This window comes from Pelophylax lessonae (assembly GCF_965119305.1).
Source record: "Pelophylax lessonae genome assembly, chromosome: 10".
Taxonomy (NCBI): Eukaryota; Metazoa; Chordata; class Amphibia; order Anura; family Ranidae; genus Pelophylax; species Pelophylax lessonae.
In genome coordinates, this window is record NC_138777.1 from 50,882,532 (window position 1) to 52,035,964 (window position 1,153,433).

General features: G+C 42.8%; 1 protein-coding gene across 1 annotated transcript; it reads right to left on the reverse strand.

The window, feature by feature from the left end:
- Positions 1-259,648: 259,648 nt before the first annotated feature.
- On the reverse strand, positions 259,649-807,410 carry SPON1 (spondin 1). The gene is made up of 16 exons (XM_082269927.1): positions 806,953-807,410; positions 728,494-728,600; positions 636,950-637,083; positions 549,635-549,708; positions 546,988-547,110; positions 518,281-518,429; positions 377,785-377,849; positions 320,350-320,551; positions 303,222-303,362; positions 298,372-298,447; positions 291,495-291,677; positions 286,830-287,000; positions 271,155-271,322; positions 269,636-269,800; positions 264,080-264,343; positions 259,649-260,280 (listed from the first exon to the last, which is right to left on the reverse strand). The coding sequence occupies exons 1-16, from the start codon at positions 807,176-807,178 to the stop codon at positions 260,117-260,119; spliced, it is 2,412 nt and encodes an 803-aa protein (XP_082126053.1). The 5' UTR covers positions 807,179-807,410; the 3' UTR covers positions 259,649-260,116.
- Between the last annotated feature and the right edge of the window lie 346,023 nt (positions 807,411-1,153,433).

The window sequence follows — 1,153,433 nt, forward strand, 5'->3', positions numbered from 1 at the left end:
ATAGCTTCTTCTCTCATTACTTGCTCTGCAGAAAGTAATAAAACTTAATGGATAGAACAACTGTACACTGGTCCTGCATTTCCTATTCTCCCTCACTGTATAGAAGCAAATATGAAAGGGAACACAAAAAGACAAGAAATTAATGAGTTTGTAGAAAAAGAAAAAGAATTATATATATATATATATATATATATATATATATATATATATATATATACACACAGTAGCTCACAAAAATGAGCACATCCCTCACATTTTTGTAAATATTTTTATTATATCTTTTCATGTGACAACACTTAAGAAATTACAAAAAAAAGAACATAACAGATTCCTCCATTCACATCGATCAAAGTGGATAAAGAAATTTCTGCCAAGAAAAGTGTTAAAAAATATATGGTGAAGCATAGGGGAGATCCGCCCTCTGTGTACACCCCATCCCCTATTCGCCATATATGCCATATTTCGCGCTATGCGCTTTATCAAGTCATGATGTCAGTTGATGACTTGATAATAGCGCAAAACATGTAGTCATGGCAACCATATAGCTTGTGGTCCACCCTGGTTCCTGGTACTTCCCCACAAGTGGCGCCTGTCCGGCTGATGTCACCGCTACGGAACTACAGCAGAGTCCTTTCATCCTTGCGCCGGGTGGTTTACGGCTTTGTCCACACACTGCTAAGCAGTCCTGGGAGACTGACCTCCTTGCACTCGTGTTTCTTGCTGCCAGGTGCCCTTGTCCACTCCAGCCCAGGGGGATGTAAGCATTTTATGTACTTTGTTTTTCGGTTATCAATACCAATATACTGTTAATCTTTTCTATACTGGATGTTCACCTGACCTCCTTATCCATTGTATCCCGGTGTGGTTCATGCGCTGCCTTCCTCATGTACTTTTATCCATATCAGCACCCTTCCTATGCTCGTTGGCTAGCAGCAGAAAAAACGCTGGGGAGCCTCACAGGCTTATTTCTATCCCTCCACCCTAAAGGCACCCCAGGAGCGCCAGATTTGTGATTATTGCTTTGACTTCTGGACTGGAATTTTTCCTATGGCTGCCCTGGGTGCGAATCTCTTTACTGAGCCATTAGTTGGCTAACAGCAGAACAACCGCTGGGGAGCCTCACAGGCTTACTTCTATCCCTCCACCCTACAAGCATCCCAGGAGCGCCTGGTTTGTAAATATTCCTATATATATATATATATATATATATATATATATAATATAAATGTTATGTGTTTGTGTTTTGTGCAACATTTGAATTTCCCTCCCAGTTCCGCTCCCATGCACCATTGCTGCTGCAGGGAACGGAACCAGGAAGTCATCATACCGACGGACGAGCGGCAGGGATCTCGGCTAGCGATCACAGCAATGGAAGATCATCGCTGGATCGCCAGGAGAAGGTAAGGGACACCGCTGCACGCTCTGCACATCTACCCCGAGTGTGACTCGGGGATACCGATAGTAGCAGGAAAAATCCACCCCGAGTCACGCTCGGGGATACCGCTAAGGGGGTTAACTGTGGTGGTGAAATCACCTCCTACAGTGCTGCAATCCTTGATTTATGTATATGCTGAGAGCAAACACTGTTGCTGTCAGGATAAATAAATCAGTGCTGCATTTGATGGGCGTACCTGCAAAGCAAACTATGCTTAACAATAAAACACAGTAACAATAAAACATTGCAATATATTAATATACAGTACAGTAAAACCTTAGAATGGCAGTGTCTGCAAAGCAAACTATGGTTAATAATGAAAAACAGTAACAATAAAACAGTACAGTATAGCAGTATAGTATAAGATACAGTAAAACAGTAAAGTAAAAGAAAATGAACTCAATAAAAGGACAACTGTTTTTTTTTTTTATACTAATACAGTGATCAGAAAAAAAATCTGTATATTATAATAGTGACACTGTGATAAGTCAGCGATGGGATTAACTGGGGGTGATCAGAGGGCTAAATCTTTATTAGGGAATATATGGCGGGTACCCTAAACCTATCTGGGACTGGCGCTAACTACCACTAACTGCTGCTCACACTAACTGGCATCACCAGTGACACTAATACCGTGATCAGTAAATTATCTGTATATAGTGACACTGTGACAGGGAGTGAAAGGGTTAACTGGGGGGGGGGGGTGTGAAAAATGTGCATTAGTGTCAGTGTAGTGCTTGTGTTAATGCTCTCTTCTCCCTCGCTGGAACCAAAAAGGGATCCAGGAGGGGAGATTGCATAATTTCCTGTGCCTGTGTTTACATTACACAGGCACAGAACGTTCTGCGACTCGCCAGAACCGATCAGCAGGTCCAGGTCATAATTTATTGGCCTGTACCTGATTAGTGATCAGTTCTGGAAAGAATCCGATAACCCGTGGGCGCGAGCAACATATTGGTACATAGATTCTCACAGCCAAACCACCTTGCCACAGTAAATCTGTGGCGGGTGATTGGCAGGTAGTTAAACAATGTGAGAATGACTCCTTGAGGCGCCTACATTTAATTTGTGTGTTTACATATTTTACTTGCTTTCCCGTCAAAAATTCTCTTGCAGAAATGCTAAACTTATATTGTAGATTTAAAGAAAAAGCCCACCAAAAATGGGTATTTCAGTTTCTGGAAAAAGCTTGATAGGTAAAGAGCAGGCTAGACCTGCTAAGAGATGGTGAGCTGGTGGCCCAGAGTGAAGATGCTTCATCATTCTGACCTTCATCAAAGTAGAGGCTTCATTTAGTAACACATGCTGGGCATAATATAGCTAACTGCTGTCTACCTGAACTTGCAATTACAACATTAGGCCAAAGGAAGGCTTTGGACACCAACTTTCTCTGTGGCTTATGTTATGTTACCAAATACCAAGAGCTGCTGGAAAGAAAGCTGATGCTCCTACGCTTTGATTGAAGGTTGTGCTTTTTCGCTGTTCTTCTTGATATCATATGGCGTTGTATGAATAATACTTGTACGTCTTTGACTGTTTTTGTCTTTATATATAGAAAATTCAATAAACATTTTACAAAAAAAAAGCTGATGCTGGAAGATGTGAATCTGTGCCTATCATAAAAGAAACACTTGTTTTTGCATTTCATGGAAAGGATGTAACATAATAACAGGAAATGATGTGGGCGACCGGAGGTCCTGCTTGTGCATGTTTCGTCTCCGGATGAATGTCATTAGGAGGCTTCCTGATGACATCCATTTGTATGGACTATAAGGACTACATGGTAGTAAAAGGGGTAAATGCAATCATCACACGGGCAGGATGTGTCTCTAAATTCACAACATATATTTCCATTATTGCCAAAATATACACAGTGCAGAGAGCACAAGAAGGAGGCACAAGAAAGTGCATTCAATATCCAACGTCTTGGCAGGGAACCTGGCATTTTCCTCCATAGACCCTCTGTACTGTGTACATTTTGAACATATTGAAAATCAGGTTTAATGTTTGAGCTAATATTATATGATCACCATTGAGCAAGTGGAGGCTATTCAGTAATCCATCTATGCAGTATCCATATTTTGATATATGCCTATGCTTTCATCTGAGACTTGAGAATGGGAATATTTCTTTTGAAGGTAACTTTAACAGTGAAAATTGTTTGACTTTGGTTGTGGAGGTACAATGTTCCCAGCATACTATATTCTGTTCAGTCCCCTGCTGGATCTCTATTGCCTGCATGCTGTACCATATATACCTGTGTCCGGTGGTTCTCTGCACCAGCGTGGAGAGGGTGAGAGCCGATTGGGATTACAAAATCATGTACTACTACTGACATTACTGACAAGCGATTTGTATATTGGGAACATGTGAGTGTAATGTTTGAAGTTCTTATTTCAATAAATGTAAGAGTTTCAACAGTATTGCATTAGTGGAGGTTGTTCTTTTTTCATGTGCCTCTGTACAATACATCCGAGGAAGAGGAGTTAGTGAGGAAGTTGATCGTACATACTCATCTGATTGTGTCTGCCATTGATTGAAGTGCTTTGGAGCCTTTTCCATGAGAGTGGATAGCAGTGGCGGCTGGTGAATAAAAATTTGGGGGTGGGGGGGGGGGGCGGCGGCAAAACAAACAACCCCCGCGGGACGGTTGGCTGACCTGCAATCTTCTCTACCACCCCCTCCCTCCTTCCTCCCCTCTCCCAGGACGGATGGCTGGATGGATGGCTGGCTGTCCGGCATCTTACTTGCTCCTTCACCGAGCGCCGTTGTGTCTTCTCCTCAGCCGTATGTCCCCTCCCTCTTCCTGGCCAATGGCCAGTAAAATCATGTCTCTTTTTAGCCAATCAGGAAAGGGGTATCATGACCCACTTCCTGATTGGCTGGGAGATGAGTCAGTGTGACAATAGCGAATATTCATTTGCTATTGTCACACAACTGGGTGGGTTTGGGCGCAGTGCTCTGCGCCCCGGGCCCACCCTTTTCTGAAGCCTATTAGAGCCTCTGGCTCTAATCAGATGGTTAAAAAAAAAAAAAATTCCCCATTGAACTACATGCGTCTGTCGCCCCTGCATGTAGATTAGGGGGACGGACGCATGGATGGGGGGGGGGGGGGCGGTGCCCCTGCGCCCCTAATGGATGGGCCGCCCCTGGTGGATAGGCATGGAGGTCTGGTGAGTGTTTTATCTAATCTGGAGTGTGAGGTGTCCCTATAAATACACATCTGATCTTCCCTGGAGCTATTTGGATTTCCAAGCATTTATGTTGTACATGTAGTGCCAATGCATTTATATGGACTTTTATGAGGACTGTTTTTTCAATACAATACAATTTTAACCTTATTATTTTATTAATGCATATATATCTATTGAATATATTTCACATGGTAGGTGACAATATCTTATTGCACGATTTTTGCACAACTGATTTCTTTAATGTGACACCTATGGTTAGAGGTACACATGAGATGTCTTTATTATACCATATATACCTTACTTAAAGACATATGTATACTATTCCCATACAGTCTCATGATATGAGAAATGCATTATGTTGTCATCATTCCACTATCAATCATCGGTGCAATCTGCAATAAAAGTGTGATTGCCTATAATGACAGAGTATATTTACTTATAAGTAGATGGTAAAGAGCATATGTATGGGAATTTTATTTGTTTGTTAGTGCTATTCTATTATGTAATAATAAGTCATTTGAATACATTTTAAGCCTATTAGGAGCAAATTTTTTTAGATGAAATTGTAAAAAAATATATATTTAAGTACTCCTTGTTTATGTCTTCATATATAAAATACTAACACCTTGAAAATTCCGTATTACTTGTTTGGTGATTCATCTTGAAAAACCTGGGATGTGGTGTCATTACTCTCTAATCTATGAACCAGCTATTATATATGTGAATTATGCCTTTATAATAAATGTTAAGCTTTCCATATATAGAGGGCTGTACTGATCTTGTAAACGTGTGAAGTTTGCCTCGAGCTAATTGGTAACAACTGGTTTATGTTAGGATAAAGAGTTTTGTGGCTGTGCAAACTGTAATTGGTTCAATTATCTCATGTTCACGGTTCATGCCAAACAGTGTGAAAATATCCATTATATTGGGCTTAAATTAGCTACTTTATAAAAAGCAATGTTTCTCCTTTTATAGGGGTCTTCTGTCCTTACTTTTAAAAGAAAAGTATAATGTGTTTTTGTAGGTTTTCTATAAACATTCCTGTTTTGAAAGCTTCCACATTTATAAAATACTGTTAAATATTTTTAATTCTTTGAAAAATGTCTTTTGAATTCAGAAAATGGCTGTTGGGTACATAAATGACACCACGTTTGCAAACCATGCTGGGCTTGTTAATAAAGCCCAGCATTGCCTGCATGCTTATTGGCAGCCATTGCAGATGGCTTTTAAAGTGTTGCCTATCAAAAATATAGGGTACTGGAGTTTGTCGCCCTTTCACAGCTTTACCCAATTTTATCCACTTAACCTCCGGAAGATTTACCCCTCTTCCTGACTAGACCATTTTTTGCAATATGCACTGCTTTATTTAACTGACGATTATGCGGTCGTGTGACTCTGTACCCAAATAAAATGTATGTACTTTTTCCCCCTACAAATAGAGCTTTCTTTTGGTGGTATTTGATCACCTTTTTATTTTTTTGTGCTATAAACAAAAAAGACTTTATCAATTTAGGCCAATATGTATTCTGCTACACATTTTTGGGGAAAAAAAATCCCAATAAGTGTATTTTGATTGGTTTTCTCAAAAGTTATAGTGTCTACAAACTATTTATTTATTTATTTATGTTTAGTTTTTTTAATAGTAATGGCGGCGATCAGGGACTTATAGCTGGATTGCAATATTGCGATGGACAAATCAGACACTAACTGACACTTTTTTGGGGACCAATGACACTAATACAGTGATCAGTGCTTAAAAATATGCACTGTCACTGTACTAATGATACTGGCTGGGAAGGGGTTAAACATATAGGGCGATCAAAGGGTTAACTGTGTGCCTAACATGTGTTTTTGTGTGTACTATGTTGTGGTTTACCTACTTTTACTATTTGCTATTATTTTTACTATTTTCTTTTTATACAAGTAATGGCGGTGATCAGCCACTTGCAGTATAGCAGGACTGCGGACAGTCTGACACTAACAGACACTTTTGACACTTTGTGGGAACCATTGGCACTAATACAGTGATCAATGCTAAAAAATATGCACTGTCACTGTACTAATGACACTGGCTGGGAAGGGGTTAACATCAGGGGCGATCAAAGGGTTAAATGTGTGCCTAGCTAGTGTTTTACTAAACTTTGGGAGGTGCTTGTACTAGGGGAAGGCAAAGATCTGTGTCCCTGCTTTGCAGGAAAACAGGATCAATGCCTTCCCTACTGACAGAACGGCAATCTGCCTTGTTTACATAGGCAGAATGCCATTCTGCCTGTGTATTAAATGATCACCAGGGGCCTGTGAATATCAGGTCCGCAGTACCTGGCGATCAACTCCCTCTGTGTATAATCACAGCAGAAGTGGGCCGCTGGCAGCACCCTGCGCGTCCTCAGCCCGAAAGTGCTGGATCACGTACTAAGGCAGAAAAGTTGAGTCAGTTGATCTGTAGTATTTCGGAAGGTTAGGAACCCCCCTTAGCCCACCTAAAGCTTCAGGAATGAATAGTGTCATACAGTATGTGTAAACCTACAACCACTCCCTTGGACCACAATTAAATGTCACTGAATGAGATTTTGAAGCATTGTAGATTGTTGGGAAGTATATGCAATGTACCAAAGTAATATATTTGATATCTGACTCATCTTTATTGCAGCAATTCATAGCACCTGCTGCCATTTTTCTTCACTCCAGCTCCTATATTTTCATGCATAGTTGAGTCGCTTACCCTGGTTTTCATGTCAGAGGCATGGCCTTTTGGCTGCAATTCTTACATGAAGAGTGTACCTGGATCCCACTGGTTTCTGTCAGTTTTGTCTTGATTGCACTGCTGGATAACTTATGATTAGTGTTGAGCGAACACGGACTGTATTATTCGTGTTCGTACCGAATAATTGGATTTTTTGTACCCGAACACGGACACGGACACTTTACTGTATGTTCGGGTAAAAATCCGTGTTCGGTCGTTTTATTTCCGGGTTTTGCATGCTTTGGCGCTCTTTTCATGGCGGGCTTTCAACAGCCAATCAACAATCGTTTAACTGGTGTGCCTTAAGCCATCCCAGCCATGCCTGCAAATGTCTCAGTAGCTGTGATTGGCCGTCTGAAGCATGTGACCAAGTCTTTATAAGTTCGAGGCAGCCGCAGCGGCGTCATTATGCTGCTTAGATTCAGGGACAGAGCACACATCAACGTGCTGGCTGCTGATTAGGGAAAGATAGGCAGGAAAAAACCATTTGTGTCCGGATAGAATTGAGGGACAGGTCGGAGTGTTTAGGCAGGGCGAGTTGTAGGCATTTTAGGGATAGAGTCTGCTGAATTATATAGGGTCAGTGTCTTCTACAAACTACAATCGATATTGCTGTGTGGGGGGTGGGGTCTGCACTCAATCCTGATCTACGATCTCTTCTCAATCCTGTTAGGGACAGAGTCTGCTGAATTTTAGGGAAACTGTGTTCTACAAACTACAATCGATATTGCTGTGTGGTGTGGGATTGGAGATAGGCAGGTGTCAGTGATCCACATCCATTTTTCTGTGTGTGAGCTGCAGTGAACACAATCTTTTTGGGCTGCAGTGAACACAATCTTTTTGGGCTGCAGTGAACACAATCTTTTTGGGCTGCAGTGAACACAATCTTTTTGGGCTGCAGTGAACACAATCTTTTTGGGCTGCAGTGAACACAATCTTTTTGGGGTGCAGTGAACAAAATCTTTTTGGGGTGCAGTGAACACAATCCTTTTTGGTGTGCAGTGAACACAATCTTTGTGGGGTGCAGTGAACAAAATCCTTTGTGGGGTGCAGTGAACACAATCTTTTTGGGGTGCAGTGAACAAAATCCTTTTTGGGGTGCAGTGAACAACATCCTTTTTGGGGTGCAGTGAACACAATCTTTTTGGGGTGCAGTGAACAAAATCCTTTGTGGGGTGCAGTGAACACAATCTTTTTGGGGTGCAGTGAACACAATCTTTTTGGGGTGGAGTGAACAACATCCTTTTTGGGGTGCAGTGAACAAAATCCTTTTTGGGGTGCAGTGAACAAAATCATTTTTGGGGTGCAGTGAACACAATCTTTTTGGGGTGCAGTGAACACAATCTTTGTGGGGTGCAGTGAACACAATCTTTTTGGGGTGGAGTGAACAACATCCTTTTTGGGGTGCAGTGAACAACATCCTTTTTGGGGTGCAGTGAACACAATCTTTTTGGGGTGCAGTGAACACAATCTTTGTGGGGTACAGTGAACAGAATCTTTGTGGGGTGCAGTGAACACAATCTTTGGGGGGTACAGTGAACACAATCTTTGTGAGGTGCAGTGAACACAATCTTTGTGGGGTGCAGTGAACACAATCATTGTGGGGTGCAGTGAACTCAATCTTTGTGGGGTACAGTGAACACAATCTCATACTGAAGGTTTGAGGGTGCTGCCTGTTCCATACTCCCCCTACTCCTCATCTAGCCTTTTAGGGGTACAAACAATAGTAATTGGGGCCTAGTGTGGTTGTGTACGTGTGATATACATACACTTTTTTGGGATCATATTTTCTATTCCGCTATTTAATCAAAAACCTTTGGGGATCAGTTAAATTGGGGGATAGTCTGTGTTGGTACGTGTGAGAGAGATCCACCTTTCCAAGTTGTTGGGGTTCATCTCATACTTCTGAAGGTTTGAGGGTGCTGCCTGTTCCATACTCCCCCTACTCCTAGCCTTTTAGGGGTACAAACAATAGTAATTGGGGCCTAGTGTGGTTGTGTACGTGTGATATACATACACTTTTTTGGGATCATATTTTCTATTCCGCTATTTAATCAAAAACCTTTGGGGATCAGTTAAATTGGGGGATAGTCTGTGTTGGTACGTGTGAGAGAGATCCACCTTTCCAAGTTGTTGGGGTTCATCTCATACTTCTGAAGGTTTGAGGGTGCTGCCTGTTCCATACTCCCCCTACTCCTAGCCTTTTAGGGGTACAAACAATAGTAATTGGGGCCTAGTGTGGTTGTGTACGTGTGATATACATACACTTTTTTGGGATCATATTTTCTATTCCGCTATTTAATCAAAAACCTTTGGGGATCAGTTAAATTGGGGGATAGTCTGTGTTGGTACGTGTGAGAGAGATCCACCTTTCCAAGTTGTTGGGGTTCATCTCATACTTCTGAAGGTTTGAGGGTGCTGCCTGTTCCATACTCCCCCTACTCCTAGCCTTTTAGGGGTACAAACAATAGTAATTGGGGCCTAGTGTGGTTGTGTACGTGTGATATACATACACTTTTTTGGGATCATATTTTCTATTCCGCTATTTAATCAAAAACCTTTGGGGATCAGTTAAATTGGGGGATAGTCTGTGTTGGTACGTGTGAGAGAGATCCACCTTTCCAAGTTGTTGGGGTTCATCTCATACTTCTGAAGGTTTGAGGGTGCTGCCTGTTCCATACTCCCCCTACTCCTAGCCTTTTAGGGGTACAAACAATAGTAATTGGGGCCTAGTGTGGTTGTGTACGTGTGATATACATACACTTTTTTGGGATCATATTTTCTATTCCGCTATTTAATCAAAAACCTTTGGGGATCAGTTAAATTGGGGGATAGTCTGTGTTGGTACGTGTGAGAGAGATCCACCTTTCCAAGTTGTTGGGGTTCATCTCATACTTCTGAAGGTTTGAGGGTGCTGCCTGTTCCATACCCCCCCTACTCCTCATCTAGCCTTTTAGGGGTACAAACAATAGTAATTGGGGCCTAGTGTGGTTGTGTACGTGTGATATACATACACTTTTTTTGGATCATATTTTCTATTCCGCTATTTAATCAAAAACCTTTGGGGATCAGTTAAATTGGGGGATAGTCTGTGTTGGTACGTGTGAGAGAGATCCACCTTTCCAAGTTGTTGGGGTTCATCTCATACTTCTGAAGGTTTGAGGGTGCTGCCTGTTCCATACCCCCCCTACTCCTCATCTAGCCTTTTAGGGGTACAAACAATAGTAATTGGGGCCTAGTGTGGTTGTGTACGTGTGATATACATACACTTTTTTTGGATCATATTTTCTATTCCGCTATTTAATCAAAAACCTTTGGGGATCAGTTAAATTGGGGGATAGTCTGTGTTGGTACGTGTGAGAGAGATCCACCTTTCCAAGTTTTTGGGGTTCATCTCATACTTCTGAAGATTTGAGGGTGCTGCCTGTTCCATACCCCCCCTACTCCTCATCTAGCCTTTTAGGGGTACAAACAATAGTAATTGGGGCCTAGTGTGGTTGTGTACGTGTGATATACATACACTTTTTTTGGATCATATTTTCTATTCCGCTATTTAATCAAAAACCTTTGGGGATCAGTTAAATTGGGGGATAGTCTGTGTTGGTACGTGTGAGAGAGATCCACCTTTCCAAGTTGTTGGGGTTCATCTCATACTTCTGAAGGTTTGAGGGTGCTGCCTGTTCCATACTCCCCCTACTCCTAGCCTTTTAGGGGTACAAACAATAGTAATTGGGGCCTAGTGTGGTTGTGTACGTGTGATATACATACACTTTTTTTGGATCATATTTTCTATTCCGCTATTTAATCAAAAACCTTTGGGGATCAGTTAAATTGGGGGATAGTCTGTGTTGGTACGTGTGAGAGAGATCCACCTTTCCAAGTTGTTGGGGTTCATCTCATACTTCTGAAGGTTTGAGGGTGCTGCCTTTTCCATACTCCCCCTACTCCTAGCCTTTTAGGGGTACAAACAATAGTAATTGGGGCCCAGTGTGGTTGTGTACGTGTGATATACATACACTTTTTTTGGATCATATTTTCTATTCCGCTATTTAATCAAAAACCTTTGGGGATCAGTTAAATTGGGGGATAGTCTGTGTTGGTACGTGTGAGAGAGATCCACCTTTCCAAGTTTTTGGGGTTCATCTCATACTTCTGAAGATTTGAGGGTGCTGCCTGTTCCATACCCCCCCTACTCCTCATCTAGCCTTTTAGGGGTACAAACAATAGTAATTGGGGCCTAGTGTGCCAGCACCAGCAGCTCAGATGGAACGTCTTAGCAGGAGGCAGCATTTTACCAACATGGTGGAGCAGTATGTGTGCACACGCCTACATGTAGTGAATGACGGGTCTGCCCCCTTCAACTTCTGGGTCTCCAAATTGGGCACATGGCCTGAGCTTGCCCTTTACGCCTTGGAGGTGCTGGCGTGCCCTGCAGCCAGTGTATTATCTGAACGGGTATTTAGCACGGCTGGGGGCGTTATAACAGACAAGCGCAGCCGCCTGTCCAGAGACAATGTGGACAAGCTCACGTTCATTAAAATGAACCAGGCATGGATCCCACGGGACTTTTCCGTACCTTATGCAGAATAGCAATGGATACCGACCTTACCCACCCATTGTTCCATTTTTGCTCTTTCTCACTCTTTTGGGGTGTACCCTCATTTAAAATTTGTGAAAAGAAGCAGTGTTGGCTACCTCGTCCTCCTCCTCAGGGCCAGATTAATGTAGGGGCTATTGGAGCTGCAGCTCCAGGCCCCTACCTTTTATATAGGCCCCGGGTTGGCCATATTCACTGTTACCGCTCTTCTGTCACTTGTAAACACAGAAGTCTGGCTTCTATGCTCGCTTCCCCAGGCAGCACCCTCAGAACCTCCCCACACAGCGTGAAGGCCGGACAAGGAGGGACAGTTGGCGATGCATGGATGTGTTTATGGGCTTCAGAGACAGCATCCCATGTTGAATTAGGCATGCATGGCTGCACCCTTCCTCCTCTGGGTGCATGGCAAGGCACGGCCCTAAGGCCCTTCAAAATCCTCAGCACCAAGCCCATGATGCTGTTAATCCGGCCCTGGTCCTCCTCCACCGCCGCTTCCACCTACACCGCCCATAGGTGTGCGCAGCCTATTGCATTAAGGTGTGCACCCCAAAGTTGAAATACACATGCATGTGTTTGCCAGCAGGGAGAGTAATGTATCGGGGCCATGTACCTGTAGGCAAGGAGAAATAGAGCAGAGCAGGTCCCAGGGAGATCTTTCCCATCTCCTCACTGGCAATGCTATGTGCCCTAGGTGATTAGGGTGTGCCCAGGCACACCCAGCACACCCTGTGCGCACGCCTATGTCACCGCCACATCCACCACCACCTCAACCTCCCTCCTACTCCATATGGGCCTCGTCCTTCAGAGATGAAGAAGAACATTGTTTTATTTTTCTGTTTTTTTTTGTTGTTTTAAGTTATTTCCCTATCCACATTTGTTTGCAGAGCACTTGCCATGCTCTTAATTACGTTTTGCTGCCATTTGCAGCACTCTAGCCCTTTCCTTTGGTGTTTTAGAGCCATTTTAGTGCCTTAAAGTTCGGGTCCCCATTGACTTCAATGGGGTTCGGTGTCCGGGAAAAGTTCGGTAAAAGTCCGGGACACGGACCCGGACTTTTTTTTAAAGTTCGGCCGAACCCGTCGAACACGGACATCTAGGTGTCCGCTCAACCCTACTTATGATGTCAAAGAGAACTTAGCATGATGTGTCTTTAATCAGCTGCATCATGTTTCCTTGACCAACCACTGCATCTATGGTCTTCAGCATTGCCTGTTTCTTCGTGCTTCTTCAAAAGAGCTTGCACAGCACATGTTAAAACCTCAGTCTGCTTTGAAATCTTTGCCTGGAAGAGACCTTGCTGATGCAGTATAACTACCTTGTGCCTTGTTCCTGTGCTCAGTCTTGCCATCAGTGGCGGCCGGTGCGTTGGGGGCGCAGAGGTGCCGCTCCCCCCATCCATGCTTCCGGCCCCCTAATCTGCATGCGGGGCGCCGGACGCATGGAGTTAAATTTTATTTTTTTTTCTGAAACACGTGATTAGAGCCAAAGGCTCTAATAGGCTTCAGAAAAGGGTGGACCCGGGGCGCAGAGCAGTGCGCCCCAGGCCCACCCATTGTGTGACAATAGCGAATGAATATTCGCTATTGTCACACAGATCCTCCTCCTGGCCAATTCCTGATTGGCCGAAAGGGGAACTTTTGCGATTGGCCAAGGAGGAGGAGGAGGACTCGGGAGATGTGGAGGACTGAGAAGAAGCCGCTGCTGCATCAGGTAAGTGCACTGGTCTCTCTGTACGCTGTGCTAACTCTGCATTGAATGAAGGCACGCTGTGCTAACTCTGCATTGAAAGGAGGCACGCTGTGCTAACACTGCATTGAAAGGGGGTATGCTGTGCTAACACTGCATTGAAAGGGGGCACGCTGTGCTAACTCTGCATTGAATGGGGGCACGCTGTGCTAACTCTGCATTGAAAGGGGGCACGCTTTGCTAACTCTGCATTGAATGGGGGCACGCTTTGCTAACTCTGCATTGAATGGGGGCACGCTGTGGTAACTCTGCATTGAATGGGGGCATGCTGTGGTAACTCTGCATTGAATGGGGGCACGCTGTGGTAACTCTGCATTGAATGGGGGCATGCTGTGGTAACTCTGCATTGAATGGGGGCATGCTGTGGTAACTCTGCATTGACTGGGATGAGGGGACTGCACACTCACAGAAGGCCCATATATTCACGGAAACCTTACAGGACAACTACATGTCACAGTTGGTGGATTCCCCTACCAGAGAAAATGCAGTCCTGGATCTATTGATCACTAATGACCCAGACATAATCTCGGAGGTAGGAGTCCAGGACTACCTGGGCTCTAGCGATCACAGGATGATCACATTTAGAGTAAATAACAATATAACAAGGCAAGTGGGGAACATAAGAACCCTAAACTTCAGAAGGGCAAACTTTCCAAAATTATACTAATTGATGGAAAGGGTAAACTGGGACCAAACCCTGGGATCACTGACCACAGAGGAAAAATGGGAATGCTTTAGGAACATATTAAGCAAATGCATCTTGCAGTGCATTCCTATGGGAAATACATTTAGAAGAGACAAAGCCAAACCTGGCTGGCTAAACCGTAGCATTAAAAAACTTATTAGGGGAAAAAAATTGGCCTTCAAGAAATATAAATCAGAGGGCACAGTTTCGGCTTTCGAGCAATACAAGGAGGCAAATAAGAAAAGTAAACAAGAAATCAAGATGGCTAAAATCAACTTTGAGAGACAAATAGCCGAGGATAGTAAAAAAAACCCAAAGAAATTCTTTAAATATATCAACAGCAAAAAAACTAGGGCAGAGCATATTGCACACATAATTAACGATGATGGGAGGATGGTTACAGAGGACACTGAAAAAGCAACCGTGCTGAATGCTTTTTTCTCGTCAGTCTTTACACAGGAAAAGGAGGGGTACACTGACCATGACTGTATGGTTAATAGTAATACACAGGACTTGGCACTATGGCTAACAGAGGGTGAAATCAGGGAAAGGCTGGATAAACTTAACACAAACAAATCACCTGGTCCGGATGGCGTACATCCGAGAGTACTCAAGGAACTCAGTAAGGTTATATCTAGACCACTGTTCCTGATCTTTGCTGACAGTATTAGGACAGGAGATGTACCAGGGGATTGGAGGAAGGCTAACATGATTCCGATATTCAAAAAGGGCCAGAGGCATATCCCGGGAAATTATAGGCCTGTCAGTTTGACATCAATAATATGTAAACTTCTGGAGGGGATGATAAGGGACTATATCGTAGAGTATGCTAAAGACAACAACATCATCAGCAGTAATCAGCACGGGTTTACAAATGGGCGTTCTTGTCAAACCAATCTCTTAACATTCTACGAGGAGGTGAGCTGTGAGCTAGATAGGGGCAGACCAGTGGATGTGGTGTACTGTACTTGGATTTCGCTAAGGCGTTTGATACAGTTCCCCATAAGCGCTTAATTTATAAAATAAGTTCTGCAGGTATCGACAGCAGGGTTTGCTCTTGGATATGAAACTGGCTAAAAGGCCGTGTCCAAAGGGTGGTAATAAACAGTGCTTACTCAGACTGGTCTAAGGTAGTAAGCGGGGTGCCCCAGGGCTCAGTCCTGGGACCAACCTTGTTCAATTTATTCATAAACAGCATTGAGGACGGGATCAGTAGTTCGTTATCAGTTTTTGCAGATGACACAAAATTGGCCAGGGCAATACCTGCACAGCATGAAACAGATATCCTACAGAATGACCTGGACAAAATAACGGAGTGGGCAACGACATGGCAAATGAGGTTTAACGTGGAGAAGTGTAAGGTTTTGCACTTGGGGACTAAAAACATAAAAACACAATACACGTTAGGAGGGGAACCCTTGGGGGAATCAAAAATGGAGAAAGATCTGGGAGTCTTGGTTGATGATAGATTAGGCAACAGCATGCAATGTCAAGCAGCAGCTGCCAAAGCCAGCAGAATATTAGCATGCATAAAGAAAGGGATGTATTCCAGAGATAAGACTATAATCCTTCCACTTTATAAAACTCTGGTCCGACTGCATCTGGAGTATTCTGTGCAGTTCTGGTCGCCAGTCCTCAGGAGAGATGTGTTGGAGCTGGAGAGAGTCCAGAGAAGGGCAACTAAACTGATTAGGGGGTTGGAGGACCTTAACTATGAAGAGCGGCTGCAATCGCTCGATTTATTCTCCCTGGAGAAGAGACGCCTGAGGGGGGACATGATAGCAATTTATAAATATCTTAATGGGGATCTCAGCTTAGAAAAAAAACTGTTCATTTGAAGGGATTGCATGAGGACTCGAGGACATACAATGCGATTAGAGGAGAAGCGTTTTAACCTCAGGCAACGAGGAGGGCTCTTTATTGTTAGGGCTACAAGATTGTGGAATTCTCTACCACAAGAGGTGGTTTCTGCGGGTAGTATGGTGGCTTTCAAAAGACTCTTAGACTTACATCTCAAGGATCAGGACATTAAGGGCTATGTGAGATGATTACAGCCACGCACACTTACACAGGTTGAACTGGATGGACTGTTGTCTTTATTCAACCTCACCTACTATGTAACTATGTAACTATGAATGGGGGCATGCTGTGGTAACTCTTCATTGAATGGGGGCACGCTGTGGTAACTCTGCATTGAATAGGGACACGCTGTTCTAACTCTGCATTGAATGGGGGCACGCTGTGCTAACTCTGCATTGAATGGGGGCACGCTGTGGTAACTCTGCATTGAATGGGGGCACGCTGTGGTAACTCTGCATTGAAAGGGGGCACGCTGTGGTAACTCTGCATTGATGGGGGCATGCTGTGGTAACTCTGCATTGAATGGGGGCACACTATACTTTGATTACTGAAGACCCCTTTCACACTTTTGTGACCTCAAAGTCATGCCACTTTGTGCCGCGTTTTTTGCCGCAAAGCAATGCCTATTCGATTTTTCTGTTTGCCTACATATGAAATCGATGGTCATTAGCACCTGCTTGACTTGATTACAATTTTTCTTCTGTTTGCTCACATTGATTTTGTAAATTGGTAAATTGATAAAAATAAACAATTAAAATATGTTTTTTTTTACAGCATTCTTACTTTACGCCATTTCCTCACACCTGCCTAAAGCTTTTGCATAGTACTGTATATTCCTACTATACTATACAACACCCACTACTCAAGAATAATAACATATTGAAAATGTAAAAAAAAAAAAAATCCTGCTTATCAGGCATATGTCCTTCACATCAATTAGCTGTCTTTGGGTTTGAAAGACAACAGGCTCAAGGAAATATCCTAATGTGTTTTTGCAGCACAAAAGAGAAAAATAGGTTTATGTCATCCTTTTAAGCGGTGACTTCGTTGGCAGGTATGCCATGGTCATTTAATGTTTTTGTGTTTTCATGTTGTTATTCAGCTGTTGAATGAATGAGGTGCTGCATGTACTATATTGGTGGAGTAGATGAAGTGTATTTACAATGTTCTACCCAACAAGTTAAAGTAAACAAATCTGTTGATTGGAATTGCTGTAAATCAATGTACACATGAATGTAAACTCGCCATTAAAGTGATTGCAAAGTCTTGTTTTTTTCCTATTAAAATAACAAACATGTCATCCTTACCTGCTCTGTTGCATTGGATTTGCACATAGCAGCCCAGATCCTCCTCTTCTCGGGTCCCTCTTCTGTGATCCTGGCCCCTCCCTCCTGTTCAGTGCCCCCACTGCAAGCAGCTTGCTATGGGGGCACCCGAGCCAAGTCACAGCTACCTATGTCCGTTCAGACATGGAGTCCTGTCCCGCCCTGCCCCCACCCCCTCTCTCTCCTGATTGGCTAGTTGACTTTGATTGACTTAGTTACAGCAACGGAGGACATTTGCTTTCCACTCTGGTTCCTGCAAGGTGAGTGACTTACTTCTGGCCATCACATCAGAGCAGTGCAGTGACGGTTTATCCTTCCGTCGGCTAGTTCCGGCAAGGATACCCCTCTCTCAGCACACAGCAGCATTTGGCAATCGGCCATTCAGTCTTCAATCCTGGCGATGCCCCTGCTTGACTCTAGACCCAGGGTGGTATGTATGTAGTTATCCCCCCCTCCCCCTTTTTAATCAATAAACTGAGCTTTTTATACCGGACACTCTCTATTCTATTCCCTTGGATCCTGATGCTCCCCGATTACATGTTATATCTTGCTCCAGCATCCATCCTATGCCTCACTAGCTGACAGCATAGTGACTTCCTTTGTGGCCCACTGGCCAGTTTTTATCCTTCATATATCAGGCACCCCAGGAGTGCCTGATTATTTGTTTTTGCTTTTACAATTCCAATTACATCTGGCCACCCATGGAGTCATCATCATGGGTCTGCCCCACCTGCTGTGTAAATGTAGACACTACCTAAACGGGAATGAATGAGTAAAAGCTGAAATCTGTCCCATTCAACTCCAGTTCTGTAGGGAATTTGCTCATGGATCTGCTGCTGAACAAAGCAGAACAGTACCATGTAAAAGGCCTCTAGATTACCATTTCTAGGACGTATTACAATTTGCATACCAGAATATTCAGAGACCTAAAACAGACTGGTAAAGATATATGCAGGCACTGCAAGGTCATTTCATATGAAGGTAGCTCTTGAAATTGTTAATACTTACAGGTGAACTTTATTAAAGCTCAACTGGAGACAAAATATTTATTTTGCTTGGGATAAAGCAGAAAAGGGTTAGAGCCACTGTCAGATTTTGATTACTCACTGTGACCTTATTAGGGAAATTTCCCCAATTCCTGTCCTCAAAGAAGAGGATTGCATAGACACCCTAAAATCCATCAGTAGCAGCTGCTCCACCACCAGAGGGTTGTTGGTCTGGGATCAGTTTCGCCCAACTAGTCATTCCCCATTGATATTGTGCTGTACGTTGCTCAGGCCAGAAGTACACAATGGAGTACTCTTTCCAGTCTTGGATATCCTCCACATCATGATGGAGAGCATATTTGTCTGCTTTATGCCATTTGAATGTATATGCATTATTTTTTATTTTATGTTATTAAATGATTTGCAAAATCCAGTGTACTTGGTTTTGTTTTTTCCACTGTTTACACTTTTATTGTGCCACCCACTAAAAGCTTTATGCAGTTGCACAGTACCATTCACTTCATATACTACAAACATGTCAAACTAAACCTATTTTAAGAGATACTTTACCGACTAACTACTCCTCAAAGCAACCCCTTCCTTTCCATTTTTTTTCTGTTCACCTCAGCCAATAGCAAAAAATTGGTTCCAGACCTTTCCAGGCAGCTTGCCATAAGCCATCAGGCAGATACATAGAAACATAAAAGAGAGGCAGTAAAAAAATGCCAAGAAGTCCATTGATTCTCCCCTACTTTTGTTAACATTTCTGTCTCACTAAAGACGTATATTTACCCCAAGCATGTTAAACCTTTTTGCTGCCAGAGCCATTTATGTTTTGTTTTTGCACACGTTTAAAAAATAATTTTAGCCCTAAAGATGTAAAAACAAAAAACATTATAAATTTTCTGAAAGCAGACATCCTAGAGAATAAAATAATGGTAGTTCCAATTTTTTTTATGTCACACAATATTACTGCAAAGATCTAGGAAAAGCAAAACTGAATTTTAGGGCAAAAAAACACATTAAATTACCCACATTTTTGGAAAAATATAAAAGTTGAGGTTGCCTGAGTAAATAGATACCCAACATGCCAAACCCTAAATTTGTGTGCCCCATGAAATGGTGACAAACTTCAGTACCCATATTTTTTATGGGCGAAGCTTCAAAAGCCCCTTATGGGTCATCAGTTTATTGTTACGGAAGAGGTCTGGTGCTAGAATTATTGCTCTCACTCTGGTGTGCACGGCAATATGTAACATGTGTATCGCAATCAACGTTTTCATGCGTAGGCGCCCCTGAAGCATGCGTTTACATCCGTAAGTGTGTATATGTGGAGGTGGGGGGGCCTCAAAATTTTTTTTGGGGGGTGGAATTTTTTGTGCTTGGGTGTAACCTAATTTCTTTACAAAAAAAATTATATATATATGATTGTTGTTAGGTGACAGGTTCTTTTTATTGAGATATTCAGGGTCTAAAAGACCCTGCATGTCTCCTCTGGGCTCCACTGAATGTTTTACAATGCAGATCACATTGCGAAACATTCCTTCCCGGCTGAGGTAGCCGGGGACACCTAGATGCTGACCCAGAAGTTACGTCACTGTAGTCGCTTTCCAGGTTACAGCAAGAAGGGAAGGAGAGCGGACGTGTGTCTCCTTCCCCCACAGCCACCAGTACCCACCATGTCAGTCCTGGGCCCACAGATGGGCAAGTGGAGCCTGGTAAGCATGGCGGGGGCGCCAGTACCAGGGGTCTGTGAGAGCAATTGGGCAGCAGCACTGCCACCAGAATGCTTTCATCGGACTGGCAGGAGGCTGCCTGTCAGTTTCACACACAATCCCTGTGGCTCCAGCCACCGGGTTGTGTGTGATACCCTCCGCTGTCAGGCCATACGACATGCAGACCTGGCAGCGAAAGGGTTGAATTAATGTATTGTTGATTGAGACATCTATTTTAAACATCCTCTACTCTTAAAATACAGTAATGCTCTCTAATGTTACACTTGAACTGTCCGCCCACTGGGACAGTGTTCCCAAAACTGTCCTTCAAAAAATATAAGGCTGAGGAGACGTTGCATTCCAAACACTACAAGGAATGCAATACGAAGTGTAAGAACGTGATCAAGGTAATGAAAAAAGAGACCATGAGAGACGCATAGCAGAGAAGAGTAAAAATAATCTCAATGTTTTAAAATATATTAATAGTAAAAAGGCAAAGTCAGAGCATATTGGCCCAATAAATGCTAATCAGGGGAAGATAGTTACTAGTGACAAGGAGAAAGCAACAGTGTTACATACACTTCTCAGTTTTTACCAAGGAAGATTGGTATAATAGGTAAGACAGTATTGTTAGTTACACAAGACAGAATATACCCTTGTGGCTAACAGAAGCCAGTAGTCTAAAAATACTCCAAAGAATGAGAACAAATCACTAAGACCAGATGACTTACACCCGAGAGTCCTCAAAGAACTTAGTCAACAATAGTAATAAAGTGTTGGGCGCTGATGCGAGAACACCTATATGTAAAACACTGCACTGTAAGTGCAGATAGGGAGTCCAAATAAAAGTACTTTATATAAAGTCCTTTAAAAAGTCCTGGACGAAGGTGAGGAAGTTCCACTATGTAGGGCCCTTCAAGTGGGGGAAGTGGAAGCAGCTTCTCCAAACATGTGAAAAGAGAACAAACAAAATGAAAGCAAGGGCAGGGACGCACGGTGGATGTTGGCAGGGATGCAACGCGTTTCGGAGCATCCACCGTGCGTCCCTGCCCTCGCTTTCATCTCATCACTCTTCCGGGCCAGAGGTAGCAGGACGTGAGCAGGATACAGCACACAGCGTCTGGACAGCTTCTCCAACCCTACTCCTCCAGTTGTCCATCACTGCACCCCTACTCTACAGGCTTGTCACAGAGAATTGAAAATGTGAGTCTATGCATTGTAATAAGTCTTGTCATTAAGTCTACACTTAGAGTTTGTTCTCTTCTCAAAGAACTTAGCAAGGCCAATGCTAGACTGTTATTCCTAATCTTCAAGGACAGCTTATGAACTGGAATGGTACCAGCTCATTGGCAAATAATTCCAATACACAAAAAAGGGCCAAGATATAACTGGAAACTACAGGCCAGACAGTCTAACATCAATAGTTTGTAAACTATTAAAGGGGATGATAAGAGATTATATCCAATAATTTGCTGATGAAAATATTAGTAGTAATCAGCATGGGTTTATGAAAGATCATTTTTTCCAGACCAATCTGTTAACATTCTATGAGGAAGTGAGCTATTATCTGGATATAGGAGGCCCTGTGGATGTAGTATATCTAGATTTCACCAAACCATTTGATACGGTACCACACAGAGACCTAATTTACAAACTAGGGTCTGTCTGTATTGAACATAATGTATTTACCTTGATAGAAAGCTGGTTAATGGAGCACATCCAAAGGGTGGGGATAAATAGTATATCCTCTATATGCCTGTCAAACTTAATGCAATGTATTATGTTTTCTTGCCCTAGAGCTAGACATGGCCAATTTGGTGGTCCTGCTTTGTATGTTCTGGCAGTATGTTACTGATATGATCTCTTCAATACAAGGCAAGTTTGACCCTTGGGTATCTTTATTCCATGGTACAGCAGCACCAATATGCCAATATAAGAGGTCAATAACCCCACATTTACTAAATGCAATGAAATCCTTGTTTATTGGGGTCAACTTCTGCTTCCATAATTATCAAAATACCTAAGCAAAGTGGACGATTTGTGTCTTCTGGAAGAGCTTACACATTTGGCCAGGGGCTCCATAGATAAACATCTAGAATATCTAGAATATGGGCCTGTTGGTTTGAATTCAAAACCACGTCTTTATATTTAGATATTATTGAAGGTCTCTAACGGATAAGACGATACTCTGTCATCATATACTGATATCTTTTCTTAGTGCTATTTCAATGTCGGTAGAGCATCCTCCCTTCCCTCCTCCCCCCCCCTTTTTATTTTCTTCCTTTCTCTTTTTTTCTTCTTTCTTCCTTTTTTAACAAAATAAAAATCTGGCTCCCACTCTTTCCAGTGAGATTGTCTGACACTGTCAAGAATTTCTGAAGTGTATTATTTGTATTTTACATCATAACTGTTATGGCTTGGAATTGTTTTCTTTGTACCATTGTACTGTAATCTACTTTGACAATGTGTCAGTTCTCCTGTTGGGAGCTTTGTCTGTTTGTCCAGTTGGTGTATGTATGCTTCTTTGCATCTTCAATAAAAACGTATTGAACATGCCAGGGTGATGCTCTTTATAAGACCATCCTGAGGTGAGTTCCCCTTCATCATTATCATCTTTTGAGGTTTAGTTGGCCCGGCTTTTGGTGTCATTTTTTGATCCTTGGACCAATATTGTTGCCAGTTGGATTATGACAATTGTTGCTTTTATACTTAATGTTGGCTGTATGCCTTTTTCTCTAGGATCCTTTCTCTTTTGGAGGTCCCTCATAAAAAAAGTCATCTCTAGGTCATCTATTCGACCCCTTTAACATTTACTATCAGTGCTTGATCTACCCCACTCCTTCTTTTGGAGGGGGGGGTTCTGGCCTTGGATCCCACTGTCAGAATTTTTGACTGCCATTTTGAGCTTAAAGGAGTTGTAAATTTAGAAGATTTTTTTTATCTTAATGCATTCTATGCATTATCATAAAAAATCTTCTGTGTTTAGCTGCCTCTTCAGCACCCTCTAATTCTTACCTGAGCCCCCATCTCTATCCAGTGAGGTCCACAAGTTCCACGGCCATCCGGGACTCTCCCTCCTGATTGGCTGAGACACAGCAGTGGCACTATATTTCCCCCCCCTTTCTTTCCTTCCCCCTTTCCTCTTTTTTCCCCCTCCCCTTTTTTCCCTTCTTTTCCTTCTTTGTTCTCCTCTTTTTTCCCCTTTCCTTTTCCCCTTCCCTCCTTCCTTTTTTTTTTGTACTGACTGAATACATTTCATTTTTACTGTGCTTGGTGCTACACAAGACCTGGTGGTGCTCCTGTCTTTGCACCTGTTTTGCCCCCCATGCCCGCCATGGGGGAGATGTACTGGTGCTCTTTATCTTGGCCTCTCGCAGACACTGGCTCCTGTTGGTAAGCATTTATGTGGCTTCCCCCATTAACATCATGACTGTATTATGCTTGCATTATGATTGTACTATGTTGGCATTAAGATTTGTGTCACATTTTATCGATGAGTATTGTTTTGGCTTATTGCTATGTCTGGTCACATACGATCTTTTGAAAAATTCCTCCTAAAGAAGCGGTATAGTCTGGGAAACATGTAGAGGATACCAGACACACCACGATAATTAATGTGCTGTACACCCTGGAATTCATGCACCAGCTTAGGTACCAGTGTGATATACAAGTTTTTGTCGATTTATGTCTTTCTACTGCTATATCTGGATATATGAATTTTTAAGATTTGTATCAATAAAATATTATTATATCTTTTAACTGCTTTTTATATAGTCTATGTGTACTGATATAGTACATTATTTCCCCTTTTTTATGGTGATCATTGGAGGTGGTCTCCGCTCAGGTTCTTCTTTAAAAACGTATTGAACAAAACAAAAAAATAGTATATCTTCTAAATGGTTTGGAGTTGTAAGTGGGGGGGGGGGAGGGGGGGGGCAAGTCCTGGAACCAATTCTGTTTAACTTGCTCATTAGCAAGATAGAGGTTGGAATAAATAGTTCAATCACAGTATGTTCTGATGATACAAAGCTTAGGAGGCTAATAACCTCACAACAGAAAATAGCAACGCTACAGGAAGACCTCAATCAATTAGAGAGGTGAGCAACTACATGGCAAATGAGGTTCAATGCAAGAAAGTGTAAAGTAATCCACTGAGGAACTAAAAACATAAATGCAAGTTACACACTAAGGGTGGGAGAACCTCTGGGGGAATCAAGGATGGAAAAGGATCTGGGGAGCCTAGTTCATGTTAGACTCAGCGATAGCATGCAATAGCAAGCTGCAGCAAGCAAAGCCAGTGGACTGTTGGTATGCATTAACCACTTTAAGACCGGAACGATTTGCCCCCTTAACCACTTTAAGACCACTTTTTTGCCCACTTAATGACCAGGCCCTATTTTGCCATTCGGGCCTGCATTATTTTAACGGACAATTGCGCGTTATTGCGATGCTGTATCCAAAGAAAATTTATGTCCTTTTTTCCCCACAAATAGAGCTTTCTTTTGGTGGTATTTGATCACCTGTGCGATTCTATTTTTTGCATTATAACCAAAAAAATGGCTACAATTTTGAAAAAAAAAAACAATATTTTTCACATTCTGCTATATGACATTCCCAAAAAAAAAATTTAAAAATCAAAGTTTTTTAACATTTTAGGCCAATTTGTTTTCTGCTACATATTTGTGGTAAAAAAAATAGCAATAAGCGTATTTTGATTGGTTTGCACAAAAGTTATCGCATCTACTAACTACGGTAAAGATTTATGTCATTTCTATTTTTTTTTTTTTTACTAGTAATGGCGGTGATCTGGAATTTTTTGCGGGACTGCGACATTGTGGCGAACAGATCGGACCCCTAACTGAAATTTTTGAAACTTTTGGCTTCCCCACTGATGAGCGGGGGCGGGAGCACGCCGCCGATGGTGCGTACTCGCCCCCTAGCCTCCTCAGAGTGAGCAATGTAGACCTACATCGCTTTCCCCAGGAGCGGCTGCCTGGCGCAGTGAATCTGCAGTAGGTGGTTGGTAACTGGTTAAAAAGGGTATTTACTCCAGAGATAAGACTATAATTCTACTGCTCTACAAAACTTTAGTTCAGCCATAGTTCTGGTCACCAGTACTCAGGAAGGATGTGCTGGAACTGGAGTGAGTCCAGAGAAGGACATTAAAGCTAATAAGGGGGCTGGAGGACCTAAGTTATGAGGAAAAACTGCAAACAATAAGTTTATTTTCACTGGAAAAGAGACACTTAAGAGGTTAAAGTTTTACCATCTACTAATATTTAATGGTGATGCTAGCATAGGGAAAAACTATTCAGTATCAGGTAATTTAGGAAAAACCCTGCGTAGGGTTTTTTTTACTGTTAAGGTGGTAGGATGCGGATCTCCCTTCCACAGTGGGTGGTGACAGCAGGAAGTGCGGATAATGTAAAAAAACCTTTGGATGGGTATGGTATTGGTACACAATATACCGGATTGGATGAAATTGTGTCTTTATTCAACCTAAGAAACTATATAACTGTGTATGTTCTTTATCTCAGATTTAGATTGAAAATACTGAGTTCCCAAGCCTTATTCACACCCTTAAAGTAGAACCAAAACAGGAAGTGAGAGGAAATTCCTCCAAAGTGAGGGAATCTTGCGGTGTCACCAGTGTCACCAGAACTAGTTTTCCCATTAGAAGATTTCCCCTCTATTACTGTTCTGGTGATTTTCTTTCATGTTAGCTCTGTAATAAACATAACAAATAGAGGGGATGAATCCCCTTTATTGATGGCGCAGACAGCAATAAAAACTAACAAGTGTTCTAATCCCGTTCCACTATATCCAAAGTTCTAACAATTTATTAGCTCTAAATCGGAACTTACTTCAGAATTCAAGGTGTGCTTATTTAGGAGCCCCCATCTCTTTAAAAAAAAGGTCTATTTATAAATGTTTTCACACAATATTATTACAACTTTCTCACATTTTCTTAATTGAATTCAATTGGAAAAATGTGTGACTACTGAGGGCAAGATGTGCAAAACATTTATAAATAGATAATTGGCATAAAGGTATAAAAAACTGAAATGTAAATTTAGCTTTTTAGTGGGTTTTCCTAGGTTTAGGTGATATCAATGGGCTTTTTGTGGGAACATTCAAAATGTCAAAACCTACAAATCTTTGAAAAAATTATATTCAGGGGGTGGGGTCTCTGAAATAAGCAGATTTTGCAATTTCACACAAAGTCTTTTTTAACCACTTTACCACTAGAGCATTTTGCTGTCTTACGTCTGGGCCACTTTTTGCGATTCGGCGCTGTGCAACTTTAACTGACAATTGCGCGGTCGTGTGATGCCGTACCCAAACGAAATTGACGTCCTTTTTTTCCCACAAACAGAGCTTTCTTTTGGTGGTATTTGATCACCTGTGCGATTTTTACTTTTTGCGCTATAAACAAAAAAAGAGCGTTTATTTTGAGAAAATAACAATATTTTTCACATTTTTTTATATGAAATTCCCCCCAAAAACGATGTAAAAACCAATTTTTTTTAAAATTTTTGGCCAATTTGTTTTCTGCTACCTATGTTTGGTAAAAAAAATTGCAATAAGCGTATTTTGATTGGTTTGCGCAAAAGTTATTGCGTTTACTAACAAAGGGAAAGATTTTTGTCATTTTTGGTGTTTTTTTTTTTTAACGCGTAATGGCGGCGATCTGCGATTTTTTTTGCGGGACTGCGACATTGCGGCGGATATATCGGACCCTTGACTGACATTTTTGACACTTTTGGGGGTACCAGTGACATTACTACAGTAATCAGTGCTATAAATATGCACTGTTACTGTAAAAATGACACTGGCAGGGAAGGGGTTAATTTTATTGGAGAGGGAGGGGTTAATGTATGCCTGGTGCTTACTGACGTGTGGGGGGGGGAGGTGACTTTGTGAGACAGGGACAGATCGGATGTCCAGCTATGCTGAACAGTCCGATCTGTCACTCCCTGTCACTGAGGAGATCCGCCCGCTTGTGTTTACACAGGCGGGCGGATCTCCACACTAGATCCCCGACGATCGGGGCAGAGCAGCGGCGATCGCCGCTGCTCCTCCCCTGGCCCACCTCCCGCTGTGAATGAAAACAGCGGGAGCGCGCCTCCGGCGGCGCGCGAGTGCCGCCTACAGGGGAGGAGTCTGACGACGTAGGTCTACGTCGTCAGACGGGAACGAACCACTTTGCCGCAGTACTATTACAGTACTTAGCGGTAAAGTGGTTAAAGGTCCATTTACATTTGTGTGTTTTAATGCATGCACACAGGTTAGTCAATGTTTTAAATGACACTATCTGGAATTTTTGGGATGCGTTGTCTGTTGATGACAATACCATCGCATGACTAGGGGATTAAAGATGATTTATCTCTATTCTGCTCTGACCATCACTCTCCTCCTCCATTATAAATAACCACATGACCACAGTTTGGAGTTAAATGGCCATAGCAGCCTTTTATTAACAAACTGTATACATAACAGGTAAATAACATGTTAAACCCAGTTTTTTACTGGAGCCTCAAGGTCCCGGTAGGCATCAAAGAAGGAGGTACCTGCGTCCAAGTTAATTAGGCCTCCAGCCGCCACAGCACAGGCTCGGAGACAACCAGTCTTAGGTACCAACATACCAACTACTGGGAGCCGTACCTCAGACGTGTTCCCACCAAGTATAAGTTTACCCCATCTGGGAGCCGTATCTCAGACGGGTCCCTACCAAGTATAAGTATGCCCCATCTGGGAGCCGTATCTAAGACGGGTCCCTACCAAGTATAAGTTTGCACCATCTGGGAGCCGTATCTCAGACGGGTCCCTACCAAGTATAAGTTTGCACCATCTGGGAGCCGTACCTCAGATGGGTCCCTAGTATAAGTTTGCACCATCTGGGAGCCGTACCTCAGACGGGTCCCTACCAAATATAAGTTTGCACCATCTGGGAGCCGTATCTCAGACGGGTCCCTACCAAGTATAAGTTTGCACCATCTGGGAGCCGTACCTCAGATGGGTCCCTAGTATAGGTTTGCACCATCTGGGAGCCGTACCTCAGACGGGTCCCTACCAAATATAAGTTTGCACCATCTGGGAGCCGTACCTCAGACGGGTCCCTACCAAATATAAGTTTGCACCATCTGGGAGCCGTACCTCAGCCGGGTCCCTACCAAATATAAGTTTTCACCATCTGGAAACCGTACCTCAGACGGGTCCCTACCAAGTATAAGTTTGCACCATCTGGGAGCCATACCTCAGACGGGCCCCTACCAAGTATAAGTTTGCACCATGTGGGAGCCGTACCTCAGACGGGTCCCTACCAAGTATAAGTTTGCACCATACTAACCTACCAGGACCTTGTACCCCGCTTGCTGCCATGACAAAGAACCACCCAAAAAAAAAAAGCCTTTGTTAAAATGAAAAACAAAAACAAGGGCGGTGGACCACAAAACCAAAAGTAAAAAAAAAAACAAGAAAATGGGAGGGAGGGAGGGTGGGAAATATTCTCCAATGCAGCTTTCCTCCAACTGAAAACTTCCTGAGGCCCCTAGCTTGACCTTGTAGCTCCACCCCTTCCTGGCCAAATCACCAATTAAACATCCCACCGCTTATATTTTCTATCATACTGGGCTGAAAACCCCTCCTTGTCCCAAACCCCTTTAACCCCTGTCATGCAGGCCCTCTGTCCATGTCTCTTCTCTCCTCTTTAAAATGTATGAAAATGTATAAATACAGCCTAAAGGTTTCGGTAATATCACCCATCATACATTATACCGTTTTTTCTAAGCATATGTTATCTCTGTGTTTGTGGCTGCACTGTTTCCTAAGACACATGGGAGAGTTTGCTGGTGTCATCATATACTGGAAGGAAATTTAATGCAGTTGCAATTTATTGCAATTCTAAAAATATTGTAATACTAATATATTTTCACCAGACACTACCTAATTACCCAAAATAAAACCTGTCAATGTCAGTGCTTCAGATTTTATTAAACACATTATTCCCAGCAAGAAATCTTTAGCAATGCGAGCTTGTACAGTTTTGTACTGTGAGAGACAAAGCTTGTGAGATAGGCTGCAGTAAATTTAGTGTTCTGTAACAGATGATTATAAACTGATCATAGATATCTAAAACAGCAAAAAGAGAATGGCAATTTGTTACAGAATACCAAATAGAGACATCGACACTCCATAGTACAATTGCTCAAGTCGATAGTAATTGATAAAAAAAAAAAAAAGAAATAGAACCAAAAGAGAACCCATACTTTGCCAATTTAGGGCAAAGAAACAGGTTTACTTTAAACCTTTACTCTTAAAAATTATTATTTTTCACACACACACACACACACACACATATATATATATATATATATATGTGAAAAATAATAATTTTTAATTACATTTTCTCTCCTTTTTTTTTATCTTTTTTATTCCGGCTGATTAGAAACTTAAGTTAGTACAGTATCAACGATACATGTAATTTATTGAAGTATTAGTGAAATGCTGTCTGTACTGAACTTAACAGAATTGTATTTTTCCTTTTTTTTTTTTCTTTTTTAGTGTGTGTAAGTTTTTTTTTTTCATGAAAATAAAATAAAAATGTCTTAAAATTTTAAACCTTTACACCCCATCCACTATTGTATACTAGTGATGGCCACACATGCTTTGATTTCATTATCTGATCAAACAATTGAATCCACAAACAATTGAATAGTCATATCTTTCCTTACAATTATTTATACTCTATTGAGATCAGATTCAATCAAATTTAGTCAATTGGCTAGGGTGAAAAATGTTGGATGTTTTGCATCGATCAGTTGCACCAAGATATTTTGTTCTTAAATACAATTGTATTTCGGTTGATTAGGTTATAAGATTACATGGTAGAAACAGAGATACATTAGGATTGTAGCGCTACCCTCCCAGGAGCCGCTGGTGATGATGGTTTCTCTGTATTGCCATTTAACCCACTGACACACCTGGTTGTATGTTGGAGGCTGCTTACACTTAGGCGTTAGTGTGCTACCCCTCTTTAACAGTACACATAATATAGGCAACAAGAAACCGGATGGTAGATAAATGGAAGTATTATGGCAAGACACTTAAACAAAGCATGAACCAGTAAACAGGCTATTGAACACATTTAAAGCTGCTGTACTAGATAATGTGCATCCTCGTCGATAGGATGGCAATCAACTGAACTGTATAAATGCTAAACCAAATTTTAACTGATGCAAACAGGGATAAGAGAACTGGCTTTAGCTAATCCAAACATAAATGTCATTGTTTGCACATCATGCATACATCCACAATAGAGGGTTGGTGTATGCATTCCTGACAAAGGGTTACCCTTGAAAGTGGCTGTAAAGTGCTGGGCACCTAACTATCAATGAATAAAAAAGGAAATTAACCGCGCTAAAGGGAAAAAACTCAACAGCAGCAACTTGTAGTGTGACCACACCCCAACGAATATTTGCAAATTAAGTCGCGCTAATCATATGATCATGGAAAATGAAGTCCATAAAGTCCAAACAATATATGGAGATGTATTCAAAGAGCAGGTCCCCTTAAGGGTGTATGCTTACCACATAGAGGTAAGATATAGGCAAAACTCTCTGTGCAAGTCTTGTCACCTTGATAGTAGATCCAGGCTCACGTGAATGATGGACTCAGTGGTGATTGGATCATGGAAATAAATAAAGAACGCAATAGCGTAAAACCCAACAAACTAAATGGATTAAACACCACAGTGTTCCATAATGTATGGATAATGAGTGAAAGTATAAGCCACCACCAATGAACTATTCACTAGTCAGAGGTTTACCTCTCGTCACTCACTGACTAGTGAATAGTTCATTGGTGGTGGCTTATACTTTCACTCATTATCCATACATTATGGAACACTGTGGTGTTTAATCCATTTAGTTTGTTGGGTTTTACGCTATTGCGTTCTTTATTTATTTCCATGATCCAATCACCACTGAGTCCATCATTCATGTGAGCCTGGATCTACTATCAAGGTGACAAGACTTGCACAGAGAGTTTTGCCTATATCTTACCTCTATGTGGTAAGCATACACCCTTAAGGGGACCTGCTCTTTGAATACATCTCCATATATTGTTTGGACTTTATGGACTTCATTTTCCATGATCATATGATTAGCGCAACTTAATTTGCAAACCTAACTATCAATATTAGCTGGTTATCATTGGGACGCTTCTGTAAGGTGGTGCACATGAAGCGTTTAACAGTGGATGGCGGGTGGGCTGCTAAGAAAAGAGCAATTGCTATTGGCATTAACTGTGTGCAAAGGGCTTTAGGAATATTAACAGTGGAAGGCTAATGGGCTGCTAAGTAAAGAGCAGTCTCTGTCTGCATTAACTGTGAGCAATGAAGGGTTAAGCACAGTTGTTCTGCTCACTACTCCTGGTAGGCAACAGATACGGTTTAGTGTGATTGACGGTCTGTTGTCCCAGAAGGCTCAGTCCCAACAATCAGGTCCTCACAATTGTATCTGCAAAAGACTCTCAATCTCTCAGCTCTGGTGTAGGTACCCATGGCAATGGGTCTCTGCAGCCCTGGTTCCAGCACTGTGAAAGCACTTTTAATCACTCCCTAGGCTCCTAATTGTGAACATGGACACCCCAGTGACAGTCTCTGACTCTTCTGAGGTAGTACACAGTCCCCAGCAGTAGGAATGCACTCTCTGGCTCTCCACAACAGACTGCCCAGGCCTCTTGTAAATTGCTTGGAAAAGTCCTGTCATCTCCTCCTCTGAGTACATGTAATCTAGATATTGATTTCCACAGCTCTATATCCTTCATTGCACAGTATTCCTTTAAGGACTACATGTCCCATGACCCTCCTCCAGCCTCACGCTGATTAGTCCACTACTGCTGCCATGAGGAGGGAGGGGGAAGCAGGGAATGTTACACAGAGCTGCTCTGAACCTCAACACAGTAGTGGTGAGAGGTGATGAGCCGGAACAGCAGGGCAATGAGGGATGAGAGGAAGTAAGGGCTAAGTGGAATACAGCCTGATCTTCCAGCTGCTCTGTCACACACAGCTGGCACGCACCTGGCTACATGACCGTAAGTTAAGTCGGTATCGTAACTATCAACTAAAGTCCACTTCCCTGTGTGTGACATATTGATTGAATAGGTTGTTGACTATAAATAAATTATTCCTTTTGGAAGAGATCAATCAGAATAGAAAGAGATAATTTATCGAAGCTTGTATGGCCACGTTTACTGTTACTATGATCCTCCACCACTCCTTTCAATCCCAGAAGCTGAAGCAAAAAGATAAGTTCATCCCAGGTATGGAGTAACATGCGACTCACTCAATGTGACAGCACTAGGCCAATCAGTGTAAGGAATCCATAGCTCTGTGTAAGCAACAACTCCAAAGACTTGTAGCTTACGTGTCACTGAACTAGTGGTGTGAGCCCATAGGCGAGCAGGTGACAGGGGATCCCCAGGGCAGGGAATCGAAGGGTCAGCTGTCATTCTGCCAGGGACCCCCTCAGCAGAGTTTGGACTTAGCTGATCCCAGGTCACGACCCCCAGGTTCACCCTGCTCATGAGGAGAGTACCCAAAGACACAGTGCAGGCACAGATAGATGGATGGAGCAAAACGAGAGCCGGATAATGAACCAAGGTCAGGGCGGGCAGCAGACAAACGTAATCAGGAGAACTAGCCGAGTCGATACACAAGAGATCAGTCCATGAGAAGTCAGGTTAGGAATGATTGCATGGAAGGGGCTCAGGAACAAGTGTTGCTCAAGCAACCAAAAACTGATCTGAGTGGGATTTAAATAGGGAGACACATGGGAGGCTGGACAGGAAGTAGCAGGAAGGAAGGTTTATTAATCATTTGCCGACCAGCTGCTGTAGTTTTACTGCAAGGTCACCTCTGTCCCGTGAAACGGCGTACATGTACGTCGCTTCGTGGGACCACTAGTGGGGGTGTGCGCACCGTCGAAGGCACGCGCACGCACTGATTGACCACAGAGGGAGCCAATCAGTGGGTTCGGAAGCCGCAATTGCCGCCAGGCACCCACGATCGCTCCCTGTGAAGACAGAATGGCGGTTTTGCCATTGTAAACACGGCAGACTGCTGTTCTGCCAGTAATAAACACAGGAATCCTGTGTTCCTTCTATTTAGGAACACAGGTCTCTGTGTTCATTCAGCAAGCCCATACGCCACACAGTTAGAAAGCACCCCTATAGAGGCACATTTAACCCTTTGATCACACCTGGTGTTAACCCTTCCCTGCCAGTGTCATTAGTACTGTAATATACAGTGCATATTTTTTAGCACTGATTACTGTAGTAATGTCACTGTTCCCCCAAAAGTGTCATAAATGTCAGTTAGGTGTCCAATGTCGCAGTCCTGCTAAAAATCGCTGATCACCGCTATTACTAGTAAAAAAAAATAAACAAATAAAAATGACATAAATCTTTCCCCTAGTTTGTAGATACGATAACTTTTGCGCAAACCAATCAATATACACTAAATGGGATTTTTTTTTTTACCAAAAATATGTGGCAGAATAAAAATGGCCTAAAATTATGACATAATTTAGATTGTTCATTTTTTTTTCTTGAGAATGTTATATAGCAGATATTAAAAAATATTGTTTTTTTTTTTTTTCAGAACTGTTGCTCTTTTTTTGTTTATAGCGAAAAAAAAAAGAAAAAAAAAGAAATATCGCACAGGTGATCAAATAAATACCACCAAAAGAAAAGCTCTATTTGTGGCAAAGAAAAAGACATAAATTTTATTTGGGCACAGCGTCGCACGACCGCGCAATTTTCCGTTAAAGTAACACATTGCCATATAGCAAATAATACCCTGGAAGTAAAACCTTCTGGTCCAAAAGTGGTTAACCATCAGGTGAAGCGGGCAACACCCCTAGCTGCTAAGTCAGTGCAGCAAGAGCAGAGCACAAGCTTGTGGAACCACAGGTGCCAGCAGACCTACAGCAGCAAAAGGTAAAAAACGTATGCAAACAGTGAGACACAGAGCAGCTCCGCAGCTGATCTGTGACAGTACGCAGTGATTTCCTTTTAATGCCAACTGTTGAACAGGGTGGGAGAGGGCTGTAGATTGAAAGGAAAGGAAATATAAGCTTCTGGCAAGGTCTGCATTAAAGTGAGTTTTTCTTTCCTGCATGCGCAAAGCATATGTTCACTTTTTTGCAACCTTCCCTAGCTGCACATACCTTCCCTTCGATCTGCTGCTAGAACCAATGAGTAATACCTGACACTTCACAGAATAGGGCAGCATGTGATTTATCCCCCTACCGTGTTGGGTTATCAAAAGCTCTAGCACCCAGCTTTGACATATGACACAGGGGAGTCCTCAGAAGACCTGTGTAGGTCTCAAGTTGTGACTTGGAATGTATGTAGGATTTTTACTTTATTTATTGTCAGAGGCATAACTAGAACCTTCAGGGCCCCGGTGCAAGAAACCATGAAGGGCCCCCGGACCCCTGGCCGAGGCCCATCTCTTCAAGCCTGGGGTTCTTCCCACTAATCCTGGGGCCCTTTACTCTAGTTGCCCTTTCACAAGTTCGGCAGTGGGCCCCCTTCCTGCCATCTTGAGGCCTCCCCATGGTGGTGGAATGCCAGGGCTCAGTTGCATGTGTGACCTTTGTGATCCTGGAAGTTCACCCACTGGTGTCAGTGGTTTTTATTTTTTGGTATTTTAATTGTATTATTTTTTATAATTTTATTTTATGTTTTTACAATGTCACTGACTATGACTCTGTCCATTCAGAAAAGGAAGGAGCTGGTAAATTACATATTTACCGACCCCTTCCTGGTTCTCCATTGTGACACATCAACTGCAGCAGCCAGCAGAAGAGGGGAGGGAGCCCAGTGGGGGGGGGGGGCAAGGGGAGCACACAGGGGCCCAGAGACAGCAGAACACAAGTTAACTGGATAGGAGGGGGCGGTGGGGGCAGCATACAGAGGAACCAATCTCCTCCATATTCCTCCTGCAGCTACAGGAGGAAAAAGGAGGACAGTGATTTTTCTACATTCTGCCCCCACCGCCCCTCCTATCCAGGTGTACAGGGGAGCCGCACAGACCCCCTAGAGCGTGGGGCCCCGTTGCAATTGCAACCCCTGTAGTTACACCCCTGCTTATTGTGGTCAAACAGAGAAATGATGCAAAGGAATATGGGCATGTTTTAGCACTGGAGAGTGAAAGTAACATTTAATTGTTCTTTTTCCCGCATGGTCTTCCTGCCGCTGATTGTTTTTCCCCCTTACTGACTTACCATGCTTAGCTGTGCACTGTGTTGGGACACCCATTGGCGCCTCCAGCTAATGACTTGGCAGTTGGCACCACTTTGTGAGTCCAGGATCGTGGGGGTTTAGTTATGATGCCCTGGATTCACAGGCAGTGGGTAGAATGACACTGGATGTCTGTGGTATTTGTGGTGCCTCAAGTCAAGGTGGGATTTTAAGGGCAGGAGTAAAAGGGGATATCGAAGGTAATATAGTAGGTAAAAATTTTTATTTACAAAGTATGAATATAAATACAAACATTCATGGTGAGAATGGGTAAAGGCCCATTGTGCCAGTGAGAGAAGAAAAGGTTAGATGTGATAACAAGTGACAAAAATGTGACTTGAGTTGATTTTGGTGATCCTGCTCTGCTGATTCTCATGTCAAGAGACCGGAATAGACGCAGAGGAGGTAACCAATCGGTTAATCCGACATGTTTCGGCCAACTATGGCCTTTATCAAGGATCTGTCACCGATTCTAAAATAATCAAAGAGATATATGGTATCAAGTAATGGCAATTTGAAGAGAACCATAATTGTAAGGCAAAAGCGCACAATATATGAGTACATACATTTTAGATATATGTCCACTTCCTAAAGTTGAGCCTTCCCAGAGTTCCTCCAGGAGCTACAGGAACAGTATGCTGTGAGGGTGAAATAAGTGGTTGACTGAGTATACAAACAAAGGGAGCCAAAGATTGACTAGTGAATAAAGTAATAGTAATTACTTGCTGGGCAGAAGATTCTAGTCCAGGGATCCAAATAGGATTGAATATATATCAAAAAGCTTCCACAAGATTGCTTCTGAAATCTAGGTAAAATATAGTAAGGTTGCCAAGAGTAGGTAATTTTATTAAGGTATGTGTGCATTTAACATGAAAGTAATTTGGACTACTTTCCAGAAAAGTTTCCAGAGTGGTCCTTTGAAACTTGGTAGGAGAGATCTATGAAGGCTCTCCTCCAAGTAAAACTTACGTTTAGATGTGAAAGTTAGCAGGGTCACAGCATGAGGGCTCCGGGTCCGCCTTCTCCCTCGATCAGAGAGAGACTGGCAGGCTCAGAGTGTTCCCCGGCCTATAAAGGCAGTCGCGCATGCGCAGTGAGCGCTGCGTGATGCTGTCTGGTTTGTCCGTGCACGGCGTGGAGGGCGCTTGCGTGCAGCAAGAGCGCATCCCCAGAGACCGTGCGGACGTGCCAGTGAAGGCCGCCGACACAGTGCGAGAAGCCGGATCATCCCCGAGGGGATGACATGGAGGTACGAGACCGACCATACGGGTTCAAGTGCCCCGATCCATAAGGATTCGGGGCTACCTGTGCCGGGAGTTCATGGAGTCTCGGGTGGAGGCTTGAGAAGTGGATATAATAATGAAAATAAAATATAGTAACAAGGAAATAATAAATGTACAATAATGAATGAATTAGCAGCATAGAATTTGCAGAGGAATTTTCTGTGGGAGAAGGAGGAAGGGGGGGCAAGGGGGGGGGTTTTAAGGTGGAAAAGAAACAGTCGGGCTCCAGGGATTGATCACATAGGAGGCAGTTGGAAGATCAGTAAAAAGAGGTCCATATCCTAGGAATAAATCATAGTCAATTCAGATTGGATTTACAATCTGATATGTAATAATCAAAGTCAAAGGTGGACAAAAAATGATAATAAAAATAAAATTAAATTAAATATAAAAAAAAAAAAAAAATTATATGAGATTATTTTAAATATAATTATAAAAGGAGTCTTTAGTCCGTTTTCCCGGAGGAAAAGCCTGGAAGGAATGGGCGGAAGCTTTGTGCTTCATTTAGTCCAGGTGGTATGGTAGCTTTGAGTCTAGTGATCCAGCGCATTTCCAACTGTAAGAGGGTCTTGTTCCAGTCACCGCCACGAAGGGGCACATGGATTCTATCCAAGGCCATGAAGTTTATTTTAGGCATTTTGTAGTTGTGATGGTACGCTCTATGTCTACCCAAAGGGACATAGTAGTTGCCAACATGCATGGCTTGCAGATGCTGGTTTACACGTTTCCCGAATTCTTGTCGGGTCTTCCCAATATAGAAAGACCCACATTCACATGTCATCATATAAATCACGCCCTTGGTTTTGCAATTGCAAAAATGTTTGGATTGGAAGGGTTCCCCATTAGGTAAGATAGTATTGATCGTTTGACGGATCACATAACATTGGGCACAGTTCCCACAAGGGAAAGTCCCTTTGGTTCTGCAGGGATCTTTCTTGGATCCTTCTTTAAATTCACTAGATACTAATTTTTGTTGTAGGGAGCCAGCCTTCCTAAAAGTAATGGGTGGTTTTTGAGGTAAAAGTTTCGATGTGCTGGGCTCTTCCAAGAGGATTGACCAATTTTTTGTAAGGATGTTCCTGATTTGTTGATGTTCGTTTGTGAATCTGGTGATGATTCGGGTGTCTGGTTCCGTTCTGGTTGTTTCTTTGTTTTTAAAGAGAAGTGTTTCTCTGTCCATCTGGTTGGCGCGATTGAAGGCCTTACGCAGTGAGGTTTTGGTGTAGCCTCTTTGTGATAGTCTGGTAGTTAAACTGTTGGCCTCAAGTTGGAATTTGGCAGGATCTGTGCAATTTCTTTTTAACCTTAAATATTGGCTGTACGGTATGGAATTAATGAGCGGTTGGGGGTGGAAGCTGGAAGCATGAAGAATAGAATTGCCGGCCGTGTCCTTTCTGTATAGTGTGGTAGCGATTTTTCCGCTGGAGTCTTTGTAGATGAGAGTATCAAGAAAGGATACTTGTTGTTTATTGTAGATCATAGTGAAGAACATGTTGTATTTGTTTTGGTTCATCTTGGTTAGTAATTCTGTAATCATGGTCTCAGGGCCATTCCACACGATAAGTATATCGTCAATATACCTTTGCCAAATGAGTATTTTATCGGCGTAGATTGTGTTCTCTTCATCAGAGAGGAATTCCTGTTCCCAAGCGCCCAGATAGATGTTAGCATACGATGGGGCACAGCTTGTCCCCATCGCAACCCCACAAGTTTGAAGGTAGTAGTTACCCCCAAATGTAAAGACATTGTGATTAAGTATAAATTGGAGCATTTCAGTAATGAAGTTGTTAAATTTAAGATCATGTTCATTTTGGTGTCGTAATATCCTCTGTACGGTCTCTACTCCTTTCTTGTGGGGGATATTATTATACAAGGATTCCACGTCAATGGTGACTAGATAGGCTTCTTGTGGTATACTGATGTCGTTAAGTATCCTGAGGAGGTGGAGAGTGTCTTGGGTGTAAGAAGATAATTCTTTTACATGAGGACGTAGATATCTATCTATCACTTTACTCATAGATTCAGAAATGCAGCCGTTACCCGAGATGATTGGTCGCCCAGGTGGGTCATCCATATTTTTATGTAGTTTGGGTAATGCATACATTGTAGGTATTCTTGGATGTGGTGTCCTGATATATTCCCATAAGGTCTGGGATATGATGCCTACTCTAAAAGCATTATCTACTTTCGAGTAGAATAGTTGGTCGTAGGTTTGAGTCATTATAGGTAGGATCTTTTTGTAACATTGTTGGTTAGATAGTATATTGAGGCACATGTTTTTATATTTTTCCTTACTCATGATTACTACATTCCCTCCCTTGTCGGAGGGTTTAATGATGATGTCATCGTTGTCCCTGAGTTCCTTGAGGGCTCGACTTTGTTTCTTAGTTAGGTTTGATGAATGTCTTGTTTCTTTAATTGATTCGATATCTTTGGTGGTTTGACGCACGAACAGTGCGATGGCAGGGTTAAGATTTAGGGATGGAAATTTGTTGGATCTTTTTTTGAAGGTTGGTTGATCAGGGGGTATTTCTTGATCATCACCATCAGGTTCTTTGCCAGATTCTATTGGGTCGTCCCAATCTTCTAGATCGCTTTCTTGGAGTAGTAGGTTTAGATCGCGAATGGCTCTGAATTCGGCTGCCGTTAGTGTGGGTGTTGCTTGAGTTGCTTGAGGTTGTTTTTGATAGAAGGTTTTAAGCAGAAGATTTCTAGCAAAAAGGTTAATGTCCTTGATGGTTTCAAACCTATCAATGCTGGTATTGGGACAGAAAGAGAGTCCCAGGGATAGGACTTCCTTTTGGTCGTCGGTAAGTGTGTGTGATGATAAATTTATCACCGTTTTTCTTCCTCCGGTTTCTTCTCCGGTGGGTTCTGTTTTTTTGGAGGTTTGGTATTTGTTTTCCCTAAAAAAACCCCCGGTTGTTTGGGGTCAATATGTGATCTTGTAAACATCTGATGTGGTCTAAGGGGCACACTTGATTCCCCTGATTGTGTATCTTGGGTATGAGATATCTGGTTTGTATCTTGGGATTGTGTTCCTTGGGTGTTCCCCTCCTTTGTTATAGGTTGAGGGACCTGTTGTTTTGAGGCATCTCTTCTTCTACTCTTATGCTGTTCCATGCCTGAGGTATGTGAGGAGGAGTCTGAGGAATAGTGGGGTTGTCCTGTTCTGTCATTGGGTCTTCCATATTGATTTCGGCGATTCGGGCGTTGGTTGGACCATTTACAGGCCCTGCCTTGTGCAAAGGCGTTTTTATCACGCCAATATTTTCTTTCTTTTTTCCTGAGAATATCTTTGCCATATTCCTCCAAATGGGATTTGAGTTTGTTCTCTTGCTCACTATACAATTGTGCTTTTTTTAGGGGGGCCAATTGTTCATAGGTTTTTTTGACGTCTAAATCGAGAGTTTTGATTTGTCTCAGGTATTCCTCTTGCAAAAGAATCATAAGATTCCGTGAACATTCATTTAATTGATCTTCCCATTCTTTTTTGAGTTGTGCTGTTATGTTTTCCATAGTGGGAAAGATTTGAATTCTTAATCCCACGGGATTGATTTTCTCACTGATGTATCGTTCAAAAGTCTTAATATGCCAGTGTAGTGCTGACTTCCTCTCCAGGTGTTTTTGGAGTGTTCTGAATAGTGCCAAGATGTCGGAATCCGTTTGTTCCTTCACTTTAAAACTCGTCTGGATGCCTGACATAAGAGTCTCCCACTCGTCGCCAACCAGGTCTCCCACATTCTTTTCCTCTGTGTTTGTCATCCTTTCCACTGATGCGGGAAAAAGGATAAGGGGGACAGGAAAAAAGGAAAGCTTATCTTGAACTGTGGTAATCCCACAGTGAAAGCTGAATTTTCCTGGAATAATATAGGTCTGGTGCTTGCTGCTAAGCTACCAGTGATATATGAATTGTGTAAAGTTTGTAGTATTTCCAGAGATCCGAGAGGACTTGGATGTATTATCCATCCGGGGTGTAAGTTAGAGAATAGGGTTTTGGATCTACTGGAGGTTCAATAGTTGTGTCTGCCACCATCCCAAAAAAATGTTTGTGGTATTTGTGGTGCCTCAAGTCAAGGTGGGATTTTAAGGGCAGGAGTAAAAGGGGATATCGAAGGTAATATAGTAGGTAAAAATTTTTATTTACAAAGTATGAATATAAATACAAACATTCATGGTGAGAATGGGTAAAGGCCCATTGTGCCAGTGAGAGAAGAAAAGTTTAGATGTGATAACAAGTGACAAAAATGTGACTTGAGTTGATTTTGGTGATCCTGCTCTGCTGATTCTCATGTCAAGAGACCGGAATAGACGCAGAGGAGGTAACCAATCGGTTAATCCGACATGTTTCGGCCAACTATGGCCTTTATCAAGGATCTGTCACCGATTCTAAAATAATCAAAGAGATATATGGTATCAAGTAATGGCAATTTGAAGAGAACCATAATTGTAAGGCAAAAGCGCACAATATATGAGTACATACATTTTAGATATATGTCCACTTCCTAAAGTTGAGCCTTCCCAGAGTTCCTCCAGGAGCTACAGGAACAGTATGCTGTGAGGGTGAAATAAGTGGTTGACTGAGTATACAAACAAAGGGAGCCAAAGATTCACTAGTGAATAAAGTAATAGTAATTACTTGCTGGGCAGAAGATTCTAGTCCAGGGATCCAAATAGGATTGAATATATATCAAAAAGCTTCCACAAGATTGCTTCTGAAATCTAGGTAAAATATAGTAAGGTTGCCAAGAGTAGGTAATTTTATTAAGGTATGTGTGCATTTAACATGAAAGTAATTTGGACTACTTTCCAGAAAAGTTTCCAGAGTGGTCCTTTGAAACTTGGTAGGAGAGATCTATGAAGGCTCTCCTCCAAGTAAAACTTACGTTTAGATGTGAAAGTTAGCAGGGTCACAGCATGAGGGCTCCGGGTCCGCCTTCTCCCTCGATCAGAGAGAGACTGGCAGGCTCAGAGTGTTCCCCGGCCTATAAAGGCAGTCGCGCATGCGCAGTGAGCGCTGCGTGATGCTGTCTGGTTTGTCCGTGCACGGCGTGGAGGGCGCTTGCGTGCAGCAAGAGCGCATCCCCAGAGACCGTGCGGACGTGCCAGTGAAGGCCGCCGACACAGTGCGAGAAGCCGGATCATCCCCGAGGGGATGACATGGAGGTACGAGACCGACCATACGGGTTCAAGTGCCCCGATCCATAAGGATTCGGGGCTACCTGTGCCGGGAGTTCATGGAGTCTCGGGTGGAGGCTTGAGAAGTGGATATAATAATGAAAATAAAATATAGTAACAAGGAAATAATAAATGTACAATAATGAATGAATTAGCAGCATAGAATTTGCAGAGGAATTTTCTGTGGGAGAAGGAGGAAGGGGGGGCAAGGGGGGGGTTTTTAAGGTGGAAAAGAAACAGTCGGGCTCCAGGGATTGATCACATAGGAGGCAGTTGGAAGATCAGTAAAAAGAGGTCCATATCCTAGGAATAAATCATAGTCAATTCAGATTGGATTTACAATCTGATATGTAATAATCAAAGTCAAAGGTGGACAAAAAATGATAATAAAAATAAAATTAAATTAAATATAAAAAAAAAAAAAAATTATATGAGATTATTTTAAATATAATTATAAAAGGAGTCTTTAGTCCGTTTTCCCGGAGGAAAAGCCTGGAAGGAATGGGCGGAAGCTTTGTGCTTCGTTTAGTCCAGGTGGTATGGTAGCTTTGAGTCTAGTGATCCAGCGCATTTCCAACTGTAAGAGGGTCTTGTTCCAGTCACCGCCACGAAGGGGCACATGGATTCTATCCAAGGCCATGAAGTTTATTTTAGGCATTTTGTAGTTGTGATGGTACGCTCTATGTCTACCCAAAGGGACATAGTAGTTGCCAACATGCATGGCTTGCAGATGCTGGTTTACACGTTTCCCGAATTCTTGTCGGGTCTTCCCAATATAGAAAGACCCACATTCACATGTCATCATATAAATCACGCCCTTGGTTTTGCAATTGCAAAAATGTTTGGATTGGAAGGGTTCCCCATTAGGTAAGATAGTATTGATCGTTTGACGGATCACATAACATTGGGCACAGTTCCCACAAGGGAAAGTCCCTTTGGTTCTGCAGGGATCTTTCTTGGATCCTTCTTTAAATTCACTAGATACTAATTTTTGTTGTAGGGAGCCAGCCTTCCTAAAAGTAATGGGTGGTTTTTGAGGTAAAAGTTTCGATGTGCTGGGCTCTTCCAAGAGGATTGACCAATTTTTTGTAAGGATGTTCCTGATTTGTTGATGTTCGTTTGTGAATCTGGTGATGATTCGGGTGTCTGGTTCCGTTCTGGTTGTTTCTTTGTTTTTAAAGAGAAGTGTTTCTCTGTCCATCTGGTTGGCGCGATTGAAGGCCTTACGCAGTGAGGTTTTGGTGTAGCCTCTTTGTGATAGTCTGGTAGTTAAACTGTTGGCCTCAAGTTGGAATTTGGCAGGATCTGTGCAATTTCTTTTTAACCTTAAATATTGGCTGTACGGTATGGAATTAATGAGCGGTTGGGGGTGGAAGCTGGAAGCATGAAGAATAGAATTGCCGGCCGTGTCCTTTCTGTATAGTGTGGTAGCGATTTTTCTGCTGGAGTCTTTGTAGATGAGAGTATCAAGAAAGGATACTTGTTGTTTATTGTAGATCATAGTGAAGAACATGTTGTATTTGTTTTGGTTCATCTTGGTTAGTAATTCTGTAATCATGGTCTCAGGGCCATTCCACACGATAAGTATATCGTCAATATACCTTTGCCAAATGAGTATTTTATCGGCGTAGATTGTGTTCTCTTCATCAGAGAGGAATTCCTGTTCCCAAGCGCCCAGATAGATGTTAGCATACGATGGGGCACAGCTTGTCCCCATCGCAACCCCACAAGTTTGAAGGTAGTAGTTACCCCCAAATGTAAAGACATTGTGATTAAGTATAAATTGGAGCATTTCAGTAATGAAGTTGTTAAATTTAAGATCATGTTCATTTTGGTGTCGTAATATCCTCTGTACGGTCTCTACTCCTTTCTTGTGGGGGATATTATTATACAAGGATTCCACGTCAATGGTGACTAGATAGGCTTCTTGTGGTATACTGATGTCGTTAAGTATCCTGAGGAGGTGGAGAGTGTCTTGGGTGTAAGAAGATAATTCTTTTACATGAGGACGTAGATATCTATCTATCACTTTACTCATAGATTCAGAAATGCAGCCGTTACCCGAGATGATTGGTCGCCCAGGTGGGTCATCCATATTTTTATGTAGTTTGGGTAATGCATACATTGTAGGTATTCTTGGATGTGGTGTCCTGATATATTCCCATAAGGTCTGGGATATGATGCCTACTCTAAAAGCATTATCTACTTTCGAGTAGAATAGTTGGTCGTAGGTTTGAGTCATTATAGGTAGGATCTTTTTGTAACATTGTTGGTTAGATAGTATATTGAGGCACATGTTTTTATATTTTTCCTTACTCATGATTACTACATTCCCTCCCTTGTCGGAGGGTTTAATGATGATGTCATCGTTGTCCCTGAGTTCCTTGAGGGCTCGACTTTGTTTCTTAGTTAGGTTTGATGAATGTCTTGTTTCTTTAATTGATTCGATATCTTTGGTGGTTTGACGCACGAACAGTGCGATGGCAGGGTTAAGATTTAGGGATGGAAATTTGTTGGATCTTTTTTTGAAGGTTGGTTGATCAGGGGGTATTTCTTGATCATCCCCATCAGGTTCTTTGCCAGATTCTATTGGGTCGTCCCAATCTTCTAGATCGCTTTCTTGGAGTAGTAGGTTTAGATCGCGAATGGCTCTGAATTCGGCTGCCGTTAGTGTGGGTGTTGCTTGAGTTGCTTGAGGTTGTTTTTGATAGAAGGTTTTAAGCAGAAGATTTCTAGCAAAAAGGTTAATGTCCTTGATGGTTTCAAACCTATCAATGCTGGTATTGGGACAGAAAGAGAGTCCCAGGGATAGGACTTCCTTTTGGTCGTCGGTAAGTGTGTGTGATGATAAATTTATCACCGTTTTTCTTCCTCCGGTTTCTTCTCCGGTGGGTTCTGTTTTTTTGGAGGTTTGGTATTTGTTTTCCCTAAAAAAACCCCCGGTGGTTTGGGGTCAATATGTGATCTTGTAAACATCTGATGTGGTCTAAGGGGCACACTTGATTCCCCTGATTGTGTATCTTGGGTATGAGATATCTGGTTTGTATCTTGGGATTGTGTTCCTTGGGTGTTCCCCTCCTTTGTTATAGGTTGAGGGACCTGTTGTTTTGAGGCATCTCTTCTTCTACTCTTATGCTGTTCCGTGCCTGAGGTATGTGAGGAGGAGTCTGAGGAATAGTGGGGTTGTCCTGTTCTGTCATTGGGTCTTCCATATTGATTTCGGCGATTCGGGCGTTGGTTGGACCATTTATAGGCCCTGCCTTGTGCAAAGGCGTTTTTATCACGCCAATATTTTCTTTCTTTTTTCCTGAGAATATCTTTGCCATATTCCTCCAAATGGGATTTGAGTTTGTTCTCTTGCTCACTATACAATTGTGCTTTTTTTAGGGGGGCCAATTGTTCATAGGTTTTTTTGACGTCTAAATCGAGAGTTTTGATTTGTCTCAGGTATTCCTCTTGCAAAAGAATCATAAGATTCCGTGAACATTCATTTAATTGATCTTCCCATTCTTTTTTGAGTTGTGCTGTTATGTTTTCCATAGTGGGAAAGATTTGAATTCTTAATCCCACGGGATTGATTTTCTCACTGATGTATCGTTCAAAAGTCTTAATATGCCAGTGTAGTGCTGACTTCCTCTCCAGGTGTTTTTGGAGTGTTCTGAATAGTGCCAAGATGTCGGAATCCGTTTGTTCCTTCACTTTAAAACTCGTCTGGATGCCTGACACTGGATGTCATTCAACCTTGATGGGACTAGGAATGAGCCAGTGGTTTGAATACTACCGCCCAGATATGGTGTCTGCATAGTAACATTACTGCTCTCTCTTAGCGAAATGGAATTTTGAAAAAAAAAAAAAAGTTTTCTTTTGTTTTCTGTATGTGTTCTCCAGGGCACTATATAGCACCTCACCCCCCCCCCCAAATGCAATCTTTTTGACACCTCCCTGTCTATTAGCCCAGAAGTTGGGCATTTTTAATTTGACAGATTCAGCTCTCATAGATTTGAGTGGGGTTTAGGGTTGGACATCTGAACTGCTTTGAAGTTTGCCAAACTTTGCTAAAACAGAACCCAGGGCAGCTTGGCTCATCCCTAGAAGGAACCAATGCTGGATCAGTGACTGGAGATAAATAAGGTGAATACAGCAGCCGGAGTTGCTTTTTCATTTTAATTGCAGCTTGGGGATCTATTTTTTATTTTTATTTCTTTGTTGTCCAAGAAATAATTGGGCTTTTAATGGAGTGCAAATTAATGAAAAAGCTATCAGAGGTGTAACTGAAACATTTAAAGCGTTGAATTTTGGTGATCTGAAAGCTCTCCTGTGGGTATATAGACAAGGTGTCTAAATATTCCACACTGTTCCCTGGAATTATGTAAAATTCCAGTTAGGTAGCAAATAAGCCCTTTATATTTTTCATTGTAACAAATAATGTTCTTTAGCCCCGGTGACTGAAATTACAGTGACTTCTCTGCCTTCTTTATAATATTTTATACCTATTTTATTCCCATTAATCTATTTTAGGAGTCACGTGAATCAGCAGAATTTATTGCTTTATCCATGGATAATTAAATTCAGGATCCTATCTAATCTCTGCTACCTCATCATTAGCTAAGTATGGTTATAATAAGGACATTAGATGTACCTTCAAACGGTAAGTCCTGTTAATGATAAGGCAGTAATCCCTCCACAGCCCAAGGGCCAGGAATTCTTTGTAAACCAATTTGTTTTATATCTTGTAATGCTTTTCTTGAGATTCATTTATGATTTGTTTTCTGCCTTCAATGCATAAAATTACGTGGTAGTAGTAATGAGAAAGGAGCCAACTAGATTCTGCATGTTTAGAATTGACAGGGTTCATCAGTTTCGGGGGCACTTGGATTTTTGTGCATGAAACTTGGTCCACTGATCTAATCTGACATTTTTTTTAAGGTATTTTTTTTAAAAGGTTACTTCACTTTCGTGGGAAAAAATATCAGCAAACAAAGAAAAAACATGTAGCGTATACAATGCCTTGCGAAAGTATTCGGCCCCTTTGAACTTTTCGACCTTTTGCCACATTTCAGGCTTCAAACATAAAGATATAAAACTGTAATTTTTTGTGAAGAATCAACAACAAGTGGGACACAATCATGAAGTGAAACGAAATTTATTGGATATTTCAAACTTTTTTAACAAATAAAAAACTGAAAAATTGGGCGTGCAAAATTATTCAGCCCCCTTAAGTTAATACTTTATAGCGCCACCTTTTGCTGTGATTACAGCTGTAAGTCGCTTGGGGTATGTCTCTATCAGTTTTGCACATCGAGAGACTGAAATTTTTGCCCATTCCTCCTTGCAAAACAGCTCGAGCTCAGTGAGGTTGGATGGAGAGCGTTTGTGAACAGCAGTTTTCAGTTCTTTCCAAAGATTCTCGATTGGATTCAGGTCCGGACTTTGACTTGGTCATTCTAACACCTGGATATGTTTATTTGTGAACCATTCCATTGTAGATTTTGCTTTATGTTTTGGATCATTGTCTTGTTGGAAGACCAATCTCCGTCCCAGTCTCAGATCTTTTGCAGATTCCATCAGGTTTTCTTCCAGAATGGTCCTGTATTTGGCTCCATCCATCTTCCCATCAATTTTAACCATCTTCCCTGTCCCTGCTGAAGAAAAGCAGGCCCAAACCATGATGCTGCCACCACCATGTTTGGTATGTTCAGGGTGATGAGCTGTGTTGCTTTTATGCCAAACATAACGTTTTGCATTGTTGCCAAAACGTTTGATTTTGGTTTCATCTGACCAGAGCAGAGCACCTTCTTCCACATGTTTGGTGTGTCTCCCAGGTGGCTTAAACAACACTTTTTATGGATATCTTTAAGAAATGGCTTTCTTCTTGCTACTCTTCCATAAAGGCCAGATTTGTGCAGTATACGACTGATTGTTGTCCTATGGACAGAGTCTCCAACATCAGCTGTAGATCTCTGCAGTTCATCCAGAGTGATCATGGGCCTCTTGGCTGCATCTCTGATCAGTCTTCTCCTTGTATGAGCTGAAAGTTTAGAGGGATGGCCAGGTCTTCGTAGATTTGCAGTGGTCTGATACTCCTTCCATTTCAATATTATCGCTTGCACAGTGCTCCTTGGGATGTTTAAAGCTTGGGAAATATTTTTGTATCCAAATCCGACTTTAAACTTCTCCACAACAGTATCTCGGACCTGCCTGGTGTGTTCCTTGTTCTTCATGATGCTCTCTGCGCTTTAGACTGAGACTATCACAGTGCAGGTGCATTTATACGGAGACTTGATTACACACAGGTGGATTCTATTTATCATCATTAGTCATTTAGGTCAACATTGGATCATTCAGAGATCCTCACTGAACTTCTGGAGAGTTTGCTGCACTGAAAGTAAAGGGGCTGAATAATTTTGCACGCCCAATTTTTCAGTTTTTTATTTGTTTACAAAGTTTGAAATATCCAATAGATTTCGTTCCACTTCATGATTGTGTCCCACTTGTTGTTTATTCCTCACAAAAAATTACAGTTTTATATCTTTATGTTTGAAGCCTGAAATGTGGCAAAAGGTCGCAAATTCAAGGGAGCCGAATACTTTCGCAAAGGCACTGTACATATGGGACAAAAATCATATTGTAATTGAATGTTATTAAAAATTACCTTTCCTTTTCAATCTGCAGCTTTTGTAATTTTCTGAAAATGCAATAGGGCTACCTGGAGGTGTTCTGTACACAGAATGTACACTGACCACACCCCAGAAACATAATTTCCTGCTTGTGTGATTGGCTCACCAATTTCCCCAGAAGTCTGCCTAAGATACAAGTCAGATTTCTGGCATCCCCTGCAACAAAAATGTACTTTTTAGTGAGATACTCCCAATAGAAACATGTCTAAAGGAATGCAGACCCAGCAGCTTTCCTCATTAGTGCCCTGCAGCTGTCACAGCTGAAAGATAATTATAAAACCACTCCCAATTGACCCACTCAGCACAGAGGCACAGAGGAACTAACAGGGATTTCTTCAGAATAACAAAAGATAGGAATCTGCAACAAAGTTTGTTAAAATCCCTGCAATGTACATGGATCACCCAGTGGGGAATGTTTTTTTCTCAACAAAAGTGGAGTTACGCTTTAAATAAAAAAAGTAGAGACTCAGCATGTGAGCTATCACTAATACCTATGGATCAATAAACCAAGGGGTTTAATTCATGTAAATCTCAACTTGACACTTTCCTGAGTGGGGATTTTCAGATATCCGTACGTGCACCATCCTTCCAATATCCACCATCTGGAGAATTCGTGGAAACCTTTGCCATTCTGTTCCAGGGAGATCATCACTTTCAGCCTGCATGACCCAATTGCTGTAAGGTACTTTGGGTCCATGCCATCTGGTAAGCAAATTATATTCTCTCTTTGGTTTGGGATTATCACAAGTATTCAACTTTTTTGTGTGGGACTGGTCACTTTTATTTTTGTCTAATTTTGGATATTGGACTTTATTTTTGCATTTTGTGTGTGTATTTAATTGTACTCACCTTAATATTTGAGCGCTGCACAATTTATGATATATTTGGATGCCATCACAGTCTGTTGGAGTGTCAGCAGCTATTTGTTCACTATTTTCTGTTAGCGCAGTATTTTCCACTATAATTTATGAAAAAGAGAGAAAAGCTCCTGCACGTGCACAACAAAACGTGGAAAGACAGGCCCTCCTTTACCACCAACAGCAAACTTTTTTAAGGTACAACATTAATATTACTTTTATTCAAGATTTATAAAGCGCTAACAGTTTGTGCAGCGCATTACAATGTGAACATGGGTAACACATCTGTAAAATCAATACAATACAATTGTATTATTTAATAATACAAAATGTTATACTTATATTAAAAACTGTATGGAAACACATATAGCAACACCACCTAAAAAACAAAAGTGGAGGCTTGTCACAATTCATTACTCAGTGTCCAACAATTACAAAAATAGTATCCATGAGATGGCCTCCTTGAATATTTCCTCCCATATTTTCAAAAATGCAATGTAAAGCTCTATCATACAAAGAAGAAGCCATATCTGAATGTGATCCAGATGCGCCACCTTCTTCTCTTGGCCAAAGCTCACTTAAAGAGGTTGTACACCGAGAAAAAAAAAATTTCTCTTCTTTACATCCTGAAAGAGAAACCCATAATGAGCTAGTATGCATCGCATAGTAGCTCATTATGAAATACTTACCTTACAACGAGCCCCCGCCGTGCCGTCCGCTTACCTGTATGACGGGCGACATGTATAGTCGCCCGTCTTCCGGGATCGCGGCATCCGGCCATCTGATTGGCTGGAGCCACGGTGACGTCACTCCCGTGCACGCGCGCGGGAGCCGACGGTCACGGCACGGGGCTCTGAAGGAACGGCACGATCTGCCGTTCCTTCAGAGCGCATGCGCCAGTGACGTCACTGGCTGCATTAAAGGTAAATATCTCCTAAACGGTACATGTTTAGGAGATATTTACAGTACCTATAGGTAAGCCTTAATATAGGCTTACCTATAGGTACAACTTCCTGAGGAGGGTTTACTTCCTCTTTAAATGATCTGTTGCAAAGTGGGGAACTGTTCTGTAGTCAGAGGAATTTAAATTTGACAGTTCTTTTTGGCAACCATGGGCATCCTAGAGACTAAAGAGGAGAGGTTTGCCGTGAATATGAATCTATTATCCATCTAAGCTTTTAAATGGCCTTCCATCAGTAGGATTTGGGGGAAAGAACAGAGAAGTTTTACCCCATGTTGTCAATGTAGACGGTAATATACAGTTAATAATCTCTCTGGTGCTAGCTAGGGGGAGAGAAAAAAAATCTCTAATTTCATCTATAGATAACAGATTCCAAAAAGCTTGCAAAAAGCAATAGGAGCAAAATATGTAGTTGCTTCCCATGAATACAATACATCACAGCCCTGTAGTCTTCCCACGAGCAGTTAGCTTCATCAGTTCAAAGCCTAAGCCCTGGTGCGTGGGGGAAAATGCATCAGGGTGTATGGTTTGGTGGAGACATGTAAGCTGAAGCTGCTCTTTATCGTTAGTTCACCTGGGCTGGTTGGGAGTAGCGTCAGTCCTATTCTCTTTACATTTACTAACCCCCTGGGTAAGCAGATCCTGGTTGGCAGGGGGCTTGTAGGGTGCGGTACATTGCTCCTTGAAAGCAGTACAGCATCCTGCTCCAGTACTCCTCTTGAGAGCTATGATGCAATCAGTGGACTGGCTTTTGGGAGGAGTTATGCAAATATTCAAATGCCTTGATGGGTAGATGTCAAATTAGAGGAGGGATAGTTTCTAGGCAGGCTTCATTTGCATACAAGTAATGTCTACATACGATGCCTATCTTCCATGATTGAAAAAACCAAAGACCAACTAATGAAAGTTGTGGGCCAAGTAAAGTAAAACTGATGTGGAAAGAGCTGGATGATGTTGGATGTTCTCCAGCCAGGAAATTAGGCAGGCTCCCTGTGATTTGCAGCTTCTAATGCCCACTGTAAAAAAGCTCACAGTGTGCAATGAAGTCTGAGTAAACATTTTCATTCAGGGGCCTGTACAACTTGCAAAACTGAAGACAATTCAGGAGTTTAGCTTTAAATTACAGATAAAGTAATCTTTCTTCACTATTTCTTCCGACATTACTTGTGTGTAACCATAGTAACAATTTACATTGGAGATAGCTAAATTTTGTAAATTCTGAATTTCCAATGTGTCCCCTTAAGCATCTTTGCTTTAGCATGTGGCAGCCGGAGCGGGTTTTCTCACATCGGTGGCAGAGAGCTATTAGCGCTGGCCCAGATCTTTGGAGAAGAAGAGAATCTTTTCCCAATACACTATTATTTATTCATTTAGCCATTTTTAATAATTGATGTTTTCTGAAAACGCGTTAGATGAAATGAAATTGTGAGGTTAATGCTGGAAAAAAAAGCATTTCAAAAGAAATAATGTTTTGAAGGACATCATTCACTTCTGTAAATATTACAATAGTAAATCAAGGCACAGCGAAATTTTGGCTTTTTTTTTCTCTTCATGCCGAGACACAGTGAATGAATATTTCTATTTGTAGTGCTACCCCCGTAAGAGCTGCTGATGAATATTGGTATCTCCCACCCTGCACAGCCAGGCACACAAATTTTTCACTCACTCTGAAGACAGGAATCAGTCCTTGAGCTTTGTTTTGTTTTTCTAATTTAGGGAATTTCTCTCAGTTCCCCCAGACTGACTCTGCATCTACCCCAGACTGCTTGCATCCAGTCCCCTCAGGCATGCCTCTCAGTCCTCTGACTGTAACACCCTGTCAAGGACTTACCTTGCCTTCCTGTTGGCCAGCCATCTTGGACATGTGCAGACTCCTGTCTTTTATAAACTCTGTTTGCGTCATCACTTGCCTGCTACCTGGGCATCACTCAGTGATGATGTTGCACACATGAATATATATATCACCTGTTGACTTGCAGTCCTTTGCCCTTGTTTTTGTGCTCCAAGGTGCTTTACTGCTAGCAGTCTTCTGTTCTCCGTGTTCCTCCATGCATGACCTGGCTTGGCTCACGACTTTCCTGGCTCTCGATTCCGCATCGGCAGACGACCCGGCATCGGCAGACGACCTGGCATCAGCAGACTACCCACCTCTGGACACGACCTCGGATTGGATGACTACCCACTTCTAGACTTGATCCAGGCTTGGATGACTACCCGCTCTGGTCTTGACCCCCGCTGTTCCTGAATTTGCCCCTCACACTTGCTGTGTGCTTATTGTTGTTGCTCTAATCAACTGCTTTATTTTACTTGCATCTTCGTGTGGTCTGGTTTCCTGGCATTCTAATAGTACACAAGGGCCATGAATCCTGATGATGCAAGTGCTCCTACGCTCTCCATGCTGGTTTCCAGGCTCAATCAACAAGATCACCTTTTTGGGTCGCTTCGCTCAGGCGTTGCAGACGTTGCTTGAATGCACAGCACACCTTGCTCCTGGTGCTGCTAGGCTGGTGGTTCCTCCTGCTGCTGCTCCTGTTGCCACTCCTGCTGCTGGAATTGCTGTTACCAGAGGGATGACTGGTTCGGCCCCCGGCCCGCAGCGCTATGGGGTTAACCCAGTCAGTGTTGTGACTATGAAAACATGTGGGCATTTATTTTGAGATGGTTCCTCAGGTGTTTCCCTCTGACAGGTCCAAGGTGGGCTTCCTAATCTCATTGCTCTCGGACAAGGCCTTGGCCTCGGTGAATCCCTTATGGGAGAATGATAATCCAGTGTTACTCGATTACCCGAGTTTTGTTGCCTCCTTCCATAGGGTATTTGATGTGCCTGCTCGCTCTGCCTCTGCTGCTAATTTGCTCCTGTCCATTCAACAGGGTATATGAACCGATGCCTAATAAGGCATCGAATTTCGTACCCTGGCAGCAAAGGTGGGCTGGAATAACGAGGCTCTGGTGTCTTCTCTCATGGTCTCTCCTATGCATTGAAGGACGATATTGTGGCCAAGGATCTCCCTGACAAGCTTGAGGCTCTCATTTTATTCCTGATTTTGATCGATACCAGGCTCAGGGAGAGACCATCATTTAAGGAGTGCCTGCGTAGGCCTCCTACCAGATGGGCTTCTATGTGTTCTTCCCCACCCATTCCTTCCTCACCTCCCACGCCTAATGGGATGGTGCATCTGGCTGTGAACCCATGCAGCTGGGGTTCACTCACCTTTCTGAGGCTGAGCTTGCATTTAGGAGGAAGGAGGGTCGGTGCCTGTATTGCGGCCTTGGTGGGCATTTCCTGAAATTTTGTCCTACCCGTCTGGGAAACGCTCGCACCTAAAGTGCTGTCGGGGAGATCTTAGGTGTAATTGCCTCATACCCAGTTTTCCCGTAAAGATAAAATGCTAATCACAGTTGTCCTCTCCCAGGCAACAGGTTTGGTGCTAGAGGTTACAGTACATTTGCTGCTTCTAATTCCATACCCTTGCAGCCCTGTGTTTCTCCACTAGCCATTGAGGCGATTGATGGCAGACCCCTGCAACCGTCACAAGTTACCCACGAGACTGTTCCAGTTGACATGGAGATAGAGGCTGTTCACAGGGAGTCAACCTGTTTCCAGGTTATATCGTCCCCACACTACTCTGTTGTTTTGGGGTTCCCATGGCTTCAGAAACACAATCCGACCTTTGATTGGCAGTCGGTTGAGATCCTCTCTTGGCCTCCACAGTGTAATGCTGTTTGTATCCATGGGCCTGTTAAGGTACTTTGTACCGCCTTGGGATTCAGTGTTGTCTGCTGAATATCTTGAGTATCTAGAGGTATTTGACAAGGTGCGTGCTGGTACCCTTCCCCCTCATCGTCCATACGATTGTGCCATAGACTTGCAACCTGGTGCCATTCCTCCTCGTGGCAGGGTTTTTCCTCTCTCGGTTGTGGAGAAAAAGGCCATGGAGGGCACATTTGCAAGTCCACTTCTCCAGTGGGTGCCGTTTTTTTCTTCACAAAGAAGAAGGGGAGTGAGTTGAGACCTTGCATTGATTATAGAGGCCTCAATCGCATCACAGTTGAGAATGCATACTCGATTCCGTTGATTACTGAATTGTTCAACCACCTCAATGGAGCAATGGTCTTTACCAAGCTTGACCTAAGGCCTGTGTATAACCTCATAAGGATCAAGGAAGGTGATGAGTGGAAGACCACATTTAATACCAGAACTGGTCATTACGAATATCTAGTGATGCCCTTTGGCTTGTGCAATGTGTCTGCTGTCTTCCAGGAGTTCATCAATGATTTCTTTCATGATATGTTGCAGCAATGCGTGGTAGTCTATTTGGATGACATCTTGATTTACCCAGAATCCATTGAATCACACTACCTGGATGTCAGACGGGTGCTGCAATGGTTACGTGAGAATGGGCTTTTCTGTAAGCTCGAGAAATGTGAATTCCACCTGTCTCAGGTTGCCTTCTTGGGCTACATCATTTCAGCTGAAGGGTTCTTCATGGACCCTCAGACGGTTTCGGCTGTTCTACAATGTCCTCGCCCTAGTGGTCTACGTTCCATTCAGCAATTCCTTGGGTTTGCCAACTACTATCGGAAATTTATCAGGAACTTTTCCTCTTTGGCCAAACCTATCTCAGATCTGACCAAGAAGGGCAGCGATCCCCACAATTGGACACCTGCTGCCATCCAAGCTTTCGAGGCCCTAAAGTCTGCTTTCACTTCGGCTCCCATACTTTCTCACCCAATCCTGGTTTGCCCTTTGTCCTAGAGGTGAATGTGTGTGAGACGGGAGTAGGCTTCCTCCTGTCTCAGCATTGGACATCTGATGGACCCTTACTTCCTTGCAGGTTCTACTCCAAGAAGCTGTCTCCAGCTGAATGCAATTATGAGATTTGAGACAGAGAGCTCTTAGCCATTATCCTGGCTCTCAAGGAGTGGAGAGACTCACTTGAAGGTTCCGTGGTTCCAGTTCTCATTCTCACCAATTATAAGAATCTGAAGTATCTCTTAGAGGCCAAGAGGCTTACACCCTCTCAGGTCAGATGGGCCTTATTCTTGTCTCGTTTTTACCTATGTGGTCTCCTATTTTTCCAGCTCCAAGAATGTTAAAGCTGATGCTCCAGGGAGGACTCCGTGTCGACAGCGATCATACCTTCGGATCATATCCTGGCTGCCATCCGCACAAACTTAACCTCTCCTCTTGGGGAACAGATCTTGGCTTCCCAACCGGATGCTCTCACAGAGAGACCTGCTGGCAAATGTTTTGTACCTGAGGGGTTGTGAATCAGACTGTTCCGCACGTGGCACAATTCCAAGACTGCCGGTCTTCCTGGTAAGAACCAGATGTCCTGGGCTATTTCCTGTTAGTTCTGGTGACCATTTCTCCGCACTGATGCTGCTGCATATGTAGCTGGTTGTTCGATCTGTGCCCAGAACAAATCTCTGTGGCACCTTTCCCTGGGCCTACTGCATTCCATTCCCAATGGGGAGTGTCCCTGGTCTCATCTGGGTTTTATTGTGGAACTTCCCGCATCTCGAGGTTACACGGTTATCCTCATGGTTGTCGACCGGGTCTCCAAAATGTGCAACCGTGTTCTGTTTAAGTGGCTGCCTACATTCAGTAGCTTGCCTCGGTGTTTGCCAGGGAGGTTTTCCACTTTCACTGCCTAAGGAGATTTTCCTAAGGAGATTTTCTCGGACCGTGGGAGCCAGTATGTCTCCAGGTTCTGGCGTGCCTTTTGCTCCCAGTTGGGTATTCAACTCTCCTTCTACTCGGCCTACCATCCGCAGACCAATGGTGCTGCTGAGCGTTCCAACCAAGCTCTGGAGCAATTTCTCCACTACTATATCTCTTACACGGGTTGCCTAAGGAGATTGTCTCGGACCGTGGGAGCCAGTTTGTCTCCAGGTTCTGGCGTGCCTTTTGCTCCCAGTTGGGTATTCAACTCTCCTTCTCCTCGGCCTACCATCCGCAGTCCAAAGGTGCCGCTGAGCGTTCCAACCAAGCTCTGGAGCAATTTCTCCGCTGCTATATCTCTGGCAATCAGGACAATTGGGTTGATCTGCTACCCTGGGCAGAGTTTGCCAGGAACTCTGCCATCAACTCGTCTTCCAGAATGTCTCCATTCATGGCCAAATATGGGTTCCAACCATTGTGCTGCCTGAGTCGTTCTTGCCACAGGACATTCCGGTTGTGGAGGATCATCTTTGTGTCCTCCGTTCCTCTTGGTTGCAGATTCAAGAGTCCTTACAGGTCTATGCACAACTTTAGAAACCACACTCAGACCGGAGACGTTGATCTGCTCCTTTGTACCAGGTCAGGGAGAGGGAGTGGTTGTCGACCCGTAATCTCAACCTCAGGGTTCCTACTCTTAAACTGGCACCCGGTTTTGTTGGGCCTTTTCACATGCTCCGTGAGGTGAACTCGGTGGCCTATGCCCTTCATCTTCCTCCTGGCATGCGTATCTCAAATTTCTTTCACGTGTCACTTTTGAAGCCACTGGTTTGCAACCACTATACTTCTTCACTTCCTCGCCCTTGTCCCATTCCTTTGGGCAATTATGAGGAGTATGAGATTAGCAGCATCTTGGATTCTCGTCTGTTCAGAGGTCAGGTTAAATACCTGGTGCACTGAAAGGGTTATGGTCCTGAGGTGTGCTTCTGGATTCCCTCCACTGATGTTCATGCTCCCGCCCTTCTCCATGCTTTCCATGCTCGCTGTCCTCAGAAACCGTTTTTTGCTCAGTAGAGGAGAGGCCATTGAGAGGAGAATACTGTCAAGGTCTTTTACCTTGCCTTTCTGTGGCCAGCCATCTTGGACATGTGCAGACTACTGTCTGTTATAAACTCTGTTTGCATCATCACTTGCCTGCTGCCTGGGCATCGCTCAGTGATGATGTTGCACATCTGACTATATAAATATATCTCCTTTTGGCTTGCAGTCCTTTAACCTTGTGTTTGTGCTCCAAGGTGCTTCACCGCTAGCAGTCTTCTGTTCTCTGTGTTCCTCCATGCATGACCTTGCTTGGCTGACGACTTTCCTGGTTCCCAATTCCGCATCAGCAGGCAACCCAGCATTGGCAAACGACCCGGCATTGGCAGACTACCCACCTCTCAACTCAAACCTGGCTTGGATGACTACCCACTTCTATACTCGATCCTGGCTTGGATGACAACTGCTCTGGACTTGACCCCGGCTGTTCCTGATTTCGCTCCTCACTCTTGCTGTGCATTTATTGTTGTTGCTGCTTTATTTTACTTGCATCTTCGTGGTATGGTTTCCTAGCACCCTGACACTCCCACCTGGAGAATGAGATTTGCCTGGCACTGTTCTCCTGCTGTCCTCTCCTTGCTCCTGTGCCTCCTGGTGAGGATCCCTCTGTGTGTCATAAAAAGAGGTCCCTTCCACATCTGAACCCAGGCCTGAGTTCATCCCCCAGATTAGGGGGCTACTCTTAAAGGCCTCTGACAGCCTAACACTCCATCTTCCGCCTGAACTCGCACTACCCCAGCTGGGCTGACCCTTAGTGTTTGAGGAGCCTGCCCCCTGCAAACCCATCTGTTGGGGATTAGTCAAGGCCCTGAGAACACTCCAGACAGCTCCCCCTAGACTCCTCTCAACTGCTTCTGGAATCTTCTCTAAGTTTCCAGCAAGCAGGGGGAGTCACCAGAGATGCTACTGCTGAGTCATACCAGGCCTCCCTGAGTCACTCACCCGACCTAGATTAAAGCGGATATTCACTGCATCTGAGCACCACAAACCAAAAACATTATTTAATTCATTTTTAATATTCAAAGCAAACTCCCCTATCCATCCATGTCTCCTTGCTTTATTTTGGTGAGAAACTACTTTGAAAAACACCCCCTAGCATTTCTGGCCATGGCCATCTTGAGTAAGGTCAAATATCTAATGTAGCATTTACTTCCTGCTCCATATCCAGCAACCCTGCTCCTTTAGTCAGGACTTTAACAAGGGAGGTGTTAAGGATGCATGGCAGGGTAAGTATACATGACTTCCTATAGTTCAAAGTGGTATTTTATTGAATCAGATTTTATTGCATACAAGACACATCACATAATTATTGAGAGAAGAAAAAAAAAAAACACTTACAAAATATCTTATGTAACCAAAAAAGGATATTTATAATTTATAATTCGGATTAGCCTACTCCACTAGCTGGGACATAGCCTCAGTCCATTGTGACCAGATGGCATCAAACTTCCTCATTGAGTTTCTTAAAAAAAATGTGTGTTTTTCAAAAAAAATAAGCCTATTCGGATCAAAAATCAAATCAGACAAGGTGGGAGGATATGGGGAGGTCCACCTAAGGGCAATTTATTTGGGGGCCACAAAAAGAGCACATAAAATAGTATTTGGAATAGGAAACGTATAAAGACTGGGATCAAGATAGAGCAACAGGCATATACGTGGGTCAACAAGAATATTTACAATGAAAAGTATTTTATTGATTCCAAAATAGGCAACAGGAAAAAGCACCAAGCAGCCAAAGTGTTTCAGGGTTCAACAAAAGATGCCTGGGTCAATGGCAGAGAGCAAGCTGCCCCATGCTGACACATGAATTGGGAGAAAGGAGGGCCTTGATGGCAGAATACAATAGTTTATTGAAAGTATAAAAAGTACAGATTGAGCCACCGCTTATGGTGGGAAACGGTTTCCCCTTTATTCAGGGCTTGTACTGGCAGAATGATGGCTTGTGTAAAATAGAGCCAGCATTGCTGCTCTTACAAGCCATGAAGAAGTGGGAGGCAGTTCCCTCAATACGCATTGGCTCAATCTGTACTTTTTTCTTACTTTCAATTAACTATTGTTTTCTCCCATCAAGAGTTGCATCATTCAGAACACTGGTGCTCCTCCCTCTCCATTCAAGTATTGTTTCTGATGAAGAGCGATGGCGCTGTCACACCAGTAAGGTAGCAGCCCAAACCTCCATAAAAAAGAGGGACCAGCACCACCATCTACCTGCGTAATCATAAAATAACTACCAGTGACCGTTTTAAATCCATCCTGTGTGGTCTCCAGCTCAAAACAGCTATGCTGACATAGGCACCTTTTCTAAAAGGGTATTAACCTAAAAGCAAACATTTAGTAAATTGCAGCTCACCAATCCTTAAATGTGATGGCTGCATTCATTTTCTTTTTTAGGCTTTCTTTCTATTTTTTTTTTTGAGATCCAGCCAGTAAGTCTGTTTTTTTTTTTGTTTTTTTAAAGAACGAGCTCTCCTGCAGATTGTATAAGTTACAGGGATGAGACAAACCATTTAACCCTGACAGGGGTGCTTACCACGATCAGCTTTTTTTATCTTTGTAAAAACCTTTATCCCAAAAGGAAAAAAAATAGCTGTAACTGCTTATAAAGTATTAGCCAGAGTTTGGCTTCATTGTGTTAGTGTATTTAAATCTGCTTGTCCATCTAACACTCTCCTCCCCCCAGACTGACAATGCTGCTGACCAAAGATGCCCCCTGTGCTCCTTCATCTAGAGTGTGCATGCTCTAATACAGGAGGCTTGTTACAGGCCAGATCACCAGAGGGGAAAAAAGAAAAGAAAACGAATGCAGCCACCACATCTAAGGATTGATAAGATGCAATTTATTACATTTTTGGTTTTGGATTTAAAGGAATTGCAAAGGCAGAATGGCCTAGGTCCAGGTTGCCGCTTTGTGTCTGAATGGACACAGGGAGCTTTGACTTAGCTCGGGTAACCCCATACCAAGCTGCTTGTTGTGGGGTCACTCCACAGGAGGGAGGCCAGGTGAGCCGAAGAGGGACCCGAGAAGAGGAGGATCTGGGCCACTCTGTGCAAAACCAACTGCGCAGAGCAGGTAAGCATGACATGTTGTCATTTGAAAAAAAAAAACGAGACTTTGCAATCAATTTATTACCACTTTAAAGTTTATCCTGTTGATTTGGGTGGATTTTTTTCATCTTTGCTCTGGGTCCAACTGATTTCTTGTTTTATTTTAGAGCCCTGATGAAGGGGCAGTGTTGAGCCCCTTAAATTGTGTTGGCTGCCTGGTATTTTTTCCTGTTGTCATTTGCAGAAACAACAAAATGCATATGGACATCTTCAATCAGGTCACCTCTGTCTTTTGAGATGGGCCCCTGTTTTGTGGCAAGTTTCTGAACATAAGCCGTTTGGCCTCATAAGGACCTCTCTCATTATGAATTTGGGATTCATATCCATTGCTTCATTTTCATCTATCCTTGGGGTGCCTCTTTAAAGGATCAGTCCATGAAAAACAGATTTTTCTCTTCGGGTGAGTTATAGTGCACATTTCTCATTCTTCCTGCAGTATTTTCATAGAATAAAATAAACCAAGAAATGCGTTCAACTGCAGAGATCTCACCACTGAAATCCCCTACACATAAAAGAAATGTGTAGGTATCAGGGGAACTGTCATCTCAATATTTACGTGGCTGGAAAGTCTCCATTGGGAGTTGACCTTCGGCCTTTGGCTGCATACTAGATCAGGGGTGTTAAAATAGCTCTACAGCTTCTACATGCTTGGCTTGCCCTTGAAAATAGCACTGGTGGAGATGAACACTTTACAGCCAGATCAATAGTGAAATATGCTGTTAAGGGAATGTATAGTGGTTTTGTATACAGTATATTGTTTGTTTTTAAAGTGTAAGTCAACCCTAACACTAAAATCCCTGCACCTACAGACATCCACGATCTAACACTAATCTATCTAGCCCTGTAAAGAAGAAATCAGTATACATACCTTTATTGAAGCCGATCAGGTCTACAGCAGCGGAAGCGCTGCAGAGGACACGAAATTGAAATTAAAGAGACATTGTCCGAAGAGTTACAATGGGGCTTCCATTGTCGGTTGTGTCCTCTGCACCCGTCTCCACAGTGAAGCCACAGCGTGGGATTGCGTCAGATCGGCTTCAAAAAAGGTATGTATACTGATTTCTTCTTTACAGAGCTAGATAGGTTAGTGTTAGATCATTGTTTTCTGTAGATGCAGGGATTTTAGTGTTAGGATGGACTTCTACTTTAAGCCGACCGCCCACAGTATATATAAATCATTACTTTGACTTTAAATACAGTTGTTACGAGAGCAACTAGCTGCCATAACCACAGTTACATTTTTTTCAGTAGGTGATTTGGCATCTGATAAAAGTAATTCCAGAGGCGGATTCACTGCGGGATCACTTTTAGAGGTGGCGGGAGAGGTGCCCCTCCTCCTCCTCCTGCAGCTTCCCGGTCATTTCTGGGTTTACCGGAGCCATCTGTAAACCCGGAAGTGACCCAATGCAGCCGATGGCTAGGAAGGAAGTCGAGTAAGGGCAAGATGGCTCCCATTTGGATCTATGCCTTTGGAGGACCGGAGAAACCTCTGACAACACCTTCAGTGTTCTGTCAAAATAATCAACTCCCCAAAAACTCCAACCACATCACTTCTGGTGACTCTCCAGCACCAGTAATTGGAGATTTCCATGAGTTGGCTGTTTTGACAGGACACCAGCAGTATATACACTATGGCCCTGGTCCCCAACCCTGGTCCTCAGGGCCCACTAACAGGCCAGGTTTGCAAGATAACTGAAATACATCCCAGGTGATATAATTTGCTGCTCAGTGATTGCATTACTCTAGTCTGCATCTCCCCAAAGGTAATACTTAAAATCTGGCCTGTTAGTGGGCCCTGAGGACCGGAGTTGAGGACCACTGCACTATGGTACAGGATATAATGAGTGGACATTGTTAGCCCGCCAGCTAGTAACCAACAACATGGCTGCCTCCGAGGTGGCGACAACTTTTTTCCTTTAGCCAGGGTTCTGTTAAAACAGTCAACTCGTTGTGTACCATCGTGTATCTGCTGCCGATGTTCTGTCAAAACAGCAAACTCTCCAATTACTGCTGCTGGAGAGTCACCGGAAGTGACGTTGTTGAAGATTTCGATGAGTTGGCTGTTTTGACAGAACACCGGCTCTCGGGCATAAAGAATTTTTTTTTTTAAGTCAAACTGTCGAAAAAATGTTTCCTTTGCTTTTAAAGGTAAACGAGAGCTTTGCGTAAACTAGCATCAACAGTAGGCTTTATTACTGCGTAAACTGGCACCAATACTAGGGGTTATTACTGTGTAAACTGACACCAATACTAGGGGCTATTACTGTGTAAACTGGCACCAATACTAGGGGCTATTACTGCATAAACTGGCACCAATACTAGGGGCTATTACTGCATAAATTGGCACCAATACCATTGCTGCGTGAACTGCCATCAATACTAGACTTTATTACTGCATAAACTAGCATCAATACTAGGCTTTATTACTGCATAAACTGGCACCTATACTAGGGGTTATTACTGCGTAAACTGGCACCAATGCTAGGGGTTATTACTGCGTAAACTGGCACCAATACTGGGGGTTATTACTGCGTAAACTGCCACCAATACTAGGGGCTATTACTGCATAAACTGGCACCAATACTAGGGCTATTACTGCATAAACTGCCACCATTACTAGGTGTTATTACTGCATAAATTGGCACCATTACTAGGGGTTATTATTGCATAAACTGGCACCAATACTAGGGGCTATTACTGCATAAAGTGGCACCAATACTAGGGGCTATTACTACATAAATTGGGACCAATACTAGGAGCTATTACTGCGTAAATTGGCACCAATACTTGGGGTTATACTGTGTAAACTGGCACCAATACTAGGGGTTTTTACTTTGCAAACTGGCACCAATAAGAGGAGCTATTACTACGTAAACTGGCACCAATACTAGGTGCTATTACTGTGTAAACTGGCACCAAAACTAGGGGCTATTATTGCAAAAAATGCTTGCTTAAATTGCTTTAAACTATAAAGAAAAGCTTTTAAGAGTTTTCCTCTTTCTAAGGTCTAATGCAATACCTGAGAAAGCTTGTCTTTTAAGTGTTAGGTTAGTACAATAAAAAGGTATCATTGCATACTGCATTACTCCCATATTTTTTAACCTTATTTATATATACTTATTTTGTTTTTCTCAGTGGTATGATATAGTGGTTACAATTCTTATGTGTCCCCCCTATATTGTTTCTAGGGTTGCCACTGGAGCTTGGGTTCAGCCCTAACTGTTCATATGAAAGAGAGGGAAGCTGTCAAATCTAGGCCAATCACCTGCGTCTGGGGGATCCACAAGCTCATCCCTAACCGTGACTATAAAAATGTTTTGGAAAAATATTTTCGTGAGGTAAAATAAAATATTGCATATGAATATTTAGCATTCTTACATGCAGCCAGCAGGTGGAGCACTAGTCTGTCCTTCCCATGTTTAGCTGTGTTTCTTTATCAACGTTGCTGAAGTAGGTCTGTTATCTTACAGTATATTTGTTGATTGCTTGAGGAAATATTTACACATGCACAAGTTAATGGCACCTCGCAATATCAGATAAAGTACACCAGATTACAACAGCTACTGATGTGATGTCTCATAGTGCTCTGCAAATTATTTTTCAGGTATTACATGTTTATTTGTAAAATACATATTGTCCAAGTGTAGATCAAAAACGAAGGGATTTCCAGTCACTACTTACCGACCAGCCAGCAACCAGCCAAATTAACCTGTCTAACAGTATGCGTTAAAAACAGGGGTTTAGTTGCACACATTTGCAAATACATGCGTAAGCTGCAGGCCGCGCCAAGGCACCCTGATATCTGCAGTCCCTAACTCTACCTTTAAAGAGTCTCCACAATGGGAGCACATGCATTCTGATGAGATAGATGGAGGACAGGTGACTGGAGGAAGCCCACCCCTCCTTAAAGGCGCAGGGTCACACTGAACACCCAGCACATAGCACAATGGCAGCGAAGGTGTCAGTGCGTTGCCTGACCAATATAAACGTTATACGATATTGCAAAAAGTGGTCACCTCCTCCATCTATAACTGGTCTAGATAGTAAGGAGCACTGGAAGGGCAAACGCAGATCAAAAACGAAGGGATTTCCAGTCACTACTTACCGACCAGCCAGCAACCAGCCAAATTAACCTGTCTAACAGTATGCGTTAAAAACAGGGGTTTAGTTGCACACATTTGCAAATACATGCGTAAGCTGCAGGCCGCGCGAAGGCACCCTGATATCTGCAGTCCCTAACTCTACCTTTAAAGAGTCTCCACAATGCAAACTGCAAATACAACTGCAAATTATTTTTCAGGTATTACATGTTTATTTGTAAAATACATATTGTCCAAGTGTAGTGTATTTACCTCACATGAAAATATTTCATCAGTATGCTGCCAGCAGGAGGAAGCATATCCTCAGTGTTCTCCTCCGCTGTGATCAGACTGCAATACTGTAACAAGTCACAAGGCGAGATGCTGCAGCAGGGTTTGATCTGTGTTTGACATTTGTGAAAATAATCCAAAAACTGCACTGACTTTGTGAAGTCCAAATCCAACTAACATTGTTTAAGCAGTTACAGCAACAAATTTTCTTTGTTTAAAAAAAGAGTATTTTTTTCCTAAAAAAAACACTGCACAAATAACGCGTGACATAAATAATTTGCAAAACCCACCAATTTTTTCTCTAGGGCCTCTGCTTTAAAAAAAATATATATAATTTTTGGGGGTTCTAAGTAATTTTCTAGCAAAAAATATTGATTGTTGCATGTGAACAAAAAGTGCCGGGCTGGAAGTAGTTAAAGAGAGGTTACATTATCTGATATATATGGAACTAAACTTTTCAGTCAAGGAAGCTGACATCTTTGCCTCAGTTTGATCTGCAACTGCCATGATGCTGCACATGTGATCAGTTATGACACCACCCATTTGATGGTTTGACAATTTGGTTGAGAACACAAGCAAATGTGACAGTTAGCATTTAGGCATGGTGGGAATGTAACTGTTTTTGAAACATTTAAATCAATGGTGTTAGTTCCGCTTTAAGGTTAAAAAAAAATCAAATGGCCTTTCCAAATAGCAGTTACTGCATGATAACATGATCAATTCTTTTTCCTATCCTCTGATTGATACATACTGGCAGTTACTGTAGTAATGGGTTGTACAGATGGACATCATAAAAATGGAGACCGATCCCAGACATTCATATTACATAAAACATTCCTAAAAAAAAACCCTGCAAATTTTCTATTCAGGCATATTCTCTGGGTATAGTCCCATAAATAAATAAACAGATACATACATGCAAGGAATGTTTTAGATGTCAAGTAATACGCTGGGTGCAAACACTTTAAAGAAGGATTTATCCCTGAAGCAATCTACAATGATTCTGCTAAATCCTCTCTCTGCACAGATCTCAAAGCTGGCAGTCACTGGTCTTTTACTGGGAGATTCATGAAAGATTAATTCTCTGCTGCTTTCACAAGATGAAAAATCAAGAGCAACAAAATACCTTGTGTAATGATAGAAGAGAAGAAAAGATGGAGGACAGGAAAAGGTGCCCTAGATCAAGTGCAACATCCCTACTGAAGGGTTTTTTGGGGTTAAAGTATTATCAACATGCTGCTAATGAGCTTTAACACACTGTCTGGTGTTGAGGCCAAATAATTCAATTTTAGTTTCAACTGACCACCTTAAACGCACCTTGAATATTCTGAGGCCACATGGAGAAAGGTGTTATGGTCAGATGAGGCTAAATTTTAATTATTTGGCCTTAATGCCAAAGAATATGTCTGGCAGAAATCCAATGCAGCTCACCATCAAAATAACACCATTCCTACTGTAAAGCATGGAGGAGCAGCTATTTCTATGCAGCAGGGACTGGAGCACTTGTCAGGATAGAAGAAAAATGGATGGGGCAAAATACCTTCAAATTCTTGAGGAAAATCTTCTGCCCTCTGCCAGAAAGTTATCAATGGGAGGAAGGTTTACCTTCCAATATGACAATGACCCAAAGCACACAGCAAAAAATGACCACACAATATTTGAAGAAGAAAAAAGGTGAATGTCTTTGCATGGCCTAGTCAGAGCCCAGACCTAAACCCCATTGAAAATCTGTGGAATAACTTGAAGACTGCAGTCCACAAACAGTCACCATCACATTTACCTGAACTTGAGCAGTTCTGCAAAGAAGAGTGGGCAAATATTGCAAAGTCTAAATGTGCAAAGTTAGTAGAGACAAATCTCAACAGAATAAAGGCTATAATTAAAGCAAAAGGTGGTCCAACAAAATACTGACATAAAGGGGGTGATCCTTTTTCCAACTTAGTGATTCTGTTTTTTTATTTTTTTATTTTTTTTCTGACATGTTGGTGTTATATCTTTCACTTGCTGACATCCGTCCACTGACTGCACTACCCGGAGTGGTCCCCTTCCTGGGCAGACCCCTGGGCAAAATCCTCTGTACTCACGATACTGTTTTTCCAGAGTCTCGCAGTGCCCCAACTCCTCAGTCAGCTTGCCTGGACCTCTGGGTTCAGCCTCACACCACCGGTACACCAGGCCAACTGCCTGTGACCATCATCAACTGCTGCGGAAGATGAGGCAGCCACCACCCTCCTTCTGGGACTCTGCTTCCCACCAAAGACCTCTACCTCATGTGCCCCTGGCTTTTATACCCTGTCCCATAATGTACCACTCTCTGTGCCAACCCCTGGGACAATACCAAAAGCCTGCGTGTCATTGGTCAGGTTTCCTCCAGCATCCAATGTGCCTCCCCATTGGATCAGCTGGGGACACTCCCAGAGACCAGATGAATCACACACTGGGCACACTGAGCAGACCTGACTACAAATCCTGCTCTCTGATAAGCAGAGTGCATAAATATTTTGCCTACTGCTCTTCTGGTAAGCAGAGAGAGCCAAAACGACACTCTCTTACCTAGCACCTGACTAGGAGGGTGCTACACACACAAGCAAGAAATTATGTTTCTGGGGGGGGGGGGGGTCGTTCTGTACACCATCTGTCTACAAAACACCTCCAGGTAGCCATATTGCATTGCACTTTTAGAAAATTACAGAGCTGCAGATTGAAAAGGAAAGGTATTTTTTAATAACATTCAATTATTATATGACTTGAGTCGCAATTGTATATGTTGTTATATTTTCTTTATTTGTTACCCCCCCCCCCACAAAAGTGGAGTTACCCTTTAAAGCGGAGTTCCGGCCACAAAATCGACATAATCGATTTTGGGCCATCCGCTTGCTTTTGGTCACCTGAAAAAGAAATGGATAGTTACGATTTTTTTTTTTTTTGTTTACTTACCTTGTTATTGAAGAAAAATATACTCACCTTTCTTACACTTCCTCCCTCTGTGGCCGCCCGCACCGTCACTTCCTCTTTGCATTGATTCCTGGGAGCTGAACGTCATCGCTCCCAGAAATCAATGCGCCTGCACCGGCCCCGCTCGTCACGCCCGCTTCATTCCCTGCTAAACAGCTTCTGGGCATGCCCAGAAGCTGTGGAGGGATGACGTGCCCGCACCGGAAGTGACGAGCGGGGTCGGTGCAGGCGCATTCTGGGAGAAGAGGACATGGAAAAGGACGCAGAAGAGGACGCGCTGGCTTCAGCTGCCCACATCCGAGATGGCAGCGCTGGAGAAGAAATTTTCAAGGTAAGTATTTCTTCTAAAAATTAAGTGCGACCCGGGACAGTACAGAGGCTATCCATTGTGGAATGTACTAGCCCTGACTGTCCCGGGGGTATTTATATTGAAAAAACTTTTTTGTGGCCGGAACTCCGCTTTAAGCTTTTTTGAATTGAGCCTAATGCCAACTTGGCTCCCACACATCATTCTCTGTCCTTCAATAAATCTCACCTCAGGACTGCAGTAAAACAATAAGAGCTCTCTGTTATATTTTGTTATTATTTACTGGATTCAATTAGATTTAATACTCTGGTACAAAAGGAGTCAGCTAAAGCATGAAATTGAATAAGGATGTAACAAAGGTTATACTGATATGTACATTTGCTTTGTTAGTCTAAACAGATAAAGCTGTCATACTGACTTTGCAAGAAATTTACCGTAGACCTCAAAGAGACCGTGTCACCAGACCATTAATTTCCACAAAAGTTTCCCTTATTATTATATCTGCGTTTACCATATTTTATGTTTGTTATTTTACAGGAAAAACCTCTATTCTATAGTCATCCAAAAGCCCAGGGACTGCTGATGGATGCCACCATCTTGTAATGTCAGCAGCTCCAGCATACTTAGAGCTTTCAGGCCATTGGGTGTCTCCTCTGACCAGAAGAGTATTTAAGCACCAGCCTTTTAAGAGGCTGTGTTTAATCAACAGCTACCTGAGAGCTAAAAGCACTATAATATTTACCTGCCAGTTGTCTGTTTTTTACTGACCCAGACTGACCTGCCTACTCTCTCGCCTGCCGACTCCCTCCACCCCTATCTGGACCTGACCACCCTCTTGTTTGCTGCGAACCTTGCCTGGACCTTTTTCTTGCTGCCTCCCTCAAACCCAACCTGGACCTGACTACTCTCTTGTTTGCTCCGAACCTTGCTTGGACCTTTTTCTTGCTGCCTCCCTCAACCCCAACCTGGACCTGACTACTCTCTTGTTTTCTCCGAACCTTGCCTGGACCTTTTGCTTGCTGCTTGCCTTAATCCCTTGCTAGACATGACTACTATCTAACCTGCCAAGACCTTTGTCTAACCTAACTCTTTGGTCTACAGTCCTGTGAACAGTCTCTGCACTAAAGCCTTTTCATTCAATCAACTCCTCTGGTGGGGCAATCCTGAGGGCCACTATGTGGTGTCTGTTGCAGCAAAGAAAACCAGGGCCAGTAGGGTCCCAGCCATCTCCACTATCAGAAGCTCTAGCGAAGAACAACTACCTCTTAGATTTCACACGTTTGGGGGAGGCTGTGTCACCCGCAAGTGGCATCCTAAAGTATTTCCTTTTGCAACTCATCCAGCAGCTACATAAAAGGTTATGTAGGCAGGTGAAGGGAGGGACAGAGGAGCTGGGCCAGCACAGGGAGTAATTAGACACTCCCTGTCGAGGAGAAGGCTGAGACATGCAAAGAGATAGGGAACAGTGCTTTTTCGCAGCCAGCAGGTGGTGAGTATATGACTAATATTTCAAAGTTTCAGACTTAATGGGTAACTCCACTTTCATAGGGGAACAAAAATAGCAAAAAAAGAAAAACAATATAGCATATACAGAAATCATTTTGTAATTTAATGTTATTATTGTTGTATTTTCTATAATTGCAATACAATATTGCTACCTGGAGCTGTTCTGTACACAGAATGTATACTGACCACACCCCCAGAAACATCATTTCCTGCTTCTGTGATTGGCTCACCAATTCTCCCAGAAGTCTGCTTTAGATACAATTTAGATTTCTGGCATCCCCTGCAATAAAAATTTCATTTTTGGTGAGATAATCCCAATAGGAACATGTCTAAAGGGATGCAGGCCCAGCAGCTTTCCTCATTAGAGCCCTGCAGCTGCCACAGCTGATAGATAGTTATGAAGCCACTCCCATTAGACCCGCTCAGCACAGAGGAACAAAGGAACAAACAATGATTTCTTCAGAATAACAAAAGGTAGGAATCTGCAACAAAGTTTGTTAAAATCCTTGCAGTGTACAGAGATCACCCAGAGGGGAATGTTTTTTTCTTTACAAAAGTGGAGTTACGTTTTAATGACTCAGAGGAGGGACACTTCCCCCCTGACTTCACTAATATAGGCACTGTCTAGATCTTCAGTCTGTGGACGTAGTCAGCAAATGGAGAGATAGTGCTGGGCTTACTTTTTAGAAAGTCCTGCATGCACTGCACACATTGAAACATGAACATACCATATTAAATGTCTATTTTTATTTTCGGTAAACAATAATCAAAAATATCAATTTATAAACATAAAATGATAAATTACAGTTAACCAAATACCACTATTTTTTCTTTTAAAGTAAAAAGTCATGGTGATTAACTACAACGGTGAGTTCCACTCTTTCACTCACAATGGATTATGTCAGTGCCATTAAGGAATAATCTATTGTATACAGAGCACAAAAGATAAATAGAACAAGGAGATAACATCCGGGTGTTTTTAAATAGTTAATTGCGTCCTTTGTGCGAAATGAATGAAACAATTAGAGGCTGAGCTCATTAATAGAAACCTCCAGCAGAGCTACTTATGGATAAGCGTAAACAGCGCTTGGCTAAATAATGTCTTTCATTATTGATGTTCAAGACCACGTAACCTCATTAGAGACCAAGAACAAAACAATGCCTTTGTTACAAGAGGGGCTCCAGGCGATGGGATCTTTACAGCAATAATATTTTGTTACTTCGCAGAAGGAACTTCCAGCAATAGATTAAAAATGATGTTGTGCTAAAAGTTATCACAGCTGGAGGTATCCATTTATGAATCTTGCTATTCACCTTTTCTGATGCCTTTTGATCAGCAGCCAATTAAAAACATATTTCTTTATTAATAGCTTCTATTATACACAAAGTGCCTTCATAGTAGCTGTTAAAGCTTAACTCCAGCCCAACTTTTTTTTTTTTTTTTTTATTAAAGCGGAGTTCCGGGCACAGAATCGTTTTTTCAATGAACATACCCCCGGGACAGTCAGGGCTAGTACATTCCACAATGGCTAACCTCTGATCTGTCCCGGTTCGCACTTACCTGCAAGAAGAAATACTCACTTTTAAAATTTCTTCTCCAGCGTTGCCATCTCTGTTGTGGGCAGCTGAAGCCGGCGCGGTCCTCTTCGGCGTCTTCTTCCGTGTCCTTTTCTCCCAGAATGCGCCTTCACCGGCCCCTCTCGTCACTTCTGGTGCGGCGTCGCACCGGAAGTGACGAGCGGGGCCGGTGCCGTCGCATTGATTCCTGGAAGCGATGACGTTCAGCTCCCAGGAATCATTGCAAACCGGAAGTGACGGCGCGGGCCGCGGCCACAGAGGGAGGAAGTGGAAAATAGGTGAGTATTTCTATCTACAATTACAAGGTAAGTAAAAAAAAAAAAAAAATAACCCTAACTATCCAATTCCTTTTCAGGTGAAGAAGAGCAAGCGGATGGACACAAAATCAATTAGGTCGATTTTGTGCCCGGAACTCCGCTTTAAGTGGCAAGGGTTGGATCTCTGGCCCCTAACCTGCCTTTAATCTATTCACTGCTATATACTGTATGCTCCAACTGGAGTGACTGAAAACTATAGAGTTAGGATTTCAGTATACAGAGGAGCCTTGACATGGGCTCTGAAGCTTATGCACAGGGTCAATTTGTTTTTTGTTTTTTTTTTGCAGGCTAGCTGGTAAGTGTCCTGGAAATTGTTTGTTTGTGATATGCATTGTCCTTCCATGTTCACATTACTGCAAAGGCTGGTTATAGGTTGGGGTGGTTTCCACTTTTTTGCACAGTTGGTTGAATTTCATGTGGGGACGCAATGGATGCCTTCAGCTGCCATTGGGCTCTAGGCTGGGCATCCTGTGCATCACTGTGCCTTTTTAGGAGGAATGGGCTTCCTCCATGCAAACCTGTCCTTACTCTATCCACTGCTTGATTAAGGGTATTACAGAGGCATATACTCAATACTAATATTACCCAGAAAAATGCCCATGTATATCTGACTCTGAAAAAATTTGACCTGGTAGGCCATTTTATTAGCAAGTAACCAAAATAACATTATCTTAAAACAGAAACCATACATAATCCAGTACCACATAAAGGTTGCTGGTGTTGGGAGGCACCAAAAAACCAAATCAAATGAGTATCAGCATCCATACTCAAACCATCCCCAGCCGCGCAACACTGGCTCAGGGACAAACACCCTCCACCACTGATACCTCCTTGTTACCACTTCCCTGTTAACCGGGATACACTAGGGTGCGCCATATCTGATTTAGCACCCTACAGGTAGGTGCTAGGTAAAAGTATAGGGGGCCTTGGCTGCCTAACAGCAGGGCCATGATTTCAGCTGGCTGTCATGTCTCCCAGGTGTGTCTGCTGAGAGTGGAGTCTCCCCACTGGCTCCAAGAGAGGATTCTCATTGGACAGTGGACAGGGACGGTGCTAGACTATTTTGCACCCTAGGCAAGACCAGCTACTTGCACACCCCCCCCCCCGCCCCAAAAAAATAAAAATAACTGTACACATTGCCCCCTTTCCTTTAAATAATGCCCCCCTTTTAACACTACACTCTGCTACACCCCCTTCCTGTACACACTGCCCGCCTTTAACCCTACGCACCCCTTCATATACAAAGTGCCCCCCTCTCTAGAGGTGACATCCACCGGGAATGAGGAGGTGACAGGAGAGGAATGTCTCACTGGCAATGACTGCGCCCTAGGTGGTAGTGCGCCCTAGGCGGCCGCCTAGTTTGCCTAGTGGTAGCACCGGCCCTGACAGTGGAGGAAACCCAATCAGAGACACACTCAATCCTGTATCTACCCCAGAAGGCAGATTCTGCCGCAAAGGATTCTGGGAGTGGGTATAAGTTCTGAAGGAACGCATGACGCAGCGTCTTTGGCGGGAAGCAGAGTCCCAGGGGGAAGAGTACGGCTGTCTCTCCTCCTGTCAGAGGAAGCGGGTGTCCCAGGTGGCGGCCTGGGAATCCAAAGAGTGTTGAGCTGAGCTGCAGAGGGGATCCGGTGTGCCGAGAACCAGCAGAGAGAGAGAGGGGTCCAGTTCCAGGAAAGTCTACAAAGGTTGTGAGTACTGTGGACTGCCTAGTGTCAGAGGGGACCACTCCGGAGAAGGTTCTAGGGATCCAGGAGTCAGCAAACTGTTAAAGGGGGTGCCTAGTCAGAGGACCCTGAAGTATTAGAGGGGATACCTAGTCAGAGGACCCTGAAGTATTAGAGGGGGTACCTGCAGTTTGGGCCCTGAAGAGTCAGTGTACAGTGTGAAGTGTACAAAGATGATAGTTGCAGCAGCACAAGTAGTGACAAGGAGCTGCCTCAGCCAGTGAAGGGTTGGAGGGAGCTGTTCAGTGACTTTTGAGCTACACCAAGTGTCAGAAGTCAATAGTTCTACAGTCCTGGAGCTTCTGAGCTAACAAACAAGTTAAAGTCGGGGTTCCAGCACTAATTCAGTCAAGCAGCATTTGAAGCGTCAGGAAGCGCTGGTCGGCATTCAGCTGGCATCAAGACAGCGTTAGTGAGCATTTTTGTACAAAGTCCCAGTTAAGCCAAGAAGAGCCAGAGGAGTATCCCACTCATTCCCTTCTCCCATCCCCTAAATACAATAAAACAAAACAAACCAAAGATGTCGGATTGGTCATTGTCTCAGTTCTCACACCTGGGTTCACAACTTAAATGTGTTGGAAGTCTTACCGGTACTTATGGCAGACCCACCTCAGGCCCCAGGCCTGGAAATATTGCTACACTTAGATGGGGTCACCCTATGAACTTTACCAAAAACTGTTTAACGCCTCCAAAGACCCCAACCGCCAAACCAGCTATCATTCTTTTTTTTTTTTTAAACAACCATTGAACACACACACCAGGGCGGGAGGGCGGGGGATTTTTCTTCTCTTCATGCTCCACCAGGGTCTGCTGGAATACAATATCCTGCCCCCTGTATTAACCAGCCTGTAGCCCCACCTTCACCTATGCTGCCCAATCCCAGGAACTGACCTCCCCATGATCTCAATTAGTTAACCTCTTGAGTTGCCGTGTATCATGATGCCCTGCGCTTATTTATTTATTTATTTTTTGCTTCGGGCCTGTCTATACTGTATGTGCTCCAGTTTAGGAGACTCTGAAAATTTTAGAGATAGAACTGCACTGAGGAGCCTTGGCATGGACATTGCAACGTATGCATATATTTATATGTGTGCAAACAAAACTCTCTGTTTTTAATGTGAATTGTTAGACAGGGTCAATTTTTTGCAGGTTAGCTGGTAAGTGTACTGTGAAATCTTGTTTGTTTGTGATGACAATTTTTTATCGGTGACTGTGCTTCTTCTGAGACAGCAATAAAAACTTTTCACAAGATATAAACCCCTGGTGCACAACCTGTGTCCTGAGGGTCTTACTGGATGGCCCCAGGGGTTTCCCAACCGGGGTTCTGCAGAACTCTAGGGTTCTGGGAAAGGTCCCCAGTGGTTCAAATGCAGGGTTTACCATATTCACTTAACAGTAACTTTTATGTATCCCCAGCAGGTCTAAATGAATGATTACCACCAGGCTGATTGATATTGGCCTGACGGTAGGCTTAAAGGATTAATTTGCATTTACCAAAAAACTGTCTATGCAGGGAAGGGTCACTTGTAGATGAAAACAAGCAGCTTTGACCTAAGTTAAAGTGGTTCCAAAGGCAGAAGTTTTTTATCTTGTCCCTATGATCCCCTGATGTCCTCCGGCTGTGTCCTCTGGCATCCATCTGGGGGGGTGGAACCGGGCGGGAAATTGAAAAAAAGGTATGCAAGTCATGACATGATACATTGTAATCTGTAAGGATTACATTCTGTATCAAACCATTTCACCTCCATTTTGTCCATATTGCTTTGTCCAGTGCCCTGCCTGCACTTTTACTGTTGTATTAATTTTATTTTTTTTTATAATTTTTTATTAATAATGTACTAATTAATTTATTAATTTAATTTATTTGTTTAATAATTCATTTATTAATAATTTCATAATAATTTTCATTTACTTTTACTGTTTTATTCCTAAGAATTACAATCCTACAATATAAAACAACAGATTTCCATGCAAAACAATGTACCGCTTTGACATTCAAAAACACTGACATAATCAGACCGCCAGGGAGGTTAAGATAAAAAAACTTTTTTGTGCAGCAGCCCCCCTCAGCCCCCCTAATACTTGTATGAGCCCCATCTTGATCCAGGGATGTTGCACGAGAGCCTCTGCTGTCCAGAACTCTCCCTCCTCATTGGCTGAGACACAGCAATGGACGCCATTGGCCTCCACTGCTGCCAATCAAAGTCAGTGAGCCAATGAAGATAGAAAGGGGTAGGGGCCGAACTGCAGCTCCGTTTCTGAATGGACACATAGAGAAGCAGCTCAGGTCAGGTGACCCCATAGCAAGCTGCTTTCTGTGGGGGCACTAAGCAGGAGGAAGGGGCAAGGAGAGCCGAATAGGAACCCGAGAAGAGGAGGATCGGGGCTGCTCTGTGCAAAACCACTGCACAGAGCAGGTAAGTATAACATGTTTGTTATTTTTAAACCAAAAAAAAACCACAAGATTTTAATATCTCTTTAAATAATGTCCTTGCTATTGGTGTAGACCATTTATATACCTCTCAAAGCTTGGCTGAGAAACTCCCAGAGATGGCATCATCTTCTCGTCCTGCCTTGTTGGCCTTTACCTATTGCAAGGGCATTATTTAACTTTGGTCAAAGCTGCACAGTTTTTTTTTTTTAAATATAAGAGCCTCTTATCTGCATAGGCAGTTTAAGTAAAAGTGAACTAACCCTTTACATTTCTGTTGGGGGTCAGCACACTAAGGCATCAGCGTGGGACAAGAAGAGTTGCTTGTCTGTCCTGGGAAGAAAAGCTTTCAGAGCAGTTCTTTCAGAGGTTTCAGCCTGCAGAGGATCCTTTAGAATTATAACATAAGACAAAGTTAGTAAATTGTACTGTTTTCTCAAATGGAATAAAGTGTGGGAGTTACTTTTACTGGTAATTACTTTATTAAAGCCTAGAACATATTATTGGAAATTCGAACAAAAATATCTGCATTTGGAATGTTTATTTGATTTTCTGTTTGCTGGTATACAGCTTTGGAGAGTCGATGTCAACTGCTCAGAAGAAAGTTTTGAAGGGACATTTTGGTGGACATGTTGGAAAAATGTTTTAGTTGCCAGAACAAACAATTTCCTTTTAAATAGTACAGCATTTATCATGATAGAATCAAATGAGCAAGTGAGCAAGATTGCGCATGATCGAAAACAAAGTACGATCCAGAAGAGGACTCCAACTAAATGAATTTTCATAAACACAAAAGAATTATCATATACGGGATACTAATATATATATATATATATATATATATATATATATATATATATATATATATATTTTTTTTTTTTTGTTTTACATTTTTTATTGAAATTGTGCACAATCAGAGCATTAAAGGCAGAAATAGAAGAATACAGCGTATAAAGATTTTTTTTAAGAAGATGGAAATTTACTTTTCTGTTATAGTGATAATTTAATAGCTGTATACAGTTTACCAGTATACAGATTGGTCTACAAATAAAGGATTATGATTAATAATGGTTATTATTATTATTATTCTTGCTATTTTTGGTTTTACTCAACATTATTACTATTATTACTATGGTTAGAAGGGTCAAACACACACATTACATCACTTCCAATTCTAGGCTGAAATGTAGTTACATACATGGGAATTTTTATCTTGTCATTCAAGAATTGTACTATTAATGACATTCTCGTTCTCAACATGGTACGAACATTTAAAAAACAAAAAAAAACAAACGATTGTTGGTCCAATTTTCTAATAATGTGTACTAGGCTTAGGGCCGGTTCACATTAGGAATCGCACTAGAATGCGGAGCGCTTTCCTGTTCAATTCACATGTAGTTCTGCATAGTGAGATTTCAGCCCATTCATTTTGAAATTCCACTGCACCACACCACACCAAAAGCAGTGCATGCACTACTTATAGAAATGCATTGGGTTTGTGACCTGCATTTTGGTGTTAGCAAAATTGCACTGACACCTGCTGTAGATTGCAAGGGCAGTGTGCTTTAAATGCGGTGCGGGAAACCCACACATAGCGCAGGTTTCCCGCAACACATTCTAGTGTGAACAGGCTCTTAGAGAACAACAGACCAGGCCACTTTGATACAAGCTTTGCAGAAGTAGAAGTACTATTTTTAACCACTTCCGGCCCGCGCTATAGCCGAAGTACGGCTACAGCGCGGACTCGAATTTCCAGGAGGCCGTCTTTAAACGGCCTCCCAGTAACAGGCTCCCCGCGCGCTCCCGCGAGCGCGCATCAGGGAAAATCTGTGTCGGCCGTGTCCCTTGGACACAGCCAATCACAGATCGTGGTGAATGGCCAATCACAGCGGCCATTTACCACGTGATCGGACCGTGCAATGAGAGATGATCTCATATGTAAACATATGAGATCATCTCTCATTGCCAGCTCTCTTCCTCACAGGGAGACTGCAGTGACAGTGGCGGAGCTAGACTTTTAAAACAGGGGTGGCAAAGGGGTGGCAAGGTATTATTTTGGGTGGTCAATATATTAAGTGTCATTTAGTGTCAGATTTGTCCACCGCAATGTCGCAGTCCCTCTAATAATCGCTGATCACTGCCATTACTAGTAAAAACAATTAAAAAATAAAACGTTCCATAGTTTGTAGATGTAATAACTTTTTTGCAAACCAATCAAAATACACTTTTACAAAAAATATGTGGCAGAATACATATTAGCCTAAATTTATGAAAATAGGGGGGAGCTGTAAAGCACTGTGGGAAGCTGAAGAGCCCTGGGGGAGGGGGGACTAAAGAGCACTGGTGGGGGGGGGGGCCTGAAGAGCTCTGGGGGGTACTGGAAAGGGGGGGGGGGTGTAAAGTATGCATTTATTAGATACAGAGAAGAAAAACACATCAACATCAGCAGTTCTATGGCACATCATTCTTTGTCAGTTAAACACTCTGACCTATACATATCTGTGAACACTTGCAGATTAATATGTGCACATTATTCTAGGTATATTGGGGACAGTGGCGGCTGGTGCCCACAATTTTTTGGGGGGGCGCAAACAGAAAAATGTAATAGGCATTGCTTTGCGGCAAAAAATGCTGTAAAAAATTGCGTGACTTTGAGGTCGCAAAAGTGTAAAAGGGGCCTTCAGTAATTAAGGTATAGTGTGCCCCCTTTCAATGCAGAGAGATCAGCGTGCCCCCTTTCAATGCTGAGAGACCAGCGTGCCCCCTTTCAATGCAGAGAGACCACCGTGCCCCCTTTCAATGCAGAGAGACCAGCGTGCCCCCTTTCAATGCAGAGAGACCAGCGTGCCCCCTTTCAATGCAGAGAGACCAGCGTGCCCCCTTTCAATGCAATGACCAGCGTACATGCCCCCTTCAATGCAGTGACCAGTGTACATGCCCCCTTCAATGCAGAGATCAGCGTATATGCCCCCTTCAATGCAGAGATCAGCGTACATGCCCCCTTCAATGCAGTGACCAGCGTACATGCCCCCTTCAATGCAGTGACCAGCGTGCATGCCCCCTTCAATGCAGTGACCAGCATACATGCCCCCTTCAATGCAATGACCAGTGTACATGCCCCCTTCAATGCAGAGATCAGCGTACATGCCCCCTTCAATGCAGTGACCAGCATACATGCCCCCAATGCAGAGACCAGCATACATGCCCCCAATGCAGTGACCAGCGTACATGCCCCCAATGCAGAGATCAGCATGCGTGCCCCCTTACCTACCTGGAGTGGCAGCGGGCGGCTTCTTCTCAGTCCCGGTGACCAGCGGCGCGTCTCCACGAGTCCTTCCGCCTCCTCCTCGGCTAATGGCAAGGGGTTTGTCTTGTGGCAAATGGCAAGGGGTTTGTCCTCCCTCCCCCCCCCTCGGGCACTCACATTCTTCTTTCCCCCCTCCTCGGGCACTCACATTCTTCTCCCCCCCCTCGGGCACTCACATTCTTCTTCTACCCCCCCCTCAGGCAGTGGCACTCGCATTCTTCTCCCCCCCCCTTGGGCACTCACATTCTTCTTCCCCCCCTCGGGCACTCACATTCTTCTTACACCCCCCCTCGGGCAGTGGCACTCACATTCTTCTTCCCCCCCCCCTCAGGCTCTCACATTCTTCTCCCCCCCCCCTCGGGCACTCACATTCTTCCACCCCCCCCTCTGGCAGTGGCACTCACATTCTTCTTCCCCCCCCGGGCACTCACATTCTTCTCCCCCCCCCCTCGGGCACTCACATTCTTCTTCCACCCCCCCCCCCTCGGGCACTCACATTCTTCTTCCACCCCCCCACCCCTCGGGCTCTCACATTCTTCTCCCCCCCCTCGGGCACTCACATTCTTCTCCCCCCCCGCACTCACATTCTTCTCCCCCCCCCCGCACTCACATTCTTCTTCCACCCCCCCCTCTCGGGCACTCACTTTCTTCTTCCACCCCCCCCCGCACTCACATTCTTCTCCCCCCCCTCGGGCACTCACATTCTTCTTTCACCCCCCCACCCCTCGGGCTCTCACATTCTTCTCCCCCCCCTCGGGCACTCACATTCTTCTCCCCCCCCCCGCACTCACATTCTTCTCCCCCCCCCTCGGGCACTCACATTCTTCTCCCCCCCCCCTCGGGCTCTCACATTCTTCTCCCCCCCCCTCGGGCACTCACATTCTTCTTCCACCCCCCCCTCGGGCACTCACTTTCTTCTTCCACCCCCCCGCACTCACATTCTTCTCCCCCCCCCTTCGGGCACTCACATTCTTCTTCCACCCCCCCCCCCACCCCTCGGGCTCTCACATTCTTCTCCCCCCCCTCGGGCACTCACATTCTTCTCCCCCCCCCCGCACTCACATTCTTCTCCCCCCCGCCTCGGGCACTCACATTCTTCTCCCCCCCTCGGGCTCTCACATTCTTTCCCCCCCCCCTCGGGCTCTCACATTCTTCTCCCCCCCCCTCAGGCACTCACATTCTTCTCCCCCCCCCCCCCGGGCTCTCACATTCTTCTCCCCCCCCCCCTCGGGCACTCACCTTCTTCTCCCCCCCCCCCCCTCGGGCACTCACATTCTTCTTCCTTCGGCTCTCAGAGCAGCGCTGCAGCCAGAAGAAGACGGAGGGGAGTGGAGGCGGAGCCAATGCTAGGCGGCAAGGAGAGGAATTTGAAATCCTCCTCCGCTCCGAGAACCTCTTCTGCTGTCATGACGAGAGGAGGAGGATTTCAAATTCCTCTCCTTGCCGCCTAGCATTGGCTCCGCCTCCACTCCCCTCCGTCTTCTTCTGGCTGCAGCGCTGCAGCTGAGAGCCGAAGGAAGGAAGGAGGTTAATGATCCACATGAGACCTGGGGCTTTTTGGGGGCACACTCGGGGCTGAAGCTCCGTTCAGCCACCCCCCCCCCGCCGACACGCAAGAGTCCAGTCTTCCCTGCTCTCCATCCGCCTCCCTCCGCAGCTCCCGCCCGTACCGGTCCGTACGGCGATCCCCTGTGATTCTCCCACTGCCCTGCCATGCACCCGGCCACCCGCCCAGGATTGGGGTGGCAACAGGGGTGGCAAGGGCTTCTTCTGGGGTGTCAATTGCCACCCCAGCTAACCCTCTGGCTCCGCCACTGTGCAGTGTGAGGAAGAGGAGAGCAGATCACCGGTAAGGGGACACAAAGGAATGTAATCAGGGCACTGATCACCAGCGGCGCGTCTCCACGAGTCCTTCCGCCTCCTCCTCGGCTAATGGCAAGGGGTTTGTCTTGTGGCAAATGGCAAGGGGTTTGTCCTCCCTCCCCCCCCCTCGGGCACTCACATTCTTCTTTCCCCCCTCCTCGGGCACTCACATTCTTCTCCCCCCCCCCTCGGGCACTCACATTCTTCTTCTACCCCCCCTCAGGCAGTGGCACTCGCATTCTTCTCCCCCCCCCTTGGGCACTCACATTCTTCTTCCCCCCCTCGGGCACTCACATTCTTCTTACACCCCCCCTCGGGCAGTGGCACTCACATTCTTCTTCCCCCCCCCCCTCGGGCTCTCACATTCTTCTCCCCCCTCCCTCGGGCACTCACATTCTTCCACCCCCCCCTCTGGCAGTGGCACTCACATTCTTCTTCCCCCCCCGGGCACTCACATTCTTCTCCCCCCCCCCTCGGGCACTCACATTCTTCTTCCACCCCCCCCCCCTCGGGCACTCACATTCTTCTTCCACCCCCCCCACCCCTCGGGCTCTCACATTCTTCTCCCCCCTCTCGGGCACTCACATTCTTCTCCCCCCCCGCACTCACATTCTTCTCCCCCCCCGCACTCACATTCTTCTTCCACCCCCCCCCCTCGGGCACTCACTTTCTTCTTCCACCCCCCCCCGCACTCACATTCTTCTCCCCCCCCCCCCTCGGGCACTCACATTCTTCTTCCACCCCCCCCCACCCCTCGGGCTCTCACATTCTTCTCCCCCCCCTCGGGCACTCACATTCTTCTCCCCCCCCCCGCACTCACATTCTTCTCCCCCCCCCCTCGGGCACTCACATTCTTCTCCCCCCCCCCTCGGGCTCTCACATTCTTCTTCCCCCCCCTCGGGCACTCACATTCTTCTTCCACCCCCCCCTCGGGCACTCACTTTCTTCTTCCACCCCCCCCGCACTCACATTCTTCTCCCCCCCCCTTCGGGCACTCACATTCTTCTTCCACCCCCCCCCACCCCTCGGGCTCTCACATTCTTCTCCCCCCCCTCGGGCACTCACATTCTTCTCCCCCCCCCCCGCACTCACATTCTTCTCCCCCCCCCCTCAGGCAATCACATTCTTCTCCCCCCCCCTCGGGCTCTCACATTCTTTCCCCCCCCCTCGGGCTCTCACATTCTTCTCCCCCCCCTCGGGCACTCACATTCTTCTCCCCCCCCCCGGGCTCTCACATTCTTCTCCCCCCCCCCTCGGGCACTCACCTTCTTCTCCCCCCCCCCTCGGGCACTCACATTCTTCTTCCTTCGGCTCTCAGAGCAGCGCTGCAGCCAGAAGAAGACGGAGGGGAGTGGAGGCGGAGCCAATGCTAGGCGGCAAGGAGAGGAATTTGAAATCCTCCTCCGCTCCGAGAACCTCTTCTGCTGTCATGACGAGAGGAGGAGGATTTCAAATTCCTCTCCTTGCCGCCTAGCATTGGCTCCGCCTCCACTCCCCTCCGTCTTCTTCTGGCTGCAGCGCTGCAGCTGAGAGCCGAAGGAAGGAAGGAGGTTAACGATCCACATGAGACCTGGGGCTTTTTGGGGGCACACTCGGGGCTGAAGCTCCGTTCAGCCACCCCCCCCCCCGCCGACACGCAAGAGTCCAGTCTTCCCTGCTCTCCATCCGCCTCCCTCCGCAGCTCCCGCCCGTACCGGTCCGTACGGCGATCCCCTGTGATTCTCCCACTGCCCTGCCATGCACCCGGCCACCCGCCCAGGATTGGGGTGGCAACAGGGGTGGCAAGGGCTTCTTCTGGGGTGTCAATTGCCACCCCAGCTAACCCTCTGGCTCCGCCACTGTGCAGTGTGAGGAAGAGGAGAGCAGATCACCGGTAAGGGGACACAAAGGAATGTAATCAGGGCACTGATCACCAGTGCCCTGATTACAGAAGAGGGAAAAAAAATGCCACAACTGCCCACAGTGCCCGCCATCAGTGCCCCCCATCAGTGCCCACAGTCAGTGCCCATGGTGCTGCCAGTCAGTGCCCATCAGTGCCACCCGTCAGTATCCATCAGAGCCCCCCATCAGTGCCCATCAGTGCCGCCTCTCAGTGCCCATCAGTGCTGCCCGTCAGTACCACCTCTCAGTGCCCAGCAGTGCCACCTCTCAGTGCCCAGCAGTGCCCCTATCAGTGCTCATCAGTGCCGCCTATGAGTGCTAATCAGTGCCACCTATCAGTGCTCATCAGTGCGGCATATTAGTACCTCCTCATCAGTGCCCATAAGTGCCACCTCATCAGTGCCCATAAGTGCCACCTCATCAGTGCCCATTAGTGCAGCTTATCAGTGCCCATCAGTGGCGCCTCATCAGCGCACATCAGTGAAGGAGAAAAATTTATTTATTTTCAAAATTTACTCACAGAAAATAAGAAAAACTTTTTTTTTTTCAAAATTTTTTGTCTTTTTTCTTGTAAGAAATAAAAAACCCAGAGGTGATTAAATACCACCAAAAGAAAGCTCTATTTGTGTGAAAAAAATGATAAAAATGTCATATGGGTACAGTGTAGCATGACCGCGCAATTGTCATTCAAAGTGTGAGAGCGCTGAAAGCTGAAAATTGGCCTGGGCAGGAAGGAGGTATAAGTGCCCAGTAGGCAAGTGGTTAAGCAACCCTTCCAGTCCTAGCCATCATTTTTTTTCCCTAAACACCATTGCAAAATTAGGCTACATTCACACTGGTGATTAAGGCTGATGCCAATTGTAGAAGCAGAAATCTTTTGTTTACAGCTGCAGATGAGAGCGACTAGGTGCAGCTGCCGGCCCCGTTCACTATAATGTGGCTCTTCGCACAGCCAGCGATTGCATGGAGTGATCCCCGCTGGAAACACACAGCTCATGTGATTCTTCTATATAGGATCACATGTCTCTATGGTCATCTCAGAAGCCACATCCCCCAACAGTTAAATCACTCCCCTAGGGTCACATTTAACCCCTTGATCACCTATACTGTTAACCCCTTCCCTGCCAGTGTCATTATTACAGTAACAGTGCATATTTTTAGCACTGATTACTGTAGTAATGTCACTGGTATCCCCAAAAGTGTCAAAAATGACAGAAGTCCAATCTGTCCGTCGCAATGTCGCAGTCCCGCAAAAAATCGCAGATCGCTGCCATTACTAGTAAAAATAAATAAAAATGACATAAATCTTTCCCGTAGTTAGTAGACGCGATAACTTTTGCGCAAACCAATCAAAATACGTTTATTGTGGGGTTTTTTTTACCAAAAATATATACCAGAAAGCAAATTGGCCTAAAATGTTAAAAATTTTTGATCTTTTACATTTTTTTTTGTTTGGGATATATAATGTAATATAGCAGAATGTGAAAAATATTGTTTTTTTTTTCTCAAAATTGACGCTCTTTTTTTGTTTATAGTGCAAAAAATAAAAATCGCACAGGTGATTAAATACCACCAAAAGAAAGCTCTATTTGTGTGAAAAAAAGGACAACAATTTTATATAGGTACAGCGTTGTATGGCTGCGCAATTGTCCGTTAAAATAAGGCAGTGCTGAATCGCAAAATAGGGCCTTGTCAGGAAGGGGGTAAAACCTTCCAGGGCTGAAGTGGTTAATTTTGCCGCTGAACACTAACGCTAGTTTATTTATTTTTTTGTGATTCTGGCATTCTGATACTGCATTTACATTATCGTGAGCTCTAGATCAGAAAATCAACTCAGGGGTTCCCCGAGACCTTACTTTTTTCTTCAAGGGTACCTCAAGGGTAAAAAGTTTGAGAAAAGCTGCTGTAGGGGTTTGTTTAATTGCTAGAAGGATCAATGCTTCTGAAGAGAATGAAGTGATATTGGTGATGATGGTAGACTTTAGATCTTTCTTTAGGAGAATGAAAATACAAGGATTGGTGTTTTATTAAATGGCTTTTAAATAACCATTACAGCGTTAATTGCCTCCCATGGGAACAAACTTAAAGAGCAACAAGAAAAGAAAACAGTCAATGGTAATCAAACAGTGTAACTGAGCTTAAAGTCTATGTAAAGCCAAAACTTTCTTTTTTCATTTTGGATATCAAAGTGAAGGGTTAGGGCCTCTACCTGGTGTTAATTGCTCAAAAGCTAGCAATCCCTTCCAGCGCTATGAGGTCATCTATGGTGGGAAGCAGGAAGGACAACAATTGCAGATGCTAGGCGGATGCAGCCCTCCTCAGACGAGACGGGGTAATCCAATTGGTACTACAAAAACAAAACGGCAAGAAGGCGTACGCACCTAGTGTATTACTGAAAAACATTTATTCAATATAAAAACGGAAAAAAAAATGGATACTCACACGGTAGCAACTAAAAATAGCCATAGGACCACACAATGCCATGCAGTGCGGATACAAAAACATCATTAACATCAAAGGGGTGTAGAGCTGACGCATTTCGGGGGACCACCCCTTTCCTCAGACCAAAACCTGACAGCTCTACACCCCTTTGATGTTTGTGACATTTTAATGTTCGCATTGCATGGCATTGTGTTGTTCTATGGCTATTTTTAGTTTCTAACTTGTGAGTATCCATTTTTATTAATTTTTATATTGAATCTATTTTTTTTTTCGGTAATGCACTAGGTATGTGCGCCTTCTTGTTTGTTTGTTTTTGGTGTTAATTGAGTCCCTGCTTAGAGGATTCGCCCTCTTTACTGGTCGAGACAGGTCAGGGACAAGGGTTGGGCAGGAGCGATGGCTGCCCTGGGCACTTTGGTATCATGTGAGGTGGGGGGTACCACAAGGAGATTGAGGGGAGGGAATTTGTGTTGGAAGGGAATTTGGGGGTGTGTGCTAGGAGTGGTGATTTGGGGAGATTTGTGTTGGGAGGGGGGACGGGTGAAGGGGATTTGTGTTAGGAGGCAGAGATTTGGGGGTTTGTGCTAGAAAAGGTAATATGGTGGGGGGGGGGAGCTAAGATCGGAATTTATTTTGAGGGGGGATTTGTGCAAGTAGGGATGATGGGGGGATGAGGTTGTGATATAAGGAGAAATTTGGGGGGGGGTTTGTGCTAGGAAGGGGGACTTGGATTGGGGGGGAGAGGATTTGTGCTCAGAGGGGAAATTTTAGGAGTAGAGAATTTGCGTGAGGATGGGGAATTTTTTTTTTGGGGGGGGGGGGGGGGGATTTGTGCTTGGGGCATATAGGGAGAGAGGATTTGAACTGGGGGGGCAAGTATTTGTACCAGGAGGGGGGGTGCACTGGGAGGAAGCGGGGGATGAGTATTTGTACCAGGAGGGGACTTGTACTGGGAGGAAGGGGGATTTGTGCTCAATTTTGTGGGGTTTTTTTGGGAGGGGGGGGGTTTGCTGACACATAATCATACAACTTGGGGGGGGGGCGCAATTTGGCATGTTCTCATGGGTTATAAATGACCTTGTCCTGGCACTGGGTCCAGATAGCCATTGTCTCAGGTACAGAAAGTGATGGGAAATCCAAACCTTTTGAGTTATCACAAGAAAAAGTGTTAAGGGAGGAAATCTGATGGAGATAACAGCAGAGGGGATATCCTTTCACTTTAGATAGATCTCCCCTTACTCCCTGCTTTGCCCGTGGAACTGGAAGTAAAGGAAAGGCTGTGTGTTGCCCATGTCCCTTGCAAAGTCTTTCATCAGTTGGTCATGGCCTTGATGAGTATTCTGTACCGATATCTGCTACTAGAAGCACTGTCACAGTGAGGCAGATTCTTTACATTGAGGGCTATAGTGGCTGAAAGCATTAAAGTATAACTAAGAGCTAAAGCTTAATAAAAGCAAAGTCGAGTTCGGCGACTCCAGGCACAAACGTCCACACGCCCCTTCTACGAGCCGGCTACTTCTGTTTTATGCTGACTGGATACATGCGGGACGCCGCTTTTGAATCCCCAGCCACCATTTTCTATATGCCTGTTTATACATCTTATATATGAGTAGATAATTTACTATTATCACCTTACGGGATTACGCTATGGTCTTTTGTACCAATTTCTTTCCATACTCCCATCTGACTTCTATGGAGCTACCTTGAGGAATCTACCATCTCTCGGCGCTACCTATGATCTCTTGGAGTCTTTGAGATTTATGCTGTATCTGGCGAGGCTGTCTCATTCATTTGAGTAGCCATGGCTGTTTGGTAAGCTGCTTCTCACACTAGTGCACTGAGGTGTCCCCTTTTCACACAATCCCTGGAGGATTGCTATTTATCTACACTCCTGGATTTTTTTCAACACTGGACTTTTCTTTTGGGCTCTTTAGTCACCCCCATTTTTTTTGTTTTCCTTTGAATGAACTTTAAGTCATCACCTTATGTCATTGATATTTTAGCGCTGCACTTTTTTGATTTATTGTTTGGGGATCATTGTCTGTGGATCTTGTGCCAGCTGCCTTTTACACTGTATCACTTGGATTGTCTCATTTTTTACTCACTTTGTTTTTAGCGCAGATATTTTCTTAGTTTTTCTAAGCAAATAAATGAACATAGAGGATGCAGACTAAGGCCCCTTTCACACAGTGGAGTTTGTCGGCGGATTCCGTTTTTCTCCGCCGATCCACTGCTGAGCAGGCGGATGACAGCTGTGTCTCCGCGCTGTGTGCGGAGACAGAGCTTTCAGGTCCCGCTGTTCTCTATGGGGGAATCGGATGGGAACGGACCGTCTGGAAAATAGGGTTTCCATCCGTCCAGATTTGACGGATTGGATCGGATGTCAGCGGACATGTCTCCGCTGACATCCGATGCTCCATAGAAATGCATGGTGCATCCGTTCAGATCCGCCTGAACAACGGACAGGCGGATCTGAACGGTCCACCTGTGTGAAAGGGGCCTTAGGCCCCTTTCACACATACTGACCGTTTGTCCGTTTTTTATCCATCCGTTGATGAATGAAAAATGGACATCAATGCATTCCTATGGAAAAACTGATGACAACGTATGATCATCCGTTTACATCCATTTTCATCTGCTTTCGTCAATGTCCGTTTTTTTGAACAGATGAATGCCCTATTTATCTCCTGTTAAAAAAATGGATCAGACAAAAAAATTATGTAAACTGACAAACGGTCCGTTTTTCATTTGTTTTTGCATTGGTAGTGGATGAAAAAAAAAACGGATGAAAAACGTATGGAAAACTGATGAAAATGGATGAAAAACTGATGAATACTTCATCCATTTTGACGTGACTGAACTGATGAAATGAACGGTTTGTATGCGTGAAAGGGGCCTAAGGCTCCTTTCACACGGGGCAGACCATATTTTGGTCCTCTCCGGCACTTTTTTTTTTTTTTTTACGGACACGGATGACACTTGTGTCATCCGGTCCGTAAGTCCGCATATCGTCCCATCCGTTTGCGGATGATATACGGACATAATGTATGTCTATGGGATTGCGGATGTCAGCGGATGACACCGCTGACATCCGATTTTGCGTCCTTTCAGTTTTTTAAACGGAAAGAAAAATAGAGTTCTCTTCCGTTCCAAAAAATGGAACAGAACTGAAAGGACGCAAATTGGATGTCAGCGGATGGTCATTCGCTGACATCCGCAATCCCATTGACATGCGTTATGTCCGTATATCATCCTCAAACGGATGGGATGATATACGGACATACGGAGCACCCATGTGAAATAAATAAGAAACTTTTAGTTTCAATATTTCTTTAATTGTGATACATAAGTCAAAAGAAACAACATGGCATTAGAATAAAGAGTAACATGTAAGAGATATACAGCAAATAGATTAGTTGAGAAATTGAGCTTCGACATCAGGGATATAACTTTATTTGCAGTACAGTAGGGATATATTACAATATAAAAAAAAAAAAAAACGAGTAAAAAGAAATGGGAGAATGGTAATAAAAAGGGGGGATAGGGAGGTATGACACCTTAAAAAAACAAAGGAAAAATAAAGTAACTGAGGTTAATAGGAAACTTTTAATAAAAATATTAAAGCCAAATGGCCACTTTCATGACTCAAAAGTCAAGGAAGCTTGGCAAAGGGGGTATTGCTCTTGAAACATGTAGCCATTCCCATTTCCCCACCTGGAGTGTGTGATGTCAGGAGACTTCCCTGCTGTGCTTAGGTAGAGTATGTGAACTGGCAAAATCTTATTTCTGGTAGTAGTGATCCCTGCAGCAGAGAGTGGTGTTAGTCTTGGCTGTCAGTAGGCAATGGAGTGGCGTCCTCACCATGAATGGATTTTTACATGCTTCCTTCACTATTAGGTCAAGAAAGTGGTCATTTGGATTTATTATTTTTATTAAAAATTACTTATTTACTGCACTTAATCTGTGCCCTCTATGTAGATTTATTTCCTTATTTTCAGAGGTACAGGTACTGTAGAGGTACGTCAGTATCTTCTGGCCGGAGAATGAAGTGTCATTCAAGTGTTTAATAGGTTTATTACTACAGACAAGAAAGCTCAGCCAGTACTATAATTTTGACTAGAATCTTAATTTGAACAAAGCATATATTTAAATCTGTATTAATCATGTGTCGTATTCAGCTGAGTGTCTAATCGGATTGTATTATTTTATCCACACTAGAAAATGGCAACTGTAAAAAAGAGGTTGAAGGCTGGAGCACCACAAATGGTTTTTAGACACTTTGATAAATGAGGCTTGCTGTTCTAATGTTCTTTCCTTATACACTGAATTTCAGCCTCACTTTTTCTCATCCCTGAAACATTTAAGAAGACAGCAAGGTAGGCAGGAAAGATGTTATTATCAGCGCTGAGCTACAGTGACAAGCCCTGCCAGTCTTGTTTAATGTCTCAGCTGTCACAGGAAGCCACATAGCCAGGCACAATCACGGTCAATTAAGTGATTCTTCAATTTGTCTCGATTATTATTGAGGTGACATGTTTTCAGACTCCGCCACAGCAATTTTCAGGGCTAGAATTTCCCATTAACAAAAAAGTCATATTAAAACGAACTGCTGGTATAATAAAGGCCAGGATGTGCTCCTTAAAGGGGATTTCCAAAGAAATGAGCCCTTTCTTACCTGACAAGAGCCCCTAAGTGTAGAAATCTCCACCACCACAGTTTGAGCCAAGCAAAGGTTTGGCCCGTACCTTGCCTGTTCGCCAGTTTGGCAAACATCCGAATTTACGGGGCACGCAGCGCATGAGTCAGTGCTCATAGTCTCACCCTACACTATAAAACTTTCCTTCCCACAGGAACCTTTTGCAGTGTGTTGTTGGAGTGAAGATATAATAGGGCTCAATAGGGCTCTGTTTGCTACTAACGAGTTAGTGTGTTATTGTGATTCTGAGTGTACAGTGTCAGTGTAGTGTTAGTGCAGCCTGAGTATAGTGTGAGTATAGTGTATTGTCAGTGTAGTGTGTTTGCTGGCGAGTCCTGCTGGTGGGTACTGCTAGTGGGTACTGCTGGTGGGTACTGCTAGTGGGTACTGCTGGCTGATACTGCTGGCTGCTACTGCTGGTAATGCTGGTGGGTACTGCTGGCTGGTACTGCTGGCGGGTACTGGTGGCAGGTATTCCTGGTGGGTACTGTTGGTGGTTACTGCTGGTGGGTACTGCTGGTGGGTACTGCTGGCGGGTACTGCTGGCTGGTACTGCTGGTGGGTACCATTGGCAGGTACTTCTGGTGGGTACTGCTGGCTGGTAATTCTGGTGGGTACTGCTGACTGGTACTGCTGGCGGGTACTTAGGGTTACCACCTCATCCCTTTAAACCAGGACATATATTAGTTACACAGGTTTTGTGGCTGATTAAGGTGGTAATCAAACTCACTTAGTGTCTTAAGTGCATTTTATCAGCCTCAGAACCTGTGTAATTAACCAGTTGCCGACCGCCTCCTGTATATTTACTGCGGCAGGCTGGCTTGTACAGGCAAAGCGACGTACACCTACGTCGCTAGTCTAGGAGGAGCTAGGGGCGAGCGCGTGCCGCCGACGGCACGCTCCACCCCCCGATCGTCAGCGGGGAATCCTTCTACAGTATCTCACAAAAATGAGTACACCCCTCACATTTTTGTAAAATATTTTATTATATCTTTTCATGTGACAACAATGAAGAAATGACACTTTGCTACAGTGTAAAGTAGTGAGTGTAGAGCTTGTATAACAGTGTAAATTTGCTGTCCTCTCAAAAAAACTCAACACAGAGCAGTTAATGTCTAAACCACTGGCAACAAAAGTGAGTACACCCCTAAGTGAAAATGTCCAAATTGGGCCCAATTAGCCATTTTCCCTCCCCGGTGTCATGTGACTCGTTAGTGTTACAAGGTCTCAGGTGTGAATGGGGAGCAGGTGTGTTAAATTTGGTGTTATCGCTCTCATTCTCTCATACTGGTCACTGAAATTTCAACATGGCACCTCATGGCAAAGAACTGTCTGAGGATCTAAAAAAAAGAATTGTTGCTCTACATAAAGATGGGCCAGACTATAAGAAGATTGCCAATACCCCGAAACTGAGCTGCAGCATGGTGGCCCAACCACAGAGCGGTTTAACAGGACAGGTTCCACTCAGAACAGGCCTCGCCATGGTCGACCAAAAGAAGTTGAGTGCACGTGCTTAGCGCCATATCCAGAGGTTGTCTTTGGGAAATAGATGTATGAGTGCTGCCAGCATTGCTGCAGAGGTTGAAAGGGTGGGATGTCAGCCTGTCAGTGCTCAGACCATTCGCTGCATACTGCATCAAATTGGTCTGCATGGCTGTCGTCCCAGAAGGAAGCCTCTTCTAAAGATGATGCACTAGAATGCCCGTAAACAGTTTGCTGAAGACAAGCAGACTAAGGACATGGACTACTGGAATCATATCCTGTGGTCTGATGAGACCAAGATAAACTTATTTGGTTCAGATGGTGTCAAGCGTGTGTGGCGGCAACCAGGTGAGGAGTACAAAGACAAGTGTGTCTTGCCTACAGTTAAGCCTGGTGGTGGGAGTGTCATGGTCTGGGGCTGCATGAGTGCTGCCGGTACTGGGGAGCTACAGTTCATTGAGGGAACCATGAATGCCAACATGTACTGTGACATACTGAAGCAGAGCATGATCCCCTCCCTTCGGAGACTGGGCCACAGAGCAATATTCCAACATGATACCAACCCCAAACACTCCTCCAAGATGACCACTGCCTTGCTAAAGAAGCTGAGGGTAAAGGGGGTGGACTGGCCAAGCATGTCTTCAGACCTAAACCCTATAGCGCATTTGTGGGGCATCCTCAAATGGAAGGTGGAGGAGCGCAAGGTCTCTAACATTCACCAGCTCTGTGATGTCATCATGGAGGAGTGGATAGGACTCCAGCGGCAATCTATGAAGCTCTGGTGAACTCCAAGCCCAAGAGGGTTAAGGCAGTGCTGAAAAATAATGGTAGTTACACAAAATATTGATCCTTTGGGCCCAATTTTGACATTTTCACTTAGGGGTGTACTCACTTTTGTTGCCAGCAATTTAGACATTAATGGCTGTCTGTTGAGTTATTTTGAGGTGACAGCAAATCTACACTGTTATACAAGCTGTACACTCACTACTTTACAGCAAAGTGTCATTTCTTCATTGTTGTCACATGAAAAGGTATAATAAAATATTTACAAAAATGTGAGGAGTGTACTCACTTTTTTGAGATACTGTATATAGGATCACATGTCTCTGTGGTCATCTCAGAAGCCACGCCCCCCCCCCCCCCACAGTTAGACTCACCCCCGGGATAACTTTTGCGGAAACCAATCAAAATACGCTTATTGTGATTTTTTTTTACCAAAAATATGTAGCAGAAAACAAATTGGCCTAAATTGTTTATGAGAATGTCATAAAGCAGAATGTGAAAAATATTGTTTTTTTTTTTTTCAAAATTGTCAAAAATGTTTGTTTATAGCGCAAAAAAATTAAATCGCACAGGTGATCAAACACCACCAAAAGAAAGCTCTATTTTTTGGAAAAAAGGGACTTCAATTTTATTTGGGTACAGTGTCGCACGACCGCGCAATTGTCCGTTAAAATAACGCAGTGCCAAATCGCAAAATAGGGCCTGGTCATTAAGGGGGCAAATCCTTCCAGTCTTAAAGTGGTTAATATGTGTCCTGGATTAAAAGGATGAGGTGGCAACCCTATGGGTAATGCTGGCAGGGACAGCTGGCTCCTCTGAGACACCAACGTACTGTATCAGGAGTGGCGCTGGAGGAAGCATGCGGCTGCAGTAGAGAGCAGAGCCGACGCAATCTGGGCGTTTAACCCGCCATCCCAGAGCAGTAGGTGGGGTCCTGTTGAGGGGGCACAGCATTTTGTTGGGGGGGCCAAGGCCCCCTCTGGCCCCCACCCTAGTGACGCCACTGGCCAACATACAAAAATCAGTTCACATTATATCAGTGAAATCATTTTCATTAACAATTCAATCAAATATTTGAAACTTTTACAAGTTGAAAAAAAATCGCTTCTCCTATTGTGCGAAATTAAAAATGGAAACTAAACATAAACGTAAATTGGGACCCAAGTGTTTCTAGATGGCAAGAGCTCTCCAAGACTTTGCTAAGTCTGATTTAGTGTGTTTACCAAGAACAAATCATTGCATGGACACAAGAGACAATACAGAAATAAGGAGCTCAACCTAAATTATGCTAGGGGGAACTGAGTAATTGGCTCTTGCCACTGATTAAACGTTATATTTCCTTGTCTAGACTATAGTGAAGTCAGAAAGAAAATTATGAAGGAGTTTTGAGTGCGCTAACTTTCAATAATATACAGGATGCTTGATTATAATTGTCTCTTCAGAATGATGCACATCAAATTGACAAACAGTCTAAGTTTGATTTTATTGGAAATATTAAACTTATCCATATGATATGTCAAAAAATATTGATCTGCGTTGCTACTTTGTGGGTTTAATTACAACAATTTTGTTCGCACAAGACAAATCTAAAAAGTACATTTCAACCATTTACATTCTTGTATTGAATTGGTAAACACATGGTTTGTTAATAAATCAGAAACTCCTCAAACTCAACTTTAGACAATGTTTTTTACATTTTTGAGCGTAGACTGAATAAAAAGAATTTGTTAAGTTTTAAAAGCTGTTTGTGCCAATTCAAGACATTCAAGGTCTGTGTAACCCCTGTCACTTAGTCAAAAAGTAGGGGTAAATGCAGACTTTTCAACTGTACCATTTATCTGGTATAGGACCATTTTTTAAATTTGGTGACTTATCTGTGTAAATTACATGGGTAGAGCCGCACCCCAGGTGTAACCTGGAGGGATTGGCTGCCACTTTCTACATAGTGAAGATACTTCCCCTCTTAGACAGTTGTCACTGGAACAGGTACGCCTAGTAATAGCTTTATACTCCCTGCTTATTCCTGTGACAATTTTTGACAATCCAAGAAAACAAAGTCCAGGGGGGGGCGTGTCCTGGAAGTACACTGCGCCGGTCGCACAGAACGCCGGCTCCGCTTATTATCTAGAGCAATCTGCAGACATCCGCGCAACAACAGCCGGGATCCCTCATCAGGCCACACCATCCGCCCCTACTTCTCTCCATCTTGTGGCTGCCTTTGCGGGGATTGCTCTGATCCAGGCACTGTGGCCTACCCATGTGACAGACTCCTCCGGCGCACTGCAGCTTGAGTACCCGCCGCCGCCCACCAGGCCTACGGACACCACCACCGAATCCATGTCCACCCACCCCAGAGACCAGGGCGATCCACTGTTGAGGGGACCTCTTCTGTGCTGTATATACTCCTGCCTGCCAATATACCATCACCCCCATCCATCCACCTGAGGATGCCACACTGCCGCAGAGAAGCCCCACAACCACAGAAACTGCATCTATTCTTCCCAAAAGTACAGGCTGGCCCCCGCTCTCATGGCAATGACTCCCCCTTGCTCCATTCGCTCCATAAGGCTGCCCAAGGCCTGGGAGCAAAAAGTACCAACCCTGGCGCCTCCTCCCTGAGTGGGGAGACCCCCCCAGACCTGGAGTCAGTATCCTCCCCCTGGGTAGCTCCACAAAATCCAAACCCAGAAAGGACATAGGGGGAGTCACTCCACATTCTTCCTGGGCTGATGAGGAGAAAACAAAGTCCAGGGCACTTGTGGCATATTTTCTTTATTTAGCCATACATTTCGAAAGGCTAAAAACTCTGAAATTTTGCACGCTAAAATTTATGGAGGTTAGGGCAGCTAGACTAGTGGTCTGAGCAGGCTGAAAAAGCCCACATCAGGATCTTACTCTAAGATACCAGTCTTTCGTGCCAACACAATCTACTACAATGCTCTAAAGCCCTGATAAAGGGGGTCTCCAAAACACATTGCCTGTTTTTATACCTGAATAACAACTAATAAACTTTTATCTGATCTGTCAACAGTTGTTTGGCACTTCTACTTTCTCTACGTAGGGTGCAGGAGCTGCACAGTCTAGACATCATCAGGGCTTTGCCACAGACTGTTCCAGTTGACTGGGAGCCAGCTGATCATGGACAACTCAGCAATGGGAAAAAGGGTAAGGATGTCACTGGCAGTATGTGTGGCAGGGCCCACCTTCCAGAGGTGGAAATACAGACATGGTAGGCATGAAAAGTAGCAGGTGGCAGAAGGCTTACAGTGCCCACTAGGCATCAGGAAAAGTCAGAGGAAAGAGTCACTTAGCCTCACTTTGCCTTTCCAGTGTCGCTCTCCTCTCCCCTCACCTAATGGGTATAAGGCAAGACCCCTCACGGGTTGCAAACAAGATGAACTTTTGCCACATTCACTTTATTGTGTGGGTATATTTCACTTGCTTCACTTCTTGAATTGTGGCTTTTACTATTGCTAAAATTGTTTGGTCATTTTTATTGTGTAGGGTAAATATCTTTTTTAATAAACACCGAACATTTGCTTTTGGTGTGTTAGTGTACTATTGGGTACAGATACTCAGGCCATCACTGGAAACCGTAGGAGAACTCAACATTTCCAACAGCTACTGCAGGGATATTGCTACATCTGCTTTCCACCAGCAAATTATTAATTCTTAGCTTACTGTAGACAGAGGAGTTGAGGTTATAAAATGGTTCTAAAGTCATCAGGTTTTTCTACCTTAATGCATTCTATGTAAAAAAAAATCTTTTAGTTGCTGTCCCTTTCTCCGCCCTCCCTAAATACTTACCTGAGTCCTGTATCAATCCAGTGCTGTGCCTATCTGCAAGTCCTCTCTTCCTGGTCTCACAACCTTGGCCGAGAAAAGTAAAAAAATGTCTCATTGGTTATATCTCACCCTCACTTCCCTAAATACTTACCTATCTTGATGCTGCGCTGCTCTCTCTTCCTCTCCTCACAGGAATCAATGAGAGCAGCAGGAGCCTCTGAGCCATTGGCTCCTGCTGCTGTCAGTCAAATCCAGTAAGGAGGGAGCAAGAACAGGGACAATCTGCACTGTGTGTGTCTATAGATGCACACAGCCTGACTAAGAGCAAGCCTGCACACGTGCCACCATAGGAAGTAGCTACCTATGGTGGCACATTTAGAAGAGGAGGAGCCTAGAGCACCAGTGGGGGACTTCAGAAGAGGAGGTTTGGCCCCCTCTGTGCAATACCATTGCACAGACCAGCTATGTATAACACGTTTATTATTTTTAAAAAATTTCCCTAACAACTTCTATAATAGTTTGCTTTAGGTTATGGCAATTTGGTCATTACATTTTGGATTACCTTGCTAATTAATATCATACAGAAAAATATTCAGCGCAGATATAAACAATTTTAATACAAATACAAGTGTGTGTACACACAAGCATGTACTGAATGCCAGCTGAACACTACAAGGACAATGCAAAAACTTCTTAGTAAAATATGAGGGGGGGGGGGGGCTACATCTGCAGTCGCCCGTGGCCGTCTTTGATTCTACCGTTTTCACATTGTACATTTTGCATATACACGATTGACGGAGCCAGTGACATCTCTATTGAGGATCGATCGTAGTAGAATACATCCCCAGGGTGTGGGAAAATTGCTTTTTGACCGTTCCGGTCTCGTCAGGAAAGTGAGAGGCCACTGTTGTCTGTGGTGGACGGACTGGACTCACTCTTTTACACGTTTATATCATATTGGACACTTCTCCCACGGGTATTTACATCTTGACTTCTTACCATTGCAATGTTACATTTATTATCTCATGGATATCTTTCTTATTGCATATTTTATATCAGGTTTTTGTAAGTTTATTTTGTTTGCGCTGCACTGATTCTTGTTTCATACCTTACTAAATAAGCCTACATATGTGTAGGGTACTGTTTTTTAAAGGTTGGCAATGCAACTAATGTCTTGTAATCCTCTTTGTAATGTCTTTCCCGCCTTGACTATTGCAACTTCCTTCTTACTGGCCTACCTTTACGCAGTCTATCCCCCTTCAGTCTATCATAAATGCTGCTGCCAGACTAATAAACCTTACTAACTGATGCTTGAATGCTGCCACTGTCTGCCAATCTCTCCACTGGCTTCCCCTACCCAATCGTATGAAATTCAAAAATTTAACCACAACGTACAAGGCCACACACAACATTGCCCCCAGTTACATCACCAACCTCATCTTCCGATATCGCCCAAATTGTCCTTTCGCCTCCTCCCAGGACCTCCTGCTCTCTAGCTCCCTTGTTACCTCCTCCCATGTTTGCCTACAGGACTTCTCTGGAACTCCCTGCTCCTGTAGGTACGGTCAGCCCCTACCCTGTCTGCCTTAAGGCGATCATTGAAAACTCAATTATTTATGAAAGCCTACCCCACCTCCACCTAAGATCTGTACTTGAGTCCCCTCCATCAGGTCCTCCCCTGCAGCCATTACCCTTTGTACCCCCCCCCCTTTTTAATTGTAAGCTCTATAAGCAGGGCCCTCCTATTCCTTCTGTATTGAACTGTATTGTAATTGTACCGTCTCCCTATTTATTGTAAAGCGCTGCATAATCTGTTGGCGCTATAATTATCCTGTATACTAATAATAATAACCCATAGCGTCATATTGTTTCCAAAGATTTGACTGAACAAGCATATAGAATGTTACATTAATGAGAGGTCTAAAATGATTACTGGTATATTGCATCTGACATCCACAGGCAGCATCTGCAAGTGCCGTACATCTAGACACAAATACATTTACTAGATTCTCTTCATTGCATTTTAATGGAAGCAAAATCCAGTTAAAACAAGTGAATCCTCTTCAGTAGTAAACAGTGATGGGGCATCTGAGGCTAAGTTAATGGAGGCACCATTCGAAATTAAGCCTCTAAGCTGTCGCATCTGTTCCACAATCTAATTTTACATGTACAAGCAATGCATAATTCGTAATTACACTATAGCATCACATAGTTATTGTTACATATTTCTATATATATGTTCTGTCTCTTGGCCAGAGAGCATCTGTCATTAAAGCAGATCTTAACAAATCAGGGAGCAATTCCTCTCAGGCTTTAGTGGAAAATAGAAATTTAAAAATTATCTATTAGTATTCTGAGTTTGAGCAGTCGCATTCCATCAGTTTGATTTTATTCTGAGCAGGATATAATGTGGGCATACAAAAAAAGAAGCAGTTGTGTTTGGCCCCTGGAACTACTGGGCCCTGTCAAAGCTATATCCATTGCACCCTCTGCACCATATACTGTAAGTCCTGCAGCTAAAATGATGTTTTACATTTATTAAAAAAAAAACGAATCATTTAAAGCCCAACTCAGCCAAAACAAATTTCATTTTAGAGTGGGGAAGGGTTAGAACCTCTTTCAGGTTTTTGATGTTTTTACTGTTGTCATTTGAGAATATCCGTCCAATGGGGACTCAGACAAAAATGCATTTATATATAGTGAGGGAAAATTAGACTTTCAATGGGGAGCAAGAAAAAAGACATACCCCAAAAAACTGGCTGGAGTTAGGCTTTAGAGCTGAACTCTAGGGAACATCGGGAGGGTTATATGTTCATTTTGTCTAGGGGAGAAAATCAAAAGCACTTAAACCCAGGACTCTGCATTCACTATATCTGTTACACAGAACATGGAAATGCAATTATTTTAGTAAATATAAACTGCTACATACCTTTTCTCATCAGCAGTATATAGCAGGCTTGTGACTTCTATCAGTGTCTGGTCAAGCACCGGTTAAAGCTTTTAGAAAGAGTTTTCATTCTCCTCTGACTATCCTATGAGATTGCATGACCTCTGACTTTCTGTCTGGACAGTACTGATTGGCCCTGTGCTGATCACATGCACCTTCCCTCCAAAAAAACTCTCTAGCAATACACACCAAACTGAGCATGTGCAGAGTGCCTCCTAGGCCTCTGTTCTATCAGGAGATAGCTTGGGGACAGTAAAAGAAGGGGATGCTCAGAGAAGACAGGATTGAACAGCCTTTCTACACAATGTGGAGGATTACCGCCTTAGGTTCAACAGCAAGTATAATAAGCATGATTTACTGCATATACTGTACAGACAGATTTTACTGTTCTGGGTTTAGTAGCACTTTAAGTAGCCCAGTGCACAGGCAGCCATTAGAGCAATCCTAGGACTTCATAGTTGACATTGTAGGGGAAACCCCAAAACTCATGGCTTTTAGTAACATTTTGACAATTGAAGCCAGATTGAAAATTATATTTATTAGACAAACATGTAGGTAGACAGACATGTTTGGAGAGCGATTCAGTCACATTACATTCTGTTGGTTTGAAAATCATTTCTCTAGCTGGCTAATAGAGATGAGCTTCGAGTTTGAGTCAAAAGTAAGTTTGACTCAAACATCGGCAATTCGATTGTTCATCCAATGACGAACAAATGTGCTTCTTCGTGGGAAATTTGAGTTTTCTATAATGCACTGCACGCGCGCCACGCGTGCAGCGCGTTATGTGATTGACCAAAACATGCACCCTGACCTCTTGCTTTGGCCAATCAAATGATCTCTGCCATGATTGGACTAAAGGCAGGCTGTCTTTAGCCAATCATGGCTCAGGGGCCAAGTACACACCCTACACTACATAAAGGCTGCTCACGCAGCCGCAGTGTGTAGTGTCATTGTGCGGGTGATTAGACAGGGACAGGCACACGATTCAGGCAGGCAGAGAGTCGTTTTTTTTTTAGTCAGACAGTGCAGAGAGACATTCCTAGCAGTGTAAGGAGGGCCAGGTTCCTGTGGGAGGTAGGGATAGATTCATTTCTTTGCATCATATCAGATAGTATAGCGCCAGTGAGTGAGTAGCAGTGTAGGGAGGGCCAAGGTTCCTGTGTGAGGTAGGGAGATCTGTCTTTCTTTACATCAGATACCAGTCACAGTATTGTTCATTGGTTAGTTTTTGCAACATTCTAAAATATTCACAGACCTGTAGGAATAGAGATCACTGCTGATATCAGCCACAGTAATCTTTGCTTAGTTTTGGATCTTTCTATAGGGGTCACAGACCTGTAGGAATAGAGATCACTGCAGATATCAGCCACAGTAACCTTTGCTCAGTTTGGGATCTTTCTATAGGGGTTTCAGACCTGCAGGAATAGAGATCACTGCAGAAATCAGCCACAGTAACCTTTGCCCAGTTGTGGATCTTTCTATAGGGGTCTCAGAGCTGTAGGAATAGAGATCCCTGCAGAAATCAGCCACAGCAACCTTTGCTCAGTTTTGGATCTTTCTATAGGGGTCTCAGACCTGTAGGAATAGAGATCACTGCAGAAATCAGTCTTAGTAACCTTTGCCCAGTTGTGGATCTTTCTACAGGGGTCACAGAGCTGTAGGAATATAGATCACTTCAGAAATCAGCCACAGTAACCTTTGCTCAGTTTTGGATCTTTCTATAGGGGTCTCAGACCTGTAGGAATAGAGATCACTGCAGAAATCAGCCACAGTAACCTTTGCTCAGTTGTGGATCTTTCTATAGGGATCGAAGATCATCCATCTAGAGGATTATAGATTACATCAGATATCAGTGAGAGTATTGATAATTGGTCACTTGCATACATCTATAACCACCACACCTCATCTATAGGGCTGTCAATTACATCATACCAGCAGGTCCCATTCCTGCACCCACCAAGAGTAACTACGAGGCCTTGGTTACGGTGCTCAGGCACCACCTTCTGCAAAGGCCCAATTTTTGGCACTTGTATAGCACATGCGATTTCAAATTTGCATGGAATTCTTACCAGCAGGTCTCTTTCCTGCACCCACCAAGAGTAACTGCGCGGCCTTGGTTACAGTGTTCAGGCAACACCTTCTGCAAAGGCCCAATTTTTGGCACTTGTATAGCACATGCAATTTCAAATTTGCATGGAATTCTTACCAGCAGGTCCCATTCCTGCACCCAGCAAGAGTAACTGTGAGGGGTTGGTTACGGTGTTCAGGCACCAGCAACCCCAAAGGCCCAATTTTTGGCACCTGTATGACAAGTACATGCAATTTCATATTTGTATGGATTTTTTAGCAACAGGGCCTGTTCCTGCGCCCTGCGAGGGGTTACGGTGTTCAGGCACCATCAACAAGCAAGGCCCAATTTTTCTTCACCCGTATGACAAGTACATGTGGATTGAAACGTGTATGTATATTTGTATATGACATTTTTTTGCTTTAGAAATATCAGTATAGCTGCAGCAGGCTACATACATCGTAGAGATGCACTACTTTACAGGCACATTCAGGGGATCCCCCAGGCACGATATTTAAAGGAATATTTCATTTTTATAGTTTCACTTTAAGCCTCATTAATATCAGTAAATCAGTGCTCCTTTAAAAACGATTGTTTTTTAAAACTTTTGTTTCATTGCTACATGTTCCCCAGGTCAGTACCCGGACCCCCATGCACTTTTTTGGGGCAATAACTTGCATTTAAGCCTTCAAAATGAAGTCGTTTGATTTTCAAGTTTCGAGTCCCATAGACTTCAATGGGGTTTGTTTGTTCGAACAAACTTTTCCTCTGTTCGCAGTGTTCAGCTCATCACTACTGGCTAATATAATTTATACATTCTAAAGTGGGTGCCACCTAGCTATCTAAAGTTTCTTTGGAAGTCCCATCTGAGTCTTTGGTGACATTCTTTGATAAGCGGATGGTCATTAACATAGACTTGTCACTTCCAAGTAGTTTGACTCCATGGAGGAACAGGTCTTCAAAATCCTAAATAGCAATCTAACAGCTGGAGGTGTAAATGGCTTTTGAACACAACAGCTGTTAAACAATATGACTTCTCACAACATATACATCCAATATATCTGCTTAATCATAAATACATGTTTGATAATCATAAATTAATGTATGATAAATAAAATGGCTGCTTCCCTTTTCCTCATCAACATATAGTCTTAGAAGTTTAAATTTACCTGACCCATGCTCTCATAAATTAAACAAATAATGTGGGCGCTACCAATGTAATTATGAATTGTGCACCACAACATTCACCTTTAAAATGTGGCCATGAGTTCCCTGGGTCTTATGCGCATCCAGTGAAGACCACAAGATCAGAATTGCACAGGATTGTTAAGCCCATGCACCATCAGGATCCAGCCATAAGCAATAATGTGCATCCAATGCGAGTGTATGGAGAAAGGGATTGGCTGCAAAGAGCCTAGAGGAGATCAGCAGCACTGAGATGCACAAAATGATTGAAATATATATAAAATGTTTTCTAAAAAAAAAAAAAGGCAATTGTTCATGATATACAGAGCTTTGGTATACTAAATGTCATCCAATTGGTGTTTTACATCTACTTTAATGGTCAAAAACACTGCCAGGTTCTATACTTGTTTTTCCTTTCAACTTCTCACTTATTTACATTTAAATTGCCTCTTGAAACTGAAGCAATATCTCTATTGAATCCTTCCTCCTATCTGCTGTATTCTATACTTTAAGATGAGGCAACCTGTCTTCAAAGGTACCCAATTACAACAGTAGCTAATAAGCTGGTTCTGGCAAGGGCAGTGTAAGGCCCATTGTTATGGGGAAAAAAAATAAAAATAACTGTTGATTGGTTAAGTGAAACTAAATGTAAGATTTATTTTATTACATGTGTAAGTATTATATGGCATTGATTGAAGCGCCTCTCAAGGCATGCTCTACTCAAAGCTCCTGTGGAGAAAGGAATATAGTAAAAAATTAGCAATCAACCAACCATGGGTGGAGATTTGGTGATAACTATATAAATGGATGCCTTTACCAGTGCATACAATTCCTCAAGAATGTGCCTATATGCAAAACTACCTGCATTCTCAAAGCTGCATGCTTTTTGTTTTAAGGTGAATGGCTAGCTACAAGGAACATGATGTGGTTTCCATGCATTCCACCCAAGGTTGTTTACAGCATCTTCATAAAACATAGTCTAATGTCTACGTACAAAATGGCACACATTAAAAAATGGATGCTTACTTTTGAGATGGACAAGCTGAAAAAAGTCTTCTATTCATATATTGACTTTATGAAAATCATTATTTGCGTAGTTTAAAGCCCAACCACGGGGTGTTAATAAATGTATCCACTGGGAATGCCCCCCCCCCCCCTTCCTAGGCTAAATACTCTCTTCCACTCTCCTCCAGTCCAAGCTGTGGGTGGGCTCTCAGCTCTCACCATCCTCCCAATGTCAGGAGCATGTCCTGTTCAATGACAGCTGCTGGTCTCATTCCAGCATCCTGGTTTTGGCTGAGCTGCAATCTCCCTGTTTACCTATCCACCTGTAAGCTGATTGATGTAGCCAGTCTCTGGGTAAGAACCAAATCTGTTCTAAGCTAGCCAAACCCTCAGCTTCTTGCTTGTAATAGTGTTTGTAACACGGTCTTCAAGCTCTCTGTTTCCCTGCCTTGCTTCTCTGTGCCTAGACCTACATCTTAGCCCTGCCCTGCCAGGTTGCTTAGATTTCCTTGTTGATGACTTCAAATCAGATTTTGACTATACTCAAAACTCTGCCTGCCCTGAACCCAGACTGTCACTGACCACTCTCCCATTCTGCCAACCACAAGTACCTGTTTGCTGTGAAGTCTGAGAGGAGCAGTGCACAAAACAAGGAACACCCAATCTGATTGCAAGGTGCCTGGGCTCAGTGTGTCTGTACACACCAGAACAGGACAAATATATGGATTGAGCCAGCAACACTGTAGTCCGTATAAAAATTTATTGGTGACTGGTTACAAAGGATTGACAACAAAACAAAAAAGCTGACATGTTTCAGTGAGAGCCTTTGTTGCACCTGTTCACTGTGCTCAGCTCTTACCTTACCTGATATGGTAGCAAGGCACTATAGCATTCTATATAAGACCTGGGGGCAACCAAGTACCGGTAGGCCTGCTTGCCTTATGGGAAAGGGGGCTGATATCAGTGAAGAACACAGCAGCCAGTTATAGTGCCTGGCCACCTACGGGTAGGCATGACACCCACACAGTGAAGGACTACGGGCTCTGCAATAGATAATGTCAGAGAGCTGTGACTGGACAGGCAATGAATAGAAGAGGCTTAAGAGGACTGGTCACATAAAGAGCAGGAAGGTTAGTATTTTTACATATTCTTTCTCTCCTAGCCAGATAATAATTTCACAATGCAAGGCAAAGCAACAGGTTCACTTTAACCACTGCTCCCTGGGTGGACTTCATAGGACGTCCGTAACTTTGCGGTAGTGTACCGGGATGATGCCTCTAGCTAGAGGCATCATCCCGGTACCATGGTTTAGAGCCCACGGTTGGCTTTCCGTCGTTACCGACCGATGCGGCTCGGGAGCCGCTCGATCGTTACCCGGGGGGGGCGGGAGGGGACGTTCCCCCCCCCCTCCCGCCGCCTTCCGTGGCTTTTACCGGGGCTCCCGGTGGGACATGGCACGTCCGCCGGCTGGATGGAGTCTCGATCAATGCTGGAAACGGCTTTGATCGGGTCTCCGATGACGTAGCCCGGAGGCGGCGTCCATGACGTCACTTCCGGGTTACTGTGCTGCAAAAGGCGGCAAATTTGAAAAACGGCTGTATGCAAAAACGCAGTTTTCGGCGTTTTGCATACAGGGAAGTGTAGTGGAGGGGTCTAGGGTCTTTTAGACCCTCGATCCCTTCATAAAGTGTACCTGTCACTGCATATTGCTGTCACAAGGGATGTTTACATTGCTTGTGACAGCAATAAAAGTGATCAGATTTTTTTTTTTTAAAAAAACTGTAATAAAGTTAAAAAAATAAATAAAATAAATGGGGAAAAAAAAATGTAGCCACCCCCGTCACCGTTAGCTCGCGCACAAAAAAAAACGTATACGGAAGTCGAGCCGCAAATGAAATCGCTGTTCAAACCACACATGTGAGGTATCGCCGCGATCGCCAGAGCGTGAGCAATAATTAAAAAAAAAAGAGCTACACTCTAACTCTAAACTGGTAACCGTTAAATAAATTTAAATCGTCGCCTATTGAGATCTCTATTGACCGTAGTTTGTCGCCATCCCACGGGGGGGCGCAATTTTAAACCGTAACATGTTGGGTATCTATTTACTCTGTGTGACATCATCTTTCACAATATACAAAAAAATGGGCTAACTTTACTGTTTTGTATTTTTTAAATGCAGTGAAATGTGATTTTTCAAAGTTTTTCCAAAAAAATGGTGTTTTAAAGACCGCTGCGCAAATACCGCGTGACAAAAAATATTGCAATGACCGACATTTTATTCTCCAGAGTCTTTGCTAAAAAAAATATATATATATATATATATATATATATATATAATGTTTGGGGGTTCTAAGTAGTTTTCTAGGAAAAAATACTGATTTTAACTTGTGAATAGTGTTGAGCGAACACGGACTGTATTATTCGTGTTCGTACCGAATAATTGGATTTTTTTTACCCGAACACGGACACGGACACTTTACTGTATGTTCGGGTAAAAATCCGTGTTCGGTCGTTTTATTTCCGGGTTTTGCATGCTTTGGCGCTCTTTTCATGGCGGGCTTTCAACAGCCAATCAACAATCGTTTAACTGGTGTGCCTTAAGCCATCCCAGCCATGCCTGCAAATGTCTTAGTAGCTGTGATTGGCCGTCTGAAGCATGTGACCAAGTCTTTATAAGTTCGAGGCAGCCGCCGCAGCAGCGTCATTCTGCTGCTTAGCTAAGGGACAGAGCACACATCAATGTGCTGGCTGCTGATTAGGGAAAGATAGGCAGGAAAAAACCATTTGTGTCCGGATAGAATTGAGGGACAGGTCGGAGTGTTTAGGCAGGGCGAGTTGTAGGCATTTTAGGGATAGAGTCTGCTGAATTATAGGGTCAGTGTCTTCTACAAACTACAATCGATATTGCTGTGTGGGGGGTGGGGTGAATCTGCACTCAATCCTGATCTACGATCTCTTCTCAATCCTGTTAGGGACAGAGTCTGCTGAATTTTAGGGAAACTGTGTTCTACAAACTACAATCGATATTGCTGTGTGGTGTGGGATTGGAGATAGGCAGGTGTCAGTGATCCACATCCATTTTTCTGTGTGTGAGCTGCAGTGAACACAATCTTTTTGGGCTGCAGTGAACACAATCTTTTTGGGCTGCAGTGAACACAATCTTTTTGGGCTGCAGTGAACACAATCTTTTTGGGCTGCAGTGAACACAATCTTTTTGGGCTGCAGTGAACACAATCTTTTTGGGGTGCAGTGAACAAAATCTTTTTGGGGTGCAGTGAACACAATCCTTTTTGGTGTGCAGTGAACACAATCTTTGTGGGGTGCAGTGAACAAAATCCTTTGTGGGGTGCAGTGAACACAATCTTTTTGGGGTGCAGTGAACAAAATCCTTTTTGGGGTGCAGTGAACAACATCCTTTTTGGGGTGCAGTGAACACAATCTTTTTGGGGTGCAGTGAACAAAATCCTTTGTGGGGTGCAGTGAACACAATCTTTTTGGGGTGCAGTGAACACAATCTTTTTGGGGTGGAGTGAACAACATCCTTTTTGGGGTGCAGTGAACAAAATCCTTTTTGGGGTGCAGTGAACAAAATCATTTTTGGGGTGCAGTGAACACAATCTTTTTGGGGTGCAGTGAACACAATCTTTGTGGGGTGCAGTGAACACAATCTTTTTGGGGTGGAGTGAACAACATCCTTTTTGGGGTGCAGTGAACAACATCCTTTTTGGGGTGCAGTGAACACAATCTTTTTGGGGTGCAGTGAACACAATCTTTGTGGGGTACAGTGAACAGAATCTTTGTGGGGTGCAGTGAACACAATCTTTGGGGGGTACAGTGAACACAATCTTTTTGGGGTGCAGTGAACACAATCTTTGTGGGGTGCAGTGAACACAATCTTTTTGGGGTGGAGTGAACAAAATCATTTTTGGGGTGCAGTGAACAACATCCTTTTTGGGGTGCAGTGATCAAAATCCTTTTTGGGGTGCAGTGAACACAATCTTTTTGGGGTGCAGTGAACAAAATCCTTTGTGGGGTGCAGTGAACAGAATCTTTGTGGGGTGCAGTGAACACAATCTTTGGGGGGGTACAGTGAACACAATCTTTTTGGGGTGCAGTGAACACAATCTTTGTGGGGTACAGTGAACAGAATCTTTGTGGGGTGCAGTGAACACAATCTTTGGGGGGTACAGTGAACACAATCTTTTTGGGGTGCAGTGAACACAATCTTTGGGGGGTACAGTGAACACAATCTTTTTGGGGTGCAGTGAACACAATCTTTGTGGGGTGCAGTGAACACAATCTTTGGGGGGGTACAGTGAACACAATCTTTTTGGGGTGCAGTGAACAACATCCTTTTAGGGTGCAGTGAACACAATCTTTGTGGGGTGCAGTGAACAACATCCTTTTAGGGTGCAGTGAACACAATCTTTGTGGGGTACAGTGAACAGAATCTTTGTGGGGTGCAGTGAACACAATCTTTGGGGGGTACAGTGAACACAATCTTTGTGAGGTGCAGTGAACACAATCTTTGTGGGGTGCAGTGAACACAATCATTGTGGGGTGCAGTGAACTCAATCTTTGTGGGGTACAGTGAACACAATCTCATACTTCTGAAGATTTGAGGGTGCTGCCTGTTCCATACTCCCCCTACTCCTCATCTAGCCTTTTAGGGGTACAAACAATAGTAATTGGGGCCTAGTGTGGTTGTGTACGTGTGATATACATACACTTTTTTTGGATCATATTTTCTATTCCGCTATTTAATCAAAAACCTTTGGGGATCAGTTAAATTGGGGGATAGTCTGTGTTGGTACGTGTGAGAGAGATCCACCTTTCCAAGTTGTTGGGGTTCATCTCATACTTCTGAAGGTTTGAGGGTGCTGCCTGTTCCATACTCCCCCTACTCCTAGCCTTTTAGGGGTACAAACAATAGTAATTGGGGCCTAGTGTGGTTGTGTACGTGTGATATACATACACTTTTTTTGGATCATATTTTCTATTCCGCTATTTAATCAAAAACCTTTGGGGATCAGTTAAATTGGGGGATAGTCTGTGTTGGTACGTGTGAGAGAGATCCACCTTTCCAAGTTGTTGGGGTTCATCTCATACTTCTGAAGGTTTGAGGGTGCTGCCTGTTCCATACTCCCCCTACTCCTCATCTAGCCTTTTAGGGGTACAAACAATAGTAATTGGGGCCTAGTGTGGTTGTGTACGTGTGATATACATACACTTTTTTTGGATCATATTTTCTATTCCGCTATTTAATCAAAAACCTTTGGGGATCAGTTAAATTGGGGGATAGTCTGTGTTGGTACGTGTGAGAGAGATCCACCTTTCCAAGTTTTTGGGGTTCATCTCATACTTCTGAATATTTGAGGGTGCTGCCTGTTCCATACCCCCCCTACTCCTCATCTAGCCTTTTAGGGGTACAAACAATAGTAATTGGGGCCTAGTGTGGTTGTGTACGTGTGATATACATACACTTTTTTTGGATCATATTTTCTATTCCGCTATTTAATCAAAAACCTTTGGGGATCAGTTAAATTGGGGGATAGTCTGTGTTGGTACGTGTGAGAGAGATCCACCTTTCCAAGTTGTTGGGGTTCATCTCATACTTCTGAAGGTTTGAGGGTGCTGCCTGTTCCATACTCCCCCTACTCCTCATCTAGCCTTTTAGGGGTACAAACAATAGTAATTGGGGCCTAGTGTGGTTGTGTACGTGTGATATACATACACTTTTTTTGGATCATATTTTCTATTCCGCTATTTAATCAAAAACCTTTGGGGATCAGTTAAATTGGGGGATAGTCTGTGTTGGTACGTGTGAGAGAGATCCACCTTTCCAAGTTGTTGGGGTTCATCTCATACTTCTGAAGGTTTGAGGGTGCTGCCTGTTCCATACTCCCCCTACTCCTAGCCTTTTAGGGGTACAAACAATAGTAATTGGGGCCTAGTGTGGTTGTGTACGTGTGATATACATACACTTTTTTTGGATCATATTTTCTATTCCGCTATTTAATCAAAAACCTTTGGGGATCAGTTAAATTGGGGGATAGTCTGTGTTGGTACGTGTGAGAGAGATCCACCTTTCCAAGTTGTTGGGGTTCATCTCATACTTCTGAAGGTTTGAGGGTGCTGCCTGTTCCATACTCCCCCTACTCCTAGCCTTTTAGGGGTACAAACAATAGTAATTGGGGCCTAGTGTGGTTGTGTACGTGTGATATACATACACTTTTTTTGGATCATATTTTCTATTCCGCTATTTAATCAAAAACCTTTGGGGATCAGTTAAATTGGGGGATAGTCTGTGTTGGTACGTGTGAGAGAGATCCACCTTTCCAAGTTGTTGGGGTTCATCTCATACTTCTGAAGGTTTGAGGGTGCTGCCTGTTCCATACTCCCCCTACTCCTCATCTAGCCTTTTAGGGGTACAAACAATAGTAATTGGGGCCTAGTGTGGTTGTGTACGTGTGATATACATACACTTTTTTTGGATCATATTTTCTATTCCGCTATTTAATCAAAAACCTTTGGGGATCAGTTAAATTGGGGGATAGTCTGTGTTGGTACGTGTGAGAGAGATCCACCTTTCCAAGTTTTTGGGGTTCATCTCATACTTCTGAAGATTTGAGGGTGCTGCCTGTTCCATACCCCCCCTACTCCTCATCTAGCCTTTTAGGGGTACAAACAATAGTAATTGGGGCCTAGTGTGGTTGTGTACGTGTGATATACATACACTTTTTTTGGATCATATTTTCTATTCCGCTATTTAATCAAAAACCTTTGGGGATCAGTTAAATTGGGGGATAGTCTGTGTTGGTACGTGTGAGAGAGATCCACCTTTCCAAGTTGTTGGGGTTCATCTCATACTTCTGAAGGTTTGAGGGTGCTGCCTGTTCCATACTCCCCCTACTCCTCATCTAGCCTTTTAGGGGTACAAACAATAGTAATTGGGGCCTAGTGTGGTTGTGTACGTGTGATATACATACACTTTTTTTGGATCATATTTTCTATTCCGCTATTTAATCAAAAACCTTTGGGGATCAGTTAAATTGGGGGATAGTCTGTGTTGGTACGTGTGAGAGAGATCCACCTTTCCAAGTTGTTGGGGTTCATCTCATACTTCTGAAGGTTTGAGGGTGCTGCCTGTTCCATACTCCCCCTACTCCTAGCCTTTTAGGGGTACAAACAATAGTAATTGGGGCCTAGTGTGGTTGTGTACGTGTGATATACATACACTTTTTTTGGATCATATTTTCTATTCCGCTATTTAATCAAAAACCTTTGGGGATCAGTTAAATTGGGGGATAGTCTGTGTTGGTACGTGTGAGAGAGATCCACCTTTCCAAGTTTTTGGGGTTCATCTCATACTTCTGAAGATTTGAGGGTGCTGCCTGTTCCATACCCCCCCTACTCCTCATCTAGCCTTTTAGGGGTACAAACAATAGTAATTGGGGCCTAGTGTGGTTGTGTACGTGTGATATACATACACTTTTTTTGGATCATATTTTCTATTCCGCTATTTAATCAAAAACCTTTGGGGATCAGTTAAATTGGGGGATAGTCTGTGTTGGTACGTGTGAGAGAGATCCACCTTTCCAAGTTGTTGGGGTTCATCTCATACTTCTGAAGGTTTGAGGGTGCTGCCTGTTCCATACTCCCCCTACTCCTCATCTAGCCTTTTAGGGGTACAAACAATAGTAATTGGGGCCTAGTGTGGTTGTGTACGTGTGATATACATACACTTTTTTTGGATCATATTTTCTATTCCGCTATTTAATCAAAAACCTTTGGGGATCAGTTAAATTGGGGGATAGTCTGTGTTGGTACGTGTGAGAGAGATCCACCTTTCCAAGTTGTTGGGGTTCATCTCATACTTCTGAAGGTTTGAGGGTGCTGCCTGTTCCATACTCCCCCTACTCCTAGCCTTTTAGGGGTACAAACAATAGTAATTGGGGCCTAGTGTGGTTGTGTACGTGTGATATACATACACTTTTTTTGGATCATATTTTCTATTCCGCTATTTAATCAAAAACCTTTGGGGATCAGTTAAATTGGGGGATAGTCTGTGTTGGTACGTGTGAGAGAGATCCACCTTTCCAAGTTGTTGGGGTTCATCTCATACTTCTGAAGGTTTGAGGGTGCTGCCTGTTCCATACTCCCCCTACTCCTAGCCTTTTAGGGGTACAAACAATAGTAATTGGGGCCTAGTGTGGTTGTGTACGTGTGATATACATACACTTTTTTTGGATCATATTTTCTATTCCGCTATTTAATCAAAAACCTTTGGGGATCAGTTAAATTGGGGGATAGTCTGTGTTGGTACGTGTGAGAGAGATCCACCTTTCCAAGTTGTTGGGGTTCATCTCATACTTCTGAAGGTTTGAGGGTGCTGCCTGTTCCATACTCCCCCTACTCCTCATCTAGCCTTTTAGGGGTACAAACAATAGTAATTGGGGCCTAGTGTGGTTGTGTACGTGTGATATACATACACTTTTTTTGGATCATATTTTCTATTCCGCTATTTAATCAAAAACCTTTGGGGATCAGTTAAATTGGGGGATAGTCTGTGTTGGTACGTGTGAGAGAGATCCACCTTTCCAAGTTTTTGGGGTTCATCTCATACTTCTGAAGATTTGAGGGTGCTGCCTGTTCCATACCCCCCCTACTCCTCATCTAGCCTTTTAGGGGTACAAACAATAGTAATTGGGGCCTAGTGTGGTTGTGTACGTGTGATATACATACACTTTTTTTGGATCATATTTTCTATTCCGCTATTTAATCAAAAACCTTTGGGGATCAGTTAAATTGGGGGATAGTCTGTGTTGGTACGTGTGAGAGAGATCCACCTTTCCAAGTTGTTGGGGTTCATCTCATACTTCTGAAGGTTTGAGGGTGCTGCCTGTTCCATACTCCCCCTACTCCTCATCTAGCCTTTTAGGGGTACAAACAATAGTAATTGGGGCCTAGTGTGGTTGTGTACGTGTGATATACATACACTTTTTTTGGATCATATTTTCTATTCCGCTATTTAATCAAAAACCTTTGGGGATCAGTTAAATTGGGGGATAGTCTGTGTTGGTACGTGTGAGAGAGATCCACCTTTCCAAGTTGTTGGGGTTCATCTCATACTTCTGAAGGTTTGAGGGTGCTGCCTGTTCCATACTCCCCCTACTCCTAGCCTTTTAGGGGTACAAACAATAGTAATTGGGGCCTAGTGTGGTTGTGTACGTGTGATATACATACACTTTTTTTGGATCATATTTTCTATTCCGCTATTTAATCAAAAACCTTTGGGGATCAGTTAAATTGGGGGATAGTCTGTGTTGGTACGTGTGAGAGAGATCCACCTTTCCAAGTTGTTGGGGTTCATCTCATACTTCTGAAGGTTTGAGGGTGCTGCCTGTTCCATACTCCCCCTACTCCTAGCCTTTTAGGGGTACAAACAATAGTAATTGGGGCCTAGTGTGGTTGTGTACGTGTGATATACATACACTTTTTTTGGATCATATTTTCTATTCCGCTATTTAATCAAAAACCTTTGGGGATCAGTTAAATTGGGGGATAGTCTGTGTTGGTACGTGTGAGAGAGATCCACCTTTCCAAGTTGTTGGGGTTCATCTCATACTTCTGAAGGTTTGAGGGTGCTGCCTGTTCCATACTCCCCCTACTCCTCATCTAGCCTTTTAGGGGTACAAACAATAGTAATTGGGGCCTAGTGTGGTTGTGTACGTGTGATATACATACACTTTTTTTGGATCATATTTTCTATTCCGCTATTTAATCAAAAACCTTTGGGGATCAGTTAAATTGGGGGATAGTCTGTGTTGGTACGTGTGAGAGAGATCCACCTTTCCAAGTTGTTGGGGTTCATCTCATACTTCTGAAGGTTTGAGGGTGCTGCCTGTTCCATACTCCCCCTACTCCTAGCCTTTTAGGGGTACAAACAATAGTAATTGGGGCCTAGTGTGGTTGTGTACGTGTGATATACATACACTTTTTTTGGATCATATTTTCTATTCCGCTATTTAATCAAAAACCTTTGGGGATCAGTTAAATTGGGGGATAGTCTGTGTTGGTACGTGTGAGAGAGATCCACCTTTCCAAGTTGTTGGGGTTCATCTCATACTTCTGAAGGTTTGAGGGTGCTGCCTGTTCCATACTCCCCCTACTCCTCATCTAGCCTTTTAGGGGTACAAACAATAGTAATTGGGGCCTAGTGTGGTTGTGTACGTGTGATATACATACACTTTTTTTGGATCATATTTTCTATTCCGCTATTTAATCAAAAACCTTTGGGGATCAGTTAAATTGGGGGATAGTCTGTGTTGGTACGTGTGAGAGAGATCCACCTTTCCAAGTTGTTGGGGTTCATCTCATATTTCTGAAGGTTTGAGGGTGCTGCCTGTTCCATACTCCCCCTACTCCTCATCTAGCCTTTTAGGGGTACAAACAATAGTAATTGGGGCCTAGTGTGGTTGTGTACGTGTGATATACATACACTTTTTTTGGATCATATTTTCTATTCCGCTATTTAATCAAAAACCTTTGGGGATCAGTTAAATTGGGGGATAGTCTGTGTTGGTACGTGTGAGAGAGATCCACCTTTCCAAGTTGTTGGGGTTCATCTCATACTTCTGAAGGTTTGAGGGTGCTGCCTGTTCCATACTCCCCCTACTCCTAGCCTTTTAGGGGTACAAACAATAGTAATTGGGGCCTAGTGTGGTTGTGTACGTGTGATATACATACACTTTTTTTGGATCATATTTTCTATTCCGCTATTTAATCAAAAACCTTTGGGGATCAGTTAAATTGGGGGATAGTCTGTGTTGGTACGTGTGAGAGAGATCCACCTTTCCAAGTTGTTGGGGTTCATCTCATACTTCTGAAGGTTTGAGGGTGCTGCCTGTTCCATACTCCCCCTACTCCTAGCCTTTTAGGGGTACAAACAATAGTAATTGGGGCCTAGTGTGGTTGTGTACGTGTGATATACATACACTTTTTTTGGATCATATTTTCTATTCCGCTATTTAATCAAAAACCTTTGGGGATCAGTTAAATTGGGGGATAGTCTGTGTTGGTACGTGTGAGAGAGATCCACCTTTCCAAGTTGTTGGGGTTCATCTCATACTTCTGAAGGTTTGAGGGTGCTGCCTGTTCCATACTCCCCCTACTCCTCATCTAGCCTTTTAGGGGTACAAACAATAGTAATTGGGGCCTAGTGTGGTTGTGTACGTGTGATATACATACACTTTTTTTGGATCATATTTTCTATTCCGCTATTTAATCAAAAACCTTTGGGGATCAGTTAAATTGGGGGATAGTCTGTGTTGGTACGTGTGAGAGAGATCCACCTTTCCAAGTTTTTGGGGTTCATCTCATACTTCTGAAGATTTGAGGGTGCTGCCTGTTCCATACCCCCCCTACTCCTCATCTAGCCTTTTAGGGGTACAAACAATAGTAATTGGGGCCTAGTGTGGTTGTGTACGTGTGATATACATACACTTTTTTTGGATCATATTTTCTATTCCGCTATTTAATCAAAAACCTTTGGGGATCAGTTAAATTGGGGGATAGTCTGTGTTGGTACGTGTGAGAGAGATCCACCTTTCCAAGTTGTTGGGGTTCATCTCATACTTCTGAAGGTTTGAGGGTGCTGCCTGTTCCATACTCCCCCTACTCCTCATCTAGCCTTTTAGGGGTACAAACAATAGTAATTGGGGCCTAGTGTGGTTGTGTACGTGTGATATACATACACTTTTTTTGGATCATATTTTCCATTCCGCTATTTAATCAAAAACCTTTGGGGATCAGTTAAATTGGGGGATAGTCTGTGTTGGTACGTGTGAGAGAGATCCACCTTTCCAAGTTGTTGGGGTTCATCTCATACTTCTGAAGGTTTGAGGGTGCTGCCTGTTCCATACTCCCCCTACTCCTAGCCTTTTAGGGGTACAAACAATAGTAATTGGGGCCTAGTGTGGTTGTGTACGTGTGATATACATACACTTTTTTTGGATCATATTTTCTATTCCGCTATTTAATCAAAAACCTTTGGGGATCAGTTAAATTGGGGGATAGTCTGTGTTGGTACGTGTGAGAGAGATCCACCTTTCCAAGTTGTTGGGGTTCATCTCATACTTCTGAAGGTTTGAGGGTGCTGCCTGTTCCATACTCCCCCTACTCCTAGCCTTTTAGGGGTACAAACAATAGTAATTGGGGCCTAGTGTGGTTGTGTACGTGTGATATACATACACTTTTTTTGGATCATATTTTCTATTCCGCTATTTAATCAAAAACCTTTGGGGATCAGTTAAATTGGGGGATAGTCTGTGTTGGTACGTGTGAGAGAGATCCACCTTTCCAAGTTGTTGGGGTTCATCTCATACTTCTGAAGGTTTGAGGGTGCTGCCTGTTCCATACTCCCCCTACTCCTAGCCTTTTAGGGGTACAAACAATAGTAATTGGGGCCTAGTGTGGTTGTGTACGTGTGATATACATACACTTTTTTTGGATCATATTTTCTATTCCGCTATTTAATCAAAAACCTTTGGGGATCAGTTAAATTGGGGGATAGTCTGTGTTGGTACGTGTGAGAGAGATCCACCTTTCCAAGTTGTTGGGGTTCATCTCATACTTCTGAAGGTTTGAGGGTGCTGCCTGTTCCATACTCCCCCTACTCCTAGCCTTTTAGGGGTACAAACAATAGTAATTGGGGCCTAGTGTGGTTGTGTACGTGTGATATACATACACTTTTTTTGGATCATATTTTCTATTCCGCTATTTAATCAAAAACCTTTGGGGATCAGTTAAATTGGGGGATAGTCTGTGTTGGTACGTGTGAGAGAGATCCACCTTTCCAAGTTGTTGGGGTTCATCTCATACTTCTGAAGGTTTGAGGGTGCTGCCTGTTCCATACTCCCCCTACTCCTCATCTAGCCTTTTAGGGGTACAAACAATAGTAATTGGGGCCTAGTGTGGTTGTGTTCGTGTGATATACATACACTTTTTTTGGATCATATTTTCTATTCCGCTATTTAATCAAAAACCTTTGGGGATCAGTTAAATTGGGGGATAGTCTGTGTTGGTACGTGTGAGAGAGATCCACCTTTCCAAGTTGTTGGGGTTCATCTCATACTTCTGAAGGTTTGAGGGTGCTGCCTGTTCCATACTCCCCCTACTCCTAGCCTTTTAGGGGTACAAACAATAGTAATTGGGGCCTAGTGTGGTTGTGTACGTGTGATATACATACACTTTTTTTGGATCATATTTTCTATTCCGCTATTTAATCAAAAACCTTTGGGGATCAGTTAAATTGGGGGATAGTCTGTGTTGGTACGTGTGAGAGAGATCCACCTTTCCAAGTTTTTGGGGTTCATCTCATACTTCTGAAGATTTGAGGGTGCTGCCTGTTCCATACTCCTCCTCCTACTGCTCAACCATCCTTTTAGGGGTACAAACAATAGTAGTTGGGGCCTAGTGTGGTGGTGTACGTGCGAGATACATACACTTTCTTTTTGATCATATTTTCTATTCCGCTATTCAATTAAAACCTTTGGGGATCAATTCAATTGCGAGATAGTCTGTGTCGGTACGTGTGAGATCCACCTTTCCAAGTTGTTGGGGTTCATCTCATACTTCTGAAGATTTGAGGGTGCTGCCTGTTCCATACTCCTGCTCCTACTGGTCAACCATCCTTTTAGGGGTACAAACAATAGTAATTGGGGCCTAGTGTGGTTGTGTACGTGCGAGATACATACACTTTTTTTGATCATATTTCCTATTCCGCTATTCAATAAAAACCTTTGAGGATCAATTGAATTGCGGGATAGTCTGTGTCGGTACGTGTGAGATCCACCTTTCCAAGTTTTTGGGGTTCATCTCATACTTCTGAAGATTTGAGGGTGCTGCCTGTTCCATACTCCTCCTCCTACTCCTCATCCATCCTTTTAGGGGTACAAACAATAGTAATTGGGGCCTAGTGTGGTTGTGTACGTGCGAGATACATACACTTTTTTTGATCATATTTCCTATTCCGCTATTCAATAAAAACCTTTGAGGATCAATTGAATTGCGGGATAGTCTGTGTCGGTACGTGTGAGATCCACCTTTCCAAGTTTTTGGGGTTCATCTCATACTTCTGAAGATTTGAGGGTGCTGTCTGTTCCATACTCCTCCTACTCCTCATCCATCCTTTTAGGGGTAGAAACAATAGTAATTGGGGCCTAGTGTGGTTTTGTACGTGCGAGATACATACACTTTTTTGGATCATATTTCCTATTCCGCTATTCAATAAAAACCTTTCTAGGGCAAGATCTTAAATTACAGAAATATGAGGAGACCGTCAAATAAGGGCCGTGGCCTGGGTCGTGGTGCTGCTGGTAGAGCTCCTGTTGCAAGGAGAGGACGTGGTCGATCTGTGCCAGCTACACGCACAAGTGAAACACCTTCCTCAAGTGTGAGTAGGCGACAGAACCTGCATCAGTATTTGGTAGGGCATCAAACGCCCCTAGAAGTGATGAGGCCAGAACAAGTTGAGGCGATAGTAGATTGGTTTGCTGCTGACAGTGCCTCCAGTTCCTTCACATTGTCTCCCACCCAGTCTACTGCAGAAAGGTCAGAGTTGGCACCTGCAGCCAATGTCCAACCGTCTTTCACCTCACCCCCTTGCAAATCAGGCCAGCAGTCTGAGCCCCAAGCCATACAGCAGTCTCTTATTCTTTTTGAGGACTCTGTCAGCAGGGTTTCCCAGGGCCATCCACCTAGCCCTGCCCCAGAAGTGGAAGAGATTGAGTGCAGCGATGCCCAACCACTTATTTCTCAAGATGAGTACATGCAAGGATCATCGCAGCACGTCTCCGATGATGACGAAACGCAGGTGCCAACTGCTGCGGCGTTCAGCATTGTGGAGACCGACAAGGAGGGCAGGGGTGAAGACTGGGTGGAAGATGATGTGGAGGACGATGAGGTCCTCGACCCCACATGGAATGAACGTCATGCAGGTGACCTGAGTAGTTTGGAGGAAGAGGCGGTGGTCGCACAGAGCCACCAGCACAGCAGAAGAGGGAGCAGGGTGCAGAAGCGGAGCGGCCGTGCCCTAGACACTACGCCCGCTACTGCCCAACGCAGCAAGGGAACGAGCGCACCAAAGTCAGCTCAAAGGAGTTCTCTAGCGTGGAAGTTCTTTAGAAAATGTGCTGATGACAGGACACGAGTGGTTTGCACCCTGTGCAATCAGAGCTTGAAGCGAGGCATAAACCTTCTCAACCTGAGCACAACCTGCATGATCAGGCATCTAAGTGCAAAGCACGAGCTGCAGTGGAGTACACACCTTCAAAACCAAGAAACGTCTCTGGCTCATCCTGCTTCCTCTTCTGCTGCAGTCTCGGCCGCTCCAGCCACATCTGTAGTGATACCGGCACCTGCCACCCCGCAAACAGACGATCTGTCAGCAACACCACCACCTGGGTCACCAACAACCATCTCCACAATGTCCCGTGGAAGCGTTCAGCTTTCCATCTCCCAAACACTTGAGAGGAAGAGGAAGTACCCCCCTACCCACCCGCGATCCCTGGCCCTGAATGCCAGCATTTCAAAATTATTGGCCTTTGAAATGCTGTCATTCCGTCTGGTGGAGACGCACAGTTTTAAAAACCTTATGTCGGTGGCTGTCCCACAGTACGTCGTGCCCAGCCGCCACTACTTTTCCAGGCAAGCCATCCCTTCCCTGCACAACCAAGTGGGGGAAAATATCAGGTGTGGACTGCGCAACGCCATCTGTGCCAAGGTCCACCTAACTACGGATACGTGGACCAGTAAGCACGGTCAGGGGCGTTATATCTCCCTAACGGCACACTGGGTAAATGCAGTGGCGGATGGGCCTGAGGCGGATAGCAATTTGGCGCATGTCCTTCCACCACCGAGGATTGCAGGGCGCTTCAGTTTGCCTCCTGTTCCTAACTCCTCCTACTCCGCTTCCTCATCCTCTACCGCCTCCTCATCCGGACAGCGTAACACCTTCACCACCAACTTCAGCACGGCCAGGGGTAAACGACAGCAGGCAGTTTTACAACTTGCCTGTTTGGGGGACAAACCACACACCGCGCAGGAGTTGTGGAGGAGCATGGAACAGCAGACAAATGAGTGGTTGCTGCCAGCGAGCCTCAAGCCCGGCCTGGTGGTGTGCGATAACGGGCGAAATCTCATAGCAGCTCTGGGCCTAGCCGGTTTGACGCACATCCCTTGCCTGGCGCATGTGCTGAATTTGGTGGTGCAGAGGTTCCTTAAAAACTACCCCGATATGTCAGAGCTGCTGCAGAAAGTGCGGGCCGTTTGTGCGCACTTTCGGCGTTCTCACCCTGCTGCTGCTCGCCTGGCAGCGCTGCAGCGTAACTTCGGCCTTCCCGCTCACCGCCTCATATGTGACGTGCCCACAAGGTGGAACTCCACCTTGCACATGCTGGAAAGACTGTGCGAGCAGCAGCAGGCCATAGTGGAGTTTCAGCTGCAGCACGCACGCGTGAGTCGCTCTGCGGAACAGCACCACTTCACCACCAATAACTGGGCCTCCATGCGAGACCTGTGTGCCTTGTTGCGCTGTTTTGAGTACTCCACCAACATGGCCAGTGGCAATGACGCCGTTCTCAGCTTAACTATCCCACTTCTATGCCTCCTTGAAAAAACAATTCGGGCGATGATGGAAGAGGATGTGGCACAGGATGAGGAGGAGGAGGAGGATGAAGAGGTAACATTTCCAAGGCTTTCAGGGCAGTCATTCGCAAGGGGCTCCGAGGGTGGGTTCCTGCACACGCAAACGCCAGGGACGCAATTGTCCAGCAGGGGCACAGTTCTGGAGGATGAGGAGGATGAGGAGGAGGAGGAGCTGGAGGAGGAGATGGAACCATGTTCACAGCAGGGTGGCACCCAGGCCAGCTCATGGCCATCACTGGTGCGTGGCTGGGGGGATACAGAGGACACGGACGATACACCTCCCACAGAGGACAGCCTTTCGTCGCCTCTGGGCAGCCTGGCACACATGAGCGATTACATGCTGCAGTGTCTCCACAACGACCGCCGAGTTGCCCACATTCTAACTTGTGCTGATTACTGGGTGGCCACGCTGCTGGATCCCCGTTACAAGGACAACGTACCGTCCTTAATTCACTCACTGGAGCGCGATCGCAAGATGCGCGAGTACAAGCGCACGCTGGTAGACGCCATGCTGCTGGCATTCCCATCTGACAGCGGGGCCACAGTGGAAGCACAAGGCAGAGGAGGAGGAGGAGGAGGTCGCCAACGCAACCAGGGCACCGCCAGCACCTCAGAAGGCAGGGTTAGCATGGCCGAAATGTGGAAAAGCTTTGTCAGCACGCCACAACAAACAGCAGCACCAGCAGCTCAGATGGAACGTCTTAGCAGGAGGCAGCATTTTACCAACATGGTGGAGCAGTATGTGTGCACACGCCTACATGTAGTGAATGACGGGTCTGCCCCCTTCAACTTCTGGGTCTCCAAATTGGGCACATGGCCTGAGCTTGCCCTTTACGCCTTGGAGGTGCTGGCGTGCCCTGCAGCCAGTGTATTATCTGAACGGGTATTTAGCACGGCTGGGGGCGTTATAACAGACAAGCGCAGCCGCCTGTCCAGAGACAATGTGGACAAGCTCACGTTCATTAAAATGAACCAGGCATGGATCCCACGGGACTTTTCCGTACCTTATGCAGAATAGCAATGGATACCGACCTTACCCACCCATTGTTCCATTTTTGCTCTTTCTCACTCTTTTGGGGTGTACCCTCATTTAAAATTTTTGAAAAGAAGCAGTGTTGGCTACCTCGTCCTCCTCCTCAGGGCCAGATTAATGTAGGGGCTATTGGAGCTGCAGCTCCAGGCCCCTACCTTTTATATAGGCCCCGGGTTGGCCATATTCACTGTTACCACTCTTCTGTCACTTGTAAACACAGAAGTCTGGCTTCTATGCTCGCTTCCCCAGGCAGCACCCTCAGAACCTCCCCACACAGCGTGAAGGCCGGACAAGGAGGGACAGTTGGCGATGCATGGATGTGTTTATGGGCTTCAGAGACAGCATCCCATGTTGAATTAGGCATGCATGGCTGCACCCTTCCTCCTCTGGGTGCATGGCAAGGCACGGCCCTTAAGGCCCTTCAAAATCCTCAGCACCAAGCCCATGATGCTGTTAATCCGGCCCTGGTCCTCCTCCACCGCCGCTTCCACCTACACCGCCCATAGGTGTGCGCAGCCTATTGCATTAAGGTGTGCACCCCAAAGTTGAAATACACATGCATGTGTTTGCCAGCAGGGAGAGTAATGTATCGGGGCCATGTACCTGTAGGCAAGGAGAAATAGAGCAGAGCAGGTCCCAGGGAGATCTTTCCCATCTCCTCACTGGCAATGCTATGTGCCCTAGGTGATTAGGGTGTGCCCAGGCACACCCAGCACACCCTGTGCGCACGCCTATGTCACCGCCACATCCACCACCACCTCAACCTCCCTCCTACTCCATATGGGCCTCGTCCTTCAGAGATGAAGAAGAACATTGTTTTATTTTTCTGTTTTTTTTTGTTGTTTTAAGTTATTTCCCTATCCACATTTGTTTGCAGAGCACTTGCCATGCTCTTAATTACGTTTTGCTGCCATTTGCAGCACTCTAGCCCTTTCCTTTGGTGTTTTAGAGCCATTTTAGTGCCTTAAAGTTCGGGTCCCCATTGACTTCAATGGGGTTCGGTGTCCGGGAAAAGTTCGGTAAAAGTCCGGGACACGGACCCGGACTTTTTTTTAAAGTTCGGCCGAACCCGTCGAACACGGACATCTAGGTGTCCGCTCAACCCTACTTGTGAACAAAAAGTGTCCGAAATAGGGCTAGGGCTGAAGTGGTTAATACCTTGGTCACAACAGCATACTTAATTGTACACCTGTATAAGGGCCGTTTTTGCCCAAATGGGGAAGCAGGTGTTTGTGTTGTAACTCATCATAGATTTTACCTTTGGCCCCTGACACTGAATGAAGAGGTGGGGGAGGCAAAAGAAACTACTCCAACCAGCCACAACATTATGACCACCCAGCATAACCCTTCAAGGAATGAACTCCACTAGACCTCTGAATGTATGCTGTGGTATCTGGCACAAAGCCCTCAGTAGCAGATCCTTTAAGTCCTGTAAGTAGCGAGGTAGGGCCTCCATGGATTGGACTTGATTTTCCAGCACATTCAAGAGATACTCAATGGATTGAGATCTGGGGAATCTGGGGAAGCCAAGTCAATACCATAAGCAATAATATAGTGAGCGCCCTGAACAGTTTAGCTGCGAAAACACAAGGTGACTGTACAAGCCTTGTAAACGAATCCAACCAATGAAAGTGCAGCGCCTAATTTAAAATACAAATGTGATAACCAAAATAAATGTTGAATACAAAAGTACTAAAAATAAGAGATGAAAAAAGTCCAAATAATGATATAGTGAAAGCAATCTGGAACGAAAAGTGTCCCCCACGTGTAGAAAACTTCTTTGACTCTGTTCCGTTATGCACTCACCAGTAATATAAAAAGCCAGGATCAAAACAACTTTCAACGAACTCCACCAGGTGTTATGGAAAGATCCAGTACAAGTGAGCCTCCACCCAAGTATGCTCCTCCGTGCTTCCTATTGTTTACAGCATGGAATCCCCATCACAGGAACCAATGAACTGCATGTAAAAAGCTCACCACTAGGAGCCCAGAGAGGGCTTATATAGTGTAATATTTTATTATGAAAATATTAAGAGTCATTTTTACATAACATAATAAATTATATGAACAAACTGGCAAGACTTCCAATTATGGCCGCTACACAGAGTATGCGAACGTGGTGGCTCGACGTCAGCATGTAGGCCCCCTACTGACGCGTTTCATGCACACACACATTCTCAAGGGATACCCCTCCAACGGCTCCTGGTAGTGAGCTTTTTACATGCAGTTAGTTGGTTCCTGTGATGGGGATTCCATGCTGTAAACTAGAGGAAGCCCGGAGGAGTATCTGCTAAAGAGATTACATTAAAGCTCTCATATGATTTATTTCTAGTGAGTGCATACTTGGGTGGAGGTTCACTTATACTCAGTCTTTCCATAACACCTGGTGGGGTTTGTTGGATGATGTTTTGCTCTTGGCTTTTCATATTTCTGGTGAGTGCATAGCAGAACAGAATCTAAGTACTAAAAAAAGCACTCTACACACGGTGGACACTTTTTATTTCAGGTAGCTTTCACTATATCATGTTTTGGACTTTTATTCATCACTTATTTTTTGCACATTGTATTGAAGGTTTATTTGGGATATCACATTTGTATTTTAAATTAGGTGCTGCACTTTCGTTGAGTGCAAGTCAATACCTTGAACTTATTGTTGTGTTCTTGAAACCATTCTTGAATTCATCAGATCAGGCCACCTTCCAAAGCACCTGAAGCGATATCTCTGTGAGGGCCACTCAAAGATTCTTTACCCCACTGGTTGCCTTGATCTTGCAAGTCCTCTGACACTCTAGGTTCTGACATTTTGGTTATAAACAAAGAACTTTAAAGGCACACACACATGCAAAGAAAACCAGCTAGATTTTTTTATTGGCAGATTAAAGACAATGAATTCAGCAATAAAGAGTTTGTAACATGCAATATGGTGTGGGGGCTCCGCACCAGGCTTCTGCAGAGTCTGGCTCAGAGGACAGCGATCTACCCCGTTTTGCACTGCACTACTGTCCAGCTTGATCTGGCATGGATGTGATGAAGGTGGCCTCCAGGTGGCCACCAGGCAATAAGATGTGACTGGAAGTGGATGCACCTGCTCACGACGACTCTCTCTCTGTAGCACAAGCCGCAACCCAGCCACAGCACAAACTACTGTCCGAGTCACTGCTTGCAGTATACCCCTTGGAGGCATGAACTCCACTAGACTTCTGAAGGTATGCTGTGGTATCTGGTACCAAGCCCTCACAGAGAACGGAGAACAGAAAGAGCAAAAAAAATTGGGGAAAAGCATGGAAAATCTCAAGGTTACAAGTCAATCTCCAGAGATCTTAATGTTCCTGTGTCCACTGTGCGCAATGTGAAGAAGTTTACAGCCCATGGCACTGTAGCTTATCTCCCCGGACATGGACCAAAGAGAAAAACGAATCAAAGAGTTTGCTAAAACTTATCTGGGGAAGCCAAAATCCTTTTGGGAGAATGTGTTGTAGACAGACAGCTTTTTGATAAAGACCATCATTCTACTGTTTTTTTTAAAAAGAAGGCCTTTAAAGAATAGTAGTCCCTACAGTCAAACATGTTGGAGGTTCACTGATGTTTTGGGGTTGCTTTGCTGTTTCAGGCACTGGATGTCTTGACTGTGTGCATGGCATTATAAAATCAGAAGACTACCAAAGAATTCTGGGGTGCAATGGACCCGGTGTCAGAAAGTTGGGTCCTAGTCAGAGGTCATGTGTCTTACAGCAGAACAATGACCCAAAGCACATGTCAAACAGCACCCAGAAATGGTTTAGGACAAAAGACTGGAGAGTACTGAACTGGCCAGCAAAGAGTCCAGATCTAAATAGATAAAATAATCCCATAGAGCAGGGATCTCAAAACAGCAGTTGGGAAAACAAAGGTCTTCCATTCTGAGAGACCTGGAGCAGTTAGCGAAAGAAGAGTGGTCCAAAATTCCAGTAGAGAGGTGTATGACACGAATTGATGATTATAGGAAGCGATTGATTTCAGTTTTATTTTTCCAAGGGGTGTGCTACCAAATATTAAATTGAGGGTGCCAATAACTTCGTCCAGTCCATTTTTGGAGTTTTGTGTGGACAGATTTGGCTTTTTGTTTTTCCACTTTTTTGTGTCATACCAATACAAACAAAAGAAATAAACATAAGAATAGCTAAACATTTGTAATTGCAACACTTTTCTGGGCAAAGTGGTGCATTGTCTGACAGAAATTCAGGGGTGACAATATTTTTGGCAATGACTTTACATGTGTGATAAGATCCTCATTCACCGGCACCAGACAAGGGTGCCCTTTATCTCCTCTTATCTTTAACCTTGCTGTAAAACCGCTGGCTGCTCGCATCCACATGCACCCTCCTGTCAAGGGGATACGGGTGGGTCCAATAGAACACGTCATCAGCCTTTTTGCTGATGACGTTATTCTGATGCTTACCAATGTTGCTTCCTCCCTTCCAGCGGCATCTAAGATATTGTCCCAATTTCAAGATGTGTCCTTTTATAAAGTCATTGCTGCTAAATCGTACATATTAGACCTGGGGATTGACACTAACACAAGGTATTTTCTAGCCAACACTTACCCTTATGGATGGAGAGATGCTGGAATTGCCTACCTTGGTATTACACTTACCAAACATACAAACCTTCTCTTCCGCTCCAACTGCATTCCATTTCTCACAATCCTCCCTTCTAACCTCTTCAATATTGCAAAGATTGAGCTTTCTTGGCTAGGTAGACTAGCAGCCTTCAAGATGGTCCTACTGCCAAAATTGCTCTATCTCTTTAGGACAGTACCCATTCCCATTCCTGGTTACTATTTTTCGCAAAATATAGTCTATTGTCAATAGATTCCTTTGGCAAAATAAAAGGTCTCGTTGTGCATTCACCAAGCTTACCGAGCTGGAGGTTTGATGGAGGTTTGATGCATGTGGTCCTCAGAGACTACTATACCGCCTCAGTTCTATCTCAGCTGCGACACTGGTTCTAGCCCGCTCAGCCTAATCGCTGGTGCTCCATTGAAGCCTCAGCTGTGCCTGGTAACGATCTACTGGCTCTACTATTCTCTAGTAATATGCAGTCTGCCAAACTGTCTACACTCCTTATTACGGTTACGGCTTCATTAGCGGCATGGCATTCTCTCCTCAACCACAAACACATTGGCCTGGTTACAGAGATCTCTATCCCCATTACGGTTTGTGCTGCCCTTGTGCCTCACCTCTCCTTGCATCCATGGCAGGAGAGGGAGATCCACTGGATACAGCAGCTTTACTCCTCTCACAAGCTCAAGCCCTTCCAATCTCTCCAGAATGAATTTAGTCTCCCAGACGCTGAGAGGTTCCCTTATATCCGACTCTCTTCTCTCCTAAATCTACAACACCTACTGCGTGCACCATCCTTACCAGCATACTAGCATACTTTGGCAAACCAGGCATAAATAGAGGGGGAATATCCCTAATCTATTCCGTATTAGAGGGTAAGCATCACTTCGACAAAACTGACACCCTGGAAGCATGGGAGGTGGAGCTGGATTCGGTTTACTCCCTAGATCAATGGCACCATGCATTATCCTTAATCCACAAATTTACTCGGAATGCCAACAACTGGGAAATTATGTCTAAAATCACCCATTGCTGGTATCTAACCCCCTTTAAACTATCTCGATTCTACTCCGACTTCCCAAATACATGCTGGAGGGGATGCGACCAGGTGGGCACCCTTTTTCACCTCCTTTGGTCTTGCAAACACCTAGCTAAGTTCTGGCCGAGCATCTTCTGTCTTCTAACAAAAGTCATAGCCATTCCCCTGCAGCTAAATCCGAGCCTAGCCATACTTAACCTTTGAAATTGATAGCATCCCTTACCCCTTAAGGAATGTTGTTACAAACATTCTCCTTGCTGCCAGGCTGCTTCTGTTGCAGCGGTGGCGGACTCCTTTAATCCCTTCCCTGGATGAGGTTATCCACCTAACTCAGGAACATTGCTCCTATGAAAGAATGTTTGCATCCAATATCTTGGATAGCGCTAATGAGAGATGGGCCCCTTGGATGGAGTGGCACAACTCCTATGATGGTACAGGAATTTAATTCCCCCTAAGATACTGACATGTTTTACTGACTCCTGAATGCTTAGACTCCCTTTTTTCCCAGTTTGTATTCCCCATTTTTCTGTTGTTGTACCCCTTATGGGGTTAAACTCCTGTTTCCTGCACTGTATAATTGTTACGCACGGTGTAACTGTTGTTACTTAGGTGGATTATCCAGGTGCGGGCTGGCGCCTCTTAGTGTGGACACTTGGAATCCATGCCAATATTTATAATTGCACTGTTATTATTGCCGTGTTTAAAAATCTATTGAAATTAAGATCTCCATTCACTTTAAGATAAAGCAAAAATGGTTCATCAAACAACATTTACTACATTTACAGTCATGTAGAAACTTATGAAAAAAGCAGGTTAGTAGCATAACTCCCACCATGTTCTAACTGTTATTACAAAAACAGTAAGGAAATTGAACAAACCAGACAAAAAAAAAATAGATAACAAGAAAGAAAGAGAGGAGCAGAGAAGAAGAAAAGGAGGAGAAGCTAGAGAGTAAAAGACAAAGGAAAAAAGGGGAAGGGCGCAAAAAAGATGGGAAGATGAAGGGGAGGTAGGGTGTGTCCCTGTGAATAAGCCTATGCTACCAAAAGGAAGGGGAAGGAGACGAGGGCTACAATTCTAGTCCTCTCTCTCTCTCTCTCTCAAAATTGTTTCATATTCCTGAGAACAGGTAAATGTTGTACAATGGAATCAGATGCCCCTGAAATTCTCTTTCCTTTCAGTGTAGCTGTGATGTTTTCCATTCTATTTAATGCAAAATGTATTTTTTTTTGCTCTGAATGAGAAAAGCTCATGTTTGCTTTAAGAGGTAATTTCACATTAATTAATGTATTATAAAATAAGTGCCTATAAAACATTACCTATTGACTGTGTTGAATGTGATGCTTTCTAAATACAATGCAGATATTTCTTTGGCATGACACTTTCAATAAATTCTTACACTGAATTGTGTTAGCGGTTTCTGCATTCTCTATAATGAATAACATATGAAAATTTATAAGACTGAGTTATTGTCACTGGCAAATTAAACTGTCCTATATATTTTAATCATTTGAAAAAGCTGTTTCTCCCCTTGGGGTATTAATATTTACATAATTGTAATTTATTGCTTAAAATACTTGCCCAAGCAAAAGAAAATCATCAAAGTATTTCAGTTCATTAAATCACTGATTTATCTATGGCTCTCGCTGGCTGTAGGAATGTAGAATATACGATATAGTAAGATGATGCTGACAGACAGTGCCGGAAACTGTCAGCAGTATTCAGAAAAGCAGCAGGTTTGGACTTACAGATAAGCCAACATAGGACAAAATGTGGGGCATCAAAATGCTCTATTTTTAATTTATTACAATGTGACTTTTGTAAGTGTTCAGAAATCAGAATCAAAAGAAAAACTTGGGAATCATGAAATATGGAATATATTGTCCATTTATATAGAGGAAGCATCAAGTAGTGTCACAGGGTCACCACAAAGGCTTATGCCAATGGCTTTTGTTTGCATCAGGATTGCTTCTCTCCCTTTACAAGTCAATTGAAATGTAAAAGCAGTTTGAAACAGGTTGGTGCAGCTTAGAAGCAGGTCACAAGGAGGTAAACTGCAGAATAAATACACCTGTCAACGAACTCAGAAGTGTCTCATACTGATGTCAAGTACGAGCAGAACGCACCATGTTGCATTTGTCCAGGAACAGGAACCCTAACAGGGCCATGTGAGAGACCTGTCCTGCTGTGGATAAATTATTTCTGGGTGACTGAGCAGCGCCAGCTTTGTTCTGTGTATACCACAAGCCTTCATGCCCCAAAGAAGTGGTAAATGTCATATGGATTAACACTCAACTCCAGCCAAAATGTTTTTTTATGGTTTTGGTTACAGTGAAGAAGGGTCATAAGTAGGGTTGAGTGAACACGGACTGTATTGTTTGGGATCGTACCGGATTTTTGGGTTTTTGGTACCCGGACCCGAACATTTTACTGTACATTCTGGATACAGTCCGTTGTTCGGTAATTTTATTTCATCTTTTGGCGTGGCTTTAATGGCGCGGTTTCAACAGCTGCAGGGCAGCCAATCAACAAGCGTTTAACTGGTGAGCCCTTAGAAGCCATCGCAGCCATGCCTACTAATGGCATGGCTGTGATTGGCCAGTGCTGCATGTGACCCAGCCTCTATATAAGCTGGAGTCACGTAGCGCCACACGTCACTCTGCTCTAACTATTGTAGAGTCAGGTTCCTGCTGCTGCTGATATGAGGGAGAGATAGGAGATTATTGCAGGGGCAGGCTGGAGATTGCTTTCAGGGAAAGAATAGGAGAATCTTCTTTAATCAGACAGCGATGTACATCGATTTTGTTGTGTGGGGGTGCAGTGCACAATATTCTTGCCCTGACCTGAGCCCAGTGAGGAGGAGGGAGAAAAAAAACTTTTATCAGTCTGTTAGGTTGGTGGCGTGCGGCGTGCGGCGTGCAGCGGCCATGTAATGCAAGCTCAGTGCATATGTGTCTGCCTAATCTGGATTTAAAAAAAAAATGTTTTTCCTTCATATTTTATTGTGACTTACAGTGTTTAGACACTGCTGTTCTATTCTGCTATTCAAAAAGCACCAAATTAAGGGGAAAATAATTATTTTTCAGTTTTTAGGGAAAAATCATTATTTTTCAGTTTTTCATTCAAATGTGTTTTTATTTCATAGAAGAATAGAAAAACAACAGTATCCAACCTGTTAGGTGGGCGGCGTGCGGCGTGTAGCGGCCATGTAATTCAAGCTCAGTGCATATGTGCATATGTGTCTGCTTAATCTGGATTTAAAAAATAAAAATAAAAAATTTTCCTTCATATTTTACAGTGACATACAGCGTTTAGACACTGCTGTGTTCTAATTAACACCAATTAAAGGGAAAAATATTTTTTTTTTCATTCATACGTTACTGTGAAATACACACTTTGGATACTGTTGTTCTATTCTGCTATTCAATAAACACCCATTTAGGGGGGAAAAAAATTGCGGCCTAGTCTGCATATTTTACTGTGAGATACACCCATTGGATACTGTTGTTCTATTCCGCTTTTCAAAAGAAAAAACATTTAGGGAAAAAAAAATTAAATTGCGGCCTAGTCTGCATATGTTACTGTGAGATACACCCGTTGGATACAGTTGCTCTATTCTGCTATTTAATAAACACCCATTTAGGGGAAAATATTGAGTTGCGGCCTAGTCTGCATCTGTATGTGTGAGATTACCCTTTTGGATACTGTTGTTCTATTCTGCTATTCAATAAACACCCATGTAGGGGAAAGAAAGATATTAAATTGTGGCCTAGTCTGTATCTGTACGTGTGAGATACACCCTTTTAGATACTGTTGTTCTATTCTGCTATTCAATAAACACCAATGTAGGGTGAAGGACGATATTAAATTGCGGCCTAGTCTGTATCTGTACGTGTGAGATACACCCGTTGGATACTGTTGTTCTATTCTGCTATTCAATAAACACCCATTTAGGGGACAGAACGATATTAAATTGCAGCTTAGTCTGTATCTGTACATGTGAGATACACCCTTTGTATACTGTTGTTCTATTCCGCTATTCAATAAACATCCATTTTAGGGGGAAAAATTAAATTGCGGCCTAGTCTGCATCTGTACGTGTGAGATACACACTTTTAGATACTGTTGTTCTATTCTGCTATTCAATAAACACCCACTTAGGGGACAGAAAGATATTAAATTGCGGCTTAGTCTGTATCTGTATGTGTGAGATACACCCTTTAAATTTGTTTGGCGCATCTCCTTCCACCACCAAGGATTGCAGGGCGCTTCAGTTTGCCACCGCCAGGGCACCGTCAGCACCTCAGAAGGCAGGGTTAGCATGTATGCTAACAAAAAAATGATGATACAAGTAAGAAACAACAACAATCATAAAAATCTTTACAAATAAAATTAGTCTGCAAAAACTTCAAAATGAATATAATGAGTGAATCCGTGTCAAGGTGACACTATATGCAGACAGTGGTATTTCGCATAAATCAATAGGGTTGAGCGGACACCTAGATGTCCGTGTTCGACGGGTTCGGCCGAACTTTAAAAAAAAGTCCGGGTCCGTGTCCCGGACTTTTACCGAACTTTTCCCGGACACCGAACCCCATTGAAGTCAATGGGGACCCGAACTTTAAGGCACTAAAATGGCTCTAAAACACCAAAGGAAAGGGCTAGAGTGCTGCAAATGGCAGCAAAACGTAATTAAGAGCATGGCAAGTGCTCTGCAAACAAATGTGGATAGGGAAATAACTTAAAACAACAAAAAAAAACAGAAAAATAAAACAATGTTCTTCTTCATCTCTGAAGGACGAGGCCCATATGGAGTAGGAGGGAGGTTGAGGTGGTGGTGGATGTGGCGGTGACATAGGCGTGCGCACAGGGTGTGCTGGGTGTGCCTGGGCACACCCTAATCACCTAGGGCACATAGCATTGCCAGTGAGGAGATGGGAAAGATCTCCCTGGGACCTGCTCTGCTCTATTTCTCCTTGCCTACAGGTACATGGCCCCGATACATTACTCTCCCTGCTGGCAAACACATGCATGTGTATTTCAACTTTGGGGTGCACACCTTAATGCAATAGGCTGCGCACACCTATGGGCGGTGTAGGTGGAAGCGGCGGTGGAGGAGGACCAGGGCCGGATTAACAGCATCATGGGCTTGGTGCTGAGGATTTTGAAGGGCCTTAAGGGCCGTGCCTTGCCATGCACCCAGAGGAGGAAGGGTGCACCCATGCATGCCTAATTCAACATGGGATGCTGTCTCTGAAGCCCATAAACACATCCATGCATCGCCAACTGTCCCTCCTTGTCCGGCCTTCACGCTGTGTGGGGAGGTTCTGAGGGTGCTGCCTGGGGAAGCGAGCATAGAAGCCAGACTTCAGTGTTTACAAGTGACAGAAGAGCGGTAACAGTGAATATGGCCAACCCGGGGCCTATATAAAAGGTAGGGGCCTGGAGCTGCAGCTCCAATAGCCCCTACATTAATCTGGCCCTGAGGAGGAGGACGAGGTAGCCAACACTGCTTCTTTTCAAAAATTTTAAATGAGGGTACACCCCAAAAGAGTGAGAAAGAGCAAAAATGGAACAATGGGTGGGTAAGGTCGGTATCCATTGCTATTCTGCATAAGGTACGGAAAAGTCCCGTGGGATCCATGCCTGGTTCATTTTAATGAACGTGAGCTTGTCCACATTGTCTCTGGACAGGCGGCTGCGCTTGTCTGTTATAACGCCCCCAGCCGTGCTAAATACCCGTTCAGATAATACACTGGCTGCAGGGCACGCCAGCACCTCCAAGGCGTAAAGGGCAAGCTCAGGCCATGTGCCCAATTTGGAGACCCAGAAGTTGAAGGGGGCAGACCCGTCATTCACTACATGTAGGCGTGTGCACACATACTGCTCCACCATGTTGGTAAAATGCTGCCTCCTGCTAAGACGTTCCATCTGAGCTGCTGGTGCTGCTGTTTGTTGTGGCGTGCTGACAAAGCTTTTCCACATTTCGGCCATGCTAACCCTGCCTTCTGAGGTGCTGGCGGTGCCCTGGTTGCGTTGGCGACCTCCTCCTCCTCCTCCTCTGCCTTGTGCTTCCACTGTGGCCCCGCTGTCAGATGGGAATGCCAGCAGCATGGCGTCTACCAGCGTGCGCTTGTACTCGCGCATCTTGCGATCGCGCTCCAGTGAGTGAATTAAGGACGGTACGTTGTCCTTGTAACGGGGATCCAGCAGCGTGGCCACCCAGTAATCAGCACAAGTTAGAATGTGGGCAACTCGGCGGTCGTTGTGGAGACACTGCAGCATGTAATCGCTCATGTGTGCCAGGCTGCCCAGAGGCGACGAAAGGCTGTCCTCTGTGGGAGGTGTATCGTCCGTGTCCTCTGTATCCCCCCAGCCACGCACCAGTGATGGCCATGAGCTGGCCTGGGTGCCACCCTGCTGTGAACATGGTTCCATCTCCTCCTCCAGCTCCTCCTCCTCCTCATCCTCCTCATCCTCCAGAACTGTGCCCCTGCTGGACAATTGTGTCCCTGGCGTTTGTGTGTGCAGGAACCCACCCTCGGAGCCCCTTGCGAATGACTGCCCTGAAAGCCTTTGAAATGTTACCTCTTCATCCTCCTCCTCCTCCTCCTCATCCTGTGCCACATCCTCTTCCATCATCGCCCAAATTGTTTTTTCAAGGAGGCATAGAAGTGGGATAGTTAAGCTGAGAATGGCGTCATTGCCACTGGCCATGTTGGTGGAGTACCCAAAACAGCGCAACAAGGCACAATATATGCAAATGTCAAATATGCAAACTATGCCGCAATTTAATGTTTTTTACACCAAAAGGGTGTGTATTGAATAGCGGAATAGGATAAAAAACTGTGTATCTCACACGTACAAACACAGACTAGGCCCGATTAAATTTTTTCCTACCCTAAAGGGAGGATGAGGAAGAGGAGTATGGAACATGCAGCACCCTCAAATCTTCAGAAGTATGAGATGAACCCCAAAAACTTGGAAAGGTGGATCTCTCTCACACGTACCAACACAGACTATCCCCCAATTTAACTGATCCCCAAAGGTTTTTGATTAAATAGCGGAATAGAAAATATGATCCAAAAAAAGTGTATGTATATCACACGTACACAACCACACTAGGCCCCAATTACTATTGTTTGTACCCCTAAAAGGCTAGATGAGGAGTAGGGGGGGTATGGAACAGGCAGCACCCTCAAACCTTCAGAAGTATGAGATGAACCCCAACAACTTGGAAAGGTGGATCTCTCTCACACGTACCAACACAGACTATCCCCCAATTTAACTGATCCCCAAAGGTTTTTGATTAAATAGCGGAATAGAAAATATGATCCAAAAAAAGTGTATGTATATCACACGTACACAACCACACTAGGCCCCAATTACTATTGTTTGTACCCCTAAAAGGCTAGATGAGGAGTAGGGGGGGTATGGAACAGGCAGCACCCTCAAACCTTCAGAAGTATGAGATGAACCCCAACAACTTGGAAAGGTGGATCTCTCTCACACGTACCAACACAGACTATCCCCCAATTTAACTGATCCCCAAAGGTTTTTGATTAAATAGCGGAATAGAAAATATGATCCAAAAAAAGTGTATGTATATCACACGTACACAACCACACTAGGCCCCAATTACTATTGTTTGTACCCCTAAAAGGCTAGATGAGGAGTAGGGGGGGTATGGAACAGGCAGCACCCTCAAACCTTCAGAAGTATGAGATGAACCCCAACAACTTGGAAAGGTGGATCTCTCTCACACGTACCAACACAGACTATCCCCCAATTTAACTGATCCCCAAAGGTTTTTGATTAAATAGCGGAATAGAAAATATGATCCAAAAAAAGTGTATGTATATCACACGTACACAACCACACTAGGCCCCAATTACTATTGTTTGTACCCCTAAAAGGCTAGGAGTAGGGGGAGTATGGAACAGGCAGCACCCTCAAACCTTCAGAAGTATGAGATGAACCCCAACAACTTGGAAAGGTGGATCTCTCTCACACGTACCAACACAGACTATCCCCCAATTTAACTGATCCCCAAAGGTTTTTGATTAAATAGCGGAATAGAAAATATGATCCAAAAAAAGTGTATGTATATCACACGTACACAACCACACTAGGCCCCAATTACTATTGTTTGTACCCCTAAAAGGCTAGATGAGGAGTAGGGGGGGTATGGAACAGGCAGCACCCTCAAACCTTCAGAAGTATGAGATGAACCCCAACAACTTGGAAAGGTGGATCTCTCTCACACGTACCAACACAGACTATCCCCCAATTTAACTGATCCCCAAAGGTTTTTGATTAAATAGCGGAATAGAAAATATGATCCAAAAAGGGTATGTATATCACACGTACACAACCACACTAGGCCCCAATTACTATTGTTTGTACCCCTAAAAGGCTAGGAGTAGGGGGAGTATGGAACAGGCAGCACCCTCAAACCTTCAGAAGTATGAGATGAACCCCAACAACTTGGAAAGGTGGATCTCTCTCACACGTACCAACACAGACTATCCCCCAATTTAACTGATCCCCAAAGGTTTTTGATTAAATAGCGGAATAGAAAATATGATCCAAAAAAAGTGTATGTATATCACACGTACACAACCACACTAGGCCCCAATTACTATTGTTTGTACCCCTAAAAGGCTAGATGAGGAGTAGGGGGGGTATGGAACAGGCAGCACCCTCAAACCTTCAGAAGTATGAGATGAACCCCAACAACTTGGAAAGGTGGATCTCTCTCACACGTACCAACACAGACTATCCCCCAATTTAACTGATCCCCAAAGGTTTTTGATTAAATAGCGGAATAGAAAATATGATCCAAAAAAAGTGTATGTATATCACACGTACACAACCACACTAGGCCCCAATTACTATTGTTTGTACCCCTAAAAGGCTAGATGAGGAGTAGGGGGGGTATGGAACAGGCAGCACCCTCAAACCTTCAGAAGTATGAGATGAACCCCAACAACTTGGAAAGGTGGATCTCTCTCACACGTACCAACACAGACTATCCCCCAATTTAACTGATCCCCAAAGGTTTTTGATTAAATAGCGGAATAGAAAATATGATCCAAAAAAAGTGTATGTATATCACACGTACACAACCACACTAGGCCCCAATTACTATTGTTTGTACCCCTAAAAGGCTAGATGAGGAGTAGGGGGGGGTATGGAACAGGCAGCACCCTCAAACCTTCAGAAGTATGAGATGAACCCCAACAACTTGGAAAGGTGGATCTCTCTCACACGTACCAACACAGACTATCCCCCAATTTAACTGATCCCCAAAGGTTTTTGATTAAATAGCGGAATAGAAAATATGATCCAAAAAAAGTGTATGTATATCACACGTACACAACCACACTAGGCCCCAATTACTATTGTTTGTACCCCTAAAAGGCTAGATGAGGAGTAGGGGGGGTATGGAACAGGCAGCACCCTCAAACCTTCAGAAGTATGAGATGAACCCCAACAACTTGGAAAGGTGGATCTCTCTCACACGTACCAACACAGACTATCCCCCAATTTAACTGATCCCCAAAGGTTTTTGATTAAATAGCGGAATAGAAAATATGATCCAAAAAAAGTGTATGTATATCACACGTACACAACCACACTAGGCCCCAATTACTATTGTTTGTACCCCTAAAAGGCTAGGAGTAGGGGGAGTATGGAACAGGCAGCACCCTCAAACCTTCAGAAGTATGAGATGAACCCCAACAACTTGGAAAGGTGGATCTCTCTCACACGTACCAACACAGACTATCCCCCAATTTAACTGATCCCCAAAGGTTTTTGATTAAATAGCGGAATAGAAAATATGATCCAAAAAAAGTGTATGTATATCACACGTACACAACCACACTAGGCCCCAATTACTATTGTTTGTACCCCTAAAAGGCTAGATGAGGAGTAGGGGGAGTATGGAACAGGCAGCACCCTCAAATCTTCAGAAGTATGAGATTGTGTTCACTGTACCCCACAAAGATTGAGTTCACTGCACCCCACAATGATTGTGTTCACTGCACCCCACAAAGATTGTGTTCACTGCACCTCACAAAGATTGTGTTCACTGTACCCCCCAAAGATTGTGTTCACTGCACCCCACAAAGATTCTGTTCACTGTACCCCACAAAGATTGTGTTCACTGCACCCTAAAAGGATGTTGTTCACTGCACCCCACAAAGATTGTGTTCACTGCACCCTAAAAGGATGTTGTTCACTGCACCCCAAAAAGATTGTGTTCACTGTACCCCCCCAAAGATTGTGTTCACTGCACCCCACAAAGATTGTGTTCACTGCACCCCAAAAAGATTGTGTTCACTGTACCCCCCAAAGATTGTGTTCACTGCACCCCAAAAAGATTGTGTTCACTGTACCCCCCAAAGATTGTGTTCACTGCACCCCACAAAGATTCTGTTCACTGTACCCCACAAAGATTGTGTTCACTGCACCCCAAAAAGATTGTGTTCACTGTACCCCCCCAAAGATTGTGTTCACTGCACCCCACAAAGATTCTGTTCACTGCACCCCACAAAGGATTTTGTTCACTGCACCCCAAAAAGATTGTGTTCACTGCACCCCAAAAAGGATTTTGATCACTGCACCCCAAAAAGGATGTTGTTCACTGCACCCCAAAAATGATTTTGTTCACTCCACCCCAAAAAGATTGTGTTCACTGCACCCCACAAAGATTGTGTTCACTGCACCCCAAAAAGATTGTGTTCACTGTACCCCCCAAAGATTGTGTTCACTGCACCCCACAAAGATTCTGTTCACTGTACCCCACAAAGATTGTGTTCACTGCACCCCAAAAAGATTGTGTTCACTGCACCCCAAAAAGGATGTTGTTCACTGCACCCCAAAAAGGATGTTGTTCACTCCACCCCAAAAAGATTGTGTTCACTGCACCCCACAAAGATTGTGTTCACTGCACCCCAAAAAGATTGTGTTCACTGCACCCCAAAAATGATTTTGTTCACTGCACCCCAAAAAGGATTTTGTTCACTGCACCCCAAAAAGGATGTTGTTCACTCCACCCCAAAAAGATTGTGTTCACTGCACCCCAAAAAGATTGTGTTCACTGCACCCCACAAAGGATTTTGTTCACTGCACCCCAAAAAGATTGTGTTCACTGCACCCCAAAAAGGATGTTGTTCACTGCACCCCAAAAAGGATTTTGTTCACTGCACCCCAAAAAGATTGTGTTCACTGCACCCCACAAAGGATTTTGTTCACTGCACCCCACAAAGATTGTGTTCACTGCACACCAAAAAGGATTGTGTTCACTGCACCCCAAAAAGATTTTGTTCACTGCACCCCAAAAAGATTGTGTTCACTGCAGCCCAAAAAGATTGTGTTCACTGCAGCCCAAAAAGATTGTGTTCACTGCAGCCCAAAAAGATTGTGTTCACTGCAGCCCAAAAAGATTGTGTTCACTGCAGCTCACACACAGAAAAATGGATGTGGATCACTGACACCTGCCTATCTCCAATCCCACACCACACAGCAATATCGATTGTAGTTTGTAGAACACAGTTTCCCTAAAATTCAGCAGACTCTGTCCCTAACAGGATTGAGAAGAGATCGTAGATCAGGATTGAGTGCAGATTCACCCCACCCCCCACACAGCAATATCGATTGTAGTTTGTAGAAGACACTGACCCTATAATTCAGCAGACTCTATCCCTAAAATGCCTACAACTCGCCCTGCCTAAACACTCCGACCTGTCCCTCAATTCTATCCGGACACAAATGGTTTTTTCCTGCCTATCTTTCCCTAATCAGCAGCCAGCACATTGATGTGTGCTCTGTCCCTTAGCTAAGCAGCAGAATGACGCTGCTGCGGCGGCTGCCTCGAACTTATAAAGACTTGGTCACATGCTTCAGACGGCCAATCACAGCTACTAAGACATTTGCAGGCATGGCTGGGATGGCTTAAGGCACACCAGTTAAACAATTGTTGATTGGCTGTTGAAAGCCCGCCATGAAAAGAGCGCCAAAGCATGCAAAACCCGGAAATAAAACGACCGAACACGGATTTTTACCCGAACATACAGTAAAGTGTTCGGGTAAAAAAAATCCAATTATTCGGTACGAACACGAATAATACAGTCCGTGTTTGCTCAACACTATAAATCAATATAAAAAATGTAAAACCATCAAACATAAAAGTCTCTCAAATATTGTAGGTCAGCTTAAACTTGAAAAGTGAATCCGTGCCAAGGTGACGTGACAAGAGGTGCAGTCAATGATGTTTCACAATATCAGATGTTCTCTATACCAAGATGGCCTCTTACCGCAAAGCACTTCAATGGTAACATTCAAACTTATAGGTAACTATATGGTGAGATGGTGACACCCGGTGGTAAAGATGGATTATTACCAGAGATCAGGGAGATATGAGCTTGGGCTGTTGGAATAGGGAATCCAGTATGTGGATAACAGAGAGTTGTGTGCTCTCACTGGGATATCCAGATAACTTGTCCTGTTCACAGCTTTAAACAGAAGCAGTGAGGCAAATCCAGGATGGTTAATTCATAACCCCAGAGCAATAAACTGACATTCCTCCTGAAAAGGACTCTCTGGGACAGCTTCCTATTTGTGTGCCTCTTTCAAGTCCCCAGCGGTTAAAGGGGGCTTCCAGATTCCAATAAGCCCCCCCACCCACAGATCCCCACAACTACAGCCCAGGGTTATCGGGAAGAGGATCTTGCCCCATCAACATAGGGACAAGGTGCTTTGGGGCGCACCCAAAACACCCTCCATATGTTGAGGGCAAGTGGCCTGGTATGGTTCAGGAGGGGGGGCACACCCTCGCCCCCCCTGTTTCCTGGCCTGCCATGCTGCATGCTCGAAAAAGGGTCTGGTATGGATTTTTTGAGGGACCTGGAGTTTCCCTTAAAATCTGTACCAGACCCACAGGGCCTAGTATGGATTTTTTTCGGGGGGGGGGGGGGCACGCCATTTTTTTAAAAAAATTGGTGCGGAGTTCCCATTAAAACCTATACCAGACCCAAAGGGCCTGGTATAGATTTTGGGGACATCACACCATTTTTTTTTTAATTTTGTCATAGGCCAATCATGGCCCTGGCCTTTGGCCAATCATGGCCCTGACAGTACATTGTGCTGTGATTGGCCAAAGCATACAGGCCAATCACAAGCACTCAATGCACTGCGATTGTGCAGTGCATTATGTGGCACTCATCCACGGGTGAATTTCCCGCTGACCGCCCCGGGTGTTTGTGTGTACAGTGGACCCATTAAAGCTAAAACTGACCAGAGACATTAGAGGGAACAACTCCAGCCCTGCCCCTGACACACACCTGAAAGCTGTCAGGCATGCGCACGGCAGAAGATAGTTGGACTGCAGCCCTGCTCCCAAAACATACCTGGAAGCTGTTGGGTCAACGCACGGTGGAAGAAAAGGACATCTGATATCTGCTAGCTCTGCTTCAGTCACACCTGGAAGCTGACTGGTCGGCGTACAGCCGAAGCTGGGAATATTCGTTAATATGATATTTGTTAGAAATGCTTTAATAAGTTTACTGGTAGCCATAGTAATAATACTGGTCATACCCGTAAGGGGGAAGAGCAAATCATGTGACCCGTGTATCAGAACTACTAAAGTAGGCACCAAAGGAACTAAGCTGTGTACCGGTATTTACCAGAATAGGTTTGCTTTAGACTACCTGCTAGCTACAGAAGGAGGAGTGTGTGGCAAGTCCAATCTGGGTAATTGCTGTCTGGAGATTGATGACCATGGGAAAGCTATCAAAGAGATTACTGACAGGATAAGAAAGCTAACTCACGTCCTCGTACAGACCTGGGATGGGTTTAATGCTGGCAGTTGGTTTGGGGATTGGTTCCCAAATGCAAGTGGGCTAAAAGCCATGTTAGGGGTAGCAATGGCAATATTGGCCACCTGCATTTTCCTTCTTTGCCTAATTCCCCTTGTAACTAGGATGATCCGAGGTTTCATTGAGGCCACTGTAGAGAGGAAGGCAGAAGCCCATGTAATGGCCATGTGGAAGTATCAACCATTAGCTCCCTTGGATGAACCAGAACTACCATAACTCCTTCTCACATCCCAGAGGTTTCCCCTCTGAATTCAGTGTTTTGCAGTGATGCTATGTGATTCTTAGTCTCCGCTCAAACTCTCGCTAACGATAGCATCAAAGGGATGAATGTGGCATCACCTGGAAAGCCTTCTAAAATGGTGAATAATTAGCAAAACAAAATGGTAGATTCTGACAATCCCTGTAGTACTACAAGGACACAGAAACAGTCAAGCTGTGCAGTTTAGACCCCCCCCCCCCCTTCTCTCCCACTATCTCTTTCTCTCTGTTCAACTAACGAGAATACAGATAAGTGTGAAGTCGAAAATGTTAATTGCCATAGATAAAAAGTTACAGGGAACATCTATATTACTTGCCAAACTAGTTAGGAAAATATGTATCTGTGACGTAACTGCTGTTTTATATATGTAATGTACATGCTTATTTGGGGACTTGGCAAATTGACTTGAGTCATTGTTAAGTCTTCTTCACTAGCGAATAAAAAGGTTTGTTTTCCTAAAGTTTGCATCCTGACTCCAATTCTGGTTTCCAAAAACTGTTTGCTGCTACAGCACAAAAACATAATGATAGGATAGAATGACTGGGAATCCATTTCTTCATGCTGTTTTTAAATAACATTTTGCCTAGAGGTGTGTTAAAAGTCTTCTTCTACAATGTGATGTCTTACTGGGGTACTTATGAAATGACTTCCTATTTCGCTTAGCCTCTCTGTTAATATGAAACATTAATTAGACTAAAGGGAAATCACCTGTTGGTAGCCAAAAAATAAATATCTGTTTCCTTCCATCCACTTGCTTTAATACAGGCAAGATTATTTTTTCTCTGCCATCCCATTGCAAAGATTTTGTTGCCATGGTTACAAGGGGCCGAAGCTGTGAAGCAAATTGAATGATCCTGGATTTAAGTAACAGAATAATAGATGAACACTGTATTTAGGTGGAATGCAAGGTTTAATGTTAATGATTATGTATGCCATGCAGACAGCAGATATCCATTTTCAAGGAGCTCTCTCCCTTTCTCAGACACATGGTCTGCTTGTTCGGCTTTCTAGGAAGATAGATTAGGAATGCAAATGACTCTGTAATTATTTTAATATATATGAATAGGGATTGTTTTTTTTTTTTTAAGCAGGTTATCACAGATACCGAAACATGCCTTTATTAGATACCTTACGTGCTGAACATTAGCTTTGTGTTATTGTAACGCTTATGGGTTTAGCAAACTCTCTTGGAGTGTGGGTGCAGATGCTAATTGCATTTTTTGTACCTTTCATTTACAAAACTTATTAAAACAGCAATATGATAAGCCAGGATTTGTAAGCATGATCTCTTGCAACTATAGGATTTAATCAATATCTTTAGTTCTCTTTCATTTATCCTGTTTCATTGAAGAACTGCTAAATCCCTCAGAAACAAAATATGTTTGCAACCAATAGTTTTTTTGCTTTTTTTTTTCACAATATGTTTTAGTGAACACATGTTTTATACTTGTACAAAGTACAAAAGTTAAGATACAAAAAAATATATAAGTTCAGTGGAATATTGAATAATGGAAACAAATTAACTTTGCTTCTCTGCCTTTTGGCTAAGATCAAGTATAGCATCTGTTCCTATCAGTGATCCAGTGGGGGCACTGTGCTATCATCCGGCCTGACCTAGGTTGGGTGGTGGCTATGCAATCCTGCTGGAGTGATGGGGACTTTAAGGCTAGCACTGGCAGGGATTGAAACCGGAGCGCCCATAGGTCATTGGAGGCCGGGAGTAAACTCTCACAGAGAAAGCTGGAAGAGTCCATTACCCCCTGGTTTGAACAGTCTACCTTGTCTGACCATGGGCTGGGAAGGCAGAGAGTCCATGATGTTTGTGCCCCCTGGGGGTGGTTGCCCCAGAGGTGATGTCTCAATGTGTGAACTGGCGCATGGTCACAGCTCCAAACACTTTGCACTGGACGTTTTAGGGCTGGGCCTTTTGGCTAAAGTCTGGGGCAATTTTTGTTACCAGGCCTCAGGGCCTGAACAGTGCACAGACATGCACATCCACTAATTTATTGTATTTATTTTTCTCCAGCATTTTGTCACTTTCACTTTTTTTTTCTCACAAAGATGGAGGGTGTGAGTCCTCGGGCTTGCCCTGAAGTCTAGGGGGAGGATGTGTGGCCCTCAGGATCCTTACATCTCTGGGGGAGTGGTTCTCTTTGGGAGAGCCCCTCGACAAAGTATTCAGGGACTGCTTCGGCTGGCCCAGAAGAATGGCCTTTTGGCTAGGCGTACCATTGGAAACCCTTTGTCCCTGTCAGGAGCCTTGCACCCTGGGGGATTGTGGTAGTGGTCCTACTCCTTTGGGGGGTGGCAAAGCACACCCCTAAGTGCACTTTTTTTTGTTCACTTCTGGGTTTTTTGTTTTAAGATTTACACCACCGTGGCTTAAAAAAATAAAAATAAAATTCGAAACAAATTAAAGACTTTTTATTAGAACATATAAAGACAATTTGTTGGACATCGAAACGCATATATATATATATATATATATATATATATATATATATTTTTTTTTTTTTTTTATTTTTTTTTTTATATATTATATAAGCAGTGTGCACTCCTAAAAAAGAAACAGAAACCATGAGTACATGAAAAGTGATCTGACTAAAAAAAAAGGAAAAAAAACTATATCAGAGGGTCAGATATGTATAAAAAAGACAATAAAATTAAATATTGATAAGTAGTAAAAATAAGAATAGACATACATATTTTTTTGTTAATTTGTTTTTTTTTATTTATTTTAATTATTGTATTATTTTACTATTTAATTATTATTATTATTATTATTTTTGTTAATTTAATTTATTTTATTTTAACACCTTTGGTGTGCCCTAAAAACTTTCAACAAAGTACTTGGCCATTCCCCCTGGCTGCCACTCCCCACTGCTGCTACTGTATATCTAGTAAATCCTGACTTTCTAAATGAATGAAGCACTGTTCAAAAGCTTCATTGAGAAATACAATGTAAAAACATTATTGTTATATTGTATTTACTCTATTTAATTAATCTGCAGATCAAAGGGCATCAGCTTTATTTATAGGAAGTCATGTATCAAAGAGCAGAGAAAAGTAAATTGCCCATCATCAACCTGAAATTTCTCCCACTGGATTACCAAAACAGTGGTATAGCCAGTCGTTCAACAATCTGCACATTATTATGACAGGGGAGCTTAAACTGTTCTTTTTCACTTTTGTTTTTTTGCTTCTTTCTCCTGAAAACCTGGCATAAAGCGGGTACCAAATTAGCAGGGGGCACATTTTCACCTCAATATTGCTATGGAAATTGTAGCCTGTATGCCAGCTGTGCCTGGTTTGTATTCCTCTACAGGATGAAGGAGCAGCTTTCCTATTTTGTTGCACTATTGTACTAAACTCAGGACTCTGCATTTATTTTATCTGGCCTCCCACAGTACACAGAACATGGAAATTCATTATTTTAGTAAATATAAACTGCTAAATACATTTTCTTATCAGCAGTATATAGCAGTCTTGTGACTTCTATTATTGTCCGGCCGTGCACTAGTTAACCACTTCCCTGACCTAGGCTCTTTACCATGTGATCAGCTTTGTCTAATCACAGCTGATCACATGGTAACCAGGAAGTGCCATGTATTGGTTTTCCTCCATTTGCGCTGACAATGCGTGGGTAGAGGAGAGCCAATCTGCGCATTAATTATCAGTGCGATGCCCACCAGTGCCTGCCATTGATGCCCATCAGTGCCCCACCAGTGATGCCCACCTGTACCCATAGAGGATGCCAATCAGTGCCTACCTGCACCCATAAAGGATTCCAATCAGTGCCCACAAAGGATTGCAATCAGTGCCCACATATACCTATAAAGGATGCCAATCAGTGCCCACCTGTACTCATAAAGGATGCCAATCAGTGCCCATAAAAAATGCCAGTCAATGTCTATCAGTAATGCCAGTCAGTGCCTCTTAGTCAGTGCTGCCTATCAGTGCCATCTATCAGTGCCACCCATCAATGCCCATCATTGCCCATCAGTGTCCATCATTGCCGCTCCTACGGTGCCTATAAGTGCTGCATATTAGTGCCGCCTATCAGTGCTGCTGGGGGATATGCAGCAATTTGAATGCTCCTATGTTGGTTCCCAGGTTGAGGAAGAGAGTAACATGAGCCTAGAGAGAGGGGGTGACAATGATAGACAAGAAACTAGCAGTCATGTTCCCCCAGCTGCAGCATACTACCACGTTTGCTCCAGTGATGAGGAGGGAGGGGATGATGAGGTCACTGACTTTACTTGGGTGCCTGAGAGAACAGAGAAGGAAAGTGAGGAGGAGGAAGCACAACTCAAACGAGGCAGGATGTCCTCCAGGGGCCAGCTTAAGGGCAGCTACCCTATTGCATCACACTACAGAGCTCCACAGATGCAGGGCACTGCTGACTCCCCGCTGACTTCCAAAAGTTCATTGGTGTGGGCGCTTTTTTCAACACATGTGCAGCAGACCCCAGCATTGCTGTTTGCAATCTCTGTCTGAAGCAGATCAAGCGTGGCCAGAACACCAGCTGCTTGGGCACCACATGCTTGACAAGACATATGATGACCTGCCATGCAATCCATTGGCAACAGCACCGGAAAGACCCACATCATAAAAAATAATAGATTTCTCCTTGCTGCTCATTTGGAATCTACCCCTACTATACCTCAAGTCTTCTCAAAAACCTGCCCTGAGAGGGATGATGGTATAGCAATGGGTACCACAGGTACTTGCACCCAATCTGCTAGCAGTACACCATCTGTTGATTTTACCAGGCAATTTTCGCTACCCCAGTTGCTAACCTGTAAACAAATACTGTTCCAGCCATCCACATGCTCAGCGTCTAAATGCTAGCTTGGCCAAATTGCTAGCACTACAACTGCTGCCTTTTCATCTGGTAGACGCTGCCCCCCTTTCGTAAATTTGTGGAATGTGCTGTATTACAGTGGCAGGTTCCAAAAATAAATTTATTTACATTTAAGACCATTCCAGATCTGTACCATTATGTGGAAGGCAATGTTTTGGCCTCATTAGACAGAGTGGTCAGCAGCAAGGCTCACATTACTGCTGACTCGTGGTCCAGCAGGCATGGTCAGAGACATTACATTTCATACACGGCGCACTGGGTAACTCTGCTGGCAGCTGGGAAGGATGCAGGCCAGGATTTAGTGGTGGAGCTCGTTCTGCCACCCCACCTCCAAAAAGCTGGTGGTGATTCTGCCACATCTGTCTGCTCCACCCCCTTCTCTTCTTCTTACTCCATGGCCTCTTTTGCCGAATTGTCCTCTGAACCAGAATTGCTTCCTAAGCGTTCAAGGGGCTACGCAAGCAGTCAGGCTAAAAAATGCCATGCGGTGCTTCAGTTGGTCTGTCTAGGGAACAGGAGCCACACTGGGCCAGAGAATCTGTCAGTTCTGCAGGGGCAGGCTCAGAGGTGGTTGACGCTATGGCAGCTTGAGCCAAGAATGGTTGTATGTGACAATGGCACCAACCTTCTCTCTGCCCTCTATCAGGGACACTTGACACATGTTCCATGCTTGGCACATGTCCTCAATCTGTTGTAGCAGCGTTTCTTGACCAGATCTCCTGAGGCAGGCCAGAAAAGTCTGTAGCCATTTCCGGCGTTCATACAATGCCAGTGCTCGCTTATCTGACATTCAACGGGAATTCAACCTGCCCACCAACCGCCTCATTTGGGACATGCCCACCAGGTGGAACTCAACATTCGCAATGCTGCAACGGCTGCAAATGCAGCAGAAGGCCATCAATGAATACCTGTGTGAGTATGATAAAGGATGCATGCACTGTCCTGTCACTATATTAGGAGGCCACAAGGATGGTGAACCACGATAATGCATGCATCAGTGAGACTATCCCTCTAGTCTTCCTGCTGGAGCACACACTTCTTGGAATCATGAATAGGGCACTTGAGGCAAAACAGCGGGAGGAAGACTTCTGTTCTTCTCAAGGCCCCCTTTATGCAGATACCATTCCTGTTGGGCCGCTAAATACATAGGAGGAGGAGGATTGTGGCAGCATGAATATAGAGAATAACATACAGCAGCCTTCAAGGGATGGTTTTCATTCCTCAGAAACCCCAGGAGTTGTACGTGGCTAGGAAGAGGTAGTCCCTGGTGTTGGCATCAACTAGAACCTGTGCATTTCCTATGAGGATAAAGCAGCTGGTAAATTTTAATGTCCTCCTTCTCACAGGCTGAGCCTCCTTGCTTCCTTTTGCTTGCTAGCCAACTCTGTTTGGCTGCCAAGAGTAAAGGAATTGAGCCCTGTGTTGGATCCAAGTCCAAAGGCCTTATCCCTGCCTCCATGTGACATGACCCCAAGATCTTTCTCCATCCTGGATTCCCCCAGAGGTTCTCCCCCTAGGGAGTAGGGATGATCGAACGGTTCGGGTCCACCATCGGTTCGGCCCGAACATTGGGTGTTCGAGGTTCGGCCGAATTTAGAACTTTTTGCCCAAAAAGTTCGGAATTCGGCAACCAGAACCGCCCAAAATGCAATGCTTCAGGAAATGGGCTTTAAAAGCCCGTGATTGGACCAGAACCATTAGCAAAAGCCAATTGAGGGGGCAGGAGAATGCTAGGAATGTGATTGGAGTGACTAGGGGGTCCCTAGACCAATCATTAGTGAATACGCCCCCCAGTATATAAGATCGCCCCCGCCATATTCCCAGCATTGTTATACTGGACATGGAAGAGAGTGGAAGCAGTTCTGTTAATTTTACTTTAAAAGTGTCATTTAGCTATTTTTAGTGTGAGGAAAGGGATATCTAGTGTAGTTAGAGTGCTCCTTTACACTTAAGTTAGCTTCAAAAATTTAGTTTCTGTAGGGAAAGTGTTAAGTGTCAGGGGACCGTAGTGTAGTGTAGGGTTAACTGACAGTGACTGCTATGGCAGGGTGACAAAACCCTTCCATAGCAGGGTGACCGCTATAGAGAAATGATCATTATTTCTCTGAGTTGCTTCGGGACAGGTATGTGGCTTCTCACCAGCAAGCATTTTTTATGCTGCAGGGGCTGCCACTGCCAGTGTTTTTTTGAGGACATGTTTGATGTCAAACATGACATCTGAACATGTGTATAGGGGGTATATATAGACATATATGTCTGAATATATACCCCTAGACATATATAGGTGTGATAGTAGCAGAAATAAATGCTTGCGCTAATGAAATCATTTACAGTAATATATTTCTGCTACTATCACACCTATATATGTCTAGGGGTATATATTCAGACATATATGCCTATATATACCCCCTATACACATGTTCAGATGTTTTGCCTGCCTCAAAAGAACCCCAAAAAATGCCAAAAAAACGCTAGCGTCAAAAAAAAAAAATGCCCAGGTGTGTTTTTGCTGGCATTTTTTGGGGGGTTTTGGAGGCAGGCAAAACATCAGAACTTGTGCACAGTACCACTATACACAAGTTCAGATGTTTTTCCTGACTGCAAAGAACCCAAAAAAATTCCTTCTATTAAACCGGCAAGGTGTTACAGCAGAGAAGCCATATTCCTGTGCTTAAAGTTTTCTAATACAAACGATCTTTTTTTTTATGGTTCTGGACATGCTACAGACCTGAAACTTCACATGTACACTTTTTAGACCCCCCAGATCTGAAATCCAAAGTAAAAATAAAAAAATCTCTTTTTTTTTTTTTTTTTAAATTTTTCAATAATTGGCTTTTTTATCAAAAATGACAATGTTTAAGAACTTTTTTTTGTGTGATTAATAGTTAATGGGGCATGACCCAGAACCCTAGGCACTTTTTAGGGGCATTTATTGGGTTTTGGGGCTTCAAAATGGTGTTTTTTGATTACCGAAGTTCGGGTCCCATTGATTTCAATGGGGTTCTGAAATCCGAACCGAACTTTCGTGAAGTTCGGGTGTTCTGGTCGAACCGAACTTTTCAAAAGTTCGATCATCCCTACTAGGGAGTAACTTACATTTATATTGTTAGCCCCTGAGTGCATTACTTTACATTTTTCAATATTAAACCTAATTTGCCATGTGGTTGCCCACCCCATTATTTATTGAGCTCTTCTTGTAAAGTTTCTATGTCCTGCTGTGATGTTATTGCCTTGCTTATTTTTGTGTCGTTAGCAAACACTGAGTTTGAGTTATTTATTCCAACCTCCATGTCATTTATGAAATAAATTAACCAGAATTGGTCTCAGGACAGAGCCCTGGGGTAACTCACCTACCGCTACAGACAAGTCTGAGCATATGTTATTTATCACCACCCTTTGGACACGCCCCTGTAACCAATTTTCGATCCAAGAACAAACTCTATGGTCTATGCCTACAGACCTCAGTTTAGAGTGTTTTATCAGTTTTAATCAGTGTAGATTAAGTATCTATGGGGGGCTGTATCAAATGTTTTTGCAAAATCCAGATATACCACATCCACAGGCCTACTTTTATCCAAATGGCAGCTCACTTCCTCGTAGAATGTTAACTGATTGGTTGGGCAAGAACGACCTTACTTAAGCACATGCTGATTACTACTAATTATACTGTTTTCATCAGCAAATGCTTGGATATAGTCCCTTATCCACTTTGGCTCTCACACCTGTTTACCCTCTATGGACCAGACCATATTTTCACATTTCTGCTATGTGTCTATAACTCTGTAATTACTTATAAGTAGGGTTGAGCGGACACCTAGATGTCCGTGTTCGACGGGTTCGGCCGAACTTTAAAAAAAAGTCCGGGTCCGTGTCCCGGACTTTTACCGAACTTTTCCCGGACACCGAACCCCATTGAAGTCAATGGGGACCCGAACTTTAAGGCACTAAAATGGCTCTAAAACACCAAAGGAAAGGGCTAGAGTGCTGCAAATGGCAGCAAAACGTAATTAAGAGCATGGCAAGTGCTCTGCAAACAAATGTGGATAGGGAAATAACTTAAAACAACAAAAAAAAACAGAAAAATAAAACAATGTTCTTCTTCATCTCTGAAGGACGAGGCCCATATGGAGTAGGAGGGAGGTTGAGGTGGTGGTGGATGTGGCGGTGACATAGGCGTGCGCACAGGGTGTGCTGGGTGTGCCTGGGCACACCCTAATCACCTAGGGCACATAGCATTGCCAGTGAGGAGATGGGAAAGATCTCCCTGGGACCTGCTCTGCTCTATTTCTCCTTGCCTACAGGTACATGGCCCCGATACATTACTCTCCCTGCTGGCAAACACATGCATGTGTATTTCAACTTTGGGGTGCACACCTTAATGCAATAGGCTGCGCACACCTATGGGCGGTGTAGGTGGAAGCGGCGGTGGAGGAGGACCAGGGCCGGATTAACAGCATCATGGGCTTGGTGCTGAGGATTTTGAAGGGCCTTAAGGGCCGTGCCTTGCCATGCACCCAGAGGAGGAAGGGTGCAGCCATGCATGCCTAATTCAACATGGGATGCTGTCTCTGAAGCCCATAAACACATCCATGCATCGCCAACTGTCCCTCCTTGTCCGGCCTTCACGCTGTGTGGGGAGGTTCTGAGGGTGCTGCCTGGGGAAGCGAGCATAGAAGCCAGACTTCTGTGTTTACAAGTGACAGAAGAGCGGTAACAGTGAATATGGCCAACCCGGGGCCTATATAAAAGGTAGGGGCCTGGAGCTGCAGCTCCAATAGCCCCTACATTAATCTGGCCCTGAGGAGGAGGACGAGGTAGCCAACACTGCTTCTTTTCAAAAATTTTAAATGAGGGTACACCCCAAAAGAGTGAGAAAGAGCAAAAATGGAACAATGGGTGGGTAAGGTCGGTATCCATTGCTATTCTGCATAAGGTACGGAAAAGTCCCGTGGGATCCATGCCTGGTTCATTTTAATGAACGTGAGCTTGTCCACATTGTCTCTGGACAGGCGGCTGCGCTTGTCTGTTATAACGCCCCCAGCCGTGCTAAATACCCGTTCAGATAATACACTGGCTGCAGGGCACGCCAGCACCTCCAAGGCGTAAAGGGCAAGCTCAGGCCATGTGCCCAATTTGGAGACCCAGAAGTTGAAGGGGGCAGACCCGTCATTCACTACATGTAGGCGTGTGCACACATACTGCTCCACCATGTTGGTAAAATGCTGCCTCCTGCTAAGACGTTCCATCTGAGCTGCTGGTGCTGCTGTTTGTTGTGGCGTGCTGACAAAGCTTTTCCACATTTCGGCCATGCTAACCCTGCCTTCTGAGGTGCTGGCGGTGCCCTGGTTGCGTTGGCGACCTCCTCCTCCTCCTCCTCTGCCTTGTGCTTCCACTGTGGCCCCGCTGTCAGATGGGAATGCTGATGTTAACTGATCCCCAAAGGTTTTTGATTAAATAGCGGAATAGAAAATATGATCCAAAAAAAGTGTATGTATATCACACGTACACAACCACACTGGGCCCCAATTACTATTGTTTGTACCCCTAAAAGGCTAGGAGTAGGGGGAGTATGGAACAGGCAGCACCCTCAAACCTTCAGAAGTATGAGATGAACCCCAACAACTTGGAAAGGTGGATCTCTCTCACACGTACCAACACAGACTATCCCCCAATTTAACTGATCCCCAAAGGTTTTTGATTAAATAGCGGAATAGAAAATATGATCCAAAAAAAGTGTATGTATATCACACGTACACAACCACACTAGGCCCCAATTACTATTGTTTGTACCCCTAAAAGGCTAGATGAGGAGTAGGGGGGGTATGGAACAGGCAGCACCCTCAAACCTTCAGAAGTATGAGATGAACCCCAACAACTTGGAAAGGTGGATCTCTCTCACACGTACCAACACAGACTATCCCCCAATTTAACTGATCCCCAAAGGTTTTTGATTAAATAGCGGAATAGAAAATATGATCCAAAAAAAGTGTATGTATATCACACGTACACAACCACACTAGGCCCCAATTACTATTGTTTGTACCCCTAAAAGGCTAGATGAGGAGTAGGGGGGGTATGGAACAGGCAGCACCCTCAAACCTTCAGAAGTATGAGATGAACCCCAACAACTTGGAAAGGTGGATCTCTCTCACACGTACCAACACAGACTATCCCCCAATTTAACTGATCCCCAAAGGTTTTTGATTAAATAGCGGAATAGAAAATATGATCCAAAAAAAGTGTATGTATATCACACGTACACAACCACACTGGGCCCCAATTACTATTGTTTGTACCCCTAAAAGGCTAGATGAGGAGTAGGGGGAGTATGGAACAGGCAGCACCCTCAAACCTTCAGAAGTATGAGATGAACCCCAACAACTTGGAAAGGTGGATCTCTCTCACACGTACCAACACAGACTATCCCCCAATTTAACTGATCCCCAAAGGTTTTTGATTAAATAGCGGAATAGAAAATATGATCCAAAAAAAGTGTATGTATATCACACGTACACAACCACACTAGGCCCCAATTACTATTGTTTGTACCCCTAAAAGGCTAGATGAGGAGTAGGGGGGGTATGGAACAGGCAGCACCCTCAAACCTTCAGAAGTATGAGATGAACCCCAACAACTTGGAAAGGTGGATCTCTCTCACACGTACCAACACAGACTATCCCCCAATTTAACTGATCCCCAAAGGTTTTTGATTAAATAGCGGAATAGAAAATATGATCCAAAAAAAGTGTATGTATATCACACGTACACAACCACACTAGGCCCCAATTACTATTGTTTGTACCCCTAAAAGGCTAGGAGTAGGGGGAGTATGGAACAGGCAGCACCCTCAAACCTTCAGAAGTATGAGATGAACCCCAACAACTTGGAAAGGTGGATCTCTCTCACACGTACCAACACAGACTATCCCCCAATTTAACTGATCCCCAAAGGTTTTTGATTAAATAGCGGAATAGAAAATATGATCCAAAAAAAGTGTATGTATATCACACGTACACAACCACACTAGGCCCCAATTACTATTGTTTGTACCCCTAAAAGGCTAGATGAGGAGTAGGGGGAGTATGGAACAGGCAGCACCCTCAAATCTTCAGAAGTATGAGATTGTGTTCACTGTACCCCACAAAGATTGAGTTCACTGCACCCCACAATGATTGTGTTCACTGCACCCCACAAAGATTGTGTTCACTGCACCTCACAAAGATTGTGTTCACTGTACCCCCCAAAGATTGTGTTCACTGCACCCCACAAAGATTCTGTTCACTGTACCCCACAAAGATTGTGTTCACTGCACCCTAAAAGGATGTTGTTCACTGCACCCCACAAAGATTGTGTTCACTGCACCCTAAAAGGATGTTGTTCACTGCACCCCAAAAAGATTGTGTTCACTGTACCCCCCCAAAGATTGTGTTCACTGCACCCCACAAAGATTGTGTTCACTGCACCCCAAAAAGATTGTGTTCACTGTACCCCCCAAAGATTGTGTTCACTGCACCCCAAAAAGATTGTGTTCACTGTACCCCCCAAAGATTGTGTTCACTGCACCCCACAAAGATTCTGTTCACTGTACCCCACAAAGATTGTGTTCACTGCACCCCAAAAAGATTGTGTTCACTGTACCCCCCCAAAGATTGTGTTCACTGCACCCCACAAAGATTCTGTTCACTGCACCCCACAAAGGATTTTGTTCACTGCACCCCAAAAAGATTGTGTTCACTGCACCCCAAAAAGGATTTTGATCACTGCACCCCAAAAAGGATGTTGTTCACTGCACCCCAAAAATGATTTTGTTCACTCCACCCCAAAAAGATTGTGTTCACTGCACCCCACAAAGATTGTGTTCACTGCACCCCAAAAAGATTGTGTTCACTGTACCCCCCAAAGATTGTGTTCACTGCACCCCACAAAGATTCTGTTCACTGTACCCCACAAAGATTGTGTTCACTGCACCCCAAAAAGATTGTGTTCACTGCACCCCAAAAAGGATGTTGTTCACTGCACCCCAAAAAGGACGTTGTTCACTCCACCCCAAAAAGATTGTGTTCACTGCACCCCACAAAGATTGTGTTCACTGCACCCCAAAAAGATTGTGTTCACTGCACCCCAAAAATGATTTTGTTCACTGCACCCCAAAAAGGATTTTGTTCACTGCACCCCAAAAAGGATGTTGTTCACTCCACCCCAAAAAGATTGTGTTCACTGCACCCCAAAAAGATTGTGTTCACTGCACCCCACAAAGGATTTTGTTCACTGCACCCCAAAAAGATTGTGTTCACTGCACCCCAAAAAGGATGTTGTTCACTGCACCCCAAAAAGGATTTTGTTCACTGCACCCCAAAAAGATTGTGTTCACTGCACCCCACAAAGGATTTTGTTCACTGCACCCCACAAAGATTGTGTTCACTGCACACCAAAAAGGATTGTGTTCACTGCACCCCAAAAAGATTTTGTTCACTGCACCCCAAAAAGATTGTGTTCACTGCAGCCCAAAAAGATTGTGTTCACTGCAGCCCAAAAAGATTGTGTTCACTGCAGCCCAAAAAGATTGTGTTCACTGCAGCTCACACACAGAAAAATGGATGTGGATCACTGACACCTGCCTATCTCCAATCCCACACCACACAGCAATATCGATTGTAGTTTGTAGAACACAGTTTCCCTAAAATTCAGCAGACTCTGTCCCTAACAGGATTGAGAAGAGATCGTAGATCAGGATTGAGTGCAGATTCACCCCACCCCCCACACAGCAATATCGATTGTAGTTTGTAGAAGACACTGACCCTATAATTCAGCAGACTCTATCCCTAAAATGCCTACAACTCGCCCTGCCTAAACACTCCGACCTGTCCCTCAATTCTATCCGGACACAAATGGTTTTTTCCTGCCTATCTTTCCCTAATCAGCAGCCAGCACATTGATGTGTGCTCTGTCCCTTAGCTAAGCAGCAGAATGACGCTGCTGCGGCGGCTGCCTCGAACTTATAAAGACTTGGTCACATGCTTCAGACGGCCAATCACAGCTACTAAGACATTTGCAGGCATGGCTGGGATGGCTTAAGGCACACCAGTTAAACGATTGTTGATTGGCTGTTGAAAGCCCGCCATGAAAAGAGCGCCAAAGCATGCAAAACCCGGAAATAAAACGACCGAACACGGATTTTTACCCGAACATACAGTAAAGTGTCCGTGTCCGTGTTCGGGTAAAAAAAATCCAATTATTCGGTACGAACACGAATAATACAGTCCGTGTTCGCTCAACACTACTTATAAGAACTGATACATATACTGTTTTTTAGGAGACAAACGGGGCTTTCTTCTAACCATAAAGTCCTCTGATATTTTTTATATTTGCATTTTAAGAGGAAAAATAGGAAAAATCTGAAATTTTTTTTTTTTTTTAAGTTTGAGCAGTATAATTTTGAACACCATTACTGTAGGGAAAACATACAGTTTATTCTGCTGCTTGTTCTAGTTACAGCAACATTAAAATTACATTTTTGGTACAAAGCATTTTAAAAATATTTACAAAATAAATAAAGTTTTTTTTTTTTGCATATATTAAATTTTTTCCTATAATGCATCTGTAGTTTAAAGTTCTTACTGTTTTAAAATAAACAGATATACCCTAAACAAGGTATTTTTAACAGTAAATCCTTAAAGATAACAATGTTTAACCGGTTTACGACCGCCCGCCACAGGCAGCCGCTGCCAGGCAAATCGCCGTACATGTATGGCGCTCGTTCTCGGGAGTTTAGGGGGCGAGCGTGCGCCGCCAGCGGCACGCTCCCACCCCCACTCGTCAGCGGGGAAGCCGATACAGCGGGCAGGCAGCTCCGATTGCCGCCCAACACCCGCGATAATTCCCCACTGAGAGAGAAGGACAGTCGGCTGTTGTAAACACAGCCGACCGTCCTTTTCCCTGGAATGATCATAGAGACAATGTGATCCTGCTATATAGGATCACATGTCTCTATGGTAATTTCAGAAGCCAGCCCCCCCACAGTTAGAATCACTCCCCTAGGCTCACATTTAACCCCTTCATCACCCACAGGGTAAACCCCTTCCCTGCCAATGGCATTATTACAGTAACAGTGCAAATTTTTAGCACTGATTACTGTAGTAATGTCACTGGTACCCCCATAAGTGTCAAAAATGCAATGTCACAGTCCCACAAAAAAATCGCAGATCGCCGCCATTACTAGTTAAAAAAAAAAAAAAGCAATAAAAATGACATACATTTTTCCCGTAGACAGTAGACATGATAACGTTTGTGCAATCCAATCAAAAACCGCTTATTGTGATTTTTTTTTTTTACCAAAAATATGTAGCAGAAAACAAATTTTAAAACATTTTGATTTTTAAAATTTTTTTGGGGGAATGCCATATAGCAGAATGTGAAAAATATTGTTTTTTTTTTTTCAAAATTGTCGCTCTTTTTTTGTTTATAGCGCAAAAAATAAAAATCGCACAGGTGATCAAATACCACCAAAAGAAAGCTCTACTTGTGGGGAAAAAAGAACATAAACTTTGTTTGGGTACAATGTCACCCGACTGCGCAATTGTCCGTTAAAATAATGCAGTGCTGAATCGCAAAATAGGGCCTGGTCATAAAGGGGCAAATCCTTCCGGTCTCAAAGTAGATATACAGCAAAACCTTGGATTGAGAATAACTTGGTTTGAGAGCGTTTTGCAAGACAAGCAAAATGTTTTAATACATTTTGACTTGATAAACAAGAGATTTCTCTATATACATGGACCGTCCTCCGCACCGCCATTGACGTCATCCCTTCTACGTTGCACTCCACAAGCTTTTCAAGCCTCGCTTTCAGATCGCTTTACTACAGGGTAGTCTTCCCGGTCACGACTGCAGACTGACAGCGGTAAGAGCCAACGGTAGGGACAGTCTGTGGACAGCTTTACCCCGGATGCCTGAATTCTTAGATGTGCCTCTTTTAATCATCAACCATGTGAGCTGCTAAATGTTAAACCTCCTTTATTAAATGTAACCATATTGCTACACTTAGAGGTGCCTCTCTTCTCTTTTATACTCTGTAGCTCCTGCTGGATTTTGCTTCTTATCCCCTTGTGAAGGTGCCATTTGTGGATGGACATTTTATGGTTACACAACCATAACTCTGGTTATCGTCCTCTCCAATAGTTTACATATTATCGATGTTAGACTGACAGGACTGTAGTTTCCAGGAATATACCGCTGCCCTTTTTAGAATATTGGTTCGCCAATTAGCAGCTATCATTCCTCTGAGTATGCTTATCCATGCAACTAGTCCAGCGCTGCCACCTCTGTAAGGCATTACAAATCAAACACCCAAATAAATGGAATTTAAAGGTTCCCCATACATCTGAGAAATCAACTTAGTATAGCATAAACATAATCTCTGTTATTTTATTTACATTGCTCTAAAAAGAATTATCATTAGATCTTTAAAATACAGTATATAAAAGACAACAAAAGGTCAACAGATATTCTAAGAAGTTCACAGCCTGCCCTCATTGCCCATACTCTCCTTTACACAAATGGTTGTCAACCTCCCGCAGCATTTTTTTACTGACAAAACATGGAAAATTTACTGACGGAGCACATTTTAAACTTACATCATGTAATGATCGAATTTTGAATAATAAATTGTTCAATGAACATAAATGAATGAGTTGCTCATTTGTGTTTTTCTTTCTTGATCACATATACGCAGTACCAACAGTTACATTTTTAAGGGGCGAGAAACACATTACCTTTCAATTTATCGTCCATTCGGCAGAAGTTTTCCAAACTTTTACTTCTATTTTTTGGCCAAAATTATCACAACTAATTTTTGGATTTGTACCCATTACCTGGACGAAAAACAAACAAACTGTCCAAATGACAGATTTTCGAACAATTTTTTGTCTAGTTTATGGGCCTCATTAGACAACCAATTTGTAAATAGTATTAGCAGTTTGCTATGGGGGCACCCAAGCCGAGCCACTGCTCTGTGTGTTCATTCAGACATGGAGCCCTGTCTAGGCCCCACTCCCTCTCTCTCCTCATTGGCTCACTGACTTTGATTGAGAGCAGTATGAGTCAATGGTGCTCCGCTGCTGTCTCCACAATGAGCAGGAGAGTCCCAGGCAGTCGAGACAATCCTACAACATCACTGGATCTAGTTGGTAGTAAGTATTAAGGGGAGGCTGAGGGGGGCTGCTGCATACAGAAGTTTGTTTTTATCTTAATGCATTAACATAAAAAAAACCTTCTGCCTTTACAATCACTTTAATTCCAAGGAGGTCATGATATCTCTTATGTGTATTTCTATTATTTACATCTGACAGTCTTATTGTAGCCCAAGAAGATGGCTATGACTGTTTTTTCCTGGAACCCAACGCTGATGCTGTAGGGGAGAGATGGCATAGATGCTCTGTGTGCCCCTCTCTCCTCTCTCACAGCCCTGAGTGTAAGTGTATGCTTCAGCAGAGCCATAAACCTGTCAGGTACTGTATAAAAAATAGAGATAAGTTAAGGAGATATGCACATCTTTGGACTTAACTCATAGTGTGCCTGCACTTTGTACAAAGTGGCTGATTTCCTAGAACTCAGCGTTAAGCCTGGCAGCGCTGGGGATGAGGGGCAACTGCAATTTCTATCTTTGCTTATTTCAGCTTTATCCTCCCTAGCGGTATTCCTGAGTGTGACTCGGGGGTTAATTTTCAGTACCAAATGCGGTAACCCTGAGCCACACGGGAATACCCCAGAATCACATTCACCTTCTCTGCGATCCCCCGCCATCCTCCCCCGCCATCCTCCAGCCTTCCTCACACTCTCTCCCTGCTCTGTGCTTGGCAGGTGCCGGCAGTTGCCTTCCGGTTCCCTTCCCTGCGAGCGTTGCGACGCAGGGGGGTGGAACCGGCGCCAAATTCAAAAATGGAAATACACTAAATGACATGATACAAAGCTGTGATCCTAACGGATTACACTGTATCATGCTACCACAAGATTTCACCTGGTGACTTGCCTTGCGTGCACTGCCTGTGCTTTTCCAGTTATTTGTGCCTGGAAAACTGAGAATGACCATGGTATCCAAAAAGTGTTCTTTTTGTACAAAACTGCTTTCAGACGAACTGGAAAACATCAACAGTGAAACGGAGTTACTTGAAGAACTGAGCGATAACGATCCGTGGGAAAATTCGTCATCAGGTACGGAAAGTGACGACAGCGATGATTCTGATGTCTCTTTCTTGCACATAGCTTGTGGAATTTGGGAATTATATCAAATGATTCTTCAGAATTTCCAACGGAGCGATGTGCCAGAAAGAGACATCAGAATCGTCGCTGTCTTCACTTTCAGTACCTGTTGGCGAATTTTACCATGTCGCAACGCTCGCAGGGAAGGGAACCGGAAGACAGGTGCCGGCATCGGCCGGGCACACAGCGGGAGGACAGCAGGAGGACAGCGGGAGGATGGCGGGGGGCGGGGGCGAGGGGGATCGCAGGGGAAGGTGAGTTTTAAAGTATAAAACAACAGATTTCCATGCAAAACAATGTACCGCTTTTAGCACAGAAATCCTGACATAATCAGACCACCAGGGAGGTTAAGAGAAAGTGAATAAGAGCGGTGCTGAGTCCACAAAGCATCATCTCTACAGGCTGAGATCATACTGGCTCCAGGTTACGAGACCTAGAAGAAGAAGAGCATTGTAGGATATTTTACAGCTCTGACGTAAGTGATTCCTCTATTTAGTTGTAATAATTCTACAGTATAAATCTCCTGAAAGCCCTCAACTGCTTAAAATTCCTTGTTGTCATAATTTGGTGTTCAGGTCACACATCACTTTTATATGGAATGTACAGAGGGGTATTCATCTTTCATCCTTGCTGTGAGATGGTGATGCACATACACCACTATCAGCTACCCACTTTCACAGCTCCTTCCTATAATTACCTTTCACATTCCGATGTCAGTCACACCAAATGCGGATCTTGCTAGATGATAGAAGACCTGTGGAATAATCTGCTCCTCAACACTGCTCACAGGAAGACAGAAAAAGCAATAATGGCCAAATACCTCAAAAATTTGTTTTAATAAGATTAAAGACACATAAAATGGCTGTCTGGCTCTGACCAAAGAAAATCGATATGGGATTTTGATTCATTTTAAAAACCACATTTTTCATCTTGATAAAATAATCGCCCTTATATTTTATCATCATTAACTCTTTACTGTCTTGGATGCTTAAGGCCATAACATAAACTGTGGGCATAATTCCATAGTCAGAATACACAAATATCTGCGGTTGTATGCGGGTTTACACCGCCATTTGTGTAAACCTGTAAACCGGATATAACTTCTCTATTGGAAGGCTGTTTGTGGTATGTTAGTGGGAATTTGTGCCTATTAAAGTGGGAGTAAACTCCCATGCATTACATTTACCTATTAGCCTATTGTAAGGCTTACCTATAGGTACAGTAAATATCTCCTAAACGTGCACCGTTTAGGAGATATTTACTTTAGACATCTGCACTATCGAAGGGCTGAACACCCCCCTGTTCGGTTCGGACCAGAACATCTCGAACAGGGAAAAAGTTTTAGTGAACATGAGAACTCTAAAAAAGTCTATGGGACATGAAAAATAAAAAGTCCTCATTTTAAAGGCTTATATGCAAGTTATTGCCATTAAAAGTGTATGGGGACCTTTGTACTACACTGGGAGACATGTATTAATGCAAAAAATGTTTTGTAAATGATAATTTTTATAGGAGCAGTGATTTTAAAGCTGCTTCAAGTGAAACAATAAAAATGAAAAATTCCTTTAAATATCGTGCCTGGGAGGTACCTTTAGTCTGCCTGTAAAGTGGTGCATTGGTACAATGTTTAGAGCCTGCTGCAGCAATACTGACATTTCCAAAGGAAAAAATGTAATTTAAACTTGCTCGTGGCTTTATTGTAAAAAACATAAAAGTTTAAAAAAAAAAGAAAAAAAAAAATACCCCCCCCCCCCCGCCAGTCCATACCAGGTCCTTATCTGAGCATGCAGCCCGGCAGGTCAGGAAAAGGGAGGGGATGAACAAGCGCCACATGCCCATGTTAATGGCAACAAGAACCTCTTCCCAACAACCAGTGGCAGTACTACCAGAGTCGCAGCAGTTGCACTTCCGATTAGGCACTGGAGTTCCGCCACTGTGGCAGGCGGTACCGCCCTGCCCGTTCTCCTGCCCTGCTGTGAGGGGCCCGCCTGCCTGTTCCTCTCCTCAGCTGTGAGGGGCCCGCCTGTTCTTGCTCTGTCAGTGTGAGCGCCCCCCCCATCAGCTCGTTCATACCACCACTGGGGGAGACCTGCCCGCTGGCCGCTGAGTGGAGGCTGAGCAGTGACATGGAGGCAGACAGTGATAGACTGAAAGGGAGCTGTCAGCTGAGCAGCTGACGACCAATAGAGTTAAGGGGGAGGAGCTCTCCCTTCTGGGTGGCAACCCCAAGACACAGAGGCATCTCTGATCCCCACCCCCCTTACCACCACCACTGCCACTGATCCCACCCCCCCTCACCAACACCACTGATCCCCATCCCCCCTCACCACCACCACTGCCATGGGGGGCTGGGATCTGGGGGCCCACCTATTAAAGAGGGCTTCAAGATTCTGATAAGCCCCCTGCCCGCAGACCCCAACAACCACAGCCCCGGGTTGTTGGGAAGATGCCCTTTTCCTCATCAACATGGGAACAAGGTGCTTTGTGGGGCACCCCAAAACACCCTCACCATGTTGAGGGCAAGCAGCCTGGTATGGTTCAGGGGGGGGGGGGGGTTATGGGGGATATGTTCAGATTAAGGTCTGGTATGGATTTTTGGGGGGGACCCCAAGCCATTTTCTTTATAATTTTGGCATGGAGTTCCCCTTAAAATCTATACCAGACCCAAAGGGCCTGGTATGGATTTTGGGGGGGGACTACATGCGTTTTTTTTAAATTTTGTTATGGAGTGCCGCTTAAAATTTATACCAGACCCAAGGGCCTGGTATGAATTTAAGGGGGGGAACAATTATTTTTTAAATTCAGCTCTCAGCAAGAAAGCCTTAACAACCTATTGACTGCGTGCTCGGCAGGCAAACATCCCGCTAGGTGCTGAGAAAATTCAGATGTTAGGCAAGTACCTGAATAAGCGATGTTCAGGCCAAACTAATGCTTGGCCCAAACCATTTGCCCATCCCTAGTGGTGCCTGAACACTGTAACCCCTCACAGTTACTCTTGCTGGGCGCAGGAACGGGCCCTGCTGTTAAAAATTAGAAACAAAAATCGAAATTACATGCACCTGTCAAACAAGTGCAGAAAAGTTGGGCCTTGGGTGTTGGTGGTGCTTAAATACTGTAACCCCTCACAGTTGCTATTGATGAGCACAGGAACGGGCCCTGCTTTTAAAAATTAAAAAAAAAATAGTTGAAATTAGATGCACCTGTCAAACAGGTGCAGTAAAATTGGGCCTTGGGTGATGGTGGTGCCTTAAACCAAAAACATTGTTGGAAGCTAGCAACATCAAGATTCAGGAATAGGATAGGCAGCATAGGCAGTCATCAATGGATCCCAGATCCCTAGCAAATTCAATTAGTTATATCAGCATCAGGGGCTTGATAGCTGTTGTTGATCCAGGACTGATTCATTTTGATAAATGTCAGCCGGTCAACAGAGTCCGTGGACAGACACACTCTTTTATCTGTCACAAAAAATCGAGCAGCACTGAATGTCCGTTCGGACAGCACACTGGAAGCAGGATAGGCCAGTAGCTCAATTGCATATTGAGCAAATTCTGGCCAGTGGTCCATCCTCAAGACCTAGTAACCCAGTGGAAGTTCAGTTGGAAAGGTCTCCAAGTCTGCTCTTGCCCCTAGATAATCCTGCACCATATGATGCAGACGCTGCTGATGGTTGCTTAAACTTAACAGCCCTGGGTGCTGAGGACTAAAAAATTTTTAAAGGCATCGGTCAGCTGGCTGCCTTTTCCACCGCTCTTCCTTTGACCGCATGGAGCCTCAGAAACACATTGGAAAGGTGTTACACAAATTTTTTTTCAAGGAATTCTCAAGATGTTTTATCCTTTGCTCCCTCTGGGAAGGCAGGATGAGCTTGCAACTTTACCCTTGTAACGTGGATCAAGAAGGGTTGCCAACCAGTAATGATCCCTCTCCATAATACCACAAATCCTCTGGTCCTTTCACAGGCTTTGCAGAATCAGGGAGCCAATGCAGAATAAGTTTGAGGAGGCATGAAATTCTGAGTCCTCTGGGTCACTAAGATGACCTTGTGTGTTGTGTTGATATAAAATATATTAAATTAATAGTTTTTCTATAAGACTGGAATCAAACTAGTTTTCAAAGAAACAAAAATCAAGTTGTGATTGAGTGGACGCTTCTCAAACTAATGCCTTGGTAACAACTACATAGGCTGTCCCCAAACAATGGGAACTTAGATTTCATTGTTGTATGTTAGTTGACTGTTGTTCAGTGTATTGTTGTGTAACTGTCATAAACAATACCTGACAATTATAAAGGCTCGTACACACTTGATGAAAATCGGACAAAATATCCTTCGATTTTTCTCTCTCTTGCTCAGCGGTCATAACCATTTTTAGTTGACAGTGCATAATGTTCACGAAATTGTGATGTAAGTACGTATACGTGTGACCCCTTATCCGATTTTTCGTGGACGTACTGCGTACACACTAAACTAAAATTGGTCGTGCTGGGGATGGACGATGAAAATTTTGGTGTTTGTCCCTCCTTTTTTTTTCGTTGAAAATGTCGGCATTGGCTGCTGAAAGTTGTGTACCCACTAGCCGAAAATCGTACGATTTTACCTCAGACAGGAATTTTCGGCAGATTTTCTACTAGTGTGCACCCCACTTTACATGGTAAAATAGGCCATAGTGTCATCTTAAGGTAGAATTTGAGAATGCCTCTCTAATTGAAAATGGTACAGTGCAGCAGTCTGTTATTTTGTTGTTAAGGTAAACAAGTTTGTAACCGTTGTCATTAACTAGTAAACAACCTGAAATATAAAAGGGTTGTCCGGCATAAGCCGGAAAGGACATCATGCCTTAAACATCAAGAAACAAAAGTCTGTACCAGCCAAGAAGAAGATACCTGATTTCCAGCAACTGCTTATAGAAGCTTTGGGTCCTCATTGCCAATGGAGATTACAAACTTTACAGTAACCAGAGTTAATTAACTTTTATGCATACTTTTACTGTGCATAGACCATAGTTTCTGTTTATTTACTAGGCATTGGTATATCTTTCAGTCTTGTATTGTATTCCTAATAATGTAATAGTTTGGTATGTATAGCGTTTTGGTATAGTAAAAGCACATTTATATACTGCAGAGGTCTGAACTTCTTTGATTATACCGCAAAGTAATCTTGCTAGATAGACGCAAAGCAAAAGACATTAGTAGAAGGCAGACTGAGCAATAGCATGCAATGTCAAGCCACAGCAAGCAAAGCAAGCAGACTATTAGCATGCATTAAAAAGGGAATTTACTCCAGAGATAAAAAGATAATCCTGCCACCTTATAAAACTCTGGTTCAGCCACACCTGGGGTATTCTGTTCAGTTCTGGTCACCAATCCTCAGGAGGGATGTGCTGGAACTGTAAATAGTCCAGAGAAAGGCAACAAAATTATTAAGGGGACTGGAGGACCTAAATTACAAGGAACTTGTTATCCTTGGAGAAGATACGCTTGAGAAAAGATACAGTATGATAGCAATACACAAATATCTCAATGGTGATCCCAGTGTTGGTAGGAAACCTTTTCAGTCTCAGGGAGTGCAAAAAGACATGGGGTCACACAATTAAATTAGAGGAGAAGTGGTTTAACCTTAAGCTGCATATGGGCTTATTCACTTTTAGGCCAATAAGGATGTGGAACTCTCTTCCATAATCGGTGATGTCAGCAGGAAGTATTGATATTTTTTAAATACTCTTTGACATGCATCTTAGTGAACACAATTTGCAGGGATATTGGAAATGATTAGCGACATGAACACACACACACCCGTACAGGTTGGACTGGATGGACTAGTGTCTTTATTCAACCTCACCAACTATGAAACTATCTCCCCCCCCTCCAGTGCCACATATGGCAACTTTCAGGGGGGAGGGGGGGAATGGGTACCTATTTTTGATGGGTACCCTTCTCCGCCTCCCGGGAAACAGCGCCGTGGCGCCGTCCTTTGAAAGCTCCACACCTTCTCCTTACCGTCATTTCTGAGCCAATTAGAATGCGCAGCTCGCTTTGCGCATCCGCATTAGGGAACCGGCTGTGAAGCTGAAAGGCTTCATTGCTGGTTTCCCCTAGAACGAATGACGGCGGCAGCACCCGGCAGCCAATCTGAAAATCAGCTGGGGTGCTGACATCGTGGGCTTCCTGGACAGGTAAGTGTCTATATATTAAAAGTCAGCAGCTACAGTATTTGTAGCTGCTTATTTTTAATTTTTTTTTTTTCCCCAGCTGGGACACCTCTTTAAAACACTTGTAGACAGACCCTTTTCTGCTGACGTGTGTCAAAGATGACAGGAAGCAAGGGACATTTTCCCAACAGGGCACAGACAACATTTAAAAGCCCAAGATATAAGCATTCCCAGCTCTCTTTCTAAAGATTAAAAAGTTGTAACTAAAGCTGAGCTTTAGTTTTTCACCTTGATTGGTGCATACATTTTAATTGTTAACATTATCCATTTTAACATTTTTAAATAACATTCAATCAAATGAATTACTTTTTATTTATAAAACACTGACAAAAGAATTTTGGCATGACATTTAAAGAACTTGTGAAGCTGCAAGGGTGAGATACATTTTTCCAATTTGTAATGAACTGTTAGTGACCCTTTCATTTTGTTAAATGTTATTATCATTACTTACCATGGTGTTACCATGGTAAACTGCACCTCCTGTAAGGACATAATTAATATCATTGGCTTAAATTAACAAATGCCAGGACATTGACCTACTTGTCCATCAATTCAATAACTAAAGAACAAGGCTTGGCTCCATGTATAATACCATATACAGAAAACACCTTCAATCTGGTAGAGACCCTATTGCCAACTTTAAAAAAAACAAAAAGCAAAATTTGGGACTTTATATGAGGTGTGACCAGCGACAGATAGAATTAAGAATACGTCATAAGAAAGACCAGAGGGGTAATAATACATCTGTTTATTAAAAGTCTATAGACCAATTAACAATAAAACCAAAGTGTTCACAAAAAATATGTAAACCCATGGTAATGGGATAGACATAAATGATACACATGTAGGTGTAAATGGTCCAAGACAATAATACAAAAAATACAGTGTAAGCCTGGTACATTCTGATACATAGTAAACAAGTAATGAGGTCATAAAATACAATACATAATAGAAACTGGTAATGGTTGGATTTGCCTATGTAAGACTCAACGCGTTTCGTGAAGATTCACTTCATCAGGAGTATGCATAGTTCAAATATCTAGGAAAAATATATATTCATAAATAACAGTATATCGAGTAAATACATATGCCTCGAAAACCTATCAAAGGTGTAGCTTACAATTAGGTATCAACTGTATCAGGGGTCATGTGTAATCCAGGGGCAAGTCCACCACGGGAGCGAGGCCTGCATGTGCCAGGCAGGTATAAGAGATAAGAAGAAAGTGATATGGTAACAATCTCCATGAGAGGATCTCAGAACAGTCTCCGCTGACCATACAACTGTAATTATAAAGAAATGGTAAAATGAATATGTATAGTAATATGGTAATATTGGTAAATCAGAGAGTATAACTATAATGGAGATCCAGAGAACCAAGGCACAAAGAACAGGAAAAATAAAGAGAAAAGAAAGAGGTAAAACACATGATTGTGTGGTAATAAGTGGAACGACCACGTGGAGAAATAGCAGTGATAGTAAAATTACCGAAATGTAAAATTAAGTGAGTCTCATACATTACCATCAGAAAAGGGAAAATTAAGGTGAAAAAAATTGAAGGTGCAATAGAATAGATATGGTGAAAATAATGTAAACCAGAGAAAAGATAGTATCCAAAGGGTGGTAATGGCTAACACAGGCAAAGACAGTATGAATCACTGATGGGTGAAAAGTAATGAAAGTGGTGAAGAAGAGGCTGAGGTAGTGTGTATACCTGCGAAAACACTATAGCCAGAGAACGCTCCCAGCGTCGCACTAGTGCTAGAGCATAAGGGAAGTTGCCGGACTGACCGCGGCCACCGCGAAACCTCCCCATTAGTAGCACAGATGGAGATCACGTGACGGGACGCCAGCGCCAAGGCTTTTACAGGTATAGACCATACATAAGACTTCAAATGCACATATAATATGGGAAGAATTTATGGAAACTAATGGTCTGGCAACACATTCCTTAACCACTTACCGCCCGCCCGCCGTCATATGACGGCGGGACGGTGCGGCTATTATCCTGGGCGGCCGTCATATGACGTCCACCCATTCAAGCAGGGCAGGCGCGCGATCGCGGGCGCGCCGCCGTGCACTGCCGGTGTCGGCGTGTCCCCGGGACACAGCCGATCACCGGCAGGGGGGAAACAGCCAATAGGCATGGCTGTTTCCCACGTGATCGGCTGTGTTCCAATGACACAGCCGATCACAATGGAGGCGCCCGGGAGATGACCGCGCATGCGCGATCGGGAGCGCGCAGCGCGGTCATGTCGGTGGCACTGTGTTCCGTAGGAACACAGCTGTCACCGGCGGTAGTAAACAGTCACTGACAGTGACTGTTTACTATGTGATCGGCTGTGAATCCATTCACAGCCGATCAGAAAATGTAAACAAAGAGCAGTAACTCAGTGTTACTAGCTCTTCTCTCCTCATACAGTTTCCAGTGTGAGGGGAGAAGAGCTAGAAACATTGAGTTACTGCTCTGTACCCCTGTAAAAAGTAAAAAGCACACAAATAAAGGTCCCCACACAGTCCTCAGCCCCCCCCCAATGTCCCCTGTCACCCAACAGTCACCTCATCAGTGCCCAGATATTGACACCCATAATGTTCACATGTGAGCGTAGCGATCGCAGGCAGAATAACCGCGATTCTGCCCGCGATCCGGAAATCATTGCAAATCGCGGGGCGCCTGTGCGTTGCCCGTGATTTGCAATAGCACCCCAAACGCTGTGCGATGTTGCCGCCATTTCCGCCTGCCGAATCGCGGTAACATCGCGCAAACATCGCATGACGCCCAAAAAAGGTACAAGAGTTTCTTTGGGGCGTCATGCGTTGTTTGCGTGATGTTACCTCGATTCGGCAGGCGGAAATCGCTGCAACATCGCACAGCGTTTGGGGTGCTATTGCAAATCACGGGCAACGCACAGGCGTCCCGCGATTTGCAATGATTTCTGGATCACGGGCAGAATCGCAGTGATTCTGCTCGCGATCGCTACGCTCACATGTGAACATAGCCTAAAGTTCACCGGTCACCAGAGACTGCCATCAGTACCGCCGTGCACCATCGCCAGTCACCTGTCACCCATCAGTGACCATCGCCCGTCACCTGTCACCCCATCAATCACCGTCACCTGTCACCCCATCAGTCATCGTCACCTGTCACCCCATCAGTCATCGTCACCTGTCACCCTATCAATCATCGTCACTTGACACCCCATCAGTGATCGTCACTTGTCACCCCATCAATCATCGTCACATGTCACCCCGTCAGTGATTGTCATCTGTCACCCCATCAATCATCGTCACTTGTCACCTCATCAATCATCGTCACCTGTCACCTCATCAATCATCATCACCTGTCACCCCATCAGTCATCGTCACCTGTCACCCCATCAGTCATCGTCACCTGTCACCCCATCAGTCATTGTCACCTGTCACCCCATCAGTCATCGTCACCTGTCACCCCATCAGTCATCGTCACCTGTTTGCCATATACATGCAATCACTTACTGACCGCCTAAAGACTATATGCGTCGGCCATTAAAAGCTAAATACTGGGGTTATGGCAGCAGATAGCCCCCATAACCCCGGTGTTTTTTGAAACGGCGGGCGGTCGGCTTTCAGATAAGGGTGGTCCCAGTGGCGGATTCGCCGCGGAATTACCCTTACGGTGCAGGGGAAGAGGTGCCCCCCCCCCTCCTGCCGCGTCCCAGACGTTTTCCCAGCTTACCGGACCCGCCGGCAGCGGGGAAAACTATCCGGTCCCGGATCCTCAGAGACAGGAAGTCGAGTGAGGGCAAGATGGCCCTCACTCAACTCTATGGTCTTGGAGGACCGGAGCTACGTCAAAAGACGTTGCCTAGCAACCGGTTTAAAGGGCCGCTTTTTTTTTTTGCTTTTTTTTTTTCCTCTTTCAACAATTTTTTTTTTTTTTTGCTTTTTTAGTGTAGTTGTGAGGTGTGAGGTCTTTTTGACCCCAGATCTCACAATAAAGAGGACCTGTCATGCCTATTTCTATTACAAGGGATATTTACATTCCTTGTAATAGGAATAAAAATGATCAAAACATTTTTTTTTTAAACTGTGTAAAAATAAAAAAATAATAAATAAAATAAATAGGAAAAAAAAAAAAAAAAATTAAAGCGCCCTGTCCCCGTTAGCTCGCGCACAGAAGCAAACGCATACGCAAGTCCCGCCCACATATGTAAACGGTGTTCAAACCATACATGTGAGGTATCGCCGCGATCGTTAGAGCGAGAGCAATAATTTGAGCCCTAAACCTCCTCTGTAACTCTAAGCTAGTAACCTGCAGAAATTTTTAAAATGTTGCCTATGGGGATTTTTAAGTACCAATGTTTGGCGCCATTCTGTGAGCATGCGCAATTTTGAAGCATGACATGTTGGGTATCTAATTACTCGGCGTAACATTATCTTTCACATTATGGAAAAAAATTGTGCTAAATTTACTGTTTTCTTATGTTTTAGTTCAAAAAAGTGAATTTTTTTTCAAAAAAACCTCATTTGGAAGACTGCTGCGCAAATATGGTGTGATAAAAAATATTGCAATGATCTCCATTTTATTCTCTAGGGTCTCTGCTAAAAAAAAATATATAATGTTTGGGGGTTCCAAGTAGTTTTCTAGCAAAAAAAAATGATTTTAACTTGTAAACACCAAGTGTCAAAAATAGGCCCAGTCTTAAAGTGGATAAATGGACAACTTTGTGTAAAGCGCTACTTGGATGTTAGGCCTATGTATGTGGCCAGGCTGTGAAAAAGTGTTACACATGTGGTATCGCCATACTCAGGAGGAATAGCAGAATGTATTTTGGGGTGCAATTTTTGCTATGTACATGCTATGTGTTAGAAATATTGCATAAATGGACAGCTTTGTGTAAAAAAAATGTGTTTTCATTTTCTTTCCACATTTTCCAAAAACTTGTGGAAAAAAATGACATATTCAAAAGACTCATTATGCCTCAAAAATTATACGTTGGGCTGTTTGCTTTCTAAAATGGGGTCATTTTATGGGGGTTTCCATTGTCCTGGTGCTCCAGGGCCTTCAAAAGTGCGATAGGTTGTCAGGAAATTATATGTGTAATTTGTGCTCCTAGAATGCCGGACGGGGCTACTTGGATGTTAGGCCTCTGTATGTGGCCAGGCTGTGAAAAAGTCTCACACATGTGGTATCGCCATACTCAGGAGGAGTAGTAGAATGTGTTTTGGGGTGTAGTTGCAAGTATACATGTGCTGTGTGAGAGAAATAACCTGTTAATACGGCAATTTGTAAAAAAAAATAAAAAAAAAAATAAAAATCTTCATTTTGCAAAGCATTGTGGGAAAAAATTACAACTTCAAAAAACTCACCATGCCCCTTATTAAATACCTTGGAATGTCTACTTTCCAAAAAGGGGTCATTTGGGGGGTATTTGTACTTTCCTGACTTTTTAGTGTCTCAAGAAATGAGATAGGCCTTCAGTACATCAGGTGTGATCAAGTGTGATCAATTTTCAATGATTCGCACCATAGCTTGTGGACTCTATAACTTTCACAAAGACCAAATAATATACACTTACTTGGGTTATTTTTACCAAAGATAAGTAGCAGTATAAATTGTGGTCAAAATTTGTGAAGAAAAATTACTAATTTGCAAAATTTTATGACAGAAACAAAGAAAAATGCGTTTTTTCACAATATTTTCAGTCTTTTTTTATTTATAGCACAAAAAATAAAAAACCCAGTATTGATCAAATACCATCAAAAGAAAGCTCTATTTGTGTGAAAAAAAGGACACAATTTTTGTATGGGTACAGTGTTGCATGACTGAGTAATTCTCAGTCAAAATGTGAGAGCGCTGAAAGCTGAAAATCGGTCTGGGCAGGAAGGGGGTGAAAGTGCACTGTAGGCAAGTGGTTAAAGTTAAGGTGGCCAGATTATTATTTTTTTTTTAATCAGTTCATCTTTATTTTAATATCTTATTTTAACCCATATACAAAATTTCCATACAAAGCAAGAAAACAACATATTCAACAATAATGCCAACCTCTTCCCACCCCTGCCCCCCAACCCCCACCAATCAGAGATAATATATCCACAACACAGATTTACTATGCAATTTCAACCTCAGGTAATGGTCCTAGGATATCAATCCAAAAAAAAGATACTTCTTAGATTTTTTTTTGGGAAATGACTACCAAATGTTAAGAAGATAAGATATATTAAAAACTTTATGAAGTATTAGAGGGGTGCGGGGGGTATGGCGGTGGGTAGTTTGTGTAGAAGAGTGGTGCGGCATGTATGGAGGTGGGTAGTATGTGCAGGGAGATGGGTATGGAGTGTATGGCGGTAGATGGTACGTGTAGGAGAGGGGTGCAGAGTTTAGGGCAATGGGTGGTATGTGCAGGAGAGGGGTGCAGAGTGTATGGTAGTGGGTGGTATGTGTGGGTGAGGAGTGCAGAGTGTACGGAGGTGGGTGGTACGTGTAGGAGAGGGGAGTGGAGTGTATGGCAGTGGATGGTAGGTGTAGAAGAGGAGTGCGGAGTGCTTGGCGGTGGGTGGTACGTGTGGGAGAGGGGTGTGGAGTGTATGGCGGTGGGTGATACGTGTAGCAGAGGGGACTTCAGATTGGCGCTGTAGTCACATAGCAGCGGTGTATTCAGCATTGGCACGGCTGCAGAGGGAAATGGTCAGGGCCGGACTTTCATACCAGCCCCATAGCATACCGTCATTATTTTCTTGTTCATAAAAGGAAAAACCATACATTTTAAAGCACATTAGAAGAGTGTACTATACTTACCAGTGCCCATCAGCTCAGCCTCATCAGCGCCCATCAGCACAAACTCATTAGTGCCCATCAGCACAGCCTCATCAGTGCCCATCGATGCAGCCTCATCAGTGCCAAACAGCTCAGTCTCATAAGTGCCCATCAATGCAGCCTCACCAGTGTCCATCAGTGCAGCCTAATCAGTGCCCATCAGTGCAGCTTCATCAGTCCCCAGCAGCTCAGCCTCATCAGTGCCCATCAATGCAGCCTCACCAGTGCCCATCAGTGCATCCTCACCAGTGCCTATCACTTGCGGGAAGTTGTTAAATACAGTAATACTGTGGTTTGCGAGTAGACATATGCCGGTTTTCGGTTATTCGATATATCGCGGTATTGCATATTCACGGTATTGATATTGCCATTATTTTTAAAATATCATATATTTCTGCTGTCAGGCTACCCCCACGTCTCCCCACATCTCCCCGCTGTGTTCTCCCTCCCGGCTCAGCTTTCCTCCTACTAGAATGGAGCCGCTACTATACCTGTATAGGTCCGGCTCATAGGCGGAGTGATATTAGATGCACTCCGCCTGTGACAGGAGGAGCCATACACAGGAAGCATCGGCTTTGCTCTATACTGCAGCCTCATGCTTCCCGGGCTCAGCCACAGACACAGTGCCACTGCCTACAGTACTACAAGCAAATCTCTGCAAGTATCTACCTCCCCACTATATAGTGTCGCTGTGTGTGTGTGTGTATATATATATATATATATATACAGTGCCTTGCGAATGTATTCGGCCCCCTTGAACTTTGCAACCTTTTGCCACATTTCAGGCTTCAAACATACAGATATAAAACTGTAATTTTTTGTGAAGAATCAACAACAAGTGGGACACAATCATGAAGTGGAACAAAGTTTATTGGATATTTCAAACTTTGTTAACAAATAAAAAACTGGAAAATTGGGCGTGCAAAATTATTCAGCCCCTTTACTTTCAGTGCAGCAAACTCTCTCCAGAAGTTCAGTGAGGATCTCTGAATGATCCAATGTTGACCTAAATGACTAATGATGATAAATAGAATCCACCTGTGTGTAATCAAGTCTCCGTATAAATGCCCTGCACTGTGATAGTCTCAGAGGTCCATTTAAAGTGCAGAGAGCATCATGAAGAACAAGGAACACACCAGGCAGGTCCGAGATACTGTTGTGGAGAAGTTTAAAGCCAGATTTGGATACAAAAAGATTTCCCAAGCTTTAAACATCCCAAGGAGCACTTTACAAGCGATAATATTGAAATGGAAGGAGTATCAGACCACTGCAAATCTACGAAGACCTGGCCGTCCCTCTAAACTTTCAGCTCATACAAGGAGAAGACTGATCAGAGATGCAGCCAAGAGGCCCATGATCACTCTGGATGAACTGCAGAGATCTACAGCTGAGGTGGGAGACTCTGTCCATAGGACAACAATCAGTCGTATACTGCACAAATCTGGCCTTTATGGAAGAGTGGCAAGAAGAAAGCCATTTCTTAAAGATATCCATAAAAAGTGTCGTTTAAAGTTTGCCACAAGCCACTTGGGAGACACGCCAAACATGTGGAAGAAGGTGCTCTGGTCAGATGAAACCAAAATCGAACTTTTTGGCAACAATGCAAAACGTTATGTTTAGCATAAAAGCAACACAGCTCATCACCCTGAACACACCATCCCCACTGTCAAACATGGTGGCTGCATCATGATTTGGAACTGCTTTTCTTCAGCAGGGACAAGGAAGATGGTTAAAATTGATGGGAAGATGGATGGAGCCAAATACAGGACCATTCTGGAAGAAAACCTGATGGAGTCTGCAAAAGACCTGAGACTGGGACAGAGATTTGTCTTCCAACAAGACAATGATCCAAAACATAAAGCAAAATCTACAATGGAATGGTTCACAAATAAACATATCCAGGTGTTAGAATGGCCAAGTCAGAGTCCAGACCTGAATCCAATCGAGAATCTGTGGAAAGAATTGAAAACTGCTATTCACAAACGTTCTCCATCCAACCTCACTGAACTCGAACTGTTTTGCAAGGAGGAATGGGCAAAAATTTCAGTCTCTCGATGTGCAAAACTGATAGAGACATACCCCAAGCGACTTACAGCTGTAATCGCAGCAAAAGGTGGCGCTACAAAGTATTAACTTAAGGGAGCTGAATAATTTTGCACGCCCAATTTTTCAGTTTTTTATTTGTTAAAAAAGTTAGAAATATCCAATAAATTTCGTTCCACTTCATGGTTGTGTCCCACTTGTTGTTGATTCTTCACAAAAAAGGTCGAAAAGTTCAAGGGGGCCGAATAATTTCGCAAAGGCACTGTATATATATATGCACAGGCATAGCAGCCCACATTACATTATTATACAGTTATCAAGCAGTGTCTGGCCTACCTGATGACTGATGATAGGAGGACCAGTTTTTTTATTTATAAATTACTTTACTATTGCTTTAGGCCTGATTCACATGTAGGCAGGTTGGCGGCCCACATTTGCACAGGCATAGCAACCCATTGATTCGAATGGGCTTGGGCTGCTATGCCTGCGTTGCAGAATTTTAAAAAATGCAGTGCCCGTGAAATCCATCCTGCTTTTTTACCATGCGACTTACCTGCAGCTCCTGCACACGCAAACTGTGTTTTTAAATGCTGGGCACACATATATAAAAACGCAGAAAGCTTGCCAGTGCAGAAACTGCAGGTAAGTCACGTGGTGCAAAAGCAGGATGGATTTCAAGGCCACTGCATTTTTTTAAATGCTGCATGCACCTTTTTTCTGCAGAAAATAAGGGCATAGCAGCCCATTCAAATCAATGGGCTGCTATGCCTGTGCAAATGTGGGCCGCCAACCTGCATACATGTGAACCAGGCCTAAAGCAATAGTAAAGTAATTTACAAATAAAAAAACTGGTCCTCCTGCAGGTTTAACCACTTCTGGACCGCAAGGATTTGCCCCCTTAATGACCAGCCCATCGGATTGGAGCCGAGCGCCAGGACCAGTCATCACCAGGAAGGCCAGACACTGCTTGATGGCTTATTTAAGGCCTGGTTCACAGAGTCTGTACTGACTGACTATATAATAATGTGCAAAAGTGAACCAAAGTCCTTAAATTCAGCAATGAAATTGAAGTGAGGTAGAAATTTAATAATTTAAATTTAATAATTGAATACCGTGATAATACCGTATACCGTGGCAAAACCCTAATCAACTAATCGCAGCATGAACATCTCATATCGTCACAAGCATATTTGTGAGTAATGTGGTATACGAGCATTTTGCAAGACGAGCAACATTTTTTTTTAAATTGTAATTTGATATGTGAGCGCTGTCTTGCAAGACGTGCAGTAGAAGGATCACAGTTTTAATGGAAAAAAAAAGTGGAATTACAATAACAATTTAAATCCCACGTTAAGGAGTCTGGTGCTCATCTATGTAAAGCTGCTGCTGTATACAGTACTGTATGAGACTTGGGGGCGCTGGTGGCTCCCAGCACTTCCTGGAGAACTCGGAGACAATCCCAGCTGGGTGGGGCAGGCGTTACGTGCGTTCAGAGCACCCGGAAGTGTCAACAGTTCCCAGCGCCCCCCGGACCTCTGGCCACATACAGTTGTGTATACACCAGTGGCTTGACATGGATGAGCTCTGTAACAGAACCGAGACCCACACTGTGTTTGTGGGTTTCTGTCAGTATATGGCTTCCTCCAGTCTTGAACATAGGTATAGATATTCAAGGCGCCCCCCATGCAAAACTAGAGAGAACGTAGCTTGTAGAGATCTGGAATCTTTATTGAAAAACTCACACCGAAAATATACAGGATGGACATCCCCCTCCTGATCAGATTACCCCACCAGGTTAGGTGCCTGATTACATTATCTAAAGAACAACCAACACAAACAGTATTCTACTTTTCCACCATTAACTAATAGCTGACAATGATTCAATCAAGCTGAGCCAATTAACTAACAGACTGCCGTCCTGAATTACAATACACATTATCATAAGTGTAAACACAGAACCCGCAGTAGATAACAGGGGAGTAAATCAGCATATGCAACAATGTCTGGAAAACAGGTGGTTGAGCTGATGATATTAGCATCTGCTATGAGTCTTACTGTCTTGGGGAGACATGGACTGGAATCCAAAGTAACATTACTCCAAGGGCCCCACATATAGTGTCTGTCTTTCATTCCCAGTGACGGTGAGTACCGTCACAAGCACCAAACTCCTTAATGCGGGATATTGTTTTTAACATTGTGAATGTCATAGATATGATGCGCTGGAAGCGTCTTGAATACAAGAAACAACTTTACTTGCATGGAGGATAGCAAAACATATCTTAACACCATGGAAACAGGAACACAACTGAACACTGAGAAAAGCACTTCCTCTCATTGCATCATACAATAGATTTACATGCACATTACACTATAACACTACAGTGCCACCTGCTGCATAGACAGGTATAATGCAGATATAGTCATAGTACGTAAGGGGTGTGTAATGCACGGTGTGTAACACCGTGCATTACACACCCCTGACTCCTGAGTTTTGTTACGTACTCCATATTCCAACTATGAGTTTACATTCTCCTGTCTCCTGAATTCTGTGCATAACACACATATCCTCCAGAAATCTGTGCATTACATACTCCTGAGCCCTGCATTCTGTATGTCATGTACACCTAAACCCACCAATGACTACAGCCCTCTGTACATATTCCTGATTCTTCAACACATTACATTACACACTGTGGATTGCTGCACTCTGTTTATTATCCTAAACCTAACACTGACTGTCGCACTCTGTCTGTTACGTAATCCTGACCCTTACACTCTGTGCATTGCACACCCCCTGACCTCACACTCTGCCCTACAGACTCCTGAACTCTATACATTTTATTGCACATTACACATTTCTCACCAAAATGTTAATTGTTTCAATAGTTGCCGGTTGCTAAGCTGTCACAAAGTTCTAATTTAGGGTAGTCTCAGACAAAGTGTTAGCTCTCCTTCTTTTTTCACTGTGTGCAAAACCATATGTAATAGGAGTGTTTTCTTTTTTTTTCTTCTATTGTATTGAGGTATATATGCATTTGTTAGACTCTTGCTTGTGGCACAGCAATCACAGCATATTTTACAGGTACAAGGAAGCCTGAGTTTTGGTAAACCAAGCTCCTTAAGCCCCTCTCACCATTAACAGTTTGCCCACACCCACTTTTTGCCAACGCAGTTCACTACTAGGGGTGATTGAACGGTTCGGGTCGACCATCGGTTCGACCTGAACATTGGCTGTTCGAGGTTCGGCCGAATTTAGAACTTTTTGCTGAAAAAGTTCGGAATTCGGCAACCAGAACCGACCAAAATGCAATGGTTCAGGAAATGGGCTTTAAAAGGCCGTGATTGGACCAGAACCATCAGTAAAAGCCAATTGAGGGGGCAGGAGAACGCTAGGTATGTGATTGGAGTGACTAGGGGGTCCATAGTCCAATCATTAGTGAATACGCCCCCCAGTATATAAGATAGCCCCCGCCAAATTCCTAGCATTGTTATACAGGGACATGGAAGAGAGTGGAAGCAGTTCTGTTACTTCTGCTTCAAAGAGTCATTTAGCAATTTTTAGTGTGAGGAAAGGGATATCTAGTGTAGTTCGGGTGCTATTTTCCACTTTAGTTAGCTTTAATTATTCAGTTTCTGTAGGGAAAGTGTTAAGTGTAAGGGGACCGTAGTGTAGTGTAGGGTTAACTGACTCTGACTGCTATGGCAGGGTGACAAAACCCTTCCATATCAGGGTGACCGCTATAGAGAAAAGATCGTTTCTCTTATGTCACTTTCAAAGCACTGATATGGCTTCTCACCGGTCAGCTTGCTTTTTGGCTGCAGGCGTTCATAGGGATTTTTTGAGGACATGTTTGGAATTAGGCATGACATCTGAACATGTGTATAGGGGTATATATACACACACACATGTCCGTATATATACACCTGCACATATATAGGTGTGAAAGGAGCAGAACACTATACTTGCGCTAATTAAATAATTAACACCAATATGGATCCGCTCCTATCACACCTATATGTGTGTAAGTGTAAAATACATATAAGTGTGTGTGTGTGTATATATATATATATATATATATATATATATATATATACCCCCATACAGAAGTTCAGATGTTTTGCCTGCCTCCAGAGAACCCAAAAAAATGCCCAAAAAAACTCCTGCTGCAAAAACACACCTGGGCGTTTTTTTTTGACGCAGGCATTTTTTTGGGCATTTTTTTGGGTTCTTTGGAGGCAGGCAAAACATCTGAACTTCTGTATAGGGGTATATATATATATATACACACACGCTTATATGTATTTTACACTTACACATATATAGGTGTGACAGGAGCGGAGCCATATTGGTGTTAATTATTTCATTAGCGCAAGTATAGTGTTCTGCTACTTTCACACCTATATATGTGTATGGGTATATATACATATAAGATATACATATAACATATAAGTGTGTGTGTGTATATATACCCCTACACAGAAGTTCTGATCTTATGCCTGCCTCCAATAACCCCCAAAAAATGCCCAAAAAAATGCTTGATACTAAACTGGCAAGGTGTGAAAATAGCGGAGCCATATCCCTGTTCTATAAGTGACATAATACAAACGATCTTTTTTTTTATGGTTCTGGACATGCTACAGAGCTGAAACTTCACAGGTACACTTTTTAGACCCCCCAGACACTAAATCCAAAAATCTCTCTTTTTTTTTTTTTTTTTTTAATTTTTTCAATAATTGGCTCTCTATCAAAAATGACAATTTTTAAGAACTTTTTTTTTTATGTGATCAATAGTCCATGGGGCATGACCCAGAACCCTAGGCACTTTTTAGGGGCATGTATTGGGTTTTAGGGCTTCAAAATGGTGTTTTTTGATTACCGAAGTTCGGGTCCCATTGATTTCAATGGGGTTCTGAAATCCGGGCCGAACTTTCGGGAAGTTCGGATGTTCTGGCCGAACCGAACTTTTGAAAAATGTGATCATCCCTATTCACTACCTCCCTATGATGTCCCTCATTATTAACCACTTAAGCCCCGGAGGATTTGGCTGCTAAACGACCAGGGGGTATTTTGCGATTCGGCACTGCGTGACTTTAACGGACTATTGCGCGGTCGTGCGACGGACTATTGCGCGGTCGTGCGACGCTGTACCTAAACGAATTTGGCGTCCTTTTTTCCCCACAGACAGAGCTTTCTTTTGGTGGTATTTGATCACCTGTGCGATTTTTTGATCATGCGCTATAAACAAAAAAAGAGCGTCAATTTTGCAAAATAGCAATATTTTTCACATTTTTTTATATGAAATTCCCCCCAAAAAAAATGTAAAAATCAAAATTTTTTAAAATTTTCGGCCAATTTGTTTTATGCTACCTATGTTTGGTAAAAAAAAAAATCGCAAAAAGCGTATTTTGATTGGTTTGCGCAAAAGTTATCGCGTTTACTAACAAAGGGAAAGATTTTTGTCATTTTTGTTGTTTTTTTTTTTAACGCGTAATGGCGGCGATCTGCAATTTTTTTGCAGTACTGCGACATTGCGGTGGACAGATCGGACCCTTGACTGACATTTTTGACACTTTTGGGGTTACCAGTGACATTTCTACAGTAATCAGTGCTATATATATATATGCACTGTTACTGTAAAAATACACTGGTAGGGAAGGGGTTAACTTTATTTGAGAGGGAGGGGCTGTGTGTGTCCCTAGGGGCGTGCTTTCTACTGTGATTGGCTGTGGCTTCAGCTGTATGAACGGTGATCAACGGTTCTACGTAGTAGAACCGTATGATCATCTCTCATACACAGGGGAGAATGACAGGCAGCTTGTTTACACAAGCCGCCTGACTTTCTCCCTCTCCCCCGCCGATCGCAGAGTGAGCGGCGGACATCGGGTCCGCCGGTCACACGCGCGGGGGGGGTCCGTGACCACGCGGGACCGGGAGCGCGCCTCCGGGGGCGCGCACTCGCTCCCTAGACCCTCACAAGCAAGCGACGTAGACCTACGTCAGTTTGCCTGTGAGGGGCTGACCGCCGACGTAGATAGTCGTGCGGCGGTCGGCAAGTGGTTAAGTTTTGAAGTTGGGAGGTATGCAGATCCCATTGGTGTACACATGGGGGTTTTCCAGGTGTGCATGGGCATACTGTAATCTGGGGGTCGGCAACCCATTGGAACCTGGAGAGGAGGGGTGACATTTAGTGGAACCAATGGACTGTATTCTCCTCCTGCAGCAGCTGAAAGTCTGCTTCTCCTCTTCTCCCTCCCACTGGCATTCAGCTGCCACAGGAGGAAAATACAGTCAAATGGTTCCATGAAATGCCACCCCTCTGCCCCTTTCCTCCATGTTCAAATTCGTTCTGCTGTCTGGCCCCCCGTGTGCTCCATTGGCCCCCCCTCACCCGCAAAAAACTGGCGGCTCCCACTTGTTGCTGCAGGGGATGTTTCAGGATTGAGAGCAGGGAAATTTTACATATTTACTGGCCCCTTCCTTTTGTGAATCAACACAGTGAGTGATCGATACTGATCACTATGTTTACTATTCTTCAGTTTGTGAATGAACAGGAAGCTGCTCAGCACAGAGCACTTATCATTCATTCACTGCTGAGGCTGCAGAGAAAGAGACCGGGGAATCTCTGTCTCAAAAGTGAGACATCAGGGGTCTGTTTAGACCCCCGATATTGCACCAAAGCCCCCCAACAAGGCTCCTAAAAATTGTAAAAACTTTTATTGTAAAAAATATTAAAATTGTAAAAAATAATGAAGAAATAAAATAATAATAAAAAAAATACTGACACCATCCACTGCCCTATTGACACTGTCCTCTTTGGGGGTGGGGTGCTGAACTGAGTCTTTGCCCCGAGTGAAAGAACGTTTAGCTTTGCAACTAATTGTGGACACCCTGTAACTATTCTTGTTAAGTGCTGCCTTTTATTTTTCGTAGAAATATTTGTGAATTTAAACTGCTCAGGAAATAGTAAGCTGGCAATGTATAAAACATAAGTGTTTGAACCTTTTTGTGTCCATGTACAAGGCATGGTCAAGGAAACCTAGCATTGGAACACTTGATCCCAAGCCTCACAATATAATTCTCATTCTCTGAGTCTGAAGAATATAATGTTATTTTTATTGCATTCTCTTTCAAGGTTAACATTGCAGAATATAAAACCTTTTGTCTGTTTCTGTTTTGTTAGGGATAATAATGTGCTCTGGAACTTTCTGAAATCCCTAGGAATTATCTTTTCTCTAGAGACTGAGCATACAGAGGAGCAGAAGAATCTAGTAGATGTTCTCCTGTTCCTTACTTCCTTTGTTGGTTTTAAAAAGCATATACAACGTATTTCCTCAGATCTTCCAAAATATAAGACCTGCATTAGTGCCACAAAATATTTTAGTATATTTTAATATTTAGCTTTAACTGATAATGATGAAGCCAAAGAAGACAAAAGGATTGTCACCAATTTTTTCTGTGCTCCCTGCAGCTGATCTTTCTCCTTGACTAGGGTAGAACAGATGTGCCCAATCAACTTCCCATTATACTGCAAGGCCATCTCCAACACTACCATAAGCATTTCCTGTAAATAACCAGACTACAGCCTTAAAGAATTCAATGGCAACTGCCGCCTTTTATTATACAAATACAAAACACATTTCTTTTACAAAACAATAGAACAGGTTAAAGTTCCATGCTGGTGAAGAAACTAAGAACAATCACAATCTCTACAGAACCACATACATATATTAGTCTCCCAGCTGCAACACAATTTCCAGTTTGGTCACCTTGGAAGAGCCCTAACTGTTTACCGGCTGCTGAAACATCCATAAAATTACTTAAGCATATAGGGTGGATGGGAAGTTCTGTCATCATGTGCAGATTATAAAGTGGACCTGCAACTATCCTTCCATTAGACCCAGGGCTGGCCCAAGACATTGTACTGCCTGGGTCCAAGAATGAAATGCCGCCCCCACCACACCCCCAAAAAGAAAATCACGCCCATCAAAAGGCCCCCGCCATCCATTATTTTATATCATGATAATTAAAACTAAAATTACATTTATCAAGAAGTCAGATTTGCATACAACAACACCTTATCTATATGCAAAATGATATGACATACTATTATGTTCAAATCCAAGGGGCGGGCTAGGGCAGTATAGGGGCAGAATAGGATAGTATCTAGGAAGGCTAAGGTAGTATGTGGACAGGCTAGGGCACTATCGAGACAGACAGGCTAGGGTAGTACTGTATATAGACAGACTAGGGTAGCATATAGACAGGCTAGGGCAGTAAAGGAGCAGGATTGGGTAGTATAGGGAGTGCTAGGGTAGTATAGCGGCAGGTGGAGGCAGTTGTCATCATGATACAAAAGACTGCTGGAAAAAAACCTTGGGCGTCAATTTGCTGTTTAAATAGAAGAGAAGGAGAGGTGAATGCGGTTTAATTTGCCACCCCTCTCAAAGTGCCGCCTGGGTCTAATGGACCCAGCGGGACCCATGGTAGGGCCAGCCCTGATCAGACCATCTCCTTAGCAGCATATCCCAAACTAATCGGATAAGAAACGTTTAACTAACCTACTACCTAAACATTTAACCTTACAGTTCTCTGGTTTTCATTTTCATCCTGAACTTGTTTCATTTCTTTTGCTTCAGGACTATCTTCATTGACTTACTATTTCTTGTTTTGTTGTGTCTGTGTGGAGGCAATCATATTAGTATTAGATCAGGGCTTTGCTTTCTTATACCAGAGCTGCCACCATAATAACTAGTAAAGGGAATATCCATGAAGCAGCATAAGAGATGGAGATGGAACAGATTCACAGAATGAGTGATACAGAAGCAGGGAGATACTTGCACTACAGGACCTCAGATAGAGCTTCCTCTCCAGCAGGGAGAACGGTGAGTTGCAGAATGAGATGCCAAATTTCACTCTTAATTTCTTGAGACTAAATACATAGGCTGCAGTTACTTCTGCCACCCACATCTTAGATTTAATGGTTGTACATGGTCCTGGCATCTAGTGCAGGGCTGCAAAGTTGAAGAATTCGGTGATCTATTTAAGATTTACAGTAAGTTCAGCAACTGTGATGAAGTCATGAAGTTTATTTTTTTTTCCCTCATCCATGTTCTGTTTAATCCAGAATAAGTTTACACAACTTTATAAAGGGGCAGTAGGAGGGAAAATGTGTCTATATTTTGAAGACTGTGTAATTACTTTACCCTCTCTCTCTGATTCCTAACTCCCTAGTCATATTCAAACTTCTAAGACAGGCTTGGATCTGAATGGTTGTTTTGATATATTTCTCTACTGGCATTTTTTTTTTCTTTAGGCTTTCTGTGTGTAAAAGGCAGCATGGTGAGCATCACAAGTCAATGCGTTCCAGGATCACCAGATTACTGATAGAGGGGATTGGGGTGGATTGATACAGTACATCAATGTCTGCATAAAACACTAAACTACCCAGCAGGTAGGCTGTAAACCTTGAATGTGGTGACAGGTGCTCTGATTGAAACTAAAGCTGCTACCAAAGATCCAATTAGCCAATTGGAAAAAATGTATGTGTAAAGATGGTCTGGTGCGCTAAAATATAAAATTAAAATACATGTGTCTCAAAATTATGAACACAAATGTGATATTGGTGTGATTCAAAACAATATATCCTAAATTATACAACATAATAAAATGATTAGAATCCCAAAGTCCATAAATTGACCAATCTCCAAATCAACGGTGAATAATGTGGTTCCAATTCAAACAGGGAAAATCCATAAATCCATAAAATGGTGCATGAATCCCACCACCTTTCAAGCTGTTCCCTTACTGGACGGATATAATGAGGGTGCAAAATAACTCTTCCCAAGTCCTTCCTGTGCTGAGCAAGTGATTAAAGTGGAGTTCCACCCTAAAATTTAACTTCGGTCCATCTTCTTGCTCCGGGTCACCTGAAAAACAAATGGATAATCGCAATTTTTTTTTTTTTACTTACCTTGTTTTAGAAGAAAATATACTCACCTTACTTCCTCTTCCTCCCTCTGCGGCCACGGCCCACGCCGTCACTTCCTGGCTTGCAATGATTCCTGGGAGCTGAACGTCATCGCTCCCAGGAATCAATGCGCCTGCACCGGCCCCGACGTCAGTTCCGGTGTAGGCACGTCATACCTTGCTAAACAGCTTCTGGGCATGCCCAGAAGCTGTGCAGGGATGACGTTGCAGCCCTGGAAGTGACGGCGGTGCCAGTGCAGTGCATCGTGGGACCGAAGAGGATCAGGCTGGCTTCAGCTGCCCACACCTGAGATGGCAGCGCTGGACAAGACATTTTCAAGGCAAGTATTTCTTCTAAAATGTAAGTGCAACCTGGGACAGTTCCAAGGCTATCCATTGTGGAATGCACTAGCCCTGACTGTCCCGGGGGTATTTTTATGTATTTTTTTTTGTTTTAGGTGGAACTCCGCTTTAAGTGCTTCAGTACAGACTGTGTGAACACTCAGCAAACAAAGCCTCTTACCAGATATCACACAGTATTTGGCATAGATGCATCCCCTTGACGATATCTCTTCCACAATGTTAATGGATGGACTCAGAGTAGCTCAATGGAAAATCCTGCTGCCTCATACACTTCCCTTATGACGGCATCCCCAAGATGTTTCCCATAGAAAATAAAATGGCGAGCAATAGTGCATTACCTCAAAAACTTTAATGAAATAAAAGAAGTGCACTTACACAATCCAACCTAATGCGAGCAGTCTGCAATAACTTGATGGAGACCGCGGCCGCCTGCAGTGCGTACCGCGGACGTAGTGCGTGATGGCGCGGCGCCTCCGCTATGACGCGTTTCCTTCAAAAGAGCTTCGACTGAAACAGGAGGGCTATAAACCTTGCATGTATCTCAAAGTTTATTTTCTATTGAAGTGTACCTAAAAGCTCCTTTCACTTATAGTAGAGTCTGCTCCGGTCAGCAGGGGATCGGTGAGCAGGAGCACAGGATGGATGTCCATTCTGTGATATCTGTGCCTAGTCAGTTTGTGCATAGCGGACATGGGTGGACAGCTTTATGGGTGGCCATATATAAATTAACCCTGCTGTCCATTTACATCAGGCTACCTCCAATCTGTCATGTTTAGGTCCATAAAAATGAAAAAGGATGCAGTCCTTTTATGTTTTTTTTTTTTTTTCCAAGCCTGGATGGACCTGGAGGTAGGCAAGTGTAAGCAGAACAGTTGCTTGATCCCAATTCTGGGCTTCTTGAAACCTTCCAGCTGTAAGTATTTGGATACAAAATCCCTATTCTACTAATTTCACATATCTTTATGCTCAATTACTACCACATTTTATCAGCCCCCCCTTCTTTTTCTTGTCTTTATCCTACAGAGGTTCATTTTTATTTGTCTAATGGGAGTATGCAAGTCTATGGAGAGATTTTTTTTTCTCGCTCCTATTGCATCTCTGGGACAGAAAGTGAGGGGAAATCTCCCTTTGGAACAAAGACAGCAAATTAAAACAAAAAATAAAGGGGGGAAAAAAAGGAACAATAGGGGTTTTCACCCTACTGAACCTTGTTTTACCCTAAATGAATAAAAACTTTTTTGTTTTAATTTGCTTTGTAATTAATGGATGATAATTGATTGATTGTAAATGAATTTGATAGTATTTAACACTGTATGGTTTTATGATGTAGTAGGTCTATATGTGCACAATTTATTGGGGAGGTGGGAGCAATTAAATTGTCTGAATTGTAGAACAGACGTTTCTTCCGATTCAAGGAATTCCACCTGTTTATGGGAGGAGGGGGGCTACCTGCCTCTAGCCATTCTGGTGTTTCAGGTTGGTGTTCATTGAGGTTGTTTATCAGCTGAGCAGAGCTGGGGGCCTACACTCGAAGGTAACTCTGATGTCCTAAGAACTGTTCCTGAAGTTTGCAAAATAGAGAAGTGTGAGAAGTGTGTCCTCTTGTTTCTGTTAGTGGTTCTGGAGTTTCCCATATTACCCTACACCCCATCCTACCCTACGCATCCCATACTACCTTACACTTCATCCTACCCTACACATCCCATACTACCCTACACCCCATCCTACCCTACACATTCCATGCTACCTTACACCCCATCCTACCCTACAATTGCCATCCTACCCTACACCCCATCCTACCCTACACATCTCATACTTACCTTAAAATCCCATACTACCCTACATGCCGTACAAGTTAACAATAATAAATCACAAAAAGACATCCTCTAGAGTGCCACCTGGACTGTGCTCTGTGTGTGCTGGCAGCCTCTTCCCCAGTAAGGGAGAACTGTGGTCATCATCATCTGTGCTGGAAGTAAACAGTGACTGTGCCATTGACCATCATCAGCCATCTGCCCTTTCTCAGGGGTACTGCTACACTAATACCAGCTTTTCTGGAAAATGCCAGTCTTGCCATATTGCAAGACCAGGTCTGGTATAGTGGGGTATGCTACACAGCCCCCTAGCACACACTGACAACAAACATCCAGCTGTCTAGTGTAGCACCGTCAGTGTACAGAGTAGGTCAATTTAGTTTGGCTCCTCTGTAGGCAGAGCAACCAGGGTTAATTTGTGTGTGTTTAGTGTGCAGAGCTCCAAGGGCTGGGTCTCTGGGATTCCCCCCCCCCCTGGCTTCTGGAACTTGCTGGATCATTCTGGAACTTAGAGGGTGGAGGAACAAAGGTTGAATATTTATGGAGTCTCCACCGATCCGTGTGTGGGTAAGGCCCAGTAGGTGGAAAGATAGGTAAGGCCTAGTAGGTGGAAACATAAATGTTATGGAGCGCGGCCATGTGGGAGCAGAGTCCAGTGTCTGGAGGGGACCCCTGTGCAGGGGCAGAAGACAGGGCAGGAGAAAGCCAGGGAGAGAGACAAGCAGCATCTGATGCCTCACACCATTTCCAACCTCAGGTAGGCCTTAGCTGAGGCTACCCTGACAGTCAAGATCTGGGCCTGTAGCAGGAAGCATGTGTAACAGCCACTTGGACATCGGGATTCTTGACAGAGGGATTAAGGGAGTAACTTTTATTCTTCACACCCCAAGCCTGGATTGAGGAGGTGCAGCAAGGTGCAATACTTTGCTTGTCCACCCTGCACCTCTAGCTGGGGATTAAAGAGCAGACAGGTGCCTTAGCATTTCTCTATGGAGTAGCACCTGTATTCAGCAGTTGGAACTTTTTGCTGTTTTGCTGTACCATAAATCCTACGGGAGGACAGCATTGTTACGATAATTTTTAGCAGCTAGGAAGGCTAGCAAGTCCTCAAGTTTGCATTCACGTTTTACAGTTCTGGGCATCCCATGCTTTTCCCCATCCAAGTTTAACCCCTAAATAAACAAAAACACAACAAACATCCCCTGGATTGATTCTTGAGTCTGCATGAAAGCTGCAAAAATTCCTGTTGCCTGACTGAGTGCACAAAGGAAGACCTGAAAGCCCACCGGCCCTTACAGGGGTGACGCTATACTTGTATGATGGAACCTTACACATTCTCTTCTGCTGTCAGAACTTCCTTTCTCCCTGCCTGTACGCTCACATTAACATTGTTTCCTCTGCTTAAATACTCTGTTTTTTTAAGCTGAACCAAAGACTGTAATTTACTCTGTTCAATGAATATAAAAACCAATAGTAGGCAAAGATAATAATGCCAGTGATACCTGTTGTGATGCATCCTCTAGCATATAAATATTTTAAACAGTCCCATTTTAATAGCGATGGCATGTCAGGGGGCCAGCTTGATTTCATTATAGATCATAATCCAACTGTTATTGTAGCATGAGAGGAATGTATCTTTATAGCAGTCAACTGCGAGAATGATGAACGTCGAAAAAATAAACTCAACAAAGAAATTTTGAAGAAAAATTCCTATTGTTAGACGAAGGTAAAAGTTGGTTTTGGAAAAGAAAAGAATTGGTCTCTTTGTGCTTTGCTTAAATGAAGTTTGATCTACTAGAAGCTGCTGATGTGATACACATAAAATATTAACAGAACAAAGAGTAGAAAAGAAGCTGTGATTCACAAAGGGACGCATGCGGCAGATCCTTTTATGGAAGGACAATGTACGGGGTACAGAATGCAAACTGGGCAAGAGATCTGGCTCAGCAGAAATTTGCTGACGCTGGAATGATTATAAATTGTACAAGCAGAAGAGTGAAGGAAATGTAACCCTGGGAGTAAAAGAAAATATGTGAAATCTGTTCTCTATCTAGTAAAGTACAGTTTATTGGACTATCTCTGTGTATTGTGATTGGACCACCCAGACTAAACCATTCTGATTGGACAATCTCTCCACAAGTATAATTGTAATCAGGGCTGAGTGATGTTAGAAATCATGGGTCCCCAAACACAGGGCCATCTTACCGAATGGGCATGCTGGGCAGTTGCCTGGGGGCCCCACCTGCCCAGCGACCCAGCCCCAGCCCCAGCCAAGAATTAGTCCCGATTCCCGTGTGCTTCCTGCCGCCGAACTTAGCAGGTGGCAAGCGTCTGTCGGCCCTGCTCTGCTGTCAGGCCACTTGGGCTGTGGAGGGGGAACCCACAACTGCAGGAATGCCTGTCCGCCTCCACGGGAACAGGCGCACACAGGACAGTCGAGTCTGACTCCCATCCGTGTGTGTGTTCACCGAACCCAGCCGCTGAACTTGGAAGTTGTCATTAGTCTGGCACTGCCTTTACCAATACATATAGCCTTATCGATGATTTGCATTTTTATTCTCATGAGGGATTGTGTAGGCAGGGCCCCAGTGCACTGCATTGCCAGGGGCCTTTAATGCTCTTAAGATGACACTGCCCAAACAGCCTACCTGACAGCCCCCTGAAAGCGACTGAAGACCTAGATGTATCCATCCATTTCTCTAGAGCCCCAGCTGCACAGATGAATGAATAGGAAGCGCTCTGAGGCTTCCTGGTCATTCACAAACTGAAGCGTAGTAAACACCGTTTAGTATGCTTCAATGATGAATGGACACAGGAGTGATTGGTACCAATCACTCACTGTGTTCATTCAGGAATGAAGGGGCCAGTAAATGACGTCCCCCTGTGTGCCCGCAGCATCTGTCGGTGGGAGAGGAGGGAAGCTGGTAGTGCTGCGGGGGAAAAGGGGCACACAGGGGGGCCTGGACAGCCAATAGAAGGGGCGCATGTGCTAGAACCAATCCCCTTGCACTGCAGCCGGAGGGAAGGAGAGGAGGAGAAGCTGGCAGTGCCACAGTGAGAGACAGAAGAGAATCGGTGTCTGCAATAAGACAGTACACAGTAAGCTATAATATTAACTGCTTCTGGACCGCCCGCTGCAGTTTTACTGCGGCAGGCAGCCCCTCCTGCGCGAACCGACATAGGTATATGTTGGTTGGGCACCTGCAGCTAGGGGGCGAGTGGGCGCTGTCGGCGGCGCGTTCCCGCCCCCACTCATCAGCGGGGACTCCGATGCATGGGGCAGGTGGCTCTGATGGCCGCCTGCCACCCACGATTGCTCCCCGATGAGAGAGAAGAACGGTCAGTTGTTGTTAACACAGCCGACCGTTCTTCTCTCTGGAATGATCATAGTAAAAAAAAAGCAATAAAAATGACATAAAATTTCCCACAGTTAGTAGAAGAGATAACTTTTGCGCAAACCAATCAAAATATGCTTATTGCAATTTTTTGACCAAAAATATGTAGCAGAAAACAAATTGGCCTAAAATGTTTTTTATTTTGGGAATGTCATATAGCAGAAAGTGAAAATTATTATTTTTTTTTTTTTTTTTCAGAATTGTCGCTATTTTTGTTTATAGGGCATAAACATAAAAATCACACAGGTGATCAAATACCACCAAAAGAAAACGCTATTTGTGGAAAAAAAAAGGACATTACTTTTATTTGGGTACAGCATTGCACGACCGCGCAATTGTCCGGTAAAATAACGCAGTGCCGAATCGCAAAAAAATGGCCTGGTCATTAAGGGGGCAAATCCTTCCGGTCCAGAAGTGGTTAAAAACCCATTGAAGCTGCCAATCCAGTGTAAGTGAAAAAACCTACCAAATAACTGCCGCCCCTTAAAATGTGAAACACACTTATAACATGAAATCTCTAATAAAGTAAGGCACTGTTAGGACATAACATTTTCCAGTGTACATATATAACAAACAGGTGAGTATACATCAACTCCCCATAAATAACATGAAGTGCAAGTGAAGAACTGAATAATAAATACAAAATGTTAGCACTTGATAACCAAAAATATATTCATAATGGTAAAAGTCTACAATAAAAATAAAGTGCCAATATTCTGTAAGGATCTCCAATCACTGTGACCACAACCAATAAATAAATGTTCCTTGAATAAAGCACTCCACCTTGTGAAAGGCAAAATATATGCGAGTCCCCCCGGTCCCAGGGACCACCAATCTTTATAGGGGTAGGAACACCAAGACATCCAGAAATCCTTCCACAATGAACACTCTTAGCCTTGGGGCACAACCTCCTCTCAGACAGCAGATTTCATACAACATAAAGGCAAGAAAACAAGATGATCGTGCAACACTGTTTATTAAAAGTATTTCCTCAATAACATCTCTAGGCTTACATGAAAAGTGCTTAGACTGGAACCAGCTCGAATCGCCTCTACTGCACCCCAGGGGTGAGACATTACCGATGCCAAAGTGTGTGGGGTGCAGTAGAGGCGATTCAAGCTGGTGCTGGTCTAGGCACTTTTCATGTAAGCTGAATACCTAGAGATGGTATTGAGGAAATACTTTTAATAAACGGTGTTGCATGGTCGAGTCATAGCCGAATGATGGCTACAGCACAGTTGGCTTATTCTGGGAGGGCGTACAGGGACATCCTTCCAAAATCGCACTTCCTGTGTGCCCCTGGGGCATGCACACAAAATGTACGTGCTCGCTGGGATCACATCCATGCCACATTAGTGCTCATCTGTGCCACATCCATGCTGCATCAGTGCTTATTTGTGCCACATCAGTGCTCATCTGTGCCACATCCACGCCGCATCAGTGCTCATCTGTGCCTTATATGTGCCACATCTATGCCACATCAGTGCTGATCCATGCCACATTCATGCCACATTAGTGCTCATTCATGCCACATCCATGCCACATCAGTGCTCATCTGTGCCACATTAGTGCTCATTCGTGCCACATCAATGCTCATCCGTGCCACATCCATGCCACCTAAGTGCTCATAGGTGCCACATCAATGCCAAATCAGTGCTCATCTGTGCTGCATCCATGCCACATCAGTGCTGATCTGTGCCACACTCATGCCACATTAGTGCTCATCAGTGCCACATCAGTGCTCATCTGTGCCACATCATTGCTCATCCGTGCCACATCAGTGCTCATCCGTGCCACATCCATGCCACCGAAAGGCTTATCCATGCCACATCAGTGCCAAATCAGTTCTCATCCGTGCCACATCCATGCTGCATCAGTGCTGATCCATGCCATGTTCATGCCACATGAGTGCTCATCCGTGCCACATCCATGCCACATCAGTGCTCATCTGTGCCACATCAGTGCTCATCCGTGCCACATCAGTGCTCATCCGTGCCACATCCATGCCACCTAATGTGCCACATAAATGCCAAATCAGTGCTCATCTCATTTGTACTTTTATGTCCCTAGGGCACCTGATGGTGCTTCCTGAATGTTGGGCCTCTGTATGTGGTTAGGTTGTGTAAAAGTCTCACACATGTGGTATGGCCATACTCAGGAGGAGTAGCAAAATGTATTTGGGGGTGTAATTTTTGCTATGTACATGCTATGTCTTGGAAATATCCTATAAATGGACAACTTTATGTAAAAAAAATGCATTTTAATTTTCTTTCCACATTTTCCAAAAACTTGCGGAAAAAAATAATATGTTCAAAAGACTCATTTTGTGTGCATTTCCATTGTCCTGGTGCTCCAGGGCCTTCAAAAATGAAGGTGCCAGGTATTGGGTTAAGTACCTGAATTGACGTTGGTATCTTTTGATGATGTCTCAGACATTGGTGCTGCTTCTGAAATAATTTTATTATACAGCTCAGCTTAGTTGACGCCAAATGTACTTAGTCTCTTACTGTACCATTTGTTGACCTGATGATGGCGATGTAGTACCATCACAGAGCTGTTGGATGTTAGAGACCTTGCGCTCCTCCACCTTCTGTTTGCGAATGCCCCACAGATACTCGATAGGATTTAGGTCTGGAGACATGGTTGGCCAGTCCATCACCTTTACCCACAGCTTCTTTAGCAAGGCAGTGGTAGTCTTGGAGGTGTGTCTGGGGTCATTATCATGGTGGAATACTGCCATGCAGCCCAGTCTCCAAAGGGAGGAGATCATGCTCTGCTTCAGTATGTCACAGTACAAGTTGGCATTCATGGTTCCCTCAATGAACTGTAGCTCCCCAGTGCAGCACTCATGCAGCCCCAGACTATGACACTTCCATCACCATGCTTGATTGTAGGCAAGACACACTTGTCTTTGTACTCCTCACCTTGTTGCCGCCCCACACGCTTGACACCATCTTAACCAAAAAAAGTTTATCTTGGTCTCATCAGACCACAGGACATGGTTCCATTAATCCATGTCCTTAGTCTGCTTGTCTTCTGCAAACTGTTTGCGGGCTTTCTTGTGCATCATCTTTAGAAGAGGCTTCCTTCTGGGACGACAGCCATGCAGACCAATTTGATGCAATGTGGGGCGTATGGTCTGAGCACTGACAGGCTGAACCCCCCCCCCCCCCCACCCCTTCAACCTCTGCAGCAATGCTGGCAGCACTCATATGTCTTTTTCCCAAAGGCAAACTCTGGAAATTATGCTGAGCATAGGCACTCATCTTCTTTGGTCGACCATGGCGATGCCTGTTCTGAGTTAAACCTGTCCTGTTAAAACCTCTGTTTGGTCTTGGCCACCATGCTGCAGTTCAGTTTTAGACTCTTGGCAATCTTCCTATAGCCTAAGCCATCTTTATGTAGAACAACAATTCTTTTTTTCAGATCCTCTGGGAGTTCTTTGCCATGAGGTGCCATGTTGAACTTCTAGTGACCAGTTTGAGAGAGTGAGAGCGATAACACCAAATTTAACACACCTGTTCCCCATTCACACCTGAGACCTTGTAACACTAAAGAGTCACATGACACCGGGGAGTGAAAATGGCTAATTGGGCCCTTATGTGGACATTTTAACTTAGGGGTGTACTCACTTTGTTGCCAGCGGTTTAGACATTAATGGCTGTGTGTTGAGTTATTTACAAATTTTAAAAAAGTTATTTAGCAAATTTACACTGTTATACAAGCTGTACACTCACTACTTTACATTGTAGCAAATTGTCATTTCTTCAGTGTTGTCACATGAAAAGATATAATAAAATATTTACAAAAATGTGAGGGGTGTACTCACTTTTGTGAGATACTGTACATATTTCACTATAAAGGCCACCATGAAATTAGATAATAGTGATGACTGATGAGGTAATAACAATGCTATGTTATCTGGAAGCTTTTCAAGTTGTTTTAGATGAGTGTTACTTGCATCACACCACGTGACTTCCTCTTCCCATCAGAAAACACACTCACCAAATGGTGATAAATATGAGCCTTACGTAGAAATCTTGGATGACACTTTTCCGCCTCCAACACTTGATTATTGCTTTTGTTATTCAGAAGAAATCATTGTTTGTTCCTCTGTGCCTCTGTGCTGAGTGGGTCAAATGGGAGTGGTTTCATAATTATCTGTCAGCTGTGGCAGCTGCAGGGCTCTAATGAGGAAAGCTGCTGGGCCTGCATCCCTTTAGATGTGTTCCTATTGGGAGTATCTCACCAAAAATTAAATTTTTTTAAGCATTTGTTTATGTCTTAGCAGTGTAGATACACTATATTGTCAAAAGTATTGAGACGACTGCCTTTACACGCACATGAACTTTAATGGCATCCCAGTCTTTGTCTGTATGGTTCAATATTGATTTGGCCCACCCTTTGCAGCTATAACAGCTTCAACTCTTCTGGGAAGGCTGTCCACAAGGTTTAGGAATGTGTCTATGGGAACGTTTGACCATTCTTCCAGAAGCAAATTTGTAAGGTCAGGCACTAGGGTTGGATGAAAAGGCCTGGCTCACAGTCTCTGCTCTAATTCTATTGGGTTGAGGTCAGGATTCTGTGCAGGCCAGTCAAGTTCCTCCTCCCCAAACTCGCTCATCCATGTCTTTATGGACCTTGCTTTGTGCACTGGTCCAAATCATTTAGTGGAGGGGGGTTGTTTTTCAGGGGTTGGGCTTGGCCTCTTAGTTCCAGTGAAAGGAACTCTTAAGGCAACAGCATTGGACAATTTCATGTTCCCAACTTTGTGGGAACAGTTTGGGGATGACCCCTTCCTGTTTCAAGATGACTTCGCACCAGTGCACAAAGCAAGGTGCAGAAACTTGACGGGCCTGCACAGAGTTCTGACCTCAACTTGATAGAACACCTTTGGGATGGATTAAAGCGGGGACTGCGAGCCAGGCCTGAATTTCTTCTACAAACTAAAATTAACCCTGTATGCTTAATACAGGCAAAAAAAAACAGAGATTCTCTCAGTTTAAACCGTATAAGACAGCAGAGGTTTGTAGTTCTACAAAAATTACTTTAACCACTTTCCGCAAACACACGTAGCTCTATGTCAGCTGCAAGAAGTGGTTGTACCGGGGTGATGCCTGTACCATTTTTTTAGAGCCGGCGGTCGGCTTTCAGGTGGTAATGGCTGATGATGTAACCCAGAAGCGGCATTCATGACGTCACATCCGGGTCACTCGGCGGCTTAAGGCACCGAATTAAAAAAAGGGACAGTATTCAAAAATGCAGTTTTTGGCATTTTGAATACATTGAAGTGCAGTGGAGGAGTCTAGGGTCTTTTAGACCCCCGATCCCTCCATAAAGAGTACCTGTCTCTGCCTATTGCTGTCACAAGGAATGTTTACGTTGCTTGTGACAGCAATAAAAGTGATCAGATTTTTATTTTTTTTTAAACCTGAGCTAAAATTAAAAAAATAAATAAAATAAATAGGAAAAAACAATTTAAAGCGCCCCCGTTGCCGTGAACTCGCACACGAAAGAAAACGTATACGAAGTCGCGCCCGCAAATAAAAAGCGCTGTTCAAACCACACATGTGAGGCATCTCCGTGATCGCCAGAGCGAGAGCATTAATTTAAAAAAAAGAGCTACTCTGTAACTCTAAACTGGAAACCATTAAAAAAAAATTTACAGTGTCGCCTATGGAGATTTTTTACTAACCATAGTTTGTTGCCATTCCGTGGGTGTGCACAATTTTAAACCGTAACATGTTAGGTATCTATTTACTTGGCGTGACATCATCTTTCACAATATACGAAAAAATGGGCTAACTTTACTGTTTAGTGTCTTTTATATGCAGTGAAATGTATTTTTCCAAATAAAATGGCGTTTAAAAGACTGCTGCGCAAATACCGCGTGACAAAACAATTTTGCCACGACCGCCATTTTATTCTGGGGGTTCTAAGTAATTTTCTAGCAAAGAAATACAGATTTTAACTTGTAAACAACATGTGTCAGAAATGGGCTTGGTCCAGAAGTCGTTAAAGAAGTTTGCATTAGGGTTATAGGGTCATTTTGTATGAGATCATAATAATTTTGGCATATTATAAAACACCAATACGGTTATTATTATTAATAATATTGCTACTACAACTATTATATATTTTATCCGAAGCACTGATCCCTTGTAGCAATCTTCTTCTGAAACTGCTTTAGGGCTCTTTCACACGGGCGATCAGTTTTTATTCTCCGCTCCGGTCCTTTTTTTTTTTTTTTTTTTTCACGGAGCGGATGACACTTGTGTAATCCGCTCTGTATGTCCGCATATCATCCCATCCGTTTGCGGATGATATACGGACATAATGTAAGTCTATGGGCATTGCGGATGTCAGCGAATGACACCGCTGACATCCGATTTTGCTTCCTTCCCATTTTTTGAACGGAGGAAAAATAGGGTTCTGTTCCGTTCCAAAAAACGTAACAGAACTGAAAGGAAGAAAATCGGATGTCAGCGGATGGTATTCCGCTGACATCCGCAATGCCATAGACTTACATTATGTCCATATATCATCCGCAAAAAAATAGGATGATTTTGTGAGAAAGGGCCCTTACCCTTATGACAGGTAGCACAGCAGATCCAATCACAGGTACAAAGTTCACTCCAAGACCTGCTCACTTTCCTAAACCAGTGGAAGAAACAATATTGTGCCAGACTCGTCAGTCCATGCTGCTTCAGCAACTTTATTATAAGCAAGTAGACAGAAACACTGGTTCACTCGTGCAATTTTCATCCATGGGGTTGACACCCTCGTAGGGTGTTTACTGTATCGTATATGTTACTCTTTCATTTGGATTTCTAGAGATATTGAGCAGTGCAGCATCATTTGTTTTGCATTCATGCAATACATCTGCTACCATTTGAAGCACCAAGGAGGTACAATTTCAGCACTGGAGGTTGAAAGATATTTGCTTCCTGCAGCATTAGGGACAAATGCAGAAACTGAAAGGGCAACCTGGTTCTTAAGACCCTAGCTTTCCCTAGCCAATGTGTAGAATGGTATTGGCTATATGACTTTCCTGTCAGCAGTCTCTTCCATCAAACCAAAGAAATAATTACTGAAGAATTAGTTATACAGTACTCCTTCTCACTATGCCTCTCTTCTTTTTTTTTTTTTTTTTTTTTTTTTTTTTTTTTGTGATTTAGCAAACATTGCAATAATTTTACATGGCCAGCAGAGACAATGAATGCCACCATAACACTTCACCATGAATGTCATTTCAGGGCAGTCTAGCCTCTGAAAAGTACCCAATTAGATGCCCCTGGTGATTTTGTTCTAACCATTTTTTTTCTTTCATACATACAGCTGGAAGGAGCCTGCTCATTTTAGTAGTTATAAATGCATGTTGATGCCAAATGGGATTTGGATTGTCATCTCCAAATACAATTTATTTCCTGGTTTCCACTGCACAATGCAGGCTTCATTTGGACAGGAGAAAATAAGCAGAGACTTGCACTTAGGTTAATTTAATTTTACAATGCCTTGTGTAGCAACCTCCAAGACAAACAGTAGGCTTACTTTTCCTTCTGATTTTAAGCCTTTTACGGCAGTGGAAACAATTATTCTTTTTTCAATAACAAGATTTTATGTAGTTTTTTTTTTGTAAAACGGAAACCTTACTGGACCATTCCCACAATTCACTTCTACCATTGTTGTGTTCCCGGAGAAAGCTAGAGCCCCATCTTGTCTTCCAAGAGAATTTCAGAGTAGAGTAGCCCCTGCTCACCTGTGTCTACAGGAATTATTCTGCTTAGTTACGCATAGAAAACATGTTCAATAGGGAGCTGTTTTCATTACTGTGGCCTCCATAAAAATAATTTTGAATAGCTGTCATTGACAGAAGTGCTAATTGTTTTCAGACTGTTTATCAGTCATTGTTCTCAGTAATACATGTATTCTGCTTTACAAATGGAACTCATTTACTGGAGTGTGCAGTAAGGTGAAGTACCCTGTGTTCACCTAAATCATTCAACTGTGGGCAAGAGAATCTCCAGTTTTTAAATTCTATTTTATAGTTTATATCACGCCATTTTATTTCTCATTATGGAAGTTCTGGCCCAATGTGTATTGCATTGCTGACCTCCAGAAATTAGATATTTATAAGACAGATGTGAGAAGATGAAGGTTAGGTGCTGCATCTGGCAACTCAGCACAGTCCATATTCATCTTCGCCTATGTTCTGAGTGCTCCACAAAATTAAATTTTTCACTTTCTCCGGTTGTTGTCCTCTCAGAATCTGTTTTAAGGAACAAGAAAGGTCACCTGACATCTTGAGAACACTTGCTATAATTCAATTATTGAAGTTTTATCTGTTATGCTGCCACCCCTATATAGGAACCGTATTGCACACATTTTTTTTGGTTAAAGTCAAGCTTAATTTGCTTTAACCTGGTTTTGTAAGGTAGGGTGAAACCATGCCCTTGAAATGTTTGTGGTATCTAGTTAATGAGGTGAAGTTAGCTAGTCTGCCACTAGGTGGCTCTGTTCCAGCATAGTGTGTGGTAACAGAGAAGAGTGTAATCAGGTGCAGGGCCGGTGATTCCACTAGGCAAAATAGGCAGCCGCCTAGGGTGCATTGCAACCTAGGAGCACAGCCATGAGTCAGCATTTTCTCTCCATCGTGAATGATCCTTGTGAGCTGAAGGGAGGGGCGGCAGTGGAGGAGGAAGAAGGGACAGAGGAAGATGCCAGGTGTCTGGGGCAGTGGCTGAACTACCAGGCCCTGGCTTTCCACCACTGTTGGGGGAGGCCCCAAGAGGCAGCAAGGGAGCCCACAGGAGTGCTGCCTGCATGATGATCCTCTTCCGCTGGAGCTGAGTGGCGTAAACCCTGGGCAGGAAGTGACTCTCTGCACTGAGCTGGTGGGCAGCCGTTCATTTCACTGGGTTGATATTAAGCAGGGAGCGGAGGAGAGCTGAACCTGAGCCAGAGCTTGGCACTGGAGGGCGGCGTCTTTACTGGAGCAGAAACGACGAGGCACCGGAATGGTCTGAGGAGGTTAATGATGAAGGATGTGCAGAGCTCTCTGACTGCTGCTTCTCCCTCCATCAGGAGCCGGTTGGAGCTGTGGTGAGCACTGTGGTCCAGGAGAGGAACGTCCTAGGAGAAGGAATCAGCAGGATCACAGTGAAGGAGGGCAGAGTGCACACCACTCTGTTCATACTGCCCGGTGAGTGTCCCCAGAACAGGGCATCAGGGTCCCTGGGTGTGACACAGAGGATCCCTGGGTGTAACAGGGTTTTGGGGTCACCAGGTGTGCCATGAGGAATTGGGGTCCCTGGGTGTGCCATTGGGGATTGAGGTTCCCAGGTGTGATATGGAGGAAAATCAGGGTACCCAGGTGTGACATGGAGGAACATCAAGGTCCCCAGGTGTGACATGGAAAAACATCAGGGTCTCCGGGTATGACATGGAGGGACATCAGGGGCCCCTGGTGTGACATAAAGGAACATCGGGGTCAGTGGGTATGACAGCATTACATGGAGGAATATTGGGGTCCCAGGATTTGACATGGAAAAACATCAGGGTCCCTGGGTGTGACATAGAGGGACATTAGGTTCCCCAGGTGTGACATGGAGGAATATGGGGGTCACTGGGCATGACAGCATAACATGGAGGAACCATCAGATCAGGGTCACTGGGTATGACATAGAAGAGTTTTTAACACCTTCCTTTTTTATTTTTTTTGGGGGGAGGCACAAGTAGCTGGTCTTGCCTAGGGCGTAAAATAGTCTAGCACCGGCCCTGATCAGCTGCTAGGTCCCTTTCAGCTAGAGTCCTCCTGTAGTGATGTCATGAGTGAGTCATTTGACATATATTTGGGGCCATGGGAGCCAGATATCCCACCAGCATGCGGATACATTCAGCTTATGCAGAGACCCTGGACAGTGCCAGAGTCAGATAGTTCCCCACCCAGAAGAGCCAGCTGTAGTCTTCCTGTCTGGTATTGTTGGTGGAGACTAGGGATGATCGAACGGTTCGGGTCGACCATCGGTTCGACCCGAACATTGGCTGTTCGAAATTCGGCCGAATTCCGAACTTTTTGCGGTAATTTGTTCGGAATTCTGCCACCAGAACCGCCCAAAATGCAATGGGACAGGAACTGGGCTTTAAAAGCCCATGATTGGCCCAGAAACATCAGTAAAAGCAGATTGGAGTGACTAGGGGGTCCAGAGGCCAATCAGGAGTGAATACGCCCCCCATACGCCCCCCAGTATATAACATAGCTCCACCAAATCTCTAGCACTGTAATAGAGAGGCTGTGCAATAGTGTGGAAGCATTTCTGTTACTCCTGCTGCTCCAGTGTCATTTTGCAATTATTAGTGTGAGGAAAGGGATATGCAGTGTAGTTAGGGTACTATATACCACTATAGTTAGATTCAATAATCAAGTTTTTGTAGGGAAAGTCTTAGTGTCCGGGTGACCGTAGTGTAGTTTAGGGTGAACTGACTCTGCTATGCCAGGGTGACCGAACTCTTTCATGTCAGGGTGACCGTAATGTAGATATATATATACTGTATATATATATATATATATGGAATCAAAAAACACCATTTTGAAGCCTTAAAACCCAATAAATGCCCCTAAAAAGTGCCTAGGGTTCTGGGTCATGCCCCAGGGACTATTATTCACACAAAAAAAGTTCTTAAAAATTGTCGTTTTTTTAAAAGAGAGCCAATTATTGAAAAAATTATTGAAAAAAAAAATGAGATGTCTTTTGATTTAGTGTCTTGGGGATCTAAAAAGTGTACCTGTGAAGTTTCAGCTCTGTAGCATGTCCAGAACCAGAAAAAAAAAGGATAATTTTTCTTAGAATTTCAGTAGCGCAGGGATGGTGTTACCCTCCTTTCACACCTGGGCGTTTTTGTTTCAGGCGTTTATTGGGCATTTTTTGGGTGTCTTTGGAGGCAGGCATGACACCTGAACTACTGTATAGGGGTATATATACACACACACACATATATATATATATATACACATACACACATATAGGTGTGAAAGGAGGGTAACCCCATCCCTGCGCTACTGAAATTCTAAGAAAAATTATCTTTTTTTTCTGGTTCTGGACATGCTACAGAGCTGAAACTTCACAGGTACACTTTTTAGACCCCCCCCCCCCCCAGACACTAAATCCAAAGAAATCTCCTTTTTTTTTTCAATAATTTTTTCAATAATTGGCTCTCTATCAAAAACGACAATTTTTAAGAACTTTTTTTTTTGTGTGATTAATAGTCCCTGGGGCACGACCCAGAACCCTAAGCACTTTTTAGGGGCATTTATTGGGTTTTATGGCTTTTAACATTGTGTTTTTTGATTCCAGAAGTTCGGGTCCCATTGATTTCAATGGGGTTCTGGAATCTGAACCGAACTTTCGGGAAATTTGGGTGTTCTCGTCGAACCGAACTTTTCAAAAGTTCGATCATCCCTAGTGGAGAGTAGACTAGAGTGGGTTTAAAAAGGCATAGCTGCCAACTGTCCCGTTTTTGGCTGGACAGTCCCGCCAAATAGGACCTTGTCCTGGCTAATTTACACTTGTCCCGGCCAGTGGGGGAGCGTGCGGCAGGCAGTTAATTGTTAACTTTCTATTGTTTTCTTGCCCTGTCCAAAACTCCTTGTGGTAGGCGGACCTGACTGCGGACTACACCAGCTCCAGCCTGCACCGTACACCATTTCCCCCCCCCCCCGGTTGCCAGCTCACTCACCCTGTGCTGCCCCTGGACTGACATGTGGAGGCGGCAGCGACTTCCCCCTCAGTCTCCTCCATGTGCCCCTTCGTTGGTCGGGCTTCCCCAGTGTCTCCTCCCTCCTCCTCCTTCACTAATAAGATGGCTTCTCCTTTCAACCAATCAGGAAACAGGTCTCACGACCCGCTTCCTGATTGGCCAGGAGGAGAATCCGTGTGACAATAGCGAATATTCATTCGCTATTGTCACACAACTGAGTGGGTTCAGGGCGCAGTGCTCTGTGCCCCGAGCCCACCCTTTTTTGAAGCCTATTAGAGCCTCTGGCTCTAATCACATGCTTAAAAAAAAATACCCTATTGGAATCCATGCGTCCGGCGCCCTGCATGTAGATTAGGGGTCTGAAAACATGGATAGGGGGGCGGCGCCCCTAATGGATGGGCCGGCACTGGTTCCCACTCTATTACTTCCCCTTAAAACTGTTTTCTCACTGTCTCATTGAAATTTATTTAAAACAGGTATTTATAGTGCTGTCAATTTATGTAGGGCTTTGCATATATTGATTATTATCATATATTCTATATTTACATCAATCCCAGCAATTAATGAGCTTACTATCTAAGGTCCCTATCTTACATGAATACATACACAACCTAGGCTGTAAAAACACACACAAGAGGATGCAAAAGCCTAGTGCATTACCACCATAACCATTTATTAGAAACGCAACAAAACCATGCTCACAAATGAAGATAAAATCAGGCTTTACAAAAACACAGCTCCAATGGGTGGGATGGGTATCCTAATCCAATGCCACACAGTGGAGAATATTATGTGCCTCAGGGGACAGGCCCCCTTCTTGAGGAAGATGGCCTGTCCCAAAAACGCGTAAGCGTCTTCACCATATAGCATTGAAAGGGGACATGCTGTGGTCACTCTGGCATTGAAAGGGGGCATGCTGTGGTCACTCTGGCATTGAAAGGGGACACGCTGTGTAGTGTAATGGTCAGTGTAGTGTAATGGTCAGTGAAGTGTAGTGTAGTGTAATGGTCAGTGAAGTGTAGTGTAGTGTAATGATCAGTGAGGGGTAATGATCAGTGTAGTGTAGTGGTGAGTGTAGTGTAGTGGTGAGTGTAGTGTAATGGTCAGTGTAGTGTAGTGGTCAGTGTAGTGTAATGTAATGGTCAGTGTAGTGTAGTGGTCAGTGTAGTGTAATGTAATGGTCAAAGTAGTGTAGTGTAATGGTCAGTGTAGTGTAATGTAATGTAATGTGTAGTGTAGTGTAATGGTCAGTTTAGTGGTCAGTGTAGTGAAATGGTCAGTGTAGTGCAGAGGGCAGTGTAGTGAAATGGTCAGTGTAGTGTAATGATCAGCGTAGTGTAATGGTCAGTGTAGTGTAATGGTCAGTGTAGTGTAATGGTCAGTGTAGTGTAGTGGTCAGTGTAGTGTAGTGGTCAGTGTAGTGTAGTGGTCAGTGTAGTGTAATGGTCAGTGTAGTGTAGTGGTCAGTGTAGTGTAATCATCAGTGTAGTGTAATCATCAGTGTAGTGTAATGATCAGTGTAGTGTAATGGTCAGTGTAGTGGTCAGTGTAGTGCAGTGGTCAGTGTAGTGTAATGGTCAGTGTAGTGTAATGGTCAGTGTAGTGTAGTGGTCAGTGTAGTGTAGTGGTCAGTGTAGTATAATCATCAGTGTAGTGTAATGATCAGTGTAGTGTAATGGTCAGTGTAGTGGTCAGTGTAGTGTAGTGGTCAGTGTAGTGTAATGGTCAGTGTAGTGGTCAGTGTACTGTAATGGTCAGTGTAGTGTAGCGATAAAATGTACCTGCCTGATATAGATGCTGTGCTGCGAATGTATCTATCGCATATCAAGGATGATGGTACTGTTGGTGGTAGCTTGGTGTTATAAAGGCCTACTCAAAAAAGAGAGATTTGCAGGGAATTGTGGTTTCAGCTGAATGGGAGAATTATTCCAACTCTGCTACTTTGGCCTTAAGTTTGAAATTTCCCTTTCAATTTCCTGTAATTCTTTCTATATTGAATAGACCCTATAATCTGATAAGTAGGCAGAGATTATGTGGAATGGGTGGAGCTTCGGGGAAGTGGGTGTGGTAAGTAATTGACAGCTGGGCTGCAAAGTGTCCCTGGAAATGTTTTTCTAATGTTGGCAACTATGAAAAGGCCTTTCAGGCAAGGCCAAGTAATGCAATGAGCACTATCCCCCTGGAGGATCTGGGAGAAGTGTACTAAAGTAAGAGGTGCAGATGCGGTGACCCTGGCTCTAGAATGACATGCAGGGAGTCCTGAGCTGGATACATTGAGCCTAATGGGCAAGTCAGAGCCCTCTGAAAGAGTACTAATGAGCCTGAGAAAGAGAGAGACTTTGCAAAAGGGAAGATGGCTTAAGGGTGATGTGCTATATGCTGCTTTCACAAAATGATTGCAATGGTCCATCCACTATAAGTGATTGACAAAGTAATGTCAAGTGACCCCAGATAGTATGTCTACGTGACGTGATCCATCACTGCCAACTTCTAGAGAAAAATCAGTAAAGTACAAAAACTATACTATTTGTGTGGACATTACTTGAATTTTAATATAAAGGCTAATGGCCTAGGATATTGTGCAAGGCCTATGGCACATATGTCAAACACAAGGCCCACAGGCCGAATCTGGCCCTTAAGGCCATTTTATGTGGCCCTCGCATCCAGAGCTTTTTTTCAGCCGGAATATGGCAGGGCTCACCAGTGTCACTTATAAACAGGACAGCTTTCATCCCAGTGGCTCTCCCAGACCCTTGCCTGCCCTTCATACACTCATGGCGGGAAATGGCAGGGACAGATGCCAACCAATGATCTACCAGCAAGTTAGAGAGAGAGGCAAAGCCACCTACACTGCCAGAAGATATTCAAGCTGGGCCTGGTAGGTGGAATGTGAGGAAGCTTTTTTTTTTTTTTTTGGGGGGGGGGGGGTGAGATGAAGGATGTGGAGGGAGATGTGTGCAGAGGTGGGGGATGGGGTCAAATGGTGCAGAGGTTAGAGCCAAGACAGGGTGGAAGTGAGGTGTAGACACCCTGTAAAAGAGAGCTGAACCCTGAACTCTGTGCATAGCACACCCCTAAATACTGTACTCTGTGCACCATATGCTTCTGAACACTGCACTCTGTAGTCCGCACCCTCCTGAATGCTGCACGCTGTACGCGGCGCACACCTGAACTCCGCACTCTGTACGCTGCACACTCTTGAACTCTGCACTCTGTATGCCAAGACTCCTGAATTCTGTAAGCTGAGTAATCCTGAACTCTGCACTCTATACGCCGAGTACTCTTGAACTCTGCACTCTGTACCCATAGTACTCCTGGACTCTGCACTCTGTACGCCGAGTACGCCTGAACTCTGCACTCTGTAGGCCGAGTACTTCTGAACTCTGCACTCTGTATGCAGAGTACTCCTGAACGCTGCAATCTGTATGCAGAGTACTCCTGAACTCTGCACTCCATACATAACGTACTCCTAAACTCTGCACTCTTACATAGCATACTCCTGAACTCTGCACTCTGTACACTGGGTACTCCTCAACTCTGCACTCCATACATAGCGTACTCCTAAACTCTGCACTCTTACATAGCATACTCCTGAACTCTGTACACCTCATACTCCTGAACTCTGAACTCTGTATGCTGCGTTTTCCTATGTATCGGAGTTGATGCATAGTCTTACAGATACAATCGGCCCTTTGATGGCAACCATAATGCTGATGCAATGATGACATTGACTTTTATACCCCTGGCATATGACATAGAGTTTGGCACAACATGGTGGGGATTGAGGGCTACAAACAGGTGGGTTGTTGTTCTATCAAGAAGAAGCAGTGTGGGGACTTGTACCTCTTAGCGCCAACACTCAACTAGTCAGAAGCCCTCTTACTTGTTCCATGAATCTCCATAGAACCATCTTTGTCTTTCTTCCCTGTCTTCCTTATTTGTAGAATTCCCAATTTGGGTTCCTGGATTGGTTGGGACAGTCTCTAGGAAATAAATAGGTTACAGTTGATATTGCTACACACGTGTGACTTACACCAAACAGTGTCACATCACCAGTGTTCCCCTACAGCTGAAAGGCAAACTAAGATTGGACTTACTTTACTGGTCGCTGGGTTAACCATCGCAGAACCATAAATCCTGGAGGAAGTTGTTCCATACAAGCAGTTGGAGGTTAGTTAGTGCTAGGAAAAATTTGTGAGCTTGGTTGGAGTTGTTTCTGGCAACATCCATGCAATGTTGGAACCATAATTTCTATATTACGAATGCAGATGCATTTCTTTTATCAATGGGATGCATATATTACTATGAATAAAATTCTTGTTATTCTCAGTTTCAAAAAGCTTGGATTTTAACATATTGGACCATCTTCTAATGGTGAAAAACTGAATCTTTTCCTTTTCTGCGCCTTTGTGATCTTATCTTGATAAAATTGGAACTATACATCCTATAAAAAAATCATGAAATTAGGTTTGTGGCTAATAGGATGTATATATTAACAATAATCCATTGCTCCGTGCATCCGGAAAGGAAGAGAGAAATGACACTGAATATTATATAACTACCAGCTTACATTCTTTTAAATTACCCTTTGATAATGTTTGGCAACAAGAGAGGGTAAGGATGAAATTTAAATGCCAGGGGAGGTTCTAACCATTTATCTGTCTACTTGAAAAAAGTTCTTATTGTCTGTGTCCCCAGTTTTGAGATCCACTTCCTGTTATAGTGATCACACAAGAAATGTAGATATTTCCTGTGAATACTAACAGCAGAAAAAAACCTGAAAAAAAGTTTTAAGTCTTTTTCTATCCAAAAGGGAGACCTTACCTGCCATTTAATAATAATAAAACATCACTCACAGCTTCTGGTCCCCACTGGTGACTGAGAGGTAAACAAACTGGTTCTCAATCATGTCATCACTATATTAGATGTAACATAATGGTTACATACACACTGGAGGCTTCAATGAGAAAATAATCCTTCAGCCTGTAAAGGAAAGTTTGTATATGTAGCACTGCCCCCTTGACGACTGCTGGATATTACACTTTCCGGTCCCCCTGGGTTACCGTTAGCAATGGCAGCATGTACGATTTAACTCTTTACTCTCTGGCTCATTCAATGAATAGTCTAGGGGGTGTAGTTGTTTTATTTAAATTAGGGATGGGAGAAGGGAATAATGGGATACTCCAACTTGAACTATTCATTATAGATGGAGACTCCTGTCTGAAGATGCAGCCTTGCCACTTAGATGAATTTAGGATTACTTGTTAGGATGAATTACCTTCAGATACACTCCTAGTACACCTTTCACTCCACCTGCTGACACCCATCCTCTGACTATCCTACACCGGGGTGCCCCCCCCTCCCCTCAGGTCAGGCCCCTAGACACGATCACCTTTATTAACAATACTGGTCTCCAGTGTCTCAACCCCTCCAGTCAGCTTCCATGGACCTCTGGGTTCAGCTCCTTCCTTCCCGGTCCCCAGGCTGACTGCCTGTGACCGTGTGCCACTGCTACAGAGGAGGAGACAGTCGCCACCCTCCCTCTGGGACTCTGCTCACAAGCCAAAGACCCCGCAGCACATGTGCTCTTGGCTTTTATACCACACCCCAGAATGCACCGAGACAAAATGTCTGTGCCAATCACTGGGGCTGTATCAAAGCCTGTGTACCCATTGGTCAGATTTCCTCCACTGTCCAATATGCCCCTCTATTGGACCAGTGTGAAACACTCCCCAAGACCAGATAAATCACACTCTGAGCCCCATGAGCAGACCTAACACACAGATCCTGCTCTCTGGTAGGCAGAAAGCAATATAGATTTGCCTGCTGCTCCTCTGATAGGCAGACAGAGCCAAAAACAATACTGTCTCACTAGCACCTACCTAGGAGGGTGCTACATATAGTGGTTGTGAATCCAAATTTTATTTTTATTTTTTAAATAAAAATAAGTTATACTTACATGATCTGTGCCCCGCCGGCACTGTCCACTCCTCCTTTCCTGCACAAACCCCCATAGGCTGCTGAGCCTGGCTGTGTGCATCCATAGACACACACAGTAAGGCTTAGCCTCACCCCCGCTCCCTCCTTTGACTGACAGCAGCAGGAGCCAATGGCTTGATTGATAGATGGCAGCACTGGTAGATGACTCAGGTAAGAGCTTGTGGGGGTGGGGGGGTGGACACGTGGTGAAACATTCTTTTTACCTTAATGCAGGGAATGCATTGAGGTAAAAAAACTGTTTAATTTTAGAACCACTTTAGGGCTGCAGTGCCATGTTTTAAATAGTGTAATTGGCAGATACAGTTACATTATTTAAAAAATATAATAATGCACTAAAAAAAAAAAATAGAAAGAAACATCTCACCTAGGCTTTTTCTAATCATTTGATTAATATTAATCTAATACTAAAATACTAAAAAGTAGATTATAGTGTATCTAGTCCCAGAATATTTTATATTGACTCCCTTAAAAAAATGGTGCAATCCTTTTTTTCCATGGGTCTTTCTTTTCCTCCTCTTCTTCCTCTAGCAATGGGCTAGTGTTTGAATGCTGTCAACCAAGGCTAGGTTGATGATACACCCCCACGGGTTTGGTTCTTGACTTTTTGGGCCCACGGGTAATAGGTTATATGATGCTCAATGTGCCATTGAACCCAGCAGACAAGCAGCGCTGAATTTTTAGAAGGATTTTCTGGGTGGAACAGCACCAGAGAAGAGGTGAGCCTTGCAGCGAGAGCTGCTTTACTTTTTACCCTATTTAGCTGTGGAATTTTTCATTTTAAAAGGAAACTGGAATTCATTAAAATTGTATGTCATCAATAGTGATAAGTCCCAACCCACCTGAGCAATCCCGCCAGGAATCCGTCACTGCACACCGCTAATCATAGGCAGGGAGGCATTGCCCAGGCCCGCAGCTGCACAAACCGGGAAATGCCTCACTGCCTATGATTGGCTGTGTGCAGTGTCGGCTTCCTGGTCGGATTACTCAGCTGGGTTGAGCATAGGGTCCGAACACGCCTCGCCTGAGCCCATCACTAGTGATCTGCAAGACAAAAGACTGCCCAATTATATGTCATAAATGGGTTTGATTTTGGTATTGCAGATTTTCTGAACTCTTTACGGTATAGTGCTCTGGATTATCATCACTTCCTAGTGTCTGAATAATTCATGACTTTTCTGAAATGTTTACTTTTGGCATGAACTCTCATGTTAATTCAGAGCTGTATGTTTACTTTGTGCGCTGAAATGAACACGTCTAAAGAAGGTTTTTCAGCCAAACACGTGTTTAACATATTTAAAAGAAAAGGTACACTGTTTGTATCCAAAATGGAAATACAACATCTTCCATTTCCTGACAAGTGCCTAATTGTGAAGCAGTGATCTGCTTTTATTTAACAAGAATGTACTCTTGAATGGCAGAAGTTAAAGTACAAAATATGGAATATTGCACAGACTAGATATTAAAGCCCATGACTGAAGGACTTGCCGAGGCTCAATTAACCTGACCTAACCTAACTAAAATCTCCCCAATCATAAAATAACCAGACGAGAACTCTCCAGTTTTCAGTCAAATGGACATAGCAGCCCTTTATTTTAACATAACGAACACAATGAAACACAACATTAAGATGATGAATGCATAAAATACAACCACTTGCCGACCAGGCTTTTTCGGGCACTTTTTTGTTTACAAGTTTATATCAGTATTTTTTGCTAGTAAATTACTTATAACCCGCAAACATTATACTTTTTTTTTTTTTTTTTAGCAGAGACCCTAGGGAATAAAATGGCGATTGTTGCAATTTTTTATGTCAACGGTATTTGCGCAGCGGTTTTGTAAATGCACTTTTTTTTAAAAGAATACATTTTAAAAAAACATAACACAATATTTACACCAATTTTCTGTATAATGTGACAGATAATGTTACGGCGAGTAAATGGATACTTAACATGTCATGCATTAAAATTGTGCACGCTACTGGAATGGCAGCAACCTACGGTACTTAAGAATCTTCATAAGCGACACTTTAAATTTAAACGTTTTCATAAAAAGTGCAGCGCTAACCTATATATAAATACTATTATATATTTTATATATATATATATATATATATATATATATATATATATATATATATATATATATATATATATATATATATATATACTATATGTGCATCTCATCAAATTAGAAGAACACCAAAAAGTTCATTTATTTCAGTAATTCAATTCAAAAAGTGAAACTCATATATTTTATATACTGTAGATGGGTTACACACAGTGATATATTTTAAGCATTTCCTTCTTTTAATTTTGATGATTAGGATTTACAGCTAGTGAAAACCCAAAATTCAGTATCTCAGAAAATTAGAATCTTACATAAGACCAATACAAAAAAGGATTTTTAATACAGAAATGTTGGCTTACTGAAAACTATGTTCATGTACAGTATAGTATATACTCAATACTTGGCCAGGGCTCCTTCTTCATAAACTACTGCAATCAATGGACCAACACCAGCAGATGATATGGCTCCCTAAATCATCACAGACTGGAAAATTTTGCATTTCATTTCATTTGGAAATCAAGGTCCCAGAGTCTGGAGGAAGAGTGGAGAGGCACAGATTCCAAGTTGCATGAGGTCCAGTGTAAAGTCCACACTCCATGATGATTTGGGGAGCCATGTCATCTGCTGGGGTTGGTCCATTGTGTTTTAGTCCAAAGCCTGGTTGGTCCACTGGGTTTTTAAGTCCAAAGTCAGCGCAACCCTCTACCAGGAAATTCTAGAGCACTTCATGCTTCCCTCTGCTAACCAGCTTAATGGAGATGCTGTTTTCATTTTCCAGTAGAACATGGCATCTGCCCACACTGCCAGAAGTACCAATACCTGGCTTAATGGTCATGGTATCACTGTGCTTGATTGGCCAGTAAACTCGCCTGACCTAAACCTCATAGAAAATCTGTGGGGTATTGTCAAGAGGAAGATGAGAGACACCAGACCCAACAATGCAGACAAGCTAAAGGCCGCTTTCAAAGAAACCTGGGCTTCCATAACACCTCAGCAGTGTCACAGGCTGATCGACTCCATGACACCCCGCATTGATGCAGTAGTTTATGCAATATATACAGTATATAAATTATATGAGTTTTTGAATTACTGAAATAAATTAGTAATGAACTACGGGGGGATGTTATCTATACCTAGCTTTAGAATCACTAGAGCTGGATTAGGTTTGAGTATTAACCCCGTGCATGAGGTTATCAGTTTAAAAACACGGTTCCATAAACTAGTAAGGTTGGGACATGACCATAGGGAGTGGTAGAGATTTCCAATCTGGCCACATCCCCGCCAGCACAGTGGAAATTGTAAGGAAGACATTTTCGCCGGCCTGTATGGGGTGTAGTACCCACGATTTAACATTTTTATGGTCAGTTCTCTATGTCCAGAGCAGTGGGATACTTGAGTCATGGATTTTATGGCTATCTGCCATTCCCTTTGAGAATAGGATTGGTTAAGGCATTTGATCATGGCGCCCGATTTGCTGAAGTGTGTTTTGATTTGTAGTAGGTTGTATAGCATAGAAATATTTTTTTTTCTAGGTGTGGGTGATGTGATAGTTTCCCATATATTGGGGTGAAGCTGGGGTGTAGGCAAGCCTTGAGTTCTCATAAAGTGAAGTATTCTCATGCCCGTGAATCGGGCCTGGGGGGTGTAAGGAAAATTTGGCAGTCATTTCCTCCAGCGATAGATGAGCGTTGTTGGTAAGGATATCTTTCAGTTATCTAATTTGAACAATATAAATTCCCCTGGGGGTGGGGGTTTATAGGCACAATTGATAGTAACAAGAAAAAAATTGATATTAAAAATGTTTATTTTATTACAGAAATATGAAAACAAAAATAGACATAATGGTATTCTGTAGCATTATGTCTATTTTTGTTTTCATATTTCTGTCAAAAAATAAACATTTTTAATATCAATTTTTTCTTGTTACTATCAATTGTGCCTATAAAGTCCCACCCCCAGGGGAATTTATATTGTTCAAATTACAATTTCTGGGATGTGGCACATTTCTTGATGACTACAGCGGGAACACACATATTCCAGTTATCTAATACCTTGTTTTTTGAGTGGGTGAATGGAGATGTTAGAGGTTAGAGATTGGAAGATCTTGATTTTCAGCGGTTTTGGATAAGGAGGAGGGGAGAGAGCTTCTAGTGTTCTAAAGTGTCTCCAGGCCAGTAGGGAGGTGCCTGTGGTGGGTGGTAGGTTTTTTAAATCGAGTTTTCCCCATATGTCAGCAAATAGGTGTAGTTTTAGGTCATTATTAGAATTCATGGCTGTCTCGAGTTCGACCTACCTGGGGATTTCTCAGTTGGAGAACCAATGTTTAGTGTGGTCCATCAGGGTGGCCCAATATTAATCTTCTATGTCTGGGAGGCCTGCACCACGTATGTGGGTATGTTGTATAAGGGTGGAATGAGGGCATCTGGCTTTTTTGCCTTTCCACAAGAAGGATTTGATGGCACTCGACAAGGTATTAACATAGTGTTTTTCTGTTGGTAGTGGTAGGGATCTGAAGAGGTATAGTATTTGGGGAATTACAAACATTTTGACCGCGGCAATTCTTCCAAACCAGGACATTTCATGTTTTGATATTTGATTAAGATCTTTTGATATCTCGGAGTGAAGGGGTTTATAATTTTTTGGGATTATGGTTTGTATGGAGGAGGTAAGGGTGATACCCAAATACAGGACGCCCTAATCTTTTCACGTGAATGGGAAAAGTTTTTCAAAAGACCGTTTGGTGTCTCTATTAATTTCAAAGTCTAAGATCAGGGATTTTCAGGCATTAACCTTGCAGAAAGAGATACTCTCTCTGGAATGGAGATTGGGGCGTTGAGTCCCTCAAGTTTCGTGTTAGACAGTGTAGGGAGATGTAAAGATGATTGGAAATGTTGTATGTCTAGCTGAGAGGGTTGCGAGTTGTCAGGATCGTCTTCTAGGTTATATAAGGGCTCATAATATCTTGCAAATTCGTCTGCTATCTCCTTTGGCTTTATGATACGATGTTTAAGTGTGGGGTGTAGTAGGTGGGAGATTCTGGATTTTGTTTGAGTGGCTTTGAATTGTGTTGGTAAGTATTTCCCTGTTCTGTTGACTCCTGCGTATTGTTTTTTTTTTTTTTAAGGCGTCGAAAGTGCGGGTCATATTTGTTTATGAGGTGCAGTCTGAGTTCTTCCCCCAGTTTTATGAGGGTCATAGAAATGGCATTTTAAACTTGTTGGAAAAAAAAGAAATGGCATTTGAGGGGTTTATTTTGTTTTGGGATTCTAGTGTGTGGATGTCAGAAAGTTATTTGTTGAGTTTGTGGTTATATGTCCTATTAAGGCTTGCCCCTTGTTGAATGCATATTCCCCTAATAAATGCCTTATGGGCGTTCCATAGTGTGAAAGCGTTCTGCACCGAGTTTTGGTTAGTTGCAAAAAATTCACCCAGATGCTGAGATATGACCCCGGATGGTCCCTTGTCTTGCAGTACCCGTACATTACATCTCCATATTGCAGATCTTGTTACTTTTTTTCCATCCTCTATCGTTATGGTTATTGTTATGGCAGCATGGTCCTACCATGTTATATCCTGGATAGAGGATGAGGAAATGCTTTGAAATAACCATGTGTCTCCTACGAATAGGTCTAAGCGGTAATATGTATGATACCTGGGGGAGAAGAAGGTGTAATCTCTTTCTGTGGCGTAAAAGGTGCAAGTGATGTTGGGACCGGCGCTACCACATAAATATTGTGTTTGTGCAATTTCATACACTGTGTAATTCATATAAAACATATAAAAGTGCATATAGTGCTTAAACCAAAGTGCTGCGTGCTGTAAACCTTTTATATATTCGCATGGGCTGTGCTCAGTGTACCATATAAACACATGTATACATATAAAGTGCTGAGTGCTATTGATAACCACGTGTGTGATTGCGTGCTAAACAAAGTTTGGCGCCAGTGGGTGTACCACAAATTGCACCGTTGCTTACCGCACTCTTAGGATGGTGGCTCAGCACTCCCTGGTCACTAGAACAGAAAACAAGCCTCCATTGCGTAGTATATCCTTGTTAGGGTAAAACAACGTAGCATCCACTCACATTTAGGGAGTTCACTATCAGCTTGAGGTGTTCGCCGGGTCGTTTCCGCGTTCCACCAGCTCAAACCACCGTTCCCGGAAGTGACGTACTGACGTACGCAAACCACGCCCTACGCGTTTCGTCATACGACGTCATCTGGAGCGTGCCATCTATCACTACTCCCGGTCTTTTTATAGGCTGGGTCGGCGCCATCTTAGTGTACTGATTTTGAGGCCGGACACGGCGGCCATCTTGGTGCACCCATACCGCAGCCTAAACAGCTTAATTCATCATGTGAACTCCCTATTTGTTACGTGTGCCGCATATATAAACATACATTTTATTTAAAACTTAAAATGCGACTCCACATATTAAAACCTTGTAATATAATACATATATATTTTGTGCTATAATTGTGCGAACCAGTGATGTGTCTGATTTGATCGGGGTGAGCCGATAATCAGTGCTGCCGATAAAAATCATAAGTTATGTGAATCAATAGTAAAAAGTGATTCAGTGATGATGTTGACTTTTTCATATTTAATATTTAATAGTGGGCCCAAGTGACTGTGCGATTAATAGACTATAAAAAAATTATAAAAAGTGCCCATACATGTAGCAATAATATCGGTGAGATAAAAATCGTACAAAAAAATTTTTTTTTTTTTTTTTTTTTTTTATTACTAAAATTATATATATATAAAAACTTTATAAGAAGAAATTCTCCATACAAGTCCAATCTTAGATATAAGTCCATGTTGCTTGTGACTTTGTATTTTCTGGGTTAAAACCCATAATTTATGGAAAAAATAATAATAATGCAGTTCCAGGCGAAAAAATATTAAAAGACTGAAAGATGATACCCAATAGGATAAAAACAGGATAACGTAATAGATTGGTGAAACTGAAGGTAATAGGATACTTGCAGTTGGTTATTCCCATGAGGAAGAAACTTTCTTGAAATGAGGAATTTTCAGCGAGAAGTTAAAGGTATAAATATTCTATATGATAAAAAAGGTTCACTTCATAAAAAAGGGGGTTTTCTTCATAAAAAAATCTTGGAAGATGATGAAATTAGATGCGTTAAAACCTGCATAAAATGCATTAAAACCGCATCTAAAATTGCAAAATTAAAAAATCAAAAAATCAATCAAAAAATCCGACAATGAAACAGGAGTATGTTGATGCTAAAAATATTTCTCAAACATTCAAAAATTATATATATTAAGGAGATCTAAAAAGGTCAAAGGAGGCTCCTAAAAATTATTAAAAACTCTCAAAAAAGGCCATTAAAACTGTATCTTAAGGAAGGTGGGTCGGGGAGGTTTCCTTAAAAATCGGTGATGAAACAGTTTAAGTCAATATCGATGTTTAGGCCTTTAGGCTGAAGGGTCTGCATCAGATATATCCACTTCGTTTCGTTTTTAGATACATCTATTCTCTTGTTACTTCCTCTCCAGTTATTCTTTATTTTGTCTATGGCATAAAAAACCATTCCCGTGGGGTTCTTTGAATGGTGAGTTTTGAAATGTCGTGACAAGCTGTGTTTATCAAACCCCTTACGGATATTTTTAACATGTTCCCTTATGCGGACGAAAAGGGGTCTGGTGGTGCGGCCTACATATTGTAACCTACATGGACATTCCACCACGTAGGTTACATGCGTGCTTGTGCACGTTATGGTATCTTTAATCTCATAGACTTTTCCTGTACTTTGTGCCGTAAAAGATGTTGTTTTTCTTTTCTTTTCCCTTGATGTTCTACACGGTAAGCATTTTCCGCATCTAAAGAAACCTTTCAGACTGGTTGGAAGATGTATTTTCTTTGGAGGGTCAATGACATTGTGCACTAACCGATTTCTCAGGTTCGGTGCTTTTCTATAGATGAAGGTGGGTTTTGTGGGGAGGATGTCTCTTAAAGTAGTGTCTGCTTTCAATATAGGCCAATGTTTCCTTATAATTTTCTCTAGGGCCTTATGTTGGGTGTTGTATCCTGTTAAGAAAGCAAACTCGGTGTTCTTATTTTCATTTGCTCTATTTGGCGTATCCTTTATCAGATCTTCCCTATCCATCTTTTCCACTATCTTCTTGATATTGATGAGTTCACTGCGTTTGTATCCTTTCTCAACAAACCTATCAATTAATATCTCAGCTTGCGTCTCAAAATCCGTTGGGTCACTGCAATTTCTCCTAATCCTCATCAGTTGCCCTTTGGGGATGTTGCCTAACCACTTGGGATGGTGGCAGCTATTTTTAGGAATGTACCCGTTCCTGTCGGTTTTCTTAAAATATGTTTTGCTGGTGAGTCTGCCATCTTTTTTGGTTAGTTCTAAGTCCAGAAACGCAATATGTTCATGATGAAAATTTCCTGAAAAAGTGATCCCATATATATTAGTGTTGATTTCGTCGAAGAATTCTTGTAAGGAATCCTCGTTTCCCTTCCAAACGATAATGATATCGTCAATGTATCGACGGTAGTATTTCAACTCATTCCTGGGTATACTGAACACCTGCTCCTCCTCCCACTTTTGCATGAAAACGTTTGCCACACTGGGGGCATACTTAGCCCCCATGGCTACGCCTTTCTTCTGTACAAAATAGCTTCCCTTATACCTATCTTTCTGTATCTTTCTGTGGCGTGTTGGCACCTTCAGACATCGCACACATCCTGTAGAACACTCCTCAGAGAGTTATGTCCACGTAGAGACCTTGACTTATTGTCCAAGGTGGGATCTACAGTTAAGGTAAAATCCCCACAAATCAAAAGCCTGCCATACTTGACCTGGTTGATGAATTTGAAAAGTCTCTTCAGAAAGAGCACTTGGTGGGAGTTTGGAGCGTATAGCGAGACCAATGTGTAAGTGGAATCGTTCAGTTCTCCTGTGACAATAATGTATCTTCCCTCTGCTTCCATGTAGGAGTCTTTCTTTTGGAAATTGATGGAGTTTCGGATGGCCATCAGGACTCCTCTTTTCTTCTCTTGGGCGCTGGTCATAAATATGTGGGGATAGTCCTTGTGCGTGCATCTTCGTGTTGCGTTCTTGCTGAAATTAGTTTCTTGGGCACAAACCATATCTGCATGCATTCTGGTTGCTTCTCTCCACAATGAAAAACATTTTGCAGGGTGGTATAGACAATTTACGTTAAGTATTAGACATTTTATTGTCATGCTCGCGGGTGGGTAGAGTGCTGAGGGTAAGTTTGCAGTTAATTCCTGGATGGAGACTTGTGGGTGGAGAAGACTTGTAGTTGTTCTGAAGGGTCTTGGTAGCTGCAGAGTTGTTAGAGTCTTTGTTTGTACTTTTGTCTGTATAGCAAAGAAGGGCAAACCCAACTGTTTGGGAACTGCATAGGTAAAATGGATGTAACCAAAAGAGAGAGTAAAAAGGAGTTCTCTGGGTAGAGATTAGCACAGCTAAGCTGTGGAATCCACATCATCGGGGGACCACTAGGGTGGGAGTCACGTCTGGGCCCTGAGATTAGATGTGTAGTTGTGGGATCTGAGCCTGAGCCTTCTGGTGGTTGCATGTATTTCTTGGAGGACCTTTTCCTTGAAGCTATTTGCCACTCTTGCTCCATCTGACTGGGGGTTCAGTTCGCTGAGGGTGGCGGGGATGTCTCCAGTAGTATTCCCCATTGTCGCAGTAGCGATATGCCTTCCTCCAACTTTTAGACATTAACTGTGTTTCCAATATAGATGATGGACAGGTTGTCTCCATTTATGTTGTGGTTATGCAGCGCTTTGTAGAGTGTGGCGTGACAGGTTAGGGAGTAGCTGTAGATTGGCGTACTGCTCTGGGGTTTGCGTCGCTTGCCGGAAGAGTGACATCCCTGGGGGCATCAGAAGAAATAAAGGATGGTTTTGGTAGTCTGTGGATTCTACCAATGGGCAGGTCCAGAGAAGACAGATCTGGTGCTATCACCAGGAAGTGGTCTTGTACATAGTGGGTTAATTGTGATGGTAAAACTGCTTCTGGGATGCCCCTAATTTTAATGTTGTTCCTTCTAGATCTGTCCCCCAGGTCAGCTACTTTATCTTTCAACCAAGTTATTTCATTTTTGTGGGCTGTGTGATCATCTACCATGGAGTTAAAGGATGATGTGTAATTGCTCATGGAGTTTTTTATCCTATCCACCCTGTCTCCTATGTGTGATATTTCCGTTTTGCATTGATGTACAAATTGCAGGATATTGTTTTGCAGGGATGTTCTTAAAGAAAGCAGCATCTCTTTAAGAGTTGTGTTGGATACTGGTTGGTCTTGTGTGGGGATGTTTAGGAAGGGATCTGTAATGTGTGTGCCGGCTGCAGCCTATGCTTGTTCTGTAGCACTCACCTCCATACTGAAGGGCTGGGTAGGCCTTGCTGGGGACGCTGTGTGGGGTTTGGACTTCATCAGGCTTCTGGAGGAAGGTGAAGAGTCCCCGGATGATCCTCGGCTGCTTGCTTGGGAGCTGCTTTGTTTTGGATGGGATCCCCAGGCCCCTTGGAGCTGGTCCAGTACAGCCAAATTCACAGGCCGCGATTGCTTGAAAAAGCTATTCATTTTTTTGGTGCTGGCTGTTCAGTTTTGTCCCTAGACATCTCTAGGGGTTGCTCGGGTGTGTTGGGGACAGAAATATCTGGTCCTCGGTGCTCAGTCGGCTTGGATGGTGGTGGATTCTCTCAGGGCTTGCCGGAGCTCCTCAGAATGCGGCCATACACGATCGCGGTCGCCACGCCCCCCCATAAATTAACTTTTTGATGATATTCTAACTTTATGAGATGCACCTGTATATTAAATCAATAATTTATAAATAAACATCAAAAGTGCTAGAAAGCATATGTACTAAAAAAAAAAAGAAAAATGTGACCATCCTTTCAAGTCTTTTCAGAGTATGTGTATAATAATATTCAAATTCAGAATATGTGTATAATATTATTCAAAATCAGTCCATAACTTAAAAGTCCATTAAAGCAGAAATATCCAATCTCCGTGATTATGCAGACCAATACATTATATGAATCTTGGCTTTTTTCACCACATTGCCCTTCCCCCCAACCTTTGGGTGTCCTCTCACCAACTAGGACAGACCTCACCAGTTAAAGGACATTAACAGCTCTTTTGCAGTAGTATAATGGTACTGCTCCACTCGCTAGAAACACTACATTCCACAGCTCCCAGTGGGATGTCACTCATTTGAAAAATAGGAAAAAGGCTCCACAGTGTAGATTGCTTAAGCAGTATTTTTATTCCAAGTAAGGTAAACTCACATTTCAGAAGATAAAAACCAGCATATCACAGTGTATTCCCGGCGTTCACAAACCCGGCCTTGGCTCCGCCCAACATGATCACGTCACCGCCTTCCTCACGCATTTCGCCCAAAGGGCTTTCTCAAAGGTATGAGTCAGTGGTCAAGTGTGGAGATACAGGTAGCGCAGAAGGTGTATAGACTTTTATTGACACTTTAAACGCCTTTACAGGTAACCTGTTTAAGGTGACAGAGGAGATCTACTGCTAAAGGTATTGCTCTCGGTCTAACATTCACTGTAATACCTCACATGTGTGGTCTGAATACTGTTTACATTTGCGTGCATGACTTACGTATGTGTTCGCTTCTGCGCTCGAGCACGTAGGGATGGGGGTGCTTCAAATATTTTTTTTCTTATTTATTTTACTTTTTATTTTTACACTGTCCCTTTAATTTTTTTATTTTTTAACACTTTATTCCTATTACAAGGAATGTAAACATTCCTCGTAATTAAAAAAAGGATGACATGTCCTCTTTATGGTAAGACCTGGGGTCAAAAAGACAAAAAAAGCTCTTCTTTTCCTTTAAAAGCAAAAGATCTAAAATAATTTTTGATCTTTTGCTTATTACCGGTAAATCACTTGCAAACCACAATGTATATATACCTATTGCGGTCGGCAAGTGGTTAATGTATTACCAGAACAGTAATGAACCTAAGCAGGCCCAAGGTCTTTGAAGGCACTGATAGTCCCAACAAAAACTGGCTGTATCTGCCACCCAGTGAGAAGGCCCCCAGCTGCTACTACATTGCCTTGAGGGAAATGATCCACCTATGTACTCCCAGATACAACCCATAAAGACAATGTTACCAACGTAACCTTATTGTTGGGAAGGGACATCCATACCATAATCTTCCAAAATTTTAATACAACACCACCTTAAAAAACCCAGAAACCCTTGCCATTTGCCATGACATTGAAAACAGAAAGCTCAAAAGACGATAGCGGGAGTTAGAAATAAAACAAAAGCACACATATAATATAGAAAAATACACAATTGAAAGAAGGCACAAAGAAACCAACTAATGCCCAAACCAATAAGTCTAGGGAGGGAGGTTGGGAGAAACCTCTGCAATGCTGGCAAAGTTTGGAGTGAAGCCCAACAAGGTGCAGCCTCCGCTCCTGATACTGGGGACCACCCCCTAATCCCTCAAGCTTCCAATCAGCTACCAAAAAATTCCTTATACATAAGTAAACACCCCAACTCCACTGTACTACTCCACCTCTTCCGTATGCCCCAGTCATGCTGGCCCTCTTCTTAGCTTTGCTCAGTTCCAGGCTATATACTTCTCCAATCTCCAGCAGTTCTGGTAGCAATACTCACCTTCAATTCAAAGCTGTTCCTATAGTACCTTATATCCACAACAAGATACCACCAGTCTTCTTGGTTGAAGAACACTGGGTATCTTTCAGTCTGGTGGACTGGCAGCATCTTGCCGGCCTGGGTTCACAGCACTCCTTAACATTGCAGAGATTACACAGCATTATCTATGCCCTACATTGCCCAAGGCTAAGGAATGCGGCCGCAGAAGAGAAGGACCTGTGCCATCAGCAGACCAGCCAAAGGACTACAGGAGGGATGACAGTGAGCCTAGGGAGGGATGTGAAGGAAAAAGTGGAGTTTGACTATAAAGCATATGTCAATGCAATAAAAAAAAAAAACAGCAGTACATATCAGCAATACATTCCCATTTTGACATGTTTTATCCTTTTGAAGTCCTTGCAAGTACAGATAAATACTTGTAAAAATGACCTGAGTGGTGCGAGCCCTGCCTATTGACTTTTGCTAAACTACTCAACCACTGCCACTCTAAGGTCTCCACAACATAATGGCTAATTATTCTGTAGCCTATTATAAGAACTAGTGGGGTATAATTTTTGGGTTAATACTTGAAGCGTGCAGAGGTCATTTCTGACAAAATCAATGGGCAGGTAATTTTTCACGTATCAAACACATGTAACAAAATATATCCAATTGTATATATAATATACTAAATGGTTTCCATACACTATAACTAAATCCAAGTCACTTTATTATTTTTTAACTATTTTTTGCTTGGGCCTCCTACACTTTACAGGTGGGACCGATTGCTTTTGTGTGACACTTAAATTGATCACATTTTAGGATAGTGATTTGATCTGCAGGCCCCTAAGTCACTTCTGTATCTTGTAGGAGTCAGTGGGGGTGGGGGAGTGCAGAGAAGGGCACCCTGCGATCGTTCCCCGTTGAGAGAGAACGACGGTCTGCTGTTGTAAACACAGCAGACTGTTGTTCTCTCTGAAATTATCACAGAGTGCCTGTGATCCTCCTATTTAGAATCACAGGTCTCTCTGTTCATTTCACAGACCCCCTCCCCCATACAGTGAGAAAACACCCCCTAGGCTCACACTTAACCCCTTGAACACCCCCGGGTTAACCCCTTCCACGCCAGTGTCATTATTACAGTAACAGTGCATATTTTTAGCACTGATTACTGCAGTATCCACTACTAATGTCACTGGTCCCCCCAAAAGTGTCAAAAAGGTCAATTAGGGGTCCGATCTGTCCGCGCAATGTCGCAGTCCTTCTAGAAATCACAGATCATTACTATTAAAAAAAAAACAAAATAAATAAAAATGACAAATCTTTCCCCTAGTTTGTAGACGCAATAAATTTTGCGCAAACCAATCAAAATACGCTTATTGGGATTTTCTTTTACCAAAAATATGTAGCAAAATACAAATTGGTCTAAAAGGGATGAACATTTTTGATTTTTCCATTTTTTTTTTTTGGGAATATTATATATCAGAATGTGAAAAACAATATTTTTTTTTTCTGAATTGTTGCTCTTTTTTTGTTTATAGCGCAATAAATAAAAATCGCAGAGGTGATCAAATACCACCAAAAGAAAGTTCTATTTGTGGGAAAAAAAGGACATTATTTTTTTTAGGGTACAGTGTTGCACGACCGCGCAATTGTCTATTAAAGTAATGCAGTCCTGAATCACAAAAAATGGCCTGGTCATTAAGGGGGAAAATCTTCCAGGGCTGAGATGCAGGGGCTGTGGGCATGGTGCAGGGGCTGCGGGCATGGTGCAGAAGATGCAGGGGTTGCGGGCATGGTGCAGAAGATGCAGGGGCTGTGGTCATGGTGCAGGAGATGCAGGGGCTGTGAGCATGGCGCAGGAGATGCAGGGGTTGCGGGCATGGTGCAGGGGCTGCGGGCATGGTGCAGAAGATGCAGGGGTTGCGGGCATGGTGCAGAAGATGCAGGGGCTGTGGTCATGGTGCAGGAGATGCAGGGGCTGTGGGCATGGTGCAGGAGATGCAGGGGTTGCGGGCATGGTGCAGGGGCTGCGGGCATGGTGCAGAAGATGCAGGGGTTGCGGGCATGGTGCAGAAGATGCAGGGGCTGTGGTCATGGTGCAGGAGATGCAGGGGTTGCGGGCATGGTGCAGGAAATGCAGGAGCTGTGGGCATGGTGCAGGAGATACAGGGGTTGCGGGCATGGTGCAGGAGATGCAGGGCTGTGGGCATGGTACAGGCATGGTACAGGAGATGCAGTGCTGGGGGCATGGTACAGGCATGGTACAGGAGATGCAGTGCTGCGGGCATGGTACAGGAGATGCAGTGCTGCGGGCATGGTACAGGCATGGTACAGGAGATGCAGTGCTGCGGGCATGGTACAGGCATGGTACAGAAGATGCAGTGCTGCGGGCATTGTACAGGCATGGTACAGGAGATGCAATGCTGCGGGCATGGTACAGGCATGGTACAGGAGATGCAATGATGCGGGCATGGTACAGGCATGGTACAGGAGATGCAGGGCTGTGGGAGGCATGGTACAGCAGATGCAGGGCTGCGGGCATGGTACAGGAGATGCAGGGCTGTGGGCAGCATGGTACAGGAGATGCAGTGCTGCAGGCATGGTAAAGGAGAATCTCACTTACCTTGAGACGCCTTACATTTAAAAATGGTGCCGCCCGGCACCATTACGTGACCGTGCATGGGTCGCCTGCCCGGGAATAGCCGAACGTGTACAGGATTTCCCGAACGACAGCGGCACATGCGCAGTGCGCATGTCGGGCTGGCCGTGGCCATTTTTTTTTTCAAGTATTGGCCAGTGCAACGGATCTAGGGGGTTTTTTCATGCAGGGGGTGGCTTTTTTGCCCCCCCCCCCACAAAGTGCCGCCCTAGGCCTAAATACAGCAGTGGACAAGGGGGCACTGAAAAGGTGTGAAATTGGGGAATAGACTCCCTCAAGAATTGGTTCTGGCCAGCTCAGTCAATTGCTTTAAAAAAGGCCTGGATTCTTTCCTAAATGTACATAAGACTGGATACTAGTATTTATAGGTAAAATTGATCCAGGGAATATCCAATTGTCTCTTGGGGGATCAGGAAAGAATTTATTCTCTTGCTGGAGTAAATTGGGTTATGCTTTGCTTGGTTTTTTTTTTTTTTTTTTTTTGCCTTCCTCTGGATCAACTGTGTGTGTGTGTAGAATTGTGTATATAGGAATGTCTATCCCCACCTTTTATTGGTTGAACTAGATGGACTTGTGTCTTTCTTCAACCATACTAATGCATGACCAGGAAATTGACCTTTCCAGAAGTGTTAATTTCTGAGTCATCTTCCTCTTCACTTTTGCAAAAATCAGTGGACAGCAGGAGAGGTGCTTTCTTTGCAGGAAGCAATTTATCTTCTATATTTATTTTAATATTAGAATTGCTTTTAAAGGATTTTTTTTAGGTCAGTATTTTATCAATGTGTATGTGTGTGTGCATGTGTGGTTTAAACTGTGTGTCTCTTTTTTTTTTCACTGTAGATGTACATGGGAGCATCCATATGAAAAATGAATATACAGAAGCATGGACATCTGGATGGTCCAATCTACATGTCAAATAGTAATCTTCAACTGGAATGCTCCACCATTGCTGATGCCGGTTGATGCCGCCTTTGTTCCAGCTTCCAGGTCTTCGACAACTGCTGCTGCTCTGTAGACTCTGGTAACTCCGACATTGGGATCCCTCCATGATCCAGTGGCACCTTATTTGCTTTTATGTAAGTTGCTACTATTATTTTTAAGTAAATGCCTTGATGGATCTTCACTTTGAAACAAAGCTCAAAGACTGTTTCTTGCCTCTGGAGAAATTTTGGAAGTTTTTGGTGGCCTGGCTGTGCAGATGTAGGGAACCCTGTCATCTGCAGCCCCTACGAGGGTAGTGCTAAAGATACAATAAATATAATAGAAATGGATATAAAATATGTTATTCACATGATCTCCAGGTGAAAAGAAAGGGGAGAAAGCCTAAGACAAACATATGCTGCCCCTACGAGGGTAGTGCTACTGATACAATAAATATAACATAAATGAATATAAAATGTGTTATTCACACAATCTCCAGGTGAAAAGCAAGGGGAGAAAGCCTAGATGTAGCACCTTCCTAGGTAGGTGCTAGAGAGAAAGTATAGTTTTGAGTCCTGCCTGCTTACTAGAAGGACTGCAGGTAAATCTTTATTGTTCTCTGCCTACCAGAGAGCAGGATCTGTTAGGGCTCTTTCACACACTATGTCCGTCAAACGGACTCCGCTTTTCTCAGCGGGGGATCGAGCCGCCAATCCCCCGCTGAGCAGAAGGATGACAGCTGTGTCTCTGCGCTGTGTGCGGAGACACAGCTGTCAGTTCCCCATTCATCTCTATGGGGAAAATCGGATGGGAAAGGACCGTCGGTCCGTTCTCATCCGATCCCATCCGATCCCATCCGCTGGATGGATGGAAAATAGGGTTTCCATCCGTCCAGATTTGACGGATCGGGTCGGATGTCAGTGGACTTGTCTCCGCTGACATCCGATGCCCCATAGGAATCCATGGGGGGACCGTTCAGATCCGCCAAAAAAACGAACAGGCGGATCTGAACGGTCCGCCTGTGTGAAAGGGGCCGAAGTGAGCTCTGCTCATTGTGCTCAGGTGCAACTCAGTCTGCCTGAAGAGTGTTTCACACTGGTCCAATAGGGAGGCATATTGGACAGTGGTAGAAAACCTGACAAATTAGTTCACAGGCGTTTGATACAACCCTGGTGATTTGGCAGAGGAAAGTGCCTCGGTGCATGCTGGGATAATGTATAAAAGCTAGGAGCACATGTGCTCTGGTTTTTTTTCGGCAGGATAGCTGAGTCCCGGAGGGGGGTGGCTACCTCCTCCTCTGTAGAGGTGTCATGCCGTCTCAGATAGTCAACCTGAGGGCCTAGCGAGTACTAGTGAGGAACTGAACCCAGAGGTCCGGTGAAGCTGACTGAAAGGGGGGACACTGGAGGATCTGATTCTGCTGTACACTGAGTACAGATCTGTGTCAAGCGGCCTGACCTGAGGGGGGCCACTCATGCAGCTAGAAGAATCAGTGGACAAATGACAGTAAAGGGGATGCTAGCGAGTGTCCCGAAGATAATGTAGATTCACCAAGTCTATTGCTGGAGAGAAAAGAGCAAGGAGACTTAACCCTTTCCATACATGTGGCAGTATGGATTAAGCAGTGCAGCTGCTTCCACAAGCAACCTGGTGAAGCCAAGTGAGAGTTGTCCTTATTCATTGTGAATAGGTACAGTTGGAGTATCCCACCATTCCCTTCTCCCATCCAAGTTCCAAAATAAACATTAAAAACTAATACCCCTGGACTGTTAATCGTGTGATGAGCCATCGGGAGTAAGGAGGGATGTGTGAACTGTTCCCTAAGTGACTGTGTGCTGGTAATCAGAGGAGGCCTAACAAGTCATTATACAGCAAGCCCTATGGGGACAGTGCTACATAAAAAAAACCGAATGCAGCCACTAAATCAAAGAACTCGTGAACTGCAATGTATTATATTTTTAGTTTTGGGCTTAGATACGCTTTACCTGCCTCTGCCTAGTACAGACCTTCAGATGCAGCCATCTTTTGTATGAAAGACCTTTTGTTCTTTCAGTTATACTGAGCTGAATTTTCTTTGTTTATCCTCCCAGATAAGTCTATTTTATGTGGTGCTTCAAGTTGACTCACCGATGTTCTGTCTAAATCTGTTCCAATAAGCCCTTATTTTTTCACACATCCAACAGACGTGTTGCATTGACTTGGTTTACATATGCCTGCTCCTCAGTACATATGGTATATGAGTCACTTGATTCTTGGCAGATGGCCTAAGTTGCATATATTACATGCAGTGATAGGAGACTGGAGCCTATATGGGATATTAAAGCATTTTAAGGGAAGTACTATTGTTGAAGATACAAGACCATTCTGACCACCTTTGTACAGATCTACTTCTGTACAACAGGAATTTTCCCTGCGTGATCAGTGCCACTGGCTAAAGCCTGCAATGCTAATCACTCAGTGTATTCTGATGACAGGAAAGTCTTCCCACTGTCAGAACACAATAGCTCAATGGGGAAGATTCCCCCCTCCACATCGAATGTGTGGATGGAGGAATTGGGTCATTTTTTTTTTTTTTTTTCGTTCAACCTTCTGGTTGAACGAAAAAAAAACTGACTTATCTTTGGGCTGCTTTATCCTGCACATTAACCTCTTCATCTCCTTCCTCCCCTTGTATATGACCTGTACATTAACCCCTTCACTTCTTTCTCCCTCTGTGTATGAACTGTACATTAATGAAGTGCTGTAGCTAATGCACCATTACCAAATTCTGTGTTTTATCCACCTTAGTACCAATGTGTTTCTTCATATTGGCAAACATGAGTTCACCTTCAGGTGTCTGCTTTCTAAAAAGGGGTCCTGGCCTTTTTTTATGTGTTTTATAGCAGGAAGTAAGGGAATCTCTTTTTCAACATTTTGGTCCTTTTTCCTTCATAAAAAAAAAAAAACAGTGGTTATTAAATATCACAAAAGTTTGTCTTCACCCCCCCCCCCCCCCAAAAAAAAAATAATCACTTTTGGCACAGTGACGTAATTGTCAGTCAAAGTATCACAAAACTGAAAACTAAAAAACTGCCTGGTAATGAACGGATATATACAACCTTGTACCCAAGTGGTAATTTTTTGTTTATATAATGTTTAAACTGGAAGTTCAGCCTAAAACTTAAATCTCCTGGCAGCCACATTGTAAGACTAACTTATCTAGCAAAAAATCTAACCTATCGCTATACATACCTTTTCTGAAGCTGATTCGCTCCGGTCTCCATCGGCGGATGCTGTGTGCAGGAGATAGCCAACAATGGCTGGGAGATGCCTGGGATGTTATGTCACCTATAGACTTTCTATGGGGCTTCCGTTGTCGGCTGCCTCTCCTGCACACGCCTACACAGAGAAGCCGCCGCCAGAAAAGGTATGTACAAAAATGTTTTTCTTTACAGGGCTAGATAGATTAATCTTAGAATGTGGCTGCCAGTAAAATAAGAGTTTGTTTTAAGCTGAACTTCTACTTTATTTTCTTTACAGACATTGTTGTTTTGCTATAGCTGCCCTGGCTTTGGCTTTAAACCACATAATTCTTTTGTGGGGCATTCATAAGACATTTACAAAAAGGTATCACGCCTTGATAGGTTTTGCTTGATTTTATATGATCATAATTGCAATATGCTGCATTTTTCTTATCCATAAATTATTGTTTATTAAGTTGCAATGTGCCTCTGAACTTAGTAGCAAATTTGACTTCTTCAGGAGAGTCAATTTCCAAGCACTGGTCCCTCTCTTCTTGCACATCATTGCCCTCTCTTCTTTTGGGAGTATCAAATTACTGTCTGTGCTGGCCCAGCTACTCTGCCTTTCCCTTCACCTCCCTACATGACCTGTTAAGTAGCTGCCGAAGGAGGAGCTAAGTGGAATTCTATAGAGCAGTGGTCTCTACACTGTGGCCTGGGGGCAAGATGTGGCTCTTTGCCTGCTTTTATCTGGCCCTTGGGGCACTATTCCTCCCATTGACATTACCAATGGGGCATAATTCCTGCCACTGACACCAATGATGGGGCACGATTTTTCTCACTGACACCAATGATGGGACACTGTTTCTTCCATTGAGATCAATGATGGGGCACTATTCCTTTCACTGACACCAATGATGGGGCACTATTCCTTTCACTGACACCAATGATGGGGCATTATTCCTTTCACTGACACCAATGATGGGGCACTATTCCTTTCACTAACACCAATGATGGGGCACTATTCCTTTCACTAACACCAATGATGGGGCACTATTCCTTTCACTGACACCAATGATGGGGCGCAATTACTCCCACTGGCATCAATAATGGGGCACTAGTCCTCTCAAGGACGCCAATGATGAGGCACTACCGTATTCTTCTCACTGACACCAATGATGGGGCATTGTTACCTACACCAGGATATTTGCTGCTCCTACTGGCCATAGTTCGGCCCCTCTAAAGTCTGAAGGATAATAAACTGGCCCTTTATTTAGAAAGTTTGGAGACCCCTGCTATAGAGTGATAGCTTTGGGTCTGTCAGGCTGTTGACAGCACATACAAGATGGAGACTCGGGGCTTTTGGACGTCTAGACAAGGGGTAATAACGCAATTAAAACATACTAAATTTACATATAATTTATTGGAAGATTGTTGTTAAAATAAATGGTCTGGTGGCTGGATTCTTTAAGGCTGAACTCTGGGAAAAGTTAAAATTCTCCCATGTAGTGAGGCTGACTCCACACTGCAAGGTTAACTGCTTGTTTATGTCTAGGGCACTGGAAAAAGCATGTTTATTAACCTGACCCCCTGCTTCCACAGGCTCCTCCCACACTGTAAAAATGCTCCCCTATCATCCTGTGGTCAGATTTCCTCTGATCTCATTGAGACAGAGTAGTTAAGGAAAGTGGAAAAATAACATTGAACCCATATGCTTATCTCACTAATATTGGTATCTAAAAGTATTGATGCTAATGTAAATGATCTGGTTCCCAGGCAAGCAGCCTTTACACCCCAGAGGATCTCCATAGTCTCCTTGGCTTGTACTTTAATATAACAAAAATGGAAATTAAAGTTCAACACCATTGCTAAGAGGTCCAGATACAACTTTATTCCAATAAAAGTCAGTGGGACAGTCCAAAAAAGTAGCCAACGCGTTTCAGGGGTCCAAAAGTGCCCCTTAATCAGGGCTTGATGGACAGTACAGGTCTTGTCAGGCTGCCAAACCAGCTACTGGCAAGGCCTATGCTTGCAATCACACTGGAAAAATTACATAAACCACTTGCCGACCGCTCGCCCGCCCGCCCGCCGCATATATACTATGGCAGGGTGGCCCGGCTGGCCCGGCGGCGCGAACCGACGTAGGTGTACGTCAGTTCGTAGGAGTGGTGCTGGGGGGTGAGCGCGCGCCACCAGCGGCGTGCTCCAGCCCCTCTAGACAGCGGGGATGCCGATCCATGGGATCGGCGGCCGCGATTGCCGTCATCATCGCTCCCCGCTGAGAGAGAAGGAGGGTCAACTGTTGTAAACACAGCTGAACATTAATCTCTCTGAAATGATCACAGAGCGCCTGTGATCCTTCTATATAGGATCACAGGTCTCTATGATCATTTCACAAGTCCCTCACCCCACAGTTAGAAAACACTCTCCTAGGCCCACAGTTAACCCTTTGATCACCCCTGGGCTAACCCCTTCCCTGCCAGTGTCATTAGTACAGTATTTTTAGCACTGATTACTGTAGTAATGTCACTGGTCCACCCAAAAGTGTCAAAAATATCAGCTAGGGGTCTGATCTGTCCGCCGCAATGTCGCAGTCCTCCTAAAAATCGCAGATCGCTGCCATTACTTGTAAAACAAAATAAATAAATAAAAATGACATAAATCTTTCCTCTAGTTTGTAGATGCGATAACTTTTGCGTAAACCAATCAAAATATGTTTATTGCGATTTTCTTTTTACCAAAAATACGTAGCAGAATACAAATTGGCCAGAACTGGTGAAAAGGCCAAGCTCATTTCTAGTCTATTCGCATTGTTGTCAATCAAGCCCTAATGAAGTGGGATCTCTTGGACCCCTGAAACGTGTTGGGAACTTTTTAGGTTGTTCTTCTAACTTTTATTAGAATAGAATTGTATCTGGACCGCTTAACAGTGGTGTGGTGCTTCAGTCCATTTTCACCCATAACCCTGAAGTAGACATGATGACAACAAGGGACAGCCCTTTGTCGGTGCCAGGGAAGCAGCATCTGCGGGGAGAGTGGAGGATTGGGTATGTCATTTTGCTGTTTCACCCCCTGGGCAAAAACAAGCAGATAACCCTTGCAGTTCAGGGTTAGCCCCATTGCAAGGAAGGAATGTTTTTTTTCCCCGGAGCTGGTCTTTAAGGTCGCTTTACCAGAACAGAGGTAGGAGCTATAAGGGGGAGATCTCTTCATTTATTTTCATTATAGCAAGCCTGAAGGTAACTCAGCCCAGGGGACTCCACCTTTAATTAAAAATACAATTCGATCTGTACTGACCCTTTATTACCTTTGTTTCATCCATCACTCATGCGGTTAAAGCTTTCTCTCTATCCAGCAGCAGAGAAATCAGATTTTTTTCTCCTAAAACACAGCTGAGACATGACGTCAGAACCGCGCTGTAAGCTGGACGCAAGCTCTTTTCTGTAAATAAAACTCATTCTTACTAAAAGAATACAAGCCAGAGGAGGAGGGAGAGGCATAGAATAAAGGGGCTTCAGATATAGCAGAGAAAATAGAGGTAGATCTGCCATGGCATCCTGTAAATAATCATTATTTGATGGATGGATGGGGGGGGGGGGGGGCAGACTTCATCATTTCACATTCAGAGCAATACATGTGCAGGTGTGGCCTTGGTAAGCGTTCTGCCACTACCATATGCACAACCTGCCATGTAGCTATTAATAGTCTTCTATTTTAACCCGTTCCCTGGGGAGAACCTCATCCTACAGTGAGTGAAGCGTGCACACCATCCACATTTCCATGCTGGTTATAACCAGCAGCAACGAGAGCCAAGCCATTCATCTCTGACTCAGCGTTGGAGCGTTGGAGCTGCTTATTCCATCACTAACGCCAATTATGGTGTCAGACGCAAATTCCTGACTCAGCTGCCTTTAGCAGTGACAGCTTTTTTAAGCTAAACTTCAGGCAGACACATATGAATGCAGCTCTGTATTCATTAATACTTCCTCAAATGTATTTGATTAAATGCAAGCAATGTAATCAATGTATTGTCTTCTTGGAGTCCACTGTACAACAGAGCTAAGGAGAGGGAGAAGCAGCACAAGGATCCACTTATTTGCGCTGCAGTGCCCATGTGCCCACAAGGGAAATGCTGGTAGGGGAGAGAGCAGAGTAACAGAGAGATGAGCTCATCCATGTGCTGCTTCTCCTTTCACTGTCCAGTCACAGACCTGGGGTTATGAAGACATACAAGTGTCACTAGACTGCAGAAGAGAAAAGTCAGATCTCCTGCTCTGCCAGACAGGTCAGTGCGGTGTTGCAAAGCTGTGTAAATCTCAAGGTTGGGTGGACAGAAATAAAAATTCTTTGGCAGGTAAAACATTACCCCTATACTGTATATTTAGCTGTTTTCCTGGAGTTTACCATTAGCATTAAACCTACTAGATTGTGTAACAGCACGCTATGCTTATGTTGTCAGGTGCATGGCATGGAGAGTGAGAGAGACACTGGCTGCAGCTGATCTCCTTAGCTGCTGCCCTGAGGTGCTGAACTGGTTAACAGCTATATCAGAAAGAGGAGGGAGCTTCAGGGTAGGAACAATTTAATAGACTGAGTCAGGCAGCACTGCACTGTTGGAACTGTAGTCCAGAAGAGAGAGATTCTACAGCAATCAAGAGCTTTTGAGCTGCACTTCTATCAGGTAAATGTGCACTCCCTAAAAAGGATTCTCGAGTGACAACTAGAGATACCGTGACTCGCTCGCATGCACATAAGAATGCTCGAGTGACAACTAGACATTCCTGACTTGGTAACGTATCTGCGCACATGCACATTAATGTGAGCATGTGTGAATACTTGGTGCCATCTTGCCTATTTAAACTGTCTCCATAGACCAGATGATTGAGTGGTCATCAGCTTCTACTGTCTGTGACCTGATCCTGTGCTTGTTCCTGTGTATACCCGGCCTGTTTGACTCTGCTAGTTCCTGATACATTTTTGCTGACCCCGCTCTGCCTTTTGCTTACCATTCCGGTGCCTTCTCTGCTCGCCTGATACTAACCCTGACTTAGCCCTGACTCGTCTCCGGCTTTGATTCTGTACCTCTGCTACTTGGCCGTTACCGACTTCTGCCTGCCTGATCACCCAAGATCCTGCATCTGCTTGCTCAACAGCTTGGTTGCTGTCCTGCACCTGCTGCTGTGTACCTGCACCTGCCAGTCCACCAGTCTGCCTGCTGTTCTGCACCTATTGGCCTGTATTTGCATCTGCCAGTCCACAAACCTGCTTGGCACTTGCTGCAAATACCTTCTGTCCAGGACCTCCAACCAGGCATCAGTGCCACTCCATGCCCTGTTATATCCTGTCACCTTTAGGAGAAACAGAACAGGAGGTGTAAGGGAAAGCCCTCCCGTCGGCTCGGCCTGAAGTACATATGTGACAATTTCCCAGAGAGGAGGAGGGGAAAGAGCTGCATTTTCTCAGGCTGTACCGGACACAGCTTCTTCTTGCTGTGAGGGAACCTAGAGAGTGCCCATTGCTGTCCAATGTGCATGTCAGGAACCATAAACTAGATAGAGATAGAAGGTGCAGTCAAAATCTCACCTTTAATAAAATGGCAAAAATAGCACAGTTCAAGAATGTAGTCAACAAACAGGAGCCAGGGTTTGGATGTCAGAGCGGGTAATCAGATGAGTCAGGGTCAGGAAAGCAGAAGTCAGCGTAATCAGGAGTAAAAATCAGGAACAGGAATTGGTAGGGAAGTCAGTCAGGCCAAGTCATATAGAGGAGCACAGGAAGGAGATCATAGACCACATAAGGGCAAGGAGGAAATGAGCTAAGCTGACTAAATAGCAAGAAGGGGCTGGCTGTAGGCTGGACTAATGAGGCAGGTTAATGGTAACTAGGTAAATCGCTGTGGTAACAATGAGTGGCTGGTAATTAACCGACAGCTGAGCAGCTTCTGAGCACTGAAAGAAAAGAGCTGCTCGTTAAGTAGCAGTAGCCCAACGTTGACAGTGCACCACCACTGCTGCATATCGGCAACCTGAGCGGGATTTGGAGTGCTGAGTACAAATGTGCCAACAACCAAAGTCTCCTGGGTGCAGAGCAGAGAGTGGACAGATCGCTGTGTGTGACCGGATGGTGGGCAGCAAAATCTGGCATGGAATTTGGGGGGGACCGAATGGCCGGTATGGATTGTGGGGGGAACGCCACACCGTTTTTTTTCTGAATTTGCTTTTGCCAGAATTCTTTTTTTTACATTCATCTGTCAGCAGGGAAGCCCGCTAACAGCTGATGAGTCATCGGTTGATAAGAATGCAGTAGCCGGCTTCCCAGCCTGCTCCTTAACAACCAGCTATTCTTTACATGGAATTACACAGAATTTTTCGACAGATCCAAATTCCTTGGATTGAAAGCGAGGCTTGGTCAGCAGGAGCATATGGATGACGTCACCCAGCTGCCAGCTCTCCCCTGCTCCCTGGTGCTCCCTGTCTCCCCCTGCAGTGCTGCCAGCTCTCCTCTGCTCCCTGTCTCCCCCCTGCAGTGCTGCCAGGTGACTGCTGTCACTCTGGACTGGAGAGAGGGAAGAAGATCACATGAGTAGTTCCTGTGTGCCAGAGAAGGAGGTGCCAGTAAGTGGAGACAGCAGTGCATCACTAGGCACGGGCTTTGCTCCTGACCTTGCTCTGATAGTCTGTGACATCACTGGTTGCTAGAGGCCAGGCAGGGGCAGCCCTAGCAACCAGTTCTCACAATGTAGTTAGCAGGGTGGCTCTATTTCATTCTGGGACACTGTATTGTCCTGGAATTAAGGTACCCCGGACCCAGTACTGAAATGGCAATTTCGGGACAGTCCCGGGCAATCCGGGACACGTGGGCACCCTATATGTGGCCTGATGGTGGGTCTTCATTCTTAGGGCTGCATATATGTGCTGCTGTGTTTGTGCTGAGAACACACTGACACTTTTGACACTTTTTAGGGGGCCAATGACATTACTGCAGTAATCAATATGCACTGTTACTGTACTAATGACACTGGCAGGGAAGGGGTTAACACCAGGGATGATCAAATGGTAAAGTATGTCCCTACTGGATGTTTCTAACTGTGTGGGGGATGGACTCACTAGATGAACACAGAGATCCGTGTTCCTAAATAGCAGGAACACAGGATCTCTGTGTTCATCACTGACAGGAAGGTGGTCTTCCTTGTTTAAATAGGCAGGCCGCCATTCTGTTGCTATCGGGAGTGATCGCGGGTGGCCGGCGGACATCGCGTCCACCGGACCCGCTGATTGGCTCCCCCTCTGGCCAATCAGCACACGCACGCCGCCGGAGGCCCCCACTGGCTATTACACGAAACAATGTACAGGTACATCATTTGATGTAGCTCTACATGTTACGCGCAGCAGCGCTTCCTCAGGAGCTTTTGACATATATTTTTAGGTTTGCATTGGAAGTGGTCAAGCAGTAAAACAAGGGGGGAGATATCCAGCAGACCACAGGATATACTCAGTATGTCACCAGTCACTAAGACCATCCCTAAAAACAGGGATAATGGCTAACTTAGGACCATCATTTCAAAATTAGTAAGAATCTTGGTATATAAACAGGGGGTAAATAAGATATTTTAACAGTGTAGGTCCTCTATGATATCCAGTCCCTTAGTGAGTCTAAGTCTCTAGTTCTTGAGTGACTGCAAAGGGGCTACCATGTAACAGGTGTCCGCCTGGTTATTCTGCAGCTCATTAGACCACCCAGCATGGTGGAGACCTGTTTTTAGGGATGTTCTCAGTTACTGGTGACATACTGAGTATATTCTGTGGTCTCCTGGATATCCCCCCCCCTTTTGTTTTACCGCTTTACCACTTCCAATGCAAACCTAAAAATATATGCCAAACGCTCCTGAGGAAGCCCTGCTGCGAGCAACATGCAGAGCTACATCATGCCACACCAACCCATGCCAAGTCTTACGGAACATTGTTAGCCGTTCCCTTGACCATTTATATAGTCTTGATGTAATTGGTGGTGCGATTATTGTTCACTAGGCAATATATACATTGTGATTCTTTTAAGTAATGTGTGTATATTTTAATGTTAATATTTTAATGACCATCACATTTATATCTATCTCTTGAATTATATTTTAGTAACAATAAAAAAAAATCTTTACATTGCTCAGAATCGTCCCATGTGATGCTCTCATGGCATGCGGAGCGTCACAATGTACAAATTTTTACAATTATATTTTTTAATACTTATAGCTGTTTTTTTTTTTATCAGCCCTGTTGGTGGGGTTTGGTGAGATATAGGGGGTCTAAACAGACCCATGACATTTCCAATTTGAGACAGAGAAAGAGACTGAGGACAGAGATTCCCCAGTTCTTTTCTCAGCATTAAAGATGAATGGGCAGGAGACAGAGGCTCCTATTCATTCATAAACTGATGCAGAGTAAACACCAGGACACAGGACTAACAGTTAACACAGGACACAGGAGGGATTGGTAGCGATCACTCACTGTGTACAATTGAGAAGAGGAAGGGGCCGGCAAATTACATGTTTACCGACCCCTTCCTCCACTCTTCATACCCCCAGCAGCTGGGGAGGGAAGCCAGATGCAGGGGGGCAAGGGGGCAGAGGGGGGTGGAGAAGGAGGAGGACACGGAGGGGGGCAGAGGAGGGGGACAGGGAGTCGGAGGAGGAAGAGGAGGGCACAGAGGAGGAGGAAAAGGAGGAGTACACGGAGGGGGGGGCAGAGGAGGGGGACAGGGAGCCATAGGAGGAAGAGGAGGGCATGGAGGGGGGTGGAGGAGGAGAACAAGGGGCCAGAGGAGTATGGGAGGCGAAGGAGGACACAGAGGGGGGCGGGAGAAGAAGGGACTAGCAGGTGATCGGTGCGGCGGGAGGGACAGCTGTGAGCACTGATCTCCTGGCATGGTTTTCCAGCTGACAGCCGTGGGAGGGAGAAGAGAAGAAGCAGCTGTCAGCTAAAAAGCCATGCTGGGAGATCGGTGCTCACAGCTGTCCCTCCCTCCGCACCGGTTGTGAACCAGGAGATCATCCATGTGTGCAGTGTGGGTCAAAGTGCCCCCCCCCCCCCCTCTCCCTCAGTGAACACCCTGCACACATGGTAGATACGCCACTGCGCTATGTGCAGAATTACGTATATATGCGATTCTGCATTTCAGGGTTGGGGTGCACCAATGAATGTCTGCCGCAACCCACTGATCGGCAAGGGGAAAAACAGGACATTGCTCTGCCTATGTAAACAAAGCAGAGCTTTGTCCTGTCAGTGGGCATGTGGCGGTTTTTGTTTCCCTGCAAATCAAAACTGTCACTTCCCTTAGTATAAAAAAGCACAGAGCAAACACATAAACACTAGTTAGGCACACATTTAACCCTTTCATCGCCCTAGATGTTTAACCCCTATAGCTATAACGTTCCTGTACCAATCAATATACACTTATTGGGATTTTTTTCCAAAGACCTGTGGCAGAATACATATTGACCTAAATTTATGAAGAAATTCGATTTTTTTTTTATGTTTTATAGCAGAAATTAAATAAAATGTTTTTTTTTTCTTTCAAAATGTACAGTTTTTTTTTTCACTCATAGATCCAAAGTCCAACATATATTTAAAAACTGGGATCACCACAATCCCGTATAGATTAATGATGTGTGCCCTCCAGGCACAAGGACCCCAGAAGAGTATCAGGAGAGGAAATTTCCCATTTTAGTTCAATCTCATAAGTGTCTCCAGGGGGAAGTCCTGGAGAATGATCCTGACCAGCAGGGGGAGCACTATTTAATGATGTTGGAAGTCTCAAAGTTTTTTAGCTCAGTCAATTCCATTTGTCCACATACTCCTAGGAAGACCCACCACACATTTATAAAGCTGCCCATCCCCGCACTGTGATACTAGCTCAACCATTGTGCTAATGGTCACCCCTGATTAAAGTTTAGTTCCACTCAAAAATTGAACTTCCGCTTTAAGTACTCCTTACCCCTGACATGCCACATTTGGCATGTCATTTTTTTTGGGGGGGGGGGGGGTACCTAGTCTTGACAGGTACCCACTCCCACTTCGGCTCGGGCCCCTAGATGGCTCGAGTGGAAGATCTCCTCTCCCCCTCCCTCCCTGCAATCTTCTGGGACACGTAACAGGTCTCACAAGATGCGCAATTCGCACCCGACTGTAAAGCCGCAAGCTGTCTACACTAGTGATGCCGGCGCTACAGAAAGGAGAGGGAGAGAAGCGAGGTTTTTGGTGGCCGCATAGCTGGATCGTGGGACGGGTGAGTGTGTGTTTATTAAAAGTCGGCAGCTATACTTTTTGTAGCTGCCGACTTTTAATAAACACAAAAAGGTCTGGAACTCCGCTTTAAAGCCCGGGTATACATCCTAAATGACATCTTTCTCCTTTAAATGCCCAGCGATCCTCATCCAGGGTGATCCCAGTATTCATTAAACCACATTATATTTCTTTTAATTAGTGCCAAAGGAAATTGTACCCAAATACATGTGTTTCTATATATGCCAATACATTCCATTATTGTATATTTGGAAACATGACAAACGGCTGACAAAATTAGAAAATGCATACATCATTTTAAAACACTTTTTTTTTTATATTAAAATTAAATCAAAGACGTTTTTTTTTGCATTTATCTATTTTTTATTTACTAATGTGATAGAAATATACAAATGCATTATTCGCCTTTTGTGATCTGCTGTTATAGATGTGGCATTGATCATATATTGGCTTTTGCTGCCATCTTGTGGCTAATTTTCAGAATGCAGTGGAATGCACTTCGTGATCAGTTTATGAGGAACATTAGAAGAAAGGAACACCTTTTGTGTATATGTTGCCCTAACACCTAGCCTATCACTTCTGGCAGGACAGTATTTAAGTAATAAAAAGCCAAGTATTCGCTTAGTGGTAAGGCTGTACTAAAAAAATGTAAAGTGTAACAGAAGGCAACATTTTTTATTATTATTATTTTTGATAGAGTAAGGGAGGATTATAACCTCTGTCAAGTTTTTTTTTTTTTGCTCTCCATAGGGTAGATTTTCCCTCACTACTTGTCCAATAGACAATACAGGAAGTGAGAGGAAATCCCTTCAACGTGAGAGAATCCCAGGGTTTTACCAGGATCACCAGAACTAGTGTCCTCATTGGAAGGTTTCCCCTCTATTACTGTTCTAAAGTCAATCCAAAGTTTGGGATTTTATTTTACTTCCAATTTTAATAATAATGATAAATAGGATAGAGAGGGGGGAATCACCCAAAGGTTCTAATTAAGGTGGAGTTTCTGTCTTCAGCACAGCTGCAATATATAATTATATAATGCTGATTCATTGTACTTATTGCCCAGGGAGCTTTTATAACAGTGGATTGTGATTTGCTATTTTATTCTTTAAAATATAAAAATAAAGATTAGAATATTTTATAACACCATAGCATCATCTTTCAGCAAAGGTTACAGACCTACCTTCAAGTTTAAGGCCCCTTTCACACAGGCTTTCCGATCAGGTCCACCTGTCAGTTTTTCAGGGGGACCGGATCGGATGTTCCATTTACCTCTATGGAGCAGCGGATGTCAGCAGAGACATCTCCGCTGACACCCGCTGCTATCCGATCTGATCCTGTCCGTGAAATCCAGACAGATGGAAACCCTATTTTCCATCCGTCTGGAGGATCGGATCAGATAAGATCAGATGAAAGCGGACAGGCGGGGATCTGACAGGTCCCTCTCAGCACAGAGAGCGGAGACTGACCTTTCATCTGCCTGCTCAGCAGGGATCAGCGGATCGATCCCCGCTGAGCAAAACTGAATCAGCTGGGGGAAAAGCCTGTGTGAAAGGACCTTTACTGATTTTTCATGATTGCTATGCAGAGTTACTTTACCTCCCAATTTTTGGAGGTGGGAAAAATGGACACAATGTAGTGCAAAATAGGCAAAAGCCATAACCTTGCCATGCCCCCAATTACGTGGACTATGAAAAATGAATATCCATACAATGATTGGATTTCACCACTCTTTTTCCTTTCTACTGGATTTTCATGATAATGAATGTAATATTTTAGAGGATGGGTAAAAGGTTTATTTACTTACTTTTGATAAATAGTAGATTTTTAATGGGGGTCTAAGCATCAGGCCAATAAAGAGGAATGACTAAGGGCTCTTTCACACGGAGCGGACCGCATTTCGATTCGCTCCGGCACTTTTTTTTTTTTTTTTCACGGAGCGGATGACATTTGTGTCATCCGCTCCGTATGTCCGCATATCATCCCATCCGTTTGCGGATGATATACGGACATAATGTAAGTCTATGGCATTGCGGATGTCAGCGGATGACACCGCTGACATCCGATTTTCCTTCCTTTCCGTTTTTTGAACGGAGGAAAAATAGGGTTCTGTTCCGTTCCAAAAAACGGAACAGAACTGAAAGGAAGAAAATCGGATGTCAGCGGATGGTATTCCGCTGATATCCGCAATGCCATTGACTTACATTATGTCCGTAAATCATCCGCAAAAAAATAGGATGATTTGCAGACATACGGAGCGCCCGTGTGAAAGAGCCCTAAGGAGGAAAATAGGACAGTGGGACTAGATCCCCTCTTGGGGGACAGTTGGAAGCTATGAATTTACATATTTCAAGCATTGTATCTTAAAGGGTAAGTTCATCATTTCATTATAAAGAAACCAATGATATGCTGTGCTCATCCAAATAAAAAAGATTTAACTCTCCCATTGTAACTTGATACACAGCAAACACAAGGGCATTGTAATTAGCAGCTCTGAGTGAAGTATATCCGCTGTTATGAATGAGCAGGTTTTACCTGTCATGAGTGACTGTTATACCTGTAATTTTGTGGGTGTCTGAAGGAAGCCATGCATGCACATGCGTGACACACTAATAGGATATTTCAACTATTACTCTGGATGTGTTTGAAGGAGAAGGATGCTCCCCTTCCTCAGCAGTAGGAATACTGGAGAGCCTGACTTCCTTCTATAAAGGATATCTCCCTCAGTGCTGCAGCTCTTAATCTTATCTGTTACTCAAATACTGAAAATCAGGTACTAACAATATAAGGATTTTATGGTAGAAACTGTATACAAACAATGTTTTTTATTTATTAAGAACTTTCAAAATGTTATCGCAAAATAATATATGGGAATTAGAAAGCTAAAAAAAAGAAACTTTATTATGGGGAATGACCCCCCCAAAAATAACATAAGACAACCTAAAAAGATATCTCTTTCTCTCTCTCTCTCTCTACATATATATATATATATATATATATATATATATATGTGAATAAATAAATAAATAAATAAATAAATAAATAAATATATATATATATATATATATATATATATATATATATATATATATATATATATATATATATACAGTATCTCACAAGAGTGAATACACCCTTCATATGTTTGTAAATATTTTAGTATATCTTTTCATGAGACAACACTGAAGAAATGACACTTTGCTACAATGTAAAGTAGTAAGTGTACAGCTTGTATAACAGTGTAAATTTGCTGTCCCCTCAAAATAACTCAACACACAGCCATTAATGTCTAAACTGCTGGCAACAAAAGTGAGTACACCTCTAAATGAAAATGTCCAAGTTGGGCCCAATTCGCCATATTTCCTCCCCGTTGTCATGTGACTCATTAGTGTTACAAGGTTTCAGGTGTGAATGGGGAGCAGATGTGTTAAATTTGGTGTTATCACTCGCTCTCTATCATACTGGTCACTGGAAGTTCAACATGGCACCTCATGGCAAAGAACTCTCTGAGGATCTGAAAAAAAGAATCGTTGCTCTACATAAAGATGGCCTAGGCTATAAGAAGATTGCCGAGACCCTGAAACTGAGCTACAGCATGGTGGCCAAGACCATACAGCGGTTAACCAGGACAGGTTCCATTTAGAACAGGCCTTGCTATGGTCTAACAAAGAAGTTGAGGGCAGGTGTTCAGCGTCATATCTAGAGGTTGTCTTTGGGAAATAGACGTATAAGTGCTGGAAGCAGTGCTGCAGAGGTTGAAGGGGTGGGGGGTCAGCCTGTCAGTGCTCAGACCATACACCGCACACTGCATCAAGTTGGTCTGTATGACTGTCATCCCAGAAGGAAGCCTCTTCTAAAGATGATGCACAAGAAAGCCTGCAAACAGTTTGCTAAAGACAAGCAGACTACTGGAACTATGTCCTGTGGTCTGATGAGACCAATATAAACTTATTTGGTTCAGATAGTGTCAAGCGCATGTGGCGGCAACCAGGTGAGGAGTAAAAAGACAAGTGTGTCTTGCCTACAGTCAAGCATGGTGGTGGGAGTGTCATGGTCTGGGGCTTCATGAGTGCTGTAAGCACTGGGGAGCTACAGTTCATTGAGGGAACCATGAATGTCAACATGTACTGTGACATACTGAAGCAGAGCATGATCCCCTGTCTTCGAAGACTGGGCCGCAGGGCAGTATTCCAACATAATAACGACCCCAAACACACCTCCATGATGACAGCTGCCTTGCTAAAGAAGCCGAGGGTAAAGGTGATGCACTGGCCAAGCATGTCTCCAGACCTAAACCCTATTGAGCATCTGTGGGGCATCCTCAAATGGAAGGTGGAGGAGCGCAAGGTCTCTAACATCCACCAGCTCTGTGATGTTGTCATGGAGAAGTGGAAGAGGACTCCAGTGGCAACCTGTAAAGCTCTGGTGAACTCCATGCCCAAGAGGGTTAAGGCAATAATGATGGCCACACAAAATATTAACACTTTGGGCCCAATTTGGACATTGTCGCTTAGGGGTGTACTCACTTTTGTTGCCAGTGGTTTAGACAATAATGGTTGTGTGTGAGTTATTTTGAGGGGACAGCAAATTTACACTGTTATACAAGCTGTACACTCACTACTTTACATTGTAGCAAAGTGTCATTTCTTCAGTGTTGTCACATGAAAAGATATAATAAAATATTTTCAAAAATGTCAAGGGTGTACTCACTTTTGTGAGATACTGTATATATATATATATATATATATATATATATCAATAAATCTTTTTAGCTTTTTAGGTTGTCTTAAGTTATTTTTGGGGGGTCATTCCCTATATATATATATATATTTAGAGCGAAATAATATATTACCTATGAGATGTAAGATATCCCCTCACCTTTTGTTCTGGTTACAACTCCTAAATGTTGGGTTTTCCCTCATTTTCTCTACCAGAAAAAATGGTCACCAAGACCAACAAAAAGAGGACTCTCCCCTGTCCAGTGGGGACACAGAAAGCTTCAAAACAGACATTCAACATTTTCCACAATCTGTTAAAAAAACAAAAAAATCTTTGGCTTATTATACACTTTAAACATGTAAAAAAAAAGAAAAAAAAAAGAAAAATACTAAATTAGGACATAAACATTTCAATCTAATAAAACACCTTTAGCACAAGCTGATTTGGATTTGCCAGTAACTGTATTTCTAGCTCAGGGGCTTTCCTATACATCCCATATAGTCCATATCTACTCATATAGAGTTTAGGTCAGTTTTAAGCAATCCTGTTGCTAATCTAAAAATGAATTCCAAATTAAACCCAAAACAAAAAATGTAATATATTGCAGCTTACCAATCATTAGATGTGAGGGTTGCATTATTTTTTTTAGACATTTTTTTTCTCAGTTTTCACCTGGTAATCTGGCCAGTAACACACCTCCTGTAGCGCACCCCACACTCTGGATGAATGAGCACAGGGGACACCTTTGGACAGCAACATTGTTAGTTTGGGGGGAGAGGAGTGTTAGAAGTACTAGCAGATTTAAATACAGTTACAAATTGAAGCTGAGCTCCAGCTAATACTTTGTAATCAGTTACAGCAACACTTTTTTTCTATTGGGTTAAAGGTTTTAAATAAATAAATAAAAGCCGATCATTGTAAGCACCCCTGTCAGTGTTAAATAGTTTGTCTCATCTCTCTAACTACAGGAGAGCTGGCTCTTTTGAAAAACAGATTTACAGGCCAGATCACCAGAAGAAAACAGAAGAAAAAAAAGTCTAAAAAATAAGAAAACCAATGCAGCCATCACATCTAAGAACTGGTAAGCTGCAATATAATACATTTTTGCTTTTGGGTTTTTATCGACGTTGAAAGTCTAATTTTATAGATTGCTCAATTCCATTTGCCAAACATACTCTCAGGAAGACTGACCACACACTCATATAGCTGTCCATCCCTGCACTGGGATACTGGCCTAACCTTTGTGCTAATGGTCACCCCTGATTAAAGCCTGGGCATACATCCTAAATTACATCTCTCCGCTCTAAAGTCCCAGAAATCCACACCCAGGGTGATCCCAGTATTTATTATACCCCACTTTATTTATTTTATTAGTGTAATAGTCGAATGTTACAGTGACACAATCACATCTGAGTACCAAAAGAAATTCTACATATATGCATGTGTTACTATTTATGCCAATAGAGCCCATTATTGTATACTGGGAAACAAATAATTGCGCCAACTGACAAAATTAGGAAATGTATATATCATTTTAAAACACTTTTTTCTTTTTTATATTAAAAATTAATTTTTTTTGTTTTTTTGCTTTTTATTACCTTTCTCTATTTTTTATTTGCTAGTGTAATAGAAACATGCAAGTGCATTACGAGCCATTTGTGAGGCGCTGTTAGATGTGGCATAGATCATACATTGGATTTTGCTGCCATCTTGTGGTTTATTTCCAGAATGCAGCGGAATGATCTTAGTCATCAGCCTACCTTGAACATCATGAGAATTAGAAGAGAATATGAACCCATTGGGGGTGATTTACTAAAACTGGTGCACACAGAATCTGGGGCAGCTGTGCATAGTAACCAATCAGCTTCTAAATTCAGCTTGTTCAAATAAGCTTAAACATTAAAACCTAGAAGCCCTTATGTATATATATATGTATATATATATATATATATATATATATATATATATATATATATACTGTATATATGGTGCCCTGACACTCAGCCTAATACTTCTGTCAGGAGAGTATTCAAGTAAGTCAAGTAACCAAAATGATGTAAAGTGTAAATAAAGGCAAAACCTTGTTTTATTTTAAGTAGAGTAAGGGAGAGATATAACCCTTGTCAGTTTTTTTTGCCATCTGTGTCCCATAGGGGGAATTCCCCTTCACATCCTGTCCTGTAGCTGAAACAGGAAGTGAGAATAAATCTCTCCAAAATGAGGGAATCCCAGGGTGTCACCAGAACTAGTGTCTCCATTAGAAGGAGTCCCCCTCTATTACTGTTCTTGAGACAACCCAAAATTTGAAATGTTATTTTCTTTCACTTTCTATGATAATGGTCTTCCCGAATGGGCACGCTGGGAAGTTGCCTGGGGGCCCCACTTGCCCGGGGGGCCCCACCTGCCTAGCAAACCAGCTCCAGGCAAGCATTAGTCCGGATTCCCGCATGCATCCCCCCACCGAACTTAGCAGGTGGCAAATGCCTTTCGGCCCTGCGGTACCTATATATGGACCCATATAGTCCATATCTACTCATATAGAGCTTAGGTCCATTTTAAAGGATACATTCACCTAAAAACATAATAAATGTACATTTTTCTGCAGGTAAAAAAATGTGCATTTATTATTTTTTTTTACTTTGAACCTGTAAAGCATTGCCCCTGTGACCAGCACACCACGGGTGCCATGCAGGACTCCTGCAGACTTATCAGTGTATCTGTCTGCTCGTACCTCATACTGTCAGGCAGATACACACCGACAGCGAGAGACAATAAATTATCATAGCGTTCAACAGTGCTATGGTAGTTCATTGAAACTACAAGCCAACAGCCGAAAAGGCCATTGGGACTTGTAGTTTCCCATTAACAGAGGACTGTGAATGAATGACGTGGCCGGGCGGATGGAGCTCCACACGACCATGTTATTTTAAAAGAGTGACAGTGGGTGCCTAAAGGAGATGCCCACTCCCTGTCATTAGAGGGGGGGGGGGGCGGAGAGGCTGCAGCTGCTGGAATATGCAGTTGCTGCTGCTTGGTCTTTTGAAAAACAACAGACTTACTGACCAGATCACCAGAAGAAAGAAAGACTTATAAAGAAAATCAATGCAGCCATCACATCTGGGAATTGGTAAGCTGCAATATAAAAAAAATGATTGCTTTTGGGTTTAATACTGCTTTTAAAAAAATCAGTTTCCTGTAAAAAATAATTATATATACTGTGTATATATATATATATATATATATGGACAAAAATATGGTACACAATGATTTGCAGGTGTGAAAAGTTTGGCATTGAAAGCAGAAGTGATGTAACATGGGATGGTAGGCGGCATAAACTCCAAACATACAAAGAAAAGTAGACACCAAGCGTAATTTTTACCGGCCGCAGCCTTCTATATTGGTTTTCACAAATATAAACAATTAACAATTCACCATAACTCTTTTAATCAAAAAAAACTTTAAAACTGTAAACAAAATTAGCCAAAATCTGTGGGGCACTCTTCAAATATCTCTCTGGCAACTGGCAAAGACCCCCTCAGGCTCCTGCTTGAATATGGGTCCTGGGAATTTCTGGAATGTTCTGGGGGGTCAGGTGACCTTAAATGACCTATCCTAAAGGACCCCCTAGAACTTCCAGAGCATTCCCAATCAGCTGACCTTTTTTGACCTATAACAAAACCCTCATTGAAATCAATCTAAAGGGGCTTGAAACACCTACCACAACCATCCCTTGAGGGAAAGGGGGGGGGGCTTAAAATAGGCTACCCCCCCCCCTTCTTCACATTCTTTTGCTTCCGCTGTGTGATAAGACACCTAACTAACAGGAGGGAAGCTTCATTTTCATCATTCAGTTTTTTTTCAGAATTGTCGCTCTTTTTTTGTTTATATCGCAAAAAATAAAAACCGCAGAGGTGATCAAATACCACCAAACGAAAGCTCTATTTGTGGGGACATCAATTGTATTTGGGTACAGCGTCACACAACCATGCAATTGTCAATTTAAGTAACGAAGTGCCGTATGGCCAGGTCATGAAGGGGGAAAACCTTCCTGGTCTGAAGTGGTTAAGCCGGGTACACACAGGCCGAATGCTGGAAGACAACGGCTGGTTAAAAAAAAAAATGGCCGACATTTGGCCCGTGTATATGTTTGGCCAATGGCAGAGAGTGCTGATTGGAGTTTTCTGGCGCAACAGCTCAGCGGGCGGGAGATCGCTGTACTAACCTCGCATTGTTAGTACAGGGGCTCCGAACCGGAGCTTACAGGTTTTTTTCATTCAACCCACGGCGGTGAACGAAAAAATACGAATAGTGTGTACTAGACTTTAGCTGGTGCCTCTGTGACTGAAGTTGCCAATTTTTTTGTGGTGTCGCGAGGTGCAGTGGTTATGACTCCATATACAGTTTCTGGAAAACATTGTTTGATAAGCATAAGCGTGGTCAACATGGTCAGCTGGTATTAGATTCCATTATCCACCATGCAAGACTTATATAGTCAATTCCCAGAATTCAGGCCGTCTTGGATGCCAAAGGCGGTCTAACACCATATTAGGTAATGATTTCATTCTTTTATCTGGTGTTATATATATATATATATATATATATATATATATATATATACACCTTTCATGCTGCTTGCACTGTTGTACCCTATTCCTTAAAGATACATAATTCCAAGTGATCTAATAATGTACAATTTCTCTTCAACAGAGCAGCATTCAGCAGTGTTGGCAGCAGGAGAAGGTAAGTATTTCCTATTTTACAAGGACCTGCTTGATTTTAATTTTCAAATTGGCAACAGGGTTGATACAAAATATAACTAAAGGCATAACTTTTTTTAGTTTTGGGTATAGTGTAGAGGGGTAAGAACACCTGTCAGGTTTTTATTGCTTTCCGTGCTACTGTTAGGGAAATTCACTGTCTCTATTTGTAGTGTTTACTTTTATCACCCAAAATGAAACTGAAAGTTCAAAATTGTGGGTTGACACCAGAACAGAGAGAAAAAATAAATTATAATGGGGACACTAGTTCTGGCAATAACCGGGAATTCCTTGACTTTGGGTGGATTTCCTCTCACTTCCTGTTGAGTCTATGGGACAGGAAGTAAGGGGAAATCTCCCCAATGGGGCAAAGATGGGGAAAAAAAATTACAGGGGTTACAACCCTTCCTTACTCTGTCCAAAAGGAAAAAAAACATTTTGCAAACAGTTCTACTTTAACCTCCCTGGCGGTATGATTCTTTTGGATTTTAGGTGCTGAAAGCAGTACCATTATTGTGCATATATACGTGTATATATATATATATATATCTATCTATATGTATATATATATATATATATATATATATATATATATATATATATATATATATATATATACGTACATATATATATATATATACTGTATATTTATATATGTATATACTGTATATATATATAATGGTATCAGTGTGTTTGCTGTGTTTCACATTTGAATTTGCCGCCGGTTCCACCCCCCTGCGAACGTCACGTCGCCGGAGACGGAAGCCGGGGCTCGCAGACGATCGGGAGAAAGCTCCACCGCCGCATACCGCCCGCATTCTTCACTGGATCCCAGAGAAAAGGTAAGTAAAACCTCTACCAGGATCCAGCAATCTTCCTAGCGGTACCCCAAGTGTGGCTCGGGGTTAACACTTTTGGCTCTAAAATCTAACCCCGAGTCACGCTCGGGAATACCGCTAGGAGGGTTAAGGAAAATGTTGACTCTTTTTATTATTGATCTTTGTTTGGACTGCTCATCTTTTTGCTACCAGTGTATGCAATACTCTACCTAGGACTGTATTTATGAAAAAAAATAAAAAATTGAAGCAATTTTTTTCCTGTAAAACTGCATGTACATTCGTTCTGTGCAAATAGGGACAAAATCAAATATTATTAGGCAATTGTCTCTCCAGATTGAATGCTTCTCATTCATACACAATAGAGTGAATCAGGAAAATACTGCATTACGGCCACTAAATTAAGCTGAAAATTATAGAAAATTTGTATTTATTTTCTGTAATCATCAGCTTCATCTAGTGACCATAATGCAGTATTTTCCTGATTTGATGTATTCTATATAAATGAGAAACATTCAACATGGAAGAAAAAAAAAAATAGCCGAATAACAGTCTATCAACATTTGATTTTGCTGCCGTTTACCCAGAATAAATGTACACGCAGTTTCACAGGATGAATAGCTCTTTTTTTTTGCTAATTTTTGCTGATTTTTTTTGCTAAACTCACCCCTTAGAGTTTATGCTGTAACTGATGTTGGATGTTCTTATAGGTGTAGCGCTAACCCCGTAGGAGCCGCTCAACAACTTTGGCCCCTCATACACACCAGGTTGAGTGTACAAACATAGAATATCACAGGAAATCACTGAAAGTAATACTTAGTACCCAATAGTAGTGCTATACCAAAGAAAACACACACCAAACCAGTTTGAAAAGGCAAACTTAATATATTGTCCCCCAATACAGTTGGTAACTAGGCAAACATAAAATGGATTAACAATGGAAATAAAACAAATTATCATACAAAATGATTAACAGTAAGGACTAGGCATAAGATGACATTTGGCGTCCAGATCAGCATAAACAGTAGCAAGGCCACCTCAAATGCAGTAGAGAGCAGTAGTAAAATTCAACCTACTGAGTGCTGGAATTATACTGCCAGAGCACATTTTTAATGGCAATATTAGTCCTAGACTGACTGGGTATGCACTGTCCAAAAGAGGAGGAGGATGGCAGGAGGGATTTCAGAATAATTATTACAGGAGGGGCAGTCCTTTGAGATGTTCTTCTGCCGGCTATTGTTGGAGCCCTTTAAGAGCATTGGTGCACCCCGTTGGTGTCCTCACTGCCAGTCTCATGTTCAGATCTCCGCTTTTGTAGGACAGTGCAGCATAACTTCAGTATCTCAGAAGAGAAAAAGAAGAATAAAGGGCAATGTCTCCACCTCCATATTGCTGTAGCCCGGAAGTTGGCTACATAGGTTCTATGCCTTCCTGTCCACACACCCTGGTATTTCTCGTTTTTTACAACAACAACAACAAAAAAACAAATCCAGGTTTTCATCCCAAAGTCAGCATGGGCAGCCTCTCTGTGTGGAGCGTCCGTTGATCCGTGCTAGTTAACTATGGTGGCATGCAGATAAAAAAATTATAGTTGTGTTGTCAACAAAATTCTATGACTCATCTGCACACGACTCTCTTGGACTCAGATTCCCAGTCCCAGCTCAGTTACTGAGTCTACAGGTTCAGGGCAAGAAGAAAATGAGAATTGACAATAAATCAATAACAAATACAAAAATTGTGAGTTTGGATGTTCTCCTTTATCCTACTGCTACAGGTTCTGACCTGCTATTGCTTTATTCAAGAAAGCCTGGCTGGAGAGAAATATGATATGGATAGCTGACTGGCCGTCATGCTGATAGTTTGGAATCAAGCTGGTCAAACATGATACCGGGGGTAATTTACTAAAAGCAAATACTGTAGACTGTGCACTTTGGAAGTGCAGTTGAGTTGCACTCATTTTCCCCATAGCTTAGTGAATGTGGTGAAGCTCTGTTGATTTCCATTGTCCAATCAACAAAAATGCTGTGTTTTTTTTTTTCTTGCACCTGATTAGGTATTCTTTATAAAGTGAAGCTTCACCACATTTACTAAGCTCTGGGGAAAATTAGTGCAACTGCACTTGCAAAGTGCGCAATCTATTTTCCTTTAGTAAATCAACCCCACAATCTTTGTACAACCTTCTTTAGGGCTCATTCACACTAGCTTTTCTAGCTTTAGCATTTGACAGTCAGTGAGGAGGCATTAGGGTTGATTTACTAAGGACAATGGGCCGCGCTTGCAAAGTGCAGTTGCACTCTGCAAGAGCAAATGCTCCAGAGCTTACTGACTTCCATCATCCAATCATGTGCAAGCAAAAATGCTGGTTTTCTTTTGGCTTTTTTTTCCTTGCATGTGATTGGGTACCCTTTTTCAAAGTGAAGCTTTACCTCATTTACTAGCTCTGTGAGCAATAACCTCTGATGATGTCTGTGCGGACGATACGCGTCAGGAGCTCGCAGTAGAACTTCATTTTAATACATTGCCTGTTACCATGCGATTCTTGTAAGTGCGATTCCTTTTATTTCATTAAAAGTTTTTAGCAATATTACGCTATGTGCGCTCCTTTTTCTGGCTTTCATGTCATCTGGTCTTGAGAGACTTCCATCCTTCTGCCTACCACCTTATGAGCTGAAAACTACTTCCATGGTAATGATCGTAGGAGGAATCAGGATCACCTTGTAAAGCCTGAACAGGTCTGTTTGCTATATGGAAATTCAGACCCATTTGATCTGGTGAGAGCCCACTTTTACTGTTCACTTGGTGTTGGGATTCTTTTCATCACGTTTGGATTTATATATGTATACCAACAAGATTGATCGCTTCTTTGGGACTTTTATTTAAGCCCTATTTCAGTATTGGACTTTATTTCACAATATCCTATATATTTTATATATATATATATATATATATATATATATATATATATATATATATATATATATATATGTTCATTTGTACTCTTGTATATTATGTACACTCATTAGCGCTGCACTTTTTTCTTCCACTTGTTACTTTATAATTTGTTTATCAATTATGTTGTGCTGGCAGCTTGACTTGTTTTGGTACTAGCGCTTTATAGACACTTTTTTCCACTGCACTTTCATGAAGGAGCAAGGTCTTTTTACAAACGACCCTTGCATTTTAATGTGTATGATCCGCTTCTGGAACATGAGATAATTGTGCCTAGTTGCACTTGCTGCACTCTTGTTCTGGGTACGTGTCGTGATTCAGAATGTTTGATGCCAAACACAACCAGTCAACTATACATCTTGACAGCAATTACAACTTAGGTACTTGTTTATCTAGGCAGTGGCACTATAGGCTTTGCAATGTGTTGAGTGGATAAGTGTACACTTCAGCCTACGTGGATCCAAACTGTTGTTTGACACTTTAAACTGAGTTTCTCATTTTCAGTCCAGACTGCTTATCTTACATTGGTACCTTTTTTTACACTTATGTCACTTTTTTCACACTATAGAAGGGCTTGATTGCTTGGAAATGGAGAGGAGGCCAAGTGTTTGGATCCTGTCGACTAAGCAGGGGAGGACTGGGCAGGGGGATATTTGATCCTTGGGCCAGTACTAATAAGATATGTTGAGATGGTAAGGATACTTCACCAATAAGACATTGATCAGAGCAGAACCTACAGTAGGGGACCCATGCTGGGCATTATATAGTTACCTGATAAGAATTGGCAGAGAAAGTTTTTCCAGAAGCCAAGTTCTTTTGAAGCTCTGAGATGTCATATAAACAAATGCTACAAAGGAAGCTGATGCTGGGAGAAGTGCCACAACAAACTATGCACTTTAGAAACAATCACCTTTCACAGTGCCCACCACACTGTGTGAGGCACACTATGCATGATATACTTTCTTTTCTTATTTACCCCACAGATGTTTGTCCCTTCCATGAAGTGGATAGTTAGTTGTGTTTGTCCCCAGGCCAATGGTTCCCAGTCCTCCCCTGCCACTATAAACCTCCTAGGTTCCCCTCTACACATCAGATGGCAGCTCCAGTGGACCCTTGAATCCTTGCAAGCATGACCGTCAAACTATCAAGTGCAGGGTTACTTGGTGTAGGGTATGTCCTTCACAACTGGAGCGGGCATTTACAGTTCACCTAAATCTACATTTCAAGAGCGCTGATCCTTTTTCAAATCCCTCTCTTGGCACTGAAGAAGGGGAGAAGCATTGGATTGTAAACAAAAACTACCAAAACTATACATTATTTCTAGACTTTATTATTAGTCTAGTGCTCCTCTTTCTACGCTCTTCTGTACTGCCAGTATCACAACCTTTCTATGAAAATATACATATTACTGACCATCATCATAAGCCCAATTTGCATACTAGAGTGAGTGGTTTTAAAAAAAAAGGTTGGGGGACAAAGTCTTGTAAAGATGTACTTTATTTAAAAATTATAATGTGTTAGACATACAACTAGAAAACAAGTACACAAGACTTTGGTAGGAAATATATTTATGACAGGTTTATCAAAAATTCCACAGCAAAATAACAAAAAAAAATGCTAAAAAAAAACCTAAATTAAACATTCTTATGAGGCACATACATGTTAATTTATTAAACCCTACATAATTTAATTTATTCTTGAGGCTTCAAAAGACCAGATGTTGAATTCATACCAACTCACACTACAGCAGTGTTAAGAACAACAAAAGTTTAGTGAACACTTAGAAATATGTGTATAATTTGAATAATGGAAAGGAAAAAAAAAATCAATGGTGAAATATGAGGACATATAATATATTTATATTTTTTGCAAGTAGTATTTAGATTTCTCTTCCTTTGCAATACTATCAACTTTAATTTTTTCATTCCCCATACATGAGATAACAGATAATTGACCTGTTACACATACTATTCAAAAAATTGTATTTCTCTTCAACATAGAAATTTACATGGAAAAATAAAAAAAAAATCATATATTTTTTAAGTAGATGTAAAGTCAATTTTTTGTTGTTGTTTTGGACAGAATGTGGAAGGTTTTTATTCCCCGCTAGAGAAGTTCACCCTCATTATTGGTCCTGGTGATCATTTTCAACAGGACAGAAAGTGATGAGAAATCCAAAACTTTGATATCTCACAAGAACAGCAGGTAAGAAGACATTTTCCAATCAGTAAACCTTTTCCTGTGACAACAGTCGGTGACCTCTGATACAAGAAGTGAAGGGAGATTTTCCTAATGGGACACAAACAGAAAAAAATATCCTGACAAGGGTCCTAACGCTTCCCTACTCTATCAAAAGCTAAAAATGTTTTGGCTTTACATTTTTTGTAATTAAGAAATAGTTCTTAATACAGTTTTTTAGTTCAAAATGTAAAGAGTAAATTCACTTAAAATATGTCAGTTTTGTTGGCTTGAACCCTGGTCATCTAGTTTGGTGATGCATCTTTACATCTAGGCTACATTCACTGAACTTTAATTATTGACAACCAAAAATGACATTGACAAATTGCTTATGGAAGATTACACATTAGCTTAGTAAATTTTGCCTAATATCTTCTGGAATTTTAGAAACAGCAGTGAAGTAACTCTTTCTACTGAATTTTCCAGTTATGGGAATCTATGGAGAATAAAGTAGGAAGAGCAAAATAGCCTTTCTAGGTATCAAACCAAGGGATTAGAACTTTGCAAAGATGAATGTACGGAGTGAAAAGATGAGAGCGCCCAGCCAAACCGTTTGGCATAGATATTTTTTAAAGGGTCTATCAAGAGATGACAGCAACATGTTTTGAGAGTTAAGCAAAAATCCCCATTCATCAGGGTTTTTATTAAATGTGCAAAAGAAATCTGGATAAGTAAGGTAAATGTAAACCTTTTTTTTTCTTCCAGACAACTGAGCAAGCATCTAGCTACATCTCATCAGTCCCAAAATCCAGTAAAAATCTTGCATCTTTTTACTCCATACAAGCTGCTTACTCTCCAAGGGACCCTGTTGAGGCTCCGCCAGGCAATAGAGAGCTAATTGAATTGAATTAAGTTCAGCGCCCCATGACTCTAAAATGCTCTTGCATCCCTACTATGGTGCTTGAGAGTTACAAGATCCTAGCATATGGTCCAAACCTTTAACATCTACCCAAAAGCAATACCAGCTTTGAGTGTATCTACTCTTCTTTAACTGCTTTATAAGAACTTAAGAGCTGCATATCAAATGTAATAATAAAAATACATCAAGAGTAGCAGCATTTTATGGAAAATGTATTAAGTTCATCCTATTTATTTTAAATATCATGTGCATTTCAAGAATAGGTCTTGAAACATACTTATGAAAATTATATAATGTCTACAAGAAGAATCGCTTATTTATGTACATTTATCATCATAATAAATATAATCTCTATCCAATTATAAATGTATAATATAATCTTAAAAGATGTTTGTGTGTTCCTTTGCTGTAGAAAAAAGTAAACCACAGATATTCCTTAAAAGGATAAAAAACTAGACATAAATAAAATATGGATTTGATTTGGCTGTTATAAGAGTGGTAGTAGTGATGGGTGATAATTTTCGTAACCTATGAGTTATTAAAACTTACTTAAAACAAGTATATTTTTCCTACCTAAACAATAAAAAAGAATCACAAATTCATTGACTGCAATCTTCCTTTACCCTGTCACGACTAATGTTTCTATTGCTTTGTTAAGGTCCTTTAAAATGGATTTGAATTTTTTTGTAATATTTAAAATACATTAACATCAACTGACGAAAGAAGAATTCATTGGGTATTATTTTTGTGGTATCTGCTCATTTCTGTTTTAATTCCCTAAATGTTTTAGACATCGGTCAGTTTAAGTTTTTAAGTTACCACATGCACATTATACTGTCAGTTTCTGTAGAGAAAAGCCAATTATTTAAAATCTCTACACAGGTTTTTATCCACTGGCTGGTGTAAGTGAGCTTCTAATGAGGTGTCTACTGTGGAGAGCGGAGAAAGCTGTTCCAGATACCAACCTACACATGAAATGCAATCCAGATTCATAAAAATAAAGTGTTTCCATAGTCAAAGTGTATCTAAAGACAATTTATTTTAAGTTTAGGACAAAGTGGTAAACTGTTAAAACATTTAGTAGTAGTTAGCCACATTCCACTTGACTCGTTTCATATCTTTATGTTGCTTATCCAAGCCAAGTCACTTCTTAATAGATGTGAGGATGAATTAAATAAGTGGCTTGGATAAGCTATAAAACATCATACAGCATTACAGAAGGGATCCAGTTCAATGTGTCTGACTACTACTAAATATATCAGGAACAGGATAAATGGGAACCAAGTATTAAAGTCCCATCAGTAATCCCGCTGGGAAGATTTATACTCTGTTTAATCTGGTAGAGGGCAATCCAACATTTTTCAGCTTTCACCAGAACAGGAATAGGGGAGTTATCTTCCAGTGGGGAGACTTGTTCCTATGACAGTTATCTACGAAGGCATTTCCTCTCAATTCGGACAGATTTTCTCTCACGTCCTGCTGTGTTTCTGGAACAGGAAATGAAAAGAAATCTCCTCAATGGGATGGAGGAAAAAAAAATTACATGGGTTTTCTCCATTCCCTACTATATCCAAAAATAAGGAAACACTTTTGGATTTGGATTTCACATTGATGTAACATTTTGCAAACGTATAAAGAAGGGAAGGGGGGGGGGGGGGGTTGGGCATGGACTATAGGAACAACCTTTTTATTTCTTCTTTTAGTGTTTTGTTAAGTCCATTCTCTTCAAGTTTACATGTTATCATGGACTGCTTGGTGGTCAAGTTGTGGGCTTAGATGTCTATAATATTGATGTTCTGATTAACTGAATGATTGTAAATGCTACAAAAGCTTTCACCAGGCAGATGGCTGCTGCATTATCATTGAAAACTGGGTGTGTTAATCGAATTGATCAATTTGAGAAACTCTGGCTTCCTTGGGTTAAGCATTGTTTACCTCCAGACTTTGATGACACACTATTATATGTTGGTAATTTTGCTCTATTTGCTTGACTATACTTTCTGTTCATTTGGGATCACATCACCACTTGTAATCCCCCCTCCCTCATTCCCTCCCCCCCTTTTTTCTACCCTCTTCTCTCTATCTACTCCTATTTTTTGTTTTCTACCTTTCTTAATATTGTATGGTACTTATAAACACATTATCTCTTCTTCTTTAATATATACCTAATAGATTGATTTCCTAATTACTGCTCTTGCAAAATGAACCAGTAGTCACTAGCTGACTTTTTTCCTTCGGATTGGATTTTCTAATGCTTTCGATGTAATACTTTATTGGTTTATTCGTTGCTCCACTCGTTACATTTTTACAATGTTATGTACTCATCTTGTTCATAAATCGATATGCTTAGCTTTATTGCAGTTTGAATATTGCACCGCCATCCTTGTATGTACTCAATTTGTCAATCTTTGTTATATTTAAAAAATAAAAAACAAATTTGACGAGAAAACAGGATGTGTGTGGAATTCAAGCACTGACACATTAAAGCACTCCTTGAACATTATGACTAAAAGTAGAAGAGGGAGCTTTTAAGGGGCCTGTCTATGCTTTGACCATAGACCTCTCCAGTTCAACCATACAAAATGGAAAGCCCTCAAAGCTTTGGAAGCCTCTAGCCACTTTAGTAGTCAATATCTAAAGAGCCAGGAAGTTGACCACATCCCACAATGCAATGCAGGTATTTTCACTACCCTTTCAATGGTGGCGCACAGGGAAGAGGTCCTCCAGAAAGCTCAGAGTGCTGTTCAGGCCTTCCAACTCAGCATTGGTAGGTTTGAGTTGCAACATAAGGTAATCTGGCTACTTGTAAAGCTACGGACCTTCTGGTGCATCTTAGGCAGTAGCGTATGTATAATTGAATTTATTTATGTATTATTTTTTGACAGATTCACTTTAAAGGAAATGTGTCACAAAGCACCTTAGAGAAACTTTGGATCAAAGATGTCATTTTCTCACTCCTTAGCAATGTACTTATTCCATTTCGATTTCCCCTGAATTCATTCAGGATAAGTTCAGTTTCCCTACCTGAAACTGGAATGCAGGTCACGGGACGACTACCACCTAAAGTTTTAGTCTCCGGTTTTAGTAAATCTCCCCCCTAGTTTCCAAGCTGGATGTCCCAACTGGGAAATGACGGTGAAAGAGGCCCATCTGCCAGCTTGGGCAATTAATGTACAACCTCTTTCACAGTACTTTCCCAGTTGGGACATCCAGCTTGGAAACTAGGGGGGAGGATTTACCAAAACTGGAGAGTGCGAAATCTGGTGCAGCTCTGCAAATAATCAATAATAAGCAAATAAGCAAATAATTAATCAATCAGCTTCCAGGTTTTATTGTCAAAGCTTAATGGAACAAGCTGAGGTTGGAAGCTGATTGGCTACCATGCACAGCTGCACCCGAGTCTGAGTTTCCAGTTTTAGTAAATCCCCCCCTAAATATCCAAATCTTGCATATGAGATGGAACATCTGTGTGTAGAGATGGACAGTTTTTTACTACAAGGTAAATGTTTAAATCTGTATATAATTTATTATGTTGAAAAAACATATGCCAATTTGGCCAATCCCCAGAGAATCATACAATTAGTGGACCAAGATAATTTACTAAATTGTGTGATTCTTTACAGATCCGTCAAATCTACATGAAAATACTATGAATTAGAAAAAAGTGATGAATTCTGATTTAATCCTTACTCATATGGCTGACGTTGGTAATACCGACACTGCCTTCAGTTTTGGTTGAGCTTGCAAACCTTAGTTTTTATTGGTTTTAACTTTTTTGTATTTTATCATTATATTTTGTAGCATTTAACATAGAACAGGCAAATGTTCTCATTACAACCCATACAACGTAATGTTCCTACACTGATTTTGGAAGAAGCCGAAATAATCACACTTTATGCTCTAGATTGCTGAAGCAAGATTGAGCATCAAGAGGAAACCCTTATAACAAAATAAAGAAGATAAGACCCATGTGTATCATTGTGACCATTTGGTACCACAATACTGCAAGGCTGCACTGCTTACTACAATCAATGCCACCATGCTACCCACCCTACAGTATTTGAGATAGTAAGGACTTTATATAGAATATTTTGCACTTTAAAACCGATGATCTGAAAGAAAAGCTGTAGTTACCCATCACAATCAATCTAACTGACCCTGATCATTCTATGCACTGACCTAGATACAAAATCAATTTGGTTGCTTATTTATATAGAAACGTAAAGTGGTTGTAAACCCTTCCATATACCCAGTGAAGTGACTGGCCTCAGGCGATAAACAGAGATGAAACAAATCCTCTTACGTAAGTTGTACATATTTATCTGCAGAGATCTTTTCTCTAAATCTGAAGTCCAGAATTCATACGGCTTGTCTCAGCTTTCAGAAAGCAGGGGGCATTGAGCCGAAGTTACACTCTGCAGAACTTAGTGAGAGCTGACACACACCCCTGAAATGAACACAGTAACAAAGCTGAGGCTGTCAGTCACAGGTTGTGTGCTGAAGCCCCCTCTCTATGACCTTTTTATTCCTTGGTGTCAGGAAAACCTGTCAGAAGTGATTCATGTTGATAGCAGAGGAACGAGGCAGCAGACAAAAACTACACATAGTGCTCTGAATAGAGACAAGTATGCACTATAGAGGGAAATGCTTTGTTCATTTTTCATGTCAGAGATTTGCAACCACTTTATTCAAGGTCAGCTGGAGCAAAGGTGTAACTTTGAAATAGAATTTTCTTGGTTGCTATAGACAGCAGCTCATTTTAGCTTAAAATTGCTTAGGATGACATACTATGGTCATACACAGTCATGAGGCCTTTTTTTGTAGCATGCCTATCCTCAGGACGTCCATATGAAGATAGATACTAGGGAAGCACAGAGTGAAAGCAGTCCATGTCCTATAGCCCACACCTTATCTTGATCCATTCTTTTCCTGATATTCCCTTGACAGCAAAAGCCAAAAGGAACAACTGCTGCTCAAAGCATTTTCACTTAAATTTTAATTGTCACAACATTTTAAAACAAAAGTGACCCCCCACAAAAATCTTTAGTTCTCCGGTCACCTACATTTTCAAACATTATTGTACTGAAAAGACACTACTGTCTGAAAAATCCTCAGAATCTAACACTTTCGATTGATTCCTGGTCCCCTGCTGCCACCTATAGCTTCTTCTGTTGACCCTTACATTACTACCGGACACAATAGTGACAGAGGGAATGCTGGATCAAATGGGGGGGACACTGTCACTCTTGGACGTGTCCGGCATTTGATACCAGCCTGTGACATCAAACATATGGTGCTTCACCATGTGAGTCTCTTGTTATTTATTTTGTTTGCATGCCCTTTAGGCTCCATGTACACGGGACGTTGTTAAAAGTCCCTTTGAATGCTGGAATTTTTAGGACGCTTGAAACGTCCGTTCAGTCGCGTTTGTACCCGCGTTTAGCGGGCGTTTAGCAGCGTTTGCGTTTAGAAGCGTTCCTAGAGGTCAAAAAAATTATTCCCCTTTAAAATGGAAAAACACGAACGCTAAACGCGGGTCATCGCGTTCAGACGCGTTCGGACGCGTTTAGACGCGTTCGGACGCGTTTGTGCGTTTGAAACGCCAGGAAACACACGTTCGAACGCAAATAATTGCGTTCTAAAAACAGTCCCTGAACGCAACTGCCTGCAAATGACTGTAAACGACCTGGCGTACATGGACAGATAAGATAAAATGTAGATGGGTTCAGGGGCTTCTGAAAAAAACGCCCAACTGCTCCTAAACGGCCATTTCCAGCGTCCCGTGTACATGGAGCCTTAGTAGTAGATGGGTGCTTCAAAGGGGAGTCCAAAAAAAAAGGCCCTTCCAAAAGTACTAACCAAGTGCTGATGGGCACTTCTACATCACCAGTGCCCTCACAAAGATGGGTTGGATGAATTGAGGTTCTTCCTCTTGGATTTTTGAGTTAGTGAATGGTGTACTTTACTACCTCCTGTGGGCAGCCTGGCTAAAGAGAACTGTTGGGGATCATGACAGACTAAAACATGGTGGACCAGAATTCTGACACTCTTCCATTGGTGTCACTTTAATGCAGTGAAGATCAGAAGCCTGGAAGATTGGAGAGGTAAATCTTCTTTGCAGAGGGCACTTTTACTTTATATTTAATTCTGGCGACAGAGTCGTTTTAGGTCCTGATCTGTTTAGGTCAATTTTTTGCTGTTTTGGAAAAGGAACCGAAAAACCCAACCAGTGTCTACAAGGCATTGAAAGGCTCAAAAAAACAAAGATGGAATCAACTTTAGTATAGCTTCTTAGTATAGCTTCTCCAGAATCCATCTAGAGCTGTGTAAGTATTATTAGGTCCTGTTGATGAATACCAGCACAAATGAATAGAATATACACTGTATCAGCAGCAGGCTCAACATGTGGTACTGAAACATTTCCAATGTCAATGGACTTTAAACAAAATATGCTTTCACTAATGAAGAGTATTAGACGAGTCTAAAAAAAAACAGATGAAAAAGCAGGGAATTCTCCTTCGATGTCTGTTGTCCTTTAGCTTAGTCTATCAATAAGTGTTTGAAAAACAATAAAGGCGGTAACAGGCTGTCCTACTGGTGACATTTGACTTTGCATGCATGTCACACTGTTGAAGATTACAGTCCATTAAGCGGGTAAGAAGATAAATTGCTTGTCCAGAGTCAACATTTCTTTTGGGACAACCAAGGTGTAAGATGTCGTATTCATTTTGCTAACCGGATGATTTCATTAATACATGTGGATATTTAGAAAACAGAGTTCTTGCACCTGCAAGAATAGTAAGCAAAGTACATTGCAAAATGAAAAGCACTGTATATATTCTATGATAAAAAAATCTAATAAAGGTCGACTTTTGCATGGAACTCAGAGCCCATTCCATGTGAGACGTTTGCTAACATGGATGAACGTTGCAAGCTCGTATCTCCTTCTTGTCTTTGCAGCTTGTGAACTGAGAACTTTTGAACCTTTTCTTGACAGTCATGAACCTTTCCTGAATGCCACCACCGCAATATTTGCTGCATTCTGACCACACGGTCCATGGCTTCATTTTGCAAACTATAAAAAAGAAATATTTTTAAAAATAAAATCACAAGCATAAAAAAGATGCAGAAATGTGTAATGGTTGTTCAGTTTCACATGGATGTTTACAAGTTAATTCAATCTTCTTCTGATATTTCTTAGGTGTTCTGTTAGAAAAAGGACCCCTCTAAATACCCATAGGCGGCACCGTGGTGTAGTGGTTAGCACTTTCACCTAGCAGCAAAAGGGTTGCTGGTTCGAATCCCAACCACGACACTACCTGCCTGTAGTTAGCATGTTCTCCCTGTGCCTGCATGGGTTTCCTCTGGGTACTCCGGTTTCCTCCCACACTCCAAAGACATGCTGGTAGGTTAATTGGATCCTGTATAAAATTGGCCCTACTATGTATGTATGAATGTGAGTTAGGGACCTTAGATTGTACACTCCTTGAGGGCAGGGACTGATGTGAATGAGCAATGTATATGTAAAGCGCTGTGTAAATTGACAGCACTATATAAGAACCTGAAATAATTAAATAAATTATGGTTCTTTAACATTAAGTTCTGCAAACCAGCAAACAAAACCTATAGTCTTATATGTTTACCTGTAGATTACAAACGGAGGTCTGCTTGCCACTGCTTTCAGAAGAAGGGTCTTTATAAGCTCTAAAGCATTTTATCAGAGACAGAAGACTAGAGCTCCATGCAGTTATATTAAAGATAAGAATGTTGGTGGTCTGCCAAGTCACTGCTGGGAGGGGGGAAGTGGGGACTAAGCTGCTAAGGGAAAGATCGGAATGACTCCAGTGCTTCTGCTGTGAACTTTAAGGATGTATGATTTCACAGTTCCTGCAGCTTCAGAGGTCAGTGAGGGCTTGTTTAAAGATTCATGTATTTTTTGTTTAAGAATGTGTACTGTAAATCCTTGAATGTTCATATCCTCACCACAGATTCACTTTTAGAGAAACCAGTATTGAGAAAGTAGGTAGGTTGTATTTGCTGGCCCTTTCTGTAGGTGCTGTCTAGCTGCTTCACAGGGCTGAACCTCCAGTTAGTGGTCTATAGAAATATGAGTCACCCAGATGTTTGGTTAAGTCAGTTCCCAGCCCAGAAGCGTAATGCAGACCTCCAAGTATGTACCACATGCACAAATAGCCCCTTCACTCCTTCCCTCTGATCCACTTTCACTCCAACCCCTCTTCTCATCTTGAGCACACTCTCCTGCAAGGGTGGTTCAAACTAATGGGCCATGCAAACTATAAGATTTTCTGAAGACTTTTGACTTTAGACTTACCAAAACCATATAATATGAGGTCAAACCTAAACCCTTTCAATTTGTATGTAATCTGGCAGGCCCTTGCACTACATAGAAAAGGTAAATCTGAAGGAAATCTAACCACAAAAGTTGGATAGTGTGTATCCAGCTTTAGGCTCCGAGAATAATCTGTACACCTGAGGCCCATGTGATATAGAGGCCCAGGCCACCTGCCATGTGACATAATATGGGTGCTCTTAAACCACTTCTTAGAGGGTAAATCTCATTCCAGCTAGTCACCGCCAGCTCCTAGATTGATCAAGTTTGCACTCAACACTTAACCGGTTGCCGACCGCCGCACGACTATATACTGCGGCGGTCAGCCCTGGCCAGGCAGAGTGACGTATCGGTACGTCACTTGCCTGTCACTTCCTTGTGAGCCAATAGCGTAGTGTAGGAACAGTGATCAACGGTCCTACATAGTAGAACCGTCTGAACACTGTTTCTACACAGGGGAGAATGACAGGCGGCTTGTTTACATCAGCCGCCTGACTTTCTCCCTCTGTACTGACGATCGGCGAGTGACCGGCGGACATTGGGTCCGCCGGTCACACGCACTAACTTCCCTGTGAACAAGCCGCCTGTCATTCTCCCCTGTGTAGAAATTGTGTTCAGACGGTTCTACTATGTAGGACCGTTGATCACTGTTCCTACACTAGTAGCCACAGCCAATCACAGTAGAAAGCACACCCCTAGGGACACACTTAACCCCTCAACCCCACCCTCCCCAATAAAGTTAACCCCTTCCCTGCCAGTGTCATTTTGCAGTAACAGTGCATATGTATAGCACTGATTACTGCAGTAATGTCACTGGTAACCCCAAAAGTGTCAAAAATGTCAGTCAAGGTTCCGATCTGTCCGCCGCAATGTCGCAGTACCGCAAAAAAAATCGCAGATCGCCGCCATTACGCGTTAAAAAAAAAAACACCAAAAATGACAGAAATCTTTCCCTTAGTTAGTAAACGCAATAACTTTTGCGCAAACCAATCAAAATACGCTTTTTGCTATTTTTTTTTACCAAACATAGGTAGCAGAAAACAAATTGGCCAAAAATGTTAAAAAATTTTGATTTTTACATTTTTTTGGGGGGGAATTTCATATAAAAAAATGTGAAAAATATTGTTATTTTTGCAAAATTTACGCTCTTTTTTTGTTTATAGTGCAAAAAGTAAAAATCGCACAGGTGATCAAATACCACCAAAAGAAAGCTCTGTTTGTGGGAAAAAAAGGACATCAAATTAATTTAGGTACAGCGTCGCACGACCGTGCAATTGTCCGTTAAAGTCACGCAGTAAAAAATCGCAAAAAAAACCCTGGTCTTTAAGCAGCCAAATCCTCCGGGGCTTAAGTGGTTAAAGAGTAACTCCACTTTTGTCGATAAAAAAAAAAGAAAATCCCCTCTGGTTAATCTCTGTACATTGCAAGGATTTTTAACTAACTGCGATTTGACATATCAAAACGCATGTCAAATCGGAGCCACCTGCAGGCAATGGCACTGTCCAAATCAGTGCGGCACCGTCTTTGCAGCCCTGACTGTATGCCAGTGTTAAATGGTTTGTCTCATCTCTGTATCTCTATAACTGATACATTCTGCTGGAGAGATTGTTCTTTTGAAAAACAACAGGTTTACTGGCCAGATCATCAGATAAAAATAAAGGAAAGAAAGCCTTAAGGGTCATACACACTATAAGATTTTCTGAAGACTTTTTCCTTCACATTTACCTTTTCTATGTAGTGCAAGGGCCTGCCAGATTGCATACAAATTGAAAGTGTTTAGGTTTGACCTCATATTATATGGTTTTGGTAAGTCTGAAGGAAAAAGTCTTCAGAAAATCTTATAGTGTGTATGGGCCATACACACTATAAGATTTTCTGAAGACTTTTTCCTTAAGAAAATGCCACCACATCTAGGAATTGGTAAGCTGAAATATAAAGGTTTGCTTTTGGGTTTAATACCGCTTTAACTTAGTTTCGACCTCTTGCAATTTCCGCAGAGCTCAGACTGGAGGCACAAAAAGTTAATCAGTTGTATTGCAGTGCTACAGTACAATCTACTGGCTGTCAGAACACCCAAACAGTGCCTGCAACTGAATGGCTGTAGGTGCTATTTGGTTGACAATTCTTGACCCTGCTTCTTTCATAAATTTTAAATGAGTCAAATCTAATTTTGTCGATGCGGCTGAGCAAACTGCTGCTAGATATTTTGATGATTCCTAGGATTTAGATGAAATACTAACAGTGTATGGCCAAATGAAATATTACTTTACTGCAGCAGACAGGACTTTGCTGTGTAACAGAGCTGTGTAGAACTGGATTGACAGAACTACAAAACCTTTGGCAGAAAAAAACAGCCTCCAAATATATATTTGACCTTTGTTTTAGCTATCTGTCTAAAGTTAAGCTCTAACCTTTTTCTTCAAATGAAGTCGGGATAAAGTCACAGTAAGATCCAATGCTTTATACTTGAGGCTCCAGAACGAATTCTGATCACAATTTTATTAATTCTCCCTTTCTTGCTCACCTGGGTACTGTTCACCGTCCGCCTCCTCATTGGTCCTTTCACTTCTCCTCTTCTCACGAGCATCCTTCAGCCGTCTCTTTTCTCCCCCGGAGTTTTTCTGGCATTTTCTGATCCTGCACTTTTTGCGTTGCACGGTTTCTGGACAGACGCCGCCACCAAATTGAGGCTCTAAGGTGATCATTCGTGTTCTAATCATGTGCCCCTTTCCACATGACTTATTACATTCCGACCAATGGGACCACTCTGTCAGTTCACAGTTAATGGCTGAAAGGAAATATATTTCATTTTAGTATACATTGACTGTTTGATGTATTTTGATGCAGTAGCTATATTAAGTTTTTATGTAGACAAGTGTCTTTTTTGTAATTAGGCTGCTGTGTACCCAACTGTACTCTGTACACAGATAGTAAGTAAGCCAAGTAGCTAAATGCACCTGCCTTCAGGGGGGTGGGTAGAGAGTGGGAGTGGGGTCAAGAGAACTTTGAGACTAAGAGGGGGTATATGGAGGATCGGTGGGATGGGAGACCCGGGCAAGCCGCGGAAGGCGACGGGAGGGGGGGGACGTCCCCCCCCGCACCTTGTAATGACAGCCGAGCGGGTTCTCAGCCGTATCAGTTGTCATTACAAGACAGCCGACCATCGACTTCTAGCTGCAGGCATCACTACCGTACAGCACTTTCCAGGAATATCGGAAATATTGGTAACCTCAGGGGCCGATACCGATATATCGGGGAAAGTGCATATCGCCACTTTCAATATATTAAATGTAACCATATTGCTACACTTAGAGGTGCCTCTTTTATACCCTGTAGCTCCTGCTGGATTTTGCTTCTAATCCCCTTGGGGAGGCTGCCATTTGTGAATGGACATTTTATGGTTACACAACCTTACATTGCTATAATCTTTTTATATGGACTATAAACTGAAGAACTTATGAATAAATGGTTGTGGAACGAATCATCTGAGTTTCCATTCTTTCTTATGGAAAAATTGGCATTGATATATGAGTGCTTTGAATTACAAGCATGTTTCTGGAACGAATTATGCTCGCAATCCAAGGTTTTACTGTACAGTGGTGTATTTTGGTTTTGTGCTGCCCTAGGCAAGACCAAAGTCTGGTGCCCCCCCCCCCCCCCCCCTTAATCTAAATTTGTCCCACCCCAGCTGCAGTATATCGTATGTAGCACCCTATTATTAATATTATACAGGATTTATATAGCACCAACAGTTTGCGCAGCGCTTTACAATGTAGGGGAAGACAATACAGTTACAGTACAATTCAATACAGGAGGAATCCGAGGGCCCTGGAATTTAAGGAAGATCTCCACAAGGCACTGATTTTAGCCAAACTGGTAACATAACCACAGTGCAGCTTTACACATGTTAGGATTCCTCTGTGCTTTTTATTTAGAGGACATGGAATTTTCTTTGAAGAAATGTTCTTCTTCGGCAGGTTACAGTGTGACCCTTACATTTCTGCCCTTCCATCTATGGGCTTGCTGTGTTACAGGTGTATGCGAATGGCTATTCTGAGACACGTTAAAAAGTGCCACCTAGCGTGGAGTACACGTGGCCGTCAGGGTAAACCTGCTGTGGGTGTTCTGCCGAAAAATCCAACTTGCCGAGAACTTCAACGTTACTTCTGGCGATTGTACACCAGGAATAATTGGAGATTTCGACCACTTGGTGTTTTCACAGAATACCAGCAGCCTATATGCTCCGGTAGATGGTATAATTTGTTACAAGGTAGGTGCTAGGTAAAAGCATAATGGGATTTGGCTGCCTAACAGCAGGGCCATGATTTTCAGCTGGACTGTCATGTCTCCCAGGTGTGGCTGCTGAGAGGGGAGTCTCCCCACTGGCTCCATGAGAGAATTCTCATTGGGCAGTGGAGGAAACCCAATCAATGGCCCATTCAGGCCTGTATCTACCCCAGAAGGCAGATTCTGCCACAGAGGATTCTGGGAGGGGGTATAAGTTTGAGGGGAAAGCATGACGCAGCATCTTTGGCGGTAAGCTGAGTCCCAGGAGGGAGGGTACATCTGTTTCCCCTCCTGTCAGAAGGATCTAGTGTCTCGGGTGGCTGCCTGAGAATCCAGGAGAGAGAGCTGAGCTGCAGAGAGGATCGGGTGTGCTGAGGACTAGCGGAGGAAGAGGGGTTCAGTTCCAGGAAAGCCTTCCAAGGTCGTGAGTACTGTGAACTGCCCCTGGGGGTCTGCCTAGTGTAGAGGAGACCACTCCGGTGAAGGTCCCAGGGATCCTGGAGCCTGCAGGTGTCAAGGGGGTTGCCTAGTGAAAGGATCCTCAAATGTCAAGGGGGTTGCCTAGTGAAAGGATCCTGAAGTGTTAAGGGGGTTGCCTAGTGAGAGGACCCTGGAAGTGTAGAGGGGGCACCAGCAGTTGGGCCCTGAAGAATCAAGAGTGCAGTGTTAGGAGTTGCAGTAGCACAAGCAGTTACAAGAAGGTACCTCAGTCAGTGGAGGGCTGGAGGGAGCCATACACAGGACTTTTGAGCTAGATAGAGTGTCAAGAGTCAAGGATTATTACAGTCCTAGATCTTCTGAGTTAACCAAGGAGTTAAAGTCGAAGTTTCAGCACTTTCAGCAGAACAGTATTTCGAGCACCGGGAAGCGTTGGTTTGCATTCAGCTGGCATCAGGACAGCGCTAACAGGCATCTTTTCTACAAGGTAACCCAGTTAAAACTTGTTGAGCCGGAGGAGTATCCCACTCATTCCCTTCTCCCATCCCCATTATAAAATAAACAAAACAAACCAAAGATGCCAGAATGGTCATTGTCTCAGCTCTCACACTTGGGTTTTAAACTTCAATGTGTTGGAAGTGTTCCCGGTAACAATGGCAGACCCCCATCAGGCCCAATGCCTGGAAATATTGCTACACATACTTGTCTCAGGGTCTGATGAGGAAGCTGCAGCCGTTCACAGTGAACATCTGCAGCTTCCACATCAGACCCTGAGACATGATTCGTCCAAATGCCACATTTGTGGCCAATGGGGCAGAGGATGGGATCAGCGGGACATAGGATGGGGTTTAGCAGGGCAGGGAATGAGGCGGCACTGGTGGGCACTGATGAGGAGGCACTGATGAAGCTGCACTGATAGGAGGCACTGATGGGCAATGATGGACACTGATAGGAGGCCCTGATAGGCGGCACTGAAGGGCACTAAATGGCATCACTGAGGGGTACTGATAGGCAGCACTGATGGGCACTAATAGGCAGCACTGAGGAGAAACAATGATGTGGAGATATTGATTGCCAGCACTGATGGGCACTGATAGGCAGCACTGAGGAGGAGGCACTAATGTGGAGACATTGATTGGCAGCACTGATGGGCACTGATAGGCAGCACTGAGGAGAAGGCACTGATGTGGAGGCATTGATTGTCAGCACTGATAGGCACTGATTGTCAGCACTGATTAATACTGTTAATACTGTTGGGGCTCACCGCAGTGCCGTGATTATCAGTGTAGATGTTCCCTTCTCACACTGGCTGGTTACCAGCTGTCTCCTCTCCTCATGCATTTGCCGGTTATCGACATTCCTTTCCTCATGCTGTGACAGCATGAGGAAAGGAATGTCGATAACCGGCAAATGCAGTTCTGACGGCTACAGCGTGGTCGCCGGGGGAGGGGCTGTGCATCTGACACACCCAGAGGGTTAAATGCAGATCTAAAGCAAGGTTCTCTCTTCAAAACCTTTGAGCCTCCATATTTAAAAGAACTGAAATTTAAAGTGGCAGGCCAGGGACAGTGGGGAGGAAAGCGCTAGATGTTGCTGGATGTCCTCCATCCAGGAAATGCAGCAGGCTCTATTTGACTTACTGTAGCTTCTAATGCATACTCTGAGAAGCTCAGTGTGCAGTGAAATTAGAGTAAGGGTCCTTTCACACGATGCGGTCCGTTCTCTGCTCAGCGGGGGATTGATCAAAGGCAAATGTTCACCTTAAAGCCCCGTACACACGCACCGATTGTTGGCCGACCGATCGGCTGTCTTTTGTCCAGTGTTGTTGTGTTGGTTGAAATGTGCTCTAGACTGCACACAAATTTTGTCGGCCAACAACAACCAACTGCAGAAGTGATGTCATGTACTGGTCTACTTTTCGTGTGTTTTTTCTTCTCTGAGCATGCCCAGTCTTGCTCATCTGACTTTTGTCTGCTGAAATCTGTACTGACTGACGGACAATCGGCCGTTCTGGTGACGGCCAACAAAAATTTTATAGCCTGCACACCAGATTTTGTTCGGCCGAAAAGTCGCAGTCGGTTGTCGGAAGCATCATACTAACAAGCCGAAAATCGGCCGATCGGACGTTGGCCGAAAATTTACGGCCAACAATCGGTGCGTGTGTACGGGGCTTTAATTTCTATGCTTTGAAAGTAGAGCGTCTTCTTAACTTGTAGGGACACAGTAGGGACATTGTTTCTTTTATCTAGAAACTATGACATACAAAGCAGATCTGTTGAGCTCCTTCAAATCATGGAGACGAAGTCTGTAGGCTGGCAGCCGTCTCATTATTTGCTCATCTCCAGTCCACTGTAATTTGTCACTTTTTCCACTCTTAAGCAACCTTCGGCTTCCCCTCAATTTGCATCGCCGTTAGAACATTCTAATTCTATAGTCTGTTTAGTAAAATGAAATCGTTTTTTTCCCCCCTCCCAGAAGAGACAGCTCTGCAATTCCGAATCCTTAAAGTGAAGGCCTGGTGTTAAATAATGCACCTAAATGACATGATAGAGACGAGCTGTAGTAACTATGCAGCAATTGGACATTAGAGAACAATTTACAGCAGAGTCCATTACATCAGCTACAATGGCATCATTTAATATGGGAACACATTTGGTAGGGGCTGTATATTGCTTTGTTAAATAACGAAACATTTACTGTCACAGCCTTCACAAGTACACTTATTATATTTTATTATTCGAAACACTTAGAGAGAAGATGGCAAGCAATAACCCGTACAAGTCTATCACAAGTCAGCTTCTATCAGCCTGATTACACTGATAAACTCCTTTTATCAGTTATTGTTAGGGGCTATATACAGTATCATCAATGTTATATCAGTGTTGACTTTAGGTTTATTCCAGAGATCGACCGATTATCGGCAAAGCCGATATATATCGAGGGCCGATATGCACTTTCCCCGATATATCGGAATCGGCCACCAAGGTGACCGATATTTCGGAAAGTGCTTGTACCGGAGTGATGCCTGCAGCTAGAGGCATCACCCCGGTACCGGCGTCCATAGCTGACGGTCGGCTGTCTTTTAATGACAACCGATGCAGCTGAGAAGGCCGAAGACCCGAACAAAGCTGCATTTGGCTCTGATTGGATCTCCATGCAAAAACCCGGAAGTGAAGTCATGACATCACTTCCGGGTACTGGCGCCAGATTCAAAAAATGACAGCATTCAAAACAGCCAAACTTGGCGTTTTGAATGTTTTGAAGTGCAGAGGAAGGGATGCATTGACCAAAATATCGGTATCAGCAACGAAAAACCAGATCTAGCCATCCAGCACATGAGATTATCTATACATACGGCACTCAGGAAGCATGCACTTCTCCACTTGTTTCAGCTCCTCATTACAGTCCCCAAGTTCAGCCGGTGACTTCAACATCCGCTGTCGTGTACGGGTTCCCTTGCCGCAGGTTACGCTACAGTCGCTCCAATCCGACCATGGTGAGAGGACACATGGGATTGTATCTGAATATTAGAGACAAAACAATTATCAGGACAGTAATGTGGGAAGGGATCAATCCTCTATATGCATTATACATGTAAGTGAAACTGTTAAGTGAAAATTCACTTTGAAAAATAAACTACTGTATTTTCTGGCATATAAGACTACTTTTGAACCTCAAAAAAATCCCCCAAAAATGGGGGGTTGTCTTATACGCCGAGTATAATATCTCCAAGGTAACCTAAGTATAAGTATTACCGGTAGATGTAATCTCTCAAGACGCTGGCTGTATGGGAATCCTGTACCGGTATACGGTATGTACCGTAGCTCAGGCTACATTAGGTTTACCGCGCTGAGCCAATCAGAGAGAGCGATGTATTCTATTATTGAATGCAAAGCCTGCTCAGATTGGCGGAGTAACATCAGCCAACCTCTCTGACTCCGAGCAGGCTTTGCATTCAATAATAGAATACATCGCTCACTGTGATTGGCTCAGCGTGGTATACTGCATGTAGCCGAAGCTACGGTACATACGGTATACCGGTACAGGATTCCCACACAGCCAGCGTCTTGAGATTACATCTACTGGTAATACTTAGGGTACCTTGGAGATATTATGAGAGATTACATGTATTACAGTACTTGGGGTACCTTGGAGATCTATGAGAAATCTGACGTTTTTCAATGGTGTTGCCTTGCTTCGGAAGGGGGGTAGTCTTATACGGCGAGTATAGCCCAAAACCTATGTTTTAACTTGAAAATTAGGGGGGTCGTCTTATACGCCCAGTTGTCTTATACGCCGGAAAATACAGTACTTCCTAATTGCTTCAAACCCTTTGTATAAGACATTTGACAGTATTCCAAGTTTGCCGGCTGCAATTCCAGAGTGGCTCCAGGTCTAAGCTTGCTCAGGACTCTCAGCTCCAATGAACCAAACTCCCGCACTAGAGGTGCTCCAGATTATTAGATCTTTTGTGCTTCATCATCCAACAGGTTCTATGTAGTAGCTCTCCTCCTAGAGGAAGGAGAACATGTTTCCTATCCTCCCTCACCTCTCTAGCCATTGGGAGTGAAGAAAACACTCAATACTTTTGGATCTGGAGGAACATGTGACTCCATGAGATAATGCTGATGCTCAGTGACTGGCAATGTCAACTCCATTTAGAGCTTACATAGGGTTGTCTTTAGTGAGCAAAACAGCTAGAGAGTAAAGGATATGTAAGTATGTAGGCAAGATTTGAGGGTGTTAAAGTAAATGCGTTGCTTTGCCCTCACTTACAGGCTAAAAACCATTCAACACTAATTTCTTAGCATATAAAATACAATGAAAGGTCCACTGTTGCTTTAAAGTCTGTATATAATAAAACATATACATACGGCACTCAGGCATCATGCACTTCTCCACCTCTGAGGTCTCAGCCTTGCACATGGACCCATCCGCTGGAGTCATCTTAATCATCCTGTGTCGCTTTTTCATCCCCATCCCACAGGTGGCGCTGCATTCCTCCCACTCTCCCCATTCTGTTACTATACAGCTGCTTGGCTCTATAAAAACAATAGTAATAAAGCATTGTTAGATTTTTTTAACCATAATTCATTTAGTTCTTGTTTCATATTTCTCTTTCCCTATCCCTTGCTGAAAAGTGGTTTTAGCATCAAAAATATAAAAGCAGCCAGATTAACCAGGTTTTACATAATGCTTCCAGGGCTGCTGTACCTTGTCATATAATTCAGAGTTTCAACCTGCGTCTCATGGTTCAGTATGTATGGGCAAGCTATGATGGGCTTAAAGTGGCCCAGGGTAGACATTCCAGTATTTATGTATTATTAACCTGAAATAAATGAGCGTTAAGACAAACATTCATTGACCTCTATATTGGCAGGCACTGTGCAGCAATTTATCCACAAATTTCACAGCAGACGCACTGACGTTCTGCAGGTTGCTATCTCTTATCCCAACCTTCTTCAAGAGTTACCATCTTAACATTGGAGACTGGAGGGGAACATAGGTCATTGCTTTAAAAGGATGCAGGGGGAGCTGAGCTGTTGAGATAATGACATAAGTGACTGCAATGCTCCTCTGTAAATTTTGAGGATCCATTTATCTACAGTGTCAGCTGCTAAATTGGTCAGTGAGGGCACATGTCCATACCCTGGTCACAGGTTCACTTTACAGAGAGCTTTCACCAGTGAACACATTAGACTTTATTTTCACAGGTGCAGGCACTGGGCCATTAACATCTATGGTCATGTGTGAGTATAAATGTCAAATTTTCATGTATGGCTTCACCATACACGAGTATGTTTCTATCATGAAATGATGTGTATGACAGCATGTAAGTGGAGTCACATCAATGGTGTAACATACTACAAACACTGATTCTGCATGAAGGTATAACTAAAGTATGTTAAAAGTGATAAAACCAAAAGAAATCTACAATATCACGCCAGTAATTTCTGACATTCTGTGCTGACAAGGGATTCAGGGGGATGGGAGGAGGGAGCCCCAGTGATTGTCAGAATTAGCTGTGGATGCTTCCATATAAGATTGTCTAGGGAGGGGAGTGTCCATTCCCCTCACTAAAGTTTTAGTGTTAATTCTGGACTTTAAATGGACATAGCTGTAGGCATGGCTGTAGATAAACATATACAACTTATGTAGGATGATTTGTTTAATCTCTGTGTATCACCTGAGGCCAGTCACTTCACTGAGGCGGTGGAGTGTTCTCGGTTCTAATCAATTAATGACTGCTGAACAAACATTCAGCAATTGATATAATTGTCTGCTTGATCTACTTCCTCTAGCGCCCTCTAGTGTGCTACTAGTGGTAGTGCAGGTAAAACTTAGTTTGGCTCAGCGCTAAGCCTGAGCCATGGAATATGGGTCAGGGTTCAATAAAGTTCAGGGCTGGATGACGCATTCAGGCAGATCTCTGGTGCCTCCCCCTGGTTTTAGAATATTAGAGAATGTTCTAGAAATTAGTGGGCGTAAGCTAGGAGGGGCCATTAGCCAATCCCCAGGAGTTGGGCCTGGCAGGGAGCTAAGAGAGTTTTAAAGCGGTAGTATACTCCGTTTTCTAATTTCTACCTACAGGTAAGCCTATAATAAGGCTTACCTGTAGGTAAAATGAATATCTCCTAAACCTGAAAGGTTTAGGAGATATTCCCCCTGCATGCAGCCGCTGACATCAGCGACGCATGTGCTCTGAAGGTCCGGCGTAACTTGCCGGACCTTCAGAGCTCCTTGCCGGAAAGTGAACTTTGCCGATCCCAGAAGAGATGCTGAGGGAACATGTGAGCTCCCTCAGCGGTGTCTGGGTGACCATATGGGGGCTGCGTTCTAAGGTAAGTATTTCATAATGTGCTAGTATGCAATGCATACTAGCACATTATGCCATTGTCCTGCAGGGTTTTTTTTTTATTTTATTTGGGGGATACAACCACTTTATATAGAGATGAGCCATGCCAGCAGGGAAATTGGGTGGAAAATGGAGGTCCAGTGCTAAGGGAGACTGCTGGTGGCCCTCGAGGGACCCCTGCCATGGCTTAGGTAGCTGGCCTGGAAGGATCCTACCACAGAATAAGTTAGAGGAGGCTTTCCAGAGAGCCAGCAGGAACAAGGAAGGACAGAGAAAGTAGATCAGCATGGTGCAGGGACAGACAAAGGGAGAGACTGCCACTTGCAGCAGGTCTCTCTTGAAGACAGAGGTGTGCAAAATCTTCATCAAACCTTGCCCTGGGAAATTTCCAGTGTATTAGTCGGGTGGAATGGTGCAGTGTGTCAGTCGGGTAGACTGGGAAGAAGAAGCAGCCAGGTGTGCTAGTGAAGAGGCAGCCCGGTGGGCTAGCATTTCCTGCAAGAATTAGAACTGGGACCAGTGTCTACAGGGGAGCTGAAGTTGTTTCAGGATTCAGTTCATTCTACATGTGCTACTTATCTAAGGGACTGAGAGTTCCTAGCCTTTAAGGGGCTTTCGCTGAGCTAACAAGAGACTGTTAGTTCCTAAAGAATAAATCAACTGGAGTTCTGCAGAGTAAGCCAAGCGGAGCTGTACAGAGGAATAAGGTCAAGCTGTGCGGAAGGATTAAGTGGTGCTGTAAATCGGGAGGGAAGTTGTCCCTGGTTCTTTTGTTTCTGTCAAGTTGGGCATCCAATAATTCAAAACCCCATCCAAGTTATTATCCCCTCAATAAAACAACAAAAACAAAGCTCAAGGACTATTTTTCATGTCTGAATTCAAGTTGAAAATGTTATGTAGCTGTGCAGCAGCGGGGGAACCCTGACATTTGCAACTCCTAGGGGGGTAGTGCTACATTTCTATCACTGGATAATGCCTTTCACTTTGCTTCTACCTCCTCTTCATAATGTCCCTCCTTATTCTCATCTAGCTAACTAGATCTTGATCTTATTCTACCATTTCCTTTTACCACTGTTTATGTTTTCTTATTTCTTTCTTACTGTTTTTTTCTTGATTATACTCTTCCTTTTAAATATTTACACCAATCAAGCCCCCACCCATAGAGTTTAAAAGTGTACAAAGTACTTCTGTAACATAAATGTAAGGGTAGGGTAGTTGTGCCTTAGCGAGATATGAAGTGATCTGTAGAAATAGTATAATTGTAGATGTAGTGTCATTTTGGGTTATTAAGAATTGTAGTATTTAGTATCAGTCTTACACACATGTCCTGTTATTACCATCTGAAAGAGACAGGACCATTCTCTAGGATAGAGTTGACACCTACAGTGCCTTGCGAAAGTATTCGGCCCCCTTGAACTTTTCGACCTTTTGCCACATTTCAGGCTTCAAACATAAAGATATAAAACTGTATTTTTTTTGAAGAATAAACAACAAGTGGGACACAATCATGAAGTGGAACTAAATTTATTGGATATTTCAAACTTTGTTAACAAATAAAAAACTGAAAAATTGGGCGTGCAAAATTATTTAGTGTAACGCTCTGGGTTCTTAGTTCAATGGGGCTGGATCTACAGCTGCAGAATTCCACTCAGTAGTCTTGTAGAGATATGTTAAATCACCTGATCCAACTCTCTTGACTCATCACAGTGGTTCAGCCTGATTCAGTATGCACATATACACACACTCAGTTAGTGATGTTATAAGAGTGATAAGTAGTTATGCAAGTAGCAGTGGTATGATACACTGAAGGTATAGGCTTTGAAGAGTGACAGTAGATGATGATAAGCACTCAGATAGTGATGCTGCAGGAGTGATAGTAGATGATGATAGGTAGAAGTAATAGTTACAATGGATAACACAGGTATGTTAGTCTCTTTGTAGGTGTGTGGAGGTAGTTTGGTAACTGATGCGAGAATCAGATATAGCTGGTAACCGATGTGAGAATCGGATAGGGCTGGTAACTGATGTGAGAATCAGCTAGGCTGGTAACCGATGTGAGAATCGGATAGGCTGGTAACCGATGTGAAAATCGGATAGGCTGGTAACCAATGTGAGAATCGGATAGGCTGGTAACCGATGAGAGAATCGGATAGGCTTTTGAGGAGTGATAGTAGTTGACACAAGAGCTAGCAATCTAGTTCAGGAATGCAGGGTTTAGTAAGCAGTAGGCACAAGAGCTAGCAATCTAGTTTAGTAATGCAGGTGATAGATACTAGAGAGCATGTATCCTAGAGCTAGCAACAGTTCTGTAATGCAGGTATTAGTTAGCAAGTGTTGTTGATAAGAGGGGGTCCCCTGTGGGGTACTTATCAATAGCCAGTAGTGAGGGAGTGCAGGACAAGGTATCGAGGCTCCGGTCAATCCAGGTATAGGGTATGTAGCTGGAAGATTCGGCAGCGTCAGGTTAGGCAGGTATCAGGAGCGGTTGCACGAACAATGTGTGAGTGCAGACCGTCAGTTGAAATAGCCACTCAGTGCGGCGCCTGATGATGATGTCAGCCCTGTTAAAGGAATACACACCTATATGCGTTCCACCTACCTGAGTGGTGGAACGCAACCCGGAAGTGAGGTGATAGAAAGGCACTGAGAGTACCAGGATCTTACATTTAGCCCCTTTACTTTCAGTGCAGCAAACTCTCTCCAGAAGTTCAGTGAGGATTTCTGAATGATCCAATGTTGACCTAAATGACTAATGATGATAAATAGAATCCACCTGTGTGTAATCAAGTCTCCGTGTAAATGCACCTGCACTGTGATAGTCTCAGAGGTCCGTTTAAAGCGCAGAGAGCATCATGAAGAACAAGGAACACACCAGGCAGGTCCGAGATACTGTTGTGGAGAAGTTTAAAGCCGAATTTGGATACAAAAAGATTTCCCAAGCTTCAAACATCCCAAGGAGCACTGTGCAAGCGATAATATTGAAATGGAAGGAGTATCAGACCACTGCAAATCTACGAAGACCTGGCCGTCCCTCTAAACTTTCAGCTCATACAAGGAGAAGACTGATCAGAGATGCAGCCAAGAGGCCCATGATCACTCTGGATGAACTGCAGAGATCTACAGCTGAGGTGGGAGACTCTATCCATAGGACAACAATCAGTCGTATACTGCACAAATCTGGCCTTTATGGAAGAGTGGCAAGAAGAAAGCAATTTCTTAAAGATATCCATAAAAAGTGTTGTTTAAAGTTTGCCACAAGCCACCTAGGAGACACACCAAACATGTGGAAGAAGGTGTAAAAATAAAAAACCATAAAGTGTAGCGCTAAAGACAGTAAAAGATCACCACAAAAATGATAAATAGTGTCCAAATGAATGGAAAAAATTATTATTGATCACAATAGTGTAGATTTAAAAAGGGGGAAAAAAGTGTCCAATTATTAAAGTCCCAAAGAAAGATTGATCTGAAATCAAATCCTAGATCATGCGAGATAATCCAAAAAGGAGGGTATCTTCCCGTGACACCAAGTGTAAGTGGAGGAAAGGGCACACCTCAGTGATGAAATAAATGCAGCAGCTTACCAGATTTCCATGGCTGATCAACTTAATGACTCAGCCTCTCCCAGCTATTTGATCAGGGCCACTGAAGATCTGATGTTACGTGAATGCTTTATTCAAAGGTGGACCACTTCTCAGGAATCATGGAGGGATCAGAGCAGGGAAGGAGCACTTCTCAAAATTTCTCATCGATCATAAAAATGAAATGTGAAAAGAAAAAGAAAGCGAGGCCCATAGCGTGATCCCGTTTAAAAATAGCAATCTTGTTTAATAAAAAAGGTACTCACAATATGACGTATGTTTCCAAGCATGTATACAATAATAGTACAAGGGATGGACATGCGGCGTCCCACAGGCTGTCCCAGGTACCAAGGTAGTAAAGGCCGGCAAAAGGTTCAAGGGGCGTGTGGACGTTGCGTCTGGAGTCGCCAACGTTTCGTCTCAATAGACTTCGTCTGGGCGTGACCCCAGACGCAACTCACACGCCTAAATACCCCCATGTTTTAATTTACTGGCCGTGAGGTCTGCCGCAGAACGTCCGCCATTGGTCATGGCGACGAGCATCTCCCAATCCTCAATAGGTGGAATCGATGCTCGTCAGCCAATCCGACATCGGTAAATCTCTCAATGGTTGTGGCGACGAGCGTCAACCAATCCGCGACGAGCGGATGAGACGCCCGTCTACCAATCCGGTGTCAGCGGAAGTGACGCTCGTCACCCCCGGCGGAAGTGATGCGTCACCCATCAGCCAATCAAAGATCGGCGGAAGTGACGCCTGTCTCCTCCGGCGGGGTGCCATGGTAACGGACATACAACGGAGGCCGAACGACCAGGAAGTAGAGAAAAAATACACCTTATCGCTCCTACATATAAAGAAACAGATTCCATTTAAAAGCCAAAGCATTCCCGCAGCTGTATAACTCTCTTAGCCTGGGGCCACATTAATGCGATAATGGGATTAATGCGATAATGTACAGAACGGAGGGGTCCGCACAATGGTGGTTCATGAGAGGTCACAGCGGCGGGATAGCTAAGGAATACAAAAAAAAATATAAGTAACAACAATAAATTAAATTATTCTCATATTAGATCTCATATCCGATAATAATTGATTATAATGAGATAGAGGGATAATGCGTCTATTTACATCTAGCTGTAAAAGATGCCATCTAGTGGCCAAAAAAAGAGTGTGACATTTAAACACCCAGACATAGACTAAATACTTGTGATCAAAATAATATAAAATTCACAAAAATATATATAAAGGAATGAACCTTGTAAAAAATAATTTGAATTAAAAAATAGGTGATAATGAATTAACTAAAGTGAGATATAAAAAAGATCAGTGACAATCACACACAAAAAAGGCCTTATAAAGTGCTACGTGGAGAGTGGCCAGTGATGGCCTACTTATATCAAGTGCAAATGTGCCGAAAAAATAAATACAGCTAGATGTATGTCACTATATTAGTGACATATAGACGTAAGATCACAAAAATCAAATAACAAGAAACCTATTTATACATTTAAATATGAAGAAATTTACACATAAAAAATAAAAAATTAAAAAGATAAAATTCCCTGAGCTCCAGGATTGGCAAATACGCAGACGAGTTTTTACAGCCCTTGGTTAAACAGATTCCATCGTATCTCAAGGACACCACTCACGTTCTAAATATTTTGCAGGAAGTCTCCTGGAAAGAAGGGTATATTATGGCTACAGCCGACGTAACGTCGCTATACACCATAATTGACCACGAACAGGGACTAGAAGCTGTAAAATACTACTTGGATCTTTGGAGCCCTTTGCTTCAGGAACAAAAGAGCTTTGTGATTGACATGATTAAATTCGCTATGTCACATAACCTCTTTTGGTTCAATAACACCTTTTATTTACAGAATAGGGGAGTCGCGATGGGGGCTAAATTTGCCCCCAGCTTGGCCAATCTTTTTATGGCCAAGTGGGAGGAGGATGTCGTCTTTGCTAACCGACCGCCGCAGCTCATTCTGTGGCGGAGGTATATTGACGACATCCTCCTCCTATGGGATGGCAGTGCCCCATCGCTTGACTGCTTTATCTCTTGTCTAAATGTTAATAATAGAGGCATCAAACTGGATCATACCAGTAGCTCTACTAACATCACTTTTCTTGACTTGAATTTAGTGGCACAGGGTGACAAAATTACAACTACCACTCATTTCAAGAAAACAGATCGGAACAGCTTCATTCCACGTGATAGCTGCCATCATCAAGCATGGCTTAACGCCGTCCCGAAAGGCCAGTTTCTGCGGTTACGCAGAAACTGCACCCGACGGGAGGACTTCCTATTACAAGCCAATTCCCTTAAGGCTAAATTTATAGAAAAGGGATATGATGCTAATCAATTGGACACTACCATCAAAGATGTAGTGGCCGTTGATAGGTCATCCTTACTGCGCCCAAAATTGAAGGGAAATGAGAGCGAGAGTTTCAAGAACTCGTTTGTTACTTCCTACTCCACCCAACATTTTCTTATCAAGAAAATTATCAAAAAACATTGGCCGGTTTTAAAAAATGACCGGATCCTGGGCCCTTTACTATCCGAACATCCCAAGATTATTTTCAGGGGTGTACCTTCCTTGAGACATAAAATAGCCCAAAATGTTATCGAAAGACCTATCCAACCTACTTTCTTTGGCGACTTCAAAGGGTTCTATCCGTGCCATAGATGCAAAATTTGTGCTCTCAACTCCTTCAAGGGAAGGAAAATTGAGAAATTCACATCCTCTGCAACAGGACGAGAATATAAGATTGAGTCACTTATTACCTGCTCGTCCACTAATGTTGTATATATGCTTCAATGCAAGTGCGGACAACAGTACGTGGGCCGCACAACGAGGAAATTGCAAGTGAGGCTGGGAGAACATGCAGGCAATATTAGGAAGGGCTTCCCTGGTCATAGTGTATCTAAACACTATGACCAGTGTCACCACAACAACCCTAAAAATACACTATTTATAGGGATAGACAAGTTTCTACCTCATTGGAGAGGATCCAATACTAGGCGAGAGATATCAAAAATGGAGACTCGCTGGATCTATATCCTCAAAACTTATACGCCCTATGGGTTGAATGTGGAATGGGATGTAAATGCTTTTATCAACAATAGCTGACTTTTAACACATTTTATCTTTTTAATTTTTTATTTTTTATGTGTAAATTTCTTCATATTTAAATGTATAAATAGGTTTCTTGTTATTTGATTTTTGTGATCTTACGTCTATATGTCACTAATATAGTGACATACATCTAGCTGTATTTATTTTTTCGGCACATTTGCACTTGATATAAGTAGGCCATCACTGGCCACTCTCCACGTAGCACTTTATAAGGCCTTTTTTGTGTGTGATTGTCACTGATCTTTTTTATATCTCACTTTAGTTAATTCATTATCACCTATTTTTTAATTCAAATTATTTTTTACAAGGTTCATTCCTTTATATATATTTTTGTGAATTTTATATTATTTTGATCACAAGTATTTAGTCTATGTCTGGGTGTTTAAATGTCACACTCTTTTTTTGGCCACTAGATGGCATCTTTTACAGCTAGATGTAAATAGACGCATTATCCCTCTATCTCATTATAATCAATTATTATCGGATATGAGATCTAATATGAGAATAATTTAATTTATTGTTGTTACTTATATTTTTTTTTGTATTCCTTAGCTATCCCGCCGCTGTGACCTCTCATGAACCACCATTGTGCGGACCCCTCCGTTCTGTACATTATCGCATTAATCCCATTATCGCATTAATGTGGCCCCAGGCTAAGAGAGTTATACAGCTGCGGGAATGCTTTGGCTTTTAAATGGAATCTGTTTCTTTATATGTAGGAGCGATAAGGTGTATTTTTTCTCTACTTCCTGGTCGTTCGGCCTCCGTTGTATGTCCGTTACCATGGCACCCCGCCGGAGGAGACAGGCGTCACTTCCGCCGATCTTTGATTGGCTGATGGGTGACGCATCACTTCCGCCGGGGGTGACGAGCGTCACTTCCGCTGACACCGGATTGGTAGACGGGCGTCTCATCCGCTCGTCGCGGATTGGTTGACGCTCGTCGCCACAACCATTGAGAGATTTACCGATGTCGGATTGGCTGACGAGCATCGATTCCACCTATTGAGGATTGGGAGATGCTCGTCGCCATGACCAATGGCGGACGTTCTGCGGCAGACCTCACGGCCAGTAAATTAAAACATGGGGGTATTTAGGCGTGTGAGTTGCGTCTGGGGTCACGCCCAGACGAAGTCTATTGAGACGAAACGTTGGCGACTCCAGACGCAACGTCCACACGCCCCTTGAACCTTTTGCCGGCCTTTACTACCTTGGTACCTGGGACAGCCTGTGGGACGCCGCATGTCCATCCCTTGTACTATTATTGTATACATGCTTGGAAACATACGTCATATTGTGAGTACCTTTTTTATTAAACAAGATTGCTATTTTTAAACGGGATCACGCTATGGGCCTCGCTTTCTTTTTCTTTTCACATTTCATTTTTATGATCGATGAGAAATTTTGAGAAGTGCTCCTTCCCTGCTCTGATCCCTCCATGATTCCTGAGAAGTGGTCCACCTTTGAATAAAGCATTCACGTAACATCAGATCTTCAGTGGCCCTGATCAAATAGCTGGGAGAGGCTGAGTCATTAAGTTGATCAGCCATGGAAATCTGGTAAGCTGCTGCATTTATTTCATCACTGAGGTGTGCCCTTTCCTCCACTTACACTTGGTGTCACGGGAAGATACCCTCCTTTTTGGATTATCTCGCATGATCTAGGATTTGATTTCAGATCAATCTTTCTTTGGGACTTTAATAATTGGACACTTTTTTCCCCCTTTTTAAATCTACACTATTGTGATCAATAATAATTTTTTCCATTCATTTGGACACTATTTATCATTTTTGTGGTGATCTTTTACTGTCTTTAGCGCTACACTTTATGGTTTTATATTTATTTGAGTCATTGTTGGTTGATTTTGTGTTGGCTGCTGATATTTATTATCAATTTTTTTTCACTCCATTAGCGCAGAAATTTTTCCTGCATTTGATTTATAATGTGGAAGAAGGTGCTCTGGTCAGATGAAACCAAAATCAAACTTTTTGGCAACAATGCAAAACGTTATGTTTGGCGTAGAAGCAACACAGCTCATCACCCTGAACACACCATCCCCACTGTCAAACATGGTGGTGGCAGCATCATGGTTTGGGCCTGCTTTTCTTCAGCAGGAAAAGGGAAGATGGTTAAAATTGATGGGAAGATGGATGGAGCCAAATACAGGACCATTCTGGAAGAAAACCTGATGGAGTCTGCAAAAGACCCGAGACTGGGACGGAGATTTGTCTTCCAACAAGACAATGATCCAAAACATAAAGCAAAATCTACAATGGAATGGTTCACAAATAAACATATCCAGGTGTTAGAATGGCCAAGTCAAAGTCCAGACCTGAATCCAATCGAGAATCTGTGGAAAGAACTGAAAACTGCTGTTCACAAACGCTCTCCATCCAACCTCACCGAGCTCGAGCTGTTTTGCAAGGAGGAATGGGCAAAAATTTCAGTCTCTCGATGTGCAAAACTGATAGAGACATGCCCCAAGCGACTTACAGCTGTAATCGCAGCAAAAGGTGGCGCTACAAAGTATTAACTTAAGGGGGCTGAATAATTTTGCACGCCCAATTTTTCAGTTTTTTATTTGTTAAAAAAGTTTGAAATATCCAATAAATTTCGATCCACTTCATGATTGTGTCCCACTTGTTGATTCTTCAAAAAAAATTACAGTTTTATATCTTTATGTTTGAAGCCTGAAATGTGGCAAAAGGTCGCAAAGTTCAAGGGGGCCGAATACTTTCACAAGGCACTGTACATGCCAATAAAGTCTCCCGTACAAATGGACAGGAATTGTCACCTTCCTGGAGCTTCAAAGAGGACTGCTGGTCACCTCGGCTGCGGAGATCCGCAGGGGGCGACAATAGGCTCCAAATAGTCTGCAAGCTCTGATTGGTATCATCAGATCAAAGGAATGTAGTTCATTTCTCATAAAAGTTAAAATATTATTGGCAGAGAGATGAAAATAATTCCTTCTTATGGTTCACGTGTAAATCTGTAATTGTAGCGAGTGTGGAATCCTAGAGAATTGCACAAAACCGTTATATGGCGCCTGATTGCGGCAGGCAAGCAGTGTTTGGTACTGTCGGAATCAGACCGATGCGCTGGTGTCAGAATTCCTATACCTGACTCAGCGGTCCGCGCCTTTCTGGGTCAATTTAACTCAAATTTGGTCAGTTCAGAACACAAAACATTGTGTGGGCTGAGATGGGGACACCCCCCTGGGGTTGATTGGTCAAGGGCTAAAGTCCAGCCCACATGCATATTCCAATAAATTGGGAAACCTGAGATATGTTCATTGTTCTTCCATGAAGCCAGTTCTAAACTGGGGAGTCCCCACATGGTTTCCGGTATGCTTCTACCAAGGGATATGCTTCGGTAAAGTTTATTTCTGTTTTTATTCCTTTTTATTTTCATAGCAAATTGCCAATTGTGTGTGTTTTTATCTTTTTTTGCATTTTTTGTAACTCCTTTTGCTTTGTATATATTTCTTATGCACTGCCCACTTTCGGGATAATAAATTATAAAATTAATAAGTGACTTCTGTGTACTAAGCTAGGACTCATATCTCTGGAGAGATTGTTGCATTTTAGTGCCTAATTGCTTGGTCTAAGCTACATGCCAATCTGTATGCAATTGCACTGTGTGTTGGCAGATTGCATGCAGATTGTAAATCAGACGGAGATCTGCGTGTGTGTGTGGTGGCCCAGCAGACCAGTCTGCGGACAAACTGTTGGGTGGTGGCAGGCTATCGTTTGTGGTGTGTGGGGACAGTGGGAAGATGCTCGGCCCACCTAGGCAGCTTGAGCCCTCCCTGCAATCTTCCCAGACTTATCTACAATAGGTTCTGTATTTACATATATTGTTTGTGTATTGTATTGCAGGAGCTCGAGGACGGCCGCCTGCTACTTAATTGGCTCAGGTTGATTGAATTACTGTCATCTATTAGTTGCTGAGTGGAAATATACTGTTTGTGTTGGTTGTTCTTTAGATATGTTAATTCTATTTCTGTATACAATTTCATCTGCATATGATAATGTGATCAGGCAACCCCTGACTCGTGTGTGGTAATTTGATCAGGAGGGGATGTGCTCATGTGTATATAAATTGGTGTGTGAAACTGTTCAATAAAGGAGAAGGTTCCTTAACTTGTACAAGATAAGTTGTTGGCTAGCTTTGTATGGGGGCGGCTAGGATTTGATATCTCTGTTCATGACTGCAAGGAAGCCGTATACTGACGGAAGACCACAAGTACACTGTGGGTCGGCGGTTCCGTTACATGTATATTTTGATGTTCAGTTTTGCGCAGTACGCGAAGTAGGCAGGTGCCTAAAATGTTACTGTGATCCTCATTTATAGGGTTAATGTTCAGTGACTCAGGGGTTAATGTGCTGTGTCTGCCATTTGGCCCGTGGAGCTTCCTTTAGCAGGGATATATAGATAGCAGGAAGGGGTTGGGCAGTGGAGAAAAATGGTCAAGGGAGTGTGAAGAACCATACATGAGGAAATGTGGAGTTGCACCTAAGACGGGGTTGCCCCTTGGCTGGACGCTGAAACTGTATAGCGAGCCATATTTCCATTGGGTGGGAACTATTACCAGCTAAAGGAAGGTATGAGCACAACAGCACAACCAAAGTACCACAAAGCCCAAGTTCAGCCTAGTATTTAAAAGGGCAATATTGTCTTATTGTACCCTGCTGTATTGCCCAGAATGAGAGAAAAACTGGAATCTGGGGATAAAGAGAAACTGTATGTTAAAACATTTTATTCAGTAAAATAAGTTGCTGGTCAAGTGAATCATGTGGTCTGATTTTCTGCAAACCTTATTATGGGTAATGGAGAGTTACAAGTAAAAGGAAGGAGGAGCAGCAGCCGAGGAGGAGGTGGTGGTGGCCAGTGATGGAGGTTCTGTCGGAGGGGTGGATTGGAGGCTGTATGGTCTACCCTTCTAATGGCAAGGTCCCTGTATTAGGGCCCGCTGTGTAGCAGAATCCTCCTAGGTACGTGGCCTGGACCATGGGTGTGCAGAGCCTTGTAAGGTATATAGCAGCTTTCCTACACGTCTTGGAGCTGAAGCAAATAAAGTGTAAAGTTAATGTGTGTAAAAGAACTGGTTTTGGGAAAATTAGTATTCAATGTTATTTTCCTTAAAATGACTCTGTAGTCAGTGCTGGGACAAGTGTAACTAGCAGAAAATGTTATGCTTCTGGTGTGGAGCCTGGTACAGTGGTTTTGCCTCTGGCCATGAGGGGTGTTAACTCACACATCAAAGCAATACCATCATGCTAATACTTAAAAAACAAAAATTAAATTGACCGCATGCGCTTCCCCCGTGCTGCCAACATGCTATGCACTTTATCCTCTAAAGGAGCCATGAAATGTGGAGAAACATGTTGGGTGCACAGAGCAGCACTTTACACTAATTATGCTGCAATATAAGAATGGTATGTTTTATATCCGGTGGGTAAGATGCTTTTGAATTTGATGCACATCATATTTAAGACTTCTTTTGGTATTAAATTTGCACAATGAGATGGCTCAATATTATAGTATTAAAGTCCATATTTTTAAGATAAAAGTGATAAAAGCCCGTCCTTGATACAGATACAAAAAGTTTTACATACCGCGTTTCCCTGGAAATAAGCCCAGGTCTTATTTTAATTTTAGGTACAAAAAATGCATTAGGGCTTATTTTTGGGGGATGTCTTATTTGTCCCCTGTCTTCTTTCCCACTCTCCCTCCTTGTCAGCAAAGGAGTCAACATCCCTGTAATCTCCAAAATAAACTCTAGGTAAAGTCCTTGTAAAATCATTTAATCTGCTCTGTAAGTGGATTACGCCTGACGCTCGACACCTGCCCTGGGACATGTAATGCATTGTCCCTGACTTCATGGGGTTAGTAACAATTTTTTTGTACAATATATGATACTGTTTTCTACACATGATATACTATACGAGACACAATGTGTATACAGCTGTTACAATGCATTTTTGTATGTATTTTTTGTAGAATTACGGTCTTTATGGGTTCTTTGGCCGAGAGGAAGCCTTAGTGCGAAACGCGTCGGCTTACTGGGAACCTCTGGACTGTGCTCAACAGAGACAACTGTTACCCACTTAGTACCACTGTATCAGCGTTCCCACAGGGAGCATGTTTCTACAAATATTTTTATCATATGTTTATATGTAAAGTTTTTTCTTTTACCTTTGTGATATAATAAATACGTCTTTTATATAAAAATATTGTGGCTCTATCTGTGACCATCCCTTTCACATTGGCCCTTTTGAAAGTCCCACCTTTTCCTAAATTTTGCTTGTTGATATACCTTATTTATAGCATTGCTGGGCGCTCGCATGACCCGCCAGAGCTCTTCTTTCCCGCTCCGAGCACTGCCGAGGAAGATACTGGGTTCCCTGCTGACGTCAACCCTTCTCTGAGCACTGCATGGGGAGGGGCCATTGACATCAGCCGGAAGGAGGAGGAGAGCTCTGGCGGGTCACACAAGCGCCCAGCGGGGCTGTAAATAATGTATTATCATGTTACATACAGCCGGGAGGAGTAGGACTGGACACTATATAATACTTTTACAGCACAGATTACATGATTTTACAAGGATTTCAACTAGGGCTTATTTTCGGGGTAGGGCTTATATTGCAGTCCTCCTCGATAATCAGACTAGGTCTTATTTTCGGGGTAGGGCTTACTTTCTGGGAAACACAGTAGTTAGTCAGGTTGAAAAAAGACACAAGTCCATCTGGTTCAACCAATGAACCAATGCCAGAATCAAGCATGAAGAAAATGTGTATAAAGCCAAGAACCAGAAAATTGATTTTCCTTTTAGCTTTGGACAGAGTGTTGAAGAGTTAAAATCACTGTCAAATTTGTATTTCTGTCTGTGACCCCGCTGGGGGGGGGGGGGGGGTGTTTCTTACTTCCTGTCCTCCATTGAAAGCAGCATACAGTATGGAGGTAGAGTCTACTCACCACACTCCTCATTGACAATACATTTCTCAGTTTCTTCAGTTGGTACTTTGCACATGGAACCATCTTCCGGGAATTGCTTTACGTATCTTTCTCTAGATCGCATTCCCATTCCGCAAGAGGCACTGCAGGGCGACCACATGATCCATTCTGACATCATGCATGTTGATGCATCTGAAAGCAAACAAATATGGACATATATTGATGGACTCCCAATCTGGAACTACCTTTCAGTAAAAAGGAAAAAAGTAATCATCTAGCAAAAAACAAGGACCGAGAAACAAACAAAAATTTAAATCCCAATCACCCAGCGCTCTGTACTCCAAAATTGTAGTGCACACTGTCATGCAATGTAGCAATATAAATGTAACAAGCTGCCGCCTAAATAAATACAATATAAACACAGATGTACATCAATAGAACAAGCCTAGTTAATATACATAAGCAGCGCTAATCTTATAGTAAAATCAAAATCAAATTGATTATCCCTAAAACTTCATATATAAAAGCAGATATATAAAGTCCAATAATGAAAAAGTCCTTCAATGGAAGAAAGCTCTTGTGGGACCCCAGTGAGGAATGTGGCATAGGAATGGAACAGGAAATCACCACTGTATCCCTTCACCTCACCGCAGTGCTGTATTTTGGCCTAGGCCAACAAGGCCCAGGCCTAGGGCGGCACTTTGCAGGGGGCAGCAAAAAAAGCCACCCCCCCCTCCACCTTAGACTCTATTGGCTCCTGGTTGCTAGAGCCCCCTCGCTCATCCCCCCCCCTCTCTCTCTCACCCCCCTCTCTCTCTCAACCATCCCTGTCTCTCTCAACCATCCCTCTCTCTCACTTAACCCCCTCTCACTCTTTCTCTCTCTCATCCTCCCCTCGCTCTCTCATCCCCCTCTCTCTCTCATCTCTCTCACCCCCCCTCTCTTATCTCCCCTCTCTCTCTCATCCCCTCCTCCCCCCCTTTCTCTCATCCCTCCTCTCATCTCCTCTCACCCGCCCCCCTCTCTCTCTACCTCACCCATCCCCCCTCTCGTGAGATCCCAGGAGTTCATGCTGGGACTTTTAGTCCTTCAATTGTTAAGGGAGTCACCTCCGTTAAAAAGGGAGTGGGGCAAATTTACATAGGATGGGGGGGGGGGGGGGGGCGCCCAGTTTTAGTCTTGCCTAGGGCAGCACAAAACCAAAATACACCACTGCCTCACCGCGTGTGAATCTCCCCAAAGGAAACTCGCTTACCAGATCCCACTAGTAATGAACATGTAAGATGGCTCTCAATCCAATCTGGACCATCCAAAATATACAGAGTCCCGAAGCCCTGTTTCTTGGCAATCAGGCGTCAGTTTTTTTTTCATTCTGATTGTTTGCTATATATATCATTCACGTAAATCTGTGCAGCACACATCCCTGACTGGCTCTAAGTGATGGGAGAGGCTTTATTCCTGAACAGGTGGCCACCAATACACCCCCAGGCAGTGGCCCGGGGCTCCCAGTTGCTACTACCGTGAGCCAGAAGTTATCCCAAGGCCATCTTGGTACTCCCTGTCGACCGCAAGTCTGCCGGGCACCACCCCCATCGACACATCCATCTGGAAAGGGAGGCCCACAATACCTGCCTGGCAGACTTGCGGTCGACAGGGAATACCAAGATGGCGTTGGGATAAATTCTGGTTCACGGCAGTAGCAACTGGGAGCCCCGGGCCACTGCCTGGGGGTGTATTGGTGGCCACCTGTTCAGGAATAATCATCTAGCGCTAGGGTCTTCCGAGAGCCTTTACAGACATAAAACCTCAATCTGAAGAAATGAGCATATTTGTTCTTTTTTCCATTTCCCCCCAAATAATCTTTTAGCGTGTCTACTTTTCCATTTTAAAGTGAACTAGTTACATCCACAAATGCCTGCTGATATCTCTATTAGCCAGAAAAGCCTCTTCTGTGTCCCACACTGATATAGTTTTACTGTATTGCACATTGGAGTTTGTATAATCTCTGTACAATCTCCTTTAATGTGTGGGCCTAGCTATACAAATCATTTAATTTGCATCAAGCAGGCCATTGTACTAAATTAGATTGTACAAACTGATTATAAAATCTGTGTTCAGCTTGATGTCTATAGATAGCTTTAGCCAGGGCTTTTTTTTTCTCAGAGAACAAGTGCAGGTATTTCCCCTTCCCAGTCACCTCTTGTCTCCACCCCTAAGCCACCTCTGAGCATGATTCTGTGCAGCCAGCAACAATAGATCCCCACAGCAACAATAGACCCACAGCAACAAATTATATCCCAACAACAGTAGATCCTCCAGCAACGGTAAACCCTAATATAATGTAGCACTACTCCCTTGGGAGCTGCTGGTTACGGGTTCCCCTGGGTTACCATTAGGAAATGCACAACAGTTCAACATTTTCCAAGTGATTTTGGCTCAGTCAGGAAACAGTCTAGGAGCTTTGGTTTTGGTGTTTTTATCTAGAATTTGGATGGGAGAAGGGAATGAGTGAGATATTCAAACTTATATAACTAAGCACAATTAGCTGGGACGACTGAATAATGCTGAGTGTGGCTAGACCACTGCTTCGCCTTGTCAGTAGCAGTGATGTAGCAAGAAATGAACTGTCTGAGGTAAACTGTACTGTACTGCAGAACAATCTTCAGGGCCCTTCCTGGCACCCCCTTTGTTCCTATTCTTCAGGGTCAACTACACAGCACCCCCTTTACTGTTTCACTTCCTGTGTGAGCTGGCGCCTTGATCCCCCTGACTTCTCTGGAGTGGCCCCCCTTCCTGGGCCAGACCCTTTGGCAGGTCCCTCTGTACTCATGGACACTGTTTTTCTCAAGAGACTCTGCCAGCAGCTCCACCGTCAGCACTCGGGATCCTCTGCAGCTCAGCTCCACACCTGGTTCACTAGGTCGACCACCTAAGACCACCTTCCTCACACACTGCAGGAGGAGAGGCAGCTGTCCACCTCCTCCTGGGACTCTGCTTCCCGCCAAAGACTCCTGCCACATGTCCCCTCCTTTTTTATGGTCAATCCCAGGATGCATTGCAGGAATGCCCTCCCACTGGGACTGCCATAAAACATCATGTCTCACTGGCTAGGTTTCCTCCACTGTCCAACAAGCTCCCTTATTGGATACAGTGGGGACACTCCCTCAGACCCAGTGAATCACACATGGAAACATGTGAGTGGCAAACTAACAGATCAGGCTCCCCTGATAGGCAGGAGAAGCAAATAGATGCTTTTCCCTAGCACCTTCCTAGGAGGGTGCTACAATAACACTACAGTATATCACCCAGCAGCCAGCATCAACCAACACTTCCCTCAACAGTAAATCCCTCCAAGCAACAAATGACCCCCTAGCAACATAAGATCCCCACTAGCAACAATAGGATACCTCACCAACAACACCAGATCTTCCCAGCAACAATAAACCTCTGCCAGTAACAATGCAGTGGATCTTCTGGCAGCCAGCAACAATAGACCCCTCCCAGCAATAGTAAACCCTCTGGCAACATAAGATCCCCCCAGCAAAAACACACCCCCCACCAGCAAAATAGACCTTCCCAGCAACAAATGCCCCCCCCCCCCCCCAGCAACAATAGATCCGCAGCAGTTGGCATTAGTAAACCCACCAGCATGCCCTAGTACCCTATTCAGTGCTAGAGGTGTCAAAACTGAGTTCCCCCTGCGTTTCCGCTGAGAAAAGGCCCTGGCTTTATCCATAATGCCCATGATCTCTTTTCAAAAGGAGAAGGACATGGTGGTCACCAGGGTGCCTTGATCTGGCATGTCTTGATGGAGGTGCACTTTCCTTTTCATAGTTGATCATTGCCTTCTGTGTAGGGACCAGCCTCTAATAAGGGTTCCTAAAGCCAAGGCATAGATATGAAACCAATGGGAAGTGCTAATATTATAGTAATCAATGCCAAAACTGCTGGTGATGCCAGGAAGAATGAAACTAAACTGTATGGGCTAGTACATGTGGCACATAATTGAAGCAGAGACACAAACCATTGTGCTGAAATTCTCCTGTTCGATTCTCTAAGACGGCCTTTTTCAACCCTTTGAACCCTTAAAATAATTTTCAGGGAACCCAATAATAATTGCAATATCTAAAGCTTATGGTACATTGGCATGAAGGTTATTAGGAAGATTGCTTCTTACATTTAAGGGAAGAATCCCCCGTACAGATAGCTAAAAAGATCACTGGTGTCAGTGGTTGTCACGTACTTATCTGAGGGAGAAATTGCTCATTGCTCAAGCAACCCTTAGCAACCTCTAGAGCAGAGATATGCAAACGGTGGCCCTCCAGATGTTGAAGATCTTCAAAGTCCCATAAGACATAGCAAGACTCTGACAGCCACAAGCATGACACCCAGAGGCATGATGGGACTTGTAGTTTTGCAACAGCTGGAGGGCCACAGTTTGCATATCCCTGCTTTATAGGAACCCTAGGGTTCCCCAGAACCCTGGTTGAGGATGGCTGCTCTAATCCATAAGTAGATAAGTGATTTAACCCATAACTCAAATACCACGATTGAATCATTTTATAGAACAAATAGAAGTGTAGCGTTAAAACAAAAACAATATGGGATTTATTACCCTCATCTTTATGTACAATATCACATTCCTGTCTGCCAACTCTATGCAGAAAGCAAACCTCTGTATCTTACCATCATCGCTGCATCCTGGTCCCATGCATGGTTCAAAGTCCTGCGTGTCTGGGCAGGGAACGCTGAGATCTAGCTGTGCTTTCAGCATGCGCTGTCTCATTCGTTTTCCTTTCTCACATGTGGCAGAACTACAGGCGGACCAAGGAGACCAGTTTGAATAGATGCACGTCTCTGGTGTATCATCTGAAGAATTTACAGAAATATTAAAGTCTAGCAACAAACAGATATCCACAATGTTGACATTTCTAAATTACATTGTCAAAACTTGTGCATCTTGAAACCCACATTTCTTTGGGACTTTTCCCTCCTGGGAATTTCCCAGGAGAACAAGAGGAGTTAAAACCCAACTGATCTTCATTTTTAAATAGCTAAAAACATTGTCCAGGACTCAGGAGCAAATGAAGGGTGTGCAAGGTTTAAAGTTTGTTTTCTTTAGAAAATAGCCACAACCTGGGTAGAAAGGCCTGACCCCTGACAGAGTGCTGCAGAGTAGGGCCCTCATACTCTGTGTGGAAGCAATGGTCTGTCAGTCAGGGCTAAAGCTCTGCAATGAGTGGGTGCCATGAGCTTTACTAATTGCAGAGCTCTAGGTCTGACACGGTAGGGTGTTTTAGAGTTCTGTAATGAGATCACTATTTCACCATTCTGCTGCTGGAAGGGGACAGGCTTTTCTATTCAAGCTGTGGTTGCTATAGACAGTGATGTATTTTGGCCTAGGCCAACAAGGCCCAGGCCTAGGGCGGCACTTTGCAGGGGGGCAGCAAAAAAAGCCGCCCCCCCTCCACCTGAGACTCTATTAGCCACTGGTTGCTAGAGCCACCTCCCTCATTCCCCCCTCTCTCTCACCCCCCTCTCTCTCTCTCACCCCCCTCTCTCTCTCTTACCCCTCCTCCCTCTCTCTCTCATCCCCCCTCTCTCTCTCCCCACCCCCTCTCTCACCCTCCCTCTCTCTCACCCCCCTCACCCACCCCCCTCTCTCTCTCCTTCACCCACCCCCCCTCTCATGAGATCTCAGGGGTTAATGCTGGGACTTGTAGTCGTTCAATTTTGGAGGGAGCCAAATCAGTTAAAAAAGAAGGAGTGGGACAAATTTACATAGGAGGGAGCAAATTGGATCATGCTTTGCTGGGGTTTTTTCCTTCCTCTGGATCAACTGTGAGTATAGGATTGTGTATATAGGATTGTACTTTTTTTTTTTCCTTTTATTGGTTGAACTGGATAGACTTGTGTCTTTTTTCAACCAGACTAACTATGTAACTATATATGCCATTAGCAGGCATGGCAGGGGTCTGGAAACCTTGACAATGGACGAAAATGTTCTACTACCTGTCAATATCAGAATATAGTATGTGGAGGACCCTAAGCCACAGTTTATGCAGCTTTTGCAGGAATATAATCCTGGTGACACCTTTTAATAGAAAGTGTTAAAGAAAAGGGAGGACTCTGTTGTTTCTTGGTATAGGTAGGGACCCTCTGCAATCTGTGTCTGCTGCTGCTATAAATACATTTTGGCGCAGAATGAACATCTTATGACGCAAGATAATCCAAAGAGCAGAAGATAAAATATAGCAAATGCTTTGTGGTAATTTAAGTCAGTGTCATCTTCCGAAGGGAACGTAAAATACCTTTTAAAAGCTGCACAATGCGTTTTGATAAATCACAAAAAAAAATCTCAAAAAGCAAAAATCCATCAAGTGCCATTTTCCCGCCTTTTGTGTGCACTACCGAGCTTGATGAATGAACCCTAATCATAAATCTCGCAGTTCTTTCGAGGACCAGTTGAGGGCAGCGGCTGACAAATAAAGAACTCATTTTTTTTATTCCCTCTTTGGCGGTGGCAGCGGTGATGAGTGATTGCAAGCGAAAAAAAAAAGAAAAAGAAAAAAAGTCTGTATGGTTTTAAGACAAACAAAACGTTCCTTTTGCATAATCGTAATCAATTCTTGTCATCTGCTCGCTCTGGAGTCTGCTCTCCCAACAGAATTGTTTTATTTTAACTATTAAACACAGGCCACCGCTGGTAAGGTGCTGCTTCTAGATTGGAGCATTTATCTTGTGTACGGCTTTGGGAGACAGATTCAATGCCCCTGACTACAAGAATAATGCATTGTGAACAGGTATACGGAAAATAAAATATGAGAGCTTATAGTAGAACTTGCAAAACACAGGGACATTTGTTGAAATATATTATTACTGAAACAGAACGAATGGGATCATATACAAGTATCGCCAGGTATGTATCCTCGCTCCATCTGGCCTTGGATGGTTGATGGTGACAGTTTGGAGAATATGGTGATGATGTCATTACATTAAACCTGTACTGACAGCTGGGAGCTGATGTGTTTCGCCTGCACATAGGGAGAACTCGAACTAGAAGGTTTTTCAAGCAGAAGAACTTTCTGTTAGCTTAACAGAGACTGCGATTTGGGCTCCATCCAGGATCAGGACTTGGTGAATTCTTAGGACTCATTGACATGAGTGGCAGGCTGAAAAGTGATCCATGGTGGACCATGTTGTTTTTTGGTGGTTTAAAGCCAGAGATGTATAGTAACTAAGTAGAACTACTTCACTACTGTACTTAAGTACCGAAAGGCGGTATCTGTACTTTCCTAGAGTAGAATTTTTTTCTCCTACTTCCACTTTTACTTCACTACATTTTTTCGATGATTTCAATACTTCTACTCCGATATTTTTTTTTTGTGCTGCATAGTTACTCGTTACAATTATAAAAATTACCACTGCCAGAACAGTAGATGGCAGGTTTCATGAAGCTCAAAACATGTGTATTATCAGCAGTGTTGGGGGTAACTAGTTACAAAGTAACTGATTACAGTAACTACATTACTTTTTTTGGTAACTAAGTAATGTAACTAGTTACAATACTAATATTGGTAACTACACTACATTACTAGGCTATAGGAGGTAACTACACTACTTTACTAGGCTATAGGAACGCGCTTTCCTGCGTTACCCAAGCCGTGCGATACGATCGTTATTTCGAAGAATAGAGAGGGATGAAGTTTATGACTTTTTGTTGCACTTTATGTTTTATTCTGTTTTTTTCAGGTTTTGTTCTCATGTTTCCCGAAGCCTGTGTTTATACAATAAACTCTATGCAGAAAGAGTGTCATGTATCTTCTTCTACACGGTCAATTAAGAAAGAGGAAAGTAAAGTAATAAGTAGTGAAGTTACTTTTCAAATGCAGTAACTAGTAAAGTAATCTCGTTACAATTTACAGAAGTAACTAGTTACATTTTTTGAGTAACTACCCCAACACTGATTATCAGCGCATACGAAAATAAATGCTACTGTATGTATAAATAAAAGCTGCATTTGAAATAATAAAAAACAATATGATGTTCAAACTTTTTACTTCTTTCTTTAATAACTATATAACACAGTACTTGTACTTTTACTTTCAGTACTTGAGTAGCATTTTTTTTTTTCAAAACTACTGGTACTTTTTACTTTCAGTACTTGAGTAGCAAAAATTTTTAAAAAACTACTTGCAATACTTAAGTACAAAAAATGTTGAATTCTTTAGTACTTCTACTCAAGTCCCTTTTTGATAGAGCACTTCCACTTCTACTCAAGTCACTTTTTGATCGAGCACTTGTACTTTTACTCAAGTATGGGTTTTGAGTACTTTATACAACTCTGTTTAAAGCTGGTTTACAGACATACAGGAGGTGATACTGCTGCCTCGTGAATGCAATTTTCTTTCAATCCCAATGGGGATTTTAACAATGAACTTGTAAGCAGGTAGGGCAGAGTAGGTCCTCCTTAATGGTGCCTTCTCCCACTTGGAGAAGGCTGGGAGCCCCTATTAAAGTCAAAGAGGGAAGAGGGTCAACGGTCCCTGGGAATTAGAAAGCAAGAAGAAAGATCAGGCTGCTGTGTTTCTGCTATCCCCCTCTGCTAAGGGACAGCAGGGAGTCTTGGGGGATCCCTCTCAGGATCCTTGAGGATTTGAGACAATGATATTCTACCACTAACGATATTCTACTGGAGGTAAAACTGCTGGGACCTTACCCCTTGGTCTCTCCGCCCCTTCTACGGGAAGGAAGCCATGGTAGATTACAGCTTAAGAGAGCGTATGCCAATCAATTTAACTGAACTGTGGAATTAGCAGTTTACGAACAGGCAGCAATCAACTACCTCCCATATATACTGAGTACTGTTTTGGGGTATTGGACCCGTCACTGTTTAATGTCCACTTAAATCGATGCAGTAAAGAAGTTAACTTGTAATTTTGTCTGCTGGACAAAGCGGATGTCCGTGGATACCTGTGGGAGGAGGGGGTCAAGCAAGCACATTCAGGAGGATAAAAGGGTCTGGTCTCCAGCCATCACCCTCACATAGGAGAGCATGGTAAGGCAAAGGAGAAATCTTGCCCTAAAGATCAGTCTACGTGTAGGGTGACCCAGCCAGCCCACTATGGTCACGCGCAAGGCAGCCAGGGCACTTGCTTATTATCTATTGCACTTCAACTGCCATACCTGCGTTTGATATATGGTTGCAGTGTGCTGCTATTGACTTCAGTTGGCATATTTGACCACCTGTGCCACATGTCAGATTTAATCCGTCGAGGTAAAATTGTCACATGGCAAAGCATTTTGGCTACAGGGATGTAAACTGGCTTTAATACTTTGAGTCACAGACCCAGGCCAAGTGTATTAAGGAATACAGACTCCTCTCACATTTTTTGCTTCATCATTGTTCTATGTGTGTGTCTGAGAAATACAGAACCAGACACAGCCAGGAAATGTGCATTTTAGACAGAAACTAGGAATGACAGCTCCCACATTTCCATCAAGATAGGTGTACTTTATAGCAACTCTGTCATTACATATAAAACTGTAAAAGATTAGGTTTATAGCCTCCGAAGGAAAAAAAACCTTGCAGTAGGCCTTCTACCACACTACAAGGGTTGAATGCTCATTACGTCTTACGTTAACCCTACTACAGCAGGCTCTCCTTCTCCCCCTCCCGATGCTCTTGGCTGAGGGCAATCCTTCCATCATGACATACAATGCAGGGCTATTCATCCTACATTGTACATGGAGGAAGCAGGCATACCACTGGTGCCAGGAGCGCCTTAGAGAGGAGGCTTAGCAGGATCGGTCCCACCACTAGAGCAACCCTGCTGGACTGAGGAATAGGGACAGTATTATAATCTTATTATTCTACCCCTAGGCAAAGACAAGCATTTAAAATCAGGCATGTCCAACCTGCGGCCCGGGGGCCGCATGCGGCCCGGAACCTACTGCCCCCTGACAATTTTTTTTTTTTTACTGGGGAGGAAGGAAGTCGAGTTGGGGGCACGGCCACAGCGGCTTCCAACTAACTGTAGGCAGAGGCTGCCTGGAGGGGATCATCCACTAGTTGTGTTAAATCAGTGCCGGGGGGAGGCGCAGCAGCGCTGGAAGGGCGCGGCAGCGTTTTATTACTTATATACCTTAACTATAGTATATATTTTATATGCGGCCCGAGAAAATTTCTCTAAACTCAATGTGGCCCAGAGAAGCCAAAAGGTTGGACACCCATGATTTAAATCCTTGCAGCATTGGGTGCCTCCCTGCAAGGGTTGATTTTTTTGTGCCCATAGTTGGCATCTGATAGATACGGCGAGCAGGTGGAACCATTAAGCACAATGGAGGACAAGAGATCCAACACTCCCGAAAGTGTGTCAGAGGAAGATTCTTCAGCCAACTCTTTGAGAGAGTGGAGATCTAAGGCACGGGAATAAAGAATTATTACAGTATTATAATCATCCTATTCTTCTACCCCTAGGTAAAAACAAGCATTTAACCCCTTGCAGAGGGGGGTGCCCCACTGCAAGAGTAGATTTTTTTTTTTATGTGCCCAAAGAGGGCGTCTGATATGACCAGCAAGTGGAACCTCTGAGCGCAATGGAAGACCAGAGATCTGACACTGCAAGAAGAGTGTCAGGAAGATTCTTCAGCCAGATTTCAGAGAGAAATTGAGATCTAAAGGCCCGTACACACTTGACGGAAATCGTATGAAATATCCTCCGATTTTTCTCTCTCTTGCTCAGCGTTCATTACCATTTTTAGTTGACAGTGCATAAATGTTCACGAAATTTCTCGTCCAATTTTTTATTTTTTTTTTGGGACATTTGTTCCCAGACTTCTGGGTTGTCAGCAACTTCAGATCATGCGCGGTCTTTCGTATCCGATTTTTCACGGATGTACTGCATACACATTAAACGAAAATTGGTCGTCTGGGGACAGACGATAGAATTTTTTGGTGTTTGTCCCTTCTTTTTTTTTCGTTGAAATTGTCGACATCGGCTGCTGAAAGTTGTGTACACACTAGCCGAAAATCGTACGATTTTATCCCGGGAGATTTTCTACTAGTGTGTACCCCACTTAAGGCACAGGCAGTGGAACAGGTAAAATATAAACCTTTTCTTTTAGGGCTCGTTTATACCAGTGTTAGCCCCCAGAAGAGAAATCCACAGTGGAACACTTTTCCGAGGTCTATTGACAGGCAACAAGGAGGCATGATCTCACCACCTGTTTTAACCCCTAAAAGTCTGCAACACATGCACTGCACGCAGAAGCAGGGAAGTTGTAGCACGGTTAAGGTGTGATCCCATCCAACTGACCGGGTCGTGTTCAGTGGGCGGTACTGCACGTCAAACATGAACTACCCTCATCCGCTGCCTTTGCAGCTTAGGGCGGAGCGGTTGGTGGGGTGGAATAAAAATCGCAACTCAACCACATGTTTTCACTGTCCCCCTACCACAAGCCCTTACAAGTTTTTTATTTCCACCACAGAATATTTTCAAGGTGTCTAAGATAAAGTAATCTCTGGTCCAACTGGACTTTCACCATCACAATTATTTTTTACCTTCTTCCTTTTCTTCTGTGATCAGATCAGCCACAATGTCATCTATGACGTCTGGGACAATATTGCACTGCTCTCCCTGTAAGAAAAAACTTCTTTGAACCTTTTTGATCTGAAAAAGGTGAGCCGCCGGCCCAATTAACAATCACACGGTTACTAATGAAAGCTGGATGCTTGGCTGTGATAAGGCTGAGCATTGTTCTGCATGCATTAATCAAACAGTGCTATTGTATATCGTGCACGACGGTAACATTGCGGGTTCATGCTGTTTGATTTAGAGCCAATGAGCACAGAGACATTTGACATATCTTTACCAATTATCTTTACCAATTACCCGCACAACACAGGAAGGAATATTAATTGGCACTCAGAGTGTTTTAAAGCATATGCCTAAAGGAATTATAATTGTTTTTTCATATTTTGATATATAGTATATACAGTGAATCCAGAAAGTATTCACAGCGCTTCACTTTTTCCACATTTTGTTATGTTACAGCCTCATTCCAAAATGGATAACATTTATTATTTTTCTCAACATTCTACAAACAATACCCCATAATGACAACATAAAAGAAGTTTGTTTGAAATCTTTGCAAACTTATTAAAATCAAAAAGTGAAAAAATCACATGTACATAAGTATTTACAGCGTTCGCCATGACACTCGAAAATTGAGCTCAGGTGCATCCTGTTTCCACTGATCATCTCTGAGCTGTTTCTACAACTTGATTGGAGTCGCCCTTTGGTAAACTCAGTTGATTGGACATGATTTGGAAAGGCACACACCTGTCTATATAAGGTCCCACAGTTAACAGGGCTTTTTTTGGACTAAATCCAAGCCATGAAGTCCAAGGAAATGTTTGTAGACTTACGAGACAAAATTGTATTGAGGCACAGATCTGGGGAAGGGTACAGAAATATTTCTGAAGCATTGAAGGTCCCAATGAGCACAGTGGCCTCCATCAACTGTAAATGGGAGAAGTTTAGAACCATCAGGACTTTTGCTAGAGTAAGCAACCCAGCCAAACTAAGGGTTCAGGGGAGAAGGGCCTAAGTCAGGGAGATGACCAAGGACCTAATGGTCACTCTGACAGAGTTACAGCATTTCTCTGTGGAGAGAGGAGAACCCTCCCAGAAGAACAACCATCTCATCAGCACTCCACTTAGCAGGCCTGTGTGGTAGAGTGGCCAGACAGAAGTCACTCTTTAGTAAAAGGCACATGGCAACCCACCTGGAGTTTGCCAAAATGCACCTGAAGGACTCTAAGACCATGAGAAACCAAATTCTCTGGTCTGATGAAACAAAGATTGAACTTTTTGGCCTGAATGGCAAGCGTCATGTTTTGAGGAAACCAGGCATGCGCTCATCACCTGGCCAATACCATCCCTACAGTGAAGCATGGCGGTGGCAGCATCATGCTGTGGGGATATTTTTCAGTAGCAGGAACTGGGAGACTAGTCAGGATGGAGGGAAAGATGAATGCAGCAATGTACAGAGACATCCTTGACGAAAACCTGCTCCAGAGCGCTATGGACCTCAGACTGGGGTGAAGGTTCATCTTCCAATAGGACAACCACCCTAAGCACACAGCCAAGATAACAAAGGAGTAGCTACAGGAAAACTCTGTGAATGTCCTTGAGTGGCCCAACCAGTGCCCAGACTTGAACCCAATTGAAAGTCTCTGGGGATATTTGAAAATAGCTGTACACCGACGCTCCCTATCCAACCTGATAGAGCTTGAGAGGTCCTGCAAAGAAGAATCAGAGCAACTGCCCAAAAATAGGTGTGCCAAGCTTGTAGCATCAAAAAGACTTGAGGCTGTAATTGGTTCCAAAGGTGCTTTAACAAAGTATTGAGACAAGGCTGTGAATACTTATGTACATGGGATTTTTTTTTTTCGTTTTTTATTTTTAATACATTTGCAAAGATTTCAAACAAACCTCTTTCACATTTTCATTATGGGGATTGTTTGTAGAATTTTGCAGAAAATAATGAATTTTCGACTAAGGCTGTAATGTAACAAAATGTGGAAAAAGTGAAGCGCTGTGAATACTTTCGGGATTCACTGTATGATGGCGATCAGCTGGATGTAAATACTTTTATCATTGTGTGAATTTTTTAAAAGCCTTTTTTTTATGGCTTATTTGGGGATCATTCACAAGGGCTATACACTGTTCATAAAAAAGCGTATTTCTGCACTCAGAAGTTCGAGTCGTTTGTGTATGCTCAGATGTGCGGTTCTCAGAGTACAGCCACAGCCTGCCACTGATTTGTACAAGCTGCTGCCTGGGGCTGTATGCAAACATCTTTGATTCCCAGGAGCAGTAATATACTCATTTTGTTTGGATCTCTGCGCTCTGAAAGAGTCCTTAAAGCAGAACTGCATTTTAAAAAAGAAAAGAAAAAAAGCCCAATAAAAGAAAAAATAGAGATGTTTTTACTTCAATACCAACCTTCATTCTGGAGCTGTTCCTCTGCAGTAATTAACTTCCTCCACTAGATGTCAATCCACTTCCTCTGAACTCAGGCTGTCATCAACACACCCCCTGAGGTTGCATTATTATGGCAGCCTTGGCTGTCCTGAACAGTGCTCCTTGTGGGATTTTTTTTTTTTTAAACAGAGTTTCACTTTAGCCATATCCATACATGCTAGTCATATCTATTATATTCCATGTTTGGTATTGCTGCACTGTGATTGTGATTTATTGTTCCTCTTCTCACAGTGCAAGTTAACCAGAGAGCGCAACTTTATAAAAAACTATAGACTGTGCCAGAGATTTTTTAAGAAGTTCTTAATGAGGGAGGCTATCTGACCCTACAGCAAAAAAATAGTCCCAAACTGCCTAATAATCAGAAGGCAGAGGCCAGAAAATATAAAATGACAGAAGGTGTATTCAGATATTTATATACCTTAGCTAACAATTTAACAGAAAGATGGGATACTAAGATGTTACCTACGTGGCATTGAAGTGGGGTGCTTCAAATTGTGCTTGTACAAAGCAGCAAAATACAAAAATGGCTTTAGCGTTTTAGGTTAACTTTATTTTGAATATTTATATATTTTGGCTATTGTTTAATACCGTTTGTACCATATGTAATATTAGTAATTTAGTTTTACAAATAAACATGAGAAAGGATTCCCAAAGCACTACGGTTAGCTCTGCATTAAGGGTTAGCTTTTGATGCAGAAGTCCAATAAGGTAGAAGGTACTGCTCTGACTCATTATATATATTGCGGCAGGCTGGCTCTCCTGCGCAAACCGCCGTATGGGTATGTTGGCTTGCAGAGCAGGTCTCGGGTGTATGGGCGCCCGCTCTCTAGCCCTGCAGCTAAACAACGGGTCCGGCGGCTGTGATGGCCGCCGGGAACCCAGCGATCGCTGCCGGGACTGACAGAAGGCGGTGTGCCATTGTAAACACGGCACACCGCTCATCTGTCCCTGATTAAAACAGGGCTCCTGTTTTCCTGTTATTTCAGAACACAGGAGCCCTGTTCCCATCCACCAAGTCTGGCCCCCAACACAGTTAGAATCACCCCCTAGGTACACATTTAACCCTTTGATCGCCCCTAGTTTTATCCCCTTCCCTGCCAGTGACATTATTACAGTAACAGTGCATATTTTTAGCAAAAATATCAGTTAGGGGTCCAATCTGTCCGCCGGAATGTCGCAGTCCCGATAAAAATCGCAGATCGCCGCAATTACTAGTAAAAATAAATAAATAAATAAAAATGACAAAAATCTTTCCCCTAGTTTGTAGACGCGATCATTTTTTGTGCAAACCAATCAAAATACACTTATTGCGATTTTTTTTTTTTACCAAAAATATGTGGTAAAATACAAATTGGCCAAAAATGATGAAAAAAACGTATTTTAACTTTTTTACATTTTTTTTATTGGGAATGTTATATAGCAAAAAGTGAAAAATACTGCCTTTTTTTTTTTTTCAAAATTGCTCTTTTTATGCTCTTTTTTGTTTTTTTAGCGCATAATCAAAAAACCGCAGAGGTGATCAAACACCACCAAAAGAAAGATCTATTTGTGGGGAAAAAAAAGACATCAATTTTATTTGGATACAGTGTCGCACGACCGCGCAGTTGTCAGTTACAATAACGCAGTGCCAAATCGCAAAAAATGGCCTTGTCATTAGGGGGCAATTCCTTCCATTCCAGAAGTGGGTAAAGAGGTTCTTCAGTCTCCCCCATAAATATTAAAAGTCAGTAGCTACAAATTCTGTGACTTTTAATAAAGGAACTCTTACCTGTCCAGGCATCCAGCGTTGTCCTCACCAGCCAGTTCTTTACTAGTCTTCAGTCCCCGGCACCGCCAGGCTAACCACGGGAAGTTGGCTATGACATTTTTCAGCTTTGTGCCAGTTGCCATCTGCACATGTGTGAGATGCGCTGTGCCCTGTGAATGGCCCCGCAGCCTCCTGAAACCTGTGATGTGTCCAAGAGGCTGCGGACAAAAGGAGGGAGGGGTTGCACTTTTGTTTAGATCATCTAGGCTACCAGGCAAAAGAGGCAGCAGGTGTCTGTCAAAACCTTGTACCTGCTTCCCCAACAACAACAAAAAAAGTGTCTAAAAGTTTAAGAGGAGGGGAAGGCAGAAAATGTGAAATTCCCTTTGGATAAGTTCCGTTTTAAGTTATTAAGTTCTATAAGAGGAGCAAAGAGATACAAAAGAAGCCTTAATAGAAGTATAAAATCCAACCTGCTGGCTCAAAAGGGAGAATAAGATATATTAATAAAAATTTAAATTTTTCCTTACCAAAATAAAGAAAACACGCACAACACTTGTAATTTTAAATTTGTACAAAAAAAAAAAATACATAATTTAATAATAAACAAGTTACCTTTCTAGCAATTCTTTCAATAACGACTCTGGCAACTGGGACAATGGGACCTCCTTCTGGATCATAGAACGGGCTCTGTGGGTGGTCCAAGCTGGTCAGGGGTCGGATTTTGTCTTGGGGTATTGTAGGCTTGTTGGGTGACTAAGAGAGGAGAAAAATAAGGTATTATAGGGCTAAATGACTATAAAGAGATAAAAAATATGTGAGGCTTAATGCAAGCTTTATATTCTGAACATGCAGTCACACCTCTGTGTTTTAGCACAGTACATAGATCTATGTAGCCAAGCCGCCCTGCCGCAGTAAATCTGCGTGAGGCGTTCGGCAAGTGGTTAAAGAAACATAGAAAAGAGATAGCAGAAAAAGACCAAGTAGTCCATCGACTCTGCCTATTTTTTTTTTATTTCTTTTTTTTTTTGTTAACTTTATTGTCTTACTATAGATCTATGTTTGTCCCAAGCATGTTTGAAGCCATTTACTGTTGTCTGTCTCACCACCCCTGATGGCAGTTTATTTCAAGCATCAACTACCCTTATAGCGACTGTTCATAGTTGTAGCAATCACAATGGAATAATGTTATGGCATCCTGGTGAGCAAAAAAAGGTTCAACACAGTTCTCTGTAATATTACCGGAGGATGGCCTCTGATGGAGGGGTCACAGTACCCTGTATAACCCCAACTATACTGGCCCACTGGGAGGAATTCTCACAATGCTCTTCCAGCATCGGGCAGTGTCCCCTGTACTTTCTCTCTAAGCACTGTCCGTAACCAGCGGGTTTTTTTTCCCCTTAGCTGCCATTTGCTCAAAACATGGCCAAATAATGTGGATATTTTAAGGCTCCCTCATTAAGATGGCGACCTGAACTCTCATGGGAATTTGGCATCAAATCAGGCACCTACCTTCCCAGAAAGACTGGCAGAGTCCATAAAGGGACAATTTCCCTATTATACTCCTCTTCCTCAATTGCTTTGGCACAGTGCCACCTACAGGCTAGAAGAAATCTTGCACCTGCCACTGACTCTGGACACCTAAGGGCCCATTCCCACTTGGATACATTGCATTACATGTGTTTTGTGTGCTGAGGTGCGTAAAGCAAAAAAGATGGCTTGTAACACACCTCAATACATAGAAACCTCAGTATTGCTCAATCTTTTTGCAGTACACTGGAACACACATCGCACATAATGATGTACTACCGTGTGATGAAATGGATACTCGTTCTGTAGATTCATTAGGGCACTGCACTAACAATGTGGGTAGTGTGAACAAGCCTTAATATACACATGCTTAGCAGTTCACTAGGTAGTAAAGTAAGCATAATGATCCTGGAACATACACCCTCCAAAACTTGGCAGTGGTAGCTTGATTATTTCTGTCCCAGCAGATCCCCTTAGATTTGTGTTCCTATCTCAGTAATATCTGCAGATGTTCTCAAAGGATTGATCATAAAAGCATGGCCAGTTGGGGGTACTTGAGGATGCTTGTTAAGAAACGCTGGTATATCACCAGTACAGCAAAAAAAATAAAAATCTAAAGATATTATTAGAACAGAAAGTTTAATGATATATTTATTACCTAATAACAATTAATTCCCAATCTATTTCCGTATACCGTATATACTCGAGTATAAGCCGAGTTTTTGCTGAAAATGCCCCTCTTGGCTTATACTCGAGTCACTTGCTTCACTGTGTTTTTAAAAATGGTGTCGCTCGGTGCCGACGTGTCACTGCGCATGTGCGGCATGCCCGGGAATAGCCGAACGTGTTTGCTGTGACGTAGTATTGGCGCCGGGCGGCGCGATTTTTGAAAACGAAAGCGGTTCACCGACAGGTAAGTGAGACTCCTCCGCAGCCCCTGCATTTCCTCATGCAGTGCTGCGGGCATGGTACGGGACATTCTCCAGTACCATGCCCGCAGCACTGCATCTCCTGTGCCATGCCTGTACATACTGTGCCATGCCTGTACTTACTGTGCCATGCCTATACCTACTGTGCCATGCCTATACCTACTGTGCCATGCCTGTACATACTGTGCCATGCCTGTACTTACTGTGCCATGCCTATACCATCACCTGTGCTATGCCTATACCATCACCTGTGATATGCCTATACCATCTCCTGTACCATGACCTGTGCCATGCCTGTACCATGACCTGTGCCATGCCTATACCATCACCTGTGCCCATACCTGTGCCATCCCCTTACCATGACCTGTGCAATGCCTATACTATGACCTGCGCCATCTCCTGTACCATGCCCGCAGCCCCTGTTTTGTGTCTTGTAGTGGTCCAGTTGGGTCCAGTAGCTGCTGCATTTAACAAACCACTGGGCTTATACACGAGTCAATACGTTTTCCCACTTTTTTGTGGTAAAATTAGGGGTCTCGGCTTATATTCGGGTCGGCTTATACTCGAGTATATACGGTATACAGTATCTCACAAAAGTGAGTACACCCCACACATTTTTGTAAATATTTTATTATATCTTTTCATTTGACAACATTGAAGAAATTACACTTTGCTACAATGTAAAGTAGTGAGTGTACAGCTTGTATAACAGTGTAAATTTGCTGTCCCCTCAAAATAACTCAACACACAGCCATTAATGTCTAAACTGCTGACAAAAAAGTGAGTACACTCCTAAGTGAAAATGTCCAAATTGGGCTAAATTAGCCATTTTCCCTCCCCGGTGTCATGTGACTCGTTAGAGTTACAAGGTCTCAGTAGTGAATGGGGAGCAGGTGTGTTAAATTTGGTGTTAGCGCTCTCACTCTCTCATACTGGTCACTGGAAGTTCAACATGGCACCTCATGGCAAAGAACTCTCTGAGGATCTGAAAAAAAGAATTGTTGCTCTACATAAAGATGGCCTAGGCTATAAGAAGATTGCCAATACCCTGAAACTGAGCTGCAGCACGGTGGCCAAGATCATACAGCGGTTTAACAGGACAGGTTCCACTCAGAACAGGCCTCGCCATGGTCAACCAAAGAAGTTGAGTGCACATGCTCAGCATCATATCCAGAGGTTGTCTTTAGGAAATAGATGTATGAGTGCTGCCAGCATTGCTACAGAGGTTGAAGGGGTGGAGGGGACAGCCTCTCAGTGCTCAGACCATATATACAGTTTTCCAGCTCCTTATTATGACCTAAAGCAATTCGTTTTCTGTATCTGTCTGTTCTCCTATACATAGATTTGATGTGACTCTACCATGTACGAGCTGATGGTTACCTTTCTATGTAATTTGTAAAATGACCTACTGGTTACAAACCTAACATGGCCAAATCATTTATCAGAAGTGGAGAGATTTTTCTATATTGGTTACATTCAGTAATTCCATCAATATTAAAGTGTAACTCCACTTTTGTTGAGAAAAAAACATTCCCCTCTGGGTGATCTCTGTACATTGCAGGAATTTTAACAAACTTTGTTGCAGATTCCTACCTTTTGTTATTCTGAAGAAATCATTGTTTGTGCCTCTATGCTGAGTGGGTCAAATGGGAGTGGTTTCATAACCAATCAGCTGTGGCAGCTGCAGGGCTCTAATGAGGAAAACTGCTGGGCCTGCATCCCTTTAGACGTGTTCCTATTAGGAGTATCTCACCAAAAATGACATTTTTGTTGCAGGGGATGCCAGAATTCTGACTTGCATCTTAGTGCAGAATTCTGGGGAAATTGGTGAGCCAATCACACAAGCAGGAAAGGAAGTTTCTGGGGTGTGGTCAGTGTACATTCTGTGTACAGAACAGCTCCAGGTAGCCATATTGCATTTTCTAAAAAATTACAAAAGCTTCAAATTGAAAATGAAAGGTAATTTTAATAACATTCAATTAAAATATGATTTGTGTCACAATTGTATATGCTATATTGTTTTTTCTTTGTTTGTTGATTTTTTTGCCCACGAAAGTGGAGTTATACTTTAAACGCAGTAAGTAAGCTGTAATTCAGAAAATATCCAGGTGAGGGCAGCATAATAACAGAATACGCATTCAATAAAAGAAAAAAAAAAGTATCTTAAGAAGCTCAGCAATTTATAAATACAGCATTAACACATGACACTATAGATCAGTAGAGGCTAAAAGCCAAGTCAAAAAAATAAAATAAAAAAATAGGGCTTAGGCACTGCTTGAGGCCAACTGTACCTGAAAAACTACTTTTTTTATATTTTTAGACAAATACATTGGTAGAGATCATTGGATTGGACCATCCATTGGATTCTTACAAATGCCATAAGGTGTCACTCTCTTACAGCTAAATTCCCCAGTGCAGAGAAACAATGCAACTGCAATAAAAGGGCTCATGTGATCTCACCGCCTAAAACTATAAAACTCTTATTATTTGTACAAAAATGATATCTGTTATATAACTCCCACCTGCCATCGCCTAACAGCGCTCATACCTTCTCAAATGACAGCCGTATACTACAAGAAAAGAGACTGGATCAAACTGCTCACTGTGACAGCTTGAAGGGTGTATTGTTATTGAAAAAAAGAGAAGAAACAGTAGTTTTTCTTTTTGGAATATGAGTATGTTTGTGCATGGGAGCTCACAATATAAATCAGAGTTATTCAATGCTGGTAATTCCACCTGTAGGGCTATTAGATCCAGGAGTTTGTTTATTTTTACTTTTTTTTTTTTAAAGCGGTAGTATACTCCGCTTTTTAATTTTTACCTACAGGTAAGCCTATAATAGGGATTACCTGTAGGTAAAATTAATATCTCCTAAACCTGCACTGTTTAGGAGATATTCACCCTGCATGCAGCCGCTGACACCAGCGGCGCAAATGCTCTGAAGGTCCGGCGTATCATGGTGTAGAAAGATAGATGATAAAAACAAATACATGACCCCAATCCAAGTTAATGGAGACCAGCATAGCAATCGGCGTGTTGGCGTCAGAACGCCCTGCGCCAACGTGTGGCGTCATTCTGACACCAACACGCCGACGGCTGTTTTCCATCCTCTATGTATAATAGGCAGCCCGTCGGTTCGGCCATCCGCCTGCTGTTCCCGCGGGTCCCCATACATACACCGGCGTGACGCAGGGTGCACTATTTCCGGCGATTTTGGCGAATACAGGACACACTTGCACTGGAGTCTGGGATTTACTTCTTTGGTATTTTTTTTCTTACATATTTTCACTCTGGTTACCTTTTGTGCACATCTTTCTTTATTACAGCTTACTCTATCTGGCATTACTTCTGCCATTGTGGTCATTTGGGTGCATTCATCTATCTTCTTTTCTCTCTGAGGTATTATTCACATGGTTTACCTTTCCACCATTACGGTTTCTCTACACTTGGCTTTGGCGCTTACCTGTTTTACTCCCCTTATTTTTTACTCAACTCGTCTCTCAGTCACTTGGATCAATTAGATTACTTTATCCTTTCACTTTCCACTTATACCATTCCAGCAGTACGATGTTTTTCCATATACTACATACTCATTTACTATTTAATAATACTTATCTTTTATAGATTCCTTTTATGGTGCTATCAGTACTACTCCAAACACTTTAACCCACACTCTCCTTTGTGTGTGGCATTTTTCACCATACCCGCGGGCCTTCTGCGCCCTCAGCTCCCATGGGAGACACCTGGGTCCATGCCTCCACCTCCGGTACCAGCCATTGTCAGTGTTCCATGTTAGTTTTGTGATATGATAGCTTGTCTTCCCTTCCCTCCCCTGCTCATTTTTTATTTACCAACATTATTGCAATTCTTTATACGCATGTTTTTTTTATCAGACACAGATCATACATCTACTCTTGAAGAAGTGGTGAGATTTAGTCCACCAAGCGCGTCAGTTTATGGATGTCATGACCTTACTTAATCATTTTATTATTCATGCTGATTGCTATGCTGGTTTCCATTAACTTGGATTGGGGTCATGTATTTCTTTTTTATCATCTAACATCTACACCATTGTATATCATGTTTGTAATCATTTCATCAGGATTTGATTTTTTGTATGTACCAATAAATATGGTATTTTTGTCCTGTCAGCCTTGGTTTGCCGTGTCTCTCATGCAAAATTCCCAACCCTTCTTTATTTTCATTGAATTAGGGATGGAGACGCACAGTTATCCCCACTCTGCACCTCATTCACAGTCCCGCCCTTCCCCCTCTTATCTACAGGAAAGAAAGCCGCTCAATTCCCCCATCAACACTGTCAGTTTTCTTGGCTTTTTGTTCTGCCAAAAACTCCAACTCTGCAAAATCTTCAACCACGTAACTTCTACAGCAGGAATCATTGGAGACTTTGATGAGTTGCTGTTTTCACAGACCACCGGCAGCCTGTACACTATGGCACACGACCAGTTGCCTCTTTTCACAGAACACCAGGTAAGGAGGAACAAAGTTGTCGCCTCTTTGGAGGTGGCCATGCTGTTGGTTATAGCGGGTGTTACTAAGAATGTCCAGTCATTAAATCGTGTGCCATAGAGTATACGCTGCTGGTGGTCTGTGAAAACAGCAAATCATCAAAATCTCCAATTATTCCTGCTGTAGGGTCACCGGAAGTTACGTAGTTGGAGATTTTGGCGAGTTGGAGTTTTCAGCAGCACACCGTCTCTGCTGGGAGAAGACAATGATTATTTCTAGCGACTAGCCGATGGTAATAATACTGTGCTAGAAATCCAACATGCTGGTTGTACCCAAGTCAATTGATGGATCAACTTGGGTACAGTCAGTTTGCTCATAGATGTGTCGAATCTTGGCCAGTCCCTGCCGTAAAGAAAATTGGTTGGGCGCTTCTGCTGGGAAACAGTCCTCAAACTTGATCTTGATGGGGGAAAGAAGGTAAAGGGAATGGATGGACCTGCTGAACCGGCCATATGGTCGGCTCAAGGTATGGTGCCCCCCCCCCCCCCCACACACATACCACATTTGGCTTTGAAATGACAGGGAGAATTCTGCAAAATTCCAATGGGGATATTTCCCAGAGAGCTATTATGGAATTGTGATTTAGCTGGCAAGCAACCATCTGAAGTGAATGAAAGTGAAAAGAATGGAGTTAGCTTATTCTAATTCTACACATTGGGAAGGTATCTACCCCTGTGTTTACAATTTCAAATCAAACAGCAATTGTTACATTTATTTTTAATAATAGTTTTCGTAGACATTTTTGTAGTACTGGCTTTGTAGGCCACTAGGCTTTACGAAAGCTAACACACCAGTTTTTTCAAAAAGTAACAGTTATTTTCAGCCAGGTCCAATGAAATTTGAAAATTACAGTTGCACAAATAAAATAAAGATGCTCATCTATGCGTCAAAGCTTTGTCATTTAAATATATGAAACACTTTGATATAAGTATTATAAGAAGTATTCTATTAAGCAGTAAAAAAAAGTTGGACAGATGGCCATGGCAACCAAATTTGGTTTCTTTTTTTTTTTTTAGTGCAGTTTTTAAATTTATAGATGATCTATATTTGGACATCTTCTGTTTTGATAAATTATCCCCTGTAAAAACTGACAATGAAGGGTAAAGAACTGAAATTACAGCTTCATTTATAGAAAAAGATGTGTATGGAAAACTTGCATGAGTTTATTAGGATGTAGATAATTCAAATCCCGCTGTGAAATATTTCTTATATTCTTCCCAGTAATCCCACTGAAAGACACAGTAGGCAGCCTCAGGTAAGCCTGTTTTATCCCAAAATGGGTGATAACATGCAACACTGTCTCTAGAAGCATTCCATTTCCAAACCCGGCCTTCTTGTAAAATCCAGGTTAGAACATTATTAATACATATTAACAAATACAGTGGCAAGAAAAGTATGTGAACCACTTGGAATGAACTGGTTTTCTGCAGTCATTTGCCAAACAATGTGATCTAATCCTCATCTAAGTCACAATAGACAGCTTACTGATGACATTCAAACAATTCTAATTTCTCATGTCTTTATCGTACACACCCATTAAATATTCAGTGTTGGAGGAAAAAGTAAGTAAATCATCGGTGTTAATAGCTTTGGCAGCAATAATTTCAAGAAAATTATTTCGGTAGCTCTGGATCAGACCTACACAGTGTTCAGGAGGAGTTTTTGACCATCCCTCTTTACAAAATTGCTTCAGCTAAATACGTAGAGTGTCTGGTGTGAATGGCTCTCTTGAGGTCATTCCACAGCATCACTATGGGGTTAAGGTCTGGCCTCTGACTGGGCCACTCCAAAAGACATCATTCCTTTTTCTAAAATCAGGTTGTGGTGGATTAACTTTGATTCTTTGGGTCACTGTCCTGCTGCATCACCCAACTTCTTCTAATCTTCAGCTAGCAGGCAACCACTCGGAGATTATCCTGTGATTATCTTTGTAAACTTGGGATTTAATCTTTCTCTTGATGATGGCAAGTGGTCACTAGTCTTTACCCAGGGGCATCGAAGCAAGTCCAAATGCCCAAATCATGATGCTCCCTCCACCATACTTCACTGTTGGGATGATGTTGGTAAGCGGTGCCCTTTTTTCTCAATACATAGTGCTCAGTATTCTTCCTGATCAATTCAACTTTTGTTTCCTTAGTCCACAAAACATTTTCCCAATAGCGCTGTGCTTTGCCAAGATGTTCTTTTTCAAGCGTTAGGCACTGTTGTTTTGGGGAGCAGAATCTTTAGCCAGCGTTTTTGTCTTCACTACTACAGAGATCAGCATAGGCAGCAGGAGCGGTGATTACCCAATGTCTTCTTTGCAGGGTCTCCTATGGTGTTCAGAGGTTTATTCAGAGGCCCCTATGTCACTACTATGTCCTGTAGGGATGTAGGGGTCAGCAGACCCACAGTATGCATTGGGACATCAGGAAATTGACACTCCCAGAAGTGTCAGATTCTGTCAGCAGTTTCTCGTCACTATTACAGAGATCGGCAGTGCAGGTAGCAGGAGCGGTGAGTATCCAATGTCTTTCTTCCAGGGGGCATTTTATTTTGAACACGTATATAATGTTAGAGTAACTTTTTTTTTTTTTTTTTAAATCTTTTTTTATTGAGTTTTCAACAGAAAGAACAAAACAACAGAAACAAACTACGGTGCTAGGGTCCACACTGACCCAAACTACTAGGTATTACAGACATTAAGGCACGGTACCCACGCAGGGGTCCAAATGGGAAACACAGAGTAACTTTACCACTTCAATAGAAGGCCAATTCTTGCACTCCTCCTCTACATGTAAAAATCATAATGTTTTGGCTAGAAAATTACTCAGAACCCCCAAACATTATATATGTTTTTTTTAGCAGAAACCCTAGGGAATAAAATGCGGTCATTGCAACTTTTTATGTTGCACTGTATTTGTACAGCAATTTTTCAAATGCATTTGTTTTTTTTAGAAAAAAAAACTTTTTTATTAATTAAAAAAAAAAATGAAACACTAAAGTTAGCCCAGTTTTTTTGTATAATGTGAAAGATGATGTTACGCTGAGTAAATGTATATCTAACATTTCACACTTTTAAATTGCGCACACTCGTGGAATGGCACCAAACTTCGGCACTTAAAAATCTGCATAGGCGAAGCTTTAAATATTTTTACAGCTTACCTGTTTAGAGTTACAAAAGAGGTCTTAGGCTAAAATTATTGCTCTCGCTCTAACCTTCGTCAATGCTGTTTTATATATGTGGGCGCGACGTACGTATGCGTTCGCTTCTGCGTGCGGTAACGGGGGTGCTTTACTTTTTTTTTTTTATTGTTTATTTTTTATTTTTTTATACTTTCCCTTGAAAAAAATGTTTTGATCACATTTATTCCTATTACAAGGAATGTTCACATTCCTTGTAATAGGAATAGGGCATGTCAGGTCCTCTTAATGGAGAGATCCAAGGCCACAAGACTGAGATGAAAAAAAAAAGCGATCTCAGCCTTTCCTGTTTACATCTGTTGAGTTCAGATGTGATGTAATAACATTGTGCCCGACCTCCGAAGGTCATAGAGACCGCCAGGGACCATCTGGTTCACAGTATTCCCTATGGTAAACTTTCCCCGCCAGCTAATTCATTCTATGGCTTGCCAATTCCACAGGCGACTTGGTAGAGGCACCGGAGGGCACGGGGGGTGGGACATGCGCTCCTGCCACCTGTAAAAACAATCAAGCCTCAATGATTGTTTTTACGGTGCAGGGAATATCCGGGCAGAAAAATATGATATCGGAATGATGCCTGCACCTATAGGCATCATTCAGATCTCCCCACTTAAAGTCCAGGAAGCCATATGACGTCCAGTTGGCTGGAAGTGGTTAGGAGTCAAGGAGTGTTCAGTTAGAGACATTTTACATGATAGGGCCGTTTTTACATAACACTTAGGAATTTGACTTGTTCTCGATATAGAAAACCCTGCACTGAGAACTACTGCATCATAGTAGGCAAGTATGATGGATTGGGGGGGGGGGGGGCAGTGGTTTTGAAATACCGAACAAAACATATCAGAGCCACCTTGGTTTGCTGCCTCCAAATGCTTGCATAAGCCTGAAACGTAGCACAAACTATCGAGAAAAGAGTTCACCTTAGGCAAAGCCATTTCTTGAAGGAAAAATACAGAGTATGGCTGATATTGTGCATTGATTTTAATTTGTAATCCTTGGCTTTCCACAAAGCAGAAAATCAATGGTATAGTCTCAATTTATGTAGTATTTTACGCAGTGTATCTCACTCAGCACAAGGCAAATAAAACTGTAGCCATATGAGAAGAATTTTTGCCCTTCACTTGAAAGTTTTAACACATCAGAAAACTCATTGGAGAGTTTTTATTACGACTGACATTAAAATGTGCTATTTTCATCATGCTCAGGATCCAGCTTCTTTGACAAACTCTTTTCAGAAAGTTATTGAAAAAAAAAGGTGGGGAAGAAAGAAAAAAAAATTTAGACAATCAGATTTTAATTGGACTGGGAACATAATCGCAGAGAGCTGTCAAAAGCTAATCTCCGATCTATTCTCAAGCCTAGCTTGTTAAATCTTTTCTTTAAAGTGCCTGGAACTATTGAATGGCAGAGGAACTTGTCTGTTCTTCTACAAGATGGATGGGGCTAGGAGCTGAGAAAGAAAGAAAGAAAGAATATTTAGGCTAAAATACATACATACAATAGCCTGAACATATAAAGGAGAAATAATCCTCATAAGGAGCAGTGTGTCTTATTGCCCATTGATCGCACAGGGGAAAGCCGCCTCACAGGGATCTACCAAAGCCAACGGGCCAGTTATTGAAACTTAGTGCCTCTGTTAAACGTATTAAAATTAAAAATTTCCCATAGGTGTCCCTAACCAATAAAAACCTCAGGTTTTAAACTTTTCCTACTCCCCCCAAAAAAATAAATTCTGACTCACAGTGGAGACATTTCTCATCACTTCCGCTAATCCTTGTTAGAGGAAGTCAATACAATTCTTCAAAACAGCAATAGACAGAAAAAAAGATGCAGCTTTTTTATTTTTTTTATTTCAACTTTTTAATGCAGGTCCCCTTTAAAGCTGGTAAATTGACTGACAAGAAGAAACTATGCAGTAGCAGACCTAGAATTCCCATTGCTGAATTCCCTGATTTAATGAACATAACCACTTTATGTATATTACACAGTCTCAAACTGATTATGTCATTACATGAATACAAAATAGAATATGGAATGAAAGCAATGTAATTTATTCAAATCCAACAGGTCTATTTTTTCTTCATGAACTATTTCTGTTCAACAGAACTGAATTCCAAATTAAAAAAACAATATGACTCAGGTAGGAGGAATATGTTATATACAGTGCATCAAAACAAATGAATTATAATATTGTGTTGCAATGACAACATAAATGCAATGTAATCACTTGTGTGACATCCGAGTGTAGCAAAATCCAAGTGCAAATATGCTGATGGGCTGATGTAGTGATAAAGTTCTGAGATATAAAGTTAATGAGAGTTTGAAACAATCCTCTTCATAAGTGGTCAGATGAGAAAAATGTGCATCCAATCACCAATAAGGTCTCCAAATCATGACACCACTACCTTAGTAAAGATGTGGGGTTAACAATTTTGGTGGACCCTCTAATCAAAGAGAAGTCAGATGAACACATGGTCAAACACCATGACCAGGTTATTCACAGGACGCTCCCACTAGATCCACTCGGAGGTGAGGATATAGGCTATGCTTCTTATCACAATGGTACCCAAGTGAGGCCACAATCAACATAAAAGGAGAAGCTCCACGTAGTATAAAACCTTACTAGTTATTTTTATTTTTTTTAAAGATAGATTGCACTTACATTTCAGAAGTAACATTATTTTCTGTGTACACTGTATGAGGCAGATGCTAGGAATGAGCTTCTTTATTGCAATGTGTGTTAGCACACCACAATCAATTGCTAAAATGTGAATATGCCCTCAATGTATATAGTTAGAATGTAGTATAAGACTTATGGCATTTTTTAAAGCCCAACTCCAGGTTGGCTGCAGCACAACTGGCTGGGCCCTTGTGCTCACTCCTCCATAATACACCTTGCTGTACAGAGGCTACAATAGGCTGATACCTAGTCAAATTCAGGTATACATACTTCTTGCATTTAAAAAACTACATTAAGGCTTCATTTAGACATGCAGTTGGGGGGGGGTAAGGTGTACTCTTTGCATCTTGAGGAAAGGAGGATTACTCTTCACATATGAAAAGGCTTCTTCATAGTAAGGGTTGTGTAAATGTGGAAAAGACTCATTCAGGAAATAGTTTTGGCCAGCTCAGTTAATTGTTTTTAAAGAAAAGGTTGGATGCATTCCTGAATGAACAGAATAGGACTGAATATTAACAATTTATAAGCAATAACACCAGAGATTTTTGATCCAAGAGATATCCAATTGCCAAAGAAGATTAGGTAGGAAATCTTTCCCATTGTTGTAGCAAATTGGCCCTTTATACGGGTTTATTTGCCTTCCTCTGGATCAATTGTGGGCATACGGTTCTGTTTATAGAGGTTTTCTATTATTGGTTGAGCTCTAGGGACTTGTGTCTTTTACAACCTGTGTAACTATTAATCTATAGATAGCAGCCAAGCTGCACATGCTGTGTTCTCTGCTCTGTAGTGTGTGGAAGGGAGCGGAAAGTTGCCTAGTCGGTCTGTGACCAAGCAGAGAGCTTTTCAGGAGAAGTAGCAAAGCACTAGAATTTCCCTACCCATCTGGTACCTGTCCCTACAGTATCCACATGCTAAATGCGTGCCAAAATCAGGTGCCAGAGTAGACTCTGCCTGACCCAAGATGGCCACCAGAGTCACAAGGGCTTCAGTATCCAACCGAAATGCTGCCCGGTGACCCAGGAATCCATAGAGGAACCATGTCCTTCTGTACTGCTGCTGCGGTTGAGCACCACCTGTAAAATAAACTGCACCTGCCTATAAGTGATTGTGCTTTACTGCTTCTCTCTCTCAACCCTCTCTACTAGTATGCACAACCTGCCTAAATGGAAGGGACTTTCCATGTGGCTAATTGATTTCATCTTGACAGATTTTCTGCAGCATTTTTGATCATACTCCTTTGTCATGTTACACAACCACTACACTCGGAATCCATAAATATGTACATGAAATAATTTTATGCAGGACTTATATATTAAGGTTTTTACAGTTCTTTACAAAATAAATGGAGACAGTAAAGTTACAATACATGATGATTAGAATGGCCCTGCTCATGGGAGCTTACAATCTAAAGGGAAATCATGAATATATGGAACATCAAGTAAAAATGTAAATCTCACATAAAAAATGATTTTGTAGCAAACGTTACCGTAATGACTCCCAATCGGTGATTACTGAAAATACGCAATGGCTTCCCCTTAGAAGAGATGCATAGTGACCTCTGCTAATGTATTCTTTACAAACAAAGCACTTGATATAATTTAGCAGAAAATACACTGCTGGACACTCCAAATAATTCTCCTTTCATGTAACATTCTAAATGCTAATGCCACTCTAATCATGAGCTAAGTATTTACAGGAATAGGCCTGGATGCTGTGTGACAACCGGAGGACTAATGAATCGGCATTCTATGTCGCCCTCCCATCTAGGAGCCACTTGAGTTTAACCAAACGCATTTGCAGCTAATTCAGCTGTATTGGTTGGAGATGACCTAGATCTGTTACTTGGTTACACATGGAGGGCTGTGATAATCAGCAAAGTATACCGTAAACTCAAAAGAAAAACAGACTGTATTTTTTCACAGTAACATCCTCAAGGATAACCAGAAGAATGTGTACTGCTTAGACTTAATACATTCTTCTTTTAAAGCACCAATATTAGAGCCTAGCTGAATTCTAATTTTAAAAGTTGGTTGGAAGGTGTAGTGTGTAGTGCCTGCTTAGTAATGCGCTTTCTTTGGTGATCTCACTGGGTAAGGATTGTGCCCCTTTTTATTATCTGTTGTGGGTGAGGCCTGGGAGTTCAGGTATAGGAACAGGTCATCCCTGACCACCCCCATGTAGGCCCGTGGCTTGTGTATGAGTGAGAGAGACCCCTCTGCAGGGAAGGACTGCCAGGAGGATTATTTATGGACACCCAAGAGAGGAAGTGAAAGAACCTTGCAACCCCTGACCTTCGCTTAGCCGGTCTGTGTCATGGTTTAGAATGGCCTCAGGGCCTAGGACTAAGAGACACCTTGTACATGGAGTCATCTATGGGGGACTCACAAAAGAGTGAGGGGAGAGATGGCTGAACTAAATGTGTTCATGATAGCTACAGTAAAGTGTCCTGTACTGTTGAGAATACTGTTTAGGATGTCATGTAATGGAGGTACTGTGTTCTGCACTGTAAAGACACCAATCAGTGGGTTATATGCAGCAATGCTATGCCAATTGCGTCAATAAACAGTGAAAAGCATCCTGCGTAGACATCCTTTATTCCAGGTGTCGGGAATATGTGAGGAGTCAGACCTCAGACAAGGAGAATGAGTGTCATAAAATGTCTCCAAAAAGGTCATCAGAAGAAGCAGGGCAGGACTTGGGTCAGTTTGGCATGAACTTCTGTCCAATCCAGGTACTTTACATGTTGTCTATACCTGCCTTTTTTAACTGGTTGCCGACCGCCGCAAGTACATATACTGCGGCGGTCAGCCCCGGCCAGGCAAAGTGACATACCGGTATGTCACTAGCCTGTCACTGGCTTGTGAGCCAATAGCGGGTGAGCGCGTGCCCGCTAAGGCGCACGCCCGCCCCGGCTCGTTCCCTAACAAGTCAGTGCGTGTGACCGGTGGACCCGATGTCCGCCGGTCACTCTCGATCGTTCGCCGGGAAGGGAGAAAGGCAGGCGGCTAATGTAAACAAGCCGCCTGTCATTCTCCCCTGTATAAAAATGGAGATCAGACGGTTCTACTATGTAGGACCATTGATCTCTGTTTTTACACTAGTAGCCATGTCCAATCACAGTTAGAAACACGCCCCTAGGACACACTTAACCCCTCCCTCTCCAATACAGTTAACCCCTTCCCTGCCAGTGTCATTTTTGCAGTAACAGTGCATATGTATAGCACTGATTACTGCAGTAATGTCACTGGTAACCCCAAAAGTGTCAAAAATGTCAGTCAAGGGTCCGATCTGTCCGCCGCAATGTCGCAGTCCCGCAAAAAAAATCGCAGATCGCCGCCATTACTCGTTAAAAAAAAAATACCAAAAATGACAAAAATCTTTCCCTTTGTTAGTAAACGCGATAACCTTTGCGCAAACCAATCAAAACATGCTTTTTGCGATTTTTTTTACCAAACATATGTAGCATAAAACAAATTGGCCGAAAATGTTAAAAAATTTTGATTTTTACATTTTTTTGGGGGAATTTCATATAAAAAATGGGAAAATATTGTTATTTTTGCAAAATTTACGCTCTTTTTTTGTTCATAGCGCATGATCCAAAAATCACACAGGTGATCAAATACCACCAAAAGAAAGCTCTGTTTGTGGGAAAAAAAGGACATCAAATTCATTTAGGTACAGTATCGCACGACGGCGCAATTCTCCATTAAAAAATCGCAAAAAAAACCCTGGTCAGGAAGGGGGTAAAATCTTCCGGGGCTTAAGTGGTTAAACAGAATGCCTAGGCAGTCTGGGGTGCCTTCAGGTTTCTTCAGGGGTGCCTTGAAAAATGCCTAACATTGCCCCACAATTGTATACAAGCCAGCAGGTGGATCAAGCCAGTCTTTTAGTTACACAAAGGTAGTTACACAGGTTTTCATTGTGAACCTTCTAGCTGCCAGCGTCCAACCAATCACATAATCAGTTAATAAGGAGGACATCAGGCGCTTTCACAGCATCCTTGCATGCCCCTCCCCTGCCCCTCTCTGTCAGCACTAGAGTCACATTAGCTGAGTGAGGAAGAGAAACTGAAGGAGAAGAGAAACACAGGAATTAGCCAATACCAGTAAAAGATGTATTTGCTTTGGAAGAATAAATCACCTCTAACGCTGGGTGTTCTATATGTGTGGCAGATGCTGCATTATGTAAAACTGTTAGTTTAGTTATTTGCATTTTAGAATGGGGTGCCTTGAGATTGTGCAACATTGTAAAGGGTGCCTTAACTGAAAAAGTTTGAGAAACACTGGCCTATACAATTAAAGTGCAGTAAAACATTTAGGGCTTGTTTGCACTAGTCAAAATGGGAAGATTTGGGCAGAGTTGCCCAAGACAGTCCCAACACATGGACAAGGCAATTTTCATTACTTCAGTTCAACCCAACACACTGTATTAGTGTGTGCTAAATAAAAAATCAGGAAATGTTGAAATTTTGCATAGCTGTTGCTATGCACTTAAACACAATTCAACAAGCTACAAAAAAAAAGAAAAAAAAGCAAGCATTGTGATGCCTCTGGTGTGAATGAGTTCTTAGTGTTTATTGTCTTACCATTGGTTTAATTCAAATAGAGACCTCAACTATAGTAAAATAGTGCTCCATCAGTATGCAGTAGAGGATGATTGTTGGGCTCTGTGTGAGAGCAGTGGTCCAACATGCCCTGTGCTGGATCAGAGTTATAGCTTCCCAATCAGCAAAGTTCACACTGCTAAACAGAGAGCTCACTTAGGGTGCCATGGTCTTTTTTTATCATACTGTCTGGGAACAGGCTTTTTTTTTTACTATGGCAATGGCTGCAAGAACAGTAGATGAAAGAGAAAAAAAAAATTTGTTTATCCATTAATGTGACTATACCTCATAAGTGACTCCACTGTCAGTGCCGGCATCCCAGGGGATGAGATCCTGGACTACTCTCAGGACCCAGCCGCACTCTTTTGTACAAAGATCCTCTGCAGAGAGTCCAACATTCCAGTCTGGGCTTGGACCCAGCATGGCCAGGAAAGACATGAGATGACGAGTTCTGTCCACTGAGAACTCTGCTGATGGCGCAGCTCTCCTGAAATAAACAGAAGAAACCCGGAATAAATACATTCACCATACCTTTGTAATATAAAAAAAGCAGTTGCCTCAGGCACACATTTTTCCAGTCTAAAGAGTTCAGAATAAATAAGCAAATGGAAAGCAATGAATAAAAACTATTATTATAGTAAATATCTAGTGAGGATACAAAGGTTGCTGATGGGGTACTGCCACACTCATGACGCTGGTGCTGAATGTCGGCCCATCTCCACCTCTCCCGCCATCACAGCTCTTCACCTCTAAAGTTGGGTCCCTGCACCTAACATTATTTTATAACCCTTGGGAATGTAAATCAGCTTTGCTTATGAAAATTACATTTGAATCCTGAAGCTTGTCAGTGGACACAATTCCACATCTGTCATTAATGGTATAACATCCCTCACGATATAGCCGATCAATTTGAACTCTATTATCAATCTCTCTATAATATTCCCTCTAACCCTAAATGCCCCTCAGGATCTGAAACAAGATCAAAGCTCAATCAAGATTTCCTTAAAAACTATGGTCCCTCCCTAATATCCTGAGACACAGCTTGCAAGCTAGATGCCCCGCTCTCTGAAGAAGAATTTGAGCAAGCTATTAAAGAAATGAAAGTGGGCAAAGCTCTGGGCCCAGAAGGTTTTCCTCTGCAATGCTATAAAACCTTTATTGAAGTTCTAAAACCCTGAATTTTGTCAGCCTTTCAGTCACTTAATACCGAGATCTTACCTTCACCCCAACTTTTAGAAGCCCATATCACCATAATTCTAAAAGAAGAGAAAGACCCCACACTCGTTACAAACTATCGTCCAATTTCCCTAATTAACATCAATGTCAAAATTTACGCTAAAATACTGGCCAACTGTCTTCTTTCATTACTTCCTTCCCTAATATTGTTAGATCAAGTTGGTTTTATTCCTAGTAGGCAAGGCAGAGACAACACCATAATAGCCCTCAACCTTCCCAATTGGCTCATTTCAAATGCTAAACAAGGTTTCTTCTTGTCTTTTGATGCAAAGAAGGCATTCTATAGGGTGGCCTGGGACTACATAGAAGCTGTTCTCTTCTCCCTTGGTCTTCCACTGATTTTGAGAAACTATATAAAAGTATTATATTCAAATCCAACTGCCAGAGTTCGTATTAACAGCTACCTATCAAACGCCTTCCATCTGCATAATGGAACCAGATAGGATTGCCCCTTATCTACACTTTTATTCGTTCTCACATTGGAACCACTGTTAAACAAAATACACCTAAACCCTGACTTCAGAGGCATCAACATTAAAGATCAGACCTATAAACTTGCAACCTTTGCCGACGACCTCCTCCTTTTTCTAACAGAACCTCACATATCCTTACCCAATGTATTAAAAGATCTAGATTACTTCCAATTTCTATCGAATCTAAAAATCAACCACTCCAAGTCGAATGCTCTAAACATCTCGTTATCACCAAATACAGTAGATCTTTGTAAAAAAAAACTCCACTTTCTCCTGGGCCAAAGAGTCAATAACACATATGGGAATCAAAATTCCAAACTCTTTATCAAACTTATACCACTACAACTTTATCCCTATTCTAAAGGAGGCATGAGATGACCTTAAACACTGGAATTCTCTTAATGTCCCTTGGTTTGGCAGAGCTTCTCTACTTAAGATGACAATTCTTCCCCGTTTTCTATATGCAATGCAGACAATACCTATAAGATTACCGTCTTCTTTCTTCACCTCCTTTCGGCAGGCTTGTACAACCTACATATGGGCAGGCAAACCATCCAGAATTAAACTTAATCGCCTCACTCATCCAAAAAATAAAGGGGAAATAGCTCTACCAGACCTACGTCGTTACTACTGGTCTTCTCATCTTGCCCGTTTAGTCGACTGGAATATTCATCATACATCAAGGACTGGGTTACACTAAAACAATTTATCCCCACTATGTCTGAGAACATTACCCTGGATAAACCCATAACATATTCCTTCCCAGGTGAAACATTCATCCCTTAATCAGTCCCTCCTTGGAAATCTTCAGACACATGGTCAAGTTTTCTAATCCTACTCCTTGGTATAGTCCCCTTACCCCCCTGCATTCAAACCCAGACTTTTTCGCTTGGTATAAATGAAAATTTTCTCTCGAAGATATGGCCTCATAGGAATGTCCTAGCAACTAATTTCTTCCAGAGAGGTTCTCCCCTATCATAGGATACACTCAATGCCCAATCTGGCACCGCACTCTATTCCATTCTGAACATATCTACAAATAAAACACTACCTTTCCCGCCAGGAAAATGCTCTTCTCTGGAAAAAAACATTACCATTACTAGAAACTTGCTATGCTCTATGCTATGCTCAAAAAAAGCTCCACAAAGGCATCTCATCTCTGACATATACTGCTCTCTTTTTAGTGATCACACAGATTTCTCCAATGCATCTTTCTCCGCTTGGAAACAAGATCTTGACACTAAATTCTCAGAACCTAAATGGGAATCAATATGTACTTATATACATAAGAGCTCCTTGAATGTCGCTACACAAGAATGCAGATTCAAAATACTCACTAGATGGTGCCCTTCTCAACAAATTCTCTGACTCCGTACCAAATAGATGGTGGCGTTGTGATACCCATGATGGATCTATATTTCACATATGGTGGTCTTGTCCCAAAATTTAAACATTTTGGAAATCTGTACATGAAATTAATTTAGAGGCCATCTCAGAAAATATCGATTTTTCTCAAGCCCTATACCTGCTTCATCATACTCACACTCCAAAGAAACAATATCTCAAGTCACATACAATGTTTATGAATAATGCTGCCAGACATTGAATACCAGTCCACTGGCATTCATCGGTAGTTCCTTCAAGAAGGGAATGAATTCGCAAACTCAAAAACATGGAAAAAATTGAAGAACTCATTAGTATATCACAAGAAAAGATCTCCAAATTCTCACAAACTTGGTACCACTGGATTCAATGTAAAACTACTCCTGCCTACTCAGAATTCATGTAACAACCTCTAATGCTCTACTGCCTCTACTGTACTTATTCACTGGAGTTTACAAATACATTCCTTCCATTCACTCCTTGTGAGGAGAGAGAGGGGGTGCCCCCTCTTTCCCCTTCTTGCCCTCCTTCACCTTTGATCCAACCATGGTTCCCCTTTTCCTTCTTGCCTAATTTCTCTCATCTTATGCCAATAACACTTAGCTACGGATATAGTATAATCACTGTTTAATATCTGTCTATTGATTTTGCCCCAGGTTCTGCTTCTTTTGCTTTTGCCTACCAAAAGGAAACCACAGACTTTATGTTATATTTGTTACGCCTTGTGAGTTGTGACGTCTTCTTACTTTTTTTTTTGTCAATTTCGTATAATCTGTAATTTGACACACAAATTTCATACATTTGAAGTATGTGATCTGTATGTTAACTTCCTTAATTTTTCTCAATAAAATGTATGGAATAAAAAAAAAAAAAAAACATCCCTTACATGAACAAAATGTTTATTGAGTAACGTTCTGAAAGCCTCAAGTGCTTGATGACTTGTTTCCGGCCAGGGCACTTTTCTTATAAGCAGATAGTTAAGCTAAGAGTTAAATAAATTGCAACATTTGGGGTTCCACTTCAGGACTTTAAGCTCAATTGAACCCTCATTATATATTGCTGCTCTGTGAGCTAGAATGCTGTTAATTAGAGCATTGTTTGGGGGCATGTCAGACCACTGGAGTGGTTGTGCGTTAGATAGTCATGATCTGACTCTCCTATGTGCTGGCAGCACAGGTTATTTTAACTCTTGCTGTACCTCTTAAAAGTGTAAAAAAGTATATGAGCCCCACATATTTATTACTATTTGAGCAGCTTTGCTATATTACAGTATTAAGCAACACACATTTACTTGTAGACTTAACATTGACAATAGATATCTTTAGTTCTTGCTCTGGTATACATTCTCTGAAGGAGTATTGGGTGAATACAGAAATGGCATACAATTTTCTGGCTTTTGGACTTCTTGGACACTGCCCAATACCCCATAGCTGCACCTATATTCCCAGTGTTAACCTCCTGCGACTGCAAATAAGTCTATTTCTTAGAATTACATTCTCCACTTATGTATCATTATGGAGAATGGAGCATGAGGGGTGAGATTTCGTTCTTGGTTTTGTAATAGTTATAGAAGGTGGCAGAGATGATTTGCCAGTGAAGTCAGCAGTGGGTAACAAGAAGCCATGACTGATCTATCACTTTTGGAGAGACTGACTCTCAGACTTTCCTAGTCTCTTCACAAAATGATAATTAGGATGGTGACACCATGCCACTGAAGTATGCCTAGTGAGAAGACTGTGTTAAACAGAAAAAAAATGTAAAAAAAAAATAAAAATGTGAAGGCACGCGGCAAAGCTTTAATTACACGGCAGGGAACAAATATTTATGAAGGCCAAGAAATAAATTAAAAACAAGCTCACTGGAGTGCAATGAATCTAAAACACACTTATCTTTGTAGACAAGTGTAATGTAGGTTATTGTGGAACATTGCGTACTTGGAGAGGGTAGGCAAAGGTAACAGACGCATCTTTCATCACTTGTCGGAATATATATGTTATTAAACTCTAATTATTGCTACAGAGTTGAAAGACTTCATGCATGGCAGTGATCCAAAAAACTTTCACTTGCATATTATTCATCCTATACTAATGACTGAGTATTCTGACTCATGATGCTTTAAATTAAAGCTTGGCCTATAGAGCTTAAAAAAAAAAGCCTGGCCTAAAAAGTGTAGGGCCTACAAGTACCTGTGTTTGTCTTAAAAGCAATCCCTATGGAGCCCCCTTGAAATCTAGGCAGAGGTTTTATATAGGGTCTTCCGGGTTGTAATTAATTCTAAAGAACCTATTCATTGCAACACACCTGCGCAAGGTTTTTTTCTCAGAGAATAAGTGCAGGTACTCCCCCTTTCCGACTCACCCCTTGTCTCCACCCCTATCCACTTCTGAACTCCAATCCTTGGTTCCACCCCCTACCCACCTCCGAGCCTTGCTCCTTACTTCCACCCCCTAGCCACCGCCAAGTACTGCTCCTTTTGGCAAATACAGAAGCAGGGAATATTTGTGGTACTAGTTTCCCCCAGCACAGATACCCCTCAGCAACAATGGACCACTCATAACAAAATACCCCCCCTCCCCCACACCAATAGAGCTCCCCCCGCAGCCAGCATCAATAGATCCTTCAGCAGCCAGCAAGAATAGGCCCCTTCCTCATCAGCAGATCCCTCCCAGCAAAATAAGACCCAGACCCAGCAACAATAGATCACCAATCAGCAACAGACCCCCCCAGCAATAATAGATGTCCCAGAAACAATGGGTTCCTCAGCAGCCAGTATCAATAGACCCTGCAGCACACCCCAGCACCCCTTGTCACTACATACATGCAGTGCTGGAGGTGCCGAAACTGCATTCATGCTGAAAAAAAGTCTTGCAGCTGCATATCTTTCAACATCAGCTTCCTTTGCAGCTCCCGGTATTCATTCACATAACCTATCACTCATATAGAAAGTTGATCATGTAAGACTTGATGAGGAAAAGGGAAGCAGTCATTTTATTTATCAAATATTTACTTATGATTATCAAACATGGATTTATGATTAAGCAGATATATTGGATGTATATTTTGTGATAAGTCATATTGTATACAGCTGTTGTCTTCAAAAGCCATTTATGCCTCCTGTTGTTAGATTGCTATCTCGACCTTTGAAGACCTGTCCAGTTGTTTACTGCCCTACTGGAAGTAACAAGCCTTTGTGAACAACAATTCCGCATTTCAATCAAGATGGAACTTTAAAGAAACTTTAGATAGATAGGTGCCACCCACTTCAGAATGTATAAATTGTAATACAAGTCCTTAGGAAGTTAGAGCAATGATTATTAAGCCAACAGAATGTAATGTGATTAACTTGCTCTCCAAACATGTCTCTACCTACATGTTTGTCTAAATAAATATAATTTACAATCTGGCTTCAACAGTCAAAATGTTACTGAAACCCGTGAGTTTCTGTTCTAGACGCAGTGATTGCCACTCAGAGCCATCAGCCCCACACAAATTACTACTAACCCAGGTTGCACATTTCTTCTTTCCCCCATCCCAGTTATTCCCTGGGATGCTTTCTGTATCTCTGGGGAGGTTTCCATCAAGATGCACTTTTCATTGGGATAAATGATAACGAAAGTTAAATATATCTAAAATTCACTGCACCTAAGGAAATATAAAGTAGCCTTATGTTGTCGAAACAGAGTCAGATTTTGATCTGTCATTATAATATCATTTATTTACAACTGTGTGTTGGCTATGTGATTGGATGCAGTTTGAAAGGGTCTCTAAACTAGGGCCCCACACTGTACAGCTGTCAGTAAATCATTTTTCAAAAAAAAAATCAAAATCCTACAGTGACCAGCTTTCAGCAGCCAAGTAATGAATGCCGTGGTACCACTGTAACTAGCAAAACACACACAACAGTGTTTGTCACATACGCATGAATTTTTCAAATTTGAATTTCTAAATTTCAATTATATTTGGAAATATTTTCTTTCATTGGTGCCGCACACCTATTTGCTTCTTTTCCCAATGCGATTCAAATTACAATCTAAAGTACGATAATTACTTAATATGATTTATTTAAAATTTTTTTTCTTTTACCATGCTGTAAAAAATGTACAATTCTACCACCCACACTAAAAGTCTTAAGAAATCAAAATTTTTTCAACTTGTCTAAACACTTCCCTTTCAATTCAACTTAAAAAAAAATAATTTGAAAGCCCACACATAGTTTGATTATTCCTAGAGCCAATATACAGAACACTGAAACACGAATAACAATTTCCCTGCTATGTAATATTTAGACAGGTGATCTAAAGGTTTTGTATTGAGAATGTACTGTATCATTACATAAAACAAATGTGGGTACTTTGAAACCGCTAAGTGTCACTTCACACTACTGCATTGCGGTAACTCCATTAAAGTATACCTAAAGGCAAAACTTTTTTTAGTTTTGGACAGACTGCAGATGGATTAGAACCCCCGTCAGTTTTTATTGCTATCTGTGTCCCCTTCAGAGAGATTCACACTCTCTATTTGTCCTGTTTACTATGATCATTGAAAGTGAATGTAAAAGAAAATCCCAAATTTTGGGTTGTCCCCAGAAATGTAATCGAGGGGAAATCTTCCAATGGGGACACTAGTTCTGGTGACCTGGGGGTCTCCAAGAAATTCCTTTAATTTCCAGGGATTTCCTCTCACTTCCTGTTTAGCTATGGGACAGTAAGTGAAGGGAAATTGCCACAATGAGACACCGCTGGCAACAAAAAAAAAATGTAACAGAGGTTATAACCCTCCCTTATCTATCCATAATGATCAAAATACGTTTTGCCTATAGTTCTACTTTAATACACTGCTCAAAAAATTAAAGGAACACTTTGAAAACACATTAGATTTCAATTGGGAAAAATATCATGCTGGATATCTATACAGATATGGACTGGGTAATGTGTTAGGAACGAAAGGATGCCACATCATTTGATGGAAATGAAAATTATCAACCTACAGAGGGCTGAATTCAAGGACACCCCGAAAATCAAAGTGAAAAAATGATGCAGCAGGTTAGTTAATTTTTCTGAACATTCATTGCAGCGACTCAAAATGGTATTAGTAGTTTGTATGGCCCCCACGTGCTTTTATTCATGCCTGACAATGTCAGGGCATGCTCCTAATGAGACGACGGATAGTGTCCTGGGGTATTTCCTTCCAAACCTGGACCAGGGCATCACTGAGTGCCTGAACAGACTGAGGTGCAACCTGGCGGTGTCAGATGGACCGAAACATAATGTCCCAGAGGCATTCTATTGGATTTATGTAAGGTGAGGGTGGGGGCCATTCAATGGAATCAATTCCTTCATCCTCAAGGAACTGGCTGCATGCTCTTGCCACATGAGACTGGGCATTTTCATGCACCAGGAGGAACCCAGGACCCACTGCACCAGCGTAGAGTCTGACAAAATGGCCAAGGATATCATCACGATACCAAATGGCAGTCAGGGTGCCATTGCCTAGCCTGTAGAGGTCTGTGCGTCCCTCCATGAATATGCCTCCCCAGACTATCACTGACCCACCTCCAAACTGGTCATGCTGAATGATGTTACAGGCAGCATAACTATCTTTATGGCTTCTCCAGACCCTTTAACATCTGTCATATGTGCTCAGGGTGAACTTGCTCTCATCTGTGAAAAGCACAGGGCACCAGTGGCGGACCTGCCAATTCTGGTGTTCAATGGTAAATGCCACTTGAGCTTTACAGTGCCAGGCAGTGACCACAGAGCCCACTAGAGCATGTTTGGCCCTCAGCCCACCCTCATGAAGTCTGTTTCTGATTGTCTGGTCAGAGACATTCACACCACTGGTCTGCTGGAGGTCATTTTGTAAGGCTCTGGCAATGCTCATCCTGTTCCTCCTTGCACAAAGGAGCAGATGCTGAACCTTCTGATGGGTTATTAACCTTCTATAGCCCTGTCCAGCTCTCTTACAGTAACTGCCTTTCTCCTGGAATCTCCTCCATGCTCATGAGACTGTGTCGGAAGACACAGCCAACCTTCTGGAAATGGCACGTATTGATCTGCCATCCTAGAGGAGTTGGACTGCCTGCGCAATCTCTATAGGGTCCAGGTATCACCTAATGCTACCAGTAGTGACACTGACCCTAGCCAAATGGAAAACTAGTGAAATACAGTCAGAAAAGATGAGTAGGGAAAAAAATGTCAATGCCTCCACCTGTAAAACCATTTCTGTTTTGGAGGTTGTCTAATTGTTGCCCATTTAGTGCACCGGTTGTTAATTTCATTAGCACCAAAGCAGCTGAAACTGATTAACAACCTCCTCTGCTACTTAACTGACCAGATCAATATTCCAGGAGTTTAATTGACTTGATGCTATACTCTGATTAAAAAGTGTTCCTTTAATTTTTTTGAGCAGTGTACATTGGTGTGCTGAGGTGCCATTTGTTTTGCATGGCACCATGACACACCTTCCTTCTAGTGCACTGCAATGCATGGTAACTCATTACTGTCCATTGTGATACAATGCATTGGAAAACAATACAAAGATATGATTTTTCATCTGCCTTGGTGTATAGGCAGCCTGTTCAAATAAAAGGTCTTACACAGCACACAATAAACTAGAGCAGACAGGTGCTAAGCCAGATCTAACCAACTGAAGCCAGTTTATTAAGAACAATACTTTTGTTGAAGGCTAAAAAAAGTATTAGTTCATACTTTGGGCCTGAAAGCTGCCTTTAAATGTAAACTTCAATAAAATCTATCATGACGTTTTTATGAACCCTCATCAGCGTAAAGGGCAGGTAAGGCTTCCCGCTATCCAATAGGTGGTATTGTCCCATTATACAGATGGAGTAGCGCCTGTTAGAGGATATGTCCCCTCATGGACTTCATTGGTGTCTCAGAGGAACCAGCTGTCTGATTGGACTCATCAACTTCTGGGGACCTTCAGCAACCATCCTAGTCTGGGACCTACGTCATTTGGGATCACATGGAGTAAGTGGTAGGTCAGGGGCATAGAACCTGCTTGTTAAGGAGAGTGAATAGCGCAGGGAGAGATTCCTAGTAAGTAGGGTCATTTTAGGGACAAAGTCTGTTCAGAGGAAGCATTCTGGTACCTGGACTAGTGAAGTGGGACTCGCCTCAGCAGCATCAGAATACCATCCCAATATACTGAAAACCATCACTCCTCCAGCGGAATCCGACCTCTGTTAATACAGGCTCAAGCATTGTGACACTGTACAAATGCTATATTGCCTAATACTAGTGCATATGGAAATTTTCCTAATGCATTCTTGATAACCTGTATACAATATGCAGGATAAATACAACATCAAGGACTGTGTGTGTGGTCTCCCCCTGATTGGGTACCCTTGGTCCTGGGCCCCACCTACAAGTACAGGATGTGAAAAACTCTTTGGAGCAGGCACAGCAACCAGTTAGGATATGGAGAGGGCTAAAAGTAAACGGAAAAGCCCTCCCATATATTAATATATTTCAGAAGAACGACATTGTCCATGGATACCATGTCATCTTTTCTTGCACAATCCAGGAAAAACAAGGGGTTTATCCCTCTAGCAAGAAAAGTATTGCAAATGCTGATTATTAGTAATATTAATCTGGACTTGTTCTGAAATGCTGATGACATTTTGTTACTTATCCAAATAGCATTTCAGCCAGCTCTATGTAACTAACTACTACTAAGTATACCTCGACCATGAATAAATAGGAACCTTAATGGGAAGTCATGAAAAATTATACATTTATGTCCCAGTAGCTGTACATTAAAGCCTAACTCCATATAGCTTTGTGTAAAATAAATTGCCTAGTTCCAAAAATTACAAATACAGCTTTCTCTGCAATGCTCCCCTTCTCTCCTTCACTGCATTCTGAAGACACTCTGCTTTTGTATTCAGCGTCAGTCTTCTTCTGAGTTGAATAATGCCCTGTGACATTGAACACACTTCCTCTGTTAAGCCCAGGGTGTGAAGGACCACCAGCCCCCTGGGGAAGACTAAAATTATAACGCTATCTGGGCATGTTGGACACACGTTCTGGGGTCTCCTTGATATTAAGTACTTTTGAAGGGTGATGACTGATTTATGGCTGATTTAACCTCCTGGTTAGCCTGTTGCCCTTATGGGCTTTACTGTTTTGCCCCCTGATTATGTCCCCAAACTGCCAGTTGAGTACTTTCTATATACTCTTCTTGAAACCACTATGGGTGCGGCTTTCCAGGGCTTGTGAATGTAGAGGGAGGTGGGGTGCCTAGGAATGGCATCTTCACCTGTCCCCCTTTCCTGAACCCTTCCCTTTTCCCTTTTCTTGTGTACCCCCCTCACCCCAGCTTTTTTTCTCATTTCTCCTTCTGTCCTCCTTCTCTTTTCCTCCTTCCTCCTTTTTCTTGTCTCTTATTCCTTCTTTTTACTGGTTCCATTTGGACCCTTATGGTCTCTTCTATTTCCTACTGTCTCCTTTAATGCTATGGTATGGAAATGCTGCCCTCTTACAGGGGAATATCTGTGTGGGGATGGGCCCCCTGGCTCCTTTTCCCCATGACGTGGGGGTGGGCACCATTGGGAGGGTTATGGGTGGCTCATTTTGGGTTTTTGGGGATACTACCACTTTAAATTTGCTACTATTCATATGCTTGTTTCTTTTTTGCTTTCTATGCTCACCAGTTGTTTCTCATGTTCTTCAATATCCGAGTACATGTTTTTAAGCTTTTGCTTCTTTAAATAATGTAGGTTATGCATTTATGTCCTATACATTCTCTCCTGCTTTGTGCATTGATGTTATGCTGTCTTATGCTGTATCTACTTCTGACTGCATATGCTGTACTTTTTCTTCTTTCTTTCGTTCAATAAATCGTTTTTGAAACTAAAAGTATAAAGCTTTTTATTCAGCCTTGCATATATCTGTTTCCTGCTTGTTAACCCTCAGCAGTGGAGGGTATGAAAGATTAATTTACTGTTGGTTTGGGTCTGGCATATTAATGGTAGAATACTCAGTTAGGATCCTCATCTGGGAGGGTCAAATGCAGTCTGGCTGAGCTGGTTCACAGTAGATAATACATTTTACTAATGTAATCGAGTTTAAAGAAGATTTGTCCTTTACTGAGTAGGTACATGATTAAGGAAAACACAAAATATAGCCTTCAAGTGCCCTGAGGGCTGCACAACAAGTGCCAAAGGCCATATGCAGCAGAGGGCTGCAGGTTGAGCATCAAGGTTCCAACTTTCCCATTATACCGAAAATAAAGGAAAATGTCTTGGCTGAAGAATCACTTTCAACCATTTCAGGTTTTCTAAACATGCATTTGTCCAAAAGTATGCGGGATAGGTGCACTTATACTGATCAGCCATGATCTTGGGTATATTCTGACTATGATCCAAACCCACATATGCAAACCCCCTGGGAAGCTGCCACCTCTAAAGCATGATTCATCCACCCCCATGCTGAACAGTTGGACAGAGGTTCTTTTCATTAAATTCTGTGCCCCTTCTTCTCCAAACATACCTTTGCTCATTCCGGCCGAAAAGTTCAATTTTAACCTCAACGGTCCACAGAACTTGTTTCCAAAATTCATCAGGCTTGTCTATATGTTCATTTGCAAAGTTCAAACGCTGATTTTTGTGGTGAGGACATCGAAGAGGTTTTCTTCTGATGACTCTTCCATGAAGACCATATTTGTACAAGTATCCCTTTATAGTGGAATAGTGTACCACAACTCCAGTGTCTGCCAGATCTTTCTGGAGGGATCGTGCAGTCAAACGTGGGTTTTGAATTGTTTTTCTCAAAATCCTGCGAGCTGTTCTGTCTGATATTTTTCTTGGTCTTCCAGATCTTGCTTTAACTTCCACTGTTCCTGACGACTGCCATTTCCTAATTACATTCAGAACAGAGGATATTGACATCTGAAAACGCTTTGCTATCTTGTTATAGCCTTCTCCAGCTTTGTGAGCGTCAACTATTTTCAGTTTCAGTTTTCTAGACAACTGCTTAGAAGATCCCATGGTGCTGATTGTTGGGGCAAGGTCAGATGAGTCTGGGCATTTAAAACCTTTGAGATTGACATCACCTGGTCTTCCCAGAGGATGATTGAGAAAAATCCATGACACTGGCAGGTCTCAGCCTTGCAAAGGGGGCAGTGCATGCTATAAATTCTGCAGGGTGCTCAAACTTTTGCAGATGCCATTTTTTTGTTTTCTGTAATTTTGAAAGTGTCAATGATGGAAATAAAATCTAACTTTTGTTGACATATTATAAGAATGTCTAATCTATAATTTGATGCCTTTTGGAGATTTTTCCTTGGCTTCTTTATGCACATTAATACAAATTTTTACCTGGGGTGCCAAAAATTTGGATCCCCACTGTATATGTGTGGTTGCGGGGAATGTCCCAGCTGCAGATGAATGGCCCATAGAGGTGGCAGCATCCTGGTGGCAAGTTCTGATCCTAGTCCAAACACATCCAAGCTCACGCTAATCCTGACCATAGACACAAACAATTCTCATAGCAGCTTCCAGGATAGAAAATCCCTTTTTAAGTCAAACTCTTACGATCACACTAAACTTTTGTGCTCTTAGCTTTGCATCAGAGAAAAAAAAAGTCTCCTTATGATGAAAATAATATATCAGAAAACATGAGGAGGATTCATGTACCAATTAGACTAAACACAAACGCTTCCTCCTCATCCTTTGCAACTGATCAATAATGCTGTATTCTTCCCGTCTGAGATGAGAACATTGATAGCCAATAAAGACTATCCACTCCTAACAAACAATTACTTTTGCAAAACATACAAAACTCTCCTGTGCCCAGGCAATTAATTCAAAGTCTAATCTTCTTGCTGACTTGTTGGCCACTGAGACCATAAACCTGCCTCGAGGTGACAGATTAAAAATGCATGTGGTGGTCTGGGCAGCCCATTTGTCCCTGTTGGTTGTAAAGTGTTTATTCCTAAATGGTCCTTCATTGTAATAGGTTTTTTTCAACTGCTTTGCTTCCCTAAGGCACAGCTGTATAATGCATGGAAACATTCTGTGGCCGTAAGAGGGATAAGTCACACTGCAGCTTACCAGTCCTTAGATGTAGAATCTGCATTATTTTTTTTTCTAATTTTTTTAACTCTATTTTTTCTTATCCTTCCAATAACACATTTTCTGTCCTAGAATGACAATGCTCACTCACTGTACTGTTTCTATGGAAGAGCAGCATTGTCATCTTAAGACAAAAAAGGGGAGATTTACTAAAACTGGAGCACTCGGAATATAGTGCAGGTGTGCATGGTAGTCAATTAGCTTCTAACTTGTTTAGTTTTACTGCTACAGGGCAGAACTTCTGTATCCGGTGTATATATATGTGATCCCGCTCTTCCGGGTAGCGGGTGCTCACACACTGCGGGAGCCCAGGGACAGGTACAGCGGGCTCGATGTCCACCGGCACTCACCGATCCTCCAGCACAAGAGGCAGAACTGTGGTTTGCCTATGTAAACAAAGCGGATCACCGTTTAGACAGGAGGGAAGGCATGAATCCTGTGTCTCTGCAAAGCAGGGACATGGATCCATGTCTTCCCCTAGTAAAAACACCCCCCACAGTACATATAAACACTGCTCAGGCACACAGTTAACCCTTTGATCGCCCCTGATGTTAGCCTCTTCCCAGCCAGTGTCATTAATACAGTGACAGTGCATTATTTTTAGCACTAATCACTGTATTAGTGTCACTGGTCTCCAACAAGTGTCAAAAGTGACAGTTAGTGTCAGAATGGTCGCCGCAATATTGCAGTCCTGCTATAAGTCGCTAATTGCCGCCATTACTAGTAAAAAAAAAATAATAATTAAATAAATAGAAATATCCCATAGTTTTAGATACAATAACTTTTGCACAAACCAATCAATATACGCTTAGTGGGATTTTTTTTTTTTTTTATGTAGCAGAATACATATTGGCCTAAATTTATGAAGAAAATACATTTTTTTTATTTTTTTATTGGATGTGTTTTTTTTTTGTTTATAGCCTAAACAATAAAAAAACGCAGAGGTGATCAAATACCACCAAAAAAAAGCTCTATTTGTGAGAAAAAAAGGACATACATTTTATTTGGGTACAGTGTCGCATGACCGCACAATTGTCAGTTAAAATAGTGTAGTGCCGTATCGCCAAAAATGGCCTGGTCATGAAGGAGGGTAAATCTTCCGGAGGTCAAGTGGTTAAGCTTTAAGAATAAAACCTGGAAGCTGATTGGTTTCTATGCTGAGCTGCACCAGATTTTTCACTCTTCGATTTTAGTAATCTACCCCCCCCCCCCCCCCCAAATAGTGTTAAGACTACAGAACATCTCTACCTCCCCTCATCTCCATAACATAGAGAGGGTGATGCTTGCTTAGTGGACTTCTGGTAGGATCAACAGGGTTATGAAGGGGGTTATTGAACAGATAAAATAGCAAAACACTTTAATGGTATATTTGACAGACTGAAAGGGAGCAAATAAAGTAAGTTCATTGTTAGGTACTGCATATACTATACCATAAAGGACCAATAACTAGCCTAAGGGGATTGTGCTTGCTTTAATAATATAATACATTCAGTTAAAGGTATGCTTTAATCAAAATTGAAGGTTTAAAGGAGTTATAAAGGCAGAAGGTTTTTAACTTAATGCATTCTACATTAAAAACAAGACTTTACAATCACTTTAAACCTTGGGATGCATACAGGAAGCAACACTTAACTGCTCATTCAGATTTTTATCCGGAAAATACCATACTGCCCCATTCCATCCCATTCCCTTCAGTATAGTCTATAATGCAGGGATCCTAGACCATCACATCAGCACTAAAAACATTCACAAAGCTCCCAAGCCGATTCAAATTACATTCAGATTACAGCATATCAGTAGCTCGCTAAATGCCTTTACTTGCTGCCTGAGAATGTTCTGCAAGGGAATTTGTAGAGAGAGAGAGAGAGAAATTAAAGAGTAAGTACAACGCATGGAATGGTGTGGATTTACTAAAACTGGTGCACTCAGAATCTGGTGCAGCTGTGCTGGTAGCCAATCACCTTCTAACTTCATATTGTTTAATTAAGCTTTGACAATAAGGCTCCGTCCACACGGGCGGTGCGTTGACGGACTCCGTTTTGGATGATAGCTCCGCCTCCGCTTACTTTGCGGAGGTGGAGCTGTCAGAGTCCCGCTCTCCTCTATGGGAGATCAGATGAGAATGGTCTGCCTGTCCGTTTTCATCAGATCTTATCCAATCCGATCCTCCAGACGGATGGAAAATAGGGTTTTCATCCGTCCGGATTTCAAAGACAGGATCAGATCGGATAGCAGTAGGTGTCAGTGGACATTGAACCGCTGACCTTCGCTGCTCCATAGGGCTGCATGGACCATCCGATCCGGTCTGCCTGAAAAACTGACAGGCAGAACGGATCAGAAAGCCCGTGTGAAAGCGGTCTAAAACCTGGAAGCTGATTGGTTTCTATGCACAGCTGCACCAGATTTTGAACTCTCCAGGTTTAGTAAATAACCCCCAGTATGTTGACTTTTTCAACGGTTGAACAGGAAAACAAATCTTGATTCAAATGGTGCCTACAGATGAAGATGGCATACACATAAAGAACAGATATAAAAAATTGACATGGTATATTCATTTTCATTATCAAAAATAACACAAACGAAGCTTTTAAGTACACTGCTACACTTTTTTAGAACATTCTTAGGAAGCATGAGTATCCCATCTAAACTTCGGATATCTAGGATTTGGTGTTCCCTCTGCTATTGACATATGTGGTGTCACCATGCTAGGATCAATAGAGCTTTTAAAGGCTCTCAGAAAGAAGGTTGTGAATATGAACCTGGCAAGGGATTATAACAGATCACTAAAAATTGTGATATCAATGATTCCATGTAAGGAAAAAGTGGCATGGATTTTAAATTCAACCCATGGGGCTGTTTGATGCTAAAAGAAGTCTCCCAAAATCCATAGTAGGGTTTTCAAGTAAGTCTTTTAGCGGATGGGGGTCAAAAGTCATGCATCTACATTCAGAAAAAGATTGCACCACTTTAACCTGCATGAGAGGTGTTACGGAAAAGCATTTGCTTTAAAAAAAAAGAAAAGAAAATTAGAGCAAGACAACAGACTGGAAGTCTTGTAGTCAAAAATTAGGCTTTGTGGAAGAATGCATAAAAGACTAATCAAGCAAAGACAGAATTGATTGATTGCAGTAACCGTAGACATGTTTGCCATAAACTGAACATATATGAGCGGATTTACTAAAACTGGAGAATGCAAAATGTGGGGCAGCTCTGCAAAGAAACCAATCAGCTTCCAAGTTTTTATTGTCAAAGCCTTATAGAACAAGTAGAAGTTAGAAGCTGATTGGCTATGATGCACAGATATCTGCTCAGGGAGGTGTCAGAACTGAGCGATCGGCGGTGTTCAATCGCTCAGTTCTCAGGGCATAGGTGCCGGGGAACAGATGCAGCATTGGACCGATGCTGCATCCACCTAGGGTAAGTATGACTGGGCAATAACCCCAAACCCCATACTTCTCTTTTATTGTCACTTTTGATGGACAGTTTGATGGACAGTTTAGCCTGCATGTGAATGCAGAAGAAAGCATAAAGCCGTGTAAAATATAAAAGAAAAAAAAATAGAATATGTTTCATAATAATAGTCCTTTATTGATGATGTCTTTGTTATTTTACTAGGTTATTCAATGTTTAAAAGAATATCTCACACATAGAGTTTTCTAAAGCTATTCTACCCTTACCTGTAGCTCAGATAGTTTATGTGGAATGCTTGCTATGTAGGATCAAGGATACTGACACTTTCACGTTGTTTAATGTACTGTCCGTGATACTTTTTTTATTTGCACTAACATACAGTTTTTCAGGGCAAGCTTTCGGGGGATGTCCCCTTCATCAAGGTCCAAGCAGTACTAATTTACAAAATTTTTAGCAGAATGGTAAAATTACACAATCTCTAAGCCAAAGGTTAAAAAGAAAAGACCACCGCCTAATGAAGGAGCACGGATGCTCCGAAAGCTAGCAACGCCCATCTTTCCCTCCACCTCACAGGAAGTGATGTCGGGCTGACAGGAAGTAGGAAGTGGAGCCCCACTGAGAGTCCTCCACCACCACAGCACCATCAGACAGGCTGCCAGACAACAGCCTCCACGCATCACCGGCACCCTGCACCCCTCCTTTCTGCAACGGTATCCAGGACAAGAAGATGGATGATCCCATTCACCTACCCTACCGGCCTTTACTTACCTAAGAGTAAGTCACTATGTGTTTTTTTGTATTAATAAACCTTATGCTTCACTAAGCTGGCGCTGCTTTCTTTTTGTTTAAAGGATAAAAAGAGAAGACCAAACAAACATAAAAAAGTGTACCTGACAATGGTAATAAAACTAGCATAGTTAAGGCACTTTTCCACTGCAAGTACCGGCTCGGCTCCACTCGGCACTGCTTGGCCCAGCTCAGCTCCGTTTGCTTTTCCATGCGTGGTACGAGTCGGCACGTTTCAGCACTGAATAGGCTCTACTCGGCTTGGTTTGCTTTTCCACTAAAGTAGTAAGTGGGTGGGATTACAACGATTCTTTGACCAATCAGTGGCTAGTAGTGACAAACAATCAAGGCTGCATGCAAAGGATTGTGGGATATGGTATAGGTACGGCCTGCTTGGAACCCCAACCGAGGTGGTACTGTTTAAGCGAGCCGTACCATGTAGTGGAAAAGCTCCGCTGTACCAAACCGCACCGATTCGTTCTAACACGTACCATGCAGTGGAAAAGCACCAAACCGAGCCAAACCAATCCGTTCCATGCAGTGGAAAAGCGCCATTAGTGAGATAAGACAGAGGGAGAGTGATAGACTGGGGGGTGACAGTCACAGAGGGGGTCGTAAAACTATAGAATAGTGAGTAAGAAAACCCATATTTCATTATTTTTTGTGTCAAATAAAATTATTATTCTTAATTCAAAAGTTTTCCTTTCCTGGATAAACTGTGCAACTAGATCAATCTGTCTAAAAGTGTCACACACACAAATGGGACCTTCAATATCACAGGATCGTACAGCTGTACCCAGGGCCGCTAATAAGGGGGCCCCACCAGTCCTCCTGTAGGGTGCCCGGCACACCAGGGGGGCCCCAACAACAATGGGAATCAGTGCAGTTGGGCAGAGGGACAATTACAGAAGGAAGCCCTTTGCGACTCTCTGCAGCAGCTGAAAGCCAGTTTTTCCCCCTCCTGCCAGCTTTCAGCTGCTGCAGGGCGAGACACAGACACAGAACATCATTCCTGTAATTGCTTCTCTGATACTGATCTCCCTTCCTGTGTGCCCCCCTATCACTGTGATGCCCCCTCCCGCAGCGCAGAATATTTTTGTAAAAAAAATAATAATAATAATTAAACATAGTAATAAATAATTTAAAAAAATTGTAAAATAATTGTAAACATTTTTAACATAAAAAAAAGCTATACATTAAAAAAAAAAAAAGTAAAAAACAATTAAAAAAGTTCTAATTCACACAGGTTCTCTGGTATGTTTGTGTCCGCTAATAATGATTTTAGTGTATTTTTGGTGAAAATACTGGGGGGGGGGGACTGACTGACAGGTAGGCTGTACAGGGGCCCTGTTATTTATAACAGCAGCCCTGGCTATACCTCCAGTACTGTTGTGTACCTCATGCAATGCAAAAAATGTAGCAAAGGATCTTATGTAGGTGAAACAGGACAGAAGTTGCAAGCAAGGATGAATTTGCAGACATACCATCAAGGAACATATAGAAGATAGTTTCTGTACACCTGTGGGACATCAATTCTCCCAACTGGTCCACCCTATAGAAATATTGAAGGGAATTTCAGAACTATCCAGGAAAGGAAAACTTTTGAATTAGGAATGATACTTCCTAAACACTTTGAAAACACATCAGATCTCAATGGGGAAAATCTATATTGATATGGACTGGGTAACATGTTAGGATCGAAAGGATGCCACATCATTTGATGGAAATGAAAATTATCAACCTACAGAGGGCTGAATTAAAAAACACCACCGAAAATCAAAATTAAAAAATGATGCAGCAGGCTAGTCATTTTGCTGAAATTTCATTGCAGCAACACAAAATGGTACTCACTAGTTTTTATGGTTCCCACGTGCTTGTATGCATGCCTGACAACATTGGGGCGTGCTCCTAAAAAGACAATGTATGGTGTTCTGGAATATTTCCACATAAATCTGGACCAGGGGATCACTGAGCTCCTGAATACAGTAAGGTGCAACCTGGAAACGTTGGATGGACCGAAACATAATGTCCTAGGGAAAAAGAGGGGAGAGCTTTCCTGAGCATGCCACCATCCTAATCTAATCAAGAAAAGATAAACAGGTGTTAAAGAAGACACACCTGTATGTATTGTGGACTTTAAAATACACGGATGTTTAATAAATTATATTTATGGAAAAAATGTATGGAAAAACTACTGTTGATATGTGTCTTATGTTGTGCCTTTTAAGTCCACAATACATACACATGTGTGTTCTTGAACACCTGTTTATCTTTCCCATAATGTCCTTGGGTTGTTCTATTGGATTTAGGTTAGGAGAGCGTGTGGGCCATTCAGTGATATCAATTCCTTCATCCTCCAGGAACTGGCTGCATAGTCTAGCCACGTGAGGCCGGGCATTTTCGTGCACCAGGAGGAACTCAGGACCAACTGCACCAGCATAGGGTCTGATAATGGGTCCAATGATTTCATACTGATACCTAAAAGCAGTCAAGCCTGTAGAGGTCTGTGCATCCCTCCATGGATATGCCCCCCAGACCATTACTGACTCACCACCAAACCGGTCATGCTGAACGATGTTATAGGCAGAATAACATTCTCCAAATCTTCTCCAAACCCTTTCACATCTGTTACATGTGAACCTGCTCTCATCTGTGAAAAGCACAGGGCACCAGTGGCAGACCTGACAATTCTGGTGTTCAATGAGAAATGGCAATCAAGCTCCATGGTGCTGGGCAGTGAGCACAGGGCCTACTAGAGAACGTTGGGCCCTCAGGCCACCCTCATGAAGTCTGATTCTGATTGCTTGCTAAGAGACATTCACACCAGTGGCCTGCAGGAGGTAATTTTGTAGGGCCGATGGGTTAAGGACCTTCCACGGCTCTGTCCAGCTCTCCTAGAGTTACTGCCTGTCTCCTTGAACCTTCTCCATGCTCTTGAGACTGTGCTGGGAAACACAGCAAACCTTCTGGCAATGACATGTATTGGAACTGTCAACCACCAAAACAGAGATCCTTGTAAGTATACTACAAGCCAGTCACAGGGAAACTGGTGGTGCTACACTAAAGACTGGTACTAAGAGCCAAAGAATTCAGGCAAACACTGGGACGTATCTCAGGTGTAGGGCTCATGCCAAACCAGCACTGCAAGATCAGACAGTTTTGTTTACACCTGATGAGGCCCATCATTGGCCTGATGGACTGCATGTAGGTGAGACATTAGTATCACTCCAAAAGGGACGATTTTCCAAACTATCCATCCCAGTTTGGAACACAACTAAGCAGGACATTATGTTATCAGGTCATACTAGGATGGGGTGCCTCGAACCCATAAAGACAACTTACCCAGCTCAGGTGAAACTGAAACAATCAGTGAGTGTGGCCACTCACTCAGTAACTCATCGGCCACTGACATCCAGACCAGGGCCGGAAAGTCGAGTGGATAACCTAAACATCAGTCAATCACCGGTAAGCGATGCTAATCGAGAACACTGGGATCCACCAGTGGCTATCGAACACCTACCAGAGGAGGATAAACAGGTAGTGAAGACGATGTTAAGGGAAGAATGCAATGCTTTCGCCAAAGATGACTCTGATGTAGGATGTATCCCTTCCCTACAATTGCAACTTCGTCTCAAAGACAACACACCTGTTAGGAGAACTTACATGTCTGTACCGAAACCACTGCACCGAGAAGTGAAAGAGTACCTGCAGGATCTGCTGAACCGTGGATGGATTGCGGAGTCAAAATCTCCATACTCATCACCCATTGTGTGCGTAAGGAAGAAGGACGGTAGTTTAAGACTGTGTTGTGACTACAGAGAATTGAACCAGAAGTCCATCCCTGACCGCCATCCAATCCCTATGATCCAAGACATGCTGGACAGCCTAGGAGGAAGTTCATGGTTTTCGGTGCTAGACCAAGGGAAAGCTTACCATCAAGGATTAGTCGAAGAATCCAGTCGACCACTGACTGCATTTATCACACCTTGGGGTCTGTATGAGTGGATCCGAATACCCTTTGGCCTTAGCTCTGCACCAGCTGAATTTCAACGCAGCATGGAAACCTGTTTAATGGGACTGAGGGATGAGATCTGTCTGCCGTACCTAGATGACAACCTTGTTCACAGCAGATCATTCCAAGAACATGTGGAGCATGTCAGGTTGGTACTGCAACGATATCAGCAACATGGAGTCAAGTTAACAGCTAAGAAGTGTGAACTCTTCCGAAACAAAGTCAGATTCTTGGGCAAGATCGTGTCCAAAGATGGTCATTCCGTGGATCCAGCAGACACTGCGCCTGTGCTGGCATTGAAGAACAACCAGCCAAAGACTGTTGGAGAACTCAGGAAACTACTAGGATTCCTTTCCTACTATCACCCTTACGTCCAAAACGTTTCCAGAATTGCAAAACCTCTCTATGAATTACTGTCAGTGGATACAACACCTGCCACATCATCAGCACTAACTAGCCAGTCCAGGAAGAAGAAGAAGCCATCACCAAAGATAAGAGGTCAACTACCCTCTCATCAGTCTATAGTCTGGACTGACCACCACCAGGTAGTGCTTAACCGGCTTATTGAGTTGTTAACTCATCCTCCAGTGATGGGTTACCCTGACTACAGCAAATCCTTTGTTCTACACTGTGATGCCTCGCAAGAAGGACTAGGAGCTGTGCTGTACCAAGAGCAAGCGGAAAAGTTAAAGGTAATTGCTTACGGGTCTAGAACTCTCACACCTGCCGAGAAGAACTATCACATTCATTCGGAAAAACTAGAGTTCTTAGCGATGAAGTGGGCCATATGTGATAGGTTCCGAGACTACCTATACTACTGTCCATCCTTTGTAGTATATACTGACAATAATCCCCTAACCTATGTCCTCACTATGGCTAAACTAAATGCAACAGGTCATCGATGGGTTGCAGAATTAGCTGACTTCAATTTCACCATCAAGTATCGTCCAGGAAAAAGGAATAAGGACGCAGATGTACTTTCCCGTATGCCATTAAGTCCTGAACAATACATGCAACAGTGTTAGCAAGAAGTGGACCCCAAAATCGTCGGATGCATAACCCAAGCACTTCAAGTACATCAGAAGGAAGAAATGCCTTGGCTGTGTCCAGTAAACATCGCCCATATGACGTCAGCAATAGGTGGTACCCAAACGCAGGTAGCTCAAATACCCAAAGGGACCATTAGGACAGCCCAAAAAGAAGACTCTGTCATTGGCCAAGTGTGGAAGTACAAGAGCCAAAACCGGTTCCCATCAAAACAGGAAGGACAAGGTGGACCACTTGATCTCTTCATACTAATGAAACAGTGGACCAAGCTATACCTTGATTAAGATGGAATCTTGAGATGGAAAACATCATCAGGTTCGCAACTAGTGTTGCCCAAGTTGTATCATCAATTAGTGTTGAAAGAATTACATGAAAATATGGGACACTTAGGAGTCGAAAGGACTGTAAACCTGATCAGAGAAAGATTCTTTTGGCCACATATGCAGAGAGACGTTGAGCAATACATCAACCACCAGTGCACTTGTTTGAAAGACAAACGCCCACATAAGCCTACTAGAGCTCCATTGAACAGTATTGCCACCACTTATCCTTTTGAGCTGGTCTCCATTGACTTTCTCCATCTCGAGACTTGTAAAGGAGGCTATGAGTACATATTAGTGGTAATCGACCATTTCACCAGGTTTGCTCAAGCCTACGCAACCAAAAACAAGTCTGCAAAGACTGTTGCCGACAAGATATTCAGTGACTTTGTCTTGAAGTTTGGATTTCCTACCAGAATTCACCATGACATGGGTAAGGAATTTGAAAACCAATTGTTCTTGGCATTAGGGAAACACTGCCATATCCAGAACTCTCACAAAACTCCATATCATCCAGAAGGCAATGGACAATGTGAAAGATTTAATCGTACCCTGTTGTCTATGCTTCGGACCCTGTCACCAGATTCCAAGAAAGACTGGAAAAGTTCACTTGCACAGGTCGTACATGCATACAATTGCACTAAAAGTGAAGCTACAGGGTATTCTCCATTCTTTCTACTGTTCGGAAGGTCTCCAAGATTACCCATAGATAGCATGTTTGACACTCCAGTAACAGAAAAATACAAAACTCACTCTGAGTATGTGAAAACATGGACAGATAGGATGACTGAGGCCTACCAAGTTGCTTCAAAGGTAGCTACTCAAGCTGCACAAAGAGGAAAAGAACACTATGACAAGAAGACTCATGGAGTTGAACTTGCACCTGGCAGCAGAGTTCTTGTAAGAAATCTTACTGAAAGAGGAGGACCAGGAAAATTGAGATCGTTCTGGGAAGATGCCGTACATGTTGTCCTTAGGAAAAAGTGTGAGGATAGTCCAGTATACGAGGTCAAGCCAGAAATTGGAAAAGGCCGAACAAGGATTCTACACCGCAATTTGTTATTGCCATGCGATTACCTACCCGTCGACAGAGGTCAGAAGATACTTGACAGACCCAGTGCCAGAAAACAAGGTAAAGTTCCAAAGACTACTAAACTGCCTACACAGATATCTGAGGAAGTATCAGAAGATGAATCCGACCATGAACAAGAGCATTGGAGATCTTTCATCCCTTTAACTTAGAGAGATCACGCAAGGAAAGACACAGAGTTGAATCCAGAAGCAGCAGAGTTCTACCCTTTTCAGCTTGAAATGAGTGAGGAAGTTACAGAGGAAAGTACAGCGGAAATTACAGAAGAAAGTACAGCGGAAGCTACAGAAGAAAGTACAGAGGAAGCTACAGCGGAAGTTACAGAGGAAGCTACAGTGGAAACTACAGAGGACAAGCCTGTGGGTCAACCTGATCAAACTGCATGTTCACCAGGAGATATAGAAGAAGAATATCCTTCACCAGGAAAGCCAACAGAGACAGTTGACTGTGACGAAGGAGAATATGAGGATACTTCGGATGCCCTTCCTCTACGCAGGATACAACCCAGCAGGAACAGGAGACAACCAAAAGTTCTGACTTATGACACTTTGGGTCAACCCAGTAGTACTGCCAGAAATGCAGCTGTACAGGCCATAGACTGTATTCATACACTACCCGTTTGCCCTAGCTGGTATTTAAGTCCTGAATGTTTTGCTGAGGACTCTAAAAACTGGTAAAAACAGTCATGAATATATTGATACGGTCTATTAATTATCACTATGTTATAGTTGTTTACTTATGTCGAAGATGTTAGGTGTTATTTTCTGTAGTTAACAGAAGGACATTTCTTGCACTCACTGCAGATTTTCCAGGTCAAGCAAAAATAGCTTCACGTGATGGAACTAGGTAGTTAAGGTAAAGTCGGCTGACAACAAAATGTGTAGAGAGTATTAGGTGGTTATGCTGTATTGTATTGATAACATACCATGGGTATTCCACCTTAAAAACAAAACAATGGACAGAAGTAATAAGATGTTCCCTAGTTCTCCATCAAACCACCTTCTCAATAGCCTACACAAACCTGTGTTGTAGAGGTTTCCTAATTGGTTGGCTATATGCAACAATATCTCACCAGGTACATGAGCGCTCTGGACCTGGTGGGAAACTGTGACATAACTGGGAGTAGATGTCGCAGGGAGGATGGTTCCTTCAGTAATTGGATTACTACTTAACCTTGGCTCCCAATGGCTATTGTGAGATGGGGAATGGAATGGTTCTAAATCTAAATCTGCATATGTCGGGGACGACATAAAATTTTGTGGGGGAGAGTGTAAGGGATGTCAGGTACCCCATAAAAATAACACATTTCCGTTGTATGGCATTTCTATTAATTTACCAGTAGATGGCAACACAAAGCACAACTGCAGCAAGGCATGGGAGGAACTAAAAGTTCGACGTTTTGTTTCTGGGGGAACAGAATAGCTGTGCTGTGTCCCTCAGAATCACACCTCACTGATGTCCTTGTATTTGCAGGTAAGAGGGAGTATATTTAGGGTTATAAACAGGGCAAAGTCGATTTAATTTACATCCCTGTTATCAGCAAAGGCTCCTGCCACTACTGTGTGATAGAATAACATACTGCACAAATGTTAGTGGGTCACACTGTCGCAACATGACTACAGTGTACCAAAAATGGGATTATTATAGTGTTATGTTGTTATATCTTATATTAGATTGTTTTATGAGACCACTGTGGTACAGGATGAGTAACAACATATCAGCACATGTTTAATTGGTTGTTATTTTCTATGAGGACATTATTCCTGTATATCAGAATGTTGATATTATTATATATATAGATGTGTAATAGTATGTATGAACAGAATAGCTGTGCTGTGTCCCTCAGAATCACACCTCACTGATGTCCTTGTATTTGCAGAAACTTCTCAATAAAAATAATTCTGGTTTCACCCGGTCCGATCCCTTCGCACATTGGAATTATTGACCATACTTTCAGCATATGTGCAACACCAGCATGCCATCAGAGCCTGCCTCTCTGGGATAGGCCTGGGCTGTATCAGTACTTATGCTGCCATCTGCATAGCTCCGCACCCACTGTATCTTCCAGAAACTCCTCAAGCTTTCTAGATACAAAGGGAACTAGCAGACTGATAGCAGCTGAATACACTGAGCAGACTTGACTAGGAGAATGCAGCTTTACTGAGTACAGTTAGAAAATATGCTTTTACCTAACAAACAATTACAGCAATACTGACTGCAGTATGCCAACTAAACTTACCTTTCAAAACACATACTAAATATAACTGTCTAAACCTAGCACCTATCTAGGTGGGAGCTACATATCCTTAAACTATAGAAACACAATAATTTTGCTTCGACAAATGACTGAGAGTCATATACAGTATATACACATACAGAAGAAGGGGTGATCAGCACCAAAAGTTCAAAATCAAGGTACATACATACAACATTGCTCCCAGCAAACACATGAAACAAAAAGAGTAGGAGGTTGCAGTACTGAGATTTTATAAAAGTAAGAAAACAATAAAAATAAGCTCTCTGTGCTGCAGCTCCGTCTGTTTCAAGGATTGTCATTCTTTTGAAATCAAATCGCTCTGACCCTCATTCCTTCTCTTTGTTAGCTCTGGTGTAGAGATCTATTTAAACAAAAATACTATTTTGCTGCCAATGTTGTTTATTTTGCAATAAACTTTTCAACCACTTTTCAGATGACAGTGTTGGTTAGTTCATTTAAAGGAAAAGTAGCAGCAAAAAGAAAAAAAAGAGTTTAAGTGTTAATTCCTAAAATGTTATTAGTTGCAGTCCATGTGATCGAATGTGTGCTAAAAATGTTCCCTCTGTTCGATTTCAAAAAGTTGGGAAAAATGCAGTACTGTACCCTAGTTAATGGTAATAGAGGTTAATGGCAATATACACAGATAAACCATACCATTATGTCCATCCACCATAATGTTATAAACACCCCCACCTAATACTGAGTAGGTCCCCCTTTTGCCGCCAAAACAGCCCTGACTTTTTGAAGAATGGACTTCTTTAGACCTCTGAAGGTATGTTGTGGTATCTGGCACCAAGCCCTCAGTACCAAATCCTTTAAATCTTGTATGTTGCGAGGTGAGGTCAGACTCCCCATAGCACATCCTGATGCCATCTCTTCCCCAAGTAAGTGATTCAAACGCACCCGGCCATCCACATGATGTAAAAGAAAAAGTGATTCATCAGAACAGGCCACCTTCTTTCTTTGTTCCGTGGTCTAGTTTTGATCCCCCTGTGCCCATTGTAGGTGCTTTTGGCTGTGGACACGGTTCAGTATGGTAACCCTGAGCAATCTGCGGCTACTCAGCCACAGAGACAACAAGCTATGATGCACTGTGCATTCTGAAAACTTTGTATTGGAACCAGCATTAATGATTTGAGCTACAGTAGCTCTTCTATTAGATTGGATTACATCTCCCCCCCCCCCCCCCCCCATGTGCACCAATGAGCCTTGGCCGCCCATGCCCCTGTTGTCGCTTCCTTGGACCATTCGGAAACTGGGAACACCCCACAAGAGCTGTGGTTTGGAGATGCTCTGACCCCGTTGTCTAGACATTACAACTTGGCCCTTTTCAAAGTTTCTCAAATCCTTATACTTGCCCATTTTTTCTGCTTTCCACGCATCAATTTCAGGGACAACATGTTCATTGCTACCTAATAAATCCCACCCACTTTAAGTTTCCATTGTAACTAAATAACTGATTTATCTGTCAATGGTCATAATGTTATGACTGATTGGTGTATATAAAGCAAGAAATGTAATAATAAAAATATAACATCACACTGCCCTATTTTCTTTCACAATGAGGCTACATTAGATCACTGTCTTGAGTGGAAAAGGGTCTTGGCTCCTTTAGTACTATGGACACCAGCAATGCCCACACTGTCCCCATTATAATTCAACCAATGATTAGAAATAGTGTCAAGACCCTTCCTGTTTGTAAAAGTAATATAAATAACATTACCCATATGTATATACAGCACTGATTTACCCTGACTTCTTAAATTAAAAGACTGCAACGGGGATACTTTCTACTTGAGTAGAAAGGTGTGAGCCCTCTTAGAACTATAGGCAGCAGGTAAGTGCCCAATTGGTCCCCATTATGCTCTGTTGGTTACAACAGCCAGTGACAAGACCCCAGTCTAGCTTCTGTTAGTAACAGAAATGTCTTCTCTGGGGCTACCATTTTACATGGCACAGAAACTAGTGAGAAGACTATTGGAAAAATTTAAACTTTCTTAAGAGTCTGCATATGTTCTTCATTCAATGATCAAAACATTTCATCCATTTTAACAGCATTAATTAAAAGGGATTCATCTTGGTTTTAAGTGCTGCTCCATCTGTCAGACACTTGATCTCCTAAAAGACAGGGAATATGCTACAGGAGTTTGTATTCAGAATGAAGGCAATAGAGGCTTTCAATGAAGTGCCCAATTAAAGACATGATGAATCCTGGGCAAAATATTAACAGCAGTAAACTGTTAAGACCCCATTAAGAATTTAATAATATTCTAATCGCCATTCATTATCATTATTTTCTGGAAGTTGACAGACTGTGAATCAGTGCATACATGTAAAAGCAACATTCTTATTGAGATGAAAAATCCATATAGTTAGGCATAGCATTATGATTGTAATAGTTAACTAATTAGTAATTTCTTTTCATGCCAATTTACTGATATTACGCCTAAAAAGAAAGCACTGTACGTAAATATTATCTAATTAGCAAAAAGAGTCTTGTTCTATAGAGATGACCAAAACCAAATGGCAGCAACTACACTCTCAATGGGCAAGAGTAAGCACATTTGAGATCATTTTTATTACCCCAACCTCTTTTAAGACTCTGGTTTTAGGTGGTGGTGTTGCAGTGCTGCATCTACAGTTGCCAATGCTTGCCAATAAAGGTCCAGCTGAGCCCTACATATTAATGTAATGCAGTCGGGCTGCATAGACGGAAATAAATCAGCCTCTTTTTGCTTATTTCTTCAACTTTGTGCTTTAGCTTTTACAAACCCCGGATCTCTTGAGGTTCGACACTCCCCACTGGACACTGCTGTCTGAGTAGCGATGTTGATTGAAGCAGAGTTTGGGGGGGGGGGGGCGTGTCAGAGAGCTAGGGCTGCTGTTTGTGTTTGAGAGCAGCAGTCTGGAACTCCTATTGCTGCCACCATAGGTTTTTTTAACAGATAACGAAAATGAAACAAGTCATATTCATTATTGTATATGCCACCTAACTGAATTGCAATAAATAAAAAGAAAGAGGGTTAAACTGAGCTTTAACCACTTAAGCCCCGGAAGATTTTACCCCCTTCCTGACCAGGGCCTATTTTGCGATTCGGCACTGCGTGACTTTAACGGACAATTGCGCGGTCATGCAACGCTGTACCCAAATGAAATTGACGTCCTTTTTTTCCCCACAAACTGAGCTTTCTTTTGGTGGTATTTGATCACCTGTGCGATTTTTTTTTTTTTTTTTTTTCAATAAATTTTTATTGAGTTTTGCATAGAAAAACAACAATTCAACATCAGGGAACAAGAGGAAAAGAAGGGGGGGGGGGGAAGGGGGGTGGGTACGCAACATGAGCACATGTGCACATTCAGTAATATACAAGTGCAAAAAAAAAAGAAAAAGAGAAAAACAGTGATGGCTTAAAAATCAGTGACTATTCCTATGAGACCATGACTTCCAAGAATACTGAAAGGTAGCTAACTTGCCTGCCCTTAAGGCTATAAGGCGTTCGTGTTCATATGTGGAGTCAACATAATGTACTACTTCTGAGAGAGACGGTACGTCTGACGTTTTCCATCTCCTGGTTATGAGGACCCTTGCGGCCAAGAAAACATGGGCCACAACGGTCCTGTACTGTGGTGGGAATTTGTCTATGGTAAGATTAAGGAGCGCTAGAGCTGGGTCCGGTGGGGTGAGGATGCCTGTCGTGGAGGAAACTAGGCTAAACACTTGGCGCCAAAAACTAGTAAGACTCTTACAGGCCCACAGTACGTGGATAAGATTGCCCACCTGACCACAATCTCTCCAGCATAGCTGAGAATGTGTTGGGTAAAAAGAATTAAGTTTGTAGGGGGTTAAGTACCACCGAGATATAACCTTGTAGGAGAGTTCCCAGTGATTAGCACAGTGAGATAGTGAATGTGAGTAAAGGATTGCTTGTTGCCATTGGGGTGTGTCATAGGTTTTGTGGAGCTCCGATTCCCATTTTAACATGGAGGAAGATTTCGAGAATGTCTGTTTATGCTGGATTGATTGGTAGAAAAGTGATGTACCTTTAGAAGCTAGAGGCCCTTTCATGAGATGTTGCCATAGGTCGGATTTGATACGGATAATTGGCACAGGATGTCTTTTGATGAAGTTTGCAATGCGCATGTACGTGTAGGCTTCAGAGGAGGGAAGGTTTAAGGTAGTGAGGGGTTTCAGGGATGTGTTTTCCAATATTTCATCTAGCCACATTAGGCCATTACCCAACCATTTGTGAAGAGACAGGTACGGGATGAGGACCGTTAGTGTTTCCAACGGAATGCGTATCGTAGAGAGTGCAGTGTGGGAATCTGTATGTTGCAGAGTGTATCTCCAAGCCAGAAGGGATGCTTGTGTGGTTAATGGCAATTGATTTAGCGGGAGAGGTTTCCAGCAGTCCGCCGTTAGCAGTAGGGGTAGGGAAGGGACATTGGCCATGGCTGTTTCAGCCAGTACCCATTGCACGTCGGTATGTGGAGCGAACCAGCAATTAACATGAGTCATATGAGTCGCCACACAGTAGTCATATAAGTCTACCATGCCTAGTCCACCCGCCCGTTTGTGTTTGATTATTAGCGACCAGGGGCACCTAGGTTTTTTGTCTTGCCACACATAGCGATTAAAGAGAGATTGGAGCGAGGAGATAAAAGATTTGGCAATGGGGAGTGACAGCGTCCTGAAAATATACAAAACTTTTGGAAGAACCATCATCTTTAAAGCAGCTATTCTGCCCACCCAAGAAAGTTCTCTATATGATTTCTGTGAAAGGATGCCCATTACTTCTTGGGTTAGAGGTTTTAAATTTGCAGAGACCACATCTTTTAAGGAGGGGGTCAGTCGTAATCCTAAATACGGAATGGCTGTAGAGGTCCAACTATAAGGAAGAGTTTTTTCTAAGTGTGATCTAGTGGATATGTGGGAGCCTAGGTCTAGGACGAGGGATTTGTGGAAATTGACCTTATAGTAGGAAATTCTGCTAAAGGATTCCAATGTTTTATGAGCGAAGGGGAGCGAAACAATAGGGTTGGTGAGGGATAAGATGACGTCATCAGCGAATAGGCTAATGACATGCGAGGAACCACGGAGCTTAAATCCCACAATATGTGGGTTAGAGCGGACAGCTTCTGCTAGGGGTTCAATCATAAGGTTGAATATTGTGGGGGATAACGGGCACCCCTGTCTAGTCCCGTTGCTGATGGAGAAAGGACGGGACAGCATCCCCGAGGTGTAAACCTGAGCTGAGGGTGTGGAGTATAGAGCTAGGATTGCGTTAAGGATCATGCCACTGAAGCCAAATTTACGTAGCGCCAGAGTCATGTAGGACCAGTGGACCCTATCAAACGCCTTCTCTGCGTCAATAGAGAGAAGCAGAGAAGGCGTTTTCGAGGAATTAGCATGATGGATCAAGTTCAATATCCTCCTGGTGGCATCAGAGGCTTGCCGGCCTTTCATGAAGCCTAGCTGGTCAGATTTGACCAGGGATGGCATCAATGATGACATTCTATTCGCTAGGAGTTTTGCATAGATTTTAACGTCTACGTTTAATAAAGATATGGGGCGAAAGTTGGCAGGGGTGTCCGGGGGTTTTCCCGGTTTGGGAAGAGTAACTATGTGGGCTGATAGGAATTCCTTAGGAGGAGAAGAGGATGACGCAAAAGCATGAAAAAGTTTCAGAAGGTACGGAGAAAGGACGGGGGCCATCGATTTGTAATAAGCGTTCGAAAAACCGTCAGGGCCGGGAGCTTTATCTCTTGGGAGGGATTTGATGGTTGAGTGGATTTCTTCGATTGTGAATGGGGTATTTAGAGTGGCTAGTTGTGAAGTTGTGAGGGAGGGGAGGCGGATGGTTGCTAGGAAGTTAGTAATGTCTGCTTCTGTGGGCTGGAAAGTGGTACTATCATCTTTCAAGTTATAAAGCGCACTATAATAATCGGCAAATGCGTTGGCTATATCTTGCGGGTTGGTCAATTTAGTCTTGGAAAATGGGTGTACAATAAATGGGATTTTAGCCTTCAAGGTTCGGGTCTTTAGCTTGGATGCTAAAAATTTGCCTGCCTTGTTGTGTAGGTGGTAGTGATTGAGTTTAAGGGAGCGCATCATGTTATCGTGGTCACGAATGAGCAGCAACCGTAGGTTCGCCCTCAAACGCGTTAGTTGGTCTGTCCTGTGAGCAGTGGTGTTTGTTTTGTTTAGGGTCTCTAGAGTATGAATCTCAGAAAGGAGAGAGGACAAAGCCTGGTGATGTTTCTTCTTTTCCCTGGCGCCTAGTTGGATTAAGATACCTCTCATAAACGCTTTGTGGGTACTCCAGAGGGTTGTATCCGAGACATCCTGGGTATCATTTTCCAAGAAGAACCGCTCTAGGTGAGTTTGTACCTGTTTGGACAGCACCGGATCTTGGACCAATTTGTTATTACACCTCCAGATGCGGGTAAGAGGAATAGAGCGGCCAAGATCTAGAACAGTTACCACAGCGGCGTGGTCCGACCAGGTTATATCCTGGATGTCTACAGAGGTGACCCTCTGGAGAAGCCACCTGTCTAATACAAATAGGTCGATTCTGGAATACGTTTTATGTCTATGAGAGAAGAAGGTGAAATCACGTTCATTAGCATGAAGACATCGCCAACTGTCGTAGAGATCCGAGGAGTGCAGGAGACCACGCAAAGAAAGAGCGCGTCCCATACCCCCCGCGGATGAGTCCAGGACAGGGTCAGGGACAACATTAAAGTCCCCACACAGCAATACGCTCCCCCTGCGTACCTTAGAAATCTTCTTGAAAAGAGATCGCAAAAATCTCAGCGGACGAGCAGTGGGAGCGTAAAGGGAAACTACAGTCATCAACATTTTATCAATCGAGCAGATCACAATGATATATCTACCATCATCGTCGATATGTGATTCGTGCAATTCAAAATCCACGGAGTCTCTAATCGCTAAAAGAATGCCCCGTTTTTTAACGGAAGCAGAGGAGAGAAAAACATGAGGATAAGCCGGGTGACAACAGTACGGCGTAGCGTCTTTCTTGAAGTGTGTTTCCTGAATGGTCAAAATGTCGACATGTTGTTTCATGGCTTCCTTCCACATAGTCCTCCTTTTCGCCGGGTGGTTAAGCCCGTTGGCATTCAGGGATAGAAGTTTAAGTCCCATCAGTGGACCATGCATAGGAAGATATGAGAAAGGTTTCACGTGTCCTATAAAGAACTAGAGTGGTGCTGATAGCACCGGGCAGGATGGTGAATGCAGTTGCTTGGAGAAAAAGGAAGGTCATGTGAAGAGACGTTGCCAAGAGGCCTGGATAGAAAAAACTACTGGATGCGGACTTCAGTATGTTCCATGGCGTAGAGTTTAGGATGGTTGCAGTACCCAAAACAAACAGGGAGGGGGAAGGGTGGCAGGATCCAACAGGGGTCATAAAAAGGAGAAGGTCCCAAAGGAGAAGGGCTTCGAGCAGCCAGAGCTGTGACATGTTTGGGGGGTGATAGAGCAATTTGCTCAAAAGGGTGGGGGTAGTAAGCAGGTTGAAAACAGTGCAACAAAGAACCAGGGTTAATATGTCAAAGAAAAAAAAATCCGTGTTGCGGTAAACATTCAGGGGGTGTTAAAGGATGTCGGTTGAGATCTGGGGCGCTCTTCAGGTCTCAGAGGTGAAAATCGATCATGGTGGAAACGATCGGGTGGTGGGTGAGATGCCGGTAGAATGCTCCATGAAGTAAGGAGGGAGACACCTTCGTCCACGGAACGGATCACGGAGTTGACCCCATCTCGGGTAACAATCAAAGTAGCTGGATATTTCCACTTGTATGGAATGCTATGGTTACGAAGGGCCTTAGTCACCGTAGCCAAATTTTGTCGACGTTGCATGGTATGCTGAGAATAGTCAGGGAAAATTTGGACACCTTTGGCCTTGTCCGGTAGGGAGTCAGGTTTTCTGAATACTTCCAAAATTTTTTCCTTCACTTGGAAGAAATGGATTCTTAATAGAACATCTCTAGGTGCCTCCTTGGGAATGTGAGAAGGTTTCGGGATACGGTGGATGCGGTCGATGGTCAAATCTGCCTGCGAAAAATTTGGAACTGCTGCCAGGAAAATGTCCTTAACAAAGTGGGGTAATTGGGCTTGACTTACACTCTCTGGTACGCCCCGCACTTTGAGATTATTGCGACGGGAACGGTCTTCCAGGTCAGCAATTTTCGATTTGAGCCATTGCAGTTCGTCAGCATGGTCAGCATGAGCATCCACCATAGTGTTGAATGATTGGGCACAGGCTGTGAGTTGATCTTCCACATGTGAAACCCTGTTATTTAAAGCATGCACTTCAGCCCTGCAGTGTTTAATACCTTGCCAAAGGTCTGCGTGTAATGAGGATTTCAGAGACATGAGCATCTCTTTAAGTGTAACATCCGAGATGGGTTGCCCTGTGGTAGGGAAAGAAGCTATCGGGTCCGTGGCACTTGTGTCCATGTTGTTAAAGGGGTCCCCCGCATCCCCCCCTGACCCTGAAGCATATGAGGTTTCCTCACCATTGTCCTTCCTAGGCCTTGATTTAGCAGGGCTGTTTAAAGGAGTAAGAGGGTCGGGAGCTGGCATGTCTGCAGCAGGGGCATTGAGACCATCATGTGAGGCCAGGTGCTGTTGTAGCAGGGAGGAGGAGGATGAGCCCTTAGCAGTGTTGGAAGCCCCTGGGGTCGCTGAGTGAAAGAAGAATTGTAGCTTCCTGGGTTGGGGGGTCTCGCGGCGGCGGCGGCGAGACATAGTAGATTTTCGGGGTGGCGGCGCCTTGCAAAGACCCCCTGAATTTGTGGAACCCTGGTTCTGGTGGGTATAGTTGATTACATGCGGCCTATGGCCGTAGTGGACTCACCCGACTCTTCTTCCGGGTACGGCCGTCGGGCGGAAATCGAGGCCGCGGCTTCGGTCCGGGAGGTAGGCCGCGAATGGACGTGCGGCTAACAGTTGGAGATCCCGGCAAGAGTGGCCTCAAATTGTTCGTGGGAGTGCGGGCAGTCTGTTTAGGGTGGTCCCGTGGCGATAGGCAGCAGGATGGCTGGGATATCGGTGCCGATGTCGAGTGGATAGCGGAGCTCAGTGAGGAAGCGTCCGCTCTGTCTCACGTCCAGGACACACCCCACCACCTGTGCGATTTTTTGATCATGCGCTATAAACAAAAAAAGAGCGACAATTTTGCAAAAATAACAATATTTTTCAAATTTTTTTATATGAAATTCCCCAAAAAAAAAAAAAAAAGTAAAAATCTATTTTTTTTTACATTTTAGGCCAATTTGTTTTCTGCTACATATGTTTGGTAAAAAAAATTGCAAAAAGCATATTTTGATTGGTTTGCGCAAAAGTTATTGCGTTTACTAACTAAGGGAAAGATTTTTGTCATTTTTATTGTTTTTTTTTTTAACGAGTAATGGCAGCGATCTGCGATTTTTTTTTGCGGGACTGCGACATTGCGGCGGACAGATCGGACCCTTGACTGACACTTTTGGGGGTACCAGTGACATTACTACAGTAATCAGTGCTATACATATGCACTGTTACTGTAATTACACTGGGAGGGAAGGGGTTAACTTTATTGGAGAGGGAGGGGTTAAGTGTGTCCCTAGGGGCGTGCTTCTAACTGTGATTGGATGTGGCTGTGTGTGTAACAGCAGAGATCAACGGTCCTACATAGCAGGGGAGAATGACAGGTGGCTGTGTTTACATTAGCCGCCTGCTTTTCTCCCGGTGTAACCGACGATCGCGAGTGACCGGCGGACATCGGGTTCGCCGGTCACTCGTGCGGGGGGGTTCATGAGCGAGCGGAAGCGCGCCTCCAGCGGCGTGCGCTCGCTCCCTAGAGCCTCACAGACTAGTGATGTAACCCTACGTCACTTTGCCTGTGAGGGGCTGACTGCCCCTTAGATATGGTAGCTGCATTTGTTTTCTTGTTTTAGGCTTCTTTCATACGGCCGCTCAGTTTTTTTCCTCCGCTGCAGCACTTTTTTTTTCACGGACACGGATGACATTTGTGTCATCCGGTCCGTATGTCCGCATGTCATCCCATCCGTTTGCGGATGATATACGGACACAATGTATGTCTATGGGATTGCGGATGTCAGTGGATGACACGGATTTTGCGTCCGTTCCGTTTTTTAAACGGAAGAAAAAATAGGGTTCTGTTCCGTTCAAAAAATCGGAACACAACTGAAAGGACGCAAATCGGATGTCAGCGGATGGTCATCCGCCGACATCCGCAATCCCATTGAAATGCATTATGTCCGTATATCACCCGCAAACGGATGGGCTGATATACGGACATACGGAGCGCCCATGTGAAAGGGGCCTTATGCTTTTCCCCTATGTTTTCACCTGGTAATCTTGCCAGTAACTGGCTCCACCCCCACTGACGACGTCCCATAGGACATAACGCGTACGGGAGGAGAAGCCTCATGCTATTGACGTCAACCGCTGCTACTTCATGGAGTCGACAGAGGATCAAATTTACCTGTATTTATCCACCGCTTGTTTTTAAGAGATTTCCTGTGAGTGCGATTTGATTTGTTAAATATCCAGCTTTTATACAGTACGCACTTAGATGTCTTTTATTCCTATACCTATATTTGCTAGCTGGTTGTTATTGTTACACCATTCCACCAGATAAACTGGAGGCACGATTGATCTTGACATACCGGGGATTGCCATTCACACAGCTGTGAGCAGGTGGAATGCTGAGGATCATCTTCCATTCTTTCCCTGAACTTTTCTTTCTGATGGAATAAAGTGTGTTTGACCTGCTGGTAATACAGGGGTCCTACAGTGGGATGAGCGCATTCAATTGCTTACTGGTGAAGGGATTGTCACCTGAAGTGGATCTGGTTTTTGGCACCCCTTCTCTCTCACCTATCACTGGATTAAATACCTGGCGCGCACCCCAGACCCAGGAAACAAAATCACGCACAGGTATGTGATTTTGTGCTGAAAGACCGCCTTGCCACAGTATATATGCGTGTGGCAGTCCGGAAGCGGTTAAAGGGAATGTATACTGGGAAAAAAAATTGTAAATGCACAGTTACACTCTTTTTTTTTCATTGTCGCTTTCTTTGGAGCTTTTTCTGCAACCGATGATATAACGTGCCTGCGTGCTGGAGTTACATCGTCCCAATACCTGCTGCATTGTCTGCATCTTACAGATGCAGGGAGAGGGCCAGCAGTGTACACTGTACTGGGCATATGCATAAAAAAGGTGCTAGGAGAAAGAATTTTTTGTCAGAAGAAACGTAGTAAGACTCTAAGGGGATTAAGCTCAGCTTTAAAGTAGAACTGAAGGCAAAACTTTTTTTTTTTTTTTTTTTTTTCATTTTGGATAGAGGGAGGGTTATAGCCCCTGTAAGGGAAGGTTCATTTTGAGTGGGGGGAGTCATTTAAAGGTTAAAGCAATAGTAAAGTCTGCTTTGTGATTTTTACCTACAAGTAAGCCTAAAGTAAAGCTTACCTGTAGGTAGAATTATTATCTTGTAAACATGCACCATTTAGAAGATATTCATCCTGGATGCAGCCGGTGACATCACTGCTGCATGTGCTCTGAAGGCCCGGCATAGACCCTCAGAGCACTGTGCCATAACTAAGGGCTCCCGAAGGCTCCGAGCACCTCAAAGGAAGACCGGGGGAAGATGGAAGCCCTCTCAGCAGTGACAGCGCACCATTGGAGGGCTTTGTTTTAAGGTTTAAATGCAGAGTTTTGCCCATTGGGACTTTAGATGAAGAGCCACACAGCCAGTAATAAAAACATACTACGGGTTTAATGAGTATATGCCAGCAATAGAACTGGGAAAAGGTATCATAATGCCAAACAGTTGGCCCAAATATACAAATCCATTACATGGATGTATATTTGGGCCAACTGGTTGGCATTATGACACCTTTTCCCAGTTATATTACTGGCGTATACGCAATAAACCAGTACTATATTTTTATTACTGGCTGTTTGGCGCTTCATCTAAAATCCCAATGGGAAAAAACTTTGCATTTGTATGTACATTAGGGATGGAGGCGCCTCGCAGGGTACTACCAGCCATATTTTGTTTTTTGTTTTTTGTTTTAAGGTAAGTATTTCATAATGTACTAATATGCGATGCAAACTAGCACATAATGCTATTATTTTTCAGGGGAAAGTTTTTTTTTTTTATTGCAGCAGTTTATTACCACTTTAACTGCACAAAAGTAGATTCATACTTACTAAACAATCAGTATTAAAGTGAGGGATTTCAACCCTTTAGTCTACTTTAACACTTCCTATCCAAGGTGCAAGCACATCACTTCTACGTAGTAAGCAACTTCCAACTTGAGACCAGCGGAGTGTTAGGTCCTGTTTGTTTTATTTAAAATTATGCAGGTTATGGATTTCCTGCTCCATTGCAATGAGTAAAGTCAATGTTGGACATATTAAATTGCTGACTTCAAGAAGCCTTAAAAATGTTTTCTAGCACTTCTTGTCTCAGAAGTGCATTTTGCTTTTATTGCTGATCCAGGGGGTAGAAATGTTCAATTTCAACAACATCAAAAGACAGCTTCTGCTTTGGATAAACCTGGACTGTCTGTTACCTGATAAGGGCAGTAACAGAAAACCTGGAACACAGATCGGTTGTCATGGAAATAAAGGAAAAAAATGTCTACCTATCATTTTTGAAGCATAAAAAAAGACGCATGTGAATAAACATGCTGCCAGCGCTTCTTAATTGTTTTTTTTTTTCTTATGTTATATTGTAAGCTAAGGGTTAACATTTACACATTAAAAAAACTGAAATCATGGATTTTGACAAACTTTAAAAAAGGTTACACAACTCTCATATAAGTAAAGGCCACCATACATGACTTGATTTTCTCTCATTGAGTCTGCAAACTGAACTAGAGAAAAATAATCAATTCCATATCTACACTAACAACATGTATGGAGTAATTTTTGCATTCAGGCAGCCACAGCACCCGCACCTCTCTGAATCCCTGAATAGTAAATGCATCTGATAGAGTGCAGTCACTGTTCATCCAATTATTCTCCACCCCGCTCAGTCAATTTTTAAATCAACTTTTGTTGAACTTGAGCTACATGAATCAAATAGTTCAGTAGGATTCGGCTGCAATTCGAGCTGTCTTAAAATGGAACTAAAAGCACAAATACTTACCTTATTTCCAACAGTCTAACACCATCAAGATCCTTGGCTGGCATCTTCTCCCCAGATTCTTCTTAGTGCCGGTCTTCAGGTTATTTGATTGGCCGGTGAAGGATGCCAACACTCCCGAGCATGTGCAGGAGATCAGTCATCCTTGCGCACTCGTTGTGTGCCAGAATGTACACTGTGTACGTTCTGCAGACAGGCACGTCTCTTCTACAATAAAAAGCCTGCCAGTTAGCATTTTTTTCTCCTTTTTACATTTAGTTCCACTTTAAGTCTATCTAATAAGCTAAGACAATGGTTTCAAAATAGACCTATAACTCCACATTTATTCTTTTTGGAATAGGAAGTACAGTAAAACCTTGAATCGCAAGTAACTTGGTCTGAGAGCGTTTTGAAAGCCGATAATAATAAAAAAAAGTGTAGCGCTAAAAAAAAAACATAAATAAATATTGCACTGATAAAAAATCATCATCTACGTGGATGAAAGAAATGTCCAAGAGAATTATGATGAATAAAGTCCCAAAAAAAGAATATAGTAGTGATGAAAGTCCAAAAAAAATTCAAGTGAAAATACTGTGAAAGCAATCCTTCCCGTGACACCCAAGGAATGTGTGGGATGGGGACACCTCAGTGCACAAGTAATAAGAGCAGCTTACCAAAGAGCAATGGCTACTCAAATGAATGAGAGAGCCTCGCCAAGCTAAGGGGTGTTTTCACTTACATTCAATGGATCCAAGGGAAAGTGGATAATACCATGGAACGATCAATCCTTCTTAGTCACTCTCCACATCACTGGCAGGATTTATAGGATGCACTGCAATCATGTATTAACTGGAGATCACAAACTGCTTGAAGCAGACATCCCCTGTACAAGATTGGCTACAGTCTTGCCCTCCTGTTGGCAGCCATTGTTTTGAAAGATGAGCAACATTTATTTTTCATAAAGTTTGACTTGATAAACAAGCAATGTCTCGATATACAAGAAGCGTCACATCAAAACTGAGTATAAAAGAGAAGAGAGGTGCCTCTAAGTGTAGCAATATGGTTACATTTATTGAAGGTACAACATTTAGCAATTCACATGGTTGATGGTTAAAACAGTCACATCTAAGTATGCAGGCATCTGGGGTAAAGCTGTCCACATAGACTGTCCTCTGCACTGCCATCGACGTCATCCCTTCCATGTTACACTCCATGAGTGCTTCAAGCCTCGCTTACAGATTGCTCTACTGCAGGCTATTCTTCCTGGTAAGATTGCAGACCAACAGTGGTGAGAGCCGGTGGTGCGGAGGACGGTCTATGGGGACAGCTTTACACCGGATGCCTGTATACTTAGATGTGCCTTTTTTAATCATCAACCATGTAAGTTGCAAAATGTTATACCTTCAATAAATGTAACCATATTGCTACACTTAGATGTGCCTCTTTCAATCATCAACCATGTAAATTGCTAAATGTTGAACCTTCATTTAATGTAACCATATTGCTACAATTAGAGGCGCCTCTCTTCTCTTTTATACCCTGCAGTTGTTGCTGGATTTTGCTTCTAATTCCCTTGTGGAGGCTGCCGTTTGTGGATGGACATTTTATGGTTACACAACCTATCACATTTCTATAATCTTTTTATATATGGACTATAAACTGAAGGACTTATGAATAAATGGTTGTGGAACTAATCATCTGAGTTTCCATTCTTTCTTATGGGGAAATTCGCTTTGATAAACGAGTGCTTTGGATTACAAGCATGTTTCTGGAACGAATTATACTTGCAATCCAAGGTTTTACTGTATCTCTTTTTTTGCTATGAATTAAAAAAAAAAATAGCACACTGCTTTTAACCTCCTTAATGTGACCCAATGCATTGTCAGCCTGTGACATGGCATTTGTCTACAAGGAGCATTGTGTGGGTTTCAGATCAATAAAAACTCCAAAAAGTCTCTTGTTTTCGATCAGGCAGATTTTGGAAGGCTTTCAGAGAGATAAGGATATTAGCAAGCAACAGTGGGGTGCACAGTCTATTTGTCTTTAGTAAATCAACCCCAGAGTTTGAAATATGAACTTGCACTAAGAATTTTATATAAAGTATGGGAATCGTATTCACCAATTAAAAAAAATTATAGAAACCTTGAATAAGTATGCAGTTTGAGGTGTTTTTTTGTTTTTCATTCAGTGTAAGAAAAATCATTATCATTTTGCATATGTGATGGTTGTGGCAGATCAGTACTGCCAGAAAAACTGATATTAAAGCGGAGTTCCACCCAAAAGTGTTACTTCCGCTCTTTGTTTCCTCCCCCCCTCCGGTGCCACTTTTGGCACCTTTCACGGGGGAGGGGGGAACGGGTACCTGCTTTTGACAGGTACCCTTCCCTACTTCCAGAGTACGGCCCCGCGGCGCTGTCCCTCGGAAGTTCGGCCCCCTCCTCAACCGCCGAGGCAATAGGAATGCGCAGCATGCTTCACGCATGCGAGTAAGGACCCACCTGTGAAGCCGCAAGGCCTCACTGCCGGGTTCCCTTACTGGCAATGGCTGCATCAGCACCCGGCAGCCAATGGAAACATCGGCTGCAGTGCAGACATCGCTGGACTCCAGGACAGGTAAGTGTCCAAATATTAAAAGTCAGCAGCTACAGTATGTGTAGCTGCTGACTTTTAATTTTTGGAGGGGGTGGAGGGGGAGACGGAACTCCGCTTTAATAAGACAAAAGAAGTTCAGGTACGGGCAATAAAAATGCTGTAAGGTCTGGGGGATAAAGCATATCAGGAGAGACAACCGGAACCTAATATGTAAAGCTTCGAGAAAAAAAGGATTTAAGGCATGACTGAAAACTTTAAATACATTAAAGGACAGAAAAAGGTTTAGGAGGCCAGTATTTTTTAATATGAAGCCGAGATTAAAAATAGGAGACTATGACCTCAGACTAGAAGATGAAACCTTTGAAATGAACCTTAGAAGTATTTTTACTGAAAAAATATTGGATACTTGAAACACACTTCCCACACAGGTAGACATTCAATAAACAAAAAGTGAATTTAAACAATTTTGGGATAAACATAAGTAAATTCTCTGACAAAAAGTTGAAAAAAAGGGGAGCAGGGAAGACGTGATGAGCCACTTGGCTTTATTCTGACGTCACTTTTCTATACTTCTATAATTAGATTGCAATTTTTAATTAATTTCCTGTCTTCTAAATAGCCTTTTCAAGATCACACACAATAGGCATTGATAATTCTTCTACCTGCCAGTAACATTTTAATGTTCATCACTATGTCATGTGTGATTTCTGAACTTGTGATTTTATCAGTTTTTTTTTTTTAACAGAAGTCTGTACAGCTGAAGAATCAGCTACAAGTCTAGCAAACACTGCCTTGTGTCTATATATATATATATATATAGCCACCAACTGAAAACCTAATAAAAAAACACACTAACAGTGTGATAGCAGAAACAATATGTTCCGGCACTTAGGTTTCTAGCATTCCTCTAAAACCCGATATACCACAGCAGTGCCACAAACAAATTGTGTTTCCAGGTATAGGGGAAGATGTACCATTCCCTCAACCATCCACAACTAAGTCCTTGGCCAGAGAGGACATGTCAAAACTGTGGGGTAATTTACTAAAACAGGAGAGTGCAAAATCTGGTCTATGCTCTGCATAGAAACCAATCAGCTTCTGTTTTTTTTTTGGCAAAGCTTAATTGAACAAGTTGAAGCTGAAGTTAAAAGCTGATTGGCTACCTCTCCAGTTTTAGTAAATCAACCCCACTGTCGCATGGGAGCAAGGATCTTGGTTAGCTTTGAGTAACCATTGACACGGAAAACTGTATAGAGATTTTTGGGAGTGTCCAGCAGTAGACAAATTAGTACTGGAAAGGACAGAGAAGATACCTAAAGCCCCGTACACATGGGCCGAATGTCGGAAGAGTAAGGTCGGTTCAATAAATCTGGTTGACTTTCGGCCCGTGTGTATGTAGATCGGTCTGTCTGCTTGAAAACCAGCAGCCGTCTGACTCCCGATCAACGAGCTCAGCTCAGCGGAGGGAGATCGCTGTACTAACTTGAGCTGTCAGTTTAAAAAACTTGTAATGTGTACCAGGCTTAACAGTACTGACATTATGCAAATGCCTTCTTTTGTACGTTGTGGTTGAGCATGAGCACATACAATTTTAAAGAGCTGGTCCATGGTCCAGGGAATTAACTACTAATTTTGAAAGTCCTTCTTTCTTTTACTAACCCCAACCATTCTTCAACTCACTTAACAATCCAACTTTCTCAATACCAACAGTCCACCCTAACACCAACAGCAGCACAGAACAACATGAATGACTCCAACACCACCATAAAAGATTTTCTTATTATAGGAATGCCTTTGATTTTGTAAATGAGGTTTCACACATACAACAACATAAGATAACCTTGCTTTTTTCCTTTTAACTAATGGTATGTTACCTTATAATGATCCCTCTGCATTATTGTTAATTACCCTATGTTCTATTTTATGCTTTACCACTACAATGTATGCTAAGTGACCTACTGTACTAACTTTATGTTTAACACTTCAATAAAGCCCACGTAAAAGAAAAAAAAGCTGTCTTTGTAAAAGTATTCACCATCTCACAGAAATTTGGACTTGACAATTACATAACATCGCAGTGTGGCCTATCACTCCATGTTGACTGTTCTATGAGGCGAAATGAAGCAATAAAGGGAAAGATGGAAGTTTTCTCCTTTAAGATTACTAGACTGGGAGTTTGCTGTGTGTTGAAAAATATTGTATTGCAGTGAACCATCTATATTTTAAATCACTTCTCTTCTGATAACTTTCTGAAAATGTTAGCTGTAGAGACAAGCAAATTGGTTTGATAAAAATGAGATCTGCAGATACAAAATATCTATAAATACTGCCCAGTTACCCACATAGTAAACTAGTTGATGGCTCCTTTTGACTTTTACACATAAAATACAGGTGCATCTAAAAAAACTAGAATATCATCAAAAGGTAATTTGTTTCTCTAATTCAATTAAAAAATGTAAACTTATATATTATATAGATTCATTACACACAGAGTGATAGATTTCAATAATTTCTTTCTTTTATTTTTGAAAACCCAAAATTCAGTATCTCAGAAAATTAGAATTTTACACAAGACCAATAAAAAAAGGATTTTAAAACAGAAATGTTGGCTTACTGAAAAGTCTGCCATGTACAGTATATTATGCACTCATTTGGGGCTCTTTTAGCGTGAATTACTGCATTAGTGCAGAGTGGCATGGAGGCAATCAGCCTGTGGCACTGCTGAGGTGTTATGGAAGCCCGGGTTTCTTTGATAGCAGCCTTCAGCTTGTCTGCATCGTTGGGTCTGGTGTCCCTCATCTTCCACCTGACAATACCCCACAAATTCTCTATGGGGTTTAGGTCAGACGAGTTAGCTGGCCAATCAAGCACAGTGATACCATGATCATTAAAGCAGGTATTTTTACTTTTGGCAGTGTGGGCAGGTGCCATGTCCTGCTGGAAAATGTAATCGGCATCTCCATAAAGCTGGTCAGCAGAAGGAAGCATGAAATGCTCTAGAATTTCCTGGTAGAGGGCTGCGCTGACTTTGGACTTGATAAAACACAGTGGACCAACACCAGCAGATGACATGGCTCCCCAAATCATCACTGACTGTGGAAACTTCACACTGGACCTCATGCAACTTGGATTCTGTGCCTCTTCACCCTTCCTCCAGACTCTGGGACCTTGATTTCTAAATGAAATGAAAATTTACTTTCATCTGAAAAGTAAGTAACAGTCTGAGCAACAGTCCAGTCCTTTTTATCCTCTGTAAGACGCCTCTGATTTTGTCTCTGGTTCAGGAGTGGCTTGACACAAGGAATGCGACAGTTGTAGCCCATGTCCTGGATACCTCAGTGTGTGGTGGCTCCTAAAGCACTGACACCAGCCATAGTCAACTCCTTGTGAATCTCCCCCAAATTCATAATTGGCCTCTCAACTCTCTCAAGGCTGCGATTTTCCCTGTTGCTTGTGCATCCTTTTCTACCACACTTTTTCCTTCCACTCAATTTTCCATTATTATGCTTGGATACACCACTCTTTAGCAATGACTTTTTGTGACTTACCCGCCCTGTGAAGGGTGTCAAAGACTGTCTCCTGGACAAATGTCAAGTCAGCAGTCTTTCCCATTATTGTGTAACCTACTGAACCAGACTAAGAGTGCCACTCTAAGTGCAGTATAAGAAGGACTGTGGCTTTATTAAAAACAAATTACAAGACATAAGATGATATGTGCATGTCAGACCCTCCAGGGGTCAGAGAGGCTATAACACAAGCAGCGCATCTGGGGCACGGCAAGGTCCGTACAAGTGTCGGTTCAGATGGTGGGGAGAGCAGGAGGTTTCCAACCCCCCGCTACAGGAGACCGCGTATATAAGCCGCCAAGTTCCTGTTTGGGCATGACATCAGCACAGGGGGCATTGACTGGGCATGGCTAACGCGTTTCAGAGCCACCCACGGCTTCTTTCTAATTCATTATAATGAATCCATATAATATGTTTAACTTTTGGAATTTAATTACTTTCATTTTAGAATTTAATTTGCGCTGAGCTTTGTTGGGGCCCTTAACAAAGCGCAGCACAATTCGCGTATGTGCAATAGGAAACCAGCTGTGAAGTCTGAAGGCAGGCATGGGCATCTTCACTGCCGGTTTCTGCACCCAAAAACTAATTGAAGAATTAGCTTGGGGTGCAGACATCGTTGGATCCCTGGACAGGTAAGTTTCCTTATATTAAAAGTTAATCACCTACAGTATTTGTAGCTGTTGACTTTTACTTTTTTAGGGGAAGACGTGAGCTCCTCTTCAGGAGTACAGCCAATACCTCAGCAGGACAATTTCTGTGATATTTGCTGTCTTATGTATTGGTGCAAACCTGGTTGACTGAAGAGCAGGTGGTGTTTGTGGAAATGAGTCACCCTACTGGCGGTGAGAGTGGCCCCCTCAAAGAACACGTGTCAGGTGACCCAGGCTCCCAGTGTTTCACAGGCCCTAGGTGCTTGGTAGGATTCCCGTGCCATAATCTGGGCCACAAATAATCGCAGGACCCTGCATATTAGTGCTCTGTGCAATAAGAGGTTAATGAAGAAGGATGTGGAAAGTGGTTTAGGACCTGCATCTGATATCAAATATCATGGCCACACTACATACAAGACTAGGCGACAAACAGCTTGTATGAGATCTGGAACTGTTTATTGAACAAACTTATACAGAATATATGCTCACAGGAGGACAGTCCCCTCCTGATCATATTACCCTACCAATACAAACTGCACACAGGAAAATAATTATCATAGCTAAACAACAACCACATGAACCATTACTCGGATATTTACACAAATAATCACACAATGGTTTACATAACGAGGTACAGCTGAAACAAGGCTTATCCTATCATAGAGGATCCTCCAAGAGTTAATCAAATTAGCCAGCCGACAGAAACAATATGAATGGGAATCCACACCTAGACAATGCTTAGATTAATCAGGATCTCACTCCAGGTCCGACTTCCAGCAACAAGGCTAAAACAAAATACATTACACATTATCCTAAGTATAAACACAGAACACCTTATTAAACAGACAATAGAAGGAGACCCCAGTTGCAGACTGTCCGGCTCCTACCTACAATAGATTATGAAGCAAAGCTCATACAATTTTCCATCATTCTGATACAGTGGAATTATTGTATCATATATTTATTGAGTGATATTGTTGATAAATATTACTGTCCCATTTTAAGTAATCCAAACCCTATTCTCAGTGTCCATTTGGTAGTTGTCCATCATTTTCTCAGTCACCCTCTGCCCCTAATAGACACAGGGTGACTTACACATAACATGGGTCTGGGGAGCTGAAACAAGAGTTTCCCAACCTCTTCAAGGTAAGCTGGCTTCCACGAGTCCCTCACCCAAAGTGACTCCCATAACACCTACATTTTTGTAAGTAAAAAAACAAATACTAGAATGCAGTCTACATTAAAGAATGTGTAAACCCAACATTTCATAGCCCTGATATATGCCTAGTGTACCACGTACTTGTATGAAAAAGTATCCTGTTCTCTTTGTATTGCTTTAATGGTGTGAAATCCCTGGGGTTCCTGCCAGTCCCTCTACTTTCCTATAAAAAAAACTGACCACACTAGCCATGAGATCACAGCATGGTCAGTTTTCTGGCTGTGCTGAGAACTCATCCTGCTCTCCTCCAATAATTAGACTTTTGCTGGAATGTGCTGTGCCCCCTCCCCCGCCATTCAATAGGAAGACCAATGTATTGCAGTTTTCCTCCACTAGCTCTCTGAGCTCCTTATGCAGCTGAGAACGAAGGGTATGTGATCACTTGTAAAAAAAAAAAAAAAAGGTGTTTTTTTATATGTATATATACACGTTTTATCTTTTCATACTTTTTTTAACTGAGGTTAACAATGGGTTGTTTTACAAGATGAGAATTTATATATACTTTTTATTTCAATGTTTTTATTAAAGTTTTTCATTTCACAACATAACATACATGTGAGCAGTATGAAACAAACAAAGAAGCATATGAACCATAACATAATTAAACTGACTACCCTTAGTAACACCGAAGGGGCATAAAGGGGTGGAGTGGGCTTCAATCACAGATAAAGTCAGTGAACATCACGAAGTGGGCCCTCTATGAACCCCAACTCACTTGTTTCAGGGCTCTGCCTTACGTGGGGCCCATGCGGTATGTGGAACCCCAAAGGATTCATAAAGAATCGGGTTGGGATAGCCACCCCAGAGGGAAGGAAGAGAAGAAAGGAAAGGAAAGAAAACACAGTAAACAGACGAGAGCAGCAAAGATGGAGAATAGAAGAGAAAAGAAGAGTACTTCAGGACTGCGAAAAGTGGGCTCTTGGTACTTATTATGCAGCAGTTCTCCTACGGCTTAAACAGGATAATCTACTCAGTCTACAACTGTCTACAACTGTCCATCTTGGGGGTCCCCCTCAAAATACTTAAGCCACGGGCTCCAGACCTTTTCAAAAAGTTGCATCTTATCATTAAGTATGGCTGAAATGCGCTCATTGATCATTAACCAAGACAATTTTGCTTTTAGCAATTCGAAGGGTATAGTGGCCAACTTCCACGACCTTGCAATCGCTATCCTGGCCGCCACAAATATGAATCTAATTAGTAATTTGGCCCCCTTAGAGGCATTTACCTCCACATCCCCCAACAACGCATGTCTCGGGGATCTCCGCAAGTTCACCTGGGTCAGGGAGTAAATAAAGTTGTACACCCGTATCTAATATTGAGAATTTATATATACTTTAAATGCAGATACACTTTGAACTGTACAGACCAGAAAAAAATGGATATTGAATCTTGTAGAAAAAGCCGGTCAAACGAGTAAAACAAAAAGTTATCCAAGTTTCTAAACGTTGAGGTTTGGCCCTGACCGTCTAACAACACTACTCTAGGTACTGGCACCCTACGGTAAATACAGCCTGATAGTCAACATAATAAAGTTTGCTACAGAAAGTGCACAGCGGATTACACAAAAAGTAGCTAAAATACATGCTGAACTGTTATGTAGATCACCATTCTCCGGTCTCATTGTTATGTAAATCCCCCACTAGCCTACGTTTTCAAATGTTTCCCTTTCCTTTTGAAAGTTCACAATCAAGCAACGTATAGCCGACTTTCAAAAAATCAAAATAGCTTCACTCCTGCTGCGCTTACATCTTCTCATCTCTTTAAGGCAATTTAGATTTATTTAATGAAACCACAATATTCTGTGAGTCACAGCCGAAATGAAAAAATAAAAGGGTTCCGGCAGAAAGAAAGGTTTTTTTTTGGCTTTCTACTGACTCTCTCTATCCAACAACCGAGACATCAGAAAAGCATATACATCAGACTATAATCTCTAAGCACCACACTCCATATTAACAGTATATACATCCTTTTTTGTTTTTGTTTTTTCATTTTTTTTGTTTTTCTTTTGAAATAGCAAGTTCTTTTTTTTCTTTTCATCCCAGAGTTTGTTTGATCTATAGAAATAAAGGTCCAAAAATACCTTATACACTTCTTTTCATTCTCATCCAGCTTCTCAGATGAATAGTCAAAGGCTTAATTAATTGAGCAAAACAACAATTTGCAATCTAATTTGTTCTTTCTTGATTAACAATTTTATCAATTGGTTCTGCAGATAGAACTATTCATTGAAAACCAAGGCTGTGCATTTTAAAACTAGGTCGCTTTGGCACTTTAATGAATCGCAAGAGTGAAATGTTATTACCCTAAATTAATAACCTTTGCACTTATTAATAATGTGCTTTTTTTTTTTTGGCAGAATAAAAACAGCATAGAAATTAGCCATGCAAAATGAATAGGCTTTTAATAGCTTTTTCTATTTAAACTTTATATGTTGCAAGCAAATAAAAAAGTAACTGCTGTGTTTTTGTTGGTTGCTGTTCAACTTTTTTTTTTCCTCCAGTTTACCTTCAATAGGATAGACATCAAAAGAAAAAGGTTCTTATGTAGACCTTTGAGACTTCTGGTGCAGTTTTTGGCAACTTTAAGCACAAGAACAAAAGTGTTCTTAAAAGATGCAAAAAGATGCCAAACGGATTTTGTACAAGGGCAGGGATTGAAGTGGTTGGCAGTGAAATGTGATTTTTTTTAAGATGATTTAAAAAAAAAAAAAAGGCATTAATTTTGGCCTAAAAGCTGATGCTTTAAGGCCAAAAAGCTATAATGTAGCAATAAATGAGGGTTTAATGGCAGTGAAATGTCAGGGTAAACTGGGTTGGGAGTCATTATTGCAAATGGCGTAAAGGTGAGAAGTCCAGTTCTACCAAAAATAAATTGTGAATGTCTGAAAAAAGTAATGAGTGTCTGAGTAAGAACGAAAGGAATGAGATTGATGTCTATATTGGTTAATAACTATTACATTTTTTTGCCTTTTTACCTTCCCACGGTCAGTCACAGATTTCTCTTGATGCAGTTGAAGGAGGAGATCTATCAGCTGTATTACAAAGATAGTTGTCGCTAGGAGATTTCCACCTGTATCTAGAGACAGCTTAGCTGGAAGCTAACCTTAATAATATATCCAACTGCCAAATAAGCTAGGCAAAGGAAACCTGCGTAATGGCATTTATAGTTCACATTTACTTGCAGCAGAACTGCAGTCCAAAATAAAACCATAAAAAAAAATGCTTAGCCTATAAAAGCAAAAAAATGCTCTTGATGATTTATATACATTCAATCCAGTGGTGGCCCCCACAATACTTCTTTTCAACTACTAGATGTCCTCAGTCTTGACTGACAATCATCATTCATCCCATTTCCTTTGAGCCCACGCTGTTAAAGTTAGCCAGGGGTTGAGCACATCTCTTTGACTGACATTAATGGGCCATACACACTATAAGATTTTCTGAAGACTTTTTCCTTTAGACTTACCAAAACCATATAATATGAGGTCAAACCTAAACACTTTCAATTTGTATGCAATCTGGCAGGTCCTTGCACTACATAGAAAAGGTAAATCTGAAGGAAATCTAACCACAAAAGTTGGATAGTGTGTATCCAGCTTTAGTGCTGATTTTTTCTTTCTCCCAAACAAAGCTCTGCTGTACAGGGACTGAAATAGGCTGATACCAAGTCAAATTCAGGTACTGGGACTTGCGTGGCAGGGATCAGGAACACTGTTTCTTGCTTACACTGGTCTGGTGACACTCTACTGATAGAGCTGCAATCAGGTACACAACCCTGGAACATTGTCACTGGTTTACACTTGTCTAGTGATACCAGCCCTAGTGTGGCAGCAATCAGGAACACTGTTTCTGGCTGCTTTGGACTGGTGTGGCAAGCGATCAGGAACATTGTTGCTGGCTGCACAGGTCTGGTGACTCTGACTAGTTTGGTGGTGATCCAGGACACTGTCGCCAGATCCACTGGTCTTGTGACACTGTACTGGGGTGGCAGCGATCAGGCACACTGTGGCCGGCTGCACTGGTATGGCAACTGTGTACTGGTGTGGTGGTGATCAGGGACATTTTTTCAGGCTACACAGGTCTGGCGACACTGTACTGGTATGGCAGTGATCAGGGACACTGGCTGGCTGCACTGGTCAGGCAACACTGTTCTGGTGTGGTAGTGATCAAGGACACTGTGGTTTGCTATTTGCTACACTGGTATGTTGCTTCTACTCGAAAGCCAACAACTGTTTTTTGAGCAGAGTCCCCCCCTCCAAAAATTAAAAGTCAGCAGCTACACATACTATAGCTCCTGACTTTTAATATCAGGACACTTACCTGTTTTGTTATCCAGCGATGTTGGCAGCCCAGCCAATGTTCCCTTTGGCTGTCGGATACTGCTGCCTCAATTGCCGATAAGGGAACCCAGAAATGAAGCCTGCTCTCTCTTACTGGCCCGGCAACAGGGGAAGGAGGAGGGAGGAGGAGGGGGCTGAACTTCTAACAAACCTCGCTGAGGTCCGACCGAAGTGGAGACAGGGTACCTGTCAAAAACAGACCCCCCCCTCCCCAAAAGTGCCAAATGTGGCACTGGAGGGGGGAAAAACAGATAAGCATAAGTTCCACTTTTGAGTGGAACTCTGCTTTAACTTCCTGTGCTCTGAATTGAATTCTCGAACAATGTTATCAGCTTTTCCAGATATTTTCTGTGAACTACAAAAACCCCCCTCCCTATTTAATAGGGATAATGGGGACTGGTTTGTAGAGCAGCCTAGGGTGACAAAACGGCCTCTTCATAAACCTAGTACACATGATGAGATTATCAGACGGATGACTGTTTTATTTTTTGCATGCTAGTCTCCATATTGAAAACAAATAGGTTACTAAAGTACAAAAAATTCTCGCATGACAGAATAAAAATTTGTAAGTGATGTAATGTATTTTTATTAACGAAAATTGACGACGTCAAACACATGACGAAACGCGTTGGGTGGGATCAGACATGATGTCACCACACTCCCTGGCCGTTGTTATTATTGGAATGCTGAAGCCTGGATTCCTTGTTTCATTTAGGTACACCAGAAACCACACACTGCTTGGAAGTTCTCTTGAATGAATACAACTGATTTCCATATACCTTGGGACTTTTTCCTTACAGGCTTTTCCATTAATTTGGAAGACATTTGACTCTGGTAAGCGGCCATTCTCCCTCTTTTTCAGTGTCGGTGTCTCTACTCACTAAGGAGTTGGGAAGATTGGCTTTTTCAAGCACGCTGGGACTTATGGTGCTTTTTCTATGGAGAATGCTCGTTTACTCACCAGCATTTATTTATTTTGCACCTTCCTTTATGGACACTTCAAACCTTTATATATATGAATTTTTGCATTTTATGAGTATGGTTTATTAAATTGTATCATTTATTAGCGCTGCACTTTTTGTATACAAATGTATTTTTTTGGATTCGGTATCATGCAAGAAATTTTTTTGTGTTTGTCCCTTTGGAAATTTTCAGACAAAAGCTAACGATCTAACGTACTAACGATCAGATTATTATTGATATTATTGTGCTGTATTTTTTGTACAATATCCCTATCGTGTGTATAGGGCTATATATACAGTATAGTGAGTGATTGTCACCCTAGGTCAGGAAGTGTTCATGGCAGCCACTACATCCAAGGACTAGTAAGCAGCAACATATTCCATTTTTGTGTTTGGTTGAGATACAGTATAAAAATATCATCTGATTTGCATATTCTCAGACATCCATGTTTCAGAGACAACGCAGACAATGTTTTGAGGTCTTAACAGCTCTGCCAATTAGAAACCACATAAATCCTTATAGCTGTTCCTAAATTGAAAAAAAAAAAAAAAAAGACTTTTTAAAAAGTTTTATGATTTTGATGCGTGATACGAATCGGGAAAGGGTTCTACAATAATTATCCAATCAACAGCACCTTGAAGACTGTCAATTTCCAAGCTCTAGAGCAATCTACCTAATTTGGGGAGTTAAAAGACAACTCACTCATCTGTAATTACTGCTAAGTGTTTTTCAGAATGTAAAACCACTCTAGCTCATGGATCTAAGTATTTCTTATTATAAAATTACAGAATACTGACCATTAATCAGGGTAATGAAAACTAGTATTACTAATCAACCAGAATTCAGGAAGGAGGTCTTTGTTTTAAGATTGGAGCAACACAAAACAATGGTTTTGCCTTGTGCTAGATACTGGAAGGTAGAATCAGTTACCGAAATTCACATTTTTGCACTTTATTGGTCCTTTAAATTCTTCCTAAAGAGTTTAAGAGGCATGTGTATTCTCACGTAGTGTGCTTTGTGCATTTCTTCTAGATCTGTGCAGTGATCCAGTGTGAAACTTTGCCGCTGTACAGGAGCTTTCTCTAATGAAGACCGGTCACTGCTGCTCTCCCTCATGCAGGGTGACTGGTCTTGTCTCCGCCCCCTCCAGCAGTATTCCACAGGCAGCCTGTAGTAGGTGGGGACTGCTGGGTCCAACCCACAACTCTGCTCTCTGTACAGTACATGTAAAGCACAGGGATGATATGCCCCTGCTACTTTTCCAAGGTAATAACTAGGAAAGCAAATGTATTTCTGCACACAAAGTAGATTGTTTTTGTGCCCATAGTTCAGCTTTAAAGAAAAACTTCACCCACCTCACCACCCCCAAACAATTTTTTTATGTAGAGTTTTTTTATTTTAGAAAACATGCTCATCTGCCCAGTAAATCAAGTGTTGTACTGTTGCAATCTGCTGCTCCGTTGCCATAGGTGGGGTCCAGCACCCCCAGTTTTCTTCCTTATAACATCCGGAGCTGGCTGGCTGTCTTTTTCAGGCTCTGGCATCCAGCCCCCTTCCAACTGGTGCGTGTCCCTGCAGCCTCCTGGGATATATCATGGGGATATCCAAGGAGGCTACAGGAGCCACAATATTCTTGCCTGGGCAACAATGGGGGCAGGGGGTAGGAGGGATAACCAAGGGGGGAGGCAGACAGGCAGAGATTACCCTTTTGGGTGGACCTCCGCTTTAACTTATATTAGACCAGTCAAGATCTCTGTGCTTCTCTACGAAATGCAGGTAGATCATAGCTGGTGGGAGGGCAGGGCGCTGTACATAGTTTCCTGATATATTATCGCAGCATGAGGACTACCCTTGGCAATGCCTGCATGTGATGATGATGACTAAATTAATTTAAATACAATGAAAGAAAGAGGCAGACCAGGGACAGCAAGGCTGGAGAGAAAAGGGCTAGAAGATTCTGCATGTCCCCAGCCAAGACATGATGGTGGCTCTACTTGTGCGATTTTTATTTTTTGTGCTATAAACAAAGAAAGAGCGACAATTCTGGAAAAAAAAAAAAATGGTATAGCCAATTAACTACTTTAAATGCTTAAAGAGAACTTGTCAGGTTCAATACATAGTGGGGATGATTTACTAAAACTAGTGCACACAGAATCTGGTCCAGCTGTGCATAGTAACCAATCAGCTTCCAGGTTTTATTGTTAAAGCTTTAGACCTGGTTCACACCTACAGTATGCATTTTTAGTGCATTTTCAGTTTTGCAGAAAACACACTAAAGTCCATTTAACATGGTTTCCAATGGGTCACGTTCACATCTGTGCATTTTATGGAAAGGGCCAGGGACTTTTTTTCTGGTTTTTGGCTCCATAGACTTAAATGGATCAAAAACGGTTTGAAAAATGCAAAATGCACCTGGAATATGCAAACTGCAACCTGCATAGGTGGGAACCATGCCTAGTTGAACAAGCTGAAGTTAGAAGCTGATTGATTACTATGCACAGCTGCACTAGAATATGTGTGCTCGAATTTTATTAAATCTCCCCCAGTAAATTTCCACTTAAATAGGAAGTAAACCCCCCCCCCCAAAAAAAAAAAATGAAAAAAAAAAACCCTGTAAGACAAAGGCATAATGAGCTAGTATTCATCGCATACTAGCTCATTATGAAATACTTACCCTAGAACGAAGCCTCCGCAGTGCCGCTCCGGTCAGCTACAGGACAGCCGACATGTTCGGCCATCCTGCTTCCTGGTTCACGTCCTCCCGCTATCTGAAAAAAGGCCAGACTATTTTTACACTGGCATCCTTAGCAGGCCTGGGAGGCAAAGATCCTTCTAGAATGTCATCCCAAATATTTATCTCCTTCCCCGGCCTATATCACTGGCAATAAACCTAGTAATTGGGTAAAGAAAAATGTAACTAACACATAAACAAGAACTCAGGCTGACTACAGCCTCTGTGTCTACTATTTGATGTTAAGCTTTATTTGGCCTACAGCCCCGTACACACGAGTAAAAATTCGGCCGGGAAATTTCGTCCGACGACTGATCTGCCGATTTTCAGCTTGTTAGTATGGTGCTTCTGACAACCGACTGTGACTTTTCGGCTGAAGAAATTCTGGTGTATAGGCTCTATAATTTTTGTCCTCCGTCAAAACACGTCCGATTTTCGCCTCATTAGTACAGATTTTGACGGGGAAAAATCTTATGAGCAAGACTAGGCATGCTCAGAGATGAAAGAACACAAAGAAAGCAATCCAACACATGACATCACTTCTGAAGTAGAATTCTGTCGTGCGGGAAAATTTGTGTGCAGTCTAGAGCACATTCCAACCAACAGACACCACTCTGGACAAAAGACGGACGACCGGTCGGCGGAAATTCGTTGCGTGTGTACGAGGCTTAACTCTATCTGGTGTCAATAGATTTGCTAAAAGTCTAGCAAGTTAATGAAGACACATCTATGATGCTTGTGTAACATTGTTGGGGAATTATTCTAAGCACGGGGACATTGGGCTTATTGGACGTACACCAAGGGTGTTGTTATAGCTGCATTCAATATATTGTAACTGTGCAGAATATATAACTACAGCTCTGTTTCCTACAAAATTTGGACTACATAAGACAGGGTCCGTACATGTGTAATAGAGCTCGCCGGGTTTTGGGCATCCTGAAGAACACTGAAGATGCAAGCAGCTACCAAGGGCCATCTGCATTGTGGACCTGGTCATAATCCGGAAGGTATGGTAAGCCCATATGTTCACTTTACCTCATTATTTTGTATATTAATCACATTTAGGTCCCGCTGTGAATACATTTTGATACCTATAAAAAAAAAAATGATGACTCTTCTGTACATTTCTGTACCGATATTATAAATGACAAATGATTCGGACTGATTCTGTTACACGCCGGGTATTTTTCACTGGCCGGTCTACAACAGATAGAGTAATTTTCAACATTTCCAGAGCAATGAAACCAACACGGAGGTTAGCAGTAGATTTGTCAGTGAAGAGCGGTTCTTGAGTTTATCACTTTACCTCTGGGACACCGGCGATACAACACTTGTCAAGACAGAAATTGGGAAGACTTTTGAATGCAGAAGAAACATATGTCTTTTCACACTTACACATTCAGGGGCTGCCAGGCCGGCCACTGAGCTTTGGCTTTGATGACAGTTAACACATCATCTCCCTGCAAAATAGGAAAAGAAATGTTGTCAGCTGTTATATTATGAAAAAAGGAATGATAAAAGAACCCAATTATTTAAACAATGAAAATACATGAAATTGAACACATGCATAGCACAAACGTCATCATATCTGAATGTCTGTTTAAATAAAAATTTTCTGATAGTACAGATCTGAAAATTTAATTGCATGGGTAGTCTTTGATCTGCTGCTGCTGTGGTTCATAGCACTGCTCCTTCTAGCAGCAGGGAATGAGTTGTTATCACTGATGCTGTCCTGCACCTCCTCTGAGGCTGCATTCAAGGAGGAGCTTCAGTTTACAGTGTTGCTGAGAGGACCACCTGTAACAGCCGTTCAGGGTCTTATCTGTGACTACTCTGTGACTCATGGACCTGCTGCATTGGCGAGAGGCCTCATGCCATTTGGTGTTGCTGTTTTAACTGACTTTATGGGATTACAAGTATCCTTACCCAATGGGGTGAGTGCTCCAACCCAGGTCTTGAGCTCCAACTCTGGCCAACATAACTTAACCACTTAAGCCCCGGAAGATTTTACCCCCTTCCTGACCAGAGCCTATTTTGCGATTCGGCACTGCGTGAATTTACCGGACAATTGCGCGGTCGTGCGACACTGTACCAAATGAAATTGACGTCCTTTTTTTCCCACAAACAGAGCTTTCTTTTGGTGGTATTTGATCACCTGTGCGATTTTTTGATCATGCGTTATAAACAAAAAAAGAGCGTCAATTTTGCAAAAATAACAATATTTTTCACATTTTTTATATGAAATTCCCCCAAAAAAATGTAAAGATCAAAATTTTTTAACATTTTAGACCAATTTGTTTTCTGCTACATATGTTTGGTAAAAAAAAAATTGCAAAAAGCGTATTTTGATTGGTTTGCACAAAAGTTATTGCGTTTACTAACTAAGGAAAAGATTGTTGTTATTTTTATTGTTTTTTTTTTAAAGAGTAATGGCTGCGATCTGCATTTTTTTTTTTGCGGGACTGCGACATTGCGGCGGACAGATCGGACCCTTGACTGACATTTTTGACACTTTTGGGGGTACCAGTGACATTACTACAGTAATCAGTGCTATACATATGCACTGTTACTGTAAAAATGACACTGAGAGGGAAGGGGTTAACTTTATTGGAGAGGGAGGGGTTAAGTGTGTCCCTAGGTGCGTGATTCTTACTGTGATTGGATGTGGCTGTGTGTGTAACAGCAGAGATCAACGGTCCTACATAGCAGGACCGTATGATCTGTGCTGTTACACAGGGGAGAATGACAGGCGGCTTTGTTTACATTAGCCGTCTGCCTTTCTCCCGGTGTAACTGACGATCACGAGTGACTGGCGGACATCGGGTCCGCCGGTCACTCGCGCAGGGGGGTCCATGAGCGAGCGGGAGCGCGCTCGCTCCCTAGAGCCTCACAGGCTAGTGACGTACCCCTACGTCACTTTGCCTGTGAGGGGCTGACTGCTGCCGTGCGGCAGTCGGCAAGTGGTTAAGAAACCAATGGCTAGTAAATTTAGATTTTTACATTTTTTTGGGGGGGAATTTCATATAAAAAAAAATGTGAAAAATATTATTTTTTCAAAATTGTCGCTCTTTTTTTGTTTATAGCGCAAAAAGTAAATCGCACAGGTGATCAAATACCACCAAAAGAAAGCTCTATTTGTGGGGAAAAAAAGGAGGTAAATTTAATTTGGGTACAGCATTGCATGACCGCGCAATTGTCAGTTAAAGTCGCACAGTGCCGAATCGCAAAAAGTGGCCTGGACGTAAGACAGCAAAATCCTCCGGTGGTAAAGTGGTTAACCACTTTAAGACCAGAAGGATTTGCCCCCTTAATGACCAGGCCATATTTTGCGATTCGGCACTGCATTATTTTAACGGACAATTGCGCAGTCGTGCGACGCTGTACCCAAATAAAATTGATGTCCTTTTCTTCCCACAAATAGAGCTTTCTTTTGGTGGTATTTGATCACCTGTACGATTTTTATTTTTTGCGCTATGAACACAAAAAGAGCGACAATTGTGAAAAAAAAAAAAACAATATTTTTCACATTCTGCCATATGACATTCTCAAAAATAATTTTTAGGCCAATTTGTTTTCTGCTACATATTTTTGTTTAAAAAAAAAAAGTCGCAATAAGCGTATTTTGATTAATTTGCGCAAAAGTTATCGCATCTACTAACTAAGGGAAAGATTTATGTCATTTTTATTGTTTTTCTTTTTTTAACTAGTAATGGTGGCGATCTGCGATTTTTTTTTGCGGGGATGCGACATTGCGGCAGACAGATCGGACCCCTGACTGACATTTTTGACACTTTTGGGGAGACCAGTGACATTACTACAGTAATCAGTGCTAAAAATATGCACTGTTACTGTAATAATGACACTGACAGGGAAGAGTTATCATTATGGGTGATCAAGGGGTTAACCACTCTACTACCGCTCACAGTAATACTACTGCGGCAGAGTGGCTCGTTCCCGTCCAGTCACGTAGTATTAACGTGACTGGACTCCTCCCCTTCTGGGCGGCGCTTGCGCGCCGCCGGAGGCTCGCTCCCGCTGTTTTCATTCACAGCGGGAGTCGGGCCAGGGGAGGAGCAGCGGCGATCGCCGCTGCTCTTACCCGATCGTCGGGGATCGAGTCTGGAGATCCGCCCGCTGTGTGTAAACACAGCGGGCGGATCTCCATAGTGACAGGGAGTGACAGATCGGACTGTTCAGCATAGCTGGACATCCGATCTGTCCATGACTCACTCAGTCACCTCCCCCCCTACACGTCAGTAAGCACCAGGCATACATTAACCCCTCCCTCTCCAATAAAATTAACCCCTTCCCTGCCAGTGTCATTTTTACAGTAACAGTGCATATATATAGCACTGATTACTGCAGTAATGTCACTGGTACCCCCAAAAGTGTCAAAAATGTCAGTCAGGGGTCCGGTCTGTCCGCCGCAATGTCGCAGTCCCGCAAAAAAAATCGCAGATCGCCGCCATTACGCGTTAAAAAAAAAACACCAAAAATGACAGAAATCTTTCCCTTTGTTAGTAAACGCAATAACTTTTGCGCAAACCAATCAAAATACGCTTATTGCGATTTTTTTTACCAAACATATGTAGCATAAAACAAATTGGCCAAAAACTTTTAAAAAAAATGGTTTTTACATCTTTTTTGGGGGGAATTTCATATAAAAAAATGTGAAAAATATTGTTATTTTTTCAAAATAAACGCTCTTTTTTTGTTTATAGCGCAAAAAGTAAAAATCGCACAGGTGATCAAATACCACCAAAAGAAAGCTCTGTTTGTGGGAAAAAAAGGACGTAAATTTCGTTTGGGTACGGCGTCGCACGACCGCGCAATTGTCAGTTGAAGTCGCACAGCGCCGAATCGCAAAAAGTGGCCTGGACGGAAGACAGCAAAATCCTCCGGTTGTAAAGTGGTTAAATGTGAGCCTAGGGGCGTGATTCTACCTGTGTGGGGCATGGCTTCTGAAATTACCATAGAGACATGTGATCCTATATAGAAGGATCACATGGGCTCTGTGATCATTCCAGGGAGAAGAACGGTCGGCTGTGTTTACAGCTGACCGTCCTTCTCTCTCAGCGGGGAGCGATCGCGGGTGTCAGGCCCCCCAGCCTACTGAGAGCGAGCGCCATACATGTACGGCGATTCGCCTGAGAGTGGCTGCCTGGCGCAGCACATCTGCGGCGGGCGGTCCTAAAGAGATTAAACAACAACACAGGAGTTTTCTGCAATAAAGACCAGTCACTGCTGCTCTCTCTCCCTGTTCAGGGTGTCTGGTTCAATATCTACCCCCTGTAGTCTTCTACATGCAGCTGTGGGTAACTCCCAGACACACACTGTAACTGTGGCTGCAATTTCATCTCCAACTCAGAGCTTTGTTTGCATTACCATCCAACTGTAACAACATAATTGGCAACTGAGATGCCCTCATTGGATAGGTGGTGGGTAAAAGAAAAACAAGTCACCTCATAGAAAAAAAAAAAGTCAGCTCCATCTAGTGGCCATAATGTAATAATTCCTGAAACACCTAAATCTGGAAACTACTGCATTATAGCCACTAGATGGAGCTGACGATCATAGGAAATAAACCTATTAGGCAAAATATTTTGCAATGGCTGTGTGATTGCTTGTGATATTTGTGATGCGATTTGTTTATTTTTTTTTTAGAAATTGACCCCCTAGTGTGTTTTCAGTTCTCCTAAAAACAAATGATACATTATGAATAATTATCTTTCTTTCCAAGGATGGCCTTGGAACTAAATAGATATTGTACAGCATTCTAAACCCAATTACAAGTGCTAGTCTCGTCCTTGTCCGGTTTCACATGACCTTGTTTTAAACAGATAGTCCTTCGGAGAAGCTAATTGCTGCTTTACTTCATACAAAACTACAGCAATTAAGGTCTAATGCTGCCCTTTCTAAGCCAGGAAATGTTACGAGTGCAGTGTTTGCATATAGTTTTGGATTTAGTTGATCTGACATTCTGTGCAAACCTGCAACACAATTGTTTTACACGTGGTAAGAAGACAGATTTAGAAGTTATGTTAGATTTTTTTTTTTAATAACATCCCCCCCCCCCAAAAAAAAAAACAAAAAAAATAAAGAATACAAAACATGGTTTTAAAAATATAAACAAAATAAGCACGGGTGTATAGATGGATAGATGTAGATATTCAGTGGCCCAAAAATTAGAATAGCCAGATATACTGTATATTGCACCATCTTCAGACCTGGCATTGCCATGTTTTTGCAAAATATTGAATTATAAAATTAAATAGGCTTTTCACTTTGCATGGGAAGATGCACTTTGCATGGGAAGATGCACTTTGCAAGGGAATCTTCCCATGCAAGAAAAGGTGGTGTATTCTTCATATGAAGCTAAGATCAAGAACACAGGGACATGACCTCAAACCAGCAGGAGGAAAGTCCAAAACTAATTCTAGAAAGTAACAAAAGAAAACGAACTACCCAAATAGTGCCATCATCCATAAATGAGAAGAGAAAAGGTAGGGAAGAACTACAGACCGAAGGATAAAACTAACAGCCTGTTCTGCACAAGAAAAAGACTGGACTTTCTGAGGCACACCATGAGATGAATCATTGCGACTCACAATTTTAGTAAAATTATAAAGTTTATTCAAAACAGATTAAAAAATGAGGACAAAACAGACAATCCTCATTCATCACATATATAACACAGAATGAACACAGGGACATAACCTCAAACCAGCAGGAGGGAAGTCCAAAACTAGTTCTAGAAAGTGTTTCTTAACCAAAAGGGTAGTTGATGCTTGGAATACACTTTCAGCAGAGGTAGTGAGTCACTCAGCAGTAAGTGGATTCAAACATGCTTGGGATCAACATAGATCTATACTGTCAAAAAAATGAAAAAAAAAAAAAAGACCAACCCCCAACCAAAAATATATTAACCAGTTCCGGACCGCCAACTGCATATATACTGCGGCAAGCTGGCCCTCCTGCGCAAACCGACGTAGGGCTACTGCGTCACAGGGGTTGATAAAGTCACGTGAGTTTGTGACGCAACGCGTCGGGAGAAGCCATGATGACATCACTTCCGGTCTACGGCCGAGACCGGAAGTATCGGAACGGACCGCATCGGCGGGATCCTACAGCATCTTTTGAACGCATTCATTTGTCATTTTAAATGTAAGTGTAATTCTTTTGGATATATTAACCTCCCTGGCGGTATGATTATGTCAGGAATTATGTACCAAAAGCGGTACAATTTTTTTCATGGAAATTTGGCGTTATGTATTATAGGCCTACAATTCTTAGTAATTACTGACTTAAACCTGACCAAAACAAGAGTCTAGTAGACATCCCAGATGTGATCAATTTGAAACACAAACGCATGAATTATAATCGAATCAATAATATAATTTTATTATATAATATATATAATAAAATTATATTATTGATTTGATTATAATTCATGCGTTATATATTATATATATGTGTGTATAATATATATATATATATATATATATATACACACACACACACACACACATATATATATATATATATATATATATATATATATATAAATATATAATATATAACGCATGAATTAAAATCTAATCAATAATATAATTTTATATATATATATATATATGTGTGTATATAGGTATATATATATATATATATATATATATATATATATATATATATATGTATATCTATATATATATATATATATATATATATATATATATATATATGTGTGTGTGTGTGTGCATATATATATATATATATATATATAAAATGTGTTATGTGTTTGTGTTTTGTGCAACGTTTGAATTTCCCTCCCAGTTTCGCTCCCATGCAGCATTGCTGCTGCAGGGAATGGAACTAGGAAGTCATCAGACCGACTTACGAGCGGCGGGGATCTCGGCTGGCGGTCACAGCAATGAGAGATCATCGCTGGATCGCCAGGAGAAGGTAAGAGACACCGCTGCTCTCTCTGCACATCTACCCCGAGCGTGACTCGGGGATACCGATCCTGGACTAAAAAATCCACCCCGAGTCCCGCTCGGGGATACCGCCAGGGAGGTTTAAAGTATTGAATATACTACACTATGAGAGTCCCCCCTATTTATCTCTGGTGAACGAGTATCCTAGGAACACTGCAGTTGTTGCCGCCTACCCGATGTCATTATAGAAGAATATTGATTTATCCATTTGGCACGTCCATATACATGAGGATTGCAGAGCCTTTACCTAAGCCTCGCAGCAGATTGGAGATTGATCCAGAGGTTCCATAGGGTGATTCATTACACCCAAAACACTCTATTGAGTGTTAATGGAGGTGAGCGGCCATTACACTTGATTGTGGATTCCAAGCTCACGAAAGATCGCACCGTGTTGTCACCGGAAGTGTCCTGTGTCACTCTATCACTAATGAACTTTTCATCATCATCTATCTTTGCATTTTTGCAGTTTTTGCACCTTTTTGGGACTTTGCGATTTTAATGTGATTAATTTTCATTAGTGTTTTACACTGTCCAGTTCTCATTGGATATTATTAGGCACTCTAAGTGCATGTCACTTTCACCTAATTCTTTTTGATATTTTCACTTGCACTTGATTCAGTTATCCAGATAACCACTGTGCGACCTGGGGTTGCAGTTGTTCACCCCTTCACAACACAGCAATTTGGAAGCTGTACTTCATCATTCTTCCCCTCATTAATTTTCTCCTATTGTATGGATCACTTTATTTCACCACCACTTTAATATTTTATATTGTGATAAAAGGATCATCACTTGTAGTATCATTCATATTTATTCTTATTCAGCAAATGAGCACTTGATTGATCACCTTGGCATTTTATACATTATATCTTATTGTACAACTTTTCATAGAAGATTATTATTGTTCTTATCCATTTTCTATATGTTTTTATTTATTCATCAATGTTTTATGGTCCACCAATTCCAGGCATCGTGCGCTGATTTTTTCCTTTCTTATCTACAGTAATAAATAGGTGTGCTTGGAAATAACCCCCCCCCCCCCCCCCCCCCGCATTCCAAACAGGTAAGCAAAGTGCGGTTCAATGGGACGGACTGAAGAACCATAGCAATCCTTGCAAAGTGCCCTGATGCCATGTCCATGAAGGCAATGTTCACAGTAGCCAGCACAAGGATTATTTACATTTTAATGGAAACACACCTTCATTTATTGTTTAACAGCCCATTCAGACTGGCGCGACACGACTTTGTGGGGCGACCTGTGAAGTCGCGCTGCACAGCGTGCACCGCGACTTCGGCGCAACTTGCACGGACTTCATATAATTGAAGTCAATGCAAGTCGCCTTCAGGTCGCCCCAAAGTAGTACAGGACCCTTTTTCTAAGTCGGATTAGAGTAAGTCTATTGACCACTTGCCGACTGCCTAACGCCGATCTACATCGGCAGTCAGCCCCTCACAGGCAAAGTGACGTAGGGCTACGTCACTAGCTTGTGAGGGTCTAGGGAGCGAGCGCGTGCCCCCGGAGGCGCGCTCCCGCGTGGTCACGGACCCCCCCGCGCGTGTGAACGGCGGACCCGATCGGCGGGGGAGAGGGAGAAAGTCAGGCGGCTTGTGTAAACAAGCTGCCTGTCATTCTCCCTTGTGTATGAAGGATGATCATACGGTTCTACTATGTAGAACCGTTGATCACTCTTCATACATCTGAAGCCACAGCCAATCACAGTAGAAAGCACGCCCCTAGGGACACACATAGCCCCTCCCTTTCAAAAAAAGTTAACCCCTTCACTGCCAGTGTATTTTTACTGTTACAGTACATATGTATAGCACTGATTACTGTAGAAATGTCACTGGTAACCCCAAAAGTGTCAAAAATGTCAGTCAAGGGTCCGATCTGTCCGCCGCAATGTCGCAGTACTGCAAAAAAAAATCGCAGATCGCCGCCATTACACGTTAAAAAAAAAAACAACAAAAATGACAAAAATCTTTCCCTTTGTTAGTAAACGCGATAACTTTTGCGCAAACCAATCAAAATATGCTTTTTGCTATTTTTTTTACCAAACATAGGTAGCATAAAACAAATTGGCCGAAAATGTTAAAAAATTTTGATTTTTACATTTTTTTGGGGGGGAATTTCATATAAAAAAATGTGAAAATATTGCTATTTTTGCAAAATTTACGCTCTTTTTTTGTTTATAGCGCGTGATCAAAAAATTGCACAGGTGATCAAATACCACCAAAAGAAATCTCTGTTTGTGGGAAAAAAAGGACGCCAAATTCGTTTAGATACAGCGTCGCACGACCGCGCAATTGTCCGTTAAAGTCACACAGTGCCGAATCGCAAAATACCCCCTGGTCAGGAAGGGGGTAAAATCTTCCGGGGCTTAAGTGGTTAAGTCTATTAGAACGGGTCCTGTACTACTCAATGGCGAGCGACCGACCGCGACTTGCCAGGCGACCAAGTCGCCTGACAAGTCGCGCTAGTCTGAATGGACTCTTAGGGTTTTGAGACCCTTCTTCATAACATATTTTTATTTATATGACAAGGTTGTTTCCCTACAGGGATCATCACACCATTAGCACTACATGGGATTTCATTGAGATAAAAATTATTCAGTATAATGTCTTCCTGGGCACGACCAAAGCAATAAACAGAAAATGTAGCCAGTTTCTCCCCATTCCAAACAATTATGTCACATTTGATGCATCTAAATGACCCATCCCATGCTGCTTTCACTTAACAATGTAGTCATTTTTAATGAATATTTCACATTCATGTAGTTGCTTAGGATACAGTAACTGTGGCATAATTCTATTTTTCTGTCTGTTAATTTATTATCACAGTTTCAAATTTCTATACTTTAATAAAGAGAAAACAATGTTTCATCCATCGCGTTTTATTAGCGTAGTTGGGAATGCGTGACCTCTTTTTTCACCACTCAAGCAAATAAATAGTTCTTATTTATTAATTGGAATCTGAAAAATGTTTCAATGAATTGTGTTTTTCTTTATTAGAGGGCTAGTGGCTTATTTTGCCAGGAAAGCAAATTACAAACATTCTGCCTCTCGTAAAATGTTATTGCCCATCATTCACCAGCAGATGTTTTCTTTAAATTAGGTCATTAATGCCGTGGTAAAATGCTCTCCGAAGATTCATGCAGCAGTTCTATATGTCTTTTCCAGTGAGGTTTGATATCCAACATTTCAGATCCATCGTAATTTCTTTTTTAAGTGAAGAACCCTCTATCTATTTCTGTGACATCATTTTTGAGGTAGTATGGTTACTCTAATAAATGGCAACCACTGAAAGCTCCATCATGTTTTCCAAATGTAGTTTTAATGCAGTCTACATTGGGGCCTGCAGGAGAATATCAGAATCATGTATATTCAAGGGAAAGCACGAATGCAGTCATCTTACCACTGAACATTAATGAGCAAGAGGATTTAGGAGGAAAAAAACAGGGGTTGTTCCCGGGCCTGGGTAGTATTTCACTGCCACTTTATTATGTTATTGGTAAGGAATTCTGGGGACACTGTTTATAATGTTCCTGGACTTGGTAGGCTCAGACTTTTGAAGACCTCAGTGTGAACATACTGTAGTTCTTTGGAAGTCTTAGACCTCTTTCACGCGGCTTCGTTCCATCGACGGAGCCGTTCTGCTCAGCGGGGGATCGATCAGCCGATCCCCTCTGAGCAGGAGGATGACTGCTGTCCCCTAATGGGGAATCGGATGAGAACAGACCGCCTGTCCGTTCTTATCCGATCCCATCCGATCCGCTGAGCGGATGGAAAATAGGGTTTCTATCCGTCCTGATTTGATGGACAGGATCAGATCGGATGGCAGCGGGTGTCAGCGGACATGTTATGCTGACATCCGCTGCCCTATAGGGATGCATGGGGCATCCGATCAGGTCAAACTGAAACTGAAAAACTGACAGGCGGATCTGATCGGACTGCATGAGTGAAAGGGGCCTTATAGAGTAGAGGAATGTATTGGTAAATCCCAGATGTGCATAAAGGTGTGATGATACCTTTGTGTCTGTTGAGGATGCAAAATACAAGAAATTAGGGTAATTTAGGAAACTTTACTTCTCATTTATAGCTCTTTGGGCAATCAGCCCCTCTGCCTTCTTTCTTTTTTTTTGTTCTTACTGGGGACGTTTTAAACCCTCAGTTTTAAAGAACTTTCAGCAGTTGATTTAATCAAGTAATTAGTATGCAGCTCCTGAAAGTTCACCTTTTAAAGTTCACCTTTAAAGCATTTTACACTGGTATTTAAGGATTTAGTGTGTAACATATAACATGTTCCAGAAACCTTCCTCATCTCCTGAGCCTTCCTTCCTCATGACATCTCCCCCACAGCCGCTGTCACATTTAAGATCGATGCAGCTGTGTGGGGCTCCACCCCAAAGTAAACACAGTTTACTATGCATCAGTTATGAATGGACACAGTGAGTGATCAGTATTGATTACTCACTGTGTTCGTTCAGAAAAAGAAGGGGCCGATATATGACATATTTACTGGCCCCTTCAACGCTCTCCATCCTGAAACATACCCTGCAGCAGCCGATGGGAGAGGAGAGAAGTGAGAGGGGACACACGGAGCACATGAGGCAGTGGAAAGAGGAGGAACAGGGACAGGAGGGGTGGCAGGATGGTATTTACTGGTACCAATCCCCTTTCTTTCTGCAGCCACTGAATGTCAGCAGGAGAGAGAGTAGAGGTGGTTTTCAGCAGCTGCAAGAGGAAAGAGGATCAGTACCACGCCCACCACCCCTCCTGTCCAAGTCCATGGATCGGCAATCAAGAATCATGGTCTACCCATCACCTACCCATGATCGATGAGTAGATCGCGATTGACGGGCTGCCGACCCCCAGGCTAGAGGGAATATAAATCAGTTGATCTGGAATCACACAGGAAGAGCTTGGGTGCATGACCAGGCAAAAAGAGGTTTGGCCTTCCCAGCTCACAGCTCTTGCAACTCAATGAAATTATTAACCACTTGCCGACCAGTCACATTGACTATACTGTGGCAAAGTGGCTCGTTCCCGTCCAGCGATGTAGACCTACGTCGCTGGACTCCTGCCGCCGGAGGCTCGCTCCCGCTGTGACTGAATATGAACTATTCAGTCACAGCGGGAGTCGGGCCAGGGGAGGAGCGGCGGCGATGACCGCCGCTCTTCCATGATCGTCGGGGAATCGAGTGTGGAGATCCGCCCACTTGTGTAAACAAAGCGGGCGGATGTCCTAAGTGACAGGCAGGGTCAGATTGCAGGGTTCAGCATAGCTGAACATGCGATCTGTCCTTGTGTCACTCAGTCACCTCCCCCCACACACATTAGTAAGCACCAGGCATACATTAACCCCTTCCTCTCCAATAAAATGAACCCCTTCCCTGCCAGTGTCATTTTTACAGTAACAGTGCATATGTATAGCACTGATTACTGTAGTAATGTCACTGGTACCCCCAAAAGTGTCAAAAATGTCAGTCAAGGGTCCGATCTGTCCGCCGCAATGTTGCAGTCCCGAAAAAAAAATCGCAGATCGCCGCCATTACTCGTGAAAAAAAACCCACCAAAAATGACAGAAATCTTTCCCTTAGTTAGTAAACGCATCAACTTTTGCGCAAACTAATCAAAATACGCTTAAAAAAAAATTATTTTTACATTTTTTTGGGGGGGAATTTCTTATAAAAAATGTGAAAAATATTGTTATTTTTTCAAATACCACCAAAAGAAAGCTCTGTTTGTGGGGAAAAAAGGACGTAAATTTTGTTTGGGTACGGCGTTGCATGACCGTGCAATTGTCAGGTAAAGTCGCACAGTGCGGAATCGCAAAAAGTGGCCTGGACGTAAGACAGCAAAATCCTCCGGTGGTAAAGTGGTTAATCGATGATGACCTGGAACAGTACATGATAAACATTAGGGTAGAACCACAGCCAACATTTTACTCCAGGCAAATAGAGAAACAGCACCAGTTAATGTATTCGTGCATGTATTAAATGTCAATAATTTAACTATTTAAAAAAAAAAAAAAAACTTTCGTTTTCCAAATCTGACATGGTATCAGCCTTGGAAGTTGACTTAAAATATAACTAAAGGCAAAACATTTTTTTTTTAATTTGGGAGTTAAGATGCATTAGAAGACCTTTTTAGGTTTTTATTGCTGTCTGTGTCCCCATTCAGATTCACTCTCTCTATTTGTCCTGTTCACCGTTATCATTGAAAGTGAATGTTTAAGTTTTCAAATTTTCGGTTGTCCCCAAAACAGTAGAAGAGGGGAAATCTTCTGTCACATTTTGCAGTCCATCTTTGCCTACTTCAAGGAGATTTACCCTTCCCAGTAACAAATCCCAGTAACAAATCTACATTTTATTTTCCCCTTCTCTAAAGCCCATCCAGTAATTCATAAATACTGTTGAATTTTCTACAGAAATGTGAAACAGGAAGTTTGGCCTCTCGGAAATAGGAAGTCTGGGAAATACCAGTTGGGACACACACAACATAACCATCTGTCAGAGAATGTAGATGCAGGTGGGGTGTGGATTCACTTCCCTCTATTTCAGTGGTTCCCAACCTCAGTCCTCAAGTACCTCTAACAGGCAAGGGTTTCTTTCACCTTGCAAAGGTGCTTTTAATTAATGCCAATGGCTTAGTATTTATAACAGCCTTTTTTATCTAAGGGAAATTCCCATAGCATGGCCTGTTGGGGGTACTCGAGGACTGAGGTTGGGAACTATTGCTTTATATGCTCTATCTTCTGTGGATTTTTCCTAATGCGATGAAACCAAAGTTACCCTTGATCATGCTCATTTTCATATTCAGTAACTTCTAAAAGGCAGCAAAAGGACTGCCTTTTTAAGCAATATTGTTATTCACCTAAGAGATAAATCAGAATTTCTCAGTAGCTCCTGATCAGCTAATTACTTCTGCTATCAAAATTACAAATGCAGCTTCCCAATCAACACCTTAGATATTTCAAAGAAAGTTCTCCTTTATCTTTTACCACATTCATGATTCACCAGCAAAGAAACTATTAAAAACAAAGTACGAATTTCACTTATTAAAGCCTGTCAGCCACAAAGGCATCATGTAATAATGAACATTTAGAAAGGATATGCACAAAAATAATTTTCTAATTAGATTTTTCTAAAGTTTTAGCGAGTATCCCTTTAATCTTACCATCTTTATGTGAAGGTTATTGGGGCTCAAAAGAGAAGAAACATGTCTAATACATTTTGGATAGAGTAGGGAAGAGGTAAAACACTATGATTGTGTTATTCTGAGATATCACTCAGAGGTCTTTTTGAAAAGTTTATTGATTAAGAGCATCAAGAAAACCCAACGCGTTTTCGGGGAAAGACATCCCCCTTCCTCAAGGCCTAATGGCAGTGGATGTTATTAGAATCATAATGAGATGCAATAGGAGACCTATGTTAATTCTTGATAAAGACTGTCAGATCCTATAGGGACTATGAACTGCTGGCCTTCCTCAGAGACTCTCTACAAAAATATTGTAAAATGTACCATAACCAAAAAACAAAAAGACTTCTTTGGAGCACGCGTGTAAAAAAAAGCATTATTAATATTGTGGAGGCACACCATTTAAAGGGGAAGATTGTGGACTATGATTTGTGGTCACTTTTATTGTGTTTATGTAAGTTTTTCTATCACATTTATCTATCTATCTATCTATCTATCTATCTATCTATCTATCTATCTATCTATCTATCTATCTATCTATCTATCTATCTATCTATCTATCTATCTATCATCTATCTATCTATCTATCTATCTATCTATCTATCTATCTATCTATCTATCTATCTATCTATCTATCTATCTATCTATCTATCTATCTATCTATCTATCTAGAGATATATGTATATATTTAAATATAGAGTACCTCACAAAAGTGAGTACTCCCCTCACATTTTTGGAAATATTTTATTATATCTTTTCATGTGACAACACTGAAGAAATGATACGTTGCTACAATGTAAAGTAGTGAGTGTACAGCTTGTGTAACCATGTAAATTTGCTGTCCCCTCAAAATAACTTAACACACAGCCAATAATGTCCAAACCACTGGCAACAAAAGTGAGTACACCCCTAATTGAAAATGTCCAAATTGGGCCCATTTAGCAATTTTTCCACCCCGGTGTCATGTGACTCGTTAGTGTTACAAGGTCTCAGGTGTGAATGTGGAGCAGGTGTGGTAAATTTGGTGTTATCGCTCTCACTCATACTGGTCACTGGAAGTTCAACATGGCACCTCATGGCAAAGAACTCTCTGAGGAACTGAAAAAAAATGGATTTTTGTAAAATCTTACCGTAAAATCCTTTTCTCTTAAGCTCATTGACAGACGCAGTCCTCTTTGATTAATATCAAATTGGGTTATGCTGCCCTCTACAGGAGTAGGACACTAGGCAGAAGAAAACGTTCTGGCCACACCTTAGGGGCAGTCCCAGAGGGTATATCCTCTCTCTCTCTGCTACAGGATGTCAGTTATGTCACAAAGCAGTGTCAGAGAATTTAACCCAACCCAACTCAAAAATAGAGGGACGGGTACTGCGTCTGTCAATGAGCTTAAGAGAAAAGGATTTTACGGTAAGATTTTACAAAAATCCATTTTTCTGTCACTCATTGACAGATGCAGTCCTCTTTGATTAATATCAAATTGGGACGTCCCAAAGCAGTGCCACAAATGAGGGGTGGTATAACAGAAATCAAAATCCAATCTAGAAGGCCCAACCGGTGCCGACTAGAAATCTTAAAGGCTCATCAGACAAAAGGATGAGACTCAACTGAAAACCCAACAGAAAAAAACCCTCGAGGTAGATCAACGGTCTCCTCAAATTGCGGCCTGCAGAACCTTGCGGCCAAAAGAGGCATCCGACGATGCCATCACATCAACTTTATAAAATTTTGTAAAGGTATGTACCGACGACCAGGTAGCCGCCTTGCAAACCTGGACCACTGACGCCTGATGGCGGAAGGCCCAGGAAGCACTAAGCGCCCGAGTGGAGTGCGCCTTAACAGGGAACGGAGGATTCCGACCCTTAATAGAATAAGCCTGTACCACCGTCTGTCTGATCCATCTGGAGATAGTCGCGGCAGATGCAGGCAACCCCTTTTTAGGGCCATCCGTGATCACAAAAAGTGAATCCGTCTTACGAAACGAGTCCGTAGTTTTCAAGTATACCCTGATTGCCCGAACCACATCCAAGGAATGTAACGCAAACTCCTGAGGATGACTGGGCTTAGGACACAGGGAAGGTAACACAATATCTTCATTCAGATGAAACTCTGAAACCACCTTAGGAAGGAAGGATGGATTCGGACGAAGAACCACCTTCTCCCTATGAACCACCAGATATGGGGAACGACAAGATAATGCGGCCAGTTCTGACACCCTGCGTGCAGAAGTGATGGCCACCAAGAAGGCCACCTTCTGGGATAACGTAAGCAAGGGAATCTCCCTAATATCTTCAAAGGGAGGTTTCTGAAGAACCAACAACACCAAATTAAGATCCCAGGGCGGTAAAGGCACGCGCACTGGCGGAGCCAGGTGCCGCACCCCCTGGATGAAATTCCGCACCAAGGAATGAGTAGCCAAAGGTTTCTGAAAGAAGATTGCTAACGCCGAAACCTGACCCTTGATAGTACTTAAGGACAGGTTCTGCTCAACCCCCTGTTGCAGAAAAGCCAAGATTCGGGTCACCGAATAGGCACATGGAGGAAATCCAAGGGATTCACACCACGCAATATAAGACTTCCATGTACGATGATAGGTTTTTCTGGAAGTCACTTTCCTTGCTTTAATTAGAGTAGGAATAACTGAAGTTGACAATCCCTTGTCCTTCAGCACCTGGGTCTCAATAGCCAGGCCGTTAAAGCCAGCGATTGTAAAGCAGGATGGAAGATTGATCCCTGAGACAGCAGATCCTCCCTGAGAGGAAGTCTCCAAGGAGCGTCCGCGACCAGCCTGACCAAGTCGGCGTACCAGGGTCGACGAGGCCAGTCCGGAGCTACCAGGATAACTGGAATTCCCTCCACCTCTATCCTGCGAAGAAGTTTCGGCAGCAACTTGAGAGGAGGGAAGGCATACAGTAGCTGATACTGTCCCCACGGGGCGACCAGCGCGTCTGCTGCGTCCGCTAGAGGATCTCGGGAGCGGGCCACAAACCTCCGCACCTTCCTGTTGAGCCGAGATGCCAACAGATCCACATCCGGGGTGCCCCAATGAAGGCACAGCTGGTGAAATACCTCTGGATGAAGAGACCATTCCCCTTGATCCAGAATCTGACGGCTGAGATAATCTGCCTGCCAATTTTCCACCCACTGAATGAATACCGCGGAGAAAGCCGGAACAACCCGTTCCGCCCAACGAGGATTGCTGGCCACTTCGATGGCCACCAGGACACTTTTGGTGCCCCCTTGGTGATTGACATAAGCCACGGCCGTGGCTTTGTTCGACTGGATCCAAACCGGGCTGCCCTGGAGCTGCACGGTCCAGTAAATCAGTCAAAGTCTGATCGCTCTCAGTTCCAATACATTTATCGGTAACCTGGATTCTATCAGAAGAAATGACTTCCCCTGGCTGAGCATCGGAGATCGAAGCCACCAGACCAGAGACTCCCTGGTCCGTTCGCTCCACCGGGTCCGATTGTCCAGGGAATCGGAATTCCGATTCCATTTGAGAAGAATCTCCTTTTGGAGAATTCGGGTATGAGACTGGGCAAACGGTACTACCTCGTGGGAGGCCTTCATCAGTCCCAGGACCCTCATGCAAGTCCAAAGGGAAGGTCAGTTGACAGACAGCAACATCCGAATCGTTGACTGAATCTTCCGGAGTTTCTCCGCAAGAAGAAACACTCTTGCCACGGATGTATCCAAAGTTAGACCCAGATAGTTCAGTCTCCTGGTGGGAACCAGGGATGATCTTTGGGAAAAGCGAAGAAAACGCTGATGTCCTGTGAAGATGGGGATATGAAGATAGGCATCCTTGATGCCTATGGACGCCAGGAAATCCCCCTGGTGCAGAGAGGCCACCACTGTTCGGATGGACTCTATCTTGAATTTTTGTATCCGGACAAAACACTTGAGTGCTCTCAAGTCCAGAATTGGACGCACCTTGCCATAAAAAAAAAAAAAAAAAATCTTGCCAGGACCAAAGATCCCAGCAAGGAACTTAGGTCCTTACTCCTGACTAGACAGAAAAAAACTGACATCCTGTAGCAGAGAGAGAGAGGATATACCCTCTGGGACTGCCCCTAAGGTGTGGCCAGAACGTTTTCTTCTGCCTAGTGTCCTACTCCTGTAGAGGGCAGCATAACCTAATTTGATATTAATCAAAGAGGACTGCGTCTGTCAATGAGCGACAGAGAAATAATTGTTGCTCTACATAAAGATGGCCTAGGCAATAATAGGATTGCCAAGACCCTGAAACTGAGCTGTTCCACGGTGGCCAAGACTATACAGTGACGTATATACATATACACTGCTCAAAATTTAAGGAAAACATTGAAAACACATCAGATCTCAATGGGGAAAAATATCATGCTGAATATCTATACTGATATTGACGGGGTATTGTGTTAGGAATGAAAGGATGCCACATCGTTTGATGGAAATTAAAGTTATAAACCTACAGAGGGCTGAATTTAAAGACACCCCGCAAATCAAAGTGAAAAAATTATGCAGCAGGCTAATCCATTTTGCTGAAATTTCATTGCAGCAAATAAAAATGATATTCAATAGTTTGTAGATCTGGACTGGGGCATCACTGAGCTCCTGAACAGACTGAGGTGCAACCTGATGGCATCAGATGGACTGAAACATAATGTCCCAGAGGTGTTCTATTGGATTTAGGTCAGGTGAGTGTGGGGGCCGTATCAATTCCTTCATCCTCCAGGAACTGGCTGCTTAGTCTCGCCAAAAAAGTAACTCTCCTGCGCTCAGGTGTTATTCTTAAGGGAAGAAATTGTGCCTTAGTCTTTGTTGACAATGCCTAGGGTCTTGCTGCCCTCTCAAGACAATTGGTATCCAAAAGTGATAAAAGACAACGAAAACAAGAAAAGGGCGCACCGACCTAGTGCATACTCTCGCCACATGAGGCCGGACATTGTCATGCACCAGAAGGAATCCAGGACCCACTGCTCCAGTGTAGAGTCTGACAATGGGTCCAAGTATTTCATCCCGATACCTAATGGCAGTCAGGGTGCCATTGTCTAACCTGTAGAGGTCTGTGAGTTCCTCCATGGATATGGCTCCCAAGACCATCACTGACCCACCACCAAACCGGTCATGCTGAACAATGTTACAGGCAGCATAACCTTCTCCACTACTTCTCCAGACCCTTTCACACATGTCACATGTGCTCAGGGTGAACTTGCTCTTATCTGTATAAACACAGGGCGCCGTTGGTGGACCTGCCAATTCTGGTGTTCAATGACAAATGCCAATCGAGATCCATAGTGCCGGGCAGTGAGCACAGGGTACACTAGAGGAGATCGGGCCCTCAGGCCACCCTCATGAAGTCTGTTTATGATTGTTTGGCCAGAGACATTCACACCAGTGGCCTGCTGGAGGTCATTTTGTAGGGCTCTGGCAGTGATCATCCTGTTCGTTCTTGCACAAAGAAGCAGATACTGGTCCTGCTTATGTGTTAAGAACCTTCAACGGCCCCATCCAGCTCCCCTAAAGTAACTGCCTGTCTCCTGGAATCTCTTCTATGCTCTTGAGACTGTGCTGGGAGACACAGCAAACCTTTTGACAATAGTAGGCATTGATGTGCCATCCTGGTGGAGTTGGACTGCATGTGCAACCTCTATAGAGTCCAGGTATCGCCTCATTCTACCAGTAGTGGCACTGATCCTAGCCAAATGCAAAACTAGTGAAAAACAGTCAGAAAAGATGAGTAGTGAAAAAATCTCAGTGGTCTCCACCTGTAAAACCATTCCTGTTTAGGAGGTCATCTCATTGCTGCCTATCTTGTGCAGCTGTTGTTAGTTTTATTAACACCAAAGCAGCTGAAACTGATTAACAACCCCCTCTGCTAGAGAGAGAGAGAAAGAGAGAGAGAGATGCATGTTAGTGAGTAGCGGCAACACATTGTTTTATTTTATTTTTCTAATAATTAACTTTTTGGGTTAGTAAGGTGGTTGTTTTTTTTTCAAAAAGACCTCTAAATAATATGAACTTTTGTGCTAGACAATCCTCATACCCACCCCAGGGTATATCATCCGCTGAGTGCTATTTTTATTGTGATTAGAGGGGTAGCAGCCTAGGACCAGAACAAGGTACTCCTACACTACAGCTTCATTATGTATCAGTTCCTTTGAAGGAAGACGCACTCCGTTGTACATCCATTAGAACCAAGTCTCACTTCTATCACACACACACATCAGACACCTTGAACATGCAACAGGATCTTCCAGAAGGAGGAAACTACCCATCTGAACAGTTTTTACCAGAACATTGTCCCAATTGCAAGATCTCCTTTCACCTCTTGCTCTCATGACAACTCCAAATTTGAGGATTCCCATTTTGATCTCAGAACAGATAGAGGAATGAATCATTCCAGAGGGGATACAGATTGCAATAAAAACTTGACAGAGAATCTAACATTTCCCCACTCTAATCAAAGCTTCCCTACTCTATTCAAAGCTAAAAGAAAAGTAACCAATGACCTGCATGAGAAAAGTAAAGCTGAAGTCCAAACACTGTTTGACAAAACAGAATTGACACTACAGTATCTTTGGCTTGAATGCCAAGATGACATCAATGCCAATGTAGTGAGATGACTTCATTAGACTGTTCAATCAGTCGTGTTTTTATGTAAAGGATGCACACCTTTCTTTACATAAACTGGTTTCCCATAATCATAAGCTGTCAAATTCCTTTCCAAGGACAGGAACTATATGTTTTAAGGTAACACTTTCTATCCTAAAAACATTATAAAGTAACAAATTGACTGCAATTGAGGAACTCACCGGTGTTTTCAGGATTTACCTTTTAGACAACATCTTCAGTGCACCAGGACCCCTAAAAACCAAGGTTCTCTGATATGTGTAACTGTCACGAACCGGCAGGACTGGTAGTGGATCCTCTGGACCAGAGAGGCGATGGCGCGGGTTGTACTAGAGGACCGGTTCTAAGCAGTTACTGGTCTTCACCAGAGCTCGCCGCAAAGCGGGATGGATTTGCTGCGGTGGTAACTACCAGGTCGTGTCCCCTAGTAACAACTCGACTTCTCTGGCGGCTGATATGGCGTGGTACACAGGGAGTAGGCAAAAGCGTAGTCGGACGTAGCAGAGGTCAGGGCAGGCGGCAAAGGTTCAAAGGCGAGTAGTCGGTAGCAACGGGTTCGGCAACAGGCAAGGCAAACTAACACAGTAGGGAACGGGCAGTGCACAGGTGAAGCCTAATTAAGTCAGCACTGCCTCTCACAAACCTAACCCTAATAACCACTTTGGGCCAGGCACCAATCACTGGTGCTCTGGCCCTTTGAATCTAAGAGGCCAGCAGGAGGCCCGGAGCGCTCAGCGTAACAGTAACTCAACTTCCTTGGTACAAGTCGAGGAACCCCCCCACACCCTTTCACCTTCTGAAACTCCATCCTGGCTGTTTAAGATGATGGTGGACCCGATGTCCCACAGGGAGTTATAGAAGGCAGCAGAGGGTTTAGGTTTGGTGTTGAGGTTTTGGACAGGGGCAGAGGAATTTTAGTCTTTTGTCCTAATATCGCTGACAAAAGCACTGTGCCAAGAATTACCAGTGCCGACTTCTAGTGCTGAAAACTAATGTATCATTATGGATGGGATGAGGTTTTGGGGGTGGTGATGTTGGATTTGGCATGGGGTACATAAGAAACAGTGGTGAGACTTTTATTTACTTTATTAAACTAGACACTTTGCCAAGTGATCAATCTAAATATCTAGCATAAAGTAGGCCATTTTGGCAAGCCGTAGCAACCTGTCATGCATTTCTAAACAGATTAAGGCTGTTTCTAATATCACAGATTTTCCCAGATGGCAAAATAAACAGAGCAGCGTCTCTCCGCCAAGCCAAAAAAACCTTAAGCAACTATAAAATAAACATTACAAGAAGCACAAGGGATAAAACAAACCTTGGACCATGTGAAAATGCTTTAACGTGTCAAAGCACTAATTTGTCTGCAAGTCCTGTGCGAAAGCAAGGGCTGCCTTTCAAGTTAATTCTTTAATCCAATCATTGTGCGACACCAGCAGGCCTTTCAGATGTGTTAAAGGGAAACTATTGTGCATTTTTAATAAGCTCTCATTTTGTGTTGTTAACGTGGCAGTCATATGAAAAAAAAAAAACAAAAAAAAAACATAATTTTCACATTTACATGTTTGCTTCCACATATTTTAATTATCATATTGCACAAAGAGATTGGCAGCCACTACGTAGGACGCCTGTCTTTTTGTGTAATCACTATTCTTTCTGTAAGAAAAGAAGACCGCGTTTAAGACTGCCATAGGTTGCATTTGATTGGTAAATTTCAACAGCTTTTAGAGATTCTTTCAAATGAGATCCCACAGTAACCTTTTTAAAATTACTTTGTCACTAAAAAAATAAATAAATAAAGCTACTAGCAGGTATAAAGTGTAGGCATCCACAGCAGCTTTACATGCATTCAGCGCTCTTGAATGCTGGGTCGTTCTGAACCGGCAAAGTTCCAGAACTTTCTTGTAGTGACCAAGCTTTCCCTATTTCCACTTGGCCACTAGGAGGCACCCTCCCCATAGCTAAATAGGGGGTTATGTTAGAAAGAAGTGGGAGTTTGGGTAGGGGGTCGACAGAACAGGAGTGAGACTCCAGAGCTGGTTCCCATGGGACGTGGAGGGGCCTATTCTAATAATATGTAGTGCTTCCAGTTATTGGTATTCCCTGGCTGGGGAATACCTGGAGAGGCCCTGATGCCCAGGGCAGGATTATTTCATTGGTGTTGCTAGTTTATCTCAAGGTATTGATATTGATGTTCAGTGCCTTAAAAAAGTATTCATACCCCTTGAAATTTTCAACATTTTGTCGTGTCACAACTAGGGTTGAGCGAACACCTAGATGTCCGTGTTCGACGGGTTCGGCCGAACTTTAAAAAAAAGTCCGGGTCCGTGTCCCGGACTTTTACCGAACTTTTCCCGGACACCGAACCCCATTGAAGTCAATGGGGACCCGAACTTTAAGGCACTAAAATGGCTCTAAAACACCAAAGGAAAGGGCTAGAGTGCTGCAAATGGCAGCAAAACGTAATTAAGAGCATGGCAAGTGCTCTGCAAACAAATGTGGATAGGGAAATAACTTAAAACAACAAAAAAAAAACAGAAAAATAAAACAATGTTCTTCTTCATCTCTGAAGGACGAGGCCCATATGGAGTAGGAGGGAGGTTGAGGTGGTGGTGGATGTGGCGGTGACATAGGCGTGCGCACAGGGTGTGCTGGGTGTGCCTGGGCACACCCTAATCACCTAGGGCACATAGCATTGCCAGTGAGGAGATGGGAAAGATCTCCCTGGGACCTGCTCTGCTCTATTTCTCCTTGCCTACAGGTACATGGCCCCGATACATTACTCTCCCTGCTGGCAAACACATGCATGTGTATTTCAACTTTGGGGTGCACACCTTAATGCAATAGGCTGCGCACACCTATGGGCGGTGTAGGTGGAAGCGGCGGTGGAGGAGGACCAGGGCCGGATTAACAGCATCATGGGCTTGGTGCTGAGGATTTTGAAGGGCCTTAAGGGCCGTGCCTTGCCATGCACCCAGAGGAGGAAGGGTGCAGCCATGCATGCCTAATTCAACATGGGATGCTGTCTCTGAAGCCCATAAACACATCCATGCATCGCCAACTGTCCCTCCTTGTCCGGCCTTCACGCTGTGTGGGGAGGTTCTGAGGGTGCTGCCTGGGGAAGCGAGCATAGAAGCCAGACTTCTGTGTTTACAAGTGACAGAAGAGCGGTAACAGTGAATATGGCCAACCCGGGGCCTATATAAAAGGTAGGGGCCTGGAGCTGCAGCTCCAATAGCCCCTACATTAATCTGGCCCTGAGGAGGAGGACGAGGTAGCCAACACTGCTTCTTTTCAAAAATTTTAAATGAGGGTACACCCCAAAAGAGTGAGAAAGAGCAAAAATGGAACAATGGGTGGGTAAGGTTGGTATCCATTGCTATTCTGCATAAGGTACGGAAAAGTCCCGTGGGATCCATGCCTGGTTCATTTTAATGAACGTGAGCTTGTCCACATTGTCTCTGGACAGGCGGCTGCGCTTGTCTGTTATAACGCCCCCAGCCGTGCTAAATACCCGTTCAGATAATACACTGGCTGCAGGGCACGCCAGCACCTCCAAGGCGTAAAGGGCAAGCTCAAGCCATGTGCCCAATTTGGAGACCCAGAAGTTGAAGGGGGCAGACCCGTCATTCACTACATGTAGGCGTGTGCACACATACTGCTCCACCATGTTGGTAAAATGCTGCCTCCTGCTAAGACGTTCCATCTGAGCTGCTGGTGCTGCTGTTTGTTGTGGCGTGCTGACAAAGCTTTTCCACATTTCGGCCATGCTAACCCTGCCTTCTGAGGTGCTGGCGGTGCCCTGGTTGCGTTGGCGACCTCCTCCTCCTCCTCCTCTGCCTTGTGCTTCCACTGTGGCCCCGCTGTCAGATGGGAATGCCAGCAGCATGGCGTCTACCAGCGTGCGCTTGTACTCGCGCATCTTGCGATCGCGCTCCAGTGAGTGAATTAAGGACGGTACGTTGTCCTTGTAACGGGGATCCAGCAGCGTGGCCACCCAGTAATCAGCACAAGTTAGAATGTGGGCAACTCGGCGGTCGTTGTGGAGACACTGCAGCATGTAATCGCTCATGTGTGCCAGGCTGCCCAGAGGCAACGAAAGGCTGTCCTCTGTGGGAGGTGTATGGTCCGTGTCCTCTGTATCCCCCCAGCCACGCACCAGTGATGGCCATGAGCTGGCCTGGGTGCCACCCTGCTGTGAACATGGTTCCATCTCCTCCTCCAGCTCCTCCTCCTCCTCATCCTCCTCATCCTCCAGAACTGTGCCCCTGCTGGACAATTGCGTCCCTGGCGTTTGCGTGTGCAGGAACCCACCCTCGGAGCCCCTTGCGAATGACTGCCCTGAAAGCCTTGGAAATGTTACCTCTTCATCCTCCTCCTCCTCCTCATCCTGTGCCACATCCTCTTCCATCATCGCCCGAATTGTTTTTTCAAGGAGGCATAGAAGTGGGATAGTTAAGCTGAGAACGGCGTCATTGCCACTGGCCATGTTGGTGGAGTACTCAAAACAGCGCAACAAGGCACACAGGTCTCGCATGGAGGCCCAGTTAAATTAAATAGCGGAATAGAAAATATGATCCAAAAAAAGTGTATGTATATCACACGTACACAACCACACTGGGCCCCAATTACTATTGTTTGTACCCCTAAAAGGCTAGATGAGGAGTAGGGGGAGTATGGAACAGGCAGCACCCTCAAACCTTCAGAAGTATGAGATGAACCCCAACAACTTGGAAAGGTGGATCTCTCTCACACGTACCGACACAGACTATCCCGCAATTCAATTGATCCTCAAAGGTTTTTATTGAATAGCGGAATAGGAAATATGATCAAAAAAAGTGTATGTATCTCGCACGTACACAACCACACTAGGCCCCAATTACTATTGTTTGTACCCCTAAAAGGCTAGATGAGGAGTAGGGGGGGTATGGAACAGGCAGCACCCTCAAACCTTCAGAAGTATGAGATGAACCCCAACAACTTGGAAAGGTGGATCTCTCTCACACGTACCGACACAGACTATCCCCCAATTTAACTGATCCCCAAAGGTTTTTGATTAAATAGCGGAATAGAAAATATGATCCAAAAAAAGTGTATGTATATCACACGTACACAACCACACTAGGCCCCAATTACTATTGTTTGTACCCCTAAAAGGCTAGATGAGGAGTAGGGGGGGTATGGAACAGGCAGCACCCTCAAACCTTCAGAAGTATGAGATGAACCCCAACAACTTGGAAAGGTGGATCTCTCTCACACGTACCAACACAGACTATCCCCCAATTTAACTGATCCCCAAAGGTTTTTGATTAAATAGCGGAATAGAAAATATGATCCCAAAAAAGTGTATGTATATCACACGTACACAACCACACTAGGCCCCAATTACTATTGTTTGTACCCCTAAAAGGCTAGGAGTAGGGGGAGTATGGAACAGGCAGCACCCTCAAACCTTCAGAAGTATGAGATGAACCCCAACAACTTGGAAAGGTGGATCTCTCTCACACGTACCAACACAGACTATCCCCCAATTTAACTGATCCCCAAAGGTTTTTGATTAAATAGCGGAATAGAAAATATGATCCCAAAAAAGTGTATGTATATCACACGTACACAACCACACTAGGCCCCAATTACTATTGTTTGTACCCCTAAAAGGCTAGATGAGGAGTAGGGGGAGTATGGAACAGGCAGCACCCTCAAACCTTCAGAAGTATGAGATTGTGTTCACTGTACCCCACAAAGATTGAGTTCACTGCACCCCACAATGATTGTGTTCACTGCACCCCACAAAGATTGTGTTCACTGCACCTCACAAAGATTGTGTTCACTGTACCCCCCAAAGATTGTGTTCACTGCACCCCACAAAGATTCTGTTCACTGTACCCCACAAAGATTGTGTTCACTGCACCCCAAAAAGATTGTGTTCACTGCACCCCAAAAAGGATGTTGTTCACTGCACCCCAAAAAGGATGTTGTTCACTCCACCCCAAAAAGATTGTGTTCACTGCGTCCCACAAAGATTGTGTTCACTGCACCCCAAAAAGATTGTGTTCACTGCACCCCAAAAATGATTTTGTTCACTGCACCCCAAAAAGGATTTTGTTCACTGCACCCCAAAAAGGATGTTGTTCTTTCCACCCCAAAAAGATTGTGTTCACTGCACCCCACAAAGGATTTTGTTCACTGCACCCCAAAAAGATTGTGTTCACTGCACCCCAAAAAGGATGTTGTTCACTGCACCCCAAAAAGGATTTTGTTCACTGCACCCCAAAAAGATTGTGTTCACTGCACCCCACAAAGGATTTTGTTCACTGCACCCCACAAAGATTGTGTTCACTGCACACCAAAAAGGATTGTGTTCACTGCACCCCAAAAAGATTTTGTTCACTGCACCCCAAAAAGATTGTGTTCACTGCAGCCCAAAAAGATTGTGTTCACTGCAGCCCAAAAAGATTGTGTTCACTGCAGCCCAAAAAGATTGTGTTCACTGCAGCCCAAAAAGATTGTGTTCACTGCAGCCCAAAAAGATTGTGTTCACTGCAGCTCACACACAGAAAAATGGATGTGGATCACTGACACCTGCCTATCTCCAATCCCACACCACACAGCAATATCGATTGTAGTTTGTAGAACACAGTTTCCCTAAAATTCAGCAGACTCTGTCCCTAACAGGATTGAGAAGAGATCGTAGATCAGGATTGAGTGCAGATTCATCCCACCCCCCACACAGCAATATCGATTGTAGTTTGTAGAAGACACTGACCCTATAATTCAGCAGACTCTATCCCTAAAATGCCTACAACTCGCCCTGCCTAAACACTCCGACCTGTCCCTCAATTCTATCCGGACACAAATGGTTTTTTCCTGCCTATCTTTCCCTAATCAGCAGCCAGCACATTGATGTGTGCTCTGTCCCTTAGCTAAGCAGCAGAATGACGCTGCTGCGGCGGCTGCCTCGAACTTATAAAGACTTGGTCACATGCTTCAGACGGCCAATCACAGCTACTAAGACATTTGCAGGCATGGCTGGGATGGCTTAAGGCACACCAGTTAAACGATTGTTGATTGGCTGTTGAAAGCCCGCCATGAAAAGAGCGCCAAAGCATGCAAAACCCGGAAATAAAACGACCGAACACGGATTTTTACCCGAACATACAGTAAAGTGTCCGTGTCCGTGTTCGGGTACAAAAAATCCAATTATTCGGTACGAACACGAATAATACAGTCCGTGTTCGCTCAACACTAGTCACAACCAAAAACGTAAATGTATTTTATTGGGATTTTATGTGATAGACCAACACAAAGTGATACATAATTGTGAAGAGGAAAGAAAATGATAAATGTTTTTCAAATTTTTTACAAATAAATATCTGAAAAGTGTGGCGTGCATTTGTATTAAGCTCCCTTTACTCTGATACCCCTGAATAAAATCTAGTGGAACCAATTGCCTTCGGAAGTCACCCAATTAGTAAAAAGAGTTCACCAGTGTGTAATTTAGGCCTCATGCACACTGGACGTTTTTGGAGCTGCTGTTAGCATCGTCAGACGTGTTTTTTTGCAGCTGCAGAACGCCCATCCATGTTATTCTATGGCCTCATGCACACATAGAGCTTTTAGGAGCTCCAAGTGGCATAGGCGTTTTAGAGCTCCAAAAAAAACCCATGAACTGTGCGTTCTGGAGCTGCAGCGTCAAGCTGTAAAAACGTCTGACGCTGCTAAAGGCTGAATAACGTTGCTTAATGTGCGTTAAGCCACGTTATACGTTTTTTTTTCTTCCATTCAAAATCAATGGTTCCCTATGGGAGCCTATTGATTTGAATGGAAGTCGCACCGAAAGTCAGATCAGGATGATCCGACTTGCGGCGCGACTTGCGGCGCGACTTGCGCTGTGAGAATCTTGAGGGGGAACTCCACGCCAAAATAGGAAAAAAAACGGGCCAGATGACGTCATCTGTGACATGAGGGGGTGGGGTCTCCCGGTGACGTCATCTAGCGGCCACGCCCCTAATGGCTATATAATAAGCTGCAGAGACCGGAGACCGGCATAATCACCGGAGACGTAGTCGGAGGAGGACCGGAGGAAGAAGAAGAGCCGACAGCAAAAGAGCAGAAGACCAGAAGACCGGAGAGGAGAAGACAAGAAGAGTGGACAGCAAAAGAGCAGAAGACCGGAGAGGGAGAAGACGGGATGAAGATTTTTAATAAACTTTCCAAATGGTCTCTTGTCATTATTTACACACACTGCCTTTTATGGGGTGAATGGGTAGGGGTACAGTGTACCCCATACCCATTCACATAGGGAGGGGGTCCGGGATCTGGGGGGCCCCCTTGTTAAAGTGGGCTTCCAGATTCCGATGAGCCCCCTGCCCTCAGACCCCCACAACCACTGGCCAGGGTTGTGGTGATGAGGCCCTTGTCCTCATCAACATGGGGGAAGGTGCTTTGAGGTGGGGGATGCAGAGCCCCCCTGCCCCAAAGCACCCACACCCCCCCATGTTGAGGGCGTGTGGCCTGGTATGGTCCAGGGGGGGTGGGGCCGCTCGCTCGTCCCCTCCCCTTTCCTGGCCTGCCGGGCTGCATGCTCGGATAAGGGTCTGGTATGGATTTTAGGGGGGAACCCACGCCGTTTTTTCGGCGTGGGGCTACCCTCAAATTCCATACCAGACCCGAAGGGCCTAGTTTGGAACCTGGGGGGGAACCCCACGCTGTTTTTTCCCCCATTTTGGCGTGGAGTTCCCCCTCAAGATTCTCACAGTGCAAGTCGCGCCGCAAGTTGGATCACCCTGATCCGACTTGCGGTGCGACTTCCATTCAAATAAATAGGCTCCCATAGGGAACCATTGATTTTGAATGGAGGCAGAAAAAACGCTGCTAAAAGCTACTGTGGCCAAACGTGCAATAACGATAATGGAAAAAGCTACTGAAAGCACGTTTTTACAGCTTCTTTTTCCCAGCGTCAAGAAACAGCTTTGGAGCTCGTTTTTATGAGGCCCTGTGTGCATGGAGCCTTATTCTCAGTATAAATACAGCTGTTCCGTGAAGCCCTCAGAGGTTTGATGGAGAAATTTAGTGAACAAACAGCAACACGAAGGCCAAAGAACACACCTGACAGGTCAGGGCTAAAGTTGTGGAGAGGTTTAAAGTAGGGTTAGGTTATAAAAAAAATATCCTAAGCTTTGAACATCTCACAGAGCACTGTTCCATCCATCATCCAAAAATAGAAAGAGTATGGCACAAATGCAAACCTACCAAGACATGGCCGTCCACCTAAACTGACCGGAAGAGCATTAATCAGAGAAGCAGCCAAGAGGCTTATGATAACTCTGAAGGAGCTGCAGAGATCCACAGCTCACGTGGGAGAATCTGTCCACAGGACAACTATTAGCTGTGCACTCCAAAAATCTGGCCTTTATGGAAGAGTGACAAGAAGGACATTGTTGAAAGAAAGCCAAAAGAAGTTCCCATTTGCAGTTTGCGAGAAGACATGTGGGGGACACAGCAAACATGTGGAAGAAGGTGCTCTGGTCAGGTGAGACCAAAATTGAACTTTGTGGCCTAAAAGCAAAACGCTATGTGTGGAGGAAAACTAACACTGCACATCACCCTGAACATACCATCCCCATCGTGAAACATGGTGGTGGCAGCATCATGTTGTGGGGATGCTTTTCTTCAGCAGGGACAAGGAAGCTGGTCAGAGTTGATGGGAAGATGGATAGAGCCAAACACAGGGCAATCTTAGAAAAGAACCTGTTAGGGTCTGCAATGGACTTGAGACTGGGGTGGAGGTTTGCATTCCAGCAGGACAACAACCCTAAAAATACAGCCAGAGCTACAATGGAATGGTTTAGTTTAAAGCATATTCATGTGTTAGAATGGCCCAATCAAAAACCAGACCTAAATCCAATTGAGAATCTGTGGCAAGACTTGAAATTTTCTGTTCACAGATGCTCTCCATCCAATCTGACAGAACTTGAGCTATTTTGCAAAAAAGAATGGGCAAAAATGTCACTTTTTAGATGTGCAAAGCTGGTAGAGACATACCCAAAAAGACTTGCAGCTGTAATTGAAGTGAAAGGTGGTTCTACAAAGTATTGACTCAGGTGGGTGAATACAAATGCACGCCACACTGTTTACATATTTATTTTAAAAACATTTTGAAAACCATTTTCATTTTTCTTCCAGTTCACAATCATGTGCCACTTTGTGTTGGTCTATCACATAAAATCCCAATAAAATACATTTATGTTTTTGGTTGTAACATGACAAAATGTGGAAAATTTCAAGGGGTATGAATACTTTTTCAAGGCAGGTGATCTGGTTTCCAGGCAGGTAACTTGGAAAAGAAATTGTCTGAACACCTCGGCCGGTCCAATAAATTTATTGAAACATGTATAAAACTGCCACCAGGGCAAGGACACAGACCATGGAAAGGTTGACGCGTTTCACACTGACAATGTGCTTCTTCCAAACCGCACCAGGCAGGCAGCTTCTATTCCCCATGATTTCCTTGGCTTATAGTATAATGTAAAAAAAATGTAAACTAAAGCACCACACCACTGCTAAAAAAGTCTAGATACAACTTTATTCCAACAATAAAGACAGAAATGATCAAAAGAGTGTGTTTTGGGGGTCCAAAACCAACCCTTTTATCAGGGCTTAAAATTGAAAAGAAATATAAATGGAATAGATGTGAGCTGGAACTTTAATGGTATTTCGTTCAGTGTGATTTGAAGCACAGGTCAGCAGCTGGATTGACAGCAACCTTTAGCTTCTAGGCCATTTATATTATATTCAATCTCAAGCTCTGATCAATATTTTGGATCCCAGAAATGCATTGGATACTCTTTTGATTGTCCCATTGTCCTTTATTGGAATAAAAACATATCTGGGCCTTTAACAGCGGTGTGGTGCTTCAACCTACATTTTGGTCTCTACCAAGATGACCGCATCCTCATAGAAATCACAGTGTGGATCAAAGCCTTGTAATTAGTAATGGGGAAAAGATCAGCTGCATGGTAACTGAGGCAATACTGGTGACTAACCTGTTATCTGCCTGCCTTTTTCGGGTACAGTATCCACATTAGAGGTCCTCTTAAATGTGTTAGAGAGTGTGTAGCCTACCACATACATTATAATGTCTGCCTTATATGCTGGGAAATCATCTGCAACAGCAGAACATCTTAAACTCGACTGCCAATTTTGGTGTTTGTTTTCAGTTCCCTTCTTGCAGTTGACACCCAGCTGCGCATGTGGGAGAAAATATTTCACAACTGCAGAAACATACTTGAGTAATCTGCCACATTTCTTATAATAGCAGTACCTGCAGTAAAAACTATTATTTAGAATGTAAAATAAGAAAAAAATACAGAAAAAAGGAGTAAGCTGCAGAAAAACATTGTTTAAAGCGGAATTCCAGTTTACGCCTAATTAGCTGTAAAACTGTCCCCGTCCCCTTCTAAGACCTGTGTAAGAAGGTCATGTGATATCCCTTGTGTCAGCAAACAGCAGCTGCAGGGAAGAGGAGAGTGCTCCAACAACGGCTGGCAAATGGCTAGTGATGTCACCCATAGGTATCAATGGCCCACCTGTTGTTGACACTCCCTTCGCTCCTCTGAAGCCACCGCTTGACATGTGACGGGACCGGAAGGTAAGTATATACATCTTTCTTACACAGGTTAGTTATCATAGGTGTTAGGAGTGGGGAGGGGAACGTTTTAAGGTTAGTTAAGCATGAGCTGGAATTTTACTTTAACGGGCATACACACTATACAATCATCTTTGGATTTTTTTCCTTTAGATTTACCAAAACCATATAATATGAGGTCAAATCTAAACACCTTCAATTTGTATGCAATCAGGTAGGCCCTTGTACTACATAGTTGAAGTTAAATCTTAAGGAAATCTAACAACAAAAGTTGTATAGTGTGTACCCAGCTTATGGCGTTGTACCGAGCTCATCTGAGTTATCTTGGCTGTGTGCTTAGGGTGGTTGTCCTGCTGGAAGATGAACCTTCACCTCAGTCTGAGGTCCAGAGCGCTCTGGTGAAGATTTTCATCAAGGATGTCTCTGTACATTGCCGCATTCATCTTTCCCTCAACTCCGACTAGTCTGCAAGTTCCTCCTGCTAAAGAACATCCCCACAGCATGATGCTGCCACCACCATGCTTCACTGTAGGGATGGTATTGGCCAGGTGATGAGCGGTGCCTGGTTTCCTCCAGACACGATGCTTGCCATTCAGGCCAAAGAGTTCAATCCATGTTTTGATCAGACCAGAGAATTTCATTTCTCATGGTCTGAAAGTCCTTTAGGTGCCTTTTAGAAAACTCCGGGCAGGCTGTCATGTGCCTTTTACTGAGGAGTTGCTTCCATCTGGCCACTCTACCATACAGGCCTGATTGGTGGAATGCTGCAGAGATGGTTCTTCTGGAAGGCTCTCCTCTCTCCACACAAATGCTGGAGCTCTGTCAGAGTGACAATCAGGTTCTTGGTCACCTTCCTGTCTAAGGCCCTTGACCCCTGATCGCTCAGTTTGGCTGGGTGGCGTGCTCTAGGAAGAGTCCTGGTGGTTCCAAACTTCTTCCATTTATGGATGATGGAGGCCACTGTGCTTCAATGCTGCAGAAATGTTTCTGTACCCTTCCCCAGATCTGTGCCTCAAAACAATTCTGTATCAGAGGTCTACAGGCAATTCCTTTGACTTCATATCTTGGTTTGTGCTCTGACATGCACTCTTAACTGTGGGACCATATATAGACAGGTGTGTCTTTTCAAATCATGTCAAATCAACTAAATGTACCCCAGGTGGACTCCGATCAAGTTGTAGAAACATCTCAAGGTTGATCGGTGAAAACAGGATGCACCTGAGCTTAATTTTCAATGTCATGGCAAAGGCCGTGAATACCTATGTACATGGGACTTTTTGTTTTTTATTTTTAATACATTTGCAAAGATTTCAAACAAACTTCTTTCACGTTGTCATTATGGGGTATTGTTTGTAGAGTTTTGAGGAAAATAATGAATTTAATCCATTTTGAAACAAGGCTGTAACATAACAAAATGTGGAAAAAAGTGAAGTGCTGTGAATACTTTCCATATGCACTGTATTTGTATGGTTGTCATTGGGACAGAAAGTGGGTGGGAAATCATTCCAATGGTAGACAGGGACAGGAAGTAAACAGAAATCTCCCGATTGCTACAGAGATGGCAAAAAAACAAAACCTGAAAGCGATTATACTCCTTCCTAAAGTTTTGGCTTTAGTTCTACTTTAATACCTGCCTCCCCTTGTGTGTTCTTGCAACCAAACTATGCTGCAAATGATCTTTCCTTCTCTAACCCGCACTAAAATAACAAATGTTCAATGGATGCTATGTGGACTGCGCCTCAACATACCTTATGGTTAATTTAACAGACCATCTTTTTATAATGATCTACATCCAAAGCCTTCCACAGAGCATTTTTCAGAAGATCACGCACACTTGCATGACCTCTCATTGGCAGAATTTTCTCTGCTTTTCCTCACAGTCTCACATGACCATGAACCAAGTTCTCTTTCCCTGCTGAATAGGCTAAGAACGTTTCTGAGCATACTTTTAAGTTGTAAAGATTTTGTTCCCTTGGTGTTCCACAGGCAAAGGCTAAAGCTGCTTAGAAGCATTGCAGAAACATGAGGATGCTATTTTAAGGCTGCCTGTACGCTTCTTTCTTTAGAGCATAAAACCACCTGCGATTTCAGCTTTCTGATTAGGCTAGAAGTAAAAAACAGCTTGGTCTAGTAAAAAATTGACTTTTTAAACTAGAAGTGTACAAAATATGCACTTTAACAAACACATCTTACCTCCATAAAGTTAGTAAACTGTAAACTGAGAGTGGGAACAAAGTGTACGCAACAAGAGGTGCACCCTGCTCATATCTCCAAAGGTCTTCAACATTAGCACTAAGATAGCTTCTAAACTTGGTGCCTAAATGTGGTAGTTCAAGCACTCCTGAATATGTCATAAGCTGGTATGACCCATACTGCTTCCCTAATGACCAGTAAGCCTCGTACACACGCATCGAAAATCGGCAGATAACTTTCATCCAACGTCCGATCTGCCGATTTTCGGCTTGTTAGTATGATGCTTCCGACAACCAACTCCGACTTTTTGGCCGAAAAAATCTGGTGTGCAGGCTATAAAATTTTTGTCCGCCGTCAAAACACGGCCGATTTTCGTGCAGTCAGTACAGATTTCGACAGGGAAAAATCTAATGAGCAAGTCTGGGCATGCTCAGTGAAGAAAGAACACAAAGAAAGCAAACCAACACATGACATCACTTCTGAAGTAGAATTTTGTTGGGCAAGAAAATTTGTGTGCAGTCTAGGCACATTCCAACCAACAAAACACCACTCTGGACAAAAGACGGACGATCGGTCGGCCGATAATCGTTGCGTGTGTACTAGGCTTAAGGCTGCCCAATTTGCCAAAATGCACATTCCAGCTTTTCCTAAAGATGCCAAGAGTTGGCCTGCCATCCTTCCACTTCTCTGTTGGTCTTTCACAGTGATGGATGATCTTGCTGGCTAACAGGAAGCTCTTGATTTTGTAATTAATTATTTCTTGCTTATTAATAAAATGATGTTTTCTGCTTAAATTAGCCTACTAGGAGGTCAATTACTCCTGCATAATGCTGTCTGGTTGCTCCATGCCTCCAAAAATGCCAACACCATCTTAACCAGAATCTGCATCCTGGACTAGATGTTGACTCTCTGTTGGTCCTTCACTGTGATGTCCTACATGGGGGATCTTGCTGGTTAACACTAATGGCGCTTTTCCACTGCATGGAACCGAACGGTTCGGCTTGCTTTTGTGCTTTTCCACTGCTGGTACCGCATGGTACGGTGTAGGAACGGTTCGGTATGGTACGGTACGGCGGCGCTTTTCCACTGCATGGAACCGAACGGTACAGCTCTCAAAAACAGTACCTACTAGATTGTGGTTCCAAGAGGTACCATACCCGGTATCAAATCCCACAATCCTTTGCATGCAGTCACTACTAGCCACTGATTGGTCAGAGAATCCCACCCACCCCATTGTTATCCCACCCACTTAACTTTCGTGGAAAAGCAAACCATACCATACCGTACCGAACCGTTCCAACACCGTACCATGCGGTACCAGCAGTGGAAAAGCAAACTGGGCCAAGCAGGGCCGAGTAGAGCCGAGCCGGTACTTGCAGTGGAAAAGTGCCATTAGCTCTTGATTTTATAATTAACTCTTTGTAGCTTATTGATAGAATAATCATATTTTTTTGTTTAACCGCTTCTCTCCCAGCCACAGTATATATATATATATATATATATATATATATATATATATATATGTCTTGATAGGAAAATGGGTGTACTGGGACCATGGTTTAAGCTACAACCATGATCCCAATATAAATTTTTAGGGCTGGCGATTTTTTTTCATATAAAAGTACTCCGAGCTGCAGGGCAGCTGCTGGAATACTTTTACAGGTAGCGGAACGATGTCACACCCCTTCCCACCACTGCAGCCTTTACCTGGTTCTCCCAAGCGATCGGGAAGGCCAGTAACAATGCAGCCGGTGGCATCCAGCTCCAGCCTCACAGTGAGAGGAACTGAAGCTTTTCCTCCCACTGTGTGATGTCAGAACCCGGGAGCGACGACTATTCTGTTGCATAGCGGCCAGTGAAGCAGCCGATCAGACCGATCTGTGTCTGATCGGTTGCATTGGAGCCCAAAGGAGATATGGAGGTCCCCCGATCTCTCCATAAACCTGTCATTGTTATTGCTGTCAAAAGGGATGTTTACAGTCCTTTGACAGCAATAAAAGTGATTACATTTATTTATTTATTTATTTTTTTTAAGAAACACTGTAAAAAAATTTAATTAAATAAAAATAGATTTAAAAAATGCACACATTGGTCCCTCACGCATATGTAAACAGTGATCGCACCACACATGTGAGGTATCACCGCGAAAGTCAGAGCAAGAGCAATAATTCTAGCACCAGACCTCCTGTGGGAATCTAAACTGATAACCTGCAAAGACTTTAAAGCGTCATCTATGGATAATGTAAAGTTCTGTAGTTTGTCGCCATTCCATGAGCGTGCACAATTTTAAAACATGACAAGTTTGGTATCTTTTTACTCAGTGTAACATCATCTTTTATATTTTACCAAAAAAAGGTATTCTATGTGTATTTTTTCCAAAAAAATTGCGTTTGAAAAACTGCTGAGCAAATACCGTGTGACATAAAAAATTGCAACACCTACCATTTTATTCTCTAGAGCCTTTGCTTAAAAAAACATATAATGTTTGGGGGTTAGAATTTTACATGTATGTGAGAAGTGTCAGAATTGGCCTAGTATTGAGATGCTTACACTAGCTTCCTGGGAATATAATTTGTCCCGCACAATGATGTCTGCTTGCTCTATGCCCCAGAAGAGCCAACACCATCTTACCCAGTATCTGTGTCTTGGACTAGATGTTGACGATCTTGCTGGTTAATAAGAAGCTCCTGATTTTGAAATTAATACTTTCTTGCTCAATTATACAATACATATTTTTTGTTTAAATTGGCCTCTTGGGAGGTTGATCTGTCTTGAGCAAAGCTGCCTGCTTTCTCAATGGCTCTAGAAATACCAACACCATTTTACCTGGTATCTGCGTCCTGGACTAGATGTGAACCCACACATGACATACAAATCCTAATTACACACATACAGTAGCTGTAGTTGCTTTTTGTGACCTGGGGTTGATTTACTAAAACTGGGGAGTGCGAAACCTGGTGAAGCTGTGAATGGTAGCCAATCAGCTTATAACGTCAACTTCTTCAATTAGGGTATTCTCACGCGGGCTTTCCACCCGACGGACCCCGCTTTGCTCAGCCCTGCTCTTCTCTATGGGGAGATTGGATGAAAACAGACCACCTGTCCATTTTCATCTGGCCCGATCCTCCAGACAAATGGAAAATAGGGTTACCATCCATCTGGATTTCACGGACGGGATTGGATCGGATAGCAGCGGGTGTCAGCGGAAATGTCAACATTGACATCCGCTTTCCCATAGGGGTGCATGGAGCATCCGATCAGGTCCGCCTGAAAAACTGACAGGCAGACCTGATCGGAAAGCCCACGTGAAAGGGGCCTTAAGCTTTGACAACAAAACCTAAAAGCTGATTAATTTCTATGTAGAACTGCATCAGATTTTGCACTCTCCAGTTTTAGTAAATGAACCCCATTGTTTCTTCCACCATAGTTGCTGTTTGTGACAGCAGACTACCACTCAGGTGACCACATACATCACCCAGAATGAAAACTCTATTCCTGACATTCCAATAGAAGGTACTAGAATCAAATATTTTTTTTTTATTTAAGCCCCCGTTCACACCGGTGTGACTTGTCATGCGATTTGACAGGTCCAAACTGTATGACAAGTCACGCCCTATGAAACTGTTCAAATAGGTGCGACACTGACTTTGCGGTGGCACACCAGTTTGATAAAATTTCCTGCACTGTTTTTGCCAATGTCAGGTGCGACTTACATAGACATATGTGCATGAAGTGTCACAGATGTCAGCCAAGTCACACCTGAAGTCAATATCCTCCAACCCAAACTCGATCATCCATGTCTTTATGGACCTTGCTTTGTGAATTTGTGTCCAGTCATTTTGGAACAGGAAGGGGCCATCCCCAAACTGTTCCCTAAAAATTGGAAGCATGAAATTGTGCAAAATGTCTTGGCATACTGACGCCTTAAGAGTTCCCTTCACTGGAACTTGGGGGCCAAGCCCAACCCCTGATAAACAACCCTACACCATAATCCCCCCTCCACCAAATGATTTGGACCATTGCACAAAGCAAGGTTCATAAAGACATGGATGAGTGAGTTTAGGGTGGAGGAACTTGACTGGCCTGCACAGAGTCCTGACCTCAACCCGACAGAACATCTTTGGGATGAATTAGAGTGGAAACTGCGAGCCAGGCCTTCTCGCCTGACCTCACAAATGTACTTCTAGAAGAATGTTCAAACATTCCCATAGACAGCCTTCCCAGAAGAGTTGAAGCTTTTATAGCTGCAAAGGGTGGTCAAACTCAATATTGAACCCTACAGACTAAGACTAGGATGCCATAAAGTTCATGTGCGTGTAAAGGCAGGCGTCCCAATACTTTTGACAATATAGTGTATGTGTTACGCCATCGCCAGGTGTGCCGTAGTTTGAGGACACCCCTGACAAATCTAGATGGCACTCCAGGATGCCTTGGCAACCTGGTTGAAAAAGGTTGACTTAGGATGTAATTTCAGATCTTCTAACCCAATACACATGTTAGGTTTACATAACCTTCCTTATTTTTTTTACCAGTTACCTTCAAAGTGAATATACATTTTCTAAACGTTATTGAAGCCGAGCATCTGAGACAGAAAATTAGAAAGTGTTATGTGGGGATAAGAGTTCCGTCAGTTGATATCAGCTTATTTGCTGTTGCTTGGGAAACGGCACAAAGGCCGATGGAAAGAAATGCTTATGAATATGTTTATGTGTTCTGGAGACACAAAGCAGAAAACTGCAATGTCAGCTTTTACTTTATTTTATTTATTTTTTTAATTTTCTACCTGCTTTTCAAAGACGCTGCAAAGTCAGAAGGTATATGTATCAAACACTCCACTGAACAATTCATCCAATTTATGAATTGTCCAATATAATTATCCCCGGGAGCCGATATTTTCGGACATTACATTTTTTTTTTTTTTTATGTCTACAGGTACTGTGGTGGAGGGATCTGGGAGTCTAAAAGACCCCCAACCCCTTCTCTGCACAGAAGCATTCAAAACGCCAAGTTTGGCTGTTTTGAATGCTGTAAGTTTATTGAATTCTGCGCGGCCAGTACCCGGAAATGATGTCATATCATGGTACGTGGCGGCACAGAATTCAAAGAAATGGAGACCTGGGTCAGACGGCGACGGTGAAGGTAGGATTCCCGGGTCTCCCGGTGGGATGGAAGACCCGGCCGAGCCGCGGAAGGCAGCGGGAGGGGGGGATGTCCCCTCCCGCTCCTTGGAATGACAGCCGAGCGGCTTCTCAGCCGCATCGGTTGTCATTACAAGACGGCCGATCGTCGGCTATGGACACCGGTACCGGGGTGATGCCTCCAGCTGCAGGCATCACCCCAGTACAAGCACTTTCCCTGAAATATCAGCAATATCGGTAAATAAAAAGCTGATTCCGATGTATCAGGGAAAGTCCATATCGGCCCTCAATATATCGGCTTTGCCAATAATCGTCGATCTCTAATAATCACTATTGGTGATACAATCTGATCGCACAATCAGTTGCCAATTGTACAATTAAATCAATTTTACAATCACAATTGCCAACACCTATGTAGTACAAGGACTAGCCTAATTGGATACAAATTGATTAAATAGATTTTGTTGGTCTTCATATTACATTGTTTTGTAAATGTAACTCTTTTGTTGACACAGGCTGATGTCAAACTTCAGCAGCAAAAGGGTTTAAAAAGGAGTTTCGCTCCCCCTCCAAAAATGTTAAGTTAGCAGCTACAAATACTGGGGCACTTGCCTGTCTAGGCATCCAGTGGTGTCTTCACCCGAGCCAATTCTTGAATCAGCTTTCGGGTGCTGGTGCCGCCATCTTGCCGCCATCTTGGCTAATGGAAACCAGCGCTGAAGTCTAGCTGCTTCACAGTCAGTTTCCTACTGCGCATACACAAACTGTGCTCTGTGAATGGGTTAGATGTGGGGGGGGGGGGGGATGAGGGGGCTAAACTTTCCAGCTCACTTGGCCGCAGTGAAGTGAGCCCAAAGTGGGAGGGAGAGGGCACCAGGTGCCAGCCCCCCCCCCCAAAAGGTGCCAAATGTGGCAGCAGGGGTGGGAGGAATTTAGACAAGCGGAGATTTCCCTTTTGGGTAGCACTCCACTTTAAGGTCTCTTTCAGACGGATGGTCGGGGAGCTGTATAAATGGTCACCCCCAGAAATGTAAAATAACAGCTGGACAGTGCTGTCATGACCGTAATCACTTTCAGTGAAGTGCAGGGGAGACAACAGGACCCCTGATGTCTCCCCTGCACTCTACTGAAGGTAATAGCATATATACCCCCATATATATATATACACCCAGAATATGTACAGAACGCCCCTAGTTATGTAATTTCCTGCTTGTGTGATTGGCTTACTGATTTTCCCAGTCTGCCCTAAGATTCAAGTCAGATTTAAGGTATCCTCTGCAACAAAAATGTACTACTCCCAGTAGGAAATGACATACCTCCAATAGGAAATAACGTCTAAAAGGATGGAGACCCTGCAGTTTTCCTCATTAGAGCCCTGCAGGTGCAACAGCTGATTGATAATTATGAAACCACTCCCATTAGATTCACTTACCACATGGACATAGACAAACACACAGTGATTACTAGAATAAAAAAAGGTAGGAATCTGCAACAAAGTTTGTTAAAATCCTTGCAATTTACATAGATCACCCAGAGGGGAATGATTTTTTTCTCAACAAAAGTGGAGTTACGCTTTAGCTGCTCATTTAGTCGATGAGGCGTGAAAAGCAGTTTTACTTACTTGATTCTCTGCCCCCCTGACAAATGCTCCCCTCTACACCAGCAGTGGACTGTCTCTCAGTGTCCAAAAGTCCACTGCAGAGCTATGCATCGGTCCTGACAACGTCAGAGGACCCGAGATCACCGGAGCATGGGGGAGACAAGGCTGCGATGACCGGTCTATCACCATACAGGAGCCTGTAGAAGTGAAGGATCGAGTAGGAATAATTGCTTTTCTTGGTCCCCAAGGCATAAACAAGCTGTTAACTCTTGCAGTAAAGATGCAGGGATTTTTTTAGTTTGACGGAGTTCAGCTTTAAAAGACTGGAAACAGTGAGTCATGGTGCCAAATACACTGAAAAAATAGATGTAGGGTTTACATGCACTTTAAATGTTAGCTGCAAAGGTTACTCTGTCACCTTAACAATACTGACTACTGTTGACAGGTATAAAGTGCAGCCATAGATATGAGCCAATAGAAGTAGACAACTTAAAAAAACAACAACAAAAAAAACAAAATTGCCTTTACATTTACTGTAATGATTTTTCCTCTGCAGTGACCAAGAAGTACAGTTTTCGGGAAGATGGCATTTTCTCTTAAGCGGCCTTTTCTTTTTTCCCATTGTTTCGTTCACTGGCTTGTGCCTCCTTCTGGATTTAAGAATATCTACACCAGGCCATTTTGAAGATAATAAAAGTGGAGGCGTTTCACTAATTAAAAATCTAGTAAAAGGTCTCATGTTCTAGTAGGGATACTTAAAGTGACACTAAACTCTTCAATATAAGTAAGTATTCTTAAACACTTGCAGACTGCCCTGTAGCAGATTGACTGTTACAGGGCAGGCACACCGCGCAGAATCATATATATATATGGGATTCTGAATTTTCCAATAGGGAAATGCAGATTTGAATGTGCGTGAAAAACTTTACAGACTCAAGGTAGTTAACCAGTTCTCAACCGCCCACCGCCTATTTCCTGCGGCAGTGCGGCTCTCCTGCGTGAACCAACGTAGACCTACGTCGGTCGCGTGCCTGCAGCTAAGGGGCGAGTGTGCGCTGCCAGCGGCGCGCTCCCGCCTCCACTCGGCAGCTGGGACTCTGATGTATGGGGCAGACGGCTCCAATTGCCACCTGACACCTGCGATCGTTCCCCGCTGAGAAAGAAGAGCGGTCAGCTGTTGTAAACACAGCTGACCGTTCTTCTCCCTGGAATGATCACAGAGCTCCTGTGATCCTTTTTATATAGGAACACAGGTCTCTGTGATCATTTCACAAGCCACGCCCCCCCCCACAGTTAGAATCACTCCCCTAGGCTCACATTTAACCCCTTAATCACCCACAGTGTTAACCCCTTCCCTGCCATTATTACAGTAACAGTGCATATTTTTAGCACTGATTACAGTAATAATGTCACTGGTCCCCCCAAAAGTGTTAGTTAGTGGTCCGATCTGTCCGCCGCAATGTCGCAGTCCCGCAAAAAAAACGCAGATCGCCGCCATTACTAGTAAAAAAAAAAAACCCCCATAAAAATGTCATAAATCTTTCCCGTAGTTAGTAGACGTAATAACTTTTGCGCAAACCAATCAAAATACACTTATTGTGATTTTTTTTTTTACCAAAAATATGTAGCAGAAAACAAATAGCCTAAAATGTTAAAAAAAATTGATTTTTTGGGGGGGATTGTTATATAGCAAAATGAGAAAATATATATATTTTTTATTTTTTTTTCAAAATTTTGTCTCAAAAAAAGAAAAAAAAATAGCACAGGTGATCAAATACCACCAAAAGAAAGCTCTATTTGTGGGAAAAAAAGGACATCAATTTTATTTGGGTACAGCGTCGCACGACCACACAATTGTCCATTAAAATAACGCAGTGCCGAATCGCAAAATAGGGCCTGGTCATTAAGGGGGAAAATTTTCCGGTCTAGAAGTGGTTAAAGAACATAAGCACCTGATTGGTCATCATGAGCGGCTGTTTTTTTCTTTTTACACCAGCCCCATAGTATGTTTCCTGAGAGGTCCACTTAGATATTTTGACTGGTCACACATACTTAGATTTTTTTATCCATTCATTTATTTAAATGAATGATCGAAAGTTACAATTGTATCCCAACTTTTGATTGAAATCCACTTCCCCATGTGTGGAATTTCAAACAAGTAGGTTGTCAATTATGGATGGAGTTTTCTGATTGGAAAAGATCCATTGGAAAATAAATTGGTAATTTATCAAAGTGTATATGGCTGCCATTAGGTTTATAAATTTGGCATTAATATTTTCGTTCAAAGTATTTTATTAATGTTATGCACGTACAATAGATACATCAGAGATGTAAAAAGGATTCAACAAAAATGCAAAGAAGACTGAGCCCAAATATAGAATGGCCATATGGTGTAAAGGATATGAAGAGAGTCATCGGACTATAATGAAAAATTAATAGGTATATTAAATAATATAGAAGTGGAAGTCAATGAAGTAAATACAATAGAAATAGTATGTCCGTGTCCTACCTCTGGGTCACCCCTAATGGGTGCAAGCTGTGACCCAGAAGGAGAACAGGCAAGGAGAACAATCCACTAATAAAAGGATCTCCGAAAGAATTATATATCTCAACTAATAAAAATATCTCATATAACATATGGAAAACAACATAAAATTAAATAAAAAGTCACTTTCAAAGTAAACAGGAACTCGAATCTAGAAGAGAAAGTATATTGTTGTATCAAAAAATCACTAGAAACCAAATAATATCAATGGCACAAATATTTTCAAATTCAAGGTCCCTGGCATGCCATCTGCCTACAGCTACCTTGCTAATCCAACAAACATTTTAAAATTAAGACGTTCATAATGAACCAGTCCGAGTACGACCTTGAAGGTTTATGTCATAGAATCATTAAACTACAGGCAGCTGTGATTGTATACCCTAGCTAGCCAGCTTGTTTGTCTGTAAAAAACTCTCAAGGTTACCTAATAGACTCAGAAAGTTTAGTCACTTTCCTGGTATCCCCTGACAATAATAAAATGTAATTGGAAATACTTAAGATAAAATATTAGTGAATTATGAAGGAACTTGGCATGGCTGCCGCATCTATGCTTCTTTGCTGTCAGATCATTTGCATCAATTATTGTTTGCTGCAGTTTTTTAAGAAAAAAAAAAGAAGCTATTATTAAGTAAGATAATTACACGATAGGCAACAAATATATCTGTTATGCACTACTACGGTAACAAACCAACATCTAATACTTTAATTAGTGTATTAGTTGTGGGAGATTGCAGAATGCTGACACATTACAATAAGCGATAATCTGTTACAATTCATCAAATCCAGTTTGGCTCTGGGGTACTTTGCGTGTTATTAAAGTTTTGTAACTTTTTAATTGCTTTCATTAATAAATGTATAACCAGGATGTTTGTGCAAACCATGACAATTCTAAGGCAACAGAGAAACGAAAGCCTTCTAATTGTTATTGCCTTTACTGCCATCTTTGTAATTTACCGTATATATGCATCTGCATTGTTTGATTTTAAAGTGGAGTTCCACCCATTTTAGTGACTTTAGATGTATGTAATCCCCTTTAAAACGACTTTTACCAATGGAAAGTTTTTTTTTTGTTGTTGCTAGTAAATACCTTATTTTCTGCTTTATTTATCCTCCTCTCACTTCCGAGTCCGGTCAGCGATTACGTCATTCGGTGATTCGCAGGGGGTGCTGGGATGTATCTCAGGGCATGAAATCTCGCATTATTACACAGGAGATGAGCTGTACTGCGTGCTCTGCCCCTCCTCCGCCATGCCTCCTCTCAGTGAGCTGTATGAATGTATTGTATTGAGGCCGTTCTCCGTCCCGCCTCCGCCCCGCCTCCTCTCAGTGAGCGAGGACTGAAAGCATTATATCCTCACTGAGCTCACTGAGAGGAGGCGGGGCGGAGCACGGCCTCAATACAATACATACAGTATAGCTCACTGAGAGGAGGCGGGGCAGAGCACGCAGTGCAGCTCATCTCCTGTGTAATAATGCAAGATTTCATGCCCTGAAATACATCCCAGCACACACTGCGAATCGCCGAATGACGTAATCGCCGACCGGAACCCGGAAGTGAGAAGAGGATAAATAAAGCAGAAAATTAGGTATTTACTAGCAACGAAAAAAAAAAAAACTTTCCATTGGTAAAAGTCGTTTTAAAGAGGATTACATACATCTATGTAATCCAATTTATTAAAAATGGGTGGAACTCCACTTTAAAGCTGAACTCCATCCTTACCCTTCCCCATGCCAGCCTTAACAGGCAAAGACCTCCCTGGTTATCTCTTGCCACGACCACTCCCTTCTCATAGGATTACCTTTACATAGGCCAGTGTTTCTTGACCAGGGTTCTGTGGAACTCTAGGGTTCCTTCAGAGGTTGCTAGGGGTTCCTTGAGCAATGAGTAATTTCTGCCTCTCATGTAGGTTCACCTCTGACACCATTGATCTTTTTAGCTATCTAGAAGAAGGCAATTCTTCCCAGTGTCCACAAGTGTAAGAAGCATTCATCCCACTGACCATCACACTAATGTATCATGAGTTGTAAATATGGACATTTTTAGCCGGATTTCCCTGAGATCTGAAAATTATTTCAAGGGTTCCTCTGTGTTGAAAAGGTTGAGAAAGGCTGACATAGGCTAGCCCTCACTTTCAGTCCATCATGAATGCTGGTGCCACACTCATCCACCTTACCAACCGCTCAATGTCTGCTACTCCTTTCTGCCAATTCCTCTATTGGTTTCCGATCACCCAACAAATTAAATTCAAATTACTAACAACCTATAAAGCCTTCTACAACTCAGCCCCCAACTACAACAATAATCTGGTCTCTAAATATCAACTTAATCATTCTCGTCGTTCCTCCCAAGACCTCCTGCTCTCTAGCCCCCTCGTCACCTCCTCCCATGTTCACCTCCAGGACTTTCCTGAGCCTCTCCCATCCTATGGATCTCCCTACACCAATCTGTCCGATTATCTACTACCAACTATCCTACTGTGTTTGCTTTTAGACAATCCCTGAAAACCCTCCTCTTCAGAGAAGCCTATCCTGCCCACACCTAACAACCGTACTTTTATTTTTTTCTATCAGATCATCCCCACAGTTATTACCTTTTGTATCACTTGACCCTCCCTCCTAGATTGTAATGAGCAGGAGCCTCTGATTCCTCCTGTATTGAATTGTACTGTAAGTGTACTGTCTGCCCTCATGTTGCAAACTGTTGGCGGTATATAAATCCTGTATAATAATACTAATAATCCAAAGCCTATACTTTTTTGGCTGTAATCCCCCCAAGGCTAGGTTCACATTTATGCATGCTGAGCTTAATGCATTTTGTGATGCGTTTGGCATTTTTAATGCATTTTGTATTTTGGGATTTGGCCAATGGCAAGCTATGTGTTGATGTTCATGAGAGCTGTCTGTTGTCATGCAGAAAAAGCAGCATAAAAAAAAAGCCTCAAAAACACACGTGTATGCACTTTTAATGTGATTCCAGTGTCTAATGAACCAAAAATGCACCATGCTGTGTGAAAAATGCATTGCAGGAAACTGCATAGATGTGAATCGTGATCAGCTCCCAGTGGCTGGCTTCAAGAGAGAGGAGGGACAGCTGACAATGGATCCCCCATGTCTATGGGTGACGTCACTGGCCTGGCATTTCAGCCAATGACAATGGATCCCCCATGTTTATGGGTGACGTCACTGCCCTGATATTTCAGCCATTGGCAATGGATCCCCCATGTCTATGGGTGACGTCACTGCCCTGGCATTTCAGCCATTGACAACGGAGCCCCCCTGTCTATGGGTGACATCACTGCCCTGGCATTTCAGCCAGTGACAATGGAGCCCCCATGTCTATAGGTGACATCACTGCCCTGGCATATCAGCCATTGACAATGAATCTTCCATGTCTATGGGTGACATCACTGCCCTGGTATTTCAGCCATTGACAATGGATCCCCCATGTCTATGGGTAACGTCACTGCCCTGGCATTTCAGCCATTGACAATGGACCCCCCCTGTCTATGGGTGACATCACTGCCCTGGCATTTCAGCACACTCTCCTCTCCCCTGAAGCTGGCCGCTGGGGAGATCAAATGACTTCACCGGAGCGCTTTGAGAATAGAGAAATATAAACACCTTTCTTCTACAGTTAAGTTAGAATAGGAATTAGAAGGAATTAGAAGGGGGGGGGAAGGAGCTGCTGTAAGCTTAGATCTAGCCTGGAATTCCACTTTAGGAAGTTAACAAAATTATTTTTGCATTGTTTGAAAAACAATAAAGACCCATCTACCAAAAATGGGTCATAGTGCCCTAAACAATAGCAATTCAGGTGTGCAAACTAAACAACAAAAAATGGGATTTCAAAGGGTCCGCCATGTTAGTGGGGTAAACATACTGGCAAAGAAGTTGGGAAAAAGTCAAAAATTGGTAAAAAAGTTATTTTCTACTCTAACTAGGCCAACTTTTTCTTCCATGGAGTGTATGAAAAATGCTGCAATTAAAATCAATGCCTTTTGCCTTTAGTACAAAAATGTGCAAAGACCTGGCAGCCCAAACAGATGGTGAGCAGGTTTCAAGCCTTCCGCCAGTGTGATGATAATAGCATTGTAAGCACAGCACATCATTTGTATTCATTATTTTTAACATGCTATGGGAGAATGCTAAACTTTTCCCGCGTCGAGTTATATAGACAGAACTTTAAAGAAGCACATGGCAGATTAGAACCGATCTGTCACTATTAGCGAGATTCTGGGATGTAGATCTGCATTTGTTTATCATCTTCTCCAGGCATTCTTGTAATTTGGGGATTTGATTCAGTGCAAACAGAAGTTTTGGCTTGTCAGTTTGAAGGGTTAGTTCATCTTTACCTACATATCCCGAAAACTTCCCCATGCATTACAGTGTCCTTAAAGTGGAAGTCTGGTCAAAACCTAACTAAGCTGCTCCAAACCCTCATCCTTAGCCCTATGCCAACTACCCTGTAGAGAAAAGATGTCTATGCTTTCTATTCTAAGGGCATTCTGGTCAAGTCATGTGATTGGCTCCCAGAGAGGGGAGGGGGGGGGGGGTGAGGACAGCTGTAGATGCCCCATAGTAAGTCAATGAGTGAAGTCACTGCCCCGGCTCTGCAGTTCTTTTCGCTTTTCTCTCTTTTCCCCTGAAGCTGGCTGATGGGGAGATCACATGACTGGACTGGAGTGCTCTGAGAATAGGCAAGTAGATGCTTACTTTTTCTGATGTAATTGTGCTCCCCAATCTGTCCTGCAGATAGCAGGGTGCACCCAATGTTGAATGCAAAGCCTTGATAACTCATAAACAAACACGAGTCTTCATTTCTTACCCATACCCATGCAGTCCTCTTTCTTCTACAGATCAGCATTCTGCGAGAATAAAAGAGAGTGCTATGCGCATGCATGTGTAGAGAACAAAGCTGTGTGCTCATTCGTGAGTTTCTGAGGCCGCACGTCTGGCGTTGGGTACCCTCTGCCATCTGCAGGACAGAGAGGACAATAATATGAGCATGTGAAAAAGTAAGCATGTATGTACCATATGAAGCACAGCATGTTGATATATTGAGGACATTATAATGAATAGGGAGGTTTTGGGAAAATGTATATAAAGGTGAAATAACCCTTTAAAATCTGCAGTTAATATTCGGTTGCGTCCCTACTTAACCGCATGTCGACTAGCCGCCGTAGTTTTACTGTGGCAGGTTGGCTCTGTCTCGCGAAACTACATACTGATATGTACATCACTTCGCAGGACCTCTAGTGGGGGCGTGCGCGTGCCAATTGGGCACAGGGGAAGCCAATCAGTGGGTCTAGCGGCCACAATGTTCGCCGGGCACCCACGATCGCTCCCCGTGGAGACAGAACGGTGGCCTGCCGTTGTAAACACGGCTGACCACTGTTTTGTCAGTAATGAACACAGGGATCCTTTGTTCCTCCTATTCAGGAACACAGGTCTCTGTGTTCATTCAGCAAGCCTATCCCCCACACAGTTAGAAAGCATCCGCTAGTGACACATTTAACCATTTGATCAGCCCTGGTGTTAACCCCTTCCCTGCCAGTGTCATTAGTACAGTAACAGTGTATATTTTTAGCACTGATTACTGTAGTAATGTCACTGGCCCCCCAAAAGTGTAAAAAATTTCCGTTAGGGGTCGGATCTGTCTGCCGCAAAATAAAATAGCTGATAGTAAAATAAATAAATAAAAATTACATTAATCTTTCCTCTAGTTTTTAGACGCAATAACTTGATTTTATATATATATATATATATATATATATATATATATATATATATATATATATATATATATATATATATATATATATATATATATATATATATATATATATATATATATATATATATATATATATATATATATATATATATATATACTTTAACTTAGTTATTTATTTGCAATAACATTGCATAGTTATTTATTATACTATAATTTATGATTTTGTGTTTCAAACTTTATCATACCCGAGATGTTATAAAGAACGCACAGTAAAAAAAATCATATGTAAATAGTTGGTTTGGGCTGCTCGTCCTTAAGAATTACACGCAAAATAATGGTACCGCTTTCAGCATCTAAAATCGGAAACAATCATACCGCCAGGGAGGTTAAAGGATAAGTTCAGGCAAAACCTAACTAATGCTAAACCTGTTCTGTGCCACATTCTAAACCTAATCTAAAGACACACACTGACCTATGTCAGTGAATCAGCGCTCACTGGACCATTTTGGAGGGGACCACATGACCAGTGGTACCACAGATGAATCACCAATATAAATAAAAAAAAAAAAAACCCAGATGTGACTGTCCTTCATTTGCATCTTCTATCAGATCTACTGTGGGGACTGTCCTTTTACACCATGCATGCTGTTTCATTGGAATACCTGTTTTTAACATGTAAGTTACTATATTAAATTACACAGCTGTTCATCTACCTTTATGACTTGGCGCCCTTGTTTCTTTTCTCTAAACCTAATCTAGCTGACCCTGTAAAGAAAAAATCACTGTACTTACCTATTCTGCAGCCGATCTGGTCCGGTCCCACACTAAGCTATCAGCTTTAGCGTGGAGGCGGGTGCAGGAGAGGCATCTGACAACGGAAGCCCCATAGTAAGTCTATGGGTGACGTCACTTCCCAGGCATTTCACAGCCGTTGCTGGTCCTCTCCTGCACACAGCTTCTGTCGCTGGAGACAGAATAGCTGCAGAATAGGTAAGTATAGCAATTTTTGCTTTACAGGGTTAGATAAATTAGCGTTAGAATGTGGCACAGAACAGGTTCAGCATTAGTTAGGTTTTGCCTGGACTTATACTTTAATTTAACCTTTGAATACGAAAAGGCTCTGGCTATCAGTACGAATACTTACCACTAGGGTTGAGCAAACACCTAGATGTCCGTGTTCGACGGGTTCGGCCGAACTTTAAAAAAAAGTCCGGGTCCGTGTCCCGGACTTTTACCGAACTTTTCCCGGACACCGAACCCCATTGAAGTCAATGGGGACCCGAACTTTAAGGCACTAAAATGGCTCTAAAACACCAAAGGAAAGGGCTAGAGTGCTGCAAATGGCAGCAAAACGTAATTAAGAGCATGGCAAGTGCTCTGCAAACAAATGTGGATAGGGAAATAACTTAAAACAACAAAAAAAAACAGAAAAATAAAACAATGTTCTTCTTCATCTCTGAAGGACGAGGCCCATATGGAGTAGGAGGGAGGTTAAGGTGGTGGTGGATGTGGCGGTGACATAGGCGTGCGCACAGGGTGTGCTGGGTGTGCCTGGGCACACCCTAATCACCTAGGGCACATAGCATTGCCAGTGAGGAGATGGGAAAGATCTCCCTGGGACCTGCTCTGCTCTATTTCTCCTTGCCTACAGGTACATGGCCCCGATACATTACTCTCCCTGCTGGCAAACACATGCATGTGTATTTCAACTTTGGGGTGCACACCTTAATGCAATAGGCTGCGCACACCTATGGGCGGTGTAGGTGGAAGCGGCGGTGGAGGAGGACCAGGGCCGGATTAACAGCATCATGGGCTTGGTGCTGAGGATTTTGAAGGGCCTTAGGGCCGTGCCTTGCCATGCACCCAGAGGAGGAAGGGTGCAGCCATGCATGCCTAATTCAACATGGGATGCTGTCTCTGAAGCCCATAAACACATCCATGCATCGCCAACTGTCCCTCCTTGTCCGGCCTTCACGCTGTGTGGGGAGGTTCTGAGGGTGCTGCCTGGGGAAGCGAGCATAGAAGCCAGACTTCTGTGTTTACAAGTGACAGAAGAGCGGTAACAGTGAATATGGCCAACCCGGGGCCTATATAAAAGGTAGGGGCCTGGAGCTGCAGCTCCAATAGCCCCTACATTAATCTGGCCCTGAGGAGGAGGACGAGGTAGCCAACACTGCTTCTTTTCACAAATTTTAAATGAGGGTACACCCCAAAAGAGTGAGAAAGAGCAAAAATGGAACAATGGGTGGGTAAGGTCGGTATCCATTGCTATTCTGCATAAGGTACGGAAAAGTCCCGTGGGATCCATGCCTGGTTCATTTTAATGAACGTGAGCTTGTCCACATTGTCTCTGGACAGGCGGCTGCGCTTGTCTGTTATAACGCCCCCAGCCGTGCTAAATACCCGTTCAGATAATACACTGGCTGCAGGGCACGCCAGCACCTCCAAGGCGTAAAGGGCAAGCTCAGGCCATGTGCCCAATTTGGAGACCCAGAAGTTGAAGGGGGCAGACCCGTCATTCACTACATGTAGGCGTGTGCACACATACTGCTCCACCATGTTGGTAAAATGCTGCCTCCTGCTAAGACGTTCCATCTGAGCTGCTGGTGCTGCTGTTTGTTGTGGCGTGCTGACAAAGCTTTTCCACATTTCGGCCATGCTAACCCTGCCTTCTGAGGTGCTGGCGGTGCCCTGGTTGCGTTGGCGACCTCCTCCTCCTCCTCCTCTGCCTTGTGCTTCCACTGTGGCCCCGCTGTCAGATGGGAATGCCAGCAGCATGGCGTCTACCAGCGTGCGCTTGTACTCGCGCATCTTGCGATCGCGCTCCAGTGAGTGAATTAAGGACGGTACGTTGTCCTTGTAACGGGGATCCAGCAGCGTGGCCACCCAGTAATCAGCACAAGTTAGAATGTGGGCAACTCGGCGGTCGTTGTGGAGACACTGCAGCATGTAATCGCTCATGTGTGCCAGGCTGCCCAGAGGCAACGAAAGGCTGTCCTCTGTGGGAGGTGTATGGTCCGTGTCCTCTGTATCCCCCCAGCCACGCACCAGTGATGGCCATGAGCTGGCCTGGGTGCCACCCTGCTGTGAACATGGTTCCATCTCCTCCTCCAGCTCCTCCTCCTCCTCATCCTCCTCATCCTCCAGAACTGTGCCCCTGCTGGACAATTGCGTCCCTGGCGTTTGCGTGTGCAGGAACCCACCCTCGGAGCCCCTTGCGAATGACTGCCCTGAAAGCCTTGGAAATGTTACCTCTTCATCCTCCTCCTCCTCCTCATCCTGTGCCACATCCTCTTCCATCATCGCCCGAATTGTTTTTTCAAGGAGGCATAGAAGTGGGATAGTTAAGCTGAGAACGGCGTCATTGCCACTGGCCATGTTGGTGGAGTACTCAAAACAGCGCAACAAGGCACACAGGTCTCGCATGGAGGCCCAGTTAAATTAAATAGCGGAATAGAAAATATGATCCAAAAAAAGTGTATGTATATCACACGTACACAACCACACTAGGCCCCAATTACTATTGTTTGTACCCCTAAAAGGCTAGATGAGGAGTAGGGGGAGTATGGAACAGGCAGCACCCTCAAACCTTCAGAAGTATGAGATGAACCCCAACAACTTGGAAAGGTGGATCTCTCTCACACGTACCGACACAGACTATCCCGCAATTCAATTGATCCTCAAAGGTTTTTATTGAATAGCGGAATAGGAAATATGATCAAAAAAAGTGTATGTATCTCGCACGTACACAACCACACTAGGCCCCAATTACTATTGTTTGTACCCCTAAAAGGCTAGATGAGGAGTAGGGGGGGTATGGAACAGGCAGCACCCTCAAACCTTCAGAAGTATGAGATGAACCCCAACAACTTGGAAAGGTGGATCTCTCTCACACGTACCGACACAGACTATCCCGCAATTCAATTGATCCTCAAAGGTTTTTATTGAATAGCGGAATAGGAAATATGATCAAAAAAAGTGTATGTATCTCGCACGTACACAACCACACTAGGCCCCAATTACTATTGTTTGTACCCCTAAAAGGCTAGATGAGGAGTAGGGGGGGTATGGAACAGGCAGCACCCTCAAACCTTCAGAAGTATGAGATGAACTCCAACAACTTGGAAAGGTGGATCTCTCTCACACGTACCGACACAGACTATCCCGCAATTCAATTGATCCTCAAAGGTTTTTATTGAATAGCGGAATAGGAAATATGATCAAAAAAAGTGTATGTATCTCGCACGTACACAACCACACTAGGCCCCAATTACTATTGTTTGTACCCCTAAAAGGCTAGATGAGGAGTAGGGGGGGTATGGAACAGGCAGCACCCTCAAACCTTCAGAAGTATGAGATGAACCCCAACAACTTGGAAAGGTGGATCTCTCTCACACGTACCGACACAGACTATCCCGCAATTCAATTGATCCTCAAAGGTTTTTATTGAATAGCGGAATAGGAAATATGATCAAAAAAAGTGTATGTATCTCGCACGTACACAACCACACTAGGCCCCAATTACTATTGTTTGTACCCCTAAAAGGCTAGATGAGGAGTAGGGGGGGTATGGAACAGGCAGCACCCTCAAACCTTCAGAAGTATGAGATGAACCCCAACAACTTGGAAAGGTGGATCTCTCTCACACGTACCGACACAGACTATCCCGCAATTCAATTGATCCTCAAAGGTTTTTATTGAATAGCGGAATAGGAAATATGATCAAAAAAAGTGTATGTATCTCGCACGTACACAACCACACTAGGCCCCAATTACTATTGTTTGTACCCCTAAAAGGCTAGATGAGGAGTAGGGGGGGTATGGAACAGGCAGCACCCTCAAACCTTCAGAAGTATGAGATGAACCCCAACAACTTGGAAAGGTGGATCTCTCTCACACGTACCGACACAGACTATCCCGCAATTCAATTGATCCTCAAAGGTTTTTATTGAATAGCGGAATAGGAAATATGATCAAAAAAAGTGTATGTATCTCGCACGTACACAACCACACTAGGCCCCAATTACTATTGTTTGTACCCCTAAAAGGCTAGATGAGGAGTAGGGGGGGTATGGAACAGGCAGCACCCTCAAACCTTCAGAAGTATGAGATGAACCCCAACAACTTGGAAAGGTGGATCTCTCTCACACGTACCAACACAGACTATCCCCCAATTTAACTGATCCCCAAAGGTTTTTGATTAAATAGCGGAATAGAAAATATGATCCCAAAAAAGTGTATGTATATCACACGTACACAACCACACTAGGCCCCAATTACTATTGTTTGTACCCCTAAAAGGCTAGGAGTAGGGGGAGTATGGAACAGGCAGCACCCTCAAACCTTCAGAAGTATGAGATGAACCCCAACAACTTGGAAAGGTGGATCTCTCTCACACGTACCAACACAGACTATCCCCCAATTTAACTGATCCCCAAAGGTTTTTGATTAAATAGCGGAATAGAAAATATGATCCCAAAAAAGTGTATGTATATCACACGTACACAACCACACTAGGCCCCAATTACTATTGTTTGTACCCCTAAAAGGCTAGGAGTAGGGGGAGTATGGAACAGGCAGCACCCTCAAACCTTCAGAAGTATGAGATGAACCCCAACAACTTGGAAAGGTGGATCTCTCTCACACGTACCAACACAGACTATCCCCCAATTTAACTGATCCCCAAAGGTTTTTGATTAAATAGCGGAATAGAAAATATGATCCCAAAAAAGTGTATGTATATCACACGTACACAACCACACTAGGCCCCAATTACTATTGTTTGTACCCCTAAAAGGCTAGGAGTAGGGGGAGTATGGAACAGGCAGCACCCTCAAACCTTCAGAAGTATGAGATGAACCCCAACAACTTGGAAAGGTGGATCTCTCTCACACGTACCAACACAGACTATCCCCCAATTTAACTGATCCCCAAAGGTTTTTGATTAAATAGCGGAATAGAAAATATGATCCCAAAAAAGTGTATGTATATCACACGTACACAACCACACTAGGCCCCAATTACTATTGTTTGTACCCCTAAAAGGCTAGGAGTAGGGGGAGTATGGAACAGGCAGCACCCTCAAACCTTCAGAAGTATGAGATGAACCTCAACAACTTGGAAAGGTGGATCTCTCTCACACGTACCAACACAGACTATCCCCCAATTTAACTGATCCCCAAAGGTTTTTGATTAAATAGCGGAATAGAAAATATGATCCCAAAAAAGTGTATGTATATCACACGTACACAACCACACTAGGCCCCAATTACTATTGTTTGTACCCCTAAAAGGCTAGGAGTAGGGGGAGTATGGAACAGGCAGCACCCTCAAACCTTCAGAAGTATGAGATGAACCCCAACAACTTGGAAAGGTGGATCTCTCTCACACGTACCAACACAGACTATCCCCCAATTTAACTGATCCCCAAAGGTTTTTGATTAAATAGCGGAATAGAAAATATGATCCCAAAAAAGTGTATGTATATCACACGTACACAACCACACTAGGCCCCAATTACTATTGTTTGTACCCCTAAAAGGCTAGGAGTAGGGGGAGTATGGAACAGGCAGCACCCTCAAACCTTCAGAAGTATGAGATGAACCCCAACAACTTGGAAAGGTGGATCTCTCTCACACGTACCAACACAGACTATCCCCCAATTTAACTGATCCCCAAAGGTTTTTGATTAAATAGCGGAATAGAAAATATGATCCCAAAAAAGTGTATGTATATCACACGTACACAACCACACTAGGCCCCAATTACTATTGTTTGTACCCCTAAAAGGCTAGGAGTAGGGGGAGTATGGAACAGGCAGCACCCTCAAACCTTCAGAAGTATGAGATGAACCTCAACAACTTGGAAAGGTGGATCTCTCTCACACGTACCAACACAGACTATCCCCCAATTTAACTGATCCCCAAAGGTTTTTGATTAAATAGCGGAATAGAAAATATGATCCCAAAAAAGTGTATGTATATCACACGTACACAACCACACTAGGCCCCAATTACTATTGTTTGTACCCCTAAAAGGCTAGGAGTAGGGGGAGTATGTAACAGGCAGCACCCTCAAACCTTCAGAAGTATGAGATGAACCCCAACAACTTGGAAAGGTGGATCTCTCTCACACGTACCAACACAGACTATCCCCCAATTTAACTGATCCCCAAAGGTTTTTGATTAAATAGCGGAATAGAAAATATGATCCCAAAAAAGTGTATGTATATCACACGTACACAACCACACTAGGCCCCAATTACTATTGTTTGTACCCCTAAAAGGCTAGATGAGGAGTAGGGGGAGTATGGAACAGGCAGCACCCTCAAACCTTCAGTATGAGATTGTGTTCACTGTACCCCACAAAGATTGAGTTCACTGCACCCCACAATGATTGTGTTCACTGCACCCCACAAAGATTGTGTTCACTGCACCTCACAAAGATTGTGTTCACTGTACCCCCCAAAGATTGTGTTCACTGCACCCCACAAAGATTCTGTTCACTGTACCCCACAAAGATTGTGTTCACTGCACCCCAAAAAGATTGTGTTCACTGCACCCCAAAAAGGATGTTGTTCACTGCACCCCAAAAAGGATGTTGTTCACTCCACCCCAAAAAGATTGTGTTCACTGCACCCCACAAAGATTGTGTTCACTGCACCCCAAAAAGATTGTGTTCACTGCACCCCAAAAATGATTTTGTTCACTGCACCCCAAAAAGGATTTTGTTCACTGCACCCCAAAAAGGATGTTGTTCACTCCACCCCAAAAAGATTGTGTTCACTGCACCCCAAAAAGATTGTGTTCACTGCACCCCACAAAGGATTTTGTTCACTGCACCCCAAAAAGATTGTGTTCACTGCACCCCAAAAAGGATGTTGTTCACTGCACCCCAAAAAGGATTTTGTTCACTGCACCCCAAAAAGATTGTGTTCACTGCACCCCACAAAGGATTTTGTTCACTGCACCCCACAAAGATTGTGTTCACTGCACACCAAAAAGGATTGTGTTCACTGCACCCCAAAAAGATTTTGTTCACTGCACCCCAAAAAGATTGTGTTCACTGCAGCCCAAAAAGATTGTGTTCACTGCAGCCCAAAAAGATTGTGTTCACTGCAGCCCAAAAAGATTGTGTTCACTGCAGCCCAAAAAGATTGTGTTCACTGCAGCTCACACACAGAAAAATGGATGTGGATCACTGACACCTGCCTATCTCCAATCCCACACCACACAGCAATATCGATTGTAGTTTGTAGAACACAGTTTCCCTAAAATTCAGCAGACTCTGTCCCTAACAGGATTGAGAAGAGATCGTAGATCAGGATTGAGTGCAGACCCCACCCCCCACACAGCAATATCGATTGTAGTTTGTAGAAGACACTGACCCTATATAATTCAGCAGACTCTATCCCTAAAATGCCTACAACTCGCCCTGCCTAAACACTCCGACCTGTCCCTCAATTCTATCCGGACACAAATGGTTTTTTCCTGCCTATCTTTCCCTAATCAGCAGCCAGCACGTTGATGTGTGCTCTGTCCCTGAATCTAAGCAGCATAATGACGCCGCTGCGGCTGCCTCGAACTTATAAAGACTTGGTCACATGCTTCAGACGGCCAATCACAGCTACTGAGACATTTGCAGGCATGGCTGGGATGGCTTAAGGCACACCAGTTAAACGATTGTTGATTGGCTGTTGAAAGCCCGCCATGAAAAGAGCGCCAAAGCATGCAAAACCCGGAAATAAAACGACCGAACACGGATTTTTACCCGAACATACAGTAAAGTGTCCGTGTCCGTGTTCGGGTACAAAAAATCCAATTATTCGGTACGAACACGAATAATACAGTCCGTGTTCGCTCAACACTACTTACCACAAATTCCAAAAAGCTGGGGAGTATTGGTTACCAATGCTTCCCACATAACTCCCTAGGTTATATTCTGGGATTGCTTTCACTACACAACTGTATTGTTGATAGTCATCTTTTGTTTTTAACGGTTCTCTTTTTACGTTGATGTACTAAATGTAGAATAAAATCCAAACCCAAACTATTCAAAACTCAGGATGCTGATAGCCATCATCCCAATGAATACATACTAAATTGCAGAACCCACTGTGGATGGGACTATTTGGGCAACCAGCCATCCAAAAATAGTATAAAAGATATATACTTATTAATTGATCATAATTGTTAAAAAGGACATACTTGTCTCCTTGTCTCAACAAGCAAAATGAAAAACAAACATAACAACACATATAAAAAATGAACACAGCTGATACAAAATACTTTGCAGGTAATGGAACTTCATAGCAAAAAGAGCCACTTGGAACCCGACGAGTTTCAGGTGCGGATGCACTTTTCATCAGGGGCGTTGATTGTGGAGATATGTGATTCCATACACTAACATGATGAAACAATCTGGGGACACCCTTGGCCCTTTATTTTGGGACCTCTATGTGATGTAAGGTTGGGTTCTGGTCATCTCGCCCCTTCTTGAACTAGTGGTTACAACAGTGCAGTCCATCAACAGGGTTGATTCGCCTTGCCCCTCCAATTCCTTCTGTATTGGTCTTATACTTTACACGGCTTATATGAACTTCTAAGCAAGGGTATGTAATACTCTATATATATAAAATATTCTATGTTTATATGTTATATGTATATATCAACACATTGATTGATATAGATGTTGAAAATGCAAAAAAAATGTATAATCAGTTTTTTTTACCATGTTAGTGTATGAAATCACATAGCTTCACAATCAACATCCCTAATGAAAGGTGCATCCGCACCTGAAACGCGTCGGGTTCCATATGGCTATTTTTTGCTATGAAGTTCCATTACCTCCAAAATATTTTGTATCAGCCGTGTTTTTTTTAAAATATGTGTTGTTATATTTGTTTTTCATTTTGCTTGTTGAGACAAGTATGTCCTTTTGAACAATTTTGATCAATTAATAAATATATATATTTTATATTATTTTTGGATGGCTGCTTGACTTTATAGTCCCACCCACAGGGTGTTCTGCAATTTTGTATGAATGTAGAATAATTACGGACTTGAATATGTGTCCTTTATGCTATTTGTACTCTTGTTATGTCTTCTATAAAATCAATAAAAACATATTGTTGAAAGAAAAGAAAATAAGAAATGTTTTTCTTTTTTTTTTGCCTTAATATCTACCTTAAATCACATCGCTAATTGCATATTGTACTTGTTTGTAGCCTAAATACTGAAATTTGGACATAAAGCTGAAATTTTACAACTTTTGGAAATGGCATTAAAAATTGGCTTTGCCAGTAAATTTTGGGTGTTGTGCCAGTAAATTCCAATCTGGTAGGTTGGCAACACAGGAAGGAGGTGTTCTGTAGTCCAGTAGGGGAGAACTAGGGAGGGCTGATATCACTGCAGAGGAGTCAGTACAACAGTTTAAGACTGAAGAAACATTCATTGTATTTTCCTACAACCTATAACCCAGGCATAGTCCGTTAATCATCTGCAACCTCCAACTGTCTTCCCCTCCATCAATCCATCCGCACAGCCATTTTCCACACGTGTACTCGCTTCATTATCCACGAAGAGCACATTTCAAAACAATTTAGAGAATTAATAAGGCAATCATAAAAACACTTAAGCAAATTAACCTTTGCATTCAGAACACATGCTCAGGCAAGTCGAGCAGACGATAAGAAAACCCTCGCCTCTTCTGGGAGCCTATGTATTTGCGGTTGAGGTTGCTGGATGCCATTGTCAGTAATACAATGTTGGCCTGGTAAGCAGGACTTTATAATAGAAGAGCACAGGCAGTGCAGCACAACACGGCAAGTTCTATTCCTGTTCACAGAGCCTGGCCAAGAACCTCTGAGGTCCTGGCTTTCAACTCTGGACTTGGAAGGCTCAGACAGCTTAATCACTGAATTGTCACAATAGCACGGTGCTGTGCAGAAATATATAAAGATTTATGGCTTTCCGATTGCGTTTTAACAGAAAGCCTGACTGTAATGTGCAGGATATTTGGGTAAAGTTTTAACAACTTAGGGAGACATTAATTTGGCCATTCTAAATCTAGATTGCTGAGAAGTGAAAAGTGGACCTCTGCTTATGACCCCCTCCTATAGAACAACATGCTCAGGCCCTATTCCATTTCATATACCATTTTATGCATTGATATACCTTCATAGACGACATCTAGCCATACAGTATGGACACCTGCTGACTTAGCACCATCCACAGGCAGCTTAACTTATCTCTTCAATAAGATACAGAAGTTGAATCCAACAGAAAAGTACAGAGGATGTTTTTCCAGTCTTTTAAAGTGTAAGACAACTTAAAGTGGAGTACCACCCAAAAGTGGAACTTCCACTCATTTGCTTTCTCTCCCCTCCCCCCCCCCCCGGCACCTTTCAGGGGGAACGGGTACTTGTTTTTGACAGACGGCGCCGCGGCGCTGTCTCTCGGAAATTTGGTCCCCTCCTCCTTCCCCCGCCGTCAAGCCAATCCGAATGCGCAGCACGCTTTGTGCATGCGCATTAGGGACCCGCCCATGAAGCCGTAAGGCTTCACTGCCAGGTTCCCTCACCGGCAATGGCAGCAGCTGCACCCGACAGCCGATGGAAACATCGCTGGACTCCAGGACAGGTAAGTGTCCTAGTATTAAAAGTCATCAGCTACAGCATGTGTAGCTGCTGACTTTTATTTTTTTGGAGGGGGTGGCTAAAGGCTGGAACACTGCTTTAATGTAACTTAATGTAACAACTTAATGTAAGACAAATTATTCCTTTGTGAATGATTAAGGCAGGAAATTCTGCAATTCTGCAATTATTTTGCAATTTTCTTTCCTTCAACCATGGCTTGAAGTAAAGAAAATTGTGTGATCCCCCATTAACACAGTCTGTCTTGATGTAGGAATCCCTCTTGCTGAGCTATTGTATCATGACAACAGGAGGTTTCCTTGCCGTCAGAATGCAATGATCACCACTGGCAGCTATAGCCACTGGTGGTAATCAAACAGAAAAAAACCTGACAGGCTGGTGGTATTGAAGTCGTTTCTGCTGAACCAGCCCAATTTTAATACATCTATGGTCGGCTTAACACTGACTGAGAGAATATGAAAGACATATATTAGTAAACTAACTAGCACTAAATAGGAGGAGGAGGAGAGGACAGAGGGAGAAACCATATAAGTAAAGGAGTTGTAGTGGCCCTGAAGCACCACTAGATTGTCAGCCTGCTACAGAACAAAAGTTTAAGTGAGACAGAACAGGCCTAAAATGGAACACCAGCAAAAGCTACCAGAGGATCCCCAACTTGTCCTCAAATGTATATAGCCCTGCTATACAGTACAGTCAGAATGCTGGCCTGAATTTTGTCTACAATATTGTATCGCCTTGACAGAAGGAACAGCTAACTGAGTTAAGGCCAACTATAAGAAATTTTAATAATAATCCCTTGCAGTGGGGCTGTGTCTTCACTGCATGGGTTAACTGCTCATTTACCTGATCCTCTACTTCTGCCGCAGATGGCACTCCTCCTTGCTCCTGAGCTGGACTCCCTCGACGCTATCACATCCAGTGCATGGCTATGTACCCTGCATTGGTCTTGATGACGTAAGACAGTGCACGGATCGGTCTAGCAGTGTGGAGGAGTAGAGGACCAGGTAGATAAATCTTAACCACTTGCCGACCGGTCACGTTGACTGTACTGCGGCAAAGTGGCTCGATTCCGTCCAGCGACGTAGACCTACGTCGCTGGACTCCTCCCCTTGTGGGCGGCGCTCGCGCGCCGCTGGAGGCTCGTTCCCGCTGTTTTCAGTCACAGCGGGAGTCGGGCCAGGGGAGGAGCCGCTGCTCTTCCCCGATCGTCGGGGAATCAAGTTTGGAAATCGCCCGCTTGTGTAAACAAAGCGGGCGGATCTCCTAAGTGACAAACAGTGACAGATTGCAGGGTTCAGCATAGTTGAACCTGCGATCTGTCCCTGTGTCACTCAGTCACCTCCCCCCACACATGTCAGTAAGCACCAGGCATACATTAACCCCTCCCTCTCCAATAAAATTAACCCCTTCCCTGCCAGTGTCATTTTTATAGTAACAGTGCATATGTATAGCACTGATTACTGTAGTAATGTCACTGGTAACCCCAAAAGTGTCAAAAATGTCAGTCAAGGCTCCGATCTGTCCTCCGCAATGTCGCAGTACCGCAAAAAAAATCGCAGATCGCCGCCATTACTCGTTAAAAAAAAAAACACCAAAAATGACAGAAATCTTTCCCTTAGTTAGTAAAAGCAATAACTTTTGGGCAAACCAATCAAAATACGCTTATTGTGATTTTTTTTACCAAACATAGGTAGCAGAAAACAAATTGGCCAAAAGTTTAAAAAAATTTAGATTTTTACATTTTTGGGGGGGGGGAATTTCATATAAAAAAATGTGAAAAATATTGTTATTTTTTTCAAAATTTACGCTATTTTTTGTTTATAGCACAAAAAGTAAAAATCGCACATGTGATCAAATACCACCAAAAGAAAGCTCTGTTTGTGGGAAAAAAAGGACGTAAATTTTGTTTGGATATGGTGTCGCACGACCGCGCAATTGTCAGTTAAAGTCGCAAAGTGCCGAATCGCAAAAAGTGGCCTGGACGTAAGACAGCAAAATCCTCCGGTGGTAAAGTGGTTAAACAAGTTCCCTAAACCTAAACAAGCAATTAACCCTTGCAGTGTGGGAGAATCCCCACTCTTTTAGTGGATTAGATTATATGTAAACAGACAGAAGTATGCACCCTGCCATTCAAACTCTATTGTGTATCCTAACAGTCTATTGTCATGCTTATCCAAAGCTTTACATCTTTCTCTTTACAATCACATGAACTTTCATGGCAAATCCAGTCTTAGTCTGTAGGGTTCAATATTGAGTTGGCCCACCCTTTGCAGCTTTAATAGCTTCAACTCTTCTGGGAAGGTTTAGGAGTGTGTCTATGGGAATGTTTGACCAGTCTTCCAGAAGCGCATTTGTGAGGTCAGGCACTGATGTGGACGAGAAGTAGTCTCCGCTCTAATTCATCCCAAAGAAAAAATATATCCACTAATTTGAAGTCCTGAATAGAGGTGGCCATCATCCCTTATGGAAATCGTAAAAAAAAAAAATACCCCCTTGGTAAATAGGGCTATGACGGCAACCACTAACCAAATTTTGTAAAAATATACATTTTATATATTCCATATAAAAAGTGTATCACATAATTGTTATATACAAACATAAAACACAATAACAATCATAAAAAATCAAGACTATGAAAATTGTCTTAGCAAAAATGTTACGGCCTCATTTTTGAAGGTAAGTGCTCCTCCAGTACCAAGGGTTAGCAGTTGCCTTCATAATTCAACCCAAAGGTGTTCTATCGGGTTGAGGTCAGGACTCAGGCCAGTCAGGTTCCTCCACCCCAAACTCACTCATCCATGTATTTATGGACCGTGCTTTGTGCACTGGTCCAAATCATTTGGTGGAGGGGGATTATGGTAAGGGGTTGTTTTTCAGAGGTTGGGCTTGGTTCCAAGAGAAGGGAACTTAAGGGAGTTCCAGTCTTAAGGCGTCAGCATACCAAGACATTTTGGACAATTTCATGCTCCCAACTTTGTGGGAACAGTTTGGGGATGGCCCCTTCCTATTCCAACATGACTGCACACCAGTGCACAAAGCAAGGTCCAGAAAGACACGGATGAGCGAGTTTGGGGTGGAGGAACTTGAATGTGTTTCTTGAAGAATGGTCAAACATTACCATAGACACACTCTTAAACCTTGTGGACAGACTTCACAGAAGAGTTGAAGTAGTTATAGCTGCAAAGGGTGGGCCAACTCAATATTGAGCCCTACGGACTAAGACTGGGGTGCCATTAAAGTTCATGTGCGGGTAAAGGCAGGCGTCCCAATACTTTTGGTAATATAGCGTATTACGTATGGGACGTACGCAGACCAAATGTTCCTGGCGCTACTTGCCACATAACAAAAGCACTGAAGCCGGAGGATGAGTAGCACAGTCAGGCAACTAATATTTTCAGAAGGAAGTCAGCTTTGACGCTCCAATAGGAATAGGGGGTGTGAGAAATCCTCCATGAATCATTTGCTTGTCATCATTTCTGTTAACATGGATTATTAATCTATTACCATGACCGCTCCTCTGTATAACTTTACTATTTCTATATATTAGTGTCTATAAAGGCAACACTTACCTTAACAAGGTTTGATGTCACTTCCCTCTCATATTAATTTCATTAAAATAGAGGTATCTGTGCAGAGAGCAGAGCCAGGAAAATGACTTTCTGTCTGATGGTCAGACCTGTGATGGCTTACTTCTTCTAGAAATCAATGTTAGAAGCAGCTGACGTATTCTAATTAAAATCTGAAGATGGCCGTATGTGCTTTGTCCGGAGTAACATAAAATATCAGTTTTGAGTGGAATTTACTTTTAAAGGGTAACTCCACTTTCGTGAAGGAAAAAAATCAGCAAATAAAGAAAAATAATATAGCGTATACAATTGCGACACAAATCATATTGTAATTGAATGTTATTAAAAATTACCTTGCTTTTCAATCTGCAGCTGTTGTCATTTTCTGAAAATACAATGCAATATGGCTACCTGGAGCAGTTCTGTAAACAGAATGTATACTGACCGCCCCCCAAAAAACATAATTTCCTGCTTGTGTGATTGGCTCACCAATTTTCCCAGAAGTCTGCACTAAGATACAAGTCAGATTTCTGGCACCCCCTGCGATAAAAATGTCATTTTTGGTGTGATACTCCCAATAGGAACACATCTGGGGATGGGATGCAGGCCCAGCAGCTTTCCCCATTAGATCCCTGCAGCTGCCACAGCTGATAGATAATTATGAAACCACTCCCATTAGACCCACTCAGCACAGAGGCACAGAGGAACAAACTATGATTTCTTCAGAAGTACAAAAGGAAGGAATCTGCAACAATGTTTGTTATAATCCTTGCAATGTACAGAGATCACCCAGAGGGGAATGCTTATTTTCTCAACAAAAGTGGAGTTACGCTTTAAAGTAGTTTTGCCCTAATAAATAAAAACAGAACTCCAGATTCAGCCAAAAAAACTTAAAGATTTCCACAATCTTGCTGTAAATGCTGTATGAAGCAATGCATCGGGGTTGATTTACTAAAACTGGAGAGTGCAAAATCTGGTGCAGCTGTGCATGGTAGCCAATCAGCTTCTAACTTCAGCTTGTTCAATTAAGCTTTGACAAAAATACCTAGAAGCTGCTTCTATGCAGAGCTATACTAGATTTTGCACTCTGCAGTTTTAGTAAATCAACCCCATTGTAGTTAAAATCTTTTTGTACCTTCTGGAGTCTTTCAAAGTACTCAACCCACAAACCAACAGGTCTACTGAAGCAGTAGTTCCCCAAACTGCGGCCCCATACTTGGCTTTATCCAGCTCTTGGGGCGCTTTTCTTCCTATTGACACCAATGATGAGGCATAATTCCTCCCGCTGACACCAACCATGGGATGAAATTCCTCCCAGTGACATTAATGATGGGTACAAATCCTGCTACTAATACCAGCGACGTGGCACATGTCTTCACATTTACACCAACAATGGGCCAATATTCCTTCCAATAAAATCAATAAAGTAGCACTATTCCCACCACTGACACCAATGATAGGTACAACTCCTGCCATTGATACCAGTGATGCACAATTCTTCCTAATTACACCAACAAACGATATTGACCTTGACCTGGCTCTGATTCTGCTCATGGTCCCTGATTCTTTATTTCTGCCACCCCGTTGTTGCAACTGCTGCCTGCCTGATCACACATCTGAGATCCTGCATCTGTCAGTTTGCCTGGTGCACTTCCTTCAGCTCCATATCTACTACAAGACATATCCTGTAGTAGTGCCAGCTGGATTACCAGCCTACAGGAACCCTTGCCACTCTGTGCCCTGCTATACCTTGTCATCAATCCCAGGGAGAATGAGACAAAAGGTGTAAGAGAAGCACTCTCGTCAGCTCAGTCTTGTGACACAGGCATCTTCTCAATAAATGTAAAATATTCTCTGATTGGACAAGGTGGGGAGGCGGGGCAGTAATGTCATGATGTCCAATAAAAGAGCACTTTGCATTCCTTGAGAAAGTGCACAGTATTACCTGAATGGTGGCTGTGCCAGGCGGGTGACCCTCTGTGTTCAGTAAGCAGAAGGGCAGTTGCTTGGCATAGGACCAAGAAGCTAGTGGAGATCACTGTTGCAGTGGTGTCTAATACAGTGATTCCAGCTTCAATGGCGATCCCATTGATATGGCACCCGTATACTTACATTGGTTTAAGCTGGACCACTAACTATTGGCACTTTTCCACTGCATGGATCTGAACAGTTCGGCTCGCTTTTGTGCTTTTCCACTGCTGGTACCGCATGGTATGGTGTAGGAACGGTTCGGTACGGTACGGCGGTGCTTTTCCACTGCATGGAACCGAACGGTACGGCTCTCAGAAACAGTACCACCTCGATTGTGGTTCCAAGAGGTACCATACCCGGTACCATATCCCACAATCCTTTGCATGCAGTCACTACTAGCCACTGATTTGTCAGAGAATCCCACCCACCCCGTTGGTATCCCACTCACTTAACTTTAGTACTACTTTAGTGGAAAAGCAAACCATACCGTACCGTACCGAACCGTTCCAACACCGTACCATGCGGTACCAGCAGTGGAAAAGCAAATCGGGCCAAGCAGGGCCGAGTAGAGCCGAGCCGGTACTTGCAGTGGAAAAGTGCCATATGTAAAACCTTCCATCCCTGGAATTCAGCTTTAAGACCAGAGTCAGGCTCCATAGCACTGGGTGTGGGAATACAGAGGGAAACACTATCTGGTCTTGTGGTCCCTACAAGGATTCAGTCTATCATTACATTTCTAAGAGGAATGCACTGGTGGTCTAATCACATAACTCTTGTTAAGTCAGTTCAGAATGAAAGAACATAAAAGCCCATATAGCTGATTGTTCAATACCCTTCAAAGCTCAGTAGAAAAAAAAAAAAAATTGGAGCAGTATGGGCCATTAACATGAAAAGCCTGTAGGAAGGATAGGAACAAAGCATTTGTGTTTACATCTGTTGTACATGTTGATCAATAACTCTCACATCACCGCGCTGTGTGTTCATGGATGCACAGAAGAGCTTTTATGAATCCTTCGTAGAAGACATTTCCAGACAGATGTTTTCTTTTATGTAGATCTACAACAACCTCTGTGCAATACGAGGCAGTCATTGGAGTCTGCTCACCATCAAGTAAAGTCTAATTGAATTGTTTGCCTGGTATTTAAGATCCTCAAGCTGCTTCTAATCCCAGAAATAGACACGAGCGGGCTTCAGATGCCCAGCACTGCGATGGCCCCTATCTGCGTCTGAGATCAGGTCATTTTTTTCACAGATTAAAAAACACACATAGTTACATTTGTAACAGTATCCAGATAGTAATGTACAATCTGCGCCAATCATGGGGGTGCTTTTAGAAAAAAAAATGATTATGGTGACTGGAGCATCGCTTTTATTGCATACTTACATCTGAGTAAAAAAGGGGGGTGAAGTGATGGCGCTGCCAAAAATGGTGTCTAATAAACTGGTATATATAAAATTGTGTGGTGTCAGTAATTCAATAAATGGCAATCAATGTCCTCTGACCGTGTGTGGTGTACCAGTAGCCTCAGACCAATGCTTTCCTATATATCACTATATATCACATAAATAAAGATAAAAATCTCAGGTGCAAATAGAGTGACCATAAAATCAAGGAAATATCTTCACGTATATCACATAAATATCTCAAGTGCAAATAGAGTGATCATACATTCAAGGAACTCTCTTTACATATATCACATATACGTAGAATATATCATGTGCAATATGTGCAATATACGACGAGTGGTGAAAAAAGGTAAATCAGCGCAATTAAATATAAAGTGATTAAGGCCCCTTTCACACGGGCGCTCCGTATGTCTGCAAATCATCCTATTTTTTTGCGGATGATTTACGGACATAATGTAAGTCTATGGCATTGCGGATGTCAGCAGAATACCATCCGCTGACATCCGATTTTCTTCCTTTCAATTCTGTTCCGTTTTTTGGAACGGAACAGAACCCTATTTTTTCTTCTGCAAAAAGGACGGAAAGGACGCAAAATCGGATGTCAGAGGTGTCATCCGCTGACATCCGCAATGCCCATAGACTTACATTATGTCCGCATATCATCCGCAAACGGATGGGATGATATGCGGACATACGGATCGGATCACACAAGTGTCATCCGCTCCGTGAAAAAAAAAAGTCCCGCAGCGGAGCAAAAAAACCGAGCGGCCGTGTGAAAGAGGCCATAGTGTTTAAGACCCAATATTTTGGGACAAATAATGAAAATACAGCAGCTATATAAAACCTCCCTCACTAACGGGAGAAAATTTGTCTACAATATATGACAAGTGGTAAAAAATAAATATATATAGAAAATATTCTTTTTTAATATACATGTCTTTTGGTTCATAGCTGCAGCAGCTTTAGAAATACATGGGTATGCTCCCCCAAAAATGTTTTGCCTGTTTATTATGTATTCGGTCTGACCAGACTATCGAGGTTGAGCAACCCTCCCCACCCCCCCACACACACCTGTACTCAATCAGTGTCCACCATCAAGTGGATATAGGAGGAGTCCCCTGTAGTGCATTTGCACAGCTTTCCCAGCAAGGAGTATTATCTCCAAGGGTTAGAAAGGCTGGATTCATCTCTTTTTTATGGATAGTGTAGGACCCACTGATACTGGGGTACTTTGACGCAGTAGTGGGCTTGAGCACGATATGGCCATATGGTGGGACCAAACCCCCATTTTTATTTATGGATTGTCTTCAGATTTGGTAGTTATTTCTTTTGCATTTGCGCGCTATTCTTTTTTAATATACATGTCTTTTGGTTCATAGCTGCAGCAGCTTTAGAAATACATGGGTATGCTCCCCCAAAAAATTTTTGCCTGTTTATTATAGAAAATATTAAGTATTAAAAATCTAAGTGATTTAAAGTGCTGAGTGGTAGTGAAAATATATATATATATTTTGATCAATCCTTAATCAATTGACAAATAATTAATAATAAAGTGGAGGATCGGTGTAAACAGATCCCGACATACAAAGTGCAAAAACTGGCACATAAAAAGTTAGAGTGATAGTGGCAGTGTGCAGCCAAGAATGGTGGTCAGGATTCCTAGAAGAGTGATAAAACCACATATCTACATCTGAACTTGCACGAATTCAAAGCTGCATTTCAGTCCGACTTTGGGGGTGATTTGAAAGACATCTATGTGGGATCATGCACAGATGTCTATTGAAGTCGCTTAGATATGTAAGCCTCTAAGCTTTAATATGTATTTTCAAAAGTTGATTTTTTTTTTTTTTTAATTTACAGCTTTCAAGAATTGTTGGTGACCTTGCAATAAAAGTCCTTGTTCAGGCACTTCTTGCTATGTGGTGGTAATTTTTTCCCAGTTGCGCTCCAGTCTACTAACCATGCACCCGGGACTAAAGCCCTGTACACACGCACAGATTTTTGGCCGACCGATCGGCCGTCTTTTGTCCAGTGTTGTTTGTTGGTTGAAATGTGCTCTAGACTTGCACTGGACTTTTGTTAGCCAACAAAAACCAACTTCAGAAGTGATGTCATGTGATGGTTGACTTTCCGTGTGTTTTTTCTTCTCTTAGCATGCCCAGTCTTGCTCATCTGATTTTTGTCTGTCGAAATCTGTACTGACTGAGGAACAATCGGCCGTTCTGTTGTTGGCCAACAAAAATTTTATAGCATGCACACCAGATTTTTTTCGGCCGAAAAGTCGCAGTTGGTTGTTGGAAGCACCATACTAACAAGCCTACAATCGGCCGATCGGACGTTGGCCGACAATTTATGGCCAACAATCTGTGCGTGTGTACAGGGCTTAAGACCATACAGTAAATGGCCTTCTCATATGCATTGCTCTGAAAGCTGATCCAGAGCAATGAAGTGCAGCCAACACTGGAGACAGTGCATTTACAATGGACAGGATTTGGCTGAAAAAGTTGAAGGAGATCAGCAGCACTGAGATGCGAAAAAAAAAAAAAATGGAAAAGCGATGAAAACAGTATTTTTTTTTTTAACCAGATGCTGACCACCCCACATACATTTACTGTGGCAGGGCAACCGCTCTGGGCAGAATCATGTACCTATACCTGATTCTGCACTTCTGGGTCTGGGGCGCGATTGGACACAGCAGGAGCCAATCAGCGGGTCCGGCGGATGCGATGTCCGCTGTGACCCGCTGATCATTCGGGAGACAAGCAGAACAGCAATCTGCCTATGTAAGCAAGGCAGATCGCCGTTCTAAGACAAGGGAAGGCTGTGATCCTGTCTTCCTGTTAAGCAGGAATACGGATCTATGCCTTCCTACAGTGAAAGCACCTCCCCCACAGTTAGCAAGCACACCCTAGAGACACATTTAACGCTTTGATCGCCCCTGATGTTAACCCCTTCCCCTGCCAGTGTTATTAGTACAGTGACAGTGCATATTTTTTAGCACTGATTACTGTATTAGTGTCACTGGTCCCCAAAAAATGTCAAAAGTGTCAGTCAGGTGTCTGATTTGTCAACTGCAAAATATCAGTTCCGCTATAAGTCGCTGATTGCTGCCATTACTAGTAAAAATAAATAAATAAATAGAAATTCCAAATATATATCCCAAAAATTGTAGCCGCTATAACTTTTGCGCAAACCAACTAATATATGTTTATTTAGATTATTTTTACCAAAAATATGTAGCAAAATACATTTCTTGGTGAAGAAATTAGATTTTTTACATTTGTATTGTGTATGTTTTATAGAAGAAAGTTAAAAATATTGTTTTTATTTTTGCAAAATTGTTGGTCTTTTTTTGTTTATGGCCCAAGTAAAAAAAAAAAACCGCAGAGGTGATCAAATACCACCAAAAGAAAGCTCTATTTGTGGTGAAAAAAGGACATATATTTTATTTGGGTACAGCGTCGCACGACTGCATAATTGTCAGTTAAAGTAACACAGTGTCATATTGCAAAAAAATGACCTGGTCATTGACCAATGGCATATTGCCACAGTGCCATATTGCAAAAAATGACCAATGTTGATTTATGTTATCCAGTGGTTTTGCAAACTTAATGTAATCTTGTATTGCAATGCGGGGGCGTAACTACAGGGGTTGCAGGGGTTGCAATTGCAACCGGGCCCCATGCTCCAGGGGGCCTGTGGGGTTCCCCTGTACACCTGGATAGGAGGGGCGGTGGGGGCAGAATGTAGAGTAATCACTGTCCTCCTTTTTCCTCCTGTAGCTGCAGGAGGAAAATGGAGGAGATTGGATCCTCTGTATGCTGCCCCCGCCGCCTCTCCTATCCAGTTCACTTGTGTTCTGCTGTCTCTGGGCCTCTGCGTTCTCCCCTGGTCCCCCCACCCCACTGTGCTCCCTTCCCTCTCCTGCCGGCTGCTGCAGGGAATGTTTCACAATAGAGAACCAGGAAGGGGTTCGGTAAATATGTAATTTACCAGCTCCTTCCTTTTCTGAATGGACTGGAGTCATAGTCAGTGACATTGTAAAAAAATAAAATTAAATAATAAAAAATAATACAATTAAAATACCAAAAAATAAAAACTACTGACACCAGTGGGTGAACTCCCAGGATCGCAAAGATCACACTTGCAAATGGGCCCTGGCATTCCACCATCGTGGAGAGGCCCCAAGATGGCAGGAAGGGGGCCCACTGCAGAACTTGTGAAAGGGTCCCGCTGCGGGACAGTAATAAAGGGCTTAGCAATGAGAGTAAAGGGCCCCAGGATCAGTGGGAAGAGCCCCAGGCTTGAAGGGAAGGGCCCCAGCCAGGGGTCCGGGGGGCCCTTCATGGTTTCTTGCACCGGGGCCCTGAAGTTTCTAGTTACGCCTCTGTGGCAATGGATTATATGTGATATACAGTCAGTGTTGCCAACCTCCCCCAGCATTTTTTACTGACAAAACATGTGAAATTTACTGGAAAGATTACATTTTTTACTAACAGTCTGAAAAAATGACAGCACTCCTATTAAAAACGAAGACAACTGATATTTAAACAGTATGAACACAATATGGAAACACCGACAATACCCCTAACAAGTGATTTCCAGGGGTTTACTCCTAAAAAGTCAACACAACATGACAAACTATCAGCCCCTGATATTTACAGACAGTTGTAAAAAATTACTAATTTTTACAAACTGCCAGTAAATTTACCGACGGTTGGCAACCCTGTATACAGTCTTAGAATCCAGCTTCACATTCAAATAGCACAGCCAGGTCCCTGACTTCCACTGAATCAGCTTGGTCAAGAATACATCTCCAGGCTTCTAATTGGTTAATGAAGGAGTTGCAGCACATAGAGGAGTCACCATTCTGTTCATTCTGTTCTTTCCTCTGTTCATAATATTCATTGGCAGAACATGTGCAATGCAGCACTGCCTGTTTGGCTCCCTGTGTTGGCTCTCATATTCCGACTTTTTGAATATTGCAATACAGAAAAATGTAGGAAGCTATTAAGACAAATTCAAGTACTAACTCTGTTTGTATTTAAAAATACATGTATTTATTTTATATCAATTACTTACAGTAAATGCATTATGTTATTTATATCTGCCTGGAATTTGGTTTTAATAAAGAAACAAAGGCGATACATCTACCATCCAATTACTCAAATTTATTATAACACTTAAACTGTATGAAAACAGCCATCTTTAGGACCGAATGTTTCACTTTTCATTTAGTGATGAATACCAATTAGCAAGTAATTTAATGGGCCATTAGCAGCCTTAAATAGTGTTATATTAAATACATTATTTATAACTGTATTTTTAATCTTTACAGCATTAAGTAGAATAGATTCCTATTGCAGAGCTTGTCAATTATGCAAACACAGCTATTTTCATCTAAAAACTGATTTATTTTATTTCATTTTGAATGCACTTTTGAAAAAAAATGTAATAACTCAGTTCAAAATGTGACCTATTCTCTCCTGCAGAGATGTTGGAGTTTAAATGGCCCCAAGCAAGAATAACACGCAATGCAGTAAGGTAAAAGTATTTTCCTGATGCTGCAGGAAACTACCCATAGGGAGCTTAGCCCAATCAGGGGGAAGGATGGAAGGAAGGAATGAGCTTGGGTTAAATTAATTTCCTAAACCCACTAAAAAATATCAGTGTTGGGGCTCCTTCCCCTGTGCTATCATTGCAAAAGACATTACACTTATTCACTGATTGCCACAGACACAATGCATTGCTAAGCTAATACCTTTGATGATACCTTCAAAATAAACACGAATGTCCCACACAAACCTCAACATTTCAGAGTCAGTTTTCTTTGCTTTAGAACAGTTACATACAGCATATTCTCTCCCACGCTTCAATGCTCTTCTCCAGTGACATCAAGTGATCTATGGTTATTTTTTACACCTTTTTTGTTACAACAGAGGTACATGTGCCCTATGCAGCACAGTCCTTGCCATTCAAAATATAATATACTAAGTGGTCACAAGGAAAAATGAAGAAAGTGAATCTTCCTAATGGGGATACAAACAGCAATAAAACCTTGAGAAGGTCCTAACTTTTCACCACTCTATCCAAAACTAAAATAAAACTGTTGACCTTTGATACACTTTAAAAACAGATAATAGCAATGAGAACAATTGAGAATGTGAGGCCTTTGCCTTTCTTGTGACTTCAATTCCAAACGAACTACTTCATTATCACAATTGTAAAAAAAAAAAAAAAAAAAGGAACATTTTTCAGAAAAGTCGTTCAAAATGAAGTTAACTTTTAAAGCACTAGAACACAATTGTATGATTTCTAGTAAAGGCAATATCATTGTTAGATCAGGTAAAAATTCATTCCACCTATGGGCATCTTTAGGTGATTGAACATTTGACTTGAAATTGCTTGTTTCCTCGAATTGCTGTCTAAGGTCTGTGATTATCAGCTATAGTTACAAGTTTTTACTCCATTAGATGAAGAGAGAGAAAACTGATCCTTTGATGATTCAAGCCTTATCAAACACAACCGTATCAGCAAACTCGAAAGGATCCCAATACACAAATTATATGGAGTACAAGCACTGTACACGGAGGGCTACTTGAATTCCAGGAAATTTTGAGAACAGATGTGAGGATTTTCTCTTTGTTGCAAAGGAACATCTTATCTTATTTTATATTTTGTTAAAAATAAAAATAAAAAGTCTAAATTTTGAGAACAGATGTGAGGATTTTCTCTTTGTTGCAAAGGAATATCTTATCTTATTTTAGATTTTGTTAAAAAATAAAATAAAAAGTCTAAATTTTGAGAACAGATGTGAGGATTTTCTCTTTGTTGCGAAGGAACATCTTATCTTATTTTAAATTTTGTTAAAAAATAAAAATAAAAAATGTCTAAAGTATTTAAAAGAAAAAGGAAATTGAAGTAAAAAAGTATCAAAAAATATATTGTTAAAAATAAAAATAAAAAGTCTAAATTTTGAGAACAGATGTGAGGATTTTCTCTTTGTTGCAAAGGAACATCTTATCTTATTTTATATTTTGTTAAAAATAAAAATAAAAAGTCTAAATTTTGAGAACAGATGTGAGGATTTTCTCTTTGTTGCAAAGGAATATCTTATCTTATTTTAGATTTTGTTAAAAAATAAAATAAAAAGTCTAAATTTTGAGAACAGATGTGAGGATTTTCCCTTTTTTTTGCGAAGGAACATCTTATCTTATTTTAAATTTTGTTAAAAAATAAAAATAAAAAATGTCTAAAGTATTTAAAAGAAAAAGGAAATTGAAGTAAAAAAGTATCAAAAAATATATTGTTAAAAATAAAAATAAAAAGTCTAAATTTTGAGAACAGATGTGAGGATTTTCTCTTTGTTGCAAAGGAACATCTTATCTTATTTTAGATTTTGTTAAAAATAAAAATAAAAAGTCTAAATTTTGAGAACAGATGTGAGGATTTTCTCTTTGTTGCAAAGGAACATCTTATCTTATTTTAAATTTTGTTAAAAAATAAAAATAAAAAATGTCTAAATTATTTAAAAGAAAAAGGAAATTGAAGTAAAAAAGTATCAAAAAATATATTGTTAAAAATAAAAATAAAAAGTCTAAATTTTGAGAACAGATGTGAGGATTTTCTCTTTGTTGCAAAGGAACATCTTATCTTATTTTAGATTTTGTTAAAAATAAAAATAAAAAGTCTAAATTTTGAGAACAGATGTGAGGATTTTCTCTTTGTTGCGAAGGAACATCTTATCTTATTTTAAATTTTGTTAAAAAACAAAAATAAAAAATGTCTAAAGTATTTAAAAGAAAAAGGAAATTGAAGTAAAAAAGTATCAAAAAATATATTGTTAAAAATAAAAATAAAAAGTCAAAATTTTGAGAACAGATGTGAGGATTTTCTCTTTGTTGCAAAGGAACATCTTATCTTATTTTAGATTTTGTTAAAAAATAAAAAATGTCTAAAGTAATAAAAAGAAAAAGGAAATTGAAGTAAAAAAGTATCAAAAAATATATTGTTGACTCTGAATTAGATTCTCCCTTTCTTCCCAAAGAAAGGAGGGGAGAATCAGAGAAAGAATTTGGTTGACTCTTATGGCAAACACATACTTCAAACTTCTTACTTCATACTCATACTTCATGCCATAAACTCCAAGCTTGACATTTTAAATATCTTTTGATTTGATATATTTCATTTACCCATGCAGTGTGTTCTTATTTTCCTTTCTCTAACAAGCAGATAAAATCACTTGTAAATCCAAGGAAAAGGTGCCTTTTCAAACTTGTAACTCCAAGGACAAGGCGCCACTCTTCAAACCGTCATAAAGTCGTACTCTAATGCGGTGACTCAAAAAATGTACGGTATTTAATTATTACAAACGCACACAGTCCCCACCTGCAGGTCACCCCACACTAACACGTTTCACCTAAAGCGGGTTTCAGTGTAAAAAACATATAAATTCACTTTTAGTTACCTATGGAAGTTCAGCTGCCACTGTACTTCCGACCTTGCAACCAACCTCAGAACTACAGTCTGTGCTCTCTTCAATTCAAAAACCAAGACTGTGTTGATGCGTTTTTAACACAAATATGTAGACGTATCAAGAAGTGGTAATTTTTCAAACTCATCATTTTGATTTTAGAAGTTGAAGATGTCATAATGTAATTCTAAAATCCCCACAATGTATTGCTTTCCATCTGGATGCAGGTTTTCCCATGTGGCCTCATGCATCTTCTTCAAAGCCTCTTTCAGAACAGTTTGTTCACAAATGATTAGCATGGTACCAAGACTTCCGAGAGTAGCAATTCCTGATACCGTACCCATTTATCTGAAATATGCCAGGTGTTACACAGCTTGCCTACTTTCAGCTATCCAACTTCTAAGCAATTCTTTTGAAAGTATTTGTAAACCCCCCCTCCCAAAAAAACAAAAAAAAAAACAAAATAGAATGGATGGCAGCAGATTGCAACTGTAATTTCTTATGCTGAAAACCATTTAAGACCTTACCCTCCTGAGAATTTCATTTAATGTCCCTCCAGGAGATCCATTAGAGTTGTATCGGTAGCCTGTCACACAGCACCACAAACTCTATCACAAAAGAGCACCTGTAGTGCTGGGAAAAGTAATACGCTGTAAGGCCGGAGGGGAGAGTACATACATTTTTTTTTTTATATGAATCTTTGTGTTAAGACGGTCCCCAGTAACATTTATTACTAGTGCATGAGTAGCTCACTGACTGCTTTTAAAGATCCATCTTTGATTGTTACCTCCCCCCCCCCCCCCCATAGCTAAGCTTTAGTTTTCATTCAGTCTATGGGGATTAAAAGAAAGGTATCCTTACCCAATTCTTTCTTCTTGCTCTTAGAATGTGAGCAGGCCTTTAATGTCCTCACATACAAAGCAGGCCTTTGATGTCCTCACATACAAATTAGGACCACTGGCCATTAAACACTTCTGGACTGGAAGATTTTCCCCCTTAATGACCAGGCCATATTTTGCGATTCAGCACTGTGTTACTTTAATGGACAATTGCACGGTCATGCGATGCTGTACCTAAATAAAAATGATGTCCTTTTTTCCCCACATATAGAGCTTTCTTTTGGTGGTATTTGATTACCTGTGCAATTTTTATTTTTGGCACTATAAACAAAAAAATACAGACAATTCTGAAAAAAAAAAAAAAAAAAACATATTTTTCACATTCTGCTATATAACATTCCCCCAAAAAAATGTAAAAATCATAATTTTTAACATTTTAGGCCAACTTGTTTTCTGCTACATATTTTTGGTAAAAAAAAATCACGATAAGCATATTTTGATTGGTTTGCGCAAAAGTTATTGCTTCTACTAACTACGGGAAAGATTTATGTCATTTTTTTTTTTTTTTTTTTAACTAGTGTTTTTTTGTGGGACTGTGATATTTCAGCGGACAGATCGGACCCCTAACTGACATTTTTGATACTTTTGGGGGAACCAGTGACATTACTACAGTAATCAGTGCTAAAAAATATGCACTCTTACTGTAATAATGACACGGGCAGGGAAGGGGTTAATAGTGTGGGTGATCAAGGGGTTAAATGTGTACCTAGGGGCATGTTTCTAACTGTGGGGGGCATGGCTTATGGAATGACCATAGAGACCTGTGATCCTATATAGAAGGATCACATGGGCTCTGTGATCGTTCCAGGGAGAAGAACGGTCAGCTGTGTTTACAACAGCTGACCGTTCTTCTCTCTCAGTGGGCAACAATCACGGGTGTAAGGTGGCAATCGGAGCCATCTGACCCGTGCATCGGCTTCCCCGCTGATGAGCAGGGGTGGGAGCACGCCGCTGCCGGCGCACGCTTGTCCCCTAGCTGCAGGCGTGCGACCGACGTAGCCCTATGTCGGTTTGCCTGGGAGAGCCACACTGTCACAGTATATAGTTCAGCTTTAAATCAAGCAAAAGTATACTGATTATTGTAACTTGATTAAATTGAAATCCTCCAAACTGGCACCATTTGTAAGTCTTACCTAGCAAACACAGCAAGCTTTTGTGATGTATTCCCTAGGAGTTCATAAAGGTGTGTGTATGCATCTATAATTATGTAATTTCTGCCTAGCCCAAAAATCTGAAACTCACTTTTGTTAAAAATACTGTGTTGTGAGCCCAGGCCATCAAAATATTTAGCATTCAAAAGCATGCCATAAACATATATAGGGGAAACAGTGAAGTTTTTTTGCTTATATATTGAATATTGCTTGAAATGGGCATTTAAAAAGGAACATATACTGTGTTTCCCCCAAAAAAGCCAGAGTTTTATATTAATTTTGGCATCAAAAGAGACAGTAGGCCTTATTTTCAGGGTAGGTCTTATCTCCCTCCCTGCCTGTCAGGATACCCCTGTGTGAACCTAGTTTAGTGTTTGTAAAATGCTAGAATCCACTTAATGACTGTTTTATATCTATCTATCTATCTATCTATCTATCTATCTATCTATCTATCTATCTATCTATCTATCTATCTATCTATCTATCTATCTATCTATCTATCTATCTATCTATCTATCTATCTATCTATCTATCTATCTATCTATCTATCTATCTATCTATCTATCTATCTATCTATCTATCTATCTATCTATCTATCTATCTATTCTATTTCACACTATCTAATCTAATAGTGTGAAATACCTTCGGTACAGCACTGCTCAGCTAATCTCCCGCTCCGCTCTCCTCTCTTTCTCTTCTCATATGGTGGCTGTTAATAGGGGATCTAAGCCCCTCCCCTTAGAGCGGGTCACAGAAGCGCCGAGCATTATATTATAATACTGTTAAATACCTTCAGTACAGCACCGCTCGGCACTCAGCTGAGCTGCTCTTCCTTCTCTCCTCCCCTGCTGACAGCTGAGGGTCACGGAAGTGCAGAGCGGCGCTGTAACGAAGGTATTTCACACTATTGTAATATAATGCTAAGCGCTTCTGTGACCCGCTCTGAACACTGCAGAGGGGAGGGGCCGAGATTCCCCGCTGACAGCTATGAGAAGAGAAGGAGAGCAGAGCGGGGATTCATGAATCCAGCCAGGAACATGACACATTAATAATAAGTATATATTTGGATGAGAAATGTCAAACTGATCAAAATAAGACCATGCATGACTACCCTATCACATATAGAATAGAAGATAGTGGTCAGATATTCCCTGGGTGACAAGTTTATCTGGAATAATCTGTGTCTGGTATCCCTGGATGCAAAATTACGTGCTGAATGATAAACTATCAGTTTAAAGAATGTAACCATTACATATTTCGAGACATGAATAGTGGTATAAACTGTCCAAAGAGGGAGGTCCTGATATTGTCATAACCCCAGGACAGCCCATTGCCACTCCGTTTTAATAGGTCAGGGGCATCTGTCAACACCCCTTTGATTCCAGAGAAAAGCTGACTCAAACTCAGTTATCAGAGTTCTCATGGTAACATCAAGAAGGAACATCTATCAAGTTTGGGAACAGATCACAACTGGCTCATCGATTGAACTCTGATAACACCCAGGACATTGAATGCAAGTATTCCTTCTTCTCAATTATATCTTATTTTTCTAATTGCTGAATTGTGTCTCAATGTCTTTGAAACACCTTTTTTCTGTAAATATTTTATTTGAACCAACTTTGACCTTTTTATTATTAAACTTTATATTTTTAACTTTGAAAAGTGTTAACCTTGTCCCTAAGCTCTTAATGCAAGCTAACAAAGAACCTGACTCTTGAAGAGTGCTACTGTATAGAATAAATCCTCTGAGCATACCTGTCTGAGGTGGCAGTGTGTGTTACAGACAATTATTCTAAAATCATAATTGGTACTTCTAAAATGAAGAGCTTCCTCCTGCTCTAGAAACAAAGAAGGTGGTGGCATTGAAAGGGTTAATTGCTTAATTAGCCCGGTGACAATCGCTCTCAGCCTGCTGGCACCTAGATTGTGGTCCTGCAAGCTGGAAATTCTTTGTGCAGGGTGCAGCTAAAAGTGGCATTGTTATGTAAGTGACGGCAGGGTGTGAGATTGGCTGGTCCTTTGTCACGAGTTAGTGAGAGGGACAGGGATCTGATACCTGCGTTTGTCATACCCTCTTCTGCTGTCTTCTTAAGAGCTGTACTACGGGGCAGAGCTACAAACACAGGACAGAAAGGGAAAATCCAAAGAGTACAGTTGTATCTGGAATAGGAAGTTAAGTACAATCTCCACAAAGGGACACAGAAAAAGGTGGAACTTTTAAGCTTTACCACTCCAAAAACAAAAAAAACAAGTTTTGTGTTTAGATACAATGAGAAAATAAAGAATGCAATAAGCTACAATAATTAAACAGATTTTTAGGGAATAATTAAAGCTGAGCTCAATGCAGATATAAAAGACACAAATTAATGTAGCTAGGTACTCATTAGTACATCATTGCCTGTGTTTTATTAAATGCAAGCAGTGTAAGCACATGTATTCGATTAGGAATAAGACTCTTGCAATCACTTGTACAGCTGTACAATACTAGCAAGGAACATGCTGATAGGAGGGGACAGCAGAGTGAGCAGAGGAATGAGCTCCTTAGTCTGCTGCTGTTCCTTTACTGTCAAGTCAGCAGGCTACCAATTTATCTTTTCTGCAGTCTATAGCTGGTTCTTCCGATCAGGTCCACCTGTCAGAGTATCAGACAGACCTGATTGGAAGGTCCTCTTCGGTTTAGAGGGAGAAGATCTGAGGTACCTGGGTGTAAATGGACAGAGTTTGTTTACTCTTGACTGCCCATAGAGCAATCAGCAGGGGATCTGCCAGGGGATCTATGAGCTGATCCCCTGCTGATCGGAACTGGGTCTGCCTTGTGTGAAAGGGGCCTAATGGAGAAATTTGTATCATCTGCCTGGCTGTGCTGTGTGGCAGGGCTCTGTAAGGGCTTGTTCACATGTACAGCCAGGGCCGCTGATAGGGATGGCCACCAGTCCTCTTGTTAGGGCCCGGGCACACAGGGGGGCCCAAACAGCATTGGGGAATTGGTGCAGATGACTGGAGGGGCAATTACAGAGGTCAGCTCTGTGCAGTTCTCTGCAGCAGCTGAAAGCCAGTTTCTCCACCCCCTGCCAGCTTTCAGCTGCTGCAGGGACAGACACAGACACAGGGCAACATTCCTGTAATTGCTTCTCCGACACCGATCCCCATCCCTGTTCTGCCTGCTTCTGATCCACCCCTCCCCATGTGCCCCCCTTTCATTGTGCCATTTACCCCCCCCCTCCCCCTGCAGCGCTAAAGGCTTCCTTGTCCTGTAGAAAAAAATAACAAATAACAAATTGTGAAAAAAATAAAATAATTAAACATTGTAATAAATAATTTAAAAAATTGTAAAGTAAAATAATTGTAAAAATGTTTTTTTAAATGTAAATAACAAATAAAAAGGGCTAATTCACACAAGTTCTCTATTATATTTGTGTCCGCTAATAATGATTTTAGTGTATTTTTTGGGAAAATAATGTCTTGACATATTTGGGGGGCCCTGCCAGGTAGGCTATACTGGGCCCCATGATTTATAACAGCAGCCCTGTGTACAGCTATACTGCTGCCCCACATGTACAGCTACACTGGGCATTTGACTGGCGTTCAGTTTTAGGATAATGTTGGTAATTTATTGTTTATAGATCTAACAAAAATGGACACATCACTCTTTAAACTAAGCTTTAATGAGCCGCTATAATTTCTTTCAAGTTCTGGAACTCCATTGCTCAAAAAGTTTTATTGAGCCCAGAGAAAAACGATTCTTTTGCTCGTCATTAAACATCCCTTGAACGGAATGAAAAAAAAATAAAAAGCGAGAAAATGTATTAATAACAGGAACCAAAAAAATTATGGAAATAGAAAAAAAATAAAAAAATAATAACACTGAGGTTATCAAAAATGTTATTGCCAGGAGGTAGGTCCTTCATCACTGTTCCATCCTGAATACTGGCCTGGACAAATGATCTTCTGTGGCTACCTGGAGGAGATTCTGTAATGGTGAGCGGCACAACTTGCTACTTTCCTCTATTACTGTGTATATTGGGTTACTGAATAAAAGCCTCAAACCATGCAAGCACTACAGCAGTTTCCTCAGATTTTATTAATAATGGAATTTCTTCTTTCTCTGTCTCATTCCCATCTTCAAGTTTTCTCTTGTATTGCTCCTGTCCTCTGGAACGACCTTTCTGTTGCACTACTCCATCCAGCAGAGTCCAACCCCAGGTAAACAGCTAAACACGCAGATGAAATAGAGATATGGGATCTGTTTTACCTGCCAAAGTATTTTTTATTTGTGTCCATCCAACCCTGTGATTGGATGGACACTGTGATTTACATAGCCCAGCCAAACAGCACAGCCTAGCAGATGAAACCAGTTTCCTTGTTGTTGCAGAACCATTGGGGGTCTCTCCAACACCAGCCTGATGATAGGACAGCGAAAGAGCAGCAGAAGACTGATGAGCTCATCCCTCTACTGTTTCCTCTTATCAGCATGTTTCTTGACAATTTATTTGCACGTATTGCGATTGGCTTCCAGTCCTGCCATTCCCGCTTCCAGTCTGTGTGCTGCTGTACAGGTTATTTCAAGAGGCTAATTACAGGTTAAACTCAGGTGCTTACACTGCTTTCATTTAATAAAATATATTATAATAATAAAATGCATATACTGTATATGTTATGCTCTTCTAATGAATACATAGCTAAACTAATTTGTGATTTCTACATCTTTATAGAAAGGATTTTTAGTTATCTCATGAAAACCCCAGCAAACCAGTTTAATTATTGCAGTTTATTAGATTTTTAAGCTTTATTTTTCTCATCCACTCTTGCAGGTTGATCTGTGCGTGGCCCCTTATTATTGATTTTGAATTATGTACAATTAATGGGTATATAAAGAAAAAAAAAAAAAATATATATATATATATATATAAAATCTATATATATATATATATATATATATATATATATATATATATATATATATATATATATATATATATATATATATATATATATATATATATATCTAATATTTATAATATATATAATATAAAAAAATTAGGTTTTTGAATTTTGGATGAAAAGGTTAAAACCTTTTTTTTTTTTCTTTTTTGCTGTACCATTGTGGAGATTGTACTTCATTTTCGGTCCCACCTGTAAACTTTGGATTGCCCATTACTTTCTATTCCAGGTACACGTCTCACCAGCAGGTATAGAAAGGGTGAAAACGGAGAATGTTTATCTTTTCATCGGGGACAAAAACATCATTAAAACTTTGCAGAGTTTGTACTTTTTCCCATGCTATCCAAAAAACTGTTTTGACTGAAGATATTGTATACTTTGAAGCTCATCTCCAGCCAAACCATATTCTTTGGTTTTGGTTACAGTGTAAAGAGTTAAAACTTCCGTCAGGTTTTTAATAATAGAATTACAAAAAGGAGCGTCAGACCAAAAGTGGATTAAAGAGTCCAAGATTAGGGTTGAGCGGACACCTAGATGTCCGTGTTCGACGGGTTCGGCCGAACTTTAAAAAAAAGTCCGGGTCCGTGTCCCGGACTTTTACCGAACTTTTCCCGGACACCGAACCCCATTGAAGTCAATGGGGACCCGAACTTTAAGGCACTAAAATGGCTCTAAAACACCAAAGGAAAGGGCTAGAGTGCTGCAAATGGCAGCAAAACGTAATTAAGAGCATGGCAAGTGCTCTGCAAACAAATGTGGATAGGGAAATAACTTAAAACAACAAAAAAAAACAGAAAAATAAAACAATGTTCTTCTTCATCTCTGAAGGACGAGGCCCATATGGAGTAGGAGGGAGGTTGAGGTGGTGGTGGATGTGGCGGTGACATAGGCGTGCGCACAGGGTGTGCTGGGTGTGCCTGGGCACACCCTAATCACCTAGGGCACATAGCATTGCCAGTGAGGAGATGGGAAAGATCTCCCTGGGACCTGCTCTGCTCTATTTCTCCTTGCCTACAGGTACATGGCCCCGATACATTACTCTCCCTGCTGGCAAACACATGCATGTGTATTTCAACTTTGGGGTGCACACCTTAATGCAATAGGCTGCGCACACCTATGGGCGGTGTAGGTGGAAGCGGCGGTGGAGGAGGACCAGGGCCGGATTAACAGCATCATGGGCTTGGTGCTGAGGATTTTGAAGGGCCTTAAGGGCCGTGCCTTGCCATGCACCCAGAGGAGGAAGGGTGCAGCCATGCATGCCTAATTCAACATGGGATGCTGTCTCTGAAGCCCATAAACACATCCATGCATCGCCAACTGTCCCTCCTTGTCCGGCCTTCACGCTGTGTGGGGAGGTTCTGAGGGTGCTGCCTGGGGAAGCGAGCATAGAAGCCAGACTTCTGTGTTTACAAGTGACAGAAGAGCGGTAACAGTGAATATGGCCAACCCGGGGCCTATATAAAAGGTAGGGGCCTGGAGCTGCAGCTCCAATAGCCCCTACATTAATCTGGCCCTGAGGAGGAGGACGAGGTAGCCAACACTGCTTCTTTTCAAAAATTTTAAATGAGGGTACACCCCAAAAGAGTGAGAAAGAGCAAAAATGGAACAATGGGTGGGTAAGGTCGGTATCCATTGCTATTCTGCATAAGGTACGGAAAAGTCCCGTGGGATCCATGCCTGGTTCATTTTAATGAACGTGAGCTTGTCCACATTGTCTCTGGACAGGCGGCTGCGCTTGTCTGTTATAACGCCCCCAGCCGTGCTAAATACCCGTTCAGATAATACACTGGCTGCAGGGCACGCCAGCACCTCCAAGGCGTAAAGGGCAAGCTCAGGCCATGTGCCCAATTTGGAGACCCAGAAGTTGAAGGGGGCAGACCCGTCATTCACTACATGTAGGCGTGTGCACACATACTGCTCCACCATGTTGGTAAAATGCTGCCTCCTGCTAAGACGTTCCATCTGAGCTGCTGGTGCTGCTGTTTGTTGTGGCGTGCTGACAAAGCTTTTCCACATTTCGGCCATGCTAACCCTGCCTTCTGAGGTGCTGGCGGTGCCCTGGTTGCGTTGGCGACCTCCTCCTCCTCCTCCTCTGCCTTGTGCTTCCACTGTGGCCCCGCTGTCAGATGGGAATGCCAGCAGCATGGCGTCTACCAGCGTGCGCTTGTACTCGCGCATCTTGCGATCGCGCTCCAGTGAGTGAATTAAGGACGGTACGTTGTCCTTGTAACGGGGATCCAGCAGCGTGGCCACCCAGTAATCAGCACAAGTTAGAATGTGGGCAACTCGGCGGTCGTTGTGGAGACACTGCAGCATGTAATCGCTCATGTGTGCCAGGCTGCCCAGAGGCGACGAAAGGCTGTCCTCTGTGGGAGGTGTATCGTCCGTGTCCTCTGTATCCCCCCAGCCACGCACCAGTGATGGCCATGAGCTGGCCTGGGTGCCACCCTGCTGTGAACATGGTTCCATCTCCTCCTCCAGCTCCTCCTCCTCCTCATCCTCCTCATCCTCCAGAACTGTGCCCCTGCTGGACAATTGTGTCCCTGGCGTTTGTGTGTGCAGGAACCCACCCTCGGAGCCCCTTGCGAATGACTGCCCTGAAAGCCTTTGAAATGTTACCTCTTCATCCTCCTCCTCCTCCTCCTCATCCTGTGCCACATCCTCTTCCATCATCGCCCAAATTGTTTTTTCAAGGAGGCATAGAAGTGGGATAGTTAAGCTGAGAATGGCGTCATTGCCACTGGCCATGTTGGTGGAGTACCCAAAACAGCGCAACAAGGCACAATATATGCAAATGTCAAATATGCAAACTATGCCGCAATTTAATGTTTTTTACACCAAAAGGGTGTGTATTGAATAGCGGAATAGGATAAAAAACTGTGTATCTCACACGTACAAACACAGACTAGGCCCGATTAAATTTTTTCCTACCCTAAAGGGAGGATGAGGAAGAGGAGTATGGAACATGCAGCACCCTCAAATCTTCAGAAGTATGAGATGAACCCCAAAAACTTGGAAAGGTGGATCTCTCTCACACGTACCAACACAGACTATCCCCCAATTTAACTGATCCCCAAAGGTTTTTGATTAAATAGCGGAATAGAAAATATGATCCAAAAAAAGTGTATGTATATCACACGTACACAACCACACTAGGCCCCAATTACTATTGTTTGTACCCCTAAAAGGCTAGATGAGGAGTAGGGGGAGTATGGAACAGGCAGCACCCTCAAATCTTCAGAAGTATGAGATTGTGTTCACTGTACCCCACAAAGATTGAGTTCACTGCACCCCACAATGATTGTGTTCACTGCACCCCACAAAGATTGTGTTCACTGCACCTCACAAAGATTGTGTTCACTGTACCCCCCAAAGATTGTGTTCACTGCACCCCACAAAGATTCTGTTCACTGTACCCCACAAAGATTGTGTTCACTGCACCCTAAAAGGATGTTGTTCACTGCACCCCACAAAGATTGTGTTCACTGCACCCTAAAAGGATGTTGTTCACTGCACCCCAAAAAGATTGTGTTCACTGTACCCCCCCAAAGATTGTGTTCACTGCACCCCACAAAGATTGTGTTCACTGCACCCCAAAAAGATTGTGTTCACTGTACCCCCCAAAGATTGTGTTCACTGCACCCCAAAAAGATTGTGTTCACTGTACCCCCCAAAGATTGTGTTCACTGCACCCCACAAAGATTCTGTTCACTGTACCCCACAAAGATTGTGTTCACTGCACCCCAAAAAGATTGTGTTCACTGTACCCCCCCAAAGATTGTGTTCACTGCACCCCACAAAGATTCTGTTCACTGCACCCCACAAAGGATTTTGTTCACTGCACCCCAAAAAGATTGTGTTCACTGCACCCCAAAAAGGATTTTGATCACTGCACCCCAAAAAGGATGTTGTTCACTGCACCCCAAAAATGATTTTGTTCACTCCACCCCAAAAAGATTGTGTTCACTGCACCCCACAAAGATTGTGTTCACTGCACCCCAAAAAGATTGTGTTCACTGTACCCCCCAAAGATTGTGTTCACTGCACCCCACAAAGATTCTGTTCACTGTACCCCACAAAGATTGTGTTCACTGCACCCCAAAAAGATTGTGTTCACTGCACCCCAAAAAGGATGTTGTTCACTGCACCCCAAAAAGGATGTTGTTCACTCCACCCCAAAAAGATTGTGTTCACTGCACCCCACAAAGATTGTGTTCACTGCACCCCAAAAAGATTGTGTTCACTGCACCCCAAAAATGATTTTGTTCACTGCACCCCAAAAAGGATTTTGTTCACTGCACCCCAAAAAGGATGTTGTTCACTCCACCCCAAAAAGATTGTGTTCACTGCACCCCAAAAAGATTGTGTTCACTGCACCCCACAAAGGATTTTGTTCACTGCACCCCAAAAAGATTGTGTTCACTGCACCCCAAAAAGGATGTTGTTCACTGCACCCCAAAAAGGATTTTGTTCACTGCACCCCAAAAAGATTGTGTTCACTGCACCCCACAAAGGATTTTGTTCACTGCACCCCACAAAGATTGTGTTCACTGCACACCAAAAAGGATTGTGTTCACTGCACCCCAAAAAGATTTTGTTCACTGCACCCCAAAAAGATTGTGTTCACTGCAGCCCAAAAAGATTGTGTTCACTGCAGCCCAAAAAGATTGTGTTCACTGCAGCCCAAAAAGATTGTGTTCACTGCAGCCCAAAAAGATTGTGTTCACTGCAGCTCACACACAGAAAAATGGATGTGGATCACTGACACCTGCCTATCTCCAATCCCACACCACACAGCAATATCGATTGTAGTTTGTAGAACACAGTTTCCCTAAAATTCAGCAGACTCTGTCCCTAACAGGATTGAGAAGAGATCGTAGATCAGGATTGAGTGCAGATTCACCCCACCCCCCACACAGCAATATCGATTGTAGTTTGTAGAAGACACTGACCCTATAATTCAGCAGACTCTATCCCTAAAATGCCTACAACTCGCCCTGCCTAAACACTCAGACCTGTCCCTCAATTCTATCCGGACACAAATGGTTTTTTCCTGCCTATCTTTCCCTAATCAGCAGCCAGCACATTGATGTGTGCTCTGTCCCTTAGCTAAGCAGCAGAATGACGCTGCTGCGGCGGCTGCCTCGAACTTATAAAGACTTGGTCACATGCTTCAGACGACCAATCACAGCTACTAAGACATTTGCAGGCATGGCTGGGATGGCTTAAGGCACACCAGTTAAACGATTGTTGATTGGCTGTTGAAAGCCCGCCATGAAAAGAGCGCCAAAGCATGCAAAACCCGGAAATAAAACGACCGAACACGGATTTTTACCCGAACATACAGTAAAGTGTCCGTGTCCGTGTTCGGGTAAAAAAAATCCAATTATTCGGTACGAACACGAATAATACAGTCCGTGTTCGCTCAACACTATCCAAGATCCTTTTAATTGTTGGTATAAAAAGTCATATAAGAACATCCAACGCATTTCTGGGCAACACCATTCCCCCTACATCAGAGTTCAACACAGGATCAAACCAACATAGAACTCTCCAAATGGAGTACCAGCATGACGACAGTTGCTGAGCAGAAATGGACCATGTGGAAAGTTTTGGTAACGGTTCTTGTATAGATCTGTGAAGTTTGTGTTTTCCTGAGTCCATCCATGTTTTATCCTGTGTTGGGCCCTGATAAAGGGGGAGCGGTGTTATCCCTAAAATGCATTGGCTGGTATTTTTTTTAACTTTTTTCTAATAATTAAAATTATCTTGGACTCTTTTATCTGGTTTTAATCTGGTGCTCTTTTCTGTAGTTCTATGGCTTGAGCTACTGTTGGGTGCCCATCGAGGGAATCTTTGTCTTTAGGAGCCACCTTGGCAGAGGTATTGGGCTTAAGAACACAAAGGATAGAGAAAGGTGGGGCTTTGTGGGCCAGTGGGAGTAGAAGGATCACGCACAAACCAATTTCTAAAAGTATTTTACATTATATTAAATTGCATCATAAAAACCTTGGCGTATAAGCACGTTACCACAAACAAAATAATATAGGATAATGTTGATAAAATCAATTGTAAAGGAGTCATAGATAGAAATACATCCCAGAAGGGAAAAATAACCAAGAGCCTGTATAGGATGGAATGAGTAGGTCTCTGATGCAATGCGGTCAATGTAGGTCCCCAGCAAGCCGACGCGTTTCGCTCAAGGCTTCCTCGGGGCCTGTGAGACAATAACAGACCGGTATTTCCTTTTCAATGACTCGGAAGATGACAGATTGGCGACACGGGAAAACACCAGATATTGTCCCCTTAGTATTTGTGTATAGCCTTCAATGTATACATATATTCACTCATTTATTTTAGGCTAAGTGTCCAGCCCCTCGATCACCGCAATAAGCACCGCTTATTATGCTGCATAAGATGGTACTATATGATAACTTGATAGTCAGGACTCTAAAGCTGTTCTGTTGTGGAAGTACGATGGTTGCCACACTGGTGGCTGCACTTGATATCTCCACCTATCGTTTCCTTTTCCCTTGATTAGGGCCGATGGGATGGTGTATTTGTTATATATATGCGATTTAAAACTACAGTCCTACTAGCCTAGAGAGGAGGGTGAAACCCTGTTTAAATAGGCATGCTTGTAATGAAAATGCTACATATATTTCCATAAGGGGGGGTGTGGGTGTGGGGAGAATAGAGAGAGGGGGATAAGAGGGGGATAAATCACCAGAGAGTATGCCCACCTTTTTGCGGTGTGTAAGTTGCTTCAGGCAGGAACCTATAATATCATCTCATCATATTCAGGAACGGTGGGAGGGATAGTATATCCCAGGTCTAACCGGTCCTTATGGTTGTTCACGCCAGCCAGCCTGCCTGATTGGGCTTGTTTGAAGTTTTCCTTCATTTGACTACACATGAAAGTCTAAAAGTTCCCAGTGCCTCTTTAAAGCGGTGTTCCGGCTTCCCCTCCACCCCTTCCAAAAATGAAAAGTCAGCAGCTACACATACTGTAGCTGCTGACTTTTAATATTAGGACACTTACCTATCCTGGAGTCCAGCGATGTCGGCACTGCAGCCGATGTTTCCATCGGCTGTCGGGTGCTGCCGCTGCCATTGCCGGTGAGGGAACCCGGCAGTGAAGCCTTCCGGTTTCATGGGCGGGTCCCTATTGCGCATGTGTGAAGCGTGCTGCACATTCGGATTGGCTCGGCGGCGGGGGAAGGAGGAGGGGGCCAAACTTCCGAGGGACAGCGCCGCCTCCCGGAAGTGCGGAAGGGTACCTGTCAAAAAAAGGTACCCGTTCCCCCCTCCCCCCTGAAAGGTGCCAAATGTGGCAACAGAGGGGGAGAAGCAAATGAGCGGAAGTTCCACTTTTGGGTGGAACTCCACTTTAAGTATGTTCTTCTGGAGGTTTTTACTAATAGCTGTTTTCCTGTTGAAAAGATTTTATCTAATTTCCTGCCTTAGACAAAAAGTAAGAGGATCTCCCCAAGACTGCCATCAAAAACTTACAGAAGTCTTAGGCCCCTTTCACACAGGCTGAATCTGTTTCTCAGCAGTGGATTTGTCCACTGATTCCCTGCTGAGCTGAGTGGAGCAGCCAGATGACTAGACCATGTCCGTTCTGCTTATGCACAGACACGGCAAGTTCTGTTCCATGGGCATGTAATGTCGGCTGTCCGTTTACACCCAACTGCCCCCTGATCTGACCACATGGAGGGAAATGGATCTCCTTCCCTTGGTTTTTGCAAGATGGGCAGGAGCATGGCGTAAACGGACAACTGGTCAGTTTAAATCCGACTGCTCATAGAGGAGAATAGAGGATCTGATGGGGTCCACTTGAAAATGACCCAATTTGACCTCTCGTGTAAAAGGGGTCCTATGCTGGCCATTATTTTCCATCAGTCAGCGAGCTATTCAAAAAAAAAAAAATTGACAGATTCTCCCATCCACCCACGGTGGAAGGAGGAATCCTCCCTGCTGTGCCCTTGTATTCTGGCAATGCAAGCCACTGACCGATAAAAGGTTTCCAACTGTGCCGTGGCTGAACCGGCCAGATTTTCATCCATCTATAGGGAGCCTTAACTTTTCACAATGAAAGAGCAAGTACTTTAATACTGTCTGTGGTCATGTTGGAGAGATTCAGATATTCTGTTTCTGTGATAATGCAGCAAAATGGAGAAAATGTCTCCAATGGCAACAAAAACAGCAATAAAATACCAGCTTCCAGTTTTAAACTTCTTCCTGGCCGAATCATTTTGTCTGGCGCTTTAAAAAGAATATATTTAACTTTGAAAGTAAGATATGTAGGTACTTGCTCATACACAAGTATGTTTTACTTATATTTTTTTAAAGGCAGAACTCAACCCAATAATTTAAAGCGTAACTCCACTTTTGTTGAGGAAAAAACATTCCCCTCTGGGTGATCTCTGTACATTACAAGGATTTTAACCACTTGCCGACCGCCGCACGACTATCTACGTGGGCGGTCAGCCCCTCACAGGCAAAGTGACGTAGGTCTACGTCGCTCGCCTGTGAGGGTTTAGGGAGCGAGCGCGCGCCGCCGGAGGCGCGCTCCCGCTCCCGCGTGGTCACGGACCCCCCCGCGCGCGTGACCGGCGGACCCGATCGCCGCCGGCCACTCTGCGATCGGCGGGGGAGAGGGAGATAGTCAGGCAGCTTGTGTAAACAAGCTGCCTGTCATTCTCCTCTCTGTATGAGAGCTGATCACATGGATCTACTATGTAGATCCATTGATCACTCCTCATACAGTTGAAGCCACAGCCAATCACAGTTAGAATCACGCCCCTAGGGACACACACAGCCCCTCCCTCTCAAATAAAGTTAACCCCTTCACTACCAGTGCATTTTTACAGTAACAGTGCATATGTATAGCACTGATTACTGTAGAAATGTCACTGGTAACCCCAAAAGTGTCAAAAATGTCAGTCAAGGGTCCGATCTGTCCGCCGCAATGTCGCAGTACCGCAAAAAAAATCGCAGATCGCCGCCATTACGCGTTAAAAAAAAAAACAACAAAAATGACAAAAATCTTTCCCTTTGTTAGTAAACGCAATAACTTTTGCGCAAACCAATCAAAATACGCTTTTTGCGATTTTTTTTACCAAACATAGGTAGCATAAAACAAATTGGCCGAAAATATTAAAAAATTTTGATTTTTACATTTTTTTTTGGGGGAATTTCATATAAAAAAAAGGGAAAAATATTGCTATTTTTGCAAAATTTACGCTCTTTTTTTGTTTATAGCGCGTGATCAAAAAATCGCACAGGTGATCAAATACCACCAAAAGAAAGCTCTGTTTGTGGGAAAAAAAGGACGCCAAATTCGTTTCGGTACAGCGTCGCACGACCACGCAATTGTCCGTTAAAGTCACGCAGTGCCGAATCGCAAAATGCCCTCTGGTCGTTTAGCAGCCAAATCCTCCGGGGCTTAAGTGGTTAATAAACGTTGTTGCAGATTCCTAACTTTTGTTATTCTGAAGAAATCATTGTTTGGTCCTCTGTGTCTCTGTGCTGAATGGGTCAAATGGGAGTGGTTTCATAATTATCTATCAGCTGTGGCAGCTGCAGGGCTCTAATGAGGAAATCTGCTGAGCCTGCCTCCCTTTAGACGCATTCCTTTTGGGAATATCTCACCAAAAATGACATTTTTATTGCAGGGGATGTGACTTGTATCTTAAGCAGATTTCTGGGAAAATTGGTGAGCCAATCACACAAGCAGGAAATTATGTTTCTGGGGTGTGGCCAGTGTACATTCTGTGTACAGAACAGCTCCAGTTAGCCATATTGCATTGCAATTTCAGAAAATACAACAGTTGCAGATTGAAAAGGAAAGGTAATTTTTAATAACATTCAATCACATATGACTTGTGTTGCAATTGTACACGCTATATTATTTTTTCTTTGTTTGCTATTTTTTTCCCCGACAAAAGTGGAGTTACCCTTTAACAGTTTCAAAAAAGAGTTACATTTCCGGAATGTAACTGTCACATTGGTTGTGCTATCAATCAAATTGTCAAAACACTAAATGGCTGGTGTCATAACGGATCACATGTGCAGCATCATGGCAGCTGAAGATCAAACAGAGGCCAAGATGGCAGCTTCCTTGGCTGAAAACAGAGGATTTAGTTCCGCTTTAACAAATTAATTATCGTTTTATTGATTATTCTTTATGCTGGCCATTAGTGATCGACCAATATCTGTTTTTCGTTGCCGATACCGATATTTTGGCCAATGCATATCGGTATGCGCCGATATTTTCGTACATTTAAAAAAAAAACATTTTTTTTTTTCTTGACAGGCACTCTTGTGACGGGATCTGGGGGTCTAAAAGACCCCAAACCCCTCCTCTGCACTTAAAAGCACTCAAAACGCCAAGTTTGGCTGTTTTGAATGCTGTCTTTTTTTAAATCTGGCGCCAGTACCCGGAAGTAATGTCATGACATCACTTCCGGGTTTTTGCATGGAGACCCGATCAGAGCAGAATGCGGCTTTGATCGGGGCTTCGGCGGCCGTGCAGGCTGGTTGCCCGGGTCTCCCGGTGGGACAGGAGACCCGAGCGAGCCGCTGAAGGCGGCGGGGGGGACGACGACATCTCCTCCCACTCCTTTTAATGACAGCCAAGTGGCTTATCAGCCACATCGGTTGTCACTACTACTCAGCCCACCCTCGGCTATGGACGCCGGTCCTGGGGTGATGTCTCTAGCTGCAGGCATCATTCCGGTACAGCACTTTCCCAAAATATCGGCTAAATCGGTAACCTCCGGGGCCGATTCCGATATATTGGGGAAAGTGCATATCGGCCCTCGATATATCGGCTTTGCCGATAATCGGTCAATCCTTACTGGCCATACACTATGTGAAAAATCAGGTGAAATTTGGTAATTTGGACAGTTCAGTTTTTCGGCCAGGTAATGGGCACAAATTGGTAATCGTTTGTGATGTTTTTCAACCAAAAAAACTAAGGAAATTTTCTGCGGCCGAGCGGACGATAAATTGAAAGGTTAATGTGCACTAGGTATATATGAAAAAACAAACAAAAACAGATTCATTTATGTCCATTGAACCATTTATCGGTCATTTATCGATCATTACATGATGGCACTATCGTCTGCTCTCACGGCTGAGTATTCGTTTTTTGAAAATGAGTTTGAATGTTTTTTCGTATAGTGTATGGTCAGCATTAGATAACAGAGCAACCAAAATTTAGCTTTCATCAATATAAAAGATAATTACAAAAGATTATTTGTTTGGGAATAAAGTGAGGATTATTGTCCTTTTTTATATAGGAAGAGAAATGGTTAGCCGGTTCACACTGAGGCGATCCGACTTGCCGGGGCGACCTGTGAAGTTGAAGTCAATGCAGGTCGCTCCAGGTCGCCCCAAAGTAGTACAGGACCCTTTTTCTAAGTCGGAGCGACTTGTGTCGCTCCTATTAGAACGGGTCCTGTGCTAATCTATGGCAGGCGACCGACGGCGACTTGTCAGGCGACCAAGTCGCCTGACAAGTCGCCCCAGTGTGAACCGGCTCTTATTAGCACCATGCATGAACCCCAGAAACCATACGCCTCATGTAGTACAAAAAATAACACATTTTATCTAACTTCATTTGTCCACAAAAGTAAAAATAGGTCAAAGCAGAGGGGTCTACTCTATAAACAAATTTTTTTTTTTGTTCTGTTCTTTGTAACACATAAATCATACATTTCACAGCTTATTTTAGCTTACCACAGATTCATCAGCCTGGCATAAATACAGTCCCTGCAGTGTCTCTACGATAACAATGTCTCTTGGGTACAGCTACATTTATGCACTTTGGTAGTTTATGTTGCAATTATCCTTCCTCTGAGCTTTTGGGAATATAAAGAAAAAATTTCATATATAATAAAGGTGGCAGTGATTTGGTGGTGGGAATGGTGACACTACTTTGCAGACTGCTGTCAAGGATAAAATGTTACCTCTTCCTGTCTTGAAATAACTTAAATGCTCTAAGTGTACTTTTTCGCAGGTATAGCTTAATGTCTTTTGCAGTTTTTTTTTTAAATTATTGTCAATCTAAGTCTTTGATGCATGTTTTTTTTTTTTTGTGTTCGAAGTGATAGTGCAATTACGGCTTGAGATATGCAATCATTTGAACACCCAATGAGACGTTATACTGTGGATGGAAAGAGCAAAATACAATGAAGAAAAAATATTAAATTGCCTAGGGAAAAAAAAGGAAACAAGAACATGTTTAGAGTTTCCATTTTGCATATACAGGTAGGTATTGTCTTTGCATATAGAAGTAGGTATTAATTGTTCGGCATCATTTTTCCTGATTTGACTTTAATTGTGTTCATGGCCCCTCTTGTGTGTGCAGTCACAAGTAGAAAGGTATAAATACTTCCTTACGAAAGGTGCTTCATCCTTTATGACTGTGGTGCCTCTCCACATTGTCTGTTTTTACATAACAATGGAGTAGTACTGCTGGCCAATAGCCAGGAAAGAAAATAATGATTTAGATCTGAGATAAAGGCACCATAGAAAAATGATAAGCCACCATTAGCCACGGTATAGGAGTGCAATCAAAAGTTCCTATTGATAGGCCCTAGGCATAAAACTTCTGCTTATAGTAAAAGCAGGCAGCTCACCAACCACTATTAATATTGGGTCAAGGTTGGGTTGCACTGTTAAATTCTTTTCCATGAGTTGATTTTACACACTTCAATAGTCTTAAACCGCTACATAGGTCTGCTCAATGATTTAGAGTTTTGTGCAGATCAGCAGGAACCTGGCACTTCAGGGAAGGTTCTCTTACCTTGCCTTTTGGTGCCAGCTGAATGTGTTAAAAGCATGCCAATTACATGGCTTCTGCGGAGAACCCAGATTTTACTCATAACATTGATTTCAATGATTTAAAAATTATGATAAAATACTCATATCTAGCAATTCCTAGTAGCTAGTCATATTTAAATAAACTTGTCCTATAAATTATTGGGATATATATATATGAAGGAGGATGTATGTGTACAGAGCCCTGTTCCAGGCAAGAAGGTTGATAATGGTACAATGGAAATCAGAAGACCCTCCAACATTAAAATAATGGATTACCACAATGGGCAGCAGAGGTGTAACTAGAACCTTCAGGTCCCCGGTGCAAGAAACCATGAAGGCCCCCCCTCCCAGATCCCTGGCCAGGGCCCTTCCCTTTAAGCCTGGGGCTCTTCCCACTGATCCTGGGGACCTTTACTCTCGTTGCGGGGCCCTTTATAACGATCCCGTAGGATTCTTTCACAGGTTCTGTAGTTGGTCCCCTTCCTGCCATCTTGGGGCCTCCCCACGGTGGTGGAATGCCAGGGCCCAGTCACAAATGTGACCTTTGCGATCCCGGAAGTTCACCCACTGGTGTCAGTAGTTTTTTTGGTATTTTAATTGTATTATTTTTCATAATTTTATTTTATTTTTCATAATTTTATTTTATTTTTTTACAATGTCACTGACTATGACTCTGTCCATTCAGAAAAGGAAGGAGCTGGTAAATTACATATTTACTTCCTGGTTCTCTATTGTGACACATGCCCTGCAGCAGCCGGCAGGAGAGGGAAGGGAGCACAGTGGAGGGGGGAGGCAGCACAGTGGGGGGGGGGGAGACCAGGGGAGCACACAGGGGCCCAGAGACAGCGGAACACAAGTAAGCTGGATAGGAGGAGTGGCAGGGGCACCATACAGAGGAACCAATCTCCATTTTCCTCCTGCAGCTACAGGAGGAAAAAGGAGGACAGTGATTTCTCTACATGCTTCCCCCCCCCCCCTCCTATCCAGGTGTACAGGGGAGCTGCACAGGCCCCCTGGAGCATGGGGCCCGGTTGCAATTGCAACCCCTGCAACCCCTGTAGTTACGCCCCTGATGGGCAGTATGATGAGAATGGAGAAAGTTATATACCAGCATAGGGGTAATGTATTTAAATTTGAAAAACTATGGACATCATGGCTGGATACCCTGGGGCTTGCCCTGGTGGATCTAACAATGAATAGGCTACTTGGCCTCAATGTCTAGGTATAATTGAGTGTCCCAATTTGTAATGTGTATTACAGTTTTTAAAAACTCATGCAAGAGGAATATGATGATGTATACTGAAAGATGACTTCTATTTTATCTGTATATGTGGCGGGATATTGAGATGTAACCTGTTTTGAGTACAATTGTGTATTGAAATGTACTGCTGCCAATGTATTTATGATACTACTTTATTAAACGCTTTCTGTTTGGATAAAAAAAAAAACTTGTCCTATATGAGGACATTCTGCCGTTCATCCACATAGCGTCTTTGAGTTCTAAAGAGTGCCAGGAACACACCTCAGCATTTATTGCCATAGAGGTAACTTAATTCACTCACTATCGAATATGCCAAGACAGATGTTAATTGTCCAAAAATATGACGGGAGGTGTAAAGCAAATCTTTTCCATTTCCATATTCAAATCCAATTTATGGCAATAGAACAGGATGGATAAAAAAAATGTTTACACCTCCCGTCACATTCTCAGACAGCCAACATATGCCTTAACGCATTTCATGACACCATGGTGGTTGGATTAAGGTGACTAACCCATGTGGCTATACATAGGGGGGTATATTCTTGACAGTCATTAGACATGAAAAAGCTACTTGAATGAAAGGTGAAACATCTTCAAAACAAGTCCAACTGAAAATAATTTAGAACTACTTGCGGATCTTTGTCCATTTTTTATCCATCCGTTGACAGATGAAATACAGACATCAAGGCATCTCTACGGAAAAAAGGATGTAAATGGATGAACATCTATTAACATCCATTTACATCTTCTTCCGTCAATATCTATTTTTTTAGAATGGATCAAAGCCCTATTTTTCTTTCGTTAAAAAAGCAGATCCGGTGAAAACCGGATGTAAACGGCCCATTTTTGCATGGGAATATGGTTCTGGGACTCAAGTGGTTAAGGACTGTAGCTGGCAGATGTAAAAAAACTGATGAAAAGAAGGTGACAAACTGATGACAAACTGATGTAAACTTCATCTGTTTCTTCTTTGAAAAAACATGACTGGAGTGATGAAACGAATAGTCCACATGTGTGAAAGGGGCCCTAGGCCTAGAAATTCAGGCAGAAATTCGGACCTGATTAGCACTTGAATCGGTGAACAGGGACGCACTGGACCCCCTGCTGTGAGCCACGGCCGCAGCATGTGTGAAACCAACCTAAAGGTCCCATTCGTTTGTTTCTAGTAATTTATACTAGGAATACGGTGCCTCCTGCTAGGAAGTTAATGAGTGGGATCATCAAGACTTTTCTTTTTCTTCATTTTTAATTTCAAAGGTTTTGGGCAGATCTGAAAATAAGACTTACTATGTTTTTATTTTTCAAAAGGTTGGGCAGTATAATCTACTACGATGGCTCACAATATTTGATAGTCTTGTGCCTGTGAACCACCAAATCCTTTGGTCCATTAATAAAACCCAACATTTGCTGAATAATAAAGTCTGTAAGTAAATGTTCTATTTTATTTTTTGTTATTTTCACAAAACAGTTTTAAGTTCCCTACTGAGTAGACTATGGATGATGTTATTTGAGCTTTGTTATAAACCAGGAAAATAATGATGTCGATTCTGACCAGCAACCATTACGCTGAATGATGACGAGTCAAGGTTTCAAACTTACATTTAATATTTGTCATATAGGAATCTGCTTTGGAAAATGCAGGTAGCCCAGGAGACAGTTAAGTGTCATAGAGGCGTCGGGAAGTTATGAATAGAGTGTACAGAGCAGAAGCAGCCAATGCTCCAAGCAGCCATTACTGCATGTAGTGCTACACAGTAAGCACAGATTGTACATTACTTTCCTGCTACAGTTATTTTAAGCATCCTCGATCTGCTGTGTCCTACGGGGCCTTGTGTATCTATCCTGTAACTTCAACAACATTTGTCAGAGTTCCGATAGAATAGGTACACTGTGCTATACTAGGAACGGGTATATGGTCTGTGCAGTAGAGGCCTAGGAGGACAAGATAGACCTATTAACCAGTTACCGACCGCCTACCGCAGATTTACTGCTGCAGACAGCCGCTCCTGGGCAAAGTGACGTAGGTCTACGTCGCTCGATCTCAGGAGGCTAGGGGGCAAGCCCACCCCCGCTCATTAGCGGGGAAGCCAATGCGTGTTTGCCGCCTGATCCAATTGCCACCTGACACCCGAGATCATTCCCCACTGAGAGAGAAGGACGGTCGACTGTTGTAAACACAACTGACCGTTCTTCTCCCTGCAATGATCATAGAGCCCATGTGATCCTGCTATATAGGATCACATGTCTCTATGGTCATCTCAGAAGCCACGCCTCCCCCAGTTAGAATCATTCCCCTAGGCTCACATTTAACCCCTTGATCACCCACAGGGTTAACCCATCCGTGCCAATGTTATTATTACAGTAACAGTGCATCTTTTTTAGCACCGATTAGTGTAGTAATGTCACTGGTACCATCAAAAGTGTCAAAAATGTCAGTTAGTGGTCCGTCCTGTCCGCCGCAATGTCACAGTACCGCAAAAAATCGCAGATCGCCACAATTACTAGTAAAATAAAAAAAAAAAAAAAACTATAAAAATGACATAAATCTTTCCTGTAGTTAGTAGACGTGATAGCTTTTGCGCAAACCATTTAAAGTACGCTCATTGCGATTTTTTTTACCAAAAATATGTAGCAGAAAACAAATTGGCCATAAAATGTTAAAAAATATTTTTTTTTTATTTTTTTGGGGGGGAATGTTATATAGCAGATTGTGAAAAATATTTTTTTTTTTTTTCAAAATTGTTGCTCTTTTTTTGTTTATAGCGCAAAAAATAAAAATCGCACAGGTGATCAAATACCACCAAAAGAAAGCTCTATTTGTGGGGTAAAAAATATGGGTATAGCATTGCACGACTGCGCAATTGTCCGTTAAAATAACGCAGTGCCGAATTGCAAAATATGGCCTGGTCATTAAGGGGGCAAATCCTTCCGGTCCTAAAGTGGTTAAGGGCACCAAAAAAGAGATCAATGAGCTTCCCGGGAATCGTGGTTCACCTGGTTCCTTCAGTATGAGAGGCCACAGTACTTTTGCTGCTATTCAGCACAGCAGCAGTGTTGCCACTCTGTGGACTGTCTTAACGTAGTCATAAAATGACTTTAAATAAGAGACAAATTGAAGACCAACTCCAGCTAACAATTTTTAAGCAGGTACAGCAAAATATTTGTTTGTTAAAATGGAATATAAATATGAATTATATATCCACTACCTGTAATGGTCAATGGTTGAACTAAAAATAAATATCAGTGCATAGAATATTTATATGTATATATATATATATATATATATATATATATATATATATATATATATATATACACACACGTATACATGTGTATACACGTATATATATATATATATATATATATACATACATATATATGTAGATAATATATGTGTGTGTATATATATATATATATATATATATATATATATATATATATATATATATATATAAATATATATATATATATATATATATATATATACAGGTATATTCATACTTTAACTTATTTATAGTTATTTATTATATTATAATTTATGATTTTGTGTTTCAAACTTTATCATACCCGAGATGTTATAAAAAAGAACGCACAGTAAAATAAAATCATGTGTAAATAGTTGGTTTGGGCTGCTCATCCTTAAGAATTACATGCAAAATAATTGTACTGCTTTCAGCACCTAAAATCTGAAACAATCATACCGCCAGGGAGGTTAAAGTTCATGTGCGTGTAAAGGCAGGCGTCCTAATATTTTGACAATATACTGTATACTATATAAAAAAATCCAGTCACTCTCCACTGCTCCTAGCTCGCGATTAGGCTCTTTGGCAGTTTTCAGTTAAATTGCACAGCCAAGGCAGGTGAGAAAATGGCACTCATCAAACTCTGAGAGTTTTGACATTTTCTAGAATAAACCTTTTTAAAAAAATACAGTGAAGTCATTGCTAAAAGGGCAATATCAATCAGGTTTCAGAATTTAAATCAGCTGCTGCATACATAACACTGCCTGGAATAGCTTGACAGACTTTTTTATTTTTTTCTTACTTGAATAAAGCCATGAAATTGTATATTTTGTGAGCTAACTAGTCTCTGTAAGTTTCATTGTGCTGTAAGAGATCACTGATCTTTCAATTATTCCCCAAGACAAAAATGGATGAACTGGTTACAAGATTAAAAATGTATTGATGCATAATACAAATGTATTTTTTTCAGTCTGTCTTTTAGGGATGGATGAATGTTTTAAAAGAGTTTTACATAGTTGCTCTATAAACCCATGGTGTGCCAATCCATGTTCATGTACCAATTAGTGTTTTGACAAAGAACGGGGGTTACCCCACACTGACAGTGCATCCCCTACTGATTGTACAGTTCCTACTTTTAGAAATAATTTTTTTTCTATACACTTCTATGTTAACATTTTTTGGACCACTAACCATTCTGTATGTACTATACATTATGGAAGATCCCCAATCTTTGCCTTAACTTTTGAATTCTCTTTTGTGAAAATACTTTAATAAAAATATAGGAAATTAAAAGAGTTTCACTTTTTTAACAAATAGGTTTTCTTTCGTTTATAAACTGACACGATCTGGGCAATTCTTTTTTTTTCCAAAAACATCTTTATTGCTTTTTCGAAAAACAGAACATATTAAGCAAGCATGAAAAAAAGGAAAAAAAAAACATGCATGTACAATATCAAATACATTGTGAACAGAACAGCATACGGTGTGTAAGTAATAGCAATAAAAGAGTAAATTCGTTCAAACATGTCATTACCGGACATTAAGCATGTTTTTAAACAGTGTTTACCCCCCCCCCCCCCCAGACACCCCATACTGGGGACTACTGTGTCTAGGGTAGGGGGGCAAAGCATTACGCCGTATGGGCCCTTCTACCCTTCATGTATTGAATTGTACTGTAAATATACTATCTCACTTTTTGCGCAAAGCACTGCTCGGATGGTTGGCGCAATTTAACCTGTATAATATTAATAACATTTTTTGATACACAGTGCTTAAGCAACCTAGATGTCATTCAGTTAATGTTTAGAATGTTGGTCAGTCTACACAAGTGTTCACTGAAATATCTAGCATTCATTTTTTGGGCTAAGTATACATATGCATAAGGTATGCATAGGGTGTTACAGTAAATGCAATATTTTTAGAGCTGGAGTCATCCGGTGGACCAACATGGGTGCCTCCTTGCGGAAGCATTCCAGAGAACAAGGGCTGTGCCATCAACTCAGACAGACAGTCATTATGCTTTACTTACACTATGAGTTAAAGCGGAGTTCCACCCAAAAGTGGAACTTCAGCTCATTTGCTTCCTCCCCTCCTCCGGTACCACATTAGGCACCTTTCAGGAGGGAGAGGGGAACAGGTACCTGTTTTTGACAGGTACCCTTCCCCACTTCCGGGAGACAGCGCCGTTGCGCCATCCCTTGGATCCTTCACCCACCACTAAACCAATCCGAATGCACAGCGCGCTTCGCGCATGCGCAGTAGGGACCCGCCCGTGAAGCCGCAAGGCTTCACTGCCGGGTTCCCTTACTGACAATGGTGGCGGCAGCACCCGACAGCCGATAGAAACATTGGCTGCGGTACCGACATCGCTGGACTCCAAGTAAGTGTCCTAATATTAAAAGTCAGCAGCTACAGTATGTGTAGCTGCTAACTTTTAATTTTTGGAGAGGGGGCGGGACTCCACTTTAAGTCCAATTAGGTGCATGCCGCCTCTGGAACATATCTCTATAAGTTATATGTGACAGGATAATTGCACTCCCGGAGGACAACACTCAGGCTGTGAGAGAGAAAAGAAGCATGCAGAGCAGCTATGCCCACCCCTACCTTTTGCTGCCCATTCACAGAAGCCTTTGTATTTTGTGAGTGAGTCCAATAATACAAATGCTTCTGTGAATGGGCAGAATTCCCGACTATTTAATTTTTGTGACATAAAAAATGTCAGCTACCGCCATTTTCTTTCCCATGGTTTCTGCTTTTTAGAAAATATATAATTTTACCATGTATGCAGAACCTAGAAAATGACTCTGGTAGAAAAGAGGTTAAACACAGCCTAATATGTTTATGATTGTCATAGTTATCACTCATATATATATATATTACTTTACTTGAAACTGCAAGAATGTATAGGCATTCTACATTCACCTGTTGGCTAGATTGGAAAGGATAAAAGTGAGTCCTCAATGATTTGATACTGGGCATAGGATTAAATACATACTATTCCCAGTAAAACATCTCACCTATGGGTAGACTTAAAAGCCCTTGGAGCTTAGGGTAGTAGTAGAGTAGTAGGAATTACAGGTAAAGTTTGGTAAGGCTTCGGGAACAACAGTTATCCAGAGTTTCCACAAACACAAAGGCTTTAAGGAGAGGTCGGGAAGATGGACAGGGCAAGGAAAGATTTGGAACCTTTGCGCTAGTGGGCAGCTAGGCACAAGCAACTATCAACTCAATGACCGGTGAGCATTGTGAAACATGGGTGTTCCTAAAGGATGTGGTTTATTGTGATACATCTTCACTCTTCCAGGATCAGCTTCCATTGTGATTCCTGGCATTCAGTCATAAGATATCTCAGAGCTTCAAAGAAAGTCGGTGTTGGAAAACTTGCCTCCTCCAAACATTTGTTTTGCAGGTATAAACAAGGTAACATCTGGCAGCCATCACTGACTGTTAGTCCCACTCTAATTTACACTGGGGTTAATTTATTAAAACTGAAGAGTGCAAAATCTGGTGCAGTTGTTCATAGTAACCAATACGCTTCTAAAGTCAGCTTGTTTAATTAGGCTTTGACAAAAAAAAAAAAAAAAACAGATTTTGCACTCTCTAGTTTTAGTAAATCTACCCTAGTATGTCTAAATAGAGAAATATCTGAACCTCAAGCTCAAGTTAATCTTAGTACTACTGACTTGAGGGACAAATGTCCCCCAGACCCTCAGATTCTCACTTCGGAATAGGGGAACACACTTAGGGGTAGAGGCACACTAACATCTTCTGTGATCGTTTATCTTAATTGGAATTTAAGAATTTAGATTTAGTTTGTCCAATCATAATCTTACCCAAGAAATGTCAGCCAGCCATTTTCAGGGGTACCACCAGACGTGGAATTGTCTTCTGATTTAGCCTATAATGGTTAGATCAGGTGACTACTTTTTTCTTGAGCATGGTCATCTTTAAAGTAGCCACAGCTGGATTTTATCCTCACTGCCAGCGATTTCATTTAGGCAGCCCGGGAACCTAAACAGTGACTGCATCTGATAGAACACAATCATAATTAGGATAATTAATCACCTGGCTCAGTCCATTATTTCATTGACTTTTGTTGCGCCTAGTGGTGCTTGCAGGACCACCCACGGCTCCATTTTAGTCTGATTCAGCAGGAGTCAGACGACATTTGAGCTGTCTATAGGTACCTTTAGACAGTAGGACATTGATAAATAACCTTCTCAGTAGGTGTTTGTGTATTATCTTGCAGGTTTGCAGTAGCATACAAGATAGATGCTCATTTAATGTACATGGCTTATCTTGGCTTACTCATATTGTGGAAGCACTCCTTTCATCGTTTGATGAAGATAAATTCAATAACAGGCAGAGAAGGATCCCTAGAGAACAAAGGCTCTATAAATAGAGAGGCAACGATAAAAATAATTAGATGTGTGTATGTTCCTGAAAAAAGTGGTGCTGTGACAGAGCTTCCTGGTGGAAATATACTGTCTAATTACTCAGCGACAAACTCAGCGCACCCTTTAGCTTTAGCTTCATTGGCGGTGACATTCAAATACATTGCACTGTTGTTTAACCCTGTAGTTATTTGGGCATACACTATATTACCAAAAGTATTGGGGCACCTGCCTTTACACACACATGAAATTGAATGGCATCCCAGTCTTAGTCCGTAGGGTTCAATATTGAGTTGGCCCATCCTTTGCAGCTATAATAACTTCAACTCATCTGAGAAGGCTGTCCACAAGGTTTCGGAGTGTGTCTATGCAGGGCCAGATTAACGTAGGGGCTATTGGAGCTGCAGCTCCAGGCCCCTACCTTTATATAGGCCCCGGGTTGGCCATATTCACTGTTACCACTCTTCTGTCACTTGTAAACACAGAAGTCTGGCTTCTATGCTCGCTTCCCCAGGCAGCTCCCTAAGAAACTCCCCACACAGCACGAAGGCCGGACAAGGAGGGACAGTTGCCGATGCATGGATGTGTTTATGGGCTTCAGAGACAGCATCCCATGTTGAATTAGGCATGCATGGCTGCACCCTTCCTCCTCTGGGTGCATGCCAAGGCACGGCCCTTAAGGCCCTTCAAAATCCTCAGCACCAAGCCCATGATGCTCTTAATCCGGCCCTGTGTCTATGGGATTGTTTGACAGGCCATTTGTGAGGTCAGGCAATGATGTTGGAGAGAAGACCTGGCTCGCAGTCTGTGCTCTAAATCATCATAAAGGTGTTCTATTGGGTTGAGGTCAAAACTCTGTACAGGCCAGTCAAGTTCCTCCACCCCAAACTCGCTCATCCATGTCTTTTTTGGACCTTGCTTTATGCACTGGTCCGTATCGTTTGGTGGAGGGGGGTTTATGATGATGGGTTGGGCTTGGCCCCTTAGTTCCAGTAAAAGGTGTCAGCATACCAAGACCTTTTGGACAATTTCATGCTCCCAACTTTGTGGGAACAGTTTGGGGTTGGCCCTTCCTGTTCCAACATGATTGTGCATCAGTGCATAAAGCAAGGTCCATAAAGATGAGTTAAGTGAGTTTGGGGTGGAGGAACTTAATTGGCCTGCACAGAGTCCTGACCTCAACCTGATAGAATACCTTTGGGATGAATTAGAGCGCAGACTGCAAGCCAGGGCTTCTCTCCAACATCAGTGCCTGACCTCACAAATGCAGTTCTGGAAGAATGGTCAAACATTCCCATAGACACACTCCTAAACCTTGTGGACACCCTTCTAAGAAGAGTTGAAGCTATTATAGCTGCAAAGCATGGGCCAACCTAATATTGAGCTCTACAGACTATGATTGGAATGTCATTAAAGATCATGTGTGTGTAAAGGCAGGCATCCAAATATGTTTGGTAATATAGTGTATATTATCTCCTGTGCATGGGTAGGAATAGAGTGCTGGCTGTGCTGCTGTATAGGAGGAGGGCATTAGGGGGTACAAAGAGGGCCACATGGACCAAGTGGTGAAATGGGAAAAAAAAAAACATAATTTTGCCTCTGTGGGCACATGGATGCATGGAACACCTGTACATTTCATACTGGCGAAGGGCTCTTCTCATGGGTACATGGATAGGTACGCCCATGTGAATGAGGTCTTAAAAATGAAGTGAAAAGCAGAGACATTACTTCTCACTGGAAGGAGATTCTGCTACCTTAAAATATATATTTAAAAGTATATTTAAACCCACGAACAAAAAAAAGGCTAAAATAGTGCAGCCTACCCTAACTTAAATGTTGCAGCTGCATTTGTTTCCTTTTTCTGGCCATTTTTTATATTTTTAGCTGGTAATCCTGCCAGTAACATACTTCCTGTCCTAGGCTGACAACGTTCACTCAGTGTACTGTATCAAGGAGCAGTGTTGTCACCCTTGGCTGATTACTCCTGCTTTGGATTACATAACTTTTCCCTCTCTCCTCATCCCCATTACATAGGGAGGAAGTGTCTTGTAGTATTACAATCAATTAAGAGTGCCAAACAAACTTAAAAAAGTTCAAGGTCATTTAATAAAAAAAATGATTTATAGCAGAGAAAAGCCAATGTGTTTCAGGGGCCAAACACACTCCCCCTTCATCAGGGCTTAAAAATTGTGTCTGAGCTTAAAATGAATTACTGCTGTGGGCAGTTTTAGGAGGGAAGGTTAACCCCTTGGAGCCTAAGCCACTAGTAAAGTTAGCCCAATTTTTTTGTATAATGTGAAAGAAGAGGTTATGCTGAGTAAATAGATACCTAACATGTCATGCTTTAAAGTAGAGCACACTCGTGGAATGGCGACAAACTTCGGTACTTAAAAATCTCCATAGGCAACTCTTTAAAACTTGTTTAAAGTTACAGAGAAGGTCTTGTACTAGAATTATTGCTCTTGCTCTAACGACGATACCTCACATGTGTGGTTTGAACACCATTTTCATATGCAGGCGTGACTTGTCAATGCTTTCGCTTCTGCGCGCGAGCATGGAGGGACGGGGCACTTTACATTTTTCTTTTCTTAATTATTTTTATTTTTTTTATTTTTACACTATTCAATTAAAAAAAAAAAAAAATATCACTATTATTGCTGTCACAAGGAATGTAGACATCCCTTGTGACAGTAATAGGCAATGGCAGCTGCTCTTTATGGAGGGATCTGTGGGCTTAAAGACCCCAAATCCCTCCTCTGCTTTTAAAAGCATTCAAAATGCCAACTTTGGCTGTTCTGAATGCTGTCTTTTTTTTTTTTTTTTAATCTGGCACCTTTAAGGCTCTAGTACCAGGAAGTGATGTCATGACATCGCTCTCGGATTTTTACATCAGAGACCCGATCAGAGCCGAATTCGGCTTTGTTCGGGTCTTTGGCCAGCCAGCGGACGTGTCGGCTGGTCTCTCGGGTCTCCCAGTGGGACAGGAGCTGCATCGGTTGTCATTTCAAGAAAGCCGGCCATCAGCTCTAAACGGTACTGGTGTGATGCCTCTAGCTGCAGGTATCACCCTGGTACAACCCCCTAAAGTTGAGGCCACATATTTGTCGGCACTAAGGGGTTAAGCCAGTGTTCGTAAATGCAGCAAAAAAAAGGCTTGTCTGTTTCCCAATTAAGGAGAGTTACCCTTTCTATTTGTCCTGGTGACCATTACCACCAAGAAAAGTGAAAGAAAATCCCAAATTTTAAGTGGTCACCAGAACAGGAACAGAGGGGAAATCTAATGGAGACAGTGACGGTGTGCATTTGGGGACATGCACCCGGGTGGCCGTCAGATTTGGATCTGCAGCTGTATCAGTGCTGCTGCTGCATTCCAATAGAAATCAATGGGACTGCCTGAATGCAGATACATGATACACCTGTGCATCCCATGCAGGTGAAGGCAGCCCTTTAGATAAGTCAGTGGTGCTACAGATGAGCATAGACAGGGAGAAAAAGTCACGAGAGAGATGCTTATAAAGGTAATATTCAGTTGTACATATGAGAAAAGTATGAAAACAGTAGTAATTGTATACTCATATTCATAACGTTGCTGGATACCCATCCTAGGGTCAACTCATGTGGAGAATATGACGGCCTCTATGCAGAGTGTGGGTGGTAGCACTCAATGGTGATCAGGTTTTCTGGAAATTCTTGCACCATCCTAGGTTGCAATCAGATCAGATGAACAATGGTAAAAAGGATAGGGGCCCAATATGGAACCAGTGTGTGGTCAGCAGAAGTGTCTGTTTAATAAAAAAGTGCTTCCAAGTGGATTCTTCAAGAAATTCTGTATATATAAAAATTACTTTCTTAAAGAATTCACTTGGAAGCACCCTTTTAAAGAATGGCGCCGCTGCTGTCCACACACTGGTTCAAAGACAGCCCTTTGCACGGGGGTACGGATAGGCACACCAGTGTGAATAAGGTCTTAGAGATTTGATGGTTTTAAAACTGCTGCAGGCACCGACACAAGGAGCTGTTTCAACTTTCTGGAAAACTCTGAGTTGGAAGGAGGAAATGGCCCAGTTTGACTATTAAATAAAAGTTAAGAGTTCTATGTAAACTTATCCTCCTACTTCTCTAGACTATTTTGCAATGCATTTTTTAGTGAGAGTATTACCGTTTTGAATTGTTCAAGATCCTGCCAAGAACCCACTAGGCCTGGCATATACTGAAGAACACAGCAATATCACTGTTTAAATCCATTTCACTTCATCTATTGTGTACAAACCTCGTCATTTTTTGTTTATCCGTCTTTCACTTCCAACGTTAATGACAAACCATTATCGAGCAATCAGAGTTCAGCTAAATTGGTTCTGGAAGTTACATGCTTAAAATACACTTCATTTGACATTTACATTATTTTTCCTTGAGCCCAGCTCGATGGAAGAAGAATTATTTTTGGGGGATTTAATATACTGCTGTATAGATTGGAAATGCTACCCTATCCACTAATGAGATATATTATAGTCACAACAATGCTGTTGCAGTGGAGTGAATTATCTTGATGGACTGCTCCAAACAATGAGTAGCTGCATAGGCATGAATTCTGTTTTCCAGGTGACTAGACAGCGGGATTATGGGAAAGCTTTGATCTATACAAATCATATAAAGGTTATGTCATGGCATCCCAGAATTAAATAGAACAAAAGCTCCCAATCAACAGACAGTTGGAATTTAAAAATAATGTCCCATGTATTAATTATAATCCATATACCAATTTAGATAGGTAATCTACCCCTACTCAGATCTCAGCACAACTGCGAAACCCAGCAGAATTTCAGATAAGGCCTCCTTGGCATCCTCACATCTCTTCTATGTGAAGTGTCACTTGCCCAGATAATGAAGAAATGTGTCTGCCTCCTAGCCCAGCATAGCCATTGACTTAGCTATAGTATCATGATCATTTAGGTATTTATTTAAAATGGAGATAGTCCCCTTGTCTCTAGAACTCTCACCACCACATAAACGCTCAAAAGGTGACTTGGGCTCTCCATCATCCTGTTCTAGAATAGTGGAAAAAAAGTGTCTGACTTCCAGATATTTATAAAAATCATAACGAGGGAGGGCATAGTTCTGTTTAAGATACTCAAAGGAGCAAAAAGAGGAGCCTTGTAATAGCAAGTCCAAGGTCCCCAGGTCTTGTGCAATCCAGTTAGCAAATTTCAGCCCTGTATTGAAGGCCGGGGAGAACTTGTGCTCAGAATTGTGTTAAATTATTATTGCCTATCATGGCATCAAAACGAATACTACTGAAAATTGCCTATCATGGCATCAAAACGAATACTACTTTGATAATGAAAATGCTACAAAATAAAGCTGTGACAAATTTAGGCAAGGAGTTGCATGATGGTAGCTGGGGCTATGTGGTGACCAGGAATAGTGGTAATCTTTACCTGCTTGCCGACCGCCCACCGCAGATATACTGCAGCAGGCAGCCGCTCCCAGGCAAATCGCTGTACATGTACGGCGCTCGCTTTTGGGAGTCTAGGGGGTGAGCACGTGCCACCGGCGGTGCGCTCCCGCCCACGCTCATCAGTGGGGAAGTCAATACAGCGTGCATGCTGCTCTGATTGCCGTCTGACACCAGCGATCGTTCCCCGCTGAGAGAGAAGGACGGTCGGCTGTTGTAAACACAGCCGACCGTCCTTCTCCCTGCAATGATCATAGAGCCCATGTGATCCTGCTATATAGGAGCACATGTCTCTATGGTCATTTCAGAAGCCACGCCAACACCACAGTTAGAATCACTCCCCTAGGCTCACATTTAACCCCTTGATCACCCACAGGGTTAACCCATTCTGTGCCAATGGTATTATTGCAGTAACAGTCAGATGGGAAGCTGGAGAGTGTGTCCAATTGCCGTCTGACACTCTTGATCTCTCCCCGCTGAGAGAAAAGGACGGACGGCTAATGTAAACACAGCCATCCGTCCTTCTGCCTGCAATGATCACAGAGACCATGTGATCCTGCAATATAGGATCGCATGTCTCTGTGATCATTTCAAAAGCCCAACACCCCCACAGTTAGAATCACTCCCCTAGGGTCACATTTAACCCCTTGATCACCAATATTGTGAACCCCTTCCCTGCTAGTGTCATTATTACAGGAACAGTGCATATTTTTAGCACTGATTACTGTAGTGATGTCACTGGTACCCCCAAAAGTGTTAAAAATGTCAGTCAGGGTTCCGATTTGTCCGCCACAATGTCGCAGCCCCGCAAAAAATCTCAGATCGCCGCCATTACTAGTAAAAAAAACAAAAAAAAACACTAAAAATGACATAAATCTTTCCTGTAGCAATAACTTTTGCGCAAACCAATCAAAATATGCTTATTGCAATTTTTTTTACCAAAAATATGTAGCAGAAAACAAATTGGCCTAAAATGTTAAAATATTTGGATTTTTCAAGGGGGGGGGGGGGAATGTCATATAGCAGAATGTGAAAAATATAGATTTTGTTTTTTCAAAATTGTTGCTCTTTTTTTGTTTATAGCGCAAAAAATGAAAATCACACACGTGATCAAATACCACCAAACGTAAGCTCTATTTGTGGGAAAAAAAGGACGTAAATTTTGTTTAAGTACATTGTCGCACGACCGCGCAATTTTCCTTTAAGGTAACGCAGTACCGAATCGCAAAATAGGGCCTGGTCAGGAAGGGGGTAAAATCTTCCGGGACTGAAGTGGTTAAATACTATACCACCAATGATGTACGACATGCCAGGGTCTAGTGATGTCTAATATGCATACCGTAACTAGTTTTCAAAAACTGGCTCTTGCGGTGGCTCTAGGGGTGGAGGACCACAACACTCCAAAGGAAATCTTCAAAAATATTTTAATAACCTGTTCTGTACCAAAGTCCTATGAATACCCTTGAACAGATGTACATACAGTATTCTGTGCACCTTTGTTCCTGGGCAACGTTCCTTTCTTCCATATCCCTATTCATTGAAAGCTTCTAGCAATACTGCCTGGGTCAGTCTGTTGGACTTGTATTAATATTAAACTAACATAACATCATATAGAATACGACTGATACCTGATGAGAAAGGTATGTAGCGGGGTTAAACATGCCTAAAGACACTGTTTGATATGTGGGAAGGAACTAGGCTCCCTCTAGTGGTAGCTGCATGGAATTTCCCGGGCTGTGACTTCCTTTTCACAAGATGAAGAAACTACATCTCCCAGGCTGCTTTGCAAGATCCAGGAACTAGGCTCCCTCTAGTGGTAGCTGCATGGAATTTCCCGGGCTGTGACTTCCTTTTCACAAGATGAAGAAACTACATCTCCCAGGCTGCTTTGCAAGATCCAGGGTGCACGGCTGCACCGCACGGCACTATGGGGGAGGTTATTTAAAGGAAGAGAGAAGCGCGCGAAGGGGGGGCCTTTCTGCGCTGGACTCTGAGGAACCAGCGAGCGAGAGTGAAGGACTGACACTGGATATTGGGCCAGAGCCTTTTAGCCTGGAGGGACGACGTGGAACCGTCCCATCTCAAGCACGAGGCACATTCCTGGAGGTCATACTGCTGTTTGCCGAGACCGGAAGTCATCCGCCAGAAGGACCCCGCGCGGCTGGCATATAGCCAAAGGACTGAGACCGCAGTGGAAGCGCGCGAAGGAGAAACTTCTGTTGGTGAGAGGGCACATGCCCAATAACTGACTTTATCTGCTGAAGAGACAGTTTTATCTACAGATAGCGGTAGCGCAGCAGGAGGTGATAAAACCCCGGGGTTTATCACCATACTCTCTCAGGAGACTCATAGACAAACAATAAGGTCTGTAAAGGAGTCGCCAGAGGCTTATCTCTCTCGCAGAAGTTATTGCTCAGTTACGCAGACACCCTGCGGTGACAACTAACAGCTCGTTGTTTTCTCTCTCTTGATCTTTATTCCTAATCTGGATTACAAATGAGCTCTATTCAATAACCTTGCTAGCGAAGATCAACAAGAAAGAAGAGAACTCTGGGGGAGGGACTCAGATAGGCCCACCTACCTGGTACTGTGTCTAGCCTTAATGCAGGAGGAGTGTGGGGGTATTCTTTTACCTTTTTAAAGCTGTTTTAAATAACCTTTTATGGACTTGTATTGTATTGTATTGTATCTCCCCTATTCAATTTGATATATAGTAAACTAAGTTTGGTTAATTACAATCTTGTGCGTTGTTCCATTGTGTCACCCAGAAGGACTACTATTCAAGAAGGTAACAAGGTATTGTTGCATAGTGAAGTATTGTATTCCAACCTGTGTATCTATTTGATAGTCCAGTCCTATTCTGGGTCAGTTGTGCCTGAGGAGGGATCGAGCCAATTTGATTGGGTTGTTAGGCAGGGTGTAGACCCAATAATATAATCAGCAGCTCCTGCGGGGGTGGTGCTACACGTGGGGGCTCGTCCGGGATTTCTACAGTCCTGCAATACAACCCTCTCAGCCATAGAATCCCCTCCCACGCAGAAATGGATCCTGTCGCTGCTGCTGAGTGGTGCAAGGAAGAGAATGTCATAGTGGAAAATGGCCTGGTGGTTGAAATCAAGGGAGAAGCCTGGACTGAAGAAAAGCTCCTCCCTGTTTTGAGGGCACTATCCACAGACAGGAAATTCTGGGTGATTGACATGAAAACTGACACCACTGTCCCACACACGTATGCACTGTGTGAGTGGAGGAAGGGGGTCCCTGATTATTTCAACGGAAACAGTGTAAAAACTACTGACCAAACAGAACTTTTCCTGATACATCCAGGAGTTCCTATTGCGGGTCCCTCATCCACCACCCCTGGGGTATCCAGCCAAGAAAAAGGTGTCCAAGAAGGGCATCCTGAGTCATCACCTTTGTCGACTTTTAGCTCAGAACTGTGTGCTGTTCTTGGGGAGATTGTGGCAAAATGTAGTAGGGACTCCTCAAGCTATTTGATGACTGGATATAGGAAGCTCCGGACATTCTCTGGGAAACAGCCTGTGCCTTCAGCAGAAGATGGGTTCGAAGAGTGGTTAGATACCGCCACTCAGGCTTTGGAGGAATGGGAGGTACCAGAACAGCACAAGAAGCAGAGAATCACAGAGAGTTTAAGGGGACCTGCATTAGAGGCTGTACGTAATCTAAAGCTTAGCAAGAAGAACTGCACTGCACAGGATTATTTGGACATTCTGCAAGATGTGTTTGGTCGGACGGAGAACGCGGCTGAACTTCTCTACCAGTTGGACCACTGTTATCAAGAAGAGGGGGAGAAGTTGTCCGAATTCATTAAACGTCTGGATAGGATTATCCACCAGATTCTGTTAAAGAAAGGAATAGACCCCCGGAAAATAGATGAGACTCGTGCACGACAGGTTCTGAAAGGGGCTCAACCTTTAGATCCCATTGCCATACTGTTACGAACTCGTCGAGATGGCGGCATTCTAGAATACCCCGACCTGATTCGAATGGTCAGAGAGGAAGAGGTCATGTTGGACAACAAGAAGAAAAGTCGGCAGTTTGACTCAACTGCCCGGGTTGGAGTGATAAGTGTGGAAGAGGGTGACTCTCAAGTTGAACTCCTAAAGACCCAAGTGTCTCAGTTGATAGAAATGGTGTCCATCCTGACTGGTCAGGTATCCACTCTACCCAAGGGGAGTATATCGGAGAGGCCAGATGAACCTGTTAGTCTCAGCACAGATCCAGAGCCACGGCCTGCAAGATTGTTAACTTGTTTCAACTGCGGGGGAGTTGGGCATGTTAGAAGGGTATGTCCCAGCTCAGGAAAGGTTGCCACGAAAGCTCGCGAGCCAGCGGGAAACTTCAGAGGACACCGGTGAAGGAGTCAACCGGGTGTCTGCCAGTTTTAAGGGACTCCAGGAGTGGTGCAGGATCAGGGAAACCGAGTCAGGGGGTTAGACCCCAATATAACACCCCCAGTTCTAGACTCCGGGTTACTGAGGGAAGGAGAGTCAATGCACACCGGGTTCAGCGGGGGCCCAGATCAAGGAAGAAAAAGGAGAAGAGGGCCAGGGTACAGAGAACTGAATCAGACAACCAGGCTACATCAAGAGAATTCCCAACTAACTTGGTCGGGCCCTCCCCAGTGGTCTCGGTTCAGGTGGAAGGAATTTACACAAGAGCCCTCCTTGACACAGGGGCCCAGGTGACTCTTTTGTATAGAGACTTCTATGATAAATATCTTACCCATCTACCTTTGCAGAAGTTGGAAGATCTGGAGATATGGGGTATTGGGACCCAAAGTTTTCCCTATGACGGGTATCTGCCAATCAAGTTGACCTTTGATCCATCAGTGGCTGGTGAAGCGGAAACCTTCGACACCTTAGCGGTGGTCTGTCCTCGTCCACCAGGGGCCAACAAAAGCTCTCTCATCGTAGGAACAAACACTGACCTGGTAAGGCGCCTTCTGATACAACTGGTCCAGGGACAAGATGCTCAGGCGCCAAGGATCCATCCCATGCTACGGCAGGCCTACCAACGATTAGTGTTGGAGCAAGAGACCCCCGCAGAAGGAGTTGGACGACTCTGGAAGCTGGATAGAGCAGAAAAGGTCTTACAGCCAGGAGAGGTGGCCTGTTTTAAGGCTTCTGTTAAACTCACATGGCAACAGCCGGGTCCCTTCATTATCTTTGAATCAGGTCAAAAGGAGAGACAGAGAGGGATAGAAGTGATCCCTGAGGTGATCCCTTTGAAGGTGTTACAGGAAAACCGTGGAAGGGTTTTAGTGAGTGTCAGAAACACCTCTATTACACCAGTGAAGGTACCGGCCAGAGTGCTCCTGGGCCAAGTCAACCCGGCTACCCCAGTTGCCCCCATTGATTTCAAAGAAAAGGAACAGGGTGAAGCGGTTATAGAGGAGCTTTGCTCTGGAAACGCTGCCCTCCCGCCGGAATGGGTGAAGAGGGCCAAGGCACAACTTGCTCGATGGAGGGAAATATTCTCTAAGGACGAGTTTGACGTGGGATGTCCCAGGAGCGCCACTCATAAGATCCGCCTGAGTGAGGACAAGCCTTTCAGGGAGAGAGTCCGGCGAGTCCCCTTAGGTGACTTAGAAGATCTACGTCAACAGCTGGCAGAGCTCAAAAAGATCGGGATTATCCGAGAATCCAGGAGCCCGTATGCTTCCCCGATAGTGGTAGTCCGGAAGAAAAATGGATCTTTGAGGCTTTGTATCGACTACCGAACGCTGAACAGAAGAACCATCCCAGACCAGTATACCACTCCTCGAATCGAAGATGCCCTACAGAGTCTGTCAGGGGCGAAGTGGTTCAGTGTGATGGACTTAAAGAGTGGGTATTATCAGATCCCCATGCACCCTGAAGATCGGGAGAAAACAGCCTTCATCACCCCTGTGGGGTTCTTTGAGTTCAATCGCATGCCTCAGGGGTTGTCCGGGGCCCCTGCTACCTTCCAAAGGCTGATGGAGAGGACCGTTGGAGATATGAATTTGATAGAGGTACTGGTATACTTGGATGATGTTATCGTGTTTGGCAGAACTTTGGAAGAACATGAGGAGAGGTTGGAAAAGGTCTTGAAGAGGCTACATGAAGAAGGTCTGAAACTTTCTCCTGAGAAGTGCCAATTCTATCAGTCCTCGGTCCATTACCTGGGCCATATCGTGTCTGAAGAAGGGGTGGCCACTGACCCGGACAAGCTGGATGCTGTTGCTTCCTGGCCGAGACCCACAAATGTGACCGAACTCCGGTCATTCTTGGGCTTTTGCTCCTATTACAGGAGGTTTGTGGAGGGGTTCGCCCAGATTGCCCGACCCCTAAATGAGCTCCTGAAGAATGAAGAAGATGATGTCCCTGAGTTGGTAAAGCCGGCGAAGTCCACCATGGGCCCCCGGAAGGCTAAGGAATCCATCCAGGATCAGTGGACCCCGGAATGCGAAGGGGCCTTTGTCCAGCTGAAGGAAACCCTAACCACTGCCCCTGTGTTGGCCTATGCGGACCCCACAAAACCATATGAACTGCATGTTGATGCCAGCCGAGATGGGCTGGGGGGGGTACTTTATCAGGAGCATGAGGGTCATCTGCGACCTGTTGCCTATGTGAGCAGAAGCCTACTGCCTGCTGAAAGGAATTATCCTACTCACAAACTTGAATTCTTGGCCTTGAAGTGGGCAGTGGTTGACAAATTGAAAGACTACCTGTACGGAGCTGAATTCATTGTCAAGACAGATAATAATCCCCTCACCTATCTGTTGACTACGGCCAAGCTGGATGCAACAGGACATCGATGGTTGGCTGCCCTCTCTAGCTTCAATTTTGGCCTGAAGTATCGGCCAGGAATCGGAAATAGGGATGCAGATGCCCTATCCAGAAGGTTGCATGTTCCACAGGAACCTGCGGAAGAATGGACTCATTTGGCTCCAGAAGGGGTGCGTGCCCTATATCAGGGAACTGAATTTCGATCCCGAGGAGGGTCAAGAGCAGAAGAGATTGGGGTTTCGGCTATCGGAGTACCCAAATGCTACTGCCAGGTGACCCAGGTTGAAGGGGAGGGTTTGCCCCGGCTGTCCAAAAGGGACTTGCGGAAGGAGCAGTTGGAAGACCCTTTGGGAAAACTTCTTTTGGAAGCCTTGGAGATCCAGAGCCCTGAGTTGCTTCTAACTGACTCCCCTCAGGGGGCCCGTCTGTTACATAGAGAGTGGACCCGGTTACAGATCAGAGAAGGAGTGGCCTACCGGAGAGGTCCATCTGAAGATCTGGAGGAGAAGTGGCAACTGTTCTTACCAGCTAAATACAGAGAGGGAGTTCTGGCCGCTCTTCATGATAATCATGGCCATCTGGGGCCCGAAAGAACCTTTCAGCTTGTCAGGGACAGGTTCTACTGGCCTTGTATGAGGGCCGAAGTTGAAGGATACTGTCATTCTTGTGTCCGGTGTATACAGAGGAAGACTGTGCCACGTCAAGCAGCCCCAATGGGCCATCTACAAAGTCAGGGACCCATGGAGCTGGTGTGCATTGATTTCCTTTGCTTAGAGCCTGATCTGAGTGGCCAGGGGAATGTCCTTGTGGTAACAGACCATTTTACCAGATATGCTCAAGCATTCCCAACAAGGGATCAGAAGGCCTCAACGGTAGCCAAAGTTCTTGTAGAGAAGTTCTTTGTACATTATGGGTTACCACAACGCCTCCATTCTGATCAGGGAAGGGACTTTGAAAGCAGACTGATCAAGAGACTGTTAGATATGTTAGGCATTCAAAAGACTAGAACCACTCCCTACCATCCACAGGGGGATGCCCAGCCTGAACGATTTAACAGGACTCTTTTGGATATGTTGGGGACTTTGAGCTCAGAGAAGAAACAGCATTGGGGCAAGCACGTAGCTGCCATTGTGCATGCCTACAACAGCACTGTCAGTGATGCTACTGGATATTCCCCTTATCGGCTGATGTTTGGAAGGGAGGCTCGGTTGCCAGTGGATTTGGCCTTTGGCATTTCGCCTGATCATACCTCTTCAGCATCGCATAGAGGATATGTGGACCGACTGCGGAAGAGTCTGAAAGCGGCCTATGACAAGGCTCAGGCCACATCTGATCAACGTGGACTGCGGAATAAAAAAAATTTCGACCTAAAAGTTCGGATCCATGACCTGCAACCAGGGGACAGGGTTTTGTTGAGAAACTTGGGTGTCCCGGGAAAACACAAGTTGGCAGACCGCTGGAAGTCCCAACCTTATGTTATCTGCAAGCAACTGCCAAACCTTCCTGTGTACCAAATTCGGCCTGAAGGAAGTGTGGGTCCATTGAAGGCTTGGCATCGGAACCATTTGCTGCCTCTCTCTGAAGCGGTTCGTATGCCCCCTGTGGAAGACTTGTCAGAGGCCCCTTCGACTTCTCGCCGGTCCAGACCAGTTACCAGATCTCAGACGACGCTCCCAGATGAGGGAGAGGGAAGTTCTCCATCTGAAGATTTGGAAGATGAAGAGGAGGTACCCGACTGGTTGTGGTCATCTCAGTTGCCAGAACCCACACCTGCCTCCCTGTCTTCATCTGACTTGGCTGATAGAGGAGCCCTTCGGGCAGAAGCCCCTGAATTCATACCCTTTCATATGCTTCCAGAAGAAGCAGCTGAGGATGAAGATCCTGAGGAGGAGGTTGCACCCTTCTCTGAAGAAGAACTGACCTCTCTTGAACCATCAGGTTCCTCTGTGTTGGAACATGAGGAGGGGGACATTGAAGAATCCTCAGAAGTGCCTGATCCTAGCACCTCTGAGAGCTTGCCTCCACGGGAACAGAGGGAAAGGAGAGTCATTCACCCACCTAAGAGACTGACCTATGATCAATTGGGTGAATGTTCGGAAGAAGCTGTTTTTACCTCCAAAAGATCTCCTGACCAGCCTAGTTCCTCCACTGTAGATTTGGTGGGGGACAACCCTAGCTCACCCCCAGGCACAACTGTACAAGCCACCCAAGTTTTGGGGGGTCTGTGAGAGATCATGAGAACAAAGTATTGAAGTAGAAAACGTTTGCATTTAAGTTTGTACATAAGGATATTGGGTTTGGCCATTATAATAAGCACAGTTTTTGATGTTCACAATTTGGTTTACTTTGTGAGTTAATGTTTGCGCACATTTTGTTGCTCTGACCTCACTATATGTTTTTTTCTCTTTTTCACCTTTTGATGTTTTTTTTTCAACACAAACTTTAAGATGTAAGTGTTTAAGAAATTGCAAAGGCACATGTGCTTTTTAAAGGAGCACTATATAAAAGCACTAGAAATCAGCACTATATTAACACTGTAGAAATCACTTATTTGTTTATTAATTGCACTTTATCGTTTTACTGTTGCACTGCTATTAGAATACAAAATTGGATGTATTCAGATTGACTTATTTCAGCAAAATGTTAATGTTTTTGTTGTATAATGCCAACCTATGCACTAGGGTACATACTGTTGACCTCTTTGGGGACCAAAGTTTCTCAAGTGGGGGGAGTGTGTAGCGGGGTTAAACATGCCTAAAGACACTGTTTGATATGTGGGAAGGAACTAGGCTCCCTCTAGTGGTAGCTGCATGGAATTTCCCGGGCTGTGACTTCCTTTTCACAAGATGAAGAAACTACATCTCCCAGGCTGCTTTGCAAGATCCAGGAACTAGGCTCCCTCTAGTGGTAGCTGCATGGAATTTCCCGGGCTGTGACTTCCTTTTCACAAGATGAAGAAACTACATCTCCCAGGCTGCTTTGCAAGATCCAGGGTGCACGGCTGCACCGCACGGCACTATGGGGGAGGTTATTTAAAGGAAGAGAGAAGCGCGCGAAGGGGGGGCCTTTCTGCGCTGGACTCTGAGGAACCAGCGAGCGAGAGTGAAGGACTGACACTGGATATTGGGCCAGAGCCTTTTAGCCTGGAGGGACGACGTGGAACCGTCCCATCTCAAGCACGAGGCACATTCCTGGAGGTCATACTGCTGTTTGCCGAGACCGGAAGTCATCCGCCAGAAGGACCCCGCGCGGCTGGCATATAGCCAAAGGACTGAGACCGCAGTGGAAGCGCGCGAAGGAGAAACTTCTGTTGGTGAGAGGGCACATGCCCAATAACTGACTTTATCTGCTGAAGAGACAGTTTTATCTACAGATAGCGGTAGCGCAGCAGGAGGTGATAAAACCCCGGGGTTTATCACCATACTCTCTCAGGAGACTCATAGACAAACAATAAGGTCTGTAAAGGAGTCGCCAGAGGCTTATCTCTCTCGCAGAAGTTATTGCTCAGTTACGCAGACACCCTGCGGTGACAACTAACAGCTCGTTGTTTTCTCTCTCTTGATCTTTATTCCTAATCTGGATTACAAATGAGCTCTATTCAATAACCTTGCTAGCGAAGATCAACAAGAAAGAAGAGAACTCTGGGGGAGGGACTCAGATAGGCCCACCTACCTGGTACTGTGTCTAGCCTTAATGCAGGAGGAGTGTGGGGGTATTCTTTTACCTTTTTAAAGCTGTTTTAAATAACCTTTTATGGACTTGTATTGTATTGTATTGTATCTCCCCTATTCAATTTGATATATAGTAAACTAAGTTTGGTTAATTACAATCTTGTGCGTTGTTCCATTGTGTCACCCAGAAGGACTACTATTCAAGAAGGTAACAAGGTATTGTTGCATAGTGAAGTATTGTATTCCAACCTGTGTATCTATTTGATAGTCCAGTCCTATTCTGGGTCAGTTGTGCCTGAGGAGGGATCGAGCCAATTTGATTGGGTTGTTAGGCAGGGTGTAGACCCAATAATATAATCAGCAGCTCCTGCGGGGGTGGTGCTACAGGTATTTGGCCAGTTCATACTGAAAGGCACTTTTTACACTATTTTTATATTTACTGATCTATAAACTTTTTTAATCAGGAAAGGACATTTTGAATTCAATAAAACCGAGCTCCAGGCAGATATAAAAGGCACAAATTAATGCAGCTCTATATTCATTAATTGAACTTCATGTACCGTCCTAGTGGATAGGGCATCTTTGATGAAAAGTTCCAGTTTATAGAAGATGTAATTATTAGGGAACTCTTGTTAACACATTAGATGTAACAACTATAGGCCTTAATGGATCCAAAAAAGAGATCAACATCAGAGTAAAATAATACAAGAATGAACAGTGAAGAGGGTAGAAACAGAAGTGACTTAAATGAGTGTGGGAACAAAAATGGCAATAAAAGGTGAAGGGAAAACCTTAATAGAGTGTTATAAACAATGAAAATTAGAGAAACAAAAAATATTTTTTCAGGAACCATATTCTGAAAATAATGTACTATTAAATAAAGAAGTGTCTTACATTGATCATAAAAAGAAGTTGTCTTCATTTCTTTATCCCAGTGCAATATACCTTTTCAACTGGGTCAGTAGGTTAACCCAATGGTTTTCAAATGCTACATGGGTGTTAATGTTGCAGAAGTAGAGGAGAGCTGACATAGAGATTTCTCAGGCTGGATTTATTATGATGATTACCAATATAAGTATTTATTTCATTTGGTGCACCTTAAAGGTTATACAAATATTCCCAGGTGTGCTGCATATTTACTCTTTCGATGAGTAACTGTAAGTTACAACTAAAGGCAGCAATAACATTTAAAATGTTACTGCAGAAGGTTTCATTTTTCAGCTGACCGGGAAGGAGATTGGTTAACATTATGTCTTTTTCTAGCTTGGTGACAAGTTGAAGATAGTGGTAGTGTATTTATTTTGGGGTAAGGGTGGTATATGTGCAAAGCATGGCTATTTTTTGGAAAGTCTCTGGATATAATTCTCAACTTGAAAAATAGTTCCTCACCTTCCTGGAAAGTCAAAAAAATTGCCTTTTTATTATATGAGAAAATTAAATGAAATGAGAGAGTCATTTAGAACTAATGTTTAATTGTTTGAGATGATAAAGTAGGAGAATGAAAAATCTCTGCTGTTTATTAGTTGTGGTGGAGATAGCCACACAAATTTGCACAGGATGACAGTTCTTTGCTGTAAAAATGGGGTGAAACCTTTTAATGGGTTATGGCACATAAGTATGTTATGGTCTGGTAAACGTGGCCCAATTCAAGTCGATATTTTGAAATATTCTTTCAATTGAATAAATCGAAATTTCAATTGAAATAAATATTTCAATGTTCTTTAAAATAATTGAAATTTCAATTTCAATTGAAATAAATATTTCAATGTTCTTTAGAAAGGATTTGTCCTCTTTTTCTATATTTGTGATCAATTCAGGTCATCCATGTATGCAAAAGTCTGACCTGCACAATCTATTTTCCAAATCATCAATTTGTACCATCAGTTCTAGCGCTGATCAAGTCAAGTTTAGATTTAATAATTTCTGTACAGGCACCTATTTTCTGAATATAAACTTTGATATTAGTAGTGATTAGTTTAGTAGCTTTAGTGGGACCCTCTTTTAACAACTTGAATATTTCTAAAAAAGGAATGTTGCCCTCTTGTAAAAAAAAAGTAGGTTCTGAAGATAATTGAAGGCTGTCCATAGAGGAGGAGTATTAAGCCTGCAATATATTCTATATATTATCTCAGAGTGAGACAATGGATGTGGGCGAGCCCTTAGGGAAATATAAAAAATCAAACAATAAAGAAACCAATTATGGGCTCAAGACCAAACCATCACTTATCCCAAAAATCTAGACCAATGCATCATAAAAACATGTAACACAAACAATTATAAAATCAATCATAGAATGAAGTATGACTTTTTCTATGCTTCATGAGTGGTTCTGGTAAAATATATCTCTATATAACATGCAGATCATCGGTATAACCATTTACAGTTAAAGTCCTAAGCTCTCCACTAGACCGCGTTGTATGTGAAAATAGTCTTATGGACTGTACTGTAGATGCTGCCAGTTCATAATCTCTGTGTGAGGGAGGTTGGAGCATATAGTTTCAGTCTCAAGTTTGGAGTCCTCCTCTAGATCACGCTGTGTAAAAGGTTTTATTGACTTTTCAACAATTGCTTCTTTTTATGCCTGTACAGGACTTTGTACCGAGCCACATATGTTCTGGTCGCGTATCTTGTTGCACAGAAGTTGGAATACACATTTGGATATGCAACAGATATAACACACTATTGAAGGGAACTCTTGGATCCATATATACTATATTTTCAAAAGTATTGGGACACCTGCCTTTACACGCTCATGAACTTTAATGGCATTCTAGTCTTAGTCCGTAGGGTTCAATATTGAGTTGGCCCACCCTTTCCAGCTATAACAGCTATAACTCTTCTGGGAAGACTGTCCACAAGGTTTAAAAGTGTGTCTATGGGAATGTTTGACCATTCTTCCAGAAGCGCATTTGTGAGATCAGGCTTGGCCCATCGTCTACGCTCTAATTCATCCCAAAGGTGTTTAATCGGGTTGAGGTCAGGACTCTGTGCAGGCCAGTTGGATTCCTCTACCCAAAACTCGCTTAAATACAGAGTGAAAATCTGGGGTGAGCCTCCATTGTTTTTCAAAATCCATCTGAGTGTGCCCCTTACTTTATTTATCTTCATCAGAATGTCCCCTCACATTACCTGTCCTCGTTAGAGGGCCTTTACGTCATCTGTACCCACCTCTGCCATTACATCATCAAGAGTTTTGTAATGGACAGGGCAATTACTATTGATTCACAAGAGGACAGGTATTGATTAAACAAAGTAAAGATCTTTAATGAGACACCGGCAGCAAGAAAAACAATCTGACAGTTGTTCTAATCCTTCCCTACCCCGTAGAATGTAAAAGAGATTTAAAAACATTTTGAGCTAAATAAAGAGTTTAAAATGCATGTAAAACCTAACTGAATGATATTTAGTTTACTAAAGTCCTATATCAAACAATTGTGTGGTTTTTAAAGGATAAGTCCAGGGAAAACCTGAATAACGCTGAACCTGCTCTGTGCCACATTTGTAACCTAATCTATCCAACCCTGTAAAGCAAAAATCACTGTACTTACCTATTCTGCAGCCGATCTGGTCTGGTCCCCAGCGGCAGAAGCTCTGTGCAGGAGAGGACCAATACTGGTTGTGAAATGGCTGGGAAGAGACATCACCCATAGACTTACTAGGGGGCTTCTGTTGTCAGATGCCTCTACTGCACCCACCTCCATGCTAAAGCCGCCGCTGACAGCTGATGCTGGGATTGGGCTGGATCGGCTGCAGAATAGGTAAGTACAGTAATTTTTGCTTTACAGGGCTAGATTGATTAGGTTCAGAATGTGGCACAGGCAGGTTTAGCATTAGTTAGGTTTTGCCAGGACTGCTACTTTAAATACGCTTATCATTTTTCATCGCTGTTGCATCTTAGCACTAAGAGTTTCCTGCACTTCATGTTTTAATACACTTGCTCTTGTGTCAGCTGCCCATCATTCCTCTGGACTGCCTTCCTGATAGTGACAACTATCTCTAGACACTAGTCTATAGATTCCAGCGCTGACTTGCAATAGTATTTTTTTTTTTATAATTCCTGGAGTAGGACTTTTACTTAAGTAGAAAAATGTAGCTGCACTCTGTAAAGCTGAAGATTTGTCACCAGCGTACCAAGGATTCTCCAAACAAATCCAAAGCTTTATTCAGTGGTCACAACATATTGACAAAGGCAATGTTTCGGAGCCATGCAGGGGTCATTCATCATTCAAGTAACGCCACTTGCCTGATGCAGGGGTCCTGCGTGGCTCCAAAATGTTGCTTTTGTTAATATGTTGTGCCCATTGAATAATGCTTTGGATCTGCTTGGAGAATTCTTAGTGTGCTGGTGACATATCTTCAGTTTAAAATGTCTATGGTTTTCAGCGAATGGTTGCTGCAGCACCGCATCCACTGACACCTAACTGCTAATTTTAAGAACTTGTGCGTTGGGAATATTTTGATTATACCTGTTACACTCTGAAAGTGCATTTGCTCCAGAGCTTAGTAAATGAAGTGAAGCTTCACTTTACAATGAATCCCCAATCACATTCCCCTCATTTACTAAGCTCTGAAGCAACTGCACTTGCAAAGTGCACAGTCTATTTGTCTTTACTAAATCAACTCCTATGTGTCAGGAGAGATTGTGACTGTTGCCACAGTTCTCAACCAATTAACTCTTCGGAAAAGCTCCAATTCTCAGGCTTTCCAAAGTTCTGGTTTTCCAAAGATTTGGTTCATTACAATTGGGTATGGTGACATGGATTGAGGCAAGGATCGATGGATCAGAGATGGGCCTTGTCCCAATATCTTTTTGGAATAAATCAATGTTGTGTTATGTGAGAAGACATTTATCTGTTGGATACCTTAACTCTGAATTTTACGTTATAAAATGAAATCAATAGCCATCGTTTCTTTTATGAGTATTGAACCTAAAAGTGTGAATTCCTGGTCCTTCTCTGGAGATAGGAAAGAAAAATCAATGTCTGAAATATGCTTTCTCATTTAAAATAAAGTTGGCTACATCTTAAAATTGCAATATACTCAAGATTAAAAAAAAAATACTGTTCAATTTTATCCCATATGGCTGAATTTGCAAGGCAAGTAGAATAGTTTTGCATGTAAAAATGAAAAATTTAGTATTCATAAATGTCTGACCAGCATTCCTATGACCTGTCTAAGTTCCCTCTAGACATCATTTTTAAGAGTTTTACAGATTTTATTCTCATTATCCACAAAGGAACGCTGGCTCAGCAGAGCCAACATAAGGTATTATATTGCTATCGCCTCCATGTGACATAATTAGAATTAACGGTACCTGTTCTCCATGTTTTATTGTGCTGTGAGCTGCATCAGTGAGGCTCATTTATTAAAGAAAAAAAAATAATTGGAGTTGATGTCTATACCAGCCAATCAGATGATTTCTTGTGTGCTCCTGGCTGCTACATAGACATTGCAGCTGTAATTTTTCATTGCACAGAACCAACACTGTCCCCAGCATGTTTATTTTTCCATAAAGATCTTTAATATCTGTCAAATACAATACAAATTAATTGAGCTTTAAGCTGAACTCCGGACTGAAAAAATTGCTAAAATACACAGACAAATTGTTTTACCTGCCAAGGGAATTGTAATTGTGTTCATCCAGGTATTGTAATCAAAGCATCCCTGCTGTTTGAATAGCCAGATTGGTGACCTCACTTTTCAGAACTGGAGTTATGCAATACAGCTTGGTCACAAACCTACCCCCAAGCCCATGATTGGAATGAGAATCAGCTGATTGATGAGGTCTTTGCTTTCTACTCTTGTAAGTATGTTGACTAACAACTAACAGCATACCTCAAAACTTTTTGAGATGGAAATGAAGGACACCTATTAGAAAAAAAGTATGTAGGCATAGGACACACCCCCATGCTTTTTTTTTTTTTAAAGTTCTTTATTTATGATCACCCAAGAATATGCACAACGCAATTCACAACTTCAAAAATAGGGCACGGTATGTAATTTGAAAGGTATAGAAAGACTAGTTTGTAAAGGAAATGTAAGGTGTACAACATGTTGTAGATGTGAGGGAAGGCCTCTACCTACTTCATCGGAAAAAGCAAGAACATTAATAGATCTGAAACTGCAGAAGCCCTGAGTGTTTGTTTTTTATTGTCATGAGAAGCAAGGTATAGCAGTAGTGGGGAATAAGGGAGGGGGGAGAAAGGAAAAAAAAAGTGTGTGGGTAAGGAGAGGGCAGGGGCAGGAGAGGAGTAGGTGAACCACCTTACCCTGGGGGGGGGGGGTGTCCAACTGGCTGAGTGTGGGGTCCCTGGCCAGGGCAATGGGATCCCCCACCAGACATGGCTTCCCTTCTGAGAAAATGTAAAAGTTCTAATGAAACCAGGTTTTGCTATAGGTCTTATGTCTATTTTGGGCCAAGAGGACCAAGTCCTTCATGTGGTTTATTTCCTCTAGGTTAGGGTTTTTCTATCTCAGGAGGATACAGGCCTTTGCAGAGCTTATTTTCTCTAGGTTACGGTCTTTTTATTTCAGGATAATACAGGCCTTTGCGGCGCTTATTTCGACTATGTTATGGTCTTTCCATTTCAGGAGGATACAGGCCTTTGCAGCAAAAGTAGCGGGATGCCTGCCCATACACGCACATGAACTTCAATGGCATTCCAGTTTTAGTCTGTAGGGCTCAGTATTGAGTTGGCCCACCCTTTGCAGTTATAGCAGCTTCAACTCTTCTGGGAAGACTGTCCACAAGGTTTAGGAGTGTGTCTATGAGAATGTTTGACCATTCTTCCAGAAGAGCATTTGTGAGGTCAGGCACTGATGTTGACGAGAAAGCCTGGCTCACAGTCGCCGCTCTAATTAATCCTAAAGGTGGTCTATTGGATTGAAGTCAGGACTTTCCAAGAAGAGTTGAAGCTGTTATAGCTGCAAAGGGTGGGCCAACTCAATACTGAACTCTACAGTTGGGATGCCGTTAAAGCCGTTAAAGTTCATGTGCTTGTAAAGGCAGGTGTCCTAATACTTTTGGTAATATAGTGTATGTCTTAAGAGGTATTGAGGAGATGTGCAAGAAGAAGAACTCTGGGCAATCGGGAACACTATAGTCTGTAAATATCTGAGTGATCAATCTGACCTCTCTTCAGAATGGGTGCAATAGTGAGCAAGACCAAAAGATGAGCAAGATCCCACAAGTGCTTTTTTTTACCTCTACTATTGCTTTGTTTTTTGTTCCAAATCAGGGACAGTCCCTCAAAATCAGGGACAGTTGGGAACTGTGACTAACAGTACTGAGCAGTAGAGTTCAAATTTGCTCAGAGTGTTGAGTCTTCCTTTTCATGTGTGAGTGCTGCTGTGCACAGGATTGCAGAAGGCTGATATCAGCCTTTCTCAACCAGGATTTTGTGGGGTTTCCTCAGAGGTTTTTATGAGTTCTTAGAGCAATGAGAAGTTTCTGCCATTTCAATAAATAGCCATTGATACCAATGATTTTTTATCTGCCTTTGGCCAGAAATGTAAGAAGGTCCTTCTCCACTGACCACCTACACACATGTATAGGAGGGCCCATCTCTACTGGCCACCTATACACCTACAGCATATAAAAAGGCCTTCTCTACAGACCACCAAACTAAGGAAACATTTCACTAACCTCCAATAAAAGAAGTCCCTTCTCCACTGACCACCAGTGTAAGAGGGCATGTCATCAAGCATCAATGTAAGTGGACACTTTTCCACTAACCGTCAAACTAAGTGGACATTTCTTTACTGACCAGCAAGAGAGAGAATAAAACATTTTCACTGTCTGCATTTATCTTCTGGCCATTATTATTATTATTATCAGTAGTAGTAGTAGTAGTAGTAGTAGTAGTAGTATTTGTTATTATTATTATTTATGAACATCAGTTGGTGGTACAGAGCAGCCCTTGGTAGTGCATTACATTTCTAAATATATTTTTACATCTACAATGCACTGTCTATGCTAATGGTCTGTGAGCTGCAGATAAACTAATTATTACCAGGGGGTCCATGCAACCTGAAATTGAATTTAATGGTTCCTCCTTGTTAAAAAGGTTGAGAAAGGCTGGAATAAATTAGTTGTCTAAGCTAGCTCTGTGTGGAAATACACTAAATTATATTTTCATTTGTACAACATTAAATCAAATCTATCTATCTATCTATCTATCTATCTATCTATCTATCTATCTATCTATCTATCTATCTATCTATCTATCTATCTATCTATCTATCTATCTATCTATCTATCTATCTATCTATCTATCTATCTATCTATCTATCTATCTATCTATCTATCTATCTATCTATCTATCTATCTATCTATCTATCTATCTATCTATCTATCTATCTATCTATCTATCTATCTATCGACCCCCTTGAACTTTTCGACCTTTTGCCACATTTCAGGCTTCAAACATAAAGATATAAAACTGTCATTTTTTTGTGAAGAATCAACAAGAGGGACACAATCATGAAGTGGAACGAAATTTATTGGATATTTCAAACTTTTTTAACAAATAAAAAACTGAAAAATTGGGCGTGCAAAATTATTCAGCCCCCTTAAGTTAATACTTTGTAGCGCCACCTTTTGCTGCGATTACAGCTGTAAGTCGCTTGGGGTATGTCTCTTTCAGTTTTGCACATCGAGAGACTGAAATTTTTGCCCATTCCTCCTTGAAAAACAGCTCGAGCTCAGTGAGGTTGGTTGGAGAGGGTTTGTGAACAGCAGTTTTCAGTTCTTTCCACAGATTCTCAATTGGATTCAAGTCTAGACCTTGACTTGGCCATTCTAACACCTGGATATGTTTATTTGTGAACCATTCCATTGTAGATTTTGCTTTATGTTTTGGATCATTGTCTTGCTGGAAGACAAATCTCCATCCCAGTCTCAGGTCTTTTGCAGACTCCATCAGGTTTTCTTCCAGAATGGTCCTGTATTTGGCTCCATCCATCTTCCTATCAATTTTAACCATCTTCCCTGTCCCTGCTGAAGAAAAGCAGGCCCAAACCATGATGCTGCCACCACCATGTTTGACAGTGGGGATGGTGTGTTCAGGGTGATGAGCTGTGTTGCTTTTACGCCAAACATAACGTTTTGCATTGTTGCCAAAAAGTTTGATTTTGGTTTCATCTGACCAGAGCACCTTCTTCCACATGTTTGGTGTGTCACCCAGGTGGCTTGTGGCAAACTTTAAACGACACTTTTTATGGATATCTTTAAGAAATGGCTTTCTTCTTGCCACTCTTCCATAAAGGCCAGATTTGTGCAGTATACGACTGATTGTTGTCCTATGGACAGAGTCTCCCACCTCAGCTGTAGATCTCTGCAGTTCATCCAGAGTGATCATGGGCCTCTTGGCTGCATCTCTGATCAGTCTTCTCCTTGTATGAGCTGAAAGTTTAAAGGGACGGCCAGGTCTTCATAGATTTGCAGTGGTCTGATACTCCTTCCATTTCAATATTATCGCTTGCACAGTGCTCCTTGGGATGTTTATAGCTTGGGAAATATTTTTGTATCCAAATCCGGCTTTAAACATCTCCACAACAGTATCTCGGACCTGCCTGGTGTGTTCCTTGTTCTTTATGATGCTCTCTGCGCTTTAAACGGACCTCTGAGACTATCACAGTGCAGGTGCATTTATACGGAGACTTGATTACACACAGGTGGATTCTATTTATCATCATTACTCATTTAGGTCAACATTGGATCATTCACAGATCCTCACTGAACTTCTGGAGAGAGTTTGCTGCACTGAAAGTAAAGGGGCTGAATAATTTTGCACGCCCAATTTTTCAGTTTTTTATTTGTTAAAAAAGTTTGAAATATCCAATAAATTTCATTCCACTTCATGATTGTGTCCCACTTGTTGTTGATTCTTCACAAAAAATTACAGTTTTATATCTTTATGTTTGAAGCCTGAAATGTGACAAAAAGTGGAAAAGTTCAAGGGGGCCGAATACTTTCGCAAGGCACTGTATATATATATATATATATATATATATATATATATATATATATATATATAGCGCATCTTAAATTGGATATTTATTTCCCAATGTTTTAACATGGTATTTTGGAATAGCTATAAAGCTTTTTCCTCAATTCAGCCCAATCATGCTCTTAAATCAGCAGAACCACACTCATTCTTTCTAAACCCAGCCTCCACAAAGGACATGAAAAAAAAAGCCATTAAAGGATGTATGTTTAGACCAAGCAAATTCAATGTTTTAGAAAATACCCTAAAGTGCTGAAATATCAATTTCTTCATCTCAGAATTAAAATTATATGTTAGCCATTCTTTTCCTTTAGTTTCAATAAAGTAGGAAAGGGTGAAACCCTCTGTTGTGGAATAAGAGCTGTCTATATCCATGTTTGTGAGATTTCTATCTGCTTCTATTTCCCTATCACCAGGATGGGAAGTGAGGGTAAATCACTTCAAAAAGGATGCAATCAGAAATAAAACCAGCAATTTTAGTAGAGCTGAAATGGATTAAACCCCTTGTGCCTCCAGTGGTAAGATTTCTCCTAATTTCCTGTCCTAATGACTCGACAAATGACACAGGGGGTAGTTTACTAAAACTGGAGAGTGCAAAATCTGGTGTTGCTTTGCATAGCTTCAAGGTTTTTTTGTTTTTTTTTGTCAGAGTATAATTGAACAAACCCTGTTCTAGAAAAATGTAAAAAAAATGTTGACGGGGAAGAGCAGACCTGTTTACTACATGCAGACCTGAAAAGTTTCCCTAGTCAGGTAAAAATGTTTTACTGGATTAGTTGGTTTAGTGGTTGCAGTTAGGATAGCCTTATGTCTCATTAGTCAGGGACAGAAACCTTTTTTATGTATTGTATTCAGTCCAGATTATCGCAGAAAAAAATGGTGGTAGGTGAAATTTCCATTTTTGTGCTAGTGGCCATTTAGTTGAAAGAAGCTATGATTTTTGCCCCAGTTGTACCCTACAGTGCATGTATGCCAGACTGCTTGTCCTCTTTCATGGAGAAATTAAAAGATGTCCCAAAAGAAACCCATCTATGTCAACTGAAACAACCATCCTGAACAGGAGTGGTGCCTTCTGTCTTCCACATATAATGCGGTTTTAGCATCGTTGACAACAATTCACACCTTTAACCATGCAAATCGAGGACTTAATATCTATGTATACTTCCTGACATCATCAAGGTGGTTCCACACCTTCCCACCTCCCATCCTGTTCTTGAATAACCTACACCTGCATATTCCATAATGATAGGAATAAAAGAGAAGTATGTTTTTTTTTTTTTTTTAAACATTCATACTTACCTAGGTGGATGCAGCATCGGTCCGACACTGCATCTGTCTCTCGGTGCCTCTAACACTGAGAACCGAGCAATTGAACACCATCGATCGCTCGGTTCTCACAGCTCTCTGCACTGCCCCTGCACTCACTGGAGCACTGGGCTGTGGAGGGAGCAGGAGCGGTTAGCTCAGGCTCTCAGTGGCTTGCTGAGAGGCTGAGCCGGTCCAGGCATGGGGGGGGGGATCCCGACTCCACTGTCACGATCTTGCCTGAGCCCAGGCCAGCTCTGTCACGTCTGCCCACAGAGGGCTTCGGGATCCACAGAAGAAGTACAGCCAAATGAGCTTTGGCTGTACTTCTTCTTTAAGGTGTCTGTGCTACCTGTGAGGGTATAAATGCCTGGGATTTATCTTGACACCTATTGGAATTGACGTATAGGCTTGGAGAAGCTATGAACGCTCTTTAACATTACACAACAAGTTCAGTTGGATGTGACTAACTACTACTAGCTATGCAATTGCCTAGAGAAATGGGAACCTTCACAGACATTCCAAAGGAAAGACAATCACACAATGCCTGTCACCCTTAGATTCAGTCAATGAGAAATTAAAAAGCATACCCAACTGAACTGGCATAGAGCTTTTCAATGATATGTGACTTTCAGTGTCTAATCACAGCTTAAGATCTGTGCCTGGTATATAAGGTTGCCACTGTTTTTTATATAAGTAATCAAAGTGTGCCAGGTTCATTACAGCTATAATGCACTGTAGGTTTGATGCATTGTCACCACTGAATAAATCAGTAAATCACTGCTGATTTATATTAGGTTACCTAGCTATCTTATTAACACTTGGCAAAAGATGAATGAGAGGACCCGGGAGCTCCCACCAGCTCCCAGTTACACTTGGGCACACCAGCCCTTGTCGAAAATGCCAGAATTGCCAGAGTACCAGCTGTGAGCTGATCTTAAGTTGACTTATCAGTATATTTTACAAGTCTGCATGAATGCATTCCATTCGATGAAAAAGTTGTCCTTGAGCCCCAATCTAGTGAAATTACTTAGGCTGAGATGGTATCTATCAGTCAGTCTGCTGCAAAAAGAAGGATATAATTTCTACGGTCTCCCGACCTTCCACATTGTGGTCAAACTGCAAAACCATAACTTTGTAGCAGGTCATTGGGCAATAGGCTGTAGCAGGATCTAAACTCGGTCAGACATTAATGAGCTCAACAAAAACATGATGGTGTTTTTCGCTCAGCCAAAATATATTTCCAAGAAGAAGATACCGATGTCTAGGGAACAAAAGCACCATTCTTTAAAATATACTGTGATGCCAGGGGAAGTATTGTGATCTCTGTGATAAGTACTGAGTATTTGATAGTGTTAAACTTACACACTAATTAAAGACGAACTCCATGTTTTCTGACACTTTCAATGGTTTCTTTGGGCCAAAGTGGCCAAAACAAACCTTTTCCTCTACTAAGGTATGTGGCTGCTGTTAACTGTGTGTGGCATCAGTTACATACAGTATACAGAGCTGTGTACCCCAGTACCGAGACTTCCTGTCTGCTGCCAGAGCTAAATCAAGTTGGGCTGAAAACTTCTCAGCCATTGACAGGAAGCCTTGTATTTTTATCAATGAATACCAGGTTTCCCCTGATTGGCTAAGGTGGACAGATAACACCACAATCTCCACCTCAGCCAATCACAGAAAGCCCTGTATTAAGTGATAAATGCACAAGGCCTTCTGTAAATGGCTGAGAATCAGCTCTTTACTTGATTATGTTCAGGCAGCAAACGGGAAGTCCCCATACCTCTGCCAGAACACAGGGCTGTATACTACATGCAGCTCATGCTTCATACAGTTTATATAAAGCGGATAGCAGCAGCATTCCTTGAAAAAGGAAAAAGTTTGTTGGGGTCAAATGGGCCCAAATTAACAATTTGAATTGGAAGTAAACTTCCACTGACTGTTTGTATCTATAGGTCAGTCTATAATAAGGCTTGACCCCCCTGACCACCCCCTGACGACTTTATTGGTCTAAAGAAACGCGTAGGAGGAGCCTGTGGCACGCTACATAGCTACCAGGGAGGGGACGCGGCAGCCATCTTTTTGCCTGTTTAGACGTTATTACACCATGGAAGTCGTTTTCTCTCCACATATTCATTTATTATGAGAGGAGCGGGTGCGGTGGCTGAAGGAGCTGGTACGTGGTATCTGGCTGTCACCAGGATTTGCTTTGCCCGCTATTCATGATCCCTGTGATGGGGATCGTGGTGCTCTGGTATGAGGCTCATCTTATCTTCATGGTGGTGGCTATCCTCATATTTTGCTTGGATTATTTACATGATCACTTTTGGGACTGCATGCTCTGAGGAATCAGCATTATGATTATATGCCAATTTTTTGGACTGGATTGATTTAGGGACTGATGGACAATCGGTCTATATTATGTTTTTATAGCGCTACATCATTTGTTACTATAATAAGGCTTACCTGTAGGTACTGTAAATATCTCCTAAACATGTACCGTTTAAGAGATATTTACTGCATGTGCTGCCGTTGACGTCATCGGCTCATGCGCTCTGAAGAAATGGCCACCCGTTCCATTTCTTCAGAGCCCCGTGCCGTGACCCGTGGCTCCTGTGGACCTGGAAGGAAGATGGCCAAAGATGGATGCGGCCTCCAGTGGTGACAATGAGGGCTTCGTTTGCAGGTAAATTTCACATAATGTGCTAGAAAGGCATACATACTAGCATATTATGCCTTTACTTTGCAGGTAACAGAAAAAAAAAATCCAGCACTTCACTTCCTCTTTAAAATAGCAACAAACATGAAGTTAAGCTTAAGCATGAATGCTATAACCTGAAAAGATACCTGGGCCTTGGTTCATTTTATTTTTGCCCAAAGACTACTAGATTAGTGTCAGCAGAACTCAAAAGATGGCATCTTGTTTCAAATGCAAGGGCTTATATTTAGCAAATTAAATTGTTATTGATAATAATAATAATAATTATAGAGCTTATATAGTACTTCTAACTATAACCAACCATAAAGCAAGTCAGTATGCAGGTTTTCTCCAGTACAAAAACACCAGCAAATTGTTTACATTGTGTCCAAAACCCATTTTATTCCAGCCTTTTAAAACCAGCCCTTAGAATTGGCCAAACACATGGCTCGGCAAACATAACCTTCTTCAACTGTATTATTACTGCTCTTAATGCACTTTAAATACTACATTTTATCCAGGCCCAGAGCACATGACAATACTGTGCATCTCCATTTGCAGCATTGACTGAACGAAAAAGAAAAGTGGAAATAAATGAAATGCTTTTAGTCACACATATGGATTGTTTTCCAGCATGGTTCTAAATGGAACACTACTACAGGATCTGTTTTATTTAGAAGAAAAAAAAAATAGGTCCAACAAAAGCAACAGGTATCTCTTAAATTTAGAAACGCCTTCTTTCCTTGCTGAAAGCGTCAATTACCCGGGAAGAAAATACAGTTGGCTTTCTCAAGCTTGTTCTTTGGAGGATTTGGTAACACTTGGAGTTCAGTGTATTACTGAGAACTGCTTTTTAGATAATCACTAGCTTCAGGTAAAAACAAACATGTTTATAGAGGTGGGCGAGACGGGAAAAGGCCTAAGGCAGAGTTACAGGACTGTAACCGATGGCATTTAGGAAGCTCTATAAAAGTGGAATATAGGTTATGGCTTGAAGAACTAAAGGCCAGCAAGATGTGTTTTGGATAAGATAAAAATGACTTTTTAGTGCCTTTCACTCCTTTATATGCAGTAGAGCATGTGTATATGCTGCTTTTATTGGCACATTAGTTTTAGTCGCTATAAAATTGGCACAGTTGATTTGGCCGCATTAGGCTGGACACAAGAAATTTCACACCTGAGAAATGAAGCGATAAGTTTGGAAAAATAAAGTTATCACACCAAAAACTAGGAGCAGTAATACTAAAAAAGTAATACTGGGTAACTTACCAGTAGCCCAAACTTAACTGCCAACCATAAAGCTTAAATGAATTCCGAAATATAACAGTAAACCTCAGCCTACACTGCAACACGACCTCTAAACTGGACTTAAATTCCCAATATAAATGTTTAAATGTGCGGATTATAGAACCTTATAAAGCCAAAGGAAGGAGCCTAATTGTGTTCCAACAGCTTGCTTCTTAAGAACAAACACAGGGTGACCAGGGCCGGATTAAGAGCATCATGGGCTTGGTGCTGAGGATTTTGAAGGGCCTTAAGGGCCGTGCCTTGGCATGCACCCAGAGGAGGAAGGGTGCAGCCATGCATGCCTAATTCAACATGGGATGCTGTCTCTGAAGCCCATAAACACATCCATGCATTGGCAACTGTCCCTCCTTGTCCGGCCTTCTTGCTGTGTGGGGAGGTTCTGAGGGAGCTGCCTGGGGAAGCGAGCATAGAAGCCAGACTTCTGTGTTTACAAGTGACAGAAGAGCGGTAACAGTGAATATGGCCAACCCGGGGCCTATATTAAGGTAGGGGCCTGGAGCTGCAGCTCCAATAGCCCCTATGTTAATCTGGCCCTGAGGGTGACTAGGAGATAAGGATATCCCGCCCATAAAAATGGACTTTAGAGGCTGTAGAGTTATCACGTAAAGAAAAACACCATAGAATAATAATCTACATAAAACAATACATTTTTTTAATACAAATTGTTAAAAAGGTACATCATAAAAACCATCAAGCAATATACCTCACAGCATCTCCAAGGGCTTGCTATACCATCTAGTACAATCGATGGTCCAGAGGTTTTTTTTTATGATGTACCTTTTTATCAATTTGTATTAAATAAAATGTACATAAATAGCCAAATCAGCAAAACAGTCCACATCCAAATGAAGCCATGGTTATAATAGATAATGATAATTGGTGATCAGATGATGCAAGTCCCGTGCTGAATAAAGGGTCACCAAAAAGTCCACCACCTCCGGGATTTCACACCCCTCAGCTAGGCAACTCACCCCACTATATTGCCCACCATCTTCATGGTCAGGGCCAAATGCGCAGTAATACAGACATTGCAGTTAGGATAATCCACCTCAGGTTACTCCTTCAGGCCACTTTCTCCTCTCCCATAGGTATATGAAAAGAAAAGAACAGCCCCACTAGTGCAATAACGTCTATAACTTTTTATTGCAGTAAAATCCAATATAAATGCATGTACAAGATAAGTAGAACTTTATGTTACAAATAAAATGGGTCTGGGGTGCTCTCCCGGTCCCCACCACCTCCATGATGGTGTATCGGACCTTCGAGAAACACCACCCCTCACCCGATCACTCCTTCCGGTGTGCCGTGTATCCACACTTTGACGCGTTTCGTCACAACCAACTTTGTCAAAACCCACCCTAATTAGCCACTCAGATCACTTCTGCTTTGTACGGAATCGCTGGGTGAAACTAACTAACTCATTATATTAAGAGAATAATTGGTATACATTATATAATATTGTTTAATTGGTATTGGTATATTGGTATACAAAGTGGTTAAAAAGTGATTAAAAATTACATGAAATTAGTATACTATAAAACCATAGCAGCTCAAAGGGCTTAATATACCATCAACTTCATTGTATAATCATTGGAATACATGATAAGGAGGTCTATTATAGTTTATTTCATTATACTAATTTCATGTACTTTTGAACCTCCCTGGCGGTATGATTCTTTTGGATTTTAGGTGCTGAAAGCGGTACCATTATTTTGCATGTAATTCTTGTGAATGAGCAGCCCAAACCAACTGTATACATTTATTATATATATATATATAGATACATAAAAAGTACAGTAAAACTGCAGGAAAGGGCACTGGGGGGCAATCTAATGTGATTTTTTATTTTGAATAGTATCAGTGTGTTTGGTGTGTTTTACATTTGAATTTGCCGCCGGTTCCACCCCCTGCGAACGTCACGTCGCAGGAGACGAAAGCCGGGGCACGGAGACGATCGGGAGGAAGAACCGCCGCTAGACACCGCCGGGCACATCGCTGGATCCCGGTGACAAGGTAAGTAACCCTGCTTACAGGATCCAGCGATGCTTCTGGCGGTACCCCGGGTGTGGCTCGGGGTTACCGCTTTTGGCTCTGAAATTTAACCCCGAGCCATGCTCGAGAATACCGCTAAGAAGGTTAATCACTTTGTACACCAATAAAATGTATTCTCTTAATATAATGGTTCCAATTCTATGTGCTTATCCAATTTGTGACAACTCTACATCCTTAAAAGTCCATGTCTTTGGGTAGGAGACTGATCTCTCCATACAAACCCTCTGTTTTCTTTTTTCTGTGTAGCAGAATACATATTGGCCTAAATTTATTAAGAAAATCGATTTTTTTAATTTTTTTATTGGATTTGTTTTAGAGCAGAAAGTAAAAAATATTGTTTTTTGTTTCAAAATTATCAGTCTTTTTTTTTTTTCTTTATAGTGCAAAAAAATTAAAAATGCAGTGGTGATCAAATACCACCAAAAGAAAGCTCTATATGTGGTAAAAAATAAAAAATAAAAAATGACATACATTTTATATGAGTACAGCGTTGCAGTGCCGTATCTCAAAAAATGGCCTGGTCATGAAGGGGGGTCAGTGGTTAACTGGTTCCTTTTATGGCTGATTGTAGCAAGGCAGATCTCTGTCCTGACAATGGAAAGGGATGCTACTTTCTTGCTACTTATGAGTTACCAATATAACATTACTGGGGAAGGTTTTTTGTAAGTTGTAAAAGTTAATATTTCATAACAATATTGTACCCAACCTCTACGACTAAGCCCAATCAGAGTGAAATGCATTAGAGGCATTTGGTCAAGATACGGGAACTGTGGCTGAAGCCTCTGTTAGCTTACCAGCAGATGTGGTTGATCTATGTGGTGTGCAACCCCCCCCAAATTTGCTATTGTGTTTTTTGTACCAAACCCTATAACAACATAATCTTATAACAGCTATCAAAATTCCAAGTGCTACAAAATGGCAGGGACTAATATAGGTAGATAAGATCATCATTGGTAGAAGATGATAGAAGCAGTGTTAATTTTGGCAGCAAATTTCAATTTAGTTTTAGTCTTAGTCTTAGGACTAAAATGGCATTTTAGTTTTAGTCCTATTTTAGTCTTCTGCAAGTGTTTTAGTTTTAGTCGTATTTAGTCGACTAAAACTCCAGTATATTTTAGTCGACTAAAACGCCCTACATTTTAGTCGACTAAAACTCATTTTAGTCATCTATAATCGAATGGGTGTAGTTCAATTGTAATTTGTAATGCATTATTTAAGCATTTCTCTACAATTTCCAAACTCATTATATACTACTGCTGGTCCTGGAGTGAAAAATCTAATATGTTATTATTTATGCTTTGAGCATGCACCAGTGTTAATTTTTGGCAGCAAATTTCGATTTAGTTTTAGTTATAGTCTTTTGACTAAAATGCCATTTTAGTTTTAGTCGTATTTTAGTCTTAAGACTAAAATGCCATTTTAGTTTTAGTCGTATTTTAGTCATCTGAATTGTGTTAGTCGACGAAAACATTTTAGTCGGTTTTAGTCGACGAAATTAACACTGGATAGAAGGAGCACCTTTGAAATCTCACCAAATAAAGCTTCCATAACTGATAACGACAGACACACTGGGGTTGACTTACCAAAGGCAAATAGACTGTGCACTTTGCAAGTGCCGTTGCACTCATTTTCTCCAGAGCTTGGTGAATATGGGGAAGCTCTGCTGATTTCCATCATCCAATCATGTGCAAGTAAAAATGCAGTTATTTATATTTTCCTTGCACCTGATTAGATATTCCTCTACATAGTGAAGCATTACCACATTCTTTAAGCCAATGGTTCTCAACTCCAGTCCTCAGGACCCACTAACAGGCCAGATTTTAGGTATTACCTTGGGGAGATGCAGACTAGAATACTGCAATCACTGAGCAGCAAATTATATCACCTGTGATGGATTTCAGTTCTCTTTTAAACCTTGCCTGTTAGTGGGTCCCGAGGACAGGAGTTGAAAACCACTGCAAGCTCTGGCAAAAATGAATAGAAGTGCACTAGCAAAGTGCACAGTCTATTTGTCTTTAGTAAATCAACCCCACTGCCTCCCTTACCCAAGCACTGCAGCATGCTTGTATTCCAAATCTAAAAGTGCATTTGAAAGGAAACTTCTAATTAAAAAACAAAGAAAACAATATAAGTATATAAATAGGCAGCTATGACTTCAATGTATTTCCATCTTACCTTTTGACGTATCTCTTCTTCCATTTTCACTGGTGATCCCAATTCGGCCACTTGCTTCACCCCTTCACTAGCATAACCACCATATTCCCAAAGTACATAATTCTTGGAGTGTGAGCCGCCAATAATTGCAGACCAGTGATTAGCTCTCCCTGTTAATAAAAGAGAAGAATATTGAGACCCATACCAATCACCTGAACATATGTATATCTGTAGGGTAGATGCCTAGAAAGAGTATTACTGCTTACAATTGCACTGCTGTAATTACCATTGGCTCCTGCTGCTGTCAATCAAATCCAATTATAAGGGAGCAGGGAAGAGCTGCACTGTGGGTGTCAATGGACACACAAAGCATGACTTGGGATTGGGCATGCACCTCTGGCAGCATAGGAAAATGCTTCCTATGGTGGCACATGGGGCAAAGGAGAAGTCTAGAGTTTTGGCAGGGGACCTCAGAAGAGGAGGATTGAGGCAGCTCTGTGCAATACCATTGCACAGAACAGGTAAGTATGACATGTTTGTTATTTAAAAAAAAAATAAAAGATACTTTATAATTACTTGAAATAAATACATAGGTGGAGTCATATTTTTTTTATTATATATGTACAGTATATATATTTGTCTACAGTTCAGCTATTAACCGCTTTTGGACCGCCGGCCACAGAAATACTGCGGCAGGCTGGCCTTCCTGCACGAATCACCGTAGGTATACGTCGGTCACGCACCTGCAGCTAGGGGGTGAGCGCGCGCGGCCGGCAGCGTGCCTCCGCCCCCACTCGGCAGCGGGGACTCCAATTCTCGGGCCAGGTGGCTCCGATTGCCACCTGACACCCGCGATCGGTTCCCGCTGAGAGAGAAGAACAGTCAGCTGTTGTAAACACAGCTGACCGTTCTCTCTGGAATGATCACAGAGCTCCTGTGATCCTTCTATGAAGGATAACAGGTCTCTGTGATCATTTCACAAGCACCACCCCCATACAGTTAGAAACACGCCCCTAGGTACACATTTAACCCTTTGATCGCCCCTGTGTTAACCCCTTCCCTGCCAATGGCATTTTTACAGTAACAGTGCATATTTTTAGCACTGATTACTGTAGTAATGTCACTGGTACCCCCAAAAGTGTCAAAAATGTCAGTTAGGGGTCCAATCTGTCCACCGCAATATCGCAGTACTGCAAAAAAAACGCAAATCACCGCCATTACTAGTAAAAAAAAAAAACAATAAAAATTACATAAATCTTTCCCGTAGTTAGTAAACGCGATAACTTTTGCGCAAACCAATCAAAATACGCTTATTGCAATTTTTTTTTACCAAAAATATGTAGCAGACAACAAATTGGCCTAAAATGTTAAAAAAAAAATTGGATTTTTGGGAATGTTATATAGCAAAATGTAAAAAGTATTTTTACATTTTGCTATATAACATTGTCGCTCTATTTTTGTTTATAGTGCAAAAAATAAAAATCGCAGAGGTGATCAAATACGACCAACAGAAAGCTCTATTTGTGGGGAAAAAAAGAACATCAATTTATTTAGATACAGCATCGCACAGCCATGCAATTGTCAGCTAAAGTAACGCAGTGCCGTTTCGCGAAATACTGTATGGCCTGGTCATTAAGGGGGCAAATCCTTCCAAGCCAGAAGTGGTTAAATAAATGCTTTAAATAAATATATAGGTATAGTAATTTTTTTTTTTTATATATTTTTGTCTACAGTTCAGCTATTAAGGAAGAACTCTTTTTCAGCCAACTATCCAATCAGTGTACTGTAAGTGAATGCTAAGGTACTCCCATGGGATAATAGGCCTGAAGAAGCTACGCAAGCACATAGCGAAACGTGTTGACCTCGCTCACGCGTCATGGACAGTGTCAGCGGGAAATCAAAATGATACTTGTGTTAAGCAAGGGGGAAACATAGATGCCACTTGCTACTTGGCACTGGGACACAGCGGACTGGGAGGAGCAGCAAGTATACACAAGGAAGCCCAATGATCCATGCTACAGGGATACATCCCAGGTGTATCCAGACTCCCCTGTTAGATGTTTAGACTGGATTGAGATAATATCTACAGTGAGGAGCGATTCGCATTGGCTGTAGTACAGCTCAGGACCTTGGACTTATCCGTGATCATCCTCCGTTCTGGACTGAGGTGTGGGAAGACTATTTACCTTTATATAACGGAGCCACCATTATTCTAAATGCTGCCATTGATCTACCTCTCCCGCTGATCCGTCAGTGTGCCTCCCCCTCTCTACACATGTCAAGTATCTGAATACAGGTTAAAGCATCCGTTGCCACTTTAGTGAATTCATTCACATTAGACTGCATTGTTCACTAGGCAACCACAGATTGACTTATATATTCATCATAAAGAAATCTGCCATTGCACTTATTGGCCTTTGATGGAATACACCTTGGGTTCAGCTGGCGTTTATGTGCAAGACTTAGCCAATACTGTTACATTTTTTACTGTGCTACCAGGGGGTCTTTTTGGAAGTCCCCTGCTGTGTCCGGACGCTGTACTGTGACTTTTTCTTTTTTGTTTTTTTTTGTTTAATGTGTTATTTTATTGTCCTATTGGTGCACATTTTAATTCATGTTTTTAATGTTGTCTGTTTTGTCTGGTGATTCATGTTGGGTGATGGGCCAACTATCCTACACGGATGCTGTGAACTTTACCATAGCCAATTTTAACACATCATTTTGTTATTTATTGGCTTTTTTTATTATTTACATTTTGCAATAAAATTAGGCACCTTGACATCAGTACCTGTCTGACTTGTCATTTTGTTAACCACTTTTGTACCTCTGGGTAACCTCTTTTCCAGGTGTACTTTTTCTTGTTTTTTTCAGTAAGGTGCAGGGCATAGTTCTAAAGTCCGAGCTGAAGTGGAGGGCATCCAAGACTGGGCATAACATTAAAAGGTTTACAATTCCAAAAGGGCTCAGTACCAAATCCATTGATTTATCTGTTTACCAAAACAGTTATATTCAAGACATGCTGTGAATGAGAACTGTCACGGTTGCTTGAGCTCTAAACCGAACCATCAAGCCATCAAATGTAGTACAGCTGATCACATGTGCAGTACCATGGCAACTGCAGATCAAACATAGGATAGGATGGAAGGCTAATTTGTTTAAAGGACGGTGGGAGTTTAGTTTCACTTTAACACTTCGTTCTCTTCCCCCTATTTATTGAGTGTCCACATGGGCACACTTTGGTAAAATATATTAAACTTTATTTAGTTTTTATAAAATTCTGTTCACATAACTACCTTAGATTTTTATATTATCTTCCCACATTCCCCTGCACAGCAGAAATCATAAAGAGTAAGGCTCTGCAATATGCACCAATCACATGCTATTCCTTTGTTCATTGCTTCCCCTCTTACCTACACTATAATTCCACAAGTATTGGCTTTACACACATGAACTTTAACGGCATCCCAGTCTTAGTCCGCAAGGTTCAATATTGAGTTGGCCCACTCTTATACATAAGAGCTTCAACTCTTCTGGGAAGGCTGTCCACAAGTTTTAGGAGTGTGTGTATGGGAATGTTTGACCATTCTTCCAGAAGCATATTTGTGGGATCAGGCACTGATGCTGGAGAGAAGGCCTGGCTTGCAGTCTCCACTCTAATTCATTCCAAAGGTGTTCTGTCAGGTTGAGGTTAGGACTCTGTGCAGGTCAGTCAAGTTCCTCCACCCCAAACTCGCTCACCCATGTCTTTATGGACCTTGCTTTGTGCACTGGTCCAAATCCTTTGGTGGAGGGGGGATTGTGGTGTGGGGTTGTTTTTCAGGGGTTGGGCTTCGCCCCTTAGTTCCAGTTAAGGTGTCAGCATACCAAGACATTTTGGAAAATGTAATGCTTCCAACTTTGTGGGAACAGTTTGGGGTGGCCCTTCCTGTTCCAACATGACTGCGCACCAGTGCACAAACAAGGTCCATATAGACATGGATGAGCTAATTTGCGGTGGAGGAACTTTGACCAGGTTCTCTTCCTGTATAGCAAGACCAGAGGGCATGAGACAGTAGGAAACACAAGGAGCCAATAGATTTATGTGCTGACAAGAAGCATGTTGATCTTAGTAAAGATCAGGGTGTACTGCTTTGCTTTTAACTGTCCAGCAACAGCTTAGGGGGTCCAAGGCGACCTTGGCTCAGATTAAGTGGGTTGAATGGTTCTGGCCATCAGACTGAGGACATCTAGCAGCAGGAAAAGGTACTGCAGGGGAAATGGCTGAACTGAAGCTGAATATTGTAGAAAAAATAGTTTTGTTAGCACTGTTATTTTTGGCTGGGTTCCTGCTTTTTCATTTAGCTTTAGGGCCCCTCATTTTGTTACTTCTCAAGAATACATTTTTGCAGGGGTTTTTCTTATTCAAATGCACCTTTAAGCCTGCTTGTTCACTTAATAACAATTTTAATTTACTTTTACCTCCTGCAGCAAGTCAAGAAAACAAACGAAAAAAAAAAAATCCTCTAGGTTCTCATTACTTCAACCCATCTGCAGCGACATTAATTCCTTTAACCTGGCACAACATAAGAGGCATGCTTACAGCTGCTACCTCTGCAGGCCTGCACCAATCTCTCCCAATAATAAACGGTTTCGGCACCGCTGGTGATTTAGCATACAAATGTCACTCTATGATCTACTTCATTACTCACACAAAAAAGAAGTTTCCACTTCTAGTCACATACTAATATACTCTAGGCTAAATATTAACAGATTAATCTCCTCTGCTTGTCATTATGAATTGTGGCTTTACCCTGGTAAGATTTCAGAGATTCTGCATAGAAAAGGAGGCATGTAGACAGCTAGTAGAGTCTACTGTAAAAACCCTACATATTCAGAAACTAAGATAAAGGGCTCAGTAAGCTGTGATTCATTCAAGCCTTGTCTTAATTACAATATTTTTGATAAGGACACAACAACTTTTCATAAGGCCCACTCACTTTGACCCCAAAATTGGGATAGTCCAAGACACAGACAATTGGATGGTTGAATGAAAAGAAATGCCCTCATTCAGTATCTATTACTTATATTAGGATGGAAATATTTTAAACAAACACTACAAATGTGCAAATGTGGCTGGTTTGGTTCAAGCTAGATTAACGAACCCTGCAAATTTAGCACCAGACATTGTTAAAGACAATCGGAGGGGAAATTAGCTATTTTATTCCGGTCTTTTTCAAGACTAATAGGCAATATATTGTTTAAGAAGGGCATAGGTAGCTAGGTACTGCCATGGGGGACATACCAATGCAAAACAAAATGTCTAAAAATGCCAACACTATTTAGAGACCCGTTTAGGGACCCGTTTACAATATTTATGAACAGGACACTACTACTTTTTATAAGCTCCACTAACCTTGACCCTAAAATTGTGATAGTCCAAAACACATAGAAAATATGAGGGTTGGTTGAAAAGTAATGCCCTCATATCTATTACTTGTGATAGGTTGGAAATATTTTAAACAAACATTATGAATGAGCAAACGTGGGGGGTTTGATTCAAGCTAGCTCCATGAACCAGACATTGCTAAAGCTAATGGGAGGGGAACCTAGCTATTTTATTCTAGAAAGAAAAAGGACAAAATGTGCCCCCAGGGGTTTTCAGGCAGCAATGAGTAGAATTATATGTATAAAAATAATATTTTTATTGAAAATCTTTTATAAAATCCATTAAAAAATAGAGTGTAAGCTATGAGTTTGGTTACAGTCAAAAATACATTAGTCATAGATTACTCAGATCTAGTCACAATTGCAAACCATCACATATGAATAGGGAACCCGTATGCTGCCTAAAAACCCCTGGGGGCCCATTTTGTCCTTTTTCTTTCCAGATACATTTGGGTGAGCAGCCTCTCCACATAATGTGTTGTCCCCTTCTAGCCCTAGCTATTTTATTCTGGCCTATAAGGCTTTTATGAAAAATATTGTCTAACCTTCCTAGCGGTATTCCCAAGTGTGGCTTGGGGTTAAATTTCAGTGCCAAAAGCGGTAACCCCAATCCACACTTGGGGTACCGCTAGGAAGATCGCTGGATCCTGGTAGAGGGGTTAATTACCTTGTCACCGGGATCCAGCGAAGTATCCTGGCGGTGTGAGCCGGCGGATCTTCCTCCCGATGCTCTGTGTGCCCCGGCTTCCGTCTCCTGCGACGTAATATTATTCCATTTGTCCCCTACACTGGATCGTTTGGTGTGTTTGCTAGGAATTTGAGTCAAACTTAAACTAAATTTACACAAATATTTAAAACTTTTATTTGCATTGGAATCAATAAGGGATGGTTTTGATGGGTTGGAGGGCTGATAGACAAGCTATTGTCACCAAAATAACATGGGAAGACCTCCTCGGGAAACCCACTCTTGTACCCAAAACAAACACAGTGAAGGGTTAAATTAACTAAACATGGAGAGTGCAAAATCTGGTGAAGCTCTTGCATGGTAACCAATCAGCTTCTAACTTCAGCTTGTTCAGTTAAGCTTTGAAAATAAAACCTGGAAGCTGATTGGTTTTAATGCACAGTTGCACCAGATTTTGCAATCTCCAGTTTAGTAAATGAACCCCTAAGTTTTCTTTTTTTTTTCCCAAAATAAATTTTTATTGAAGGAATAGGCAATACATAAGGAAATGAAACAAAAGAAAATAAAACAGTAACATGTACAATATGTAGTATGAAAATGCAACAACAGCTGGTACATGTGAATTTTATGACAGTAACAAGTGATGTACAACATCATAACAAGGGGAATGAACAAGTAGGGGTGAGCGATCATGTTAAGGATATGCTTTCAGGTTGGGACTACAGACACACCGAGAAATAGTCACTTGGTATGTAAGAGTTACAAGGGAAAGGATAGCGAGGGAGGACAGAGTACTACTTGGAGAAATTTTGCATGACAGGGTGTGGGGATCACTCCTCAGGACTCAGAGCAATTTGGCCCCAGGTACCCCAATGGGAGCATCCTGTACCAGGGACCTTACCACCCCTTTGGGGGCCCCCCGTTCCAATGTCCTCTCCTCTAGTGTCGTGTTGGTGTCATATTTGCCATAATTGCCATCATTATTATAATTACCATATTTGCCATAATTGCCATAGGCAACCCTGGTTGGTAGCTTCTTCGTTACGTGTATTCAGTTATTTTAGATTACATTCCTGCGCCAAATGGACCATGTGATGGTATGAACCCCTGAGTTTTCTAATTTTGCCTTAGAGAATGGGTATGAAAAAAGGCATAAAAACTGCACCTAAAAAATACAAGGCACTAAGCTTTGACACTTGGCTTTTTTTGGTGTGGTCTACTGTTATTTGATGTTTTATAACATATAACATACATTTTTAACCAGTTGCCGACTGCCGCAAGTACATATACTGCGGCGGTCAGCCCCGGCCAGGCAAAGTGACATATGGGTACGTCATTAGCTTGTCACTTGCTTGTGAGCCAATAGCGGGCGAGCGCGCGCCCACGGAGGCGTGCGCCCGCCCCGGGTCGTTCCCTAAAAAGTCAGTGCGTGTGACCGGTGGACCCGATGTCCGACGGTCACTCGCGATTGTTCGCCGTGAAGGGAGAAAGGCAGGCGGCTAATGTAAACAAAGCCGCCTGTCATTCTCCCCTGTGTAAAAATGGAGATCTACTATGTAGGACCATTGATCTCTGTTCTTACACCAGTAGACATGTCCAATCACAGTTAGAAACACGCCCCTACTTACTAACCCCTCCTTCCCCAATAAAGTTAACCCCTTCCCTGCCAGTGTCATTTTTACAGTAACAGTGAATATTTATAGCACTGATTACTGTAGTAATGTCACTGGTACCCCCAAAAGTGTCAAAAATGTCAGTCAAGGGTCCGATCTGTCCGCTGCAATGTTGCAGTCCCGCAAAAAAAATCGCAGATCGCCGCCATTACTCGTTAAAAAAAAAAAAATGACAAAAATATTTCCCTTAGTTAGTAAACGCAATAACTTTTGCGCAAACCAATCTAAATACGCTTATTGCGATTTTTTTACCAAGCATATGTAGCAGAAAACAAATTGGCCAAAAATGTTAAAAAATTTTGATTTTTACATTTTTGGGGGGGGGGGGGATTTCATATAAAAAAATGTGAAAAATATTGTTATTTTTGCAAAATTGTCGCTCTTTTTTTGATTATAGCGCATGATCAAAAAATCACACAGGTGATCAAATACCACCAAAAGAAAGCTCTGTTTGTGGGAAAAAAAGGACGTCAAATTTGTTTAGGTACAGTGTCGCACGACCGCGCAATTGTCCGTTAAATTCACGCAGTACCGAATCACAAAAAGCACCGCCATTACTCACCCCGACCGGGCTGCCGAGATGACCTGTTTTGTGGACCCTTACTTGGAGATCCTCGTGGGAATTCTGATCGGGGGTGCCTATCTAATGTCACTTGTGAAGTTAATATATTGATCTCCATTACAACCTTGTTGAAAAACTAAGGAATTTCCCTCTCTAAGCCCTGGCATGTATAACGTATTATTCTAGGTCTATCAATACAGACCCAGCCAAGTTGGCACTTACTACTTGTGCTTAAAGATACATGAAGGTTTTATAACCCGCTAAGATCTCATATCTGCCTACATGGTCTTCCGTCCTTGAATTTACAGAGTTCCTGCATATCTGTCTGAGCTCTGGCGCTTCCTGGGCTATCGAGAAAGGCAATCTGACCGAAACGCGTCTAGTCCTGTCCAGACATCTCAGACTCTCTCTGTACCAAAGACGTATTTATGACCATGCTTTTATGATATATGTTTCTCATGTCTTTGTCTTACTTTTTTGTATTTCATGAAAATTTTGTAATAAATTTATATACCACATACTCAAGTCCTGGTTCTTGCCGTTTAAAGTCCCACCTCTTAGGGGTTTTTTTGTTTTGAAACTATTCAATAGGGATGTTGGCAAGATCCCAGGTTAAAACACAGACTCCGAATAAATCTTTTGCAAAAAAACCCCTGGTCAGGAAGGGGGTAAAATCTTCCGGGGCTTAAGTGGTCAAGTTGCTATTTTGACCCCTCTTGTCTAAAAGTCTTCAAACAACAACAATATACATTAAAAAAAAAAACATTAATTTGGAGACCCCCCCCCCCCCCTTCATAGCAGCCTGAAAAGTAGTCTCTCATTGAGTACAATGCATTTTGAGTTTGGGTCAAATTGTATTTTGGCAAATTTGCTCATCCCTAGTCATGTGTGATGGTCTGTAATCTAAGTAACACTGGAACAGTGCTAGCATTCTTCATGTAAGCTTTCCTATGCAGATTGGCAACACTTGTGAATCAACATTATTCAGCACACTCATCTTCCCTGGTGAAGGTACACATATGCAATCATCTACTACTTCCAGGACACTGGATAGTAACTCTTTATTAAATGTCTAATGAGGGGATATGGCCAGTAATCTGCCTTGCTGCATTGGGATGGCCATACATAGAATCTGAAAATGACTATGAATGATTGATGTGGACATTTTTATGAGTTTTGGCTTACAATATCTGTAAAAGCCGCATTCAGCGGAATCCATGCAAAAATTAGCTCTGCTGCTGCAGAAATTTTCTATGGTGCTTTTATACTGGATATATATATATATATATATATATATATATATATATATATATATAGAGGTACACTGGGGAATTGGAAATATTATTTGTAATGTGAAATGTGTGATATATGATATCACAGTGCTATATGGAAAATCTTGTATGGAAGGAGATAATTATGATCAGCGATGGAATTGAAAGTGGCCACCTGCAAGTCTGGTGGTCCTATGAGACAGTGAAAAATATCTGAATCAGCGATTTATGGAATACTGCTCGTTTAGAGGCCCATTGAGAATGTGAAATATCTGAATCAGTGATTTATGAAATATGGAATTGATGTTGATGAATGGCGCAGACTCTCAATGGGAATGTGCAATGTTATTAATGAGTTTCTGATAAGCATTGGCATGCTGGCCAATATTTACAATGCATACAATCATACAATATTGATTTTAGCGACTATGACAAAAAAATAAATAAATAATAATTAAAAGAAAAATAAGCAGCCTGTAAAAGAAGAGGAATAATACTTATAAAACCAAACTTTGCTCTTTTGAAGAGCATTCTGACCAATGATTCTTCTGCATTTTACACACTTCTTGGTATTTCAGATACATTATATTGTCAAAAGTATTGTTATGCCTGTCTTTGCACACACATGAACTTTGATGGCTTTCCAGTCTCAGTCTGTAGGGTTCAATATTGAGTTGGCCCACCATTTGCAGCTATAACAGCTTCAACTCTTCTTGGAAGGCTGTTCACAAGGTTTAGGACTGTCTATGGGAATGTTTGACCATTCTTCCAGAAGCACATTTGTGAGGTCAGGCACTGATGTTGGATGAGAAGGCCTTGCTTGCAGTCTCTGCTCTAATTCATCTCAAAGGTGTTTTATTGGGTTGAGGTCAGGACTCTGTGCAGGCCAGTCAAGTTCCTCCACCCCAAACTTGCTCATCTGTGTCTTTATGTACCTTCCTTTGTGCACTGGTCCAAATCATTTGGTGGAGGAGGGATTATGGTGTGGGGTTGGTTTTCAGGGGTTGGGCTTGGCCCCTTAGTTCCAGTGAAGGAAACTTAAAGGAACTTAGGGCGTCAGCATACCAAGATATTTTGGACAACTTCATGATCCCAACTTTGTGGGAACAGTTTGGGGATGGCCCCTTCCTGTTTCAACATGACTGCGCACCACTGCACAAAGCAAGGTCCATAAAGACATGGATGAGGGAGTTTGGGGGGACGCCAAAGCACCTTGTCCCTATGTTGATGGGGACAAGGGTCTGTTCACCACAAACTTGGGCTGTGGTTGTGGGGGTTCTGCGTGCAGGGGGCTTATTAGAATCTGGAAGCCCGCTTTACGAAAGGGGCCCCCCCAGATTTACCCCCCACGTGAATGAGTATGGGGTACATAGTACTCTTACCCATTCACCCAAAAAAAAAAACAGTGTAGCGTAACAAAAAACATGAGGCACTTTTGAGGAGTCCTTTATTAAAAATTAAAAATGTCCCCTGATGTAGATCCTACATCAATCACGATGGCCGCCGTCATCTTCGACCCGATAAAAAAAATAAAAACGCTCCTCCCTCAACGAATGCTCCTGCCACTCTGGCAGCTCCTGTGTCTGGTAGTTCCTTTGTAGCTATGGGGCGTGGCCATGCGGTGACATTACCCCATACTCATTCACATGGGGGGGGCTGGGATCTAGGGGGTCCTCTTTCCTAAAGGGGCTTCTAGATTCCGATAAGCCCACTGCCCGCAGACCCCCACAACAGCAGCCAGGGGTTGTGGGGAAGAGACCCTTGCCCCCATCAACATTGGGACAAGGTGCTTTATAGTCCCCCACCCCTGCCACAAAGCATGCCCCATTTGGTGGCATGTAGCCTGTTATGGTTCAGAAGGGGGGGGCGCATGCTTGTCCACCCCCCCTCCTCTCCTGACCTGCTAGGCTGCACGCTTAGATAAGGGTCTGGTATGGATTTTGGGGGGGGGGGGCACATTTTTTCTTTTTTTTGGCATGGGGGTTCCCCTCAAAATCCATACCAGACCCCGAAGGTTTGGGGGGGTGGACCCCACGCCAGGTTTTTATTTTTTATTTTCTCAAAGTCGGATCAAAAATTGGTTTGCATGGAAGTTGGATCGATGTCAGACCAAAGTTGCATGGCCTAACTGAACAAGCTGTCCATTAGAAGCTGATTGGCTACCATGCACAGCTGCCCTAGATTCTTTGTGCACCAGTTTTAGTAAATCTCCTTCTGAGTGTTTACTGCTGCTGCACCACACTACACCGCCCCACAAGTTAATATTGGCCATTCCTGTTACCTACATGAGTAGCATAGTCAAAAAGAAAACTTTGGCCATACTTCTCTTTTAATGCTCTGGTGACATGGTCTCTTTAATAGCTCAGCGATTTTATTTCACTGGTGTATAGCCACTCTTTAAACTAAATTGCTAAGAAGGTTAAAAAAACATGTAACACTCTGAATAGAAGTATGAGCATGATAAATCCAGACACGAGGTACTTAAGGAACTATTCCAACCCATGTACCTCCTGTTGCACTGTGTTGCCTAATATGCAAGTCCGTTACATATCTTTACAACTCTTAATGAACAGCAATAATCACAGCTGCCAGTTGGATGCAAAACTGGATTGTTCTTCGGTCTCCAAGTAGAATCACATTTAGCAGAACATATGTTCTGAGTGCACAATGGAACAGACACACAGAACAAAGAGCACTCCAGGCGTTAGCGATTATCAGTCCCGCGCATGGCGAGGTAGGTACGTGCGAAGCAGCAGAGAGAAGAATAATAAAAGCTTCAGTGGTAAAGAACATTTCGCTCAGCGCATCTTCAGTGTTATTATTCAAAAGCCTTCAGCGACTGCAGGTTGTTTTGTTGTTCTCTACTGTACAGAACAAAAGCCCGTGGAACAAGAAGCCTGCTTGTATTCCGCTACCCAGTGCTCACAGCAATAAAGAATGTATAACTGTACTGATTTATTCCTTCATTATTGAAGATTAACTACAGGAAACGGTAATAACTCTTTTTCTTTGCCAATATGTTTAGAAGTTAACCGCAGACAGAACAGGATGCTTCAGATTCATAACACACGTACAGTATAGTGTCATTCATAGCCTGATTGTTCTGCTCAACAATCTGCTGGTTTTTTTTTCTTTCCTTTCGTTTAGGGATCTTAGCAGTAATGTCATCTGGATAAGAATGCCAGCAATCACTCCTACAACATTCTCAATATGATAAAATATATTAAATTACAACAGGGAGCAAGAACCACCATTGAAAACGCTAGAACAAGTGGGTGGAAAAAGCGGGTTAGGAGATCTTAGAACAGTGATGACGAAACTTTTTGAACCCGAGCGCCCAAACTGCAACACATAACCTGCCCGAGTGCCCAAAGTCTGCTATTCTCAAGACCCCCCTTTTTTTATTTTGGAGACACAACCACTGTATATCTAGAGACACGGCTGATGTATATGTCAGTATAGACCACCCTTCCGCAGTACAGACCCCCCCTTCACTAAGTATAGACCCCTGTCTCTCAGTCCAGATCCCCCCCTCCACTAAGTATAGACCCCCATCCCTCAGTACAGACCCCCCTCCATTAAGTACAGACCCCCATCCCTCAGTACAGACCCCCATTTACTAAGTACAGACCCCCATCCCACAGTACAGACCCCCCCTCCATTAAGTACAGACCCCCATCCCTCAGTACAGACCTCCCCTTCACTAAGTATAGACCCCCATCCCTCAGTACAGACCCCCGTCCCTCAGTACAGACCCCCCTCCATTAAGTACAGACCCCTATCCCTCAGTAAAGACCCCCCATCCACTAAGTACAGACCCCCATCCCTCAGTACAGACCCCCCTCCATTAAGTACAGACCCCCATCCCTCAGTGCAGACCCCCCTTCACTAAGTATAGACCCCCATCCCTCAGTACAGACCCCCGTCCCTCAGTACAGACCCCCCTCCACTAAGTAGAGACCCCTGTCCCTCAATACAGACCCCACTCCATTAAGTACAGACCCCCATCCCTCAGTAAAGACCCCCCATCCACTAAGTACAGACCCCCCTGTCACTAAGTACAGACCCCCCTTCCACTAAGTACAGACCCCCGTCCCTCAGTACAAACACCCCTCTCCACTTGTGCTAGTAGGGAGGTTAGGGGAGTCCGCTATGTGCTATGGGGGCATTTTGAGAGAGGAGAAGACTTGTGCTAGTAGGGAGGTGTGCGTGGGGGGGGGGTCAGATATGTGCAGCACATATCCTCTTAACCCCCCCCCCCCCTCACAATAACTTCTCCATCATTTTAAACTTGCCCCAAACTTCCTGGTCAAATAAACTTAGTACAGACTTCAGATCAGCGCGGGTGCCCGTCCTCCGAGCTGTGTAGATTTACACAGCCAAGGAGGGGGAAGCGGCTTTGGTCCACAACCAATCTGCTGTGCAAGACAGCAGTGACAGCTCGCAAGAGAAGTGGATTGGTGGCGCTGGCGCAGCATCCAACCTGGCAGCACCGCTTCATCTTGTCCACTCCCACCCCGGACACGTCACCCCTGGCCCCAGAGCCCTGTGGGAGATGTAATTCTATGGGGGGTGGGTGTGGTGTGGACGAGATACAGGATGGTCAGCCCTTCTTCCTCACATGCCCACAGAGAGGGCTCTGTGTACCAGCTGTGGCATGCGTGCCATGGGTTTACCATCGCTGTCTTAGAACATTCTACTGAGCATTTGGGTTGACAAACCCAAATGTTCACCACTCACAGGCTAGCCTCTATTCTCCTTGATTCCCTGAAATCAGCCTGGTGCAAAGACCTGGAGTCCTCTCTTGCTCAGGCCTGGAGTCCTCTCTTGCTCCACTGTAGGCCATCATCCAAAAGATGGGCTGCATTCCAAAGATGTTCAACTCCAGCCAAGATTTATTGCAATGACAGCACACCACTCACTCCCAACCAAAGCCCTGCCCAGAACATGTTTCACCCACATTTTAGAAAAATACAAATAAATTACCACAGGTTAAAAAGTCATAAAACGCCAACTTCTATTAGAACAAAAAAGACCTTTGGACAGCAGCAAAGCTACACAGAGGAACAAGGTTAACATGTTTCAATTCCACTGATGCTTGAATGGCTGAGCTGCCATTCTGTCACTCCCACAAATGCTTGTGGGAGTCTCAGGTATGGCACGCGGCTCTGAAGGAATGGCATGGGCATGCCGTTCCTTTAGAGTGCATGCTCTGGTGATGTCACTGGCTGCTGCTCCCTAGAATATCTCCTAAACGATGCACATTTAGGAGATATTCATTTAACCTACAGGTAAGCTTTATTATAAGCTTACCTGTAAGTAAAAATACAAAAAGAGTTTACTACCACTTTAATCAAATAGCATCATTGTAAGTTCCAAAATCAAAGACATATGGGCTACTACACAGGCACCTTTATCAAACCCTTGAAATAATTCCCAGGTCTCAGGGGACCTCTGCTAAGATGAATCTATCCAAGGTCAATAGGAAAATGCCCATTACAATGGTGGTCAACAGGAAGAATACTCTGCTTGCAGTGATGGTCAGAATGCCACAAATACAGACAGCTAAAAAGATCATGGTGTCATACTACTGGCTCTGCTAAGTGGGACTGGACCTACAATTCTGAAGACCCCAACAGATGGAAGGTCACATTTCAAAGAACCCATAGCAATCCCTGGATAAATCCTAGGAATCCACGGACCCTGATTGAGAATGGTTGATTTACATGATTATGTCACTTATAGGTTAGAATGTATTTATGTAAAGGACACTGACAGAAAGATGGTGATAGGTTCATAGGCAAAAAGGAAGATAAATGTTTGGTTATGAGGAAACGTCATCTGTGACGAAACTATGCTAGGTCACGGCGTGCTGACGTAATTTCCTACAGCGTCCAACGAGTGCGGATGTGCGGAGCCGTCCGGCCGGCGGCTAGTACGAGTTTTTATCATCTGTCTGCATGTGAGTTAATTACTTTTATTTATATTAAACATATTACGGTTTTACACTATGGCAGTTTTTATGTTTAATTCACTTGAGGCCAACCACCATTGAGCTTCTAATGGGATTCAAAACTCACCTTTGAGTTAACTGAGCCGGAGTTTGATCTGCTTCCTGTGTTCCTGTGAGGATTCTGAGGTCCATCCATCCATGATATCCAATACCTACTAATTATCTGCATTTGATATCCAAAATCCAGAGGTTTATCTAAGGATATCTACCACGTCACCTATTTTGTCGATCTGGATTCTGGGCTTTTGAAATTTCATGTTCGAATAAGCGCACTACCTAGAGGGAATTTGGATTGACAACAATTTTCTTTGAATTCACAACATTCATAACGTTGAATATTGGACATTAGTGAACATTCTTTGGACTTAGGAATTAGTTCTATCTCATTTAGCGCGATTTTTGTTATATTTGGTTATTATGAGGAGTACTTTGAGCAGTAAAAAATAACTGCAGATGTTATATTTACAAAGAATGTGGCCTGCATGCACATAACATATAACAATCTAGCTTTAGATCACTTTTGAAATGCAAGCTAGCAATGAACTTCTCTTATTTGCTCTATTTTGGTCTTTTAAAATACAATTGAAAGCAGATATCTTCCTGCACTTTTTGCCTGTGTTGTATCCTCATCAGTTAGCATTGTTCTCTTGGCTCCTTCTGTGGACAACAGAACATCACCACCTATGTTATGGGGAAGAAAAGGAAGGGGTGTTCTGTAGTCTTATCATGACAATGCTGCTCCTCCATAGGTAATTTGAATGAGCATTGTCAGCCTAGGACAGGAAGTATATTACTGGCAGGATCAGCAAGTGAGTATAAAGTGAAAAAAGGCAGAAAGAAAAACAAATGCAGCCACCACATCTAAGGACTGGTAAGTTATCACAAGTCTAATTATTAGATTAACTGCGTTACTTTAACTAACAATTGCGCGGTTGTGCGACGTTGTACCCAAATACAATTGATGTCCTTTTTTTCCCACAAATAGAGCTTTCTTTTGGTGGTATTTGATCACCTCTGCGGTTTTTAGATTTTGCGCTATAAACAAAAAAAACCCGACAATTTAAAAAAAAAAACGCAATATTTTTTTACTTTCTACTATAAAACATTCCCAATAAAAATTTTTTAAAAAATCTAATTTTTTTTATCAGTTTAGGCCAATTTGTGTTCTACTACATATTTTTGGTAAAAAAAATCCCAAAAAGCGTATTTTAATTGGTTTGCGCAAAAGTTATAGTGTTTACAAACTATGGGATAGATTTTTGGACTTTTGTTTTGTTTGTTTTTATTAGTAATGGCGGCGATCAGCGATTTTTAGCAGGACTGTGACATTGTGGCGGACAGATTGGACTCCTAACTGACATTTTTTACACTTTTTGGGGACCAGTGACATTATTACAGTAATCAGTGCTAAATAATATGTACTGTTACTGTATAAATGACACTGGCAGGGAAGGGGTTAATACTGGGGGTGATCAAGGGGTTAAGTGTGAGCCTAAATGTGCTTGCTAACTGTGGGGGGGAGGGCTCTATGAAAGGCACACAGAGATCAGTGTTTCAGCTTATATCACTGTGCCTGCCTGATAGAAGAGCCGCCTGCATTGTTTACATAGGCAGGCGGCTCTCCTTTCAGTTTCCCCGAAGATCGCTGGAGGCCAGTGGCGATCAAGCCTGCTCCTCCCGCGGTCTGGCTCCCGCTGTGTCTAATCACAGCTGAAGTGCGGCTCCGGCGGCGCGCTGCTGAGACCGCATGCACACAATCACGTAGATTGACGTGATTATGCGCAGCCGAGCAGTAAATCTGCATGGGGCGGTCGGCAAATGGTTAAGGGGAATTTTAAAGGTTAAATGTTCAGCTCAAAAGTTTTAGGGCAATTTTTCAGTAAAAATAACAAACATTTTATACTTCCCTCCTCTGTGCAGTCGGTTTTTTTTTACAGAGCAACCTAGATCTTCCTCTTCTCAGGTCTCTCTTCTGCTCTCCTGGCCCCTCCCTACCTTTGAGGACCCCCACAGCAAGCAGCTTTCTATGGGGGCACCCAAGCCGAGGCACAGCTCTGTGTATCCATTCAGACATGGAGCTGTGGTTCTGCCACGCCCCCTCACTCTCCTCACTGGCTAACTGACTTTGATTGACAGCAGCAAGAGCCAATGACGTCAATTCTTTGTCTTATCCAATGAGGAGGGCACGGCTGAGACAGTTGTGGATATTGCTGAATTGAGAGGGGACTCAGGTAAGTATTGGGGGGGGGCTGGGGGGGACTACTGCACACACAAGTTTTTTATCTTAATGCATAGACAACCACTTTAAGGGTTCAGGAATGGGGAGGGTTAAATGTGAAAGGGGTGCAACGTAAGAATGGCATTGTGCTTTATATTTTAGAATGTGGGTTCTGTGTTGTGTTAAATCAATACGGCCCATTCATTGTGTTGTGTACTTTGGAAAAAGGATTGTGGAGGCCAAACAAGAGTTCAATGTTCAAGGCCATTTACTTGATATCACAATAAATACACGAGAGAGCAGGCAAATACTAAATTTGAAGGCGAGCCATACAAAGATCATTAAGAGATTCAGCAGTCACATGGGTTTTAGAAATTATTTATGGATGCCTTGTTCTTCTACCTTGAAGTATACTCTGCTCCTTGACAGCAACAAGTTTATAATTTTTTATAGTGTTGCCTTTAAATGATAAGCACTGATGCGCCCCATCCAACCTGATGGAGCTTGAGAGGTCCTGCGAAGTAGAATGGGAGAAACTGCCCAAAAATAGATGTGCCAAGCTTGTAGCATCATACTCAAAAAGACTTGAGGCTGTAATTGGTGCCAAAGGTGCTTCAACAAAGTATTGAGCAAAGGCTGTGAATACTTATGTACATGGGATTTTTTTTTTCCTTTTTTTTATTTTTCAAAATCTGCAAAGATTTCAAACAAACTTCTTTCACATTGTCATTATGGGGTATTGTTTGTAGAATTTTGAGGAAAATAATGAATTTAATTAATTTTGGAATATGGCTGCAACATAAAAAAATGTGGAAAAAGTGAAGCACTGTGAATACTTTCCGGATTTACTGTATGTATATATATATATATATATATATATATATATATATATATATATATATATATATATATGTGTGTGTATATATATATATATATATATATATATATATATATATATATATATATATATATACACAGTATACATATTTATTATGATTTGTGTATTAGGATGCATACATTATGTATATATTGTATCTGATTCAACTTTACAAAAGGCTGCATATAAAAAAAAAATAATAATAATAATTTTCATTTGGAATTTGAAGTTGCCTATTGACATACTTTTATTGTATTCTGAATTAGAGCCCTAAAACTGTATTTTTTAGCTCTATAGAAAGTAATGGTTGCAGCCTTGAAATGCATTGGCTTTATGCATACACAATAAAGCAGTCTTTGAAATCAGTTTTCCGTCACTTTGAAGTCTTTCATTAGCACTCCTGATTTGTGCTTTCTTGGATATTATCTTTCAAAGGTTCTCCAACATCTGGTGTTAAGTATGGCCCAGGATTCCCTTACAGTCTGGTCTATAGTATCTGTGCCAGTTCTCCTTTTAAATATACCAATTATTATATCAGATTCTCTTTTAATTCATTTTATCTCTCGTCCTTGGACGTGAACTATGAAGAATTTGAAATAATTAGCTTGCACACATCTGTGCCTCTGGACTCACTCATCATATGGCAAACTACCCAATGAAGATTCATCATTTGAGATTAAGACACCTACATCTTAGTTCCTTATCAGATTCATGTGAAGCCGTGTTCCTAAAGTTCCAAGAAATAATTGGACTGGACCATCACCCCATCTAAAGCTAACATAGATGTCAAAATTAATGAGATGTATATTACATTTTGGAGCACCAGCAAAGCAGTTCAAGGTAACTTCACTTAATGGTGTTGAACTTTAATGTCAACTTTTTATAATAGAGATTTTACTCCCTATACATCTGTGCTTTTTAATTACAGAAATTATACACAATGGCAGAAGTATTTTGATTTATGTGATTTAAGATATTTGTTAATTAGATACGGTCTTCTCGCAAATATGCAAAAAGGTGGCATCTCCTACGAACCTCAGTCTTGCTTTCTGACTGCTATGAGAACATCTGTCTCCCTGTACCGCAGGCTTCGAGTTAAATAAAAGCTGCTAAAGCCGCTTATCTTATCTCACATTTAAATATCCTCAACAATATATAAAGAACCTCAGCTATGAGGAGAAGTTAGCTGAACTGAATGTATTCAGCCCTGTGAAAAGTGATACCGGGAAGATATGATCACCTTGGATAAATTGTTCTCTTTAAGGAGTATTGCAAAAGTCCAGGGGGCACGATTTACACCTGAAGGAAAATAAGTTTAACCAACAAATACAAAAAGGTATTTTTTTAGTAAGAGTTAAAGAGAAAGTAAACCCTCCTCTGCGACTTTTACCTATAGGTAAGCCTATGATAAGGCTTACCTATAGGTACTGTATATATCTCCTAAACATGCACCGTTTAGGAGATATTTACCTTACATGCAGCCAGTGACGTCACTGGCGCATGCGCTCTGAAGGAATGGGCGCTGGTGCCATTCCTTCAGAGCCCCGTGCCGTGATCATCGGCTCCCGCGCGCGTGCGCGGGAGTGACGTCACCGCGGCTCCGGCCAATCAGATGGCCGGATGCCGCGATCCCGGAAGACGGGTGACTGGACATGTCGCCCATCATACATGTAAGCGGGCGGCACGGCGGGGGCTCGTTCTAAGGTAAGTATTTCATAATGAGCTAGTATGCGATGCACACTAGCTCATTATGTGTTTCTCTTTCAGGTCGGAAAAAAAAAAATTGTATGGGTTTAAAACCTCTATAATGGGATGGAACAGTCTTGTACTGGTGCTGGTATTAGCCAACAGTACATTGAGAAAAGGGTTGCAATGGAAAGTAGCTCGAGTGAAGAGTCAAACACAGGAAGATTAAGTTCTAGAATTTATTAGACCTAAATTATAAGAGCTGTTTGATAGTTCAGGTGCATGACATGAAAAGAGATGGACGACCATGTCCAATTATTTTGGAAGTTCTAGATGACTGATATTTCTGCATGGGAGTCTTATCATTCATTTGGTTCTACGGAGATACTCACACACCAGTTCCACATACACCTGAACTATCACTGCAAGCAATAAAGGAGAAATTTGATTTCCCCTAAATCACACATTGGTTGTACTATTATGATATAGCCAGTGCTTTAAGTGGCCCAAAAGAGGTGCCGGTACTCTATTATACCCTATAAATTTTGTCGCCCCCCCCCCCACCCCACATCAGGGTCCCTACAGAGCACCACCCCCCTGGCCTGCGACTCCAGAGCAGGGGGACTCACTGGTGGTGACTGATCTGGCTCTGGAGTAGGAAATATTCTGGGGGGGGGGGCATTGAGGGCGCAGATGTCCAAAATGAGCGTACTGGTATGCTAAGGCGCACGGAGAGGTGGCGGTATGCTCAAGAGCCATATTTAGAAGTAGCGGTACTGAGTACCAGTGCATACCGGCCCACTTAAAGCACTGGATATAGCAGCAATAAAGTATGGAACTGGATTTTGTATAACTTTTCACTTTTGAGGTACTCTTCATCACACATACACAGAAGCCATCCATTTATGAACCAAAAATAGGTCCAGTGCCATAGGGGCTCTTTTACAATAAGTCCCAATATCGGAATTCTGAGCAGTAGTCTGACTTTAGGTCCATTTTTTTTATTATTGCCCAACTTTTTTTTGATAACAGCCCAACTTTCCAACACATTGATCAAAAAAAGGTGGAACTTGCCTTTCGACACACAGGCACAGGGGCACTTTTGCAGACGATGCAGTTTATGTAGGGGCAGTAGATGCACCTTAACAGTACCTCTTTCATTTAGCTTATATGCAACCTGCTATAGCCAGTCAAAGAGCTAAGGCAAATTTAACTGCAAGTGACCAGCAGTAAAGTAAACTAAAAAACAAACCTAGTGCTTGCAATAAAAAGCAACTAAATGACTATCTTCTGCCATCTCAGAAGGCTCGTAAATGCAGGATTATTAAAGCATGCTTTTATCACAATATTGTCTTTGATAGCTTAATGTAGCTTTATTGTCAAAGCCTTTCTAAAACTTTTAAAATAAATTTCCTTTCTATAAAAAATCACTGCCAGACAGTTCCTGATTGTAGATTTCTTTATATATAGGGTCTGTGTTTAATTGGTGATTTGATAGAAAAGGCCAATAAAAATATGTGGAAGAAAATGATTCTGTCATCCAGTATTGAAGTCTATAGATAAGACGTTTCATTAAAGAGTTCCCTTTGCCTTCCTACGAATGGAAGGTCAAATCTTTTATAGGCAACAATGAATCATATTTTAGAGAGGGGGAAAACAGTTGAAGTAATTACATGGACAGATATTTCAATGAACGGCGCCCTTGGCTGACAGATGACCCGCTAGGACAATTTCTGCGGCACTGAAGTATACATCATACGGGAGTTTTGTTTGTTCTGCAACATGCCTTGTGGAGATTCAGTATTTATTTAGAAGCAAAAATTATATGGTAACTGTTTTTTAATTTCCAACTCAGAAAATGGCAAATCTTTTGTCTCATATTAAAATAATTGGAACCCGCCTTTCCTCCAAATGTCGGAAGAACACCATATAGACCACAAGAGCTCACCAAGTTTTTACTTTGATGACTGAAAGTGTTATGTAAACCATTACAATTAACATCTCTCATTTGTTCCATTTGGGTATGTTATATATATTATATATATATATATATATATATATATATATATATATATATATATATATATATATATATATATATTATATATATATAATTGAAAGTGTTTTGCAAATGCAAAAAAATACTTGTTGATTTTGCAAGAAATCCACTGAACTCCAGGCTTTTTACAGTAAGATGACAATGCTGCATTGAAATCGCAGACAATGTTACTAGACCTATGTTAGAGGAGAGGGGAGGTGATGCCTTGTAGTTATATCACACATCCTATCCTAAGGTGACAACACTACTCCATAGATACAGTACGGTGAGTAAGAGTTACCCTAGAACAGCTTTCTCAACATTTTCAACACAGAGGAACCATTGAAATAACTTTCTGGTCTCAGTGAACCCATGCAAAAAGTTTTATAGATACAACTCATGATACACAGTGGGGTTGATTTAATAAAGACAAATAGATTGTTTGCAGTTGCACTCTGCAAGAGCAGTTGCTCCAAAGCTTAGTAAATGAGCATAAGCTTCCTTTTCCTTGCATGTGATTGGGTATTCTTTGCAAAGTGAAGGTTTATCTCATTTACTAAGTTCTGGAGCAACTGCATTTACAGAGTGCAACTGTGCTTTGCAAAGTGAACAGTCTCTTTCCCTTTAGTAAATCAGCAAGAAGAATGCTCCTTACACTTGTGGTTGCTTTTAAGTATTACCCCCTTACAGATAGCTAAAAAGATCAATGGTGTCAGTGGGAACTTATCAAAGTGACAGAAATTGCCCATTGCTCATGAGAACTCTAGCCACCTCTGGAGGACCATGGAACCCTGGTTGATAAACCATGGCCTAGACCTAGACCATGAAATATGAAACTTGTAGGATCACCAAGTAAAAAAAAAAAAAGAGAAAAATCCTGACAAATTAACTCTTATGCAGCCCTCACATCTAAGGTCTGGTAAGCTGCAATAGATTACCTTTTGTTTTTAAGGTTTAGATACATTTAAAGCCCATCTCCAGGCACGATATAAGCCTCCTCACACCCATCTCTAACCCATTCAGCATTTTCTTTTTTCTTGACCTCCTAAAGCAAGTTTTACTCACCTAAATCCGCATGGGTCCCTCTGTGCTATTTCTGGGTACAGGGGACCCGTAATCCAGTGATGTATATGTGCCTACACAGGCCATTAATTGGCAGTCCCCAATTGCTAATGTCACTGCTGAGACTCTTCTTCTGGATCCTAAGGGGATACCATCACTGGACACCCAATAAGAAGCGTCTACGTTATGCGGGGATGTGGACATCCAAAGAAGGACACCGCCAACTGTACACAGAGTATAGAGAAAAACTGTGACTAAAGTGTCACGTGACCATGGATTTAGGGGTGTCGAATGGGAGATTAGATTTTATTTTTTTTAATGCCAGCAATCAGAGGGTTGTGGGGCTGGATATGTTTGTGTGTTGATGGGGGTTAGTTTAGCTTTGCAGTAAACCTGGTGACGATAGGTATACTTCAACTTAAGTGTTAGTTGGCTGTTGCTGTAGGACAGTGTTTCTCAACCTTTTTTCAGTCATGGCACCCTTTTAAAAATATGGACAGTCTCGAGGCACGCTTTAAAAATTATGGACAGTCTTGAGGCACCGCATTCTAAAATGTCAAAACAATTCTAATAGTTGTGCATAATGAAGAAACATCCACACAGGTAGGACACCTAATGTAAGAGATGATTTATTCTTCCAAAGCAAATACACTTTTGCAAACTGGTAGTGACTAGTATTCCAATGTTTCTCTTCTCCGTCGATTTTTCTCCATCACTCAGTTAAGGTGCCCTCAATGCTGATGGAGAGGGGCAGGGGAGGGTCGAACGAGGATGCTATGCAGGTGATGACATCCTCCTTATCAACTGGTGATGTCATTAGTCATTAGGATGCCATTACAAGGTTGTAATGGTGCATAAGAAAGCTGTGGCTTTGTGTAACTAAAAGGAAGGCGCTTTATCCATGCTGGCTTTTATACAATTTTGGGGCAATTTTTAGGCATTTTGCCAAGGCACCCCAGAAGAAACCTCAAGGCACCCCAGGGTGCCTGGGCACCCTGGTTGAAAAAGGCTGCTGTAGGACCACCAAAATACTACTGCATAACCAAACATGCTGAGCATTCCCAAATGTTCTCCATACTCTGAAGTCTGAAATCATATCAGATCAGAGCTCTACTCGCCTGCTCCTTTCATTTTTATGTCTTGTTTTGTTTAATGTTTTTCTGAACAGAAAGAGAATTCAGTCTGATTAATACTTATAGATATTTACATAAATATTCAAAAAGTTCCTATTCCCTGCTGCCAAAAATAGGTAAAACTATGAATGGGAAAGCATCCAATGCAAAGGTTGTCTAAGACCACCCAAGCTAAAGTTTACCAAAATTCCAACTATTTTCTATTTGGCTAAGTATTATTAGGTGTATCCATCCATGAACATCTGTCTATGTATCTATTTATGTGACTGGAATTATTTAATTGAAGGCACTGTTAGAAGAATTCAGATAAACAACTGGCGGTATTTTATATTTTCCCATTTTCTTTGTAAAAAAAAAAATATATTTTTTTTAGAAAACATTAGAAGAAATAAAACAAAACTATTACAAAAATAGCCACAATTATTTAAAATGTATGTAAACCGGAAATCTAGTTTTGAGTATGTTGGGAATCATCCTCCTCTGTATTCATTTCTATTTTTTTTATCTTTGCTGGAGATCCTGCTAATAAAAGCACTTCCTGTTGCAGGTTGACAATGATAAACTACTGTCTTGCGATTAGCAGCAGCTTTGTCAGCCTGACTTATGCGCTCCATCATTTGAGATTTAGGCTATTTATCATTTTTGCAGCAAGCACTTGCAGACTTGATAGGTAGCCCAACTGGCAACTAAAAGAACTCAGACAGCAAGCTGACAACGCTGTAGCTAATTGCAAGGCAGTGGCTTAGCATTGTCAGCGTGAAACAAAAAGCGCTGTTACTGGCAGAAACTCCAGGAAAAAACTTTGCAACTGAATCCCTAAAATGATTAGCTTAACCATTTGACGACCAGGAGATTTACCCCCCTTCATGACCAGGCCATTTTGCAATACGGCACTGCGTGGCTTTAGGTGAAAATTGCATCATGCGACACTGTACCCCAAAAAAATTGATGTCCTTTTTTTCCCCACAAATAGAGCTTTCTTTTGGTGGTATTTGATCACCTCTGCATTTTTTATTTTTTGTGCTAGAAAAATAAAACGACAATTGACGACCAAAAGGACAAACGACAAAAACATTTTTTTTTACTTGAAAACAAATCAAATTTCTTCATAAATTTAAGTATTCTGCTACATATTTTTGGTAAAAAAAAAAAAACAAAAAAAAAACAATAAGCGTACGGTATATTGATTGGTGTGTACAAAAGATATAGCATCTACAAACTATGGGATATTTTTATTAATTTATTTTTTTGCTAGTAATAGCGGCGATCAGTAACTTATAGTGGGACTGCAAAAATGAGGCGGACATTCTGACACTAACAGACACTTTTGACACTTTCTTGGGACCAGTGACACTAATACAGTGATCAGCATCGAACATCAGGGGCAATCAAAGTGTTAACTGTGTGCCTAGCCTGTGTTTTTTTTCACTGTGGGAGGTGATTTTACTAGGGGAAAGCATTGATCCATGCCCCTGCTTTGCAGAGACACAGGATCCATGCCTTCCCTCCCTGCCTTGTTTACAGAGGTAGACTGCCATTCTGGGCTGAGTCCATGGTACCCACTGATCAGCTCCTGCTGTGTATAATCACAGTGGGAGCAAGCCACCGGCAGCGTGCATTCGTCCAGAAGAGCCTGATCATGTACAGTCTATATACATAGTTCGGCACAGAGGTCCTGCCCTGTAACAGTAACAATTGGAACAATGAAAGCATACGTATACTATACCTGGCTGATCCCTGTGAAAGCGGAGGATCACTGTAGCAGCCACTGCCACAGTGATCCTCGCTGTCTTCTGGACAGTACCATCTTAAGAGCAATATAGGCCCCCGGGCAATGCAGTGCTCTGGGGCCCTGCCTACACAATCACCCACAAGAATAAAATAAGGTGATATTTATTGGTACAGCAGTGCCAGGCTAATGACAGCTTCCAAGTTCGGCGGCTGGGTCCAGTAAAAACACAAGGACGGGAATCAGCCTCGACTGTCCTGTGTGTGCCTGTTCCCTTAGGGGCAGACAGGCATTCCAGCAGTTGTGGGCTCCCCCTCCACGGCCCAAGTGGCCTGACAGCAGCGCAGGGCCAACAGGCACTTGCCACCTGCTAAATTTGGTGTCGGGATGCACACGGGAATAAGGACTAATGCTTGGCTGGGGCTGGGTCGCTCAGCAGGTGGGGCCCCCTGGGCAAGTGGGGCCCCCGGGCAACTTCCCAGCGTGCCCATTCGGTAAGATGGCCCTGCTTCTGGATCATGTGTGAGCTGCTGCCCTGCTGCATAGTAAGTACAGGGGGAAGCTTACTTGGCACAGGCTTCATTCACTGAATACAAGGTTTTCTGTGATTGGATGAGGTAGAGATTGTGACATCACTGCCCCACCTCTCCACATCATCCAATCAGAGAATGCTTGGCATGCATCGAGAATAGGCACAGGGTCCTCTGAACGGCCCCCATGCCAAGCAAGCGACCCTCTGGAACACATTAAATGTTTGTATGGGATCCGGAAAACTGCAAGGACCATTGTGGCAGTGGCTACCACTATGATTCTTCACTTCCACAGGGATTGACCATGTATGGAATATGCATACTTACTGGATCAAGCTGGATCAATGTAAATATGCAAACAATTCATACCTGGAATGCAGCTTTAAGATACCGGTATACAGCATGATAGTAAATAAATGGAAAACAGATTTTGGTTTTGCATGCTTCCAATAATTTCATTCTTTTATATTGTACAGGAAAGTGGAAGGGGGTATCTGACTGGTTCTTAGGGATTCTTAAAAATTTTAGGAAATGGTTGGTCAATAAGGTGCAAAGCTGATTGGTAATAAAAAGGTTTTAGTGAATTTAAGCAACTTAACATTTTTTTTTTATTATTATATATAATATAATACAGTTAAACCTTGGATTGCGAGCATAATTCGTTCCGGAAGCATGCTTGTAATCCAAAGCACTCTTATATCAAAGCGAATTTCCCCATAAGAAATAATGGAAACTCAGATGATTCGTTCCACAACCATTTATTCATAAATCCTTCAATTTATAGTCCATATAAAAAGATTATAGCATTGCGATAGGTTATATAACCATAAAATGTCCATCCACAAATAGCCGCTTTCACAAGGGGATTAGAAGCAAAATCCAGCAGGAGCTACAGAGTATCAAAGAGAAGAGTGGCACCTCTAAGTGTAGCAATATGGTTCTATTTAATGAAGGTGCAATATTTAGCAACTCACAAGGTTGATGAATAAAACAGGCACATCTAAGTACGCAGGCATCCGGGGTAAAGCTGTCCACATAGACTATCTTCTGCACCGCCGGCTGCCAGTCTGTAATCCTGACCAGCAAGACCACCCTGCAGTAAAGCGATCTGAAAGCGAGGGGCAACATGGAAGGGATGAAGTAGATGACAGTGTGGAGGATGGTCCTATGTGGACAGCTTTACCACTGATGCCTGCATCCTTAGATGTGCCTGTTTCAATCATCAACCATGGGAGTTGCTAAATGTTGTACCTTCATTAAATGTAACCATATTGCTACACTTAGAGGCGCCTCTCTTCTCTTTTATACTCAGCTGTGACTTGAGGCTACTTGTATATCAAGACATCGCTTGTATATCGAGTCAAAATTTATTTGAAAATTTTGCTTGTCTTGCAAAGCGCTCTTAAACCAAGTTACTCTCAAACCAAGGTTTTACTGTACTTATTTTAGACACAGATAAAGAACCTGCTGATCCTAATGGAAATCCAGTGTCCTTGTAACGTCCTGTACACTGAACTGAAATCTCAAATGTTACCTACCTTCCCAGCTATCTTCTATGAATAGGAGTGGGGGAAGGGTTTACAGACCAAGTCAGACCAGCAGACTGGGGTGCCAACACTGCTTCTTCATAGATACAGTGCAAGTTAGCATTGCTATCCCAGGATAGGAAATGTATAACTAACTGGCCATATCACCACATGCAGAAAAAAGACTGATAACAGATAACTAATGCAGCCACCATATCTAAGGACTGGTAATCTCCAATATATTACACTTTTGTTCTTGGGCTTAGATATGTAAAAAGCTAAAGGATAAAAGCATACTCACTTGGGTAGTCTTTAGCGTGTGCCTTCTCTGACCAGTTTCCATAGAAAGTTAACCTGTATTTAGCTGTTCCACAAGCACAGCAGTCAGGTATTGTCTTCTCATTGCCTCCTTCAGATGTGACATCTGCAAAAAAATCCACAATGTAAAATGCAATATATGTTAAACATCTTTTTTATTTCTACAGTCCTGTAAACTGGTACATATGTCTGGCGAAAAGGCAGTAGAAACTCTCTGTAGTGTTTTTTACAATTTTATAATATTAGGGCAAATTGTTATGATGAGGGTTTTTTATTTTATTTTAGATTTTACTTTTTTTATTTTTTTTTTATTTTTTTACAAAGCAAAGCAAGAAGCTCCTTCAGGCATTCTAGGGGCACAAATTATGCACCTAACTTCCTGACTACCTAATACATTTTTTGGAGGCCCTGGAGCTTCAGGGCAGTGGAAGAACCCACATAATTACCACATTTTGGAAAGCAAACACTCTATGATATTTTCTGAAAGACATAGTTAATTTTTTGAAAATGTAATTTTTTGCCACTAATGTCAAAATGTATTTTTTTACACAAAGTTGTCTATTAATAAGATATTTTAAACACACAACATAGGCATACTTAGAAATAAACCCCAAAACACATTCTGCTACTCCTCCTGAGTGTGTTGATACCACATACATGAGACTTTTTCAAAGACTATTCACACAGAGAAGCTCAAAATCCAAGGAGCACCTTCAGGCTTTCTAGGGGCAAAGACTACACATCTAATTTTCTTACTACCTATTACATTTTTTGAGGCCCCGGAGTTCCAGGACAATAGAAACACCCACAAAATAACCACAATTTGGAGAGTTTAGGAGGCTAGGTGAGTCTTTTGAAGTTTTTCGAAAATGCAGAAAGAAATCAAAATAATTTTTTTTCACATAAAGTTGTCAATTTATTTAGATATTTCCTTTTGTAAGTGATTGTTGGATTATGTTTTGGCTCCTTGCCCTAAAAAAGGTTACAAGCACTGACTAGCAGTGCCTTTGGTGTAAAGCCATTGTAAAATACTACTACTTAGACCTTTTACTGTCTTTGTTTATGGCTTTGAAAGTTGATCACACAATGGCAATTGCATTATATAGCCTGTTCATCCTGGCACTAAGCCCCTTCCACATGCACCTTGAGTATTTGGGGTATGCTCATGATATAAGTTTTTATGGGGGTTTCCCCTTGGTACTATAGAAAGTCAACGGTCAAGGCCATTTTCAAGAGAAAACATTCAAAAAGCACTAAATTGGAAGGCAAGTCAAAACTTATAAAGTATATTTTTTTATTTTTTTTAAAATAACAAACATTTTATACTTACCTCCTCCGTGAAGAGGATTTGCACAGGACAGCCCTGATCCTCCTCTTCTCGGGTCCCTCTTCACTGCTCCTAGCTCTCCCCTCCTGTCGAGCAAGCAGCCTGCTATGTGGGCACCCGAACCAAGCTGCAGCTCCGTGTGTCCATTCAGACATGGCGCTGCAGTTCAGCCCCACCCCCTCTCTCTCCTGATTGGCTGACTGACTTTGACTGACAGCCGTGGGAGCCAATGGCGCTGCTGTTGTGTCTCAGCCAATCAGGAGGGATTCATGGACATCGGTGCATAGAGATGGGCTCAGGTAAGTATTGGGGGGGCTGCTTCACACAGAAGGCTTTTTATCTTATTGCATGGAATGCATTAAGATAAAAAACCTTTTGCCTTTGCAACTCCCTTAAGTAGGGAGGCTGCATGACTGCAGAGAAATAAAGAGCTACAGTAGTCTCTATCGGCTATGTGACGTATCTCTATATTTATTATAATAACACTATAAAAGAGTGAACATGTATACATCTGAAAAAACTATTAGATTTAGTTTAAGGGCTCTTTCACACGGCCGCTCCGTGTGTCCGCAAATCATCCTATTTTTTGCGGATGATTTGCGGACATAATGTAAGTCTATGGCATTGCGGATGTCAGCGGAATACCATCCGCTGACATCCGATTTTCTTCCTTTCAGTTCTGTTCCATTTTTTGGAACGGAACAGAACCCTATTTTTTCATCCGTTCAAAAAACGGAAAGGAAGGAAAATCGGATGTCAACGGTGTCATCCGCTGACATCCGCAATGCCATAACATTAATGCCTTACATTATGTCCGCATATCATCCGCAAACGGATGGGATGATACGCGGGCATACGGAGCGGATGACAGAAATGTCATCCGCTCAGTGAAAAAAAAAAAGGACCGCAGCGGAGCTTTCACACGGAGCGGCCGTGTGAAAGAGCCCAAAAGCAACTATGTCATTACCCAAAAAAATCCAAACAATGATCCCTACTGCAGAAGACTGTAAATACTTATCTCTCCAGTGGATGGAGAGTTTGAAGCTAGCTATATATTCACAGGGGGGTTATTTACTAAAACTGGAGAGTGAAAAATCTGGTGCAGTTGTACATAGAAACCATTCAGCTTCCAGGTTTTATTGCCAAAGCAGAGTGCACCAGTTTTAGTAAATCTACCCCACAGTCTTCTATTGCAGAGACCATTCTTTGGATCTTTTTGGAAAATGGCAGAGTCGCTGTAAATTAAGCAATGTATGCTCATGGAAGCTAAACTTTCCTTTCAAGGCTATGAAGATAATCTCACCTGGCTCACACATTCTTTTGGTAAGTGATCCCTCATCCTGGAAGTAGATGATTTTCTTCTGCACAATACTTGCTCTATAAAAGAAATAAACCAATATTTTACAATGCATTATTAAAGGACAACCAACAACACTTGTATGACATTTCTAAGAAATACTTAAAGTGATAGTCTTGGCTTTTTTTTTTTAATAAACATGTTATACTTACCTGTTCTGTGCAGTTGGTTTTGCACAGAGCAGCCCGGATCCTCCTCTTCTCGGGTCCCTTGCCAGTTCTCCTGGCCCTTCCCTCCTGTCGAGTGCCCCCACAACAAGCAGTTTGCTATGGGGGCACCTGAGTCAAGCTGCTGCTCTGTGTGCTCATTTAGACACTGAGCTGGATCTTGGCCCGCCCCTCTCTCTCTCCTCATTGGCTCACTGACTTTGATTGACAGCAGGGGGAGCCAATGGTGCCTGCTGTATGTCTCAGCCAATCAGGAGGGAGAGTCCTGGACAGCTGAGTCTCTCGTGCAACATTGCTGGATCGGATGGGCTCAGGTAAATATTAGGGGGACAGAAGGTTTGTTATCTTAATATATAGATTGCATTAAGATAAAAAAAAAAAGAAAAAACCTTCTGCCTTTAGAACAATTTTAATCCAAGTTACCAAGCCTCAAGCCTCATAAAAAAAACTTTCCCTACTATACCTGACTGAGCCAGTGGTGTCAATCCAAAAAGCAGTGCGCAGGGCTAGGTGTGACCAGGTGAGGAATGACAAGCTACAGGCCAGTGAATCAGCAGTGACAATGCTGAAAGACTTGTCCCCTGCAACATCTTCTTATCCCATAGTAGGGCAAGCAGACACAACCTACATGAGAGTGGCAACTCAGCTCTGAATTCAAGAGCAGTGCAGCAATGTTGCCACATCATCACAGGAAGCTGCATTAGCGGACTTTACTGGCAGACTCAAGAGGTATTTATGAGATTGTACAGGGTGACTAAAAGAAAACTGTAAGTGTGGAGTCAATTTTAATAAAGTGCTAAAACACTCTGTGCTTACTTAGGGCTGAAAACTTTCTCCATGCCCCATTGTAAAAGTACTGGTGCCTTGTGATTGGCTGCTCAGGCCACTGCCAAAAACCATGTTCTGTGATAATTTGACCAGATTTTCAAAACTAAATCCAGGGACGTTTTTTTTTTTTTTATTGGCAAACGGCACAGGACTTCATAATACACAGAGCATTGGGCACAGGACTACATAATACACAGAGCACTGGGCACAGGACTATATATTACACAGAGCGCTGGGCACAGGACTACATAATACACAGAGCGCTGGGCACAGGACTGCATAATACACTGAGCGCTGGGCACAGGACTACATAATACACAGAGCGCTGGGCACAGGACTGCATAATACACAGAGCGCTGGGCACAGGACTACATAATACACAGAGCACTGGGCACAGGACTACATATTACACAAAGCGCCGGGCACAGGACTACATAATATAAACGGCACTGGGCACAGGACTATATATCAAGAAAATCAAAAAGATTTCTAGTCACAACTTACCAACCAGCCAGCGACCAACCGAATTGCACTGTCCAACAGTATGCGTTAAAAACAGGGGTTTGGTTGCACACATTTGCAAATACATGCGTAAGCTGCAGGCCGCGGCAAGGCACCCTGTAATCTGCAGTCCCTAACTCTACAATTTAAAGAGTCTCTACAATGAGAGCACATGCATTAAATGGGATAGATGGAGGACAGGTGACTGGAGGGAGCAATTCGGTTGGTCGCTGGCTGGTTGGTAATTTGTGACTGGAAATCTCTTCGTTTTTCTTGATCTGCGTCCGCCCTTCCAGTGCTCCTTACCATTAAGACCAGTTATAGGTGGAGGTGGTGACCACTTTTTGCATTACAGGACTATATATTACATAGAGCGCTGGGCACAGGACTACACAATACACAGAGCGCTGGGCACTGGACTGCATAATACACAGAGTGCTGGGCACAGGACTACATAGTACACAGACCGCTGGGCAGGGTGCAGACTTTTCTATGCACAAAGGACACTTCTACCTCCACATCCATAGCTCACCTCTGCACCCTTCTCTTACAGATTATCTCTGCAGCCACCTCTTAGCCATTCGGTTCCCCCACAACAGCTAAACTTTCCATCTCTCCATGCAGCTGCATCAGCTCTGACTTCTGCTCCCCCCACTGCCCTCACCTGTGTACAAACAGACCCCCCCCATCTGCTCATCTCCCGGTCTCAGCCCTCCCCACAGTCAATTATTGACTCTGCCTCTCCTCCACTGAACAGCAGCAGGAGCGGAATTGAGATCATCTAGCAGGGTGAGATGGCATCCAAGCCACCAGGCTGTTTTTCAGCCAGCAAGGGATGCCCTGTGTACATTAATCTGGCCCTGAATCCTGGGACAAAACTAGGGACGGACTTGGTCCAGGAACAGTGTCCTCATTCCGGGGACTGTCCCCAGAAACCGGGGACATCTGGTCACCCTATTCTGTGGGGGAGCAAAGGTAAAATTATTATATTAAGAGGTGCACAGCATCTAAAACAATCCTGTCGCCAGAACATTAAAAAAAAAAAAAAAAAAATTCCCTTATGGGCATTTAGCATATTTTAGACATATTTATCTGTTAAAGCCCCTGTTTGTAGACTTCAAAAACCATGAGACCACTACTGGGCGCCACCATCGTGGATATCAGTAGCCCCAGCAGACTCAGAACTGTCACTCAGATGACCCTCTATCACTCTTCCCCTAGCTGCTACATTAAAGGTTATGTAGGGACATAAGGGGAGGGGTGGAAGAGCTGGGCCAGCACACAAAGTAGACACTACTAGAAGAGGATAGGGTGGTCTCCTGCAGCTCTGTCAGTGTAGCTGTGTGCCTCAACATCATATGGGCAAGCAGATACAATCTAACAGGAATACTCAATGAACTACCACAGTGCCATGGTTTGCCGGATGTGCCGGATTGCTCGTAACTAGAGTTGAGCGGACACCTGGAGGTCCGTGTTCGGCGGGTTCGGCCGAACTTGAAAAAAAAGTCCGGGTCCGTGTCCCGGACTTTTTCCGAACTTTACCCGGACACCGATCCCCGTTGAAGTCAATGGGGACCCGAACTTTCAGGAACTAAAATGGCTCTAAAACACCAATGGAAAGGGCTAGAGTGCTGCAAATGGCAGCAAAATGTAGTTAAGAGCATGGCAAGTGCTCTTAAAAAAATTCCCCTTTAAATTAATTTTTTAATAGCAGATTAGAACAGCAATCTGTAGTGAAATATAGCTGAACGCTGCACACAACAGACTGATAAAAATAGATTTTTTTCTCCCTCCTCCTCCTCCTCCTCAGTGGGCTCAAGTGAGGGCAAAAAGATCGTTCACTGCACCACCCCCCACACAGCAAAATCGATGTAGACTGTCCCTGCCTAATCTCCAGCCTGTCCCTAATATGCTCAATAAGATCGTTCACTGCACCACCCCCCACACAGCAAAATCGATGTAGAAGACTGACCCTGCCTAATCTCCAGCCTCGCCCTAAAATGCTCTAATAACTTTCCCTGCCTGCACTCCGACCTGTCCCTGCATTCTTTTCGGACACAATTTTTCACAGAATCACTGTCTGTCCCTAATAAGCAGCCAGCACGTATGATGTGTGCTCTGTCCCTAAACTACAGCAGAATGACGCGGCGCGCTGGGTCTCTCGAACTTATAAAGACATGGTCACATGCTTCAGATGGCCAATCACAGCTAACTAATACATTAGTAGGCATGGCTGTGATGGCGCACACCAGTTAAACGCTTATTGATTGGCTGTTGAAAGCCCGCCATTAAAAGCGCGCCATTACATACAAAACAGGAAATAAAATGACCGAACACGGATTTTAAACCCGAACATACAGTAAAGTTTTCGGGTAACAAAAATCCAATTATTCGGTACGAACACGAATAATACAGTCCGTGTTCGCTCAACACTACTCGTAACCATATTAAGGGTGTAACATGTAACATGTTATAAAAGGGTGGACGTATCCTTTAAAGGCACATTGCAAGTGAATAAAAATAGTTTATAGAAAAGGGTACCCTTTTAAAATACTTTATTTTTCTGTGCTTTTACCAACATTTTTGGGGTTGGTGACCTTGTCTCTTCAATTTAACTTGTTCCTTTGCAAGGTTCACTTTAGGGATTTCTGTGGGAGTTCTGAGTTCTGACCATCTGCATAACAACGCATGATGGTTTGTTGTAATTCACTTTAAATGACACTCCATTTACAGTATAAACAAACACACCTACTCAAGTTTCCAGATTGGACCCCCTTTTGTCTTCAGAACTGCCTTAATTCTTTGTGACATAGACTCAGCAAGGTGTTCAAAACATTCTTTAGAGATTTTGGTCCATATTGACATGATAGCATCACGCAGTTGTTGAAAATTTGGCGGCTGCACATCCATGTCGTGAATCTCCTGTTCCACCACATCCCAAAGGCACTCTATTGGATGGAGATCTGGTGAGTGTGGAGGCCATTGGAGTACAGTGAACTCATCGTCATGTTGAAGAAACCAGTGGTGAGATGATTGAGCTTTGTTACATGGTGCATTATCCTGCTGGAAGGAGCCATCAGAAGATGGGTACACTGTAGTCATAAAGGGATGGAAATGGTCAGCAACAATACTCAGGTAGGCCATGGGGTTTAAACATTGCTTAACTGGTACTAAGGGGCCCAAAGTGTGACAAGAAAATATCCCCCCCATTACATCACCACCACCAGTCTGAGCCATTGATGCAAGACAGGATGGATCTATGCTTTCATGTAGATTAAGCCAAATTCTGACCTTACAACCTGAAGCATTCGCCGCTTGGTTGATGATGTCTTCCTATGTGCAGAGCGCCTCACGTGACGCTGGGAGTCACCTAGGGCTTATCATTTGGGGGTGTGCATATATATATACCCCCTCTTTCAGGACCACACTTCACCTCCACCATTTCCCTTGATTCATGGAAGTCATGTATTATGGACATTTTTAGCAATAGGTAATCCTGGTGGTTATGTAGTCACTTTACTTATCCAACTCTCTGTTTGTTCACTCTTATTCCTTTGGTATCTTATCTGCCCCTCCTGTACTCTTTCATCTATACGGGGCACATTCTTTTTGTACTTTCGTCCATACCCCTTCTTATGTTGTTTCACTGGCACTTTATTTTTACTTATTATTTCACCAGTACATCGAGTCATGCTTGGTGGCACATCCGCACATCAGGAGTATGGATTCCTTCCTTATTTTCTTTTTTTCTATTCTGGTACAGTCATCAGTCACTCTTCACACATTTTCTGGCACAATGTATGTATGGACACACTAATATGTATATAAATTCTTACTTTGTTTCTACCCTCATTGCCATGTCCATCCTACTTTTTTACTCATCCTTATGGAGATCCCTACCTATCTTCTATTGTCCAATTTTGGTGAGCCTGTGCAAATTGTAGCCTCAGTTTCCCGTTCTTAGCTGACAGGAGTGGCATCCAGTGTGGTCTTCTGCTGCTGTAGCTCATTTGTTTCAAGGTTCGATGTGTTGTACATTCAGAGATGGATGGTATTCTGCATGCCTTATTTGTAATGAGTGGTGGTTATTTGAGCTACTGTTGCCTTTCTATCATCTTGAGCCTGCCCATTCTCATCTGACCTCTGACATCAACAAGGCATTTTCCTCCACACAACTGCCGCTCACTGGATAGTTTCTCTTTTCCGGACCATCCTCTGTAAACCCTAGAGATGGTTGTACGTGTAAATCCCAGTAGATCAACAGTTTTTGAAACACTCCAACCAGCCTATCTGGCACCAACAACCATGCCATGTTCAAAGTCACTTAAATCCTCTTTTTTCCCCATTCTGATGCTTGGTTTGAACTTCAGCAAGTCATCTTCACCACATCTAGGTGCCTAAACGCACTGAGCCACTGCCATGTGATTGGCTGATTAGCCATTTGTATTACCAAGCAATTGAACAGGTGTACCTAATAAAGTGGCCGGTGAGTGTATTTTTACAAGTTAGTTAAAACGAAATGACTTTATATTTCAGACGATGAAGTAGATCCAGCCCATAAAAATACTCTTTAATGTTTATGGGCCTTTACTTAACCTTCCAAATGTCTCCTAAATAATGTACCACTTGCTTTTTTATGACAGAGAATTATTAATACAGCAATCAGAATCTAAATGGCACATTCACTTCATTCCGAAAACGGCCCTGGAAGTCGAGATTATTTATTAATAGACATTTCACAAAATGGAAGAAAATAACACACTTTCATGTTTTACTGCAAACTCTTACATGTCATCCTGAAACAACAATTAGCTGCCTCAGAATTGATGTCTTAATTTCCATATGTATGGCGTTAATGGAAAAAAAAAACCCTTCTTATCAAAAATTTGTGAGCAGGTCATAAAATTTTGAAATGTTGCAATTACATGGCATGAGTTGTTTGACGGGGGAAATAAAAGAATTTCAAGTAAATTTAATCTAATTTTCAAATATAAATTTTTGCTATTTATTTTACAACTTGCGTGTAGCTACGTTCAAGAAACCAGTTTTATTGAAATTACTTCTGTTTATGCAAATGACCACAGCCTCTATGGCATGGATGCCCAACCATTGGCCCGTGGGCCACATTTGGTGTGCGGAGCACTCTGATGTGGCCTGCAACCTCCTGCTCTTGGATGGTGCATCAATAAGCCTAGATCATGAGTTCATGACCTGCCATCCCAAAGCATCAGTGTTCTGAATGGAGCCGGGCGCTAGAGGAAGCATGGCTGCGGAGGCAGCAGAGCCGCATAAGCTGATGCTTCCTCTATAGCGCCCCCTACTGTCCCAGGTGGAGTGATACCAATTGCACTGGGACAGCCGGAAATACCTGTAGCAAGGGAGATACAGCATATGGACACATCTCTTCTGGGCTGCTTTCAAACTACGGGTTACCTGCACTGAGCCATTGACTTCTGTTATTACCTGCAGGTTTAGATAGAACTCCTGAATTCAGGAGTTTTGGTACACTTTCAGAAAGTGCACCACACCTGCAGGTAATAACAGAAGTCTATGGCAAAGTGCAGCTAACCTGCAGGAAAGCCACAGGTGCACTGCACTGTGCCCGCGTTGCAGGTAAATCTCAGCACATCAGTGTGAAAGCAGCCATGGGCCCCTTTCACACGATTGGTCAGATCTGGTCATCCTGTCCTTTTTTCTGGTGGACCCAATCGAAACCTCCATTTACCTCTTTGGACATGAAGATGTAAACAGACTTAGGTCTATTTACACCCGCCTACCTATCTAAGCTAAAAAAAAAAAACAGAAGGGGGTCCATCACCTTCTGTCTGGCTGGATCGGACGGCCCATACTGTAGAGTAGAGCGGGCTGTCTCTGGGTTAAAAAAAAAAAAAAAAAAAAAACAGGGAATTCCTGCACTACAAATGTGACAATTTGATAATGTGATATAAAAAAAAAAAATTGTGTGTAAGCAGCGTTCACAGACCTATAGAAAAAATTCCAAAACAAATGTATAAAAAAACGTGTAGCGTTTACAATAATCTGTCAAAGTGAAACTTAAATCAGTGAAACCATAATTATACATAAGTACCAAGTCCAAAAAAAGTTCATATATGAAAAAATGTAGAAAAAAGGTGTGAATACAGGAGAACCACAAGTCCCAGCATGCAGATGAGAGTCTCAGTCCCTCCACGACAGACGATAGGAAGCCACCAGTGGGATAACACAAAAAGGGGAATAGCCGCTTACCAGAGGCTGTTGGCTATCCAGATGAATGGAAAAGCCAAAAAGTGCTTGTAAACAGTTGTAGACCACTGGATAAAGATAATCTGACTCAACTGCTCAGGTCAACTCACAGGAGGGCATATAGGGCACATGGGATCCATATACACGAGGAAGTAACAATAGCACATAGCGTAATATTGTTTAAAAACAGTCTCTCCAGATAGCAATAGGGAAGCAAACGCCACAGCGTTCGTTTGCTTGAGCCAGCTTGGGGGCATGGTCGTAGCGTCTGCTCCAGCTCGACGTACGTTTCGTCACAAGATTGACGTCGTCAGTAGCTGTGCCTGTGTTCGTTCTGCATATGCAGAGTCATTGGCCAACTACGCTAATTGTGGCCTGCAATCAGTTACCAAGTCACTTAAGCTGCCCTAGTTCTTCAAAAGGTTGGGCAACCCTGCTCTATGGGGGGAGAGGGAGTTAATGAAACCCTCTTGCTGGCTCCATTCAACCACATTACTGCCAGTAAAGAAATACAAGTATTATGAGGTTTTTTTTTTGTTGATGACTTATTTAGAACTTTGGATGACTTTACTAGCAATCACAGTGTACAATAATAATAGGTAGTACAAGGACAAAAAGGGGTAACCCAGGTCTAACCACGGGGAGAAGGGGGAAGACACTGGGAAATGTGGAATTTAGTGTGCCTAAAAGTCAAACACTATATACCAAAACTAAAAGCAATTATTATTTTATTATTTCATCGAAAAATGTTAAAATTACAAAAAATATAGTTGGCATAAAAATATGTCATGTTGTACATATCATCATATAATACAATAATCTGCATTTGGGAAGATCCCACAAGATATGGACCTTTTTTATTCGCCCAAGATACGGGCTTCTTCAGGATCACCTTTTTAACATTTCTAAACCTTACAGTCGATAAACAATACAAATAATATATCAATTTCAGAACATATATAGACATACATAATAGCATATATTGACATATTTATTTGATTTGATAAATTGAGAATGAAGAAAGAAGGAAAAACAGGATATCATTTGATAAAAAAAAAAAATATATATATATATATATACTGTATATATAATAATAACTTACCAGATGGGGAGAGAAAAAAAAAGAGGGGGGAGGGGGAAGGAAAAGGGAGGGGAAAAGATAGGAAAGAAACGGAAGGAAGAGAAAGGGGATGGCAAGTGTGAGGACCATGCTCAGCATATTGGGAGGACAGATGGCTAGAGGAAAAAAAGAGGAATCGCATATCTAATAGGTGGCCTTACCTCAAAAGCAAAATAAAGAAAAAAACATCCATATCTTGTGGGATCTTCCCAAATGCAGATTATGCTATTATATGGCGATATGTACAACATGACATTTTTATGCCAACTATATTTTTTGTAATTTTAACATTTTTGAATGAAATAATAAAATAATAATTTCTTTTAGTTTTGGTATATAGGTATTTTACTTTTGGGCACACTAAAATTCCTATTTCCCAGTGTCTTCCCCCCCCCCTTCCCCCCATGGGGAGACCTCAGAAACCCCTTTTGTCTTTCTAATTAATTAGGGGGATTGTGCCAAGATCTACCATACGGGTGTTCCCCAACCCAATATTCTCTTAACAATAGGTGGTAACTTGGTAGTAAACAGGAATAAGATTATTTGGGACATATTATTCCAAATTTCATTAAGAGTTGGGATATTATTGCAAAATGAAAGTCAACAGGAAAGGCAAAACCAAGTTTGTTTGACCAAAAGTTTTTTTTTTTTGGACAAAACTATTAAAGTGATACTTACCTCCATCTTCTCGCTCCGGGTCACCTGAAAAACAAATGGATAATCACATTTTTTTTTTTTACTTACCTCGTAGAGAAGAAAATATACTTACCTTACTTCCTTCTTCCTCCCCTCAGCGGCCACGGCCCGTCGTCACTTCCTGGCTTTGCAATGATCCCTGGGAGCTGAACGTCATCGCTCCCAGGAATCATTGCGCCTGCACCGGCCCCGACGTCAGTTCCGGGGCGCGCGCATCATTCCCTTCTAAACAGCTTCTGGGCATGCCCAGAAGCTGTGGAGGGATGACGCGCGCACATTGGAAGTGACGGCGGGGCCGGTGCAGTGCATCGCGGGACCGAAGAAGACGGAAGAGGACACAGAAGAGGATCGCGCTGGCTTCAAGCTGCCCACACCTGAGATGGCAGCGCTGGACAATACTTTTTCAAGGTAAGTATTTGTCCTAAAAGGTAAGTGCAACCCGGGACAGAACAAAGGCTAGCCATTGTGGAATGCACTAGCCCTGACTGTCCCGGGGGTATTTTTATAAAAAAAAAAGTATTCCAGGGTGGAACTCCGCTTTAACCTCACATTAAATGTAATGCTAGCCCTAAGCCCTGGTCCACACTGCACACCACATGTGATATGCACAGGAATTGCACTGCACTTCTGTGCAAATCGCATGCGATTCTGTGCTGTGCGATATGAGCTTGTTTATTTTAAATGACACAAATTGCGCTGCATCCACATAAAAAAAAATGCAGCGATTTTTTTTTTTTCGCACTGGAACCAAATTGCATGGGTGATTACACCTACGTGATCGAGTTCAGGCAAACAATCTGCATTTTGCGACCTGCTTTTGGGGTGTTGTTAACTTTTAATTGAAACCCATGGCAGATCGCATTAACACAATGCGATTGCTATGCGGTGTGGGAAACGCACAGGAATCACTGAGGTTCCCACACCACATCAGTGTGAACCAGGGCTTATACATTTTAATGCGTGTACACAGGATTGTCATTATTTTAATAGTGCTAGCTTATATATGTGTGGTGTGTTGGCCATAAAAGGTTACGGTCCAGTTTTTGATCTCTTGATGCCCATTAAAGGGGCTTTTAATGGGAATGGCAGTGTATGTCATCTCATGGCATGGCACATACATATTAAAATAGGAAAACACACACTCATAGATGTGAATCCGATATAGAGGTAACCCTAACTCTATCACTAACCCTAATGGAAACCGTAGCATTAACCCTAAAGATAAGCATAATTCTAGCACTAACCCAAAGGCTAACCCTAACTTGAGTAAAAACTCTAACCCTTTGTAAACAAATGCAAGTGATCACCCAGCGTAATAAAGTTAGCATGGTGATCCCACAGCTGTGTTGATAAATTTAGTGGCAGGGTCTTATATCCACAAAGCCATGTAAAACAATGACAGACCAAGGGCCAGGTTTAAACCTTGAAGGGCCCAGGGTACTTCAGGTTCAGGGGTCCACTCATACACAGAGTTGGGTTACATGCTTAATGACAGTCACACATTTTTAAAATGCATGACACAATGTCATTGGGAGTTCACGTGTGCACACACCTACGCAGTCATCGGCCACCTTCCTTAAGAGTATAAGTGCTCAACTCTATGACTGAGCTGCCAAAATACATTCTTAAAACCAATAAAATATACCAGTCCAGAGGAAAAATGTTTACAGATGATTACGGGCAAAATATTACTTCCCAAGATACATTTAATAAAATAAAGCAATTGTATTCATTATCTATTTAGTTATTTGGTATTTTTTATAATCATATTTTTTTTTGTTTTTTATAATATTTTTGCATAAAGGGGGTCCTCCTGTCAGGGGTTCTGGGACAGTTGCCCCAGCACTGGATGGGGCTTTGAGTTTATAGACGAGTTAAACATTTTTTCAAGGTTTTTCTCACCCCTGGTGAAATAAAAGACAAATTTCTAAAAAATGTTGTGAACTCAAAAAGCACTAAATTTTTTGTAGAATGACTTTCACCAAAATCTCTACACTTATGTAGTGAGATACAAGATTGCTTTATTCTTCCTAAGTTATATTGAGGAAAGGAGAAAATCAAAGGCAAATTGCTGATTTTTTTAAGAGTTAAAGCATTATTTTTTGGTTTGGCCGCGTACTAAGGGTTTGCACACGGGACACTTTAGAAATTAGGAGAAGTCAAGGAAGCATCACAATTTACTTTTGGTTTCAGATCTAAAAGCTTCACACTGTAATATGCTTAAATGGAAACTTCAGAGACCTGGCATATCAGTCAGTGCACATTTCTCACATTTACCTTTGGTTGAGTTAGTGGACACAACATGGTGGATTCTAGTGGTATTGGAGGCTTTGCCAGGCATGTCTAGCCTACAGCTCCATGTTGGAAATACATTGTTCTGTGCAATGCAACCTCCCTTTAATTTTGCTTCTGAATTTTGAATTATGACAGTTAACAAAATCTTTATTACATAAAAAAAGTATCTTAAAATTATTTAACTTAGGGACAGTGCCCTACGGAAAGTACATATGCCAGAGATATGGGAAACATGACCTATTGGCAACCAAAGACAAGTTCAGAAACCCCTTATAGGAGACATATCTTGACTAGGGTAGTTCAGATGTAACCACCCCAATATACTAACCTCTCCTCCCAAATTCCACCCCCCCCCCACTTAATCAAATAATAAACACTTAGCCCAAAGTGGGGTTAAATGGCCGAAAGGCCTTTTTTTTTTAACAATACATATTAATAAAATAAGAATAAATAACAAATTCAACATTACATATTAAAAACCAAGAACATTTTGACTGTGGCACCCTTTTTTAACACATAAATATGCCCCCAGCCACAAGATCCCGCCTTTGGGACATTACCAATTGTCCACAGACACCATAAAATGCAACCACTACCTGGTCTCTGGTATTGTACCAGCACCACCAGAGGAACCATACCAACCGATGGGTCCCTGAAAGATTGTATTAACATGCCTTATTATATTTCATATATATTTCAGCTTATGCCCACTTATCAATGGAATGTGGTCCCTTGCAATTACATAGTAACGAGCCAGAGTAACACTCATTCATACACCCTGGACAGCAGACAGCTGTATTTTGCATTTAGACGACAAGACATTGATAGGAGTTTACATGTCAAACACCTTTCCATTCATTCATTTGGACACTTGACAAAGTTAAGTCTGCGCATAGAGATTACTGACACCACCTAAACACATTTGACAATTGCTTACATTAACACATGACAGCTGAACACAGACAGAGCGGCTCTCCCCTAAACGCAATCTCCAACACACGACACCCCACACTTACACAGGTGGATAGGGAAAACAAAAGCCTTTTCATGTAACTGTTTCTGTGAGATATGTCCTATTGTTAAATTGACTCATGAACTGTAACCAGTTTCAAGCAGTTTTTGCCTCCCAAATATCCTTTAAATGTGTGAGAGAGACTTGAAATAAACAGTTGTGTCTGCACTAAGCTTGAGTGCTATGTGTCATCACTACTCCAGGCCAGATGAGAGAAAATTCACTATCTAGGAAGGGAGATTGGGACTGAAGGGCCGTATATCATCCTGTAAATTGCCTCCTGACGAGATTTGAGCTAACAGTCCCTCTATTACCACAAATTTGTAACCCCTTCAAGGGATCCCAACCGTCTCACCAAACCTCACCTACTCCTAAGGACATTGCAGAAATACCAGAGAGGGAGGGAGGGATGTTTATATATGGCTTACTGACTCAGACTGTTACCGTCCGGCCTATCTCCCCAGTCAAAACTACTACGCTCCTTCCAATCACCCCGTCTGCTCAGACAATCATTTTACTTACACCTCCCTATAACTTTAAAAGTTAACCCTATGTTTCCTGGTTCCCCTTCCACCCTGTCATGCAGACCCTGTGCCTATTTGTTCCTTATGTCTCCAGGCCTTTATTTCTCACTTAAGTAGGCGGAGAGACCATAGATAGATAGATAGATAGATAGATAGATAGATAGATAGATAGATAGATAGATAGATAGATAGATAGATAGATAGATAGATAGATAGATAGATAGATAGATAGATAATTATTATTATTATACAGGATTTATATAGCGCCAACAGTTTGCGCAGCGCTTTACAATTTGGGGGAAGACAATACAGTTACAATACAGTTCAATACAGGAGGAACTAGAGGACCCTGCTCGTTAGAGCTTACAATCTAGAAGGGAGGGTAAAGTGAAACAAAAGGCAATAACCGTGGGGGATGGGTTGATGGAGAAAATGGAGGTACATTTATTAGGGGCTGGTAGGATAGGCTTCTTTGAAAGATAGATAGATAGATTTTACATTATACACAAGTAGATTCAATTTATACAGTAGGTATAAATGGCATGAAATAATAGCCTACTCTCATTAAGCCTAACAGAGGAAAGTCATGCCCCTAGGATGAGTATTTATTAAAAATTTTGTAAAATATTAAAGCAAAGCCGTGCAGAAAAATAAGAACCAGAGAACCGTGATGCCAAAATGACCAGCTTGATACCTCCCAGTAAAAGTTGTTCATGCTTTATAGAACATTTCAGTTGCTCTCCGACCAGGGAAGACCGCTGTTTCCAATTTGTGCTTCCCTTTCTTTAGCTTTCCGCTCATATTTATTCTCTCTTTAAATTTTTCAGCTGTGATCCCTATACAGGTGGCATTAGGCAACTCCTTTCAGAAGATGAAAGAGGACATTCTGTTTGATTTAAAGCCTTTCATCGGCAGAGAGCAAACGGAGGAGAGAGAGGTTATGTGTCATTTGTGTAACTGTTACAATGAAACCGTCTATTCTTTGACTTTGGGAAAATAAAGTGGCAAAACACCAATCCTCTATTCTTCCAACAAAAGAAAAAAAGAACAAATTACACATATGCCATTGTTAACAGGAGAGGTGATGACAAAATTGAATTTTTCCATTAGTACTCATCCTGCCAAACCACCAGAGCCCACCAGGGTGTGCCTGCCAACTCACCTTAAGAGAAATGTGGCACATGTGCAGTAACCACATAGATCCATGTAAGTATCTTTCATTTTGGAAAATTTAGCTCCGGTAAATCCTGTAGCTCCCCTACTATCCCTAAAGCAGAACTTCTAACATTGACAATTTTTAATCCTTATTCTGCTAGCATTAGTGAGTAGATAAGAACGCATATCATATTTTCTTGATTTAAATTATATTTTTTACATTTCTTAAGTACTTTCTGGTTTCCAGGCCTAGGCAAATGATGTCATAAATCCCAGGAGGCTGTATAAGGGTAGGAGGGGCTTTCTGAGCTAAGCACACCCTCTCCTTCTTGCGTGCCTGAGCTAAGGGCAGTAGATCCTGGGAAGTAAATGCTAAGGGAATCATCTGCCCTTACACAAGATGGCCAGAAATGATAAGGGTGTTTTTCAAAGTCGTTTCTCAACAAAATAAAGCATGGAGACATGGATGGATGGCCGTGTTTGCTTTGAATATTAAAAATGAATTAGTTAGCTTGGTTTGTGATGCTTGGATGAAGTGTAGTTCTTAATTTCCAAAGTGTCCTGTATGCTGTATGCTAAGTTACCTACCTGAACCCTTAAAGTAGAACTATGGACTCTCCCTCCTGATTGGCTGGGACACAGCCGCTGCGCCATTGGCTCCCGCAGCTGTAAATCAAACTCAGTTAGCCAATCAGGAGAGAGAGGGGCCGGTGCCGAACGGCAGGTCCATGTTTGAATGGATACACAGAGCTGCAGCTCCGATCGGGTGCCCCCATAGCAAGCTGCTTGCTGTGGGGGCACTTGATAGGAGGGAGGGGTTAGGAGCAGCAACGATGGACCAGAGAAGAAGAGGATCTGGGCTGCTCTGTGCAAAACCAACTGCACAAAGGAGGTTAGTATGACATGTTTGTTATTTAAAAAAAAAAAGATTTTACAATCACTTTAAGGCCTCTTTCACACCTGTCCTCTCTGTTGGCGGACTCCGTTTTCCTCAGCGGGGATTGATCCGCCGATCTCCGCTGAGCAGGCAGATGACAGCTCCGTCTCCGCTCTGTGTGACACGTAGGTGTCATTGAGAGAAACTGCGCCCCAACATTGGTATCAGTGGGAGGAATAGTGCCTCATCATTGGTGTCAGTAGGAGGAATTGTGCCCTATCATTGTTGTTATTGAGAGAAATAGCTTCTCATCATTAATGTCAGTGGGAGGAATTGTGCACCATCCTTGGAGTTATTAGAAGGAATAGTGCTTGGTGTCATTGGGAGGAATAATGTCGCTTCAGTGTCAGTGGGAGGAATAGTGCCCCAAGGTCCAAATAAAGGCAAGCAAAGGGCCACATCTGGCCCCTGGGCCACAGTTTGGAGACCACTGGGTTACAGGGTCATAAAATGGTGGATGTGTATGGATTATTTTGGAGAAAAAGGATATCAATTTGTGTCATTTTAACCTGGACCGGCAGAAATGCAACTTCTTTTGCAGGTACAAATGCTCATGTAAATGTTTGCCTGGAGTTCAGCGTTAAATGCTCCATTTGTTCATCATACATTTCTTATTTTTTGTCTGTTGTGTGCTAAAACAAGGAAAGACAATAAGTACAGTTCTGTTCCAAGTTAATTGCCGGGTAGTTTGATATCTCGGCATCATTGCAGTCAGCTTCCTTCATCTAAGAAGCTTTACAGAAAGAAAAGTCACATAAGCCCCTGAGCTTTCACAAGTGTTTTGCAGTCTCTGTTGAGGACTAATACGCAGGGATTTGCCTGAAATTGTGGAAGTGGAGAACTTATTAAATCTTCCTAGTTGGAGGAAGAGAGAAATCTCAATTTCATAATTAGACTGGAGCTCTAAATCAGGCTGTTTGACAAGAGCTTTCCATTTTCAAGGGAGGTTTATTCATGGAATGCTAGCTAGTTTGATAAAACCTCTTCACATTCCCTGATTAAAATAGGCACTTCGTTCTCTAGTACCTATAATATGCCAGCGAATGTTGCCAATGTGTCACCCGGTAATGTGAATGACAAGTCCTGTAATTACATACAGTGTGGGATAATGCACCCTCTACTGTATATCATAATCATATTTGGGGTCACCAATAAGTTTAATGACTATACAAATATATGAGGCCAAAAGGTCAAGATCATTTATGGATGCTATGGAACGTTGAGGTGAATCCTAATACCGTTGAAGGGAACCTGTCCCCTACCTTGGCAAATCAAATGGAAATGATGAAAATTTGTAATCTAGGAATGTGCAATTTGTTTCGTAATGAATCAAAATTCGGCCAAATTTTGCATCTTTCAGACATTCAGATGCATCCGAATGTCCGAAGAAAAATATAACGGATTTCAAAAAATACGAAAGAAATAATACTGAAAATAACAAATGAATTCAGCACGATTTGTTAATTTGCGAAAGGTCTAATGAAACAATAGGTCAACTCAAAATAAATCCTTCAGTCCAATCAGCTGATTCATTTTGTGCTGGAGGTTGAATTACTGGCAAAGTGCATTCCTGAGAAGTGAGTGAGAAGGATGTTGTAATGTATTAAACAAATGAGATGAGTTTTAAAAAGCAGCAGAAGAGATATTGTCATTGTTTGTATGTGTTAATGGATTCAATAAACAATGACCTTCCGAATTACAAGTTATCAAGAAAAAATAACGAAGTATCCAAAAATGAAACAATTAAACAATAAAGTGAATCGATTTGTTATAAGGAATATCTATACTCTACAGAGTAGCGAGTTATCCGAAAACAAATTAACATAACATAAGGAATATAACAGAACGAAATTATGTATTTACAAATGAAAACTAAACTAAATTTTCCGTTGTGCACATAGTTTAACCTCCCTGGCGGTATGATTCTTTTGGATTTTAGGTGCTGAAAGCGGTACCATTATTTTGCATGTAATTCTTGTGAATGAGCAATCCAAACCAACTGTATACATTTATTATATATATTATATATATATGTATGTATGTATACATATATTATATATATATATATATATATATATATACGTGTATATATATATATATATATATATATATATAATGTATACAGTTGGTTTGGGCTGCTCATTCACAAGAATTACGTGTATATATATATATATATATATATATATATATATATATATATATATATATATATATATATACGTGTGTATATATATATATATATATATATATATATATATATATATATATATATATATATATATGTGTGTGTGTGTGTATATATATATATATATATATTTAATGTATATGTGTATATATATATATATACGTATATATATATATATATATATATATATATACATATATTTACATAAAAAGTACAGTAAAACTGCAGGAAAGGGCACTGGGGGGCAATGTAATGTGATTTTATTTTATTTTGAACGGTGTCAGTGTGTTTGGTGCATTTTACATTTGAATTTGCCGCCGGTTCCACCCCCCGGCGGACGTCACGCCGCCGGAGACGGAAGCCGGGGCTCGCAGACGATCGGGAGAGAGCTCCGCCGCCGCACACCGCCCGCAGTCTTCGCTGGATCCCGGAGAAAAGGTAAGTAAAACCTCCTCCAGCATCCATCGATCTTCTTAGCGCTACCCCGAGTGTGACTCGGGGTTACCGCTTTTGGCACTAAAATCTTACCCCGAGTCACACTTGGGAATACCGCTAGGAAGGTTAAAGTGGAGTTCCACCCTAAAATTATACTTAGCTCCATCTTCTTGCTCCGGGTCACCTGAAAAACAAATGGATAATCGCAATTTTTTTTTTTTTTTACTTACCTCGTTTAGAAGAAAATATACTTACCTTACTTCCTTCTTCCTCCCCTCGGGGGCCACGGCGATTCGTCACTTCCTGGCTTTGCAATGATTCCTGGGAGCTGAACGTCATCACTCCCAGGAATCAATGCGCCTGCACCGGCCCCGACGTCAGTTCCGGTGCGGGCGCCGTCATACCTTGCTAAACAGCTTCTGGGCATGCCCAGAAGCTGTGCAGGGATGACGCTGAGGCACCGGAAGTGACAGCGGGGCCGGTGCAGTGCATCGTGGGACCGAAGAAGACGGAAGAGGACACAGAAGAGGATCGGGCTGGCTTCAAGCTGCCCACACCTGAGATGGCAGCGCTGGAGAATACTTTTTCAAGGTAAGTATTTCTTCTTTCAGGTAAGTGCAACCCGGGACAGTTCAGAGGCTAGCCATTGTGGAATGCACTAGCACTGACTGTCCCGGGGGTATTTTTATTAAAAAAAAACGTTCACTGGGTGGAACTCCGCTTTAAGCTTATCTAAAGCTTAATTTTTTTTCACATTTTTTTTTTTTTTCTTTTTTTACAGTTGGATAGACTGGTAAGGGATTAGAAAGGATTATATACATTGGAATGAATTTACTTTTTTCAAACTTTTTTTTACATTTCTTCAGTTCATTTCCAGTTTCCAGGCCTAGGCAAATGATCATATTATACATCCCAGGAGTCTTCAGAAGGGGAGAAGGGATTTTCTCAGCTAAGCACACCCTCCTTTCTGCATGTCTGAGCTAAGGGCAGATGGATTTCCCCGCCGCTGTAAACCTGCCCTGGGTGGTGACGTCACAAGGGGGTGGGAATTCTGCATGGCATCACCAGTTAGCCACGTCCCATAGCTACAGTATATAAGAACTGGCAGACACTGTCGCTGACATACCTGCGGGAGCCAGTTTTGGAGCACTGGTTTTTTTTGAGCAGATTAGCAGCAGCGGCGGCAGAGGAAGAAAAAAAAAATGAAGAAGAAAATAGTGAAGGGAGAAGACATCCCTGGAGGGAGAAAACAGTGGGGGGAGAAGACCCGAGGGAGAAGACAGAGGGTGGAGAGGAGAGGAGGATGAAGACAGCAGGTGGAAAGAGAACTGGAGGAAGAAGACAGCGGGGGGATAAGACCGGAGGAAGAAGACACCTTGGAGCTACCACAGGGGACATTCTGCAATTAATAAAGGATTCAATGTACCCCATCCTCACATAGGGGGGCTGGGATCTGGGGACCCCCCCAGATTGCTAAAAGCCTCCTGCCTGCAGAGCCCCCACAACCACCGCCCAGGGCTGTCGGGAAGAGGACCTTGCCCCCATCAACATGGGGGCAAGCTACTTTGGGGTGGGGGCGCAGAGCCCCCCTGCCCCAAAGCTCCCACCCCCTCCAATGTTGAGAGCATGTGGCCTGGTATGGTCCAGGTGAGCGAGCCTTCCTTTCTTGACCTACGGGGCTGTGTGCTTGGATAAGGGTCTAGTATGGATTTTGGGAGGGCGGGGGGTACGCTAATTCGGTATAAGGTTCCCTAATACCAGAAGTAATGGAATTGTTTTGATTGGTCAAAGGACAAGTCACAATCATCTCAAAGTCAGATCCCATTCATTGAAGTTGCTTTGAAGTCGGACATGAAGTCGCAGGGCAAAGTCGGATTGAAAGTCATACTACTTTCATGTTGAATCCGTGTGAACATAGCCTCACAGATATATAAAAAGAAAAAAAAAACTTGGGGTTAGGACGATTGAGGGGGATATTAGGAGTATAAAAAGATTTAGTCTTTAATAAAATAACAAAAATAAAATTATTAAAAAAAAAGTAAGCACAAACAATTACATAATTGCTACATAAAAAAATGACTATAAGGTAATTGCAATAATGACTCAAAATATTCTCTCAATGGAAATAAATACACTCTCTCTTTAATTAGGCTGCCTGGTAGCTTTTGTTTGGTGATAATACACAAGTAGACACCACGTCTCTTTATCAGAACACGTATTATGTACATTGCATGTCATAGGCAATTCTTGGCAATTCTAAGAACTGACAGCACATGCTGCTATTCATCATTGTGTCCACTATTAATTCTATTCACAATACATTGTCATTTCTGAAAGGTGACTGATCCGAAGGGGATTGTGAGAAAAACATCATTATCATCATTAATGAGCTCTCTGTTTGTCACTAATTACCTTGTGAGTTACAGCAGCTTTTCATCCAAATGTCAGCATGAAGACCTGGGCATTTATAGCGGTGACAGCAGCACACCGAAAATACAGGTTAGGAGTATTCCACGTTGATTAAAAGGGAACATTTCCTTCCACCTCTTATTTTGATAAACATCTTTGCAATCTCATTAGATAGTTGGATAATTGGTCTGTGTTGGTTTTTCAAATTTATATACATTAAAGTGAACCTGTCAGCATGGAAGTATGAAAGGTGCCCCTTCTGAAGTTTTAGATTCAGGCACTGAAGCCTTCTTCTGATCCTGGCTGCCCTATCATCTGAGTCAATGACCTGAAACAGGTATGTCAGCAAGGATTTCAGGATATAATGATTGCTTGATAGTTCCAGATCATTATTGTATTATTATTTTAGGCCAGAACAAGGGAGGACGCATCTTTAAAGGCAATTCAGTAATGGAAGCTCCCATGTACCTATCCTTCACTTTAAAGGAACACTTGAGCCAAAAAAGTTTAAATTTAGGGAGACCTTAGGTCAGTATTTTTAATAATTACATGACATAGTGATACATGGAAGCTAAAAGCTTCATTCAGTGTTAAATAGTTTCATTCTGCAGAGGCCACTGCAACCTGCAGATGGCAGAGTGCCTCTTTTTAATACTGTAATTGTCTAAAACAATTATAGCATTAAAAAAAAAGAAAACAAATATATATATATATATATATATATATATATATATATATATATATAATGTTAGATAATTATTCCAAATTCATAATTTGGCATTTATTGGAATTTAATTATATTCACAGCAAGCTTGCAAAATATATGTGGTTTTATGATTAATCATAATATTAATATGTGTGAATGACCTTGATCAGGTGATTAGTAATGAAGTTCTTCAGCTGAGGCAGTAATATGTCAGTTATTTCAGGTGTATGTAGCTAGTTGGAGGATGACCTATAAGGTACTGTATCTGGTATAGAATGTCATGAGAAGTCAAGAATAGACATGATCTATGTAATACGAGTAATAGTTTAAATAATGTTAGTTAGGAATAGTGTAATCTCAGTCATAATTAATAGTATTTGTATGTATTTACTTATTGTTATACGAGTTGTATAAGTTGATAATGTGTTACTTTTGTATAGATTTTTGGTTATATGATGTAACATGACATCAGCCACATTAGACACGTTACAAGAATAGAGTGTTACATGTGGGCTTGTCAATCAAAGTCCATATAGGACTTTAAGAGTTTAGTACCTTCTCTTGTATAGAAATAAATTAAGTTAGCAGAAATGATGTATGCCATACAAGGTTTTGAGCGTTGTGAGGTTATGACGTCTACATGTAAGATAAATTGCCAAGAGATTGAGATTCAGGAGGGCACACAGACACACAGAATAGAAGAGATCACACACATCACAGACTTCTACAAACACAAAGACTATACATGCTCTTTGACGAACTTAAGCAGGTGCTTGGTCTTTAGAAACCTAGAGACGTCATTTCCTGTTTCTTCTTGGACTTAAAGATTAGAGTGAAGGACATACATGCCTATACAGCCATGATTTCAAGCTGGACTTATTTTTCAGAAGTATTGCTTTTATTCCTTATATTTTTACCTACACTGAACTGAACTGTTATACCTTTTACATTGTATTGTTACCATTTGTATGACAATAAATTCACACTTTGTTTTTAAGTCAGTCTGGCTATCAAAGCTAATCATTGGGAAATGCCTAAAGATACTAAAATATTAGATATTTCTTCAATATTTTACAATATACAGTATATTAATATATGTATATATGTATATATGTATATATATATATATATATATATATATATATATATATATATATTTTTTTTTTTTTTTTTTCTTTTTTTTTTTTTTTTTTCTTATGGTGGGTAAAAGCAAAGGGCTCTCTCAAGACCTTTGCAAACTTATTGTTGCAAAGCCAAAGAAGTGCACGCCCTAATCACCCTGTGTGGTGCATATTCCCCCTGTTTAGACCCCTGATATTTCACCAAATAAAAAAATAAAAAATCCTTTTTTCTCCTAAAATAAAAAATAAATAAAAGGGTAAAAAATAATATAAAACAAATTCAAAAAAATAAAAACTACTGACACCATCCACTGCCCTACTGACACCAATCTCTGCCCTTATGACACCGTCTTCTGCTCTACTGACACTGTCAGTATATATACACATGTACACACGCGCATATGTGTCTGAGCTTTGGGATGCACACCCTAATTCAATAGTCTGTGCAGACCTACGTTAAAAAAATACTGATGACATTGATTACAGAAGGATTTCTAAACTTCTGAATGTTCCAGTGAGCACTGTTGGGGCCATAATCCGGAAGTGGAAAAAACAAAATTTCACCATAAACCGGCCACGGCCAGGTCCTCCTTGCAAGATTTCTGACAGAGAAGTGAAACAAATTATTACGAGAGTTGTCCAAGAGCCAATGACTACTTGTGGAGAGATTCAGAAAGACCTGCAATTAGCAGGTACAATTGTTTCAAAGAAAACAATAAGTGATGCACTCAACTGCCATGGCCTTTATGCAGACTCACCACGCAAGACTCCATTGCTGAAGAAAAAGCATGTTGAAGCTCGTTCAAAGTTTGCTGCACAACATTTAGACAAGCCTGTGAAATACTGGGAGAACATAGTCTGGTCAGATGAGACCAAAATGTAACTCTTTGGATGCCAAAATACACATCATGTTTGGAGGTCAAATAGCACTGCACATCAGCCCAAAAACACAATTCCAACAGTGAAGTTTGGAGGTGCGAACATCATGGTGTGGGGCTGTTTTTCATTTTACCAACTTTTTTTTACCCGCTTATTGTACTCAGCCTTTATTTAAAAAAAAAAAACAGTGTACTAAATGAAATTATTATGTATCCCTGAAAAAAAAAGAGAATGTAAACATTTTTAAAGTGTGCAAATTGGTTTCACAGTTGTGATTGTGGTAACAAACACAGTTAAATAGTTACATAGTAGTTGAGGTTAAATAGAGACAATAGTCCATCCAGTTCAACCTGTGTAGGTGTGTGTGGCCGTAATCATTTTACATACCCCTGAATGTTTTGATCCTTGAGATGTACGTCCAAGAGTCTTTTAAAAGTAGCCATACTCCCTGCAGTTATTACCCTTTGTGGTAGAGAATTCCAGAGTATTGTAGCCCTTACTGTAAAGAACCCACTGCGTACCCTGAGGTTAAAACGCTTCTCCTCTAATCACATTGTATGGCCTCGTGTCCTCATGCATTCCTTGTGACAGAATAATTTTTTTTCTATGTTAAGATCCCCATTGAGGTATTTATGAAACGCTATCATGTCCCCTCTCAGGCGTCTCCTCTCCAGGGAGAATAGATCAAGCGCTTGTAAACGCTCTTCATAATTAAGTTCCTCCAATCTCCTAATCAGTTTAGTTGCCCTTCTCTGGACTCTCCCCAGCTCCAACACATCCCTTGTGAGGACTGGCGACCAGAACTGGACAGAATACTCCAAATGCGGTCGGACCAATGTTTTATAAAGTGGTAGGATTATAGTTTTATCTCTGGAATACATCCCCTTCCTTATGCATGCTAATATTCTGCCGGCTTTGGAAGCTGCAGCTTGACATTGCATTCTATTGCTTAGTCTATCTTCTACTAAGACCCCCAGGTCTTTCTCCATTTTTGATTCCCCCAGAGTTTCCTCCCCTAAAGTGTATTGTGCTTTTATGTTTTTAGTCCCCAAGTGCAATACCTTACACTTCTCCACATTAAACCTCATTTGCCATGTAGTTGCCCACTGCAATTTTGTTCAGGTCATTCTGTAAGATTCCGCCATGATGTGAAGTTATTGCCCTGCTTAATTTTGTGTCATCTGCAAAAACTGATATCGAGCTAATGATCCCGTCCTCAATGCTATTCATGAATAAACTGAACAAAAGTCGTCCCAGGACCGAGATTTGGGGGACCCCACTTACCACCCCAGACCAGTCTGAGTATTTATTACCACCCTTTTGACACGCCCCTTTAACCAGTTCTGTATCCAAGAGCAAACCTTGTGGTCGATGCCTGCAGGCCTTATTTTATAAATTAAGCATTTGTGGGGAACTGTATCAAACGCCTTAGCAAAATCCAGGTACACCACATCCACTGGACTCCCCCTATCTAGCTCACAGCTCACCTTCTCGTAGAATGTTAACAGATTGGTTTGACAAGAATGCCCTTTAGTAAACCCGTGCTGATTACTGCCGATGAAGTTGTTCTCTTTAGCAAACTCTTGGATATAGTCCCTTATCATCCCTTCCAGAAGTTTACATACTATTGACGTCAGGCTGACCGGCCTATAATTTCCCGGGATATGCCTCTGCCCTTTTTTGAATATCGGAATCACGTTAGCTTTCCTTCAGTCACCTGGTACAGTTCCTGTCAAAATACTAACAGCAAAGATCAGAAACAGTGGTCTAGATATAACCCTACTGAATAAAAGTTATATCAGAGGATACAGGTTCAGACACCAAAGGTAGCAGAACACTGGTTCTCCTAAAATAAAAAGGAAATGGATTGTTGAGGAGGGCTCCTGATCGGTGAGCACAGATTCAAATAATAAACAACATGTTGAAAAAGGTATATAAGTTTATTGAAGTGATAAAAAGGATGGTTAAAAGAGAATACATCTCATAATACGGTATACAAAACATCCATGTATAGTAACCATAGTAGTCTCAACCAAGAGGGAAATGGGTCTTGTTCCAATATAACGCTACTGAGTTCTTTGAGTACTCTGGGATGTACGCCATCTGGGCCTGGTGATTTACTTGTGTTAATTTTATCCAGCCTTTTATACAGCCTTTCCCTGATTTCACCCTCTGTTAGCCATAGCGACATGTTGACCAGGGATCCTCAAACTACGGCCCTCCAGCTGTTGCAGAACTACACATCCCATGAGGCATTGTAAAACTCTGACATTCACAGACATGGACTAGGCATGATGGGAATTGTAGTTCCTGAACAACTGGAGGGCCAAAGTTCGAAGACCCCTGTAGTTGACGCTGCTAAATTTGGCCTCAACATCTGGGATTCCATAACTTTTGGGCAGGAAATGGTTAAAGCAGCTAAGGATAGTTTCATCTGCTGGCTGGCAAGGACAATACAAAATATTCATATGCAATATTTCATGTTTACCTAACTAAAAAATTGAATTTAGTCTTGGCTATATGAATAAGGAAAATATCTACAAAACCTTTATACTTTGCCTTCAATAGCATGATAATGGGATTTAAAAGTCACGTAGGTGATGACTTCTGAGACTAAATCACATCAGATAGATAAATAGATGTATGCATTTACTTCATAGGCACAAAACATTCTCTGTAATTCCCTTAAATCACTATGACATAAAAAAAAAAAAATGTACAGCCAGAGATAAGTGTTCATCTTTAAATCAAATAAGAGCAGCATCAGACTAACGTGCCATGCATGAGTTGTTAGGCAAATGTACTCTGATGGAAATCACATTGACATGATATGAATTGAACCATATGCTAAGTTTTAAATATAAATGTGTGTGGTTAAAAAAAAAAAAAAAAAAAACTTGTTACATCTCTAAGGAAGCAACAGATTTGTATGTGGCATGTGTTTTCCGCAGCACACAGCCCTTCCCAGCATGTATTATTCCATCTCAGCATGTTGTCTTTTTATGTATTAACATCTGATCTGGAAAAGGTTATGTGGATTCATGAAACTTTTTAACTTTCTGTTTTTGCCAAAAGAATTTTAAGAAATTAATTCTCTGTTATTGATGAAGTCTGCTTTGCAATGATGGCATCTAAATAGACCATATAATATAATAGTGATCATTTTAGGAACAACACAACTTCCTTATTTAACCACTTAAAGAGGTTGTACACCGAGAAAAAATTTTTTTCTCCTCTTTACATCCTGAAAGAGAAACCCATAATGAGCTAGTATGCATCGCATACTAGCTCATTATGAAATACTTACCTTAGAACGAGCCCCCGCCGTGCCGTCCGCTTACCTGTATGACGGGCGACATGTATAGTCGCCCGTCTTCCGGGATCGCGGCATTCGGCCATCTGATTGGCCGGAGCCGCGGTGACGTCACTCCCGCGCATGCGCGGGAGCCGACGGTCACGGCACGGGGCTCTGAAGGAACGGCACGATCTGCCGTTCCTTCAGAGCGCATGCGCCAGTGACGTCACTGGCTGCATTAAAGGTAAATATCTCCTAAACGGTGCATGTTTAGGAGATATTTACAGTACCTATAGGTAAGCCTTAATATATGCTTACCTATAGGTACAACTTCCTGAGGAGGGTTTACTTCCTCTTTAAGCCCCAGCCCTATTTCGGACACTTTTTGTTTACAAGTTAAAACCAGTATTTTTTCCTAGAAAACTACTTAGAACCCCCAAACATTATATATATATATTTTTTTTAGCAAAGACTCTGGAGAATAAAATGTCGGTCATTGCAATATTTTTTGTCACCCGGTATTTGCGCAGCGGTCTTTAAAACGCCATTTTTTTGGAAAATTTTTGAAAAATCACATTTCACTGCATTTTAAAAATACTAAACAGTAAAGTTAGCCCATTTTTTTTTTTTGTATATTGTGAAAGATGATGTCACGCCGAGTAAATAGATACGCAACATGTTACGGTTTGAAATTGCGCCCCCCCCCCCCCCATGGGATGGCGACAAACTACGGTCAATAGAGATCTCAATAGGCGACGCTTTAAATTTTTTTATCGGTTACCAGTTTAGAGTTAGAGTGTAGCTCTTTTTTTTAAATTATTGCTCACGCTCTGACAATCACGGCGATACCTCACAGCGATTTAATTCGCGGCTCGACTTCCGTATACGTTTTTTTTGTGCGCGAGCTAATGGTGACGGGGGCGGCTAGACCCCTCCACTACACTTCCATGTATGCAAAACGCCAAAAACGGCATTTTTGCATACAGCCTTTTTTTAAATTTGCCGCCTTTTGCAGCAGAGTAACCCGGAAGTGACGTCATGGACGCCGCCTCCGGGTTACGTCATCGGAGACCCGATCTAAGCCGTTTCCGGCATTGATCGGGACTCCATCCAGCCGACGGACGTGCCGGCTGGGTGCTCGGGGCTCCCGGTGGGACGGGAGCCCCGAGCAAAGTCACGGAAGGCGGCGGGAGGGCGTCCCCTCCCGCTCACCCGGGTAAAGATCGAGCGGCTCCCGGGCCACATCGGTCGTTACCGACGGAAAGCCGACCGTTGGCTCTAAACCACGGTACCGGGATGGTGTCTCTAGCTAGAGGCATCATCCCGGTATACTACCGCAAAGTTTGCCGACGTAGTCCTACGTCGCTTTGCGGTAAGTGGTTAAAACCGTCATACAGGCAGAAGAATCTTTTTAAAAAAAAATTGGCACAAAAATCTAGCAATATATCTAAAGCAAAACTTTTTTTCTTTTACTTTTGTATAGAGCAGCAAAGGGTTGGAATGCTTGTTATGTTGTTCTTGCATTTTTGTGTCTTATCTTTATTTGCCATGATGACCACTGGCACTGGGACCGAAAGTAAGGAAAAATGTTGTGCGCCCCTGGAAAAGGAATATAGGAGAAATCTTCCCTTAAAGTGATACTATACACACTATATACATGGTTTAATTTACATTATACCTTTTTTTCTGTATGTGGATGATGGCACTGTAATTATTTTAATTTTAAAAAATTTAAGTTTTTTTTTCCTGTGACATACAGCTGTCACATGACCCAGCTCTCTCCCAGCCTGTCTGCAGGGAAACATAAGCAGGAGGAGCTTATGGTCCTCTGCTGCTGGTCACATGTTCAAAAAAAATAAAAAGCCAGCCTTTGGGATACAGAGTAAAGATAAATGTAGCACCCTACAGGTAGGTGCTAGGCAAATGTATAGTGGGCCTTGTCTGATTAACAGCAGGGCCATGATTTCTTCTTGTCAGGGTGTCATGGCTTCAAGGTGTGCCTGCTGAGAGGGGAGTCTCCCCACTGGTTCCTGTGAGAGGTTTCTCATAGGGCAGTGGAGGAAACCCAATCAGGGGACACATTCAGGTGTGTAACTACCCCAGAAGGCAGATTATGTCACAAGGGATTCTGGGAGTGGGTAAAAGTTTGAGGGAAGTGCGTGATTGGGTGTCTTTGGCGGGAGAAGAGTCCCAGGAGGGAGAGAACGGCTGTCTCTCCTCCTGTTTGAGGAAGAGGATGTCTCGGGTGCTGCCTGAGCATCCAGCGAGTGCTGAGTTGAGCTGAGGGGGATCCAGTGTGCCGAGAACCAGCGGAGAGCGAGAGGGGTCCAGCCCCAGGAAAGCCTACACAGGTCGTGAATACTGAGGATTGCCCCTGGGGGTCTGCCTGAAGTGTTACAGGGGACCACTCCGGAGAAGGTTCTAGGATCCAGATATCAGCAAGCGGACAAAGGGGGTACCTAGGTTGAGGACCCTGAAGCGACAGAGGGGGTACCTAGTCAGGGGGCCCTAAAGAGTTAAAGGGGGCACCTTCAGTTTGGGCCCTGAAGAGACAATGTGCAGTGTCTTAGTGAGAGTTGCAGCCATACAGGATTCCACAACAGTCTACCTCAAGCCAGTGCAAGGCTGGAGGAAGAAGTCAGTGACTTTGCAGTACAGCAGTGTTTGTAGCTCATTGTTCTACAGTCCTGGATCTTCTGGACTCAAGGTCGAGGATCTAGCACTTCTTTCAAGTTACAGTGAGTTCTGAGTGTCAGTGAGCGTTGGCTAGCGCCAGCTGGCATCAAGACAGCATTAACAGACATTTCCTGAGAGAGTCCCAAGTTGTACTTAGTTGAGCCTAAAGGAGTATCCCACTCTTTCCCTTCTCCCATCCCCTTAATTAATTGCCGCCGCCACCCGCGATCGCTCCCCGCTGCGAGAGAACAACGGTCAGCCGTTGTAAACACAGCAGACAGTTGTTCTCTCTGGAGTGAACACAGAGTGCCTGTGATCCTCCTATTTAGGATCACAGGTCTCTGTGTTGATTCCAGAAGTCCCTCCCCCATACAGTTAGAAAACACTGCCCTAGGCTCACACTTAACCCTTTAAACACCCCTGGGTTAACCCCTTCCCTGCCAGTGTCATTATTACAGTAACAGTGCATATTTTTAGCACTGATTACTGCAGTAATGTCACTGGTCCCCCCACAAGTGTCGAAAATGTCAGTTAAGGGTCCGATCTGTCCGCCACAATGTCGCAATCCCGCTAAAAATCGCAGATCGCCGCCATTACTATTAAAATATAAATAAATAAATAAAAATGACATCATTTTTTTCCCCTAGTTTGTAGATCCGATAACTTTTGTGCAAACCAATCAGAATATGCTTATTGAGATTTTTTTTTTACCAAAAATATGTAGCAGAATACAAATTGACCTAGAAGGATGAAAACATTTGATTTTTCTTTTTTAATTCTTTTTGGGAATGTTATAAAGCAGAAAGTGAAAAATATTGTTGTTTTTTTTTTTTTTTTTCAGAATTGTCGCTTTTTTTTTTGTTTATAGCTCAAAAAATAAAAATCGCACAGGTAATCAAATACTATCAAAGAAAAGCTCTATTCGTGGGGGAAAAAAAGGACATTACTTTTATTTGGGTACAGCGTCACACGACCACGCAATTGTCAGTTAAAATAATGCAGTACCAAATCACTAATCGCAAATCATTAGGGGATAAATCCTTCCGGGGCTGAAGTGGTTAAATGTTTTTTGCCAAAGGACCTGGGTGGAAAATTGTTGGCTGAATAATTGCTGCATCCAATCACACGCAGTCAATGTTGGGGTATTTAGCAGCTGCTGGGGGGGGGGGGATTCCTCCATTCATGCTGTTATGTATACAGGACAGAAAGTTAAGGAAAATTTTCCTAAGGGACACAGGCAGCAAAAAAAAAAAAAGAAAAGTTTGGGGCTTTTAACCCTTCCTTTTTCTATCCAAAATGGAAAATGTTGACTTAATATGCAGTATATTGCAGCTTACCAATCCTTGGTAATGATGTGCTGGCTGCATTAAACTCTTTTTTTAAAGTTTTTTTTATTCCTTTCACTTAATGATCCTGCCTGTAATATACTTCCTGTCCTAGATTGACAACGCTCACTTACTGTATTGTATCTATGGGGAGCAGCGTTGTCATCCTAGACTGCTTTCCTGATTTGGAATACAGCAAACCTCCTCCTCTCTTCATCTATATCATATGGAGGGGGGTCCTGTATTTCACAAACAATAGCTGGGAAGGAAGAAATGTTGTCTGAGATTTCCGTTCACTGCACAGGCAGTTACAAGGACACTGGATTTGTGGCCGGGTCAACAGGTATCTTCTGTACTTGAATGTAAAATGTATTTAACCTGAAAAAAATAAAACTGATGCAGCACCCACAATATCTTTTATTGCTCCCCTGCTAGATACACTATATTGTCAAAAGTATTGGGACGCCTACCTTAACACGCACATGAACTTTATTGGAATCCCAGTCTTAGTCCGTGTGTTGAATATTGAGTTAGCCCACCCTTTGCAGCTATAACAGCTTCAACTCTTCTGGGAAGGCTGTCCACAAGGTTTAGGAGTGTATCTATGGAAATGTTTGACCATTCTTCAAGAAGCGCATTTGTGAGGTCAGGCTTTGATGTTGAACGAGAAGGCCTGGCTCGCTGTCTCCACTCTAATTCATCCCAAAGGTGTTCTATCAGGTTGAGGTCAGTACTCTGTGCAGGCCAGTCAACTTCCTCCACCCCAAACTCCCTCATCCATGTCTTTATGGACCTTGCTTTGTGCACTGGTGAGCAGTCATGTTGGAACAGGAAGGGGCCATCCCCAAATTTGGGATGGACAAAGTTGGGAGCATGAAATTGTCCAAAATGTCTTGGTATGCTGACACCTTAAGAGTTCCCCTCACTGGAACTAAGGGGCCAAGCCCAACCCCTGAAAAACAACTCCACACCATATTCCCCCCCTCCACCAAATGATTTGGACCAGTGCACAAAGCAAGGTCCATAAAGACATGGATGAGCGAGTTTTGGGGGAAGGAACTTAAAAAGAAAACAAATGCAGTCACCACAATTGGTAAGTGAAGTGACTGGCCTGTGGTGATACATAGAGAGGAAACAAATCCTCCTACATAGGTTTCGTCTGTATTTCTGCAGTCTTCTCTTCTCTACATCAAAAAACAGTGCTGAATTTTTAAAGCATGTCTGAGAGATCAGAAAAAAAGGGGACAGATAGCTGAAATTACACTCTGCTGAGCTCAACGAGGAGAGTTCTAAGAGCTGATTGGAGAGAAGGGACACACCCCCTTCTCAAAGCACACAGGAACAGAGCTGAGGCAGTCATTTAGGTGGAGATCCCTCCCCTGTCACCATTTTTCTCTTGGTGTCAGGAAAACTTGTCAGAAGTGATTTATGCTGAAAGCAGAGGAACGAAGCAGCAGACAAACGGGACACTTTGTGCTCCTAATTGAGGCAAGTACACACTATGAAGCATATGTGTCAAACAGAAGGCCTGCGGGCAAAAACTGCCCCCCCCCCCCAGGCCATTTCATGTAGCCATCACATCCAGGGGAAGGGGTGGAAGTGAGATGTAACTACAGCCTATGTAAGAGAGCTGATTCCTGCACACTATGCAAAAACCTCTAAACTCTGCACTCTGTACATAGTGCACCCCTGAATGCTGCACATAGCGCACCGCTGAACTCTGCACTCTGTACCTAATGCAACCCTGAACTCTGCATATAGCGCACCCCTGAACTCTGCACTCTGTACATAACGCTCCCTGAACTCTGTACATAGCACACCCCTGAATGCTGAACATAGCGCACCCCTGAACGCTGCACTCTCTACATAATGCACCCCTGAACTCTGCATATAACGCACCCCTGAACTCTACACTCTGTACATAGCACACCCCTGAACTGTGCATTCTGTACGTAGCACACCCCTGAACTCTGTACTCTGTACATAACGCTCTCTGAACTCTGTACATAGCGCACCCCTGAATGCTGCAAATAGCGCACCCCTAAACTCTGCACGTAGCGCACCCCTGAACTCAGCACTCTGTACATAGCACACCCCTGAACTCTGCACTCTGTAAATAGAGCACCCCTGAACTCTGTACCTAACGCTCCCTGAACACTGCACTCTGTACATAACGCTCCCTGAAATCTGCACATAGTGCACCCCTGAACTCTGCACATTGTGCACCCCTGAATTCAGCACTGTGTTCACAGCGCACCCCTGAACTCTGCACTCTGTACATAACGCTCCCTGAACTCTGCACTCTGTACATAATGCTCCCTGAACTCTGCACATAGCGCACCCCTGTACTCTGCACATAGTGCACCCCTGAACTCAGCACTCTGTACATAACGCACGCCTGAACTCTGCACTCTGTACATAACGCTCCCTGAACTCTGCAAATAGCGCACCCCTGAATTCTGCACATAGCGCACCCCTGAACTCTGCACATTGCGCACCCCTGAACTCTGCACTCAGTACGAAGCACACCCCTGAACTCTGCACTCTGTACGTAGCACACCCTTGAACTCTGCACTCTGTACGTAGCACACCCCTGAACTCTGCACTCTGTATTTAGCACACCCCTGAACTCTGCACTCTGTATTTAGCACACCCCTGAACTCTGCACTCTGTACGTAGCACACCCTTGAACTCTGCACTCTGTACGTAGCACACCCCTGAAATCTGCACTCTGCGCACAATGCACTCCTGGTATTCATTGCCCCTATAAGATCCTCCCACAGACATGGTTAAGTTCCTGCACCTATTTTTGGGGAAAAAAAGTCCTTAATAAATGTATATAGTCTTATTGTAAAACCGATCCTTTGAGCACAACCATAATGCTGATGCAGCCCACAATAAAATTGAGTTTGACACCCCTGCTATAGAGGGATATGCTTTCATATTTCATGTCTGAGGTTTACAAGTAGTGTTGAGCGAACACGGACTGTATTATTCGTGTTCGTACCGAATAATTGGATTTTTTGTACCCGAACACGGACACGGACACTTTACTGTATGTTCGGGTAAAAATCCGTGTTCGGTCGTTTTATTTCCGGGTTTTGCATGCTTTGGCGCTCTTTTCATGGCGGGCTTTCAACAGCCAATCAACAATCGTTTAACTGGTGTGCCTTAAGCCATCCCAGCCATGCCTGCAAATGTCTCAGTAGCTGTGATTGGCCGTCTGAAGCATGTGACCAAGTCTTTATAAGTTCGAGGCAGCCGCAGCGGCGTCATTATGCTGCTTAGATTCAGGGACAGAGCACACATCAACGTGCTGGCTGCTGATTAGGGAAAGATAGGCAGGAAAAAACCATTTGTGTCCGGATAGAATTGAGGGACAGGTCGGAGTGTTTAGGCAGGGCGAGTTGTAGGCATTTTAGGGATAGAGTCTGCTGAATTATAGGGTCAGTGTCTTCTACAAACTACAATCGATATTGCTGTGTGGGGGGTGGGGTCTGCACTCAATCCTGATCTACGATCTCTTCTCAATCCTGTTAGGGACAGAGTCTGCTGAATTTTAGGGAAACTGTGTTCTACAAACTACAATCGATATTGCTGTGTGGTGTGGGATTGGAGATAGGCAGGTGTCAGTGATCCACATCCATTTTTCTGTGTGTGAGCTGCAGTGAACACAATCTTTTTGGGCTGCAGTGAACACAATCTTTTTGGGCTGCAGTGAACACAATCTTTTTGGGCTGCAGTGAACACAATCTTTTTGGGCTGCAGTGAACACAATCTTTTTGGGGTGCAGTGAACAAAATCTTTTTGGGGTGCAGTGAACACAATCCTTTTTGGTGTGCAGTGAACACAATCTTTGTGGGGTGCAGTGAACAAAATCCTTTGTGGGGTGCAGTGAACACAATCTTTTTGGGGTGCAGTGAACAAAATCCTTTTTGGGGTGCAGTGAACAACATCCTTTTTGGGGTGCAGTGAACACAATCTTTTTGGGGTGCAGTGAACAAAATCCTTTGTGGGGTGCAGTGAACACAATCTTTTTGGGGTGCAGTGAACACAATCTTTTTGGGGTGGAGTGAACAACATCCTTTTTGGGGTGCAGTGAACAAAATCCTTTTTGGGGTGCAGTGAACAAAATCATTTTTGGGGTGCAGTGAACACAATCTTTTTGGGGTGCAGTGAACACAATCTTTGTGGGGTGCAGTGAACACAATCTTTTTGGGGTGGAGTGAACAACATCCTTTTTGGGGTGCAGTGAACAACATCCTTTTTGGGGTGCAGTGAACACAATCTTTTTGGGGTGCAGTGAACACAATCTTTGTGGGGTACAGTGAACAGAATCTTTGTGGGGTGCAGTGAACACAATCTTTGGGGGGTACAGTGAACACAATCTTTGTGAGGTGCAGTGAACACAATCTTTGTGGGGTGCAGTGAACACAATCTTTGTGGGGTACAGTGAACACAATCTCATACTTCTGAAGGTTTGAGGGTGCTGCCTGTTCCATACTCCCCCTACTCCTCATCTAGCCTTTTAGGGGTACAAACAATAGTAATTGGGGCCTAGTGTGGTTGTGTACGTGTGATATACATACACTTTTTTGGGATCATATTTTCTATTCCGCTATTTAATCAAAAACCTTTGGGGATCAGTTAAATTGGGGGATAGTCTGTGTTGGTACGTGTGAGAGAGATCCACCTTTCCAAGTTGTTGGGGTTCATCTCATACTTCTGAAGGTTTGAGGGTGCTGCCTGTTCCATACTCCCCCTACTCCTAGCCTTTTAGGGGTACAAACAATAGTAATTGGGGCCTAGTGTGGTTGTGTACGTGTGATATACATACACTTTTTTGGGATCATATTTTCTATTCCGCTATTTAATCAAAAACCTTTGGGGATCAGTTAAATTGGGGGATAGTCTGTGTTGGTACGTGTGAGAGAGATCCACCTTTCCAAGTTGTTGGGGTTCATCTCATACTTCTGAAGGTTTGAGGGTGCTGCCTGTTCCATACTCCCCCTACTCCTAGCCTTTTAGGGGTACAAACAATAGTAATTGGGGCCTAGTGTGGTTGTGTACGTGTGATATACATACACTTTTTTGGGATCATATTTTCTATTCCGCTATTTAATCAAAAACCTTTGGGGATCAGTTAAATTGGGGGATAGTCTGTGTTGGTACGTGTGAGAGAGATCCACCTTTCCAAGTTGTTGGGGTTCATCTCATACTTCTGAAGGTTTGAGGGTGCTGCCTGTTCCATACTCCCCCTACTCCTAGCCTTTTAGGGGTACAAACAATAGTAATTGGGGCCTAGTGTGGTTGTGTACGTGTGATATACATACACTTTTTTGGGATCATATTTTCTATTCCGCTATTTAATCAAAAACCTTTGGGGATCAGTTAAATTGGGGGATAGTCTGTGTTGGTACGTGTGAGAGAGATCCACCTTTCCAAGTTGTTGGGGTTCATCTCATACTTCTGAAGGTTTGAGGGTGCTGCCTGTTCCATACTCCCCCTACTCCTAGCCTTTTAGGGGTACAAACAATAGTAATTGGGGCCTAGTGTGGTTGTGTACGTGTGATATACATACACTTTTTTGGGATCATATTTTCTATTCCGCTATTTAATCAAAAACCTTTGGGGATCAGTTAAATTGGGGGATAGTCTGTGTTGGTACGTGTGAGAGAGATCCACCTTTCCAAGTTGTTGGGGTTCATCTCATACTTCTGAAGGTTTGAGGGTGCTGCCTGTTCCATACTCCCCCTACTCCTAGCCTTTTAGGGGTACAAACAATAGTAATTGGGGGCCTAGTGTGGTTGTGTACGTGTGATATACATACACTTTTTTGGGATCATATTTTCTATTCCGCTATTTAATCAAAAACCTTTGGGGATCAGTTAAATTGGGGGATAGTCTGTGTTGGTACGTGTGAGAGAGATCCACCTTTCCAAGTTGTTGGGGTTCATCTCATACTTCTGAAGGTTTGAGGGTGCTGCCTGTTCCATACTCCCCCCTACTCCTAGCCTTTTAGGGGTACAAACAATAGTAATTGGGGCCTAGTGTGGTTGTGTACGTGTGATATACATACACTTTTTTGGGATCATATTTTCTATTCCGCTATTTAATCAAAAACCTTTGGGGATCAGTTAAATTGGGGGATAGTCTGTGTTGGTACGTGTGAGAGAGATCCACCTTTCCAAGTTGTTGGGGTTCATCTCATACTTCTGAAGGTTTGAGGGTGCTGCCTGTTCCATACTCCCCCTACTCCTAGCCTTTTAGGGGTACAAACAATAGTAATTGGGGCCTAGTGTGGTTGTGTACGTGTGATATACATACACTTTTTTGGGATCATATTTTCTATTCCGCTATTTAATCAAAAACCTTTGGGGATCAGTTAAATTGGGGGATAGTCTGTGTTGGTACGTGTGAGAGAGATCCACCTTTCCAAGTTGTTGGGGTTCATCTCATACTTCTGAAGGTTTGAGGGTGCTGCCTGTTCCATACTCCCCCTACTCCTAGCCTTTTAGGGGTACAAACAATAGTAATTGGGGCCTAGTGTGGTTGTGTACGTGTGATATACATACACTTTTTTGGGATCATATTTTCTATTCCGCTATTTAATCAAAAACCTTTGGGGATCAGTTAAATTGGGGGATAGTCTGTGTTGGTACGTGTGAGAGAGATCCACCTTTCCAAGTTGTTGGGGTTCATCTCATACTTCTGAAGGTTTGAGGGTGCTGCCTGTTCCATACTCCCCCTACTCCTAGCCTTTTAGGGGTACAAACAATAGTAATTGGGGCCTAGTGTGGTTGTGTACGTGTGATATACATACACTTTTTTGGGATCATATTTTCTATTCCGCTATTTAATCAAAAACCTTTGGGGATCAGTTAAATTGGGGGATAGTCTGTGTTGGTACGTGTGAGAGAGATCCACCTTTCCAAGTTGTTGGGGTTCATCTCATACTTCTGAAGGTTTGAGGGTGCTGCCTGTTCCATACTCCCCCTACTCCTAGCCTTTTAGGGGTACAAACAATAGTAATTGGGGCCTAGTGTGGTTGTGTACGTGTGATATACATACACTTTTTTGGGATCATATTTTCTATTCCGCTATTTAATCAAAAACCTTTGGGGATCAGTTAAATTGGGGGATAGTCTGTGTTGGTACGTGTGAGAGAGATCCACCTTTCCAAGTTGTTGGGGTTCATCTCATACTTCTGAAGGTTTGAGGGTGCTGCCTGTTCCATACTCCCCCTACTCCTAGCCTTTTAGGGGTACAAACAATAGTAATTGGGGCCTAGTGTGGTTGTGTACGTGTGATATACATACACTTTTTTGGGATCATATTTTCTATTCCGCTATTTAATCAAAAACCTTTGGGGATCAGTTAAATTGGGGGATAGTCTGTGTTGGTACGTGTGAGAGAGATCCACCTTTCCAAGTTGTTGGGGTTCATCTCATACTTCTGAAGGTTTGAGGGTGCTGCCTGTTCCATACCCCCCCTACTCCTCATCTAGCCTTTTAGGGGTACAAACAATAGTAATTGGGGCCTAGTGTGGTTGTGTACGTGCGAGATACATACACTTTTTTTGATCATATTTCCTATTCCGCTATTCAATAAAAACCTTTGAGGATCAATTGAATTGCGGGATAGTCTGTGTCGGTACGTGTGAGAGAGATCCACCTTTCCAAGTTGTTGGGGTTCATCTCATACTTCTGAAGGTTTGAGGGTGCTGCCTGTTCCATACTCCCCCTTCTCCTCATCTAGCCTTTTAGGGGTACAAACAATAGTAATTGGGGCCTAGTGTGGTTGTGTACGTGTGATATACATACACTTTTTTTGGATCATATTTTCTATTCCGCTATTTAATCAAAAACCTTTGGGGATCAGTTAAATTGGGGGATAGTCTGTGTTGGTACGTGTGAGAGAGATCCACCTTTCCAAGTTGTTGGGGTTCATCTCATACTTCTGAAGGTTTGAGGGTGCTGCCTGTTCCATACTCCCCCTACTCCTTATCTAGCCTTTTAGGGGTACAAACAATAGTAATTGGGGCCCAGTGTGGTTGTGTACGTGTGATATACATACACTTTTTTGGGATCATATTTTCTATTCCGCTATTTAATCAAAAACCTTTGGGGATCAGTTAAATTGGGGGATAGTCTGTGTCGGTACGTGTGAGAGAGATCCACCTTTCCAAGTTGTTGGGGTTCATCTCATACTTCTGAAGGTTTGAGGGTGCTGCCTGTTCCATACTCCCCCTACTCCTCATCTAGCCTTTTAGGGGTACAAACAATAGTAATTGGGGCCCAGTGTGGTTGTGTACGTGTGATATACATACACTTTTTTGGGATCATATTTTCTATTCCGCTATTTAATCAAAAACCTTTGGGGATCAGTTAAATTGGGGGATAGTCTGTGTCGGTACGTGTGAGAGAGATCCACCTTTCCAAGTTGTTGGGGTTCATCTCATACTTCTGAAGGTTTGAGGGTGCTGCCTGTTCCATACCCCCCCTACTCCTCATCTAGCCTTTTAGGGGTACAAACAATAGTAATTGGGGCCTAGTGTGGTTGTGTACGTGCGAGATACATACACTTTTTTTGATCATATTTCCTATTCCGCTATTCAATAAAAACCTTTGAGGATCAATTGAATTGCGGGATAGTCTGTGTCGGTACGTGTGAGAGAGATCCACCTTTCCAAGTTGTTGGGGTTCATCTCATACTTCTGAAGGTTTGAGGGTGCTGCCTGTTCCATACTCCCCCTACTCCTCATCTAGCCTTTTAGGGGTACAAACAATAGTAATTGGGGCCTAGTGTGGTTGTGTACGTGTGATATACATACTAGGGTTGAGCGGACACCTAGATGTCCGTGTTCGACGGGTTCGGCCGAACTTTAAAAAAAAGTCCGGGTCCGTGTCCCGGACTTTTACCGAACTTTTCCCGGACACCGAACCCCATTGAAGTCAATGGGGACCCGAACTTTAAGGCACTAAAATGGCTCTAAAACACCAAAGGAAAGGGCTAGAGTGCTGCAAATGGCAGCAAAACGTAATTAAGAGCATGGCAAGTGCTCTGCAAACAAATGTGGATAGGGAAATAACTTAAAACAACAAAAAAAAACAGAAAAATAAAACAATGTTCTTCTTCATCTCTGAAGGACGAGGCCCATATGGAGTAGGAGGGAGGTTGAGGTGGTGGTGGATGTGGCGGTGACATAGGCGTGCGCACAGGGTGTGCTGGGTGTGCCTGGGCACACCCTAATCACCTAGGGCACATAGCATTGCCAGTGAGGAGATGGGAAAGATCTCCCTGGGACCTGCTCTGCTCTATTTCTCCTTGCCTACAGGTACATGGCCCCGATACATTACTCTCCCTGCTGGCAAACACATGCATGTGTATTTCAACTTTGGGGTGCACACCTTAATGCAATAGGCTGCGCACACCTATGGGCGGTGTAGGTGGAAGCGGCGGTGGAGGAGGACCAGGGCCGGATTAACAGCATCATGGGCTTGGTGCTGAGGATTTTGAAGGGCCTTAGGGCCGTGCCTTGCCATGCACCCAGAGGAGGAAGGGTGCAGCCATGCATGCCTAATTCAACATGGGATGCTGTCTCTGAAGCCCATAAACACATCCATGCATCGCCAACTGTCCCTCCTTGTCCGGCCTTCACGCTGTGTGGGGAGGTTCTGAGGGTGCTGCCTGGGGAAGCGAGCATAGAAGCCAGACTTCTGTGTTTACAAGTGACAGAAGAGCGGTAACAGTGAATATGGCCAACCCGGGGCCTATATAAAAGGTAGGGGCCTGGAGCTGCAGCTCCAATAGCCCCTACATTAATCTGGCCCTGAGGAGGAGGACGAGGTAGCCAACACTGCTTCTTTTCACAAATTTTAAATGAGGGTACACCCCAAAAGAGTGAGAAAGAGCAAAAATGGAACAATGGGTGGGTAAGGTCGGTATCCATTGCTATTCTGCATAAGGTACGGAAAAGTCCCGTGGGATCCATGCCTGGTTCATTTTAATGAACGTGAGCTTGTCCACATTGTCTCTGGACAGGCGGCTGCGCTTGTCTGTTATAACGCCCCCAGCCGTGCTAAATACCCGTTCAGATAATACACTGGCTGCAGGGCACGCCAGCACCTCCAAGGGCAAGCTCAGGCCATGTGCCCAATTTGGAGACCCAGAAGTTGAAGGGGGCAGACCCGTCATTCACTACATGTAGGCGTGTGCACACATACTGCTCCACCATGTTGGTAAAATGCTGCCTCCTGCTAAGACGTTCCATCTGAGCTGCTGGTGCTGCTGTTTGTTGTGGCGTGCTGACAAAGCTTTTCCACATTTCGGCCATGCTAACCCTGCCTTCTGAGGTGCTGGCGGTGCCCTGGTTGCGTTGGCGACCTCCTCCTCCTCCTCCTCTGCCTTGTGCTTCCACTGTGGCCCCGCTGTCAGATGGGAATGCCAGCAGCATGGCGTCTACCAGCGTGCGCTTGTACTCGCGCATCTTGCGATCGCGCTCCAGTGAGTGAATTAAGGACGGTACGTTGTCCTTGTAACGGGGATCCAGCAGCGTGGCCACCCAGTAATCAGCACAAGTTAGAATGTGGGCAACTCGGCGGTTGTTGTGGAGACACTGCAGCATGTAATCGCTCATGTGTGCCAGGCTGCCCAGAGGCAACGAAAGGCTGTCCTCTGTGGGAGGTGTATGGTCCGTGTCCTCTGTATCCCCCCAGCCACGCACCAGTGATGGCCATGAGCTGGCCTGGGTGCCACCCTGCTGTGAACATGGTTCCATCTCCTCCTCCAGCTCCTCCTCCTCCTCATCCTCCTCATCCTCCAGAACTGTGCCCCTGCTGGACAATTGCGTCCCTGGCGTTTGCGTGTGCAGGAACCCACCCTCGGAGCCCCTTGCGAATGACTGCCCTGAAAGCCTTGGAAATGTTACCTCTTCATCCTCCTCCTCCTCCTCATCCTGTGCCACATCCTCTTCCATCATCGCCCGAATTGTTTTTTCAAGGAGGCATAGAAGTGGGATAGTTAAGCTGAGAACGGCGTCATTGCCACTGGCCATGTTGGTGGAGTACTCAAAACAGCGCAACAAGGCACACAGGTCTCGCATGGAGGCCCAGTTAAATTAAATAGCGGAATAGAAAATATGATCCAAAAAAAGTGTATGTATATCACACGTACACAACCACACTGGGCCCCAATTACTATTGTTTGTACCCCTAAAAGGCTAGATGAGGAGTAGGGGGAGTATGGAACAGGCAGCACCCTCAAACCTTCAGAAGTATGAGATGAACCCCAACAACTTGGAAAGGTGGATCTCTCTCACACGTACCGACACAGACTATCCCGCAATTCAATTGATCCTCAAAGGTTTTTATTGAATAGCGGAATAGGAAATATGATCAAAAAAAGTGTATGTATCTCGCACGTACACAACCACACTAGGCCCCAATTACTATTGTTTGTACCCCTAAAAGGCTAGATGAGGAGTAGGGGGGGTATGGAACAGGCAGCACCCTCAAACCTTCAGAAGTATGAGATGAACCCCAACAACTTGGAAAGGTGGATCTCTCTCACACGTACCGACACAGACTATCCCGCAATTCAATTGATCCTCAAAGGTTTTTATTGAATAGCGGAATAGGAAATATGATCAAAAAAAGTGTATGTATCTCGCACGTACACAACCACACTAGGCCCCAATTACTATTGTTTGTACCCCTAAAAGGCTAGATGAGGAGTAGGGGGGGTATGGAACAGGCAGCACCCTCAAACCTTCAGAAGTATGAGATGAACCCCAACAACTTGGAAAGGTGGATCTCTCTCACACGTACCGACACAGACTATCCCGCAATTCAATTGATCCTCAAAGGTTTTTATTGAATAGCGGAATAGGAAATATGATCAAAAAAAGTGTATGTATCTCGCACGTACACAACCACACTAGGCCCCAATTACTATTGTTTGTACCCCTAAAAGGCTAGATGAGGAGTAGGGGGGGTATGGAACAGGCAGCACCCTCAAACCTTCAGAAGTATGAGATGAACCCCAACAACTTGGAAAGGTGGATCTCTCTCACACGTACCGACACAGACTATCCCGCAATTCAATTGATCCTCAAAGGTTTTTATTGAATAGCGGAATAGGAAATATGATCAAAAAAAGTGTATGTATCTCGCACGTACACAACCACACTAGGCCCCAATTACTATTGTTTGTACCCCTAAAAGGCTAGATGAGGAGTAGGGGGGGTATGGAACAGGCAGCACCCTCAAACCTTCAGAAGTATGAGATGAACCCCAACAACTTGGAAAGGTGGATCTCTCTCACACGTACCGACACAGACTATCCCGCAATTCAATTGATCCTCAAAGGTTTTTATTGAATAGCGGAATAGGAAATATGATCAAAAAAAGTGTATGTATCTCGCACGTACACAACCACACTAGGCCCCAATTACTATTGTTTGTACCCCTAAAAGGCTAGATGAGGAGTAGGGGGGGTATGGAACAGGCAGCACCCTCAAACCTTCAGAAGTATGAGATGAACCCCAACAACTTGGAAAGGTGGATCTCTCTCACACGTACCGACACAGACTATCCCGCAATTCAATTGATCCTCAAAGGTTTTTATTGAATAGCGGAATAGGAAATATGATCAAAAAAAGTGTATGTATCTCGCACGTACACAACCACACTAGGCCCCAATTACTATTGTTTGTACCCCTAAAAGGCTAGATGAGGAGTAGGGGGGGTATGGAACAGGCAGCACCCTCAAACCTTCAGAAGTATGAGATGAACCCCAACAACTTGGAAAGGTGGATCTCTCTCACACGTACCGACACAGACTATCCCGCAATTCAATTGATCCTCAAAGGTTTTTATTGAATAGCGGAATAGGAAATATGATCAAAAAAAGTGTATGTATCTCGCACGTACACAACCACACTAGGCCCCAATTACTATTGTTTGTACCCCTAAAAGGCTAGATGAGGAGTAGGGGGGGTATGGAACAGGCAGCACCCTCAAACCTTCAGAAGTATGAGATGAACCCCAACAACTTGGAAAGGTGGATCTCTCTCACACGTACCGACACAGACTATCCCGCAATTCAATTGATCCTCAAAGGTTTTTATTGAATAGCGGAATAGGAAATATGATCAAAAAAAGTGTATGTATCTCGCACGTACACAACCACACTAGGCCCCAATTACTATTGTTTGTACCCCTAAAAGGCTAGATGAGGAGTAGGGGGGGTATGGAACAGGCAGCACCCTCAAACCTTCAGAAGTATGAGATGAACCCCAACAACTTGGAAAGGTGGATCTCTCTCACACGTACCGACACAGACTATCCCGCAATTCAATTGATCCTCAAAGGTTTTTATTGAATAGCGGAATAGGAAATATGATCAAAAAAAGTGTATGTATCTCGCACGTACACAACCACACTAGGCCCCAATTACTATTGTTTGTACCCCTAAAAGGCTAGATGAGGAGTAGGGGGGGTATGGAACAGGCAGCACCCTCAAACCTTCAGAAGTATGAGATGAACCCCAACAACTTGGAAAGGTGGATCTCTCTCACACGTACCGACACAGACTATCCCGCAATTCAATTGATCCTCAAAGGTTTTTATTGAATAGCGGAATAGGAAATATGATCAAAAAAAGTGTATGTATCTCGCACGTACACAACCACACTAGGCCCCAATTACTATTGTTTGTACCCCTAAAAGGCTAGATGAGGAGTAGGGGGGGTATGGAACAGGCAGCACCCTCAAACCTTCAGAAGTATGAGATGAACCCCAACAACTTGGAAAGGTGGATCTCTCTCACACGTACCGACACAGACTATCCCGCAATTCAATTGATCCTCAAAGGTTTTTATTGAATAGCGGAATAGGAAATATGATCAAAAAAAGTGTATGTATCTCGCACGTACACAACCACACTAGGCCCCAATTACTATTGTTTGTACCCCTAAAAGGCTAGATGAGGAGTAGGGGGGGTATGGAACAGGCAGCACCCTCAAACCTTCAGAAGTATGAGATGAACCCCAACAACTTGGAAAGGTGGATCTCTCTCACACGTACCGACACAGACTATCCCGCAATTCAATTGATCCTCAAAGGTTTTTATTGAATAGCGGAATAGGAAATATGATCAAAAAAAGTGTATGTATCTCGCACGTACACAACCACACTAGGCCCCAATTACTATTGTTTGTACCCCTAAAAGGCTAGATGAGGAGTAGGGGGGGTATGGAACAGGCAGCACCCTCAAACCTTCAGAAGTATGAGATGAACCCCAACAACTTGGAAAGGTGGATCTCTCTCACACGTACCAACACAGACTATCCCCCAATTTAACTGATCCCCAAAGGTTTTTGATTAAATAGCGGAATAGAAAATATGATCCCAAAAAAGTGTATGTATATCACACGTACACAACCACACTAGGCCCCAATTACTATTGTTTGTACCCCTAAAAGGCTAGGAGTAGGGGGAGTATGGAACAGGCAGCACCCTCAAACCTTCAGAAGTATGAGATGAACCCCAACAACTTGGAAAGGTGGATCTCTCTCACACGTACCAACACAGACTATCCCCCAATTTAACTGATCCCCAAAGGTTTTTGATTAAATAGCGGAATAGAAAATATGATCCCAAAAAAGTGTATGTATATCACACGTACACAACCACACTAGGCCCCAATTACTATTGTTTGTACCCCTAAAAGGCTAGATGAGGAGTAGGGGGGGTATGGAACAGGCAGCACCCTCAAACCTTCAGAAGTATGAGATGAACCCCAACAACTTGGAAAGGTGGATCTCTCTCACACGTACCGACACAGACTATCCCGCAATTCAATTGATCCTCAAAGGTTTTTATTGAATAGCGGAATAGGAAATATGATCAAAAAAAGTGTATGTATCTCGCACGTACACAACCACACTAGGCCCCAATTACTATTGTTTGTACCCCTAAAAGGCTAGATGAGGAGTAGGGGGGGTATGGAACAGGCAGCACCCTCAAACCTTCAGAAGTATGAGATGAACCCCAACAACTTGGAAAGGTGGATCTCTCTCACACGTACCGACACAGACTATCCCGCAATTCAATTGATCCTCAAAGGTTTTTATTGAATAGCGGAATAGGAAATATGATCAAAAAAAGTGTATGTATCTCGCACGTACACAACCACACTAGGCCCCAATTACTATTGTTTGTACCCCTAAAAGGCTAGATGAGGAGTAGGGGGGGTATGGAACAGGCAGCACCCTCAAACCTTCAGAAGTATGAGATGAACCCCAACAACTTGGAAAGGTGGATCTCTCTCACACGTACCGACACAGACTATCCCGCAATTCAATTGATCCTCAAAGGTTTTTATTGAATAGCGGAATAGGAAATATGATCAAAAAAAGTGTATGTATCTCGCACGTACACAACCACACTAGGCCCCAATTACTATTGTTTGTACCCCTAAAAGGCTAGATGAGGAGTAGGGGGGGTATGGAACAGGCAGCACCCTCAAACCTTCAGAAGTATGAGATGAACCCCAACAACTTGGAAAGGTGGATCTCTCTCACACGTACCGACACAGACTATCCCGCAATTCAATTGATCCTCAAAGGTTTTTATTGAATAGCGGAATAGGAAATATGATCAAAAAAAGTGTATGTATCTCGCACGTACACAACCACACTAGGCCCCAATTACTATTGTTTGTACCCCTAAAAGGCTAGATGAGGAGTAGGGGGGGTATGGAACAGGCAGCACCCTCAAACCTTCAGAAGTATGAGATGAACCCCAACAACTTGGAAAGGTGGATCTCTCTCACACGTACCGACACAGACTATCCCGCAATTCAATTGATCCTCAAAGGTTTTTATTGAATAGCGGAATAGGAAATATGATCAAAAAAAGTGTATGTATCTCGCACGTACACAACCACACTAGGCCCCAATTACTATTGTTTGTACCCCTAAAAGGCTAGATGAGGAGTAGGGGGGGTATGGAACAGGCAGCACCCTCAAACCTTCAGAAGTATGAGATGAACCCCAACAACTTGGAAAGGTGGATCTCTCTCACACGTACCGACACAGACTATCCCGCAATTCAATTGATCCTCAAAGGTTTTTATTGAATAGCGGAATAGGAAATATGATCAAAAAAAGTGTATGTATCTCGCACGTACACAACCACACTAGGCCCCAATTACTATTGTTTGTACCCCTAAAAGGCTAGATGAGGAGTAGGGGGGGTATGGAACAGGCAGCACCCTCAAACCTTCAGAAGTATGAGATGAACCCCAACAACTTGGAAAGGTGGATCTCTCTCACACGTACCGACACAGACTATCCCGCAATTCAATTGATCCTCAAAGGTTTTTATTGAATAGCGGAATAGGAAATATGATCAAAAAAAGTGTATGTATCTCGCACGTACACAACCACACTAGGCCCCAATTACTATTGTTTGTACCCCTAAAAGGCTAGATGAGGAGTAGGGGGGGTATGGAACAGGCAGCACCCTCAAACCTTCAGAAGTATGAGATGAACCCCAACAACTTGGAAAGGTGGATCTCTCTCACACGTACCGACACAGACTATCCCGCAATTCAATTGATCCTCAAAGGTTTTTATTGAATAGCGGAATAGGAAATATGATCAAAAAAAGTGTATGTATCTCGCACGTACACAACCACACTAGGCCCCAATTACTATTGTTTGTACCCCTAAAAGGCTAGATGAGGAGTAGGGGGGGTATGGAACAGGCAGCACCCTCAAACCTTCAGAAGTATGAGATGAACCCCAACAACTTGGAAAGGTGGATCTCTCTCACACGTACCGACACAGACTATCCCGCAATTCAATTGATCCTCAAAGGTTTTTATTGAATAGCGGAATAGGAAATATGATCAAAAAAAGTGTATGTATCTCGCACGTACACAACCACACTAGGCCCCAATTACTATTGTTTGTACCCCTAAAAGGCTAGATGAGGAGTAGGGGGGGTATGGAACAGGCAGCACCCTCAAACCTTCAGAAGTATGAGATGAACCCCAACAACTTGGAAAGGTGGATCTCTCTCACACGTACCGACACAGACTATCCCGCAATTCAATTGATCCTCAAAGGTTTTTATTGAATAGCGGAATAGGAAATATGATCAAAAAAAGTGTATGTATCTCGCACGTACACAACCACACTAGGCCCCAATTACTATTGTTTGTACCCCTAAAAGGCTAGATGAGGAGTAGGGAGGGTATGGAACAGGCAGCACCCTCAAACCTTCAGAAGTATGAGATGAACCCCAACAACTTGGAAAGGTGGATCTCTCTCACACGTACCAACACAGACTATCCCCCAATTTAACTGATCCCCAAAGGTTTTTGATTAAATAGCGGAATAGAAAATATGATCCCAAAAAAGTGTATGTATATCACACGTACACAACCACACTAGGCCCCAATTACTATTGTTTGTACCCCTAAAAGGCTAGGAGTAGGGGGAGTATGGAACAGGCAGCACCCTCAAACCTTCAGAAGTATGAGATGAACCCCAACAACTTGGAAAGGTGGATCTCTCTCACACGTACCAACACAGACTATCCCCCAATTTAACTGATCCCCAAAGGTTTTTGATTAAATAGCGGAATAGAAAATATGATCCCAAAAAAGTGTATGTATATCACACGTACACAACCACACTAGGCCCCAATTACTATTGTTTGTACCCCTAAAAGGCTAGATGAGGAGTAGGGGGGGTATGGAACAGGCAGCACCCTCAAACCTTCAGAAGTATGAGATGAACCCCAACAACTTGGAAAGGTGGATCTCTCTCACACGTACCGACACAGACTATCCCGCAATTCAATTGATCCTCAAAGGTTTTTATTGAATAGCGGAATAGGAAATATGATCAAAAAAAGTGTATGTATCTCGCACGTACACAACCACACTAGGCCCCAATTACTATTGTTTGTACCCCTAAAAGGCTAGATGAGGAGTAGGGGGGGTATGGAACAGGCAGCACCCTCAAACCTTCAGAAGTATGAGATGAACCCCAACAACTTGGAAAGGTGGATCTCTCTCACACGTACCGACACAGACTATCCCGCAATTCAATTGATCCTCAAAGGTTTTTATTGAATAGCGGAATAGGAAATATGATCAAAAAAAGTGTATGTATCTCGCACGTACACAACCACACTAGGCCCCAATTACTATTGTTTGTACCCCTAAAAGGCTAGATGAGGAGTAGGGGGGGTATGGAACAGGCAGCACCCTCAAACCTTCAGAAGTATGAGATGAACCCCAACAACTTGGAAAGGTGGATCTCTCTCACACGTACCAACACAGACTATCCCCCAATTTAACTGATCCCCAAAGGTTTTTGATTAAATAGCGGAATAGAAAATATGATCCCAAAAAAGTGTATGTATATCACACGTACACAACCACACTAGGCCCCAATTACTATTGTTTGTACCCCTAAAAGGCTAGGAGTAGGGGGAGTATGGAACAGGCAGCACCCTCAAACCTTCAGAAGTATGAGATGAACCCCAACAACTTGGAAAGGTGGATCTCTCTCACACGTACCAACACAGACTATCCCCCAATTTAACTGATCCCCAAAGGTTTTTGATTAAATAGCGGAATAGAAAATATGATCCCAAAAAAGTGTATGTATATCACACGTACACAACCACACTAGGCCCCAATTACTATTGTTTGTACCCCTAAAAGGCTAGATGAGGAGTAGGGGGGGTATGGAACAGGCAGCACCCTCAAACCTTCAGAAGTATGAGATGAACCCCAACAACTTGGAAAGGTGGATCTCTCTCACACGTACCGACACAGACTATCCCGCAATTCAATTGATCCTCAAAGGTTTTTATTGAATAGCGGAATAGGAAATATGATCAAAAAAAGTGTATGTATCTCGCACGTACACAACCACACTAGGCCCCAATTACTATTGTTTGTACCCCTAAAAGGCTAGATGAGGAGTAGGGGGGGTATGGAACAGGCAGCACCCTCAAACCTTCAGAAGTATGAGATGAACCCCAACAACTTGGAAAGGTGGATCTCTCTCACACGTACCGACACAGACTATCCCGCAATTCAATTGATCCTCAAAGGTTTTTATTGAATAGCGGAATAGGAAATATGATCAAAAAAAGTGTATGTATCTCGCACGTACACAACCACACTAGGCCCCAATTACTATTGTTTGTACCCCTAAAAGGCTAGATGAGGAGTAGGGGGGGTATGGAACAGGCAGCACCCTCAAACCTTCAGAAGTATGAGATGAACCCCAACAACTTGGAAAGGTGGATCTCTCTCACACGTACCGACACAGACTATCCCGCAATTCAATTGATCCTCAAAGGTTTTTATTGAATAGCGGAATAGGAAATATGATCAAAAAAAGTGTATGTATCTCGCACGTACACAACCACACTAGGCCCCAATTACTATTGTTTGTACCCCTAAAAGGCTAGATGAGGAGTAGGGGGGGTATGGAACAGGCAGCACCCTCAAACCTTCAGAAGTATGAGATGAACCCCAACAACTTGGAAAGGTGGATCTCTCTCACACGTACCGACACAGACTATCCCGCAATTCAATTGATCCTCAAAGGTTTTTATTGAATAGCGGAATAGGAAATATGATCAAAAAAAGTGTATGTATCTCGCACGTACACAACCACACTAGGCCCCAATTACTATTGTTTGTACCCCTAAAAGGCTAGATGAGGAGTAGGGGGGGTATGGAACAGGCAGCACCCTCAAACCTTCAGAAGTATGAGATGAACCCCAACAACTTGGAAAGGTGGATCTCTCTCACACGTACCGACACAGACTATCCCGCAATTCAATTGATCCTCAAAGGTTTTTATTGAATAGCGGAATAGGAAATATGATCAAAAAAAGTGTATGTATCTCGCACGTACACAACCACACTAGGCCCCAATTACTATTGTTTGTACCCCTAAAAGGCTAGATGAGGAGTAGGGGGGGTATGGAACAGGCAGCACCCTCAAACCTTCAGAAGTATGAGATGAACCCCAACAACTTGGAAAGGTGGATCTCTCTCACACGTACCGACACAGACTATCCCGCAATTCAATTGATCCTCAAAGGTTTTTATTGAATAGCGGAATAGGAAATATGATCAAAAAAAGTGTATGTATCTCGCACGTACACAACCACACTAGGCCCCAATTACTATTGTTTGTACCCCTAAAAGGCTAGATGAGGAGTAGGGGGGGTATGGAACAGGCAGCACCCTCAAACCTTCAGAAGTATGAGATGAACCCCAACAACTTGGAAAGGTGGATCTCTCTCACACGTACCGACACAGACTATCCCGCAATTCAATTGATCCTCAAAGGTTTTTATTGAATAGCGGAATAGGAAATATGATCAAAAAAAGTGTATGTATCTCGCACGTACACAACCACACTAGGCCCCAATTACTATTGTTTGTACCCCTAAAAGGCTAGATGAGGAGTAGGGGGGGTATGGAACAGGCAGCACCCTCAAACCTTCAGAAGTATGAGATGAACCCCAACAACTTGGAAAGGTGGATCTCTCTCACACGTACCGACACAGACTATCCCGCAATTCAATTGATCCTCAAAGGTTTTTATTGAATAGCGGAATAGGAAATATGATCAAAAAAAGTGTATGTATCTCGCACGTACACAACCACACTAGGCCCCAATTACTATTGTTTGTACCCCTAAAAGGCTAGATGAGGAGTAGGGGGGGTATGGAACAGGCAGCACCCTCAAACCTTCAGAAGTATGAGATGAACCCCAACAACTTGGAAAGGTGGATCTCTCTCACACGTACCGACACAGACTATCCCGCAATTCAATTGATCCTCAAAGGTTTTTATTGAATAGCGGAATAGGAAATATGATCAAAAAAAGTGTATGTATCTCGCACGTACACAACCACACTAGGCCCCAATTACTATTGTTTGTACCCCTAAAAGGCTAGATGAGGAGTAGGGGGGGTATGGAACAGGCAGCACCCTCAAACCTTCAGAAGTATGAGATGAACCCCAACAACTTGGAAAGGTGGATCTCTCTCACACGTACCGACACAGACTATCCCGCAATTCAATTGATCCTCAAAGGTTTTTATTGAATAGCGGAATAGGAAATATGATCAAAAAAAGTGTATGTATCTCGCACGTACACAACCACACTAGGCCCCAATTACTATTGTTTGTACCCCTAAAAGGCTAGATGAGGAGTAGGGGGGGTATGGAACAGGCAGCACCCTCAAACCTTCAGAAGTATGAGATGAACCCCAACAACTTGGAAAGGTGGATCTCTCTCACACGTACCAACACAGACTATCCCCCAATTTAACTGATCCCCAAAGGTTTTTGATTAAATAGCGGAATAGAAAATATGATCCCAAAAAAGTGTATGTATATCACACGTACACAACCACACTAGGCCCCAATTACTATTGTTTGTACCCCTAAAAGGCTAGGAGTAGGGGGAGTATGGAACAGGCAGCACCCTCAAACCTTCAGAAGTATGAGATGAACCCCAACAACTTGGAAAGGTGGATCTCTCTCACACGTACCAACACAGACTATCCCCCAATTTAACTGATCCCCAAAGGTTTTTGATTAAATAGCGGAATAGAAAATATGATCCCAAAAAAGTGTATGTATATCACACGTACACAACCACACTAGGCCCCAATTACTATTGTTTGTACCCCTAAAAGGCTAGATGAGGAGTAGGGGGGGTATGGAACAGGCAGCACCCTCAAACCTTCAGAAGTATGAGATGAACCCCAACAACTTGGAAAGGTGGATCTCTCTCACACGTACCGACACAGACTATCCCGCAATTCAATTGATCCTCAAAGGTTTTTATTGAATAGCGGAATAGGAAATATGATCAAAAAAAGTGTATGTATCTCGCACGTACACAACCACACTAGGCCCCAATTACTATTGTTTGTACCCCTAAAAGGCTAGATGAGGAGTAGGGGGGGTATGGAACAGGCAGCACCCTCAAACCTTCAGAAGTATGAGATGAACCCCAACAACTTGGAAAGGTGGATCTCTCTCACACGTACCGACACAGACTATCCCGCAATTCAATTGATCCTCAAAGGTTTTTATTGAATAGCGGAATAGGAAATATGATCAAAAAAAGTGTATGTATCTCGCACGTACACAACCACACTAGGCCCCAATTACTATTGTTTGTACCCCTAAAAGGCTAGATGAGGAGTAGGGGGGGTATGGAACAGGCAGCACCCTCAAACCTTCAGAAGTATGAGATGAACCCCAACAACTTGGAAAGGTGGATCTCTCTCACACGTACCAACACAGACTATCCCCCAATTTAACTGATCCCCAAAGGTTTTTGATTAAATAGCGGAATAGAAAATATGATCCCAAAAAAGTGTATGTATATCACACGTACACAACCACACTAGGCCCCAATTACTATTGTTTGTACCCCTAAAAGGCTAGGAGTAGGGGGAGTATGGAACAGGCAGCACCCTCAAACCTTCAGAAGTATGAGATGAACCCCAACAACTTGGAAAGGTGGATCACTCTCACACGTACCAACACAGACTATCCCCCAATTTAACTGATCCCCAAAGGTTTTTGATTAAATAGCGGAATAGAAAATATGATCCCAAAAAAGTGTATGTATATCACACGTACACAACCACACTAGGCCCCAATTACTATTGTTTGTACCCCTAAAAGGCTAGATGAGGAGTAGGGGGGGTATGGAACAGGCAGCACCCTCAAACCTTCAGAAGTATGAGATGAACCCCAACAACTTGGAAAGGTGGATCTCTCTCACACGTACCGACACAGACTATCCCGCAATTCAATTGATCCTCAAAGGTTTTTATTGAATAGCGGAATAGGAAATATGATCAAAAAAAGTGTATGTATCTCGCACGTACACAACCACACTAGGCCCCAATTACTATTGTTTGTACCCCTAAAAGGCTAGATGAGGAGTAGGGGGGGTATGGAACAGGCAGCACCCTCAAACCTTCAGAAGTATGAGATGAACCCCAACAACTTGGAAAGATGGATCTCTCTCACACGTACCGACACAGACTATCCCGCAATTCAATTGATCCTCAAAGGTTTTTATTGAATAGCGGAATAGGAAATATGATCAAAAAAAGTGTATGTATCTCGCACGTACACAACCACACTAGGCCCCAATTACTATTGTTTGTACCCCTAAAAGGCTAGATGAGGAGTAGGGGGGGTATGGAACAGGCAGCACCCTCAAACCTTCAGAAGTATGAGATGAACCCCAACAACTTGGAAAGGTGGATCTCTCTCACACGTACCGACACAGACTATCCCGCAATTCAATTGATCCTCAAAGGTTTTTATTGAATAGCGGAATAGGAAATATGATCAAAAAAAGTGTATGTATCTCGCACGTACACAACCACACTAGGCCCCAATTACTATTGTTTGTACCCCTAAAAGGCTAGATGAGGAGTAGGGGGGGTATGGAACAGGCAGCACCCTCAAACCTTCAGAAGTATGAGATGAACCCCAACAACTTGGAAAGGTGGATCTCTCTCACACGTACCGACACAGACTATCCCGCAATTCAATTGATCCTCAAAGGTTTTTATTGAATAGCGGAATAGGAAATATGATCAAAAAAAGTGTATGTATCTCGCACGTACACAACCACACTAGGCCCCAATTACTATTGTTTGTACCCCTAAAAGGCTAGATGAGGAGTAGGGGGGGTATGGAACAGGCAGCACCCTCAAACCTTCAGAAGTATGAGATGAACCCCAACAACTTGGAAAGGTGGATCTCTCTCACACGTACCGACACAGACTATCCCGCAATTCAATTGATCCTCAAAGGTTTTTATTGAATAGCGGAATAGGAAATATGATCAAAAAAAGTGTATGTATCTCGCACGTACACAACCACACTAGGCCCCAATTACTATTGTTTGTACCCCTAAAAGGCTAGATGAGGAGTAGGGGGGGTATGGAACAGGCAGCACCCTCAAACCTTCAGAAGTATGAGATGAACCCCAACAACTTGGAAAGGTGGATCTCTCTCACACGTACCGACACAGACTATCCCGCAATTCAATTGATCCTCAAAGGTTTTTATTGAATAGCGGAATAGGAAATATGATCAAAAAAAGTGTATGTATCTCGCACGTACACAACCACACTAGGCCCCAATTACTATTGTTTGTACCCCTAAAAGGCTAGATGAGGAGTAGGGGGGGTATGGAACAGGCAGCACCCTCAAACCTTCAGAAGTATGAGATGAACCCCAACAACTTGGAAAGGTGGATCTCTCTCACACGTACCGACACAGACTATCCCGCAATTCAATTGATCCTCAAAGGTTTTTATTGAATAGCGGAATAGGAAATATGATCAAAAAAAGTGTATGTATCTCGCACGTACACAACCACACTAGGCCCCAATTACTATTGTTTGTACCCCTAAAAGGCTAGATGAGGAGTAGGGGGGGTATGGAACAGGCAGCACCCTCAAACCTTCAGAAGTATGAGATGAACCCCAACGACTTGGAAAGGTGGATCTCTCTCACACGTACCGACACAGACTATCCCGCAATTCAATTGATCCTCAAAGGTTTTTATTGAATAGCGGAATAGGAAATATGATCAAAAAAAGTGTATGTATCTCGCACGTACACAACCACACTAGGCCCCAATTACTATTGTTTGTACCCCTAAAAGGCTAGATGAGGAGTAGGGGGGGTATGGAACAGGCAGCACCCTCAAACCTTCAGAAGTATGAGATGAACCCCAACAACTTGGAAAGGTGGATCTCTCTCACACGTACCGACACAGACTATCCCGCAATTCAATTGATCCTCAAAGGTTTTTATTGAATAGCGGAATAGGAAATATGATCAAAAAAAGTGTATGTATCTCGCACGTACACAACCACACTAGGCCCCAATTACTATTGTTTGTACCCCTAAAAGGCTAGATGAGGAGTAGGGGGGGTATGGAACAGGCAGCACCCTCAAACCTTCAGAAGTATGAGATGAACCCCAACAACTTGGAAAGGTGGATCTCTCTCACACGTACCGACACAGACTATCCCGCAATTCAATTGATCCTCAAAGGTTTTTATTGAATAGCGGAATAGGAAATATGATCAAAAAAAGTGTATGTATCTCGCACGTACACAACCACACTAGGCCCCAATTACTATTGTTTGTACCCCTAAAAGGCTAGATGAGGAGTAGGGGGGGTATGGAACAGGCAGCACCCTCAAACCTTCAGAAGTATGAGATGAACCCCAACAACTTGGAAAGGTGGATCTCTCTCACACGTACCAACACAGACTATCCCCCAATTTAACTGATCCCCAAAGGTTTTTGATTAAATAGCGGAATAGAAAATATGATCCCAAAAAAGTGTATGTATATCACACGTACACAACCACACTAGGCCCCAATTACTATTGTTTGTACCCCTAAAAGGCTAGGAGTAGGGGGAGTATGGAACAGGCAGCACCCTCAAACCTTCAGAAGTATGAGATGAACCCCAACAACTTGGAAAGGTGGATCTCTCTCACACGTACCAACACAGACTATCCCCCAATTTAACTGATCCCCAAAGGTTTTTGATTAAATAGCGGAATAGAAAATATGATCCCAAAAAAGTGTATGTATATCACACGTACACAACCACACTAGGCCCCAATTACTATTGTTTGTACCCCTAAAAGGCTAGATGAGGAGTAGGGGGGGTATGGAACAGGCAGCACCCTCAAACCTTCAGAAGTATGAGATGAACCCCAACAACTTGGAAAGGTGGATCTCTCTCACACGTACCGACACAGACTATCCCGCAATTCAATTGATCCTCAAAGGTTTTTATTGAATAGCGGAATAGGAAATATGATCAAAAAAAGTGTATGTATCTCGCACGTACACAACCACACTAGGCCCCAATTACTATTGTTTGTACCCCTAAAAGGCTAGATGAGGAGTAGGGGGGGTATGGAACAGGCAGCACCCTCAAACCTTCAGAAGTATGAGATGAACCCCAACAACTTGGAAAGGTGGATCTCTCTCACACGTACCGACACAGACTATCCCGCAATTCAATTGATCCTCAAAGGTTTTTATTGAATAGCGGAATAGGAAATATGATCAAAAAAAGTGTATGTATCTCGCACGTACACAACCACACTAGGCCCCAATTACTATTGTTTGTACCCCTAAAAGGCTAGATGAGGAGTAGGGGGGGTATGGAACAGGCAGCACCCTCAAACCTTCAGAAGTATGAGATGAACCCCAACAACTTGGAAAGGTGGATCTCTCTCACACGTACCGACACAGACTATCCCGCAATTCAATTGATCCTCAAAGGTTTTTATTGAATAGCGGAATAGGAAATATGATCAAAAAAAGTGTATGTATCTCGCACGTACACAACCACACTAGGCCCCAATTACTATTGTTTGTACCCCTAAAAGGCTAGATGAGGAGTAGGGGGGGTATGGAACAGGCAGCACCCTCAAACCTTCAGAAGTATGAGATGAACCCCAACAACTTGGAAAGGTGGATCTCTCTCACACGTACCGACACAGACTATCCCGCAATTCAATTGATCCTCAAAGGTTTTTATTGAATAGCGGAATAGGAAATATGATCAAAAAAAGTGTATGTATCTCGCACGTACACAACCACACTAGGCCCCAATTACTATTGTTTGTACCCCTAAAAGGCTAGATGAGGAGTAGGGGGGGTATGGAACAGGCAGCACCCTCAAACCTTCAGAAGTATGAGATGAACCCCAACAACTTGGAAAGGTGGATCTCTCTCACACGTACCGACACAGACTATCCCGCAATTCAATTGATCCTCAAAGGTTTTTATTGAATAGCGGAATAGGAAATATGATCAAAAAAAGTGTATGTATCTCGCACGTACACAACCACACTAGGCCCCAATTACTATTGTTTGTACCCCTAAAAGGCTAGATGAGGAGTAGGGGGGGTATGGAACAGGCAGCACCCTCAAACCTTCAGAAGTATGAGATGAACCCCAACAACTTGGAAAGGTGGATCTCTCTCACACGTACCAACACAGACTATCCCCCAATTTAACTGATCCCCAAAGGTTTTTGATTAAATAGCGGAATAGAAAATATGATCCCAAAAAAGTGTATGTATATCACACGTACACAACCACACTAGGCCCCAATTACTATTGTTTGTACCCCTAAAAGGCTAGGAGTAGGGGGAGTATGGAACAGGCAGCACCCTCAAACCTTCAGAAGTATGAGATGAACCTCAACAACTTGGAAAGGTGGATCTCTCTCACACGTACCAACACAGACTATCCCCCAATTTAACTGATCCCCAAAGGTTTTTGATTAAATAGCGGAATAGAAAATATGATCCCAAAAAAGTGTATGTATATCACACGTACACAACCACACTAGGCCCCAATTACTATTGTTTGTACCCCTAAAAGGCTAGGAGTAGGGGGAGTATGGAACAGGCAGCACCCTCAAACCTTCAGAAGTATGAGATGAACCCCAACAACTTGGAAAGGTGGATCTCTCTCACACGTACCAACACAGACTATCCCCCAATTTAACTGATCCCCAAAGGTTTTTGATTAAATAGCGGAATAGAAAATATGATCCCAAAAAAGTGTATGTATATCACACGTACACAACCACACTAGGCCCCAATTACTATTGTTTGTACCCCTAAAAGGCTAGGAGTAGGGGGAGTATGGAACAGGCAGCACCCTCAAACCTTCAGAAGTATGAGATGAACCCCAACAACTTGGAAAGGTGGATCTCTCTCACACGTACCAACACAGACTATCCCCCAATTTAACTGATCCCCAAAGGTTTTTGATTAAATAGCGGAATAGAAAATATGATCCCAAAAAAGTGTATGTATATCACACGTACACAACCACACTAGGCCCCAATTACTATTGTTTGTACCCCTAAAAGGCTAGGAGTAGGGGGAGTATGGAACAGGCAGCACCCTCAAACCTTCAGAAGTATGAGATGAACCCCAACAACTTGGAAAGGTGGATCTCTCTCACACGTACCAACACAGACTATCCCCCAATTTAACTGATCCCCAAAGGTTTTTGATTAAATAGCGGAATAGAAAATATGATCCCAAAAAAGTGTATGTATATCACACGTACACAACCACACTAGGCCCCAATTACTATTGTTTGTACCCCTAAAAGGCTAGATGAGGAGTAGGGGGGGTATGGAACAGGCAGCACCCTCAAACCTTCAGAAGTATGAGATGAACCCCAACAACTTGGAAAGGTGGATCTCTCTCACACGTACCGACACAGACTATCCCGCAATTCAATTGATCCTCAAAGGTTTTTATTGAATAGCGGAATAGGAAATATGATCAAAAAAAGTGTATGTATCTCGCACGTACACAACCACACTAGGCCCCAATTACTATTGTTTGTACCCCTAAAAGGCTAGATGAGGAGTAGGGGGGGTATGGAACAGGCAGCACCCTCAAACCTTCAGAAGTATGAGATGAACCCCAACAACTTGGAAAGGTGGATCTCTCTCACACGTACCGACACAGACTATCCCGCAATTCAATTGATCCTCAAAGGTTTTTATTGAATAGCGGAATAGGAAATATGATCAAAAAAAGTGTATGTATCTCGCACGTACACAACCACACTAGGCCCCAATTACTATTGTTTGTACCCCTAAAAGGCTAGATGAGGAGTAGGGGGGGTATGGAACAGGCAGCACCCTCAAACCTTCAGAAGTATGAGATGAACCCCAACAACTTGGAAAGGTGGATCTCTCTCACACGTACCAACACAGACTATCCCCCAATTTAACTGATCCCCAAAGGTTTTTGATTAAATAGCGGAATAGAAAATATGATCCCAAAAAAGTGTATGTATATCACACGTACACAACCACACTAGGCCCCAATTACTATTGTTTGTACCCCTAAAAGGCTAGGAGTAGGGGGAGTATGGAACAGGCAGCACCCTCAAACCTTCAGAAGTATGAGATGAACCCCAACAACTTGGAAAGGTGGATCTCTCTCACACGTACCAACACAGACTATCCCCCAATTTAACTGATCCCCAAAGGTTTTTGATTAAATAGCGGAATAGAAAATATGATCCCAAAAAAGTGTATGTATATCACACGTACACAACCACACTAGGCCCCAATTACTATTGTTTGTACCCCTAAAAGGCTAGGAGTAGGGGGAGTATGGAACAGGCAGCACCCTCAAACCTTCAGAAGTATGAGATGAACCCCAACAACTTGGAAAGGTGGATCTCTCTCACACGTACCAACACAGACTATCCCCCAATTTAACTGATCCCCAAAGGTTTTTGATTAAATAGCGGAATAGAAAATATGATCCCAAAAAAGTGTATGTATATCACACGTACACAACCACACTAGGCCCCAATTACTATTGTTTGTACCCCTAAAAGGCTAGGAGTAGGGGGAGTATGGAACAGGCAGCACCCTCAAACCTTCAGAAGTATGAGATGAACCCCAACAACTTGGAAAGGTGGATCTCTCTCACACGTACCAACACAGACTATCCCCCAATTTAACTGATCCCCAAAGGTTTTTGATTAAATAGCGGAATAGAAAATATGATCCCAAAAAAGTGTATGTATATCACACGTACACAACCACACTAGGCCCCAATTACTATTGTTTGTACCCCTAAAAGGCTAGGAGTAGGGGGAGTATGGAACAGGCAGCACCCTCAAACCTTCAGAAGTATGAGATGAACCCCAACAACTTGGAAAGGTGGATCTCTCTCACACGTACCAACACAGACTATCCCCCAATTTAACTGATCCCCAAAGGTTTTTGATTAAATAGCGGAATAGAAAATATGATCCCAAAAAAGTGTATGTATATCACACGTACACAACCACACTAGGCCCCAATTACTATTGTTTGTACCCCTAAAAGGCTAGGAGTAGGGGGAGTATGGAACAGGCAGCACCCTCAAACCTTCAGAAGTATGAGATGAACCCCAACAACTTGGAAAGGTGGATCTCTCTCACACGTACCAACACAGACTATCCCCCAATTTAACTGATCCCCAAAGGTTTTTGATTAAATAGCGGAATAGAAAATATGATCCCAAAAAAGTGTATGTATATCACACGTACACAACCACACTAGGCCCCAATTACTATTGTTTGTACCCCTAAAAGGCTAGATGAGGAGTAGGGGGAGTATGGAACAGGCAGCACCCTCAAACCTTCAGTATGAGATTGTGTTCACTGTACCCCACAAAGATTGAGTTCACTGCACCCCACAATGATTGTGTTCACTGCACCCCACAAAGATTGTGTTCACTGCACCTCACAAAGATTGTGTTCACTGTACCCCCCAAAGATTGTGTTCACTGCACCCCACAAAGATTCTGTTCACTGTACCCCACAAAGATTGTGTTCACTGCACCCCAAAAAGATTGTGTTCACTGCACCCCAAAAAGGATGTTGTTCACTGCACCCCAAAAAGGATGTTGTTCACTCCACCCCAAAAAGATTGTGTTCACTGCACCCCACAAAGATTGTGTTCACTGCACCCCAAAAAGATTGTGTTCACTGCACCCCAAAAATGATTTTGTTCACTGCACCCCAAAAAGGATTTTGTTCACTGCACCCCAAAAAGGATGTTGTTCACTCCACCCCAAAAAGATTGTGTTCACTGCACCCCAAAAAGATTGTGTTCACTGCACCCCACAAAGGATTTTGTTCACTGCACCCCAAAAAGATTGTGTTCACTGCACCCCAAAAAGGATGTTGTTCACTGCACCCCAAAAAGGATTTTGTTCACTGCACCCCAAAAAGATTGTGTTCACTGCACCCCACAAAGGATTTTGTTCACTGCACCCCACAAAGATTGTGTTCACTGCACACCAAAAAGGATTGTGTTCACTGCACCCCAAAAAGATTTTGTTCACTGCACCCCAAAAAGATTGTGTTCACTGCAGCCCAAAAAGATTGTGTTCACTGCAGCCCAAAAAGATTGTGTTCACTGCAGCCCAAAAAGATTGTGTTCACTGCAGCCCAAAAAGATTGTGTTCACTGCAGCTCACACACAGAAAAATGGATGTGGATCACTGACACCTGCCTATCTCCAATCCCACACCACACAGCAATATCGATTGTAGTTTGTAGAACACAGTTTCCCTAAAATTCAGCAGACTCTGTCCCTAACAGGATTGAGAAGAGATCGTAGATCAGGATTGAGTGCAGACCCCACCCCCCACACAGCAATATCGATTGTAGTTTGTAGAAGACACTGACCCTATATAATTCAGCAGACTCTATCCCTAAAATGCCTACAACTCGCCCTGCCTAAACACTCCGACCTGTCCCTCAATTCTATCCGGACACAAATGGTTTTTTCCTGCCTATCTTTCCCTAATCAGCAGCCAGCACGTTGATGTGTGCTCTGTCCCTGAATCTAAGCAGCATAATGACGCCGCTGCGGCTGCCTCGAACTTATAAAGACTTGGTCACATGCTTCAGACGGCCAATCACAGCTACTGAGACATTTGCAGGCATGGCTGGGATGGCTTAAGGCACACCAGTTAAACGATTGTTGATTGGCTGTTGAAAGCCCGCCATGAAAAGAGCGCCAAAGCATGCAAAACCCGGAAATAAAACGACCGAACACGGATTTTTACCCGAACATACAGTAAAGTGTCCGTGTCCGTGTTCGGGTACAAAAAATCCAATTATTCGGTACGAACACGAATAATACAGTCCGTGTTCGCTCAACACTAATACATACACTTTTTTTGGATCATATTTTCTATTCCGCTATTTAATCAAAAACCTTTGGGGATCAGTTAAATTGGGGGATAGTCTGTGTTGGTACGTGTGAGAGAGATCCACCTTTCCAAGTTGTTGGGGTTCATCTCATACTTCTGAAGGTTTGAGGGTGCTGCCTGTTCCATACTCCCCCTACTCCTCATCTAGCCTTTTAGGGGTACAAACAATAGTAATTGGGGCCCAGTGTGGTTGTGTACGTGTGATATACATACACTTTTTTGGGATCATATTTTCTATTCCGCTATTTAATCAAAAACCTTTGGGGATCAGTTAAATTGGGGGATAGTCTGTGTCGGTACGTGTGAGAGAGATCCACCTTTCCAAGTTGTTGGGGTTCATCTCATACTTCTGAAGGTTTGAGGGTGCTGCCTGTTCCATACCCCCCCTACTCCTCATCTAGCCTTTTAGGGGTACAAACAATAGTAATTGGGGCCTAGTGTGGTTGTGTACGTGCGAGATACATACACTTTTTTTGATCATATTTCCTATTCCGCTATTCAATAAAAACCTTTGAGGATCAATTGAATTGCGGGATAGTCTGTGTCGGTACGTGTGAGAGAGATCCACCTTTCCAAGTTGTTGGGGTTCATCTCATACTTCTGAAGGTTTGAGGGTGCTGCCTGTTCCATACTCCCCCTACTCCTCATCTAGCCTTTTAGGGGTACAAACAATAGTAATTGGGGCCCAGTGTGGTTGTGTACGTGTGATATACATACACTTTTTTTGGATCATATTTTCTATTCCGCTATTTAATTTAACTGGGCCTCCATGCGAGACCTGTGTGCCTTGTTGCGCTGTTTTGAGTACTCCACCAACATGGCCAGTGGCAATGACGCCGTTCTCAGCTTAACTATCCCACTTCCATGCCTCCTTGAAAAAACAATTCGGGCGATGATGGAAGAGGATGTGGCACAGGATGAGGAGGAGGAGGAGGATGAAGAGGTAACATTTCCAAGGCTTTCAGGGCAGTCATTCGCAAGGGGCTCCGAGGGTGGGTTCCTGCACACGCAAACGCCAGGGACGCAATTGTCCAGCAGGGGCACAGTTCTGGAGGATGAGGAGGATGAGGAGGAGGAGGAGCTGGAGGAGGAGATGGAACCATGTTCACAGCAGGGTGGCACCCAGGCCAGCTCATGGCCATCACTGGTGCGTGGCTGGGGGGATACAGAGGACACGGACGATACACCTCCCACAGAGGACAGCCTTTCGTTGCCTCTGGGCAGCCTGGCACACATGAGCGATTACATGCTGCAGTGTCTCCACAACGACCGCCGAGTTGCCCACATTCTAACTTGTGCTGATTACTGGGTGGCCACGCTGCTGGATCCCCGTTACAAGGACAACGTACCGTCCTTAATTCACTCACTGGAGCGCGATCGCAAGATGCGCGAGTACAAGCGCACGCTGGTAGACGCCATGCTGCTGGCATTCCCATCTGACAGCGGGGCCACAGTGGAAGCACAAGGCAGAGGAGGAGGAGGAGGAGGTCGCCAACGCAACCAGGGCACCGCCAGCACCTCAGAAGGCAGGGTTAGCATGGCCGAAATGTGGAAAAGCTTTGTCAGCACGCCACAACAAACAGCAGCACCAGCAGCTCAGATGGAACGTCTTAGCAGGAGGCAGCATTTTACCAACATGGTGGAGCAGTATGTGTGCACACGCCTACATGTAGTGAATGACGGGTCTGCCCCCTTCAACTTCTGGGTCTCCAAATTGGGCACATGGCTTGAGCTTGCCCTTTACGCCTTGGAGGTGCTGGCGTGCCCTGCAGCCAGTGTATTATCTGAACGGGTATTTAGCACGGCTGGGGGCGTTATAACAGACAAGCGCAGCCGCCTGTCCAGAGACAATGTGGACAAGCTCACGTTCATTAAAATGAACCAGGCATGGATCCCACGGGACTTTTCCGTACCTTATGCAGAATAGCAATGGATACCGACCTTACCCACCCATTGTTCCATTTTTGCTCTTTCTCACTCTTTTGGGGTGTACCCTCATTTAAAATTTTTGAAAAGAAGCAGTGTTGGCTACCTCGTCCTCCTCCTCAGGGCCAGATTAATGTAGGGGCTATTGGAGCTGCAGCTCCAGGCCCCTACCTTTTATATAGGCCCCGGGTTGGCCATATTCACTGTTACCGCTCTTCTGTCACTTGTAAACACAGAAGTCTGGCTTCTATGCTCGCTTCCCCAGGCAGCACCCTCAGAACCTCCCCACACAGCGTGAAGGCCGGACAAGGAGGGACAGTTGGCGATGCATGGATGTGTTTATGGGCTTCAGAGACAGCATCCCATGTTGAATTAGGCATGCATGGCTGCACCCTTCCTCCTCTGGGTGCATGGCAAGGCACGGCCCTTAAGGCCCTTCAAAATCCTCAGCACCAAGCCCATGATGCTGTTAATCCGGCCCTGGTCCTCCTCCACCGCCGCTTCCACCTACACCGCCCATAGGTGTGCGCAGCCTATTGCATTAAGGTGTGCACCCCAAAGTTGAAATACACATGCATGTGTTTGCCAGCAGGGAGAGTAATGTATCGGGGCCATGTACCTGTAGGCAAGGAGAAATAGAGCAGAGCAGGTCCCAGGGAGATCTTTCCCATCTCCTCACTGGCAATGCTATGTGCCCTAGGTGATTAGGGTGTGCCCAGGCACACCCAGCACACCCTGTGCGCACGCCTATGTCACCGCTAGGCTTGTGACGGTATCAGATTTTCATGCTGCGATTAATTGATTAAGGTTTTGCCACGGTATACGGTATTATCACGGTATTCTATTATTAAATTTAAATTATTAAATTTCCACCTCACTTCAATTTCATTGCTGAATTTAGGGGCTTTGGTTCACTTATGCACATTATTATATAGTCAGTCAGTACAGACTCTGTGAACCAGGCCTAAAATAGGTCATCAAGCAGTGTCTGGCCTAACTGGTGATAACTGGTTCTGGCGCTCGGCTCCGATCCGATGGCCTGGTCATTAAGAGGGCAAATCCTTGTGGTCAAGAAGTGGTTAAACCTGAAGGAGGTGTTGTTTATAAATTACTTTACTATTGCTTTAGGCCTGGTTCACATGTATGCGGGTTGGTGGTTCACATTTGCACAGGCATAGCAGCCCATTGATTTGAATGGGCTGCTATGCCCTCATTTTCCGCAGAAAAAAGGTGCATGCAGCATTTTTTTAAAATTCAGTGGCCTTGAAATCCATCCTGCTTTTGCACCATGCGACTAACCTGCAGTTCCTGCTCTGGCAAGCTTTCTGCATTTTTTGTATACGTGGGCACGGCATTTAAAAATAAACAGTTTGCGTGTGCAGCAACGGCAGGTAAGTCGCATGGTGCAAAAGAAGGATGGATTTCATGGCCACTGCATTTTTTTAAATTCTGCATGCACCTTTTTTCAGCTGAAAACGCAGGCATAGCAGCTCAAGCCCATTCACATCAATGGGCTGCTATGCCTGTGCAAATGTGGGCCCCCAACCCGCATACATGTGAACCAGGCCTAAAGCAATAGTAAAGTCATTAATTGGTTAAACCTGCAGGAGGACCGGTGTTTTTATCTATTAATGACTTTACTATTGCTTTAGGCCTGGTTCACATGTATGCGGGTTGGGGGCCCACATTTGCACAGGCATAGCAGCCCATTGATGTGAATGGGCTTGAGCTGCTATGCCTGCGTTTTCAGCTGAAAAAAGGTGCATGCAGAATTTAAAAAAATGCAGTGGCCATGAAATCCATCCTTCTTTTGCACCATGCGACTTACCTGCCGTTGCTGCACACGCAAACTGTTTATTTTTAAATGCCGTGCCCACGTATACAAAAAATGCAGAAAGCTTGCCAGAGCAGGAACTGCAGGTTAGTCGCATGGTGCAAAAGCAGGATGGATTTCAAGGCCACTGAATTTAAAAAAAATGCTGCATGCACCTTTTTTCTGCGGAAAATGAGGGCATAGCAGCCCGTTCAAATCAATGGGCTGCTATGCCTGTGCAAATGTGGGCCGCCAACCCGCATACATGTGAACCGCCAACCCGCATACATGTGAACCACCAACCCGCATACATGTGAACCAGGCCTAAAGCAATAGTAAAGTCATTAATAGATAAAAACACCGGTCCTCCTGCAGGTTTAACCACTTCTGGATCGCAAGGATTTGCCCCTTTAAAGACCAGGCCATCGGATCAGAGCGCCAGGACCAGTCATCACCAGGTAGGCCAGACACTGCTTGATGGCTATATAATAATGTAATGTGGGCTGCTAGGCGTGTGTGTGTGTATATATATATTTATTAGAGCTGCACGATTCTGGCCAAAATGAGAATCACGATTTTTTAGCTTGGAATAAAGATCACGATTCTCTCACGATTCTCTGTGTAACAAAAAAAAAAAAAAATTGGGATAACTTTACTGTTACGTTTTTTTTTTTTTTTTTATTCATTAAAGTCTAATCATTGCGTTTGAAAGACTGCTGCGCAAATACAGTGTGACATAAAATATTACAACAATCGCCATTTTATTCTGTAGGGTCTCTGCTAAAAAAATATATAAAATGTTTGGGGGTTCTAAGTACTTTTCTAGCAAAAAAAAAACTGATTTTAACTTGCAAGCAGCAAGTGTCAGAAAAAGATCCAGTCTTTAAGAGGTTAAACTTCCTTTCTCCCTGGCAGAGGGAAGGAAAAGATACAAATGTAATCATTTTTGTTTATAGTTAGGAGACTTAATGCTGAAAGGTGTTAGCTGAGTGAGTGAATGAGTCATCCAGCTCACTGAAATGTATCAATTCACAAGTCAGGCAGACTTGACAGAGAAACTCGGTATTTTAAAAATGCCACAATAACAATACCGTGGCTATGCAATACCGCGATATATCGAATTACCGAAAACCGGCATATGTCTAGTCACCGCCACATCCACCACCACCTCAACCTCCCTCCTACTCCATATGGGCCTCGTCCTTCAGAGATGAAGAAGAACATTGTTTTATTTTTCTGTTTTTTTTTGTTGTTTTAAGTTATTTCCCTATCCACATTTGTTTGCAGAGCACTTGCCATGCTCTTAATTACGTTTTGCTGCCATTTGCAGCACTCTAGCCCTTTCCTTTGGTGTTTTAGAGCCATTTTAGTGCCTTAAAGTTCGGGTCCCCATTGACTTCAATGGGGTTCGGTGTCCGGGAAAAGTTCGGTAAAAGTCCGGGACACGGACCCGGACTTTTTTTTAAAGTTCGGCCGAACCCGTCGAACACGGACATCTAGGTGTTCGCTCAACCCTATTTACAAGCACTTTAAATAAGACAAACTAAGCAAAACGATATATCAGGGCAGATAAAACGCCTACATCAGTAAGCCTGCACAATTATAACACTTTAAGTCTTATTATTCAGATGTTTGCATTAGTAAGGTCATGGCTGGTTTTCTTTAAGTCCTCTAAAAGACAATCATAAATGTATCGGAAATTGCATGATACATGACAAATTGGTGCTATTAACTCTCATATACTTTACATTAATGTAAGTGAGTAAAGGACAAACAATCACATGGATGTGGGAAAACAAGAAACACTCCAAGTATTTGTGGAATGCTTGCCTCCTCCAACTGTAATTGCAGCCAGAGTCTTCCCAGATGATTCCTGTTCCAAGATATCTACTTCACACATAATATATCTTACAGTGCCTTGCGAAATTATTCGGCCCCCTTGAACTTTTCGACCTTTTGCCACATTTCAGGCTTCAAACATAAAGATATAAAACTGTAATTTTTTGTGAAGAATCAACAAGTGGGACACAATCATGAAGTGAAACGAAATTTATTGGATATTTCAAACTTTTTTAACAAATAAAAAACTGAAAAATTGGGCGTGCAAAATTATTCAGCCCCCTTAAGTTAATACTTTGTAGCGCCACCTTTTGCTGCGATTACAGCTGTAAGTCGCTTGGGGTATGTCTCTATCAGTTTTGCACATCGAGAGACAGAAATTTTTGCCCATTCCTCCTGGCAAAACAGCTCGAGCTCAGTGAGGTTGGATGGAGAGCGTTTCCCCCCAAAAAAAATTTAAAATCAAAATTTTTTAACATTTTAGGCCAATTTGTTTTCTGCTACATATTTTTGGTAAAAAAAATCGCAAAAGAAGTGTATTTTGATTGGTTTGCGCAAAAGTTATCGCGTCTACTAACTGCGGCAAAGATTTATGTCATTTTTATTGTGTTTTTTTTTTTTTTACTAGTAATGGCGGCAATCAACGATTTTTAGCAGGACTGCGACATTGTGGCAGACAGATCGGACCCCTGACTGACATTTTTGACACTTTTGGGGGGACCAGTGACATTACTGCTAAAAATATGCACTGTTACTGTAATAATGACACTGGCAGGGAAGGGGTTAACATTGTGGGTGATCAAGGGGTTAAATGTGTACCTAGGGGCATGTTTCTAACTGTGGGGGGGGGGGGTGGCTTGTGAAATGATCATAGAGACCTGTAATCCTATATAGAAGGATCACATGGGCTCTGTGATCATTCCAGGGAAAATAACTTCTTCTCTCTCAGCTGGGAACAATCGGGGGTGTCAGGCGTCAATCAAAGCTGCCTGCCCCGTGCATCGGCTTCCCCGCTGACGAGCAGGGGCGGGAGTGCGCCGCCGGTGGCACGCGCTTGCCCCCTAGCTGCCTGCGTGCAACCAACGTAAAGTGGATAAAGTATATCTATTAGACATGTGTGGTTTTTTTTCGTTCCGATTATTAATTCAGACAAATTTTTTGGTATTCAGAGATTCTGATATAACCGAATTGCAGTATAAACGAAGTTTCCTGAATGCTCCAAATAACAAAAGGAAACAAATTGGAATTTCGTAAATTTGAATTGCAAAGATATTTCTGAAATTAAAGTCTGTGCATGTTATTAGAGTACCATTTCGAAATAATGCTGTTTTTGTTAAGCAGAAGATGATTGAAAGAGTCGGTGTAATCGCATACGCGCTCACGGACCCCCCCCGCGCGTGTGCCCGGCGGACAATCGTCCGTTAGAGCGGGAGAAAGGCAGGCGGCTAATGTAAGCACAGCCGCCTGTCATTCTCCCCTGTGTAAGAATGAAGATCATACGGTTCTACTATTTAGGACCGTTGATCTCTGTTCTTACACTAGTAGCCACATCCAATCACAGTTAGAATCACGCCCCTAGGGACACACTTAACCCCTCCCTCTCAAATAAAGTTAACCCCTTCCCTCCCAGTGTCATTTTTACAGTAACAGTGCATATGTATAGCACTGATTACTGTAGTAATGTCACTGGTAACCCCAAAAGTGTCAAAAATGTCAGTCAAGGGTCCGATCTGTCCGCCGCAATGTCGCAGTCCCGCAAAAAAAAATCGCAGATCGCCGCCATTACTCGTTTAAAAAAAAAACAACAAAAATGACAAAAATCTTTCCCTTAGTAAACGCAATAACTTTTGCGCAAACCAATCAAAATATGCTTTTTGCGATTTGTTTTACCAAACATATGTAGCATAAAACAAATTGGCCAAAAATGATAAAAAATTTTGATTTTTACATTTTTTTGGGGGGAATTTCATGTAATAAAATGTGAAAAATATTGTTATTTTTGCAAAATTGACACTCTTTTTTTGTTTATAGCGCATGATCAAAAAATCGCACAGGTGATCAAATACCACCAAAAGAAAGCTCTGTTTGTGGGAAAAAAAGGACGTGAAATTTGTTTAAGTACAGTGTCGTACGACTGCGCAATTGTCCGTTAAAGCAACGCAGTGCCAAATCGCAAAATAGGCCCTGGTCAGGAAGGGGGTAAAATCTTCCGGGGCTTAAGTGGTTAAAATAGTAATGTATAACAGCTATTACACCAAAAAAAAAAAAAGGATCTGGATTTTTAGGATTGTGAAAATTTCCTTTTTCTGTAACATGGTCATACAGTGTCGAGATGCATGCATTTTATGTAACATTATCCATAAAGCCAAGTCCCCCTTTGAGTGGATTGCAGGCTCTTTCTAGTTTCAGCACTAAAGAGAAAAAAAATAAAAAAATTGGGGTTGCTAGGCAACGTTTGGATGCTGCATAATATATTCCAAGCCTCTATTTATTTTTATTTATTTCAGGTACTTATATAGCGCTGTCAATTTACGCAGCGCTTTACATATACATTGCACATTCACATCCATCCCTGCCCTCAAGGAGCTTACAATCTAAGGTCCCTAACTCACATTCATACATACACAGTAGGGCCAATTTTTTATACAGGATCCAATTAACCTACCAGCATGTCTTTGGAGTGTGGGAGGAAACCGGAGTGCCCAGAGGAAACCCACGCAGGCACAGGGAGAACATGCAAACTCCAGGCAGGTAGTGTCGTGGTTGGGATTTGAACCAGCGACCCTCTTTCTGCTAGGTGAAAGTGCTAACCACTACACCACTGTGCCGCCCGTATCTATCTTTGCAACTGGAAGTAAAGTTGGAATAATACCAAGTGTGTCTATATTTGTGAAGGATAGAGGGTGAACACAGGATTCAACCAAAATGGGTTGGACAGCATATTATCACACTGAAAAAAATAAACACATTAGTAAATTAAAGGAAAAAAAAAAGGAATAAAATGTGTATTAAAGGGTACCTATGAGTGGCGGCTGGTGCATTGGGGGCGCAAGAGCACCGCCGCCCCCCCTATCCATGCGTCCGGCCCCCTAATCTACATGCAGGACGCCGGATGCCTGGATTCCAATGATTTTTTTTTTTAAGCACGTGATTAGAGCCAGAGGCTTTAATAGGCTTCAAAAAAGGGTGGGCTCGGGGCGCAGAGCACTGCGACCTGAGCCCACCCAGTTGTGTGACAATAACGAATTAATATTTGCTATTGCCACACTGATTCTCCTCCTGGCCAATCAGGAAGCGGGTCCTTAGACCCGTTTCCCGATTGGCCGAAAGCAGAAGCATATTGGCCAGGGAGCGGAGGAGGGAGGAGAATTAGGGTTGAAGCCGCCGCTGTTGCTGCCTGCCCAGGGTGAGTGAGCCGAAAACCAGGGAGTGGGGGAACAGTGCGGGCTGGAGCTGGTGGGGGACGGGGGACAGTGGGGGCTGGAGCTGGTGTGGTCAGGGGTGGGGTATGGTGTGGTCCGTCTGCCACCCCCCAGGCCCATGGAGCACCAGCCGCCACTGGTACCTATACCAAAAAGTGAGGATTTATACATAGCTAAGTGTTCTACCAGCTTTGCATGTACCCCCCCCCCCCCCACACACACACACACACCACTCCTGCAGCCACAAGAAGTGACAGAGCAGCTGGAGGAACAGGTTGTGCTCTCCTGAACCTCTTTTCCTTTTGTCTTCCCCAGGGCCCCCGATAAGGTGGTACAGCCATTCCTCCTGTACTGGGCCCAGGCCTCATTAGTTCAAATGGTGGGCCCGGACACGGGGGGCCGGCAGTACTGCCTTATTGGTGACTTTTGTGCAATGGTGCCGGCTTCTACTTTTCTTTTCTCCCTCCATCTACACTGTAGAGGAATCGGAGCAGGGGGGGGGGGGGGGCTCACCATTCTGAAATCTGAAAGAACACACCATCCCGAATGAACACCGATAGCTCACTGTAGGGGTGCAGATATTACCTCTGTGCCACTTGAATGGGTCTTGTTCCATGGGGGTATAATTTCTTCCATGCCCACAAAGCATAGCTTCCTGGCCATTGCATTTTAGCAAAAATATCGTTTGATATTTTCAGAGAAAGGGGAGCTTGTCAGGTAGGCTGTATGGGGCCCTGTGATTTCTATCAGCAGCCTTGGTCCTCCCCCACCAGTATTTAACCTGGACTCCTGTGTGATCGTACACATGCAGGTTTTCTTCCCCTTTCCCCACTTCTGCACGTGAAATTGAGCGGACTGTGTGAGTGGAGATTCCCCACTTGGCCTCCTCACTCTCCCAGCAGCTGCAATAAGCCAGTCATGGAGGGAGGTGCCCTGTAGAGAGGTGTAGCCGTGCAGAGGACACTGGGAGATGTAGTCCTGGTGGAGCACTGTACAATAAAGATGGAATAGGGTTTGAACTACAGCCCCTACCAACCCTGCAAAAGGAGGAGAATGATGAACTTTCCTGGGCAAATTCTAATAGGAAGAGGAGTACATTACAGAGAGAGAGAGAGAGTGAGAGGATGATTGGCTCTGTGCTGTGGGACCATCCCAGAGGAAAGAGAGAAAGGGAGAGAGACTGAGCTACTAGAAAGCTCTCTGCTGTACTGAGGACTGGATAGTGTTGAGTTGTGACCTATAGGCTGAGGGATATTGGGGGTCTATTATACCCCCAATGTCTCCCTTGCCCTCCAATGAAACTATATAGCTGCATTATTGACTAAATAGCTGCATTTTTGGCTACACTAGCTAAGGAATGAGAGCAGTGACCCCGGAAGTGACATAATACACATCGCTTCCAGGGTCATTAGTTACAGAGAGGATCAGGGAATTCATGTTCCCAGAAATCCTCCTGCTTGTTCTAAGGAGGTTGTTTCCTGCTCCCCAGTGAAACAGGTGAGCCCAGGAACCACTGCGGTTGCAGATGATAAGAGGGGCGTGTTCCTTTAAGAGCCTGATTAAAGTGATTGGTCAGCTCTAAAGCCACCCAATCACTTATCAGAAAGCCCTTCACTGGCTTTTAAAAGCCAGTATCAAGCTCACAGCTGCAAGCTTGAGATGTATGAGACTTTACTATGTTCCCAGTAAAGATGAGCTTCTAACATGTCATAGAGGTCCTTTGTTGCTGATGTTCTGCAACTCCAATACTTCCCTTGTTGTTTTGTTTTTTAACTGAGCAAAAGTGAAGCTGCACTTTAAGGCCCAGTTCCAGCTTTTTGTTTTTGCCCAGGCCCATGGCTGCAATTGATTCCACAGACCCACCACTCCAAGCTCCAGCAGCTATGGTCTTATTCCGTGTTAAATTACACTCAAAGCCCTTAAAACCATTTCCTGTGAGCCCAGTGTGTCAATGACATGCCCCCTGGTGGCATGTCATCAACCCATTTGGATCTACCCACTGCCGCAGACAGAAGAGGAATAAGAAGACCCCATGCATCAAGTGACCAGATGAAAGAAAGCTGCCAAAATGTATACTAAGATTTAAAAAAGATATTGGCGGGAGCTTGGTTGGTGTTGGGGAAAAAGACAATGAAGACGGAATTGTGCTTTAGGGTGTCTACAGACACTAGGTGGTGCTTGGATCTGCATGTGTTACAAGCTCACTAATCAATCTTTTCTGCAACAGATCATTGCGATAGGCATGAAAGTTTTTGTGTCAGGTGAACAAACATTCTTTGGACCATGTAGGAAGGAGGGGGAAGCACCCAGGTCGAACCTTCAAAATTTGTGTGGCAATTCCCAGCACAGCCTACGCCTCAAGTGTATCCTATTTTGTTTTCAACTAGTTTGGTACACCTGTTTATTGCTATAAAATTGCTGTAATGAGCATTACCCCAAAATCATGTAGTCACGGACTTTCCAAGTCTTTTCAGTAACTAGCGATGAAAAGCAATTTTATGATAATTATATTTTCTTGAATGATTCTGAAAAGGTGCTAATCATTCCCATTCCCTGTGGCAATAATCTCTTTATCCACCCAATGATTACATTCTGTATAATTATAGTGTGGGATGGATTCGTTCTTCGGTTTGAAATCGTTACACAACAACCAGATCACTCAGAAGCGTATCATGATCATTTCATTTACACTTAATCAAGGCAATTTCTACGCAGCATCCATATTTATTGTGCAATGCTGAATGGCAATCATCAACTTAAATATCTTGTGGTTCTGTTCAACAAATAGAAAAGATAAATAAAGACATGGGGCACCAATCATTTATATAGAAGAAAACGGGGGCATGTTTTATATCTGCCATTAAGATCCATTTCTGTGAACCGTGTCCGGCAAAAAACAAAACATAACTTGTGGAGTTGAGGATGTGTGCAGCATTACAGATGCTTGCACTGTGCATCAATTATGCTGTGCAAGTATCCAAGTGAAACAAAACTACATGTAACTTTCTTCACATTGTTCCTTATGAAAATAACGACACCTCTCCTCTCAGCCTAATCTGTAGCTCCCCTCTGCATTGAAGGACCAGTCCATGAAAAAATTATAGTTTAGCATTAGATGGAACCTAGTGAGTTGAATCAGCTCTTGGCTTCTTATATGTCTTGGACACTCCAACAGTGAGATTTTCATGCCATAATTCTCAATTCTTTTCCTGTCCACCTGGCAGTTGCATGCGGTGTAAAGGCTGCTGCATACTCATTAAACACTTTACCACCGGAGGATTTTTCTGTCCTACGTCCAGGCCACTTTTTGCGATTTGGCACTGTGCGACTTTAACTGACAATTGCGCGGTCATGTAACACTGTACCCAAACGAAATTTACGTCCTTTTTTTCCCACAAACAGAGCTTTCTTTTGGTGGTATTTGATCACCTCTGCGATTTTCATTTTTTTCGATATTAATAAAAAAAAGCGACAATTTTGAAAAAATAACCATTGAGTACTGTCCGTGATACTTTTTTTATTTGCACTAACATACAATTTTTCAGGACAAGCTTTCGGGGTATGTCCCCTTCATCAAGATCCAAGCAGTACTGATCCACAAAATGTTAGCAGCATCAAAAATGTTAGCAGCATCAAAATAACAATATTTTTCTACTTTGACAGTTACAAAATATCCAGTATATTCAATTTTTGTCATATATTTAGGCCAAAATGTATTTCTTTTGGTGGTATTTGATCCCCCTGTGCGATTTTTACTTTTTGCGCCATAAACAAAAAAAAGAGCGACAATTTTGAAAAAATAACAATATTTTTCACATTTTTTATATGAAATTCCCCCCCAAAAAAATGTAAAAATCAACATTTTTTAACATTTTAGGCCAATTTGTTTTCTGCTACATATTTTTGGTAAAAAAAATTGCAATAAGCATGTTTTGATTGGTTTGCGCTATCACAGCTACTAACTACGGGAAATTTATGTCATTTTTATTGTTTTTTTAAAACTAGTAATAGCGGTGATCTGGCTGCGATCTGCGATTTTTTTTTGTGGGACTGTGACATTGCGGCAGACAGATCGGACCCTTGGCTGACATTTTTGACACTTTTGGGGGTACCAGTGACATTACTACAGTAATTAGTGCTAAAGTGTTAGTGTAAAAATGACACTGGCAGGGAAGGGGTTAACTTTATTGGAGAGGGAGGGGTTAATGTATGCCTGGTGCTTACTAACGTGTGTGGGGGGAGGGAACTGTGTGACACAGGGACAGATCGCATGTTCAGCTATGCTGAACCCTGCAATCTGTCAATGTTTGTCACTTAGGAGATCCGCCCGCTTTGTTTACACAAGCGGCGGATCTCTACACTCGATCCCCGACGATCGGGGAAGAGCGGCGGTGATCAACGCCGCTCCTCCCCTGGCCCGACTCCCGCTGTGACTGAATACAGCGGGAGCGCGCCTCAGGTCTACGTCGCTGGACGATATCGAGCCACTTTGCCACAGTAGGGTCGACGTGACCAGTCGGCAAGTGGTTAACTTCACAGATAAGCTAATGGGTACATTTGTCATTCACTTATTGACATACAATATTTCAGGACAAGCTTTTGGGGTATGTGCTCTTCATCAAGGTCAAAGCACTAACCTTTATGAAGGGGATATATCCCAAAAGCTTGTCTTGAAAAATGTTATGTTAGTGCAAATAAAAAAAATAAAAAACTATCACGGACAATACTTTCTGTTACAATCACCTAATTCACCTATGAATAGTAAGTAAGCATGTTTGTGCTCTGGGTTCGCAATGTATAGAAACACTCCCTTCCCCAAAACATTTCCTGCCCTTCCAACTAATTTAAAACCATCTTCCTCATGCTATGCCCATCAATATCCAATATTACTCTTTTTTAACCTTATTATAACTTTACCTGCACTTCAAATGCAACTCCAGTAAAAATTGTTTCAGAGAGAGCGTAGGGAAGGGTTCGGCCAGGTTAGGTTCACATCTGTCCATGCTTCTTTTGTCAATTTTTTTCCAATCTATTTTTTTTTTTTTTGAGGTTTTACAGTTGACAAATTAGGTACATTAGGTCCACCATAGGATTATCGGTTTAAAAAAATAAAAACATTATAACAGTTGCAATACAGAAATATTACAACCATGTCCTGTCTTTTTAAACTCACTTATAAAACATCTAAAAGTCTTATAATATCTGATTTGTGAATCATATGCTAAACCTAAGGTATCCTGTCCATACCATCCAAAACAACAGACCAGTTGTTCCCACCTTGCAATGGGGTTATCAAGAAAGACCCTAACACATGTACTGTATATTTGCCTAGCCTCCTAACTCTGAATAGGGGTCTGCCTAAGACAAAAGAATAAAAATAAGGGAGATGAGAAAAACATAATTGTGGGCATTGGTAGCAACTAAGAAGAAAGAAGTAGTAAGAGAAAAGAAAGGGGTCATTCCTCCAGAGCCCCATAAGTCTTACAGCAGGTAAGGGATCCATGGGGCCGAAGTTTTGCCAGATTTCTTTTGTGAGTTATGCAGACAACATGTCAGTTTTTCAATAATCATGATCAAATTTAGTTTGTGATTTTAAAATCAATTTACACTGAGCTTTTCGAGATTTTCGCTTTTGGACAGCCAGTAGCATATATGCCACCAAGTACATTGAATATTTAGACATTTAAAAGAACAAATTAGAGAAATAAAACAGTTTTGTTTGATTTTAAAAGATTCACTTTAGTTACAGAATAGATCACGTTGTAAATCCTAATCCAAGATCTGCAAATATGGGGGAATTCTTACCAAACATAAAACATGGTGCCCATCAGTCCACATCCTCTAAAGCAGGGATGTCAAACTCAATTTAATCACGGGCCACATCAGCATTATAGTTGCCCTTAAAAGGGCCGGTTGTATCTGTAAGACTAGATGTTCACAGCATCCCTTACCCTTACATAAGATAACAAGAGCCTCTTCACCATCAGAAGTTGAGTCCCCCACCCTCCATTACATCACAGTGAACCCCCCTTAACTTGTGCTGCTGCTGCTGGGAAGAAGCTGGAGGCGTTGCTGGAAAGCAGAAAGTACGGGGTCTGGAAGAGAATCAGAGGAGTGCTGGAGCTCTCCTGCAGCTCCAGGAGAGGTGCAAGGGCCACATAAAATGGACTGGAGGGCCGCATTCGGCTCGCAGGCCTTGTGTTTGACACATGTGCTCTAAAGTATGAAGGATGTACCTTTGCTATTTTTAAAAGAACCATGTACGACCTCAACAGAATCTTTTATTTACATTCTATTAATGCTGTATTGATGGAAACCCATGATAAATTATCTGCAATTTCATACCATTCCTGAAGATCCCTGGTCTTCCCAAGATCAAACTCCCATGCAACATGTAGGGTCACTTTCAAATAGGTTTAGTAAGCAGAGGTTATTTAGTGGGGAATTTCCTTTTGAAAACATCGCAAGACGTGCAAACCGACTCAAAGTCAGAAGCAGGAAATCTAAGTTTAGACTTTAGCAAGGAGACTTTCTGAAAATTATGAAAAATCTCTGGGGGGGGGGGGGGAATTTAAGGTCTTTTTCATTGTAATCCTCTCTAGAAATTCCAGCATCTATCAGGAAGTCCCCTATTTGAATCATACCTTTGTCCACCACTGAAATGTTGGGGGTGAAAATCCTGGTTAGAACTTAGGATTGCTTATTAAAGGTGCTGGGGAAGGGGGTATGTGTGTTGAGCTGAAAGGTGTTCTGGCTCTCTGTTAGTCCCAGATCACAAGGGAATGAGATTGAGATAATGTAAGACACATTATTGGAGGGTCACAGCTTATTCGGGATCCACATTAGGGAATATATGGACAGTAGGACACAGGACAAGGACTAAGGGACTCCAAATAGACCCTTTTGTCCACTCTAGTGTTTTTTTAACATATGTTGTAGCATGTTTTCATTATATGTTGCAGGGATCTTAGAAACACAGTCAGCTGTTTTCTATTATTAATTGCTGACTACGTATGTGGTTACTGGGACAGGAGCCGGGCAGACTAGGTAGGGCCTTTCTTTGGGTTTTTTACTGCTGTGATTTTTGCCTTTTTTTTTATACCTGGTATAGCTAGTGAGAATATTGTATCAATTGTTGTTAACCATGCTTTCAATATAACTATTATAGGGAATAAGACACAACAAGCTTAATGTACTACAGCATTGTAGAAAACTATTCAGTTTATAAATTAAACAAAATGTAGAAAGATACTAAAATGTACATTTTAGCTATTTTAGAGAACAGAGTTGCAGGTTCCTAAACATTTAACCCCCTTGGTGTTCCTCTGCTGAGTGGTAAAGATCTAACCATTTGAACTAGTATTTCCAGGAACATACAATGTCGTGACTATGCATGGTCAATCACAAACCTACAAACTCTTTCAAGAGCATAGGCTTAAAAAAACGTTTGGGCAGCAAAATATGAGACCTCCAAAGTATTACCTGGAATTGTTATCATATTGTGCAATATATTGTCAATATGCTTGTTGCAGAGATTGCATATTGATCATCACAGCGTGGAAATGCTGGTAAATGTATATGAAGTGATACTGGTGGGATATCTGAGTCTTTAACTGTAAAGAGCAAACAAAATAAAGCGTAATTACAAAATGTACTGCTGAGATCCTTATTCAGGAGATAAAGGCATGCTGCATATGGTCATGCTGTATAAAGTCACAAAACACATAAAAAAATAGGTTCAGAAACTCTAGTGTAGTGCCCCCCTGACCCCCAGCATCAGGGAGGGCTGACATTTCACCTCATGGTGATGGTACTTGGGTATAGTGGGTATGAAAAGATGGGTGCCAGTCATTTTCAAATTAAAAAGGTGAGTTTATTGCTCACAACAACAAAAAATGCAGGAGAGAGGGTTAGGGCACAGTACACCCTTGGGGCAGAAGGCAGACAGATTAGTAGACCCCAAAAACAAATTCAGTCAGGGAGACAGCAATACAGAACATGTCCGGCTGAAGTCCGCTCTCTGCTGATGGTACAGAGTCGGTCCAGGCTCCACGTGATCACAACCACAGAGTCGGATCTGCCTAGATCCCTGGACCGTCACCTGGCTCAGCCTCTCAGCAAGCCGGTGAGAGCCTGAGCCAGCCGCTCCTGCCCCCTTCACAGCTCAGCGCTCCAGTGAGTGAGGAGGAGGGCAGAGCAGAGAGCTGCTGACTGACAGTCAGCAGCTCTCTGCTCTCAGAGCTGTGAGAACCAAGCAATCAGCAGTGATCGATGGCTCAGTTCTCAGTGCAGAGGCACGGGGGGACAGATGCAGCATCAGAATGATGCTGCATCCACCAAGGTAAGTATGAAAACAAAAAAAACATACATCTCTTAACTCCCAGTGCAGGGCTTTGGACCCTGTTCTGGTCTTGATGTTGTCAGGACCTTACACTGGTGAATCGTGGTGATGTAAACACTGTGGGGACCAATCTAGGAGGAGAAGCAAGGGATTGGGTAAGTAAATCTTTTTTTATTGTTCCCCTAGGCAGGGCCGTCTTTAACGCAGGGCAAAAGGGGCAGCTGCCCAGGGCCCATTCATTGTTGTGGGGCCCAAAGCAGCTGCCCTCTAAGCCCTCATTGCCTGCAAACAGTTGATACTTGGATTTGGGAGGACCCAAGAAAATGTTTGCCCAGGGTCCAATCAATATTAAAGATGGCCCTGCCCCTAGGCATAAACAAGAATTCTGGGCACAGCCCCACTGCAAGGGATCATTTTTTTACTTGCCCAGAGTTGGGCTTTAAAAACATTCAATTGTGCCCCATTTTCATAATTCGCACAGTATTAATGTACATGCTGGACAAATAACTATATAATTTTTTTATAACTAGCCCCCAAAGTGTTGAAGCAAGAGGATCATTGTGATAGCCACAAAAACTAGCATTTGTAGAAGACACCAGCAATGGAAACTTCCTTGAAATCTGCAGGACAGGTCTCCTTTAACATTTTCATTAACTGCCCAATTCCATTTCTCGACTTGGCTACAGGGCATGAGCGAACATGTAAACTGCTGACCACGTGGAAGAAATTACTCAGCTTGCTGAGCCAAGCAGGAACAACAAAGGCCTTTTGATGTTGTCATTTGTCACTTTGATTTATAGTCTTAAAAAGAAGCATAATCATGAATATTCTGATTATTTCTCAGCCTTCTTTCTGTTCTCTGAATATATGACAATATCAATGAAGACCCATTAAACATCTGTTTATGAAATAAAGCAGTCCCGTGCTGACAGCTGTTCCAGACAAAGAAATGGCATACAGCTGTCACATTTGTACATTAGTGGTGGCTTTCTGCTTCCTCCAGGCAAGAAAAGGAGGACAGTGCCTCTATCTCCATTTTATTGCATGCGAGTATAAACACACATTATCAATTCTGGGTACCTGCGGAGGACAAATTGCTGTCTTTAACAGGCAGTACAATTTTCTGGGAGGGGATCATGTCGGCTGTACATCTGGAAAGCAGACTGTCGATCTGCAACCACTTCCAAGTCATGGTATAAGATACAAGGAATTACGTAGATGTAAACCCCTAATCAATAACATTTACTTAACTTGCTTGCAGACCATGTAACGGCACCGGGGAGGGTAGGCTTCAATGTCTGAACGAACCTTATATGTGTCCATGGCCACTGAGGTTTCTGTGTTGAGAGTGTGCTTCCTGCGCCCAGTGAATGACAGCTATATCTGTGTTTACAAACGGAAGCTGGCGAGATGGGCTTCTCGATCATGTGACCGCTGCGACAGCCAATAACAGTGATCACCTGATCAGGAAGTCTGCTCCGCCTTCTGGCGTTAAAGTAGAACTCAACCCATCAATTAGGAATATGTTACCCCAACACTTCATATTCCTGATATGTGCCTGCTGTACCATGTTCTTGAATGAAAAAGTATCCTGTTCTCTTTGTATTGCTTCCTTTATGTGAAATCCCTGGTGTTCCCGCTAGCCCTCTACTCTCCTATTAAAAAGCAAGCTACACTAGGCATGGGAGTACAGCGTGGTCAGTTTTTTTGGCTGTGCTGGAAACTCATCCTGCTCTCCTCCAATGATCAGACTTGTGCTGATACGCCCTCACCCCTTGCACAACCATTCACTGGAAAGACGAGGGTACTGCTGTTTCACCTTCCCTAGCTCTCCGAACTCCTTATGTAGCTAAAAACAGAGGGTATGTGATCATTTATAAAAAAGGGAAAATGTATATATATATACAGTGGGGATCGAAAGTTTGGGCACCCCAGGTAAAAATTGGTATTAATGTGCATAAAGAAGCCATGGAAAGATGGAACAATCTCCAAAAGGCATCAAATTACAGATTAGACATTCTTATAATATGTCAACAAAAGTTAGATTTTATTTCCATCACTGACACTTTCAAAATTACATAAAACAAAAAAATGGCCTCTGCAAAAGTTTGGGCACCCTGCAGAATTTATAGCATGCACTGCCCCCTTTGCAAGGCTGAGACCTGCCAGTGTCATGTATTGTTCTCAATCATCGTCTGGGAAGACCAGGTGATGTCAATCTCAAAGGTTTTAAATGCCCAGACTCATCTGACCTTGCCCCAACAATCAGCACCATGGGATCTTCTAAGCAGTTGTTTAGAAAACTGAAACTGAAAATAGTTGACGCTCACAAAGCTGGAGAAGGCTATAAGAAGATAGCAAAGCGTTTTCAGATGTCAATATCCTCTGTTCGGAATGTAATTAAGAAATGGCAGTCATCAGGAACAGTGGAAGTTAAAGCAAGATCTGGAAGACCAAGAAAAATATCAGACAGAACAGCTGTGTTCCGCTTTTGGACCCAGTTAAAGGGTTGCCTGAAGGGAGCAGGGAGGGATTAAAGCAGCATATACCACAAAATATTGTCTTTTTGTTTTCTATAAAATCTTTATTTTCACTTTTTTTAATACGGTAATTGCTGCATTTGAGTGTGACTGATCTCCTGCAACTTCTTTGTAGCCACTTCCTGTCTATATGCACTACAGCACAGCACAAGACCCGCGGGCCGAATCCAGCCCCCCAGGCCTTCTCATGTGGCCCTCACAACCAATTTTTCAGCCAGAACATGGCAGGGAAGTTGGGGTGGCACACTGTGCATACCACACTCCTATACCCTGCTCTCTATACACAGCGCACCGCAAGCTCTGCACTCTGTATGTAGCATACTCCTGAACTTCTGTATGCAATGCACTCCTGAAACCTGCACTCTGTACATAACGCACCCCTAAACCCTGCACTCTGTACATAGTGCAACCCTGGACTCTGCACATAGGGCACCCCTGGAACTGCACTCTGTACATAGCGCACCCCTGAACCCTCAACTCTGTACATAGCGCACCCCTGAACCCTTAACTCTGTACACAGTGCACCGCTGAACCCTGCAGTCTGTACATAGCGCACCCAAGCTACTACTGGCCCTTTGAGGACAACCATATTGCAGACATGGCCCACAATGACACCCCTGCACTACAGTGATTGATGGCTACCATTTCTCAAACTGGGTTTCCTGACTGTGACAAAAGTGGACAATGCCTGCCTAATGTGTGTTGAAGCAGCCACAAGTAGTCTCTATAAAAAGCCCATGAGACAGGGTGATGATGCAGGAGTTTATCTAGGAGACAGGGGTAGAGCGTTGTCACCTTTTAACAAGAAAATACCTGAACAAGCAAATTCATGGTAGCATTACCAGGGAAAAGTTTAAAGAAAGTTGCAGATATACAAATATTTGAAATTGCATTAAGAGGTTAAATCTTATATGATATTTAAGGGAAGGTTTACAATGTGGTAATGCTAGCTATCTGCCTGTACCATTAATTTAGAATGAAACCCCAATGCAATAAGGCAATGCACCTGTTTTGCAGGACACCATAATGCATCTCAAAATAGGGCCAGAGGCTTTTTTTGTTTTAATTGTTATTACAGGCGTCAGCAGCCTTTTTAATATGCACGTTAACACATGGTGTAGTGTGAGCTTACATACCACACAACTGTAAGCTTAGCCATAGTGATTGCTTCAAATTGTACATTAAAGTGATACTAAAGGTTTTTTTATTTCTTAGTTAAAATAAAAAGGATGTTATACTTACCTGCACTGTGCAAATAATATTACACAGAACAGTCCCCTACCCCCTCTTTGGCAGTCCCCCACCAGCACTATCTGCTCATCCTTCCTCCTGGTGTCTATGGAGACACCAGTGCAGGCGTGCTACTGAGCCAGGCTGTGTGCGATCATAGACACACACAGCGCTGATAAGCCACGCCCCCTCCCGCTCCCTCGGACTATGGCTTCCACTGCTCTCAGTTTCTCCTGTGAATCCAGGAAGAAAGGAGCAGAGCAGTGCTGTAGGTAGGACAGTGCTGGAGAGGAGCTAGGATTCAGGTAAGTGTTTAGGGAGGGGGTGGGTAGAAAAGTTATTGGGGAGTTTTTTACCTTAATACAGAGAATGCATTAAGGTAAATTATTTATTTAATTAATTAATACCCGTCCACTGACTCTAAACTCCGGAGTGGTGCCCTTCCTGGGCAGACCCCTTGGCAAGATCCTCTGTACTCGGGATACTGTTTTTCCACATTATCACAATGCCTCAACTCCTCCAGTCAGCTCTCCTGGACCTCTGGGTTCAGCCTCACACCAATGGCTGCCTGTAACCATCACCAACTGCTGCAGAAGAGGAGGCAGCTGCCACCCTCCTTCTGGGACTTTGCGTCCCGCCAAAAGACCTCTACCTAATTTGCCCATGGCTTTTTATACCCTGCCCCATAATGCACAGAGACCAACTGTCTGTGCCAATCCCTGGGGCAGTGCCAAAAGCCTGTGTGTCATTGGCAAGGTTTCCTCCAGCATCCAACGTGCCTCCCCATTGGATCAGCTGGGGACACTCCCTCAGACCAGATGAATCATACACTGGGCACACTGAGTAGACCTAACTCACAGATCCTGATCCCTGTTAAGCAGAGTGCAATATAGAATTTACCTGATGCTCCTCTGATAGGCAGACAGAGCCAAAACTACACTCACTACCTAGCACCTGACTAGGAGGGTGCTACATAAGTATAACATGTTTGTATTTGGTTTTTTCCTTTACAAAAACTTTAAGCTGCCTGTGAATGGTGTCAAGACAACAGATGACCATACTATCCAGACGGACCAGGTCTAAGCAGGTATGTCAATGCATTAATAGGCATTTGAAACAGAAAAGGATGTGTTTTGCTTCATTGAAAACAGATTTTTACAAACCTTGGTTAATGGCTGTTCACCATTATCCACTACAAATTCTAAATTCAAAACACATTGAAAACATGCATCAATGCACATGAAAACATATGTCAATGTACAAAGGAAACACATGTTTACACATGATAGAGAACCTGCCTAATGCTACAAAAAATGCACCTCTATGCACAGAACTAAAAAGGTCCCTAATGAAAATACCCTATCGACAGACTAATGCATGAAAACTCAATCTATAAATGGTAATTACTATATAAATATATATATAAAAGTATTCATACCCCTTGCAATTTTCCACATTTTGTCATGTTACAACCAATAACATACTTTTTTTTTATTGGGAATTTATGTGATAGACCCACACAAAGTGGCACATAATTGTGAAGTGAAAGTAAAATGATAAATGGTTTTCAAATTTTTTTACTTTTTATTTAATTTGATTGCCTTGTTATATTTGACAGTCATTTATTTTGCATGTGTGCCCTATTCTCTGTAGATATGTATGTTATTTGGTTTTTATAGCTGCACCAGCTTTAGAGATGCATGTTCAGGGAGTGCCCCCCCCCCCAGCTCTTTGTTTGTTATATATTCGGTCTGACCAGACTTCTGGGGTTGAGCACCCCACCCTCCCACACCTGTACTTCGTTATCAGTGTCCACCAGTAAGCAGATATAGGAGGAGTCCCTTATAGTGCAGTTGCACATCTCTCCCATGTAATGAGTAAGTATCTCCAATGGTCTAGCGATGTTGGATTCATCCTTCATTTTATGGATAGTGTAGGACTCACTGACAATGGGGTACTTTGCCGTAGTGGTGGGCTTGAACACGATATGGCCATATGGTGGGTCTAAATCCCCATTTTTATTTATTTGATTGCCTTGTTATATTTGAAAGTCATTTCTTTTGCATGTGTGTGCTATTCTCTGTAGATATGTATGTTATTTGGTTTTTATAGCTGCACCAGCTTTAGAGATGCAAGGAACACACCAGACAGGTAAAGGATAAAGTTGTGGAGAAGTTTAAAGCAGGGTTAGGTTATAAAAAAAATATCCTAAGCTTTGAACATCTCACGGAGCACTGTTCAATCCATCATCCGAAAATGGAAAGAGTATGGCACAACAGCAAACCTATCAAGACATGGCCGTCCACCTAAACTGACAGGCTAGGCAAGGAAAGCATTAATCAGAGAAGCAACCAAGAGGCCCATGGTAACTCTGGAGGAGCTGCAGAGATCCACAGCTCAGGTGGGAGAATCTGTCCACAGGACAACTATTAGTCGTGCACTCCACAAATCTGGTCTTAATGGAAGAGTGACAAGAAGAAAGCCTTTGTCGAAAGAAAACTATAAGAATTACCGTTTCCAGTTTGTGAGAAGCCATGTGGGGAACACAGCAAACATGGAAGAAGGTGCTCTTGTCAGATAAGACCAAAATTAAACTTTTTGGCCTCAAAGCAAAACACTATGTGTGGCGGAAAACGAACACTGCACATCATCCTGAACACACCATAGAAACAGCATGATGTTGTGGGGATGCTTTACTTCAGCTGGCACATGGAAGTTGGTCAGAGTTGTAAGGAAGATGGATGGAGCCAAATACAGGACAATCTTAGAGGCACATCTGTTAGTGTCTGCAAAAGACTTGAGACTGGGGTGGAGGTTCACCCTCCACCAGGACAACGACCCTAAACATACAGCCAGAGCTACAATGGAATGGTTTAGATCAAAGCATATTCATGTGTTAGAATGGCCCAGTGAAAGGGAAGACCTAAATCCACTTGAGAATCTGTGGCAAGACTTGAAAATTGCTGTTCACAGACACTCTCCATCCAATCTCACAGAGCTTGGGCTATTTTGCAAAGAAGAATGGGCAAAAATGTCACTCTCTAGATGTGCAAAGCTGGTAGAGACATCCCCAAAAAGACTTGCAGCTGTAATTACAGCAAAAGGTGGTTCTACAAAGTATTTACTCAGGGGGGCAGAATACAAATGCACGCCAAACTTTTCAGATATTTATTTGTAAATAATTTTGAAAACCATTTATCATTTTCCTTCCACTTCACAACGATGTGCCACTTTGTGTTGACCTATCACATAAAATCCCAATAAAATACATTTACATTTTTGGTTGTAACATGACAAAATGTGGAAAATTTCAAGAGGTGTGAATACTTTTTCAAGACAGTGTATATGTTTCATTCCGCTTAGTAGTCTGGCACAGTGATTTTACCATTCTTATATTCTTATTTGCAATCCTATAGGTTAGTTGTGATTTTTCACAAACAGTAGTTGCCCAGTAACAGGGCATTGTGACTAAATTTTAATTTTCAAGTCATTCCCTTCAAGCTTGCCAGGCTTTATTGCTATATGGATAACCAAATATAGCCTAAAAGGCAGTATATAGAGTAAAACTAAAGTCCAATAGCCCATGACAACCAATAACCTTTCAATATCACTGAAAATTAATTTTTATAGGTTGCCATGGCATACTGTACTTTTTTCTCGGTATTCAAAGACCTGCATTAAAAAAAAAAAAAAAAAAACAAACAAAAAAACAATATATAATGTATGGACATGACAGTACTTACTTAAGTATTACACAGCCAGTTCCAATAGATGGCGCTGTCCAGAGGACCTGTATCCGCGTCCTTCGCCTTGGTGTGCTCTCCGTAACAGCTACAGGGCAGTTGCTCATAAACTGTGTCTCTTCATCATCTATAATCTGCAAATTAAAATTCATGGTTAATTACATACCGACACTAAACTTGCCATAAGAGATTATTAGTGAATAATGGCCCATTGAGCAATAGTAATGAAATTTCTGCAGTGAAGGAATGGAAACCATGTGTCGGGAATTTTAGCATCATAGTGAATATTACCAATCCTTTTTACAAAGTGCTTCTGTTCTTCTCACTCTATTAAAAGGAACAGGTACAGAAAGTATGCAACGCTTTAATCTGATTACTTAAGTTGAAAATTGTAGCAAAAGTTGGGTCCTCCACTCATTTTAATTGATTGTAATAGTTTTGTTTTTACCCCACCCTTCCTGCTGGTGGCACTGTGTTTTGCTGTGTGTCAGCATGTGTTTCCAGTGACCACCAGCAAGTGTCCCTTCTCTGTTCGGGGATTACACTATCATTGTGCTGGGATGCTGATTGACATCATTGTCCTTTGGCACAATTGGCATTGGCTATTGGCTTATTTGTATTGCCATAATCCATCATCCCTGCCCCTTGGTTTACTTTTAGCTATCGGTCAAGGGACCTCCCAGCTGGCAGTTGAATGGGGCTGGGGATATGTCATCCGTTGCTTTAATGCCAGCACCTGCTGACTTCATAGCAACTAATGATAATCGGTTAATGGAGCACCCAAAATCAGCAATAAGAATCCCTCTTAGATCAAAAGATTGTCGTTTTATTGGTAGCAGAACATGTTATAGCCAACGCGTTTCAGGGGAACAGAGACTCCCCTTCTTCAGGGCGTAAATGTTGCCGTTCGGATCTGCAACTGACAGCATAGCAACTAGGGAACCCTGTGCAGGAAGCTGTAATAGCCATGAGAGTGTTGTACCCATTTATTGAGCTCCCCTCCAGTTATGATTTGCCCCCCTAGTTGCTTTTAATGAAGGATGGGCACTCATACCCCACCTTCCTTCTCCCTCGGATGCATCTTGATTTATACACAGCTCAACCACAGAGTCAGGAAGGATAGGAAGGAAGAGGGTTTTATACACAAGGATATATTCTAACCACTTATTATAAAAAATACAAACAATGAAAATAGAATGCAAAATGAAAAGCTTCTATGTACGAAATCTTACTTAGAGAGGTTTGAACGTAAACGCCCACTCCTCTATACTGACATCCACCCATTAAGGCATTCTGGTGGTTGCATAACTCCTCCCAAGAACCAGCCCACTGCCTACATCAGGGCTGAGGCTCTTGAGAGAAGTACTGAGGTGGAGTACTGTGATGTTTTCAGAAAGCTATGTATGGCACCCTGACTGCTCCGCCACCCCCCCTCCCCCCACAACTTGCCACAATCTGCCAGCCTTGTCTAGAGAAGTACACAATGGTGACATTATCAGCTATGACATGGCTATGTTCGAAACTGTGCAACCGCTTATCTCAGATTACCTGTGTCGTAATGTATATGAAGATTTGAAGTAAAGAGAATATTGCAAAGATCGGGAATGCATCTTCAACTAACTTTGTGATATATATATATATATATATATATATATATATATATATATATATATGTATATATATCAAGTAGCCATCCACAATTTAGCCCCTAGCTACATCACTAGCTTAGTCTCAAAATACCAACCTAATCGCTCTCTTCATTCCTCTCAAAACCTCCTGCTTTCTAGCTCCCTCGTCATCTCCTCCCATACTCGCCTCCAGGACTTTTCCAGAGCCTCTCCAATCCTATGGATCTCCTTACCCCAATCTGTCCGATTATCTCCTACTTTATTAGCTTGAAAACCCTCCTCTTCAGAGAAGCCTATCCTACCCACACCTAACAACTGTACTTCCATTTTCTCCATCAGCTCACCCCCCACAGGTATTGCCTTTTGTATCACTTGAGCCTCCCTTCTAGATTGTAAGCTCTAACGAGCAGGACCCTCTGATTCCTCCTGTATTGAATTGTATTGTAACTGTATTGTCTTTCCTCATATTGTAAAGTGGTGTGCAGACTGTTGGCGCTATATAAATCCTGTATAATAATAATATTACATGATATATGATAAGGTCAATATAAAAAACTCTTATTAAAAAAGTATTAGCATGTTGGTGAAAGGGAAAAAGAGGAATCAGGAAAGTAAACTTTTAATAGATAAACAATTAACTCAATAAGATCATTCTAAATGACTTATCCCATTTCACTAATGGCAATATCTATAATGATAGGATAAAGCTAACTCCAGTTACTGATATATTAAGAGCTAATCAATAATAGGCGGTAAAACAATATCCATTTCAACACAAGTGACAGACAGCATAACTGAAAGGGGTGGTGTTAATGTGAAAAATGTATACAGTATGTTTACTCAGTCATAACAGTTGGAACAACCCAATACAAAATCTAGTATTAAAAGTGAATACATGCAAAAACCTTTTGCTTTCACAAAAAAAAACAAAAAAAAAAAAAAAAAACTCATCGCTTCTCTCTGAATCACCAGATTTTCTTTTGGCCTGGGTGCCAATGGGCTGACTGTCAGAATCAGCCGAGTCCCAAGTTGTAGGTGCAGGCTGTGCTCTTGCCTTCTTCAGCCCCTTACTCTGGCTCAGGGAGAATGATTGGTGTAGCCAAAGGTAGACAAGGACCACGGCATGCAGTTTTGAGTACTTCAATAAAGGTTCTCATGTTTTGTCATGATTATTCATTTGTTGACTTAAGCCCCGTACACACGAGTAGAAATTCGGCCCGGGAAATTTCGTCCGACGACCGATCTGCCGATTTTCGGCTTGTTAGTATGGTGCTCCCGACAACCGACTCCGACTTTTCGGCCAAAAAATCCTGATGTGCAGGCTATATAATTTTTGTCGACCGTCAAAACACATCCGATTTTCGTCTCATTAGTACAGATTTCGATGGAGAAAAATCTTATGAACAAGACTAGGCATGCTCAGAGATGAAAGAACACAAAGAAAGCAATCCAACACATGACATCACTTCTGAAGTAGAATTCTGTCATGCGGGAAAATTCGTGTGCAGTCTAGAGCACATTCCAACCAACAGACACCACTCTGGACAAAAGAGGGACGACCGGTCGGCGGAAATTCGTTGCGTGTGTACGAGGCTTAAATATAGTATTCATTGCCCATTGTTGTCCATGAATTGTCAAATTTGCCCTTTGTTGAGGTGAATTGTAACGGTTGCCTGTTTGCTGCCCATGTAGTGCAATGGCGACTCATGTCTAATTTTTTGCATTGCATATGTTGCCCAAGCATTGTTAGGATTACCTGTTTGTTTCCTACATTTGTTATGCACATCCGATTTCAGTTACCAATGCATTACCCACATATTGTATATTAGCCACAATGGCCAATGTGTTGCCCATATGTTGCCATTATGGCCAGTGATTCAACCCAACAGATCACACCTATAACAATACTATTATAATTAAGCAAGGACTTTTAGGGCCTGTGTCTAATGGCTTTTTTTCCCAATAAGAGGATTTTCCATACCTGTACAAGTCTATGGGAATACAATATCTACTTGAGGTAGGTCAAATGTAGGTCATAAAAGGACTAAAGTAGCTCAAACTGTTGTCAAACTGATATCATTGACAGAAGCAAAAAGCCCATTGACATAGGCCCTTATAGCATCTCTTGCTGGAGGTCAGATGAAGAAGAGTGGCCAGGTTGGGTCCTAAAGCAGAAGATCTGTAAAGTATAGTTTGTTTTATATTGCATAACATCTTCCTTTAGTAAAAGATTTAGCCTGCATATTGCAATGAGGAAGCCTTGACAATTTTTATATTTTGTAGCAGGAGGGGCCTACCATGTAGGCTTAGATTCAGAGTTGTAAATTCTGCTTTTCTCTTTATGGCAGATTTGAAACTGGAAGATGCCAACCATAACTTTATTATTTTAAGCTGAAACATATGACATTCAATTTGTAAATTGTTTTGGACTATCAGGCATGTCACTTCTCTGTATGACAGTTTGATGGATACAACATTTGCATGGTACTCGAGAAATTCCATTTTGGAAATATATCTCAATTCTTGAACATATGGATCACCAATGAGCGAAAAAAATAACTGTTTCCTTTTCTTTTCCAGACAATAATTTATGTACATTGAAAACAATAATACTATAATTAGATACTTTACTTGTATGCGGCAGATGTCTCCTATAAGAAATATATTACATCTGATCCCTGCAATGCAATCAAAGGCAGTAATAATCACAGTTATGCAATCGTTCAGTTAACTTATTATCTTCCAGTTCTGCCTTATGGAATGAGTTTAATCGAAACTATTAATTACCTTCTATACTTGCATGTCACTGACCCAAGTATGGAATATGAAATTGTTCCAAGGAGTCTATTAAATTCCAATGCCTAACAGCAGAAAATAAGAAAATTACGATGGTAATTTAGCTTTTTTTTCAAAATGGTTTTAATGTTTCTTTGCAGCTGTTATTAGGTCCAGAGATGGTTTTTCCGAGAAGTTATACATTAGAATTTTTCTCTTTTTTTGGCATTTGTATTACCAATGGGACATTCTCTTTAAAATTGTCCATATATTGTAAGATTGTTGGAATATGGGCACATCTGGGAGATTTGGACATTTGTAATGCAAACTAAGATTGAGTAGGTGACAAAAAAAAATACCATGTAGCCATCTTAAAGTATATCTAAAGCCAAACATTATTTGTTTTATTTTGGATGCGGCAGAAAAGGGTTAAACCCCCCTACTATTCAGTTTTTTGTTGTTGTTGTTCGTGTCTCATTAGGGAACTAAATTTACTTTCTCTTCCTGTCCCACAAAAGGAAAGAAGAACTCTCTCCAAATTAAACGAATATCTCTTAGACCAACCTTTCTCACTCTTTCTTTTCAAAATGGAGCATCCCTTAAAAAAACTTTCTGGTCTCAGGGAACCCCTGCTAAAAATTACTATAACTGCAACTCATGATACATTAGTGTGATGGTCAGTAGGAAGAATGCTCCTTAAACTTATGGTCACTGGAAAGAATCAACCTCTTACAGATAGCTGAAAAAATCCATGGTGTCAGTGGAAACTTATCTGAGAGGCAGAAATTGATCATTGCTTAAAGCGGAGTTACGGGCACTAAAACGTTTTTCCAATAAACATACCCCCGGGACAGTCAGGGCTAGAACATTCTACAATGGCTAGCCTCTGATCTGTCCCGGTTCGCACTTACCTGCAAGAAGAAATACTCACTTATAAGATTTCTTCTTCAGCGTTGCCATCTCTGTTGTGGGCAGCTGAAGCCGGCGCGATCCTCTTCTGCGTCCTCTTCCGTGTCTTCTTCTCCCAGAATGCACCGACCCCTCTCGTCACTTTCGGTGCGGCGCCGCATTCCTCCACAGCTTCTGGGCATGCCCAGAAGCTGTTTAGCAGGGAATGCGGCATCGCCCCGGAAGTGACGAGCGGGGCCGGTGCCGTCGCATTGATTCCTGGGAGCGATGACGTTCAGCTCCCAGGAATCATCGCAAGACAGGAAGTGACGGCAGAGCCACGGCACAGAGGGAGGAACTGGAGAATAGATGAATATTTTCTATCTACAATTACAAGGTGAGTAAAAAAAAAAATATATACCTAACTATCCAATTCCTTTTCAGGTGAAGAAGATCCAGCGGATGGGCACAAAATCGATTAGGTCGATTTTGTGTCCGGAACTCCGCTTTAAGAAACCCCTAGCAACCTTTGGACAAATCAAAAGGTTCAATGGAAGCCTGGTTGAGAAGACAGTTGCCACCAGAATAAGTGGCAAGCAAAAATGTTGGATTTTACCTTACTTTCTCTCACCAGAACATATAGAGAATGTTAATCACCCCAGTAGGAACACAGACACAGATAAAAAACATTTGACAAAGGTTCTAACCCTTCCCCAATCTAGGGAAAAAAATATATTTAGACTTTAGATGCACTTTAAAAACTCGGGGAAATTCTGCTTGAGCATATGGCGAAAAGGCAGAGATTATTACCTTTAGTAAAAACACGATGTCAAAGTATACAGGAGATGAACAGATAGCGGCAGATGAAGTTATAGACACATTTTGATGTTCCTTTAACCACTTTACCACCGCCCACAGTAATATTACTGCGGCAGAGTGGCTCGTTATCGTCTGACGACGTAGTACTACGTCGTCAGACACTCCCCCTTCTGGGCGGCGCTTGCGCGCCGCCGGAGGCTCGCTCCCACTGTTTTCATTCACAGCGGGAGTCGGGCCAGGGGAGGAGCAGCGGCGATCGCCGCTGCTCTGCCCCGATCGCCGGGGATCTAGTGTGGAGATCCGCCCGCCTGTGTAAACACAAGCGGGCGGATCTCCATAGTGACAGGGAGTGACAGATCGGACTGTTCAGCATAGCTGGACATCCGATCTGTCCATGACTCACTCAGTCACCTCCCCCCCCACACGTCAGTAAGCACCAGGCATACATTAACCCCTCCCTCTCCAATAAAATTAACCCCTTCCCTGCCAGTGTCATTTTTACAGTAACAGTGCATATATATAGCACTGATTACTGCAGTAATGTCACTGGTACCCCCAAAAGTGTCAAAAATGTCAGTCAAGGGTCCGATCTGTCCGCCGCAATGTCGCAGTCCCGCAAAAAAAAAATCGCAGATCGCCGCCATTACGCGTTAAAAAAAACCACCAAAAATGACAGAAATCTTTCCCTTTGTTAGTAAACGCAATAACTTTTGCGCAAACCAATCAAAATACGCTTATTGCGATTTTTTTTACCAAACATAGGTAGCAGAAAACAAATTGGCCAAAAATTTTTAAAAAAATTGGTTTTTACATCTTTTTTGGGGGGAATTTCATATAAAAAAATTTTAAAAATATTGTTATTTTTTCAAAATAAACGCTCTTTTTTTGTTTATAGCACAAAAAGTAAAAATCGCACAGGTGATCAAATACCACCAAAAGAAAGCTCTGTTTGTGGGAAAAAAAGGACGTAAATTTCGTTTGGGTACGGCGTCGCACGACCGCGCAATTGTCAGTTGAAGTCGCACAGCGCCGAATCGCAAAAAGTGGCCTGGACGGAAGACAGCAAAATCCTCCGGTATAATATAAAATAAGTTGCGCTGTGGATGATGTATACAAGTTGATTGTATGGTGAAATAATAAAAGATCCGAATAATGTCCAGAATATGGAAACAAAAACGGGTAACTTGTGCAGGTACCGCTTACCGGAAATAAGATAAACAAAGGCCCATCAGTATGTTCAAATACGTCCTAGGGATGAGGTCCAAGTGGACTACCAGGTTCCAACGCGGATCCCTCAATGAAGTGGTAACATGTGTGATACAAAAAAATATACCGCCATAGCGTAAAACCAAAAAATATGTGTAAAGAAAGGACACCCAAAGTGCAATGAGAACACCACTGCTCCCGTAGTGGAAGAAAACGTGATAAAGGATGCCACAGAACCCCAATAGGTACTCCTTACCGAAATATAGAAGAAAAATAGCAGATGCACCAAAAAGGGGGGAGGGGGGATTACCCCAATAGGACAGCAGCTTACCACAAGGATGAGTATGGAGAGCTTATATATGACTGGATAGGTGTGACTTGAACATGTAAGCAAGTGGGGGGACACCTCTGATGGATAAAACACCCTTACCAACTCTCGATGATTTGGAGGCAGGAAGGATATGTATGGAACCGATCCGTTGTGTCTCCTCACTCAGATAGGGAACTCAGATAGACGGTATTGGGTCAACCATGGATGATACAAAATATGGAAAACGCCATAGTGTAAAACCCACGGATGTATTTATTGTTAAAAATGGTAATGCACTTACAGACAATCAGAAGATCAAATGCAGAGAGGAAAAAAAAAGCCGCCGGCCGGACGGCTCCGCTCGCCCGTCCCTCGTGGACAGCAACGTGTAGGTGACGTCAGCACGCCATGACCTGACGCGTTTCATCAAAGATGATATTCTCAAAGGTACGGGCGGCGTGCTGACGCCACCTATTAATAGCCATAATGGTGATTAGATCGATGACCGGAAGTTCCCTAACCGCCATCTTGGTTGAGGTAACCCGGAACCGGAAATTGCCTCCACGGTCCGGTAAACATCAATGGGAATAAAACAAACAAGGTGATCCTGCATAACCCAGAACCGGAAATCATGACGAACCCGGCACTGAGAGGGGTCAGGACCAACAGGATGTAAACAACATAAGGAGTAACCAAATAATGAGACCCGCGCCCGTAGGGGTTAGGCCAACCACTGTATGATGTAAAGTAAAATTAATCAAAAATAATTAAATATTAGATATTGGATGTTGAATAGATCCAACATAGTCGTTGTACTAATTGAATAGTAAAACAAACTATGAATCAAATTTGTGCATAAATTAAATATATCAACAAGAATAATAAAAATATAAAAAAATTAAAAAAAAAAATTAAATTATATATATGTATTAAAATAAGTGGGAAATTCCGGTGATGGATTCTGACCCCAAAAGAAATTGTACAATATTTATAGACCCTGTTATGAATTGAAAAACAAAATAAAATATCCGTAACAGGCATCCAAAGATGAATTGGAAAATAAAAACAGTAACACATAACAAATAAGAATACAGTAACATTCTATAAATTTTAAAGGGCAAAACGAGGTAACAATACGATAATCTCTGGACATAGTAATAAATTGTGAATTGGACAAGATATAATCTACCACCTTATGTGGACTATGAATTATCAATAAATGCATTGATTTCAGTGTCTACATTTAAACCAAAAGGCGTGTAGGTCTTGGCCCTATAGATCCATGCCATTTCAAGACGGGAGATACCTCTAGTTTGGGGCTCCCCCCTCCAGTGTGGAGTGAACCTATCTATTCCAAGAAACAGCGTATTCCTAGGGTCACTGTTGTGGGCCTTGTCCTCCGGTGGTAAAGTGGTTAAAAGTCAAGCTTGGCCCCATTCCTCCTTCTCTGCCCAGCTGACCTATTGTAAGTAGCCTAACTGACCAATGTAGATACAGGAAAATCCAGATTTATAACCCTAAACTGTATAACCCCTTAGTGCCGGTCCATGTTTTACTGGCACAGGGATGCACAGACACAGCTTCTAATATGACATCCATGTGGGTGTGAGTGCGTGTCCCCGATCTCTGACATCCATGTGGGTGTGAGTGAGTGTCCCTGAACTCTGACATCCATGTGGGTGTGAGTGCGTGTCCCCGAACTCTGACATCCATGCAGGTGTGAGTGCGTGTCCCCGAACTTTGACATCCATGCAGGTGTGAGTGCGTGTCCCCGAACTCTGACATCCATGCAGGTGTGAGTGCGAGTCCCCGAACTCTGACATCCATGTGGGTGCAAGTGTGTGTCTCGAACTCTGACATCTATGTGGGTGTGAGTACCTGTCCCCGAACTCTAGCATCCATGTGGGTGTGAGAGCATGTCCCTGAACTCTGACATCCATGTGGGTGCAAGTACGTGTCCCTGAACTCTGACATCCATGTGGGTGCAAGTACGTGTACCCGAACTCTGACACCCATGTGGGTGCGAGTGCCTGCCCCCGAACTCTGACATCCACATGGGTGTGAGTGCGTGTCCCCGAACTCTGACATCCATGTGTGTGGAAGTGTGTGTCCCTGAACTCTGACATCCATGTGGGTGCGAGTGCGTGTCCCTGAACTTTGACATCCATGTGGGTGCAAGTGCGTGTCCCTTAACTCACCCTGGTTAAATTTGAGGCCATGCACCCACACAGATGTCCCATTGGGAGCAGCAACTGTGTCCGTGCAGCCGCTTTGTCACAATAAGATAGCTATGAGACTGCCAGCACAGGGATGCATGCAACACCTGTGCATCTCCGTGCTAGTAAAACATGGCCCTGCACACGGAACAGATCAAATCACCCATGTGAAGAAGGCTTACTTTCTATATCTCAGGATTTACTCATGGTTTTTAAATGCAGATTACACAAGAGGTAACCTTTATTATATGCTCAATCTAAATGTCCTGGATTTTGACATTTATTTTATCACAGTTCAGATTTTACAGATTTAACTTGTAATTTCATTTTAATGGGATGTTATACTGATCTGACATCTTGTGACCCCAGTGGGGTTAAGGAGTAAACAATTTTAAAGAGAAGTGATAGTATATTTGCAGTTATTAATATAACATGTCATTAAAATGTGTTTTAGATGAGAATTTCACATGCTGCTCTATTATTTTATTATTGTTTCTCAGTAACTGTTGAGGTAATAGTTGAGTGAAGACACTCAATTTTGCCCATTCAGAACAAAAAGATATCAACTTCCCTGTGCCCCCCCCCCCCCCCACTATTAATTTACTCCATCCAAGAAGATAATCTAAAGCTTGTGTAAGGTCCAAGAAGGGTGTCCCTTGAGAAAGTTATTGTGTCCTATTTTACACCTGTACGCTTTTTTATGCTGTGTATTAAGAAGTACTATTCTTTGTGACATTTTTAATATAATTATATACTAAAACTTACACTTGCTACCATTTTTAGCATTGAAATCGCTTTTTGTATTATTATATGTACAGTATATACAACATATGGCTGTATCATTGCTATTGCGTATGTATATATGTATTCCCTTTAACACAAAATTGTATGCACATATCATGTGGGCATGCTGATTATACTACTATGTATAAAGAAGATATATCCCCATGGGCTTCAACGGAGTGACAGGTGAGAGTAAGGAAGGCGAGTATTAGTGGGTATGGGAGTGTTCTTTCAAGAAACCCTGCTACTTTGCCATGAATAGGCAAAATTAAATATTGTTTTTAAAGCTAACCTGTAGGAAAACAGCTAAATATACTAATAAATGTATCACCTTCCTAGTCAGGTGCTAGGTAAAAGCATCAGATTGCTTTCCTGCTGATCAGGGAGCAGAATTTCTAGTTAGGCCTGTTTCATGTGTCCAGGTGTGATTCACTTGGTCTGAGGGAGTGTCCCCACTGTATCCAATAGGGGAGCCTGTTGGACAGTGGAGGAAACCCAGGCAGTGACACACAGGCTTTTGTGGCAGTCCCAGTGGTAGGGCACAACAGTAGTGTATCCTGGGATTGATCATAAAAGCCAGGGACACATGTGAAATGGCGTCTTTGGCGGGAAGCAGAGTCCCAGGAGGAGTCTCTCCAACTGTCAGCAAGGAAAGTGGTCACAGGCAGTCAGCCTGGGGAGCCAGAGTGCGGTGCCGAGCTGAAAGGTCCAGGATGCGGACGGCAGAGCTCAATGAGGAAAAACAGCGTCCGTGAGTACCAGGGGTTCTGCCAGGGGTCTGCCCAGGAAGGGGACCACTCCAGTGAGGTCAGAAAACAAGAGCTTGCACACACGGTCAGTAAGAAAGGGGGTGCCAAGTTAGACCTTGAAGAGCGATTCACAAGATAGTTCATTATTCAGATCTTCACTTCAGTGGCAGGGTGAAGAAGCGGCCTTGCCACATTCTACAGTTAAGGTTCTCAACATTGTGCACAGTTCAAGTTGGAGTATCCCACTCATCCCTTCTCCCATCCAAGTTCAAATAAAATACAAAAATAAAAACAAATCCCCTGGACTGTTTACTGACTGAGCCAAGGACTAAAAGTGATAAGAATTTACAAGTTGTTGCTAAGGGTAACCCAGGGGAATCCATTCTCAGCGGCCCCCAAGAGGGCAGTGCTACATAAATATATACAATTAAGCTAGTTAACCTGCAAAAGGATTGCTATTTATGTCCCTCGATTTGTATGATATTCACATCCCTGTCTAACAGGGAAGGAGACCTGATTTTTCTCTTCTGGTGCTCAATAACCCCCAACCTGTGCTTCAACAGTGAAAGGAGAAGCAGCAAAATGAAGAGCTCATCTTTCTGTCATTCTGATCTCCCCTCCTATATGAATGCTCTTTGCATTGCAGAGCAACACAACTGATTGGCTTCTTGTGCTGCTTCTCCCTCCTTCAGTTCATAGTCTGCTGTACAGGGGATGCAAGAGGTTTATAACAAGTTAAATTCAGGTACTTACATTGCTTGTATTAATAAAATCCTTTTAGAGATGCATTAATAAATACAGAACTGCATTAATTTGTATCTTTTATGTCTGCCTATAGTTTAATTTTAACCTCAGTTAGCCTTATAGAGAGTGTATTGATTTTAGTCAGTTGACCTGTAGACTTGGGATGGAAAGCCGAAGAACAAAATCACAACAATTCAGTACTAGTTGTACATATAGCTTGCAAAGAAACCAACAAATGATTTATGATATATATATATATATATATATATATATATATATATATATACACAGGTGCATCTCAATAATTAGAATATCATCAAAAAGTTAATTTATTTCAGTAATTCAATTCAAAAAGTGAAACTCATATATTTTAGATGCTTTGCATACAGAGTGATATATTTCAAGCATTTCGTTCTTTTTATTTTGATGATTATGGCTTACAGCTAGTGAAAACCCAAAATTCAGTATCTAAGAAAATTAGAATATTACATCAGACCAATAAAAAAAAAAAGGATTTTTAGTACAGAAATGTTGGCTTACTGAAAATTATGTCCATGTACAGTATAGTATGCACTCAATACTTGGTCAGGCTCCTTTTGCATGAATTACTGCATCAATATGGTGTGGCATGTAGGCAGTCAGCCTGTGACACTGCTGAGGTGTTATGGAAGCCCAGGTTGCTTTGACAGTGGCCTTTAGCTTGTCTGCATTGTTGGGTCTGGTGTCTCTCATCTTCCTCTTGACAATACCCCACAGATTCTCTATGGGGTTTAGGTCAGGTGAGTTTGCTGGCCAATCAAGCACAGTAATACCGTGATCATTAAACCAGGTATTGGTACTTTTGGCAGTGTGCGCAGGTGCCAAGTCCTGCTGGAAAATAAAATCAGCATCTCCATAAAGCTGGTCAGCAGAGGGACAGTGCTTAGAGGTAGGGAAAGGTTCCAGAGGAGTAGGGACAGTGCAGGGACTATATCTACCTCTCTTCAGGAAGCCTACTCTTTGGGTGTGGACTGGCCAGGCGGCATTCTGCTCCTCGTTGGAGACGCTGTCAGCACCTTCATGCCTTTAGGCTGCTTGTAAGTGGATCTTGACAGTTGTGCCAACTCACCAGGCCTGAATAACTTGTGTTTGAACCTTTTCTACAATAAAACTTGTTGCTTGACTTGGGCTCTGTGTGTTTACTATCCGCCGCGACATGCTGTACCTTGCTCACAAGCTCATTCAAAGAACTGTCACACTTTCTTAGCAAATATGAAAAGAAAAGGTAGAAGAGAAGAAAAAAAAAAGGAAATAAAAAGGTGATAAAAGGAAAAGTAAAGGAAAAAACAAAGAAAGACAAGACAAAAAGATGAAGAAAAAGAAGAATGCAACCCGAGTAAGCTCTTTTAATATTAATGACCAAATCTGATGGCCCAGGAAGGTGATCCTGAAAATATGTTCAGCGTTCAGTTTTAAAATATATCAGCATAACTTTTTTTAGTGGCTATTCATGCAAAAAATACTTTGAACCCAGGTTTATCATACCACATCATTGAGCTCAGTTCTGCCCATACATCTCAATTGTTTGCTGATATCATGATAGAAGGGACCCAGCAATTGTTACAGATGCCGAAAGACCAGTAATCCTAGCCAATTTTTTGTGTCATTTGCCGCTCCATTACATCCACAGAAGGTGGAATTATACTGTAAAGAGCCAGGCATTTCTCTCTAAAATCATATGGTAATGTATGAGCGGCGATATGGGCACTGTGCGAAGCTGCATCTCCATCATGATGTTCTGTACACTGATTGTATGAAAAATATCAAATGACATCGCAAATTAGTTTCTCATAAATATGTAGAGTAGCATTAGACTGAAATAGGCTATTACAAGCAGTCTTTTCCTCATGCAAGCTTACTGTGTACCGTACTGCCTTTTAAACAGGATCTCTCTATTTTTTTAAATGTTCATTATAGTGTGCATTACTTTCTGGCTTGTGCTCATATCCCAAGGAGGAGTCATTATGGCAAGCATTAAAACCACAGCGAGTGGAGGGAGGGCAGCAAGGAAAAGGATTCGATTTCCTCGGGGTTTTATAAATCTTTAGTTATGGCTTGGAGAGGTGAAACTGTAGCGTGCTGGATTGTGCTCAGCATCTCTTCTAAAATGTGACAGTCGACGTCCCTTTGTGATTTATGGGACCACTAACATTTTATTAAGTTAGTATGGCCAAGAAGATCAATCACTTTGAGATGGTACTGTACTGAGGATGGACTTGGTGCATTCCAAAATCTCTTTACATGCATTTATGTCATTAAATGTTTTAGAAACGTATAGAGGGGGAAAAAAGGAAAAAAGCATGCAATTAAAGAGTCTTTAAAGCCAATATTTCTTTTGGTTTGGATGGAGTTGAAATTGGCCAGAATCTTTGTCAGGCAAGGCGAAGGAAAAAAACAGAAGTGCCAGGCCAAATGTTGAGAGGCTGTAAAAAGTTTATTTCTTCATAAAACATCAAAGGGACTTTAAACTGTTCATTATTTTTAACTTTGTCAAGCCCAAGATGGGTTTGAATGTTACCAGCAATTTTAAACCCCTGGTGCAGGAAGCCCACTGGAACTTCTGAAATGTGTTGGCTTGTCTTTTGTTCATCTTATAATAAAATAAACTCTTCATGGTTTCTCAACACTTGTTCTGGTGCTCTTGACTTTTTTCCGAGGGAGAAATATGTCACCAGCACACCAAGGATCTCCAGAACAGGTCCAAAGCTTTATTCAGTGATCATGTCATGGTTACAAAAGTGACGATTTGAAGCTTTGCCAGACACCAGCGAGGCTCCGAATCGTCTCGTTTGTAACTATCCTTGGTAGATCCTTGGTGTACTGTTGACATATTTTTCACTTTGAGGGGTTGATTGGCTAAAGAGTGTAAGTCTGCTGCAACTCTGCATAGAAACGAATCAACTTCCAGGTTTTTTGTTAAAGAGGTTGTAAACCCGTACAACTTTTTTTTTTTTTGGCAACCTGTAAGAGAAACACATAATGAGCTAGTATGCATTGCATACTAGCTCATTATGCAATACTTACCTTAGAACGAGCCATGCAGCCCGCTTACCTGTATGACGGGTGACATGTCCAGTCGCCCGTCTTCCGGGATCGCGGCATTCGGCCATCTGATTGGCCGGAGCCGCAGTGACGTCACTCCCGCGCACGTGCGCGGGAGCCGACAGTCACGGCACGGGGCTCTGAAGAAACGGCACCAGCGGCCGTTCCTTCAGAGCACATGCGCCACTGATGTCACTGGCTGCATGTAAGGTAAATATCTCCTAAACGGTACATGTTTAGGAGATACTTACAGTACCTATAGGTAACCCTTATCATAGGCTTACCTATAGGTAAAAGTGTCAGAGGAGGGTTTACTTCCTCTTTAAAGCTTAACTGAACAAGCTGACGTTAGAAGCTGATTGGCTACCCTGCAGAGTTTCACCAGATTTTGCACTTTCAGTTTTAGTAAATAAACTCTTGGATGTCTTTGGTTTTCAAAATGGTGGTCGCTGCAGCACCCACTTACATTTACAGCCGTTTTCAGGAACTTGGGCATTGGGAATATTGCGCTTGAATTTGTTGATTTTTTTTCTGTATCTTAGATTTCACTCAAAGATCCTTCTAAAAACCAACCAGAGCCCATGTAAACTTCAATACAGTTCATATCTTGAGTGTAAGCTCCATCTACATTTGGATCCCGTACCCCCTATCTCCATCTCTTAGGTTGTAATTGTGGTCAGTGTTTCCCCTGGGTAGATTCTCCCTTTTAACTTTTCCTAGTGATATCTTCACTCCTACAGTTAGTGATGAGAGAGACCAAATTTACAGTTGTCATCTAAGCATGAGCAGATGAAAAATCTCACAATAGGGACATTTGTTCCATTTGTCGAAGAGATGCCATACAAGATTCTTTTTTTGTGTGTGTTCAAGCAGTGGGTTGAACGAAAAAGAGGTGATTCCCCCATGCACACATTCGATGTGGATGGGGGGAATGCTTCCACTGTTATTTTGTAGAGATATATTCTTACATGTTTCTCACAGAAAGCAATGGTTTGTCTTCTCAAAAAAACCCTACCCTGGTCATGGTAACAGAGAGTGCATAGCTTTAACATCTCCATGCCCATCCCCTCTTCAATTAACTGCTAGATCTATAATACAATTCCAGTACTCCTTGCTACAGGAGAAACATCTGAAATGCCCCATGCCTCCTACAATACAGTATTTACCCAAAACGGCCAATCACATAGGCTCCATTCACATTCGTAGGACTCCAACATTGCATAACTTTGGTGCAAATTTGACGCCACTTTGGATGAGACTTGTCCCTCTGCAAAGTCGGACCCACTATTGCTTGTAAAGCATTCAGGTACAACTTTTATGCAACTTTTGAGGATTAACATTTAAGTCTATGGCTCTCAAGTTGCTTTCAAAGTCAGACTAAAGTAATGCATGAGCTACTTTGAAGTCGCTACGACTTTATTTGCACGTACAGTATATGAATGATTATCATTGGAAAATAACTTGAATTAGCAAATTTAGATACACTAACTAATTGAAGCCAAACTCCAGCTCATACTTTATAATATAAAATAATAATACAGCAAACTTTTTTTTTTTCTTTTGGGTAAAGGTTTTGCACGAATAAATAATTGCTGATAATTTTAATCACCACTGTCATTGTTAAGTGATTTGTCTTGTCCATGTAAACTAATGCATTTATGCTGGAGAGCTTGAGTTTGTGAAAAATAGCAGACTTACTGGCCAGATCACCAGATGAAAATATAAGAATAAATAGCCAAAAAAAGGAAAATACAGCCATCACATTTAAGAATTGGTAGACTGCAATAATAATAAATGTTTGCTTTTGGGTTTAATACTGCTTTAAACCTGTTAGAACTATGGACAAAGTACAGATTCACTTTATTCATCCATTCCACCCTTTATGTCAGGAGGAAAAGAGATTTAACCTCCACACATGGAAAGGCTTCTTCATAGTAAGAGCTGTGAAAATGTGGAATCGGCTCCCTCAAAAACTAGCTTTCACCAGCTCAGTAGATTGTTTTAAAAAGAGCTGGATGCATAAAATGTAACTGGATATTAACACTTATGAGTAATAACACCAGCAGAGGTGTAACTAGAACCTTCAGGGCCCCGGTGCAAGAAATCAAGAAGGGCCCCCCGGCCGGGGCCCTTCACTTTAAACCTGGGGCTCTTCCTACTGATCCTGGGGCCCTTTACTCTTGTTGTGGGGCCCTTTATTACGGTCCTGCAGCGGAACCCTTTCACAAGTTCTGCAGTGGGTCCCCTTCCTGCCATCTTGGGGCCTCCCCATGGTGGTGTGATGCCAGGGCCCTGTTGCAAGTGTGACCTTTGCAATCCTGGAAGTTCAACCACTGGTGTCAGTAGTTTTTATTTTTTGGTATTTTAATTGTATTATTTTTTATCAATTTATTTTATTTTTTTACAATGTCACTGACTATGACTCTGTCCATTCAGAAAAGGAAGGAGCTGGTAAATTACATATTTACCAACCCCCTTCCTGGATGACAAATCCCCTGCAGCTGCTGGCAGGAGAGGGAAGGGAGCTCAGTGGGGGGGGGGGGGACCAGTGGAGCACACAGGGGCCCAGAGACAGCAGAACACAAGTGAACTGGATAGGAGGAGTGGCGGGGGCAGCATACAGAGGAAAAAATCTCCTCCATTTTCCTCCTGCAGCTACAGGAGGAAAAAGGAGGTCAGTGATTTCTCTACATTCTGCCCCTGCCGCCCCTCCAATCCTGGTGTACAGGCAAGATGCACAGGCTCCCTGGAGCATGGGGCCTGGTTGCAATTGAAACCCCTGCAATCCCTGTAGTTACGCCCCTGAACAGCAGAGATTGTTGAATCAGCATTCTGTGTGTTAAGGAAGGAATACATTTATTCATTGGAGCAAATTGTTGGACCATGTTTAATGTTTTTTTTTTTTTTTGGCTCCCTTCCTATGAATCACCCGTGGGAAACTGTAGGTATAGGATTCTGTATATAAAGGCTTTCAATTTTTTTTTTCTATTGGTTGAATTAAGTATGCTAAATGCCAAAAAGGCAGACGCATTACATGGCAAATGCATTCTTTAATCCTGGACTTCAGAAAAGTGTGTATATATATATATCGATATATATATATCTATATATATCTATATATATCTATATATATATAGATATATATATAGATATAGATATAGATATATATAAATCTATATCTATATATATATAGATAGATAGATATAGATATATATATATATATATATATATATATATATATATATATATATATATATAGATATATATATACACACACACATATACTTGTACATATTTTGATGAAATACAAATGCTTTCTCTAATGATGATGGACTTCCAGCCAGGACAATCCAATAACAAAATCCACATCTACCTTCCAACTTTTCGTGTTGTTTATTTAGGATTTCTTTTATTGTCATCAGTGCTTGCCAAATTGGCAACAGCGTAGAAAGAACAAGAGGAAAAGCACAATCCTGCTCTACAAGAGCAATAGGAAAAACTTTCCCACAGTGCAATCACAGTGACATTTCCACAGTCATGCTCCTGAGAGCCGTGTGTGACATCTCCGTTCCCATATGTTGGGACAGTGAAATATGTGACATGTCATTTCCAGCAGATATCACATTTATATGCTGCAAATTAAATGCAGACCATATTCCAGACAGCACCAGAATGGATTCCAGTCCTTTAAATAATTACATGTCTCCAGCCAAGACTTTTGTAGAGATGTGCAAATCTGGTTTTCACAGAGCAAATGCTGGTGTAGAGTTCAAAATTATTTTCCAAGGCGGATGATTTAATGTGTTTGTAATTAAGGGTACTTTGTGCCTTTCTGCCCATAGTGATTCTGGTCGGAAAGGCTTTGGCCATTATTATTTCTTTCTAAAATGCTAAAAGTATTCAGTACAGTCTAGTAGAAGTCTAGTGTTCTCGATACATTTTAAAACTGACCCTGCAGAAAATTGCAAGGTCCACCTAAAGCTACTCACTCCTATGTAACCACTACTAGACATGTGAATGCCGGGAAAATTTCATTTGTTTTGATTTCAGATGCATTCGTTATTTAAGAACTCATTTTGGATGCATTCGTTAATGGAATCGAATCGTTTTCAGAATTAATTTTGTATCTTTAGCATTCATTTTGCTTATTCAGTTTCATTAAAGAGAGCCGGTTGTTAAGGTGCGGCCATCCACGGTGTCCTTCACAACCATGACTCATCTGCTGTTAGTTGGATTACCCGCTGTCAGCAAAATGTAAACAAAACAAGTGGCAATAAAAAAAACAAAAAAAAAACAGCATGGATTTTGAAAGGAAACCTCATGCCAACATTAACCACTTAAGCCCCGGAAGATTTTACCCCCATTCCGACCAGGGGGTATTTTGCGATTCGGCACTGCGTGACTTTAACGGACAATTGCGCGGTCGTGCGACGCTGTACCTAAACAAATTTGGCGTCCTTTTTTTCCCACAAACAGAGCTTTCTTTTGGTGGTACTTGATCACCTGTGCGATTTTTTGATCACGCGCTATAAACAAAAAAAAGCGTCAACTTTGCAAAAATAGCAATATTTTTCACATTTTTTTATATGAAATTCCCCCCCAAAAAATTTAAAAATCAAATTTTTTTTACTTTTTCGGCCAATTTGTTTTATGCTACCTATGTTTGGTAAAAAAAATCGCAAAAAGCGTATTTTGATTGGTTTGCGCAAAAGTTATCGCGTTTACTAACAAAGGGAAAGATTTCTGTCATTTTTGTTGTTTTTTTTTTTTAAAGTGTAATGGCGGCGATCTGCGATTTTTTTTGCGGTACTGCGACATTGGGGCGGACAGATCGGACCCTTGACTGACATTTTTGACACTTTTGGGGTTACCAGTGACATTTCTACAGTAATCTGTGCTATATATATGCACTGTTACTGTAAAAATACACTGGTAGTGAAGGGGTTAACTTTATTTGGGAGGGAGGGGCTGTGTGTATCCCTAGGGGCGTGCTTTCTACTGTGATTGGCTGGGGCTTGAGCTGTATGGACACTGATCAACGGATCTACATACTAGATCCGAGTGATCAGTATCCTAACAGCAAGGAGAATGACAGGTGGCTTGTTTACACAAGCTGCCTGACATTCTCTCTCTCCCCCGCCGATCGCCGAGTGACGCGCGGGGGGGTCCGTGACCACGCGGGAGCGGGAGCGCGCCTCCGGGGGCGCGCGCTCGCTCCCTAGACCCTCACAAGCTAGTGACGTAGCCCTACGTCACTTTGCCTGTGAGGGGCTGACTGCCGACGTAGATCGGCGTTAGGCAGTCGGCAAGTGGTTAAAAAAAAAAAAAATGGCACCCCCCCATTTTGGCATGTGTTCCCCTAACAATCCATACCTGACCTAAGGGTCTAGTATGAATTTTGGGGGCCCATGCTATTTAAAAAAAATTGGCATGGGGCTCCCCTCATAATCCATACTAGGCCCAAGGGAATTGGTATAGATTGGGGAGGATCCCTACGCTGTTTTTTTTTTACATTTTTTATTGGCACTTGTTTTGTTTACGTTCTGCTTAAAGCAGGGAATCCTGCTGACAGTAGATGAGTCATGGTTGTCAAGGACATGGTGTCTGCCCGCTCCATAACAACCGGCTCTTCTCAATGAATCCAAATAAAGCAAATTAATTTGAATTAATCTAAAACATTAATTATAATTTTTTCGGATTCGTTCAGATTTGTTACTACTGTATATCTATTCAGAAATTAGGACACATCCGAATCCCAGAATAATACATTTTTCCCTGAAAAAAAATGTAAACGAACTGACTCGCACATGTCTAATCACTACATAGATGCCCTTTTTACTCACCTAAATCATTGGTCATGTGACATTTCCATCCCCATGTTTCTATTTTCTTCTATATAGGGGACAGAGTCTTTCTTCAGGTGTCCGCACCCCCATTTGCTTGACATATAAAGACATTATATAGACACTTCCTATTGGCTGTCCTACATAGAGTACTTTAAGGATACAAAAGAGAAACTGCAGTGATGATGTCTACACAAGGGGACCAGCTGGTACAGGTCCATCTGCAGTGCTTGATTACCAGTCAACCATATCCGGGAGCAGTGATGGCATGGAACACAGATGTCAGACTTGAGATTGCTTTAGAAGATATTCTATTTTAAAAAATGCTAAATGTCTGAGGAAAGTATAGAGAAGATTTAGGTTTTGCCCAGCGATGTACTTCCTAGGAATGACTTCTCACAAGATTTGAGATACTCAGCATTTCCTGGGATCTCGCCAGAAGGGTGACATCATCCCTAGGCACTACAGGAGGAAGCTGAGAATATTAAAAAACTTTAACTGTAAAGTGGCTAGATATGGTGCCAGGTGGGGCCCTGATATACTGTATTAAGCAGATCTTACATTTTTAATTCAAGATCTGCTTTAATAACTTTAATGGATTTTGATGCCAAATTCCATTAAAGTAGAAACTTTCAATAGGTGTGTATTTTGACAACCAGGGATCTCAAGAAAGAGGTTGATGATGCTAGACATCATCCAGCCAAAAAGTTAAAGGTGAAGAAGAGCAACTGCTTGGGAATGAAGCAATTATGGACCAAACAGCAATGTAGATAAGGCAAGAAAAAGGGAGCAGGGAATTCGAGCAATACGAAAAGAGATCTTGACAACAAGCTTATAAAATGGAATTAAAGTGATATTCAATTGCACATCTAACTAGCCTTAAAAGTGACCACTCCCCCTACTAACACCTATGCCAACTAAAAGCTGCATAAGAAAGATGTATATACTATTTTCAGGCTGCTCTGGTCCAGTTATGTGATCCCCTGTGCCAGCTGGTGGCTGCAGGGGAGAGGAGAGAGTGCCCTGACAACAGCAAGTATAGCATTGAGCGGTGCCGCTGGCTGACACAGGGTGCCTGGATCACGTGCCTGGACAGAAGTACCTGAAAATAGGTAAGTGTAATCATCTTTGTTATACAGGTTAGGTAGCACAGGTGTTAGGAGGTGGGAGGGGACAGTTTTAAGGCTATTAAGGTGTACAACTGGATTTCCACTTAAGCTTTAAACAAATATAATATAATAAAGTATTATGACAATTACTCATTCAAGCTAGGATCCCGTTTCTACTCTATCTTGCATATGTTTTGCAGTGCAGCCATATGTACTCGTCATGTTTATTAATTCATATTTTATGCATTACACTCCCTTGTTTGCAGAACCTGTTTATGCAGTGCCATGGGTGACAATGGTGGCATATAAATCACTGACGATATTTGTAATAAATGATAATTACAAAGAGGCTAGTGTGCTGTATAATTAAGAAGAGTTAGGAGCTTTTCTAAGTCCTGGCAGCTCAGGCAGGGAGCTTAGCATATCTAGCACTATATGCAAACTAAAGTTGAACTCCATGCAGATATAAAACATTTAATCCAATTATGTATTCATTAAAAATTCATCAAATTTGTTTTTAAATACAACTCTGTCTGTCTTTACAATAACTTCCTGCAAACCCCGGTAGAGCAGCAGCCAAAGAAGTCGTCTGTTGCTTTGAGCAATGCCGCAGAGCATATAGATGAACTCGTCCATCTATTGTTGCTCTTTCTTTTTCCAATTAGCAGGCCAGCATTGGACACCTGACCAAGCTGTACCACTAAACTGCACTGCAGATCATGGACTTGGGTATGTCATCTGGTGGTAATGTGGAGATCACAAGACATCAATTTGTCTCGATACTTGCAGTTTTTTTTACATAACTGGGTAGGTAGGTTGTTCCAAACATCTTTGAGAACTAACTAGAGATCTCTCTGTGTGGATCTCTGGCTCCTCCTGTCCCCTTGATCCCCTGCATCAAAGTTTGCGCAGCCCCTGTTGGATCAGAGTGCACAAAGCCCCCTTACACCAAAGTCCACAGAGCCCCAGTTATATCAGAGTGTACACAGCCCCCTTGCAATGCCTGGGACAAGGCAGAGACTGTGGTCATGTTCCTGAGAAAATGCTGTCCCGTTTGACTACACATTGTAACTTGGTAGATGTTGCATTAGGAGGGACGTGCTGAGCTTGCACCCACTCCACCAGTCCAGCGTACCTCTCTTACTTCACTCCCAGTAGCAGAATGGGATCCTGCCAAGCACAGAGTGTGGGCCTCATGTGTGTTCTCTGTTAAATCCTTAGCTTCCTGTGCAGACTCCATGTGAGCAGAGCCCTCCCCCCTTATATAACAGCACTGGAAGAGAGGCAGAGCCCAGAAAGAGTGGGAACTGCAGAACTAGCACTAGCACTAGAACTAAAGCTTCCCTAACCTGGGTGGACTAGTTAGTTTACTAACCTGGTACATTGCTTTTGAAGGCAGCTGCCTTCATATTCCTCCATATTAAAAGATTGAGAAAGTCTACTTTAATATAATATACTAAAATCTTAGTAAGTAAGTAAAAACAACAAACCCTAGCAAATTCAGAGCACAAACAGAATTTCAAGGCAAGTGGAGGCAAAAGGTGGAAATATATGACTGGCAGAAAAACAACTTCAACCAAATACCAATATGGGGCTATATCCAGTCAGGGTATGAAGACCAGGATATCAATAGGTTTCATCAGTAAGTTTCATACCAATAGGTTCATCACTGCCAAGCAGACCTATTTTATCACTCTCATTAACAGCTTATCATCCCGTCCCCGTCAACTCTTCTCTACCTTCAACTCTCTACTTTGTCCTCCACTGCCTCCACCCACTAACTCACTCCCTGCACATGAGATCGCTAATCACCTCAAACAGAAGATTGATACAGTTTGTGAGGAGATCTCTGCTGTTCAGATACCTTACACACTTTACACTTCATGTCCACAGGTACAATCACTACTTCCCTCATTCAACCCCACCACTATAGACACGGTTCCTAAACTACTTTCTAACGCCCAGCTAACCACCTGCCCTCTGAATCCTGTTCCCTCACAAATGCTACGTTCACCCTCTGGCTCTATTCTACACTCTCTAACCCACATTTTCAATCTCTCCCTCTTTTCTGGCATCTTCCCCAACGCTCTAAAACATGCCCCATACTTAAAAAACCCTCACTGGACCAAACCAATCTTAAAAACCTACTCTTCATTTCCTTGTTCCCCTTTTTATCCGGACTCCTTGAACATCTGGTTCTGTTCTTGGACCTCTCTCATTTTCAATCTACACCTCCTCTCTGGGTCAGCTGATAGCCTCCCAATGCTTCCAATATCATCTCTACGCTGATGATACCCAAATCTATTTCTCTACCCCTCGGCTCACTCCCTCAGTCTCCTCATGTATCACTAATGTGCTAGCAGATATGTCAGTCTGGTTGTCACACCACTTCCTCAAAGTCAATCTATCCAAAACCGAACTTATAATTTTTGCTCCTCTACTTGCCCCTTTCCCTGATCTGTCAAAATCAATGGCACAACTATCAGCCTATCCCAGCATGCCAAGGTCCTAGGTGTTGTCCTGGTCCTGGACTATGAACTCTCCTTCAAGCCCCACTTCCAATCAGTGTCCAAATCTTTTCACCTCAACCTCTGCAACATCTCCAAAATACGCCCCTTTCTAACCAATGACACAACAAAGCTCCAAGTTCACTCCCTGGTCATCTCTCGCCTTGACTACTGCAACTACCTCTGCATAGGCTACTCCCCCTTCAATCCATCATGAATGCTGCTGCCAGACTCATCCACCTTACCAATCCCTCAGTATGCTACTCCTCTCTGTCAATCCCTCCACTGGCTTCCGCTCACCAAACAAATTAATTTCAAAACACTAACAACAACTTAAAAAGCCATCCACAATTTAGCCCCCAGCTAAATCACTAGCCTAGTCTCAAAATACCAACTTAATCATTCTCTTCGTTCCTCTCAAAACCTCCTGCTCTCTAGCTCCCTCTTCACCTCCTCCCATGCTCGCCTCTAGGACTTTTCCAGAGTCTCTCCAATCCTATGGAACTCCTTACCCCAATCTGTCCGATAATCACTTGCTCTATTACCCTCTGATTCCTCCCGTATTGAATTGTATTGTAACTGTAATTGTCTGCCCTCATATTGTAAAGTGATGTGCAAACTTTTGGCACTATATAAATTCTGTATAATAATAATAATAATAATAATAATAATAATAATAATAATAATAATACCAACTGGAACCAAATAGCAACGTGGGGTTATATCCAGTCAGGATATGAAGAAAAGGATACCAATAAGTTTTATCAGGAACCTTTGGACAGGTATTGCCCCAGTAGTTCAAGCAGTGTTTGAAATGAACACAGCAGTATAGCTCCAATACAGCAGTCCTTGGCTGCTCCAGGAGAGCGTTTAGCCGTGAACGAATTGTCATCTGACATTCGTTCATTAATGCCTTAGACTTGGCAGGCTTCCTCTTTAGGGAACTCAAGGTCACAAAACCTGACAATGTACAAAAGGGTCAAAATGTGGAGTCTCCGGATGCCCATGCATGAAGACATTATTATCCCAGTCTTCATGCATGAAGTGTCTATAAATAACAGTTAGATCCCTTTCCTAGCAACCAGTAGGCTTATTTTTTCATGCTGCTAGAGAACTTATAAAACGAATGGAAGATGTTGACTAATAGCTAGAGGGGAACCTAGACAATATATAAATGAGGACCAAGTGCCCAAGATGGTGTCACACTATGGCTAAGAGGAGCAAAAGTTTATACCTTTATGTATTATTATTATTATTTTTTTTAAACTATGAGTTTATTTCAAATTTTCCATGTTACACACGAACAGTAACGAAAAAAGGAATGTCATGGGTTACAATCCACAATGACAGTAAAGAGTTCAGAAGTTCCCGTACAGTAGACAAAGGAGTGAGTAATACAAACAGAGCAACAGTCATATAGGACCAATGGCTAGCGGGCAAAGACAGCAAAAAACGCCCAGAAAACAAGAGCTGAGGAAAGGGTTGAGGAGAAGAAGGTGGTTGTGTCATATAGAAAATGTAATATCTAGGATTAAGCAATAGGTGCACAAGAAAGGTAGAAGTGATTAGACCTTCACCTATGGAATATGGATAAGCTGGGTCTGTATTAACTATCAGCATTCAGGACGATGTAAGATGGGAGTAGGATATTGTTATTATATCAAGGTCAGCCTTCTTGGGTCTGCAAGCCATGGGTTCAATTTCTTAAAGCGGAGTTCCGGCCACAGAATCGTTATTTTTTTTTTAATACCTCCCAAACAGTGACCCACCGACCTTTATATATCAGCTAATCCTGGTTTATACCATTAAATAACAGTTAGGAAATCCTAAAATCTTACTTTATATAATTTTTGCAGAGCGCCACAATCTTTGTCCGGGTTACACGAGTCCTTAGTGGGGAAATGTCTGCCCTGCTTCCTGCTTCCGGTGGGAGGAGGCCGGTGAATCCAGCGCGAAATCTCGCGCATGCCCAGTACTATACGATCAACATAGTACTGGGTTTCCATAGGGACGGCAGCTCCACCTAACATCGCGTCATTTCCTGTTTGGAAATAACGCAATGAGAGGAGAGGCCGGCCGCCTACGTCATTGCCCATTGCATCCTGGGAGCGACGAGTAAGAGCTCCCAGGATGCATTGCGGGACAGGAAGTGACGGCGCGGGCCGCGCGGCCGAGGAAGGAGGACGTGGATGTCAAGGTGAGTATATTATCCTATGTAAAGGTAAGTAAAAAAAAAAAAAAAATGCCAGGAATATCCAATTCTTGCTCATGGAAGGATAAGGAAGCAGATGCCATAAAATGTAAAGGCATGATTTTCTGCCCAGAACTCCGCTTTAAGCAAGTTGCGTCCTGAATGTATTATTTTTGTATCCTGTTTGAAACTGTAGAAATATGTAAAGTTTTTCTTTCAACACCTGTTGAATATCTCATTTAAATATATCAATATTAAAGTATTCTACCCTGTTAGCCATTTATTATTGCAGAGTTGGGAGTTTAGGTGATACCCTTTATTGGCTAACTTGAGTTATTGAAGGTGCAAGCTTTTGGGATAACTTAGATCCCTTCTTAAACTTTTATAAAGTCAGAAGAAGGGATCTATTTATCCCAAACGCTTGCATCTTTAATAACTTAAATGTTTTGTTTTAATGTATGCGTAATGTATTTTCCTGATGAAAACTGAAGGCTTGAATAGGCTTTAACCCAATCTGATTTTCTATTAAGTTTAGTGAGTAATAAGAACTACAGTAAGCATAAATTAGTATGAAGTAGACATACAGGCTAGGCTACGTATCCATGGCAAATAACGGAATTCCGAGGAACGCAATAATTCAGAAACACCTTGGGACCTCCATATAGCTATGGTTAATTGTTTAATGACATGAAGAGTGCTTTATTGCCATGCACGGCAGCTAGGAATGTAGGTGAGTCTGGAGTGGCAGATTGTGAGAATATTTAATGTCCCATAAGGGTTGTGCTAGGCGCGCATTATCTTGTACTTATGAGACCCCAGCTCAATCATGAGGTTAAAGGTTATGACTACTGGGGCACGAAGTAACATCTGGTTGTGGACCCTCACTGGAAATTCTGTCCGACAACAGCTGGGCAGCCATTTACCACAGACTGGAACGTGACACACTAATTACCGACTTAATGTTCTGTTGACATCGGTGACTTGTAGTCTGGGCCTAAAGAGACAAACTGAGCATTACTTATTTTAGAAACCATATGCAGGTCTCTTCCAGTGGATGGTATTCATGCTTCTATGAAAGTTCTACTTATATTTCTTTAAAGAGAGTTCCCCCTAAAATTGACAAATGTATTGACAAATCTTCAGCTCAAACAACTCTTGTATTTTATTTATGAGGACATCTATGGGGTGGATTTACTAGTCAATTAGACTGCAATTGCACTCATTTTCCCCAGAGCTTAGTGAACGTGAAGTGTCACTTTTTAAAGAATATACAATCAGGTGCAAGGAAAATAAAAAACAGCATTTTTTTCTTGCACATGATTGGATGATGGAAATCAGCAGAGCTTTAGGCCTCATGCATACTAGATGTTATACAGAGGCGTAACTAGAACCTTCAGGGCCCCGGTGCAAGAAACCATGAAGGGCCCCCTGGACCCCTGTTCGGGGCGCATCCCTTCAAGCCTGAGGCTCCTCCCACTGATCCTGGGGTCTTTTACTCTTGTTGCGGGCCCTTTATTACGGTCCCGCAGTGGGATCCTTTCACAAGTTCTATAGTGGGCCCCCATCCTGCCATCTTGAAGCCTCCCCACGTTGGTGGAATGCCAGAGTGATTGCAAGATTGACCGTTGCAATCCTGGAAGAGAAACCCACTGGTGTCAGTAGTTTTTATTTTTTGGTATTTTAATTGTATTATTTTTTATCATTTTATTTTATTACAATGTCACTGAATATGACTGTGTCCATTCAGAAAAGGGAGGAGATGGTAAATTACATATTTACTGACCCCCTTCTTGGTTCTCTCTTGTGACACATCCCCTGCAGTAGCCAGCAGGAGAGGGGAGGGAGCACAGTGGGGGGGGGGGGGCAGGGGAGCACACAGGGGCCCAGAGACAGCAGAACACAAGTGAACTGGATAGGAGTGGCGGTGGCAGCATACAGAAGACCCAATCTCCTTCATTTTCCTCCTGCAGCTACAGGAGGAAAAAGGAGGACAGTGATTTATCAACATGCTGCACCAGCCGCCCCTCCTATCCAGGTGTACAGGGGAGCCGCACAGGCCCCTTGGAGCTTTGGGCCCAGTTGCAATTGCAACCTCTGCAACCCCTGTAGTTACGCCCCTGACGTTATAAAAATGCCAGTATTGATAGGTGTAGAAAGCTGTAGCTGTAGAATGAGTTTTGCCACTTTTTTGCAGTAGCGTTTTTTTTTTGGGCATTTTTAGCTTTTTTTTGGGCAAAACTATACTCCCATGAAAGCCTATGGCTCAAAAACGCTCATAAACATAGAATAGCCACATTGTTCAGAGTTAGAACGTTTTTACAGTTGAAAAACTCCTCTTTAAATTTACTAGTTCTGGGGTTTTTTTCCAGCCAGAAAATGCCCATGCAAAAAAAACGCTGATAAAGGCCTGTGTGTGCATGGATTCATAGGATAACATGATGGCAGAAAAAACACTTGAAGCCAAAAACAGCAGCTGTAGAACATCCAGTGTGCATGAGGTCTTACTGTGTCCACAAGCTCTGGGGAAAATGAATGCAACTGCACATGCAAAGTGCACAATCTATATCCCTATGTGTTATTGCCCAACAAATCACATCTCCAGAAATCATAGAGAGGAGACTGGTAAAAATGAAGCAAGAGGGAAAAATTCTTTGAGTGGTGTCAGGCAGGGGTTGGAGGCTGAAATTGGGGCAGTCAAAGGTGACACATACTCATATGCCATTTAATATTGTTTTGCTCTTTCAAACAACGCAAAACTATCATTCCTAGATTACCAGTAAGAACAAAATTATTTTCAGCAGAGCTGACTAAAACACTATGGCCATGGCGCCCTCCTTGTGTCTTGGGGCCCATATGCGGCCCTCTGGTGGCACTTACTGATCAACCTTAAGAGCCCCTGCAGACCTTCTTTTTTTGGGTGACCACTAAAACCAGTGATGGAAAATTATTTTTTAGACTTCTAGTAGTTTCCATGTTACTTTTTTGTGTTCTGTCTATCCCTTTCCCTTTTCATGTTTTTTTTTTCATGTGATCTTTTATGATAGAAAATGTTCAGAGAAAATTCAAATATGAAATAAATCATTTGTAAGGGGCTGTAGGAAGAACAAATATGGAAGCACTGACTTGCTTTCATAGGGGTTGTAATAGTAGTCATCTCTTGCAGTTCATGTAACAATCTCTGTCTGTCTCCTGAAGCATGTCCCCATTCTTCAACCACTCCTATAGCATAGCATGCACGCAGTCCCCAACCATCTCTTGTGGCATATCCACCGTCTCTGACCTCCACCTGTAGCATTCCTATAGTCTTTAACCATTTCTTGTATCATGTTTGCAGTCTTTGAGCATTTTCTGCTGCATGTCTGCAGTCTCTAACAGCATTACATTCACTGATTACTATGCGCAGCCCTTTAATGATGTCAGGGTCATCACTCGAGGCCCCTTATCTTAAAGTGATTGTAAAGTCTCTTTTTTTTTATTTAATAGGAACAACCATGTTATACTTACCTCCTCTGTGCAGTTGGTTTTGTACAGGGCAGCCCAGATCCTCCTCTTCTCGGGTCCCTCTTTGCTGCTGCTAGCCCCTCCCTTCAGTCGAGTGCCCCCACAGCAATCCACTTGCTATGGGGGCACCTGAGCCGAGCTGAAGCTCTGTGTGTCCATTCAGACACGGAGCTGCTTTTTGTCCCCATCCCATCTCTTTCCTGATTGGCTCACTGACTTCGATTGACAGCTGCGGGAGCCAATGGCGTAGCTGCTGTGTCTCAGCCAATCAGAAGGGAGAGTCCCAGACGGCCAAGGGACTTGTGGACATCTCTGGATAGAGCTGGAACTCAGGTAAGTATTAGGGGGTGCTGGGGAGGCTGCTACACACAGAAAGCTTTTTATCTTAATGCATAAAATGCATTAAGATTAAAAACCTTCTGCCTTTACAACTCCTTTAAAGTGTTACTAAACCCAGGACCCTGCATTCATTATATCTGGCCTCCCACAGTACACAGAACATATAAATTCAATAGTTTTAGTAAATATAAACTGCTAAATGCCTTTTCTTGTCAGCAGTATATAGAAGTATTGTGACTTCTACCAGTGTCTGGTTAAAGCTTGTAGGCAAAGTTTTTATTCTGTACTCACTGTCCTATCAAGTTGCAGGACCCCTTACCCTCTATGTGGACAGTGCTGATTGGCCCTGTGCTGATCACATGCACCTTCCCAAGAAAAAACAACTCCGCAGCAATTCACACCAAACTGAGCATGTGCAGCCTGTCCCCCAGCTCTGTGTTATCAGGAAATATTTTGGGGAGGATCAGAGGATACAGGATCAAACAGCCTTTTTACACAATGCAGAGTATTAACCCCTTAGGTTCCACAGTGAGTATAACAAGCATGCTTTACTGCATATACAGACTGATTTTACTGTTGTGGGTTTAGTAACACTTTAAAGCGGAGTTCCGGCCACAGAAAAAAAATTTCGATGAATATTCCCCCGGGACAGTCAGAGCTAGTGCATTCCACAATGGCTAGCCTCTGATCTGTCCCGGTTCGCACTTACCTTTTAGAAGAAATACTTACTTTTAAAATTTCTTCTCCAGCGCTGCCATCTCAGGTGTGGGCAGCTTGAAGCCAGCGCGATCCTCTTCCGCGTCCTCTTCCGTCCTCTTCAGTCCCACGATGCACTGCGCCGGCCCCGCCGTCCTTCCAGTTCTGCAGCGCCATCCCTGCTGTTTAGCAAGATATTACGCGCCTGCACCGGAACTGACGTCGGGGCCGGTGCAGGCGCATTGATTCCTGGGAGCGATGACGTTCAGCTCCCAGGAATCATTGCAAAGCGGAAGTGACGGCGGGGCCGTGCGGCCGAGGGAGGAAGTGGAAGGAAGGTGAGTATTTTTTTTCTGCAATTACAAGGTGAGTAAAAAAAAAAAAAATCCTAACTACCCATTTCTTTTTCAGGTGAGCTATAGCAAGCAGATGGCCCAAAATCGACTATGTCGATTTTGTGGCCGGAACTCCGCTTTAAGTAAGTTGACTACCACTGCACTAAAGCAATGCCCACCTAAGAAACAAGTCCTGGATAGGTAAGTTGTACCTCCCGTATGGTTGAATTTACAGTTAAGACTGAAGTGTACTTTTAAAGCAAACATGTCATCAGTAAATCAAAAATACCCCCTTCCCTACCCACTGTGTAAGTTTCAACTGGCACTCCTATTTTGTACTTTAGGTTATAGGTAAAGTTGCCCCCCTATTTGGGAAAAATGCCAACCTTATGATCCATTTCCTATTTATAACACTGGCAATGAGTCACATTCCTTTCAATTAGGCCAATAAAACCAACCAGTTAACGACCCTAGATTTGAATCACACCTGCACTTTAATTACTAGCCAGTTTCCAACCTGTGCTGTCACCTGAGGATGGGTCTTTCAGAAATGTTGATATTATCATGCTCTTTGCAGACGCTGCAACCTGAATTGACCCATTAAACAAGAGCATTATGGGTAAGTATTTTTTATAGGCAATTTTTAAATAACATCCTAGTTCATTTTTTTTCCAAAGAATCATCATTTTAAATCAGTGTAACATTAAATATAAAAATATCTTAACAAATACATGGGAACTTACAAAACATAAGTGTATAAAAATTCCACTAAATAGACCCCACTAAATAAACATGATTCAGGATTACTTATTCAAAAGTTATTTATTTGAATTAAAGGACTAAATATACATGATGATACAAACATGAGGGAAAATCATACACAATTAACTCTATAAATAAATGGATGAATAAATAAAAAAATTGAAAAGTCCAAATAACAGGAACAAAATCCTAGTTCAATAATACTTTAATAAAAATAAATTTTCACGATTGCATAGCTAAATTCATTGGCAGGAGTATTTATAAAGTATATTAGGAGATAGATAAATACGTCTAACAGCAAAAATGAAGCCTCCATTTGTAGAACTCCATTTTCACAAGCGGCCTTATTTATTATTTTTTAAAACAGAACTTCACCTAGAAAGGGTATTTCCACTTTTCTTCCTCACCTACTCCCCCCCCCCCCCCTACTATTTTTGGATTTTTTCTTTCTGGAAGTGTGTGGGGTGTATGCAACGTATCTGGGCTGACCATGCCAAGCTGTGGGCGAGACCTACTCACCCTGCAAGTGGGGGTACCTTTCTCGTGTACACACTCATTAAAGCGGAGTTCCACCCTAAAAATTAAGTTTGCACCGTCCGCCAGATTAAAAACACCTGAAATTTTTTTTTGTTTTTGTTTCACTTACCTTGTTTTTAATGAAAATATACTTACCTTCCTTCCTCTTTCTCGGCCCACGATATCACTTCCTCCTTGCATTGACTCCTGGGAGATGAGTGTCATCGATCCCAGGAGTCAATGCGCCTGCACCAGAGTCACTCGTCACTTCCGGGACAGGTGCATCATTCCCTGCTGAAAAGCTTCTGGGCATGTGCAGAAGCTGTTCAGGGATGACACGCTTTCCCCGGAAGTGATGAGCAGGGCCGGAGCAGGGCATTCTGGGACTCCAGAGTCACAGAAGAGGGCACGAAGAGGGACGCTCCGGCTTCAGCTGCCCACACCTGAGATGGCAGTGCTGGGCAAGACATTTTCAAGGTAAGTATTTCTTCTTACAGGTGAAACAGGGGACAGTTCAGAGGCTATTGTTGCTTAAATGCACTAACCCTGACTGTCCCAGGGGTATTTTTAGCTTAAAAATGTTTTTTTGCCCGGAACTCCGCTTTAATGCCCAGGACCAGCCAACTGTGTAGGCACAGTTAGCCCCTTTCTTCCCTGGGCAGCCTCAAACTGTCCGTATAACTACACAGTTCAATGAATACAACAGCATAAATACATTCAATGACACCCTACAAGCATCTGCTTACAAGTGGGTACCTGCTTCTGTCAGGTACCTTCTCCGTCTAGGCGATCCGAGTAGTTTGGCACCCCCACCTCCCTGCTCACAACCTCCTGGGACACATCATAGGTCCCGGGAGTCTGCAGTTCGGTTGAGAAAGTGGAAAGTTACTTGCACACACGCAGTGGGAAGCCAGTTGTGAAGTACCAAGAAGTCACTGCCGGCTTCCCACATTTAAGATGGCAGTGTCAGGGACTCAAAAACCAGCGCAAAGTCTGCCCAGGCGAGTGCTGGACCGCTGGGCTGGTAAGTTCATGTTTATTAAAATTAAGCAGCTACAGTATTTGTAACTGCTAACTTTTATTTATCTATTTATTTTTTTGTAAAATGAAGTTCCTCTTTAAGTACAGTAACTTTAAAAACCCAATTAAAATCCATCTTTTAATGGTGTGATTTCAGCAAAGTGTATTCTGATTGTTTACCATGAGTTATTGAACTAAAATTACAAATCTAGACAAAATGTTTTAACTTCTGACTGCATCCAAGTTGGAAAGGTTTTTCCTTACTTCCTGTTCTGGTGCTACTTAAAAAAGAAAGTGAGAACCCAGGAAGATCAAAAGCAATAAAAACACGTTTTAGGAAGCGTGGGACATGATTAAAATGTACAGTTGGACTTTAAAGTGTTACTAAACCCAGGACCCGGTATTCATCATTATATCTGGTTTCTCACAGAACATGGAAATGCAATTATTTTAGTAAATATAAACTGCTAAATACCTTTTCTCATCAGCAGTTTATCAGGGTCTTCTCGGGTCCTTCTTTGCTGCTGCTAGCCCCTACCTTCAATTGAGTGCCCCCACAGAAATAAGCTTGCTATGGGGGCACCCGAGTTGAGCTGCAGCTCTGTGTGTCCATTCAGACACGGAGCTATATTTTGGCCCCACCCCATCTCTCTCCTGATTAGCTGACTGACTTTGATTAACAACTGCAGGAGCCAATGGCACCGCTGCTATGTCTCAGCCAATCAGAAGGGAGAGTCCCGAATAGCGGAGGGACTTGTGGACATCGCTGGAAAGAGATGGAACTCAGGTAAGTATTAGGGGTGCTGGGGAGGCTGCTACACACAGAAGGCTTTTTATCTTAATGCATAGAATGCAACCTTCTGCCTTTACAACTCCTTTAAAGTGTTACTAAACACAGAACCCTGCATTCACTAAATCTGGTCTCCTACAGTACACAGAACATGGAAATGCCATTATTTTTGTAAATATAAACTGCTAAATACCTTTTCTCATCAGCAGTTTATAGCAGTCTTGTGACTTGTATCAGTGTCTGACCGCGCACTTGTTAAAGCCTGTAGGAGGTGTTTTCATTCTTCTCTGACTGTCCTATGGGGCTGCATGACCCCTGACCCTCTGTCTGGATAGTGCTAATTGACACTGTGATTACATGCACCCTCCCTCATAATGAAAGCAAAAAAAAAAACCTCTAGCAAAACACACCAAACTGAGCATGTGCAGAGTGCCTCTAAGGCTCTGTTCTATCAGAAGATGGATTGGGGGCAGTGGAAGAAGGGGAGGATCAGAGAAGACAGGATCAAACAGCCTTTTTACACAATGCTGAGGATTAACCCCTTGGGTCCCAAAGTATAACAAGCATGCTTTGCTGCATATACAGACTGATTTTACTGTTGTGGGTTTAGCAACACTTTAAAATTGAAGATCATTTAAAGTTTAAATGATCTTCATCACTTTTATGCAATAGTTGGGATAGTCTGACTCTTTCTCATAAGGTTTGGAGATGACCTTATTCTTCCCACTTTTCATATCTCTCTACTGACCACTATGTCCCTGAAGGTAAGTTCACATTATAGCATTATAAAAGCACTTATCTTCATTTTTTATTTTTTTGCACTTTTCTTCATTCTAACTTGTGTTTTGTTGTATTTTCTGTGTTTTGCTATTTGTTTAAATTTGCTTTAACAATGCAACAAAATCCAGTGTATTTTTTTTCCCCTGATAGGGTTCAGCCTTGGACACCCAGAGGTGAAAAGTTATGTGATACTTGCAATGTGGGTGTTTGTATGAAATAAAACACGTGTTATACATGCATGCGAAAAAGCAGCATTTTATAGCACTACACGCATTGGTGCTCCACCTATGACGCTCCAGCTGTTGCAGAACTACAAGTCCCATTATGCCTCTGCCTTTGGCAGTCATGCTTGTAACTGTCAGCTTTGCAATGCCTCATGGGACTTGTTCTCATGGGTCGTTCGCAATAGTTGAAGGGCCACAGCTTGACAGAATTTGCATATTAGAGCACCCAGGGTTTCAAGATCCACAAGAAGCACCTGATCATCAGTAAGGCCTTATGCACAAAGGACGTTCTGCAAACTCTCCTAGAAGCTTTTCCTCCTGGCAGCAGCATTTCCGTAGAAAAAAAGCCTGACACTTGTGAAAGGTTCTAAAGCTTTTGCAAGCTTTTAGGCATGTTTACAGGCTTCAAGAGCTTGGACGTTAATTAATTCCATTCACCCCGAATAAAAATGATTTCTAGCCATTAAAATGAATTAACGCTCAAACGGTAAACGTGCCCAGAGTTTAGGTTTAGCAGCTTCAAGGTTTTTTTTCTGCCAAAACTCTGCTACTCCTGGTCCTGGATCCACTGGCAGTGACTTTTTTTTCCCTGGTCATTAACCACTTGCCGACCACGCTTTAGCCAAATGATGGCTACAGCAAGGCTGGCCAGTTCTGGGAGGCCGTTATATGATGTCCTCCCATGATGGTGCCCTCCAGACACAGCTGATCACAGATCAGTGTAAAGAGCCAATCACAGCTGATCACAGATTAGGGTAAAGAGCCAATCAGCGGCTCTTTACCACGTGATCAGCTGTGTCCAATCACAGCTGATCGCGAATGTAAACACCAGCTGGTTATCTGCATTCCTTTTCCTCATGCTGAGAGGAGAAGAGAGCCGACAACCGGCTTGTGTGAAAGGGACATCAGCACTGATTATCAGTGTTCTGATTATCGGTGAAGTCCCACTAGTGCGGCAAATCAGTGCCAACCAGTGCAGCCAATCAGTGCCCATCAGTGATGCCAATCAGTGCCTACTCATTAGTGCCACTTACCAAAGCCATATATCAGTGCCTCCTAATCAGTGCCTCCTCATCAGTGCCGCCTACCACTGCCATATATATCAGTGCCTCCTCATCAGTGCCGCCTACCACTGCCATATATCAGTGCCTCCTCATCAGTGCCTCCTCATCAGTGCTGCCTACCACTGCCATATATCAGTGCCTCCTCATCAGTACCTCCTCATCAGTGCCTCCTCATCAGTGCCGCCTACCACTGCCATATATCAGTGCCTCCTCATCAGTACCTCCTCATCAGTGCCTTCTCATCAGTGCCTTCTCATCAGTGCCACCTATCAGTGCCCATCAGTGCCACCTGATCAGTGACGTCATCGGCGCTTGCGTTCTGAAGGAACGGCCACCCATTCGATGCATACTAGCTCATTATGCCTTTGTCTTTCCGGTTTTTATTTATTTATTTATTTTTTCTGAGGTTTACAACCTCTCTAAGAGCCGGTTCACACTGAGGCGGCACGACTTCGGGGGGCGACCTGTGAAGTCGCGTGCACCACTGTGCACCGTGACTTTGGCGCGACTTGCAAGGACTTCACATAATGGAAGTCTATGCAAGTCACTCCGAGGTCGCCCCAATGTAGTACAGGACCCTTTTTCTAAGCCGGAGCGACTTGTGTCGCTCCTATTAGAACGGGTCCTGTGCTAATCAATGGACCGCGACCGACCACGGCTTGTCAGGCTGACAAGTTGCCTGACAAGTCGCGCTAATGTGAATGGGCTCTTAATGGTTAACCTGTTCTTGTGCCCTTCAGTAACCTCTTTGTTTAATTTTTTTTTTTTTTTACAGAAACCAAAAAAAAAACAGACAGGGAAAAAAATGCACATATAATGATAAAATACGTCAAATAAAAAAAATACAAAGAACATTAAATGAAATAAATGAAACTACCCTAAATACACTGCCCTTAAAAAGAAAACACCCACACCCTCTAAACAAAGAAATACAAATATGTTTTTTCATACAAAAATTTGCCTGTAATTAACCACTTGCCGACTGCCTAACGCCGATCTACGTCGGCAGTCAGCCCCTCACAGGCAAAGTGACGTAGGGCTACGTCACTAGCCTGTGAGGGTCTAGGGAGCGAGCGCGCGCCCCCGGAGGCGCGCTCCCGCTCCCGCGTGGTCACGGACCCCCCCGCGCGTGTGACCGGCGGACCCGATGTCCGCCGGTCACTCGGCGATCGGCGGGGGAGAGGGAGAATGTCAGACAGCTTGTGTAAACAAGCCACCTGTCATTCTTGCTGTTAGGATACTGATCACTCGGATCTAGTATGTAGATCCGTTGATCAGTGTCCATACAGCTCAAGCCCCAGCCAATCACAGTAGAAAGCACGCCCCTAGGGATACACACAGCCCCTCCCTCCCAAATAAAGTTAACCCCTTCACTACCAGTGTATTTTTACAGTAACAGTGCATATATATAGCACTGATTACTGTAGAAATGTCACTGGTAACCCCAAAAGTGTCAAAAATGTCAGTCAAGGGTCCGATCTGTCCGCCCCAATGTCGCAGTACCGCAAAAAAAATCGCAGATCGCCGCCATTACACGTTAAAAAAAAAATAACAAAAATGACAGAAATCTTTCCCTTTGTTAGTAAACGCGATAACTTTTGCGCAAACCAATCAAAATACGCTTTTTGCGATTTTTTTTACCAAACATAGGTAGCATAAAACAAATTGGCCGAAAAAGTAAAAAAATTTTGATTTTTAAATTTTTTTTTTGGGGAATTTCATATAAAAAAATGTGAAAAATATTGCTATTTTTGCAAAATTGACGCTCTTTTTTTGTTTATAGCGCGTGATCAAAAAATCGCACAGGTGATCAAATACCACCAAAAGAAAGCTCTGTTTGTGGGAAAAAAAGGACGCCAAATTCGTTTAGGTACAGCGTCGCACGACCGCGCAATTGTCCGTTAAAGTCACGCAGTGCCGAATCGCAAAATACCCCCTGGTCGGAATGGGGGTAAAATCTTCCAGGGCTTAAGTGGTTAAGAAATATCAATTTCTGTCAAAATCACTCCGCTAACATAGGATTGGCACAGAAAGAGCAGAGGTATCTTTGACCAGGTTCAATAACTGGAAGCATGGTTAAAACGTTTCTATGCATTTTAAAAAAATCTTTCTTTTTTTGTTGGTTTTTGTTATACGAATGTAAAAAATTAATAAATGAAGAATTTCCAAAGCTTCACTATTAGTGTTGAGCGAACACGGACTGTATTATTCGTGTTCGTACCGAATAATTGGATTTTTTTTACCCGAACACGGACACGGACACTTTACTGTATGTTCGGGTAAAAATCCGTGTTCGGTCGTTTTATTTCCGGGTTTTGCATGCTTTGGCGCTCTTTTCATGGCGGGCTTTCAACAGCCAATCAACAATCGTTTAACTGGTGTGCCTTAAGCCATCCCAGCCATGCCTGCAAATGTCTTAGTAGCTGTGATTGGCCGTCTGAAGCATGTGACCAAGTCTTTATAAGTTCGAGGCAGCCGCCGCAGCAGCGTCATTCTGCTGCTTAGCTAAGGGACAGAGCACACATCAATGTGCTGGCTGCTGATTAGGGAAAGATAGGCAGGAAAAAACCATTTGTGTCCGGATAGAATTGAGGGACAGGTCGGAGTGTTTAGGCAGGGCGAGTTGTAGGCATTTTAGGGATAGAGTCTGCTGAATTATAGGGTCAGTGTCTTCTACAAACTACAATCGATATTGCTGTGTGGGGGGTGGGGTGAATCTGCACTCAATCCTGATCTACGATCTCTTCTCAATCCTGTTAGGGACAGAGTCTGCTGAATTTTAGGGAAACTGTGTTCTACAAACTACAATCGATATTGCTGTGTGGTGTGGGATTGGAGATAGGCAGGTGTCAGTGATCCACATCCATTTTTCTGTGTGTGAGCTGCAGTGAACACAATCTTTTTGGGCTGCAGTGAACACAATCTTTTTGGGCTGCAGTGAACACAATCTTTTTGGGCTCCAGTGAACACAATCTTTTTGGGCTGCAGTGAACACAATCTTTTTGGGGTGCAGTGAACAAAATCTTTTTGGGGTGCAGTGAACACAATCCTTTTTGGTGTGCAGTGAACACAATCTTTGTGGGGTGCAGTGAACAAAATCCTTTGTGGGGTGCAGTGAACACAATCTTTTTGGGGTGCAGTGAACAAAATCCTTTTTGGGGTGCAGTGAACAACATCCTTTTTGGGGTGCAGTGAACACAATCTTTTTGGGGTGCAGTGAACAAAATCCTTTGTGGGGTGCAGTGAACACAATCTTTTTGGGGTGCAGTGAACACAATCTTTTTGGGGTGGAGTGAACAACATCCTTTTTGGGGTGCAGTGAACAAAATCCTTTTTGGGGTGCAGTGAACAAAATCATTTTTGGGGTGCAGTGAACACAATCTTTTTGGGGTGCAGTGAACACAATCTTTGTGGGGTGCAGTGAACACAATCTTTTTGGGGTGGAGTGAACAACATCCTTTTTGGGGTGCAGTGAATTTTAGGGAAACTGTGTTCTACAAACTACAATCGATATTGCTGTGTGGTGTGGGATTGGAGATAGGCAGGTGTCAGTGATCCACATCCATTTTTCTGTGTGTGAGCTGCAGTGAACACAATCTTTTTGGGCTGCAGTGAACACAATCTTTTTGGGCTGCAGTGAACACAATCTTTTTGGGCTCCAGTGAACACAATCTTTTTGGGCTGCAGTGAACACAATCTTTTTGGGGTGCAGTGAACAAAATCTTTTTGGGGTGCAGTGAACACAATCCTTTTTGGTGTGCAGTGAACACAATCTTTGTGGGGTGCAGTGAACAAAATCCTTTGTGGGGTGCAGTGAACACAATCTTTTTGGGGTGCAGTGAACAAAATCCTTTTTGGGGTGCAGTGAACAACATCCTTTTTGGGGTGCAGTGAACACAATCTTTTTGGGGTGCAGTGAACAAAATCCTTTGTGGGGTGCAGTGAACACAATCTTTTTGGGGTGCAGTGAACACAATCTTTTTGGGGTGGAGTGAACAACATCCTTTTTGGGGTGCAGTGAACAAAATCCTTTTTGGGGTGCAGTGAACAAAATCATTTTTGGGGTGCAGTGAACACAATCTTTTTGGGGTGCAGTGAACACAATCTTTGTGGGGTGCAGTGAACACAATCTTTTTGGGGTGGAGTGAACAACATCCTTTTTGGGGTGCAGTGAACAACATCCTTTTTGGGGTGCAGTGAACACAATCTTTTTGGGGTGCAGTGAACACAATCTTTGTGGGGTACAGTGAACAGAATCTTTGTGGGGTGCAGTGAACACAATCTTTGGGGGGTACAGTGAACACAATCTTTTTGGGGTGCAGTGAACACAATCTTTGTGGGGTGCAGTGAACACAATCTTTTTGGGGTGGAGTGAACAAAATCATTTTTGTGGTACAGTGAACAACATCCTTTTTGGGGTGCAGTGATCAAAATCCTTTTTGGGGTGCAGTGAACACAATCTTTTTGGGGTGCAGTGAACAAAATCCTTTGTGGGGTGCAGTGAACAGAATCTTTGTGGGGTGCAGTGAACACAATCTTTGGGGGGGTACAGTGAACACAATCTTTTTGGGGTGCAGTGAACACAATCTTTGTGGGGTACAGTGAACAGAATCTTTGTGGGGTGCAGTGAACACAATCTTTGGGGGGTACAGTGAACACAATCTTTTTGGGGTGCAGTGAACACAATCTTTGGGGGGTACAGTGAACACAATCTTTTTGGGGTGCAGTGAACACAATCTTTGTGGGGTGCAGTGAACACAATCTTTGGGGGGGTACAGTGAACACAATCTTTTTGGGGTGCAGTGAACAACATCCTTTTAGGGTGCAGTGAACACAATCTTTGTGGGGTGCAGTGAACAACATCCTTTTAGGGTGCAGTGAACACAATCTTTGTGGGGTACAGTGAACAGAATCTTTGTGGGGTGCAGTGAACACAATCTTTGGGGGGTACAGTGAACACAATCTTTGTGAGGTGCAGTGAACACAATCTTTGTGGGGTGCAGTGAACACAATCATTGTGGGGTGCAGTGAACTCAATCTTTGTGGGGTACAGTGAACACAATCTCATACTTCTGAAGATTTGAGGGTCTGCCTGTTCCATACTCCCCCTACTCCTCATCTAGCCTTTTAGGGGTACAAACAATAGTAATTGGGGCCTAGTGTGGTTGTGTACGTGTGATATACATACACTTTTTTTGGATCATATTTTCTATTCCGCTATTTAATCAAAAACCTTTGGGGATCAGTTAAATTGGGGGATAGTCTGTGTTGGTACGTGTGAGAGAGATCCACCTTTCCAAGTTGTTGGGGTTCATCTCATACTTCTGAAGGTTTGAGGGTGCTGCCTGTTCCATACTCCCCCTACTCCTCATCTAGCCTTTTAGGGGTACAAACAATAGTAATTGGGGCCTAGTGTGGTTGTGTACGTGTGATATACATACACTTTTTTTGGATCATATTTTCTATTCCGCTATTTAATCAAAAACCTTTGGGGATCAGTTAAATTGGGGGATAGTCTGTGTTGGTACGTGTGAGAGAGATCCACCTTTCCAAGTTGTTGGGGTTCATCTCATACTTCTGAAGGTTTGAGGGTGCTGCCTGTTCCATACTCCCCCTACTCCTAGCCTTTTAGGGGTACAAACAATAGTAATTGGGGCCTAGTGTGGTTGTGTACGTGTGATATACATACACTTTTTTTGGATCATATTTTCTATTCCGCTATTTAATCAAAAACCTTTGGGGATCAGTTAAATTGGGGGATAGTCTGTGTTGGTACGTGTGAGAGAGATCCACCTTTCCAAGTTGTTGGGGTTCATCTCATACTTCTGAAGGTTTGAGGGTGCTGCCTGTTCCATACTCCCCCTACTCCTCATCTAGCCTTTTAGGGGTACAAACAATAGTAATTGGGGCCTAGTGTGGTTGTGTACGTGTGATATACATACACTTTTTTTGGATCATATTTTCTATTCCGCTATTTAATCAAAAACCTTTGGGGATCAGTTAAATTGGGGGATAGTCTGTGTTGGTACGTGTGAGAGAGATCCACCTTTCCAAGTTTTTGGGGTTCATCTCATACTTCTGAAGATTTGAGGGTGCTGCCTGTTCCATACCCCCCCTACTCCTCATCTAGCCTTTTAGGGGTACAAACAATAGTAATTGGGGCCTAGTGTGGTTGTGTACGTGTGATATACATACACTTTTTTTGGATCATATTTTCTATTCCGCTATTTAATCAAAAACCTTTGGGGATCAGTTAAATTGGGGGATAGTCTGTGTTGGTACGTGTGAGAGAGATCCACCTTTCCAAGTTGTTGGGGTTCATCTCATACTTCTGAAGGTTTGAGGGTGCTGCCTGTTCCATACTCCCCCTACTCCTCATCTAGCCTTTTAGGGGTACAAACAATAGTAATTGGGGCCTAGTGTGGTTGTGTACGTGTGATATACATACACTTTTTTTGGATCATATTTTCTATTGCGCTATTTAATCAAAAACCTTTGGGGATCAGTTAAATTGGGGGATAGTCTGTGTTGGTACGTGTGAGAGAGATCCACCTTTCCAAGTTGTTGGGGTTCATCTCATACTTCTGAAGGTTTGAGGGTGCTGCCTGTTCCATACTCCCCCTACTCCTAGCCTTTTAGGGGTACAAACAATAGTAATTGGGGCCTAGTGTGGTTGTGTACGTGTGATATACATACACTTTTTTTGGATCATATTTTCTATTCCGCTATTTAATCAAAAACCTTTGGGGATCAGTTAAATTGGGGGATAGTCTGTGTTGGTACGTGTGAGAGAGATCCACCTTTCCAAGTTGTTGGGGTTCATCTCATACTTCTGAAGGTTTGAGGGTGCTGCCTGTTCCATACTCCCCCTACTCCTAGCCTTTTAGGGGTACAAACAATAGTAATTGGGGCCTAGTGTGGTTGTGTACGTGTGATATACATACACTTTTTTTGGATCATATTTTCTATTCCGCTATTTAATCAAAAACCTTTGGGGATCAGTTAAATTGGGGGATAGTCTGTGTTGGTACGTGTGAGAGAGATCCACCTTTCCAAGTTGTTGGGGTTCATCTCATACTTCTGAAGGTTTGAGGGTGCTGCCTGTTCCATACTCCCCCTACTCCTAGCCTTTTAGGGGTACAAACAATAGTAATTGGGGCCTAGTGTGGTTGTGTACGTGTGATATACATACACTTTTTTTGGATCATATTTTCTATTCCGCTATTTAATCAAAAACCTTTGGGGATCAGTTAAATTGGGGGATAGTCTGTGTTGGTACGTGTGAGAGAGATCCACCTTTCCAAGTTGTTGGGGTTCATCTCATACTTCTGAAGGTTTGAGGGTGCTGCCTGTTCCATACCCCCCCTACTCCTCATCTAGCCTTTTAGGGGTACAAACAATAGTAATTGGGGCCTAGTGTGGTTGTGTACGTGTGATATACATACACTTTTTTTGGATCATATTTTCTATTCCGCTATTTAATCAAAAACCTTTGGGGATCAGTTAAATTGGGGGATAGTCTGTGTTGGTACGTGTGAGAGAGATCCACCTTTCCAAGTTGTTGGGGTTCATCTCATACTTCTGAAGGTTTGAGGGTGCTGCCTGTTCCATACTCCCCCTACTCCTCATCTAGCCTTTTAGGGGTACAAACAATAGTAATTGGGGCCCAGTGTGGTTGTGTACGTGTGATATACATACACTTTTTTTGGATCATATTTTCTATTCCGCTATTTAATCAAAAACCTTTGGGGATCAGTTAAATTGGGGGATAGTCTGTGTTGGTACGTGTGAGAGAGATCCACCTTTCCAAGTTGTTGGGGTTCATCTCATACTTCTGAAGGTTTGAGGGTGCTGCCTGTTCCATACTCCCCCTACTCCTCATCTAGCCTTTTAGGGGTACAAACAATAGTAATTGGGGCCTAGTGTGGTTGTGTACGTGTGATATACATACACTTTTTTTGGATCATATTTTCTATTCCGCTATTTAATCAAAAACCTTTGGGGATCAGTTAAATTGGGGGATAGTCTGTGTTGGTACGTGTGAGAGAGATCCACCTTTCCAAGTTTTTGGGGTTCATCTCATACTTCTGAAGATTTGAGGGTGCTGCCTGTTCCATACCCCCCCTACTCCTCATCTAGCCTTTTAGGGGTACAAACAATAGTAATTGGGGCCTAGTGTGGTTGTGTACGTGTGATATACATACACTTTTTTTGGATCATATTTTCTATTCCGCTATTTAATCAAAAACCTTTGGGGATCAGTTAAATTGGGGGATAGTCTGTGTTGGTACGTGTGAGAGAGATCCACCTTTCCAAGTTGTTGGGGTTCATCTCATACTTCTGAAGGTTTGAGGGTGCTGCCTGTTCCATACTCCCCCTACTCCTCATCTAGCCTTTTAGGGGTACAAACAATAGTAATTGGGGCCTAGTGTGGTTGTGTACGTGTGATATACATACACTTTTTTTGGATCATATTTTCTATTCCGCTATTTAATCAAAAACCTTTGGGGATCAGTTAAATTGGGGGATAGTCTGTGTTGGTACGTGTGAGAGAGATCCACCTTTCCAAGTTGTTGGGGTTCATCTCATACTTCTGAAGGTTTGAGGGTGCTGCCTGTTCCATACTCCCCCTACTCCTCATCTAGCCTTTTAGGGGTACAAACAATAGTAATTGGGGCCTAGTGTGGTTGTGTACGTGTGATATACATACACTTTTTTTGGATCATATTTTCTATTCCGCTATTTAATCAAAAACCTTTGGGGATCAGTTAAATTGGGGGATAGTCTGTGTTGGTACGTGTGAGAGAGATCCACCTTTCCAAGTTTTTGGGGTTCATCTCATACTTCTGAAGATTTGAGGGTGCTGCCTGTTCCATACCCCCCCTACTCCTCATCTAGCCTTTTAGGGGTACAAACAATAGTAATTGGGGCCTAGTGTGGTTGTGTACGTGTGATATACATACACTTTTTTTGGATCATATTTTCTATTCCGCTATTTAATCAAAAACCTTTGGGGATCAGTTAAATTGGGGGATAGTCTGTGTTGGTACGTGTGAGAGAGATCCACCTTTCCAAGTTGTTGGGGTTCATCTCATACTTCTGAAGGTTTGAGGGTGCTGCCTGTTCCATACTCCCCCTACTCCTCATCTAGCCTTTTAGGGGTACAAACAATAGTAATTGGGGCCTAGTGTGGTTGTGTACGTGTGATATACATACACTTTTTTTGGATCATATTTTCTATTCCGCTATTTAATCAAAAACCTTTGGGGATCAGTTAAATTGGGGGATAGTCTGTGTTGGTACGTGTGAGAGAGATCCACCTTTCCAAGTTGTTGGGGTTCATCTCATACTTCTGAAGGTTTGAGGGTGCTGCCTGTTCCATACTCCCCCTACTCCTAGCCTTTTAGGGGTACAAACAATAGTAATTGGGGCCTAGTGTGGTTGTGTACGTGTGATATACATACACTTTTTTTGGATCATATTTTCTATTCCGCTATTTAATCAAAAACCTTTGGGGATCAGTTAAATTGGGGGATAGTCTGTGTTGGTACGTGTGAGAGAGATCCACCTTTCCAAGTTGTTGGGGTTCATCTCATACTTCTGAAGGTTTGAGGGTGCTGCCTGTTCCATACTCCCCCTACTCCTAGCCTTTTAGGGGTACAAACAATAGTAATTGGGGCCTAGTGTGGTTGTGTACGTGTGATATACATACACTTTTTTTGGATCATATTTTCTATTCCGCTATTTAATCAAAAACCTTTGGGGATCAGTTAAATTGGGGGATAGTCTGTGTTGGTACGTGTGAGAGAGATCCACCTTTCCAAGTTGTTGGGGTTCATCTCATACTTCTGAAGGTTTGAGGGTGCTGCCTGTTCCATACTCCCCCTACTCCTAGCCTTTTAGGGGTACAAACAATAGTAATTGGGGCCTAGTGTGGTTGTGTACGTGTGATATACATACACTTTTTTTGGATCATATTTTCTATTCCGCTATTTAATCAAAAACCTTTGGGGATCAGTTAAATTGGGGGATAGTCTGTGTTGGTACGTGTGAGAGAGATCCACCTTTCCAAGTTGTTGGGGTTCATCTCATACTTCTGAAGGTTTGAGGGTGCTGCCTGTTCCATACCCCCCCTACTCCTCATCTAGCCTTTTAGGGGTACAAACAATAGTAATTGGGGCCTAGTGTGGTTGTGTACGTGTGATATACATACACTTTTTTTGGATCATATTTTCTATTCCGCTATTTAATCAAAAACCTTTGGGGATCAGTTAAATTGGGGGATAGTCTGTGTTGGTACGTGTGAGAGAGATCCACCTTTCCAAGTTGTTGGGGTTCATCTCATACTTCTGAAGGTTTGAGGGTGCTGCCTGTTCCATACTCCCCCTACTCCTCATCTAGCCTTTTAGGGGTACAAACAATAGTAATTGGGGCCTAGTGTGGTTGTGTACGTGTGATATACATACACTTTTTTTGGATCATATTTTCTATTCCGCTATTTAATCAAAAACCTTTGGGGATCAGTTAAATTGGGGGATAGTCTGTGTTGGTACGTGTGAGAGAGATCCACCTTTCCAAGTTGTTGGGGTTCATCTCATACTTCTGAAGGTTTGAGGGTGCTGCCTGTTCCATACTCCCCCTACTCCTAGCCTTTTAGGGGTACAAACAATAGTAATTGGGGCCTAGTGTGGTTATGTACGTGTGATATACATACACTTTTTTTGGATCATATTTTCTATTCCGCTATTTAATCAAAAACCTTTGGGGATCAGTTAAATTGGGGGATAGTCTGTGTTGGTACGTGTGAGAGAGATCCACCTTTCCAAGTTTTTGGGGTTCATCTCATACTTCTGAAGATTTGAGGGTGCTGCCTGTTCCATACCCCCCCTACTCCTCATCTAGCCTTTTAGGGGTACAAACAATAGTAATTGGGGCCTAGTGTGGTTGTGTACGTGTGATATACATACACTTTTTTTGGATCATATTTTCTATTCCGCTATTTAATCAAAAACCTTTGGGGATCAGTTAAATTGGGGGATAGTCTGTGTTGGTACGTGTGAGAGAGATCCACCTTTCCAAGTTGTTGGGGTTCATCTCATACTTCTGAAGGTTTGAGGGTGCTGCCTGTTCCATACTCCCCCTACTCCTCATCTAGCCTTTTAGGGGTACAAACAATAGTAATTGGGGCCTAGTGTGGTTGTGTACGTGTGATATACATACACTTTTTTTGGATCATATTTTCTATTCCGCTATTTAATCAAAAACCTTTGGGGATCAGTTAAATTGGGGGATAGTCTGTGTTGGTACGTGTGAGAGAGATCCACCTTTCCAAGTTGTTGGGGTTCATCTCATACTTCTGAAGGTTTGAGGGTGCTGCCTGTTCCATACTCCCCCTACTCCTCATCTAGCCTTTTAGGGGTACAAACAATAGTAATTGGGGCCCAGTGTGGTTGTGTACGTGTGATATACATACACTTTTTTTGGATCATATTTTCTATTCCGCTATTTAATCAAAAACCTTTGGGGATCAGTTAAATTGGGGGATAGTCTGTGTTGGTACGTGTGAGAGAGATCCACCTTTCCAAGTTGTTGGGGTTCATCTCATACTTCTGAAGGTTTGAGGGTGCTGCCTGTTCCATACTTCCCCTACTCCTAGCCTTTTAGGGGTACAAACAATAGTAATTGGGGCCTAGTGTGGTTGTGTACGTGTGATATACATACACTTTTTTTGGATCATATTTTCTATTCCGCTATTTAATCAAAAACCTTTGGGGATCAGTTAAATTGGGGGATAGTCTGTGTTGGTACGTGTGAGAGAGATCCACCTTTCCAAGTTGTTGGGGTTCATCTCATACTTCTGAAGGTTTGAGGGTGCTGCCTGTTCCATACCCCCCCTACTCCTCATCTAGCCTTTTAGGGGTACAAACAATAGTAATTGGGGCCTAGTGTGGTTGTGTACGTGTGATATACATACACTTTTTTTGGATCATATTTTCTATTCCGCTATTTAATCAAAAACCTTTGGGGATCAGTTAAATTGGGGGATAGTCTGTGTTGGTACGTGTGAGAGAGATCCACCTTTCCAAGTTTTTGGGGTTCATCTCATACTTCTGAAGATTTGAGGGTGCTGCCTGTTCCATACTCCTCCTCCTACTGCTCAACCATCCTTTTAGGGGTACAAACAATAGTAGTTGGGGCCTAGTGTGGTGGTGTACGTGCGAGATACATACACTTTCTTTTTGATCATATTTTCTATTCCGCTATTCAATTAAAACCTTTGGGGATCAATTCAATTGCGAGATAGTCTGTGTCGGTACGTGTGAGATCCACCTTTCCAAGTTGTTGGGGTTCATCTTATACTTCTGAAGATTTGAGGGTGCTGCCTGTTCCATACTCCTGCTCCTACTGCTCAACCATCCTTTTAGGGGTACAAACAATAGTAATTGGGGCCTAGTGTGGTTGTGTACGTGCGAGATACATAGACTTTTTTTGATCATATTTCCTATTCCGCTATTCAATAAAAACCTTTGAGGATCAATTGAATTGCGGGATAGTCTGTGTCGGTACGTGTGAGATCCACCTTTCCAAGTTTTTGGGGTTCATCTCATACTTCTGAAGATTTGAGGGTGCTGCCTGTTCCATACTCCTCCTCCTACTCCTCATCCATCCTTTTAGGGGTACAAACAATAGTAATTGGGGCCTAGTGTGGTTGTGTACGTGCGAGATACATACACTTTTTTTGATCATATTTCCTATTCCGCTATTCAATAAAAACCTTTGAGGATCAATTGAATTGCGGGATAGTCTGTGTCGGTACGTGTGAGATCCACCTTTCCAAGTTTTTGGGGTTCATCTCATACTTCTGAAGATTTGAGGGTGCTGTCTGTTCCATACTCCTCCTACTCCTCATCCATCCTTTTAGGGGTAGAAACAATAGTAATTGGGGCCTAGTGTGGTTTTGTACGTGCGAGATACATACACTTTTTTGGATCATATTTCCTATTCCGCTATTCAATAAAAACCTTTCTAGGGCAAGATCTTAAATTACAGAAATATGAGGAGACCGTCAAATAAGGGCCGTGGCCTGGGTCGTGGTGCTGCTGGTAGAGCTCCTGTTGCAAGGAGAGGACGTGGTCGATCTGTGCCAGCTACACGCACAAGTGAAACACCTTCCTCAAGTGTGAGTAGGCGACAGAATCTGCATCAGTATTTGGTAGGGCATCAAACGCCCCTAGAAGTGATGAGGCCAGAACAAGTTGAGGCGATAGTAGATTGGTTTGCTGCTGACAGTGCCTCCAGTTCCTTCACATTGTCTCCCACCCAGTCTACTGCAGAAAGGTCAGAGTTGGCACCTGCAGCCAATGTCCAACCGTCTTTCACCTCACCCCCTTGCAAATCAGGCCAGCAGTCTGAGCCCCAAGCCATACAGCAGTCTCTTATTCTTTTTGAGGACTCTGTCAGCAGGGTTTCCCAGGGCCATCCACCTAGCCCTGCCCCAGAAGTGGAAGAGATTGAGTGCAGCGATGCCCAACCACTTATTTCTCAAGATGAGTACATGCAAGGATCATCGCAGCACGTCTCCGATGATGACGAAACGCAGGTGCCAACTGCTGCGGCGTTCAGCATTGTGGAGACCGACAAGGAGGGCAGGGGTGAAGACTGGGTGGAAGATGATGTGGAGGACGATGAGGTCCTCGACCCCACATGGAATGAACGTCATGCAGGTGACCTGAGTAGTTTGGAGGAAGAGGCGGTGGTCGCACAGAGCCACCAGCACAGCAGAAGAGGGAGCAGGGTGCAGAAGCGGAGCGGCCGTGCCCTAGACACTACGCCCGCTACTGCCCAACGCAGCAAGGGAACGAGCGCACCAAAGTCAGCTCAAAGGAGTTCTCTAGCGTGGAAGTTCTTTAGAAAATGTGCTGATGACAGGACACGAGTGGTTTGCACCCTGTGCAATCAGAGCTTGAAGCGAGGCATAAACCTTCTCAACCTGAGCACAACCTGCATGATCAGGCATCTAAGTGCAAAGCACGAGCTGCAGTGGAGTACACACCTTCAAAACCAAGAAACGTCTCTGGCTCATCCTGCTTCCTCTTCTGCTGCAGTCTCGGCCGCTCCAGCCACATCTGTAGTGATACCGGCACCTGCCACCCCGCAAACAGACGATCTGTCAGCAACACCACCACCTGGGTCACCAACAACCATCTCCACAATGTCCCGTGGAAGCGTTCAGCTTTCCATCTCCCAAACACTTGAGAGGAAGAGGAAGTACCCCCCTACCCACCCGCGATCCCTGGCCCTGAATGCCAGCATTTCAAAATTATTGGCCTTTGAAATGCTGTCATTCCGTCTGGTGGAGACGCACAGTTTTAAAAACCTTATGTCGGTGGCTGTCCCACAGTACGTCGTGCCCAGCCGCCACTACTTTTCCAGGCAAGCCATCCCTTCCCTGCACAACCAAGTGGGGGAAAATATCAGGTGTGCACTGCGCAACGCCATCTGTGCCAAGGTCCACCTAACTACGGATACGTGGACCAGTAAGCACGGTCAGGGGCGTTATATCTCCCTAACGGCACACTGGGTAAATGCAGTGGCGGATGGGCCTGAGGCGGATAGCAATTTGGCGCATGTCCTTCCACCACCGAGGATTGCAGGGCGCTTCAGTTTGCCTCCTGTTCCTAACTCCTCCTACTCCGCTTCCTCATCCTCTACCGCCTCCTCATCCGGACAGCGTAACACCTTCACCACCAACTTCAGCACGGCCAGGGGTAAACGACAGCAGGCAGTTTTACAACTTGCCTGTTTGGGGGACAAACCACACACCGCGCAGGAGTTGTGGAGGAGCATGGAACAGCAGACAAATGAGTGGTTGCTGCCAGCGAGCCTCAAGCCCGGCCTGGTGGTGTGCGATAACGGGCGAAATCTCATAGCAGCTCTGGGCCTAGCCGGTTTGACGCACATCCCTTGCCTGGCGCATGTGCTGAATTTGGTGGTGCAGAGGTTCCTTAAAAACTACCCCGATATGTCAGAGCTGCTGCAGAAAGTGCGGGCCGTTTGTGCGCACTTTCGGCGTTCTCACCCTGCTGCTGCTCGCCTGGCAGCGCTGCAGCGTAACTTCGGCCTTCCCGCTCACCGCCTCATATGTGACGTGCCCACAAGGTGGAACTCCACCTTGCACATGCTGGAAAGACTGTGCGAGCAGCAGCAGGCCATAGTGGAGTTTCAGCTGCAGCACGCACGCGTGAGTCGCTCTGCGGAACAGCACCACTTCACCACCAATAACTGGGCCTCCATGCGAGACCTGTGTGCCTTGTTGCGCTGTTTTGAGTACTCCACCAACATGGCCAGTGGCAATGACGCCGTTCTCAGCTTAACTATCCCACTTCTATGCCTCCTTGAAAAAACAATTCGGGCGATGATGGAAGAGGATGTGGCACAGGATGAGGAGGAGGAGGAGGATGAAGAGGTAACATTTCCAAGGCTTTCAGGGCAGTCATTCGCAAGGGGCTCCGAGGGTGGGTTCCTGCACACGCAAACGCCAGGGACGCAATTGTCCAGCAGGGGCACAGTTCTGGAGGATGAGGAGGATGAGGAGGAGGAGGAGCTGGAGGAGGAGATGGAACCATGTTCACAGCAGGGTGGCACCCAGGCCAGCTCATGGCCATCACTGGTGCGTGGCTGGGGGGATACAGAGGACACGGACGATACACCTCCCACAGAGGACAGCCTTTCGTCGCCTCTGGGCAGCCTGGCACACATGAGCGATTACATGCTGCAGTGTCTCCACAACGACCGCCGAGTTGCCCACATTCTAACTTGTGCTGATTACTGGGTGGCCACGCTGCTGGATCCCCGTTACAAGGACAACGTACCGTCCTTAATTCACTCACTGGAGCGCGATCGCAAGATGCGCGAGTACAAGCGCACGCTGGTAGACGCCATGCTGCTGGCATTCCCATCTGACAGCGGGGCCACAGTGGAAGCACAAGGCAGAGGAGGAGGAGGTCGCCAACGCAACCAGGGCACCGCCAGCACCTCAGAAGGCAGGGTTAGCATGGCCGAAATGTGGAAAAGCTTTGTCAGCACGCCACAACAAACAGCAGCACCAGCAGCTCAGATGGAACGTCTTAGCAGGAGGCAGCATTTTACCAACATGGTGGAGCAGTATGTGTGCACACGCCTACATGTAGTGAATGACGGGTCTGCCCCCTTCAACTTCTGGGTCTCCAAATTGGGCACATGGCCTGAGCTTGCCCTTTACGCCTTGGAGGTGCTGGCGTGCCCTGCAGCCAGTGTATTATCTGAACGGGTATTTAGCACGGCTGGGGGCGTTATAACAGACAAGCGCAGCCGCCTGTCCAGAGACAATGTGGACAAGCTCACGTTCATTAAAATGAACCAGGCATGGATCCCACGGGACTTTTCCGTACCTTATGCAGAATAGCAATGGATACCGACCTTACCCACCCATTGTTCCATTTTTGCTCTTTCTCACTCTTTTGGGGTGTACCCTCATTTAAAATTTTTGAAAAGAAGCAGTGTTGGCTACCTCGTCCTCCTCCTCAGGGCCAGATTAATGTAGGGGCTATTGGAGCTGCAGCTCCAGGCCCCTACCTTTTATATAGGCCCCGGGTTGGCCATATTCACTGTTACCGCTCTTCTGTCACTTGTAAACACAGAAGTCTGGCTTCTATGCTCGCTTCCCCAGGCAGCACCCTCAGAACCTCCCCACACAGCGTGAAGGCCGGACAAGGAGGGACAGTTGGCGATGCATGGATGTGTTTATGGGCTTCAGAGACAGCATCCCATGTTGAATTAGGCATGCATGGCTGCACCCTTCCTCCTCTGGGTGCATGGCAAGGCACGGCCCTTAAGGCCCTTCAAAATCCTCAGCACCAAGCCCATGATGCTGTTAATCCGGCCCTGGTCCTCCTCCACCGCCGCTTCCACCTACACCGCCCATAGGTGTGCGCAGCCTATTGCATTAAGGTGTGCACCCCAAAGTTGAAATACACATGCATGTGTTTGCCAGCAGGGAGAGTAATGTATCGGGGCCATGTACCTGTAGGCAAGGAGAAATAGAGCAGAGCAGGTCCCAGGGAGATCTTTCCCATCTCCTCACTGGCAATGCTATGTGCCCTAGGTGATTAGGGTGTGCCCAGGCACACCCAGCACACCCTGTGCGCACGCCTATGTCACCGCCACATCCACCACCACCTCAACCTCCCTCCTACTCCATATGGGCCTCGTCCTTCAGAGATGAAGAAGAACATTGTTTTATTTTTCTGTTTTTTTTTGTTGTTTTAAGTTATTTCCCTATCCACATTTGTTTGCAGAGCACTTGCCATGCTCTTAATTACGTTTTGCTGCCATTTGCAGCACTCTAGCCCTTTCCTTTGGTGTTTTAGAGCCATTTTAGTGCCTTAAAGTTCGGGTCCCCATTGACTTCAATGGGGTTCGGTGTCCGGGAAAAGTTCGGTAAAAGTCCGGGACACGGACCCGGACTTTTTTTTAAAGTTCGGCCGAACCCGTCGAACACGGACATCTAGGTGTCCGCTCAACCCTATTCACTATGCAATACAAGTGGCAAGCTAGCAGCTCCTAGTAAGGGAATAGCTGAGTCTCTGGAGATGGACGGGTACTGGTAAGTTGTTTGTAAGTTGAATAGTTCATATTGGTAGCAGGAAAGGTTTGCTTTAAATGCTATATAATCAATTTTTGTGAACTAGTATATTTATTTATTGAACTAGTATACTTATTTATATAACTCTATATATTACATTTTATAGGGGGGGCACAGAGGGATTTGTCTTCAAAATAGGACATATGTGAGTACTTTATTGAACACAACAGAAGAAATAACCTTTCCTAAAAAAAAAAAAGGAAAAGACGCAGGACTCACACATCATTTCCATTCTTGTGCTTAAAACCAGAAGCAAATAAATTGTGAGCACATCTGAGGCCGGTAAAACACATAATATATTTGTATTGAAACTTCAAAGAATGGATTTATTTAATATGGAACTGTAGTCATGTATTATCCTAACTGTCTGAAAGCTTAGCTTCCTGGAGAGGACCATAAATACTGTTTATATACATGAGCTGGCCAGTTAAATCTTACTTATTCATGGCTCAGTACTTGCTGGTGGGTGAATGTTGAGGAGAGAACTCTCCCATGGGACAGAAGTTTTAATGCTGAAATTCAAGTGGGCATAAAAAGGCCATTTAATCCATTGATGTATTTCTTAAAGATAACTTAAAGAGTTTTTAATGCTGGATTTATTACCAGATCTGTCTCTACTTTAGCTTCTGATAATCTGTCTGATGGAACCTGGAAGAGGGATGTAAGTCTAAAAGGCATCAAAGTATAATCAAACTAACCCTGGAAGCTTGCTGGCAGGATGAGAAAGCAGAGTGGGGACATCATCTGCACACTGCAGTCAATATGCTGGAGCAGGTCAGTGACCAAGCTGCATTGCCTATCTTTGTTGGGAAAAAGTGAAGCTACTGACCTGCCTATATTGATCTGGCAGAGGGGCCTGGATCAGGAAAAACTATTCCCCTAAACTGCCTGGTTAGATATTATATTAGCTGGACACATAGGGGTTGATTTACTAAAGGCAAAACAGCTGTTCACATTAGATAGGAATTTTCTGCCAAGCTTAAAGCCCAAGATTGTTTTCCCATGCAGTGGGGCTTTGCCCACATTGTTTTCCCATGCAGTGGGGCTGTGCCCACATTGTTTTCCCATGCAGTGGGGCTGTGCCCACATTGTTTTCACATGCAGTGGGGCTGTGCCCACATTGTGTTCCCATGCAGTGGGGCTGTGCCCATATTGTTTTTCCATGCAGTGGGGCTGTGCCCACATTGTTTTCCCATGCAGTGGGGCTGTGCCCATATTGTTTTCCCATGCAGTGGGGCTGTGCCCATATTGTTTTCCCATGCAGTGGGGCTGTGCCCACATTGTTTTCCCATGCAGTGGGGCTGTGCCCACATTGTTTTCCCATGCAGTGGGGCTGTGCCCACACTGCACGGCTTACTGTTTTCCCATGCAGTGGGGATGTGCCCACATTGTTTTCCCATGCAGTGGGGATGTGCCCACATTGTTTTCCCATGCAGCGGGGCTGTGCCCATATTGTTTTCCCATGCAGTGGGGCTGTGCCCACATTGTTTTCCCATGCAGTGGGGATGTGCCCACATTGTTTTCCCATGCAGTGGGGCTGTACCCACATTGTTTTCCCATGCAGTGGGGCTTTGCCCACATTGTTTTCCCATGCAGTGGGGCTTTGCCCACATTGTTTTCCCATGCAGTGAGGCTGTGCCCACACTGCACGGCTTAACTACTCGTTTTTTCCAAGGGAGATAAGCGGAGATATACCTACCTGATCCTCCAATCCCACCTGCATAAGACAGGTAAAGCACCCCCGTGCTCCAGCATTCATGAAATGTGGACTGTTCCTGACATCATGGCCAGAGCAGGTTCCATAGACCAGGAACAGTCCACTACTGGACCGTGGGGAGCACTGTTTTCCGGAGGATCGAAGGATCGCTTGAGTATACGCTTTCTGCTTTCCCCTAAATGAGCAGTTGACCCGTGCAGTGCGGGCAAAGAACCACTACATGGGAATTTTTTTTTGCCCAGAGCTGGGCTTTAACGAATGGATGTCAAGCTCTGTTGGCTGCCATCATCCAATCATGTACAGGCAAAAATGTGTTTCTTTTTTCCTGTACACAGTTGTGTATACTAAAGGCCCGTACACACGAGTCGAAATTCGGCCGGGAATTTTCGTCCGACGTCCGATCTGCCGATTTTCGGCTTGTTAGTATGATGCTTCTGACAACTGACTCCGACTTTTCGGCCGAAAAAAATCTGGTGTGCAGGCTATAAAATTTTTGTCCTCCGTCAAAACACGTCCGATTTTCGTGCAGTCAGTACAGATTTCGACAGGGAAAAATCTTTGCTCAGAGAAGAAAGAACACAAAGAAAGCAATCCAACACATGACATCACTTCTGAAGTAGAATTTTGTTGTGTGGGAAAATTCGTGTGCAGTCTAGGCACATTCCAACCAACAAAACACCACTCTGGACAAAAGATGGATGACCGGTGGGTGGAAATTCGTTACGTGTGTACTAGGCTTTAGCAAAGTGAAACTTTACCACATTTACTAAGCTCTGGGGAACATTTCCTTGCAAAGTAAACTTCCTGTTTGCCTTAGATGCAACTAAAGTTGCTTTAGTAAATCAACCCCATATTACCAAAATATTTGGTCAGGTGTGCCATCTCACTTTAACGGAACCTAAGTGAACTCAAATCAAGGGAAAGTAGGTGCTGATTATGGTGGGAGTGGGGAGGTGGGTGAGTGGTGGTAGGTGGTAGGTGGAGGAGGAGGCTTGGAAAGCTGATCATGATCCACTTGGTGAAAAGGCTGAACAGAAGCAGTGGTTAATGGGGGCAAATGACCATGGAGGAAAGTAGATAGCAGATGCAGAATGGTAATCATGAAGAGGTAGCTTTTGGATCTTGGACCGGACATGGAGAAGCAGGCAGTGCCGGATTTCTAAGGGGCAAAAGGGGCATGGGATACCCCAGATTTCCTCTATAATAAAAGAACGATTAATTATTAAATTTGTTTTTATTATTAAAAAAAATTAACAAAATGTGTGTGGGTGTCAGGATACAGAGCAGTTAAGCCTGACTTCAGAGGCAAAGAGGGATGAAGGCTCCTTGCAGATGTTTAATATTTCAACTTCTCATATTATTTTACTAATCGAGATGTTTGTTTAAATATGACTGTGTCATGGAGTTTATTGCCTTGTTTACCAGAGACAAGTAAGTGGAAAAAGGGAAAAGTTTGAAAAATGTTAGAAAGTGCCAAGCAACAGTCCTGACCCCATCATGTGGGAATGAAGTTAATTAACCGCATCAATTTATCGCAGTGAGAAATATGAGAGAGAAGAGCACTACCCCACTTGACCCTTTTTCGGTAAAGGGTTGAATCCGACACTCTGCAATCTCGAATAGGGTAAAACTATCAGCAAGTTATTACTGGTTGAATTCGGGACAGTCATGGCAGAGTTCCAATATGTAACCTTAACCACTTGCCGACTGCCGCACGACTATTTACGTCGGCAGTCAGCCCCTCACAGGCAGAGTGATGTAGATCTACGTCGCTAGCCTGTGAGGGTCTAGGGAGCGAGCGCGCGCCCCCGGAGGCGCGCTCCCGCGTGGTCACAGGCCCCCCCGCTCGTGTGACCGGCGGACCCGATGTCCGCCGGTCACTCTGCGATCGTCGCTGCAGAGGGAGAAAGGCAGGCGGCTGATGTAAACAAGCCGCCTGTCATTCTCCCCTGTGTATGAACAGTGGTCATACGGTTCTACTATGTAGGACCGTTGATCACTGTTTCTACACCTCATGCCACAGCCAATCACAGTTAGAATCACGCCCCTAGGGACACACACAACCCCTCCCTCTCAAAAAAAAGTTAACCCCTTCACTGCCAGTGTAATTTTACAGTAACAGTGCATATGTATAGCACTGATTACTGTAGAAATGTCACTGGTAACCCCAAAAGTGTCAAAAATGTCAGTCAAGGGTCCGATATGTCTGCCGCAATGTCCCAGTACCGCAAAAAAAAATCGCAGATCGCCGCCATTATGCGTTAAAAAAAAAAACAACAAAAATGACAAAAATCTTTCCCTTTGTTAGTAAACGCGATAACTTTTGCGCAAACTAATCAAAATATGCTTTTTGCGATTTTTTTACCAAACATATGTAGCATAAAACTAATTGGCCGAAAATGTTAAAAAATTTAGATTTTCACATTTTTTGGGGGGGGGGGGGATATTTCATATAAAAAAATGTGAAAAATATTGCTATTTTTGAAAAATTGTCGCTCTTTTTTTGTTTATAGCGCATGATCAAAAAATCGCACAGGTGATCAAATACCACCAAAAGAAAGCTCTGTTTGTGGGGGAAAAAAGGACATCAAATTTGTTTAGGTACAGCGTTGCACAACCGCGCAATTGTCCCTTAAATTCACACAGTGCCGAATCGCAAAATAGGCCCTGGTCAGGAAGGGGGTAAAATCTTCCGGGGCTTAAGTGGTTAAAGTCAATAAAATTGAGAAAAAAAATCAGACAAGTGTCTTCTCCTGAACCTTTTTATTAGAACAAATGCATTCATTTCAGCTCACTTTTTTGTTTGTCATATATTTAATTTCTATGTTGAGGGGCCTCCAAACTTGAAGTGCCCAGGTCCTCCAAGGTCTAAATCCAGTACTGGAAGCAGAAGGGAAGCTGATGATTGGAGGATGTGAAGGCGAAAGAAGAGGCCCAGGTAACCGTAGAACCTGGCAAAGGTTCTAGTCTCTCACCACTGTATCTGCCTGGAATAAAACATGTTCTGTTGTCTGCCAGCAAGGAGCGGAGCTGAGAAATACTGCTTAGACAGCAGGAACTTAACCGTAGCTGCCCTAGTAAACACTAAATAAAAACAAGAAGTGCTGCCTCGTCTTCACTGAAACAAGTCGTGCTAGTGTGAATGGGCTCTTAATTTCTGTCAGTAAATTTTGTAAATAAGTAATTTTTCTCCTTCACTGATTAAGTGCTAACATTTTGTATTTATTATGCAGTTTTTCACATGCACTTTAAGTTATCTATGAGGAGTTTATGTATACCCACCTGTTTGCATTGGAAAATGGAAGTTTTGTCCTAAGATCTGCTTACTTTAGTAGAGATTTCATTCATTTATGAGAACTAATGTGCTACGTAACACGATGATGAACTGTTTCAGCCTGCTGAATTCTGGGTTTTGGACTTGCAGTTTCCCATTCATGTCAATCAAATGGAGATCTACAAAAACATATTGCAACATACCTGGAAACTCTTCGTAACGTTTCCTCAAGATCTTCACATCTGGCAAGCACAAATCCTGAGTGGAACCATATTGCAGCTCATGTTTAACCTGTGAAGGCTCAGTTGTGTTTTTCCTTTGTCATTGCTTGTGAATGCATAGAGGTCTAACTGAAACATTTACTTTATTGATTTTTTATTGGAGATGGAGCCCCTCCATGAACCAGGTCCATCACTACCACTTTGGCTTACTTTAAATTGTTACCATAGTAGTTTTATGTTCATTCTTGCTGTCAACGTACCAAGACGACGTGCTTGTTAAGGTGTTTTACAAGCTGATCATTTTCATTTGACTACCAACAGTCTACAGTTGGAGATACTAACAGATTGAGGGGAGGGATGAGCGAAATTGAGACTTTAAGATTAAATGTCTAACATGAGCTATCATTGCCCTGGTACCATCATCTCTAAATTCAATAGACTCCAAATGTATAATATTATTGGGACTTTAGCTGGTACAGACCATCACCATAAGTGGTGATCAAGTGAAAGAAGCAAAGACATTTTTTATGCCTAATCAAAAGACTTACTTATGTACTGTACTTTATTTACAACATACAAAACCAATAATCCCTAATAATAATTAATCCAGTCTAAATTCAATTTTTATTTTTAGGCATAATTTTGGCATAATTGATGTTGTAAGTAAATCAGGTATACATATTTTATTAGCCATGAAAAATGTTTTTGTTTCCCACATTAGATGGTTATGGTAATGGTCTGTACTGGCTAAAGTCCCCATAATATTATACATTTGAAGTTCATGCAATTGAGAGTTTTCATTTTCAAAAACCTCTCAGTGAACATTGAGAGATTTTGGTAAAACTTAAACATTTTGGTGAAATGCGTAGAAGGGGAGAGTTGGTTTCATAATAGTGCAATGGGCTTTAAAGGGCCCTGATGGTTATAGAAGATCCTTTTAAACTACACTGGACATGTTCTTGTGCCCAAAAATTATTTCGTGTTTATCTTCAATATTTTATGTTTTTCTCACAGGAAAAAAAAACTGTAAAAAAAAAAAAAAGAGACACTGAAGTTGAATAAAGACTGTTTTGGCATTATTTGGCATATTACTACATTAGGTTGTGATTTGTGGTACGGCATCATTATTTACTTAAATAAACAAGTGCTGGCATACAAAAAAACATAAAAAAAATTCCACCCCCCCCCCATTCCATACCAGGGGCCCCACTTCAAAATTTAAAAAAAAAGGCTTTGGGTCTCCCTCAACATCCATACTAGACCAGAAAGGTCTTTTTTTTGTTTTGTTTACCTTCTGCTGTCAGTGGGGAATTCCACTAACAGCAGAAGAGTTATGGTTGTTAAGGACATGGCGGCCGCCCACTCCTTAAAGTGGAGTTCCACCCATTTTTGGAACTTTAGATCTTTGTAATCCCCTTTAAAATGGCTTTTACCAATGGAAACTTTTTTTTTTGCTAGTAAATACCTTAATTTCGGATTTATTCCTCCTCTCCTCACTTCCTGGTCCGATCGGCGATGACGTCATTCGGCGATCCGCAGTGTCTGCTGGGATGTATTCTATTCCAGAAATCTCAGTAGCTGTATCTGTACTGAGCCGTGCCTGCCCCGCCTCCGCCCCGCCTCCTCTCAATGAATTGCATTGTATGAATGTATTAAGGCTGTTCTCTGCCCAGCCTCCGCCCCGCCTCCTCTCAATACAACTCAATGAGAGGAGGCGGGGTGGAGGCGGGGCAGAGAACGGCCTTAATACATTCATACAATGCAACTGAATGAGAGGAGGCGGGGCGGAGGCGGGGCAGGCACGGCTCAGTACAGATACAGCTACTGAGATTTCTGGAATAGAATACATCCCAGCAGACACTGCGGATCGCCGAATGACGTCATCGCCGATCGGACCAGGAAGTGAGGAGAGGAGGAATAAAGCAGAAATTAAGGTATTTACTAGCAAAAAAAAAAAAAAAAAGTTTCCATTGGTAAAAGCCGTTTTAAAGGGGATTACAAAGATCTATGTATTCCAACCTATTAAAAATGGGTGGAACTCCGCTTTAACAACCAGCTATTTACAATAAATTCAGATTAATTCAAAAACTATCAAGTTTTCCGAAACAGTTTGGAAACTGAATCCACCCGATATAACGAAGAAACAAAACAAATCTCGAAAATGAACTGGACTGTCTCAACGAATATGAATAAACAAAATTATCAACCTAATGAATGCATCTGAAATTAAATACAATTTTCCAGCGTGCACATGTCTAGCCCATTTACACCTTTACGTCGAGTTAACAAGCATTAAAATCTGTGTGGTATATGTAAATTGCCATTCATTCTGAGTGGCATCCCAATGCATATGCACATTAAAAAAAGATATATATGCAACCATGCTTTGGCACACTACAGCACACAGATGTGAATTCTTTTTGTGATGTATTTCACTGCCAGAAACAGTACATCTCCATCTTTTAGAGTATTGAGTATCGTTAACCGCCTATTCTAAGTGAATAGCACGCCTTAACGCAACATGCACAAATCATGAAAAGCTGTAGCTGGTGTCAACTGTGTGAGAGATACGGGCCCAAAAGATCTTGGCATACATTAGCCTTTCTTAAAGGCCAATTCCAGGAAACTTTAAAATGATCCTCTACAGTAGTGCTGTGTCCACATTACAAGGTTTAACTGTTCATTTTGTCTAGGGGAAAAGAGTAGTTCCTTTATTTACCTGGATCTCTGCTCCTCCGCCAAGGGACATTCAGCTCATGCTCCATCAGTGGATTATCTTTCGGTGTCCTCACGTCCAGTGTAGGGCTATGGACCCTGCTTTGGTCTTGATGACGTCAGGACCTTAGACCAGTGGAGTCTAGAGAAAAAGGCCCTGAAGGGACTGGTCTAGCAGAAGGAAGGAATAGTGGACTGGGTAAGTAAATCTGCTTTTCTGTGTCGTCTAGACCAGGGTTTCTCAACCAGTGTGCCGCGACACACTGGTGTGCCGTAAGGGGTGCCCAGGTTTGCCACGGCAAAATGACCCCCAACCTATGCATTAATAAGTAATCTGCTCTTTTAATGATTGCTGGCTGGTCTGTTGGCTGATCAATTGTTACAGCGGTGTCGGTCTGGTGCCAGTCCACTGTTTAATACTCGCTTCCCACTGCCACAGGCACTCTGGAAGCTGTGCGGGCCTCCTAACCCGTGTTCTGCCAACCAATGACGTCATCGGTTGCTATGGGCGGATTGGGCGCACAAGCAAGGGCTTGCTGGACATTAGAGCCGGGAGACGCTGGCTGGCGCAAGAGGAGAGAAATCGGGAAGGAGGATCTTCTACATTTTCATGTTCGTTACCTACGGTTTCTTATAGACTTCTATTATGTCCCTTATTTTTGGCGTGCTTTCAAAAAATGCACCAAAAATGTAGGTGTGCCTCGAGATTCTGCCAGATTGTAAAGGGTGCCTTGGTTGAAAAATGGTTGAAAAACACTGGTCTAGACCGATATTAGCAATCACCCTTGCATTGTGGGCACTGTTAGGGATAATTCTGTTTTTTTCTCCCCAGAGTTGGGCTTTAACGTTGTTTATACAGAGAAACCTTTAAAATACCTTTCTGGTGTTAGGGAACCCCTACTAATAATTACTAGTAACATAGTTAGTGAGGTTGAAAAAATACATCAGTCCATCCAGTTCAACCCATGATGTGTGTGTGTTTGCTGTTAACCGTACATTGTATACCCCTGTATGTTGTGGTCTTTAAGGTGCCGATCTAATAGTTTTTTGAAACTATCGATGCTCCCTGCTGATACGACTGTTTGCGGAAGAGAATTCCACATCCTTACTGGTCTGACAGTAAAGAACCCCCTACGTACTTTAAGGTTAAACCGCCTTTCCTCTAGTTTTAGTGAGTGGCCACGTGTCTTATTGTATTCCCTTTCTCTGAATATAGTAACATACTATCTTCCCAACTCATGGTACCTTAGCATGATGGTCACTGGGAAGAAATGCTCCTTACATTTGTGGTCAGTAAGAAGAATCTTCCCTTACCGATAGCTAAAATGAAAGAGTCAGTGGTTATTCATCTAAGAGGCAGAATTTGCCCTAGCAACCTCTGGAGGATCCCTGGGGTTCCATTGAACACTGGTGGAGAAAGGCTGGCAAAGATCCTGGTTCCCTTTGGGTGGTGACTTGTGCTTCTAACCCCTGCTCCTACTTCACAAGTGGAAAGGATGACAAGCGGATTCAAATGTCAAGTGCAGAATGACCTATTTTTAATGTGTTATACTTCAATACGCTGAGAGATTTCCAATTGCCATGAATTTCCCGGACGCTCTATAAAGTAGTTATGTGTTTCAGCAAAAGGCATTTTTTCTCAAGAAAGAACAAAGTTTCCACAATGTGAAGGGTTCAGAGCATCTTGTAAGTTCTGGTTCAAGAACATTAGCAGCTCAGATAAATCACAGTGTACGCTCCAGCCTATCATTAAATCCCAGACACTGACAACTTTCAGCCAGAGAAATATTGACCCATCATCTTCCCAAAGTCCGTTTTGCAGTGAATTGGAAAGGCAGCCGTGTATGTCTGCTTAGATCATGTACTAAGCACACACAAACTGATTCTCTGACTTGGCCTCCCCATGCCACTTTAGAGTAAAATACAGGTATTTATTTATTTATTACAGGTACTCATATAGCGCTGACAATTTACACAGCGCTGTACACACACCCACAAATATATATATATATATATATATATATATATATATAAACAACTGTACCCCAAAATGCCAGAACTGCTGGCAGGACAATGCGGCTAAATAATGCACTCAAACCCGCAAATTGCCCACATGTTTAGGCATAAAGTACAAAGTATTTGAACGTAAATTCATTTTAGCAGCCAAATTGTAAATTTTTTTCTGCCCATTGGAATGCATAATCACTTAAGCCCCGGAGGATTTGGCTGCTAAAAGACCAGGGGGTTTTTGCGATTTTTTACTGCGTGATTTTAACGTACAATTGCGCGGTCGTGCGACGCTGTACCTAAACGAATTTGACGTCCTTTTTTTCCCACAAACAGAGCTTTCTTTTGGTGGTATTTGATCACCTGTGCGATTTTTTGATCATGCGTTATAAACAAAAAAAGAGCGACAATTTTGCAAAAATAACAATATTTTTCACATTTTTTTATATGAAATTCCCCCAAAAAAATGTAAAAATCAAAATTTTTTAACATTTTCGGCCAATTTGTTTTATGCTACATATGTTTGGTAAAAAAAATCGCAAAAAGCATATTTTGATTGGTTTGCGCAAAAGTTATCGCGTTTACTAATAAAGGGAAAGATTTTTGTAATTTTTGGTGTTTTTTTTTAACGCGTAATGGCGGCGATCTGCGATTTTTTTTCGGTACTGCGACATTATGGCGGACAGATCGGACCCTTGACTGACATTTTTGACACTTTTGGGGTTACCAGTGACATTTCTACAGTAATCAGTGCTATACATATGCACTGTTACTGTAAAAATGACACTGGCAGGGAAGGGGTTAAATGTATTGGAGAGGGAGGGGTTAAGTGTGTCCTATGGGCGTGTTTCTAACTGTAGTGGGACATGGCTATTGGTGTAAAAACAAAGATCAACGGTCCTACATAGTAGAACCGTCTGATCTTCATTTTTACACTAGGGAGAATGACGGGCGGCTTGTTTACATAAGCCGCTCCGCCTTTCTCCCTTCACCGGAGCGATCGTAATGTGACCGGCGGACATCGGGTCCGCCGATCATACGCACTGACTTGTCAGTGAACGAGCCGGGGCGGGTGCGCGCCCGCCCGCAATTGGCTCGCAAGTAAGTGACAGGCGAGTGACGTACCCATACGTCACTCTACCTGGCCGGGGCTGACCGCCGCAGTATATAGTCGTGCGGCGGTCGGCAACCGGTTAACATGCATACAGTTTACGCATCTAGCACCTTGCTTTGTGCACTGGTCCAAATAATTTGGTTGAGGGGGGAATTATGGTGTGGGGTTGGTTTTCAGGGCCTGTAATCCTACAGGCTGGAAGGCGTCTATATATGCACATACCCCCTGTACCAACTGTTCACATTACGTTTTTATTGATGAATGTTGTGTTTTGTTTGAGGCTTCCTGTAGATCTTGACAGAAATCCAGTGAGCTCATTGTAACTTACTTTGCCCTTCCCACCTGTGGCACTGAAATCTCAGATGGTGTTATCACCCCTGCCTGACTTCTATGGATTACAGAACACTATTCCCATCATTATGTTCTGTCGTTCAAATCAGGAGCGAGCAGCCTAGGGTGATAGACATAGCCATCTTAGCACATCCCATATATTACTACTGGCAGGCTCACCAGATGACAATTCCAGAATAAAAATCTGGGGGGGAAAAATGCCACCATTACATCTGGGGAGTGATAAGCTGCAATAGATTACATATATATTCTTGGATTTAGATACAGTACACTTTAAAAGCAATTACCCCTTGAGTAATAGATTCCAGATAATGCATACCACATGTGTATTACAGTAACTGGATTATGGTGGCTAGACTACCCATAGGGATTTAATGCTGGGAAATTCCCCATCATCAAATTAACTGAAGAAGCCACTAGTATGCGTGGTAAATGTTTTCAAGAATAGACAGCTAGTCTACAGGAAGCCTCAAACAAAACACAACATTCATCAATAACAGTTGGTACAGGGGGTATGTGCATATATAGACGCCTACCAGCCTGTGGAATTATTGAGATCAGATTTGGGATTTGCATTTTGGCTGGCTTTTTCTATTCTAAAGGCTGAGGGATCTAAAGACTACCTTGAAGTGATGACAAAAATGTGTTGTGTGATACTCTTTAGAACTCTTCAAACAATTAGGCTGTTCATTCATTTTTATTCTAAAAAAGAGATTTTTTTTTTTTTTTGCTGTCAACATCATGCAAATCCCTCCCGCCTTATAACATCATGGGCTAGTCTTTTGGGATTTAAAGTGGAAGTAAAGTCCACTTTGTGATTTTTACCTACAGGTAAGCCTATAATAAGGCCTATAATAAGGCTTACCTGTAGGTAAAATGAATATCTCCTAAACGTACATACGTCACCGGCACATGCGCTGAAGGTCCGGCATACCTTGCTGTAACCGCGGGCTTCTGCGGGCATGTTGGGGAAGTTGGAAACCCCCTCAGTGATGACAGCGCGCCACTGGAGGGCTTAGTTTTAAAGTAAGTATTTCATAATGTGCTAATCTTTTTTATAGCAGTGGTTTACTACTGCTTTAATGTATCAAAGAACTTCCCACGGGCTGGTAGGTATCTATATATGCACAGAGTGCATTTTTATGGGATATAGGGTTTGCTTGACAACAGAGTTTGGATATCATCTCTAAAAGTGACAATATACAGTCCTAATGAAGCGGGAGATCCCACGAAATGCATAGACCTAATAATATGTGACATCGTTGGGATATACCCACACTGCTGTGATCTATAAAGTTTTATTAGCCACTATTCTTTGTTTTTTCTGAAGTCATATTGCCTTTTTAAATAAGAGATCTGCAGTAAAGACTGTTTTTATAATTAAGGTTTCTTTGTTGGGACTCCCGAAGGCATATTTAAAATCCCATTTACTTCATGTTGTACTTTGGACTTTTGTATTAATACAGAATAATGCCTTTGGACTCATTAAGGTACCCCACCCTCTATTCTTTATATTGAACGCTTGGCTGAGGACCCTAAGGAGATCTGATTGAGAGATACATGTTATTGTCAAAAGTATTTACACAGGTCTCATTAGGGTTCAATATTGAGTTGGCCCACCCTTTACAGCTATAACAGCTTCAACTCTTCTGGGAAGGCTGTCCACAAGGTTTAGGAGTGTGTCTATGGGAATGTTTGACCATTCTTCCAGAAGCACAACTGTGAGGTCAGGTATTGATTCCCCCCACCCCAAACTCGCTCATCCGTGTCTTTATGGACCTTGCTGTGTGCACTGCTGTGCAGTTATGTTGGAACAGGAAGGGACCATCCCCAAACTGTTCACACAAAGTTGGGAGCATTAAATTGTCCAAAATGTCTTGGTATGCATTGCTGATGCCTTCTGAGTTCCCTTCACTGGAATTAAGGGACCAAGTCCAACCCCTGAAACACAATCAGCACCATAATCCCCCCTCCACCAAATGATTTGGACCAGTGCATAAAGCAGGTGCGCGCCCGCCCCCACTAGGAAGCAGGGAAGCCGATCCACAGGACAAGCGGCAGCGATTGCCGCTGGGCACCCGCGATCGCTCCCTGCTGAGAAAGAACGACGGTCTGCTGTTGTAAACACAGCAGACTGTTGTTCTCTCTGGAATGAACACAGAGAGTCTGTGATCCTCCTATTTAAGATCACAAGTCTCTGTGTTCATTTCACAAATCCCTCCCCCATACAGTTAAAAAACACTCCCCTAGGCTCACACTTAACCCTTTGATCACCCCTGAGTTAACCTCTTCCCTGCCAGTGCCATTATTACAGTAACAGTGCATATATATAGCACTGATTACTGTAGTAATGTCACTGGTACCCCGAAAAGTGTCAAAAATGTCCGTTAGGGGTCCGATCTGTCCGCCGCAATGTCGCAGTACCGCAAAAAATCGCATATTGCCACCATTAATAGTAAAAACAAAACAATAAAAAAATGACATAAATCTTTCCCGTAGTTAGTAGACGCGATAACTTTTGCGCAAACCAATCGAAATACGCTTATTGCAATTTTTGTTTACCAAATATATGTAGCAGAAAACAAATTGGCCTAAAATGTTAAAAAATTTTGATTTTTAATTTTTTTTTTTTTTGAAAATGTCATATAGCAGAATGTGAAAAATATTGTTTTTTTTTTTTTTTTCAAAATTGTTGCTCTTTTTTTGTGTATAGCGCAAAAAATAAAAATCGCACAGGTGATAAAATACCACCAAAAGAAATCTCGATTTGTGGGGAAAAAAAGGACATCAATTTTATTTGGGTAGAGCGTCGCAGGACCGCGCAATTGTCCGTTAAATAACGCAGCGCTGAATCACAAAATGGGGCCTGGTCATAAAGGGGGCAAATCCTTCCGATCTTAACCACTTTAACTCCGCTCACTGTGCCTCTACTGCAGCAATGTGGCTCGTTATCGTCCAGCGACGTAGACCTACGTCGCTGTACTCCTCCCCCTGTAGGGAGTCGGGCCAGGGAAGGAGCGGCGGCGATCGCCGCTGCTCTTCCCCGATCGTCGGGAATCTAGTTTGGAGATCCGCCCGCCTGTGTAAACAGAGCGGGCGGATCTCCTAAGTGACAGGGAGTGACAGATCGGAGTGTTCAGCATAGCTGAACATCCGATCTGTCCCTGACTCACTCAGTCACCCCCCCCCCCCCCACACGTCAGTAAGCACCAGGCATACATTAACCCCTCCCTCTCCAATAAAATTAACCCCTTCCCTGCCAGTGTCATTTTTACAGTAACAGTGCATATTTATAGCACTGATTACTGCAGTAATGTCACTGGTCCCCTCAAAAGTGTCAAAAATGTCAGTCAAGGGTCCGATCTGCCCGCCGCAATGTCGCAGTCCCGCAAAAAAAATCGCAGATCACCGCCATTACTCGTTAAAAAAAAAAAAAACACCAAAAATGACAGAAATCTTTCCCTTAGTTAATAAACGCAATAACTTTTGCGCAAACCAATCAAAATACGCTTATTGTGATTTTTTTTACCAAACATATGTAGCAGAAAACAAATTGGCCAAAAATGTAAAAAAAATTAGAATTTTACATTTTTTTGGGGGGGGGGGATTTCATATAAAAAAATGTTAAAAATATTGTTATTTTTTCAAAATAAACGCTCTTTTTTTGTTTATAGCACAAAAAGTAAAAATCATACAGGTGATCAAATACCACCAAAAGAAAGCTCTGTTTGTGGGAAAAAAAGGACATAAATATTGTTTGGGTACGGCGTCGCACGACCGCGCAATTGTCAGTTAAATTCGCACAGCGCGAATCGCAAAAAGTGGCCTGGACAGCAAAATCCTCCGGTTGGTAAAGTGGTTAAAGTGGTTAAGGGGGTAAAACCTTTGGGTCCTTAAGTGGTTAATTACAATATGATTTGTGTTGCAATTGTATACGCTATATTGTTTTTCTTTATTTGCTATTTTTTTCCACCACGAAAGTGAAGTTACCACTTTAAGCTTTGACAAAAAAACCTGGAAGCTGATTGGTTTCTATACAGAGCTGCACCAGATTTTTCATGTACTAGTTTTAGTAAATCCCCCCCCCCCCCCTAGTGAATGCATCTGATAGTCACTGTTCAGCCAATAATTTTCCACCCATTTCAGTCAGTTTTTGAATCTACATTTGTTGAGCCAGATGGTGCCAACAGGGCAATTAACGATTGAAATTTTGCCCACTTCTGCAGGAATATACATTGTACTGCAAACCTCTATTTCCATAAATATTACTGTGGAGTCCAAAGGGTACCAGAGCTTGGCCTAGTGCATTCTACAAGCCAACAGACCTGGTCAGTGATGCCCCCATTCTTCAGCATGCTAAAGACCAGAAAAATTAAGAACTGGACCCATTCAGTCATGTCACTGCAGTTTAAGGTAAGTAATCAGGGGCCCAGATGAGCTTTAAAGCTGAATGCTGGGCTAGACAAATAGATGTTTATTTATGAAAGCTAGAGTAAACAATTCTGCAGAGAAACCAATCAGCTTCCAGGTTTTATTGCTAAACCTTAAATAAACAATCTGAGGTTAGAAGTTGATTGGTTTCTCTGCAGAACTGTAAGTCCCCGTTCACACTGGGGTGACCTGTGAGGCGACCTGGTCGCCTCACAGGTCGCCGTAGGTCGCCTTCCATAGGGAAGCTGCGGACCCGTTCTAATAGGAGCGACACAAGTCGCTCCGACGTAGAAAAAGGGTCCGGAGCTTCTTTGGGGCGACCCGGAGCGACCATCATAGACTTCAATGTTATGAAGTCCGTGCCGGCCGCTCCGAGGTCGCGGCGCGCTGCTCGCACCGCGACCTCGGAGGTCGCCCCCCCCCAAGTCGGATCGCCACAGTGTGAACGGGGCCTGACTAATTTTGCCCTCTCTAACGTTAGTAAATAAACCCCATATTGGCTATATACAAGAGGCTTGTGCATTCTTACTTGATTTCTTCCAAATACAGTATCTCACAAAAGTGAGTACACCCCTCACATTTTTGTAAATATTTTATTATAAATTTCCATGTGACAACACTGAAGAAATGACACTTTGCTACAATGTAAAGTAGTGAGTGTACAGCTTGTATAACAGTGTCAATTTGCTGTCCCCTCAAAATAACTCAACACACAGCTATTCATGTCTAAACCATTGGCAACAAAAGTGAGAACACCCCTAAGTGAAAATTTCAAAATTTGGCCCAATTAGCCATCTTCCCTCCCCGGTGTCATGTGACTCATTAGTGTTACAAGGGGTCAGGTGTGAATGGGGTGCAGGTGTGTTAAATTTGGTGTTATCGCTCCCACTCTCTCATACTGGTCACTGGAAGTTCAACATGGCGCCTCATGGCAAAGAACTCACTGAGGATATGAAAAAAAGAATTGTTGAGCTACATTAAGATGGCCGAGGCTATAAGAAGATTGCCAATACCCTGAAACTGAGCTGCATAAAGGTGGCCGAGACCATGAAGCGGTTTAACAGGACAGGTTCCACTCAGAACAGGCCTCGCCATGGTCGACCAAAGAAGTTGATTGCACATGCTCAGCGTCATATCCAGAGATTGTCTTTGGGAAATAGACGTATGAGTGCTGCCAGCATTGCTGCAGAAGTTGAAGAGGTGGGGGATCAGCCTGTCAGTGCTCAGACCATACACCGCACACTGCATCAAAGTGGTCAGCGTGGCTGCCATCCCAGAAGGAAGCCTCTTCTAAAGATGATGCACAAGAAAGCCCGCAAACAGTTTGCTGAAGACAAGCAGACTAAGGACATGGATTACTGGAACCATGTCCTGTGGTATGATGAGACCAAGATAAACCTATTTGATTCAAGTGATATCAAGCGTGTTTGGCTGCATCCAAGTGAGGAGTACAAAGACAAGTGTGTCTTGCCTACAGTCATGATGGGAGTGTCATGGTCTGGGGCTGCATGAGTGATGCCGGCACTGGGGTGCTACAATTCATTGAGGGAACCATGAATGCCAACATGTACTGTCACATACTGAAGCAGAGCATAATCCCCTCCTTTCCGAGACTGGACTGCAGGGCAGTATCCCAACATAACGACCCCAAATACACCTCCAAGACGACCACTAACTTGCAAAAGAAGTTCAGGGTAAAGGTGATGGACTGGCCAAACATGTCTCCAGACCTAAACTCTAATGAGCATCTGTGGGGCATTCTAAAAAGGTAGAGGAGACCAAGGTCTCTAACATCCACCAGCTCCATGATGTCATCATGGAAGAGTGGAAGAGGACTCCAGGGCCAACCTGTGAAGCTTTGGTTAACTCCATGCCCAAGACGGTTAAGGCAGTGCTGGAAAATAATGGTGGCCACACAAAATTTTGACATTTTGGGCCCAATTTGGACATTTTTACTTAGGGGTGTACTCACTTTTGTTGCCAGCGATTTAGATATTAATGGCTGTGTGTTGAGTTATTTTGAGGGCACAGCAAATTTACACTGTTATACAAGCTGTACACTCATTACTTTACATTGTAGCAAAGTGTAATTTCTTCAGTGTTGTCACATGAAAGATATAAAATACATGAAAAATATAAAATTACAAAAATGCAGGGGGAGTACTTACTTTTGTGAGATACTGCATGTACAGTAATTCAGCGTGAAACTTTGTGCAGGACTTCCTGTAATGTCTCTTATGAGTGCAAACTTGGCGAAACCTCTTAGCACCCACCTTTCAGCATCCCTCTTTTCCATCCAACACCTTAGGATGCACGGTTCCACACTCCAGAGTAACATACCAAGGCATGGTTGCAATGGGGCACGTCCTTATGGGCTAATTGCTTTGTTTTGATCCATTTATATTATAGTGTGAGTATACATTATTTTCCATGAGCATTGTATGGATCTGTCTGTGATGATACTGATTGGTTACTTGAATATACTCATATATCTGTCATTATAGTTATAGCTCTTAGTAGCTTGTTCAAATCTTCCCTTGAAGAAGGAATTATTACGTTCCGAAACATGTTGGATATGTCAGTGTGAACCCTGTGTTTTGGTTGGGCATCTACACTCTGAGACCCACCCAAAGTGAACTTATGATACCAGTGTACTAAACTGTATGGTTATTTTTGTATTGTTTTTAAAACTGTATTGTGATATTTTTCATTTTTTTTTACCATTTTGAATAAAATATATTGATTTTATATCTCTTACTATTATCACTCAATCTACTGATTATAAAGTCCCATTGGGGGTATTTTCCTTCTTTTGACTTTCTGTAATAAAGACCGGTCACTGCTGCTCTCTCCTTGTGCAGGGTGACTGGTCTTATCTCCTCCTCTTCTGCATTTTCTGCAGGCAGCCCGTAGTGGGAGGAGCCTGCTGGATCCCCCCCACAGCTCTGCTTTCTGCAAAGGCAGTGTTCAGCACAGAGGTTATGTCATTGCTAATTTTAAACAGGAATATCTAGATTTACAAAGCAATTTGGTGCACACAAAGTGGATTCATTTCCTTTGTGGTTATTGAGGATAATACCGTATATACTCGAGTATAAGCCGACTTTTTCAGCATGTTTTTTTTATGCTGAATAAGCCCCCCTCTGCTTATTTAAAGGTAAGTCTCACTTACCTTTTCCCCGGTCAGTGCGCATGTGCCGCCGCTTGGGAAAGCCCGTACACGTTTGGCTATTCCCAGGCAGACGTTGCATGCGCGGTGACGTGTTGGCGCTGGGCGGCGCCATTTTTAAATGTAAGGCGGGAAGGTAACTGAGACTCCTCTGCAGCCCCTTGCATCTACTCAGGAGATGCAGTGCTACGAGCATGGAGATTCTCCTGTACCATGCCTGCAGCACTGCATCCCCTGTGCCATGTCTGTGTACCATTTGTGCCATGCCTGTACTATTTGTGCCATGCCTGAACCATCTCCTGTGCCATGCCTGAACCATCTCCTGTGCCATGTCTGTACCATCTCCCGTGCCATGCCTGAACCATCTCCTGTGCCATGCCTGTACCATCTCCTGTACCATGTCCTCAGCCCCTGCACCATGCCCGCGGCCCCTGTTTTGGGTCTCATGGTGGTCCATTTGGGTCCAGTAGCTGCTGCATTTCCCACCCTAGGCTTATAAGTTTTCCCAGTTTTTTAGGTACAATTAGGTGCCTCGGCTTGTATTCGGGTTGCCTTATACTCGAGTATATACGTTATTTAAATAAAAAATGTTATGCCTGGAGTTCAGCATTAATGTCGGGGGGCTTCAAATATGAGCATATCATTAAGGTCCTGAGATTGTGATTTTTGCCTGAGGATGCTTTAAGACAGGTAAAGTAAAACTTGTACAATGCATTTTCTCAGAATACCCTGAAAACCCTGAGCTCTCTCAACATCTCAACATAGCATTGTAGATTTGGAATTGAAATGCGAAAGCCATTCGCAGAACCGCAACACATATAGTTTTCTTTTAAAAGTCAAACATTTTCCATAGAAGGCAGAAGTTCTCTGGGAACTAGAGGTCACAGGAAGCAGTGAAGTGAATGTTAAATAATTCCTAGAACTTGACAATGAGAGAAGCATTTTGGGCCCCTTAGGCACTTAGACCTCCTTATATACACAAGTCAAAATGAGACACAGGACAGCTTGCTGAAGACCATAAGAACAGCCGGGAGGGAGGGGGTGAGAAAAGCATTGTACAGGCTGGGAGAGAGGAGAGGACACAATTAAATTATGGCTGAGGGGGGCATCAGATTTCATTTACATACTCATCTGCCAGATAAACATTAATTTTATCTTTCAGTAACTATGAGCAGAGTAGCAATATTGATTTAATGAGAGTCAAGATGTATGTTAATGAGAAAGTTATCCTCCAGCTGTTCTCTGGATAGAAATGTGTACAATATTAAACAGATATTAAACAAGTACAGTACAAACATGTTCAAACATATGCTGATCACCTGGAAGACATGGTAGATCATATCTATGGATTATTGGCATGTGTTTGATCACCAGTCTTCGTAGTTACCAACCGTCCCCCCATTTGGAGAAACTGTTCTAATTTCAGAGCCAAATCCCTCAGTCTTTCCCCCTCAGTTTTCACTCCTAATGGTCTAAATCAATGGACTCCAAACCGTGACCCTATGCTTACCCTTATCCGGCCCTTGAGTAACTATTCCTCTACTGGAATGAGACACTATTTCTCACATTGATACAAAGCACTATTCCTCCAACTATAAACCAAAACGAAAGAGAAGAAATCACGCTAAAAGACCCATACAGCAGCTGGAAAAACAATTCGATAATTTGTGTAACAAAAATACATTAAAAATGCCATGCTATTAAAAAATGACATATAATATAGTGCTGTAAGATGACGTCAGTTGTGACGAAATACCTAGGGAGGAGCAATCACTTCACCATGCACACTGCAACGAGGAAGTGACCAGTTTAAAATTCCAGGACTTGAGTTTCATAATGATAAGCACTTTAGGGAATGTAAGTGGCTAGTACTTTTAAATAAATCCTTTTATATGGTTTTACGCTATGTTGGTGTTTCTGGCTCTCTTTTCATGTCATGGTGGAATATTCTTCTTATACGGATGAGGTGTTCTTGAGAACATAGGTGGAAACCTGGAGGAGATTCATGCTCCCCAGCAGAGAATGCACAGATACACAAGCGTATGTGACTCTTTTCACTTATAAATAGTCCACTGTATGTAAATCCCCCTCCCTCGCACTCGTGGTATTTAATGCCCCTTTAAGACCCTCCCACTCTTAGTGAAATGTGACCACCCTCACTATTTAATGCAGTTTGAAGGGGGGGGGGGGGGAGGTTGGAGCGTCGTGGTTGAGTTCCTGCACCTCTTTTCTCAGAAAAAAAGCCCTGCATCTTCCCAACTACACTATGGCTATTCATGTATTTGGATCTCTTGCTCTGCGCCTACACCTGCTTTTCCTTCCTTAGCTTTAAGCCTCGTACACACGCAACGAATTTCCGCCGACCGGTCGTCCGTCTTTTGTCCAGAGTGCGTGTCTGTTGGTTGGAATGTGCTCTAGACTGCCCACGAATTTTCCCGTACGACAGAATTCTATTTTAAGTGATGTCATGTGTTGGATTGCTTTCTATGTGTTCTTTCATCTCTGAGCATGCCTAGTCTTGCTCATAAGATTTTTCCCCATCAAAATCTGTACTAATGGGACAAAAATCGGACGTGTGTTAACGGAGGACAAAAATTTTAATGCCTGCACATCAGGATTTTGTCAGCCAAAAAGTCGGAGTCGGCTGTCGAAAGCACCATACTGGCAATCCGAAAATCGGCAGATCGGTCGTCGGACGAAATTTCCCGGCCAAATTTCTTATCGTGTGTACGAGGCTTTAGCCTAACACCTTTTAAATAAGCTGGCTAAATTGCAAACACTGCCAGTCCCCTGCCATGCAGTAGAATACAAAAAAAAGCTTTGGTCATTATTTTTTGTTTTGGATGGATGCTAGCAAGTTGAATTACCCACCAACGTCCTTAACCATTCCAAGGCTCTAGAATGGTTCATTGAAGTTCCAAGCTCCTCCAAATAGTGGCTATTACCTGAGGTTCTTCTAACTTTTGTCATAGCATTATAAATACAGCAGAAAAACAAATGACAGAAGTACAAAGGGATCCTACTGTTGAGGACCCTTAAAAATACAAGACACTGTCAGATGATTCAACTCCTTATAAATACACCAAATCAACCCAAAAAAATAGTTTTAGACTTATCCTTTAAAAACATAATTAGAACACATTTATTTGGTCTATTCCGTATTACAAAATAACTGGTGTGGGAAGCTGGCTTCGGTGGTGAAGAACACCTACCTCTTCATCCTCTAATAGTCTAATCTGGTTTTTAAATCCTCCATTCTTTACTGCTTAATACAGTATACAAGATTACCTCCTCCAGGTTCCCCTACGGTGTTTCTACAATATGATCCATCTGAAATAATGACTCTATTTTTTCTGCCAAGGTTGTTACATCGTCAATAATCCTCCCTTGTGCCACAGGATTAGTGTGACCTAATTGTGTTATTTTGAACTTTTGGTATGAAACCGTATTTGCTGCACCTTTGCGATTTACTCTGATTGAGCTAAACCGTTAATCAAATGGTCTATTGCCTCCCATCACAGAATACCACTGATCTTAGCAAGCAACAACGAACAAACGTATTTTCTCATCTACTTCATTTGTTTAATCCATAAAGAACCTGAATAAAGGGAAAATAGCATAAACATAATTTCCATCAAACCTTCCTCCAGCTTAGAGGAGCAGAGTGTGAAATAGCTCTAATATAGCTCAATATTATTCTGCTTGTGCTATGGGAGAAAGTCTATTCAAAACCTCAGCCTATTACTTGGAGCTGATTCCAGTGAATATAATTTGTTCACACAGATGTATTTCTAACTATCATTTAGAATGATATATAATAGTGACTGTAAAAGGCAGCTTTAGAATCAAGACCGTGCCTCTGGACAGAACACTAGCAGATATAAAAGACAGAAATTTTTGCAGCTCTGCAGTCACTAATACGCCAGTAAACTTGTTTTTCAAATATAAGCAGCGTAAGTACCAAATATAACCTGACATCAGCCTTTTGCTTGGGATTGTGAGAGGAAGAAGGAGCAGAAGGAGCCAATCAGTTGCTGAGAAGGAGCATGCTGATAGGGGGAGAAACCAGAGCGACAGAGAGATGATATTTGCACCTCGCGTCTATATATCGGCGTCATGTTCCTGCTGTTCACATGCACCGCTGCAATTGCGGCGTCTACATGTGTTGGTGATGGTTGTAACATCTATGGTCATGGTTGCCAGCCTGTGCTGGCTTTTTCCATGTTGATGAACAGGTTCGGTTTGTCCTACCATACACATGGCGCTAGGGACAAGATCTACGTGCAACCTATGTGGATATTCGGGTGAGGAACTCAACTTTTATGCACTCCTGTCCTTTCATGCACTGACATCCTATATTTTTTCTCTCCTATGGGTTTACTATGTGAACATAATTACACACCTTGTCTAATCCCCACCACTTCCTTCACCATCTCCACCTCCCATTCTTTTAGACACTCCACTCTTTCAGTCTTTCACTACTCTCAGCATTGTTGTTTTTAGAACAGGCATCACCATGTGAGCTCATTACTCTATGGTTCCTACACCTGTCTCAATTTTACTATATATTTTTATTTGTATCATCTTTATTTTCATTATATTGATACTTTTTTGTACTTTCAATATCCTGAGATACTATGTTTCAATATTTATGTTTACTCAACCAGTGTTATGAAAACCATATGAGCTCACCTACCTCACTCCACTTTATTCATCACAGCTCTCTCACCACTATTCCTGGTCATTGGTTACACTGTGATCAGCACTTCTTCTGGGGATCTGCGTTTTTCTTCGGTGCTTTCTTTCGTTTCTTTTTTTTTTTTTTTTTCTTCTCTAATGTTGACACTGTTTCTGCTGGAACATATCTTGTACATTGAATACTTCATGTTTCACTATGTGATACAGCCCATATTCTAATACTTTGATATATTATTCCTTGCATTTTCAGCCAGTGTCATATCATCTTTAATTGATCACATTCTCCATCACATATGTTTCCTTGCCTGGCTCCCCATTTTCTTGTGGGTACTCTTGTCTCTTCAGCTCCCGGATCAGACGTTGGCACCCCACCTCATGGCAGCATTTCTCAATCTGATTTGGCCCAATGTAAGTGTTGTTTCCCCACTTGGGTCATACATTTGTTGAAACTTCATAGTTGTTGGCCAATGTAAACGCGCAGCAAATATTGATATTTTATTATTTACTTTTAGACAGATCTACTTATATACTCCTGATGAGTGGGCATATTAGACCCACGAAACGCATAGAGTTTTCAATACAGATATACCCAATACCATGCTACACGGATGCTGCAATGCTGTCATCATGCGCAATTTGCTGCTATGTTGTTATTTTGTCAATTGTTTCCTACATGCTGTACATGTTTTGTAACTATGCTTATGGCTATACATTTATATCCATTGTATGCTTTTACTCTACTAATAAATTTTACTCTTTGACTCTTCATGACTATTGTGGCAACCTCATATAAAGTCCCGCCTGGGCGACTGTTCTCTTGTCTTTACAAAATTTTAGGGATGGAGATGTACACAATTGCAAGTGCTAGACCAGTTTTCTTTTACATAAAAGTTGTTGGTTGTTAAAAATAAAAAACACACCTTTACTCCCTAAGGTCTCTTGGAGTTGTGTGAAATGTTATGAGATCCTGAAGAAGAGGGCTTTTTTTCTTTTAACAGACAGGTGTAATGTACCACATAACACTAATCGTTTGGGAAAAAAAAAAAATTTCCCCTGAGATCACACAGCTTAGGAACAATGAATGCACTGGTAAAGTGGGTTTCTCAGGGGTTAACTGTGAGGCCCTGGCTACATCACCAGTACCTCTGAGGAACCAGGAAGTGATGTTCTGAAAACTGTAAGCAACAACAAAAATCGCTTATGTTAGGACTTAAACAAGTTTAGAAATGTTTTAAAGGTTTGGTTGGTTTGACTTTGTTTCAGTGTTCAGCTGCTCTTAGGTTAGATTTTTATTAAAGAGGTTGTACACCCGTTCAAAAAAAATTTTTTTTTCTTACAACCTGCAAGAGAAAGACATAATGAGCTAGTATGCATCGCATACTAGCTTATTATGAAATACTTACCTTAGAACGAGCCCCCGCCGTGCCGCTCTCTTACCTGTATGACGAGCGACATGTTCAGTCGCCCGTCTTCCGGGAGCCGACGGTCACGGCACGGGGCTCTGAAGGAACGGCACGATCAGCCGTTCCTTCAGAGCGCATGCGCCAGTGACGTCACTGGCTGCATTAAAGGTAAATATCTCCTAAACCGTACATGTTTAGGGGATATTTACAGTACCTATAGGTAAGCCTTATCATAGGCTTACCTATAGGTACAACTTCCTGAGGAGGGTTTACTTCCTCTTTAAGCGCTGAATAGTTTGTTGCTTCTGTTCTATTAGCATGCATAGTTGCATACAATATAGCTTTGTTAACTTTGGGGGACTTTAAGACTTAGAAATTAGGCTGAGATTGGGCACTGGAGCCCAGTAAATGTATGCCTGCAATGGTGGTTCCCATTTCTCTGTGCTTAGAACATTCCTTTAAGTCAGTCGGGGTCAACTTTCTTAATATAGGGGTTCTTAAGTGCGGCCCATGACATTACCAAAGGGCCACACATAATATTCTGTGAATGTAGTACTACAGAAAACAGTCAGACACATTGGCCCAAAAAAAAAAAATAATAATAATAATAGGCAAAGGGCAGACATGACTGGGTAGACAAGGGAAGCAAAGGACAGACAGGGTTAACATCTGGAAGCAGGAGAGGAGGTTACTTACCGATATTGGTAGAGGGGCTTCAAGGGGGGTCTAGGTGGGATTTCGTGCAGTGTGAAGGCAGTGAGAGAAGAAGTGGCCAGGCTGTTGGGTTTTTTGGAGACGGTCAATAATAACAGTGATTTCACATACTAGGACTCCATCTATGGTATGGAGTCCTATAGAGAATTTCCAGCAAATGTGGAGTAGCTGGCAGAGATGTATAGTAACTAAGTAGAACTACTTCATTACTGTACTTAAGTACCGAAAGGCGGTATCTGTACTTTCCTAGAGTAGAACTTTTTTCTCCTACTTCCACTTTTACTTCACTACATTTTTCCAATGATTTCAATACTTCTACTCCGATATTTTTTTTTTGTGCTGCATAGTTGCTTGTTACAATTATAAAAATTACCACTGCCAGAACAGTAGATGGCAGGTTTCATGAACCTCAAAACATGTGTATTATCAGCTCATACGAAAATAAAAGCTACTGTATGTATAAATAAAAGCTGCATTTGAAATAATAAAAAACAATATGATGTTCAAACTTTTGACTTCTTTCTTTAATAACTACATAACACAGTACTTGTACTTTTACTTTCAGTACTTGAGTAGCAATTTTTTTTTCAAAACTACTGGTACTTTTACTTTCAGTACTTGAGTAGCAAAATTAAAAAAAAAAAGAACTACTTGCAATACTTAAGTACAAAAATGTTGAGTACTTCTACTCAAGTCACTTTTTGATCGAGCACTTCCACTTCTACTCAAGTCACTTTTTGATTGAGCACTTGTACTTTTACTCAAGTATGGGTTTCGAGTACTTTATTCAACTCTGGTAACTGGGAAGTTGTGACATGGAGGAATCTGAGAAGAGTTGGATTTATCCCCGAGCCAGTGTCATGCAGCTGGGAGCCTTTAAGTGATTCCTCAGATACATAAATGATGGTTGGTTCCGTTGTGCCTTCAACCTTGATTATTGTTATTATCATTATGTTTCTGTTTAAAGGAATGTTTACATTGGTTATTTGCTAATAAATGGCTATCATGGCCAATTTGTCACCCAAATCGGTGTTGGTGTGATTATTTAGGTATAAATGATAAGAGGGCGTGGGGGCATAACAGTCTTGATGGTGAATGATTGGTGACATCTGTTTTATCCTAGTTAGGAAAACATGCAACAGAAGATGATCAAAGGCTACATACATGCTGCAGGAGATGGTTAGATACTGGGGAATTCATTACAGGAGCCTGCAGTACAGTTTCTTTACAAATCCATCCTTTCCCGTTCATCTCCATACAAACTACTGTCTGAAAGGACCTCAAGGGCCACACAATAAGTTCCAGGGGGACGCAGGTTGGGCATCAAGACTTTAAGTCCTTGGGCAACACATCTCTGTAGAATGCTGCTCCAAGAACACTGCCTCCAGAAAATAATATAGAAGGCAATGCCTTTCCGCGTGCTATAACTGAATAAGCCAAGGTCACATACTGCATAGTATACTGTCTCTATAAATCTGTTAGCAGCATTCTAGATAAATAGTGACACCATCCCCCAGTCACAATGATTGTACAGTGGAAGTTCAACTTTTGGTCATATTGTTGGACTTCCAGTAATTAAACAGAGCAAGATATCAGTCTTTACTGCCAGATGTTTCCAGTGCTTCCGGTGAGAATGGGTTAAATGTCATAAATTCCAATGTAAAACAAAGGAAATCATGGAAAGTTTACTTTTAGATTCATTTTATATTTATAACCCAAGATGTTCTTTTCTAACGTCACCATGCTTTTCATTTCATTTTGTTTTCACCATCTTTCCACCTCCCAAAAATTCTTCCAAATTGAAGTTCCGCTTTTGTGGTATGTTTGTGGTGAGACAGATTTCCAGTCTGGAATAAAGAATTCTGACAATGATGGAAATGTGTGTTCTACACCTCTGCAGAGATCGTGACATCATATTGTACCAGTAAGTTCGACTTTAAAGCCAAATTCCAGGCAAACAGCTAAACACATAGTTGAAATACATACATGGGAGTTGCTTTACTTGCCAAAGGATTTGTATCTCTGTCTATCTATTGCTCAGAATTACACAGTACAGCCAGGCAATGAAGCCAGATCAATGACCTGTTTTTATTTATTTTTATACAGCAGTTTAACAAAAAAACTTGGTCATCTCCTTGTCCCAAGCCCATGATTGGACAGTGAAGTGGCAGCAGAATACTGTAGTAGTCATCCCTCTGCTCTCTCTTCCTGCAGACATGTTCCCTGTCAGCACATGTGTACTAATGGGCCATACACACTATACCAGGAGTTCCCAAACTGTGGGTCGGGATCCACTGGTGGGTTGTGAGCTGCATTTGAGTGGGTCGCGCTGAGCTGGAAATCACTGAGAGCGGGCCTGCTTAAATTGTGCTGTGCGAGTCCGTGCAAATTAAAGAGAGCCAGAACAGTCAAATCTCGATGGATTCAGGACCCCGCCCATGCAGTTTATGGAGGCTGGTCTGCATTTCCCACGAGGAGGATACTTGCATCAGTGAGTACGTATGTGGGCTGTTATGTAGGTTATGTTCATGGGGTGCAGAGCCAGCTCCTCTGTCCTGCTGGCAGCAGTGGTGGTGGCTAGACTGGCAGCGGGATTTTCTCAGCTATAGCGGACAGAGACAGCAGCCTTGGTGTCATAGGAGGACCAGGTGGCCTGGCTGTGTCAGGAGTTCATGGCAGCTTCTGTGACCCCAGTAGAGGATCTGAAGGAGAAGAGCCAGGACACCAAGACCAGCATAGAGCTCCTCATCATGGAGACTCTGGGTGAGGTGTGCTGGGCCCTGGAGAGGGCAAACAGGGGCTTCACCTTCACTATTGACCGCTGGGAGAGAAAGGAGGGTGAGTGCCATATAGCCTTATATTTATTTAAATATTAAATGTATTCAAAAATAAATTGCAAAGTAGTAAATTGATATTTTTAATTTAACATCCTCCTCCCTTTAAAATATGCATTATTATTATTAAAATTTGCATTTATATAGCGCCAACAAATTCCGTAGCGCTTTACAATATTCAATTACAAGCAAGTGGGTCCCGAAAAATAACTGTATTCAGAAGTGGGTCTCGGCCCAAAAAAGTTTGGGAAGCCCTGCATTATACAATTTTCTTTAGACTTTTTCCTTTAGATTTACCAAAACCATATAATATGAGGTCAAACCTAAACACTTTCAATTTGTATGCAATCAGGCCGGCCCTTGTACTACATAGTTGAAGATAAATCTAAAATCTACCAACAAAAATTGTGTAGTGTGTATCCAGCTTCAGGATAGCCTATTGCCTCCTAGTGCACTTAGTATACCCCATTGCCTCCTCGTGCACTTAGGATACCCCATTGCCTCCTAGTGCTACACGTCCCCCTCCCCGTTTCAGTCTGAGTGTTGCTGGGATAACGAGCCATGTTTTGGGTTTTGTTCCCCTTAGATAATATAGTTGTCAAAAATACTAAAGGCCCGTACCCACTTGACGGAAATCGGGCGAAATATCCTCTGATTTTTCTCTCTCTTGCTCAGCGTTCATAACCGTTTTTAGTTGATAGTGCATAATGTTCACGAAATTTCTCGTCCCAATTTTTCTTCTTTTTTTTTTGGAACATTTGTTCCTAGACTTCCGGGTCGTCAGCAACGTCAGATCATGCGTGGTCTTTCGTATCCAATTTTTCACGGACGTACTACATACACATTAAATGAAAATTGGTCGTCTGGGGACGGACGATAAACATTTTGGTGTTTGTCCCTCCGTTATTTTTTCGTTGAAAATGTCGGCATCGGCTGCTGAAAGTTGTGTACACACTAGCCGAAAATCGTACGATTTTACCTCGGACGGGAATTTTCGGCAGATTTTCTACTAGTGTGTACCCCACTTAAGCCATTCCCCTTGAATTAAATCACTTGTGCAAGGTGAAGGAAATCCTGCAAATGTAAACTGTTGGGGATACTTAAAGAGTAATGTTGGGGACCACTGCTTAAAAGCAATAGTAAACCCAAAAATGTGTTATATTGCAGCTTACCAATCATTAGATGTGGAAGCTGCATTTGTTTTCTTTTTACCCTGGTCAGGGGGGGACTGGGCCAGGGGGCAGGGGGGCAATTTCCCCCCTGGCCGCTCTGATGCCCTGCAAAAAATGCTGCACCACTTCTGTCACAGACTTGCCTAAAGGATTCCTGGTGAAGAGAAGTAAAAAGCACAGAGCGCAGATACCCCCCACCCCACCCAGCATGGATGGTGTAAACTGTGTCTGAGCAGAGGCCGGTTCCATGCCCCACTGGAGACTTTCCTCCCCAGGAAGCCAAGACTGAGCTGTCCCACCTCCCCCCAACTGCCCCCTGCTGACCTGGATTAGCTGGAGCGGAGATTCAGCCTGGAATGGGGGTCAAGAGGAGGCGGGGAAGAGGGAGAGTGGAAGGGGGGCCGAGTTGCTGCACCATGCGCCTCTGGTTTGCACTTGCCCCCTGGGCGGAAAGTTTGCCAATCAGCCCCTGAATCTGGTCACCTGGTGATCTGGTCAATAACACACCTCCTGTATTAGAGTGCCTCCACTCTGCATGAAGGAGCAGAGGGGGCACTTTTGGACAGCAACATTGTTAATTTGGGGGGGGGGGGGGAATGTTAGATGCTCTCACAGATTTAGATACAGTAACAATCTGAAGCCAAACTCTAGCTCACATTTTTTAAGCAGTTACAGCACACAGTTTTTTTTTTTTTTTTTCGTTTGGGATAAAGATTTGTCAGTGGCAGATGGTTTATTCTCAACCCTCTAACTACTGCATTTGCAGCACAGCTTGTGCTGTTGAAAAACAACAGACCCACTGGGCAGATTACCAGATAAAAATAAATGAAAGAAAGCCTAAAAAAAAAAAAAAAAAAAATGAATGCAGCTATCACATCAGCAAGCTGCAATAGATTAAATGTTTGCTTTTGGGTTTAATACCTCTTTAACCACTTGCCGACCGCTGCATGTACATATACTGCGGCGGTCAGCCCCTCACAGGCAAAGTGACGTATGGGTACGTCACTAGCCTGTGAGGCTCTGGGGAGCGAGCGCGCGCCGCCGGAGGCGCGCTCCCGCTTCCACGTGGTCACGGACCCCCCCCCCCCGCGCTTGTGATTGGGTCCGCCGGTCACTCCCGATCGTCGGGTGGAGAGGGAGAAAGGCAGGCGGCTGATGTAAACAAGCCGCCTGTCATTCTCCCCTGTGTAGAAAAAGTGATCATACGGTTCTACTATGTAGGACCATTGATCACTGTTCCTACACCTCTAGCCACAGCCAATCACAGTTAGAATCACGCCCCTAGGGACACACACCACCCCTCCCTCTCAAAAAAAGTTAACCCCTTCACTACCAGTGTAATTTTACAGTAACAGTGCATATGTATAGCACCGATTACTGTAGAAATGTCACTGGTAACCCCAAAAGTGTCAAAAATGTCAGTGAAGGGTCCGATCTGTCCGCCCCAATGTCGCAGTACCGCAAAAAAAACGCAGATCGCCGCCATTACGCGTTTAAAAAAACAACAACAAAAATGACAAAAAATTTTCCCTTTGTTAGTAAACGCGATAACTTTTGCGCAAACCAATCAAAATACGCTTTTTGCGATTTTTTTTACCAAACATATGTAGTATAAAACAAATTGGCTGAAAATGTTAAAAAATTTTGATTTTTACATTTTTTTTTGGGGGGGAATTTCATATAAAAAATGTGAAAAATATTGTTATTTTTGCAAAATTGATGCTCTTTTTTTGTTTATAGCGCGTGATCAAAAAATCGCACAGGTGATCAAATACCACCAAAAGAAAGCTCTGTTTGTAGGAAAAAAAGGACATCAAATTTGTTTAGGTACAGCGTCGCACGGCTGCGCAATTGTCCGTTAAAGTCACGCAGTGCAGAATCGCAAAATACCCCCTGGTCAGGAAGGGGGTAAAATCTTCCGGGGCTTAAGTGGTTAATGAACTCATACCAGAAATAATTGGTGTATTTTTTTTTTATCTGCCTGGAGTTCAGCCGTCTTCATTATTTCCCACAGTAGATTTAAGTAATGAAAAGACTCCTATGCAAGGCATTGCTTTTGTCATCATTGTGTCCCTAAGTGTTCACCTGAGGACTGTGATCATAATGTCCCTTGACAGCTTTGGTCCAGTATTAATGGCTGAAAGTAATTGCTGTAGTTCATAGGTATGTGATCACTCTGACAGTCAAAGTGCTTACAGTGAAAAATCTCTTAGTAAATAAAATATCTCAGTCTAGCCTGTCATTTTCAGTTAGAGAGAGATTTGCTCATCTATAGCCGTGGACTCAAAGACAGTTGCTCCATTACTGTTGCTGGGAAATATTTATAGGTATGACCAACAAAAATATATATTTTTTCATATTTGAGCATAATTCTCATATAATTCAATGTGCAATCGATATATGAAAAATAAGTTCTATCTGCCTTGGAAAATCAATAAATTAGGCTCAGTTAAAAAAAAAATTGCAGCTTTGGATATTTTATACATACATTTACACTGGTCGAGCTTGGACTACTGTAATGAGGGCCGGGACAAGGGGTGGGCAGGAGGGGACAGCTGATATCATGTGAAGTGGGGGGGGGGGGGCACCACAAGGAGATTGGGGGGGAGAGGATTTGTATTGGAAGGGGGCATTTGGGGGGTGGCAGGGGTAAGTATTGTTCTAGAAGGGGACGTTAGGACTAGAGTGCTAATAGTGGTGATTTGGGAGAATTTCTGTTGGGAGGGGGGATGAGGGAAGAAGATTTGTGCTAGAAGGAACGATTTGGGGGGGGATTTGTGCTGGGAGTGGGGAGTTGAAGTGGAGGGAAGATGATGTGTAGTTGAAGGGGAAAGTGCTGGGAGGGGGTGCATTTTTTTTTTTTTTTGAGGTAGGGCCATTGGAACTGGGGACATTGGAGGTATGGGGGGGTAAAGATTTGTGCTGAGCAGGGGAATTTCAGCAAGGGGGCAGATTTGTACTGGGAGGAGAGGGAATTTATACTTAGGGGGTAAGCATGCAGATTAGTGCTCAATGTTTTTGTGGGGGATATTTTCTGACACATGGGGGGAAGGGGGGGGGCACAGTTAGGCATGTTCACCCTGGGCTCTAGATGACCTTGTCCCGGCACTGACTGTAACTATACATACAGTATACCATATCTGTGTGATCCCTCAAGCAGCTGGAAACCACTGTAGTAAGCACCCTTACTTCAAGGATCTCCACTAGCGTCTGTGTCCTCTGCAGAGTGCCCAGCACATTCTGAATAGAGGAAGTCACCCACTGGGCATGAGTGCCGTTCAAAGAATGCTTTGTATTTTCTCAATAAATGCAAAGTGTTCTCTGATTGGATGAGATGGAAAGGTAAGGTGGTGTTCTCATGCTCTCTACCTCTTTAAATCATGGTATGCTTTGCACGGAACCCCGGAGATAGTGGATATTACTGGAGTAGTGGTCTCTACTATGGTATTTTCCAGATTCTAGAGATCCCACAGGTATGGTATTTGCATATAAGAAAAAAAGGAGGGTGCAAGTGCATTACCAGAGATTTCATGCATGAAAAAATGGAAGATAACAAAATTGGTACTCACAAAAATAAAGGGTACAAAGGTATTAAAAACGACAAGACACCATGCAGTGCAGGGATCCTGTAACTCAACAGACACTCCGCCAGGCTGGCAAGCTGATGCGCTTTGGGGGCGTACCCCCTTCTTCAGAGCTAGGCCTAGCTCTGGTAATGCACTAGGTGCTTGCACCCTCCTGTGTGTTCTTTATAGTTTCATACTGAATCCCCCAGAATGCTAAAGGCATTCGAAATGGATGTTCACCTGTCGCCAACATATGGTCAAGTTCAACAATGATGTTCTCTGAGCACTGGGAGTGACTGTGTTTTATGGTATATGCATAGTTATATTGGTCCAAGCTATGTAAAAAATGGCATACCTGGGATCGTTCTTTAACCACTTGCCGACCTCCGCAAGTAAATATACTGCGGCGGTCAGCCCCTCACAGGCAAAGTGACGTTTATATACGTCACTAGCCTGTGAGGCTCTGGGGAGCGAGCGCGCGCCGCCGGAGGCACGCTCCCGCGCGGTCACGCACCCCACCGCGCGTGTGACCAGCGGACCCGATGTCCGCGTTCACTCGGCGATCGTCGGTGCAGAGGGAGAAAGGCAGGCGGCTGATGTAAACAAGCCGTCTGTCATTCTCCCCTGTGTAGAAACAGTGATCATACGGTTCTACTATGTAGGACCGTTGATCACTGTTTCTACAGCTCAAGCCACAGCCAATCACAGTTAGAAGCACGCCCCTAGGGATACACATAACCCCTCCCTCTCAAATAAAGTTAACCCCTTCACTGCCAGTGTAATTTTACAGTAACAGTGCATATGTATAGCACTGATTACTGTAGAAATGTCACTGGTAACCCCAAAAGTGTCAAAAATGTCAGTCAAGGGTCCGATCTGTCTGCCGCAATGTCGCAGTACCGCAAAAAAAAAATCGCAAATCACCGCCATTACACATTAAAAAAAAAAAGACAAAAATCTTTCCCTTTGTTAGTAAACGCGATAACTTTTGCACAAACCAATCAAAATACGCTTTTTGCGATTTTTTTTACCAAACATAGGTAGCATAAAACAAATTGCCCGAAAATGTTAAAAAATTTAGATTTTTACATTTTTTGGGGGGGAATTTCATATAAAAAAATGTGAAAAATATTGTTATTTTTGCAAAATTGACGCTCTTTTTTCGTTTATAGCGAATGATCAAAAAATCGCACAGGTGATCAAATACCACCAAATGAAAGCTCTGTGTGTGGGAAAAAAAGGACGTCAAATTCGTTTAGATACAGCGTCGCACGACCGCGCAATTGTCCGGTAAAGTCACGCAGTGCCGAATCGCAAAATACCCCCTGGTCAGGAAGGGGGTAAAATCTTCCGGGGCTTAAGTGGTTAAGTAGGCAAAAAAAAAACAAAAAACCCCGTAACCTAAGGGGAAAAACCTGCTGCCAATGAAGAGTTTATATGGACATTATTTCTTTACTTTCTTGTGCAAGATTTCACATTCTTCAGCTTCAGCACAAGGATCTTGCAGTGAACGTGTGGGTACAACATGGCTTGGCACAGTCTTACCAGCAATAGTACACCCTTTGGCTTAGCCAACTCAACGGTGGCCAACTTTTTTGATACAGGGGCCTCAATTGTAGTCCCTGACATCACCAAAGGGCAAAATTCAGTGAATGTAATTCCACAGAAAGTTGTTAAAAACTGAAGACATGCAACAGGAGATGGCCAAAGATTACAGGTAGGCTACAAGAGATGGTTAAAGACTACAAACATGCTAAAGGAGATGGTCAGAGACTGTGAACATGGTCAGAGTTAATTATGTTTCCGGTCTTTTTTTGTTTGGTGGGCTTTTTGGATCCGACCCACTGGTTCTGTGCATTATAACAGGAGGTCTGTACCCTAGAGAGCTTGGCATGCAAAGAGCTTATCAAAAGTCTGCGATTGCTGATGACATTATTGCCAGAGTCCTTTCTTCTAGCCTGCTGATATACCAAAACCGGAGTGCCAACCAAGAAACATCTGGCCTTAGGATTCTTCTGCAACTTAGGGGCATTGCTGGAACCTGCAGTCCGCCCTGAAGATGCCAATCCTAGATACTACCATTATGAACTCAGCAAGATAGAGACTCTATCCAGTGCAGGTATGCTGGAGCAGCCACAAGCTTGAGTTGGGAAAGACAGTTGCCTTTGACTGTCATGTCAAGTTATTTATGTAAAGCCTTTGAAACTTTGCCTGGTCTGAAGTTACTCAAGTGGTGTAATGCAAGTAACCGGCACACAGTCTACAGCTCAGGTCAACCAATCACATTAGTGTATGAAGACATTGGTGTAAGAGGTAATACAGTGTGAAGACACAGGTGGTTACCAAGGGTAGTGAAGGTCTCTCTAACAGCCTGCCATAAGCGTGTACATGTGACAGGTGGGATAGCCTTATGCAAGAGGAGTTGCTGTCGGCACTCTCTCTTTGAGCAGGTCCATCTCCCATAGCAACATAAGCAGATTGACACTGTAGAGATCTTCAACCTGAGCACAGCTACGGAAGCGATAGGTGCACGGCAGGACCCGTTACTGTTACTGGGAGTCAGGTAGCGGCGATACTCTGGACAGGCGGAGAGGGCTTCAGCTCTGCGTGTCCCTTCTAAATGCATCAGTGGCAATATATATTTACATCGAGAGTGTTTACTAGAGTTCAGTTGTCTGTTCACGTAAAGGTGCTCCATGTGTAAGGCAGTGACCCTATCCAAAGTGCCTAGAGTAGCCCAGAAAAACCCACCCCAGGGCAGTCCTCTCAATTGATCCTTACTTGGGACCTAAACGGGAGGAAGGCATGGGGGACGTGACTACCACCCCAGGACCCCTACGCGACTGCATGCTTCCCACAGCCCCTCTAAAATTACTTATGTTGCAGTTGATAGAAGAAAGAACACAATTAATGCAAAACAAAAAAAAACATGTATGGACAGTATAAGATAGCGTGAAACAAATAAATTGGTAGTAAGCACCTAGGGAAAGAAAATTCTAATGGCTAAAGGCCCCCCCCCCCCCAGGGCCATACAATAAATGCACAATGGTAATATACTGTTCCCAGGCCACAGACTGGACACCAGAACGTCAGATTCATAATTTCCCAATCTGGCTTGATTTGGTCGGTTAAGGCAACCTATCCAGTGTCTATGGGGTAGCATTCATAAACATAATAGACCCCTAAGTCAAGCAATCCTTTATTCCATATGGAATTACATTTTTGCTTCTAAATACCTAATTTTCTCATAAATCATTTTTTTATCTCACAAGGTTTTATTGTATTACCACGGTTCCTTTTCCTGCTCTCCTCTATAGACTGCTATTGAAACTCAGTTTTCACCAGCATGACCATTTGTGGATAGTAATATAATACTAAATCCCTGGTCCTCCTACTCACGGGTCTGGTGGTAAGCATATAAAGCAATACAAAAGTGACATCACAGTAGTACAAAGTACAGCTAAGGAGGCCTTCAGACTAAACTCTAAGAAATATATTCAGATAACCACAATGCACCAAGCACTTGTTTATATTATATACATTTTCTAGTGGCTCCTTATCCTATCTTGAGTTCTCCTTTAAGAAGAGGATATTCTTACCTGAAATGTGCCTGCATGATCCTCTTCTTTTTCCCCTTCTTTACCTTCTTTCAGTGCAATAAGTGTGAATCCTCTGAAGTACGCTGGAGTAGTAGCCGAAAGGGTTACTGCAACAAAAAGAGATAAGAAACTTGAGAAATCTGCAACATAAGTGCATTAGGTGTTTATACAGAGTATGGCAGATGTTAGATATATCTTTACACCACAGACCCTCTAAACATCTGAAATGGTGTAAATCACCAAAAATAAAACACCAATCTTATTTGGAGTACAACACGAAATGGAACCGGTGCTTTAAAAAAGCAGCTCAACCCAAACCAGAGATATTTGGACTGGGAGAACCTTGAGTTCTAATTGAGTCTCATTGGTAGCTCTCTCCCCTGTCCCCTTATGTCTATGATAAATTTGAACTCGTTTTTGAGATGAACTACTGTTTTCTTTGGCCAACTGAGTTCACCTTGTATTCCTGGGGCTGGAAAGGTTTGGTGTAGAAAGGCTGTTTTTTTGGCACACAGGAGAGGTGAGTATGCAAAGGAAAAGGTATGTAAATAACAGAGGTTTAATGTTAGTGTTAAGGTTACATTGAGGGTTAGCGCCCATTCACACTGGCGCGTCACGACTTGCTGGGGCGACCTGTGAAGTCGCGGTGCACTAGAATGCTAGTGTGATGGTTAATTACAGGGTTACATGTAGGGTAGTGATTTACAGTGAGAATTAGCGTTAGAGCTAGATGGAAAATAAGTGTTAGGGTTAGTGTTGGGTTACATTGAGGGAAGGTTGGTGGGAGGGTTATAGTGAGAGTTGGTGTTGACGATGTAGGTAAGTTTGGTGTTAGGTTAATGGTTACAGGTAGAGTTAGTATGGGGTTAGTGAAAGCACAACTGTTGCAGGTTCTTGTCTCATTCATCTTTTAGTGCAGAAATCTGTGGCTTATGTAAGAAACAAGAGTTTTCCTTTTAGCCAAAGACACCTTGAGCCACTGAGTTTATGGGAACCAAAATTCACTTCAATACTGCTGAATATGAATTAATGGTTTATAGTGTGCAAGCCACCCGTGTGATAATAAAGTCAGCAGAAGCAACCCATCCAAGTAGAACATTTACATTTTCATTTGATTCAGTTTTGCATGCCTGTCTTCTTTTAGCGATAAATCCTAGAACCAACGTCTCATCCTGGTGGGAGTGCATGGTCAGAGTCCCTTTTTTAATCTCAATAGCAAGCATAAAGGAGCTTTTCACTCTTGAAAACCCTATAACCTAAATTAAAAATGGCAACTCACTGCAACAATCTGGAGCAGGGTTTCTCAACCAAGGTTCTGCTGAACCCTAGGCTTCCTCCTGAGGTTGCTAGGGGTTCCTTGAGCAACGGGCAATTTCTGTCTCTCAGATAAGTTTCCAATGACATAATTGTTCCTTTTAGCTCTCTGTAAAGAGGTAATTCTTCCCAACGATGACAAGAGTAAGGAGCGTTCTTCCCACTAACCAGTGGCAGAGCTAGACTTTTAAAACAGGGGTGGCAAAGGGGTGGAAAGGTATTATTTTGGGGGGTCAATATACAAAGTGTTCAATTACACTAAAAATAAGTTATTTTCCACAAAATGTATATAGATTAAATTCAGTATACAGAGGAGGTTTACTAAAAAAGAAAAAAAAAGTTTTGAATTTAGCTATATACTTTACAGTGCATCTCTAGGTAATGGGTAATTCCCCTCCCTTCAGGAAAAGCCCAGTGACTTCCTGTTGGCTTTCTGGTAGTGGAATAATGGGTACATTTCCCCAGAGGCACATAGAACACAAAAAATGACTATGGCAGAAGTTTTATTCCTTCATCAAACTGTAAAAGAAGAATGTCTACAGGTACACTTTACCATAGGTCCACATGTTCGAGAAGCAGTGAGGAGAAGCTTCCAGAAGCCCCCTGTGCTCTCAGTACACATCAGTGAAGGGGTTGCTATTGACAACCGCTGTAGTGCTGACAATTTTTATCTCCTGTTATTTCTTTTTCCATCATTTATTTCTGTGCTAAAGCAGATGTTTTAGGAAGAGTAGTTAGTGTGGGACATAGAGGAATCAATCTGCATGTACCTAGCATACTTACCGTTACATGTTGTCTTGTGGCGCCAACTGCTGCAGTGAAGTATGCGGCTCACTGTCAGGAGTAGAGAGAAAGCTGCTGCTTCCTCTGTATCCCTCCTTCTCTCACAGGCAGAGTGCATTTGTTATCACTCCGCCTGTGATCTGGGACTTCAAAGGAAGGAGCGTCTCTGTCTCACCGCACGGAGCTGCTCAGGATGAGTCACAGAGTGAGCGAGTCACACTGACAGCTCAGCTGCTTCCACTGGGCTTGACTTCACAGCTTGGATGACTCACAGATGAGTCACACTCTCACTGACAGCTCAGCTGCTTCCACTCGGCTTCGCAGCTTGCCGGGATATCACCCTGAGCTCGCGGGTGTCCGTGTGCTCAGGGCAGAAAACGGGAGTCTCCCGCGATTTGCGAGAGACTTGAGATGGTGTAATGTTTTCAGTGGGGTGGCAACAGGGGTGGCAAGGACTTCGTCTAGGGTGGCAATTGCCACCCCAGCTAGCCCTCTGGCTCAGCCACTGCCACTAACTGTCACACTGTGTCACGTGTTGTAGATTTTAAATTTTTAGCAGGGGTTCTCCGAGACCAGGAATTTATTTCAAGGGTTCCTCTCTGTTGAAATGGTTGAGAAAGGCTGATCTGGAGGGTTAGATTGTGGCTCTCTAACATAAAGCAGTAGCCCAGCAGTCCTGTAGTCCGATATCAATGCCACCCACAGTGCATCGATCACCAGGTACCAAGAAAGCTGCCAATTGGTGCAGTGTGTGTGTGTGTGTGGGGGGGGGGGGGGGTGGTGGCATCTCGGACTGAGACTCTCCAAACTGCTGCAGCATTGGGTATTTTAACCCTTGCCACAACATTTACAAGTCATAAAAAAGTGAAATGAGATCAGATTTCTAACAGCAATAAATCACGACGGTTGAATTGGGCATTCAAGGAAGAAAAATAAGCCCCTCATTTACAGAGAACCTAATACCCAGCAACGTTACCATCTCTGAATAACAGCATCCTACAGTAACATTTCTCATCTTTTAAATAAACATTAATTCCCGTTAAATAGTAACGGGTGATCTAGCATCTTGGCTTACACTGTGGATTATTTAATGTTATGTTTACACAAAGCATTATCAGATGCATTGGGTTATTGAGCATCCAGATGGCATGGAAGAGATATTTATGAACAAACCTTCTCTGTCCAAAAACATGACATGCCGCCTGTGAGCTGATGAGCACAAAACTGCCAGCCTGTTATCCCATATTTTATTGTAGTCCAGCCTATTGTTTTATATTATATAATACATTATATTATTATTACTATTTCTGGATTCCATTACTCCAATTGTCCCTTTTTTAGGTATTTTTAATTCATGTTTCATCGTGTTGATTTACTACAAAGTTCAGACACTGCTGTTTTGTAGATATGTGTTTTTTTTTTCTTTTGTTTTTCATTCTAATGCTTTGTCCTTATAATTAATAGCATCTGTTATATGTGAGTTGAAAGAATGAAGACCCAGCTAAAACTTTTCGTAACAATTTTTTTTTTTATAAAGCGGGGATGGGTTAATTCCCCATCAGCTTTTTATTGATGTCTATGTCCCTTCTGCTGGGGAGATTTTGGCTGTCTTCCTGTCCCAGGGACCCTGAGGGGGGGGGGGGGGGCAATGAATGCACGGATGCCAACTTCCTGGAATTTGCTAGGGCAGTCCTCCATCTATGTGCTATGTTCCCATAATGTTGTGTCTCAGGTTGCATTCAGAGATCAATTCAATAACTTTAATTTCCAGGTCTGCACAGAAGGTGGACATAATCGGGACAGAACTTTCCAGAAGTGGGAGTGATTAGGGCGGGTCCATTGGGAAGCAGGGTATGATATGTGTGGGTCATGGTGCTGGGATAAAGTTGTTGGCAAATATGAAATTGGTTGCCACTGGGACAGGAAGACAGAAACAAAAACCCTTACCTAGCTAAAAAATAGTTTTGTTGTTTTCTGTATCCTCATTGGTGGGATTTTCCTACACCTCCTGTCACTATGAATTCCAGCGACAGGGACAGGAAGTGAGCAGAAATCCTCCCAATAGGGGTTTAAAAAATGTCTGCCTCTGAGCAAATAGTACACTTCTTCTCCATGGGCTAGGAGAGGAAATGTGGAGAATATCCCCTTGACAACTGGCTTTCAAGCACCTGGGTAATGATTTTATTTAAAAGAGAAGTTCAGGTTTGTTTGTTTTTTCAAAATCATACTTACCTTGGTGGCCAAGGGGCCACAGTTCCCGTTTCTCCTGTGGCCCCTTGGGAAAATTCATTGCCAACCCATTAAAGGAGAGGTATAGCCAAAGCTCCTTTGGCTGTACTTCTCCTGTTGGATCACAGGAGTGCAGTATGTTCTTCACTCCTGTAAAGCCTGCTGTCAGATGACATCAAAGAGCCAGTCCAGGCTTGGGCAAAATCGCAACAATAAAGTCAGGATCCGCCCACAACCCTAGACCAACACCTGGCTCAGCTCTCTGCTGTAGCTCTGAGAGTGATCAGCAGTCTTTAATCGCTCAGTTTTCAGTCTTAGAGCCAGCTGGGAACAGATCCAGCATCGGACCAATCAAAGACCACTGATTGCTCACCCTCCCTTGTGCTCACTGGAGCCCTGGGCAGGGGGGGGGGAGGGGGCGGCTAGCTCAGGCTCTCAGCGGCTCACTGAGAGGGTGAGTCAGGTGCCAGTTCAGGGTTGTGGGCGAATCCTGACTTTATTGTTGCAATCCTGCCCAAGCCTGGTCTGGCTCTGTGACGTCAGTCGACAACGGGCTTCAGAACTAACTGCACTCCTGTGATCCAACAGGAGAAGTACAGCCAAATGAGCTTTGGCTGTACTTCTCCATTAAGGCAGGGGCGGGCAATTAATTTCCCCAATGGGCCATAGGAGAAACTGCTCATTATAAATTTTGGGCCTGGGAAGGTCCATAAGCATATAAACATATAGAGAACAAACACTTGGCGCTAGGTATAATAGGTACAATCGCTTATGAAATAGGTCTCTTTAAGACGGGCGGTCAGGAGGTGGTAAAAAAAAAACAGGTAACTGAGCCACAGTTTTACTGTGGCATTTTTAGCTCGGGGTGCAGAGTATAGAAGAGTATACATTGTTAAGTATAGAATACAAAGTTTTGCTCAGCCACTGGAATTCATTTTAAGTCACAGAAGGACAATTCCAAGCTGTTGCTGCAATGAGCCAATAAATGAGCCCTATTAGGAGAGGTGACCTCCGGGAGACTGAGTGCAAATACTTAAGCAAATATAGCTGCAAAACAGGTACTTGTCTCTTCGTTTCCCGCAAATTAAATCTAGCAGATAGGATGAGGACAACATTGTTTTGATTGACTGACGCATCCATTCAAACATTCCACTTTTGCTTTTTTGACTCCGTACTGTGCGTCCGCCCACACAGCCATTTCATTTAACTTGAAATGTGAATTACTTCTCCTCTGATATATGTGACCTCTATCTGCATCGTACATTTTGCCTGTTTACTTGCATTGAGATTGGATCAAAATAAATCACTAGCATCGCGCCGTCTGCACTTCACCGCTTGAAAACATCTAGGAGGGGAATAATGATCTCAGGCAGAAGCAAGACGACCATCCTGATAAATATTACTGTAAAAGAAACAGCGGAAGACACGTGTGGATGGGAGCAGTAAGGCTCGCCATAGAAGCCTCGTTTTTTTTCTCAATCTGCTAGAGGGCTAATCGGAACAAAAAAAAAAATGGATTACCCCACCTACACATGGGAGGTGAATAGAGGAATACCCCCATCAAGACATTGTATTCTAACAGTGGAAATATTTTCCAACAGTCACCTTCAACAGAAGATAATTGTTATTTCGACTTCTGTATAGCAGGAAAGGCCATAGATGTATCTAAATTTGATGGGTCCCTGGTGAACCACCTGAATTACAACCCAACTGTAAGCATTTTAAAGTGGTTGTAAAGGCTCATGTTTTTTTACCTTCATGCATTCTTTGCATGAAGGTAAAAAAACCTTCTGTGCGCAGCAGACCCCCCAAAAACTTATCTGAGCTCTCAATCCAGCGATGTGCATGAGAGCCTCGGCTCTCCGGGGACTCTCACTCCCCCCGCTGCTGTCAATCACAGCCAGTAAACCAATGAGGAGAGAGAGAGGGGGCGGGGGCCAGGCTTTGGACACGCAGAGCCGTGGCTCGGGAGCAAATCTCCTTGGGTGCCCCCCAGAGCAAGCTGCTTGCTTTGGGGGCAATTGGCAGAAGGGAGGGGCCAGGAGTGCCGGTGGGGGACCCAAGAAGAGGGGGATCAGAGCTGCTATGTGCAAAGCCACTGCACAGAGCAGGTAAGTATGACATTTTTTTTTTTTTTTTTAAAGACTTTATGTAAAGAGAATCTTCAGTCAAAGAAAATAAATAAATAATCATAAATAAGTCATTAGGCACAAATACTGTAGCTGCTGACCTCTGCTAAACACAGACTTAACAGTCCAAGAATCTAGGAATGACTTGTAGCCCTCCCTTACTCTATCTAAAATAATTAAAAAAAAAATTGAAAAGTGAAACACTCTAATTTTAGGCAGAACGCCAATCAAAAATTACAAGATACAGTCGAATAGCAGCTTTACATAAAAAGAGCTGCTAAGCCAGTACCGACGTCAAGAAAAAAAGGGGCTGTAAAAATGTGCTTTTAGAAGCTTTTTGCATTGGCATTAATGCGCATTTAGACGCGTTAGCATTTAGACGCATTTCTCTGCCTCTTCTATTTTCCACTCCCAAATCCAATTACTACAGAGTGCAAATCGCATGACATGTCAAAAATCAATGATTCCCTATGAGAGCCGTTTTAACTGATTCGACTTTCAGCCCATTGATTTAAACAGAAGTCGCATCCAAGTCAGATCATCATGATCCAACTAGTGTATTATGTGACTTGTGTTCTGAGGATCTTGATGGGGAACCCCACACCAAAATCAAAAACGGCGTGGGGTCCCCCCCAGATCCATACCAGGCCCTTTGAGTCTGGTATGGATCTAAAAGGAAACCCAACGCCAGAAAAAAAAAAGAAACCACGTGGGGTCCCCTCGAAATCCATACCAGACCCTTATCCGAGCATGCAGCCCAGCAGTTCAAGAAAGGGGGGAGGACTATTGAGCCCCCCTGGACCACACCAGGCCACATGCCCTCAACATGGAGGGATGGGTGCTTTGGTGCCCAACCCCATGGCACCTTGTCATCATGTTGATGGGGCAAGGGCCTCTTCCTGACAACCCTTGGCGGTGTTTTTTTGGGGGTCTGCGGGCAGGGGGTTTATCAAAATCTGGAAGCCCCCTTTAAGAAAGGGGGCTCCTCGATCCCAGGCCCCTCCCATGTGAATGAGTATGAGGTACATTCTACCCCTACCCATTGAACATAAAAAGCAGTGTAGTGTTGCAAAAAACAAGAGACGGTTTTTGACAAGTTCTTTGTTAAAAACAAAGAATGTCTCCTGTCGTACCCCCTTGCGTCATCTTTCTCTGGTAAAGTCACCAATGTCTTCTTCCTCCAGTCTTCTCCCTCCGCTGAAGTCTTCTCCCTCCATTGATGTCTTCTTCCTCCAGTCTTCTCCCTCCGCTGATGTCTTCTTCCTTCGGTCTTCTCCCTCTGGCCACCCAGTGACATCACCCAGGGAACCCGCCCGTTGTGACAGCCAGCTTCGGAGGAAGAGGGAGAAGACAGCGGAGGGAGAAGACCGGAGACAGAAGACACATTTTAGTCAAGACGGGGGGGGGGGGGCATTCTTAATTTTTAATAAAGGACTTGTCAAAAACCGTCTTTTGTCTTTTTTAACACTACACTGCATTTTTTTGGTGAATAGGTAGGGGTAGAGTTTACCCCATACTCATTCACACGGGGGGGCTTCCAGATTTCGATAAGTCCCCTGCCTGCAGACCCCCCACAACCACCACCCAGGGTTGTCAAGAAGAGGCTCTTGTCCCCTTCAACATAGAGGCAAGGTGCTTTGGGTAGGTGCCCCCCATGTTGAGGGCATGTGGCCTGCTATGGTCTAGGAGGGGGGTGGCAATAGCTCATCCCTCCCTTTCCTGACCTGCTCAGCTGCATGCTCAGATAAGAGTCTAGTGTGGATTTTGGAGAGGGAACCCCACACCATTTTTTTTTTTTTGTTTCATTTTGGCGTGGGGTTCCCTTTCAAGATTTATACCAGACTCAAGGGGCCTAGTATGGATCTGGGGGGTGGACCTGGGGGGATCTGATCCAACTTGTGGCATGCAACTTGTGCTCTGAGGATCTTAAAGGAGAACCCCATGCCAAAATTAAAAACAAAAAACGATGCTGGGTTCTCTTTTAAGAGCACAAGTCACATGCAACAAGTCCGATCAGATCCGACTTGAATGCGACTTCCATTCAAATCAATGCACAGTACGGCGCAATCTAAACAATATCAATAACAATATAATTCCATACAATCCTATATATATGGTAAAGCATAAAGTGCAATGCAGTCCAAATATCCATAAGGAATAAAACAAAAATGTCCCATATAAAATGCAAACTGGTAGGGAATTTCCTATTAGCATTCAGAAGCCCAGGTGCTGGTAGTTGTAGCATGCAATGACACACATAAAGTGCTCAATCCCACCACCACAGCTCTCTCTCCCTCTCACCTCCAGAATGCGACCCCACAGGGTCAGTAAGCATGAATGGTACACCTATGCTGGATCCTCCTCCTTTTGCCCTGGTTCGAACACGGACTCCAAGATGGATATTTTAAAATAAAAGACAGGATCTAAGTGCTCTCCGTTATATGCAAATATTTATTTCAAAGTAAATTATTGCACTTACATTGTAAAAACAGCGCTCACTGGCGTTCACGCATGTAAACAGACATGGAACACAACGATATAGTTGAGGTTGGCGTCTCTCAGCCTTCTATCAGCCTCAGCCTCTATTTTGAAAGGATTTAAGGATTACCCTTTAGTGCTTGGCTGCTGATCTGAGTTCGAAATTAGGGTTCAGTGCTGAATACTATTTTTGTATTTTGGCATTCAAATCAATGGGCTGAAAGTAGGCTCAATTAAGACGGCTCGCAAAGAGAACTTTTGACATGACAAAAAAAAACAAAACGCTTTACACCGCTTTATGCTGTATACAGCGTTAAGCGGTGTAGGTGTTTTTTCAGCTGTAACGCTGGTCTTCAGAACGCACTGGCTCTGGACCTATGCCACACACAGCTTCAAAAAGCCTATGTGTGCATGGATACATAGAATAACACGGAGAGGCATTTTTAGGCTGCAAAAAAAATGTCTGACGCTGGTAAAATCGGCTGTAAAACATTGTGTGTGCATGAAGCCTAATGATTGCAGAGCTGCAGTAAGTTGTGTCTTTTAAATCTTCAGCTTTAAAAATTCAGGTTCTTGCCTAAGCTTGATCAGTGTCGGTTCCAGTGTTGCCCACCCTCAGTATTTTTACTGGCAGCTAGTAAAAAACAGACACATTTCTCCTGCCAGTAAATGACAGTGATGGGAAAAGGATGCCAGTAAAAAATATGCCAATACCATCCAAGTGCCTTCCCAGTGTGTTCGGGCAGCGGGGGCGGGTCTGGCGAAGGTGGTGCCTGAGCATATAGTGTGATGTCATGGTGCAAGGGAGCCAAGCAGAGTGGCCGGAGCCTCGTGGGCGGGTCTGTGGGACGGTGGCAAGGCAATCTGGGAGCAGGACCACCTGGCATGGAGAGAGATTGTCACTGTGACTTAGGAGGGAACGTGTCGTGTCGGTGATCTGTGCTGCCGCACACTGCTGTCAGTGTCACTGTGGAAGTCAATTTCATGTGTGTGTGCCTGCCCATTCTTATTTTTTGCCCTCCTGAGTCTTACCCCTGAGCTACTTATTTACTATATCAAAAATAAGATTTTTTTTTGCCTTAATCCCTACCTTAAATAACATTGCTCATTGCATATTGTATGTGTTTGTAGCCTAAATACTGAAATTTGCACTTAAAACTGTAATTTTGCAACTTTTGGAAATGCCAGTAAAAACTTGGCTGTGCCAGTAAGTTTTGGGTGTTGTGTCAGTAAATTTCACCCTGGTAGGTTGGTAACACTGGCCAGGTTTTTTAATCATTCCCATATGTGGTATCCTAACGTCATTGTTTTCATAGCCGCCAGACGTGTGCATTAATAGAGCTTTTACTTCTCTTAGCTCAGTTTGCTCCGGTAAATTGTGACCATTATTTGTTGGGAGAGGGATGCTCCCTGAACTATGTTTTCTACAAAAAAATAAAAACATTCTGCCTATTAGAGCTGTGCACAAAAATATATTATTACAATCTCCTGAGATGGGACCTCGCTGACCGTCAGTTGTTAAATTGAGTACTTTCCCTCAGGCAGCATTTTAAGGCGGACGGAAGATAACACTTCATATCAGACACATCACTGTTGGCTGACCGGGTGCTTACAGCATTTACAGAAGCGATAATGGAAGATACCGAGGTTCCCAGCTAGGATGTATATTCTGCACAGCTCATGTCATCGCTTTGCTTATAAAAAGAAGAAGAAATAGTAAAATAACTTAAAACGCACAAGAATAATTTAGAGCAGAATGGACTAGTCTGCTGCATCATTTTTTCACTTTGATTTTCGGGGCATCTTTGAATTCAGCCCTCTGACTGTAGATTGATCATTTTCATTTCCATTAAATGACGTGGCATTCTTTCCTTCCTGACACATTACCCAGTCCATGTCAGTATTGATATCCAGCATTATATTTTCCCCCAATGAGATCTGATGTGTTCTCAAAGTGTTCCTTTATTTTTTTTGAACAGTGTAGTAACACTAATACAGAAGCCCTAAGCCTTTATCATACCTTTGTGCCTGGTGACACCATGAAAAAATGGTTGCCGCGGTCAGCTATGCATAGTGAAATTTAAAGTGGTATTAAACCCCAAACTCAAAATGTAAAACTGTATATTGCAGCTTAATAATCATTAGATGTGGTGGCTGCATTTTTTTTCTTTTTTTAGCCTCCCCCCCTCTGTTTTCCTCTGGTGATCTGGCCAGTAACCCACCTCCTGTATTAGAGTGCCCCCAGTCTGGATGAAGGGGCACAGGGGGGCACCTTTGGACAGCAGCATTGTCAGTCTGGGGGAAGGGGAGCTTTAGATGGACAAGCAGATTTAAATACAGTAAAACTGAAAGTGGAGTTCCAGTCTTTTTTGTGTTTATTAAGAGTCGGTTCACACTGAGGCGACATGACTCCTTACTACTTCGGGGGCGACTTGTGTATTACCATGCACCATGACTTCGGAGCGACTTTCAGGGACTTCACATAATGGAAGTCTATGCAAGTCGCTCCGAGGTCGCCCCGAAGTAGTACAGGACTTGTGTCGCTCCTATTAGAACGGGTCCTGTAGCAGTCAATAGACCGACGCCTGACAAGTTGCGCTAGTGTGGACCGGCTCTAAAAGTCAGCAGCTACAAAATGTGTAAACACACTCTCACCTGTCCCAGGATCCAGCAATGTGGCTGCCCGAACCCTCGATTGTCTCCCTCTCCTCCCCCCCAGAATTACAACTGTGGGAACCCGGCTGTGACAGCTTGCGGTTTTACAGCTGGGTCTGCACTGAGCATGCATGGGCCACGCTGCATCTCATTATTGCTCGGGCAATCTTCTGGGACCAGTGATGTGTCCCAGAAGATTGCAGAGAGGGAGGGGGGGAGGAGAACTTCCAATCAGAATGCCTAGGCCACATGTATCAAACATAAGGCCCGGGGGCCAAATCTGGCCCGCCAGGCCGTTTCACATGGCCCTTGGACCTCTCCTGCAGCTGCAACAGCCCCTTGTCTCTGCCCCCCACATTGTCTTAGCAGTCAACAGCAGTGAGGAGGAAAGGACTCTTCCTACAGATCCTGCTCTTCTCTGTGCATCCTCAGCACCCCTTTGTCTACTCCTACCCCCTCCCCGTGCTCACCATTCAGCAGACTCCGGCAGCTGGCTCCAGCCTTACTCTGGTCCTCCTCCAGACCCTGCACTTTCTGCTTTCCAGCTCTGCCCCTCGCTTCTTCCTGGCAGCAGCACAAGGCAAAGGGGGTACACTGTGATGTAAGGGAGGGTGGGGATTTCTTCATGGTGGGGTGGCTCTTAGCATCTGATATAAGGGGGGTGGGGTGTTCTGGACATCTAGTATTACACATACAACTGGTCCTTTAAGAGCAACTATAAAGCTGATGTAGCCAGTGATGAAATTGAGTTTGACAACCCTGGCGTAAGCAGTAGGAGCAGGTACCTTTCAAAACTAGGTACCTGCTCTCCCCCCCCCCCCCCCCCAAAAAAAAAAAATTACATGCCAAATGCGGCATAGGAGGGGGAGGAATGCTTAAAGCGAAACTTTCCCCTTTTGGGTGGAGCTCTGCTTGAAGCTAAACACCAATTGCAGCAAGCAGTTGGGATAAAGCTTTTACATGAATAAAAACTGATTATTGTAAGCACCCCTGTCAGTGGTAAATGGTTTGTCTCAACACTCTTAACTGCAACATTTGAAGGAGCTTGTTCTGTTGAAAAACGACAGACTTACAAGCCGGATCACGAGATGAAAAAAAAGGAAAGAAAGCTAATGCAGCCGCCACGTCTAAGAATTGTTCGGCTGCAATATAATAAATATATCAAGATATAAATATTGCCCTCCAATTTTTCTTAGAACATCATCAAATATGACCAAATGAAACCCCAAAGGCTAAGTTGCAAGTAGAAACTGTGGTGTTAGGTTCATTGAAATTTATGAATCTCTCTTTTTTTTTTTTTGTTTTAAGGGTAACTCAACTTTCATGAGAAAAAAATAAAATAAAATATTATAACATATACAATTGCTACAGAAGTCATATTGTAATTGAATGTTATTAAAAATTACCTTTCCTTTCAATCTGCAGTGCTGTAACTTTCTGTAAAATGCAATATGGCTACCTGGAGGGCTTTACTATAGAGTTGGTGTACAAAATGTCCCCAGAAATATAATTTCCTGCTTGTGTGATTGGCTCACTGATTTCCCCAGAAGTCTGCACTAAGATACAAGTCAGATTTTAGGCATCCCCTGCACAGAATATTTCATTTTTGGAGAGATACTCCCTAAGGAGATGCCGACACTGCAGCTTTCCTCATTTTAACACTGCAGGCGCATCAGCTGATTAACCACTTGACCTCCGGAAGATTTACCCGCTTGATAACCAGACCATTTTTTACGATAGGGCACTGCGTTACTTTAACTGACAATTGCGCGGTCGTGCAACGCTGTAACCAAAAAAATGGATGGCTTTTTTCCCACAAATGTAGCTTTCTGTTGGTGGTATTTGGTCAGCACTGCTTCTTTTTTTATTTTTTTGCACTATAAACAAATGTCTTGATAAATTTAGGCCAATATGTACTGCTACGTTTTTGGTAAAAAAAAAAAAAATTCCTATTAGGTGTATATTGATTGGTTTGCACAAAAGTCATAGCATCTATAAACTATGGGATATATATACTGTAATTTTTTTTTTTTTTTTTGGGGGGGGGGGGGGGAGTTTAACTAGTAATGGTGGCGATCAGTGACTTATAGTGGGACTGCAATATTGTGGTGGACATTCTGCCGCTGACCAACATGATTGACACTTTTTGGGAACCAGTGACACTAATACAGTGATCAGTGCTAAATATATGCACTGTCACTGTACTAATGACACTGACTGGGAAGGGGGGAACATCTAGGGTGATCAAAGGGGGTTAAATGTGTGCCTACAGAAAATCTGAGCTGATATGTCTGGAATTCAGGTGTGTCTCAGTCCCCAAATAAGTAAACAAAGACAGGAAATGAAGGCCCATGGGACTTTAACGAGACGCACAGCGGATGTAAAAATTACATTTGTTTATTACATAAAAAAAATATATATATATAAATACATAAAGATAATTCAATAATATCAATGGTGGTCATCAATAAAAGAAGAATACAAAATACATAAAAATTGTCACTTCATCTATTTCTGACATTCCAATATAATTATTAGTCTGTGCTGTGTGGATCTCGATGCGTTTCGCGAAATCAATAGTTCGCTTCCTCTGGAGAAACACAGATATAAATAGTTTCAGCCATAGTCAAAATCCTATTATATAATCACTACTGTTCCTCTACGTCCATTCCAATAAATAGCTCAGCAACAGAAGTCAAGTCCTTCCTTCTCTCCAAAAAGGTGCGCAACTCTTCCCTCCGGGAGTTGGGGAGAGAAGGGACACCGGGCCAGAGAAACAAACATCACAATGTGATAAGTCTTGTCGCCAGATTTCGTCAGCTCTAGACTCTCGAGTTCTAGGATTCCATCTTCTGGCGTTTGTATCCGGAGGCTTTGCCTTTGCATGTTTCTCTGGCCCGGTGTCCCTTCTCTCCCCAACTCCCGGAGGGAAGAGTTGCGCACCTTTTTGGAGAGGAGGAAGGACTTGTCTTCTGTTGCTGTTCTATTTATTGGAATAGACGTAGAAGAACAGTAGTGATTATATTATAGGATTTTTACTATGGCTCAACCTTTTTATATCTGTGTTTCTCCAGAGGAAGCGGATTATTGATTTTGCAAAACGAGTCGAGATCCACACAGCACAGACTAATAATTATATTGGAATGTCAGAAATAAATGAAACAATTTGTATGTATTTTGCAATCTTCATTTATTGATGACCACCATTGATATTATTGAATTATCTGTATGTATTTATATATTTTTTTAAGTAATAAACTAATGTAATTTTTACATACGCTGTGCGTCTCGTTGGGTCCCATGGGTCTTCATTTCCTTTCTTTGTGTAAATGTGTGCCTAGCCAGTGTTTTTGTGCACTATGTTCTTATGCTCTTATTAGATTTTATAATAGATTTTTTATTAATAGATTTTTTAATAGATTTTAATCCCTGCTTTGTGGGGAAAGAAAATCTATTACTTCCCCACTGATAGGACTTGTTAACATAGGCAGGGCTCTGTCTTGTGTAAATTCACGAGGATCGCCGAGTGCCGGCGGTAATTCACTTGCTGGCACCCAGTGATCAACATCTTCTGTGTTTAATCACAGCATGACCGGTTCGCAGGCGCGGCCTGGCGCTGTATATCTATGTTATATGGTCGGCAAACGGTTGTTAACCACTTGCCTTCTGTGCACTTAAACACCCTTCCCATCCAGGCCAATTTTCAGCTTTCAGCGCTCTCACACTTTGAATGACAATTGCGCGGTCATGCTACACTGTACCCATATGAAATTTTTATCATTTTTTTCACACAAATAGAGCTTTCTTTTGGTGGTATGTAATCACCTCTGGGTTTTTTATTTTTTACAAAAAAAAAGAATAAACACAGAAAATTTTGAAAAAAAAAAAAGTTTTTCTTATTTTCTGCGAGTAAATTTTGAAAATAAAATTTTCTCCTTCACTGATGTGCGCTGATGAGGCGGCACTGATGGGCACTGATAGGCTGCACTGATGGGCACTGATGAGGTGGCACTTATGGGCACTGATGAGGTGGCACTTATGGGCACTGATGAGGAGGTACTAATAGGCGGCACTGATGAGCACTGATAGGCGGCACTGATAGGCGGCACTGATAGGCGGCACTGATGAGCACTGATAGGCGGCACTGCTGGGCACTGAGAGGTGGCACTGCTGGGCACTGAGAGGTGGCACTGAGAGGTGGCACTGCTGGGCACTGAGAGGTGGCACTGACGGGCGGCACTGATGGGCACTGGCGGATGGCACTGGACACTGACGGGTGGCACTGATGAGCGGCACTGATGGGCAGCACCATCAGTACCCACACTCAGTGCCCATAGTGCTGCCAGTCAGTGCTCATCAGTGCCTAGATGAGCAGGCACTGATGGGCACTGACTGGCAGCACTATGGGCACTGATTGTGGGCATTGATGGGGGCACTGATGGCGGCCACTGTGGGCACTGATGGGGGGGCACTGTGTGTATGTTTTTACCTTTTATTAATCAGGGCACTGGTGATCACTCAGTGCCCTGATTACATCGCTGTGTGTCCCCGGCGCTGTGAGGCTCCCCCTCCTTCCTCACACTGCAGGCTCTGTGTGAGGAAGGAGCGCCGGCGATGAGAGATGATCTCATAAGTTTACATATGAGATCATCGCTCATTGGACGGCCCGATCATGTGGTGAATGGCCGCTGTGATTGGCCATTCACCACGATCTGTGATCGGCCTTGTCCAAGGGACACGGCCGACACAGATTTTCCCCGCTGCGCGCTCGCGGGAGCGCGCGGGGGGGCGTGTCACTGGAGGCCGTTTAAAAACGGCCTCCCGAAAATTCGAGTCCGTGCTGCAGCCGTATATAGGCTGTAGCGCGGATGGCAGCAGGTTAATGAAAGAGTCACTCCCATTCAGATTCACTTTGCACATTGAATAAAAAAACAAACAGCTATTTCTTCACAGCAGAAACAGTAAGGGTTCTGCAACAAAATTTGTTGAAATCCTTAGCGTTACTCTTTAAATTCTATTATTCAGTGTATACCAGGGACTCCAGACTTAAGCACAGATGTTGAGTCATTTTTTGGGAGGAATTGAGCTATGCATTGTGCCCAAGTCAGACATACTTCATATGAATTTAAAGTTTATAAAAACTCAAAATCAAAAATGAAATTTCTGCTCACATTAGGGCCCATTTACATTTATCTGAATTGAAGTGTTGCGTTAAACCATGCACATTATGTCACGCATTACCCTTCATTGCATTCAAATGAATGGGGTCCCATTACACCAGAATAGACATGTAGCATTTTTTCGGAAGCAGTGCACCACAACTATCGGTAGCGTGTTACCATGTTATGTGCTGCAAGGAATGCATATCAAAAATCCTTTGAGTTAGTCATAGGCGTGCACACAGGGTGTGCCCGGTGTGCCTGGGCACACCCTAATCACCCCTCGTGATGCAGATTCCCCCTGTTTAGATCCCTGATATTTCACCAAAGCTCCCAAACTGTGCTAACAAAAAAAATTAAACTGTAAAAAAGAATAAAAATATAACAATAGAACTACAGACACCGATCTCTACCCTACTGACACCATCAGTATATACACATGGATATGTGTTTGGGCTTTGGGGTGCACACCCTAATGCAATAGGCTGCGCACACCTATGGAGTTAGTGTGTTGGGCTGCTGTTCAAAATGAATGGCACTACAACACACTAAACTGCATAAGGTTACTATAACACACCAAAATATAGATAAAAGTATATGGCCTGGAGCTGAGAGAAAATAGGAGGAGGGCCAGCATGCCTGGGGCCTGCAGAAGAAGCGGAGTATTAGCCCGCATTCACACTGCAGCGCTACACGACTCTGTATTACTTTGGGGGCAACTTGTGAAGTCCCGTGCACCGCGACTTCGGCGCTACTGGTACGGACTTCATATAATGAATGTCTATGCAAGTCGCTCCGAGGTCGCCCCGAAGTAGTAAAGGACCCTTTTTCTAAGTCGGAGCGACTTGTGTCGCTCCTATTAGAACGGGTCCTGTAGCAGTCAATGGACCGCGAGGGACCGCGACTTGTCAGGCTGACAAGTCGCCTGACAAGTCGCGTTAGTGTGAATGGACTCTTAGTGGGGGTGATTAAGAATGATGCATTCTGTTTACGAAATTTAAGATTTCAAGGCAGAGTGTGTGTCCTGCAGTGGGTAGAGAAGAGGGGGGATCGTGTCGGAGCTCATCACAGCATCAGACAGTTTTCTCCCTCACTCCCTCCCTTGTTTGTTTTGGTTTGGTGAGCCTCCTACTGTCCCAAGGTACTGGGGTATTTGTTAGTGGGTTTTCAGTTCTTTTGTTGTTAGCTTGCCATTCAATTTACTGGTCCTTTTATTTTCTTGTCCTAGCAGTAGGCAGGGGGTCTATTGGGTCTTTCAAGGTGGTGCTGGTTAAATAATTGTGGAAAATTGTGGGTTGGGCTTATCTGAGGTATGGGTGTCCCTTCCTAACAATACGATGGTAACATCGGGGTATTAATAAGGATGTATCTGGTAGTACGTAAGTAGTTAATTGTCCAGGAGCCAGTATAGTTGCGGCTGGGGGGCCTTTGGTTGGGTGGCAGATACAACCGGTTAATCGTGAGTATATAGGCCTTCAAATGCCTTAGACTGGGCATAAACTGAGGTTGTATTATTTGGTATGCATTGACTGTATTGTTTGCATTAACCACTTAACGTCTAGCCACGTAGACCTACGTCGGCTGACTTTGCGGGGTTATACCGGGATGATGCCTCTAGCTAGACGCATCATCCCGGTACCGTGGTTTGAAGCCGACGGTCGGCTTTCCGTCGGTAACGACCGATGCGGCTCAGGAGCCGCTCGATTGTTACCCGGGGGGGGCGGGAGGGGACGTCCCCCCCCTCCCGCCGCCTTCCGTGGCTTTGCTCGGGGCTCCCGTCCCACCGGGAGCCCCGAGCACCCAGCTGGCACATCCGCCGGCTGGATGGAGTCCCGATGAATGCCGGAAACGGCATCGATCGGGTCTCCGATGACGTAACCCGGAGGCGGAGTGCATGACGTCTCTTCCGGGTTACTGTGCTGCAAAAGGCGGCAGATTTGAAAAACGGCTGTATGCAAAAATGCCGTTTTCGGCGTTTTGCATACAGGGAAGTGTAGTGGAGGGGTCTAGGGTCTTTTAGACCCTCGATCCCTCCATAAAGTGTACCTGTCACTACATATTGGTGTCACAAGGGATGTTTACATTGCTTGTGACAGCAATAAAAGTGATGAGATTTTTTTTTTTTAAAACCTGTAATAAAGTTAAATAAAAAGAAAAAATAAATAGGAAAAAAAAAAATGTAGCCCCTGTCACTGTTAGCTCGCGCACAAAAAAAAAACGTATACGCAAGTCGAGCCGCGAATTAAATCGCTGTTCAAACCACACATGTGAGGTATCGCCGCGATCGCCAGAGCGTGGGCAATAATTTAAAAAAAGAGCTACACTCTAACTCTAAACTGGTAACCGTTAAATAAATTTAAAGCGTCGCAGATTGAGATCTCTATTGACCGTAGTTTGTCGCCATCCCACGGGGGGGGGCGCAATTTTAAACCGTAACATGTTGGGTATCTATTTACTCGGCGTGACATCATCTTTCACAATATACAAAAAAAATAACTTTACTGTTTAGTATTTTTTAAATGCAGTGAAATGTGATTTTTCAAATTTTTTCCAAAAAAATGGCGTTTTAAAGACCGCTGCGCAAATACCGCGTGACAAAAAATTTTGCAATGACCGACATTTTATTCTCCAGAGTCTTTGCTAAAAAAATATATAAAATGTTTGGGGGTTCTAAGTAGTTTTCTAGCAAAAAATACTGATTTAAACTTGTAAACAAAAAGTGTCAAAAATAGGCTTAGTGGTAAAGTGGTTAAACTTGTTTTCTTGTGAATGTTGTATTTAATGGTTTGTAATAAAATGGCTACTATGGCCATTCGACTCCAAATAAAATGTGTCGTCTGGTCATTTTGGAAGAGGGGATGGGTCAAGTGTTTAATGTTTTATAGATAACCGGAGCCTCGGCATTCTGCAGGTCTCTCAGCCATGTAAATAGGCTCTTGATCTTCCTGTGCATATCCTTTTTTATCCTTCTCCCAGCATGGTAATAATTATTACCCGGTGATTCTACATGTAAGTTGCATGTTTTCCTTTTTGTGCCTTGTGGGCATCACATCTGCTTTACTAACTGAGCAACAGTTTTAAAAAAATGGGCTTTCTGATAAAAAAAACAGGCAGATGGCAGCACAGCGGCTTCAGTCTACCATATATTGTTAAAATTTCAACTGACTTTAAAATTTGAGTTATAGGTGGCTCTGGCAACACCACCCAAGTTGACAAAAGTAACTGGGTGGAAAACTGTTGGCCAGATAGTGATGGCATTCAATAAGCTGGTTGCCAACTGACAGGGGAGACTACTTTATTCACTCTATTTAGGTTGCATGGAGAAATCTATATGTGTATGGTTAGCCTTAGTGGTTAGCATTTCTGCCTTCCAGCACTGGGGTCATTGGTTCAAATCCCATTCAGGACACTATTTGCATGGAGTTTAAATGTTCTCCCTATGCTTGCATGGGTTTCCTTCGAGTTCCGGTAGTCCGATTTCCTCTCGTTCTGCTAAATTGGCCCTAGTGTATGTATGAAAGTGAGTTAGGGACCTTAGGCTCCATTCACACCAATGTGTTTTTTCATGCTTTTTGCAGAAACACAGGACAATTTTTTTTAACATGGGTTCCTATGGAACATTTTCCCATCAATGCATTTTTGTGCCTCTGCATTTTTGGAAAGGGTCAAGGACTTCTTTAAACGCAAAATGGTGCTTTTTTTGGATCAATAGACGGAGAAGCTGAAAAAAGCACGTAGTGTGTTTTTACCAAGCTTTTTGTTTTTTATTTTGCCCAACAATAAATTTACCCCCCCTCCCCAAAAAAAAAAGCATAAAAATCGCAAAACGCAAATCGCAGCATAAACACGGCAAAATCGTGGTAAAGACCAGCAAAAAGCACTGCAGAAACGCTCAAAAGAAACTGCATAGGTGGGAATGGAGCCTCAGATTGTAAGCTTCTTGAGAGCAGGGACTGATGTGATTAAAGAGTGTGTAAAGCTCTGAATAAAGTGTCGGTGCTACCTAATGCCCGTAATATAACATAATTCCTATATAGGTGATGGGTGTCAGACAGAACAAGAAAGGAAGATAAATATCCATTTTGGGGACACAGACAACATTTTGAAATTTGTTCGAAAAATCACCGCAATTGAGAACTTTAAAACAAAACCTGAAGATGTTCTAACCCTTTCATGCAATATTCAAAACTATAAAATGTTTTGGATTTGGGATTTAAATGTTTTTAGCAATATTGGCTTTTTTTAAAAATGTTTAGAACATTCAGTTATTTTGATGTTTTAATTCATGTTTCCGTATGTTTCACTTCTTTGTACTTGTGCCTGTTTACCTTCATTTGCATTTGGCTGCTGGTTTTGTGTGTGCGCGCCATTTGTAAAAGGATGAATGGTTGTTGGGACTCCTTATTTAAAAAGACCAAAGACCCTGCAGAAGCTTGTCAATGGTTTTGTATTGGTTTTTCTCCCAGCAGAGTAATCCTCCCATTGTCCTACAGCTGGGACACCTGCCACACCAAGGGAGGAATGTGATATAACTAAATAGGAACAAAACCCGCTGACCTATGCAGACCGAATGGGGTTGTGTAAATATTAGCAGACTGGTCAGTGAATTCAACTAGAGGAGAATTTTTTCGCAAATGCCTTTGCTGTAGTATGGCTTTTTTGTTTCAGTTCAAGCAGGCACCCTACACAAATATGATCTCTGGTTTAATTAAAAAGAAGTCTACTGAAAACATTTCAAATATTTTTTTTAACACATTTTCTCCTTTTGTGGAGCCAGTACAATCACGGTTTTCCTATGGGCTGCTGACATGTTTCCAAATGAGAGCCAAACTGGGTCTGTAGATAGGATTCGGCTATATTTGAAAATAGTTTTTCTATGTACTGTCAAGCTTTAACCACTTTAGGACCGGACAATTTTCATGCTTTACGTCCAGGCCACTTTTTGCAACTTGGCACTGTGCGACTTTAACTGACAATTGTGCGGTCATGCAACGCCGTACCCAAACTAAATTTACGTCCTTTTTTTTCCCCCACAAACAGAGCTTTCTTTTGGTGGTATTTGATCACCTCTGTGCTTTTCATTTTTTGCGATATTAATAAAAAAACAGCGACAATTTTGAAAAAATAACAATATTTGACAGTTAAAAAATATCCAATATATTCAATTTTGTCATATATTTAGGCCAAAATGTATTTAGCTACATGTCTTTGACAAAAAAATTCTCAATGAGCGTATTTTTAACCGCTTTAAGACCGGAAGATTTTACCCCATTCCTGACCAGGCCATATTTTTCCGATTCGGCACTGCGTTACTTTAATGGACAATTGCGCGGTTGTGCGACACTGTACCCAAATTAAATGTATGCCTTTTTTCCCCACAAATAGAGCTTTCTTTTGGTGGTTTTTGATCACCTGTGCAATTTTTACTTTTTGCGCTATAAACAAAAAAAGAGCGACAATTTTGAAAAAATAACAATATTTTTCACATTTTTTTATATGAAATTCCCCCCAAAAAATTTAAAAATCTAAATTTTTTAACATTTACACAAGTGGGCGGACCTCCTCACTCGATCCCCGACGATCAGGGAAGAGCGGCGGTGATCACCGCCTCTCCTCCCCTGGCCCGACTCCTGCTGTGTCTGAATACAGCGGCAGCGAGCCTCCGGCGGTGCGCACGCGCCGCCCACAAAGGAAGGAGTCCAGCGACGTAGGTCTACGATATTGAGCCACTTTGCCGCATTACGCTCCATGTGAGCAGTCGGCAAGTGGTTAAAGTGGTTGTAAACCACTGCGCTTTTTTTTCTTACCTTCTTACCTGCAGGGCAAAGGCATAATGTGCTAGTATGTATCACATACTAGCACATTATGTAAAACGTGCCTCAAAACTAAGCATTCCAGTGATGCCATCTCATCACTGGAGACGGCGTCCATCTTCACTCGGTCTTCCTTCTGGGTTTGTGGATTCCGGCTCTGTGACTGGCCAGGGCCACGATGATGTCACTCTTGTGCATACGTGGGACCTGCCGGTCACGGCACAGGGCTATGAAGGAAAGGCACAGGCGGCCGTTCCTTCAGAGCGCATGCGCCAGTGATTTCACTGGCTGCATGTACAGTAAATATCTCCTAAATGGTGCATGTTTAGGAGATATTTACACTACCTATAGGTAAGCCTTATTATAGGCTTACCTATAGGTAAAACTTAAAGATGGAAGTTAAATTCCCCTTTAAGGAGTGTGCCTGAAAGCAGACTTAATTAAAAAGCTGCAATAAGACAGAACCGGTAGAATAAAATTAAAGGAGGGGCTACATGACTGTAAGAGGAATAGTCCAAAGAACCGGTAGAATAAAATTAAACGAGGGGCTACATGACTGTGAGAGGAATAGTCCAAAGGAAGAGTAAAGCTGGCCATGGATGGGTAGAGTTCTGAAATTTTGAAAAATCTGTTGCTAATGTTCTAATAAAGTTTGTAGATGTTTCTAATCATTACTGGGTCAAATCTGTATTTGTTTTTAACCACAGTGAAAAGGAATTTCGAAGGAGCAGGGTGGAAACATTTTCTCAAACAATTTTCTAACAGTGAATGTGGTCTTTGTTTGGTAAAGTCTATTCATTCCAAAAGCAAATGTTAAAAGCAAGCACAATCTTTCAAATGTTCCAAGAATTTTTGTACAAATTTTCCTAAGACTTTTCCTAAGAATTTCCAATCACAATTTTATCCTACTATGGGCAGCTTTAAAAAGTTAGAAGTCAGTGTAAATGCAGGAGGCCTTACTTCATCGAGATTTATGGTCAAGTGCTTGGAGGGAGCTGAAAGGGTGTTGATTTCTCTGAGACCATTCCAGAAGTGTGGACCGACTCTTAAACGTCAGCTAGGTCAGATTAATGGAAGATCTGTCATGGCAGCTTGTTGTATAGGGGGTCTGTGGAGGTCTGTGGAATAGTGGGGTGGTTACAAAATGTGGGACTCATCTGGTGGTATTATACCTCCCTTATGTTATAAGTTGGCTTTGCCAAAGCTCAGACCTTTAGGAAGGCAAAAAAAGGTCAATTTGGAGCTGTCCTCAAATCAGTGGGATGCAGCTGGGGACCGGGTTGGATCATAGTCAAGCCTTTAGGCTATCCGATACAAAAAAAAACTATTTTAGAATTCAATAATTGTCATGTTATTTTTTTTTTTCACAATTTTAAACTTTATTCCAGAATAAAAAAAGTCATACAAAATGCAAAACAATGTTATTTATGTGGTACAGTTTATTGTGGGTAAATAAATGGGTTGTCATTCTCAACCCAGCATCACTACCTAATAAGTCGAGTCAGGGAACAACCATGACAAGTATGATGGATGACTTTTTAGATCTTAGTTTCTATATGCTTGTTCTAGATCATTGAAGAACAACGTAGTTAAGCAAATATCAAGTTGACAGCCCTGAAACTTCGACCTTTAGGGCTTATTCACAGTTAAGCATTCTATTGCAGATAGCGGACCCCAGAAGACCCCTTATTGGAATCCAACAGTATTTATATTACCCAATAGTATGGTTTATTTTGTTTTTGATCATCTAAGAAATTCATTGTTACATTGTGGTTAAAGGCTGCTGCGGCTATTTCATGTTGTGCAGTCTGCATTTCATAGGGCTCCATAAGGGGGACAACATTATGAATCCAACACTCATGGTTAACCAATGAATCATATTCAAAAGTTAATGCAAAATCCAAACTTTATTTTTGAAATAGCATAGGGAAGAGTTAAAACCCCTGTCAGGTTTTATTGCTGTCTGTGACCCCACTGGGGAGATTCACCATATCAGTTTGTTTTGGTAACCATTGTCACAGAGACTGAAAGTGAGGGAAAATTTAGGAGTTTGAGTTTTTACTGGAAAAGGAATAATGGAGAAATCTTCCAAGGGTTTGCAGTGACAACTGTCTAAATGAGGGTTTACCTCCCTTTGGAAAGACTTCCTTTTGCTTCGTGTTGTGCCTATGTGATAGGAAGTAAGGGGAAATCTCCCCAAAGGATTAAACCTTCCAAAACTAAAAAATAATTAGTTTTAGATATACATTAGGTCATAACTATATGTACACATGCATTGGTCCATGAATAAACTTTGTAAAAGGCATATTATTAGAAAATTCACCTATTTTATAAAAATTGCAATTATACAATTACAATCAGTTTAATCTCTGTGATTATTTTTAAAATTAACTTGTTAGAGTGGGAATATGGGTGCTGTTGTTATTTATTTAGTTTCAAATGGGTAGCCATCCTGATTTTGGCCATACTATCTAATAAATCACAGTTGGGGAACAAGTATGACAGGTATAATAGATTACTTTTTAGATTTTAGTCACTGTGTGCTTGTTCCAAGTCAGTGAAACACTCATAGTTAAGCAAATATCAAGGTGACCGCCCCGGGAACTTGAACCTTTGGGGCCCATTCACACTTCATTTCTCTTCCCCTTTGCCCACATGGCAGCACTTGTGCTTGATGATTGGTTGTTCAGGCACCCAGAGTTGTCAAATGGGTAGGAAAAGCCCTCGACCCCATGTAAGCTCAAAGTCAGGACAAGGCTAACTGTCTTCACTCATAGCTCATGTGGAACAGCAAGGGAGTGAAGTTAAGGTGAGTTGTGCAGCATGGGAGGGTGGCAGTAAAGTGAATCTGTTGCTTTGCCCTATCCAAATCAGTAATGGAAGCTTTCTAATATCTATCATCACAGGATTACTCTAATAACTGGAAGACCAAGATGCAGCAAATATGCTGTTATTGGACAGTGTCCACAGTGGAAGCAATGCCACCCAGACATAAAGGAGAAGCACAGCCAAAGCTCATTTGGCTGTATTTCTCCTGTGGATCACAGGAGTGCAGTTCCTTTTGAAGTCCACTGTCGGCTGACATCACAGAGCCCGTCCAGGCTTGGATAAGATCATGACCATATGGTCGGCATCCGCCCACATGCCTGGACCCGCACCTGGCTCAGCTTCTCAGCGAACCACTGAGACCCTGAGCTGGCCATTCTCGCCCCAGCAATAGCCCAGCTCTCCAGTGAGCGCAGGGCCAGAGCAGAGAGCCGGTGACTAACAGTCACCGGCTCTCTGTTCACTGAGTTCTGACAACCGAGCGATCAGCGGTGTTTGATCACTTGGTTCTAAGTGTTAGAGCTGGTGGGGGCAGATGCAGCATTGGACCAATGCTGCATCCAGTTAGGTAAGCATGAAAATAAAAAAAATCCTATACTTTTAAAGGCTATGGACAACTTGCTGTGGTGCCTGGGAAAACCTATGACAGTAAAAAAACTGCCTATAAAAATATAGGTAGACATAGCTAGGATAAAATTACAAGACCAAAACACAGTAGAATGACTGAGGAGGGTACACATTTTGGAAACGAATTATATGATTGAGGTCAGAATTGAAGGTTTCACAGGTGTAAGTAGAACATAGCAGTGTAATTCAGTTTTACTATTTAGTTACATAGTTAGTGGGGCTGAAAAAAAGACACAAGTCTATTTTGGTCAATCAATAAAAAAATAAATAAATAGAAAACCCTATATTCAGAAACCTATACTCATGGTTTATAAAGAGGAAGGCAAAAAAACCCTTTAAAGCATGATCCAACTTGTTTTAGAGGGGAAGAATCCTTCGGCGCCAGGAATATGACGTCACACGCATGGCGCGAAGCGTGGCGCCGATGCACAGCGGGACATGAACCCGATCAACCGCGGTTCCAGCATTCTACACCAACGTTCTTTACAACATCTGAGCTGCATTGTGATTAGACTGGGGTTGGTTTTTCCCTATTTTTCCTTTTTCCCTCTACTATTATGACCCCTCAGGACAATTCTTTACACATATATATTTTTTGCAGATACGCATCAAACATCTGCTCCTGATGAAGTGAAATACAGTCCACAGAAACCAGTTGAGCCTATATTGATGCAGATCATTATCAATATTATGTGATACAATTATAATATATTATACCTTGTCTAATGTTGGTTGTCTCATTGTGCAACCTGGGGGAATGCATACCAGCTTATATTCATACTCTTTCCACCTAATATAATTTTATTATATATTTTTTTTTATCTTGTAATGTTGCCACATGTATGTGCATTTATCTATTAAACTTGCCAACTTATCTATGTGGTCTTTTATTAAACTCTCCAGTATCTTCCCGACTATAGAAGTTAAACTAACAGGTCTATAGTTATTTGGTAAAGAGACTTTTATCCCTTTTTAAATATAGGCACCACTTTGGCCCTACGCCAATCCAGTGGCACTATTCCAGTCCTTAACGCGTCCCTAAAAATTACAAACAATGGCTTTGTAATGACAGAGCTCAATTCTTTTAGGATCCATGGGTGGGGGTCCTGATGCTTTATCCACCTTTATTCTGTCTAAATATTTCTGGACCATATCACTTTTGAGTCATTGTGGATCATTTGGGGATGTGTCAATACCATCCCCATTATGGACTTGCCCCCCCCCCCCCCCATGCTCCTTTGTATATACAGAGCTTAAGAAGGTATTTATTCAATTTGCCTTCTCTTTGTCCCCAGTCACCCGCTCTAGATTATTTTGTAAAGGGCCTACATTCTCAGATCTAACCTTTTTACTATTAATACATTTAAAGAATTTTTGTTTGGTTGTCCTACTGTAGTTCCTTTTGAATTTCCGAGTCCTTGATTTCCTTTTTACATATTCTGTTATATTCTCTGTATCATTTAAACAATGATAGTGTGCTTTCATTTTTATATTTTCTAAAAGCTCTTTTTTTAATATTTATAGCTTTTTTAACTTTGGCTGTGAGCCACATAGGTTTTGCTTTTAGCCTTTTAAAACTATTGCCCATGGGAATATACTTTGAAGAGAGTTTGTATACAGTCTTTTTGAAGAATTCCCATTTCTGTTCTGTGTTCATCGATGCCAGTATTGCCTTCCGGTCTAAGTCTTTGAGAGCAGCCTTCATCCTCGGAAAATTTGCTCTCCTGAAGTTAATTGTTTTTATATATCCAGTATGTGTTTGTTGCTGGCAGCTAACATTAAATTAAATCATGTTATGGTTACTGCTACCCAGATGTTCTTTTATATGAATATTGGTAAAAGGCTCTGCATGTTTTGAGATTATCAGGTCCAGCAGAGCATCATTCCTAGCCGGGGCCTCAATAAACTGGACCATAAAATTGTCTTGTAATAGGTTTAGCCCTTTAACTGTTAAGCAGTGCTATTACTCCAGTCAATTTCTGGGAAGTTAAAATCCCCCATTATTATCACTGTCCAAGCCCTTGCAGCCCTTTCTATCTGTGCACGGAGCTGAGTGTCCTCCTCCTTATTAACACTGGGAAGTCTATAACAAACTCCAATGATAACCTTTGTAGTACGAACACCCATGTACAGTTCCACCCATACTGCTTCAGACTCATCACACTTCATCAACTAGGTCCTCTTTCACACTCACTTTGAGATCACCCCTAGCGTCAGTTAGTGTTAGATTGGCTGCCACACTCTCGCAGTCCTGTTATATGTCGCTGATCACCGCCAGTAATAGTATTAAAAAAAAAAAAAAAAAAAAATTCCAATAATATATCCTATAGTTTGTAGATGCTATAACTTTCATGTAGACCAATCAGTATACACATATGTGGATTTTTTTTTTTTTTTACCAAAGACATGTAACAGAATCCATTTTGCCCTAAGTTTATGAAGATATTTGATTTTTTTACATTTTTTTATTGGATATTTTTTATAACAAAATTTAAAAATTGTTGGTATTTTTTAATTTATATTGCAAAAAATAAAAAACCGTGAGGTGATCAAATACCATCAAAAGAAAGCTCTATTTGTATGAAAACAAATGATAAAATTTAATTTGGGTACAGCATTGCATGGCCGCGCAATCGCCACTTAAAGCGGAGTTCCGGGCACAAAATTTAATTTCTAATAATTACTGCATTGTATTCCTTACTCTCCGCTGAGTCAGAATTGGATATTCCCATAGTTTTTTTTTTTTCACTTACCTGTTTACAGAGGTTTGTATACTCACCTTTCAAAGGAGTTCCTCCCTCCTGTGCCTCGGCTCTCCTCGTCACTTCCTGCCGCAATGCGTCCTGGGAGCTCTTCCTCGGCCCTCCCATGATGCACTTTGCAGTCACATGGGCGGCCGACCACTGTTCTCATTTCTTGACTCACAGGCCTACGCCCACTGGAATCAGGAAGAAGGGAAGACATTTCCCCACAACGGACTCGGCAATCCACAACAAAGATGGCGCCGCACATCAGAAATTATATAAAGTAAGATTTTATTCTTGCAAACTCATTATTTCACCATTCTAACCAGGATTAGCGGATGTATCGATGTGTAAGGGTGATTGTTAGGGGGAGATTGAAAAAAAAAAAAACAATTCTGTGCCCGGAACTCCGCTTTAACTAAAACAGTGCCAAATAGCAAAAAAATGGCCTGGTCAGGAAGGGGGTAAAATCTTCCGGAGGTCAAGTGGTTAAAGTGATAAAAAGATTACTTTTTTGACTTTAATAAAAAAAAAAAATGTTATACTTACCTGCTCTGTGCAACGATATTGCACAGAGTAGTCTCTTACCTCCCCTTCTGCAAGTCACCCACCAGCACTGTCTCCTCTCCTCTTCTGGGTGCCACCTCAGCAAGTTGAGGGCTAAGGGGGAACATGCATGTGTGCTCCAGAGCCGGACTGTGTGTTTCCATAGCCTGGTTTGGACAGATCCTCCCCTGCTCTGTCCTTACAGGATTTTACTGAAAGCAGCAGGAGCCAATGGCTCCTGCTACTCTCAGCATCTCCTCTGAGACTAGGGTGAGAGATCAGGGAAAGCACTGGATAGCGAGAAGAGTAAGAGTTTGGGGGGGGAGGGGTTTCACAACAAGAAGTGGTATGTTTTTTACCTTAATTCAGGGAATGCATTAATGTCAAAAACGTTTTGTAGAACCACTTTAACCACTTTCTGCCCAGTCTATTGTAATGCATACTGTCACCAGTACAAAAAGAAAAAAAAATGGAAAAGAAACCTAATTTTTTTTAGTTTTTTCATTTTCCAAAATATTTTGACAAAAATTTACATCTTCAAAAAACTCACCATGCCTCTTACTTAAAACCTTGAGATGTCTACTTTCCAAAAAATTAGTTATTTTGGGGGTATTTGTATTGTCTTGACATTTTAGGGTCTCAAGAAATGAGATCATCAGTACATCAGAACTGATCAATTTTCAAATACATTTTTTTTCCATAAAGTTTATTGAGTATAAAAAGTGATAAACAGATTCCACAATAGGTACAAATGCAGTACAAATAGGTGAAAAGATACACAACAAGTTAATATAAAGCACCAATAGCCTGGAAAATATAGTTGGTAACAATGATACCTAGTAATCTACAATAGGAAGAAAAGAAAGACAGTATAGGTTAGGTTACATGCGAAAAACGTGTTCAGAGGTATTGGGCATAGCTTCAAGCTTGTGTGTAAACGGAGAATGTAGCTCTAGGAAAAAGCGTGGAAATGTGTAAGTTGCGTTTAGGACATGGGTGTCCAACCTTTTGGCTTCTCTGGGCCACATTGAGTGTAGAAAAATTTTCTCGGGCCGCATATTAAATATATACTATATAAGTAATAAAATGCTGCCGCGCCCCCCGCACTAATTTAACCACTTAAGCCCCGGAAGATTTTACCCCCTTCCTGACCAGGGCCTATTTTGCGATTCGGCACTGCATCACTTTAACGGACAATTGCGCGGGCGTGCGACGCTGTACCTAAACTAATTTGACGTCCTTTTTTTCCCACAAACAGAGCTTTCTTTTGGTGGTATTTGATCACCTGTGCGATTTTTACTTTTTGCGCTATAAACAAAAAAACAGCGTCAATTTTGCAAAAATAACAATATTTTTCAAATGTTTTTATATGAAATCCCCCCCCCCCCCCCAAAAAAAGTAAAAATCAAAAATTTTTAACATTTTGGGCCAATTTTTTTTTTTTTACCATATGTTTGGTAAAAAAAAAAATCGCAAAAAGTGTATTTTGATTGGTTTGCGTAAAAGTTATTGCGTTTACTAACAAAGGGAAAGATTTTTGTCATTTTTGTTGTTTTTTTTTTAACGCATAATGGCGGCAAACTGTGATTTTTTTTTTGCGGGACTGCGACATTGCGGCGGACAGATCGGACCCTTGACTGACATTTTTGACACTTTTGGGGTTACCAGTGACATTTCTACAGTAATCATATGCACTGTTACTGTAAAATTACACTGGCAGTGAAGGGGTTAACTTTTTTTAGAGGTAGGGGTTATGTGTGTCTCTAGGGGCGTGATTCTAACTGTGATTGGCTGTGGCTTGATGTGTAAGAACAGTGATCAACGGTCCTACATAGTAGAACTGTATGATCACCATTCCTACACAGGGGAGAATGACAGGCGGCTTGTTTACATTCTCTAACGGACATCGGGTCCGCCGGGCACACGCGCGGGGGGGTCCGTGACCTCGCGCGCTCGCTCCCTAGACCCTCACAGGCTAGCGACGTAGCCCTACGTCGCTCTGCCTGTGAGGGGCTGACCGCCGACGTAAATAGTCGTGCGGCGGTCGGCAAGTGGTTAACACAACTAGAGGATGATCAAATGAAATGAAATCAGTATACAGAGGTTTACTTCTTCTGAGCGATAATAAAGGAACACTCTAACCACCATCACCACTTCAGTGATTTGAAGTGGTCATGGTGGTAGGAGTCAGAAACACTGCACATGCTCGCCTCCCCCCTCTGAGGCAGCCTCTGCCTACTGTTAGTTGGAATCTGCTGTGGCCATGCCCCCAACCTGACTTCCTTCCTCCCCAGCAAAAAAAAAATTGTCAGGGGGCAGTGGGCCGCATTCCCTGAGGTTCCAGGCCGCAGGTTGGACATGCCTGGTTTAGGACCTCTATGTGGCCTGCACACAGAGGACAATAGAAAGAAGGTAATTATTGTGGATTAGTGATAGAAAGTGGAAGAGCTGGGGTGTGCGGGGCGAAAACTGTTAGCTATCAACCGCAGCCAAGGTAACGGTTCGCGTTAATAGTTAAAAAAAAAAAAGAAACCAGTGGTAAATAAATAACACCAAAAGAAAGCTCCATCTAGCTTAAAAAAATGATACAAATGTAATTTGGGTACAGTGTTGCAAGACTAGATTGTCATTCAAAGTGTGACAGCGCTGAAATCTGAAAATTGGCTTGGGCAGGAAGGGAGTAAAAGTGTCCGGTATTGAGGTGGTTAAGGCAAACTGTTTATGGCAAGCCATTGTAGGGACTGACAAGGACAACATTATAGTCAATAAGAGGCTATATTTGGCAAATTCAACAGTAACTTGTGATAGCTTGCAAAAGTGAAAATATGGAACAGATAAGAGGAGGCTAAAGCAGTCAAGGAGAAAAATGATGACTAAGACTTTGGTGTTATTTTCTGTAAGAAACGTTTCAATGGTACTGTGAAAATGGAAGCCTTATAACTTGGAGACATTGTGAATGATTGCAATGAAGAAGACGATAGTGTATGAAAAGATTTTCAGTCTTTACATACAGTACACATACCTCTCTCCAGCTATCAGCCTCAACACAGCATTAGACAGGTCACCTCATGTGACACGTAACTAATTTTCCAGAAGATACTCTTATCTCTTCTCTCCTGGATAATTTATAAAAACACTTTAGAACCTTTGGGGATCTCTTACTGCACAGAGCTACAGGAAATGTAATATATTGGAAGCAGACTCTAGAGGTGCTAATACAAAATGATGGGTTTGCCTCGGGGCTTAGATAGACTTTGCAACCAACTATGACTGATATCAAGTTCTGTATGATTTCCAGAATAAAAAGTAAATTGGAGAAATTTATCAACAGTGTGTCTGTCCCCAGAAATATTGTTTTGACTCAGAAGAATAAAGTCCAAAGAATTGATTTAGAGCTTGTGTAGGCAGGCGAATGCCACATGTTTCAGGTGTATTTGACTTGCCTTTGCAAAACTTCCAAGTTCTTTCTGAGCTGCTTGCAACCTCCTTGTGAGCTTCCTTAAAGTGTTAGTTCGTGTTTACAGACAAAAATGTAAAGGTGTAAAGTTGAACTATTATTATACACTTATTGCCCCCCCCCCCCTCCTCTAGTCCCAGCTGTACTTACCTTTCCCAAGAAGTTAGCAACCCAGTAGCCATTGCAGCACTCAATGTATGACACCTTATTGCCCACTTACAGGGCATAGAGAATACGTGTCACAGAATTCAAGGAGGTAAATGTGTGCGGGTCTTCTTGAAGTTTACAAACTTCAAGATTGTTCAGAGCAATATGAGTAGGTAAGAAATTATTGAAATACAATGAGGAAGTTAATACATGATTTTATATTACAAGATATGCCCTAATAAAAGAGTATATCTAATGTTAGTTCCACTTTGAAAATGGTCTAAAGACATCCATCAGGTGGTCCTCTTTTCCATATACAAGAAGGCATAAACATCATGTGACCTTAGGTTAAAATAAACATGTACCTAGACTGGGGGTTGACAACCCGTCAATCAGGATCTACTCATCGACCACGGGTGGGTGATGGGTAGATCGCGAACATGTCTCTGCTTTGTCTACCCTGTAGTCCAAGTATCACTTAATGGTGGACCATGGTCTGGGTCACTGTCCGGTCTGGGCTGTCATGGTTGTGCCACTTGGCAGCCGGGCCCCCCCCAGCCTCTGTCACTCTCATCCTCAAAGCAGAGTTGAGAGTGTGCAGGAGGCAGTGCAGTTCTGGACTGAGGGTGGGAGTGGGAACTGTTCCAGTTAACCTTTCACGTTACCCAGCAGGTGATTGGATGCTAGGATGCTGGGTGGTCCTAGCAACAAATGACCAACTTGTTAAGTTCAAAAGTTATCTCTGGCACCTCACGCCTTTATTTTATCTCCATATCTAAAAGCATTGTAAAAAATTACGTTTTCAAATTTCACAACACAAGCACAATGTTTTTCTATGACACCAGAGTCTTAGTTGCAGATCTTTGAGAATTAATACCGTCATATTTAAAGCAGCTAGAGAGGCAGAAAAGGGTTTGTTATAAAATTATTTTACAGCTTATAAAGAATATGTCAAAAGTTTGGACACAGGTGCACGAAAAAAAGCAAGATGTAGTTTACAAATACCAGGGTCTGTTTCCTCCATGCAGATTTCAGTTTGCCCATTTGTTTGAAAATCAGAACATGTAAATCTGAGCAATGTGGCCCTGTACTACTGCCAATGTAATCCAGTCTCCCATCTGTACTGACTATAATCAAGTAGTAATTCACTTTTAAATATTCACTATAATCCCCAACTTGCAAGCATAACAATTGCATGGCTTGCATGGAAAGACTTAAAGAGTTAGTTCACCTTTTCAGAAAAAATTAAAAGGTGAACCTGCATTGTACACCCTCCCCACCCTCCAAGTCCCCGCTATACTTACCTCTGTAGGTGATGAGCTGTCAGTACCCACACAGCCAGTGTATCAGTTTGGAGATTCAAAATACCCGTTCTTCTCCCTCTTCTTTCTGTAGGGTTTCTGGGATAGATCAAAGTGATTCTTTGCGCCCCTGCTGACCAATCAGAATCACTCTGATACATCCCAGAAGTGCTGCAAAAAGAAGAGCGTGAAAATCAATGGCCATCTGTCCGAAGTCTTTACGATTTCAAATGGCACGTGGCAGGGGTGTCCCTATCGCCAATTTTTTTTTGTTTAAACCTTGGAGCCAATTTTAAAAAGTATACGCACTAACCCGGAGATGAGAGGCATTAAGATGTATTAAATGATTGCATTTGCAGATGATATGCTCCTCTTTTTGTCTTACTCACTAACCTCTTTAATTGCTTTGATGTCAGAACTTAAGTGCTTTGGTCTGTTTTTTAATTTGCAGATAAACTATACAAAGTCGTACCTTCCTAACATGAACTTGTCCTCAGATTTGGTCCATCAATGCCAAGGCACCTTCCCATTTTTGTGGAAAACTTAGGTGATTATGTACTTGGGAATCCAACTTCAGTAGATGCCCCAACGCGACATGATTTCATCAATATATGGCCTTTTTTCATCATGAACTACTCTGCTAAACTTTCTACGTACGTCCAAATGTGGGAAATAGACTTAGAGATGTTACTTATTGATAAATTGATGATGGATTTACTCAAGATGGTACAGAACACCATCAATACTCCATATAATTTTCACTAATACCTTAGACCGCTTCTGGTGCTGTGGAGCGGATAAAGGAACAATGCTGCACCTATGATGGTCCTGCCTTGTTCTCCAACTTTACTAGATGACAGTACACAGACTTATCACAAAAATTACAACATACTCACTTTCTCTATCCTATTCTCTACCCCTCAACTAGAATAGGATAATCGTATCAGATAATGGCTGCTTGTATGTGTATCTCTATCCACTGGCATTAACAGCAGTCACCGTTAATGAAAGAATGGTTTATTAGGCTTAATAGAAACGTTGATGTGAAGGAACTTTAACATGCTGTTGGTATGCTGGCTTCACTTCCAACTATCGGCACTAGGTCTGTAAAGTTTCTCTTTACCTAGCTCTCTGTGGGGTCCAATGAACACAGAGATGAGTGTATTGTTATAAACAACCTTTTGGTCAGGGGTCCATTGTTTATGGATAGGTGGTATTTTTTCATTTTTCTCCCACTTTTTGTCCTACTCCCCTCTTCCCTATTAATCTTCACACATAATTTATTGTTGATTAGCTTTTCATGTCCACCCCTTTGAAAATGGTCATGATGGGGTTTCCGACATTCTCCATATGACGAGACACATGCAATGTCATTTGTTACCCCTAACTATAATTTTTTTTTTTGCTTCTTTGAGACTAATCAATACTTGCTTTGGGAACATTTATTCTAGTGGAAGAAGTAATTATCGTTTTTTTTAAGTTTAATTATACTCTCCTGCAAGAGGGTCTCTTTCATTTTGAATGGTGCCTTATACATTGTTGCTTCCAAACTGATAATTATATTATGCTTTTACATTGTATGTTGTTACTTGTAATTATCAGTCCTTAAAGTGTTACTAAACTCACAACAGTAAAACCAGTCTGTATATGCCGTAAAGCAGTGGTCCTCAACCCTGGTCCTCAGGGCCAGGTTTGCAAGATAACTGAAATACATCCCAGGTGATATAATTTGCTGCTCAGTGATTGCAGTACTCTAGTCTGCATCTCCCCAAGGTAATACATAAAGTCTGGTCTGTTAGTGGGCCCTGAGGACCGGAGTTGAGGACCACTGCCGTAAAGCATACGTGTTATACTCACTGTGGAACCTAATGGGTAATCCTCTGCATTGTGTAAAAATGTGGTTTGATCTTGTCTTTTCTGATCCTCCCCTTATTTTACTGTCCCAAATCCATCTGCTGATAGTACAGAGCCTTGGAGGAACTCTGCACATGCTCAGTTTGGTGTGTATTGCTTGAATGGTTTTTTTTTTTTTGAGGAGGTTAAATGTGATCGGCACAGAGCCAATTAGCACTGTCCAGACAGAGGGTCAGGAATCATGCAGCCTCATAGGACAGTCAGGGGAGAATGAAAACTCCTGCTACAAGCTTTAACCAGTGCTCAGCCGGACACTAATAGAAGTCCCAAGACTGCTAAATACTGATGATGAGAAAAGATTTTTAGCAGTTTATATTTACTAAAATAATTGCATTTCCGTGTTCTGTGCACTGTGGGAGACCCTACAGTATATAAAGAATACAGGGTCCTGGGTTTAGTAACACTTGAACAAAGGCCAGGTATCTACTATTTTGGTTTGGAAAATACAAAATCTGTATATGTTGTGCTATGTTCAGTATATTTATGTGCTGTTGAAAAACTTAATAAAACTTCATGGGAAAAAAAATAAATAATTGTAAGTGTACGTCCTGAAGCCTGTGCTCACTGTCTTCTTGTTATACACAAAACACACTTAAATTCACAAACCAGGTTTAAATCCTCCAATAACCATGCCAATGATTCTACCTGAGCCATACTGAAGGGGGGGGGGGGGAGAAAAGTCATCACTGCCTAATGTACAAAGCCATTTCCGCACAAACCTGAATCAATGGCTGAACATCTCCAAACAATATCCTGCCCTGACCAACTAGGGAATGAGCAAGACGAATACATTCATGATGACACCGATTTTCTATAATAAGAGTGTGTCAATGCAACATTTAAAATCAGCTCTGAGGAAGAGGGGATCTCCCTAGAAATATGTCAGCCATCTGGAAGGTCCTTTAGCAAGCTGGACGCGGTCCTGGTGACCTGGTCGCTTTGCGCCCTTTGTGGACTTTGAAATGCTTTTATAATTGACTCGTTTGTGAGTATTTTTTCTTTCTTTTTATATTAATAATTGTTACTTGGGTAATGTGCAAGGTTAGTGCACCCTTTTTTTGTTTTTTCCTACAATATTTCACCAAAGACCCCAATGGGGTCCTAAAAAATATGGAAAAAATAATAAAAAATAAAATTGTAAAAAAAAAATTTGAATAAATAGAATGGTAAAAAATAATAAAAAATAAAACATAAAAAAAAAAAACTACTGACACCAGTGGCAGAACTACCAAGTTGGCAGGAAGATGGTCCGCTGCAGGACTGTAAATGGGAGTAAATAGCTCTGGGATCAGTGGGAAGGGCCCCCAAGGTTTCTTGCACTAGGGCCCTGAAGGTTCAAGTAACGACTCTGGCTGGAGGGGTCCAAATCGCTGAATGAACCTTTGACTTGCTTGAGCCTAGGAAAGTTGCACTTTAAAAGATTAAAATCTCTAGTAATACCAATCTGTGAATGGCATGCTCAGGTTGATTGGTGACAAAAAAAAAAAAAAGAGCAGAACAGAATGAGAGAGTGTGTAAACATTTGTAAGATTTTGGCCCCCTGGTTTGTGCATTACTTTTCATTTTTTAAATCAGAAATGTATTAACAATTTTTAACTGAACAATAAACAAGGCACATTCCGGAGTATTACATTATATAATACTTTTTCAAAATAAAAAGTAGAATAATGTTCTTGTACAAAGACAAAGCAGGTTTATAAAACCAATTGAACCTGAGATGTCATTAGTCGTTATATCCCACAGTGTATGCATCCCTAGGTATGGTTTAACCGCTTGCCGACCGCCGCACGACTATTTACTGCGGTCGGTCAGCCCCTCACAGGCAGAGCGACGTAGGTCTACGTCGCTAGCCTGTGAGGGTCTAGGGAGCGAGCGCGCGCCCCCGGAGGCACGCTCCCGATCCCGCGCGGTCACTGACACCCCCCCGCGCGTGTGACTCTGCGATCGTCGGTACAGCGGGAGAAAGGCAGGCTGTCATTCTCCCCTGTGTAGAAACAGTGATCATACGGTTCTACTATGTAGGACCGTTGATCATTGTTCCTACACATCAAGCCACAGCCAATCACAGTTAGAATCACGCCCCTAGGGACACACATAGCCCCTCCCTCTCAAAAAAGTTAACCCCTTCACTGCCAGTGTAATTTTACAGTAACAGTGCATATATATATAGCACTGATTACTGTAGAAATGTCACTGGTAACCCCAAAAGTGTCAAAAATGTCAGTCAAGGGTCCGATCTGTCCGCCGCAATGTCGCAGTACCGCAAACAAATCGCAGATCGCCGCCATTACGCGTTAAAAAAAAACAACAAAAATGACAAAAATCTTTCCCTTTGTTAGTAAACGCGATAACATTTGCGCAAACCAATCAAAATACGCTTTTTGCATTTTTTTTTACCAAAGATATGTAGCAGAAAACAAATTGGCCAAAAATGTTAAAAAATTTTGATTTTTACATTTTTTTGGGGGGGGGAATTTCATATAAAAAAAGTGAAAAATATTGTTATTTTTGCAAAATTGACGCTCTTTTTTTGTTTATAGCGCAAAAAGTAAAAATCGCACAGGTGATCAAATACCACCAAAAGAAAGCTCTGTTTGTGGGTAAAAAAGGATGTCAAATTTGTTTAGGTACCGCGTAGCACGACCGCGCAATTGTCCTATAAAGTCACGCAGTGCCGAATCGCAAAAAAACCCTGGTCGGAATGGGGTAAAATCTTCCGGGGCTTAAGTGGTTAAGAAGACATTCTCATCATATCTCTTCCCCAGTTCTTTAAATTAAACTCACTCCAAGGGGACAAACAGAGTGATTGAGTTCCCACTTTAAGTTAATAGTCTACCAAAAATGAGGTCCAATGGAATCAAACTAGGGGTAGCTAGCTAGCATCTCCAGATCTTATTGAACCGGGCCAGGTTGCCTCTATGCTGATATATCAAGCGTTCATATCTCAAAGTGAATCCCATGTTGGCTAACCACATCTCTAAAGTTGGAGAGGTTTGAGAGATCCAATGTTGCAAGATCAGCTTTCGAGCTTGGAACAGTGCTCTGGACACTGCCTCTCTGACATATATGTCCATTATATCCTCATCCAGTATACCCAATAAGCAAGTTTAGGGTCAAGAGAGACGGTTAGTTGAAAAGTATTGTTAATGGTGTTTACTATGCCAGTCCAAAAGAGGTTTGGGCATCGCCAAAGGAGATGTATCAGGTCTCCCTTAGCTCCCTTGAATCTCGTACACAATAGGTCTGGGCGGAGTCCAAGAGTAAACAATTTAAGTGGGGTATGATGAACCCGCAATAATATATATAGATGGGACAGTCTTTGGGTTACATTTAAAGGGATTGTGCATTACTTACTGAGTGATTTTGACCAGTCTCTGTCAAACATCTCGGGAGAGCCCATTAGTTGGTTTTAATTCTCAGTCAAAGGTGGGGGAAATGTTCTTTGCCATTCCCCTCTATACTGTCCTTGCTTCCAACCTTTTTTAATCCTGTCTCTTCTATCTTTTTGCCTTCTTTTCTTTCTCCAGTATGGCATTTTGCCAATCGCTCATATTCCAGTAGATGTAGTTCATGTTCACGATTTTCATTCTCTTTTTGCGAAGACCATATGGCACTTTCCTATTTTGTGTGCTCAGTGAACAACGAAAATAGCTCTCATTTTTTAGATAAATCTATTCCGTCTACTTTTTGTTTCCCACTAATCTCTGCACAATATGCTTATCTCTGGAGTTTTAATCTTTGAGAACCTTGATGTATGGATGCCCTACATCCCTTATACCATGCGCTAGCCCTCCCTAGTGTTTTATTATAGCATGTTTTGTTCATTCCCTGAAACATAACTTGCCTTCTATGTCTGGCATGGTAAGGCATTTAATGAAACTGAAATACTTAAAATAGGACAACAGTTTAAAATTAAATAAAATGCCCTGCTGTTAAAAAAAAATTAAAATCTTTGCAGAAACTTTGCCGGTGGTGACCAGCATCATGCGGCCCCCTTCCTGTGATCCCAGTCTATCATGGACTCACTTCCTGGGGTGCATCACCACATTGGCCTGGGCTCACAGTCCAGTAATGCAGAGAGCAGCACTGATCTCATGTTAGTGCTGCTCTCTGTGATATTGAAGACTGCTGATACCACTGCAGATGGGAAAAAGACATCAGGATGTCATGTGACTAGCCGGATAGCCAACTGGGCACCAGTTCTTAAAAAGGATATCGGGGAACTGGCGAAAGTGCAGAGAAGGGCAACCAAACTAATAAGAGGTATGGAGGAGCTCAGCTATGAGAAAAGATTAGAGGAACTGAATTTATTCTCTCTTGAGAACAGGAGATTAAGGGGGGATATGATCAACATGTATAAATACATAAGGGGTCCATATAGTGAACTTGGTGTTGAGTTATTCACTTTAAGGTCAACACAGAGGACAAGGGGACACTCTTTATGTCTAGAGGAAAACAGATTTTGTCTCCAAATACGGAAAGGTTTCTTCACCGTAAGAGCTGTGAAAATGTGGAATAGACTCCCTTCAGAGGTGGTTCTAGCTCACTAGATTGCTTTAAAAAATGGCCTGGATTTTTTCCTGGGTGTACATAATATAGATTGGTACTAATATTTATAGGTAAAGTTGATCCAGGTAATATCCGATTGCCTCTGGGGGGATGAGGAAGGAATTTTTTTCGCCTGTTGAAGCAAATTAGATCATGCTTTTCTGGGGTTTTTTTCGCCTTCCTCTGGATCAACTGAGGGTATAGGATTGTGTATATGGGATTGTATGATTGGGTTTTCTTTACTGTTTTTTTTTTATTGGTTGAGCCAGATGGACTTGTGTCTTTTTTCAACCTGACTTACTATGTAACTATGTAAGTATCATAGTTACATAATCACACATGCAAATGTGAAAAAAACCGCATTTTTAATTAAAATACATTTTTTGAAAACTGTAATCAACAACTGTTTTATTGAACAATTGCAGCATTAAAAATAATGGAATAGGCAGCATATGCCATTGCAGCCTGAAGATGGCAGTGTTAATCTGCAACAAATAGCACTGGCATTTGGGCTATGGAAATGCCACCGCGTCTCGCACTTTTGCACATGCACGATGGTGCGCCAGTGCGTATGTGTGGGCGCAACGTGGCACCCATTTTCAAACATTATTCAAACACATGGAGACAGAGCCAGCCACCACTTTGCCACTAAAGCAGCCAGCCTGTGAAACCGGTCAGGCTTATCTTGTGTCCACCTTCTCTCTCTGCCCCATGGTGATCCATTAGTACATGGTAACGCACATCCAGGGAGCACATTCCCCTGCATGAGAACTATGGATTTATATTTCTATAAACCTCTGGATGGATAAGTATACAAAATGCATGCATCTATAGCAGTGAAGGCGAACCTTGGCACCCCAGATGTTTTGGAACTACATTTCCCATGATGCTCAACTACACTGCAGAGTACATGAGCAACATGGGAAATGTAGTTCTAAAACATCTGGGGTGCCAAGGTTCGCTTTCACTGATCTATAGAAACATCCACTGACTTTGTGACCCTCGGTTCTATTCAATAACTTTGAGGACTTAGTTCCAAGGCAGCTGATGGAATGTTTACTTGAATGTTTATTGGTCTGTGGGGGAGGCTATGTTCACAAATCCACCCTGGTCTAACTATAGGACCATACATCTATATACCTTAGATAGCTATTGACTTTGCTCATTTGGTGAACATTTACTTTTCTCTGGACCACGCTAATTCATCCCTCCCTCTACAAATATGGGAGCTCTTACAAAATGAGTTAACCAGAGATCCATGTTTCTCCACCTGGCACCTTGGAGTATCATCATTTTTCAAAAGGACACTATCATTGGATTACTATTGGCTTCTCTTCTTTTTTGCATCACAATGTATTGAACGTTTTGTCTCCATAGTTTCATTTATCAACCATACATAGGATCACCATTACTAACCTTGATTATTTGATTACAATATTGTGTTTTGATCTTTACAGGGGCTTATTGAGTATATTGTTTACAATGAGAGAGATGGATGTGGGTATTGGCACAATATTAATGCATTACACAATATTTACACAATGCCAGTCAAGTTCCTCCACCCGAAAATCACCCATCCATGTCTTTATAGACCTTGCTTTATGCACTGGTGCGCAGTCATGTTGGAACAGGAAGGGGCCAACCCCAAACTGTTCACACAAAGTTGGGAGCATGAAATTGTCCAAAATGTCTTGGTATGCTGACGCCTTAAGTGTTCCCTTCACTGGAACTAACAGGCCAAGCCCAACTCCTCACCAAAACCCCACACCAGGGGTCTTCAAACTATGGCCCTCTAGTTGTTCAGGAACTAAAATTCCCATCATGCCTAGTCATGTCTGTGAATGTCAGAGTTTTACAAAGTCTCATGGGATGTGTAGTTCCGCAACAGCTGGAGGGCCGTAGTTTGAGGATCCCTGCCCCACACCATAATCCCCCCCTCCACCAAATGATTTGGACCAGTGCACAAAGCAAGGTTCATTAACCACTTGCCGACTGCCGCACGACTATATACGGCGGCATTCAGACCCTCACAGGCAAAGTGACGTATGGGTACGTCACTTGCCTGTGAGGCTCTAGGGAGCCAGCGCGCGCCACCGGAGGCGCGCTCCCGCTCGCTCATGGACCCCCCCGCGCGAGTGAGCAGCGGACCCGATGTCCGTTGCTCACTTGCGATCGTCGGTTACACCGGGAGAAAGGCAGACGGCTAATGTAAACACAGCCGCCTGTCATTCTCCCTTGTGTAACAGCAGAGATCATACGGTTCTGCTATGTAGGACCGTAGATCTCTTCTGTTACATCACTAGCCACATCCAATCACAGTAAGAAACACGCCCCTAGGGACACACATAACCCCTCCTTCTCAAATAAAGTCAACCCCTTCCCTGCCAGTGTCAATTTTACAGTAAAAGTGCATATGTATAGCACTGATTACTGTAGTAATGTCACTGGTACCCCCACAAGTGTCAAAAATGTCAGTCAAGGGTCCGATCTGTCCGCCGCAATGTCGCAGTCCCGCAAAAAAAAATCGCAGATCGCCGCCGTTACTCGTTAAAAAAAAAAAAAACAATAAAAATGACAAAAATCTTTCCCGTAGTTAGTAAACGCAATAACTTTTGCGCAAACCAATCAAAATACGCTTATTGCGATTTTTTTTTACCAAACATATGTAGCAGAAAACAAATTGGCCTAAAATGTTAAAAAATTTTGATTTTTACATTTTTTGGGGGGGAAATTTCATATAAAAAAATGTGAAAAATATTGTTATTTTTGCAAAATTGTCGCTCTTTTTTTGTTTATAGCACATGATCAAAAAATTGCGCAGGTGATCAAATACCACCAAAAGAAAGCTCTGTTTGTGAGAAAAAAAGGAAGTCAATTTCATTTGGGTACAGCGTCGCACGACCGCGCAATTGTCCGTTAAAGTCACGCAGTGCCGAATCGCAAAATAGGCCCTGGTCAGGAAGGGGGTAAAATCTTCCGGGGCTTAAGTGGTTAAGACATGGATGAGCGAGTTTGGGGTGTCTGGCCTCCACAGAGTCCTAAGCTCAACTTTATAGAACACCCTTGGGATGAATTACAGTGCAGACTGCGAGCAAGGCCCTTCTCATCCAACATCAGTGCCTGACCTCACAAATGCACTTCTGGAAGAATGGTCAAACATTCCCATAGACACACTCTGGGAGAAGTTTTCACAGACACACCTAGGAAGTGTTGAGTGGTGTGTTTTATATTGAGCATTGCTATTTTTGAGCCGGAAGAGGGGGGGTCACTTATAAATCAAGTTAGGATCTTATAGAAACTCGTTCCAAATCTATCTCACTGACGTGTCTTGTTCTATAGTACTGGTGAGAAATTCTGCCAATTCTCTGACCCTGAAAAGCCTGACACAGATGGAAATCCCAAAATCGTGTGAAAGGGTGTGGGTATCTTGCTTTCGGCAGCTGCTTCTCTGCTGTTTTGTCTGGCTCAGCTGGGATAAAGAAAAGCTTTTCTCCTCTGAAAAACACTTTTCTATACCTCTGTCTGCCGTCTCTCCCCGCTGTTTTACACATAAACGCTCAGGGACAGATGAGGATGCAGATATCCTGACAGGGACAGCGGTGGATCCTCGGTGACTTCGTAAATAGAGACGAGAGAATTGACTTGCAAATCTGGCCAATTTCATTTTTTCAGTAAACCGTGAATTTTCAATTCGCCTGAATATGTGCATGCACATTTGTCCGTACAGTTCATGAATCCTGATTGCCTGGATTCATGAATTGTGCACTTCTTCACAGAGCCGGCAGACCTTAATGCACCTCATTACGAATATCAAACATTGCAATTTACCAAAAAAGATGAGATTTGCCAAATACATCGGCTTGGTTTCATTCACTCCACGCCAACTGTTAATGATGATCACTGGTAAGTCCATAAGCAGTTCTCAGTTTAAAAGTGTCTTCATACCAATGAATTGTATAGTAGAGTTTTGTTCACATTTTTTTTTTGTTTTAACCACTTAAGCCCCGGAATATTTTACCCCCTTCCTTACCAGGCCCTATTTTGCGATTCGGCACTGCGTGAATTTAACGTGCAACGCTGTACCTAAACGAATTTGACATCTTTTTTTTCCCACAAACAGAGCTTTCTTTTGGTGGTATTTGATCACCTGTGCAATATTTTGATCATGCGCTATAAACAAAAAAAGAGCGTAAATTTTGAAAAAATAACAATATTTTTCACATTTTTTTATATGAAATTCCCCCAAAAAAATTTAAAAATCAAAATTTTTTAACATTTTTGGCCAATTTGTTTTCTGCTACATATGTTTGGTAAAAAAAAATCACAATAAGCGTATTTTGATTGGTTTGCGCAAAAGTTATTGCGTTTACTAACTACAGGAAAGATTTTTGTCATTTTTTTTTAACGAGTAATGGCGGCGATCTGCGATTTTCTTTGCGGGACTGCGACATTGCGGCGGACAGATCGGACCCTTGACTGACATTTTTGACACTTTTGGGGGTACCAGTGACATTACTACAGTAATCAGTGCTATACATATGCACTGTTACTGTAAAAATGACACTGACAGGGAAGGGGTTAACTTTATTGGAGAAGGAGGGGTTAGGTGTGTCCCTGGGGGCATGCTTCTAACTGTGCAGGGAAGTGGCTGTGTGTGTAACAGCAGAGATCAACGGTCCTACATAGCAGGACCATTTGATCTCTGCTGTTACACAAATGAGAGTGACAGGCGGCTTTGTTTACATTAGCCGCCTGCCTTTCTCCCTCTGTAACTGACGATCGCGGGTGACCGACGGACATCGGGTCCGCCGGTCACTCGCACGGAGGTGTCCGTGAACGAGCGGGGGCGGGAGTGAGCCCCCTATCGGCTCACAGGCTAGTGACGTACCGGTCTGTCACTTTGCCTGCACGGGGCTGACCACCGCAGTATACAGTGGGTACGGAAAGTATTCAGACCCCCTTAAATTTTTCACTCTTTGTTATATTGCAGCCATTTGCTAAAATCATTTAAGTTCATTCTTCTTCCTCATGAATGTACACATAGCACCCCATACTGACAGAAAAACACAGAATTGTTGACATTGTTGCAGATTTATTAAAAAAGAAAAACTGAAATATCACATGGTCTTAAGTATTCAGACCCTTTGCTCAGTATTTAGTAGAAGCCCCCTTTTGATCTAATACAGCCAGGAGTCTTTTTGGGAAAGATGCAACAAGTCTTTCACACCTGGATTTGGGGATCCAAATTCCTCCTTGCAGATCCTCTCCAGTTCTGTCAGGTTGGATGGTAAACGTTGGTGGACAGCCATTTTTAGGTCTCTCCAGAGATGCTCAATTGGGTTTAAGTCAGGGCTCTGGCTGGGCCATTCAAGAACAGTCACTGAGTTGTTGTGAAGCCACTCCTTCGTTATTTTAGCTGTGTGCTTAGGGTCATTGTCTTGTTGGAAGGTAAACCTTCGGCCCAGTCTGAGGTCCAGAGCACTCTGGAGAAGGTTTTTGTCCAGGATATCCCTGTACTTGGCCGCATTCATCTTTCCCTCGATTGCAACCAGTCGTCCTGTCCCTGCAGCTGAAAAACACCCCCACAGCATGATGCTGCCACCACCATGCTTCACTGTTGGGACTGTATTGGACAGGTGATGAGCAGTGCCTGGTTTTCTCCACACATACCGCTTAGAATTAAGGCCAAAAAGTTCTATTTTGGTCTCATCAGACCAGAGAATCTTATTTCTCACCATCTTGGAGTCCTTCAGGTGTTTTTTAGCAAACTCCATGTGGGCTTTCATGTGTCTTAAACTGAGGAGAGGCTTCCGTCAGGCCACTCTGCCATAAAGCCCCGACTGGTGGAGCGCTGCAGTGATGGTTGACTTTCTACAACTTTCTCCCATCTCCTAACTGCATCTCTGGAGCTCAGCCACAGTGATCTTTGGGTTCTTCTTTACCTCTCTCACCAAGGCTCTTCTCCCCCGATAGCTCAGTTTGGCCGGACGGCCAGCTCTAGGAAGGGTTCTGGTCGTCCCAAACGTCTTCCATTTTGGGATTATGGAGGCCACTGTGCTCTTAGGAACCTTAAGTGCAGCAGAAATCTTTTTGTAACCTTGGCCAGATCTGTGCCTTGCCACAATTATGTCTCTGAGCTCTTCAGGCAGTTCCTTTGACCTCATGATTCTCATTTGCTCTGACATGCATTGTGATCTGGAAGGTCTTATATAGACAGGTGTGTGGCTTTCCTAATCAAGTCCAATCAGTATAATCAAACACAGCTGGACTCAAATGAAGGTGTAGAACCATCTCGAGGATGATCAGAAGAAATGGAAAGCACCTGAGTTAAATATATGAGTGTCACAGCAAAGGGTCTGAATACTTAGGACCATGTGATATTTCAGTTTTTCTTTTTTAATAAATCTGCAACAATGTCAACAATTCTGTGTTTTTCTGTCAGTATGGGGTGCTATGTGTACATTCATGAGTAAGAAGAATGAACTTAAATGATTTTAGCAAATGGCTGCAATATAACAAAGAGTGAAAAATTTAAGGGGGTCTGAATACTTTCCGTACCCACTGTATATACTTGCGGCGGTCGGCAAATGGTTAAACAGACCTTCACCCTAAGGGTCCTTTCACACGAGAGGTGCGCTCGACGGACTCCGTTTTTCTCAGTGGAGATTGATCCGCCGATCCCCGCTGGGCAGACGGATGACAGCTCCGTCTCTGCTTACTTTGCAGAGATGGAGCTGTCAGATCTCCGCTCTCCTCTATGGGAGATCAGATGAAAACAGACCGCCTGTCCGTTTTTATCCGATATGATCCTCCAGATGGATGGAAAATAGGGTTTCCATCCATCCAGATTTCATGGACAGGATCGGATCGGATAGCAGCGGGTGTCAGCGGAGATGTCTCTGCTGACATCAACTGCTCCCCAGAGGTACATGGAGCATCCGATCAGGTCCACCTGAAATACATCGGATCGGAATGCCAGTGTGAAAGGGGCCTAAAGTTTACATTGTGCTGCCCTGCCTCTTCCCCTCTCTCTCTTACCAATGGACACTAAGGGATTCTTTACTAAAAATAGAGAGTGCAAAATCTGGTACAGCTGTGCATAGAAACCAATCAGCTTCCAGGTTTTATTGCAAAGCTTTAAAGATTTGTTTCCCCAACACTTCGCATTCCTGATATGTGCCTGCTATACCATGCACTTGTATGAGAAAGTATCTTGTTCTCTTTGTATTGCTTCCTTTGTGTGAATTCACTGGTGTTCCATCTGGTCCCCTTGCTCTCCTATTAAAAACTGAGCACGCTAAGCAGGAGAGCACACCTTGGTCAGTTCTCTATTAGAGATGGGCCCGAGCGTGTTCGGGATCCCACCTGCCCGATCCCACCAGGAAGCTGATCCTGCACACGGCTAATCCCAGGCCATGAAACATTTCCGATCTGTGCAGCTGTGGAACGGGAAATGTCTCACTACCTGTGATTAGCCATGGGCAGTGTCGGCGTCCTGGCGGGATCGGGCAGGTGGGATCCTGAACATGCCCGAGTCTATTCCTATTCTCTAGCTATGCTGTGCTCTCCTTCAATGATCAGACTTGCCCTGACATGCCCTTACTGCATAGCCATTCTCTGACTAGCTCAGGGTACTGCTGCTTCTCCTCCCCTAGCTCTTATGGAGCTGAGAACAGAGGGAATGTGATCATTTATAAAAAAGGGAAAAAAGGTATTTATAATTATTTATTTTTTTGATCTATACAAAAATGTTTTGCCTTTTATTTCTATTTTAAACTGAATGTGTTTTACAAGTTGATCGTTTACAATCACGTCAAGCCCTGGTTCATACTGCCGCGACTTGTCATGAGACTTGAGGGGCAGGATAAGTCCTGCCCCATTAATGGCAACGTAACAGTTTGTTCCGACTTAGAAAAAGTTCCTGCACTACTTTGGTGCGACTTCAACATGACTTGCATTGACTTCTGTTGAAGTCACACAGGGATGTCAGATTCAAAGTCAAGTGACTCCGTGAACAAGGGCTATGTTATCAAGCTGAAGTTAGAAGCTGATTGGCTACCATGCACAACTGCACCAGATTCTAAGTGCACCAGGTTTAGTAAATCTTCCTATATTTATTTATTTTACAAAGTAAATTCTTTGTGCTGAGTTTTTCACCAGGCGAAAACTTCTTCCCGCGTCTTGCACGTGCACAGACATGTTGCAGGGCTTGGGTCCAGAGGGAGTCCTGCAGCACATCCGTGCATGCATTGCATTCCCAAACCATTTGTGCACACATGGAGTCATAGGTGTGCACAGCCTATAGCATTAGGGTGTGCACCCCAAAGTTTAAATACACATGCATGTATGTGCCTACATGTATGTGGCCCCAGTACATTACTCTTCCTGCTGGCACAGTGAAATATAAGTATGTAGGCACTTATCTTATGGCAGAGCAAGTCAGAGGGAGATCTTTCCCATCTCCTCACTGGCAAACAGAGTGATAATGCTAATGTTCCCTAGATTATTAGGGTGTGCCCAGGCACACCCGGCACACCCTGTGCACACGCCTGTGCATGGAGTTTCCCATGAACGAGCAAAGATTGCTACCAGGTAAGTCTAAAGTCTTTGCACATGCGTTGAAAATCACCTTCGCGCACTCAGATGTGCCAAAAGGCTATGCCAGGAACTAAAAGCGGGTAGAACCTGTTGCACCATAATGGGGGTAACCAAGGGGGGAAGGGGGGGGGCAGGGGCAAATGGGAGATGGAATGAATTTCTACTTTAGGAGCTTTCGTTAAATTTTTTAATTGCTGGTGAGGTTAAATCAGCATTCATTTTCAATCACAGTGACAAGAAAATTTGAAGAAAAAAGGAAGAAACTTTTTCTCAAATGAACAAATTTTCAACAGTGAATGTGGGTTTTTTTGTTCAGGAAAGTCCATATTCATTCCCAGATCAAATGTTAAAAGCAAACATTTTGAAGAACATTCATCAAGTCATCAAATGTACTGAGAGTCATACAACATTCTTCAAGAATCTACTAGTGTATGGCCAGCATAAGGCAAAAACGAATTGCAGCACAGTGGCTAAGTAGTTATCACTGTTGCATTACAGCACTTGGGTACTGTAGTCTTTTCCTAAATCTGTATGGATTCATAGACCCCTCCCTTCCCAAAAAATAAGTAAATAGTAGGATTGCCTTCCAACAAAACTGACCTTAGGCTGGACATTGACAATCAGATGTCCTGAGAATGAAAAAGGGAAGACATTGACCTGTCACCTAGAACCCCAAGACCTTCTTCCTTCTTCTATTTCTCATGTGACTCCCCGAATAGGAGCAGTGTATGAGTGGATAACAGGAGCAGTATATGAGTGGATAACAGGAGCAGTATATGAGTGGATAACAGGAGCAGTATATGAGTGGATAACAGGAGCAGTGTATGAGTGGATAACAGGAGCAGTATATGAGTGGATAACAGGAGCAGTATATGAGTGGATAACAGGAGCAGTATATGAGTGGATAACAGGAGCAGTATATGAGTGGATAACAGGAGCAGTATATGAGTGGATAACATTTCTTGACGTAGAATCAGATGGGTTAACAAAGACAATTTCCAGTAAGGTGGAAAATCTTCACAAGAATTAATGTCGTTGCTTTAGGTAGTTGCAACGTGCTATGTATTGCCACTGTATGTTTTTGCATTTTGCCTCTGGTTTGCACACTAGGCCTACAAAACCATGTAGTATGCACTTTCTTCAAACTGAAAGAAAAAAGCTAGAGGGAAATGGTGCCATTAAATACAAAGGTATAGACTTTCAGCTACTGTACAAATAGTTTTCCTTCCAAAATACAAATGTGGGTAAACCAGAACAGTGGAAATGGGTCTCATGGTAGCCTTACATGGCACTATCCTTGTCCAAATACCATATCATATATATAGGGGAATACTCAAAAACTTTGATCTGGGGGTATACACAGTCAACTAGTCCTTTGATGGTAGTAATAGATTACAGTGTGCTTAAAGACAGATACCATGTAAAGTGTGCTATCGTGCCGCAGTGAATCTTGGGAATGGTGAAAGGTGAAAATTCCCAAAGTAAGGGGGTCACACCCTGTTTATGTCCAGTCTTGGCTTCCTTTGCAGCTCTTGTAAACCAGTGACATGACATCCCAGAGATGCAAAATAAATAGTTGCTGGAAGACTTGCCTACGAAAGACTTTGTAATGCTCAAGTCTGAAAAGGGAGCATGTAGCTCTATAGTGCCCACAATGTATTGCTGTCTGTGGGTCCGTCTCTGACTGAAAGTACATCCAGAGGGGGCCGCCAGCCCAAAATATAATAATAGTAGTGTCCGGGGGGGAAATTACATCCTGTCCCCTAAGCCCAGTTTTTGCCTATATATAGGGCCAGCTTTAGTGTGTGTGTCTGTAGGCAGGTGCCTACAGAAGGGTTAATGTTTATTCTGTGCTGACTCATAATCTGCAGTTATCTGGGTCAAATCACCTTCTTTTCTGTGAAACTGTTACAATGTTGATGGGTGGTGGATCTGAGAGATCGAATGGTTAGATTTTCCCACCAACTTTCCTGAGATCCACATAAAAAGGTGCCCTTCAGTGCCCCAAGGGAGAGTTGCTGGAAGCACTGACAAGATATAGGCCCTTATGCTGCCACACGGCACCCCCAGCTGCAAGGGGGGGGGGGTGTAATTTAGGGACTGGGAGCTTGAGGACTCAACTACATATCTTGGACTGATAGCCTTTTAAGGATCTTTGCAAAACGGACTATATGGACTGTGATGCCTCTAGATTGTTTGCCAATCATGGACTCTTCCTGTCTCTCATGGACACTAAGATCTCTCTGCTGTTATTGAGGATGATTACCCTATGGGCACTAAAGCAACTTGTATAGAAACTTATGTGAGAAGCTGCCTGCTAAGAACTGTTCTGGTATTTTGACTTTCTTTAGTAAAGTTACCATAAAACTGTTTAATGCCTAGTCTGAAGTTTCTATTGCATGGCATATCCAAAGAATAGGGCTTTTACCAAGGGGACTGTAGATTAGAGTAGATACTGTACAATTTAGTCCATCGTGTAGTTTGCTGTCTAGTGTAGGCTATATTGCTAGGGGCAACTGTACATGTATCATAGCTTATGTAGCCAACCAGTCAGGGAATGGGTGACTTGGTGTAGGGGGGCTGTTACTCTGGTAGTGAAGGGGTGTTGTGCTTGCCCCCTTTACTAGCAGCTGACTCCCTGCATTCTGGGACCAAATATGTGGCACAGAGTGTCTAGGGACCTAGCCTGGGAGTCACAGGAGAGATGTAAAGGGAGCCCCTAAGAGAGAAAGAAAGCAAGCATGTAGTTACAGAGTGAGGTTAATTTTCTGTGTCCACTGCTAATTGTGGACATGTCACAGGGACGGAGGTGACAAGAATTGTTGGTTTGGTGGGTGACAGCGCAGGCTCTGCGGCATCAGTTCCTAAATGCAGTGCACCTGAGAGTTGGTGTTCTCTAACTGTGGTAGTGTTTGTAGTGCCTAGTGTTACAGTACAGTCAGTTAGCCTGGGGTAGCTAGAGGGCTAATTGTGTTGATTGTGGCTCGCTTTTATGTCTGGGGTTATACCTTAATGCTGATTTTCACATGTCCCCCAAACTCCTAGAACCTGGGCAATTAGCAAGTAAAGTTGTATTGTCCCCCACTAGGCATCTAAGCTCCGCATATATGTCTGCATGGCAATGACTTGACTGCAGCCCTGGACTGGCAATAGGGGACACCGGGCATTTTTCCCAGTGGGCCAGGGCTACCGGGCCACATGTCCTTAGAAGAGTGGCCTGTTGATGACTGGGCTGCAGAGTGGGAGGTAAGAGGCAGCTGTGGACCGGACAGGGCTAACACAGACCATGGTTGCCGCTCACCTCCCGTCATGCAGCCATGCCTGTGTCTTCTCTCCCAGCTTTCCCTGAGCTAGAGATCTGCACAGAGTCTTTTCATATTAACAAGCGGGTAATCACCTGCTTGTTAATGTGATCCAAAACTGCAGCCCATCCCGTCCCCTGCCCTGCTGATAGGATGGCATCGTCATCGGGCCAGAAGTCCCTGGGGAGGACACAAAGGTTAAATCCAGCCTCTGCCCTGCCAAAGGTATGACTGTGCAGGAGAGGCAGAGAGTAAAAGGAGGCACTGTGATGAGAGAGAAAAGGGCGGGGGGGCTGTGATTGCTAGGGGCACTGTAATGTAAATGGGCACTGTGATATAAATGGGACTGCACTGTAAAGGGGAACTGTAATAAATAAAGTGCCCCTTTACAGTGAAGTCCCCTTTTATATCACAGTGTCCCTTTACATTACACTGCGGAGGACTGTCTCCATTAATATTGATCCCTGGAAAAAATTGGCTAAAATGCTGGAGCCTACTTTTTGTCGGGCCTTTTTTTAGTTCGGGCCTGCTTTACTGTAAGCTCTATTGGGGGTAGAGACTGATGAAGATGACTCTGTAAAATGCTGCAAACCAGTATTTCTTAACCTTTTTTCAGCTAAGGCACCCTTTGCAAACCTCATGGCATGCTATTTTGAAATTGAAAAAACAAAACAAATAGTTTTACATGCAGCAGCATCGACACACATAGGGCACCCAACATTGGGGGTGATTTATTTTTACAAAGCAAATATACCTTTTAACACTGGTACTGACTTGTATTCCAGAGTTTCTCTTCTCCCTCAGTTTTTCTCCCTCATTCTGCTAATGTTGCCCCAGTGCTGACAAAGAGTGACAAACAAGGAAGTCCTTATATGCCCAATGTCCTCCCCCTCATCCCACAACATCATTGGTTGTTAGAGTGTCAGCAGCTGGCCCGCACAGTGCCCAAGGTTGTAAGGATCCTTTCACACAAGCGATCTGATCAGATCCACCTGTCAGTTTTTTTAGGTGGATCTGATCGGATCCCCCATGCATCCCTATGGGGCAGCGGATGTCAGCGGAGACATGTCCGCTGACACCTGCTGCTATCCACATCCGATCCTGTCTGTGAAATCCAGACGGATGGAAACCCTATTTTCCATCCGTCCAGGGGATCGGATCGGATGAGAACAGACTGCTCTCATCCGATTCCCCCATAGAGATGAATGGGGCTCTGACACCTCCCTCTCCGCACAGAGCGGAGAGGGAGATGTCACCTGCCTGCTCAGCGGGGGACCTACGGAGGCGGACTGTGTGAAAGAAGCCTTAAGCTGCATAATTAAAACCTGTGGCTTTGAGTTACAAAAAAAAGGCAGGCTTGATCTACCTGCTGGCTAACAGTTTGCAAATTTTAGGTCAATTTGAGGCCATTTATAGGCTTTTTGCCAAGGCACCGGCTTCTGAGTTCTCTAAGGGAGCTGTAGACTATATAGGTGCGTTATGAATGATTAAAAGAATATGTTAGAAATGGGAATGGTATAACAGCATCTCTGTAATACCTCCTATAAAACACTTCTGAATTCCTCCATGGTTTAAACCTGATGACATACATTTATCAGCCTCTGCAGTCAAAAAGTGTCAAGGCTGCAGATGAAAAAAGGGCAACCAGCCCTCTTTAAATGGGAAATCCCAAAGCAACTGTATCTCGTGACATCCGACAACTGATTGACAATGAACTCTTAGCATTTGCAGGTTATTAACATCCAGGGGGAAAGCTTGAGGCTGTGTTTTATCTGGTATACAGTGGGGTGGGTGGAAATCCATGAACCTTCCTGTTAAGGATCAATGAGCAATAACCACAGGCTGAAAAACAAACTCAGCTCTGATAAAATCTTCAGTGTGTATAAATGTGTTAATCAGTAACGATAGTTGTTGTACACATACTGCCCAACTATAATGTAGGCTACAGCAGCACAGGTGGTGGTCTGTTCTCAAACCAGACCATGGACTGCTGTGTGGATGAAAGGTCCTTCTTGTGTTTGTGTCCTTCCACAATCCAAGAGACCCTGTCATCAGACCGTTCAGTTCAAGAGAATCTGTCTGTGTTGTCCATCATTGTTCTCCTAATATGTTTTTAGCAGAGCTTTTTTCCAGCAGGAACGCGGTGGAACGCAGTTCCAGCACCTCCAGCACTGAATGTATGTAATAGCAAGTGGTGTGGGGTGTGTTGGAGGGTCTCTTGATGCTGGCTGCTTGGGGATCTATTGTCACTGGTAGGCAGGGCCGCTGATAGGGGGGACCACCAGCCCTCTTGTAGGGGGCCCAAGCACACAGGGGGCCCACACAGAGAGGGGGATTAGTGATGGACAACAAATACAGAAATCTTCCTCCAGCGCCTGAATCTGATCTCTGTCCCCCTCCCTGCTATCAGCTTTTATCTGTTGAGAAAGAGACAGTTGTCCCTCACCAATCCCCCTCCCCTATGTGGGCCCCCCTCCCAGCACTTATCTCTGCTCAGGAGTTTATTTGTAAATTGTAACTTTGTTTCTCTCTCTCTGTCTCTCTGATCACTGAGCTCCAACTGCCCAGCCTGTATATTTTTCTCATCTCATCTTCTTTTTTATTTAACATAGTTTATTTTTTAGTTTTAGCAGGAATTATGCGAGTTATGTTATATTTGTGTCTGATAATAGTGATTTTGTTGTAATTTTAGCTAAATATATCTTTAATATTTTCTTGGGGGGGCCCTGGCAGGTAGTCTGTACAGGGCCCCGCGATTTCTAACAGCAGCCCTGCTGGTAGGGATCTGGTATTGTGTGAGGGTCTATTGTTGCTGCTGGGGGATCTATTGTTGCTGAGGGGGGTTATGTTGTTTGAAGGGGTCTCCTGTTGAGCTAGAGGTCTATTATTGGCTTATCTAGTGATACTGGTTGCTGGGAGAGTGGTTGTTGCTACTGGAGGGGGTCTAATGTTGCTGTGGTGGATCTTTTGTTCCTGGGTGAGCTATTTTGCTGCTGTGCATGGGAGGTGGGTAGGGGGGTGGAACCAAGGGACAATGCTCAGAGGTGGGTAGTGGGTGGAGACAATGGGTGACTCAGAAGGGGTGAGTTCCTGCACCTATTCTCAGAGAAAAAAAAGCCCTGGTTTTTAGAATAGATTTTCTTGAGAGAAATATTAAAATGTGCCCTTAGGGGGCTGTATGGGTCAGAGATGAAGAAGCATTTATTCAATTTAGGTGGCTGTAATATCAGGGATCTCTAGCAGTCTCGTGGAATGGGAGGTCTCTTAGGCTGGATACACACTATACAACTTTTGTTGTTAGATTTCCTTTCGATTTACCTTCAACTATGTAGTGCAAGGGCCTGCCTGATTGCATACAAATTGAAAGTGTCATAATATATGGTTTTGGTAAATCTAAAGGAAAAAATCTCAAGACAACTGTATAGTGTGTATCCAGCTTAAGACTGGGTTCACACTATTGCGATGTCAGACATTGCATGTGATTTGCAACTCATTGCTGTGCAGATCACATGCAATGTCTGCGCAATGCAAATTCAGCCATACAGATTGTATTTAACCACTTGCCGACCAGTCACTGGGACTGTACTGTGGCAAAGTGGCTTGATTCCGTCCAGCGACGTAGACCTACGTCGCTGGACTCCTCCCCTTGTGGGCGGCGCCCGCGCGCCACTGGAGGCTCGCTCCCATTGTTTTCAGTCACAGCGGGAGTCGGGCCAGGGGAGGAGCGGCGGTGATCATCGCTGCTCTTCCCCGATCGTCGGGGAATCGAGTCTGGAGATCCGCCCACTTGTGTAAACAAAGCGGGCGGATCTCCTAAGTGACAAACAGTGACAGATTGCAGGGTTCAGCATAGCTGAACATGCAATCTGTCCCTGTGTCACTCAGTCACCTCCCCCCACACATGTTAGTAAGCACCAGGCATACATTAACCCCTCCCTCTCCAATAAAATTAACCCCTTCCCTGCCAGTGTAATTTTTACAGTAACAGTGCATATTTATAGCACTGATTACTGTAGTAATGTCACTGGTACCCCCAAAAGTGTCAAAAATGTCAGTCAAGGGTCCGATCTGTCCACCGCAATGTCGCAGTCCCGAAAAAAAAAATCGCAGATCGCCGCCATTACTCGTTAAAAAAAAAAAAATCCAAAAATGACAGAAATCTTTCCCTTAGTTAGTAAACGCAATAACTTTTGCGCAAACCAATCAAAATACGCTTATTGTGATTTTTTTGTAGCGCTAATGTCTTAAAAAATATCTGTTAAGTCCACATCACACCAGAGGAGACACAGCTAGTATTAATCACTCCAAAAAGGAATCCCAACATGGTGCTCAGTCCAAAGACAAAAACGGATATCTCCTTAGTAGTGAAAGGGTGTAGAAAGAAGCCGCCACCATGAGGAATTGAATAGCCTCTTACCAGAAGACTGTGATCCTTATTACAGGGATCACAGACAGCAGAAATCAAGCCAATTGTTGATATCAAATGGAGACCTCCCAGCGTTCCACTCTGGCAATATAACTGGCGTCCCTCTCACAGATCATCAGTATATGCGGAAAAGATTGAAACACTCCTCATGGTGCAGCACAATTATACATAGTTTATTCATACATTAAATGACAGATGGCAACTTACATTAGGCCAGAAGATATATAGCAAGTCATGTTTCCTCCCTTCAATGTGTGACAAAACGCATTGGGAGGAGCCTGCGGAACGAGACACAACTATGGACGGGTGACGTGGCGGCCATTTTGCTGGTTAGAAACCGACACACATGCCAGTGAACAGAGGAAACATGACAAACTGCATCTAGAAACTGATCTGGGGGTGTCATTAACTTTGTATTGACACCGGCAGAAGTTTGCATAGGGCAGTGTGAACTACCGCAATGGAGTTGTGCTGGTTCCCGCATTGCATACGTGTGAACCCAGCTTAACTGTCTCCTAAAGCATGTCTACAGTCTTCAACAACTCCTAAAACGCCTGTTTGGTCATGCAGGACCATCTCCTTTTGCATGTTTGCAGTCTCTGACCATTTCCTGTTGCATTATATTCACTGAATATTATTTGCAGCCCCTGGCCAATTTTAGGGGCCCCACTTAAGTCCCCCTACATTAAGTTTGTTGACCATCACTGGGCAAGTAGGCCAACTTTGCTAATATAATTGCTAGAATCTAATCACTAGGTCTAGCAAATTATTGGTAAATGAGCGGAACAAATGTCTCTCTATGGAGTAGCAATCAATCTTTCATGGTGGCTCAATGCTTCATGTGCAACTGATTGCAACAAGATGCTACCACATGCTACTTCTGTAGCTTACTCCATAGGAGGCCATGTGATCTAATTTTTAATGATCATTTGCTACACTTAGCAAAGAAGTGCTAGCAATTTTAGTACCACAAATGAGCTAATAAAAATCTCCTCACGTGCTGGCACAGACCCTCGTTGTGTCTGCGCATAAGCCGGATCTTGTGTCAGAAAGGGAGCAGAGAGGGGAGCAGGGAGGCAACACTGGACCCCATGGACTAGTATGTATGTGTTTTTTTTTTTTAATTCATAGAAGGGCAATGGTCAGGGATTAAAATTTATTTTAGCTGGATAGGGTAAGGATCTTCTTGAAGGCCGGTTCACACCAGGATCACAGAGGAACACATGCCATGTTCATGCATAAGGAAGGGGATGTATTCCAGAGATAAATCTATAATCCTACCACTTTATAAAACATTGGTCCATCTGCATCTGGAGTATTCTGTCCAGTTCTGGTCGCCAGTCCTCAGGAGGGATGTGTTGGAGCTGGAGAGAGAGTCCAGAGACTAAACTAATTAGGGGATTAGAGGACCTTCATTATGAAGAGCGCTTACAAGCGCTTGATTTATAAACCCTGGAGAGGAGACGCCTGAGAGGGGACATGATAGCAATTTACAAATACCTCAACGGTGAGCTCAGCATAGAAAAAAAACAATTCAGTCGCAAGGAATGCATGAGGACTCGAGGCCATACAATGCGATTAGAGGAGAAGCGTTTTAGCCTCAGGCTACGCAGGGGGTTCTTTACTGTTAGGGCTACAAGACTGTGGAATTCTCTACGACAAATGGTAGTAACTGCGGGGAGTATGGCTACTTTTAAAAGACTCTTGGACATACATTTCAAGGATCAAAAATGGGTATGAAAAATGATTACGGCCACACACACCTACACAGGCTGAACTGGATGGACTATTGTCTTTATTCAACCTCAACTACTATGTAACTATGTAACTAATGGCACTTTTCCATTGCAAGTACCGGCTCGGCTCTACTCGGCCCTGCTTGGCCCTGCTTGGCCCGGTTTGCTTTTCCACTGCATGGTAACGCATGGTACGGTGTTGGAATGGTTCGGTACGGTACGGTATTGTTTGCTTTTCCACTAAAGTAGTACTAAAGTTAAGTGGGTGGGATAACAATGGGGTGGGTGGGATTCTCTGACCAATCAGTGGCTAGTAGTGACTGCATGCAAAGGATTGTGGGATATGGTACTGGGTATGGTACCTCTTGGAACCACAATCGAGTAGGTACTGTTTTTGAGAGTACCGTTCGGTTCCATGCAGTGGAAAAGCGCCGCCGTACCGTACCGAACCGTTCCTACACCATACCATGCGGTACCAGCAGTGGAAAAGCACGAAAGCGAGCTGAACCGTTCGGTTCCATGCAGTGGAAAAGCGCCATAAGTACATCTCTGTGCAGTGCGATTTTGCAGCCTATTTATTTGAATAGTCAAAATGCGTAAAAAATAGTGCATGCACTACTTTTAAAATGCATCACCAAATGTACTGCGGTATCATGCGATTTGGTGCCTGCAAACACAATGCATTTGGGGGGCGGTTAACATTACATTGGCCTCCACGTGCAAATCACAAGTACAGTGAATTAAAACCCATCTTTACCGCACTGTGTTCTGGTGTAAACCAGCCCCTAAACTGCAAGCTCTGAAGAATCTTGTCGCCTCCTAACAATTTACAACTACGTGGTACAGTAGGGTCCAATTTAGGAAGGAGTTGATTAACCTGCAGACATGTCTTTTGGAGTGTGGGAGGAAATGAATGGAAGCCCAGGGAAAACATGCAGACTCCATACAGGTAGTGTCCTGGCTGGGATTTGAACTAAGGGCCCTAATGCTGCAAGGTAGAAGTCCTAACCATTAAGCCAATGTGCATAAACTGTGCATTTAGATTTTTTGGCTTTAAATGCTAACTCTATCTATTGGACCATCAGAAAACAAAAGGTGGAGAGGCCCCACACTGAACCCAGCAAGTGTGCAACACAGTGTAGATTATGGCTTCAGCCTAGCTCTTCCTGGCCATGCCCACTGACGCATTTCACCCCGCCAACAAGGCTTCATTATAGACCATGTTACATGGTACACATGTATTTAGGGCAGCCTTTCTCAACCTATTCAACACAGAGGAACCCTTGGAATAACTTTCTGGTCTCAGGGAACCTGCTAAAAACTACTATGTCTACAACTCATGATACATTAGTGTGATGGTCAGTGGGAAGAATTCTCCTTACACTTGTGGTCATTGGGAAAAATTACCCCCTTAAAGATACACTATATTGTTAAAAGTATTGGGACGTCTGCCTTTACACACACATTAACTTTAATGGCATCCCAGTCTTAGTCCGTAGGGTTCAATATTGAGTTGGCCCACCCTTTGCAGCTATAACAGCTTCAACTCTTCTGAGAAGGCTGTCCACAAGGTTTAGGAATGGGTCTATGGATGGGAATGTTAGACCATTCTTCCAGAAGCGCATTTATGAGGTGAGACACTGATGTTGGTCAAGAAGGCCTGGCTCGCAGTTTCCACTCTAGTTCATCCCAAAGGTGTGGAAATTGTATGGAGAGAAATGGTCCAACCAATCAATGGCACACAAAGGTGTTTTATTGGGTTTAGGTCAGGACTCTGTGCAGGCCAGTCAAGTTCCTCCAACCCAAACTCCCTCATCCATGTCTTTGTGGACCTTGCTTTGTGCACTGATTTGCAGTCACGTTGGAACAGGAAGGGGCCATCCCCAAACTGTTTCCACAAAGGTGGGAGCATGAAATTGTCCAAAATGTCTTGGTATGCTGACTCCTTAGGAGTTCCCTTTACTGGAACGAAGGGGCCGAGGCCAATCCTTGAAAAACAACCCCACACCATAATACTCCTTCTATCAAATGATTTGGACCAGTACACAAAGCAAGGTCCATAAAGACATGGATGAGCGAGTTTGGGGTGGAGGAACCTGACTGGCCTGCCCAGAGTCCTGACCTCAACCCAATAGAACACATTTGGGATGAATTAGAGCATGGTGATGATGCTGCCACCTGCCGTTGCTTTTTTTTTTCGGAGGGTGGTGCCTTTTTTTTTTCTTTATTGCCGCGCCTATCTGTATTCATCTGATCGGCACTATGTTTGCTTGTAGTCATTTGGGGCTGTAAAAATTAAGATCAATGGCCTGTTTTTAGCACCCCCACAACTGAAAGTCCAATCCTTGGTTCAGACATAGAGCTGAAGGAAGAGTCTGCAGGAGCCTGGCATTGTGCCCACGATCCACTGCTTGCAGTTGCAATGGTTTGCAGGCTGATTTGTAAAAAATAAATGCACATGTTTTTTTTTTTTTTGCTGCGAATATACAATGCAAATTAAAATTTCCTGCAATTAAAAGATAATTCCACCTTTTAGAAAAAAAAAATAATGCATTTACAGGTGGGAAAAATAATTATTTGATCCCTTGCAGATTTTGTAAGTTTGCCCACTTACAAAGAAATGAAGGGTCTATAATTTTATCATAGGTTTATTTTAACCACTTAAAGCGGAGTTCCGGGCACAGAATCGTTTTTTTTTTTTTTAATCTCCCCCTAACAATCACCCTTACACATCGATACATCCGCTAATCCTGGTTAGAATGGTGAAATAATCAGTTTGCAAGAATAAAATCTTACTTTATATAATTTCTGCTGTGCGGCGCCATCTTTGTTGTGGATTGCCGAGTCCGTTCTGGGGAAATGTCTTCCCTTCTTCCTGATTCCAGTGGGCGTAGGCCTGTGAGTCGAGCGCGAATTCTCGCGCATGCCCAGTACTATGCGATCGGCATAGTACTGGTTTCCATAGGGACGGCAATGTTACAGGAAGTTGCCGCCCCTATAAATCCACCCCCCGCCTCCCGGAAGCTCCAACAACGTGCAGGAGAGGTTTAAAAATGGCGCCGTCCGCGCTGGGCTCCGCCTAACATCGCGTCATTTCCTGTTTGGAAATAACGCGATGAGAACAGCGGTCGGCCGCCCACGTGACTGCAAAGTGCATCATGGGAGCGCCGAGGAAGAGCTCCCATGACGCATTGCGGCGCGGAAGTGACGAGGAGAGCCGAGGCGCAGGAGGGAGGAAGTGCTCTGTATACAGGTAAGTGAATAAAAAAAAAATATGGGAATATCCAATTTGGACTCAGCGGAGGGTAAGTAATACAATGCAGTATTTATTACAAAATGAATTTCGTGCCCGGAACTCCACTTTAAGCCCCGGAGGATTTGGCTGCTAAAAGACCTATCTTGAGATTCTGCACTGCATGAATTTAACGGACAATTGCGCGGTCGTGCGACGCTGTACCCCAATGAAATTTACGTCCTTTTTTTCCCACAAACAGAGCTTTCTTTTGGTGGTATTCGATCACCTGTGCAATTTTTACTTTTTGCGCTATAAACAAAAAAAGAGCGACAATTTTGAAAAAAATAACAATATTTTTCACATTTTTTTATATGAAATTCTAAAAAAAAATGTAAAAATCTAAATTTTTTAACATTTAGACCAATTTGTTTTCTGCTACATATTTTTGGTAAAAGAAATCGCAATAAGCATATTTTGATTGGTTTGCGCAAAAGTTATTGAGTTTACAAACTACGGGAAAGATTTATGTTATTTTATTGTTTTTTTTTAACTAGTAATGGCGGCGATCTGCAATTTTTTTTGCGGGACTGCGACATTGCGGCGGACAGATCGGACCCCTGACTGACATTTTTGACACTTTTGGGGGTACCAGTGACATTACTACAGTAATCAGTGCTATACATATGCACTGTTACTGCAAAAATGACACTGGCAGGGAAGGGGTTAACTGTATTGGAGAGGGAGGGGTTAAGTGTGTCCTAGGGGCGTGATTCTAACTGTAAAGGGACATGGCTATTGGTGTAAAAACAGAGATCAACGGTCCTACATAGTAGAACTGTCTGATCTTCATTTTTACACCAGGGAGAACGACAGGCGGCTTGTTTACATTAGCCGCCTGACTTTCTCCCTTCACCGGAGCGATCGTGAGTGACCGGCGGACGATCGGGTCCGCCGGTCACACGCACTGACTTGTCAGAGCGCCCGCCCGCAATTGGCTCACAAGTCAGTGACAGGCGAGTGACGTACCCCTACGTCACTCTGCCTGGCCGGGGCTGACCGCCGCAGTATTTAGTCGTGCGGCGGTCGGCAACCGGTTAAATGATAGAGACAGAAAATCAACCGAAAATCGAGGAAAAAACACAATACAAATGTTATAAACTGAGTTGCAGTTCAGTGAGTAAAATTATTATATTATTATATATAAAATATATATATTATATTACATATATGATCCCCAAGCATTATATATTATATCTCTATCATTTAAAATAAACCTATGATAAAAAAATTATAGACCCTTCATTTCTTTGTAAGTGGGCAAACATACAAAATCTGCAAGGGATCAAATAATAACTTTTCTTACTGTAAATGCATTACTATTTTTTGTTATAAAAGGTAGAATTAGCCTTTAATGATGCACAAAGCGCTGTAATCCATACCAACCAATGCAACTGTCCACAGTCAGCACAACAAATGACGATTGGTGTTTGGTCGCTGTAGATGATGGCACTTTGCTCACAGCTTCATCCTTCCTTTATAAGCCGATGCGTAAGCCGCAGGCACTTGGCTGTTAGCGGAGTAGGATCAGCTGCATCAATGTGCAGTAATTATTAATCATTGGTGTGCCATCTAGAGCTGACACCTCGTGTCTGAAACATTCACTGCCAGACCGTTCAATGTGAATGGCGCATCACTCGGAAAAAGCGACTGCTGTGTCCTCAATAACAGTCCTGTCTACCGTACATGGTTGTCACATCTAAGCTTTCTAATACCAATATTAAAGGTTCTGTCTAATGGAAGTATTATAGAGGAGGAGTAATTGAGATTTATTCAGTAAACCAGTAACCCAAATATCAGTAATCAGTTTCCTGAATAAGATTGGCAAGTGATGACTGATAATTCGTTGTGCACATCGCAGTACAGCAGCAGTGTTAGTATTAAATTCTAGCTATGTGATTGCAATTCTTTTAGAAGATCAATTGGTTTAACCACTTTACCACCGGAGGATTTTGCTGTCTTACGTCCAGGCCACTTTTTGCGATTCGGCGCTGTGCGAATTTAACTGACAATTGCGCGGTCGTGCGACACTGTACCCAAACAAAATTTACGTCCTTTTTTTCCCACAAACAGAGCTTTCTTTTGGTGGTATTTGATCACCTGTGCGATTTTTACTTTTTGCGCTATAAACAAAAAAAGAGCGTTTATTTTGAAAAAATAACAATATTTTTAACATTTTTTTATATGAAATTCCCCCCCCCCCCAAAAAAAAAAAAATGTAAAAATCTAAATTTTTTCACATTTTTGGCCAATTTGTTTTCTGCTACCTATGTTTGGTAAAAAAAAAATCACAATAAGCATATTTTGATTGGTTTGCGCAAAAGTTATTGCGTTTACTAACTAAGGGAAAGATTTCTGCCATTTTTGCTGTTTTTTTTTTTTTAACGAGTAATGGCAGCGATCTGCGATTTGCACTGTTACTGTAAAAATGACACTGGCAGGGAAGGGGTTAATTTTATTGGAGAGGGAGGGGTTAATGTATGCCTGGTGCTTACTAACATGTGTGGGGGGAGGTGACTGAGTGACACAAGGACAGATCGGATGTTCAGCTACGCTGAACCCTGCAATCTGTCACTGCCTGTCACTTAGGAGATCCGCCCGCTCTGTTTACACAAGCAGGCGGATCTCCAAACTGGATTCCCCGATGATCGGGGAAGAACAGCGGCGATCGCCACCGCTCCTCCCCTGGCCCGACTCCCGCTGTGACTGTAAACAGCGGGAGCGCGCCTCCGTCGGCGCGCGAGCGCCGCCTACAGGAGGAGGAGTCCAGTAGGTCTACGTCACTGGACGGAATCGAGCCACTTTGCTGCAGTACAGTCAACGTGACCGGTCGGCAAGTGGTTAAATGTTACGTGATTATAAATAGAGCGATGTATGCCATGCCTATGAGCCATCCAGGAGAATTATGTCATTAGAAGTACGGTATATTACAAGGTTGTAGGAAAATACATGTTCAACAGGTTCAGACTAACGCCTTGTTTCCACTGAGCGGAACGTTCGGGTCGGTACAGTTTGGAAGGGTTAGAATGGTCCGGTCCATTCAGGTGAGCGTTTCCACTGCAAGTCGGACTGCCAGGGGCCAATGCGGGGTTTACACCAAACGTGGTGTTTGTTTTGCGCTTTTGTTTGACGTGAGCATTGACGTTTTCCTGTCCGCCAATCAGTGGAATCTATTATGTGACGCCAGTAGCTCCTCCCTAACCGTACCGTACAATTTCCTATGGCCCTAGATCTGAAGGAGCATGTAGTGGGGGTGTTGGCGCTCAGAGGTTGTGCAACCAATATTACTACAGCTATATGTGTACATAGGGCACGATAACAAATTGGGGAAATGCAGAGCACAAAGGGGGATTAAAAGTCTATGTGCATGTCTCTGGAGATAAGTGACTATCTGAGAGTCCAATGGGGGGAGGGGGTCCAAGATGGTTCCAGGGGTGGATGGAGGGCACTCAGGGCAAACTGTCCGGTGGAGTGAAGTCAACTCTGCATAATAAGGATAAAAGATGGAGGGAGAGCGCCTCTGAGTGCAATGAAGGTTTAATATGACAATTAAAATGTAGTAACTCACATGGAGGTAAAACAATTAGCGTGTAGATGGGACAGGCTCCGGGAAGATGGTCCAGCTGTCAGCGGTGCTCAGCGGTGTCCCGGTCACGGCACGGGGCTCTGAAGAAAGGGCACCAGCGGCCGTTCCTTCAGAGCGCATGCGCCAGTGATGTCACTGGCTGCATGTAAGGTAAATATCTTATAAACGGTACATGTTTAGGAGATATTTACAGTACCTATAGGTAAGCCTTATCATAGGCTTACCTATAGGTACAACTTGCAGAGGAGGGTTTACTTCCTCTTTAAAGAGGACCTGTCCTGCTTATTTCTTTTACAAGGGATGTTTACAAAAAACATTTTTTTAAAGGGTCAGGGTAAAAATCAAAAATAAAAGGTAAAATAAATAGGAAAAATAAATAAATGTAAAGCACAGCGTCCCTTTGCGCACGCGCGCAGAAGCGAATGCATACGTAAGTCTCACCCACATATGTAAACAGTGTTCAAACCACACGTGTGAGGTATCGCCACGATCCTTTGAGCGAGAGCAATAATTTTAGCACTAGACCTCTTCTGTATCTCTAAACTTGTATCCTGTAGAACTGTTTAAAATGTCGCCTATGGGGATTTTCAAGTACCAAAGTTTGTCGCCATTACACGAGCGTGCGCAATTTTGAAGCATGACATGTTGGGTATCTATTTACTCAGCGTAACATTATCTTTCCCATTATAGAAAAAAATTGGACTAACTTTACTGTCTTCTTATTTTTTAATTTAAAAAAAGGGATTTTTTCCACAAAAACTGCGTTTGTAAGACTGCTGCGCAAATACGGTGTGACATAAAGTATTGCAATGATCTCCATTTCATTCTATAGGGTCTCTGCTAAAACAAATATATTGTTTGTGGGTTCTAGCAAGAAATACTGATTTTTAACTTATAAACAACAAGTGTCAGAAATAGACCTGGTCCTTAAAGCGGAGTTCCGGGCACGAAAACGTTTTTTCAATAAACATACCCCCGGGACAGTCAGGGCTAGTACATTCCACAATGGCTAGCCTCTGATCTGCAAGAAGAAATACTCACTTATAAAATTTCTTCTCCAGCGTTGCCATCTCTGTTGTGGGCAGCTGAAGCCGGCGCGATCCTCTTCTGCGTCCTCTTCCGTGTCTTCTTCTCCCAGAATGCGCCTGCACCGGCCCCTCTCGTCACTTCCGGTGCGGCGCCGCATTCCTCCACAGCTTCTGGGCATGCCCAGAAGCTGTTTAGCAGGGAATGCGGCGTCGCCCCGGAAGTGAGGAGCGGGGCCGGTGCCGTCGCATTGATTCCTGGGAGCGATGACGTTCAGCTCCCAGGAATCATTGCAAGACAGGAAGTGACGGCAGAGCCGCGGCACAGAGGGAGGAAGTGGAGAATAGGTGAGTATTTTCTATCTACAATTACAAGGTGAGTAAAAAAAAAAAAAAATATACCTAACTATCCAATTTCTTTTCAGGTGAAGAAGATCCAGCGGATGGGCACAAAATCGATTAGGTCGATTTTGTGCCCGGAACTCCGCTTTAAGTGGTTAGGATTGTACAATAGTCTTCAGATATATTTAAGAGATGTGTATTATTTACTAGTAGGTGTTACTAAAGGTGGCTTTGTCTTCACTGGTGACAAGCAATGGACAGACACTTTCTATTACCAATGGTGTAATGTTTTATAAATTGCTTGGTCATATCCTGATAATATATTGTATTTAAGATACTGAATCATGTTTTGACTTCAGTCTACATTGCTCATCACAGGGCTCTGCGTGTGTGTGGCTGGGAGTGTGGAATGGAGAGTGCCAGCACAGGTTAGTACAGTGCTGTATCCTGGCCTAGGCCAACAAGGCCCAGGCCTAGGGCGGCACTTTGCAGGGGGGCAGCAAAAAAATATTTCATTATTTGTATAATGTCTATGGACTTCCTATTTATTATACAAACAAGTGAAATAATCCTATAATTACAATTAGTGGCAGCAAACACAAATCCAAATATCTTAAGAGTAATCTTACTTAACCCGTGACATGAGGCTGTACTAATGGGCACTGATGAGGCCACACTGATATGCTGCACTGACGCGCAGTAAAGAGGCGGCACTGATAACGCTGCACTGATGAGGCTGAATGTGTGGGAACTGATGAAGCTATGCTGATGGGCACTGATAGACTGTGGTTATGGTCTGTGGTTTACAGATGACAGGGTGGGTCATAAACAGGAAGGGGTGTGGTCTTTACAGGAAAGGGTGGGTCATATTTAAATTAGGGGGTGCACAAGTTTAGTCAGGCCTAGGGCAGCACAAAACCTAAATACACCACTGGGTTAGTATAGAAGTAATATAGGGAGTACATCCTTAATGATAGACTTGTTGTAAGTCAGGTTGTAGTATCCCTTCAGAAGCTCTGAGAGCTGATTGGAGGGACGGGACACATCCCCTTCACACAGGAACAAAGCTGAGGCTGTCAATCACAGGCTGTGTGCTGGAGCTCCCTCCCCTGTCAACTTTTATCTTTTAGTGTCAGGAAAACTAGTCAGAAGGGATAGCAGAGAAGCAAAGCAAAAGACAGAAATGACACAAAGGCTCTGGATTTTGGTTAGTACACACTATAGAGGGATATGCTTTGTTCATATTTCATGCCTGAGGTTTACAGCCACTTTAACCACTTAAAGCGGAGTTCCACCCAAAAGTGGAACTTCTGCTCATTTGTTTCCTCCCCCCCTCCGGTGCCACATTTGGCACCTTTCAGGGGGGGGGGGGGGGAGGGTACCTGTTTCTGACAGGTACTCTTACCCACTTCCGGGAGACGGCGCCGTCCCTTAGAAGTTTGGCCCCCTCCTCCTTCCCCCGCCCCCGAGCCAATAGGAATGCGCAGCGCGCTTCGCGCATCTGCAGTAGGGACCTGCCCGTGAAGCCGCAAGGCTTCACTGCCGGGTTCCATTACCGGCAATGGCGGTGGAAGCACCCGACAGCAAGTGGAAACATCGGCTGCGGTGCTGATATCGCTGGACTCCAGGACAGGTAAGTGTCCTAATATTAAAAGTCAGCAGCTACAGTATTAGGAGGGGGAGGCGGAACTCCGCTTTAAGGACCAGAAGGTTTTACCCCCTTAATGACCAGGCCATTTTTTGCGATACGGCACAGCGTTATTTAAACTAACAATTGCGCAGTCGTGCAACGTTGTACCCAAATAAAATTGATGTCCTTTTTTCCCCACAAATAGAGCTTTCTTTTGGTGGTATTTGATCACCTCTGCGATTTTTATTTTTTGCGCTATAAACAAAAAAAGAGCGACAATTCTGAAAAAATCCCTCTGCTATAAAACACAGCCAATAAAAAAAAATCTAATTTTTTCATCATTTTTGGCCAATATACATTCTGCTACATGTTTTTGGTAAAATAAAATCCCAATAAGTGTATATTGATTGGTTTGAGCAAAAGTTATCACATCTACTAACTACAGGAAAGATTTATGTAATTTTTTTTTGTTTTTTTACTAGTAATGGCGGTGATCTGCGATTTTTTGCCGGACTGCGTCATTGTGGCAGACAGATCGGGCCCCTAACTGACATTTTTGGGGGGACCAGTGACATTACTACAGTAATCAGTGCTAAAAATATGCACTGTTACTGGAATAATGACCTGGCAGGGAAGGGGTTAACCCTGTGGGTGATCAAGCAATTAAATGTGAGCCTAGGGGAGTTATTCTAACTGTATGGGGGATGGGCTTGTGAAATGACCATAGAGACATGTGTTCCTATATAGAAGGATCACAGGAGCTCTGTGATCATTTCAAGGAGAAGAACAGTCAGCTGTGTTTACAACAGCTGACCATTCTTCTTTCTTAGCGGGGAGCGATCGCGGGTGTCAGGCGGCTATTGGAGCCGCCTGACCCGTGCATTGGCTTCCCCTCTGCCGAGTGGGGGCGGGAGCGCGCCGCCGGCGGCTCGCGCTCGCCCCCTAGCTTCCTGCGTGCGACCGACGTAGGTCTACATTGGTTTGCACAGGAGAGCCACCCTGCCGCGGGTGGTCGGGAAGTGGTTTAAATAAAGGAAACTAATGCAGCCACCACATCTAAGGATTGGTACATTGTAAAAACTATCATATTTTGTTCTTGGATTTAGATACACTTTATCTATATAAACCCCTATGGAATGTTATATAAACCCCTATGGAATGTTATATAACCCCCTATGGAATGTTATATAACCCCCTATGGAATGTTATATAGACCCTTATGGAATGTTATATAAACCCCTGTGGAAGTGTTATATAGACCATTATGGAAATGTTATATAAACCCCTATGGAAGTGTTATATAGACCCCTATGGAAGTGTTATATAGACCCTTATGGAAGTGCTATATAACCCCCTATGGAATGTTATATAGACCCTTATGGAAGTGTTATATACACCCCTATAGAATGTTATATAAACTCCTATGGAAGTGTTATATAGTCCCTTATGGAAGTGTTATATACACCCCCTATAGAATGTTATATAAACCTCTATGGAAGTGTTATATAGACCCTTATGGAAGTGTTATATACACCCCTATAGAATGTTATATAAACCCCTATGGAATGTTATATAGACCCCTATGGAAGTGTTATATAAACACCTTATGGAATGTTATATAGACCCCTATGGAATGTTATATAGACCCCTATGGAAGTGTTATATAAACCCCTATGGAAGTGTTATATAAACCCCTATGGAAGTGTTATATAAAACCCCATAGAAGTGTTATATAAACCCCTATGGAATGTTATATAGACCCCTATGCAAGAGTTGATATGTCCATGAAGGAAGGAAGATAAAGCAAATCATTGGCAGGGACAGTCTGATACAGTGAGGGACCGGAGCGACCTCCAACCCCGTGTCCAGGGACCGGGTAACACCGCGCTTCCATCATGACAGTTATTAAATTGGCTCGGAGGTTTTCTCGGCATTGAAATACCGCAGGGATCTGATTGCAAAGTTCCGTGTTGAAAATCCGACAGGGACAATGCCGGTGGCCAACATTTCCAGGGATGCGTCTTCAAAACTTGGGAGCGTTCCTGGAAATCAGAGAGCTGGGAACTCTGATAAAGAGAATCATCAGTATAGCGCTGCCAGCGGTCCCTGATTTAAAGAGACAGCGTCAGCTTTTATAGATACGGCCCTGGAACGTTTTGTGTCCCGGACTTGTTTTATATCAATCAGCTGTGCTATAAATTCCTCCCTTCCTGAGCTGCAGACATTTCTTGGCATCTACCAATAATCATTTAAATCCCACAAGCAAACATTTATTATGTTACATTATATTATGTTGTTTATATTATATTATGTATATATGATTGTGATATATATATATATATATATAATGTATACAGTATATTACATTATATTATGTTTTTTATATTATATTATGTATATATTATGCATATGTTATGATGTATATTATGTATATATATATATATATATATATATATATATATATATATATATATATATATATATATATATATACTGTATATGTTATGTATATTACATTATATTATGTTATGTTATAGCTTACCAATTCTTAGATGGGGTGGCTGCATTCTTCTATTTTCATCTGGTGATCCAGTGATCAAACCAGAAAGTCTGTTGTTTTTGAAAAGCATAAGCTCTCCAGCAGAATGCATGTTTACATGGATGGGACAAACCACTTAACACTGGCAGGGGTGCCTAAAATTGGCAGATTTTTTTTTATTTATGTATGTAAAACCTTTATCCCAAAGGGGGGGAAAAAAAACGGTTTGCTATAACTTTTTATAAAGCGTAAGCTGGCATTTGGGTTTTAACCACTTCTGGACCGGAAGGATTTGCCCCCTTAATGACCAGGCCATATTTTGCGATTTGGCACTGCGTTACTTTAACGGACAATTGCGCGGTCGTGCGACGCTGTACCCAAAAGAAAATGTATGTCCTTTTTTTCCCACAAATAGAGCTTTCTTTTGGTGGCATTTGATCACCTCTGCGATTTTTATTTATTGTGCAAACAAAAAAAAAACATTTTTCACATCCATATATAACACTCCCCCCCCCCCCCAAAAAAAAAAATGTATCACATTTTTTCATCCTTTTAGGACAATTTGTATTCTGATTTTTGATAAAATATATAAAAAAATATTGAATCTTAGGTGAAAGCATTTATAAACAGTAATCTTATAGAAAGCCTCCCCATGTCTCTATATCAGTAATGAGCATCTTGAGTTAGGAGATCAGCCACAACGCGGATGTGTGACTCTTGGGTAGGTGAGTGAATCTTAGGTGAAAATGTTTAGAAAACAGGTTTAGGTTTATTAGAAAACATGATTAAGTTTATAATTCTGTACATAGCCTCCAGAGGTCTCTAAGATAGCATTGTTCATCATGAGATGAGAGATCAGCAGCAAAGTGAATGTGTAAATTGTGGGTGAAAATTGAGTGAATGATGGTGCTATATAAATATGTGTAATAAAAATTGGACAAAACATTTAAAGGTATACCCTTAACTTTAAAAACCTGTATATAGCCTCCATAAATATGTGATACAGTATTGTGCGTCATGAGTTTATCAGTTCAGCAGCAAAGTGAATATGTGGATCTTGGGTGAAAGTTGAGGGAATTTGGGGTGAAAATATTTATAAATAGACCGCTAAGTTTGTAATTCTGTGCATAGCCTTCACAGGTCTGTGTAACATTATTGTGCATCGTGGGTTAAGAGATCAACAGCAATGTGGATGTGTTCTCTCTTGGGTGAAAGTTAAGTGAACCTGGGGTGAAAGTTGAGTAAAGCTTGGGTGAATTTTTTTTTTTTTTGTTTTAATGTAGAACATATGTTTATAATTCTGTACATAGCCTCCAGAGGTCTCTAAGATAGCATTGTTCATCATGAGTTAAGAGATCACCAGCAAAGTGAATGTGTAAATTGTGGGTGAAAGCTGAGTGAATGATGGTGCTATATAAATATGTGTAATAAAAATTGGACAAAACATTTAAAGGTATACCCTTAACTTTAAATGGCTGTACACAGCCTCCACAGATATGTAAGACACCATAGTGCATCATGAGTGTAGCAGTTTAGCAGCAAAGTGAATGTGTGCATCTTAGGTGAAAGTTGAGAGAATTTGGGGTGAAAATATTTATAAATAGACCGCTAAGTTTGTAATTCTGTGCATAGCCTTCACAGGTCTGTGTAACATTATTGTGCATCATGAGTTAAGAGATCAACAGCAATGTGGATGTGTTCACTCTTGGGTGAAAGTTAAGTGAACCTTGGGTGAAAGTTGAGTAAACCTTGGGTGAATTGTTTTTTTTTTTTTTTTAATGTAGACCATATGTTTATAATTCTGTACATAGCCTCCAGAGGTCTCAAAGATAGCATTGTTCATCATGAGTTAAGAGATCAGCAGCAATGTGAATGTGTAAATTGTGGGTGAAAGTTGAGTGAATGATGGTGCTATATAAATATCTGTAATAATGCACCATGAGTGTAGCAGTTCAGCAGCAAAGTTAATGTGTGGATCTTGGGTGAAAGTTGATTGAATAAAATTGACCCCTTAAGCTTAGTTTTCCTTACATTGCCTCCATGGGTCTCTATTCCACTATTGTGAATCATGAGCAGCAAAGTGGACGTGTAAATCTTGGATGAAATTTGAGTGAATCTTGAGTGAAGACATTTATTTTTGGACCTCTGTCCTCCATAGGTCTCTAGGACACTATAGTGCATCATGGGTGTAGCAGCTCATCAGCAAACTGGACATGTTAGTCTTGGGTTAATGTTGAGTGAATCTTGGGTGATGACATTTATAACTAACCCCCCTTATATTTATAAATCTGTACATAGCCTATGTAGTTCTATTTTGCATGTCTGAGTCGTGGGTGAAAGTTGACTGAATAAGACCCCCTAAGTTTAGATTCCTTATATTGGTCTTTAGGACACTAGTGTGAATCAGGAGTTAGGCAGCTGAGCAGCAAAGTGGATGTGTGAGTCTTCAGTGAAAGTTGAGTGAATCTTTGGTGAAGACATTTATAAATAGACCCCAAGGTTACATAACCTCTATAGGTCTCTAGGAGACAACTGTGAGTCAAGAGTTTGGCAGCTCAGCTCAGTGGACATGCGAGTCTTGGGTGAAAGTTGAATGAATCTTGGGTGAAAACATTTATAACTAGATACCTAAGTTTACAATTTCTTACATAGCCTTAATGGGTCTCTAGGGCGCTATTGTGAATCAGGAGTTTAGCAACTCAGCTACAAAGTTGATATGTGAGTCTTGGGGGAAAGCTGGGTGAAAGAGTGAATCGTGGGTGATGACATTTATTATTAGACCCCTAAGATAATAATTCTGTACAAAGCCTCATGAGATCTCTAGGACATTATTGTGAATCATGAGTTAAGGAGCTCAGCAGAAAAGTGGACATGTGAGTCTTGGGTGAAAGTTGAGTGAATCTTTGGTGAAGACATTTATATAGAGACCCCCAAAGTTTATAATTCTGTACATACCTTCTATAGGTCTCTATGACACTATTGTGAATCATGAGATTATCAGCTTAGCAGCATAGCAGCCAAGTGGATGTGTGGGTCTTGGGTGAAAGTTGAGTGAATATAATATACCCTTAAGTTTAGATTTCCTTACACAGCCACCATAGATCTCCATAGGTCTCCATAGATCTCTATTGGTCTCCATAGGTCTCTATTGGTCTCCATAGATATCCATAGGTTTCTATAGGTCTCTATAGATATCCATGGGTCTCTATAGGTCTCCATATATCTCCATAGGTCTCCATGGGTCTCTATAGGTCCCCATAGATATCCATAGGTCTCTATAGATCTCCATGGGTCTCTATAGGTCTCCATAGATCTCCATGGGTCTCTATAGGTCTCCATAGGTCTCTATAGATCTCCATAGATCTCCATAGGTCTCTATTGGTCTCCACAGATCTCCATAGGTCTCCATGGGTCTCTATAGGTCCCCATAGGTCTCTATAGATCTCCATAGGTCTCCATACATCTCCATAGATCTCTATAGGTCTCCATAGATCTCCATAGGTCTCCATAGATCTCCATGGGTCTCCGTAGATCTCCATAGGTCTCTATTGGTCTCCACAGATCTCCATAGGTCTCCATAGGTCTCTAGGACGCTATTGTGAATCATGAGAGTTGAGTGAATCTTGGGTGATGACATTTAATTATTTAACCCCTATGTTAATAATTCTGTACAAAACCTCTGCAGATCAGGACACTACAGTGAATCAGGAGTTAAGCAGCTCAGCAGCAAACTGGTTGGGTGTGTCTTTGGTGAAAGTGGAGGGAATCTTGAGGGAAGACATTTATAAGTAGACCCCACAGTTTATAATTCTGTACAAAACCTATATAGATCTCTAGGACACTATAGTGAATTGTGAGTTTGGCAACTTAGCAGCCTAGTGGATGTGTGTGTCCTGGGTGAAAGTGGAGTGAATCTTGAGTGATGACATTTATAAGTAGACCCCCAAAGTTTATAATTCTGTACCAAACCTATCCACAAAAACCTGTACCGAATCCGCAGGTCTCTAAGACACTACTGTAAGTTAAGTTGTTCAGCAGAGAAGGGTCCCTGGAAAGTATAAGGTCTGATCCCTGACTTTAAGAGGATTTTCCCAGGTGAAAGTGGAGTGAATCTTGAGTGAAGGCATTTATAAGTAGACCCCCAAAGTTTATAATTCTGTACAAAACCTATATAGGTCTCTAGGACACTACAGTGAATGGTGAGATTGGCAACTCAGCAGCATAGTGGATGTGTGAGTCTTGGGTGAAAGTGGGTTGAATCTTGGGTGAAAACATTTAAAACTAGACCCCTGCTTTTAAATAGCTGCATATAGCCTTCACAGGTCTCTAAGACACTATTGTAAGTTAGGCTGCTCAGCAGAGAAGGGTCCCTGGAAAGTAATACGTCTAATCCCTGACTTTAGGAGGATTTTCCCAGGTGAAAGTGGAGTGAATCTTGAGTGAAGACATTTATAAGTAGACCCCAAAGTTTATAATTCTGCAGAAAACCTATAAAGGGCTCTAGGACACTACAGTGAATGGTGAGTTTGACAAACTAGCAGCACAGTGGATGTGTGAATCTTGGGTGAAAATTGAGTGAATATAAAAGACCCTTAAGTTTAGATTTCCTTACAGAGCCACCATAGATCTCCATAAGTCTCCATAGGTCTCCATAGATCTCTATAGGTCTCCATGGGTCTCTATATGTCTCTATAGGTCTCTAGGACACTATTGTGAATCATAAGAGTTGAGTGAATCTTGGGTGAAGACATTTAATTATTTAACCCCTATGTTAATATTTCTGTACAAAACCTCTGCAGATCAGGACACTACAGTGAACCAGGAGTTAAGCAGCTCAGCAGCAAACTGGTTGTGTGAGTCTTGGGTGAAAGTGGAGTGAATGTTGGATGAAGACCTTTATAAGTAGACCCCAAAGTTTATAATTCTGTACAAAACCTATATAGGTCTCTAGGACACTACAGTGAATGGTGAGTTTGGCAACTTAGCAGCATACTGGATATGTGAGTCTTGGGTGAAAGTGGGGTGAATCTTGGGTAAAAACATTTATAACTATACCCCTGCTTTTAAAATGCTGCATATAGCCTTCACAAGTCTCCAAGACACTATTGTAAATTAAGCTGCTCTGCATAGAAGTGTCCCTAGAAAGTAGAATGTCTAATCCCCGACTTTAGGAGGATTTCCCAGGTGAAAGTGGAGTGAATCTTGGGTGAAGGCATTTATAAGTAGACCCACAAAGTTTATAATTCTGCACAAAACCTATAAGGGGGTCTAGGACACTACAGTGAATGGTGAGTTTGGTAACTCAGCAGCATAGTGGATGTGTGGGTCTTGAGTGAAAGTTGAGTGAATCTTGGGAAAAGATTTTTTTAAGTAGACCCCCAAAGTTTATAATTCTGTACAAAACCTATATAGGTCTCTAGGACACTATAGTGAATGGTGAGTTTGGCAACATAGCAGCATAGTGGATGTGTGAGTCTTGGGTGAAAGTGGAGTGAATCTTGGGTGAAAACATTTAAAACTAGACCCCTGCGTTTAAAATGCTGCATATAGCCTTCACAAGTCTCCAAGACACTATTGTAAGTTAAGCTGCTCTGCATAGAAGTGTCCTGGAAAGTAGTACATCTAATCCCCGACTTTAGGAGGATTTTCCCAGGTGAAAGTGGACTGAATCTTGGGTGAAAACATTTAAAACTAGACCCCTGCTTTTATAATGCTGCACATAGCCTCCACAGGTCTCTAAGACACTATTGTAAATTAAGCTGCTCAGCAGAGAAGTGTCCCTGGAAAGTAAAAGGTCTAATCCCCGACTTCAGGAGGATCTTCCCAGGTGAAAGTGGAGTGAATCTTGGGTGAAAACATTTATAACTAGACCCCTGCTTTTATAATCTTGTACATAGCCTCCACGGGTCTCTAAGACACTATTTTAAATTAAGCTGCTCAGCAGAGAAGTGTCCCTGGAAAGTAGTATGTCTAATCCCTGACTTTAGGATTATTTTCTTAGGTGAAAGTGGAGTGAATCTTGGGTAAAAACATTTATAACTAGACCCCTGCTTTTATAATGCTGCACATAGCCTCCACGGGTCTCTAAGACGCTATTGTATGTTAAGCTGCTCAGCAGAGATGTGTCCCTGGAAAGTAATAGGTCTAATCCCTGACTTTAGGAGGATTTTCCCAGGTGAAAGTGGAGTGAATGTTGGGTGAAGGCATTTATAAGTAGACCCTCAAAGTTTATAATTCTGCAAAAAACCTATAAGGGGGTCTAGGACACTACAGTGAATGGTGAGTTTGGTAACTCAGCAGAATAGTGGATGTGTGGGTCTTGAGTGAAAGTTGAGTGAATCTTGGGAGAAGATTTTTTTAAGTAGACCCCCAAAGTTTATAATTCTGTACAAAACCTATATAGGTCTCTAGGACACTATAGTGAATGGTGAGTTTGGCAACATAGCAGCATAGTGGATGTGTGAGTCTTGGGTGAAAGTGGAGTGAATCTTGGGTGAAAACATTTAAAACTAGACCCCTGCGTTTAAAATGCTGCATATAGCCTTCACAAGTCTCCAAGACACTATTGTAAATTAAGCTGATCTGCATAGAAGTGTCCCTGGAAAGTAGTACATCTAATCCCCGACTTTAGGAGGATTTTCCCAGGTGAAAGTGGAGTGAATCTTGGGTGAAAACATTTATAACTAGACCCCTGCTTTTATAATGCTGCACATAGCCTCCACAGGTCTCTAAACACTATTGTAAATTAAGCTGCTCAGCAGAGAAGTGTCCCTGGAAAGTAGTACATCTAATCCCCGACTTTAGGAGGATTTTCCCAGGTGAAAGTGGACTGAATCTTGGGTGAAAACATTTAAAACTAGACCCCTGCTTTTATAATGCTGCACATAGCCTCCACAGGTCTCTAAAACACTATTGTAAATTAGGCTGCTCAGCAGAGAAGTGTCCCTGGAAAGTAAAAGGTCTAATCCCCGACAACAGGAGGATCTTCCCAGGTGAAAGTGGAGTGAATCTTGGGTGAAAACATGTATAACTAGACCCCTGCTTTTATAATGCTGCACATAGCCTCCACAGGTCTCTAAGACACTATTGTAAGTTAAGCTGCTCAGCAGAGAAGTGTCCCTGGAAAGTAATATGTCTAATCCCTGACTTTAGGAGGATCTTCCTAGGCATGGCTTTGACATTTCAGACCTTCACATACACAATCAGATCAGAATTGCATGCAGAGCGGACAGCACACTGATACAGTTGTAGGTGTGATTGTGCACAGAAAGACTAGGCGACCCCCCCAATAGAGTGGTGACCCCTCCACTTACCCCTATAAGTAGTGCCCGGCTTGTAGAATTCGGGATCCCCTTCCACTCTCAGGCTGAATTCATGGTACCCTTCTTTCCGAGTACTTCCCTGAGCTCTGAGAATCCGGCTACAATATCCTTCCGATTTCACCGCTTTCTCTACAGTTTCATCTGTAAATCCTGAGACCACCGACAGACAAGTCACCGCTACATAGGAAAGGTACAGAGGATCTCTTAGCAGTCCCATTGCAAATTAGAAAGAAGAAGAAGAAGAAGGAGAAGGGGGGAAGAGGGGTGCAGGGAGCTGCCGCTGGGAAGCTCTAATCTCTGCCAGTTCCTAACTGGAGTGCTGTTTTCCTTCAGTGGATGTGATTAGCAGCCCTGTAATGTTTACTTAGCCCAGCAGAATTCACAGGCTTTGGTGAAATAGCAGAGCGCTGCCTGGAGGAGCAGCTCGTCTCCTAGACATCCAGCCAAGCTGTGTGACTGTGTGCTAACACTGACAATTCATCATCCCCCCCAATTCTACAATACTCCACCATTCTACAATACACCACCATGCTTCATTCTACAATACTCCACCATGCTGCATTCTACAATACTCCACCATGCTTCATTCTACAATACTCCACCATGCTCCATTCTACAATACTCCACCATGCTCCATTCTACAATACTCCACCATGCTTCATTCTACAATACTCCACCATGCTTCATTCTACAATACTCCACCATGCTCCTTTCTACAATACTCCACCATGCTCCATTCTACAATACTCCACCATTCTACAATACTCCACCATGCTTCATTCTACAATACTCCACCATGCTTCATTCTACAATACTCCACCATGCTTCATTCTACAATACTCCACCATGCTCCATTCTACAATACTCCACCATGCTCCATTCTACAATACTCCACCATGCTCCATTCTACAATACTCCACCATGCTTCATTCTACAATACTCCACCATGCTCCATTCTACAATACTCCACCATGCTCCATTCTACAATACTCCACCATGCTTCATTCTACAATACTCCACCATGCTCCATTCTACAATACTCCACCATGCTCCATTCTACAATACTCCACCATGCTCCATTCTACAATACTCCACCATGCTTCATTCTACAATACTCCACCATGCTCCATTCTACAATACTCCACCATGCTTCATTCTACAATACTCCACCATGCTCTATTCTACAATACTCCACCATGCTCCATTCTACAATACTCCACCATGCTTCATTCTACAATACTCCACCATGCTTCATTCTACAATACTCCACCATGTTCCATTCTACAATACTCCACCATGCTTCATTCTACAATACTCCACCATGTTCCATTCTACAATACTCCACCCTGCTCCATTCTACAATACTCCACCATGCTCCATTCTACAATACTCCACCATGCTCCATTCTACAATACTCCACCATGCTCCATTCTATAATACTCCACCATGCTCCATTCTACAATACACCACCATACTCCATTCTACAATACTCCACCATGCTTCACTCTACAATACTCCACCATGCTCCATTCTACAATACTCCACCATGCTCCATTCTACAATACTCCACCATGCTTCATTCTACAATACTCCACCATGCTCCATTCTACAATACTCCACCATTCTTCATTCTACAATACTCCACCATGCTCCATTCTACAATACTCCACCATGCTCCATTCTACAATACTCCACCATGCTCCATTCTACAATACTCCACCATGCTCCATTCTACAATACTCCACCATGCTTCATTCTACAATACTCCACCATGCTCCATTCTACAATACACCACCATGCTCCATTCTACAATACTCCACCATGCTCCATTCTACAATACTCCACCATGCTCCATTCTACAATACTCCACCATGCTCCATTCTACAATACTCCACCATGCTCCATTCTACAATACTCCACCATGCTTCATTCTACAATACTCCACCATGCTCCATTCTACAATACTCCACCATGCTCCATTCTACAATACTCCACCATGCTCCATTCTACAATACTCCACCATGCTCCATTCTACAATACTCCACCATGCTTCATTCTACAATACTCCACCATGCTCCATTCTACAATACACCACCATGCTCCATTCTACAATACTCCATCATGCTCCATTCTACAATACTCCACCATGCTCCATTCTACAATACTCCACCATGCTCCATTCTACAATACTCCACCATGCTCCATTCTACAATACTCCACCATGCTTCATTCTACAATACTCCACCATGCTCCATTCTACAATACTCCACCATGCCTCATTCTACAATACTCCACCATGCTCCATTCTACAATACTCCACCATTCTCCATTCTACAATACTCCACCATGCTCCATTCTACAATACTCCACCATGCTCCATTCTAAAATACTCCACCATGCTCCATTCTACAATACTCCACCATGCTCCATTCTACAATACTCCACCATGCTTCATTCTACAATACTCCACCATTCTCCATTCTACAATACTCCACCATGCTCCATTCTACAATACTCCACCATTCTCCATTCTACAATACACCACCATGCTCCATTCTACAATACTCCACCATGCTCCATTCTACAATACTCCACCATGCTCCATTCTACAATACTCCACCATGCTCCATTCTACAATACTCCACCATGCTTCATTCTACAATACTCCACCATACTCCATTCTACAATACTCCACCATGCTCCATTCTACAATACTCCACCATGCTCCATTCTACAATACTCCACCATTCTACAATACTCCACCATGCTCCATTCTACAATACTCCACCATGCTCCATTCTACAATACTCCACCATTCTCCATTCTACAATACTCCACCATGCTCCATTCTACAATACTCCACCATGCTCCATTCTACAATACTCCACCATACTCCATTCTACAATACTCCACCATGCTCCATTCTACAATACTCCACCATGCTTCATTCTACAATACTCCACCATGCTCCATTCTACAATACTCCACCATGCTTCATTCTACAATACTCCACCATGCTCCATTCTACAATACACCACCATGCTCCATTCTACAATACTCCACCATGCTCCATTCTACAATACTCCACCATGCTCCATTCTACAATACTCCACCATGCTTCATTCTACAATACTCCACCATGCTTCATTCTACAATACTCCACCATGCTCCATTCTACAATACACCACCATGCTCCATTCTACAATACTCCACCATGCTCCATTCTACAATACTCCACCATGCTCCATTCTACAATACTCCACCATGCTCCATTCTACAATACTCCGCCATGCTCCATTCTACAATACTCCACCATGCTTCATTCTACAATACTCCACCATGCTCCATTCTACAATACTCCACCATGCTTCATTCTACAATACTCCACCATGCTCCATTCTACAATACTCCACCATTCTCCATTCTACAATACTCCTCCATGCTCCATTCTACAATACTCCACCATGCTCCATTCTAAAATACTCCACCATGCTCCATTCTACAATACTCCACCATGCTCCATTCTACAATACTCCACCATGCTTCATTCTACAATACTCCACCATTCTCCATTCTACAATACTCCACCATGCTCCATTCTACAATACTCCACCATTCTCCATTCTACAATACTCCACCATGCTCCATTCTACAATACTCCACCATGCTCCATTCTACAATACTCCACCATGCTTCATTCTACAATACTCCACCATACTCCATTCTACAATACTCCACCATGCTCCATTCTACAATACTCCACCATGCTCCATTCTACAATACTCCACCATTCTACAATTCTCCACCATGCTCCATTCTACAATACTCCACCATGCTCCATTCTACAATACTCCACCATTCTCCATTCTACAATACTCCACCATGCTCCATTCTACAATACTCCACCATGCTCCATTCTACAATACTCCACCATACTCCATTCTACAATACTCCACCATGCTCCATTCTACAATACTCCACCATGCTCCATTCTACAATACTCCACCATGCTCCATTCTACAATACTCCACCATTCTCCATTCTACAATACTCCACCATGCTCCATTCTACAATACTCCACCATTCTCCATTCTACAATACTCCACCATACTCCATTCTACAATACTCCACCATGCTCCATTCTACAATACTCCACCATGCTCCATTCTACAATACTCCACCATGCTCCTGTCGCTTCCCCCCTTTTCTCTTCTAAGGTGACGGCTGCAGATTGCTTCTTCGGGGGGGAGGAAGGTTACATAGGAACTTCTTACTTCGCTTTGACCGCGCAGCATCTCGGAGAACTTCAGAACAATGTACTTAATCAGCAAAGCGGAGAGTGCAGTAACTCATAGCAACCAATCAGAATTCAGCTTTCACTGAGAAAGAAAACACTTTTTAGGAATTGCTTAGTGCATGATGATTGGCCTTTACACTACAGTTGGTTATCATGTTACAATTTGATTGTAGACGCTGTTAGTAGCGACTAAGATCAGAATCACACAGAAACGCATTTCACGTTCCTGTGCGATTCAGTGCAATGTGATCTTCAGGATAATTCATTGAAGGTTAGGGTTTCACCTATGAATCGCACATTCCTGAGCAATTTATAGGTGATTCAGTGCGGTGCAATTTGAGCCCATTTAGGGCCAGTTCACACCATAGAAACGCAGTCCGGATGCAGTCCAGGTGCTATTCTGCATGTACATTTTTGATGCGCTTTTGATGCGTTCCAGTGCACTTTTGATGCAGTTCATTGCATTTTTGATGCATTCCAGTGAGTTTTTCTCCCTTCTTTTTTCTTACACTACAAAACCGCATTTCAGATCCATTCCATATGTGTTTCTGTATGTGCGTTTTTAACACGTTTTTGGTGCAATCTGGTGTGTTTGTTTATGAGTGATTTATGTGTTTCCAGGTACATTCCTGGTGCTTTTTTATTCTTTTTTTCCTGTTTTTTCACTGTACTGAGGTCCAGTGCATTTTTGATGCAGTCCAGTGTGTTTTTTTCCCCCTCTTTTTTCTTAGGACTGCTTCACACTACAAAACCGCATTCCAGATCTGTACCATACGTGTTTCTGTATGTGCGTTTTTAACGCGTTTTTGGTGCATTCTTGTGTGTTTGTTTATGAATTTTTGATGTGTTTCCAGATACATTCCTGGTGATTTTTTATTTTTTTTTCCTGTTTTTTTCACTGTACTGAGGTCCAGTGCATTTTTGATGCGTTCCAGTGGTTTTTTATGCATTCCAGTGCATTTTTTATGCGTTCCAGTGCATTTTTGATGCATTCCAAAGCATTTTTGATGCAGTGCAGTGCGTTTCCCCCCCCCCCCCTCTTTTTTCTTAGGACTGGTTCACACTACAAAACCACACTCCAGATCCATTCCATATGTGTTTCTGCATGTGCGTTTTTAACGCATTTTTGGTGCATTCTGGTGCATTTTTTTTATGAATTTTTGATGTGTTTCCAGATACATTCCAGGTGCTTTTTTTTTATTCTTTTTTTTCCTGTTCTTTCACTGTACTGGGGTCCAGTGCGTTTTTTATGCGTCCCAGTGCATTTTTGATGCATTCCAGGGCGTTTTTGATGCAGCCCAGTGCATTTCCCCCCCCTCTTTTTTTCTTAGGACTGGTTCACACTACAAAACCACACTCCAGATCCATTCATATGTATTTCTGCATGTGCATTTTTAATGCGTTTTTGGTGCACTCTGGTGCTTTTTTTATGCATTTTTGTATGTGTTTCCAGATGCATTCCAGGTACCTTTTTTATTCTTTTTTTCCTGTTTTTTCACTGTACTGTCCAGTGTGTTTTTGATGCGTTTTACGGCATTTCAGTACAATCCAGTGCAGGAAAAATGCAACATGTACTTTTTTTTTTCTGGAACTGGAAACTGACCGGCCACTGGTGTGAACTATGCCATTGGAAACCATATAACCTACTCTTAATGCGTTTTTAAAGAAGAAAAAAATGCACTGGACTGCATGTGGTGTGAACTGGCACCTAACCTTAAATAAGAACGTTTGTTTCAGTGCGTTTGTGATGCCTTTTACAGCGTTCCAGTACAGTCCAGTGCAGAAAAAATGCAGCATGCTCTACTTTTTTTTCTGGAACTGGAAACGGACTGCATTGGTGTGAACTATGCAATTGGAAACCATATAACCTACTTTCTATGCATTTTTTTAAGAAGAAAATAATGCACTGGACTGCATGTGGTGTGAACTGGCACTTAACCTTAACCAAAAACCCTGTGTTTTTAATGCGTTTCACAGCGTTCCAGTACAGTCCGGTGCAGGAAAAATGCAGCATGTTCTACTTTTTTTCCCTGGAACTGATCGCACTGGTGAGAGCTATGTCAATGAAAAGCCATATAACCTACTATCCATGCATTTTTGAAGCAGAAAAAAATGCCCTTAAAGCTGCATTAAACTCTTTTTTCATACTTATTATTTTAAATGGGCCACAGGTGGCTTATGCCATGATGTGCTAGTATGCACCACATATCAGCACATTATGGCAAACGAAGCCCTCCAGCACTGAGCTCTCACCACTGGTGCTCCCATCTTTGAAAAAAATAGGCAAGGGGCGGGGCCACCCGATCGCATTACTCGGTGGCACCGCCCCTTCTGACATGATTTCAGAAGGGGGCGGTGCCACCGCATGATGTAATCAGGTGGCCCGCCCCTTGTCCATAAAAGAGCTGTCAAAGCTCAAGAGCGTCATTCATGTGGGTACGCCCCTAAGGCAGAAGTGTATTTGAATGTTTTTCTATTTTTCGGGTGTGGCGGGCGTCGTGATTGACGATGGATTTACATCGGGGGACACTATATTTTTATGTTTGAATAAAGGACTTGTCAAAAACCGTCTTTTGGTTTTATTTTTTTTGTACACCTTTTTGGTGAATGGGTAGGGGTAAGATGTACCCAATACTCATTCACATGTGAGGGGGGGGGGCTGGAATCGGTTCTTCCAGATTCTGATAAGCCCTCCACCTATAGATCCCCACAACCACAGCCCAGGGTTGTCGGGAAGAGGCCCTTGTCCCCATCAACATGGGGACAAAGTGCTTTGGGGTACACCCCAAAGCACCCTCCCCATGTTGAGGGCAAGCAGCCTGGTATGGTTCGGGGGGGGGTGCTCACTTGTCCCCCTCTATCCTGGCCTGCCAGGCTGCATGCTAGGATAAGGGTCTGGTATGGATTTTGGGGGGGACCCCACGCCATTTTTTTTTCAATTTTGATGGGGAGTTCCTCTTAAAATCTGTACCAGACCCAAAGGGCCTGGTATGGTTCGGGGGGGCTCGCCTGTCCCCCTCTATCCTGGCCTGCCAGGCTTCATGCTCGGATAAGGGTCTTGTATAGATTTTTGTGGGTACCCCATGCCAGTTTTCTTTGTTTTAATTCTGTCATAGGGTTCCCCTTAACCACTTGAATACAGGGCACTTTCACCCCCTTCCTGCCTAGACCAATTTTCAGCTTTCAGTGCTCATTGGCATCTGTGAGAAATATTGGTCAGCTTGGCATGGCACTGCTCCCTGTCTTTAACATTGGCGTCTATGGGAAATCTCGGCCAGCTTGGCATTGCACTGCTCACGAATTATAAGTGACAGGGACACAAAACTTGGGGAGCACCGAGGGGGGCCCAGAACTACAACATTTCCATTCATTATAAAAGTGGGATATAACCTGAACACTACACTGACTGCACTAAACTAACTCAACACACTATCCACTAACTACCTGCCAAATCTCTATTATCAGACACTATACAAGGCTGCTGTGTAAGCAGCAGCCTTATATAGTGTGGGACGTGGACTTAGCCCCTGAGCCATGGTTGGCTAAAGACACCCTGCCTTTGGCCAATCATGGCTATGACAGGACATTGCGCTGTAATTGGCCAAAGCATACAGGTCAGGTGCATGCTTTGGCCAATCATCAGTAATTTATTCACTGCACCAGCGCAGTGCATTATGGGGTGCTCAATGGCAGGCGACCTTCCCCATTTGTTTGTGTGTTTGGCAAACACATGAACAGCTGATGTAAGTTCGACTCAAACATCAAGCCCGTCCTTAATTATAAGCTTCCCTATAGGGCAAATTGAAAAAGCACAGTTAAATACTAGGCTCTAATAATAAGGGCCCATGCATGCAGGCGAAAAAAAAAAAAAAAGCACTGTTCAGGTTCATTCACACAGGTTAAATCAACCATTTTACTACCCCCTGACTGCCCACCCGATCAAAGGCATGCAGTCACTCAGGGCTGTACATATGCCAAGAAAAAAAATAAAAGGACTTGTTGCATTTGGAAGGTCAAACACAATCCATTTAAATAAATTGGGTCCTGCAGTTGCGGTGTGGTGGATATTAATTTTTAGGGATAAAAAAGGGTTGAGGAGGCAACAATTCACTTCCCCATTGCTTGTCAAACCCCTCTGAAAAGCAATCCACTGCAGATCACATTTCAGAGGGATAGCATAAGAATGAGCCCTTATACAATGCATTGCAACACATGTGCACATCACACACTAGTAGGCTTGCATTATGCCCCCCTTAAAACATTCCCCCTAATGTGTCCTATGCATGCTGCAAAGCGTTGTACGCCAGCGCTTGATTCTTTTTTCTTTTTTTTCCATTTTAGTTATTTTGACACTTCATTTAACTCTCTGCGCGGCAGTACACTGCAATGCATTATAATGTGTCACAACACTCTGCATAAATATGTAATATGCCCTACATTTTTTCTGTGAAGGCCAAGCCGGTACAATGGTGTGAACTAAATCCATAGGACATAATGCTAATTGCCTTGTCTATGCATTGTGATTGGCATGGACAGCGCTGCTCAGCACCGTCCACCGGGGTCAGTGTGAACGATCCTTAAAGATCTGGAATCAAATGTTGCTGTTTTTTTTTCCCGTTTTACTAAATATAATGATTGTTTATTTAGCAGTATTTTGCTTCTTGTTTTTATTGTGTTATTATCAGCAGGAAATTCATTTTCTTTTGTTCTATTTATAAATATGTGAGGAGAGTGTTCTATATGTGAAGAGAGTGTTCTATTTATAAAACATGTGAAGAGAGTGTTCTATTTATAAAACATGTGAAGAGAGTGTTCAATTTATAAACGTGAAGAGAGTGTTCTATTAAGGGCTACTATCACACTAGCGCGACTTATGAGGCGACTTGTGTAGCCCCAGGTCGCCCCAGGTCGCTTGACATAACAAAAGCAATGGTAATCAATCAGTGCCGTCTTAATTGGCACTACTGAAGTCGCTCCGACTTCAGAAAAGGGTCCTGTACTACTTTGAGGCGACTTGTGATCCGACTGTCCCATATACTTCAATGGGAGTCGCCTCCTTATCTTAATTGAAGCGACTTGTTATCAGACTTTCCAGGAAGAAGAAAGAGATTAGCCAGGCATTCCCCACATTGCAGCCATGCTTATATGGTATATATATTCCATTATCTCTGCTTGGTCTGTGTGAGTGGCACTGGTGGACACAGATAAGTGGCACTGGTGGACACTGATACGTGGCACTGATATGTGGCACTGGTGGACACTGATTTGTGGCACTGATACGTGGCACTGATACGTGGCACTGGTGGACACTGATTCGTGGCACTGATATGTGGCACTGGTGGACACATATGTGGCACTGGTGGGCAGTGGCACTGGTGGACACATATGTGGCACTGGTGGGCAGTGGCACTGGTGGACACTGATACGTGGCACTGGTGGGCAGTGGCACTGGTGGACACTGAGACGTGGCACTGGTGGGCAATGAGGAAATGAGTAAAAAAAAAAAGGGGAATTAGGTCACAACACTGATTGGCCAAATACAAAGTCGTCTGTCATATAAGTCGCGCAAAATAATTCACAAGTCGCGCTGAAGTCGCGGTAAAGTCGCGTTAAAAATCGCTCCGACATGGGACGACTTATGGTCGCGGCAATGTGAACCGGCTCTTATAGAACCTGTAAAAATCAAGTATCTGTTGACTCTGACATTTTGCCCTTTTTACTGTATGTAATCTATTACTTTCAAGGGAGAAAAGCTGGAGAATAAAGTCAGTAAGCTGTATCATATTTTCTAACATACAACCCCCCCCCCCCTCCCACTCTTCCCCGAGTCTTAAAATGGTTGTAAAGGTTTTTTTTTTGTGCATTAAAATAACAACAAACAGACCTGTAATTACCTGCTCAGTGCAATGCTTTTGCACAGAGCAGCCTCGATCCTCTTTTTCCGGGGTCCCTTACTGGTGCTCCTGGTCCCTCCTCTCCATCAGGTGCCTCCACGGAAAGCTGCTTTCCATGGGGGCACCTATGTGGGCTCGCTCCCGAGTCCTGCTGCTGCGTTCATTGACACAGACAGCGGGACTCGGCCCCGCCCCCCACATTACTGGATTTGATCAACAGCAGCGGGAGCCAATGGCTCCTGCTGCTATTAATCTGTCTAATGAGGAGAGAGACAACCGCTGGAGCTGCTGCGCTCGTGCACATCGCTGGATCCGACTCAGATAGGAAAAAGGGGGTGAGGGGGAGAAGTCGCTGCAGCACAGAAGGTTTTTCACCTTAATCCACAGAATGCATTAGGGTGAAAAACCTTAAGTTTTTACTACCACTTTAACCAGTTCTGAAGAAGATTTTTTCCCCTTAATGACCAGGCCATTTTTTGCGATTCGCACTACATTCGTTTAACGGACAATTGTGCGGTCGTGCGACGCTGTACCCAAAATTAATGTCCTTTTCCCCCCCCCCACAAATAGAGCTTTCTTCTGGTGGTATTTGATCACCTGTGCAAATTATATTTTTTGTGCTATAAACAAAAAAAGAGCGACAATTCTGAAAAAAAAATATATATATATTTTTTTTTTCACTTTCTGCTATATAAACTTCCCAAAAAAATGTAAAAATCGAATTTTTTCATAATTTTAGGCCAATTTGTATTCTGCTACATATTTTTGGTAAAAAAAATCCCAATAAGCGTATTTTGATTGGTTTGCGCAAAAGTTATCGCATCTACAATCTAGAGAAAAATGTCATTTTTATTTATTTAATTTTTTTACTAGTAATGGCGGCTTATGGCGGATGTTTAACCACTTTAGCCCCGGATGATTTTGCTGCTTAATGACCAGGCCCTATTTTCCGATTCGGCACTGCGTTATTTTAACGGACAATTACGCGGTCGTGCGACACTGTACCCAAATAAAATTAACATCCTTTTTTTCCCACAAATAGAGCTTTCTTTTGGTGGTATTTGATCACCTGTGCGATTTTTATTTTTTGCACTATAAACAAAAGAATCGACAATTTTGAAAAAAAAAAACAATATTTTTCACATTCTGCTATATAACATTCCCCAAAAAAAATGTAAAAATCTAATTTTTTCATAATTTTAGGCCAATTTGTATTCTGCTACATATTTTTGGTAAAAAAAATCCCAATAAGCGTATTTTGATTGGTTTGCACAAAAGTTATCGCGTCTACAAACTAGAGGAAAATGTCATTTTTATTTATTTAATTTTTTTACTAGTAATGGCGGCAATCAGCAATTTGCGGCAGACAGATCGGACCCCTAACTGACATTTTTGACACTTTTCTGGGGACCAGTGACAATACTACCGTAATCAGTGCTAAAACTATGCACTGTTACTGTAATAATGACACTTGCAGGGAAGGGGTTAACCCAGGGGCGATCAAAGGGTTAAGTGTGAGCCTAGGGGGTGCTTTCTAACTGTGGGGGGTGTGGGCTTGTAATATCAACGCAGAGACCTGTGATGCTAAATAGCAGGAACACAGGGGCTCTGTGTTGATACCAGAGAGGACAACGGTTTGCCATGTTTACGACATCAGACCGCCGTTCTCTCTTCACAGGGAGCGATTGCAGGTGCCTGGCGGCAATCGCGGCCACCGGTACCGCACCTTGGCTTCCCCACTGGCAAGTAGGCAGGCGTGCGCCCACAGGAGCACTCCCGCAAACCGCCGTATAGGTACGGCGATTCGTGGGAACCTGCCGCTGTATAACTGTGGTGGCTGGTCAGCAAGTGGTTAAGCCCCGTACACACTGTGCATTGCAGTCGGTTGGACAGAAGCTGACCGTTCGGTTGGCTTCTGTCAAAGGGGCATGACCGAAAAAGGTCTGCTGATTGGCTCCCGATCAACACTCTTGGCCAAAGGCTGAGAGCGCTGACCGAGTGTTCTGGCAGGGGAGATCGCTGTACTAACGTCAGATAGTTAGTACAGGGCTCTTCCAGAGCTGTCAGGTTTTTTTTTTTCGTTCAGCCCTCCTCCAATGACTAGCGTGTACTAGACTTTCCCTATGTTTTCACAATATCGTACAGAAGCAAAATATGATTGTTCACATTGCCAATTCCACATGAACACCCAATGAACTCAAAGCTCCGAGTCAGGGATTTCAGAGAATGCAATCTTACTGGAATTGTCTGACTTTGAGGTCATGGTTTTTAGGGCGTTCATGTGGAATTTTCAAAACGCATAGTCACCATCTGCATGGCAGCATGTGAATTCTGATTTATATCCACCTAATATTAGCTCCAGGCTTGCTCTGGAATTAGATCTCGGTTGTAGCTGTGACTAGGGTGTTATGGGTGTGGTTACCATAAAGAAAGCGTCCCCAGGCAGAGCCACTGATTGGTTGGATAGTCCTAAATCAACCAATCCAGTTTCTGGATGGTAACAGCACCCATATGACAACCCCAGCATGTCTAATGGCGCTTTTCCACTGCATAGAACCGTACCGGCTCGGCAAGCTTTTGTGCTTTTCCACTGCGGTACCGCATGGTATAGGGTCGGAACGGTTCGGTACGGTACGGTATAGGTTTGCTTTTCCACTGCATGGAACCGAACGGTACGGTACGGTACGGCTCTGAAAAAACAGTACCTACTCGATTGTGGTTCCAACAGGTACCAAACTGGTACCATATCCCACAATCCTTTGCATGCAGTCACTACTAGCCACTGATTGGTCAGAGAATCACACCCACCCCGTTGTTATCCCACCCACTTAACTTTAGTACTACTTTAGCGGAAAAGCAAACCTATACCGTACCGTACCGAACCGTTCCGACACTATACCATGTGGTACCGCAGTGGAAAAGCAAACCGGGCCAAGCAGGGCCGAGTAGAGCCGAGCCGGTACTAGCCGGTACTTGCAGTGGAAAAGTGCCATAAGGCCAGCCATAGATGGATCAAGATTCCGTCAGTTCAGCAGGAACCAACCAAATTTCAATCCGTCTTTGGGCAGGGTGGTTGTAGTGAAGTTGATTCCATCTCCATGTTCTCCGGTGCACAGAGTGCCATTAGGAGTTTTAGGGCACCCCTGCATGTCTGCAAGCGATGGGCAGCACGTTTGTGTGATTTGCAGGAAGCAAGTGATTTTGCGCACGTTCCTGCAATGCACAAATGTGAACCTAGCCTTAGCCTTCTTCTCGTTTATGAGTTCTTTTTTTTAACTTTACTTCTTCCTGGCTTATCTGCCAGAAACACTTTTATTACTTCAGTTACTTATACGGCATCATCAATTTAGCGCTTTACACATCAGTCCCTGTACTCAAGGAGCTTACAATCTAACTCTCTAAGGTCTCTAACTCACATTCATACATACACATTTTTGTATCAGTGGCTTTGGAACCCCAACTCTCTCCTATTGTCAACAACAGTGTAGCTCTGTAGTCGTCAAAGAATAATGTAATCACAGTAGCTAAGTGGTTAGCACTTCCACCTGGTAGCACTAGGGGCATCGGTTTGAATACCAACCATGGCACTTCCTGCCTGGAGTTTGCATGTTCTCCTTGTGCCTGCTTGGCTTTCCTCCAACACTCCAAAGACATGCTGGTAGGTAATCGATTCCTGTCTAAATTGGCCCTAGTATGTGATTTAGGGACCTTAGATTGTAAGCTTCTTGTGGACAGGAACTGATGTGAGTGTACAGAATAAACAGTGTATATATATATATCTATATATATACACACACAGTATATATACACACACACAGAATATATACACACACAGTATATATACACACACACATATATACATGTAAAGTGCTGAATATAAAGATCTGTAATAAAGTAATACAATTGCTAACAGCACAGCACAGTCAGAGAGCACAGAAAGTTATCAAATCACATGTATTCCTGCAAGATTGTTTTCTTATTTTTTTTTTAAACATTCTATAACAAAAAAAAGGTCAATTGTATAGTAAACAGGAAAAAAAGGAATAAAATAAAATAAATTAATTGTTAGGGTTTAGATACACTTTAACCACTTTAAGACCGCTCACAGTAATATTACTGCGGCAGAGTGGCTCGTTATCGTCTGACGACGTAGTACTACGTCGTCAGACACCCCCCCTTCTGGGCGGCGCTTGCCCGCCGCCGGAGGCTCGCTCCCGCTGTTTTCATTCACAGCGGGAGTCGGGCCAGGGGAGGAGCAGTGGCGATCGCCGCTGCTCTTACCCGATCGTCGGGGATCGAGTCTGGAGATCCGCCCGCTGTGTGTAAACACAGCGGGCGGATCTCCATAGTGACAGGGAGTGACAGATCGGACTGTTCAGCATAGCTGGACATCCGATCTGTCCAGGACTCACTCAGTCACCTCCCCCCCTACACGTCAGTAAGCACCAGGCATACATTAACCCCTCCCTCTCCAATAAAATTAACCCCTTCCCTGCCAGTGTCATTTTTACAGTAACAGTGCATATATATAGCACTGATTACTGCAGTAATGTCACTGGTACCCCCAAAAGTGTCAAAAATGTCAGTCAAGGGTCCGATCTGTCCGCCGCAATGTCGCAGTCCCGCAAAAAAAATCGCAGATCGCCGCCATTACGCGTTAAAAAAAAAACACCAAAAATGACAGAAATCTTTCCCTTTGTTAGTAAACGCAATAACTTTTGCGCAAACCAATCAAAATACGCTTATTGCGATTTTTTTTTACCAAACATAGGTAGCAGAAAACAAATTGGCCAAAATTTTTTAAAAAAATTGGTTTTTACATCTTTTTTGGGGGGAATTTCATATAAAAAAATGTTAAAAATATTGTTATTTTTTTCAAAATAAACGCTCTTTTTTTGTTTATAGCGCAAAAAGTAAAAATCGCACAGGTGATCAAATACCACCAAAAGAAAGCTCTGTTTGTGGGGAAAAAAGGACGTAAATTTAGTTCGGGTACGGCGTCGCACGACCGCGCAATTGTCAGTTGAAGTCGCACAGCGCCGAATTGCAAAAAGTGGCCTGGACGGAAGACAGCAAAATCCTCCGGTGGTAAAGTGGTTAAATCCCATTCTGGAAACACAAATTGCCTTGGTGTCATTGCCTTGGTGCCATAGGTTCAATTCCCAAAGCTAAAACACCAGGATAAGGATAATTCATTTTTCTAAGTGACAGTTATTTTCAGCTGCGTCCAATGAGATTACAGCCACACAGATGAAAATAAAGACCCTAGTCTTAGTGTAAAGCTTCTTAAATTGAGTCCTATGAGATACAAAACCAACTACTGCAGATAAGTACTTTTCAGGTCGCTATACTCATTCCGCGACATTGCTTAAGGGTATAAAAAAGTCAGCAACAGCCAGGCAGCTGGCATTTTAGAAAGAAGGTCAGGAACGGTGACCCCCCCCTCCCATGTTTTCCTTTAGGAAAGGTTTGCTTTAAGAAGCGTGATCCATTAGGAAAAGATTACAATGTGGGTGGCAAGCAAAAGCTCTGCTTGTATCACATGTCTTGGACAGCCTCATCAAAGGCTCCCTGGATCTTTTCTCTCCGAAGGAAACAAAAGACTTCCTTTGACAAAAAGAGGACCATGGAAAATGACACAGAGCTGCAAACAGCAACCAACTGGATACTGTTATTCTAGCTGTCATGTTCCCAGTGCAGTGTAGAAAATGCAATTTGATTGGTTGGGCACGACTATTTTTCCCTTGCAGGAGGTTTTGGAAATTGAGTCTGACATGTTGTATCTGGGAGACAGATGGGTGGTAATGTGTTGTCTATGGATGGAATATAACTTCTGATCAAGGATAAAAGCAATGGTGTTGGTGCCTTTAATTCACTTTTAATGTTCAAATTTATAATCATAAAAAAATATATATATTTACATAAAAAAATTATATATATATATATATATATACATATATATATAAACAGTGCCTTGCGAAAGTATTCGGCCCCCTTTAACTTTGCAACCTTTTGCCACATTTCAGGCTTCAAACATAAAAATATAAAACTGTAATTTTTTGTGAAGAAACAACAACAAGTGGGACAAAATCATGAAGTGGAACGACATTTATTAGATATTTCAAACTTTTTTAACAAATAAAAAACTGAAAAATGTGGCTTGCAAAATTATTCAGCCCCCTTAAAGCGGTTGTATCCCGCTTTTTGACACTTTTACCTACAGGTAAGCCTATAATAAGGCTTACCTGTAGGTACAAATAATATCTCCTAAACCGGCACGGTTTAGGAGATATTTACAGTGCATGCAGCCGCTCGCGCGAGCGGCGCATGCGCTCTGAAGGTCCGGGGGGACCTTCAATTAACTTGCCGGGAGCTTGCCGGAAAAATCACTCCCGCGCGCATGCGCGGGAGTGACGTCATCGCGGCTCCGGCCAATCAGCGCTCTGGAGCCGTCTCTTCCGGCCAATCAGCGCGCCGGAGCCGCCGAACCCGGAAGAGACGACGAGGGATCATGGCAGCGCCCGCATCGATGTCCGGGGGTCCGTGTCGGGGCTTCGTTTTAAGGTAAGTTAAACATAATGGGCTAGTATGCGATGCATACTAGCTCATTATGCCTTTGTCTTGCAGGTTTTTTTTTTTTTTTTTTTATAGGGTTTACAACCGCTTTAAGTTAATACTTTGTAGCGCCACCTTTTGCTGCGATTACAGCTGTAAGTCGCTTGGGGTATGTCTCTATCAGTTTTGCACATCGAGAGACTGAAATTTTTGCCCATTCCTCCTTGCAAAACAGCTCGAGCTCAGTGAGGTTGGATGGAGAGCGTTTGTGAACAGTAGTTTTCAGTTCTTTCCACAGATTCTCGATTGGATTCAGGTCAGGATGTTTACAATTCTCCTGATAGTAATAAAAGTGACCAGAAAAAAATACATAAAAGGACAGTGTAAAAATGCAATTTTAAAAATAAAATAAATAATAAAACGTTTTTTTAAAGCTCCCCTGTCCCCCCCCCCCCCCTGTCCCCCCGCCCCCCGTCCCCCTGTGCTTGCACACAGAGGCGCATGCATGCGCAGAGGTCGTGCGCGCATATTTTTAAACTGTGTTCCTACCACACATAGGTGGTATCGCCGAGAAGGTTACAATAACTAAATCAATAATTCTAGCTCTCTAGACCTCCTTTGTAACTGGAAACTGGTAACCTGTAAACATTTTTAAAAAGAGATTTTCAAGTATCATAGCTTGTCACCATTCCAGGAGTGTGCACAGTTTTAAAGTGTGACATGTTAGGTATCTATTTACTCAGCGTAACATCATCTTTTATATTTTACAGGAAAAATTGGGTTTCGTATTGTGTTTTTTGCATTAAATTCATTAGTGTATTAAAAAAAAAAATGTGTTTGAAAAGCACAAATACCATGTGACATAAAACATTGCTACAATCGCCATTTTATTCTCTAGGGTCTAATAAAAAAATGTAAAATGTTTGGGGGGGTAAAGTAATTTTCTAGCAAAAATACAGAATTTTACTAAAAAATAAGTGTTAGAAAAGGCCTGGTCTTCAAGTGGTTAAATAATGGATACTTAAATATATCCCTGACAAAGCCTATGCATGGCTACAGAATGTCAAACATCATCCTGTTCTATTGATTTCTTTTTTTTTTAATTAGAGTGTTCAATATTTAAATCATAAAATCTAGGTTCAGTTAATGCTTAACTTAAATGACCCAATTTTAGCATAAGTGCCAGAGTAGGCTACAAAGCACCCTCCTCTGCAATACCCACAGCTGCCAAAACAAACCCTTCCCGCACAATACCATCCAGAGTTTTCACAGCTAAAAATCAGCATGAAAAACATTTTTTTTTTCTCCTAGAAAATTACTTAGAACCCCCAAACATTATATATATATTTTTAAAGAAGAGGCCCTAGAGAATAAATCGGTAGGTTTTGACGTTTTTTTAAGTCACACAGTATTTGCGCAGTGGTTTTTGAAACACAATTGTTGGGAATAATTACGCTTTTTTAAATTTTAATGCAAAAAAAAAAAAAAATACATAACCCAATTTTTTTTCTAAAAATATAAACAATGATGTAACACCAAGTAAATAGATACCAAACATGTCATGCTTTAAAATTGCGCATGCCCACGCAGCGGTGACAAACAACATACATTTTACTATACATAGGCGACGCTTTAAAAGCCTTTACAGGTTACCACTTTAAATCTACAGAGAAGGTATAATGCTAAAGTTACTGCCCATGATCTGACTTGCGGTGATGCCTCACATGTGTGGGACGATCGCAGTTTACATGCGTTCCCCTTTGTGCGTTAGTAAGGGGGAGTGGGGGCACTTTACTTTTTTTTTTTTTTTAATTATTAATTTCTTTTATTGTTTTTATTTTTAAACTATTTTACTTTTTTTTAATTACTTTTAACCACTTGACGACGCCCACTGCAGATTTACTGCGGCAGGCGGCCGCTCTTGGGCAAACCGACATAGTACTATGTCGCTCGCTCAGGAGACTCTAGGGGGCGAGCGCGTGCCGCTGGCGGCGCGCTCCCGCCCCTGCTCGTCAGCCGGATAGCCAGTGCATGTGACAGGTGGCTCTGCTGGCCGCCGGCCACTCGCGATCTCCCCCCACTGACAGAGAGGGACGGATGGTTGATGTAAATACAGCCGTCCGTCCTTCTCCCTGAAGTGATCACAGAGGCTATGTGATCCTGCTATATAGGATCGCATGTCTCTGTGATGATCTCACAAGCCCAACCCCCCCCCCCCACAGTTAGAATCACTCCCCTAGGCTTACATTTAACCCCTTGATCACTAATAGTATTAACCCCTTCCCTGCCAATGGCATTATTATAGTAACAGTGCATAATTTTAGCACTGATTACTGTAGTAATGTCACTGGTACCCCCAAAAGTGTCAAAAATGTCAGTTAGGGGTCCGATCTGTCCGCCGCAATGTCGTAGTCCCACAAAAAAATTGCAGATCGCCACCATTACTAGTAAAAAATAAAAATAAACAATAAAAATGACATAAATCTTTTACTGTAGTTAGTAAACGCAATAACGCAAACTAATCAAAATACGCTTATTGTGATTTTTTGTTTACCAAAAATATGTATCAGAAAACAAATTGGCCTAAAATGATGAAAAATTTAGATTTTTACATTTTTTTTGGGGGGGGGGGGGTATGTTATATAGCAGAATGTGAAAAATATATATTTTTTTTTAAATTGTCGATTTTTTTGTTTATAGTGCAAAAATTAAAAATCCCAGAGGTGATCAAATACCACCAAAAGAAAGCTCTATTTGTGGGAAAAGAAGAATATCAATTTTGTTTAGGTACAGTGTCGCACAGCAGCGCAATTGTTCGTTAAAATAACGCAGTGCCGAATCGCAAAATAGGGCCTGGTCATTAAGCAGCAAAATCATCCGGGGCTAAAGTGGTTAAAAATCCTTGTGACACCAATAGGCACGTGACAGGTACTCTTTATAGAGGGATCTGGGGTCTATAAGGCCCTAAATCCCTCCTTTGTACTTGAAAGCATTCAAAACGCCAAGATTGGCATTTAAAATACTTTAGATTTTTAAAAAATGGCTCAGTTGCCAGCCTTGTAAACCAGCAGTGATGTCATGTCATTGCTTCCGAGTTACCATAGCTGAGATCCGCTAACAGAGATCTTGTGTTTCAGCTATGCTGAAACCGAGATCTTTCTTTTCCTCTAGTGCATTCACTCCCCCCACAGTTAGAAAGCACTCACTAGGAGCACAGTTAACCCCTTGATCGCTCCTGGTGTTAACCCCTTCCCTGCCAGCGTCATTTATAAAGTAACAGTGCAACTGGTCCCCAAAAATTGTCACGGGGTGTCAGATTTGTCCGTCGCAATGTCGCAGTCCCGCTAAAAATCGCTGATCACTGCCATTACTAGTAAAAACAATTTAAAAAATAGTCCACACATGTATCCCATAGTTTGTATACGCTCAAACTCACGCAAACCAATCAATATACAATTATTAGGATTTTAACACAAAAATGTTTAGCAGAATACATATTTGCCTAAATTAATGAAATATTTTTTATTTTTAAATTTTTTTATTGGGTATGTTTCATAGCAGAAAGTAAAAAATATAGTTTTTTTTTCAAAGGGAGGGAGTAAGGATGCTCGGAGGTCTCACGTATGTAAGAAGACATGTCAAACACCGGCGGCTGGGGTGACGTCAGCGCCAGGAGGCGGGAAAACAGGGCTGGCTAACGTCCATGGCTTTGTGAAAGCGCCCAACTAGGAAGGCGAGGGGGCTTTATCCGAGTTAGTAATTGAGTTACATCAGTAAAAAAGTAACTAATTACCAGGGAAAGTAACTATTGCATTATTTTAAAAAAAATAATCAAATATGTCAAATAACTTGTATGAGTGGTATTTGCTGAGTGGTACTGGCTGGCTATGTGGTACACTGGTACCTGCGTGGTACACTGCCGGTGTATAGGGAGGGTGGGTAGGTGTATATAGGGGTCAGTGGGTGTATAGGGTGAGTAGGTAGGTGTATAGAAGGGTCAGTGGGTGTACATGGTGGGTAGGTAGGTGTATATAGGGGTCAGTGTGTGTATAGGGTGGGTAGGTAGGTGTATATAGGGGTCAGTGGGTGTATAGGGTGGGTAGGTATGTAGGTGTATAGAAGGGTCAGTGGGTGTATAGGGTGGGTAGGCAGGTGTATATAGGAGTCAGTGGGTGTATAGGGTGGGTAGGTAGGTGTATATAGGGGTCAGTGGGTGTATAGGGTGGGTAGGTAGGTGTATATAGGGGTCAGTGGGTGTATAGGGTGGGTAGGTAGGTGTATATAGGGGTCAGTGGGTGTATAGGGTGGGTAGATAGGTGTATAGAAGGGTCAGTGGGTGTATAGGGTGGGTAGGTAGGTGTATATAGGGGTCAGTGGGTGTATAGGGTGAGTAGGTAGGTGTATAGAAGGGTCAGTGGGTGTATAGGGTGGGTAGGTAGGTGTATATAGGGGTCAGTGGGTGTATAGGGTGAGTAGGTAGGTGTATAGAAGGGTCAGTGGGTATATAGGGTGGGTAGGTAGGTGTATATAGGGGTCAGTGGGTGCATAGGGTGGGTAGGTAGGTGTATATAGGGGTCAGTGGGTGTATAGGGTGGGTAGGTAGGTGTATATAGGGGTCAGTGGGTGTATAGGGTGGGTAGGTATGTAGGTGTATAGAAGGGTCAGTGGGTGTATAGGGTGGGTAGGCAGGTGTATATAGGGGTCAGTGGGTGTATAGGGTGGGTAGGTAGGTGTATATAGGGGTCAGTGGGTGTATAGGGTGAGTAAGTAGGTGTATATAGGGGTCAGTGGGTGTATAGGGTGAGTAAGTAGGTGTATATAGGGGTCAGTGGGTGTATAGGGTGAGTAAGTAGGTGTATATAGGGGTCAGTGGGTGTATAGGGTGGGTAGGTAGGTGTATAGAAGGGTCAGTGGGTGTATAGGCTGGGTAGGTAGATGTATATGGGGGGGGTTGGTGGATGTACAGGTACAGTGCAGGGCTCTCACCAATCTCACGGTTCCCCTCGGCCAGTCCGCTCTCCCTCTCCGCCATGTCACACATGCCAGTACCGCAGACAGCGCCGCCAGGGTCATAGAGGAATGAGGAGGAATTACACTACTGCCATCTAGTGGTGGTAAATGTAATTACGGTAACACTGTTTAAATAATGGGAACGGCGTTACCGCGGGGGGGAATAGTAATCAATAAGATTACTAGTTACCTGCAAAAGTAACGGCGTTAAGTAACGCTGTTTACTTTAATGCCATTATTCTCATCACTCTTGCTGTGTTCCTCCAGGAGAGGCAGGGCACTGTGCCGGGATGCCATCATCGGCAATCAATGCAGCTGTTCTCAGTCAGTTCCATTCCGGGACACTGTATTGTCCCAGAATGAAGGTGCCCGGGACTCGGGGACAGACCTGCAAAATGTAGGACTGTCCCGGGCAATCCAGGACACGTGGTCACCTTAGATTGCTTAGGTGAATTCAGACTCGTGTCTGAACTAGCCTGAGATTATCCCTGGTAGACAGCAATAAAACCTGACAGCGGTTCCAACGTCTCACCACTATCAAACCTAACAAAAGGTTTTGTCTTTAGTTATGTGCCTGCAATGAATGGTGAATATCAGATTCAATGCTTATAACTATGCTCTAAGTTTAGTGCAAACAAGCACAATATATTCTCCAGATTTTCTATGGAATAAAAAAGATGAGAGCTTGTTGGGTTAATAAAGAACAAATGTTTCAAATCTCAAACATGCACACTCTTGCGAAACATGGAAAAGCTAAGCCAAAATGGAAAATACAAGAAGCTTTAGGCCTTTACAGCTCATCGCTTCAGAGCTAAAATAACGCTGACCTTACAATGATTCTTCTACCTCTGGTGTGTGTGGATGCTATCCTACATGGCAAAGAGCCCATGTACTAATAATATAAATTAATCATTAATATCATATAATCATAATATCATAGGTGTGCTCAGCCTATAGCACCCCAATTCTCAATCACACATGTGTGTACGAGTTGATATACAAACACACATACATATGTATGTATATATATATATATATATATATATATATATATACCACTGTATATACTGTACAGTATATATATATATATATATATATACACACACACACACACTCTTAGGCCTCTTTCACTCGGGCGTTCCGTATGTCCGTATATCACCCCATCCGTTTGCGAGTGATATACAGACATAATCCATGTCTATGGGATTGCGGATGACCATCCGCTGACATCCGATTTGCATCCTTTCAGTTCTGTTCCGTTTTTTGGAACGGAACAGAACCCTATTTTTTCTTCCGTTTAAAAAACGGAAAGGACGCAAAATCGGATGTCAGCGGTGTCATTTGCTGACATCCGCAATGCCCATAGACATACATTATGTCCGTATATCATCCTCAAACGGATGGGATATGCGGACATACGGACGCATATTTGTGCGTATTTGCATGCATTGAGGCTTAAATTACTGACCAAAAATGCAGATTTTTCTATTTTGTTCTTACTGAAGAATGCACAGCGCTTGTTTACGCGCCTGTGTGCACAGGCACATTACAATTAATAGGCTGTATTTCAGCTCAGAAAAAAAAAAAAAAAAAGCTTTACTGAGCTTTTTCAAGCTGCGAGATGCTCAAACAGGAGTATTGTGTGCAAGAGGCCGAAGGCAGAGGACGGCGTCATTAGGGCAGAGATTGATGTCAGTGGTTTTTTATTTTTTTATTATATTTTACAGATTTTTTTTTTTTTACAATTTTTTTTAGCAGCCCTGTTGAGGGGCTTTGGTAAACTATCAGGATTCTAAAAAGACCCCTGATGTCTCACTTTTGAGACAGAGAAAGAGGCTGAGGACAGAGGTGCACCCCATGGTTCTCTTGTGGATTTCTTTACTGAGTGAAATTAATTCCAGTTCCTGATTTCTTGGTGGCCGCCAGTCAAATTCTGAGGCTTTTAGAGCCCATTCACACTAGCGCGACTTGTCAGGCAACTTGTCAGCCGGACAAGTCGCGGTATGTCGCGGTCCATTGAGTAGTACAGGACCGGTTCTAATAGGAGCGACACAAGTCGCTCCGACTTAGAAAAAGGGTCCTTTACTACTTTGGGGCGACCTCGGAGCGACTTGCATAGACTTCCATTATGTGAAGTCCCTGCAAGTCGCGCCTAAGTCGCGGTGCATGCAACTTCACAGGTGGCCCCCCCCCCCCCCGAAGTCGGATCGCCTCAGTGTGAACCGGCTCTAATCCTGCTTCACCCTACAGGAAAACAATGCAGGTTTGAAAATAGAAGGGGCTTACTACAATTATGCTGTACTGTTAAAATTCATTTAAATTGTGGGTATGCTTGGTATTGTTATGCTCAGCCTCCAATCTGTCCCACCACCAAAACTAAGGACTCTTTCACACGGGCGATCTGATCAGATCCGCCTGTCAGTTTTTTAGGCGGATCTGATCCATGCAGCTCTATGGGGCAGCGGATGTCAGCGGAAACATCTCCGCTGACACCCGCTGCCATCCGTATCCGATCCTGTCCGTGAAATCTGGACGGATGGAAACCCTTTTTTTCCATCCGTTCAGGGATCGGATCGGATCGGATGAGAGCGGACAGGCGGTCCGCTCTCATCCGATCCCCCATAGAGAGCAGCGGGAGCTGTGACACCTCCCTCTCCGCACTGCAATCGGAGACGGAGCTGTCATCCGCCGGCTCAGCGGGGATCGGCGGATCGATCCTCGCTGAGCAGCACGGATCCGCCTACGGAGGCGGACCGTGTGAAAGAGCCCTAAAGCTATAAAATCACTCACAAACCAACAACCAATATTTATTGGTAGTGAGTGAGAGATAACATTATGCTCAGCTAAGCATTCTAGCTACTAAAGTCTCAGATTAGGGGCTTGAGCTATAGACGTGGCCTGCTGCTTATACAACTGCTACTATGGACAGAAGCCTAGAGTGTCTCAGAGCTGTCTGGCTATACAATGATGTATAAGGGTAAGAAGAGCCATCAGTTAATACAGATTGAATAAATGTTTATTTGGTTTGGGTGCCTCTAGGTGGTAACTTTTACCACTTCAATACCTGGCACATTTACCCCCTTTCTGCCAAGGCCAATTTTCAGCTTTCAGCACTGTCACAATTTGAATGACAATTGCGAGGTCATGCAACACTGTACCCAAACAACATTTTTATCATTTTTTTTTTAGACAGATAGAGCCTTTTGGTGGTATTTAATCACCACTAGGGTTTTTATTTTTTGCTAAACAAATAAAAAAAGACAGAAAAAAAAAAAGTTTTTCTTAGTTTCTGGTATACAATTTTGTAAATGAGTATTTTTTCTCCTTCACTGATGTGCGATAATGAGGTGGCACTGATGGGCATTGATGAGGCAGCACTTATGGGCATTGATGGAGAGGCACTAAAATGCAGCACTGATGAGGCAGCACTTATAGGCACTGATGAGGAGGTACTAAAATTGCAGCACTGATGGGCACTGATAAGCTGCACTGATGGGCAGCCTTTATGGGCACTGATAGATGCCACTGATAGGCAGCACTGATGGGCACTGATAGACGGCACTGATGGGCACTGATAGATGGCACAGCAGCAGCCCATTCATATAAATGGCTGCTGTGCCCGAGCAAACGCGGCCGCAGGGAAGCCACATAGATGTAAACCAGGCTTTAAAAAGCGTTAGTTGGTGAGATAATAGTACAGGAAGTTGGAAGCAAAACGCGTCAATAACGCATCTTAATAGGATAGGTGAACTAATTGGCATCCATGAAATCTAAAATTTCAAAGCATGCCTTTTACCTCCCCCCAAGCGCTATTCCCTTTACCTGTAGAGTTAGCGGCCAGGGGTGTACATCTGCCAAGGGCATGATGCCTTGCTTTGATGCCGCAGCAAGAATCATACCCCATGTCACTTTTGTGGCCGGCAAATGCAACCTATTAAAGCTTCCTGCAAGCACCTCGCAATGCACACAGTTGTTGCATGCTAGTGTAGGGTTGAAGGGGTTAAAGTAGGTGGTGAGGAGGCGATATGATGCCACCTCACCACCTGTCACCACTTTCAGATGGCACTTCAGAGACCAAAACCAGTGTGAACCAGCCCTTACTTTGTCCAAGGGCTTTAAAACCGAAAGCAAACCTGATGGAATAAACATCTTGTACGCTTGTAATGCCCACCATGGCCTTTTCATACCTTCTCTTTATGTTTCTTTTTTCTTTTAGAGTTAAATACATTAGGGTAATCCTAGCTCCTGGCATTCACGTCCCGTCCATCCAGTAGTTTAATCTCTGCCCACAAGGTCATATAGAAAGGATTATAATAAACTCTCATGGAGTGTAATTGAAACATCCCCGTGTTTTACAGCACAGGAACTGACAGCCATGGAACAGTCAGGAATCCATTTTCTTTACATTTAATCTGCGGTTAAATACCCCGCATTCATCTAGTTCAGAGGACAGGTTTCTTATTACTTTTCTCTACATACATTTTGAATAGGTAATTGAATTAGGGTTCTGATTTAAGTTGCCTTAGGGAAAACTGCTTCTGTTATGACCAATTTAGATCCATTTTTATTTGGTTAAAATCCCCCTCGCACGCCATCCTTCTATCTCGCCCGGAATATTTTACTCATAAATTAATCTTTTTTTCAGCTATAATATGATATTGTGAAGCTAGGTCTATTGATGAATAAAGTAATATTTCCCAGCCACTGGTCCGTAGACACCTGACAGGTACATATAAAAATGATATTGATATATTATTTTTAGGACTCTTGAGGGCCAGCATAGAAAGTAATAATGTAAGAGATGAAAAAATAACACAAAAACACACTTTATTTATACTAAAAAGGTTTGCCAGTTTGAGGAACAGGATGAAATTCTAAATTCATCGATCCTCCAGCCAAAGGTGACTATAGAGTTTAGACATATAAAAATGCACTTTGTTATAAATATAGTACAGTGCAAAAGTTTTAGGCAGGTGTGAAGAAATGCTGTAAAGTAAAAAATGCTTTAAAAGAAAAAAATATATATATTTTATTAAATCTTTTAATGTGACAACATTGAAGAAATTACACTTTGCTACAATGTAAAGTAGTGAGTGTACAGCTTGTATAACAGTGTAAATTTGCTGTCCCCTCAAAATAATGCAAAACACAGCCATTAATGTCTAAACTGTTGGCAACAAAAGTGAGTACACACCTAGATGAAAATGTCCAAATCATGCACAAAGTGTCAATATTTTGTGTGGCCACCATTATTTTCAAGCGCTGCCTCAACATCCTTGGGTATGGGGTTCACCTGAGCCTCACAGGTTGCCACTGGAGTCCTCTTCCACTCCTCCATGATGACACCACAAGGCTGGTGGATGCTAGAGACCTGGCGCTCCCCCACCTTCCATTTGAGGATGCCCCATAGATGCTCAATAAGGTTTAGGTCTGGAAACATGCTTGGCCAGTCCATCACCTTTACCCTCAGCTTCTTTAGCAAGGCAGTGGTCATCTTGGAGGAGTGTTTGGGGTTGTTATCACGTTGGAATACTGCTCTGTGGCCCAGTCTCCGAAGGGAAGGGATAATGCTCTGCTTTAGTATGTCACAGTACATGTTGGCATTCATAATTCCCTCAATGAACTGTAGCTCCCCAGTGCCGGCAGCACTCATGAGGCCCCAAACCATGACACTCCCACCACCATGCTTGACTTTAGGCAAGACACACTTGTGTTTGTACTCCTTCCCAGGTTGCCGCCACACACGCTTGACACTATCTGAACCAAATAAATTTATCTTGGCCTCATCAGACCACAGGACATGGTTCCAGTAATCTATGTCCTTAGTCTGCTTGTCTTCAGCAAACTGTTTGTGGGCTTTCTTGTGCATCATATTTAAAAGAAGCTTCCTTCTGGGAAGACAGCTATGCAGACCAATTTGATGCAGTGTGTGCCGTATGGTCTGAGCACTGACAGGATGACCCCCCACCCCTTTCACCTCTGCAGCAATGCTGGCAGCACTCACACATCTATTTCCCAAAGACAACCTCTGGATATGATGCTGAGCATGTGCACTCAACTTCTTTGGTCGACCATGGTGAGGCCTGTTCTGAGTGGAACCTGTCCTGTTAAACTGCTGTATGGTCTTGGCCACTGTGCTGCAGCTCAGTTTCAGGGTCTTGGCAATCTTCTTATAGCCTAGGCCATCTTTATGTAGAGCAACAATTCTTTTTTCAGATCTTTAGAGAGTTCTTTGCCACGAGGTGCAATGTTGATCTTCTAGTGACCAGTAAGAGAGAGTGAGAGCAATAACACCAAATTTAACACACCTGCACCCCATTCACACCTGAGACCTTGTAACACTAACGAGTCATATGACACCGGGAAGGGAAAATGGCTAATTGGGCCTAATTTGCACAATTTCACTTAGGGGTGTACTCACTTTTGTTGCCAGTGGTTTAGACATTAATGGCTGTGTGTTGAGTTATTTTGAGGTGACAGCAAATTTACACTGTTATAAAAGCTGTACACTCACTACTTTACATTGTAGCAAAGTGTAATTGCTTCAGTGTTGTCACATAAAAAGGTATAATAAAATGTTTTAAAAAAATGTGAGGGGTGTACTCACTTTTGCGAGATACTGTATATACAGTATAAATATATATATATATATATATATATATATATACTTTTTTTAATTTTTTATTTTTAATCATTGTACAAAATGCAAAGTGAGCGAACTGAAGAAAACCCGAAGTCAAGCCAATATTTGGTATGACTACTCTTTAACTTCCATGCAGCAATCAGTTCTGCACACTTTTATGTTTCACACAAGTGAAACAGATGTGCAGGAGGCTTTAAACTGGGTGAGGTACAGCCAAACCCTGTTATAAAGGTGAGGTTGTGGAAGAAAGTTTCATGTGACAGGTCATACACCATAGTAAGATCGAGCATAGCAACAAGACACAAGGTAGTTACAGTATATTGCATCAGTAAGGTCTCTCCCAGGCAAAGATTTCAAATCAGACTGGGGTTTCAAGATGTGCTGTTAAAGCTCTTTTGAAGAAGCACAAAGAAACTGACAACATTGAGGACCGTAGACGTAATGGGCCATCAAGGAGGATTAAATGCACAAGATGAAAAAAAGATCATGATTACTTCCTTTTAACATCGGAAGATGTCCAGCAGTGCCATTAGCACAGAACTGGTGGAAACCAGTGGGACCCAGGTGTAACAATCTACTTTCACCAAGTCTGGCCAGAAGTGGTCTTCATGGAAGAATTGCAGCCAAAAAGCATGGAATCAAGGCTAAGCGACTCAACTATGCACCAAAGCATAGGAACTGGGGTGCAGATAAATGGCAGCAGGTGCTCTGCATTGATGAGTCAAAATCCTAAATATTTTCTGTAGCAGGAGGCATTTTTTTCACCAAATGGCTGGAGAGCGGTATAGGAATGGGCCATCCCCAAACTGTTCCCACAATGTTGGGAGCATTAAACTGTCAAAAATGGCTTCCCTTCACTGGAACTAAGGGGCCAAGCCCAACACTGAAAAATAACCTCACACTATATTCCCCCCTCCACCAAATGATTTGGACCAGTGCATAAAGCAAGGTCCATAAAGAAATGGATGAGCAAGTTTGGGGTGGAGGAACTTGATTGGCCTCAACTCAATAGAACACCTTCGGGATGAATGAGTGGAGACTGTGAGCCAGGCCTTCTAGTCCCCATCAGTTCCTGACCTCACAAATGCGCTTCTGGAAGAATGGTCAAATATTCCCAAAGACACACTCCTAAACCTTGTGGGCAGACTTTCCAGAAGAGTTGAAGCTGTTATAGCTTTAAAAGGTGGGCCAACTCAATATTGAACCCTACAGACTAAGACTGGGATGCCATTAAAGTCCATGTGCGTGTAAAGGTAGGCGTCCCAATACTTTTCAAAATATAGTGTAAGTTTGCAGTGTATATTATTAAAAACATTAAGTTTTGCAATATGGAATTTAAATATGTAAAACCCATAATAAAAAGCCGCCATACCCTTTTTTAAAAGAATGAACTAGGCATTGTAGAGGATTTATATTAAACCGATATATCCTTTGTTTTCTCTAGTGAAATAATGTGTGTTCTGCAACATTTCTGCTTGTTATCAAACACGATTGGTTAGAGATCATCCTTGTTTCTGGTTTGTGTGTAGGAAGATGCGTCTAACTCTCAACTCCCTTGCGACGGTTTTAACTTGAATGCTCGACCTCCTCGGAGAGTTGTGGTTTAAATGTGTACACGTGAAAGATTAATTTAAAAGTTAATTGATTCTCCTGTTTCCTTTAACTCGTTTGTGTTTCCCATCGTATAATATGCGCTGCCTACATGCCTTCAATGGATAATTTGCCTGAGATCCATTAATGTTCTCTGCCCATAGATGTGAAATCAGAAATTTGTTCAACAGGCTTTTTTTTTTTTTTTTCCCCCCCGAAAAAGCTGCTGTCATAATGGACGGTCATCCTTTGGGTTTTCTATTTGTTCTGCCAATTAGAGAGTGTTTGCCTAAAGCAGCCAGCGTGATTTATCGGTTTGAGCAGCAGACATACTGATGAATGCAGCCATCCATAACAAATGTAACAGTTTCACATGACTCTCGTAGGTCTTGGAGTAAAATCCTGGGAAAATCAAGCTTAGGACGGCTGGGGACCAAAAAGAATGGGCAAGGTCTGAAGGGTTTATTGGGAAATGTAAAAGATCTCAGAGCTCATTGAGTAGCGGCAACAAAACCTTTATGTGGGCTCCTTTATATGTGGAGCTAATTAAGACCAAATCTCTTATGGCATACAGAGTGAGACCTTGGTGCAGAAAGATTTTGCAAAAGTGTCTCTAGTGGGTTCTAAAAGTGGTGCAGCATGTACCAAATGCAAGTACATGTTTTAGACAGGTACATGAATTTGGCGCATGCTGTATAACTTTCAGAATGCATAGAGAGACACTTTCTAAAAAATCTGTCTGTAGGCAGGTGCCTACATAAGGGATATACTGGTACAGCAAATGAGCTTAGGCTGCCCAGGATAGGGAAGAATTAAAGTGATTATACTTACCTCCTCTGTGCAGTTGGTTTTGCACAGGGAAGCCCAGATCCTCCTCTTCTCAGGTCCCTTCGTTGCTGCTCCTACCCCCTCCCTTCAATTGAGTGCCCCCACAGTAAGCAGCTTGCTATGGGGGCACCTGAGCCAAGCTGCAGCTCTGTGTGTCCATTCAGACATGAAGCTTCTGTTCAGCCCCGCCCCTTCTCTCTCCTGATTGGCTCACTGACTTTGATTGACAGCCATGGGAACCAATGGTGGCGGGGCTGTGTACCAGCTGATCAGGAGGGAGAGTCCCGGACAGCAGAGGGACTCGTGGACATCGCTGGACAGAGAAGAACCTCAGGTAAGTATTAGGGGGTGCTGGGGAGGCTGCTACACCCAGGAGGTTTTTTTTATCTTAATGCAAAGTGTGCATTAGGATAAAAAACCTTCTGCCTTTACAACTCTTCTAAGAGTTTGGCACCGGGTTTCCCGGGAGTTTTCGGTCCTGCCTTTTTCCCCAGTTGATATACAGTACATACAGGGAGAAGGCAGGGCTCAGTGGGGCATCAAGAGGTCCATGTCACTTGTAAGGATTCAACCTTCATCTGCCACCTCAAGGGATTCACTAGCAATGGACACTACCAGGTGTGGACTTTCACCTTTTCAGGTATGCCTGTGCAGCCACAGGCTAATTATATAGGAGATGAACTAAGTTGCAATTCACCATTATATTGTACCTAAATGTTTTAAGTAAAGTTCATTGAGCCTGGTCTGAAGTTATTCAAGGGGTACATGGCTTATTAGAAGAACAGAGCCTGTAAAGCACAGACTGGTTACAAATAAAGGCCACTACTCGGCAGGAGAGTTGGAGAGCAGTTGCCATGGGTCACAAAGTACTGGTTGGAAGTGTATAGCAGGCGGTCATAAAGCGCAGTACCTAATGAAGGTGACAGGTCCTCCAGTAGCGAGGGGGTCAGTGACCTGGCTCCCTCAATGTAACTGGGACTGAACCTGTGGTATGGAGACCCCATGTACTTAGCCGCATAGTATAAGAGTGAAGCATTAGCGGTAAGCACTAATGCTTGGTGGGACCCCATTCTGTCACTGGGAATGAGGTGGCATAGGTATGCTGGACTAGTGGAGAGGGCATGGGTTTAGCAGTGTCCCTCCTATGTGCACATACATCGGGGAAGGTGTGTAGCAACATGGGATTGTACTTTTACTTGTACATATAACTGCTGCACACAGTGTGTGACTCATCTCCAAGCTGGAGTACCCTCAAAATGTTGACTTTCACATGAATGTGGCCACACCTGGGCATTGAAGAACACATGCATGAGAAAGGTATCTTTACGTGCAGGACGAGTAGGTCCCACTCACATGTCTGTGACAGTCTTTTAGAATTCCAGGAATTATGTCTTACCATTGTCTAGTTGATAATCTGGCTCTGGTACTAAAAAGCAACAACATGCAATAAATGAGCTTTAAAACAACCCCCCCATTGATTTCCGTAGCTGCAGGCACTGTGGAGTAATTCACCCTCTGAGCCTCTTCCTCACAGTGCCTGCAGCTACAGAGGTCAGTGAGGCAGTGGCGGCTGGTGCTCCATGGGCCGGGGGGAGGGGGGCCGCAGATGGACTGCACCATACTAACCCCCCCCACCCGGGTAGGGGTAGTATGGTGCGTCTCCTTCATGGCCAATGGCATGGCTTCTCCTTTCGGCCAATCTGGACCCGCTTCCTGATTGGCCAGGGGGGAGGATCCGTGTGACAATGCTTAGGGTGCTCGCCCACCCTTTTTTTTTTTAGCCTATTAGAGCCTCTGGCTCTAATCACATGCTAAAAAAAAAAAAAAAAAAAAAGCCCCATTGAACTCCATGCGTCTGGCGCCCTGCATGTAGATTAGGGTGTAATGATAATCTGCTGCACTGAACAATAAAGTAAATGAAATGAATATCTTGTATGCAAACATAAAAATACTGTGATGATGTGATTCAAAACAATGGTGACAGATTATACACAGTGCTAATAAAACAAAATATGGATCCCAAAGTCCAAAAATGTGTATAACAAATCTTCAAATCAATGGTGAATAAAAGTGATTCCAAATCAAACAGTGGAAGTCCATAAATCCATATGGCGTATACGTGAATACCACCACCTCTCAAGCTATTTCCTTACCAGACGGGTAAGGTAAAGATGCAAATAAGCTCCCCACGAGTGACCTCCTATACTGTGGAAGTGATCCTGCGCTCTAATTCAGACTGCTAAACGCGGTACATTGTTTTGCATGGAAATATGTTGTTTTCTATTTTAGGCCTGTAATTCTTAGGAATAACCCACTTATATCTGTCCAAATAAGAGTCTAGTAGATGTCCCGTATATGATAAAGTTTGAAACACGAAATCATAAATTATAATAAAATAACAGTGCCATATAGCAAAAAAAATGGCCTGGTCAGGAAAGGGGGTACATCTTCCAGGGCTGAAGTGGTTAAACCCTTTTGGGTATTTAAATATACATTCAAAAGCATTTTGCTATATATGTTCAATAAGTGCATTAAAAAAATATGATAACGTCATGTCCTTTCTGCCTTTGCTGCTTCTCTTCTCAGTTACATTCTTTCTAGTTCTTGCAGAGGAGTACAGAACCTCCTTTTTCTGTGTTTTGGAGAGGAAGGGATGAGGGGATCTGTAGTTCTGCCCTAGGGTGACATTGGCGCTCCTCCATAGATAAAGTACAATAAGTGAGTGTTGTCATCCTAGAACAGGAATCGTGTTACTTGTAGGATATCCAGGTAAAAATAAATTAAAATAATTGCAGCCATCACATCCAAGGACTGGCAAGCTTGTGATTTATTAATTATTTGTTCTTGAGTTTAGATACGTGTTGAGCATTTGTGAACAATACTTAAATACAGCGGGGACATGAAGAAATATCATGTAAGGTTCAATTCTAATAAATTATTGACATATATGATATTTTAATTATTTTAACAGGCATGTAGGATATTACACAGAATGTTGCAATACCCCAAAGAATAATGTTTCCAATTATTTTCTTATTAATGTAGGACATTCCTAAGACTTGTGTGATATTCCTAGAATTATGTACTTAATCATTTTTGGTAAGTTAATCTGGATGTGAATTTTGGTATGGAAAAATGTTCTTCTGCTAAGACTCATAACTACTCCACCTTGCGTTGATGTTCTTAAAGCGATACTAAACTGTATTTGGGCACCACAAACCGAAAACGCTATTTAATGAATTTATATTATTCAAAGCCAACTCAGCTTACATCTCCATGATTTATTTTGTTGAGAAATTACTTTGAAAAGCACCCTCCTAGTATTTCTAGTTATGGCCGCCTTAACCACTTCCCGGCCACCCGCCGCCTATTTACTGCGGCAGGGTGGCTCTCCTGCACAAACAGACGTAGACCTACATCTGTCGCACGCGGGAAGCTACGGGGCGAGCGTGCTCCCACCCCCACTCGGCAGCGGGGAAGCCAATGCACGGGTCAGACGGCCCCCGATTGCCGCCTGACACCCGCGATTGCTCCCCGCTGAGAGAGAAGGACGGTCAACTGTTGTAAACACAGCCGACCGTTCTTCTCCCTGAAATGATCATAGAGCTCCTGTGATCCTTCTATATAGGATCACATGTGTCTATGGTAATTTCAGAAGCCACGCCCCCCCCAGTTAGAATCACTCCCCTAGGCTCACATTAACCCCTTGCTCACCCACAGGGTTAACCCCTGCCCTGCCAGTGTCATTATTACAGTAACAGTGCATATTTTTAGCACTGATTACTGTAGTAATGTCACTGATCCCCCCAAAAGTGTCAAAAATGTCAGTTAGGGGTCCGATTTGTCCTCTGCAATGTCGCAGTCCCACAAAAAAACGCAGATCGCTGCCATTACTATAAAAAACAAAAAAACATGACATAAATCTTTTACCGTAGTTAGTAGACGCAATAACTTTTGCGCAAACCAATCAAAATAGCTTATTGCAATTTTCTTTTTACCAAAAATATGTAGCAGAAAACAAATTGGCCTAAAATGTTAAAAAAATTAGATTTTTAATTTTTTTTTTGAGAATGTCATATAGCAGAATGTGAAAAATATTGTTTTTTTTTTTTTCTTTTCAAAATTGTCGTTTTTTTTTTTGTTTGTTTATAGCGCAAAAAATAAAAATCGCAGAGGTGATCAAATACCACCAAAAGAAACCTCTATTTGTGGGAAAAAAAGGACATCAATTTATTTAGGTACAGCACTGCACGATCATGCAACTGTCCGTTAAAATAGGGCCTGGTCATTAAGGGGGCAAATCCTTCCGGTCTTAAAGTGGTTAAGAAAGGGCAGATGATTCATGTAGTGTTTACTTCCTTGAATCCATCTGCCCTTAGCTCAGGCATGCTGGCAGGAGGGTGTGTTTAGCTGAGAAAGCCCATCCTCTGCTTCAGATGAAAGAAAACAAATGCCCATTAAGACACCTGAGATGTATGACATAATTTAGGCCTAGGCCAGAAACCAGGAAGCAAGATAAGAAATATTAAAGAGTGAATAGGTAGTGGGGGGGGGGACTCTGTATTGAAAAATACACCGTGGCACAAACCCCGAATAGAGCTAAGTTATGAAAGAGGTCCCCACCTTTCCTCCATCTTTCTAATGCTACAATAATCCACAAATAAATAAAAACGTAATCAATTTATTAATACCTCAATTGTTAAAAATCATTTAAATAGCAGTAACATTGCCACAAACATATATTTTCAACGGGATCCGCAATTACAAATTCACATGCAAAAAGGATCTAAATCAACGCGTTTCGCCCGATTGTAGGGCTTCTTCAGGATCCACATGTTTGATGTTAAATACGCTAAAAAACAATAAGACGCAATATATCAAATGATGTAAGAAATGACAATATGTAAATACAAATAAGAAATATTAAAAATAAAGGTTAACCACTTGAGCTCCAGAAGATTTTAACCCCTTTATGGCCACTCCCATTTTTTGCTATTGGGCACTGTGCTATTTTAACTGGTAACTGCGCGGTCTTGCAACAGTATACCCAAACAAAATTTATATATAATTTTCACACAAATAGAGCTTTCTGTTGGTGGTATTTGATCACCATTGGGATTTTTATTTTTTGCAAAATAAATGAAAAAAGGCCAAAAACTTTGAAAAAAAAAAAACAATATTTTTTACTTTCAGCTATAAAACATATCAAATAAACAAAAATCTAATTTATTCATAAATGTTAGCCAAAATGTATTCTGCTATACGTTTTTTGTTTTTTTTTATTTTTTATTCAAAGAATACAACACAGACAACAAACTCCCATATGATAAAGTAAAGTATCAAGTCATCTATGACAGCGCATTAGTGCAGCACATGAAAAAGTGCTACACATTATTATTAGAAAAAAAAAATTGTATTAAGTGTATATTGATTAGTTTGCGTGAAAGTTATAGAGCCTACAAGCTATGGTGTATATATACTGGAATATACTGGAATTTTTTCTTTTTTTTATTTATGCTATTAATGGTGGTGATCAGCGACTTATAATGGGACAGCGATAGTGCGGCCAGAATTCTGACACTAACTGACGCTGTGGGGAGGAACTGACTAACTGTCACTGACCAACAGCGACATTAATAAAGTGTTCAGTGATGATACTAATGATACTGGCTGGGAAGAGGTTAACACCTTGGGCAATAATGGGGTTAAACCCATGCCTAACTATGTGTATTGTGTATAAAGTGTGCTGCTTTTTACTAAAAATCTCTCAGTTTCTCATCCCTGCGACAGATCACTCCCTCTGATTGGACACAGTCGATCAGCAGGTCCCGGCCATGAATCACAGGTTATGTACAATCACAGCGAGAGGCGCGCATGTGCACTTTAACCACTTTACCACCGGAGGATTTTGCTGTCTTACGTCCAGGCCACTTTTTGCGATTCGGCACTGTGCGACTTTACCTGACAATTGCGCGGTCATGCAACGCCATACCCAAACGAAATTTACGTCCTTTTTTTCCCACAAATAGAGCTTTCTTCTGGTGGTATTTGATCACCTGTACAATTTTTACTTTTTGCGCTATAAACAAAAAAAGAGCGACAATTTTGAAAAAATAACAATATTTTTCACGGTTTTTTTATGTGAAATTCCCCCCCAAAAAAATGTAAAAATCAAAATGTTTTATCATTTTAGGCCAATTTGTTTTCTGCTACATATTTTTGGTAAAAAAATATCGCAATAAGGGTATTTTGATTGGTTTGCGCAAAAGTTATTGCGTTTACTAACTAAGGGAAAGATTTCTGTCATTTTTGGTGTTTTTTTTTTAACGAGTAATGGCGGCGATCTGCGATTTTTTTTGCGGGACTGCGACATTGCAGCAGACAGATCGGACCCTTGACTGACATTTTTGACACTTTTGGGGGTACCAGTGATATTACTACAGTAATCAGTGCTATACATAGGCACTGTTACTGTAAAAATGACACTGGCAGGGAAGGGGTTAATTTTTATTGGTGATCAAGGGGTTAATGTATGCCTGGTGCTTACTAACGTGTGTGGGGGGAGGTGACTGAGTGACACGGGGACAGATCGCAGGTTCAGCTATGCTGAACCCTGCAATCTGACCCTGTCTGTCACTTAGGAGATCCACCCGCTTTGTTTACACAAGCGGGCGGATCTCCACACTCGATTCCCCGATGATCGGGGAAGAGCGGCAGTGATCACCGCCGCTCCTCCCCTGGCCCGACTCCCGCTGTGACTGAATACAGCGGGAGCGAGCCTCCGGCGGCGCGCGCACAGCCCACAAGGGGAGGAGTCCAGCGACATAGGTCTACGTCGCTGGACGGGAACGAGCCACTTTGCCGTAGTACAGTCAATGTGACCGGTCGGCAAGTGGTTAAACTGTAAAGTAGGCAGTGACGTACGGGTACGTTGATTTAGCTACAGCCGCCACCTGTCCGCAGGACATTGCAGGTGGGCAGTAAGTAGCTAAAATAAGTAAATATACCTTCCTATCTATGTACTAATGCTAGCATCATAAGAATTACAAATAGTTAATCTTATTCCATTGCTTTGCTTTAATGGATTTATCAAGGAATGTTCTTGGCGGTGACATACAGGAATATCGCTGTCTGTATTCAAGGCTGTGGAAATTGGCAAGTACACACGGGCATTTTGTAATCTTAGCTTGTAAACTCGGGTCTGAAAAACATAAATGTTCATTAAGAATTTACTGTGTATATAAAAAGCGTCAGGCAGCTTTCTTAAAGTGTATGTAAACCCTAATATTGAACTTTTTATATTTGCTCTGTTAAATCTACCTTTTAAAGCATTTTGTTATAGCTGATCAGAAAAAAAAAAAAAATACTCTTTAATCTTATCAAAAATTCCAAGCCATTCCTTCCAGTTCTCTCTCTCTTAAGCCCCGTACACACGTACCGATGGTCGGCATACAAATGTTCCTCTTTTCTCCCCGGGATGTCGGTGTCTGCTGAAAAGTGCAAAGACAGCACAAGGACAGCACAAGAATTTTGTCCGCCGACTGCAGAAGTGATGTCATGTAATGGTTAACTTTCCCTGTGTTTTCTATTTTCTGAGCATGCCCAGTCTTGCAAATCTGTGGTCTGTCGGCCGAATTCTGTACTGACAGGCGAACAATCGTCCGTTCTGGTGTCGGCATACAAAAATTTTCATGTTTGCAAGAAAGACTTTTGTCCGCGGATTGTGCGCAGACATCTGTCGGAGGCACCATACTAACACGCGTACAATCGGCAGATCCTTCGTCCACCGACGTTTGTATGCCGACGATCGGTACGTGTGTACGGGCCTTTAGGAATACAGTTATGGAGACAAAAAAAAAAAGGGTGTGATACCGTGATTTATTAATTCAGCAAAAGACAACAGGCAGGGCTTACACCGCTCAGTCCATAGATACGGTGTGTGATGTCATCCCACAATAGGACTTAGGAGCTGAGTGCATTTCTAGCAGATCAACAGCAGATCAGTTATTCAGAAATTCAGATGTATGCGAAATTCTGAATTACCATTTTTATTTAAACAAATCTGAAAAAAGGAAACAAAATTTCGAACGAAATTCAAACTCAAATAGTTTTCTAATCGAATTTGAATATAATAGAATAGAAAAGAATAGAACAGAAAATAAAAGAATAGAAAAATAAATAGAATAGAAAATAAAGGGATAGAATAGAAAATAAAATAATAGAGTAAAACAGAACAAAATATAAAAAAAAACAAAAAAAAAAAAACAGAATAAAATAGAAAACAAAGAAAAGAACAGAATACAAATTAGAATAAAATAGAAACAACATAACCATCTTCTGATATTCGAATTTCAAATAGAATAAATTCAAATTTGAATAGAATAGAATAACATAGAAAGAATATAACCTTTTTCTGAAACTGGAATTTCGAATAGAATAAATTCAAATTTGAAAAGAAAAGAAAATAATAGAATAGAATAGAAAATAATAGAATAGAAAAAAGGAATAGCATTGAATAGAATAGAAAAAAAACATTAGAATATAATAAAATAAAATATAAAGAATATAACCTTCTCCCGAAATTCGAATAGAATAAAATTCAAATTTGAATATAAAATAAAATAAAAGAATAGTATAGAAAAAAAAAGAATAGAATACAAATGACAATAGAATAGAATATAACCAATTACCAAAATTTGAATGGAATAAATCTGAATTTGATTAGAATAGATTAGAATAGAACATAAAAGAAAAGGATTGATTAAAATGTAAAATAAAAAAAATAGAATATAAAAAACCAGAATAGAATAGAAAGAGTATAATCATCATCCAAAATTCAAATTTCGAATAGATTTAATTTGAATTTGAAAAGAATAGAAAAGAATAGAATAGAAAGTAAATTAGAATTGAATAGAATGAACAATATAAATTAATGGAATAGAAAGAATATAACAATACTGTATAACCATTTTCCGAAATTCAAATTTCGAATAGAATAAATTTGAATAGAATAGAAAAGAAAAGGATAGAATAGAAAAAAAAACAATAGAATAGATTGGATTTTATTATATTCTATAGATAAATGGATTATATTCTATCCAAAATTCTAATTTCAAATAGAATAATCCCAATTTATAATGGAATTCGAATGGAATGCAAATGGTATCCAATTATATTTCAAATGTATTCACATTTTCTGAATTCGAGCAAATTCTGAAAATTTTAAGAAAAATAAAATGAATTACGAAATCTAAATAAACAAATGTAACTAAAAAAAATGTATGTAAATATTGAATCCAAGCGAAATGAAAGGAAACAAATATTTTCGTTCTGCACATGTCTATTCTGTACTTGCAAGGTCTTTAGACGCCTAAAACATTGGGAAATGAGCATATATTGAGATGTGCTCCATATGTTTTTTTTTTTTTTTCTTTGCTCTAGCATATGCTTTAAAATTTTCTAATAATCCTCAACTTCAGTTTGGGAGTGTTGAATAGAGATATTTATGGGAGTGTTGAATAGAGATATTTATGGGAGTGTTGAATAGAGATATTTATGGGAGTGTTGGCTGTTATTTTAACAAGCATGTAGAAGCTTTAGATGTCCTTAACAGGCTCCACGGAAGGACTGACACAAAAGAAAAATGAATATGATAAATAAGTTATAGTGAATATTGCCTATTCGTTAAAGTGGTTCTAAATACTGAAGTTTTTTTTTACCTTAATGCATTCTCTGAATAATATAGTGGGGCTTGGGAGTGAGCATGCACAAGTCCCCCCATAGCAAGTGGCTTTGTGGGCCCCCAGGAGGAGGAAGGAGTCAGGAACTTGTTTACATAGGCAGATCGCCGTTCTGACTCTCTGCCTAATGATCGGCGGGTGCCGGCAGACATCGAGTCGATGGTACCCACAGATCAGCTCCCACTGTGTATAATCACATTGGGAGCGGGACGCCGGCAGCGCGCAGGTTGCCAGCGACGCGCATGCGCGCCACAGACCTGGAAATGCAGGATCTCCGTCGTATATGTAAGTTAAACAGTCAGCAAGTGGTAATTAGAACAATACTGTAGAACCCACAGACATGTATATTAACCACAGAAGACCTTTCGGGATGTACCAACACATTAAATTGCCAATGTGGACTTAGTGGACTTCATGTTTTATAAGACAGTTTATATAAAAGCTACAGGGAATGCTGGTAAAAGCAGCACAACATCCGTCTTCTTTATCCATACTTATCTTCTATAGAATTCTGTTCCTTGTGTCACCATCTGTTCTCAGAAAAGAATATCTGTACAAAGGTTTGGATACGTCGTCTTGTATTCATGGCAGATGGAATGTAGTTCTATAATAAAACCCTGAGATGTTCAGATTTGCTCTTATAGATCGGGTTTGGTCTAAAGGTGAATTAACGTGATATTAAACCAAAATGGTTGCATCAGGTCTCCCAACTTTTTCAGACATTTATATTTACATGAAAGCAGCATATATCTTGATACTCGGTATACACTGCTCATTTTATTCTTTTTGCAGACCTACTTTTTTGCTGCTGCCTGTACATTCTTGACTCTTTTTGTTGGGGACCTCCCATCCCTAGAGTGGGCCTTGGTCGTGCTTTGGGTTGCCGCTGGTCATGCTTCCTCATCTCCCGGGTCGGACATTACATTTCTCAGCCACCTTCCACCCTCAACATTATTCCAACTGTAAGCCTATCCATAAGTCATTATACATATTTTTTCCTGTCTTCCCCGAGTTTCAGGATGAGCTCCATGGATGCTCATGCATACACATTTTCTTGCAGACCTATGTCCTGCATCCACTCGTGAGGAAGTGTGATTTACGCATGAAACGCGTCGAGTGACATTTGATGCAGCCCTATTATTATTACTTGATGTACTTTGTCTCCATGTGTGATATGGTGTCATTTTTGTAATGATGTATTGTATTTATGTAATGTCTATGCATTTTTATATATACTGGCTTATCTTTTTAACCACTTACCTACCGGGCACTTTCACCCCCTTCCTGCCCGGGCCACTTTTCAGCTTTCAGCGCTCTCACGCTTTGAATGACAATTGCGCGGTCATGCTACACTATACCCATATGAAATTTTTATCATTTTTTTCACACAAATAGAGCTTTCTTTTGGTGGTATATAATCACCTCTGGGGTTTTTATTTCTTACAAAAAAAAGAAAAAAGACAGAAAATCTTGAAAAAAAAAAGTTTTTCTTATTTTCTGCGAGTAAATTTTGAAAATAAATATATTTTTCTCCTTCACTGATGTGCGCTGATGAGGCGGCACTGATGGGCACTGATAGGCTGCACTGATGGGCACTGATGAGGTGGCACTTATGGGCACTGATGAGGTGGCACTTATGGGCACTGATGAGGTGGCACTGATGAGGAGGTACTAATATGCCGCACTGATGAACACTGATAGGTGGCACTGATAGGTGGCACTGATGAGCACTGATAGGCAGCACTGATGAGCACTGATAAGTGGCACTGCTGGGCATTGAGAGGTGGTACTGCTGGGCACTGAGAGGTGGCACTGCTGGGCACTGAGAGGCGGCACTGAGAGGCGGCACTGCTGGACACTGATGGTTGGCACTGATGGACACTGACGAGTGGCACTGATGAGCACTGATGGACGGCACTGATGAGCACTGATGGGCAGCACCATCAGTGCCCACACTCAGTGCCCATAGTGCTGCTAGTCAGTGCCCATCAGTGCCTAGATGAGCAGGCACTGATGGGCACTGACTGGCAGCACTATGGGCACTGATTGTGGGCACTGATGGGGGGCACTGATGGCGGGCACTGTGGGCACTGATGGTGGGCACTTATTGTATTTTATTTACCTCTTTTGTAATCAGGGCACTGGTGATCAGTGCCCTGATTACATTTTTCTGTGTCCCCTAACCGCTGATCGGCTCTGCTCCTTCCTCACACTGCAGTCTCTGTGTGAGGAAGGAGAGCTGGCGATGAGAGATCATCTCATATGTTTACATATGAGATCATCTCTCGTTGCACGGTCCGATCACGTGGTAAATGGCCGCTGTGATTGGCCATTTACCACGATCTGTGATTGGCTGTGTCCAAGGGACACGGCCGACACAGATCTTCCCCGATGCGCGCTCGCGGGAGCGCGCGGGGAGCCTGTAACTGGGAGGCCGTTTTAAAGACAGCCCCCCGGAAATTAGAGCCCATGCTGTAGCCGTCTTTCAGCTATAGCGCTGGCAGCAAGAAGTTAACATGCATTTTTCTTCTGTATACGCTATGGTTTTCTTGTCCTTCATCAGACAATCCATTTAAACTTGATTCTTACACATTGTATCAGCTGCTAACCATTGCCTCATTTAAAGCCCCAACCCCTTTTCTTTTGGGTCATTTGACTTACAGGGATGGAGATACCGGTTGGCTTGGACTAGGTGTCTCATTTAAAGTCCCAATTCCCCCCTCTTTGCATTAAAAAAAAAAGAAAACATATTGCAGCTTACTTCTATTTCTTCTATTTTCACCTGATGATCCAGCTAGTATGTCTGTTATTGTTCAAAAGAACAAACTCTCCAGCAGAATGTATCAGTTTCAGAGATGAGACAAACCATTTAACACTAGCAGGGGTGCTTACAATGGACAACTGTTATTTACAGTATTTATGTAAAACCTTTATTCCAGAAGGAAAAAAAAACTGGTTTGGTGTATCTGAATATAAAGTAATAGCTGGAGCTTGGTTTCAAATTGTTGGTGTATTTATATCTGCTAGCAGAGCTAACATTCCCCTCCCCCCAGATTGACCTTCATTCAGAGTGGAGGCACTGTAATACAGGCAGTGTGTTACTGGCCAGTAGGGATCGACCAATTATCAGGTTGGGGGGGGGGGGGCGATATTCACTTTTTTTGAAGTATCAGTCACAAATTTGCTGATATGGCCGATATTGCTTTAAGTGGTTGTACTGAGTGATCCCTGCAGTTACAGGCATCACCCTGGTACCGTTTTTTAGAGCCGACAGCCTGCTTTCTTGTAATAACAACTGATGCAGTTAATCGGCCGCTCGGCTGTTATTATAAGCAGTGGTAGGGGACAAGCGAACAGCCGGCACACCCGCCGGCTGGCCCGAAGACCCGACTATAGCTGGAGTCGGCTCTCATCGGGTCTACGATGTACTAGCCGGGAAGTATTGTCATTAAAGCACCAGATTTTTAAAACATTACAGTATTCAAAACAGCCAAACTTGGTGTTTTGAATGCTTTTAAGTTCAGAGTAGGGGTTTGGGGTCTAATAGACCCCAGATCCCTCCATAAAGTGTACCTGTCACTGCCTATTAGGCCCCTTTCACACTTATGCAACTTAAAAGTCACACGATTTTACCACAATTTTGTTGCCGCGATTTTGACTGGACTTGAAGCAATGCCTATGTCTTTGGATCTCAAAACGCATTAAAATCGGCAAAAAGTAGTGCAGGGACTACTTTGAAGTTGTTGCGACTTGAAGTAGTACAGATACGAACGGTACTCATTGGAAATCATAGAGAATGACTTGTCATGTGACTTTGCAGTTCCAAATCGCAGGACAAGTCGCACAAGTGTCAAAGGGGCCTTACTGCAACAAGGGATGTTTACATTGAGGTTCCATGTTAAACTTCCAGTGACCAGTATGAGAGAGTGAGAGCGATACCATTGGTAGAGACAGTTCCCTGTCTCCACCATTGATTGGGAATCAGTCCTGTGATTTGGGTAAATACCCTGTTAACCACTTCAGCCCCAGAAGGTTTTACCCCCTTAATGACCAGGGCATTTTTTTTTGCGATACAGCACTGTGTCATTTTAACTGACAATTGCGCGGTCATGCAACGCTGTACCCAAATAAAATTGATGTCCTTTTTTTTCCTACAAATAGAGCTTTCTTTTGGTGGTATTTGATCACCTCTGCGGTTTTTATTTGTTGCGCTGTAAACAAAAAAAGTGACAGTTTTGAAGAAAAAAAAAAAATTATATTTTTACTTTCTGCTATAAAACATTCCCAATAAAAAAAATGTAAAAAATTGAATATCTTCTTCAATTTAGACCAATATGTATTCTGCTACATATTTTTTGTAAACAAAAAAAATCCCAGTAGGCGTATATTGATTGGTCTGTGCAAAAGTTATCGTGTCTACAAACTATGGGATATTTTCATGTCATTTTTTTTTTTTACTAGTAATAGCAGCGATCAGCAAGTTTTAGCAGGACTGCAACATCAGACACCAACTGACCTTTATGACACTTTTTTGGGGACCAGTGACATAATTACAGTTATCAGTGCTAAAAGTATGCACTGTTACTGTACTAATGACACTGGCAGGGAAGGGGTTAATATCAGGGGCAATCAAAGGGTTATATGTGTCCCTAGGGGGTGCTTTCTAACTGTGTGGGGGATGGTCTGACTGGGGGGGGGAAGGCAGAGAACCGTGTTCCTGTTAAGCAGGAACACAAGATCTCTGTTTTTACCCCTGGCAGAATGACAATCTGCCTTGTTTACATAGGCAGAATGCTGTTCTGCCTCTCTCCGAAAAGATCGGCAGGCCCTGGCAGACGGGATGTTGGCTCCTGCTGTGTCCAATCACAGGGAGTCGCTGGCGATGCACGTGCTCCTTAGACTACGAAGAAGATGCGACGTACAGGTACGTCGGTTCGCACTGTAGTAAATGTGCGGTGGGAGGTGCGGAAGCAGCTAAAGGGACAACAGGGCTGGAAGAGGTTAAGTATAACTAATATATAGCAATTAAAAAAAAACAGTATCAATATCTATAAAGCAGTGATAGCAACACAAGAAAACCATACATAAATACTCCTACTGCATTAGTCTCTTGTTTTCACTCTCTGCCAACGCAAACATATCAGTGGAGTGTCAGGCTGGTGAATGACCCCCCCCCCCCCCCATCCTTCTCAGAGTGGGTGACTCATCTCCTCTATGATCTCAGGGCTGATAAATGACACACTTTCTGGGCAATATTGCCAGTTAGCAAAGCCTCTACTTAGCTGGTCTGGATTCACAAACCCCTGCCACAACGCACAGCCAGACAGGTGACACCACTACTTCCTGTCACAACTTCCTCTGTGACCCACCCACTCATTTAGCTATGAAAGTGCATCATCACACTTTTGGAAATACTTCTTGATGGCTTCCTGAGTCAATTACTTTTAGGGGGTTGGCATATCTTCCAGGCAACCAGCATTTTTATACAAAGGTCAACAATAGTCATCACTGTGTCCCTGTCATGTCTGGTTTATTTATTGTCTCTGGCACTGGAGTATTGAATTTTTTACTTTGTAATTTGATGTTGTATAAAGAAAAATATATGAAATGTAGGTGAAGGTGCTAAATCTGATTCCACCTTTTTATTTCAGATGTACCCAGTATTTACCATAGATACAGCTCACAGCCACAGTGAGCATGAGCAATACCAAGTGTGAAATCCACATTGAGACTTCACCAACATGTGAGGTTCACATTGGGCTCTCACTAACATGCGAGGTTCACATTAGGCTCTCACCAACATGCGAGGTTCACATTGGGCTCTCACCAACATGCGAGGTTCACATTGGGCTCTCACCAACATGCGAGGTTCACATTGGGCTCTCACCAACATGCGAGGTTCACATTGGGCTCTCACCAACATGCGAGGTTCACATTGGGCTCTCACCAACATGTGAGGTTCACATTGGGCTCTCACCAACATGTGAGGTTCACATTGGGCTCTCACCAACATGTGAGGTTCACATTGGGCTGCACCAACATGCGAGGTTCACATTGGGCTCTCACCAACATGCGAGGTTCACATTGGGCTCTCACCAACATGCGAGGTTCACATTGGGCTCTCACCAACATGTGAGGTTCACATTGGGCTCTCACCAACATGCGAGGTTCACATTGGGCTCTCACCAACATGCGAGGTTCACATTGGGCTCTCACCAACATGCGAGGTTCACATTGGGCTCTCACCAACATGTGAGGTTCACATTGGGCTGCACCAACATGCGAGGTTCACATTGGGCTCTCACCAACATGTGAGGTTCTTTTCCATTTATATGATCCCTCCATCCACATACCTTTGAGCGGCCCTATCAGTTCACCCCACGGATCGTTGGATATCCCACTACCGGATAGGATTTCACTTTAGGATATCCCTGCGGACCCTATACTACATCTCCCCCAGGAAGGGAACCACTACCCAGAGCCAGGACCAACAGGATATTACTACAGTACCTGCCCTATACCCCTGTGTGGGGTGGGTACATCTGGTGAGTAGGTTTTTCTACTAGAGGTTTCCCCACCACTCGCCAGTCACCCACCTTGGGGGTCACCGCTGGATACTTATCCATTCACCACTCCTCGGGGCACAACCATCTATATATGGACTTATCTTAATAGCTGATCTGATCTAATACCATTTCTCATTTCTACCTTGGAGTTCATATTTCTTTGCACATTGAGCTTGCCCATAATACTGTTTGCACCTTTATTATTATACGGACTATTTATCACATGAATCTAGATCACATCACTTCTTGTTGCACTTTGTAAAAACAGTTTCCCGCACTTTACTCATATTTTTTCTGTAAAAGTTTCCTGCACACCCAATTTAATTGTTGCACTTTTTGCACACCTTTTATATCATTGCCTTTGTATTTTTATTGCCACATGCTGATATTATTATTTTAGGTATATACTAAGAGATATATATATTTTAGTACTTTGCTTTTCATACTACGCACTCTGGTGGTTATTTATACTTCACTTTATTTTATTATTATATTTTTATATTTTTTCATATATTTCATATTAACTCATTCCCAATACCATTTTATGTTGGAATTTCACTATATTGTGGTATTATTTACATATTCACCATTTATATTTATATTTTTATTTCTCAATCACATCTGTGTTTTTACATTATATTTTTCGTTTTATATATTTATATATACCTGTTTGCACTTTATAAGCAGCGCCACCACTTCATATTTACTCACATTGGGCTGCACCAACATGCGAGGTTCACATTGGGCTCTCACCAACATGCGAGGTTCACATTGGGCTCTCACCAACATGTGAGGTTCACATTGGGCTGCACCAACATGCGAGGTTCACATTGGGCTCTCACCAACATGTGAGGTTCACATTGGGCTGCACCAACATGTGAGGTTCACATTGGGCTCTCACCAACATGTGAGGTTCACATTGGGCTCTCACCAACATGTGAGGTTCACATTGGGCTCTCACTAACATGCGAGGTTCACATTGGGCTCTCACCAACATGTGAGGTTCACATTGGGCTGCACCAACATGCAATGTTCACATTGGGCTCTCACCAACATGTGAGGTTCACATTGGGCTGCACCAACATGTGAGGTTCACATTGGGCTCTCACCAACATGTGAGGTTCACATTGGGCTCTCACCAACATGTGAGGTTCACATTGGGCTCTCACCAACATGTGAAGTCCCAATTGAGACTTCATCAACATACGAAGTCTGAATTGAGACTCCCCCCTACTGAGGCTCAGGAGATCATCCCAATGGCATTGGATGGCTTCAGATTCCATTTCCTTCTTGGAGAGGGGGATTACGGAAGGGTAAGTGGCCATATCATTTCTCTGATTTAAAATGTGCGGCCAAAATGTATTTTATGTTCTGGATAGAGTGGAAAAGGATTAGAACCCCTGTCTTGTTTTGTTGCTGTTCAGGACTCCATTGGATAGATTTCCCCTCACTTCCTATCTGCTGAGAACGGTTTAATAAAACAGCAAGTGAGAGAAAATCTGCGACAAGGACACAGACAGAAATCTCATCCCCCTACTCTACTACCTACCTGTGTTGCTGTTGCAGAGCTGGAAAGCCCAATTAATATTTATATTTAAATAATCTAATACATTCAAGGTGCATCAATACAAACTTTATAATTAGTTTTTCATAGCAGCTAAAGCCAAAGTTGAAAAGTCTGTCCCCGCCAGCATGCTGCAGAGTGGGGCCCTTACTTTCTGTTGGGAAGCAGTGGTTACTCTACAAAAGTTCAATATGCCCCAATAAACTTTTCAATCAGCAAAGCTCATGTTCCAGGAGCTCTCGTTCTGATTCGGAAATGCGGGTGTGAAGAACCTCCGTTGAGAGACCACTGCTTCCCCACAAAGAGAGGGCAAGGGACAAGCGTTTCTATTGAGGCTGTGCCTGTTTTTTTAATAAAACTAACTGTAAGACTTATATTGCACATATTTTGTTTTGATGCATCTGCTCCAATTGGGCTTCTAACTATACAGTATATAACAGGGAAGGAATCAGGGTCGTGAAACTTAGTTGTAAGGACAATGGCTTCTTCATGAAGAAATGGGTTGTAGTGAAATGTGAGGGTCTCACTTTTCATGGTGGATTCTTCACTGATTTCTATTTCAGTGCAGCAGGAGGAGTGATACTCCAGCCAGGAGTGAGAGAAGGTCCCAGAATTTCAGCAAAGCAGTTTCACCAACTTAGACCCTGTGATGATTAAAGTGGTACTTTGGTGATAGTAGCCATTATTGTGCACCTAAAAATGAAGTATTCAATGTAAAAACTTCTCTGCTTCCCCCCCCCCCCCCCGTCTCATCCAGGTGGTTTTGGCATCAAATACCTCCACTGACATGCTGCTGGGTGTCAAAGTCATGATGAAGACCGAAGACGGTGTGGAGGAATCAAAGGTTGCCCTCCAGGAGAGCTACATTCTAGAGATGGTTCATAGCAGCCCATTCTGTACACTGGCATATGGCACCATCCAGACAAAGGTAAGTGACCCTTCCCCTTCTACTTATTATACTTTTGTGGCGGGTGGGACTTAATCAGAGAGGCTATCAGCCTGCAGTGGTGTTACTAGCTGGAGCTCGAGTTGAGAAACCTACAGATTCACAAAAATGAATTGGCATATAAATTGGTGTATGTGGTAAACCATAAAGCTGGTATACAGAACATGCTGAAAAATAGATTTCGGGTTTACGCACACTTTAAGAAGGCTCTTTCACACCTCAGTCAGTCCAGAAATGTGCTTTGATGACTTTCCTTTTCACTTGAATGGGGAATTTCTTCATCACCTACTTTGCATGTGCAGAGATGGCAGGGAGCCCTGGCACTTGCTGACCAGCCGACAGATTTGTCATTGGTTAATTCTAGGGAATATCTGAACTGGCCATGCCGCATTTCACATTCCATTCACATCACAGTCATCTATACACCTGTCCTGGGAGGAGATAAGTGAAACGGGCTGCATAGGGACTCACAGAGCCAATCATTTCTAAAACCTCATTTTTTTTCCTCTGCAGGATAATGTATTCTTGATTATGGAATACCTGAGTGGCGAAGACCTGAAGTCATTCATATCAGCAGGTGCACCAGTGGATTTTGCGACCGCAAGGTAAGACAATGGAGTACCGTGATTGTGGGGATCGGTGTAGAGCAAAGTACTATATATGGAAGACATCATCATAGGCCTGTCCTAGATACAAGATAGCGGGGGAGAGCTTTCAGTAGATCTGTCCTACCAAAGGTCTCGCTATAAATGTGTACAATCTCACTTTGAGCAGACATTCCAGGCACTGGACATATCCCGGAAAACTTCCAGTGAGATTGATTTTGGATGATCTATTTTACCCTGAGAATGATCTGTCAAGTTGCATTTATAGATGTTGCGTTGTGCCATATACAACCATTATTGGCCCATGGAAGCCCTAAACTTTCCATCTGATTGGGACATCTCTAACAAATCCTATCTTGTATTTGCAAGCAACTATATTGTGTGGGGGCCTACCATACCAAAAAACAATTCAATTTATATATTTTATTTTCTTGATGATAATTGTAGTGTTAGGATCAATTTTTTGTTTATCTTTGGCTTAGATTATTATGCAAAATGCTTCACATCGATCTTTTCTTTCTCTCCATCAGGTTTCTCACTGCAGAGATCATTTGCGTACTGTGTTTTCTTCATGGCAGTGGGATTGTTCACTGAGATCTCAAGCCAGACAATATTCTGCTGGATAGCACCAGACAGGTAAAAATCGCAGACTTTGGCATATCAGCTGTAGATCGAGAAGTATCCAAGATCTTCACATCCAGGGCTGGCTCTCCAACTTACACGGCACCAGAAGTGAGTATTTGACCATTTTGCTTTTCCTGTCTTCTTTGCAGCATTTATTACGTATTGAAAAGCAATAAAACAATCAGTCTTTGCTTAGGCATAAGCACAGTTTGGGGGTGAGCCCACGTTTTGCCTGCGGCTGAGCCTGATTCATAAAGCTATTGATCTTCTTATGCTGTACAGTAGTATTAGGTCTCTCTGAGGAGTGTTGTGTCCTTATCAGTGCTCTAGGCTGCAGGCCATCAGTATTCCTAAAGTTCATCTTACTCCTCACAAAATTCTACTATCCTTCTATATTCCCAATTTCAAGTGTTAAATGTCAGCCCACCTGCTTTCCTTTTGGAACCCATCCACAGCTTAGATCAAACACATGTTTAACCACCATAGACATACTAGTGTGCTGCAGGGCCATTCATTTTCATCTGTATTCTGACACACTAAGGGAACACACATACATTGCAGTGCACAGCAAGCCATGATAACACACTACTGTGTGTTGCATTGCTTAAATTGATACATGTCAGATATTTTGTGTGTTCTAAAGTGCTGGCCGCCCATTCAACTGAATGAGTTGCCTTAACATAATGCAACGCATAATTACCTGTCAGAATAGAATTAGAGGGGAGCAGTCTTTGCTGACCTGTCATTAACCACTTAAGCCCCGGAAGATTTTACCCCCATTCCGACCAGGGGGTATTTTGCGATTCGGCACTGCGTGACTTTAACGGAGAATTGCGCGGTCGTGCGACGCTGTACCTAAACGAATTTGGCGTCCTTTTTTTCCCACAAACAGAGCTTTCTTTTGGCGGTATTTGATCACCTGTGCGATTTTTTGATCACGCGCTATAAACAAAAAAAGAGCGTCCATTTTGCAAAAATAGCAATATTTTTCCCTTTTTTTTATATGAAATTCCCCCAAAAAAAAATGTAAAAATCAAAATTTTTTAAAATTTTCGGCCAATTTGTTTTATGCTACCTATGTTTGGTAAAAAAAATCGCAAAAAGCGTATTTTGATTGGTTTGCGCAAAAGTTATTGCGTTTACTAACTAAGGGAAAGATTTTTGTAATTTTTGTTGTTTTTTTTTTTAACGCGTAATGGCGGCGATCTGCGATTTTTTTTGCGGTACTGCGACATTGCGGCGGACAGATCGGACCCTTGACTGACATTTTTGACACTTTTGGGGTTACCAGTGACATTTCTACAGTAATCAGTGCTATACATATGCACTGTTACTGTAAAAATACACTGGCAGTGAAGGGGTTAACTTTATTTGAGAGGGAGGGGATGTGTGTGTCCCTAGGGGCGTGATTCTAACTGTGATTGGCTGGGGCTTCAGCTGTATGCAGAGTGATCAACGGATCTACATAGTAGATCCAGATGATCAGCTCTCATACAGCGAGGAGAATGACAGGCAGCTTGTTTACACAAGCTGCCTGACTTTCTCCCTCTCCCCCGCCGATCGCAGAGTGGCCGGCGGACATCGGGTCCGCCGGTCACACGCGCGGGGGGGTCCGTGACCACTCGGGAGCGGGAGCGCGCCTCCGGGGGCGCGCGCTCGCTCCCTAGACCCTCACAAGCTAGTGACGTAGACCTACGTCACTTTGCCTGTGAGGGGCTGACCGCCGACGTAGATAGTCGTGCGGCGGTCGGCAAGTGGTTAAAGAAATAAGCCCCAGGACTGTCAGTCATTATTTATTCTTAAAAATAAAAGACAAAGTGCAGCGCAATTTCAATAACAATAAAAATAATATTCCTAAGTAGTGCAAATAAGTCCATATATGAAAGTCCAATATATCAAGAAAACAAATGTGATATATTGGACTTTCATATATGGAATTATTTGCACTACTTAGGAATATTATTTTTATTGTTATTGAGATTGCGCTGCACTTTGTCTTTTATTTGTATTGGAAGGATTATTTGGATTGCCTTTTAGTGTTCAGCAGCTGATCTCATCTTTTCAGTTTTTGTTCAGCGCTGAATATTCTTTATATTATTTATTCTTAGTCACTGACCTAGAATAAATTAGCAGGTTTGGAGCTCCAACTTCCCTGGCAGCATGCTTATTCTGGGTTAGGAAGCAATGATAAGAATGACAGTAGCATAACTTGTATATTTAAAACAAGTCAACAGTGGAGCTCCTGAATTTCTATCTTAGCAAGATCCCTGTACAGAAAAGCAGCATCCATCTCTAAATATCCCCTTGGGGTTAAATGACCTTATAATACGATATTATGACTTTCTATACACTGATCATTGACTTGACACCATCTTAGACTTTGTCTAGGACTCTAGGCCATACAAGAAGTTCAAATTGTTGACCATTCTAATCTTTTTGATGTTTCCACAGATGTTTAAAGAAGACTGTTACAGTTTTTCTATTGACTATTTCTTCTTGAAAGTTATAGTCTATGAGATGACGACTGGGAAGCTTTCATTCTTTACAAAAGTAACAATGAGAAGGTGGTAGAATTGATCTGCGACCATGATCCCAGCTTCCCCGTGGACTTTGATGAGGCTCTCTAGGACCTCATAGGGAACAAAGTAAGTTAACATCCAATTGAAGCCAACAAAGAAATGGCTATTCTTTTAATCTTCTAAAAGAGTATTTGCATAGTTATTGTCTTTATATCATCGCTAATCAATTTTTTTGTTTATTTTTACAGCTTCTATGCAAATGCACCAAAACCAGAGAGAAGCATGTTGAAAATCTGAGAAGCCACCCATTTTTTCAGGTGATAAACTGGATGAAACAGGGTGCTGGGAAGTGAGTCCACCATTTACCATAAAGAAGGTAAGTATATGAACCAGACATGAGTACTTGGCAGTGCATTGCCCAATGTTCTGCAGCCTTTTATTCTCCTAGCACATGAGTGTGCATAATCATTTCATATTGAAAGGCCATCACTATACATATTCTTCATTATTAATGCTTCTTCTCTTTGCAGTGCCCATCGATAAACCTGGAAACAGAGCTGAAGATAGAAGACATCACCACTCCTCTCAATGAGGGGATCGAACTTACAGAAGAGCATTAGATGTTTTATTGCGGGTTCTCTTACAAGCAGCAGATGGGGAGAAATACAAAGACCACTTGGTGCCATCAGCTCACTTTGCAGAAGAAACCCCCCGATCATCCAAGAACAACAGTGCAAAAGACAGTTAAGGTAGGTGTTTTTTTTTTTAGCTTACTGATTTGTGGGTGAATGATGTGCAGAGCATTAATCCACAAATGTACCGAGAAGTATCTGCACCTCCATCTGTTCCCATAGTGCAGTAGGATAATATGTCTCCTGGAGATTACTTCTGTCCTCCAATAGACTCATATTTCAGGAACAGTGTACCAGCTTATCGTAATATCATCTTAGAGTTCTTCAACATCAACACAGATTTCTAAATGACAGCTTTGTAACCATTTCTACCTTTGTCTCTTCTCTTTAACAGATCTGTAGCTGAGGATCTCCATGTCAATCCATCACCAGTAGAGCGCCCTCTACGTCATCGCTCTATTTAAGAATGCTCATCTGCGCCCATCTCCAAGACAGCAATACCACCAGGAGATTGTGCTCTAGTTGCTGACCACAGGAGTTAGCAGTGGATAATGCACAGGGGTCAGGTGACTCCTTACATTTGATATAATAACACTTTTTCTGCAGGCGTGCATTGGACCGGCTATGAGGGGAGGTTGGAGACCGGTACTTTTTTTTCCAGGTGTGGGTTGGACTGGCTATGGGAGAGGTCGGAGGCCGGTACTTTTTTTGCAGGCGTGGGTTGGACTGGCTATGAGGGGAGGTTGGAGGCCGGTACTTTTTTCTTTACAGACGTGCGTTGGACCGGCTACGAGGGGAGGCTGTGAGGGGAGGTTGGAGGCCAGTACTTTTTTTTTACAGACATGCATTGGACCGGCTATGAGGGGAGGTTGGAGGCTGGTACTTTTTTTTTGCAGGGGTGCATGGGACCGGATGGAATAATGGTCCGAATTGGAAGCTCTGTGCAGCTTTACATATAATTGCAAATATATTCAATCAAAATCTCTGTTTTTATTTTTTTTTAACTAGTTTAGACTCTCAATGCTTTGAGTAGAATTCGGGACTGCACTGTACAGAGGGTCCTTGACGTAGCAGTGTGGCTTCACATATATTTGCAAATGTATCCAGCATAAACTAAACACAAACTGCTGAAATTGTTTCATTTTTTTTTTATTTTTCTGGGAGGCTGGTAAGAATTCTGGAGGATTCTGTGTATTGCATTGTTCTGTGAACCACCCTGCCCATGTGCACCTTACCTTAAGCACCCAATCACACTTTGTGTTGTGCAAACACACATTACTGCAATGTAGATTGAGACACAGTATGTTCCATGAGTTATCATGTTGTAGTGCCATCCATTGTCAATAGTAACCCAACACATTAACCTAATGCATTTCTGACACACATGCATTGAAGCGCACTACATTGCACATCCACTGTGGTGTGCTGAATCAGAAGCAGTGCATATGTAATTTTTTGTCTATTGTGGTGTGTTAGCTTTCCATTCAGTTGAACACAAAGCAATGGAACAAACAGCTGTGAATCCAATATTTTATCTAGTAATTGATCAGAGGAGGTGGAACAATGGCAACTCTTAGGTTACATTCATTCATTCACAGAGGCTGAATGAAGTGACTGGAGAGTGAAAGGTGGGTAGGGGGTGAAGGGACTGTGACATATGTGTGTTGTAGAGCTTATACAGTAAAGTGTCATATGTGTGCCAGGTATAAGGGGAGTAGGTGCAGGTTTTATTCAACCATGCCTTTTAAGCCTGTCCCACTACTCAATTTGGTCACACTCACAATTCAGTGCTGCATGCCACTTTTTAATGCCCATTTAATAACTATCCAACCCATGATAACATGAATACACAGATAGACAGGTCATTACAACACCTACATATAGATGGGGAATTACTCCAGGGAACTCACATACCGGTCAGAACACTGCTTGTATCAAGAATATCATTCTAGAGGAGATGAAATAATAAGTATGTAGTCTAGTAGTATGGGCAGACTCTGGTGACATGGTGCCCCTGATGAGGGATATAATAAGAGAGGATTGATATACAACCCTGTGCTGTTTCTGGCTTGTGTCCAGGGGTGATCATCTATCCCTAACTGCAGGTAATCGCCCCATGTGTGGTTACATCCAAACACTGGTAGATAGCTGCCGCCACTGTCAGCCTGTCATTGCTTTCTCCAGGATCAACACTGCGACTATTCACATTCACCTATCAGTCCAGTTCCACTAATCCGCTAGATTTTTCCTGCAGCTGGAACATATCTGCCATGTGAATGGAGCCTAAAAAGTACAGTATAGCCCAACACAAAAAAAAAAATAAATAAAGCATAGGGGTAGCATGACTGGGAAGACAGGGTAATCAGCTAGAGATAGGGTTATCCAGGTAGTTCTTTGGTCACTTACCCAATTGGTGGTTTTCAGCAAGGAGGAGGGGCTGCAAGGGGGGTCTTCAAGAAGTTTGCACATCTTTCCAGCATCCAGTGAAGCACGTGGGGAAAGAAAGTTAAGTTGTATTATTATTTTGGTTCCTGTTTTAAGGAATGATTGTTATATTTTGTTATTGGTTTAATAAAGGGTCGTTACTCCATATTTCACTCCAACAATGGTGTTTTGGTATTTTTGGAGGTCGTTGGGGTAAATGGGATTGGGTTGGTCAGAGGTTATGATGATGGTGAGGATTACATCTGGGGTGCCTTAGTCATCCCAATTGTGGTATGTTTCTGCTTCTGTAGGCCATTGTGACTAAAACATTTAGGCCCCATGCACACGGGACGTTTTTAACGCCGCTGTAAGCAGCGTCAGGCGTTTTCTTTTTGCAGCCTAAAAACGCCCCTCCATGTTATTCTATGGCCTCATGCACACTCAGACGTTTTTGAGCTGTAAGTGGCTTAGACGTTTTTAGGCTGCAACAAGAACCCACCACCTGCGCGTTCTGAGGACCAGCGTTACAGCGTTAAAAACGCCTGACGCTGCTAAAAGCTGAATAACTTTGCTATAACGTTGCTTAACGTGCGTTAAGCCACGTTATACGTTTTTTTTTCTTCCATTCAAAATCAATGGTTCCCTATGGGATCCTATTGATTTGAATGGAGGTCGCACCGCAACACCGCAAGTCGGATCCGACTTGCAGGGCGACTTGCGCTGTGAGAATCTTGAGGGGGAACTCCACGCCAAAATGGGAAAAAAACGGCGTGGGGGTCCCCCCCAGGGTTCCAAACCAGGCCCTTCGGGTCTGTTATGGAATTTGAGGGTAGCCCCATGCCGAAAAAACGGCATGGGGTCCCCCCCAAAATCCATACCAGACCCTTAACCGAGCATGCAGCCCGGCAGGCCAGGAAAGGGGAGGGGACGAGCGAGCGGCCCCACCCCCCCTGGACCACACCAGGCCACATGCCCTCAACATGGGGGGTGTTGGTGCTTTGGGGCAGGGGGAGCTCTGCACCCCCCACCTCAAAGCACCTTGCCCCCATGTTGATGAGGACAAGGGCCTCATCCCCACAACCCTGGCCGGTGGTTGTGGGGGTCTGCGGGCAGGGGGCTCATCGGAATCTGGAAGCCCCCTTTAACAAGGGGGCACCCCAGATCCCGGACCCCCTCCCTATGTGAATGGGTATGGGGTACACTGTACCCCTACCCATTCACCCCATAAAAGGCAGTGTATGGAAATAACGACAAGAGACGTTTTGGAAAGTTTATTAAAAATCTTCATCCGACTCTTCTTGTCTTCTCCTCTCCGGGGTCTTCTGCTCTTTTGCTGTCCGCCCTTCTTGTCTTCTCCTCTCCGGGGTCTTCTGCTCTTTTGCTGTCCGCCCTTCTTGTCTTCTCCTCTCCGGGGTCTTCTCCGGAGTCTTCTGCTCTTTTGCTGTCCCCCTCTTCTTGTGTTCTTGTCTCCGGGGTCTTCTGCTGTCCCCTCTTCTGCTGTCCTCTCTTCTTTTCTTCTCCTCTCCGGTCTTCTGCTCTTTTGCTGTCGGCTGTTGGCTGTCTTCTTCCTCCGGTCCTCCTCCGACGACGTCTCCGCTGATTATGCCTATCTCCGGTCTCTTCAGCTTATTATATAGCCATTAGGGGCGTGGCCCCGATGACGTCATCTGGAGACCCCGCCCCCTCATGTCACATATGACGTCATCTGTGACATGAGGGGGCGGGGTCTCCAGATGACGTCATCGGGGCCACGCCCCTAATGGCTATATAATAAGCTGAAGAGACCGGAGATAGGCATAATCAGCGGAGACGTCGTCGGAGGAGGACCGGAGGAAGAAGACAGCCGACAGCCGACAGCAAAAGAGCAGAAGACCGGAGAGGAGAAGAAAAGAAGAGAGGACAGCAGAAGAGGGGACAGCAGAAGACCCCGGAGACAAGAACACAAGAAGAGGGGGACAGCAAAAGAGCAGAAGACTCCGGAGAAGACCCCGGAGAGGAGAAGACAAGAAGGGCGGACAGCAAAAGAGCAGAAGACCCCGGAGAGGAGAAGACAAGAAGGGCGGACAGCAAAAGAGCAGAAGACCCCGGAGAGGAGAAGACAAGAAGAGTCGGATGAAGATTTTTAATAAACTTTCCAAAACGTCTCTTGTCGTTATTTCCATACACTGCCTTTTATGGGGTGAATGGGTAGGGGTACAGTGTACCCCATACCCATTCACATAGGGAGGGGGTCCGGGATCTGGGGTGCCCCCTTGTTAAAGGGGGCTTCCAGATTCCGATGAGCCCCCTGCCCGCAGACCCCCACAACCACCGGCCAGGGTTGTGGGGATGAGGCCCTTGTCCTCATCAACATGGGGGCAAGGTGCTTTGAGGTGGGGGGTGCAGAGCTCCCCCTGCCCCAAAGCACCAACACCCCCCCATGTTGAGGGCATGTGGCCTGGTGTGGTCCAGGGGGGGTGGGGCCGCTCGCTCGTCCCCTCCCCTTTCCTGGCCTGCCGGGCTGCATGCTCGGATAAGGGTTTGGTATGGATTTTGGGGGGACCCCATGCCGTTTTTTCGGCATGGGGCTACCCTCAAATTCCATAACAGACCCGAAGGGCCTGGTTTGGAACCCTGGGGGGGACCCCCACGCCGTTTTTTTCCCATTTTGGCGTGGAGTTCCCCCTCAAGATTCTCACAGCGCAAGTCGCCCCGCAAGTCGGATCCGACTTGCGGTGTTGCGGTGCGACCTCCATTCAAATCAATAGGCTCCCATAGGGAACCATTGATTTTGAATGGAAGAAAAAAAAACGCTGCTAAAAGCAACGTGGCAAAACGTGCAATAACGCCAATGGAAAAAGCTACTGAAAGCACGTTTTTACAGCTGCTTTTTCCGGCGTCAGAACTAACTTTGACGTACGTTTTTTCTAACGCCCCGTGTGCATGGGGCCTTAATATTTTCAAGATCTTGTTTAGATGACTTGCTAAGAAAAGGAATTAAACCTCAGTCCTCCATATGGATGCAGTAGATAGCATATATGGATACATTGACACTTTCTAGGTACATCGTTTAGAGCCGGTTCACATAAGGGCGACCCGACTTGCCGGGGCGACCTGTGAAGTCGCGGTGCACAGCGCGCACCGCGACCTCGGAGCGACATGCACGGACCTCATATCATTGAAGTCAATGCAGGTCGCTCCAGGTCGCCCCAAAGTAGTACAGTACCCTTTTTCTAAGTCGGAGCGACTTGTGTTGCTCCTATTAGTACGGGTCCTGTGCTAATCTATGGCAGGCGACCCACGGCGACTTGTCAGGCAACCAAGTCGCCTGACAAGTCGCCCCAGTGTGAACGGGGTCTTACTCTGATAAAAAGGTATTCTATAGTTTGTAAACAATAACAATCCCTTTTATTTATACACATTTGTTTACATATGGGTTTTAGGACTTACAGCCCTTCATAGGATTCCATTATTTTAGGAACTGGATATCTTTTGTTGCCACAATGTCCTGCATAGAAAAGCAAAGCAACTCTTGGGGGTGGATTTACTAAAGGCATATAGACTGAGAACTTTTTAAGTGTAGTTGCAATCATTTGCCCCAGAGATTAGTAAATGTGGATAAGCTCTGCTGATTTCCATCATCCAATCATGCTCAAGGAAAAAATGCTATTTTCTTTTTTTTTTCTTGCACCTAATTGGGTATTTTTTACAAAGTGAATATTCACCTCATTCACTAAGCTCTGAGGAAAATAAGTGCAACTGCACTTGCAAAGTGCACAGTCTATTGGCTTGTGATAGCAATGAAGTTATAAGGAAAAAAGTGTAAAAAAATACATTTAAATAAAATAAAAATAATAAAAAAGCTAAAAGGACCCTCGTGCTTCCATGCATACATGCAAATGCAACAGAAATACATAGTTACATAGTTAGTCTGGTTGAAAAAGCACACAAGGTCCATTTAATTTACCCAAAAAAGGGGAAAACAAAACAAAACCATTTTTTTAAATCCTATATACACAATCCCATAACCACAGTTGATCCAGAGGAAGGCAAAAAATCCCAGCAAAGTATGATCCAATTTGCTCCAGCAGGGGAAAACATTTCTTCCTAATCCCCCGAGAGGCAATCGGATAATCCCTGGATCAACTTTACCTATAAATATTAGTACCCATTTATATTATATACACCCACGAAAGAATCCAGGCCTTTTTAAAAGCAATCTACTGAGCTGTCCAGAACCACCTCTTGGGGGAGTCTATTCCACATTTTCACAGCTCTTACTGTGAAGAAACCTTTCCAGATTTGGACATTACATCTCACTTTCTCCAGACGTAAAGAGTGCCCCCTTGTCTTCTGTGATGACCCTAAAGTGAATAACTCAACACCAAGTTCACTATATGGACCTCTTATGTATTTATACATGTGTTGATCATATCCCCCCTAATCTCCTCTTCTCAAGAGAGAGAATAAATTAAGTTCCTCTAATCTTTCCTCATAGCTGATCTCCTCCATGCCTCTTTCATTTTGGTTGCCCTTCTCTGCACTTTTTCCAGTTCCTTGATATCCTTTTTGTGAACTGGTGCCCAAAACTGAACTGCATATTCCAGATGAGGTCTTACTAATGATTTGTACAGGGAAAAAATGATATCGCTCTCTCTCTGGAGTCCATGCCTCTCTTAATACAAGAAAGGATTTTGCTCTCTTTAAAAACTGGAGTTTGGCATTGCATGCTATTATTAGGCTTATGATCTACCAGAACACCCAGATCCTTCTTCACCATTGACTCGCCCAGTTGTACTCCCCCTAGTATATATAATGCATGCATATTCTTAGCCCCCAAGTGCATAACTTTACACTTATCAACATGAAACCTCATTTGCCACCTATGGTGGATATAAAAAGCCTACACCCCCCTGTTAAAATGTCAGGGTTCTGTGATGTAAAAAAATGAGACAAAGATAAATAATTTCAGAACTTTTTCAACCTTTAATGTGACCTATAAACTGTACAACTCAGTAGAACAAAATATTTTAGGTGGAGGGAAGTAAAAATAAAATAAAATAAAATAATATGGTTGCATAAGTGTGCACACCCTTAAACTAATACTTTGTTGAAGCACCTTTGGATTTTATTATTGCACTCAGTCCTTTTGGGTATGAGTCTGTCAGCATGGCACATCTTGACTTGCCAATATTTGCCCACTCTTCTTTGCAAAAACACTCCAAATCTGTCAATTTGTGAGGGCATCTCCTGTGCACGAGGGACATGCAGTCAGGGGAGGCAGAGCCAGAGCCAGAAAAATTATTGAACTTCGAGGCTCTTGGCTCAGTGATCTGGGGTCACAGAGACCCTACATTTGGGGGGTAGGTACCTAAAGTACCCCACCATTGGTCAAAATGTGGGGCTCCTAGCATCTATGGTTCTGGAGATACGGGGCTCCTTGCGCAGCCTTTCAGAATCTGTTTGCAGTAGACTGAGAAGATGAGCTCACAGTGCCTCTGATTTCTTGTCAGAGGCACTGAGCTCAATGGACAGCTTTAAGCCTTGGACCAATGGTAAAGCACCATTGGTCCAAGCTGTCCAATAAAAATGCTGCAGTGGAGACTCTCTTCTCACTGCAGTGTCATAGAAGGGGACATGTGTCTAAAAGACAAATGTTCCCTTCCAGACCAGCAATCTTAACTACAAGGAAAAAACATGGGTTTATGGGTATAAGGTTTATCCATAATCCCATGTTTTTCTCACACAGTTAAGAGGGAAAATCTGCTGTTGCTGAAAAGGTACTTTTTTCTTCAAGCAAAATAATATATTATTAGGCTATATGTTATATCATAATAATTTATAATTTATCTATTCACTGTGAAATTACTGATTTGAAGTTATAACTTCAAACTTCAGTAATTTGTCTGTTAGGCCACCTGCTGGAGTACAGTTTTTGAAAATATAGTAAATTATTTCAAAAACAATATATAATAATTATTTGTATACTACTTACAAAAATATTACCGTAAATAATTTGGCCACACCCTATATATACCACAAAAAATAAAGAAAGAAAAAAGTGGGTTTTTTAGGCCAAAATGAGATGGTCAGAATATAGTATGACACAGCAGGTTTGTTAACCACTTGCCGACCGCCGCAAGTACATATTCTGCGGCGGTCAGCCCCCCCTGGCAAAGTGAGGTATAGGTACATCACTCGCCCACGAGCCAATAGGGGGCCAGCGCGCGCCGCCGGAGGCACGCTCCCGCCCCCGATCGTTCGCTGCCATCCCAGCGAGTGACCGTTGGCTCCGATGTCCGCCGGACACTCGCGATCTCCCGCTGGAGAGGGAGAAAGGCAGGCGGCTGATGTAAACAAAGCCGCCTGTCAGTCTCCCTGATGTAAGAACAGAGATCATACGATCCTGCTATGTAGGATCGTATGTCTCTGTGGTTACATCAAAAGTCACGCCCCTTTACAGTTAGAAGCCCCTAGGGACACACTTAACCCCTGGATGGCTAATAAAGTTAACCCCTTCCCTGCCAGTGTCATTTTTACAGTAACAGTGCATTTGTATAGCATTGATTACTGTAGTAATGTCACTGGTACCCCCAAAAGTGTCAAAATGTCAGTCAAGGGTCCGATCTGTCCGCCGCAATGTCGCAGTCCCGACATTCATAATGTGAAAGATGATGTTACGCTGAGTATATAGATACATGTCACGCTTTAAAATTGTGGACACTTGTGGAATGGCGCCAAACTTCAGTACTTAAAAATCTCCATAGGCGACACTTTACAAATTTTTACAGCTTACATGTTTAGAGTTACAGAGGAGATCTATTTCTAGAATTTATGCTCTTGCTCTAACGTTCGTGGCGATGCCTCACATGTTTGAACGCCATTTACATATGCTAAAACTAGTCCTTATGCTGTTTAACTTCTTCCCATCCGCGCTACAGCCTATATACGGCTGCAGCACGGACTCACATTTTCGGAAGGCCGTCTTTATACGGCCTCCCAGTAACACGCTCCCCGCGCGCTCCCGCGAGCGCGCATCGGGGAAAATCTGTGTCGGCCGTGTCCCTTGGACACAGCCGATCACAGATCGTGGTGAATGGCCAATCACAGCGGCCATTCACCACGTGATCGGACCGTCCAATGAGAGATGATCTCATATGTAAACATATGAGATCATCTCACATCGCCGGCGCTCCTTCCTCACACAGAGCCTGCAGTGTGAGGAAGGAGGAGAGCCGTCAGTCGCCTGGGACACACAGGAATGTAATCAGGGCACCGATCACCAGTGTCCTGATTACTAGAGGTAAAAAAAACATACACAAAGTGCCCACAGTACCCGCCATCAGTGCCCCCCATCAATGCCCACAATCAGTGCCCATAGTGCTGCCAGTCAGTGCCCATCAGTGCCTGCTCATCTAGGCACTGATGAGCACTGACTGTCAGCACTATGGGCACTGAGTGTGGGCACTGATGGTGCTGCCCATCAGTGCTCATCAGTGCCGTCCATCAGTGCTCATCAGTGCCACCCATCAGTGCCCATCAGTGCCGCCCGTCAGTGCCGCCTCTCAGTGCCCAGCAGTGCCACCTCTCAGTGCCACCTCTCAGTGCCCAGCAGTGCCACCACTCAGTGCCCAGCAGTGCCGCCTATCAGTGCTCATCAGTGCCGCCTATCAGTGCTCATCAGTGCCGCCTATCAGTGCCGCCTATCAGTACCGCCTATCAGTGCTCATCAGTGCGGCATATTAGTACCTCCTCATCAGTGCCCATAAGTGCCACCTCATCAGTGCCCATAAGTGCCACCTCATCAGTGCCCATCAGTGCCGCCTCATCAGCGCACATCGGTGAAGGAGAAAAATTTATTTTCAAAATTTACTCGCAGAAAATAAGAAAAACTTTTTTTTTTTTCAAAATTTTCTGTCTTTTTTCTTTTTTTTTGTAAAAAATAAAAAACCCAGAGATGATTAAATACCACCAAAAGAAAGCTCTATTTGTGTGAAAAAAATGATAAAAATGTCATATGGGTACAGTGTAGCATGACCGCGCAATTGTCATTCAAAGTGTGAGAGCGCTGAAAGCTAAAAATTGGCCTGGATGGGAAGGGGGTTTAAGTGCACAGTAGGCAAGTGGTTAAATTAGTAAACTATGGGAACTAAAGAAGGTGCGATATATAATCTACTCCTGTATATAATCAGAGCATGGTTCAGGTTCTGCTCTTTTATTATATTTTAATAAAATCAGGACTGTTGGTAGCTATATAGAGCACAGTGTATTTTTTATTTTTTATTTCTGCATTCTATAACAACCCTGTACTTGACCAGTGAAATCTCAGCATGTACAGGGCTGTTATAGAATGCAGAAATAGAAAACAAATCTGCAGTCCAATAGATTCCTTTCACCAGATGCTTATTTGTCTGGCAGAATCTGATTGGCTGTCTGCATTCTGACACGCTGGTTTTTGAGTGCAATCGAATTGGCTGAAAATGAAGATGACATTTTTCATCTAACAATGCTCGGCTATGAATGTCGGGGTTTATTCACTAAATGGTCATGTGGGGTTTATTCATCTAATAATGTGGGGTTTGTATCTGGCTCTGATACCAGCCAGTGCCTCACCAGCCACTGACCTCACTGCACATCCCTGCTGTGCACAGCCCACTTCAGATCACCCCACACATTTTCAATCAGTTTCAGGTCTGGGCTCTGGCAGAGCCATTCCAAAACTTTTTTCTTCTTCTGGTGAAGCCAATCCTTTGTTGATTTGGATGTATGCTTTGGGTCGCGGAAAGACGAAGTTCCTCTTCATGTCCAGGTTTCTAGCAGATGCCTGAAGGTTTTGTGCCAATATTGACTGGTATTTGGAACTGTTCATAATTCCCTCTACCTTGAATAAGGCCCCTTTCACAGCTGAATAAAAAGAACCCCAATGATGCTGCCACCACCATGCTTCACTGTGGGTATGATGTTATTTTGGTAATGTGCGGTGTTGTTTGTGCACCAAACATAGCTTTTAGAATTGTGGCCAAAAAGTTCAACCTTGGTTTCATCAGAACATAAACACATTTTCCCATGTGCTTTTGGGAGACTTCAGATGTGTTTTTGCAAAATTTAGCCGGGCTTGGATGTTTTTCTTCGTAAGAAAAGGCTTCCATCTTGCCACTCTAACCCATAGCCCAGACATATGAAGAATATGGGAGATTGTTGTCACATGTACACACAGCAAGTACTTGCCAGATATTCCTGAAGCTACTTTATTGTTTTTGTAGTCCTCTTGGCAGCCTCCCTGACCAGTTTTCTTCTCGTCTTTTCATCAATTTTGGAGGTAAGTCCAGTTCTTGGTGCCATATTTTCTCCACTTGATGATGACTGTCTTCTCTGTGTTCCATGGTATATCTAATACCTTGGAAATTCTATTGTACCCTTCTCCTGACTGATACCTTTTAACAATGAGATCCCTCTGATGCTTTGGAAGCTCTCTGTGGACCATGGCTTTTGCTGTAGGATACCACTAAGAAAATGTCAGAAAAGATCTACTAGAACAGCTGAACTTTGTTGGTTAATCACAGGCACTTTAAATGATGGCAGGTGTGTACTGACTCCTATTTAACATGAGTTTGAATGTGATTGCTTTGTTCTGAACACAGCTACATTCCCAGTTATAAGTGTGCAAACTTATGCAACCACATTATTTCATTATTTATTTATTTTTTTAACCCCCCCCCCTCTCCAAAAAAAAAAAATAATAATATTTCAGTTTGTTTTTCAATTGAGTTGTACAGTTTATAACTCACATCAAAGTTGAAAAAGTTCTGAAATAGTTTATCTTTGTCTCATTTTTTTACATCACAGAACCCTGACATTTTAACAGGGGGGTGTAGGCTTTTTATATCCAGGTGGCAAATGAGGTTTAATGTTGATAAGTGTAAAGTTATGCACTTGGGGGGCTAAGAATATGCATTCATCATACATACTAGGGGGAGTACAACTGAGCGAGTCAATGGTGAAGCAGGATCTGGGTGTTCTGGTAGATCATAAGTCTAATAATAACATGCATTGCCAAGCTGTGGTTTTAAAAGTGAGCAAAATCCTTTCTTGTATTAAGAGAGGCGTGGACTCCATAGAGAGATATAATTTTGCCCCTGTACAAATTATTAGTAATACCTCATCTGGAATATACAGTTCAGTTTTGGGCACCAGTTCATAAAAAGGACATGGGGGAACTGAAGAAAGTGCAGAGAAGGGCAATCAAACTGATAAGAGGCATGGAGGAGCTCAGCTATGAGGAAAGATTAGAGGAACTGAATTTATTCTCTCTTGAAAAGAGGAGATTAAGGGGGGATATGATCAACATGTATAAATATATAAGGGGTCCATATAGTGAACTTGGTGTTGAGTTGTTCACTTTAAGGTCATCACAGAGGACAAGGGGCACTCTTTACGTCTGGAGGAAGTGAGATGTAATCTCCAAATATGGAAAGGTTTCTTCACAATAAGAGCTGTGAAAATGTGGAATAGACTCCCTCAAGAGGTGGTTCTGGCCAGCTCAGTAGATTGCTTTAAAAAAAGGGCTTGATTCTTTCCTAAATGAAACAGAGACCTGACATTTTAACGGGGGCATGTGGACTTTTTATATCCACTGTAGCTGCCCAGTTAAACAGTGAATTGATTTCGGCTTGTAAGTTGGAGACATCCTGTAAGGACGTTATTCCACTGCATAGCTTGGTGTCAGCTACAAAGATTGAAATGGTACTTTTAATCCCAGACCGAATATAATTTATAAAGATGATAAAAAGTAAGGGTTTCAACACTGAACCTTGGGGTACACCACTAATATTCTTAGACCATTCAGAGTAAGAATCATTAACCACAGCTCTCTGAATTCAGTCTTTTAGCCAGTTTCCTATTAATTTACAAACTTTTTTTGTAAAGCCTGTAGCCTGTAGACTTTACCTTACACATTAGCTGTGTGTGGGGAACTGTGGCAAAATCTAAATATACCACGCCCACAGCCACCTCGCTGTCCAAGGTTTTACTTCCCCCCCTCATAAAAAGAAATCAGATTTGTCTGACATCTGTCTTTCACGAATCCATGGTTTCTGTTGCATAAAAAAACATTTTCAGCAAAAACTAATCTATGTGGTCTTTTAATAAACTCTCCAGTATCTTCTCAACTATAGAAGTTAAACTAACAGGTCTATAGTTACTTGGTAAAGACTTTGATGCCTTTTAAATATGGGCAACGCATTGCCCCTATGCCAATACCGTGGTACTATTCCAGTCATTAAAGACTCCCTAAACATTAGAAACAATGGCTTTGAAATGAAAGAGCTCAATTATTTTAGAATCCATTGGTGGATGCCATCTGGTCCAGGTGCTTTATTAACCTTTATTCTGTCTAAATATTTCTGGGCCATATCATTTTTTAACCATTGTGGATCATTTAGGGCTGTGTCACTTCCATCCCCAATATTGACATGATCTCCCCCATGCTTTTTTGTATATACAGAGCTGAAGAAGGTATTAATTAAATTGGCCTTCTCTTTGTCCCCAGTCACCCACTCTAGATTATTTTGTAAAGGGCCTACAAGCTCAGATCTGACCTTTTTACTATTAATATATTTGAAGAATTTTTGGTGGTTTGTCCTACTATCTTTTGCAATCTGTCGTTTGTTTTGAATTTTTGCTGCCTTGATTTTCCATTTTACATTTTACATATTGTGTTGTATTCTTTGTAACATTTAAATGATGATAGTGTTCCTTCATTGTTATATTTTTTAAAAGCTTATTTCTTATTATTTATAGCTTTTCTAACTTTGTCCATGAGCCACATAGGTTTTACTTTTAGCTTTTTAAACTGTATAACCCATCAGGTGCTAGAGGGGTGTGAACATATGAATACCAGAAAAAATTTGAACGAACCCTCTGCGCACTGCTACACACCCTTACACATTTGTAGCAAACCTTGCACAAAAACAGGGATTTCTGGTTAAGCTGAGCAACTGCATCAAAGTAATCCCTCTGTGACCAGTCCCCACTCTGCTCTGCAAAATGCTAATTACTCACTTGCTTATAGCATACTACAATCAAATGCAGACACACATGTAGGTCTGGCACACACAGGTGAATAGCAATTTCACCACACATGTGAGGTATCGCTGCAAACGTTGGAATGAGAGCAATAATTGAAAGGTCATAATTACCCACTTTTATGGCATCACCTAAGGACAATGTTAGGTACCATAGCTTGTCGCCGTTTGTGAATGGGACCTAAGGGCAACAGCACCAAAGTCCATCAGCCATAAGTCATATTAATGTATTGAATATACTTCACCCCGCCCATGGATCTCCTTATGGGAGAACCTGCTCTGTATGTAGAATCCCTCATGCCTGGTGCTTGTCAAAATTAGAACGGAGAACAAATCAAAACAGATAATGAGAAATGATGGACCAACACTGTGAACAAACATGATTCGTTGCAGTATACCTTGTCTGCTTGAGAAAGTTGACATTACCAGCGACAAAACGTGTCACAGCAGTTAGTTGTGTTGCTCCACCATATCAGTCTCTGTTCACCTCTGCGCGTTCCGTTAATGCACACAGAAATCCATGTTTCAACACGTGTTCCAGGAATGTGAAAAAAAAGGTGTGGCACACTTGCGGTGCCCTTAATTGCTAATGCCACCCTAAAGGGAAGCCAACGCACGTTTTGTAGCATGCAAAAAAAAAACTAACGTGGCAAAATGCGTGGTAAAGAAATGTGCGAACCAGAATGCGCCGGAAAGCTCCATTAGCTACTTTTGCCATGTTTGCTGCACATTGGACAGCCCATTAAAACCAATAGGTTACCCTAGGCGTGTCACCAGTGCCGGGACAATGCCATCCTGCGCCCAGGGCAAAGATGCCAAACTGGTGCCCCCCTTTCCCTCAGGGTTAGGGTCAGGGCGCCCACATCCCTGATATAAACCATTGCACCAAGGGTAGCCATAGCCGCCCCTCCTGCCCACCCCTTTTCCCGGTAATACTAACCTTGGTATAATGTTTCCTATTCATCATTAACCATGGCAATACCTGCAATTCCAGGCTCCAGACCTCTTTGGGAATCTCCCTGATTTTTACTTTACTTTGAAGTCAGCTAGAAGACATAAGGAGCAGACCTAAAGCTGAACTCCAGGTATGTATATATATATATATATATACACACATACAGACATACTTAAAAGGCCCTCACTGGACCCAAGCGATCTGAACAACCTATGTCCTATTTCCTTGCTCCCCTTTTCATCCAAACTCCTCGAACGGCTAGTCTACAACCGACTGTGCGACCACCTTGCCGAGAATAGCCTCCTTGATCCCCTTCAGTCTGGATTTCGGCCTCAACACTCCACTGAAACTGCTCTCCTAAAACTGACAAACCATCTACTAACGGCCAAAACCAATGGACACTATTCTGTACTCCTACTTCTGGACCTTTCTGCTGCCTTTGATACGGTTGACCATCCCCTCCTCCTCAAAAAACTCCATGCCTTTGGTCTCCGTGACTGTACTCTTCACTGGTCATCTTCCTACTTATCCAACCGCACCTTTAGCGTTATGTACAATTTTACTTCCTCCTCTCCTCTTCCCTTCTCTTTTGGGGTCCCCTAAGGCTCTGTTCTTGGACCCCTCCTATTTTCAATCTACACCTCCTCTCTGGGTCAGTTGATAGCCTCCCAAGGCTTCCAATACCATCTCTACGCTGACGATACCCAAATCTATTTATCCACCCCTCAGCTCTCTCCCTCAGTCTCCTCACGTATCACTAATTTACTATCAGATATATCGGTCTAGATATCTCACCACTTCCTCAAACTCAATCCATCCAAAACTGAGCTTATAATTTTTCCTCCACCACGTGCCCCTCCCCCTGATTTCTCTGTCAATATCGATGGCATTACTATCAGCCCATCCCTGCATGCCAAGGTCTTAGGGGTTGTCCTGGACTCTGAACTCTCCTTCAAACCCCACATCCAATCGCTGTCCAAATCTTGCCGCCTCAGCCTCCGCAACATCTCCAAAATACGCCCCTTTCTAACCAAAGACACAACAAAGCTCTTAGTTCACTCCCTGGTCATCTCGCGCCTCGACTACTGCAATTCCCTTCTCATTTGCATACATCTACACTGGCTATCCCCCCTTCAATCCATCATGAATCCACCTTACCAATCGCTCAGTGTCCGCTGCTCCTCTCTGTCAAGCCCTCCACTGGCTTCCGCTCACCCAACAAATTAAATTCAAAATACTTACAACATCTTACAAAGCAATCCACAGCTTAGCCCCTAGCTACATCACTAGCCTAGTTTCAAAATACCAACCTAATTGCTCTCTTCGTTCCTCTCAAAACCTCCTGCTCTCTAGCTCCCTCGTCACCTCCTCCCATGCTCGCCTCCAGGACTTTTCCAGAGCCTCTCCAATCCTATGGAACTCCTTACCCTTATCTGTCAGATTATCTCCTACTCTATTAGCTTTTAGGCAATCTCTGAAAACCCTCCTTTTCAGAGAAGCCTATCCTACCCACACCTAACAAATATACCTCTATTTTCTCCATCAGCCCATCCCCACGGTTATTTTGTTTCACTTGACCCTCCCTTCTAGATTGTATGCTCTAACAAGCAGGGCCCTCTAGTTCCTTTTGTTTTGAATTGTATTGTAACTGTATTGTCTTCCCTCACATTGTAAAGCGCTGCGCAAACTTTTGGCGCTATATAAATCCTGTATAATAATAATAATAATAATAATACCACTAATTAATGCAGATCAATATTTATAAATAGATCATTAAATGTATTTTTTAAATACAAGCGTGTAAGTACCTTATTTTTACTTGAAATAAGCCTTTTGTAGTCTTCGTATAGCAATGCTCAGACTGAAAGAGAAAGAAGCAGCAGAATGAGCCAATCAGTTGGGTTGTGTGCTTACAGGGAGGAGAGAGCAGAGTAACAAGTGCCTGTAGTTCAGCTTTAACATGGTACCAATATGGGTAAATAAGACTGGGAGGGAATAGCTATGGTAGAAATGGTAAGCAGTGTTTGCACAAGTTCAGTTTGTTAGGCCTGAGCTTTGGGTTTAGCTTAAAACTGGACTTGAACCCATGTCTGTCCCAACCCGGAAGGTAGCTGTCATGATTGGGCTGTACGTATGCGAAGGGGCCAGGATGCTCATTGACCTAAAATGGCCATATTAATTGAATGATATTAACCTAATATTGTCTAGTGGTCAATAATGTCAAGAGAATCCCCGTACCTGTGCACGTGCAGGACGGGGAATCATCACAGCTGACTGGCCCAGTACTGTGAGTTACCTTCCAAGTTCTGACCAAACTTTAGGACAGGTCTTGCTCCTTTTGGGTGTAGTCGGAGCCCCAACCACCTCAAACTCTGTTCCTACATACACTTCACACCCATCATCTGAAGTTGCTCAGGTAAATAAAATGACAATAATGAATGTAAAAAAAAAATTCTGCCCAGGGAAAGCAATTGTTACTTTAAATGCATTTTCTGCAGTTTTAATAGATATATTTGCATTTTTGCCAGTATAAACTGTCCCAGATCTGTCCATCCAAGTTTAAAAAAAGTTCTTGATGATTCCCATGCCAGATGTTGTGTAGCTGTGGTTGGGGATAACACATTCTGCAAACAATTAGCATAGTTACGAGCGCTTATTGCTTCCCTGTTGATTTAAGCCTTAAGGGGGATGCAAAATAAACATGCAGCTTGGTGTGGAATTTTTTCATAACTGAGTAATAATGAAAATTTACACTGAGAACAGCAGTGAAAAAATTTACAAAACAAACGCTTACTTTTATTAGCCCATTTATCTATAAATACAGTAGCAGGAATACACTGAACTGCAAACCGAACTTTTGTTCATAGAATTTCCATGTATTATACTGTATTTGTTTACATGGTACTGTATTTTTTTTGTTCGTTTGTTTTGAGTTTTTCTATGATCATTAGCCCGCCAATGACGTATGTAAAATAAACCTTGACTCCTAAACCCAGTTTTGCAACTTTGCCATGTGTTAGTAAAACAAATGTGTTAGTAAAATGAATCATCACAACTATTTAGTGTATCCAGATTGACTATACCTTGTTTTCTTGACAAATAGAGTCTTCATTTAGTGGTAAATTGATAGACATTCTGTATATAGCCCTACAGAACAGACACACAGTCCACTTGGGCTTTACTGCTTAACTGCAGACAGGAAACAGGAAAATTTAATCAGGAAGAAGGTATAGAGTATAGTCCTAGATGCAGCTAATAATGTTTAAAACACTGCCATCTACTGGCTGAAGAATGTATCAGTAGTTGTACAACAATACATGAACACTGTATTCCAACATAGATGTTAATGGATAGCTCTTGTTTTTATTTGTATTATCAAAGAAAAACAGCCCATAATAGTAATATATATATATATATATATATATATATATATATATATATATATATATATATATATATTTATTTATTTATTTTAACATAGCTGTATATTTCTTGCAATTACCATGACCCACCACCAAAAATGTAGGTATCTGGTTCTGAGTCTAGGCTGCTGCCTATCTGAAAATGATATCAAATCACTCAAGCGATAGACAACTTTTGAGTATATTGTTAGGAGTGCCTAGTACAAGTGTCTTGCTTGAAATCGGTTTTAAATGTTTATTTGTTAATGTAGCACCCTCTAGTGTGTGCTAGTGTGCATAGTTGTAGTGTAGGAAAATGTGGCCTGGCTGAGAGCCAAGCCTGAGTTGAATCTGGGTCAGGGCTAAGTGACTCAGGGAGGCTGGATGACTTGGCCAGCAGCATCTCTGGGAACTTTCCATGCTTTCTGGAACCTCAGAGAAACTTCCAGATGCAGTGGGGTGGAGTTTAGGATGAGATGGACACTGAACTTTGCTACACAACCAAAGGGGCCCAATGTCATCTGCCTGTGAAGGGCTTTTGCTCAGATCCATTAAGTCTAACAGTTGAGTTTTTCTGCCAGCAAGTGTGCTGGAGAAAGAGAGGAGTGTATATAGCCTGTACATGGAAGAAGTTGTCTCTGAAGTTGTTTAAAGTTAAGTGGACATGCCATAATACCCATATTCCCCATCCAAGTGTATTCCCATCAATAAAAAAAAAAAAAAAAAATAACAAGGTATTGGACTGTTTTCTGACTCAAGTGTGACTGTGAAAATTTGGTGTGCCTGGCTGTGCAGGGTGGGGGATTCCATTCTACTTGCAGCTCCTTAGGGGGGTGAACTACATTAAGAACACCAGATATAGGAAAAAATACTCCTTTAGGGCTTGACCAAGGATTTGTAATACAATTTGGATGAAATAGCATAAACAGCTTGAATAAAGCTAGGTTCGCAGATGCCGTGTCCTATCAAAGTAAACAGCTGGATCATACCTAAAAAAATGGAGCACATTTAGCTTTCCTTTTTTTTTTTTTTTTTTTTTTTTTTTTTTTGCTTTTTAACCACTTGCCTACAGTGCACTTTCACCCCCTTCCTGCCCAGACCAATTTTCAGCTTTCAGCGCTCTCACACTTTGACTGAGAATTACTCAGTCATGCAACACTTTACCCATACAAAAATTGTGTCCTTTTTTTCACACAAATAGAGCTTTCTTTTGATGGTATTTGATCAATACTGGGTTTTTTATTTTTTGTGCTATAAATAAAAAAAGACTGAAAATATCGTGAAAAAACACATTTTTCTTTGTTTCTGTCATAAAATTTTGCAAATTAGTCATTTTTCTTCACAAATTTTGGCCAAAATTTATACTGCTACTTATCTTTGGTAAAAAAAAAACCAAGTAAGTGTATATTATTTGGTCTTTGTGAAAGTTATAGAGTCCACAAGTTATGGTGCTATTCATTGAAAATTGATCACACTTGATCACACCTGATGTACTGAAGGCCTATCTCATTTCTTGAGACACTAAAAGGTCAGGAAAGTACAAATACCCCCCAAATGACCCCTTTTTGGAAAGTAGACATTCCAAGGTATTTAATAAGGGGCATGGTGAGTTTTTTGAAGTTGTAATTTTTTCCCACAATGCTTTGCAAAATGAAGATTTTTTTTTTTTTATTTTTTTTTTTTTTACAAATTGCCGTATTAACAGGTTATTTCTCTCACACAGCACATGTATACTTGCAACTACACCCCAAAACACATTCTACTACTCCTCCTGAGTATGGCGATACCACATGTGTGAGACTTTTTCACAGCCTGGCCACATACAGAGGCCTAACATCCGAGTAGCAGCGTCCGGCATTCTAGGAGCACAAATTACACATATCATTTCCTGACAACCTATCGCACTTTTGAAGGCCCTGGAGCACCAGGACAATGGAAACCCCCATAAAATGACCCCATTTTGGAAAGCAAACAGCCCAACGTATAATTTTTGAGGCATAATGAGTCTTTTGAATATGTCATTTTTTTCCACAAGTTTTTGGAAAATGTGGAAAGAAAATGAAAACACATTTTTTTTTACACAAAGCTGTCCATTTATGCAATATTTCTAACACATCGCATGTACATAGCAAAACTTGCACCCCAAAATACATTCTGCTATTCCTCCTGAGTATGGCGATACCACATGCACACTTTTTCACAGCCTGGCCACATACATAGGCCTCACATCCAAGTAGCGCTTTACACAAAGTTGTCCATTTATCCACTTTAAGACTGGGCCTATTTTTGACACTTGGTGTTTACAAGCTAAAATCATTTTTTTTGCTAGAAAACTACTTGGAACCCCCAAACATTATATATTTTTTTTTAGCAGAGACCCTAGAGAATAAAATGGAGATCGTTGCAATATTTTTTATCACACCATATTTGCGCAGCAGTCTTCCAAATGCGATTTTTTTGAAAAAAATTCACTTTTTTGAACTAAAAAATAAGAAAACAGTAAATTTAGCCCAATTTTTTTCCATAATGTGAAAGATAATGTTACGCTGAGTAATTAGATACCCAACATGTCATGCTTCAAAATTGCGCATGCTCACAGAATGGCGCCAAACATTGGTACTTAAAAATCCCCATAGGCAACATTTTAAAAATTTCTGCAGGTTACTAGCTTAGAGTTACAGAGGAGGTCTAGGGCTCAAATTATTGCACTCGCTCTAACGATCGCGGCGATACCTCACATGTATGGTTTGAACACCGTTTACATATGTGGGCGGGACTTGCGTATGCGTTTGCTTCTGCGCGCGAGCTAACGGGGACAGGGCGCTTTAATTTTTTTTTTTTTCCTATTTATTTTATTTATTATTTTTTTATTTTTACACAGTTTAAAAAAAAAAATGTTTTGATCATTTTTATTCCTATTACAAGGAATGTAAACATCCCTTGTAATAGAAATAGGCATGACAGGTCCTCTTTATTGTGAGATCTGGGGTCAAAAAGACCTCACACCTCACAACTACACTAAAAAAGAAAAAAAAAAAAAAAATTGTTGAAAGAGGAAAAAAAAAAAGCAAAAAAAAAAAGCGGCCCTTTAAACCTGTTGCTAGGCAACGTCTTTTGACGTAGCTCCGGTCCTCCAAGACCATAGAGTTGAGTGAGGGCCATCTTGCCCTCACTCGACTTCCTGTCTCTGAGGATCCGGGACCGGATAGTTTTCCCCGCTGCCGGCGGGTCCGGTAAGCTGGGAAAACGTCTGGGACGCGGCAGGAGGGGGGGGGGGGCACCTCTTCCCCTGCACCGTAAGGGTAATTCCGCGGCGAATCCGCCACTGGGACCACCCTTATCTGAAAGCCGACCGCCCGCCGTTTCAAAAAATACCGGGGTTATGGGGGCTATCTGCTGCCATAACCCCAGTATTTAGCTTTTAATGGCCGACGCATATAGTCGTTAGGCGGTCAGTAAGTGATTGCATGTATATGGCAAACAGGTGACGATGACTGACGGGGTGACAGGTGACGATGACTGATGGGGTGACAGGTGACGATGACTTATGGGGTGACAGGTGACGATGACTGATGGGGTGACAGGTGACGATGACTGATGGGGTGAGAGGTGACGATGATTGATGAGGTGACAGGTGATGATGATTGATGAGGTGACAGGTGACGATGATTGATGGGGTGACAGGTGACGATGATTGATGGGGTGACAGGTGACAGTCACTGACGGGGTGACATATGACGATGATTGATGGGGTGACAAGTGACGATCACTGATGGGGTGTCAAGTGACGATGACTGATGGGGTGACAGGTGACGGTGATTGATGGGGTGACAGGTGACGGGCGATGGTCACTGATGGGTGACAGGTGACGGGCGATGGTCACTGATGGGTGACAGGTGACGGGCGATGGTGCACGGCGGTACTGATGGCAGTCTCTGGTGACCGGTGAACTTTAGGCTACGTTCACATGTGAGCGTAGCGATCACGGGCAGAATCACTGCGATTCTGCCCGTGATCCAGAAATCATTGCAAATTGTGGGGCGCCTGTGCGTTGCCGTGATTTGCAATAGCACCCCAAATGCTGTGCGATGTTGCTGCGATTTCTGCCTGCCGAATCGCAGTAACATCGCGCAAACAACGCATTACGCTCCAAAGAAGCTCTTGTACCTTTTTTGGGCGTCATGCGATGTTTGCGCGATGTTACCGCGATTCGGCAGGCGGAAATGGCGATTGCAAATCAGGGGCAACGCACAGGCGTCCCGCGATTTGCAATGATTTCCGGATCGCGGGCAGAATTGCGGTGATTCTGCCTGCGATCGCTACGCTCACATGTGAATGTTATGGGTGTCAATTTCTGGGCACTGATGAGGTGATTGTTGGGTGACAGGTGACATTGGGGGGGGGGGGGGGGGCTGAGGACTGTGTGGGGACCTTTATTAGTGTGATTTTACTTTTGACAGGTGTACAGAGCAGTAACTCACTATTTCTAGCTCTTCTCCCCTCATACTGGAAACTGTATGAGGGGAGAAGAGCTAGTAACACTGAGTTACTGCTCTTTGTTTACATTTTGTGATCGGCTGTGAATGGATTCACAGCCGATCACATAGTAAACAGTCACTGTCAGTGACTGTTTACTACCGCCGGTGACAGCTGTGTTCCTACGGAACACAGTGCCACCGACATGACCGCGCTGCACGCTCCCGATCGCGCATGCGCGGTCATCTGGTGGGCGCCTTCATTGTGATCGGCTGTGTCATTGGAACACAGCCGATCACGTGGGAAACAGCCACGCCCATTGGCTGTTTCCCCCCTGCCGGTGACGGGGGGTGTCCCGGGGACACCCCGACACCGGCAGTGCAGGGCGGCGCGCACGCGATCGCGCGCCTGCCCTGCTTAAAGTGCCGCCGTCATATGACGGCGGCCCAGGATAATGGTCGCTCCGCTCCGCCGTCATATGACGGCGGGCGGGCGGCAAGCGGTTAAACAACCTAAAACACAAAAACACTGGCACTAAAAAAAAAAAATAGAAAAAAAACTTTTTTTTTTATCCTACCTAGAGCATGCTGACCCTGATGCTAACACTGACACTGACACTAACACTAGACAATAAGTCTGCTATTTTATATTTATTTTTAATATTTTTTATTTAACAGACATTTTCTAGAAAGTCTCCACCAGACATTGACTATGATGGTGATCATGTTATCAGAAGCTAACAAAGACAACTCAATCCCAGTACTGGGGGGCACACTCCTAGCACAAACATAGATATGCATGTATGTAACTGCACAGCATAAGGCCCACTTTGTGCTGTCACAACGCTGTGTAAAAGTTTTGGGCAGATGTGAAAAAATGCTGTAAAGTAAGAATGCTTCAAAAACATATATTTCAATTGTTTATTTTTAGCAATTTACAAAATGCAAGTCAGCAAATAGAAGAAAAATCTAAATCAAATCAATATTTGGTGTGACTACCCTTTGGCTTCAAACCAGCATCAATTCTTACACTTTACCACTTTCTACACTTACACAAAGTTGGAGATTTTGTAGGATTTGAATCAGGTGTACGATTAACCAGTTATACCAAGTGGATGCCAATGATCATCACTTTCATATGTGGTTGAAACACTCACAACTGTCTCTAATTTTGAGGGACTGTCCCTAATTTGGAACAAGGTTCCTCTGTCCCTCTTTCCCCCTCATTTGTCCCTTATTTTGGTCTGAGCTATAAAGTTGTACATAAAAGGCATTTTGTATCTTTCAAAACGTGTTTCCCAGTGCTAAACCTTTCATCCAATTTTTAAATTGCTGCATTTGTAAATTTCAAAAGCCATTAACAAGGAATAGTAGCAGGGAAAAAAAGCCCTTGTGGGTTAAAGTAATCTTTTTGTGTATAATTCTCCTTTAAGGCGGGCGTGGCAGGGGTCCTATGCCTGCATACTTTTGCTAATAGGTGTCACTCATTCCCATCTTAAAACGTTGGGAGGTATGCAATCATTAACTGAAACAGAAACAGGTGTGTAGGAGACTTCAAACTGGGTGAGGAACAGCCAAACTCTGCTACTAAGGTGAAGTTGTGAAAGACAGTTTTATGTCACAGGTCATACACCATGGCAAGACTGAGTCAAAAGGTAGTTATGCTGCATCAGCAAGGTTTCTCCCAGGCAAAGATTTCAAAGCAGACTGGGGTTAGGCTGTTCAAGCTCTTTTGAAGGAGCACAAAGAACGGGGCATTGTTGAGGACTGTAGATGCAGTGGTCGGCTAAGGAAACTTAATGCAGCAGATAAAGGACACATCATGCTTACTTTCCTTCAACATTGAAAGATGTCCAGTAGCCCCATCAGTACAGAAATAGTGGAAACCAGTGGGACTCGGGTACATCCATCTACTGTCCGGGGAAGTCTAGCCAGAAGTGGTGGAAGAATTGTGGCCAAAAAGCCATACCTCCAACATGGAAACAAGGCAAGCACCTCAAATATGGGCTGCGCAAAACTGACAGCAGGTGCTCTGGACTGATGAGTCAAAATTTGAAATATTTGGCCGTTTGTTGGAGAGTGGTACAAAAATGAGTGTCTGCAGGCAACAGTGAAGCATGGTGGAGGTTTCTTGCAATTTGTGGTCATATTTGGTCAATTATATCACAAGCATTCCTGCCCCTTTGGTTACAAGCAATGGCGGGGTGGGGAATCTCCTGCTGGCAGATCATTGACTCAGCAATGACAGATGACTCCCAAGTTAAGGCAAGCTTGGGTTTGGACCAAACCCAAGCTCATTCCTAGTGACCAGTAGGGATGAGCGAATCTGCCTGGTTTTGATTAACAGTTTAGCAAATCTTGCTCAAAATTTGCAAACTTTGTAGAGTATCCAATTAAATATATGGGGTGGCAAATCTGGTTTTTAATTATTGCCATTTGAAGGACTTATTAGCTGGCTATTGTCAAAGAAAGAGAAGACAACTAATATCCAGGTGCAAGCCAATCCCAAGCTCATCCCTACGGATCCCTAGTCCTTTTCCCTCTGCCTGTTTTTTTTTGGAGACAGTTTTCAGAGCCCCCATATTGTGCTCCGGTGTTACCTAAAAAGGATTTAACTTTGAATAAATGTTTTTTCTTTATAAAATACAGCAGCAATAACTGAAGGCTAATCTTTCATAAGAATGTAATAAGAGACTAACTAGTAAACATACAATTCCCATAGAGAGCAATATTTGCTTTATTCCCGAGCTAGCTCTCACTCTGTCAGTCAGATAAGCCAGCACTGAAAAGGTCACGGGCTCAGCAAGAAATGAAACAGTTTCAAGATGGGAACATTAGGAAGAAGGTGAGCTTCACGCGCTTAGAAATGAATTGCTTTCGAAAATCTATATAATTCCATCGCTGTTTCAGGGCCAGTGACCACTCAGCCTCACTGCCCCCACGAAAGATGTAGGGTTAATATTCTAGAATGTTTTAAATCCTCTGAGAAGGAAGGAAACAAGTAATTGCAGATCCGTGGAGCAGAACACGAAGTGATTAGAAAGATAAGGTTTAATTAAATGGTTTATTGAAGATGGGAATAAGAAAGGGGCTCTTAAAATGGTATTATACAGTTTCATTTAAATCAAAATGATCTAGAGAGTATTTTTTTAATGGAGACTTTTTTTTTTTTAATCTACGTCTTATCCTTAACATTAACAATGTTTTTTTTTTTTTTTAACGTTGTTGGGAAAGGTGCACCGTCGTATTGCAGGCTGTTTGTAATTGTTGTAAATCAATTAAATGCAGGACAAGTTGGCCACTAGGTGGCAGAGCATTTCCTTAAACCACAAAGGGTTTGGCTTGGGTGTTTGACAGATTTTGGAACTATGTGTTTTAGTCTCTCAGGGGCAAAAAAATAAAAAAAATAAATATTGGACAGGACAGAATTCTTGGAAGAAACTGAAAGTGTTTGCAGGCGAACAGATGTTTGACTTAAAATACCAGATTCCATTGCCTATGGATCACACTGTAGACGCTTTTCGGTTCTTCTGCAACATTTGGATAATGTGCTATGATGTAGAATTGATCTTATGAAGTTTACAATGTTTATAGAAAATGTTTCTGTTTAATGCCGAACTCTGATCAGCTTAACAGATAATAAAACCCAAGAACAAAAATGTAATAGATTTCAGCTTATAGTTCATGGACGTGGTGACTACATTAGTTTGCTTTTTTTTTCAAGCAAATACAGAAAATACCTGCTGATCTTGCCAAAAATGCAGTGTCCTTGTCACTTGTGAGCTGCACTAAAGAATATCTTCATTCCCAGCTACTTTCTATAAACTACCATTCCCTGCCTCCATGAAATGGAGCTAAAGATAGAGAGTGGGCTGAACACCCCCCCCCCCCTGCCCTGTTCAGTTCGCACCAGAACTCTCGAACATCGCAAAAGTAGGACCCAAACCCCCAACTCCATTTAAGTCTTTGGGACCCGAATTTGAAAAATCAAGAGTCCCTATTTTAAAGGCTTACAGTATATGCAAGTTATTGGGCATAAAAAGGATATAGGGGCCTGGGTACTGCCCTGGGGGAGATGTATCAATCCAAACATTTTTGAAAAAAAAAAAGATAATTTTTACAGAAGCAGTGATTTTAATGATGCTTAAAATGAAACAGAAAAAATTGAAAATTCCTTAAAATATAGTGTCTGGGGGGGTCCCCTTAGTCTGTCTGTAAAGTGGCGCATCTGTACCATGTATAAAACCTGCTGGAACAAAACTGTCATTTATAAAGAAAAAAAAATGACATTTAAATTGGCGCCAATACAATACTATTGCCAGCAATACAAAAATGTTTTTAAAAAAAAGGGTGTGGGGATCCCCCCCCCAATCCATATACCAGGCTCTTCAGGTCTGTTATGGATTTTTAGGGAACCCCACTGCAAAATAAAAAAAAAATAAAAAAGGCTAGGGTCCCTCTACAAATCCATAGCTTGTGAAAGGGGACTTCCAGATTCCGATAAGCCCCCTGCCACAGAGCCCCACAACAATCGCCCAGGGTTGTCAGGAAGAGGCCCTTGTCCCCATCAACATGGAATTACTTGGTTCTAGAATTACTTGGTGGAGGTAAGGAGGAGCCAATCCTCAGCAGTGGGCCGGCAGGAGGCAGGGACCACTCCATAAATAGACATGGGCCATGCCAGCTTGGGAAAGTCGGGCGGAAGATGAAGATGTAGTGTTGAGGAGGCTATCGTGGCCCTTGAGGCAAACCCCCTAATCTGGGGAGAGGGGGTGTCCTGCCTTGGGCCAGGGCTCGGGTGCTGGAAGGATTCTGCCAAAAACACGAAGGGAGGAGGCTTTCCTGGAGGCATGGGAACAAGAGAGGACAGAGTGAGTAGATCAACAATGTGGGGATTAACAAGGGGGGGGGGCCTGCCACATGTAGCCAGTCTACCTTGAAGACAATGGTGTGCTTAACTCTTTAGCCTTTCCTTAGAGATCGCCTGAGAGTCAGCCAGGTGGACTGGCGAAGAGTCAGTTTGGAGGACTGGTGTGGAGATGTTAGCCTGGAAGGCTCGTGAAAGGGGCCGCAGCCAAGTGGGTTGGCAGTGCCTAAAGAGGTGGTGCTGGGATCAGTAGCCCCAGAAGGGAAGTTACAGGCTTTTTCACTACACTACGCTACACAAAAAGGGGATGCAAGTTCTTGCTTTTTATGGGCTATTGCTAATCTGACTAGGAGCCCATCAGATAAATCAAAGTGATTAAGCTGGAGCAAACAAATACTGTGCAGGAGGAAAGTGAAGGAGACTGTATATAGACTGTATATCGAAAGATGTCCCTGAAGTTGTTGTTGAAGTTTTGCTGAAGTCAAGTAGGCATCCCATAACCTCTCATCCTTATCCAAGTTATTAACCCTCAATATATAACAAAGACAATGTCATCGACTGTTCTCTGACTCTGGGTGTCTCAGTGTGCCTGGCTGTGCAGGAGTGGAGGATCCCTGTTCACCTGTGGCTCCTGTGGGGGTGCGCTACATTTGGGGGCTCATCCAGAATATTACCCTCGGTAACCTGCACGGCCATTGCTACTAGCACCTGGAATTCACCAAGCCAGAAGACTGTGCTTTACCACCAGGACCACTAAGGGGGTTAAAATAGGAAAACAACCTATGTGCCCTGCCAAACTGTGACTGTTGCCCGTAGCAAGTGGGGGGAGTTGCTGCCAAGCAAGTATTACTCCGCATACCCAGTTGCCCCAAGAACGGCTGGGACAAACACTTGTGCTAAAAAAACTGCTATTCAGTGTTGCTGTATTATGTGCTGTCACCAGTGGCAACCACGGCAGACAATTGCACCCATGGATTACAAAGTGCCCAGGGGTCTGCATAAAGCTGGAAAAATGACTGCAATGTCCTGCTGAGAACGGTAACGTGTGCATAGAAATGTCTGCTGTTGCCTGTGTTGACCGGGGTAAGCCAGTGGGTTCCTGCAGGAAGAAGTCTATCAGTTGTCCAACCACGGCTGAAATTAAAGACTGTCCTGACCCTGCTAAAAACAGACTTTGCTGTTTCTCATGAAAACCATTGTGACTGCTTATTGCTATCTGCCTTCAGTTGCTCTAACACAGTCATTGCTGAGTGGTATGTCCTGACAAGTTCTGCAAGTGTTAGTATGTGCATGATAACCACCAGCATACTGCTTATCCCTGCAAATTTTAGTCCAGTCAGGAAGGAATTACTGCAGAGTGCCAGCACCAGCCAGTCTGGAAGCTTGGGGGCGGGGCCACACCCAGGAGGAGACCCAGTGTGCTTTGCTTGTGGAGAGAGAGAGGAGCAAGATGCCAGAAGGTGCGTGTGAGTACCTAGTGTTAACCTGGTTGCCTGAAGTGCAGGAAATGACACTGGTGGACACCAGTGTGCAGCTGGAACATTGAGGGGGATTCCCCTCTGGCTGTAGAAGACCCACCTCAGTGGTCAGTGCCTGGATCCGGTGTTTACACTGCGACGAGCCACTTATTACTTCAACAACAACTACAGGGACATCTTCTTATACACTGGCTCCTTCACTTTCCTCCTACACATCACTTGTTTGTTCCAGCTGAAATACTTTGATTTATCTGACAGGCTCCTAGTTTAGAATAGCAATAGCCCATTACAAGCAGGAACTCACAGCCCCTTTTTTGTTTAGCACAGTGTAGTGAAACAGCTTGTAACTTCTTTTCTGTGGCTACTGTGGCATTGTTGCCATTTTTTTGAGCAGCTACATGCAAACAGTGGTGGTGCTGGCTATTGATTTTTACAGGGCACAAATCTGGTTGCAATGTGTACTGGTCATGGGTAGGGATGATCGAACTTTTCAAAAGTTCGGTTCTACCAGAACACCAGAACTTCCAAAAAGTTCGGCCCGGATTTCAGAACCCCATTAAAATCAATGGGACCCGAAATTCGGTAATCAAAAAACCCCATTTTGAAGCCCTAAAACCCAATAAATGCCCCTAAAAAGTGCATAGGGTTCTGGGTCATTCCCCAGAGACTATTAATCACACAAAAAAAGTTCTAAAAAATTGTCATTTTTGATAGAGAGCCAATTATTGAAACAATTATTGAAAAAAAAATGAGATTTTTTTATTTTAACTTTGGATTTAGTGTCTGGGGGGTCTAAAAAGTATACCTGTGAAGTTTCAGCTCTGTAGCATGTCCAGAACCAGGAAAAAAAAAGATTGTTTCTCTTAGGTCACTTATAGAACAGGGATATGGCTCTGCTATTTTCACACCTTGCTGGTTTTGTAGCAAGCGTTTTTGTTGGGCATTTTTTGGGGGACTTTGGAGGCAGGCATAACATCAGAACTTCTGTGTAGGGGTATATATACATACACCCATGTATGTATATATACACATACACATATATAGGTGTGAAAGTAGCAGAACACTATGCTTGCGCTAATGAAATAATTAACAGGCATATGGCTCCGCTCCTATAACACCTATATATGTGTATGTGTATAATACATATAAGTGTGTGTGTAGCTATACCCCTATACACAAATTCAGATGTCATGCCTGACTCCAAAGACCCCCAAAAAAACGCCTGCGCCCAAAAAAAAAATGCCCAGGTGTGTTATTGCAGGCTTTTTTTTTGGGCATTTTTTTGGGCAGGCATGACATCTGAACTTGTGTATAGGGGTATATATACACACACACTTATATGTATTATACACATACACACATATAGGTGTTATAGGAGCGGAGCCATATGCCTGTTAATTATTTCATTAGCACAAGCATAGTGTTCTGCTCTTTTCACACCTATATATGTGTAGGTGTATATATACATACATGTGTGTGTATATGTATGCTTGCACTAATGAAATAATTAGCGGGCATATGGCTTCGCTCCTATCACACCTATATGTGTGTATGTGTATAATACATATAAGTGTGTGTGTGTATATACCCCTATACACAAGTTCAGATGTCATGCCTGACTCCAAAGACCCCAAAAAAATGCCCAAAAAAACCGCCTGCAATAATACACCTGGGCGTTTTTTTTTTGGCACAGGCGTTTTTTTGGGCATTTTTTTGGGGTCTTTGGAGGCAGGCAAAACATCTGAACTTGTGTATAGGGGTATATATACACACACAATTATATGTATTATACACATACACACATATAGGTGTGATAGGAGCGGAGCCATATGCCTGCTAATTATTTCATTAGCGCAAGCATAGTGTTCTGCTCTTTTCACACCTATATATGTGTAGGTGTATATATACATACATGTGTGTGTATATATACCCCTATACACAAGTTCAGATGTCATGCCTGACTCCAAACTTGTCCTCAAAAAAGCCCTATAAACGCCTGCAGCAAAAAGCAGGCTGACCGGAGAGAAGCCATATCGCTGCTCTGTAAGTCACATAAGAGAAAACGATCTTTTCTCTATAGCGGTCACCCTGAAATGGAAGGATTTGGTCACCCTGCCATAGCAGTCAGAGTCAGTTCACCCTACACTACACTACGGTCACCCTGGCACCTAACACTTTCCCTACAGAAACTTGATTTTTGAAGCTAACTATAGTGGAAAATAGCACCCTAACTACACTATATATCCCTTTCCTCACACTAATAATTGCTAAATGACACTTTTGAAGCAGAAGTAACAGAACTGCTTCCACTCTCTTCCATGTCCCTGTATTAAAATGCTAGGAATTTGGCGGGGGCTATCTTATATACTGGGGGCGTATTCACTAATGATTGGCCTCTGGACCCCCTAGTCACTCCAATCACATTCCTGGCATTCTCCTGCCCCCTCAATTGGCTTTTACTAATGGTTCTGGTCCAATCATGGGTTTTTAAAGCCCATTTCCTGGCTCGTTGCATTTTGGTCGGTTCTGGTTGCCGAATTCCGAACTTTTTCAGCAAAAAGTTCCAAATTTGGCCGAACCTCGAACAGTCAATGTTTGGGTCGAACCGATGGTCGACCCAAACCGTTCGATCATCCCTAGTCATGGGTGCACACAACTTTTGCATTAAACTGGTTTCTTTGCCAGTGAGAATCTTATGAATGAGCCCTGAGAAACATACTGAATCTCTGTTTTTAATTTAAAGGGTATTTTAGCGCATTGGTTCACAGACCCCCTCCTCATACAGTGCTTGTTTTCATATATGTAGTTAGACCCAGAGTAAGAAAGAAAAGCATGGATGCAGAGACAACATATTAGCGCTTAGTCACTACCTCTCTAGGCAATTCCTTATCCCCTAGGAGTTTACTATCTAGCAATAGGTGGGGAACCACTTGATTTTAGGGGAACTATAAGTGTGGCACAAAAGAGTGCCCTTGTTATCTACGTTTGATAAAGGGAGAAGGATTTAAGTATACAGTTAGTAGTAGAAATTATAGCATCATGGTTTTTCTAAATTGTAACACCAAATACTTAATATACTTGATTACGTGCAAAACACTTTTAGAGGATGATCTGCCATCATGAATGTACGCACAAAAAGAGAAAAAGAGGGGAGGAGAAAAAAAGCAACAAGCTCTCGGCAAGGGGAGGTCAGTAAAAAAAAATGGGCCAATTGGGCATCCATGTTCTCAAATGGAAAATCCAAAAGACTTCCCACTTGCATAGCAACCTGAAAACATCCCCTCCCCTAAGTGGTCTTTAAACTCTTTCAATCCTCTTCAGTGGCGGCCAGTCCATAAGGGGTGCAAGGGCGCTGCCCCACTAATCTCCATGCTTTGGCCCCTATTCTCCATTAGCTTCAAAAAGGTTGGGCTCAGGGTGTACTGTGCCCAAATCCCACCCACATGTAACATTAGCGAATCAACATTCGCTATTGTCGTCCTGCTTCTGGGAGGAGAACCTGGGGAAGTTGCCCATGACCTGGATGGGGTAAGTGGGGACCTGGGGGGGGATTGTTTGATGCCCCCCAAAAAATGGAGCACCAGCCACCACTGATCCTCTGTATATGTAGAATTGGGAAATCGCCACCATGTGATCTACTAAAGTGATTAGCACCATTTGTAGAGTGGTTCTTCTGTATATCATAGACATGATCATGGAGGCAATCCTACACTCTCTTTGTTGTTCTGCCCACAAATTGTACATGGCAGATCTTGCACATAATCAAGTATATTAAGTATTTGGTGTTACAATTTTTAAAATCCTTAATACTATCATTTCTACCACTAGACCTAAATCCCTCTCCCTTCAAACGTGGACAACAAAGGCAATCTTTTGTGCCACACTTATAGTTCCCTTTAAAATCAAGCCAAGTGGTTCCCGACCGTCTCTAACTAGATGTAAAATAGCTAGGGGATAAGGAATTGCTTAGAGAGGTATTGACTAAGTGCTAATGTTTGCACAAAACACTTCTTTTTTGAAGTACAGTCATCTAGAATCATGTGCTTTACGACACACAGCATGCGAGCTTGACTAGCACCAGATTAGTGTGCGTGGGGACTGACTGGAGACTCGTTCACCTGGAACGATTTTCTTTGTTTCACTACCGGATTCCTGGGTCAAGCAGGAACCAGAGGGGCTTCAGTGGATGGTCAGTAGGAGGGTCCTAGGAATCCTAGGAAGTCTTCAGCCATAAGAGAGCAAGAAAAATGCCCCACCCTTTAGTTTTGGTGGATGATGTTGCATTCTGTTGGGGACAGTTATGGGTTTGGTGTTGATATGCCATAGCACCTGGTGGGGTACAATGTTCCTAAAGGTGGCCATTATGGGCAAAAATGTACATTGGTAAAGGCCTTAGGTTTGGTTACTTATGGTTCAGTGACAGTGAGCTCTAAGTCGGTCATGGTTGTAGTGTGATTATTGGTGTTACTGTCTCAGAGTCAGTGTATTGCGGATGGAGACCTAGTTTTCGGTTTTGCGCAGGTACTCTGTTATATACAAAGGAGACATTTCATGGGACAGACCATTAAGAAAGAAAAAGTTACTATTAACCTATTAAGATCTGCCCTATAGCAGTTTTACTGCTACAGGATGGCACCTCTGCGACGGATCACATATATAGTATGTACATGATTTGACTCTTCTGGGTAGCGGGCATGAATGCGCACCGGTGGTGGCTTGCTTTCACTGTTATTATAGACAGCGGGAGCTAATTGGCGGGTACCGTGGACTCGATGCAGGTGGGCACCCACCAATTATTTGATAAAGAGGCAGAATGATGATCTGTCAGGAGGGAGAGCATGGATTCTGTGTCTCTGCAAAGTGCAAAGCAGGGGCATGGATCCATGCCTTCCCCTAGTAAAAGCACCTCCCACAGTACACAGAAACACAGTCTAGGCACACAGTTAACCCATTGATCGCCCCTGATGCTAGCTCCTTCCCAGCTAGTGTCATTAATACAGTGACAGTGCATATTTTTTAGCACTGATCACTGTGTTATTGTCACTGGTCCCCAAAAAGTGTCTGTCAGTGGCCGAATGACCGCTTCAATATCGCAGTTGCTGCTCGCCGCCATTACTAGTAAAAAAATAAATAAATAAATAGAAATATCCCATAGTTTATAGTCACTATAACGTTTGTACAAACCAATCAATATACGGTTATTGGTGTTTTTGTTTGCCAAAAATATGTAGCAGAATACATATTGGTCTAAATATATGAAGAAATTAGATTTTTTTAACTTTTTTATTGTATATGTTTTATAGCAGAAAGTAAAAAATGTTGTTTTGTTTTTTTTTTTTCCAAAACTGTCAGTCTTTTTTTGTTTATAGCACAAAAAAATTGTAGAGGTGATTAAATACCACCAAAAAAAAAAAAGGCTCAATTTGTGGGAAAAAAAGGACATGTTTTTTTGGGGTATAGTGTCACACAACAGCGCAATTGTCAGTTAAAGTAACACAGTGCCGTATCACAAAAATGGCCTGTTCTAGAAGGGGGGTAAATCTTCTGGAGGTCAAGTGGTTAAGGATTGAGGAGTATCGTACTCATTTATAAAAATATAAATCTATTACTATAAAATTTCAAAATTATTTAAATACACTCTGTTACTCTGTTACATGAAGATACCTCAAGGACCTTAGTGCTCCATTCGTATCATATTGAATGTTAATATGTTATTAATACAATTTGTTAATAATAAAGGGCTGCTTGGGCCATAAAATTCTAATTTGTGTCATGTGTGGTTATTTAGGTGTGGATAAGCAGTGGTGCGGTGGTCAAGCAGTATTGGAGACAAATCATTTTTAATACCCTAGTCAAGACAGCCATAATGAACAATTAACTATCTGCAATGGATATAAAAAGTCTGTTAAAATGTTAGGTTTCTGTGATGTAAAAAAATGAGACAAAGATAAATCATTTCAGAACGTTTTCCACCTTTAATGTGACCTATAAACTGTACAACTCAATCAAAAACAAACTGAAATCTTTTAATTGGGAAGTAAAAATAAAACAATAAAATAATTTGGTTGTAAAATCGTCCACACGCTCTTATAACTGGGGATGTAGCTGTGTTTAGAATTAAGAAATCACATTCAAAGTCATGGTAAATAGGAGTCAGTACACACCTGCCATCATTTAAAGTGCCTCTGATTAACCTTAAATAAAGTTCAGCTGTTCTAGTAGGTCTTTCCTGACATTTTCTTAGTCGCATCCTACAGCAAAAGCCATGGTCCGCAGAGAGGTTCCATAGCATCAGAGGGATCTCCTTGTTAAAAGGTGTCAGTCAGGAGAAGGGTACAAAAGAATTTCCAAGGCATTAGATATACCATGGAACACAGGGAAGACAGAAATCATCAAGTGGAGAAAATATGACACAGCAGTGACATTACCAAGTACTGGACGTCCCTCCAAAATTGATGAAAAGATGAGAAGAAAAATGGTCAGGGAGGCTGCCAACATTAAAGGAGCTGCAGGAATATCTGGCAAGTACTGCCTGTGTGGTACACAAGACAACAGTCTCACATATTCTTCATATGTCTGAAGAAGAACACCCAAGCCTGCCTAAATTTTGCAAAAACACATCTTAAGTCTCCCAAAAGCATGTGGGAAAATGTGTTCTGGTCTGAGGAAACCCTGGTTGAACGTTTTGGCCATAATTCCAAAAGATATGTTTGACACAAAAACATCACACATCACCAAAAGAACACCATACACACAGTGAAGCATGGTGGTGGCAGCATCATGCTTTGGGGCTTTTTTCTTCAGCTGGAACAGGAGCCTTAGCCAAGGTAAAGGGAAACATGAACAGTTCCAAATTCCAGTCAATATTGGCACAAAACCTTCAGGCTTCTTCTAGAAAGTTGAACATGAAGAAGAACTTCATTTTTCAGCATGACTACGATCAAAAACATACATCCAAAAGTTTTAGAATGGCCCAGGAAGAAACCCAGACCTGAATCTTATTGAAAATCTGTGGGGTGATCTGAAGAGGGCTGTGCACAGGAGGTGCCCCCACAATCTGACAGATTTGGAGTGTTTTTGCAAAGAAGAGTGGGCAAATATTGTCAAGTCAAGATGTGCCATGCTGATAGATAGACTCATACCCAAAAAGACTGGGTGCTGTAATAAAATCAAAAGGTTCTTCAACAAAGTATTAGTTTAAGGGTGTGCACACTTATGAAACCATGTTATTTTAGTTTTTTATTTTTTCTTCCCTCCACCTAAAATATTTCAGTTTATTCAACTGAATTGTACAGTTTATAGGTCACATTATAGGCGGAAAAAGTTCTGAAATTATTTATCTTTGTCTCGTTTTTTTTACATCACAGAAATCTGACATTTTAACAGGGGTGTGTAGACTTTTTATATCCACTGTATGTAGATTGGAAGTGTTGGCAGGACTTGAGGATGAATTTGGAATAACAGTATTAGGACACATTGCTTCAGGCAGACAGCAAAAGAAAATGTAGACAAATACATGGTTAAATCGTATTATAATAATCTGCGCACCAGTACATGGCAGCCTCAGCTTAATCATTGAAAATACAGCGATACAACCCAAAAGCAACCTGCGCAGAGGTCAACCTATGCAGCGTACATCATGTGGGGCTTCCAGCTTAATGAACCCGAGATCTTATCTGTGAATGGCTACTGTCATGGAATAATGTTGTTTATGTTGACTTAATGCATGCTTACCAGCCTTATCTCTTTGTGTTGTGAATGAAGAATGGAGTGTGTATCACCAATGTGTCACTCCGGCAAAACGCTGCGGGATAACTACAAAGGCCACAGCCACATTTTATCAATAATTGGGAGTCTCCCTGACCCTGTCCCTCATTAAGTGATCACAATGAGTTCTCTCTGTATGGTAGCAGTTATTTTTGAATTGACAATTATCCACACTGAACGATGGCTCTGGGCGCACGCTGGTTATTCTCAGTAAAAGGTATTAAAAGAAATCCAGTCTTTTTATCTACTTTCTATATGTAACGAGATCCTCTTTATATACTGTATATAATCTTATCAATACGGGTTTCAAAATAATTGTAATGAGCTATGTACACGAAAGGAGACATATTATCTTATTACACATACAGGCTCTGCTGCCTGCCTTTTGCCACTACACAATGGTTGTGCTTTGCTGCACCTTCCCTTAATGAAAGTCTATGTATTGTCCAGTCCTTTGAAAATAATTCACTTCCTGAGTGGCTGATATCCTATGTTAACCACTTGCCGACCGCCGCACGACTATCTACGGCGGCGGTCAGCCCCTCACAGGCAAAGTGACGTAGGGCTACGTCACTAGCTTGTGAGGGTCTAGGGAGGGTCTAGGGAGCGAGCGCGCGCCGCCGGAGGCGCGCTCCCGCGTGGTCACGGACCCCCCTGCGCGTGTGACTCTGCGATCGGCGGGGGAGAGGGAGAAAGTCAGGCAGCTTGTGTGAAGCCACAGCCAATCACAGTAAGAATCACGCCCCTAGGGACACACACAGCCCCTCCCTCTCAAATAAAGTTAACCCCTTCACTACCAGTGTATTTTTACAGTAACAGTGCATATATATAGCACTGATTACTGTAGAAATGTCACTGGTAACCCCAAAAGTGTCAAAAATGTCAGTCAAGGGTCCGATCTGTCCGCCGCAATGTCGCAGTACCGCAAAAAAAATCGCAGATCGCCGCCATTACGCGTTAAAAAAAAAAACAACAAAAATGACAAAAATCTTTCCCTTAGTTAGTAAACGCAATAACTTTTGCGCAAACCAATCAAAATACGCTTTTTGCGATTTTTTTTACCAAACATAGGTAGCATAAAACAAATTGGCCGAAAATGTTAAAAAATTTTGATTTTTACATTTTTTTGGGGGGAATTTCATATAAAAAAAAGTGAAAAATATTGCTATTTTTGCAAAATTTACGCTCTTTTTTTGTTTATAGCGCGTGATCAAAAAATCGCACAGGTGATCAAATACCGCCAAAAGAAAGCTCTGCTTGTGGGAAAAAAAGGACGCCAAATTCGTTTAGGTACAACGCCGCACGACCGCGCAATTGTCCGTTAAAGTCACGCAGTGCTGAATCGCAAAATACCCCCTGGTCGTTTAGCAGCCAAATCCTCCGGGGCTTAAGTGGTTAAAGAACATGTTATCCCAACATTTCATATTCTTGGTACACTATATTTCCATATAGGACGCCTGCCACTATATTTCATATGGGACACCTGCCTTTACACACACATGAACTTTAATGGCATCCCAGTCTTAGTCCATGGGGTTCAATATTGAGTTGGCCCACCCTTTGCAGCTATAACAGCTTCAACTCTTCTGGGAAGGCTGTCCACAAGGTTTGAGAGTGTGTCTATGGGAATGTTTGACCATTCTTCCAGAAGTGCATGTAAGGAATTGAAAATAAAAATTAAATGTAAATATACAGTTTATTATGTTTGAAACAAAAAATATCATAAATATTTTCTTATTTTTCATTCAGGTAATAGTATAGGAGGTAACGTGGGGGGTTCTTTACTGTTAGGGCTACAAGATTGTGGAATTCTCTACCACAAGAGGTGGTTTCTGCGGGTAGTATGGTGGCTTTCAAAAGACTATTGGACGTGCATCTCAAGGATCAGAACATTCAGGGGTATGAGAGATGATTACAGCCACACACACCTACACAGGTTGAACTGGATGGACTATTGTCTTTATTCAACCTGACCTACTATGTAACTATGTATATCATGAAGTCACTTAAACTCCTGGGATATTGATCTGGCCATAAAAGTAGCAGATGGGGTTGCTAATCAGTTTCAGCTGCTTTGGTGTTATTGAAATTAACAACAGGTGCTCTAGATAGGCAACAATGAGACAACCCCCAAAATAGGAATGGTTTTACAGGTGGAGGTCACTGACATTTTTTTTCCCTTCTCATCTTTTCTAACTGTTTTTCAGTAGTTTTTCATTTGGCTAGGGTCAGTGTCATTACTGGTAGCATGAGGCGAAACCTGGACCCTATAGAGGTCACACAGGCAATCCAACTCTTCCAGGATGGCACATCAATACGTGCCATTGCCAGAAGGTTTTCTGTGTCTCCCAGCACAGTCCCAGAAGCATGGAGGAGATTCCAGAAGACAGGCAGTTACTTTAGGAGAGCTGGACAGTGCCATAGAAGGTCCTTGATTCATCAGTAGGATCGGTATCTGCCCCTTTGTGCAAGAAGGAACAGGATGAGCACTGCCAGAGCCCTACAAAATGATCTCCAGCAGGCCACTGGTGTGATAGTTTCTGACCAAACAATCAGAAACAGACTTCATAAGGGTGGCCTGAGGGCCTAACGTTCTCTAGTAGGCCCTGTGCTCACTGCCCGGCACCATGGAGCTCAATTGGCATTTGCCATTGAACACCAGAATTGGCAGATCCCCCACTGGCACCCTGTGCTTTTCACAGATGAGAGCAGGTTCATCTTGAGCACAAGTGACAGACGTGAAAGGGTTTGAAGATGCCATGGAGAATGCTATACTGCCTGTAACATGGTTCAGCATGACTGGTTTGGTGTTAGGTCAGTGATGGTCTGGGGAGGGGGGGCATATCCATGGAGGGACGCACAGACCTCTACAGGCTAGACAATGGCGCCCTGACTGCTATTAGGTATCGAGATGAAATGTTCGGACCCATTGTCAGACCCTACGCTGGTGCAGTGGGTCCTGAGTTCTTCCTGGTGTATGACAATATCCAGCCTCATATGGCGAGAGTATGCAGCCAGTTCCTGGAGGATGAAGGAATTTATACCATTGAATGGCCTCAACGCTCACCTGACCTAAATCCAATAGAACACCTCTGGGACATTATGTTTCGGTCCATTCTCTGTCTGTTCAGGAGCTCAGTGATGCCCTGGTCCAGATCTGGAAGGAAATACCCCAGGACACCATCAGTCGTCTCATTAGGAGAATGCCCCAACATTGTCAGGCATGCATACAAGCACGTGGAGGCCATACAAACTACTAAGTACAATTTTGAGTTGCTGCAATGAAATTTCAGCAAAATGGACTAGCCTGCTGCAACATTTTTTCACTTCGGGGTGTCTTTGAATTCAGCCCTCTGTAGGTTGATAATTTTATCTACATCAAACAATGTGGCATCCTTTTGTTTCTAACACATTACCCAGTCCATATCAATATAGATATCCATGAGCTTTTTCCCTTTTGAGATCTGATGTGCTCCCTTAATTTTTTTGATATATATATATATATATATATATATATAGTATCTCCCAAAAGTGAGTACATCCCTCACATTTTTGTAAATATTTTGTTCTATGTTTTCATGTGACAACACTGAAGAAATTACACTTTTCTACAGTTTTTGCCAGCGGTTTAGACATTAATGGCTGTGTGTTGAGTTATTTTGAGGGGACAGCAAATTTACACTGTTATACAAGCTGTACACTTGCTATTTTACAATTGTAGCAAAGTGTAATTTCTTCAGTGTTGTCACAGGAAAAGATAGAATAAAATATTTACAAAAATGTGAGGGGTGTACTCACTTCTGTGAGATAATGTATATATATATATATGTATACTTTTCAGTGTAGTTCAGTGTTTATCTATATGTATGTGTGCAGATCAATATTCCATCAACACAAAGTCCACCCACGTGTATCTAAAAAAAAAAAACAATCCACCACTGATACACTACGAATTGGTGTAAGATCCTCCAGTCTGTGGGCACACATGACCACACAAATGTAATGGACACTCACCAGAATCAAAGCTACAAATATAGAAAACACTGCATTTCTCTCCCAATCATGCTCATCAGAAAGACAATGCACTTCAGATCCACAATCAGCACCTCTCTCCAGGGTCAGATGCCAGAAATTAAGTTGCGGTTAGGCTCCATGTACACGGGACGCTGGAAATGGCCGTTTAGGAGCAGTTGGGCGTTTTTTTCAGAAGCCCCTGAACCCATCTACATTTTATCTTATCTGTCCATGTACACCAGGTCGTTTACAGTCATTTGCAGGCAGTTGCGTTCAGGGACTGTTTTTAGAACGCAATTATTTGCGTTCAAACGTGTGTTTCCCGGCGTTTCAAACGCACAAACGCGTCCGAACGCGATGACCCGCGTTTAGCGTTCGCGTTTTTCCATTTTAAAGGGGAATAATTTTTTTGACCTCTAGGAACGCTTCTAAACGCAAACGCCCGCAAACACCGCTAAACGCGAGTACAACGCGACCGAACAGACGTTTCCAACGTTCTAAAAATTCCAGCATTCAAAGGGACTTTTAACAACGTCCCGTGTACATGGAGCCTAATAAATCAGCACTGCCTCCTGTAAGTCTCCCCCACCTGTTCCTCACTTAAACATTAGATTTAGTATACTTAGACTTTGAGTCTATGAGGTAGATTGTCTTTAAAATAAGGGGTGTTTAGCCTATAAAATACAAAGCAGAGTCTTTGAAAACAGTGTACCAAACAAAAAAAAAACCTTTTTTATTAGGTATGCATAATATTCATGAAGTTAGTATTAAGTAAACGGGCGCATACCAATGCATCCTGATCTGCTAAATGTGCATTGGATGGAGACATTGATAACCTCTAGTAGTCAAAATGGGGGACATAAAAGAAAGGAAAGGAGGCGCAAACACCTAGTACATCACCCGTGGGACTGTATAAAATTTTAATAAAAATGCCAAATGCATACTCACAAACATGAAGAAATAAAATTGTGTTACAAATTCCCGTCACACATGTACTGGAACATGTCCTTTAAGATGCGACCGCTAACGCGTTTCAGGAGTCCAGCCCCCTTCTTCAGAGCGTGACTCCCAAAACGCGTTAGCGGTCACATCTTAAAGGACCTGCACACGTGTGACGGGAATTTGAAACACGATTTTATTTCTTCATGTTTGTGAGTATGCATTTGGCATTTTTATTAAAATTTTATACAGTACCACGGGTAATGCACTAGGTGTTTGCACCTCCTTTCCTTTCTTTTATGTACCCGATTTGGAGTTCCCTGCCTGAGGAGAGCAGGACGCCAGTCTTCCCCTTCGAAGTGAGCGCTTGGCTGAATTATTTGTTTGGAGTATTGCAGTCAAAAAGGGGGACGTATCTAGCCCTGCTAAGTGTGCTGAGGTGGGTGCACAAAAAATCTATTTACATTTTACATGAAGGACATTTAAAAATGAAGAATATGTGAACTGAGGGTGACTCTTTTAATGAAGCTGTCTTGTAAAATATCCATATGTATTGTTTGCTGCAGCTAATATAAGGAAGCCTATAGAGCTGTATAGTAAATATATGAATTTGCTATCTATCAGGTAATCACACATCTTCACAGCAGAAGAGCCATTTGGAACTCTTACCATCATACAAGAGTCCTTAAAAAGAAATCTGTGATTGCAAGTTTAGATATACTGTAGGTAGAAAAGAATGGATATTGTCATTGAATCTTGAAATCAATATGCATAGCCATTAACGCTCATAAAAGTAAGCTGGTGGCAGGATAATGTGCATATTTAAATCCATACTGGGATGATCCACAATGCAACTATCTGAGTAAAGCAATATGGATTTTGACAATAGCTATGCTTTAAGTGATATTGCCTTCTATGTGCCACAGTTTTTCAAAGCATAATCTACGGTTGATATATAAGAGTGTAAAGAATATTCATTATCGTATTAAAATTATTGAGTGTATATATTGCTCCAATAAACTGGATAGTTAAGAGTTCCAAATCTCTTGTTATTTTTAGGTGCTAAAACTCTTTTATATTCATTTTTTCCAGTGAAGCTTAAAATCCATGTGACACCTGAGCAGCTGAATTTACTTGGACCAGTTTTAGTAGTCATTATGGCATTTACATCACACATGTGCACACCCCTACTTGCCAACAAGTCACGGCAAATGTCCATCGCTACAGGGAGCCCAGTCTACATTCTTTATTGGCGCACTTTGCCGCTTTGCCTGTGGGTTCAGATCTCTATACTGAGTATAAAAGGCTTGAATACCAGCGCTATGGAGTTTCAGTACCTTAATTGAACCAGGATAGTGGTTATTGTGGTGTAAGCTGCCCCCAACCTACCTCTGAGGTAGTGTGTTGGAAAAAAGTGCAAGAAATGTTGGGACCGGCGCTACCACTTTAAATCAAAATGTGTATTTGTGCAGTTTCAAAGCCTGCATGAATCATACGTATTTGTAAAGTGCATTTGGTGCATACAGTGCGTTTAAAATTTGCAAAGTGCTGCGTGCTAGTAAAACTTCAATAAAATATCATGGGCTGTGCTCAGTGTACCATATATCACATATACATAAACATATAGAAAGTGCTGAGTGCTGCTGATACCATTAACCACGTGAGTGATTATGTGTTTATAACAATATATGGCGCCAGTGGATCTCCACCTATTGCGCCGCTGCTTACCGCACTCATAAGGCAGGTCGCTCAGCCCTCCTCGGTCACTAGAATAAAAGATAAGCCTCCATTGCGTAGTATATGTTGATAAGGTTAAAGCAACTTAGCATCCACTCACATTTAGGGAGTTCACTATCAGCTTAAGGTGTTCGCCGAGCCGCTTCCGCGCTCCACCGGCTCAAACCACCGTTCCCGGAAGTAACGTACTGACGTACCAAAACCACGCCCTACGCGTTTCGTCATACGACGTCATCTGGAGCGTGCCCCATTTGTGCTAAGAGAGCATGGGTACTCTACATTCAGTTTTGTCAATCTCCAGTTATAGCAGCCTCAGATTATTTAGGTCATCCTCAAAGCAGCTCAGCTATACTGACCCCCTCCCACTCCCCTCCCAGCAGTGACTCTGCAGCCTTCTAGCCTGGTAATCTCTAGTGCAGCCTAAGGCCGGCCATACACAAAGTAAATTTCTTTCCTGCAACCATGGGCTGCAGGAAAGAAATTTGCTAGATTCCACCATCAACACAGAAAGTGTTGATGTGAGAATCCCTCCTGCCGGGGCCAGTGTCTTCTCCTGGCCTGGGGGGGGGGGGGGAGCTGTAACACCAGGAGAAGACAGTGATTAGCGCTAGCAGCTTTAGCAGCCACTTGTGATAATTGCAAATGAATCTGGAAGGCTAGTTGTACCAAAGTTGATCCATCAATCAACTTGATACATTCAGCCTGCCCATTAATGGTTTGAAACTCAGCTGGTTCCTGCTGAACCATGTATGGCCAGCCTTAGTCAATCAAGGTTACTACTGAGGTTGCTAGGGATTCCTTGAGCATTGAGCAGTAGCAATTTGAATTTCCACTCACAATGACCAGCAATGAGCAGTTTTCAAGTGACCATCAATGTAAAGGGTTATACTGACCACTAATGCTAGGATATATCACCCTTTTTACTATTTGCATTTCTTTTTTGATATTTATATTTCATTTTCAAACCCATTGCTGAAATTACAGTTTTATAGAGCAGGGATCTCCAAACTTTGCGAACAAAGGGCCAGTTTACTTTCCTTTAGACTTTAAGAAAGCCGAACTGTGACTAGTGTGAGTAAATTTTGCCTTGGTGTCAAAAGAATTCTACAATGCCCCATAATTGGTAGTAGTGGGAGGATTATAGCCCCATTGTTGGTATCAGTGGAAGGAATTATGCCCCATCATTTAAGTCAGGAGAAGGAATAGTGCCCCATTGTTGGTGTCAGTAGAAGGAATGGGGCTCTATCATTGGTATCAGTGGAAAGAATAGTTCCCTATTGTTGGGGTCAGTGGGAAGAATTGTTCCCCATTGTTTGGGTCTGTGGTAGGAGTATTGCCCTATTGTTGGTATCAGTGACAGGAATTATGCCCCATTGTTGGTGTCAGTAAGCAGAATAGTGCTCCCAGTGTTGGAAAAAGGCAAGCAAAGGGCCCTATATGGCCCCCTGACTGCAGTTTTGAGACCTCTGTTATAGAGCAAGGAGGATTAGTAAACCAAATGATCAGCACTCAGTGTTAATATCAGCCTTTCTCAGTTGCAACCTTAGACCTATAGTGTAAAAAAGCCAGCCTATTTACAGTATGTGCAAAAGACAGCCCACCAATTGACACCTCAGCTGTTTCCACACTTTAACAAAAATTGCAAAATCACAGAATGATTTTCTAGAAATTTGCAAGCAACTTTTGTCCCACAAAAAACATTACCTTTGAGAGGACTTAAAGTGTTACTAAACCCAGGAGCCTGCATTCGCTATATCTGGTCTCCCACAGTACACAGAACATGGAAATGCAATTATTTTAATAAATATAAACTGCTAAATACCTTTTCTCATCAGCGGTATATAGAAGTCTTGTGACTTCTATCGGTGTCTGGTTAAAGCTTGTAGGAGGAGTTCTCATTCTGCACTGAATGTCCTATCCCGGTGCAGGACCCCTGACCCTCTGTCTGGACAGTACTGATTGGCCCTGTGCTGATCACATACACCCTCCCAAGGAAAAAAAAAACCTCTCCAGCAATACACACCAAACTGACCAAAATGTGCAGCCTGTCCCCTGGCTCTGTATTATCAGGAAATATATTAGGGACATTGGAAGGAGGAGAGGATCAGAGGAGACTGGATAAAACACAATGGGGAGGATTAACCCCCTAGGTTCTGCAGGGAGTATAACAGGAATGCTTTACTGCATATACAAACTGATTTTACCATTGTGGGTTTAGTAACACTCAAAGGCCCAAACCATTTTTACATTTATTATATTCTGGGATAGAGCTATCCCTACCAAGGTATTTTCTTTTATGGATACCCTCTGCCTTTGGGTTAGTGGTAAAAATGTAGGTTATGTGGCTTCTAGGAAAGCAGATGGCCAAACTTATCTCTGCTGAGCTTTAAAAAAATTCATCCTGCAAGACCTCCCTCCTTATGCTGCAAGGGTTATATGCCGTTTTTTGTCTAGGTAAAAGAAATAAGCACAATACTTACCTTGTTCCTCATTGCACTAGCAGTCAGCACTCCCCTACACTTCCAGTATGTAGGCAGATCTTCCATGGGAGAGGGGTGAAGGGGGGACTGTTACTTCAAGGCAAATCTTTACAGCTGAACCAACATTTCAAATCTTACATTTTTTTGGATAAATTGCACAAAAGAACCCTATACACCAATTAAGGACTTTAACGGTACCAATAGGTTAAAAAATTATCAAAAATATTCAACATACAACCTATTGTTTGACATGGTCTATATGGATGTTTACATATACTAAGGTATGTGGAGCGTCCATGTTTGTGACTGCACACAGTAATCCCCAATCACAGTATAAATTTTGTTAACTGCATATAATCTGAATTTTAGAGATTGACTGTAACTTGCTTTCCTTAACCGCTTGCCGACCGCCGCACATCGATTTACGTCGGCAGTTAGCCCCTCACAGGCAAAGCGACGTAGGGCTACGTCGCTAGCCTGTGAGGCTCTAGGAAACGAGCGCGCTCCCGCTCCTGCGCGGTCACGATGTCCGCCGGGCCCTTGCGATCTTCCGTTACACCGGAAGAAAGGCAGGCGGCTAATGTAAACAAAGCCGCCTGTCATTCTTCCCTGTGTAAGAATGGAGATCAAACGGTTCTGCTATGTAGGACCGTTGATCTCTGTTCTTACACTAGAAGCCACAGCCAATCACAGTTAGAAACACGCCCCTAGGGACACACTTAACCCCTCCCTCTCCAATAAAGTTAACTCCTTCACTGCCAGTGTCATTTTTACAGTAACAGTGCATATGTATAGCACTGATTACTGCAGTAATGTCACTGGTAACCCCAAAAGTGTCAAAAATGTCAGTCAAGGTTCCGATCTGTCCGCCGCAATGTCGCAGTCCCACAAAAAAAATCGCAGATCGCCGCCATTACTTGTTAAAAAAAAAACAACAAAAATGACAAAAATCTTTCCCTTAGTTAGTAAACGCAATAACTTTTGCGCAAACCAATCAAAACAAATTGGCCTAAAATGTTAAAAAATTTAGATTTTTACATTTTTTGGGGGGGAATTTCATATAAAAAAATGTGAAAAATATTGTTATTTTTGCAAAATTGTCGCTCTTTTTTTGTTTATAGCGCATGATCAAAAAATCACACAGGTGATCAAATACCACCAAAAGAAAGCTTTGTTTGTGGGGAAAAAAGGACGTCAAATTTGTTTAGGTACAGCGTTGCACGACCGCGCAGTTGTCCATTAAAGTCCCACAGTGCCGAATCGCAAAATAGGCCCTGGTCAGGAAGGGGGTAAAATCTTCCAGGGCTTAAGTGATTAAGAAGCGGGCAGACCCGTGAAACGCAACTGCATCTGAAGTTTCAGCAAGCCAATTGTCACTCCATCTCACAAGGGTTGACGATTTAGCATCTACATTGTATAGTATAAATATAACGTGTACATGAATTTTTGCATTATGTTAAATCTTTATTGTGTCTACGATTTTAAACCTTGTATAACAAAATGTTTTTGATAATTTTTTAACCTATTGGTACTGTCAAAGTCCTTAACTAGTGTATAGGGTCCTTTTGTGCAATTTCTCCGATAGGACATGGTACACATCTGTCCGAATGTTAGAGGGATTCCTTTGTGGGCCCTCCTCCCACCACCTCCTTTTCCCCTTAGTTTTTTGACGGTCAGAAAGCTTTAGAGGACCATGTAATAAAAACGTACATTTTTTAGTAGAGTAGGAGGAGCTAGAACTGCTGATAATATTATCACAATGTTATTATTGCTGCCTGTGCCTTTCTGTCCCATGAAAACCACTCCCCCCACTTATTTTATTGATGTCATAGAGACAAGAAATGAGGGAAAATCTTCCCATTTGAGTTACGGAGAGAAGAAGAAATGTAGCAGAAATGTAAAGTGTAACTGCAGCTTTAGTTTTTCATTTGAATATACTGTACATTGCCACATACATGTTAAACTCAAAAAGTAGATTTTGATGCAATACTCACCCCTCACTGTCCCCCGCAGACCAGTGTTAATTTTGGCAGCAAATTTCAGTATTAGGACTAAAATGGCATTTTAGTTTTAGTCCCATTTTAGTCTTCTGCAAGTTTTTAGTCGACTCGTATTTAGTCGACTAAAACTCCAGTACATTTTAGTCGACTAAAACGTCCTACATTTTCGTTGACTAAAACTCATTTTAGTCATCTATAATCGAATGGGTGTAGTTCAACTGTAATTTGTAATGTATAAAAGAAGATTAGTAGCGCAAACAGTCACTGTTGAGATGACTCAAAGTGTAGAATCTGTAAACATACTGCAAACATGAGGATACAGAAACACTATAATTCATATGGTGCAAAGTCCTTCAAATGTCCATAAACTTCCAGGAACTCGTGCGGTAACTATTGGATCACCATCCACCACCAAGTGTCACGTCTAAGGGTTAGTAGAAGTGGCAACTCACCAGAACAAATGGCTCTGCGAAGAACACATCCTTTTATGACCTGGCAGCCTGCCCACTCACCTGCAGGAGTCTGGGATTGTAAGGAGGTGACCTGTAGATGTTTATGCAGCAGTGGTGAACAGTCCAGTTTTCCATATGTACCCTTTTCAGTATACGAATGCTGCTTTTGTTGCTCTCGAGTGAGAACACCTGAGCCATTTGTTCTGGTGAGTTGCCACTTCTACTAACCCTTAGACGTGACACTTGGTGGTGGATGGTGATCCAATAGTTACCGCACGAGTTCCTGGAAGTTTATGGACATTTGAAAGACTTTGCACCATATGAATTATAGTGTTTCTGTATCCTCATGTTTGCAGTATGTTTACAGATTCTACACTTTGAGTCATCTCAACAGAGACTGTTTGCGCTACTAATCTTCTTTTATATGTTATCTCAAATATTTTTCGTTATTTGTTTAAAGTAGCAGCAGCTTGTTTACATTATAGCAGTATATTTACTGACTCCTCCTAATTAGCGCGAAGATATCTTGCTGACAGTGTGTGTCCAGGTATATTTTATTTATTGTGTAATTTGTAATGCATTATTTAAGCATTTATCTTCAATTTCCAAACTCATGATATACTACTGCTGGTCCTGGAGTGAAAAATCTAATATGTTATTATTTATGGTATTAAGCTTTGAGCATGCACCAGTGTTAATTTTGGCAGCAAATTTCGATTTAGTTTTAGTCATAGTCTTTTGACTAAAATGCCATTTTAGTTTTAGTCGTATTTTAGTCATCTGAATTGTTTTAGTTTTAGTCGTATTTTAGTCCACTAAAATTGTGTTAATTTAGTAGACGAAAACGTTTTAGTCGGTTTTAGTCGACGAAATTAACACTGCCGCAGACTCACCATTCTTGATCCTGGCTGCCTTCCATGGTTAAAGATGTCTATTATCATCCAATCAACTTCCTGTCACTTCCCCTGGGAGCTTTCATATGAGTGCACCAATGAGTTCAGGAAGGACCACCCAGCATTGCCACTAAGGAAAATAAGGAAGGACCTCTGTTGTCACCAAAATGCAAGGGAAACATGTGAATAAAGATTATTTTTTAAATACTGGTTGGGGGAACTTCAGGAATGCAGGGTTAGGGTTCCCAATGAATTTGTAGCCACTCTTTCCAAACTCAAGACATTTTATCTGAACTTATTCTTTCTACAAGACTTCAAATGTCCTATTTTTTAAACAATGTGATACACTGCAGCACGTGGATGTGAGCTAACGCATAGGAATGAATGATATTTCTATTTTTAATGCATTTTTATGCGGTCAAATGCATCCTTTTTACTGCAGGAAAATGTCTGGGTATGAGTGGACCCTTTGTCCTTTGTTTCCTTTTTATATTCCGGAAATACTGTGTTCCAAGGCTACTCTGTTAATGTATCAATGGTTAATATAGGAAATGTGTAACAAGCAGTTTCTTACATTCACGTACATAGCAGATCCTTTAAGATCAAGAGGTCAGCAAAATATATTTTCCAGTTGCTATTTAAAACTTCTGCTGTCAATGATAACAAAATCAATGGCGCAATTCATTCACAATCCACTTCTGGTTTGGAAGCAGCCTTTTCACGCCTTCTTAATCCGTTAATGGAAACTCAAGAAGCCATCAAGGCTACCATCTGCCATTTTGAATGACCTGCAATAAAACCTTGTCCTGGAGCCGTGTGTTGTTTTATTTTTAGTTTATTGATGGACATTATCACTTGCGTGTTATTGCATCATCGGTGTCTGATGATCGGAGAGGAAAAATCATTACTGCTATCAGTGACTAACAGGAGACCACAAAAATCTACCTTTTTTTTTTAAACTAGAGACATTATGATTTATTCATTTTGTGTTGTCAATATGGTATTTATTTTAAAGCCCAAATCTGGGTTTTTTTTTTTTTTAAAAAAAGGAAGTTCCAGCCAGTGTTTAGTGTCATTCAAACCAGGAAGATGAAGGGCATAGGAAGGAAGAGAGGAAAGATCCCTGGTGCCACACATCCACAAAGTCCTATGGTGGTATGAGAGAGACAACCTCAGCCTGGGCTCCCTCCATAAGAGTAATCATGTAAAGAAAACAAAGAAGCGCCTTTCCATCGTGTAAAAAAAGGAATAAAATTACATTTAATAAAATAAGAAAATACAATCAAAATGGTTAAAAATGTATGTGCATATATGAACAAATCACCATGCCGGCAAGGGACCTCCAATTCCGGGTACGTTGTGATGGAATGCACAGGTGTTGCTGGCATTCCATTGTTGTTTATTAGGACACGTGGCCCAGTGTTATTCACCCCATTTCCTGTAAACCCAGGGTGTCATTTACATAAAAAATTGATATAGAAAATGCAACCTGTACCATGTGCAACCTATTACTTTGCCTACATAATTCGATAAATATGTAAGCCACTAACTATTCATCTTCTGACAGATTATATTCTCTAAAGACTCTACTGACTTTATTCTTCATATTGTAATTAGGGATGAGCATATCTCCCCTGATTTATTTAATGCGGGTTTGGCAAATACGGGTTTAAGTCAGGAAACCCAAACTTATCATCAAGCCCATTAAAACCCATTGAGGATGAATCATATTACTAAACTGTCTCAGTCGATGTCCAATAGGAAGAAACTGGTCAGAATAGGAGGCGTACACATCACACAGGCACTTGCGATCCGTGCTGCAGCCGGACGCAAGCTTCTTTAAAGATTTCTGGCACGAATTAACATATGCTGTTTTCAAGACTTCTAATTGTAAGTGCAATACTGCTTGTATAAATAAATGTTTAAAGGGTAATACACTATCAGTCTGCTTTTGCCTTTTGTCATATGGTGGAGCTGGATCGTCAGCGTGGCTTTTGCGAAAGACTCATGTGGATCTTATGCCCCGTACGCACGTACTGATCGTCGGCCGAACGATCGGCCGTCTTTTGTCCCCGGGCTGTCGTGTCTGTTGAAAAGTGCAAAAGACTGCACAAGAATTTTGTCCGCCGACTACAGCCGACTGCAGAAGTGATGTCATGTGATGGTTAACTTTCCCTGTGTTTTTTCTTTTCTGAGCATGCCCAGTCTTGCAAATCTGCTGTCTGTCGGCCGAATTCTGTATTGACTGGCGAACAATCGGCCGTTCTGGTGTCGGCATACAAAAATTTTTATGCTTGCACTACAGATTCTTTTCGGCCGAAAGTGCGCTGTTGGCTGTCGGAAGCATCATACTAACAAGCCGAAAATCGGCCGATCGTTCGTCGGCCGAAGCTTTTCAGCCGACAATCTGCACGTGTGTACGGGCCTTTAGGAGAAGGGGAAGATAGTGTTCCTTCAGTTTCAAGAGTGTATTGATTGCCATCTGGTAAGAGGCTAACCCAGGTGTTTTTATCTTCTTTGCAACATCATCACCCTATTTATGGACACTTATGAACTTTTATGTTTATGTATAAGTTGATTATTCACGGATCATCATTGTGTCACTTTCATTTATTTATGTTCATTCATCTTACATGTTTATAATTTATAATTATTCCAACTGTTTGGATCATATTGTTGTTTAGCGCACCCTATACTTTAACATATTACTAAACCTAGCCTATTTTAAGGGCTAATAGGGAAACATCTTCCAAAAAAAGGCATGGAAAGCTGGGCACTGCCACCGGGGAAGCGTACCAATACCAACAAAAATGTAAAAAAAAAACATTCGGCAGAAAGAGGGTCTTTTCATGATACTTCATGAGCAACATTGAACATACACAAATCCTTTAAATGCCTTCAAGTTGTGCATTCCGTTACAGAACAATAGGATTCTTATGAATTGTCTCAGCAACAGCATATACTAGCAGTACATGATATGATTTGCTTCTTTTATAATTACCCTGCATTACATATAGAAGTCAGTCAAAATTTAAAAAATAAAGGGGAAAAATGGCATGGGCACCCCTTAAACTTTAAACTAGTTTGTTACCTAGACATGCAGCCTGGGTGGGCAGGAAAGGGAGAGGGCAGCAAATGTGCAGAACACCCCCCCCCCTTTTTTTCTGCTACCAGACCAAGCTACATACCTTTTAACATTGGGCAAAAGCGTCCCCTCTTGCAAAGTACCCTTGTCCCAATGTTCAAGGACAAGGGTATCTTTCACACTCCTGTTGCCCCAAAAAGGATGTTAGGGTAATATGAGGGAATGCTGAATTGTGGGTAATGACATCACCCAGGATTCTCAACTGTTCATGTACATTGGCTTAATTTGGTGTATGATGTCACCTGGGATGCCTGGCTGTCAATTTATGTTACCACAACCAGAAATCTGTAATTTAGTGATAGGAGTGTGGCATGTACACAACAGCGGGTAATGGGTTATCTTAATCGATGCTGGATTTACATAATTGGACACCCTGATTATCGTGGAATTACTTCTGGCAACAATCATTTTGTGTTTTTTTTTATTTTTAATTTAGGGACTTTTGAATTTGGTGTGTGTTGCTGTAGTTATTTACTTTTACATTTGTGGTAAGGGGTACCCTCATATTTTTTTCCCTTGGAGGGGTTGATCTCTGGTTGCCACCTTACTATAAAGCAGCTTCTAGATGCCACCATAAGCACCCCCTTATAACTCTCACTTCCTTTTTGGGGCACCAAAGGTGGGGAAGAGGTCTGTGTTCCTCACCATTCGGACTAGTGTACTTTGCAGGGGGTGGGAAGATTTGTTGTCCCCTCCCCCTTGCAAGGTACCCCCAATGTTAAAAAGCATTTGGCCTGGTCTTCCCTCCTTTTTTCTGGAATATGATGGGGAACCTTTTTTATCCTGTATATCTTTTTTAATACATTTGTACTGTAACTATAATTATTATATAGTATCTGACTCTAGAATTAAACTTTATGTTTTACAGTAGTAGGCCTGCTTTTACTGTCCAAATTAAATTGGCCAGTAGTTAGTAGTTAGTAGTAGGCTGTCCCTGTTCAAATTCTCTTTGGCAAAGACACCACAGATGATAACAGCAGGATTAGTCAGCAGCAGGACAATTTTAATGAACAAGGCCAACTCCAAATTTGATTAAGACAAAGAGCACAGGCAAGGGTCTTAATACAAGAATTAGAAAACCGCAAATAATATAGAAGTGTAAAATTGGCCAGCAGCGGGACAATTTTATTGGGCAAGGCTAGACCCAAATTTGCGAGTGACAAAGGGCACAAACAGGGGTTTATAGGGGTTACAGGGTTTAAAGTGGAAGTTCATCCTAATACTAAAATCTCTAAATCTACTGGCATCCACAATCTAAGACTAACCTATGTAATCCTGTAAAGAAGATATCGTTATACATACCTTTTCTGAAGCCGCTCCTGTCCGGTATACAGTGGGGGAAGCTCTGCAGAAGAGACAGCTCACAATGGTTGGGAAATGCCTGGAAGGTGGCGTCACCCATAGACCTATTATGGGACTTCCGTTGTCGGCTGCCTCCTCTGCAGCCGCTGGCAGCTCAGCATGGGACCGGAGCAGCTTCAAATAAGGTATGTATAGCGATTTCTTCTTTACAGGGCTAGATGGGTTAGTCTTAGATTGTGGATACCTGTAGATTTAGAGATTTTAGTATTAGGGTGAACTTATATTATAAGATACGGCAAATGATACAGCAATGTAAAACTGGAAAGCAGAAGGACAGTGTAAGTTAGGAATAATAGACCTAACCATATGCCCAACTTTTATTTTTACACTGGGGAAAGGAAGGAACATTAAATATAGCGTGAGGTTGTTTAGGTGCACACTGTTCTTGCAGCTGTGTAATGTCAACAAAATGCAACTTCAAGAATACTGTAAATGCAAATGAGAACCCCAAACTAACTAAAGGCCCTATCAACATAGAATAAAAATCAAGAAACCCTCAAAATGCACAGAAACGCTGTTAAACCCCTTTCCCTTTGTGAAATGAAAGCCCACTTTTTTTAAAAGACAAGAAAATGTCGCCCCGATAAATCTGTTGTAAGTTCCCCAAGCAGGGCCACTGTTAGAAATCATGGGGCCCTATACAGCTCCCCTGATGGGGCCCCCCAACCCCGCCTACACCCCACCTGCCCCCTGCCCCTGAGGTGCAGTGGAAAAGCAGCACTCACTTTATCTGTCTACTCCTCAAAATTGGAAAACAGTCCCTCATCTGCTTCCACCTCCTGTGCCCCTATGCTAACCTGATAGGGCCCAGGAAAATGTAATTTAAGCCCTGGTAAGCAAGTAGGGGCGAGGGTGTAGACTAGTAAAATCCATTGATTAATTTAGGCAGAAATTAACAATAAAGTTGCCCTGGGCCCCCCTTATTAGCTGATAGGGCCTGAGCCCAGTACAACAGGACTAGTTGTACTGCCTTATCAGCGGCCCTGTCCCCAAGACTGCGAATCTCAAACCTTCAGGATTCACTAAATAAAGTGCCAAACTTGAAACTCATTCCTAATTGTCATTCTTATTTATGGTAGAAAATTTTAATTCGAGACACTATACAGAGCCATCCCGATTTTCCCTTTATATAATAATGTCATAAGTAAATCCACATTAATAGGATTTAATGCTGTCGATTCCAGACAAACTTTATTCCCCTAATCTCTTCGTGACATCTATACTTGTCTGCTTTGCCTTCGACAATGGGCCCGAATGGTTGACGGATGATTAATGTAAGAATTAACTAGTGAATTACAATAAGTCTCCCTCTTTCTGTCGCTTTGCACTCTTTATCACTGTAACAGAAAAAAAAGTAATTTATGAAGAGATGTAGTAGGAATAAAAAAGAGCGATTGCAATAAAAAGGATAATTCTCTTTGCATTAGTCTCCTGCCTACAGGCATTTGCTGTGAAGCAGTTAAAGATGAGCCCTAGATTCAGCAGTGAAATAAAAAAGAAGTAAGCGTCTTCAGTAACCATTAACCCATTTTTTAAATACAGTAACTTTGACCACAAAAAAGTTTTTTTTGTCATCTAAGCCGATTTCTCTTAGTAAAATTAATGAAAGTGAACCTGTCACTTATATAAATAGAACACCAGTTAAAAGAATAAACAGACAAGCAGTAGTACAAATATATAAGCAGCTTTTGCTACAATACTCACCTTCAGTCTGGTGCTGTCTTCCACTGAAAGTCCTCTACTTCACATGGAAAATAAATTGACAGAGTGTCATTCAACCCACTTTCTCTGAGACTAGGCAGTAATGGACAGACCCCCTAGGATGTGAGCATACCCTCTGGTGTGTGAGCATGGCCGTGACAAGGGGTGGCTGCCCTTGGCAATGTGATATCATGTGGGGTAAGGGGACAACCAAATTGGGGGGAGGGGATTTGTGTTGGATGGGGGCATTTAGGGGGATTTGTGTTGGGAGTGGGGATAGGGGGAAGAAGATTTGTGCTAGGAGAGGGGATTTGAAGTTGGGGGAGAAAATGTGTTCTAGGAGGGGACATTTTAGTGGTAGAGGATTTATGCTAGGAGTAGTGATTTTTTTTTTCTTGGGGGGGGGGGGGCATTTGAGCTGTGGGGATTTGGGGGGGTGGGGGGGTAGGGGGGAAAGTGCTGAGTGGATTTGTGCTGAGAGGAGCAGGGGGTCGAATGTGTACTGGTAGGTGGGGGAATTTATGCATATGAGGTAGGTAGGAATGCAGATTAGTGCTCAGTGTTTTTGTGAGGGGATTTTTGCTGACATATAATGCTCATACATCTTGGGGGGAGGGGGGGGGCGCAGTTGGGCATGCTCGCCCTGGGCTCTAGATGACCTTGTGTGTGAGATAGCCTATCATTCAGGGCTCACAGTATAACTGCAGTGAACAATGCTCACTTTTCACTATGTGAGGAGCATTCAGTACTTGAGCAACCACAGCCGGGGGCTGTACAGAAAAAGAAGGACTTATAGGGATTGATTTACTAAAGGCAAGTCGACCTGTGGCGGCCCGTCCATTGGGGGCACAGGGGTGCCGCCCCCCCATCCAGCCCCCTAATCTACATGCAGGGTGCTGGACGCATGGATTCCAATGGTTTTTTTTTTTTAAAGCATGTGATTAGAGCCAGAGGCTCTAATAGGCTCCAAAAAAAAGGGTGGGCTCGGGGAGCAGAGCACTGCGCCCCGAACCCACCCAGTTGTGTGACAATAGCGAATGAATATTCACTATTGTCACACAGATCCTCCTCCTGGCCAAACAGGAAGCGGGTCCGCCCTCCACATGTTTAGGGTGAGGGAGACGGCGACCGGGGGGGGGGGGGGTATGGTGTGCGGGCTGGTTTGGTCCGGGGGGGGGGGTATGGTGTGCGGGCTGGTTTGGTCCGGGGGGGTATGGTGTGATCCGTCTGCCACCCCCACCCCTCCCCAGCCCATGGAGCACCAGCCGCCACTGAAGTAGACTGTGTACTTTATGCGTTTCTGCTTATTTACTAAGCTCTGGAAAAATTGCTCTTGCAGAGTGCAACTGCACTTTGCAAAGTGTTCAGTCTATTTGCGTTTGGTAAATCAACACCATAATGTTATGCAACCAGTCAATAGGCCCTTGGAAAAAGAGGCTTGTATTTTTTTTTCATCATTTGAAACTGGAGACGGGCTTTTTGTTATTATTATAATTCAGTTAAACTGCACACAGTATATAGTAATATGCTGTTTTTTAAAAAAAAAAATTGGCTAGGTGTTGTACTAAGGGTCAGACTATCCTGTGCTGGCAGCATGTAGGAGAGCTGGACTGCTATTCTCATACAATGCACTGGCGGTCCTCCCTGAACACTGTTCCAATCAATAGCATTCTAGTTCCCTGAGCAGTGCTGTTGATTGGAATGATGTTCGGTGGGGGGGGGGCGTTCCAGACTGATTGAGACTCAGAACTCTGCATTCTGTGAGAGCAGTGGTCCACCTTTCCAGGGCACTTTAACACTTGCTGCAGCACTTATCAGCTCATAAAAAAAGTGAGAGGCATAATTATTTATTGTATATGCAGCATGATTGCATTACAATAATAAAAAAAAAAGGTTCAATAAGGGGCTTTAAACTAAACCCCCCCCCCCTTTTCTGTCTTTTCTGGAATAAAGAATTGCTAAGTTTTTTAATTCTTAAGTTTAGTTACACTTTAAGTTTTATCATTTCCTCACATCATAAGGCACAAATGTCTGAAAGTATTAACCACTTCAATACTGGCCACTTGCACCCCCTCTCTGCCCAGGCCAATTTTCAGCTTTCAGCACTGCCGCACTTTGAATAACAATTGCATGATCCTGCAACACTGTACCCATATGAAATTTGTATCATTTGTTTTTACACAAATAGAGCTTTCTTTTGGTGGTTTTTAATCACCACTGTTTTTTTTTTTTATTTTTTGCCTAACAAATGAAAAAAAAGACTGAAAAAGTTTTTCTTACTTTCTGTTATAAAATTTAGCAAATATGTAATTTTGCTTCATTACTGATGTGCACTGATGAGACTGCACTGATGGGTACCGATGAGGCTACACTGATGTCCACTAATGAGGCTGCACCGATGTGCACTGATGAGGCTGCACTAATGGACACTGATGATGCTGCATTGATGGGCACCGATGAGGCTACACTGATGTGCACTGATGAGGCTGCACTGATGTGCACTAATGAGGCTGCTCTAATGGGCACTGATGAGGCTTCATTGATAGGCACTTGTGGACAACAGTGTGGTTGCAGGGATGTGCACTAATGAGGTTGCACTGATGTGCACTGATGAGGCTGCACTGATGGGCAATAATAGGGCAGCACTGATGGGCACTGATAAGCTGCACTGATGGGCACTGACAAGACTGCACTGATTAGGCAGCACCGATGGACACTGATTGGTGGGTCACTGATTATCTGTGTAAATGTCTCCTATCACACTTTCTGTCTCTCCTCTCCTCACCCTGTGACATTTACATGTGATCAGCTATGATTGGACACAGTTGACGACATGCTTGATCACATGGTAAAGGCCATCTGTGATTGGCCGAAGAACACAGTGATCATAGAGTGCGCCTGATGCATACTCCAGGGGGGCACGTGGGAGGTGTGTTCTGGGAGGATGTCCATTGACACCTTCCGAGAACAACAGGGCCATGCTGTAGCCATTGTTTGGCTATGGCACAGTATTGAAGTGGTTAAATATATTTCTGTGTGCCCGCTGGCCAGGATGTTTCGTTTATTTTGAACTGAGATTTTGACTTCAAGTAACATTAAAGCCTATTTTTTTTTTTTTTTATTAAAATAATAAAGAGGGTATTCTTCCCTGCTCTGTGCAATGGTATTGCACAAAGCTGTTCCTCTTCTATTCTTCCTTCTTCTATTTCCTCTTCTTCTAGAGTTTCCCGCTGGCACTGTCTGCTCCTTCTTCCTGTGGATGCCGCCTCAGCAATCTGTGTGCTATGGGGGCACCTGTGTGGGTGAGCTCCTGAGCCGGGCTGTGTGGGTTCATAGACACACAAAGCAAGGCTTAGCCACACCCCTTACTCCCTTCTCACAGGATCTGACTGACAGCAGCTGAAGCCTATGGCCCGCCACTGCTGCCTGTGCCTACTGTGACACCAGGAAGTGAAGGGAGAAGGGAGCTGCAGCCGGGACAGTGTTGGATCACTTACAGGACTCATGTAAGTGTTTAGTGGGTGGGGGTAGAGAGAACACTTAGTGGGGAGTTTTTTTTTTTTTTTTACCTCTATGCAGGGAATGCATTCAGGTTAAAAACTGTTAGACTTCAAACTAGTTAGTTGTGTCTATTCTACCATAGCCCAGCTAGGTGCAAGCGTTGCTTTGTTTGTATTTAAACCTGTCTGCGGTCTGCAATAATCAGCAGTACACTACAAAGAAATACATGCCAGCAGAAGAGAACAACGGCAACAAAGCCAATAGGGATCCTTTTATAAGTGCAGTCTAAGTTTCACAATTTACTGGCTGGCATCACATGGGATGGAAAAATGTAAGGTACACAAATTTATACACTAAGAGCCGGCAGAAACCAGAAGACAGATTAGCTGGAAAACAAAGCCAGGAAAACTAAAAACAGGTGCTGGAACTAGGCAAGAACGATGTATCAAGCAGCATTCTGAGAACAGGACTCTGCCCCCAAAAGGCTGGAGAGACCACTAGGGACAGGGAAGGCTAGCATTTTATCTCAAAGTGAAATTCTCGACAATAATGGAGCAATGTTTACAAATAGACAATTTTTGGAGCAAAACCAAACTTCATTGACCCCAGGGAGATGGGGTAAGGGAACATGACACTGATGGACTAGCAGACTCCAGAACAGGGAACAAAAGTACTTACAGTCTTCACAGATGGGGACACTAGCAATAAACCTTCTAGTAGGTGAAAAGGGAGAGATAAAAATTCATAGCACTGATTAGTGCAGTCTTTCATAGTTTTGCCAGAGGGATCAGTGGCCCCTACTGGCAGCAGACAGAAACAAACAATAACCAGAGCCTAGAAGAAACCTTAGAAAGCTGAAATTTGAATTCTGCCAAGCTGACTGCAGCTTAAACCACTAAATGTAATTAGACACACCTGCATATGGCAGGGTGGCTACAATGACAACACCAAAGCACACCCTAGGGACAGCAATCTGAAAGTATGAACCATGCCGCTCTTTAAAGAAGTATGGACCAATCGGGACATGTGCACTCAGCCAAACCCCCACAAGTGCAATGCCTACCACATGAAAAAAAGAATGCAGACAGGTTTTTGTTGGGGCTGCTGCAGATTCAACATCAGGACCAAGTAAGAAAAAGCAGCAACACGTGGATACAGGGGTGTTACTAGGATTATGAAAGAGCCAGGGCACCAAGAGGAGAGAACCAAGGACCAGCGAGTAGCATGTTAAATAGTGGGTGTGGCCAAATTGTGGTTAATGGGAGAGGGGACTTAAAGGAGCATAATTAAATAAACCACAAGTCTACTGTAGCAGCCTCTAGTGTGTGCTAGGAGTCAGAGTAGGAAAAATATTGTTTAACTCAGGGCTAAACCTGAGCTTTGGAAGCTGGGTCAGGGTTTACTAAAGTTCAGGGCTGGATGACTTGTCCTTGCAGCTCTCTGTTGCCTCCCCTTGATCTAGAAGTTTGGAGAGTCTTCTAGAATTAGTGGGTGGAGGTTAGGAGGAGCTGCCTTGAATATTGATGGAGCCTCAGCCAATCCTCAGAGTTAGGCTGGCAGGGGGCTGAGACCACTCCATAAATAGAAATGGGCCAGACCAGTAGGAACAGTTGGGTGGAAGATGGGGATACACTGTTGAGGAAGCAGTGATTCAGCTGGAACAAACAAGTGTGTGCAGGAGGAAAGTGCAGGAGACTGTATGTGTACATAGGAAGATGTCCCTGAAAGTTTTCCTGAAGTCAGGTGGGCATCCTATAACCTTCCATCCCTATCCAAGTTATTAACCCTCTAATAAAACAGTTACAAACTGTTCTCTGATTCGGGGGGATCCAGGTTCATCAGCAGTCCATACGGGGGTGTGCTACACTACTAACTGTATACATGGCACATATGCTACAGTCCTTGTACCTACATATTATGTTAATATTATATTATACATTAATTAATGGGCCACACATAAGAACCCAACGAGCATGTATAAACTTCAGAGCTATCATATTTTTAAAAAACTATTTCATTATATATGTATTTCTGCGCTTAACAAATCCTTAAGTGGAACTTTGGATTGGTCAGAGTATCTCGTATAAAGTTCAGTATACATATGCCTTTATACACACACACACAGAACCCTAAAGTGGAACTTTGGATTGGTCAGCATATGTCATATAAGGTTCACTGTACAGAGTGTAAAAGTGGTCAGGAGTATGAAGTGTACAACATAGTGTATATGGTACAGGGGTACAGAATGTATAAGGTACAAAGTGCCAGGGTCACAAATGCATAACACACAGCATGCAGGGCTCAAGCGTGTGCAGTGCACAGACAGTAGAGTTCAGGAGTGTGAAGATCACAGATTGCAGGGGTCAAGAGTGCATAATGCACAGCATGGTAGGGATCGGGAGTGGGTAACACACAGAGCAATGCAGGGGTCAGGACTATATAACACAGAACATTGGAAGTGCATAATGCACAAAGCACAGGTTTCAAAAGTGTGTAACACACAAAGTACAGGGAGTCAGGAGTGTGTTACTTAAAGAGCATAGGGATCAACAGTGCACAACGCACAGAGCACAGGAGTCAGGAGTGCTAAATGCACAGATTGTAGAGGTCAAGATTGAAGAGCACAGAGCAAGATGTGTAAGGAGTCGAGAGGGCATAACTCACAGAACACAGGGGTCAGGAGCAGGGCTGCTGTTAGAAATCGCGGGGCCCCGTACAAACTACCTGGCAGGGCCCCCCCAAGAAAATATTAAAGATATATTTTGCTAAAATTACAACAAAATCACTATTAGCAGATACAAATATAACATAACTCGCATAATTCCTACTAAATCTAAAAAAAAAAAACTATATTAAATAAAAAAGAAGATGAGATGAGAAAAATGTACATGCTGGGCAGTTGGAGCTTAGTGATCAGAGAGACAGAGAGAGAGAAACAAAGTTACAATTTACAAATAAACTCCTGAGCAGAGATAAGTGCTGGGAGGGGGGCCCACACAAGGGAGAGGGATTAGTGAGGGACAACTGTCTCTTTCTCAACAGATAAAAGCTGATAGCAGGGAGAGGGACAGATCAGATTCAGGTGCTGGAGGAAGATTTCTGTATTTGTTGTCCATCACTAATCCCCCTCTCTGTGTGGGCCCCCCTGTGTGCTCGGGCCCCCTACAAGAGGGCTGGTGGTCCCCCCCTATCAGTGGCCCTGGTTAGGAGTGTGTAACACAGAATGCAGGAGTCAGGAGTGCATAACACACATACTAGTGTACACAACAGTACAAACATTACCCCCTCCTCCCAGGACAAATGCTCCCACTACAGAACTCTCCTGTTCCCCTAATCCATCCCAGTACAAAGCTCTCCTCCCCCTCCACAAATCTCCTCCCAGTACAGACCTCCCCTTCAATAGAGATCTCTCCACCCCCAACCCAAATTCCCCAAGTACAAATCTCTCACCACCCTCCGCAAAGTCTGCTCTTCAGACCTAAGATACAGTGGTAGTGCTCAATGAAGGGAGGTCCCCCGGCCCCTTGGCTTTTTTTCAAGTGACACTGCACATTAGATCTGAGGAGTTTCTGAGATCCTTCTTTGGCTCTGTACTGTCACTGTATGAGGTTTGGCTGGCAGAACAAGTGGGGCACATGCTCTGGGTGCCTGATGCTAATGATGCTAAGGGTGGATAGCAAAATCCAAGGATGGCAAGAAGACATAGAACTAGAAATAACAAAGACTCAACAGGATGGCACAGCAATAAGGGCCCACCACCAGCCAAGAGCCTGAAACCCAGCCAGTAATGGAGTTGCAATTAAAGCGATTGTAAAGGCACACGTTTTTGTCCTTAAAATAATAAACATGCTATACTTACCTGTTCTGTGCAATGGTATTCCACTAAGCTGTTTTTTACCTGCTCGTCTGGGATCCCCCACCAGCACTGTCTGCTCCTCCTCTTATCAGAGTACCCCATAGCAAGCTGTGTGCTATGGGGAACTTGTGCTGGTGCGCTCCCGAGTTGGTATGTGTGCGTCCCTCTCCCTCCTCACAAGATTTGATTAGCAGCAGCATGTGCCTATGGCTCCCACTACTGCCCCTGTGTCCTGTGGGCAGAGGGAGAGTAGCGCTGCTGCATTTGGGAACTGCGTGGTTTGAAATAGGAGACAGGTAAGTATTGGGGGGGGGGGGATGAGGGGAGCTCATTATGGAAGGTATTTTACCTTAATGCAAAGAATGCATTAGGACAAAAAACCTTATGCATTCATGAACCACTTTAATGGATAAACAGAAAGCAGAGCTCCCAGGCTTGGCACAGATTTTGTGAGAGGGTTGAGCAGGAACTGGTACCCCATCTGTTAGGGACAGAACTAGCAGCAGGGAAAGGTTCCTGACGAGGAGGGAAAATGTAGGGTTTGCAACTTCTTTGGGCATCTTCCCACTTGGGCATGAGATAGCCAGTATGAACTAGCTGACATGAATACTAGACTATAATATGGCAGTTAATCCAGATCACAGTGGTACTAAGCAAAATTTAACTAATATCAGCAGCATTAGCGGGAATAACAAATCTCAAGGTAACTCCACAGCAGTAAATCAGTAGGCCACCTGCCAACAAGGGAAAGGATGGCTAAGCAAGAGGCCATGGGAAGTGCACAATTTTCAAGCACTTTTACATATTTGTTACTCAAAACTGAAGCAAGTTTATGAAATAGGAAGCATAGTGTTTGTGAGAGTATTTTGTCTCTTTAAAAAAAGAGAAGCCATGGTAAATGGACTTTTGGAACCCCTGATCAACCTTTTAATATCTCCAGGAACACAAATCATCTGGCAGATACCAGAATCATCAGGTACCAATCTCTACCTATATTTTTATTATTTACAACTCTACAGATTTACAGTTAATGGTAGAAGTATATGAGACGACTATTGTTGGACAAAAATAGGCCATTTTTACTCCAAAAGCCAAGAAAGGCTGCAGCCGTGAAAAGCCGAGACGTCAACTATTTATGACAGGCCATAATTAGTGTGAAAGATTATGAATTAGGAATATGTACAATAGCCAGAGGGACAGCAAATTTAATTATAACGAGGTGATTGCAAACTCTTTAATATGCGTTTCTATTAACTACGAGATCTAGGAATACTGGCCAACTAATTCTTGATTATTCTAGGACGTTGAAAAAGAATCCAATGAATTTTAATTAACACGGGTAGAAAAGTCAGGAGACGGGTTAGAATGAGGGACAGATGCAATAAATTCTTAAGAGTCAACAAGCAGATGTGCATCGGGAAAGTGCTTAAATAGGAGATATTTTAATTGTGCCCTAAAAGTCACATCCTAACAACAGATCTGCTGTTCATGTGAAAATAAACACTGTCAGTGTCTGTTAATAATATGGCCATCATTGTTAATGGTAGTGCTGACTCCATCTAGCCTTTGTTTCAGAACTGTTAATTAATGGTAGTAAAAAAGTAAGTTTGTAATTCTGTTTTGTTCTAAGACTCTTGAAGGTCTACAGAATAGTTGAAGCACCAGCAGAAATGTAGTATCTAAACCCAAGTAGTACTCCTACTAGTGTGTTTGGAGGTTTTCAATGTGTGTTGGTTTGTTGGTTGAACTGGGTTTCTTTTTTCAACCAGATTAACTACAGTATGTAACCATGTATCTTAGAGTCCTGAGATGGGGTGCCTGCATTAGTTTTCGTTTTTTCTGGCTTTCTACCTTTATTTTCACCTGGTGATCTTGCCAGTAATACACTTCCTGTCATAAGGTGATGGGGAGACACTCACTTACTACACTGTATCTATAGAAGAGCAGCATGTGTTAGCCTAGGCCAGGCATGTCCAACCTGCGGCCCGAGGGCCGCATGTGGCCCAGGACTGCAGCCAATGCAGCCCACTGCCCCCTGACAATTTTTATTGGGTGGGCACTGATCAGGCTGCATTGGATGGGCACTGTTTAGGCTGCATTGGATGGGCACTGTTTAGGCTGCATTGGATGGGCATGCACTAGGCTGCAAGTGCCGTGCAATCTCCCGGCTGCGGAGGGAGACTTAGGATGTCTGCAGTCAGTGACAGAGCCGCTGCTTCCTGTATAGTTCCGGCTCTGTCACAGGCGGAGTGATATGAAATGCAATCTGCCTATGACAGGAGTCATACAGGAAGCAGCGGCTCTGCTCTCTACTGCAGCCACTGCTTCCTCCAGCAGTACCCGCATGACCAGCTTCACCCACCAGCAGTAACCGCCAGCATTGCCTGCCAGCAGTACCTGCCAACGGTTCCCGCCAACAGTCTGCAAAATAAGTAGAAAAGGTATGTGCATTAGCGTGTGTAAATTGTTGCAATATGTTTTTTAATAACTAGTTGTGTTTTGTCATAATTTGTCATGTCCTTATTCATACAGTACATGTATGAATAAGGACATGACATTTTCTGACTGCCTAAGTCACATGTGCTAGGGGTGCAACTATCCCTCAGCACATAACTGTAAGTATCCCAGCATGTGCAGGGTTTCTGACTCCTCCCACCATCACCACTTCAAATCACTGAAGTGGTCATGGTGGTTACAGTGTTCCTTTAATATCTCTCAGAAGATGTAAACCTCTGTATACAAATTCCATTTCATTGGCCATCCTCTAGTTGTGTTAAAGTAGTGCGGGGGGGGGGGGGGGGGGTTCGAGGCGCGGCGGCGTTTAATTACTTATTTACCTTAACTATAGTATATATTTTATATGCGGCCCGAGAAAATTTCTCTACACTCAATATGGGTCAGAGAAGCCAAAAGGTTGGACACCCCTGTCCTAGGCCAAGATGCATGTTAGGACTACAGAGCACCTCCCTCTCTCCTGATTTCTAAAACAGGGAGGAGTTGTTCTGTCATTTACCAAAGATATTTGGGCTGAGCTAATACATGCAGCATAAACAGAAGTTAAAAAACTCACTGGGTGAACCAGTATTTTTTTTTTTTTTTACTGTTTACAAAAAAAAACACTTTAAATGGTTTATACTACAGATCAAAAGAGAGGAAATATGATACGTTTATTGCTAATGTTTGTGTAGCTGGGTTCAGAGACACTGGTGTGGCTGTGCTCATTACACAGACACTGACACAGTCTTCTCATGCTTGTTTACATCTCTCTATCCCACTCAGCTTGCTGTCTTGCCTCCACACACTAGGGGGAGCTGGAGAAAGTACAATGACTATGATACAGTTGCATGGAATCCTGGGAAATGTAGTTTACAAGGAGAACTGCATTGTGGAGGTGAATGCATCTGCGAACTACAAGAGCCACAAGAAGAAGGAGGGAGAGCAGAGAGTTTCCTTGGTTTTGGGACACAGAGACATTATTGCAGTGCAGGGACCAGAGCCATACAGACCTGTTGATGGTCCTTGTCTGTGCCTACACCAAGAGGTTCCTGGGCTTTTTAGGAGAGGAAGCTGTGTCTGGCAGTGCTAGAGCTAGAGAAGTACAGACCTGTTGCTAGTGTGTGTCTATGCCTGCACCAGAATGGGAGAAAGAGCTACTGAGTACCAATAGGCTGAGAGCTGAGTCTGTGAGAACTGAATTACAAAGAATGAGCCAGAAAGAATTGGGTCCCTGAGGGCTGCAGCCTGACAAGTGTACAGGACAAGGTTTGTTGTGTGCCAGGGCTAGTGAGCAGATTCAGCTGTGCTTACTTCACTACTGTTAGCATTCCATCAGGGATGGAGACACAGAGCCTTAGAGCCGGTTCACATACAGGCGACCTGACTTGCCAGGGCGACCTGTGAACTCGGAGAGACATGCACGGACTTCATATCATTGAAGTCAATGCAGGTCGCTCCAGGTCGCCCCAAAGTAGTACAGGACCCTTTTTCTAAGTCGGAGCGACTTGTGTCGCTCCTATTAGAACGGGTCCTGTGCCCATCTATGGCAGGTGACCCACGGCGACTTGTCAGGCGACTAGGTCGCCTGACAAGTCGCCCCAGTGTGAACCGGCTCTTACCCGGCTTGTGCCTCATTCAAGTCCCAAAACTGCCCTTACTTTACATACTGTTCCTTTAGTTAGCACTTGTCTGCCCTGGTCAGGGGGAAGGAGTTAGAGTTTTGTCACCTTCCCTGAATGTTTTTGCAGGCTTTTTCTGGGGTCCAGCCTCCCTCCCGTGAATTATAAAAGCTAATCTAGATCCAGCGATGTTGCATGAGAGACTCAGCTGTCCGGGGCTCCCCTCCTCACTGGCTGAGACAGCATTGCGGCACCATTGGCTCCTGCTGCAGTCAATCAAAGTCAGTGGGCCAATGAGGAGAGAAAAGGGTGGGGTCGGACCACTGTTCCATGTCGGAATGGACACAGGGAGCTGCGGCTTTGGTGCCCCCTTAGCAAACTGCTTGCTGTGGGGGAACTTAACAGGCGGGAGGGACCAGGAGAGCCGAAGAGGGACACGATAAAAGGAGGATCTGGGATGCTCTGTGCAAAACCACTGCACAGAGCAGGTAAGTATAACATGTTTGTTATTTTGAATTTAAAAAAAAAAAAAACAAGACTTTAGTATCAAAAAATTTCCAGTCCAAGTTGCATGATTTTAGGTTTTGTTACTGAGTTTATAATAAACTTTGCTCCATTTGCCACTTCCTAGTAAGTGTCAATTTACCTTCCTAGTCAAGTTTTTCAAGGCTTCTTAATGCTGTTGCAGAAGCTCTGTCACTTATCTGCTACACATTATTTGTTTTCTTTGAAAAGGCAGGTTGCTTGTTGACCCTTGGGTGAAGCTACTAAATAACAGATTTTTTTCAGCTAATGGTTCTTGAAAAAACATACTAAAGCTATAATGTGCAGGAAAACATAGTAATTGAGTTCTTGGTGCTCAGGAATCTTCTCAGCTGTGCACCAAATTTTTGCCTTTTACCTAAAGACTTTAAAAACAATCGTGTACATCTCTGATTTTAAAAACAAAATGAAAACTCTGATAGAAATCGACCCCCTCTGTGAGCACGCTGGGGTTGTTTTAGCAAAGGCAAATAGGCAACACAAACAGATATTTCCAAGCACTAGCCCTTAAAGTTATTGTAAACCTTTACATATACCCAGTAAAGTGACTATCCTCAGGTGATAGAGAGATTAATAAATTCTCCTCCTAAATAAGTTGTACCTGTTTATCTACAGGATCCTCTTCTCTACACTATCACAAAGGGGTTGATGCCGCTCCAGGTGAGAGATAAGTATCCAATCTGTGCTGAGCACTCGTCTAGCCCGTGGACCATGCAAGTAGCAATTGTATAGGAAATGGTTTGACAGCACTCCAGTGTCAGCGGATAAAAAGTCTTTATTTCTCCAAAAACATGACAAGACAATTAACAGATGCCTCAAACAGCAGACACATTTCACGAATCAGGTTCACTTATTCGTTGCTGAAAAACTTGTGCTTTCACTGAGATCCAATAAGTGGTCACCACAGCTAAAACTAATCATTAATTAATTGAAAAACCAATTTAACTCCTTGAAGTATCCACCCAGATCACAGGAAAGACGCATTGCCGCTCCAGCAGACGTCCTCCGACGAAACGCGTAGGGCGGAGTCTTTTGCGTCATACGTCACTTCCGGGTTTTGGATATCGGGCCGTGGAACGCGGAAGCTTCCCGGCGAGATTTTACTGATCGTGAACAACCTACACCGTGAGTCCTTACGTTTTCTATCCACCTGCTACATTTGTATACGGCATCATGGCGTTCCCTCTCTTTTCTTTGAGGAATGTGCAAGCTTGTGCCTGCTCGCTTGACTGGAAGAACCCCTGGGATCTTTGTGATCTGCTCCATTACAACTGCAACAAGCAGGTTGTATGCGAGGTGCGACACCTAGTGGCCGCACAGGTGGATGCAACTTCTTTCTTCACCTATTTGGAATTCTCATCACTTTGCACCCATAAGTCTCTTATAAGAATCTTTATATTCATTTAATTTATTTTCTTTCAACACTATTTTATACAATTTTTATTTCCAGTAAGCACCGCTGTCTTACCGGATTTGCACTGTATTACTATTCTTGTATTTGGAATAAATCATCACTGCTTTTTCAAAACTTCTGCTTATTTATTTGCACATAGCACTTTGCATTTTGTCACTGCACATTGTTGGATTCAGGATAAAAATAGTTTTTTCTCCCAGTGGGATAATAACATTTGTGCACTTATTTCTTTACCATATACCTTATTATTTCTGGACCTCACTATTCTGAGTTAAAGCACTGGTTTATTTGACACTTTGTCACTCACAGGTAGCGCCCTTTCAACCTCTTTGCACTTTATTTCATTTCTAACCCCCTAGGGGTTTGGTTGTTGGCAGCTTACACCTTATTACTAAATACACGTTATTTACACAACTCCATAGCGCTGGTCACCTCTGTTTTTTTCGCAATGCAACCATACATAAAAAGTTTGCAGCACACCAATGTCCATGTTCATTGAATTACAACCATCATATAAAAATAAATAAATGACGTAAAACAGGAATACAGAGGACACGACCCAGTTGTCACAGAGTGTTCAGAGGGTAGACCTTACATATCAACATAACCCCATTAAAGGGATGCAAATATCTCAATCTGTCACAAGCCCCTCCGTGTACTCTGAGACAATAAAGGGAAGAACAAGGGGAGAAAAAGAGGGGCAATCACTACAAGCCACACCTAAGTGAAACATACATATTACATTGAAAAAAACAAAAGTCTTCAACTAAAACAGACCACAATAAAGAGAGAAAAAAACTGGGAAGAAAAAGAGACCACAATAAAATGGAAAATCACCCGCAAAAACCCCTCCATTTACCTATTCATAAAATGTGTTACATCATATTCAAAGATTACCGTATATACTCGAGTATAAGCCGAGTTTTTCAGCACATTTTTTTGTGCTGAAAACGTCCCCCTCGGCTTATACTCGAGTCAAGGAAAAAAAAAAAATTCCCTGTCCGCTCCAACGGGCTTAAGCTTTAAAAATGGCGCCGCCCGTCGCATACATGTCACCGCGCACGCGCCGCCGCCGCTCGTGTAATTTCGGCTATTCCCGGCCTCTCCCGAGCGGCCGGGAATAGCCAAAAGTATACGAGCGGCGGCGGCGCGTGCGCAATGACGTGTCGGCGCCGGGCGGCGCCATTTTTAAAATGAAGGCGCCTCTGGAACAGGTAAGTGAAACAGCTTCACTACCTGCCATTATGCAGGGCTGCGGGCACACTACAAGGGATGCAGTGCTGCGGGCATGGTCCACCTGTACCATGCCCACAGCACTGCATCTCCTGTAGTATGCCCACAACCCCGGATCCTCTTGCACCATGCCAGTACCCTGCATTCTCCTGCACCATGCCAGTACCCTGCATTCTCCTGCACCATGCCAGTACCCTGCATTCTCCTGCACCATGCCAGTCACCCTGCATTCTCCTGCACCATGCCAGTACCCTGCATTCTCCTGCACCATGCCAGTCACCCTGCATTCTCCTGCACCATGCCAGTACCCTGCATTCTCCTGCACCATGCCAGTCACACTGCATTCTCCTGTACCATGCCAGTACCCTGCATTCTCCTGCACCATGCCAGTACCCTGCATTCTCCTGCACCATGCCAGTTACCCTGCATTCTCCTGCACCATGCCAGTCACCCTGCATTCTCCTGTACCATGCCCGCTGCCCTGCATTCTCACCCTAGGCTTATACTCGAGTCCATGATTTTTCCCATCTTTTTGTGGTAAAAGTAGGGGCCTCGGCTTATACTCGGGTCGGCTTATACTCGAGAATATACGGTAAACCTTTCGTTATTCTCATTTGCAATCTAAGTATCCAGAAGACCTCTCTTCTACATAACATTTTAAAAACATCACCTCCTCTGCGTGGGGTCTTTACCTATTCAATAACCTGTACCTTGACTAGTGATAAATCACCTACATGTGTAAGATTAAAGTGTCTGGCTATATTGGTGGATTTATTACCCCTGATATCACTTAAATGCTCACGAAAATGTTCCCTTAGTTTGCGTGTGGTTCTACCCACATACTGAATAGAGCAAGTCCCACATGTGACCAGATAAATGGCATAACTCGTATTACAGTTAAAAAAATTATGGATCTTATATGTCCTGTCACATGTATGTGAACAAAAGGAGCTGCCCATCAGTATGTGTAAACAACACGAACAACTCACAGGTCCACATTTGAAATTACCCTTACAATGTAACCAGGTGGGGGTTTTTTTTTAATCAATACATTTTTTATTTGGTTTTACATGGACAAACAAGAAAAAAAAAAATCAAAGAACATGACAATTTCAATATGGTGCAACATGCACTGATGAAACAAAAATAAAAATACACAGGATAAAATTATCAAATGTATTACAGTATCTTCATACAGTCAGAAAATATGTCAAAAACTAATATTAAGATGAGGAACATTGTAGAAGAGTCTCATAGACTAATAAAAAAAATAAAAAGATAATATCTCTTAGAATTGGGAGGCGGTGCACCGGTCGTTCCTCCGACGTCCCCTCCTCTCCCAATGGGAACTAACTGTGCAAGGGGAGAGGGAACATCGGTATCCCGACCAGTCCCCACCATGACAAAGTGCCCACCTCTGGTGGATAGTGAAATAATCAGTCAGTTGTGTTACCCTGTAAAGTTAGTCCATATTTTCCATCTGTTATCGAAGGCTGCACATGAACCCTGATTAATAGCTAGTAGGCGTTCAAACAGGTGATTGCGGTTAACCGCTAATTTGACATCAGATATATTAAGTGAGTTTTGAGTGCCCCAATTGACTAGAATGTTGTGGCGTGCCGGTGCCGCTAATAGTATGTGACACACAACTTGTCTCATAGATAATGGAAATTTATTGATCCCAAGATTAAGTAGGGCCAGTCCCATTGAGGGATTTTGTATAATCCCTGTTATGGAGGAGATCATTTGAAAGGTATCCTGTTAGACATGGACATTCCCACATAATATGGGTTGGATTTCCCACCTGTCCGCACTGTCTCCAACATTGGTCAGAATGATGGGGCGAAAATTTGGCGAGTTTGTAAGGCATGTAATGCCATCTGTGAAGGCGATTTGTTTGAAGGGGAACCAGAATTAAAAAAACTGGGTGACAAGGAGTTGCCCAAAGTTTTGGCTCTCCTTGCCACCACTCTGACACTTTCATCCAGGATTCGTGCACAAACATCATCGCCCCATAAAATTGGTAGATGTCTGTAGACTATATCCCTGATTTGATTGAATTCTAAACTGTATGAAAGAACTAGCGATGGACAAATATTCTTGCTGGAGTTAGTATGTGTTGTATATTTGTACTTACTTGTATTTTTATTTTTATTTATGTTTGTATTTTACTATTTTCCGTGTCTTTATTTGTCCTCGCACTTTTACTACACGAATCCCCTGATCTACGTACAGTATTTTTGTAGAGGAGATCTGTCCTATTCTTTCTTGAGGCTATAGACAGTGCCCTGTCCAGGGACCATCTGGTATAGCCTCTCTCCCGGAATCTATTGCACAACATACCTGCCTCTTTTTTAAAAGTATTGTCCTCACTGAAGATTCTCCTAAAGCTGGATACACACTATCCAACTTTTGTGGTTAGATTTCCTTTAGATTTACCTTTTCTATGTAGTGCAAGGGCCTGCCAGATTGCATACAAATTGAAAGTGTTTAGGTTTGACCTCATATTATATGGTTTTGGTAAGTCTGAAGGAAAAAGCCTTCAGAAAATCTTATAGTGTGTATGGCCCATAAGTCTTAAGAATTGTCAAAGAATTGTCAAAGAGGAATTCCCTTAATAGTATGGGTTGGATGGCTGGAACTCGCCAACCATAAACTATTGCCAGATAAAGGCTTCCTGTACAACTGTGTATTTTGTTTCCATCATGTCCAAGTTGGACATCCAAAAAGTAAATTTTGCCAGTCTCCATATTGCCTGTAAAAGCCAAATTGTGTGTATTGTCATTCAAATACTTCAAAAAGCTTTCCATGTTGATGTCATTATCACAAACAAGGATCAGATCGTCTATGTACCTGAGGTACAATTTGATTTAATTCCTGAATGGATTTTTACCTCCAAAGATGTGGGACCGCTCCTACCACCCTATGTAGAGGTTCGCCTCATCATTGTCTGGTCCAATAGGGCAGTGGTCCTCAACCCTGGCCTACAGGGCCCACTAACAGGCCAGATTTGCAAGATAACAGAAATACATCCCAGGTGATATCATTTGCTGCTCAGTGATTGCAGTACTCTAGTCTGCATCTCCCCAAGGTAATACTTAAAATCTGGCCTGTTAGTGGGCCCTGAGGACCGGAGTTGAGGACCACTGCAATAGGGGATGTACTTTCAGACAACGAATCCTCCATGTCAGTGACTGCACACAATTTGGCAAAATAATTGAAAGTAGAGAGAGAGGAAGATATGTCAATAGCACTATTAACCTAATTAACCGCATTATTCACATTATCCTCAATACCAAAAAAAATGTCTTTTAATAGTCAAATTGCGAACAAAACAGTTAATGTCCAATACGGTATGAAATGGGTGAAAATGGGAATGTGTGCACAAATTAAGATCCTTATACAAGAGAGATATCTCTGTGGACGACAAAGGCCTTTTAGACAAATTAGAATGTGATACAAGAAATGTAATTCATTTGTCTAAAAGGCCTTTGTCGTCCACAGAGATATCTCTCTTGTTTAAGGGTCTTAATTTTTGCCCACATTCCCATTTTATGTGGTTAATCAGGTTAATAGTGTTACTGACATATGTTCTTCTCTCTCTACTTTCAATTCTTATGTCACTGACATGGAGGATTTGCTGTCTGAAAGTACATCCCCTATTGGACCGGACAATGATGAGGCGGTCGCCCGCCGGGTGCTTTTGCGGGCGCCATCCTCATTCTATCCGGTACAATCCTGTAAAAAAAGACAGACAATACTGAAAAAAAATAAAATATATAGTAACACTATAACATTTGCTTACATTTTTTTTAATTTGCACATTTATCACAAAAAAGTGAAATTTCTTCTCCATTCATCCTCCCTCCCCTACATCAAAACCCCCCTTTTTCAGTTGTTTAACTTTTTTTTATTTTGCACATTTATCAAAGAAAAAAATTGTAGCATTACCAAAAATGACTATATGTGATAAAAATAATATAAAATAAAGTAAAACAAACTCTAATCAATGGTGACCCCTCAGTGATAATAACCCCCCTGGATGGTGTATTGGTATAATATTCCCCACATGAAAATTAATAATTATAAACAATTATTATAATTGTTATCTATTTTTTTAATATAATAATTGTTTATAATTATTAAAGCAGAGCTCCACCCAAAAGGGGAAGCTCCACTTGTCTACCTCCTTCCCCCCTCCGCTGCCACATTTTGCACCTTTTGGGGGGGGGGGTACCAGGTTTTGACAGTTACCCGCTCCTACTTCTGGCTAAGTTCAGCCCCTCTCCTTCCCCCACAACTGGCCCATTCACAGAGCGCATGTGCAGCAGAGAACCGGCTGTGAAGCTGCAAGGCTTAACTCCCGGTTTCCATTAGTGGAGATGGTGGTGGCAGCACCTGATAGGCGATTCAAAAATCGGCTCGGGTGAGGACACCATGGGATCCCTGGACAGATAGTTGCTCTTCTATTAAAAGACAGCAGCTATTTGTAGTTGCTGACTTTTAATTTTTTCTGAAGGAGACTGGAGCTCCTCTTTAATGCTTATGTTATACCTGAAGGGTTTCACATGTACTGTCACTTTAAGGCTGGCTCCACCCAGGAGTGATGACAAGGGTGGCCATCTTAGACACATGTAGAGATGTATTGATATACAGAGCTGTCCTGTAATGCTGTACAGAGAGTGCTGAATAAACATCCGTGGTTCCAGATCAGAGTCCTGTGTCTCTCACAACACGGAGAATATTACAGTGGCGACGAGGATGGGATTTACAAGGTTACTATCCGTGTGAGAAAGGAAAAGAAAAAAAAAAAACTCTGGATTGTCAGCTGGATACAAACACCCACAGAGCCCAGCAGGAAAATGTCATTGATCGGGACATTAAGTGAATTTGATGGAGAACAGACATCGTGGAGTTCCTGGATTGAGAGACTAGAACAATATTTCTGTGCAAATGCCATCCCAGGCAACAGGCAAGTAGCAGTATTTCTGACAGTGGTTGGTGCTAGGTCATATGACACTCTTAGGGATCTCCTTTTCCCTGAAAACCAGCAACTAACACTTTGGCAGAGCTCCTGACACTGTTAGGGAATCACTTCCAGCCTAAACCACTAGAGATTGCAGAGAGATTCCGGTTCTATCAGCGGCAGCAGCAGCCGGGTGAAGATATTAAGGCTTATGTGCTCGCCCTTCGCAGACTAGCCTCAACCTGTTCTTTTGGGGAGTACTTACCAACTGCACTGAGAGATAAGTTTGTCATGGGACTAAATAGTGAGTCTAGCCAAAAGAGACTGTTAACAGAGAAAGACCTTACCCTTACAAAGGCAATTGAGATAGCTTCAGTGATGGAAATGGCTGTGAAAGATACAGAGGCATTGAACCCCCAGAGCAGAAGGGAAGAGGTTAAAGAGGAAGTTTTCAGAACAGTAGTCAAGCAAACTGCAGCTAACTGTAAATATAGACCCTCACTAAGCCAGGAGTCAGCTTGCTACCATTGTGGGAATACAGACCATGATCACAAAGTCTGCCGGTTTAAGGATCAGCTCTGTCATAATTGTGGTAAGGTGGGCCATCTGAAACGAGTCTGCCGTAGTAAGATGGTGCGAAATAAACAACCTCTGAACACCAGGACAAAGGCATATATGGTGGGAAGACATAATCGTCATCTGAATCAGAGGATGAGGAAGTGCTCCACAGATTAGACATACATCATATGCATTCAGCACCCTCAGCAATGACTGTAGAGGTAACCGTGGAAGGAAAGAAACTCAAGATGGATGTAGACACAGGAGCAGCAGTTTCAGTTATCACCCAGAAACAATGGAGAAAACTTCTGATCCAAACAACTGTCCGTCCAACACCAATCAAACTGCAGACATACTCAAAGCAGATACTCCCCCCACTGGGGTACGTGAAAGTACAGGTATCCTACAAGGGTCAGACAAAGAGACTGCCATTATATATCCTAGAACATGGGGGACCCCCTCTCTTTGGGAGAGACTGGATTGCTTACTTTGGCATGCCAGACATTGCCATTAACCCCTGCAACACCGTGACCATCCCATCAGGGGATGAAGAGGGATGGGTGGAATCCCTGAAACAGCGATTCCCACAAGTCTTTGATAACCATTTGGGGAAAATAAAGCATGACTGTGTGAGACTCAGGCTGAAACCCAATGCCCAGCCTAGGTTCTTCAAAGCTCGAACGGTACCTTTCGCACTCCGAGCAGGTGTGGAAGCTGAACTAAGCCGGCTGGAGGAACAAGGTGTCATCTCAAAGGTAGAGCACAGCGAGTGGGCATCACCAGTTGTACCAGTAAAGAAAGCGAATGGGGACTTACGCATTTGTGGCGATTTCCGCATGGCACTAAATTCTCAACTGGAGATAGACCAGTATCCCCTACCCAGAGTAGATGACATTTTTTCCTCTCTTGCAGGAGATCAAAAGTTCACCAAGCTTGATCTCAGGCAAGCTTATTTACAGTTTGAGGTCCACCCTTCGTCCCGCAAGTTTCTAACCATCAACACTCACAAGGGACTGTATGAATACAATCGGATGGTGATTGGGGTAGCCTCTGCCCCAGCCATTTGGCAACGCAAAATGGATGAGATTTTGGCGGACATTCCTTTCACACAGTGCCTGTTAGATGACATGCTCATCACAGGCCTGACGGACCAGAAACACAAGTGTAACGTGGAACTTGTGTTGGCGAGACTCCAAGAGCAGGGTCTAAAAGTGAACTTGGCGCAATGCCAATTCATAGTACCTAAATTGGAGTTTTGTGGCCACCTTGTGGATGCAGAGGGTATACACAACACGGAAGCCAAAGTTGATGCTTTAGTAAAAGCTCCAGCCCCAACCAACGTCCAACAGCTGCGATCACACCTGGGCTTGCTGAACTATTACCACAAATTCCTGCCAGATCTAGCACACACTTTGTTTCTGTTGAACAAGCTTTTGGAGAAACACTCCAGATGGAACTGGTCGCCTGCTTGCCAACGTGCTTTTGAAGTTTCTAATCGAAAGCTGTTGGCGTCACGCATGCTCGTGCACTATGACCTCCAAAGGCCTCTCACCTTGGCTTGTGATGCCTCACCCTATGGTCTAGGGGCTGTACTATCTCACGTTTTACCAGATGGGTCAGAGAAACCAGTGGCATTCGCCTCCAGGTCCTTGACAAAAGCAGAAAGCAATTACTCTCACATTGACAAAGAGGCTCTGACGCTCATATGGGCAATTAAGAAGTTTCATCTTTACCTGTATGGTAGTGAATTCACCATACTGACTGATCATAAACCACTCCTTCAGATCTTTAGCCCTGACAAAGGCATCTCCCAGACGACTGCGGCCCGTCTTCAACGCTATGCCCTATTACTTACCTTACTTCCGTAGGCGTCTGTAATTAACTGTGGCTGGCAACTGTGTTTTATGGGGAGACCGAGTGATCGTTCCACAGACCATCTGGATTTGCTACATACTGGTCAACCCAGGGGCACGCGTATGAAACAAAAGGCCCGAGGCTATGCGTGGTGGCCGAACCTCGACTCCGATATCACAACATATGTGAATGGATGTGCACAAACTGCAAGAGACCCTCCTCGAGGGTGCGTCCAGCCCTGGACTTGGCCCACGGTTCCCTGGTTTCGCCTACACTTGGACTTTGCAGGCCCGATCAGAGGACACACCTTTTTGATCATTATTGATGCCCATTCAAAGTGGCCTGAGGTCATTCCTGTTACCCAGCCGACGACTAAGGCGACTAAGGCGACGATTTCCATACTGTTACATCTCGCTGCTACGTTTGGATACCCCAGAGAAATTGTCACAGGCAACGGTGCACAATTCACAAGCCAGGAGTTTCAGATTTTCCTGACTGCCCACAACATCAAACACAAGTTGACCGCACCTTATACTGTGGCTACAAGTAAACAACAGTCCCTGTCACCCCAGCAGCTGGACTCCTTCCTTTCTGCTTACAGAACCACACCACATGCAACCACTGGGAAAACTCCAGCTGAACTTCTTTTGGGTCGGCAGCCATGGACTGTTTTGGATATGCTCCGCCCTCAAACGGTCCAGGAACATGTACAGCAGTCCCAAGACAAGAGGTTCGAACACGACGAGATTCCCCGGTTTACAGCCCAGCAAAAGGTATGGGCTCGATCTTATGGCACTTCCAACACTCGTTGGCTTCCTGCTATCGTCGCAGAGACTTTGGGACCCAAAATGTATAGGGTCTGCCTGGAAGATGGTTCCATTTGCAGACGGCATGCGGACAAATTGCGTCCTTGTTCTTAGCTGCCCGAATCCCTGACATCGGCTGCACCTCCTGTGTCTCAAGGATCTGCTCCTACCGGATCAGGAGGCATTGAGACTGATGCTTGGGGGGACTCTGAACTTTTGAACTCAGCTCCAACAGAGCCCTCCAGCCCTGGTCCAGAGGTCTGTTCACCCTCTGAGCTAGGGGATCCCCTCTTGGCCCCGCCGGTGTCCATTTCGGCCAGCCCTGCTTCCTCCGGCCCCGAGTCGCTGGGTGCCCGTCCTCAACGACACTGTCGCCCTCCTGACCGGTTTCAAATGCAAGACCGGTTACGAGAATTTCGACGGGCCCGCCGAAAGTGATCCGCTGCCATGTTCTCCCCGTAGCATCCCTGGAAGTTGTTCTCACATCCGGACGTGGAAGAAGCCATGTAAATCTCCTGAGTTGGAGGACTGTATTGGACAATTATGAGTTACTGTTTTATGCCTGTTCTCGTTTTGTTGTGTTTTGTTTTTTGTTTTTTTTTTTTGTTGTTTTTTTTTTAGGGATGGATGGAAGGTGTTATGTGAAACCTGAAGGGTTTCACATGTACTGTCACTTTAAGGCTGGCTCCACCCAGGAGTGATGACAAGGGTCAAGGGGCAGAGTGGCCATCTTAGACACATGTAGAGATGTATTGATATACAGAGCTGTCCTGTAATGCTGTACAGAGAGTGCTGAATAAACATCCGTGGTTCCAGATCAGAGTCCTGTGTCTCTCACAACACGGAGACAGTTTCTGTGGGAAATATTTTACCAATACACCCTCCAGAAGGGGTGTTATCATCATTGTTTAGAGGGGATACCATTGAGTAGCGTTTGTTACACTTAAATTTATATTATTTTCATCACATATAGTCATTTTTGGTAGTGCTACAATTTTTTCTGTGATAATTGAATTTGAGTGTGGGAACACATATCATTGTTGGCATCTACCTATAGGGTGATTAAGAGAAAGGATTGAGGTGATTGCATGGTTACCTTATAGAATTATTGTTATTTTGCACATTTCATCTCCATCCCCCATCTTCCATCCTTGTCTAGTGAAAACTGACATGCTATGCTCCCGATGCTTTCTGGGATATGCATGTCATATTCCCCAGGAGGCAGGGGCAGACTGGGCTGGGGGTCAGGGTGGCAATTGCCCTCCGGGCCACTCTGATGCTCCATAAAAAGGTGGCACCACTTCAGTGACAGACAGGCCCAGATTACTGTAAGTCTCTTGGAGCTGCAACACCAAGCGTCTATTGTCAGCCATGTGTGCCTTCCCTGATGGAAGAGGGTCCCACTGTGCTCTTCCTCACACGAGACAGGTCTCAGCTGCTGCAGCCAAGCCCTGCTAGTGCTACTGCCTGGCTCCTTTCACAAGATCTGTACTCACAAATTCTCAGTCTCAGGGAGCTTCAGGCAGATGTCTGCAGGTGGGCCGCAAATGTCATCCTATCAAGCAGGAGCCCAGGAGAAAGGAAATCTCCCATGCTGCTGAGATGAGATCAGTAAGGAGAGTAGGGTGGAGGCATGACAGTGGACAGTATGCTCAGGAAAGGAGTGTGCAGCAGGGCAGACTGGGCCGGCCCCTGATGGCCAGTTTGGAAACTTGGAGTCAATGCAGCAGGCACTGTCCAGGCTGACCTTCCCAGTGAGCAGAGTGTACCTTGAGTGGGGCTTTAGCCTGGAATGGGGGTTGGAAGGAGGAAGGGAAAAGGAAGAGTGGGAGGGGGGCTGAGTCACTGCACCATGGGCCTCTGGGTTATACTTGCCCCCTGGGCCAAAAGTTGCCAGTCAGCCCCTGCAAGGAGGCATTGGTTTCCATTTACGGAAGGAAAAGAGGGTGGGCCTGGTGACACATCATTGGAAGGCAGTTGCCTGAACGCAGCCACCTCCTGATGACATCACAAGAATGTAACGCAGGACCCGAGCTGAGCAATGGAGAATTGGATCCCAGCAGGACAACGCTGGCTCCACTGGGTGCTATCTAATATGAGGACAACTCTGCATCAGGTAAGTGGGGATTTAAAAATAAATGGGGGGGGGAGGGTAAAGTTCCTCTTTTAGCATTAAAAATCAGCTTATGCGTGTGTTAAAATGTAACCCCCGATCGTGTAATCAAAAAAATGTACCATTTATGTTTTTATCGATAATATGTCAATAAGTGGATGACATATATTGATACAATGATGGCGTTATCGCATGTACGTTAAACAGATCTTTAGAAAACTGACTGATTTTCTAACTGTGTATGGCCAGCATAAGAGAAGATTTTGTGTGTCCCCCAAAAAGGAGGAAACTGCTCAAAAGGGAAGCAGACAGCAATTCTACTCTATTCAAAAAGGAAACAAAAAGGGCTTTGGTTGCAAATACACAGCCATTACAATACCAATACATGTATTTATTTATTTTAAAATTTAAATAATTTTTATTAAATTTCATACAAATAACAGAAATAACAAAGACATCTATATTAAGTATAAAACAATCAAGTGTAGCAATATAAAGATTGCATAACTTTACTCAATCACTTTAGTAGATCCTAAACATGAGAATGGACACATGTTACAAACTTAAAGCGGAGTTCCACCCAAAAGGGAATCTTCTGCTTTAAGCCCTCCTCCCCGGCTTCTGTTTGTCCCAATTTTAACAGGTACCTGCTCCCACTTCTGTTCTGGTCACCTTAGGTGATCAGAAGCTGAAGTGCTTCTCCCCCTCCCCCCCGATGTCTTCTGGGACCTGTCAATTTCCTTGTGTTGCACATCCCATCCCCATTCCACATTTGCACTATTGCACATGGCACTTTATTATTATTTATAATGTTTGCACTTTATGATAATTTTGCGAATTATTCACATTAATGTGTCACTGTTGAGTGTTTTCTTAAGGTCACATATTTTAACCACCTTCTCAGGGAAGCGCTACACTTATTAATTTAACTCTTACAAATAAGCGATTGAGTGGTAGTAGCGACCCTTTATCAATCATATCACATCCCACTTTTTGGTTCTTTATATAGTGATACCTCGAGAGTCTTCTATCTATGCCCATCAATGGCTGTGAACCGAGCCAGACAACTCAGTTCACAGACACAGGGGGAGATTTACTAAAACTGGAGAGGGCAAAATCTGGTATAACTCTTCATCAAAACCAATCAGCTTCCAGGTTTTTATGTCAAAGCTTAACTGAGCAAGCTGACGTTAGAAGCTGTGTCAGGTCACCTGTGGCCAGGTGACAACTGCACCCTGTTGGAGGCAAGGGTGCAGCGCAAGGTAGTGAACCTGATAGCAGACTGCTGCGGATGGACCGGAACGTGAGCCCAAGATTCCCCAGGGCGTGGAGTCTAAGACCCAGCAGGTGTTCACCAGAGCCTCTAGTGATGAGGATGGACTTGGCTGCGGCTGGGCCCAGGTCACGGCCCCTGGGGTCCCCCGGGTCACGCTCCCTAGGAAGAGAGGGGAAGCAGCCACTCAGGACACACGGAATGGTGATGGGCAAGCCGAGGTTGGGGTAAAAGGGAAACAGGAATAGTCAGAGACAAGCCAAAGTCGGTACACAGAAAGGTAGATCAAGCACACGGCAGACAGGAAACAAGAAACAAACACTGTTGAACAGCAAAGCAGACCTGCAGTGCACTGGTTAATATAGACTTCCTGTGATGACCTGGGGTAGGGCAGGAACAGGAAGCAGAGATGATAAAAGGGAACCAGAAGTGAAGTCTGCCCTCTAATAAAGACATGAAGGAACAGGTAAGCTGCCAAACACTATTGCAAGTCCATGACAAGCTGATTGGCTACCATGCACAGCTGCACCAAATTCTGAATGCCCCAGTTTCAGCAAATCTCCTCTACAGAGTACAGAGCTGATCCAAGGAGCTCTGTATCATGTGATCAACTAAATGACCACGCACAGTGATCACACAGGAAGGAGAGGAAATAGTAATAATCCATGTTTCAACCACCTCAATACCAACATGTTTATAAAAAATTGTGGCACAAAATGAGGTTACTGTACAAAAAAAGGACCATTTTAGAGGTGTCTGTATTGTCCTGGCATTTTTATTTGATATGTTTTATAATGGAAAGTAAGGGAAACTTTAAGTTTTTTAAGTATTTTTATTTATTTATTTATTTTTTTTGTTATTTCTTCCCTTTTTGTGGTAAAAATAAGAAAAAACAGTGGTAATAAATAAATAAAAAAAATAAAAAAATAAAGCTCTGTTTGTCTCATAAAAATGACATAAAATAAAATGTTGTACTGTTGTATGAGCGTGTAATTGTCAGTCAACCACAACACTGACAACTGAAAAATTAGCTGGTAATGAAGAAGTATTACAGACTAGAGCTCAAATGGTTAGTGGATGATACTGTATGTATGATAAATTTATATGATAGTTAATTTATTAATAATGCTGATAATAATAATAATAATAATAATAATAACCATAATAAATAATAGTTCTAAAAAAAAAAAATGTTTAATTACTGGGTTTTAGCTTGTTTTATTGTCTTGCAATAGATGTGCCCTGTTCCCTTTTATGTATTGTGTGCTCCAGGAGTCTTCCTCATTATTGCTTTCTGAACTGCCATTGCAGGCTTGCTGTTAATAAAGCAATTCCTGACAGCAGATAGGACTGCTTGATAAATTGGTGGCATTTTTCAGAAACTAATCATGAAGAGATTCTGTGTATTACCATAAATGTACACATCAGTGTTGGAGTGAAGTTAAAATGCAGTCCCTGCATGTAAAGCATTGCAGCTCATGTTTATGTAGCCAAAGTGGGCTGGGCTCTTTTCAACAGAAAGATTTGATCCATGGTGGATTCCCAAGCACTTTATGCATTATTTTCACACAACAAGGAATGAGCTATGAGCTTTGTGTATTTTATATACACTGTATTACCAAAAGTATTGCCCGCCTTTACGAATACATGAACTTTAACGGCATCCCAGTCTTAGTTCGTAAGGTTCAATATTGAACTAGCCCACCCTTTGCAGCTATAACAGCTTCAACTCTTCTGGGAAGGCTGTCCACAAGGTTTAGGATTGTGTCTATGGGAATTTGACCATTCTCCCAAAAGCTTTGTGAGGTCAGGCACTGATGATGGAGAGAAGGCCTGGCTAGCAGTCTCCGCTGTAATTTATCTCAAAGGTGTTCTATTGGGTTGTGGTCAGGGCTCTGTGCAGGCCAGTAACGTTCCTCCATCCCAAACTCGCTCATCCATGTCTTTATGGACCTTGCTTTGTGCACTTGTCCAAATCATTTGGTGGAGGGGGGATTATGGTGAGGGGTGGTTTTCAGGGGTTGGTTTTGGCCCCTTATTTCCAGTGAAGAGAACTCTTAAGGTGTCAGCATACCAAGACATTTTGGAGAGTTTCATGCTCCCAACTTTGTGGGAATAGTTTGGGGATGGCTCCTTCCTGTTTTAACATGACTCCGCACCAGTGCGCAAAGCATGGTCCATAAAGACATGGATGAGAAAGACTGGGAAGCCATTAAAGTTCATGTTAGTGTAAAGGCAGGTGCCCCAGTAGTTTTGATACTATAGTGTAGTTTGTTTTGTTAGTACATTTTTCAACTATTTTTTTTTTTTGTATTGTTTTTTATTATTATATTATATTTATATTGTAAAGTTTCTTTTGTGTTTATATCACTTACTTTTAAGGTAGAAGCTTATTGCTCTTTTTCTATGGTATATTTTGTGTTTGTATTTATATGTTCTTATAGGCTGGACTAATGAGGCAGGCAATGGAAACCAGGTGAGTCACTGTGGGAACAATGAGGGGCTGGCAATAAACCCGAAAGCTGAGTAGCCTCTGTGCACTGAAAGAAAGAGCTGCTAGTAAATAGCAGGAGCACAGCCCTGACAGTTATATATCCTTCAGTGTTGCCTCTTTTATTGTATACATACATTAATCCATAATTACTACATAGATTTTCATTGATTCTTTACTGAAGTCCACCAAATGGATTAGAACTTCTTAACGTGTTTAGTGAACCAAAGTCCACTTCTTCAGGAGAGCAGGAGATGAATAATGTAAATTTATATTTCTCTTTCGTTCATTGACAGACACAGCTCCTCATCTTCTTGACTACGTGGGTTATAGTGCCCCCTATAGGAGTAGGACACTAGGTGGAAAAGAACTTGACTACGCCTATGGGGCAGTCCTAGGGGGTATACTTCCACTCTCTGCTATAGGTACTTTTTTTTCTGCCTAGTCAGGGGTAAGGACCTAGTTCCTTGCTGTAATCTCATGTCTTGGCAATTTTTTTCTTTCTAAATGGAATTGTTTCCTCTCGTTATTATTTTGTTCCTGATGAGAATCTACAACCAATTGCCTGACTGGGCAACGGATAATCTAGATCAAGAGAATCCCCCCAGCCTGGCCAGTGAGCGCATGCAGACCGCAGCTCCACACTAGACCCACTGGACGGGGGCTGGCCTGCAAGTTAAAGGGCTTGCGAGGGCACATACGACCTGGCTTCGGCCTGAGTCGCAACGTTCCTCCTGGCTGACAGCACCCACATTACGATGGAGCAGCGCCCACCCTATTCCTGGTGTGGTAAGTAGCTGTCCCCCCATTTAGATGGTCAAACCCCTGGGCTCCCCTCCTTCCCAGACAGCGCCCCCATCCCCCCTTCTCGGTGGTCTAGGGCAGGCCTTTGTCAACCCTCATCTGCCCCGCATGGGGTGGAAATACCATTTTAGGTCAGTCTGGGGTGTTGAGCTGGTGATGGGGGTGGGTGGGGAGCCACGCATGAAAAGGCGCTAGTGGATGCGCTGATTGTATCAGTGCTGGAAACCTTAAAGATGGAGGATGCGACTAACGCAGCATCGGAGGCGCGGGTCACCTTTGGCACCCACAGGTCCTCCGAGGCGGCGAAGTTGTTCCCCTTTCCCGCTTTCTTTGACAATATTGTCACAAAACTTTGGGGGTGCCCAAAATGCACTTTTGCTCCTTCCTCCCGAAGTGGACTCCCGGTTTCAAGGTGAAAAAAAAAAAGCCACTGTAATTCCAGTTGAAGAGTCCCCGGTCTTTACAGATCCGGTTTCTAGGAGGTCAGAGGCCTTGTCCCTGTAAGATTCTGGTACCTTTGGTACCCTTATTTACCATTTTCCTTTCAAAACATTGCGTCCCACCTTTCTAGTTAGGTGGAACGCATACACCTTTAAGACGGATGACGTCATCGCTGAGCGCCGCTGAGCGGCTATTTCAATCGCCAGCATTCTCTCTCACGTTGTTCATTCAATGTGTGTCTACATGCTCACAAGCCTTGTCTTGCTGTCGGAACCTCCAGCTATTTTCCTTTACCTCGAACAGACCGGAACCTCGCAACTGATCCCGTATCTCGCTACCGGATCACTCCCTCACTACTGGACCCCTCTACTTACTAAACCTTACTAGTGATAAGTACCCCACAGGGGAATCCTCCATAACTAACTTACACTATCATCTTCTGCACATTAAGGACTGTTACTATCTATGCATACTAATTCTACCATCTGCACTGTTACATAGATTGCTAGCTCTTGAGTCTACTACCATCTATCCTTGCACTGGGTTAGTCTATCCTGTCTATGTCATCTGCTGTCCTTACCACCTGTTACCATACATGATTACTAACCTATCTGCATTCTACCTATTACCATCTACTACTCTCCTGAACATTACTATCAAGTGCTTACCATTACTGTCACTGCTCACACCTGTCCCTTCAGCACATCACTTCCATACTATCATATACATCCTATCACTCCAGGAACATCTTATTGAGTGTGTGTATATCTGTATGCTGAAGCAGACAGGCCCACAGTGATGAGTCTGGAGAGTTGGATCTGGTATTCCAACACATCTCTACATGACTACTGAGTGGAGATTCTGCAGCTGCAAATCCAGTTTACAATAAAAACGCAGGAGCGTTACAGATTGAACGAACGCTAAAAAAATGGATTCAGCAGAATTACCCACTCAAGTGACACAATTAACACAACAAGTAAATGCATTAATACTTGCTCTTACTGAAGTAAAAGAAGACAATCAGACTCTGAGACAGCAGGTAACCCGTCTTTCCCAGCTTACTGCTGCTCAGCCCCCTGAACCCAAAATAAACCCTCCTCTAGTATTCACAGGTGATCGGAAAAAATTTTGTGAATTCAAAAACGCATGTCAGTTGCTTTTTTTGCTAAAACCTCGTACTTACCCTACTGATCAAATTAAAGTCTGTACCGTCATTTCATACTTAACGGGTGATCCACGGGCCTGGGCAGACTCTCTCTTTGAGAAAAATGATCAGCTTCTCAATGTAACGCTCCTGCGTTTCTTATATGGTGTGGATTTTCAGCTGCAGAAATAGTTCCACGTCAGTTGTCATGTAAGAGATATGCTGAGATACCATTCCCAACCTCAATGACTCATCATGTGTGGAAGGTCTTATTTCAGCCAGTAAATACACACAATTAGCAAGCTGGTTCCTAGAGTGACTTTATATATGTGGTAACACAATGATGAAGGTTTGAGGGATAGGTTGAGTAGAGGTGATAGGTGATAGACACTTGAAGGTGAGACAGTAGCAGATGGATGCAGGAAGGTTTAACAATGTTGTATGATAGCAGATGATAGAATAGCAGGTGGACATACAAAAGAGATCAACCCAGTGCAGAAAAGTAGCAGTAGTCTCAAGAGCTAGCAATCTAGTTTATGCAGATGTGATAAACAGTCTCTACTATGCAGAGCTAGATAGTGTAAGCTTAGTATAAGTTTATAGAGAATTCCCCTGCGGGGTACTTAGCACTATTAGCGATACAGCCGAAGGGTGGTTCAGGAGAGGCGGATGATCCAGTAGCGGGATACAGGGATCAGCGCAGCGAGGTTCCGTCAGCGAAGTAAGCTTGCAAGCATGGAAGCTTCAAGCAAGGTTAGCATCCAGATAAGGGTGTTTGAACGAACACATGTGAGTGAGAGCCGACGCCTTAAATAGCCATCTAGTCCGGCGCTGAGTGATGACAGCTCCAGTCTTAAAGGTGTATGCGCACCTTTCCAAAAGTAAATGGTAGGGCGCATACACTTGTGGAAAGTGTAATTTAGGGTACCAAAGGTACCGGAACATTACACTCAACTCCTATCCTTTATTCCTAGCGGAACTCGCTAGTTTATATGATGACCTCAATAGGCAGAGTACTGCTGATATCCAATTGAGGGCATTAAAACAAGGAAGGAGACCTGTAGAAGATTTTGTAGCAGAGTTCAAAAGATGGACCCTTGATTCAGGGTGGAATGATACATCTCTGCGAACTCAGTTCAGACTCGGGTTGTCAGAAGCCGTTAAAGACGAGCTCGCCAGAGCGGATATACCTGGCACTTTGGATGCCTTAATACAACTCAGTATCAACATCGACAGGCGACTGCGAGAAAGAAGGGCTGAGAAAATGGGAATGCCATTGTCTAGTCCTTCTCGGATTTCGGCCGTGGACCCTACTCCTATGGAGGTAGGAACCATACGCCCACCTTTATCAACTACTGAACGAGCCAGGAGTAGATCCAGTAATCTCTGCATGTACTGCGCATCCCCGGATCATTCGATAAGCGTCTGTCCCCTTGTCCGCAAAAAAGAGGGTGAGTGTTCACGTCTTGCTAGGGGGATTAACGACTTCCTTCTCTAAACCTTATCTCTTTGTTCATTTAACATTACAGTGGGACCAGACTAGGATTACTACCAAGGCTATGATCGACACAGGATCTTGTGGGAACTATATCGATACACATTTTGTTACTTTAAATAAAATACCTATTATTTCAAAACCTAAACCTGTTTCTGTTAGTTTCATTAACGGTATCCCGCTATCTTCTGGTCCAATCACCAATCAGACACAAGCACTCCTTGTCACTGCTAACGAGTCTCATATAGAGACCACCTCCTTTGATATACTATCTTCACCCCATTTTCCCATTATTTTGGGACTCCCCTGGTTACACACACATCAACCAATCATAGATTGGAAAAGACGGACTTTAACTTTCCCTTCTCACTATTGTGAGATTACGTGTAACCTCCCATCTTATGGAAAGATCCTGTCTGTGGTGTCAGACGAGATTGCACCACTATGCTATCAGTATCTGTCCGAAGTATTCCTTGAGAAAAATGCTCAAGTGTTGCCTCCCCATAGGGATTATGATTGCACTATCGATCTACTCCCTAATAGCAAATTGCCTTTCGGTCATGTTTATCCTCTTTCACAGGATGAACTCTCTCATCTCAAGGAATACTTGGATGAGAATTTGACAAAAGGGTTCATCAGACCCTCTACTTCTTCCACAGCTGCAGGACTTTTCTTTGTCCGCAATAAGGATTTAAGTCTTAGGCCTATTATCGATTATAGGCAATTAAATACCATTACAATAAAGGATCGCTATCCTTTACCGCTCATCCCTGAACTCATTGAACAAGTGCGTGGGGCTACTTACTTCTCTAAATTGGACCTAAAAGGGGCATACAACCTAATCCGAATCCGTGACGGAGATGAGTGGAAAACAGCATTCAGAACCAGATACGGATTATTCTAATATCTTGTGATGCCATTCGGGTTGTGTAATGCTCCCGCAGCTTTTCAAAGGTTCATAAACGACATCTTTAGAGACTTACTTGATGTCTGTGTTGTGGTATATCTGGATGATATACTTATATATTCTCGATCTCTGTCCGAACATATAAAACATGTAAGACTTGTGTTATCCAGATTACTCGCACACAATCTATACGTGAAATTAAAAAAATCAAGAATCAAGATGGATATGAGCAAGATATCCTGTATTCTGGATTGGCCTATACCAACAACTCGTAAGGCATTACAGCGATTCCTTGGATTTTCAAACTTCTATAGGAAGTTCATCAAGAACTTCTCTGCTATTGTGAGACCTCTCACACAACTTACAAGTATAAAGAAACCATTCAAATGGTCAGAAGAAGCAAATGGAGCTTTCCGCTTGTTAAAATCAAGCTTTACTTCTGCTCCCATACTACGCCATCCAGACCCATCCCTCCAATATATTCTGGAGGTAGATGCGTCAAATATGGCAGTAGGAGCAGTTCTCTCCCAACGACCAACAAATACTTCACCACTCCACCCAGTTGCTTTCTTCTCAAAATCACTAAGCAGCCCAGAGGTGAATTACCCAGTGGGTGAAAAGGAGTTGCTTGCCATAAAACTGGCACTGGAGAATTGGCGACATCTACTTAAAGGTACCCAATTACCAATACTCATATATACAGATCATAAAAACCTTCAATACCTCCAGACTAACAAAACTCTTTCCCACCGGCAGGTACGATGGTCATTATTCTTCCTAAGATTTAACTTCCTAGTGACCTACACGCCTGCAGACAAAAATAAAAAAGCGGATGCGCTATCACGATTAACCGAAGATAACTGCGCCGAAATCCCTTCTATTCCTATAATACCCTATGAACGTATTATTGGTGTTGTTCGTTCCCTGAAGGAAGAGATTTTGCACAGTATAAGATTGGATTCACCTCCACCACAACTAAGTACTGATGCAGAAGGCTTCCTCTATTACCACGACAAACTCTACATACCCCCTACTATGCGCACCAAGATCTTGGAATTATCACATGATGTGCCCATGGCAGGACATATGGGTATGACGAAAACCCTTAATTTGCTTACCAGGCAGTTTTGGTGGCCTGATATGAAGACGTCTGTACAAAAATTTGTTTCTTCATGTGACATCTGTGCAAGGTCCAAAATTGACACTACAAAACCATCTGGTCTACTCTGCAGTCTACCAATACCCCAGGTCCCATGGGAAGTTGTGTCCTTAGACTTTATAGTAGAACTACCACCTTCCAAAGGATTTAATACCATTCTAATGTCAGTGGACCATCTGACAAAGATGGCACATTTCATTGCTATTCGCAGACTACCTTCATCTAAACAAACAGCGGAACTACTAATGAAACATGTATTCAAGTTACATGGAATTCCAAAGACTCTTTTATCCGACCGTGGTTCACAGTTCATCTCCAAATTTTGGCAAGCTCTATGTCAAATACTACGGATTGAGCGAAAGCTCACTTCTCCCTACCACCCTCAGACCAACGGACAGACTGAAAGAGTCAACCAGTGTATAGAACAATATCTGCGTTGCTACACATCATACCTACAGGATGATTGGGTGGACCTCCTCCGTCTGGCGGAATTTGCTTATAACAACGCAACCCACAGTACTACTAAGCAAAGTCCGTTCTACTTGAACTATGGGTTTCATCCCACACTTCTTCCACCACGCATCCTACCATCAAGTAACCCAGTAGCCTCGGATTATCTTACCCAAATAAAAGACTCTCTGGGTTTACTTAATACCACCATCACACATGCTCATAGTCAACAAAAAAGGTACTACGATCTTCGTAGAAGACCTTCTCCGCAATATGCTATTGGGGACCTCGTTTGGCTATCGACAAAAAATTTGAGATTAAAGATCCCTAGCAAAAAGCTTGGACCTTTATTTCTGGGACCCTTCCCAATTAAGAAACTCATTGGAAAAGCTCACCTTACCGGCAGATCTCAAAATACATCCCATCTTTCATGTGTCGCTACTGTAGCCACATGTTCCTAACCAAGGAATAAGGCCTACCATCTTGCCTCCACCTCCAGTACAAGTTGAAGGCGGAGAAGAATATGAGATTAAGGAGATTTTGGATTCTCGTATCCACAGAGGAAGACTCCAATATCTCATAAGATGGAAGAACTATGGACCCCAAGGGGGGGGGGGGGTACTGTAAGATTCTGGTACCTTTGGTACCCTTATTTACCATTTTCCTTTCAAAACATTGCGTCCCACCTTTCTAGTTAGGTGGAACGCATACACCTTTAAGACGGATGACGTCATCGCTGAGCGCCGCTGAGCGGCTATTTCAATCGCCAGCATTCTCTCTCATGTTGTTCGTTCAATGTGTGTCTACATGCTCACAAGCCTTGTCTTGCTGTCGGAACCTCCAGCTATTTTCCTTTACCTCGAACAGACCGGAACCTCGCAACTGATCCCGTATCTCGCTACCGGATCACTCCCTCACTACTGGACCCCTCTACTTACTAAACCTTACTAGTGATAAGTACCCCACAGGGGAATCCTCCATAACTAACTTACACTATCATCTTCTGCACATTAAGGACTGTTACTATCTATGCATACTAATTCTACCATCTGCACTGTTACATAAATTGCTAGCTCTTGAGTCTACTACCATCTATCCTTGCACTGGGTTAGTCTATCCTGTCTATGTCATCTGCTGTCCTTACCACCTGTTACCATACATGATTACTAACCTATCTGCATTCTATCTATTACCATCTACTACTCTCCTGAACATTACTATCAAGTGCTTACCATTACTGTCACTGCTCACACCTGTCCCTTCAGCACATCACTTCCATACTATCATATACATCCTATCACTCCAGGAACATCTTATTGAGTGTGTGTATATCTGTATGCTGAAGCAGACAGGCCCACAGTGATGAGTCTGGAGAGTTGGATCTGGTATTCCAACACATCTCTACATGACTACTGAGTGGAGATTCTGCAGCTGCAAATCCAGCTTACAATAAAAACGCAGGAGCGTTACAGTCCCGCCATATGTTCACTGTGGCTGGTTGGGCACTTAGATCGGTATTTACTATTGCCCTGGTATCGCAAGCTATGATTGAGTGTGCAAACACGCTGGGACCTGGAAGGGAAACATCTCCCCTTTCCTTTGTGGAGCTGGGGTATCAGTTGGTCCAAGGGCTACAGTTTTTCTGTGACGCCTCTTTGGATGCTGCTCCCTTGATTTCCAGACTGTCTGTCTCAGCAGTGGTCCTGTGGTGTATTATCTGGCTGAAATGCTGGTCTGCGGACCAGGCTTCTAAGAAGGCCTTATCCGATCTTCCATTTTGTGGGGAATCGCCTGTTTGGAGCTTCCTTGGATTACATCATCAAAGGCCTCGCAGGTGAAAAGAGTACTCTTCTTCCACAGGCTTCCAAGGGTAAGGAGCCCTGTCGCAGATGGGGACCTTTCTTTTCGGCTCACTAGCAGCCCACAGCAGACCTGTGGACAAGGTTTCCTCTGCATGAAGGGGCACCCTCACCCAAGTCTGGGATGTGGGGATGTCTTCGCTGGTTTCAGGATCCGTGGACCTCCCTAATACAGGACAAGTGGGTCCACTAAGTCAATCCAGCTACAAGATCGAGTTTCAATCTTATCCTCCAGAAAGATTCTTCCCTTCCAACCTGCGCTTGTCCCCAGATCGTTTAGGGGATCTCTTTGGGGCAGTGCAAGACTTGTTACATCAAGGGGTGATTGTTCCAGTTCTGACATCAGAATGTTTTCAAGGTTTTAACCCAAACCTGTTTACAGTTCCCAGAAAGGAAGGCAAGGTACGTCCAATTCTGGACCTCAAGGGGCTATACTGCTTTGTGCGGGTACAGAATTTCCGAATGGAGCCCATTCGCACGGTAGTGGCCTCCCTGCACCAGGGGGATTTCCTCGCTTCTTTTGACATCAAGGACGCCTATCTTCACATCCCAATATGTGCTGGCCACCAGCGCTTCCTCCGCTTTGCCATGGGAGAGAAGCGTTATCAATTTGTGTCGCCTCCGTTCCTCAGGTCTTCACAAAAGTATTAGCCCCGGTGCTAGCATTGTTGCGTCAGCGGGGGATCACAGTACTGAGGCAACTGGACGATCTGATTTTGTGAGTAGAGTCTCCTACTGCTCTTCTAAGCAACTTGAAGATTACTCTGCGAACTCTGTGGGAGTTCAGTTGCATTCGGAATCTTCAGAAGTCTGTTCTGGTTCCGTCCACCAGTCTGGACATGGCCTCAGCCAGGGTGTTTCTTCCTCTGGAAAAACTCCAGAAATTGAAGGAGACAATTCAGCTTCTGCTGTCCAACAGACGTTTATCTCTTTGGACTTGCATGTGGATGCTGGGCCTAATGATGTTTACCTTCGAGGCGTTTCTGTTTGCTCAGTTCCACACGCGATCTCTGGAAAAGAGATCCAGTTAAATGGAACAAGCATCCTCAGTCTCTAGACAATCTGAACCTGTTGAACCGGAGTACGGGAGGGTTCTTGTTTTTTTTTTTTGTTGTTCTCCGGCACTTTGTCAGGGAGAATATTTTCTTTCCCTGTACTGCACAGTCGTCACCACAGATGCCACCCTTTCCGGGTGGGGGGTGGCATCCTCGGCACAGATTGTGCTCCAGGGGTCTGGACTCAGGAAGAGTCCAGGCTACCGATCAATGTACTGGAACTCCAAGGGATCAGACTTTCTCTGGATCATTGGATGATTCATCTTCAGGGGTGTCCAGTACGAATTCAGTCAGACAATGCCACGATCGTGGCTTATGTCAATCACCAAAGGGGCACATGAAGTGCCTTTGTGGCTCGAGAAGTAACCGGTATTCTAAGGTGGGCAGAACGTTTAATTCCAGCCCTCTCTGTTGTGCACATTCCAGGGGTGGAAAATTGGCAAGGGGATTATTTCAGTCATCAGGCATTGGACCAGTGGGAATGGTCACTTCATCCAGAGGTATTTAATCAGCTGTGTCCCCGGTGGGGTACTCCCGAGATATATTTGTTGGCCTCTCGTCTCAACAGGAAAGTACAGAGGTTTGTGGCACAGTCTCTGGATACTCTAGCCTGCACCACAGACGCCTTAGTGTCTCCTTGGAAGTCGGTATCGTCTGATTTACTCCTTTCCTCCTCTCAAACTTCTGCCGAGACTCCTGCGCAGGATCAAGGCAAAAGGGATTCCAGTCATTCTAGTGGCTCCAGACTGGCCTCGCTGGTCTTGGTACGCCGATCTGGTATGACTGGTTGCTGAGGCTCCTAGGAGATTTCCTCTCAGGGAAGATCTGCTGGCCCAAGGGCCAATCTTCCATCCTGCTTTACAGTCTGGCTTTAACTGCTTGGCTGTTGAAAGCCAGGTGCTGAAGGATAGAGGTTTGTCTGAATCAGTGATTCCTACGCTCTTAAAGGCTAGAAAATCTACCTCTAGGAGGATTTACCATCGCACTTGGAAGACTTACATTGCGTGGTGTAAGTCTCTTGAGCTTCACCCCCGCTCCTTTTTGGTGGATCGGATCTTGACTTTCCTCCAACGGGGGGTTCAGCAGTGCCTGGCCTTGAGTACCATCAAGGGCCAGGTTTTGGCCTTGGTAGTTGTGTTTTTACATCCATTGGCCACACATTCCTTGGTGCGTACCTTTATCTAGGGAGTTCGACTTGGCTCCTCCAGTGGGATCTCAATTTATTGTTGTCAGTTCTCCAGAAGCCTCCTTTTGAAAATATTCTGTAGGTTTCCCTGCTTACGTTTTCCCAGATGGTGGCCTTTTTGGTGGTTATAACTTTAGCACGCAGGATGTCGGAGCTGGCGGCGCAGTTTTGTCCTTCACCTTACCTGGTGGTTCACAGGGATAAGGTGGTTCTTTGTCCATGTCCGTCGTTCCTTCCAAAGGTCATCTCTGATTTTAAGTTGAATGAAGACATTGTGTTGCCTTCCCTGTGTACCAGGCCTCGGCATCCTAAGGAAATTGCCTTGCATTCCCTGGATGTGGTTCGGGCAATCAGGGTGTACCTGGCAGCTACAGAGTCTTTTAGGAAGTCAGACTCACTATTTGTCTTCATGGATGGACCTCGCAAAGGGTTGGCTGCTTCTGCTGCGACCATTTCCGGATGGATCAGACAGACAGTGATTCAGGCTTATTCCATTAGCGGCAGGTCCCTCTTTTCCCTGTTAAGGCGCACTCTACTCAGGCACAGTTTTTTCTTCTGACACTGCTTGTAACAAAACAAAACAAAAAGGGGAGCCCGGGGTCCGACCATCCCAGGGAGGCTCCCACGTCCACCCCAAAACCCTCCAGGGGTAGGGGGGGAACAGCTAATTACCACACCAGGAACAGGGTGCTCCGGACAGACCACTGCCCCATAGTAATGTGGGTGCTGTTGGCCGGGAGGAACATGCGACTCAGGCCGAAGCCAGGTCGTATGTGCCCTCCCGAGACTTTTAACTCGCAGGCCAGCCCATCGTCCAGTGGGCTTAGCACGAAGCTGTGGTTTGCATGCACTGGTCAGAATGGGGGGGGGGGCACTCTTAAACTAGATTATCCAGTCCATTGCAATTGATTGTAGATTCTCATCAGGAACAAAATAATAAAGAGAGGAAAACGTACCTATAGCAGAGAGTGGAAGTATACCCCTTGGGACTGCCCCATAGACTTAGTCAAGTTCTTTTCTGTCTAGTGTGAGGGGGCAGTATAACCAATGTAGTCAAGAAGATGAGGAGCTGTGTCCGTCAATGAACATCAGAGAAATGGATTTTACAGTAAGTTAAAAATCCCATTTTAAAAAACTAACACTTAAATCAGCCAAAATCAATTAAACCAGAAGTATCCAAAAACTGTGCATTGCCATCTGAACTGGGGGCTGTGAGGAGGAAAAAGAAGGGAAATATCCCAAATGCCGTGTCTAAGTGCCCTAACAGGTTTGTAGAAACCTCATATACTCATTGCACATTACCTTATTAGTGCATCTGTATGCAGAATATAAGGTCATCTACAAGGACTCCTTGGACAATATTTATAATAATTATAATTATGAAAAATTATGAAATATAGTATAATATTATTATACATTGTGCCCTTAAGCCAGCAGGTGAAGCTTTATACTCATTTTTCACTGAGCTTCATTTCGCTCCAAGTTTACTTGTTTCATGAAAAAAAAATCTATTGTTTACTCAGCTTATTGATTTATCAGCAGAGGCTCCTACCCTATGGGATGACTTAATCTAAAATCAGACAAATTGTGCACCGAAGCAAGCAGCTCCGCAGAAGTATTTCTTTAGTTACCTCTGTGGGGGTTAAACCTTCACTTCCAGGACTCCTTGTTCTTATTTACACTGAAGATAAGTTCCTATATGTTTGGGGTCATTGTTCTACTGCAGAATACATTTGGGGCCAATCACACGCCTCGCTGATGATATGGTATGATGGATAAGTACTTACCTGTATTTCTCAGCATTAAGGACACCATTGAGTCTAACCAAATCTCCAACTCCATTTACAGAAATGCAGTCCCAAACTTACAACGAACCTGTACAGCTCTCCAACCCTTTGGTGAACAAATTGCCTCCTGCTTCAGCCAAATATTTCACATTTTGCTTGAACGGTCCACTGTACCTGATATTTTCCCAAGTTCCTAATTTTTTTTGCATAGTTGAGTCGCTTAGCCTTGTTTCCACGTATGGCTTTTTGGACACAATTCTTTCATGAAAACCACTTCTGGCAAGACAGTAGATGGGTGTACCTGGTTCCCACTGGTTTTATCAGTTCTGTGCTAATGGAAAAGAATTGGCGTTAAGCACCAACAATCCTGCGCAGTGGATACATTTTGGTGTATAAAGTGATAGGATTGTTTCAAATCAGAAACAAAGTAAAAATATTAATGAAGGGAGCCCCAGCATAAACTCAACCTAAAAAATAAGGAACAACATATATTTATTAGTAGAATAAAACTTACAATGGGTTTTCTTGAGTCAGAGCAGACAAATCACAATGCGAATGCCGAACGCCAGGTGAACGCACTTCCGCGTTCGAGCTTGCACTCCACCCTTGAGAATGTCAGCTGCGCGCTGATGAAACGCGCCGGGATGTCTGATCGCATCACGCCAAGCCACGTCACATCCAGCTTCGGGGTGGAACGCAAGCTGAAACGCGGAAGTGCATTCACCCAGCGTTCGGCATTCACATTGTGATTTGTCTGCTCTGACTCAAGAAAACCCATTGTAAGTTTTATTCTACTAATAAATATATGTTGTACCAACTTACTTCACCATGGAGCTCTCCTCTTTCATTTATGTATGATATTCTTGGAGCTTTATACCTGGTGTACACTTCATGGTGGCTGTCTTAAGATCCGGTCTGATGGATACAGTGGGAATCAATCAATAACCCTGTCTTATACCTATGAGAAAGGTCCTTACTGACCCTTTAAAATTTAGGGGTCCACCATATCTGGTAAGAAGCCTGACTCACCGGGTGATCCTGTGATTTGGTGGAGGTGTCTTTCTATTGGAAGAAGCACAAATATAGGATTCTTCAGCTTTTCCATTTATATTGGACTGTTTGTAGTGGTCTATACATATTCCTTCGTTGGGACTAATTTGCCACGTGGTCACGATTTATTTGGCATTATATCTATAATTATATATTTATATGTATGGCATAATGTATATGGTTTTGCTTTAAGCACATATTCACTTTGCAAATTACCAATCATTTGGGTTTTTGCATTATAGATTTATTGTTTGTTTAATTACAGCACATGGTATTGCACAATTTGTTTTTCCTTATTTTTTAGGTTGAGCGCAGCTATTATATTTCACTATATCATTTTGTCTGTGCTAATGGTACTGCTGGACATCTTCTCATGTTAAAGGAAAGTAAGCATGATGTCCCTTTCATCTGCTGCGTTAAAGCGGAGTTCCGGCCACAAAATCGACATAATCGATTTTGGGCCATCCGCTTGCTTTTGGTCACCTGAAAAAGAAATGGATAGTTAAGATTTTTTTTTTGTTTACTTACCTTGTTTTTGAAGAAAAATATACTCACCTTTCTTCCACTTCCTCCCTCTGCGGCCGCGGCCCACGCCTTCACTACCTCTTTGCATTGATTCCAGGGAGCTGAACGTCATCTCTCCCAGGAATCAATGCGCCTGCACCGACCCGCTCGTCACTTCCGGTGCGGGCGGGTCATCCCTCCACAGCGTCTGGGCATGCCCAGAAGCTGTTTAGGAGGGAATGACACGCCCGCACTGGAAGTGACAAGCAGGGCCCGTGCAGGCGCATTGATTCCTGTGAGCGATGACGTTCAGCTCCCAGGAATCAATGCAAAGAGGAAGTGACGGCGCGAGCCGCATTCTGGGAGAAGAGGACACGGAAGAGGACGCAGAAGAGGATGCGCTGGTTTCAGCTGCCCACATCCGAGATGGCAGCGCCGGAGAAGAAATTTTCGAGGTAAGTATTTCTTATAAAAGGTAAGTGTGACCCGGTACAGTACAGAGGCTATCCATTGTGGATTGTACTAGCCCTGACTGTCCCGGGGGTATTTTTATTGAAAAAACATTTTCGTGGCCGGAACTCCGCTTTAAGTTTCTTTGACTGACCACTGTATCTTCGGTCCAAAACATGGCCTGTTTCTTTGTATTTCTTCAAAAGAGTTTAAACAGCACATCTTGAAACCCCAGTCTGCTTTTAAATCTTTTCCTGGGAGAGACCTGGCTAATGCAGTACAACTACCTTGTGTCTTTTTTCTGCGTTCAGTATCGCCATGGTGTATGACCTGTGACATGAAACTGTCTTCCACAGCCTCACCTTAATAGCAGAGTTTGACTGTTCCTCACCCAGTTAGTGTATAAGCCTACTACACAGCTGTTCCTGTTTCTGTTAATGATTGTTTTTCAACCTACATATGAAATTGAGGATCATTATCATCTGCTTGATTGTAAGCTTACTGTACAATGTTTAGATTGTAAGCTCCATGAGCAGGGCCCTCCTATTCCTTTTGCATTGAACTGTTTTGTAAATTGTGCTGTCCCCTTTTTATTGTAAAGCACTAGGGATGATCGAACGGTTCGGGTCGACCATCGGTTCGACCCGAACATTGACTGTTCGAGGTTCGGCCGAATTTAGAACTTTTTGCTGAAAAAGTTCGGAATTCGGCAACCAGAACCGACCAAAATGCAATGGGACAGGAAATGGGCTTTAAAAGCCCATGATTGGACCAGAACCATTAGCAAAAGCCAATTGAGGGGGCAAGAGAATGCTAGGAATGTGATTGGAGTGACTAGGGGGTCCAGAGGCCAATCATTAGTGAATACGCCCCCCAGTATATAAGATAGCCCCGCCAAATGCCTAGCATTTTAATACAGGGACATGGAAGAGAGTGGAAGCAGTTCTGTTACTTCTGCTTCAAAGGTGTCATTTAGCAATTATTAGTGTGAGGAAAGGGATTTCTAGTGTAGTTAGGATGCTATTTTCCACTATAGTTAGCTTCAAAAATCTAGTTTCTGTAGGGAAAGTAGCATCCTAACTACACTAGATATCCCTTTCCTCACACTAATAATTGACTGCTATGGCAGGGTGACCAAACCCTTCCATTTCAGGGTGACCGCTATAGAGAAAAGATTGTTTCTCTTATGTGACTTACAGAGCAGCGATATGGCTTCTCGCCGGTCAGCCTGCTTTTTGCTGCACGCGTTTATTGGGCTTTTTTGAGGACATGTTTGGAGTCAGGCATGACAACTTGTGTATAGGGGTATATATATATACACACACATGTATGTATATATACACCTACACATATATAGGTGTAAAAATAGCAGAACACTATGCTTGCGCTAATTAAATAATTAACAGGCATATGGCTCCGCTCCTATCACACCTATATGTGTGTATGTGTATAATACATATAAGTGTGTGCGTGTATATATACCCCAATACAGAAGTTCAGATGTTTTGCCTGCCTCCAAAGACCCACAAAACAAACGCCTGCGCCAAAAAAAAACGCCCAGGTGTGTTATTGCAGGCTTTTTTTTTGGGCATTTTTTGTGGGTCTTTGGAGGCAGGCAAACATCTGAACTTCTGTATAGGGGTATATATACACACACACTTATATGTATATATACACATACACATATATAGGTGTGAAAGGAGAGAAGCCATATGGGTGTTAATTATTTCATTAGCACAAGTATAGTGTTCTGCTACTTTCACACCTATATATGTGTATATATACATATAAGTGTGTGTATATATATATACCCCTACACAGAAGTTCTGATGTTATGCCTGCCTCCAATAACCCCCAAAAAATGCCCAAAAAAACGCTTGCTACAAAACCGGCAAGGTGTGAAAATAGCGGAGCCATATCCCTGTTCTATAAGTGACCTAATAGAAACTATCTTTTTTTTCTGGTTCTGGACATGCTACAGAGCTGAAACTTCACAGGTACACTTTTTAGACCAAAAAAAAATCTCAGTTTTTTCAATAATTGGCTCTCTATCAAAAATGACAATTTTTAAGAACTTTTTTTGTGTGATTAATAGTCTCTGGGGCATGACCCAGAACCCTAGGCACTTTTAGGGGCATTTATTGGGTTTCAGGGCTTCAAAATGTTTTTCGAAGTTCGGTCTCATTGATTTCAATGGGGTTCTGAAATCCGGGCCGAAATTTTCAGGAAGTTCTGGTGTTCTGGTCGAACCGAACTTTTGAAAAGTTCGATCATCCCTATAAAGCACTGCGTAAACTGTTGTCGCTATATAAATCCTGTATTATAATAATAATAATCTGCTTGGTATATTTGGGTAACCATACACCTGACTCTGATCCTACAAAATCCCTGGCTTTGTACAAGAGTACAAAGTGTGCAAATGTAAGACTTGATGCTGCTTTGAAGCCAAAGGGTAGTCACGCCAAATATTGATTTGATTTAGATTTTTCTTCTGTTTTCTCACTTTGCATTTTGTATATTGGTAAAAGATAAGCAATTAAAATATATATTTTTGAAAGCATTCTTAAATTACAGCATTTCTTCACACCTGCCTAAATCTTTTGCACAGTACTGTATATACTGTATATCTCAGGGCCCTATGCTATGATCAAAGGAGGCTCTGGTCACCCCACAGCACCACAGTATCCAACAGTATTTTGTTTTTAAGACCTTAGCAGTTACAGGTGAAAATGATAGTAAGGATGCAGTATACATCTTTCTAACGCTAGTTAGTGTGATATTTTGGAATTAAGGCAATGATGGTGGAATCCAGAGGTGGGATCCCTTGGAGATCAAAGTTCTTGATGGATGAAGGAGGGGTGCTGCTACTCTGCTTTATTAATAAAACTGGCAAGCTGATGGCCCAGCAGACCAAGTAATGGGGTCCACTCTACCGAATCTCCAGCAGAATTTCCATTATCCACTCATCCCGAATTCTATAAATTTGCAGGGAATAGCATTGAGGAGAGTCCACAGCAGCCTGAAAAAAACTTGTCAACACTTTAAAAGATGTCATGTTTTATCTCACTGATTAACTATATTGCACTTCACAAGTGCGTACAGCTATGAAGGACATTTCCATTATTGTGAGAGAAGGAACTTATTTGGTGTAACCAGTGATGTACTAAGTTGCTTCAAGTGTAATGAAGTTAATGCCATTTACATGTATTATTGAGTTGGTTTATTATGTTGCAATAAACTGTAGGAGGATGAAGTACATTATAACACAATCTGTTTCCATGGAAAATGCTGGAAAGAGCCAAGGAAAGATTATGCAAAGCCATTTGCATTTAATCCCAATGACAAGTGTGCATGTGTGATATTTAAATCACTGCTTGCCAGAGGAGTAGAGTACTCTGTTCAATAAAATATAAATAATATGACAGTCAAAAAAGATTTCTATGCCACGTGTATTTCCTGTTCTGGTGTCACAGAGGAAATTTACCCAATGGGGTAGTAGCCTGGCAGAAGTTCTGACAATTCCATGTTCAATCAAAAAGCAAAAAATGTTTTGGCTGGAGCTGGGCTTTAAAATAAACACCTTGCACAATCTGAAAGTCTAAATCTTCCCAGGGCATGTCCCTCCCCCTGTCCCTGCTTGACAGTGAAAAAAAAATAGTTTACAGACCTCAGTAGACCAAGCTGATATTTACACACACAAATTAATGAGTGAGAGCAGGGACTCTTCCTCCCCCACCTGCTATGTTCAGATAGGTGCCCATGAAATCTCAATCATAAAGAGAAAGAGTTTGAAAGTAAACTACTTTTGTTTTTCTCTTGGAATCCCACATTACTCTTTGACAGCAGTGTCATGAGTATAACCTGTGATACACACCGATATGTAAAATTACATTTTTATGAAAATAGTACAAACAAAAATAAAAAATCAGTTTTAAAACTTTTTTAACGTAAAACATTAAAAGAGAAGTACATTTCTTTTTTCAAGGATCACACCTACTTAGGTGAATGCTGCATCTGGCCCCCACCGGCTGTAAAACTGAGAACCAGACAATCAAATATCACCGATCACTCGGTTCTCAAAGCTCCATGAGCAGAGAGCTGGTGACTGTCAGTCACTTCTGTCTGCTCCCCCGACCGCGCACTGGAGCACTGGGCTATGGAGGGGCAGGAGCAGGAGCGGCTTGCTGAGAGGCTTAGCCAGGTGCCAGTCCAGGGTTGTGGGCAGATCCTGACTATATTGTCGCAATCTTTCCCCAGCTTGGACCGGCTCTGTGACATCAGCTGACAGTGGGCTGGACGTTTTTACAGCTGCTCCTAAGGGGGTCAGGAATTTTTTTACAGCTTAAAAACGCCTCTCCGTTTTATTCTACGTGTCAATGCACACCTAGGCTTTTTGGAGCTGTAAGTGACATCAAGCTCCAAAACAAAAAAAAAACCCAGGGCCAGTGCATTCTGGAGCAGCAGTGTTACAGCTGTAAAAACGCCTAAAGCGGCTAAACACATGTTAACGCTGTGTACAACTGTAGAACTACTCCCCATTGGGGCCGCTGAGTATAGCACTATCTTGGGTCTCCCTATAATTTTCCTGTTGCCGGATACTGGGCATTTTCACACACTGTTGGGTGCACAAACACTCTTCCCCAGTGACCAGTTTAGGGGACTTGTTTTTGGTGTTTTATTAAGAGAACTTGGATAGGAGGAGGAATTAGTCAGATACTCCAAATTTAACTTTGCACAGGTAAGGACAACTCTCACTTGGCCTCACTTAGTGGAACTGAATAGCAGATCTTCTGCTGAACCATACATCACTTGCATAGAAGAATAAGTCCTTTGTTTGTGATAGCAGCAGACGTAATGAACTCTGTATCTTCAGGACACTAACCAGTATCTCCTTTAGCTTACACCCAGCACACTGACTTTCTAGCACCAAGGGGAGGACTTTAGCAGCAACAGTCTCTAGGATCCCTATGGGAAGTCTGTACTCACAAGGCCCTGTCCGCAGGTCATCTTCGTCTGTAATACCAGACAGGATCCATGGACATCCTCCCCCAGTCAGCTCTCAAAAGAATCCCTAGGTTTCAGCATCTCCGTTTTTGGCCCTCAGATCGACAACCTGAGGCCGCATGGCAATCTGTGCTTGGGAGAGGTGACAGCCCCCTCCACACCTGGACTCCGCTCTCCAGCCGAAGACCAGGAGCTCCATGTGCACCTCAGATATAAGTACAGTCACCCAGCATGCACTGCACCTCCCATGTCTATTGGCCAGGGCTGTATAGCTATCCCCTGCTCTCAACTGCATGGTTTCTCCCACTGTCCAATACACTGTATCACTATTGGATCAGTGTGAAACATCAAGCCAGGATGAGCAGCATCAGAGCACACTGGGCAGGTTCCATCCAACAATCACAGCTCCCTGCTAAGCAGACAGGTCCTGGATTTGCCTGGCTGTCTCCTTGTTTAGCAGAGAAACCATATACACTTACACTAGCACATATCTAGGAGGGTGCTACACAGTGTTAGGCCATGTCAAGCATTTTTAAGCTGTAGTAGTTGGATTTGGGAGTGGAAAATAACCACTTTAGCCCCGGAGCATTTGGCTGCTCAAAAACCAGGACATATTTTGCGATTCGGCACTGCATGACTTTAACGGACAATTGCGCGGTAGTGCAACACTGTACCCAAACAAAATTGATGTCCTTTTTTTCCCACAAACAGAGCTTTCTTTTGATGGTATTTGATCACCTGTGCGATTTTTATTTTTTGTGCTATAAACAAAAAAAAACAATATTTTTCAAATTTTTTTATATGAAATTCTCAAAAAAAAAAATATATAAAAATCAAAATTTTTAACATTTTAGGCCAATTTGTTTTCTGCTACATATTTTTGGTAAAGAAAAATTGCAATCAGCGTATTTTGATTGGTTTGCGCAAAAGTTATTGCGTTTACTAACTATGGGAAAGATTTATGTCATTTTTATTATTATTTTTTTTTTAACTAGCGACGATCTGCAATTTTTTTTCCCGGGACTGCAACATTGCGGCGGACAGATCGGACTCCTAACTGACATTTTTGACACTTTTGGGGGTACCAGTGACTTCACTACAGTAATCAATGCTAAAAATATGCACTGTTACTGTAAAAATGACACTGGCAGGGAAGGGGTTAACATTACTGGTGATCAAAGGGTTAAGTGTGTCCCTAGGGGCATGATTCTAACTGTCAGGGGGCGTGGCTTGTGAAGTAATCACAGAGACTTGCAATCCTATACAGCAGGATCACATAGCCTCTGTGAATACTTCAGTGAGAATGACAGACGGCTGTGTTTACATCTGCTGTCTGTCTTTCTCCCTCTGCTGCGGGAGATTGTGAGTGGCCGGCGGCCATCAGAGCCACCGGTCACACGTGCTGGCTCCCCAGGGAACGAGCGGGGGCGGGAGCGCACCGCAGCGGCGCACGCTTGCCCCCTAGAGTCTCCTGAGCGTGCGACGTAGTACTACGTCGCTTTGCCCAGGATTAGCTGCCTACCACAGTAAAACTGCGGCGGGCTGTCGTTATTTGGTTAAAAGAGGGCAGAGAATTGTTGCTAGACGCGCATTAACACCAATGCAAAACGCCTGTAAAAGAGTGTTTTTACAGCCACTTTTTCCTGGCATCAGTACTGGCTTTGCAGCTCACTTTTTTTTTAGCGTCCAGTGTGCATGAGGCCTTAGGTGGATGAGGTGGAGAAACAATATTTGCCAGGAGATGGTCTTTATTTTCCCTTTTTACCCTTTGCGGAGAGGCAAGCCCATGCCACTGTTTTTTTTAGTCATTTACGCCTGATTTGTGGAGAGGCAGGTGTGGGCTGGGTTCATAATAGACCCGGTGTTAGAGCTTAGGGCTCCACCCAACAAACAGGAGGTCTGTGCATGGGAGTCAGGATGACTCCCATCCTCTCTAGGAGTCAGAGAGACTGCAGGGGGCAGCCATAGCATGCATGTCTGCAGGAGGCAGATGCAGTCCGCGACTGAACAGCAAGGAGCTGATCCCAAGCAAGCTATGAAAGAGCTTGAAGGATAACTTTGTGTTAGCCTGAGGAGCAGGACTAGGGGCATGAGGCCTGAAGCAGCCGCATGGAAAGTGATGAAGCCAAGAAGGCTGCATTCACACCTGAGCGTATTGTTTTCAGGCGTTTTTTGGGCATTTTTGTAGGCGTTTTTGCCAGCATTTTTTGGGCATTTCTCTGGCATTTGTTGGGCATTTTATGAGCGTTTTTTGGGGCGTTTTAAAAAACGTCCGTTAAACGACCCGTGAAACGCCGATAATGGCGTTTTAATGCATTCCCATGGGACCAGAACAGCTCTTGATCAGCCCAAAAAGAAGCTCCTGTACTTTTTTGAGCTACCGGCGTTTTGCTTCAGGGGACAAAACACTCAGATGTGAACAGGAGCCATTGAAATGAATGGGATTTTGATTGTTGGGGGTTTTGGATTTTCACAGATGAGCGTTTTATGGGCTGAAAAACGCTCATGTATGAACAGGGCCTTAAGCTTTGTGCAAGTTACAGTAATGGTGGAACCCCTGCATGGGAAATTGCTGTCTTCTGTGAATTTTTTCGTTCCTTTAAATAAAAGTGGAATGCCATGCCCTTAAAAATGCAGTTCTGGACTGGCTCAACTTCTTAAAATGCATGCTCCACTTGTGTCTATTCACCCCGATCTTTACTTTTTATTTAGATAACAGAGTTCCTTTTGTACAATATCTATTTCTTGGCTGCGGATAACTGGTAACTTTGTATGTTCTCACTCTCCTGATAGTGGAAATTTACCTGCTATCCTTGGTAATGCTGACACATCTATTCTGAATTCACCTTACTTAACTCACCGCTGTGATCCTATTTTCCTACCTATCAAAGTCAGCATGGACGGATCAGAATAAATGGCTGTGTGTCAGTATTCTGAGAGAAGTAATTACATGTACACTCCAGCTATAACCAAACTTTTACATAGTTCTGCTTCCCTGCAGCTTTCCTTGTTACATTAATCCTGACTCCGGCATTAAATTTGAACCCAAGGGAAATCCCTTGATAGCGTACTCTCTGCTCTGTTTATTGACACGTCCGTAGAAGAAGTTTTCTTAATACGCCAATAATGGAAGACGACCTTGAGGAAGCAACTTGAAACAGGCGCTGCTTGGACTACATTTGAATTCATTTTCCCTTTCCTTAACCTCCGACACACTGAAGGAAATAGAACTAAGATGTTATTAAAGGGAATCTGTCAGAAAGCAAAATGCCGGTAAGAGAAGCCACAAATGGAAGCTGCAAGATATTTTCTTGTATAAAGAGGCAAAGCTTTTGCCTATTTAGAATGCAGTAAGGCTGAGGAGACAGTCTTATGGCACTTTTCCACTGCAAGTCCCGGCTCGGCTCTACTCGGCCCTGCTTGGCCCTGCTTTGCCCGGTTTGCTTTTCCACTGCTGGTACCGCATGGTACGGTGTTGGAACGGTTCGGTACGGTACGGTATGGTTTGCTTTTCCACTAAAGTAGTACTAAAGTTAAGTGGGTGGGATGTGGGTGGGATAACAACGATTCTCTGACCAATCAGTGACTAGTAGTGACTGCATGCAAAGGATTGTGGGATATGGTACCGGGTATGGTACCTCTTGGAACCACAATCGAGGTGGTACTGTTTTTGAGAGCCGTACCGTTCGGTTCCATGCAGTGGAAAAGCACCGCCGTACCGTACCGTACCGTACCGAACCGTTCCTACACCATACCATGCGGTACCAGCAGTGGAAAAGCACAAAAGCGAGCCGAACCATTCGGTTCCATGCAGTGGAAAAGCGCCATTAGTTCCCAGTGGGGGTCTCCTTGGGTTGGGGCGGACCTCTTCTGGTCCCCTTTTCAAGGTGCACAGTGTTTACTCAGTGTTCATTTTTCTTATTATGGAATTTAATGGGGCGATTTGCCTACTCACCCATAGTGGCATTCGGGAAGTTTTACAATGTCTGTGCAGTATCTTTACAATTGTCAAACTTCTGCTTTCTTTGCATGGTTCACAATGCTTGTTATGTATTTGTTCCTTTACATTATGAATAAAAAAAAATTTGAAAGTATAATGCAATAAGGTAGCTTTATTTTGAATGCATTGGGGTTGATTTAGTAAAAGAGAAGAGCTTCTTGGTTTTCAAAATCTATTTTACTTGTCTTGTTGAACAATGTGAAACAGAGTGAACATGTATTTATCAAAGAATACCCAATCCTGTGCAAGGAAAGTAAAAAGAAAAACAAAAAAAAAACAGGATTTTTACTTGCAAGTAATTGGATGACTAAAGTCAGCACAACTTCACCCTATACATTAAAGCAGGGTTTCTCAACCTTTTTTTCAGTGAAGGCACCCTTTAAAAATTATGGACAATCTCGAGGCATCCCATTCTAAAATGTAAAAACTAGTCTAATAGTTTTACACAGGGCTTTTTTTCAGCTGGAACTTGGTGGAACTCAGTTCCACCACCTCTGGCTTAAGTCCTCTTCTCCATGCTTACCAGTATCACTTGTAAACACAGAAGTCCAGCTTCTTTACAGTATGATGGCTTGTCTCCCAACAGCTCCCACAGGTCTGATCTCCTGAGTGGCTCCCACTGAGTTCTGGATGGGGCAAGGGAGATACAGGAGTCTAGGGTGAAACGTGGATGCCAACACCCCAATTAGATGAATGTTTGACCTTTCTTCCAGAAGCAAATTTGTGAGATAAGGCACTGATGTTGGATGTGAAGGCGTGGCTCGCAGTCTCCGCTCTAATTCATTCCAAAGGTGTTCTATTGGGTTGAGGTCAGGACTCTGTGCAGGCCAGTTAAGTTCCTCCACCCCCAAACTCACTCATCCATGTCTTTATGGACCTTGTTTTGTGCACTGGTCCAATAATTTGGTAGAGGGGAGATTATGGTGTGGGGTTGTTTTTCAGGGGTTGGGCTTGGTCCTTTAGTTCCGGTGAAGGGAACTCTTAAGGCATCAGCATACCAAAACATTTTGGACAATTTCATGTTCCAAACTTTGTAGGAATAGGTTGGGGATGGCCCCTTCCTGTTCCAACATTACTGCACACCAGTGCACAAAGCAAGGTCCATAAACACATGGATGAGTGCGAGTCCTGACCTCAACCCGATAGAATACCTTTGGGATGAATTAGAGTATAGACTATGAGCCAGGCCTTCTCGCCAACATCAGTGCCTGACCTCACAAATGTGTTTCTGGAAGAATGGTTGAACATTCCCATAGACACATTCCTAAAATGTTATGGACAGCTTCCCAGAAGAGTTAAAGCTGTTATAGCTGCAAAGGGTGGGCAAACTCAATATTGAACCCTACGGACGTGTAATGGAAGGTGTTCCAATACTTTTGGTAATATAGTGTGTATATATACTGTATATATATATACACAGTATCTCACAAAAATGAGTACACCCCTCACATTTTTGTAAATATTTTATTATACCTTTTCATGTGACAACACTGAAGAAATGACACTTTTCTACAATGTAACGTAGTGAGTGTACAGCTTGTATAACAGTGTAAATTTGCTGTCCCCTCAAAATAGCTCAACACACAGCCATGAATGTCTAAACCACTGGCAACAAACAGTACACTACGAAGTGAAAATGTCTAAATTGGGCCCAACTAGCCATTTTCCTTCCCCGGTGTCATGTGAATGGTAGTGTTACAAGGTCTCAGGTGTAAATGGGGAGCAGGTGTTTTAAATTTGGTGTTATCGCTCTCACTCTCTCATACTGGTCACTGGTAGATCAACATGGCATCTGCTGGCAAAGAACTCTCTGAGGATCGGAAAAAAAAGAAATAAAGATGGCCTAGGCTATAGGAAGATTGCCAAGACCACAAAACTGAGCTGCAGCAGGGTGGCCAAGACCATACAGCAGTTTACAAGGACATGTTCCACTCAGAACAGGCCTCGATATGGTCGATCAAAGAAGTTGAGTGCACTTGCTCAGTGTCATATCCAGAGGTTGTCTTTGGGTAATAGACGTATGAGTGCTGCCAGCATTGCTGTAGAGGTTGAAAAGGTGAGGGGTCAACCTGTCAGTGCTCAGACCATACGCCGCACACTGCATCAAATTGGTCTGCATGGCTGTCCCAGAAGAAAGCCTCTTGTAAAGATGATTCACAAGAAAGCCTGCAAACAGTTTGCTAAGGAGACAAGCAGACTAAGGACATTGATTACTGGATCCATGTCCTATGGTCTGATGAGACCAAGATAAACTTATTTGGTTCAGATGGTGTCAAGCGGGTGTGGCGGCAACCAGGTGGGTTGTACAAAGATAAGTGTGTCTTGCCTACAGTCAAGCAGGGTGTCATGGTCTGGAGCTGCATGATTGCTGCCAGAATTGGGGAGCTACAGTTCATTGAGGGAACCATGAATGCCAACTTGTACTGTGACATACTGAAGCAGAGCATGATCCCCTCCCTTCAGATACTGGGCGCAGGGCAGTATTCCAACATAATGACCCCAAACACACCTCCAATACGACCACTGCCTTGCTAAAGGAGTTGAGGGTAAAGGGGATGGGCTGGCCAAACATGTCTCCAGACCTAAACCCTATTGAGCATCTGTGGGGCATCCTCAAACAGAAGGTGGAGGAGCGCAAGGTTCCTAACATCCACCATCTCCGTGATGTCGTCATGGAGGAGTGGAAGAGGACTCCAGTGGCAGTCTGTGAAGCTCTGGTGAACTCCATGCCCAAGAGGGTTAAGGCAGTGCTGGAAAATAATGGTGGCCACACAAAATATTGACAGTTTGGGCCCAATTTAAACATTTTCACTTAGGGGTGTACTCACTTTTGTTGCCAGCGGTTTAGACATTATTGGCTGCATGTTGAGTTATTTTTAGGGGACAGTAAATTTACGCTGTTATACAAGCTGTACACTCACTACTTTACATTGTAGCAAAGTGTCATTTCTTCAGTGTTATCACATGAAAAGATATAATAAAATATTTACTTAAAATGTGAGGGGTGTGCTCACTTTTGTGAGATACTATATATATACATACACAGTCTATAATACTTTAGCTGTGGCAATAGTTTTAAAACCATCGCTCATAATGCCGTCCTGTTCTTCTCTTTTATGAGGAGTTGTTTTTACTTGTCAGCCCATGTAAGAAATCAGCACTTGTATGTGGATTTAACACAAAACACAGAAGCCCTAACAACTCTCGGAAACCTCAATTCTCTGGGAAGGTGACAGCAATGCTCTTGTTATCTGTGCCTAAATAATTTACTACAAAATTCTGGAGCTGACTTATAAAAACAGAAAAAAAAAGGCAAACTACTTGTCTGTAGCATCCACACTTGTTTCTTGTTTCTTATTTTTTTTACTCAGACAGTTTTCGTTTATACCCATTTTTTTTTTTTTTTTCTGTCCTTGTCATTTTGAATTTACTGATTGGGAGAGCAGAGATGTTCGCTTAAAATTGTTGTAAACCTCAGATATGAAATTTGAACAAAGCATATACCTCTATAGTGTGTCTCAATCCAGAGCACTAAGTGTGATTTCTGTCTGCTGCTACATTTCTCTGCTATCAGAATAAATCACTTCTGACAGGCTTTCCTGACACCAAGAGAAAAAAAGTGACAGGGGAGGGAGCTCCAGCACATAGCATGTGATTGACAGTCTCAACTCTGTTCCTGTGTGCTGTGTGAAGGGAGGTGTGTCCCTTCCCTCTAATCAGTTCTCACTGGGCTCTTTTAAAATGTAACTTCTGCTCCCAGCCCCCTACTTTCTGAAAGCTCAGACAAGATGTATAAAGTCTGGACTTTAACAGATGAAGAGAGGATAAGACTGCAGATAAACAGGTACAACTTATGTAGGGTAGATGTAAGGGATTACAACCACTTTAAAGGTATGGTGGACAGTAGGGTTTGAGCCATTTGACTTCCTAATAGTTCTTCCTTAAAGCTCATCTCCAAGAAAAGTCTTTGCCTTCTTGCCTTCCTCTGCTTACTAATTCCCCCCATTTGTATTAAATTATAGCCCCTAAAATATTTTCATTTTTTGCTTACTTAGATTTGCTGTCACATGTTCCTCACCTGTGAGACTGGTGATCCAGTGCTGAATCAAAGTGGACCCCTGTTGAATGACCCTCCAACTCTGAATTGAGGAAAGTGGAACACTCTGACGCATTGCATGGCTACTGATCTACATAAGTAAATGGGTCTTTCGGTAGCTTTTTTAAAATCCAGGGAATAGTTATAGGGTTGGCAGAGCGGTGATGAAAGGTAACGAGGGAGCCTGGAGATTGGCTTTAACCACTTCAATACTGAGCAATTTCACCCCCTTCCTGCGCAGGCCAATTTTCAGCTTTCAGCGCTGTCGCACTTTGAATGACAATTGTGCGCTTTTGCAATGCTGTAACTGTTGTGGAAATGAATAGGGCTTGGAGCATAGAAACCTGCTTAGTGCGCGGAAGATTAATACGCACCAAACACTATTAATAGCTTGTACTGAAAAGTACAATTGTACCGCTCTTTCGTATAAAGTTTCCCAGCGCTGGCAGCAAAGAAATGAGCAGACAAGCTTGCTGTAGTCAATTCGATGCTCTCTGTAGGGTTTCTCTGAGTAACTGCCTTCTCCAGGACACATCAGGTTTATTTAACAAAAGGGAGTTACAGGGAGTGGCTTCAAGACCACCAATCACAGAACATGTATACATTCAAAAAACACAATAGAAACTATGGAGTACATGCCCATGAATGGACACGAGCAAACAAAGGGCTCAACTGCCACAAGGGGCACATTGCTTTTCATTGTTCATTCATGTCAATCTATAAACATGGATCCATTACCTGTTAGTGGGTCTTCATCAAACATGATTCACATATAAAGCATATTTGATAGTGACCATTCTATTTGTTCCAGTTGATGAGGTTTTATCTGCATAAGATAATAGCAGCAGCCCCTCAGTCACACCGATCGAATGTGACTAAAAGGTGCCATCCATTAATCTTGGTAAAATGATAAGAATTTCCATATCACAAATATATCTCAGCAGTACAGGGCCCCGAACTGCGGACATAGATTCGTGCGATGGACTCTCTTTGCTACTAGTATTGTGCCATCTTATCCAATGGAAGGTTTTCACTAACAAGTCTTTCCTGCAATGACAGTTAAAGCGATAATCAATGTAAATAGCGATTATCGGTAAAACTCGACACTGGGAGACATTATGACTATTTAACTAAAGATGTCACACAACCAAAATTTCCACAACATACCCAAACTACATTTTTCAATTTGTTTGAAGCAAATAGAGCTTTCTTTTGGTGGTATTTATTCACAACTGAGTTTTCATTTTTTTGCTAAACAAATGAAAAAAAAAAAAAAGGTTTTCTTTGTTTCTGGTATAAAATTGTGTGAATAAGTAAGTTTTCTCCTCCACCAATGGGCACTGATGAGGCTGCACTGACAGGCACTGATGAGGTGGTACTGATGAGGTGGCACTGATGGGCACTGATGGGTACTGATGAGGAGGCACTAGTATGCAGCACTGATGGGCCCTGGTAGGTGGCACTGATATGCAGCACTGATAGGCAGCACTAGTGGGCACTGATAGGTGGCACTGATGGACACTAATAGGTGTCACTGATAGGTGACAATGATGGGCACTGATAGACAGCACTAATAGGTGGCACTGATAGGCAGCACTGATGAGGAGGCACTGACATGCATTAATAATGGGCACTGATTGGCATTACTGATGGGCACTGATTAACATTGCTGATAGACACTGATTGGCATCACTTGTGGGAATCACAGATGGGCACTGGTGGACACCGCTGAGGGGGCTGCACTAATAATCACTGCGCTGATTATTAGTGAAGACACCCCCCCCCCATCAGGAGAGCTGCTTATTGGCTCTCCTCTATGAACGCCATGTTAGGCTCTTTGCCATGATCATAGATGTGATGTGTTGGAGCAACACACCGTACTACCAATCGTGACCGGGGGTGCGCACGAGCAGCTTGTTTTGCTGGATGCCACATGACGTCTAGTCAGAACGGGAGAGCCACTTCCCAGCCGTCATTGTGCTATAGGCCGAGTGGGAAGGAGTTAAGGGAAGCATAAGGATCTGACATTGTTGACCTTCTCAAAAAGCTAGTTGCATGGCTACTACCCACTGAAGCAAGATGGTCAGTACAACAGACAGGCAATCAGCATTTGCAGAATAAGAGGTCAGCAATGGCAGCCTCCATGTTTTTCTCAGAAAATATTTCTCAGAAAATATTTCCTGAATATTAGGCTGTGTAGAGTCTTGAGAGGTAGAGATGTATAGAACTGTTCGCCGGCGAACAGTTCCCGGCGAACTTAGCATGTTCGCGTTCGCCGCTGCCGGCGAACATATGCGATGTTCGGTCCGCCCCCCATAAGACATCATTGAGGCAAACTTTGACCCTGAACTTTACAGTCAGCAGACACATTTCCAGCCAATCAGCGTACCTCCCTCCCACACCCTCCCACCTCCTATAAATAAGCAAGGGCAGCATCCATCTTAGATCATTCTGAAGCAGTGTGTGTAGTGAGAGTAGGGAGAGCTGCTGCTGCTGCTGCTGCTGCTGTTAAGCTAGGGACAGTTAGTCAGTGTTCCTGGTCTTGCAGTGTTCTTGGTCCACTACTGCTGTAATATCAGCACCCCAAAAAGCCCTTCTAAGGGCTGGTATTTGTGTTTTTTTTTTTTTTTTTTTTATATATATATATATATATACCTAGCGTCCCCAAAAGCCCTTTTAAGGGCTGGTAATTGAGTTGTTTCTTCATATATATATATATCTATATCTATCTAGTGTCCCCAAAAGCCCTTTTAAGGGCTGGTAATTGAGGATTTTTTTATTTATATATATACATATATATATATATATAGTGTCCCCAAAAGCCCTTTTAAGGGCTGGTAAGGTAATAGATTTTTTTCTTTATATATATATATATATATATATATATATCTATTGTACACTGCAGTTGCCTGCCCGCTGTGTGTGAGAGGCCACAGACCTACCACAGACTGTACTGTGTGCACACCACACTCATTTCAGGGTGGCACAGGCACAGTACCTGGCATTTTAAAAAATATTTTTTTTTCCTCTGTCATAATTGCAGTGAGTGCTGTGTCAGGTCCACAGAGTGCACTGTACCCACTGCAGTGCACTGCCCACCACTGATATATATACGTTGGCACAGCATCTTGTTGCAATAAATTGAAACAAAAAATATTTTTTATTATTGCAGTTGCCTGGGCTGCCAGTGACTGTCAGGTCCACAGAGTGTACTGTGCCCACTGCAGTGCCACTGTGTGCCCACCCACCACTGATATATAAGGTGGCACAGCAGCTTGCAAAGTAAAAAAAATATATATATTTTTTTAAATTGCAGTTGCCTGGGTGCCAGTGACTGCTGTCAGGTCCACAGAGAGTGTACTGTGCCACTGCCCACCCACCACTGATATATAAGGTGGCACAGCAGCTTGCAAAGTAAAAAAAAAATATATATTTTTTTAAATTGCAGTTGCCTGGGTGCCAGTGACTGCTGTCAGGTCCACAGAGAGTGTACTGTGCCACTGCACACCCACCACTGATATATAAGGTGGCACAGCAGCTTGCAAAGTAAAAATATATATATATATTTTTTAAATTGCAGTTGTCTGGGTGCCAGTGACTGCTGTCAGGTCCACAGAGAGTGTACTGTGCCACTGCCCACCCACCACTGATATATAAGGTGGCACAGCAGCTTGCAAAGTAAAAAAAAATATATATATTTTTTAAATTGCAGTTGCCTGGGTGCCAGTGACTGCTGTCAGGTCCACAGAGAGTGTACTGTGCCACTGCCCACCCACCACTGATATATAAGGTGGCACAGCAGCTTGCACTCATAGTACAACAGTAACAACACATTAAAAAAGAAAATGACAGGCAGAGGCAGGCCACCCCGCAAGGGCCGTCGTGGTCGTGGTGCTGTGATTTCCTTAGGCCCTAGAATAATGCCCAGTGTTCAGAGGCCACCACAGACCCTGAACTCAAAAAATTCTGAGGCCATAGTTGACTGGCTTACACAAGACACCCAATCGTCTACAGCTTCCGCTCGGAACCCTAATGCACCATCCTCCTCCAGCTCAGCTTCGGGCACCTCTCAATTTACCACTCGCCAGCCCGCCGGCACCACCACCAACACTAGCACCACAGCCGCTTCACTTGATCCGTCAGAGGAGTTATTTTCACATCAGTTTGAAGAAATAAGTGATGCGCAACTATTAGTGCCAGAGGATGTAGATAACGGGGATATGTCTCAGTCAGGCAGCATTATACACATGGACGTACATTGTGATGATGATGATGTTGTACCTGCTGCTGCTGCCTTTGCTGAGTTGTCAAGTGAAGCGGCTGATGATGACGATGTGTCTGTGGATGTCACCTGGGTGCCTGCTCGAAGAGCAGAAGAAGAGGGGGAAAGTTCAGATGGGGAGACAGAGAGGAGGAGGAGACGAGTTGGAAGCAGGGGGAGGAGGTCATCGCAAGGAGCTAGTGGCGCAGTCAGACAGCATGTAGATTCGGCACCCGGGGTCAGCCAGACAGCACGCCAATCAACGCAAGCTGTTGCCACCACCAGAATGCCGTCCTTGCAAAGCTCAGCAGTGTGGCATTTTTTTTGTGTGTCTGCCTCTGATATCAGCGATGCCATTTGTAACCTGTGCCAAAAGAAACTGAGTCGTGGGAAGTCCAACACCCACCAAGGTACAACTGCTTTGCGAAGGCACATGATCTCACATCACAAACGCCTATGGGATCAACACATGAGTAAAAGCAGCACACAAACTGAAAGCCACCATCCTCCTCCTGGTCCAGCATCTTCAGCCACGTCAACCACTGCTGTCCTCCATGCCCCCTATCAACAACCCGCCCCTCCGCCTCTCACCTTCAGCAGTTCCTGCTCGTCACCTGCCCACAGTCAGGTGTCTGTGAAGGAAATGTTTGAGCGTAAAAAGCCAATCTCGCAGAGTCACCCCCTTGCCCGGCGTCTGACAGCTGGCTTGTCGGAACTCTTAGCCCGCCAGCTTTTACCATACAAGCTGGTGGAGTCTGAGGCCTTCAAAAAATTTGTCGCTATTGGGACACCGCAGTGGAAGGTACCCGGCCGAAATTATTTTTCACAAAAGGCAATCCCCAACCTGTACTCTATTGTGGAAAAGGAAATCATGTCACGTCTGGCACACAGTGTTGGGGCAAGGGTCCATCTGACCACTGATAGCTGGTCTGCAAAGCACGGTCAGGGCAGGTATATAACGTACACTGCGCATTGGGTAAACCTGCTGGCGGCTGCCAAGCATGGAATGCGTGGTTTTGCTGCAGAGGAGTTGGTGACACCGCCACGACTTGCAGGCAGGCCTGCTGCCACCTCCTCTACTCCTCCTACTCCATCCTCTTTGCTAACCTCCTCGGCTGAGTCCTCTTCTGCTGTTGCGTCTTGCTCCACACCAACTGCACCCCCCCAGCTCCCCAGGGGCTATTCCACATGCCGGATACGACAGTGTCACGCTGTCTTGGGGTTGACTTGCCTGAAAGCAGAGAGTCACACCGGACCAGCACTACTGTCCGCCCTGAATGCACAGGTGGATCAGTGGCTGACCCCGCACCAACTGGAGATCGGCAAAGTGGTGTGTGACAACGGGAGCAATTTGTTGGCGGCATTGAATTTGGGCAAGTTGACACATGTGCCGTGCATGGCACATGTGTTGAATCTGATTGTGCAACGTTTTGTGCAGAAGTACCCAGGCTTACAGGACGTCCTCAAGCAGGCCAGGAAGGTGTGTGGCCATTTCAGGCGTTCCTACACGGCCATGGCGCACTTTGCAGATATTCAGCGGCGAAACAACATGCCAGTGAGGCGCTTGATTTGCGACAGCCCGACACGTTGGAATTCAACACTGCTAATGTTCGACCGCCTGCTCCAACAAGAAAAAGCGGTCAACGAGTATTTGTATGACCGGGGTGCTAGGACAGCCTCTGCGGAGCTGGGTATTTTTTTGCCACGCTACTGGACGCTCATGCGCAATGCCTGTAGGCTCATGCGTCCTTTTGAGGAGGTGACAAACCTAGTGAGTAGGCACCATCAGCGACATCATCCCATATGTTTTTTTCCTGGAGCGTGCCCTGCGAAGAGTGCTGGATCAGGCCGTAGATGAGCGTGAAGAGGAAGAGGAAGAGTTGTGGTCACCATCACCACCACCAGAAACAGCCTTACCATCGATTGCTGGACCTGCGGCAACACTGGAAGAGGAGTGTGAGGAAGAGGAGTCAGAGGAGGAATGTGGCTTTGAGGAGGAGGAACACCAACCACAGCAGGCATCCCAGGGTGCTCGTTGTCACCTATCTGGTACCCGTGGTGTTGTACGTGGCTGGGGGAAGAACACACCTTCAATGACATCAGTGAGGACGAGGAATTGGACATGAGTAGCTCGGCATCCAACCTTGTGCAAATGGGGTCTTTCATGCTGTCATGCCTGTTGAGAGACCCTCGTATAAAAAGGCTGAAGGAGAATGACCTGTACTGGGTGGCCACGCTACTAGACCCCCGGTATAAGCAGAAAGTCTGTGATATGTTACCCAATTACCGGCAGTAGCAAAGGATGCAGCAGCTACAAAATAAGTTAAAAACAATGCTTTACACAGCGTATAAGGGTGATGTCACAGCACAACGGGAATCCAACAGGGGAAGAGGTGAAAGTAATCCTCCTCCTACCACCACAACCACGCCGGCAAGGACAGGACGCTTTACAGACGTCTTGTTGATGGAGGACATGCGGAGCTTTTTTAGTCCTATGCATCGCCACAGCCCTTCGGGGTCCACCCTCAGAGAACGACTCGACCGACAGGTAGCAGACTACCTTGCCTTAACTGCAGATATCGACACTCTGAGGAGCGATGAACCCCTTGACTACTGGGTGTGCAGGCTTGACCTGTGGCCTGAGCTATCCCAGTTTGCCATTGAACTTCTGGCCTGCCCCGCTTCAAGTGTGCTGTCAGAAAGGACCTTCAGCGCAGCAGGAGGTATTGTCACTGAGAAGAGAAGTCGCCTAGGTCAAAAAAGTCTTGATTACCTCACGTTTATTAAGATGAATGAGGCATGGATCCCGAAGGGACTGACAGTGGGGGATGCATTTGACTAAAAAAGGCCTGGTGATGACTGAGATGCCTTGGCCTAAAAATGGTCCACACGCTGCTGTATATAATCATTCTCTGCATGCCGGATGACTTACGTGACGTCTCCGCCACCAACTACGGTTCAAGCCGCAATGTTTTAGTGCACTTTCTGCCTTAAAACCTCAATTTTTCAGGCCGCTGCTACAGCAGCGGCTGCAACAATACCTACTTTTTCATGCATGTGTACATGCCTAATTTTTCTGGCCTCTGGTGCTACACTGTGGCTGCAAAAAAACAAAAAACAAAAAAAAAGGCACATACATGTGTCAATTCCCCTTCGTGATCGTTACCTTGTCGTGGTGAAGGGGCTTGCGTATCACAATGAAGCGATCACCTCTAGGATTGTGTTGGCACACCCCAGATGATAAGGTCGTTGCTTCATTGTGTACAGACCAAAAGCGATCCGCAGGATAATTTTTCATAAAAAAAAACATTCATTTTCTTTCATTCTTTCTGCGGAGCTGGGTATTTTTTGGCCGCGTTACTGAATGCTCATGAACAATGGCTGTAGGCTCATGCGTCCTTTTGCGGAGATGACAACCCTGGTGGTCAGTCGAACCCAAGGCAACATCATCGACCTCATCCCATATGCGTTTTTTCTGGAGCGTGCCCTGCGAAGAGTACTGGATCAGGCTGTAGATGAGCATGAAGAGGAAGAGTTGTGGTCCTCATCACCACCAGAAGCAGCCTTGTCGTTGTCAATTGCTGGACCTGTGGCAACGCAGAGAGAGGAGTCTGAAGAAGAGAAGTCAGAGGAGGAAGGTGGCTTTGAGGAGGTGGAATACCAGCCACAGCAGGCGTCCCAGGGGGCTTGTTCTCACCTTTCGGGGACCCTTGGTGTTGTATGTGGCTGGGTGGAGGAAGAGACCTTCAATGATGTCAGTGAGGACAAGGAACGGGACATGGCTAGCTTGGTATCCAACCTTGTGCAAATTGGGAGTTTGCGGTTGTGCAAATGGACTGACTGACTGTTAAACGGGGAGTTTGGTCTGTCAGAGTTTGGTCTGTCACTGTGAAGCGGGCGACGGGCGTAACCCTTACACTACTTGACCGATAAAACATCATACCTGATCGTATTCACACACTGGATGTTTTAGTGCTGGTTTACACTGCCGCTACCACTAAAGTAGTGTCGCTTCCAGTGCGACTTTGGCGCGACTTAGCGCGACTTTGGCGCGACCTCATCGCGAGGTGACTTTTTATTTGGCCAATCACAATATCATGTTTTGTGACCGTCACCTAATTTCCTTTTCCTGTTTTTTGTTTTACATATTTCCCCATGTGTGCAGTGTTGTCTGTGTCATAGCTCAACTGATAGGCATGTTTGCCTTGGCATATCATATTTCAGCTTGCCAGAAAGAAAAAAAGACAGCTGGAAAGACACTGCATTAGTTTTCTACTAAAAATCATAAGAAAAATGCTGTTTTTTTTGGGTTGTGGACATACTACAGAGCTGAAACTTGACAGGTACACTTTTTAGACCCCCCAGACACTAAATACAAAAAATGACATGCCTGCCTAAAAAAATGCCCGATAAATGCCTGCAAGAGAAAAAGACAGCCGCAGAGAAGCCGTATTCCTGAAAATATAAGAAAAATGCTGTTTTTTAGGGGTTCTGGACATGCTACAAAGCTGAAACTTGACAGGTACACTTTTTAGACCCCCCAGACACTAAATACAAAAAATGACATGCCTGCCTAAAAAAATGCCCGATAAATGCCTGCAAGAGAAAAAGACAGCCGCAGAGAAGCCGTATTCCTGAAAATATAAGAAAAATGCTGTTTTTTAGGGGTTCTGGACATGCTACAGAGCTGAAACTTGACAGGTACACTTTTTAGACCCCCCAGACACTAAATACAAAAAATGACATGCCTGCCTAAAAAAATGCCCGATAAATGCCTGCAAGAGAAAAAGACAGCCGCAGAGAAGCCGTATTCCTGAAAATATAAGAAAAATGCTGTTTTTTAGGGGTTCTGGACATGCTACAGAGCTGAAACTTGACAGGTACACTTTTTAGACCCCCCAGACACTAAATACAAAAAATGACATGCCTGCCTAAAAAAATGCCCGATAAATGCCTGCAAGAGAAAAAGACAGCCGCAGAGAAGCCGTATTCCTGAAAATATAAGAAAAATGCTGTTTTTTAGGGGTTCTGGACATGCTACAGAGCTGAAACTTGACAGGTACACTTTTTAGACCCCCCAGACACTAAATACAAAAAATGACATGCCTGCCTAAAAAAATGCCAGATAAATGCCTGCAAGAGAAAAAGCAAGCCGCAGAGAAGCCGTATTCCTGAAAATATAAGAAAAATGCTGTTTTTTAGGGGTTCTGGACATGCTACAGAGCTGAAACTTGACAGGTACACTTTTTAGACCCCCCAGACACTAAATACAAAAAATGACATGCCTGCCTAAAAAAATGCCCGCTAAATGCCTGCAAGAGAAAAAGCCAGCCGCAGAGAAGCCGTATTCCTGAAAATATAAGAAAAATGCTGTTTTTTAGGGGTTCTGGACATGCTACAGAGCTGAAAATTGACAGGTACACTTTTTAGACCCCCCAGACACTAAATACAAAAAATGACATGCCTGCCTAAAAAAATGCCCGCTAAATGCCTGCAAGAGAAAAAGCCAGCCGCAGAGAAGCCATATTCCTGAAAATATAAGAAAAATGCTGTTTTTTAGGGGTTCTGGACATGCTACAGAGCTGAAACTTGACAGGTACACTTTTTAGACCCCCCAGACACTAAATACAAAAAATGACATGCCTGCCTAAAAAAATGCCCGCTAAATGCCTGCAAGAGAAAAAGCCAGCCGCAGAGAAGCCATATTCCTGAAAATATAAGAAAAATGCTGTTTTTTAGGGGTTCTGGACATGCTACAGAGCTGAAACTTCACAGGTACACTTTTTAGACCCCCCAGATGCTAAATCCAAAGAAATTTTTTATTTTTATTTTTTTTTAATTTTTCCAATAATTGGCTCTCTATCAAAAAATTATAATTTTTAAGAACTTTTTTTTGCGTGATCCCTCTCCGGCATGCCACAGTCCAGGTGTTAGTCCCCTTGAAACAACTTTTCCATCACTATTGTGGCCAGAAAGAGTCCCTGTGTGTTTTAAAATTCGCCTGCCTATTGAAGTCTATGGCGGTTCGCCCGGTTCGCCGGTTCGCGAACATTTGCCGATGTTCGCGTTCGCCGTTCGCGAACGGCGAATTTTAGGTTCGCGACATCACTATTGAGAGGCAAGCCTCTGGCACTTCCCAGTGTCTGTTTTGGGTTTTGGCTTACATAAATGTACACTTTGAGGCAAATTTTGTTTTTGGCTCCCCTGTAGCCAGTGGAGGGAAGTTTGATTGCTTATGTGCTGCTGGTTGCTGATGCTTTTCCCTGATTTCTGGTAGGTTCCAGAATTTAGTGGGTGGAGAAGGCAGACCCTCACTTGCATATTCAAACAGCCACAGCTAATCCCTTGCAGGAAGAATGGTAAGTAGAAGGATGAGGTGAGTATAAATATGCTGGGGCATGGAACAACAGGGTCCTTGTCCTGTGAGGAAGAGATCCAGCCTGTGGCTCTTTGGGCACATAGCTGAAGTTTAGAGGTGGCCATCTGGGTCCCAGTTGCTGCTAGAGCTAGGGGACCCATGCCCAGAATTCCAGAAAGCAGCTGAAGGAAGTCCACAGAGAATCCAACTTGGATGCATGTAGTATAGGATCTGGCTGGTACTGCAAGAAAGCATTTAAGTACCCATGGCACAGTGAGTACAAGCCTGTACCAGTCAGTCCGTGTATATAGAAAAATGAGAGGCTAGATTCTGTGCCAGCTGGAAAAAATGAATGGAGATTTAGCTAGAAGGTTATAGGCTAAGAACATCAGAAGAGGCTGTCAGAGCAAGTTTGTTGGGAAATTTCTGTGACCCTTCCATATTGAGAAAAAAAAGTGGTGTACAGCAGAGGTGGAAGCCCCCTATGCCCTCATCAGAAGTAGGAGATTTAAAATCCAGTTTTCACTGTGTGCTGTTAGCTGATACTATTAGAAAGTATGAACATGACAATAGATGATAGTATTGAATTACATTTTTTGTATATTGGGTTTAATGACACTTTAAAGGTCCTGAAACTGTTAAAATGTTTAAAGTATCTGTACAGATCCCTGTCCTTGCTGGGGCTTTATATCTTGTCAGTGGCTTCCACCCTGAGTATCCAGTTGGGATACAGGGAGGAGGACTCTGTGATGTGCCAGCTCACAGTGAATAATGGGAATGTCTTACTGCTCATTATTCACTATGAACCTAGCACAGGTGCAGGCTGGACACTTGGTCTAAAATATAGGTAATACATTGCCATTACCTATCTGCTCTGGGAGCATGTAACCGTTTCATAGCCTTTATCTAATTATTCAGTTAGCTGATGTTTACCAGTAGAGGTAATCTCACTCAAATGTGATGTTTAATTAACAGGTTGTTATTTACTAAAACTGCATGGTGCAAAATCTGGTCCAGCTCTGCATACAAACCAATCAGCTTCCACATTTTATCGTCAAAGCATAATTGAACAAGATGAAGTTTGACGCTGATTGGCTACCAAGCATAGCTGCACCAGATTCTGAGTGCTCCAGTTTAGGTAAATCCCCCCCCCCCCCAGTTGTAGTCTGGTAGGATGCCTTGTTGTATCTCCGGTAGACTTTACTGGCTAGATTTTTCTAATCCCCACTTTTTTTTTTTCACAATAAAGGTTTATTGTAGTAAACAAAATAATGAACATGTTGTACATCAAATTTAGATTTTTAACATGAAAAAAGTTGAATATATATGGAGTAAATTATTTTGTATGCAGTACCCTCCTAAGTAGGTGCTAGGTTCAAAGCATTGTATGCTCCATCTGCCTATCAGGGGAGCCTGATCTATTAGGTTGCCTGTTGCATGTTCCTAGGTGTGATTCACTCGGTCTAAGGGAGTGTCCCCACTGCATCCAATAGGGGATCCTGTTGGACAGTGGAGGAAACCTGGCCAGTGACACATTGGCTTTTATGAAAGTCTCAGTAGGAGGGCACTCTTGCAGTGCATCCTGGAATTGCTCATAAAAGCCAGGGGGACATGTGACAGGGCCTCTTTGGCGGGAAGCAGAATGCCAGGAGGAGGCTGATGGCTTGTCTCTCCTCTTGCTTCATGAGGAAGGTAGTCTTAGGCAGTCAGCCTAGTGAACCAGGTGTGGAGCTGAGTCAAAGAGGATCCAGTGTAGCTGACAGTGGAGCTGCTGGCAGAGTCTTCCCGGAAAAAGTGTCCGTGAGTACCAGGGGACTTGCCAAAGGGTCTGCCCAGGAAGGGAGATCACTCCAGTGAAGTCAGAGGATCAAGGGGCCGGCACTGAAGAGCGATTCACAGTTCAGTACAGTGGCAAGGTGAAGCAGCTGCCTTGCTGCACTTAGAATTACATAGAAGTCCCAGCAATTGTGCATAGTTTATACAGTTGGAGTATCCCACTCATCCCTTCTCCTATCCAAGTTCTCTATTGGCACTTTTCCACTACAAGTACCGGCTTGGCTTTCCTCGGCCCTGCTTGGCCCTGCTTGGCCCGGTTTGCTTTTCCACTGCTGGTACCGCATGGTACGGTGTTGGAACGGTTCGGTACGGTTTGGTATGGTTTGCTTTTCCACTAAAGTAGTACTAAAGTTAAGTGGGTGGGATAACAACGATTCTCTGTCCAATCAGTGGCTAGTAGTGACTGCATGCAAAGGATTGTGGGATATGGTACCAGTATGGTACCTCTTGGAACCACAATCAAGGTGGTACTGTTTTAGACAGCCGTACCATTCGGTTCCATGTAGTGGAAAAGCGCCGCCGTACCGTACCGTACCGAACCGTTCCTACACCGTACCATGCGGTACCAGCAGTGGAAAAGCACAAAAGCGAGCCGAACTGTTCGGTTCCATGCAGTGGAAAAGCCCCATAATAAAACAAAAAAAAAAACCCTAAACTGTTTTCTGACTGAGCCAATCACTTTGGATATGCGATATTGTCAAGTTGTTGCTATGGGTAACACAGGGGAATCCGTAACCAGCAGCTCCCAAGGGAGTAGTGCTACATGTATTTGATATACATCCCATGTAAGGTAACATATTTGGATATGTATAATGCATATTGTACTTTTTTCGCACTTAACTATATAACAATCTTTTGGTTGAGTAGCTTTTGGGAAAGGGCAAAGGGAAAAATTAAGAACAGACTAAAAGATGTATTACTTCTTGAAGATGGAATAAGCAATTTACACACCATAAGAAAAGGCATTTAATTTCCGTTACTCTATCAGATTCTTGTAGTCCTCAGATAGGTAGAGAAGGTACCATAGTTCCCGCAAAGTGTGAAACTGTGAGGTAGATTTGTTTTTAATTGCAATGGTTTCTTCCATGTCGTATATTGATTTTATTTTTAGTAGCCAGTCTCTAATGGACGGAGTGTGACTGAATTTCCAATGTAGTGAAATTAGGGTTTTGGCTGAATTTAGAAGATGTCTTGTCAATGACATTTCGTATTTCTTGTACGAGAAGGAATTTCTCGTCAAGTGTCAGTTTTGTGTCAGTGATATGGATTATCCACTATTTTACTTGTTTCCAGAATTTTTGAATCTCAGGGCAAGACCACCAAATGGTCCCTTTATTCTGAACTACATCTCTAGCATGTATCTGACTCTTGAGGAAACCAACTTTTTATTTTTGTAGGGGTAATGTGCCACTGGGTGCGTATTTTAAATGAAATCTCTTGCATTACGAATGCATAGAGAGCATTTATGGGTGAAGACACATGCCTTTTCCCACTGTTTCTCTGATATTTGTATTTTTAGTTCTTCCTCACATATTTTTCTATATTTATCTGGAGAGTCAGTAATTGGCTTAGAAATCCAGTTATAGGTCAATAAGGTAACTTTTCGTATTGGTGTTTTGTCAAAGCATATTTGTTCAAAGATTGTAAGTGTACTTGCCAGTGATTTTTTTATTGTTCTGGATAAAGCCATGTATTTGTAGGTATGTCCAGTAATTCAAGGAGGATTTTTTTGTATTCATTTTTAGGATTCATGGTAGATTTCATATTACCTTTATGAAGACAATGGAGAGCTAGTAAAGGTGTATCCTCAGAGGCTTGGGGCATTTTTGGATGATTTATTCTGAGAGGGAAATCTGGATTGTTGGCTAATGCTGAGAGAAGTCCTGGTGTAGTGGAAAATTTGTGGATCGTTGCAATTTTGTGAAAAATATTCAATGTTGTATTTATAAGGGAATGTTTCTTTATTATTGTTGAGTATTTTGCAGGGTCTGTCCATGGACAGTAATGAGTGTATAAGTGTGGCCATGACCTAAGACAACCCAGTCTTTATTTTTTTTAAGGCAATGCCAGTCTATTATTATGGCAAGATGAGTCGCATCATAGTATTTCCCAAAGTCAGGAAGGCCAATTTCCCCTTTTTAATTTTAGTTGCATTCTTGGGTGTTTGTTTGCCCAAAGAAAGTTTCTTTGGATTTTTGTCAGTTTTTTTTTAAAGAAGAATTGGTGGTATCTCAATTGGTAGTGGAACAAGTATATTAGTCTAGGTAAAACTGTCATTTTTAAGATAAAAGCTCTGACAAACCATGAGATATGCTTAATATTCCAATTTTTAAGATCAGTTTCTATTTTTTTGAGCATCAGCTGGAAATTGTATTTGAAAAGTGACTCTAGCTTTGGTGTCAGTTTATTTCCTAGATATTTTAAGGTATTTCTTTACCATTTATTTGGGCAGTTTTTAACTGTTAGTTGTTCTATATCTTTTGAGACTGTAAGGTTCATTGCTTTAGATTTGCTGTGATTTATCTTGAAATTGGAAATATGTTCAAACAGCTGGAACGTTTTATTTAGATTTGGAATTGAGATATGGGTTGGGTAGCAAAAAAAGGTAAATCATCTGCGTAGGCTGCTAGCTTGTAACTAGTTTGCTAGTTTGGAATTAGACAAGGAGCAACCTGGTCTAGTTCCATTTCGTATATGTATTGATTCAGAATAGACATCGTTAACTTTAATTCTTGCTTGTGGTTTGTTGTATAATGATGTTATCTACATTATCATTCTGTTTCCTAATCCAATGTGTTGGCAGATAGAGAACATATAGTCCCATGCTACTCTATCGAAGGCCTTTTCTGCGCTGGTTGATAGCAGAAGGCCTTCGATTTTCTTGGTGTATCCTATGTATCAGGTTTAGAGATTTGATTATATTGTCTCTTGCCTCCCTTTCAGGCATAAAGCCTACTTGCTTAGGGCCTATCAGTTATTCTAGAAGAGGTCTGATCCTGTTAGCTAATGTTTTGGTCAATAGTTTTAGATCATTATTCAAAAGGGATATTGGTCTGTAGTTTGGACACTCAATGGTGTCCTTGTCAGTATTTGTCAGTATTTGGTATGACCAAAATATAAGCAAGCAGGAATACTTTGGTCATGTTCTGTTCTTTATTTATTGATTGAAGTGCTCCTGTTAGAGGTTTAGTAATTAGGGGTGCATATAATTTGTAGTATTGTGATGTGAAGTCATCCGTTCCAGGGCTTTTCCCTGTTTTTGAATCTTTGATGGCAGCAGCTAATTCTACAGTGGAAATAGGTTTTTCTAGTTGATTTATTTCTTTTTGGGATGTTGCATTGGACTAGATAGTCTCTAATTATTTGTTCTCTATTCTCCGCTAAGTTTGCTGGTTTATTTTGTGGTGGTATGTTATAAAGTTTAGAATAATATTTATTGAAGATCTCGGCTAATTTGTTTGAGTCCTATATCAGTTTTCCTTCTTTGTCATGTATGCAATGGATGTTGCTGGCCATTTTTGTTTCTTTTAATGCTCTCGCTAAAGATTTGCCCCCTTTATCGCCATGTTTGTAGTAGATGGATTTTTTGAGGAAAAGGGATCTTTTCATCCTGGAGTCTAGTAATTGTTGTAAGGCCTTTCTGGTCTTGATTAATTCTTGTTCTGTTTTCAACGCTAATGATTGTTTGTGTTGTAGCTCATGGTGTGTTATTTTAGCCGTTAGGTCCATAATATTTTCTTTCTTTCTTTTTTTTTGGCTCCTAATTTAATTATTTCTCCCTGTAATACACTATTGTGGGATTCCCATGTTATCATTGGTGATACCTCTGATGTGGAGTTTGCTATGAAATGGTTCATAATCGATTCCTGAATTTGGGATTGTATTGTGAGGTCAGTTATAAGCAAAGCATTTAGTCTTTAATTACATTTTTGAGGATGGTGATTGGTCATATTTAGTGAGATTAAGAGTGGTGCGTGATCCGAAAGTGAGATAATTCCAATTTCTGCTCTTTCTAGGTTCAGTATATCCCTTTGTGTTATAAAGAGGTGGTCTTTTCTCTGTTTTTCTGTTCATCTTGGAGTCTCATTCTTCTTTCTGCAAAATGAGTGTGGCATAGAAAATGAACTCTCAGGTGGCGGCGGCCTTAGGGACCTTTTGCTGAATTTTGTGCTGCCCTTTAAACCACTTTTAGTTACTGCAGAGTACACTGCTTCTTTTGATCATGTGAACTGCTATATTACATGACCACATGTAGGCAAGGGTTAGGCCCCCTGCATAGTTAAGTCCCACCTATGGGGAAACCATTGGGATGAGTCACTCTGGGAATGGTCACTCTGATATATATATACGTATATATATATATATATGTATATATATATATATATATATATATATATCAGTCTCCTTGGGGTGGACATTATGTAGGCTAAAGGAAAGCTGACAAGAAACCCCTCCAGGGTAGGCCTTGGGACCCTCCTTTTTGAACAAACCTAAAGGATAGTACTGAAGAAGTTCGATACTATAGTGCTATGGAAAGACTGTGTAAAACCTCTGGTTGTTGTAAGCTGTGAAAAGTGATGGAGAAGATGTAAAGGAACTTGGCAATGTGTTGTGGTACAGAACAATTAGTTGTAGTTCCAATAAAGTATCAGAAAAACAAGTCGTAGGCGGGTGCAGTCTGTATTCCCATTGCAGGTGGTGCTCTACCAAACCACTGCAGGTGGTGCTCTACCAAACTGGCAATACAGATGGGAAAGAAAACTGGGAGGAACTTGTTTACTCTATGACTTCCTGTCTGATTGGACGGTGGCTTTCCATGTGACTTCAGCGCCTTCTTGGGTCAGCCAAAATCTATTTAAGACTCTGGCTCTTGGGGTTTGGCACACTTTATAGAAGTGGCTAGTGTTCCCCATCTGGCAGGGATAGTGCTTAGAAGTGGGAAAGGTTCTAGAGGAGTAGGGACAGTGCAAGGACTATGTCTACCTCTCCTCAGGAAGCCTTCCTTTGGGTGTGGACAGGCCAGGCTTCATTCTGCTCCTCGTTGAAAATGCTGTCAGCATTCTAAAATTTTCATACAGCTGCCATGGTTCATGAGTGGCTCTGGTTGGATGTGCCTACCCGCTGGGCCTGAGTATGCTTTTCTACAATATAACTTTATTGCTTAAATCTGTGTATTTACTGCCTGCTACACTATGCTGCACTTTGCTCTTGAAGTGATATTGATAATCCCTCATTACAAAAGATCCTCAGGCGTATGGAGTGTTGGCCTCAGGGAGTGACTAAGATGGCGGAATAGCTTCCTAATACAGGTATGTGCATACCCTGCCCAAGTCCTGTGGTAAGGAGAACAGGGGGAGATACCCTTGACCAATGTGGTGAGATATGGTGGCAAATCCAGGCCACTTACACATATACAGGAGACACAACTTTCTCCTAAATGTACAGATAAGTACAGGGCACAAACAAAAAAGTTACTGGTGATAGTTGTGAGGAGGAAGATACAAACCTCCTACATCGCAATGCTGGGCTTTGAATAAAGGCAAGGTAGGGCTGGTCCTACATATACACAGAGGGCAGTCATTTCACTGCAGTCCATATCTAAACAACTTTATTGCTTTTTCCTTCCTCCTTTCTAACTGTAATGTCTGTACCACGTATGTAGACCTGAGACTTTAAATATAAAGCTTTTGCGAAGAGAGTTCCTGAAAGACAAGAGAATGTTTTAAGTGAATTTGTTCTCCACAATCTACCAGAAAATGAACAGTTTTCACTGGACTGACTATTTTACTTGAGGTATTAAGGAGCAAATAAAGGGAGATTAATTAAGATGTGTCTAATCTTACAGTCTGCATGATGTCATTGTCACTTCTCCAAATCGCCCACTTGCCATAACTATATTTATACAGTATATGTGTGTGTTTGTAATATTCCTCTGATGCATATCATTGTTTCTTTTAATGCAACATATATCATTAAAACAATGCCCTTGGTGGCTCATGGTCTTATCAAACATTTGCAGGACCCTGTTTTTAAGTCACTGGTGACACTGTATTAATAGAAATAACCACAAATGGGATACATAATCTTTTCAGTAAAGACATTTCGAAAAAAAAAAAAATAATAATTAGGACTTTAATATGCGCTAATGAAACCTGCATTCAGTGAGTTTGCCAGTCTTAATTGCTTTCTAATTTGGTTGATGATTTATTCCCAATTACTGAACCGCTTACGTAAATCCAAGACTTAATGCAGACATTTAGTGGGAAGCAGTGAGACCTACATAAACCGGTGTCCAATTTATGACCCCAGGTAACATGGGAGAAGATTAATTTCTGCATTACCTAAGATGTATTTACGTGGCTGAAATTTAATGTCGGCATAGAGTTTAATTGTTCTAAAAGTAACTAAAACTTGAAATCAACCAAAAAGATATTTTGTTCTTCGCTAGGGATTTAGAACTGATTTTTCAAAATGCACTGGTATTCCAGAAGTTAAAGATGAATTCCAGGTATGGCAATTTTTACAAAGTTACATTGACATAAGTTGGACCAACATATTTATGTACGTGCCATTCCTGTGGGATCACCGTGGTAGATGGAAATCATAGTAGCGGGCACCACTATTAAAGTGATCTTCACTAGCTTCTCAGTCCTGTGCCAAAGAGCTGCTCTGCTTTTTACTGAACATAGGAGGTTGGCACCAACACCGGTAAAAAGGAAATTTTGGTGGGGATTGTGGTGCAGATGTACATATGCGCTACCCAAATACTAAATTATATAAATAAATGAATTAAAACTATGTGTAAACAATAGCCGCCGGCACCAAATGAATGTGTCTCCACAATAAATAAGTATAAGATAATTCAAAAAGGGGTGCAGCGCTGATACCTAAAATTATAAAATGATGTGAACAATAACCCCCTGTCCCTATCAACATAAGTAAAAGATGTTTTGAGGGGAACACCTCCCATATTGAGGGCATATGGCTCCCCCTTTTCTTGGCCTACTGGACCACATGCTTGGATAAGGGTCTGGTATAGATTTTGGGGGGAACCCCACATGGTTTTAAAAATAATGTTGGTGTGGGGTTCCCCTCAAAATCCATACCAAGCCCGAAGGGCTATATTATTAGGGCTGACATTGTTTGTTTACATTCTGCTATCAGCAGGGAACTCTGCTGACAGCAGATGAGTTATGGTTGGTAAGGACGTGGTGACCACCCGCTCCTTAACAACCAGCTATTCTTCACAATAAATTTGGATCGATTCGATATTTTCAATTTGAATTTGAATACTTTGCATCCATTGGAAAAAACCGAATCTGGTCGAAAATGCAAGGAAACAAAACAAAAAAACGTTTTGTTATGTAGCACCCTCCTAGGTAGGTGCTAGAAGAGACAGAGAGTATATTTTTTGGGACTTTCTGATTACCAGGAAGGCTGTCGGGTGTAGGGATGATCGAACTTTTGAAAAGTTCGGTTCGACCAGAACACCCGAATTTCCCAAAAGTTCGGTTCGGATTTCAGAACCCCATTGAAATCAATGGGACCCGAACTTCGGTAATCAAAAAACACCATTTTTAAGCCCTAAAACCCAATAAATGCCCCTAAAAAGTGCCTAGGGTTCTGGGTCATGCCCCATTAACTATTAATCACACAAAAAAAGTTCTTAAAAATTGTCATTTTTGATAAAAAAGCCAATTATTGAAAAAAAAAAAAGAGAGAAATGTGTACATGTGAAGTTTCAGCTCTGTAGCATGTCCAGAACCATGAAAAAAAAAAAAAGATAATTTTTCAGTAGAACATGGATGTGGGACCCTCCTTTTACACCTATATGATATTTTTTTCTGGTTCTGGACATGCTACAGAGCTGAAACTTCACAGGTACACCTTTTAGACCCCCCAGACACAAAATCACACCAAAAAAGTTCCGTAAAATTGTCATTTTTGATAAAAAAAGCCAATTATTGAAAAAAAAAAAAAAAAGAGAGATTTTTTGATTTTTACTTTGGATTTCAGATCTGGGGGGTCTAAAAAAGTGTACATGTGAAGTTTCAGCTCTGTAGCATGTCCAGAACCATAAAAAAAAAAGATTGTTTGTATTAGAAAACTTTCAGCTCAGGGGGTTGGCTTCGCTGCTGTAACACCTTGCCGGTTTAATAGAAGGCATTTTTTTGGGTTCTTTGCAGTCAGGGAAAACATCTGAACTTGTGTATAGTGGTACTGTGCACAAGTTCTGATGTTTTGCCTGCCTCCAAAAACCCCCAAAAAATGCCAGCAAAAACACACCTGGGCTTTTTTTTTTTTTTTACGCTAGCGTTTTTTTGGGATTTTTTTGGGTTCTTTTGAGGCAGGCAAAACATCTGAACTTGTGTATAGTGGTATATATACACACATAATTATATGTATATAGACACCTAGCCATATATAGGTGTGATAGTAGCAGAAATATATTACTGTAAATGATTTAATTAGCGCAAGCATATATTTCTGCTACTATCACACCTATATATGTCTAGGTGTGTATATAAATATATGGATGTGTGTATATACACCACTATACACAAGTTCAGATGTTTTGCCTGCCTCCAAAACCCCCCAAAAAATGCCAGCAAAAACACACCTGGGCATTTTTTTTTGACGCTAGCGTTTTTTTGGCATTTTTTTGGGTTCTTTTGAGGCAGGCAAAACATCTGAACTTGTGTATAGTGGTATATATACACACATAATTATATGTATATAGACACCTAGCCATATATAGGTGTGATAGTAGCAGAAATATATTACTGTAAATGATTTCATTAGCGCAAGCATTTATTTCTGCTACTATCACACCTATATATGTCTAGGGGTATATATATACAGACATATATGTGTATATATACCCCCTATACACATGTTCAGATGTCATGTCTGACATCAAACATGTCCTCAAAAAAGCACTGGCAGTGGCAGCCCCTGCAGCATAAAAAATGCTTGGCTGGTGAGAAGCCATATGGGTGTGCCGAAGCAATTCAGAGAAATGATCATTTCTCTATAGCGGTCACCCTGCTATGGAAGGGTTTTGTCACCCTGCCATAGCAGTCACTGCCAGTTAACCCTACACTACACTACGGTCCCCTTACACTTAACACTTTCCCTACAGAAACTACATTTTTGAAGCTAACTTAAGTGTAAAGGAGCACTCTAACTACACTAGATATCCCTTTCCTCACACTAATAAATAGCTAAATGACACTTTTAAAGTAAAATTAACAGAACTGCTTCCACTCTCTTCCATGTCCAGTATAACAATGCTAGGAATATGACGGGGGCGATCTTATATACTGGGGGGCGTATTCACTAATGATTGGTCTAGGGACCCCCTAGTCACTCCAATCACATTCCTAGCATTCTCCTGCCCCCTCAATTGGCTTTTGCTAAGGGTTCTGGTCCAATCACGGGCTTTTAAAGCCCATTTCTTGAAGCATTGCATTTTGGTCGGTTCTGGTTGCCGAATTCCAAACTTTTTGGGCAAAAAGTTCTAAATTCGGCCGAACCTCGAACACCCAATGTTCAGGCCGAACCGATGGTCGACCCGAACTGTTCGATCATCCCTACTCTTCATCCTAACATGTGGGTCTGGCTGGGATAGGAAAGGGTCAGTACCCTGGTAATTGAAAAGGACTTTGCCTATTGCTAGTCATGTGGTTCCCAAATGGAACAAGTACAGGGTATGTTTAGTCAGTCAGAATGGCAGGTTCTTATTCTGCCTACAGTGATTACAGGTCTATGTCATGAGGCCTGTCCTTTTGAGGGGCCATCCCTTCAACTAGAAGAGTCAGTGGATGGGTGTCAGTCCAGGGGAGAGTGCTAGAGAGTGACCTGAAGATAAAGTAACATCAAGTCTGCTGCTAGAGAGAGCACAAATACTTAATTCTTCCATACAAGTGGCAGTATGGTTAAAGCAGCGTGTCTGCTTCCACAAGTAATCTGCTGAAGCCAAGTGAGAGTTGCCCTTATCTACTGTGAATAGTTCAGTTGGAGTATCCCACTATTCTCTTCTCCCATACAAGTTCCAACAATAAATACAAAACCAAATCCCCTGGACTGTTTATTGAGCAACGAGCAAATGGGAGTAAAGAGAGATGTGTGAAAAATCCCCTAGTGAAATGTCTGCGAGATAATCAGAGGGAGACCAAAGAAGTCATCGCACAGCAAGCCCTACGGGGACAGTGCTTTAGTTACAAATTCAACAAAATGTATAATGAGAATTGATCCTGAACAAAATTATTTCTTTTCGTTCTGCATATGTTTACTTATCTGCTCCCTTTTGCTCTATTAAATTTACAATTGAAAAAGTTTTTTTTTAAGTGGAATTAAAGTTTGATATTTAAAATATATATATATATATATATATAATAATATTAATAAAGCAGCCCCAATCCTCCTCTTTTTGGATCCCTCGCCAGTGCCCCTGGCTCCTCCCCTTTGACCAGTGTGCCCAGAGGAAGCCGCTTGCTCTGGGGGCACTGGTGCGTGCTCGCTCCCGAGCCAGGCTCTATGCGTCCATAAGACACATAGAGCCCCCGGTCGGGCCCCGCCTACCACTCACTCTTCATTGGCAAACTGGCTGTGATTGACAGCAGTAGGAGCAAGAGAGGGTGATCCATGGGACAGCTGAATCTAAGAGGGGGCTCAGGTGAGTATTACTAGGGGATGTAGGGAGAGCAGCACACAGCAGATTTTTTACCTTCAATGCATTAAGTTAAAAAAAAAACCTTGAGCATTTACAACCACTTTAAATCTGTTCTATAAGTGCAAAAATATATATTTTGTTGACTTTGCTAGAAATCTCAGAACTGCCACGTGTCCTGTTCAATCAATTATTTGTTTTTTAGGTCTTATCTTGGACTACACAACAAATTCTCTTTATGTTGTAGAGCTGAAGGGGGGGGGGGGGGATCAGTAATTTAGCAAAAAGCAAATGGGCACAGCCAGCCTAGTTGTTTTGTTCTGAGAGTGTGACTACTCCAAGCACTGTTATCATCGCCATCGACAGACTGCTGTGGTTCCCTGATTGGTATTGGTAGATACCAGTATTCAATAATAATGCTATAGGTTGCAACATGATACCAAACATGACACAAGTCCATGACACATCGATGAAGATGAGAAGCCTTGCTCTCTGGACCTTAAAGTGATTGTAAAGTCTCGTTTTTTTTTTTTTTTAAATAACAAACATGTTATACTTACCTCCTCTGTGCGGTGGTTTTGAACAGAGCAGCCTGGATCCTCCTCTTCTCAGGTCCTTCTTTGGTGCTCCTGGCCACTCCCTCCTGTCGAGTGCCCCCACAGCAAGCAGCTTGCTATGGGGGTACCTGAGCCAAGCTTCAGCTCTCTGTGTCCATTCAGACACAGAGTTGCCATTCGGCCCCACCCCCCTCTCCTGATTGGCTAGCTGACTTTGACAGCAGCAGGAGCCAAAGGCGCTGCTGTTGTGTCCCAGCCAATCAGGAGGGAGAGTCCCGGACAGCCGAGGGACTTGTGGACATCGCAGGATAGAGATAGGCGGCTGCTACACACAGAAGGCTTTTTATATTAATACATAGAATGCAATCAGATAAAAATCCTTCTGCCTTTACAACTCCTTTAACCACTTCTGGACCGGAAGGATTTGCCCCCTTAATGACCAGGCCATTTTTTGAGATTCGGCACTGCGTTACTTTAATGGACAATTGTGCAGTCGCGCGACACTGTACGCAAAAAAAAATTGATGTATTTTTTTGCGCTATAAACAAAAAAAGAGCGACAATTCTGGAAAAAAATAAAAAATTCACATTCTGCTATATAACATTCAAAAAAATAAAATAAAAAATCAAAATCAAAATTTTTCATCCTTTTAGGCCAATTTGTATTCTGCTACATATTTTTGGTAAAAAAAAATCGCAATAAGCCTATTTTGATTGGTTTGCGCAAAAGTTATCGCGTCTACAAACTAGGGGAAAGATTTATGTAATTTTTAGTTATTTTTTTTTTTAGTAATTGCGGCAATCTGCGATTTTTAGCGGCACTGCGACATTGCGGCGGACAGATCTGACCCCTAACTGACATTTTTGACACTTTTTGGGGACCAGTGACATTACTACAGTAATCAGTGCTTAAAACATGCACTGTTACTGTAATAATGACACTGGCAGGGAAGGGGTTAACCTAGGGGTGATCAATGGGTTAAGTGTGAGCCTAGGGGAGTGTTTTCTAACTGTGGGGGGCAGGACTTGTGAAATGATCATAGAGACCTAGAATCCTTTATAGAAGGATCACAGGCGCTCTGTGATCATTTCAGAGAGAACGGTCAGCTGTGTTTACAACAGCTGACCATCCTTCTTTCTCAACTGGGAGAGATCGCGGGTGCCTGGCGGTAATTGCGGCCGCGGGCCCTGTGCATCAGCATGCCTGCTGCCTAGTGGGGGCAGGAGCGCACACCACCGACACCGCTCCCGCGAACCGACGTACCCATACATCGACTTGCGCAGCTGAGCCAGCCTGCCAAAGGATATGCAGCAGGTGGTCAACAAGCGGTTTAGAAGGACAAAGTCTCTGACAAGAGTTGACCATGTGCTTTCCACTGTACAGGTAAAACTTCAAACCAGATAGAGCAAAGTGTATAGAAGGCTTTCAAATGCCAGTATGTGCAGTCATATACCTCCAAGACCCAGTATGTGTGGACAGTATGGACAAATTGCCGAACTTACAGAATCCACAGGCAGCTTAACTCTTCAATTAGACACAGAAGTTGAATTCAACATGATTTAACTTTGGGTAAGTGTAGTAAGACCAGTCTTTTAGAGTGTAAGAAGATAATAACTTTCTAAACTCTGTCTATGCTTAGAATGTAAAACTAAATTGAGAAGGAGAGTGGAAGGCAGAAAGTCTCTTGCTATATTGGAGACAAAACACGAGGCGAGGAACATACCAACTACAATAAATAGGACAAAAAACAGACTGTTATGGCAGCACAATTACAGATTTCTTGAGATTTAATTTACTTCATAAAACTGTTCAGATGTATTTTATTTTTTTTAACAGAGACTCCATGGTAAAAATGCTGAATTACAGAAAAGGTGATATTTTTTTAAATCTTTCATGTACTTATATAGCACCGTAAATGTATGCAGTGCTTTAAATATACATTGTGCATTCACATCAGTCCCAACCCTCAAGGAGCTTACAGTCTAAGGTCCCTAACTCACATTTATACATACACATAGTAGGGCCAATTTAGACAGGAGCCAATTACCCTATCAACATTGAGTGCAGGAGGAAACTGGAGTACCCGGCGGAAACCCACACAGGCACTGGGGGGGGGGGTGCAAACTCCAGACAGGTAGTGTTGTGGTTTGGGTTTCGAACCAGCAACCCTTTTACTGTGAGGTGAAAGTACTAACCACTACACCACTGTGCCGCTGCTTTGGTGATTTTATAGTAAGATGAATCTCCTAATTTCAGAATGATTACATGATTTTGAATACATTCAAAGGATTGACCTTTTTTCCATCCTTCATTCTCCCAGGTCTGCATAATAAAGCATTTTGGAATAATAAGCCTGTTTCTAGGTCAACCATTTGTCAATATCTGATTCCTTCCTCTTTCCTAGTGCCTTTCCACTTACCACTTGTCTGTAGAGAGCATGAAAAGTTTTGTCAATGTGAATACTAGATGAGGATAAATGATTATTAGTAGTCCTAATCTTCTGTTTCTAAATCACCAAATACCCTTGAAATCGATAGTCTTAAGTCAAGGTCAGCCGTCTTTTGCATGTATTTTTCCAGTAAGCGGCATGACAATGATAATGTTGGTCTAGAGGGATTGTTTCACCGTGATCAGGCAAATCCTGGCTAAGCTTCACCCTTATCTTGGAACACAATTAAAAGTTAATAGGATACTCTAAGAATATAATTAAAATACTATTTGGAGGGTGAAGTGGAACCTTTTGACAAAGACAATGAAAACTATTTGCTAGATGAGGACATTTTAACATTTAAAGTCCCATTTCAGCTTCTAACTAATTCTTAAATTCTGTAACATCTTTTAACAAAAAATGAAACTTTTGATGCTATACTTACCTTCTTTCTGGTGCTGTCCTTCACAGAAACCCTGCTTAATTCAAAAGCTGCTCCAGCTGCTTCCGAAGTACCTCTTGTGGGTTGATTGGCACTGAGCCTCACCCATCCTGGATGTTAGCACACAGGATGTCATAGATTACCCCTTGGTCCTCTGAGCTACAGAAGGTGTAGCCACCAGCGAATCCACCAGCACTAGCTGTACATAGGCTGCTGTGTCACTTATTTGTTTTACTCTAGTCCTCCCACAGGACACTGTTTGTTTAAGAATCAAGGGGATACTACTAATGAGTATGTTTTTAGCACCGTTTATTATTCAATAGGTTTTGGCCTTAAAAGCCCCAACTACGGCTAAACCTTCTTTTTAGTTTAGAAAAAAGTGGAGAAGGGTATGAACCTAGTATTAAACACTGTCTGGGATTTTTTTCTGTTCTGCTTGACAATCACCACTTGTACAGGAGGTAAGGGCTAATGTCACCTGTAGAGACAAACAGTAATAAAAACATACAAAACTGCTGACCAGGACTGGAAACCTTTGGAACCAGGGTCAATCACAACAAAATGTTTCTTTCATGATATGAACAGATTTCTATAGGCCAGTGGTCTCCAAACTGTGACCCAAATGCTGCCCTTTGCTTGTCTTTATTGAGCCCTTAGGGCACTACTCCTCCCACTGATATGAAACATTGGGGTTGATTTACTAAAACTGGAGAGTGCAAAATCTGCTGCAGCTCTGCATAGAAACCATTCAGCTTCCAGTTTTTTTTTGTCAAAGTTTAAGTGAACAAGCTGAAGTTAGAAACTGATTGGCGAACAAGCACAGCTGCACCAGATTTTTGTTTTTCTTTAGGCCCCTTTCACACAGGCGGACCGTTCAGATCCGCCTGTCCGTTTTTTTGGCGGATCTGAACGGTCCCCCCATGCGTTCCTATGGGGCATCGGATGTCAGCGGAGACATGTCGGCTGACACCCGATCCGATCCGCCAAATCTGGACGGATGGAAACCCTATTTTCCATCCGTCCAGCGGATCGGATGGGATTGGATGAGAAGGGACCGACGGTCCATTCCCATCCGATTTCCCCCATAGAGATGCATGGGGAACTGACAGCTGTGTCTCCGCACACAGCGCAGAAACACAGCTGTCATCCTCCTGCTCAGCGGGGGATCGGCGGCTCGATCCCCCGCTGAGAAAAACGGAATCCGTCCGACGGACGGATAGTGTGAAAGGAGCCTTAAATTGTATTTTTATTGAAGGTATTCAAGAAATACATATTTGAGTAGGAAGAAAAAGGAAACAATACAATGGAGGGAAATCAATAAACAAAATGAGTTATAGGACAAGACAGTTAACTCATTTATATGTAATAGGTACCATAATGAAATCGTACAAAAAATCAAAGAGGGGAGGGAAAAATGTCTACATGGAATAAAAGGCATAGACTAGATACTCTATAAGCATACACCAGGGGTTAATTGCAGTGAATTGGGGTCATAGAGAAGAGGGTTCATCCTCAGGTAATGTCACCCTAGACCCAAGTTCAACAAGACACAGGACAGGTACCGTATTCAGATTGGTCCCATGGATCCCATACCCTTTTGAACCAGGTCACGGCATCACTAATCAAACAGTCAAATACTGTATTCTTCGAATCTCAGAAATGGTGTGTAGAAGCTTGGCTTGGGATGGGGGTGTAGAAGATAACCAATGTACCGGGATAGTTCTCTTGGCTGGAAATAATATACATGAGATTAATTTGTTGGAGAGTTTATCAATGTTAGAAAATGGGAGGCCTAGTAGGTAATGAGAGATATCACCATTTGCCAGAAGGGGGTTATATGCTCACCTTGCCAAAAGATATGATACTGGATACCTTTTTCCTTGCCACAAAGCCAAAATAGATGTGAAAGTAAACGGTGTAGGCGATGTACCACCTCAGGTGTTCTGTACCAGAACAGTAGGATTTTAAAAGCTGTCTCTCTCTGCGCCTCACTTCTGGAAGCCCTGGAAGCCCTGGATGAGTAGGACCAATTCTTGTCCCCACAAGAGAGAAAGATAGGGAGTTGAAGGATGGACAACCATTTCTGCATATAGTTGTGCAAGTCTTCTGTGAGAGGGGGTACTTTGTGGAGGATTTTGTGAATAGAAGAGATTAAATGCAATTGATGTGGGCCCTGTGCACAAAGATATTCAAAAGTGGTGGGCTTAGGCAATATCAGAGTCAGGGAGATAGTGGAGAAGTAATGCTTAATTTGAAGGTAGGAGGAGAACATATGTTTAGAAATGTGGTATTTGGCCTGGAGGTCTTGGAAGGTAATAATTCTGCATGTAACTGGGTTCCCAAAGTGACAAAGCTGGAACAGTGAAGCCTTAACCCAGGGTTCCATCCGGCTATAAGAAAGACTATCAGGGATAAGGGGATTAAAAAGAACATTAGATAAAGGGGGATGTGGCGAAGAGAGAGAAAACTTGGCAGAGCATAAATGATATGTTTTCAAGGTAAAATGCATTGGAGCCAGGCATAAATCATGTAGTCTAGAATCCTGGTGAGAAGAGGGAGACCAGAGCAAAGAACAAGGATCTGCAGGGTAAAGAGACCCCATTTTGATCTCTGACCATCTGTTCAGGGCCGCCTGGCAAGATTAGGAGGCGACTGACCTGAGGTGAAATGCATAGTAGTACTTGAGAACATCTGGGGCTTCCTAAGTTCTTAGGAGAAAAGACCACTGAGCTGGCAATCTGATGAGCTTTACCGTTCCATATAAAGTCCAGAAATCAACGTTTGAGCAACTTAAGTTGGGACATAGGCAACTGGAATATTTCAAAGAGGTACAGCAATTTAGGCATTATAGACATTTTTAAAACATTTATCCTACCCAACCATGAAATAGGATAAGCGTTCCAGCGTTTTAGCATGTAGTTACATGTTCGGAGCATAGGGGTATAGTTGGCCAGGTACAGAGATGAATAAGTAGCTGTGATCTGCACATCTAAATATTGGTGAGGACACCATCGATAAGGGTATGACTGTTGTAGGGAAGTCAGAACAACGAGGGAGGATAACATGGATAGGTAAGGCTTCCGTCTTGGTGGTATTCATTTTGTACCCAGAGAAGGAACCAAATTGGGACAGTAGACTATGCAAGGATGGTAAAGAGACAAGCAGGTGTGTCAGAGTCAGCAAAATATCATCCACAAATAAGGACAATTTGTACTCCCTCTGTCTCATAGGCACTCCCCAGATATCTGGATGAGCACGGATAGCAGCGGCTAGGGATTCTAGACATAAAATAAAAATTTAAGGGGATAGTTGGCACCCCTGCCTAGTACCATTGGACATCTTGAAGGTCTGCGAGAGAAAAGAGGACATCTGAACCTGGGAAGAGGCGTTGGAGTAAAGAGCCTGGAGGGCAGAAATAAAGGGACCCTGAAAGCCATATTTAGATAATATTGCAAACATATAGGAACAGCTTATCCAATCAAATGCTTCCTGAGCGTCCAAACTTAAAATCAGAGCTGGGCGGCGAACTCTATTTAGCATGTCAATAAGGTCTATGGTACGCAACAAATAGAAGAGGGAGCCAGATAAGTATTAGCAAGATAAAAAGTGTAATTTATTAAGTATCACTTACATGCAAACAAGCTGTAAACTGCACACAGGGCTGGTATAGTTGCTCAGATGAAAGTAGTGGTCTCGATGGACTGGAGAGGGATTATAGGCACAGAGCAGGAGTGCACAAGCAGACAAATTTAGGGAGGGGCGGGCCGCAATGCTTTTCTGAGGCCCTGCCACTTTCATCAGAGCCTGTAAAAGAACCAGAAAGATGTCTCGGAGGTGCTCAGGTCGGTTGTTGGGTGAGTTGAGAATGTTGAGGATTGAAGAAGGGCCTTCTTCCTCTGCCTTTGGCAGTGGTCCAGATCCTGCATAGGCCATGTGGGGCCATTGGTGTAGAAGGTGGCAGTAGCAGGTCTTCATAAGATAGCGGTGGGAGGCCTAGGCTTTTAAGAAAGGCATCCCCTTCCTGAAGATCACGAAGGTTGTGCTGAATCCCGTCCTTCATAACGCTTAGATGAAAAGAAAAACCCCAATAATATGGGATTTTGTGGAATTGGAGATGAGAAGTCAATGGCCGCAGAGAACGTCTTTTTGCCAGAGTGAAAGGAGAGAGGACACTGAAGATCTGGATCTTGTCTCCATTGTACTTGATGTGTGAGCTGTTGCGGGTAGCCAGAATTAGGGCTTCCTTGTTTTCATAGTAGTGGAAATGTACCATGATGTACCTCAGTCTAGCCCCAACAAAAGTTTAGGAGCCAAGAACCTGTGGGCTATGTCTAGGCACCAGTCTATGTCAGCAATATCAGGTGCAAGGATATTAAACAAGCCAAGGAGATATGAACGAACGCTCTTGTCACTCGCATTTTCAGAAAAAACCCTTATACGAAGATTCTGGCGCCGTTCTCTGTTTTCAATATCTTCTTGATGTAAATGAAGTTGAGACACAGTGTGTTTAAGGGAAGAGTTCTCCTCTTAACCTTAGTCTCTAGCACATCAGTACATTCCTCCAGTTCATCCAGTTCTCCTCTCAATTCCTGTGATATCTTCCCTACCTCCTGAGCAATAGTGTGGGATCTTCAATACAAAAGGGTCTGGAGCTTTTCATGCAGCAGCTCAGGGGTTACCAAGGATTGAGAAGCATGGATCTGTGAGGGGCTGAAGCCCTGTGTGTATCTCCCCCGCCATGTCAGCGCGATCTTGCTCGGTCAGGTCCGCTTGTGAACTCGATGCCGGGGATGCAGGCCTAATTAGGAAGTGATCCATGGTGGTGGAAGGCTGCGGTTCGGATTGCATTTGGAGGGTGGGTTTTTGGTACCCAATTTTTACCTTGAGGTGTGCGAGTGGTGTAAGGGGACTCAATTTGCTTACCCCTGGAGCTTTTGGATGCTGGTGTGGCGAGACAGGGGCAGAGGAGAGCGAAGCTGGACCGGGACACTCTCAATGTGCTTCTGCCATCAAGCTACGCATGTGCCCCCTCTCCAGTTTTAGGAAATCAACCCCATTGTTTCTCTCACTGAAACCTACAGTGGGGCAATGTTCATTCCCCTGAAGCAAAATACAGAGCACTATTCCTCCCAATAATACTACTGCCACTGGTCCCCGTAAAATCTGAAGGACAGTAAATGGCGCCTTTGTTTAGAACGTTTAGAGACCCCTGCTCTAGACTTAAAAAAGTATACCATGCAAAGTATGCCATGGAGTCGGATTGAATGGTGGGCATGGTGAAAAGTGGATGTTCCCAAGTAACATTGTTTATTGTGCCACATTATGACATCTTTCACTATCAGCTTATTTGCAGCTCTTGGCATTCAGTTTCATTAAATCCCAGTGCCACAGACAAAAGTAAAATACTGACAGCATATTCCACTCTTATCGATGTCTGCATGATGTAATATCCCCATTCTGGGCCAACAGCCAGTAGTATTGGCCTGTGGGGCAAATACTCTTCTTACTCCCAGGCCAGTCCTCCCTTGCTTCTGCCCTTACTCAACTTTATAAAAATATTTTTTTTGCTGTCTGTTGTCCTAATTGAAGAGATTTACCCTTACTTCCATATGGTGTGTATCAGATAGAGGCTAGAACTACCTTGCCCACTCTAGCTCTTCTTAAAGTGTATGTCAGGGCAAAGAAAAAACAAACAAATGCAGTATATACGCAATACTTTTCATGCACATCTCCCTGTCTTGAAAAACCCTGCAGAAAAAAAAAAAAATTGATATGCCAAAAATGCACTCAGATCCTATTTTTTTTGTTGTGTAGTGACTTTTTTTGTGGGATACAATTTGCAAGCTATGGTGTCAGCCCTGCCTAGTTGCCTGTTGGTTAACTACTGAATGCCACCCATTGTCTCTAATCTCCACAGTATAGGGAATCAATATTTTTTTAATGCAGTATATGAACTTGGTGAACTTCTTGGGATAACACAGGAGATATGCACAGGACAGCTCTTAATTTCTTACATGATCAAACGGTATTTTTCCACTTACTGAGCAAATATAACAAGACATTTTCAATGTAAAACAAAGAGAAGAGGGTGTACCAGCCTTGTGCATTACCCTTTAATAGTAAAATGATAAGAAGTATACTCACAAACAAATCAATGATAAAAGCATTTCAGGGTCTATAGTAAACACAAAGCAACCAGGTCACCGAGAGTGTTGCCAGCAAGCCAGGGGACTTTCCAGGTGGCTGATGCGTTCTCGAAGGGAGATCCCCTTTTCCTCAGGGCCCTGTGCTTCCATTGGAATTAACATGAACCTGTAATATAACCACCACCATAACATCACCTTTGAGCACAGGAGATTGTGTTTTTTTCTGCTCATTCTAAAATGTTTTCAATGGTATATTTAAAAGACCAAAATTGAGAAAATAACAGAAAGTTATTGTACGGCTTACCATTTAATGTATTTAATGTAGAATTAATGCAAAAACGTTTATTTTTTCATTTTGGATACAATATGGGAGGGTTTTATCCCACCTTTTTTTTTGCCACCTGTGTCCCTTTGGGGAGAATTCCCTTCACCTCCTGTCCCATAGCCAAAACAGGAAGTGAGAGGTAATCCTTCCAAAGCAAGGGAATTCCTGGTTGTCACCAGAGTCACCAGAACTAGTGTCCCATTGGAAGGTTTCCCCTCTATTTCTGTTCTGAGGACAACCCAAAAATAGGGATTTTTTTTTTTACTTTCACTTTGATGATAAAGGTAAACAGGAGGAATAGAGAGGGTGAAACAGACGGAGACACAGACAGTAATAAAAATGGACAGGTGTTCTAATCCCTCTCTAATCTATCCAAAACTTTTAAAAAAAGTTGTGCCTTTAGTTATACTTTAACTTCCAAGGAATGTTTGAATCTGACTGGTAGCTCTTTGGAACTTCTTAGTCTTAATACTTTTACTATAGTAGACTTTTTGTATGTTAAGCAAAGAGCCTACAGTAGGTGTGTCTTAAAATACATTTACTACATTACAAACAGATAAGCAAAAGGGTCCCAAGATCACTAATAAAAGTTGAAAGGTGGCTTCTAAATAATTTGTTTTCATCTAAATCATTGTGTGGTACCCTTCATACCCTAATTTAAAAGCATCAATACCATATGTATAATGCACTTGACTTTATTATTCTCAAAATGTGTTATATTGTATCACTGTTTGGAAAAAAACAATAAACATATTGAACAAGAAAAGGTGGACTGATGAATTTTAGCAATATCTGAAAGCCTAGACTTTATTATTATTTGTTATATTGTTTTATGTATAAAGTAAATTATTTCAATAATCAGACAGCAATCTATCCTTATGAATGCCCCAACTTCCACTTCAAAAAGAAGAAAAAGTTTTGACTGAATTCTAGGCAAGTATAAAAGACACCTATTAATTCAGTTCTGCAATCATTATTACGCCATTTAAAGTGATAGTAAACTCACCTATCGTTTTCAGCCAAGGAAGCTGCCATCTTGGCCTCTGTTTAATCTTCAACTGCCATGATGCTGCACATGTGATCAGTTATGACTCCAGCCATTGGATGATTTGATAGTTTGGTTAAAAGCACAAGTAATTGTGACAGCAAGCATTTTACGGCATGCCGGGAATATAACTGTTTTATGAAATTGTTAAATTGATGGGTTTACTTCCTGCTTTAATGTGTTTATCATTTTCTTGCAGTCCCCTGATGGGCTGGAGTGTGTGAGGAAAAAGCTGCACTTTGAACCAACCAGTTTACGTGCTGACAAGTAGCATGCTGGCAAGAAGAGAGATGAGCTTTGGGGCTTGTCTAGGATGAGCTGGACTCAGAGGAAGTGGGTTAAATGACAATTAGCATGCTGGTAGGAAGAGAGATGAGCTTTGGGGCTTGTCCGGGATGAGCTGGACTCAGAGGAAGTGGGTTAAATGACAAGTAGCATGCTGGTAGGAAGAGAGATGAGCTTTGGGACTTGTCCGGGATGAGCTGGACTCAGAGGAAGTGAGTTAAATGACAAGTAGCATGCTGGTAGGAAGAGAGATGAGCTTTGGGGCTTGTCCGGGATGAGCTGGACTCAGAGGAAGTGGGTTAAATGACAAGTAGCATGCTGGTAAGAAGAGAGATGAGCTTTAGGGCTGGTCTGGGATGAGCTGGACTCCGAGGAAGTGGGTTAAATGACAAGTAGCATGCTTGTAGGAAGAGAGATGAGCTTTGGGGCTTGTAAGGGATGAGCTGGACTCAAAGGAAGTTGGTTAAATGACAAGCAGCATGCTGGCAGGAAGAGAGATGAGCTTTGGGACTTGTCCGGGATGAGCTGGACTCAGAGGAAGAGGGTTAAATGACAAGTAGCATGCTGATAAGAAGAGAGATGAGCTTTGGGGCTTGTCCGGGATGAGCTGGACTCAAAGGAAGTGGGTTAAATGACAAGTAGCATGCTGGTAAGAAGAGAGATGAGCTTTAGGGCTGGTCTGGGATGAGCTGGACTCCGTTGAAGTGGGTTAAATGACAAGTAGCATGCTTGTAGGAAGAGAGATGAGCTTTGGGGCTTGTAAGGGATGAGCTGGACTCAGAGGAAGTTGGTTAAATGACAAGCAGCATGCTGGTAGGAAGAGAGATGAGCTTTGGGACTTGTCCGGGATGAGCTGGACTCAGAGGAAGTGAGTTAAATGACAAGCAGCATGCTGGTAGGAAGAGAGATGAGCTTTGGGACTTGTCCGGGATGAGCTGGACTCAGAGGAAGTGGGTTAAATGACAAGTAGCATGCTGGTAGGAAGAAAGATGAGCTATGGGGCTTGTCCGGGATGAGCTGGACTCAGAGGAAGTGGGTTAAATGACAAGCAGCATGCTGGTAGGAAGAGAGATGAGCTTTGGGGCTTGTAAGGGATGAGCTGGACTCAGAGGAAGTTGGTTAAATGACAAGCAGCATGCTGGTAGGAAGAGAGATGAGCTTTGGGACTTGTCCGGGATGAGCTGGACTCAGAGGAAGTGGGTTAAATGACAAGTAGCATGCTGGTAGGAAGAGAGATGAGCTATGGGGCTTGTCCGGGATGAGCTGGACTCAGAGGAAGTGGGTTAAATGACAAGTAGCATGCTGGTAGGAAGAGAGATGAGCTTTGGGGCTTGTCCGGGATGAGCTGGACTCAGAGGAAGTGGGTTAAATGACAAGTAGCATGCTGGTAGGAAGAGAGATGAGCTTTGGGGCTTGTCCGGGATGAGCTGGACTCAGAGGAAGTGGGTTAAATGACAAGTAGCATGCTGGTAGGAAGAGAGATGAGCTTTGGGGCTTGTCCGGGATGAGCTGGACTCAGAGGAAGTGGGTTAAATGACAAGTAGCATGCTGGCAGGAAGAGAGATGAGCTTTGGGGCTTGTCCGGGATGAGCTGGACTCAGAGGAAGTGGGTTAAATGATGCTAGTCATCAGACTGAGGAAATCTAGTGGCAGAAAATAAGTACTACAGAGAAAATCTCTTGCTTAAAGTGAAATATTGAAGCAAATTTTGGTTACGTTTTTTTATCTTTCGATGGGCTGATCGTTTTTGCTCTTGTTATTGCTGCCAGGTGTTCTGCTTTAAAGCGTAATTAAAGTATGCAGTGCATTTTTAACACATTATAGCTTAAACCTCCTGGGACCCTTTTAAAAAATACAAATAGGGGAGTTTATTTCAGTTTTATGAAAAGGTTCAGAGCTGTTGTTAGCACTTTAGTTTTATTTGAAAGCAACTTGTTTTAAGCCAGAGCTCCCTTTTTATGTTCCCAAAGTGTTGCAAAGTGAAACTAAAAACAAATAAATGAAATAGCAATCCAAAATAATTTAAATTAAATAAAGGATTAGTTCAATTAGGTTTTTTTTTTTTTCCGATCAGATCAACTGTACATAATTAAACAAAAATCATTACAGCTCATTTATGTTTTTATTACTCTACATAAAGTCCCATTTATACCTCGGATCTATTATGTAACATGATATTTTTACTTTGTGGATTTGCAAATTAATCGTGCAGGATGTCTGTATACCCATATTAGCAATAACATCTGCATACGTCGCCAGCAAAGCTTGGCTAATGGATAATTCCCATGACCAGACGCAGCTGGCCCTGCCCCCTATCTGGGAAAATGAGATAGCTGTCTAATCACCATGCTGTGCACACTAATTAAAGGTGAGACTCACACTGATTTCAGGGAAAACATTATGCGTTTTCCTATTGATAATGTAATGTTGCTCAGTGAGGATTGTTTTGCTCTTGGCAAGATGTAATGCCCAACCATTGTTTTATTTGATGCTATTATTAACCATGTGTAGGCATTGTCAGCCCATCCCAAGTAAGGTGGAGGAGGACCGACCTAGTGTCAATTTTATTTTAAAGAGAAACAGGAGCTCTGACACTGGCCAAAAAAGGCGGGCAGAGGACAAAGGACTAGTCACTAGTATTGGCTGTGGTCTCCCTAAAGCTGACCTGTCCTAATTACTGGCTTATTATGTCTTGTTCTCTATTGTCTCTCTCTCTCTCTATGGAGGCAGCCATCTTGGTAGAGGTAGAGCTTTGCTTCTTCATGTCAGATCCTCCAGCAAGGAGAACAATGATAAGCCCATTCCAATTAATTAGCCTCCAAGGGGCGGAGCAAAGCGTGTTGTGGGGCCTGGCCCGGTTGTAGCCCATGGTGAGGTTGCCACACACTACAGATTGATGGGATCATTCTGATGTGCAGTCACAGGGAGATTCTCTTCTCTACTATGTGATAGTAGGAGCTGGTACGAGCTCCCTACCAAGCCAGCACTCATAGCAGTGGATACCAGGGACTTGCACCCCTTCTAAAGCCTTAGCGGCTCACAAACTGGGTCTTTTTAGAACAAAGATTATCACCATAGTGAAATCACCAAATCTCACCCCAAATGTTATCAGACTAGAAGTCAGTCAGTGGCAGCAGTGCCTTAGATCTCATGCTGCAGATATACAGCAGAGAAAGACAAAAAAGGAACTTTGCCCACTGGACTTTTGTGAGTGGTGCTAAATAAAGGTCCAACAACATATTAAAAATGTACAAAATGTATTACAAAATGTTTAAAAAGACTAACAAAAAACATTAATATAGCTCGGTTTCGGTCATATCATCAATATCCACATATCAGACACATAAATACAATACAGCCTCATTGGTTGTCATTACAAGACAGCTGACCGTCGGCTATGGACGCCGGTACCGGGGTGATGCCTCTAGCTGCAGGCATCACTCCGGTACAAGCACTTTCCCGAAATATCGGCAATATCGGTAACCTCAGGGGCCGATTATGAAAGTGCATATCGGCCCCCGATATATCGGCATTGCCGATAATCGGTCGATCCCTAATATATATATATACATATATATATATATATACATACACACACATATATATACAGACAGACACAAACACACCACTGTTTGCCTGCACATTTCTCCTCTCTTGATGACTAATGGATCTCTGTAGCTTCCTGGGATAAGAGTTGCAGTTGGGGAGAATACTACGATCGGTTTGATGGAGGCAGAAGAAAAAACATTTCCTTAGGGTGTAGCCACACTAGGTGATCCTTACTGTGCTTGACTCATAAAGTCCAGTTTGATGTGATCGATTTGTTCCCTGCTTGGGCATAATTTAGTGTACCATGTCCTGGCTTGCTTGAAAAGGTTGGCTTTAGTCTGACTGGCAAAGGCTGTGACGTACGTGTGCTCAGGCCTGGCACATTGTGAGCATAAGCCTGTGGTTGGAGGGGAGACAATAATTTTTGGGCAAAGTAAAAGGCAACCATGCCTATTGTGAGTATACCTGTGGTTTCTTCCTCCCTAGTTATCACTTTTTACGTAACATTCTGGCCAGTCCATTGGTAAGAGGTAACACCAGGGGACAAATGGGTGAGACACTTTGCATACATATAGCCGAGAACAAGAAAGGCCATCAATCTAAGAGGCAGATGCTGACTGAAAGTGCCTCTTTAGTTTCTTGGCTTTCATATCAGCAGAAGTTTCTCCTACACTGGCATATTCTCTTTGTAGTGGATAATCCCTTTACCATAAAACAAAATTGTGGGTGTGCTGAGTCTAGTTACATTTTTGTTTCTCTGATTTGAATTTTCTAATACTGTATATATATATATATTTTTTTTATGTTATGTTGCCTTTTTCAAACTCAGTGATTCAATCTCGTGTACTGTGAGGATTTGTATGGTATTATTTCAATAAATCTAAATTCTACTTTCCTTGCTAATATGAGCAATGCCTCTTACATTATTCAGATGCACTTGCATAGACCGTTCCTAATAACACGGCTCAGAGAGTGACACAGTTAGCAAGCAAAGCACTTTGGCTGAAGCCCAAAGGGAAATATGACTATGAACAAAACTGTGAATCATACACAAACCTAGAGCCATCGACCACCATTTTATATCTGTTTTAGGCTGCAGTGCCTATTTCAGGAATCTCGCTCTCCTGTAGGGTGAGATTGCTTCAAGCAACGCTGCTTTGCTGGTAGATTTCTTATGAAAGGGCTCAGTGGGGAGTATGTTAGTCCATGCCAGTATGAAAATTCTTCCTTGCTTTCTTCCTGCTGGAACACAATTCAAAACAAAAGTATTTTAAAGCAGTTTTCATGTTTAATAGAAGGCAAAGAAATACACTACTAATATATAATGATATACTGTATGCTACTAATACATAAACTACTAATATATACAGTACACTACTAATATTTTAATCGATTGTGTGGATAACAACAAGATGTGACAAACGCTGAAAGAAATGGGAATACCAGACCACCTCACCTGTCTTCTGAAAAATATGTATGCAAGTCAGGAAGCAACAGTAAGAACAAGGCATGGAACAACTGACTGGTTCAAAATTGAGAAAGGAGTGTGGCAAGGATGTATATTGTCACTCTACTTATTTAACCTGTAGGCAGAGTACATCATGCTAAATGCCAGGATAGACAAATTACAAGCCGGAATTAAGATCGCAGGGAAAAATATCAACAACCTGAGATATGCAGATGATGTTATACTAAAGTGAAGAAGAACTAAAGAGTCTCTTAATGAAGGTGAAAGAGGAAGCGCAAAAACTGGCCTGAAATTGAACATTCAGAAAGCCAAGATCATGGTCCCATCACTCCCTGGCAAATAGGAGGAGAAGAAATGGAAACAGTGACAGATTTTATCTTCTTAAGCTCCAAGATCACGGCAGATGGTGACTGCAGCCATGAAATTACGAGACGCTTGCTTCTTCGGAGGAAAGCAATGGCAAACCTAGACAACATTATAAAAAGCAGAGACATCACCCTACTGACAAAGTGCCGTATAGTCAAAGCTATAGTCAAAGCTATGGTCATCCCAGTAGTAATCTATGGTTGTGAAAGTTGGATCATAAAGAACGCTGAAAGTCGAAGAATTTATGCTCTAAAGCTTTAGTGTTGGATTAGAATTTTGATTGTCCCTTGGGCGGCAAGAAGATCAAACCAGTCAATCCTGAAGAAAATCAACCCTGAATATTCACTGGAAGGACAGATCCTGAAGCTGAAACTCGAATACTTTGGCCACCTAATGCATAGAGAGGACTCATTGGAAAAGACCCTGATGCTGGAAAACATGGAAGGAAAAGGAGAAGAGGATGACAGAAAACAAGATGGATAGGTAGTATCATCGAAACAATGAACATGAAGTTAAGCAAGCTCCGGGAGGTAGTGAAGGACCGAAAAGCCTGGTGCACTATGGTTCATGAGGTGACGAAGAGTCAGACACGACTAAACGACTGAACAACAACGACTAATTTGTATTAATACACAGTATACTACTAATACATATATTATAATATACTACTATATATATATGCAGAACACCACTAATATATAGCCATGGGCAGCTAACTATCCCACATATATGAGTTTGTGGGATATCCTATTCAAAATCATGGGCATTAATATAAAGTTGCCCATCCCTCCCCCCCAACCCCTCCAGGAGGAGTAGCCTAGAAAATAGGTAAACCAATTGTCTACCTGGGCAATTTTTACATTTTTCCCATCCCAAAATCTGCATCTTTTGTTGGAAATTGCTTTTAATCCCCCCAAACTATATCTTTTTTCTAAAAGGAGGCCATGGAAAAAACATTGTGGAGCTGCAATTTGGAATGTTGCACAATATTTTCAGCTATTTATCAAAATTATATTTTCAGAAAAACATACACCAAAATTTATTTTAGTGCAAAAAAAACACAAAATTCTACCCAGTTTTGGTAAACTATACAAGATGGGGTTGTGTCGAATAGATAGATACCAAACATGTCTAGTCTTAAACTGGACGCACCCAGACACCTTTCCCTACTCTGGCTTTTCTGGAAAAGCAAGGAAAAAAAACACATATACACAATGTTCGACCTGCGCCAGCGATAATGGTCAAGTACATTCGGTCTTATGAAAAAAGTTTCAAAACTGTGGTTGTAGTTAGTCTTTTTGAGGAAGTATGCAAGATAGTTCAATCCCTGGGGTTAGTGAAGATGGATGGTGGAGGTGGCTACAGGCTTCATACAGAGCTAGATGGACTCTGCAACAGAAAGAAGGGGGTGGGAGAAGAAAAGCAGCGCCACCTCAGTGTAGGTTAAAAGGTTATTTATTACATAAAAACAATGTAGTAACTCACACAGAGGAGATAGTTGATCAGCAATAAAGGATGGTTCATCTGCAACACTGTAGGGATGGTAGGGAAGTAGACTGTGGTGGCCGTGGTCCTAGCTGTGCAGGTGGAGTCCGACACTTCCTGTGTTTCTGGCAGCATTCAATATCCAGGCTTACATCCAATAGCGGCAGGAGGTGCTCGCGTTCGGAGCATGCGTGCTCCTTCCTCAGGCAAACTGAGGAAAAAAAGATTTGCCTGAGGAAGGAGCACACATGCTCCGAACGCGAGCACCCCCTGCCGCTATTGGATGTAAGCCTGGATATTGAATGCTGCCAGAAACACAGGAGCTCTAACTATGCAGTAACTATATACAGTCAGGTCCATAAATATTGGGACATCGACACAATTCTAATCTATTTTGGCTCTATACACCACCACAATGGATTTGAAATAAAACAAAACTATGTGCTTTAACTGCAGACTTTCAGCCTTAATTTGAGGGTATTTACATCCAAATCAGGCAAAAGGTGTAGGAATTACAACATTTTTTATATGTGCCTCCCACTTTTTAAGGGACCAAAAGTAATGGGACAATTGGCTGCTCAGCTGTTCCATGGCCAGGTGTGTGTTATTCCCTCGTTATCCCATTTACAAGGAGCAGATAAAAGGTCCAGAATTCATTTTAAGTGTGCTATTTGCATTTGGAATCTGTTGCTGTCAACTCTCAATATGAGATCCAAATAGCTGTCACTATCAGTGAAGCAAGCCATCATTAGGCTGAAAAAACAAAACAAACCCATCAGAGAGATAGCAAAAACATTAGGTGTGGCCAAATCAACTGTTTGGAACATCCTTAAAAAGAAAGAACGCACCGGGGAGCTCAGCGACTCCAAAAGACCCGGAAGACCACTGAAAACAACTGTGGTGGATGACCGAAGAATTCTTTCCCTGGTGAAGAAAACCCTTCACAACAGTTGGCCAGATCAAGAACACTCTCCAGGAGGTAAGTGTATGTGTGTCAAAGTCAACAATCAAGAGAAGACTTCACCAGAGTGAATGCAGAGGGTTCACCACAAGATGTAAACCATTGGTGAGCCTCAAAAACAGGAAGGCCAGATTAGAGTTTGCCAAACAACATCTAAAAAAGCCTTCAAAGTTCTAGAACAACATCCTATGGACAGATGAGACCAAGATCAACTTGTACCAGAGTGATGGGAAGAGAAGAGTATGGAGAAGGAAAGGAACTGCTCATAATCCAAAGCATACCACCTCATCAGTGAAGCATGGTGGTGGTAGTGTCATGGCGTGGGCATGTATGGCTGCCAATGGAACTGGTTCTCTTGTATTTATTGATGATGTACTGCTGACAAAAGCAGCAGGATGAATTCTGAAGTGTTTCAGGCAATATTATCTGCTCATATTTAGCCAAATGCTTCAGAACTCATTGGGCGGCGCTTCACAGTGCAGATGGACAATGACCCGAAGCATACTGCGAAAGCAACCAAAGAGTTTTATAAGGGAAAGAAGAGGAATGTTATGCAATGGCCAAGTCAATCACCTGACCTGAATCCGATTGAGCATGCATTTCACTTGCTGAAGACAAAACTGAAGGGAAAATGCCCCAAGAACAAGCAGGAACTGAAGACAGTTGCAGTAGAGGCCTGGCAGAGCATCACCAGGGATGAAACCCAGCGTCTGGTGATGTCTATGTGTTCCAGACTTCAGGCTGTAATTGACTGCAAAGGATTTGCAACTAAGTAATCAAAAAGTGAAAGTTTGATTTATGATTGTTAATCTGTCCCATTACTTTTGGTCCCTTAAAAAGTGGGAGGCACATATACAAACTGTTGTAATTCCTACACCGTTCACCTGATGTGGATGTAAATACCCTCAAATTAAAGCTGAAAGTCTGCAGTTAAAGGACATCTTGTTTGTTTCATTTCAAATCCATTGTGGTGGTGTATAGAGCCAAAAAGATTAGAATTGTGTCGATGTCCCAATATTTATGGACCTGACTGTAGTGTAGTATTTTATAAGCAGTGCACTTACTTAGAAACCTGGCAAATCTGAGATCAGAGATTGTGGCATGATGTCAGCATGTAGCTCCACCCCAACGAGTTTCGTGCTAACGCACGTCTTAAGGGGAAAGTGATAATTATTACTATATATGGCCCCTTCTTGTGTCTGGCTCCATGTGGTGAGCATTTTCTCCCCATACAGTGACATAGTGGCATTCTCATTCCCCCTAGTGTTGCATAGTTACAGCTCCAGTGAGAAGACCAAAAGTGGTTGGATGGTTGAAGCCTGGATTGAAAAAGGGGGATGCTGATCTGTGTTGTCTAACTAATGTGCAATTTACTGCACTCTCAGCTTTTGAAGTCAGTGAGTGTCCCATAAGATTACATGAGCATTTAATGTATTTACGGCATGTTATTTACCTGTAAAAGCCTCACAATTTTGGGTTCTGCCAGCTTTGATGTAATGTCAGCAAGCCTAGCACACTCAGGTCTGTCACTCAGGTGTTACTTTATAATAATTCCCCTTGCTCCTCCCCTTACTGCTACATACACGTTGATGTAGGGAGGATAGGGGAGGGACAGAATAGCTGGACCAGCATAGACAGTGCTCAGACCATCCAGAAAAGGAGAGGGCTATAATGTGCAAAGCAGGAGCTTGTGCTTGGGGACTGACTCTTCTGAGATCTAAGTCAAAATTACTAACCATTTCAAAAGCATGTTGCAAGTTAATAACAATTAATTGAAAAAATGTAGGCATTTAAAGTACTTGATTAACTTTTGTCCAGCACAGTGACATGATGTCTTATGTCCAGCAGAGAGGTGAGACCCTTATGGTGATGCTGAGCTCTGCAGTCAGCCCTAAGACAATAGTCATGTAACCACTAGCAATATACAGTATGCAAAAACAGGTATTTAGAAGGGCTCTTAAAGCAGTTTATTAGAGCAACAACAATAAACGCACAGCAAGAGTGAGGAGTGAAATCAGGAACAGCCAGGGTCAAGTAAAGAGGGGGTAGTCATCCAAGCCGGGGTCGAATCCAGAGGTAGTCTGCTGATGCCGGGTGCCTGCCAAAGCCGGGTTGTCTGCCATTGTAGAATCGAGAGCCAAGAAAGTCACCAGCCAAGCCAGGTCATGCACGGAGGAACACAGAGAAAAGAAGATGCACCTTGGAGCACGAAAACAAGGGCAAAGGACTGCAAGCCAACAGGTGACATATATAGTCAGGTGCGCAACATCATCACTGAGCAACGTCCAGGCAGCAGGCAATTGATGATGCAAACAGAGTTTATAAAATACATCATTATGCACATGTCCAAGATGGCTGTCAACAGGAAGGCAAGGTAAGACCTTGACAGGCTGTAAAGTGAAAGTCCACCTCCTTATGTGCTCCTAATGTGCTCCAAAAGCATTCAATCCTTTAAGTGCTCAAATTAATGCTGGTCTTCGTGATTCCTCACCACCACTAGTCACACTGACACTCACCTGATTTCAGGACCCAAGGGTTGTTGATCAGCTTACATTTAGGTAAACCGGAGAATATGTCCTGGACTCCCCTCCTCTCCTCTGTATCTGGGCTCATGATGTGTATTCCAAAGGAATTATATAAAAAGTTAAAAGTGTAAAATCACACTTACAGATTCTGAAGCCTGAGCCGACGCCTGAGCCAGCACCCAGCGGTAATAGCGTTGTGTATGTCTAGCCAGCCTCTTCCTACTGCATGGAGGTTCGATGTGCGTTCCACCCAGCGGATATTTTGTCACCTAGATGTGGCGTCAAAGACCATGTAATCCCACCTTAACGCGTTTCACTGTAATCGCTTCATCAGACAGCTGGGAGTGTAACCAATCGGGTTACTTGTATACCCTCCTTCCAATTCAGCCTAAGGGAGAATTAACTCTCTCCTCCCCAATTTGTAATGGGTCCTTGGTATTACCACTATGACCGCTGTTTACAATACCATCTCTACAGATACATTGGGGTCGATTAACTAAAGGCAAATCTGCTGTACACTACAAGTGCACGGCAAGTGCACCTGGAAGTTCAGTCACTGTAGATCTGAAGGGAAGATCTGAAATGAGGGGAAGCTATTCTGATTTCTATCATCCAGTCAGGTGCAAGCACAAATGCTGTTTTTATTTTCCTATTTTCAAAGGTTTGAGAATATCATCTTTGATGAAACGCGCCAGATCACGGCGTGCTGACGTCACCTTCACGTTACTGTCCACGAAGGATAAGTATCTCTCTATTTTTACAATAAATTATCCGTGGGTTTTATGCTATGGCGTGCTTCTTTGTGTTCCATGGTTGATTTACATCGGCATCCTGAGTTCCATGTGAGGAGGTCTTATTGGACTAGTCCCTTGAACATCATTTTGCCCCTATATTACCAGGAGTCGGTAAGGGTGTTTAATCATTGGCGGTGCTTCTTTCTGGTTTGCATGGTCGGGACCCACCAGTTTTTATATGCTCTTCACACTCATCTCTGTGGTAAGCTGCTGTCCTACTGGGGGAGGTTTTCGGTCTATTTATTTGGTGACTCTTTATTTCCAACTTTGGTAAGAAGTACCTATTGAGCTTCTGTGGTGGTCAAGCTTACTCCGTTATATTCACATCTACCCCTGAACACGGGAACGTTGGTGCTCCCACTCACTTTGGGTGTTAATCACTATCCTTTGTTTTTTGGTTTTACGCTATGGCATTTTGCTTTTTTGTATTTCACATGTCAACACTTTACTGAGGGATCTACGTTGGAACCGGAAGGTCCACCTGGGTCCACCATCTGAGGCTTATTGGAGTCATATTGGTTGGCCTTTATACAATTTGTTTCCGGTAAGCGGTACCTGCACAAGTTACCTCATTTCTTGTTTCCAATTTTTGGACATCAATACGGACTATTTTCACCATATATCACTTTATATGTTTCACTTTTAGCGCAACTTATTTTTACATTGGACTTTTGGGGTGTCGGTCACACTTGAGGTTGCTGCTTTTTATATCTTCTTTTGGACTAGCGCAGTTGTTTTCCATTTTGTTTATGTGAAGCACCGTCCCAGGTAGGTGCTGGGTAAATTCATATGTGGCCCTGTCTGTTTATCAGAGGGGCCTGAATTGTTAGCTAGCTGTCTCATGTTTCCAGGTGTTATTTATTAATTTATTCATTGTTTTTCTATTTCGTCATGCTTCTATCAAGTCATTATATCTTATCTATTATTTATCATCTATCATTATTACTTCCCCATGGGGGCGATACCCTACCAAAATGGATAGACATCTGTGGGTGGAGACCTCCTGCACATGTCCTGGTGAGGGAGGGCCCATGTCTAATTGTATCTGGTTCATAAAGTCATTGTCTAGTATATAAAGCACAGGCTTATACATGCCATTTAGGCTCTGAGGAAGAGGCTAATGCCTCGAAAAGCCTATACAGCTTCAGGGGATGGCGTACCCTTGGATCTTGATGCTGAGGACTATATACCTTGTTTGATATGCTTTTATCAAGAACTCGTTTGTGAGTATTTCTATACCTTACATTTTAAATAAACCTTTTAAAGGATAATGCACTAGGCCGGTGCCCCCTTGTGTTTGTTTGTCGTTTTCAATGTTTCCAGGTGTGTCTGTTGAGTCTGGGGAGTCTCCCCACTGTATCCAATGAGGAATCTTGTTGGACGGTGGAGGAAACCTAGCCAATAGCACACCAGGGTTTATGACTGTCCCAGTGGGCTGGGTTTTCCGCAATGCACCCTGGGATTGGGAATAAATCCTGATGGAGCATGTGACAGAGCGTCTTTTGGCAGGAGCATCAGTCCCAGGAGGAGGTGACAGCTGTCTCTCCTCCTGTCAGAGAGTGAAGGTGGTCCAGGCAGTCGGCCTAAGGGGACCAGAAGTTGAGCTGCAGAGAGGGATCCAGCGTGTTGCTGACCAAGTGGAGCTGCTGGGCAGAAGTCTTAAGGAAAAACAGTATCATGAGTACTTAAGAACTGCCTAGGGGTCTGCCTAAGAAAGGGGACCACTCCAGAAGGTCAAGGGGATCCCGGAGCCAGCTAACCAGTAGTTGTGGCAGTGAAAGGGGGTGCCAAGTCTTAAAGCCCTGAAGATAGGGAAGTGAAAGGGGGCGCCAGTGTGGGCCCTGAAGTGTTCAGCAGTACAGTCAAAGTGTACAGTCAGCTACCTCAGGAAGGAGTACCTGAGGGAGCTAAAAAGGACTTCGTTATTCAAAGGCAAAGTCATAGTGTCAAGTCAGCGTTAACAGGCATTCAGCCAGCGTTAACCAGCGTCAAGCAGCATTCTCTAGAGTCCCTGCCTAATTGTGCATAGTTCAGTTGTTGGAGCAGTGGTGTATGTTGATTTTGTGCTGCCCTAGGCAAAACTAAAATTGAGCGCCCCCCTCCCCGTCCTATGTAAATTTGCCCCACTCCTTCCTTTTTAATGGATGTAACTCAAAAATTGAAGGACTACAATGCATGAACCTCTGAGATCTCACAAGGGGGGGGGGGGTGAGGGAGGGAGGGAGAAAGAGGGGGGATGAGAGAGAGAAAGGGGGATGAGAGAGGGGCTGAGAAAGACAGAGAGAGATAAGAGAGAGAGGGAGGATGAGAGAGAAAGAGGGGGGGTGAGAGAGAGAGAGAGAGGGGGATGAGAGAGGGGGTGAGAGAGACAGAGAGAGAGGGGGATGAGGGAGAGAGGGGGATGGGGGGGGGGTGAACGGGGGATGAGAGAGGGGGGAGAGAAGAGGGGTGACAGTGAGAGAGAGGGGGGATGAGAGAGAGAGAGGGGGGATGAGACAGAGAGAGAGAGAGAGAGGGGGTGAGAGAGGGGTGTGAGAGAGAGAGAAGGGGGGTGTGAGGGGGTGAGAGAGAGCGGGGGTAAGAGAGAGGGTGGTGAGAGAGAGGGGGTGAGAGAGGGGGCTGAAAGAAGCGGCTCTAGCAACCAGTGGCCAATAGAGTCTCAGGTGGAGGGGGGGTGGCTTTTTGCTGCCCCCCTGCAAAGTGCTGCCCTGGGTCTTATCGGCCTAGGCCAAAATACAGCACTGTGTTGGAGTATCCCACTCATCCCTTCTCCCATCCAAGTTCCTAAATAAACCTAAAAACCCAAAGATACTGGACTGGTTCTTGTCTCAGTGCTCACACTTGGAGAAATGTGTACAAAGGTACCTTTGTTGCACCCGGTGACCCAGGGGGACCCACAGCCAGCCCCTATGCTGGGAATTGTGCTACACATGTCTTCCTCTGATCAATATTGACTGCACTTCCAAGTGCACCCGTAGTGCACTTGTAGTGCACAGTGGATTTACCTTTAGTAAAGAAACCCCATTGAATGAACATTTACAATTTATAAACTTTGTGGAATTATTAATGGACCAACTTATGCATCTTATCCAACTAATATAAAATGAATATAGATCTCAATGTACCAACTTTGTTCAATTTGAAAAATATCTCCTATCCCTCACTATACTAATAATTCCTCTTATCATTTTCATATATTTTTGATCTGGTCTATAGTAGAAGATAAGGATCTGTTGTAGCCTTGAGCAGCATCCATAGCTTTGGAAAATGTTCACTATGAAGGACAATGCCAGAGAAAAGCTTGGTATTGCAGCCAGAGGGGTTTTTTGTAGTGTTGAGCGAACACGGACTGTATTATTCGTGTTCGTACCGAATAATTGGATTTTTTTTACCCGAACACGGACACGGACACTTTACTGTATGTTCGGGTAAAAATCCGTGTTCGGTCGTTTTATTTCCGGGTTTTGCATGCTTTGGCGCTCTTTTCATGGCGGGCTTTCAACAGCCAATCAACAATCGTTTAACTGGTGTGCCTTAAGCCATCCCAGCCATGCCTGCAAATGTCTTAGTAGCTGTGATTGGCCGTCTGAAGCATGTGACCAAGTCTTTATAAGTTCGAGGCAGCCGCCGCAGCAGCGTCATTCTGCTGCTTAGCTAAGGGACAGAGCACACATCAATGTGCTGGCTGCTGATTAGGGAAAGATAGGCAGGAAAAAAACATTTGTGTCCGGATAGAATTGAGGGACAGGTCGGAGTGTTTAGGCAGGGCGAGTTGTAGGCATTTTAGGGATAGAGTCTGCTGAATTATAGGGTCAGTGTCTTCTACAAACTACAATCGATATTGCTGTGTGGGGGGTGGGGTGAATCTGCACTCAATCCTGATCTACGATCTCTTCTCAATCCTGTTAGGGACAGAGTCTGCTGAATTTTAGGGAAACTGTGTTCTACAAACTACAATCGATATTGCTGTGTGGTGTGGGATTGGAGATAGGCAGGTGTCAGTGATCCACATCCATTTTTCTGTGTGTGAGCTGCAGTGAACACAATCTTTTTGGGCTGCAGTGAACACAATCTTTTTGGGCTGCAGTGAACACAATCTTTTTGGGCTGCAGTGAACACAATCTTTTTGGGCTGCAGTGAACACAATCTTTTTGGGGTGCAGTGAACAAAATCTTTTTGGGGTGCAGTGAACACAATCCTTTTTGGTGTGCAGTGAACACAATCTTTTTGGGGTGCAGTGAACAAAATCCTTTTTGGGGTGCAGTGAACAACATCCTTTTTGGGGTGCAGTGAACACAATCTTTTTGGGGTGCAGTGAACAAAATCCTTTGTGGGGTGCAGTGAACACAATCTTTTTGGGGTGCAGTGAACACAATCTTTTTGGGGTGGAGTGAACAACATCCTTTTTGGGGTGCAGTGAACAAAATCCTTTTTGGGGTGCAGTGAACAAAATCATTTTTGGGGTGCAGTGAACACAATCTTTTTGGGGTGCAGTGAACACAATCTTTGTGGGGTGCAGTGAACACAATCTTTTTGGGGTGGAGTGAACAACATCCTTTTTGGGGTGCAGTGAACAACATCCTTTTTGGGGTGCAGTGAACACAATCTTTTTTGGGGTGCAGTGAACACAATCTTTGTGGGGTACAGTGAACAGAATCTTTGTGGGGTGCAGTGAACACAATCTTTGGGGGGTACAGTGAACACAATCTTTTTGGGGTGCAGTGAACACAATCTTTGTGGGGTGCAGTGAACACAATCTTTTTGGGGTGGAGTGAACAAAATCATTTTTGGGGTGCAGTGAACAACATCCTTTTTGGGGTGCAGTGATCAAAATCCTTTTTGGGCTGCAGTGAACACAATCTTTTTGGGCTGCAGTGAACACAATCTTTTTGGGCTGCAGTGAACACAATCTTTTTGGGGTGCAGTGAACAAAATCTTTTTGGGGTGCAGTGAACACAATCCTTTTTGGTGTGCAGTGAACACAATCTTTTTGGGGTGCAGTGAACAAAATCCTTTTTGGGGTGCAGTGAACAACATCCTTTTTGGGGTGCAGTGAACACAATCTTTTTGGGGTGCAGTGAACAAAATCCTTTGTGGGGTGCAGTGAACACAATCTTTTTGGGGTGCAGTGAACACAATCTTTTTGGGGTGGAGTGAACAACATCCTTTTTGGGGTGCAGTGAACAAAATCCTTTTTGGGGTGCAGTGAACAAAATCATTTTTGGGGTGCAGTGAACACAATCTTTTTGGGGTGCAGTGAACACAATCTTTGTGGGGTGCAGTGAACACAATCTTTTTGGGGTGGAGTGAACAACATCCTTTTTGGGGTGCAGTGAACAACATCCTTTTTGGGGTGCGGTGAACACAATCTTTTTTGGGGTGCAGTGAACACAATCTTTGTGGGGTACAGTGAACAGAATCTTTGTGGGGTGCAGTGAACACAATCTTTGGGGGGTACAGTGAACACAATCTTTTTGGGGTGCAGTGAACACAATCTTTGTGGGGTGCAGTGAACACAATCTTTTTGGGGTGGAGTGAACAAAATCATTTTTGGGGTGCAGTGAACAACATCCTTTTTGGGGTGCAGTGAACACAATCTTTTTGGGGTGCAGTGAACAAAATCCTTTGTGGGGTGCAGTGAACACAATCTTTTTGGGGTGCAGTGAACACAATCTTTTTGGGGTGGAGTGAACAACATCCTTTTTGGGGTGCAGTGAACAAAATCATTTTTGGGGTGCAGTGAACACAATCTTTTTGGGGTGCAGTGAACACAATCTTTGTGGGGTGCAGTGAACACAATCTTTTTGGGGTGGAGTGAACAACATCCTTTTTGGGGTGCAGTGAACAACATCCTTTTTGGGGTGCAGTGAACACAATCTTTTTTGGGGTGCAGTGAACACAATCTTTGTGGGGTACAGTGAACAGAATCTTTGTGGGGTGCAGTGAACACAATCTTTGGGGGGTACAGTGAACACAATCTTTTTGGGGTGCAGTGAACACAATCTTTGTGGGGTGCAGTGAACACAATCTTTTTGGGGTGGAGTGAACAAAATCATTTTTGGGGTGCAGTGAACAACATCCTTTTTGGGGTGCAGTGATCAAAATCCTTTTTGGGCTGCAGTGAACACAATCTTTTTGGGCTGCAGTGAACACAATCTTTTTGGGCTGCAGTGAACACAATCTTTTTGGGGTGCAGTGAACAAAATCTTTTTGGGGTGCAGTGAACACAATCCTTTTTGGTGTGCAGTGAACACAATCTTTTTGGGGTGCAGTGAACAAAATCCTTTTTGGGGTGCAGTGAACAACATCCTTTTTGGGGTGCAGTGAACACAATCTTTTTGGGGTGCAGTGAACAAAATCCTTTGTGGGGTGCAGTGAACACAATCTTTTTGGGGTGCAGTGAACACAATCTTTTTGGGGTGGAGTGAACAACATCCTTTTTGGGGTGCAGTGAACAAAATCCTTTTTGGGGTGCAGTGAACAAAATCATTTTTGGGGTGCAGTGAACACAATCTTTTTGGGGTGCAGTGAACACAATCTTTGTGGGGTGCAGTGAACACAATCTTTTTGGGGTGGAGTGAACAACATCCTTTTTGGGGTGCAGTGAACAACATCCTTTTTGGGGTGCAGTGAACACAATCTTTTTTGGGGTGCAGTGAACACAATCTTTGTGGGGTACAGTGAAAAGAATCTTTGTGGGGTGCAGTGAACACAATCTTTGGGGGGTACAGTGAACACAATCTTTTTGGGGTGCAGTGAACACAATCTTTGTGGGGTGCAGTGAACACAATCTTTTTGGGGTGGAGTGAACAAAATCATTTTTGGGGTGCAGTGAACAACATCCTTTTTGGGGTGCAGTGATCAAAATCCTTTTTGGGGTGCAGTGAACACAATCTTTTTGGGGTGCAGTGAACAAAATCCTTTGTGGGGTGCAGTGAACAGAATCTTTGTGGGGTGCAGTGAACACAATCTTTGGGGGGGTACAGTGAACACAATCTTTTTGGGGTGCAGTGAACACAATCTTTGTGGGGTACAGTGAACAGAATCTTTGTGGGGTGCAGTGAACACAATCTTTGGGGGGTACAGTGAACACAATCTTTTTGGGGTGCAGTGAACACAATCTTTGGGGGGTACAGTGAACACAATCTTTTTGGGGTGCAGTGAACACAATCTTTGTGGGGTGCAGTGAACACAATCTTTGGGGGGGGGGGTACAGTGAACACAATCTTTTTGGGGTGCAGTGAACAACATCCTTTTAGGGTGCAGTGAACACAATCTTTGTGGGGTGCAGTGAACAACATCCTTTTAGGGTGCAGTGAACACAATCTTTTTGGGCTGCAGTGAACACAATCTTTTTGGGCTGCAGTGAACACAATCTTTTTGGGCTGCAGTGAACACAATCTTTTTGGGGTGCAGTGAACAAAATCTTTTTGGGGTGCAGTGAACACAATCCTTTTTGGTGTGCAGTGAACACAATCTTTTTGGGGTGCAGTGAACAAAATCCTTTTTGGGGTGCAGTGAACAACATCCTTTTTGGGGTGCAGTGAACACAATCTTTTTGGGGTGCAGTGAACAAAATCCTTTGTGGGGTGCAGTGAACACAATCTTTTTGGGGTGCAGTGAACACAATCTTTTTGGGGTGGAGTGAACAACATCCTTTTTGGGGTGCAGTGAACAAAATCCTTTTTGGGGTGCAGTGAACAAAATCATTTTTGGGGTGCAGTGAACACAATCTTTTTGGGGTGCAGTGAACACAATCTTTGTGGGGTGCAGTGAACACAATCTTTTTGGGGTGGAGTGAACAACATCCTTTTTGGGGTGCAGTGAACAACATCCTTTTTGGGGTGCAGTGAACACAATCTTTTTTGGGGTGCAGTGAACACAATCTTTGTGGGGTACAGTGAACAGAATCTTTGTGGGGTGCAGTGAACACAATCTTTGGGGGGTACAGTGAACACAATCTTTTTGGGGTGCAGTGAACACAATCTTTGTGGGGTGCAGTGAACACAATCTTTTTGGGGTGGAGTGAACAAAATCATTTTTGGGGTGCAGTGAACAACATCCTTTTTGGGGTGCAGTGATCAAAATCCTTTTTGGGCTGCAGTGAACACAATCTTTTTGGGCTGCAGTGAACACAATCTTTTTGGGCTGCAGTGAACACAATCTTTTTGGGGTGCAGTGAACAAAATCTTTTTGGGGTGCAGTGAACACAATCCTTTTTGGTGTGCAGTGAACACAATCTTTTTGGGGTGCAGTGAACAAAATCCTTTTTGGGGTGCAGTGAACAACATCCTTTTTGGGGTGCAGTGAACACAATCTTTTTGGGGTGCAGTGAACAAAATCCTTTGTGGGGTGCAGTGAACACAATCTTTTTGGGGTGCAGTGAACACAATCTTTTTGGGGTGGAGTGAACAACATCCTTTTTGGGGTGCAGTGAACAAAATCATTTTTGGGGTGCAGTGAACACAATCTTTTTGGGGTGCAGTGAACACAATCTTTGTGGGGTGCAGTGAACACAATCTTTTTGGGGTGGAGTGAACAACATCCTTTTTGGGGTGCAGTGAACAACATCCTTTTTGGGGTGCAGTGAACACAATCTTTTTTGGGGTGCAGTGAACACAATCTTTGTGGGGTACAGTGAACAGAATCTTTGTGGGGTGCAGTGAACACAATCTTTGGGGGGTACAGTGAACACAATCTTTTTGGGGTGCAGTGAACACAATCTTTGTGGGGTGCAGTGAACACAATCTTTTTGGGGTGGAGTGAACAAAATCATTTTTGGGGTGCAGTGAACAACATCCTTTTTGGGGTGCAGTGATCAAAATCCTTTTTGGGCTGCAGTGAACACAATCTTTTTGGGCTGCAGTGAACACAATCTTTTTGGGCTGCAGTGAACACAATCTTTTTGGGGTGCAGTGAACAAAATCTTTTTGGGGTGCAGTGAACACAATCCTTTTTGGTGTGCAGTGAACACAATCTTTTTGGGGTGCAGTGAACAAAATCCTTTTTGGGGTGCAGTGAACAACATCCTTTTTGGGGTGCAGTGAACACAATCTTTTTGGGGTGCAGTGAACAAAATCCTTTGTGGGGTGCAGTGAACACAATCTTTTTGGGGTGCAGTGAACACAATCTTTTTGGGGTGGAGTGAACAACATCCTTTTTGGGGTGCAGTGAACAAAATCCTTTTTGGGGTGCAGTGAACAAAATCATTTTTGGGGTGCAGTGAACACAATCTTTTTGGGGTGCAGTGAACACAATCTTTGTGGGGTGCAGTGAACACAATCTTTTTGGGGTGGAGTGAACAACATCCTTTTTGGGGTGCAGTGAACAACATCCTTTTTGGGGTGCAGTGAACACAATCTTTTTTGGGGTGCAGTGAACACAATCTTTGTGGGGTACAGTGAACAGAATCTTTGTGGGGTGCAGTGAACACAATCTTTGGGGGGTACAGTGAACACAATCTTTTTGGGGTGCAGTGAACACAATCTTTGTGGGGTGCAGTGAACACAATCTTTTTGGGGTGGAGTGAACAAAATCATTTTTGGGGTGCAGTGAACAACATCCTTTTTGGGGTGCAGTGATCAAAATCCTTTTTGGGGTGCAGTGAACACAATCTTTTTGGGGTGCAGTGAACAAAATCCTTTGTGGGGTGCAGTGAACAGAATCTTTGTGGGGTGCAGTGAACACAATCTTTGGGGGGGTACAGTGAACACAATCTTTTTGGGGTGCAGTGAACACAATCTTTGTGGGGTACAGTGAACAGAATCTTTGTGGGGTGCAGTGAACACAATCTTTGGGGGGTACAGTGAACACAATCTTTTTGGGGTGCAGTGAACACAATCTTTGGGGGGTACAGTGAACACAATCTTTTTGGGGTGCAGTGAACACAATCTTTGTGGGGTGCAGTGAACACAATCTTTGGGGGGGGTACAGTGAACACAATCTTTTTGGGGTGCAGTGAACAACATCCTTTTAGGGTGCAGTGAACACAATCTTTGTGGGGTGCAGTGAACAACATCCTTTTAGGGTGCAGTGAACACAATCTTTTTGGGCTGCAGTGAACACAATCTTTTTGGGCTGCAGTGAACACAATCTTTTTGGGCTGCAGTGAACACAATCTTTTTGGGGTGCAGTGAACAAAATCTTTTTGGGGTGCAGTGAACACAATCCTTTTTGGTGTGCAGTGAACACAATCTTTTTGGGGTGCAGTGAACAAAATCCTTTTTGGGGTGCAGTGAACAACATCCTTTTTGGGGTGCAGTGAACACAATCTTTTTGGGGTGCAGTGAACAAAATCCTTTGTGGGGTGCAGTGAACACAATCTTTTTGGGGTGCAGTGAACACAATCTTTTTGGGGTGGAGTGAACAACATCCTTTTTGGGGTGCAGTGAACAAAATCCTTTTTGGGGTGCAGTGAACAAAATCATTTTTGGGGTGCAGTGAACACAATCTTTTTGGGGTGCAGTGAACACAATCTTTGTGGGGTGCAGTGAACACAATCTTTTTGGGGTGGAGTGAACAACATCCTTTTTGGGGTGCAGTGAACAACATCCTTTTTGGGGTGCAGTGAACACAATCTTTTTTGGGGTGCAGTGAACACAATCTTTGTGGGGTACAGTGAACAGAATCTTTGTGGGGTGCAGTGAACACAATCTTTGGGGGGTACAGTGAACACAATCTTTTTGGGGTGCAGTGAACACAATCTTTGTGGGGTGCAGTGAACACAATCTTTTTGGGGTGGAGTGAACAAAATCATTTTTGGGGTGCAGTGAACAACATCCTTTTTGGGGTGCAGTGATCAAAATCCTTTTTGGGCTGCAGTGAACACAATCTTTTTGGGCTGCAGTGAACACAATCTTTTTGGGCTGCAGTGAACACAATCTTTTTGGGGTGCAGTGAACAAAATCTTTTTGGGGTGCAGTGAACACAATCCTTTTTGGTGTGCAGTGAACACAATCTTTTTGGGGTGCAGTGAACAAAATCCTTTTTGGGGTGCAGTGAACAACATCCTTTTTGGGGTGCAGTGAACACAATCTTTTTGGGGTGCAGTGAACAAAATCCTTTGTGGGGTGCAGTGAACACAATCTTTTTGGGGTGCAGTGAACACAATCTTTTTGGGGTGGAGTGAACAACATCCTTTTTGGGGTGCAGTGAACAAAATCCTTTTTGGGGTGCAGTGAACAAAATCATTTTTGGGGTGCAGTGAACACAATCTTTTTGGGGTGCAGTGAACACAATCTTTGTGGGGTGCAGTGAACACAATCTTTTTGGGGTGGAGTGAACAACATCCTTTTTGGGGTGCAGTGAACAACATCCTTTTTGGGGTGCAGTGAACACAATCTTTTTTGGGGTGCAGTGAACACAATCTTTGTGGGGTACAGTGAACAGAATCTTTGTGGGGTGCAGTGAACACAATCTTTGGGGGGTACAGTGAACACAATCTTTTTGGGGTGCAGTGAACACAATCTTTGTGGGGTGCAGTGAACACAATCTTTTTGGGGTGGAGTGAACAAAATCATTTTTGGGGTGCAGTGAACAACATCCTTTTTGGGGTGCAGTGAACACAATCTTTTTGGGGTGCAGTGAACAAAATCCTTTGTGGGGTGCAGTGAACACAATCTTTTTGGGGTGCAGTGAACACAATCTTTTTGGGGTGCAGTGAACAAAATCCTTTTTGGGGTGCAGTGAACAAAATCATTTTTGGGGTGCAGTGAACACAATCTTTTTGGGGTGCAGTGAACACAATCTTTGTGGGGTGCAGTGAACACAATCTTTTTGGGGTGGAGTGAACAACATCCTTTTTGGGGTGCAGTGAACAACATCCTTTTTGGGGTGCAGTGAACACAATCTTTTTTGGGGTGCAGTGAACACAATCTTTGTGGGGTACAGTGAACAGAATCTTTGTGGGGTGCAGTGAACACAATCTTTGGGGGGTACAGTGAACACAATCTTTTTGGGGTGCAGTGAACACAATCTTTGTGGGGTGCAGTGAACACAATCTTTTTGGGGTGGAGTGAACAAAATCATTTTTGGGGTGCAGTGAACAACATCCTTTTTGGGGTGCAGTGATCAAAATCCTTTTTGGGCTGCAGTGAACACAATCTTTTTGGGCTGCAGTGAACACAATCTTTTTGGGCTGCAGTGAACACAATCTTTTTGGGGTGCAGTGAACAAAATCTTTTTGGGGTGCAGTGAACACAATCCTTTTTGGTGTGCAGTGAACACAATCTTTTTGGGGTGCAGTGAACAAAATCCTTTTTGGGGTGCAGTGAACAACATCCTTTTTGGGGTGCAGTGAACACAATCTTTTTGGGGTGCAGTGAACAAAATCCTTTGTGGGGTGCAGTGAACACAATCTTTTTGGGGTGCAGTGAACACAATCTTTTTGGGGTGGAGTGAACAACATCCTTTTTGGGGTGCAGTGAACAAAATCCTTTTTGGGGTGCAGTGAACACAATCTTTTTGGGGTGCAGTGAACACAATCTTTGTGGGGTGCAGTGAACACAATCTTTTTGGGGTGGAGTGAACAACATCCTTTTTGGGGTGCAGTGAACAACATCCTTTTTGGGGTGCAGTGAACACAATCTTTTTTGGGGTGCAGTGAACACAATCTTTGTGGGGTACAGTGAACAGAATCTTTGTGGGGTGCAGTGAACACAATCTTTGGGGGGTACAGTGAACACAATCTTTTTGGGGTGCAGTGAACACAATCTTTGTGGGGTGCAGTGAACACAATCTTTTTGGGGTGGAGTGAACAAAATCATTTTTGGGGTGCAGTGAACAACATCCTTTTTGGGGTGCAGTGATCAAAATCCTTTTTGGGGTGCAGTGAACACAATCTTTTTGGGGTGCAGTGAACAAAATCCTTTGTGGGGTGCAGTGAACAGAATCTTTGTGGGGTGCAGTGAACACAATCTTTGGGGGGGTACAGTGAACACAATCTTTTTGGGGTGCAGTGAACACAATCTTTGTGGGGTACAGTGAACAGAATCTTTGTGGGGTGCAGTGAACACAATCTTTGGGGGGTACAGTGAACACAATCTTTTTGGGGTGCAGTGAACACAATCTTTGGGGGGTACAGTGAACACAATCTTTTTGGGGTGCAGTGAACACAATCTTTGTGGGGTGCAGTGAACACAATCTTTGGGGGGGTACAGTGAACACAATCTTTTTGGGGTGCAGTGAACAACATCCTTTTAGGGTGCAGTGAACACAATCTTTGTGGGGTGCAGTGAACAACATCCTTTTAGGGTGCAGTGAACACAATCTTTGTGGGGTACAGTGAACAGAATCTTTGTGGGGTGCAGTGAACACAATCTTTGGGGGGTACAGTGAACACAATCTTTGTGAGGTGCAGTGAACACAATCTTTGTGGGGTGCAGTGAACACAATCATTGTGGGGTGCAGTGAACTCAATCTTTGTGGGGTACAGTGAACACAATCTCATACTTCTGAAGATTTGAGGGTGCTGCCTGTTCCATACTCCCCCTACTCCTCATCTAGCCTTTTAGGGGTACAAACAATAGTAATTGGGGCCTAGTGTGGTTGTGTACGTGTGATATACATACACTTTTTTTGGATCATATTTTCTATTCCGCTATTTAATCAAAAACCTTTGGGGATCAGTTAAATTGGGGGATAGTCTGTGTTGGTACGTGTGAGAGAGATCCACCTTTCCAAGTTGTTGGGGTTCATCTCATACTTCTGAAGGTTTGAGGGTGCTGCCTGTTCCATACTCCCCCTACTCCTAGCCTTTTAGGGGTACAAACAATAGTAATTGGGGCCTAGTGTGGTTGTGTACGTGTGATATACATACACTTTTTTTGGATCATATTTTCTATTCCGCTATTTAATCAAAAACCTTTGGGGATCAGTTAAATTGGGGGATAGTCTGTGTTGGTACGTGTGAGAGAGATCCACCTTTCCAAGTTGTTGGGGTTCATCTCATACTTCTGAAGGTTTGAGGGTGCTGCCTGTTCCATACCCCCCCTACTCCTCATCTAGCCTTTTAGGGGTACAAACAATAGTAATTGGGGCCTAGTGTGGTTGTGTACGTGTGATATACATACACTTTTTTTGGATCATATTTTCTATTCCGCTATTTAATCAAAAACCTTTGGGGATCAGTTAAATTGGGGGATAGTCTGTGTTGGTACGTGTGAGAGAGATCCACCTTTCCAAGTTGTTGGGGTTCATCTCATACTTCTGAAGGTTTGAGGGTGCTGCCTGTTCCATACTCCCCCTACTCCTCATCTAGCCTTTTAGGGGTACAAACAATAGTAATTGGGGCCCAGTGTGGTTGTGTACGTGTGATATACATACACTTTTTTTGGATCATATTTTCTATTCCGCTATTTAATCAAAAACCTTTGGGGATCAGTTAAATTGGGGGATAGTCTGTGTTGGTACGTGTGAGAGAGATCCACCTTTCCAAGTTGTTGGGGTTCATCTCATACTTCTGAAGGTTTGAGGGTGCTGCCTGTTCCATACTCCCCCTACTCCTCATCTAGCCTTTTAGGGGTACAAACAATAGTAATTGGGGCCCAGTGTGGTTGTGTACGTGTGATATACATACACTTTTTTTGGATCATATTTTCTATTCCGCTATTTAATCAAAAACCTTTGGGGATCAGTTAAATTGGGGGATAGTCTGTGTTGGTACGTGTGAGAGAGATCCACCTTTCCAAGTTGTTGGGGTTCATCTCATACTTCTGAAGGTTTGAGGGTGCTGCCTGTTCCATACCCCCCCTACTCCTCATCTAGCCTTTTAGGGGTACAAACAATAGTAATTGGGGCCTAGTGTGGTTGTGTACGTGTGATATACATACACTTTTTTTGGATCATATTTTCTATTCCGCTATTTAATCAAAAACCTTTGGGGATCAGTTAAATTGGGGGATAGTCTGTGTTGGTACGTGTGAGAGAGATCCACCTTTCCAAGTTGTTGGGGTTCATCTCATACTTCTGAAGGTTTGAGGGTGCTGCCTGTTCCATACCCCCCCTACTCCTCATCTAGCCTTTTAGGGGTACAAACAATAGTAATTGGGGCCTAGTGTGGTTGTGTACGTGTGATATACATACACTTTTTTTGGATCATATTTTCTATTCCGCTATTTAATCAAAAACCTTTGGGGATCAGTTAAATTGGGGGATAGTCTGTGTTGGTACGTGTGAGAGAGATCCACCTTTCCAAGTTGTTGGGGTTCATCTCATACTTCTGAAGGTTTGAGGGTGCTGCCTGTTCCATACCCCCCCTACTCCTCATCTAGCCTTTTAGGGGTACAAACAATAGTAATTGGGGCCTAGTGTGGTTGTGTACGTGTGATATACATACACTTTTTTTGGATCATATTTTCTATTCCGCTATTTAATCAAAAACCTTTGGGGATCAGTTAAATTGGGGGATAGTCTGTGTTGGTACGTGTGAGAGAGATCCACCTTTCCAAGTTTTTGGGGTTCATCTCATACTTCTGAAGATTTGAGGGTGCTGCATGTTCCATACTCCTCTTCCTCATCCTCCCTTTAGGGTAGGAAAAAATTTAATCGGGCCTAGTCTGTGTTTGTACGTGTGAGATACACAGTTTTTTATCCTATTCCGCTATTCAATACACACCCTTTTGGTGTAAAAAACATTAAATTGCGGCATAGTTTGCATATTTGACATTTGCATATATTGTGCCTTGTTGCGCTGTTTTGGGTACTCCACCAACATGGCCAGTGGCAATGACGCCATTCTCAGCTTAACTATCCCACTTCTATGCCTCCTTGAAAAAACAATTTGGGCGATGATGGAAGAGGATGTGGCACAGGATGAGGAGGAGGAGGAGGAGGATGAAGAGGTAACATTTCAAAGGCTTTCAGGGCAGTCATTCGCAAGGGGCTCCGAGGGTGGGTTCCTGCACACACAAACGCCAGGGACACAATTGTCCAGCAGGGGCACAGTTCTGGAGGATGAGGAGGATGAGGAGGAGGAGGAGCTGGAGGAGGAGATGGAACCATGTTCACAGCAGGGTGGCACCCAGGCCAGCTCATGGCCATCACTGGTGCGTGGCTGGGGGGATACAGAGGACACGGACGATACACCTCCCACAGAGGACAGCCTTTCGTCGCCTCTGGGCAGCCTGGCACACATGAGCGATTACATGCTGCAGTGTCTCCACAACGACCGCCGAGTTGCCCACATTCTAACTTGTGCTGATTACTGGGTGGCCACGCTGCTGGATCCCCGTTACAAGGACAACGTACCGTCCTTAATTCACTCACTGGAGCGCGATCGCAAGATGCGCGAGTACAAGCGCACGCTGGTAGACGCCATGCTGCTGGCATTCCCATCTGACAGCGGGGCCACAGTGGAAGCACAAGGCAGAGGAGGAGGAGGAGGAGGTCGCCAACGCAACCAGGGCACCGCCAGCACCTCAGAAGGCAGGGTTAGCATGGCCGAAATGTGGAAAAACTTTGTCAGCACGCCACAACAAACAGCAGCACCAGCAGCTCAGATGGAACGTCTTAGCAGGAGGCAGCATTTTACCAACATGGTGGAGCAGTATGTGTGCACACGCCTACATGTAGTGAATGACGGGTCTGCCCCCTTCAACTTCTGGGTCTCCAAATTGGGCACATGGCCTGAGCTTGCCCTTTACGCCTTGGAGGTGCTGGCGTGCCCTGCAGCCAGTGTATTATCTGAACGGGTATTTAGCACGGCTGGGGGCGTTATAACAGACAAGCGCAGCCGCCTGTCCAGAGACAATGTGGACAAGCTCACGTTCATTAAAATGAACCAGGCATGGATCCCACGGGACTTTTCCGTACCTTATGCAGAATAGCAATGGATACCGACCTTACCCACCCATTGTTCCATTTTTGCTCTTTCTCACTCTTTTGGGGTGTACCCTCATTTAAAATTTTTGAAAAGAAGCAGTGTTGGCTACCTCGTCCTCCTCCTCAGGGCCAGATTAATGTAGGGGCTATTGGAGCTGCAGCTCCAGGCCCCTACCTTTTATATAGGCCCCGGGTTGGCCATATTCACTGTTACCGCTCTTCTGTCACTTGTAAACACAGAAGTCTGGCTTCTATGCTCGCTTCCCCAGGCAGCACCCTCAGAACCTCCCCACACAGCGTGAAGGCCGGACAAGGAGGGACAGTTGGCGATGCATGGATGTGTTTATGGGCTTCAGAGACAGCATCCCATGTTGAATTAGGCATGCATGGCTGCACCCTTCCTCCTCTGGGTGCATGGCAAGGCACGGCCCTTAAGGCCCTTCAAAATCCTCAGCACCAAGCCCATGATGCTGTTAATCCGGCCCTGGTCCTCCTCCACCGCCGCTTCCACCTACACCGCCCATAGGTGTGCGCAGCCTATTGCATTAAGGTGTGCACCCCAAAGTTGAAATACACATGCATGTGTTTGCCAGCAGGGAGAGTAATGTATCGGGGCCATGTACCTGTAGGCAAGGAGAAATAGAGCAGAGCAGGTCCCAGGGAGATCTTTCCCATCTCCTCACTGGCAATGCTATGTGCCCTAGGTGATTAGGGTGTGCCCAGGCACACCCAGCACACCCTGTGCGCACGCCTATGTCACCGCCACATCCACCACCACCTCAACCTCCCTCCTACTCCATATGGGCCTCGTCCTTCAGAGATGAAGAAGAACATTGTTTTATTTTTCTGTTTTTTTTTGTTGTTTTAAGTTATTTCCCTATCCACATTTGTTTGCAGAGCACTTGCCATGCTCTTAATTACGTTTTGCTGCCATTTGCAGCACTCTAGCCCTTTCCTTTGGTGTTTTAGAGCCATTTTAGTGCCTTAAAGTTCGGGTCCCCATTGACTTCAATGGGGTTCGGTGTCCGGGAAAAGTTCGGTAAAAGTCCGGGACACGGACCCGGACTTTTTTTTAAAGTTCGGCCGAACCCGTCGAACACGGACATCTAGGTGTCCGCTCAACCCTAGTTTTTTGTTTTTCACAAGTGCTGGAAGACTCTTTTACATATATAAAAAAAAATTAGCTAGGCATTGGACTTTAGTAATAGAGGGGAAGGAGGAAGAATGTCACAAGTAATACATTGAATTCCTCCATGTACCATGCATCCTCCTGGGTAAAGTAAATACTGAAGCCAAATTCACACTGTCTCAACATCTGAATACATTTAATCACTAAGTTTATGCAGAACACAATATAAAATGCAGTCAGCAAAATGTGCTGTAGATATATTACCAGTCTCCACAGTGTTCCGAAAAACTGTTATCCACTGCACATCTACCACCTGTTTGCCTGTGGCTTTTAATCTTTTAATATATTTGGAGATGGCAGTATCCAGCTGGCATCAGAGCTAAAAAAAAAAAAATGAAAAAAAAAAAACAAAAACTATTTTGCTCTTTCTTTTATTTTTAAAAAAGAACATTAACAATAAAGCTTAACATTTTCCACAAAGGTGTGCTGGGACATTTGTGTTTTGCTGAATTACAGAATTAGCTTCTGTTTACCGTACATAATATAACATTTTGCAGATGCATCGCCTTCATCACGCTGAGTGTAAAATGTTCTGCCCGTCTTCTTTATGGTTTACTGTAATTGCTGCATGATCGCAGATTTAAGAGCAGCTAATGGTGTCTTGTTAGTAATGCTTCTGCACGTTTTTTTGATTCCTTGAGCTGTTATTAAACTTGGTTGCTTAGCTAATTATCGCATTGGGTTAGAAGGGTCGACTTCTCTTCATGCAGAAACTGGTGTATAGGCAAAACTGTCAGAAGTTTTTAAACTGCTTTAAAAAAAAAAAAAAAGCACTCAGGAATAGGAATATGATAATATATGAATCTTAAAGTGATTCTGTAATGAGAGATGTATGGGGGCTACCATTGCCGGTTCTCCTCTGAAATTGCAAGTCGCCTGGCTTTGTGTGATTTTAGTATTTTTGAGTCAAGTACCCAGAACAAGCATGCTGTAAACAAGTATCAAAAATGTTCTTCAACTCTATATTTATTACAGGTTGTAGACTCAGGCAGCATTGAAAACAAAGCATCAACATGACAGCCAGGGAACTAGATTTCTCAAAAGGAGGCCATTTTGGCTCAAAATGGTCTCTTTCCCTGTCTCTGTAGGGCAGATTTAAAGCCTACCTCCACATTTAATGTTCTTTTAAAAAGTTAATTTGGGCCAAGCTTGCTAGGGAGGGAGCCAGAACATTGACCTTCTTCCTATCGGAGGACCTGTCACCTTACCAGGAACCATGCCTAACGACTGGTTGCTTAAAACTTGTTCCTTTGCTTGGTTACCCATAGCAACTACACTCCTTTTCCTTGTCTTTGTCATGTTAACCTTTGTAGTAGTATTACTTCATACCCCATAGTATGTTTACAGACCCAGATTCCTTGGAATATGCTAAAATCAACATGCATCCCTTTTAACAACTTTAGGCTCAGGCTCAGAAAGGTTAATATAACTCTACTGTAAAAATGCAGCATGACAGTGCAATATGAACAACGTCCTATCCCTGATTCTAACTAAGATAAATAATTGCCCAGCCATACCTCCATGACGGCAGAGTCGATAACGGCATTGTCAATGGTTTGGATGTTCTCCGCAAATCACGGTTTTCTGATAGCACCACTGGCTGCATTCACAGGTTATAAGGTTTCTCTGGAACCCACCGCAACCCGCCTTGGTGGACCTCAGTCATCCTCCTTTTTATAGCACAGGTGAGCTGGCTAGGACCAAAAGTCAAGAAACTGAACTGGAAACATTTAACCCTATCCCCAGTCTGGGCCGGCTACTGGCTTTAATACTTTACCCGTTTACAAGTATACAGAGATGTGTTCTGGCAGTAGGACAGAGACTACTCCTCCCATTCCGGAAACAGAATAGAGTCAGGCAGAGGGTTGCTTAGCCATTCACAGGAAGCTTTATATTCTATGAAAGAATACAAAGCTTCCTCTGATTGGATGAGGTGTAGTTCTTGATGTTATTCACCTGCCTCTCCATTTTAGCAAATCAGAGGGAGCTTTGTAGTCAAAGAATGAATAGTAAAGGTGCAGCACCACTCCCAGTACTTTCTGCTGATGCACAGTTTAGGTGAAATGGCCTATCACTTACAACTATTCTCTGAACTCTGCTGCTCCAATCTGGTTATAAGTTTTCTAAAAGCTGATCATTTACCTTGGTTTCGATGCCAAACTTTTTTTTGCGTGCTCTCTCCTTATTGGTAGATTTGCCAGATCTCAAAGCACTCTGTTGCTCCCAGCATGGCCACTATTTATAACATTCACTGAGATGCCCTTTCTAAGTAATAAAATGAAAGTTATTGCTCTGATGCCAAGCAGAGGAGGGCTGGCTATTTCCAGTCACTATAGCAGTGGCTGACTCTCTTTAGACGTAGCAATAACAGCCTCTCAAGCAACCCTCTCAGTTTGGCATGTCCTTTGGCATGTTTAGGCTGAGAGGATAGGTGCCAAAAGAGGAATACAAAATAAAGAAAGTGATTTAAACTTGTTTAGATACCGTAATTATGCAGCTTTGCTTATTTTTCCATTTTGACCAATGAGCCTCATTATTTAGCAGCAGGTGATAAGAGTCTGCTTTTGAATTTTTTAACATCCCTAAATTAATGTTTATAACAACTCCACAGCGCATCTACAGGATCTGATATTTTCTGCTACTTGTAGCAGAATAGTAGATGACTGAAGAGATATTTGAAAAAAGCTCTGCCTTAGTGATCTATTTTTCAGAGCTGAATATGATGAGAATGATGACACATTCTTAAAAGAAAGACTGGCCTGCTATTTTACAGCTGTCAAAAGTGTTAAAATATAAAACAGATGACTGCCTTTGGGGCCTTCAAGAACTTGTATAACATTTAAAAAGGAAAAGTCAAAGTTTAAAATGTTGAGGCATATTATTCACTGTTCCAAAGAATCTTAAAGGAGACGTTTAACTCTAGCCAAAACATTTTGTTTGTTTTAGATGCAGCAGTAAAGGGTTGGAACTCCAGTCCAAATTTCTTGTTGTTGGTGGCCCCTTGGTGGTGATTTACCTTCACTTCCTGCCCCAGGTATACAACAGGAAGTAAGAGAAAATGTTTTATCCATGGTAGGGGAGAGCACATTTTGGGCAGTTGTTACTGGAACAAGTGATCCCATTAGAATTCCCCTTTTATTTCCGGTCTGGTGACAGATTAAAATATTTGGATTTCCCATCAATTTTTACCTGATCACTAAAGCTACAAAGAAAAACAGAAAAAGTGAATCTCCAGGGACACTGAAAATGAAAAAGACCTGACAGATGTTTAACCCTTCACTATTTAATCCAATACTAAAGAAAATTAGCTTTGGCCATTGATGCAATATACATCCGGCATGTACAATGCATGGTCAGTTATAATATCCTAGGTATAATACTATAAAACCCCAACTCTTTCTGTAGAAATAATGATAATTAGAGTGATAATAATAATGTGAGTAAATAAATTTCCTAAAATCAGGATTCAACTTTCTCACTTGACTCAGATGAAAATAGCTGTCACTGTTTTTTAAAATAAGTATCCTTATCCTAGTCTTTGCTTTGTTTATTGAGCCTATTGTAGTCTAAATGTAATCTTTTTATTTAAAAGGAATCAGAAAGAAATATACATTGATCAGAACTATTGTTCTTACAAGTTAGGGAAAAGCTGGTTAAAGTTTTGTCTGACTAATGTTTAATAACATTTTTATATAAATGATGGCCAACTTTCCTTGGCTTGTAAGAACTATGGTTCTGGCTTTTTACGATTCCTTGCCTGTAGCCCTGAAGTAAGGGTTCCAAGACATCTGAAACACGTTGAATTGTTTTAAGATTTTTGAATATGAAGATTCAATTTGGACCCATTTGTGGCAGATTACTTGTTCTTTGGCACTTCTACACATCATTACAGAAACCCAAGAAAAGAAAGATTTTCAAAAAATGTGTCCTTCAATGACAGCAGTCTGCAGTCAGGTCCATAAATATTGGGACATCAACGCAATTCTAATCTTTTTGGCTCTATACACCACCACAATGGATTTGAAATGAAACAAACAAGATGTCCCTTTACTGCAGACTTTCAGCTTTAATTTGAGGGTATTTACATCCAACTCAGGTGAACGGTGTAGGAATTACAACAGTTTGTATACGTGCGTCCCACTTTTTACGGGACCAAAAGTAATGGGACAGATTAACAATCATAAATCAAACTTTCACTTTTTAATATTTGGTTATAAATCCTTTGCAGTAAATTACAGCCTGAAGTCTGGAACGCATAGACATCACCAGATATGGGTTTTATCCCTGGGGATGCTTTGCCAAGCCTCTACTGTAACTGTCTTCAGTTCCTGCTTGTTCTTGGGGCATTTTCCCTTCAGTTTTGTCTTCAGCAATTGAAATGCATGCTCAATCGGATTCAGGTCAGGTGATTGACTTGACCATTGCATAACATTCCACTTCTTTCCCTTAAAAAACTCTTTGGTTGCTTTCGCAGTATGCTTCGGGTCATTGTCCATCTGAACTGTGAAGCACCATCCAATGAGTTCTGAAGCATTTGGCTGAATATGAGCAGATAATATTGCCCGAAACACTTCAGAATTAATCCTGCTGCTTTTGTCAGCAGTCGCATCATCAATAAATACAAGAGAACCAGTTCCATTGGCAGCCATACATGCCCACGCCATGACACTACCACCACCATGCTTCACTGATGAGGTGGTATGCTTTGGATCATGAGCAGTTCCTTTCCTTCTCCATACTCTTCTCTTCCCATCACTCTGGTGCAAGTTGATCTTGGTCTCATCTGTCCATAGGATGTTGTTCCAGAACTGTGAAGGCTTTTTAAGATGTTGTTTGGCAAACTCTGTTGTGCGTTACACGTTCGAGAATATTATTCTGAACGAATATAACAAGTCCTTTTTAATCGATTAATTCCTTTTTAACAGCATATACCAATCTTAGTGAATATAGACTACAGTAGGGAATATATAAGTATATTTATTCACAAGACATGTATTCACAATAAATAGATAGACTTGAAGTGACACAAAGAGATAACTTTTACATAAAATACAAACTTAAAACGATAAATGCAATCTGATATGTAGCTCAATAATAAAATGAAAAAGAAAGCAAGATTACGTTTTCCCCAGGTATAGTAGAAACCATAGATAATTGTTCTAGATAATCAGACCAAAATTGTCTGCGCATTGCGCAGTCAACAGTCACTCCGCTGCAGTTGGAGTGAGAATAGGCTATGCAAAATGGGAGAATAAATCGCTAATATTGCGCTAAAATTAATACTAACAAAAACGTATAAAAACAAAAATCAGTTTTTAGAGAAAAATCAAATATGGTAAATACGGCTGGGGCTGTAATCTCGTTACTCTTTAGCATGAAATTCAAAACATATAATGAAGGAAATAAATGATAATCAGAAAATCAGCAATGGATATTTACACTCTTAAAATGGCTGCTAGCTTAAAATGGTCATTGTCAGAGTCCTTAAGATGGATACCTTTCCCAAAATGGTGGCCAGTTAGGGAGGAGTTTCTTCTGGAGTCCTTCAAAGTTTCAGGTAAGGGATGGAGCAAGATGGAGTATGTATAGGTGAGTATGAGTATGGATGTAGTAGCTTGTGTGTTGAAGTGAAATGAGTGTTGTTGCATTGTGTGTGTCATCTCACATCTGGGGTTCCTTTTTATTTTGTGTTGAACAAAAGGGCCGTAAAAATTACAACAAGCCAAACCCAGAAGGAGGAACTTTATTCCCATTGGTTGGGATTACTTAACCATTAACTGGTGAGGTCATTGAGCGACACTAGTCATCCAGTATATTGGATATTAGAATTATATGATAAGTTCTTCAATTAATAATAATCATAAAAACAATATGAGAATCTTTCCATACTCTCATGGTACATGTGTGACGATCTGATATTTCCATCATGTATCTTTGTAAGGATTGGACCTGGTAACTCCGTTTAATAGGAATATAGTATTAATACAATATATATATTGATTGGAAATGGCTGATTTACCCAGATACTATATATTTACATTTAGTAGCAGTAAAAACTATATGGATACATATACAGTTATAGCATATGTTGCTACACAACAGCTTGTATATGTAAACTTTTCTACACATGGGTTATTTCCAATCAGAATATTATCTACTAGGGTATTATTATTCTAACAAACAATACAATCATGATTTGGGATAGGCTATAAAATATGGGATGTAGTCTGACCATTATACACTACTATATAATAGATATAATATAATTCTCAATAGAAGATTGTCCATAAAATCATAAGTTCCACACCCCCCTTGGTATATGATGGGACAAGGATGTTGTATAAGCTTATGATTATATTAAATTCATTTGAAGATGCTGTTCTAATCAGTCTAAGTGAACAAAGTTTATCTGACACCCTGTAGCTTTCATTGGGGGATTGTCTGTATGACACAATTTCTACCCCCCTCTTGGTGTAGGTTAATGAATTACACGTTCGTGTCTTTGTCCAGGCCTTTTCCGTTATTTGTCTTCTCATGGTAGAAACAATAGTTTATTTGCTAGGGATTGGGTGAACACAGGTCATCCACCACAGTTGTTTACTGTTGTCTTCTGTGTCTTTTGGTGTTGCTGAGCTCACCGTTGCGTTCTTTCTTTTTAAGGATGTTCCAAACAGTTGATTTGGCCACACCTAATGTTTTTGCTATCTCTCTGATGGGTCTGTTTTGTTTTTTTCAGCCTAATGATGGCTTGCTTCACTGATACTGACAGCTCTTTGGATCTAATATTGAGAGTTGACAGCAACAGATTCCAAATGTAAATAGCACACTTAAATTGAATTCTGGACCTTTTATCTGCTCCTTGTAAATGGGATAACGAGGGAATAACACACACCTGGCCATGGAACAGCTGAGCAGCCAATTGTCCCATTACTTTTGGTCCCTTAACAAGTGGGAGGCACATATACAAACTGTTGTAGTTCCTGCACCTTTCACCTGATTTGGATGCAAATACCCTCAAATTAAAGCTGAAAGTCTGCAATTAAAGCACATCATATTTGTTTCATTTCAAATCCATTGTGGTGGTGTATAGAGCCCAAAAGATTGGCATTGTGTTGATGTCCCAATATTTATGGACATGACAATAAATCTACATGAAAGACAAGAAGATTTCACTGAATCTTGACAAACTGTAGAAAACCCTGACCACAACAACCACCAAAAAAAAAAATCAGTAAACTGGATGTGAAAGTTATATGAATATCTAGATATAACAATATTTTCTATTCCACTTGGTATAAGCCCCTTTCCCCCTTTGTAAAATTAATAGCTAAAGGACCTCCCTGTTCATTTCTGCTCATTCAGTAGCATTTCATAAGGACTTTTAGTTTGCTCACCTTTGATATTGAGGTGAGTAAGTGATTATGCACTCCTAAAAGTGTTATTTATTCTTATCATTGGAGTTATACAAATAATTAGAGGCTTGAAATGCTTTAAAACCTGGTTGTTTCCTTTTATAACTATACTTACCAAACTATACTCTCTACATCATTTTAATAAACTTGAATATAGATTTACAACTCTATTCTTTCTTTCGCTTCCAGAAACTCATTATAACAAAGTTTTTAAGTACTTATGAAAATTAATAGGACAAATATTTCTATATATTGCACTCATGTAAGGTTTATTTTTCGTGCCTGATTGTGAATATATTTTGTTGCCTCCCCTCTCTTTTATAATAAAAAGACTGAAGATGAAAATGTTTTTTTTTTTTTTCTTTTGAAAATCTTTTTTATTAAGGGGTTACCTTCTTTGATACTGATGCCTCTAGTCAGGAGATAATATGACTTTAATGAACAAGGATGACTGCTGCAGAAAGGAACTAGAGGATTTTAAGGAAAACAAAACTACATTTAGTAGACCTACATTCCAGGGCAATTGCAGAATGTTTTCAAATTCAAGAATGCTAAGAGGCATAGAATTTAGGTCAGTTCTATTTTATTTTATTTGATTCCATTTGTGAAGCACTATTGATTTAAACATAAATCAAGAATTATGAGAGCTAGGTCAGTCCTGCTCTGTTTTATCTTGATATGTTAGGTTTGAAATTGGTTGGAAATAGTTGGGTAGTTGCGGGGCAATTGGAAGTCTGAAATTTGAGTCTGCTATGGGGCCTTGGGTAGAGGAGGGTCATTACTGGTGCAGATCAGAGTGGAATGATAGATTTATTAAGTATTTGGGGGGGTGGGGTTTTTTAGTTTTAAATAAGGCAGGAGGAAGAATGTTGGTAAGATAGGTGATTAGTTAGTACAAGTGTGGCATTAGTGAGGGGTATACAGTTAGACCTGAGGTTAGGATATGCCTTAGACATGCTCACTGAAGTCATAATTTTGAACATGGCTAATAGAAATGTTTTATCAGAAAATGTTAAAGCGGTAGTATACTCCTTTCTTTTTTCTTTTACCTACAGGTAAGCCTATAATAAGGCTTACCTATAGGTACAATTAATATCTCCTAAACCTGCACGGTTTAGGAAATATTTGCCCTGCATGCAGCTGCTGACGCTAGCGGCGCATGCGCTCTGAAGGTCTGGCAGACCTTCAGAGTTCCTTGCCGGGCACGTGCCGGAAAGTGACTCATCGCGGCTCCGGCCACTCACAGCGCCGGACCTGCTGAACCCGGAAGAGACGCCGAGGGAGCATGTAAGCTCCCACAGCGGTGTCCAGGGGTCCATGTCGGGGCTTCGTTTTAAGGTAAGTATTTCATAATGAGCTAGTATGCGACGCATACTAGCTCATTATGCCTTTGTCTTGCAGGGACAACCGCTTTAACTGATGTACAGGTTCCTGACAGTGCCATAAATATTTAAAGATGAAAATCTCTCTCTGCAAAAGAAAAGGGGTAGAATATATTAAAGGGGAAATGGGGCCACTGGGTTGTATAGTTTTTCATAACTGGAAAGAGTATTCGGAGCAATATGTGGGAGTACCTAAGTAGTGCTAACCAACATGGCTGCAAGAAAACCCCCAGGGGAATGGGGTTGCCCTGCAACCAAAGAGTGGAGTTAAAATGGGCGATGAGGAGGTGACATACCTTTTAAATGCCTCAGAAAAGTGATCTGAGCTTAAAAATTAAAAAAAAACCACACACACATAACATGTTTCCCTGAAAATAAGAAATAGCGTGATTATCAGGGAGGGCTACAATATAAGTCCTACCCCGAAAATAAGCCCTAGTTTAAAGTGGTTGTAAAAATGATTTAATACACTCTATTATAGTATTATATAGTGTACAATGTGTGTGTGTTTCTGTAATAATATTAAAAGCCGAATTCCTGCCAAAATAAATTAAATAGAGTGGGAAGAAATTAAAATCACTGCTTGATTTTAAATCCAAAGAAGCAGGGAGGAAAATGGCCAGACTGGGTGTGTAGAGTCCAGAACTGATTCTACATTCAATAAAAAGGCAATGCTTTTCAGAGGTGTGGGGAACCCCCTTCATCAGGGCTACAAGAAATGACAGAAAATATAATAAATCACCTGAATGAACAGTGAACAACGGCATATTACACGTATTTTTAGTAGGGAGGTGAAAAGGATTTTCCTAATTGCCCCAAATACTAGGCATATTGTATATATACAGTAAATATATATTGTTTAGGAAAGCCAGCAAAATGACCACGCAGCAACCAAATCAGATTTTTTTTAGTCACTTTTGGGACAGAAAGTTTTACCCCCCTTAATGACCAGGACATTTTTTGCAATATGGCACTGCGTTATTTTAACTGACAATTGCGCGGTCGTGCAACGCTGTACCCAAATAAAATTGATGTCCTTTTCTTCCCACAAATAGAGCTTTCTTTTGGTGGTATTTTATCACCTCTGTGGTTTTTATTTTTTGCACTGTAAACAAAAAAAAGCCACCATTCTGAAAAAATAAAAAAAAAACAATATTTTTTACTTTCTGCTATAAAACACAGCCAATAAAAAAAGTTTAAAAATCAAATGTTTTCATCATTTTAGGCCAGTATTCTACCACATATTTTTGGTAAAATCCCAAAAGTTATCATGTCTACAAACTAGGGAAAAGATTTATGGCATATTTATTTTTTATTTTTTAGTAGTAATGGCGGCGATCAGAGATTTTTTAGCAGGACTGCGACATTACTGCAGACTGATCTGACACCTAACTAACACTTTTGACACTTTTGAGGGGACCAGTGACATTACTACAGTAATGATTGCTAAAAATATGCACTGTTACTGTACTAATGACACTGACAGGGAAAGGGTTAGCACCAGGGGCGATCAAAGGGTTAAGTTTGTCCATAGGGAGTGCTTTCCAACTGTGTGGGGGATGGACTCACTAGATGAACATAGAGATCTGTGTTCCTGAATAGCAGGAACACAGGATCCCTGTGTTCATCTGTGACAGAATGGGCGTCTGCCTTGTTTACATAGGCAGGCCACCAGTCTTTCTCTATGGGGAGTGATCGGGGGTGGCCGGCAGACATCTCGTTTGGCTGATTGGCTCCCCCTCTGGCCAGACTCAGACATTGTGCGTCCCCACCGGCTATTACACGAAACCACGTACAGGTACGTGTTTCCCGTAATAGACCCGGCCTGTCACAGTATATGTGCGGCGGCTGGTCAGCAAGTGGTTAACACACGCTGTACACACGTGTAGGGGGTCTGCTTGCCATTCAAAGGACAGCAAAAATAGCTTGTGATTGTACAGTTTTATAATTTTATCACATCAATATTAGCATCATTAGTAAGTAAAAAATTGCAGATCTGTTCTTCTTGAGATAAGCCCTCAGGGTGTGGGGTTCCAGGGAAAAGGAACAAGGGGGTGTACTCACTTATGTTGCCAGCGGTTTAGACATTAATTGCTGTGTTGAAACTGATTAACAACCCCCTCTGCTACTTAACTGACCAGATCAATATCACAGGAGTTTAATTGCCTTGATGCTATACTCTGATTAAAAAGTGTTCCTTTCATTTTTTTGAGCAGTGTATATATACAGTATCTCACAAAAGTGAGTACACCCCTCACATTTTTGTAAATATTTTATTATATCTTTTCATGTGACAACACTAAAGAAATTACACTTTTGTAAAGTAGTGAGTGTACAGCTTGTATAACAGCATTCATTTGCTGTCTCCTCAAAATAACTCAACACACAGCCATTAATGCCTAAACCGCTGGCAACAAAAGTGAGTACACCCTAAGTGAAAATGTGCAACTTGGGCCCAATTAGCTATTTTCCCTGCCGTCCCCAGTGTCATGTGACTTGTTAGTGTCACAAGGTCTCAGGTGTGATTGAGGAGCAGGTGTGTTAAATTTTGTGTTATCTCTCCTACTCTCTCATACTGGTCACTGGAAGTTCAACATGGCACCTCATGGCAAAGAACTGAGGATCTGAAAAAAAGAATTGTTGCTCTACATAAAGATGGCCTAGGCTATACAAAGATTTCCAAGACCCTGAGACTGAGCTGCAGCATGGTGGCCAAGACCATACAGTGGTTTACCAGGGCAGGTTCCACTCAGAACAGGCCTCGCCATGGTCCACCAAAGAAGTTGAGTGCACGTGCTTAGTGTAATATCCAGAGGTTGTCTTTGGGAAATAGACATATGAGTAGTGTGCCAGCATTGCTGCAGAGGTTGAAGGGGTGGGGGGTTAGTCCTATCAGTACTTAGACCATACACCCCACACTGCATTAAATTGGTCTGCATGGCTGTCGTCCCAGAAGGAAGCCTCTTCTAAAGATGATGCACAAGAAAGCCTGCAAACAGTTTTTTGCAGACAAGCAGACTAAGGACATGGATTACTGGAACCATGTCCTGTAGTCTGATGAGACCAAGATAAACTTTATTGGTTCAGATGGTGTCAAGCGTGTGTGGCGGCAACCAGGTAAGGAGTACAAAGACAAGTGTGTCTTGCCTACAGTCAATCATGGTGGTGGGAGTGTCCTGGTCTGGGGCTGCATGAGTGCTGCCGTCACTGGGGAGCTACAGTTCATTGAGGGAACCATGAATGCCAGCATGTACTGTGACATACTGAAGCAGAGCATGATCCCCTCCCTTCGAAGACTGGCCACAGGGCAGTATTCCAACATGATAACTACCCCATACACACCGCCAAGACAACCACTGCCTTGCTTAAGAAGCTGAGGGTAAAGGTGATGGACTGGCCAAGCATGTCTCCAGACCTAAACCTTATTAAGCATCTGTGGGGCATCCTCAAACGGATGGTGGAGGAGCTCAAGGTCTCTAACATCCACCAGCTCTGTGATATCATCATGGAGGAGTGGAAGAAGACTCCAATGGCAACCTGTGAAGCTCTGGTGAACTCCATGCCCAAGAGGGTTAAGGCAGTGCTGGAAAATAATGGTGGCCACACAAAATATTGACACTTTGGGCCCAATTTGGACATGTTCTCTTAGGGGTGTACTCACTTTTGTTGCCAGCGGTTTAGACATTAATGGCTGTGTGCTGAGTTATTTTGAGGGGACACCAAATTTACACTGTTATACAAGCTGTACACTCACTACTTTACATTGTAGCAAAGTGTCATTTCTTCAGTGTCACATGAAAAGATATTATAAAATATTTACAAAAATGTAAGGGGTGTACTCACTTTTGTGAGCTACTGTATATATATATATATATATATATATATATATGCACTGGTGAATGGATTTTATACTGTTTGAAAGAGTTAAGCCCTGTACACTCGGGCCAAATGTAGGATAATCAATAGAAACAGGCCGACATTCAGGCCGTGTGTACTGCAGCCGATCCAGGGGCTGAGGGGCATGACCAAGCACTGACCAGAGTGTTCTGGTGGGGGGGGGGGGGTATCCCCCTGTCATAACACAGTAGAACAGAAGGGGGATTGCTGTACTAACATTGTATTGTCAGTACAGCGCCTCTGACCTGAGCTGTCAGGGGTTTTTTTTCGTTCAGCCTGCTGGGTTTAGCAGCAAAAACAAGCAGTGAGTACCAAGCTTAAATCTGGACAAATTGGAACAAAGCAAGTAACAATACAAATCACATAATGAAATAATATACAGCAAATGATAATAAAAACAAGTAGGTTTACTGGAATTCTTTTTTCTTTGTTATGGTCAACAAAGTAACCTGACGAAACATAAGTGAACTGCAGTATATGAAATACTTAATTAATATTTAATCTTCAAATCAACTATATGCAAAGAACCTGAAGATGCTCAAAGCACTATAAAACCACCCCCTGCAGTCCAAAGCACAGACAGGGTACTGGAATTCAAACAAGCACATCCAGGCTAGCAGAAGGAAATCAGAGGACACAAGTTGGAAAGGCTACACCAGAGCCCAGCCAGTACACCAGAAGGCGAAGACATGGCTTCAGCCTAAGCGCTATGATTAAGCCCCATGGGGGGAGCGTCAGAAGAGTGTAGTCCTGAGGAGCTTCAGCTGAAGCCGTATCTTCAGCTTTCTGTATAGTGGCTGGGCTCTGTTGTGTAGTATTTCTATCTGCCTTCTAATCTTATATTAAGATAATAATTTGCATTGCACTGAAGCCAAGGACATCATTCACAGAGAAGCTGTCTAAGGCCTTCTTCACATATGCAGCAAATTTGTAAACAATTTTGTACAGCGACCCATGGTGGACCAGTTTCCAGAGCAAGGGTTGAGAGGCAGTTGACATGCCCTTAGGAGGATATATTCTACTTAATGAAACACCTTATTTTTTATTCCCAAGGGGGTTTTTACATTGAACTCTTGCCAGATTGCGTGGCAACTGCGTGCCTTAGACATGGTTTGCGATGTGATTGTGTCACAGTCACTTTGACTTGAATAGGGTGCCATTGGCAAGCAGCACCACCAACCATGACATGCTGTATAAAATTTACTGCATGGCCAAGCGACAGCAGCAATGTATACAAACATGTTAGCTGTCCATGTAACTAGCCAATATGCGGCAGAAATGCTGATCTACCTTCTATCCACTGCATGTGTGAATGAAGCCTAACAGGGAAACAAAGCAGTAGCTAGCCACGTAGCCCAGTGTTTTATTAAGCATCTGGAATGGAGCTGCTGCTCCCAAATGTGAAAGTTTGGTAATAATGCTGAGCCATTGCTTTTAACACTAAGACCTTGACTCAAAAGTTTGCTGTTTCAGGGGTTCTTTGGTGTGAGAAACGCTATCCTGACCATCACAACTCAGCAGCGTTCAGTGCAAAATGACTGCAAAGTTAAATCCTGTTAGGGAATACACTGGACTGAATGTGGCTAAGACTGGCCATAGATAAGTCATTTTTTTCGTTCAACCAAACGAAACAATTACTTTATTTCCCCTTCCACACATTTCAATGTGTATTCTGACAGCGGGGAGTCTTCCCTACTGTCAGAATACACGGATCAATTTTGCAGGCTATGGCCAGTTGCAAAAATTCAACAGAGCGGTTGTGCAGAAGTTGATCATTTGATGGACATCTCTATAACCACCCTGCCCACACATGGATCTAAACTTGGTTGGTCCCTGCTGAACTGAATGAATATCGATCCATGTATGGCTGGCTTAAAGTGATTGGAAGTGCAATTTTTTTTTTATCTGAACAAAACAGGTTTATATATAATTATGGTTTTGCACAGAATGGAAATAAATATAACAAAAATCGCGCTAAATGAAATAGAACTAATTAGAGTCCAAAAAGTTTTCAAATAATGTCCAATATTCCACAATATGAATGTTATGAAAACGAAGAAAAATGTTGTCAATCCAAATTCCCTCTAGGTAATGTGCTTACCAGAACATAGAATATCAAAGGCCCAGAATCCAAACTGGCAAACTTGATGACATAGTAGATATCCTTTGATAAACCTCAGGATTTTGGATATGTGAAATCATAAAAAATATAAAATCGCCATAGCGTAAAATCCCACAAATAAAAATAGTATGTGCTGATATTGTGAATCACCAGTGGTGTGTTAAACTGGAATAATAATTAGTGAAAAGGAAGGATAGAACGAATCCACCACCAACATTAGTACTGCTTACCAGAAGTAAATGTATTAGTAGCAATAAATGATAGAAAAGAGCCAGAGCCAGGAATAATAAGATGAGATATTCTTCACCAGAGAGGAGGAAACCACCAGATGTTATGAATGGCCCTGAATCCCCTCTTCTTGGTTCCCTGCTGGTGCTCCTGGCTTCTCCTATTCTATGTGTGCCACCATAGAGGGCCGCTTCCTGTGGCCCTGTGGGCTTGATCCTAAGCTGTGCTGCTTGTGGCCATAGACACACTTGGCCCCTGCTCTCTTGTCACTGGATTTGACTGACAGCAGTGGGAGCCAATGCTTTCAGCCAAGCCTGCAAAAGCAGGGAGAAGAGAGCATGACGCTACAGACAGGCACAGCACTGGATCAAGTGAGGTAAGTATAAGGGGTGGTGAGGAGCAATACTTATACCTAAAATAATTTTTACCGTAATGCAAGTAATTCATTCAGGTAAAAAAATGTTTAGGTTTAAAACCACTATAAGGCTGTTATTTCCGTATCCTTTCATCTGTTCTAAGTAGTGTTGAGCGAACACGGACTGTATTATTCGTGTTCGTACCGAATAATTGGATTTTTTGTACCCGAACACGGACACGGACACTTTACTGTATGTTCGGGTAAAAATCCGTGTTCGGTCGTTTTATTTCCGGGTTTTGCATGCTTTGGCGCTCTTTTCATGGCGGGCTTTCAACAGCCAATCAACAATCGTTTAACTGGTGTGCCTTAAGCCATCCCAGCCATGCCTGCAAATGTCTCAGTAGCTGTGATTGGCCGTCTGAAGCATGTGACCAAGTCTTTATAAGTTCGAGGCAGCCGCAGCGGCGTCATTATGCTGCTTAGATTCAGGGACAGAGAGCACACATCAACGTGCTGGCTGCTGATTAGGGAAAGATAGGCAGGAAAAAAACATTTGTGTCCGGATAGAATTGAGGGACAGGTCGGAGTGTTTAGGCAGGGCGAGTTGTAGGCATTTTAGGGATAGAGTCTGCTGAATTATATAGGGTCAGTGTCTTCTACAAACTACAATCGATATTGCTGTGTGGGGGGTGGGGTGAATCTGCACTCAATCCTGATCTACGATCTCTTCTCAATCCTGTTAGGGACAGAGTCTGCTGAATTTTAGGGAAACTGTGTTCTACAAACTACAATCGATATTGCTGTGTGGGGGGTGGGGTGAATCTGCACTCAATCCTGATCTACGATCTCTTCTCAATCCTGTTAGGGACAGAGTCTGCTGAATTTTAGGGAAACTGTGTTCTACAAACTACAATCGATATTGCTGTGTGGGGGGTGGGGTGAATCTGCACTCAATCCTGATCTACGATCTCTTCTCAATCCTGTTAGGGACAGAGTCTGCTGAATTTTAGGGAAACTGTGTTCTACAAACTACAATCGATATTGCTGTGTGGTGTGGGATTGGAGATAGGCAGGTGTCAGTGATCCACATCCATTTTTCTGTGTGTGAGCTGCAGTGAACACAATCTTTTTGGGCTGCAGTGAACACAATCTTTTTGGGCTGCAGTGAACACAATCTTTTTGGGCTGCAGTGAACACAATCTTTTTGGGCTGCAGTGAACACAATCTTTTTGGGGTGCAGTGAACAAAATCTTTTTGGGGTGCAGTGAACACAATCCTTTTTGGTGTGCAGTGAACACAATCTTTGTGGGGTGCAGTGAACAAAATCCTTTGTGGGGTGCAGTGAACACAATCTTTTTGGGGTGCAGTGAACAAAATCCTTTTTGGGGTGCAGTGAACAACATCCTTTTTGGGGTGCAGTGAACACAATCTTTTTGGGGTGCAGTGAACAAAATCCTTTGTGGGGTGCAGTGAACACAATCTTTTTGGGGTGCAGTGAACACAATCTTTTTGGGGTGGAGTGAACAACATCCTTTTTGGGGTGCAGTGAACAAAATCCTTTTTGGGGTGCAGTGAACAAAATCATTTTTGGGGTGCAGTGAACACAATCTTTTTGGGGTGCAGTGAACACAATCTTTGTGGGGTGCAGTGAACACAATCTTTTTGGGGTGGAGTGAACAACATCCTTTTTGGGGTGCAGTGAACAACATCCTTTTTGGGGTGCAGTGAACACAATCTTTTTGGGGTGCAGTGAACACAATCTTTGTGGGGTACAGTGAACAGAATCTTTGTGGGGTGCAGTGAACAAAATCTTTGGGGGGTACAGTGAACACAATCTTTGTGAGGTGCAGTGAACACAATCTTTGTGGGGTGCAGTGAACACAATCATTGTGGGGTGCAGTGAACTCAATCTTTGTGGGGTACAGTGAACACAATCTCATACTGAAGGTTTGAGGGTGCTGCCTGTTCCATACTCCCCCTACTCCTCATCTAGCCTTTTAGGGGTACAAACAATAGTAATTGGGGCCTAGTGTGGTTGTGTACGTGTGATATACATACACTTTTTTGGGATCATATTTTCTATTCCGCTATTTAATCAAAAACCTTTGGGGATCAGTTAAATTGGGGGATAGTCTGTGTTGGTACGTGTGAGAGAGATCCACCTTTCCAAGTTGTTGGGGTTCATCTCATACTTCTGAAGGTTTGAGGGTGCTGCCTGTTCCATACTCCCCCCTACTCCTAGCCTTTTAGGGGTACAAACAATAGTAATTGGGGCCTAGTGTGGTTGTGTACGTGTGATATACATACACTTTTTTGGGATCATATTTTCTATTCCGCTATTTAATCAAAAACCTCTGGGGATCAGTTAAATTGGGGGATAGTCTGTGTTGGTACGTGTGAGAGAGATCCACCTTTCCAAGTTGTTGGGGTTCATCTCATACTTCTGAAGGTTTGAGGGTGCTGCCTGTTCCATACTCCCCCTACTCCTAGCCTTTTAGGGGTACAAACAATAGTAATTGGGGCCTAGTGTGGTTGTGTACGTGTGATATACATACACTTTTTTGGGATCATATTTTCTATTCCGCTATTTAATCAAAAACCTTTGGGGATCAGTTAAATTGGGGGATAGTCTGTGTTGGTACGTGTGAGAGAGATCCACCTTTCCAAGTTGTTGGGGTTCATCTCATACTTCTGAAGGTTTGAGGGTGCTGCCTGTTCCATACTCCCCCTACTCCTAGCCTTTTAGGGGTACAAACAATAGTAATTGGGGCCTAGTGTGGTTGTGTACGTGTGATATACATACACTTTTTTGGGATCATATTTTCTATTCCGCTATTTAATCAAAAACCTCTGGGGATCAGTTAAATTGGGGGATAGTCTGTGTTGGTACGTGTGAGAGAGATCCACCTTTCCAAGTTGTTGGGGTTCATCTCATACTTCTGAAGGTTTGAGGGTGCTGCCTGTTCCATACTCCCCCCTACTCCTAGCCTTTTAGGGGTACAAACAATAGTAATTGGGGCCTAGTGTGGTTGTGTACGTGTGATATACATACACTTTTTTGGGATCATATTTTCTATTCCGCTATTTAATCAAAAACCTTTGGGGATCAGTTAAATTGGGGGATAGTCTGTGTTGGTACGTGTGAGAGAGATCCACCTTTCCAAGTTGTTGGGGTTCATCTCATACTTCTGAAGGTTTGAGGGTGCTGCCTGTTCCATACTCCCCCTACTCCTAGCCTTTTAGGGGTACAAACAATAGTAATTGGGGCCTAGTGTGGTTGTGTACGTGTGATATACATACACTTTTTTGGGATCATATTTTCTATTCCGCTATTTAATCAAAAACCTCTGGGGATCAGTTAAATTGGGGGATAGTCTGTGTTGGTACGTGTGAGAGAGATCCACCTTTCCAAGTTGTTGGGGTTCATCTCATACTTCTGAAGGTTTGAGGGTGCTGCCTGTTCCATACTCCCCCCTACTCCTAGCCTTTTAGGGGTACAAACAATAGTAATTGGGGCCTAGTGTGGTTGTGTACGTGTGATATACATACACTTTTTTGGGATCATATTTTCTATTCCGCTATTTAATCAAAAACCTTTGGGGATCAGTTAAATTGGGGGATAGTCTGTGTTGGTACGTGTGAGAGAGATCCACCTTTCAAAGTTGTTGGGGTTCATCTCATACTTCTGAAGGTTTGAGGGTGCTGCCTGTTCCATACTCCCCCTACTCCTAGCCTTTTAGGGGTACAAACAATAGTAATTGGGGCCTAGTGTGGTTGTGTACGTGTGATATACATACACTTTTTTGGGATCATATTTTCTATTCCGCTATTTAATCAAAAACCTTTGGGGATCAGTTAAATTGGGGGATAGTCTGTGTTGGTACGTGTGAGAGAGATCCACCTTTCCAAGTTGTTGGGGTTCATCTCATACTTCTGAAGGTTTGAGGGTGCTGCCTGTTCCATACTCCCCCTACTCCTAGCCTTTTAGGTGTACAAACAATAGTAATTGGGGCCTAGTGTGGTTGTGTACGTGTGATATACATACACTTTTTTGGGATCATATTTTCTATTCCGCTATTTAATCAAAAACCTCTGGGGATCAGTTAAATTGGGGGATAGTCTGTGTTGGTACGTGTGAGAGAGATCCACCTTTCCAAGTTGTTGGGGTTCATCTCATACTTCTGAAGGTTTGAGGGTGCTGCCTGTTCCATACTCCCCCCTACTCCTAGCCTTTTAGGGGTACAAACAATAGTAATTGGGGCCTAGTGTGGTTGTGTACGTGTGATATACATACACTTTTTTGGGATCATATTTTCTATTCCGCTATTTAATCAAAAACCTTTGGGGATCAGTTAAATTGGGGGATAGTCTGTGTTGGTACGTGTGAGAGAGATCCACCTTTCCAAGTTGTTGGGGTTCATCTCATACTTCTGAAGGTTTGAGGGTGCTGCCTGTTCCATACTCCCCCTACTCCTAGCCTTTTAGGGGTACAAACAATAGTAATTGGGGCCTAGTGTGGTTGTGTACGTGTGATATACATACACTTTTTTGGGATCATATTTTCTATTCCGCTATTTAATCAAAAACCTTTGGGGATCAGTTAAATTGGGGGATAGTCTGTGTTGGTACGTGTGAGAGAGATCCACCTTTCCAAGTTGTTGGGGTTCATCTCATACTTCTGAAGGTTTGAGGGTGCTGCCTGTTCCATACTCCCCCTACTCCTAGCCTTTTAGGGGTACAAACAATAGTAATTGGGGCCTAGTGTGGTTGTGTACGTGTGATATACATACACTTTTTTGGGATCATATTTTCTATTCCGCTATTTAATCAAAAACCTCTGGGGATCAGTTAAATTGGGGGATAGTCTGTGTTGGTACGTGTGAGAGAGATCCACCTTTCCAAGTTGTTGGGGTTCATCTCATACTTCTGAAGGTTTGAGGGTGCTGCCTGTTCCATACTCCCCCCTACTCCTAGCCTTTTAGGGGTACAAACAATAGTAATTGGGGCCTAGTGTGGTTGTGTACGTGTGATATACATACACTTTTTTGGGATCATATTTTCTATTCCGCTATTTAATCAAAAACCTTTGGGGATCAGTTAAATTGGGGGATAGTCTGTGTTGGTACGTGTGAGAGAGATCCACCTTTCCAAGTTGTTGGGGTTCATCTCATACTTCTGAAGGTTTGAGGGTGCTGCCTGTTCCATACTCCCCCTACTCCTAGCCTTTTAGGGGTACAAACAATAGTAATTGGGGCCTAGTGTGGTTGTGTACGTGTGATATACATACACTTTTTTGGGATCATATTTTCTATTCCGCTATTTAATCAAAAACCTTTGGGGATCAGTTAAATTGGGGGATAGTCTGTGTTGGTACGTGTGAGAGAGATCCACCTTTCCAAGTTGTTGGGGTTCATCTCATACTTCTGAAGGTTTGAGGGTGCTGCCTGTTCCATACTCCCCCTACTCCTAGCCTTTTAGGGGTACAAACAATAGTAATTGGGGCCTAGTGTGGTTGTGTACGTGTGATATACATACACTTTTTTGGGATCATATTTTCTATTCCGCTATTTAATCAAAAACCTTTGGGGATCAGTTAAATTGGGGGATAGTCTGTGTTGGTACGTGTGAGAGAGATCCACCTTTCCAAGTTGTTGGGGTTCATCTCATACTTCTGAAGGTTTGAGGGTGCTGCCTGTTCCATACTCCCCCTACTCCTAGCCTTTTAGGTGTACAAACAATAGTAATTGGGGCCTAGTGTGGTTGTGTACGTGTGATATACATACACTTTTTTGGGATCATATTTTCTATTCCGCTATTTAATCAAAAACCTCTGGGGATCAGTTAAATTGGGGGATAGTCTGTGTTGGTACGTGTGAGAGAGATCCACCTTTCCAAGTTGTTGGGGTTCATCTCATACTTCTGAAGGTTTGAGGGTGCTGCCTGTTCCATACTCCCCCCTACTCCTAGCCTTTTAGGGGTACAAACAATAGTAATTGGGGCCTAGTGTGGTTGTGTACGTGTGATATACATACACTTTTTTGGGATCATATTTTCTATTCCGCTATTTAATCAAAAACCTTTGGGGATCAGTTAAATTGGGGGATAGTCTGTGTTGGTACGTGTGAGAGAGATCCACCTTTCAAAGTTGTTGGGGTTCATCTCATACTTCTGAAGGTTTGAGGGTGCTGCCTGTTCCATACTCCCCCTACTCCTAGCCTTTTAGGGGTACAAACAATAGTAATTGGGGCCTAGTGTGGTTGTGTACGTGTGATATACATACACTTTTTTGGGATCATATTTTCTATTCCGCTATTTAATCAAAAACCTTTGGGGATCAGTTAAATTGGGGGATAGTCTGTGTTGGTACGTGTGAGAGAGATCCACCTTTCCAAGTTGTTGGGGTTCATCTCATACTTCTGAAGGTTTGAGGGTGCTGCCTGTTCCATACTCCCCCTACTCCTAGCCTTTTAGGGGTACAAACAATAGTAATTGGGGCCTAGTGTGGTTGTGTACGTGTGATATACATACACTTTTTTGGGATCATATTTTCTATTCCGCTATTTAATCAAAAACCTCTGGGGATCAGTTAAATTGGGGGATAGTCTGTGTTGGTACGTGTGAGAGAGATCCACCTTTCCAAGTTGTTGGGGTTCATCTCATACTTCTGAAGGTTTGAGGGTGCTGCCTGTTCCATACTCCCCCCTACTCCTAGCCTTTTAGGGGTACAAACAATAGTAATTGGGGCCTAGTGTGGTTGTGTACGTGTGATATACATACACTTTTTTGGGATCATATTTTCTATTCCGCTATTTAATCAAAAACCTTTGGGGATCAGTTAAATTGGGGGATAGTCTGTGTTGGTACGTGTGAGAGAGATCCACCTTTCCAAGTTGTTGGGGTTCATCTCATACTTCTGAAGGTTTGAGGGTGCTGCCTGTTCCATACTCCCCCTACTCCTAGCCTTTTAGGGGTACAAACAATAGTAATTGGGGCCTAGTGTGGTTGTGTACGTGTGATATACATACACTTTTTTGGGATCATATTTTCTATTCCGCTATTTAATCAAAAACCTTTGGGGATCAGTTAAATTGGGGGATAGTCTGTGTTGGTACGTGTGAGAGAGATCCACCTTTCCAAGTTGTTGGGGTTCATCTCATACTTCTGAAGGTTTGAGGGTGCTGCCTGTTCCATACTCCCCCTACTCCTAGCCTTTTAGGGGTACAAACAATAGTAATTGGGGCCTAGTGTGGTTGTGTACGTGTGATATACATACACTTTTTTGGGATCATATTTTCTATTCCGCTATTTAATCAAAAACCTCTGGGGATCAGTTAAATTGGGGGATAGTCTGTGTTGGTACGTGTGAGAGAGATCCACCTTTCCAAGTTGTTGGGGTTCATCTCATACTTCTGAAGGTTTGAGGGTGCTGCCTGTTCCATACTCCCCCCTACTCCTAGCCTTTTAGGGGTACAAACAATAGTAATTGGGGCCTAGTGTGGTTGTGTACGTGTGATATACATACACTTTTTTGGGATCATATTTTCTATTCCGCTATTTAATCAAAAACCTTTGGGGATCAGTTAAATTGGGGGATAGTCTGTGTTGGTACGTGTGAGAGAGATCCACCTTTCCAAGTTGTTGGGGTTCATCTCATACTTCTGAAGGTTTGAGGGTGCTGCCTGTTCCATACCCCCCCTACTCCTCATCTAGCCTTTTAGGGGTACAAACAATAGTAATTGGGGCCTAGTGTGGTTGTGTACGTGTGATATACATACACTTTTTTGGGATCATATTTTCTATTCCGCTATTTAATCAAAAACCTCTGGGGATCAGTTAAATTGGGGGATAGTCTGTGTTGGTACGTGTGAGAGAGATCCACCTTTCCAAGTTGTTGGGGTTCATCTCATACTTCTGAAGGTTTGAGGGTGCTGCCTGTTCCATACTCCCCCCTACTCCTAGCCTTTTAGGGGTACAAACAATAGTAATTGGGGCCTAGTGTGGTTGTGTACGTGTGATATACATACACTTTTTTGGGATCATATTTTCTATTCCGCTATTTAATCAAAAACCTTTGGGGATCAGTTAAATTGGGGGATAGTCTGTGTTGGTACGTGTGAGAGAGATCCACCTTTCCAAGTTGTTGGGGTTCATCTCATACTTCTGAAGGTTTGAGGGTGCTGCCTGTTCCATACCCCCCCTACTCCTCATCTAGCCTTTTAGGGGTACAAACAATAGTAATTGGGGCCTAGTGTGGTTGTGTACGTGCGAGATACATACACTTTTTTTGATCATATTTCCTATTCCGCTATTCAATAAAAACCTTTGAGGATCAATTGAATTGCGGGATAGTCTGTGTCGGTACGTGTGAGAGAGATCCACCTTTCCAAGTTGTTGGGGTTCATCTCATACTTCTGAAGGTTTGAGGGTGCTGCCTGTTCCATACCCCCCCTACTCCTCATCTAGCCTTTTAGGGGTACAAACAATAGTAATTGGGGCCTAGTGTGGTTGTGTACGTGCGAGATACATACACTTTTTTTGATCATATTTCCTATTCCGCTATTCAATAAAAACCTTTGGGGATCAATTAAATTGCGGGATAGTCTGTGTCGGTACGTGTGAGATCCACCTTTCCAAGTTTTTGGGGTTCATCTCATACTTCTGAAGCTTTGAGGGTGCTGCCTGTTCCATACTCCTCCTCCTCCTCATCCATCCTTTTAGGTGTACAAACAATAGTAATTGGGGCCTAGTGTGCTTCTGTACGTGTGAGATACATACACATTTTTTGATCATATTTCCTATTCCGCTATTCAATAAAAACCTTTGGGGATCAATTAAATTGCGGAATAGTCTGTGTCGGTACGTGTGAGATCCACCTTTCCAAGTTTTTGGGGTTCATCTCATACTTCTGAAGCTTTGAGGGTGCTGCCTGTTCCATACTCCTCCTCCTCCTCATCCATCCTTTTAGGTGTACAAACAATAGTAATTGGGGCCTAGTGTGCTTCTGTACGTGTGAGATACATACACATTTTTTGATCATATTTCCTATTCCGCTATTCAATAAAAACCTTTGGGGATCAATTAAATTGCGGAATAGTCTGTGTCGGTACGTGTGAGATCCACCTTTCCAAGTTTTTGGGGTTCATCTCATACTTCTGAAGCTTTGAGGGTGCTGCCTGTTCCATACTCCTCCTCCTCCTCATCCATCCTTTTAGGTGTACAAACAATAGTAATTGGGGCCTAGTGTGTTTCTGTACGTGCGAGATACATACACTTTTTTTGATCATATTTCCTATTCCGCTATTCAATAAAAACCTTTGGGGATCAATTAAATTGCGGGATAGTCTGTGTCGGTACGTGTGAGATCCACCTTTCCAAGTTTTTGGGGTTCATCTCATACTTCTGAAGCTTTGAGGGTGCTGCCTGTTCCATACTCCTCCTCCTCCTCATCCATCCTTTTAGGTGTACAAACAATAGTAATTGGGGCCTAGTGTGCTTCTGTACGTGTGAGATACATACACATTTTTTGATCATATTTCCTATTCCGCTATTCAATAAAAACCTTTGGGGATCAATTAAATTGCGGAATAGTCTGTGTCGGTACGTGTGAGATCCACCTTTCCAAGTTTTTGGGGTTCATCTCATACTTCTGAAGCTTTGAGGGTGCTGCCTGTTCCATACTCCTCCTCCTCCTCATCCATCCTTTTAGGTGTACAAACAATAGTAATTGGGGCCTAGTGTGTTTCTGTACGTGCGAGATACATACACTTTTTTTGATCATATTTCCTATTCCGCTATTCAATAAAAACCTTTGGGGATCAATTAAATTGCGGGATAGTCTGTGTCGGTACGTGTGAGATCCACCTTTCCAAGTTTTTGGGGTTCATCTCATACTTCTGAAGCTTTGAGGGTGCTGCCTGTTCCATACTCCTCCTCCTCCTCATCCATCCTTTTAGGTGTACAAACAATAGTAATTGGGGCCTAGTGTGCTTCTTTACGTGTGAGATACATACACATTTTTTGATCATATTTCCTATTCCGCTATTCAATAAAAACCTTTGGGGATCAATTAAATTGCGGGATAGTCTGTGTCGGTACGTGTGAGATCCACCTTTCCAAGTTTTTGGGGTTCATCTCATACTTCTGAAGCTTTGAGGGTGCTGCCTGTTCCATACTCCTCCTCCTCCTCATCCATCCTTTTAGGTGTACAAACAATAGTAATTGGGGCCTAGTGTGTTTCTGTACGTGTGAGATACATACACTTTTTTTGATCATATTTCCTATTCCGCTATTCAATAAAAACCTTTGGGGATCAATTGAATTGCGGGATAGTCTGTGTCGGTACGTGTGAGAGAGATCCACCTTTCCAAGTTGTTGGGGTTCATCTCATACTTCTGAAGGTTTGAGGGTGCTGCCTGTTCCATACCCCCCCTACTCCTCATCTAGCCTTTTAGGGGTACAAACAATAGTAATTGGGGCCTAGTGTGGTTGTGTACGTGCGAGATACATACACTTTTTTTGATCATATTTCCTATTCCGCTATTCAATAAAAACCTTTGAGGATCAATTGAATTGCGGGATAGTCTGTGTCGGTACGTGTGAGAGAGATCCACCTTTCCAAGTTGTTGGGGTTCATCTCATACTTCTGAAGGTTTGAGGGTGCTGCCTGTTCCATACTCCCCCTACTCCTCATCTAGCCTTTTAGGGGTACAAACAATAGTAATTGGGGCCTAGTGTGGTTGTGTACGTGTGATATACATACACTTTTTTTGGATCATATTTTCTATTCCGCTATTCAATAAAAACCTTTCTAGGGCAAGATCTTAAATTACAGAAATATGAGGAGACCGTCAAATAAGGGCCGTGGCCTGGGTCGTGGTGCTGCTGGTAGAGCTCCTGTTGCAAGGAGAGGACATGGTCGATCTGTGCCAGCTACACGCACAAGTGAAACACCTTCCTCAAGTGTGAGTAGGCGACAGAACCTGCATCAGTATTTGGTAGGGCATCAAACGCCCCTAGAAGTGATGAGGCCAGAACAAGTTGAGGCGATAGTAGATTGGTTTGCTGCTGACAGTGCCTCCAGTTCCTTCACATTGTCTCCCACCCAGTCTACTGCAGAAAGGTCAGAGTTGGCACCTGCAGCCAATGTCCAACCGTCTTTCACCTCACCCCCTTGCAAATCAGGCCAGCAGTCTGAGCCCCAAGCCATACAGCAGTCTCTTATTCTTTTTGAGGACTCTGTCAGCAGGGTTTCCCAGGGCCATCCACCTAGCCCTGCCCCAGAAGTGGAAGAGATTGAGTGCAGCGATGCCCAACCACTTATTCCTCAAGATGAGTACATGCAAGGATCATCGCAGCACGTCTCCGATGATGACGAAACGCAGGTGCCAACTGCTGCGGCGTTCAGCATTGTGGAGACCGACAAGGAGGGCAGGGGTGAAGACTGGGTGGAAGATGATGTGGAGGACGATGAGGTCCTCGACCCCACATGGAATGAACGTCATGCAGGTGAACTGAGTAGTTTGGAGGAAGAGGCGGTGGTCGCACAGAGCCACCAGCACAGCAGAAGAGGGAGCAGGGTGCAGAAGCGGAGCGGCCGTGCCCTAGACACTACGCCCGCTACTGCCCAACGCAGCAAGGGAACGAGCGCACCAAAGTCAGCTCAAAGGAGTTCTCTAGCGTGGAAGTTCTTTAGAAAATGTGCTGATGACAGGACACGAGTGGTTTGCACCCTGTGCAATCAGAGCTTGAAGCGAGGCATGAACCTTCTCAACCTGAGCACAACCTGCATGATCAGGCATCTAAGTGCAAAGCACGAGCTGCAGTGGAGTACACACCTTCAAAACCAAGAAACGTCTCTGGCTCATCCTGCTTCCTCTTCTGCTGCAGTCTCGGCCGCTCCAGCCACATCTGTAGTGATACCGGCACCTGCCACCCCGCAAACAGACGATCTGTCAGCAACACCACCACCTGGGTCACCAACAACCATCTCCACAATGTCCCGTGGAAGCGTTCAGCTTTCCATCTCCCAAACACTTGAGAGGAAGAGGAAGTACCCCCCTACCCACCCGCGATCCCTGGCCCTGAATGCCAGCATTTCAAAATTATTGGCCTTTGAAATGCTGTCATTCCGTCTGGTGGAGACGCACAGTTTTAAAAACCTTATGTCGGTGGCTGTCCCACAGTACGTCGTGCCCAGCCGCCACTACTTTTCCAGGCAAGCCATCCCTTCCCTGCACAACCAAGTGGGGGAAAAAATCAGGTGTGCACTGCGCAACGCCATCTGTGCCAAGGTCCACCTAACTACGGATACGTGGACCAGTAAGCACGGTCAGGGGCGTTATATCTCCCTAACGGCACACTGGGTAAATGCAGTGGCGGATGGGCCTGAGGCGGATAGCAATTTGGCGCATGTCCTTCCACCACCGAGGATTGCAGGGCGCTTCAGTTTGCCTCCTGTTCCTAACTCCTCCTACTCCGCTTCCTCATCCTCTACCGCCTCCTCATCCGGACAGCGTAACACCTTCACCACCAACTTCAGCACGGCCAGGGGTAAACGACAGCAGGCAGTTTTACAACTTGCCTGTTTGGGGGACAAACCACACACCGCGCAGGAGTTGTGGAGGAGCATGGAACAGCAGACAAATGAGTGGTTGCTGCCAGCGAGCCTCAAGCCCGGCCTGGTGGTGTGCGATAACGGGCGAAATCTCATAGCAGCTCTGGGCCTAGCCGGTTTGACGCACATCCCTTGCCTGGCGCATGTGCTGAATTTGGTGGTGCAGAGGTTCCTTAAAAACTACCCCGATATGTCAGAGCTGCTGCAGAAAGTGCGGGCCGTTTGTGTGCACTTTCGGCGTTCTCACCCTGCTGCTGCTCGCCTGGCAGCGCTGCAGCGTAACTTCGGCCTTCCCGCTCACCGCCTCATATGTGACGTGCCCACAAGGTGGAACTCCACCTTGCACATGCTGGAAAGACTGTGCGAGCAGCAGCAGGCCATAGTGGAGTTTCAGCTGCAGCACGCACGCGTGAGTCGCTCTGCGGAACAGCACCACTTCACCACCAATAACTGGGCCTCCATGCGAGACCTGTGTGCCTTGTTGCGCTGTTTTGAGTACTCCACCAACATGGCCAGTGGCAATGACGCCGTTCTCAGCTTAACTATCCCACTTCTATGCCTCCTTGAAAAAACAATTCGGGCGATGATGGAAGAGGATGTGGCACAGGATGAGGAGGAGGAGGAGGATGAAGAGGTAACATTTCCAAGGCTTTCAGGGCAGTCATTCGCAAGGGGCTCCGAGGGTGGGTTCCTGCACACGCAAACGCCAGGGACGCAATTGTCCAGCAGGGGCACAGTTCTGGAGGATGAGGAGGATGAGGAGGAGGAGGAGCTGGAGGAGGAGATGGAACCATGTTCACAGCAGGGTGGCACCCAGGCCAGCTCATGGCCATCACTGGTGCGTGGCTGGGGGGATACAGAGGACACGGACCATACACCTCCCACAGAGGACAGCCTTTCGTTGCCTCTGGGCAGCCTGGCACACATGAGCGATTACATGCTGCAGTGTCTCCACAACGACCGCCGAGTTGCCCACATTCTAACTTGTGCTGATTACTGGGTGGCCACGCTGCTGGATCCCCGTTACAAGGACAACGTACCGTCCTTAATTCACTCACTGGAGCGCGATCGCAAGATGCGCGAGTACAAGCGCACGCTGGTAGACGCCATGCTGCTGGCATTCCCATCTGACAGCGGGGCCACAGTGGAAGCACAAGGCAGAGGAGGAGGAGGAGGAGGTCGCCAACGCAACCAGGGCACCGCCAGCACCTCAGAAGGCAGGGTTAGCATGGCCGAAATGTGGAAAAGCTTTGTCAGCACGCCACAACAAACAGCAGCACCAGCAGCTCAGATGGAACGTCTTAGCAGGAGGCAGCATTTTACCAACATGGTGGAGCAGTATGTGTGCACACGCCTACATGTAGTGAATGACGGGTCTGCCCCCTTCAACTTCTGGGTCTCCAAATTGGGCACATGGCCTGAGCTTGCCCTTTACGCCTTGGAGGTGCTGGCGTGCCCTGCAGCCAGTGTATTATCTGAACGGGTATTTAGCACGGCTGGGGGCGTTATAACAGACAAGCGCAGCCGCCTGTCCAGAGACAATGTGGACAAGCTCACGTTCATTAAAATGAACCAGGCATGGATCCCACGGGACTTTTCCGTACCTTATGCAGAATAGCAATGGATACCGACCTTACCCACCCATTGTTCCATTTTTGCTCTTTCTCACTCTTTTGGGGTGTACCCTCATTTAAAATTTGTGAAAAGAAGCAGTGTTGGCTACCTCGTCCTCCTCCTCAGGGCCAGATTAATGTAGGGTCTATTGGAGCTGCAGCTCCAGGCCCCTACCTTTTATATAGGCCCCGGGTTGGCCATATTCACTGTTACCGCTCTTCTGTCACTTGTAAACACAGAAGTCTGGCTTCTATGCTCGCTTCCCCAGGCAGCACCCTCAGAACCTCCCCACACAGCGTGAAGGCCGGACAAGGAGGGACAGTTGGCGATGCATGGATGTGTTTATGGGCTTCAGAGACAGCATCCCATGTTGAATTAGGCATGCATGGCTGCACCCTTCCTCCTCTGGGTGCATGGCAAGGCACGGCCCTAAGGCCCTTCAAAATCCTCAGCACCAAGCCCATGATGCTGTTAATCCGGCCCTGGTCCTCCTCCACCGCCGCTTCCACCTACACCGCCCATAGGTGTGCGCAGCCTATTGCATTAAGGTGTGCACCCCAAAGTTGAAATACACATGCATGTGTTTGCCAGCAGGGAGAGTAATGTATTGGGGCCATGTACCTGTAGGCAAGGAGAAATAGAGCAGAGCAGGTCCCAGGGAGATCTTTCCCATCTCCTCACTGGCAATGCTATGTGCCCTAGGTGATTAGGGTGTGCCCAGGCACACCCAGCACACCCTGTGCGCACGCCTATGTCACCGCCACATCCACCACCACCTCAACCTCCCTCCTACTCCATATGGGCCTCGTCCTTCAGAGATGAAGAAGAACATTGTTTTATTTTTCTGTTTTTTTTTGTTGTTTTAAGTTATTTCCCTATCCACATTTGTTTGCAGAGCACTTGCCATGCTCTTAATTACGTTTTGCTGCCATTTGCAGCACTCTAGCCCTTTCCTTTGGTGTTTTAGAGCCATTTTAGTGCCTTAAAGTTCGGGTCCCCATTGACTTCAATGGGGTTCGGTGTCCGGGAAAAGTTCGGTAAAAGTCCGGGACACGGACCCGGACTTTTTTTTAAAGTTCGGCCGAACCCGTCGAACACGGACATCTAGGTGTCCGCTCAACCCTAGTTCTAAGTTAAGTAAAACAAATTTTGCATTTTTTTTAATTGTGTGTGCTATTCACTGGTACTGTGTCAAGAAACCTAAATCAAACACATATACTGTATATAATCAGTTCACTTTGGGTCATTGCAAGAAAATTTAATGATGAACAGTGCCAGGCAATCAGAGATCTTGCCAAATCTGATCATTGAATTAAGAGTCTAAGCCCAAGCTCTATGGTATGTTAACCCTGGAAAATGTAAGTGAAGTAAATATTCTGTAAGATGGTCAGGACTTTTAAAGGCTCAGTCTTAATCCCTGTTGATTTGGTGCATATTTTTGATATGTCAGAATTACCATCCTAGGCATAGTGTGTTGGGGTTGAGGTGGAAGAAGGACCAAATTGGGTTGTATGCCAAAAAAAAAAATTGTCGATAAAATTTTTTGTTATTCTTGTAGTAATGTTTTTTTTTTAGTTGGTGACAGAATTAGTGGATTTTGTATTGAGATGTGTCATCATTCACACATGTGCAAAGGGCAACATGAAATCTATATATTTCCCTGGATAGAAGGTGACAACTAGAATCTGATCTTTGGGTAACCAAGACAGCAAATTTTCCTTTAGTTTTTATGACTTAGTCTTAGTGTACCTTTTTATTGGTTTACTTCTGATAAGGGTAAGAAGAATATGCATAATGCAGAAACCTGCACCAATTTCAACTAACCAGAAGTCAATTTGTATTGTTGTGACAACAATGAAGTGTTGGAAGTCTTAGTCTGGTTAGTATTGGTAGTTCATGCTAGGAATGCAAATTGAGTTTGCTGTAATACATTTTCTTATGAGAAAACATTTTGCTGATGATTGCATATGACTAGGTTGCATTCCCTTGATGGTTGTCCTTTTTATTGGCGAGATTTGCATAGTTGAATGAACCTAGGAGCTGTATACATGGTAGCTCAGATATCATTCGAGCCAGCAAAGATGGGTCCTCAAAAAGTGATGATCCTCACAAAGGATTCTAATCCTTAACCTGGAGTGAATCAGCTTTCTAAAGCGTGACACATCCAAATATTAACAGAATAAATATATGCTACATAGGAACCCCGTATGGGTAAACGTGGACTTTAAGGACACAACATGAGACACATACACTTATATATATATATATATTTATATAAGCGCAAGGTCTCTAACATCTACCAGCTCTGTGATGCAGTCAGTTAGGAGTGGAAGAGGACTCCAGTGGAAACCTTTGAAGCTCTGGTGAACTCCATGACCAAGAGGGTTAAGGCAATGCCGGAAAATGATGGTGGCCACACAAAATATTAACACTTTGAACCGGTCACTCGCGATCGTCCGTTACAGAGGGAGAAAGGCAGGCGGCTAATGTAAACAAAGCCGCCTGTCATTCTCCCTTGTGTAAGTGCAGAGATCATACGGTCCTGCTATGTAGGATCGTAAATCTCTGTAGTTACACAACAAGCTACATCCTTTCACAGTTAGAAGCACGCCCCTGAGGGGTGGGATTGCCTGACCTGTTACGGTACTATAGGGCGGCCCACCTTATGAGGGTGTATGACTGGCACTGCAACCAATCACACAAACAGTGGGCACATATGGAAAGAGAGATTATGAATTCTCCCACACCAGTTGCCCCATGGACTCCCATTCTGAAAACAGACAAAATACTCTCCCATCCGACAATAGGGGCAACGCTACATATAGCAACAAAACTACAAAACCATCAAGCAGTAGCACCCTCAGTCTCACCCTTGACGCCGTTGGTAGGAAACGCCTCTTTTATCCCTGGGAATACCAATGGGAAAATTATAGAGCTAGCCAAGGCGGGTAGAGCACGTCTGAGGGACGTATGGACTCAAGGTGATCCACCAACTACTGAAGAGATAATGACATGGCCTGAAGGGAAGTTGGACATTTTTAGTGCATTCCAAATCAGACACTATTGTAAACAGCTACAAAACAGTGGGTATATCCCAAGGTCATTAACACCATTTGAGTCTTTATGTGAGGGTGGGGAGCGAATTCCGCATGTACTATCTTACATGTACTCGCTCCTAGGGGGTATACAGGACCTACACCGTCCGAGGTTTGTGCAGAAATGGGAGAAAGATCTTGCTGTCTCTTTTAATCAACAACAAGTAAATAAAATCCTGAGACTCGTTCATAAAGCATCAATTGCCAGCAGATATCAGGAGATTAGTTATAAAGTATTAACCAGATGGTATAGGGTGCCGAGGATCCTGCACAAAATGGATCGAAAACACTCGGACAAATGTTGGCGATGCGGAGAAGAGGGGGGGACTATGATACATATATTTTGGTCATGCCCAGCAATTGGGGAGTTTTGGAACGAGGTGGCCCGAATAATTGAGGAATTAACAACAATTAAGGTAAGAGAAGATCCGGCATTGTGCCTACTACATTGTACGAGTAATTCTATTAAAAGATATAGAAATTCTATTTTGATACATTTATTGAACGCAGCGAAGGCCTGTATACCAGCTATGTGGGGACAGACTCAGAGCCCAACAGTACGTTTGTGGCTCTCCAAAATAAGGGAGATTCAGAGGATGGAATCATTAACTGCAGCACGGTTAAGTATGGAAGAGCGGCATAGGGTACGATGGCAACCCTGGACGTTGTTCACATGCTCAGAGGAATACTTACAGACAGTAGGATAGGGGGGCGGGCGTGGGGGGGAGGGGGGGAGGTGGGTTGGAGAGGGCGGGAGAGAGGCTATTTTTATTCATTTTTTTTTAATTTTATTGCTTTCAAATTCTTTTTTTTTTTTTTCTTTCCTTTCTTCTGCGATCTTCTGTCTTGCTCTCTCTATACCGGGTGTGACAGTGGAGGAGATAGATATGTGAGGTTTGACAATTAGGCGGGTTATCCGGAATATATGTTGTGTATGTCTTGTCTGGGAAGGGGATTTTTCTCCCCCCATCCCCCCCTTTTTTTTTTTTTTTTTCTTTTTTTTTTTTCTTTTTCTTCTTCTTCCCTCCCGCTGTCAAGGACAGGGGGAGAGGAAAGGGGAGGACTTTCTTCCTTATGCCGAAGAGAAATGATTTCTGTGTCGGCGCTTGTGGGGTTTTTTTCTTTTTTTTTTTTTTCTCACGGATGAGTTTGGATTTGTGTGGGCTGGTGAAATGGGGGGTTAATTAACGTGTTTTGGTGTGTGGTCTCACGAACTGAGTGAAATGCTCACGGTATATGACATGGGGGGGAGTAGGGAAGGGTTCCACCTCCCCCTCCTCTTATGTTTTTGTTGTTTATGTTTGTGTGTTATATTATGTTCCTATCCACGGGTGGGAGAGTACAAACTTCCTTCTCCCTGTCGGGTCGAAGGTCAAAGTGCACTAATGGATATTAAAGAAGGTATAAAGAAGTGTTTTTTTTTTTTTTTTTTTCTTTTTCTTTTTTTGTTTGTTGTGCAGAAGGCATAAGGGAATCACATGGTGTGTATCCTCCAAGGAAGGGGTTTTTTTTTTTTTTTTTTTTTTGTTTGTGTGTTTTATCGTGTGTTTTGATTATTTCTTGCCGGGATGGGGGGAGGCTGGGTGAAGTGGCGATGTAAATGTTATCGACATATTGTAGATAAGTATGTAATGTATTTGAAAACAATAAAATGCTGAGTTAAAAAAAAAAGAAGCACGCCCCTAGGGACACACTTAACCCCTCCTTCTCCAATAAAGTTAACCCCTTCCCTGCCAGTGTCATTTTTACAGTAACAGCTCATATGTATAGCACTGATTACTGTAGTAATGTCACTGGTACCCCCAAAAGTGTCAAAAATGTCAGTCAAGGGTCCGATCTGTCCACCGCAATGTCGCAGTCCCACAAAAAAAATCGCAGATCGCCACCATTACTCGTTAAAAAAAAAAATGACAAAAATCTTTCCCTTAGTTAGTAAACGCAATAACTTTTGCGCAAACCAATCAAAATACGCTTATTGCGATTTTATTTTACCAAACGTATGTAGCAGAAAACAAATTGGCCTAAAATGTTAAAAAATTCGATTTTTACATTTTTTGGGGGGAATTTCATATAAAAAAATGTGAAAAATATTGTTATTTTTGCAAAATTGTCGCTCTTTTTTTTTATAGCGCATGATCAAAAAATTGCATAAGTAATCAAATACCACCAAAAGAAAGCTCTGTTTGTGGGAAAAAAAAGGACGACAAATTTGTTTAGGTACAGTGTCGCATGACTGCGCAATTGTCCGTTAAATTCACGCAGTGCCGAATCGCAAAATAGGGCCTGGTCAGGAAGGGGGTAAAATCCTCCGGGGCTTAAGTAGTTAAGCTGTTATAGCTGCAAAGGGTGGGCCAACTCAATATTGAAACCTACGGACTGAGTCTGGGAAGTCATTAAAGTCCATGTGCGTTTAAAGGCAGGTGTTTCAATACTATATATATATACTGTATGCATATATACACACTGTATATAGAAATATACATATGTACATGTCTCATGTTGTGCCCTTAAAGTCCACCTTTACCCACACAGGGTTCTTATGTGGTATATATTGATTCTAATGCTTAACCTATTCTTCTATATATTTATTGAAGCTTAGGTAACACACCACAGCTACCCAGTGCCCTGCCCCTGGGTTACAGTATATTTTCACTTCACTTTTGCAGCCAGATTGGAAAATTACCTACTCTATAATTGGTACAAGTTCTTGTTCACATAGCATGACTTAATAATGTTTAAAATGTTTGCTTACCTTTTTACTTGTTTTTTTTTTTTTTTTTTTACTTGCTTACAAATTCTACCTAGCTTTCTCTTTCATTGTAATGGTAAAGAGAGGATTGTGAAGTTATTCTTACAGTAATTTATCAAATTGATTTCAAACTTATGCCATCAACCTAATCCCATAGTTCCGCTATACATGCCCTTAATGGTACAGGCAAGTTGAACATCATAATGGTCTGCATGACATAGCACTTCAGATGAAAAGTTCAGGTGTCAGACAATTTTGCAACAGGTAGCTCTCCGTGCTAGGATTTCTGGCTTAGGTAGAAAAAATATCTAACTTACACAAAACACCAATGACCTATACAGTGCTATGAAACCCGCTGGTACACAAGGACTGCCCCTTTACATGTGTCGCCTAAGCCAGCTGATCCGACATCCTCATCTCAGTCACTTTAGATTGACCTTGGACTTTTCCCTACATTTGACAAATACCACCTGTCAGAGAGCCATCCAGCTGCATGCATATTCTTTTATCCAAATTCACCACCATTCCCAACTCTGCTGAGCCAATCATGTAACCCCAACAACTCCAGAAGAGTCTCGACAAACTATTTGCTTAGACATCAGTAATGCGAGTGGCACACCAAATATGGTTCTCTCTATCTATAAAAAAAAATTGCTTCTTGATGGACCCAAATTGCTAGCTATAAAGCTGTCTTTATGGGGTTATTAGGCTTTTGTTTTAATATTCACCTTTAAAAGTTTTCTGTACTGTCTGGTCTTTCTCATTAATCTTGACATGCCATTAGAGATCATTTTTAATAGTAAAGTGCTAAGCAGTATTTAATAAGCATAACACGGGTCAAGTATTTGGTCCTTTTTTCCACACACAGAATGCAGTGTATGACTGGGGCACGTGGTAAATGGCACCATTCTGCATTTAGCAGGATTATTAATCTTTTCTTACCGTGCACTTTGGATCATATTAATTATTCAGAGACAAAATGGAGAGGATTAAGGCAATGTCATGTCATGATATTGCCCAGTAAAGGACGAAAGTGGAATAAACTCTCTGGTGTTGCTTGAAAATGGTGATTGAAATAAAATAGGCAAGCAATCAAGCATGGAACAAAGGAATATAGCTGGCCTGTAAGGATTAAAAACAACAATGAACCTATGTTCACCAATTAACATTGTTGGAATCATGAAGGGAATTCATCTTAAAGACTTATTTATTGGGAACACACCACTGTCCCAGAACATTGAGATGGTTAGGAATATGCAACAAAAATAAGTGTGGATCTTTTTCCTACACTCTTAAAATAGAGTGCTCAGGCCTTCTTAATGAGTGCCACCATCCTGGGTCTATGCTGTTCTATTATCGCAAGTTACAACATGCTTTGCAGGCCCAAACCTCCTTGCAGCATTCACAGTTGTTCCCCACCCCTGTCTTTTACATAATGCGTACTTTTGAATCCACCAAGGGCTTCATCTCCAGCTGTTATGCCTCGTTGTTGGGCGCTCATCTGGAGATGTATCCCAGTAGGGCGTGTGAGAACTGGTGTTCTGATGTAGGGGACATCCCGGCTGAACAGTGGGAGGATGCTATGGAATCGGACCGACTGTGCTCACTTAATGTGTCCCACCAGGTGTCTCAATTGTACATTCTCCTCAGGGTACACCACACCCCGTTGAAACTCCACTCCATGGGGGTTCGGCCTGATGACTTGTGCGGTAGATGTGGGGGGGAGGTGGGAGACTTGGTGCACTTACTATGGAGATGCCCGAAGCTGCACCGGTACTGGTCGGAGGTGCTCTCCTCCATTAACGGGGTCCTGGGGTTGATGATTCCACAGGACCCCAGGTAGTGCATTTTGGGTATTCTAGAACATGTAGTGGAGGATAAATATTTACGTGAAGCAGCTGGAAGGGCCTTGTTTCAAGCTCGTCTACTCATTCTTCGTCACTGGGTGGCCCAGGACCCCCCGACATATGATGTGGTTGGAACAATTGGGTCTTACTCTCCACGGGAAGAAATCTATTTACCAGCATCGAGATTCTTCTGCCAAGTTTTTTAAGGTGGGGGGGGGTATGGCTGAGCTCTCCTGGTATGGCCCCCACGGCACTGGTACTGGACCGGCTACTGCTCTAACGTGCAGGACCTGTCCGGGGTGGTGGGTTGCCAGTCCCGAGGGACTATGTACATTTTCATTTATTTGTCCTACTCCCTTGGATTATCTGTGGTGCTCTCTGACCTGATGATGATGTTACATGTTTTTTACATTTGCTTGTGTGCTGTATTTCGTAATATATTTTGCATTGCCATGATTGCCTGTGATTTTTATAACCTGTAACGCTGTGCGTTTTTCTGAATAAATCTTTCTCTTGATTCAAAAAAAAAAAAAAAATGAGTGCCACCATCTTAGCCTTACATGTCCATACTACTGTGGAGGTTTTCTTTTATGTGCATTAGCACCCTTTCCTTTAACTGTCCACTAACAGCTCTTCTACGCTACTGCCCATTGAGGCTGGGGTTAGCGCTTCAGGTCCAATAATAACATGTAAAGTTCAGTTATCTAACACATCCAATGCAGATTTCGGTTTACTCAGAACAGATCAAGATCAAAAGATGAATTCTGATTGGTTGTTATGGTTTATTAAACTTTGCACAACAAATAGGCACCAAAAGTATAATTTCAGCCAAAATTGTTTTATTTTTGTTTTGAATAAAATGGAGAAGAATTAGAATCCCTTTCAAGTTTTATTGTTGTATGTGTATTTGTTGGGGAAAGTTCCCCCTGACTGTGACTGCCTTTGCTGGGGCAGAAAATGATGAAATCTCACCAACAAGAAAAGTTTAAAAAATCTGGTTTTAACCTTTTCCCTTCATTCAAAAAGTGTTTGTCATTGCTGTCTGTTCCTGTTTAACGAGGGTCCTTTGACATGTGCTTTCCAATTAGGTCCAATTGGCAGTTTTCCAGGCTGACCAAATTGAAAACTCCCTGTGGGTCCCTGGGCAAGCTGACGTAAATGCACTTGTGTCTGTTTGCACCCACTTATCTCCAAGTCCATCTAGGTCCAGAAATAAAAATGCAAAGGTCGTCATGCAATCTTTTCCTTTTTTCAGACCTAAATATGCTGGGTCTGAGGTAGCCTGACGTAAACACACACAAGTGCATTTAAATCACCGCCCATAAAGCCATCAGAGGTCTGCCCATGTCCATTGTGTAAATGCAGACACAAAGTAAATGGGCAGAGATGTAAAAAACTGACACCTCTCCTGTACAGCTCCAATTCAGTAGGAGATCTGCTAATGGACCTCCTGATGAATGGAGGGAGCTGCACAATGTGAAAGGGTCCTTTCCTTAAATTTCTCATTTTTCATTGATCCTGGGATATATATATATAAGAGTAAGACCAGATCTCTTCAATGGAGATATAGACAGAAATGAAAACCTATAGTATATCTGATTAAATAAACTTTACATGGCCACTTAACGTTTGGTCTGTTTCGCCTGTTTTTAGCCTAGATCCAATTGGTTTACAGTTTACCTCTCCCCCCAAGAAGACTCTTTATATCTTGGAGCTCCCAAACAAAGCATTTGTACATTTTAATACAGTTTAAATCTTGACTGTGAGGTCTATTTACTTTTGGATCCAGTGTCTCCTTACTGCAGCTCTAGCAATGGAAACCTGACAAACATTCTAAACCCTTCCATGTTTTTTCCAAAAGCTTAAAATATTAGCTGGCGTTCCGGTTTACATTCTTTCAAACAGCTTGCTTGCTGACCACATGCCCTGACTAATGGTACACTATAGAATTTGTGTCAGTGCGTGTGCCAAAAAAAGCCTATACATTTTTTTTTATTTGGATTGACTTGAAACTTCAGGTAGCCACTTAGTGTAGGTGCACATTGTGTCAATAATTTTGCACCAAACAAATCTATTTTTACCATTCCCAAGTTGACTGTTTTAAGCAAACTAATCATTGTTTCCAGCAGGGTAAACGGGCATGTTAAAATTAAGGATTAATCAGGAGGCAAAATTATGTTGCATTATAATTGTTTAGACAATATGACTATGCAGGCCTTCATCTTATCTTTGTCCAAAAGGTCACCGTGTCTCTGGGTTTCTGCCTTTCTCTAAATATTGGAGGGATTATAAAGAATCACGTAAAATGCATTAAAAGAAGTCTTGTATTTGATTTGCTGGCTTTCATAAGCCATGGGAAATTTTTATTCAAGTGGTTGAACGACTGAAAGGCATAAATATTGCACCCTAGAGATCTATCTAGAAGTTTAAAAGAAAAAGCTATTAAGGCACAAATGTTCTTAGACTGCTGAAACACACAGTGAATGAATCAGTATACCCACATAACTCAGCGTAGGTTATGTTTCAAAACGGACTTGATTTTTCCATGTCGTATTTCATACATTTAAAGCATACCTTTAGACAAAACATTTTTTTTCTAGTTTGGGATAGAATTTTGGGACAAATCCTTTGTCAAGTTTTTATTTCAGTCTGTGTCCCTGTTGGGAAGATTTGCACCTCTATTTGTACTGGTGACCATTGTCACAGAACATCAAAGTGAAAGAAAATACACAATTTTTGATTTGTTCCTAGAACAGGAGGTGAAGGGAAGTTTGCCAATTGGGATACCTTTTCTCAGGAAAAGTTGTCTAACAGTGGAATCAAACTCACTTTGGGATACACACTCTAACGTCCTATTGTGTCTCTTGGATAAGAAGAAAAGGGAAATATCCCTAACGTTAAAAAAAAAAAAAACATGGAACATAAAAATAATTAACTGTGGGATGTTTAAGATACCTTCATGTCCATCTAAGGAATGGTCAAATTTGTGGTCTCATTTGTAGAAAAATAAAACACTTCAGAAGGCTTTCACTCTGGGTTTGAGTGAAATGTGTTTTTGTAACTCTCCTCTCATCCTGCTTTGCCATACAAAAGTTCCAAAAAAGGCACTTTGGAATTCTGCCATTGCTAAAGTTCTTTTAGCAGCGGGTGATGTCATCAGCAGGCGTCTCCACCTCCCGTACGCGTTACGTCCTACAGGACTTCGTCAGTGGGGGTGGAGTCACTAAGTCACCCTCTCCTGCTGCTGATGTCACCCGTTGCTGTTCCGAGCGTCTTGCGGCTCGCTGTGTGTGAGCGGAGACCGCGGCACTGCTTGCTGTCTGGATATTGATTGATGTGCCTATTTTACATCGCTTATGTGTAAGTGCAATTCTTTTATTAAACTTTACTGTTTTATACAGTTTACGCTTAGAGGTCTTTCTTCTCTCTATTTTTTGGGGTACATTTACATCTGAGCTGCTGGATCCAGGATTTCTATTGAACCCTGCGGCTGATATATATCAAAAGCACTGACATGTGGATATGCCTTTGCTTATTGGACCCACTGGTAACACAGGGGTCTCACACTGAGGTGAGTGCATATGTGTGCTCTTGGTGAGGGGGATTAGCACTGGACATAACCTACTTTTCAGCATTTTCGGTGGAATCTATTTGTCTACGTTTGAACTTTGGGACTTTACTGTTTTATATGGACTGTTCCCTCATCCTTAATTTATGTGCCAATAATTAATCTGTGTGTGATTTTATATGGTGAGGCAAGACAAAAAATGAACTGTAATGGTCAAGCAAAAAATGCGGATAAATCAAGTAAAAACCAGCTGATAAATATAAATTCCAACAAGGTTGGCAGCTTATAATACCAATAAGTCATACATATGACTAGCAATAAATGGTGCAAGTGCAATAGTACAGTGCTTCAAAATAGTGCAATAGTTGATGAGAAAAAGTGCTATGTGCTAATATAGCCAAAAAGTGCCTAGTGCAAGGAAAATAATGATACTAGATGGATCATAAATAAAACATATATATGTGCTGGTATATATGTGTGAACAATAACGTGCTAACAGTCACAATAAATAAGATAATCCTTCTTTGCTGGAAAAATATAAATAAATATAGCCCCAGGTGATAGTGGCTAGTACACCTTAATACATTGAAGTAATAAATACTGGTATATAGTCACTAATTCGGATAAAAGTGTATGGTGAAGTAATCCTAAAACAATAATAATAATACAAAAATAAAATGTATTTATTTCCTTTGCTTGTGGTCTTGTGATGGTGATGATGAGTGATATGCCAAATTGCTGGGTACTTGGTGATGTTAATCAATCCAAGGAAAACATGCAGGTGGATATTACCAATTATCTCTGAAGAAATGGGGGGCCCCTTAAATATATGGATGGCCTCTCACCTGTCACTTTCTTATATAAAGCCTAGGGGTAGATAGTGGCTGCAGGGTTCCAGGGATTGGTCTCCTTCCGGGCTCCTGGCAATAATATGTCCTCCTGTAGGAAAGGGGTCTCTCCGGGTTTCCTATGAATGGGATTCTCCTGGGATCCTATAGGTGGTGCTCTGGTGGGTACTCCGCTACTCCTGGTAGTAATCTCAGTAATGGGGTACAAATGTGAAGCCTCTCATAGTGTAGTATTCAAAGCATTTATTAGGGTAAAATAGTAGCAACGCACATTTAAAATTTGCGGTCAGCAGTGCAGTATAGTGTAGGTAGCATGCGTCACTTCCTCATATGTCACTTCCGGTGTCTCCGTGTCCTACGCGTACCTGTAAGACCTTTCTCAAACATTATTTTTTTAAAAGCTGCAAGTTGAATCAAAGATTTTAAGTACACCTGGAAAGTAATAAAAATTGTCACGAAAAGCTAAACCTTTTCAACTTAACATAAATGGGAGATAGAAGATTTGTGAAAGACTTATGACTTAATTAGACAAGCAAAGAGGAAGAGATAAAGTAAACTACTATTCATACATAGAGTAATGTTGAATTAATTCTCACTGACTATTTAACAGAACACTTAACTGTAATACAGGCTATTCCTATCACAGCGCTCATCGACAGTAAAGGTTAAGTGCACATAGGGAGAATGGCATTAGCTAAATTGTAAGTGCGTTGCATAAGAGGTCATTGAATAGCCCATATTTCATGTGGATTCCAATTCCAGAAGCTGTAAAATCCATATGATTTGCTTGGCATTCAAAATGAAGGATAATTATAAGACAGATTAAAATAGGACCGTTGCCATAGCTATAGTTTCCAAATTAAGACATATGGAGCTCTTGAGATTCTCCTAATTCCCATGAGTCATATCATGTAAACTCCCCTGTTGTGAGAGTAAAACTCCCAGCTAAGTCTATCCAGCTCCTACTAAGAGGGACAAGGATCTGATTTATTAAATACTAAATCTAAGCCATCGTAGTTACTGTATTTAGTGGTAATGCAACAGAGAGCATTTTGCAGAAATAACATTGAAAATACAATAAGAGCAACCAGAAGGAGTAGAACTAGAGATATTGTGGGGGATGCAGATATAAATAGACTCAAACTGGATAGTCTTCACCAGCCTTTCTCAACCTTCTTACTACAGGGGAACCCTTGAAATATTTTTTAAGTGTTAGGAATTTCTTACTCAAACCAATTCATGGGGGGCAGCGGAAAGAATACCTTGTACATTGTTAGTAAGAAGAATGCACACCCCTCTCCCCTTACAGTAGTGATCAGAATGTCACCCACAAACAGCTACAATGATCACTGGTGTCATGCTGCTTGTTCTACCAAGTAGCGTTTGTCTCTATAACTGTGCAGACACCATTAAATAGAATAGCAATTGGCCACAGCTTAAGAAATCCCGATCAACCACTGGAGGAACCCTGTTTGAGAATGACTGGTCTACACCAATGACTGACTTTGGTTAGTGAAAACGTAAAGGGTGGTTTACCTTTGAAACATGTTACATGTTCCACCCATATTTAGCGTGAAACATGTAACATGTTCCAGCTCCTACCCTGGTTCTTGTTCCCATACCCACTGTCATTCTTTTAAAACAGAGCAGCTGTGTGGGCAGAGCCCACAGCTCATATATAGCACAATGTTACATTTTTTGGCAGCTGCCCTTCATCAGCGCTCAGCAGACAAAGATTCAAGTGCAATACTAAACAAGTTATTGACAGCTGAACTCCAGGATTGAATTGACTAAACAATCTACACGACTGGTTGACCCTTTAAGTTTCTGCATAAGATTTGCTTATGGCTGGCTGGGAGGAATAAACACTATATTACCAAAAGTATTGGGATGCCTGCCTTTACACGCACATGAACTTGACTATCTTGCACAGAGTCCTGACCTCAACCCGATAGAACACCTTTGGGATGAATTAGAGTGGAGGCTGCAAGCCAGGCCTTCTGGTCTAATATCAGTGCCTGACCTCACCAATGCTCTTCTGGAAGAATGGTCAAACATTCCCATAGATGCACTCCTAAACCTTGTGGACAGCCTTCCCAGAAGAGATGAAGCTGTTCATGAGCGTTTAAAGGCAGGTGTCCCAATACTTTTGGTAATATAGTGTATTGTGTACCTGTCTTATACTCAGTGACTCGTCAAACCATCACTGAGCTCCAGTCGTTGTAATGATCACTTTGAAATGTTTTTGGAATCTGTATCTAGACGAAGAACTGAAGAATATGATATTGGCTGAAGATATGGATTTGCCTTTGTTTTTTGCTCAGAGAATTGAACTGATATGTTTCAAAACCAGCACTACTATACTTATTGTGTGTGGCAGGATCATTGCTCAATAAGCTGTGCAACATATAGAACAGGGGTCTTCAAACTAATTACTCTAAAGTTGTTTAGGAACTTCCATTCCCATCATTCCTAGTCATGTCTGTGAATTTCTGAGTTTTACAATGCCTCATGGGACGTGTAGTTCCGCAACAGCTGCAGGGCCGTAGTTTGAGGATCCCTGATATAGAAGATGTTTTATTATTTTGCTTATTTCCATCCTGCATCAGATTTAATTAAAAAACATTGATTGACTAGCAGTATTTTAAAAACAGTTTTTTATTGATTTTCATAGCTCTTATAGGTAAATACTGTATATACCTGTATAACCCCAATTGCTGAAATCTCATATATACTTTAACATGTTAATATATGTTTAAGTCATTTTTAATATTTTAACATCTGCCATTCAAGCACTTTCTGTTATAGGGTGACTAAGCTCTCTCCACCTCTGTCCCTATCTCCAATTGTGCTTTTGCACTGTCGCCTTGTCAGGTGGGCCTCCAATGGAGTGGCTGTTTCAACATACATTATGCAGTCATGATCCACTGTTGTCACCCTTAGGAAACCACCCCATAAAAATGCCATTCAGCCAACTCTAAAGAGAGTTCATGTAGAAAGAAAATGACTGAAAAGAAGTTGAAAAAAAATCAACAGCACTGAGATGCAACAGAGAACGAATAAAGGTGAACATAAGTATTTCAGCTTAAAAATTGTCAACTGTTTACGATACACAATGCTTTAGCAAAAAAAAAATTATTATTTAGTGAAAGTTTACATGTACTTTAATTAATTGACATTTTTAAAGCTGACCTTACGCCTGTTGAATTTTTTTTCAAAAAATGTTATTTTCAGAATGTTGAGTTAAAGAGGACTTTTAAACAATCAGTTTCAACCATAGCAAGCAAGGAAAAAGAAATGAAGGACAAAGATGGAAAATGTTTGGTGAATCTAATGTAAATACATTTCTAATCGTTGAATTTGCTCTCATCCAAGAAAAATCACAATTAGTCTTATGCACATGCACTCGTCAAAGTTAATCTGGAAGTAGAATGTTCAGTCTATGAAAACCGAGACATTCATTTGGCACTTGAACAAAAAAGTCATTTAAAATTAGTTAAGTCAATGAAGGCACCATCAAATGTTTGGACGAGCGGTTTCTATAATTGCTCTTTCAAATGAAATTCTACAGGTGTAAGGCCAGCTTTAATCCTCATAGGGTAGTCCATGGTGAAGCTTTGGTGCTCCTTTGATTCCATGCCCAGTGTGAGGCCCTGTCTAGTACTAGTGACATTCAGGATGCACAAGACATCCCTCCCAAGAGCATTAAAAGTCCAGTGGTTAGATTTAACAATCGCTTGGGGTTTCCCTTTAATATCAGCACTGATAAACATCCTTATGACAATGGATACATTAAATGTGATGCAGAGAAATCTGACCATGTAGCCTAGTTCATTTCTGCAGTTTATTCTCTAAGAGCGTGTTGCCGTTCTCATTGCATTGCACTCTATGGCCTGGGGATATGCTGTGTGTACACCAAGTCAAGATAATTGCGCTCATAGAATGTATCTTTTAATTCAGCAGGAAATACATTAGAGCCTGGGGGCACTACAAACAGTTTTTCTGAAATTAACCTAATAGAGGCAGGGAGCTACAATGGTAGAAGCTCTCATAGGCTTCCATAAAACCGCTAGTTTATGAGATACTCATGCAGAAGTGTTTTTCATTAATATTAATGCATTTACATGGAGTATTTTACCCACGGGGAACCTCAAGGCAGTTTATGGTGTTGTATGTAATGAAATAATAAATTAATTGAATAGGCGTGATGGGCTGCAGGGGCCGATCACATAAGTTAGGGAGCAATAAACCTGCGTAGGTGCAAAGTCTGTAATCTACTGCTGATAGCAGCTTGTCACAATGTAGCTTCCATTCCTCCAGGTTAGAAAAAAATAACTAACTTTGAGTACAGAAGTACACAAGCATAAATGCATTATTGTGCTGTGTGCCTAATATACAGTATAGATCAGAGGCGTAACTAGAACCTTCAGGGCCCCGATGCAAGAAACCATGAAGGGCCCCCCAGACCCCTGGCCGGGGCCCTTCCCTTCAAGCCCGGGGCTCTTCCCACTAATCCTGGGGCTCTTTAATCTCATTGCATGGCCTTTTATTATGGTCCCGCATCAGGATCCTTTCACAAGTTCTGCAGTGGGCCCCCTTCCTGCAATCTTGGGGCATCCCCACAGTGGTGAAATGCCAGGGCCTGGTCGCAAGTGTGACCTTTGAGATCCTAGAAGTTCACCCACTGGTTTGCTACCGGGCCCCCTGGAGCATGGGGCCCGGTAGCGATTGCAACCCCTGCAACCCCTGTAGTTACGCCCCTGGTATAGATAATAAACAAATACTAATATAGAGTATGAAGCTGGAGCTGAATCAGATGGCAGAAGTCCACTATGGCGGCATTTAGCATTTTCAGGAGGCTCAGCAAAGTCAACCCATGAATTTCTTGCAAGATAGGCTTCTTTTTTTTTTTAGATACAATGTGGAAGGGTGAAAAACCCTCTTAAACTTTACTGCTATACAGGATTGTGTTAGACAGATTTCCCCACACTTTCAGTTCTGGGAATAACCCTGTACAGACATGAACAGGGTAGAGCAGATGACACAAAACCCCTGCTATGTTCATCCAACCATTTTCATGGTATACCCTTAGTAATCAGATCACACATTAATCAAGAGTGAAAATTAGCCATAGCCAGCCATTTATTACCATAGTACCAAAGTATACAAGGGGACAATGTCAACTCTCTGCAGACACCTCCATGTCCCAAATTTCCAGCTAACCCACCATTAACCGGAATTCGACAAATTACGTTATACCAAAGATGGGTCCCTAGCAAAAAAAATAATTATTTTTAATGCCTCCAGAGATCACAACCGCCAGGCCACTATGACCACCAAATCATAAACCAATCCTAAAAAAAAACTTCAGGGTGGTAGTGTAGAAAGTTTCTTCTCCATTAGCCAACTTCCAAACTGGTTAAAGTTCTCTCCTTCCCTACTGGCTGCACTAAGCATGTCTATATATAGCAAAACAGACTGGGAGGCGGGACAGGAAGTGGTAGAAGGGACAGAGATAAAAATCCACAGTAGAGCAGGCGACGCCCATTAGTGAACACAGAAGTTAGCAGCACGTGGTAATGGAATCACAGATCTAGCAGAACTTCTGCAGCAAGAAGGTAAGAATACATAGAAAACTGCAGACAAGACCCCTGTAGGCTGGTGATTGTGGTCTGTCTCCCACCCTGCACAACCAGTCACACAAATTTCCAAACACACTGAGTCAAGAAGTCCTTGCACTTTGATTTTTTTTTGTTTTATTAGGGGAATTAAACTTGGGGGGGGGGGATGGGGTACATATGGAATGCCCACTCGATTGAAGAAATATACATAGGGACTGAACTATATACATCATCGGTATATACAACCTCTTCTCTTCTCCTCCAGCACATACACTTGCTTGCAGACTATTAAGACCAACTAGCACTGTTGTTGGGGCTGACACTGGCTCAGCCAGGTCCAAAGCAAATGCCCTTTGCAGACAGGGACCTCAGGTCCCTATGGTGTAGCAACAAATTGTAGTAGTTCTTAGTGCTAGCTGTCTCACATATGGCTACTGCTACCTCTACCACCTCTTCAGGCCCTGCCAGCCAGGGCTGCTGTTAGAAATCATGGGACTCCATACAACCTACCTGGCAGACCCCCCACCCCCACATGACAGGGGTAGAGCCTGAGCCTGAGCACTCCTCCCTCTAGCCCACAGGAAGCCAGTGGAGAAGAAGGAGGCAGTGTGGACTAGGAGAGATGTGGGTATGGCAAATTGAACTAACAGTAGGGTAAAAACATGTGCAGAGCACAGTGCGCAAAGGTATTTAACATGCAGAGTGCAGATCGGGTGTATGTATGTAATTTACAAAATGCAGGGGTCAAGAAGATGTATTTAACAGAGTGCAGGTTTATGGAGTATGTACTGTACAGTGTGCACAAGGTTCAAGGGTAAGGAATGGGTCATGTACAAAGATCGGTGATCAGGAGTGAGTAACTTACAGAGTGCTCATGCATAGTTCAGGGGTCAGGACTCTCAGGAGTGGGTAATTCAAAGAATGCAGAGGTCTGGAGTATGTAACATACAGAGTGCACAGGTCAGGAATGGGTAATGTGTATAATTCAGGGGTCAGGAGAGGCTAATGCATAGAATGCAGGTGTCTGGAGTATGTAACATATGGAGTGTAGGGGTCAGGAGTGGGTAACGTGCATAGTGCAGGGGTCAGGAGTGGGTAATGGGCATAGTTCAGGGGTCACTAGTGGGTTACATGCATAGTGCAGGGGTCATGAGTGGGTAACGTGCATAGTGCAGGGGTCTGAGTGGGTAACGTGCATAGTGCAGGGGTCACAAGTGGGTAACGTGCATAGTTCAGGGGTCTCATGTAGGTAACGTGCATAGTTCAGGGGTCAGAAGTGGGTAACGTGCATAGTTCAGGGGTCAGAAGTGGGTAACGTGCAAAGTTCAGGGGTCAGGAGTGGGTAACGTGCATAGTTCAGAGGTCAGAAGTGGGTAATGCATAGAATGCAGGTGTCTGGAGTATGTAACATACAGAGTGTAGGGGTCAGGAGTGGGTAATGTGCATAGTGCAGGGGTCAGGAGTGGGTAACGTGCATAGTGCAGGGGTCAGGAGTGGGTAACGTGCATAGTGCAGGGGTCACTAGTGGGTAACATGCATAGTTCAGGGGTCACGAGTGGGTAACGTGCATAGTGCAGGGGTCCGAGTGGGTAACATGCATAGTGTAAGGATCACAAGTGGGTAGTCACTAGTGGGTAACATGCATAGTTCAGGGGTCATGAGTGGGTAACATGCAGAGTTCAGGGGTAAGAAGTGGGTAACGTGCGTAGTTCAGGGGTCAGGAGTGGATAACGTGCAAAGTTCAGGGATCAGGAGTGGGTAACGTGCAAAGTTCAGGCGTCAGGAGTGGCTAATAGATAGAATGCAGGGGTCTGGAATATGTAACATACAGAGTCCAGGGGTCAGGAGGGGTAAAAGGCAAAGCCACCAAATGGGGGTATACAACAGTTATCCCCACATGTCACATTTGATGGCCAAAAACGACTCATATCATTGAAGGGGGCCGCCTTGCAACTGTGTACAATGAATGTAGTTGCAGCGGGGTGGTACAGGTTTTGAGGGATTAAATCAGGAGGTGATGAGGCAATATATTACTTCCCCACCATCTGGCGAGCATGCACTAATCCACAGCAATATTGCACCTGAGATGTATCATTTCAACATGTAGTTAGTGCTGCAGCATCTCATATTACTTAAAAAAATGTATCATTAAAATAAATCAACTGAATAAAAGCTTCAGCAGGGAAAATAATTTCACTCCAGGCTCAGGGAATATCCACCATCTTTTATGTGGGAGGGCAGTATGGCCAATCTAATGCTCAGAGCCCAGGCACAGTCTCCCCCATAACCACCATCCTCACCCCACTTCCCAAGCACCTGGTCCTGCCGGATCCTTCTATCTGGGTTTCTCGTACAGTGCTGAGGAGAAGGGGGGTAAAATTCTCTGCAGCTGGGAGCCTGGCGACTGGCTAGAAGCTGAGCAACTCTAAAACCTCTACTCCTATACCTTCATCCTTGGCACTGACTTGTGCAGCCAGGGCAGAGGAGCAGAAAGAGAACTATTTAACCACTTTTGGAAGTAATCTGCAGCCGCCTATCCAGACAATTACAATAAAGTTCTGATCTCTTCTATATCAATACTCAGGGCCCGCCTGGGACTTTAATGTGATTGTCTGGGCAGAGGGCTGCAGATTACTTCTGAAAGTGGTTAATTCTCTTTCTGCATTACCCCCTGCCGCCCGAGTTGGGGGCCCCCAGAATACTCCAGGCAGTTCCCCCTTACTCCCCCTCCCATCTTTCTAGAAGGTTCCAGTACATTCTAGAAATAGTTGTCCACCTCTCAACCACCAATTCCATATTGCAGGCCCCAGTCACTTGCCACTATCTTCCCAATCATCAGAAGTCAGCTGTATCTTCCTGGTTTTTGCACCTAGCCCCAGGTAATGCAGTGCCAGATCTCACAAATGTGTATTAAATGTTGCCAAGATGTTAGGTATCACATGATTTCATTTGTGGTAGATACTACACCCTCCTGGGATATGTGATATAGGTGTGACAGTAATGAGGTCTGGGCACCCCAAAACTGGGTAAGGAAACACAATGGCCCCCTTATGCTAAATTTTGCAGGTGTACAAGATGCTACCAGATTTAAATATTGTATCCTAAGACCCGGTCCACACTAGCGCGACTTGTCAGGCGACTTGTCAGCCTGACAAGTCGCGCTCCCTCGCAGTCCATTGACTGCTACAGGACCCGTTCTAATAGGAGCGACACAATTCGCTCCGACTTAGAAAAAGGGTCCTGTACTACTTCGGGGCGACCTCGGAGCGACTTGCATAGACTTCCATTATGTGAAGTCCATGCAAGTCGCTCCGAAGTCGTGGTGCATGGGAATGCACAAGTCGCCCCTGAAGTAGTACAGAGTCGTGTCGCCCCAGTGTGAACCGACTCTTAGGGTTATGCAAAGAACTGATACATTTCATAGACCACTCACCCTGTTGTCAAAGCTTGAGTAGTTTGGCTTAGAAAACATTACTCAGAGATCTGTAGGAGATCATAGGACTTCTCTTATGTTCTCATAACATGTCATTAACATTTCCAGCAGTAACACTACTTAGCTGACTATTTATAACCAGATACCTTCTAATGAGGCCTATAATACATCACATTACAGCATTCCCAACACAGCATGTTTTCACAGGACACATGCCTAGGTTAAAAAAAAAAATATACAGTAAGGTATTACTTAAGGATTTTAGGTGGAATAAACACTTTTTTGGCCCAGAGTCTGCAAAGCCTGAGCGATTTCTAACTAAGACGTCATAAAGTTCCCAGGTTGCAGTCTCACTTCCACTGGGCAGAACTGTCTTATTGGAATCATAAATATTTTAGCAGGCATTTGAGGGAGCCTACAGTCTTGTCTGGGTATTTCTCATTGCAGAGCCAACATTTAAACATGTTTCATACCTAGATCTAGTAAAACTAAATCAATAATTAATCAAATAATGAAGAGAATACCAAACATGAGTAGGTGCATAAGGATAATTGGTCCCATTAACTTTCCTAAGAGCTCCAATCATCTAATGTATACAAAACTCACTCTTTATGAACTTGGGACATAAAGTGGTTGTAAACCTCAGACATGAAATATGACATGAAAGCACATCCTTCTAAACTTTGCTCAATCCAGAGTACTAAGCAGTTTACATTTACTAAAATAATTGCATTTCCGTGTACTGTGGGGGGCCAGATATAGTAAATACAGGTTCCTGGGTTTAGTAACACTTTAAGTTGGCTTGTGAATTCTCACAGTCACCAGTAGATGTCACTGGTATCACTGGTCATAGTATGAGATTTCACAAACAAAACTAGGTTATAAATATTTATAATTACTTCAGCCAATCCGGTAGGAGGTTTATGCCACTGATGCATGCTGAGGGAGGATATAAACATTTGGGAAAGGTCATGTCCTCACTCTCTTTCCCTGGGCTGAGGCCTAGGAAAGTGCTGTAGGATGGAGTTCTTTTGTTAGCCCAATAACCTGTTTTTGGGCCTAATTTGTGCTGAAGTGGTCCTGAAGCTGTCCTGCCTAGTCTGGGGAAGCTGCTTCAAGGAGACACAGGGTAGGCCCCTAACTGGAGCGAGCCAGGAAGAAGGCTGGTCTCTCAGAAGGGTCTGGTGATTCACTTGGAGGGAGCATTAAAATTTGGGAACGTGCTTATAGTGTTGCCAGGTCAGCTTAAAGCTTCTGACACTGAGAGGCTGTACATTGATCTGGAGAGTCTGTAAGTGATCTGCTACAGTATCTGGGACTCCAAACCCTCACCTCCTTAACCGTATTGCAAAATAACTTTAAAAACTCAAGTGACTGGCACTGGATATTCTTTCTAATTTCTCCTATTTTATCCATTGACTCAGCCTTGGGGGTGAAATGTTTGCCCATCCCTGCCACTGGAGGTGCTATCGTGCCTTTGGGGTGCTACAAAAAAAAAATAGCCCTGGATTTGGGCTTTGAATAGCTCCTGGAGGTTAGGGAAGCCCATCTGAGGGATCAAATATTAAAGCTATGAGACATGTCACACGCTGCACTGTACTCTACTAGATCTAGGCTGGGTTAACACTTATGCAAATTGGATGTGGTTTTCACCGCATGCCATTTTCATGACAAAATAGTGTGACCAGCTCTCAATGGAGCCATTTCACACATCTCCGGGACGGCAACACAGTCCACATTTGGAAAGAGTCCTGTGCGTCTTTGGCTCTGAATCAGGTGTGAATTCAGGCAGGAATTCAGACCTGATTCGCACCTGAATCGGTAAAGAGAACGGCACACCATGCTGTGAGCCACGGTCGCAACGGTGTGTCAACCCAGCCTTAAAGGAATACTTTTTTTTTTTGTAAGTTCATTTTACTTTGCAATCCGGCATGGTGAAAGAACTCAAGTGTAATTTTATCAAAGACAAAATTGGCAATATTGCAATAAAATTGAATTCTGTGAAATGATCCAGTCATCCCTATTAATAACCTACGTAAAAGCACAAAGCCTACAAATTAGTTTATTACCACTGAACTTCATTCTGCATGCATTTTGCTAAAAGGTACATTACTGAATATAGGAATTTATCATTCTAGAATCTAGATAAATCATTTATACATACAATAATCTACAGAGAGAGATACCATTCACTCAAATAGTTAATTTTATACACAGCAAAATTACAGCCTCTCCGCAGGAATAAGGAGATTTTTGGTCTCTGAATCATATAACAATGTTCCTTAAACATCTGGAAACCCTCATTTGCCATAAAGCATATTTATGTAAGCTTCTCAGAAGCTTTTTTCCTGGATTTAATTTTATCTAGGCTCGATATGAAGCAGATCATAAATGTAAAGTAATGGAGGTAGTTCATTCTCCTTTTGAAGGGTGTGTAGTTTGATTACATTAGCAGTTTAAAGGGCTTGTAGCAGTGAATTTGGTTGATTTGAACTTGTGCATTCTTTAATGGGGATGGACTGGAAAGAATTACCAGGATGAGGTGTGGACATGTTACAGTCATCTATGACTGGTAGGTGTGGGATGGCCATGTCTGTGCTTCATAAATACATTCCAGCTTTTTATTAAAGGGTAACTCCACTTTCGTGGGGGAAAAAAATCAGCAAATAAAAAAATAAATAAAAAAACAATATAACATATACAATTGCGACACAAATCATATTGTAGTTGAATGTTATTAACCACTTGCCGACCGCCGCAAGTACATATACTGCGGTGGTCAGCCCCTCACAGGCAAAGTGACGTATCGGTACGTCACTAGCCTGTGAGGCTCTGGGGAGCGAGCGCGCGCCGCCGAATGCGCGCTCCTGCTCCCGCTCGGTCACGGACCCCCCCCGCACGTGTGCCCGGCGGACCCGATGTCCGCCGGTCACTCGCGATCGTCCGTTAGAGGGGAAGAAAGGCAGGCGGCTAATATAAACAAGCCGCCTGTCATTCTCCCCTGTGTAAGAATAGTGATCATACGGTTCTACTATGTAGGACCGTTGATCACTGTTGCTACACCTCAAGCCGCAGCCAATCACAGTTAGAAACACGCTCCTAGGGACACACTTAACCCCTCCCTCTCCAAAAAAGTTAACCCCTTCACTGCCAGTGTCATTTTACAGTAACAGTGCATATGTATAGCACTGATTACTGTAGTAATGTCACTGGTAACCCCAAAAGTGTCAAAAATGTCAGTCAAGGGTCCGATCTGTCCGCCGCAATGTCGCAGTACTGCAAAAAAAAACGCAGATCGCCGCCATTACGCGTTAAAAAAAAAAACAACAAAAATGACAAAAATCTTTCCTTAGTTAGTAAACGCAATAACTTTTGCGCAAACCAATCAAAAAAATACGCTTTTTGCAATTTTTTTTACCAAACATATGTAGCATAAAACAAATTGGCCTAAAATGTTAAAAAAATTAGATTTTTAAATTTTTTTGGGGGTTTTCATATAAAAAAATGTGAAAAATATTGTTATTTTTGCAAAATTGACGCTCTTTTTTTGTTTATAGCGCATGATAAAAAAATTGCACAGGTGATCAAATACCACCAAAAGAAAGCTTTGTTTGTGGGAAAAAAAGGACGTCAAATTTGTTTAGGTACAGCGTCGCACGACCGCGTAATTGTCCGTTAAAGTCACGCAGTGCCGAATCGCAAAATAGGCCCTGGTCAGGAAGGGGGTAAAATCTTCCGGGGCTTAAGTGCTTAAAAATGACCTTTCCTTTTCAATCTGTAGCTGTTGTCAGTTTCTGAAAATACAATATGGCTACCTGGAGGCGCTCTGTACACAGAATGTATACTGACCACACCCCAGAAATATAATTTCCTGCTTATGTGATTGGCTCACCAATTTTCCCAGAAGTCTGGCTAAGATACAAGTCAGATTTCTGGCATCCCCTGCAACAAAAATCTCATTTTGGTGAGATACTCCCAATATACATAAGCTTATGGCATACTTCTGGTATCTGAAACCGAAACTCAAACTATACAAGCCTCTATCATGAACAGGGGGATTAGCGCGTCCAGCTTCTCTATGGGCCATAAGGCGCTTGCGTACCTCCTCACTTGCTCTATCAAACCTCATTATAGTTACGGAGGAAGTACCTAATTGCCACAGTGCCAAATGGACCTAAATGACAAACAAAAAAATATATTAACCACATAACGACCACCCACCGCAGTATTACTGCGGCAGGCAGCCGCTCCTGGGCAAAGCGACGTTATACTACGTTGCTCGCTCAGGAGACTCTAGGCGGCACGCTCCCGCCCCTGCGCTTCCACCCCCGCTCGTTAGCTGGGAAGCCAGTGCGTGTGACCGGCGGCTCCGATGGCCGCCGACCACTCGCGATCTCCCGCAGCTGAGAGTGAAGGACAGGCGGCTGATGTAAACACAGCCGTCTGTCATTCTCCCTTAAGTGATCACAGAGGCTATGCGATCCTACTATATAGGATCGCATGTCTCTGTGATAACTTCACAAGCCACGCCCCCTGACAGTTAGAATCATGCCCCTAGGGACACATTTAACCCCTTGATCACACATACTGTTAACCCCTTCCCTGCCAGTGTAATTTTTAAAGTAACAGTGCATATTTTTAGCACTGATTACTGTAGTAATGTCACTGGTACCCCCAAAAGTGTCAAAAATGTCAGTTAGGGGTCCGATCTGTCCGCCGCAATGTCGCAGTCCCACAAAAAAAATCGCGGATCGCCGCCATTACTAGTAAAAAAAAAACAATAAAAATGCCATACATTTTTCCCGTAGTTAGCAATAACTTTTGCGCAAACCAATCAAAATAAGCTTATTGCGATTTTTTTTTACCAAAAATATGTAGCAGAAATCAAATTGGCCTAAAATTTAAAAAAATTTTGATTTTTACTTTTTTTTTTAATTTCATATAAAAGAATGTGACAAATATTGTTATTTTTGCAAAATTGTCGCTCTTTTTTTGTTTATAGCGCAAAAAATAAAAATCGCACAGGTGATCAAATACCACCAAACGAAAGCTCTATTTTTGGGAAAAAAGGACGTAAATTTTGTTTGGGTACAGCGTCGCACGACCGCGCAATTGTCTGTTAAAGTAACACAGTGCCGAATCGCAAAATAGGGCCTGGTCATTGAGCAGCCAAATCCTCCAAGGCTAAAGTGGTTAAACCAATTATATATTAGTTGGGTAGAATAAAAAGTAAAAAAGTAAAAAATCAGTATTCACTTGGATCACATATTGAAGATTTATGTCCCCACATCAGTTTGGACTTTTTTTCTTCTATTTTTTATTTTTTTTATTTTGTAATTTCAGTATGGTCACGGTACACTCAACATGTACCATTTACTAATAAGTAATTCACTGCATCATATGTATTATGTTTTATCACTTTTATAGTTACACTATAGTTTTCGGTGGTGACAATAGTCATTGACATTAAATATCAGTTCTTCATTATTATCCTGGTATTTTATGCGCATTTATTTCTCAATCATTAGAGATATCCGAGATATAATAGCGCTGCACTATTTGTTTTCATTTTGTACACAGATTGTCTTCTGCTGTGCTGGCTGCTCACTTAGCATATTATAGGTTATCAGCGCGGTAATTTTGGGGGGTTTTGTATTCTCTGAATAGCACCTCTGCTGAGCTGTCGACCTCCTGTGTTCACAATGCATCAGGCCAGCAGCTTAGCATGGGCCACAGAAGCAAGTGGAGATCAGTGGAATATCCGTGTCATCCAGTTATGGTATATACATAATTATTGGTACAAACTGAACTATGAACATCTATGAATATGTAACTATGTAAATGTTTACCATACCTGTATTTAGTCTTTACCCACATCCCGCCCGGCCTATTGCAGAATGACGGTTGGATGGGGGTTTCATTATCTTGACTGGACGTCATATGTGACGTCCAGCAGAGCAATCCACTCAGGCACAACGCTGTGAGCACACAGCGCGGCAATCGGTACTGTTGTGTGTTGCTCTGACTCATCGCATCTCCAATCACGCTGAAGAGCCTATGACGTAGGCTCTTTACCACGTGATCAGCTGTGTCCAATCACAGCGTAACCAGTAACTGCCGGTTATCGGCATTCCTCTTTCCACGCTGACAGGCTGTGAGTAGAGGAGAGCTGATAAGCAGCTCTCCTGACCGGGGGGGATCTGCACTGATAATCAGTGCATTGATTGACAGTGCAGCCCCATCAGCGGTGCCCATCTGTGATGCCCACCAGTACCCTAAAGTGCCCACCTGTGATGCCATCAGTGCTGCCTATCAGTTCCATCTATAAGTGCCCATCATTTCCCATCAGTGCCAACCATCAGTCCTCATCATTGCCGTCAATCAGTGCCCATTAGTTCTGCCTACCAGTGACCATCAGTGCCACCTAACAGTGCCCATTAATGCTGCCTATCAGTGCCACCTCATCAGCACCACCTCATCAGTGCTGCCTCATCAGTGTCTGTCAGTGCAGCCTCATCAGTGCCCGTCAGTGAAGGAGAAAACATACTTATTTACAAAATTTTATGACAGAAACGAAGGAAACCTTTTTTTTTTTTTCAAAGTTTTTGGTACTGATTTAAAGCAAGGTGCAGGAAACCCTGAAAACATGACCTGTTGGGGGTACTTGGGGATTGAGGTTGGGAACCACTGGCCCAGAGCTTCTATTCTATTTTTATGTCTGTATGTGGGATTTCTACCAAGCAAATTTTTATGGTTGTGTAAATACAGGGCTTTGTCCCAGAGAATAGGTGCAGGTACTCCACTATTTTGAATCACCCAGGCAACAGCAGACCCCTTACAATAGATCCCCCCAGTGACAATAGACTAACCAGCAGCCAGCCTTAAGCACACCCCAAACTCAAGCACACCCCAAACCCCTGGCCATTAAATTCAGTGCGGGAGGTGCCAGACCATTTTTTATGATGCAGGTGAATGTCCAGCAAATTTCCAGCAATTTTTTGTGATTCTATTTACAGAGGAATTGTATTATACTAGGGTCAGTAAATTTGCCATCTGGAGCTCTCCGTAGTGCTGAAACTGTGTTTTTGACAATAATAATTTTGCAGTGGTGCTGCAAAAAAAAAAAATTATATTATATGTGTCATTAAAAGTGTACGTGTTTATTTTTTTATTTTATTTATTTATTTATTTACTTATTGCACTTTTCTAATCTGTCTGCAAAGTAAATGGGTAAAGGGTCAAAAAAAAGGGTCAAAGGACCAAAAAAAAACGAATCCCAAAGAAGCTGTTGGACACCTACAGTACTTGCCCTCTATGGCAGTTCCTCAGCCTAGCCCATTGCTTTCCAGGTGTCCAAGGCCAGTAATGTCCAGCAGGATGGGGGCAAGCACATATTTTTTTGTTTGTAGTTTTTTTTTTTTTACAAAAGCAACCATCCAAGTTTTGTCACTTTGGACTTTGGGTCTCCATAGCAAATCATTGCATTTTCACTAGAATAGGCAAACATTTCCCACCTCAACAAATGTGTTAGGCAGACATGCTGGAAACTTAATGTTTGGCCTGTTCTAAATAGAAATGTTTAAGAACGTTTTTAATCTAGCACAGGTGCCTTGGAAATAGAGGTGGTGTAGATTAATGGTGAATGTGCTAGGAAATGTTTTATGAATATGTTCCTGGGTGTGTTCTCATTTGACAGTGGAAATAATTATTGAATCAAAAGAAGATATTATTATGGAAAACCATTATAGGATAAGAAGAGATTAAAACATTTCTAACAAGCCAGAGGTAACAGCAAGGCCGGTGCTACACCTTGCGAAAAAAAATGATTTGAAAAGTATAGAAGAAAGAAAGGGACATATGGCTATTTGATTTGTAATTTGAACAATGACATATGTTAATATGTTGTAATATGTTATGCCAATACGGCAAAACGACCTATTATTTGAATAATGATATGGACTTACACACTATACCATGTTATGCTAATATGGCCATATTTTGTATTTAATGTTTTGTTTGGAATCTTTTGAATTTTTCGAAAAAAAAAAAAAAAAATTAATCTTTCTTCTATTTTCTTGTTTTTCTTGCTGGAAAATCCTTTTTTCTTTTCAATAAAAAAAAATATTAAATAAAAAAAAAAAAAAGAAGATAGAAAGAGACAGTGCATCTTATCTGCTCAGCACTTTTGTTCCAGGTATTACTGTAAAGAACAAGGCTGCCCTAGTCAGCAATGTAATCTTGTGATTTGGGAACCTCTTCTTGTGATGCAAGGGAGCTATTCCCAAACATACCCACTGCAGGCTTCTTATTGGCTATTGCATTTAGAAATTTTCACAGCTACCAATCAGATTCACAGGCTTCAAGAAATACATTTCCAATAACCTTCTGATGTTCTGTTTGGATTCTCAAAACATCTACTGTAGACCCGTCTCCTCGCAACAAATCACATTCAACCCGATCTTGGAAGTTTGACATAATTGGTAATACGGAAAGCTAAGAGAAAGTAAGCCCAAGGACAGGGTTTGGAAAGACTACAGTGTATCATAAGGTCCTGTTCTATGGAATTGCAAAATTCCCAGATAAGCTGGGCAAACTTTCTGAATTTGTTTATTTGTAATACAGGTTTGGTGTTGGGGCAGCAGGACATCCAGCACATACAGTATGTACTGGAGTAGAACTCTGTATTTGGAATGCCATCTAAGCAAAATAGACATCGGAGACAGTAATATATTACAGACAAATAAATAGCTTTCGCCCAAATATTGCATACAAGGTTTGGGTCCCATGAAGCAACACTAAGCCTGCCAACCAGAGATGTATAGTAACTAAGTAGAACTACTTCACTACTGTACTTAAGTACCGAAAGGCGGTATCTGTACTTTCCTAGAGTAGAATTTTTTTCTCCTACTTCCACTTTTACTTCACTACATTTTTTCAATGATTTCAATACTTCTAATCCAGTATTTTTTTTTTGTGCTGCATAGTTACTCGTTACAATTATAAAAATTACCACTGCCAGAACAGTAGATGGCAGATTTCATGAAGCTCAAAACATGTGTATTATCAGCGCATACGAAAATAAATGCTACTGTATGTATAAATAAAAGCTGCATTTGAAATAATAAAAAACAATATGATGTTCAAACTTTTGACTTCTTTCTTTAATAACTACATAACACAGTACTTGTACTTTTACTTTCAGTACTTGAGTAGCAAAATTTTTAAAAAAACTACTTGCAATACTTAAGTACAAAAAATGTTGAATACTTTAGTACTTCTACTCAAGTCACTTTTTGATAGAGCACTTCCACTTCTACTCAAGTCACTTTTTGATCGAGCACTTGTACTTTTACTCAAGTATGGGTTTTGAGTACTTTATACAACTCTGCTGCCAACCACATAGTGTGTACTGATCATGGGCCAGTATATTCTATCAGACCATGCATCTGAGGTGGGCTTGACAAATGGGGCTCACATTAAGTGGGTTGAATGAGCAGCACAAATTAGTGGCAGCAGATATTTTAAGAGGGAGAGACAAAGACAGAGACAGAGTGTTTTTACTTTAAGCTGGAATTTAATTAATTAACATATTTGTCTCTTCCAGTGGAAACCCCCTTTACATCAAGTATGAGGTCATGGTGGCAGGTCTATTAGAGGGTTTGATTATTACTACTTTAAAAGATAGTAAAACTTGGTGTTATTTAAGCCCTCTTCTTTTATTTAATATTACTTCACAGTACATATTTAACCTTAATCTTAAAAACGTTGCAATATTTTAATATTTAAACATGTCCTGTAGGTCAGCTTCTAAAGGCATTTACTAACTAAATAATGTAGGCTTTTATGAGATCCAATTACCACTTATGCAAAATGAGTAATTTGTCTTAGATTTAAAAGCTTTAAAATTGACTTTAAAAGTGGAAAAAAGTGTTTCTTTTTAATTTCTGATTATGCGTTTTATCTGTGAAAGTGCTATAGTCAAGGCTGAAAATAGCTTTTAAAGGAATTTAGTGCAAATGAACTTTATAAATACTAAATCTAGTATCTTAAAGCTCAAACATGCAAAGAAAGTCAGCGATATATTGGCTAATGGCTAACACCAGTGGGCTGAAGTTGCTCTTTATTGCTTGAAATTGTTATCTTTTGCTCTAGTACTCCCTAATAGGGTTGAGCGGACACCTAGATGTCCGTGTTCGACGGGTTCGGCCGAACTTTAAAAAAAAGTCCGGGTCCGTGTCCCGGACTTTTACCGAACTTTTCCCGGACACCGAACCCCATTGAAGTCAATGGGGACCCGAACTTTAAGGCACTAAAATGGCTCTAAAACACCAAAGGAAAGGGCTAGAGTGCTGCAAATGGCAGCAAAACGTAATTAAGAGCATGGCAAGTGCTCTGCAAACAAATGTGGATAGGGAAATAACTTAAAACAACAAAAAAAAACAGAAAAATAAAACAATGTTCTTCTTCATCTCTGAAGGACGAGGCCCATATGGAGTAGGAGGGAGGTTGAGGTGGTGGTGGATGTGGCGGTGACATAGGCGTGCGCACAGGGTGTGCTGGGTGTGCCTGGGCACACCCTAATCACCTAGGGCACATAGCATTGCCAGTGAGGAGATGGGAAAGATCTCCCTGGGACCTGCTCTGCTCTATTTCTCCTTGCCTACAGGTACATGGCCCCGATACATTACTCTCCCTGCTGGCAAACACATGCATGTGTATTTCAACTTTGGGGTGCACACCTTAATGCAATAGGCTGCGCACACCTATGGGCGGTGTAGGTGGAAGCGGCGGTGGAGGAGGACCAGGGCCGGATTAACAGCATCATGGGCTTGGTGCTGAGGATTTTGAAGGGCCTTAGGGCCGTGCCTTGCCATGCACCCAGAGGAGGAAGGGTGCAGCCATGCATGCCTAATTCAACATGGGATGCTGTCTCTGAAGCCCATAAACACATCCATGCATCGCCAACTGTCCCTCCTTGTCCGGCCTTCACGCTGTGTGGGGAGGTTCTGAGGGTGCTGCCTGGGGAAGCGAGCATAGAAGCCAGACTTCTGTGTTTACAAGTGACAGAAGAGCGGTAACAGTGAATATGGCCAACCCGGGGCCTATATAAAAGGTAGGGGCCTGGAGCTGCAGCTCCAATAGACCCTACATTAATCTGGCCCTGAGGAGGAGGACGAGGTAGCCAACACTGCTTCTTTTCACAAATTTTAAATGAGGGTACACCCCAAAAGAGTGAGAAAGAGCAAAAATGGAACAATGGGTGGGTAAGGTCGGTATCCATTGCTATTCTGCATAAGGTACGGAAAAGTCCCGTGGGATCCATGCCTGGTTCATTTTAATGAACGTGAGCTTGTCCACATTGTCTCTGGACAGGCGGCTGCGCTTGTCTGTTATAACGCCCCCAGCCGTGCTAAATACCCGTTCAGATAATACACTGGCTGCAGGGCACGCCAGCACCTCCAAGGCGTAAAGGGCAAGCTCAGGCCATGTGCCCAATTTGGAGACCCAGAAGTTGAAGGGGGCAGACCCGTCATTCACTACATGTAGGCGTGTGCACACATACTGCTCCACCATGTTGGTAAAATGCTGCCTCCTGCTAAGACGTTCCATCTGAGCTGCTGGTGCTGCTGTTTGTTGTGGCGTGCTGACAAAGCTTTTCCACATTTCGGCCATGCTAACCCTGCCTTCTGAGGTGCTGGCGGTGCCCTGGTTGCGTTGGCGACCTCCTCCTCCTCCTCCTCTGCCTTGTGCTTCCACTGTGGCCCCGCTGTCAGATGGGAATGCCAGCAGCATGGCGTCTACCAGCGTGCGCTTGTACTCGCGCATCTTGCGATCGCGCTCCAGTGAGTGAATTAAGGACGGTACGTTGTCCTTGTAACGGGGATCCAGCAGCGTGGCCACCCAGTAATCAGCACAAGTTAGAATGTGGGCAACTCGGCGGTCGTTGTGGAGACACTGCAGCATGTAATCGCTCATGTGTGCCAGGCTGCCCAGAGGCAACGAAAGGCTGTCCTCTGTGGGAGGTGTATGGTCCGTGTCCTCTGTATCCCCCCAGCCACGCACCAGTGATGGCCATGAGCTGGCCTGGGTGCCACCCTGCTGTGAACATGGTTCCATCTCCTCCTCCAGCTCCTCCTCCTCCTCATCCTCCTCATCCTCCAGAACTGTGCCCCTGCTGGACAATTGCGTCCCTGGCGTTTGCGTGTGCAGGAACCCACCCTCGGAGCCCCTTGCGAATGACTGCCCTGAAAGCCTTGGAAATGTTACCTCTTCATCCTCCTCCTCCTCCTCATCCTGTGCCACATCCTCTTCCATCATCGCCCGAATTGTTTTTTCAAGGAGGCATAGAAGTGGGATAGTTAAGCTGAGAACGGCGTCATTGCCACTGGCCATGTTGGTGGAGTACTCAAAACAGCGCAACAAGGCACACAGGTCTCGCATGGAGGCCCAGTTATTGGTGGTGAAGTGGTGCTGTTCCGCAGAGCGACTCACGCGTGCGTGCTGCAGCTGAAACTCCACTATGGCCTGCTGCTGCTCGCACAGTCTTTCCAGCATGTGCAAGGTGGAGTTCCACCTTGTGGGCACGTCACATATGAGGCGGTGAGCGGGAAGGCCGAAGTTACGCTGCAGCGCTGCCAGGCGAGCAGCAGCAGGGTGAGAACGCCGAAAGTGCGCACAAACGGCCCGCACTTTCTGCAGCAGCTCTGACATATCGGGGTAGTTTTTAAGGAACCTCTGCACCACCAAATTCAGCACATGCGCCAGGCAAGGGATGTGCGTCAAACCGGCTAGGCCCAGAGCTGCTATGAGATTTCGCCCGTTATCGCACACCACCAGGCCGGGCTTGAGGCTCGCTGGCAGCAACCACTCATTTGTCTGCTGTTCCATGCTCCTCCACAACTCCTGCGCGGTGTGTGGTTTGTCCCCCAAACAGGCAAGTTGTAAAACTGCCTGCTGTCGTTTACCCCTGGCCGTGCTGAAGTTGGTGGTGAAGGTGTTACGCTGTCCGGATGAGGAGGCGGTAGAGGATGAGGAAGCGGAGTAGGAGGAGTTAGGAACAGGAGGCAAACTGAAGCGCCCTGCAATCCTCGGTGGTGGAAGGACATGCGCCAAATTGCTATCCGCCTCAGGCCCATCCGCCACTGCATTTACCCAGTGTGCCGTTAGGGAGATATAACGCCCCTGACCGTGCTTACTGGTCCACGTATCCGTAGTTAGGTGGACCTTGGCACAGATGGCGTTGCGCAGTGCACACCTGATTTTTTCCCCCACTTGGTTGTGCAGGGAAGGGATGGCTTGCCTGGAAAAGTAGTGGCGGCTGGGCACGACGTACTGTGGGACAGCCACCGACATAAGGTTTTTAAAACTGTGCGTCTCCACCAGACGGAATGACAGCATTTCAAAGGCCAATAATTTTGAAATGCTGGCATTCAGGGCCAGGGATCGCGGGTGGGTAGGGGGGTACTTCCTCTTCCTCTCAAGTGTTTGGGAGATGGAAAGCTGAACGCTTCCACGGGACATTGTGGAGATGGTTGTTGGTGACCCAGGTGGTGGTGTTGCTGACAGATCGTCTGTTTGCGGGGTGGCAGGTGCCGGTATCACTACAGATGTGGCTGGAGCGGCCGAGACTGCAGCAGAAGAGGAAGCAGGATGAGCCAGAGACGTTTCTTGGTTTTGAAGGTGTGTACTCCACTGCAGCTCGTGCTTTGCACTTAGATGCCTGATCATGCAGGTTGTGCTCAGGTTGAGAAGGTTCATGCCTCGCTTCAAGCTCTGATTGCACAGGGTGCAAACCACTCGTGTCCTGTCATCAGCACATTTTCTAAAGAACTTCCACGCTAGAGAACTCCTTTGAGCTGACTTTGGTGCGCTCGTTCCCTTGCTGCGTTGGGCAGTAGCGGGCGTAGTGTCTAGGGCACGGCCGCTCCGCTTCTGCACCCTGCTCCCTCTTCTGCTGTGCTGGTGGCTCTGTGCGACCACCGCCTCTTCCTCCAAACTACTCAGTTCACCTGCATGACGTTCATTCCATGTGGGGTCGAGGACCTCATCGTCCTCCACATCATCTTCCACCCAGTCTTCACCCCTGCCCTCCTTGTCGGTCTCCACAATGCTGAACGCCGCAGCAGTTGGCACCTGCGTTTCGTCATCATCGGAGACGTGCTGCGATGATCCTTGCATGTACTCATCTTGAGGAATAAGTGGTTGGGCATCGCTGCACTCAATCTCTTCCACTTCTGGGGCAGGGCTAGGTGGATGGCCCTGGGAAACCCTGCTGACAGAGTCCTCAAAAAGAATAAGAGACTGCTGTATGGCTTGGGGCTCAGACTGCTGGCCTGATTTGCAAGGGGGTGAGGTGAAAGACGGTTGGACATTGGCTGCAGGTGCCAACTCTGACCTTTCTGCAGTAGACTGGGTGGGAGACAATGTGAAGGAACTGGAGGCACTGTCAGCAGCAAACCAATCTACTATCGCCTCAACTTGTTCTGGCCTCATCACTTCTAGGGGCGTTTGATGCCCTACCAAATACTGATGCAGGTTCTGTCGCCTACTCACACTTGAGGAAGGTGTTTCACTTGTGCGTGTAGCTGGCACAGATCGACCATGTCCTCTCCTTGCAACAGGAGCTCTACCAGCAGCACCACGACCCAGGCCACGGCCCTTATTTGACGGTCTCCTCATATTTCTGTAATTTAAGATCTTGCCCTAGAAAGGTTTTTATTGAATAGCGGAATAGAAAATATGATCCAAAAAAAGTGTATGTATATCACACGTACACAACCACACTAGGCCCCAATTACTATTGTTTGTACCCCTAAAAGGCTAGATGAGGAGTAGGGGGAGTATGGAACAGGCAGCACCCTCAAACCTTCAGAAGTATGAGATGAACCCCAACAACTTGGAAAGGTGGATCTCTCTCACACGTACCGACACAGACTATCCCGCAATTCAATTGATCCTCAAAGGTTTTTATTGAATAGCGGAATAGGAAATATGATCAAAAAAAGTGTATGTATCTCGCACGTACACAACCACACTAGGCCCCAATTACTATTGTTTGTACCCCTAAAAGGCTAGATGAGGAGTAGGGGGGGTATGGAACAGGCAGCACCCTCAAACCTTCAGAAGTATGAGATGAACCCCAACAACTTGGAAAGGTGGATCTCTCTCACACGTACCGACACAGACTATCCCGCAATTCAATTGATCCCCAAAGGTTTTTATTGAATAGCGGAATAGGAAATATGATCAAAAAAAGTGTATGTATCTCACACGTACAGAAACACACTAGGCCCCAATTACTATTGTTTGTACACCTAAAAGGATGGATGAGGAGGAGGAGGAGTATGGAACAGGCAGCACCCTCAAAGCTTCAGAAGTATGAGATGAACCCCAAAAACTTGGAAAGGTGGATCTCACACGTACCGACACAGACTATTCCGCAATTTAATTGATCCCCAAAGGTTTTTATTGAATAGCGGAATAGGAAATATGATCAAAAAATGTGTATGTATCTCACACGTACAGAAGCACACTAGGCCCCAATTACTATTGTTTGTACACCTAAAAGGATGGATGAGGAGGAGGAGGAGTATGGAACAGGCAGCACCCTCAAAGCTTCAGAAGTATGAGATGAACCCCAAAAACTTGGAAAGGTGGATCTCACACGTACCGACACAGACTATCCCGCAATTTAATTGATCCCCAAAGGTTTTTATTGAATAGCGGAATAGGAAATATGATCAAAAAAAGGGTATGTATCTCACACGTACAGAAGCACACTAGGCCCCAATTACTATTGTTTGTACACCTAAAAGGATGGATGAGGAGGAGGAGGAGTATGGAACAGGCAGCACCCTCAAACCTTCAGAAGTATGAGATGAACCCCAACAACTTGGAAAGGTGGATCTCTCTCACACGTACCGACACAGACTATCCCGCAATTCAATTGATCCTCAAAGGTTTTTATTGAATAGCGGAATAGGAAATATGATCAAAAAAAGTGTATGTATCTCGCACGTACACAACCACACTAGGCCCCAATTACTATTGTTTGTACCCCTAAAAGGCTAGATGAGGAGTAGGGGGGGTATGGAACAGGCAGCACCCTCAAACCTTCAGAAGTATGAGATGAACCCCAACAACTTGGAAAGGTGGATCTCTCTCACACGTACCGACACAGACTATCCCGCAATTCAATTGATCCTCAAAGGTTTTTATTGAATAGCGGAATAGGAAATATGATCAAAAAAAGTGTATGTATCTCGCACGTACACAACCACACTAGGCCCCAATTACTATTGTTTGTACCCCTAAAAGGCTAGATGAGGAGTAGGGGGGGTATGGAACAGGCAGCACCCTCAAACCTTCAGAAGTATGAGATGAACCCCAACAACTTGGAAAGGTGGATCTCTCTCACACGTACCGACACAGACTATCCCGCAATTCAATTGATCCTCAAAGGTTTTTATTGAATAGCGGAATAGGAAATATGATCAAAAAAAGTGTATGTATCTCGCACGTACACAACCACACTAGGCCCCAATTACTATTGTTTGTACCCCTAAAAGGCTAGATGAGGAGTAGGGGGAGTATGGAACAGGCAGCACCCTCAAACCTTCAGAAGTATGAGATGAACCCCAACAACTTGGAAAGGTGGATCTCTCTCACACGTACCAACACAGACTATCCCCCAATTTAACTGATCCCCAGAGGTTTTTGATTAAATAGCGGAATAGAAAATATGATCCCAAAAAAGTGTATGTATATCACACGTACACAACCACACTAGGCCCCAATTACTATTGTTTGTACCCCTAAAAGGCTAGGAGTAGGGGGGAGTATGGAACAGGCAGCACCCTCAAACCTTCAGAAGTATGAGATGAACCCCAACAACTTGGAAAGGTGGATCTCTCTCACACGTACCAACACAGACTATCCCCCAATTTAACTGATCCCCAGAGGTTTTTGATTAAATAGCGGAATAGAAAATATGATCCCAAAAAAGTGTATGTATATCACACGTACACAACCACACTAGGCCCCAATTACTATTGTTTGTACCCCTAAAAGGCTAGGAGTAGGGGGGAGTATGGAACAGGCAGCACCCTCAAACCTTCAGAAGTATGAGATGAACCCCAACAACTTGGAAAGGTGGATCTCTCTCACACGTACCAACACAGACTATCCCCCAATTTAACTGATCCCCAGAGGTTTTTGATTAAATAGCGGAATAGAAAATATGATCCCAAAAAAGTGTATGTATATCACACGTACACAACCACACTAGGCCCCAATTACTATTGTTTGTACCCCTAAAAGGCTAGGAGTAGGGGGGAGTATGGAACAGGCAGCACCCTCAAACCTTCAGAAGTATGAGATGAACCCCAACAACTTGGAAAGGTGGATCTCTCTCACACGTACCAACACAGACTATCCCCCAATTTAACTGATCCCCAGAGGTTTTTGATTAAATAGCGGAATAGAAAATATGATCCCAAAAAAGTGTATGTATATCACACGTACACAACCACACTAGGCCCCAATTACTATTGTTTGTACCCCTAAAAGGCTAGGAGTAGGGGGAGTATGGAACAGGCAGCACCCTCAAACCTTCAGAAGTATGAGATGAACCCCAACAACTTGGAAAGGTGGATCTCTCTCACACGTACCAACACAGACTATCCCCCAATTTAACTGATCCCCAGAGGTTTTTGATTAAATAGCGGAATAGAAAATATGATCCCAAAAAAGTGTATGTATATCACACGTACACAACCACACTAGGCCCCAATTACTATTGTTTGTACCCCTAAAAGGCTAGGAGTAGGGGGGAGTATGGAACAGGCAGCACCCTCAAACCTTCAGAAGTATGAGATGAACCCCAACAACTTGGAAAGGTGGATCTCTCTCACACGTACCAACACAGACTATCCCCCAATTTAACTGATCCCCAGAGGTTTTTGATTAAATAGCGGAATAGAAAATATGATCCCAAAAAAGTGTATGTATATCACACGTACACAACCACACTAGGCCCCAATTACTATTGTTTGTACCCCTAAAAGGCTAGGAGTAGGGGGGAGTATGGAACAGGCAGCACCCTCAAACCTTCAGAAGTATGAGATGAACCCCAACAACTTGGAAAGGTGGATCTCTCTCACACGTACCAACACAGACTATCCCCCAATTTAACTGATCCCCAGAGGTTTTTGATTAAATAGCGGAATAGAAAATATGATCCCAAAAAAGTGTATGTATATCACACGTACACAACCACACTAGGCCCCAATTACTATTGTTTGTACCCCTAAAAGGCTAGGAGTAGGGGGGAGTATGGAACAGGCAGCACCCTCAAACCTTCAGAAGTATGAGATGAACCCCAACAACTTGGAAAGGTGGATCTCTCTCACACGTACCAACACAGACTATCCCCCAATTTAACTGATCCCCAGAGGTTTTTGATTAAATAGCGGAATAGAAAATATGATCCCAAAAAAGTGTATGTATATCACACGTACACAACCACACTAGGCCCCAATTACTATTGTTTGTACCCCTAAAAGGCTAGGAGTAGGGGGGAGTATGGAACAGGCAGCACCCTCAAACCTTCAGAAGTATGAGATGAACCCCAACAACTTGGAAAGGTGGATCTCTCTCACACGTACCAACACAGACTATCCCCCAATTTAACTGATCCCCAGAGGTTTTTGATTAAATAGCGGAATAGAAAATATGATCCCAAAAAAGTGTATGTATATCACACGTACACAACCACACTAGGCCCCAATTACTATTGTTTGTACCCCTAAAAGGCTAGGAGTAGGGGGAGTATGGAACAGGCAGCACCCTCAAACCTTCAGAAGTATGAGATGAACCCCAACAACTTGGAAAGGTGGATCTCTCTCACACGTACCAACACAGACTATCCCCCAATTTAACTGATCCCCAGAGGTTTTTGATTAAATAGCGGAATAGAAAATATGATCCCAAAAAAGTGTATGTATATCACACGTACACAACCACACTAGGCCCCAATTACTATTGTTTGTACCCCTAAAAGGCTAGGAGTAGGGGGGAGTATGGAACAGGCAGCACCCTCAAACCTTCAGAAGTATGAGATGAACCCCAACAACTTGGAAAGGTGGATCTCTCTCACACGTACCAACACAGACTATCCCCCAATTTAACTGATCCCCAGAGGTTTTTGATTAAATAGCGGAATAGAAAATATGATCCCAAAAAAGTGTATGTATATCACACGTACACAACCACACTAGGCCCCAATTACTATTGTTTGTACCCCTAAAAGGCTAGGAGTAGGGGGAGTATGGAACAGGCAGCACCCTCAAACCTTCAGAAGTATGAGATGAAACCCAACAACTTGGAAAGGTGGATCTCTCTCACACGTACCAACACAGACTATCCCCCAATTTAACTGATCCCCAAAGGTTTTTGATTAAATAGCGGAATAGAAAATATGATCCCAAAAAAGTGTATGTATATCACACGTACACAACCACACTAGGCCCCAATTACTATTGTTTGTACCCCTAAAAGGCTAGGAGTAGGGGGAGTATGGAACAGGCAGCACCCTCAAACCTTCAGAAGTATGAGATGAACCCCAACAACTTGGAAAGGTGGATCTCTCTCACACGTACCAACACAGACTATCCCCCAATTTAACTGATCCCCAGAGGTTTTTGATTAAATAGCGGAATAGAAAATATGATCCCAAAAAAGTGTATGTATATCACACGTACACAACCACACTAGGCCCCAATTACTATTGTTTGTACCCCTAAAAGGCTAGGAGTAGGGGGGAGTATGGAACAGGCAGCACCCTCAAACCTTCAGAAGTATGAGATGAACCCCAACAACTTGGAAAGGTGGATCTCTCTCACACGTACCAACACAGACTATCCCCCAATTTAACTGATCCCCAGAGGTTTTTGATTAAATAGCGGAATAGAAAATATGATCCCAAAAAAGTGTATGTATATCACACGTACACAACCACACTAGGCCCCAATTACTATTGTTTGTACCCCTAAAAGGCTAGGAGTAGGGGGGAGTATGGAACAGGCAGCACCCTCAAACCTTCAGAAGTATGAGATGAACCCCAACAACTTGGAAAGGTGGATCTCTCTCACACGTACCAACACAGACTATCCCCCAATTTAACTGATCCCCAGAGGTTTTTGATTAAATAGCGGAATAGAAAATATGATCCCAAAAAAGTGTATGTATATCACACGTACACAACCACACTAGGCCCCAATTACTATTGTTTGTACCCCTAAAAGGCTAGGAGTAGGGGGGAGTATGGAACAGGCAGCACCCTCAAACCTTCAGAAGTATGAGATGAACCCCAACAACTTGGAAAGGTGGATCTCTCTCACACGTACCAACACAGACTATCCCCCAATTTAACTGATCCCCAGAGGTTTTTGATTAAATAGCGGAATAGAAAATATGATCCCAAAAAAGTGTATGTATATCACACGTACACAACCACACTAGGCCCCAATTACTATTGTTTGTACCCCTAAAAGGCTAGATGAGGAGTAGGGGGAGTATGGAACAGGCAGCACCCTCAAACCTTCAGTATGAGATTGTGTTCACTGTACCCCACAAAGATTGAGTTCACTGCACCCCACAATGATTGTGTTCACTGCACCCCACAAAGATTGTGTTCACTGCACCTCACAAAGATTGTGTTCACTGTACCCCCCAAAGATTGTGTTCACTGCACCCCACAAAGATTCTGTTCACTGTACCCCACAAAGATTGTGTTCACTGCACCCCAAAAAGATTGTGTTCACTGCACCCCAAAAAGGATGTTGTTCACTGCACCCCAAAAAGGATGTTGTTCACTCCACCCCAAAAAGATTGTGTTCACTGCACCCCACAAAGATTGTGTTCACTGCACCCCAAAAAGATTGTGTTCACTGCACCCCAAAAATGATTTTGTTCACTGCACCCCAAAAAGGATTTTGTTCACTGCACCCCAAAAAGGATGTTGTTCACTCCACCCCAAAAAGATTGTGTTCACTGCACCCCAAAAAGATTGTGTTCACTGCACCCCAAAAAGATTGTGTTCACTGCACCCCACAAAGGATTTTGTTCACTGCACCCCAAAAAGATTGTGTTCACTGCACCCCAAAAAGGATGTTGTTCACTGCACCCCAAAAAGGATTTTGTTCACTGCACCCCAAAAAGATTGTGTTCACTGCACCCCACAAAGGATTTTGTTCACTGCACCCCACAAAGATTGTGTTCACTGCACACCAAAAAGGATTGTGTTCACTGCACCCCAAAAAGATTTTGTTCACTGCACCCCAAAAAGATTGTGTTCACTGCAGCCCAAAAAGATTGTGTTCACTGCAGCCCAAAAAGATTGTGTTCACTGCAGCCCAAAAAGATTGTGTTCACTGCAGCCCAAAAAGATTGTGTTCACTGCAGCTCACACACAGAAAAATGGATGTGGATCACTGACACCTGCCTATCTCCAATCCCACACCACACAGCAATATCGATTGTAGTTTGTAGAACACAGTTTCCCTAAAATTCAGCAGACTCTGTCCCTAACAGGATTGAGAAGAGATCGTAGATCAGGATTGAGTGCAGATTCACCCCACCCCCCACACAGCAATATCGATTGTAGTTTGTAGAACACAGTTTCCCTAAAATTCAGCAGACTCTGTCCCTAACAGGATTGAGAAGAGATCGTAGATCAGGATTGAGTGCAGATTCACCCCACCCCCCACACAGCAATATCGATTGTAGTTTGTAGAACACAGTTTCCCTAAAATTCAGCAGACTCTGTCCCTAACAGGATTGAGAAGAGATCGTAGATCAGGATTGAGTGCAGATTCACCCCACCCCCCACACAGCAATATCGATTGTAGTTTGTAGAAGACACTGACCCTATATAATTCAGCAGACTCTATCCCTAAAATGCCTACAACTCGCCCTGCCTAAACACTCCGACCTGTCCCTCAATTCTATCCGGACACAAATGGTTTTTTCCTGCCTATCTTTCCCTAATCAGCAGCCAGCACGTTGATGTGTGCTCTGTCCCTGAATCTAAGCAGCATAATGACGCCGCTGCGGCTGCCTCGAACTTATAAAGACTTGGTCACATGCTTCAGACGGCCAATCACAGCTACTGAGACATTTGCAGGCATGGCTGGGATGGCTTAAGGCACACCAGTTAAACGATTGTTGATTGGCTGTTGAAAGCCCGCCATGAAAAGAGCGCCAAAGCATGCAAAACCCGGAAATAAAACGACCGAACACGGATTTTTACCCGAACATACAGTAAAGTGTCCGTGTCCGTGTTCGGGTACAAAAAATCCAATTATTCGGTACGAACACGAATAATACAGTCCGTGTTCGCTCAACACTACTCCCTAATAATTTATTTACATTATTGAGAAACTATCATGGCAGCTTGACAGCATAATAGAGTCTGAACACATGATGCAACTTGTCAGCAAACTAAGAAGTTTTAGGCAGTGTTGGCCTTTAAAGGATAAAAGGCTGCGTTGCCAACAGTGACCAATTAGGGGAGGTCATTCTTGCAGTTTGAAACTTCTGTTGTAATCTGACTGGTTGATGTTAACATCTCTTATTTAGTTTCAAATACTTTTTTATGAAATTAACCCATTGCCATAACTCTTTGGTAAACATATTTCCTGAGACATCATGGCAACACAGAATGGATTACTGCTCCGCCCCCTTAACCCCATAGGAAAAGATATCTATAAATTACTTTCCCTCCATGCCCATGGTAAACATGGCCGACACTATCCAAGGTATCAGCTGAGACCATTTGTAAGGAGGCAACTTGGTCCTCAAGAAGTACCTTTATACATCACTACTGTACAGCATTGATCCATTAGCTCTTACAAGACTGGAGTTTGGAAAGACTATAATTTCTTCTTGATTCTCCAATTCTGAAACTTTTGTATATTAACAACATCCTCCCAACTCTGTGATCATTATATCCCATTGTGCCATGATGCACCAGGAAAATTTAAAATTGTATACTTACCTTTCCATAATTTTCCTTTCCTGGAGCATCTTCAAGGCAGCACGCAAATTCCCTCCCATGTCATGGCTTGCTTATAATAATGTGAATGTCCATGGGCAGTAAGGTCCTTTTATAGGTACCTTTCCTAATGGGTTAAGGGGGCAAAACATTAACCCATTGTGAACAGCCATGAAGATGCACTAGGAAAGGAAAATCACAGAATGGTAAGCATACAATTTTCATATTTCAATGAAAGATGGAGCTTTGTTGGCTTAGTAGCCTACAGACTTTAAATTTTTCTCTGGGACTCTAACTGCTGCCTCCCTCCCTCTAAAAGAGATTGGTTGCTAATAGCATTGAATTCTATGGCGTCCTCACAAACTTTGAAAGGTTTCCACTCTTCAAGAAATTACCTGTGTCTCACACAAAATGTTGCATGGCTGAGAGGAGAGTTGGGAAGAATTCTGTTTGCAATTTAGAATCCAGGCATTAGTAGTTTATAATGAAAACAGAAGGAGCAGAGCTACTACCCATACAGCTTACCAGTATTAGTAGTTTATATGTTGGCTACTATAAGCTTTATACAGGGGCTTGTAACTTGCAATTTAAAAGTTTTTCCCACATGAAGTAACCAGAAACCAGCAAGACGATTTTTGCACTGCTTCATGTATTCGATCTGGCTTCTGATGAGGCATTGTGCTTGATAATTATAATGTGACAAATTCTTCAATGTTTTTCTGTTTTTTTCTTCTTCTGCTCCTAAATTTGCATAATATGTTTGTTAAAAATGGGTGCCAGGAAACCCAAACATGCTCCCAAGTGTCAGGGCACAAACACCAGGAGAAGGGCTCTAGGACCCAGCAGTGCTATCAGCAACTTGGCAGGAGAAGGACTTTAGGACCCAGCAGCACTGCCAGCAATTTACCTGGGCCTATATAAGGAAGCCTGCCAGTGATTTTAGTTCCTGGTTGATTTTCGGCTCCTCCAGTGTGTTATCCTTGTGATATTCCAGTTCCTGTCTCCTGTTACCGACCCGGCTTGTCCTTGACATGTTTCCTGATTGCTTCCTGTGTTTGACCTCAGCTATCCACCTGACCACGCTTGCTCTGATATCCACCTGGCTCCTGATCTTGGCTATCCATCTGACCACGCTTGCTCTGATATCCACCTGGCTCCTGATCTTGGCTATCCACCTGACCACACTTGCTCTGATATCCACCTGGCTCCTGATCTTGGCTATCCATCTGACCACGTTCCAGCCTCAGCATTATCCAAGTCCTGCAAACACCTCACGGGCGCCACCTGTCTGCTGATTCCACTCCAGCACTCCAGCTGTACTCTGGATCCTTCTGCACACAGTCCAGCAGGCGACCCATGCTACTTTGGGCCTGACCTCTCCTGTTCTCATCCTCAGGGGGGTCTGGAACTTAGCCGCAAGGGAAGCCCTCTCTCTCCATTGGCCTCCAGCACCAGGTACGTGATGCCAAGCGTTTTTTTTGGCTGGGGTTGAATTGGCTTTCTACATCATTAAGTTATATTGCCATGTAAGTACATTGCAGGACTTGTCAGGGGACCAAAACTCCCACTGCTACAGCTAATGCTCATTCTTGCCCAGCTACACAGACAAGTTAGAGCTAATATCCAGTATGTCCTGACACGTAGTCGCATCTGTGTGTGCCAGCATGCATGTGCACGCATGTCCACATGCATTGGTGCTGAGCTGCCTATTTAAAGGAAACCCTAGTGTGTGCTAATCGCTGGATGTTCTTCATCTTTCTCTGATTTATTTTCCGTGTTCCTGCTTTTGCTGACTGTTCTTTCGTCGCTGATCCGCCTTATTCTTGACCTTGTTCTGTGGATTTTGGATAGAGATCTCAGCTTGCCTCTGACTATTTTCTGCCTGCTTCACTGGTACTGACCTCGGCCTGCTTCCTGACAACACTGCTGCCTCATCGTGTATGACCCTGGCTTACCTTAACTATGTATCTGTCCGTGGTAATCACCTGCTACCAAGCTGCCGACACCCATGCTTATTTGAGCCTTGTACATTTGTCACCACATTCAGGGGGGCTCAGATCAGAAGCCCTCTCATCAACTTGGCCTCCAACTAAGGTACCTGACAGCACTCAGTTTCTAAGACAAAGGATTTCTGCAATTGTTTAGCTCTCAATTGTGTTAGGTATTTTCCTGGATATTTTGGTATTGGAAGATGTAAATACTTTTGTTTCCATCTATAGCTGGTCCATACAAGGTAACTCTAAACCATTATGCTGTAACTCAACTCATCCTGTTTCAAGAGGAATCTTTACAGTTTTACTCTGATAAATAGTAATGCCAAGCTGTGAGCACAAATAACTACAGATCCAGTGATTTCTCAATAATAACAGTAATAGCAGGCACCTGTAGATGTCTACTATTAGGCAAAATGTTTACTTTTAAAAAGTTGAAATGGCTGATATGTTCACTTCAGCCACTTGCTGACCCTGGCTTTTTCTGGCATTTGCTGTTTACAAGTAAAAATCTGTATTTTTTGCTAGAAAATTACATGGAATCCCCAAACACTTATATATATATATATATATATATATATATATATATATATATATATATATATATATATATATATATATATGTATATTCTTTTTTTAGCAAAGACCCAATATTTTATGCCACACTGTATTCACACAGTGGTCTTTCAAGCCCATTTTTTTTAAATACACTTTAATTAATTTAAAAAAAACTGTAAAGTTAGCCCAATGTTTTTGCATAATGTGAAAGTAAGTAAATAAATACCTAACATGTCATGCTTTAAAACTGCGCACGCTCGTGAAATGGTGACAAACTAGGGTACTTATTTTTACATGTTACCTGTTTAGAGTTACAGAGGAGATCTTGCACTAGAATTATTGCACTCGCTTTAATGATCGTGGTGATACCTCACATGTGTAGTTTGAACACCTTTTACATATCTGGGCGCGATTTATGTATGCATTTACTTCTGTGCGCGAGCTCGGAGGGATGGCGCTTTCATTTTTATTTATTTATTTATTTTACTTTTTATTTTTTATTTTTACACTGTCCCTTTCATTTTTTTAGCACTTTTATTTTTATTACAAGGAAGTAAACATCCCTTTTAATAGAAATAAGCATGCCAGGTTCACTTTATGGAGAGATTTGGTGTCAAAAAGACTCCAGATCTCTCATTTACCTTTAAAAGCAAAAAAAAAAAAAAAATAATAATTTTGACAGGGGTCACCAAACTTTCTAAACAAAGGGCCAGTTTACTCTCCTTTAGACTTTACGAGGGACAGGCAGTGGTCAGCTGGAGTCGAAAAAGTTCCGACATCAGTGGGAAAAAAATAATTCTCCATTCAGTGGGAGTAGTTGTGTCCCAACATTGGTGTAATTGGGCGCCATTTTTGGTGTCATTGAGGGAAATCGTACCCCATTGTTAGTGTCATTGGGAATAATTTTGCCACATCGTTGGTGTCATTGGGAGGAATTGTGCCCCATAACTGATGACTTTGGCCCCATTGTTGGGGTCATTTAAAGAAACTGGGCCTCATTGTTGGTGTAATTATGAGTAATTGTCCCTCATTATTGGTGTCTTTTGGAGGAATTATATAAATAGGTAGGGGGAGGTTAGGACTTTAAATGAGACACCTGTTGAATACAGATCAAGCATCTCCATCCCCATATATTGGGTAAAGGAGAGAGAAGTTGGGACTTTGAATGAGGCAAGTGGTATGCAGCTGATAAAATGGTGTAATACAATGACAATTTATTGATAGTTTGATGATAACAACAGTAAACATGACATCTTACAGAAAGAAGAATGTAAGTTGATAATATGAGCTGACTACATTCCTTGACAATGGATGAATAGCCACACAGGATTACAAACAATAGCACCAATTCATACATTGGATCAAGGTAAAACATGTAGGGGTAGTATGGCTGCATCAGTAAAAACTCAACGTGTTTCATGCGCTAAACGCACTTCCTTAGGAGCAGATGCAGGACATAGGCCTGCAGAAAAATGTATGTATGAGTGTCTAAGAAATCTCACAATTATCTCAGAAATAGGGGAGGAAAAAGGAAGGGGGGGGGGGATCGAGAAAAATCGATCCCCCTATGATAACTTACAAATCAGCTCAAGGTTCGAAATGGTGCTGAAGATGGAGGGTGGCTGAAAAGTGTGTCCAACCCAGGAGCTGTGGGAACATAACCAACGGCAGTCCGGGGCACAGGCATAGACCACTCCAAAGATGGAGGTCCCCAAAAAAGTAGAAGAATATGTATACAGTAGTACAAGCATTGTCTGTAAAGAAAGTGGACTAAGCAATATATAGAGTAGTGGAATATTGCTGCTTGCATGTAAATGTAAAACCTGGGAAACCCCGATCCAACCACAGGGGGGGTGGAAAATTAGTGTGGAATAGGGATTGGAACAGAGAATCAGCATCCCAGAAAACAAAAAGTGATGTGAAGAAAGTGAATAATTGGGAAAAGCAGGAGAGATTGAACCAAAAGAGGTAAGTAACGCCAACGCTAGACATGGCCATAGGAGGGTCCTCTAAATGGGGAGTCTAATGTAACCAGTGTAGAAAAGCCGTAATATGTGATGGGTGTTAGGCTTACATGTGAGTAGGAGACTCGTGGTAATAGGAAAGTAGAGAAAGTAGAGAAAGTAGAGAACTGAAAGTAATAGAAATGTGTAGGGTTGACAGAGGCCAAAAGAAAAACAGAGTGCAAAGTGGGAAGAATATTATATAAATATATATAATTTGGGATGAATTGGGCCCCATTGTTGGTATCATTGGAAGAAATGATGCCCCATTGTTGGTATCAGTGGGTGAAATAGTGCCCCGTGGGCCGGATACCAAATATCACAAGCGCAATATTTCATGGTTGTTTATTTTTATCCATTGGATCGGCTCTGGGCTAAACAACGGCTCTGGTAAGCTCGGAGACAACCGGGAAGCGGCAAGAGAAGGGGGGGGGGGCCTCTCCCGCCACCTCTAAAAGTGATCTTGTGGCGAATCCGCCACTGGGTACCACTTTTAGCTAAAAGCCGGCCGCCTAACTTTAGAAAAGATACTATGGTCATGTCAGCTAACTGTTGATATAACAACGGTATTTAACACCAAAGTAATGACGTACATTTACAGTTAGGTGGTTGGCAATTTTAGGAAGCTCATTTATAAGAAGGTCCATTGAGACAAAACACATTGCTAACATACTGGGCAGACAACATAAGTACACAGAAATATCAAAACTGGGGGAAAGAAAAGTTTCAGTGCTGGCCATAGCATCCAGCAATGTGTCTCTCTCATTTTATATTCTAACACAAGAAAAAATACGTATTGGAATCTGATCAGTTGCTTTAGGTATATGGTAAATGGTAATTTATCTAATAAGGCAGTTCATAGACTGCTGTCAGGATTTGGATACAGTACATCCTGCAGCCTTCCCACTGCTGGAATAACAGCCCCATAGCATCCTATGGACTCATCAGCAGAACCACCAGTGCTTCTTGAAAATCATATTTATTACACCTTCAACCTTATCCCGTAAAGGAGGTGCATAATGCCTTAACCCCTAGCAGGTTTATATTTACAAATATATAAATCAAATTGGTGGTGACCATCTGGACAAACCCTGCTTAGCAATGAGAAACAGTGCTTTCATGAATAAGTCCCTCATGAATAATGTTCTTCTGAAATGTCATTGAAAACAAAGTTTAAAGACTATGTTACCCCAACACTTCATATTCTTGATATGTGCCTGATGTACCAAGCATGTGTATGGGAAAGTATCCTGTTCTCTTTATATTGCTTCCTTTATGGGAAATTCCTGGTGTTTCCGCCAGTCCCTCTGCTTTCCTATTAAGAACTGACCACACTAAGCAGGAGAAAACACTCTGGTAAGTTCTATATCTATGCTGGGATCTCAGTGTGCTGTTGCTTCTTCTCCATCCAGCTCTCATGCAGCTGAGAACAGAGGGAATGTTAACTTATAACAGGGGTTCCAAAATTTGTAAGCAAAAAGCCAGTTTACTGGCCATCGAGTAGAAAATGCCCCACAGTCAAATGTATAAGTCAAGTCATATAGTTAAGTATATAAATAATGCCTCAGGTTTGGTGACCAGTAGGAGTAAAAGAAGATGACATAGCATATGTGGCCAGTAGGAGAAATAGTGTCCCATAATTGATATTGGGGGGAGGAATAGTGCCCCATCATTGGTGTCATTAGGAGAAATAGAACCCCATCATTGGTATTAGTAGAAGGAATCATGCCTCATTCTCATTCATCAGTGGGAGGAATTATGTCCCACTGTTGGTGTGAGTGGAAGAAATCAGTGCCTCATTGTTGGTACAATACCAGTGGGAGAAATAGTACCGCAAGGGCCAGATAAATGCAAGCAATGGGCCGGAGTTTGGAGATCACTGATTGAAAAAAAAAAAAAAGGATAAAAAAGTGTTTATAATGTTTTCTTTTATATCTATACACAAACACTTTGCCTTTAATTTATATTTTAAACTGAATAGGTTGTTTTACAAGGTGATCATTTACATACAGTGCATCCGGAAAGTATTCACAGCGCTTCACTTTTTCCACCTTTTGTTATGTTACAGCCCTATTCCAAAATGGATTAAATTCATTATTTTACTCAAAATTCTACAAACAATACCCTATAATGACAACATGAAAGAAGTTTGTTTAAAATCTTTGCAAATGTATTAAAAATAAAAAACGAAAAAAAAATCACATGTACATAAGTATACACAGCCTTTGCCATGACACTCAAAATTTAACTCAGGTGCATCCTGTTTCCACTGATCGTACTTGAGGTTATTCCACAACTTGATTGGAGTCCACCTGTGGTAAATTCAGTTGATTGGACATGATTTGGAAAGACACACATCTGTCTATATAAGGTCCCACAGTTAACAGTGCATGTCAGAGCACAAACAAAGCCATGTAGTCCAAGGAATTGTCTGTAGACCTCAGAGACAGCATTGTATCGAGGCACAGATCTGGGGAAGGGTACAGAAAAATGTCTTCAGCATTAAAGGTCCCAATGAGCACAGCAGCCTCCATCATTTGTAAATAGAGTAAATTTGAAACCACCAGGATTCTTCCTTGAGTGGGCCACTCAGCCAAATGGAGCGATCTGGGCAGAAGGGCCTTAGTCAGGGAGGTGACCAAGAACCTGATGGTCACTCTGACAGAGCTCCAGCGTTTCTCTGTGAAGAGAGGAGAACCTTCCACAAGTACAATCAGAGCTACATCTCTGCAGCACTCCACCAATTAGACTTGTATGGTAGAGTGGCCAGACGGAAGTCACTCCTCAGTAAAAAGCACATGACAGCCTGCCTGGTGTTTGCTAAAGGGCACCTAAAGGACTCTCAGACCATGAGAAACAAAATTCTCTGGTCTGATGAAACAAAGATTGAGCTCTTTGGCCTGAATGGCAAGCATCATGTCTGGAGGAAACCAGGCACCGCTCATCACCTGGCCAATACCATCCCTACATTGAAGCAGTCAGGATCGAGGGAAAGATGAAAACCTGCTCCAGAGTGCTCTGGAACTGGGGTGAAGGTTCATCTTCCAACAGGACAATGACCCTAAGCACACAGCCAAGATAACAAAGGAGTGGCTACGGGACAACTCTGTGCATGTCCTTGAATCCAGACTTGAACCCGAATAAACATCACTGAAGATATCTGGAAATGGCTGTGCACCATCTCTCTCCATCCAACCTGGAGCTTGAGAGGTCCAATACCATTCCTACAGTGAAGCATGCTGGTGGCAGCATCATGCTGTGGGGATGTTTTTTAGTGGCAGGAACTGGGAGACTAGTCAGGGTCGAGGGAAAGATGAATGCAGCAATGTACAAAGACATCCTTAATGGAAACCTTCTCCAGACCTCAGACTGGGGCGAAAGTTAATCTTCCAACAGGACAACGACCCTAAGCACACAACCAAGATAACAAAGGAGTGGCTACAGGACAACTCTGTGAATGTCCTTGAGTGGCCCAGACAGAGCCTAGACTTGAACCTGATTGAACATCTCTGGAGAGATCTAAAAATGGTTGTGCACTGAATCCCTATCCAACCTGATGGAGCTTGAGAGGTCCTGCAAAGAAGAATGGGAGAAACTGCCCAAAAATAGGTGTGCCAAGCTTGTAGCATCATTCTCAAAAAGACTTGAGGCTGTAATTGGTGCCAAAGGCGCTTCAACAAAGTATTGAGCAAAGCCCGTGAATACTTATGCACATTTGATTTTCTTTTTGTTTTTTTATTTTTATTACATTTGCAAAGTTTTTAAACAAACTTCTTTCACATTGTCATAATGGGATATTGCTTGTAAAAATTTGAGGAAAATAATGAATTGAATCCATTTTGGAATTAGGCTGTAACATAACAAAATGTGGAAAAAGTGAAGCGCTGTGAATACTTTCAGGATGCATTGATGATCTCAGTGGCTAATTTGAGAAAGCTTGGGGTTTTTTTTGGGACACATAAATCTCATGATCATAGAGAATAGCACTTTTTTATTATTTCTTTCTTTTGCAGGTCCTAAAAATTTGTAAGCCTTAGTCAATGTACTTTCTTGGAAAATACAACCCTGAGAACAGGGACTGCAGCCAAATCATGTTAAAGCCCTTGTTGATTTCAACTCATTGCAAAATGAAAGCATCAGTTAGCACCAGTAAGTAGGAACCCTATATACTTTTCAGACACCCACCTCTGCAGATTAATTTTGGCTGCTAAGCAATGCTTGTTCCACAATCCATTGATTGTATGTCTGCATTTAGCTTTAGTATTATTAAGCAGTTTTGACATTCTGTCCTTTTAAACCTTCAAGGAAAATAAAGTAAATATAAAGTTGGTCTTGAAAAGAAACAGTAGTCCTTGAAATCCGGCATAGAAAAGAAGCACACCAGGATTTCTATACAGGTTTCTATCTCATGATTGTCAAGAATGTTAAGCAGAAACAGTTCTCAGAATTGACAAAAAAAAAAAAAGAACTTTAAAAATGTCCTCCTAAAGCAAACAGAAAATAATGCATTTTCAAACTCTAGGAATTACAAGATTTTCTTTCTTTAGTAGGTATTTCACGTTGACGTTCAACAAAGGCATGTGTCTTTGCCTTTTGAGCGAAAGACCATTCATCTATGCCAGTTTACAAAGAGAACACCCTTGAGTAGGAAAGGGGGAGTGGAAGGTCTACAAAATGTATAAAGGGCATAAAAGATCACAGTTATAAGGAAACTTAATTTATTCATTGTCACTGTGCCCATTCAGGTCTAGACATGTGCAGAATGAAAAAAATGAGTTTCTTTTTGTATAGATTCGTTATGTTACTAATTTTATATCGTTGATTCGTTTCAGAATTTGTTAATTTTTTTATGTTGAATTTTGTTTAGTTTTCATTTTCTAATGAATTCCAAATTTTCAGTACAAGTCGAATTTAGATCGGTCGAAAAAATGATCGACTGATTTGAATTGCTGGTAGTTAAGGAGCAGGTCAGGAAGCCAACCACCACATCCTTAACAACCGATTACTCATCAGCTCTCAGCTGGGCTTCCCCACTGACAGCTGAAATGCAAACAAAAGTTAAAAAAACAACAATGCCCCCTCCCATCCTGAACCATACCAGGCCACATGCCCTCAACATATGGGGGGGTGCTTTGGGGCAGGAGGGCTCTAATGGGGACGAGGGCCTCTTCCCAACAACCCTGGCCGTTGGTTGGGGGAGTGTGGGGGTGGGGGGCTTATCGGACCCCCTATGTGAATGAGTAGGGGTACATTATATGCCTACTCATTCACCAAAAAAGTGTAAAAAGTAAATAAAAACACAGCACAAATTTTTGACAAGTCCTTTATTAAAAAATCCAAAGAAAAAAGCCCCCCCGGTGTATTTCCATCATCAATCACAATGCCTGCCACCACCGCTGACCCAAAAAAAGAAAGGAAAAAAAAAACCTACGGTCTCGACAAAGGCTCCCGCCATCTGACAGTTCTTAAATAACTAAGGGGTGAGGCCACCAGGGGACATCTCCGGGTTGTCATAGACCCAGCATATCCCTGCTCCTTCCTTTGCTGCAGCTTCTACCAAAATACCCAGTGTTGGCTGGTCTCAGAACTAGAGGGAGCAATAATGTTACCCAGCCCATCATGTGACAGAGCGATTGCCTGTTAGGCCTAAGCACTACATCGTGGAGGAGATCACCTGATTCCTTATACTAGAATTCATGAGTATTTTGCACCAGATGCAATGGAGGAAGGAGTAGAAGATCACTGGAGAGGTGACGTATCAGTAGGCTCAGAAAAATGGTAATGTCAAATAGACATTATATTTTCCTTGGATGGGCCAACTTATTTCCACTTTAATAAGTTCCCAATAGAAGACTCAATGGAACCGCTTGCAGGTAAATGAAAAACAAAAGGCAGAAAGATTTTCATTTCATTTGCCTAGTTAAGTTTCTTTTGTTTCAATTCTTCTGCGTGGGGACCACTGTGTACACTATAACTACTTCAGAACTTATTTTCCCCTATTTATTGTTGCTTTTAAATTCCACATATCCTGAATTTTCCTTTCTTCCCTGGAGATAGACTTCATACTGCTGATTAAGGCAAAATCGAAACCTTGAGAAATTGCTTTTCTCCTGTAACAGCAGCTGCATATTTTCTGATTGTTTGTTTTCCTATCAGTTGATATGCCATAAGAAACAAAAGATTTGCTTTGATTTACCCCATTGTATTCAGTTGTTGGCTGGCTTAATTTGCTCAGTGCAAAAGTCATAATATGTTGCGTATCTCTTGGTCCCTTTTTCTAGATGACACATTGTTCTAGTGAGGATGGCATCCAGGTTTATTTGTTCATTTAGGTTTGAAATGTATCCTAACAGTTAGGCCAATATAGAGTTTGCTGTGCAGTAACAGTGATAATAAATAATAAATATAAGGGTTTATGTACACGAATGTCAGATGCATACCTCTTATACTTTGAAAATTCAAAGTGGGATATATTAAACCTTGCGCACAATCCATTATTAGCTTGCAATGTTTACATATGCCGCTCATCTTTTTGGCAAACTGGAAATCCTACTGACACTTGCAAAGTATATGGACGCTAACAAACATGAGGCGCTTCGACCCATTTTTAAAAACAACTGATTAGTTTAAAGAACAGTAATTCTCATGCGCTCCAATGGTAAAAAGGGTGAGTGATCTTATGTGGTCTTTGTAAGCACCACATTAGGTCTATAAACAAAACGTAAATCAGTGAAAATCTACTTACCCATTAAATATGTCCTAAAATATTTAAGACAAAGTGCAAGTTCCATAATCAAATTTCATAAAGGGGGATAATATTAGTTTGTAAAAACTTTCTCTTCAAATCAAGACCAAAATATATAAAAAATAAAAAACAATTCATATCTGTGAAAAAATAAATGTGAAGTAATCAAACATTTCATTGCATAAAAAAATATGAAACATAAATAAATATATAAAAATAAAAAAAAAATTCATAAGCAATGTCCATGAAACAAAATTTCTATTAAGGTCCCAAAACAATATAAAAAATATAAAAAGTGCGGAACAAGTCCCAAAAATGCAATAAAGTGCAAAAAAGTGAAGATATTCTGTGCAAGGAATCTTCTGTGCAGTATAATGTGCCAAAAAAACACACCCGGCGTGCTCCTTTTACCAATCACCCCAAACTGACTCACCAGATGGAGTGGCTAGTAAAATTATAAACCAGCTAATGCGCCTTTAAATGTATTATCCAGCAAGCAGGTCCACAGTCCACTGTATTTAGTCCCATCAGATATGTACTCACAAAGGAGCAGTTATGGATATATCACATGGGAGGAAGGAAATCACCTTATATCTTGCCGCCCCCTCAGGACCAAGGATATCTAAATTCACTGAAAGGCAACAACAAGAGAAGGGCGCACCAACCTCATGCATTACCACTAAAAAGGTTTAGTAAAATCCCAAAAAGCAACATACATTGTATTTACAAACAAATTATGGTTGCACACATGTAAAGACAATGGAACCAATCGCCTCTAAAACAGCCAGGACACTCCTACGGTGCTGGATGACATGCTGGTATCAGCATATGTCTGGCTGACGCGTTTCAAGGGAGGGCCCTCTTCTTCAGAGCCAAAAAGTGCTACTAAACCACCATTGCATTCGCAAGGTGTTAAGTAGTCGGTCTGTACCGTGTAAAACTATGAAACCTCACGCTTGTGGTAGTTGAAATCTAGGTGGTTAAAGTGCTCTAATTAGTGTGCATACACATAAACAATTTAAATAAATAAAACATGTGCAAGCTGCTTGCTGCAAGAAAAGTGCTAGTGCTCTTTGGGAATATCGATTGGTGGTTGCAGCGCTGCTTAAAATATACTGTGCAAATATTCTAATAAATAAATATGCATATAAATATTATCTTCAAACTTCATTTAAACTATTTAAACTAGGAAGGGGGGGGGCAAAAGATTATCTTCAAACTTCATTTAAACTATTTAAACTAGGAAGGGGGGGGCAAAAGAGTGGAAATACAAGAGTCCAATTGCCCCCTGAAACAATGCCAGAACAGGTCAGAAGCACAGAGGTTAAGAAATGATAAGCTCAGAGTCCTGTCTACAAATGCTCGCAGCTTAGGTAAAAAAATCAATGAACTTGGGTCAATAATGGCATCTGAGAATGTAGATTTAGTGGCTGTTACGGAGACATGGTTTAATGAAAGAAATGACTGGGACATAACCATACCAGGGTACTCTTTATACAGAAGAGACAGAGAAGGCAAGAAAGGAGGAGGAGTGGCCCTGTATGTGAAAGATAGCATTAAATCTAACCTAATACAAGTTGGTGAGGCCAACATAGAGTCAGTTTGGGTTACGTTGCAGTTTGCTAATCATGCAGTAACTCGTGTAGGTGTGATATATAGACCACCTGGTCAAGTTAAAGAACTAGATGATCTACTAGTTGAAGAAATAGCTAAAATGACTATGAAAGGAGAAGTTATCATTATGGGAGATTTCAATCTTCCAGATATAAACTGGAAAACCAAAATAGCAAGTTCTACCAGGAGTACAGATATTCTAAATTCCCTACTGGGGTTGTCTCTGCAACAAGTGGTTGAGGAGCCAACCTGGAGGGAGGCCATTTTGGATTTGGTATTCACAAATGGGTATTCGGTATATGATGTCATTGTAGGCGAAACCTTGGGATCTAGTGATCACCAGTCAGTGTGGTTTAATATAAGAACTGTGAAAGAGTCACACCACACAAAAACAAAAGTTTTAGATTTTAGAAAAACAGACTTTTCAAAAATGAAATTAGTCATAAATGAGTCCTTATCAGACTGGAACGGATTACATGGAGTCCAGGAGAAATGGGACAACTTAAAAGGTGCATTATCGAAGGCAACAGAAAATTGCATTAGACTTGTCAGTAAAAGCAAAAAAAGGAAGAGACCACTGTGGTACTCAGCAGAAGTGGCCCAAATCATTAAAAATAAAAAGCTAGCATTTTGTAATTATAAAAAAACCCAGAGCAATGAAGATAAGGAAATCTACAAGATTAGGCAGAAAGAGGCCAAGCAAGTTATAAGAACTTCTAAAGCGCAGGCAGAAGAAAAACTAGCTCAGTCTATGAAAAAGGGGGATAAGACATTCTTCAGATATATAAATGAAAAAAGGAAATTAAAACAAGGAATAACTAAATTAAAAACAAAGGACGGAAGGTATGTAGAAGAGAATAAAGGGCTAGCCGACTGCCTTAATGAATACTTCTGTTCAGTTTTTACAGAATAAAAAGAAGGAGAAGGACCTCCACTTGAAAGGATGACTAATGAATCATTTGATGCATGTGTCTTTACAGAGGAAGACGTTCTAAGATTGCTGTCTAAAGTGAAGACAAATAAGTCACAGGGTCCTGATGAGATACACCCAAAATTATTAAAAGAGCTTAGTGGTGAGCTGGCAAAACCATTAACAGATTTATTTAACCAATCTTTAGTAACAGGAGTCGTCCCGGAAGATTGGAAATTGGCAAATGTCGTGCCCATTCACAAGAAAGGTAGTAGGGAGGAATCGAGCAACTATAGACCAGTGAGTTTGACATCAATAGTAGGCAAATTAATGGAAACCCTATTAAAGGATAGGATTGTGGAACATCTTAAATCCTATGGATTGCAAGATGAAAAACAACATGGGTTTACTTCAGGGAGATCATGTCAAACAAATCTTATAGATTTTTTTGACTGGGTGACTAAAATAATAGACGGTGGAGGTGCAGTAGACATTGCATATCTAGATTTTAGTAAGGCTTTTGACACTGTCCCACATAGAAGACTTAGCAATAAACTGCAGTCATTGAGCATGGACTCCCATATTGTTGAGTGGATTAGGCAGTGGCTGAGTGACAGACAACAGAGGGTTCTAGTCAATGGAGAACATTCAGAACAAGGTCATGTTACCAGTGGGGTACCTCAGGGATCTGTACTGGGACCAATTTTGTTTAATATCTTCATAAGTGATATTGCAAAAGGCCTCGATGGTAAGGTTTGTCTTTTTGCTGATGACACAAAGATATGTAACAGGGTTGATGTTCCTGGAGGGAAACGCCAAATGGAAAAGGATTTAGGGAAACTAGAAGAATAGTCAGAACTCTGGCAACTGAAATTTAATGTGGATAAGTGCAAGATAATGCACCTGGGGCGTAAAAACCCAAGGGCAGAATATAGAATATTTGACACAGTCCTGACCTCAGTATCTGAGGAAAGGGATTTAGGAGTAATTATTTCAGAAGACTTAAAGGTGGGAAGACAATGTAATAGAGCAGCACGAAATGCCAGCAGAATGCTTGGATGTATAGGGAGAGGTATAAGCAGTAGAAAGAGAGAAGTGCTTATGCCGCTGTACAGAACACTGGTGAGACCTCACTTGGAGTATTGTGCGCAGTACTGGAGGCCATATCTCCAGAAGGATATAGATACTCTAGAGAGAGTTCAGAGAAGAGCTACTAAACTAATACATGGATTGCAGGAAAAAACTTACCAGGAAAGGTTAAAGGACCTTAACATGTATAGCTTGGAAGAAAGAAGAGACAGAGGGGATATGATAGAAACTTTTAAATACATAAAGGGAATCAACTCGGTAAAGGAGGAGAGCATATTTAAAAGAAGAAAAACTACCACAAGAGGGCACAGTTTTAAATTAGAGGGGCAAAGGTTTAAAAGTAATATGAGGAAGTATTACTTCACTGAGAGAGTAGTGGATGCATGGAATAACCTTCCTGCAGAAGTGGTAGCTGCAAATACAGTGAAGGAGTTTAAGCATGCATGGGATAGGCATAAGGCTATCCTTCATATAAGATAGGGCCAGGGACTATTCATAGGATTCAGATATATTGGGCAGACTAGATGGGCCAAATGGTTCTTATCTGCCGACACATTCTATGTTTCTATGTTTCATAAAGAGAAAAAAGTGAATAAATTCATAAAATCTGAATATCAAAATATATAGTGTCCATAATCCAGTCCTTCAAAGGAAAAAAGTGCTTCAGTGCTTATCCGTGCTTGATGTGGGGTCACCACCCCCCCCCCCCCCGTGGTTATCTACTTACCACAATGTGGTTGAAAGCTGGCATTTAATGCTGATTCTAATCTGTGCATAACTTCTCCAGTGCTGTTGGGAAGATTGTTGCCGGTAAGATCCTTATAATTGGTTGTTAGTCCCGAGTTTCCTCATAAAAGAAAGAGCTGATCATGGTGAAGATTGTTTAAACAATCGTTTATTGAGGTAAAACAGGGGTATACTCACAAACATAGTAAAATCACACGCATGAACAAAGCTCGGCTCAGTGGTTTGCTGCTCCCGCAGCGTGCGCTCCACCAGCCGGAAGTGACGTGGCAATCCGCTAGGCCAATCGCTAGACGCGTTTCGCTGTCAATCACAGCGTCATCTGTAGCTATCGTGCTGAGCGTGCCACTGTATTATATATACACCCTAGCCACTCCTTCCAGTCGGTCTGTACCGCCCACCACAGGGAGCAAAGGTCAACAGTGTGAGTAGCAAAGATGGAATTTGTTTATAGGATGTCTGTGATGATCATGATGTCCTGGCTGTTTTGGAGGCGATTGGTTCCATTGTCTTTACATGTGTGCAACCATCATTTGTTTGTGAGTACAATGTATGTTGCTTTTTTTAAATTTTAATAAACCTTTTTAGTGGTAGTGCACAAGGTCAGTGCGCCCTTCTCTTGTTGTTGTCTAACAACTGATTAGTCTCTGACATGACTAAAACCTTTGTCACTCCTAGGCCCTCTCTTTCAACTTCAAATATTGACTATAGCAAACCATGATAGATTTTCTGTGTACAAATAAAACAACAGATAATCAATAACATTGACAATGTTAACCGCTTAACCTCTGGAAAATGTACCCCTTTTCATGACCAGGCCACTTTTTGCGATACAGCATTGCGTTACTTTAACTGACAATTGCGTGGTCGTGCAATGCTGTACCCAAATAAACTGTATGTCCTTTTTTTCCCACAAATAGAGCTTTTTTTGGTGGTATCTGTGGTTTTTATTTTTTGCACTATAAACAAAAAAAGACAGACAATTTTGAAAAAAAAATACCTTTTTTTTTTTACTTTCTGCTATAAAACACATCCAGTAACAAAAATGTAAAAAAAAAATCGAATTTCTTCATCACATCATTTTAGGCCAATATATATTCTGCTACATGCGTTTAGTAAAAAAAAAAAAATCCCAATAAGCGTATATTGATTGGTTTGCACAAAAGGTATAGCGTCTACAAACCAAGGGATATATTTATGGAATTTTTATTTATTTATTTATTTTTACTAATAATGGTGGTGATCAGTGACTGCGGGGACTGCGATATTACAGCAGGCAAATTGGTCACTAAATGACACTTTTGACACTTTTTGGGGACCTGTGACACAAATACAGTGATCAGTGCTAATTGCACTGTCACTGTACTAATGACACTGGCTGGGAAAGAATTAAACATCATCATCATGTGTACCTAGCCAGTGTTTGTTTACTGTGTAGGAGGTGCTTTTCTTAGACTACTTTATCTGCCTTGTTTACACAGTCAGATCACTGTTCTGGCTCTCTGCCTAATGATCAGCGGGTGCTGGTGGACATCGAGTCCGCGGTACCCACAGATCAATTCCCGCTGTGTATAATCACAGCAGGAGCGTGTCGCCCGTGGCATGCATGCACCCCAGACCCAGAAGTGCAGGATCACGCACTAGGTATGTGACCAACGTGATCCTGCGCAGCAGAGTACATGTAAGTTATACGGTCGGCAAGCGGTTACTCTAATTATATGAGTTTTACCATATTTTATACATGTTATATAATGTCTTGTGTAGACATTAAAAAGCCCTGGAGCCACCATCTTGGATATGATGTCAGCAGCCCCAACAGACTCAGAGATGTCACTCAAGTGACGTTCTATAGAAGCCTTTCTCAACCAAGATTCTGTGGAACCCTAGGGCTCCTCCAAAGGCTGCTATGGGTTCCTTGAGTAGCTGTAGACTGACCTCCCATCTTATGGTGTCTGCATAGTTCCAGGATCATCGTCACTTGGCATGCCACCTATGATATTTGTAGCTGTCTGTAAGGGTTACATTCTTCTCATTGACCATTAATGTAAGGAGATATTTTTCCAATGACCACTGATGTAAGGTAAAAACCCGCATCAGTGGAAGGAGCACCAGACCAAATAATAAAAAGTTAAAGCTAATTTATTAAAAAAGGGATGAATTTCTGTGCTATAAATGTGAACTTAATAATAATTGAATCAAAGAAAAAGGTGAAAAAGGAAAGCAGCATACACAGACCTATAGAAAAATCCAAAACACAAATGTAAATATACATGCAGCTCTAACAATAAATTATGACATTAACCAATGGTCATAAACACTGTGCATAATTATGAATCAAGACAATAAAAAGTCTATATGGTAATCCTTAGATGAAAAAGGAATTCCCCCCAAAAATTGTGTAAAATGAAGAGGAACCACAAGTCCCAGCATGCAGATCTAATCCGTACTCCTCTCACAGCAAACAGAAAGAGATCACCCGTGGGGTAAAATACACCAGATGGTAGCTTACCAAATCACAATGGCCACCCAAATTAATGGAAAGGCCAAAAACGCTTAACAAAGGGTTAACAGGAACGCCAGGTGTCAATCCTCAGGATGTCATTGTAGGGAGAAGGTGCATAGGAGCCATGTGGATAAAAGGATAACAAAGGCACATAGCGTGATACCGTCTTAAAAATACAATCACGTTTATTTAAAAGGGTGCACTCACATGATGAAGGAGTAATCAGGCATGTCCGTACATTAAAGCCGCTAATAGCAGTGGGAGCAGTGGTGTCCCTGCACTCACAGATGAAAAAGCCGGCTAAGGGGGGGCGTGGCAACGTCATGTCCTGCACTGTCTGATGCGTTTCGTCATAGGGTTGACGTTTATACTAGAAAAATAGCCAATGCATTTCATTTTTGGGGTCAGAAAAAATTCCTTTATTGGGGCTTCAGTTAAAAAAGGTTAATTGAATGGGTTGAAAATATTACTTTCCTGTATGAATCTGTGTAGGGAAGCTAATTGTTGGATTAGGAGAGTTACTGGTCAGCAGTATCTGTGTGAGCAAACAAAATGGAAGCTGCTACATACAGCTCTCCCAAGCATGCCAGGGAGAAAATATAGGTGCATATTTAGGAAACAGGGATAGAACATTATCAGGCTGTAAGAGGATTTGCCAGAAAAAGAACCTTTAGCCCCCAGTCACATTGGTGAAACTTGTCATGGGATTTGAGTTTCAAATTGCATTACAAGACGCACCATATTGTCCGCAATGGAAACGGTCAAATCAGCACGACTCCGAGTCGTACCAATTTTGAAAGTAGTTCTTGCACTACTTTTGCAAGTTCAGGTATGACAAACTGTATGTATTCAACTATATGCATGGACATCTGTGCATGAAATCACACTTGTCTTCCAAGTAGCACTTGAAGTAGCACTACTTTGAAATCATGCTACTTCAAGTGAAGTGGCACAATTTCAATGTTGTGTTCAGTGTAACCGGGGGTTTATGACAGAATCACCAGGCATTATTTTAATAAAAGCTGAAGATTTTAAATATTTAAAGATTATATGAGATTTTAGGGATGGGCTTTAAATGTGAAGTGGCTTTATGCTACAAGCTGTAGAACCACGCCATCGCACATGCACCATCTGCCCGAGAATAGAGACCGTGTACGGGCTTTCCCGAGCATCGGCGGCGTATGCGCGGTGACATGTTGGCGCCGGGCGACGCCATTTTTAAATGTAAGGCACCTCACCGTCAGGTGAGACTCCTCCACAGCCCCTGCATTTTCTCATGCAGTGCTGCGGGCATGATACAGGACATTCTCCTGTACCATGTCCGAAGCACTGCATCACCTGTACCATCTGTGCCATGCCTGTACCATCACCTGTGCCATGCCTGTACCATCTCCTGTGACATGCTTGTATCATCACCTGTGCCATGCCTGTACCATCTACTGTACCATCACCTGTGCCATGACCGTACCATCACCTGTGCCATGCCTTTTCCATCTCCTGTGCCATCTCCTGTACCATGCCTGAACCATCTCCTGTACCATCTCCTGTACCATGCCCACAGCCCTGCATCTCCTGTACCATGCCCACAGCCCCTGTTTTGTGTTTCGTGGTGGTCCATTTGGGTCCAGTAGCTGCTGCATTTCCCACCCTAGGCTTACACTCGAGTCAATAAGTTTTCCCACATTTTTGTAGTAAAATCAGGTGCCTCGGCTTGTATTCGGGTCGGCTTATACTCGAATATATACGGTATTCTATAGACTGCCACATTACTAGAAGAAATGCCAAGTACTCAGAAAAAAACCCATGCCAGAAAGACTGTGATGTTAGGAAATGATGTGTTACTAACAGCGTTAGAGATGTAACACGAACCTGAGACAAGCTTGCAAATGGTGTGATCTAAGCCGAAATCAGTTTTCGTTGCTGGTGATCAAAGGTATATCAAACGAACTAGATATTATTTAAAATAGTAGGGAAACCTCAGCATTTTTTAGCATTAAATACTGAATACAATAAAATAATCATGCCCCAGTAAACTATTTGTTTAAATTTCCCCAGCACTTGTAATTTACAATGTTGCTGGCTTCTGCTCCCTTGGTGTTGCTTTCCTGAAATTCTGGTGTTCACAGACAGGAGTAAACAGTGGACAGTGCAGTCTCCAGTCAGTCTGTTAGCTCAGAGAAAGGAGAGGGGAGGAGGAGCAGGGGAATGCCTTGCCATCCTAGACTGCGTGTTTCTTTTGATGCACACAGTATAGGAAGACACGACTCCAGTCCTTGCATACCCCACTTTTAAGTACACAATGGGACCAGAGCATGTATGTAAAATGAAAATGTACTTAAAGTGAAGCAATACCTTTTTTCAATTCCCAATGGATGTAAATACACTAACTCTATGGGAAATCTTGGTCAGCTTGATATGGTACTGCTCCTGGTTTTTAACATTTAACATTGGTGTCTATGGGAAAACTTGGTCAAATTGACATGGCACTGCTCCTGAACCATAAGTTACAGGTACATCAAACTTGGGGAGCATGTTAAGGGGACCCAAGACTATGACATGGTAGATTACCTAGGCAAGCTGGCCAACCCCAAAAATAGGATATGTTTTGGTCCTGGGTCCCCTCTTGGTGCTCCCAAAGTTTGGTGTCCTTGTCACTTATGGTTCGAGAGCAGTGCCATGTCAAGCCGACCAAGATTTCCAATAGACACCAATGTGTCCATACTCGCAAGTGTACACTAAGTGAGGGTACGTAAAACGGGGTATGCCTGTAAATGATTAAATCAGCTGTTGAAAGTGCTTGAAAAACTAAGGATTTTTTATCACTTTAAGTTTTTTGATAATTTTTATGTTAACTAAAGTTCTCGTTTAAAGATAGTCAATCATCCCCTAATAGTGGTGGGCGGCACAGTGGTGTAGTGGTTAGCACTTTCACCTAGCAGCAAGAGGGTCGCTGGTTCAAATCCCAACCAAGACACTACCTGCCTGGAGTTTGCATGTTCTCCCTGTGCCTGCGTGGGTTTCCTCCGGGTACTCCGGTTTCCTCCCACACTCCAAAAGACATGCTGATAGGTTAATTGGATCCTGTATAAAATTGGCCCTACTGTGTATGTATGTATGAATGTGAGTTAGGGACCTTAGATTGTATGCTCCTTGAGGGCAGGGACTGATGTGAATGTGTAATGTATATGTAAAGCGCTGCGTAAATTGACAGCGCTACATAAGTACCTGAAATACTAATAATAATATCCCTGAACCACAATGTGCTCACTTTGCTCCCTGAAAGTTACAAAATGTATCAGAAGCCCTACAATATTTGCCTTGACTGCACACTGTGGGATTCAGATGAAGAATCAAAGTTTAAATGCCTAATCTTCCTGTTCAGCACAGATCCCAGAGTAGCCTTTTTCTGCAGCCCAAATTAGTATTTTGGGGCTTCAGTTACACTTTATAAATTTCAGCATGCTGTGTTGTAGGACAGTGTGTGTCTCTTTCAATTTACATCCAGCACTTACAGTAGGGTGCTACACAACCCCCACTATCTTTCTTGAGCTTCAGACTGGAGATATGTAAGATGAGAAAGGTGGAGTTAGTTGATTGTTGTTGGCATTGGGAAGCAGACTTAAGGAAGGGCTCAGTTCTCTGGGAAGTGAGTGAACACTCCTCTTTGGGGGAGCAGTTGATTGCCTCCACCTGTGAAGCAAAGGACTTCTCCCCTTGTGGAGCAGGAATTGAGTTCATTAGGACATTAATGGCTGTGTGTTGAGTTATTTTTAGGGAACAGCAAATTTACACTGTTTACAAGCTGTACACTCACTACTTTACATTGTAGCAAAGTGTAATTTCTTCAGTGTTGTCACATGAAAAGATATAATAAAATATCCCAAAAAATGTGTGGGGTGTACTTACTTTTGTGAGATATTGTAAACTACGGCAGGTCAGCTCTATTGCTCAAAACAATGTACCTGTACGTGATTTTGCAAAATTGCCAGCGGGGGGTGCACGCGCACTGATTGCCCAGAAGGGGAGCCAATCAGCGGGTCTGGTGGATGGGATGTCTGCCGGCCACCCGCGATCGCTCCCCAGAGAGACAGAACGGCGATCTGCCGATGTAAACAAGGCAGACCGCCGTTCTGTTAGAGATGAACAACAGGGATCTTGTGTTCCTGTTATTTAGGAACATGGATCTCTGTGTTCATCTTGTGAGACCCCCCCCCCCACAGTTAATAAGCACCCACTAGGGACACACTTAACCCTTTGATCGCCCCTGATGTTAACCCCTTCCCTGCCAGTGTCATAAGTATAGTAATTTTGTTAGCATTGATTACTGTAGTAATGTCACTGGTCCCCTCAAAAGTATCAAAAGTGTCAGTTAGGTGTCTGATCTGTCCACCGCAATGTCACAGTCCCGTTAAAAAAATGCTGATCACCACCAATACTAGTAAAAAAAAAAAAAAAAAATAATAATAAAAATGCCATAAATCTATCCCCTAGTTTGAAGAAGCAATAACTTTTGCGCAAACCAATCAATATACACTTATTGGGATTTTTTTTTTACCAAAAATATGTAGCAGAATACATATTGGCCTAAAATGATGAAAAAATATGTATTCTGCTACATATTTTTGGTAAAAAACTTAGCTGAAACAAAAGATCTCTCTTTCCCTGCCTGACAGAACAGCTTCTAATGTACTTTCTAACCAGTTCAAGACCACCCATCACATATATACTGCAGCAGGGTGGCCCAGCTGCGCAAAATCAGGTACATGTACGTGATGTTGTGCAGGAGATGTCAGGGGGCTTTCTCGCCACTCCCGCTGTGATTGGACATAGCGGGAACCAATCAAGGCAGACCGGCATTCTGTCATTCCTCAGAAGGATCGGCGGGTCTCGGTGGCCATTGTGGCCTCCGGACCCGCTAATTGGCTCCCGCTGTATCTAATCACAGCGGGAACGGTGCACGCGCGCCTTCGACATCTCCTGCACAAAATCACGTACCTATACCTGATCTTGCGCAGCTGGGCCGCCCTGCTGCAGTATGTATGCTGTGGGCGGTCCGGAACTGGTTAAGCTTTAAAGTACATTAGAAAGTACATTAGAAGAATCTAGACTCTAAGATTACTTTTTATAATAAAAATCATAAGAAAATACCAAATCTAGGTCAGACAATCTGCACACAGGATTCATTCATTTCTTCAAAGAATAATAATTGCTGAACTTTCATGGAATCTTCATAAAATAACTGACCCATATATGGTTAACTTTAGTCCATCCATTAGTGGTCCTGCTTCCAAAATTTGAGGGTCCTGATATTCTCTTCTCAGCCCCAGACCTCTCTTTACAGAGCAATAAAAAAACATGAAAGATTTTTATACCTACCTCTCTGTTATAATATCCCACTACTTGACGTGCAAGCTCCTTTTCATGAAGTGTTCCTGGCGTTAAGAATGACCTCTGAATCATTTATGACTTTAAAAATTAATTTAGTGTGGTAAACCGGAATTTCGTGTCTCAGTCACAGTCGCGGATGATCCTTTGAATGTTGAGAATGCCTTAGTGGCACTTAAAGTTTTCTTGCGATGAATCTGCACCCTCAGCAAAATCATCACATAAAATACACCGCCGCATTCTGCTCTATTTACCGATGAGTCACAATCTCTGCTGGTGGCTATAGATTTGATTAATATACAGAAACCCAGAGAGAACTTTATGTATATCATATATTACTGTTATAGTTGGCACATTTCTTGTTGTTAGTTTTGTTTAAGTTCTTGGCTGACTTTTTAAGGCCTGTTCTCGTTTAAACCAGCCCTTTCAGTAACTCAATATGCCTGCATAATAAATTCCTGACATGTCACAATGTACAGCCTCATTTTTTTTTTTTAAAAGCCCCACCTTTTATTATTAAGAATCTGTCATTGAACTCCAGTCTAGTGACTGAGATAATTCCATCTTAGGGTGGCCACATATCCTGGATTGCCCGGGACTAGGGTTACCATGTGTACGGGATTGCCCGGGACTAGGATTACCATGTGTATGGGATTGCCCGGGACTAGGGTGACCATGTGTCCCGGATTACCCGGGACAGTACCACATTTTGCAAGGTCTGTCCCGGGTCCCAGGCACCTTCATTCCAGGACAATACAGTGTCGTTGGCATACAGTGGGGATTTGAGCTGTCACTGGGGATGAGGCTGGGGGCTCATCCTAGGCCGCCCTCATCCTAGGCCCACCAGGCTCCGGTGCCGTCCACCCTGCTGTGTGTCGGTGCTTGCTGAAACAGGCAGCGACTCCGGGGGGGGGGGCGGCCCCCAATTCTCTACTGGAAATAGAAAAGCGTGGCTAGACAGCCAGATATTACTTTAGATGGCAACAAAATGTACGCCGGAATAGAGAATTATTTTATTTTTCAAAACCTCCATTTCAGGGAGAATAGTAACCCTAGGAATAGGAGTGAAACCCCCCAAAAGTGACGGACTACTGGTCCCAGCACGAACCCCTTAGAACTGAAGATCTGATACCCCCCCCAACTATTGAATAACTACAGGTTCCAGCATGAACCGAAATCTATGGGGTCACACCCTTAGATCTCAGGGGTTATGTGACTCCTACCATAAAATGAAGGTCTACAAGTCCCAGGGGTTCATGCTGGGACTTGTAGACCTTAATTTTATGGTAGGAGTCACATCCTTAGATCTCAGGGGTTCATGCTGCGACTTGTAGTCCATCACTTTTGGGGGTGAGTCACATCCTTAGATATCAGGGGTTCATGCTGTGACTTGTACGCAGTGCAGCGACTTGTACACAGACACTTTTGGGGAGGAGTCACGTCCTTAGATATCCTTAGATATCAGAGGTTCATGCCGGGACTTGTAGTCCATCACATTGGGGGGGGGGGGGTCACATCCTTAGATATCAGGGGTTTATGCTGCAACTTGTACTCCATCACCTTTTGGGGGGAGTCACATCCTCAGAGCTAAAGAAGTGACAACCCGCCCCCTCAACTAGTGAAGAACTACAGGTCCCAGAATTAACCTGTGAAATCTATGAGGTCACACCACTAAATCTCAGGGGTTCATGCTGGGACTTGTAGCCTTTCAATTTGGGGGGGGGGGAGTCACATCCTTAATTATCAGGGGTTCATAATGGGACTTATAGTCCATCACATTTAGAGGGGAGTCACATCCCTAGATATTAGGGGTTCATGACAGGAGGTATAATTTTTGCGTGTTACCTTCATTTGCTGCCTTTCGAGCTTGCAGGAGAGCGGGCTAGGCGGGGGGGGGGGGGGGGGTTGGGTGTGGGGGGGACCCGACCAGTCACATATTTTCTCCATTTCCCCCACCACAACTGTACACAAGCCCCTACAGGGTCATGGATCTACCTGGCTGCTTTCATAGGGACAGTAAGTACCAAGTAGCCATTCTCCTATGGCCTACTGCTACTTTCAGAATATCTGTCCTATTTTTGTGCTCTTTTTGGTATTCTGCATGCCTAAACTCTCTCTCCTAGATTTGGGCTCAGTAATAAAAGACTAAAGAAACTGGCACCTAAGTTTTTTCCCCCCCACCATGCACCAAGAACAAGAACCATGCACCATGCATAACCTCACAGGAGAAGGAGTGGTAAAATAGAAAAGAGTTAGAATCCCACCAAGTTTTTTTTTTATTGTTGCTCTTGTCCCAGCTGGGAAAATCCATCCTCTCTATTTGCCCTGGTCATCAGTGTCACCTGCACAGAAAATAATTGGAAAACCCAACATTGTATGCCTGTCATCAGAACAGGAGGTAATACAAAACTGCCAGTGGGGACACCTGTTCTTATGATTGTCTAAGACAGTATTTCCCCCACATTGGAGTGATTTCCTCTCACTACCTATTGTGACTCTAAGAAAGGAAGTGAATGGAAATCTCCCAAAAAAATATATAGAGACAGCAAATAACCAAAAAAAAAAAAACAAACAAACCTGAGAGGGGTTACCAACCATTCACTGTTCTATACAAAATGTAAAAGGAAACCTTTTGGCTTTAGGAACGGTTCACACCAGAATTTCTGTGTTCCAGATACATTTCTGCATGCATCTTTTTGATGTCATGCATTCTATTGCATTTTTCACCTCTTTTTTTTACTTTATCTCAATTAAGGACAATTTATGAGATGTGCATTCAAGTGTTTTTCCTCGTTTCATACAGAAAAAAATGCAACATGTTCTACTTTTGTTGACAGCAGTGGAACACACTGCATTGGTGTGAACTAGGGCCATTGGAATCCATGTGAGGATTGTGGGGGACCGGGCGCACTGCTGGAGGGACTATAGAGAAGAGGCTGTGCGGACTGGGTGTACTGCTGGAGGGATCTTGGTGATGAAGCTGCGAGAGACTTGGTGCACTGCTGGAGAAATCTTGGAGAGGAGGCTGCAGGGGACTGAGTGCACTGCTGGAGGAACCTTGGAGAGGAGGCTGCGGGGGACTGGGTGCACTGCTGAAGGAACCTTGGAGAAGAGGCTGCGGGGGACTGGGTGCACTGCTGGAGGAACCTTGGAGAGGAGGCTGCAGGGGACTGGGTTCACTGCTGGAGGAAGCTTAGAGAGGAGGCTGCAGAGGACTGGGTGCACTGCTGGAGAAACCTTGGCGAGGAGGCTGCGGGGGGACTGGGTGCACTGCTAGGGGAACCTTGGAGAGAAGGCTACAGGGACCTGGATGTACTGCTAGCAGAACCTTGGAGAGGAGGCTGCAGGGGACTGGGTGCACTGCTGAAGGAACCTTGGAGAGGAGGCTGTGGGGGACTGGGTGCACTGCTGGAGGAAGCTTAGAGAGGAGGCTGCAGAGGACTGGGTGCACTGCTGGAGAAACCTTGGCGAGGAGGCTGCGGGGGGACTGGGTGCACTGCTGAAGGAACCTTGTAGAGGAGACTGCGGGGGACTGGGTGCACTACTGGAGGAAGCTTAGAGAGGAGGCTGCAGAGGACTGGGTGCACTGCTGGAGAAACCTTGGCGAGGAGGCTGCGGGGGGACTGGGTGCACTGCTAGGGGAACCTTGGAGAGAAGGCTACAGGGACCTGGATGTACTGCTAGCGGAACCTTGGAGAGGAGGCTGCAGGGGACTGGGTGCACTGCTGAAGGAACCTTGGAGAGGAGGCTGCGGGGGACTGGGTGCACTACTGGAGGAAGCTTAGAGAGGAGGCTGCAGAGGCCTGGGTGCACTGCTGGAAAAACCATGGCGAGGAGGCTGCGGGGGGACTGGGTGCACTGCTAAGGGAACCTTGGAGAGAAGGCTACAGGAAGCTGGATGTACTGCTAGAGGAACCTTGGAGAGGAAGCTGCAGGGGACTGGGTGCACTGCTGGAGAAACCTTGGCGAGGAGGCTGTGGGGGACTGGCTGTGCTGCTGGAGGGACCATAGAGAGGAAGCCGTGGGGGACCAGGCACATTGCTGGAGGGACCAAAGAGAGGAGGCTGCTTGTGGAGGACGGGTGTACATCTAGAGGGACCTTAGAGATGAGGCTGTGGGGGACCAGGCGCACTGATGGTGGAACCTTGGAGAAGATCCTGCAGAGGACCATGCGTGCTGGCAAAAACACAGTCCATGCATTTTTGATGCAGAATAAATATGCGCTTTACTGCATCTGGTGTGAACCAGCCCTTAAAGCAGCACTAAAAGCACAAATACTCACCTACAGTATGTCCCAATGGTCTGACACCCACAAGGTCCCTCGCCAACACTGGCATCTTTCGCCTGGCTTCTTTTGGGTGCTGGTCTTCCACCATCTTGATTGGCCAACAGAGGATGATGTCACTCCTGCGCATGCAGTCACTTGCAGTCATCCAGGCACACTGGGAGTGTGTCAGGAAGAAAACTAAGCTGCGCACATGTGCAACTCAGTGTACATTCTAGAGGGAGTTATGAACAAGCAGGTACATTGCAATGCCTGCCTGTTCGCAATTTTTAACTTTTTGCCTTTAGTTCTATTTTAACTATACTGTAATAGCAGCTACGGCATACTAAAAAAACAAATAATTTCGATAAAAAAATACCAGTGATGCTTGATTCTTAATGCACCTACTATGCAATTATAATATACATTGCTTGAGCAGGTGTAGTGACAGAAACTGGCAATAAAAAACATTTAGTAAAGATGCCTATTGCCGCTTACGAAAGCACAGTGGGTAAAATGACAGCATTCTTAAAATTTAGGAACAGGTTTAGCAAACAGGATGCACATTTCTACCAGCGCTGACCACTTAAAAGCAAAAACAGAAAACCTCATAACACAAACTGAAGTGTCCGCTTTGTATGATCTAAGGCGGCACTGTGATTTTTCCATATTAGGGGAGCTGTTGGTTTAAATGTCCTCATGTTCAGCATGACCTGTACAATGCCAAGGAGAGTGCCAGGGAAGCTTCAGACATGATCCTTGTACTTGTGCAGCAAGCAGTGCATGACTTCATGGGTATTAGGCAATAGGAAATCTTTCTTCCAACAGTGAATGTTGGGCAGGTCTGCTGTGAAAAAGGCCTAGAAAAATATCAGAGCTTAATGGAAATCTGGCAAGCTACCCGGCCACAACCCGTAAAACATTACAGAACAGCTGATAAAGAGCAGAGGTAATGTGTTCTATTTCAGCAGCTAGTCAGAAAATAAAAAATGAGCTTGAGCAGAAAATAAAATGTACTCAGTGTGCGTAAGATGTATGGTGTCTGGCCTTTGCATCTTTATATGCCTGTGGGTTTTCTAGAGTGCCAATAAAAGGGGCATTTTTTGGTGCTAGAGTTTAACCCCTTTACGGCCATCCAACACATATGTGGGGCAGCAAAGAGGTGGGCTTTAACGTCCACATGACGCTCATATGAGTCGCTGGAGGGACAACGTTTATGTGCTGAGATTGCGCTCATTGTGCGCTCCCAGCACAAAGCCCGAGCTGTCAAAGATAATTCTCAGTCCGCACTAAAGATTGGTAGCCAGGGGGGATAAACGTCCAGTCATCTGACCACTGTGACAGTGGTCACAAGATTGCTGATACTTCTCAGCCCCCAGGCATTCAGAACAGTTTAAGAGGACCTTGGGACAGGTGGGAAGGGGTTAAAGAGATCCTGTCACCAAACCATTAAAGTGGTTTTAAAGGCAGAGGGTTTTTTTTATCTTAATGAATTTTATGCATTAAGATAAAAAAACTTCTGAGTGCAGCAGCCCCCCTCAGCCCCCCTCAGCCCCCCTAATACTTACCTGAGCCCCATCTCAATCCAGCGATGTGCACGAGTCCCTTTGCTGTCCGGGAGCCTCTCTTGATATTGACTGAGACCCAGCAGTGGTGCCTATGGCTCCCGCGGCTGTCAATCAAAGCCAGTTAGCCAATAAAGAGAGAGAGTGGGTGGAGCCAGACTGCGGCTTCGTGCCTGAATGGACACACAGAGTTTGGCTCGGGTGTCCCCATAGCAAGTTGCTTGCTATGGGGACACTTGACAGGAGGGAGGGACCAAAAGTACCAGGGAGGGACCCAAGAAGAGGAGGATCGGGGCTGCTCTGTGCAAAACCACTGCACATGGCAGGTAAGTATAACATGTTTGTTATCTTTATAGAAAAAAAAAAAAAAAAACAAGACTTTAGTATCACTTTAATTTCAACAATCATCTTCTGTCAGGAAAATAATGCTCATACTCATGCAGCCAATGCTCATACTCATCCAGCTAATTCTTGTACAGATATGCCAAGCTAACTATTTAAAGGAGGCCCTGATGTGAGCTAGTTGTTGGATGTTCTTCAGCTTCCTCGTGACCTGTGCTCCTGTGTTTCTGTTCCTGCTCACTGATCTTCTATTGCTGACCCAGCAAGCTCATGACCTTTCTCTGTTTAACCCTGATACCGACCTCGGCTTGCCTTCAACTACAGTCTGCCTGCTTCCTTGGTCCTGATCTCAGCCTGTTACTTGAATATTCCCTGCCTACTTCCCTGGTACTGACCTCAACCAACTACGTGATCCTGGCAGCTACCTACATCTGAATGTACTCTTGCTCACGTTTCAAGGTTTGTTTCTTGGGTTCCACCCTGCAGTCTGCCAACCAGGATCCTTTACTAAGGGGCCTCACTTGCTACTCAGCTACTGGCACCCATGCTATTTTGAGCCTTGTACCTCTGTCACCAAATTCAGAGGTTCTCAGACCAGAGCTACAAGGGAAGCTCTCTCATCATGTAGAGATGAGAGCACAAAGACCGCTCTGGTGTACAAGTGTCCTCACAATCAAAAGGGTGCAGGTTAGGTCCGTAGTCCCGACAGCTGTGCAATTAAAAAGTAGGCAACCGCACACCAACTTGAAAGTAGTAGTAGATGATAAAAACCATTTATTGAAAATCCATAAAATCCATACCGACAAACCAGTGACAGGAGGGCAGAAAAAACAGTTGACGCGTTTCACGAAACTATGTTCGCTTAGTCATAACCGGTTATGACTAAGCGAACATAGTTTCGTGAAACACGTCAACTGTTCTTTCTGCCCTCCTGTCACTGGTTTGTCGTTATGGATTTTATGGATTTTCAATAAATGGTTTTTATCTTCTACTACTACTTTCAAGTTGGTGTGCGGTTGCCTACTTTTTAATTGCAAAGCTCCCTCATCAGCTTAGCCTCCAACCAAGGTACATTACATCTTCCCATAACATTATATGTGGTTTAGATAGATGTTATGCGCGTTATTTACCTATCAAAATCTCTCTTGTTAATACATCCAAAACCCCTGAGACTGCTGCTTGGAAGTGATGTCAGCAACCCCAGCAGACACAAGGTGACACTCTATAGAGAGATTTGGGATGACACCCAATGCCTTTATGGATGGATAATGATGCTCCTGGCCCACTAACCTCCCTGACAAAAGTATGGCAGTGGTTGAGAACATTACTAGCTATGATCCAGGAAAACCTGTCCACCCTCCTGGTGAAAAAATGTCATAAGCCTGTTCCCTGTTCCAAAGCCACCGGATCTAGTGTTATGGCCATAGATAAGGGTGCACAGATGGTACAGAGCAGTCAGCAGTAGGGCCCGGTCAGCACACACATAGATAAAATGTATATGGATGTTCTTTTACCAGACAAAGGATTTCTGTCCGTCCAGTCCTGACATTTTGTCATAGCTTACCATACAGCACATCTCTGTTTAGCAAAGCAGGAAACCTAATTGTTCTCTGCTGAAGTTAAGTAACTGTGAGCTACAGGTAAACAACTGAAAACATGGATAAAATATGTAGCACCCTCCTAGTCAGGTGCTAGATAAACACAATAGTTTTTGGCTCTGTCTGCTTAAAAACAGAGCAGCAGGCAAATCTACGTGCTCCCTGCTTCACAGGGAGCGGGATCTGTTAGTTAGGCCTGTTCCATGTGTCCATGTGTGATTTATCTGGGCTGAGGGAGTGTCCCCACTGTGTGCAATGGGGAGGCATGTTGGACAGTGGAGGAAACCCAGCCAGTGACACACAGGCTTTTGTAGCTGTCTCAGTGGATTGGCACAGACAAGTGGTGCATCCTGGAATATGCTATAAAAGCCAAGGGCACATGTGGCAGGGGGTCTTTGGGCGGGAAGCCAGGTCCCAGAAGGAGTATGACGGCTGACTCCTCTTCTGAAGCTGTGGAAGGTGGACGCAGGCAGTCGGTCTGGTGAACCAGAAAGTGTGGCTGAACCCAGAGGTCCAGTGGAGGCTGACTGGTGGAGTTTGGACGCAATGGCGACTCTGGAAAAACAGTGTCTGTGAGTACAGAGGAACTTGCACAGGGGTCTGCCAGGAAGGGGACCACTCCAGAGGCTAGAATCAGTGGATAGGTGTCAGCACACAGGCAGTGAGAGTAAAGGGGGTGCCAAGTTTAGAACCCTGAAGAGAATATCCAAGCAGGAACATTTAAAGCCTCTTTACTTCAGTGGCAGAGTGAAGCAGCGACCTTACCGCATTCTACAGTTAGCTGTCCTCAAGACTGTGAATAGTTAATAGTTGGAGTATCCCACTCATCCCTTCTCCTATCCAAGTTCTCAATAAAAACACAAAATGAACATCCCCTGAATTGATTATTGATTGAGCCAAGAACTTTAATTGCTGTTTATCTGCTGTCAGCTGCTAAGGGTAATCCAGGGGAATCCAGAAGGTGTAATTTTTAGCAGTCCTCTAGAGGGCAGTGCTACAAATACATACACAGGAGCTATTTACCTGTCAAAGGATTCTTTGTTTCCAAGTTTTGAGATTTATACAGCTCTACCATACAGCACGGTCCGTTTTCTGATGTAGTAGCACCAAAGGTGTTCTATCTGGCTGAGGTCAGGCAGGCCAGTCAAGTTTCTCCACCCCAAATTCGCTCATCCATGTCTTTATGGACCTTGCTTAGTGCACTGGTCCAAATAATTTGGTGGAGGGGGGATTATGGTGTGGGGTTATTTTTCAGGGGTTGGGCTTTGTCCCTAAGTTCCAGTGAAGGGAACTCTTAAGGCGTCAGCATACCAAGACATTTCGGACAATTTCATGCTCCCAACTTTGTGTGAACAGTTTGGTGATGGCCCCTTCCTGTTCCAACATGACTGCTCACCAGTGCACAAAGCAAGGTCCATAAAGACATGGATGAGCGAGTTTGGGTGAAGGAGCTTGACTGGTCTGCACAAAGTCCTGAACCCAAACCAATAGAACACATTTAGGATGAATTAGAGCAAAGACTGTGAGCCAGGCCTTTTGGTCCAAAATCAGTGCCTGACCTCACAAATGTGCTTCTGGAAGAATGGTCAAACATTCCCATAGACACACTCCTAAACCTTGTGGACAGCCTTCCAAGAAGAGTTGAAGCTGTTATAGCTGCAAAGGGTGGGCCAACTCAATATTGAACCCTACGGACTAAGACTGGGATGCCATTAAAGTGATTGTAAAGCCTTGTTTTTTTTTTTTTAAATAACAAACATGTTATACTTACTTCCTCTGTGCAGTTGGTTTTGCACAGGTCAGCCCAGGTCCTCCTCTTCGTAGGTCCCTGATTGCTGCTCCTAGCCCCTCCCTCCTATCAATTGTCCCCACAGCAAGCAGCTTGCTATAGCAACATCCGAGCTGCAGCTCCGTGTGTCCATTAACCACTTCAGCTCCAGAAGGTTTTATCCCCTCAATGACCAGGGCATTTTTTGCGAATTCGGCACTGCGTTGCTTTACCTAACAATTGTGCGGGCGCTTGATGCTGTACCCAAATACAATTGATGTCCTTTTTTTCCCACAAATAGAGCTTTCTTTTGGTGGTATTTGATCACCTCTGCGATTTTTCGTTTTTGAGCTATAAACAAAAAAAGAGCGTCAATGTTGAAAAAACACCAATATTTTCTACTTTCTGCTCTAAAACATTCCCAATAAAAGACATTTAAAAAATCTAAAAGATGTCACCAGTTTAGGCTAATTTGAATTCTGCTACATATTTTTGGTAAAAAAAAAATCCCAAAAAGTGTATATTAATTGGTTTGCGCAAAAGTTATAGCGTTTACAAACTATAGAGTTATGGACTTTTTATTTATTTTTTATTAGTAATGGCGGCGATCAGCGATTTTTATCGGGACTGCAACATTGCGTCGGACAGATCAGACCCCTCCTAACTGACATTTCTGACGCTTTTTGGGGACCAGCGACATTAATACAGTAATCAATGCTAAATAATATGCACTGTTACTGTATAAATGACACTAGCAGGGAAGGGGTTAAGACTAAGGATGATCAAGGGGTTAAATGTGTTCCGTTTTGTGCTTACTAACTGTGTGGGGGGATGGGTTGGAGAGAGACAGAGAGAGATCGGTGATTCAGCTAAGCTGAATCAAATGATCTTTCCCTGCCTCTCTGACAGAAGTGCCGCCTGCTTTGTTTACATAGGCAGACGGCTCTTCTGTCATTCTAGCCGAAGATCGCAGGAGGCCGGCGGCAATCGAGCCCTCTCCCCTCACGGTCTGGCTTCCGCTGTGTCTAATCACAGCGAGAGTGCAGCTCCGGCGCACGCCACCACTGAAACTGCATGCACATAATCACGTAGATCTACATGATTATGCGCAGCCAAGCTGCCCTGCCGCAGTAAATCTATATGGGATGGTCGGCAAGCAGTTAAGAAATGGAGCTGCCATTTGGCCCTGCCCCCTCTCTCTCTTGATTGGCTAACTGACTTTGACGGCTACGGGAGCCAATGGCGCTGGGGCTGTGTCTCAGCCAATTAGGAGGGAGAGGGACATCCCAGGCGGCCGAGGGACTCGTGGGCATCACTGGATAGAGATGGGGCACGGGTAGGTATTAGGGGATGCTGGGGGGGCTACTACACACAGAAGGCTTTTTATCTTAGTGCATAGAATGCATTAAGATAAACAACCTTCTGCCTTTACAACTCCTTTAAAGTTCATGTGCGTATAAAGGCAGGCGTCCCAATATTTTTGACAATATAGTGTAAAAAGGTGGACTATGCCTTTAAAACTGATTTAGCAGTTCCTCTCAGGTGTAGAAAATTGGAGATCGCCTTTTCAAATTTTCTTTTATTTATGTTTGTACTCTACAAATATCTCCTGTTTCAATTTGAATATTACTACAGCAGATAATTAAAGAATAAATATAAAACAGAATTGGAACTGTCTTCCCATGCAATGTTACAGTCCTGTGTATCATCTATTTAATGATAAAAGGGGAAATGTTTTATTTTTAGTTCTGCTCAGTGCACTGACAATTTCACAGCCGTTTCAAGCACTGTTTCCTTGCCCAATCAAGCCTAATATCTCATTTCAGTACCAAGGAACACAAGGAGACATCTTGACTTCATCAAGGTCACAGTAAGACAGTTTTCTGTAAGTTCATATTTCTGGATTTTAGCTAAAAAAGAATTCTGGGCTACTTAGCCACTTTTTGACCCTTTGTGAATGCCCATTACTGGGCAATTAAAAATCCTTCAAAACATTCCTCCTTCTCAGTACAAGATAGGTTAATATACAAGAACAGAGAAATATTTTTAGGGGCATGTATGCCAATAAATGTGTAAAAGCTGGACTTTTTTGAGCTGGAATGTTCTGTGGAACAATGGACCCTGCACACTGTGTGTAGTGTACCCCTGAACCCAGCACCCTGTGCGTAGCGCACTCCTGAACCCTGCACCCTATGCGTAGCATACTCCTGAACCCAGCACCCTGTGCGTAGCGCACTCCTGAACCCTGTGGGTAGCAGGGTGCCTGCTCTCTGGACTTAGCGCATTCCTATATGCAGTGCATTCCTGAACCCTGCATCCTGTGTGTAGTGCACCCCTGAACCCTGCACCCTGTGTGTAGTTTACCCCTGAAACCTTCACCCTGTGTGTAGGTCACCCCTAACACTGCACTTTGTGCGTCCTGAACCCCTGAACCCCATACATAGCACTCTCCTGAACTCTGCACCCTGTGTGTGGCACACTTCTGAACTTTGCACCCTGTGCGTAGAGCACCTCTGAGCCCAGGCGTAGTACATGTCTAAACTCTGCACCCTGTGCGTAGCACAGTCCTTTTTATTTATTAATGTATCTTTAATACCCTCCCACTGTGCAGTTTGACCACCCCACCACTAGACATGACCACATTGCTGCTCTTGCCTGCAGGTAGGGATTGAGTTCCTGCATCTATTTAAAAAAAAAAAAAAAACAGTATAAGAGTAACAAATGCAGTTATTTAAAACCTCTCAAACAGATCTAAATACTCCTCTTGACAATGTCTTCATTTGCTTTTCTCTCCAGAAGTGTGGTGCCATTTATCTATCGGCATTATAAAGGGTCCACACTACCTGGACTGAGATGCTTGCTCAGAGGTGACACAACCTTGCAAATCCTGATGCTGATGCAGTTTTTGTTCACAAATGTTTAATACAGATAAACCCTTCGATCCAGCCTCTTACCAAGTTACAAGATTGCAGCCTAATCCCTGGGGGAGACTAGACTGAAAAAATGCTCCATCCTGCCTGCAGCAGATGGAAGATATTGTCTCTTCATACCAATTTATTGGACTAAAGCTCAAAGATCATCTGTTCCCATATACTTCTTGGTGGAATGTCAGCCATCATCATTCATCCTCTTTCTGTGAGCCCAGGCTGTCATTAAGGGGGATCTTCAGCCTCAGAAAAAAAATTCCCTCCAATCCATTCCTCCTTCACTCCTCTAATTGAATAGAGCTATACCTCTTGGGATATGCATGTCACATATCCCAGGAGGCATAGCCCTTCATTCACAAAGAGGAAGGGTGATGTGCCTAGTGCTGCTTTTTTGGGAGGCACACCAGCTGAACCCGGCAGATCCAGCAGGCCTCTCCTTGATGGCCCCAGACTGAGTAATGACAGAAGACAAGAGAATCCCAATGGGACATCGCTAGATCCCTTGTTCGGGTGAAGTATCTGAAATGTGCACAACACACCAAAAAAAAAAAGTGATCTGGTGAAGATCTGCTTTAACACATCCCCTCGTGGGAAAAATTATACCAGTCTGGGCTCACAGTACTGCTGTATTGAACAGTGCTCACACATCATTGTGTGAGCTCCCCCCAGTGCTGCAGCCAGAACAACACCAAGACCCAAGACCCAAGATATCCCTAGACCCACCAGAAGACAACTGGAATTGAGGCATGTATTTGAGGAACTTTTAAAAAATAGATGTGAAGGGATGGGGGGGGGGGGTGTCCAGCCGGCAATAAGGATGGCCGCATAATCCTGGGCTCTGGTCTCCTAGAGGCAATTAGTGGTGACTGAGCAGAGGAGTGGCGGTTCCTACACCCCACACACAGCAGAGTCACCAAGATCACCAGACCGACATGTCCAAGGGGAGGAAACAGCACAAGCGGCCTCAGCGGATTTCTACCTGGCGACCAGGCCACGAGTCAGGCAAGATGGCGCTAGCAGCATATGGGGAAAGACAGCCCGTGCACATAGCGGAGCACACACACCGCTAATGCAACACACAGACCCAGCCTCAGGTGAGATCTCTCCCCCCCCCCTACTCACTCCTACCACCAGCAGCCCCGTAAAATCAAGGCAGAGGAGAGATGGAGATTCCTCCCTAATCTCCAATTCTCAGGCTGGCAGAGAAGGAGTAGCACAGGACATGCAGGGACCCTCCAAAGAAGCATTCCCCGCAGCTGACCACCCTATAACAGAGCACGCCATGGAAAATATGCTCTCCCTCCGGAACACTCTGTTTAATGATTTCTCAGTGATGTTTACTAAACTCAAGGAATCTGTCCATGTACAGTGCATGATACCAAAATTCATCACATTGAAAATAAGATGGCAGACCTATATACTGCACATAAGGATATGGTAGATGCAGACACAGACCAAGGGACTGAGATACAGAGATTGCAAGCTAAGATCACTGACCTCGGAGATTGATCGTGATGCAATAATATCAAGTTCAGGGGGATTCCCAAATCTATCCACTCCTCTGATCTCACTAACTTCATACAATGCCTCATAAAAGCACTCATTCTCACACTAAGCTCTGCATTGATAGTGCACACAGGATTCCCAAGCCTGCATTCTTACCGGGTATCGCACTTAGGGACACCCTAGCATTTGCGGAGATATCCCTGTATGCTGATATATCCCAACAAACAGCCTTAAACAGGAAGAAACTTGCTCCTCTGACCAAGATTTTGCAGAATAAGATACCCTACCAATGGGATTTCCCCATGACGTTGCTGGTAACTTGGAATGGCAAAAAGGTTCCCATCAGCAGCATGGAAAAGGAACTGCAAATCTCTAAACAGTGGCAACTGCTCCCTACGGATGATATGGTGAATCATCCACACTCCACAGCCTCCAACCTGGCTGGAACCAGATTGATCCCAAACCTAGGCCAATCCTAGAATTGTGATACTCTGACCTCTCCTCGCTAACCCTTAAGCCTGCTAAAATAGAAAGTAGCAAAGATTTGCCCTTGGGGCTTTAAATGAGGTGCGACACACCCAATGATACAGTGTAAAAACCAAGTTTACATACAATGTCAGCAAGTAAACACAGACGACAGGTACCATATTATGAAAAAGATTTGTGATGTTATACATCAACATACATATACAGTATATTTATATTCATAGCCAAGTTCAGTTTTCTATAGAGCAATCCATGATAGGTAAAAAAATGAATCCTGTTAACCCGACGCGTTTCACGAACAACTGTTCATTTCCTCAGGGGTTGATGCGATACATGGTTTCTAAGAAATAAACAATTTGTAGCATGTAATAAAGATAGTAGATAACGTTATGCTGATGTGAAATACTAAGGAGTCACACAGGGGCCCATACTTACAAATCTGTTAAAAGAAATTGCATGCTCAAGATCCATTGGCTGCCGCTGGGAATGTCTATCCCGAGATACAGGGCCAAACACAAGCACAAACCAACATGGTGTGGCATCCACGGTGATGTCTAGAGGAAACATATCTATGTATCAGACTTATATCTAATGTGTATATGAATAGTAATATCAGAAATCAGTACGAAGGGTATAATACTGTGCAGTAAGTAGGGGTATCAACTGGTAACACTGAGAGTGAGCCTGAGTTCAAAAAGTATGTATCTAATGCTCAGTGACTCCTGTTGGAGAAACTGCGGATAATCTGGTTCTCTGTTCCACGTACTTTGGCTATGTAAATCTATCAAATCCTACTGGAACAAAATATTCACCATAATCTCTGAAATAACAGAAGAAAGAAAACCCCCGAACCCAGCCCTAGCACTCTTACATGTAGGTATAGACAATTATCCACATCACATAAGCTGCGAGCAGGGCCGTTTGAAGGAATTTGGGGGCCCTAAGCAAAATGGACATGGAGGCCCCCCCGACCCCCGCAAAGCCTACAGGAACCACAGCATAGCCATACAGTTTAAGTATCTATCTATCTATCTATCTATCCATCCATCCATCCATCTATCTATCTATCTATTTGAGATAGATAGATAGATAGATAGATAGATAGATAGATAGATAGATAGATAGATAGATAGATAGATAGATAGATAGATAGATAGATAGATAGATAGATAGATAGATAGATAGATAGATAGATAGATAGATAGATAGATAGATAGATAGATAGATAGATAGATAGATAGATAGATAGATAGATAGATATAGATATAATAAAGAAAGAATGAAAGGAGAGAGAGAGAGAGGAGGGGGACAGATAAACAAAAAGAGACATAGGAAGACTAAGATTAGAAGGGAGATAGAAAAAAAAAGAAAGAAGTTTTCAGACCTGTCGGCACTCGGCAGATGTAGAAGCAGATGGTCCTAGCAGCTACTCACCCTGATGCTATCTGCTCCTCACTCATCCACACCGGCTGCAGGAATTTTAATTGCATTTAGAGCCCTGCTTTATGTATACAGTAGGAGCTGTCAGTCTGCACTGTCCATGGGCTGGTCCATACTCTGCATGAAGTCTAGCTGGTAGGCCAGGGATCTCTCTTGTGTCTGCAGATCTTATCAGACTTTTTACAAACCTGTTGAGGCAGAGAGGGGCCCCCTTGAGGGAGATCCCAATAACAGTGTCATTGCACTTTACTGCATTGACGATCAAAGGGGCGCTCACAGCCTTACACAGTGTCGTTGCATTTATTCTTAACCAGTCGTTGTCTTGGGGCCCCAGGCCAGCTCGGGGCCCCAAGCAATTGCTTGGTTTGCCTGCCTTGTAGCAACGGGCCTGGCTGCGAGTAGTAATCATTCACCTCCTGTTAGCTGCAAAAACTTGCACAACTAGACTTTGGAATACCCTAACTATCCCAGCCATTACTGATGAAATATCCACCCTTAACTACCAATGTGAAATGGAGAAGCTAATGTCTATCAAAAACATCTCCTATACAAAACTCCATGAAGCTTGGTTGCCCTGGCTCAAAAATCTGAACTGTACAATTACTTCCTATATGTGTATTTCAAGTTCCTTTTCTTTTTATATACCTTTTGAATTTATACTTGCAGGTGGTATAATATCTTCACCAGTTTACGACTGCCCGTCGCAGATGTACTGAGGCAGGAAGCCGCTCCCAGGCAAATCGCCGTACATGTACCGTGCTCGCTCTGGGGAGGCTAGGGGGCGAGTGCGCTCCTCTGGCGGTGCGCTCCCGCCCCCGCTTGTCAGCGGGGAAGCCGATGCAGCGGACAGGTGGCTCCAATTGCCGCCTGACACCCGCGATCATTCTCCGCTGAGAGAGGAGGACAGGCAGTTTTTGTAAACACAGTTGACCGTTCTTCTCCCTGAAATGACCATAGAGCCCATGTGATCCTTCTATATAAGATCCCATGTCTCTATGGTCATTTCAGGAGCCACGCCCCCACAAAGTTAGAATCACTCCCCTAGGGTCACATTTAACCACTTGATCACCCATAATTTAACCCCTTCCCTGCCAATGTCATTATTACAGTAACAGTGCATATTTTTAGCACTGATTACTGTAGTAATGTCACTTGTCCCCCCAAAAGTGTCAAAAATGTCAGTTAGTGGTCCGAACTGTCTGCTGCAATGTCGCAGTCCCGCTAAAAATCGCAGATTGTCGCCATTACTAGTAAAAAAACAAAGACAATAAAAATGACATAAATTTCCAGTAGTAGTAGACATGATAGCTTTTGCGCAAACCAATCAAAATATGCTTATTGCGATTTTCTTTACCAAAAATATGTAGCAGAAAACAAATTGGCCTAAAATGTTAAATTTAGATTTTTACATTTTTTTTTTTGAGAATGTCATATAATAGAATGTGAAATTTGTCACTCTTTTTTTTGTTTATAGCGCAAAAAATAAAAATCGCACAGGTGATCAAATACCACCAAAAGAAAGCTCTATTTGTTGAAGAGGGCAAATCCTTCCGGTCCTAAGCCTCGTACACACGCACCGATTGTTGGCCGTGAATTTCCGGCCAACGTCCGATTGGCCTATTGTCGGCTTGTTAGTATGATGCTTCCGACAACCGACTGCGACTTTTCGGCCGAACAAAATCTGGTGTGCATGCTATAAAATTTTTGTTGGCCGTCACCAGAACGGACGATTGTTCCTCAGTCAGTACAGATTTCGGCAGACAAAAATGTGTTGAGCAAGACTGGGCATGCTCAGAGAAGAAAAAATACACGAAAAGAAAACCAGAACATGACATCACTTCTGAAGTTGGTTGTTGTCGGCCGACAAAATTCGTGTGCAGTCTAGAGCACATTTCAACCAACACAACAACACTGGACAAAAGACGGCCGATCGGTCGGCCAACAATCGGTGCGTGTGTACGAGGCTTTAAAGTGGTTATGTCCCAACATTGTGTTACTCCATCTTTATTCTCCCAATCGCAATACCCTCTCTCTCACAATTATTATGTCTGGCCTTCGTTGACTCTTTCTCTCCTCTCCCCCTATACCCATTCCTCTCTACTTCTTCTCCTCCTCCCCCCTGTGCCTACTTCCCCTAACTCACATTGAGGTAACTTTACCAAACTATAAGTTTTCTTGGGCACATACTCATTCTTTCTCGTTGTTTACCTCTCACCTCCACTGGTATCGCATGTTCGCATTTTCAGACTTATAAGATGTTGATTATCTTATGCACCAATGCATACCTCTCTGTTATGTACCCTCTCTGTATTTCTAATAAAGAGATATTGAAACAAAAAAAAAATTGATGTGAAGGGTTCAGGGAGGGGGTGGGAGGTCTTGCGGCTATAAATGTATTTTAAATTTGAAAGGGCACAAGCCCATCACGTTTTCACTTTGATTCTTTCTGTTCCAGGATGACTTGAATCTCAATAGGCAAATACAGTAAACTATTATAAAGGAATCTTTGAGTGGAGTGGGGATAAACTAAACACGACAGAAAAGGATTAGGAAGAATTCTCTAGTTCCTGTTTTTACATGGTTGTATCCACTAAAGACAAACTCATACAACTGCAATATATGTATAGAGCGTATTACACACCAGCTAGGTTGTTTTAAAATGGGCACACAAGATCTATATATGTGTCACAATGTGGTTTGGGATTGTGCTATGATCAGGCCTTTGATCAGATCCAGGTGTATTCTATTTATCATCAGTAGTCATTTAGGTCAACATTGGATCATTCAGAGATCCTCACTGAACTTCAGGAGAGAGTTTGCTGCACTGAAAGTAAAGGGGCTGAATAATTTTGCACGACCAATTTTTCAGTTTTTTATTTGTTAAAAAAGTTTGAAATATCCAATAAGTTTCGTTCCACTTCATGATTGTGTCCCACTTGTTGTTGATTCTTCACAAAAAATTACAGTTTTTTATCTTTATGTTTGAAGCCTGAAATGTGGCAAAAGGTCGCAAAGTTCAAGGGGGGCGAATACTTTCGCAAGGCACTGTATAATGGCCATTTTCAAGAGGAATAGGCAAGTTATTTCAAACAAATGACAAGGGGCCGAGCATTGCATTGGGGAACATGACAGTGCATCTGGAAAGTATTCACAGTGCTTCACTTTTTCCACATTTTCTAATACAGTATTACAGCCTTATTCCAAAATAGATTAAATTCATTATTTTCCTAAAAAATCTACAAAAAATACCCCATAATGACAATGTGAAAGAAGTTTGTTGGAAATCTTTGCAAATGTATTAAAAATACAAAAAAATAAAAAAATCATAAGTATTCACAGCCTTTGCCATAACACTCAAAATTGAGCTCAGGTGCATTCTGTGTCCACAAATCATCCTTGAGATGT

What these genes read in the sequence shown, in the direction of transcription:
- SPON1 (XM_082269927.1), bottom strand. Translation starts at nt 807,178, where the DNA reads ATGGGACTGCTAAGAGATCCTCTGTACCTTTCCTATGTAGCGGTGACT. An exon ending in CAAAAGAATGTGTGAGCCAG is followed by an intron (nt 547,111 to 549,634) that starts GTGAGATTATCT and finishes ATTTTTTTGCAG; the next exon opens with ATGTCACATCTGAAGGAGGC. An exon ending in ACACGCTAAAGACTACCCAA is followed by an intron (nt 518,430 to 546,987) that starts GTGAGTATGCTT and finishes TTTTATTAACAG; the next exon opens with GGAGAGCTAATCACTGGTCT.